Source organism: Stegodyphus dumicola, chromosome 4, assembly GCF_044657685.1.
Source record: "Stegodyphus dumicola isolate Sdum_Otavi_A_Nest chromosome 4, ASM4465768v1".
Taxonomy (NCBI): Eukaryota; Metazoa; Arthropoda; class Arachnida; order Araneae; family Eresidae; genus Stegodyphus; species Stegodyphus dumicola.
The window spans coordinates 183,567,123-184,720,555 of NC_140771.1; the positions used below are offsets into that span (position 1 = coordinate 183,567,123).

The following is a 1,153,433-nucleotide window of genomic DNA, read 5'->3' on the forward strand; positions in this document are numbered from 1 at the left end:
AAGCTGCCAGGCAGAAGTTTTTTGCCCCAGATGTGCAGGGGCACATGCAGGTAAAGATTGCACCAGCGAGGTTCCATGTTGTATCAATTGTAATTATTCGAACCAAAATCTTCAGACCGACTACAATTTTTGCCACAGTGCCACCGACAAAAAATGTCCATATTCACTCTGTCCATCAAAAAGTTCTGTCCATGTAATGAACAGAACTTTTTGAGAGATCATCTAGACATCGAATACGATTTTTAGTCAAATTTTTAGGAATTCAGTGGTGGGTTCCATACTTTTATGTAATTTTTCCTTTTGGTATTTTATTATCTCCTGCATATATGTTTTAACTGTATTTATTGTATATATGTTTTTATTATTATACATATTGTACATATGTTTTTAACTATCTATTTTCGATTTTAACTGTATCTCATTTACATCTGGTTTTATATCTCTGGAGAACTTATATTATGCTTATCTTAAGTATCAATCTAAATCAATGTGCTCTGGCCCAGGCCCAGCTCCAGGCCATTGATAAGATTATCGGCTCCTTACCCGAAGTTATATGCATGCAGGAGCCCTATGCCGTCCGTGACGCCTTGGCATACGTTAATCCAGGCTGGAGAGTTGCTTACATGAGCGGAGGAAGAACCGGTATCATTGTTACTCGACCCAATATCGACTTTACTAAAGATCTAGAGACTGATACTATGTATTACCGCAATTTCCATCTTTGATCGATCCTCTAAGAGACTGGGTATTGCAACTGTCTATTTCTACGCTACTGAAGAAATTGATAACCAGTTGTTGCTTTTGGAGTCCCTTTTAGCCAAATATGACAGCTTTATTTTAACTGAAGATTTAAATTCAAAGCACTCATGCTGGGGCGCGAGTATAATTGATTCTCGTGGCCGCCTAGTATATGATTTTATTATTTCTAATAATCTTATTTTATACAATGATTTTAACTCCATCGCCACTTTTAAATCAGTCATTGGAGAGGGCTGGACAGACCTAGTTCTATCTTCTCCTGATGTATATACACATATTGGAGACTTTGAAATATTAACTGAGGAAAGCCTTAGTGATCATCGGTACATACGATTTATATATGATGTTGACTTTCACACTGATCTCAGGACTATTATCTCTAGGGACGTTAATAGAATTTTGAGATTTTGCGGGAGCACACATAAAAAGGTGTCCCAATTTAAAATAAAACTTGATGGTTGTATCGGTCTTGAAGACCTGGATTACTATACCACAAAATGTTTCGAGGATTTGTCTGGTGGAGTCGAAAAAAAGTTAAGAGCGAAACAGCCTATCAATAAAAATATTTCCTGGTGGAATCCGCAGCTGACCCGTCTAAGACCTAGGATTCGGGCCTTGAGGAAAAGCTCTCAGGTTTTCGGGATTTCTAATGCTAAGCGGTTAGAAAGACAGATTGTGTACAAGAGAGAACTGACCATTTACAACGGACAATTAGGAAGACTAAATCCAATATCAAAAAGAGTTTCTTTATTAACAACATTAATTACCATGATGGTTTCTATCGAATCGCATCTGGTAAGTCCAGACCGGCCATTGCCCTGAACAATCTCACGGAAATTAGTGATCTCAAAGAATTGAATCAACAGACTGGTTCTCGAGTACTGAAGCTCGGTAGCTTCGAGAACTTTACGTTTGAATGTGGAGAAGATGATGGTCATGCGGACTTGGCAATCACACCTACCGAAATTAGAAGTGCCGTTAATCAGTTGAGAAAGCAAAGTGCTTCTAGTACTGACCTGTTCAGCCCTATCTTTGTACAAATTTTTATTTTTATATTTTTAGACCTCTTTATACAACTTTTTAACCTTTGTTTTACATTTGGTATTTTTCCTCGTTGTTGAAAACGAGGACGTGTTGTCTTGATCCCCAAATCAAATGGAAATTTAAAGCCAATCGTACTTTTAAGTGTGTTCGGCAAGGTTTTCGAGAAGATTATTGTGGAGTGACTAAGATACCACCTAAATGCTAATGTTTTACTTAGCTGCCGACAGTATGGTTTCGTCGTGGGTCGTTCGACCGAAGATGCTTTATATGATGTTACGAACTTCATCAAAAAACACAGAGAAACACATCACGTTGTACTAGTTTCATTAGATATCTCTTCTGCTTTTGATTCCGTGCGATGGAGTTCTCTTCTTCAGGCTCTTGTCGATTTAAAGACACCTAAGAAAATCATTCAGAGCTACTCCAGCTATTTCTCTAAACGTAGGATTTTGTATAACGCCTTTGAAAAAAGAGAGGCCCTGGTGGAGCTGGACATTTTTATTGGCTGTCCGCAGGGCTCCTGCAGTGCCCCCCTGCTCTGAAATATTATTATGATTAAGATTCTTACTTTGTATTTTCCGAATGAAATTGAACTCGTTGGATACGCCGATGATATAATTTTACTAATCAGAGCACCGTCTCTCGCAAAAATTGAAAAGTTATTTGATAATGTTATGGAAAAGCTCGAAGCGTGGCGAGTGGACGAAGATCTGGATTTCAATATGGCCCAAACTTCCGCTATTATGTTTTCGAGGGGCGGAACTTGTGTCAGACCACCACAACTCAGATACCACGGTCAAAGGATAAAGTTTAATAATACTATTAAGTATCTTGGTGTTACCATCAACCAAAAACTTACCTACGCGGAACATTTTAAGAATATCCACAGGCTTTCCGACAATTTACTCTTATATTACAAACGGACTTTTCCAGCAGACACACTTGCAGTCAAAGCTCATACTCTTAGAGAAATTTTTAACAACGTTATAGTACCGAAAATCTTTTACAGAATCGGAGCCTGGAGATCCAGAGCAGGGGATTTGGTTAGATTAAGAAATAAATTAGATTCCATTCAACGGAGCTGGTGCCTATCTATTACTCGATCATTTCGTACTGTCTCTACAGAGGTGCTCTGCGTTCTTGCCGGCACGTCACCTTTTTCCATTTCTTATAAATATTTCTATAAAAATTTCTTTTAAGAACAAATCGTCTAGATTTTATATTATACGATGAAATTTTAATCACTAAACATATGTTTGAAAAATTTTATGTGGGCTTTTTACACCCAACTGATTTTATTACCATCGACTATGATTGTAAAATTCCTGCTATTAATGAAACTGACGTCTATACTGACGGGTCGGGACAGGAGGATAAATTCGGAGCTGCATATGTCGTGTACCATTATGGAACTGAAATCGCCTACGAAATGTACAAGTTAAATAATTACAATTCAATATTTCAAGCAGAGTGTTGTGCCCTATTTAAAGCTTTGAAATGGATCAAGTGTCATTTAACCTCTGTGTCTTCTGTTCATATTTATTCCGATTGTATGTCTGTTCTACAATCCCTGTCCTCGACCCGTATTAATAATTATCTGATATTTGAAATTAAAGAGGTTTATAAGTTCTTGAATTTTAAAATGAATGTCCAGCTCCACTGGGTCAAGGGCCACATTGGATTTGCAGGTAATGAAAGGGCTGACGTGCTGGCCAAACAGGCTGCTACAGATATAGACATTCAATATATTGAAATTTCTGGTTCCAAAAGCTTTGCTGTCAGAAATATGAAGAATCACTATGTAAAAACATGGTCTTCATTGTGGCAAGAGTCCGAGAGGTGCGCGGGATTATTATATTGAGATCAAGAAAGACATGTCGTTATTCTCTGATATTGATGTAAACCAATTTTTAACTGGACATGGCAGGTTTCCCGCGTACCTCTCTAGGTTTAAATTACAAAATACCGACCATTGTAATTTTTGTCATACGACTGGGAACGCAGAGCATTACCTTTATAATTGCCCTCTGTTAGATGACTTAAGAAAAAAGTATTTTGGTACTGAACCCATAAATTTGAAAAATTTAAAGGGATTTCCAAGAAGTGCTATGACGTTGATTAATTGTAACAGAGACATCTTTGGTATTCGAGTTTGATTTTGTATGTTTTTAATCTTTAAAATTTTAAAATTTTCTGTAATGTTCTTGAAAATTTTATTGTAATTTTAATTGTGTAATTGTGTACTTGTTTTATATATTGGATATTCTGATTGTTTTCAGATTTTAAGCTTTTATTGAATTTATATTGATTTTGTGAATTGGAACATTTTAATTCAAGTCTTTTGAAAACCCGAGAGACATTTTGTTGTGTCTTTGTCTTGTTTTTATTCATATACACACATTTAATATAGTCAGGTGTTTCATGAGGATTACTAAGATTTTGTAAAATTTCAATCTGTTAGCCCATCGAGCATTATAACCAATGTATCTATAGAAAGCTTTGAATATGCGATTCATTTCCGAAGATTTAATGAACTTTTGTAAACTAAAGCTTATTACATGTAAAACTATGAGTGTGAATTATATTGTAGCACCACTGAGAACTAGGGTCTCAGTGGTGAAGTCGGAAATGATCCTTCTATCGGCTCACTTGGAATTTATATAAGCGTAGTTTTTACTCATTTGGGAATTCCTCACCGATTTTACTCCTGGCCCTTCCTGGTCTTCTAATTTGTTTATTTGTGTTTGTATGTTTGTGGTTTTGTGTGTTCGCGTTGTTTGTGTGTTGATTGTTAGGAGCTTTTCTTCCTTCTCTTTTTAGTTTTTAATTAACAATGTTTTTGATTTTGATTTAGTTATCCTTTGTTTCTCTCCCTTTCCTTTCTGAATGTGTGTTTTAGAGCTTTGCTTCCTTACAATCTTGTAATATTTGTGTTTTCCTTAGTTTCTTTATATTAACGTTTTTAGTTACCCGGACTCACTCTTTGGTTTCTCGGAACAAAGTTTAGATCTTTTGCTCGATGAGCTGGTTTCCAGTTGGTCTTTTTATTCCGGCCGTCCTTTTGCGAGGAGCCGCGGATCGCCGGTAGCCGTCGTTTTGGTTCTAAAAAGAGGGAGACATAGACATGATCATATGGTCTTTTTCAAGACTAGGCGGATCGGTCTCTCTCGTATTTCGACCCCTTAATTGCTCGGACACTGCGACTTGTGGGGGACCATGAACATGAATTTCTTATCTTTCACACTAGCATAAGTAACAACGTTTTAATCAAAATAAGCTTTACAAATTTATACGGAAAGTTTGCTATTCATTTATGCTATTTTTTTAGACTTAAATTCATTCTTTTTCTTAAATTATTACCATTATTTTATAACGATAACGTTGATTAAATTGTACTAATATTAATAAATGATCTTTAGTTAATATGTTTCACAAACAATAATCACTTAACACATGGACTGTATTCCTTCACTTTTATTTCATTAAACTAATTATAAATAAGATGTCAGCGATGCGAAATAATTGATACAAAATAAGCGAGCCATTCTACATGGCTGTCACAAACACAATTCTATCAATCAATTATCTTGTTGCCACACATGAAGTTCAAAACTAAAGGAAGAAAAACAAAAGAAATTTACTCTGTTTGCAACAATAAAATGAAGCAAACGATATTCACATAAACATCCTGGCCCTCGTTGAAATCCCAGGTTATTTCAACAGTTGGAGCATTTTAAAACTTCTTAGTCTATAATAAAAAATAAACATAAGAAAAATAATACAAAACATTATATGCGAAGCAGTTCATAGTTTTTAGTCTGACTAGGAAGAGGACACAATTTCACGACTGGTCGTTTTATGACACTATGACCAGTTTTAATACTAACAACTCTGACTCTATGATCTGAGCCCGGATAAACAGCAATTATTCTCCCTAACGTCCATTTAAGAGGCGGAAGATTGTCTTCTTTGATGACGACTAAGTCATTGACTTCTAAATTGTTTTGACTTTTTTGCCATTTAGGTCTTTGCTGAAGCTGAGACAGGTATTCTCGACTTCATCTTTTCCAGAAGAGCTGAAAAATAAACTGTCTCACATGCCAGCTGTCAAGGTGATTGAAGGAACTATAATTTAGGTCTGGTTCAGGTATGGCAGTTAAAGACGTTCCTATTAGGAAATGACCAGGTGTTAATGCAGTTACATCATTTGGATCAGCCGATTTTGGACACAATGGCCTAGAGTTGAGACAAGCCTCAACCTGCGCTATCAAGGTCTGAAATTCCGGATTGACTTTACTGCCGATTCCTATAGTCTACCAAAATGGGGAGATGATGGCGGGTTGAATATCCATTTTATTTCCTCTAAAGACAAAAATTTGTGAATTTCTTGATTTTGCTTACATTGCAAAAAAAATTTCTGATTTCTTTGTCTGCACCTTTAAAGTTAGTACCGCAGTCACTATAAATCTCAAATGGTCTCCCTCTTCTTGCAATAAATCGTTTCAATGCACTTAAAAATGCCTTTGTTGACAAATCTACCACTTCAAGATGTACTGCCTTGATTACAAAACGCACAAATAAGTATACGTAACATTTAAATGATTTTTGTCCACGTCCTGCACGATGTTTAATCATGAACGTTCCAAAAAAAATCTATTCCAGTTCGATGAAATGGTCGCGATTGTGTTACTCTAGATTCCGGTAGATCAGCCATTATTTGACTTGCAGTTTTAGCTCTAAGTTTGCAACACATGATACAAGATCTTACTACTTTTCGAATAGCAGATCTAGCAGCTATGATCCAAAATTTCTGTCTAATTAAAGATAGAAGAAGTTCTGGTGCTGCATGCAGATATTTGACATGAAAGTGTCTAATTATGATTTCTGTCAGATTGTGTTTTGAGGGTAATAAGATTGGATGTTTTTCATTTTCTGATAGTTGCGCATTTTTCAGTCTTCCTCCTACATGTAACACTTTGTTGTCATCTAAAATTGGACACAAGCTAAGCAGGTTGCTGTTTGTAGGTAAGTCCTTTCCCAACTGCAAACAGTGAATTTCTTTAAAGAAGTGAAATCGCTATATTATTCGGACAATACAGAAAGTTGCAGCTCGAATTTCATTACTAGATAAAAAAGACGTATTTCTTTCTAGATATACTACTTCAGAATTCGATATGAATCTTAATATTCAAGCAAATATGCGTTGTAACTTTGGAAATGAAGATATATTTGATATAATAGCAAGTTCCTGTACAGGTTTAGAAACTACAAATGAGACTGTTTTACGTGCATCTGGTAATTCCTCTTCATCTATAAGAATATTTTTAGACAAGGCAATCTCACTGCACTTTAACCAAGAAGGACCATTCCACCACAATTGATGAGATAATAGTTTGCAGGAAATAACCCACGTGAAGCACAATCAGCTGGACTTTCTTTTCCATCAACATGACTCCAGTTCTCAGGTGGTAAGATGGATTGTATTTCAGAAACTCTACTGGATACGCATACTTGCCATTTTTTAGGATCTGACCTTAGCCAAGACAACACGATTTGTGAATCACTCCAAGCTTGCACTAAATCAAAATTTATAACTAATGCAGCTTGTCAGAGTTATTGCAAGTTTTGATATAAATAACTGCTGCATAACCCTTTCAGACGCATAAAAAATCCGTGAAGTTCACATCGAAAATAATCAGGTAGCAGAATTTTCCTAGGTATATTTATGGAATTCAAAAGTTTAACTTCTCTACATAGATTTCTCCAATTTCGATCAATCTCTTCTGTTACAGGTTCATCCCATGATAATTGCAATTTCCACAATTGCTGAAGGATCATTTTAGCGAGAATTACAAACGGAGCTATCCACCCCAATGGATCGAATAGCTTTGCTACCGAATGACAAAATAATCCTTTTAGTCGGAACACTTTGATACTCTATTACACCGACATTACATTTGAATTCATCATTGTCCGGATGCCATTCCAATCCCAGAACTTTCAATGTTTTGTCTTCTATTACACGATGAATATTGTCACTATCTGTGTTTGTTAAGCCAGAGGTTTTTAACAATGACGGTTCACTTGTCGACCATTTGTGAAGCTCAAAGCCACCCCTTTTTAGCAGTTGTTGCAATTCGTCTATCAATGCAATACCTTCCGAACTATCTTTTACACCAGTTAACATATCATCAACATAAAAATATCTTAAAACTATATTCTTTGCCTTTGGAAAGTTCAATCCTTCATCAATCGCTAACTGACTCAAAACTTTGGTTGCAAGATATAGAGCAGCTGCTGTTCCATATGTAACTGTTTTCCCAAACGACAAACTTGTATTTGTTTATACGGGCTATCTATCCATAATATTCTCTGAAAATCTCTATCTTTTTCATAACCTTTATCTGTCTGCACATCATTTTAATATCAGCGGTTATTGGTATGTTATGAAGCCTAAATCTTAGTAAAATACAAATCATCTTGTATTTTTGGGCCTATCATTAACGTATCATTTAAAGAAACATCTGTGGTTGTTTTAGCACTCGCATCGAAAACAACTCTCAATTTTGTTGTTAAGCTAGAGTCCTTAAACACGAACTGATGTGGGATATAATAGTGTTTATTCTCTAATTCATAATCTGTGTCTGGCACTAATTCTACGTGTTCTAGTGAAAAGAACTCTTTCCTAAACTGAATATACTGGTTGTAAATTTCTTTCATAGATAACAGCCTCTTCTCCAAGTATTGAAATGTTCTGTGCGCCATTTCATGGGAGTCACCTAGAATATCTTTATTATGTTTGAATGGTAATGCAACTGAATAACGACCTGATGTGTCTCTAAAATGCGAGTTTTTAAAATGTTCTTCACAAAGTTTTTCTTCATTTGTAAAGGGTGTACATTTGGAAACTTTTCTAACTCCCAGAAAGAATTTAGTAACTCATCTGTGTTTGTATTCAAATGATTTACATATACTGGCTCAAAATTTGTAGTACCCGAAATTATAGATCCCAACCTCGAATTTAGAGCAAATGGTAAATCAGGACCACGTTTGATAATTTCTCCCGTCATTAAATGCAGAAATACATTTACTCCAAATAAAATGTCAACTGCTTGTGACTTCTAAAATAATGGATCAGCTAATTGTAAATCACTGAAGTTATCGAAGATGATTGATGGCAAAGATACATAGGGAATGTTATCTGTCACCTTGTCCAGTACAAACGCTGATGTTGATACACGAATATCACTTTTAAAATGAGAAATGAATACTAAATCGATTTCCCCATTACTTATAGTATTAAATTCCCCTAGACATGATACAGAAATGGAATTATTTTTCAGTCGTAATCCTAATTTCTTCACACAATCCCTTTAAATAAATTATCTCTGAGATCCAGTGTCACATAAACATCTACACTTCACAAATTGTTGTTCAGAATTTTATTAAAGCAGTACACAATAAAATGTGACTGGTTTAATTACTTTTTGCATTCGAATCATAATGAGAGGCACAAACTGTGGCTGAAACATCCTTAGGACTCGTTAATTCATCTCTTTTAGGGATAGATTGCGTAGGCGGAGATATACTGTTTAACTGAGTTTTTGAGTTTTATTCTTTGAATTATTTACAATGTGCAAAATACTCTTATGCTTCTTAAAGCAATGTTGACATGTATTTAAACTCTTGCATTTTTGAGCAAATGCATATTATTAGATAAACAATTAAAACAGTAACGATTAGATTTTACAAATTCTAATCTTTGCTGAACCGATAAATTTATAAATTTCGAACATTTGACTAAACTATGATCTTCTTTACAATAACCACAACCCAAAGTAGCAACCAGAATATTATTCTTATTTTGAAACTCAGATTTAGGTACCTTATTTATTACTTATTGATTTTCTATTTTGAAGTGTTCTTGCATAGTTTTCTAGGAATTCAATTAAAGTCGTAAGTTTTGGAATATCATTACATTTAAACTGACATTCCCACCATAATTTTGTAGAAGGGTCTAATTTTTGCAAAATTAAATAAGTCATTAAAGTGTCACCAAAATTATCAATGGTTTGATTCAATACTTCTAAAGAAAGAATTACTTCATTAATATTGTCAACTAAATTTAAAATAGCAAATGCTGATACATTTTGAATAGTTGGTAAGCTTAGAAAACGTTTAATATATGCAAAAATTTGTTCTCTCTTATTTGAATATCTTTCGTCTAAAAGATTCAATGCTATTTCAAAATTACAATCCGAAATTTGAATGTTTTGAATAATGCGATATGCTTCACCTTTCAACGAAGCCTTCAAATACTGCAATTTTTGAGCATTAGATAAATTTGTATTATTTCTTACACAAGCACTGAAAAGATCTTTAAAAGCTATCCATTCTGTAATATTACCACCAAAAGTCGGTAATGTTAACTTGGGTAATTTAATATTGTCAAGAACCTGTTCTGAAATTACACTATTATAATTATTTTTACTATTTTGATTTTTTAATATTTTTTCACCTTTAAATTGCCACAAATAAATTTTATCTGTGTACTCCTGAACATTATCTATTTCGTTTTCAAATTCTTTAGTATCTGTAATTAAACTTTCGATTTCAGAATCAAGCTTTCTTAACTCAGTTTCTTTTTGTTTCAATAATTTGACACATTCCTCTAGTTCTATTAAATTAATTTCATCTGCAGTTCAAAATAGTTTCAATTTTCTTTACATAATTAGTAACACTCCTGCGTAAAACAGCTCTTTTTGTTTTAAAAGTTATAAGTTCACTCATAATTAAACAATTCAAAAACAGATATTGTTCTTAAATCACTTAACACTATTATTAAAACGAAATCGAAACACTTCTATGCTGTATTACAACATTGTTCTTAAAATCAGTTATAAACGAATTTTTAATAGAATATAAATGTTCAAAATCCACTTACCACACAAAGTGGAGTAATTTTTCACCAACCATATGCATATTTGCGTTGTTATAATGCGCTTAGAACAGTCACTATCTTCACTAGCACTCCGGCTCGACGGACCAATAATAAATGATCTTTATTTAATATATTTCACAAACAATAATCACTTAACACATGGACTGTATTCCTTCACTTTTATTTCATTACACTAATTATAAATAAGATGTCAGCGATGCGAAATAATTGATACAAAATAAGCGAGCCATTCTACATGGCTGTCAAAAACACAATTCTATCAATCAATTATCTTGTTGCCACACATAAAGTTCAAAACTAAAGGAAGAAAGACAAAAGAAATTTACGCTGTTTGCAACAATAAAATGAAGCAAACGATACTCACATAAACAAATATTTATATTATTTGTAGCGTATATTACTACTATTAATGCTACATAGGTATAATAAATGTTGCCTATATATAATATATTAGTTTTGGAAGCATTTATATTTAAGCAGCTTTTGATTCAGATGAAAAAGTGAATGGTAATTTCATTATGATTAATGAGATTATTATTCAATATCTGCAAGCAGAAAAAAGTGTATTTGACTACTTGAATAAACTCTCAGTTTGCTTTGCTTAAGAAAAAAACTGCGAATTTAAATTTACTTTATTTAAGACCGTGGATTCTCTTTTTTCTTAGAAAGGTAAACACGCCTTTTCATTAGTTACATGAATTATCATATAACTTAATTTAAACTGTCTGCTGATTGAGATTCATTCTTCGTTTTTTAACGAAATTAATACTGTAACGCATACCTACCATGTATATATTTACTGCTCTTTTAGCTTAATAGACTTTATAACAAATTATTTGAGAAATACGAACCGTCATTTGCTGAAAGAGATTTATTTTGTAATTAGCTCAGAAAATTACTTATCTTCAGAACACCCACGTAATTTCTTCCTATGCAGCAGCGACAAAAATATCTAAAGGAATTGTGCTTGTTCCAAATATACTGTTAAAATCGAACTGCTTTAATTTAAAACCGAAAAATACTTCTTTTTAGAGCTTTTTTTTATCAGGTAAAGGAAATTGGTCAGAAAGACGAAATTTCATTCGTCGTTGTTTTCATACCAAAAATTTGAAGAGTCTAGACTTGCCTGAAGTAGCGTTGAAGTAAACACATTAAAATTATATACTTTACATAACTAGTAATTTAAACTGTTGCCTGTTTTGGCTGGCATTTTGTTCGATGTAAATATAATTAGAGCTAATAATCCAGAAATAAAAGCGTAATCTGCAGGAAAAAGCTGAAATGAGCTGTAAAAAATAAATACAACTTTCTTTATTTTGAAGATAAAAGAATGAACATTTCACAAAAAAGTTTAGTTTGATACGTCTAACGTATCAGCGGAATATAATTGTCTATTTTTGAGCTTACTGCGAATTTTCGAATATAAGCCAATTCATTTATAAGAATTTACTGTAAAAGGGACTGTAAGAGAACTTTACTGTAAGAGGAAGTTTTTAGTGTAAAAGTTCAACCAATTTCGAAAACGCGAATTTAAAATTGTACTATAAACACAAACTTTGTATCACCAACTTTACTAGATCGATCGCAAAGCTGAAGATGAATACAAAATACTTAAACATTCGAACATACATTCAAAAAGAATCTAGAAATAATCGTTCTATTAGTCAAAATATGTTTCGTTAAACAGCATAATGAACAGAAATGAAGATGATATTATTTACAAAGCAGATGATGTCAATGCTACTTATGAAACAAAGGATTAAGCATCTGTTCCGGAGTTGACTGTCGCAGTGAGAGTCTTACGAGATTAGCTAGAAAATTATGAGCGTATACTAAGAATGAACTGCACTATACTGCTATGAGCGTATACTTGAGAAATTTGAATTCTAGATATTACGTTTTAAGGGAAAAATATTTTCAATTAATTTAATTTGTTTAATCATTAATGTTTTTCTTTATTCTTAATCGCGATCGAATTATTTGAAAATTACACTGGCGGGAAAAATTAAATGTGCAACTATTAAAAAAAAGTAACTTCAATGATTTTGCGGCATCAAGAACATTGAACTTCCACAAAATCGTTATGTTGAAATGTCTGCCATATCTTCAAAATGCATAATTTTCTGTTTCTGCTAAAAATAAATTTAATGAGAAAATAGAAAATGTGAAATAAAGTGGAGTAGTAAAATGCTGATCTTACAACATTTTAACAGATACGTAGGAAAAAATTAATTAGGTGCATAATCACCCCTCCCCAAAAATGATCCCCAAAAATTACAGTGATCTTCCATGTTGTTTATTAAATTCCAAAAGTTACCGTGGTAACAAAATGTATTCATGACTAATCGCGCCTTTAAATTTCTAGAGATTGCTAGATGGAGCTCCAGTCATGCATGTCGATGTTTTACCCATAATCTACAAGACTGAAATCCAGAAAGTATGCAAACCACTTTTCACTAAGCTAAAACATATTCGCCATTTCGAAAAACCATTCCCCCACTGGCAAAACCGTCGCCCTCTTAATAGTCATTAGTACAGCGTAATGGGAACAAGCATTATTGTCCCATTAAGTGAAAATTTTTAACATTTGCATCTCTAAACAACTTGATATATAAGGATTAAAAGCCTTTTTTCTGCATATTTCTCAGTGTTCATGATTCCACAAAGTTTGTATTGATGCTTTCACGGATGTTTTCAGTCTTATTAAGCGTGTTATGCCTTCTCCAGATTATAGCATGTCTTGAATCATTCTCCAGAGGAAAACACGATCCATCAGTAAGGAGAACTCAGCTCCAGTTTGTGGTACTCCAGTCATGATGAAGTCTGCGCTATTAAAATCGGACTCAATTAGCGCCCCAATTTAGTCGGACACAAATCATAGGTTTCCTTACTTACAGCTCTTTTTTGTATAGTAAGTCCCTCACGGCGTATATGGATAGTCGTGTTCTTGTAACTACAGTGAATCCCTGTGGCATCTGAGCTGAATCAGTTGTCTATTATGTTTAACAATCGTTGTAAAATAATGTTCTGAAAGTCACTTATATCACTTTTTTGACAGTTGATTGTCTGCATACATTACCAATTATATAGATATTTTATATGACGCTTTTGGCTACTTTTAGGGCTTTATAGACCTCTGTCAAATTCTGTGCCTATATTGCTTCTCCTCTCCTAGTTGCATGCTATTTCTCGCAATTCGTCACACGCCTCATCAACGGTATGTTTCACCTTCCACAAGTAAAAATTTTATTTAGCTACTCGTACAGTCTTTGGAATTAGAATTTGAAACATGTTCTTACACTCTGTTCCAGAGATGCGAGGAGAAAGTGAATCCGATTGAAATACGTGATAAAGCTTACCATGAAATGCCAACTGATTGCATTTCACTGGGCGTCACTTAAAAGAGTTAATATAAAATATCTTTTTTTATTATTTGCGACTTCAATTTTTCCCTTCAGTGTATTTTGATGCTTTTTTAGAATATAAGATGGGGCTGCAATAATGTAAATCGATATCTTAATGAGTCTCACACATTTTCAGTCAGATTTAAATCCTTTGTAATGCGGGTCCCGCTATACTATTCGTTCTTTCATTTTCAAGATAATGTGACACAAAGAGATCTCAGTAAAGGCAAAAATTATCATCATCTATTAGCATGAAGTTATTCCCAACAGACCTTTACGAAACCTTACGCAAAGATTCAGTGCTTTACTTCAGCAGTCACAATTATTCAAGAAACAATGTGCTGATCATTACGGCAGTCAAAATAATGCCAATCTCAACCATATTATACCACGTTTCTTTTGGAGTTATGTGATGATTACTTGAAGATTGTTGCTTGTGTTTGCGTCTATACAGATTGTAACACATCTAGAATAATTTTTCAAAGAAAACATGACTGATAACTAAAGATCTGTTTAAGTACTTCGTCCTTTAGGCTCATTTTTCACATATTTAATTGGCGCATTTCGAATCCTAAGATAACGGGAGACAAACTGTTAGCCTTATAGTGTAGAAATCGTTTCGGTATAGCTTTTTAATTAGAGTATATTATTGTCTTTGAGACCTTAGACCTGTAAGAAATTCCCCTGCAGTTTGCTAAGTAGTTATTTACTTGTTCGTTTGAAGAATTATAATCAAAAAATGGCCTTGCACAAAAAATGTGAAATGTTTTTGGCCAAATCGTGCATGAAAACACAGTATTTGCAAAACATTTCTAGGTCCAACAAACCATTTCCAGCATTTGCATATTATTTCGTCTCCGAGTACAGATCTTGTTTTTGTTCAGCCTGTCTCTTCCGGATAGCAGGTCATTTTTCATAGTGTCATGAAATGTGTCATTGGATAAGTTGTATTTCACCAATCACACATGAACTTTACGTTCTTGTTTGTAGCAAGATGAAATCCTTTTGACTTAATCTATGAAAATAGCACTGTGCTGCTCTACCAACCAAATGCACTTGTATTTTATTTAATATTAAAAATATTATGTTAACTTTTTTATGCTTCTTCAAATTCTTTTACGCCAGTGTAGTTAGGTTTTTGATGATGCAAAGAGCTGTGCATATTTCACCTTTAATTCATAGAATTTATCACGGAGTTTACACACACACACACACAAAATACTGTGCTTCATTGATTTATTTTCATTTTGACTATTTCAACATTTCTTCAGAGAAAAGACATTTCTAAAATAACTCTCAGCCATGTTTAATACATAACACAATTGTAAACTCAGAGAAGTTACCCTAAAATGCGAACTGTTACAATTTGCAGCATTAATTGCATCATTGAAATTCATTTCACGCTTTTCGTGAACGGGCATAAATTAGAAAGTTAGTCTTAAGCGAACTTTATAGAATCATATAAGTTTATATTCCGGTATCATCTTTAAACAGTGATGGTATGTTCATGAGCAGCAGAATCCAAAACAGAAGTTGTTGGAGAACACAGTGGAACACTCCAACGACTGTGTGTCGAAACACAGTGACACACAGTCGTTGGAGACGTTAAACTAAATTTTAGATACAACTTATTATAGGGCATGACTTATGTTGCATTAGTATTTGATAGTGCAACGCACTGCAAAGTATAATATTTAAGTATCTTTACACATTGAACTCTTACACATAAGTTAGAGTATGCTACAAAGATATACTTAAAATGTAAATGAGTAGAGATACAATAGCAAAGTATGAAAATTTTTATTTATTCAGTCTACTGCATGTTGACGTAATAATAAGCATCGAATGTGAAGTATAATTTAATACAATAATTTCCTTCCGAAATTTAGACAAAAGCTGCACTATCAGATCCAAAGCCATAATGGTAACCATCGTAATATCCAGCACCTAAGCAATCCCTAAAATAGATTACTTATTTAGGAAAATATCGATAATGTCACACATAAAAGGTATATGCGTAAAGGAAAATTTAATGAGAGCACGAAAAACTCTAAATCTAGCTAAGAACAAAAAGGAAAAAAATATTCCTTTTATGCTTCATGTAGCAGTTCATGTTAAAAAAATCGCGTACAAAAATAATGCTTTTTTTTCAGGTTTCTTACTGTTTTGAATGATTTTGAAAATTCAGATCAATTTAACATCTCAAAAAGTATAGCTTATTATTATATTGAAAAATATTAAATAAATAATATAAAAGTTATAAGATTTGAATGAAATTGCAGTCCAAATCAAAGGAATATGCATTTTGATTTAATACCTGAAAGAGTTTTAAGCTAAACATTTACCCTATACGAGCCTTTTAATTTAAGAATAATTATACAGGACAAAATAATCTTAAACTTCAATTGCCTTGCTTAAAATGACAAAAGGAAACTGCGAAGGAAATATTTGATATAATTTTAAAATTAGGCAAAAACAATTTTATTTTGGCCTGTGTTTTGAATAAAAGTCAGATATCCCGAGAACGATCAACCACAGTTGTTCAGAAGCAAAATATGTTTTGTAAAAGAGAAGGCTCGATGACCATTTTTTTTGAACCGAAAACAGCCTGGACATGAAATCAAGAAAATAAAAATTATAAGCATTTCTAAGAACTTTCTGTCGATATGCTGAAAATTATAAAAATCACACTGCTTGGAAACGTTCTTCTTTTTAAGATGTTTTTCTAATAAAAATTGTTTGTATTTACTTTCATGGATAAAAACATGCTGTATTGTGTTTAAGAAACTTGATTATATATTATTTCTTCATGAACTGCTGATAGCATACGAATATTTAATAGAAAGTGGCAAACATGTAAATAAAATAATTGTATTTTATTATTAGATTTATTATTATTTTATTATTAGATTTATTATTGTTTTATTATTAGATTTATTATTATTTTATTATTAGATTATTAGATTTATTCACCTTCTTTTTATACTTACAAACGCAACTCATTTAACCCATTATTAAAAAGTACAAAGATGTGGCAAGTTAAATTTTACTAACAGCTAATATTATATTTTATTATGCTAATATTTTCCTCCATGACTTTCCTCGTCATGTCACTTGCTCAGGTCAGAGGGTTATGTAAATTATACCGAAAGCAACGTAGGATGAGACTAAGATTTAATCTTAACCGGCAGCTCATTGGTCACTTTGCAATAGTTCTTGTTTTATTTGAAGTAGCTTGCTTAACACAAGGTGAGACGCCCGAAGTTTAGTGAGTTCAAAAAGTGTTAGAAAGTTTATTGTTTTTTATTTCGACCTATACTGACCATTGTAGTTTGTGAATAATTCCAGTAAAGATATTTATTGCATGAAAGGAGATTAAGTGCTGAAGATTTAAATATGAAGTAATATATATAATATAAAAAATAATTAAATATGAAGTAAATATATATAAAGTTTATGTTAATCCCATTACCGTAATATCTCATTGTATTATAATGTTACCGGCAATTTCACTTCTAGAAACATAATTCTTGAACGTTAGACAGAGAGCTATGGCAACGACTCTGGTCTTTGTAATATTCCCTTGCTCAGCTCTAAAAACCGTCGTCTGCCCTTATGTTGGACAAGTTTGCTCGTGCATGTAAACTACTTAAAATTTTTCTTTACATTTTCTGTTAGTTTAAAATCCGGCAAGTAATAGGGACTGAATTGTAAGCATGAGCTGTAAAAAAGTTTTAAGTCTGACGGTTTAATTAAAAAGCTATTGAAACTTTTATCTAAATTAGAGTTGTTTAATAAAGTCGCTTGGAAATGTCGCAAAGAACGGAAGTTAATTTATCAAGTGTTGGTTTCCGTATAAGTATAAAGGAATATTATTTTCTTACTATTTATTCTGAATTGTTTTCGATAATGATTTCATTTTTAATTTAAGCGTTTTTCAACAAAACAGTTCTTTACTTCCCTAATGTTATTATTAATTCATATAAGGATTTAAAGCTTATCATTCTGTATCGAGGTATGTAATGTATAGCAGTAGAAATACCTCTTATTAATTATATTACTACATAACTTTACAATTATCAACTTGATACATTATAAATTTAATAAATTTTAAATTGCATCAATTAATTAGATATAGTTTAAAGGCTAATTTTTAATAGATTCCAGCTCACGATAACTAACAGCATTTATTACCATGACATCTCAAATTGCTTTTGTTAAAATATCATCTGTTTACGGACAGAATTTTCTGCATGCCTAGCATTATATAAGCTTATAAAATTTATGCGTTAAAATCGGATGAAATAAGAATGTTGTTTTTATTAGCATGTATATATGTGTGCATATACGCACTTCTGTATGTCTATATTTCTTGCATTGTGGAGGAGAGGCGAAAGTTAGAACTACCAAATGTTAAACACACATAATCCTTTTGTATTCAATTCTGTACACCTCCAAGCTATAATATTGAATTCCAAATTTATTTCACAATTTTGGCCTATTTAACGAACTTTTGATTATAAAAATGATTTCTAAGCAATATGTTGTTACTCGTGATTTATGCTTCAAATTTAAATAGAGGAGCTCAGTGATTTAAAAGATACAGTCACTTAAGCAAAACGTAGGTCTTTCAAACTGAATATACAAACTAAGTGATTCAAAACATATGTATTGCCACTACCAGAAATAAAATGTTTTTAACTTCAGTTTGTTGTCATTCTGCAAAGAGTAAGATATTTAACTTTCAACTTTAATCTGTTTGATACTTATTAAAAAACTAAGGGATTTAAAAAATAAACGCAGAACAAAAGATTATTTAAAAGAACAAATAATCATCATATCCATCTCTCTGTATATATATATATATATATATACATACAGAGAGATGGATATATATATATATATATATATACAGAGAGATGGATATATATATATATATATATATGTATATATATGTGTATATATAATGTTGTATGATCTTAAATCCATTTAGTGCGAATACAAGTTATTATTACTTGCGCAATTGCTGCAAAGTTAGTTAATAATAATTTATTTCCTAAACAGTATTCATTAATTGATTATATTATCTCCTAAGTTTAATTAAAGTAGAATTATTTTAAAAGTGTGTATCCATACTGGTAAGTTATATTTTGAAAGATGTTTTGAAGTAATTTGAAAGCAAAATGTTAATAATGTTTTAACGGGGACTGGAGTTAAATCATCACGAAGAATAATATTTCAATTGTAAAAGGAAAAATTAAAACATGTAATCATTGTCATTGATCGGAAATTAGTTGACTTTTCAAGGGGAACAAACCAACTCCCGTTCAATGAACAATAATTGATAAAAATACGTAAATACGAAAGTGTTTCGTCTTTACTCGAGTTATAAGTTAAAGCCAAACCGGCAATTCTAGTCAGGCCAAATATTTCCGCGAATAGTAGGAATTATGAACCAATGCTGATACTGAAAGAACTTATTCTCATGAAGCATTTTAGTCAATTCAATTTGGAGTAAAAATCAATTACTGTAGAGAAATCCTGTAAAACTCGAGTAACCGTCCCCGACACTTTCATTTTTATACATTTGAGTACTATATTATTTGCAGAAATTAAACATTGGAAATTGTCATTATGAAATCGAATTCAAAGTAAAGTTGAAATAAACATAGAAGATTATAAAAAAGATAAATAATGCAAACTTTGTAAAACAAATCAAAGAAAATATAAAAATAATATAAAAATAGTATAGAAAATAATATAACTAAGATCAGTGAATGTACATGAAGATATAAAGGCCAGAAAGTTATTAAGTAACTTACATTCTTTCTAGTGGGGGAGTTGGCAAAGTGTTCTCCTCGTGTCTGACTCAGAAGTGTAGGGTGTCCGAAAATTCTTAGCGGCAGTAGGGGCTTTGAATAATATCAGCTGGTAAGACTTGTGAATTAATTTAAATTTATGGTAGTGGGTGGGACTTGGAATGCTTGAGGGATGTATTTTGTGGAGTTCTTATCTGAGAGAGACCGTCTGTTAAGATTTTTTTGAAAATACTAGTGAATGGAAATTAATTAATTTCTGGCTAATTGTCGTGTCGCAATGATTAAGAATTTAAGAAAGGAAAAAGGCATTTTCGCTGTCCAAGAGCTAATAGACAGTCTCAAGGCAGGAAATAGGCCCATTTTTTTAGTAACAGTATAGTAACAGTATATGTCTGAAGACAATTAGCTTTTTACAATATATACAATTGAGTAATTACACTATATACAAATCTTTCAACTGACAGTCATCCAACTTATACCGCCTTCTCAGGTTTAGGAATAAATTATCATATCCCTATCAGTTAAATGATTTAGAGTGAGTATTTAACGCCTGCTCTTTTAAGGCAATGGTTGATAAATTGAAAGGGAATAAGATTATTTTTGAGAATTTTGACAAGGATCAAAATTTCGCGTTGTAAATCTATTGTATCTGTGCATATAGTTTTAATTCGTTGTATTTGATTAATTATAGTATTGTTAATTCCTTTTTTGGATATGTTGGAGTTCCAATTTATTAATTTGTTAGTATTGAAATTGAAGTTTCTTGTTTTGTGAAAAAGTAAAATTTTTTTGTAGTTAATGATTTGAAGATCTAGAAAGTCTATGCTATTTTGTGAATTATTAGTTTTATTAAGTTTAAGACAATTCGGATAAATGTTGGAGTTTTCAATTTTACCAAAATTATTAATTGTAATAAGGTCATCAATATATCTGTAGGTTTGTTTGTAGTAATTTAACTCTTGTGGTTGTAGATTTTTTTGGAAGTTAAATTCTTTGACAAATAAAAAGATATTACAGATCGAGGTGCTGGAATGTAAGCCCATTGGCAATCCTCTGACTTGTTTATAAAGTTGATTTTGGAACTTGATGTAGTTATGAAAAAGTGTCCATTTTAGGTAGTTTTCCATTTGACAAGAGTCATGATATTGAGTATATTAGGGAAAAGTTTTGGTAGATCAAGTAGACTGGTATAGATTTCTTCTAGAGGAAGTGAGGTATATAAGTTTTCAAAATCATAGCAGTTAATGTTTTGGATGTTAATGGTATGAATGGTATTAATGACAGGAGTGTTATTATGAATGATCCAGCAATAGTTATGATTAGTGTTACAATCATTGAAAATAAATTTACAGATTTTATTAAGTTGAATTGAAAAATAATAGTCTATATTTTTCTTGTAATTATTAGTTCCATTAGCTATAAATCTAAATTTTAATGGTGTTTTATGGAATTTGGAAATCGCATAAAGATTAGTAAATCTGTTGTAGTTTGCATTGAAAGTAATATTGAATTTCTTATGAAAAGTTTTAATCCTGTTTATTATAGATGTTTCTGTAAGGTTGGCTAATTGATAAGTAGTTGCGTTGAGAAGTTCTTTATGAATAATCTCAGTGTAGAATTGTTTTCATATAATGCTAAAGTTATTAGTTGCTTTATCTATTTTTGTAAGAGTAAAAAGCTGTTTTAATTTATTAATATCCGATGTAAGTTGCGACCAATTCAGTGTACTTTTAAATTTGAGGTGACTGATTTCTGTGGATATGCGTTGAAGAATTTTAGCTTTCCATTTTAAGAAGGTATCTATGGGTAAATTCAGTTGATAGCTTGCTTTAACTATAAATCCGTTGATGTTGTTTTCGAAAGTCTTGTAACAGTAATTTGTAGTCATGTTTCTGACTGGTCCAAATTTTGTACCATAACTCATTAGTGTTTTTAGTTGATGGTTTTGTATGATATTCAGGTTGCCAGTAATTATGTGCTGGTGATGAGAATCTACGTAATTGCTGTAAATTGGTGTCTTACAATGTCATTCTGCAGTTTCATCTATTTCATGGTGGTTAGTAAGCAAGTTGCTTAAGGTCCTTTGATATTTAAATGCAATCATTGGTATTGTATCAACTGCGGAGAAGTAATCTTTACAATCTCTGATGATTCTTGAGAAATGAATATTGTCAAACTGCGGATGCAGAAAATTGACTTTAAAATAAATTTTGCGTTGAGTGAGACTATTAGAGAGTCTGAAAATTCTAAAATCAAGAATCATGTCTTTAATGATTTGTATGTCGTCGTAGCTTTCTTGAATGAATTTTTTTAGTTTGATAAGGAATTTATTAGTACAGGAGTGTAACCAGTTGAGAAGTTTCTTGGGAAAGCAGTCTGAGTCAAAAAAACATTTCAGTTGTTTTTTCAATGCAAGTGTATCCAAAGTGGATAAAAATCTCGCATTATTTTTTATTTTGCTTCCTCTTTTTCCTCTCTGCGTTTTGATGCTGTAGAGTTTAAATTGGCTGAAAATAGACTTCTTAGAAGTATCTCTATGACTATGTATATAAGTGTTAAGTCCATATGGATAAAGTGAACGTTGTTTTAGTATATAGAGAGATTCCTGAAAAATTCGTGTTTTGTGATTGGGTATTATATCTAGTATCTGAAATTGAATAGAGTTGAAGTCATGGTGTTTAAAGTGTTCTAATTCTGCTGTATTAAGTTGTGATGGTGTACTTATTTTAATGCTATTTTTTTGTGCGTTGAATTTTTTGATTTGAGCTCTATGGTTATTGATTCGAAAGTTAAGATTGTTTTTAGTCTGTCCTATATATTTAATATGTCAAGTACCGCATGTAATCATGTAAATACAGTTAAATGTTTTTCATAGAAATTGTTTTTACGGTTTACCTGTAGCAGGCATGGCGTTAAATTTTCAAGTTTGTCATCTAGTGGAATGACATTTAGTGATTTCAATATGAGTTAAACTAGCAAGATATAAAAGTAAGGAGGCTGCTAACCTTCAATACAGTAAAGTTTTTGTATAAGAACTTTAAAACTTAAAAAGGATGGAGATAATACATAAAGTGGGTACATTAGGTAAGAGATAAATAGCGCTAATAGCTGCTATTTAGCATATCAAATATTGTATGATCTTAAATCCATTTAGTGCGAATACAAGTTATTATTACTTGCGCAATTGCTGCAAAGTTAGTTAATAATAATTTATTTCCTAAACAGTATTCATTAATTGATTATATTATCTCCTAAGTTTAATTAAAGTAGAATTATTTTAAAAGTGTGTATCCATACTGGTAAGTTATATTTTGAAAGATGTTTTGAAGTAATTTGAAAGCAAAATGTTAATAATGTTTTAACGGGGACTGGAGTTAAATCATCACGAAGAATAATATTTCAATTGTAAAAGGAAAAATTAAAACATGTAATCATTGTCATTGATCGGAAATTAGTTGACTTTTCAAGGGGAACAAACCAACTCCGTTGAATGAACAATAATTGATAAAAATACGTAAATACGAAAGTGTTTCGTCTTTACTCGAGTTATAAGTTAAAGCCAAACCGGCAATTCTAGTCAGGCCAAATATTTCCGCGAATAGTAGGAATTATGAACCAATACTGATACTCAAAGAACTTATTCTCATGAAGCATTTTAGTCAATTCAATTTGGAGTAAAAATCAATTACTGTAGAGAAATCCTGTAAAACTCGAGTAACCGTCCCCGACACTTTCATCTTTAAGCGTTTGAGTACTATATTATTTGTAGAAATTAAACATTGGAAATTGTCATTATGAAATCGAATTCAAAGTAAAGTTGAAATAAACATAGAAGATTATAAAAAAGATAAATAATGCAAACTTTGTAAAAACAAATCAAAGAAAATATAAAAATAATATAAAAATAATATAGAAAATAATATAAATAAGATCAGTGAATGTACATGAAGATATAAAGGCCAGAAAGGTATTAAGTAACTTACATTCTTTCTAGTGAGAGAGTTGGCAAAGTGTTCTCTTCGTGTCTGACTCAGAAGTGTAGGGTGTCCGAAAATTCTTAGCGGCAGTAGGGGCTTTGAATAATATCAGCCGGTAAGACTTGGGTGAAGTAATTTATGGTAGTGGGTGGGACTTGGAATGCTTGAGGGATGTATTTTGTGGAGTTCTTATCTGAGAGAGACCGTCTGTTAAGATTTTTTTGAAAATACTAGTGAATGGAAATTAATTAATTTCTGGCTAATTGTCGTGTCGCAATGATTAAGAATTTAAGAAAGGAAAAAGGCATTTTCGCTGTCCAAGAGCTAATAGACAGTCTCAAGGCAGGAAATAGGCCCATTTTTTTAGTAACAGTGTAGTAACAGTATATGTCTGAAGACAATTAGCTTTTTACAATATATACAATTGAGTAATTACACTATATACAAATCTTTCAACTGACAGTCATCCAACTTATACCGCCTTCTCAGGTTTAGGAATAAATTATCATATCCCTATCAGTTAAATGATTTAGAGTGAGTATTTAACGCCTGCTCTTTTAAGGCAATGGTTGATAAATTGAAAGGGAATAAGATTATTTTTGAGAATTTTGATAAGGATCAAAATTTCGCGTTGTAAATCTATTGTATCTGTGCATACAGTTTTAATTCGTTGTATTTGATTAATTATAGTGTTGTTAATTACTTTTTTGGATATGTTGGAGTTCCAATTTATTAATTTGTTAGTATTGAAATTGAAGTTTCTTGTTTTGTCAAAAAGTAAAATTTTTTTGTAGTTAATGATTTGAAGATCTAGAAAGTCTATGCTATTTTGTGAATTATTAGTTTTATTAAGTTTAAGACAATTCGGATAAATGTCGGAGTTTTCAATTTTACCAAAATTATTAATTGTAATAAGGTCATCAATATATCTGTAGGTTTGTTTGTAGTAATTTAACTCTTGTGGTTGTAGATTTTTTTGGAAGTTAAATTCTTTGACAAATAAAAAGATATTACAGATCGAGGTGCTGGAATGTAAGCCCATTGGCAATCCTCTGACTTGTTTAAAAAGTTGATTTTGAAACTTGATGTAGTTATGAAAAAGTGTGCATTTTAGGTAGGTTTTCCCTTTGTCAAGAGTCATGATATTGAGTATATTAGGGAAAAGTTTTGGTAGATCAAGTAGACTGGTATAGATTTCTTCTAGAGGAAGTGAGGTATATAAGTTTTCAAAATCATAGCAGTTAAAGTTTTGGATGTTAATGGTATGAATGGTATTAATGACAGGAGTGTTATTATGAATGATCCAGCAATAGTTATGATTAGTGTTACAATCATTGAAAATAAATTACAGATTTTATTAAGTTGAATTGAAAAATAATAGTCTATATTTTTCTTGTAATTATTAGTTCCATTAGCTATAAATCTAAATTTTAATGGTGTTTTATGGAATTTGGAAATCGCATAAAGATTAGTAAATCTGTTGTAGTTTGCATTGAAAGTAATATTGAGTTTCTTATGAAAAGTTTTAATCCTGTTTATTATAGTGTGTGTGTGTGTACAATAAAAAATATGTAAATCAAAATTATAATTTAAACTAACAGTAACCCTTTAATTCTCTTTTTCTGTTCTGAAAATAACATTTCTGGACACTACGTCATTTCTAGATATTAAGCTATACCATAATACTTGCGTAATGATGATGATGTAGTTAAATGGTAACACTTAGAATTTCGAGAACTGAAGATTTTCTAATCTAAACCAAAGCCTTCCTCTTCGTGAGCTTTTGTATTGGATAAATTTGCACTTTACCTTCTCTGCTGTGTGCCACTTAGACACAATTTCGCTGTACCTTCTTTCTATTGCAACAGTATAATAAATGTAAATGTTTTTGAGATAGACACAAATAATGTAACAACTTGTTTGTAGCCGTAACATGTTTATTGAACTAAAATCGAGATTTAATCTGGGTCGGCTGCAAAGTTTCCTACTTCAGTATTTATCGAAATTTGCTTTCATTACATATATATGCATATATCTATACAGTTACAATGGAATGACTAACATAAATGTGAAAAAAAACTATGTTAAAGCTGATAAAACGTATGAAATTAGTAAGATTAAAACTTCTAAAATTAACAGGATTATGATAGTTAACGATGTTATTGGATTAATTTAGTTCACGTCGATTAAAGTTTGTTTAATGATAAATTGAATTTAATGCTAAATTCATATAAATAAATCAGACAGGTAAGCTTTTTAAGGAATGAATCGAAGAGTTTAATCGTTAAAATATTTATTGTTTCTCAAATATCTCAGTTTTAATCTGAAATATAAATTATAGATCTTACATCCTGTTAAGTAATTGTAAGTTAAGATCTTTCTGGAAATTTATTGCTGAATTTAGTGCTGAAGATTTAAATATTAAGCAAGTATATAAGGTTTATGTTAATCCCATTACCATAATATTTCATTGCCTTATTATATTACTGAAATTTCACTTCTATTTTATAAGCTCCCGACAGGATGCAAATTATTTACTTGAACATAAGAATAGAATTCTTGTATTATATTACACTGTAATCAATTACAAATGGGATAATTGTGATTACATAATTGAATTACATAATTAGAGTGTAATCAGTTACAAATGTGATAATTGTGATTACATAATTACCGTTTAATCAATTACATTTTAATTGAATTACTTATCATACCTTTTCTCAGGACCTGATGATAGCATTGCTGCAGAATTCTGATCGAACTGCTACAGAGGTCCATAAACCTGCTCATTCGCGTATGAAGGCACGTTGTGAGAAGTGTACGACCATCGGAGTGGATCATAAACCTGCACAGCCTGCTTTTTTGGTTCGAGATTTCAAGTATTCGTTTTGGACCTTCCAGCAATGAAGAGCCTTACTAACGGTTATGGGTGGGTAGCACGGCTATTTTAGGATATATTAGTGTGTTATGTCAGCCTATGTTCGTTCCAGATTTTTTAAAATTTGTCTATCAGTTCTGGAGATGATCTATCAAACGTGAAAATTCTGTTAATTTTAAAAACCAGCGTGCATTAGCTCTATTTAAATGAGTTTTACAATGTTAGCACAGGAATTAAAAAAATAAAAAAAATATTTTCTACAGAAAATATTGCAATTTAAGATCAGCTTCGACCTAGTCAAGCAGACTATCTGCTTATCATCAAATATTTGCAATGTTCGACGTTTTCTAGATGTAGTAAGTAATCAGTATGGAATAATTAGCTAATTCATGCAAAAATCCATGAATATTTCACACATATAATAACTAATTCATCAGTTTTAAAATTGAGGGATATACCCGAATCTGAATATTTGCATGATCGATTCCATTCGTATTCAAACACGGAAAACTATTTATATCAACGTTCCTTGAATAAAAAGTACTAATGCTCGAATGCTATGACAACATGAATTGTATTTCGCTGTCTTTCATGCAAGACAGCATCTACAAAAAAAAAAAAAAAAAAAAAAAAAAAAAAAAAAAAAAAAAATAGAGGGTTTCCTTTCCACAATCCTTATAAAATGTGAAATAGTGCTTTGTTTGAGAACTAGATAAATTTAAATCTTACTTTAAGCTTACTGAAAATACAACAATCTAATATTTATTGCTCAAACAGAAGCTAGTAAAATTACATATTACATCATTTAAATAATAATTTATCTGGAAATGTTAGCAGTTAAAACTTAAATAAAGGAAGTAAAGAAAGAATACATAGTTTTCAAAAATTAAAAAAGTCTTAAAGATTTCACATTTTAACTGTCGCCAAAAAAGAGACTTTTTAACTCAGAAAACTTTTAAGCATAACTTCATATGTTTAGGATTTCCCGATACAGGGTAAGTATTGGCATGCATTTTAAAATTTTTTCAGTGTTTTCTCAATTCATTATATTAATATTCAGGCTTCTTAGTAAGACAGCCAAAATTTTCTTTTTGTAAAATTATTAACTTCTTTTGTGATAACTTTATTCATTAAACAAAACGTTCTTCGCACTCAAGACGCATAAAATTCAATTCAACAGGAAAATTACAACATATTTCAAAACAGTAAAGAATTTTCGATAGAGTATTAGAGATTACCATACATATTTTTATATAACAAAAAATATTTTTTAAAAACTAGCCGCTTGCACAGGCAACAGCCTAAAATAATTATCATAAAAAACAAAAAGTATATAATGATTTTTTAATGAGTCCGGCTAGAGCAATTTCATGAAAATATTGAATATTTATGATTAGACATCTCATAATTTTAATACATGTTTATTAAAACAATGACATTAAAAATCGGAAAAAATATTTTTCAGAATATTGCTTTTAAATCGCTTAGTCTATGCTTAGTACTCAAGGGCTTTACTGAATATCAAAGTACTGGCGGGTGGAAGATAAAACGATGTTATTTCCGGTAGCAGCAATTGGTTTCACAGAGCCGAGTTTGTCAATTTAAACCAAAAGATAAATATTTTATATTTTTCCTAATGACAATAGTCTCGCTCGTTGGAGATGAAAAGGTTTTATTTCGAAAAGTGTTGCCAATGCTCGCCTTCAGATTGTCGAGTTTCCTAATCTAAAATTCATTGCAGTTTCACAAAATAGGAAATAAATAATAAAACAGATTCAAAATTCGCAATATGGGCTTCCAGGTGCCGATGCGGGGGTGGAACTGCGTTACCGAAATTTGATGGCTTGAAAGTATCGCCGCTTTTGCACAATGCATGGAACATACATACGTATATGCAGATTCTTAATTATTTGAAATTTAAAAATATTAAAGAGCTATAATATTTAGTGGCAACAATTTGAAAAATAACACGTCCTTTATAGTGAACCAACGTAATATCCTATTTTTAGACTAATAACACTTTTGAGCCAAAACAAAAAAACTGATAGAATGAAAGATTTCATTGTTATACTAGGTAATGCATGAGTGTATCATTCTCATTTCCTTTGTATTAAAAAATATTCGAAGTTTCCAAAAGTTACCCTGAAAACTCTCTTAATATGGAATAGATTGTTCCTAAATTTGAATGAATGATTGACATCTCTCAAAATTACCCATTGTTTACCGACGCTTGAAATAGAAGCAAATAATATATTTAATTAATTTACCAAAATTTTGATGAATAAATAATATTTAAAAGTACCGAAAACAGATCAAATTAATTTTAAGCAAACATATTATATTTATAAGGAAGAAAGCTGTAAAAATCTAAGGTAAGGTGAAATGCTTTACTTAACAATTCCAGAAACAGACGCTTATTAAAATATTCATTTGATAATGTCTGCTTATTTCATTTCCTGTTAACAATTAATTTTTCTAAAACAATATGAGCTTTAGAATACAAAACAAAACAAAAAAATACCTTACTGCTATCAGGCACACATCGCATTTTCCGTCAACTTGCGCAGACCGCTATCAGATTTTTAAATAAATTTTAATCGCAATTTATTGCTTTATTTAAATTTATTTTCGAAATTTACTGCAATTTATTGCTTTTATTTTCTTTTTTTGCCTAAAATTTCACCTAAGGCTATTGAAATACTTTAATCCAAAGTTAATATCTACAGGATTCTAATATTTAAAGTTGTGAAGTTATTAGGTTATTTTGATGCTGGAGACATGAAAAATAAGCAATGCTCTCTTCGGGACCTCTCGAACATGCGCCGAGTGTGCTACCGTTAAACCACGAAGGCATACTTTAAGGTGGAAGAAAATATCTTACATTATCAGGTTCAATGTTCCGTCTTACTTTCTTTGGGAACATGCACAGACCTGACTCGGAACAGGGAGCTTACTAAAGCTATGTTCAATAAATGTGGGAAGTAGACAAGATACACAGGAAGGGTATACGAAACCCTTTATTTTTCACTCTTTGCAATAATTTCCGTACTTCGGAATACAGAGACCAACTACTTGTGGTCTGAACGTAAGAATATAAAAATATTTAACTAAACTCTAACTTAACTTTGGAATAATAAACGTGGAAGATTGGCCGTATATTAACAGGAAGCCGTATGTAGTACAGAGAACTGTTAACACTACAATACGTTTAAAATTATCAAGAGGATTAAACCTCTGGCCTGGAAGGCAACCAGCAACCGAGTAAAACTTCTAAGGCAAGCGGCCTGCTTCGACTAACTCCTTCCTCTCTCTCGCTTGGCAAAAAGCCACAACTTAAGTACTTGGCGTTCGCCAGACAAATTTTGCATAAATAAGTTAACGCTTTTAATTCTGGCCGGAAGTAGAAAATAAGAAGTGATAGTAAAGATTTAAAATAAAATAAACGTTAGTAAAACTTAAGATCCTTACATACTTCCCGCCAGAGTTAATTAGTTTGAAACTGAGGTCTAAAACGACCTTGTTGAAAACTTTTAGCTCTAGAATCTAACGCGAGGCCAACCTTTTACAAACATTTCTCACTAGAAACTAGAAATTTAAAAAAAAAATTGTTTTTACAATAGCAGCTCCATGGACAACCAATTTTTCATCTGTACTGCATCTAAACAGGAGCTTTTATTCAAATCTGGTTCCTTCCAGAGATCTGGAAGGAATACTAGTTTAATGAAATGTTACACAATGAAATGGCAAGTAACATAAATATTTACATTTCTCTTAACATTCTTATTTCATTCATGACTTTATTTTAATTATCTCTCCCCGTGCTCTCTGACATGTGTTGTAAAAGAACACCAAACACGAATGTGTTTATGTATACGTGTTCAACACTGCCTCCTACAATCAAAACACTAACGTGTTAAAATTCAACATAACAAGACCTCGTAACACACCCTATCTTCAACTCTAAACCCTGAGGTACTATTCTGAAAGTGGCTAACTCTGAAGTGTAGCGTCAGAGAGCCTAACTACATTCATTCAACCTTTAACACATATTCACCATGATTTAGTCTTTTTACAGTCACACGAATAAGTTTAAAATTTTTGGCATTACTTTCACTTTTACCACATCACAGTATTTCTTAACATTTAAAATAACAGTTCACATTGTATATAAGAACATATTAACATGCCGTTAATTTTACGCATTTTAAAACATACATTAGTAGTACATTGTTAACTTCTATTCTTTTCCAAGCAAGTGCCAATTCTTCTACATTGAAATACTACATTTCAAAAAGTCTTTCAGAATAAAACTTCTTTCTTGCCAGAATGTTTTAAATAAAATTTATACAATAACTTTTACAATATTTAAGTATTTACACATTCCTATTATACATCAACTTTAGTTTTACGCGCGAGTAATTGAAAAACGTAATACCAAAATCGGTAACAACTCATTTCTCGCCTTTTTGGCGATAAAGGTAGACCTCACATGAGGTAAAACTTCTTGAAATCTGCCACTTGCAGTAAGAATGAAAGATTAACTTAAGTTTGCAAAGTAACATAAAATTTTACTTATCTTTGTGATATTCGTACATTCTTTTCTGAGCCCAGTCCTGGAAGGTAGCGCAGATTCTAGTTTGATTTATCCTCCTTCTTGTGCGGGCTGGCCCTTCAGTGCCTTCCTCTAGAAGCTTTCTTTTTTCTCCAGTTCGGTCACCCTTGAATACGTTCTTTTTCGCCTCTGCCTGTGGTCTTGGCCGTTTGATGGCAGCTGGTCTTGGCGGAACCGGGACACTTCTTTCGCGTTCCTGCTTGGACCTCGTTGCTGGCTGTTCAAATTTTTCTTGTACCTTTTCCACCGCCGCTGGTGGCCCTTCCGCATTTCGGCGACATTTGCTGCGGAGAGTCCTGTCCGATGAGTAGATCTTCCGTTTGGGAGCCGGATTATAGTTGCCGTTATTTCTCCTGGCTTTCTTTGCATTCGTCGTACTTCTCCCTTCTTCATTCTGGGGGTGTTCGTGAGCTCTCTTTTCTGGACGGTGGAACGGCTTCTTTTTCTTGTTACCTTCAATTTTCCTGCGGGGAAACTTTCTTTTCAATTGCTCCTGCCTCCTAATGGCTTGCCCTTGTACTTGTCGTTGTTCCACCTCTGGAGCTTGTGCCTGCCGTGCCTGCCGTGCCGGAGCATGCAAAAGATCTTTGAAAATTTGCATTTTATTACGATCATAGTAGGGTTTTATTTGATCAATGTTTGCGGAGCATGTTTCACCATTCCTGGCTTTTAACACCACTACAGCGTGAGTTATTTTTTCTATGACATATGGTGCTTCAAATCGTGGAAAAAATTTGGCAGTTTTATCTTCTGGTGCTGAAGAAAGTGAATGCTTAATTTTTAACACTTCATCCCCTACTTTATAAGTTACTCCCCGTCATTTCAAATCATAATAAAGTTTTTGTTTTCTCTGCGCGAGTTCAGTATTCTTTTTTGCTTCTTTAATTAATTTTTCTATATCACCCATTTTAAATTCTGGGGCTCTTTGTTGCACATAAAATAATTTATCTAACGGCGTTATAATCTTTCTGCCAAAAAATAACTCAGCAGGAGTTTTGCCAGTTGTATCATGTTTTGCGGTCCTCAGCGCGAAAGCAAATTCATTGACATAGTTATCCTAGCTTTTATGAAAATTTTTAACATAACTACGGATAATTTTCACTATATTTCTATTGACCCGTTCCGCTATATTTGATTGCGGCCGATACGGGACCATTTTTAAATGACGTATGCCCAGTTTTTGGCACATGTCTTCAAATACATTACTTACAAATTGAGGACCATTATCCGATATAACTTTTAGGGGCGCCCCGTATTTTAAAATATATTTATTTAAAATAGAATCAGTAACTAATTTCGCGGAGGCTCGTTTTAAGGGAACAATTTCGGTCCACTTACTAAAATGATCAACCATAACAAGGAGATACCGACTTTTATTTAACTGACGTTTTTGGGAAAGGGCCCAATAAATCGATGCCAATTATTTCATTTGGAAAATCGGATTTAATACTATTTAGAAACCCGGCCGGGCGGAAATTAATATAATTAACTGCTTGACATGTTGGGCAGACTGGACATTCGCCCTTGTTAACTTGTGCAGTTCAGGAAAATAGACTGCCTCGCGTACGCGTTGTATAGTTTTTCGAATACCAGCATGAGAAGCTAAAGAGCTGTCATGCAACTCCTGCAGGATATTTAATCTAAGACTAGCTGGGATAACAGGTCGAAATTCGTTGTTGGAATTCGTAGTTTTTGTATAAAATAATAGACCATCTATTAGTTCATAATGGGCCGCCCTATTTCTTATCGCCACAATATCTTGGTGGCTAAAATTTTCAGGATCCTTTAAATACTCATAAATGCTTCCAAACTCAGGATCCTTACCCAGTTCGGTTATTACAGTTTCTCGGGAATTTATTGTACATGCTGTGAGCATTGCCACCTTTACAGTATTACCTTCTTCATCTATTTTATTTCTGGATAGGGCATGTGCTACGATATTTTCCTTTCCGGGGGTAGGCTTGATTACCAGATTATATTCTTGTAGCTTGAGTGCCCATCTTATTAACCTTGTTGATAAGTTTTTCCCTGAGTACAATCTAGTTACCGCCGCATGATCAGAGTACACTGTTATTGGCGCCTTTCCAAAATAGACTCGGAACTTTTGCACTGCTAACAGAACTGCAAGTGCCTCTCTCTCGGTCGCGGAATAGTTTCTTTGTGTTTGATTTAAAGTTCGGCTAAAAAATGCCACGGGCTGCTGATTTTGCGAAAGTACCGCTCCCACCGCATAATCCGAAGCATCTACTGAAATTTCTAAATTCTCATCCTTTTTCAAGAAATTTCAACACAGGGGCTTGCGTTAATGCTTGCTTTAATTTTTCGAAAGCACTATTGGCTTCGGCCGTCCACGAGAATCTTGCCTTTTTCCTTTTTAATTTTAACAATGGTTCAGCAATAGCTGCAAAATCTTTTATAAAGGACCTATAATATGAACAAAGTCCTAGAAAAGAAGAGAGCTTCTTCGCCGTGTTTGGTGTCGGATACTTTTGTGCAGCGATTATTTTTGATTCGTCCGTCTCGATTCCTTTCTGAGATATTTTGTAACCTAAATATTTTAATTCAGGGGCTGCAAATTTGCACTTTTCGACATTAACTTTTAGACCGGCCTCATTTAATAAAGAAAACACCTATCTTAAATCCTGTACATGTTGGTCGAGATTATCACTAGTAATAATGATATCGTCTAAATAGATAAATGTGGACTTTCCAAGAACAGGCCTTAACACAATGTCCATACATCGCTGAAATGTTGCCGGTGCCCCTGAAAGGCCAAACGGCATACGCAGGAATGCATAAGTGCCAGACTTGGTTATAAAAGCAGTCTTAGGCACGTCCTCAGGCCTAACCCCTATTTTAAAATAACCAGTCGTTAAGTCTAAAGTCGTCATATATTTGGTCGACGTTATGTTCCTTAGAATTTCTTCAATAATAGGTAACGGATATACCGGATATTTAGTTATGGAGTTTAATTTACGGTAGTCAATCGCGAATCGCCACCTTTTTGGATTTGTCAATGGATAGTCATTATTTTTCTTACATAAAACCACCGAGCTAGCATAACTACTTGAGATGGGCGTTATGACCTTTTTACGTAGCATATCGCTGATGTGCCATTCTATAATTTTTTCCTTATTCTTATCATACCAGTATGCTTTGCGGCGAACTGGCATTGAATCTCCGGTGTCAATACTATGGTTAGTAACTTGAGTAAATCCTGGAATATCACTAAATAACGAAGCAAATTCACTTACCACTTGTCGGATTCTTCGTTGCTCTTCATTAGGCAGGTGGTCAAGGTTTAACATCGGCGGTTCAGCCTTTCCTTCTCGAACTGGTTTCATCGTCAGCTTAAGGGACGCTTCATTAAAATCCAGCGTTGCTTGTGCCTCTGAAAGAAAATCTATTCCTAAGATAATATGTGCTTGCAGATTCTTTACTATGAAAAACATAACCTTTACTTGTTCGTCCTTGATACGGACGTATAGCGGTAATTTACTTATGCACTTACATCTTTCTCCTTGCGCAGCTAACACTGTCGTATTATCCGAATTATATATGCGATATTTACGAAAATACTTCTTAAAAAAATTCTTCTGCCACACAGGAACACTGCGCGCCTGTATCCAGGAGTGCGGTGGCTGGGATATTATTCACCAACACTTCAATCTTCGGAAGACTCAAATTTTTTACCATTACTGTATTTAACTTGAAGGAAGATGGGTTTTCTTGGCCTTCAGATTTCCGCACCCTCCCGTCAGCAGAAATCCGTTTTAGTTTAAATCATTTTTCATTTCCATGCTTTCCTTTTTTTTCCACTGGCCTTCAGACTTTTTTCCTGGATTGCTATTGAACTGTCGACGTTCGCCGGCTGTTTTTGAATGCTCGGGTTTCCTTGCCCACTGATTCGCTTTGCTTCCGTAGCCGTGTGCTTGAGTTTGCTGTTGTCTTGGCGCACCAAATTGGTTTCGCTGTTGATATTGGCGTCTTCTTTCAACGTCCGCCGTTCTTCTACTTTCAAACTGGATTGCTAGCTCAAATAACTTTTCCAGTGTAGTCGGATTTCTTAATTCAATAAAGTCTTGCACTTGGGGCAGTAACCTCGGCAAAATCACTTGAATTATCTCAGGATCCGGACGGTTTCCATACAAGAGTTTGAAGACGTGAATTTTTCTTAAAATAAGGCTTGAGAGGTTTTCGATTCTTTGTTGATATATACTAAAAAGTTCCGTTTCTAATTTCGCACGATCCCTTACGACAGGGAAGGCTTTTAGTAGGGCAGTCTTGAAATTCTCGTAAGTATAGGTGGGACTTCCTGCTTGGCCCAAGAGACTTCTGCCTATACATTTGAACCAGTTAAGCGCTTGGCCCCTCAAAGCGCTGGTAGCTAAGGTAACTTTTTGAAATTCGTGCACGGGGTAGAGCATGAAGTGGTCATCCAATTTTTCCAAAAAACTGGTTACCGGTGAGTTTTCATTAAATGTTACTTCTGGTTTCATCGAAGCGCGCATGGTCTGGACGATGTAACCAAATCCTTCCAGGGCGGCAGCTGGCATTTCTGGATTCTGAGCCGCTTCTGCAGGCAGCACAGGTTCTTCTTGAAACTCGGCCATGGTTATTCTTCTTCGTTGGGCGCCACTATCAGGTTCAATGTTCCGTCTTACTTTCTTTGGGAACATACACAGACCTGACTCGGAACAGGGAGCTTACTAAAGCTATGTTCAATAAATGTGGGAAGTAGACAAGATACACAGGAAGGGTATACGAAACCCTTTATTTTTCACTCTTTACAATAATTTCAGTACTTCGGAATACAGAGACCAACTACTTGTGGTCTGAACGTAAAAATATAAAAATATTTAACTAAACTTTAACTTAACGTTGTAATAATAAACAAGGGCCTACGTGGAAGATTGGCCGTATATTAACAGGAAGCCGTATGTAGTACAGAGAACTGTTAACACTACAATACGTTTAAAATTATCAAGAGGATTAAACCTCTGGCCTGGAAGACAACCAGCAACCGAGTAAAACTTCTAAGGCAAGCGGCCTGCTGCGACTAACTCCTTCCTCTCTCTCGCTTGGCAAAAAGCCACAACTTAAGTACTTGGCGTTCGCCAGACAAATTTTGCATAAATAAGTTAACGCTTTTAATTCTGGCCGGAAGTAGAAAATAAGAAGTGATAGTAAAGATTTAAAATAAAATAAACGTTAGTAAAACTTAAGATCCTTACAACATATCTTTACATTATTAATACATTTTAGAGAGAGAACTGGGGATTAGGAGACAATCTTCAAATCCTGGTGATTTCGAATTATTGTCCACCATCTTTTACACTCATATCCATAAATTAAGGATAATTCGGAGTCACGCGGAAATCGAAATCTAAAATAAATATATCACCTGTAGAATCACTATACACATCTTCAAAAATCATATGCAAATTTCAGGAAGTAACCAGATGACACCGATAGTACGTCACAATGACGAGAGTGTAAGAGAGTGATATATAAGGAATACAGACAAAGAAGTAAAATTGTTTGCAGGCGCTTTATAAGCATTTCAGTGCAATAACCGAATAGTTATGACACAAAGGACGCATTTGGATGATTTTTTACGTGGTGGAATTATCGGCCGTCTGGAATGTGGGCGTACCCAACTGGAACTATCAGACAAACTTGGAATTGCCCAGAGTGTCATCTCCAGGCTTTGGCAATGATTCCAAGATGATGATAATGTGAGTAGACGTTAAGCACAGGTCGCCCCAGAGTTAGAACGCCGAATGAGGACCCGTATTTGGCAGTTACTGCCAAACGAAACAGGCGGAGCACAGCCTCAGACCTCTCTCGTCAGCTCTCTTCAGCCACTGTACGACAATTTCAAGGCAGACCGTGTACAGATGCTTTGGGCAGATTGGTCTATATGCTCGTAGACCTGTCAGATGCGTTCCACTTACTGCAACTCACTGTCGCCTGCGGTTAGCCTGGAGAAGAGAGCATTTATGGTGGACACCAAAACAGTGGGCTTGTGTGATGTTTTCCGACGAGTCCAGGTTTAGCTTGCAGTCTGTTTTTTGCCGGACTTTCATGTGGAGAGCTCCAGGTACCCGTTACTACCAAGAAAACATCATTGAACGACACCGTTACGGTGATGCAGGGGTGCTCGTTTGGGGTGGAAGTATTCTGGGATCCAAAACTGACCTGCATGTTCAAATGGGAACCATGACAAGTCAAATCTATCGGGACGTCATTCTGGAATAACATGTACGTTTTCTTCGGTGCGCCATGGGCGCATAATTTATGTTTATGGATGACAATGCCCATTCTCACCGTGCAAACATCGTAAGCGAATGCCTTCAATCGGAGGATATCACCAGCGTGGACTGGCCAGCATTCTGACCGGACTTGAATCCAGTAGAGCTGGTGTGGGACATGCTTGGCCGACGAGTTGCAGCCCGTCAACTTCCTCCTACATGTCTACCGGAACTTCGGAGAGCATTGCATTTTGAGTGGTGTCCCCCAAGATCAGATCGATAATTTGATACTCAGCATGCCTAGGCGTTGTACGGACTGTATTGCATCGTCTGGGAGACATACAATGTATTTACAATCATACCAACCATGTACTATTGGTTTTTTGTAAATAGTTTTTTTTGTGATTTGCTATAGTGAGAAAAAATGGCTAATTTTTTTTGATAATATCAAACATATAGCATCTTTTTTTGCTCTTTACCTTTTGTTTAATAAATAAGTTTTACAAATAAGTCAAATTTGTTTTGCTTCTAACTCTTCCTTTGCCTGATTTTGCATTATCCTTAATTTATGGACATGATTGTAGTTAGGTTGCTATTGTAGAGTCATTAGGTTTTCTGAAGCGGGAGAGGTAAAAATATGCAATGTCCTCGCAGAGACTCAAACCTAGACCTCTCGAATACGCTTCGAGTGTGCTAGCGTTAGACCACAAAGCCACGCTGGAAGGAGGAAGAATATACCTTATAAAATAAAAAAAAAGAAATCTCCCCAAACATAGGATGATATCATCTTTGAAATAAAAGAAAAAAATTCTGATCACCTTAAAACAATTAAATAAAACGCATTGATGCTGATTGAACTATATCAGTTGTTGATTCACAAATTATTTACTACTATAAAAATAGCTATTTTAAGCAACAAGTAGAAATGTAATCTTCTAAGTTGTTTATTGCATAAAATGGTAACAAAAGAGACATTTCAGTGGTTGCTGTAACACATATTTTATGCTAGGTTGGATAACAGACTAGTCATTTCAGAGAAAGCTATTATAATTTCCTGTGCATATGCTTATTTATGCTCTAAAATATTGTGTCGACTGTCAAAGATGGTCATTAGAAGAAGGCAGTAGCCCTGAGCGTCTTATATTTCAACTCTGTTATTTACTCTTGTATAATTCTCTGTTCGAATACTATTATGTAATTTTTATTTGGTCTCAAAATAAAAATCCTTCTTCTTATGACTTCTTCTTCTTATTATAAAATTTGCAGTACCAGTTTAGAATAAGAGTTATCTTTTCTTCACCCAAAATGTGATAATTTTCAATCTCTATATAATAACACATTTTTTTGTGTTCGAGTAAATATGAAACTGATGAGAAGAGAAAATATTATTAATACCTTTCTAAAGCGAGATTCTATTCATGACCCATAAACTGAAATCAAAATATGGGATTTAAACGGTTTCTAATCTGTAACAGTATTCTAAGCTTCAGCGCGACTTCTAGGATTACGGGATTTAACGTCTTTCTAAGGAATCAATTTCCCTCATAGTGCAAGACGTAATCGTAGCTATGTGTATAAGTAATATTGATTTTCCAATTGTTCGACTGAATTAGGTGATGTTAGTTCCCTGTTTAGATCACAGGATTGCGAATGTTCGAATCAGAGAACTAAACTAACCCTAGTAAAGTTACAGGAACATAATAATACCGATAATGCATTAGATGGCATGAAAAGGTACGTCAAAAAAGTGAAGAAATAAGTTTTTCCAGCAATCGTTAATAGAAGAATAAAAAGGGTAATGCTTTTAGTCCATATGAAAAACTCCTTTCTTACTAATGCAGGAATAAATACATATTGATGAATTTAATAGCAAGAAGACTGATTTAGATGGCATATTTCCTTCATTATTTAGTTCTTTTAAATGAAAAAAAAACAGAATTAAAAGATTTAGTGCTTGAGTTGGTTTAAATGTAAATGCTGTGTGGCGGATTTTGACTAGTCAAAGTACATTAGATAACACCAAAATATATATCCAAAGAGTATGAACACAAGGTGTTCATTGACTTCTTTTTACAGAGGAAGAAGATAAAATGCTCAACTTTTATCCTCTTCTGTTGGTTTCTTTAGTCAAATATGCTGCATATTTTTTTAATTCCTTTTCATAGGGCAATTTATACGTATACATTTAAATGCAAAAAATAATTTCTGTGCATAGAAGTTGGAAGGTGGAGAAGGAATCGTTGATTTTTACATGTTTCCAACTCCGAAATAAATTGAAGGACTTTACAACTTTCTCTAAAAGACATTTTGAGCAACTAACATTGTGATGGCAAAACCAAAAGTACCAAAGTATGTAAATACCAGTACATTGTTTCGTGCTGCTGGATATTAAAGACCAATTTCTTAGTGTTGATACTTCAATTAATTATGAAAAATCCAGTGTGGAATTAGAACACCTCACATTTTCTGGATGACAACAGTGTCATCTGGACATAAAAATCAAGGAGGTTAGAAGAAGTGGAGTAAGCCTGTATTTCCTGTGCGATGAAAATGAAGCCATAAAACGTCACGGTATGATATCAGAACTTATCATGGCCGCTGCCACAGGCGAGCTTCTGGTTAGTTTTTTTTTACAATCTAATCGGTGTTGTCTAAATGTTAGCTTTCATCATGGAATGTTTAGAAGTCTTCCGTTCTAATTTTAGCACTTAACATAAATGATTTTCTACTTAATACATAGAGAATTACAAGGATTGCAAATAACTGCTTCAAATTGAATAAAATCTGGGTAAATGAAAATGTGTAAATGGTAACTATACGACATGGTAATACCTATAATACTAGTGGAAGTTTCAACAGTATTTTACCAAAATTATGCCTAAAGACACTTTTCTTAGACTCCGGACATTGATATTTTCTCTCAAAATCAGTGTAATTTTATTTAACAATATGTTTCGTAGTCTCATTGGTACGCTATATGGCAGCCACGGTAAGTTGTGACGTCACGTTTTTGACATTTCCTTGGCTTCATTTTTGTGACTCCATCTATTCTAACCTCTTTGGATAAAAACATTTTACTTCGAACTGGGTTGCCACTGCTCACTTTCATATCATTAAGTTTGTTAATAAAAATTCATTTAAGTTTTACAAAATATGAAATAAATAGTAAAATCAAACCGAAATTCAAAATTTGAGCTTCCAAGTACACATATTCATTCGGAGGATTACATTATTCAAAATTTGATGGCTCTAGGTACCGCCGTTTTTTCACAATGTGAGGAAGATGCATATATACGTGAAGATTCTTCATTATTTAATTTCTTTAAAAATAATGCAGGGTTATAACATTAGTGACAACGATTTGGAAAATGATAAGCTGTTTGTAGTAAACCAACGCAGATTCCCATACCGAGATTAATAGCCCTTTTTGGACTAATATTAATTAAGAATGCGACAATCTGCATTTTAATCCCTCTGCCTGCTTCAGCAATATTTGTGAAAACGAAAGATTCTGTAGCGAGAGGTGTAATATATGGTACTGAAAACATCTTTTATTAATCAATAACGCTGAAAATTGTATTAAATTATCGTTTGAGTATATTAAAATTTTACTGTATTTTAAATTATATTATTTAAAAATATTATTGAAATAAGGGTAAAGCAAAATGATTCGATACCGAAGAAAATAAATGACTTATTATTTATGATAATTCTGAAAAATTTAATCAAAATTCTGTGTAACGAGAGTGTTAAAAGTGTGTTAGTTGTATCTTAAATGCATTTTAAATTTTTATAACAATCAAACATATTGTTTTAAATAATAATACTGTAAGGTATATATTTTAATTTTATAAAAGTTATTTTAATTTAGTTAACCTTTCCTATCTTGCCTCGTTTCAACTTACAACTCCCTACCAGAATGAGGTTTAGAATCGCGTTGAATGCAACTGAGGAAGAGATAGTATTAAAGGTAAGATTGTAGAGAATTGTAGAGATTGTTTTTTTCGCAAGCAAGAGAGATTGAAAAATTAGCAACGCCTTCGCCGGGAATCGAACCGCGGACCTCTGGAATACGTTCCCAGCGTGCAGACCACTACACCACAAAGGCATGCCAAGAAGGCGGGTGAAATACCTTATATACTTTCTTTTTAACCCGGCGGAAGTCGCACCAAGAAAAGTTACTAGAGTGGGTGCGTGGGGTATCACATACCCCAATATTTAAAATACAATAAAAATAGTATTATTTAGTTTTAAAACTGTTCTTTTTTTGTTCTCGTGTATTATAAATAAATGAATAATAATTGGGTTTCAAAAAATTAATTTCCAAAATAATCTTAGAGTTAAAATTAAGATAAATGAAAATAATAAACATCATGACTCCAAGTTTCATTGCATCTCTAATACACCATGCTTATTTTATTTCTTCGCACTTTGAACGAAATACATTCATGTGTTCTTGGCACAGAATGTTTTCACATTTTAAACATTGCATTCACGTTCTTCTGTCCTTGGCGCGAGGGCAAAAAATTTAACACATCTTTCATACTTAGTTGTTTCGAATTTCATGTATTCGTTTTAATTCTTCGTCGAAACTTCTGCTTTTGTTTTGCATGCAGTAGGTCAATTTCTTTCAAAAGTATTAATCTCTGATCTCTGTTCAATACGTTTTTTCATTAATTGTAATGCTAAGTCCTTCAAAAACAGACTTCTGTTTCTTGTTGGTGGATTAGCAGTTGAATGTAATATAATTCAAGCATTTATTACAGCAACATTCAGTGCACGAAAGAAAATTACCATTGGCCACCTTCTTGTTATTCTGGCAATTGAATAATTGGCTGACATTTCATCCCCCATGTCCACTGCTCCTTTAGTCATATTATTAAAATATACTCGTAGAATTCCTGACGTTTTATTTTCTCCAATGGAATAATCTATAGTATGATCGTTATATAATGTTTAAAGCATAAGAAAATTTTTTCCTTTATTAGGAACATCAGGAATTAATGTTTTATCTTTTTCGAAACCAAAAAATTGTAGAAAATATTCTTAGTTTCATCTTCACTTTCCGAAATGCAATCCTCATCGCTTTCAAATATTTCTAATAAATCTCACATACGCTGCATCTCCAGTTCATAGGGACTCATTCTTTTTACCATAATGCAGTTAGAAATTTTTAAGAATTTAATGTCAAGTACTTTAAAATCGCTTGCGAGTAGAAATATTTACTGTTACACTCTAGAAATAAATTTCTGAACTAAATATTCAGTCAGAAAAACACTTACACGGACAGGCGCGTGGGGTGTGTCATACCCCAGTTCCAACAAAATACCGATAAATCTTTTTCTGAAACACACAGGCAAAGAAAAAGCGGTTCTGAAAGTCAACCACAACTAGAAAGTCAGCTACTGAAAGCAGCACAGAATTTCAGTTTCACAAGTTAGGAATATTCCACTTTTATGTAGGGTTGGGGTATGATACACCCCACGCGCCTTCCCGCGGGTTAAAGGGCGACTGGGATTTTTAGGGGACCCAGTCGCCAAATCCTGGGTGTGGAGAGTCATCATCCATCACCCTTTTAGTTCCGGCGCCAGTGTAGTGATATTAGGTTTTTTTTCGGGAAGCAAGAGAGATTGAAAAATTAGCAACGCCTTCGCCGGGAATCGAACCGCGGACTTCTGGAATACGTGCCCAGCGTGCAGACCACCACACCAAGAAGGCATGCCAAAAAGGCGGGAGAAATATCTTATGAGTTCAACTGATCGAGAGAGAGAGAGCTAGGAATCCTGAGTAGCACGCGCTTGTCTTTGGGCCACTTCTCTTTAAGCTGCTGTTACACTCGGCTGTATTATTGCGTGCCTTTTAATAGCTCGCCGGCTAGTTTAGATTACAGGCCAACTGCGTTAGAATTGTGTTAGCTTCTGCTAAATCACTTAGTTAGTTCTTATTTCCTACTTTTGAGTTTGAGCCCAAGTGGAGGTTTTGCTGTAAGCCCGAAGAAAGTAGCCAACTGTTAATCTTATTTTGAATGAATAAAGGGCAATTAACCCTTTATGAGTTTACGATCTCTGTCGTTTGAACTAAGCGGGAATTCGCTTAACAGCTCACTAGGTTCCTCGACACATCATTTAGCAGAATACGGATTAATTAAAATTTGAAGATAAGTTAAAGATCTTATGCTTTACTGAAAGAAAGTTTTCTGAACACTGGTCATTTTAAGCTGAAGGGAAACAAATTAAATACCTTATTTTTTGCAATTACAGTGTTTACGAGCAGCAGGATGATAAATATTTGGGAGTGACATAATATAATTTATTGGCACAAAAAGTTTAAAAATATTCCCCTAAAACATTTTTGTTATGAAAATTGTACCTTCCATCAAAACTATGCTTAAGCTATGAAACATCAGCTCGAAATGCGCATGTATATTTTGGGTTTAGGACTGTGGTGGGATTAGGACTTATATGTAAGTGATGTTAAGTAAGTGGAAAGGTATGAAGCATTTAAGTTTGCACAAGAATTATTTGAATACTGTTTCAGAGCACAATGAACGATTAGATGATTTATTTGAATTAGTTGCAACAAGGTTTCATTAAATATTTGTACTGTAACGAAGCAAATTGTTATGAAACGATTATTTCTTTGAAATTTTATCGTACATCAGATCACGATTGCATTTCAGAGATATTTCTTGCGCAAAAAACGAATTAGATTTTAAAACTTATTCACACTGAAAAATTAAAAAGAAGCTTTAACGACCCAATAATTAAAAGCTGAAAGGAACGCGGAAAGACTACTCTCTTAGTCATTTTATTCTTATCCATAGCAAAGCAAGGAAATATTCTTAAAAGAACAGCTGAAGTACACAAAAAGTAGTGTTTTCTAGCTTTAAGGAAGGAGTCGTAAAACTCTTTTCAGTTGTCTCAGATGCAATGCATTGTGGGAAATTTTTATTCAGTTCCTATTATATTTTAGAAGATCACTTTTACTTTTTATAAAACTATAATTAAGGCTCTTAATTTATCCTTTTTAAAACCACGCTTAGTTACTGTGTAAAATTAATTATTCATTTTGTCCGATTACTCAATTAAATATTTTTTTCTGAATTTCTCCAGTTTTATCTTTGCTCTTTTTTACGACAGGCATTGAAATTCTTGCAAATGTGTGGAGCAGAAAGAAAAGCCCGAAAACATTGGATATAAAAGCAAAAACTACATCAATGGTATTTCGTTTGTTATTCTGTTTCTAAGGAAAATTTATAATTAAAGGTTGAATTTAATTGTAAAAAAGGTAGAGTTTCTTAAATCTCCGCCATTAGATTAAGTTATTTGAATGTGAAAGCACATGAGTACTATTTGGATAAGAGTAGGAATAACTTTATTATTGAAAATGACTCACACTAGTATTAGGTATATGGAAAACATCGAAAACCATGCTACCAATCCGTTCGCCTGGGTTCGAAACTACTAGTATATGTTTCAACCACTCTTAAATTTCTCACAATTATTTATGTAATTTACTGTTATTGAAAGGTGTTCGATTTCTGGAGTGTAAAAGTGCTAATGGTGTTAATATTTTTCTATATAATTAAACTGCAAAGACTTGCATTTTAAAACATTAATTACAGTTATGAAGATACAATTTGAAAAGCTATTTTAAAAGTGATAATTTTTTCGATTATGCCACATTTCATTAAAACTTTTATAAATATACAAAAAATATCTAACATTGAAATTCCCATCAAGAAAATAAAAATGTTTATTCATGAAGCTTATGCTTGTAGTTAGAATTTAGTTTCTTTTCGCAGGTATTTCAAATTTTGCAACGTTTTGCTTTTACATTTTCAAGGCAAAATGTGGAAACAGATACAAGGTATATGAAGAAATTTCGAAAAGAGTTTTCCTTAAGACTGTTTAATTCAATATAGAAGATTATATATCAGTCAAATTACACACTGAGACCTGAATCATTAGAATATTCCTCAATACAAGCCAATGATATGCTCCAAAGACATTTCTGCATTTGGCTAAACTACGTATATGCGGCTTGAGGGTTAGCCTCAAAGGCAGTCTCCTACAAAATTCAGGTAGTACAGAACAAAACTCGCAAAAGAATTCTAAATGTTCATTACTTGATTAGAAACAAACCGACCCATGATGACTTGAAAATCGTTCCTATAGTGGATCAGATTACTAAATTTAAAAAGAATTTCTTCTAAACTGGATTTAGCAGTGATACTGCGAAGTTTTCAGAAGTTCTTAGTTACCAAACTATTTAAGAAGATAATTTGATCAGACCATTTGCTACTCACATGCTTAAGTATCACAGCTTCGTAACCTGGCTTTGACTGCCGACATTTACTTGTTTTCTTGTGCGGCCTGACTTTTGACTGTCGTCGGTGTCCATTTGACCGGCACACATGCAGTACAGGAGAACAATGCTATCTCCCCTCTTACCTCACTTTCTTGACCTCTCTTGGAACTGCTACTTAGAGCTCTTTCTTGATCTCTCTTGGAGCTGCTAGTTAGAGCCCTTTCTTGAGCTCTCTTAGAGCTGCTAGTTAGAGCTCTTTCTTGACCTGCTAGCTCTTCAAAGTCTTGTGCCCTCAGAGGCTTAATTTTCTTATTTAGTTTGTTAAATTCCCACTGGAATCAAATAAACAACTTCATTATTCGCATCCGCATCCTGCATTTGGCTGAAATTTCTGACCTAAACTATAATTAGAAAATAATCGCCGTCAGATTTTTATTGCTAGCATAAACAAAATTTTAATGGTCTTAATTATGAGGAAAATTTAGCGCTTCACTTTCACTCGAATACCTGGTTTCTGTCTTACGATAATGTACTATCACTCGAATCTATTCTCGCATAGCAGTTACAGCAAAACCCGAGTTAGAAACTTTAGCCACATTTCTGATTTTTCACATTTGAAGTCTGATGACTTATTTTCTCTTCTCTAAAGTGAAGTCTCAAAAGTCATTACTTAAATAACATTGGAAAGATTCAGAAGACCATAACCAGAAACACAAATAGTATTTTAAATAATGAGTTCTACGAAGGTTTGGTTTATTTGATTGTGGCAAAGCATATGAGGGTTCTCTGCCTAAGGGAAAGGATGTCTTTTGTGAAGTACTAGGGGAAACTGGCTCGTATACACGTAACATATGGGAAAAACCACTTAAACATCCAGCAGCCAGCCTTTTCGCCTGGAATCGAACGCAGGTTGAACGTACCAATGTTCAACGGCTTTATCGCTTAGCTGCTGTTAGCAGAGATTCTACGAAGAAAGCAGACAAAAGTATATAAACTTGCCAAACGTTGCATAGAATTGCAAGGATTGTATAAAGCGAAAAAGTAAGAGCGCTGTTTTCAACCTTAGGTTTTGTACTAATTTAATCCTCAAATTTTGTAGAAGCACTAATTACATTGATTAGAAATGTGCATCAAATTCGGAAAATAAATGAGTTATGTGAAAGTTATATAGTAATTCGTAGGAAAAATATATCCGATTTAATCGTGATACTCACCAGAATTTTTATATTTGGGTAAGAGACTTGCAGTATACGGTTTCCAGATGAATATCCTATGAATATTAACCGTTCGTTGAAATGTCCAACAAGGGTAATGTCAATATATAACACGAAAACTGTTTAATTTAATTTTTGCTGAAAATGAAGATATAACACAAACGAAATAGCAAAAGCATAATATTCTGCTAGAATGTAAATATTCCGTGTATAGTCTGTCACTTTAGAGTAGGTGCTTTAAGACCCTTTTCTTCCCAAACCCTGATTCAGAACTATGGTAACGACTGCTGCGGAGAAAGATCAAGTTCCTATTTTTGTAGTTCTTCGGTAGTAACAAATGAAATGAATGGGCTACCTGACGTGGAACCACCAACGCATTGTGTCCACCTAATCCAAGTTTTTACTAAATATGTCTTACTTTGTATCCACAGCCTACGTCTGTATCTAGATTGTCTGGAGCTTGTGTGGTTGTATGCTGTACGAAATACCGACTTAATTTAGTGGCCTACACTTTAATTTCAGTTAATATAAAACTGACAAAATTTGTATTTCAGATCCGCTCTTTCTGTTCTCTATTCGCTAAGTATTACTATAGACCGTAGAGTAGTAGATAACACAGTTAATAGCTAGCGAATAACAATCACAGTATTGTTTTTTTTTGCAAATCTGTAACATATTTTTACTTTACTGGTATTGTGTTTTTGCTGCTATGCTTTTTTCTTTTCTTAGAAATTTTATGTTTTTACGCCATCTGATGTTTTCATGTCAGATCATCTTTTTAGGGATAATAATGCAAATCTAACCGCCCAATCGGTATAGTGGTTAGTGACCCTGACAGCTGTAGCAATGGGCCCGGGTTCGAATCCCGGAAAAGTCATGGTTGTAACTGTCCATCCCTTCATAGGAGGCAACGGTGGCCACCTATTAGGTGCTTCCATAATGAAATGGCCGCCACTTCCTGCCCTTGTAGCGGTGCAAGGCTAATGCCTATTAAATAAAGCGCCCGGCTATTAAAAAATGAAAATAATGCATATGAGTAAAAGCTTAAATAAAGATATACTCGTATCAAATCAAGATCTCAGGAAAATTTTTAACTTATGAAACATAACCGTATAAGAATGTATTTAATTGAACGTATTGCATAAGATAAACAATATTATCAAAATTCTCATATTAGTATAGGTATCTCATATAGTATATTAGTATCTCATATCAGAATGGAAGAAATAATAGTTCGGCACATTTAATTTCAGAAAATCCTCATTTCATTTTGCAAACAAGTATTCTAGCATTAACAATCAAACTTATTCCATTTAATAAGTCTTTTAATTCACGAACATTTTAATCTAATCCTGTTGTTTTTTCACTTGTCATCAAAAACGATGAAATCTTGATTGACTGAGCAAACATTAAAGTAAGGAACTGGATTTATTTAATCTTTATTCAACGAGTTTTATCTTATAATTATGTGCCTCTTATTAGGTTTTACTTAGACTTCGTAATTGCTATTTTTGGAGTATTTAAATTGAATGCGGACAAATCGTTAATTATAAGTTATATGAAGAAAGTGTGGTACGAAGTACCTTTTTTCATTTTAAAGAAAGTCAAAAACTTTACGTAATTTAGATATCCGTGGATTTAATAATTTTGATTGTTACTATAATGGAGTAAAATGCACTTCTCTAAGTAAAACTAAATGAAATTCTTTTTCGAATGTAACTTTATTGCATTTTTCAAATAAATGTGCAATAGCAAAAGAATTTATTTCGTTAGCATTAATTTAAAAAGTTACTTTGTCTTACATTCTTCTCTTTGCTGCAAAAGTATATTTTAATTATGTATTAATCATTATGTATTATGTATTTATTTATTAATCATTACTAGATAAATAAACAGTTATTTTTATTAAAAAATCAGTTAATTATTTAGCATTTTTAAACAATTAATTAGTTTACTATTATTTTTTAATTTCGTTGATTACTCATTTCGAATTGCTATAAATTACGTAAAATATAAATAGTTTTAATTGTTTATGAATAATTGATATATTTTACTGTAGTGTAAAAGTCTGTGATTGTTGCAATTTTTTCTTTTTTTCCTTAAATTATTTTTAACATTTAATAGCTGTTTTACAGTAGGAGATAATACGTACATGAGGGTATTTGATCTGAGCTAATATGATACCTAATAATCTGATAAAATACGGCGAAAATTGCTAAGTTATTGACTTTCCGAAAATGTCTGTAACCCAAAATTCAAGTAATATTTTGATGTTGAGCTAGAATAGCTGAGCTTCTTAATTCTCCCATTTCCTTTTCCTCATGTTACTGTTGTGGAGCTTATTTATTTACGCTTACGTACAACCAACAAAATGACGTCATTAAAAATCAAGAGGTTTGAATCCATATGTCCTGTAGTTGGCCTCAGAACTTGGGCACCCGTAACAAACTCAACGCCATGCGAGAATATCTCGCAGTATTAATCCAAGGGTCTGTTGCTTCTCTCCTCAAATGTTCGAAAATGCTTAGGGTTTATGCGACTTAAGAGCCGTTGCCACTGGGGTTTATCTGAGCTAACGAATACAACTAACGTAGTCGACCCATCTCCCAAACTAGTTTCTTCCCATAGGGCAGCAAGTTGAAAAATCTGAACTGCAGGCACAGCGGAGCTAGTCAACACATAGAACCGACTCCGTTAGCTCTGATAAACCCTAGTGGGAACGGTGCTTTAGATTCGACACTAGTACAGGATCTACAGAAGTATACAAATGTAATTAGTCATAAGCATATTATCGATATGACAAAAAAAAAAAAGAAATTTTGAATCAAGATTTAATGACGAGTAAGATGTTTCATGCCCATTCGCGACCATCATATCGATTTATCAAAGGTATATGATAAACCCTAAGTAAAGTCGACACCATCCTAATATTCAAATAGAACAGAGCACACACAACATTAGATTGGCACTGTGTAAGGTTTGATACTGTCATAGGATCGTCAAGGCGTAGAATCCCGCATAAGATCGGCATGATATAGGAGCAGCACCAGCATAGGATAGACAAGACATACGATTGACACCAGCATAGGATAGACACGAGGTAAGATGGGCACCAGCATGGGATAGGCACGAAGTAGAATCAACAGAAGCATAGGGTAGACATTGCAATAAGATCAACATCAGTACAGGAAAGATAGGCATGGGATCGATATCAGCATAGGATTAACACGGCATAGAATGAACACCGGCATGCAGTTGGCATAATCGAGAAGGAAACAATTTTATTAATTATTACTTTTTAGTGAACATGCAGCAGATTGACACCAATATAAGGTCAAAAAACCTGTTTCTGAGTTACTGTATCGATTATGTGCCAGCAGTCAGGCTGTTGATTTTAGGAAATGGAGATCTCGTACCACATTCCCTATTGCTCTTCATTTACCATCAATCTCTGGAATGAATATTATGTGCGTCTAGACGAAAAGATACTAATACATTTACAAAACAAATTATGCTTTATGATGGATTCGAACTCAAAGATGTAGTATTTTGCTTTGCCAACCACGTACTGACCAGAGTTTCTTTACTAATGCGAAAAACTCATTCAAAGAGTGTCGGACTTGGATTGCTCTTAAATGCGTGTTTATTAACAACTAGCTACAAGCAACGAATAGTCCTCAAAGCGCGACAAAGTTATTATTACAGGAATTCCCGATCGCATCAATCTGCTCTTTCATGGATAATGAATTTTTGGCTTGAAGTAACTTACCAGGGACTGCTTAGAATAAAGCTATTTGAATATGATTAATTACTTTAATTAGTGGCATTCTATTGAGATTTCATAAAAATTATGTTTATATTATTATTTTCGATTTTGATTTAGCAGATAAGGAAAAAAATAATAATAAAGCATTTCTTTTCCCGCATTTACACATATGCTCACTGCACTCACTGCGTCTACGATGTTTTAGAACTAATATTTTTAACATATTACAGCAAATCTATTAAATTATAACTTATAGCATTATACACTATAACACCTCTACTTGCTTCTCCTCTAATAACGTTCGCCTAATGGACAGAAGTTTTTAAGCAGTTAATTGTTTGTTTTAATCCAGTGAAAATATGATGTCATGGATTCGAAAACTAAGCAAAGAATGGCTACAAAATTTGGGTATAAGAAAACTGCAATTTTGGTTTTTTCTCGTTATCTTGAGACAAAGCAAGATGCGTCTATTTAGGCTGGAAATTTTTACCACTGCCAAAAGTTTGCTTTCAGAGGTTTTTCAATAAAGAGTCTCTCAAAAATCTTATTTGCAATTAATTTTCCCCTGAGAAACACAGAGTGAACTTTGTGTAATAATAGAGAGATTTCTAAAGAGAATTCCTAGCCTTAGACCTGAGAAAGTGCAATGAAATATGTATTTTTTGCTGCTCGACAATTGTCACACGATTCCATTCCCATGGAACAATTTTTCTAGAGAAGAAACGTGTCACAATTCTCTGCTCTCTCCCTCTCTGTTTATTACCGGATTTAAAGCAATGTTTCAAATGATTATTCTTCTGTCCTTGAAAAAGAGTTTCGAAAGGTTAGTTCTGCGAAAAAATAAAGCGGCTCTATAAACATGCAAAGCTTTGTATAAATTTGCAATTATATATTGAAAACTAAGAAGTAAGACTGTTAATTTAGGTTTGTTGTTTGACTTCTAAATTAATATAAGTAAAACTATTGTTTACTTTCTATTTTATACGAGCTTTGGCTTAAGACTTTATAGATGCGCTATGTGCATGTTTATTTTCAGTATATTTTCCCTATATTTTATTTACTTGACTTTTATGGTAGATAGATTGATTATTCGTTGTCGATAAATTGATTGCAGATGATAAACGCTATTGTTAAAACACCTTTAAAGAGGAAAAGATTTTTACATCACATTTTGTTTGCTTTTTAATCGATATCTATTAGTTCTGAAGAATATCACGCCTGCCTGTCGATTTAGATGGTCAGTCTAAATGAAATGAATGATAGTCTAAACTTTGGAAAAATGAGGCATGCCAGAATCATGGTGCATTAGAATAGAGCTAAAAATAAGTATCAAACATTTGATACTTGTAGTCGATATAATAATTGTAAATAGTATGGGCTGCTTTAAAGATAAATTTGATGCGGAGTGCATTATTAGACTGATTCTTTGCATTTATTTAGAAAGCAAAAGCTATTGAATGTCCTATTTGACCATCTGGATATGGCGTGTAAGGAGAAAATGAATGCAAATGATATCGGCAAATTTTTAAAGGTAGAGTAGGCTCCTGTTTAACTGAGTTAATATTGGTGATGAAGTCCGTGATTAAACTCAAATCACAATTAATCCTACAAAACTGACTGACGATGTCCCAGTTGATGACGACTAACTTTTGCGATGGCTAAAATGTAAGACTTATAATTCTTTCATTTAAGTTTACCATCAGTATATACATGTACGAATTATTTTTGCACTCTAATAGCAGCGTGACAATTGAAATAATATTGCACCTACAAAAATGAGTGAGTGAACTTAATAAAGTGGATGAAAATAGGAATAAAAATTGTGTTCATTTCGTCAAAGTTGCAAAGCAAATTCGAATATTCAGAAGTTATAGTGAAATAATATAAAAGGGTAAATATTAGCTGAATTGTTGGTTAAATAAATTATTCCTAGTTGCTATTAGTCATCCAAATAAGTAACAATTTCTCATCTAATTAACCTGTAAGGTATTTATTTGAATTAATGAGCTATTTTATGTTAAGAATCTATAGTGTTATTTCTTCCTTTCCGTTTTCCTTCCAAAATGTAAATTTTAGCTCACGCGTATTTAAATTAAGTAGGAAGAGATAGTATTTAAAGAGATGTTTTAGACTGTTTAATTAGAACGTGTTCCGCCAACTGAAGGCCACGTTACTTGTTGAAATTGTAGGATAGCATTCTTTCTACGGCGTTGCTTTAAATCTTGTCAATAGTGCTGTCATTCTGGTTTAGGTTTGAAGCCAACCTGTGTATTAAATATTTCTATGTAGCCTTTAGCTAACTTTAAAATTTAAATTTGAATTTCTTACTTTTAAGTTACGCCATAAATGCTGGCTGGTTTTGTAATCCCTTTTGTTATGGAGTGTCTTCTGTTCAACTATTTCCCAGTTCTTAATAAAGGGGTCTTTTACACGCTGCTCACGTTTCTGTTTGTATTCTAGATGCAGCGATAATTCGCTTAGCTCAAAAGTGGAATGAGGTTACTTGGTGTATGTTACCAAAAAGAGTGAGACTCTACTAACCTATAATTTTTAATTAAAGATTTATATATATGTTTTCATGTTTTATTCACATTAGCTTATTTGAAGGAAGAGGTATGTTAGTAGTTTAGAACATATATAGTGCTTTTGAGTATGTATGCAAACAAATTGCTTATAAATATTACTAAAACTGATGCGTTCTTAAACTCTTTTATGTTAAACAAAAGAAAAATGTATAAAATTATTATGAAAAAAATTAAGGATAAAATAAGTGTTCTACTTATATGAATCACCCACTAACGGCCGAGCGGTAAGTCGCTGAACGCTGGTAGTTCGGTCGGGGGTTCGAATTCCAGCGAACAGGATGAATGCATGAGAGCTTTCGCCATGTGCAACGTGTATACGAGCCAGTTTCCATGCGAACTTCCTCCATGATGACATTGAGGGATTTGCCATAATCAAATAAACCTAACCAAATTTATGTCAACCGACTTAAGGCGGGATCGCCTGAATACCACTCGCAGTAAATCGGTGATTGGATTGGATTATTCAGTTATGGCAAAGCACACGAGGGCTATATGCCTAAAGGGAGGGATGCCTTTGTGGAGGCCTTTATAAGAAGAACTGGCTCGTATACACGTTGCACATGGAAAAAACTACGAAAACGCCCATGCAGACAGCCCGTTCGCGGGATTCGAACCTCGGACCGAACTAACAGTGCTCAGCGTCTTTACCGCTCGGCCGCTGGTAGGCCGTAAATCGATGAAGATTAACAAAACGTCGTATTAACATTCAGCCTTATATTCGCGGAAACTAAGTTCATTAGGTTATGTATTCATAACAAGAAGAAGAAAAGAGCAATGCTCTTATTTCGATTACTTTTTGATTTCGATAAAAGCTTTTGGGAAAGATCGGAGGGTGGAATAACCGGATTGCAGAGTAACCAAACTTTGTTCCTCTTGTTGTTAAATTTGCTAAGTTAAAAATGTTAAGTATGCTAAGAATGTTAAGTTAGTATTGCAAATCGTCACATTAAGGCAAAATTCGCGAAATGCAAAAAGGAGAAGAAAATGCATAAGACAACGACAGTAATAATAGTTGATTGGGCATTATTTAGGACCGATTTTTATTTGCAGCAATTTTATTTATAATTACAGATAATATGGAACACAAAAATTGTTACATCATTCGTTAAAATTTAATTGCTTAATCATGAAAACAGGTTGATTTTATTGCTATTAATTTCCTTTTTTTCCTTACTCCTATCGAAATTCCAGAGTAATGTAAATAAAAACATTGCATTTTGTTTCTTCTTGTTTAGAATACTGATTTAGTTTACATAATTAAATGAGCTTATTTCTCAAATAAAACTGCTTAAAAATATAAATAAATTAGGAACTACTCTTATATGCGCCCTCAGGTCGCCAAATTTCTCGCCAAACATTTTTGGCGAGAAACTCCACGCCGCAATATTACTACCTAAATTTTTTGTGTACATTTAGAATTTTAAGCCTAAAATGTCTCCAAAAATGCGGTTTTCGCACATGCAAAAACCAAGTTTTGAAGACACAATTTAAGCTAAAAATCTGAAACAAAAACAAAAATTTAGACACCTAAAACGTAAAGATTCTAACCAAAAATATTTGACAAAAATCCATGTACACAGCGAAATGTTTAAATTTCAAAAGACATCTACGATTTGCATATTCTAGGCAGCGAAGGAATCTACGAACTTCGCACACCTCGCTTCAATAAATTAACATAACAACAATAAATTTTAAAGAATACCATGTACACAGCATTCTGTTTGAACTTAAAAAAAAAATCTACGAATTGCACAATCTAGGCATTGCGCACAACCCAACCAAATAAACTAAACTAAATTACAAACAATTCAAAAAATAACAATAACAACAAAAATTCATAGTAAAAAACAATGAACATAACACATAACATTCTACAAAATAAAAACAGTAAAATAAAATGCACTTACCATAAAACATTCCTAAATAAAATTTCGCCAGTCACACAACGTCTCTGAACAAAAGTGCCACGATTTGGTTATATCACATGTCTTTCTGAGATTCAAAATTTCGGAAGTAACGATAAAAACTTCCTCCAAAGTTAACTTACTACAGCAAAACCACAATTCAAATTTTAAACTCCGCTGACAGCCACATACTTTATCAGCAACCATTTGACTGCAAATCCGTACAAGAACTATCAGAAACGCCCTTCTTCGTCCGAGATCTCATAGCAGCTCCACACTTCGGACTCCATTTTAAAAGTCCCGCAGAAATTCCAAAAGTACACTTCAATCCTCATAAATACTCCCGTGAACAAAAGACTCGTTAACAACTCCAATATCATACTTTCTAATACTAAATTTACTTTTCACACAATCTAAAATACGCGACTGAAATCTTGCCACCACCTTGCCTCCAGCAAAAGATTTTTCAATTTCGACAGGGTTCCCATACAACACGCAATCGCGCCAAAAACCAGCGCAGAACGCATATCGCCACATTTGGTGAAATTAGGGCGCATATAAGTGTGTGTATGATTATGGCAAAGCCTCGAGGGCGATACACGTTACACATGGGGAAAACCATGAAAACGCCCATGCAGCCAGCCCGTTCGCGGGATTCGAACCTCGGACCGAACTACCAGTGTTCAGCGACTTTACCGCTCGGCCGCTGGTGGGCGGCGCATATAAGAGTAGAGAAATTATTAATACGATTTGTGTTTTCTGTTAATTTTAATGCAGATTTTAATCCTGTCGCCTCCAATTTTTTAACTGATGTCCGATTAACCGTGATTTTCGGTTAACGGGAGACACCTTTTAGCTGATGTCAGATTAGCCGCGATTTTTTAGTTAACAGACGATTTTACCCCAATTATTCAAGTAGTAAATAATTTATTATTTACTACTGTATTTATTCCATATTTGATTTTAATTTTCTCGTTACTGCTGAAAATGAATTTATTACTAAATTAATATTATGATAAATTTAGGGTGTACTAGCTTTGATATCAACTGAAATTAGGAGATTTTAGAGGGAAATTTCGAAGTAACATTCTTAAAATCTCCACTTGTAGGTGTCTTTTACGTTTAACGGTTAGAGCGTCCATCTACGTAATGAAAATTCTACAGTTCAATTTCTGTCAAGGGTCGCTCTGCATGGTATATTAGATAAAGAAGACTGGGAGAAACAACTATTCGGCCGTTTGATCAATTCGCAAAAGAAAATCTCAACAACGGGAGTTTATTTTTTGCATTTAGAGCTTTAAAAATATTCTTACTCTTTTCTAAAAGCACTGGATGGGAGAAAATACAGTATATTTCCTAAAATTGGCCATAGAGAGACAGCGGTTTTTTTTTTTTTTTTTTTTTTTTTTACTCCTTTTGTTATATTTCTAACATATTTTAACGTAATTCAGTAAAATATTAACATCAGCAAGATACTTTATTTATACTATGTATTTATGAACATTAAAACTGATGTTGCAGTTTAGTTGCTAGCCTTTAAATTTCATTCCCATATTTAATTCTTATATTGTTGGAAAAGAAGGGAAAACAAAACAAAACAACAACGAAAAACATCTTAAAATAATACGTTCTAAATTGTTTCTTGTTTGGCTTCTTTAGTTAATATATATTAAATGTCTGAGATTGAAAAAGGTACGAATGAGATATAAACATTGGCACCCCTTCTGCTCAGAATCGAACTTGGCTTCTTTTAATTATTCGCTCAATGTGATGTCCATTATATCAAAAGACCAAATAGGCAGAATATTCAGATTTTATAAAAAATTAAACATTTGTGACTTTTTTCTTTTTCATTGGTTATTGTTGAAAAAACACTCGCATTCACTCAAAAATTTATTTATGAGATGAGTCAATACAAATATACGCATTTCACAACTAATTTTGACATATGACAATCTCAATATTTATGTAAACATTTACTGAAAATGCATTTGATATACTGGCAATGATTTCTTTTAATTCTTTTATTTTCAAAAAGGAAACTTTTCCCTTTTCTAGCAATTAAAAATACACCAAAAAAAGATTTTAAATTCAAACAAAAAAGGTAGCTTGATTTTGAAGCTTGAATAACGTCAAGTCTTTCTCTCTGAAAAAAAAAGAATAAGCATTAATTATTAGAATAACTAGGAAATAAATGCTCCTAAATAATTATTTCAACATAACAAAAATTTAAACTTTGTTCTTAATTGTATATACAGGGCTCATAACTTTTAACACATTTCAGCAAACCTACAAAACGCACAGTATTTATTACTTTGACACTTCAATTTGCTTATTCAGAAATACTGTCTGTTTACGGATAAAATTTTCGATACAGTTAACCGTTTACTTTTATCAATTAAACATGTTTCACAGAAACTTCGGTTTGAAAAATCTCGAAGCTGGTGAATCTTGTTTTGACTGGAAAAGTATATATCACAGAAACTTTATTTTTTAGGGGATGTGAGGTAAATGCTGTATTTTATAAAGTGAAGAGAATTCAGCACGTCACACCTGAAAGACCTCAGTAGAATAACTCATTTCTGGTGACACGACAACATATCATCTCAATGAATTAGCATGAAATTGAATGTGAAAAAAAGAAGAATTCATACTTATACGTTTTTATATACTTATACATTATGCTTCATTTTATTTTTAAAGGCCAGGGTCAAAATCTCCCTTTTAGTAACTTCAAAATACTTTCAGTGTATTTTGCATTATATATAAAGAAGTTGAATCAAGAAGAAGAATGAAAAAGAAAAAAGAAAAGTCAAGTTTGGAACATTTTTGGTTTATGGGAAACGTCAGAATGTAATGTAGAAACTGTTGCTGTGGATTAGCCAAGCTGTCAAACCCACTGGTTTTTGTTGTATGATTTTTCGTTAAATTCGCAAAAAAGTATGTTAAGACAATCTTCAGTTTTAAATAAATTTATTATGCTGATAGAAATAAAGTTTAAAGTAAGTTGTTCTAGCCATCTAATTTCAGAAATCTGAAAATTGTTGAAAATGTATTGAAGATACACATTTTCGTACATGAAATCAATGATTTATGAATTTATTTAAATTTAAAATTAAAGAAAACCCCTGTCGTTTATAATATTTATTTTCAGTTCTGTAATCTGTTAATACAAAATAATATTCATTTAAAGTAAAAAAGGAATTAAATTGTTTTTATTATTTACAAGTTGCTAAATATAAGAGAAAAAGCATGATTTATTATTAAAAGTGTGGCATTTTAGTTGAGTTTAACTAATCAGATTAAATTTTAATTTGTAGCTTTCTCTTATATCTCATTTGTCATGTACTCATTCTAGAAATTTATGCGCATCTGATTGGCAAGTAGTTTAGCATAATGTTAAAGAAAGAAAGAATTTGTACTCATACGAGTATAAGTGCACTAGATCAGCGTTGGGGCTAAACGCCCGTCGCGCTTGACTATTAGCGAAATGCCTCTGCTTGAGAAGAAATTAGAATATCAAGACGTTTGGTGGTAAGTTAAGGCTTGATTTTAGTTATGTGCAACCAGAGCATCGTATCCTTCATACATAAGTGCTTAATTATATTCAAGAGACTCCTGTACTCGGCAGAGAAATGAAGTTCCAACTTTGTATTTTTAAGTCCCCGAGATTAGTAATTTTCTTTCGTAATACTTTAATTCGTCTCTCTCAGGTGGTAAGGTAGAATAAAATTAAGTTAACATTTATCTATTTGTCGTTGTGCTTTAACCATTTTGTTAAGTTCATAGCGTTTAGGTTACGTTGAGGGGCAAGAATTCATGTAATTAAGATACAGTAACACGCCGAACAAGTATTAATTTAGAAGTCAAACAACAAAAATTAGCGTTATATTTTAAATTATAACACTGAATATAATATTTGAAATTATAAACGTTGAATCAGCGTTATATTTTAAAATATAACGCTGATTTTTTGTTGTTTGACTTCTAAATTAAGAATTCATGTAGTTTGCAATAGTACTTAGATGCTATAAACGAATTAAAAAATTGAAGGTTATTATAAATCATCTGTTGTAAAACAATTCCATATATATATTAATTTTTCAAAATTAAAACCAAGTGTCTTTTCGTTGCATCTTACTTGATTCTTCATCGCGCAAGGGGATGTCGTTATCTTCTAGAGATTTGTCTTCAGGCCAGTGTAATTCAATAGCTAGATAGTAAAACCAAGCTCCAATTATGCATCCAATGTGAGGTCCGATGAGACCAATCCACCAATATCCATAGCTTCGTATGCTGTAAAAATAATGCACACACATGAGTCAAAACAAACTGAAGGAGTTAACATATTCATTATTTAACGTAGAAAATCTCTGAGATAGTTATATATACATTATTACTAATATGGATTAAAAATTCTTAGAAGACAGAAAAAATAGAACTAGATTAATTTCATCTAAAATTATAGCATTAACATATGCATGCAGTAAATTACCGTAGACTCCCAGTTAACTGGATAGTACTGGAGATGACATCCACGGTTAATAAAAGATTACAATTAATCCAACAGAAGTTTGATTAATTTTCTGTGCTTTTCTTTAACACAAGAAAGAAGAATAATCAGTGTTGTAATTAAAATAAAAATATGTTAACGACTGATTTGTACGTTTAAGCAATCTGATTTAGAGAATAAAATTATTTAGTTAAATAAATTAATTAAGTAGTGAAAACAAGAACGCGCATCAAAATACGAAGAACAGTTTTTCTCTATATTACTATATTAGATAGGAATGAGTGGGGAACAGAAATTTATTAGTACTGAACATTGTTTGTTTTTAAGATTTAGCAATTTATTTTTAACGGGTGATTTAATAATGTTTATATATTCTATTTTTTCAAGTAGCACAGCAACGTCGTAACGGCGCTGCAAACTCGTCGCGAATGTCGTTGCGATATGTCGTCTTTAAGACGCCCAGATGTCCGCGAAACTACACTGTTTTTCAACCGTTGCAAAGACGTCTTTATTACGTCTTTGCAGATGAGGTTCTTGTCGCATAGACATCGTCATTGCGTCTTTAGCAGGTGATATTTTGGTTGTGAAAGCATCGTATCATGACGTCTTAAAGACGCCTAAATGTTCCCAAAATTACACCTTTTGGCAACAGTTGTGAAAATGTCGTTATTATGTCTTTGTGTTACATATTGATTAATGCAGAAAAATAAGCTTAATATATTTTTCTTCTTTTTAAATTTTTGTATTCCTTGTATTTTTGTAAAGTTTAAATATTTTATCATTTCCTGAAAACCAGAAGATAATACAATTTTTTCTCTTTAGAATAAATATGCATAATTAATAACAGCTTTAATTATTTCTAGTACTTTAAACTATATTTTTTAAATAACTTAAATTCTAAGTTACGATTATTTAAGATTTCATCATTTTTTTCCTTAAATGAGAGTAATTATGAAAGTGGTTATTATAAATATGTAACATTAATAGTAGCTTTTAAGCAAGTAAAATTCAATTAGACATAAATAAAAGTTAAGATATATATGTGGGTAAAATAAAGAGCGTTTCTGATAACAGCATTATCACATTTATTTCTGTTAAATCTCAGAGACATTAAAAATTGCCCTTGTCCTGAGATCTTAGGAAGCAGTTCTTAAGGTAACATAATTAGTATTTTACCTGAAATCAAGAAGAAATAAATTTATCCGCGTTTCACAGTAAAAAATATAACCATTAACTTCTATATCTTCAAGATATGCAAATGAAAGACAGTATAATGTAGTTAATAAATGTGATAAAAATATACCTAAATCTAATAACTTCCCATATTCATATCTAAAATGAAATAATAACCTAACAAACAACATACATGACAGCACTATTTAAGAAAAAACATGAACTGGTAGTGTTTGAAAGTAAATAACAGAAGGGAGGTAACAGAAATAAAATTACCAATTAATAAAAAAAAATGTGTTGTTTAAATAGTAAGCAATTAAAAGTGCAATAATTATGGATTGTAGTATTTACTAGTAATGCTGATGATTCTTAACACCATTTCTTTCGATCATATGTTAATGTATTTACTTATTTTTAGTTTCTACATTTTAGAATAATGGTAGATTACAATGATTATTTCATGCACTTTTTATAATCAATAACTTTCCTTTTTGTTACTGTACAGAAATAATTGAAATAACATAGTATACGATAGTAAGCTAAGTACGTTAAAGCAAGCTCTTCGTTAAATAGCACACGATGAAACTTTCTGCTTATATTTATTATGAATTTCTTTGTTATCACAAGCACGTAAAAAGAAAGTAAAGAAAATAGAATATACTTAAATTTAATAAAAAGTAAAATCTAATTTCCAACATTCATTTATTCAGATAATCTAATAAACAGACATAACGGCAATATTTAAAAAAACGCGAATTACACAGTGTTTGGAAGAATAGATACCAAACGAAAAGTAATAAAACTGCAATTTGCAATCAATAAAAAATATTTAGTGTTTTTTAATGTTACACAATTAAATATAACACAATTATAGATTACAATATTTTATAGAAATGCTAATGTTTCTTTAACACTATCTTTTCTATCATACAGTTCATACACTGTTTAAAATCATTAACCTTTTCTGCATACTGTATAAAAGACAATATACTATAGAATGTGCATTACTATTAATTTTAATAATTAATTAATTGCTTATATACATATATCTGATTCATCTTCAGCAGTCACATTAAGTACTGGTTCTAGTCCAATAATTTCTTTGTAAATTAAAAATAATGAACATACTATAACAGCTTGAATTGTTGTTGCTTTAGTATTGATTTCATTTTAAGCAAAACCAGAAAGTGGCTTACCGTTGTATGTTATTTTTGGTTTTATATGAATTAATTCTGAAAGCCAACTTTTTAATATGAACACAGTAATCGATTAATAAGAATGATATGCGATATACCACTTATAACGTTAAAACCGAAGCACAAATCTAGTAAGTTTATCCAAATATTGCACTGCTGGAACCACAGCGATTGGAGACAGATACTATTTCTACAGAGACACAATTTCACAAACCACAGAAACATTATTTCACGAACACTATATTCCACAGATCACTATAGACCACAGAGACACTATTTCACGAACACTATACGATAGCAGATATTCACACACAAAATAAGTACAAATTCAGCATTCTGACGATAATTTCACTCGCTAAAGGCAGTTGAAGTAAATAGATACAGAACAATGAGAAGATTCACAATGCGTTCTTTGATTGACAGTTCATTACATTTACTTTTAATATAAGCAATATTATTTATATCAGCCATTGCTTGATTCAATTTCAAACATGAAGTAAGTCTTTTCAAACGCCTTACAGATGGCATCTTTACCCAATGACTTGAAAGAACTGCTGGAATCTGAATTAATTGCGCAGTTGTTCGAATTTGGCAGCTAGCCAAACGCGCAAATCTCAAGATTTTCGTTATATAAGCATCCAGTAAATAATGTACAGATCTGCTTCTCCTTCCGCCATATAGGCCCACCAGCGGCCGAGCGGTAAAGTCGCTGAACACTGGTAGTTCGGTCCGAGGTTCGAATCCCGCGAACGGGCCGGCTGCATGGGTCTTTTCGTGGTTTTCCCCATGTGTAACCTGCATACGAGCCAGTTTCCCTTAGAAAGTCCTCCACGAAAGGCATCCCTCCCCTTAGGCAGATAGCCCTCGTGTGCTTTGCCATAATTAAATATACCATCACCAACCTTCCGCCATATACATGTATATTGGACAGCTGTGAATTCGTCCTTACTTCAAAAATAAGAAATAAAGTCATATTTCAGTAGTGAAATAGTTGCTAACCCATGATTTGCATTGATTTCGGAAATATGAATTTTTTAGTATATAAAATGCATAACGTAATAACTTACTTTATAGATTAGTTTTATTTTTAAATATTTTGATATAATATTTATAAAAACTATTTTAAGTATTAATTATTTTAACAAAATATTAAACAATTATTTAGTACGTATTTTTAGTACTAATTAAATTTAATAAATCAAAAGTATTTATATTAAATTCACATTTCATTAGATGAATCTACCTTAAGTTAATATATTTAGATGAAATAAAGTAATGAAACATTACAAAGTAAATCTTATGCGGACTTCAGATTCTTGAAAGGGTAGATTTAGTCTCTTTTCATTCTAAAAATAATGCTGATGAACTACAAAAAACTCTAAAACGACCACGTCTAAAAGCGGTCATACGAGTATCATGACGTTTCAGAACGTCGACAAATTGCCAAGATGCAACGGAAATAAAGAAATGTTCTTTTAGAGAAAACCCATTTAATCTGACACGTGCGAAATAAAATCGCTAATTCTGATTGAAGATAGTATTATGCAAAAAATACATGCAATTCATAAGATCCGTGACAAATTCCTTTGCATAAAAGCTTTTTTTTACGTAGTCAGATCAAACGCTAATATGCATGCTAGGTTTGGTTTAGTTTGATTTATTTCATAATGGCAAAGCACGCTAGGACTATTTGCCTAGGAAAAGGAGGACCTTCGTGAAGGACTATCTAACGGAAAATGGCTCGTATCCACTTTACACATGAAAAAAAAACTATGAAAATGCGCATGTAGCCAGCCCTTTTGTCTGAAATCGAACCAAGGTTCGAAATACCAGTCTAATGTATACCAGACTTCCATAAAACGTTTTCCAATGGCTGGTGCCTTCTGTACGTTATGCATTCATAATGTAATTCAGAATACGTTAATTAGTTAAAGCAAATGAGCAGTAAATAATGTGTGCAATAAATTGCAGAATTAGCTAAACATTGTTGTGCTCATAATTTAGAATAAAACGAGTATATTTACCTAAATTTTATACTTTTAAATTCTACTGAGTTACAATTAACTGCAGAGGAAAGATAAATCGTTCATTAACGTATTTAAGTTACGCAAATAATTACTCCATAAACAATAAGAAGATATGAAAGAATTATAAATGCAGTGGAGATGCCAAATTTTCTTGATGAGGATTAAGAAAAGTTTTTATTATGTTAAATTTATGCTTAAAATTTCGCATAAATCATGTTAAAATATTATTTTTCGTAATTCACACTCAGACTTTTAAATGTTATAATTGTAGGAATATTTTTAACAAAGTTGTAAAAATTGCTTAGCTATGACTTTTCATTTATACAGAATGAAGTGTAGTAAAAATTTGAATCTTTTATAGTTAGTTATTGAATATTTGTTCTAGTTTCCCTAGTTTATATATTTATTTTAGGATATTATTTCCAGTTTAGTTTATTAGAAAAAAGAAATGATTATTTTACCTTCATTTCAGAGTTTATTTCTTAAATACATACAATATTTTTCCACATGTCATGCCAAAAATACATAGCAAATAGACATGTAAAAAGCGTTTTAAATAAAAAAAGTTTTTAAAATGATAAAATTATAAAAAATTTAATTTTTTCATAAATAACGTGTTAGTGAATAATTTTGTTGATTCATAACTAATCTTGAACATTTGTTCTTCGGCGTATTATTTTTGCTATAACTAGTTCTTCAACTATCAGTTTTATATTATTATACTATTTTAAAAAATATCAACCGACGCTTACTTTATCTTTCAGAACCATGCACTAATATTTACAAATTAGTTAAGATCCAGCAAAAGCCTAATAGAGATAAGTACATGAGTCAGAACTTCTATTTTATCAACTTACTTCAGCTGTCAGGTAACTGCACAGGTTTTTTTTTTTTTTTTTTTTTTTTTTTTTGATTGCATTGGATTTCGCTGCGCGGGTTTTCCATGCTGTTCTTCTGTAAATTACAAAAATTATACAGTTTTCCAAAGAGAGCTGTAAGAGATGATAAATGCCCATTGTGGCTGTTCTGTAATAACTCACTTAAATCTCCAGTTGAGGGATCTTAGAATTAAGGCTACAGCCCATTAGCAATCAATAGATCATGTTCATTTTGTTGTAGGAAAAATGATTCGTGGAAGTTCTGCATCTCAACTCATACCGAGAATTCAAGAAACAAATTGAAATTGCAGAAATCAGGAAAATTTCTAGCTTTTCTTCAAATGCTTTAAGTATGTGAATAGAATTATTTGAAAAAATGTAAAACAGTACTTAGATGAAAGCTGTTATAATGTACTATTATATAGTAATTACATGCGTTTTTATAGGATACCAAAATACTTATCATCTCTCGTATAAAGTATTATATATCTTATACATACCTTATTTTGGAACAATTCAAAACATGAAGCAATCTCTAGAAAACATACAAAATTCTTTAAAACTAATAAAATTTTAAACACTAGTCACAATTTACCTAAATGTTTCTTTACCCCAGCCAGCTATTGCTGTAAATACACGTGTAGGAAAATCTCGGGCTGGATTTAAAGGTGCCATGCAATTCATACAGAAACTTTGGGCGGTTGCTTGAATTACGAAGCCTATGAAGAGTGGGTACAAAAACTTTGGTATTTTCAAATTTTTAGTGTCCACGATGCCCATCACGGTGAACATTACAAGGAAACCTACAACAAGCTGAAAATATAAACATAAATAGTTTATAGGAAATTTAATTAATTAATACTAGTTATAGAGCACTTTGCAGACACGAAAATAAAGAATTAATGATTAATTTTTATTATTATTAATCATGATCAAATATCAAACTTCAAAATAAAAAGAATTAAGTTCTTTATTTCCCCAAAAGTTGTGTTTTACAAGTGAACGAATAAATTAATAATAACGTTGGAAATTTCCATTCCTTTAAGCCCGTACAGTGCAGAGAAACAGACTTAGTAAACGTGTATTTAATTTTCAGTAGGAAGGGAAGCCTGGCTAGGGCTGGATGTAAAAGGCTGACGTAATTGCGACGAAAATATCAATACATTTACTTACCACGTTATTATCAGTGGAAAGTCATCGTTGTGAACGATTTATCATCTGTTTTCCTGTAGTACAAGAATTATCTACGTGGACCTGTGACGATCATATGTTTTCATATATGTCTTATGAACTTTCACTTGTCTAGAACAACTCTTCGTTTATGTCTTAAGTAAACGTAAATTAACCATCATATGTTCTTTATTTAACTGTCGGGATTTCATGCGCATTTCCTGTAATGCAGCAGATTATAATAATGAAATGGTATTTAACAAATTGCTGGCAAAGAACATTGCTAGAAATGATCATTATTAAACAAGGATGACACTAATCTCATTGGCATACCCATCACTTAACGCTGTCAATTCAAAAGAAGGCTCTATTCATAGTTAGAGAGAGCGCACATGATCGTATTATATGGTCAGAGCATTTAATTAAGTTCAATAACTTACCTATTGATCAAATGAAAATTATACGTAATTGGTTATTGTTTCAGCCAGTTTGCTGGTAAGAGTACCTGGCTGTGAAAGGACTTCTTGTTTTAAACGTTTTACCGGTGTAATTATAATCACGTTACGAATTGGTAAAACAGCAAATACCAACCATACAGCTAGCCCGTTCAACTAGGATCGAACCTTGGCCGAACTTCCAGAATTCACCGGTCTTAACTCTTCGACCACTCCTGGGACGGTTACAGATGACTTTATTCAATTATACTTTAAATTGAGTTTTGAAAATGCTAGAAAATAGTATCCGAGTCTTGTATTCGTCTTTCCATGCAACACAATTATTGAGAGGATGCTTTTAATTGACAGATTTCAGGTGCTCTTATTTCGTAAATATATTATAGTCACAAACGTCTTTGCATTTCACTGGTTCGTATTCAGATTCTTCGACGTGTAAGCTAGTTCCTTTGGCCATCCTATAGAGAAGTAGGATAGGTTGATTGATTAAGGCAAAACAACTCGACAGCTCTTTGCTTATGCTCTTTGCTTATATTTCAGTTGAGGAATTAGAGAACTAGAACTTTTTAACTGCAGAAGTATGAGAGTTGGAGATATAATTGAAACCAGAATGCATCTACTACATTTTCCAAAACCAAAATGTAGATACCTTTAGCTGCCAAATAAAGCAGATCTAAATTTTGGAAAAAAATAAATAATTCGAAAATTTCTTCTTCATTTTCATTTAGAAAATCGGAATACAAGCAAAACTAACATTTAGCAATATTTAGCTATTTTAAGTCAGATATTTTTGTCAGATAAGAAATTTAGATTGAAACGCCCTAATTTTTCTCAAATTCCTAATTTTCTCGAACACGTATTAGAAGATAAAAATATCAAAAAAAATTATGAAAAAGTTGTGTAAAAGATATATGAGATCAGTTTGGTTCAGAACTCTGTAGAGCAGCGTTTTCGCCAAAATAATTTGTTCTCTCATTCTTGAAATTTTAGTAAACACAATATTTATAAATCCATAAATCTGAATTAAAAAAAACTGCATAAAAAAAGTCATTATAAGAATCCATGATGGATTAACAGTTAATAAACTTCCACATCTTATTATTAAGTTCATCTTTAACGAGCGATATTTGTAAAGGGTTTATCATAATTGAGCTACTTAATGTTAAGCTGAAGAGGTTAGGTTATTTGAGTATGGGAAAACACTTCAGATTTTTAAGAGGAAAAATTCCTTTGTAGAGGATTATTTAAGGCTATCACGCTACAAATGGGATAAAATGAAAAACCAATCATCCTTCCAGCCTATTCGACTGGGTTTGAAATACCAGCATTCAGCGGTCCTAACCGCTCGGTCACTGTTAGAGGGCTAAGGTAAGCTGAATAGAATTGGCACTTGCTGACATAGGCAATGAACTGTTTTATTTTAAATTCTACAGTTATAGAATATTTTTAAAGTTTTAGGGGTTTTACATAAGTGACTATGGCAATTCATTCAAAATTATTTGTCGTATAATTAAAATTATTTGTCTATTTGTCTTTGTGACTTGACTGAGGTCCTAAAAAAGGAGTTCGTTCCTGGATGCAAACATAATCTCAGGGGTAGGATGCCGTCAGCCGTTTACTTACCTCTTAAGTAATTAGTTGTAATTTGTTAATGTAAAAAAAATATTTTTTTTCAAATTTTAATACTTATCAAAATTATCTATACTTTTTCTCGTTTAATTTTTAAAACATATTAAAATAATTTAATTTAAATAAATATGTATATTCAAGTTAATAGAGAAGGATGATCGTCTAGCAATGCAGCAATGATTAAAGGGATGCATGGGGCAAGAAAGGTTGAGAACCCTTGTTATAAAAGAAGTAAATCTCCCTTCCCCATTTTTTACATATGAGGAACCAGGTATTTTTTTTCGAGATTTGAACCTAATGGATCTACTTCAACGAATAAATGGTCGTATTTAAATTTCTCTGAAACTGAGCATACCGGCAATTTAAATCTTTTTAATGTAGTAAAATTAAATAATGAAATGACCATATAAATACCTTTCCAAAGTTACTTTTAAAGTCACTTTCCTTAAAGTATTGAAATCATATAGTCAAAAAGAGTGTTGTTAAGCTGATGAAAATATAAGACATCAAGGATGTAGAAAAGTGATATAAAGTCTATAACGGTAATACCAATCTAAGTTTGATTTTTGCATAAATTTGTACTTGACACGTCTTCAGTATTAAAATCGCATTGAAAACATTAAGTTATTAATTTCAAGCTTAAAATAATGGCATAATTTTAATCTAAATGACAAATAAGAATGAGATATTTATATTTTTTTTTTAATTCAGCGCTTAAAGTTTTTACCGTTATTCCTTTCCGTGTGAAAATAAGAAAAATGTTTATCTTCGCAGTCTAGACTCTACCATCAAAAATGCATTATCTGTAACGGATGGTACCTTAGTGCTTGCTCTTAAGAAAGATAAACTGATAAAGAGAGATTTGATGGTTTCTCCATTAAATGCTGCGTTACTGAAAATGTAATATTTCTTTAAAGTAAGCATAATGCGGATAATGATTACTTTAAAAATACTGGTTAGTTTTACTAAGGGATATAGTTTGTTTTAATATGTAGAATGAAATAAAAAAATAAAGCTGTTTTTATGCCTTTAAAGAAATGTATTTTGCCCATTACTGTGTAAAATAACGCTCTATTCAAAATAAAATCTGTAGACACGATCATACCTCGGAAACTGACGGTCAAGTACTATAATGGAATTGATCTAGAACAACTGGTGCCAAGTTTTGCCATAGTACTAAACATTACAGGATTTATCTTCAATGCATTTTTGCTCATAGTAGATTCTCAAAACACTGCCATTCGGGAAACTGTAAAATTTTAAAATTATCTTTAAAATTTAAGGAATCTATTACCGAATTACAAAGTTAGCGATTTAAAAACCATGTGTTGCCGTTTCCCCGAACAAAATACCTTCGATTTATCTTTCAAATTTATGCAGTCTGCTACTGACGAAGAAACTGAGCCCTTCAAGGTAATGAAAGCACTTAATATTAATTAAAGAATCTTTATTACATATTTTTAAAAATGTTTCTGATTAATGTAAATTAAAATATATTGTACTTATCATATATTTTATAACTATTTTCAACTTTATAGTAATTAACAAAAAATGTTTCTAAGGGCTGGTTATGAAATCGGTGCAGATTCATTTTACATTGCTGTAATTCTTTATGAAGTTTTCTATTTTTAATATTTTTATATTAGCGATTTTAAAAGCATTTAAAAACTTTTAAAGTTTTAAAAAATTCTTTTAAAGTAATTTCTCTTAATTCTTTTAAAGTTATTATTCTATTTAAATTAAAAGTTATTAAAATTAAATTAGAAACTTATTATTATTCTGTTCATTTTTTTATTCTTTTAAAGTCTAAAGTTCTTAAAAGCAAACTCGTCTTTTAAAAGGCAGATTATAATCTGAAGTTTACATACTGTAGTTTAGATTAATGCATTTTAAGAGTTCCACATGATTATTAAATGCTAGCTATAGTATCTAAACTCATACTATTTTCCCAAACATATTTTATGAGATGTAGTATAGTTTCTACATATGTAAAATGGCATAATTCCTTTAAATACATATGCAGGTGTGAGTAATAAAAAATAGCATGATCAATTTTCCCGAAAACATGCATTGCTTATCATACACAGTCTTCGTGAAAATGATTATGATATTATAAAGTAATTTAAAAACTTCAGAATAATATACAGGGTGTCCCGTAAATGTTGCGACGAACTTCTGGGGGAGGTAAGGCACATCATAAGGATTAAGAATTGTATAGGAAACCATGCTCGGAAATGTCAGGGGTAAGTAGTAGCAGAGGTAGAAGATCGGAAAGGAAACAAGAGAGTGATTAATTTGAAACATTTATTGGACACGCATACAAATGGTGTACGGCAGCTTGAATGTTACAACAGATGGTCGAAGTTTGCATCATCAGACGCCAAACATGCCTGACACCGACGGACCTTTGATTGTCGGACATGTTCAAACACACCGGGAGTTTCTCTGATTTCTGGAGCAGCTTCCCAGGCGAGTCTTGCCACGAGATCCATTTCAGACACAACAGGATCATGATACACCCCACTTTTGATGGCTCCCCACAAAAAGAAATCAAGGCTTGATAAATCCGGTGAGCTTGGCGGCCAGGGAATCGGTTCACCACGCCCAATCCATCCATACGGGAATGAGCTGTCCAAATGGCTACGAACATCCAGTCCAAAATGGGCAGGCGCCCACATATTAACCCACCCACACATTAACTTCGAAGCGTTGTTCTGTCGCATGATGCCGCACACCGTAGGGTCTTTTTTAAGTCCACAAATATTGATTGCGGTGATTGAATACGCCATTCTTATTGAAATGGCCTCATCCGTAAACATCACATAAGCTGGGAAGTTAACATCACGGGCACGTTCTTGCAGAAACCACTGCGCGAAACTCACACGTTTAGGATGGTCATTCGGGAGCAGTAACTGAACCCTTTGAAGACGAAAGGTGTGAAAGGATTCGGCTTTCAAGGTACGCTGGACACTGGTTGGAGACATTCTTAACTGAGAGGCAATGGCGCGTATGCTGATCCTTGTATTACTCTCCACCGTATTCAACAGACTTTCTTCCCTAACGATTGACCCAGTCTATCCTGCCCTGCCCTCACTTGTCCTGCCATTTCTTAATGAACCGTAGTCGCACAAATTTTGATGCAGACGTGCAAACTGAGGTGGGGTTGGTGTTTGAAATGCGTGCAGTGGCTCGTCCATTGCCCTCAGCTATACTGTACAGTAAGTGCATGTCTGCAAACTCTACGTTAGTATAGCGTTCCATGCTCTTCGTATGCTGCCTAGCGCTCGAATGAGGCAATCCTCACTTTCCACTAGCTTCTCTGTACAGTACCCCCTGGCGGCGTACAGTGACGTTTCTGGGCATTGGTTCCTATGCAATTCTTAATCTTTATGACGTGCCCTACCTCCCCCAGAAGTTTGTCGCAATATTTACGGGACACCCTGTATGTATCATATTTCAGTACATTTCGATGTTGCCCCTTTTTTAGTACCCGGAAAAGCACCTGAACGTTTAAGAGGATATTTAATCATATCTTACTGGTATACGATGTATTAATTTTAATAACTGTGTATCATGATTTAAAAAGATCTTCTAGATCAGGGGTTCCCAGTCTTTTTCCTAAACTGACCTTTCTTAAAAGAATGATTTTCATCATTGACCCCTTACATTTTTCTCTACAACATACAACATAATTATAATACTAAAATTGCACATAAAACACTTAAAGGTAAAAATATGAACAAAAATTATAACAAGTGGTTCATTAGGCTTATTTTTGTACTAATTTCGTTTTTAATTTCCCAAATATATAAAAAAAAAAAAAAAAAAACTTCAGAAAGGCAGATTGTAACTGCCTAAAAGTTCGATTTTAGTTCATGTGGTGTTTGTACTTCATGCATTAACAAAATTGTTTTTGATGTTTCGCCTGAAACTGCTTATCATCGTAATCGTAACAATAACTAGTATCACGAATATAAATATATATTTCGCTAAGCAATGTTTGTGGTTGATGCTGTTCCGTAATACTTTTTATATTAGGTGTGAAATTGATTAAAAATAATCATAAACTGCCGTATTCTATGATGTTTAATCAATTTCTAGTTTTTCTTAACAAATTGTTAACCTGACTAAATCCTGTCTTAAATAAATAATAACAAGGATAAGGTGAAAAAAATGATTCAGCAAAATGGGCTAATTTGACATATTTTTTTTTAGAATATCTTTAAAGTTCCAAAATTTGGTACAACCACGTATGTGAAAATTCTTTTTATCTTCCAAATTCTTCCTTAGTTCAATCATTTCTTCTTGTTACGAAAAATGAATATTGGTTGTGTCGCTTTCAAATGGACTTATAATCCAAGACTTCTAAACTTTCCAAAACTTTATAACGGGCATTGATATCTTTTTTTAGTTGTTTCAAGTGATAAATAAGTGTAGATAAGAATATCATTATAATTAATCATATCTTTTTCAACAACAGAAAGCTGCATCGAAAATCATTTAAAGTGGAAATAAACAAATCCATTTTGGAGCGAAAACCAAACTGTTCGAATTTGAATAAGATTCATGTTTTTTCCTTGTAACTAATTTTGCATATTATCAAATAAAGAAAATATATCTGCTAGCAAATATATGCTTTTTTGGCTTAATTAATTTTGTTGCTGTAGGTTAATCAGTTTCCAAAATAAACCTATTTACAGAATTTTAGGTTTTAAAGAAATGGTGCAAACAACAGCCTTTCGACAACCAACGAGTTTCTGTATGAACAACTAAAATATTATAATGCTCATCATTACTTTTGCACAATTTAGCAAAAAAATGATCATTCCTTTGCCGTTGCTTGAATTGCATGTATTGCTTTAATCCACAAATGGAAAACAGAATGAAGATTTTCTTGTAAATAGTTAGCAATTAAGTGTTCCCGATGCAAAATGCATCGCACTGTCAGAAAGAATGTCAAGAACTCTCTCTCTTTCTCATTTTTTTAGAATAGCCAAAAATCTTCGATATTTTCGCATCATTGATGGTGCCCTATCAGAAATGCAGTAGTAAAATTAATTATAGGAATTTAATTTTGTTGCAAAAACTTTGAACCCAATCATATATATATGTTCACGTCTAGTGTATGTTTTTAACAATCCTGTTGTAAGAAATTCGACTGTCGTTTTTCCTAATATCGAACATATAATATGAAAGTATTGCTTCTACCAAAAGCGTATTCATCCACCTTTTAATTAAACACAGAAAATTTACTTTTCTGTGATTCGCTAATTAATGATTTCTTAGTGTGGGAGTTATCAACCGTCCAATGCTGAATGAGAATTGCCCGTTATGACATCATCAGTATAGCATCACCCAGCGCAGTAAGAATCATCCCAGACACCGTTGAGACCTGGTCGAGAGCGGAGGGCAGACGTGAGCGGACGGCTCACACGTCTTCAAGAGTTTATGAATTTAGATTGTGCTTTTGATGTTATGCCTTTAGGTGTAAAAGGACTGTTGGTGCATCATTATGTTAATCCTGCATACCGTTAACTTCATCTTTATATATTTTTCTTATTTATTTTTATTTCTTTCTATTAAATAAACAATTTAAATATTACTTCGTGCTCTCATGCTGTGAATTAAGTCAAAGTCTACAAAAAAATATGGCGCCCAACGTGGGGCCTCGAATTCCAAAATGTGCGAGTAGTAGAACTGTCCTTTGAACTACTGAGTGAAAGTTATTCGATTTATTGGATTACTCGTATAAAGTGTGGATTACCCAATTGACGACGATCATCTGTCGGGTGAGTACAAAACTTTCTTTCCAATATGAAGTTAGTAGAAATTCCAGAATTGGAAGCAGCTTTAAAGAACAGTAAAAGTTCTGAAATCAAAAGTTTGCATAAGCTTATTTTTAATACTGATGGAGATCGAAATAACCGGAAAAGATTACGTGAATTTTCTGGCTTTATATTTGAACCAGATTCTGAAGAATTTAATAAGAAAATAGATGCAGTGCAGAATAGTTTTACTTTGAATGAGTTAATTAAAGTTTGCAATGTATTGTGCATAAATTCAGAAGGTTCAAAAACGGAAATCGTAACCTGAATTGTCTCTTACCTATGTGATTTATCTGTATTATTTGAAAATATTTTGCATGAAGAAAATAGTGATATTGAAGATGAAACTATTAATAAAATTTCTGAAGTAATGCTTGATGATAATCAAAGAGACAATCCTGGTTTTAACGAGTCTCAAGTAAATAACAGTATGCAGCTTCCAATTCAAGATCATTTTAAACCTCATCTTAGTTTTTCTGATATTGAAAGTATTGTTAATCCTTTTTCTGGTAATGCATATGAAAATGTTGATAAATAGATTCATGAATTTGAAGATGTTATAAATTCTTTGAAATTAAGTGATTTGCATAAATTAGTTTTTGCTAAAAGATCATTAAAAGGTAAAGCGAAACTATTTATTCAGAGTGAACCTAAAGTTAATGACTGGTGTAAGTTAAAAAAGCTTTTGAAATCTGAATATGGTAAAGCTTTTAATTCTGCTGAGTTACATGAAATGTTATGTAAACGTAAATTAATGCCTAATGAATCTTTAGATGAGTATTTTTTGAAAATGAAAGAAATATGTTCGCGAGGTAACATTGAAGATTCTTCATTAATTAAATATGTTATTGATGGTATTCCCGATTCGGTGGTTAGGAAAACTATACTATATGGTTGCGAAACAATATCTGAATTTAAACAAAGGCTTAAAATTTATGATAAAATGAGATCGGACAATGATAAGTTTAAAAATCCGAAACCGAAAGTAGACACTCAAGTTAAAGATAGAAGTAAGCTTTCGTCATCAAACCGAAATCAATCTAACGTTAATAAGGTCAAATGTTTTAATTGCCAGGAATTTGGGCATTATTCAAAGCATTGTGTAAACAAATCAAAAGGTGTAAAATGTATAAAATGTAAGAAGTTCGGGCATTATTCAACGAACTGTCCAGAGCAGACCCCCGGGACACAACAAGCAGCTTTATTACAACGAATTTCCGACAAGGATAGAATTAGGAAGACTGTAGAAATAAATAATCATTTAGTTGATAGTCTAGTTGACACTGGTTCAGATGTAACGATATGCAGCGTAGAGTTACACAAGCAGATTGGTTCTCCTAATTTAAATTGTAGCGATATCACATTAAACGGAATTGAATCAAAGCAAACGTACCCGATCGGCTTTTTTATTTCTGATATTTCAATTGATAGTTTTTCACTTCGTACGAAAATTTATGTTGTTAAGTCATTATGTAGTCAAATAGTATTAGGTTTGGATGTAATGAGTCAGTTTAACTTCTCTTTTACCGAGAATGGCCTTCAAATAATTTCTCATCGGAATAAAAGTAATGTAAACTTGATAACTGCTGAGTCATCTCGAAATTCTAACGTTCGTTGCGATATGGGAAATTTGAATATTGCTGTCTCATTGAAGAATGTTTATGATCCTTCGCAATCGTCTGGCGTCTCTGTTAATGTAAACAAAAGTCCCGAAAGCGGACGTAGCGCGACGTTTAATTACCTTTCACATCTGGTGAATGCTATTTCTGTCAACGAGATTGATTTATCGCATATTTCGAATGTAGAACATAAAGAAAGACTGTGTAATTTAATTAATTCGTACCAGCCTCGGAAAAATAGACAATCTGACTTCAAGATGAAAATAAATTTATGCGATGATATACCTGTCTGTCAAAATAGAAGATACATGTCTTTAGCGGAACAAAAAGTTGTTGACGATCAAATTAAGGAATGGTTAAAAGAGGGCATAATAAAACCTAGCAATTCTAATTATTCGGCGCCTATTGTTTTGTGTAACAAGCGTGATAATTCGAAACGTTTATGCGTTGACTATCGGAAATTAAATAAGAAGATTATTAAAGACAAATTTCCACTGCCTTTAATTCCGGAAGTACTTGATCGCTTAGAACAGTCAAAAGTTTTCACTACACTAGATTTGAAAAATGGCTTTTTCCATGTGGACATAGACGAAAATTGCACCAAATATACCGCATTTGTAACACATAATGGTATTTACGAATTTCTTAAAGCTCCTTTTGGTTTATGTATTAGTCCAAATGTTTTTCAAAGGTATATTTATTCAGTATTTCATGACTTGCTAAATGAGGGTGTACTAATTATTTATGTGGATGATATAGTCATACCGGCTAATGATGAAGTGGAATGTTTAGACAAATTAGAAAGAGTATTCAAAACTGCTTCGGAGTATGGATTACAAATAAATTTCAAAAAGTGCCAATTCTTAAAACGTAAAATTGAATTTTTGGGACATGTAATTGAAAACGAAACTATTCGACCATCGCTTTCCAAAACTGTTGCTGTTCGAAACTTTCCACAACCGCGTAACTGTAAACAACTACAAAGCTTTTTAGGACTAACGAGTTATTTCCGTAAATTCATTCCTCAGTATGCTAAAATAGCTAAACCTCTTAGTGACTTACTTAGAAAAGGTATTGGTTTTAAGTTCGATTCCGAACAACAGGAAACGTTTTACAGATTAAAAGAAATTCTCTCTCAAGCACCTGTTCTACGCATATTTAGGCAAGGATATCCATTAGAACTTCATACTGATGCTAGTAGTCAAGCCTTTGGTGCGGTATTACTCCAATTGTCTGATGATGGTAATTAGCACCCAATCCAGTATATGAGTAAGAAGACTTCACCGCAGCAAGAGAAACTCTGTAGTTACGAATTAGAAGCCCTTGCAGTAATAGAAGCTCTGAAGAAATTTCGAAACTATTTGTTAGGGACTAAATTCAAAATTGTAACTGATTGTAGTGCTTTTCAGAAAACTTTAGATAAGAAAGATTTAACTCCTAAGATTGCAAGATGGGCAATGTTTATTGAAGAATTCGATTATGAAATTGTACATCGTTCAGGAAGCCAAATGAAACATGCTGATGCTTTAAGTAGAAATGCTCTAATTTTGACATCATACTCATCCGATGTAACTGAGAAGATTCGGTTAGCACAACAACAGAATGAAGATGAACATGTGAAATTGATAAAGAATTTAGTTGAGAAGGGAGAAGAAAATGGATTCTTCGTGAGAAATGATATTTTGTACAAATTTGAAAATGGTAAAGATCTTCTAGTAGTGCCAGAATCCTTACAGAATAAAATCATACAGAAAGAACATAAAAAAGGTCACTTTGCTGTAGATAAAACTGTGAATGCTGTAGAGCAAGAATTCTATATTCCCAGACTGAAATGCAAAGTTGAAAAAGTAATTGCTAACTGTATAGAATGTATACTGTACAACAAGAAGCAAGGAAAAGGAGAAGGATTTCTTCATCCTGTACCGAAAGAAAACGTCCCCTTGAGTACGTATCATATCGACTTTATTGGACCTCTTCCATCAACGAACAAGAGATACCAACACATTCTAACTGTTGTCGACGCTTTTACGAAATTTACTTGGTTCTATCCAGTGAAATCACCAACTACGCAAGAAGTTATTTCAAAGTTGAAGCAACAACAGACTGTATTTGGAAATCCAGCCAGAATCATTTCAGATCGAGGTAGTGCCTTTACATCGAAAGAGTTTTCAGCGTATTGTACTGAAGAAGGTATAGAACATGTCAAAATTACTACCGGTATTCCAAGAGGTAACGGACAAATTGAGCGAATTCATAGAATTTTGATTCCTGTTTTGTCAAAATTATCACATGAAGATTCAACGAAATGGTTTAAGTATGTTCCAGATGTTCAGAGAATCATCAACAGTACGACTACGAGAAGTACGAAATATTCACCGTTTGAGCTTCTCATAGGCACGAAAATGAAGAATAAAGAAGATTTGAAAATTAGTGAGATATTGAATGAAGAATATCTAAAACAATTGATACAAGAACGTGATGAAATGAGAGAAGATGCTAAAAACAACATTTCGAATATTCAAGAAGAGAATCGAAAACAATTCAACAAGAAATGTAAGAAACCGAAACTGTACAAGATTGGCGACTTGGTAGCCATTCAAAGAACTCAATATGGGACTGGTTTGAAACTACGACCTAAGTTTCATGGACCGTATAAAATCATAGCTGTTCGATCAAATGACAGATATGAAGTCGAGAAAGTAGGATGCCATGAAGGACCAAATTTAACATCTACTGCGGCTGACCATATGAAGCCATGGTCAAATTGATTTGATGTTTGTATCAGCTCAAAGCCTAAGGACCTGATACTCTTTTTTTTTATTATCTTTGCAGGTACATGATGGTGATGTCCATTCAACAGACATCGAGGACGATGCCTCTTCAGGCTGGCCGAAGCTGTGGGAGTTATCAACCGTCCAATGCTGAATTAGAATTGCCCGTTATGACGTCATCAGTATAGCATCACCCAGCGCAGTAAGAATCATTCCAGACACCGTTGAGACCTGGTCGAGAGCGGAGGGCAGACGTGAGCAGACGGCTCACACGTCTTCAAGAGTTTATGAATTTAGATTGTGCTTTTGATGTTATGCCTTTAGGTGTAAAAGGACTGTTGGTGCATCATTATGTTAATCCTGCATACCGTTAACTTCATCTTTATATATTTTTCTTATTTACTTTTATTTCTTTCTATTAAATAAACAATTTAAATATTACTTCGTGCTCTCATGCTGTGAATTAAGTCAAAGTCTACATTAGTACCTTCTGACATTTTATCTGTATAACGTTGTATGAAGTTACAACTAAGCGAGATACTTTTTTAGACTGGTTCAGGGTCCATTTTCATAACAGTTATTATTACCCCTCGTATTGTTGTTAACACTTTTTCACCTGTGGTGTATGAATATTCAGCTTTCGGAATTAACGAAGATATATTGTGAGAGGCTTCTGATCCTCCTGCATTATTTACAGAATTTGAGACCTTAAGAAAAGATTTCCTGCTTTAGAAAGACAAGTAAATTTTCCTTTAATGTTCTTGAGTAATTCAAATTCATATATTTCTTAGCAAGATGCAATCATTCCATATGGGCTTTCATCTTCGATGGTTTCATATAATCATTCCTGAACGTTTTCCACAGATTAAAAATACTGGGAGACAATCGTTCAATCGTTTCCTGGAGATACAATGAAACCAAATATTAAATATTCTTGAGAATCCTGCTCACACTATTTTTAAAGGTTGATTAATTGAACCGTCTTACTGTACTGCACGCAAAGGGTGCGGGCAACTAATATCACAAGTGAGTCCTTATGCAAAGCCTTTAATTGTATGCTGAAGGGGGTTTCTCCAGTCCTGCCAAGTAACCGGAAATAATTTGGCTTAAAAATGAAAAAACAAAAACACATTGTAAAGAGAAGAACAGATCTGCGTCTGATTTTTTGCATCGAGAGGACACATTTGCTGTTTAAGATCCAAAATGGTTCCCCAGTTCTGCCTGGTATTAGTCCACAAATAAAAACCGACGGCGGCATTCGATATATATATAAAAGCGTCATGAAATTCGACTTTAGATGCGTGGATCACTTTGCCATATGCAAATCTGTATTCATACATATTAAAACGGATATTATTATCTAACAATTACATTTCTAAAAATTAAATTAAATTTTAAAACAGAAAAATTGATCATCGATCCCCAATAGACCCTTGGTATACTATGGATCATCTTTAAACTTCCATCGAATCGCTAGTGGTGTCTCTGGATCATACCGGGAATTCCTATCCTAGGATTTAGTTTCTCAATTGTATTTATTTCACTATTCCATTTTCGAGTTTTATTTTGCTTAGCGTCTCCTTAGCGATTGTTTAGCTAAGGGGACGCTAAACAATCGCTAAGGGGACAATCGCTTCTACTTACAAAATAATTTATTAGATGAGGATTGAATGTAATTTGTTGGCACTGAAAATGCCTACAAATTTTAGGTACCTATTGTCTTTACATTATACGAATTTTCGATTAAAACTCATTACATAATACCGAAACAGTATTGATGTATAGCGAAATTCGAGGGTTTATTGATTAAATAATTAGGTTTCTTTTCTGTAATTATTCAAACATTATATTTTATTTAAGTGTAATTTTTTTTACTTATTTTATTTAATGGGGGATTTTATTTAACAAAATTTTATTTTCTTACGTTAAGGATTGGGAACCAGTGTTTCGAAGTTATTTGGTTTATTCCTGCTTAAAAAAGGAAAAATAGAAGGAAATACATTTTTAGAATGAAGAAAGATCAGCCGTGTTAAACTATTCCCGGCGCCATTTTTTTCCTTCATTTCTTACTTCTTCCATCTCGTAATTTCTAGAATATTTATTCTTGCCGTTGACATTGTTTCTGGATGTGCGTACATGCTTACCTTGACGAAAGTTGGGTGATTGTGGGAAGGGATACTTTCAAAGGTCACGGGTTTTGGGTTTTGCCGAATTTTGCTTTGGCTTTCATTTTGACTTGCGCGCGAGTTGTTTGGACAGGTTTTGGCGCAAAATGTAAATTAATGTGTGGATGGGTGGAATGAAATTTTGAGATTTTCGTAATTTGTCAACTAGGCCGTTTTTTTTTTCGTTCCCCTGAAAATTTTGACGAGGACACACTTCTGTTTTGGACGTTGAGGTGGTAGGAGCGGAATATTTCCAGTCTACGGTACTACAGAAGCAAAATTATTTTTCCAGGCGGTTCCTTTGAATGAGCATTGCTTGAGGACGTGAGTTTTTCGGGACTACACGTCGAAATTAAGATAGCTGAGCATCCTGAAAAGGGAAAAGTAAGTAAAGTTGACGATCTGGCGGCTGATACGTAATTCTTGAGTTTCCTCTAAGAGAAAACTCTTCTAAAAGCAAATTATTCTAAGTGCCAATTCTTTTAAGTGCAAATTCTTCAACGTACAAATTTGTCTACGTCCAAATTCTAGCGTTGACGGTCGGGCAGCTGATACATCATTCTTGTGTTTCTTCTCCGTAAAAATTCTCCGAAGTCCAGATTCTTCAAAGGCTTCTGCGAGCAAACTCTTCTACGGAGAATTTACTTCGACAGAGAAAGCTTCTACATGAAAATGATTCTTGTCCCTGATTCAGCTGGTTTCAGTCTTCTTTACTTGGCTTAAAGATACCTTCATTTCTTTCTTTCTTTGGTGGGACTGACATTAACAAATTCTTTTTATTTAGTTTCTAACTGGATAAAAGATCATACAAGTATTGCCCTTGTGCTGAAACCTAAAACGTAGAAATAATGGGTACCTAAATCATCGTGAAAATCAAGTCTTTCAAGTTGTCAGTCTTATATTTTAAAAACATGACCAGAAATATGTACGCGCAGTGATCTTCTATACGCGAAGACTATTTTGTATACTGAAGCAGAAATTAAGGTTAAGCGCACCTGTTTCATTTCTTAAGCATAATTATATTCTTGTCATTCTATTAATGCGTGCCGATCGTGTATTAAATTAAATTCCTGACATTCTATTAATGTGTTAATATAAGGAGTAATGTTAATTGGGTACCCTCCTTCGCCTGTTTCGGCTCAGGATCTGACTGTATTTCCATTTTTGTTTCCTCTCCCGAGAGACCATGTGAATTTTAGTGTTTATCTGAAATAATTAAAAAGATGCTTCTGCCTTAGGTCAATAAATTATACACTCAAAATTTGTTATTCTATAATTTCAGTTATTTCTGGAAAAAGGAGGAAGGCCATGCGGGAAGTCGAAATTTTTATCGTAGGTTAAGATTGTATGAAATGTGTAAGAAAAGAGAATTGTATACCTGAATTATTAATCACGGCAGTCTAAAATACTCTAATACCTTTAACTATGAATTGTTTGATATTTCAGGAATCACTGTCTTGCTTAACACAGAGAAAATCTTTTAAATTAACCCAGAAAGTAAATGTCAAGTCTGAGTTTATCAATTCTTTTTAGCTTATTATTATTATTATTTTACTTTTGTGATGAATCTAATTATTATGCTTGCCACAGAGTTCAGCTAAGTCATTTGAATGTCCGTTCCAAATGTGTGTCCAGCCATTCAACAATCGCGAACCCTGTCTTAACTAAACGCAATATAGATGTGTAGAATTATTAGTTTATTTTGATGCTGAAGGCGTAAAATATGAGCCTGGACCTCTCGAATACGCGCCGAGAGTGCTAACTGTTACACCAAGAGGGCATGCAGAAAGGAGAAGGAAACCCTTTTAAAGAGCGACTGGGGATTACAGGACCCAACCGCCAAATTCTGGTGGTGAGGGATCATCAACCATCACCTTTTTTAGTTCGGGCCTCACTGTAGAGTTATTAGGTTATTTTGAAGCAGGAGAAGTGAAAAATGAACAATGCCCTAGCCGGGACTCGAACCTCGGACCTCTCGAATACGCGCCGAGCGTGCTGACAATTACACCACGAACGCATGCTAAGAAGGCGGGAGAAATACCCTATAGATGTACTAACCGCTTAACGGCTTGTCTTTGTAATTTTTGTTTTTTTAGTTTTAGTGTAAGGTAGTAAGGTTCTATCCAGTCACCAAAAAGGCACCACATGCTGCATCTTCCCCGTATAGAAGATCACTGCAGGTACATATTTGTGGCCATGATTTTAGAACATACGACTGATATTTTAAAAGAACCGATTCCTTGCCACAGAAAATTAAGTTATATGTCAGTTTATTAGAATGGTCGACTGATTGGATTTAGTATGAGTTTTGTGTGAGAATAAAATGTTTGTTTAATCAAGTTAATGTTTAATAAACAAATATTTGTTTCAAAATCGTTGAAGGTTTGGTGTTCGGCTGGTACCTGACGTCTAGGCGTTTACCGAGCCCCATCCCTGCTAGGCTATTAAACATGGCAACGACAGCTCCGGCAGGTGATCGAATCATTTTAATTTTGTTTTCCGTTTCACAGGTTTCGTTTCGTGAAAAGCACACAAAATAAAGGCCAACCTCAATAACAATCTCAAATGAGGCGGGTAAAAGTACTGCGCGTTGATGATGACACATGTTGCGATGGCAGATCGGGAGAGGCGGAAAGGTCTTGAAGTATTTATTTCAATGTAAGATATTATAGTGGATCGCCATTTTGCTACTAAGGATAACTTAGAGTTGAAACTACTAAAGTTAATCTTTTAGAAGAATTCGAAGATAAAATGCTGGTGCAAGAGTTTTATACATCTTAATCATGTATCATTGCTTTTTTTATACCAAATGCCACTTTCTACAATGGAGAAATAGAAGTTATCAGATTGGGAGCTGAACATGTAATCACAAGAGCAGAAATCTTTGAAAATGCTGTAATATATCCTGGTATGACCCAAATTTAGGCTGTTTCTTCAAACTCATACGTAAACTTAACACATCTAAAGCAGTTACATGCTATCTTAGAATCCTTAAAACTGGACATGATACTGTCTTTCAGCGCATGCTTTTCGCACTTTCATCTCTTTGGCAAAAAGGTTGCTCATTTTTAGCAAACACTGTCGTTGGTTGAAATTGCGCAATCACCTTTACGTGTAATATCCTTTTCAACTATACGGAGACTTCTAGAAAAAGATAAATGTACGTTATAAAACTAAAAAAATAGAAAAAAAATTCAAACAAACGAAGGGAGCACTTACTTGATAAAATTTCTAGTTTAATAAAAGAACATGCTATGCCCGTTTTCTTTTCAAAGACGGGGTATGACTGTAGAGTAAATTACTTACGCACATTTCTATTATTTTCTATTCTTAACTGTATAGCGAGCGATGCCGAAGTTAAGCAAATGCAAAACATATTGAAACTGATCATATTTAGTAAAAAATAGTTTTGAAAGGTACTGCCGTGTTAAGAATATTATTCAAACCTTACATGGTGGTTGGGCATCCTAAACTGTATTTTAATCTTTTTTCACTTAGTGTGCTTTAAAAGTTTCATTTTAACTTTTGGATGTTTTTGATTCTTTTTATGCTTGTGTGCATTTTGACACACTAGTGAATAATCTTGTATTATCAACTATTGCTAGAAGAAAAACTGAAAAAATTTCCAGAAGGAAAATTTAATTTTGATTATTAATTTCATTTTAATTTAAAATTTACTCCGAATCTGAACTAGCAGTACTTTTAGTTTTATTAACATTCTCCTGTTTTGCATATTGCAATAAGTTTCCATTTGAATGTGTCCAGATTTTAATACCCCGCAGGTAAATTTATGTATAATATGTAAGTCAAAGATAGATTTGAATTAATTTCAATTAATTGTTAAAATCTGAATTTCTTCTGAAATATTCTAAAATAATAAAACTGGATTTACATATACTTTTGTTCAATTTTCATTAGTCGAGGTTCCGGTGATTAAATATTTATGCCCGAATGAAAATGAAAGACTGGACAACCTACACACTTTGGAGGCAATGTCATAAAGAAAAATATTTCTAATGGCATATTATCAAGAATTTCTAGAAACTTCTGTCTCCCACTCTCAAGTCTGGAATGCTGCAATATCAGTGAGAAAAAAACGTTTTCTTGAAAACTTGTATTATTTTTGCGTCTTTACAACAATTTTAAGAAAATTCAAATTAAGACTGTTAGCTGAGAATTCTATAACGCATAAATGAAGGTTTTGTTTCTTGCATCAACTGTCGGAGGAATTAGAAGTATATTTAATCCGATTATACTTTCTATAAAGCGGATTAAAATGTTCCTCAGTACATTTGTTTTAAATTTCAAGGCACTGCGGTTTTGTTGATCTTCGATAACATGTTGCCCTTTTGAAAATGTCATCTATATAAACAAATTAGAGCATCTGCTTGCTCTAATCTGATATTTGTACATATTCATCGTTTCTTTTAGATTTGTCTGCATTTTTAAGCTTAAGTGTTCATTGAAAAATAAGAGTAAATTTAACTTCTTGTATAAGAAAAGTCTAGCAGGGTCGCACTGTCGAACTTATAGGGTAAATGAAACAGAAGATAAATTGGTAGAGATGCGCTCCATATTTCGCAAAAGAAACAGGTAAAGTGGCCATGAAAATCCTTTTGGAGTTTTTGTTTTGGTGCATAATGTCATATAGCCCAATGCAATTCTTGTTTTCATTTAAAGCTCCGAAAGATTTAATTAGCTAAAATAAAAAATAAATATGAATTTATCTAATATAATTAATTATAGCTGAAACTGTGCAGCTTGAAAATTGATCTAAACTACATAAAGAAAAGAAAAGGAATAATTTCTTACATCCAGAGAAAAGTTTACATCATAGGCCTCTTCTCTGCATAGGTGTATGCATATGCAGAGAGAGATCCTGAAAACCTCAAAACAGTATCTGCCTTTAATAAGTTTCTCTAAACTCCTTTCATTCCAAAATTTATAGTTGTCATATAATTCTTACATGAAGCACATAACTTACATAAGGCTTTGCCAATAGTAATTTTACAAGATAAAATATTAACCAAGCAGAATAAAGCAAACCGGAAATAATTCTTGAGAAGTGAAAATCAATTCGATTTGAACCCTATTTTCAATCTCGGACACCTTACTTTCTCTTTCTACTTCTTTTACTATCTAGTCTGCCGTTTTGTTTATCTTCAAATAAATTTCAAAACTGAGCACAGTACTTATGTAGTTCTTAAAGAACATGCACTTTATGCACTAGTGTTACTGTGTTGGCTAATGAAATGTTGGCGAATGAAAATAAAGAAATATTAGTTTCGTCAATACGCATTAAGATCTCCAAGATCATTGGTTTTGGCGACAGATCTTGGCTTTTAAATAGCCAGGCACACAATCCATCACGCCTTAAACCATGTCCTCCGTTGCGACATGAACTTCTAAATCATCAGATATTTCAAAGAATTTAGCAGAATTTATTTATCTTCACTAGAACACTTTGGAAATTCGAGTGTAAAGTTCGCGTTCAGAATTAAGGATTTTTGCTCTGATCTGCAAATTTTAAGTTCTTCAACATGATGTCTGCATAATTTTCCCACCATCTCATCAAATCCTGTATAAGACTTCCATGTCGATCGTTGGAATAAAGTTCAGTTATCAAGAAAAGAAAAACAAATCTTATCATACCTTCCCAATTAGTATTCCAAATCTTCGAAAGTTAAGCAGCATGTTTATTACTATCTACAAAATTATTTAATGAGTGTTTAAAACACGCAGCATTTCAGTGATCTGAAATTCTAGTCTGAAATTCTGGTCGTCAGTTCTATTTCTACAAGAATGTGCCTTGAGCTGCCTATGCGAAAAGGTTTTTACTTCTGAGTTTTATGTTTCATTCGTCATATCAAAACTCAGTATTAGATTTATATTCGAGTTAACTTAATGCTGCTGATTATCTGCGAAAGAAAATTATTGGGTTTTAAGCTGAAGACCTAAGTGCAGGAACCATTTATGTCACTTTTTTATGAAAATTGCATTAATAATGCTATCTAGCGGAGAACAGGAATAAATTTTACATATGAATCGCCTCAGGGAGAACATTATTAATGTCCGTAACTGTAACCGAGGAGAGATTTTGCATACTGGTGTTTTAGCAAGCACCAAGACGGAAGAAATATTTATGTCCAACTTCCTTGGATCTAGCTTATTCGTTTATTAATTCTTCAGTAGTGCTTGTGAACATGGAAAATAAAGATTCTAGTGGACGTCTTGACTCAGTGTCCGAGTTATCTGCCGAAAAGAGGGGAAAAACAGGAAGATTTCGCGATGTTATAAATGTTTTAAGAGCAATCACACGTCACAGGGACCTGTTTGTAAATGCAGACTTTTCCAATGTTTTTCTTCAGTTTGTAATGGTGGAAAGCAGAGAATTCTCAAAGCTTTTAATGAATTTGAGACTTATACTAATACCCAAAACCATTATCTTAGTTTTTTCTGTGATGCACTTCTTGTTCGGTAAACGAAGGAGTTCCGCACGCATATTTCACAAGTGCACATCAGCGCAGCCACTGAGGGAGGGGTTTCGAAAATGGACCAATGAACTGCTATTGCTCTTGTGACGCTAAATCTTCGTGCATGTGAGCGTATGTTGTTTACGTTTTAATTTGCATTTGTTTCGCAGTTATAAATATATGGCGTAATAGTAGAAAATCTCCTAGTGCTTTCGTTTTCTGAGTTTGATTAATCGCTGACATTTCACTTTCGCAATTTTTATCACTCATTAATATTAAGATTGATGTTCACGGTATATTATCTGGATTAAGAGAATTCAAGTGTATAATTTTTTTAATTGAGCTGAGAATGACTGAATGTGTTACAATGAATCTAGTGTTTTCTTATTTCAGTGCTTGCATTCTTTTAATTTTTAAAGTGTAAGATTCAGAACACATATGATATGATTATATCCATTGTTAACATTAAAAACTATACATGAATAAATTGAATATACTCATTGTGAGTACGATAAATTCACTCTGTTTGATGAGTGTTCTTGTCTAGACAGTACATTTCAGAACGAGCATTTATTAAATGTGAAATTTAACGCACTAAATGTATACGAATGCAAAGTAGTAAAGTTCACTTTGAATAAAATTCTGAATTGGTTATTATTATAGAACATATTTTTCATATAGACTGCAATAAAAAGTGCTGACTGCTATTTACATATATAACTGGTGTAAATATTTTTTTATATGCATAGTTTTATGTAAAGATTGCATTTGGGCTCAGATGTTTATCACATATTTCTTCTTCATCTTATTTAAGTAATATTTCACCTCGATATTTTCGCAAAGCATCCAACATGTGTTTGTATTTATTTCAACCAGGTAATGAAATCTTCCTATATTTGATCTAACTTCGCAATGAAACGTTTCAGAAGCAATCGACGATGCTTTAATTATTTTGTACAGAAAATTGCGTGGCAGAATATTTTCAACCATCTTGCTTAAATCTTAAAGCACGCGAAAGGTCATGTGACATGACAGAAATATTACTGGATGCTCATTGGTCCATCCTAGAAGCCACTCCCTCGGTGGCTACACAGATGTTCACTTGTGAAATATGCGTCCCGCACGGTGCATTCTTTCTTATTCAGCATGTTATTTTCAAGACGGGAAATGTGGGATGCTGAATGATGAACATGTTGGAGGGTGGTTTTGTAGCTCCGTTTCGTTACTTCGTGTTTTAATAGTGTTGGGTTTATGTGTGTTAAACAATGATTGGGCTCCCATATGTAAGTTTGTGATTTCACCATTTCTGTTGTGTGTGGACAGACAATGGATTTCGAGTTGCTGTATGTGAAGGGACTGTGGTTTTTGTTAGCTTCGCCTTGTTACCTCGTGTTTTAACATTGCTGGATTCTCATGTGTTGTACAGTGATTTTCCTCTGGTAGTGAGATTGTGATTTCATCATTTCTATTGCGTTTGAATTAAGGAAAATGGAGTGTAATGGATTACCCCTTTATCTCTTACGGATATTATGACTACTGCAGCTCATTCCCAGGCGACAGGACTCTCGGATGATGTTTGGGGTGGATATCGTACAGACGAAAACTGGCAAGAACTTATTAATAAGGAAGTGCACGCTGTAATGATTATGTGTGTGCCAAACATCAAATTGTAAGACTCCGTACGGACATAAAAGCAAAGCATCACTTATGTGTTGATACTTCAAAGTTTATAAAATCGGAAAAGAAAATACTGGCTTACCTGATATACTTCAAAAGAACGCAAATTTCCTCAAGGATTTATGGAGATTTATAAAGTTAAGTGATATTCTTTTGGTGCTTCAAATCTTGAATTTGCTAACTGTTCCATAATTGATCTTATAATACTAAAACTTGTTAATGATGTTAAAAGTGCTAATTCTAATGCTGTATATAATCTTGGTTTAAATATGGTGTCAAGAATGACTGTGTCTTAGATAATGAACGATAAAGGTACAGGTAAACCTAAAAAACCATTTAAGAAAATTAGTAAGCGGGCTATTTACTGACTCCAATGATGCGGGTGGCTCCATTTAACCTAAAAGCACGACTAGAGCATCAAAACTAATTAAAAAGTGTTGATTTACTTACTAGAAACAAATATGATGCTCTTGCAATTGATAATATTAATGGTCACAATATTTCTACTGATGTTTTTTAAATGGCGACTGAGAATTAGGGGACCCAATTTTCAGTTCGGGTGCCACTTTACTATTTTTTCATGTCCTTGCATAATACTTTAAAAATTCAGTCAGTTCACTTAATTTTGGAATGTTCTCTTTTTTTTTGGTTATTATTATAGAACATATTTTTCATATAGACTGCAATAAAAAGTGCTGACTGCTATTTACATATATAACTGGTGTAAATATTTTTTTATATGCATAGTTTTATGTAAAGATTGCATTTGGGCTCAGATGTTTATCACATATTTCTTCTTCATCTTATTTAAGTAATATTTCACCTCGATATTTTCGCAAAGCATCCAACATGTGTTTGTATTTATTTCAACCAGGTAATGAAATCTTCCTATATTTGATCTAACTTCGCAATGAAACGTTTCAGAAGCAATCGACGATGCTTTAATTATTTTGTACAGAAAATTGCGTGGCAGAATATTTTCAACCATCTTGCTTAAATCTTAAAGCACGCGAAAGGTCATGTGACATGACAGAAATATTACTGGATGCTCATTGGTCCATCCTAGAAGCCACTCCCTCGGTGGCTACACAGATGTTCACTTGTGAAATATGCGTCCCGCACGGTGCATTCTTTCTTATTCAGCATGTTATTTTCAAGACGGGAAATGTGGGATGCTGAATGATGAACATGTTGGAGGGTGGTTTTGTAGCTCCGTTTCGTTACTTCGTGTTTTAATAGTGTTGGGTTTATGTGTGTTAAACAATGATTGGGCTCCCATATGTAAGTTTGTGATTTCACCATTTCTGTTGTGTGTGGACAGACAATGGATTTCGAGTTGCTGTATGTGAAGGGACTGTGGTTTTTGTTAGCTTCGCCTTGTTACCTCGTGTTTTAACATTGCTGGATTCTCATGTGTTGTACAGTGATTTTCCTCTGGTAGTGAGATTGTGATTTCATCATTTCTATTGCGTTTGAATTAAGGAAAATGGAGTGTAATGGATTACCCCTTTATCTCTTACGGATATTATGACTACTGCAGCTCATTCCCAGGCGACAGGACTCTCGGATGATGTTTGGGGTGGATATCGTACAGACGAAAACTGGCAAGAACTTATTAATAAGGAAGTGCACGCTGTAATGATTATGTGTGTGCCAAACATCAAATTGTAAGACTCCGTACGGACATAAAAGCAAAGCATCACTTATGTGTTGATACTTCAAAGTTTATAAAATCGGAAAAGAAAATACTGGCTTACCTGATATACTTCAAAAGAACGCAAATTTCCTCAAGGATTTATGGAGATTTATAAAGTTAAGTGATATTCTTTTGGTGCTTCAAATCTTGAATTTGCTAACTGTTCCATAATTGATCTTATAATACTAAAACTTGTTAATGATGTTAAAAGTGCTAATTCTAATGCTGTATATAATCTTGGTTTAAATATGGTGTCAAGAATGACTGTGTCTTAGATAATGAACGATAAAGGTACAGGTAAACCTAAAAAACCATTTAAGAAAATTAGTAAGCGGGCTATTTACTGACTCCAATGATGCGGGTGGCTCCATTTAACCTAAAAGCACGACTAGAGCATCAAAACTAATTAAAAAGTGTTGATTTACTTACTAGAAACAAATATGATGCTCTTGCAATTGATAATATTAATGGTCACAATATTTCTACTGATGTTTTTTAAATGGCGACTGAGAATTAGGGGACCCAATTTTCAGTTCGGGTGCCACTTTACTATTTTTTCATGTCCTTGCATAATACTTTAAAAATTCAGTCAGTTCACTTAATTTTGGAATGTTCTCTTTTTTTAACAGTCTTTACCACCAGAATTTAATTGATGAATCTAATTTTTACTAATAATATATCACCAATGTTCTCTATTTTCTCTTGTATTCCCTCCAAACCACGAATTTTATTCACCGTAGCCACTAAGCTTAGAATTGTGGAAGCTGATTGATTTCGAATTGAAGGTAATGAAAATAACCTTCTAATCTGTTCAAATATTAATCACGTTTATTTGAGTAACGATCCTTCAGTAATTACCACGCTATGATATAATTGTTATCCATTACTGCCTGTACAATACGATATGCGTCACGTTTTAATAAAGATTTTAAATACTGTGTAGAGTTATTAGGTTTTCTTTGAAGTAGGAATCATAAATGAGCAATACCTTCGCCGGACGCGATCTCTCGAATACACGCTAAGTGTGCCCCCGAAGGCATGTTGAAAGGAGGGAGAAAACACCTTATAAGTGTAATTTTCAGAATTTGATAGCTTAGGATTACTATGCATTAAAAAGGTCATTAAAAGTTATCCACTCCTGCAAATTTTTACTAAATGTCGGCGAGTTTAATTTTGGAAGCTTAACACTTTCTGAAGATCTTTGGGAGCTTAACCTCTATCTCCGACTTAAAACACAATTAAGTACCTCACATTTTCTATTTAATTTTAATGTTATATCATCATACAGACTTTTTATATGCTAAACTGTTCCTCAACGTAAAATACCTGTGGAATTGCTTGGATACCTGAAGCACCTGAAAGTGTATCCTTTTCAATGTGTTTTTTCTTATTATTTAAAAGCTACTATAGGGATTAGAGGTGTATTGAGTACAATATGTTGCTTATTAATATATTCTGCTCAGTTTTACTACTGGTTTTACCATACGCATTTAACAGTACTGGTGTTAATCATATACACTAGTTCTATACCTAGTTTTAACCCTACACATTAAAAAAGAATGTTGTGAAAGGCATTTGTTATTGAATAAAAATAAATATTTATGTGATATGCTTCTAGCATAAGTTGAAAGAATTATTGTATTTGTGTTTTCCCCAGCTCCAAAATTTCTAAATCGCTGTACTAGTGAAACCCGAATTAAAATTTGGTGAATGATAATTCATCTGCAGTAGGATTTAGAGACTGGATCCTTTATTCGCCGGTTGCCTTTAAGTGGTAGAGAAAACAAGGTATTTTCTCCTTGCTTATCGCGTATCTTCGAGTTTTAATTGGAAAGCACGGTTGGCTACCATTCGAATCCCTATAAATTTATTTGTTGATTTTTCGTGTTTCTTTCTTCAGTAAATTTAATTACGTTACCATGCTGTCATTAAAATTTAGAAAAGAACATCGTTTATTGAACAGTATCTTAGAAAATGAATTCCTTCAAGAATTTTTTAATTTTATTTGAAAATTTTACACAAAATTTCTTAATAAACATGTCTTAATTAAGAAAGTTTTTAACAAGTTTCAGCAAAGAAATTTTAGGTTTTTAAAAATACGCACTTACTTCGGTGAAAAAACAATTCCATATGGATATGCCTTCTCTAGGATAAGTTGCGAAAACCCAAGCGGTTCTGTTTTCACCGACAACTGTTTTCATTGGATCGAAAACGTAGAAACCATCTGAAGAAAGTGAATAAATTTAGTTAATAACAAAATTCAGTTTTAAGTCAGAAAAAGTATACGAAGCAAAACAGAGAAATAAATTTTACTTTCAGTTTGTTGTCTAAATAATTAAACTGAGTTTATTTTCCACTGGCAATTTTAACCAGTGTAACCTTGTGTATTTGTAAACCTTGCTAATTTAAAAAATAATATATTATTTCGAAATTGTTTCCTTACTGGCATTACAATTCGTATTCAGAAATAAATAATAACAGAAAAAAATGTTTAAACTTAATCAATAAGCTTCTGAAAGCATAAGGGTTTGATTATTCATTTAGTGCTGCTGTCGTAGATTTAACTCTGGTGAATTCTGCTGCTCATTATTCAACGTTTGAGATATATTGCCTCAATTTACAGTCATGAATAAAATTTAGATACCTTCAAGTAAACGTTTCTCCCGCATATATACTTCCAGAACTCCTTAGAGAAATTTCTTTTGAGGCAAAGCTATAAGACATACAAACATTCTATCGACGTTTTTCTTGATAGGATATTTCCAACTCCTTTATCATTCAACACGATAGAAATTTCTATTGAAAGTTTTTTAAAGTAACTTTGAACGACTGGGGCATTTCATAGCATTTGATGCATTGCTTTAATCTCTTTTAAATGCATTCAGATTAAAAGTTATTAAGATATTTTAAAATTCATCCCAATTAAAGAACGTGCTTTATTTCATTGTTAAGAGAAATGTACAATTAACGCATCACAGTTTTAAAACTTAGATTCAAAGGTTTCTAAGGCTGTGACCGCTTGATTATACATAGTGTTTTTTAATGACTGTCTAAACACAGGGTTAGGCAAAAAGAAACAGATATATTCAAAGTTTTACAGAAGAAAGAGTTTAACAGTACGGGCGAAAGTTTTACTTATTAGAAGAATAGGTATTGAAGTTTACATAGCTGAGTTATAAATAATCTTTGTCTGCCCATTTTGTAGCACCATAGATATCAGTGTTTTGCCTAATACATCTCGGCATGTCCATATCAAATAGCACCAAATACTGTGATGTGTAGTTTCATCCAAATGTCATGTGTAGTCAAATTCAAGACAGCAAACTCTACCTTTAATGTATCCATACAAGTAGCACCCTGTGTTAAATCCTGACTTCTCTGAGGCCAACTGTTTCAAAATATTCTAAGATCTATAAATCGACATCAATCACTTTTAAAATGTAACTTTTAATATGTACACTATTTACAGTTCATAGATCAAACATGGTGGTTCAGTTGACAAATAAATCTATATGCTTTCATAATCGAAAATCGAAATCAAATAGGAACCGAAGTGTTCCTAATCAAATAGTGTGCGAACCATCAGACATCCATCTATCGAGCTGCCGGTGGAGAGTCTATGGAAATTCAGAAGGCACGTCGCGTCGCGTTAACACGCAACGCTAGCGCCATCTATCAATTAATCAAAATAATTTCCACACCAACGAACAATGTGCCGTTCTATTGATAGGCCAGTCTTTCACTAAGGCGGATTTTCATCCATATGGCTCTCCAAAACGACGTTGTATATCAGAAACACAATTTGGCTTTGCATGTTAAAGTCCACAAACAGCTTTTGGGGAAGAGGAATCGATTAATGCAATATCACTTGACTCATCTCAAGAGCGTTCATTTTACAAGTATATTGTAATCAAGGAAAACTAACGAAAGAAGGAGATTCTTAAACTTAAAAAAATCCTTTATGAAAACAAAATTTGCCTAAATTAGAGGAGCACTTTTCGATTTATACGCATTTATGCTGCCCATTTCTTTTTCGCTAGCGCTATGCCTCATAAAAACTAGTCTTGGAACCAACGTTAGAGTTTATGAAGGGGGTCAAATCAGACAAGCATCAAGGATTGCGATGGTTTTGGTCAATAACACATTTTAATAAAAATATGTGTACTGAAGTTAATGTTTTTAAATGGAGTTCCAAAAATAGTTTCCTATCTCAGAAAATGTCGTTAAAAAGTGTTGCATAACTAAAATTTCACCATGAAAATTGTACGATTGAAATCACCTCGTTATAATAAAATGAAATAGTAAAGACGTAGTTTCATAGCAGTTACATAAAGATTGATTTATATTAAATCAAAACAGCCTGAATTTGGAGTGTCTATAAAGGGAAAATTCAAACGCATGTTTTTACACCTATACTTTCTTACATAATACATATCTTTTAAAAGGTTTCATTTGAAAACTTACAAAAGAAATTGTTTTTGGTAGTCTTTCCATATGCTCCTACTAAAATTTATTCAATGACACTTCGGAAATTTCATTCATCTTTAGAACCGAGTTTGTTTATTTTTACTAGTTCGACTCTTAAAACTATTTTGTTACTAAAATTTGTTCTTCAATTAGGGTTAAAAAATGAGTGAATTTGCTGAAATTAAAATGATTGAATTTGCTGTAATCTGAAAAGTGTAAGTTATTTAACAGAAAAATGGTCGATAAAGTCAATCAAGATTTCCTTAGCATAAATTCTGAATTAGCTTTGAAACAAACTGTGAACCTAATTTTGAAATTCATAGTCACAACTGATAACACTATAGGTATTTAATTTAGAGCGAAGAACAAAATTAATAAATTAAAATAAATAAAAGTCAATATAAAAGAATAAGAAAATTCAGTTTTACTAAAGATTATGCTGAAATGAGAAATTTTAATTTAAATAGTGGCACACATTTTATTATATTATTTACATAAGTAAACTACGGAAAGGATATAAAAGACATTTAAACAGTTAAAAACAGAATTCTAAAAACGTAAACTAGAAAAGAAAGAGTAAAAAATACAAATATTTAAATAATTTAGGGCGGCATGACAGCGAGAAAATACAAACATTTCGTATGGAATAGTAAAATACGTAAAATTATCAATATTTTGGGAATGATTGATTAAATTAACAAATTTTATTTATTTACAAGTGCCTGGCTTTTGGAATTCAACTCCATTAGCCTTTCTCGGTAAGAGAAGCCACCTGGGTAAAAACTGCGAAAATAGGGGGCCCAGAGACACAGAGAGAACACAATGAAGAATTCTTGAACAGTACGTTAATCAGATGATAGTTAGGGTAATTACTACTTTAAAAGATAGACTGATGTCAAGCTGTAATCTGGGGAGAATCTAGACAGTATATTATTGATAGAAGATAAATTCGTACATTTCGTGTAAATTTTATCCAAAAAGCTTGTTAAATTCCTTGGTTATTAGTTTCGTAACAGAATGAAAGGTCATTAAATTTCTGGGCTTCTGGAGTACAGTAGTTCTTTTCTTTGTCTGGAAATCTTCAATCTCCTTTTCTCACACTCCACGATGAGCCGTACTCATTATAATCTCATAGAATTAGCAAAGGCATTCAGAAGATTTCAGCACTCACACATTTGTGAGTTTTCATATTTTTGTTTCGAATCGCAAGTTCTGTTGGTGACAAGTATCTAAAAGTCAAATCTAGTCCGAGAAGTTGACAGTTTTAGAGATGGAGTATTTCCTACAGTTAAACAGATGTAAGACCCCCTTGACTTTCACCATCAAAATTAGTGGCGTTATCACATACTACTTTGTAAGAAGAAAACTGTTGAATACATTACAGTACCAATGCCCTTGTTCTGCACTGAACTATCAGTGTAATTGTAAATCCATTGATCTTCGAGAAAATGGCTTTGAATATTTTCCTGGGCAATTGCCCGCTTTGACCTTCTTAACTATTAAAAAAACTATTATCAAGATTTATTTGAATGTAGTTGGAACTAGCAACTTCTTCTTGCGGCTGACGTACAACAAAAACATTTTTGTCAGTAAATCAAAATAAGCCCTAACCCGAGACAGTTCTGCATCCGCAACGCGGATAAGCATTTCTGTTGCTCATATAGTATAGTCTAATTTCTCATCAGGTGTCTTGGTTTTATTTTAAATCATTTTCCAATTTACTGCTTCATCTAATTGCGTTGTGGGTTCTTCTTCAGTTTCTGAATACACAGGCTTTTATTTTCGGCTGTTTTGATTTTACTTCCATCGTTTGGAAACTACGGAAAATCGTCTTTAGAAAACCTTGAAAATGTTTTTTTAGTTCCAGAATACAAAGCGTATATTTTCAGATTTGGGCAAAATTTTTTATAAACCGGGCAATTTTAATGAGAACTTACATGATCGCCTTGACAAAAAACGCAGACAGGCATTTTTTTTAAAGTTTACAAGTAGAATTTCTGCGAGTTTTCGCGCACTTTTCTTTGTTACTGCAAAAGTGCTGAATATGCCCAAAAGGCTGGCATGTACAGCAGTGTCGGGAGTTTCCTTGGAGAGAAGTTTTTTATTCTGACTTTAAAGGGGAAAAGTTGTTAATATGGAATGTTTTTAATCTTCGTTTGTCTTATTTAATTCAATGAAGAAAATCGGCTGTGGTTCTTGTATTTCATTTTTCGTGCAGGCAATCTGCGTCACTCTCAATACAGGAAAATTTCTTCGGATGAAATCATTTTTGATTTCTTCTTTAGAAACTGAGATTGGAAGTCTCTTAATTACAGTTTTAACTGCCTTCCCCTTTTTTAGTTTATAGGTGTAAAAACGTTAAACGTTCTGTTATCAGTATTGTTCCCAGAGTATACGAAGAGGGCTGCTTTCTTCGTATTAACTTCAAATTCTTCTGATTTATCTTTACTCAGCAATTTTCCTTGTTTATAACAATCTGTGAGATTTTTTTTCTTAGTCTTTCCTTAATCATAAGTATTTAATTTATTGAAACGGTTTCTTTGGCTTATTGGCTCATCGTTTTCAGGAGTTTCTGCGAGTTTCCGCGAGGAAAAGCATTCGATTCCTTGGAGTCGTCATTGTTACGTGTATTGTTCTGTCAAATGATTTGAATTTTGATGTTTTAGGGGATTATATTCTACAAGAAAACACTGAAACGGTCAAGTAAAGCTAAATTATCTAAACCTTTGATTAGCTGATTCGCTTGGATCCATTCTGTAGAATAAACACAATAAAAATAGTGGTATGTTTAGTAATGCATGTATTAGAAAAATAATTGCTAAACGTTTTGAATCACTTCATAAATTCACACAAAAACTACAGAAAATGCCAAAAGAATCATAAAAATCAATAATTTTCAAAATTCTCTGTACATACCATAGAAGGTAAAGTACACAACTACAGCAGCAAAGAAACCGCCAAGATGTTGGCCCAGAACGTAATGTGGTACTTTCCTCCACGGAAATTTACCCACAGTAGCAAATGCAACCGTTACTCCGGGATGAATATGGCCTCCTAAAAAGAAATTGTTCGAAACTTAATTTAATTTTGCTTTCAGTGAATTTGTCAAATGAAACAGAAGCATTAATTCTAGTTTTTAAATTAAATTAAACAGAGGTTTCCTGCTATGCATTTTCTTCAAAAGATGTTCCCGCGGTCATTTAAGATGGTTCGAGTATTGGCCTAGGCACAGTGCCTATTTGTGGACCCTAACGGTACTTTTTTTTTTCTTTTCTTTTTTTTTTTTTTTTTCTTTTTTCTTTTCTTTTCTTTTTTTTATATAAAGAACGCTTAATGAGGAATTAAGAGATGCTATGCGCTGCTAGTTCTGAGGCCAGATCTCGCAGGCTAAACAGTGATCTTGCCTGCAAGACCTGAATTTGGGCTTCAGTTCCAGGTCTGGTTATTTCCCGAGTCCCAGCATCAATGAAAATGTCGCATTTTACAGTTGGTAAATACATAACTGCGCTTATTTTTGTTTTTCCTTACAAGCGTTTCTTCATTGTTCAATTAAAGAACATCGAAAATCGAATATCGTTGAAATGAATAACAGTGCACTTAGCGAAAGGTAAACAAAATACACGAAATGATACATTTTTAGACGGTGATATAGACGTTGCATGGAAACGTGGATACAAGATATATTTTTCTGGAATGAAAGATTGTTGTTAGCCTCGCATAGATAATTTTTATTTTATAAAGTATATTTTGTTGAATAATAACACGATAAGGGAATATGCGCACAGATTTCGAATATTCAAAGTGTTGTATATGGCAATAATAAGCGGAGCGTCAATATGGCGTCAAAAACACAGATGCAAGCAAGAGAAGAGATGCGTAGAATACAATATGAATGCTCGTGAAGTTATGGCTCCACTTTATTTCTATTGGTTAATTAAGATTTTGGTTCTCACATAATATCACTTTTAGCTGAAAGACGTTTTGCGTTATGTAAGTACATACGACATAAACATTGTCTAAGAATAATATGACGAGGATTATTTTTTAAATGACGTAGTTCTGTGAGATTTATTAGATGCACGCTACTACCTTTACGCTAGGAAAGAAAAATAGTCTAATTAAAAAGGGAAACTAAGAAATCATTACGTATTAAAGTTAGAAGTTTTTCTTAAATTAAACTGTCTTTAAATATCTGCACAATCTCTTAGAATTTATAAAAGCTTATCTTGAATAGGCATATCAGTGACTAATGAGGTTATCACATCTAATGACACGTGAAGTTAGGAGAAACTTTTCAAAGAAATTAGCTTCTTCTTCTCCTACCAATAGAGGGTTTCCATCCGACACATGTTTTACTGGAACTGATGTCTCGGGTAACTATGCAAGACATTTTACAATTGGGATGAAAATATTTCAGTTAAAGTTGTGTCTCACGTAGCATTTTCCCAAAGAACTGATTTTCGCGTAAGTCAACCAAACAGATATTCCGAAAACTAATATTCTCAGAAATGTTTCTTTCGACAAGTTGTTGAAAGTAAGTAGTAGGTGTGATATCAGTTTAAGATGGACCACGAAGAATTAAGAGGGGCATCGGCTTAAGACAACGAAAGACTGGTAGTTCATTCCTAACTGCTTCATCATAATTAAGATACAATAACACGCCGAGCAAAATTAAAAGTCAAACAACAAAAGTCAGCGTCCAGTCTCTCTTATCTTATCTCGTTCATTTGCGCTTTTGCAGCTGAGGTTTGGTAAAACCGTCGAAAATAGTCCTGTGAAAATTAAAAAATAAGCTGATTTTTGTTGTTTGACTTCTAAGTTAATGCGCCGTCATGGTTAAGTAAGCTGAATTCGTAATGTTCCAATGTTTGCACTTGTAAATGAAAGTCAGTGTTCTTAAGAAAGCTCACAACGAACCTGTTTTATCTATTGCAAGTGAATGTTTAATCCGATACCGTAGTAATCTGTTCTAACTAATATTTAAGTAAGAAATGTGAAGAAAACGATCGAAATAGAGAATTTTGGAAATATGATTTCAAGTTTTAAATGACAAGGATCAAAGCACTGAATTCTCAAAGAGTAGGGAACCTCTTATTTGGAAATAAGTTGTTTGAAGAATGCAAAAGTATTTTTTCGTTTCGATGGTACAACTGTTTTCCCAATGTTATAAATACATTTCAGTTACTGATTTCTTACGCTTACTTTCATCAAAAATGCCAAGCATGCCTTTGCAGGAAATGTTGAAGCAGTTTATTTATTTTGTGCTCGAGATGAAGCATTTTTCACGCAATTTAAAGAAAAATATTCGGAAGCTGATATTTTAGAAGAAAACTAGAAAGCTCGGAAATCTCACATGATACTGCATATTTGGAGAAAGTAAACGTTTCAGGCAGAACGACAAAATATTATTTATGCAGAGCTTTATACGTGCTTTATCTAAAAGATGCTTGCTACCCCATTTTGTGTGACATCTTTAAAATTTCAAATTAGGTATGAAGAGGGGAAAATTTATTGTCAAACAACAATCCAGCGTCAATCAAGTATATTTGCGTTTTGCCAGAAATGAAAGCAAGTACTATGGTATAAGAAAATTATTTTTACCTGCGTTATAGATTCGATAGTGTTCCTTACAAATCACAGATGTGATTAATATTAGTTAATGCCACTGGGACAAACCACAAAAGATTTTTTTCACTTGTTATAAACATAATTTTATAAGGTATTTTCTCCTTTCTTACAGCGTGACTTTGTAATGTACTGGATGGAACGTCCGGCTAGCAATCGAAAATTCCAATGTTCAAATTCAGGCCACAGCACTTCATATTTTTCGCTTCTCTGGATTAAAAAAGAACAAAAAACAAATTCCCCCAAAAAGAAGTCTTATGACTGTACAAGTGGCACCTGATTTGGCAACTGGATTTATTTATCCCCACTGGCGACACTGGCGACTGGTAATTGGATCTCTTCCTTCCCAGTCATATAGGGAGAGTATATAAGGTATTTTGTTCCTTTTTACCACGTGCCTTCGGTTTCTAACCTGGATAACTAAATAGTACCGCTCGGCTAGCAACTGGGAGGTCCAGTATATGAATCTCGGCGAGGACACTGCTCATTTTTCATGTATTCTCCTTTTTATTAAACTAACGAGTCTACAGATTTACAAAAACATTGTGTAATGCAGTAACTTTTCGATTAACCGAAAGTATATTAATCGGCTTTCCAATTAACTGGCCCTTATTATAAATTAATTTCACATACTGCTTAATGCTAAAAAATTGCTCTCATAAGCCTTCAAGGTAAAACAAACCTTTTGACAGAAAGTATTTTGCAGAGATGTAATGGATACACGTATGAAGAGAATTTAGAACATTATGTCTGGAAAAGCTCATACGTATAATAGGTTTCTACTACAAGATAATGTGTTATCAAGCAATTCGATTCGAGCACTTTTTAACAAAGAAAAGTCTCCTAATTTTCAAGATATCGCGTATTCTCCAGATTGGGCATTTTTGGACTACTTCATCACACCTGTGTAAAATCTCATATCTGTTCGAGAGATTCCATAAAATAAATAATATTATAATAAAAATAAACAATATTCTCTAGACCTAAACAGCATTCTAAATGTTCTACAAAGGTATCAAGCTGCTATATAAACATGGCCACCATTGCATAGACTTACAAGATTTGTATGTTGAAGGCTAGGGAAAAGGAATGTTGCTTTCTTTATCTTTCGATTTCGAACGAACTTGGTCTCAAACCATAGTAGACGCATTTTATATGTATGACAAAGAAATGAGTAATTAAACAAAATACAGTGAAGAGTGAATATTTGGAACACATTTATATTAAAAATATGTCAATAATTGAAAAGTTATTCGTTCACAATCAATATCCTACACTTGCATACCCAGAGTGTACCCAAGTGATTGATAAGTAATGGAGAACGAGGGATTTACACTATATCCACAAAAGTCCTTACTCGGCTTTTATTTTCCAAACCATTGGTACTAGACATATACTTCCAGATATAAAAATATTTTAAACGATGCAAAAACACTTGTTTTAGGATTTTTTACATTTAAAGAAGTCAGTTCTGAAAAATTACAAAATCTAGCTTTTTATAATCCCTATACTTACGAAAATTTTGTACTTATTATAAAAAATAAAACACAAGTAGTTTGTCTTCTGTGCGACAAAAACTGACCGTGAAATTTGGGGTGCTACTTTGGTAGATGGTTGCACGGATTTTGGCGATTTGTTTTGGCGAGCAATACGACTTATGGTAAACCCATTGCTAGACATGTTATTTATGGTAGCCTATAATTTATTGTCATTTTATTTAAAAAATACTGCGTTTTATTATACATAATTTCCGCGTTTTAAATATTATTTATGGCTTCTAAATATTAAAAATAAATATAATTTTGCATTTTTATTTGAAATAAAAATTTCATTGTTTATGATATTTTATGAAATTTTATGTTGTGGATGATGTAATGAATGACATCACATTACTTTAAAAGTAATTGATTTTAATATCTATAAATTTATCTAATGTTTTAAACACTATTTATGACTGTTAAATATTAAAATACAATTAGTTTTGCATTTTTTTAAAAATGACTTTATTATGTATGATTATGTAAATAATTTTAATTCTATTCGTGATGTAATCAGCTCTCTGATTGCTTACTGAATTTTTGTGCATTACCGCGCCATTTTAAAATTTTATTATTCATCTCTTCGAATTCCTTAGATCACATTTAAAAATTTTTTTCATTGATATCTAAATTATGATTCCGATTTTTTTGCAGTACTTATCAATATACAATAGGTTAAATAGTAAAAAAAAAATGTAAGCACATATTTTGTTTTACTTTATAATTGTATACTTCAATTTATATTTAAAAAAAATAATACACTCTTTTCAAAAATTGCCGAGATATTTATTGCCACATATGTTCTAATGTTAAATAATTATATGTTAAAAAACGTTTTCTAAAAGATTTGAATTTAAGTAATATTTTAATTCTTTTAAACGTTGGTATGATGTTTTTACTTCGATATTCAATTTAAGTAATATTTTAATCCAATTAAACGTTGACGCAATGTTTTTATAGCGGTGTTTTTATTCTATTTTTACTTCCTTGTACGAAGTGAAAAGGAAGTATTGTAAACGCGGAAAGTTTCAGGCAACATATTTCAACGAAAATATCCATTTTGACCACTTTCGAATGCAATTTAACGATGTTTTTGCGTGATATCTGTACGTAAGGACAGAATAAAAGACTCGTTTCCTCCAAAAAAAAATTATAAAACTACTTTAAAATTAATTCTGAAACGAATTTTTCGTTGCGTCTGTACGAACGTATGTACGTACGCATCTCGCATAACTCAAAAACGAGTAGCCTCAGAACGTTGAAATTTTGTATATAGGACTGCTATAATATGTAGATGTACACCTCATATTTTGGTTGCAATCGGCCGCATCAAACGTATATAAACATATTTATATATATATCCACTCTGTTACCAGGCTCAGTGATCTCAGTTTCTTTACTCTTATATGTTTTTAAATTGTACATTTTTTGCTTTAAAAATGATTGAATTATGTTGTTTTTATCTTCCGGTTAAGGTTTTTATGCCTTTAGTAAACCTGTATGCAATATTTCTAGAATTATCAACAATTTTAAAGTTGTTTAAGTGCCGCTAAGCCTTTTTTTTTATGGCGGCCATTGATTGTTTACATTTGAAACAGCAGACTAGTGGATTTGTTGCCAATCTAGAGAAACTTAGCTTCACAACAATAAAGATAACGCCTTCATTTATTATTGCGAATTAAATCATGCTTAATCCTATCTGGAATTTTTTCGAGGAAATAAGTGTTTAAGATTTACTTCGTAATTTTTAATATAGATATTTTGAGTTTTTTTGTATTTTTGCCTTCTCGCGAAGTGAGAACTGAATTAATTGAATGAGAAATACTGAATCGTCTGAGAAAAACTGTTTCTTTTTTGTTTTGTTTGCTTAATTTCTTTTATACATCATTCTAGCTTTATTATAGTAGTTGAATAGAACATGTGGCAACGATTAGAGAATTCTATTCTCTAAATGATATAAATTTTGTGCATTATGAGTTATAATATGAACGAAATATAACTGTTAAGTGAATCTAGCGCCAGAGTGTCGCTATGGTAAACAAATACTAGTGAATTTTAAATTTTAAAGAAAAAAAAGAGTGAATTTTAAAGAATGCATTTATTCTATTGTGGTTTATGCGCTGTCGGTGAAGTAGATTTAATTGAATCCAATATGTTTAAATGAAATGCAAGAAAAAATGCGTATAATTTAATATTCCGTACAAGGAATGTGGTGTACACATCAGATTTTTTTGCTGTACGAAAGTAATAACTTAACCTTACTTTAGTATTTTATACTCATAGTAAATGTATTTATTTACATTAGCCTGCGATCTTAAAAAACGATATTTTCAACAAAAAATTAATTCATTATTTTTAACGATATTAATTTTTTTAAAGTTTCGAATACTTTACTATGCGTAAAGTACGTAAAAACAGCGTTGTTCAAGATGGCTGACGATTGTAAAAACCGCGCCAACAATTGCGCCAACGTAAATCGTCAAAAATCCGTGCTACCGTCTACCAAAGTAGCACCAAATTTGGCATTTAAATTCGGCATAATTTTCGGAGGCCTTGCACGAATTGCGGAGCAAATGATGAGCTCCATGAAACGTAACTAAAAATAAAATATCAATTTAGAAAACGATTTCTTGATTGATTGAAAAGAAAGATTGAGTGATGATTGAAGTTGAATACAGAGTTTTCTGAAAGATTAGGTGGTGTTGTTGAAAAGTGATTGTTGTATTAAGTTGATTCTTGAAAGTGATTATTTAAAGTGATTGTTGTTATTGAAAGATTAAGTGATGAGCATTATAATACAGTATTCTGAGAAGTATTAATGGATATAAAGTATTTACAAAATGGAGATTTACTTAGAGAATTCGCGTTCTAAAAAACACCAGCAGGCGAATTTATAATATCATTCTCAGTAATTAAAAATGAAAAATATTTATACTAATACTAAATTTTATGCGATTATTAGATTTTTAGGTTTTGGAAACTTAAAAATTACATACGTAAAACTCTTTCAGCGTACTCAATGTAACTAAGTCATAAATTAAAGACACTAGGAAATCAAATTTAATGATAGAAAATAATATCGTTGCATGGCATTTAAAGAAAATATAATCAACTTCGAAGTACTGTTATTTATTAACCGATTGTTCAATGCAAACTGATAGTGACGTCAGAAATAGCAAATTTTGGAAGTAAATGTCTTGGTGAATTATTTTTGTAAGGAGTATAACATATTTTTAAGTTTAAGTGTAGAGACCGGAGTGATGTATAAAATGTAGATTTTGAAATTTTCATAAACTGACTTCTTTAAATGTAAAAATGCCAAAACATGAATCTTTGCATCATTTAAAACATGTTTGTATGTTTGTATTTTGTAGCTGAAGGTAATGGAGACCAACGGTTGCGAAAATAAAGGCCGAGTAAAGAATTTTATGGAAATGGTGTATAATGTGCAACATCAGAAAAATAAATGCCTTTTTAAATCACATGTTTTTGCATTTTCAGGAAATGAAATCTAAGAACTGGACTAAATTAATATTCCCTCCATCCCAAAGAAAATGTTCTAAGCTTGTTCAAAATAAGTTTTTTTTTGGGCAAATTAATGCCTTAGAACACTACTTCACTAGCATTGTGTCATTAAATATATTCTAAACATTGATTGCGTAGTATTACTGCAGTAGTGAAAACATAATTTTCCCATTTGGATTGCTGCTTCTAGCATTTCGAGGCACTTCAAAAAGGCTTGTTCGAAACAACTGTACTTAAAAATAATCATGGCTTAGTGTACATATATATATATATATATATATACTATTATAAGAAAAGTTGTGAGAACAATACAAAAAAGACCAATTTTGGTCAAAATTGTTTTGCGCAATGTGCTGCGAAATTAAGGAAATGAGAAAATAAATTGTAGTAAGCTCGCCAAAAAGTTACCAATAGCTGTGGCTCCAAAAAAAATCCAACATAAGCATATTCAGTAGTTATGAACAGTGTGAAAAGGAAAAAATTATATATATATATATATATATATATTTTAATCAGGGAATCAGATATACTACAACAAATATATGTTTTATTTAAGAATATTACTACGTGCAATTCAAATTTCTGAAGAAAAAAATCAAGTTCTATAGCTTTAAATCTTTAAATCTTAAATACATACTGAAAAATAAATAAATTAATGAATTAGATAATTAAAATTTAAAAAAAATTACATAACATTACGCCCAATGGGGCGTTTAACATATTGTGTATTAGCTTTATTTATTAAATATCATATTCTTCGCACATAAAGCATAAAATTCAATTAAACAGCAGTATCACAGTAATTTTAAAATGAGCATATCTTTAGAATTTCCGATACACAGTCTGGCGCGCTGGAGATAAAAATGTTTTTTTTTTTTTTTTTCGTACAGTGTTGCCATTGCTCGCTTTGAAATCGTTGAGTTTCTTTATCAAAAATTCTTTAAAGTGTTACAAAATATGAAATCGATAATAAAACAAATTCCAAATTCCTAATTTGGGGTTCCAGATGCCCAAATTCGGTGGAGGCTTACGTTATTCAAACTTTTATGGCACTATATACCAATGTTTTATCGCAGTGCGAGAAACATATATATATTTATGCAGATTCCTCATTTTTTAAATTCTTTAAATATAAAACAGGGAGATAATGTTTGGTGGCAACAGTTTAAAAAGTGATTAGCCGTTTATAGTGAATCAACTCAAAATGACAAAACAAAAGTAATAGCCCTTTTGGGAAAACGCCCTTTGTGCTAAAAATGTTTAAAATAAAATTCCGAAAGAGATAAAGGTAAAAAATGTAAATCCTTAAACATAAAAAAGGTAACATCTAGGAGAAAGATTTAATATACAAGAGAAAAAAATTTTATTAATAAAGAAATAAGTTGAAAAAATTAAATGCAAGCGAATGCAAGTTGAAAAAAAATTGAATGAATATGTTTAAAAGTCAGTCAAGAACACTAAATGCATGCATAATAATATTAAATATCAATGCATATGTCCGAAAAATGTTATAAAGGAAAATCTTAGATGTTTAAATATTTGTATGAAAAATCAAACCAATTAAAATCATTAAGTGTTCCTAAAAAATTAACGAGAAACTCGATTCAGAATATGAAATATATACAAAACGAAATTGAATCATTCCTATAAATCATTTAAAATTATAATACAAAAACTCTAATGAATATATCATTCTGAAGCATTTAATGAATATGGGAAAAAATTAAGCACTGAAATTGAACACTATAGCACACACGTTAGGAAGCATAAACTCTCAGATATCAAAGTTTACATGCAAGGAAAAAGATCATATTAGAAAAGTAATTTTAATTAAGAAACATAAATACATCCAAGACAAAATCGTTAACATCAAATTTAAATCAGTCAATTAAAATACATATAATTAAAATAATTAAATAAATGAATAGGAAATTAAAAAATAAAAATAAAAATCATTAATGCAAAGTTTAAATCAATTAAGTAGACTTATAGAATAAATGTTTATGTTAAAATGCGATAACAATAACTCTTCACATTATCGATAAGTTATCTTTGCTCTTAATGCTGGTAACGTAATGATAAAGATTCGTCGTATTTTACGTATTTCTCTAGGGTATCAATCAATCAAGCAGCTATTTATCTTTCTTCCTCTGTTTAAATCACTACAGCCACAGCATGCCGAAACTAAACGCATACGGATTTCTTAGTTGTTTGCAAAACTCCTCTTTGAGACGCAAGCAATAGGAAAACGAAAAGTGTTTCTCGTATTATCTGAAATACAGGTGATTTCCTGTTCTTAAAAAATTAAAGGTATTCTGAACATCTTAGGAAAGTCCATTGATGCACGTTTTTTTAAGTCCAAAGGATTCACTCAATGGGATTTACGTTTTAACAGAAGCATTTAAATTCTTATTAAGACCTTCATTATATCTTCTTTGTATTTCTACTTTTGCTCACAAGCTTACACGATGTTAAAACTTCGTTTTATTATTAAGCAGACAGTAGGAAAATGCACGCAGGCTAAATATGACCAGAATGTAATTCTCGTAATGCTTTTGCTGTATATACCGCATAAATTTTGCCGTTGTTTGTTTTAGAAAATGGAATCACAAAGAATATTGTTAAACAAAATTAATTTCATGTTCTTTCATTTTATATATTACTCTTCATTGTGCGTCAAAGTCACTTGAAATCAGGTAAATCCTTTCTAATAAAATTTGGAATACAATTAAGCATTAACCCTCTAAGGAAGATTTTAATTATGGCAAAAATCATTAGTAAATATTAAAATTAATTTATATAGCTTAAATTACCTCCAAATTTTATTTTGTTTTAGCGAATTATCGATGCTGTGCACTTCAACTGTTTTTCATGGAGCTTGATTTATCCCTCCCTAAATCAGTTTCAGCTAAAGTACTTGTTAATATAATGTATATAATTTTTAGAAACTTAACATTTTCAATTTTTTGAAACTTAAAATTATTAATTAAGTTATGCTCCGTTAAAGGAAAGCCCAGTGCAAAGTTCTACATCCACTAATTCGTCACAAAAATTAACCTTCATTTGAAATCAGCGCAAATCGTTATCCAAGGAATTATGTTATACAATCACTAGTTCTGCCGTACAGCCAGGATAATCATCTATGGCTTACGATAAATGCAACTATACTCATCAATACATATCACATATCTATCATTCTACTAGCGAAAAAAACTCGACGTTTTAAATTTCGTGAGTGCGTGATTACTTACTTGTGGCAGCTTGAGACTGACTCATCCAATGACACCACAGATAATCTTCTATACATTTCTTAAATGAATACTAAACAGCTAATTTTTGGAATGTGAAACCGACAAAATAGTTATTTCAATTATTCGTTCTCTAGACGTTCTCTAGATATCTAACGGCCAAATCTCACTAGCTGATACAGACTCTAGACAGATTAATAAAATATTCCCCAATTTATGGAAGCACTTCAGCTACGCGAGGCTGCAAAGGCTCATTGATTGTTGGGTAACAAATATTACTATATTTGGTAATAATGTTACTACTGAATTTGGTAATAATGTTACTGATGTTGGGTAATAAATGTTACTACTGAAGTTAATGACACTCGGTTGTTTACATTCATCATAGTCTGCATTCTTCTGAAGGACGAATAAATAGAAAGGACTGAAAATACTTAATTTAAAAATATCTGCTTATTTAAATAAAATTTTACAAACTGTTATACATTATACATCTATACTTTTATACAAAACATTTAAATTATTATTTTTTAACTCTGCTGATTTTAATTTATAGTGCCTTTTTTAACGAACGCAATTTTTTCTTAATTCCTCATGCACAAATCTGTTCTACTTTAAGAAACTTCTTTTGAATGAGTTTTAGTTTAGATGAATTTTTTTTATAATTTTCACATTGAAAGACTTTCTTCAAAACTAACATTTCTTTAAGAAATTTTTAAACGGCGTGTATTTTATTAATCCAGCATATTCATAATTGATAATCCACTTCATAGAACTTCTCATTTCCAGTTCACATTTCGTTGCCATGGGATGCATTAAGAATACTAGATTCACGCATATATTGTTTACATGTGAGTTCCAAACTGAATCTGGCATCTTCATTCCCTTTGAAACAACTGTACATTAATGATTCTTGAAAGACTCGCAGTGCAGATCGATAGCGCGGAATCTAAGATTCTGGTTCAATTTCTTTCAACGTAGTGGTAGTGTCAGTTGTTATCAGGGAAACAGTCAAATGGAACAATAAAATTACAAGGAACTTGGCTCGGTTTCCTTCCTCTCTCTGAATGAGATTCATATTGGAATTAAGAGAAATAATTGCATGCTACCAAGGCGTGAAAAGGATTATAATGTGAATCGGTAAAGGATTATATGAGTAAAAGATTTGCTTTTACCATAGGACATTAATTATGGTACTTACACATGCTAGATATGTAAGGAATTAAAATGCTTCCAAAGGTATAGCATTGTGATATGAAATTTGATAGAGCTATCGTATATAACTTAAGAATTTAATTAATACTTTATTACTTATTTAATCCTCTCGAGTTGCTTCATAACCACGGAGTTACTCCACGGAACCAAGTTGCAGAAAGTAGTCAAATTCTTTAATTATTTACCACACTTTATTTCCGTTTATGTGAATAAATGTTGACTTGAATTTCCTCCTAACAGAGATCATGGATCTTATAAGAAATAGACCAACCCAAATGGCTTTTCTCCCTCTTCTGACGCATTCCCGGCTGTCACCTTGATCACATCCGGAGGAGTAGGGACGACTTGCAGAAACTTACAATGGTTGGCTATTGCAGTGGGTATAATTGTCAAGAAAAAGTTGGTTGTAAATTAGAATTTCTACATATTTTTATTTTTGAAACTGAAATCAGTTAAAAAAATTAGCATATTTATCAAGCATAATTAACGTTCCAAATAATTATAAAGCTATTGCATGCTTTTAGGGCTGGATATTTTTTTAACTTTTCCTATGCTATAAGGGAATTTGTAACTACTTCTTTTAGGAAATAATATTTTAAATCTGAACTAATAGAAAATTTCAAATAAGAAATTTTCTCTTGCAATTCTTATGCTTTTTATTGGTATAAATAAGTAAAAAATACTAAAATATTTTAAAACGAATTTTTGAAAGTTTTGTTTAAAATTCTAAATTGTGCTGCTTTTTAAAAATTATAGATGAGTATTGTAGCACAATTTCTATAAAGGAATTTTATTTCAATTATATTTCATAACACATCACAGTGATAAACACTTTTGACTCCTTAATAATTTTTATACATTTAATTCTAATATTAAAATTCATTTAACTGTAATAATTAATTTGATTGTATTTTATAGTGATTATTTTTTAAATTTATTTTTAGTTCAGCGTAAGATTTTTTTATTTACTGTTATGAATACATGCATGTTTCTAGCACTGTGACAAAAACGACGGTATCTAGAGCTTTCAAATTTTGAATAAAGTAATCCTCCACCCAAACATGGACATCTGAACGGCCGAATTTCGAATTTGTTTTAATCTATTTCATATTTTGAAAAACTTTAACGAATTTTTGATTAACAAACTCAACGAGTTTAAAGCGAGCAATGGTAACGCTGTACGGAAAATAAGATTTTTATCTCCAGCGCGGAAATTCTAAAGATATGCTGTTTTCAAATATTTTGTGATATTGCTGTTGAATTGAATTTTATGTGGTTTACGGGCAAAGAACATGATATTCAATAAATATAGTTAACACAAAAGTTAATAAAGTCCCTTTTGGGCGTAATATAAAATCTGAGTGCTTCTAGATTTTTTTAAATCTTTTTTGTTCCTTCATTACACTCAGAAAATTTTATGCTCCAAATTATTAAAATAAATAATCCACTTTAATGTTAATAATTTAATGATCATATAATCAAATAAATAATCGTTTTGTAATGTTATTATAGTTTGGAAAATTACTGCCTGAAAATGTTCACTTAATTAAAACAAATTATCAGATCTTGTTTAATTTTACCTTATTTATTTCAAAGCACCACGCACTATCAATCTTATTTAATTTTACTTTATTTGTACGGAAAATTAAGTTCACAAATTTTGTGCTTAGATTTTTTATCGTTTTACCAAAAGTAAAGATGTTTGTACAAGAATTTCGCGTGAAAAAAACGCGCGAAATGCAGTAAAAAGTGCTTTAATGAGATATATTAAATCCTATTTGAAAAAACTGTGACTTTCATAATCTCATCACTATACAACGTATCACATTTAATAATTAAAAACAGTTATGTGGTACAAACGCCCTAGGTTTCAGTGTTAAAGTAAACCTAATCATCCCTACTCTTTCTTGCGGACATGTCGATGACGCGTTCCCCGCCCACTGGGTTAGTCTATCTCTTATAATGTTCATGACAGAGACGGAGAAAATAAATACTATGGGTGATGATGACATCCGTTATGATAGTAGAGAATGGAGGGTCGCAAGATCTTAGAGTTCCTATTTTAAAGTAATTCCAGTAACCTAACGCAAAGATTTCTTTTACAGAAGTTTATCTATATCGCCTTTATAATATATGCAGTTATCACTTTAACTTACGAATTATTTCTTTCCAATTGAAAATGATCAAACCCATGATCTATTAAAGTAATTTTCGAACCCAAATTTCTATGGTTGTGATGAACCTCCTCTTATCCAAGCAGATAATTGCTAGTTTATTCCAGGATTATAAGTAAAGCCGAAATGAATGTTTCTATGGAGACAATTTGTCAGCAGCTATTATGTAACTTTTTCTGTGTTCTGTCCTGTTCGAGAGTACAAAGAATGAAGACTCCGGGTTCATCATCAACCCTCTTTCGTCCGTCCAAAACTGTCCATATCAACGAAAAACAAAGGATGACGTTAATGCGTGATTCCGGTATGGCTTTGATTAACATTTCAAATGTCTCAGTTATTGTCTTTCCTGCTTTAACACTAGAAACATTATTGCTGTTCTTTGCTCAGCTTTCACAGCAAATATTCAATATGTCCTGATAGCATAACACAGCAAATATCCAGTGAATCAGAGCAAACTATTAACTGTGTAGATAATTTTTTTCATATGTAAATTACATTTCAAAAACGGCAAGAGGATATCTCATAGTAATAAATGCTGACAATTATATCGAGTTGGCAAGAAAGTAATTTCAGAAATAAACTCAATAAATAAAGAAATACTAAAGACGCACTAAAGAAATAAAACTCAGTTTTCTCTACATAAAAAAATTGAACTTTAATTAGTCAAATATCTTCCATTCTATTCGATGACCCCTTTTGTCTGGTAACTTCTAATACACAATTCTTATTCTAAGTGTATCATTTCTGTCAACGTATAGGTGTGTATGTATCATTTTATTGATGTGTGCATAGCCCAGTAGAATAATGCTTGATTATGTGTTTTCATTTATCGCTATCGTACGTATTACTGTGCATGTGTCGTGTCAGAATATCATTGCTATTAATGTATAAGTGTTTATGTATATTATTTCTAGTAGTTTATATATTATGATACAGGATGATACACTATTACGTGTAATCATTATTTGTCATCTTCTGCATTAATGTGCCAGTTGCATTATCAGTGTATCTTTTCTTTTAATGTATAAGCGTTTATTGCTTGCCTATCTCATTAACCACTTAGGCCCAATATACATATGTATCCAATGTACCTTTACCAGCCAATGTACCTATGTATGAAATTTTTATCAATTGTACGCTGAAGCATATATGCATATGCCCTTGTTTAGTCACGTCAAAACCTCATTTCTCCATTAATAAATTTCCGATGCAGCCCTCACGGGAAACCGCGAGGGTTGTGCTGTTCTAGATAGGTGCGTGTACCGGACGACACCCGATTTGTCATATAACGCCTCCGGGTGTCCGGGCCCTGCATTTACCTGTCACCTGTCTGGTAACTTCATAATTCCGTGCTCATGAAACTTCTGGTCTATATCAGCAAAATACTCAACCACGTGCTATTTGAGGTCGTCGTTATTACCGAAATTTTTACTATTTAAGAAGTTTTGAAACTTCGAAATAAGTAATAATTCGATGGTGCAAGGTCAGGGTTCTATGCAGTACGCAACATTACTTCCCAGTGGAGTCCCAATGATTTCGTATGTATTGCTAAAGATATGTGAGTACTCACATTGTCGTGGAGGACCACGATTCCTTTGAGATTTGCCAATTCTAGTTTTTTTCTCTTAGATTGCTTCCGCCAATTTCATAAGAAGTTGGCACGAAATATCTGAGTTTGCTTGGGAGCAGCTCAAATGCACAACACCTTTGTAATCCCACCAAATTCACAGCATGATATTTTTCTAACGCAGTTCGATATGATTTGTGCTGATTCATCATGCTTGGACCAGGATAATTTTCGATACGTTTGAAAAGTGAATCGCAAATATTAATTCTTTGTGCTAAGTGAATTTCTTTCAATTCATGCAGAACCCAAATTTCGAGCTGCTTAACGAGTCCAAGTCATCTTACTTGATTTTCAAATTCTATGGTATTCTATCGGTGTATGCACGCATTCTGACGGGAAAACAGAAAAGGATAAGTGACAGTAAATATTTAAAATATAAAATAATTGGCTAATCAACTTAAAGAAACCTCGCAACCTAACCTAATAATTTATTTTTAAATAGATACATACTAATTAAAAATTTTCGCTCTTCAATTTGTGTATTACCTCTGAATTTTCAAAGAATCTCAAAGTTTAAAATTAAATATCTTGGTCAATTTTAGTTTTACCAGGTGATCAAACATTTTATGCTTTATTTTTCAGAATAAATATAAACTCTTACTAAGCGTAAGTATAGAAACATGGGAATATACAAAAATTAAATTTCTTAGTTTTTGCAAAATTGATTTAAAAATACCGTAATTTGAATTTTTCCGTCATTAAAATATTTTTGTAAGTAGAAGTATATATCTAAGACCAACGGTAACGAAGATAATTATTAAAGGCATATATGCACTTTTGTGGACATTCTGTGTAGACCTTCAGGGAGGGTAAATTTAAGGTTAACTTTAGCAACAGATCTACCCTGGAAAAGCCAGAGGTGCCCTCGACAAACATTGGATCCTCAGATATGTAGTTTTTGCGTGTTTTGCTTAAACTGAGTAATCCATGAGATTTTGTCCGTTGCTCTCTTCGGGATTAGCTAATATGTGTTCCATTTTTGTCCGGGCATTTTCAATATATAGCACAAATAAAGAATTATACAGACACACATCGCATACACCAAACAATCGAACATTGTGGAAATTCTAAAATGGATATTAATGGCAGATTTTGTTTCGATTGATGATGCCCGTACACTATTTCAAATAACACATTAATTGAAATTTAAGTTGACGCTTAAAATATTAGTTTTGAAAACCGTTTACTTGTTACTCAGCTACAGCTGAGTTTTCCCTGAGCAGACTGGTTTATATCTGAGCATTACTTCGCAACGCATAAATTTGACTGCAGTGCCCTCTTACATTCTTTACTGATGATTCCAGTATTTATTCTTGAGTCTGAATCTAAAACAGACGAACGGCTAATTAATTTCTTATGATGAACATCCCTAGCTTATCGAAATCAGGTTACCAAAAAAAAAAAAAAAAAAAAAAAAAACCATTGTCTTTTTAGGTTCAGCGATATTTGGAACGATCTCTTTAAACTATTCAACAATTTTCCGTAAGAATGAGGTGAAATGTAACGTTAAATCTGTAAGAATTTTACGTTAATTAAGCAATTATTATGATTTTAACCTTTACTGTAACTTCTTCTTTCCGCAGTTCTCAACAGAATGCTAAGTAGTTTGTTATGTATTTTAATACAGGGTTTTGGATGTTTTAGTGATAGAGCATTTTGCAGCTTGGTTTGCAGTTTACATCCTATCGTCAACTCTGCCAGTGATTATGTCGGCTTTAGCTATTTCGCTAGCCGATGTAAAAACTCGCAATTTAAAATATTTCAGCCAGCTTAAATTTTCTGTAGACTTGGACTATGTTACTTAAAACTGAGTTTCAACTTATGCTATTTTAAGTACGTACCCGTAAGTGGTGGAGGTTTGTTTGTGCGCATAAGTGGCGCTTTTTGCTTTGTAAAGTTTAATTGCAAAAGTCATTTTAACCTTCTCTGGACTTCAAACTGAAGCGATAGCTGGCTTGTCAGTTTAGTAGAGTTGATAAACATTGATGTAAACCTTTACGAATAATAAAAGACTTTTTTCTTGGGAAAAATTCATTTCCCACTTGCTCTTTAAAAGAAAAATAAAATTCAAGTTAACAGATTAAATTGCAACTGAAACTTGGAACTTTATGTGTAAATTAGTTCTAACTGTACAAGAGAGCAATTCATTGACACAATTTACCTTATATCCATAATATCTGTTTTGGAATTTTCTAAATTTTTGAAAGATTGAGTTGTATCATCCTGTGTTACACATATAGTGTCATCATGTGTTGCACTTTAGGCATTTTGAAAGACTTAATATATTCTCTATAATATTCTTTACAAAAGTTATGGTATATTTACCTTATAATCATACATATCTTAAGTAAAAGGTAAATTTTTCAGTATTTTTTATTGTTAATTTTCTTACAAATATAAAAGCACTGTTTTTACACTTTTTTAAGAAAATTTACTTTTATTATCTAATCGGATATAGCAATTCAAGGTTCCGGTGGCTTAAAGTTCGTTACAGCACGATTCGACTGCACTGAGGAATTCCAATTTTTTTAAACACGCAAACATTTATTCTGAGTGTTCTGATTCTAATTTACTATTTTTGAAACCTTGAACTGGAGTAAAATAGAATATAATACGTAATATAATATTTTGAATACGGAGAGAAGATTTGTTGGACCCCTTGAAACTTTAGGAAAGAGTCCCGTTTGCCCGTGCAAAAATCAAGTTTCGATGTTGTTAATGTGTGCAAAAGTTTAATCGGAAGTAGTTTATTAACGAAAATAGAAACTTTTAATCCGATTATTTTCAGACTGGGAAATCTTCAACTTTCAACCCACTCACAAGTTGAATTTTGTTTCTTATAAAGAGCGTCTTTTTTGCTACTAATCTTTAAAAGTTCTTAGTTGCTTTAAGACCCTTACTTTAAAAAAATTTGTGGACTATTGAATTAAACAACAAGAATGCTATTGCTGCAATCTTACTTCTCCTCTTCAACATGGTCTTGGAATAAGATTGCATGAAAAGTCATATAAAGTATGCATTTTATTATCCATTTAAGAAAATGAAGAATAATTATGTTACCTAATCTATTGTTCAATACGTTAGCTGAAGTACCTGTTGTTGCCCGGGCTTTACGCAGAACGAAGTGTCTTCGTTTAGTGAGTAGTTTTTTCGAAATTTCTAGATTCTGATTTTTCTCTTATTTTGGTTCAGATGAATTGTGCGAAATTTTAACAGTCTCGAATAAAACTGTAGAAGAGTATAGAACTAACAAGGTGCCATGCAACGATTTTAGTGAGAACTGTTTTTTTGCTTTATTATCGGTTTTGTCTTTCTTCGGAAGTGAGATTTCGGAAAATCACCATCCACGTTAGGAAAAGAGTTTTCAGTGTCAGCTAACACTAAGTGGATTTAAGATGATTGACGTGATATCAAATTTTAAACTGTGTAGAAATAACAATAATATTTATTTTTTGCAAGAAAGCCATTATAAAATCCTTAGCATGTTCGACTTCTATTGATAGGGGCAACTTAAAAATTACAAAAAGAACCTAAGATGGGTGATGTGAAAGAAACGTTTTAAAATAAAGAGCTCGCTGTGCAGAAAATTACATAAGATCTTTTGGTCTTTTTGGACTTTGGAGATCTTTTGGAGCGGGAAGTTTTTAGCCTAAATTCAGAGAAAACTGAGAAAATTGGCCTCCATTTTGAAATTTAATGTTGCGCACAATTCAGCGTTAGATTGTTACACTGTTGTAAGAAAATCTTTGCCTTCAGGCAGGTTGGCATGAGGTTATTCTCCATCAAGGAGCAGAAATATGCTGTCAAAGATATATATATATATAGTAGACGTTCGCTAAAACAACATTTTGTTACAACAACCAACAGAAAATACACCCAACTGATGAGAGTATATTAAAGAGTTTTTATTGCAGTGAGATCTTGTCATAACATTCTTTTCCCACCAGGAAATTAGTTGTTATAATGAGTGTCAAATGCATCCATTTTTTTCCTGAACGAAAACATTGAAATGTGAATCAACTGCTCTCGAAGAGAAATTGTGAACAAAACGGAAATGCCTTTAACAGTGATGAACAAAACGAAGTAATATTTCGTTCCTTAAATGATACAAAGAGATAGTAAACGACGTTGTTACCTGATACGCCTCCTGCACACGTGATTCCCAGGAGAGCTCCCATTCCCCAGACCCATGTGACTCCAAATACATCAGGAACCCCCTTGCCTTCCAGAATGGTTCCAGCGAAAGCCGAGTCTCCATATAACTGAAATTAAACATCAAAACAAAATATAATGATAATAATAACAAATCATAATAATAATGATAACTCAATTATTATTAGTAGTATTTCAAAATAATTATGAATACTGTATTTACTTCCGTGTCCTCCTCTTTTTTATTAATTTTGTCATACGGAGCTCAAGTGGGAAACATTATGCGAATAATTTAGCTTCCGAAGGACGCGGTTACAGTAAGAACGTAATAAATGAAAACGAATCTTGGATAAAATACCAATAACTATTGCAATACTTTTTATTTAAAAGAAATCTATATTGAAGTAAGATGCATAATATTATTAATATTATAATGTCTAATAAACTAATTTTATTCTGCTTCCCTGTACCTTGAATCTTGGCCGCTCTTATTTTTGTCCACAACTACTTCACAGGCCTCAAATCATCCTTAATCTGTTGCAAATTTTCGTCATCATCACCATTGTTATCATCTTCGTCATTGTTCAGTCCGTCTTGATGAGTGCAATGATCTTCAGAACCATCAGGAATATTAGATAGGATTGTTTCCTTAAAGCACTTCACTGCAAATACGTCATCATTTCGACCTCATATACGGAATATACAATAGGCAATCGGTTAGTAAGGAGAAAACACCTACTACGGGGACGAATTCAATTTTAAATGGAGTGATTTTCTTTTTCTGAGCATCTTGAAAGGGAATATTAAAGAAATTTCAGAACCTTGAGCCTAAAAAGTTAGGGCGAAAATTATGCGCGTAAATACAATAACTATACTTTCATGAGGTGTTTAAACGAAGAACTTGTAGTTATTTTATAGGGCTAATGGTAAATGCTTAAAAGAAATAGAAAGCGAAAGTTCTCACAAACTAGTCTAAGGAATGCTCTTTAAAAGTATATGCAGATCAAATTTCAGTACAACACTGCTTTTATTAGTGTATATGCAGTATAAAAATGCATACGTAAGATTACTATAAAAACAAAGGAAATCTCACAAAACTAATATACTTTTAACTTAACTCGGTTCGATTTTTGTATACCTTTAGTTGGGCCAGCTTTTTATCTATCCTTCAACTACTGTGCCTTTAAATTGTCGCATAACTACTGTGAGCGGTGTCTCAGACCGCTTCTGCTAAAAACAAAATAAGATATTGTTTTTTTTTTCTTATTTGAATAAATATTATTTAATATCATATATTTAACTTCTTCATGAAGCTAAAAAGCAATTTTTATACTTAAATCAGTTCATTAAAATAAAACATATACTATGATAATAATTCCTTCGCTTACGTATCTGGATGGATGAAGTAAATTTTAAAATTCAACTTTTTTATTTTGCATTAAAATTTGCGATAAGAATCCTTTAATAAGAATATAGAAAATTAATTTTTATTTTAAAAATTATAGTTCGAGCTGCACTTTATACATACTTTTCTACTGCTTTGTAGACACACTGATTCTTTGCATGCTATATATTTGTAAGCTGTTTTCCTTTTTTTTTTTTTTTTTTTTTTTTTTTTTTTTTGCTCAGTGGACAAATATAGCACGTTCTTTTTTTTTCATCTAATTTATCGTCTTCAATCGCAATGTTTCCTTTATCATCATTTATTCCGAAAACTCTTCTTATTGTAAGTTTGAGTTCTTTTAGGTAAAAATGATGAAGTTATCCTTCGTTTTACATGAGACTGCACCAATTGAATTGTTAATGAAATCTTTTAGTTTCATTTTCGGAGTCAATGGGATAAGATTGAAATAATACGAATGCATTTGTTGCACAGATATCCAAGTTTCTGAAGAATATTGCCATAGGTTAACGTCGGGTTCGACGAGCAGTTGAAAGAAGAACAATATTATGACTACGAGTTCGAACACCCTTGTTGGGCTCTTGAATAGACCATTTGAATTCATTTTTTCCAATATAAAGATCTCTTGTAGAAGGAGAACATGGATTTTCATTTTCATCGGCAGATTTTTCTGAAGTTGTGTCGTGGTCGTTCTCAATAATTTCATCATGGGGAACTTTCATCAGAGAACTCTAAATTAGACCAATTTCGAACTGTGTATTCAATTTGGTCTTAGGTAAGATATTTAGAACGTTTTCTGCATGCATTTGAAGACATTTCAAGAATATTTATAAAAAAGCGTAATATGTAACAACAACGAAAAATGAACTCTATCGGCCGAAATTTGTATCGTACGCTCACAGCAGTTAAAGGCTAGGCTGCTTGGAAAGTGTAAACGTCATTATATTTATGCAAATCCAAATTTATATTTTTTTAAAATTTTAAATTAAAAAATAATTTATTTATTAGTAATAAAAATACTTGTTAATCGTAAATATGTTGACTTTTTGTTTTTCGTAGACGTTTTGGATTTTTGATGTTTTGCGAATAATGAATTTAAGAATTCGTAAATTATTATTCGTAAAATCTTCAGGGATTAGATTTTAGCCTTAGTTCCCAAATGGCATAAGACCAATTTTTGAGTGTTTGGAATAACACCAAAACTGATTAGCATATGATGATTTTTAAAAAAATACGCACATGCTTTTCTAAAATACTGATCAGAAATTCATAGTTCAAATTGACGAAAAGCGCCAAATAAGGTAAACTTTCTGATAATAACAGTTCTGAACGTATAATATTGTCGCGTAGATGAAGTATCAAAAGAAGAATTGAGACAAATGAAAAGGCAGTACTGAAGTCTTAGCTCAAAGCTTTATTATTTGAAATGAATAAGTAACCACTTCTATACACTTGGTGAAGGAGCTGTAACATTCTAGACTTGGAAGGTTCTAGAAAATGCAAAACATTCTCCAATAAATGTTTTTTTTTTTTTTTTGTAGTAGACCAAGTTAACCTAACTCTATAGAAATCATTTTTTGTGTGTCGATTAAGTAAAGTATTAAATTGACTAAGGATTTAATTTTTTTTTATTATTGTAACTTAACTTAATTGTAAAAGAAAAATAAGTTCTTCATGTAATTATGTAATTCAACTTTGGAGTGCCTGCTTGGTGAGGATTGATTTGTAATATCTTTGTTTGAGCCTCTCTGCTACTCTCAGGGATTAACTTTGTTGGTAGGATCGTAATAGCGTAAATACTTAACATTTATCCGGTTAAACTATACTTTAAGAAAAAAAAAAGGAGTAAATAGAAAATTATTATGTGCAATAGCAGTATCACAACTGAAGTGATTGAATGCAATAGTATAGTATGCAATATATTTTTGTATTGATTATTCTGTGTGAAGTGTTTCATTTTTTTTGGAAAGTGTAACTTGTTAAATTATTTTTTAATTTTATTTTTTTTTTGCTCCCCGGGGAGGGTATTGTTCTTAAATTTATAGTATAATTTTTCTTTTGGTATGTTTTACCTGTTGTTGCAATATTAAATTTAATAATAACTACAAGGATGTTATACCTAAAAAGAAAAAGTAATTACTCAGAAATGTTGGATGTGTGAAAACAATGGTACTAATGGATATATCAGTCATTTGCTTTAATAGTTAAATAAATAAGTTTTTCTAGATCATTCAATGGTTAAATTTATTTTGTGTGTTCATGATTTTTACCAGTCTTTTTACTCAAATGGATTTTAAGGGTTAATCCGGAATAAACACAACGCAAAAATTTTCAACTTTATTGTTACTAGTATTTTTTCTGTGGTAAGAGTATTCGGGTGTTATGGTCAATTTGTAGGGTAGCTTTTGGTAACTTAGGAAAATTTAAAGGGTAAATTCAAAAAACCATAACAATTTTTAGGTGACTTGCCTCTGATAGGTTTCGAACTCGGGATGATTGACTTCCGAATCGTACGTCTTATTCACTGAGTCACGATCTGCTCGGCTGAAAGGAACAATTTTTACTACATTATTTTTGTAAAAATATTCAAAATTCTTAGGCTTTACGCATGTCATTTACAGAGAATGTTCCACTCAGTAAGTAACGTTTAATGCTACAAATGGCTGTTTTCTTCCCAGTTTTGTAGTATAGTAAATTGGCTCCAACTATGCTATATTGGCCGCGCAACTTTATCAAAACGCCAGAAACATAATAATTTAGAAGCAAGAACTGAGTAGACGTTGGCTTGTGAATAATTTTTCAAAACTGAATTCGTACAAAATAACAGGTTAAAAATTATGTTGGCACATTGTTTAATCATAGAATACAGAACATTCAAACTTTGAAGGTTAACCGAAGAGAAATTCATGATAATGATTCAGAATTCCTGCCAGACACCTTAATATTGAAGTCAGTCACTTTGAATAATTCAGGATAGTGAATGTAATTAGCTGATCTATCCTGACGTTTCATACGGAGTTTAATTCGAAACTATATCGCTAACTTGCAGGAGACGTGGAATATTATAACCCGCTTCAAAGGTTTAATTTAACGAGTCTCTTAATGATAACATATTCGAGAATAATTTCAATGTTAAAGTAGATAGCGAATAACTGTTACACATGTTTCTGGCTGTCCACATTTATCCCCTAAATTTTACTTGAAATCTTCTCTTAGAATGAAAAAATGGTTGGTTATTATTGATAAACATTTAAATGTTATAAATAACTTGTACTTCAGTAACAAACTACTAAAATATTTGTGCAATAATGTTTGCAACGTTTTAGGTTTTTAAAATAGAAAAAACGTAAGAAATTTGATTAATTAAATACGAAGCCCTTCACCATGTGAACAAATCTACATGAGAAAAATATAAATTAACATTCATATTTTATACTATCTAAGAATAAATTTATAACACGCAGAGCTCAAATATTTGATAATATTTATTACAGAATATAAGATTTTGGTTTCAACAACAAATTTGGTTAGTTTATTGTTCATTAAGTCTCCAGAAGAAAACATGGCATTTATTTGAATAACGAATTGAAGTCATTGCTTTGCCACTGATGTACCTCTAAACGTATTACATTTTAAACACTCCATTAAGCGTACCGGTTATGAAAAGTTTTAAGTAATAAACATGACCGAAAAGCGACAGCCAAAATGATTGTGGATTGAGAGATTGAAAGTTCAGAACTTTATCCACAGTACTTTATCAATATTTACCTAATTTGAGAAATATGACACTTGTCTGCCTGCTGGCGTAGTCTAGCAGCATTCGGTGAAATTAAAAAAAAATATATACTAATTAACGTAGAGGAAACGTTTTTAGGTTTTGTGTAAAATCTAATGTTGGATCATAATTTGGTAAAGATAATTTCTTAATATGAACAATCTTTCATAGAAATTGTGTAAATTTGTAACAATTTTGCTTCATTTTCAAAAGATAACTTTCTTTATTCACGAACTATTTATTGGTCAGTTCCAAAGCATTTATGAACAGTCATACATGCAAAAAAATATTAATTTTCTGCTTCTTGACAGATAAATATGTCTTACAGCATTAATATCAAGTTTTATACTAACCCCGGAAACCAAGACAACTTTCTTTGCCATAAAATCGTAATTTGTAATTCGAAATATAAATGACCTGCTTGCAAAGCGATAATAATTAGGTCTTTAAAAGGTTTTGCTTTACTCCGAAAATACTTCTGCTGCATTCGGTAATGAAACGGAGGTTTTCTTGCGCTTTGATAGAGTTGAATAACAAAATTACCATTATTTGCAGAAAATGAGTTTACAACGCATTCCAGAGTTTAAGCGCATTTACTTGCAGTTGCTAAATTTTCTGGGAAAGACCAAAAAATTTCTCCAACCGGTGGTCCACGGACCACTGGTGGCCCGTGATAACTTTCTGATGGTCCGCAGAAAAACTCGGACATTATTTATATTTTTATCAAGATTCAGCTTGAAAAAAACGACGAGTAACAAAACTTATTATGGAATATGGATTATACTTTTTTTAGATTTTAGCTACTACTTTTAGCGGAATTTCTTCTGAATATAGCGATTTTTCAGCTACTTTTCCAGGTGTATCTAGCGTCAATTGAAAGTGAGAGTTGGCATCCATGGATATGCTGATGTTATCAATATTAGCGCCAGATGGGATTCTCTTTTCTTTTGAATTACAAACAAATGCTATTGTAGTCGTTAACAACACAGTTTTTCTCCGTGTCAATAGGCAACATGATGGATTTTTATGAGAACCATCTGCATTCTTGTTTCTAATTGCATCACTGGAAGTTTCCCTTTTTGTTTTGTCTAACTGTTGATCGATGGGGCCATTGCTGAGTAAGCGATGGTTATTATGTTTTAATTAAAAATGGCGGCATAACACTCTCAGTTTATTGATATTGCTTTGCTTTTGCCGATTTATTCTTGCTTTTCGTGAAGTTCCTTTTCAGTGATATGGAAATGTGAAGCTTTCTGTACGAGAAGGTAAGATTTTTGTACTTTTCATGTAATTTTTCAATGTGAACTAAAAATGTGTAGTTTGCTGATTATAATTGCATAAAAGTATTTACTCTTTTTTTAGTGGTCCGTCAAATATAAAATTATGTATGTAGTGGTCTGTGAAGTTGTATGTGTTGACGACCGCTGGGCTAGACAGTTTGTTTTCGATTTTAATAATTGAAGAATATTTGAAAATTGCTTCTGTCTGTAAAAACGTTTTCTTCAAGAATGCAGTTGCATTTTGACGGTTCTGAGTAATAACCTGCTAATCATTTTATCTCTGTACAGATTTCAGTATTGTTTTCAATAAGCGGATTTAGTGTTCTGAGCAGAAAAAGAAAATAACTTTAAACCTTTATTGCAAACGACATGATTAAGCGATCCAGTCAAAAAAAAAATACACCGAGTACTCTTGAATAGTTAAGTATTTTCTTTATTACAGAAGAGGCTATTGTGCATACGTGATGTTAAATTAAGATGAAACAATATCTGCTCGGTATTGTTACTTTGGAAAGTTTATTTTAAAAGCAAATATTTTTAATTTCTGCGAGATTAATTCTTCAGCTGATAGGTTTATCGTATGAGCTTAGCATAAAATTACTCCATGAGTTAAACAGAATTCAATATAGCAAGTTAACATTGCAAATCATTTTTATTAGCTTTATATTCTTTAATTCTAAAATTAGTATTTTAGAGCTTTGGAACATTTAATCTGAACTTTTCGAGATGAACTATTATCTGAAGGTCTTAGATTGCATTTATTTTCATGCTTTTTGTACAAAATAGGGATATTAAGTATGATGATTCGTAATTGAATTTGCAATTATTACGTAAGGAACGATGTATATATTTCCTTACTAGATTTTAGGAAAATATGAATTCTCATTTGAAGAAAAGTATACATACATCTGACAACAGTAGTTTAGAAATTGCGAATTAAAGTAAACGTGTAATTTGTATTTATATTTTCCTTAAAACATGACTATTATTTTAAGGGTTTCGCAGGGTTAAAATGATTGAGAAACGTTATGCTAAGGAATGAAAGAATTAAAGGAAGTTGATTACACAGATTAAAGATTTGTTTTAATGTCATTCTTCTCTTTCGTATTGGCTGGGCCAATTTTATTCGGTGTAACTAAAATGTTGTACATACCGCACCTCTCAGTACAGCAGGTACAGCTGCTAGCTGCAGTATCCGTACGTCCGGATTCGAATCCCGCAGAAGACATGCAGGTTTGTTAATGTATAGTGCCTGTATGGCTTGGGAGCTCGTAAAATACCTAATCAGAGAGATTACCTAATTAATAATTTGCTCGGCTGCTCGGTGACCTTTTAATGCTCCAAGGCGCCTCACATGAATGAGTCTGAACAATAGTTCCCAAGAGGAATATTGGTGGTAGGAATATTTAAACATCTGGCGAGCCGAAAGTGTTCTTGAATGGTTTTGTAGTAGAGAAAAATTGGTGGGAGACTCTGGGATCCACTCTCCGTGGTGTTCGCCGTCAAAATTAGGGGGAGGGGGGTTGTAGAATTAGTGCAATGGGATTATACCTGAGCAACCAAATGGTAAAGTTCTGGTGTCCCGCTCATTTCCTTCCATCCTGTCTTGTAGACGTTTCACTGTTTTCATTGAATCGAAATTTTCCGTAGCATTATTGTATTTATTCAATGAGAATTTTTAAAAACCTTCAGTCTGAAATATATTGGTTTAACTCTTTAGCAAACTGAAATACATACGCTAAATTTCATTAGTATAAACAATTATACTTATTATTATTATTATTTACCAAATGAATTAGCCTCTTCGGGGACGCTGAGGCATATATGTGAGCTTAGGTTCCTTCATTCTAGTGAAAAAGAAAAGACTGTTGGAAAGCTATTCACCCCCGAAAGTTCTTAACAATAATAATGATAATAAATTTGTCTTGGGGGAGATAATAACATTTTATTCTACTTTATTACATCATCGTTGCTTTATTCTTGAAATCAGATTTGACTACTGTGAAGATCATTTTTCTCCCTCTCTCTTTCGTTCGGAAAAAGTTGCATAATAAACTTAGAAGTTACCAATATGTCATGAAGAAAATTGTGCAAACTTGCTGCATTTACTTAAGTAAGTCTTAAATGACCCGGTACGTCTTAAAGGTATGGAATATTTTCATTCATAGTTTACAATTAGTATTGAACGGCCAAGTAACGTACATTGATTTTACTTATTTACTTCTTTTTGGGTGGCGGTTATATGTTTATTTATTTTTAATCCAATTTTTGAGGGGTCACTAAAATAGTGCCGATATGAAATGAATAAAATGTAATGAAACAAAATTGAAATATTTTTTTGAAAATTCATCTATGAAGAGAATAAATTGTTACTGAGTAATATGTTAATAATGAAATTAATTTTATTATTTTAACAAACTCGTTATTTAAATTTGGTTTATACTTTAAAATTAATGTACGGCATTTCGTTGAAAAGAATTTAAATAGCAATTTTCTCAAAACTAATACTGAAATTTGAACTAATCCATGCAAGAAAGAAAAAAAAAATGTAATAAAAAAATTGCTTCTTTCGCATTTTCAGTGTTCTCACGGTTTAGTCTTCAGCATAGTTTTTTTTCTCAGAAACTCAGTTGTTTGCAATCGGTTGCCCCGTTGACAGAGGATTTTCTCCTATATTGATTGATAACACTTAAAATGTTTTTTTATTCCCTACATAAAAGACATTCCACTGTTATAAATAAACACAGCAATCATATCATCATACTATTTTATGCTTTTATGAGCTGCAAAATTGATCGGATTCTTTACAAATTCCCCTTTTAGTTAATTTTCTCATCTATTATTAAAATTAGTTCTTCGAATTTTAGACAACTCATCTCTGATTATAATACTTGAAGAAGTTAGGAAATATCTTGTCAATGTAGTTTGATGTACAGTGATTCAAAAATATCTACCAAAAATTTAAAGGTAGATTGAAGGGCAAAAGTAAGCCGATTTTATCATCTAACGTGTTAGGCAAATGGAGCGTTGAAATGGTAGAGAGCAGTGTTGCGCAGTGGGTAGAAGCATTCTTTTGACATCTGGCATAAATCGTCTTTCGGCGGGCAAGCTTCAAACAGTATGCATTGCTACAAGAATGTGTAGCTCACTGACGTACATATGAGGCTGCGGCTAAAAGGGAGCAGCTGATCAAAGGACCTAATCATATAGCTCCTCGGAACAGGTACTCTGTTTCTGTCACCCAGTCTCGTAGATTAAATGCATGGCAGCGAACTTCGTGTTCTTGTAGCTATTTCCACGTCTTGAAATTCGTATCGGAAATGACGATTTACACTCCTAGAATGCTTTCATCTACCATTCAACAGCGTTCTGTAACACCTCAATGCACCTTTTCCCTACATATACAAAATCTTCTCATTTTGGTCTCATCTGCCTGTCTTTACATTTTTGTCATTTATTTTTGAATCACCTTGTATATCGACGAAACAAAAGCAGTCTTAGAATTTCGCATCAAGTAATATGAATTTTATGTTCGGAAAGGAGAACCTCAAAGATATTTCAATTGGTGAACTGGAAATCCTTGAAACATTTCTTAATAAATTATATATATTATATATATATTTAAATTAATTCCAACCCAATTCTTTTAAACGTTTTAAAATTCCAAAAAGATGGCTCTTTTTTTTTCTCAACTAATTGACTTCCTTATAAATTGGTTATTGCTTCCTTACCATTTAAAAAAATATTGCTACGAAAGAGGGTCTGATGTCTACGAAAGAGGGCCAGTAGTGGAGAATTCGGGACACTATGTGCTACCATTCACGGTCGGTAAAAAACCGCGACAATTTCACATAATTTACTCTGTAAAGCTTGCATTTTCGGACACCTACTACAAAGCTATTTAGCTGCTCCGGCAAAGTAAACCATTCCCACAACACTTTTTAATGTATATAGGAACCGAGACATCTAATAAGTATTTTATTTCCTGTATTTTAGCATGGAGATTAAAATCCTTTGCTAATCGTAGGGTATACTCATAATTCCGTAGGAATGTTTGTTAGAAGTCGTCGATGCTTCGCAGAGTCCTGCTTCAGAGTCACTGCCATACGGCACAATGCCACCTTCCAGGAATGCAGCTCATCAAGCAATGCCTTGTAACTTGTAATCAAGCAATGCATAGCGTTTATACGTTCAGTTTTGAGGGATGCAGGATATTGCGAAACGTCGTATTTTGTATCTCTTGCTTTGCTCATATTCTTTATCACCTCTGACAGTTTCCAGAGGATTGTCGTTAGGACATCTTATAGCTTTCCTTGTGAACAATTAAATTATCTGAACAAAACAGCATAAACAAATTCAAAATTTATGTTTGGAATGTATAAAGTTTATTCATAAACTGCAGAAATATAAGTAAAGAGAAATTAGGCGAAAAGTTAGCACTAACCATAAAAAATATTAAAGAGTGGGGAGTAATTATCTTTAAAAGCTTAAATGATAAACATATTACGAATTTTCGAACTCTATACTTCATCCCTTATTTGGAATATTTTGTAATATGATTCTAGTGCAAGTTTCAAAATGTTGAGAATTATCAGAAATACAAACATATAATACGAGAAGTTGCATTTTGGTAAAATGGCAACACTGGAATATCGATGCAAGATTATTAAAAACTTTCGGTTTGTAAAACAGCGCAATATCTGCTAAACTTATTTTCTTGAAGTTAAACTTCATCACAGCTTTGAAGATTCAATTCTACTAATATGAGGAAAGAGTGCAGCTTTCTTTCTGAACGAATTTCATACTTAAGTTTTTCTCTCTCTGTGAAAGACAGATATTTTCAAATAAAATGTAACTTTACACGTTTTCAAATAAAATGTAAATTTACTCGTAAACATTGTGAAATATTCCAAAACTCATAGCAAATGAATTAAGCAACCAATACCTAATTTTAATATGCTGAAATATAGGTAAACCTTTGATTTTTATTCCTTTTTTTTTAATTTTAAAGAAGTTTTACAAACACTTAATATTCCCTTTCTTATATTGCTTATGCATTTCTAAGAGGAAAACTGTAAAGGTGACTGATATCACATTTAAATTAAAGTACTAATTAAAAAAAAAGAGGTAGAAAGAAAAAAGAAAAATCAGATTTTATATTACTTCAAAAGGGGCGTTTTTTTAACGTTTTGTGTGTTTCTTTCAGTTATTAAATAATGCCCACCAGCGGCCGAGCGCTAAAGTCGCTGAACACTGGTAGTTCGGTCCGAGGTTCAAATCCCGCGAACGGGCTGGCTGCATGGGCGTTTTCGTGGTTTTCCCCATGTGTAACGTGTATACGAGCCAGTTTCCCTTAGAAAGTCCTCCACGAAGGCATCCCTCCTCTTAGGCAGATAGCCCTCGAGGCTTTGCCATAATCACACACACACACACATTTATTAAATACCATGTTCTTCGCATTTAAACCATAAAATTCAATTCAACAGCAATATCGCAAAATAATTTTAGGATGAGCATAGCATATCTTTAATATTTCCGGTACACAGTTTAGCGTGGTGGAAATAAATAAAAAAAATGTTTCTTTTTCCGCACAGTGTTGCCATTGCTCGCTTTGAAATCGTTGAGTTTGTTAATCAAAAATTCTTATTTCATGTTATTCAAAATTTGATGGCTCTAGGTACCGTTGTTTTATCACAATGCGAGAAACGTACATACATTTATGCAGATTCTTCATTATTTAATTTCTTTAAATATAATGCAGGGCTCCCTTATTTGGTGGCAACAATTTGAAAAGCGATTCAGCCTTTTAAAATTTTCGACGCAAAATGCCAAAACGAAATTAATAGACTTTCTGGACCAACATCCTTTAGGCTAAAAACTATTTCAGTTAAACATTTGATCGACCGTTTCATTACCGCGAAAAAGTGCGAGGCTGTCTCAATCTAACAGGGGCTGAATGGAAAACAACACTCTATAACTGATAACTGATAGTTCATCCGAGTTGAAATGCGGAAGATCTCGAGTGCTTGATGATTGATCATTTTGTGATTTTGCATTTACAATGCAATATATATAAGTGAATATGAATTATTGTCCCTTAGGAAAATCCTCCACGAACCCATCTTTTTCTCTAGGCATCTAGTCATTTCTACATGCTTTGGTTTCATGAATTAAAATAAAGAAAAACAAAAATAAGTCACCAAAAACATCTCAAAATATGTGATTAAAGTAGAGATGAGGAAATGGAGATTTAAAATGAAATGGCCATTCTAGTTTTCGCTTTTTTACCTCGTGTGAGTTTTCCTTTTGTGTGCTTATCAAGAAAATAATATTCATGCATATCTTACTAACTCTATCACCGTTGCTGTGGCTCTGTTCAACCGTGGAACATTGATCCGAGTGTGCGATTAAAATAGTATCATATAAATGTTTGCAGCATTACCAAAGGTAGACAAAATGAGCATTTGTAAAGCATGTAAAAAATTGGTGCGTTTGTTTCCATTTTAGGGTAATAAATTTGCTACCGTTGAATAGTTTATTGGTTATGAATTTTAAAATTATTCCATGTATAACTCTGCATAGTTTCCAGTATTCAAACTATACAACACCACTCTAGATTAATAATTCTTTATCGCAGTTTCCACATTTGTAATAGAGGGACTTTTTTTATTGTTAAGGAAAATATTTTAATCTTTTTACAATACTTTTATGCTATTATTTGTTCATGGAAAGAAAAAGGAATTTGCTATCCTTCGCAGAAGAATAAACACTGCTTTAGATATGTTGCTATGCCTGATATTTTATATTTTTTTTATTATATACATCGGACTTGCGAGTTTTCTATTCTTAAAAGACGTGTCAAAACATGTCACTTTGAAGAAGACGGATCAAGAAAAAATAATATTTTCGTAACACTTGTGAGCCATTTTAAGAGACCTTCCTAATATATTGAATATTTGGATAAAAGCATTAAAACAAATATTGATACGATGGTGCAAAATTTAAACATAAAGTAGGTAAAATTAAAAATAAATTAGAGTAAAATAATGAGGAACTATTAAACGTAAGATACAGGCTATAACAATTACGTAACTTATTCTTTTTGTCATCACAATTTTAAAGAACTGTCTTCTTATGTTACGAATATCCACATGCAGGCGAATGGATAACCCTGCTAAAAATGCCCGTAGAAACCAGTAAAACGTTTTATGGGTTTGTATTGACTCTTATTGGTTTCTGTTGGTCTCTGTGGGTTTTTCTTACTGGTTTCGAAATGCTCTAGAGAAAACAGTCAAACGTTCTACTGGTACCTATAGAATTTTTGTTGGTCCCTATTGACTCTTACTGGTTTCTATTGATCTCTGTGGGTTTTTCGTACTGGTATCAATTGACATCAGTACCAACATCAGTGTCAGAACTTTTTAAGTTTTGACACTGATGTATACTACTGGTTTGATGTATATTACTGGTTTATACTGGTTCTACTGGTTTATACTGGTTCTACTGGTTTGTACTGGTTTATATTGACTTTGAATACTGAATAATATTGAATACTGGTTTTCTTACTGGTATCAATATAATAATAAATCTTCTGTTGGTTTGTATAAGTTTATGCTAATTTTCTATTTCACGTTAATAAACTTCTTGTAAACAATAAAATTAATAGAATGAACATATGATCTCTTTAAGACCATCAGAGTAAACTGGAAACGCAGGTGGTCGTTTTAGAGAGGGTTTTTACTAAATACGCTTATTTATTTGATTTAAATTTTTTTCGGAAACAATAACAGTAATCATATACACCACACACAACGAGGCCTCTCCAAGGAGCCCATCCGCAAATAAAAATGCATCTTTGTAAGTGGTCGCCCTAGAGAGGTGATGCTCAATACCAGTATATACTCACGTTCTCAGAAATACGTTTAGCTTTTAGACGTGGTCGTCTTAGGGAGGTTGCATATACGAAATGAATGTCATTAAAGCGACCAGCCAGACTTGCAGAATTTTCTTTGTGAATGGTCGCCTTACAGAGGGAATGTTCAATACCAAAATACACTTATGTTTTCAGAAATACTCGCTTCTTTCAGAGACGGTCATCTTAGGAAGGTGGTTTTTCCTACGAGTTGGTTCTCTGAATACACACACATACGCACTTACATTTCTGATATTACAAATAAACACCAGTATCAACCAACATCTCTTTGACGCGACCAATTTCATTCATAGTCGCAGAACTATTTTCTCTGTGTTAAAGCTGACGTGAGGAGCTTTAACACAGAGCGGTGGAGAGGAATTCCACTCCCCTCCACCGATCTCAGAAGTTTCTCAAACAAGCAATATGGTGCCGTGCTAGTTATTGTCGTGCGATGTTTGTGTTATGGTCTTCATGAATGCAGTAATGCAATATATAATTTACTATGATTTATTATATTTCAAATTTTACTATATTTTACTGTTTAGAAATTAGTACTAAATAATAACATACCAGCACTGACTGTCAATATGAAAGCAAATACCACTAACGCCATGCACGTGCAATCATGTCTAATGTTTGAGAGGACTTTGCTGAAAGTTAACTATTTCTGAAATGGAGTTTCTGTGCGTGAAATTGATTTTCTATCTTTAATTTTATTCTAAAAAGTAATGTGCTTAAAGACTGAAAAGTGATAATTTCAGACTTGATAATTTCAATTGGTTCAGTGTGTTTAGATCAGATGCACAAATATAGATTTTGCATTCTACTGAAATTGCATTTTTGAAAATTTGTTTTTTTTTTATTACAGTTTATAAATACTTTTTAAAGTTGTTCATGTAGATGATTTATCATTTGAATATTATGTACTAAACATTTTGAGTACAGAGACGTCTGTACGTATGTACATACGTACGTCTGAGACGCCATGAAAAAAACTCTTCAGATTTCATTTTAAGTGAGTTTCAAAATTTTTTTGGGGGGAAACGAGGCTTTTATCCTATCCTTACGTACAGATTCACGCAAAAACATCATTAAATTACATTTGATAGCTGTCAAAATGGATATTTTCTTTGAAATATAACACAGAAAATTTTTCGCGATTTTAATAGTTCCTTTTTATTTCAAACAAGGAAGTAAAAAGGAACACATCTGAATGAGATTAATATTTGTAATACTCCATATTAAAATTTATAAAAATATATAACACAAAATAAGATTTATATGTTAAATAAGATGTTATTTTTAAATAAAAATAAGTAAATAATTAAATAAATAATTTTTAATGTGACAATTGCAAACTTACGGTTGACATAAATTGGTCAATATTTGGAGACATCGCTGACGTTGAAATTAGCAAATTGTTTTCCACGCGCACCAAGTAATTCGCGTCTTTGTCATGGATTTCACGAACTTCATACTTGAATAAAAATCTTCACATTTACAAGTGCTTCCAAATAGCGTCATTTTATTATGGCAAAAGTTAGAAGCTTTGAAAATTTGTTCCGTGGGAAATAATTTTCATAGATGTCAATTAGATAATATCTTTGATTTTTATCTATAGAAGAATGTTTTCTTTTAATTAAGTCCACTTTCAAAGAAATCGTTGTTAGTTCGACATCAACATCAAATAGAAAAGACAAAATTCGCAACTTTGCATTTTCCGTTTTTAAAGTCACTTAATCTAGTATTTAATTGACTCATTGATTTCAGCTCAACCTCAGACGAATTCCAGTAATTTTTTTTTTTAATTTTTTTTATTCGCAAGTGTGGGTAAATGTTAAGAATTACTTTCCCTTAATTTACTTTTCTGCAGTCGAAGCTTGTTTTGATATGATTTGATATATTCATAAAACTCATGAACAATCTGTTCCGGACTTTGACGCAGCCAGGATTTGCTTTGTAGCTCCAGAATAGATTTTCTTTTCTTATCCGTGAAAAGAGATAACTCTTCCTTTAAACCATAAAAATGCTTCAACAGCTTTACTTTAGTTAGCTATCGTGCTTCGCAGTAAATGTGAGATCTTCATTCTCGGAATGAACGTCAATAAAAAATTTATGAAATTGACGGTGTTTTAGCGCCTTCGACATAATAAAATCTAAGCAGGAAATTATTGTGCCTATCACATGTGCAAATTTGCACACAAGTTTGTTGATGATACAGTGAAATCCGACAAATCTTCGGTGTCGATTTTATTTGGGCAACAACTCCTATGTTTGATGCAATTATTGATGGAGCCTTGTACGTAGATAATCCGCTTAGCTTTATCCACTTTAGATCAGTAATGCGTTTTCTAGTTCTTGGAAAATATTTTTTCCCAATATTGTATCCTTCATTGACTAGAGACCAAACAATTCTTCCATGTAATTAATATTGGAGTTAATTCAGAGGATAAGTAAAGCCAACTGTGCGATGGCAGTGTGCTATCATCAAAGCAATAAAAGTTCTTCAAATTATGATGCGATATGCTCAGTGTTTAATTTTATGTCAATGACCATTTCGTCGCTTCGTCAGATAACTGTCAAACAAAAATAACTTATCTTTTTAACTTGATTGATTTTCTCTGGACACAGTACTTTCGTGATGGCAGTGAGAGATTCTTGGCAAACTCACCTTTGGAATGTTGTCAGCTACATCATTATGATGGTGGAACAACATTTGTTTTACAGATATAGTCTTTCTCAAATTTTGTATCTTATTTATTCTTAGTTGATCTGTGTAACTGTTGTAATTAGTGAGTTTTGTATTGTAATGTCTTTTTAAATTTTAATATTTCAAAACCAAAGTCGCAGTTTCCGAATATATCAAGCAAAGAGCTTTGTTTTTCATCTGCATCACAAACAAATAATCATTCACCCATTTCTCCTGAAATGCACGATTCTCAGCATGTACTTTTCTCTTCCTTGTTGAAACCACCTTAATAAGCGTTTGACTGCATATTCACAAATAGGAACTTAGCTGCCACCTTTGAAGTCTTAAAAGGAGGGATGTTTTCACGCTACATGGCGATAGCGTTTCAAAGGAACTCCAAATTGTCTTTAATTCAAGTAACAATGTATGGCTCAGTTTATTAAACTATTTAAATTAATTAATTTAAATTAAATTAAATTAAATTAAATTAATAAATTTAATTTAAATTAATTTAAATTCACCAAGAAAGAAGTCATCGAGATAGATGGGCTAAAGTTCAGTTGATGGCTCTTTGAAGGTGAAACCTTTCGCTTTGTGACGTTCCACATAGTGATATATCCTATCTATCTGCCTAGTGACGTCATTTTACTCATCAATTGAGCAGGACATCGACCTCATCATTCTCGGTGACCTTGGTCGAGAAGAGGTCATCAAACGTGATGGATGAGCCTTTATTCATGTTACATACGAGGGCCATCCAGGAAGTAGATTACGTTTCCGTCTGTGTCCGCTAGGGGCGGGGCTAGCGCGGCCATCTTGGGGTCAGAGCGTTGCGCAGCTCAGTCTGCATCTAGCCGTGCTAGTGAGAGGTTCGTGCTGTGCTCTGTTCAGACACTGTGACGGTTTGAAATGTCTGCGTTAATTGAAAATCCCGCGAGCTGCGAGGTGCGCTCAGTAATAAGGTTTCTGACTGCAAAAAACTGTAAACCGATAGAAATCTATCGGCAGCTTCGTGAAGTGTATGGGGACAACATTATCACTGAAGGTGGAGTGCGTCAGTGGGTCATAAGATTTCAAAATGGCCGAACCAATGTTCACGACGAAGATCGAAGTGGGAGACCCAGCATAGTGACCGCCGAACTTCTCGAAAAAGTCGATGCTAAAGTCCGTGAAAATCGAAATTTCACAATAACGGAACTTTCTTTGAGTTTTCCACAAATTTCGCGAAGTTTGTTGCACGAAATCATCAGCGAAAAGCTTGGTTACCACAAGTTTTGTGCAAGATGGATTCCAAAAATCTTGACAGAGGACCACAAAAATCAGCGAATGGCTGCAGCGTTGAACTTTTTGGACGCTTACCATAAGGATGGTGACTCTTTACTCGATCGCATCGTTACTGGTGACGAAACATGGGTGAAACATGTGAACTGTGAAACGAAATTGCAATCAATGCAGTGGGGGCACACAAGTTCTCCCCAAAAACCCAAGAAATGCATGCAAACAATGTCGGCAAGGAAGATGATGGCGACTGTTTTTTGGGACAGAAAAGGTGTAATTTTGGTGGACTTCCTGGAAAGAGGCACTACAATAAACTCTCAAAGGTATTGCCAAACTCTCCAAAAACTCAGAAGAGCAATTCAAAACAAGCGCAGAGGAATGTTGAGCTCTAAGATCTTGTTGATTCACGACAACGCCCGGCCCCACACGGCAAATGTCACTCGTAAAGTTCTTGAATCTTTTAAGTGGGAGTTGTTTCCTCATCCGCCGTACAGTCCCGACCTGGCACCGAGCGACTTCCACCTATTCCCAACAATGAAGAAGTGGCTGGCTATGCAGCGTTTTGATGACGACGCACAGCTGCAAGAAGAGGTAACGAAGTGGTTGAAGGCGCAGGCGGCCGAATTTTTCGACGAAGGAATTTCCAAGCTCGTACATCGCTACGATAAATGCCTTAATTTGTATGGTGACTATGTAGAAAAGTAGTATTTGAGTGTGGCTTTCATCTGTATATAATAAAATTTGTTTCCTATACTTTGTTTATTTTTTTATTCCAAAACGTAATCTACTTTCTGGATAGCCCTCGTATTTGAAAAACCACGATATCCGATCTAACAAAGCGAACCCATTGAATGGCTAGTATTCAGAAACATAATTTTTCAGTCGCCTTATCCATTCAGCTACAACCATCTGTGGCAGAGCAGCTGAAAGTTGTGTTCATCCCAGATACAATGCTCACGATGAAACAGATCCCTCTCTTTAAGCAGATAGATTTTGTGAGCTTTGACACAATCAAGACTCCAACTCCTGTTTTTTGAAGGCAGAACGAGTTGTTTGAAGGATTGCTTCTGTATTTTCCTATATGCCTTGTGAATCTTGGCCAGTTTCATGTAGAACTTTTCTACACCTCTTCCCTTTATGTAGATAGTTCTGTTGTGTTTCAAAATGATATAATAATGTTTAATAATAAAATTCTGTTCGAAGAAAATTTTATTCATTCATATAATATGATTAGTACATTTATCGAAAAATTCGTTAACTTGAAAATCGACACTTTAATCCAAGACGTCTATTTTAAGTAAATAAAAGTATGAAATAAATAGAGTTATTGTAATTTTCTTCATGTTTAAAGTTCCATTTGGCCACTGACGGCTTATCCTTTAGTGGTCATAATGTGTCACACAGAAAAGGTACTCTTATTTTGGTAAGAAGCTACTAGCCATTTATCCTTCTTTTAGTTCTTAGGAGTGCTGGAAAATTTAGTGCAAGCGAATTATTATTGTTTTCGACCACTTTTGCAACATGGCAGTAGATTATAAATTTTTCAAAGCTAAAATGAGACACGATTTACAGTGTAAGGCAACCAACTACTTTTCTGTCTCAAAACTATAAATACATGAATAAGTAAACAAAAAGAAAATTTTTGAAATTTGAATAAACTGGCTATAAAATCTACGCTGCAGAGCAGATAGATGACTGCGCAAACATTTTTATTATCAGCACAACATCTTATTTACTACCTGCAGGTTTCGATGTAAAAAACATCGAAGCTGACATGCAGATATCGAAGTTATTCTGTCTTAGTCTGAAACGTATTTGGTAAAGTTCGAAGATTTATTTAGTTTATGGGAAACTCGAGACGAAAACTATATTCAAAAATTATTAAATACAATGTATTAATTTATAGTTAAACAGGGAATAGGAAAGCATAGGAAAAATTACTTTATACCACTATCTTTCATCTGAGTTGTGTGCCTGATCAGAGAGCTAAAACTATTGCACTTCTTAAGAAATTAATGTAACAACTACATGTCCTCGCAGGGCTTATCCATTAACGTTTTGTAAATTCTTGCTTAATATTCGTTGAAAAGGAAAGTTTCATTAGTTGAGCACACATGTTGCAAGTAATTAGGCAGGATAAGAGAAAATTAACGAAGTATAACCATGTTTTAATTGACTTTTCGCACTTTCCTTTCGCCCAGAAAATTAAAGTTTCATCATTTTATCTTATTTCTTAATTAAGCTGAGAATTATTTATTCCTGAATTTCCAAATTACTTAGAGTTTCCCGTTTAAATAAATTACATATTTACACAGTTTAAATTTTAGAAGAACTTAAATTGTTGGCTGGTACAGAACGAAGTTTGCTTAATATCCTTTTTATTATGCCGCATTACCTCGAATTTAAGTCACATTCTTTATTTAAATATTTAAGATGTAAAATTAGGATGCGGCTTAAAAATTAAAAGCGAATGTTTTAAGAACTTATTTTTATCTATCTCCATATAATAATTAAAAACCAGAAAGTGAATATTTTGCTATTTTTTTAACAGTTTTAAAATCCTACTAGGCTTATATTCAACTATGGCTACTTTTTTAGTATTTTTCCAATTTCTGAATTTTAACATTCTACTGCGGCTCAGATTCAACTTAATATGGTAATAAATTTTTGTCTTGATGTCCCATTCTGTACGTTTTTATTTTAGTTTCATTTAAGTAACCTTCAGACTAGATCACAGTTTTCTTTAGAAGACTTGAAATAAAGCTACTTTTACTCTGATTTTTGTTATCAAACTATTACAGAATCTATTTGAAGAGCTGTCATATCATTTTAGATTTTATATGGTTTAGTCCATCTGAATAGAAAACAAGACGTTTTTAGGCTTTTATTTTGAAAAGACTATCAATTCTTTGATCTCACAGGGGCCGCTGTAGCTGCAGGGTGTCTTAAATAAATGTATACTAACACTGAACTGAAAAAGCATGTTAATTTGATTTATCTTGACACTTTTAGGGACATTCCATTTATTGAAGCTGTGTTAAGTCCGAAGTAGTAGCACTGTAAAAAATCTTGTCAATAGTTCTTTCTTATCTTTTATCTTCCTGATAGCAAGTTAGTGAAGAAGATGTACAATATATGTTGTGACTTGTCTCACTAGTCTGACAGTTACATCAGAACAAGCCCAGGAAAATCATCGTGGCAAGGAATGCAAGACTGCGCCTGTCGTTGGCAAGAGGCTTGAGCACCATATATGTGACAGTGCGACTTGGCTCAACTCCACCCCCAGTGCCCCCAGGCCTTATATACCCTATACATTTACAAACATCCATGCCTTATCCGGGATTCGAATCTGGGCCCTTCGGTATAGCACTCAGCGTCCCTAACCACTATCCTGCTTGGGTAGCGTACAATATACGAAAATAATATTAACCCTGACTCAAAGATTTATGCTGTGTAAGGATACAATGTTCAATGTTTAATCTAGGCAGATGTGTGGCTATCCCACCTACCTAAGTCCGAACATAAAACGGAGCAAATGATGAAACCGCCAGTGTGGAAGATGATGTCAGTTGCAGGAAACAACAGTAGCACCTCAACAAAAGAAATGCGCCATTGGCCCCAGAAAGGCGATGTTAATCTGGATAAATTGTGGAAGGGACCTTTACATAATTACTCAGGGTAAATAGCAGGTGGGCGCTGTACTTATATCTAACGTAACTTACCGTTGTTTGAGGATTCGGTTCAATTAAACCCATTTATTCATTAAAATTAATCGAGGAAGATCTATGACGTGGAACTTATTCTATAGCCTAAAAAAACTTCCGAAAACAATTTTGTAAACCAATGAATGGCCAGTGGATCTCTCATTAACCTAATTAACTACGAAATTCTGAAAAGGTTTTAAACAATCTTTTTATTAAAAAAGAGCTTAACATAAGTGCACATCTTGTGTTTAACAAAATCAACTAGCACTTGTGACAATGAAACTAAGTAAACGATAAAATTCAAATTTAAAGCGTAGTAAACACAATTATATTAAAAATGAAGTTGGTTCTAAGCTCTATCTGGCGTAACAATTTAGATGTTAGCAGCAAATAATGCAAAGCCGAATTATTAAAAGTTATCAGAGATGGCCGAACAAACGTTACATCATCTCGAGAGGCAGAAGCACGTTCTGTCTTAACATCCGGAAACCTTAGCTTAAATACTCTCTAGGCTTATTTACAATTCTGGTTAGGAAACGGAAAGGAGAAATTAAAGTTTAACAACTGGTAACAATTATAAACAACTGGTTAATTTAAGTAATAAATGCGACAAATGTACTCTATTAATATATTTTGCAGATTGCGAAGAGTAAGAAACTAGTTTCAAAATATCATGCATATAAATAAAGTTGTAACATTAGCATCAATAAAATGAAACGTCCTTCGTATTATACGGAGTAATACAAAAGTCTAGTGTAAATATTAGCTGCTGTTAAAGCTATTTATATTTTGGTATGCTGACACGTTTGTTGGTGCAAGATGGAAATGAGTTTTTTTTCACAGAAGAAAATTTTATGATTGAACATTATTTAGCAATGCATTCTTAAGTGAATTATTGAAGCGTTTAAGAATACCTTGCCACATATTCGAGAACCTAACAAGAAAACAATTTTCTGCTTGATGCAAAGGGAAAATTAAAACAAAAGCTAAAGAAATATTTTATTTTAAATTTCTTTCAGATGCTTTAATTTATTAGAAAAATTTGAAACTTTCTCTATATTCCAAAATAGGTGTTCCAATTAAACAAAAATATTCTTAACAGTTATTACAAATAACCTAAACCTTATTGAATAGTCTGCAGAATTTTGAAATCTTTTGTAAAAAAAGCAGATATGCTTACTTAATTGTTAGAAAGAGAAAACTATGTAGAGAAGGCGGCAGCATATATCACTGACAGAAGTAAGTTCAAAGTAGATTTGATTAGCTATTTTAGTAAGCTAAGATCGTCAACTGCTATAAGAAGTGAAGAGAGATTTGAAAAGAAAGCATATATGATCGAATGGGACCCTCTGTGGCCTAATGGTTAGAACCGCTAAATATTCATAATTTGACTGGCTTCGAATCCTAGAGAACAAACTAGTTGTTTGAATGTTTTGATAGTTTTCTTCATGTGCAAAATATAAATGATTTTATTTTAGAAAAAATTCACGAAGGCATTCTTTTCCCAGTGCAGATAGCCTTCATATGCTTTTATTTGAATTAATTAACACTAAAAATAATATGTTTACAAATTTATGATGCGCCATACGTTACTGAAGGTACAGGAAATTTATATTGCTCTAAAAAGTTAACTTTCTGTATTGACGGCTTGAAGAAAATTAACTCTTATAATCTTGTGATTTACGATGATTTTAAAAGGTAATGCTTAAAAGACTCAATTGTTGATTATTATAAATTAATGGTTGATTATTATTCAAAAACGTTTTAGTTAAATGATGATGTGTACTTTAGGAAAATAACAACATGAGCGGTTTTCGTGCTTTATATCAAAGTGTAGATGGAATGAAAAGTATTAAAGCAATACCGTGATTTCTGATTTCAAACGTGATTCGATAATAATCATTAAAGTAAGCTTTGCCATCTTTATCCAATTTCTATCTGATCAATTTCTATCGCCATACATATGAATCCCCAAATGAAGAGAGAACTTCCCGTCATAGATAACTAACTCTTCATTCCTTTAAATGACGCATGCGAAGATTCAGTACATTTTTGTAGACAATAGACTCATATTATAGACATATATTTTTGTCGACAACAGACATTATCTGTTACATAATGATGGCAACGTGTGCATACATAATGTAGCCGTATATTACCAAGAAATCAGCTATTTCTGTAACTGATAACTAATACATATACACAATTACTACCATCGTTTCTAGGTGTGCTGGCCCACCAGGAGCCGAGCGGTAAAGACGCTGAACACTGGTAGTTCGGTCCGAGGTTCGAATCCCGCGAACGGGCTGGCTGCATGGACGTTTTCGTGGTTTTCCCCATGTGTATAACGTGTATACGAGCAAGTTTCCCTTAGAAAGTCCTCCACGAAGGCTTCTTCCCGTTAGGCAGATAGCCCTCGTGTGCTTTGCCATAACTGAATAATCCACTAATCCACTAATCTAGGTGTGCTGAGTAACTGCATTTTTCAGACAAGGTATAAGCAAAAATCTTAGTACATTCATAATGCGGAACTATTAGTTATTCTAGGGAACACATGATGATTCTACTACATGTCAGACGTATACGTGTGTGTATTTAATTATGGCAAAGCACACTAGGGCTATCTGCCTACAGACGTATACGATAATGTAAGCCACAGACTGGCATACGCATCGTGAATACGCATAGGCAGTTCATTCCACTGTAGTCACGGAACTCATAGCGAGGCTGTGCAGAAATCCATATATTAAACTTACTTCGTCACAAGATCTGTATGGCAAATAGTGTGCTAATCAACCAGCCTCAATTCAATAAAACAGCCTACTAGGGAGTGGACCCACTCCGGATTACCGCCGCGTATACGCATCAAACAAAAAACTGACTAAAGCAGATGGGTGCTGCGTATTCGTTTCCAATGCATAACGTATGCATGGTAATATTAGGAGAAAATACTCATTCTCCTGCTGATACTGCTTTCTCATAGATGTCTGAATGCCTCTTTTTTGTGGAAGTTAGGGGAAATTTGGGGTTTCGAAGTCAAATCCTTGGCGAGTTAGAGGGATTTAGGAAGGAGTAAAAGCACATTTTTAAAAATCTAAACAGAAGTTCTACTCGTCCTTAAAAATTCGTTGGATTCAACCTCACATTTATGTTAGTTTAGTTATTATTTTCTAAATAGTTTTAATAATTTTATCATTTTATGGTCCCTTTTTTATTTTTGAGGGAATATTTTTCGTCTATTGTAAACAATGTTAAATATCGAAATAGATGCGCCATAATAAAATCAGGTGTTAAAAAATTCCCCATAACCAGGTGCAAAAAAGAGAATTTTGCTTTTACTGTAACAATTAAACAATAATGTAAGTGCAACAGACATGGAGAATCATGGACTTTATCTCTGAATGAAGGGATGGAGTAAATGGAGGTAGCTATTACTCTCATTTCATTGAGAGCTAAAATCCATGATTTTTCATTTTTGTTGCACTTACATTATAGTACTTTAATTATCAGCTTCAGTAGATGAGATTTACGCTTGTGAAAGCTGTTCGCTCATTACGGAAGATTTTCTATCCTTTGCCCAAACCTTCAGGAATACGTTGTTCTCATGTATCACTTACATAGCAAAATACGTTACATAGCAAAATATATAACATAATTAATTAAATGTATTTCAGTTCTTATTAGCAATATTAATTTCTGAAATCTTTCAGCTTTAGAAATAAGAAACATCTATGCTTACTTTAATAAAGAAATTCAGCTCTAAACAAAGTGTATCATTATTTTTTACATATGAAATCATAATTTGCTCATAATTCTATAAAATGAGTTAAGTAAAAAATTTCGCCATCCTTTAGGGAAAAATCGTCTACGGCAGTCTCCTTCCCCACAGGGGGTTATATCAGCAAAATGATTTTTCCGTTATCAAAGAGTTAATGAGGAAAGCGTAATTTTGGCATGCATTATCAGGGGCAAGGGAATTCTATGACAAATTGTTTTTCATTTAACTCCAATGATAAGACATATTACAAAACTAGAAATATCAGTAGGATTTTATAATTACGATGCAATTAATAAATATTCAAGTCATCTAGGCCAGGGATTATCTAGGTTGCTACTACAAAACTATTTCCTAGTCATTACGAAGCAAATGAACTCGGTTCATAGGTTGCATCACATTACAAAGACATTACGAGAGCTGATTCACTCACTCTGTCATCAAGATTGGTTATGTCGACTTTATGTCAATGAAAGCAGGAATTTTTGAAGTAAGTTTTGAAATGAATATCTTGCTTTATTGCCTGACTTTTGCGTGGCGGCTATAATTCCTGTTTATTTTCATGTCCGGCTTCTAATAACTCATGTTTAATTTGAATCACATCGAATTTGATTTAAAAAAAAAAAATTTCCTGACCCCGTATCTATGGCGTAAATTAAAATGTTATCCAAAAATAAAAAAAAGGGGTACAAAATGGCCAATCTGCGAAAACTGGATGCAACATGCACAATTCAGGTCGTTGTTCTGACGTTTTCGTCAGAGATTCACGTGATGGCCTGGTGTGTTATTATTGAATGCTGATAAAGATTATAGTTTCTATGGCTTTGCCACTCCCACAAAAGGCCGTATCACAAGTTAAAACATTTTGGAAGAACAACTGCGTAGTGGAATATTTCTGATTTGTCACATAATATAAAACAATCTATCACCACTGAACACTTTTGGATTAGAATGTAAAAAGGAAACTGATACTTCTTCGTTATAAACACTGAGACTATCAACAATGAACACACATTCTAGTTCTTTGGCTCTATGCTGGTAATTAATTGGTTGAAAACTAAGGAACCTTGAAAGTTTTGCGAAAGGCAGGAGAAAATCGTGCATCTGTATTTCAATGGCCACCAGAAATATTTCTGAAACATGTCTATGCGAAATAGCGGCAAGTTCTTCTAAAAGCGCTATAGCTCTCTTAAATTTTTCTAAAAGCCCTACAGCGCTTAATATAATTCCCAATTAAGGTTAATTCCCATTGTGAAGAGAAAATAAAGCTTCTGAGACATTCCCTTCTTTATAAATACGGAAATCAAACCATTCCCAAAGGTAGTCATTTCTTTTTACAAGTGAACTAATAATTTATTTTTACATGCATATCAGAAAGATGTCAGTTATTTGTAATGTGTGCTTATGGGCAATTAAATATTTTTAGGTTATTACTTAATATTATACTATTATATTCATCAAGATACAACAAAAAATAATATTGAATACACTCAGTCATTGACGCACTGGGAAAAAGGTGTAACACCAGAGTGTCTGGGTCAAAGACCCTACCTCTTGTAGAATAGATATGTTATTTCGAATACTGTCATGAGTAACTAGTATATATTTAGAATTTTGTTTTTATATATATAAATATATATAATTAAATATATGTAATTAAAATTGTTGCGTGCGTACGGGTTCGTTATGAAATGAATGCACAAGTCCGATGAAAAATGAACAAAAATTTATTATTATCACAACAAAAATGCTTAAATTTTCTCAAATTATCATACAGTATTACAATATCTCACAGTAGTTATCTTTTAACTACTCAAATATCCAATAGAACGTAATTCAAAACAGCTAAAGAACGCTAATCCGCGAATTCGCTACAATCAACAAGAGCAGTTTTCTAAACAACAACAAACTAAGCAAGCAACTACTAACAAACTGAGATGTTTTCCTCCTTTTATAACATTTTAAAATCACGCGCTAGAATTTTCCAGTACTTTCTCGAAATGAAAAAAAAAGTTATTTATTTATTTAATGCACGCGCTCTTGTATTTTCAATTTTCCGGCTTAGCTTTCTTTTAATATTCGTCACGCGCTGCAATGCGCGAGAAATAAAACCATTTAATTTATAATTGAACTAACATTAGCTTTTTAAATACCAAATTCGTAACACTGCCCCCTTCCCAAGGACTGCACGTCCCAGGCAGTACAATCCCTGGACAGGAAGCTAAACTTACAACTGTGGCATAAATGCAACTGAGGCATAAACATTACATTACAATATCAAACAATATAAACAATAAATGCAATAACTAACTTAAACAAATCAAATGCTATCAAATACTAAATACAAAACAAATACTAAATACAAATCAAATCAAATACACATTTATAAACAAAAAGGACCATGGTCTGATACTATTTACAATTATTTACATTATGTACTATGGCCATAGTAATGAGCTAACCTGTCGTAATGAACGACTTTAGGTTTAGAGTTCGAAGACTTACGAATCCGAACCACGACGTCATTCAGCCTTTTTAGGACTGTATACGGGCCATCCCAAGGTGACTGTAATTTCGGACAAAGTCCTTTCCGTCGAGTCGGATTCCACAACCACACCTTGTCTCCTTCGTGGAACTGATGTTCAGTAGCTCTTGTGTCGTAGCGGGTCTTCATCTTCTCCGTCGCCAAGTTGACTCGCTCTCGTGCAAAGTTGTGCATCACTTCAAACCGGGCCTGGAGATCTTGAATATATTCCTCAGACGATGAAGGAGCATCCGGAGGGCGGCCAAACAATAGATCACAAGGCAGACGAAGGTCACGACCGAAGAGCATCTGTGATGGAGAATAGCCGGTAGTCTCGTGGACAGCACTGCGGTAAGCCAGTAAAAAGAGTGGTAATTTCTTGTCCCAGTCCTGCTGGTTTCTGGAAACCACTAATGAGAGGTTATTAAGGATGGTTCGATTGAACCTCTCTACCATGCCGTCCGACTGGGGATGTAATGGCGTCGTTTGGGTCTTGTCAATGCCGAGTAGTTTGCATAGTTCTTTGATTACTACCGAGGTAAAATTCCTTCCCTGATCGGAATGTAACTGAAGAGGCACTCCGAACCTGGAAATCCAGTGCTGTATCATTACCTCAGCTACTGTGACAGCCTCTTGATCAGGAATAGGATAAGCTTCAGGCCACTTGGTGAAGTAATCAACGACAACGAGTATGTATTTGTTGCCATCAGCAGTTCGTGGCAGAGGTCCCAGGATGTCAAAGGCGATTCGTTCAAAAGGCGCCCCTACGTTGTAACGTTGCAGCTTGCCTCGGCTGCGTCTCTTAGGTCCTTTCCGACCTGCACAGGCATCGCAAGATCGGCACCACTTTTGCACGTCATCCTTTGCATTATTCCAGTAAAAGCGCTCACGAACTCTCTGTAAGGTCTTCATTATTCCAAAGTGACCTCCCGTAGGGCTGTTATGTAGTTCTTTAAGGACATCAGGAATGCGGGATCTTGGAAGTATCAGCTGCCATCGGAACGTCTTCCCATCATCCGATTCGAATTTCCGGTATAAGACGCCGTTTCGAATGTGAAGTGAATCCCAGAGTGCCCAATATTATTTGGTTGTAGGACTACAGATAGAAATGTCCTGCCAGGTAGGTTTTCTGTTTGACGACTCCATTAGATCAATCATGGGTTTAATGTCGCGGTCTTCCAGCTGGTCTTTCCTGACTTCATCATCACTCCACGGTTCTCGATCAGCCGATGTTGATGTTGTAATTTGTCTTGCGACGGAGTCAGCAGCTCCTATTTCGCTTCCACCCTGGAACAATATCGACAGTTTTCTTGGCAAGGTCTTCTAGACAGGGCGTCGGCGTTTCCGTGTGATGATCCCTTACGATGACGGATAGTGATGTCATATTCTTGGAGTCTCTGTATCCACCTGGCTATTTGACCCTCAGGATTCTTGAAATTTAAAAGCCAGGTCAATGATGCATGATCGGTGCGGAGCAGGAATTTTCTGCCGTATAGATAGTGATGGAACTGTTCTACAGCTTTGACTATGCCGAGCAACTCTTTCCTGGTGACACAATAATTCCTCTCCGGTTTAGACAGGCACTTGCTCCAGTACGCCACTACACGTTCTTGGCCGTCTATTTCTTGGGACAAAACAGCACCGACACTTTCATTGCTCGCGTCGGTGTCGAGAATAAATGGTCGGTCGTGCTGAGGATACGTCAGGATTGGAGCAGATGTTAAAGCCTCCTTTAAGTTGTTAAATGCATCGTCGCATTCTTTTGTCCACAAGAACTTTTGGTTGCTCTCTGTCAGCTTGTGAAGGGGTCTTGCGATGGAAGAAAAGTCCGAATCTCCTATAGTAGGTGCAAAGCCCTAGGAAGCTTCTCAGCTGATGGACATTTTCGGGACGTTTCCAGGATTTAACCGCTGTTACCTTTTCAGGATCCGTGCGCACACCTTCTGCAGAGATGACATGTCCCAGGTAAGTCAGTTCCTTTCGGAACAATTTGCATTTAGCGGGACTCAGCTTTAGATTGGCTTCTTTCAGTTTCTGAAGCACCTTTCTAAGATTTTCTAGATGCTCTTCAAAACTCTTTCCGACGATGATGATATCGTCCAGGTATATCAGACAGGCTTCATAGGAAAGTCCTTTCAAAACAGTCTCCATGAGGCGTTCGAATGTTGCCGGCGCATTACACAGTCCAAACGGCATCACCTTGAATTGCCAAAGCCCTTGTCCCGTAGTAAATGCCGTCTTTTCTCGGTCATGAGGGTATATTTCTACCTGCCAATACCCACTCTTTAAATCAAGCGTTGAGAACCACTTGCTTCCAGAAAGAGTGTCTAGAATGTCGTCAATTCTAGGAAGAGGGTAACTGTCTTTCTTCGTAACCTCATTCAACCGGCGATAGTCAACGCAAAATCTTGTTGAGCCGTCTTTCTTTCTGACGAGAACGATGGGAGATGCCCATGGACTTGTTGAAGGCTCGATGACATCGCCTTCTTCCATATCTTTTAACAGTGTTCGCACCTCTTCCTGTTTAGCAAACGGCAGACGCCTTGGATGTTGCTTGATCGGGGGATGATCGCCGGTATCTATTCTATGTTGTGTCAAACTAGTTCGACCCACGTCAGAAGACGAGCGGGAAAAAACAACTTGAAGATCTTTAATAACGCGATCGGCAGCATTCTTCTCTTCATCGTTTAATTGCGCATTCTGCAATAACTCCGATGTAATTCTCTCTGAGGACACGGATTCTTGGATGTTACTCTTTCTTTCAACGGTGGTTACTGGAGTACATGCTGCAACCACTTCACCTTTCTTAATAATTCTCCCCTTCTCAGTTACATTGGCGACTCTCACCGGGATAACCGTTCTGGATAGGTCGACGAGTGTTGAGGCTACTAGTACTCCTTTTGGGCTATTACAGTTATTGGGATATTCTATGATGCCGTAGCGGAAATTTCTGTTTTCGGCTATGGATCCAGGAAGTAAAATTTCTGTTCTTGCCGTTATTGTGATATTGTCTTGTGCTATGATTTTATGGACAGATTTAACTTCATCATTGACTCCAAATAACGCTATGTCCTCAGATGTAGAATGCAATTCGTTATTTTTAAAGTCCAAGGAAAAATTGTATTTCCTTAGAAAGTCCAATCCGAGTATGCAAGAATCAGTGATCTCTGCTACATATGCCGTGTGATGGTAAGCGGCACTTACAAACGTGATGTTAGCATTTACTTTTCCATCGATGTTGATCTTCTCACCGGACACAGTCTGTAGGGTAACGCAGGGCGGCGTCCAGATAAGTTTGCTTCCCAGTTGTTGAGCCAAATCTTTTCGGATGATGGTAACGTTGGCTCCTGTATCTATCGTCATATTGCAGGGAACTCCATTAATATGTCCTATTATGAAAAGTCCATTACTGCCGCCTCTCACTGCAGAAATCTGAAGCGCTTTAAACTGGGGCTTTTCATGATCTGGCAACCTCCGCCCCGCGAGATGGCCACTAATTAGTTTCCCTGCTGTTTGTTAGGAGCGGTCTTAGCATCCGTGCCCTGGGGTGTTCTGCAGTTTCGTCGGATGTGTCCTTCAGCACCGCAGTTCCAGCACTTTACGGTCGGTTTCTTGTCACCAATATTCTGTCTCAAGGCGTTCAGTTGTCTAGTTAAATCGTCTAGACGAGCATGACTTGATCCCCTGGCTCCTGCACTTGAGCAGCTCTGACTGGATGGCGGTCTCGACGGGTGGCTTGCTGGGCTGCCTCAAATTTCATGGCATACACTAAAGCGCTTTTTAGATCTTTAACATCCGCCATTCGCAGTGCTTTCTGTATTTCAGGGTCCCGGATGCCATCGATGAAATATTGCAGGGACAGGATTTCCCTTGTTTCTGTCGGGCACTCTGAAAAGGCGTGATGTGACAGCCTTTCAACAATTTTTTTTAGTTGGAGCCTGCTGTAGTCTTTTAAACATTTCTCGCCGAAGCGCAGCTCCAAAGCGCCGGATAGAGCTTCGAAATCTAGCCTTTGATTTTCGGGAAGCGTCTGCAGGATATCCGCTGCGTCTGCTCTCAGAGAAGCGGCGAGATGACAGGCCTTAGCTTGGGAATCCCACCCATTCGCATCCGCAACGATAGAAAATTGTGTCCTATACACCTGCCAGGAGGTCTTCCCATCATATGTAGATAGTTTCAGAACGGAACGAGCAGGCATCGATAAAAATTTGAAACCTTCAGAATTGTTTCCTACCGTCGCTATGCACTTCTTTAGGCTGTCAACTTCTTTGGCGACGGCAGCAGAAACCCTATCATCAATTTGTTGTTCGACGGCAGAAACTCTCTCTTCTATATGTCCAACTTTAGTTTCAACCGCGTCTATTCTGCCTTCCATAGCCTCAAATTTATTTTCTATTACGCAGGGAATTTCTCTTTTCATTTCGTCCTGACCTGCTTTCATCTCATTTTTAAGAGATTTCATCTCTTCCTTAACGGATTCCTGGCCCAATTTCATTTCTCCTTTGAGGGATTCCTGGCCCAATTTCATTTCTTCTTTAAAAGATGTTTGGCCAGCTTTCATCTTTTCTTGGAAAGCAGCAAAAGCAGTAATGAGCTGTCTCAATTGTTCTTCCATCTCTCTTGTTATTGGCATTCAAATCTCACTTCTGACACCAAAAATTGTTGCGTGCGTACGGGTTCGTTATGAAATGAATGCACAAGTCCGATGAAAAATGAACAAAAATTTATTATTATCACAACAAAAATGCTTAAATTTTCTCAAATTATCATGCAGTATTACAATATCTCACAGTAGTTATCTTTTAACTACTCAAATATCCAATAGAACGTAATTCAAAACAGCTAAAGAACGCTAATCCGCGAATTCGCTACAATCAACAAGAGCAGTTTTCTAAACAACAACAAACTAAGCAAGCAACTACTAACAAACTGAGATGTTTTCCTCCTTTTATAACATTTTAAAATCACGCGCTAGAATTTTCCAGTACTTTCTCGAAATGAAAAAAAAAGTTATTTATTTATTTAATGCACGCGCTCTTGTATTTTCAATTTTCCGGCTTAGCTTTCTTTTAATATTCGTCACGCGCTGCAATGCGCGAGAAATAAAACCATTTAATTTATAATTGAACTAACATTAGCTTTTTAAATACCAAATTCGTAACACTGCCCCCTTCCCAAGGACTGCACGTCCCAGGCAGTACAATCCCTGGACAGGAAGCTAAACTTACAACTGTGGCATAAATGCAACTGAGGCATAAACATTACATTACAATATCAAACAATATAAACAATAAATGCAATAACTAACTTAAACAAATCAAATGCTATCAAATACTAAATACAAAACAAATACTAAATACAAATCAAATCAAATACACATTTATAAACAAAAAGGACCATGGTCTGATACTATTTACAATTATTTACATTATGTACTATGGCCATAGTAATGAGCTAACCTGTCGTAATGAACGACTTTAGGTTTAGAGTTCGAAGACTTACGAATCCGAACCACGACGTCATTCAGCCTTTTTAGGACTGTATACGGGCCATCCCAAGGTGACTGTAATTTCGGACAAAGTCCTTTCCGTCGAGTCGGATTCCACAACCACACCTTGTCTCCTTCGTGGAACTGATGTTCAGTAGCTCTTGTGTCGTAGCGGGTCTTCATCTTCTCCGTCGCCAAGTTGACTCGCTCTCGTGCAAAGTTGTGCATCACTTCAAACCGGGCCTGGAGATCTTGAATATATTCCTCAGACGATGAAGGAGCATCCGGAGGGCGGCCAAACAATAGATCACAAGGCAGACGAAGGTCACGACCGAAGAGCATCTGTGATGGAGAATAGCCGGTAGTCTCGTGGACAGCACTGCGGTAAGCCAGTAAAAAGAGTGGTAATTTCTTGTCCCAGTCCTGCTGGTTTCTGGAAACCACTAATGAGAGGTTATTAAGGATGGTTCGATTGAACCTCTCTACCATGCCGTCCGACTGGGGATGTAATGGCGTCGTTTGGGTCTTGTCAATGCCGAGTAGTTTGCATAGTTCTTTGATTACTACCGAGGTAAAATTCCTTCCCTGATCGGAATGTAACTGAAGAGGCACTCCGAACCTGGAAATCCAGTGCTGTATCATTACCTCAGCTACTGTGACAGCCTCTTGATCAGGAATAGGATAAGCTTCAGGCCACTTGGTGAAGTAATCAACGACAACGAGTATGTATTTGTTGCCATCAGCAGTTCGTGGCAGAGGTCCCAGGATGTCAAAGGCGATTCGTTCAAAAGGCGCCCCTACGTTGTAACGTTGCAGCTTGCCTCGGCTGCGTCTCTTAGGTCCTTTCCGACCTGCACAGGCATCGCAAGATCGGCACCACTTTTGCACGTTATCCTTTGCATTATTCCAGTAAAAGCGCTCACGAACTCTCTGTAAGGTCTTCATTATTCCAAAGTGACCTCCCGTAGGGCTGTTATGTAGTTCTTTAAGGACATCAGGAATGCGGGATCTTGGAAGTATCAGCTGCCATCGGAACGTCTTCCCATCATCCGATTCGAATTTCCGGTATAAGACGCCGTTTCGAATGTGAAGTGAATCCCAGAGTGCCCAATATTATTTGGTTGTAGGACTACAGATAGAAATGTCCTGCCAGGTAGGTTTTCTGTTTGACGACTCCATTAGATCAATCATGGGTTTAATGTCGCGGTCTTCCAGCTGGTCTTTCCTGACTTCATCATCACTCCACGGTTCTCGATCAGCCGATGTTGATGTTGTAATTTGTCTTGCGACGGAGTCAGCAGCTCCTATTTCGCTTCCACCCTGGAACAATATCGACAGTTTTCTTGGCAAGGTCTTCTAGACAGGGCGTCGGCGTTTCCGTGTGATGATCCCTTACGATGACGGATAGTGATGTCATATTCTTGGAGTCTCTGTATCCACCTGGCTATTTGACCCTCAGGATTCTTGAAATTTAAAAGCCAGGTCAATGATGCATGATCGGTGCGGAGCAGGAATTTTCTGCCGTATAGATAGTGATGGAACTGTTCTACAGCTTTGACTATGCCGAGCAACTCTTTCCTGGTGACACAATAATTCCTCTCCGGTTTAGACAGGCACTTGCTCCAGTACGCCACTACACGTTCTTGGCCGTCTATTTCTTGGGACAAAACAGCACCGACACTTTCATTGCTCGCGTCGGTGTCGAGAATAAATGGTCGGTCGTGCTGAGGATACGTCAGGATTGGAGCAGATGTTAAAGCCTCCTTTAAGTTGTTAAATGCATCGTCGCATTCTTTTGTCCACAAGAACTTTTGGTTGCTCTCTGTCAGCTTGTGAAGGGGTCTTGCGATGGAAGAAAAGTCCGAATCTCCTATAGTAGGTGCAAAGCCCTAGGAAGCTTCTCAGCTGATGGACATTTTCGGGACGTTTCCAGGATTTAACCGCTGTTACCTTTTCAGGATCCGTGCGCACACCTTCTGCAGAGATGACATGTCCCAGGTAAGTCAGTTCCTTTCGGAACAATTTGCATTTAGCGGGACTCAGCTTTAGATTGGCTTCTTTCAGTTTCTGAAGCACCTTTCTAAGATTTTCTAGATGCTCTTCAAAACTCTTTCCGACGATGATGATATCGTCCAGGTATATCAGACAGGCTTCATAGGAAAGTCCTTTCAAAACAGTCTCCATGAGGCGTTCGAATGTTGCCGGCGCATTACACAGTCCAAACGGCATCACCTTGAATTGCCAAAGCCCTTGTCCCGTAGTAAATGCCGTCTTTTCTCGGTCATGAGGGTATATTTCTACCTGCCAATACCCACTCTTTAAATCAAGCGTTGAGAACCACTTGCTTCCAGAAAGAGTGTCTAGAATGTCGTCAATTCTAGGAAGAGGGTAACTGTCTTTCTTCGTAACCTCATTCAACCGGCGATAGTCAACGCAAAATCTTGTTGAGCCGTCTTTCTTTCTGACGAGAACGATGGGAGATGCCCATGGACTTGTTGAAGGCTCGATGACATCGCCTTCTTCCATATCTTTTAACAGTGTTCGCACCTCTTCCTGTTTAGCAAACGGCAGACGCCTTGGATGTTGCTTGATCGGGGGATGATCGCCGGTATCTATTCTATGTTGTGTCAAACTAGTTCGACCCACGTCAGAAGACGAGCGGGAAAAAACAACTTGAAGATCTTTAATAACGCGATCGGCAGCATTCTTCTCTTCATCGTTTAATTGCGCATTCTGCAATAACTCCGATGTAATTCTCTCTGAGGACACGGATTCTTGGATGTTACTCTTTCTTTCAACGGTGGTTACTGGAGTACATGCTGCAACCACTTCACCTTTCTTAATAATTCTCCCCTTCTCAGTTACATTGGCGACTCTCACCGGGATAACCGTTCTGGATAGGTCGACGAGTGTTGAGGCTACTAGTACTCCTTTTGGGCTATTACAGTTATTGGGATATTCTATGATGCCGTAGCGGAAATTTCTGTTTTCGGCTATGGATCCAGGAAGTAAAATTTCTGTTCTTGCCGTTATTGTGATATTGTCTTGTGCTATGATTTTATGGACAGATTTAACTTCATCATTGACTCCAAATAACGCTATGTCCTCAGATGTAGAATGCAATTCGTTATTTTTAAAGTCCAAGGGAAAATTGTATTTCCTTAGAAAGTCCAATCCGAGTATGCAAGAATCAGTGATCTCTGCTACATATGCCGTGTGATGGTAAGCGGCACTTACAAACGTGATGTTAGCATTTACTTTTCCATCGATGTTGATCTTCTCACCGGACACAGTCTGTAGGGTAACGCAGGGCGGCGTCCAGATAAGTTTGCTTCCCAGTTGTTGAGCCAAATCTTTTCGGATGATGGTAACGTTGGCTCCTGTATCTATCGTCATATTGCAGGGAACTCCATTAATATGTCCTATTATGAAAAGTCCATTACTGCCGCCTCTCACTGCAGAAATCTGAAGCGCTTTAAACTGGGGCTTTTCATGATCTGGCAACCTCCGCCCCGCGAGATGGCCACTAATTAGTTTCCCTGCTGTTTGTTAGGAGCGGTCTTAGCATCCGTGCCCTGGGGTGTTCTGCAGTTTCGTCGGATGTGTCCTTCAGCACCGCAGTTCCAGCACTTTACGGTCGGTTTCTTGTCACCAATATTCTGTCTCAAGGCGTTCAGTTGTCTAGTTAAATCGTCTAGACGAGCAGTGACTTGATCCCCTGGCTCCTGCACTTGAGCAGCTCTGACTGGATGGCGGTCTCGACGGGTGGCTTGCTGGGCTGCCTCAAATTTCATGGCATACACTAAAGCGCTTTTTAGATCTTTAACATCCGCCATTCGCAGTGCTTTCTGTATTTCAGGGTCCCGGATGCCATCGATGAAATATTGCAGGGACAGGATTTCCCTTGTTTCTGTCGGGCACTCTGAAAAGGCGTGATGTGACAGCCTTTCAACAATTTTTTTTAGTTGGAGCCTGCTGTAGTCTTTTAAACATTTCTCGCCGAAGCGCAGCTCCAAAGCGCCGGATAGAGCTTCGAAATCTAGCCTTTGATTTTCGGGAAGCGTCTGCAGGATATCCGCTGCGTCTGCTCTCAGAGAAGCGGCGAGATGACAGGCCTTAGCTTGGGAATCCCACCCATTCGCATCCGCAACGATAGAAAATTGTGTCCTATACACCTGCCAGGAGGTCTTCCCATCATATGTAGATAGTTTCAGAACGGAACGAGCAGGCATCGATAAAAATTTGAAACCTTCAGAATTGTTTCCTACCGTCGCTATGCACTTCTTTAGGCTGTCAACTTCTTTGGCGACGGCAGCAGAAACCCTATCATCAATTTGTTGTTCGACGGCAGAAACTCTCTCTTCTATATGTCCAACTTTAGTTTCAACCGCGTCTATTCTGCCTTCCATAGCCTCAAATTTATTTTCTATTACGCAGGTAATTTCTCTTTTCATTTCGTCCTGACCTGCTTTCATCTCATTTTTAAGAGATTTCATCTCTTCCTTAACGGATTCCTGGCCCAATTTCATTTCTCCTTTGAGGGATTCCTGGCCCAATTTCATTTCTTCTTTAAAAGATGTTTGGCCAGCTTTCATCTTTTCTTGGAAAGCAGCAAAAGCAGTAATGAGCTGTCTCAATTGTTCTTCCATCCCTCTTGTTATTGGCATTCAAATCCCACTTCTGACACCAAAAATTGTTGCGTGCGTACGGGTTCGTTATGAAATGAATGCACAAGTCCGATGAAAAATGAACAAAAATTTATTATTATCACAACAAAAATGCTTAAATTTTCTCAAATTATCATGCAGTATTACAATATCTCACAGTAGTTATCTTTTAACTACTCAAATATCCAATAGAACGTAATTCAAAACAGCTAAAGAACGCTAATCCGCGAATTCGCTACAATCAACAAGAGCAGTTTTCTAAACAACAACAAACTAAGCAAGCAACTACTAACAAACTGAGATGTTTTCCTCCTTTTATAACATTTTAAAATCACGCGCTAGAATTTTCCAGTACTTTCTCGAAATGAAAAAAAATGTTATTTATTTATTTTATGCACGCGCTCTTGTATTTTCAATTTTCCGGCTTAGCTTTCTTTTAATATTCGTCACGCGCTGCAATGCGCGAGAAATAAAACCATTTAATTTATAATTGAACTAACATTAGCTTTTTAAATACCAAATTCGTAACAATATATATAATTAATTGTTTTTATCATTTTTTAAAATTATAAGAATACAAATAGGATAAGAGATAAATTAAAAGATAAATTTCTAAAAAAAAAAAGACTAAAGTGTGCGTCAAGTTTCAGTAGACCTGAAATGCTATCTGGGAAGACCGAGAAAGGAGGAATGAGCTGACTGTAGTCTGATGTATAAAAAATATTCGTATAAATAATAGGCAAAGTAGTGTGAGTTTCTTGGTGCACTAGTAATAATTAAACCTTAAATCTATAACATAATATCAAGAGGTACATATCAGATTAATTAAGTTATACAGTATGTGTACTAAATATGGCCATAGGTCGTTTACTATTATTTGGGTATTTAAAGTCGCAATCGTAAATCCTTATAGCTGGGTTGTTGATATTAAAAAAATTGTCATAAAAGTTCCGGGCGAGCCAGCAAAGTTGTTCTATACCCAATTCTTCATATAACTTTTGATTTCGAACGTACCAGGGTGAATTGGTAATCTGTCTTAGGAAACAATTTTGTGCCTGTTGCAATTTTTTTCTATCAGATTTCCATAAATATGCTCAGACCGGGCAGGCATAGCATAGTATGGGACGCAATACGGTTATATAAATAAGCAACTTGTTGTCTATTGAAAGTACACTGTTTCGAGAAATTAAGGGGTGAAGTGTGACTTTACTAACTCGAAACTTATTAAGGATAGATGTTGTGTGTGGGTACCATGATAGAGGTTTACTGAGGATCATCCCAAAATAAAGGACTTGCTTTTCCCATGGGATGACTATATATTGATTTTGTGGGAGTGGCTTTTCCCAAAATAAAGGACTTGCTTGACCCAAAGAGTTGCAGGTTTTGGCTGAATTTAATCTTAATAAACAGAACTGCTTGAGTCTTGTCCACATTAACTTTGATTTTCAATTTTGTCAGCCAAATCTCGAGTATGTTTATGTAGTCTTGGAATCGTTGTATTGATGGGCTAACAAATTCTTTTTGTATTAGTTATTGTTACTAGTAAGAGGCTAGATATGAAAGTCTTGCAATTTATCATGTAAATAGATGTTACAGAGTAGAGACGAAAATAGAAAGGACAGTATTAGATAATCAAAAACTAATGATACAAGCAAGTCAAAAATTATGCGAATGAAAATTTTGTATACATATTGAGATTTTATGAAAATTATTATTGGTAATTAGAAGTTTTGAATCAAAAATTGATTTATTGTATAAAATGTATTGATGTAGTGACATTCAGTGGTGTATTTGACAAAAGAAATTTAAATATGTCAACAGGTTTAAAGTGACTATCGTAATGACATACCGTATGTAAGTGCCAAATCATGAATCGGTCAAACTGTGAAAATATAATAATGAATGCTAGAAGTGCAGTGTCAATTCATAAAACTTTCTTCAAATGGAAAGAGTTTCACCATCAAGTTTTCAAATTTCGAAGACATAACGTGTTTCTTTCTTCTTTGCGCGGAGGCAGTATGAACGCAAGCATTCCCATTTGAAATTCGATTATTTAATCGTCATCGAAGTCGCTCAGCGTAATTCGCTTAATAAAATCAAATTTCTAGTTATCTTCACAACATTAACAACTTTTAAAAATAAACAAAAAGATATTACAATGATTATGCATCTGCACGCGAAGCCGAACTAAATTCTTCACTGAGATACAGTTACTTCATAATTTTTCACAGCTTTCACATTTAAAGTATATAAAATAATGCAATTAACTAAAGAGTTAAAATAAGATTTCAAAAGCCGTTTAGGACCGCCATAACATATTACAGAATATGAGCATTACACAATGTTATCGTATCAGTGTTATACATCATTTTCTGCCAGGTTAAAGAAAATATGGTGAAATATGTTCCAAGAGAAATTTCCTTTACCAACCATCTTCTGTTCTTGAAAACATTATACTATCTGATATGATTGATAGGTTCTTACAAATTATTATTCTAGAAAAAAGTCAAAACTTGCATTTCGATATTTTAGAGTTCTTTAATTTTTCCGCTTTTAAAATCATGCAAATGTTTTAAGAAAAATGCCCATAACGATATTAAAATATAATTAAAAAGTTATTTTGTAATGATTATTATTTGTATGATTATATGTTTGCCGAGGAAAACACAAACCTCGGCAAATACATTTCGATTACATATAAAAGAATAAGAAGCATCCTTAAGAAATTTCCATAGAAAAAAGGTAAAATGCATTAAAAATATTTAATTATTTTGAAAGCAGCAAATTTGTCGAAGTAAAATATGTAAGATGAAATTAAAGAGATATTTACCCCTTAAAAAGTGAAAGAACTCATACGAAACTCTTGAAATGAACAATAACGATGCTTTATCTATTTTTATATTTTTTCACTCTCTCTCTCTTTTAAAAACAAAAATTAATTGCTTATTTTCTGACGAAAACCAGAATTAAATTTCAAAGTGGAATTCAGTGATAAAAATATGGCTCGAGATGAGTGTTATTATTATCTGAAGCTTCCAGAAATGCCGGGCGATCCTCTATAAATATTCTGTTTTTGAACGGTGGGAATCAGATAGTTCAATGTGTTCAATATGCAACTGTAACTAGGCTTTAGACTTTGCCATATGAACTACTTTGCTGATCCGCGATATCCTTCGTGTTATAAGGAAAGTTTATCTCTGCTTTTCTTCTTGAATTATTTATAACAATTACCTGCTCTAAAAGTTGGCTTTTAATTCAATAAAATATAAAATTCTTCCTCCTGTAGTTACTAAAAAAGTCTTTACGAATCTGAGTTAAAATAGCCTGCCGGATAACGGTTACTGAAGCAGTTAAGGCAACAAGAATTAGCGTTATATTTGTAAATTTACAAAACTGGTTTCGAAGACTTAACTTTTCACGTGGGCTATAGAGACTAATTTCTTATACATTGAAGCCATTTAGAACACTATTCAATCAGCAAGGAACAGAAAAACAAATCGAAAGTGTCTGTCATTTCCTACTTTGCAGTAAATATCAAATTTTAAATTTTCGTAATGAAATATGTTTCTTTGAACCTTCTTTAATGTAGTGAAGTGAATGTGTGGAACATAGTATATGTCCCAATCCCCAGGAAAAGGTTACACATAGAAAATTCTTTTTTAGCTGCAGAAGTGCAAACTGCGGGATAACACTGTGTTCAAAGGATAACAGTGAGTGCAGGGAAATCAAGCTACTGACTTTACCTATTGATAAAGAAATAAAAACAACTATGAAATAATTTCCTTAAACGCTGATGGTAAAAACAGATTAGAATAAGGATCTTAACAAAAACTGAAATATTTTTATGAATGTAAAGCATTCCTAGGTCTAATTTTCTAACGGAAGATTTTTTTTTTGAATAATTTTAGCCAATGTAAAATGAAAAGTGTGATTTGCTAACCAACAGTATTGGGCAAATGAGGATTTATATGTTTCTTTCTCTCTAACATATGCCTCATATTCCAAAGCGCGAAATTTTAAGGCTGTCCTAGTTTGACCAATATAAATCAAACCACATTGGCAAAGAATTCTGTATGTACCCAAGGTGTTCCTGTCATCAGAAAATAGCAATCCATAACCTGTATTTTTTTTACTTAATCCAAAAACTTATATTAATTTGGAGGTAGAAAAAGTAGAATAGAATGAGGAAAATATCTGAAAGCTTACAGAATTTTATATTACGCCCAAAGGAGCTTTTTCATTTATACACACCTACACGTTTCGAGAGCATGTGAGCTTAAGGCCCTTTGGGCTAAAATGTTTAAAAACAGTATATGTTTAGAGTTTCGGATAGACAGTCTTAAAGCGTAATAACAGCTTTGAGAGAGAGAGTAGCTAGAGATAAAACGTATTTTTCCGTACGGTGTTGCCACTGCTCGCTTTGAAATGGTTGAATTTTTTTTAAATTCAATTAAAAATTCGTTAACGTTTTACAAACTATGAAATAGACAAAAAAAAAAAAAAAAAAAAAAAAAAAAAAAAAAAAACAAATTCAAAAGTGCTAATTCGGGTTTCCAGTTGCTGATATTTGGGTCGCGGATTACGTTATTTAAAATTGGATGGTTCTAAGTACCAGTTTCTTTATTCAGTGCAAGAAACATACATACATTCCATTAATGCAGATTTTCATTATTTAATTTCTTTAAATATAACGCAGGGCGGTAATATTTGGTGGCAAAAATCTGAGAAGTGAAACGGACCTTTATAGTGAACCGAGGGAAAATGCCGTTTCGATACGAATAGCCCTTTTGGGCTAATAAGGCTGTAAGATTCTCACTAGTTTATTTCTCAGTTACTGTAGAAAGTAACGAATCTTAAGAACTAATTAGTGATTAATCGCTTAAGTTCGTGTAACAAGAAACAACAAGATGGAAGGGTAACTAACCCTTTATTATTCCAATAAGATTTAACAAAACTCCGTCTTGGAGTGTACAATCAAAGCCGACACTTGGGCTTGAACTTAAGAGACTAGAAATTAAACTGAAACTAAGTTTAACTAAAGAAATATAGCCGAAGCTATCAAGATTCTAATGGAGTTGGCCCCTTAACTATATTTGACTACGAACCTTATCAAGGGCCTGAGTACGGCAGAGCGTAATAACAGCTTTGAGAGAGAGAGTAGCCAAAAGGCAGACGCGCGCAAATCAGAAACTCTGATTCTCTCTAACTCTGCAAGTAGACTTCGCGGTTTAAATACCGCTCCTCCTCATAATGATTCCAAAACTACCGGCTGGAAGTAGTAAGTTGAAGTTAAGAATTTGACAGGAAAGGAACTTTAACTTAAAATTCAACTGTTAAATAAAATTAACATAATCCTTACAAGGCATAACGGTTTTTTACTTGAAATGCAATAAAGAGCACAAACTGAATCAAAACCGCGCAAAAAGTCGTTCAAAAATATCATAATTATTATTTCATTATTATAATAATAAAAAAACAGTAAGTAATTCGAAAACAATAATATTATTAACACATTCAAATATATAAACAATAATATTGACTGCAAAAATATATTTTGTAATTCATTTCGAAATCAAACTCAGGAGAAAAGAATTTGGATCCAAACGTAAGAAAATCCACAGACCGCAGAAGAAAGAAGATTAAGCCCTCAGAAAGCTTACACATTTCAATTAGTAGAGTACATGAGTGTTGCGTAAAAATTTCCTGTTATATGCAGATTTGCGGTGAAATATTCCTTTCGTAGCTTTGCTAATTACCCAAGGGAAAAAATATGAAAAGCGGTCCTCGGTCATCGGCCTCTTCATTATGCACATTCTCGAAAGCTTAGGTTAACTAAATAAATTTTATCAAGCATTCTGATTTTTTAAAATTGATTTTAATGGAAGAACTTTTCTACGGATGCTGGGAAGGAGAACTTATTAAAAATCTCAGATAGAGCGATTTTCAATAAATTTTAAATTCTCAAGATCTGTGCCTTTTCAAAACTCTGCTTCTGATAAGAATTTTATGCTTATGGGGAAACAAACCATTATATTACCCATTCTTGAAAACTTTCCTTTAACGAGAATGGAGAATTGCTTTTTGTAAATGATTTTCAAAAGAAACCTTTTGATGGCAATTTAAATTACTGTAAATGTCAGCTGTTTATAAATATTCAAATCTAAGCTTTCTCTTGATCTTGTTCTAGATATTCAGCTACTCAAAGTAGTTCATATAATTTGCCGTTATAATTTTTCTTATGTTTTTCAGTACCATATGTTAAAGATAAAACGCCTTCGGATTTAAATAATAACTTATTTTGTATCTGCTACTTTTACCATATATTCACTAGAAGTTTTGAAAAAAAATGAAAAGCATAGTGATGCATATTTTTTCTAGCAGTTATATTCAAATATCAATACTAACAAATTGGCTGCCAGTTCTTTTTCTGCCTCTGTAACTGAGTAATACGCAAAATACATTTGTTACAAGCTTAATAAGTATAGAATTCCTTTCTCTTTATTGAAGTATATCAGTTGTGTGATCTTATTTTGTACTAATAAGTTATTTTTGATGTTAAGAAACTTTCTTTTCTGATTTCAATTTCTTCTCAGAATGCAAATATAAATGACGTATTTGCGAATCTCAGTAAGCTCGGAAAAAGTATTTAGTACTAGAATTTAAGAGTTCGCAGTAGAAGTGTTAGTTACGACTAAAGCGGGTTACTTCCGAGAAAGAATTACACCGCGTGTTTGCAAGTAGCTCTGTAGCTGAATGTGCTAGCCATCCACTTAAGATTATATTGATATTTTACACTCTGCTTTGTTGTGTGCAGCCGATTAAGTGGATTTAGATTGAAGTAGGAGCCAGTCGTATAGTTAAACTTTAATTCATTTTGATTGTAGACCCTATTTTGTGTTAAGTTACTTAGCCACAAGTGGTGGTTAGTTGTAAGCACCACGTGTTCTCATGTTCTGTCCAGTTTAGTTTAAACAAAAAGGGTTTTATTACCTTCGTCGGCAGTCATCCGTTTTTTAAGACATAGCGAGAATTTGCTATCTCGTCTTTAATAAGGTTATGTTTTATGCTCCCCAAAAGAGTAAGACTCAACATATTAAGACAAATTTTGTTAAATCTGAGAATTATTTGAATTAAATTAATAGAGCATAAAAGGGCACATTAAATGAAAAGCTGCAGATGTAAACGAAAATTTAAGCCATTGTTATTAATTTACAGCTGCAAAATAGTCAAATAACAAAAGTAAGAGGGCACTTGAATATTCACTTAGGGTACTAATCTCGGGATTAATTTCCGTCCTTCCATGAACAGATTTACAACAGTTCAATGTAATTGACATATATTTCTATCCAGACTATAAGGATTAAGTGCCTTTCATTTATTGGAAACTGCGACCAATCTTTTGATAGACGTCTGGCTAAGTGTTGACATACCACATTGACTTGAGATGGACATAAAAGAACCTTTATTTAAAACTTTATAAGATAAATAGAAGGCTCTTATGCTTACAAATCCGCCAGCCCTTATGGCGAGAACTCAAGTTAAAAATTCATAGGTAAAGCTAAATTTAAATAACTAATAGCTAAAGGCTACGCAGGGTAAATTAACGCGAAGTTGGCTCAGATTTCACGAGCTTGATTTTAACTATCGGTAAGTTTAATGTAAAGCCGAACACTGGAATTCTTGTCTTAGAATAGTAACCTAGTAACGTGGCCTTAAAGGGGCAGAACACGCTCTGTATTAACAGACTCAAATCCTCACTTGAATACAGTCGAACTACTTTGCAAATGGAAAGAGAGAAGGCAGAGTAAAGATTCTTAGAAATAAAACAACATGTTATATAAATTAGAGGAAACCTAACAAGGCTACTTATAAATGTAAAGTGTATACCACAAAAGCTTTACTGCCACCCACCATGCACAGTGTAACGAACACATAAACATATAATCTAAGAGAAATAACTGTTACATTTCCAACTGCGTTGCCCTATGGTATTCGAGTTTGGACACTCCCGAAACCTGAATTTGTATTATATCATAGCTGTGCTATTCTTTTTTGAAGATTTCCTACACTTCTTGAAGCCTTAATGCTTTTTTCTATCAAAAGTTTTCTCACCTTCATAATGTTTATTACGTATATGCTGATGCTGGGTATCTCCCATCCATTCTTTTAAAAATCGTACTTCATCGTATTCATTTAGGTGAACCAACGCCACAGCATATCCTAAAACAATCAGATACGAAATTTGAATAATATGTGTATGATTTCACTTTAATTCTTTTCTTTCATCCCATGTGTTCCATTGATCTGTATTCACATAGTGCTTTATTAACAGCTGGGTTTTCGTTTTATGTACATCAGCCTTTTATACTTTAACTGGATTATATTTGTTCTGGATTTTATTGAGTCCGTTCATTATTTCAATAAACTAAATAATTGTCACAAAAGTCACAACTTATGCTGGGAATGTTTTCGTAGAAAACTTTTAAAAATGTCTTAAAGAGAGTAAATAACACCTGAGTGTATACGATAGTGACGTTCAATTGCAAAAGAACGAACCTTTCGATTTAGATTTCCATGAAATTCCTTCTTTTATGCTTAATGTAGAGTTGATTCCGCCCATTAATTCATTTATTCTCATTAATTCTTTTATAAATTTAAATGACATTTATTGAGAATTTCAGATGAGTCTTAGAAGCTACTATGAAAGGATGTAAGTATTAGCAACTGCAGAATATGTACTGAGCGCAACCGAAAAAAATGGCATTAAAGCTAAAAAGGAACAATGGTACATTAATAAACTTTTTGACACACGAAACCGTGAAGATTAATAAATTTCCAAAAGCATTTGAAAAAATGGTGAAATGAACTTAAATTATTATGGAACGCATATTCAGAAAGCAAGTAATTTTTTTAATTCTAGATTAATGACGTGTTTAAACACTTCAGATATTAAACTTATAGTTAGTGCACTGAAGTCTTTATATTTAAAAAAATGATTTATTTTATTTAGTAATAGAACTCATTTTAGTAATAGAAATAAATATTTTGAAAAACAGAATAATGTAGACAGTTACATCTAGTCATTAATATACACTTGTACATATAATATATCTGAAAATATTTTATTTCCGCTTTACTAATATGAATAATATAAAGAATAAGTATTTTGAAAAATAGAATAATAGAGACATTTATATTTATTCATTAATATATATATATGTGTAATTTATACGAAAATAATATATATATATATATATATAAAATTACATTAATATATATATGTAATTTATACATGTAATTTATACGAAAATCATTTATTTGTGTTATTAATATGAGCAAATATTTTTTTAAACACAAAGATTCTAGCGCATAAATTTTAGTTTAATATTTAATTTATTTATATCTATGAAGTTTAAAGTTTCTTCTGAAATAATGAATATTATTGTTTTAAAGTCAGTTTTATATTTTCTCCAAAATAATTTAGTATTTCTGTTCCGCAGTTTTTTTTAAAGCTTTAACTCATTTGAAGCGCAGAAACTATTTCATTAAAAATGTATATGAATTATCTGTTCTTTGCATTTTTATAGCAATAAAATACAGATCAATGCAATTTATGCAATACAGATGAATATATAATCTCTCAATGCATTTTAAACTTCAGTTTTAAAAATTGGCACACATCTAAAATGTTTAAGCTTCAAGATTTTGGAAAAGACTTTTGTTTCATTGAGTTAAAAATTACGAGTTTTGTTTATCTTGTGAAAGAAGTGTAAATAGCTTTTGCTAAACATTAGCATTTAAAAGATAAGATTGAACTTTCTGGATCTTTTCAAGGAATATATAAATCTGAGACAAATTTTACAGCAAAAAATTTCAGAAAATAAATCTTTATAAATATGGAGATAAACACACGGGAAAAAGAAATGTCTGCAGGTTTTGCATTTTACTAAACCTGAGTTGACTTTCTTTCACTAAACGTCCTTCCTGTTATTGGAATGTTGAAATAGATTTCTTAAAGTAAAACTGTCAGTACTTTTATCTCGAGTTCTACCATAATGTACATATGTTTATGAAATGTTTCTAACAAAGATTGGTCAAATTCCCATTGGTCAAAAGAAATGCTTTGAAGTAGCATATTGCACAGGTTTACACTGTTGAAAAGAGTATAACAATATTGAAGAGAATTTAAAGTTTTAAATGTACACAGTATTGTGTATCATGTTGAATTCAAACACGAATTTAAACAGGAATTATATTGTGTACACAATAAGTTGTTTTGAAATGAGTGTTAAGAGAATGTACTGGAAAGAATGTAAAGTTTTAAAAGTGCTAAATCCGTTTCTGCAGCTAAGAGTTCATGAATGTTTAAGTTTTTGCCTAAAATGTTTTCCATTTATTTACCTTTCTTAAGACCATTTAGCATCAAAAATTCAGATGATAAATCAGTAAATAAATAAACTTTACATCACAGAAGAAACCTCCTTTTGACTTGAAAAAAATAACAATCTGAAATTCTCAATAATCTCAATTTACAAACACAATTCTCAACTACCACTCTTAAAGTTTGCCATATATGTTACTTTCAATTTGCTTTATGTTTCCTAAAGTGAAGTCAGGACATTATTTTAATAGCATCGAAGAGATTCAGAAGGCCCAGGGTTATAAGAGATGAGTTCTACGAAGGAATCATGCAACCGTATGGTCGTGTCAAGGATTGTATAGATTTTCAACGATATTTCGTTGAAGACTGTGAAGTAAGAATGCTGTTTTCTTCTCAAGTTCCAATTTTGTACGAACTTAGTCTTAAAAATTTCTAGACACACATTATATAAACATGGCTTCTGAATAAATGTTATATTATGCAAAGTACCGGTAAACGACATGTATTTTAGAGAGAGGGGGATACTGTTACATATTTTACAGGATTTTCGAAACAAGGAGCTACAATCTTTAATTCGTGATACTATTGCTGTATTTACAGTCATGGAAAATTTTGAACATAACCATATATTCTATATAAACATATATTAGCTATATTTTATATTTTATACAAACATAAGCATATATTCCATGAAGCATATATTCTATATAAACAGTTTCAATGGCGATGAAAAATTTCTGTAACATTTTACACGCTTGAGAGAACTTTATAACCTTTTACATGTGTGGGAAAGTTTTGCAACTTTTAAAGTTTTTTACATTACATGGTTCCTGTGGAACAAAAGTTCAATTGTTCATTATGCTTTAAATTTAATACAAAACATTCAGTATATTTTCAAGAAAAACTAGTCTAGATACTTTCAAGAAAAACTAGTCGAGATACTTGAACTCATTAAAATTAATGATTGTGATATTTAATTCCTTTTGGAACCAAATAGAATCGAAAACAACAACTTTTTTGCTTCTTAGTTGCAAGAACTTGTTGCTTAGTTGTAAGAAGTTCACTTCTTCATTTATTTGATAATAGTCCTTTTATAGAGCTAGGCTGATAGAACAAGAGCTTTCTTCCAAAACTATTGTACTTACTAAAATTAGGTACCTAATTCCTGGATGAACTTCAAACTGTTTTGCAGGAATAATGGTTTGTTATGATCTACTAGGGTCCGAAATATTATAAATCTTACTGCTGTGAAATTAAACTTAAATCAGACTTCAATATAGGGGTGTACTACACAGTTATCAGAGCTGCTATACGAGTTATTATCTTTTTAAATGTCAACATAAACATTAGTCCAAATTTAAAATCAAACAAATATTTACTGTTCCACTCCTGGAAGTTTATAGACTAAAGTCATAATACAAAATAAAACGTTTGTTAATCATTATATAAAGGCCCTACTAGTAACTCAGGAGTTAATAGAACTGAACATTTGTTCTAATTCAGAAGTCAAACAACAAAAATCAGCGTTATATTTACAAAGTTTTCACAGGACTAGTTTCGATGGTTTCACCGAACCACCATCCTCAGCTGCAAAACCGCAAATGAACAAGATACGAAATAATGATTAGATAAGATAAGAAAGCCTGGACAAGAATAAGCAAGTGGCGGCATCTGTTGATAAAACTAGAACTAAAACATAATTTCTTTAAAGGTCGAAGGCAAAGGACTCAAGGACCCCATTCCGAATATGAATTCCTGGGGTATTTATAGGATTCCTTGCCAGTGTGGTTTAATTTACATTGGCCAAACTAAGAGAGCCTTAAAATTTCGCGTCAAGGAACATGAGGCATATGTTAGAAAAAAGGAAACACAGAAGTCTTCTGTTGCTCAACATTGTTGGTCCGAAAATCACACTTTCAACTTTTCTGCTGCCAAAATTATTCAAAAAACATCTTCCATTGGAGAACTGGATTTTCTAGAGGCATTTCACATTCATAAAAATCTTTCTGTTCTAGTTAACGATATTAATTCCAATCCAAAGTTGCCTTCGGCTTTTAAAGAAATTATGTTTTAGTTCTGGTTTCATCAACAGATGGCGCCACTTGCTTATTCTTGTCCAGGCTTTTTTATCTTATCTAATCATTATTTCGTATCTTGTTCATTTGCGGTTTTGCAGCTGAGGATGGTGGTTCGGTAAAACCATCGAAACTAGTCCTGTGAAAATTTTGTAAATATAACGCTGATTTTTGTTGTTTGACTTCTGAATTAGTATTTATTCGGCGTGTTATTGTGTCTTGAACACTAGTTGTTTGACTTAATATCGAACCCAGACAAACGGACTGGCTACATGTGTGCTTTTCGCGGTTTTCTTCGTGTGTAATATGATTACGACCTTGTTTTCATTAAAAATTTCCTCCATGAAGACACCCCCTCTCCGGAGACAAATAGTTCTTTTACCCATTTTTGTGTCCAAATAAGTTAACCTATCCATCATAAAGACTCGCTCTGCTTGAAAGAGGCATCGCGATCTTGATCGATTTAAAGCTAGCATAAACTGCGATTGAAATTTCAGGGGATGTAACACTTGTAACAGTATAAGGGTTTCAACTATTGAAATAATTTGCTATTAATATTCATTTTGGAACTTCCATAATCGGAAGTGTGGTGTAAGTGAATTATCCTACATATTCCACTTTTTAGAGATCCGAAGTAATTTTTTAATAGATTTTTAATATAATTTTGAGTTTTATACTATAATGGTTTCCTGCAATATAAAAGTTTCAACAGTTAACACAATTTGAAAATTTCGTTGGATATTTTTTGCTTTCAATATCTTAGACTGTGGAATTAATAAATTCAAAGAAATTCAGATCGTGTTCAGTTTGTAGCTAAATTTTTCTATTAGTGATTCGATTAAAATAACTGTTCCTAACAGATTACGTGGAATTCTAATTAGAAGTTTGACAGAGATTTTGCCTGAAACTGATCAGTTAGGAAAAAAAAAAGCTGTTGAAATTCATCGTCCTTGCCTAGTTTGTTTGCTATTGAACAAACTGGAGACACAGGGTCTGGGGATTATTTTCCATATGTGGAGAATAGATAAGTCTACTTTCCTTAGGTTACCTTTTCCAATACATTGTTTTGCAATTCAGATTTATGTTTAAACGATCCAATTCTTTAAACTGCTTCTTGGTTTTAAACTTTTTCTACGTAAATAGGAAATTCAAACTGAAGCTTTAATAATTTTTTGTTGGTAGTTTTGAATGATAGACGGAGATTTTCTTTTATCGCGGAGAGTCAGTTTGTATTCCTTACAAATACGTCATCGATCTTTCAGTTAGAATAATTTATTTTGACGACAGAAGCCTTTTTGAAATGTTTTATTGTTATTTAAAACCCGTTTGTCGAAGTTATAGGCATAGATGTTTATCCTGAATAGTTGAAAACCGTTGAGACAAAGTTTTAATCTGCAGTTACTTTAATTAAAAATTGCGGAAGTAAGGAATTTTCCCAATATGTAGGTCATTGTATCATTTTTATTCTCCTTTTGATATATAAGTGAATTTAATACTATAAAAAATAAAAAGGAAAGTGCAACGCTCCTTTTCTGTAGAAAAATACTGCTTTTAATACTTTTGTATGTACTACACTTCAATTAAATGTAAACGTTTTAAGTAAAAAAAGCATATAATTTTGTTGGCAGGTTCTTAACAGGAGTTGAAGTAAAAAAAACATCTTATATTTATTCCCAAAATAAGATGACAGGCGATAACAAAATTACTCAATTTTGTTAAACATGCAGTTATTTTTAATGTGTTTAGAATATGTTTGATTTTATAATGTTTTTGCACTTTCTTTCTACAACATTCGGCAATTGCTTCTGCATAAATTTGGTACATATTACTCAAAGAATTAGCATTATAAGATATTTTCTTCCCCTCTCCACATGCTTTCGTGGTATAATTGGAAGCATATTCAATGCGTAATCGAGAGCTCCAGGGTTCCTGGCGACGGCACTGAACAATTTTCACTTGTACTGTTTCAAACAAACAAACAAACAAACAAACAAAAAAAAAAAAAAAAAAAAACTAATAACTCTGCAGCATGCAGAAGGCTGGTAAATATTACATTTTTATGCTGTTCAATAAATATGCGGAAGACAGATTCAAATACATTAAACTATAAGATAAATCATGCGCAGATTTTGATCGTATTCTTATTAAACTCTTCTTATCAATATTAATCTTTGAAGAACTTTTGGGATTGATAAGAAAATAAATTGATCTATAAACGATAGAAAAGCTCACTTTGTATCATGCTGAAGCTCTCTTCATGGCAGTACTAACAATCAATGTTGAATCATAGTCTTAATTTAACAAAAAATGTATAAAATTCGGAATAGCCTACTTGTGGAGATCTTTTAACAAAACAATCATTGATGACGGTTTTAGCCTTTTGAGAAGCCTTTATTAAACGCCCCCTTACAACATATTCAATAAAAGGCTTTATAAAGACTTTATGAAGAATTTTTTTCTTTCTTACGATGTGCTTTCATCGTGCAAACGTAACCCGTCCTCCTAGCAGTCGGAAGATCCGGAAGTCGGATCCAGGTGAGAGCATCTCTGTTTGATCATGCTTACTTCCAGGCTGCAAAAGAATTTCGCATGGTTTCACCGGGAACGCCCGAATTAAAATATGGTAGGCGATTAATTTTCGGAAATGGATTCTCTCCTTCCCAGCAGCCTTTAAGTGAGAGAGGATGTACGAAAATTTCTATTCCTTTTATCCGGCGCTTTCGTAGTGTAATTGGAAGCATGTTCAGTTAGCAGTCGGAAGCTCCGGTGTTTGCTGAATTTTCATGTTCATTGTTTCGATAAGTACTTAATGAATCGACAACTTCACACGATTTGTTTGTTTATACGATTTTCAATAGCATGTATATGGGTCCAAGGCAATGTTTGCTTTCTTTAATTAAAAGAAAAACGTGAAGAAATTGTGGTGCTTAGGAATCACCTGTATTTTAGAGTCCTCGCGCATGATTATATAGTCAGCTCCCGATTAACTAGAGCAATACGAAAAACGAAATGAAAGGGTAAACTCAGAATTAACCTGATGGTAATTAAAAATAAATGCGGGAAAGAGGAATAATCTGTGTTATAATTAATAGGCAATTATTATTAACAATTTGCCTGCCTTTTAAAGCAGTTTAAATTGGAAAATAAATTCACTGAATTACGTAAAGGTTAATATTCAACATAAACTACAAAAGAGCAGATTATAAATAATAGAAATATAAGCATCGTTAAAATGAGAAACCTAGTTATAAATGACATCAAAGAAAGAATATTTTTACAAGATAATTTAAATAACAAGTGAGTTCAAACTAAGATAAAAGAATCTTTTTAATCTTCTTTTTTTTTTCATGTAATGCTCGTGTATATATTCAGGACTAAGTATAATAAAATTATATGTTCTTTGGATAAAAATGACTCGTAATTACTATTCACATACTCTACTATTAGAGTTGTTATTCCACGCATTTTTCCTTTGTTTTCCATATTTACCGTGCACAGTATTTCTTTCGTCGATCATTTGAGATGAGATTATTAGCTCACAGTTTCCGTTATTCCGAAATAAACAATTTAAGATGTCTGAAGACGGACTCGATTAATCCGTTATTAGGTTAATACACATTCAGATATATTGGATTCCAGTGTAATACTGAAATGAGAGTAGTTCAGCGTTATTGATTAACTGTCTTAAACCGACTTCGGAAGCATTTTGTTTCAGAAAACAGAGTCCAAAATATGCAACAAACTAAAGCTTATGTAAATTTCGTCATCATCTTTATCTTTCATCGTTTAAGGTCTTTAAGGTCATTTCAGTTTGTTTCCCACAAATCAATCTCTTGATTTCGCCAGTAACAGGGTCATAATATTTAGGCTGTCGTCCATGGGTCGCGCTTGCAGTTATCGTATACATGAATTAAAAACATCTCACAGTTTTTTGCTTTGTATATTTCAGAGTTTGGAAAGATAAGGTACTGACTCGTTTCGAAATCTTAAGCTCAATTCGTGGAAAGTAGAGCTTAAAAGTAAAGTGTTCTTTAATTTTAGAACTGAAAATAAAGTGTACCTTAATGTTTCTATTCATTTAAGTACTTTTTATGCTTATTTTGTTTTTTATTTTAACATTTATTTTTGTGCTTCTTTAATTTGATTACCAGCAGCAACATAGTTGCAATTTATGAAAAGTTAATCAATTTGATTTTTGTTCTGAATAAAATGTGAACTGGGATACAAATTCGTATTTTTTTACTCGTGTCTTAAAAAAATTGTGCATATATTTATTCTGAAGATACAATCGAAATTTTTGAGAGCAATTAGTTGCCTGAGGCAGAGGGTATATTTATTTTCAAAGCTTTCTGAGGGAAATAAACTTCTTATCCTCATGGTCGGTGGAAAAAAAAATAAAAATACCGTACAGATAATCCAATCACTAGGAATCGAACCCAGGATAAAGTACCAAAGGGCTTTCTGGGTGATCTGTGTCACTGAAAATAAGTATTATTTCTACTATACCTCTCATATTCTTTTATAAACCCTTATAATTTTTTATTACCTGTATGATTTTTATAAAATGATAAACGGTATATTTAACGTAATATAATATTTCCAGACAAAGTTAATTAAAATCCAAGATAATATCAATAAACAAAGAAATCAGAATAAAATAGTAAGACATTATTATGACCTGTGCAATTAAAATTTAATTGAAAGTAATCTTAAGCGTAACACTTTTGAAGTATATGAAAATGTTAAGTATAAGATATACTGATGCTCATAAATATCCTAAGATGATGAAAAAATGTTTAATATTGAATTTATGAAATTACTGATTTTATCTCACGAAATCATCAGTACACAGTCTTTTTTTCAAAGCAATGTTAGAAAATAAATGAATATAGCACATACTACAACAATTAATTTTAAAAAATAAAATGCTTTCACAGAATAATAAGAAATATTTCAAGGTACGGTAGTATATTCTTTAGTAATTTCTTGTGCGCACTAGAACCATAAGGACAGACACTTACCACCCCTTCTTTATTTTACTTGCAGCGATCACAAATGCGAATAAAATTAAAATAAAACCTCTTTATTAACATATTAACCTAACGATTAAATAAAACATAAAATATCACAAAATGCCATCTCTGCAAACTTGCCGATAATTCAGGCTTATGTTCCAAGTCAAACTGACTGTAAAATACAATTTATCACTCTCTTGATTAAGTATTGGCTCTGCCCTAAGTAATCGCGGATCAGAAGCGTTTACCGAAGCTAAAGCAGCTAAATTCAGTTCAAGAAGCAGGGAAGTGTGATAGATTAACGGTCCACAAAAGCTCTCTCTCCAAACTCAGGAACTATGCTTTTATTTAATTTTTAACTAATTTGTATTTTGGCGAGAGATGAAAGTACGCATAAATGTTTAATAAAAATTAATGAATAATAAATATAACAATAAAATAATAACTGAAGATAAAAGAGAATAATTCCACTAATAAGAAGATTGTAATTTGCAACTTTAATTATTGAACAAAAAAAGCTGAAGAACCACAATAAAATGAATCATGAGACTGTAATTTAATATTAGTAATCATTAGTTTTCATATTATATCATAAATTAAAATATTGTTAATATTTGTAAATAGTAACATAAAAATATTATTTGAATATGCATCCTTCAAATCTGTGTTATCAGGAAAGATAATACAAATCATTATCACTACCATTTCTATTATTAGAACTACTGAAATATTTTTGGAAATTATTACTTTGGTTTTTGAAACTTACTTGTGTTGACATTATAATTACCGACATTTAATTTAGAGCAAAAATAACCGACAGGGATTGAACAAACTGAAAGACATTGACAAAGATATTGCAAGCTGGAAGATTTGGACCGTACATAAACTATTTCACAAATTTAAAAACCATTGCTCAAAATTATATATAATTATTAGTATAAAAAGAATTGATAATTGCAGTATAATAGAGAACAGTTAAATATTAAAAATTCAGAGATTTTAGGTCGTACATGGAGTATTTTATATTTTTGAAAGCATTTTGAAAAATAATAAAATTAAAACTTACTATGAGAATAAATGTGCCGAAAAATTCTGCTAAGAATTCTCTGATAGAGCTATTTTGTATTTTAAATTTTTGTAGAAATCTGTAGCCAGGAGGTGTAGACATGGCACTGATTGTACTTAGGAGGGGTTGTAATGGACGGTTAAAGTGTTAAAGTGACTCTATCAAGATCGTAGAGTGGTAGGAAAAGTCACGTGGGAAAGAGATTTGGGCTCTGATGTTAATCAGCAGTGGGAAGAGGCTAAGAAAGAGAGGCGACTGCGAGGAGAAGGGAAGAAGATAGCGTTTTTTTTTCCACAATCAATTTTCTAATAAATTTTTCACCACATTACGTTCAATTAACTACTGTTTGTTCTCACAAGCTACCGTTTTATGGCGATTTTTTTCGCTACATCTCAGAAAAGAATGAAGTTTAGTAAAACTTACTATTATATTTTTATTTTCTAGTTCGAGATCCTATGAAGCAGACAGCGATTTTACTTGTGATCTTCCTAGACAATTTATCTATTTCATTCAGGAAAATTATTGTATGGTTTACTGCATTAACGTGTAAGGAGTTATCACATTCTTTCGTGCGTGCTCTCATTGTGTAAAAACCACTTTTATACAGTAGTTGGAAGATAGATGATTCGAATCCTGTAGTTCAGGGAATAGATGAAATTTCATACATCTTGCTCAAAAAACTCTGATGTCTACATGAACTAACGAAAACATGATGGATGATAATTTGTCACCAGCTGAATTTGGTCCGCTTGGTTTTGAATTATCACTAGTTGCCCTCTAAGTCTGGCAGAATATAAGGAATTACTGCTTTCGTTCGTTTGTGCTGTCGGAGAGTAAGCAGTAGCCATTTTAGCTCGGATTTAGACGATACTTCGATCCAATCCCTGCTGTTATATGAACTGTCTTTTCAGACTTCCTGGATCCGAAGAAAATGTGTGTATTACATGCGGGATAAAATTTTAAAAAATTTACAGATGATGAGGTTCATTTTATATGAGAGTAAATTCATATCTCCTATTATTTTGAGACTGCTATTTATTTGCTTTTTATCATAAAATTTTATTTGCTTGTTACGAAAGGCGCAAAATGTTTCAACCATTAATAAACCTCAGCATGTGACAATTATCCTAAAAACATAGATTGCCATAATTATAAACTGAATGTACTGTTGATAAAAATTTAACAGTTAATGCGTCATGCAGTTTAATAGTAATAAGACCTTTTAGATAAGACATTTTTTTACTCTAAAATTTGATAGGTACTTATAATCGGATGGCTAAATAAATGAAATTGTTTCTACAATTCCATAAATTAGGGAGAAATTTAGTTATTGTACTATGCAGAATAATGACTTTCTTTAAATACAAAGAGAAACACACAAGTTATTACTATATACATAATCTGCGTAGCTACTACTAATTATAATAGTGATGTGTTTTTGAGCGGTTTTAATTTTGGCCTGCATTTGTTGGTTACTGGTATGACTGAAATCAAATATGTAACAATGTTTACTAATTATTCTTAATTTTTCTTTCTATACCAGAGTAAAATAGTGTATTTAATTAGGAACTTAACTTTCATTCTATTCAGAAGCAAATAATATCAGATTTAATCAGAAACATGCTCTCACCAAAGACCTACATTCCTATTTCTTAAAATTAGTCTTGGATTCTAAGGGGTTTTATATTTTAAGGGATCTTATTGTAAGTAAAAAAGGTAATTAAAATACCATTAAATCTTAATTAGAATTACATGTTATTGAACAGAAAAAAAAAACTAATGTTATTCAGGGTTTTCTTGCGCACAAAATATGGAAATAAGGGTAATTTAAGCAAATCATTAATGAAATATGTACGTTGCCTACTCACATAACTTGATAAATTGTAGGGGTTATGTCTGAACGCGGTCGAATGCTATTAAGCATGTTTAGAAGACGGACAAAAATGGACATGTGCATGTAAACTCAAGGTAGATCAAACGCACTTCGCCAGAGAGCTAAGTATTCTCCAAAGATTAAACTTGAGAATCAGTAACTGGGTTATTTGCTTGGGATCAGCCTTTAGACTTGATGGCAAAGGTTGTAGCGTTTGTTGTCCTTTTCGATGTATTGCATGCGCCTTATTGGTTATACCATAGTCGCTTTATTTGTAACTGTATTGCTGGGAACCTGCAGCTTTTGAAGATTGTTATTTGTGATTTATATGAAGGAACCGTTGTGCTATCCTAGAATGGTAGCTTGCGATCTCAGCAGCCAATAATTTTCGAACAAACATATTCAGAAAGCTTTACCATAATGATCTTTATGTGAAAACACCGTTATGTTACATACCGAATTCCGCGACTTGTAAAAGAGAACATTTCAGACTTTTTTTCTTTATCGGCCGTGAATTCAACGTTTTGTTTCAATGCTCATGTTTGAGTCGTCTTAGTGTTTACGAAGGCGTGCAACTTCATTTTAAATATTGATTCTGTAAGTGTGTTCATCTGGAGAAAACCTAGGACGCGCACTCTTCCGTCGCATACCCCTCGACAGATATTTATTCCTCGTTCGTGGTTTCCTTGCTTGAATAAGAGGAATAATAAGAAAAAGCTGCAACGCTCCGAGCTTTCTTATGAAACAGGTCCTTTAAGCTCTGAAAATTAAGTGCATTAGGTTGTGCACAACCAAGACAAGCTGCTCAGTGATCCCAAATCAGCTTTCAAGCGGTTACGTAGTAATTATATTCTTGCTAAAATCAGGAGGTAACGTTCTTCAGAATCCAAGGCTAGCTTCTGATGCTGCAATTACACTTCGATAACCTTCAAAAACAGGACGACTAAATTGTTTCCATGCGTAGAAAGCGTTGAAGATACTTAATATGCCTCGTGGTTAGTATTTAACTTTCTAGAAGTATTCAGATGTGCTCTGATTTTAAACATAAAACTTTCAGACAAATTAGATTGCTATAGTTACTCGATAAAATCCTTCAACGCCTCTACTGTGAACAAGATATCGTATCATCGATTTTGGTTCTCAAAAACGTTAGCCACTTTCATGCAACCAGTGCGGATTGTGGAATTTATAAGTGTCGCTATGCACAGGCATTAATCATGGTTTTTCTTATTCTAGACGCGGCTAAAGACTTGGAGTGCATCTGACAAGGGGGTTTAATTAAAAAGGTCACCAACCACGAACTTAGCGGAAAGATGGTTCTTATCATTCACCCATTTCTTACAGACGGAACCTTCAGCGTCAGGCAGGGTAAAAACTACTCCGTAGTTACTAAGATCCTAGACAGGGCTCCACAAGGGTAAATCCTCTGTATAATCTACGTCATGGATTTTCCGATGCTCTATGACCGCATTAATTGTATTATGGTATGTCAGGCTGACGGTACTGTGATGCGTTTGAGTTCGTTAAATCCAGGCTTTCTCAAAGCACGCATGCAAAATATAATGCATAAAATAAATGTGTAGAATTATTATTATTTTATTTCACCAGGTATTTATCATTTCATAATTTGCTGTTACTTCTCCTTTCCGTTTCCCAACCAGAATGCAAATTAAATTGAGAGTCAAGCTAAGACAGAGCGCGTGTATGCCTCTCGAGGTCACGTTACTAGCGCTGATAAGACTTTAACTCTTCAGCGTGTCTTTACAGTTTCCTATATTTAAATCATTACGCCGGGGAAAGTTTTGAATCAACTTCACGTTAAAAAAATTTTGTAGTCTCTGACTACTATGTTTTAATTCTGAAATTTACTGTTACTTGCATCGGCACAAATGATGGCCTGATTCTGTTCGCGCTCACAGATTCTGAGAACTGATGTTCAAGTTCTGATTTAATAAAAGGTTTGTTTTGAAACCTTGCAAGACTCCGTCGTTAACTTCAAAGACAGTGATAATTCGTTATACATCTGCACAGAGTTTGGATCTATGCTATGCTGCTAAGAAGAAAAATGATGAAGAAGCCACACTTTTTAACGAGACAGTGTCCAACGACACTAGGGTGACATATTTAAGAGTAATCGATACCATATTCACGTGGAAATACAGGTCTGGTTGTTAATTGTAAAGCCACTCGAATTTCCAGGGAAAAATATTGCCTTCTTTAAACATCATCTCCCTTTGATCTCGTGAGCACAAAGCAATTTATATTTTTATTATAAGTGTCATTATAACATACGCTTCTCCTTCTCAGAGCACTGCTTCAGCCACAGATTTTAAAGTTCTGCAAAGCTATCAAAATGAATTCATCCGTAAAATCACCATGGCACCCTGATTTTTTCTCAACAAACAGCAAAACAATGATCTCAAACAGTTGATTTAAAACTATTTTTCGCCCAACTTAACAGTAAACTCTTCACAAAGGGTGCGGTAAAATCAGCTGATAACTTCAAATACGAATTAATAAACACTGATATGAATTTAAGACCCTTCATTATTCACCTCCTCAATATTATGTCGCATAAGACCTAATTTAGATGCTGCTTCATATTTCATTTATTTTAACAGCACCTCTACATAATAGATATTAATTTACAATCTCATGTATTACCTCACTTTACCTCTCTACCAACTTCCACTTCAGACAGCACACAAGAACTGACGTAGGCTAGGGACTATATTTAGGCCTTTTTAGATTTGGTCTCATTTCCGTATTTCCCTACCTGTCCGCAAATACCCGGTCGCAATATGATTTTGTGTTCAGTAGTATTTAATTACCATAAATTATTATTTACATTTACCAGTCTTTATACAGTTAGTATTATGTCTAATTTTGAGAACTACTTTTATTTTCTGTATGATATGAGCCTATGGTCGGGACACATCATTGTATATGCCATGATAGATGTCTGTCAATCGTGCCGGAGCTTAAAGATCATTCTTTTCATTGAATCTCAGTGATATGGTTTGCTGCAATTTTTCGTTAATGAGACTGGTCAGTCAGTAATTCCATTACAGTTTCATGATTAATTTAAAGCACAGAAGTGCTGAAAATCACTTTCAAATTTGAATGTTTTACTCAAATGAAACAGAAGGTTGGCCACGCTGTTCCCGGCCATTCTTTAAATTAGGCCTAAAATAAACATGCACTGTTTTAATGTTATACTATGCACGTGTCTAAACGTAAAAAATCAAACTTAGTCGGCTAAGTATCTGATAAAAAAATATCTTAACTCGCTTAAAATATTAACAGCTTCCGTTTAGCAATTTGGAGTAGTAAACGTGAACTATTTTTTGCTTGAAACCCTCAGGAATTTAGTAGCTCTTGCAGATATCTTCTCTAGAAAAGAAAAAAAAAACTATGAAGAAGCGTTTACTATTTAGAAAACAAATGTTTTTTTTATTGAAAATATAAGTAAATTCCAACGACAGAATATTTGTTTCTACTGAGAGAGGCAATTAGAACTATCGTGGTGAGAAACAGAACATCATCCAGCGTACGATGAACATTAATCACTTCGAAGATAAGGCATAGAACTAATCTTTATTCTGTATTAGACTATGCAAAGTTTCCTACTTTTGCAATGATATACAAATCAAGTTATTAATGCATCGTGCTGGTCTTCGGAGAACACATTCAGAGCCTTTCCTTTTATTTGAATATTAGATGTAAGCGATAATGCTATTTCCATTAGAATCTTCCGATTCATTAACAATCTTTTGTGTAATGCAAAAAGCACTGACTTATGATTTTAAGTACATTGTCCTCACTTATCTAACACAAATACCATTAATTTATCGCCTGCATAAGAACATTTTAAACTGAGTTAATTAAATGCAACTACTCTAAAGGAATTTCTTAGTAGACACGAATATCTGTTGCAAAATTGAGGTCATTAAACATAGCAATAAACGCTTCTTGATAGTATCAGTGGTATTACTTGTTTTAATAAGTACCTTCCCACTTTTGGAATGTAAGGGTATCAGGTTCAATGTTCCTTCTAACCTTCTTCGGGAACATACAAGGACCTGACTCGGAACAGAGAGCTTACTAAAGCTATGTTCACTAATTGTGGTAAGTAGACAGGATACAGACGAAGGGTATACAAAACCCTTTATTTTTCTTTATATACAATAACTTCCGTACTTCGGAATACACTGACCCTCCACTCGGGGTCTAACGTAAGAAAAGTATAAAAATAAAACTAAACTCTAATTTAACTTTAGAATAATACACGTGGAAGATTGGCCTTATAATAACAGGAAGCGTATGTAGCACAGAGACTGTGAACACTACAATACGTTTAATTTATCAAGAGGATTAAAACCTCTGGCCTGGAAGGCAAACAGCAACTGCGTAACTTCTAAGGTAAGCGGCCTGCTTCGAACTCACTGCTTCCTCTCTTTCGCTTGGTAAAAAGGCCACACTTAAATACTTGGCGTTCGCCAGACAAACTTTGCATAAAAACCTTCACGCTTATAATTCTGGCCGGAAGTAGAAAATAAGAAGTGATAGTAAAGATTTAAAATAAAATAAACGTTAGTAAAACTTAAGATCCTTACATACTTCCCGCCAGAGTTAATTAGTTTGAAACTGAGGTCTAAAACGACCTTGTTGGAAACTTTTAGCTCTAGAATCTAACGCGAGGCCAATCTTTTACAAACATAACTTCGCTAGAAACTAGAAATTTAAAAGAAAGAAATTTGTTACAATAGCAGCTCCCAGGATACAAAAATTTTTTTTTTCATCTGTACTGCATCTAAACAGGAGCTTTTATTCAATTCTGGTTCCTTCCACAGATCTGGAAGGAAAACTAGTTTAATGAAATGTTACACAATGACATGGCAAGTAACATAGAATTATACTGCTCTTAACATTCTTATTTCATTCATGACTATTTTAATTATCTCTCCCCGTGCTCTCTGACATGTGTTGTAAAAGAACACCAAACACGAATGTGTTTCTGTCTACGTGTACCACACTTCCTCCTACAATCAAAACACTAACGTGTTAAAATTCAACATAACGAGACCTCTTAACACACCCTAATTTCAACTCTAAACCCTGAGGTACTATTCTAAAAGTGGCTAACTCTAAAGTGTATCGTCAGAGAGCCTAACTCCATCATTCAACCTTTACCACATATTTGCCATGATTTAATCTTTACAGTCACACGAATAACAAATTTTTAACATTACTTTCACTTTTACCATATCACGGTATTTCTTAACATTTAAAATAACAGTTCACATGTATATAAGAACATATCAACATGCCGTTAATTTTACACATTTGAAAACATACATTAGTATTACATTGTTAACTTCTATTCTTTTCAAAGCAAGTGCCAATTCTTTCTACATTGAAATAATACTACATTTCAAAAAGTCTTTCAGACTAAAACTTCTTTCTTGCTAGAATGTTTTAAATAAAATTTATACAATAACTTTTTACAATATTTAAGTCTTTACACAACGCTATTATACATCAACTTTAGTTTTACGCACGAGTAATTTAAAAACATAATACGAAAATCGGTCACAACTCATTTCTCGCCCTTTTGGCGATAAAGGTAGACCTCGCATGAAGTAAAACTTCTTGAAATCTGCCACTTGCAGTAAGAATGAAAGATTAACTTAAGTTTGCAAAGTAACATAACATTTTACTTATCTTTGTAATATTCGGACATCCTTTTCTGGGCCCAGTCTTTAAAGGTACTGCATATAGTAGCTTGATTTATCCTCCTTCTTGTACGGGCTCGCCCTTCAGTGCTTTCCTCTGGAAGCTTCCTTTTCTCACCAGTACGGCCACCCTTGAATACTTTCCATTTCTCCTCTGCTTGTGGTCTTTGCCGTTTGATGGCAGCTGGTCTTGGCGGAACCGGGAAACTTCTGTCGTGATCCTGCTTGGACCTCGTTGATGGCCGTTCAAATTTTCCTTGTACTTTTTCCTCCGCCGCTGATGGCCCTTCCGCAGTTCGGCGACTTTTGCTGCGGAGAGTTCTGTCGGATGAGTCGATCTTCCGTTTTAAAGCCGGGTTATAGTTGCCGTCATTTCTCCTGGTCCTCTTCACATACGTCGTCCTTCTCCCTTCTTCATTCTGGGGGTGTTCGTGAACTCTGTTTTCTGGACGGTGGAACGGCTTCTTTTTCTTGTTACATTCAATTTTTCCGCGGGGCAATTTTCTTTTCACTTGTTTCTGTCTCTCATTGGCTTGCCCTTGTACTTGTCGTTTTCCCACCTCTGGAACTTGTACCTGCGGTGTCTGCCGTGCCGGATCCTGCAAAAGATCTGAAAAGATTTGCATTTTATTACGATCGAAGTAGGGCTTAATTTGATCAATGTTTGCGGAACAGGTTTCACCATTTCTGGCTTTTAACACTACAACAGCGTGAGTTCCTCGGGAATTTATTGTACACGCTGTAAGCATTGCCATCTTTACGGTATTGCCTTGTTCGTCTATTTTAATCCTTGATAGGGCATCTGCTACGATATTTTCCTTTCTAGGGGTATGCTTGATTACCAGATTATATTCTTGCAGCTTGAGTGCCCATCTTATTAACCTTGGGGATAAATTTTTCCCTGAGTACAATCTAGTTACCGCCGCATGATCAGAGTATACTGTTATCGGCGCCTTTCCAAAATAGACTCGGAACTTTTGCACTGCTAACAGAACTGCAAGTGCCTCTCTCTCGGTCGCGGAATAGTTTCTTTGTGTTTGATTTAAAGTTCGGCTAAAAAATGCCACGGGCTGCTGATTTTGCGAAAGTACCGCTCCTACCGCATAATCCGAAGCATCCGCTGAAATTTCTAAATTTTCATCCTTTTCAGGAAATTTCAACACAGGGGCTTGCGTTAATGCTTGTTTTAATTTTTCGAAAGCACTATTGGCTTCGGCCGTCCACGAGAATCTTGCCTTTTTCCTTTTTAATTTTAACAATGGCTCAGCGATAGCCGCAAAATCTTTTATAAAGGATCTATAATATGAACAAAGTCCTAGAAAACAAGAGAGCTTCTTTACCGTGTTTGGAGTCGGATACTTTTGTACAGCGATTATTTTTGATTCATCTGTCTCGATCCCTTTTTGAGATATTTTGTAACCTAAATATATTAATTCATGGGCTGCAAATTTGCACTTTTCGACATTAACTTTTAGACCGGCCTCATTTAATAATATTTTTTCTATAACATATGGTCCTTCAAATCGTGGAAAAAATTTGGCAGTTTTATCTTCTGGTGTTGAAGAAAGTGAATGCTTAATTTTTAAAACTTCATCCCCTACTTTATAAGTTACTCCCCGTCGTTTCAAATCATAATATAATTTCTGTTTTCTTTGTGCTACTTCCGTATTCTTTTTTGCTTCTTTTATTAGTTTTTCTATATCACCCATTTTAAATTCTGGGGCTCTTTGTTGCACATAAAATAGTTTATCTAACGGTGTTATAATCTTTCTGCCTAGAAATAACTCAGCAGGAGTTTTGCCCGTTGTATCATGTTTTGCGGTCCTAAGAGGGAAAGCAAATTCATTGACATAGTTATCCCAGCTTTTATGAAAATTTTTAACATAACTACGGATAATTTTCACTATATTTCTGTTGACCCGTTCCGCTATATTTGATTGCGGCCGATACGGGACCATTTTTAAATGACGTATGCCCAGTTTTTGGCACATGTCTTCAAATATATTACTTACAAATTGAGGACCATTATCCGATATAACTTTTAGGGGCGCCCCGTATTTTAAAATATATTTATTTAAAATAGAATCGGTAACTAATTTCGCGGAGGCTCGTTTTAAGGGAACAATTTCGGTCCATTTACTAAAATGATCAACCATAACAAGGAGATAGCGACTTTTATTTAACTGACTTTTTGGGAAAGGGCCCAATAAATCGATGCCAATTATTTCATTTGGAAATTCGGATTTAATACTATTTAGAAACCCGGCCGGGCGGAAATTAATATAATTAACGGCTTGACATGTTGGGCAGGACTGGACATACGCCCTTGTTAACTTTTGCAGTTCAGGAAAGTAGACTGCCTCGCGTACGCGTTGGATAGTTTTTCGAATACCAGCATGAGAAGCTAAAGGGCTGTCATGGAGCTCTTGCAGGATATTTAATCTAAGACTAGCTGGGATAACAGGTCGAAATTCGTTGTTGGAATTCGTAGTTTTTGTATAAAATAATAGACCATCTATTAGTTCGTAATGGGCCGCCCTATTTCTTATCGCCACAATATCTTGGTGGCTAAAATTTTCAGGATCCTTCAAATACTCATAAATACTTCCAAACTCAGGATCCTTACCCAGTTCGGTTATTACAGTTCCTCGGGAATTTATTGTACACGCTGTAAGCATTGCCATCTTTACGGTATTGCCTTGTTCGTCTATTTTAATCCTTGATAGGGCATCTGCTACGATATTTTCCTTTCTAGGGGTATGCTTGATTACCAGATTATATTCTTGCAGCTTGAGTGCCCATCTTATTAACCTTGGGGATAAATTTTTCCCTGAGTACAATCTAGTTACCGCCGCATGATCAGAGTATACTGTTATCGGCGCCTTTCCAAAATAGACTCGGAACTTTTGCACTGCTAACAGAACTGCAAGTGCCTCTCTCTCGGTCGCGGAATAGTTTCTTTGTGTTTGATTTAAAGTTCGGCTAAAAAATGCCACGGGCTGCTGATTTTGCGAAAGTACCGCTCCTACCGCATAATCCGAAGCATCCGCTGAAATTTCTAAATTTTCATCCTTTTCAGGAAATTTCAACACAGGGGCTTGCGTTAATGCTTGTTTTAATTTTTCGAAAGCACTATTGGCTTCGGCCGTCCACGAGAATCTTGCCTTTTTCCTTTTTAATTTTAACAATGGCTCAGCGATAGCCGCAAAATCTTTTATAAAGGATCTATAATATGAACAAAGTCCTAGAAAACAAGAGAGCTTCTTTACCGTGTTTGGAGTCGGATACTTTTGTACAGCGATTATTTTTGATTCATCTGTCTCGATCCCTTTTTGAGATATTTTGTAACCTAAATATATTAATTCATGGGCTGCAAATTTGCACTTTTCGACATTAACTTTTAGACCGGCCTCATTTAATAAAGAAAACACCTGTCTTAAATCCTGTATATGTTGGTCGAGATTATCACTAGTAATAATGATATCGTCTAAATAGATAAATGTGGACTTTCCAAGAACAGGTCTTAACACAATGTCCATGCATCGCTGAAATGTTGCTGGGGCGCCTGAAAGGCCAAACGGCATACGCAAAAATGCATAAGTGCCAGACTTGGTTATAAAAGCAGTCTTAGGCACGTCCTCAGGCCTGACCCCTATTTGAAAATAACCATTCGTTAAGTCTAAAGTCGTCATAAATTTGGTTGATTTTATGTTCCTTAAAATTTCTTCTATGATCGGTAACGGATATACCGGATATTTCGTTATGGAATTTAATTTACGGTAATCAATAGCGAATCTCCACCTTTTTGGATGCTCCAAAGGATAATCATTATTTTTCTTACATAAAACCACCGGGCTAGCATAACTACTTGAGATGGGCGTTATGATCTTTTTACGTAGCATATCGGTAATATGCCATTCTATAATTTTTTCCTTATTCTTATCATACCGGTATGGTTTTTGACGAACTGGCAATGCATCTCCGGTGTCAATACTATGGTTAGTAACCTGAGTAAATCCTGGAATATCACTAAATAACGAAGCAAATTCACTTACCACTTGTCGGATTCTATCTTGCTCGTCATTAGGCAGGTGGTCAAGATTTAACCTTGGCGGTTCAACCTTTTCTACACGCACTGGTTTCATTGTCAGCTTAAGGGACGCTTCATTAAAATCCAGTGTAGCTTGTGCGCCTGAAAGAAAGTCTATTCCTAAGATCAAATGTGCTTGCAAATTCTTTACTATAAAAAACATCACCTTTACTTGTTCGTCCTTGATACGGATATACAAAGGTACTTTACCTACGCACTTACATTGTTCTCCTTGCGCCGCTAATACTGTCGTATTATCCGCATTATATATGCGGTATTTGCGAAAATACTTTCTAAAAAAGACTTCTGCCACACAGGAACACTGCGCGCCGGTATCCAGGAGTGCGGTGGCCGGGATATTATTCACCAAGACTTCAATCTTCGGAAGAGTCAAATTTTTCACCATTACTGTATTTAACTTGTAGGAAGAGGGGTTTTCGTGGCCTTCGGATTTCCGCACCCTCTCGTCCGCAGAAATCCGTTTTAGTTTAAATTATTTTTCCTTTCCGTGCTTTCCTTCTTTTCCCCCTGGCCTTGAGACTCTTTTCTTGGGTTGCTATTGAACTGTCGACGTTCGCCGGCTGTTTTTGAATGCTCGGGTTTCCTTGCCCACTGATTCGCTTTTTCTCCGTAGCCGTATGCTTGAGTTTGCTGTAGTCTTGGCGTACAAAATTGGTTTCGCTGTTGATATTGGCGTCTTCTTTCGACGTCCGCCGTTCTTCTACTTTCAAACTGGATTGCTAGCTCAAATAACTATTCCAGTGTAGTCGGATTTCTTAATTCAATAAAGTCTTGCACTTGGGGTAGTAACCTCGGCAAAATCACTTGAATTATTTCAGGATCCGGACGGTTTCCATACAAGAGCTTGAAAACGTGAATTTTTCTTAAAATAAAGCTCGAGAGTTTTTCGATTCTTTGTTGATATATACTAAAAAGTTCCGTTTCTAATTTCGCACGATCCCTTACAACAGGGAAGGCTTTTAGTAGGGCAGTCTTGAAATTTTCGTAAGTATAGGTGGGACTTCCTGCTTGACCCAAGAGACTTCTGCCGATACATTTGAACCAGTTAAGCGCTTGGCCCCTCAAAGCGCTGGTAGCTAAGGTAACTTTTTGAAACTCGTGCACGGGGTAGAGCATGAAGTGGTCATCCAATTTTTCCAAAAAACTGGTTACCGGTGAGTTTCCATTAAACGTTGCTTCTGGTTTCATCGAAGCGCGCATGGTCTGGACGATGTAACCGAATCCTTCCAGGGCGGCAGCTGGCATTTCTGGATTCTGAGCCGTTTCTGCAGGCAGCACAGGTTCTTCTTGAAACTCGGCCATGGTTATTCTTCTTCGTTGGACGCCACTATCAGGTTCAATGTTCCTTCTAACCTTCTTCGGGAACATACAAGGACCTGACTCGGAACAGAGAGCTTACTAAAGCTATGTTCACTAATTGTGGTAAGTAGACAGGATACAGACGAAGGGTATACAAAACCCTTTATTTTTTCTTTATATACAATAACTTCCGTACTTCGGAATACACTGACCCTCCACTCGGGGTCTAACGTAAGAAAAGTATAAAAATAAAACTAAACTCTAATTTAACTTTAGAATAATACACGTGGAAGATTGGCCTTATAATAACAGGAAGCGTATGTAGCACAGAGACTGTGAACACTACAATACGTTTAATTTATCAAGAGGATTAAAACCTCTGGCCTGGAAGGCGAACAGCAACTGCGTAACTTCTAAGGTAAGCGGCCTGCTTCGAACTCACTGCTTCCTCTCTTTCGCTTGGCAAAAAGGCCACACTTAAATACTTGGCGTTCGCCAGACAAACTTTGCATAAAAACCTTCACGCTTATAATTCTGGCCGGAAGTAGAAAATAAGAAGTCATAGTAAAGATTTAAAATAAAATAAACGTTAGTAAAACTTAAGATCCTTACAAGGGATCATTACAAACTTCAGTTGCTCTGAACATCCTGTCCCAATGTCGCGTCCTTAAGGAAATGATTTCATGGAAGAAATAAGTAACATGTACCAGTTTCTTTATATTTTATGGCATACTTATTTTGCTTTGAATGCCTTTGCAGCTGCAAACATTAATAGCGTTGAATGTGTCGAAAACGTATGCTATTTCATTTTTGTTCTGGTACCTATGTCCTCACATTAAACGTTTCTGGACATTATGAGATGCTCTTGGGCTTCAAAGATGTAGAGTGCTCCAGTAATAGAATTAAATTATCCACCTGAGATGCTTATTAATCTTTGATTTCTTAGTGACAAAGTTATAGAATGAAAAAAATTCCAAGTCTGCTATGAGAAAGTTAAACCGTGAGGATTTGCGAGAGACCGTCTTTGAATATCGTAAATGCTATAAAGACTGGAAAACGGTTACTTTTGTAAAGATAACAACCGAAAAAGAAAGAATGTTAAATGCAGTTTTGCTGAGAAATGACATATTAATCATGTAGATTTAGCTGTAGTCATCAATAATATAGTCAATTTGTAGCTCATGACAAAAGCCTAATATCACAGTTCTTAATACCAATCAATTTGAATGTAGCTCTTTCATGAAATCATATAAATTGAGTTGATTTGTAAATTTTTAAAGATAAAATAAAAACAAGTATAGAGTGGTCATTGTATAAGGAATTATCGCATTCCAGCATGTGTACTATCACGCATGAGTGGTTAGCATTTGCAGGTAGCTGTTGGTACATCCGTTGTTCAAATCCTGGTGGCAATGTAGTTGAATTTTCATGTCTCTTTCTCCAAAACTTCTTAGGCATCTCTAGAATGCAGCCGAATTGAAATAGCTTTAGATTTGATTTCAAGAATCCAAAGAATGTGTTAATGATTATTATGTATGGGTTTCCAAAATTGAAAGTTAAGAAAAGTTATATGTCAACTTTTTTTTTTTTTTTTTTTTTTTTTTTTTGTAGAACGATCATATTTTTAGGTAATATTAAAAAACATGGTTAGTAGTTAGTAGTTCACCTATACTCATTTCAGTCGATTAAATGTGGCAAAAAATTTATTATAATTGATCAGAAATCAATAACTCGAACAAACAAATACACAAACAGACATTCTTCTTTATATGCATAGATTTCGTAAAACTTACAAATATTTTTTTAACAGACTTAACTTTTTGAAAGCGAGCAGTAACAAAACTTTTCGAAATAAGCCATTTTTATTTCCAATGCGCGAGACTGTTCCCACTCGGAAGAATGAGTGCGAAAATTAGCACTATCAGAGTTTTTAATTAATAGTTCGGCTGATTAAAGTCGTACGAATTTTGGAATCGGGAATAATGTATTTAATGTTTGGCAATGCTATTTTTGTTTCATGTAAACATTAGAAATTTTTTATTAACAAACTCTAGGATTTCAAAGCGAGTAGTTGTAACAACTTTCGAAATAAAGCAGACTTTCATCTCCAGTTTGCGAGACTGTTGCCACTCGGAAAAATGAAGGCGAAAATTATGTTTTTTTTTCTAGTTTTTAATAATTATCTTTGCTTTTAGCTAATTTTTTCTGGAAAAAAGTAGGACGTCGACCTTTTCAGAACCCAGAAAAGAATTGAAGAAGGTTTGGTGACGGTAGCTAAAGTAGTGACTGAGTTATTAGCGAACAACCAAACACACAGACTTTCTTCTTCATATATATATAGATTAGATTATTTAAATTAGACATCATTGCAGCAAATCAACAACTAGGTTTCTATCAAGAGTATTCTGACCGTCAACTCTGCTATTAATAAAAAAACTGAAATTCTAATTTTTTTAGTAAATTAAGACATTAGATTTTCAGTTTCCCTATACTTAACATTTATATAATATGATATTTTAATTCTAAATGTTATTGCAAACATCCAATAAATAACCCTCTAAACACTTTTTTATACTTCTTGTAGTTTTCAAAATTAAGGTAAACAGAGCTCTTTTTTAATCTAAAATACTTTCCACTAGGATTTGCATGACGTTCTCTTCGAACTCTAACGTGTTCGAGGATGAGGTTCGTCGACTCGAGAATTCTAGAACCGCAGTTGACACTTGTTTACGCTTATTATTTCATCCCCATATACTGCATTAATATTTCCATTAATAGTTATTTAATTGAACTTAAAAATTAAAATATGCTGAATATGCTTTATCACTTCTGAGATAATTTGAAAAAATAACTGTTAAAGTCGAAATGCGTTCTTCAAAAAAATGCGCGGAGAGTAAGAACAACTGCTTACTGTCTACCTCCGACTTTTAGTTCATACGACTCATAAAACCATATTGATTATGGGATAACCTAATATTATCTGAAATGATATCTTCTGTTATCTTTATACTGCAATTTAGATTTTAAAAGAAAATTTCTACTTAACATCATTCGAATGTGACTGTTATAATCAAAATATATCATCTGTAATAACTACTTCTAATATTTTACTAATATTTGTCTATTACTTTTTATTGATTAATTGGCGAGTTCTTAAGCTTTCTAACAGATGCTGTTAGTAGATACTGTCTCTGTAAAATACTAAACAAAATGCATTTACGGCATGGATTTTAGAATGAATTTTCTTTGCTTTTAAAAAGGTACATATTTTTAAAATTTTATATGTTATGCCTCTTTCTTTGGATTTTCAATATGTTCCTGATTTCCAGCATAAGAAGGAATTTCTTTAAGTGCAGTTTTTACCATCTCTCTTATACTGCTTTTCACAGCATATTAAATTTGTTAGTTTGGAAGCTATTCATTTTTATCAACCATTATTGATAATAAGATTGCAAGAACATTGTGGTCCGTTGATAACTAAAAGACCACAGTTGTTCATTGAAAAACAAACAGAAGAAGTTTGAAAATATGAATAAAAGTGATAGATTTAGCACCTGTCTCTTACATCTCTTTCTCAAGAAGGAGAACTTTTCGCGAATTTTGCGTAACTTTGATAGTGAAGCAGTTGCTTTATTTGCTCAGGAAATTGGCGCGAGAATAGAGCCAAATATTGTTATCTTTGTTGATTCTTAGGCTACCATTAGAGCACTTTTTTGCCTCCCTTAGTGATAAAAAAATCTGCTTATCCTCCTTTGGAAATGGCCCAGCGGATACAGAAATCTAGTTTCTGACTTTCCTCAGCCACATTCTCTTGTTAAAATTTCTTCTATTAAGAGACGTATTAATTTAATCATCAATGTACATGAACAAACCGGTTTGATGTACCATTCCAAACTGAAGATTCAAGCTCCCTATAGTCACCTTAGAGCAGCAGGGATGAAGAAATCCCCCCTACCCCCAAACAGGCCAAGTCTTGTTTGCAAAAACTTCTAGATCACATGGGTCTAGAAGACTCGCCAGAGTGTCCGTTATGCGGCTTGGCTGAAATGGCTGGCGACTTTCTGTATATTTACCCTGATTTTAATTACGTTGCAGCTAGTAATTCAGAAGAGGATATTACTGGGCAAGACTATTGTGCTAACCCTAAAAGACTAATAATTGAAAAGCCGAGATCGGGTTAAGAGATTTTACTGTAATATTAGACATGTGATTAGCATTTTTATCTTAACTGAACAGTATTCCTCGATAGATCTGTCTACTAAAAGACTGAAACATGTTTTTTAATATTATTAGTTTTTTAATTTTTTAATATTAAATTATTTTAATAATTTTCTTAACTTTCAATTTTGGAAACCCATACATAATAATCATTAACACATTCTTTGGATTCTTGAAATCAAATCGGCTGCATTCTAGAGATGCCTAAGTTTTGGAGAAAGAGACATGAAAATTCAACTACATTGCCACCAGGATTTGAACAACGGATGTACCAACAGCTACCTGCAGATGCTAACCACTCATGCGTGATAGTACGCATGCTGGAATGCGATAATTCCTTATACAATGACCACTCTACACTTGTTTTTATTTTGTCTTTAAAAAATTTACAAATCAACTCGATTTATATTATTTCATGAAAGAGCTACATTCAAATTGATTCGTATTAAGTGTGTGTGTGATTATGGGAAAGCTTCGAGGGCTATCTGCCTAAGGGGAGGGATGCCTTCGTGGATGACTTTCTAAGGGAAACTGGCTCGTATACACGTTACACATGGGGAAAACCACGAAAACGCCCATGCAGCTGGCCCGTTCGCGGGATTCGAACCTCGGACCGAACTACCAGTGTTCAGCGACTTTACCGCTCGGCCGCTGGTGGGCCCTGATTCGTATTAAGAACTGTGATATTAGGCTTTTGTCATGAGCTACAAATTGACTACATTATTGATGACTACAGCTCAATCTACATGATTAATATGTCATTTCTCAGCAAAACTGTATTTAACATTCTTTCTTTTTCGGTTGTTATCTTTACAAAAGTAACCGTTTTCCAGTCTTTATAGCAGTCATCTGTTCAACTTTTCTTATCTTATCTCTATCCTTATCTTGTCTTTCTTCACCCTTTATTTGGTTCATTTGCACTTAGCAGCTGAAGAAGATAATTCAAAAACTATCCAAACTAGTACTGCAAAAAAATTTTTTAAATTTACGCTGATTCTTATTGTTGGACTTTGTTTTTGATCATAAATTAATTGTTTAAAAGTAATTCCTTTTTTCTGGTGGCCAACCCCGATGTGTACGCACACACACACCATATATATATGTATGTATATGCATATACACATACGCACACCGATAGAAAATGAAATCGCTACCCCACGATGGAGTTGTGCTTGGTAAACGAAATTTGAGAGGTGTTTAGGCGTGTTTACATAGCTGAAAGCTGATATCTATTGAAATTTCGCAAGAAAAAAATAAGTGTGGCGCTAGTAACGTCACTACGAAAATGCAGATGAAGTTTACTTTAAATGTACGGTATATTTCGCGTGCTTTATTTATCTTTTGGATTGGGTGCTATGAGCGAGAGTTGAGTCAAGAATACCTTTAAGAATGCTGCATTAAAAATTACTGAATCTGAACAAATCTGTGTAAAAGGACCACATAATGATGGATTTTCTTTTCGCGATATTGCAGAAGCACTTTTCAGGGATGTATTCACGTATATGCGTGTTCGCAGCAGTGGCCACGGGAAAGACACGTGTCATCATTCAACAGAAAAACCACTGTATTTCCTGTTAAACTATGGCACATCGCAGTGCATCTGCAGCAGACATTCGAGTCAGACACCTTTTAGCAGCCAAACTACTTACTCTAAACCACTGCCATCTGCGACTTCCGTGGTGCTACGCTAAAGCTTATTGGAGGGCTGAGTGGAGATCTGTTGTGTTCTCAATTAACAGCCGTTTCTGTCTTGATGTCAGTGATTTATGTATGTCGGTTGAAGGAGGCCAGTTGAGGGTTTGGTACCAAGCTGTCTGCAGCGTAGACACATCGGACTTAACCAGGAAATATGGTCTAGGGGGTAATTTCCTATAACACCAGAAGTGTTATCCCACACACGTCGACAGCGAATTTGTATGTGGTGACTGCACCGGTTGTACTGCCATTCTTGGGCAGTATACCAAGGGGGATTTTCCAACAGAATAACGCTCGTAATCAAACCGCTGCTGCCACCCAACGTGCTCCACAGAATTTATTTATTTATTTATTTACCATCAGATGAGCAGCTGCACCGCCCTTAAGACATTCAGCTTTTACGCTCAACTGATGGAATCATCTACCAACCGTGTTGTTATGTAAAATACAATAAAATTTTAGAATTTTGATAATTACATAATAAAAATTAAATATCAAGAAATAAATATATAAATAATACAATAAATAATAAACATAAATAGATACAATAAAAGAAAGTTAAAAATTTAGAATAAGATAAATACAATGTTGTTATATATGAAGTCAAAAGTATCAGAATTTTGAGAATTATATAATAAAAATTGAAGAAATTAAATATATAAAAACATAATACCTAAATAAATATGAAAGTAAATGAAACATAAATACATAAGTAAATACTTAAGAAGATCATTACAAATTTTGAAAATGAACAACATAATGTATGAGAATAGTAGAGGCTGAGAATGTAAGATATGTAAAGAGTAAAGTATTTCTTTACCATCCTTAATTCTCTCTGATAGTGCATCTGGTATTCAAGCTATAATTGGACACAGTCGATTGCCTATTGTACAAGAAATCCATTTTCTACTTTCTCAATTTCAAAACAATAATAGACCACATTTCAAATGGATTAAAGCAGACATCGGTAATAGTGGTAACGAGCTAACAGATGAACTAGCAAAAGAGGCTGCAGAATATAGACATTGGTTTATGAGATCACCCGATGTTTCTCCCATGGAGACGTACGAGACATGATTGGACGACAAATCCAGCGCCATCCACAACCAGCACAGATTATTCGCTGATTTGAGTGGCCAAATGCAACAGACATGAAACTCCATTTCACAAAATGACACACGACACTTGTATAATATAATGTATTCTCATTTGCATGCTTGCACTCAGCATTGTGGCGACTACAGCGGTTATTTATGTACCACCACTTCTTATTTGAAATGGCTTTTCTCGTGCATACTTTAATCTCAGACTTTGAAACACTAAGGAAACAAATATGTTAACTAGATAAATATTTTGTCTATATTTCATTCCTCTAACCCAATTTCTTTTTGGTACTGGTATTTCATTTTCCGTCAGTGTGTATAAAATAAGAGATTTTAAATAAAGAAAGAAACTGTGAACTCTACAATGATTATTTATGATGCTCAAAAGCAGCGACAATAAACACATAATAATAAAATAAGATATAGAATTATTAAATTTTTATAGACGTCGTATATATCTAATACTAAACCTGAAGGAAAGGTTCAGTGTAGTAATAATTATAAATGTAGAAAAAGTTCTAAAAAACAATTTTTCCAGAGAGAAACATAAAATGAGAACCTTATAAAAATAGAAAAACAGGCGATTTCATATGGATCAAGATGGATTATGTCTTCTTGAAAGGAGCAACATTCTTCATCTTGTTCCCTTTTTCTTTTAAGGCATTATTGGATGAATTTAAGGTAAACTAAAATAATATATTAAATTTAATACCCCACCATAAATGTTAAATAAATTTTTAATGATTAGGTTACAAAATTATTCATATTTTTTGCAACTATATATTACTTCACTTTTTACTTTATTTTAAATTTTATATTAAGTGCTTTTTCTTATTGGACTAGGGCCCACCAGCGGCCGAGCGGTAAAGTCGCTGAACGCTGGTAGTTCGGTTCGAATCTCGCGAACGGGCTGGCTGCATGGGTGTTTTCGTGGTTTTCCCCACGTGTAACGTGTATACGAGCCAGTTTCCCCCAGAAAGTCCTCTACGAAGGCATCCCTACTCTTAGGCAGATAGCCCTAGTGTGCTTTGCCATAATTAAACACACACACCATTTCTTATTGGACTAGGGATGTGAAATTTAATTACTTTTTCCTAAATAATTTTTTCTAAATATGAATTGTACAATGGTTAGCTCAGAAAAATGCTGTTTTTCTTTTACATTTCTCAAGACACCATTTCCTTATGTAGATGCTCCAGGAAATGTAAAATATGCTTGCTTTTATTTTAAAAAATATTACATACTGTAATTAAAAAGACCTGTTGCTTATTCTCATTCGTCGAATTTTTTAAATTATTATTTGATCGAATTACTTTTCTGTTCAGATTTATTTTATCTGTTGTTTTTTGAAAGTGCACTGATATTTAATTTAATTTTTAATTTAAATTTACCACAAATTATTTGATTTCTCAAAATTTTTACTTATGTCATTTTTGAGCAGAAATTGTTTGCACTATTTTCTACTAATTCCTTTTTGTTAAAATTTACCAAATATGAATATGTTGTTTGAGTTTGATTTAAAACTAATTATAATTTTTAATGATTACCACTAAATGAACGTTGCTGCTAGCTCGTGATTTAGTTTGCAGCTTATTTGAACTTACTTTTTTTATTTTTGTTTTGAATATTTATATGTACGATAATTAAAAACAGATTAATTATAAATTTGAGAAACAATTTTATACCCTTAATAATCGTTGCAAATACAAAAATAATTTTTAGAAGGGTAAAAATCATAAATCTAAAAGTATTTCTAAAAATAGATGCTTCAGGAAAAAAGGTTAAAAGTTAATTTCAGTAAAAAAAGGAGAAATAGATGGATAAAGATGCTTAATGCTTTTATCAAAAAGTGAAACTTTATCTATATTTCACTCTTTTTCTGAAGCTGCCACTAGATGAATTCAAATGAAACAGAATTCAACCGATTTACAATCAAGCTAAATTAATTAAAACAAAATTTATCCAAAACCTGTTCTATATACGAAAGACTAGTATATCCAACATTTAGTAAATCACAATTTCAAAAATATAAGAAATAACGTGATCATGAAACTTGCTAAGCTAAACAATACATACAAAAAATACCTGAAATGAATGAGTAATGGAAGTAAAACAAAATAATAAACAGAATAAATTTCGCGAATGCCTAAGCAAGACAATTTTATGCAAAAATAGTTAAACAAATGCAAAAAATTCACGTTAACTGTTCATTTACCTAAGTTCACTAATATAAAAATTTATTTTTTTCTTTTCTTTGCTCTCTTTTTATTTATTTTTATTTTTTAGGAGATTCATTTTGTATAGCATATGATCTTACTGGCTGAAGAATAATAGAAACTGACCCTTAAAGTACTGATTTGCAGATAATCGAGTTTCTACTACAATAGCTTTTATAAAGTGTTTTATTGGACAGTAAACTGTAATAAACAATATGTTTTCAATGGTAAAATGTATAGCTTTATAGATTCCTTGTTTTAAGAAATTTAACGTAGTGGGAAATGTTTATCAAAATTATAAATATCTTCTATCTGATTTTTTTTTCTAGTATTAATACACTATATACTGATAGGCAAAAAAATACAGAATAGGACTTCTAAAAACAGGATTTTCTGAAGATCACAGCATTGATTTACTTTCCGAGACATTCGGACAACAAGCCACCGACATGCTTCTGCATGGATGGTCATCCATAATTTCTTAGTTCACAAATGGAAATATATTTATAAATCGTCAAGTTTTGTTAATTTAATATCCCCTAAATTATTGGTCTTCAACCTTTCATACCCGAGAGCCACATCAATAAATTCACAAAGATCTGCGGGCCACATGTCTGTCAAAATATAATGTAGTCAGAAATTTCGATAAAATAGGGAGGTTAGTTTTGCAAGACTACAATTGATTCTAAGGGAAGATATAGTGTTACAGATTTATGTATATATACATTGATTCCAAAACGTCAAATAGAAATCGAATTAAAATGTTTTGCAGCTTTTTTTAACTATGACAAAAGTATAAAGATGATTGTACAGAACGATGTTACAAAACGCATTTACAGTAAAGAAACATCTGATGTGTACACCACATGACTTCCTTGTACGGAATATTAAATTATACGCATTTTTTCTTGCATTTCATTTAAACTATTGGATTGAATTAAATCTACTTCATCGATAGTACATAAAACACAATAGAATAAATGCACTCTTTAAAATTCACTATATTTGTTTACCATAGCGACACTCAGGCGTTAGGTTCACTTAACAGTGTTATATTTCATTAATATTATAACTCAGAATGCACAAAATTTATATCATTTGAAGAATTATCTAATCGTTGCCACATGTTCTATTCAAATACTATAATAAATCTAGAATGATGTATAAAAGAAATTAAGCAAACAAAACAAAAAAGAAACAGTTTTTACAGATGATTCAGTATTTCTTATTCAATTAATTCAGTTCTAACTTTGCGACAAGGCAAAAATACATAAAAACTTAAAATATATATATTAAAATTTTTGAAGAAAATCTTAAACACTTATTTCCTCGAAAAATTCCAGAAAGGATTAAGTATGGTTTAATTCGCAATAATAAATGAAGGGGTTATCTTTGTTATTGCGAAGCTTACTTTCTCTAGATTGGCAACAAATCTACTATTCTGCTGTTTCAAATGTAAACAAATATGTCCGCCATGTTATTTAAAAATTAGGCTTAACCGCACTTAAACAGCTTTTAAATTGTCGATAATTCTACAAATATTGCTTATAGATTTCCTAAAGGCATAAAACCCTTAACCGGAATATAAGAACAACACAATAAAGAAACTGAGATTACTGAGCCGGGTAACAGAGTGGATATATATATATATAAGTATACTTATATACGTTTGGTGCGGCCGATTGCAACCAAAATACGAATTGCACATCTACATGTTATAGCAGTCCTATATACAAAATTTCAATGTTCTGAGGCTACTCATTTTTGAGTTATGCGAGATATGTTCGAACGTACAGACACCAGGAAAAATTCTCCTCAGAATTCATTTTAAAGCAGTTTTATAACTTTTTTGGAGGGAAATAGTCTTTTATTCTGTCCTTACGTATAGATGTCACGCAGAAACATCGTTAAATTGCATTCGAAAGTGGTCAAAATGGATATTTTCGTTGAAATATGCTGCCTGAAACTTTTCGCGATAACAATACTTCCTTTTTACTTCGTACAAGGAAGTAAAAAGAAAAAAAAAAACTGACATTACTGGCGGGGGATGGTAATTACTTTAGTTTTAATGTGAAATTTGACATTGTTTTTGCTTGATTAAATCTTCAATATCCGGTTTAATTTGTGTTGTTGCAATTCAAAACGTTTCCTCGAAATATCTGTCTGTCAGCCGTGTTCTTGTTTTTGATTTTAGGATTTTTTATTCTACTAAAAAGCTGTTCACATATGTAGGTACTGTCAAAGATAGAAGAACTATGAGTTTATGAATTCCTGGATACTTGTCTTTGGTCACGTACTTGGAATAAAAATCGATTAATGTAGACTTTTCAAGAAACTTTCATTTTATTATAGAGTCACACTGTAAATCTAGAAATTCTAATTGAAGTTCAGGTGGAACACTTCCAACGCCTACTGAAAATGGCGAAGTGAACATTCTCATAAAAATTTCATTTTCACGAAAATCGGAAAATCTGCTTTTGAATTCGTCTTTCAAATTGGAAATGCATTATACATATTTGAATTCGTTGTTTTAGAGTTCTTCGCACACTCCATCAATTTTGGAAATTGAGTGAAATTCTTATTTAGCAACTGACTTTCCCACAGGATTAATTTTGTCTCTAAAGCTTTCACAAAGTAATAAAAATTATGAACAAGATCTTTTCCCAGTAAGCGGTAGTTCAAACCATTGAGATAATCTGTAATATCGGCAAGAAATGCAAAGTCTTTCAACCATTTCTAATCACTGAATTCGTGAATAGATTTCCCTTTAGGTTCCATGAATTGTTAAACTTCGCTCTTCAAAGAAACAGGCGCTGAAGCATCTTCCCTCGGCTCAACCAACATACTTCGTAATACACAACATCACCATATTTAGCTTCCAAATCACTCAAGAACTGTTGAAATTGTCTGTGATTAAGTCCTTTAGACCAAATAAAACTAACCAGTTTTACAGCAACATTCATCAGATGTTAAAAGTTTGAGAACGATTTCTTGCACAAATTTTTTTGGTCTATGACGCAGTGAAAAGTCATCATAGTATTATTTCCACTTGCCTTCACATCAGCTTTGAGTAATGTTGTTACTTCTATTTTCTCTCCAATCATATATTTAGTACGATCTGTGGTTATAGCAGATATATTACTGATGTCTAACTCACATTTAACCAAAATTTGTGTCAGATACGAATAAGAATCTGTTCCTCGTGTTTTACCTTTAAGTGTAACGACACTGGCTAGTTCCTCTATCTCTGGGTAGTCTCTATCAGGCGACACGAATAAAATGGCTACTTGTGCAGAATATCTGTTGCATCTGTGTATTCATCCATCACTACAGAATAAAATTCAAATTTTTTGCAATTGGATTTTAATTTAGTAAATATATCTGCTGTCAGATTCTCTATCCGTCTCGCTACTGTCACGCCAGAGAAGCTAATATTCGATATGACTTGAGCCTGTCATGGTCATAGCACATCAACTGCACTCTGAAGACATTCTTTAACAAATTCTCCATCAGCAATCCACGCTTAGCAATTTTCTATCATGTAACTAACACAAACACTATTTTCAGATTCTTTATTCCCTGGGGTGAAGAAAGACTGCTGAAATTTAATTTTGATTTTAATTCACGTACCTTATCACTTCCAAAATGACCTTCTAGTGTTCTATACCTCTCACGCCAGAGAAGCTAATATTCGATATGACTTGAGCCTGTCATGGTCATAGCACATCAACTGCACTCTGAAGACATTCTTTAACAAATTCTCCATCAGCAATCCACGCTTAGCAATTTTCTATCATGTAACTAACACAAACACTATTTTCAGATTCTTTATTCCCTGGGGTGAAGAAAGACTGCTGAAATTTAATTTTGATTTTAATTCACGTACCTTATCACTTCCAAAATGACCTTCTAGTGTTCTATATCTCTCACTGTGCTTAGTATCATAATATTTCTTAATGTTGTATTTTTTCATCACAGCTACACTGTCGTTGCAAATAAGGCAAACTGCCTTTAAGCAATAAAGATCTGATCACTCTTCTTGAAAAATATCGCACTTTTCCTTCAACTTTCCTTTTTGCTATGACGGCTTGCCAATGTGTACTCATTCAAAGCCCGTAAACGCTTCTGAATTTTAGAATGTGAAATGAGCGTGAGTAACACAGTTTAAAATCAACTGTAGAAAATCTGCTTATCACCAAATGAAACAAGATGTTTACGATCACCGTTCGACAAGTAATTGCAACATTAGATTTTTAAAATTACGTAAAAGTGACATTTTTGAAAAATTCGTCATTTCCAGAAAATTTTATCTCAAATAATACGAGGCATGTCCAAAAGTGTTTTAAATACCAAGAATAGGAGGAAAAAACAGTTTTTTTTTTTTTTTTTTTTTTTTTTTTTTTTTATACGAGAAAAACATTTTTCTACTTTTCTTCAAATTCAATTGTCGGGTCACCAAAATGCCTTCAGCGGGCCACGGCTTGAAGATTCTAAATTATGCAGTGGATTCCGTTCAAATAAACAACTGCATTGGGAGCCAAAATATTGACATTATAATCCAACTTATATTTACAAGTTCTAAATATCTTCTGCGTACCCTGATGAAAAGGAGATTTTGTTTATGCTACCAGTTTGATTAAAGACGGCAGGCTGATAAGAGACATGTTAGTCGTGTAATTCTTTGGATATAAGGCTTTTGAATGATGGTACAGTTTATAAACTTCATATTCGTTTGCCAGTTCAGCTCTTTCCTACAATCTTAGTTCAGCATGATAATAAATAATCTAAATGACAACTATTTCGATATGTTTCTTCAAATATACTAAAAAATTGAAAAATTACTGATTTAACAATTCAAGAACAGGCGCACTCTCTGCTCTAGTTTAACTGTGTCTGTATCAAAAATGTTTTATCGAGAATTAAAAAACGTGTATTCAACCGGACACCATTACAACTTTCTTAAGAATTGGCTTCATTTTCAATATCTATGTCGTCATCAGGTATGATTTCACGACATGTGTAATGAAAAATGGATACAGATATAGATTTAGGTAGAATTTCAGATGTGGACAGTGTAATAGAGTAATTTAATTTAAGAGACATCAGAGGTTCACAAATTATCTGGTATTTATTGAAGTTAAACAAGATAAATGATTTTTAAATAATTAACATTAAAATTATAATAATGAAAACATCTTTTTCCGAATGAAAATAATTATATGACAGTTACCGAAACTCATGGAGGTCATACAAAATAGAAAACACGAGACAAGCTTATTAAGAAGAATGAATTTGATATCAAGTCGGTGACAAAATTCAGTGGTATTTGTTAGGAAACTTAGACCAGAACCAGACATTCGCAAATGAGTTTCAAGGAAGAGCAGGTACTTCATGAATCAATAGTAAAAAACATGTTTACGAAGGAGCAATTTATTTGACAAATATAAAAAACAATCTTCACAAGGATAGAACGAATTTAGTATATATATATATATATATATATATATATATATATATATATATATATATATATATATATATATATTGTCGAAACCCTTCAAGAAATGTATATCTAGCATTTCACATTGAAAGATAAATATGTGTACTTCTCAAACTTTATATTTCTGATGGAAATCGTATCATATTATTGCTGCAAAAGGAAATAAAAAAGATGGAACACGTGCTTTAAGACAACGCGATGGAGGCATCCGTCCGTCACATATTTTATGCTCTTAAAGAAAAATATCTCCGACTCTTACTAGTTCAATTGGCTTGTGAAATTCAGGAATTTGAGGAACCTTAAAAACATATACAAAGGTCAGTACCGATGAAACCTAAAGAAATCTCAGGAAATTTCAGTTGTGAGATAAAGGTTTGAGTACTGAGACATTTCCTGCTCATTAAAAGGCTAGAGGTTAGACATAACCATTTTGATTCTTGAAATAAAACTAAAACGAACTTCCGAATTAATCGGTTTCAGTTTGAAAACCAGGCTGTGTTTAAAAAATGCGAAGCCTCTTTATTGCCAAAAGATGGAAGCATTACAAACATAAATCATTACAGAAAAATAAACTTGTCTTTGGAAAACAAAGAAAGAAAAAAGTTTTGTGAATATAGCAACGATTTTCAGATGAGCTTTTCAAGAAGTCCTAAACCTCGATACGAATTTAAATCTAGATACAAATTTGAATTAAAAAGTTTTGTTAAAGAGCTTCTAAAATATTATTCTTACATGTCATTTATAACTCAATTTTTTTTCATTTCTAAAACCATTTATTCTTTTGTATTTTTTTTTCTGAATGTTGTGTGACTTTAAGTAGTGAAATGAATTTATTCTACAGATTAAACTGCTTGAAAATTCAGGTAAATTATTAATACCATTTTAATGTTACTTGTAAAATGAGGTACTTATCTTCACTGTATTTCTTTTCACTGCATTCGAATTAACTGTGATTTTGAGTTCACGGAAAACATTGCTCCTGATCCGGTTAATCGGGAGCTGACCGCAATTATAAATTTAAGCTTTCATATTTAGCAAGTAATCCAGGAGGGTAAAAATATTATGTTGTTTCTTATTATGATTATCACACATATAATGCTAAATATTTGAAGAAAGTTCTGTAGACTTCGGTAGAATGAGAGAAACAAAAATGGCTACTATATTTTTAGGAAAAAAAAAATCTTTAAAGAAATGTGGATGAGAGAAAAGTACTTCTATCTAGCTACATACAAAATTATACACATATGAAAATCATAAATGATTTAATAAATTCTTCTAACTTATATAAAATTCTATACTTAAAATTTCTTTTTACATTTCCGAAATAGCCACTTTCCTACATTTTGCTGCATCATTTATCTACTACGTCACTCATACTGAATTTTTTGCATGTTTCTTTCATAGAATTTATTTTTTTCTTGCTTTATTTTCATTTCGCTTGCAAAATGTGTGCCTATCCTATACATTAATGTTTCACGAGTTTCTTTCAAAACTAATAATATCAAATTTATCTTAGTTCCCTTACTTTACGTTAAAAATATATGAACTGGCTCTGAGAATTCAAGCTTAGTTTATCGCTGCAAACTGATTTCTAAATCAGGTAACCAATTTTTAGGATATATTACAATTATTTATTTTGACTGTCTTATAGTTATTAATATTTCTATAAAAGAATGCTAAAAGATGTAACTAAGTTACCTGTACTAGCAAAATCTAACCCGAGGACAGTGAGTACTAATTTAGAATTACGCTGCTGAATGGCTAATGAAATCTTGTCCCTTGACGAAATGCCCTAATTTCAAAAAAGGAGCAAATATTGGGAACCCAATGAATAATTTTTAGCGGATTTCGTACATCAAAGATTTTTCAGTCAGAGGAATTACATCAAGCACACTTCGCCAAAACCCTTTAACAATATTTCAAGCAAAGGGTTTTGATGAAGTTTTATCTTTCACGAATGCACATTTTCATCTAAAATGCAAAGAATAATAAAGGTGTTGCTTTCCAAAGCTAGGATTTACATTTTGTGAGTTTGAGTGAAGCAAATAAAATTTATAAATTTGTAATTTAATAAGAAATTATCGCATTTTCCCGCGCGTGTTCTCGTGGTGAAATTGGTAGCACTTACGTACAGCTAGCATACGGGAAATCTGTGTCCCGGCGAAGACATAATTGATTTCTAATATTTTCTGGTCCGAGATGTGTAATGCCTTTAGATGCATCGACTAAAATGAAGAGGACGATAATTCATCGAGCACACATATTTGGTCGACAGGATCTCGTCCTCTCTATAGTCACATTATAAATGGGAGCAAACAAAAGGATTTGTCAGCCTCCCCTGTATATGTTCTCGTGATGCAACTGGTAGCTCATTTAACTGGCATTTTGAAGATCCCTGGTTCAAGTTGCAGTGAGGAGAGGTTGATTTCTTATGGTAAATAAAGTTGATAACTTTATGGTAGATAACTTTATGGTAAAAACAATTTTGACTATTTTTTACATCAGTAAAATTAACAAATCAGTAGTAAAATACATACTAAAAGCTAAGTACTGAAAGATAAAAATTCTCCGAGTCATGCAAAAGCCGTGAAACAACCGTGTGCGTTTGAACAAAGTGGAATGGAATAAAATTGACTTCACAAACTACCAGTTAGTAGACATCTAATACTGCCGTCTATATAACTAATTTTGTACTAAATATACAAAAAAAAAATATGTTCAAAATAGTGAAAGGAACAGGCAAATCAGTAAAGGCCTGAGAATAGTGCCCGTACGATGCATGGTTAAAACAAGCAAGTAGTTAAAAGCATATAAAAATCTTAAGCAAAATAAATGTAAGCAGCATTGTTTAAAAACGCTAAAAGTATTAATAAGATACAATTGTCAGTAATATCCATATCAATCCGTTGCGTGTTTATTTATACCTAAATTGTAGATTAAATTGTAGATTCTTGGTCCGAAGTGTATGTCTCTTAAACTGTGTTACGTAATGTAGAGATTTATTTTAATATCTGAGATTACATATTTCATAACTCTCTATTCATCGTTTAAAACGCTTATTTATTGCCTTATTCACTTAGAATGAATCCCTGGTTTTTTGCTGTAGCTTCAAGTTTCATAATAACTGTTCTGTTAATGCATGACAGATTAAGCCCCCCAAATCGCATAATCTTTGTATCGTAAGTAACGCAAATAACATCATAAATGGTTCCGTTTGCCAGGCAGACCGCTAATCTGGTTGCTTGGCTACCATGTAGATTGATTATTAAATATTCTTAGTAACGGTATCTTAGCTTTTTTCTACCTCTTGTAAATGTGAGATCCAGAAACATTGCTAAGTGAACTTTCATCTGCTAGAACAACAGATTTTATACCAAGAAAGTGTAAGTGAGGTATGAGCATGAAATATTAATCAATAAATGATGCGCAAATAAGATTAGATGCCAGTAGATGTTCTTCAGTATGAATTTTGATAATGCCATTTGGATACACTTCTTATATTAAACTAGATATTTGTTTATATTACTAATTATATAAATATGGAATTAGTTTTAGTGCAGTTGTTTTAAATATTTCAAGGAAAGCGAGAAATATTTTTTTCTACATGAACAAAAATTCTGAAATATTTATTAAAATAAACGCTAAATATGCATCAGAAGCTCTTCTCTGAAATAAGTTCAAACAATTATGAATTTTGTTAGTTATAATACATGAAATAATGTGCGGTAGGACAGCTGACGAATCTCTTTTCTAATTGTTTTGCTGCTGTATTTCCGTCAGTGAACACACACAACAGCAGCGGATCTTAGTTTTATTCTATAGGAAACATCACTTCTAAAAACGTATTTCGGCTAGTTTTAGTGTAGTTGATAAACATCCGGGACGACCTTTCTTTTACTTCTATTATTGCATGCCTTTCAATCAGTCAAATGGCAATATCCAATTGAATATTTAAATTCGTATATTTACTACCAAAAACAAATGTGTAGAACACTGTTCTCGGATTCATTAAGAGACGTTTCAGATTCTAATTCCGTACCACAGTCTGAAGCGCAAGAAATGAACTGCATACATTTTGAATCAGCCATAACTTTATGGTAAAAACAATTTTGACTATTTTTTACATCAGTAAAATTAACAAATCAGTAGTAAAATACATACTAAAAGCTAAGTACTGAAAGATAAAAATTCTCCGAGTCATGCAAAAGCCGTGAAACAACCGTGTGCTTTTGAACAAAGTGGAATGGAATAAAATTGACTTCACAAACTACCAGTTAGTAGACATCTAATACTGCCGTCTATATAACTAATTTTGTACTAAATATACAAAAAAAAATATGTTCAAAATAGTGAAAGGAACAGGCAAATCAGTAAAGGCCTGAGAATAGTGCCCGTACGATGCATGGTTAAAACAAGCAAGTAGTTAAAAGCATATAAAAATCTTAAGCAAAATAAATGTAAGCAGCATTGTTTAAAAACGCTAAAAGTATTAATAAGATACAATTGTCAGTAATATCCATATCAATCCGTTGCGTGTTTATTTATACCTAAATTGTAGATTTCTCTACAAAATGTAATGAATCCTTTCGAAGATATCTTCTTAAAATTATTACATCTTAAAATGACCGTATTTTCCCCCCCCCCCGAAAAAAAAAAGTTAAACATACGCACTTAACATGACGCTTTTAATGTGATCATTTCCACAGGAGATTAAAATTATCTGAAAAAGTTGGATGGTCGTCCTTGAGAACTTTCATTACATTACAGTTTTAATCAAGATAAATGATATCGTTTCTTTAGCATAACTCTTGCATATTTGCTTCATTATTCTGCGTATATGATGCTGAAAATGGAAACTGTTATTACTCTTCAATTAAAAATTTGCAAACAAAAACAGAAATCTAAAACTCTAAATTTCAGAAAATATTATAAGAGTGACTTATTCTTTTCAAAACATCAGAAACTTGAGGAAAACAAAAGAAACGTAAACTTTGAAATTGTAACAAATTTAATTAATTTATTCACTTTACTCAAATTTTGTACTTGAAATATAACCACTTAAGAATTAAAATAAAATTACTCATTGTATTATTATTAAGATAGTTTTTGATCATTTTTAAAAAATAGAAGTAAAATGAAAAAATGATTTTTTTCTGTAATTCTTGTAATTCACATTAAGAAATTAATTTTTATGGGAAAAATAGGAAAAAAGAATTAAAGGTGAAATAAACTTTAAAACATAGGTTATATTTTCATAGGTTAATATTTTTGGTTATTAATATACTTTGATATATACTTTTTGATATATGGCATATTCTGATACCTTTGATGATATATACTTTGATATATATTTTGATAAACATACTTTATTATTAACAAAAATACCTCAAATATAAGTGAGACTGGTAGTTCTGTCGTTTTCTATTTTTTAAGTTTTATTTATTGCGTAAATTATTAAACTGAAATTACAGGTGAAAACAATATAATATATATGTATCTATTCTGAAATATAATTTCAAAAAATTGTATATGTATTGCATCGTTGTATGTCTTCTTAATATCACCGAAAGAAAGAAGAAAGCATTTTTATTCAAATTATTTATTCAACAAAAACTTACAATGTACATACAGTTCAACAATGATACAGTAAAACATCAATAAACTTTAGTTTTCCACTTTGAAAAGCAATATAAATTTACACTTCCATTTCTGGAAAATCGAAAATCTATACTGTCTCCTTTCAATTTCACATAGTTATTTGGCACATTGGCTTATGAGCTCCAATTATCAACGACTAGAAAAGCTTGAAGGACTTGAGGCAAAAGTGCACGCTCTTACGCCCTTCAAATTATGGAATATATAAAGTAAAAAACACATTTTTACTCTTATGAAGTTAAAGTCATAAATGCTGTTATAGAGAAAAAACAAACTTTAACTTGCCTCCGTCTTTCTCTTCCACTCATCTGAATACGGATTAAGAATCATTTTCGAGAGGTTGTAAGCAAAAGTTCATAACTGTAGTATTTTTACTATGCTAAACAATACATTTGAAAATCGTAAAAAAAAATCTTTAGTTATTTGGGAAGAATGACTTTATTTTGATATTTCGCTCAGCACATTCTGATATTAGAAAGGTTTGTTTCTTCGTTATTATTGGATGAATCGAATATTTAATGGAAAAACTTTTTCTCTCATTACTCCACAAACATTATTATTTGTACAATTTAATATTTCGAGATTTCAGATGCATAATATACTAACCTCCTTCTAAAAAGCTTTTTGATAATTCCAGCTTTTAAAATCAGGTGAGGTTATTAATTCAATCAAATGTAAAAAACAACGTGCCACTAATGGTTAAAAAAGGGAAAGAAAAAACCTTAAATTTTAATGGCTAGAATTTATTACACTACAAAGAGCATGAAGTCATGTGATACAATTATGAATTCATTATTAACAGCTCAGTTTTGATTATTAAGTTTGTCTTAAATTTGAAATAAATGTATCTGTTACAAAAAATACACCAAGTTATTACTATGATAACTTGAAAGATATTATACTTTCTCAGAATTTCAAATTCTACACATATTTAAATATTTTACAAAATAAAATATTTTATAAAATTTATATTCATGAAACCTTTTTTGTCTTTTTCAGTCTAAAGGAAAATAATTATTTATCTGGTTAAAAGTAAAGAAAAAAGTATTTAGTAAAGAAAATATCTTGTCTAAAATTCAAATTTAATTTTTTCAAATTGCGTTTTTTAAATGATTATGCTGATTTGTAAAAGCCTGTCTGCGTAATATATATATACGCACAAAACAATTTAACTAAATAAATGTTTTACCGTAAAGATTTTACCATCTTGGAAAGTTCAAGTAACATTTTAACTGTAAATTAAGAAAACAGTTAGCAGCTGTATAAAGCTTTGTGAACTTATTAATGATTTCTTTAACGAATGAAATTTTAAAAAAATATATATAAATCTGCAACTGCAATTTCCTTATTAATTTTTCATGCTATAATGATTCAAACAGACACACCAGGATAATTATATAACAGATTAAACATGACTAATTAAGGAGTACTGAATACACATTTCGTCTTTCTTGATGATATAAGTGAAAAAAATTAGAATAAATTTACAAAATACTTCACAGATATACTTACTTCCCATCTCAGAGAGTCAAGAATATACCCCAATGTGGATTCAGAGCCTCGAAAAACTTAAATAATATTATATAGACATACAAAATGTACATTACTGTAAAAAATTAAAAACCATAGATTAAAAAGTCTCCTCTTTTATACAATAAAAATAAAAAATACAACACCCAAACATGTTAAAAGACTAATTGCGAGTTTTCTTTTTTTCAATTTTAGCCATTTTGGCTAAAAGTACGTAATATAAACTATCGTCGTTGGCAAAAAAATTAATAAAAATCTTTTTATCTAAATTATTACTTACATAAATTGTGTGGTAAAAACTCTAAAAACAGCATAAGTGTAGAAATATTAAAATATTATGGACGCTTAAAAGTTCACTAAAATTTCCTAATGGAACAAAGGTATGGCTAAACACGAAACGGGAAGCAAAGAGAAGTAAATGGTGCAAAAACTTTCAGCATTCTTACTACAATTTACTTAGACAACACTTTAGATTAAAAAAATACCGAGTTTTTTCCGCCGAGGATAATTTTACATAACATACTTTTAGCCAAATGGGAAGCATTGCTGCTTCTGAAAATTAGAAAAGTTTAAATTACACTTTTAGATATTTGGCTGTTGTACTTTTATTTTTATTGCACAAAAGATGTGATTTTTGAATCTACTGATTTTCACTTTTTACAATAATGTACATTTTGTAATATTCTTGAACTGTTATTTTTTAAAAATTTTCTCGATGGTTGGGTATACTCGTGACGAGAGATAAGGAATAAATACGTATTTAAAAAAAATAAAAATGTGATTTTAATCTAGTCTTGCTTTTTGCACTCAAATAACCAAAAAAAACCAAAAGTGTATTAAGAATTCCTATATTATTCTTGTTTAATATTTAAAATAATTCTTACCTGAGGAGTTTGTTTGAATTATGAAACTATTAAGATATAATATGCAGATTTAAGTAAATTAAAAAAATTACATACGTTAAAGAAATCTTTAATTAGTTCAAAATGCTTTATATAATTGCTTACAGTTTTCCTTATCTAAATTTCCAGTGAAAATGTTACTTGAGCTTTCCAGGACAGTATAATCTTTATGTCAAAAAATTTATTTGGTTAAATTAAATTTTCAATCTTAAGCAGCTAAGGTGCTTGATTTTCTTATACTTTGTTGGTCCAATTTGGTGCTTATTTTATTATTTAAAAAAATTGTTGATATTTAAATATATCTATATATAAATATATGTATATATAAGATTATTATAAGTAACAATGTTTTATTATTTGGTATTACTGATAGTAGGAAGTTCAAATAACTGTATAATATATTTTAAAAAATGCAAAAGAACTCAGCATAATTTTTTTTCTCATTTACATAAAAGAACTAAAATTTCTCTAGAAATCGTAACTGAAAGATTAAAAAGAGGTTTTATCAAACCATCGGCAATACTTTTCTTATTCGGAAAAGAATAATATTTTGAACATGATGAAATATGTTCCTCTGAAATTTCAATAAACTCAATTTTTTGAATATTTGTGAAGTTATTTTGTATATGTGTAGTGTTTTCCTTATTTTGCATGACAAATTTATTTAAAGTTTTCCTGTTCTAAACTTCTCAACTTCCCCTCACATTCTCTCTGCAGGATGTAAATTTAAAGTTAAGTGAAGAGTTATTTAAACGTGTGATTATCTCAGTTTATTCAGAGCATGTTTCGCTAGCCAAGAGCACGTTTCACTATATTTCGCGGTTACGCTAGTAAGCCGTTTGGCCTTATCAGTTTAGTATCACGCCGGTTAGATTTTTGTGAGTCCAACTCTTAGGCGTAAATTGAAGTGCGTTCTTGCACTCTTTATTTTTCAGATTTGATTTGTATTGTAGTCTACGTTTAGTTACCCCTACAAGTGAACGGTGTTTCTGTAACGGACGAAGTCCGTGCCTTTCTGTTAAATTACTTTGATTTAATAAAGAGTTATTTTGCACCTTTCTTCTGTGCTGATATTTAATTCACGCCTGTGCGAGAATTTGCCAGGTTCATTGTAGGATTTAATTTAGTTTATGTGGAAGAATAGAGACAGGTTTTACATATGGGCAACATAATATGTATATGGGCAACAACAAATCTATATGCAGTGTCTTCTAAGTAATGTAAAATAAAATAATTTATAAAATATTCAATTTCTTAACAGTGACTGAACTGAACGCGAAAGAAATCCATTTCTCGAAACCGCGAGAAATAGATATGGCCTTCCTTCAATTGGCCTTTACTTCAGAGATTGAAGTAAGTTCAGAAGGTCCGGAGAAGCAATGCAATGACGCCATTCAGAAAACGTGTGTGGGGCGGGGAACAGGAAGTCTTCATCAAAGACTGGGGTATGCAGAAGGGAAGGAAAAGATTGTATCGTTAAAGATCATTTCAACTATATCTAAGGTTATCAAGATTCTCCACTGTTAGGATCCAAGATCAATAGGCCATTGCGAAGATCTCAATTTGCTAGATTCAAACGACAGTCTGTTCCGCTTATCTTTTATAGGAGCTGAGAAGAGATTGCACGGTTGAAAAATAACATTCTGACAACGCTAAGCTTTGATTATTTGAGCATTACCGGCATCAGAAATGCTATAAATTATCTAAACAAATCAACATCGGTTTTACAATTTAGTATTTATTTGTATATAATATAAACATGCGATATCAAAAACGGAAACAGCACTTTCTCTACTTAATTTTAAAAAATAATCTTACGGTTTATTTATACTTTTTGCTGACTGTTTTCTTTTCTTTAATTTAATTTTGTTTGATATATGACAGTAGACTAAGGAATTTTTTTAATGTTAGAAAGTTATTACAGAAAATAATTAAACATTAATTCTATGACTACTCAAAAAATTTTAAAATCTTAGTTCCTGATTAACTACAAATGGATTAACCGAGTTACATCTTAAACAGACCCCGTCTTCCCGAAAAACTTTTAAGTTTGCTTACTACGGAAACACGGATACACACACTCTCACAACGGAAACACGGATACACACACTCTCACAACCCAAAAACATAAAACAAAAGTGTCTATGGAAAATAGAAAAGGGGAGTAAGAGCAGGAGTAAGAGGCTGTGTTCAAGGTTCTCCAACAAGAAATGTTCTTAAATGTTTTTTAAAACTTAGTTTCTTCATTTCTCGTGAGTTTTTCCTTCATTATTTACAAATTGTTCTTTTCGTTATTTATACTCATTTAATTTGAATAACTAAATTAATTTATTTCTCAAATTAAAATTCTTGATCACGCACTTGAATATTACTTGTGCTTTTAACACAAGTTATTCCTTTCCTCTGTGACTTTTAATTGCTTCTGGATAAATAAGGATTTTGAATTAACCACAGACGTCTTCGGTATTACCCCGGTTAATCAAGATTTATATTTAAATATTTATACAGTTATTTTACCTTTGGATCATCTATGCAAGAGAATTTATTTTAAATGCCTTTTTAAATCATACTTCTTTATTTACAACCTGAAAATATTTCATATGTTTTGCAATAACGTATATGTTTCCAAAAATAGGATTTGTTAAATCACATTATGGATCTATTACACCAAATTTACATTTTAAATTATTCAAATTTCTTTTATTAAGCTACTTTATAAGATAATGCACATGATCTAGAAAGAATTTTAGAATTAAGCGGTCATGTTTACAGTTGAAGAAGTTGATATTAAAATAAGCTATTTAGGTTATTAATGACGCTATGAAGAACCTTGTCTGATAAGATAATGATTGTATTTCTGAATGATTATATCCTACCCAAATGCTGATTTAAAACTTGTCTGGATTATTCTGATAAAGAGTGAAAGCAGTTTACTTTTCTACGGTATTCTTTGCCAGAAAATTTCATTTACTGCAGTTTCAAAGCAGTTAATAATTATTATACGAGGAGTTTAATTGAAAAGTGGTTCATTTACTTTTCTTCATTTCTTCCAAATTATTACCACATTTAAAAAGGAAATAAGTTACAAGCTTAAAAGTTATTTTCCAAATTTCTTAAAGGAACGCAATATTACAAAGAAAAGGTATGAAGTTATGCAGTGTATAACAGATTACCAATTAAGTTTTGAAACCTATTTACTTCACCTAATATAGTTTTATAAGACCGGAAAATCGGTTCTAATAAAATAATAGTTGGTGTATTTAATTATGGCAAAGCACACTAGGGCTATCTGCCTAAGGGGAGGGATGCCTTCGTGGAGGTCTTTCTAAGGGAAACTGGCTCGTATACACGTTACACATGGGGAAAACCACGAAAACACCCATGCAGCCAGCCCGTTCGCGGGATTCGAATCTCGGACCGAACTACCAGTGTTCAGCGACTTTACCGCTCGGCCGCTGGTGGGCTAATAAAATAATAGACGGGGATCACAAAATAGCATAAATTATTAAGTAAGATTTATATTTTAAGAAACTTAGATAATTACAAATATAATTTATCAGAATTTTGACTAGTAATCTAATTCTAAAGGCACATTAAAATGAAAATCATTTATTCAAATCTAAAAACGCTAGTAGTAACTTTCCACTTTTATTGCTTGAAAGTTAGCTGAAAACTCCTCGTTTAATAAAAAAATTAATTTAAAACTGCTAAATAAAGAGCTGCATGTTGTTCTTATGATATGGTCATTGTATTGTAAAGCACTGTGTCATCTATTAAAAAATATTTCTATATATAAAGCAACAGCAATAATAATAATAATAATAATAATAATAATAATAAATTAAAATGTTTTAAGTTTGGAAAATAGCTGTATAATAAAATCTGTATATAAGATCTCGCTTTATAATCAGATTAGAATATTTTTATAATTGAATGGTAACTGATCAGTTAATTAAGATCTCCTACTAGCTTTTAACTTCTTGAGCTTGTAAACTTTCTTGTATGAAACATTTAGTAGTACGTAGTATTAATTATAAAATGAAACATTGCTTTTTAATTAGTTACTGTGTTGTAAGAAATTACGAATAGCAGATTATGTTAAACAGAAAGTAAGATACTTGGTAATAATAGGTGTTAAAGAAAGAGATTTAAAAGCATCAATTTTTTTTTAAACTGTCATTCAAAATGAAAGTCATTCACAAAAGATTAAGATCCCTTAATGCATGATCTCATTAAAAATAAATTGAAAGTTAATAAGAAATAATATATGTAAGTACATTTTAAGAGTAATTTCGCCTTTTTGGGGGGAGGGGGATAAATTATTGTTCTTGATCTGAATGTCTTTCTGAAGGTATATAAATGTTACTTAATATTACTGAAACAAATAGAAGTTTTATGTTTAATTTATTAGACATTTTAATAATGATGCAAATTTTATATGGATACGATTTTAGATATTTGACTAACCTTATGATAGGGCGATTAATAGACTAAATAAATGTTTCCATGTAATAATTCTAGCAAACATATATATAATAATAATAATGAAAAAATAACATTATCTTTTTAACATATTTTTACTTCTTTCAGGTCTCTGTATTTATTTTACGTTGACTTAGATCTAATGATTATCAGAAAAAACAAAAACATTAATTCTGCAAGAAAAGAATTTTATTTATTTATCTTGGTAATCGGCATTAAATTTTTCAGATACTACTCCAAGCCACCAATAACTGAATACTTTATAGGTTTATGTAACTCAGGCATTAAATAAATGATATCAGGCAACATAACTCGTATAAATCGCAAGAAATGAGTTTTAACAAACATTTCTGTACAAGCATGTTGAAATAGCTTCATCTAGATATATAAATTAAACTCTTTGTGATCTTCTTTTTCGGATTATCATAAGTATAAAACACTGCAAATAAGTATGTTAACTAACCCATTTTCTTAACATTTTATCTATATTGTTATTTATACTTTTGCCAGCTCTTACCGGTCTGCAAATTAGGTTTGTATACAGGAACAAAGTTTTTGAAAGTTACTGAGAGCTTTATTTAACAGCGATGCTGACCACTGCAAAATTTCCTCTGCAAGCTCTGAAAATTACTTTAGACCGGCCTTTACCCTTTTTGTAACCGAGTTTGCTCGCGCAGTTAGAATGGTTTGAGGTAACATATGACAAGCGTTTGCTTTGTGAATTTAACCACGTTAAATTACTTTAAATTTTAATTTGCATTTCATTTTAGTTTAAATTCTGCAGACAGCGGTGATCCCATAAGCACAAGCTACGCACTTGCTAAAGCTTCAATAAAAAGATTGTTTAAATCATCTTCTGAGTTGGAGGTTCTTTAATAGACTAACTAATCAGTCTCACTAATGACTAAGCTTAATTAAATAAATCAGTGGATTTGCTACAGGTAATATCACAGATATAGAATATTGCATCTGTCATGATAGCAGGAACGATTAAAATAAAGATAGTAAAACAGATCATAACAATGCCTGGTTTCATCCGAATATGAAAAAATTTAAAAAAAATCTTTCTTATGTTAGAAATCAGTGACATGAGTCATGCTAGTAAGAGAGAGCGGTTAATTTATTATGCATCTGTCGAAAAAAAATAATATGGTATTTACATTTTTCTAAATTTAATAATAAGTAAATATTTGAAAATCTTCAATTGAATTCTTTAGTCACAAACTTTTAGACCTGTCGTATGTCAAGATTATATTTTAAAAGTACATCCTTTAAGTAACTGGTATAAATGTGAATGGACACTATCTTTGTATATATTTTAACAATAGACCACATTATATTAATTAAGTTACACTGCAGTATCAAAGTAGTCAAAGTTAAATAACATCATTCTTCAAAATCAGCTCATGTATCACACTTCTGTGAATTTCGGTCCAAGTAACCAAATCCATAATATACTTCTAAAAATATCCGTACCGCTTCACATCATTTAACTTCTAAACTCCTTAACACAGCAACAAAAATTCAAAACAATTTACTTTACCGATAACATTTTTATGCTGATGTACAAGCAGAAAGATTCAGTATTCCGTACGGAAATATATACACAATTATTATACGTTTCACATCATAAAATGAAGGCAAGTGAAATGCGATTCATTAATGGCATTCACCGATATATGTGCTTCAAGTAAACATTAATACGCCATAAATAGTTTCAGTCATTAACCTTGTATAACAATTAACATAACACAGCGGCATGTTTCAACTTCGTAAAATGGAATTGTAATTTTTCATACTTCTCACAAGTTCATTATCGATGATACTCGGTTTGGAGTCAGTCGGTCTCTTGGCAGAAATAATTTTCAGTGCTGCAAAAATAGTGGAAAATGCGCTGATTAATAAGTCTTGGTATTCATCTTTCTGAAACGTTAATGTAAAAATGAAACATAATGATAAACAAAGCAAAAAATTATTGTTTAATTTTTAAACCACAGTCCTAAAGCTAGTAATTTATACATCGGCATGAAGCATTAAACTCTCAGTTGTTCTTAAAGCTTTGGGAGCTACACTTTAATTTACAAATGAAAAACGCGCAAGCAATGTCATCATGCTTATAATTTTACTCTTGTGTTTAAAAAAATTACGAGAATTAATGCGTAGTTTTTCCGTATTTCTCAAAGAAATGAAAACAGAATCTGATAAAAGTTGGTATAGATACATACAGTAATTTATATCACAGAAACATGAGCACCCATGATCGTGAGCAATGCTCAGGAGAGCAAGAATGACCAAAATTGCTGTTAATGATCAACATATTTTGAGTTATTTTGCAGGGAATGCTCCATAAAAATAAGCGAACTGAAACAAATTCTGTACTGCCTGAAATATCAAGAAGCGTTACATCCGAGACCATCCGGTATTTTCTAATGTTTTACATCGGGAAAAAAAATTGCTTACCTCCAGGATCAGTTTATAAGTTGTATCTAACTTATCTTTTTTACGTTTCTAGCAGTAATTGTTGGTACATGATTATTCAACATTTTATACAAAAACAGCATATGTACAGATGGAAGTAAAATGTATACAAATGAAATGTTAAAACATGCAAAATTAAAAACCTTTAAAAAAAACGAAACGCATAAAGACCTTCAATTAAAATCCGAGGCAGTTCAGGAGGGCTCACTGTCTTAAAAGAATTGATTGAATGACATCATTAACACGCCAGTACTTATCAAGAGTAATTCGCGCTTAAGACGGACACTTTTCAATGCGTTCTGCATTCGTAACTTGGGTATCACATGCCGCGCAGTTAGGACTAGGAAGGAATCACAATTTGTACAATGCTGAAAAGTCACGTTTCGTCTTTACAGGGAAAGCTGCAAGCGTCCTTTTGGGAAACTAAGAAATTTATTGAGCCAGTGTCCTCAATACTCTTCCTTGATTTGTTCCACTTGTTTAGATTTATTTTACTCACTATGTAGTATTTTACAAATCTGTTTATAATCGGTAAGAATACTTTCTGTGACTGCACAGATTTCCGTTCCTCATTTTCTTGAAGTACCGCTGTCTTATTACCAAACAGACCATAATGCGAAGACAGCCATTGAATAATTGTGGCTATTTCTTAGTTTTAAGAATTCCATAATAGCATAAAATGTCTTTACATTGCATTGAGTCTTTATCCGAGTATGAAGAATTAGACTGAACTGCCGCGAGTCAAAAACACTCTATTATACGATTTTTAAAGGTTTCTGCTTTTGCAATTAAATGCTCAGCAGCCAATATAAACTTCTATTCTTCATTCTGGGAAGTGGTATTTCAGCGATCGGTTAACGGTTAAAGACGACGAATTAACGTAAACTTGATGGACACGTTATAAATTACCTAAAAATAGTTTTTAAATATTATCTTAGCCTTGTAACGAAAATAAAATTTTGCGTTTTAGATTAATAGAACTGGTAAATAAACATCGGATTCATTACATAACAATAAAAAAATATGCAATAACAGTGGCATGCAGCCTCATATACTGAAAAATATAGGAATAAAAGGTTTAAAAATTAAAGAGAAAATCCAGTTTAAATCTTTGATTCAATATAACTTTTCCTAAAGTTTTCAAAACCTTTACCGCATAAACATTTAATATTTCCGTTTTCATTTTGTTCAATACATGCAACTCCAGCTACTGGTTTCTTTTTTTATTACTTATGCTATTTCTTCATTTTAGGTAACGACTTCCCTGAAAAATGAAAAGGCATACTTCTGCGCCTTGAAGAAGAAGGATCTGTGTCGATATCTCTCGAAATGCATAGAAATTTTCGAGCAAAACTTACAGTCTAGCCGCATATTTTGCTTCATTCAAAATTTCGTTACGTATGTAACGATTTCTTCAACGATTCGTTTAAATACGAGTTTCTTAAAATTAATTAAAATTTGCGCCAACAGATATGAAATTTAATATACTTTTATTTGATTTACGGTTTTTAAACTTACCAGATCAGAAACGTATGGCAAATCTTCACCTTTGTGAATATCTGTATGACTTTCTTTGACCACCTGATCGACTACAATCTGAAATATAAGAGCATTTTCAATTAAATGTAATAAGAAACAAATGCTCTGAGAAACAGAAGAAAATGCTTGAAGTCATCTGCTAATGCATTTTAGTGTAATAATAAATTATGATAAAGCCAAAGAGTAGAAGGAAAAATATTTTTTGTGATATAGTTGTACCTCAAACAGCTTTTTTTCCTTCTTTAAATATTCAAAATGATTTTCATAAAAAGCAGTTTCTTATAATGTCATTATTATTTTAAGTTTCTAAAACAATTTTAATCATGTGATATACTTCCGTTTTATTAAGAAAATTAATGAGAAAATATTAGGAAATGTCTGTTTAGTTACCTTGAAGCATTTCATCGTGATGATATTCATCTTTCAGTTTTGAATCTGGATTTTCTTTCCACAGAACGCTACTGGATGAAGCACCCACATCATCCATACACGATCCTTTACCAACTGAAAAACAGGATAGTTACGGTAATGAAAATGGCAAAGTTAATACAATAAATTTCAATAACTATAACAATTAAATTTACATTTCAGAGAAATCTAATCCATTGATTTAACTTTAGAAATCCTATTAGAGACTAATGCACCAAATTTTGAAATTCTGTCCTGCGACAAGCTGACCACTTGTCCAGGTGAGATGCACAAGGACCCCGGAGCCCACGGTCTAGAAAGCAGATATCAGGGTACTGCCGGCCATGGCTTTCTAAGCGCTGTTTTTGTCGCCGACTTTAGTTTTAGGTTCAGTCAAAAATGACCAACCAGTCTTTACACGAAATTTCTGGTAATGAACTTATGATAGTCATGATATTGTTTTTCAACGCAGGCTATGATTATGGTTTTTAACTCGGGATAACAAGCAAATTCAATTTTATGTCGAAATACTAAATAGCATTCCCCGCCTTACAACTTAATATACTGCAATTCTTTAGTGAGCTTTCGGATATATGATAGCAAATACTCCCGATTAACACCATAGAAAATTCGATCCGTAAACAGGCAATTCAGAAAAAGGAAGTTGGTCAAAATAATAAAATTTGTCAATTATCACTTGACGGATTTCCTGGAATCACTAGGAAATTTTGTCTTTAAAAGTCGTAGAAGCGATGTGTATTAAACGGCATTTTTGAGCTCCATAGAGAATAAAAATACCAAAGCAATTTTTTAAACGCTTCCATTCACAAGGTCGAGATTGTTTCCAGAAAATTCATTATGTTCTTTTAAGAAAAGTGTGAAAATTTATGAATGGCAGTAATGTTTAAGAAAAATTTAGGCAAGTAAAGTCAATTTTTTTAATATCCGGTACAGTCAAATTACATTTTTCTACCTCTCAGAATTGTGAAAACAATTGCAAATAAAAAAATGTTACTGTTTTTTTTATTTCTTTCAGAGCGACAGTAAAATCCTTACAAGCCTGGAAATGTATCGATTTTCATAAAACGCTAATGAGAATCGATCCATTGTGGAATATGGCCTACCTAGTCACAGCGTAGAAATTTCATTTTTTGAACTAAGCAAAATGTTTTCGGCATACATTGATGACAAAAATTTATTTGTAACCTTTGTACTGCATTGGAGAATTTGAAAGGTAAAAGAAAATAATAAATAAAAATAATACTTAGATTTTATGAATAGTGTCATTTTTTGCGAGAGAAAACTGCTGGCGAATCTGTTATATTGATTCTTGGAAACAATTTTAAGAAAAACTGTAAGTACTGAATTTTTTTTTGCTCAATTTATTAAAATGGAAAATTACTTGAGAAAATACGTGTATAGCAATAACGTTGCTGTTTAATTTTAAGACAGACAAGAATCAATGTCCATTTTTCTAATTCATTTGATTTCCCAAAAGAGTGATCTCTTTGCTTTTACAGGTTTGATATGAATGTATAACGATAAGCATTGATAAGCCTATAAATTTCAGATTTAAAATGTTTTAAGAAGAAACTATATCAACAACTAACATTGTAAGCATTATAACAGTTGCGTAAATGTTCACACAAGAGACTACTTAAAAGTTTAGTATGGATTTAAAATGCATTTTCAGGCACGGTAGCATAAACTGATATCTTTGGATTTTCTTAAGTGTCAGGTTATTTATATTCCTTGTGCACCGCAAAGTATAACACAAGGCTTACAGAAGTAAATAAAAAAATAATATAAACAAGACAGCACGAATTAAAATAAAATTTACAGATTCACAAATGGAACATAAGAAATAAATGTACAAAAGGAAGAGAATGCCATTTTATCTTGGACAAACACATGGAGTAGGGAAGGAAACTCAATGTTTAAAGAATTTAACTGGGAAATAAATTCTTTTCTTCCCCACGTAAGCTTAAAAGGATAGAAGACACATTTTTGACATTTTGCATTCCCCCGAAGCTACAAGAACTCATGTCCGTATGAAATAGCCCAAATATCCTTGAACTGAAATTATGGGTTTCGTAACTTCACAATTGCAGAAAAAAAAGTTTATTATTGAGACTGCGGAGAACAGAAGAGAAAGAAATGTGCAGTTGAGAACACATTTTAGCAGATAACTGAGTGCAGAGTGTTTAGGTAAGAGGGAGAAGAATATAAATTTATATTTAATAACTAAAGTTAACAGAAGTAATACTAATGGTGCTTAAAAATTCTTATGCCGAAACAAACTCTGAAATCTTCCCTGTTTTGATTTCTTCTAATGGAAAATTTATTTAAAGATATACGCTGTTTGAAGTTAATTAAATTATTTAATGATGAACTTTATATGATTTTTATCTGAAGATAGATAAAATCATATAAAGTTTAAATATAGATTCATTTTTTTTATAATTTTCTTTGAGAAACAGTATAAGTAATCAATAAAAACGTTTAAAATTGTTATAAGCATATTAAAAAATGAACTAAAGAATTTATTTGCATTAAATTTTGCTCATAAAATTAGTTGCTTCTGTACACACTTATATAAGCAAAAGCGTCAACTACTTACGATAATTTGTACATTATACACATGATTGTTTAGAATTGGAAAGAGCATTTTACAGTGTATAGTTGATAGTATGTTTGATGCCTAAACGAAATCAATTCTACAGATTGTTGACTTAGTTATATTTTAATGATAAATCTTACTTGTAACACTCGTAAAATCCCATTAAGATCTTTTTTCATTAAATTTAAATTTAATTTTTATCTATATTTTGATATATTTAAAAAAATTATAAGGTTATTTCTCCCTTCTTTCTGCATGCCTTCTTGATGAAACTGGAAGCACGCTCATTATTCAGGAGGTTCCGGCGAGGACATTGCGGATTTGATTTTCCTCACCAGAAAAGTAAATGAGTTACGAGAGTATATAAGCTGAGGTTTTTGGATTGCAAGACAGAGCGAGTTGGTTTCTAGCAGATTATTTTAGTTTTGCCATCTCTAGTGAGCTTGTAATTATTCGGCATATCATTATTTGACATATAAACTGATACACTGGTTAGAATTTTCTGAGCCAGCTTAGATTTAAATATAACCGTGTAGTCTTTGACTACTAGCCTACGTTTTAATTTTTCAACTGAACTGATATTTTACTCACATCGCCACAAATTGTGGTTTATTTTGTGTTAGTACCAGAAAGTGCATATATGTTCAAAGTTTGTGTTTAAATAAAATGGCATACTCTGTAGTACATTACAAAATCTCGGAGAGATTTACAGTCTTTCCTTGATTTTGTGATTAATTTAAGACACAGTGACAATTCGCTCTAAGTCTATTAAGAGTTGGATCTCAAAAGCAAGTCAAACTCTATAAAACGTTATCATAGTTTTAATTCAGAGCTCTATATAAATAGATTTCATGTTTTGGTGTTATAGAAGCATTTTCGTTGTAGGATACTGTATACTGAAGTCAACAGATATAACATAAATCACGTCGATTTTTATCTATACTTCGATATGGGGTACCATATCGTATCGATATTTTATCATATTTAGAAACGAAGAACATTTTTACGAATATGGATTTCAATATATTTAGGATCAAGACAGTTATATGTTTTGATGTATTAAGCGTAAAATACAATATATTGAAGGCAATTGACGTCTTTTAAGCACATGAGTCATTTTCATGATTACTAAATGTCTAAAATATATAAGATTACCTTGAAGGAAGAATTCTGGCATTTCCCCTGGAATGAAAAAACATGAACATGAAAAACGATGTATATAAACATTTTGTTATGAAAAACAGTGTTACCACTTGAGATGGTACAGATGAAAGAAAATTTTAGACAGCATTTGTCAAACGCCATATTTGAAATAATACTATCCTTTATTAGGTACCCTTAAAATGAAATACTAAAAAATTCATATTTTTATCTCGAATTTTGAAACTCTTTGACAGATGCTTTTGGTAAATAAGATGTAAGATCTGAGATATAAATACAATCTTAGAGTGGCAAAAATTTTAAATAAAATTCCTTAATTATTTCAAAAGAAAATTTTTCATCAGTATCTTTTCATAAACAGGGTAGTTTGCGCGCATAAAGAATAAACTTCGCCGAATAATTAGGCAAAAGAAAATCAAAAGAGTTCTAAAAAATAATGATTTATAACTAAAACAGGACGTGTAGCAGAAGTTCACTAACTCTAAAATAGCGAAATTCCGGTCTTAAATTGGGATTAATTTTAATATAAGTCTTTATCGATTTCAAAAGTTGACAACTAATGCGGATTTCTTTCCGTCACGAGCAGCATTTTTCTTTGGCAAAGAACAAATTTATTTTCTTGGCAAGGAACCAGCAGCAGAATAATATCTCTGATTCCGAGACAAACAGATATCAGACTATTCCTTGAAATACATAAAACGCTTTTATATGACTAAATGCTTATTAAAGCTACTTTCTGCGTAATTTTAAAAATGGCATGCTGTATAGTACATCCAGAAATATGTAAATTGTATTAATGGCATTAATGTTATTTACCTTAATCTGGATATCTGATGCTACATACGGTGAATATTCAACGATGGGGATTAATATTCGACGATCGCATCTCCCGAAAAATAATTGTTTACCTCCTAAATGAAACACTGATATGGAATATTGGTTAGGATGAAAAATCAAACGCTTGGTGTCGTTAAAATATTTTCCAAACTTTTAACTGTTACAAACGTTGCAAGAGCTAAAGACGCTACGTAAGTCGATAACCCCCTTTAACAAGCAAATGTAGAAAATATTCCTGCTTAAAATTGTATCTTGGTAATAACTAGATCTTTACATGGTGAACTTCCAGAATTCCTATTTTCTTGTTAAACTGCATGCTAAATATTAAATTACAAACAGTAATGAAATGTATCCATAATGATGAAAAGTATTGTCGTATAAATTGGTAACATACGTAAGCTGTTATCATGAATCAGAGTACATGAATGAATACAGTATCTTTACGAGCGATTTTGGCCGAAATTAGAATTTTATATTCAACTCATCACAAAAAAGTAATAAATACCAAAAGTAAAATATATCGAGTGATGAGAAAATCTATTTCATAATATGACATGTAAGTAGCAAAGACAACAGCTCAAACACCTTTTATTATTGCAAAGGCATTTGATTATAATACATCAAAAGCTCAAACATATTTTGAAAAATGGCAAATAATGGAAAGGATAGTAATATATAATTCTGTTTTCCGCCCTCTCGCCATAGTCCTTTAAGGTTTTCATCATATCTCGTTTTCCATTACTGTAACGACCTTCATCATATGTCATTAAATAGGAACGAAAAGATGAAATGTCTTGCAGAGGTAATCAAGGTGTAATCATAAATGCCTCCCAGCGACTTAAAACACTCTCTTCGGGAATCAATAAATTAAGAGGATAGTGTAACAATAGTCACATCTTTGTACCAAAGGTGATTAATTGAGTCCTGCTGGATAACGTCGTAGTAGTAAACTGGATAACTTCGTAGTCATTTCATGACCTAAACTATTTGTTTCTGCGATTCCTGCGCCTAAACAACTTTAAGAATGGGAGCATTATTCTTCATGCCTTAAGCCAAATATAAGGTTAATTGTAAACAAGATAATAAAATATAAACAAGTTAAATACAAGTCTCTCGTTTCGATAGCGAAAATTCGTGATATCGCTGACTAAGAACATAAAGGCATTTCTATTTCTATTTTCTTATTATACAGTCCATGTCACGCAAAACTCTACTTTTGTATGTATTTCTCTTTCTGTATAGGATGCATAACAAATTCTGTTAAATGTAGACAAGAATGACTTTGCAACACGAAGCGTTTCTTATCATTAATCAGAACGATCAAATTTTGCTTCCGAGGGTGGAGAATATGATTACAAACTCACTGTAATAATTTTTTCTTCTTGCATTCAGGTCAAATATTAATGGAACGTGCAATGCAGATTGTCTTTTCTAAAGATCGTTTTCGTGAAGTTATTTCGATACATTCTAATGATATGCTATTTATTCTGTAGTTCTTGTGAGCTCCCCAACCAGTTAACGAGGCTTTATATATTTGTTTGGCTCAAGCGGCGATTGAGGTTCCTGTGGAAAGATAGGATGTTGAAAGGTTGCTATTACTTTCTATACTTTAAAATTGTCTCAGTACTCTTATTGCATTCATTTTGTAAACACAAAAGCACAGTGAAATCTTGGATCAGAAATTTACAATTTTCAAATTTTCCAGTACTTTGTCAATGAACCCTAACCTGAAAAGCTTATCATCTTAACTTTTCATAGCCACAAAAATGTTTATCTGCAGTTTGACCATGGCTATATTATTTTAAACCATTTTACTTCTCATATGCATATGCCATGGCATATCATATATGCCACTTTTCAAAGTTTCATTATAACATTCTAGTTCGTTGCTTCTTACTCTGTGCAGGGTATATAACACATTTACGAATCAAGGAGGAATCTCTTTTATTCGCTGCTAAAGCACCCTGACTCATGTTCCTTTTAATTTCACTCATAATTTATCTTATTTTAAACTTAATAGGATTGTGTTTTAGACACACTATGGCACTTCAGGCACAACTGAGAGTGCTGTCTCTATTGTTTTGGTTCTTTACCGCATACAACCACTAAAACATAGAAATCATCTATATTTGCTGGACAGTAACGATAGATTCATTACATTACATATGCAATGGTATTCACTTTATCCGAATTACTTGGAAGATGAGTCATTTTCTAGGACAACTTATAATCAACGACATTTTGTTAAAAAATGAAACAGTTTCATTTTTGTACAGAACATTTTCTAAAATATTCTTATGTTACACCGACGTCATACACTTTATTTTAAACTGTCTATTTTCATTTCATCGCATAAATAAAATAAAATATCTCTCGTTAGAAACATTTCAAAATGTTATTTTTATTACAATTACCACGTCTAGATTTTAAAACCAGTGCACCATGGATAAAGTTATAACAGTGTATGATGAAACGTAGTACTGTAGTTTAACTGCATGAATATTTATATAAGTGTGCAACTTATGAAAGCAGAAAGTTCCACAACAAATTAATAATACTTTTAAATAACATTTATGTTGTTAGAGAGTTCAAACAACATCAATTAGCGTTAATTTGTATAAATTTATAAAAATTAAGACTAATTAAATGTTGTTTGAGCTCTAACAATTGTTATTTGGCTTATAACTTTTACTTAAACATTTAAGTGTTTTTTTTCAGTTCCAAAAGTCCTTTTCGAGAAAGTTGTCAACATTAGTGATGGTCTATTAACCAGAATGGTAAAAGTTTAATACCGATGACAGCTTAAAATATTCATGGAATGGTTTATATACTTCTAAAAATGTTTTTAGTATAAAGCAGGTATTATCTAATATAATTCATAATTAAATAGAGATCTTAAATTCTCCTGTTAGGCAAAACTCTTAGACAGGCTGCTTTTGCGTAATGTTATGAGCCATTCTAAAATGTATTCATCTCTAAAAAATGATAAAATGTAAAAAAGGGATTTAACAACACATCTTCATTTTGAGAAAACAAAACATTAAGAGAATTTAATTTTAGTTGATTTTTGAATACCTCAGCTTGAAGAAGCGGGGCATTTTCTCAAGTATAAATGTACAAATGCTTTCGTTATGTATTTCTATGATACAAACATATATATCTCTTGATCATTTTTTAGCACACAAAAGGTGAGGACTGAAGTTGAGGGCAATAGGAAGAAGCAAATTAAAAGCAAGCGTTCAGATTTTATTTAGTTTGAATATTTCGTTAATAATAAAAATGAAACACTGACATATCGATTGATTTATTTAAATTTCTGCTTTTGGTCATCACTATCATTTTAAACAAATTACATGAAAATAAATAATTTAAGAATAATGGTGCTTCAGAAAGTTAAAACGTAAATATACTACTAATCGTAAATTAGTAAAATTGGAGGCCGAATTAGTGGTTTATTATAAATTTTTCACATAATCTTCGTTTAGATCTGATGGAATCATGTGGCAAAGCACTGAACAGCATGAAACAACAGAAGCTTAATCTTCAAAATTTTTCAATTCCTTTCGAAGTTACACACATGAAAAATAAAACAATAAATAAGCAAATAAAATAAATGGAATCTTAGAATCATTTCCTAGATTCCTAAAACCACACAATTACATTTATTGAACACAGATTTAGTAATATTGTTTTCAAAGAAATCGATTAGTATTTATTATGAAATAGCAAAAGGAGAAGATACAATACATTTAATAACTCTAGAGACTATAGTTTGGTGTAATCGCATTTTGAGAGCGTTTTTAGATGCAAACGCATTTATTCAAAGTGACGAGCTCTTGGCAACACGATTTGTATTAAATATGACCTTGGGAATAGAGTAAAAGTACGTCATTTATATATTTACTTGATGCCATTGTGTCACCTGGAAATTTAAGGGAATAAGTTTTAAGAATCTTAAACGGGAGATAATTTATATGCTTTTCAATAAAATATTTTCTGAGCACAAATGTGTACTTTGTAAAGTTTTAGCTTATTGGAGTAATTAAATTGAATAAGCAGAGAGATTATAATAAATAAAATGATGTACATCTGTAAAGAGATGTTAAATTTTTCAATTCAGGTTTCAGGACATTTCATTTAGAAGCTTAGCACCTTAGAAGAAGCAGGTAATGATTGGTGAATTATTTCCTTTAAACCTAAAATATACTTTTTGTGAAAAAATGAATAGCGAATTGATTTTCGCTTAAAAAGGTAGGAGTCTTTTTACTTAAAATTAGGAATACATTATACTAAAAAATTAATTTATGCCCAAATAACAATTCGCAAATGGTATTTGCGCTTTTGCAGCTGAGGATGATGGTTTGGTAAAACCATCGAAACTAGTCCTGTGAAAATTTGAAAATATAACGCTGATTTTTGTTTGACTTCTTAAATAATTAAAACTTATGCTAGAACCAGGGATTTAATCTAAGTCCAAGCTCGTTCAATCGTCTCTTCGCGATCAAAAACAACGTTTAGATATATTTTTATTTAGTTATAGTATAGGGTATCTTATGTTAATTAACCAGTATTATAAGTTCTGTCTTTACTATAAGTACCTCTTTCCATATTCCTCATCAGTTTACAAATTAGATGTGAGTAAAGGTTTTGGTTCTCAAAGAAAGTGCGTGTGTATTTCTGCCATTGCGTGTGCACTACGTGATTAGTTCCTGCCAGCTCTATTAATTGCAATTATTCGGCTTCGCCGTCTTCTCGCCGCCGATATTTTAATTCTGTCGCGCAGGGAAAATTATTGAGGCATCTTCCAGTTTAGCATTTAAATGTGTATTCTTTGACTACTGTTCAATGTGTAATTTAAATTTGACAGTTCTTTTTATTTGCATCACTCCAATTTGAGGTTGTTGTAGAACCAGAGTATACCCTTATATTTAAATAAAAAGGTTGTTATAACTTCTTAAGACTTTGTTCTTTATCTCAGATATGGCGATAACTCGCTTAATGTCTATTTGGGACTACAGTAGCATTACAAGATGAAGTATAACTCTTTAATAACTATACGTTTGAGTTCTGTTACATATCGTGTTCATTTAATTTCATAGTTGTAAAATAATTTCAGTTCTTTCTCTCAAACGGTATAGAATTTTCAAAAAATATGCGTTTAGAAGGTAACCATTAAAATATTCTATTCACCTTTTTAATACAGAAAGAATATTTGACACAACTTGAAAAAGCTCACCTTAATTACCTGAAAATCGGTGCTTGCGTCTTTTAAAATGTTATTGCCTAAGTAAATAAAAAATATTGTTTGACCAAAAATTTATATTTTAGCATAGTGTATTTCAAGTTTAAGTAAAAAGATTCCAAACATTTTAAGAAAAAACATGTGGGCTGCACATTTTTCAACACAAGTATTTTTGTTGTTGTTGTCGTTTGTTTGTTTAAAGTTTTAAATGAAATAATGCAACATGCTATTCTCTCCTTGCTTAATCTAAAGTTCCAAATTCATAAATAAAATTTCTTAAAATCTAATTTAAAAATTGCATTTTCTCTTTTCATATATATAGTATTGTTTTACCATTCAGTGAATCTTACACTTTTGAGCAAAAAAATGTTGAGCTATCTAAAATACTGAAAACATAAAATATTTTTTTTGTGTTCGCATAAGAGTTTAAATTTTGTATATTTAGACTAAACAAATTCATATGACCGGGTATCTTGCAAGAAATATATTTTATTTGATGCATTTTTTAGCAAAACCTATGTTTTTACGACAAATTGTTCCAGAAATAATTAGTCACTCATTTTTTGGAAACACTCTGAAAAAGTACAAAATGTCAGTCACTAAATATTTTCCCGAATTAAATTCGCATGCAAATTTTTAAAATTTATGTCTACAACTCGCAGTTCGTTCCCACTAAAAATATTTCTTTTTTTTTTTTAACTTTGTATGATTCAAAACTTTATAATGATTGTATATAAAAAAATCTCCTACTTTGCTTTTATGCTGTTTCAAGGAAGAAAATTTGCATTTGAAAATTTCTGTTTACTATCCCGTCACTTATCAATGAAATAATGGATAAATATAAAACTGTAAGATATAAATAAATATAAATTATTGACGAATTTTAAATCTTTGAACTTACCAGGATAATGATACACGTGAAAATCTGATCTTGGTGGTCGAGGTGTCCGTTTTACTGTAGCATAAAGTGGTTCTTCCATGGCAGCCTGTTGAAAAACATTTTAATTTCTAAACAGTTCATTTAAGTTCATTTTAAACATTTTAAGTTCATATTATTCGCAGTTTTTAATATTACATTATCTACTGGATAATTAAGGATGGCGATGGCAAAGAAGTCGAGGGTTATACATATGAAGCGTATTACTTTTGTGGATTTAACTCTGGCAAGGATATCACTTATATTTATGGTATACAGAAGAAAAGCCTGAAATTAATAATGCATTTGAAGGGTATTTAATTATATAACTAGGTAAAAATAATAATATAACAGCATATCATATAAAATTAGATTCCTTCTATTTTTATAATTAAACAGCAATCTTAAAAAAGGCTTTTATGTTCTTAAATACTGCGCACAGGCACTAGAAATACACATTTTATACGGTGACATAGAGATGCCATTTAATAAACGAGATATGATAAGGTGCCAATGTCCGGTTCAAAGAAGCCTTAATTATTGGTTAGTCACTTGAGCAACGGTTGCTGAATATGAGCCCGTTTTCGTGCAGTGGTGGTATAATCGATTTTAAGCCCAAGGTCTTTACCAGATAATAACATAAAAGTTATCCGAAATCAGAGGTTATCCGAAAGAGCAGAGGCCTACACTGAGTCATCTGTGTATATCAACATTTTGGACTGTTTTGTCAGATTCTAGAGCATAAACAGAATTTGAAGAAGATGATATCTTAAGCGGACAGTCGCGCCCGCAAGAGGCACAGCGGTGAAGATGCTGAAAACTCAAAGACCAGGGTTGAAATCCCAGCGAGTGGAACATTACCATTATCTTCTTTACCAGTCTGGCATCAACCTAAAGGCTTTTACACAGATACTGCCTTAAATGATAAACACAGAGTGCCACCTAATAGGCGAAAGATCTTGTAAAAAATCATTGAGAGGTTTTATAGTAGTAATTAAAAAACAACAAACACAAAATCTTGGGTTTGTTAACTATAAAATATACTTGGTTAACTATAAAGTATTTGCAAGGTGTTTACTAAAATCAACTGACCGGCTCTATGGGAGTTTTTGTGGTTTTTACAAGTGTAATGTCTTTATGAATCAGTCCTTTAAGTCAGCATGCCTTCCCTCAAATAGATGACGTGCTTTGCTTAGTGTAAATAATCCTTTATACATAGATAGCGCAGTCGCTAATCTATGCAATGATTACTTAACTTTAAAGCAAAGAGTTTTCAACTAGCAATAGTCCCGCCTCGGTAGAACCTCACTTTGAATTTATCTTAGACGCATGCAAATTGGTTTAAAGACAACTGGAAATCTATTATCTTGACAGATGGGCCTACATAGAGCCTTCGGAATAATTCCAAGCACTACTTGGTATAAAACTATCTCACTAGCATCAGTCACTGTGACCGTTACGGCAATGTTAATTGTTTAGTTTTGCATTTATTTGAATTGATGTAATTTGCTTTCCACAAATAGTAAGCTCAATGAAAAAATGCAGATATTATCAAATTTTGGACTTACATGCAAGAACTAGGATACGAATCCTTCTATTGCAAATCGGAAATTTTTAGACACAGATAGTTCAGCGATTATGTTAGAACATTCAAGATGAGAAGACTGTCTTCGTCAACTGACGATTCAAGGCTCCTGAATACGTTTTTATTGAACATGTCAGAGCTGCTATAATTAATACACTCTGTTGATCTTAAAAGGGTCAGCTTTCAGTTTCTAGAGAACAAATAGTCATAATAGCCTACTCAGCCAACTGAACAGCGTTACTAACAACGATGAACCATTAGTATCAGGAATGTTTTTCTACAAAATGTCACCGCACAATGCTTTGTTAACTGCGTTCTGAAATCATATTCTAGCACAAGTTTAATGTTTTTGGATTATTTGATAAAAAAACATTTCTGGAGCAAAATATTTTTAATCTATCTATGTTTAAGAATGCAATTCATATTTTAATTAGTTTTCATCAAAATCATTTACACAGCATGATTCAAGCATAGATTCTTCAAAGCAATGCATCGCTCAATCCCTAATTGTATGTAAATGGAATATCGCTATATAAATGGAAAGCCGAGATGACTTTTCTCTTTATATATACATGGCCATACATTCGCTTATGCACATATATGCTCAAACACTTTTTAAGAGACATAAAAGCATAGATTTCTTCAAAGTTACTGAAAAAAAATGAATGTATTTATTTGATATGATGCATAACATCATAACACATCATTTCAAACTGAAAAAGTGAAAGTGAGTGCTTAAGGCACATTGTTATGAAACAAAGAAAAATTTACACAATATGTGTCTGTAAAAATTTTCAAAAGTACAGAGTTTCGGAAACAAATGCAGTATTTTGATCATAAGAGGAATTGGCATCTCCTCTAACTGGTACACAGATTTTCACAGTTATGAGCATAGGTAAAACTATAATGGATACAGCAATGTACCATGGGCTAACTGGTAATTCCTTCTTAAACTAAATAACCCTAAAAAATTTCAAGCTTTATAAGAATTTACAAAGGAAGGTTGAGGAGGTGAGCAACTGAAGCTTTCCAAAGAATCTAGATTTTACATGTTATGCCACATCGTGCAATCCCACCTAGAACATAAAGAGATTACAGTATAATTCCAATAAAAATTTTCAAGTGACATTTCAGGCTCTTAACAGCTTTTCACAAATAACAGAGCAGCCATCTGTTGGGTTTAATAAGAATTTTAACCTGTAAAACTCCATTATGAGAATTATGCTTACAACTGTGTCCACATGAAATGTCCCCTGATTGAGCATATCAGTGATCTCTAGTATGGTCCGTAAGGTATTAACTTCTTTTGAGAAAGTACTCCGCTATGTATCAGCTCTTCTATGGAAGTTCCATAGTTTTTATAGATTTATATATCAGGATATTTGGCGGGCCAGTATATTTTCTCATATGTTTCGATTCTGATATATGCTCCTGATATATCCTTTATATCTGCTCAAAATACACGCGTGGTAGTATTCAGCACAAAAAGCAAAAATCTTAAGAAAATAGAGAATTATAAGACTTCATCCCAGCATCTCAGCACGTACATAAATCCTATCGAATACAAACAGCAATATTTCTATTCACTATAAGCAGCAATATTTCTATTCACTATAAACAGCAATATTGTACAAGCAATGCTTCTGTTGATCATGTTTTCATCCTGCAGTATCATAATTGCACTTTGTGCTCTCCTTTAGTATGAGGTCAGAAAAGTACTAACAATCGCTATTTTAATATAAATGGCTTTCCAATCAATTGATATGAATGCAGTTTTCCCAAACACGGAAGTTCCAATGACAGTTATAAGCCCTACATTGAAAAGCTTAGCAGCCAAGTTTTTACTGAGCAGGTTAGTTACGAGGCGATATTTATCTGGAAATTTGTATTATTATCTTGAAGCAGTTATACTTTTCTTTCAGGCCTTGTCCCGGATTTATACGTTCCTTTACAGCTTAAGAGTTTTTCAATTATTTCCAGACGGCACATTTATTCGTAGTCCTTTACAGCTTAAGAGTTTTTCAATTATTTTTAGACGGCACAGGCAAATTGTCTTAAAACATATAGTCTTTAAGCCATCTTGCCGTTTTCACTGTTATTTACCACGCTTATAAATCCCAAGCAGTTTCAGATGGCAAAAGATTCTTCCGAGTAATACTGCAATGCTATAAAAGAGTTGTTTTCTGTCAATAAACACTAAGGTCAAACTCTGAGTTGCAGATGTCAGTGGGGCCATGTGCACTGAACAAAGCGGCGTTAGCTACACCTTTGTATGATACCATTCTGTTATGTACATTTCAGAAAATAGTTAATCAAACTGGATTAAATACAAATATTGCAATTTGCCTCTTGCTTATACCACGAAGATCATCAAGGTAAATCAAGTTGATTGCTATTTTTTTTAAATATATGTTTTTTTCTGTAAAGTGTATATGTTTAATCATCCTACGCATCAAACGCTTTTTCGTCCATGCAAAGAATACTAATGTTTTAATTTAACATCATAAGACCTATGTGAATTACTTCAGTGAAAGAATTCAATAATTCACTGGTTTTAAAATCTATAAAACAAAATCAGAGACTCGATTAGTGGGCTGTGCATGAAATGTCGGATATGAAATTGAAAGAATAATCCAAAAATTGGTCTTATACCATTAGACGAAGAGGCATCTTTCAATAGAATAGTCACTGGTGACGACGAAAATGAAAACTTAAAATATGAGACGTAAACTCCATGTATTTATAAAGAACAGACAGCATACTCAGCACTAAAAGGAAAGTCTTTTTCAAAAGAAAGTAATGTTGTGCCTTTAGAGAAATACGAAAGAAATTTCATGCTGTAGGCTTTCAAGTAGTAATTATATACTATCTGAAAATTAAATTAACTAAAACGCTGAACAGTGAAAAAATGAAATGACTAAAGGAAACTTTTGATGTAAAAAACGATGATACAAAGACTGTGTTTTTTTCTCACTTAAAGGCTTGGCCTCAAATGGTAAAAACAAACCGTCAAAAGTAAAAATAACATTGTACGGGAAGTTATAATTCATCCACAATAATGCTCTGATTTGGCATTTGACTGTCTTCTTTTTCAAAGTTTCAAAACTACTTTTATTGTAAAATGTTTGAATTCGGAATATAACTGAATTTCATTATTTGGGATAAATCGCAAAGAAAGGAACTGTAAATTTAAGAGTAGAAATCATTGAAATTCGATGAGAAAATTTAAACTTAAAATTAAGGTGGAAACAATATATAAGTAACAGCGGGAAATTTACCTTTGATTAAAATCTATTTTGTGCCATACGTTTATTTTCTTACGGCTTCTCCTAAAACCCACAGTGCATTTGAGATGAGTTAATAGCTTGATAACCAAGGAAATTTTTATAGAATTAATATTAAATAAACTTAAAACTACAGAGCACGTAACGCAGTAATATTTCAAGGGCCTAGCAGAGACTAAGTGGATAAGCTGAACACTGGTAGCGTCACCCGAGCTCGAATCCTGGTGAATGGACGGGTTGCATGAGCATTTTCATGTTCTTCTCCATATGTAACATGAATATGAGCCATTTTCTCTTAAAAATAACCCTATAAAGTAATACCTCAGGCAGATTACTATAATCCAATAAATTGCAAACTACTGTTCCTATCATTTTAAGAGGGAAAATGTTTGGATAAAGTATCCATCACCAGAAATGTAAATTTTAAAATTGCTTTAAAATGAAAAGAGATAGAAAAACAATAAAAGCGTTTTAAAATTAAATTGGAATTTAAAAGCTTAAAATTAAATAATTCCAAATACTACCTATTCAAGCGCAGTATTTTTAAAGTTCATCCACGATACAGATGAGCTAAATTATTCTGAATATGCATGAAAGAACAAACGGTTATTGGATTTTTAAAAGAAGCAGATAGGAAATCAATGTAAATCAAAAAAAGAAACTACTCGAAATACAAATTTAAGTGGAATTAAATTTGAGCAAGGTAAGATCTTTGACTCCATATTTAGTTGAAGAGGGTGAATATAAGAGACTTGTGAATCGCCTTTTATGGGAATTTTCGTTTTCTTATTGACTTTAAAAAACACAAAATTTATTCAAAAGCTTTCTTTAACCCTTTTCAGTATCATTCTGTGATAGGCTTCATTTTCCAAATATCATGTTTTGTTTGAATACTTTAGAACCAATAGTTTACGCTAGAATATCAAATTCAATTTTAATAGAATGTTTTGACTATTACTCTTGATATCATGAGATTTACTCTCTGTTTCATTACGTAAATGTAACATATTGTTTGCTATAAAATGCGTTAACCAAAAGTAAACAAAATGGTGAAAACCTCAGCTGCAAAACCGCAAATGCATTTGCGGTTTTGCAATGGATGGTGGTTCGGTAAAACCATCGAAACTAGTCGTGCGAAAATTTTGAAAATATAACGCTGATTTTTGTTGTTTGACTTCTGAATTAGTATTTATTTGGCGTGTTACTGTGTCATAATTAGTTGCTTATTTGTTCACCAAAGGCTGAGAAAAGTCTTCGGATGGCTTGAATACTTCCAGCTTTAATTAAAATCTCTCCATAAATTAAATCTTAAAACTGAATCTTCTTCCATATTTTTATTTATAATTTTAAACTTCGGATCTGAAATCAGACTGGAAAATGCTTATTTCAGCTACTGAAATGTATTGAAAAGCTATCTTTTTAAAAAATTTCAACAGTAGTTACAAATTTTCTTCCCAGAAATTCTTCTTATCTTTCACTTTATGGTTGCATTTCATACCTGAAACTTCTAGTACCATAAACGAGCAATATTCTCAATCATGCAGTTTTCATTCGGCATTGCAAAATCTGCGATAAACTTCAGTTTCATTTTGGCCCTTAGCTCCAAGAAATTTCATAACACAACGAGTTTCTGGGAGCACCATTATATTTACACAAATACTGCATATAGAAAAACACGTGAAATAAAGCGAAGTTAAAAAACATAATTTAAAAAAACTTTTACGAGTTCTCATTTTTATTTCTGTAATTAAAAAAGAGACATACTTAGCGCGAATTCCTTTTTCATGTCTTTAAAATATATAGACCTATTAAAGATCAGACACTTATCGATGAAATGTTATTCCACAAAAGTAAAGGTTTGCTTTAATCTAAAACTTTGTCATCCGGCACCAACAACGTTCTACCTCGTCGGAATCCACACGACAGACCTTCCGATTAGTAGCCACACGTGCTATCAGTTACCCCGAGAAAGAAACCAGAAGGAAGACGATAATTCCTCATATTCTTTCCCGCTTTAAGTGTGACTGAGGAGAGAGAAACCAAATCCAGTGGACCATATGATCAAGAATTATTATTCAATAAATCATATTTGGGTGCTATTGTTAAGGTTATTAAGTTTTCTGGAACCTGGAAACATGAGACAATCAGTTATGCCCTTGTCGGGATTCGAACAATAGATCTTTGGAGTTTGCTGACTGGACACATTAAGAATATGCGAAGGAGAATGTAATAATTCCTTTTAATAGAAGACAGGAAAATAAATATAAAATTGTAGCTATTATGTTAAGCCAAAAATAGCTACTGTAGCTAGCTAGCTAGCTAGCTATCATGTTAAAAGTGAGTATTGAAAAATTAATGCCTAAGCCTCATTTTCTCCAAATGAATTCATGCTTCTCTCCAAATGAAAATAACTTCGTAAAATAAAAGTAATTTCAGTAATTCAACCCTCGATCTCAGCACTGAAGAAGATGAGGAAAAACAGTTGGATACTTAATTTGAAAGGAGGCATGAAAGGCATGCGAGTCAGGGTAACTATGGAAACGAAGATTTAAAGTCTCGTGTACCACACGTGTATAAAAACGTATGATGATGATGATGATGATCAGAAGAATTTATCGAACAATTCCCTGTTAGAAGTCGCATCGTAAAGTAAGTAGCAGCAGACCAACTTCCTCCAGAAAAAGAGAAGTGATAATTCAATACAATATATCCCCAATGCAGAGCAAAGTTAATGTCAGAGGAAAATACTTGTAATGATTTGTGCATTAATGCTTAAAACTACAGTTTAAGCCAGAAAACAAATTATTAAATTCATTAGAAACTGTTTTTTATTTTATTCAACAATTTTATTTTGTAAAAATTGCATTATTATTGTGCCATAATCAGGCAATATTTTTAAGATTCAAACAAATGAGAAATCTGCTATTTTTGATTAAAATAGGCATGACATCGACAAAGTTGCGCAGATTTACAGGCATACTTCATATTTTAAATGCATGATATAAATCCTTAATGTGGCCTACTGGAGCTTTCACCGCATCGCCAGTCTCACTCATTTGAAAGCTAAGAAGATAAGCTCATTTGAAAGCTGATAAGAACATGTCGATAAATGAGTTCCGAGTTGAGAGACAGTGTAGTTCGACCAAATGTTTAGCTTTGAATTAGAAACTACTGTTTAAAGATACTGAGACTGAGTTCAACTCAAAGCAGTCTCCTCTTTATAATAGTTTTATTACAAGTTATCGTTTTAATTTACACTGTAAATTTAGCTGGAGAAACTTTGTAAATTTTAGTTCGATTTTAATTTGAGAAATTTTTGTGTTTAAAATGAAATAGCTGTTGAATACAAAAACTCTCCAAAAACTTGAGAAAAGTTTGTAAGTTAATCATTATAATAAGTGTTCACCTTACAGTCTATCTATGATTATACTAGTTCACACACACACAGCCGGTATACACAAGCCGGTAATCTGAAATGAAAAGGTAAAATGGTTTCGGATAACATTTTCTTTGATAATTAATTAAAATTCTTTACCTATCTAAAAGCAAACATAATAGCATATAATGTTAATTAAGCAAAGGAGATATTATAATGCATATCACATCTATGTATTTTTCTATTTAAAATGAAGTTTGAATTTCCACACAATGCACTTATATAGCCATGTCCATTTTACGGACATTACGGGGGCTTTATTTTCGTGGCCTTTAGTAATAAACATATACCTCCAAATACAAAAATATCTTAAATAAGGCAAATATTAACTCATGTTTAACATTTTTTAAATTAAAAAAAATCAGTTACTATTATTCAATGCTATTTTAAACTGTGAGCACGCAGTGCGTCCTGAAAAGTTTTGATAAATATAAATTTCTTTCAAAAAGAGATTTTTTTTCACTGAACTTAAATAATAAGTATTTCAGAACGTAGCTGCAGAATACGATGTAGCCAGTTAACCAGTTAACCAGCTCGTAACCTCATTTGCATAAATTAGAAGTGAAAAATACTTTTATTCTAACCAGTTTTTGTATTAATGTAGATTTATATCTTAAAATAATGAAACTACATCTGAATGTTATTAACACATTCTTAGCCCGTGAAAACTCATAGTGTGAAAAAGTTTTTGGCATAACAAATGCAGAAAAATTATAAATTAAAGAATGTTACCCGTTAGTAAATGAGAAAGGAATATCACTGAAGTATACTAAGAAAAACAATTCTGCCTATAGTTTCCCTAGTATGGTTTTTAAACGATTCTTGAAACAGAGTAATAAATTTGATTTTCATATATTGAATAATCTAAACAAATCATTGATTTAAAATTAAATAAACCGTTCATTTTTTGTAGTTCGGTGCAAAAACTTTTGTGTTTTATTTTTTAGAAGTATAAACGTTTCTAAATAAAACTATAATGACCAAACATTAGAAACCAAAATGTAATTTCGTAATTTTTAAGACATTTAATATTTTTAAACTTAAAATTACCATAACATGAACTTCTTTATCATTCCTAACATTTCTGAGATTGGAAATAAATATCTACGACCAACGATTGAGAAAATGGACACGATGTGTAATATCACTTTTAGATACGCAGTCGGTACAGACTAATCACTTTCTTCAACGAAACATGATCAACTTAATATAATACGGATACATTTATTTTATTATTGCATATATAATACTGAAATAAACTTTCTCTGTAACCATACAATGGTTAAATAAAATCTGATAGGGCACCCATCTTCAAACGCATCATTTTACATCCATCTATGCTAATTGTCACCCCCCCCCCCAGATGCTTACGTTTCGTTAGTCGAAGGTTACTATTCTACGTGGTTTGCTCTTCCTGACTAGAAATCAAAGCCACTGGCTTTGTATGACGCCACTGTCTTATCATCTGTTGCAAAGCTGTCTACGTTTCTCCCTTTCTTGTTAAGTCCAGTGACGTCATTGAAATCGAAAGTTTAGGAAGAACCTAACCTTGTCGGTCTACTGAAGTTCATTGATCAGAACAACTCAAACAAATACTATTTTTTTAAGAGGGTGGATGCCTTTGTAGAAGACTTTCGAAGATAAATTAGCTTGTATTTACGTTACACATGGGAAAAGCCAGAAAATATGCTATTAAGTTAGCAGAGAACCGAACGCGAGAAGGAGCACCAGTGTTCAGCCATCTTATCCCCTCGGCCGTTAGCGGATCGTTTGACTTCTGCAAAGCGAAAAAAAATTAAATAATCTTTCACTGCACAAATAAAGGTAGTTGTTTTGAAAGGCTTTATAAGTAATAATTACGTGAGAGTATACTAAATAAATATTGGAGTTAAGTAAAAATTTACTATTTAAAACATCTTATAGCCTAAAAGAGAACTGAAAAACGTAAGTCATTTTACAATTGTAAGGGGCGGCAGGGGATGGAACTGAATATATCTTAACAAGAATGCGAAAATCAGGATGTAAGGAAATATCACTTTCTATCATTCTCGTTCTTGCCGTGTAAGTGATTAACGTGCCCACCTAGTAAACGCACAGAGTTTTCTGTTGTGGCGGCTGGAAGTAAAAAATATGTTTGACAATAATATATCATTTTTTTACATTTGGTTGAGGTAATCTTGTGCCTCTTTCTAATTGTCTTTTAAGAGGTAGAGTAGCTAAGATACTGTGACACGTTCTCGTGATGCAACTAGCAAACACACAACTAGCAACTAGCACCTGCAACGATCAAAATGGAATATCTGTGGTTAGAATCCAGCAAGCGCACATTTGAATTTTCGCGTTTCTTTTATGGAAATATCAAATGGTCAGTTCAACGTTAGGTAGAGAAATCTTAAGTAATAGTTAGTTGGAGAATGGTCATTTGCAGTTTAATTTTAGTAACTGGTAAATTTGATATAATGACTACGAATACATTCAGACTACAATATACAGGCCATCTATTAGCCCAGTTACATAATTCAGTAGTAATTGTATCCAGTAAAATGAATTTTAAAGCAAAAACTCAAACTGTTATCGTCAGAATCACTGAAAAAATATAGGCATGGCAATTTTTAGTGTTCTCTGGCGGTACAATGTTTCTCTTTTCATACTTTGAAGGTATTTTCTTGAGTATCTTCCTGTTCAGTTCATTTCATAAACAAGCTCCATCCTTAATTTTCATTTAAATTCGAATGCCTAATAAGTGCCTGATTTTTATTATCCCATATGAAATTTTTCGTGCAACATTTTGCACCTTAAAATTTTATTTTAGCAGCTTATATTTTGCTCTTGCACTTTGGGACTGTAATAAATAATTTTGATCCACAAATTAGAACTTAAAGCTTTGATTTGCAAACTTTTAGCATATTACCTGTTTATGTTTAGTTTAATGCAGCTCCTCTTACCACACAAATATATTTTATAAACGTTTCAGATTTTTTCCCATTTTTACTTAGATTAAAAAGAAGACGATTATATTTATTTAAATATGCTTTCTTTACTAAATGTAAATGCAATGAATCTCAGTGACGAATGAATAAACGATTAAACTTCATTATAAATGTTTAAAATAACGAAAGATTTAAAAAAATTCAATATTTCATGTAATTCACAGCAAGAATATATCTTGAACAAAATTGTTACTTCATTAATGGAATATAATAATAATTCAAAATTAAATACAAAATGGAAAAATGGTTAATTCTCATTTAGATAAAACATTTATAATCAGAAACAATTTTTTTAAAGAAACGTTCTCAGCAACATTTAATTTTTTGAAACATGAACGTATAGAAGCATGTAATGTTTATTTCATATTTTTTAATAATTGATTATTCAGAAACCCAGCACAACGATTAATTTATAAACATATGATAACAATTAATAAATAAATATTAAATAACGTAGTATCATATATCATCTAAGCAAAATCCTTTGTTAAAACCATTTTTCTGCTCTCATTTATATCTAAAAAAACTACACTTCTAGAATCCCATTACTCAGAAATTCAAGAAAACAATTAAAATAAATTAATAAAGTGGTATCAAACATAAAGCAAGAAATTGTTTTAAAAATTAATGCATATCACGTAATTTCTCCTACTTATTTTGGAAAAAAGCACTTCTTTCTTTCTTCATTAGTCAGATATTAAAGATGGTGATTAATTTATTAAGATATGCCAAAAATAAATAAAAAAATCTAAAAGCTTTCAGATTTTATATTATGTCTAAAGAGGCGTTTTTTTTTTTCCAAGGGGGATTCAAAACGGGATTTGAAAAGTGATACAGGCATTCAAAGCAATTCGACACAAAATACCATTAGACATAGTAACGTCTTTGCGCTGCTACACTACCAATGTAATACCAGTAAGAAATGGAAAGAAGCCTCGCGCATAAAATATCTGTGCTTGAAGAAGCACGCGATGTTAATGTTAACGGAACGCTTTGAAATTGTAGAGTTTATTAATAAAAAATTCGTTCAAGTTTATAAGGTAATTTTCCCGCCTTCTTAGCATGCCTTCGAAGAGTAGTGGTCTGCACGCTGGGCGCGTATTACAGAGTCCGTGGTCCGATTCACGGCGAGGCCGTTGCTCATTTTTCATCACTCCTGCTATAAAAATAATCTAATGACTCTACATGTTTTATAGAATATGAAGTAGGTAATAAAACAAATTTGGGTTTCTAGATGCCCAAATTCATTCACAAAACGAGAAACATACATATCTGCATGTAGATTCTTCATTATTTAATTTCCTTAAATATCATGCAAGGCTCTAATATTTGGTGGTAACAATTTGAAAAGTGATTCGGACTTTTATAGTGAACCAACGCAAAACGCCAAAGCGAAATTAATAGCCCTCCTGTGTACCCCTTTGGGTTAGTAAATAAAATGTTATCAAAAAAATGTTAAATTGTGTAATCTGTTGGTTAACCTAATCAGAATAAAATGGTATCTAACACATTCACGGTAAGTTTAAAATTCCGGTTTCAGAAGCCGAGTTTACTTAACCATATTATATTATTAAAAACTCTTATCATAATAGAGTTAAGATATTTGATGGAAGAGCTTCGCTATTTACATAATCTTCACTCACCAAAACAGCACAGTGTCCGACAAAGTCATATCGAATTTACATGCACAAGCTAAAAGCTTCAGAGACAAATGCTTTTTCTGACCAATTTGTGAAGAACTACCGTTTCGTGTCGAACATCACAAAAGGTAAAAATATTTTTGGCTTCTTAATTTTCTCTTTGAATATATAAAATTGAATGTAATAAAACACTTTATACTTATATTTCTTTTTCATTTATTTACACATTTTGAGTAAACATAATCCCGTTGATATTTACTTTTTCCCTCAAGAAGCTACTTTTTTTTGAGCACAGTTATATGCTAAATGTAAGTGTTGCCTTGCGAGAATGTTAAGTACTGAGAATTAACTAATACTGGATGCTCTGGACAAAAGGTCAGACTTAAAGTTATCACGTAATTGGCAGTTAACATGTTAATACATGAATAACAATGCACTAAAGTATGTTATAGAAATTTCTTTTCAGTTTCAATCAATATTATTACATTATGTGTATAAAAACTTTTATTACCTGTCTAGCAGCAGCTTCCTTTTGCTCTTCGGAAGAGATGCGAGTCGTAGCGTAAGGCGTCGGATAATAATCACCACGTGTAACAGGTCCTGAAAGTGCTTTTTTCAAGGAACTCTTTTCCACTTCTGTCATCTGAACGCTTTCGTGAACTTGGCACTTGCGATTACTGTAGGTATCGCTGTTGGCCCCTGGTAAAAATAATTGCGTTTATTAGTGTAATGTTTCTTCTCAAAAGAATACATCACTTTGGAACTTTAAATACCAGAAAGCACCTTCTGAAAAGTAATAAAACTCCTGACCTGAGCTAGAGTTTTGGAAAAGTAATTCCGCTTAATTATGCTGAAATAACCAAAACCCTTGAATTCAAAACAAATTGTGCCATTTTATAAAGACGAATAAAATCAAAATATTTCACCGGAAACAAAGAAGAAAATATTGTTTAAAAATGTCTGACTTATGATTTCAAAATTTCAAATTTCGAGACTTATGATACCTGTGTTAAGGCTAGATAGCGTATTTTCATTGGCTATCGTATTTCATCGCATACTTTTGGTCGGCAGATGAAGTTCCGGTGAGTAATGCTAAAATACAATTTGTCAAACTATGCTTTTTATATACTTAAGTCTACAGACATTATCTAATAAGTGTTTTGAACAGCTAGTTATGGACTTCTGTATTTACAGATGTTAAATATAATAAAATACAAACAACCGTGAAATTTCTTTCTCTTTTTTCAAACAAGAGTCGTTTTTTAAACAACTATCCCTTCCTGCCGAGAAATCGGAACTGCAACCTGAAATCTTCCAGTTATTAGCTGAACGTGCTAATCATTCCATTACATAGGTTCGAGGGAGGAATGCCATTATGTCCTTACAAAGTTTATCGGTTAGAAGCTGCTTTTTGGAGCGGCAAAGAAGTCTGGATAATCTGCATGTGTACGAAAGGATTCAGATTATACTTTCTAGGGAAAGGTCAAATAAGTTACACTTCCATAATAATAATGATTTTAAAGCTAAGCTAGTATTTTCATAACCTCTTCTTCTAAAAGTCCTGTCATACTATATAACAGAAAGAACGACAGTTAACAAACATATTGCACAGTCTTTTCAGTTCGAAGAAAGCTTTAAAATGTTATAGGTTTTTTTATTATTACGCTGATCCTTGAAAATAGACACACCTACTCTAGGTAAAGCGATATCTGTATGCCAGAACTTTGTTACCAATATTTGTTAAATGGCAATAATGAAACTCATGTCATAATACTGATACTGTATCGATTAGAATAAATGGAATGTTAGGTTAAAATAACCTTAATCATTGTAAAAATCAACAATGTAATTTAAAGCAGTGAAATTTAGAAAACAAACACTGTTTTCAATGATTAATACTCATTTAAATTCAGTAGCCCATTTTAGAGAATTATAAGTCAAAGCTAATAATAAAATAAAAAGTAGTATTTTTAAATAAGCTACTGAAACATTCTGAAAATAGTGGAAGCTCGCCATTTTTTTCTCTGGTATTCCCTATGCGTAGTAGACATGAAACGTGAAAGTTAGTTCATTATTTGCACTCATAAAGTGGAGCTATTTTTAGACACAGATAGTCTCACTCTCAAAAACTGTCATATATATTTTTTTTCAAAATTCCCATCATTATGCAAGATTTTAAGGTTTTCTTTATTATAATGGGGCATTATTAACCTGATATTTACAAAATTGTAAACAAAATTATTTGGAGTTAAATGCTTTAGCGAAAATCTTAAGATTAGCTGAGGAATCAAAAATATTAATACTTTCAGTTACAAGAATCGCTATAAAGAGTAGAAACATGCATATTATTAAATCCCAAACAGTGACATAAAATATTTTCACCTGCATGATTTGTGTCCTGCGTATTCCTTTTATATACAATGACGCAGACTAAAATTATTAAAGCTATGACAACAGCAAGGGAAACAGCGGCGGGCACCAATATGTTAATATCCAAGTATAAAGGTAGCTCTTGAGCGCTCTCTTCATTTACGGGGTAACTGGGGGGAGCATCTAAAAGTAAAAGATTAGAAATTGTCAATATATAAATTCAAACTGTTGTCACAGTTCATAAATTGAGAAATTTAAATTAGTGTCATTTTACAAAAGTATTTATCTACATGGGTTACTTTAGAAAGCACTTATTGTAAAGTGTTTAATTCTTATCAATTAATACAGAGAAAATCTGGATATTGATTTTAATATTTTAATATTTTCGTAGGTAACTGAACAATAAAAATTTTGCAATTATTCTTAAAGTTCCCTTCTGTGCCTTGATCTTAATCCTTACAGAAAAAATAACTAGCACGGAGTTATTTTTTCTTAGTACCATAAAAGAAACTACGGCGCGTAGAGAATCAATCAATCAAATTTGATACACCAATGGTGTATCAAATTTGATTGATTGATTCTCTACGCGAGGGATAATATTGACAAACTAAGCTATACCGCATCTACACAGCCCATTTACATGGACGCAGATTAAAATTCCATGTACCTTACAACCAGACCAAATCCCTGGGATCCTAAGATATACCTCTCAGACACATCACGAAGGATGTAAATTCGATGAAAAGATTGTCATCGCGGCCACCCACTCGGATGGTCGAAGCCACTACCTTCCGGGACAGCGCAGGATGTCATTTTAAACAGCACGAACCGGTGTCGTATATATTATGCACCTAGAAACAAGACTGTCAGAGCATAATACTAAGCCAGTATATACGACCCGGGGGGGGGGAGAATTAGTATGTAGAGTAGAAGAAGAGGCAGAAGTGGGAAAGCCCCCAGTCTGTCTCTAATTGGTCACTAGGTAACAACTGTATCTGCTAATCATAGTCCTAAATACTGTCCTAACTACAAATATTTTTAAACAAATAACACAATCTTAATGTAGTTAATAATAAATAAAATAAAATAAAGTTATAAATACGATCCTAAAATCACACTTCATTTAAGGACTATTGTAGCAGGTCAACGACGCTTTTAGTTACATCAGTTTAATGTTTTTTACGTTATTATAAAATAAAAAACAGTAACAAATACAATCTTAACACAGTATTTCATTTGAAATCTATTGTAGCAGGTCACCGATGCTATAAGTAATAGCAGTTTAACCTTTATTGTTATTTTATATTACTTAACTGAAGTCTGCGTCTTTACTAGCTTAAATTGATTATGATATTGTTAATGTAGTTGATTAAGGTAGAATTTTAGTGAGACTTTTAAATTAACCAGTTAGTATTTTGAGTATGTTTCAGGTGAAATTCCTTTGTCATTGGACAAGACGTAGTGGTCTGGGTTTTTCTGTTCCCCAAGTATGCAAATGTTAAGAAAACATTTTCTATAAAAAATACGTGGTGAAAGGAGCATGATCTGTTATGTACTGGGTCAGAAACAGGTTCACGGATTGGAATTTATTAATTTCTATGTAACCTTTTGGAATAAATCGTGTGTTCTTCTCCCTTCTGCCGCGGAGTCCCATTCTTGTAACCAGCTCTCCATTGCTGTTTTCTTCAATTTGTACTTTAGATGAGAACGTGGCCAAGAGATGTTGATACAGTACAGTTGATACATATCTAATTGCATTTCAGCTGATTAATTTGTAAGGTCAACCGCTTTCTCATTGCTTTGATGGCCAGAACACCCTCTTATGGATACTGTATAGTTGATTTCGTTTCGGTTAAAATATTATTAGTGTTCTATACCATTGGCGAGGAGTTCATTATATTTTCCACAGCCACAAGTACTGCTTGGCTACCGCTGAGAACATTTATGTTCTTCAAGTAATTCAATTGCGTAGGAGATTGCTGCTTGTATAACGGTTAATTCTTCTTGGAAAAAGTTGTAGTTGTTCAATAGGCGCCCCTGCCATGACTAGAGATACTTCGATCAAGCTGTTTCCCCCCGCTTGCTATCAATTTTTGAACGATAAGTGTATGATATTGGATATTTTTTGTGGATTCTGCTTTGATGGTTATTGAACTACTTTTTATTTCAGAGGATGCCGGACATTTTTGGTGAAGAAGATGTTTTTTGGCAGAATTGATCTGAGATGGACAATTCCCTTCTTAGTTCCGGCCCACCAGCGGCCGAGCGGTAAAGTCGCTGAACACTGGGAGTTCGGTTCGAGGTTCGAATCCCGCGAACGGGCTGGCTGCATGGGCGTTTTCGTGGTTTTTCCCATGTGTAACGTGTATACGAGAAAGTTTCCCTTAGAAAGTCTTCCACGAAGGCATCCCTCCCCTTAGGCAGATAGCCCTAGTGTGCTTTGCCGTAATTAAATACACCAAATACACCACCCCTCTTAGTTCCACGCTTTGTTTCAGTTGCAGAAGATCAGTACATTCTTCTTCAATTTCTGCTATAATGTTGAAGGGAAGTACTCTCGCAAGAACGTTTAAGTCTGCATTTGAAGTCGTTCTGTAGGCCCTAGTGATCAGCAATTAGAAAGGTCTTTGCATCGTTCTAAGTGTTCGTATTTTTCTGGCGGTGATCGGTTGAGCCCATATTGCCGCTCTATATGTATTCATTTTGAAGATAACCGTTTTAATTAGCATCTTCATTATATAGCGATTTAAGTCCCATTTAAAGTTTTGTATACAACGTAAAGTTGTAGCTATTGCATTTGTTCGGACTTTAAGGTTTTTGGAGGCGATTTCGGATCTATTATAGTACCAAGATAAATGATACTTTTTACATTTTAAATTCTATTTCCATCAATTTTCAAAGGTATAATTATAGGAGTTTTTCCCAGGTTATGAATCAGTAGTGCTTGAGATTTCAAAAGAGCAATTTTCAGTTTTATTTGTTGAGATTGGTTTTGAAAATATAAAGTGTTTCGTTACTCAGAGACTACAAAATACTGAGAAATAATGCATTATTTCTGGTGATTAAATCAAACGAACCATACTCGATTACTGAAAGTATTGGAAACAACTTCTTATTCAATGGATTTCATGATAACATTTTGTTTAACAAACATTTTATTATAAGCAATGCATCAAATCATTATAACCATCTAGACCACAATTAATTAAATACAATACCCATTTAAGAGAATTACTCTTATTATTAACAGATTATTTAATATAAATTTTTAACTATGCTATTCTTAAAACTCCATAAAATTGAAAGAATGCTCACCAGCTGTTAGTGGACTAGTTACGAAAGTATATTCAGCATCTGTTGAACCGGCTTCATTATGAGCAGTGACTTGTAGCCTGTACCAGGTACCCGGAACTAAATCATCAAGCACGACTTGATGACGAAGACGGTCTTGTGACCTACTTGAACCTTCTGGACCACCTTCTGTAACGAGATTCCATATTTGCTGTCTTTGTTGTCTGTACCTGACAGCAAATGAAGTAAGTGGGCATCCTCCATCATGCCATGCATCTAGATGTACAGCTGCTGATGTCTGATTTGTACTGAGCATTGACTGCTTGTCTGGAGCAACTGGAGCTGAAACAGAAATCCGTTATATAAAACACAATCTATAATTTTGGTTTTATGTTGTTATGATACAGAAAGTCCTTAGCATCAACAGATATTTTTCTATTGAACCACAATAAACTTTATCTGTAGTTTATCATTTAAAGACATTGAGCACTTTTCTGTAAGGTAGATATGAGATATCATTTACGTTGAACAAAAATTCATATACTTTAAAAAAAGAATAATTAATTGAAAGGCATGCAAATTACATTATGCTCCTATTAATAACGAACTACTCGTAGGAAATAGCTTAACTGGCACTTGTTTAGTGTCCTAATACAGTCGCCCATTCACCCTTATCATAGTGTCTACATGATCTATTCAAAACTATTCAACTTGATAAACTATTCAAGTTCTGAACTGGTAAAAAAAATTTAAAAATTGGTGCATCAACTACTACATAAAGCAAACTGCATACACCGCACCTACTTACTACTACGTAGCATTGCACACATTCTGCACGGCAATGCGCTGTCACACATTTCCATTCTCATCAAAGCTATTCTCAGCAACGAAAACTATCCAGGTCTGTACTTCCCCTTATTCACTAGGTTTAGCACCTTCAAATGGCTTTCTCTTTTCTAAAGAGAGTCTCACTTCGAAGGTCATTATTTTAACAGCAGCGGAAATGTTGAGGAAAATTAGAGGGTTAAATTCTGTTCCTAAAAATGAGTTTTACAAAGAACTCGAGAATCTGTATGAACGTGTAAAACACTTTATAGACTTACAAGAATATCATATTGAAAGCTAAAGATTGGTTATGTTTAATTCGGGAAATATCAACCGGTCATCCGCTGAACAATTTGAAATATACCCGCAATTGCTTTTTGCTTCTGAATTCCTTGTCTTGTTAAGTAAGCCAGATGAATGACTTTCTATAACGTTTCCAAGAGTTAAAATATGTGTGTTTTAGTATTTTTTAAACCGCTCTAAGAGGCTAGTAATCGTCTGAGTTTCTATAAAGTCAATAACCCAAGAAGGGGAACAGTATAAAGTGCGAGCTATACAGTTAACTAATCCAATTTGTATAACGTAACAACTGGAGACCATTTAGGAAACATGTAAATTTATTCTCAATATCAGTAACAATGGATAGAAACTGCTACGACATTCTACATAGCGGCAGTCAGTTCGAATGCACTTAAAAGCAAATCTAGGGAGAATGACTCATGAATAAATAAGCTTGGAATGACAGTGTATCATATGTCATCAAATTATTAGTGCATGATGCCATAATCGCTATTCCTTCAGAACCGATTCAGTAGCGGTCATAAGTCTTGTACTTTCAATCCTCAACAGATTCTTTTGTTTCTCTATTAGTTCCATGAAACTAGATAAAGAAACTGTTTAGCTCCCCTTTCGATGAAGCACGCGGAATATATTCTAAATAACGGTGCAAAATATTTAAGTGGAATAATGCTACTTATTTAATGAACAGCGTCTCTATTGTGTCTCTATTTATCTCAATTTAACAATCACATCGAAAAACAATAAATATTGTGGCAAAGATATTTACATGCATTCAAAATTAGGTATAAGTAGTAATGCTGGCATACTTTTGCCATTTACTCATGTTTAATACATTGCAAGAATCTTGTAAACTGAGCCATATGGTTTCCTGAAAGAATATGTATCGCTGAAACGTATTTAAACAAGTTATGCTAATGATTACTTTAATTATGCTTTACAACATGCACTCCGCGAATTCTGCTAAAACTAAATAAATTCTATTTTTAATCAGTTATTTCCATTATCAACTCACTGTAATCAAAACCTGCATACGCTATGCATTTGCAAATCTTACATCTCAAAAGGCACGAAATATTCAAAATAAAATATACGTGATAAATAATAATAAAAACAGTGTGACACGCAAGTGAAGAGATAAATTTCTACGCACTTTTTATCATAGTTATGCAATGACATTTTATTTTGATATAGTTAAAAATTCAGTTTTCTTAATTATGCGAACATAATGTTCTTAAAAATGGTTTATGATTACTATTTCGAAAGAGAAACATTTTATTATATTTATGGGTGAATACCTTGTTATTGAATTTACACTTATTATTCTGAAAACTAACAATACTGCATATGCTCAGACTTTGCGTTATGGCAAGTGAAATTAACATCACACTTTTAAAAAAGGGTCTGTTATAAGAAACCAACTAAATATATAATTCAGGTTAATTCCGCTTGAGATTTGCATTGTTTTATTAGAAAGATTCTACCATATTCGGAGGAATTAGTGATAGGGTCACTCGGTTTCAAAATGCAAAACTATTTTGCACACAGGACTGCAGACACTTTTCCATACATAAAAGAAAATAAATAAATACGTGTGCGCTATCCAAAACAGAACTAATTTGAGCAGAAGAGAAAGCAAAAAAATCGAAGACGTAAACATATTAATTATTTTTCAGGGCGGATGATATAAAATTATTACCATAACTGGAACTGCTAGACTTTTGAAATGAGGAAGCTTTCAAGGAAAGGCATAATTAGCATTTGTATAACTTAAATCTAAAGAATAATTATATAGGACTAGCAATGATAGTTACAGGCGCAAACGTGGTGGCAAAAATATCGCGACCGAAGATGTCGCAGAGAAAACAGCCCAAGGCGAAAACATTATAGTACAAAACACCATGGTAGAAAAGAAAGCAAAGAGAAAACATCGTAGTTCTGTTGTATAAAACATCGTCGGCGAAAATAAAGTTGAAAACATTGATTCGACGTTGAAACGTTGATTTGAAAACATCGTAGTTTTAAAACATGGTCGTAGAAAATATAGTGTTAAAAAATAAAGCGCTTACAAACCATCGTATGATGATAATATCGCAGACACGTGTTTTTCAGGCTTTAAAAGTTGTAAATGTATATCTGAATAATGATTTGTGAGTGCAAGAAGGAATGAGACATATTTTACTTCTATATTTCATAAGTTCGAATTAATTAATAAATTTTGTTAAAAATGCAGGAAGCATTCAGAGACTGAAAATGAGTAGAATATTAATGCTACGTATAGCAGTTAATAAAATTTTAAATTTATATACTCAAATATTAAAAGTCATTATTTAATTTGTCTTTTTTATGGAGTTGTATTGGCAATTTTTTATGAAAAATATGCTCTAAAAGAGGATGTTACCCACATTAAAAATTGTTTAATTATTAACTTGTAATTTTTTTAACTTTGGTTATCTGATATCCTTTTGATGAAAATAAAATCACGTTTTGCTTCAGTCTATTCGTCCTATACCTTCTACCTAAGCTTAAAAAGAACTGCCAAAAAATCTTCCTTTTACTTTTGGTGGAAATTGGTATTTGCTACGACAGCACTGAAAAATGATGTTATAAAGCTTTACCATTCAAACTAAAGCAATCGTCAGCAAAACATTTCAGGCTTTCGATATCTTGGATTTCTGATTCCAAAGCTTTTAAAACCTTAATTTCTTGAATTTTTAATATTTTGTTTTCTAGTTTCCGCCACAGATGATGCTATGTATGTTTATTTCCTTTCACGTATTTGAAAAATATACTTCCAGTCCTCAGTTCAAAATGCTCTTTTCATCTTGCAGAAAAAGGATACTGTACTAGTCTCTCTTAAAACCAGCGGAGTTTTTTAATCACTTCAACATAAAGCTCAGCAATGCCTCCTTTTATAAAGCTTATCTTCAGTAGGATGAATATTCTCTATAATGCGTAATGGTTTAGAATTTAGCAGTCAAGTTTCAGCCATGGTTTTGAAAAGCAAATGTATAAGCAAATATTCCTTTTTTGAAAATTACATAGGAAATTCAACATTTTAATTGCTTCTCTTTTTAAATACCTGTGAATGCCTTGGTAATGATTTTACGATACAGATATCTAAATTTGTATATGCCACTGGTTTCGTATAAGCATATATATTTACACTTGTTCTGCAATCAAACGTGGTTTCTAATTCATTATCAATCGATTAACACATAAAAAATGTATTATTTTTGTTGCAGACATTTCTCTAGAAGGCAGCACCTGCCATCTGTACATGGAACAGTCTGAACTTACATAAAAGAGTCTGATCCTGCATTGCAGATAATTTTCATGGACATTAACATTGCTATTACATTCCTCTGAGAAATAAATAAATGCTATGGTAAGGTACATATGCTGCAATGCAATGATTGTTTTTATAGTGCAAAATTCGTTTTTGATTACTAAATATTCTACTCAAAACGATACTTTATTCAAAAGTATCTATCAGAAATTCCAAAACCGGTAGAAGAGACCTAAATAAGCAGATTTTGTGATAGAACACACATGCGGAAAAACGGTAAGAGCAGCATTGTGCTGGCGTAAGTATTCCCCGTGCGAATATTGAATGGTAAACATTGCTTAAACGGACACGGCAATGTGGCAAAAACGAAGCAGCGGCTCGAAAGATGTATAAAGAACTGCTGAGTGCCTTCTTTGAACAGCAATTACGTTTTCCTTCCCCAGCCCCATATTCACCCCCGGGGGTCGACGTAGAGTACTCTGCGAAGTACTGGCTAGGATGTTTACCTAAGCAGTATCGGTCCGGGGGTATAATAATTACGAGCCTGGCGGTTCCCGGCGATCTGTGGGGTGCGGCCTATCTCCACTCTTCACAGATCGGGTGGCTTAAATCCCCGTAACTAGGGCATCGGTAGCCAAATAGCGCCTGGGCCATTGAGCGTCTAGTCACCGCTGTCCTTGGTATTCCGTGTAAGGCCTGGAGGGAGGGGTAGCCCGTGTAGTACTGTCGGATAGCATCATTGACGACCAGTCATAGCTCCAGGCATTCAGCCCACCCCATCGTGGTGTCTGATCGCTGGGACGGAGGTCTTGGTTGGCCAGTGTAGCGGTGGGCCTGCTTTGCAGGTGGAGATATTTTTGAAGCTGTCGTTTCTAGTGATTTGGGCACCGGGACCTCAGTTGGAGTGTACGAACCATCTCCAAGGTGGCTTTTTTGCTGGGTAGCCCGCCCGTGCCTAATATCGGGGGATTGAGTTGGGTAGTACCAGTCATGTAGTGTCATTAAGTTGACGAAGCACGTATAGAGTTTAGTTTAGTTCCCCAGCTCCATAAGATAAAATGCATGTTGCTGAACTCCGTGAATGTGTAACGAGGTATATGTTCGCTATTCTCACAGGGAATGACGATTTACGCCAGGAGAACGCTTTTCTAGTACCTACCACTTAATAACGTCCTCGCCATCCAGATCGCCCATTTCCGCCCTCATATTGTATTTTAAAATCTATTTATTTTGCGTCCTCTGTCTGCCTAATCTTCTTAAATGGACACCACCAATATATATCTATTTTAAAAGGTTATGATAAAATTCAAAATACATAACACTTTTTCCTAGATTTCCTGACATGTATTCATGATTTTTTTTTTTTTTTTTGATTGGCAGAATTTAGATAGTAAAATCGTCTGTTGAATTTTTTTTATAGATTCAAAAAGGAAATTGTAAAGAGATTGGACTTCTGTATGAGATGAATGTTATTGGATAAAATATCTTGAATAAGAGATTGCCAGTTTAAAGCTTACCTCTTCCGTCTGTTTTAGTTCTAACAATGTCACTTGGGATTCCACGACCAACGGCATTGAAAGCAGTGACGTAAAACTGGTATCTAGAGCCGCATTTGAGATCGGTGAAACCATACTCCATTTCTGAAGCTGACAATTCGGTCTCTTGCCAATCGCCCATATCCCACCTGTGATGAAGTATGTAGCCTGAAACATAATTATGCAGTTAAACAGTATCATTTAGCAGTAAGGAAGTTCCTTTTGAAACGTAAATTAAGGCAGCAATGAGCGTCACAATTCTAACTGAAACATAATTGCGCAGGAAGTTCTACAAACTAGCAAATAAAATTCTTAAATGGGAAATTAAATAAATGGGAAATTTAGCTCCCATTCAATTTCTGAGCACAATTTAGCCGCTGTTTTTTATTTTACTTATTATTTTCATTTGTATTCATCAGATTTGTTACTACACATTTTCTTCATCCAAAAAGGTTTCCTATCATGCAATTTAATTTTGAATATTTTTAGCAGAAAATTTTAATGTTAGATGAAATACATACTTTACGAAATAGCTGATTTATCTTAAAAAACTTTAATTAAAAAATTTAGAAAACGGTGAACAAAAAAAGGAAAACACACCCAGGAAAACGGGGGGATGGAAATAAAGGAATAAAATTTTTTAAAAGGAAAAAAAAAAAAATACGATTTTTAAAAGTCACATTTTCAGCATGGATTTTGGCAAAAGTTAATAGAAAAGTGTTTGAACGTTTTCGTTAATTACAGTAAGAGTCGAAAAATTTAGCATATTAAAATAACAAAAACTTTTATAAATTTAAGAATTATTAAATACTTTTATAAATTCAACAACATACAATAGTTTAGGTGAATAGCACTAAACAATATGAATATTTTGAATGTGATATGTGCCAGATTTAAATAATTTGAAATTTTTATATATATACTGGAAGCTTCAAAAATGAATGCACTGAGGCTTGACTTCAAACTACAAATTTTCCCTTTGCTAGCTCAATATGTTAACTACTTATACTACGCCAGCAACCACAAGGAGGGATGGGATAGATTCTTACAACCGTTATATGGTATTTTTCCTACTTTCTTAGCTTGCCTTCGTGATGTAGTGGTCTGCATGCTGGGCGCGTATTCCAGAGGTCCGTGGTTCAATTCCAGGCGAAGGCTTTTCCCATTTTTTATGACTTCTGCTTCCAAAAAATACCTAATGCATGTCTCTATACGTTCTCCTGGATTCTGAGCCTTGTTTTGTAAGCTAATATTCTGAAATGCTCATTATTTGCTGACATAACGTATAATGTAAATGCTCGAGAACAGAGAAATTTACAGTTCCGTTGCAATAACTCATTTAAACTCGTATATCGGAATTCAAGAAAATTTAAAGGGTGGTTCTACAATCTTTTCCTTTACTATAATTGGACATCTTGAGAGGCTGCCCTGTTGTTTGGTAATAGGAGAACTGGCTGCCATAACCCAGAACACTGGTCCGATTACTAGAGAAAGCATGAATGTCTGTAAATGTATAGTGCCCTTGTGGCAGGCCACTTAAAATACACTCCCCCTGAAAATACTTTCGAAAGGTTGGCGGTACGGAAAAAAAGGGTCTAAGAGATATAAGGGTTCGCCCTCCTGGGAACAGATTTTTCTTCAAAACTGAGACGCCCCTCCAGCTGGACAAAAGTTTCATATGTGCTCAAGGTTCTGGGCAACGCTAGACACTTACTATCTCTTAACCATCGGGAATGCTTGGATCTGAAACAATAACAAAAACATACATTTTGAGAAAACTTTAGGTATATCTGTTTTAGAATTCTTTCTTTCAGGATTTTTCTGTGAAAGTTCGACTTTCAATAATTTTGGAATTATGAAAATAAAGCGAAAAGATGTCTGCGCTTAAATCAAGAACAAAATATCTGTAATATTTATAACAATTTTATGCTTTTAAATTATAAATAAAAATGACTATTAGAAATGTACGATATATTTTTTTAAGGGAGAAAAGTACTTAATGAAGAAGCTTGTGCCAAATACGTTTAAAAACGCATTAACATTTAAAGTACCCGAAACATTTCGTATTTTTTAACTCTTTGAAATAAAATTTAACCTTGTCTAAACTTTAATTTCATAACTAACTTATTTCTAGATTAGCACGTACAATGCATTTTAAAATTTCTAATCTATAACAGTTTTTACCTTGTACTGGATTTTCTGTTTCCGTCTGGTCCCATGCCAGGCCTATGGCAGTCTGATTTACGAATACAACTTTTACCACAGGACTTCCAGGAGGATCTGAAAATAAATAATAATGGATATTTTACATAAAAGATATATTAGCGTTTTTTTTTAACAAGGGAAATGAAAAATCAAACTTTCTCCGATATTTGATCCAGGAATCTTCCAAGCTAGTTGGACCTGCTACCATTTACATCACGAGAACACGAACGAGGAAATATAATAAATTCTCACACTCTTCTTCACTTAAGGGAAGATACAAGATCCAATCGACAAAATTCAAATGGTGATGAATTATCGACCACCTCATTTTTAGATCGCGCTGAGACATTACTTGCCTTTTGCCTTAGCGAGAAACATGAAAAGGCACTTATACTCTCAGCGAGATTCGAACCACAAGTCTTACAAGCTAATCAGGCATTCCCCTTTCAAATCATTTAAATACGCCCAGTGGACGAAGGAATGAAATTTTTGTAACATTAAGCCGTAAAATTTACGTAACACAGGAAACTAAATAAGAAGTGGAATTAGAGATATTAAGACAGCAAGAATTAATGTAGGAGGCACAAATTTACGGGGTTATTTTGAAAGGTATGCGTAGCACCTTCTTCTTCAACAGCAGAAATGAAAATAAAGAAAGGCCCCGTGCTCACATGATGTCTACAGACCAGAAAATTCCAGAATGTTCTGTGTAAGGCAACACACAAAGCTGCTGGCGCAATCCTTTGATAAAAATTGAAAAGAATAATGAAATAATTTTCTTAAAAGCTAAAGATAAAGACTAGTTAGAATTTGGATAACTAAAAATGAACGGTTTTAATGAATGTGAAAATTAACCATCATTAAGCCTTATTGCTAAGGATTAGGAATGTTTAAATTACGACAAAGCATTCGAGTGCTATCCATCTAAAAGTGATCATTTACAGAGCGTTTTTGGAGGAAAACTTTCACGTAAAATCTAAATAAATTTAGATTGCAAGGAAATCAAAGAAATTCACTATTGCTGAAGATACTTCTAACAATAGCCATTTTATCAAGCTAAAAAATTTTAGAACTTCAGAAACTCCACTTTTGTAATCTAGGACGCAAAAAACTACGAAGGATTAAAGTAATTTAAACAATATACCGCTACATGAGAGCAATCGGAGAACAAAATGCCAAAAGCTCTTTTACATTACTTGTTTTGTAAATGATGTTTATTGTATTTATTGGATACGGGTGCAGGTGTTTCCCACAATGAAGCAGATCGTTTGTTTCAGAGATTCCATTGAAGATATTCTACTGAGTAATTTAAAAGACATGTTTTAGTTTAAAAGGGTTAGTTGCTCATGTTATGAAATCATAAATGAGAAGACATCTTGTGCATGAGGATATAATATGATAGCATAAATCAGAAAAATATATTTTTAAATACAATATTGTGTAGCCTTTATAAACACCATATTAAAATATAGGTATGAGACAAATGAACGAGAATTATAAGTCTAGCTTAATATTCTGCCAAAATATCTGATGTAGTCAGCACATGACCTCCAACCAGTTTCATGCAGCAAACAACTTTAAGTAAACTATCACTCCCGGTTCATCGATTATAAATAAAATCAAATATATTTATAAATATTTTGAATCAGTGTTAATTATAAAAGCTACTCATACTTAATTATATTTTTCCATACAACTGGCAATGATAACTATACGTACTTATGTACACATTCCCACCATGCTTGATGTGAGAATATCCCATCGATCACAGCATAATTCTTTAGTTAGAGAGTGCTTCGAATACACAAATCATTGGTTTAACAATCAAAATATTTAAAAGCAACTTATCTTTAGAATTTCCGATAGAATATTGCCATACATTTCTTTTTATATTCCCTATATTGTTTATAGTTGCTTTATTAGTATTTCCTTAAACATAATACATAGCGATAATGTTTGGCAGCAGAATCTTTTCATTTGAAAAGTGGTTTGACACGAAAGTTAAACGAACACAAAAACTAAGGATTGAGGTTAATTAAACTAACATTTAATTGCTTTATAAAGAGAGATCGTCTTCATAGTAAGCTTATTCATATTGCGTTTAGCAAAATTCTAAGAATACATTTAATGCTTAAAAATGCAGTATGTTGTTCGCAGCATCATACATATTTTAAATACGAAATTTAAATTATCTCATAATATATTTTTTTACGAAAGCCTGTTCAGAGCTTTAAATAAAGTTTCACTTCCGATTTATGAATTTTAGCTCAAATCTATTATGTTGTTCCCATTCATATAAAAATCCTAAATACCAAAATTGAAAAGTTTTGAATTATATTTTAATGTAGTTTTTCATTAAATACTATTATGGGCCACAAGTAGAGTACCACCTCTGGTTGTTATTAAAGACTTGCGGGCTTCCTGTAAAGTACCACTTCCAGTTGTCCAATTTTGCTCCAAATCTGATCAATTCTCTACATGAATGCAAAACGCCTAAATATGAAAAACAGAAATTTTTGGAAGTTTCATATAAGATCTATCGTGGAATAGACAATCGCCTTAACGTACAACACAGAGACAGACATCATTGTAAAAATAGCGAAAAGTGCTGTCAGGACTCTTATTTCGTGTTTATTCACTGAAATCTCACTATAGAATTTTTGGATCGAAAATATTTCCCCCTTACCTATACAGTATCTATCGGCTGGCAGACGGCGAAAATAGTGTGTGCCTGGTTTAGTGGAGACGTCAACTTCATGTGCGTTTCTTGAGCTCAAATTCCTGCAAGTGTAAACATTCCTTTACGGGCTTCAAGTAACGTATCACATCCCCCCACGCTTGATGTGAGAATATCCCATCGATCACAGCATAATTCTTTAGTTAGAGAGTGCTTCGAATACACAAATCATTGGCTTAACAAACAAAATATTTAAAAACAACTTATCTTTAGAATTTCTACCCAAAATATAATCAACTCTTTATAAGAAAACGAAAAGCTTAAATGCGGAAAGTGGAAATTGCTTTAAGATTTTTCATATGAGTCACTGTTGGATGATGAAATACGCACACACATGCAGACAGACAGACATCATTATAAAAATAGTGAAAATTTATTGTGCGTAATCCGTACTTTTCACTGAAAACTCACTATCGAATTTTTGGACCGAAAACATTACCTGTCTCACCTAGGTTCGTGAGAGGTAAAAAAAAATCTGCATTATAAACAGTTTGCAATAAGATTTCAGTTGCTAAAACTGCAGATTTGAGTCTACGTTCGATTCAGAGTTTCTAACTGACCTTTCGCTCCTAAATCTTTCAATCCTAAAAACATGGAAGTAGTTTACTGCATAGAAAATCAGTTCTATGACTGAGTAAAAATTTTTATTGCAAATATTAGCTTCGATTTAAAGCTATTTTAGCACGAGTTTAGGATTTTCTTTCTTTTATTTTCTAACTCCATTGTAATGACATTTTCAACTATTCATTTAAGTTAATATCATAATGCACTATGAATTTCCAGCACATACTGAAATATTGCTATGTTTCAAAAAAAATTATTACTTCAACTTGTAATGTGTCATTATAATGTGCATGGCCTATCGTATTCATAAACATAATTGTAATAACGTTGATTGCAACTGCATATTTTATTTAAAACAATACATAGGTGTTGAAAATGTATATGTTGTATTGTTCTTCTGCAGTTACAGTTGTGATATATTTTAACAAATATATTACTTGTGTAGGATACATAAACTGATGTTGCAAATTACATTAGATATGCACCATCAGGGGTGAATTCCACAAGTATCTGTAAGACAGTGGCAGCTAAGCTCCGCTTGATAGATTGTACAAGGTAAAACTGATTGGTGGATCAACTGCCTACTTGCTGACGTTAACTAAATCTGAAAGAATTTTATTTATTCACACTTACTTTTAAAATACCGTTTCTAGAGAATTCATTTCACTCACAGTGACCAAGTGGTTAAATTCGAGTGGCCGAGTGGTTGCTTGTAACACTGGTTTGGGTTCAATTTCAGATGAACGGGCTAGTTGTATGATTACTTTTCCATTTTCACCCAAAAATTTATATATTAAAGTAAAATCAAATAATGCTGAAGAAAATTAAAATTAAGCATAGCAATTTTTCGATATGCATAATAACTTTTCGACTTATTTATGTCAGGTACGTTTTCAGTCTGACATGCTTAAATTTTAATCCACTAATGACTCAAGTTATTTTATAAATCCAGTCGCATTTTTGATTTTCAACGCCTTTAAAAATTAATATAAATCACAAGAATTCTGTTCTTATGTATAAGTGCACACAATATATAATGATCAAGGTATAAAAATGAAATCATTACTGGTGACAAACTGACCAAGTATTAATTTAGTTATTATCTACTGATGATTTAATTAATGTCGTAGCATAATTCGAGAATTTATAATCTTAATTTCTTATTAATTTATAAACTTAATTTTGAAATTTTAAACTCTTGTTTGTATACACCTCTCTCTCTCTCTCTCTTTATATATATATATATATGTGTGTGTGTGTGTTGAAGATTTTCTTTTTTTCTTTGGTAGTTTAATTTCTAACTCATTTGTAACCTTACCATAAAAATATTCTGAAAGGCAGACATTGTGGTTTCCCGTTATTTTCGAATTAAAATGCAAGATTAGTGCTCATGCTTCAAACCCCTTTTCTTTCTCATCAAGTGGAGGAAATAAAAACTTAACTTTTAAATTTTTTCTTTCATTGTTGACTTTTGACCCTTTGATATAACGTATAGGAAAATATTTCCTTGTTAGGAAGTTCAAACGCACTTATTGCGAGTAACAAATCAAAGGCAGCGACAATAAAAACATTCCATAATTGGTCCTTATTCTCTCAAACATATTATCAGACATTTCCAGGAAAGGATTCAATTTAGCAGAACGAGGTATAACAAAGAAAGGGACAAGAAGGCTGAGAAAAGCAAGATTATATATCTTTTATCGTGTTTCAGGCCGAAGCTGAAAACTTGAGTCTATTATACTGCACTGCTCCAGAAAAAAAAAAATATATATATATATATATATATATATATATATCAACTATTTATACACATGCGCCCAAAAAGATTAAATTTCTTCGATCAATAGCAAAGGTAATGAATGATTAAGAACTACATTTAAATTTCCTCTTTAAAATTTCAATAATGTTCATTTACCGTTGTTAACTCTATAAATCAGTGCGAATTGTAATAAATCAGGAAGTTTCAAAAACCGACTCCGTCAGTTAGTGAAACCAGAAACGGGTAAAAATATAAGACAATTGAAATTGTCATTGAACCATCTTGGATCGAAAATACAATGCGCGAACAAAATTCTAAAATAAAATTCTTCAAAAGAAAAAATCCAGAAAAGCTTCCAAGAGATAATGAGATAATTTACTACTATACCACCTCAATTTCCTTTAGATAAAATACCACCTGCTTATGAACAAAATTTTCTATGAAGTTAACATTTGCCTTGCTCCAGTGAACATCTGCTACCATGATTCGAAAGCTGAGACAAAAACAGTACCAAGAGAGTTTTGCCATAAAGTGAAAATTAATTCTGATATTTTGAAATAAGTTATGATTGGAGATAAAACTTGTTGCGTTACTTGTAATCCTAATACAAAATGGCAATTATTTGCTTTGTTTCAGAACTCTCAGTAAGGACTATTTGGAGATCTTTTTTGAATGCAAAGGAATAATTCCTAGAGAATTTGTTCCTGAGAATTTAGAGCATTAGAGGTAAAAATGTCACAATGGAATAATTGGTTTCTGCTGCTTGACAATTTCACCAGAAAGTTCCGTTCTCATCAAGTTGTTTTTTACAGAGAAAGGGGTTACAATTCTCAATTACCTCTCCTTTTTACCAGTTTTGGTAACTTTCGGCTGCTGTCCCTTCTCTAAATAGGAATCTCACTTCAAAGACAATTCTTTTTAATAGCAATGAAGAGATTTGAAGTGCAACCTAAGAGTTAAATAGAGCTCCAAAAGATGAGTTTTAAAGAAGGAACGAAGAAGTTGTGTTCACGTGTCAAGCGTTGTATAGATTTATAAAGAATTAAATATTAAAGACTAACAGATTAATATTATTTAATACTATATACGTCAAGTCAAATACTATGCGTCCTGCCACCGGATTAAAAAGCAATACTTAGCAATTTCATCTTCTGCAACAGTTAGGCTTTCTTACGCTGCTTGTTTTCAGTGAATTTAAAGCTAATGGCAAAAAGCCGCAGGTAATTCCTGTAAGATAAAATAAAAAAATATATAAATAAACGACCAGGCCAATTTACATTTCTTCCGCGTGCCTTTAAATGGCGCTTCATTTTTCATAATGTCTGGATATTTCATATGCTTGTAATATTTCATCGTGTAAAGAAAATGCGAAGATTATAGATTAATAACAACATAAATAAGTTATTTAATGTCTTTACGAATATTCCAATTACCCCTATATCATGCAAATAACAAACATTGTCGTTTGGTAAGAACAGCAACAGTCTTTTGCCGAAACAGCTTCTGAAGAATGCAAATGTCTAGAAAATATTTATTAGTCATTCCGCAAATAATTCCACTTTTGCTTATCTCTCCTAACAGATAACGCAAACGTTTTATGGAAAAAGAACTCTTCTACGGTCTTTTATAGGGCAATATAGTTACTCCAAAGCATTCCAATATTGGCATAATATATTAAATACTACTATTATTAAAGGCCGGTAGAAACGCTACCAAAAGGAATTTATGATCCTAATTAGCTACGTTTAAAGGTTAATAAGTATAACAAACATAAGATCTGTGTAAGAAATGTAAAACTTTTCAATGACAATATCATAATTTATTTTGCTTACCTAGGTAACAAATTTTATATCCTAAATCCTTTCCTCAATAGCAACAAAATTTCGTTTGTTGCGTTTCACTCAGTACTCTAGAAAACTTTGCGTATAAGTGAATAATTATTTGCAAATATTTCTCAAGTGTAAATCCTTCTAAATTTTCCGCTTCTTTTCAAAAATAATTATCTTAAATTTACTTGTTATCTATACAAATCTATAACTATTATAATCTCATAAAAAGATTACACTGCAATCAAACTAGAATCTCGAATGACAACTTACGGTACTTGATTATTGTAGACTTCAGTAGCTTTGAGAACAAATGCTCAGTATGTATAATTATTTTTGTTGCACACTGATTAATTTCAGAAGTGATGGTCTATGGGTGATGGTTGTCTAATTGTCTAAATAGATTTTACATAATATATTTTCTTTTATCTTTTCTATTTATCTTTTCTTAAAGCCCTTTATTTCATTTTATGTTGAGATCCCTTACGAGAATTATTTATGAATGCACTTTTTGTGCACTGTTACTATAACACAGTTAGAATGTTTAAATGATGTAGAATCACATCATTTTAGTTAGTTTTCAATTTATAGTAGAACGTTCTAGAAATTTAAATATAATTCCTAACAAACGGAAAATTACTTTTATAAAATTTGTATTTCAAATAATAATTTCTTTGAATTTATGATTTCTCACTAACAGCAGTACTAACGATTTACATTCTTAATATAAACACCTTAGTCTATAGCAGAGAATTGATTGAAGACGAATTTGCTAGACTTTATTGTTTTTAATGTTATGGATTGCTCTATTTCTTAATTACATGGCTCTGCCAAATATGCTGTTGAGCCGAAAAGGTGAGGTCTCATAGTAAAATCAGCATGCAAAACTGGGCTTAGTTATTATGCTTTAGCATTGTGATACTAGACAGTAAATAGATGAATAACACACCAAGGTAACAACATTAATTCCAAGGAGAGGTTTCTTAAACTGCGGTCATTTTTTGGCAATTTCCGCTCCAGTGAGGAAAAAAAGGCATCAATAAAAAATATTTTACTTACCATTTTCCAGTGTCTTGACATTAACTTGATCAGAAGGAGGACCAGCTCCTTTGGCGTTGAAAGCTTGAACAATCACAGAATATTCTGTAAATTTTCGAAGATCTGACAGCTGGGTTTCTTCAATGAAGTTGTCTTCCCCTTTCGCATTCAGTGTCTTGTAAATGAAAGTATCCTTTGAACCTGCTTCTTTGTATCCCACATAATAACCTTTTATCAATCCAAATTGAAGATCCTTTCTTGGAGGCTATTAAATAAGTTATTCTTGGTAATACATAATAAAACATCATTGTTTCTGAACAGCTATTTATTGCACAGCAGTTTTCGTTGGAATCACGGCTAATTTATGGCGTCCTTATTAATTTTAATAAATGAAAAAAGACGCGAATGTGAAAGAAAAGAAACTTTAATTAGACACTGAAAAATTATATATTAATTTATTACTAAAAAATATTATTATACACGAGTTTTGTTTTGTCAGAAGCATGGTATAAATATCGTATTTTTTCCTTCGCTTTTCAGAAAATTTCTCTCCAAAATGCAATCAGATTTCTTGATTAAACGTGAAGGTAAAATATTTGAAATTAATAGTAGAAATTGAAAGTAGTCTGTCAAAAAGTATATGATAAATTCCATCTAAAATTAGACAAATAAGTAAATTTAATTTGCCGTAGTTTTGAATAAAACTAAAGGAAATTATTTTATATGAATATTAAAAGTTTTATATTAAATATGTTAATTTCAAACAAGCTGCTCCCAACTTTTTTTAGAATTATAGTACCATAGCTTTATTACATTTAATTACTGTTTTTCTCGACAAATGGAGTTTTAATTTTAGTCTGAACACTGTGTCTTTCATTAAAATGGGAAATCTTGCGTATTTTGACGTAGTTGCATAGCTCTCTGGTCCTTCCAGAGGTCCAAATTTCCAGAAGTAACCTAATGTATTGCTTTTTCTTTCTTAGTCAAAATGATCCTGAAGTGTTGCATGACAATATTGTTGAACAGATCTGTTACTCCGTCTACTTCAACTTGATTGGAATGCCACTGCTTGGTTGTCATCAGAGCTGGATCAACCAAAATAAGTATGCGCCTAGGGCATCAAGGAAGGGGGCACCAGAAAAAGGTACTTAGGAACTCAGAATAGGAGGGCTGCAACAATTTCCTTTTCTGCCATGGAATTTATGGTGCTGCTAAAGACCCACATAGAGAAGAAATTAGAAAAGAAAACCAAGTGACATTCTGTAAATATACGTGAAGACTCTATTACCATAAATAGATCTTTTGATGCCTTGCGGCAAACGCTTTAAGACATGACCTGCGAGAGGAAATCTCGAAGATCACGAATTAAGCATGAGTAAACGCCTCCTGTTTATTAGATCCCTTGTTGTGGTTTCTTCATTTTTGCGAAGAGCTTTGTTCTTGACGAGCTCTGTCAAGGATATCTTTTACATCTCTGTCAAAGAAATCCTATATCCTTTTAAAAAATTCCATGAAGCTTCATGACAATGCGTGGTATCAAAATGACGAACTCAGTCAAGGATACCCTGCGCCGGTTGCTACGGCATGTACTGGAACTCCTACCATACATACCCAATAAAAGTACATGTGACTGTGATCTTTCCCCGAAATGAAAGATCTGATGGCAAGGACTAACTAAATTTGTACAGAACAGGGTATCCATGCTTTAGAGCAGACACTATGTAGCATCAAAATAAATGGACATGCTGATGATGTATTACGCCCTCTAGTAATTTGACAGAAAGTGATAGACATACTATGTTGTATACTGACTGACTGCAAGTGTTTGTACCAATGGTAACAAAGATTTAGAGATCTTTGAAGACTTTTATCCAATCCTTGCAAAATTAAGAAGTGTGTTTCAATGCCTACTCTTTGTTTATGCATTGACACATTTCTGCATTTAAATGCCTACTAAACAAAAAGTATACCAAATCTAGACTTTAGATTCAAGAGTTAGTAATTGCTTATTATGACATTCGCTTACGTTTGGTTATGAGAGACATTTTACGACCCACAGAATACTATTGTTGGTGGTTCATTATGTGATGCGATTGTTATGCGAGACACCAATGCATGATAAAAGTATAAATATTAAAAAACATCAAGAAGTACGTATTTTATTTTTAAATCTCTGAATTTGTTACATTAATATGCAGTTCCAGGTTAAAATTGGAAAAATGAATTAAAAACGTTCCTTAAGGATCTTCTTTTGTAAGATTGGCAACTGTTCGCGTAGCTAAGCATTTGATAATCTGTTATAATAACGCTACTAAATTCTGACAGTAATAGATAGATACTGTATAGATATTTAGAATGTCAACAAAAAATAATACAACTTATACAAGGGTTGGAACTTTAATAGTGGCAACACAGCTGAAAAAACGCTACGCAACAAAACCAAAGAATATCGCGTATACCACACGTAATCTACCTACCTACCTTATCTCTCAGCAAAAAGACTCGTCCTGCCTACGTCACGCGCATGCGGAGTGACGCGAAGAACGAATCCTTGTATTAGCTCGCGGTCTAAAGTAAGTGTTGTTAGGATGTTTTGAAAACAAGAACAACGATGTTGGATAAAAATTGAATGTGCCAGAGGTCGTACAGCACGACAGTGTCATCAAGGGCTTCAAGAGGCTTGCGGGGAATCTGCATCGCCTTACAGAACCGTAGCAAGATGGGTGAAAGCATTCAATGAAGGACGCCAAAATGTGGCAGACATGCTGCGGCCAGGTCGTTCGAGTGTCAGCGACGCAGACGTGCAAGCTGTTGCCGCACTAATAGACAGTGATCACCGCCAAACGATTCATCAGCTGGCCGGACAAACAGGATTAGCGCATACGACTGTGCTGCACATTCTGAAGGAACGCCTGTCCATGAGAAAAATTGCTTCACAATGGGTTCCACATCAATTGATGGAAATGCAGAAATGGCTACGATACAATGCTGCCCGAACCCACCTAGAGCGCTATGAGCGCGAAGGAGATGCTTTTTTACGGCGTATCATTACGCTGGATGAGACTTGGGCCTGATCGTACCAGCCAGAATTATCAACGAATGGCGTCACCACGGGTCACCACGACGTTCGAAATTTCATCAGAACCCCAACAATGTGAAAGTTATGGTGATTCTCGTGTACGACTGTGATGGTGTCATCCTAACGCATACCGTTCCCCCACTAAAGACCGTCACTACGCAGTATTACTGCTCATTTTTGGAGCACAATCTCCGACCAGCTTTGAGAAAAAAATGGCGACACTTTCTGCAGAAAGCTCCTCTCATTTTGCATGACAATGCTCGGCCGCATGCAGCGCAATCTGTGACTGATTTGTTCAAGCGATGGGGCTGGGAAGTGCTTTACCATCCACCATACTCCCCAGATCTAAGCCCTTGTGACTATGACTTAATTCCTAAGATGAAGGAACCACTTCGTGGCACTCGCTTCCAAACTGTTCCTGAGATTCTTGCGGCAGTAGACCGGTCCATTCAATCTATCAACAAAACAGGCGCTGCTACAGGTATTCTGCGACTTCCACATCGTTGGAAACGGGTTGTACACAATGCTGGCGACTATATTGAAGGACTGTAAGGCATGGAGACATGAATCACTTTTGTATTCCTTGTAAATAAATAGTTGCCACTATTAAAGTTCCAACCCTCGTAGTTCCTATTTTTAAATAAAATATGTTTTCAGAATTAATGTAGCACATAGATGGCAGGATTACTAAAATTATCAGGTTGTACAGTTTACAGATTTATAAAATAATATGTGCTCACCTTCCAAGTAACTTTAACTATATGCGCTCCAGTTGCTCTTACCTTCACCTTTTGAGGAGGTCCACCAGGCGCTGTAATATAAATTAGTATTACAGTGAATATTGTTCAGATAAAACAAAGTCTGAAATATTAAAAGTAATACGAAAGAATATAATAAAAAAGTATATCGTATAAGGATAAAGTATAAGAATATCGAATAAGAATAATAAAGAAGTATATCGATAATTTTCCGCTGCCTTTAATTTACAATAATTTTTCTGTCTATGGATAACACTGCCTTTGATCACAAATATGCAAGTGCGGGGTTCAGACAAATTTAATCGGAATAATTGTGAAATAAATTGTATGGGTGTGATCCTTTCTGAAAGGAATATATTTGTATTTTAATTTTTTCCTTAATTAAATTAAGAGATTATTTATAAGACATCGGTTACGATGAGACAGCAAATTGTGGAGAGATGTTTTAATATCACGAGAATTTTTTACCTTTAAAGAATGCGTTTTTCACCTCACGCTCTTATTGGATAGACTTACGTATCAATCACGCTCTTATTGGATACGTTTACGTATCCAACTGCGGCAGAATGCCAGCAACATTGGTATTATCTGCTGTTAGAAAGAACTTTGAATGAAAACATATTAGAGAACAATGGTAGATGACAATAAGCAGCTAGAACAGTGAAAAAAGCAGTTCAAATGATTAAAAGTTATGTTCAAAAGTTTTTTAGCAACATTCTTTTCTTTTTATTTAAAGAATTTAAGAAAGATAAAATCTGTAAAATACTTACTCTATTCTGATCTCTAAGGTACCGTTTAAAGTCTTTAGAGAGTTGTTTAAACAAATAAATATTATCCAAAGCAATGTCTGTCCATAGCCAATAATGCATTAAACAGCTGATGATTATTTCTAGTGACCATAGCACTTAAGATAAACTGCATAAAGTAATCGTTCATAATTTTACTAATTAGATTTATATAATAAAAGGTTAAAAACAATAAACAAAAATTTAATAAATTTCTAAATGGCTATCCAAAAGGAAGTAAAAGTTAACATTACATTTTACAGCATTAATCTTCGAAGAAGAGTGTAGAAACTTTTCGACTTGTATCAAAGCTGCAATGCAGCTTCTGCGAACTAAGCTTAACTGAAACGGTGACGAAAGTGAATAAAGTGAACTGAACGAAAGTGAATGCTGAACGAAAGTAATGCTGCTAAAGTAAAGAAAGTGAACGAAAGTAATGCTGCGTACAAAGCTTAACTGAAACGGTGAATGAAAGTGAAACTAAATGGGCAGGCCCGAATAGTGCAGCCCTTCTTTTTTTTATAGTATTTTTAAATGCATTTTGTTCCCATTTTCTTAATATTCAAAAAGAAGATTTATAATAAAAACAAATGATTGTTGCTTTCGTATTGTACGAAAAAAACGAGATGTGAAATCCTTATCTCGAAAAGAATCTTCCAGATTCACCTACATTCCTTGATGGATTAAGTCATTTAAAAATTGACGCTCTTAAACACTCCGCCGCTGGTAGGGCTGATACTGAGTAAAAAGATTTCACTGAAAGAGAATAACTGTCAAAACGAAAGTTTCAAATACGCAAATAAATGAATGATGATGGTAATAGTAACTATAGTTAAAAAAAAATTGCAGTACACCGCTTTTTACTGAGAATACAGAAAGAAGAGGTGCGTCAGAGGAAATTGTAACCTCTTACGACCATTTTAAGCATAATTTGCTTCAGGAAATGAGCAGCTTGACATTTAGAAAAAACTGATAAAGTCATCATACCTGACGGGTTTATTTTTGAAATTTCTTAATTATACTTAACGGTTAATTAAAAGGGCTGCTAAATTTAATTTAAAAAATACTTCATTTGCTCCTGACTCTGCTATTTTTTGTTAGTCGGAAATCAGGTACTAAAAATAATGCAATTTCGCAGGTAAGGCTGTCCTGAAATTTATGCTTGCACGACTTAATTTATTGAAGAAATTGGTTTTACAAGATGGATTTTTTATTTTAAGACTTAATTTACATGTTTTTGAATAATTTGAAATATTTGTTAGTAAACAACATACAGGCACTTTATTTTTGCTATGCATAAATACTCTTAAATGGTGGGTCGAACCCAGATAATTTTCAGATTCGTTTTCTTTAAAGTACCTTTTGACAATGCGTTCAATGGATTTTTGAATATTTTAAATTCAAATTAACGATTTAGCGAAGAGAATATTCAAAGGAGACTGTTATAGGTTTAAAAAAAAAGAATTCAGAATATATATTTATTAATTGATGAAAAATATGAGAATGACAAGTTATAAAAGAGCAAATAATTTTTTACTGTAAACTTCGATCTATCGTTCCCACACCGATCGCGTTCTGGTTCTCAAATGCATTTCTCCGCCATTTCTGGTCTGAAATGAAATTCAGTATAAATAACGCTTTATATTCCCACATCAATTGCTTACAAATTATCGTTTTCCCATATTAACCCTTTGAAAATTACGTTGATTGGGTAGGAATTTTCGCAATAATAGTATGAAAAAAAGAGTTTTGAAATGGAATATATATTAATTATTTGTTTTACATTCTCTTCAAATTCTAAATCTTGTAACATAATAATGAAATGACACTTCGCACGGAATTCTTAGTTTTTCGTCATCATTATGTGCATCATCTCCAAATGTTATTTCGTTGCAAATTATAATACCTGTTGATTTTTACTAGGTTATTACTGCTACTTTTCAGGAGTTCCAAAATTAAGTTTCAGGACGAGTCTACCAATCTATCCAATCTGCCAATCCTTGATAATTTTTTCTTATAATAAAAATCGTATTGCAATGAAAGAGGCGGAATGCTGGTTAACACGCATGCTACCTCCGCTGGAGGAGTTCTAAAAGTCCTGTGGTAGCCAGCAGACAGCTCCTGTGCATGGAATCTAATTTTTTTCTTTTAAAATTTGCATCTCTGATGCTCAAGTTCTCTTTATCTCTATTTTAATCTTCATTTGGACATTATCAATCTGAGAACTTTCTTTAAAGGCCTTTCACCCACCTTTTCATTTTTTTCCAGTTCAGGGAATCCACCAAGAAATTTCTCTGCATTTTTAATCCTTAATTTTAAAACTGCATATTTATTATTTACATATCTGCATATTTATAGATTATTTCGCCACATTAAGTACTTCCCCTCTTTCTGTAAGTGATTTCAGTCTTTTTCCAACCTTACAATTGTTATGTATTAATCACTATTATTTTCAAGCTTAAGTTTTGCTTACTATTTCAGTTTTGATCTGTAATTGAAGTTCTAAATTTTTTTTTGCTTTAGTTGTTTAAAGTTGGTTGTAAGTTTAAACTGTAACTTTTGTAAACTTTAAAATTTAGGTTTGGTTGCTTTAAAAGTTTTCTTGAGTTGAAGTTGTTTAATTTTAATTTGAGTTTAGCGACTTACGATTTTTGGTTTTTGCATCTTGTTGTTTTGACCCTTAAGTTTGTTTAACTTTAATTATTTTAAAGCTTTGTTGCTGCACTTTTGGTGTGTTAAATTGTTTCTTAACTTTAGGTAACTTAATTTTTACCCCACCTTCTATTAAGTTAATCGAATTCATATTTTCTGACTGGTGGTAGGTAATTCAATTGTAATTGAATCTCAGTCTGGATAATAAGTATATATACTTTAAATACTGTTGAAGAAACAATTTATATAGTGCTGACATTTTTTATGAATTATATTATTGTGTAATTAGTAGTTTCATTTTTAATTTCCCAAAGTCATTTGTGTTAACTTGGTTCTGAAAATTTTCACCCCCAACCATCGGCTTGGAATTCATTCTCGGGAACCCTTATCAGAGGATTTACTGCACCCCGAAAATTCTTTCGCCCAAACGAAAAACCATATGTGCGGGTGACGTGTTGGATGGATACACCATCTGGAGTTTCCCGAAAAGAGGACCCTATTTTGCTAGACAGGCGAGCAGGGAAAGGTTCTACAGCGTATTTTGAGGAGGGGAAATAATCGTTGGGTAGGAAAAGCTCTACATGGTCGACTGGGACCTCGAGCGAGACTAGATTATCCTCCCCCTTGTTTTCGTCTGTGGAGATTGTTGACACATTTGGTGTGGCCTTGGAAACTGAATGATTGAATTGCGCTAACTGGCTTAATCTCGTGAAGATTTCTCTGTTTGGGTTGCTGGACTTAGCTTCCTGCTGATCACCTTCTACGCCAAATTTTCAAAAAACGCGCCAGCTATTAAAGTGGCTGCGCAGTGTTTTCGGAGATGAGACGTGGAAAACATTTTCAATTACACGCTTTCTTTCTGAAGAAGCCAAGGAGACTTTCTCGAAGAAAAGGAACGAGAGATGACTTCTAATATGCAGAGCGGAGACCAGCAGTCGGGAGTTCCGGGCGAGCTGAACGATTAGACTACCTACATTGAAGGAAGGCATTTTGAGTCAATTCCTGAGATCGACAGATTTCATCATGGCCGGTGTTTCGGGGAAGACCGGAGTCCTACAGGTTGGAAGCGGCTGTGGGGTGGAAAGCCTGGCCTCTGAAGGGGTTGCACATTATTAATTCTCATATTGTTTTTTTTTTTTTACAGAAACCTCTACCGACGTAATTGTTATTTCTTGTTTCGTGACCGTATACATCCGAGTTGTCGCCTGTATCAAGTACCCAAAATTTTGTTTGATGCCTCTCAAACGGGAAAGGTGAAATTGTTAAATTTGTAAGGAAGGTATGTAAACTTCAGTTGTTTCTTCAGATATAGGGCTGACTAGTCGCCACCTTTTGTTAAAATGTAATCTTATTCATACTATTTTATCCTTAATAAACGTTAGATTGATTTTACCTACTTAGCTTTGTAATTATTGTAATTAATACCTTTACACTGGACCTTAGTCATAGAATGGGTTTAGCATCACAACGCAAACTTCCTGGAATTTAGAATTGTTTAATTAATTTTATGTTACACTATGATAACTAATCATCTCCTATGTTATGTGATTGATACAATATTGGTTGAAATGTTTTGTTATGTTACCCATATACATACATTTACCTACCACATAATCTGGTATGAACATTGGTAATAGTAATTACACAGAAATGATGTTCAGTAGTAAATAATACGTATGAAATTATATTATGCATTATTGATGTAACACAACGATACAATCTATTTTTATCTTTAGAGTATCTATATCTCTTAACAACTACTTCGGTATCTTTATTTCCCCTCAAAAACAAACAAAACAAAACAAAACAAAACAAAAAAAAAAACATTTTTTGGATAGCTAAAAGTCTCGCAGTACAAAACACTACATCGGCAATATTTTACGTCAATATTCCCAGAAACAAGTGTCAAATACGTGAACCCAGATGAGGAAAACTTCGGAGGAGAATTTTAAAAAAAATAAATAAAACGATGTTGTTATATATAATAAAATAATTTAAAATGTAAAATTCATAATCATTAAATGCAGCCCTCCCAATTAAAGTGTTTGGAATTAAAACTCTCCGAAAATTATGTACCTCATGTATTTCTTAATACATTCTTCTCATTAAAAAAATATGACCATTAAAATCTTCGGGAGAACAAGAATTAAATAAACCGAAACTAGCTATTATATATCTTACTCCAACCAACTACAAAATTAGAATCATCTTTTAACACAATGATTGGAGCCCTGCCTCCTTCATTATGAGTGACTCGCCAGGTCCTTGAACACAGGCAAACTTTCTCTTGATTCAGTATGGTTCTTGAATGAAGACCTGCATATTGGTTAAGTGAATTATTCTTCCAATACTAGCAAGCTGGCATTTCGATACAAAATGATTCAAGTTTAAGCTAAATAAACCCATACAATATATAAAGTTATACACCAAAGCAAGTAAAAACTAGGTCAAATTTTCGTCCGGTATAAAACAAAATGAAATAAAAAGTCTTAAAAACGCTCCAATCGCAGAAAGTCAAGATCATACTCATACAAATCATAAATCCTAAAATCCAAATATAGCAACTGTATTAATTAATATATTATAATAATTTTGCATTGGAATTTATAAACTCCAATGCAAAACAATAAATTACATTTCTAAGTGATCAGTTATAAATTAAACTTCCTTTATATACGTTTCATAACATTGTGAGAGTGCATTATGGTTTATATCATAATTTTTTTAAAGTTTTTCTTTCGAAGGTTAACAATTAATACAAATTTCAGTGTTTACTTTACAAGTGTAACTTTTGTATCAGCATAACAATTTGTATACGCGATTTTATTTCTGCAAGTCTTCGGCGTGTGACCGTATTGAAAGCCTGTAAAATAACGCTTTGATTGTAAATACAACTTGGCTGTGTTTGTTTTCCAACCTACACGTACTTTGTTATCTGCTGAAGTTTCAGACTCGAATGTAGAATTTATGACGAATACTCTGACCGACCCCATCTTGATCTCTACTTTTTATTTTAAACAATGGTCTTATACAATCGCCGGGACACCTACAATTTTTCATTTCAGGTATGCTAAATCATCATAATCAGTATGGTCGAAAACATTATAAAAATAATTCTTGGTTGTATAAATCTCCTTTTTCTTGTTTGAACTTTATCTCTTAAGTCCTCTTTAGATTTAATCAACTCCTGCAATTTGTAAACATCTTCCTTTTGTTTCAGTCTAACAACCAAATCACCATTTTATCTCTGATGGGAACTCATTAATTTGACATCTGCTTCATTCGGTTTAATAATCATCAGCAGTTCATCGTAGGCATCGATATCAGATGCGGCGGACTTACTTATTAATTTATTCTCTCTCCATAACTCATTTTTCCCGAAAGCTTCATCCTTTCATACAAATTCATTTCTAGTTTGCTTCTCTATAAGTATTTCTTTTATCTCTCTAATTTCACTCATACTTTTTTTAACAGAGCTCACGCGTCCTTATGCACATTAAGTCACACTGTATAGCTTTAAAATTGTGAATCATCAGTAAATCAATGATTTTATTTATACTAGCTGCCATTTCATCCGTTATTTCTCTTGCTACTCTCTTTACCCTTAATTTATTCAGAAACTTGTACAAAGACTTCACTGCTACCATAACATCGTTACAATCTACTGCATTATGAAATGTAACTTCTTCCATTGCATTTTTAATAACTTTCTCTTCATCAGCTACCTATTCGTGTTATGTAATTTTTCATCCACTTCACTCAATTTAATCATTCAACTGATATAAATCATAAACTGCTATTAAGGCAACATTACTCTTCATAAAATTTCAAGAAAAGTCTAAATTCACGACAGAGCCGTATCTATACATACACATTAAAATATGTTTGAAATTCTCAGTAGAACTCAATAAAACTCTAAAATAATCTCTAAAAACTCTTAAAAATCTTCTAAAAACCCCCAGAGATATAATAAAAAATCCCTTAAAAGCAGTTCAGCGCAAAAATTTTAATAATTTGCCCAATGGGTCGGGAAATGAAAACTTCAGTGCACCAAAACAGGAGGCGGAGCTTCCGACCGCAACCAGAAAGACTTAAAGACTTAGTGCATCAACCGTTTTTTTTTTTTTTTTTTTTTTTTTTTTCTTTTCCTCAGAAGTAAACAGGCTTACCTCAATGCCCACATCGTTAGGCTTAGCAATGTGAAGTAATAAAGTGTTTATAAAAGTTTATGGGTACAAATGAAATCCATGAAGCAAGGCACAAAACTACTGTAACTTGTAAAAACATGTCAATGAGTACAGGATTGAAGTATTATGACCCAAAAATATATCGATACTTGAAACAGATACAATGCACAGTATAAAATTAAAATATAAATGTATCTATTTGCTGAAAATATGCTAAAAGTCACGAGCTGACCCAAAGTGCTGCAAGACCGTTGCTGACACGCGCAGTCAGAATCGCAAAGAGCAGTGTATAACCTCCTTATCAAAAGGAAACTATAAGCATCAAAGGTGCTACAAGTCTCGAAATTCACTTTTGCCCGAATGACAGTTCACATTTTTGCATCAAATGTTATCGGATGCATTAATTAAAAAGTGATTAATGAGGAATATGTATGCATGTATAGATATGTTCCGCGAATTATGGAAAAACGACAGCATCTAGAGCCTCGAATTTTTAATACACGCAGTTTCCAATCCGAACATGGGTATCTCAAAGCCCTAATTTTGAATTTCGAATTTGGTTTTGATTTATAACATATTCTTAATAATATTCTATACAAACTTTACGATTTTTTTTAAAGGAAATTAACAGTTTGAAAACGAGAAGTAGCAACACTGTTCGAAATAAAAAATTTATCTACAGTACTCCAGACTATTTCTATTGGGCAAAATTTAAGATACTTTTCGTTCAATTATAATCCACAAATTCGGCTGTTTGAAAACAATGCGTTGTTATTGCCTCAAAAAAATATTTATCTTCTCCATGCACCAATGTGCTGCCATTCAGTTAAATCCTAAGACATTTAAATTTCAAATTTAATCTTTCTCTTACCAAGTAGCAAACTAAGTGATTGAGAAGCGATAAACGCAGTTTTTCAAAATATTTTTTCTACGTTTTAATCTAATTGATTTAAATATAATTTAAATCATGAGATGTCATCATAAAAAATTTAAATCATGAGATGTCTAAGTAGAAATATAAAATACTTTTTTGAAATGACACAAGCTAGATACATTAAAAATTACCATACACGTTTTTTTTTATGATAACTAACTTAAGTGGCAACGGCCAGTTATCAGAGAAATAATGCAGCGAAAAAAAAAAAAAAAAAAAAAAAGAAATGTATGCCAACACTTAACAGTCCACCGGAATTCTAAACATATGCTATTTTGAAATACCTTGTAATTTTGCTCTTGAATTTTATGTGTCATAAGTGCGAGGAAAGCGATGCCTGTTAAAAAGTTAAAAAGACAAAAAAAAAAAAAAAAAAAAGTCATAAAGAGCGAGTACAGCAGTTTGTAAACTTGACATGCTCAGCGAGAGCAATAAATAATAATAAAAAAAAAAATGATCAAATCCTCTGTTGCGACACTAAAGTTTGAATCCTTTCAGATTTTCTTTCTTTCTCCTTCCCCCTCCCCCACTGTTTTATAATTTTATCTCATTCACAATTTTTCCTTACTTACTATCCGGTTGAAGAATGATAGTTCGATAGCTTTATTGCATACGTTTATAAATATGAGTTCACGCAGAAAAATTTTTGAAGTTAGTCTGTCTAAATTTAAACTTCTAAAATTAGCGATTATTTTATTTGGACCTTCTGTTACTTATATAAATTACACAAAAACTTTAGATAATGCTAATTCTTTCTAAAATCACACATCTAAAATAAAAGTTTTATATTATCCAAAACTACCAATAAAGGTGTTTATTAAAAGAGGAAGTGATCCATTATTAAGTGCAAATATCATACTACTAATAAGCAAATAAAAGAGATTTTTACATGGCGTCTACTCTTAATATATTCATAAAATATATTTTTGAAATTCGGTAGCTTCTTAACGAAACAAACTCCGAATCTTTATAAGTTGTATCATTATCCTTAAATATAATATCTAATGCTATAATTAAATACATATTTAAATGGTATAAGTAATATTACGAAATAATTAGCAAAAAATGTTTAGGATTAAGGTTTAAAGAAACCTGCTCTGAAAAAAAAACGATATTAATTTTAATATCCTTTAGGGTAACGTTTTTATTTAACTTACATTAAATCTCAAATTAAAGGAAACGAAAAAAAGGGGGGAAAGGAAGAAACTGAAGGTTAAATGAACTTGCTAAGTACAGAACTTAAAAGAATATTACGAAATCTTAAATCTGCATTTAAATTAGTAAAAAAAAAAGCAAAAGTGTATTTCATTAAGATTTATGACGCGTGAAAATAAATTTTAAAGAGATTAGATACAACATTTGCGTTTAGAAAATAATTAATGTCTCTGACCTTTTATCTCTTTATGGTAGCACTGTGATAAATTGTTTCTGTTCCCATTTTAAGTTCTTTTTCACTTTTTTATTACTATAATCCGGTTATGCCATCATTTTCTATTATTGCAGGATTTACCATTGATGAAATATTTTAATTCAAAGCAAAATTTGCTGATTCTAACTTCCTCATTTTAAGTTGCTTAAGGAGTCGGGTAAACTAATTTTACAGGCACTTCTTTCTACCCTTATACACCAGTAATGTACAAATAAAAGACTTTCAGATTAATTTTTGTACAGTTTTAATTTGATTTTTCTGTTTATTTCATTAAATTTTACATGCCATTTTTAATCCTCTTCTAGCTGATCATTTTCTAGAAATTTTTCACACATACGTAATTGCGGTAGAAATAAAATACTCCTAAGGATTTTTTAAATGTAATATTGAATTCGCACAGTTCATGCTCAAACTAATGCTCACACGTTTTTTGAGTTTTAACGATGTTCAGAGTTTTTAACATCATTTGTCAAATTTTGGATGTTTTTCAAATGTTGCTCAATATTTTTAGCTATCATGTAGTTGCTAATAATGATGGGTTTTTATAACAAAGTGACGGATTGTTAGCAGCTCTATGATTTTAAATGATGATAAGCACCCACTTGAAAAAGAAAAATTTAAATGGATTGAATGCACAATTTTCAACCAGAGTAGGAGAAATAACCCTCCTGTATTTAGAGATAATGATTACTTTTAATCATGCTATAGATTAAAATATAAAAAATAAAAATATGTTGTAATTTTTTTAACTACATCATTTTATTTAAATGCACTGAAAGAAAAAAAAAATATACCGTTGCGTGCGTACCTGTTCAAAATAGATTGAACGCACAAGTCCGATAAGTTGATAAAATTTATTCTTATCCCAAGAAATATAACAAAATGCTAGATTTTTCCTCAAAGATATTCGTGTGATATCGCAATATCACGCAATATAATCAGTCGCTATATTTTAAACTACTAAAACATTAAACAGAACACAATGCAAAGCGCAGTGAAAGCTAATCCGATCTCACAACGGATTCGTTACAATCAACAACAACAGTTATCTAAACAACTGAACTGAGATGTTCTCTCTCTCTGGTATTTTAGCTTTTTAATCGGCCGCGCGAGATAGCTCTAGTTATTTCTGGAAAGCGAAATGAGTAGAATTACGGTTACAACTAACATAGTTGTCAATTACGTTTATTCAAATTAAATATCAATTACAGAGATAAACTTTTATTTAACGTTAAATGCACGTGCTCCTGTATTTTTAATTTTCCAGCGTAGATTTCTTTTAAAATTTGTCACGCGCTGCATTGCACGGGGAAATGAAACAATTTTAATTATAATTCTACTGAAACATCTAACTAAATAACAATATTATACCAGTTTTGGTCGCGTGAAGAATATTAATAAAATCATAAATCTTCCTTATACAAATTATATTAGGCTGTTAATAAAATTTTATGGAACGTTTAAAACTGACTGTAAATCAGGGACATATGTAAGAGTGAATACGTTTAGTTAGCTTAAATGTTTGACAGTTTTGGCTCCATAATTATACTTTAAGTTGCAAATAATCATGAATGTAATGATAACGAAAAATGATATTTTATATTTCAGTGTTTTCTTACTAGAAACCTATAATTTCAAACTGGAAATGTATTAAACTACATTTTTTTCTGGAGAACAGTTCCCAAAAGTTACGACACAGCTTAGCCACCTGTTATTAGCAAAGACCGTAATGTGGTCACCCGCCTTTACACATGGACCTTATAAGAAATAGACCAACCCAAATGGCTTTTCTCCCTCTTCTGACGCATTCCCGGCTGTCACTTTGACCGCATCCGGAGGAGTAGGGACGACGCCTTGCAGAAACTTACAATGGTTAGCTATTGCAGTGCGTATAATTGTCAAGAAAAAGTTGGTTGTAGCGCTTCATTTCACAAATTAGAATTTTTAAATTTTTTTTTTTTTTTTTTTTTTGAAACTGAGATCGATTTTTAAAAATTTAGCATATTTATCAATTATTATTTAGCATAATTAACGTTCCAAATAATTATAAATCTGTGTCATGCTTTCAGGCCTGGCTATTTTTTAAGCTTTTTCTATGCTGTAAGGAAATTTGTAAGTACTTCTTTCAGAAAATAATATTTTAAATCAGAACTAATAGAAAATTTCAAACAAAGAATGTTCTCTTATAATTTTTATGAGTTTTATTGGTGTAAATAAGTAAAAAATACTAAAATACCTAAACATGAATTTTTAAAAGTTTTTGCTTAAAATTCTAAATTGTGCTGCTTTTTTAAGATTATAGGTGAATATTATAGCACATTTTTTATAAAGGAGTTTTATTTCAATTATATTTCACAACACACCATAGTGATAAACACTTTTAACACCTTAATATATTTTATACATTTAATTCTAATGTCAAAATTGTAAACTGTAATAACTGATTGTGCTAACATTTTATAGTGATTATTTTTTTTTAAATTTAATTCTAGTTCAGCATAAGGTTTTTTTATTTACTGTGAATTTAATTTATTAGCCCAAAGGGGCGGTAGCTCAGAAGGCTATTACTCGTAGTTTCGAAAAGGCATTTTGCGCTCTTTCATTATAAACGTCCGTTTCACTTTGCAGATTGTTGCCACCAAATATTATCGCCTTGCATTATATTTAAAGAATTTAAATAATGAAGAATCTTTATGAATACATGTATGTTTCTAGCACTGTACAAAAACGACGGTATTTAAAGCTATCAAATTTTTAATAACGTAATCCACCACCCAAACAGCCGAATTTCGAATTTGTTTTAATCCATCTCATATTTTGTAAAACTTTAACGAATTTTTGATTAAGAAATTCAACGAGTTCAAAGCGAGCAACGGCAGTACTATACAGAAAATAACATTTTTATGTCCAGCCCGGAAATTCTAAAGATATGCTGTTTTCAAATATTTTGTGATACTGCTGTTGAATTGATTTTTATGTGGTTTAAGTGCGAAGAACATAATATTCAATAAACAGAGGTAACACACATAGCGTTAAAAAACGTCCCTTTGAGCGTAACATAAAATATGAGTTCTTCCAGCTTTTATTTATTTATTTATATTTCATTACACTGAGAAAAGGTTATGCTTCGAATTTTACGAATTATTAAAATAAATAATCATCTTATGATGTTAATAATTAATGATCATATGATCAAATAAATGATCGTCTTGTAATGTTATAATAATTTTAAAAACCCCTGCCTATAAAATGCTCATAAAATTTTAAAAAAAAAAATCAGATCTTGTTTAATTTTACTTTATAAATTTAAAGTAATTTTAAAATTTAAAGTAAGTTCATAAATTTTGTGTCTAGAGTTTTTATACCAAAGTAAAGATGTTTATACACGAATTACGCGTGAAAAGAATGCGCAAAATGCAATAAAATGTGTTTTAAAGAGATATATTAAATCTTATTTGAGAAAACTGTGATTTTCACAATCTCATCACTTATACAACGTATCACATTTAATAATTAAAAACAATTATGCGATACAAACACCATAGGTTTCAGTGTTAAAGTAAACCAAATCGTCCCTACTCCTTCTTGCGGACATGCGGGTGATGCGCAAGCCGTCCATTGGGTTAGTCTGTCTCTTACAAGATCCATGCCTTTACACCTTTGACGTGCCAAGACCATCTTTCAACAAGATATCAATAACAAGCACGACCGCTTGCCGTCGTGCCGTCTTGACTATTCTCTATACATAGGGTGCTTGACTGTTGCTCTGGTCAGAACGTTCTCTGTCACTCGCCGCCACTACGATTGATAAAGTTTGGCATAGAGCAGAAGCCGCATGGAATAAAAAACCTGCATCTGTCACTCAAGATCAATGCGGCTCAGCCAGCCGGATTACAAACGCTGTCGCTGCTAGAGGTGGCAGCTCTGTGTACTGATTCTTGCACATTGTCTACCCCACACCACCTGCAAAGTCAGTCATATTAGGTTTCAAATGCATCATAAAAAATTTTATGTTTATTGTTATGTCTCCCGAATGTTATTATTGTTATATTATGTCGCCCTAATGTTATTATCGTTATTTTATGTCTCCCGAATGTTATTATTGTTATGTTATGTCTCCCGTTATGATTCACATGCACAATAAAGAAAATTTTGCCATTTTCTTTCTCTCCTGGTGTAGCAATTTTAATGGCCAGCACTGTAGAAAATAATCGTACTATTATTTTCATGTTATTCTACAGCCATTATTTTTTAAAGTTTGTTTTCCTTTACGCTAATAAACTAAATTTTAAATTAAATTAATAGTAGGCTATTAGTGCTTTTTTTTTTCCTAACTGTATTTTCTATATTTGTAAATAGAAGTAATAAAAATGAGTAAAAAGTATCTGAACTTTTGTATTAGTAAGACTTTATTACACAGAAAATATTTGTCCAGAATTTACTGGCTATATTCATTATATATCATACTCTGAGAGCTTCGAGTCTGTTTAAGGGGACTTTGTGTCTTTTGAATGTTTTTTTTTAAATTTAAAATCTTTCTTTTATTTCTTCTGAATATTGTCAAATGATTTTGTTAGACAAAGTGATCTTGAGCTAGAAAAAAGAAATGTTGGTAATTTTTTTAATTAAAATTTTTTAAAGAAGAATTATCAATAAAAATACTTTTTTCTTCTACAGTTTTTTGATATTTTGAACCCATGTTTTTATTGCGTTTATTAGAATGGTCTTCATAAATTTGAGCTCCGATTTTACCATTAATGAATTAGTTTTTGAGAAAAAAAAATAAATGAAAAGCATATTTCTATGTAAAAACTTTGAAAAAAAAATACGATTTCAATTACATTTTCATTTCCAGCAGTCTTTCTTTTCAGTATTTTGAAAAACCTATCCTTGTTTCTATCTAATATATATAATAATAAAAAAGCAGCAAAAATGTTAGTCTATGTGTAAGTTTTAGGACTTTTTTAAAAGGATTTATTGAAAAAATGCAAACGTAGAAAATGCAGTTTAAAGAACGCAAAGTCGTAAAATAGTCAATAAAACATTTTCAATTTCTTAAATGTTTTTCTTAATATTATTAATAATAATTTGTTGCTTCATTCGATTTTTCAGAAAGTATAATATGATATTTGAGCAAACGTAGACATTTTTATTGAAAACTACCCAGCAGCATATGTGCTTTCTTCCTCCTCTTTTAGCCATTTGTTTTCGCATATAAATTTTATTCTTATTAATCAATTTAGAAGGATTTTAAATTTTAAATTTAAAGATTTTTAAAGATTATTTTAAACATGTTAAAGATTTTAATACGCGCCATGGTTTTCAATAATGCTGGTCAGGAACTTGATCACATTCATTAATTCATTTCTTTCTGTTGACATCTACTACAAATAATTTTCGCTCTGAATGGTAATATTAAGATATATTATTTATTAATATTTAGTTTGCTTATTTCCCGATAATAGGACAAATTTTTAAGTGAGGAACAGAATCTTGACCTTTGTTTACTGATAGGGCTAAGTACTGTTATTAATAATGTTTATATTTCTTTCATAGTTATTAAATTTTGAGTGCTCTGAAATTCTCTATTGTATATCACACAATTTTAAAAGAAGAATATTAAATTTCCTATTTTTAATTTTGGAAACTGCAATTTCTTATCAGCTGTAGAGCTGAAAATTGACGAAATTGCATAAGTGGGAGTAGCATAGATAACGAGTAAAAAATCTTGGTAAGCACGTTGCCAAGAGCACTATCTTGCCCAACGTTAAGGCTTGCTTCTTTGTCTTTCATGATTTGATTAAGCCCGAGGATCCGACCTATGCAACCAAATCAATGTTTAGTGATAAGATAACATCGAACGCAGTAAGTTCAACGCCAAGCTCAACCTGAAATAAAGACGACTCAAATTTATTTACAAAATGCTCTATTTCACATAAGCTTCATTAGAACTTTGCTAGCAAGTTAACAGACAATTGGTATCAGAAACGTATCGGTCGTGGCGCCATCTATCAAAACTAGAATCGTTAAACATTTTTTGAGCTAATCCATACATACGACAGAGATTTGTTTAGGTTTGTAGCCGGAATATGGCATACTAAAGGCTATCTGCTTAAGGATAGAGAAGCCTTCGTGGACGATTTTCTCAAGAGAGCTAGTTTGTATTCAGGACCCGTGAGCAACGCCTTTTCACCTTTTACCCAGAATGTACATATGTATGCTCCTCGCATTGTGAAAAAAAGACGGTGCCTGCAGCCATCAAATTTTGAATAATATAGTTTCCCACCCGAACATGTGCACCTAAAAGCCCAAATTTTGAATTTCGAATTTTTTTTAATATGTGAATTTTTGATTAACAAACTCAACGATCTGAAAACGACCACAGGGACGACACTGTACGGAGTAGAACGTTATCTTCAGCGCCGTGAGACTATCTATTGAAAATTCTAAAGATTGCTACTTTTAAATATTTTACGATTTTGCAGCTGAATTCAATTTCATGTGGCATAAGCGGAAAGAACGCGATATTTAATAAATAAAATTTACACTTAAAACGTTTATAATAAAAACACAACATTTTGTGTGAATATTGATATAATGACCTGAGAAATGACTGAAAAAATACAAAAATATGCACCACCAGTTAACACTGCACCGGGAATTCTTGCAGCAGCTCTGCTAGGCAACTTTATTTTTTTTTTAATTTTATTTATTTATTTTTTTTTTAACTGTATGTTGTGTAAATGCGAAGAAAACTATGCTTAATAATAAAGCTGAAAAGATTTAAATGAAAAAAAAAAAAAAGGATTAGCAGGGTGAATGCGAGAGCTATACCGCGAACTCAGCGAAAACGTTAACATACCATTTTAAAATGACCGCTAAATTTTGGAATTTTTCGGTCTTCCCCCCTCCTCATCTTCATATTAAAAATGTATTTGAATTTTCTTTTCTTTTTTTTTTTTTTTTTTTTTTCTTTTTTTTTTAACTCTTTTATGAAGCTTGTACCCGCGGTTAGAGGGTTAACTCCTCAGACAGTGAGGCTGAAATGGGACGAAATACGTTAGTTTCAAATTTAAAATGTAGCGCTATTCAGTCTTCGATTAACATTGGTTTCAAGTTCGAAATGGTTACATGGATATTAGTTGAGATATTCCTGTCTCATTTACCTAAGATATATCTGTCGAAATGGACAAAATAATTAGAAAAGCATTTTGCTCCTTGAAAAAGAAGAATTCCACGTGAAATTTCTCTGAAGTAAGTGGAATTTTAACGTTAAACGAAACTAATATAAAATTATATTTTACGTAATTTTAAATATAAGATAATCCGTTTAAACCCCGTTAAACTCCCCCGGATCGAACCAAAAACGCGCTTTAGGTTCCAAAGAAAGAAATGTTCTATTTAATGCCTTAACAACAAACCTACGAAAAAGCAACCGAAGCTGTATTTTATGAAGCTGAAAGTCTGAATCGAAATAATTGTTTTGCTTGACATAAGTATCGAGCTTCTGAAGTAGCTAGAAGTTTATTACATTTGAAATAGTTTATTAGGAATTACGATAATGAAAAATTGTAAATGATAAGAAAAGGCGAGAATCAATTTCCAGACTATGACACATGTGGTGCCATCTGTTGATGTAGTCCAACGATATTTGGTTACAGTAAAAAATCAGTATTTACTAATTAATATGGTGGACGAGGATTTCAGCTCTTTTGTATTTGTATTTCAGTCTTAGATTACAATTCGCTAAGGAGAGAAAGCAAAGAGATATCAAACTCACTTTAAAGCAGTAACATTTATACCGCTATATGTAGGTATAAAAAATGAAAGGTATTCTCGTAGCAAGTGATTTGTCGGGCCGTATCAATAACAACATGTGGTCTACCTTGTATTTACTTTTGGTTATGATTATAAATTATGTGATATACCCCCTGACGATAAATCATCAGACGAATTTTGTTGATCCTGCCATTGCGCTATTACTCAGACGATAAAAATACTGTTTGTTCTGAAGCTGAGAGGATCATCGCTCGAGATTCTGCCTCGTCTCGTTGCTGAATGGGATGTCTTAACAATAGGGAAAAATATTTGGCCACAATGAGATACATCATGAAAATGTTTTAGTGAATGGAAAACAGAGCTAGTAATAAAATGATGATTATTGACAAGTGTGAAATACGACGGCTTCAACTGATAGAAGCCAACTTTTTGAAATGCGTTTAAAGTACAATGGCGACCATCGAGGGATAAGATAGGACCTCTTCAGGACCATCAATGTATTTTTCTGGTAAAAATGTATGATTTAGTACAATAATCTGCAATATAATAAAAATACGGACGTAAAATTCTTCGTATTTATTTTTTATTTATTTATGTAATATTATCTGTTTCTTTGGCTTTGATTACGGTTCACGAGTGATAGGTCAACTTTTGCGAGAATGGATTTCTTTCAGTTAATCTTGGCAGCTACCATCGGCAGGAAAGAAAAATACATCTATTGACATTTTAAAGCAACAGCATCCATTTTATTTTACTTACATTTCTACGTACCAACAGTATATTAAAAAAAAAAAAAAAAAAAATGAGTGATCTTCCTTTAAACTGTTTCAGCCTTTATCTATAAAGAACATCTATTAAATCTTTTACAAAATAAATTTCAATATCAGTTTCTAAACCAGATATCATCAGTTTCAGAGCTACCGAAATCCTTATTCATCCTGTCAGCTTGACTAGTTAGATTGTTATTGTATACTTATATATTTCGTCACAGAATGTCAAAAATTTACACGTGCGATATTTTGTAACAACCATTATAGTTTGTTCGAATATTTGCCGTTCTCCTTTTCGTGTAAATGAAATTTTTATTTGATATACTGATTAATGGACACAGACAATTAAACGTTAGCTGCTGAACAGGAATGGATTTAGTTTAATTGGATTACAGCAAAGTACTTAAGGGCTGCGTTTTTGAAGGGAGCGACGGCTTCGTGGGTGGTTTTCTAAGAGGAAATAGCTCATATTTATACTACACATGAGGGAAAACACAAAAGAGTTTATGCAGCCAGACCGTTCTTCAGGATATGAATCCGAATCAAACTACCAGGATTCAGCAATTTCCAATTCTCGGGAAGCTACTGGACATTTCTCTGATAAGATTCCGAAGATGAATGAATGATATTACATACAATAAACATGAATAATTGGTTTTTAACAAAAAATATGTATTTTCCATTAGAAATGAAAGAATGAAAAATCTAGTTTTAAAAACGGAGACGACTGGATTTGAATTCATTAATTCGCATCTTTTATTTGTACTCTTCATATTACGATTAATTGAAGTTATGTCAAGTAGGGCCTGGTGTATTTTAAAATCTTAAATCTTAATTATATTCTATGATAATGCTGCTAGAAATATAAGCTTTTAAACATTTACTAATGAAATTGCTATTCAAATAATTTCGGTGGTGATATTTATGATTACACTATATACCACGTTAAGATTTCTTATTAGCTTGTTTTGTATAAAATGCTCACTAGATCGAATTATTACTTACATCGAATCGATTTATATCATATTAGATTGAATGATTGATAATAATTCGATTACACCGAATCGAATTATTACTTACATCGAATCGATTTATATCATATTAGATTGAATGATTGATAATAATTCGATTACACCGAATCGAATTATTATATATCGCCGGATTGAATTATTACAGAACAAGGAATTATTCAGAAAGTAGAGCATTCTGACATATATGTAACCGTTGTTTTTGTGACAAATACTTTGACAGCTGTATATTCTGACGTGTACATATACGTCAATAAAATTCATTACTTATGTGAGCTTACATCACACAAATTTTTTATTCTAGGTAAAGTGTTATGATTATTCTTTACCTTCTTGATCCATTCTAAGATGAACTACATTGCTAGGTTCACTTCTCCCCAAGGCATTTTCAGCATAGAGCCGAAAATGGTAAAATGTGACTGGTTGTAATCCACGCACCACAGCGCTAGATTCTGTTCCTGGGACAGTTACATTCCATGATCGCTGCTGCCATCTATCTGCATAAAGAGAGAACAGTTTATCTACAAGATATGACTTATTTTTCGTATTTAACAAATGCTCAAATCATTAGAATTTAAAGTCAGTTTAACTTCTTTAGTCTTTATTACTTAGCATGTTTCGAGTGAAACAAAATTCTACACTTATTTTATGCAGAAGAAAGAAAAATTAGTCATTCATTTTTAAGTATCAAGGAGTTTAAAAGAGCTTTCGGAAGAACTCCAGTTGGAGGAGAGATAAAGTCTGGGCAGATAAAGATAGAATTTATTTTAATCTGCAATAAAATAAGCTCAAAATATTTCTTTTACATGCTAAGAATTAAAACATTATTCTGTCAAGTGCTTATCGTTCAGATAAATGGCTTTTATGTATTTGATTTAATAAAATTAGAGCAATATCTCATACAAAATTCTTTTATTAAAAAGGTACGTTTCATAACGTTGCAAATGAATAAATAAAATAAAACTGCTATATAATTACGTTTTATCATTTACTTTATTAATTTTTGCAGCCCTATTTTGTTACGCGATCTGATGTGTTTCAGTGTTCCTCCCCCCCCCCCCCGTGTCAATATTTTTGACTGCACGTACTTGCATTATTTTTTAATGTACCATAACTGTTTTCCTTTTGAAATGAAATACGAAATTACTACGTATTAAATTGTTTTCGCAGCTTATCACTTAGTGATACAACAATCGAATACAATATTTAAAATAAAAGCTGACCACAAAATAATACGTTTTCCAAGACAGTTTAGGCCCACCAGCGGCCGAGCGGTAAAGTCGCTGAACACTGGTAGTTCGGTCCGAGGTTCGAATCCCGCGAACGGGCTGGCTGCATGGGTGTTTTCGTGGTTTTCCCCATGTGTAACGTGTATACGAGCCAGTTTCCCTTAGAAAGTCCTCCACGAAAGGCATCCCTCCTCTTAGGCAGATAGCCCTAGTGTGCTTTGCCATAAATAAATACACCACACCAAGACAGTTTACTGATAAACAAAGAGACGTGTATATCAATAAATATTCTCTCGTAATTCTGTAGCTTACCATTCTCTTTCTGAAGATTTTAAGCTTTTGTATAAATTTATTATTATATATTAATGGTATTTTATTGTTTGAATGTGTATGTGTGATTATAACAAAGCCTCGAGGGCTATCTGCCTAAGGGAGGATGCCTTCGTAGAGGACTTTCTAAGGGAGGATGCCTTCGTAGAGGACTTTCTAAGGGAGGATGCCTTCGTAGAGGACTTTCTAAGGGAAACTGGCTCGTATACACGTTACATTTGGTGAAAACCACGAAAACGCCCATGCAGCAACCCATTCGCGGGATTCGAACCTCGGACCGAATTACCGGTGTTTAGCGGCTTTACCACTCGGCTGCTGGTGGGCTTTTTATTGTTTGAAATTCAAAATTTTGCTTTTTATAAACGCAAATAATGTAAAAATTTTCTTCTACCACATGTCGCGTTAAAATAATTGCAGTATTTTAGAAGAAATAGTCTGTATTCGAATTTACGGCATTATATGAATACAAAAATAAAATAAAGCCTGAACTTTCAGTGTCAAGCGATTCAGTAAGTGCTTTCTTTGACTAAAATGTTTTAAATGTATATAATTTTACGAACAAAAGTAATAATTTTTTTAACTAAGATAATTAATGTCAGTTTCAATAAAATTCCTACACATTTAAATGCATTCTGAGGGAAGTAATTGACATCTCTTCTCCAACAGTATAGAAAAATCATCAGAAATTGTAATTTGAAAATTGAAATATTGATTTACTTTATTACAGTAAAAGAAGAGTAATGTCTGTAACAAAATAATTTAATGTTTTAAAAATGATTGCAAATTCAGTATAAAACATTGATTGGCTATTTCTAATTTTTATGATGCAGAAAGTATTTAACTAAAAGTGCACTGATGAAGGATAATGAGGAAATAAAATTTAATGCTCTATTAATAAAGGGAAAAACATTCTATTTTTTTGTTCGAAATTAAATGATTTATGTGTGAGGTATAAATTTCGTTTCTTCACAATTTGATCAATTTATAGGATTTCCCGTCAGTTTAGCATCATATGAATCAAAAGGTAATTCTAGGATATCGTATAGGCCACCCAGGAATTTTTAGATGTCTCAAGCAGCTGAAACATCAAACCACTTGCATTTCATTGATACAAAAACTAGGTAAAAAAATGCCTGACTCGATAAAAAATATTTTACTGGTTTCTGATGAAGGGTTAGACAAAATAGCTTTAATGGCTGACAAAATAATGGAAATGAATTCAAAGCCTGAAATTTATTCCTCTGGCAAAAATTTAAACTAATGAGTTACTGCTAAAAATTTCGTCTCTGGAAAAACAAATAGGAAACTTTAAGTGTTTCTCGCCAATCTCGGTCTCGGAATCGTAGTAGCGATAGATACAGAGAGCGACGTAGAAGTAATAAACGTAAACGATTTAATCCAAATGGAAAGTATTGTTATTACCATTACATGTTTGGCTCAAAATGCATTCCTGAAAAGTGTCAACCTAATTGCTCTTGGGTCAAAAGAAGTCGGAAAACTCAAACCAACAGCGGAATTAGCGGCTGATTTTGCTGCAGGTTATGTTCAGGATGGCTGCAAACACCGAATATTTGTTACTGACAAACACACGGGTTTGCATTTTCTAATTGATTCCGGCGCAAATGCTTCTTTATTACCTGCTACAAAAAAAGATAAACTTCAAAGTGATTTCAAATTATATGCTGCCAAAGGCACAGAAATTCCCACTTATGGGGTAAAAGTTTTAACGTTGATCTTGGCCATCGTCGAGCTTTTCGATGGCCATTCATTATTGCCAAAATTAATAAAGGCATAATCGGAGCAGACTTTTTGGACCATTTTAAGTTATTAATTGATTTAGACAACAAAAGATTAATCGATGGTGTAACTAACCTTACTACTCAATGTGACATTACATCCATCTCCAAAATGACTGATGTAAGTTTAGTACATGATAAGTTAAAATATCATGATCTGTTATCCAAGTATCCGAATATTACAAAACCTAATCTTTTGATAACCAATGTTAAGCATCACATTTTAACTGAAGGTCACCCGGTGTATTCCAAGCCAAGACAGCTAGACAGTAAAAAGTTACAGATTGCCAAACAAGAATTTCAGTATATGTTGGAAAACAATATAATAAGACGGTCTACATCTCCATGGGCTAGTCCTCTCCACTTAGCGTCTAAAAGAGATGGAAATTTTCGTTCCTGTGGAGACTATCGAAGACTTAATGCTATAACTATTCCTGACAGATACCCTATCCCTAGGATTAATGATTTTAACCACATTTTAAAAGGCAAAACAAATTTTTCCAAAATTGATCTTTTCAAAGCCTATTTCCAAATTCCTATAGCCGAAGACGACAAGCAGAAAACCGATATAATTACGCCATTTGGCCTCTATGAATTTAATGTAATGAGCTTCGGTTTGCGAAATTCACCAGCTACTTTTCAAAGATTCATACATGAAGTATTTCAAGGTTTGGACGTTACTTTTCCATATCTCGATGACATATTAATTGAGTCTGCCTCAGAAGAAAAACACAGACATCACTTGAAACTTGTTTTCGATAGATTAGATAACTACGGTTTGAGAATCAACATTTCCAAGTCGATCATGGGTGTTGATAACTTAACTTAGAATTTTTAGGATATCTTATAACACCGAAAGTATCTCGTCCTCTACCTGAAAAAGTCGAAGCAATATTGAATTATAAATTACCAGAGACTATGATTTGCGAACTTTCTTAGGGATGCTAATTTTTATCGACCGTTTCTGAAAGATGCTGCTAAGACACAAGCAATACTTCATGAATACCTAAAGTGTGCTAAGAAAAAAGATAGAAGAAAAATTAAATGGTCAGATGAAGCTATATCTAACTTTGAAAAATGTAAACAGGATTTGGCAAACGTAGCTCTTTTAAGTTATCCCAATTCAGATTTGCCCTTGTCACTATGGACGGATGAATCTGATTGGGCTATTGATGCAGTTCTCTAACAGTTTGAAAATAGAGCATGGAAACCTTTAGCGTTTTATTCAAAAAAATTAAATAGCACTCAGAAAAATTACAGTACTTATGACCGCGAGTCATTAGGAATATATCTTGCAATTAAACATTTTAAACATATGTTAGAAGGTCGCAATTTCAAAATTTTTACGGATCATAAACCACTAGTTTATGCTTTCAGACAAAAGAGCGAAAAGGCATCACCAAGACAAATGCGCCAATTACAATACATATCTCAATTTTCTACTAACATATGCCATATTAGTGGAAGTGAAAACATTGTTGCAGATCAGTTATCAAGAATAGCCGATGTCTCTATTTCACTCATTGATTATAATCAAATTGCTGACAAACAAGTTAATGATAAAGAATTACAAGATTTACAAGCTCAAAATAAAACATTAAATTTCAAAAGTTATTTACTTCCATCTGGTAAACATCTGTGGTGTGATACGTCTTCTTCTAACATTAGACCATTTATACCCAAGCAGTTTAGAATGGATATATTTCAACAAATCCATGGCCTCGCTCATCCAGGAATCAAGTCGACCGTTAAAGAAATGACGTCCAAATTTATTTGGCCAAATATCAAAAAGGATGTACAAACATGGAGTCGTGCCTCTATTGGTTGTCAAAAAAATAAGGTTTCACGTCATACAAAGTCTGAATTAGGAACTTAACAGCAGTCTGATGAACGTTTTACTCTAGTTCACATAGACTTGATAGGTCCTTATTCACCATCTGATAATTTTGTGTATTGCTTGACTTGCATTGATCACTATACTGGTTGGATGGAAGCCATTCTTTTGCGTGACATAACAGCAGAAACCGTTGCCAGAGCGTTTTATGAAAACTGGATGAAACTGGATGAAACTCGTTTTGGAGTTCCTTACCAAGTTATTACGGATCGTGGAGCACAGTTTACTTCTGAACTATTTCGACCCTTGGCAATTATATGTGGAGTCAAAATTCAACGCACAACTTCCTATCATCCGCAGTGTAACGGCAAAATTGAGAGATTTCATCGAATTTCGAAAGCTGCTATCAAATGTCATAATTCCATTAAGTGGTTCGAATCCATTCCAACAATTCTTCTAGGGCTTAGGACAGCCTTAAAAGAAGACTCTGGATATTCCATTCCACAAATGGTTTACGGGAAAACAATCAAACTTTCTGGAGAATTTTTTGATAAACCGACAGTTTCTACAACACCTCAAACATTTTTGCATAAATCGCAAAAACAAATTATATTTTCAAGCCCTCAGCGGTACAGCGCAAATGATTCCTAAAGTTTTTGTCCATAAAGATCTAAATGTGTGTACTCATGTTTTCCAAAGAACTAATAGAGTCAAGAAACCCTTAGAACCTAGTTATGAAGGACCTTTCAAAGTATTTAAAAGAATGGAAAATACTTCTTGTTACAAATCAAAGGTAAGGAAGTAAACATTTCGATTGACAGGCTGAAACCAGCCTATTGTTTAACATCAAGTGAGCAAAGGCTGGAACCAGAAACTTCTGATACCCAGCCCAAGACTCAGACTTTGTTAAAATCTGAGAACAATGATGAACGAACTCGAGTCTCACGAACTGGACGACTAATGAAAAGTCCTTTACGTTTTAGTAACAATGTTGAATATTTTTCCTAACCTCTGTTATTGAATATGTTTAATTGTAATTGTCTTTATTTATTGTATGTAGTATTTTTCATTCTAATGTTAGCTTACGCTGCATTACTCCACTACTAGAATCTCTTAAATCGTAACATAGTTACTGGAGGGGGAGTAATGTAGTGGAACATAACTTAATGTTTCTATATAATTATTAAGATTTCCTAAGTGGCAACATGATGTAATGTTTTGAATAGTTATTAAGATTCGTCGTGTGGCAACAACGAGTCGAGCTAAAAACGTAGTTACTTCTAGCTTTCGTTGATAAGCGTTGTGTAAGCTTTATTTCTTAAAAGTTTGTTATATTTTTATGTAAAAATAAGTAACATGTTTTAAACAAGAATGGAAACTGTAAAAATAAATATGCTGTTTCTTTTAAGAGCAAAATAAGCATTTATTTCACTTATGAAATGCTCTGGCTGATCAGTTTCGATTTCGCTTATTCATCAAATCCACAAAACTATACTTAAATGCTATTAAACTTTTAGCGCTGAAAAACGTAATGGCAGCATTTAATGCTGCTGTTCATGATACTTGACTTCAGTTTGATTCTTGAGTGATTTAACGTGAGTTATTGGAATGGTAATATCGATTGGATTTATGGTTTATGAAAAAAAATCGTAAATTCTGTATGAAACTTATAACTGTACTAGACACCTTAAATATAATATTTAAGGTTTTTAATGGGGCAAGCTTTCTTTACACCTTAAACACCTTAAATATTATTTAGCTTTAGATACAGAAAAATTCAATGTAGAAACTATGCTTGGGGATTTTTAAAAAATTAGGAATAATTATTTACCCTGTAAAAGTAATAAGTTCTGCTTTCCTTTCTGCTTTCATTTAATAGTTGTGTAAATTGCAAATATTTACTAACGGGCGTAAAACGTCTCAGAATTTTTAAATTCTTGAATATCCTCTGTGTTCAGTGTTCAAGAAATGCTTCTTAATGTTCATAGATCTATGTAAAATTTATATGATATAAGGATAGATAAATAGGATATTTTTCAACGTGTATACATGTCCACAGTTCAAATCAATGTATTTCATTTAGCGAATATAGGTAGTTTTATGATTAAAAGTGTTAAATTACAAGGAATTTTGTAATTTTCAAGAAAATCATGTAGGACAAAGAACATTATAAGTTTCCAGTCCATATGAGTCATATATGAATTACAATTTATGATTTCTAAGTATATTATAATAATAATCATTTATGATTAATAAGTCCATTTTAAGTTATAGGTTAATTAAAATGCCTAAGGATGGTATGATTAGTTTATTACAGTCGCTTATAAATTAATAAATTAATACAAATATTGACTTCTTGATCTATGATATGATGCAAAAAAATTCTGCCAAGTTTCTAATGTAATAATGTATTTTATAACTCATTTGTTCTGATCAGAATCTATTTCAGGAACAATCTAGAGCATTACCTGCCTCTTCTTTATAATGAAGAATAAATTGTGATATAGGGCTATTTCCACTGTATGGTGCTGACCAGCCTATCTTGGCTGTACGACTGCCAAATTCTAAAACCTTCACATCCTGTGGTGCATCAGGTGGTTCTAGAAAAGAAATAGAAATAAATAAGTAAAAAAAAATAAAGCCTCTGTTTACAACTTGAACAACCAAAACATTAATTTTATATATCAAATATAACTGTCATACGTAAAATTCCTTTTGCTACTCCCTTATCATTTGAAAAATGCATGATTTTTACCTCGGTAGATAATATTTATAAAGGGTGATAATTTTTTAAATGCTTGTTGTTTTTACTCAATTATACCGATTTATCTGAAAAACAAAGAGAAAAGTAAGTGGTTAATGAAGTAACAACAAACAGACAGAAAAAGTTTCATTCCAATTAAAGGTAACAATTAAGGAGATTATTTTCTGCTTGCCCGATGTTTCTATCCCGTGAGCGGATTAGGATAAAAATACAATTAGATGTGATCAGTTCTGTCTTAAGCACGGACTGGGATAAGTATAATTATATATTTCATTAAGCATTTAATTATAAAAATTGTATCAATGTGAATATTGTAGTCTATGTAATTTTTTGAATGAAATATTTTCCGGGAAAAAAAAAGAAAACCATTGAAACAAAACGCTTTCGTCAAATTTGCTTTTCAAAAGCGTAAAAGTGATCTGATTTTTGTAACAATGAATGATAACTCTTGGAAGCATACATTCAAAGCCAAATGTAGATATTATAATAAAATATAATACTATAATGCCTACAGTTCTATATACAGTATAGATTCCACAATTAATGAGAGTATGTACATCCAATAGCTGTGGTAATCATTTATTTAAATCTTTTTTCACTGATATGGTAATGCTAATTTAGATTTAAATAGATTAAATTTGAGCATATGCACAGAGTAATGTAATCGATGAAAGAAAAGATAAAAATTAATTCATCATAGAGCTCTACTTTCTCTTTCATTCAAATCCATTTGCTTAGTCTTGATAAAGCATTTTTATCTTAATTCATGTGTAGTTAATTTTAAAATCGCTTTTTTAATAATGTACAACTTATTATACATCAGCTAAAATAGCTGATCCCAAAACGTGCAAGTAAAAGAGTGTAAAGTTAGTATCTAATGCTAGTTTTAGCACTGTTTCTCATACATTCTGTTTGGTTTAACTCCACAGTCGAAAGCTCACTGTTAACTCACTGTTTCTCATAAAATAAAAATTACGTTTTAATATTCAAAATGCAAATCGATTTGTACATTTCAATGGGCATTTATCATTTCCTCATAGGAATTTAGGGTGTCTGTTCAAAAGATCGCGTACGAAAGCGTCGTGGAGAAAACAACGCAAGGCGAAAACGTCGTGGTACAAAACTTCGTGGGAGAAAAGAAAGCAGAGAGGAAATATCGCGGTTCTAAAAAATATCGTGGCACAAAATATCGATGTCGAAAATAAGGCGGTTAAAAAATCTTTCATCAGCAATTTAAAACATCATCGTTTAAAATATCGTGGTAAAAATAAAGTACCTACAACTCAACACATGACGATAACATCGCACACATGTGTTTTTCAGGTTTTAAAAGCTGTAAATCCGTTTTCGCATAATGGTTTGGTAGCGCAAGAAGGAAAGAGGGATATTTTGACTTTTATATTTCATACTTTTGAATGAAATAAAATTTTGCTGAAAAAGTAAGCAGGAAACTTAAGCATTTAAAAACTGAAAATAAGCAGAAAATTAATGCAACTTATAGCACTTAATAGAATTTTAAATTAACATAATTAATTAATAAATAAATATTTTTCATAAAGTTTTACTCATAATTTTTCTTGAAAAATACAGCCTAACAATGTTTAGAAAAAGGAATATAAATAACCGCATAAGGTTACCTCTATAAAAACTGCTTAGTTAATTATGAAATTACTTTCTTTCACGTTTGTTAATTTGATATTGTTTTGGTGAAAATTATATATTGTTTTGTTTCCTTTATTCTTAAAATGCCGTTAACATTTCTTACGCTTCCAAATCTTTATGCGAATATGCATTTATAACTTTTAAAACCTGGAAAACGCATGCGTGCGATGTTATCGTCATGCGATGATTTGTAGGTGCTTTATTTTTTACCACTGTATTTTCGACGACGATGTTTTTAAACTGCGAAGATTTTGAACCGCTTTATTTTCGACGACGATGTTTTAGAACTGCGAAGTTTTCCATTTGCTTTCTTTTCTTCCACGATGTTTTGTACCATGAAGTTTCCGCCTTGCGTTGTTTTCTGCGCTACGTTTTGGTCTGAGATGTTTTTGCTGCGATGTTTTCTGCTGTAACCGGAATTTAGTTAAACATTTGCTAGTATTTTAAATTTAAACTTGGTTAAAAACATTATTATCTTGAAACTCAAAAGTTTAATTCGTTATTTTGCTTATATTTGTTACACAGCTAGACATTTATGCAGTATTCCTTCTTGTTTACTAAGTACCTTGCATAATGAGCTGGATATTAGTATCGTCTTGACCAAAAGCGTTGGAAGCTATGCAGGTATATAAAGCAGAATCTCTTCGATCAGCTCTGCGAATAGTCAGTTCAGAAGTAGTTCCGCTTCCCAATACAGTTTCTGTTAACTCATACCTGAAAAATTAAAATCATTTTAGAGTAAAATAACATTAATTATTAATTAATAACTAAACAAGATTTTATTATTCCATGCATAGTCCATTGTTAAAATGGTTAATTAAACTCACACATACGTATGATTCTTATATAATGATTGCGATATTTGCTTTCATTAATTCTAAAAATACGGGTTATGAATGGAATAAAAAAATAAACAAAAAAGCATTTTTTCCTTTTAACAAATGTCAAGTATTCAGATACATATATTGGAAATAATACACAATAATTTATGCAAATATTTTCTACATAAAACTGTTCAGCAGCACTTCGAGCTGAGATGTTTAAATGTCTTATGATAAATAATTCATCGTGATTTCATATATTGCATTTAAAAAAATATGACATGCACAATAATTACTAATACGCGAAAAGAGCTTGAAATTGATCAAATTTTCTTTACATATTCTGCACACGTTTTGTTATTTGTCTGTCATGACAACTACTCTGGCCAGTACAGCTAACAGAAGCTGGTGGCTATAGTAATAAGTTTTATATATTAGACTTGCTATTTTATAAGTAAGAGCTTTATCGCAATTTTGACAAAACTTTGTTATGACGAGTATTTAATTGAAGAAAAATTAAAAAACGTATGTCGCCAGATCTTCATTAAGTGCGTCAAAATGATAAACTAAACATGTTTTTCAAGATACCCTACGAAAAATGGGTGACTCATCTCTAGGAAAACAGACAATTGTCCGCATTCTGTTCGAAGGTTTTGTGGAAAGACAGTAGGTGCTCCTCATTAGCCATACGATAAACCACCTTCCAGAGGTAGCCGAGTTCTGTCCACATTTTTTCTGGTATATCTTGCCCAATCATTCTGATTTAACTACATGTGATTTCTTCCCTTCGTGGCAGGTTATTTTTATCTATACTCCCACACATACAATACCAGTTGACTTCAATGAACGCAACCTGCATTGTTGTGATGTCATGGATGTTTACCGTATGACCAACGATAGCAAGTACAGAAAATTTGAAGTGCGTGAGAAAACGTGATGAATATTTTTGTCAATGTAATATTTATTTTGTGTTTCTATCTTCATTCCCGCCCCCCACCGTAATCATTTCTTCATTCTAACGTGTTAATTGAAACGATACAGCTGAGCTTTAAACGTGCGACTGCCGCTTTTGCAAATTAAAAAGTAATTGAATAATGATTTTAAAGACAAGAAAAGCATTCCTTATCATACAATGATATGTTTAAAATAAAAGTGCTATAAATTTTCACATCCCATTCAAGAAGAAGAATCTTCCGTCATAAGTTTAAAAAGCGTGTAAACCTAGAATTCTTGCAGTTCGTCTTAAGCAGATCATTAACTACACTATTTAAATATTTTAAAGGTTCTGATAATAAATCAGATTTATCCCATGATCTTTTGGTCCGCCGTCAGGGCTGTTTTGAGAATAATACATTTTAATGACATTAAATTCGAATACATTACAAGGTGAAATAAATTAGTCTTAAGATTGAAAAATGAACCTCATGAACATAAGATAGAAAATACCCCTGGTTTTTGATTAAATATTAATAAAATATAGCATTATGGTATTACAGAAACCAAAATATTTATTTCTAGGAATGAAAGATATGTTGAGTGTAGGACTGTGAAACGAAAATAATTAAATGCACAGATGATATCTAATCCCGTCCATATCACCAAGTGAAGGGGGTAAAATCCTCTAACACGGACTTCAAAGGAGTTTTCAGCCCCGTCAGAGAACAGCATTTAACAAATGTACCCTCTAAAAAATTAAAGGTTTATGGTTAAATATTTCAAATTTTGATCGCTTAATAAAATTTCTACACCATGACAGTGGCATGCAACAAATGTCAAATTGGCATGCTAAGATTTGCAAATGATAGTCCTATGATAAGGACAAAACAAATATCGGTAATGCTATCTACATTATAAAAGGGAAGATTATATATTAGGTTTCTCATTTGGAAATCGCATATAAGCGTTGGTCGTTTGTGTAAAATTCGTGTTTTTTTCTCATATAAGGAGAAACTCCTACCAGGAAATGTCGGTATTCGACAGCGCCGATCCTTGCCTATCGGAAACGCGATTTATTGTTCGACGATATTGCGGCTCATGTTGGTCCGGATCTCTTGACTGTCAGGCGTATATGGAATCTGTGTCTAGAAGAGCCATACTGAACGTCATGCAAGTTCTTAGCAACCCCGGAACAATAACCCTCTAGAGGGCAGATATGTTGTCTCTTTGGCCCTGCGGGATCATAGAAATATGTCATGTACCCTGCGTCAGGAACTTGGCTCGTGTGCAGGATGAAACGTGCTCGCATGGACAAGTGCGACAGTGTCTGCAGCACCACGGACTGTTAGGACGACGTACATTGTTGCAGCTTCTTTGACGCTGCAGAAGAGTGAGACGCGCCTACAAGACTGTGACGAATGACCACTTTGGATACAAGAGGATCAGATCTTTTCAGATGAATCCCGGTTCAGAGACAGCATTTTGATGTCTTATCCGTGTGTAGAGTCAAACAGGAGAACATTCGTCATTGCCACATGGGCCCAGCACCTGGAGTGTGGTATGGGGTTATCTCTTATTCGCATAGCCAGTAATGTGGATAGCCACTGTTAAATAAATGGCATGTTAAGTTCGTGACCTTTCCTATCTTTGACAGCAGCGTAGCGCCACCTTTTAACAAGATGTTGAAAGGTGATCAATGTTGCTAGTGCTGTCATGACTTTCCTCAATGGATAAGATGTTCGATTGTTGCTCTCGCCAGCATTTTCTCCAGATGTCTCATCAACTGAGAATATCTAGTCATGGGTTACCGAGAGAATGACATGGCACTACTCGCCATTCTCTACGATTCACGAACTCTGGCATGGGGTTGAAGCCATATGGGATGAAACACTTGAATCTGTCATTAAAGTTCAATTAGATTCGATACTCTAGATTTCCGCCATTACTCCTACCAGAGGCCCTTGCACTGAATCTTTCACGCTGTGTACCCTAGACCACCCACAAATTTTACCATATCTTCTCCTAATATACTGTATGTATAAAATAAGTAACATTCTGCTGTTTGCTTTAGTTTCTGGTTTTCAATTTTAATAGCTAGCAGTGTATTATAGTAAAGGCATCAGCTAAAACTGTTAATGGCAACAACAACAACAACAACAATAATAAACAATAAAGTAAACAATATTCCAAATTGCAGTCAAAAATTCTAAATGGAAGTAGTCTTAATCACATTATCTCAAGGTCATCATATTTTGTTATTAGGATTTTATATTTAAATGAATGCGAGATTATGAGGCAAGCATTTTTAATGAGAAGCTTTAATTTTTAAGAACAATTTAAATAAAAAATAATTTTTAAAGATAATTAATATACAAGGATAATGAATTATTTTTCGACAGTGCCTGAACTTTTAAATAACATTAAGATGCATGTGACGAACAAATTACTTATTCTGTATATGGCATTAATAGTTAATTTGTTAGTTATTTAACCTTTATGTATTTAATGTAGAGCAATCCTACTTGTTTACTTTGCATCTGCTTGTTGAAGTAAAATTAGTTTTTGTATTTTAATACAAAAATATCTGTGCTGTTTTGCAATAATTAATCACCTGTATTCTTTTATTATTCAATGTTATCCACATTTTGCATTAATAAGGGTAATAGTAAGAAGTTGCTTTGTTGACAAAGCGTCAGTCTATCACTGCATATAACAGTAGCTCTATCTATTTTTTCCACTTGAAGTAGGTGGAAAAAACAATGAATGCTGACTGGGTGATTAATAAATTTAATATATAAATCTAAAATTATAATAAATCAATAACCTATTGTAGAAAACTAAAACTGATTTTCTTCGACATCACTGCATTAAAAAACTACTTTTTAATAAAAATAAGCGGTGCATTTTCCCTTGTTTCAGAACTGAATTTTGTTTCAGTTCAAAGAATGTTAGTGTTAGTGTATTGAGAATACGGCAAAGCACACTAGGGCTATCTGCCTAAGAGGAGGGATGCCTTTCGTGGAGGACTTTCTAAGGGAAACTGGCTCGTATACACGTTACACATGGGGAAAACCACGAAAATGCCCATGCAGCCAGCCCGTTCGCGGGATTCGAACCTCGGACCGAACTACCAGTGTTCAGCGATTTTACCGCTCGGCCGCTGGTTGGCCCAGTTCAAAGAATGTTTGAGGCTTGAAAATTTTTTGTTATCTGCGTCCCATGGACTTTGGCATGGGAGAAGCTTTACGGATGCATAAATCTGCGTAGGTTTTTAACATCTGCATGTTTTTCCTCCATATCCGTTATAGACCTAAGCTGTAAACTGACCCTGAAATCTTGAAACTTTTAAAATACTATCTGGAAAAACCAAAAAAAACTTTAAAAATAAAAGTAATAAATAAATAAATAACAAATTATTGCAACCTGCAAGGAAATAACACACTCGGAATTTACATTAACAACGCGAACGCGAAACGGAGGAGTGTTGCTGCTTTACTGTAATACCAGACTTATCTACAAGAGAGAAAGGAACGAAAATGTGTTCTCCTCTGGAAACGTAATTTACTATCTCATCTCTAAATAACGGATTTTTCAAAACGTCTTTTAGTTTTCAAAATCATGATAAAAAATTCTTTTTCAATCTATACGTTTCTTCATCCTTTGTTATTTCTCAATACCTACGGTGGAATTTTATTCTACCAGGGTTTATAGGACGTCTTCGTCGTTCTCCACTGATCTTTCAGGAAAAGGTAGGGCTTCTAGGCTGCAATTTCCGGATCGTAATTTCTGAAACCACACTGGGTTACACTTATTGTCTGATCCCCATATGTAGGATTAAATTTCCTATTCATAATTATTTAACTGAACTCATAAAGTAAAATATGCCTGACATGCTCATTTGTAACTTCCATTTAGTTTTGAAAAAATTACTCTTAAATTCGATAAGTTCTCTTCAAAACTTGCACTAAGGATAAGAACAAGAAATATTATTTGATGCACGTTTTTTTTTATCCCGCCCTGTCTGACTTTTAATTCATTTGAAGAAACGGCATTATTTATGAGATCACGCAATACATGTGATGAATGCATAAAGCGGTAGTTCAAGAAAAGATGAATGTTGGAATAAGTAACTTTATTTACAGAGACCTTCATTCGGAACGAAAAAGAGAGAAAGATTATGCTGTAAAGCATCATTCTGAGACAGATTTAAGTTTTACTGCATTCCATTTTATGATATCTGCTATTATGCAGGATTTTTTTTTTCTTTTTTTGATATACTAAGGGTATCTTGTGCATTTTCCCGTGTTAATGTAGAGTTTAAGCTGTTTAGTGTATAGTATTTTTAAAATAATTTATACATTTATCTCTTCACGTTTTTGCAAATTGTATTGCTTTAAAGATTTCTCTATCCGAAGTTTTGAATGTATTAATACTCGCTTAAAGCAGAAGTGGCTAATCGAAAAAAAGAAACATGATATTGGATCATTAAGACCATAAAATAATCTTTTTTTTATGTTTTAATCAACTTTTTCCATTGTTTCCCTCTTCATCGATAAAGGCGCATTTAATTATAAAAATAAATAATCTCAGCGTGTTTTTGCAACAATAAATAAATTGTGGGAACAATTTTTAATAATTAATGCATTTTTAACGCATAAGATATTTCTTAATTAGTAGCATTATGATACGTAATACTGTCAATTAGGAAATGACGCCTACAGTCTAGGTCATTAATCATGGTATAGAAATTACTTGGCTGTTGCTACGGCATCGAATTTCAGAACATAAAAATATTCCAATAAATTAAAAAATACTGTTTATCCGAAACGAATTTTCCCAGTTCTATTAGAAAATTATTCAGAGGTAAAAATCTGACACAAAAGTATCGCGTTAGAAGATTTTTCACTGCATTTATGTGACAGCAGTAGGTTTTATACAGAAGGCTATTCGCGAATTATAGAAATTATCTTCTATTTAAATATTCTCGTTAGTATTTTGAAGTAATGCTTTTTGCCATTTCCAATATAATCATCTGTACAGTTTTGGTTTGATTGGAACGCATAAAAGCAGATTTATTTTGGAAATGGCTTCTAAAATTGATAGGCGACTCGAAGATTAAGTGCACTTTCTGATGAAAAATATGCGTATCAATAAATTGGAAAGCAGTATAAAAATCGCGGCTATTGCATTTCAACGAAAGGTATTTTTAATATATTGAATTTAAAAGAAAAAAGCCGCCAAGCTGGAAGTGAAAAGTGGAAAAAGGCCGCAAAACCGCATGAAGACTGCTCGATTGCGAGTAAATATAAAGAAAATGAAGTCAGCGATCTTAAAAGAAACCTATTCAACGGGATTGAGATCATCTTCTGGCATTGTTAAGCAAAATAATTCAGAAAGATTTGAAGTTAAAAAGGATGTTTAAATTTTATTTGCTTTTGACAAAGCATATTGCGGAAGAAAAACAAAATGTAGACATTTTTAAAAATGTCTAACTGCTGATAAATGGAAATTTTGGTTACACTCGAAGCGTGGGTATATTTAAGTGACTATAACAAAAAAGATCGATTTTCTATCTGTCAGCTTATGAGGTATTTCTCCCGCCTTCGTAGTGTAGTGGTCTGCACGTTGGGCGCGTATTCCAGAGGTCCGTGGTTCGATTTCCGCCGAGGGCGCTGCTCATTTTTTCATCTCTACCGCTTTCCAAAAATAACCTAATGTCTCTACAAACTGACAAAAAAACCGTATGAAATGGTTTTATCAATGTGCAAAAAAGCTCCGCGAGATTCATTACAGTTGCAGGGTTTTATTACAACAGTAAATTAAAATTAATAAAAGTCCCAAGTAAAGCTAAAATTATTCACTGTGCACAAAACATTTTAGAAAAAGCTTCTGAAGAAAAAATTCCAGCTTGGAAAAGCTATTCATGTGGACTTTTTGTTTCGGACTCCATGTGGACTATCCATGTTTTGGCTTCATGTGAACTAAACCTTTAATTTAAGTCAACTGTGCTTATTTAGCTAAGAAAGAATATCCAAAATAATGAAATACTCTGTAATCATATAATAATAATGAATGCTTTTCCTACCGACGTTTGGGTTTTCGGTTTGTTAAAACTAGCCTTAGGAAAACGGTTTCCAAGAACACTGGGAGGACTTTGTAAAATGACCCAAGAGGGATGGGATAAAATTGACATGACGGTGCTAAGAAAAATTCACTTTTCCAGAACTATAGCCAAGAATCAAGGTCATCAAACAGATGCAAATCTCCCCAAAATAATCCCTTTATACTATAAAAATCGTCTCTAAAAAGTGCGAACTACCTTCTGTGATGTAATTTTTTATCAGTTGCTTCTCTAAATTCTTATTTATTTAAAAAATCGAGAGCACATTTAAATGTCATCCCATTTTTTCTGAATGCATTCATGGGAAATTTACTCAGTTACTTAAGATAGAATAATTTAAATCACAAATAGTAGTGCACACCTTTATTTTATAATTAACGGTTCATATTATTTGCTTTATGCAATTTAAATAAAAATAAAACTTTAAAAAGAAATTCTAAGTTGCTCGTGATTTCATTTTTGAATTAGTAGTATGGCATTGTTTTTATCTGTCGGATATTCTTTAACAGTTTTTCATAAATTTAAAATTTTACTTTTATACAAAATGCATTAAAAGATTATTGATGCAAATCATTGTTAGCGGTAGCGTGAAGAATAACAGAGGAAAAATTATTTTTAATCATGAAAGAGAAATTAAAAATAAGTCATTTCTAAAAAAGAGGTGCATCTTATTATGGACTTATCGGAAGCTTCATATCAAGTAAAACTATAATATTAATTATTAAACATTATAACTATTTATTTAAAGTCTAATGTGGTCACCACATGACGTCCTTGTATGGCTGATTAAATTATATACATTTTTTTTTTTTTGCTCCATTTCATTTAAACGTATTCCCTCGAATTTCATTACATATATTTCTCATTCAATTAACTCAGTTCTCGCTTCCCGGCAAAGGAAAAATACATAAAATCTTAAAATATCTTCATTAAAAATTGTAAAATACAGGAAAATATAAAACATCAAACACAGTTAAAAAAAGCATTTTTTACAATTAAAAGTAATGTTTCTACGCAAAAAGATGGTTCGTTAGGCTTAAATCGCCACTTTTAAATTGTTGATAATTCTACAACTATTGCATGCAGATTAGCTAAAGGAATAAAAACCTTAACCAGAACATAAAAATAACATAATTCAATCACTTTAAAAGCAAAAAATGCACAATTTACTAGCATATAAGAATAAAAGAACTAAGCACATCGAGCCAGATAACAGAATGTGAATATATATATGCGTGTGTGTGTAATGATTTTGAATGCGCAGTCAAAGCCTGGAACTCTTAATAGCTTTCAATATCCGTAATGGCTGTGGGTAAGGCATATAAATGAAGATAACGACTTGGATTTCTTTAAATTACCAATCTTTATTTTCGCACATAACAAATAAATTTGGCAGGTACTTATTCAATCATAATTAAATATGATAAATTTCTATTTAGTAATCAAAATTAAATATGATAAATTTCTATTTATGTTGGTAATCATAATTAAATATGATAAATTTCTAATGTATATTGGCTTTTTAATCCTAAGTCGTAGGCATTTGAGAAACGCAATTAATTCGCCAGCAGTATTTATACTAAATCTGAGGTATAAGTAGAGCTAGTCTGTGATTGGTTAATTTGCCGTTGTTGCATAACTTAAGTACATAGAAGATTCTCGAATTTGGGAAAACAGATGAATTTAGGATGGAGAGCACTAAATCGGAAATGTTAATTTTGAGGTGGCCAATTATTTTAAAAACAGCTATCGTATTTTTTTATATCTTATATATATATATAATTTATTTCCTGAAGAAATATTGATTATATGATCTCCTAATATAAATTTAGTAGAAGTATCAAAAAAGAGGGAACCCATATGTAGGAAATTTAATTCCGAAAATTGTGCTTTAAAGTAACTTGAATGCTTTGGAAGTAAGTGAATTTTAGATCATTCAACACACACACACACACACATATATATATAATATATGTATTATTTATATGCGATTGGTGCAGCCGACTGGAACTAAAAAGGGAGTCGCACAACTGCATGTTATAGCAGTCCCATATACAAAATTTCAGCTTTCTACGACTACTCGTTCTTGAGTTACGCGAGATACATACATACGAAGGTAGTATGTATCAGCATACGCATGTACAGACATCAAGAAAAAATCTCTTCTGAATCCATTTTAAATCCACGTTACAATCCGTTTGGACAAAAACAGTTCCTTATTCCGTCCGTACGTAGAGATGTAACGCAAAACCATCGTTCAAATAATTTCGAGAGCGGTCGAAATAGATATTTTCTATGAAATATGACACATGAAATGTTTTGTGATTACAATACATCTTTTACTTCCTACAAGGAAGTAAAAAGGAAATGCTGTATAAACTGTGCTCCACAAATCTAAATACTTCACCTCAAATCTAGGAAATGATATTAAATATATTTTTATATTTATATAAAATTTTATATGTAATATATATATATAAAATTTTTATATTTACATATCAAAATATATTTTTATGAGAACCAGAAAACTCCAATTCAGCAATTCTTACAATACAGTTGTGAATCGTTGATGGATATTCTACAGAGCTTTCTTATTTGTGATATTTTTTCATATGATATATTAAGTATAATGTAACTCTTGCATAATTCAATTAAATTTATCAGATTCCATATTTTCATTTAATATTTTTTCTGCGTAAAATGTATATATCTCGAAGTTGAAATTCTTGATTTCTAGCTTTAACGGAATATCCAATTTAGTGGAGCATTAATGCCTTTTTGTAGCAGCTTTATTGCAAAGTGAAAATTAAAAGAAAATTATGACTCATTCTCTGTAGCTTAAACCGTTTGGTTTGTTTGGCTTGATAAAGCTCATTAAGGCTATTTGCTTAAGGGAAGGGACACTTTCGTGGAGGACTTTCCGAGGGAAACTGGCTTGTGTACATATTACACATAAGTAAAATCACAAAACGCCCTGCAGCCAGCCCATTCTCCTGGAATTGAACCCAGGTCGGAACTACTAAAGTTCACCACTCTGCCACTGGGGAGCCGTAGCTTAAATTGAATAAGATTTTCCTAACATAAAAGCATTTGATATAAAACAACTGAGACCTGTATTAATGCTTCTGAAGTTAAAGGGTTAAAACCGTTGAATACTGAGACTGCGATTTCGATTCGATTCAAAGCAAACGTGGGGCTCACCAGCAGCCGAACGGTAAAGTTGCTGAAAACTGGTAGTTTACCATGGGATCGAATCCCAGCGCACGGGCTGGCTGCATAGTCGGTTTTTGCGGTTTTCACATGTATAAGTTTCCCTTGAAACTCCTCCACGATGGCAACTCTCCTTATAGGCAAATAGCTCTCGAGTTGTTCCGCCTTAATAAGTTAACCTAACCTAATCAAGTCAACCGGACTGGCTGTATGTTTGGTGTTCTTGGTTCATTCCATGTGTAACGAGAACAAGAGCCAGTTTCCTCAGTCCTCCACAAACGCTATCACTTCTCGTAGTCCTCGTGTGTTTTGCCGCGTTCAAATAACCTATCCTAAACCTTAAAAATGCGAGTTACATGTGTATTGTGATAATGCTGTTCTGTATGGAAAAGTCATTATTTAAGCCTGAATATTTTTTTTTTTTGGAAATGAGGCATTAGAATTGATAAAAGCATTTACCAAGCTAAGTGGAGAAAGTTTATTCTTAAAAATAACTTACGTTATAATTGCAAATCGCACTCGAAGCACAGTAATAAAAATAAGAAATAACACATTATTTACATTACATATTATTAAAATTAAGCGTGGAGAAACTATTTCGGGAGTGCTATTTACTAAAAGAGTTTAATATTCATTTTTGAAATGTTTTAAGTGCTTTTACATTAAAATCAACCCCATAGGTTATTTATTGTAATTTACATTACAAGTTATTCGTTATTGAAAAAAAATATAATACACTGGTATGAAATCACGAGATTTATGAAGATATGCATTTAGCCCATAATTAGATTTTCGAAAATGTAATATACTTAAAGTGTTATTGTTTATTCGAATAACGAAAATTCACATACTTAAACATTTCATATTTGCGTATCATGTGAGTTAACTCTTCATTGTAAAGTAAATATAAGTTGAAAATGTGAGTTCGAAGTTCCGACATGTTTAATGTTACTTAGCAGTAATCCAAAATATTAGAAGGTGGACCATAGCAGAAACAGTGTCTCTACTATGCGCCGAATATGGAAGTTATTTCGCAAGAAATGACTCAAAAATGCTAAAACGCTGTCACCAGAACACTTTCATATATAGACTAAAACTGAATCGTTTCCGATCTTTCGCAAACTTTTTATATGCGTTTTTAAACAAATATTCTCGAATCAGTCTAATAAACTAACATGATAAAAGTTACACTAAATAGCAGTTAGCATTTGTGTTTTATAAAATATCACAAACACTGTGTTCATGTAATTTGCAAACATAGTATTTCAAACAAATAGTTACAAATCTGGTAAAAAATAATTAAAAATATTCTCAGGAAATGATTCGTAAGAATGTTATCAAATAATCCATTGGCGTTTCTTTTAAATGTTACTAATCATTGTTTATTTACCTGAGGTCCATTTGGGGTTCAAAGGTCTGTTTATCTTTCAGCCACGTTATCTGGAGGGGGCGATCACCAATTGCTTCACAAACTAGCCTAGCGTCCTCCCCTTTACGAACACTTTCTGCCCGAAATTTACTCTTAAAATGAGCAGCAACTGAAATGAAATATAAAATCAGATAAAAATATAAATCGAAACACTTTCAAATAATTTACTATCTTTTATACACATTTCTGTAGTATAATCCAAAAATCAGTTAACATTTAAGAAAGTTATTCAAGATATAAACTGTCGATTTCACTGGTATACATGATGACCACAAAAGTCCTTACTCGACCATCATGTGGTCGAGTCCTTACTCGGCCGTTGGTCGTACACATACATTTCTAGTTACAAAAATATTTCAAATGCGATAAAGATTTCGGTTTCTGTGATTTTAAATTAAAAAATAAATAATTTTGTATAAAACATAACTATTTATATGTTCTATCAGTCCCCATACTTCGACGTCGGACAAGTTCAAAGTCAAAAGAAAAAAAAAAATCTGAAATGTTTCAGATTTTAAATTACGTCCAAAGGGGCGTTTTTTAACATTTTGTGTGTTACCTTTCTTTATTAAATATCATGTTCCTCGCACTTAAACCATAAGATCCAGTGCAACAGCAATATCGCAAAATAGTTTTAAAACGAGCCTATCTTTAGAATTTCCGATACAGAGACTCACGCGCTGGAGATAAAAATGTTTTTTCTGCACAACGTTGCCATTGCTCGCTTTGAAATCCTTGAGTTTGTTAATCAAAAATTCGTCAAAGTTTTAAAAATAGGAAATCGATCATAAAACAAATTTCAAATTTCAAATTTGGTCTTCCACATGCTCATATTCGTTGGAGGATTACGTTATTCAAAATTCGATGACTATGTACCGTTATTTTATGACAATGTGAGAAATATACATACATTTACGCAGATTTTCATTATTTAATTTTTTCAAATATAATGCAGGACTCTAACATTTTATGGCAACAGTTTGAAAAGTGAACCGACATTTATCCGTCCGACGCAAAATGCCAAAACGAAACTAATAGTCCTTCGGGATTCAAATCCCTTTGGACTAAAAAAAAAAAGCCTAACTAAAAATTTATGAAAACGCTAATTTTCGCCCTCATTTTTCGGAGTGGCAATAATCTCGCACGCTGGAGATAAAAATCTGCTTCATTTCGAGAAGTGTTGCCACCGCTCGCTTTCAAATCGTAAAGTTTGTTAATAAAAATTTCTATGTTTTACAAAGAAATAAAAAAAGCCTTCCCAAACATTAAGTATATTATTCCCGATTCCAAAAATTCGCGGGAAGCCATTTTGACTATTCCCATCTTCGTACGACTTTAATCAGCCGAAATAGTAATTAAAAACTCTGAAAGTACTACTTTTCGCACTCATTTTTCCGAGTGGCAATAGTCTCGCGTGTTGGAGATAAAAATGCTTTATTTTAAAAATATTTTGCTACTGCCGACTTTCAAATCGTTAGAGTTTGTTAATTAAAAATTAAGTTTTACAAAATCTATATATATATACGAAGAAGAATGCCTGTTTGTGTGTCTGTTTGTTCGCGTTAATGATTTCTGATCAATTCTGATGAATTGTTTGCCACATTTAATGGACTGAAATTGAATATAAGTGAAATATCGGATGGAACTTGAGCTTTTACGACCGTTGGAAAGACAAAAATCGTTAAAAACTGCGTGTCATTGTTACTGATAAAATGAGACAGAATAAGCTTATTTTTCTAACGAAATTTTTTATGGGGTTCCATATCGCATCAGATTGAAAAATGTATGAGTATGAAACGTATTTTTTGCATCGTTATTAGAAAAGGCGCTGTCCTTCTCTCTGTTATTAGACACATTACTCTCAGTCTAACTTCACTAGTAAAAAATACAGCACATAATGTTTGCTTACCGAACGACAAAAACTGAACGAGTTCTTTAATTTGAAATTTTGCGATTTGTGGACCCCGAAGAATTCTAATTTATTCATTAACCAAGCCCTCAAAGCTAGTTCAAAATTAGAATTGACAATTAAGAGCAGGATCCGGACACCAGGGCGGCTTTTACACAGACTTTTCGGGTATTGTCCGAATCCCGCAATTATCCAGAATAACGCCCTAAAACAGAAAGGTTGAATATTGCCATACAAGAGCTGGTTGCTTCGTACATTAAAACTTTTGTTCATACTTACTTATATACACGAGACGAAGGATAATTGATACACATATTAGATAAACATACTGATTCATAATAGATAAACTTACATGTATGTTTATCTCATGTAGCAGTACTTTACTAAACATGAGTACAGAGATCGAGAGAAGGCTTTTACAAACTGACGTTTTGAACTTAAAAGTGCCAAATCATGAAAATTTGTTTCATTTCAAACATTTTTATAATTGGAAGCATATGCTTTCTTTATTCAACAGATTTAGCAACTTAAGACTGCTTTTTCTTCTCATCTCAAATCTCATTACTTTAGTAATACTGAAGATTGTGAAAACCGTAACCAGGATTTAAATAAGATTTCAAACTGCAAAGAAATCAAGTAGCCTGTATGTAATCAAGAGCTGTATAAAATTACAAGGATTCTATATTAAAGATTGTGAAAAATGCTACTTGCTTTGAATTTTGTACAAACTTAGTCCTAACATTTTGTAAACGCCCTGTGCACCTATGCATTAATAAAATACGTTTTATGTTTAAAAGGTATTTTTTTACAAAAAATTATAAAAATAAATATATTATATATGTAAGATAAAAAAGAAAATCTGTTACTCAAAATTATAATTTAAATCAGCAATAGTCCCTAGTTCATCATTTTAATCTGTGCATCACCCCTTTATGTTCTAAATTGTTTAGAATAATTTTGCTAGACGCGTCTTTTCGTTACATGCTTGCTTATGTAACTTCCTGCATTGCGGATGGCTCTCATACAATCGCAGTTCAAAATTTAAACAAAAGCCCCAAGTCTTTTAAATACCGCTGTTACTGTTTGCTCAGCCCCTCTTTTCCTGTTTCTCCTGCTGCCTAGTTTGCTGCGCCGCCTTGTCCTTTGTGTAAAAAGGTGTAAGCTTTACAGAACTGTGGGGTGCACGACGCATCCATAAAGATTACGTGTGATTGAGAAGAATAAACAAATATAAATTGTGTCTTGCATATGTATTATATTTATATATATAAGTTGATAAATTTCAAGTAAAGTTGATATATAAAGTCGACCATTATGCTTCGAAATTAATTAATAAAACAAGCGATAATCGCTAAATCAAAATTAAATATTGAAATGTGAAAAGCATTTAGCAGGAGATACACATACCAAAACTTACTCAGAAACTTAACTATTTTAAAACTGAAAATCAATTCAATAAAATTATTATAACAGGTATAAAATATACAAAACTTTTGAAAATCCTTTGGTCTTTTTCAAGGAACAGAGGAAGAATTTTCAACAGATCTATATTTCTGAGTTATATCTAGATAATTTTTAATAACGGAAAATTTAGAAAAGAATACAAAAATAGCAATTAATAAAATTAGAAGAAAATGTTAATTAAGGTAATTTTGCTAAAATTAAAGTGCTTTAAAAGGGCGAGACTAATTCTTTTGTAAACATTTTAATTTAATTAATCGTCAAGACATAATTTGCTCCGACTGACCCCAAAATAAAAATTATAAACATTTGAAGAAAAGAATCCTTGAGTAAGAAACAAGGATAAATCAAAAGTAGTTAAAATAATCAGTTATATTTTCGAGCAAAAAATTGCAAAATCAATGTGCTCTCTCTCTCTATCTGCTCTCTATCTATAAGATAATAAAAAGATTACTGGGTAAATTAAGACCAAAATTCTAAGCAAAAATTAATTAAATTTTGAACAAAAAAAAAAGGCAGAACTGTTACAAAATTAATTAAAAAAGTAAAATAAGTAAGAATTTAGAATAAAGCAAAAATGTTTCCAAATTGGAGAATAAAACTACATAAAAATGGAAAGCGTATAACTAAGGAAAAGTAAAATAAAAAACAATATGCCTGAAATTAGAAAAAATAAAATAAAACTGAATTAATTAATTCAAATTAATTAACATGAATGGAATTTGAGAAACACAATAAAAGAAAATAAAATCCGAAGTCAAGTTGTCAAGTCAAGTCCAAGAGTCAAGTTGAGCTGCAGCTGGGAAACTATAGTAAATGGAAATAATCAAATGCAAGAAAATTTTGAAGACTGAATTATTAGTTTAAAATTGGAAATTAAATTTGCGTAGATTTCTTATAATTAAATAAATTTTAAAAATATAGTTTTTAAGAGCGCTAAAGTTGGGAAAGAAATCTAAATTTAAAAGTGTATGTAAAAAGTAACTTTGAGTAATATGGGTAATGGGGAGCAGAAAAAAAATTTTCAAAAGAAAAAAAAGGAAAGTTTACAGTGAAAATTCTCTACTTATTACTATTACTCTACGTATTAGGACTGGAATAGAATCTTAGAATCTGATTGACAATGGTGTTAGTTATAACTTTTTAAACTTACTGAGATTCCAATCTACGAGTTTAATGGTAGGAATAATAAAAAGCCTTTTTTTGACAAACATTTTATTTTTATTAAAAAGTTTTAATTGATAATTTTAAGGTAATTTTAATCATATTTGTAATACCAATTTCATTATTATTGGAAATGGTTTTATTAAGATTTAGGATAAATAATAGTTGTTCTAATTGACCTAGAATTATTGAAAGTGATGAGGTCATCCATGTATCTAAAAGTAAGATTAAATTTATCTATTTGATCTTTCATAAAATTGCATTCTTGTATAGAAGGTAAAACTTGCATATAGCATTTGAATAACTAGCGACCATGGAAATTCCGTTAATTTGTACGAAAATTTCACCTTTTAATTTAATAAAATTATGGAAAACTGAACATTTATGCAATGCATTTATCCATTTTATGTAATGCACTACCATTCACAGGGTGATCAGCAAATAAGCCCTGATTTTAAAATTAAATATCTCTACAACAAAGATTGATAGAATTATGCGGTAAACTGTACGTTTATTAGCAAAACTGTAAAAATGGTGTAGAAAAGTTTAAAAAATTTAGTTATAAATATCGTTAACAGATGGCGCTCTAATCGCAATGACCTATCAAAAGCCTTTAAAATGTGCTTCGAAGTCGAAAGTGATCAGTACAACTGTTGGCTAGCGAAAAGAGACTAGCGTAGAAAGTGAAATAATGTATTCTATTGAACAACGTGTATTTTGGTTCTGGAATTTCACCAATTAGAACATAGTCCTACGGCAACACGTCACAGTTTTCAAAACCGATTCAATGTTCCAGTTGGTCACGATGCGAAAACCATTCGCATGCTCTTCGCGAAATTCGAATGAACTGGCAGCGTGGCTGATGATCGAAAGGGAAATGTTGAGCCTAAGCAAACTATAGTCACTCCTGAAAATTCAGACAAAGTTTCTGGATTTGTTCAGCAAAACCCTATGAAAAGCCTCCGACGGATTGCATCAGAGACAAGTTTGAAGTAAACGAGCACACAAAAAATATTTAAAAATAGCCTACGGCTGTTTACATACGAAATCCAAAGTCATCAGGCCATATCCATGAAAGCTGTGCAACAAACGGTTGACTTTGCGAATCAGATTCTAACAATGATCGACAACGACAGATTTGATGTGAGCTGCATCTGGTTCACATATGAGGCACATTTTCATTTGAATGGAATCGTTAATAAACAAAACTGGAGATTTAAGGGTACCGAAAATCCTCATTTGTATGAAGAAAAAGCACTGCATTCGCCTACAGTTATGGCATGGGCTGCGATATGCGCCAGAGTCATTATCGGACCCTTTTTCGTACGAGAAACGATAACTACTGAACGTTACGTTACAATTTTGGAACAATTCGTCAGCACTCAACTAGCATTGGAGGATTGATCAGGTATCGACTGGTTCGACCACATCGAAAAAATAAAGTTTTTCACTTTCTTCATGAATACTTTGGGAATAGAGTAACTGCGTTAGATTATCCTCAACTTACTGACACAGGAATACCTTGTCCTCCATATTCTCCCGATCTGAGTCCTTGTGACTTCTTTCTGTGGGGCACAATGAAAGACGCTGTCTATCGAAACAATCCTGCTACTCTAGATGAGCTTGAATCGTTGATTGGTGTTGCAAGTGATTCCATTTCCGTCGAGACATTGAAAGACGTGATGTCAAATTTCATTGTTCGTTTACGCCACCTCATTGTTTCGAACGGTAAACATTTTGAAAAAATTGTATATTGATTGCAAAGGCTGCTTCACTTTATTTTTTTAATTAATTTTTTTTACTCCTTTCAGAGAAAGAGTTTTCAGTGCAGAGCGCCATCTGTTAACGATTTTTTGCGGCCCGGCCAATATATCGGCAAATAATAATATATAATAATAAAATAACATATCGACGAAGGAAAAACTGAAATGAGTAACTAACTAAGTAATTAACGATAATTTATTCAGTGTTGTTAGATTACTCACAGCGAGCTGACACACACACTACTTAAATTACAAATGCGTGTGAGTAGCTTGCGTTCAGCTACCTTCGGCTTTTGGGGGACACGTGCACTCAGAACTTGTACGCACCCCCCGATAGCCGAATGTGGCCGAACTCATGGTCTCAGTTTTCCAGTCATAGTTTTGTATGATATATTGGTGCATGCATGTGCGTGCATGCACTTTGCTTTATTATTAATTATTACTTAATTCATATTGTTACGAATTTCATAGTTATTTATTTATTTAGTTTTTTTTATTTAGAATTGTAATTAGATTTGCTTCATGTTGCCTTAGCAACGCAGACGACTTTTGAAAAGACAGCTGCGTTGGAAGGTTAAAAATAGAACAGCGCGTGCATTTAATACCTAATAAATAAATATCTCGTAATTGCTGTTGCCATCCACAAAAATCCAGATATTTATAGATGTTTCCAGTATATTCCAGAAATTAATTATAAAGCTTATAAAAGCCGAGAACAAACAACTCATCTCAGTAGTAGCTGTAGTTCTAGCGAACTGTTTGTTTACTTAATGCTGTGATTGATTTGTAGCGATTTCGCTGTGAGATAGAATTAGCTTCTCTGTTTTGAATTGATTTTTGCTAAACGTTTGACATTTTGTGATATTGTTAGAATATTTTTGAAGAAATATTTCAGCATTTTGATTTATCTCTTGTGGAAAGAATAAATTTTTGTTAACTTTTTAACGTTAACCGTGTCTATTCCAGCCCTTTGTATTCAGTATGTCTATATCAAAACCAAGTGGTAGTAAAATTAAACGAAAAATCGCTGACGAACATAGAATATTCCAAGTTAAATAGGAATTAGAATATTTTTGCTGAGAAATAAAAGATAAAATAATCTGCTTGATATGTAATAATCTGCTTGATATGTAATAATGCTATTAATGTATCAAAGTTATATAATATTAAACGTCATTACGAACAACACAAATCGAAGTATAACAATTACGAAGGATTAATGAGAGAAGAAAAGTTGAAAGAGCTCAGGTTAGGAGTGAAAAAGCAACAGTCCATGTTTAGTAAAGTATTGCAAGAAAGTGAAGCGGCGGTACATGCAAGCTACGTCTTGTCCGAGTTGATAGCTAAACATTCGAAGCCTTTTACTGACGGTGATTTCATCAAGGAATGCCTAATGAAAGCTGGAGAAATTGTTTGTCCTGGAAATGTGAAGGCTTTTCAATCAATTTCATTGTCTCGAAATACAGTTGCGGAAAGAGTTACTGATTTAGCCGCGAATTTAAGTGATCAGATCAAAGCAAAATCATTTAGTTTCGAAAGTTTCTCCATTGCCTGTGACGAGAGCACGGACATTAGTGGCAAAGCTCAATTAGCAATGTTTCTTCGTTCTTGTGACAAGAATTTTAACATTTTTGAGGAATTACTGGAACTAATACCGATGCCTGGTACTACCACAGGAGAAGATATATTTACTTGTGTTTTTGGACTTCTGCAGAAATACAATCTACCTTTGGCAAAATTAAATTCTGTAGCTACAGATGGCGCTCCATCAATGACCGGGAAAATCAAGGGCTTCGTAGCATTACTAAGATAAACACTTAGTGAAATTCACGGTTCAAACATTCATCATATGCATTGTATTATACATCAAGAAGTTCTATGCACGAAAGTAATAAATATGGAGAATGTTTTGTCATATATAAAAAAAGTTATAAATTTTATAAGATCTCGAGGTTTAAATCAGCGTCAATTCACTGCTTTCTTAAGTGAGTTAGATAGTGAATATTCGGGTTTGTCCTACTATACCGAGGTACGTCGGTTATCTTGCTCCAAGATTCTCAAACAATTCTGGGATTTGAAAGAAGAAATATGTCAGTTTTTAAAAATGAAAAATCAAAACGTAAGTTTGTTTTACGATCCAATATGGATACAAGATTTATCTTTCTTGGTTGATATAACCAAACACTTAACCGATTTAAATTTATCGTTACAAGGAAAAGATCATATCATTACGAACATTTTTGACATAATTAAAGCATTCAAATATCAACTAGTTCTTTGGGAAAAACAACTTAAAAATGAAGATTTGACGCACTTCCGGACGAGCAGCATGAATAAATCAAGTTTAGATGATACTTGTTCGTATCAAAAATACGCAGAAAAAATAGCAAATTTAACAACTGGATTTAAAACGAGGTTTAATGATTTTAGTTCCCTCGAAGACAAATTTTTTGTTTCTTCGATTTTCTCAATAAGTATTGACTCAGTACCCAGCCATATGCAAATGGAGGTGATCGAGATTCAATGCAACTCAAATTTGAAAGCAAAATTCATTGAAGTGGGCGTGCCTGAATTTTACAAATATTTACCAGCCAGGTTTGAAAATAATCGAAAATTCGCATATGAAATTATTTCCATGTTTGGTAGCACTTATCGGTGCGAGCAGTTATTTTCAGTCATGAAAGGTAATAAGTCTCCTATTAGAAACCGTATTAATGATGCTCACCTTGGGTCAGCGTTGAAAGTTATCACTGCAAACAAAATTTCTCCCGAAATAGGAAAGATAATAGCAGAGAAGAGATGTCAAGTATCAGGACGTAAACATTAAATTTTTCTTGTTCTTTTATATATAAATATATATATATGTTTATTATTGTATTATTCGAAATAAATCTACGTTTCTATGAATATTGATTTTTTTTTTTTCGGCCCGCCTAAAGTTGAGCCTTGTTTGTTTAGCCCAAGTGTACCTATGAGTTTGACATCCCTGATTTACATCATCAGCGTCATGTAACAGTCATATAACATGGATTAGTCTCGAAATGACACAGTGCAGAAAAAGATTACTGTTTTTAGAACATAGAGGAGATGCACCAAATTAACCATTAATAGGCTATTGCTAAGTTAGATTAAATTTTATTTTATACATATTTTTATCTTACATCTTAATTTATCATTTAAATATTTTTTATTTTTAACGTGCAAGGTAAAGCAATCAAAAGATATGAAAGATATAAAAATGTAAAAGATAAAGATATAAAAATGTAAAAATTTTGAAATAAGCACAAGTAGTGTGCCACGTTATCTTTGGCTGCATAATAAAAATGATTTAATCTTCTTCAGATGACAAGTTTCCTATTTATTATAGATCAACATTTCAGCATTCTACGCAATTAACGTATCCTACAAAATTACAGCTATGTAAGCTTCACTAATTTTATATATATATATGCTGAGGAGCCTTGCTTTGACTCTTGTTTACTTTTAACGTCAAATGCTTTAAGTTTATTTTACTTCAAGCCTGCAGCTATACCTCAGGACGGGTGTAAAAATTTCGTTTCAATTCTTAACCTCTAATTATGTTCTTTATGTATATATATATATATATATATATATATATATATATATGTAAGATAAAAATATATGAATCAAAATTATAGATTAAACTATAAAACATTAATTCTTCCTCTCTATTCTAAAATCGTAATAACTTATCTGCATTGCGTCATTCAAATTAATCATGCGATCTTATTAACCATAATGCAGATCCCTCTCGACCAATCACCGAATTGTAAACCAAAACTTTTCTCTTCGCGTGCTTCAATCTTTAAATACTACGCAATCAAAATTCTTCTTCAATATGGGTCTAATCACGCATCTACAGTGTTCCGTCATTTCCTTTGCTTTCATTATGACATATATATATTGTTACATGTGTCGTACGAGTTTTTAATGGATTGAATACACCCAAAACCGAAAAATGCTTGATGAAATTTATTTTCCCCAAACCGCTTTACTCTTCTGGAACTTTTCACACGAAAGTACTCATACACAAGGAAGTGCAAATAGCAAGCTCACGAGGTGTTTCCTCAATACTATGAGCTTAACTGAAACCTTACTCTCTCTCTCCGGTCTGATAAAGTGTGCTCCGCCTGTCGATAAATTTCCAAAAACTTCGATTTCTCGAAATTATTGGAAAGCACGCTCAATTACAAAGGACCAGATACAGTTACTATTACACATGGATCGGCCCTATGTATAGCCAAGCTTGGTGACTTTTGGTGATTTCTCGCCGTACTGGCAGACAAAAATTAGTAACCAATACCATCGTTAGCTTGGCGAGATATATGCGCATTTTACATGTGATATGTGATCTAAATGTGTCTTTAGTGTAAGTGTATACTATATATTAGCTTAAATATGTTTCATTATAAGTATGTGTTTTACTTGTATAAGTGTGTGCAAACTAGTATCTAATTTCTATTTTTATATAATGTGCTTACATGTTTTATATGTATTATATATGTGCTTTTATATGTGTTTTACAAGTGTTTTGTATGTATCTTTATATGTGCAAGTGTATGCACTTGTATGTGTATGTATATGCTGTAATTAGTGTTTCACAGTGTCTAACAAACCAAGATGTAACAAATCATCCGCCTATCGATCAAAATTAATGTATTCCTAAGACGCCTCTGTATGGCCATGTACAATTACGTAAAATTCTTCAATAAAATCCCAAGGTGGCCTCATGAGGCTTCTGGGAGTTGCTGCCACTAGATAGGGGAGGGCGCGGGACATATGCCTGTTTACCTCTGTTAAACATCAGGCGTCCCCGTCCTCCATCACCTGTCACCTGGCGAGATCTCGTCAATTTGGCAAGCTAAGTGTTTACCTCAATATCAAAACAGACTTACCCCTGTAGTTCTATATTTCCAGCGATGCTTCGCTTTCTGAGCCTTTCATATTACATTATACAAGAAATTCTACAATTTACATGTAATTTCACTAAAACTATTTACATATATAGAAAGTTCGTACCAATATCTATTCATAAAGATTTTATAGATACATTTCTTACGTTCATTTAGTAAGAGGCACTTTATATTTTATGTAATTGTAAAAAAGGAAATCTCGGAAACTACAATATAAGAACTTTGACTCGTTGTAACAACTTATTCTTCTGAAATTATTTAAGTTCCTCATGAAGACAAATAATTCAAGAAAGAAATGCAAAAGGTACGGAAATTTAAAAAGTGTTTATAAGTTTCGAAGTTTTTTTTTCAGAAAATTTCAAAGTACTTAGCATTGCAAATTTGCTTCCTATGCTACTTCGTACTATATTTCGTTTAATAAAATTATATTTCATAAAACGTAAAAATAATGTATTGTTACGAATTTTGTACATAGATAGATAATTTTAGTGAAGTTATATGTGAAATTGTTGTATTTCTCTATATAATGTAACATGAGAAAATGAGTGAACAGATGCACTGTTGGAAAAGTAAGAAATCCGGAGCAAGTCTATTAACATTGAGTAATGGCTATTTCGCTAATTTGGCGAGATACCGACAAGCTGGCAATGGTTTTAGTGACTAATTTTTGTCACCAATTTGGCGACATTTAGTAGCAGTCCCTGTATCACCGTAATTGGTGTTGCAATTAAATAACTGTAATTGTTTTTGTATGTAACTTCAACCGCATCCAGTTCTCATATGTCTTCCAATAATTTCGAGAAGAAAAAAATACTAAAGATCTCTCGGAGGCTGGGAGGAAACTATATAAGACTGACGAGAGCGTCAGTTCCTCAGTTCTTGTTAGTTGTTAGTTCAGCCAGAATTCAGAGTACTGAGATATCTCCGGGTTAGCTTTGCTCTTTAGATGAGCTTTGCATTCCGTTGTGTTTAACGTTTTTAATAGTCTGAAGTGTAACTACTAATTGTGCAAGTATTTCTGTGAACAGTTCTAGAACTCTGATGTGTTCCTTTTGATAAAATAAATTTTATTAATCTATCATCGGACTTGTGTGCAATCAATCAGTTACGAACCTGTGCGCACACAACAGTATGTTTCAAATATGAGAAGAAGATATTTTAAAATTTAATAACTGCTCACTTACAAAAACGAATGTCTTTGGTTTGGAGTTTGCAATTTATAGAAAACATTATCCTAATGAGTGGAATGGAACTTTGTTTCAGTGGAACAGTGTGGTAAAGCTTCTAAAAACTCATGAAATCCATTATTTTGGGAATTGTAGAAATATGTGTGACAGTTTCAGAGAAATATTTTATCTGCAATTTATTTTCAATTTTCCTCCGACAATACTGATGATATTTGTAAAAAGGGAGACGAAAGTTTCCAAAAAGATTGCACAAAAATTAAATTTTATTTGTAAAATTTATAATTTATTTCCATTTTTTTCACTTTTATGTAAAATTTAGATGTTATTTCGACAGTAAGTTACTGCTTGCGCTTTAGGAAAGAGAGGTTTAGCTATTACGAACGCAATAAGAATGTAATAAATATTCATTTGAATAAAAACGAGGAAGGAAGTATAAAAATGTCAGTAGTGAAGACTACACTGGTAGCTATTGAGCCTAAGTAAAACTCATAGCATTTAAAATACATAATTACTGTTATGTAAATATATTTTGCAATATTTATTTGAATAGTTAATTGAAATGAAGAAAATAAGGTAAAATACTTTACTTCTTTTACTCAAATGTTTAAAAAATTTGGTCATTTCTCTTTAGCATAATGAAACTCAATAACGCTGTCAAAAATGTATAAATCAGACGCACTGCAAGGAAATTTTCTTTCGTTACATTCTGTCATTCAATAACTAGTTCTTATTGTTCTTGTTGTCTTGTTCTAGTTGCGGATAATTATTTGTTAAAAATAAGCATATCGTTGCATGGAATCTGACAATTTTACATATCATCTCTATTTCCCTAAAGGGAGTCAGGAGACGTATCGTCTCGTCCGTTCCAGAGAAGTAACATGGAACACAGATGATCTAAAAAAAACCTTTTACTCATTTTTCAGCCTAGTAATTTACACATGTAATGACAGAAAAATATCCGATAATTGGGAAATAAACATGGACAAACATCAAATAAAATTTAAATGTTTAAAATATGAGATTTACAAGACTTCTGCATGTTTTATCTCAAGTACTCAGTTCACTCGTTCACTCAAAGAAACTCGGCTAACAAAGCTAAAGTAAATTTAACTAAATTCAGAAGCTGAGAGAAAAAAGTAATTTCCTGTTACATTTATTTCTGAATTTCATGATTGAAATGATTTTTTTCATAGCGAATTTTTCAAAGCAAAGTAACTTCATTTTGGGGCCATTATTAATGTTTCTGTTTTGTAAACTGTCACATTTTATTTCAGTGCCACAGAAGCAGCAAATGCACATTACGGAATTTCTTAATACTGTACCTTATCCAAACTGCACAAAATGATCATTTGTATGTCAGATTGAAAGATAGCAGTGAATTCGTGAAGTTTGTGGCAATGATTTTGTTAAATTAGTAAATAAAATATAAAAGATATCACAAATGACAAGCGAAAGCGAACTTTGTTTAATATATTGCAATTCGATAGAGCTCTGCGTTATGACCACACGCTAAGAAAACTTTATCTTCATTTTCTTATTTAAAAAAGCATATTTTTTACCATGCTTCTTAAAAGAATACATGCTATATTCATAAGCACCTGGAGTTTCTTTTTCTTTCTTTCCTTCTTTTTTTTAAGGATCTTTTCCATAGATCCCAACACTAAATCATCTGAAACATTTTATAGAATTCAATTTTGTATAGAAAGATGTACACGCTAACATAAGACTTCCGACGGTAAAATATTAATTTACTCTTCTTCCGTATGAATTCATGTGGAAACTGCGTAATGAGGAAGAAAGCGCATTTGAATAGAAAACCCACCTTAACCAATATTGCTCTCTATTGGTTATATTTACATTAGAAGTATTTTTTTGTTTTCCTTACCTTCTTTTCGAAATAACCTTACTTTCGTTTCCGTTTGTTGCACTTTTATTTATAGAAATAATTAATTTAAGATACATATTTCTTAAGTTTGGAAGCTTGTCACGACTGTATTGTCCTCCAACGTAAAAGGAAAAGTTTTTTGATTAATATTCTAAAGGTGTTTAACTCAATTTAGGAAATTCCTTCAGGAAATTATCACCCTCTATTTTCTGTTGCATAAATTTGGACAGGAAAATCGTGCCTTTCCTCACCTTTTCGGTAGTTACCATTAACCAGTTGTCCAAGCTACCTCTAAAATATTTAGATTTTTCATAAATCGGTTCCTGATTAACAACATGCTGAAATGATGATAATTAATTAATTACATTTTCAATCAGAAAGATGGCAAATGTGAACTGGTGAGTGGTTAAGTATGATAGAGCACGTTAAGCACATAAAACAACAATTACGCAGTCGCTGAAAGAGAAGGTTAAATCTCACAGGACAAGTTAAGCAACAGAAACAATAATGGCATCGCTGAAACTGAAAATATCTTGCAGTGCCTAAGTAAGAACTCTTACTAAGTAAGCTAGCAGTAAAATAATCCTCCCACGTCAATTCTTTCTTAGAAGATTTTAGCTGATTTAGATCACGCCAATAGGACTGGATTAGAGCCTAGAAATTTCGTTTTTCATCGTGTGTACTCACAACGTGGGCGTTACATTCAAGTACGCTGCAGAATACCAAGTATTACAAATACGAAAGCTGGGTAATATGCTTATAAGCTCTCTGAAAGATTTTAGCTTTGCTCTTTGCAGATAATTTGAGATATCAGATATGAGGAAAACGTTGTACTCAGGCCTTTGAACTAAAAACATTTTGTCTGCACAATAAAGGTAATTGTCTGAGAACAAAGGTATAACCTTTTCATTAAAGTCGAAGAAAACGTATCACTGCAGCTTTCCGTAGTAATAATACATTCTCCAGCATTCAAAATGGAAGAATACTATCGATTAGATAAGCAGTCTCCAAGCAACCAGCGGAGCGTAAATGAAGACATACCATTATATCAACCATGCAGAAAAGCATTTAAAAAATTAAAAATTGCAGAAAAGCATTATGTGCCCTTAAACATTTTTTAAAAATCATCTATGTTATTCTATTTATCCATATTATACGAAGTTTTAGAAGTTCATGAACACTCTATGAAAAGTGTTTGTTGCTCTAGGTAGAAAAAGTGACAGCGTGTTTCTATTTTAAACAGTATTGCTTTAAAAGAAAACTATTCCAAGTTCAATAAATATTTATGCGTTGATAGGACAGTATAAAGGAAATAATGGTATACTCGTATTGAATATTTACCATGAACGGATAACCTCACAACTTTGCTAAGACCTTGGCCTATACCATTTGTCGCTTGGCAAAGATAATGACCATCATCGCCTTCTTCAACGTTATGAATGACCAGAGAACCATTTTCGAATACATGCAGCCTTGAACTACTACTGATTGGTCGAAATTCTGAAGCTACGTCACCTACACAAAAATTAAAAAAATAACTGATTCAACAAATGCTGCGAAAGATTATTTAGAAAGTTTACATATCAACTTATAAAATCAACTGTATTTATATATATTTCTTGACTAATGAATTAATGTTTCAAATCTAAAGTTAGTTGAATTATATTAATTGAGTTTACTGCTTAAAGAGTTAATGTGGATTGATAAAATGAGACGCATAATAATGATTGCTCCATTTATATGAGTATATATCGAATTTAAACCATATTGACAAAATATATTTTCAGTCACTATTATAAATTTCTGTTGATATTGTAATTGTTGATATTCAGGGTATTGTAATCATATTTATCGTCAAGAAAACTGTGAGGAGAGGTCATTTCGCTTGAAATTCGTAATACAGTTTCTACCATTTAATAATGTTATTTTATTCTTTGGTATTTATTTATTTACTATGTAGGCTCTCTGTATATATGCTTTTAAGTACCACCAGAAAACTTACGAATAGCTGTTGCCACATCGATAAAACCAACCTTTTGAAGAAGTCAAATATGAAATAAATTCTTTGTTTCCAAATTGTTTGTATTATATTAGGTCCTTCAAAACGTAGCGAATAAAAATAGCAAAAAAGAAGTATATTTTAATATCATAGGTTTTTAGGAAAAAATTAAATAAAATAACACTTTTGTGTGTCTGAATATCATCACTTTAACCTTTTAAATTCTATTTTGAGGAAGAATTTACCTTTTAATTTTTTCTGTGGTTGGAAATTAACTTTGCTATCAAAAGTTAAACACAGTGATTAAATGAACGGATTGAGGAATCATTATTCCTGATAACTAGTTAACTGCTAATACAACACATAAATCCAAATTTTTATCACCTATGTTTGGCGGGTTTCCGAATTTAAAATAACAATGCAATATGTTATACAGTTACGTATACAACTGATACATACAATTTAATTTACACATACACTTTCTAGTCTGAGAGTGTATTGTGACAAAAGCCAAGAAGAATTGAATAGAGTTTAAATCTATTATTAGTGTAACTTACGAATACCTGTCATAATCTGTAAAAATGCATATAAATTTTTATACAGTAAGCAAACAATACAGTAAGTATTACGTAACTTATTTACCTTCTGCTTTGGTCCATCTAATTCGTGGAATAGGAAAACCATCAGCTTGGCAGTCGACAACAGCAGAGCGGCTCTTAGTAACACTTGTATCACCTGGTTCTATCCTCCAACGGGGTGGCACTATAGAAGAAAATTTTATCCAATATTATAAAAGGGTCTAAATTTAGGAAATTACTTCTCAGAACTGTACGTATAATATACTTGATATAATTACCGGATGAAGAAATTACAATAAAAGAATTTACAAAAGTAGCAATCAATCAAGACACAATAACACGCCGAATAAGTACTAATTCAGAAGTCAAACAACAAAAATCAGCGTTAATTTTCAAAACTTTCACAGGACTAGTTTCGATGGTTCTACCGAACTACCATCCTCAGCTGCAAAACCGCAGATGAACAAGATAGGAATCTCCCATCTTTTTCCTATCTTGTTCATTTGCGGTTTTGCAGCTGAGGATGGTGGTTCGGTAAAACCATCGAAACTAGTCCTGTGAAAGTTTGGAAAATTAACGCTGATTTTTGTTGTTTGACTTCTGAATTAGCAACCAATCATTTTCAAAAATAATTATCATATATGTATTAGACAAACCTGTATATAATCAATTACTGTAAACATGAATATATTTTAAAATATTGACATTTGTGAGACTACTGATAACCTCAGTAACAAAATTTGGGCTCAAAAGAATATTTAAAGAAATTGATAATAAATGTGCGCATTACATTACAGAAAGCTTCGCACTATCAATCAAGAAAAACCTGTCAGTATCGGTAAGTAATTTGAAATTTTATTACAGGTTACAAGTAAATGCATGCTTATTCTAGATTTGAATATTATAAACAATGAGAAAGAAATGTGTTTTTAGATTCTAAGAAAATTATCTTTCTCGAATTATGCTTTGTTACAAACGCCGAAACTAATATTTTTATAAGCATCTCGTACACTCTTAAAAGTTTTCAACGGACCTGAATTTGGAGAAATTAAATTTACCTGCATTCAGTAGTCGGGAGATACTTTTCGGCTGTAAATTTTTAAAGCAATAATACCTTTCGCATGTAAAAAAATATAACTGAATATCATCTGTTGACCTCTCTAGTTTGTTTAAAACTTGGAAAATATGTGAAATGATGATTCGTGTTTCAGATGCGTAAAAAGGCTCTTCAGAAATAAAGAAAAAGCGCAGTGATGCAATAGATCAGCTAGAGTTGTCTGAAAGAGTCTAATGTTAGAATTCTCATTGAAAGGAAAATAGTTTCATTAAACTTTGATGTACCAAGGAGAGATTATTAATGATTTCTATCAAAAATAGCCTATATTTTGGATTATCCTTTCATAAAATTAAATATTTGCAGAATTATGGAGCGAGGATAGTCTGCTTTGTTTGAAGAATTGCTGTACATTAGCAGTCTAATAATAGTGTAATATACTGCTAGAAAGTAATACGCATTTAATAATGTAACATATTGCTAGCGAGTATAGTGTAATATATTGGTGTACTAATGTAATCCTGACTATCTGTTGGCAATCCATTGTGACAATTCAATGCCCACAAAGGTCATAATAGCGGAGGATGAGTTGGCCTAACTGCTGTTTGCAATCCTGTATGGATGGAGGTAACGGACATAGAAATATCCAAAGAAATGTTGAAGGGGTCGTCAAAGAAATGTTGAAGGGTACTGCGCGTAAAATGAACACAATATTAGAGGAGAAGCACGTCGCAATTGCAAAAGTGTCTGACGTGCATTTATGTGGTGAGTTCATCTCATATCATTTAATTCCCAATGGATTTCCATTAAATATGTCTACTTTTTCGCTGTATTTTCAAGATTTCATGCAGTCAACGGTCTGTCTTATTTTGCAATGAGTACTTCGAGGAAAAGCCTGTCAAGTGCACTTTATGATAATGCAACACTTGTTGTAAGGTGGGAATATTTTCTAGGAAAGGATTTTGTTTATTTTCCTTGGAAAGTGCCCCGGATTAAAACTAGAGATAAAGTATTGCTCTTATTTATTGTTATATTTAATATTATATTATTATTAAGTGGCTCAGATTAAAGTTAGAGATAACGTCGTCAAATGGGTATAGTCCTTCGACATTATTGTACTAGAAAAATGGGTCTTGGGCAGTAGAAAGTAAAATCAAACAATGATGATGAGCCATATTATTAAATTTGATACAACCCACAGGAGGATGTGTGTCGGAGAAATGCTAAAATGCAAGCGGAAATAAAGGGTTAACTGAAGAAGACTTTTCAAGAAACGTGGGCCATCAGTTTCACAAGAATTTTGCACCAAAGTCAGATCAATGATCAGGGAAATTGCTTACATAGATATCGCGTAAGAAGAGCGAATAAATGCCGTTTATATATGTTTTACATGCGAAATATAAGTAAGCATAAATTTAAATTCTTTTAAGTTCTAGAGTCTAACCATTGTCGAGTGGTTAAGACGGCTGAATACTATTAATTCGACTCGGTTTCGTTTCTCGGTGAACAGACTGTCTGCATAGAGGCTTTCGTGGGTTTCCACACCTGTAATGAGGGAACGAAATTTTCCTCGGAAAGGGCCCAACGAAGGCATCCCTTCCACTAGACAGATAACCTTCGTGTGCTTTATCATATTTCATCTGGGAGGAGTAAAGCATTCAAGATGCATTAGCAGTAAGATGCCTGCTAAAATGTTTAAATGAATTTTGCTGTAAATTTCAGTTCAAACAGAAATGTGTTCCAGCTAAACAACATTCTTTACAAAAAAGTGGTCGTCTTCTTTCGCTGTATTAAGGATTTATACTTGGATTCCGCATGTATTTTTTCCCATCTAGAACCCACTAATGAGCATGCCTGAAATAATGATTTATAACGTATGATGGCTTGATTCAATACCTTTAACTTTTATTCTGTTTTTTATTTGTTTGTGAAGTGCGAATAATAATGAGAGCTTTCAGTCTGATTTTGCAAAGGTTCTGTATGCGAATGAATAAAACGTTTCAGACCGAATAAGAAATACGAAAGTTGTTGTGAGGTAAAACAGAAATCATCAGCTGTTGTCATGTTGAGAGGTAAAATTTACAAAAATACGTATTCTGCACTAGCGTCTGCTAGTGCAGCTTGTATATTGCTTATAATAAGTAACTTGGTTTTTAAACTTACATATTTAATATATTTGATATAAAGTACTTCAAACAAATGCAGCGAGTGCATTTTGAAAAGCAATAGGGCCTTTTATTTAATATTTAAAAATTTAAAAACTAAATATCTATTATTTCAATATTCGAGTTGATAACTAATGTTCCAGATTATGAACCCTAATCGTGCTTTGAATGATAGAAGACTTTTCGTAAAATTTCAGTGGCTATTTTTATCCATTCCTCTTTAAGAAAGTTACAGCATTAGATAGGATTAAAGCCAGCAAGAGACACATTATTTACATATGAAATGCGAAGGCACTTTTTAGAGTTATATTGAAAGTTTTATACATTCGATATCTGTAGTAGTAATAATTTTTTAAGGAATGAAGCGGTAGCTTTCTTAGTAAGGTCTAGTAATTTTGTTTTGGTGCATTTTACTTTTTGGAAACTGTTAGAATAAAACAGTGGAATTCTAATACGCAAAACGATTTCCTGAGGAAATAAACAATTCCTTTTTTGACATTGCCCTCTCTCAATAATCTTTTATTTACTACTATGGAAGCTGCCTCGAACAATAATTAACTCCTTATTAAAACTTTCTTTACATTGTTGGAACATACAGGTTTGTACACACGTTTTGATCATTTTCGATAATAAATAGAATTATGTTTCTTGCATTCATTTACGCACTGTAAGTTTTGATTATTACTCTCTTTGTCTTTTTAGTCAATATTATTTCAAGTATTTGCAACTGATTTGTGTGTCGGCATATTTCCTTTCTACTGTTACCAAAGTTCTCACTTAGAAAACATTAGAAAAGGTACGCATTATTTTGGGGGTATTCTTTTCCAAATGTTCATTTCATATAAAAGTAATAATAATTAAAGTTTACGTTTGTTCCTTTCTGATTAATTATGTTGTTAGATTGCAACTTGCAAAATTCGTACCATTTACAACGCTTTTGAATTCCGGGAATACGAAAATAAATAATGATTCTTTTGAAATGGCAAAAGGATATTCTTCAATCCATATTTTTTTGAGACATTTTGAAAGAAGGCTGTATTTCAGTGTAGCAGCTGGTAGTTCTTATCTCAAATTATTAGTATACATTTTTATTTCACATTTAATAACTTCACGTTTAATAAATTTAACGTTTAACTTTTTAATTCTTTATCGTTATCATTCTAAAAATGTGCTAACATCCTCTGTAAAATAACTATCAAGATGACCTAAATATAGAAATATCTTTTTAAATAAAAATAATCATTATTATATAAGACTCCCAGTAATGAGAATCATTCCGTGTCATTTAATTGAATGGCGCTAGCGCATCCTTGTTCTAACCCATAAATTCGACGTCAACCTTGAAGAGGTCACCGCATTCTTGACGCTCAAGCTTTAGGAAAGTTTTGATGGATATTCAGAAATCTTCAGTTCTGCGCACTGGTGCATGGGTAGAGTGGGATTATGATCGCGGAGGATTCCTTAGTTTAATGCTCTTCTGTTCCTAGGAATTCATCTGCTATGATTACACGGCCGTAATTCCTTGAGGGGGAGAAATGAGTATGTGAACCGAATGCTTAATGTTCTGTTGGAATCAAAGTAAATATCGAAAACATCACCCTGTTATAGAATTGGATATAACAGTCATTACTAGATTGCCTCATTACTATTGTTTAGGATGGGTGATGATAAAATGATTAGGAAGATCAATAAAATAATTCTTGGACAGAATATGTATGAAATAGTTTCCATTACTCGCGGCTCAGTAACCAGCTTGTGAATTAATTAACTTGGTTCAAAGAATAATAAATTTATTTATTGCTGAACAATGGAAACATTGCCATTGTTAATCATCAGGCCAAAACTAAACTGTCTCTGAAATTTATTACTGAGTTTTTTGCAAGCATGTTGGAAAGTTGTTAGTCAGTTGTTTTGAAATATGTTGTGGACATTACGTTATGTTGCGACACATAAAAAGCGTTCATTATAATTCATTTCATTTAATAGGTGCTTATTATTTTGAACAACTCACCGTAAAATAGGGACTGCAGCATAACACAAACGAATGTAAAGTATTATAAATAATTTATTAAAATGTCGAACGGGCGTGAAAGAGTGCATATGCGAACAATATCGGTAGGTAACATTCCTGTATTTATGAGTAGTATGTATTATTTGGTATCGCAAGACGTGCTAAAGTTGCAAAATGTAACCTATGGCTGTAAGGAATATTCTTCCTCTTGTTTGCGTGTCTTTGTGGTGTAAATGGAAGCACCTCCAGCTAGAAAGTGGGAACTCCAGAGTTGGAATCTCGGCGAGGATATGGCGGAATTTTCCTGTTTCTGCTTCGAAATAAACCTGCATGGTAGCGACTTTCACCATCCATATTTTCAAACTGTATTTGTTTAATGCAGGTCTAGACTTCTGACCCAGCTTTAATAGTGGCTGGAACTAGTAACTTTTCTTTCTTTTCTTAAGGGAGGGAAAAAAAAAAAAAAAAAAAAAAAAAACACCTCTAGAGCAGGTTTTTTTCAACCAGGGGTACGCAAGAGAAAAATGAGTGGTACGCAAAGAAGCAAAGTATTTTTCACTATTAAATTCAAAAATTACAGTCCCCACAGCCTGATACAGTTTTTTTTCTAACACACGTAAATTTACGCCATCTGAGCTTTGTTCAAGAGTGGTATTGGTAGTAGTACTTTGTAGTGGTGGTACTTAGGGTTTTCAACTTTTGTTTAGATGGTACTCGTTAGTCAAAAGGTTGAAAAACCGCTGCTCTAGAGCAGCTTTTATCTTGCTTGGAATATAAATCCTTAGTTCCGAAGATACTTATGGTGGCGATTGGCGATCAGTCAACGGATAATACAAAAAGGAAAGGGAAATATGTATGACAAAAGCAGTGATCACAGGTGAAGTTATAGTCATTTATAATTTAGTTTCTTCTGATGTTGATGCTTCTTCCTCCGTTAAATACGATGCGTTCTTTTTGTTTTCAACACTGATTTAATTTACGTAATCAAATGAACTTATTCACTAGAATAAACTACTTGAAAATACATGTAAATTGCCAGTTATAATATAGGTTATTTTTTTTTGTTTGTTTTTTAACTGCTCTCGTATTAACTGTCACTTTGAAATAACTCCGAGCATTTTTGCCAGTATTACCCCGTTTATATAGAACTGATTAAAGACAGAAAGATATCACTGAAAAACAAAATCTACAGATCGCAGGTTTACAGAATTCTACAATATCGGTAGGTACCTTAAAATATTTAATTTCTAGACATCTTGTTCAGTTTTGGTTCTGTTTAAAACTCACTGCTGAAAATTAATTTTATAGAAATATTCTCTGATTTAAAAGCGAGTTTCATTCAAACCAATAGAAAATCAATAAAATGTGTGTCTAATTAAAATATGAACGACATAGGTTCACCTTAGCATGTTAGTTTGAATAGAAATCAAAAATTTAATGAACATAGTACATTTTTTTATATTGCTATTTACTTAATTTCATGATCCTTATTTGTTGCAAAGAAAAATTAGGAATCTCAGAAATGCTCACGATTGAACAGTTAGTAATACGTTTTTAGTTACTAATGCGTAATACGTCCGCCTGGCTTCTCTTCAGAAGTCGTAATAAATATTGTATTTAGAAAATAATTTTCAGAAGCTATCACATTTTAAACAATTCTTCGGAATAAACTTGAACGCATTCCACAAACGTTTTTCATTAAAACTTTTCTTTATTGCGGAACTGGTATAAACACGAAAGATCGAAAGCAATCTTAAAAGGATTATCTTGTTAAATTTTATCTCAGTTGGAATATTAACAATCATTATGTTAAGTACATAATGATTGTTAATATTCCAACTGAGATAATTAAATAAGTAATTAAATAAGTAATAAGTACTGAGATAATTAATAAGTAATTATGTAAATACAGGATATTCCAATCATTATATAACTTACAAATTTTGAACAATTTTTTTTCTTTATACAAAAATATAGATTTTTAGAAACTAAAAAAAAAAAAAAAGTTAGAGCTTGAACAGAAAAACACAAGATAAAAATAATACAGCAATTAAAATCATGATTTCTCTTTAAAATGCTAATGATTCGAAATTAAATCAGCTATAAATATTGTATTTTCGTGATTTTAGAGTCATTAGTTTTGCGTGATAAGTGATCAGCCCATTTTTTTTGGACATAATAAATGTAACTTAGATAAATAGTAACAGCTTATATTAAATTACATAAAAGCTTATAAATGTATGTTAACGACATATACCATCATACCATCACGAAGAGAGTATCAGATTCAGTTACATGAAAGAACTATTTGGGTTAAAACTATGTTGTATGCAACAAAGCCTTTTTTTTAATTAAGAAAAATAAAAATTTTAAAATATGAACGTTAGGGTATTTCTATAGAAATCTCTAACAGGAATTATAAAATACTAGACAAGGACCTTCCAACATCCATCTGATGACCGATGACAATCAGTCTGACGACACGATTTATCAGAGATGCTACGTTCATATGAAAAAGGGAATTATATAATCCATTTTAAGATTACTAGAATATGTTTATCCAGTTTAAGATTACTGTTGGAAATTGTACATTGGGATTGCATTTTATTTTGTGTTGCATAAAACATTAGATTATAGAAATAAGACTATTCAATTAAAAAATAAAATATGAAAGTAACAGAAAGGTAAAATATAAAAGTAACACAAAGGTAAAATATGAAAGTAACACAATACAAAATAACCAAAGATCAAAGATTTTTCGATTATTGCCATACTGAGGTTTTAATGATACTTACCTGATGCATCTGTAAATTGAAAGAATAATGCATTCGAATTCGAGGAAATTGCATTAGAAGGCAACAATCGGGCATGTAAGGGAAATTAGCATTATTTGTAAAACATAAGAAATAAAATAAAATAAAATCATATAAAACAAAAAAAAAAAAAAAAAAAAAAAATAATAATAATAATAATAATAATAATAACAAGAATAAAATACGCACATAAATGTTAATACATGCACACATAAAATTAGTTTAAATATTAAAAATAAAAATTAATATGGCACCTTATTTGAATTTTTTAATATCTAATAACGGTGTGTTTAAGCCAATTTTCCCAGGAGACATTCAAAGAAAAAATATTTGAAACTGGCATTTTTGGAATCAAAGAATTCAGTATTAATCGAAGCCACACTTATTCAAATTAAGTGCCATGAAGCATTACTATACTAGTTGTTATGTTTGTTATCATGAATACATTAAGTTATGTTTCTCTCAGAACAGGATGTACAAATTATTCATTGTGACTGAATTTGATAACAGCAGAGGTAGTGCTGCCATCTAGTGTAAGTTTGTAAACACAGTAAAATATCTAAGGAGCAGAAACATTAGTTTTTTAGGGGGGGGGGGGAGGATTTGTCATTTAAATATGAAATGGGACAAGGCATATGAACTGATTATTTGTAACCTATTATAACAAAGAAATATAAATATAGAACAGCTAAAAAATTATGCATCATTTTAAGGAAGTAAAGTATTCTGATTAATGAACTTGCATGAAATTCACGCAGATTTCCAGTTGATAATTTGTTCATTCTTTTTATTAAATTATATTATTTTGATAGAACGCATTGAAAAACTGATATGTATTATAATAATCGTAATCAAAAGTAATTTAGTTAATAGATACTGGTAAAAAACAAGAACTTGAAAAAGCAAAAAATACTCAGATTCCAAATTAATTTTTTTCTTTCCCAATAGGACTGAGCTATCTTGGAAATATTTTCTTTTCGATGCAAATTAACTAGTTTAAAAATATACATATTCATAATATCTCATGTCATGAGTCTCAATAAGAATTTTTCGTTAAATGTCTTTCTTAGTCTTAAGCAAATATTTCTCGATAAGGTAATAAATCATTCTCCCAATAAAAACGCTTTAAAGAACATTTATGCATTATAATACATTTTATAATAGTAAAGATTCATTTTAATCTTAAACAATATTGAATGATATGTAAGTAAGAGAAATAAATAAATTTGCTATCATTAGAAGACATTCTGATCACTTAAAATATTTAAAAGTTTTTCAAAACATGCAGAAATTAGTACAGTAAAACCCCGTCTAATGGAAACAAAGGATAAACATAATATTGAACAAGCAAGTTCGAAAAATAGTCATTTAATTTTTTTTTTAAAATCTATATCTTTTCCTATTTTTCATTCGTTGGGAAAAAAGGCATATTTTGTAATTAAACAAAGTGATTTCTAGTGTTATAAATCAAGCTCTCTAGGAAAACAAATCAAGAGACTGGAGTTGCCAGTTGTTCGTTCAGTGATTTTAGTTTGAAGAAATTCTTTCCATATGAAGCGCATTGGCATCCATAAAAGGAAAAGCAGATGAACATGCAGTCCTGTAAAGCTCGTATAGATTTCTCGTATTTTTATTATAATCAGGGTTATCATATATCAGGTCAAAATTTCATATTCTCACTATATCTTTGGGCATATATAGATCTTTTGATAAACTCGCGCACATCATTTTTCTTTAATAACGTAACGATCATATTCAGTCAAACAGATTGGAGCAATCGTGCATAGTCCGTTCCGTCCAAATGTGAACACTTTCAGAAGCAGATGCTAAAACGAATCTCGTATCTTCACTGAAGAGCACACAGGCATAGAGTTATGGATTTCATCTGTATTGTTCTCTGCAAGAAACCAGTCGGACCTCTTTTTAGAAAGGTCGGTGAAAAGCAAACGATTCGTTTCCTGGGATAGAGGCCTTTCTTGTAAGGCAAACGTCATTTTCTGAGCATAGTTTCAAACGATAAAAGCAATTTAGCAGTAGTTTAGAAACCCAACTGCCTAGCAATCAAATTCTCCTACAGTCAATTATGGAAAAGATAACTCAACTTGAAGAGCAGTTTATTTTTCTTCTACCACCTTAAGTAGTTTTTTTAATACCACCTTATTCCAGTTTCTTAGCAACCACTCCGGAGACATTTCAGTTTTGGAGGGAGAGACAGTCCCTTGAAAATTTAAATCATCTGCTCATATCCATAAATGTCTCGTTGATTTCTATACCTCCTAATGCTCTTCACTTCAAGGATTTCTCTAATTAATACTTCAATGCTATATACAGCTAAACATTGAGAATTTCATAAACATTGGAACAGAAATAAGAATTTCTGAAGTTTGCAGAAAAATATACTTTGTGCAAAGGTCTAGTTGCCATTAGATGCCTACATCAAGCCATTATTTGCATTTCAGACATACATTGATCAACATGAAATGGGAAATGATAATTAGATTTATCCTTTGCTTATTCCATAAAATATTATGTGATGTTCTAAATATTCAAGAAGTCGCATTATATTTATATGTGTCAAGAGACTTTTGGACAATATACCATAAGAATGTATTTTATTAAGGATAAAAGTGTTTATTTTATTTTTACATTAAACCTTCGATAACAGCCCCCATTGACTATTGAAAAGCCTTGAAGTTCGGTTAGACGAGGTTATACTGTAAATGTTTCAATATACATGTCAACTGATTCTAAGTTCTCGAATGAATCCTGATGGACTGTTCGAGATCTAAGCCATACCGTGAATTACCATTGTAGCGGTGTGGCTCACGGTGCCAGCGGCGTTTGAAGCGACGCATGTATAATTGCCACGGTGTTCTGGAGACAAAGATTCGAAAACGAGTGTCGAGGAAAATTGCGTTACCACCAGAGCTCTCACTCCATCATTCGAATTTGATAAGAAAGAATGCTGTCCGTCTTTAATCCATTGTATTCTGATTGGCGGATCACCTTCCGTGACGGTACACAAGACGCTGAAACGCTGGCCCTGCTGCAGAGACTTTGGGAAGAAAAATGGCTCTACCAGAGGGCGAACTGGAAAAAAATAATATTTATGCAATCGATAAAGCTAAAAAACGTGGCAAGCAATTTTTTACTGAAGCACATAATATATGGCTTTAGAAACATGCTTTATTAATTATAATAATGATCGAATATTCCAAAAAATAGATCCGGGACGTGTCCTGAATTTTCTCAAATCTGAATTCTAAAAAGTTCTCGAATTTTTTAAATCGTTCGAATATTGAACCTCTTAAAAATTTCATTCCTACTACTAATAAGAAAATAATAGTAATAGTAATAACTAATAATGATAATACTAATTTTTATTTAAAAGTTATTAAAAAGCAAAATTTAAATCTGCATTTAATCGGAAACTAATTAATGAATTAATTTTTCCTTTAAAAGCTAGTATTCAGCAGCTTTATAAGATTATTTAATTTAATTAAATTTATAAGATTAACGTTACTTCGAATCAGTTATATAACTACTACAACTTTCTAGCCTGGGAGATGAATTTTCGACTCGGCTTTCACAACAGCCTCTAAATGCTAAACCATTGCAACAGAAACGTGATCAAATAAATTTTATTGTTAACTTCAGCTTGAATCACAAGACTAAATTAATTGATTTAGCACCCCACGGAAAAAACCGACAAAATAGAACTTCAAACTAGTTAATTTTTAACGTTTACAAGACTAATATTATATCCTAGTGTCTGGATTGGTATCGGTCAGTTTTACGAATTAGTACTTAACAGAAAAAGAGAAATTCACCAATTCCCAGACATACTGCTCATTTCGGACACACACATAGGATTCTCTTAGAAGCCCGCTGGCATTGCCAGCCTTAAGCTCAAATTACTATTTATATTTAAAATCTCATACCGGAATGAAGAGAAGATTTTAATATATACAAAAATACATTGATTAAAATACATGCTATAAATGAAACATGTAATTAAAACCCATAGAGCCTAAGGTGCAATTTCCCCCTACTTGATTTGATAAGAAATATAGTATGAGCATTAGTTTAAATATTTTACATTTTCCTAGAAGATCTTTGATTTAAAGACAAAAAAATGAAGATTGAATTTTTTTTAAAGGAAGTATGAAGGACAGAGGATTATTTTGAGATACAAAAAATATTAGCTCTAATCTTAAAACAATAAATGCTCTCGAGAAAATTAAAAATGGAGAATTCAAGGTTGCCAAAAGGCAGTTTTGGAAATCCAAATGAATATTTTTCATTTAACGTTTTTATAATTTATATTAACGTAACGCCTGTTAAACGAATTTTTTCAAAGTTTTGAGTTAAAATGTTTAACGATTTCTTTAGGTTTTCTCTTCATTCGAATTTTTCGAATGAAGAGGCTAAAGCGAAGATTCACGCTTTCGAAACTCGAACCTTTCTCAAGATTAAAAAATTTGACGATTCGAATGTCCCATTTAATAATAATTATCAGTTGGATATATCACAAAAATACGAATTAGCCCAACAGGCAACCCGTAGAGACCACCAGTCAGTTACAACTGCTCATATTCAGGTAATACAAGGATCAAGTGATTCCTTGTTTAGACAATTTTACAAGTAAATTCAATGCCTAGCGACAAAACAGAAGTGATAAAACTGATCCGAAAATGCTGGAACTGCAGTGGGGAAGGAAAACCAAACCAAGTAAGAAGGAATGAAATTATTCAGTGGTCATCTTGCCAAATATTATCATAAGACGTTGCCAAATATTTAAAACCCTCATTTTAAAGCACTTCAGATTTCTCCAATGAGTGATAGAAGTAATAAACACTTCAACATGGGGCATATAAATGGAAAACCTTGCAAAATTTTCATCGATATATGAGCCGACATTACCATCATCCAAAAAGATCTAAGTCAACGATGAAAATGTAAACTCATCTGGCTCATCTGGACACCGTTCTGCATTACCTTTCAGATTTTGTCCGGTTTTAAAATCCACTTCAACGAAAAGTTAAACCTTCGCTATATGCGGTAGGTATTACAGAACCTTGCTAAGCCGGATTAGACTTTCTACGAAAAAACAATTTGAACTACGTTCTACTCTGAGAACATAATCTTCGAAATCAAGGGAGTTAATTCTTCAATGAAATAATAGCTAAAGACGGTATCACGCCTACTAGCGGCCGAGCGGTAAAAGCTACGGAATACTGGTAGTTCGGTCCGGGGTTCGAGTCTCGGCGAACGGGCTGCATTTGCATTTTCGTGGTTTTCTCCATGTGTAATGTGGATACAAGCCAGTTTCCCTTAAAAAAACCTCTGCCTGGCATCCCTCTTTTTCCGTGTAGTGCCTATGGGAGGAGCACGTAATAAGTAAAACAAGGGGATATCAAACTATCCCTGGTTATAGAATTTGTAATTCTTGAATCCATAGCTGAAAACGGAAATTTGTGTTACAGTATAATGGAATACACTAAAATCTGTAATATTCCGAAAGCAGCAATAGTACCCTCGGCATTAATCGACCTATCGGGGACAACCACTCGGTGAGAGTTGCGAAGGTTATTAGGAAAGCCGAGCTGATTACAACGTGTACTCCAGTGAACTGTGCTAAACGAACCAACAGTCCTCCAATATCTGTCTTCGGAGATCTAACATCGAAGTTACTGCAGAAGGTACAAGGAAGAGCGAAATACTGCAGAATGTGTCTTTGAAGAATTTTAAGTTGTTTCCCATCCCGCACATCTTCTGACTTAGGTCGAAACAGTTAGTCACAGTATACATTGGAAACGGTGGATCACTATGTAATCAAACAACATCGAAGACATCTACCGATATCTAAATAGGGAGAGGTACGAAAACATTCGTGCTTGTGAGAAAGAAAGGTGGTTCAAATTAGATTTTCCGTTCACTATCGCTGGTAAAACAACGTAAAAAAAAAAAAAAAAAAAAAAAAAAAAGACAGTTACCCTTTTTCTAGAAACGAAGAAATTCTACACACTCTTCCTGGAAGCTACTGGTTTCCGACACTCGATTTAAGAGTGAATGTTAGCAGACAGATATGCACTCTGAAGACTAATAAAAGACGTCATTTACTATCGAAAAGGAATTTGCCAGTTCAAGATTAAGCCGTTTCGATTATGTAATCCGTCGTTAGCATTGAAACGACCCATGGAGGCAGTGCTGAGCTATGATTCCTACGAAGCCCATCTCATATACATGGATCATGTCCTCACCGCCGGGAAAAGTTTTGAAGAACATTTAGAAAGTATTGGGAAGGTGTTAAAGAAATCGAAGGAAGGCAGACTAATGTCCTGCCAAATGGAAATTGTTCAGAAATGAAAGTATCTGTGCTGTTTTGTCCCAAGAAAGAAATTGTCAAGAACTCGCGGTGGCATACTGCAGCAAGTGTCTATCTAAACCGGAGAGGAATTACTGTGTCACTAGAAACGAGTTTTTTGCCATAGCTGAAGCCGTAGAATATTTCGACCACTACCTTTACGGCAGAAAATCTCTGCTCCGCACAGATCATGTATCGTTGACCTAGTTGTTAAACTGGAAGAATCCAGAATACCAAATAGCCAAATTCATGCAGAAACTCCAAAAATATGACATCACTATGCATCATTGGAAAGACTGTCACTCAGAAACGCCAACGCCCTGTCCAGAAGTCCCTGACCAGAAACTGCCGATATTGTTCCAGGGTGGAAGCAAAATACATATTGGTTAATCCGGTCTCACTTCAAGTTGCAACTTAATAATCGTCTGATACAGACGCAAGGAGAGGTGAAGACGTCAGGAAAGATCAGTTGGAAGGCGGCGAAATTAAATCCATAAATTTATTACTTAATGGAGCCTTCATTAGGAAATCTACCTGACGGGACATTGCACTACATAATCTTATGACAAAAATTGTTGGGCTCTCTGGGACTCATTAGATATTCGAAACGGTATCTTGTACCGAAATTTTGAATTATATGATGGAAAGCTTTCAGATGACAGTTGAAACTTTCAAGACGTCCTTAAAGAACTGCATAACAGTCCTACAGGAGATTACATTAGAATAATGAAGACTCTGCACGGAGTTAGAGAGTGCATATTCTGGAGTATAATTTCTGGATGACGCGCAAAAGGGATGTCAATCTTGCGATGCCTGTGCCTGAAGCCTATCCTACCTCTGATCAAGAAGCTGTCACGATAGCAGAGGTGATGACATAAATTGGATTCATAGGTGTAGAGTGCCTTTTCAGTTACATTCTGAACAGGGAGGAAATTTCATTTAGCCTGTAATTAAAGAAATTTGTGAACTACTCGACATAAAGAAAACCCAAACGACACCTTTACATCCATAGTTTCAGACGGCATAGTAAAGAGGTTAAAGAGGTTTAATCAAACCATCCTTAATAACCTCTATGTGATGTTTTCCAAAACACAGTAGGAGTGGAATCAGAAATTACTGCTGTTCTTATTGGACTACAGCAGTGCTGTCCAAAAGACTAACGGCTACTCTCGATACCAGATGCTCTTCGATCGTGACTTTCGTCTGCCTTGTGACCTGCATACTCACAAAGCCTACAGACCATTTCTCCTATGGTCTGCTCTCATTGGATGAAACATCTGCTTAGCGGTTATATTTGAAATGGCGAGTTATCGCCCTGTAGGCGGGGTAATTAACACCAAACAAACCTTGTCGGCTTTCAGTAAAGTGAGGAAAAACAGCGTTTATTTCATTCGATATTTTTAATTTTTTGAATGAAAGTTAAGGAGAATTGTGTGGAATATATTTTAAATAACCTACTTATCTTATTAGTAGTTTATTTGTATTTGAATTTAAACTATTAAAAGTACGATAATTGTTTTGCAAGAAAAAGTGTTTACATGGAAATGGCATATGCACGTTTTCGTAATTTCTGCTAAAAAGAGCTTGTTGTGTATTTCCATAGCTCATTAATTTATACAAATACAGGAATATTAAAAAATAAACCAAATGAAAACATTCTGTAAATATTTAAGGGCGTCGTATTCTTTTTACCTAAATTATGAGTAAGAATAACTGAAATTATGCGCCATTTCTATTAAAACGCTTTTCGGGATCTTGGATCGTAATCTTGCTACTGGTACCTTCTACAAAGAGTAAAAACCAGTAAATAAAAATAAGAAATATTAGCATTAACAAAAATAGATTAAATAAAGGTGTTAAAGTTTTAACACCGCACCCGAAGGCGAAAAGACAAATTACGACAAAGTGATTCAATAAAGTTAGTACAAAAATAAATCCGTGCAGGGCAGAGTTTTTAAAAGTCACTAGAAAGGATAGAACCGGCGATCTAAAAGTCCAAGAACTTTTTCCGTGCTCGTTACCGCTGAGCTGCGGTTTCTTCGGTAGCTTTTGCACATTTTTCGGTACACCACGCTCATATGCAAATAGTAAAGGCGATGAAGCAAAAGTCGCCAAGCACAAGATTCTATAACCCTACGGTTTCTGTTTCAACCAATCAAAAACAGTAGAAGTAACGGTGTGTAGGCTTTGTGAATATGCTTGTGACCTCTTGTTTGGTTACGTTTCCCGCGCTGCGGAGGCGCCTTCATCGTTTGAGGAATACATGATATTTGTCCAAGAAGGGTTTGAAGTGATTCAGAATGTCGGCAATCGCGCCAATCTGACAATGGTTATGGCGGTTAATTTTTATCATCAAATTGGCGAGAAATCATCAAAAGTCGCCAAGTCTGTCTATCGATTGGCGATATTTGAGTCCTATGCCTGTGTAACTAAGTGGTTCGATCCCCATGAAATTTTAATCGTATCCGACTGCGTATGTAATTGTAACTGTTTTTGCCTTCCAGAAATTTCGAGAAATCGAAGGTACTGGAAACGTTTCGTTTGACAAAGGAAAACTATGTAAGAGTGGATAGAGAATCGGTTTTCAATTGAGTTCAGAATACTGAGGGATCATTAAGCGAGCTTCGCTTTGCGTTCAACGTTCGTAGGATTTCGAAGTGGTAACTACTGATTGTGCTCTGTGATACTGAAAGGAGCTGTACGAATACTTTTCCGAAAAAAGCTCCAGCATTGTGAAATGCTTGTGAAAAAATAAATTTCATCAGTTCGGTGTATAGTGAATCCATTACGATCCCGTAGACATATAACAGTGTTTGCAAAAAATAACATATTAAAATTAATAAGAAGTTGATTTACTGCTTTTTAATCGCTCCGCTTGCTAAACATTTATAGAGTAACGAAAAACTTGAAAGATAATCTGGAAAACCTTTCTCGTTGTCAAATGATAATATGAAAAAAGCATTCATTTATGGAAGAATATATTCAAATTACTGCCAGTAAAAGTCAGATCTATCACTAATTTTTACTATTTCAGCAAATCTCGAAACGAAGCGCTCTAAGGAGCCAAAAGCGAAACATTTGATTTAAGTCATTTCCGATATCAGAATATAATGCTCTAAAATACGTTTATATTATTATATTTATTTATTGAATTGTTATCACATAGTAATTGAGCTAATATATAAAATTATTAAATCAATTTTCTTCAGGATTGTAAGTAAAAATAATAACAAATTTTAACCTGTATTTCAGATAAGAAATATTTTTTCATATACATAAAAAATGAGATAAATAAATAATAGGAGATAAATCAATCTTTTTACCATAATTGCTCGGCAAATATTGCAATTCGCCTTTATATTTTGCTTAAACAGAAATTTATACTTTTCTCGCGATAATGATTGGCTAGAGTACTTAATGCAATAAAAACAGATTAGAAGTTCACAGAATGGGAAACTGCAGAAGCCGAAGTTATGTGAGATAGAACAGGAAGCTAAAATGACGTTGAGGGGATTATTTCCTCAACAATAGCTGCATGTTCAGCTAAAGATATTTTAATGAATGATGAAACAAACCCTGAATTAAAAATGAAAGGATTTTACTGTGATGAGTTTCACAAAAAATGAAAGAGATTGTAGACTTTCGTAGGAGGTACAGAATTGGGATCACTTATAATTAATTCAGGAAGCATATTTCAAACATATTTTATGCATTAACGATAACTAAATTAATATAATTTCTAAATTAGCTCTGAGAAGAAGCAAAATAATTTATTTATATTCAACAGAGTCTAAGCAGTTTTAGAAATCTGATTACATAAAATACTAAAAATATTGTTCACAGCGAAAGAAAACTCAACTATTCAAATTACTAAAAGTCCAAAAACAAAACTAAAAATGTTATTTGAAGCTTAAAGCAGAAATTAGTGAATATTCGTGTAGTTATTTTCTGTTATATAGATAAATTTAAACTACTACCATAACGGCGAAAATCAGAAATTGTATTATGTGTATTAATTAAAAATATTAAATTTTGAACAATTAATATACTCCCTTTTCATACACTCCAATTTATAAAAATTAAATTTCCCACAAAAATGTATTCAAATTGTAAGTAAAAGGACCAAACGCAGAAATAAAAAGATGAATTCTAAATACAGGAACGCAATTAGAAATTTCAAGCTCCAATTCAATATTATTACATGTAAAAAGTAGCATCCTTTTCTTATCCAAGTTCACGGAATACAAAATTCTCTTGCAAAATGCTTAAAGCCGTTTTTGCTAGCAGCAGCAAAAATGTCTAACCCTTGAATACTAAATCGATGTACTAATGCAGTCTATTAGATGGAAATTTTGATGTGAAATGTCTTCAAATATTTAAAAGTATAAAATAAACTCAGCTCGGCTAAAATTCTTTTAATTACTTAAGCGTTTAAGTATTAACTTTCACGTTAAGAACAATATCTGGCAGAATGAAATTTAAAAACTATATTTTACTACAAAAGTATTTATTAAAACAAATTTAAAGGAAAATAAAAAAGTATAAAGAATATTTTTTTTTTCATTTCTTTTCAAATATGCCAAAAATATATTTTACCAATTATTTTTACGGCCGCATACTAGCATTTCGTTTTAAAACAATTATATAAAGCGACATATCTTGATTACATTTATGTCTGTACGGTAAACTGTTTCAGCATATGCATAAAAAGAAAAGAAAAACTTTGCCTTACCAAGTACACCAATATATAAAGAGTTTTCGGCTGAAATTCCATTTGCATTGGACGCCGAGCATTTATATGGCCCAGAGTCTGTAGTCTTCTCAACGCTGCGAATGATTAAGGTTCCATTTGGGAATACTTTCTGGCGATGGTTGAAAGGTAACCGTACTCCATCTGGGGAAAAGATATATTACCAGCAATAAACTATAGGCATAAAAAAGAAATAATTGTCAAATTGCTTCTTTAAGACCACAGAGAACATAAAATGGTTCAAATGTTCGAAATCTAATATTCATAGACAAAAAAACCTTAGTTTCAGTTGATTCGAAAAATATAACACTTGTGTGGATTTATAAAATTAAATGTGAAAAATATAACATTTAAATATATCGTATTCTCGCCTGCAGAAGCAGCACTTTTTTTCACAAAAAATCAGATGAAAATCAAGGATGTGGATAATACTTGCGAATGACTCAAAAAAGATACATAAAAAAGGGCAAAAATAGCATAGTTCTATATCTCCCATTCTCGGCCGATTTATGAAATTTAACTTGAGGGTTTCATGTCTCAAAAGCGTGACTTAAATATATATTACTATGCATATATAACATATGCATTTTGGCGCATAAAATCGGACGTTTTCAGAAAAAAACATGCCAGGTTTTTCCATATATCGATTTTATATTATATATATATATATATATATATTCAGAGTATGTTTCTTCCATCTTTAAGTAAATTTTATTCAAAATTTAGTCAGTGTAAAACGTTTACATTTCCCTTTTTATATAACTAATTTGTTTTCTAATAATACCATAAGTCATAGACACACGGGCAGAGGAATTAAAAAAATACTAAAACATTTGTTTTAAAATTATTTTGACTTTTGAAATTTGACTTTATGTTTTTAGACCAAAAATTAAAGTTCTTCTAATAGGTGTTAAACGACATATTTTTCACAATTATAAATAATTCGTTAAGATAGGTGAAACAGGTTTTTGGAAAACGGCATCAAAAGAACACAGTATCAGATCCCTTTTATAAAATGGAAGAAAAAATCACATATGCATTATGAATGCATGCATAGGAACTAAAATGTTTATATCTCAAAGCATTAAATGCCATAAGCCTAACATTATTCTGAAACTAAGTATGCGGTTGTAAACTAAACATTAAAGCTATTGCATTTAGTTAGACTAGACGGGGCATGTGCTGTTAACAATGCAAAGAAAACTAGAGTTCATGGAAAATCTGAAACTAAGTATGCGGTTGTAAACTAAACATTAAAGCTATTGCATTTAGTTAGACTAGACGGGGCATGTGCTGTTAACAATGCAAAGAAAACTAGAGTTCATGGAAAATCCTTTAGACTATATTAACTTTCTGTCTGTCAAGAAATTTGGAGTCCATTAACTTCACTTAATCCCGTACAATGAAACTTCAGTTAAAAGCATGAAGTAATTACATAATGGGACTTAATCATAATGCACTATATATAAAAGATGCTTGCTCAGCTTAATGGACTAACTAAGTTTAGCGTTAAAGGTCTAAATAGTTAAACTACGTCTAAATACCTTTGAATTCGCAGAAAAGAAAACTAAAATTTCAGGTAAACAAAGGTTTCGATCCTTAATCAACAAAATTGTTTCTTGTTTCCAAATCACGTTGTTTTAGTAGCAAAATTTAGAACTAATACAATATTTAAAACTAATAGTTTGTAGGAAAGAAACGTATCATAATTATCATCACTTTTTATCAAGAGATTCGGTACTTGTAGATCACTTTCGCTTCTTTGGAATGAAACCTCACCTAAAGATCGTTATCTTCATATTTATTACATTACTGAAGGGATACAGAAAAGCGTAACCTCACGGTTACAAAAGACCAGTTCTACAAAGGAACCAAGCAGCAGCATAAAATTGCAAGCCGTTGGATAAACAGATGTATGAGAATTGTATTTTTAATATTAAGAAGTAAGAATATAATTATTTTTCAAACGTCGATTTTGCCGAAATTAGCGCTAGAGCTTTGAAGATGCACTGTAACTATTTTAACCAAGCTATAATTTACGGCCTCATATGCTTAGCTAAATATATATGCTTAGCTATATAGCATATATATATATGCTATATAGCTTAGCTATATATATATGCTTAGCTATATATATGCTTAGCTATATAGGTAATATGAAAAAAAATCAATTATAATAGTTATAAAAGAAAGATTAACATTCCTGAACGTTCGATTCCCTTCATATCTTGTATGCATAAGGATCAAATATATTTAACTTCTATTTATGATCCATAGTCCGTTTTTGGAGTAAGTAGGCGCTTGAAAGAGACTATCCCAGAACAGCCTTAAACTTCTTGGGCTTCAAGTTTTTCAGATTTGCAGGTACGGTTTATTAGGTTTCGGAGAGAGAAGTGTGAATAATTAACTGCGGGTTCATCGCGAGCGCGAGACTTTTACTTGCTAGCCCTATTCTAACCCCTCTAATGCAGAGACATGCATAAGAGAAATCTACAGTTCTATACATATTCAATATATCTAAAATTTGAAAAAAGGGTTTAACTGAAATTGTTTTAATTATTTGAGAAGGTGTATTACATTTTCATTAGTTCTGTTAATTTAAGCGATTACTTTCCATTTAGGTTTCCCAGGAATGTAACGCGCGTTAAATATAATTTAATAAGTCTTTATTATTTTCCTTTTTCTGAATGTTTAAAATACTTTTAAATGTTTCTACAAAATGTCGTTATCCTTAGTGCCAGAATTTGTATATATTTACGTTAAATGCTAAAATACTGTTTCTGTAACTGAAGCTCAGATTTACAAAGTAGACCCAAGAATATGATAACATACTATTTGAAAAAAATATTTCCTTACAAAACACAGCCCTCTCTCCCAACAAACTGATTATGCAATTAATTCAGAAGTTAATATTTTGGTATTTTGAAAACAGCCCCGTGTCTTGAATACGCCGTTAGGTTTATGGAAGCAGGAAATGAGTACAAATTAACTTAGTGTATCCTTCCTCGAATCGAAACTGAGATCTTATAAATACTAGTTGGGTCTGCTAACTACTTAATATTAACAAAGCACGAATGGAGGAACGCGATTATTCTTTATGTTCTCCCTAACGTAACCAGGCGATTAGACAAGAAACAAGATATAGTCAATCAATCCAGATGGCGATGAATTATTGTCCACTGTATTTTAACTGAATTATCACTGAATTATACATTGATTATCGTCCACTGCATTTAATAGTGATGAATTATCATCCACTGCGCCCTGGTAGATGTCATTTGCGTTTCGGAAACAAGAATGTAATAAATTAAAAATTCCCTAGCCCTAATTCCGCAGCCCCCCAGCCTCACGAATTTTTCAGACGCTATGTGGAAATGCTAATCATTGCACTGCGACAGAATGCACGGGGAAATTTAATTATTACTCAGAAGTTTAAAGCAAATAGGTGAATTTAAAATCCATGACAAGCAGATAAAATTATTTATATAATTCAATAAGGCTAATATGATAGCCAATTTGTACTGTACATACAGCCTACATTATCGGTTTCATATAAAAGCGTTTATTTTATTTATAATTAGTTGCAATACACACACAGTGTGAATACAAGGTCTTAGGAGTAGTTTTAATGCATTCCAATGAACTTGACAAACACATGTCTATCACACGTTCGTAGTAAATTTTCAAATGCGTTTCCTAAATTATTGTTTGTTTACGGACAGAATTTTCTATGCAATTGTCGTGATCTAATGAAAAACTGTTGTTCTGAATTCGTAAGCTGAGCAAAGAACAACAATAAAGTTTTGCAGGAAAACAAAAGTTCTGATTTTTTCAAACAAGTTCTAATTGGAGATTCTTTGCGAATTATCCTGAGACGAATTGGCAGTCATCTGTTAAGATTGGAGAAAAGCTACTACAATCACAAAAACTTTGGACAATCGAGTACAGATTAGATTGGTAATTTTAATTGACTGGAAAAAAAAATAATTCACACAAAAGAGTTTCCAAAGGAACACATTTTCTTGATGAAATGAAGTGAACTGTTCATTATATAATGATGTGATGGCGTGCCATTTGAAAAAAATTCCCCGCGTCATACATGAAAACATTCAGTCGAATAGCAGGTTTATACTAAAAGAAAATCCGTGCGCGCACATACCCGTCAAATTATATACAGTGAAGAAAGTATTACAATTCTCAGGCTTCCCATTATTCATCATATTTTGCAAACTATATTCTCTTCCCTAAAGTGAAATCTTATCTCAAAGGGTACTTTGATGGCATATGAGAGATTTTGAAATTCCTAACAGAAAATTAAAGCAATATTCAGAAAATGAGTTATTCGAAGGCGTCAAGCAACAGCAATATGAGAGTGCTAGGCGTTCAACAGATATTCAGGAATTATTCCTATTAAATCGAAAGCTGTTTTCTCTAACTTTCAATTTTGTACGTACTTAACATTAGAGCGTTGTAGGTTTATTAAGCACAGTTTAATATTGGAACTTATTTAATTCTGGGAGATTGTAGATGAACTAATTGTTGATTATTTGAGAATGTCAAATTTCCAGCAAGGGCAAAGTCATCAATCTTCTGTAGATGAATTTAAAAATAAGAAACTAGCCAACATATGAGGGAAACGTGCTCACAGTAGCGCAAACCTGAAACCTCTTCTTTCATGTGCTTTCTCTTTTGTTACATATAATAGGATATGCATGCTCTTTTTAAAAAAGTTCTCTCATGGTATTTCACTCCTACCTGGCAGAAACGTCCTCCCATCCATTTCAGCCACGAAGTGAGAGAGCACTTTTTCCAAACTTTTGAAAACAACAAACCCAAAATCTTTTAAAGAAAATGAAAGAACGTCCACCTCCTCCATGCCAAGGCCAAGTGGGTGAGATACGGCCCATCACTTCGGCATCTGGTTTTGAAAGCATTCCTCTTTTCATTTACTCCTTTGTGCTCACTGCATCCTCCTAGCTAGCTGGAATTCCTCTCTTCAGCATTCCTCCAGTTCATCTTTATCTTCGTCACCTTGGATGACGTCAGTCAAGAGCGTGCTATCAAATTCCCAATACCATCACTCCCGTGAGTCCTTGGAAAATATCGCGAAAGAAGTTTTTGTTCGATCGATGACATTCAGAGAAGTTTATATATGATCCACAGACGGGAAAAGAGGCAGCTTGTTTACGTGAGGAAAGAGAGCGACTTCTTTTTTCCTTTTCTTATTTTTTCCCGTTGAATTCACTTCCTAGATTTCGATAATGTCGAAAAAAATCAGCACAGATTGAGTTACCCGTTTCTTTACTTGGTACATCTCTGATTTAGGTTTCGATTCAAGAATCGATTTCCTTGCACAGTGAGCGTTTTCAGATATTCCGTAGATTAATAACGCTTGCAAAAAAACTCATAAATTGAAATCGCAAAACGTGTAGTGGATTTTTCAAAATTCATATCAACATATATATTTGTTTTTGCTTTGCTGGAGAACCGAATTACACAAACTAAAACAAAACTAAGGTGAATTTTATAGTTTTTATAGTTTTTGTGAAATAGGAATCAAATAAGATAAAAATGGACGTCAGTTTAGAGTATTATCAAGTGAAATTTGAATTAACTTTGGAGGAAAAAGTTTCTGTATTTTTAAATGCTAACTAAACTAAAACGTAAACGTAAAGTTAGAGGTATATACACCAAATCTTGCTTTTACATGTTAGAAAATTCATAATAAAAATAACCATGTAAATAAATACTTAAAAGAAAATAAGTAACGTATAAATAATGTTTAAAAATAAAGAAGAAAATAATAAAGGTTTAATAGTAAAGAATAAAACTAAACATTTAATGACAGTTGCAAAAACGTACTAGAAATAATAAATTCTTTCAAACAAGTCATATGATAAATGTATATATATGTACGTTTATTATTATATATCTTTTATAGCCTCTAAACACATTTTACTGTTTCATAAACATATAAAGATAATTACATTTAAGAAAATAATAGTTAAGAACACAATAATTGATTCAAACATGTAAATATGGCTTCAGTTCTCGCTTATTAATAAGATTTTATGCATTTTCATTTTCTGACAAATAACTCGTCTTTTCCCCGAGTCATAAACTGGATGAGAATGTCATACTTCAAGTTTAAATAATTATAACTAACTAGAACGCCCGGCGGTCATACGAAATGACCTCTGTTCTAGATATTATAAATTGTAATTAAAATGATTTGTGCAAAGGTGTCTGCTAATTTAAACTGAATTACCCAGAGCAGGCGGCGAAGACGCCCTTTGCTTACTTCCCCATGGGGCTTTTCACCTTCTACTTGCTTAATTGCTTAAAGTAGAGTGCAATGAAGGAAACCACTAGCGGTACATTACATTTTCTTAAGAGCCACCGCTAGCTCAATCAATAAAGGTGATTTAAATAATGAAATGTTAATTCACATGCCAAAGATCTCTTTGTACACAACATTTCTTCTGCAGATCATTCCATCATTTTTACGCTCGCCTTGCAGAGAACCATCCATTATTTTTAATTTTACGTCCGTTCTTTCACGAAATCTTGAACAAGCAAAAAAAAGTTGACCGTGTCCAAATGCAGGCTCAGGTAAAAAAATGCCAACACGCTTAAGCGTTTGGCCCTGAGACTTAAGAAATGTCATAGCAAAGACAAGTTTTACAGGAAATTGTCTACGTCTCAATTGAAACGGCAAACCTGTGCAGTGGCAACTTCACCCCATTGGTTAGTACAGTTACGCAAGCAACCAATAAGCTATCGGCGGCAAACAGACACTTAAGCCGAATATACGTATGGGGTGAAGTAACATCATCTCTTCCGAAACGACTGGCTCCCGGGCTTAGCGAAGCACACTGTTGGATTCCGCAGGTACGGGCACTCCATTTTGACCATTCGCGTCTTCTTGGGACTTTAATTAGTCGAGATAATAATTAAAAACTAATTTTCCCATACATTTTCCCTACATTTTCCACTTTCTTTTTTGGGTTTTCCCTATTATAGGGATTTGGCTACGTGTCAAATTCTTTTTTCTCGAATATCTACGGAACGGCGCCGAGTTGAAATTCGAGACGCGTATCCTCGGCTTCCAAAAATTCTCCGAACCCATCGATACCGTTCTCATCTTCGTACGACTATAATCGGCGGAGATATTAATTAAAAACTGCGGAAACGTTAATTTCCGCGCTCATTTTTCCGAGTGGCAACAATAAACTATCCGCGACACACACTTTAGCCACTTATATATATATCAAGATAACTAATTACAAACTTCAAATTCTAGATTACACTACATCACCACGAAAAGTTGTCATTAGAGTCTGAAAATTTAAAACAAATAAATAAATAAAGGCCTGAATAAAAATAAAAACCATAACATTGAAAAACTGCAGGCTGACTTTGTTATGAAGGTTCCAGAAACTCGACATAAATTTAAGCAATTATTATTGATATATGTCCAGAAATTCCAGATGCAGAAAAGAAAGACCTTTTAGTAAAATGAATTTCGCAAAATCGCATGTTAGGAAAATCTGATGCAATATAGTATTTTATATTAATTAACGCAAAGTGGAAACTTATGTAAGAGCATAATAAAGTTTGGTTTGGTTTATTATATTACAGCCAAGCGCTCGAGGGCTATCTGCCGTAAGGGAGGCATGCCTTAGTGGAGAACTTTTTAAGGGGAACTGGCTTGTATACACGCTACACATGGGGAAAACCACGAAAAAAACCCATGCAGCCAGCCCGTTCGCGGGATTCGAACCTCCAACCGAACTACCAGTGTCCAGCGACGTTACCGCTCGGCCGCTGGTGGGCCAATAGCATAATAAAGAAAAAGCTTAATTACGTAAGCTTTAGAAAACGCTTTTAATTTACTTGAGCGCTTGCTCCCGAAGTCTGCCTTACTAAGTTTATCAGTTTTGCCCATGGCGATGTTTTGGTGCCTCCTGTACTTCTTTCTGTCTGTCTGTCTTACTAAGTTTCTCCAATTTCCTTCAAATTAAAACATTTTATACTTTCCCAGGTCATTAATTTCCAAAACTGAAAACAATAAACACCATTTTCATTTGTTAAAAATTTATAATTTTTTTTTACAGATGAAGAATCCTAAATTTTTTTGATCTGCCCCCCCCCCAAAAAAAAACCCAACTCAAATTGCTATTTAAAAAAAGAGCAGTATCAGTGCTAAATTAAAATAAACCCTTTTACAAACTATACCTAATTACTGGATGCTATTAAAATCAATCTAGTAGAATGTCTGTGACAAAAGAGAATTGAGTATATAAATGAATAACACACTGGTAGCGACATATACACGGAAAACGATTAAACAAAAAGAGGCATGAACTTCTTTGAAAGTCACTGGGATGTTTCACACTTGCAAATTTCGCATTTTAAAGACTGAGTAATATAAAAAAAGAGAAAAACTACAGAAAACCTGTACTGTAGTTAAATCCTTAGTAACAGAATTAACAGAGAAATGTACGAAATTGCGCATATCTTTCGAAAATCAATATTATGTTAGCTGTGTTTTTTAGGGATTCCCGAGTTAAAAATTTACTGAGCCCTCTCTTAAAGTCCATCTTTTTTGTTACGAAACAATGAGAAATCATCACAAGCCATCAACCTAAAACAAAACTGTCTACGCAAAACTTTTGTCTGTGTACGGATTTTTCTTCTATGAATGAAATTCGGAGCTCCATACTTAGACCACATTCTGGAAATTAACTCCTGGTGTATACATAATTCTTTACTAATGCTGTGGTTTATTATATTGGTCAAATTAAGAGACCCTCAAAATTCACACTAAGGAACATGAAGTATATGCTAGGAAACATATAAATCCACTATTACCTAACATTGTTGGTCACACAATCAAATTTTCCATTTTTCTGCAGCTAAAAGTATTCAAAAACTTCTTCTGATACCGATACAGATTTTCTAAAGGCGTTTCACTTTCAGAAATATCTTTCAGTTCTAGTTAAGTTCTTTCAGTAATCTTTCAGTTTCAGTTCCAATCCGTTATTATCTTCAGCTTTTAAGACTATCATTTCATAGTTGTTTGCATTTTTCATCAATAGATGGACCCAGCAGCTTAACTTCCTTCCTCTCATTGTTAACACCTGAGCTTCTCTTTTATCATTTGCACTTCCACGGCTAAAGAAGAGGTTCTACATTAAACTTTCGAAACTAATACTGCAAATTTATGAATATTATGCTGTATCTTGCCGCCTTAACTCCTTCAGTAATTGCTATTCAGCGTAATAATTTAGTCAAGTTTTTAACAGAATGCAAAATAACGCGGAGTAATGTGCAGTTGGGGCTTTTACTATTTCACGAGTTTTGACAACCCTTCCTGAAGTATTCGTGTTCCTTCGCATTCGGTTATGAATATAACAACGCAGATGACGCAGTAGGTCAGAATAATCTATGTATATATATATATATATATATAAGGAAGAGTCTGTCTGTGTGTCTTTCGTTCGTGCTGCAAGTAATATAAAAGATCAAGGGCTACGAAATTTGGTATATAGGTCAAATTAAGAGACAAGAGCTAGCGCACCTCAAAGCGATTTTTTCAAAATTCGAATGAGTTTTTTTTTTTTTTTTTTTTTTTTTCTGATGAAATTGCATCAAATCGATAAGTCTCTCTCATTATATCAGCAATGGCACGTAGCCATTGTTAAATTTAATGTTTCTCTTGATAGTGGACGTTTGTTGAGAAAAGGCAACGGGATGCTGGTTAATCTATTTATTTGGATAATTAATATTTATGTATTAAGGGATATTGTTTATTTCATTGTAATTTTTTTATATGTAATACATTTTTATTTTTATTTATTTATTTATTTTTTGTTATTGTTGTTTGCTTTTTTTGGTAAAGTTGTTCTGTAGAGTAAAATTCTGTGCAGTTTTTAAATTTAATGTTTGGTGCTCCCTTTAGGCATATTTCCAGTACATTTAAATGCCAGACGAAGGCTGGCCGCGTAGCGGCTTGTTATAAATAAACATAGCTAAGTTGCGCGATGCACATTTATACATATAAAAAATATGCAAATTATTCTGAATACGGCAAATAAAAATCTATTTTTAACGTAACATACATTTACAAAGCTGAAAAGTAAGCCTAATATAAAATATGTCCTCTTTTGATTTTTTTAAATTCGTTCCCCATATTTTAGCATTTGTTTCAGTAGAGTTTCCTTTCACTTGAATTGAACTTTCACAATATTGGAAATTAAAGAACTTAATAATGGATATGTTTTTCTTTTCGGTTTACCCTTCTTGATTGGACATTCTCGGAAGGATTGAAAAAAGCTTTAATTTTTCTGGCCAATCAAGAATACGTTTTGGTGCTTTGGAGAAAGCATTTACATCTTCATAGGAATTCCAGCATGATGCAAGGTCTTGATGCAAAATCCGAATTCCATTGAGCTATTATTTTAGATTTAGAAGAACTCGCTTCTCTGCGGCTTCAACGTATTTTTCTGAACTATCAGCGAAGTGAGAGAAATCTGTGCCATTAACAAAGGAGGGGGACCTCAAGAAACTTTTGTACTCATATGTTATTCAGTCGACTATGAAATTGTCGCTAAGCAGCGCAGTTGGTTTGGTTTGGTTTATGTGATTATGGCAAATCCTCAAGGACTACCTAAGGGAAGGGGTACCTTTGTGGAGCATTTTCTAAGGAAAACTGGCTCGTATACACACGGGAAAAACCAGGAAAACGCCATTCAGCCAGCCCATTCGCGGGATTTGGACCGAACTACCAGCGTTCAGTGACTTTACCGCTCGGCCGCTGGTGACCGCCAAGTAGCGCAATTAAGCGCTAGTTATGGATGGGCATGAAGTCACAACATCTTGATGCTATCTTGGAAAGAAGCGTGGCTTAAGGTTTGTAGAATCACATTTGTGGTTCATTTTACAGATAATTAACATCTGTTGAATGGGGAAAAGAGAGCTAGATATAGCCGACAAATCAATAACCGATTGAAACAGTTACCAGTGGGATATCTGTTTATATCTGCAGGAAGTTCGTTCCTCAAAGCGTTCTAAGCATATCTTCTGTGAAAATCAGAGGCCCTAACAAAATAGTAGAAATCAACAGAAGCAATTTTTTTTAAGCACAAAAATGAGGCTGATCAAATACGTCGGTAGCAGTGGCCATTTAGGGAAGAATGTTCCATTGTAATATTTGCAAACTACATTAGCCTTGCGGTAATACAAGATCAAAATAGCAAAGGCGAGTTAGTGAATAGTATAAGGCGCTTGGTAACAAACTGTCTATTGCACCAAAGATGATTGCTCTGCTGGGTGCCAGCACACGTTAGTATTTACAGTAATGAACAAGCGGACGAATTAACAGGAGAGAACAGGTGACAGGTGACAGCAGGACAGGGCACCCGGACGGCTTTCTATGACTACTCGGGTATTACCCTGGCCCTGCAACCATCTTGAGTCTTCACAGTTGTAAGATGCTTTTATGTTTATTGCAGGTGCCCTATTCCGGCCTGCAGAGGTCTATGCCCATTTTTTCTAGTTTGGCCATTATGCATTTAAGCTTTTGCCGCGTGCCTCGATGTTTTATGAGAAGGCGTTTGAAAGGCAGAACATTGGTAGTTGGGAATTTTATGTGCCATTCTGCTGTTAAGGGGCACTCCGTGACATAATATGGTCTGGTGAGCCCACGTTGCCACAAACACACATATCAGTTGTTGCTAGACCCCTTTCTGCAAAGTACGTCGGAAAGGGGCCGTGGCCTGTTATATATCGCGTGAGGTAGGGCGATGAGATGAGCCGGTCCACCTCTACCTTGGGCAGGAACTCATATGCTCTGCGGCCTTGCGGGATTTGGTCCCATTCGTTCTGCCAGTTTCCAATGGCGGACTCCTCTATTTGCCTCTTTAGGCATGACCGGGGCAGGGGCACCTGAATCTGCTCCGTTTTCTCAGTTTGGGCAGCCTTCTTGGCAAGAGCGTCTGCTGCTTCATTTCCCTGGATTCCGGCGTGCGCCTTCACCCAGGAAATTTGGATTCTCATTGACTTTTCTTGTAGACGGAGGACTTCTTGCAGGTGCGAGATTAGTGCGGAGCGCTGGAGAGGGTTGTTGATAGCATAAATGCTTGACAGGCTGTCAGTAAATATCGTAGCTCGACTCTGCCGTGTGTCAATTGCCCATTTCACTGCCTTTGTGAGGGCAACTACTTCCGCTTGGAACACTGAGTTCTGTGCTCCCAGACGGCCCTTCCATTCCTTTGCTATGTTTCCATTTATATAGGCTATATAGGCACTGCCTACAGCGTTATCAATTTTTGACCCGTCTGTATAAAGCACGGCCCCTGGTCCGTCTAAGCGCGGGGTTAACGCTGGTGAGTGGAAAGTCCTTATGCCCAGTCCATATTCCGACGGATGTGTGCTTAGTTTGGACCTGCGTGTTTCGTAGACTTCTGGCAGATAGCATGTATCCCCATATGTGCATGGCTGTTGGAGTTGCGTCACCTTTGCAATTGAGGCTTCTTGCTGCGCTTTGATTGGGAGCGGCATAAGCCCTGCTAATACCGAAGCGGCCGCAGTCGACGTTGTCCTGTAGGTCTTCGTTATGGCCAGGACAAATGGTCGCTGTGCACTACTTAGCAATTTTGCCTTTCTAACTGTCATCGGGGCTGCCCAGATGGCTGCTCCGTAGGTTAGGACCCTCTCCGCGACAGTGGAGTAAAGTATCTTGTAGATATTGGGGCGAAGGCCCCAGTGCGGGCCTTGCATTTTTTGCAGATTGTTTGCGATTCGGCGAGCCTTTTCTCTTTGGGCTTTAAGGTGAGGCAGCCAGGTGAACTTTTCATCCAATATAATACCCAGGAGTTTTAGTTCTCTGACCCTTTTGATGGTCTTCCCATTAAGCTGGATGGTTGGGTTTCTTATTAAAGTTTGGCCTGGCTTATGATAAATTATGTATTTCGATTTTGCCTCAGAAATTATTAGCTTTTTCTCCTGACATACCCGAGAGAAGGTATCAATTACATCATTGCAGTTTTGCTGCAGTTCAACTCTACTCTTGCCGCCCACCACAAAGGTCGCGTCATCCGCAAAGGCTACTATCTGGGTATGGGACGGCCATTCGTATCGTAGGATGGAATCGAAAGTTGCATTCCACAAGTCTGGACCCGCGCACGATCCCTGTGGACAGCCTTTTGTCTGGCTTCTGGTTATGACACCGTCAGTGTGTGTTACTATGAACTTTCTATTGGACAGGTATTGCTTGAAAACCTGCAAGAGGTTATCAGGGATCCTTGCCTGGTGCAGTGCCTCTAAAATTGAGGGCCACCACAGAGAGTCAAACGCGCTTTGCAGGTCCAGACTTAGGACCGCTGCATGCTGCTTCCTTTCATGCAAGTGGCTGATATAGTCTCTTATCTTTGATAGGGCAGCAATCGTTGAGCGTAGCTCTCTGAATCCATATTGTGCGTCAGAGATTGCCCCACTCTGCGTCATATGAAATTTAAGCCGCTGGACTAGGAGCTTCTCATAGAGTTTCCCTATTACCGGGAGAAGACAAATAGGCCTAAACGAGGATGGGCTGTTTGGATCCTTCCCTTCTTTCTTAAAGAGCACAACCTGCCCCGTTTTGTAAGGTTCCGGAAAGCTTTGCAGTGCTAGCAGTTTGTTAAAATAACGCGTGAGAAAGCCGGATCTTGCTTTATGTATTGCTCTCAAGATTGGATAGTCTATTGAGTCCGGACCAGGGGCTTTACTTTTCGGGAGAATTTTGATCGTTGCGGAGATTTCCTTCTCCGTAAATGGCATATCATCCGGGACAGATGTGTGCAGCGTATAAGCCTGGTGGTCGGACGGATCTGTAATATCCTCTTCAGGAAGTACGGCGTCAAGAATTGTCCTGAGCGTGATTTCTGTTATGTGTCCAGCCTGCTGCCCTACAAAAGCTCTTAGCTCCGGTGGTCTGTAAACTTTGTTCGAAGCTATCTTGTGGAGAGCACCACAGACTTCTACATTCTTAGTACAGAACTCCCTCCAGCTGGCAAGTTTTGCGGCTGCAATTGCCCTTTTGTACTGAGCTTGCTCTTTATTATAAAGAACACTAAGGGCGTGCCTCCTGTTTGGGTCTCTTTCGCTCTTCATCTTACGCCTAAGTGCCCTGGTGCGACTGCGCTGTGCACGGAGCTCTTTCGTCCATCAGTTTGCCACTCTTAAAACTTTTGGTGATTTCAGGCCTAGGGTGGCATCACAGATAGATTGAATATCTCGTATCATTCTGGTGGTTAAGTCGTCAGCATTCTTTATGTTCTGACATTTCATAAGTGCCTCGTCCACCTGCTCTAGTACTGGTCCTAGCCTGCTTACAAGTTGTTTTAATTTTCTGCCATTGGTTCTATAACGCTTGTTCATAAACTGCGCATGTGGCTGACCTATCTGGAACGTTATATAGCGATGGTCCGAGTTTGAGGGAGTGTCACTTACGGTCCAGTGCTGTATTTTCTGAGCCAGACGCGCTGTTGACAGAGTGATGTCGGGCCATCCTTTTCCCATTTGGGTCTCGAAGGTCGGCAGACTGTCCGGCACGTTATGAAGAATGAGTCCGTTGCATGCAATGAAGTCCACAACTTCTCTACCTCTTGGGTCTGTGGTCGGATATCCGAAGTCCTCCGCATGAGAGTTAAAATCTCCTGCCAATACATGGTGTGCATGCGGGTAGGACGTAAGGATATTCTGCAAGGCATCTAATGTGGGAGAAACGTCTACTGTAGGTGGAATGTAAACATTCGTGACCAGGACACTCAGTCCCATAGCCTCGACTGCAATTGTGACCATGTCTCTTGACTTTGCTAGCACAACTGGCAACCATCTGCTGTGGCAACAAACTACTGCCGCTCTTGTTCCCTCACTTCCTGAATCCTGGATGACGGTCCATTGGAGGGGAAATTCTGCTGCTTGCCCTGCATAAAGAAAAGGTTCTTGAATTAAAAGGAAGTCCGCCTCTTCCTCCATAGCATATTGCACTAGCTGTGCAGTAGCCGCGCGCGCTGTTTGGAGGTTGATTTGGACAAACTTGAGCACTTTGCTTTCCTCTGTTCTTGAATTCACTTCCATTACTTTTGTAAATTAATTGACTTTTAAGGTAAAATTACTAACTATGAAAATACTTGACTTGCTTCCTAGAGAGTTGCGCTTGTTATTAAGTGAACTGGCTGTTGTAGTAGGTAGACGATGCCTTGCTTGCTGGGCTATTAAATTAGTTGTCCTCGCCGTAGTCAGTACGTGCTTTAATCTTCTGGATGTGCGCATGGAATGTTGGGCAGTTTGCTGCGTACGCTGCATGGTGTGTATCCACTTTAACTTTTGTATCTCTGTTTGCTATGATGCAGTTAATGCATTCAGGGCAGTCCGCCTTACATTCGTTAATGTCATGACAGCCTCCGCAGTAAGCGCAGTAAGGCCTGTGGCAGCAGTCTTTCGACGTATGTTCCAGGTCCTGACAGCGGAAACAGCGCTTGGCTCCTGTAAACTCGTAGATACTATGTTCCCTCCATCCTTGGAACAATCTTCGTTTGGACATGAGGACATGAAAGGCACCAGGGGTACATTCAATCACCCACTTTGTGGCTCTATTCCTTCTGTCCGGGCGCTTGAAGAGGACTCTACACTCTTCATTCCCAAGATTGCAAGACTTTTGTAGCATTTCTTGTACTTCCACCTCCGAGGTGCCGTACGGTACATTGTCGATTGTGCATTTCGGTGTTCTCTTCCGTGGTATACGCGTGCGTACTGTATCCTTTAGGTTATCGTGCTGAGCTAGGAACTGACTTATCTTCTGTACTTCATCCTTGTTGTTGCATCGCACCGCCACACCTCCACTACTTAAGTTCGTAATGCCCCGAAGGTTGACACACAAATCTTCAATTTGGACATGCTTTTCTAGTACCCCGCGTATATCCGCACTCTGTTCATCACGTTTAGAGAGGATCAGCAGTGTCGGCATGTTCGTGACTTTCCTTTTCCATCTCCGCTTTACCGCTTGCGCGTACGTAGGTTGGCCATCTTTGCCCTCTATAACCGGGTGCTCATCCTGCTGTATAGTATCTTTGCTTGCATGGAGCTGCTTCACCTGTCTTTTTGCATTTTGCTGAATCGAGTGAGCAAGTTCACAACAAAGAACCGTCGACGTGTTTACTCCTAAGTCTGCTAGGATTGGACTCTCTGCAAGGTGTGGGCCTCTCAAGGCTAGCGTTTCCAGAGCGTCCAAGCAGGAACAGCCGATAAATCTACCAGTGCCTTACCTAATAATCTGAAACACTAAAAAATATGGCAGAACAGATGGGCTAAGCTACAACACGATCCAGAACTTTTAGATTTTGTCCAAAAGCAAATATCAAGCTTCGTACTCGCAACTGCTTCACAAATACATTTCCAATGAGACAAGTCCCTTCCCAAGTTATTGACAAGTTAATGAGACAGGTCCTTCCCTAAAATTTAATCTCCGTACCTCGATAATTGCGGCTGCGATGAAGCGGCGGATACCGATCATTTCCTGTTTCACTGCAGGAATTCTCTTCAAACACAGCTGGAAAAGCCGGGCGAAAATAACTGGCATATGTGGACTGAAAATTTAGTAGAGAAAAATACGCTCTAAACAAACTATCACAGATTATGAAATATTGTGTAGAACAATATATATGTCAGGACTACGATTTTTCCAGTTCTCTTTACCTCGTTATTACAGGCAATAATTATATGTAATTAAAAATTATGTTTACGTAATATATTCTTAATTACATTTATAAAATCTGTAATTTATCCTAGTATGATTGTATATTTCTATCCTTAAAAAATATTGAACACTATTTGCATTCTTGAAAAGGTACTTTTAAAAAGCAACTCTTTTAATATATAGTTAAAAAAGTAGTATTTATCATGCAATAAAAATCATAATAATAATTCAGCTGATATATTTGTTAATAGTTATGGGTATTATATTTGTGCATCTATACTATGTTACTAAATTATAATTATGTGATGGAATCAGTTTCGTCTAATGTGTGTAAAAATAGTATTATAATAAGGCAAATGCATTTACTTTGGCCAGTTGAGTAGACCGAATTTAGTTCTTATTTTTGTAACTATTTGTTTGCAATTAACCGTAAATGTTGCATTTAATTTATAATGGGCTTTATTAACCTTTTGCAATCGTAAATTTTGTATTTAACTTGTAACGTGCTCTATCGACCTTTTTCAACTTTTAAAAAAATGTGAATTATTAGTAATATGAAAAAAAAAAAAAAAAAAAAAAAAAAAAAAAAAAAAAAAAAAGGAAATGCAACTGCTATGTTTGTAAGGACTTTATTTTATTGTAACCAATTATTTGTAGTTTCCCTTTCCCTCCAGATTTCAGTTTCCTGCCCGGAATGTAAATTTGTTATGACGTAGATGCTAATATAAACATGTTTCAGAAGCAGTATTTAAGCTGCGTTTCAAGAGTTTGAAATGTAGTAGCAGCGGACTTAGTTCCGATGTTATGCTGCGTGTTTGAATTTAGCTCTAGTTGATGTTAGACACCCTCAGTTTATACTGATATTTCTTCTCTCGGCTTTGCTGCGTGCAGCCGTTTTAGGGTTTAGTTAATCTAAAAGCTAGTCGTTAGCTATCTTACTTTAATGCGCATTTTACATTCCTATTTTCTGTTAATTTAGCAGCTACAAGTGGTGGTGATTTGTGAGCCCCAGTACGTGCATCTGTTCATTTTAATTAAAATAAAAAATATTTAAAACCTTCCTATTATTATTTTCAAAAATTCCTACTTTATTCTCAAAAGACACAGCGAGTATTCGGTACTTCGTCTTCTGCATAGAGTCTACAGTGTATGCTACCAAATAGAACTCAAAGAGACTCTATATATTAAATAGGATGTAACAAATAGCTGTAATTAACACCCAAGAATCGAAGATATGTATTATATGTAAAAATGTCCATGTAAAACTGTACGTATATATGGATCTGTAACCAGTTAATCTGTTGGAGAATTGATGAAAATGCCATCTTGCCTGCTGAGTGTAACTATGAATAGGACTACTAGGTATCAGATAGCCTTTGCTAAAACGAGACCGAGAGACTCGTCAAGTTCCAGCCGTCGGTGGTCATGCTGGTAGAGATTTTGAGGTATTCGCTAGGGCGGAACAGCACAGCTAGTGGTATGAGACTGTACTTGTACTTCCAAAGGTAATATTCTCATGTCCCGCTCACTACTACCTGTAATCTTTGGTTTCTTTGAAAATTCATTGCAAAAATTGAAATAAAAACACTGTTAATGAAACATAAATTTTTGATAAAAAGTAAACAAATGCTTGACAAAAGTCGAAATATGACAATTAGAACCTTAAAAGAGATTGCAGAATGTTGTAGCTTCAAAGTCACACAGACTGGAGACTGCATTCATATTGCATATGAGGAAAAGCGCTCGAAAGCTAACCATGCAAAGATCCCATTCGTTCGGGTTCGAACTTGCGTCAAGCTATTAACATTCAGATTGCTTAACCACTCGGCCACAGGTGAAACTCCGCAAAAAATGAAATATTGGGTTGAAACATAAGCAATGGCCGTTTGTTTATGTTATGTTTAAAATTACGCTGTAAAAATAAAAAGGTATTGGGATTATGTTTTGTGTTATTCGAAAGAGAATCCTCCCCTCTACACGTTGACGTATTTGATTTTTTGTCTGAGCTAATTTTTGTTATTTTTCAGATCATTAAAATGGAGTGTCAAGCCGACAAAAATCAGCATTTTCGACAACTTCTTCTTTCTTGCGTTTAATCGAGACGCCAATGCTGCAGAAACTGGCCCAGAGATATGTGAAGTGTATTTTATTTAAAACATATTCTTTCGTTCAGATTAATTTCCACGCTACTGTATCCCCCCCGGGGGTTGACTCAGGCGAACGCCTGGGAAGTACTGGTTAGGATCTGTACCTAGGCAGTCTCAACCAGGGGGCATAATAATAGACTTCACAGAATGCCTGACAGCTCTCAGGACAGAGTAAGGCTCGGCAGGGACTGTACTGGTACAGCCTTATCTGCCCTTCCTCTGTGGGGTCGCAACATGGTTGATTGATCCAGGGCAGGGCGGCACTTAATCCCGTTTGGTTCCTATTAGGCCGCATTAGGTCGGAAGCCCTCTCGTTCCATCATCGTTGAATAGATGTTACGGCCAAAGCCCGAAGTTTGGCCAGTTCCCGAACTGGCCGGCCATTTCGCACATTGGTCGGGGCATGTGGCCCTAATGTTCAATGTACTGGAAATGAATAGCGTATATATGCGACTTTGGCCGGCAACTTCCCGAAGAGCCCGGAACTCCCTGGCCAATGTTCGATGTGCTATATTTTCAGTGTATCTGGCATCCATGTATCGAATTACGAATCTGGCAGTGCGTTATTGTTTACAGGCCCGCCAACTGAATGGTTTCGATTGCGAGTTAGTGTGTTTTCCCCGGATAGGTCAGCCCTTTGAATATTCGTTTGTTTTTTGTTATACTATGCATCAAACTCAGTTTCAAGAATTTGCACATGCTTTCCATGCACAGCAACTACAATTTTTCAAATAATTTCTCCTAACTCAAACTTCTAATGGCACTGAGTGGTGCTCAGTGCGATTAGAAGGTGCCTCAGTGCCATTAGCGGCGCTCAGTGCCAAGGTACTGTTCAACTATCCATAAATCCAATTTTACTTCAATCATTTGAAAATTTCGATTCTAAAACAAGAGTCATTTAAATATAAAATATTTGAAATTTTCTTGATATAAAAGCAACTAAAAGCAAACAAAGAATCTTGTACTCAGATGCTTCTTAACGCTTTAAGGACTGTTGTGCCCAAATGGGAACATCATATTTAAAAAAGTATATTAAAAAATGTGGTAAAATCGGACATTGGCCGGTCATTGTGAGGCGATATTGGCTGTTTCGCGATTTGGCCAGCCAATTCGGGAACTGGCCGACTTCGGGCTTTGGCCGTAACATATACATGAATATTAAATTCATCGTGATACCTATCTTCGCAGGCACTTTCGCACTTTTAGACGCAGGTAATTAATCTAGTGAATCCATTTCTGTAGAAATGGATTTTTTGTTATTACATAACCTAAACCAAAGTAACAGATATATTTATGGGAATTGTGTCAGAAGCGATTTTTAAATGTCTGATGTCAACATGCTTAAAGTTAGAAGTTTTTCTTCCAGTTTAAATTATTAAATTATATCATTCATTGATGCTTTTAAATATTAATAATTGGTTATATTTTATAGACTTATAATGTAAATTTATATTATACAGGGATATCTATAATATGTCTATGTTATCTTCGAATTAAATGCCGATTACAATTCATTTGTATGCACCACTTTTATGCAATTTTATTTTACATAGACATGTATAGCATCTCTATATATCGGTTTCTGGTCCAATAGTTAATTAAAGAACTGTATAATCCAAAATTTGCATGAAAAATATTCTTTCTGCAGTGGACTTATTTATATGCTGAGATACACACTTGGAAAAGTTTCAAAATATATTTACTTTTAACTTCTAACCTGAAACTAATGTTTCTGACAGATTTATTAATGAATAAATTTTGATTTATCGTAACATATAGGCACAGGCAGTTTATTCATTAAGAAATGCTTTACTTAACCTTATAAAATCAAGAGCAACAGTTAAACTAATCTCTCAGAATATTGTAAAAAATACACAGTCTGACATTTGAACACGAGCTCATCACTGAGGAAGTGGAATAAAATTTTCCTGGCAGTTGTTCATTTCCTTTGCGCAATATCAGAGTTTATCAGATTTTGTTAGTCTTTTGTTCATCACTCAAAATTAATAACGCGCCGACAAGTTTGACAGGCGTCAGCTGCGAAGAGGACAGTAACTGTTAAAGCAAAGAGAAGCTTCGGTGCTAACAATATTTTACCTGGTTTGGCCGTTTCTCAAATGTTCCACTTTCAAATATCTAAATGAATTCTTTACTTGTTTGCAACCTTCAAGTTTCATAATCAAAGCCAACGTACGAAAATGTCAAAATGTTAAAGCAAGTATAAGGCATTGAATTTAGTCGTATCTGTATAAAATGTTGTACTTTATTATGTTGTACTTTTTTTGTATAAAATGTTTCGTACCTTTCTTACGCCTTTGAGATATTTCATAAATACAGAAATACCTGAAATTAAACATATCGTTTTTATTTTGTCTTTATCTGTATCAGCACTATTAGCAAAATACAACCAGAGGTTAATTCTTCGAACATAAGCAATAAAATGAAACGTTATCTGTACTGAGGGAAGAAAATAAGAAGTACGTTTCTATGTTAGGCTTTACATTCTTGGTAGAATTTCGGAGGAGTACTTTGTATTTGAGACAGAGAACCGACTAATTGAAACTTTAAAATGCAATTTTCTAATATTTGCGTAGAAGATCATTCGCACTTTATGGAAGCGAGTTTGGTAGTTAATTTTTATGCATTACAGATCTTACAAGTGAACGTTTTCTTAGCACAGTCATGTCACTTTCATACCACTGTTCTGTGCTTCTGTCCGTTCTGTATTCTTGGAAGCTGTTTTCTTTAGTCTCGTTTTGATAAACCGAAGGTTATTTTATTAAATGGAATATTGCTAAATTAGCGGCAGTTGACTTAGACGTGTGAATAGAAGTTTTGCCCATATGAAGCTCACATTTATTGATGTCTTTTCAATATAAAGCTAGAATTATTTATTGATAAATTTCTTCTAACATAGTTTGGTGAGAGCGCAGGTAATTAATTTTAGCTTTACATCAGATATTTCTGAGTTTTAATTTATCATTGTAACAAAATCTTGGCAACTGTCATGAATCGCTTTGGGAAATTTTCAGTACCCTTTCATCCGGCATTTTCGTCTATTGAGCAATAGAAAATTGATTTTCCTCTTTTTGCAGTGTATTAAATATACCCATGTCTCATCAAGTATTACCAAAAATTTAAATTTATTAGAAACTACATATACGTTTTTATATACGTTTTTACAATCTGTTTTCCTTTCCGCAATATGCTTTGGTAAAAGCAGTTGAACTTTAGGTTCAAACATCGGTTTTTTTATGAATAATTTTACGTACAATGACAGAAGACATTCTCAGTTCCGATGCAATGCATCTTAGAGATGGTGAATTTTCTTTCAGAATCAGAGATGTAACCTGATTGATATTTACTAGCATTCGTACAGCCTTAGAATGTACTTTTTGTGGTCATTTTTATTTGTTTGGTTTCAGCTAGATACCTTTTTCCTTTTAAACTTAAAATATTTTTTTAAATGCAATAACCTCAATTTTTACACAGCTCTACAATTTGTTTATGTGCCCTCGGAAAGTGCATTTATGTAAGGCATCAACAAATTTTAAGACTAATTTCCAAAATAAAGTTCTTACTCTGCAACTCCAGTCAAAGCAAAACCCTCGCAAACAGAAATGCCAAAAAATTTTTCAAAATGCTATCGGGAAACTTTAAATAAGAAATCGTTTCCATAAATTGAGAATGAACGTTTTATGTAGTAATTAAAATATCTGAGTGGAAGTATCCCTCTAAATTTTATTCTGTTGTCTTAGGGAAAGTGCACATGCACGAAAAAATGTGCATGTAATACAATGCTGCCCAGCTACCACTTTATAAACTAAGTGTTTAAACTTTTGTTTTACGGCATTGAGATTTTTTTTTAACTCCTGTAAATTCTCATGGCTTGCATAAGTCAGTTCTAAAATTATATGGTAGCATCAGTATTTTCAGAACATACATCTGGGCTATAATCATGGATAATGAGCAATCTTTTATTTTAGCTGCAAACTGCGAGGCTTGGAAAAAAACGGATTTACGGTTTGTGTACTGTTCAGGGCTCTAACAGTCAACAGCAGACAGAAAGCACTATCTCAACATTATTTCATCCATAAATCGCCATTTGCACCAGTCAGACAAGCACATTAAGTATCCATCGTGGCCAACCACACAGCTGAGAACAAGCATAAGCTAATTTGAGTCTGTGAAGCAGACACGGGTTCAGGAAAGAATTAGTAAATACTAATTCTTTCCTGAACCCGAAATGCCAGTTATGTCACACTAGCACTGCAGTCTGGAGCCTCGGCCTCTTAATGTGCTCGTACAGGAGCTTGTAAATATTTTTCAGTGCAATTGGCTTTATGCGCGCTGTAAAGGTGCAAGGCTCGTTCGCATTATAGGCGCAATATCAAACATTATAACTACATATCATTGTGAAATAGTTCTACCTGTTTTGTGGTTGAATGCAAACATCACACTTAACCACGGATATCAGCGGAGTCGCCATTGTATGGGCTTATGAATTCACTGATCTGAAGCAATAAGCTGATAATAAGATTTATGAAGTTACTGATCTAATGCTTAAGAATTAATCTGCCCTTGCAGCAAGCGACAATAGATGAACTACTTCACCAATTCTTCATTGCCCAGGGCAAAGCTCATCATAGTCTAGCAGAAGACTCTTTTATGGAGTTTAGAGTCAGCAGCTTTTTCCGCTTGCAATATGTTATGTTTCACGATAATGTAAATAAGAACACTCACAAATTGTGTTTCCCAAAAATCAATTGCAAAGGATCTTTCCTTTAAATAGTGCAATAAGCATCAAAACTGGAATAGCATGCAATGGAATCAAGTTTTCCTTATGAATGAAGATAAAATTTGCTTAGAGAGCAAAACTAGATGCACACTCATCTACAGAAATCCGGAAAAAAATTTATTTTCAAAGTAATTTCTCGAAAGACGCAGATATCAAGGTGGAGAAATCATAACTTGAGAATGAAAAATGTTAAATGATCATCAAGGTTTTTCAAGTCTTTACTCCTTATATATTCTAAAACACAGAAATGAGGCTTTGGATCATTTTTGAGACGTGGAACAACTGGCGATCAGTTTTGCTTGCTGGATGGTAATGAGTGAAATCATCATACGATATCCACTTTTGAATACTTTAAAACGAAAGAATCCATAGACTATCCAAATAATGGATTAAAATATCCGCTCCTAGACGTAGAGTAAATGGATATTTAGAGATGCTTCAGGTCGCAAGGTTAGAGAAATTTAGTCATTTACTAAGATACTAATAAGTGCGCTTAGACATGGAAACTAATATCAAAATCTGAAAGAAAATCTTATGAAAGAAAAACAGGTACTGCATACTATGTGGTGTTTCTACGAATAGAAATCACGTAGTACTGTTAACAGTTTGCTTTGAGTGCTCATATTATTTGTATGCATAGTTATTTAATATTTTCCCCTTTTTTATTCAGAAACTTAAATGATTGAAACGGTGATATTTTGTTTCTTTTTTTGACATACGAAAGCCTTTAAATGCTTCCAAGATATAATCATATGACAAAACTCTCGCTTTCATTAATTATTATACTACATTAACTTTTCTCTTTCGTGAAGTTAGCTTTATTCAATTAAAATTATACAAAAATTAAATTGATTTAATATTTATTCTTCAGAACGATGTTTTAGATGAAGACGTGAATTGAAGGAATAATGATGCTTTTGATATTTATATAGCAGAAATAATTCTTTTAATATTCTGCAAATGTGATGGATATAAAAATTTAGTGCTATAGATTCAATATCAAGTAGGAAATGGAAAACCGAATTCATAAATACAGACAAACAATCAACGATTTTAAGAAAACTTGGAAATTATAAACCAAGAGATATGAATTTGAATTATTTTCATTTTATAATCATTTTGAATCAAAACGTTCACAGGAAGGAGAATAAAATGCAAGCAGAATCGAATATGATTGTTTCGCAATATTATATTGGTCATCTAAGATGTAATGACAAATCTGGTATCGTAAACCTGAATTCCTTCTTTTTCTAAAGCAACCAGTGTTTTAATCACGTAGGCCAAATTCCAAAAATGAACACAAATGAAGTTCGGGTTATAATAAATTAATCCTGTTTGAAGCATATTGTTACGAAATTTCCAGGCGCGGTAAGATAGCTTCCCCGCAAAGCATTTTTAGGGTTGCAATAAAATCGCCCATTTGGCGACAGAATTGGCGATATACCACGGACGGATGGGGAACCTTCTGGAACAAATTCTTACCGGTTTAGCCCAGCATGTTCTCGAACACAAGCCGGAAACTATATAAACCCTCCTCGCCCGCAGTCAGTGTGTGTTTCATCGAAAGGGCGAGTCAGAGTGCCTCGTCTGGAGTGCCAGTTAGTTAGTATCGAGAGTGTGCCTCGTCTAGAGGGCGAGTCAGTGTGCCTCGTCTGGAGTGCGAGATAGTTAGTATCGAGTTGGCGTCTCGTCTAGCGAGTCAATCCCTGCGGAGTTAATCGAGTTGACAGCCGGGCAGCGAGTGCCGAGTGGATCGTCGAGTGCACCGAAAGAGTCTCGTAGTGTATTGCGGTTAGTACATCGTCGAGAGAGCGTGTTGCGCTCTGGGAACGACTGAAACGAAGAGTCGGGAGCTGTGCTCTGTGTGTCGTCGTGTGCATCGCGAGTTGTAGCCTGGAGAGTCATGAGAGTACGTGGAGTTCCGCGAACGACTGAGCAGAGTCGGGAGCTGTACTTTGGTGATTTGCAGTGAAGCTGTCTCCACCGTGATAGCCTGAAGGCTGTGTCGCTGATCGTGTCAGCATGTTTATAGTAGTTCATCGACGACTGTAAAACATGTTTTGGAGCTGTCCTGACAATACTGGCCAATAAAGTGTGTTTCGATACTTCAACAAGTAGTATTGTCATTATTCACTCCAAATCCTCATGAAACCCGTACGAACGTGAAGGAAGAAAATAACGTTGACAACTGGTATCAGAAAAGTAAACGCAACAATATATTGACAAAGCACATTCATAAGCATTCAGGTCACACATTCGAAACTGTGTCCCAGCTTAATAGCTTATTCCATAATTTCAAAATAGGCAGAAGGCCCACCAGCGGCCGAGCGGTAAAGTCGCTGAACACTGGTAGTTCGGTCCGAGGTTCGAATCCCGCGAACGGGCTGGCTGCATGGTTGTTTTCGTGGTTTTCCCATGTGTAACGTGTATACGAGCCAGTTTCCCTTAGAAAGTCCTCCACGAAAGGCATCCCTCCCCTTTGGCAGATAGCCCTAGTGTGCTTTGCCGTAATTACCACACCAAAATAGGCAGGAGAAAAATTTCCTGTAAAACTGATACAAGCTTCAGTCGTCATTTACGACAATCACAGAGGAAATGATTGCCAAAATGGAAAACAAGTCTACGATATCAGGTATAGGAATGATTAGTGAACATATAACACAGACTGTCAGCATTTCAACTGGCAGACTAGAATAAATGAAAAAAATATATCATGAAGAAGATGAGTATCATGAAGAACATTAACCTAAGCTCAGAAACTGTATTGCACTTTTAACATTTCGGAGTTACTTTGATAATTTTTCTTTAGGATCCAGTCATTTTTGTACAAACATGTTACCATCCATGAAATATGGGTATATCTTTTTTATCCTAAAAATACATCGCCAGAGCATGACACGGAAAAGTGACTTTTCTCTTGTGAGCAAGAAGTTACGTATGTCCAGCATTATGAATTAAAAATTACGGCCAGTGTTCCTAGCAGCGTTGCCAGATTGTGCGATTTTTTCTCAAACTTGATAATTTGAGAAACTTATGCTATTAAAACTTATTGTTTTTATGAATTTGCAATTTTTCTTCTACTTAATCATTTCATTGTGTTACTTTTCACCATTTAAATTATTTCTTTTTAAATGTATCATAAAATGAATATATATTAATATACTGTATCTATTAAAAGATTTATGACAAAAAGTAATCAACGGTTAAGTTTAAATAAAAACTGATAAGTGGCAACTGCCATGATGCATGATACCATGAAGTACCATGAGTGCATGTGTACTCAATTTTCAACACGAGTAAGTGTAATTTTTCATGTGTTTCACACACGGGAAAAGCCAGGAATCTTTCCATGCAGCCAGCCCGTTCACCTGGAATTGAATTCAGGTCTGAACTACCAGTATTCAGTGATTTTACCGCTTGGCTGCTGGTGGGTTAAATGAGAACTAAGGGCGCATAAATCTAATTTAATAAAGCACAGTACCTCTGTAAAACAGTAACAGATGTTTATGTCCAAAACGGATAGTTATCTTCGACTGCGTTTCCTATATTTGTTTTATAACATACTTTTATTTCAAAAGCTACTTGACTAATTTTAAAATGAAAACATTTTAGAATAATTGATGGATACAGTCTAAATGAAACAAATCCGAACCTTTAGAAGCTAAGATGAGAATGTCTGTTTAAAAGTGAAATAATTATGTGATCGTAAATAACGGTTCAAATAAATTTAACATTGGAAGAAGGGATCAGAATCTGATGAAATTAAATAAGTTATACAAACAGAGTAGAATATTCAAAAGAGCATTAATAACTAAAGCAAGAAACAATGAATAAAATAATTCAAAAGAGTTAATCTTAACAATCAAATGTGAGAAATAATCTAGCATCGGATATACATAAATGATCCGAAGAATAACAACGTAAATTAACTGAGAATTAAACCAAATCAAGAAGTGTAGATTTGAATAATGAGAAATAAGCAAAGTTTCAAAATTATATTGTTAATTTTACTAACTAATTCGTATAAGATCTAATATGCATAAATTAACATATATAAGACCAAGAATCGAATTGTAAACCGTAATCTATGGCGCTCTGGGAGACAGAATTTGTGATGACGTCAGTGGGCACAAGAGCTTACAAATCTATGATGTCACAAAATCAGGTGATCTCTGACGTCTTGTGATATGTTTTGCGACTATTCTTCTCTTGCTACTTCAGCTCAGATATTTCTGGAAACACTTGTTCCTGGAATGGCAAACGGCTACTTCTGATTGATTATATCCAGCGAGGAAAACATAGTTATAGGGAAGCATTACGCATAATTGGAAAACTAACTGTGGGAAAAATTAGGAGGTTGATGAAGTACACTTCAACTAGAACAACAGCTGTTATAAGTGCTTCAAAATTTCAAGTCTTACCTCATCTTCCGTACAAGCTTCAATGATTTCTGAAGTTGAGAATTCCGAAGAAAGACCTTGGCGACGTGCGTTTTTCATTTGATCTTATGAATACTCTCCATGATTGTTTTCCAAAGTTTGAGGAAGACTTTTCTGCCTTGGATTAAACTCAGATAATAAACAGTGTCAGAAATGTATTGTAGTAGGAAAAAAAATTATGAAAAATAAAAAAACGAAAATTTTTTTCACTTTACATCGTTTATTAAATTCAGTTCTACATGCTTTTTCATTCACTTACGTATTATTACTATGATTATTATTCCTGTCGCGAAAATTTTGCCTTGAAATAAAATCGAAAACGTAAAATTTAACTGAGATTTCATAAACGATAAAAATCTGTCTGACATCTATTAATATTATGATTAATTAAATACATTCTTGTGTAAGAAAAACTAAACTGAATAATCCTGGATAAAATTCAACTTGTATGTATAAGTAAAATATATACAATATACAGCGTAACTGAAATATAAAGAAACTATTTTGTTTTTTTTATAAATTAACTCGTAATAGTTGAAGGAGAGAGAAGTTATCAGTGAAGAACAGAAGTGTCACAAATTTTAAGACGATATTACCATTAAACTAAATTATCACCTTGAAGACTGACACTTCGTCCTTACTCTTAGATTATCCATATAATGGATTTATCCATAAAATGGATATTTTGCTATTTGTCCCCAAAATAACGTGAAATATCACCTTCATTTTCGATATGTGATGAACGCTGTGTATGTGCCATCTCTCTATCATAAACGTCTAAGGTCATAACCGTTACAGTGGATTCAAAGAGCTATTGAAACGAATGCTATGGACTTCTGGCAATATGCACAAAATGGATCCGTTAATGAAATCAAAGTATTGCCGTCTGAATGCAGGCTGCTTGACAAACAGTTCAAACAAAGGCAATTTATACCCCCTTGACACAAAAATCAATAAAACGATAATATATCTTTTGATCAGAAACGATGCTGGTCCTTCTATCATTAATATTTACTTTGTAGGAAAGTGTGCAAAATAATTTTATTCCTTATAAGCTATCTATTATATTTAATTGAACTCACCTTTCTCCCATTTAATACTCTCAATAGGGTGTCCGCCCACGGGACACTGCAACCTGAGTGTCTCCCCAGAAACGGCAGACAAGTTGGACATACTTCTGACAAATGGTGGGCCAAATACATTCACACGGGCGGAATGACTGGCTTTCCCCACATCGTTCGATGCCGTGCATTCGTACAAGCCTCCATCTTCTGGTCTTACGGAAGTTACATTGACATAGCTAACGACTTCAGTTGAATCGCTACCAGTTCTAACATAATCGCCAAGACGAAAACGGGAATTTTCTGGTATGGTGCTTGAATCAAGAGTCCAAATTATCTGTGGCAGAGGATTACCTTGTGCCACACATTTTAGTGTAACGGATGGACCAGGCTCCAATGTCTGCTCACTGAAGACTTCAAGTAGTGTAGGAGGATAATCTAAAAAAAAAAAAAAAAAAAAAAAAAAAAAAAAAAAGAACACAATTATGTGTCATCATCAACTATCGTAAACAACCGTATGAGATGCTTTTTATCACACAGTAGGAATATGTACAATACAATTTGAATATAGGAATATGTACAATGCAATTTGAATATAGGAATATGTACAATACAATTTGAATATAGGAATATGTACAATACAATTTGAATATAGGAATATGTACAATAAAATTTAAAAATATGTACCTTTTTTATATTAGTTTTGTAACACTTGCCTTCAGATCGATTTACAAAATTGGAGGCTTGATTACAAACAAACCCTCGCGGCGCGGGACAAAACCCGTTACAGAGGCTCCATATTTATGTTTTCCAGCGTAGTAGACTTTACCAATGCAAATTATATTTCACGTAAAGTGCATTTCATGAAACATATATTATAGAATAATTCAATGGTTTTCATTCAAAGTAATGTTAACGAAAAATGTGTTTAATTTTTTTGTGTATTTTGTTTTTATAATTTCAGTTTAGTATAAGTTAACGTAGACCTATGCATTTTAACGAAGATCTTATTTTTTTTGCCCTAGAGAAATAAAGTGACCGATGTTCTTATTAATTTTACTATTTACTTGAGTGAGGTAATATGAAATATAGATATGACGAAACTAACGTAGTAAACTGATTAATCAATTGAGTAATGAAGTTTACGAATGAAATGAGTAAATAAAAAAACAATAAATTTCTTTCAAACTTTAAAAATTATCTTTTGATGAATCATTAGTAATTTTTATACACAGAATATCTTAAAAATTTATTTTGGAATTTTTAAATATAACCTTGAGTATTAAAAACCCTAATTTAATAATCTATAAATTTAAATTAAAAAACTACAGTTTTTTTATACCACCGTACTTACTGATAATCTCAAAGGCTTCTAGACCATGACAGAGGCGCCACTAAGGTCTGTTCTTAAAAATAGCATAAAAACCTAAAACATGAATTTTAGCATTTTATTCTTGTTTCTGATTTTATGCTTTTAAATACTAAAAATGTAAAATTTATACCAGATGTTACTAATTATAACACTAGAGGAGGATCTGGAAGCGTACTTAAAAGACTAATCTATGGCAAATAGCTCATTTGCTTACAAGGAAATCAAGGCCCCGTTAGTCCGTAGCCACGGAATGATTTTGTACATTCAACAATATGCAAAGTTTCAGGCTTCATCAGTTTACCTGCACTTTTTCAGATCCTTATAAATTAATTTGTTTAGTTCACACTGATTACTATTAATTCCACTTGCAGCTAGATTTAATCATTGTAAAATAAACTTTGCGTCAAATGATATTAGCAGCAAATGATAAGTAATATAAAATGCGTAAATAATATAAACTAAAGGTTAAAAAATAAATAAAATCTGAAAGATTTTAGATTTTAAAGTATGTCCAAAAGGGCATTTTTTAAACATTTTGTGTGCTACCTTTATTTATTAAATATCATGTTCTTCGTACTTAAACCATAAAATTCAGTTCAAGAGCAATATCGCAAAATAATTTTAAAATGAGCATATCTTTAGAATTTCCGATATTCAGTCTGGCGCGCTGGAGATAAAAATAAAATGTCTATGAAACGTTACTGATTTTCGGAATTTACGGAATGTACATCAGAATACCAAAATTTACAATACTTTGCAGACGAATAAATCTATTATATATTCACAGTTTATGATATTAGCACAAACAGTGAAATTATGCAGGTTGCTAAGTTGTGCGTTTATTTGCAAACAATATAAATTTGGTGCGTCTGCGTATGATCACAGAACCTGAATTGTAGTTGCAATCACTTTAAAGGTCTGGTCCAAATCTTGGATCTGTCCTTAATAGAACATGTCTGGGAGTAGATAACACGTGACTTATCGCCATACCCACAATATCTAAGATTTAGCACGCACTGTATAGCAAGCTTGAGTACATCTGCCACAAGACATCAACAAAAGTCTTCAGGATCGAATGTGTAACGGCTTATAATACATTATGAGGCAGTGCAACACCTTATTAAAGAAGACTAGATTAAGTCCTGCAAGTTCGTTTGTACCTCGTTCTCGGTGAGCTAATTTGATTGAAAGTTAGTGTATTTCAATTGTCGAAAACTATTTTGGGGATTAAAAAAATTATTTTTGATTAAAAGGAAGTTAACTTTTATTCACAACATAAAACATATTTTTCGACTTTAGTGATCATTAACAAAATTGGTATTAGCTATTCATCGCTACTGTAAACTGCCAAATGTACTAAAACCATAGGTACAGTCACACATGTAGCCTTCTCTTTTACCTTCTAACTCCAAATCTCAAGAGAGAGTTAAAGTAAACCCTTTTCATGAACCTATTAGTCTTAAGGTTACATAAAACTTAGAAAGTGTAACAGAAACAAGAACATCACTACTTGTAGATAATTCAGAACGTAAATACATGTGAAGTTAATTTAGAATATACATCATAGTGAAAAGCAGTATATATTCAGTTTCGCGCTTTTGGCGTGGTTATGATTTTGTATTTATTTGTTTGGTGAGTCAACTACTGCAAAACTAGCGAAGATTTACACTTATATTTAAAGTTAATAGATATTTTTCGACTGAATTATGTTCATCACAACTTCTGTACATTTTTTCTGAATATCTAGATTGATCTTTTAGATGACTAGGTAGGTACACTTATTTAACTGAAATTCTTAATTTTTAGATTATCTGCTCAACATTTTGATTGTACAAAAAAATAAAATATCTCAAAAACCTACTAATCTGAAACTAAAATTAGAAGAATAAATGAATAAACATATCGGGGAAAAATCGTCTTTCAAATTTGTGGACACGAAACGTATTAAAATACATTTAACATTCAATAACTTTCCACTCTTCAGGTAAGTAACAGATTGAGACAAAAAGCTCTAAGAAATATTAAGAACGTTTCAGCCGATTTGTCGCATTTAATTACCCGAAAGCCAAGTTTTCAATCGGAAATTTTAAAAGCCATAGAGGGAAAAAACTTAAATGCGACATGAAAATATGTAATTATTTTGTATTGACGATGAAGAATAGAGCCTTCTGTAGTAAAAGGTGAATTAACGTTCAAGAAATCGGAGTTAAAAGGATGGAGGAAAAAAATGGTGTAAAATGCGTCAAACACTATGTTTTGGAAAAAATAATTTAAGCAAATTTAATTGGCGGTAGAAATTGAAAACTCCTCGCAGTTCTTGAAGATTCTCGCTCTAAACCTGCTAAAATTTTTTTCTTTGGTTTTTCTCAGAAATTTCATTACTCTGTATATATGCGAGAATTATTTTATTTTTAATACGTTAGACGATTGGATGCATCATTTTACAAACTTTTCGTGGTTCTTAAATTTTTTCCATAACATGTATGTTTGTATTTTCAATAAAGTTCCGACTTCCGTCTAGTTAAAAGAAAATTCTTGAAGCATTGAATTTCTGCAGTGCGTTTACTTAATGCATTTTTCAAGCAGCGTTTTTTCTGAAGACTTTCATAATTGAATTATACTTCACTCGTACATTTTTCTGTTTCATTCATATATCTCAAACATATTTCATTTTTTAGAGTAGTTGGTGAAGGTTTCCTGTTCATTTTTAGAGCAAATGGTGAATATTTTATTTTCGGAATAAAAGAAGAATTATAGAAGCCCAGAATTTCTACAACTTGTTTAGCGTAGCAATTTTACAAAGCTGTTTTAAAACAGAATTTAATTCTGTGTCTGTACAAAGAAATGTAACTGAATTATATTTAGTTGTTTACTTTTCTGTGTCGTCGAAATATTCAGAATTTGTTTCATTTTGTAAAAGGTTCTATCTTAAGCTAATAGGAGAAATTAAAAAAGAAAGCCATCTCGACAAATATTTGAAACCTGTGTAGATTGCGCCGGTTAACAAAACTACCAGATATTTCGGAAAGGAAAACATCAGGTGATTTACATCAGAAAGCACTAGAACTTGCTGCAGCAATTGCATACTTTCTTGCACTCTTCATACTTTGCAGATTATTGATATTTTCTACAAATTACATTCTTATTACAGTCGAATACATTAGTTAATTATAGTAGAAATTACATTAGTTAATCTTTCTCAACGTTTTTCGAAGCCGAGAGCTGACACGATTTTAAAGATGTCAATTTTTGAGATTTAAATGCTTCCTGCTCTTACGGCTTCAAGTAATCTTTAGCATTTTCTTTTTCAAATAACGTAGAGATAAAAACAAACTTGTTTTTTAAAACAAAACAAAAAAGATTCACTAATTAAACCAATAAATAAAAACGTGACTTTTCGTCAATATTGGCCACACCGATACTTTGATGAGAGTTTTTAACGTCTGCCTTGCTCATAGATGGGATTGAAATCGGGGCTTCTGCATTCACAGTTTTCTGATATAAATGATATCTTATGAGATTTGCATAAGAAAACTTACATGCATAACTGTCTTCAACATTAATTATACATGGTAACCATCTTAAATTATAATTAACAGTATTTCAGGTAGTTTTGATCGTAAAAGAATTTTTCGGATGATTTATTTGAATATAAAAAATAACTTTCACAATTACTCTAACCCGAAATTTCACAGAATCCTTATACAAATTGAAGTTTTGCAAACTTTTATTAAACAGAGTCATCATAATCGTCATAGGCCCCCCAACGGCCGAGCGGTAAAGACGCTAAACACTGGTAGCTCGGTCCGAGGTTCGAATCCCGCGAACGGGCTGGCTGCATGGGCGCTTTCGTGGTTTTCCCCATGTGTAACGTGTATACGAGCCAGTTTACCTTAGCAAGTCCTCCATGAAGGCATCCCTCCGTTTAGGCAGATAGCCCTCGTGTGCTTTGCCATAATTGAATAATCCAATCCAATTCAATCCAATCCATAATCATCATAGCCTGAAAGCCTACTTTAATTGATTCGTTCCTTGAATTATTTTCAAATGTATGAATAATCATTCAAAAGATATTTATTTCTGGAATTTCCACAATAGTTTTCAGAAAAGGTTTGTAAACAGTAAAACTATTTCCAAACCAAAAAAAAAAAGGCAGATTGAAATATGAAAAAGATAAACCGAAATATGGCTATACTTTTCTTTAATTATCAAGGGAATATGATGAATAACAAATTAATGTAAACCTTTAAAAGATAAATACTGCATTTCAAAGTAGTCGAAGTTGTAGGAAAAGACAGTTTCCAGCGCAGAAAATTTAAGTATGAAAAAATGTAGCGAAAGAAAGAGAATAAAAGAGTAAAAATTAAAAATCAAAGTAAGAATATTCAAGCAGAAAGAGCATTGAAAATTCTAACACAAAACATCAACTTATAACATGAAGCATGAAAACTGCATACAAATAAAAACAAATATTAATGTAAGCGTATTTAAAGAACAAAAGTAATTTTTAAAATTTTAAACTTGTCCATCGTTTTAGAAATGCATTTTATACCTTACAGAACTATGTTAAGAAGAAAGAGGCAAATTTGCTAATACTAAAAATCCAAAAGCGGGGAAAAAAGTAAAATTTTTTAACGGTTTTGCTATTGAAATTACTGTCTAATAAGTTCTAAATTTTATTGCAGCAAACATACAGATTCTTTTCTATGGACTGCTTTAGATAAGTTTTTCAACTTAACTCAAAAATATAGAAATAGAAAAATTGTATCAAAGAGTTGTTTTGAAATTTTGTATTTCTTCTGAAAGAAAAACATCAATAGAAGTCGTGATGCGAAACAAACACGCTATGCTGAAAACTCAGGTTTCCTAGTAAAAATCCTTCTGCACATTGTAAATTCGCATTTTGAGGAAAGGATTGCAGTCACGAGGGATTTAAGAGAGAAATTCAGAAGAGAGTAAACCAGTATTGGATGTTTCCTATGACGAATTGCTTTCCAGTCGAAATATTTCGGAGGAAATCTCGATAAGTTGATAATAGCGTGGAAGTTGAGAAGAAATAGATATTGCAATAAAGTAACTAGTTGATATGCGGTCCATTAGGAGTGTTTTTCATGCTTGAGGAAACATTATTTGTACGGAATTCAGCACCCAGTTTACTGAAGATTAGATTCCACTTTCGCAATTCGAACCATACACCATTTTCATGATGAAATTAGTTTTGCCAGATGGTTATAAGTAATATCTACAAAGGCAATTTTATACACTTTAAATTCATTCCAAATGGCTGAGCAATTTAATGTGAAACTACCTGTTAAATAATTCCTGTCTAGTTCTGAAACAATAATAACCTTGTCTGCTTTGCAGTTACGTTTAAGATTTATATATAACAATGCTTTTATGTTCACAGCTTTTATTTAACTAATGTCAAGCTTCAAGAAAATTTGATGATGCTCCATCTTATCTCATTTGCCTAAATTATGTATCTTCTGATTACGGTTTGTGTCATTCATTCAGCACTTTATTTCCTGTCACTGGACATACATAATTCCGCGAATGGAAGCGGTATGTGAGAATGATGAATGAAGTTACTAATTAGGAAATTAATATGAAACAACGGAATATAACTCAGCGCACTTTGATAAAGAGACAGAGGTTTTGTGGGGAAGTTTAGGTGAGAAGTAACATAGAATAAAGATAGGTTCATAAATAAGTATATGCAGGGAATAGAGTACATGGCTACGCTGATAATAACCATGGGCATTAAAAGTCACAGTGTAGCGTTTACTTCATCTCTATACAGAATTTGATGTAGAACAACTTAAGAGTGCAGGAACTGTAGCATTCATACGTCATATGGATGCTGATGTTCTTAAAATGTACTAGAAAAAATTATCGTTCTCTTTTGTATGAGTAACTATTTTAAATTCAGAAATGGTCAAACGATGACAGCGCAAATGCTGCAAATTTGATCTTACAGCAATAAATAATTGTTCTAAAATTTGAGCAAGATACAATACGTACACTCAGAAACTGTTTCCTTTTCTTCTTCAGCGCATATTAAAAAAGGTAAGTATCTTTGTATAAAAATATAGGTACATACACTTCGCAAAAAAACAAAAATGTGACAATTCTATATCTTCCGTTCTGGGCCGATTGACAAAATTCAAATTGCGTTCTCCATGTCTCGAAAGCGCGACTTAGGATATATATTAGATTTATATATAGCGCTATTCTAACATAGGTATTTTAACAGAAAATAAAACTTTTTCTGAAATAACGTACCAATTTTTTTTTTACATATTTCGATTCTACGACTCAAATTATGCTTAAATATTAGATTTGTAAAATCTGGTGAGAAATTTACAGAGAAATTCAAAAAATGTATATTTTCGGTTTTTTTTTTTCCAGTTTGCGGCAAGAATAGTTCACTTGGCTAACTTCTTAATATATGGCAACCTATTTTTCTTTTTACATTATGCGTGAGGAGGAAAAAAGTCACTTCGTTCTTTTCTTCAAATAATGTTCTTTATATTATATTTTATGGTATTTTTTAAATATTTTTTTTTCTTTTTCGAATTTCATTTTAATTGTTTAAGTTGCATGGTTTCTTTCAAATAACTTTTTTAAAACTTTCTATTTACTCATTCGAACTGCGTAGTTTAAATAAAAGGTGCATCGTTTATTATTTTTTCTTTTCAAATAGTTTTCTTTATACTATATTATTTAGTCATAGTTATTATTTTAGGTAATTCTTGAATTTTTAGACATTTATTTTATTTTTTGTGTTGCATTGTCTCTTCAGATTATTGTTTTAAAATTTTCTATTCATTATTCATTCGAACTGAGCATTTAAAATATATTTATTAATATAAATTTTTCAGAATTTGATTTTATTTATTTGAATTGCGTTTCTTTCGGAAGAATACTTTGTGACCCAGACTACGATGCGTTTAAAAACTGCGTATATTAAAAGAGAAAATAAAGCACAGTTAACACGCCTTTCAATGTTCTATTCAAAAAAGATATATAAATAAGAGATATATATGTTTGACATTTTAATTTAGGATGACTTGCATAAATTGCTTTAAACAGTTTTATCATTGTGCCCATTTCTTTACACAATTTTTATCATCCTATATTTAATTTCATAAAATGTTATTGATATTTTAGTCAAATATTTTATTTTTGAAATCGCAAGAATCAAATATCATAACATTAAAAAATACTAAAATTTACGCAATATTTTTTTTTCTTAATGGCTCGGTCTTTTTTTCAGGTATTCTGCAAGGATATTAAAAAGTATCCAACTTTTCGGAACATATTGTATTTCTGACATTAATTTTAAATAAATTTATCGCCTTCCATATCAAAAGGGCCCACCAACGGCCGAGCGATAAAGTCGCTGAATACTGGTAGTTCGCTCCGAGTTTCAAATCCCGGCGAACGGGCTAGTTTGCATGGGCGTTTTTCTCATGTGTAACGTGTATACGAGTCGACGAGTTGGTTTCGCTTAGAAAGTTCTTCACGAAGGAATCCCTCCTTTAAGGCAGATAGCCCTGCTTTGACATAACTTAATAATCCAAATCAATCCCTTTCATCAGTATTTATCAGAGCCTTTATCGGTCTTTACAGGCTAAGCATTTTGAAGGTGTGAGTTGAAAGGAAAGACTGGTTTCATCAAGAGGGAAAACGTCTTTAGCTGATATCTATATAGTACGTCACTGGATAAATTCCGAACTCTTTAAATAATTCGACTAAATCCATGGGATGCTCCGTTTGTGATACGATATGATATTCTATGAAGTAAATTAAATTTATAAACCATACAGTTGAAAACCAGTCGCTCTTCATTTTAAACTGCAATGATACCGTTTTTGTCTTTTTGAACACCCAACTTTCTTGAAGTAGATTCCTCTTTAAATTTTTGCTTCCCCCCTAATTTCCTTCTTTCCTTCTACATTTGTTTTCAGTGCTGACACAAGAAAAATTAAGATTGTTGCACTTCCATAAGTTTTGCATTCTTGTCAAATTTTTTAAAATATCAGTTGCAGTAAATGCGTTTTAGATGAAGACAGCTTCTAGACATTTTAACTATAAATAAAGTTTAAAGCAAAGTCCAAAGGATAAATATTTAAATTAAAATATTTTTGTGAAATGAGAAAGAAATAAACCACTCCAGCAGCGCTTATCCTGTACCACCGAGCGACTCAATTCTTATATCGAGTGCGTGTATACGAGCCAGTTTCCCTTAAAAAGTCCTCCACGAAGGCATCCTTCCTCTTAGGCAGATAGCCCTCGAGGCTTTGCAATAATCACATACACATACACACACACTTATATCGAGTGCAAAAAAAATCTTAATAACATTATTTAGAGTTTTTAAGCCTAAAAATTTATTTATTAAAGAAGATGTTTTTATATAATCTACAACACGAGAAAAATTGCTACTTAAAACATTCTTTCTAGGAGGATTAGTGTAAAAATTTATGTTTATATATATGTTTTTTAAAGCTGGGACATGACCCAAAATGTCAAACGTCTTATTTGCTAAAAAACATTGTGAAAATAAACATCAAACTACTTTTTCTCAGTTTTAGACAATTAAATTTAAATGAAGTTAAAGTAGCAGACAATTACACAGCGAAGGTAAAAATTTACTTTTACAAATATTAAAAAAAAAAAAATTAAAAAAAAAAGGAAAAAGGAAAGATTTTTTTTAAAAAAAAAAGTTACAAATTTAAATAAAATCATATATAATTAAAAAAAACACCTTTATATATAGTATTAATAAATATTTATTACGCATCATTGAGGGGAAAAATTTCATATAATTAATTCTACGTAAAACTTTATTTGAAATTTAAGGTTAGAAATAGCTGTGGCAATTAACTGTAACGAAATCCATAAACCACATTTGGTGTTATTATCGCTCAAAGAAAGATGCCAAATTTCAAACCGCGCAAATATGTAAAGTCGTGTATATTTTGGAAAATTTTGGATAAAAAAGTGTAATTTTTTGCAGGTAAGCTTAGAAATACATCTACTTTAAGATGAGGATAAAAATTTTATAGGTTATAGTCAAAACTGTGTTCGAAAAATATATAAAAATTATTTAAAAATACAAATTTAAAAAAAAAATCATAAAACATAGGTGAATTTTATTTAGAATGAACCTAAATTTCGAAATGTGAAAGGAAGAATCAAAAATGTTTAATAAAAAATGAGATATTAATAAATATATACCAAATTCAATTGACATTGAGAAGCTAAAATTTTGAGAGCTAATTTTTTATACACTACTCGTGTGATTTTTACAAAATTTGGTAGTGACTATAATTTAAGTCATAGAATCGAAATATGGGAAAAAAAATGGTATGTCAGTTTAGAAAAAGTCCGATTTGTTTCGAAATACCTATGTTAGAATAAATGCTATATATAAATCTAATATATATCCGAAGTCACACTTTGGAGACACGAAAAAGGCAATTTGAATTTCGTCAATCGGCGCAGTAGAACGGAAGATATAGAAATGTCCTCCCCCTCCTTTTTTTTTTTTTTTCGCAGTGTTCATAGGTATTTTTCTGCTAACTGAGCGTTATTTAACGAAAAAATAATCGTTGATGCAAATATTTAACTAGATGACGGCAATCCTAACGATACCTTAAGCTTGATGAAAAGAATTATTGTTCGGTAACCTCTTTTTTAAAGAGGTCACCTCAGTGAAACTCATCAAACAACAGTCGCCAGAATCAAAGGATTAGTCTCTAGAGTTACCCAACTTGTAACACCAGTAATAATAGCAAAAATAGACTTGTAATAACGGCAATGTTTCATATTATATAATCTGTACAATATTTAATGCGCGCAATGTCGAAACTCTGCGCGATGCCTAATTTGTGCAATTCTCATATTTTCTCTTTAAAAATTCGAAAATTGCCCAAATTCGACATCGCGCAGATTCTTGGAACAGTACACATTATATACTCATATCTGAAAATTACTCTCAAATGTGAACTAATAAAGCAGTGGCAAAACTACTGGGAGACAAGCAGCACAGGCAGAAGACTATGATTTCCAACCAAAAGTTAACCATAATTTAAATAGCAGCTCTTCGCACCTCACACAGTATCTGACAGGGTATGGCCCATACATGTCCTATCTTCACAGATGTCGCCTAAGAGACAGTGACCAATGTATTTGTGGCAGTACTGGTGACCCAGATTACTATCTGTTTGACTGCTTGCACACAGGAATTCCCATTTGAAAAGGCCAGTTGCAATCAATATGGCAAACCGGCATGGTTCAAGAACACAATTAAGAATAAATATGCGTTCACCGCATTAGAGACTGCACTACCATTGCTAAAAGCATTGCTGACAGCCTGGTGTGACTTCTTTCCTTGGACACCGTGCCGTCAGCAGCCCTCTCCGTACATATATTAATTTACTTAATGTCTTGTGATTTTTTTTTGTTGTTTTTTGTTTTTTCTTTGTTTTCGCTGTTTTTAATTATATTTAATATTATGATTAATACATAACTCATTTAATGTATTCCACAATTTGTAATGTATTTGATCATCTTTATATCTGTACCTGATTATCATAGCACATCCTTAATATAACTGTATGCTTAACATGTACTATAATAATAGTGAAAAGTCTTCCGCTTAGTCTCAGTAGTCCCCACCATGCACCTTTTTTCCATGTTCAGGTCCTTATTTCAGTATTCCTCGTTTCGTGGCCAATCCCCGGAGGGCACAGTACTAAGCTCTTTTATATTATTTCTTATTTATATCTTTCTTATTTATATTTATTCATGTATTTATTTTTAATTCCATCTACGGGATCCAACAGGTTGAAAACCACCTAACCCAGTGGGCCAGCTGTTCCGTCGATGGCGAAAAGAAAGAAAGTATACATTATACATTATACTGTCCAATAAAAGTTAAGCAGCCAATAAAATTATAAATTTTTGAAAGAGTAATTGAATTTGAGTGGTTGACAATGACTGTGGATGCAGATGGCAGTACGAAAATATCGTATGTTATAACCATGCACGACTGATTGCCTGAACATGTGCTAGTTAGGTAGTCATTGAAGATGCCAGTATTCTGAAAGGTTTGAGAACATGAGAACATGATTGAAATTTTGATGATAATCGTGTTTTTTCGGTTAAGAAAAAAGGGTGCCGATTCCTTCGCGCTGATCATTCTGTAATTTTTCGAATATGGGGATAATTCTAGACACGTCGAACAGTTGTCCAGAGACCTGTGCTCGGTCGGCCAAGGGTTACCACTTCATTTGAATATCGGTATAGTAGCCAAATGGAATCGACGAGTGACCTAAACAACTATTACAGACATGATCGTATATTTACTTGGTAAGACAATGTCTGCCAATACACTACGCCGAATGCTTCAGATCAAAGTGTTGTATACTCGTGTACCATCCGTTGTGTTTCTCTAAGGGCCCAGTTCAAAGGGTGAAGTTAACAAAAATTAAATTAGTATCTTCACCATCTCAACTGGACTATCATTCTCTGCACGTGAAATCAGTCCCAGGACGTCAACAAACATCACACATTCAGAAATGGCGGCAGTATGCTGTGAACTGGAATTGCAATGGGATATCGATGCACACAACTGAGCAGACGGTTCTATGACGAAAGACAGTTCTACACGACTAAACGTGTATAAGATGAAGTCTTGTACCCTTTTTCGAGACTAAACTGCAGCAGTTGGTCCTAATTTTCTCCTTACGGATGATAATTTTCGCTTCTATCAAACTACTATCATTGGCAAGTACCTGGAGAGTGAATTTCTTGTGGATTTGCCGCCGCATTCCCCCGACTTTAATTCCACTAAAAGTGTTTGAAATGCCCTCCCATGTGTTAAAGCTGCACGTTTGCTTTTTCCAGCCAGTCTCAGAGATGTGGATACTGCCCTAATGGAGGAATGACCATTGCTAGCATGTGCAATGGTTGATCACCTCACATAAAGCATGGGCAATCGCTGTAACGTTAGCGTGACGGTCAGGGGTGGTCATATATCTTATTAATGTAAGTTGTTTTTGTTTTTACCTTTAGACATCAATTTACTACTAACCTAAATGTGACGTTTTTAGTTAACTTATGAAATTGAAATATTGGTTTCATCTTGGTTCGTTTTAAATAATGCTTGTTTTCTTTCATGCGTAAAACAACTTCTATCTTTATGTGCAATTTGGTTTTAACTAAAGCTTTAGTTTTGTATTTTTGTTGATATTACCGACGCGTGCTTAACGTTGGAATCCAGTGAATATTGTATTATATGACTGTTCTCGCCTTTTCGCAAAACGTCACTGCGCGGCTACTCATGACGTGTTATATACTGACTACAAATTTGGAGCTTTAGAGCACTTTTTTGACTTGTGCCAGGTTAACAGAAATATATAATTTAGCGCTGAAATTCTGATACTGATTGCATTTCTGAAGCTATTCTGATTATTTTTATTCACCTCCCTTTTACGAAACTGCATTGCTGGATCAAGCATATTGTGTTCGAGATTTATCCTTCAGAGGGAAATTATTAAAGACATTAATGAAAGCTCGGTTTATAATTTCATGCCAAAGAATTGCCATCTTTAGTAGTGTACATAATTTACACTATACGCGCGGTTATATAGTAGAAAAGTATGTCTTTTGTGAAGATGTGTGTGAAGTATGACATAAATAAGGAGAGAAAAGGTGAAAGTTTTAGATAATTATACATCGTTTAAAAATTAAATTTTATAAAAAATATATCATTAATGATACCATTTAGTTCAGAGTTTTCTGCACAATAAATGAAAAAATAAAAAAATTCAATGAATTTTCGAAGGGATTTTTGAGAAAAATGGATCGGTTAAGGCATGTTATGGAAACCTACGCATTGATTATTGCAAAGCATTCAACATTTATCTTCCCAGGTAAAAAAGGATGCATTCTTGTCGGACTACAGTCAAAATCTGCCATAGCGAACCGACTTATAACGAAACACCTGAACCTGATATGAACGAACATTAAGGGCAGGAATGATTTCGTGTAGGAGTTTCTAAAAGAAACTGGCTCGTATTACAGAGAAAAACAAGAAAATGCCCATTCAGCCATCCTATTTGCCAGGATTTGAACACCGAGTAAAGAGAGCATGTCCAGTAAAAAATAATGGTCAAATAACAAAAGATTTTTCTTATCATTGTGATAATACATATAAATATAGATATATATACATACATATTATATAAATATAAATTTTGATATATATATATAAATATAAATTTTGCATTAATTTATTTTTAATTTCTCACAATTAGTTTGAACTTCCCATTAGAACTGAACATTTTTAACACTCTAAACATTACAGCGACGCATAGTAATATTTTTTAGAATGCACTCAGCCTCTAGCTGATAGACAATGTAAAATATTTTTATTGAATATATATTTTTTCGTAACCAAGTAAAATACCGGTAACATTTTCTTAATAACTCTATAATTCAATGGAATTTCTAATTGCTTTTTTTCTTATTTGTAAATGTAAAACATTAGATATATTTATGATTAAATAATGAGAATTTAACTTATCATAATACTAAGCGAAAGATTTAAAATCTTATTTGTCTACGCTACGAAACATCCTAATGGAATTGCCAATAATGTTTGTAAATATATTTTAAGCTCTTGCTAGTCGATAAAAAATTATGATGTGTTTCACATATTTTTTCAATCTTTAATTTTAAAATGGAACTCATTTATCATCAGCCATTGTTTTCGCATAATACCTAATTCTATCTGCACAAGAATACAGAATCGATAAGCATATTCTATAAGAGTATCTTGCAGGAAATTACAAAACTTTTTACTTTTTCTGGAGAGATTTAAAAATAATTATTATTGATAGAGTGTAGCCTAGTTTCAGCTTTGTGAAATTGCCTTTTTCTTTTGAACATAGATTGAATTGTAGTTCTAAATTTTTATAACTTTATATTTTATTCTGATTTCAATAAGACATGCCCTTTTTTAAGCATATTTTACCTTAAATTCAATTACTAATTTATTATTCGGCTAAACTTAAAAAATATTTTTATCGCTGAATTCTTATCTAACATTCCATGCAACCGTCTTTCAGATACAATACCTAATGATACCTAAACGAAGTTAAGTTTATAAATCATTTCTGTGCCCTTTGATATATAAACATTATCAATTATTATTATAATCTGTATATTAAAGAGGGTGATTTAAATCCTCAAACCCAAATATACTTACTCAATCGAAAATTCGAATTTTCGCATATTTTTATTTATTTAGATTTTTCGAATCTGTCTAAAATCTATGACAGGTTTTAAATCAAAATTTTGGAAATATTAATTTTTTACATTATCTACTAAAAACAAATTTTCGGAGTTTAAATTTTGCTCACTATTTATTTAAAAGAACAGTTATTTGAATATATTTTTAAAAGATCCACACGTCGAAAAGCTCTTGCCTTTTACTGCCTTGATGCGCGGCTCGTAAATTAAAGATTATATACTTTTTAGAATAGAAATATTTGTCAGGTCGGGTAGATGATAAATGCGTTAGCAGCGAAACAACATAAAATATAATGTTCATAAGAAATGGAAAGTCAAAGTTACAGAAGATTTTAAGGTCAGTAATTTGTTTCCAACTTCAAATAAGATGGAAGTAAGTGAGCTCAAAAGACCCAGCTATCTTTCTAAATTCTAGATACTTATGAAATTTTGTAGAAAACGAATGTGGTACGAAAATATTTATATTGAAACTGCAGGAGAAAGCAAAATATATGTGTCCCGGATTTATATTTTCTTTACTTAATAGAAATAAAATAAGATTGAAATCAGAAAAAACCTGAATTTTGATAAAATCACTATAGCGTATTTGCGTTGCTACGCTACCAGTATAATTCCACTAAGAAATATAAAGAAACCGCGCGCAAAGAATATCCGCAGACATTGCAAGCGATTAAAACTGTTTTTCAGTTATTCTGTAAGTTTTGACTAAAAATGTTGGTTGTTCGTTCGAAAAATGGCGAGATTTCTTTAATACTTCATTACAGATTGTATAAAAGAATAAACATCTGGTGGTAGTCGCTGAGATAGAAAGGTGGACCAGTGTTTATTTAAAAATAGAAGAAAATACAGTACTTGTGAGTATAAGTTTTAATGAATACTGTGCCATTTTGTATGAAAATAATACATCTTATTATTGAATGCAAGTAATAGAACGATAGTCTAACTTTAAGCTTTTGGATTAAAGCGTCAAAATATTTAACGTCCTTTTAAAATTTGAGCTCTTGTATTAGAGTGGCAAATTTGTTACGTTGATATTAGAATATTTCTATTATGAAATTTGATCTCTTGTATTAGAGTGGCAAATTTATTACGTTGATATTAGAATATTTCTATTATGAAATTTGATCTCTTGTATTAGAGTGGCAAATTTATTACGTTGATATTAGAATATTTCTATTATGAAATTTTATCTCTTGTATTAGAGTTGCAAATTTATTACGTTGATATTAGAATATTTCTATCATGCAATTTGAGTTCTTGTATTAGAGTTACAAATTTATTACGTTGATATTAGAACATTTCTATTATGAAATTTGAGCTTTTGTATTAAAGAGGACAATTTACTACGTTAACATTAGAATATTTCTATTATGAAATTTGAGTTCTTGTATTAGAGACCCAAATCAAGAATTTTGTTGTGTGAATCAACTTAGAGGTATGAATTCGTTTTTTGGCTCTAGTGTAGAATTGGGTGCCCCTTCGATTAGCGACATTTTTTTTTTCTTAATTTTGGCGATGAAACCGCATTTATGGTTACCGTGATAGTTTTAACTTTGTTTTATCTTCCCGATTTTTTTAAAATTAAAATAGATCGATGTGTACATGGACAAATTTAAGGCAGTGCGCAATGCCTAATTTGTGCAATTCTGGAATTTTTTTAAGTGAAAAAAAGATCGATGTGTACAGGGAAACAGAGATTGCGACACTTCTTATTTTGGTTTTGTGTAGTGTCCATCTTGAAATTGTGCCTTCCTGGCGCCGATCTTGGCGTAAAAAAAATCGCCAATAAACAAGAAGCACCGAATTGTAAACTTTTACCCTTTTTCTTATTTATTTTAGTATAATATTAAGAGCAAGCTTCGCAGATTTTTGTTTATCGGAAAGCATTTAAGTTTTATTGCATTAAGTGTTTTTAAAAAAATAAGTTTGTGTCATTCTTGAAATTCTAATTAAAAAAATGGCTGGATTGAGCAAGTTGGTTTTAATTTTTGAGTATTGACTGACTTTTAAAATTAATTTTGAAACACTGACAAAGAGTTTTTCTATTTCTAAACATGCCAATTCTTGACAAGGGTAGAAAACAAGATTTAATAGAAGTAGCCGAAGAATTAGATGAGGAAGTGCCGCTAACTAGTAAGGTCCCAGAAATTAAAAAGAAATAATCACTGAAAGTCAATTTTACCATGAGGAAGAAGTTGAATTAATTCTAAACCGAATAATTCTTAAACGCCTGACTCAAGAAGCGAGAGAAGAACGTTTGGCTCGAGAAGCAAGAGCATAATGAATTGGAAAAAAGCGGCTTGAAATTGAAAATAAGCTAGAGAATCAACAGCGAATATAGCAGAATTGAGAAACAAAATCCAGTTGTCACAAATTACTTCAACGTTTGACGAAAAAAGGGATGAAATGGGACTATATTTCATAAATTTTGAGAGAAAAGCTGAAATGGCTCAGGTTCCTAAGGGATTGGATTGGATTGGATTATTTAATTATGGCAAAGCACACGGGGGCTATCTGCCTACAGGGAGGGATGCCTTCGTGGAGGACTTTCTAAGGGAAACTGGCTCGTATACACGTTACACATGGAGTAAACCACGAAAACGCCCATGCAGCCAGCCCGTTCGCGGGATTCGAACCTCAGACCGAACTACCAGTGTTCAGCGTCTTTACCGCTCGGCCGCTGGTGGGCCACCAGGTTCCTAAGGGAGAATAAGCGGCTTATCTTTTGGGTGTTTTACGCACCGAAATCTCCAATATGTTAGCCAGAGAACCATCTGAAGATGCGACTAAGTACGAATATGTGAAAAATATAATCTTAAAAGAAGACATAAATTTAACAGTGAAAAGCTGAAACGGTGCTTTTATTAATATAAAAAACTTCTGAAAAATCTTGAAGAAGTTATGTTCATTAACTTTATATTTAATTTTTGGAGTGGATTGCGGATTTTGAAATTAAGAAATTTGAAAATCTGAAAGATTTAATAGTTACCGAACAAATGAAATATAGGGTTCCCATGGAAGTAAAGGATAATTTTCTCGACCAATGGATGAAATTAAAAACTCCATATGAGCTAGCAGAAACATTAGACGAGTATGAGAGTATTAAACAGAGCTTTAAGAGAGAAAATAATAGAAAACAAGGTTTGAAACTTCAAGAAAGCCATCAAAACGTGAACAAAATGCAAAGTGGTTATCATAATAGACATAATCCTAAAGAAATCTCTCTCCACTAATAAAATTCATGAAAGGGAATTTGAGAAACGGAGACACCTCATTGTTATGAATGCATATCCTTCTCTCATCTTCGACGTCAGTGTGATAAACTCAAGAAGAATTTAGAAACTGTAGCATCCAATGAAACTGTATCCTCAAATACATTTTTCAAAAATAGTTTAAGGATGTTATGGCTCCATATACCACCTAGGTAAAGTAAATGGCTATAAAATGCCCATACGTTTAGTGATACCGGTGCAACTTTGTGTTTAACTTGCATGTGGATACGAACACCTCTGGAAGAACATTCAGTGTGCTTACCTTTTTCTGATGTAGAGCTTAATGTGAGCTTGGTCATACAATAACAGAGTCTGCAGTCATAAGAAATTCATTAGAGCAAGAAAGGTATCTTCTAGGTAACAAAACCGCTGCATTATTTGAAGAAACAAAACTAGATGAAGAAGTTAAAATTCATGTGATAAACACCGTACAATGTCCTGCTCAACAAAGTCAACTAAAAGAAAAGGGAAATCTGGTCTCAACAGATGAGTTAAATCCTGAAATTGAACTTAACGACAAAGAAACACTAACTGAAAATGAAAGTTTGCCTCCTGTGAAATATGAACGTTCAGAATTAGATCTGATAAAGGCCTCACCAGAAATATTTATACAAGAACAGAAGGAGAGCTTCGAATTGAAGCCACTTTATGAAGAAGCTAAAATAAAATCTTCTAAAAGTACGAGGTATATATTGAAAGGCCAAATGCCCTTTTTCGAAAAAGAAGGTCGTGATGGAATACAAAGACTATTGATTGTTGTTCCTGAAAAATATCGGAAGCAGTTGATGACTATTTGTCATGAAGAAAGTGCAGCCCATCTTGGTAAAACAAAGACCAAAGATGCATTACTCAAAATTTTTATTGGCCAGATTGTTACAAAGATGTCGAGAATTTTGTTAAAACTTGTGACAAATGTCAAAGAATTGGAAAGCCGCAAGATAAAATGAATGCATCTTTGAAAATTGTCCCTGTTATCACAGAAATATTTTCCAAAATAAATGTTGAAGCTTGTGGGCCTCCGCCCGTGACACCTTCAGGAAATATGTATCTTATAACTGCAATCTGCATGTCTTCAAAATATCCGGATGGAATTCCTGTCGCAAATCTTTGTTCAACCACAATTGTTGATGTTTTCCTTCAAATTTTTATTCGAATGGGATTTCCAAAGGAGGTCCATACCGACCAAGCTACATCTTTAACGATAGCGTTGACCTCGAATTTCCAAGAAAAATTTGGAATTAAAGTTGTACGAAGTTTTGTTTCCCACCCACAAAGTAATCCTGTAGAGATCATACATATAATTAATATAAAAAGAATTCTTCGAGTCCTGTCCTATGTCTAGAATCTGCCGCTCAGTCGGTATAGTGGTTAGGATACTGACTGCGATACCGAAGGGCCAGTGTTCTAATCCCGGAGAAGGCATGGTTGTAACTGTCCGTCCCTTCATAGGAAAAGCGATGGTGGCTCACCTATTAGGTGCCTCCATAATAAAGAGACCACCACATCTGACCTTGTATAGATCAATGGACTGGGTTACATTTGTAATTGTTCACAATCTGCTATTGGGAAAAGAATGTCTAGAATCTGGTCCGGACTGAGATAAAATCTTACCTCAGGCTTTATTTGCTCTTCGAACCACTATTCACGAGAGTACCGATTTCTCGCCCACAGAATTAGTTCATAGCAGAAACTTAATATCTCCAATTATGCTATTGTATGAAAAATTATCTGGTAAACAAGAGGAAGAAAATACAGTAGTGGACTATATTTTTGAACTAATAAATCGAATGAAGAAATGTCAAGAACTAGCTCTCTAGCATATGGAAGAAGCCAAAGAAAGGTAAAACCTCTGGTATGATCGCAAAACCGTAGAACGTAAATTTCAAGAAGGAAACTTAGTTCATACCATGAACATTCTAACCATAAACGATTTTAAGAGTGAGTAATGTTACAGCTAAAACTTTCAGAAATTTTAGAAAATAAATATATGGAAGTTATTAAAAATAAATCCTTAATCGAAGAAATCCGTAAAATTAGTTATCCGATTAGACAGTTTTTTGAGATTCGCTATAGCCATATAAAATAACATTCTAAGCATATCGGGAATTAGACGGGACCCAGCATTTCATATGAAATATAACAGGAATCCTTACAGAATTTAAATTATATTCGCTATAAATTGATTTGATTTCTATAACGAATAAGAATTACAAAATAAATAATCAATACAGACACAGTTTTCGAAAAACTGTCTTCTTAACTTTATTATCATTTCTGCATTTTAAACGGTGAGGTTAATAATATTGAAATTAAAATTTAATAACACTGTACCCGCTTCAGACAGAATCATCTCAGGAATTTCCTTAATGTGTTTATTCTACTGGTACAGAACAAATATCTAATAACTTCTGTTTAACATAACAATACCATGAGAACAAAACTGTCATAATAATATGCTAGTTTTTGTTTTCTTTAGTCTGGAATTCACTTAATTATAACTTTCTTAACATGCCCCAGATTTTTTTAAAAATAAACTGTGTTACTTCTACTTAAAGAATAACAGAATAAATTAATTTCTCAAAGAAGGTTTTATTTCTTGAAAACATGATTTTTGGCAGCTTCGCATCAGAACAAAAGCAAAACCTAGGATCATATTTGGTTATTTCAATTCCCTTTTGTACTTTTCCTTTCTTTATTAAAAAATGTCTAATTTTCGAAAGATTTAGATTTTATTTTATAACTCTTCAGAATTAAGTCAATGTTTTCTTTTAATTGAAGGTACAAAATTGTAATTAAAATGAAGCTTCTGCTGGAATTAAAGAGCCACAGTGGTAATTAGTGTGCCCAAAGCACTTTAGCAAACGTATTTAAATCGCATTTGTATAATTTGTATTTTTAAAATATTCATGAAGGATTAATCAATTTATAGCAACTACTTTCATAAAAGCGTTTTTGAAAAGTAATCCAAGTTTAATCTAAAAGCTACCAATGGGTAAAATAAAATATGCATCTAACCCATAATTGAGTTAGTTTCCTACGAAATCTTGCGGTCAGTTCAGGATTAAATCTGAGTTAATTATATTTTATCTTCTTCACTACAGAAGGAAACGTCGTAATTAACTAGACTTTTTTGCTAACAAAAACATTTAGAATCACACCTCCATAAAATCCGCAGGAGTCAACGTTAAGGTTTTAAAAATTTAATACATGTTTCTCAGGCTAAAGGCTTTCAAAATGTTTTTGTATATTCTAAATTGTTTTAGATACAACACTGTAAATTTAAAATTACTGAGTGAAATTTATAAACATCAAATTCTCTTTTCTTCTATCACGAATTATAGCAAAAAAAAAAAAAAAAAAAAACTTTTTAAAAAATTGTCTACAGGAAGGAATGTTTACATAGAGGTCTTTTCGAGTAATTTTTTTTTGACACATATTCACGTTACACACATGGATAAACAACTCGTTAGTTAGGGTTTAAATTAAAATTGAACAATTAATTTTCAGAGATCTCATCCTCGTGGTCACTAATGCGGAAGGGGAAAAACTTGAAAGAAATAAAATTACAACATTACGTAATAATTAATTTTCATACATTTCACGAAACAGGCTTTTTATCCATAATATACAGCAGGGTTTCTTAAACTGTGGAAATCCAAAGTTGTCGCGGGACCTGCAGCAGGATCAACAATTTTAGAAGTTTGGATATCCCTTTAACTTATAATAATTTTACAATTACCAAATATTTTTACACAATGTATCTGAAAATAGATAAAGATAAGACAATACAGACAAACAAAAAAAAAAAAAAAAAAAAAAAAAAAAAAAAAAAAAGAAAACGTTTTGACACATTCTTTTTATAATATACGTTCATTTTCCTTGCTTTGCACGTGACACTATCATTTCGTCTGTTACTTATTTAAAATTTTCACATGTCTTAATATTAGAAATTAAAGTTAATGACCTAAAACTGCAATAGTATATTACAGTACAAGTAAAATAACTAGCAGTTTCACCCACGCGTGTATCGGATTTGCGCAACGAAAAAATTGGAAAAACCTTAGTTTAAAAAATTAGGAATAGTCCTAAAGATATAAATATAGAATAATTGGTTGTTTGAAAACTGAAATTTCAGATTTTAAAAGGTAAATGTGACTGCAGTGTTATTTGATGGAATTTCGGAGATTTATTTCATTCCAATTCATGAGAGTAATTTTAAAAATGAAAGAAATATTTAGAAATAAAGGAAATTACTAAAACGTAAAAGGGGTACCAGAAACCCCTATATCGACAATGTTAAATTGGCCATTTCGATGTACCTTTTCTCAGAATCTGCTGTAGATACAAGCTTGAAATTTTTTGTGTAATTAAAGTATACCTATCTGATTGCACTGAAATGAGCCTTTGAAAAAGTTTTGAATTTTAGAACAAATTACAGAATATTTTGTTAGGCATAGTAAAATTTAGCACTTTTCTCACACAAAAAAATTAAAATTTTTTTTTTCTAAGTTTATTACAAAAAGCTCATTTTAGTAAATATTAGGAAACCTAATAAATAAGCCATAAAAAGTTTAGATACCTGTGAGCAGTAGTTCCTGAGAAAAGGTACATCGAGTATAAAAAAATCACGTTTGGAGAAAAACGCGTTTTTATGTAAAATTCCTCATTGATCAAAGCATTAGATGACAAATTAAAACTAGATTTTTTACAGTTCTAATTTTCAAAGAGATTAAAGAATGGTATTTTAGAAGGATAAAAGTGTAGAGAATTTGAAAATGCAAAAATCCGAAATCACAATTTTTTGAAGATTTTAGGGTTCCAACACCCCTTAAGATTTGGACGTTGGTAAAAATAAAGGAAAGGTTCATAAGAAATATGGTAACTTTAACTGCCGTTAGCATATAAAAACTGCAAGGTAATTTCTTACTTCTTGATGCATGCCTTCGTCGTGTAATTGGAAAGCACGTCCGGCTAGCAATCGAATCCAAAGGGAGGGCGTTGGACATTTTTCATACGTTATGCTTCGAAACACCTAATGACTCTACAAGTTATATCTTCAGTATTGTCTTCTTAACTGAATTACTGTCTTAAAATCGTAATAAATTAAGATAAACAAAATTCTTTTATATTTGGAGCCTGTATGGCTGAATGATAAAACAGCACTTCAATTTAAACTAGTACCTCTGTTAACGTTGGTGCGGTACTGCTAGTAGATGATGGGTTAAAAATACAAAAAAATTATTCTCTCATAATACTATGACAGGTAACTTTAGAAAACTTCTCGATATCCTATTACAGAGTCATACTATTTCCCTAGTCTTAATCTGAGTACTCGTTTATGGCATAACACATTACTAAAAGCTATTTTCCACTATTGAATCTATAGAAAATGGCGGTTACGAAAAGAACCATTAATAAATTATTTTTTCTACATAATTTATTTAGTTTACCATGACAGTCAGAAGCTATCTATTTTAGGAGTGAAGCCACCATGGGAAATGTTTTAAAGGAAACTGATTTGTATCTACATTATATTTAAGGTGGTATTACACTCTCTACTTGCTGTTGAATTGCTGAACACTGAAAATTTGTCTTAAACTGGAATCATGGCGACCGGTTTGGATGTGTTATGTCGCGAATTTTAATTATTAATATATGTTTCAAGTTATTATTATTCTAATATTGGTACTTACGTCTTAACGCAACCAGGCCAAAATTCGCATAAATCGCCAAATTTGGCGACCCTACTTACGACAACCCTACGCGTTATACGTAGTTTTTCGTAAGGAAATTATTTTTGTTACTGGTTAGATTGAATGCCCTGAAATACCTTAACTATGGGTATTTGGGATCTGCCTGCGATTTGTTTTATCATTCCATGCTCTGGAATTTATTTATTGTAAGGACAGCTTCAGTGGTGTTGCAACCAAGTCATCTTTAAAATTCGCAAGAACTGTCTGCCTCCATTAACGATGATTTTGTGAATAAAGGACAGCAGGAATAATGTGGTGCTCGAGTAAACTTTGGACGCTGGACGATCTGTGGAGCTGTCAAATCACCTTATTAAATCAGTATACAAAGGTATTCCCGAGTAAAGTGAGTGTTGCAGTTTGGACTTCCCCCCGTGAGTGATTTTTTTTTTTAAATTTGTTTTACTTCAATAATTATCTTAATACTCAAGCAAGAGTCGTCATTTTAATGTTTGTTGAAATCTGAGCAATTACTTAATTTAATTAATCGATGTGGAAATTATCAGTGTTCTTAAAGTGAATTACCATGTTAAATACTTAAAGTTAGAAGATGAAATGGGAGAAAATACTAGTGTTACATTTATGATACAGTAGAGTTTGATAATGTTAATCTTAATTAATGCAAGCTGTAATTTGGTGTAGTATTACATGTTATCTTGCTTAGAAAAATATGTATTCCTGATCAGTTATCCATTATTTAATTATATAATATATTCAAGAATTTAATAAATGTGTCTTTAAAATTTAATTGTATTTGTGTATTTATGTTGAGTATATTTTACTGTGGTCTGTCATGTCCCTCCATTTGTTTGAGCCGGAAGGCTTTTAAGAAACATGGAGTTTAATTGAATTTGGGGTTATTGATTATTTCCTTTTGCATAGGTTACTCACAACGCAAACCTAAAGTTAAATTGTACTATACCACTATACGAATGTTTATAAGAATGTCGAAATGATATATGAATATTATGAATTAGATTTGGAATGTGAATTATTTGATATTTGATTTTTTTTTTTTTTGTTAATTTTGTCCGGTACCATGAATCAAAGTTAAGGTTAAAAAAACACAACAGATGCATAATAGTCCCCATGTGTAACGAGAATACAAAACAGGTTTCCTAAAACGAAGTCCACAAATGGCCGAGCGGTGCGGTAAAGTCGCTGAACATTGTTAGTTCAATCCGGTTTTCGAATCCCAGCAAACGGGCTCGTTGCACGAGCGTTTTTGTGGTTTTCCTCATGCGTAAACTGCATACGAGCCAGTTTTCCTTAGAAAGTCCTCTACGAAGGCATCCCTCCCCTTAGCTAGATAGTCCTCGAGTGTTTTGTCATAATTAAAAAAAGCAATCCCTAAAACGATCTCTAAGTAGGTTTCCTTTTCTACAGGCACATAGTATTTAGGTGCTTTGCCATAATATAAAAAATTCAAATTTTGAAAATTTGCTGGTACACAGTTTGAAGGACAAAGAATGAAGCTTATCATCCTGTTTGAAGCCTCAAACCTGCTCTTCTAGGCACGTTTTGTACATAATTCTATGAATGAGCCAGACGTCTTTTTTGGTTCAACTGGGGTGGATTTGATTATTTGTGTTACAGCAATGCACGCGGAGCTGTCAACCTAATGGAAAGGATGTCTTCGGATATAAGGGACGTTTTAATGGGAAACTGGCCTGTTCACATTACATATGGAGGAAAAACCAATAGTCAAAAATTTAATTCTAAAGTTGCTTAATTATTTAGGCCTAAGGAAGAATATTTTGTAAAATTTTAACTTCGGTTAATTAATAAGAATTAAGTACCTCCACTCCGGCTTTTTTAATGACATAGACGTTTTCAAAGCAATACCACTAAAAGCTTTAACATGACAGTAATTATTCCATTAAAACAATTAATAAACTTTTGCCTTACAATGATGCATAATTTCAAGAATGATATACTTGTTTACAATATTCTTGACAGCTTCGTAAGTATTGCAAAACAATAATATGGACTACAACACAAATAAACTGTTTTCTATCTCTGCCTAAACTGTTTGATAGATGTCTTTAATGACATTTTATCAAAAACAGATTTAAAGGAAACATAAAACAATATAATTTGTCTGGGTGTGTGATTATGGCAAAGCCTCGAGGGCAATCTGCTTAATGGGAGGAATGCCTTCGTGGAGGACTTTCTAAGGGGAACTGGCTCGTATACACGTTACACATGTGGAAAACCACGAAAACGCCTATGCAGCCAGCTCGTTCGCGGGATTCGAACCTCGAACCGAGCTACCAGTGTTCAGCGACTTTACCGCTCGGCCGCTGATGGGCCTCATGATTTGTTTGGATTCCTAGGCAACTGAGCATAGATACAAACCAGCTTTCTTAGCTCAAAATCTTTCTACTTTCGACCATTCTATGTATTTTTTATCATACAATTTACTCCCCATGCGTAACACTTAATAACAGCATTTTTTATAAATCGTCATTAAAGGACACTTATAAATACTATATAAAATTATAAAGCAACACATATAACGTTCATACGATATATATTATTGCAAGATATGTGATTGAAGATGTCTGTCGAGAAAACTAATTTAATTGCCGATTACTAAGCTGTTGTAACTGATACCAAATATTTTCTGTTTAACTGTATTTTAACAGCTGTTTAACTATCTTATATTATCTCTTCTGCGTAGAAGATTACACGAATAAACAACATGACATTTAAGGCATATGAATTCTACCTTTAATAAACCTGAAATGATTCTTCTCATTAAGAAGGATAATTTATTCATGCGGTTTCATGCAGCTTATTTATATCTAATGACACTTGTGTCATTTACGATTTATAATTCACTAGCACTGAGCTTTACGTTAATTTCTCCATGTTCCTTATTTTTATACATTACTCGCTCAGACCTGAGGTTCATACAAATTTTACGGAAAGCAGCATATTTTAAAACTTAATATGGAATCTTAACTATGAGTTGATTAGAATTTGTTTCAAGACACCGATGTCTTGCCGCAGAGTCGCTCGCCAGAATAATGACTTTTCAACCATGACATAGTCCATATCCACTTAAGGTTTGACGAAGCATAATACGTGTTAAGGGCTAGCTAATTTCTCGTACCATCTGAAAGAGACTTATAGATCTGCGTAGGTTATTTTCATTGTAAATATATCTTAATTTTAGCATACCAACAAGCAACTTTGTTGTCAGTTAACGAGAAATCATATATTAATTTAGAAGTCAAACAGTCTACAGTCAATTTAGAAGTCCAATTAGAATTCATATAGCTTAGATTGTTTCTAATTTTAATTGTAGATATAGCTATAAAGTTTAGATGAGGTTTTAGCTTTGAGGTTTAGCTTATGCGTTAGTAGTTAAACAATACAAGGCAATAATTCGTCAACTATTGCACAAAACAGAAAGCCGCTAGTATTGAAGGCAAATAAGGCCAAGTTAATCTAGTACCACAGAGTTACACCCCAAACCCTATATTAGATGACTCTACGAGCCACACAAAGATTTTAAAGAAATATAAAAATATATGGCATTGAGATATTTTTGCATTACAATTCCGAAATTACATCCAATCAATTACTTCTGCCTTTTAATGAGGTTATCTGTAGTCTCAATTTATTTAAGAGCTTCGGTTAAATTAATAATTCCCAGTAAAAATAACAGAAAAGTCCATTATAATGTATAATAAAGTACAGTATACATTGCCCTTTTTAATGAAAATTTAGAGGTTTTAATCACCACAAACTGGAAACCATGATTTCAAAAAATAATTACAGTGTTTTGAATTATTTCTTTTCTCCAAACCACGTGAGTAATATGTCTAGAACAAAACTGTGGTGCCATTATTTAATCCGATGAAATATAAAAGCATTATATGTTCCATTATATTTATGTGACATTTGCAGCTAATAATACTAGGATCAAAGAACAGAAGGAAACAAATACAGAGATGTGTTATTCTATTCAAGAAGTATTAAACTGAGGAACACAATGAAAAAGGTAAATGAAATGCTCTCTGGTATATTTCATGCCAGGCCATCTGGTAAACTATTATGTTCTGTGAAATAGATGACATCTTTTCAATGATCTCGGTCTGCACAAAGTTTTTAAATTTCCTCCGCTTTAGTTAATTTTAAATTTATGTTATTTTGAGGACTTTTGTCAGTGCGTGAATTAATTGTTCCAAAATTAGTGAGGAATATAAGAATTATTTATTTAAATTATTTAGTTAAACATGATTGTTATCCTTTAATACGTATTTTAAATATTTACCAAGGAAACTCCAAAGACATACTTAAATCTCAAAGCAATTACAATTTATTATAAGTCTGATCTTTAATACTACGTTAAGTTGATTTTCATAAAATAAAGAGCAGCACTTCCAAATATATAAAAGTTACTGCTTTTGAATTCTTTCAGGTTTCAAAAGACTATAATTCGTAATCCGTGGGGAATGCAGTTGAAACATAATCTGCGCACATTCAGAAATGAAAATAAATAAGGATAATACATCCTTTTGTTTCAAATAATTTAAAATAGGAAACGAAGCTCGAAAATTAATTTATCGTTAGAGAAAATGAGAAATTTTAAGTTTAATTTAAGAGAACGTTTTAAGCCTAATTATTAAATCTTCAAAAATTTTAAATTTTGAATAACATAATGGATATTTACTTGACACCACCCATGAAATAAGTTTTTTATCAAATTATTTGTAAGATACGAAATTAACAGATTATTATTATTATTATTATTTTACTTTTTTGCTCTTGCTTTATCATGCATGTGTTAATGCAGAATGCTGCGGTTCTAGAATAATACGTGTCTGATACAAAAATAAAATTCTTCGCTAGTAAAGTTTTGATTATTTATTATTGCTTTATTATTTTACTAATACGGCTTATAAAAACAACACTTATCTGTTTAAAAAACACAATAGCATTGACAGTATAGTGATGTAGTGTCTGTGCGGCATGGGGCACTCTAAATATGCGGCAAGCTGAAAGTCCTCTCGAGAGGTTAGTGGTAGGAGATTCTTTCCGTACCACTAACTTCTCGGACCCTCCCCCCGGGTGTTCTCTCCAACGAAATTGGAGGCGGAATTGAGCAAAAGTCGCACTGCCACCTGTAAGGTGCTCAACGCTGTCGCTAACGATAGGCGTATCTTGAGTGTTCTTCTATCTTTCATTATTTTACAGAAATAGGCTGCAGGTTAAACAAATAAATAATTAATTGGAATTTAAAAGAAATTTATGTGGAAGGTCTTAAAATGTAATGAATGAAGCTATGGAGCGCACAGACTATGATAAACTCTTGTTTATGATAATTACTTTAAGTTTTTTTAAAGATAATTGCAATTTAAGTAATGTTCAGTCCTAGTAAGTCTTAGTTCTGTCTTAATCGCTGTTATTTAAGTAATGTTCTGTGAATGCTTCCAATATTGTAATTTAAGTACAAACACACACACACACACATATATATATATATATTGTCTATCTGCCTGAACATCTCTCTGTTTTCGTGGAGGACGTTCTAATGGAAACTATTTCGTTTTCACTTTATAAATGGGGAAAACTACGAAAACCAATCACGCAACCAACCAGATCTTGTGGTTCCAAACCCAAGACTAGATCGAACTACCAGTATTCAACAGACGTCCACTCGGTCACTGTTACGCCATTATACTGATGATGATGATGATACTATGCCTAGATACGTATCATAAATATACATCTTAAACCGAATTTATTCTATACGTTAAAACAAGGATAGGTTTAAATTTTGTTCTCGCTTTAAAACTGTAAACTGGTATTTTTAATTTCTATTACTGACTTGCTTTCTTGGTTTTTGTTTCGGTATTAAATATATTTTGCTTGCTAAAGTGGCATTAATTTTTTCGGCTAAAGCTATTTTGTTTTGAAATCTAGATTTGGGGTAGATTTGTATCAGTTTAAGTGTTTTTGAAAATTATTAATTGTCGGCTTAAGAATAACGAGAAAAATATTTAAAAACAATTAAATTGAAAATTACAAAATTCATCGACAAATTTATTCAGGAAAATAACAAAATATAAAAAAAATTGTAATATGTTTCAGAGTGAAGACTCACTATTTTTCATTTTCGCGCCATATTTTTCCTTCGCTTCAAATCTATTTTAGATTTGAATGGGATTTGTTCTCATTCCGTAGTTTTCCTTATAGACTGGCCATCAGACCAATCTTATAATTTTATTTACTTCTTTGCATTTTCTGCAGAAGCTGACGGGACAAAATAAATTTAAGAGTTCGCATTTAATAGTCTTTATAAATATTCAAAAGATCGACAATGAAGAATTTTTAAAATGAGTACTAAATAAAATTATAAAAATGAAGCTAATACCACAAAAGTAATATCTGCGAACTATTTAAGAGGTTAAATTAAATTCTAATTACATTAACAAAGAAATCTACATAACTAAACACAATATTTTACTATGATAAGAGAGAAAAAATTAGAAAACATTCACCATGAATTATTACTTGTTTTCTTTTCAGATATACCAGCGAGCAATACAGTAGATGCAAGTCTAAACTGCAATCGTTCAGCGAGACGACGTGGCTATTATAAAAATAGATAGTTATGCAGTATATACGGTGATTACTAGTTTAAAATTTATCATTCTACATGGTAACTTCAACCTTTCATTCTGATACCAGAACCAAAGCAGATAACATCTCTGAATATTAGTAGTTTTGATTAAAGTTCATATCCTGGCAAAAGGGCTGGATGCATAGGAGGTTTCATGATTTACCGAACGTAGTATGCGTAACATAAACACAATCGAACCTCTATTAGAAAGTCCTCAATGAAGACATCCATCCCTACAAATTGGTAGTCTTGGCATACTTTGCGATAATCAAACAAATCAAACCAAACTAAAGCAATCCTGTCATTCTGTAATTTAGTTTGTTAAAATACCCGTTTATAAGACCCTGCGAAATATTAGAAAAAACGTATAGCAAAAAGGGGTGTAAGTTTCAAATATATATGACACACATAAAATTAAGTTAAAAGGCGTAAAAGAATACAAATGATGAATTTTAAATTCTAAGAGGCCTTTATTGATACAGCTTTATATATAAGCAGATATACGGTAATAAACTAATAAACAAGCGTCAGAATATGAAGCAAATTATGAAGTCTGATAATTTCCACACTGTGATTTACAACACGCATCAATTTATTAATTCACTCGAATTGTAACTTAAAATATTAGTTTTTGTAAAAATTACGAAATCTAACTTTTATACGTTCCCTGTCCTTATACTGACAGTAAAGGGATTTTTGTACTCATTATGAAAAATAAAATGCAAAACGAATGACTCCCGCATGGCAAAAAATGACCAAGATAGCTTATCTTAAATTTGCAGATCAGATTCAGGGGCGTACACTAATAAAAGACAGAAATGTTTGCATTTGTTCGTAATTAAAAATAAACATCAGTTAAGAGAAAAGATTTCTGTTTTTAATATATTAGACGACGAGCATTTCTGTGGAGATAATCGTCAAGAGTATCGAAGAATATTATTTGTTTTCAAAATGGAGTTAGGACTCGTGTTTGAGAGGATACTAAAGAGCACATGTACTGGCGCATAGCAAAGCAGTAATATTATTTTTAAAAATAAAACTATTTCTTGTTTAATGATAGTCCTTGCCTAATTATTAGATTATGATTCTAAATTAATGAAACTGCATAAGAAAACGAATAACGTATTTTTAGATTTGATATTTTACAAATTATTTTCATAAAAATTCATTCAGCATAACAAATGTAACAAAATTATAAATTGAAAGCTCGAAAGAATATCTTTACGTGGCACTTAAGGGGAAGAAATCAACTTGGAATTATTGTATTTCTTTTTTTCATTAACGATTTTTCGATGCAAATTGAAAATAAAGTTAAATATAATAAAAAAAATTGATATTAAATATCATGGTTGTCTTTTGTCGTATGGGAGTCAGAACGTTTTCTCTTTCTTACTTTTTATAATGAATGTAACATTTTTCAAAATATAAATGCAAAGATTGGAAGAGCATATAAAAATTTAATTCGTAATATTTAAAAAACTGATTTTTTTATTTAAAGGTATCACAACTGCTCTATATAAGTATATCGCCTCACTTAAGATAACTTTGTCATTGAAAGTACATGTCTGAAAGTATATGGCTACAACTCACGGTGGCTAAATTAAAGACTGGATAAGAATTTCAGTAGACACAATGTATAATAATGCTGCATTTTAACTTATTATTTTTAATATGTATATATATTTTAAAATATTAAAATTTGCACAAATAATACTGGCTTTCCCTAACAGAATTTTTTTCCTTCTTGTACTACAAACATTAAATAGTTTCTAGCAATTGTTTGAGATTCTAAACATCCCAGAGACAAACAACTCATGTGTAACACGAATTGATATTCACCACCTCATTTATTTATTCCATGGAAACCTTTCGAGGTTAATTAAGTTAACAAAAATTAGCCATTGCAGTTCGGCGCTGACATTCACACGTATATAACTTACGCATTTTCTCTCAACTCACGAATTAGAAACTTGTAACTTTTCATAAAGTTACTAGAGTCAAAAGGTAGCAGCAGGAGTAACAGATTGGAAAACGGAGTGCAGAAACGTAGCGCATAAATTTTCGCCCATGATTTACGTCAGGGGGTGTTAACGACGCCACTAGCAAGGTTTGTATTTTTTTCTTTTGCGGTTCTGCGGCGATAATGTGCTGAATTTGATTAAACTGAAAGCAGCTTTCCAAGCCACATATCACGATCATATCCGAGTGTTCATTAGCGCTCAACCAAAGTATGGTACTAAGTGAAAAGGGCGTCTCTTGGCTTGAAGGACAGTAGACCGTAAATTCATTTGAACTGCGTAATATGTACGCTTATATCTGAAGTAACATCAGACACGATAAAGTACTCATAAGTTAAAAGCACTAAAAGCTGTGAATTAATTTTAAATTTCTCGTGTTTTTACCATTACAAATGAAATTTTGTGGAAGTGAAAAAGTACAGAATCCAAAAGTATATTTAATATTCCGAATAAATGGACTTCTTAAACACAATAGGATGGTATGAGGTTTCAGTGAATTATAACTTGAAAACTAGAAAAGGCAATAAACTGCACCTCATAAAAACACTAAAATCTGGGAATTAATTTAAAATATTTTTGATTTTGTTAAGGTAAATGGAGTTTTGAGGTAATGTGTCTGGCAGTCTTGCAAAATACAGATCTAAATTTACAATTGCGAATGATTTCGTAAATAAAAGTGTGGCAGAGCCTTTTTAAACATTAATGACATACACCTTTCACTACAGAGGGAATGAGCCCAGAATGTTAAATTCTATAGCTTTTCGGGATCTCTCAGTCCCACATCCGTGGCTAAGTAGTTAAGACGCACAGTATTAGTTTGATCCGAGTTTGAACCTAAACATATTTTTCGTGATTTTAGTTCTGTGTAACGTCAATATGATCAAATTTCCTTTAGAAAGTCTTCCAAAAGGCATCTTTTTTCTTAGGTAAATAGTCTTTGTGCGCTTTGCTGTTAAATAACTTATATCATAAATAAGCGGGAGTTATTAAAATTTGGAACCTTTCAATGGATTCCGTACATTAGGACAAAGCACGCGAGGGTTACATGTTTAAAAGAAGAGAGGTCTTCGTGAAGGTCATTTAAAAACAATTCCCTCATATTCCTATTACAAGTGGGGAAGACCACAAAAGCTTCCATGTAGCTAGCCTATTTTCTAGAGTTTTAACTTTTGTCGAAGTGGAACTGTTCAGTTAGGTCACAGCCGAAAACATCGCGGCAAAAACATCGCGGACGAAAACGTCGTGGAGAAAACAACGCAAGGCAAAAAAAAGTCGTGATACAAAACATCGTGGGAGAAAACATCGCAAAGAGAAAACACCACAGTTCTAAAACATCGTGATACAAAATATCGTCGTCCAAAATAAAGCGGTTAAAAAATTTCGCAGTTTAAAAACATCGTCGTTGAAAATATCGTGGTAAAAAAAAAATATCTACAAATCATCGCATGACGATAACATCGCAGGCATGCTTTTTTCAGGCTTTAATAATTGTAAATGGATATTTCCATAATAATTTGTGAGCGCAAGATGGAAAGTAGGATAATCTTTACTTTCATATTTTTTATTAACTAATAAATTTTTGCTGAAAAAGTAAGAAGGAAATTTAAGCATAGAAAATTAAGGCAACTTATAGCACTTAATAGAATTTTAAACTGACATAGTTAACTAACAAAGGTCATTAATAAATCATTTATTATAAAGTTTTAAAGTTTTTACTGGTAATTTTTCATTAAAAGTATAATCTAAAAATGTTTAGAAAAAGGAAGCTACGTAACTGCATGACCTTATCTATAAAAAAATTACTAATTATGAGATTATTTTCTTCACTTTTGTCAATCTAATACTCTTATAATGAAAATTATTTCTTGTTCTGCTTCAGTTCATTCTTAAGTATTAAGTTTCCTTCTTACTTTTTCAGCAAAAATAGTTAATAAAAAATATGAAAGTAAAAATTATCTTTCTCTCCATCTCGCGCTCACAAATCGTTATGGGAATATCCATTTACAGTTATTAAAGCCTGAAAAAAGAAGTTCTGCGATGTTATCGTCCTGCGATGATTTGTCGATACTTTATTTTTTACTGCGATATTCTCGACGACGATGTTTTTAAACTGCGAAGATTTTGAATCGCTTTATTTTCGACGACGATATTTTGTACCACGATGTTTTAGAACTGCGATGTTTTCTCCCACGATGTTTTGTAGCACGACGTTTTCGCCTTGCGTTGTTTTCTCCGCGACGTTTTCGTCCGCGTTGTTATCGGCGGACACCGTTCAGTTATTTTACCGTTCGGCCACTGCTTGCACCGAATCTCTACAGCAATCTCTCTCTAAGAGGGAAAAAACTTTTAAAATATCAGAAATTTTTAAATAAAGAAAAATTTGAGATTTTAATTTACTAAAAACGAATTCAAGCATACAGTTTTCAAAAACCTAGGGATGCTTATAAAAAAGCAGCGAATAAAATTATTAAATAAAGTGCATAATTAAAATTTGAATGCTCTTTCATTTCTCAAAATTGTTTGATAAAAATAACTTAATAATGGTTCAAATGTTTTTCTGTTCTCTGATTAAAGCAATGGCGTTGCTTATTTTAAGAATTAACAGAGATAAACGCTTAACAGAGAAAGCTAAAGTTGTCTGCACAATACTAAAAGTGTGGCATTCAGTACTATCACGAGTCGATACTAATGATCTAGTAGGTACGACTGAAATTGCAAAAGTATTTTTAAATTTTTTTAAATTTTTTAACGAATATTGCTATTGAATTTTATTAAAATAAATTTTTCTTTTTCAGTTAAAATATTTATCGGTTTCTTAAATTAGGATTCGAAAATCTCGAATGATAAAAAATTCCGAAAATTGAGGAACTCAGTTTTCGTAGTACCAAACGTTTTTTGAAGATTCGGCGGAATTTGAGGAGAGAATCTCCTATCCGTAATTTCTTGTGACGCCTGGTTTAATAATGTGAAAATTATTAATAATTATATCTATTTGGTTAGTTTATATGCCCAACATCATTTCTGGGAGGTTTCATGCAGAAAGTTTTAAGAAGAATTAAATAATGTACATACAGTGTGTCTCAAAAATTGTATACATACTGTAACAGTCGATAATTTACTTAATCCAAAACCTTCTTTCAAGTTTAACTAATTTAAAATAATGGATGGAGCTAGACTAAGATTTGAACAAAGAAGATTTATCCCAAAGCGCTTTTAGAAGTTTTAAAATACAGTTTAAAATTATTGATTAATGACAATTTAGAATAGAAAACGAAGTATATCCGCACATGTTTTCTCCAAAATTTAAAAAAAAAATGTAAAAATAAAAAAAATAATTAAACTTTAAATTTCAGTTACAAATTATGCATCAAATCAAACTTTAATAATAATAATAACTACGCAAATGAAAAATTCAAATTTATATATATTTTTATCAGAATTCTAAGACAAGAAACGAAGAATTTTCAAGAAATTCCTGCAATATATTTTTGTTGCTTATACGTTGCAATTCAAACGTATTGGCAACTAAACATTAAATTTTAAGCTGGTATTTATGATCTATTATTCAAATATATTTAATTAACCACTAAATAATTTATTTTCAACCTAAAGCGGCAAAATGCGAACACCAGAATACTGAAATGTTACCAGCTGTCGGCTGCCAGATTAAATTGTTTGACTATACCAACGTGAGAAATACCACTGCCAAATCCTAGTCACGTTGCCTGGCGTACAGTGACAAATATAAAATCCAACATAGTCATTCCCTCTCTCTTTCTTCAGTCGATCAGATAAGCTCAGTCCAGATCCGTATGTCTCTAAAACTAAGCACCATATTTGAAACAAATACTCAAGGCTGCATAAAGTTGCTCCGGTGGCAGCTAGTTTGCGATCATTGCTCTAGAACACAGCGGAATTCAGTGAGCTCCATACAGTGAGAAAAACTGTCGGAAACATTTAGCCAGAATTGAAGAAAATTTGTGAGATAAGAGGATAGTCAGATAAAAATTACAGAACAACATATCGATCGCATTTAGACACACTGCCATTGAAAAATATACATTTGAAGAATAATATGCAGTACTAATCTATACTGAGAGTACATAATAATCTATAATGTCAAGGAAAATAATTCGAACCAAAGAATGTACTTGTCACGCAAAACGTGAGAAGGAGGCACAGTTTTGAAGAAACAATACTTAGAGTGATGAAGCTACGTAAAAAAATAGACAATAATAGTAATAATAATAATAAAACTTTAAAAAAAATCTGAAAGGTTTCAGATTTTCAATTACGCCCAAAGGGGCGTTTATTTTAACATTTTCTATGTTACCCTTATTTGTTAAATATCATGTTCTTCGCACTTTAACCATAAAATTCAGTTCAAGAGCAATATCGCAAAATAATTTTAAAATGAGCATAGCTTTAGAATTTCCGATACAGAGTCTAGCGCGCTGGAGATAAAAATGTTTTTTCTGTACAACTTTGTCATTGCTCGCTTTGAAATCCTCGAGTTTCTTAATCAAAAACTCATAAATGCTTTACAAAATATGAAATAGATAATAAAACAAATTCCAAATTCGGTCTTCCAGAGGGCCATATTCGGGTGGAGATTTACGTTATTCAAAATTTAATGGCTCTAGGTACTGTTGTTTTATCACAATACGAGAATTATACATAAATTCATGCAGATTCTTCATTATTTAATTTCTTTAAATACAATACAGGACGATAATATTTCGTGGCAATAATTTGAAAAGTGAAACAATGCTTGTAGAGAATCAACGCAAAATGCTGAAACGAAATTAATAGTCCTTCTGAGCAAATTCCCCCTTTGGACAAAAAATAATTCGTTTTTAAAGATTCTTTTGAATTTTGAATGTAGACTTGTGTTTATAAACACATAATTTCTAATTATTCAAAGCGTGCATACGTTTTTGTGTTGCCTTATTGATTCAGCTAGAAGAATTCAGCGTCAAAAAGAATGGGAAAGATGAAATAAGAAATGTCATTTTTATTAATTTCGAAAGTAGACTTTTCTTACTTCCTAGCCTTAAAACATTTGTTGGGAAGTGAAAGGAGGAGCAGATTGGAAAATTAATGAAATTAAGAAAGTAAGAGAAATTAGTAAGGGAAAATAAGAGGCAAACTTAATTATCTGCATTTTTTAGAAAAAAAGATAAGGAAAACATGTTCCTATTAATAAATAGGTTTATCCTTACATTACTTATAATGAAAAATATATATCTAATTTTGGTGCTGCTAACAAATTAACAGCAATGTATTTTTCTAAAATAATTGCTTTGAAGATGAAAGTAACGTTAAAATTCCAAATAAAATAATACGCGAGCAGGTGTTTTTTAATACCAGTTTTTCGAAATACTTTGTTAATAAACAGTAGCAATTTGAAATCCTCATTTACAACAATACAATTTTCAGTAAAAATTGCAGTTAAAAAGTCCTATGTTTAAGCTTATTGTTTCGTAATATCAATATACCATCGGCATAACATGAAACATTTACTGCAAATTTGTACTTTATCTGCTTGAGTTTAATATTATTGTTAATGTAGGAAATTATGTACAACAATATGTTAAAAATCATAGAAAAACTTTATAATCTACATATGGAAATACCTAAGCTTTTCTTATAAAAATGAATTTTTCAAAAACGCTATTACTAGCTGAGAAATCAGATATTATTAGCGCTTTTAACTTTATATATAACAATCACTGTTTTACAAAAAATTTCGTTAAAATAAATCGAAACAAGAATTTGCATAATTATTAAAACTCTGTAATCATGGTACGTGATTTGCTAATAATCAGCAATTCTTTAATAGCCATTCAATCAGAAATTGCTTCTAAAGTCGATCTTAAACACATACAGAAAACAAATTTAGAGCGACTTAGACAGTTTCCTTAGCGAAAGGAATTATTACATGAATTATTCGTTGCACTTCCGAAACGCTGAGACGGCTTTCTTTTAACATTCCTTGAAGCATTTTTTGGTACTTGTTTAATCTTAATGCTATTATATTTGGTTTTGTTAGATTTTATAAATTGAAAATTTTTGGACGTGATTAAATTTTTATTTTCATGATGAGTTGTAGGAGTTACAGAAAATGGAAACAAAATTTGTGAAAGGCTGCCAAATTGACCCCTGAAGAACGCAACAGTTTCCGTCTGTTTCTATGTCTCTACGGGTGCTATATACTAGATTACCGACTGGCGATTACCCCACTTTCTTTGCCGGATAGAAAGAAAATACATTTCCTTCAAATCTTTGGGAAATACCTATCAGTAAGTTAACATTTAAATTAAAACATAAACAGTCGAGTCACAGTAATGGTATCTCCTGTTAATATCAAGTATAACAAAAAAGGGCAGGGCAGACAGCGTGAACGTGAGTTGTAGGAATCTCAATAAGGTTCTGGAAACATTCATAAGTATAAAGAATCATACTAACAGCATTCTAGATAACAGTTGCTGAAGGATGCGTGGTATAGTATCCATATAGAGGATAACCGATTGACCTACAGATTCTAGAATGGATTATATGGCTGGAGAAATTGGGACCAAGGAAGTGTAGTAAAGTCATTCTCATGTTGTTACGGCCCCTCAAGTGTATTCCTAGTTCTGTGACACGTCGTATTATCGTGTTATAAGATGCCATCCTTCTCAGGAGAAATATCAATGGGTACGTGGTCTGAAAATATTGATGCATACTTTAAGGCGTGATTTATTCACAAGGATGAGTAGACCCAGCAAAATGTACGGAGCATTGATCATATTCTGGAACACATAACGCTGCCTGCTGCAGCTTGTACTTGTCCACAGACGCTACAGGGATGTTTGTTCTCTAATAACGAAGGGTCATCCGTATGATGAAGCAAAAATTTTAATTCATCGGAGAAGGCAATCTTTGTATAATAGTTGGAGGTCCATTGTTGGTATTGCTGTTCTAATTCTAGCTCCTTCCATGATGAGCATCTGTCACAATTCGTCTAATATAGACACCCATACGCAACAAGATTCGCTAGAATGAAGTTTTGGACAACGCTGCGATCATTTCTAATGCCGTTGTTTTGTCATTCATGTCTTATATTATTCAAAATTTTTGTTAAATTGTCAAGAGTAATGTTTAGCATAATATGTAGCATAGAATATATATTGCGTAGATGCAATGAATTTTGTAAATGTGCCTTAAATATGGTGCACAGATCAATGCAATGCATATTATGAAATGCATAGTGTAACGAGTGTGTATACCAATGTGTTAACATGCGATATAACCAAGGGAATGTTTAATTACGAAGTTATTTTTGGTATGCTTTCAGAGTGCAGCAAAATTTCCGCAACAATGAGCTTTTAGAATAATGTTATTCAATCAAAAGTAGTATGAAATGTATAGTGCACTTGGATCGGTTACCTGTATTTTGTGCATTCTATTTTATGGAACGCATGTAGAATAATCTGATACTTTGACATTATATGACCATATAATGCCCTGATTTCGGAGTGCAGCTTTAGATAGTTGTAGGATTCGGGAGATATACGATTAGTCTATGCAAGAGGGCCGGGTGCAGCAAAATTTCCGCAACAATGAGCTTTTAGAATAATGTTATTCAATCAAAAGTAGTATGAAATGTATTGTGCACTTGGATCGGTTACCTGTATTTTGTGCATTCTATTTTATGGAACGCATGTAGAATAATCTGATACTTTGACATTATATGACCATATAATGCCCTGATTTCGGAGTGCAGCTTTAGATAGTTGTAGGATTCGGAAGATATACGATTAGTCTATGCAAGAGGGCCGGGTGTCTGGGCCTGCTCTTATCTGTCGCCTGAAACACACTTTATATACCGTCAAAACTGCTGCTGACATGTTGTTGTTGTTGTTGTTGTTAATGCTCACTTGTTTGACCTATAGTCAGCCCAAGCCCACGGAATTCTTCGTGTCAAGGAGCGCAAGTTTACGCCTATCGTTGGCAACAGCCTTGAGCACCTTACATTTGACAGTGCCATTTAGCTCAGTTCCGCTCCCAATTTTAAAGGAGAGCAGCCCGGGATCCGAGAGTCTCCCAACCCTCTTCTCCTACCACTAACCTCTCGAGAGGACTTGCCACGTAGACTGTCATTATGCCGCACAGACACTTTACATCTAAAAACATCCATGCTTTCTCCGGGATTCGGATCCAGGCCCTTCTGTACGGCAGTCAGCGTCGCTAATCACTATCCCGGTTGGGCGGAGCTGCTTATATTTACGTTATGTCAATAGTTTGTTGACGCTAAACATCAAAGGATTTTATATTAATGTGATTGATTGTCGTAAATTAGAATATGATGGAATCTATCTGAATTGACTATTGTATACGTTGTAAGGCACAAAAATGCGCTTCAATTAAAAACATTTTGCACATCCTTCGAATCTTATGACTATGTATAGTAAATGTGCTGTTAAAATTTTCAAAAAGAAATACAGAAAGGTAGTTTAATAACCCATTAAAAAATTCAATTAACAAATTGTACATATTTATTCTTAGGCAAAATTATTTCAAGGCAAACTAGAGAAGTGATGCTTATGTAAGTACTTGTTTAATTTATTGCATGATAAAATAAGTCATTAAATTAAAACGGCAATTTTATTTGTGACAAAGAAAAAATATCTTCTTTTCAGAAATAATCAAAACTTGAGCGCTGCGAAAATTAAATATACGAAGTTTTAATTGATATTGTTACCAAAATGAGATCCTAAGAGACCTGAAATTTTGCTCCTCTGAGAGTTTGCACATTCATTAATTTCTGTTAATGAATTGTAATAATTAACATTTGCATTGACATTGTTCACTTTAATTAAGACACAATAATTGTTCACTTTTTTGGAGGTTCTTAAGTTAATTACTGTTTTCTTCGAATTGCGATTTTTTATGTGAAGATGCATTATGCTTAATGTTGGTAACTGTAACTAGTATTTACATTAAAAAGCAGTTCTTATAAGTAGTTAGATTAATTTATCTTCTAAGAAATTAGATTTACGAATGACTAAACATAACATTTAATGAACAAGTACAATAATTAGATTTTTATTCTAGGTTAAAACAATGATATTTTGTTCCCTTAAATGAATATTCTTGTTATTAAAAGGGATTTTCATTTTACTCTGTCTATATTCACTCCAGGAATGGATAATTATTTTGGGGGCATTGATTAACTTAAATTTACGAGAAATATTTAAGGGGACTCATACACCTTAAAACCCATAAGATTTTCGAATAGGTGACTGTTGCAAGAATTGGGATATTTTATATATTTTAAAAGCAATTACTACCAACTTTCCACAGCTGACTACATAATAAAGCTGCGTTTTGAAATAGTCATCACAAAGTTTGTGTTGCCACAAATATTTTTAAATTTAATCCGCTTTGTAATAACATTTTTCGTCATGTTTCCAACTTGCGAGCACAGTTTAAAACACTCTGTTTCATAATTTCATTCCATATTTAATATATAGATTCTATAACGTCTGGAAACTACTGTGAACCTAAAATTCTAAAAATTTCATGTTAAATATTTATTTTATTTTGAGTTGAGTTTATAAAATGTATTTTATGAAAAACATTTTTAATGTTTTCGTCCATAAAATTTTTCAATAGTAAAACATTCATCAGATTGTTGGTTCAGTTAGAAAATGGTGCCCATATAAAGAATTCCATCCAATTTCAAGTATGTACCATTAGCCATTTTTAAAATATCATGCGCGCAAGGTGGAAATATGGCGAAATATTTTGTCACAAAGAGGATTAAATTACAAAAATATTTGTGGCAACACAAACTTTCTGGTTACTAGTTTCCAAAGCAGCTATATCATGAAGTCAGCTGCAAAAAGTTGGAAGTAATTGTTTTTAAAATAAATAAAATATCCCAATTCTAACAACGGTCACATATTCCAAGATCAGGAGGGTTTTAAGGTGTATGAGTCCCCTTAAAACTGGCTACATTGTTTCTAATAAACGGTATATATTTGATATTAACGAAAAAAGAATATTACGACTTGGCAAAATAATAAGTGTTCCTCATTAAATAAACATGTAATTAAAATTATAAATATTTTAAGTTTATTTTGAAACTAATTTTGTTTTAAAAACAAGTATTTCAAAAATATTTTCATCAATGTTTATTAAATTATAGTACCTAAATTTAAATTCAAATTAACCTATACAATCTACAACGATGTTTATTATTCTAAATGGTAATTCCAATCATTGAATAGGCCCACCAGCGGCCGAGCGGTAAAGTCGCTGAATACTGGTAGTTCGGTCCGAGGTTTGAATCCCGCGAACGGGCTCGCTGCATAGGCGTTTTCGTGGTTTTCCCCATGTGTAACGTGTATACGAGCCAGTTTCCCTTAGAAAGTCCTCCACGAAGGTATCCCTCCCCTTAGGCAGATAGCCCTAGTGTGCTTTGCCATAATTAAATACACCACACCACCTCCAATCATTGAATAACATTGAAACTGAGAAGTAAAATGTGACATTGCATGAAGAAATTGAAATTATGAAGAAGTATTTACAGATTAAGCAAAAACGCATATTCAGATTCCATATGATTAATGCATTTATGATCAACAGTGTCACAATTCTGATTACAGAGAGGGATAATAATTTTTCATCTCTTCTGCTTCCTAAGATTCCTAATATATCTCTACAGTGGCGCCCGAACTAAAAAAAAGTGTCGTGGATGATGAATCTCCGCAACCAGAATTTGGCGATTGGATCCCCTAAAAACCCCAGTCGCCCTTTAAAAACAGGGAGTGTATAAAGTATTTTGCTAACCTTGCTAGCGTGCCTTCGTGGTGTAGTGGTTCTGCACGCTGGGCCGGTATTCCAGAGGTCCATGTTTCGATTCCCGGCGAAGGCGTTGCTAATTTTTCATCTCTTCTGCTTCCAAAAAAAATCTTAATATCTCTACATTTTTACAAAACTGATTCCTTTCAATTTAAAAATGTCAAAAAATAGATCTTTGCGCCGTTTGAAACATTTTTGAAATAGCGGGTATGTTTAAGAATTGTTATATGTTAACGGTTGAGAAAAAAAGGCCGAATAAGGATGCTCGTGGGCAAGATATATATTTCAAAATAGGTGTTTCTCCATTTTACCACATACAGATTTATTTTCCTCAGATTTTTTAAAGAAGATCTCTAATATGCCAATCGTATTTTCGTAAATATCATAGAGGATTTCATTTAGAAATAAGTAATACATTTTGATCCTGTCCTGAACTAAACTGATTTCTAATCTACGAAATACAAGTTGCACGCATGTACGGAAGCGGGTAATTTGTATTCATTGTAAATTTTAAATTGTGCATTTGTTTAAGAAACAGCTGGAAGTAAGCTTCTGCATTGATTAATAATTTCGAATATTCAATTTAAAAATTATATTTAGCTTACAGGAAAACTAACTGAATGCTCGAATTAGGTTGAAGACGCTTTACTTCTTTCTTTTCTTCCTTTTTTGCCTAAATGTGGCTTGTTAAAAAGGTATGGGCACCTTTATGCAAATGGCTACTGTTCGAGAAGTCAGAAACGATCACAAGGGTGCAGATCTGCTATAAAGTAAGTAAAGTAACTGCTATAAAGGTCTGGGCAGTTTTAGGCCTGTATGGGAGTATGACTTCTACTCTGTGTTCTCCTATGAGTAATGAAGCCAACGAAAATTCTGCTTGCATTGTTGTGTCTGACATTAAGATGTTACATTTTTGAAGGTGTCTTCTTTCCAAATTAGTTATTGCTTTGCATGAAGGAGCAATGATATATATGTCCCATTATCCTTACAAATATTTCTGTTCCTTTGAACTGTGGTTTCCTTGCAAAAGCGAGGTACAATTGCAATGAATGTCTTTATAGTGTTGTCCATATGATGGAGCAAAGTTTCAAATGCATTCCGTTGCAAAGATCCTGGAACTAAGAATACAGATAGTCGCACTAACAAAACCACTTTTAGCATTAGCTTTGCACTGAAAGTGGTCTAGTTAAGCAACACTCAGGTTTAAAAAGCTGGCTGTTATCCAACCTTTCATGACTAAGAGAAGCATCACCAGGTTTTAGTTATGGCATGACAGTATTTCCTCGCTGTGAGAACGGAGGTTTCTCTCACCACGCAAAAAAAAAAAAAAGTTTATCTTCATGGACACTATGGTAACATTAATTGGAATCGCAGAACTACATGTGCATATAAATACTCCCCAAATAGGTTTTTCTCCCTCTTTGCTGACTACGGCACGATCGAGTATGCGGGGCTGCGCATGTGCATCACTCGCACACTTGGAATGCAGATCGTCACATTTGATGGTAAAAAGGAGAGAAGCAGGCTAAAATTGCTGAAAATATCCAAAATTAATTATGCTGAAACTTAATCTGTCCTAAAGTATTTCGGTTATCATGTGTCGTCGTCAAAAAATTGCTTCTACTAGTTTGTTACCTCGTGGTGAGAACCGCTCAGGCCTTCTCTATTGAATGACATTGCAAGTAGCAGAGATATCATCAGTGCTAAAGTTAGAAGATGATTTTTTTTTGAAGAAATAGACTACGAGATGTGTGTAAAGCAACATCCGGAATGTCTGTACGAAATTATAGGATATTTCCAACAAGAAAAGCGAAGGATGACTTTAGATTAAAGTTGCTTGTATTTAGAGACAAACTGCGCAGTTTTCTATTTTTTGTTTGCTATGATATTCATATTGTTTGTTTAATCCAGATAACATCTAAAAATGAGCTTAAGTAAATAAAGTGAAATTAAGAAATGAGATTGTGATTGTGAAAGTGCTCATGCCATTTGTTGGGTAAGTGAAGTATTTTATTTATTTCTCTGATAGGATTAAGACGCAATGTACTAAATATAATTTTAGCCCAGCAAAGTATTGGGCATACGTAACACTGATTTTGATACTTGAACGTATCTAGCTAAATAGTGTTAACATTCAACACCACATTTCCCTTTGTCATATTTAAGCCGGAGTACAGTATACATTATTTACTTTTCCCTTAAGTTCTTCAGTCTTTACCACAAGGATGTATACATGTATGTAATAAAAATTCTGTGTGGTGATATGGAATTTTAAACAGGAACTGTGCATGAAAAGGTAGCTCCTGGTTTGATTATTTGGACACCTCTCTATTCTTAATAAAATATTGTTGAATTAAAAATACACAGTTCAATTGGCTGAAGACGAGTGCGCGTTTTTCAACAATTATTTAAAAGCATTTATTAAATTTACAGCAATACACCTGGAGTCAATCTGGAGTAAGGAAGAAAACCAGTGTACTGCGTATTAGCTGGAGGGAGCAGGCATGAAAAGAATAGGAAGATTATGACACGAATGTTGGAATACGAAAAGATGAATTCATGGTACTGCTTTATTTCTATAAATTTAATATTAAATGCTCTGATTCAAATTAAAAAAACATTACAAGCTATACCAACAAATTTTATTCAGTAGCTTTTTCTTAAGCTTGCTGAAAGGCCATCAAAAGCAAATCAGCAAATATTGTTCTTGAATATCTCTGCTAATTTTACATCAAAAAGTATAAAATATTTTCCTTCTACGTAATTTGAACTTATTAAATAATTTTTTTTCTAAAACTGTACTTTACGAAGTCTATAAAAAAGCATTTTTTTAATTTACAGAATTAATATGAAAATTACTTTCATAATAATCTCTGTTTTAATTAAAAAATTCCGATTAGAAGTGCATATCTAGTCTCTGACAGGCAAGGGTTTGCCCTTGAAATCACGAAGTTCCAGAAAATTCTATAACACAGATTTGTTTTCTTTACTGAAATTCTAAAATATGATTGCCATTTTTTATTTTGTTTCCTTTTTCACATATGCCGCTTTAACTGTAAAAGTTTGATAATCCAACATCCAATCAATCGGCAGCCTAATTCTTAATGATGCTACTAGCATTTATTTTGCCCACATTCAGAAAGGCTTGACCAGTTGTTTTTCTTTTTTTTTTTTTTTTTTTTTTTCATTTTCAGTTGGTCCTTTCTTTCAGATTTCACATTTACTTAGCATTTGCTTTTTTATGACTATTTATTTAAGATATTTCGAAAATATTACAAAAATGTTGACATGAGAATAAAATGAGGTTTCGACAATTCACCAGAAAGAGAGATGTTATAAATAGATAAGATGAGAGGTGAAGTATTAGAGTAAAGAAATTTGGTATTGGATCTTTTAGTGTTTTTAATACTTAAAAAAATTACAAATTTCTATCTAAATCTATGTATATCGATACTCGGTAAACTTAAAAAATCCTAAACCCGACTAACTGGATAGCTTGCTGCATACCTGATTCAACACAAATGCTGCCCAATCGGTACAGTGGTTAGCACCGCTGACTGCCGTGCCGAAAAGGCCGGGTTCGAATCCCGGAGAAGGCGTGGGTGCTTGTAAATGTATAGTGACGGTGCGGCACAGCGACCCTCTTTATAGGCGACGAGTCGAAAGTCCTCTGGTGTGGTTTAATAGAAGGGAAGAGGGTAGGGAGACCCTAGGACCCGCCCCCCGAGGGTGGTCAAAATTGGGGGCGGAACTGAGCTAAATCGCACTGTCACCTCTATGGTGCTCAAGGCTGTTGCCTACTACAGGCGTATCTTGCGCTCCTCGCCTCGAGGAACTTTGTAGGCTTGGCCTGATGTTACTATCAGACAAGTGAGCGTAAGTGATAACAACAACACAAATAGCAGATCCCAAACGCACATAGTAGAACTCAAAACATGATCTACGCTAATAGATAAAACAAAGTATTTTAACAAAGAAATGAATTTGTCTCTTATCTAATACATATTTACTAGTAAGTTTCATTTTTGAGCATATTCAATTAATGCAAAGTCATGTTTAATGCAGTTTTATTCGGATAGTCCGACATATTTAATAACCTAGCATGTTTAATATCTCGAATGCGGATTACTGAACACTTTATATATGGCTATATATGGCTCACTTTGCTTAAAGATATTAAAAAAATATTGTTGTGAGCTTATTTACAGCTTGACCGGCTAAAGTGTTAGACCGAATATTCGGTATTTAAGGAAATCACGCCTGCAGCAACTTTTCTTGAAACCAACTCTTTCTCTGTGTTTCTCTCTCTCTCTTTGTAAATATATATAATATATTCTACCATACTAAATAACATTTTTATATGGGTGCTTCGTATTTTCCTGTTATCCTTCCCTACTGCTTAATAGTAAGTTTATTACATCAGTTTTATTGCTTAAGAGTCTCGAATGTATTGATGTAGCATATGAAGCTTCTACGTGTTATAACTGCGTACCAGTTTATGACTGTCATAAATACTGACTTAAGCGAAGAAATGTTAGCTCCCGTGGTTGGTTTGTTCTTGCAATCATGAGTTTCCTTTTAGGTTATATTTAATGACAGACAGTGGAGCGTAAAAATTAATGCCCATTTAATGGATGTTAATGTCTATTTAAAACAAATTATTCATTTTGGATAATCAGTTTTTGTATCTTAGTTTGCATATATTGGAAAGCTACATTATACTGTAAAATATGTAAAATTACGTTTGTTGGTTGCAACATAAAAGCTATAATGAAAGAAGAATGATAAGTTGGTAATTTAATTCAAAATTTTGTTTGAATTATTCTTTTAAAATGGCATACATATTCTAGTATTCTTATGTTAAGTAAACAGTTATTATAGTTTTGGTCTTAACTATAATATCTCCTTTCCATATTCATCAACATCAGAATCCAAATTAACAGTTGTGTATTTAATTTGGGATCTTGAAAGAGAGGCTGTTTCTGGAATTCCGCGCTACGTGGTTATTATTCTGCCAGCTCTAGTTATATGTATCGGCTGGCGGTCTCTCATCGCCAATACTTTAATACACATCCGTAAATTATTCAGCCAGCTTCTAGCTTAGTATTCATTTGTGTAGTCTTTGACTACTAATCAACATTTAATTTGAATTGAGTGTTTTTATTTTTATTTACCTTTTCTTGAGGCAATTTGTAGAACAAAGTCCTTCATTTATGTTAAAAGTTCTACTTATACAGAAAACATTATTTTATAAACTTCCTAATTTTTGTCCTTTCATCTCAAACACAACAATAACACGCTGCACGTCCGTTAGGGTCATAGGACTAAAGAAGCAGTACTAGATCAAGTATAACCCTAATATTGGCGCTCGAATAAATTATGCTCCATGTCAACGCAGAATTTAGCTTGGCCCTCCTAAGGTTGCTAGCTTCACTGGCCGTCATTTTCGATGGCAGATGTTCGGTAATAACCTTTCTGGAACATTTAGATAGTCACCTTTAATTTCACTCAGTTGCAGAATTGCTAACGCATAGTAACCGCTGCGATTTGAGAACAGAATTGAGCCGAAGACATAATACATTTTTCTTGAGTGAACCCCAAACTGATAGTTATAATTTCAAAGGGCTTAAAACAACCCTTGTGAAAGCATTCACCGCGGTGAAAGACAGGAAAAACTAGAAGCGGAACCTTTTGGTAAATACCAAACTAAGATTGAAGAATTAATTGAATTATTTTTGAGGAAAATACAAGTCGTGAACTTATTTTATGGAAAGAAAACAGACGCGGAGGTTATCCAAATACTATTCGTGAGGTTGTTGCCTCAGATTTAGGATTTTGTTGAGTTACGAAACCCGGGTATTCGCTACACTTATTTTATTTGCAAAGCTTATTTTAGTTAACACATTATTTTTATGTTAACTCTTTCTTATACTTTATCAGCCTTCTCTAGAATGATAATTAGACTGAATTTATTCAGCGAGCGAATTTATAGTTTTGAAAGCCATGACACTTTATCAAAATTGCCTATTTCCTGAAGAGTCACCCACTAGTGTGTGGATCTGGGTTTGGCATAATAAGTTTTGCATTTGTTAGTTCGCAGTGTTAGAAGCTGTGATAACTGCAGCCGGTTTGATTAGGTACTCAGTTTGCTTGTTGTGTTATACATAATTAAACATTTAGACTCTGCAATAATGCACACTCAGACTCGGCAATTAAACAGTAAGTACTTTTCAAATAGCGCTGGGTAAGTTTATGAAATTTTATTTTTATCTACAAGATGTAGTTTCAATACACTCTCAAGTTTTATCTTGTAGGGTTTTAATTTAATTGACCAGTTATCTTGTTATATTGCAGCTACTTTCACTCCCACTGCAGGCTACAAATGAGTTAATAGAGGCAAGCCTGGTATTCTGAGACAACTTCCTGATACTAATTTGAATTGTTGAAATCAGCTTTAGCGTTTCTTGTCGTAATTGTTTCTGGAAAATATTGAGGTCAGAGCTATAGCTGATTTAGAAACATTTTTAGAAGCATATTTTAATTTCCCTAATTTAATTTATTATTTCATATATTTAATTATTTAAATTTTTTAATTGATAATTTAATTTTCAACATTTTTCCTGCAAGTATCAGCTATACACTTACGTTATTAAACAGCATGTGTAACCGTCAGGCTGGCGTATTAATGAAGTTTTAAACCTTCATTAAATTATTGTATAAAAGTAATAAAACGCAATAAGTCGTCTGCTGTATAACTGCAGGAACTCACAACTAAATAAATAGGGAAAAGTACAGTATCTTTTCTATGTTTTGCAGTCTTAGATTTTTAGTTAAGCGTGAAGATCCGGATTCGTTGAAAACACAGAAAGGTTAAACAGGAATGGTTTAACATTTAATAAAATTTCACATTAGACGTTTCAGCGGGGAACTTGTTCGTAGTTGGTTTCCTAAGTAGAGTTTTAATGGTTTAAGGACAAGTATTACACACACATTTTATATCAAATGAAAGAAATACAATAAAATTTCTATGTATATTCTAAAGACGGCAACGGATATTTCTTCTTTAATTTGACTAAGTGATGCCTAGTCTGTCTGTCCTACCTGCATGCTTATTAGGAAAATGCGCTCATAAATATATTAATTTAAAAATCAAGTTAAAAGAAAATTTTTTTCAAGAACATCTGGTCTTATTATGCAGTCGAACAATGAAATTCAACTGTGCCAAAAGATTAAAGTCAGAGGTACGCCAAAATTCTGAAACATTACGCCATTTTGAAATAAAAATGAGCATTATTCTTTTTAAAGCAGATGATATTTATAGATTTTTGCATTTTCAAAAGACAAAGGCCTTTTAAATAAAAGGTTTTTTCTCATCAAAAAATAAACAAATGATTGTAAAAAAAAAGGAGAAAAAAAATATATTCGCGCTTCAATGTCATAAAAATAAAGCATTGTTAAATCATGAAGAAATCTTTTTAACAGCAAAACTTCACATTTGTAGAGCAACGTTAGCAAATGATTTCTTTGATGTCTTCTTTCATCTTATGTTGCTTTTACTTTTTAAACAGCGACAAAAATATTAAGCTCAGCATTTCTTCTTTTCAGCTAAATGCATTTTCTCCCAGTGGAAACATTTCCAGGTCGACAGTAAGCAGGAGGTCCATATATGAAGGAAATGGAAAGAAAATTCCTTGGGCATGATTCTGCCTTTCTTATAAATACGAATGGAATTGTGATGTGAATTTGTTTTTACTTTCTTTGGTTGTATGTCTCCATCTGGTCGGCTGAGCATCCGGATCCCATGCCTCATCAAGTTTTGTTTCATGTTATCTCATTAACTCCAACCGCACTTCCCCCTTTGTTAACTTGATTACATCTCAACAGTAAGTGCGTGTCCAAAATTGTACTTGCATCAGCTGTGATATCTGACAAAGAAAAGCATACTAATAGGATTTATTAGAATATGGCGCACAAATTCTTATACGTTGTTTGGGATGATGTTTTTACTGCATCTGTCCTTGACGAAGATTTAATATTGCATTTAATTTATTAGTTATTAATTTAGCAAATTAAATTTTTGCATGAAGTCACTGAATTCGCACTGCGAATCAGAAATAATGCGTTTTAGTAAAAGCGTTGAGAGTAATTAATATTTATTCCAAAGAAGTTAAAATTTAAACATTATTTTATATAAATTGCAGATATGATTTCATTCACTACTTTAACTTCCGTTGATGTAACGCGTTTCTACACATTGGGGACTGTGGCAGATTTGAATCAAGAATTTCGATCGAAATAATTTTGCTATACAGTCCATTCCCGATTAGCCGGGTTGCGCATTAACCGGATTTTATTATAATATTAAAGTTGTTTAGAACGATATAAAAATTACAATTTCAAATGATCAGTACAATCCATCAGTGTAACTCAAAACTGTCTGCGTATTTGAGATATCAGTATGATAGCAGATTATATATATCAAAGCTTTTGGAAAATGTTTCTATTCACATGCGTAATGCGACGGAGAACGTGGGCACCACCCCTCTACCAATACGGTTAATCGGTATAGCGCCACGTCCACCTTTATCTGGATAACCATACGTAGTCATTGTGCTAATACACTAATACATAAACATACATACAAATTTGGTACTTAATACAGTAGCGTTAAAGCTAATTAATGTTAGACACTGGATAATACATTGTCATGTTACAAGGTGTATGCAAAAGCGTGGATACGGTAGCATATATACATAACGTGTATACTTATACCTTGGTTACACATGATCCTTTGAAGCATTATCATTAGATGCAGATATACAGGACATGTACATACTGAAACATTAGGTGCACAATGTTATGCAAGAAAACTAATTAGTACTGTGTGGTACAGTGTCTTGCTGCTGTATTATTTGTGCTGTTTCCTAGGTACATTAATCTATATACAAAGGCATTAATACAAGTGTATTAGATACACAATAATCGGTGGGTACCCAAGCGTTAGGTACGTGCTACTTTAACATACATTAAAAATATGTACTTAATGCAATGCTGAATAGATAATTGGTGCAATTAATTTTAGACTGGGACCTTAGATTGATTTTTGCGATACGGTGCCGTGTTACAGGATAAAATTTGCATATGTATAGTTACATTATCATGTATACAGAACATAATTTCATATACATATGTACAGACATTTTGGGTATACAATAGCTGTTGGGTAGACATACGTTAGGAACATGATTATTCAGTGCGTAAGAGATGTATATGATGTATATTAGGCTATACAGCGCCAAGTTATGTGATAATACTATTAGATGCATGGATACAATTGCATGTAAACAAAGACATACAGACACAATTACATATAGATAAAAGCGTATATACGCTTATATTTGAAACATATGTAATATTATTGGTGACAAAAACATCTGGTACTTACTTTATCAGGTTCAATGTTCCTTCTAACCTTCTTCGGAAACATACAAGGACCTGACTAGGAACAGAGAGCTTACTAAAGCTATGTTCACTAATTGTAGTAAGTAGACAGGATACAGACGAAGGGTATACAAAACCCTTTATTTTTCTTTATATACAATGACTTCCGTACTTCGGAATACAATGACCCTCCACTCGGGGTCTAACGTAAACGATATCAAAAATAAAACTAAACTCTAATTTAACTTTAGAATAATACACGTGGAAGATTGGCCTTATAATAACAGGAAGCGTATGTAGCACGGAGACTGTGAACACTACAATACGTTTAATTTATCAAGAGGATTAAAACCTCTGGCCTGGAAGGCAAATAGCAACTGCGTAACTTCTAAGGTAAGCGGCCTGCTTCGAACTCACTGCTTCCTCTCTTTCGCTTGGCAAAAAGGCCACACTTAAATACTTGGCGTTCGCCAGACAAACTTTGCATAAAATCCTTAACGCTTATAATTCTGGCCGGAAGTAGAAAATAAGAAGTGATAGTAAAGATTTAAAATAAAATAAACGTTAGTAAAACTTAAGATCCTTACATACTTCCCGCCAGAGTTAATTAGTTTGAAACTGAGGTCTAAAACGACCTTGTTGAAAACTTTTAGCTCTAGAATATAACGCGAGGCCAACCTTTTACAATCATAACTTCGTTAGAAACTAGAAAATTTAAAAGAAAGAAATTTGTTACAATAGCAGCTCCCAGGATCTACAACAATCTTTTTTTTTTTTTTTTTCATCTGTACTGCATCTAAACAGGAGCTTTATTCAATTCTGGTTCCTTCCAGAGATCTGGAAGGAAAACTAGTTTAATGAAATGTTACACAATGACATTGCAAATAACATATAGAATATACTTCTCTTAACATTCTTATTTCATTCATGACTATTTTAATTATCTCTCCCCTTGCTCTCTGACATGTGTTGTAAAAGAACACCAAACACGAATGTGTTTATGTCTATGTGTTCAACACTTCCTCCTACAATCAAAACACTAACGTGTTAAAATTCAACATAACGAGACCTCTTAACACACCCTACTTTCAACTCTAAACCCTGAGGTACTATTCTAAAAGTGGCTAACTCTAAAGTGTAGCGTCAGAGAGCCTAACTACATCATTCAACCTTTAACATATATTCGCCATGATTTAATCTTTACAGTCACACGAATAACAAATTTTTAACATTACTTTCACTTTTACCATATCACGGTATTTCTTAACATTTAAAATAACAGAACATATCAACATGGCGTTAATTTTACACATTTGAAAACATACATTAGTAGTACATTGTTAACTTCTATTCTTTTCAAAGCAAGTGCCAATTCTTTCTACATTGAAATAATACTACATTTCAAAAAGTCTTTCAGACTAAAACTTCTTTCTTGCTAGAATGTTTTAAATAAAATTTATACAATAACTTTTTACAATATTTAAGTCTTTACACAACGCTATTATACATCAACTTTAGTTTTACGCACGAGTAATTTAAAAACATAATAAGAAAATCGGTCACAACTCATTTCTCGCCCTTTTGGCGATAAAGGTAGACCTCGCATGAGGTAAAACTTCTTGAAATCTGCCACTTGCAGTAAGAATGAAAGATTAACTTAAGTTTGCAAAGTAACATAAAATTTTACTTATCTTTGTATAATTCGGACATCCTTTTCTGGGCCCAGTCTTTAAAGGTATAGCAGATAGTAGCTTGGTTGATCCTCCTTCTTGTACGGGCTCGCCCTTCAGTGCTTTCCTCTGGAAGCTTCCGTTTTTCACCAGTACGGCCACCCTTGAACACCTTCCTTTTGTCCTCTGCTTGTGGTCTTGGCCGTTTGAAGGCAGCTGGTCTTGGTGGAACCGGGACACTTCTGTCGTGATCCTGCTTGGACCTCGTTGTTGGCCGTTCAAATTTTTCTTGTACTTTTTCCTCCGCTGCTGATGGCCCTTCCGCAGTTCGGCGACTTTTGCTGCGGAGAGTTCTGTCGGATGACTCGATCTTCCGTTTTAAAGCCGGGTTATAGTTGCCGTCATTTCTCCTGGTCCTCTTCACATACGTCGTCCTTCTGCCTTCTTCATTCTGGGGGTGTTCGTGAACTCTGTTTTCTGGACGGTGGAACGGCTTCTTTTTCTTTTTACCTTCAATTTTTCCGCGGGGCAATTTTCTTTTCACTTGCTTCTGTCTCTCATTGGCTTGCCCTTGTACTTGTCGTTTTCCCACCTCTGGAACTTGTACCTTCGGTGTCTGCCGTGCCGGATCCTGCAAAAGATCTGAAAAGATTTGCATTTTATTACGATCGAAGTAGGGCTTAATTTGATCAATATTTGCGGAACAAGTTTCACCATTTCTGGCCTTTAACACTACAACAGCGTGAGTTATTTTTTCTATAACATATGGTCCTTCAAATCGTGGAAAAAATTTGGCAGTTTTATCTTCTGGTGCTGAAGAAAGTGAATGCTTAATTTTTAGTACTTCATCCCCTACTTTATAAGTTACTCCCCGTCGTTTCATATCGTAATATAACTTCTGTTTTCTTTGTGCTACTTCCGTATTCTTTTTTGCTTCTTTTATTAGTTTTTCTATATCACCCATTTTAAATTCTGGGGCTCTTTGTTGCACATAAAATAATTTATCTAACGGTGTTATAATCTTTCTGCCTAGAAATAACTCAGCAGGAGTTTTTCCCGTTGTATCATGTTTTGCGGTCCTAAGGGCGAAAGCAAATTCATTGACATAGTTATCCCAGCTTTTATGAAAATTTTTAACATAACTACGGATAATTTTCACTATATTTCTGTTGACCCGTTCCGCTATATTTGATTGCGGCCGATACGGGACCATTTTTAAATGACGTATGCCCAGTTTTTTGCACATGTCTTCAAATATATTACTTACAAATTGAGGACCATTATCCGATATAACTTTTAGGGGCGCCCCGTATTTTAAAATATATTTATTTAAAATAGAATCAGTAACTAATTTCGCGGAGGCTCGTTTTAAGGGAACAATTTCGGTCCATTTACTAAAATGATCAACCATAACAAGGAGATAGCGACTTTTATTTAACTGACTTTTTGGGAAAGGGCCCAATAAATCGATGCCGATTATTTCATTTGGAAATTCGGATTTAATACTATTTAGAAACCCGGCCGGGCGGAAATTAATATAATTAACGGCTTGACATGTTGGGCAGGACTGGATCTACGCCCTTGTTAACTTTTGCAGTTCAGGAAAGTAGACTGCCTCGCGTACGCGTTGGATAGTTTTTCGAATACCAGCATGAGAAGCTAAAGGGCTGTCATGGAGCTCTTGCAGGATATTTAATCTAAGACTAGCTGGGATAACAGGTCGAAATTCGTTGTTGGAATTCGTAGTTTTTGTATAAAATAATAGACCATCTATTAGTTCGTAATGGGCCGCCCTATTTCTTATCGCCACAATATCTTGGTGGCTAAAATTTTCAGGATCCTTCAAATACTCATAAATACTTCCAAACTCAGGATCCCTACCCAGTTCGGTTATTACAGTTTCTCGGGAATTTATTGTACAAGCTGTAAGCATTGCAACTTTTACGGTATTACCCTGTTCGTCTAATTTAATTCGTGATAGGGCATCTGCTACGATATTTTCCTTTCCGGGGGTATGCTTGATTACCAGATTATATTCTTGCAGCTTGAGTGCCCATCTTATTAACCTTGGGGATAAATTTTTCCCTGAGTACAATCTAGTTACCGCCGCATGATCAGAATATACTGTTATCGGCGCCTTTCCAAAATAGACTCGGAACTTTTGCACTGCTAACAGAACTGCAAGTGCCTCTCTCTCGGTCGCGGAATAGTTTCTTTGTGTTTGATTTAAAGTTCGGCTAAAACATGCCACGGGCTGCTGATTTTGCGAAAGTACCGCTCCTACCGCATAATCCGAAGCATCCGCTGAAATTTCTAAATTTTCATCCTTTTCAGGAAATTTCAACACAGGGGCTTGCGTTAATGCTTGTTTTAATTTTTCGAAAGCACTATTGGCTTCGGCCGTCCACGAGAATCTTGCCTTTTTCCTTTTTAATTTTAACAATGGCTCAGCGATAGCCGCAAAATCTTTTATAAAGGACCTATAATATGAACAAAGTCCTAGAAAAGAAGAGAGCTTCTTTGCCGTGTTTGGAGTCGGATACTTTTGTACAGCGATTATTTTTGATTCATCTGTCTCGATCCCTTTTTGCGATATTTTGTAACCTAAATATTTTAATTCAGGGGCTGCAAATTTGCACTTTTCGACATTAACTTTTAGACCGGCCTCATTTAATAAAGAAAACACCTGTCTTAAATCCTGTATATGTTGGTCGAGATTATCACTAGTAATAATGATATCGTCTAAATAGATAAATGTGGACTTTCCAAGAACAGGTCTTAACACAATGTCCATGCATCGCTGAAATGTTGCTGGAGCGCCTGAAAGGCCAAACGGCATACGCAAAAATGCATAAGTGCCAGACTTGGTTATAAAAGCAGTCTTAGGCACGTCCTCAGGCCTGACCCCTATTTGAAAATAACCATTCGTTAAGTCTAAAGTCGTCATAAATTTGGTTGATTTTATGTTCCTTAAAATTTCTTCTATGATCGGTAACGGATATACCGGATATTTCGTTATGGAATTTAATTTACGGTAATCAATAGCGAATCTCCACCTTTTTGGATGCTCCAAAGGATAATCATTATTTTTCTTACATAAAACCACCGGGCTAGCATAACTACTTGAGATGGGCGTTATGATCTTTTTACGTAGCATATCGGTAATATGCCATTCTATAATTTTTTCCTTATTCTTATCATACCGGTATGGTTTTTGACGAACCGGCAATGCATCTCCGATGTCAATACTATGGTTAGTAACCTGAGTAAATCCTGGAATATCACTAAATAAGGAAGCAAATTCACTTACCACTTGTCGGATTCTATCTTGCTCGTCATTAGGCAGGTGGTCAAGATTTAACCTTGGCGGTTCAACCTTTTCTACACGCACTGGTTTCATTGTCAGCCTAAGGGACGCTTCATTAAAATCCAGTGTAGCTTGTGCGTCTGAACGAAAGTCTATTCCTAGGATTAAATGTGCTTGCAAATTCTTTACTATAAAAAACATCACCTTTACTTGTTCGTCCTTGATACGGATATATAAAGGTACTTTACCTACGCACTTACATTCTTTTCCTTGCGCCGCTAATACTGTCGTATTATCCGCATTATATATACGGTATTTGCGAAAATACTTTCTAAAAAAGACTTCTGCCACACAGGAACACTGCGCGCCGGTATCCAGGAGTGCGGTGGCCGGGATATTATTTACCAACACTTCAATCTTCGGAAGAGTCAAATTTTTCACCATTACTGTATTTAACTTGAAGGAAGAGGGGTTTTCGTGGCCTTCGGATTTCCGCACCCTCTCGTCAGCAGAAACCCGTTTTAGTTTAAATTATTTTTCCTTTCCGTGCTTTCCTTCTTTCTCCACTGGCCTTGAGACTTTTTTCCTGGGTTGCTATTGAACTGTCGACGTTCGCCGGCTGTTTTTGAATGCTCGGGTTTCCTTGCCCAGTGATTCGCTTTTTCTCCGTAGCCGTATGCTTGAGTTTGCTGTAGTCTTGGCGTATCAAATTGGTTTCGCTGTTGATATTGGCGTCTTCTTTCGACGTCCGCCGTTCTTCTACTTTCAAACTGGATTGCTAGCTCAAATAACTTTTCCAGTGTAGTGGGATTTCTTAATTCAATAAAGTCTTGCACTTGGGGTAGTAACCTCGGCAAAATCACTTGAATTATTTCAGGATCCGGACGGTTTCCATACAAGAGCTTGAAAACGTGAATTTTTCTTAAAATAAAGCTCGACAGGTTTTCGATTCTTTGTTGATATATGCTAAAAAGTTCCGTTTCTAATTTCGCACGATCCCTTACAACAGGGAAGGCTTTTAGTAGGGCAGTCTTGAAATTTTCATAAGTATAGGTGGGACTTCCTGCTTGACCCAAGAGACTTCTGCCGATACATTTGAACCAGTTAAGCGCTTGGCCCCTCAAAGCGCTGGTAGCTAAGGTAACTTTTTGAAACTCGTGCACGGGGTAGAGCATGAAGTGGTCATCCAATTTTTCCAAAAAACTGGTTACCGGTGAGTTTCCATTAAACGTTGCTTCTGGTTTCATCGAAGCACGCATGGTCTGGACGATGTACCCAAATCCTTCCAGGGCGGCAGCTGGCATTTCTGGATTCTGAGCCGTTTCTGCAGGCAGCACAGGTTCTTCTTGAAACTCGGACATGGTTATTCTTCTTCGTCGGGCGCCACTATCAGGTTCAATGTTCCTTCTAACCTTCTTCGGAAACATACAAGGACCTGACTAGGAACAGAGAGCTTACTAAAGCTATGTTCACTAATTGTAGTAAGTAGACAGGATACAGACGAAGGGTATACAAAACCCTTTATTTTTCTTTATATACAATGACTTCCGTACTTCGGAATACAATGACCCTCCACTCGGGGTTTAACGTAAACGATATCAAAAATAAAACTAAACTCTAATTTAACTTTAGAATAATACACGTGTAAGATTGGCCTTATAATAACAGGAAGCATATGTAGCACAGAGACTGTGAACACTACAATACGTTTAATTTATCAAGAGGATTAAAACCTCTGGCCTGGAAGGCAAATAGCAACTGCGTAACTTCTAAGGTAAGCGACCTGCTTCGAACTCACTGCTTCCTCTCTTTCGCTTGGCAAAAAGGCCACACTTAAATACTTGGCGTTCGCCAGACAAACTTTGCATAAAATCCTTAACGCTTATAATTCTGGCCGGAAGTAGAAAATAAGAAGTGATAGTAAAGATTTAAAATAAAATAAACGTTAGTAAAACTTAAGATCCTTACAACTTCATATATTTACATGAACTCTAGATCCATAAAACAATTTTATAACTAGTAATGGGTGCTTATTAATTTCATAATATGACACTAGGTTGATATTTTGCCTAACTGTGTCACGTTACGTAGAAATATATGCGGGTGCATGGGTACCGCTTCTTATTTACGCTGCTATACCTGTACTACCTATTTACAATACTATACCTGTACTACCTATTTACAATACTTATTCGATTCATAAACAATAGGTGCATGGTACATTTATATACATGAGCAGATGATACATTGTAGAGTGTCGTTGAGGGTAATTGATGGAATTAATTTTATAGTATTTTAAAAATAAGACCTTAGATTGACACTATGCGACACACTGCCATGTTATATTCGGTTGCATGGCAGTAACATTTATACTGGAACATCGCTGCAGTAACATTTACACATCGGCTGCAGTAACATTTATACGCAATTATAAGGTGCACAATTGTTATTTGGTACATATACATTAGATGAATAATACATATACATATTTATACGTTAGCTTCTTAATACCGTGCTAGGGCAAGTAATTGGTGTTGTTATTTTTACATGTTACATGATGCTGTATGCGGTTGCATGGGTACACTAATATATATATATACTAATACACATATACGCAATTATTAGGCATATAAAAATCACTAGATTCTCAGACATTAGATACATATATATATGTATACTAGAAAGCCCGGCGGTCATACGAAATGACCGCTATTCTAGATATTATAAATTGTAATTTATAATTATTATTGAAGAAATTATAAATTGTTGCAGCAATTTCAAAAACAGATGATTTCTAATGCAAGCAAATGTTCACGTTCCATGATAATTTAAAACAATTTTAAATACCATGATAATTTAATTAAAACAATTATAACTGCTTTGTATGGTATCAGTGTATATGGACTATTTGAATACCGTGGCAACTTCACCCCATTGGCTATCACAGTTACGCAAGCAACCAATACACTATCGGCGACAAACAGACACATAAGCCGCATATAATAAAGGTAAACATATACTTCATAATACAGTGCTATTGAAAGTAATAAATGCAGTTAATTTTAAAGTAAGATTCTAGTTTAACACTATGCGAAACGGCTTCATGTTACACAATGTTAAATACTGACGCATGAATACAGTAATATTTATAGTAGATAATATATATATACAAAAGTATACAAATATTAGGTGCATAATTAACATTGTATACATAATTATTAGGTGCATTATACATATACATACATAAAACATAAGATACTTAGTACAATGCTAGAACAATTAATTGGTGCTGTTAGTTTTAGTGTAAGATTCGAGTTTAATGCTGTGCGGTACAGGGCCATGCTGTAAGATGATATATGTGGATACTATATATACTAAAAGACGTATACACAATTATTAGGCACGCAGTAATCGTTGGATTTTAAGCATTATATACATGGCACATATATTTACATATACAAATGATACTTAATACAATGCTATAGAAGTTAGTTAATGCAATGACTTTTTTAAATTAAGCTTCTAAATAAACAGACTATTAAATTAAAAGACTATTAAATTAACAGACTTCTAAATTAACTAACTTCTTTATTAATGTTATGCGATAAAGTGCCATGTTGCGTGATCTTATATTCGGATGCATGGTTACATTATATATACCCTCATGTCCGTAAATTAAGGATAATTCGGAGTCACGCGGAAATCGAACTCTAAAATAAATATATCACCTGTAAAATCACTACACACATCTTTAAGAATCATATGCAAATTTCAGGAAGTAACCAAATGACACCGATGGTACCTCACAATAACGAAAGTGTAAGAGAGTGATATATAAGTAATATAGGCAAAGAAGTAAAATTGTTCGCAGGCGCTTTATAAGCATTTCAGTGCAATAACCGAATAGTTATGACACAAAGGACACATTTGAATGATGTTTTACGTGGTAGAATTATCAGCCGTCTGGAAATGTGGGCGTACCCAACTGGAAGTATCAGACAAACTTGGAATTGCACAGAGTGTCATCTCCAGGCTTTGGCAACGATTCCAAGATGATGGTAATGTGAGTAGACGTTACAGCACAGGTTGCCCCAGAGTTACAACGCCGAACGAGGACCGGTATTTGGGTATTTGCCAGTTACTGCCAAAAGAGACAGGCGGAGACATAGACTGAAAGTCCGTAATAAGGTGCTAGAGCTAGAAATTAGTGCTATTAATTTATTGATGCTAAATAATATTAATACAATAATGCAGCAATGGTCTAGTATAAATGTTACTATATTAATGATCAATATAGTAACATTTATACTAGAACATGTATATACAAATAAAAGGTGCGTGATTAACATTGAGTATAGAATCATTGGATGAATTATACATATACATACCTAAAATATAACTACATGGTGATGGTACTTAAGGTACATTTATAAATAGGTACAGATGGTCTATATTTGCATATTGCGGTACAGGTAATAGACATAGTTCGGTTGGTTGGTATAATACAAATTGATTAAGTAGTAGATTCTTGCTATATTACTAGGAGGGTTGCATACACCTGACGATAATTCACAGCTATTCTGTGGTGTTGGTAGTTGGTGCCAGACACTGAATTACTATTCGTTTGTATGGCTGACTAAGTATGGCATAGGTCTGTGTCAAGGTCGGCCACTATATCCATTAAAAGCCCTATTTTTCTAACCAAGTACCTCTGTTTTATCAAAAACTTACACAAGGCTTGTCGATTGGTTGACGAAAGGTTGATGTGTAACCCTTCTGTAAGGGGACAGGAAGTCAGGTAATGCTCCGTAGAGCCAGTCTGCCCACAGTCGCACTGGCTAGTGTAACTTATTCACGTTTGTGAAAGTACTCAGGAAATGGTCAGTGACCCGTTATGTATCTATCCAATTGCATGTTTGCAAAATGTTTGGTAGTGCCCACGTAGCTGACATGGTAATAAGTCTGTCGGCCGGTATCGCTGTTATTCCATGTCTGCTGCCTTTTTCCGATTGCCTTTAAACGTAAAGTTCCTTCAAGTAAGATACTGGCTATGGGATGTTGATTTGTGGGTCCTGTGGCAGCTTCTTTGGCCAAATGGTCAGCCAACTTATTGCCATGGTGGCCGGCATGCGCTTTGATCCATTCAAGTCTCGTATGGAGTTGGGAATTTTCTTTCAGATCTTCCTGGATTCCCTGAATAATACCGGATGGATGGTCAGTGTTTCCTATTGCGTATAGTGAAGAAAAACTGTCTCTCTTTATTGTAGCGTTGCGGGAGTGGTGGGATTGTAGGTAGCGGTTTGCTTGTGCAATTGCCGCGGCTTCTGCCTGAAAAACGCTATTAAATTGCCTTAGTTGACCCTTTCGTTGATCTATGACTATATCTTGCAGCATGATAATATAGGCACTTCCCACGTTTTCATCTGTCTTCGACCCGTCCGTGAAGATGGTAAGCTGTGCTGGACGGTGGGCCGTAGTGCGATTGTGTTTCTCCAGCTAACACTAGGTTTTTAAGAGAAAGCACGGCAACTCCCCATGTTTCATCTTATTGACATAGTGGGACATCAGTCTTAGTCTGGCTGACACACCGAGATATCTGACTAAGAAATCGAGACACCAGGCTTATTAATGTAAGCAAATATACTTCAGATGAAAAAAAAAATTATGGTTTATCCCCAAAATTAATTTTTATAAAAATTAAGAAATATATAAAGCAGCGATGTTTTATATCATGAAATATTTTACCTAATATCAGCTGTTATAGTTTTACATCACGTAATACGGAATACCGTTTGTTACGTCACACGCAGAACTTCATTCCGTAGGATAAACAACCATACAACCATCCAGTATCCTGGGAGAATATTTTATGATATTAGAGACTCCATAAAATATTCCAAGCATATTCTAGTTTAGATTATAACCAATATTAGATATAATTTAGATTATTTAAATTCGTTTTCAGATTATATCCTTCATTTTTAGCTGTCTTCTTCTATATATACATATATTTATATATATAGAATCTTCTAGATTATAATCTGGAAGTGCAAAATATTCTGCTTTATATAGAAGATAAAAGTATAAATATATGGCGTACTTAGGATGCACTTATATTTATTCGGTACAAGTTTCTCAGAATAGTTCTAGGATATGAAAAATGATGGGTGTTTATATATTTCACATATTCTAACGATATGACTATCATAATCCTAATGAGCCGCCCAGCCGGGTTAGGCTTAGCTGCGCTGACTGTCATACAGAAGGGCCAGCGAATACCGGAGAAGGCATGGATGTTTGTAAATCTATAGTGTCTGTGCGGTATGGGGGTTACTCTAAATATATTGCTTGAGCTTTTTTTGTTTCGTCTTCATGAAGGAATAATCGAATACTTGAATCTTTTGCATTCCTGCAGCATGTGTTTCTGCCATATTCTTTTGTAGTTTAGATTTAAGTTTAGAAAAACAGCCAATAAGTTTTACAACCATTTACCCCAATCTTAATTTTGTAAAAATATTTCAGATTCAGATGACCTAAATTAAGGTCAAAACTGAGCAAATAATATTGCGCCTCTAATACTCATAAGATTTTGAGATTCGCACCTTTAGTATAAAATTCTACTTTATTTTTAGTAGCATTCTTGTCCTTTTAGGAAGTGCTGCAAGTTAAATTTTGATTTACATTTCAGTAACCGAATGTTAATTTTTGGAGTTTGTATTCATCATGCTGAAAAATTCTGAGAAGGCATGGACGTAAATTGTTTGTCGCCTCACAGGAGGCAACGGTGGCCGCCTGTTATGTTCTTCCATAATGAAATAACCACCGCTGAGCCTTTGTAGTGGTGAAAGCCTAAACATGGCTAATGCCTGCCATTAAAAAATAATGAGGAAATGGGTTAGGTTATATAGCAACCATATAAGGACTATATGTCTAATATGCAATGTAAAGAATGCCACAAAAATGGAACGTTATCTTAGTTTTAGCATATTACAAGGTATTTTCTTCCTCCTTTCTGCGTCGTGTAACTGGATACTACGTTCGATTAGCAATCGGAAGGCCCAGTGTTCGAATCCCGGTGAGGGCATTGCACATATTTCACGTCTATTATGCCTATAACACGTTTTGTAAACTGCAATTTCTAGTTATTGTGGGGTTATTTTCAACATTTTTAGGATTTGCATGTTTTAAACATTTAGTATCATATTAATCACAGAACATTTTTTTTGGTATTAATTTGTCTACTGTAGCATTAAGTTTTATCGCAGAAACTAGCAGCTCATCTACAAGGAAATTTCACTTGTTTCACATAAAAGACTCGCATATTTGATAACATCGTTATTTATTCACAAGCAAGAAAGTGACCCTTGAATCATAAGCACATGTCAAATTTCTTTTAAATACTTAATGAAGAGGCAAGTGAAACTCCAATATTTATACTGACATTATCTAAAATATCCTATGAAATATCTCAAGAATTCTCTTCATACATCATCTACATGTAAAAATGTAATGTTTTTTAGGTATTTGATTGTAGCTATATCCCCAAACTGCCATTCCATCTTAATTTCGGGGAAATGGCTCCTGTTCATATTATACAAGAGAAAAATGACGAAACTAACTATATAACAATCTTGTCCCCGCAGAACTCAGGACGAACTACTAATATTCAGCGGTCTTAACCGCTCTGCCACTGTTGTGGTGCATGGGAATAGAATCAATCCCAAATCACTAAAATAAACCCGACGACCATGCCCGCGGTTTACACAAAATAACTGTTAATTTTAGCGCAATTAAAAAAACAGAGAAAAGAGGAATAAATCTACTTCATCTAACAGAAAAATACTATTAACAATCAACCTGCATTTCCAGAATATGTTCATTTATTTGGCTATATAAGCTAAACAGTACTCAGATCAAAAAGAATACACAGTAAGTAACAGAAGAATAAACAGTAGTAAATGTATAGAAACTAAGTCATAACGTGGGATTAAGAAATAAAATCTACAACAGAACTTCAGCAATGTTGTTAAGATCAAACTCGCTTGTTTGTTTGCCTTCCCAAATGTTTTTGCATGAAGGGGGGCGAGTTCATCTTTAAGAACATTGGTCTGGTGTTATCATTATTATCCCACACAATTTTTTCCCTTTTCGTATACATCAGCAGCCGAGCGAATAAGATCGATGAACACTGGTAGTTTGACCTGAGTTCAAATCCCGGGCTGGATTCATGGATGATTTTATGATCTTCTCGTGAGGGAAGAATAAGTTTTCTGTTGACTGACCTTCACAAAGGTACTGTTTGTTTTTAGTTATGCAGCCCTAGTGTGCCATTTTCATAATCTAATGTATCCAGATCAAATCGTTTTGTATTTGTCCCAGATAGTTTTGTTTTACAATTCTGGTTTGTAATATTAATTTTTATCTTCTACCACAATAAACAAACTTAGCCACTTTTTTTTGGAGAATGAATCAGTTATTCCGCAGCTTGGTTGAATCTCAAACAGTTAACTGAAATTTGACTGTACTGCAAAATATTATGTTAACAAACCATAAAATCTCTTTGCCTTTTAGATGACTTTTGGATGAGAAAGGAGTTTACAATCTTTTAAAATAAGAATAACAGTATTTCTTCTCGTACTGAATGAAAGTGCTTCGTGGAAATTTACAGAAATATTGTTCGCATAGACGCTTAATATTTTAAATCCCATATATAATTATAAATGCATATGCATATTCCAAAACATAAATTTCTTTGTTATGGAAACTTAAAGTAGTTTACTCAGACTTTGGCTTAGAAAATTAGCGTCTTCTCAATTTGTAAAATCTAAGTTTTGACGTTGATACCAGAGGCAGACTAATTTTACCTGCAAAATAAATGAGGCTATGAAATGGGACACGGGGAGGGAAATAGGGCTTCCCTGCATTATCTTTAATTTACGTCAAGCACATGCAAATTTATGTTGCATTTCCCTTTGTCAATTTTCCTCATGTGCACTTTTTCCCGTGCGTCTGTTTTCATGTAAAATAAAATTTTAATTTTAGTTTTGCTGATTTAAAACCCTTAACAAAATGTTTCCGTAAGTCTATAAGGTATTTCTCCCCCCGTTCTTGCCATGCCTTCATGGTGTGGCGGTCTGAACGATGGGCGCGTATTCCAGAGGTCCGCGGTTCAATTCCCGGGTAGGCGTTGCTCATTTTTCACTTCTCTTGCCTGCTTCGAAAAAAAATTCTAATGTCTCTACAAGTCAACCCCACGCTTTTTCATCAATCAATACACTTGCACTGAAGATAATAAACCTGACGTTTAGAGTGTCATTAAATAATTATCAGATAATATAACTTTTAATTTAAAATTTGTGCGTGTGTTTGTAATTTCCATTTTAAGAAATATCAAAGAAATCAAAAGTGCCTTTTAATTATTACAATAAACAGAGTATAAGATATGCATGTACACACAAAATAAGAATGAAATAAGCGACACATTTTTAAAAATAAATAAATAAATAAACAAACAAATAATACTCTTCTTCTTTTGCAAACCTGCAGCTTATGCTATTACTATCGCTACTACTAATAATAATAATTAAAAACAGTACCATAAAACAAGACCATTTTGTACACATACATAACCATATGGAACAACATATTTTATGAATCATAAAATGCTACAGATATTTCTGATTATAAACAGGCTATATTTTTTGTTAAGTACATTGTTTAGAAACAAGTAACATAAAACAAATTAAAGTCGATCCCTACTTAGCCAACAAAGAAAAATTTTATTTTAGTTACTTTTTATTAACATTATTAAAATTTTTTCGTTTCTAATTTATGAAGCTGATTGTGGTCTGTAATTGATTTTAATATGTCAAAATCTGCAAACATCAAGTGTCATCCACTACAAATTTAAAAAAATGTATTCGAATTTGAGTGGATGAATAAAAAGTATTTTATTAAATATTGGAAATTTGAACAAGATATAGGGAAAGTGTAAGCTAGTAGTAGGAATTTAACAAGGATTTAATTCCAAAATATGTCCATTTATTCACATCGGTAGTGAATAAAATCTGATTGTAACGAAAGTTTTCCACCAAAAAACGTTCTTAATAAAAATAGGAAAAAAAAAAAAAGAACTATTTTATGGTATTATATAAGTGCTTCAGGGTTTTCTTTTTTAAAGAAGGATTTGGTCTAAGACACTGGAAACACACTATAAACAGGCTTTTTGCCAGTCTATCACGGAAAATAAATTCTATATGCCATACAATGGAAACGTTTATAAGTTCACGAGGACGTTAAACATGGTATGGTAGCGTAATGTAACTTATGCAAACGTCCTAAGTTATAAAAATCCACTAAAGAAGTTTTATACGTCAATACGTAAAATACAAAGTAAATTTAGGTATTGTTTTCATGTTCTCATTCGCGAACATTGGCAAGTAAGTGATTACAAATCATAAGAAATTGCTTCAATGTTGTGAATGTTATTACTTGCTCTGCTGATCCAAACATTATTTTGATCAGGTCCATTAATTTATTGTAGCCAAGATTAATAAAATGTGTGTCATTGGCTATGATCTTAGACACCTTACATACAATTTAAATTTTGCCTATCTGCATCTAAGTTTTGATTGAGAACATTCCGCGGAATGAATTTATCTTCGAATTTTTCTCAGCTTTCGTATTTTTGAATTGTAATGTTAAAGGTACAAAATTTATTAACTGAAAATCTAATTATATTGACATCTAGTAGAAGATTTAAAAAAAAACGCGATTCGCGATTTTAGTTAATTCTTGCAATAATCTTATTCCTCTGCATCTTTTTAGTTTAGGAAGAACATAGGAATATATTAAAAGTTAGAAAAATTACTCAAACATTTTTTGTTAAATTATATTATGAAATTTATACTTTATCTTCAAAAGTTTTTATGTACTTTCATTAAATGTTCTTTGTATTTTCTAAATAAATATAAATATATAAATTTTAAAGCTATATTCTTAAACGTCTTTCTCATTAAATGCAGATTTGAAATTTTTACTTTAATTCAGCATTTTAATAGCATTTTAATTATAATTTCCCCCTTTACCTTTTTATATGTATTATTATATGAAGGATCTTAGAGAATCGATACTTGAAAAATTCGGGAACATTTTAGGATTCGGATTTGAGTAACTTTAAAGTTAGGTTACTTGAATATGAGAAAGCACATAAGGGCTACTGAGAAGCGGGATGCCTATGTGTATGGCTTTCCAAGGAAAGCTAGCTAGTATTCAATCTACACAGATTGAAAATCACGGGAACCAACTATGCAGCCAGCCCATTCATATGAAATCGAACTCGAGCCGAACTTTCAGTTGTAAGCTATCTTATCCTCCCCTACTGAGAGTTCTTAGCCCAGAAGTCCGTGGCCACAGGTGGAGCTCATAAAAATCCCACTCTTATAAAATAATATTAATCAGGTAAATTATTTAAAAACTAAAATAACTCTCACTAATAGAATTCAGCTATATAATTGAACGTCTTAAAATCTTATTACAATTTTAATGATTTAATTTGTTGTTGGATTTCTGTTAACTTCTAAGCATTATAGAACGTTCCATGTCCGTAATGAAGTCCGTAATGTTATCTTTTGGTATTCTGATAACATTCTTTTTCTTAAAAATATTATTTAAAATTCTAATTGGAGCACAGACTTGTAAATATGAAAAATAAAATTTTATTTGTCATGTTTACGACAAGTCTACGCAAAAAATATAATTTTAAATAATTTTTTAAGCAAAGGAATGTTATAAAAATACCAATAATAGGATATTTATAAAATTATGGACATAAAAGCATACCCATAATTAAGAATATAAGAGAAGGAAGCCTTAAAAGATAATGCATATGACTACTTTTGCTAAGCAAAAGAAATATTTATTAAAATTTTTAACAAAGTAGTTTTGAATTTATTTTAAATTTGTTTACGAATTCGTAAATATTCACTGTTAGTATAGAGTAACTGATGAAATTAGTATTTTAGGAAGGAGATTAGAAAAGTTTTTAACAAGTATTTGGAGTTTTAATAAGTCTTTACTGTAAATTTATACAACTTTAAAAATATTTCATAAAATATTATGTTGTCTAGTAACTATATGGCATTCTTAATTTGACGTCATCAGGTTTATTACAAGACTAAGCCAATAAATAATTTTAAGGAACGCACATATAATTTTAGTGCAATCAATAATGGAGTTGTGCAATTACGTAATAGCATCTTATAAGTCGTAAAACGCATACAGGCTCATCATTCTATACAGATCCTCATTAAATTACTTTCAGAGTTACTGGAATAATGCCAGAGGGAACTGCGGGCGCATGCTGTGGCCATTACTAACTCTAAAGTGTTGGTACCGAGCCATTAAATTCCGTGATTGCTATACCTACTTGGATTTAGAAAAGGTCCTGGATGTTTTATTCCTGCTTAACATTGTGAGAAATTTAAACAATGTATGATAACTATAAAAGAAAGTTTTTCTTTACGTTCAATTTGTTTTAATAAATACTTTGCACATATTTTAATGAATTTTAAATCGAGAGAATCTAAAGTTTGCAAAATTGTTAACAGCCATTCAGTTATTAATTACTTTATTTCTTTTTCCGTTATGTTATTTTCCTTTTCGTTTACATAGTGAGGCTTCGTCCATCTTTAATTATTTTTCCCTTACATTATCCTAATCGGTGTAAAGTAATCACTCCAGTTTTTTTATTTTTAAAATTAAAATATTCATTAGATTTTAGTTTATTAAAAAGTAATATATATATAAATATCTATCAAATTTCAAGTACTTATTTTCTGAATGATATTATAAAAATATATATAGTTTCCAGTATCCGGTATAAGTTACATTTGCTGAAGTGTAACACAATGACTGAAAATGAGTCCAAACTAGTACACAATCAATGACGCAACTAAAACTTTTCTTTCAAATAAGAATTTATCTATAGGAAACTTTCAACTAAAATTTACTGTAATAAATTAAAGTAAATCATACATATAAATTATTTAATACAGCTATCGAAGTGCATCTTTAGTAATTTGAATGCTATGCATACAAATATGAAAACCATATTTTAAGGAAACTGAATTTAATGCAGTTAAAAGAAAAGTTCTAATAAAAGAAGTGCATGAAATACATAGCTTCTAAATGATGTATCAATAATATATAAATCATAATAATTGGCACTGTTAACATAAGCTTAATTCATCATAGTACGGTACTATGACAAAAAAGTGATAGGTGCACGTTTAAAGGCTTTTTTGGCAAATAATGTAATTATATATAACTATTTCAGTTGAATAATTCCCGTGTGTTGAAGTATCATACGTATTACATTATTTAACAATGTCGAAGTGAAAATATTTGAAAACGAGGGCAAAATAATTCAGAAACTTCACATAACCTTTACATATTTTAGAACACAAAGAACTTTCAACCGTTTGAAATAATAAATTCAAATCAATCTGTCCTTAAACATAAATTTAAGTTTTAAAATATTGTCATATGTTAGTGGTAAGATGTCGTCACTAACAATTTCCTGAAGGATGACTACTGTGTTATTTTGGTACTTACGTATTAACGCAAACATTTTGGTCCAATTTGGTAATTTTTTACAGATGAAAAGGCATGTTACTTATCAGGTGCAAGTTAGTGGTTTTCGCGCCTTTTCTTAAGAAAGATTCTCAAAGTATTGATATTTATCGCAAGTTGGTAAACAGTATCAACACATGAAAAGGAAATTTAAATTGCAAATTTGAATTATTAAATAAGGATTACGCAATACATTAAAAATAAAACACTCAAATTTTTCTGGATTTTTTTGCGCTATTCTTCTCCCGAAGTACACAGCGATCTGTTTTCTCTTAAAAAAACTCACAAGAGAATAGAAGAGACTGAGCTTCGTACAATTATTGACAATAGCGGTTATCGAGGAAACGCATTTCTTCGTTGTTCTCTTTAGAAAATTTTCAGCAACTTCTATATTCTTGCGGAACCCATTGCCGAAAAATTCCAGAAGCTCTTCATTTAAAACTAAGGCAAAAAATATCTGGATTTGTTTATAAAATCCGTTGTAATTTGGAATACAGCAAAAAAGAGCGCATGCGAAAATGGCGGAGTTGCTTGATTGAAGGTTTGCGGGAACAATGGTTATGCGCATGGTTGCTAGTGTTTGGTACATTCTGAAAAATATGACGACTTTTACTTTAAGATGGTTACGTTAATAGTGTTATTATTTATTATTATTTGGAAAAACACTAAATCGATTTCCATTGAACTTGCGTTTCTTTTGACAGTACTAAATAAACATTTTTACACCCTTTTCAGAGTCTTTCAATAGTTATCGAGATTACATCACACAAAAACTAAAGAATAATTTTAATATAACAATAAAAGCATCTGGAAAAAATATAACGAGTATATTTTACATGCTTCAGAACTACTAAATAAAAGCAGAAGTAAGATTCCAACTTAGAAAAAACATCCAACAGAAAAAAAAATATATGAAACGTGTTCAGATGTATGGAATATTTTACAAAAAATTCAGCATTAATAGCAGTTGCAAACTAAACAAGAAACATTTTGACACCTGATAACTCAGTCAGACCTTTAAATCTGCAAAATGGTGTCTGATTAACTGTTTAGATTTGATCACAGAATAAAGACTATTCAAACTGCATTGATGAAAATAGCTGCAAAAGCAATTGAAAAAAAAAAAAAAAAAAAAAAAAAAAAAGAGTAATTTTTAGATGAGCAAAAATTTAGATAATGATTCTTCCCATTTTGTTTTGAGAATCTAAGGTGTATGACATCCCAAAGCCTCTCTCTTCCATAGGGATCCACGAGCAATGATTCTGAAGCTTCTCTAATAACATCTTCAGCCATAACAAATCAGAAGACTTTAAAATATAGTTGAAACGTTAAAGAGGCGTAACTAATTCAGTTTGCATAATTTACTAAGCAGAGTAATAAGTGCACGGATGATATTCTCCGTTTATTATTAATGATTGCTGAGGTTTTCGTACAATTTGCTACAAATTCAGTAGTATATACGTATCCGTAGGTTTTCAGTTGATAAATTATGAATATAACGTACTACGAACATTAAATAAAGTAATGATCGAAGTATCCTGCACGTTTTAACACATTATTTATAATATAATGTAGGCTATATTATACGCTAGTGTATAAGCTCTCTCGCACCTATGAAAGGAAATGATTCTGATTTTTGAATTAAAATTAAGAGATGAATGAGAAAAGGTAAAACACAGTCCTTGAAAGTCTATATCCTATTTCAAAAAATAAACTAACAGCAAACTAGCAGTTTTCAAACACTTGTAGCACCACTAGTCGTACGTTCTGAAGTCATAATTATAGCATATAATAACTATAAAGCGTAATATCACTGTGATATCACATTGCTAATCAGAAGAGAATGAATGCTAGGAAAAAACAGTAGAAAAATTTTAAAAATAGTAGGGGGCTATTGAAATGTACCCTGTCATCTCTGATAGATGAAATTCCCTATCACCAGGTTTGCGTTTAAACTGAGTATTTGAGGGGCTTTCTGCAGTTTGAAAATATGAATAAGCTTCTTCAAAGAAAATGTCTATTCCGTACATTTAGTTACATAGCCCTGAAAAGAACATGCAGATGAACTAGAAGACAATGTTGGGTCTGGTTGAGTTTCTGTTATTTCTGTTTTATTAAGATTTCCTGCTCTGCAACTCTGAGTAAGTGAAACCTCTGATAATGAATCCGCAGACATGCAGGTATAACCCTATGTTTGACTTATGACCTAGAACATCCATATCAGAACGAAACTCAACTCAATCACCAGTCGTTACAACACATACAAAACTCAGGGGACACAAGAGAAAAGAACGCTTTTATAAAATAAAAGATCCGTTTTGAAAACTTAATCAAACCAACATTGAACAAACTAACGTTTATCTCTCGTAATTTGGTTTTAAAAAATATGATACAAATTTCAAGATGTTGAATTAAATTAAATTCAGTCAAATTTAATAAATTATCGTAAACAGTGTTTAAATAAATCAAAATCAATCTATCTGAAGTTGGAGATTTAGTAAATAAATTGCTTAGAAAGTAATATTACGTGCAGAAATACATGCAATAATTAAAATACTTTTAAAAAAGAAGAGAAAACTCATTATTTATTACTTAATTGAAAAAAGCTCACTTTTAATTAATATTTTAATCTCCTAATTTAAAATTCGGAATTCAGGCAAAACAGAATCCCGTGTGGATTATAAAATAGAATCTGAAATGAGAAATTTGTGGCTGGAAGTTTCATAAAGTAATAAAAATGTTCAAGCTAATTAGCGAGAAGTAATGAAATGCTACATAAAATCAGCTCTGTTAATCTTTTATAGAGAATGCACGGACTAACTGTTACCTAATTAATAAAATTGTAATTATTTAAATTTTAAATTTCAATTTCGCGTCTTGCTTTACATGCATTGCAGAATTGAAAATAAATGTACCTCTGCTCTTTTGGGAGTAGGAATAAAAGTTAAAATAATTTCTGAAGTTCTACATTTCTACAGAATTTTTTTATATGCATAAATATCGCCTATTTGCCACCCTGAAATTTAATGTGTGTTTCTCACAACATTGTTTTCATAACAATATTATTAACTGTCTCCCGAAAAAGACTTTGTAAAGCATATACGATTTCATTCTTTGTTCATTAAAATAACTAATCTATGAAATAGGCCTTTCGCACTTCGAAAAATTTAACCCAGTTAAATATTTTGCTTTTGCATTTATTGTTCTTAGAAAACGTCTGGATTTAAATGGTACAAGAAATAACAGTATTCTTATTTATATTAGCGTTCTGATAATTCTGATTACTATGTAGAGACATTAGGTTAATTGGAAGCAGGAGGCTTAAAAAATGAGCAACGCCTTCGCCGGGAATCGAACCGCGGACCATTGGAATACGCGCCTAACGTCCAGACCATCACACAAGAAGGTGGGATAATTACCTTACATACTCCCCTTTTTAAAGGGCGACTGGGATTTTTAGGGAATCCAATCGCCAAATCCTAGATGGGGAGAATCATCATCCAGGCTAACCGCAGGCGATAGTGAGTTGCAGTAAGCGGAACGCATCTGACAGGTCTACGAGCATATAGACCAATCTGCCCTAAGCGTGTGTACACGGTCTGCCTTGAAATTGTCGTACCAGTGGCTGACGACACAGGTCTGAGGCTGTGCTCTGCCTGTTTCTTTTGGCAGTAATTGCCAAATACCGGTCCACATTCGGCGTTGTAACTCTGGGGCAACCTGTGCTGTAACATCTACTCACATTACCATCATCTTGGAATCATTGCCAAAGCCTGGAGATGACACTCTGGTCAATTCCAAGTTGGTCTGATACTTCCAGTTGGGTACGCCCACATTCCAGACAGCCGATAATTCTACCACCTAAAAAATCATCCAAATGCGTCCTTTTTGTCATAACTATTCGGTTATTGCACTGAAATGCTTATAAAGCGCCTGCGAACAATTTTACGTCTTTGCCTGTATTCCTTATATATCACTCTCTTACACTCTCGTCATTGTGACGTACCATCGGTGTCATCTGTTTACTTCCGGAAATTTGCATATGATTCTTGAAGATGTGTGTAGTGATTTTACAGGTGATATATTTATTTTAGAGTTCGATTTCTGCGTGACTCCGAATTATCCTTAATTTATGGACATGAGTATATTTTATATGCGTACTTCAAATGTATTCAAACGGAGAATCAAGTATCAAAGAAGCAATATTTTATTCATCAAACTTTCTGGGCATAATCATAGCTTTAATTTTTGAGGGATTGAAAGTAAGTTTATGAGAAATCGCCTAACTGGAGACAAAATCTAAAACTTCTTGTGCTCTCAAAAGAATGTTATTCAAAGTCTTTCCTTGGAAAATTATAAGTAAGTCATCTGCAAATGCAAATTTTAAACAACAGTCGAGATGACTTAAAAGATCATTTCCAAAGGGTGTCCGCCGATAACATCGCGGCAAAAACATCGCGGATGAAAACGTCGTGGAGAAAACAACGCAAGGCAAAAAAGTCGTGATACAAAACATCGTGGGAGAAAACATCGCAAAGAGAAAACACCGCAGTTCTAAAACATCGTGATACAAAATATCGTCGTCCAAAATAAAGCGGTTAAAAAATTTCGCAGTTTAAAAACATCGTCGTCGAAAATATAGTGGTAAAAAATAAAGTATTTACAAATCATCGCATGACGATAACATCGCAGACGTGCTTTTTTCAGGCTTTAATAACTGTAAATGTAAATTCCCATAATGATTTGTGAGTGCAAGATGTAAAGAAGGATAATTTTTACTTTCACTTTTTTTATTAACTAATAAATTTTTGCTGAAAAAGTAAGAAGGAAACTTAAGCATAGCAAATTAATGCAACTTATAGTTTTCCTGAAAACTTACCAGTAAAAACTTTATAAAAAATGATTTATTAATGGCCTTTGTTAATTAACTATGTCGGTTTAAAATTCTATTAATTGCTATAAGTTGCTTGGTATGCTTAAGTTTCCTTCTTACGTTTTCAGCAAAAATTTATTAGTTAATAAAATAATGTGAAAGTAAAAATTATCCTTCTTTCCATCTTGCGCTCACAAATCATTAAGCATGTTTGCGAAAAGCATGTATGAAAAAAGCATGTCTGCGATGTTATCGTCATGCGATGACTTGTAGATACTTTATTTTTTACAACGATATTTTCGACGACGATATTTTTAAACTGCGAAGTTTTTGAACCGCTTTATTTTCGACGACGATGTTTTGTACCACGATGTTTTAGAATTGCGATATTTTCTTTTTGCGATGTTTTCTCCCACGATGTTTTGTAGCCCGACGTTTTCGCATTGCGTGGTTTTCTCCACGACGTTTTCGTCCGATATGTTTTTGCCGCGATGTTTTCGGCTGTAACCGTTCCAAAGAATAGGTCCACCCTCGCCAGACCGATTGGTAAAGCGCTTTCGTCGTAAAATCCTGAACCAGGTTCGGGTCTCTAGGCTATGGAGATTGTGTCAGTATTAATTTAAGGCTGGAATTACGGAAGTAAACATTAAGTACCAAATGTATATAAAATATAATGTTTGTTAAATCGTGATGCATAGTGTTTTTAATCAACCATCCAATGCTATATTAAAACCAGCTGAAGTATTCACAAAAAATATCTTTTAATGCAGATGTATGCAATTAGAATTATCAAAGAAAAAGAAAATGCTAAATACCGTTTTCATGCACTGAATGAATTTTGCACTCTTTAGTGAAATATACCTAATTTCTAATTTAAATTGAATTGCTCCTAATTTTATTTCAAATCACACTGAAATAGCACTGAGTCCTTGGACGGGTAAGAGGAATAAATTAACGAGAAAATGTTCCGCTTTAAAATCGAAGTTTTATCTTTAAAAGTTTTATATACTTTAATTTACTTTAGAGTGAGGTTATGAGATTTTCAGAAATATGAAATGGGCTTAGGGTTATTGCTGTTTGTTCCCTTGCCTACCTTTCAATATTGCATTAATTAATTGCAAGACGGAAAGTTTTCTATTTTCTTTGAATAAGTTTCAAAAGCTTTCCCCGCTCAGTTACTTCCTAGATGGCTTAATGACTTCACTTTCTTCGGTGCTGTAAATAGCTTCAGTACTTTAGAGATTTGTGTCTCTCGTGCATCGAAAATGATTAAAGGCGCATCAAAGTCACTTGTTTCTCTTACGTATTAGAAATACATCTGGGACTTGAGTTTTCTTGGAGATTTATAAGATCCGCTCTCTTGTATACTTTAGTATGCCTAAGATAAATGTAATGATTTTGATTAAATTTCCACAATAATTATGGAGTACACGAAGGTGTTTTATCTTAGAGATAAATATTAAGCTGCAGTTAATTAAGTGACGTTTTAACACTTGTGGCGTAATTCAACCTTACGATTATACACAAACGTTATCTTGAATTCGATAGTTTCGAGTTTAACAGTTATTTAACTGTCAAAACAAGCTCAAGGTAATTCAAAGTTCAAAATAAAATTTCTTTTTAGCCCGAAACGGACTTTAGTCCCTATTGGAACATTATTCTCTAAAGGGCATCTTGGATTAAATCACTATAAACGGCGTAACGCTTTTCCAATTGTTGCCACCAAATATTATTGTTCTGTACCATGTTTAAAGAAACTGCATGAGTGTATACATGTATCTCGCATTATGAAAAAAAAAGTACCTAAAGCCATCAAATTTTGATTAACGCAATCCTCCAGCCAAATTATGCACCTGGAAGCCAGAATGTAAATCTCGAATTTGTTTTATTACCTATTTCATATTCCGAAAAATTTTACCGAATTTTTAATTAACCAATTCAGCGCATTTAAAGTGAGCAGTGACAACACTGTACGGAAAAAAACATTTTTATCTGCAGCGCGCGAAAGTGTCTATCCGAAATTCTAGAGGTATGTTGTTTTTAAATATTTTGTGATTTTGTTGTTGAATCGAATTTTATGTGGAGTAAGAGCCAAGAACGTGATATTAAATAATTAAAGTAAACATACAAAATCTTAGTAATAAAAAGAAAAATAAAGTTTTGTAAAGCCATTAGTGTAAGAAAACTGAACATTAATATAATAAACTGAGAAAAGACTAAAAAAATATAAAAATGCCAAGACGTAACCCTGCATCGGGAATTCTATACGTATATTGATATACTGCTGTCATTTTTAAAATTTTTTCTATTGAGCTGTATGCGGCGTAAGTGCGAAGAAAATAACGCTTAGCAATAAAGCTAAAGAGATGAAAAAAATGGTTTAGTTGGTGTGGGTGTAACAGCAGACTGGGCGACTGCGAGCTCAGCGAGAGCGTAAAAAATCTTTAACAAACACTTTTGGGTGGCCATTAAAATGTGAAAACATTCACTTTCTAAAATGTATTTATGTTTCTTAATATTCTTGATCGGAATCTGTTTCACATTAGGTCCACGAATTTTATCCTTGTGAAGCAGCAAAAGGTAGCGCCTGTCTCTAGCACTAAGTATTGGGAACTTCATAGATGATACCGAGATTCTCATTAATTCATCCCGGTTTTCAAAGAAATCAACGAGAGATGTATACAAAGAACTAATGCAACCTAAAATCTCCACAGGACTTTGTTCGACAGTATTCTAAGTCCTCTCGCGTTGCAAAAACAAAGATGCGTGCCTTCTCCGGGATTTAAGATTGGTCACAAGGCAGCAGATAACTAGATTTATATACTTTGCCTTGTCTCTCAACACAGACCGGAGGACATGCCAGGAAAGCATAGTTGTGGACGTAATGGTGCTTTTCACCGAAAAGCTAATTAGAAATCAGTGGATGGATCTCATATTATTGATGCAAAAGGGAAAATGAGTTTTTCGGTGAAGATTAAATTCTTGAAGAAGAGTATAGAACTTACTCAAACATAACTGTTTCTAAAATTTATGAATTATTGTTACACCACTGCATGAATGTATGATATGAGCATTGTACTTTAAAACTTATATTAAATAATCTTAAATGTAGATTAATAAAATTTAATTTAATTCACAATTTCTTTAGCACAGCAGAATCCCATTTACTATAAATACTTAGGCAGCAGCCATTTCGGAAATAAATTTTTATTGATGACTCATTATGGTAATTAATTCTCGCAATTCCGAATAATAAGCACATTTGAGAGCTGATGATTACTTTTAGCAAAATTAAATATGTTCAATGCAATTGAGCAGACGTGCATGTTAAAGGAAATAAAGGGAATTGAAAGTTAGAGAAAAAAGCGTTAATATTTAATTTTATTACAATTTTTAATTCCGAAAAAAAAATATCCCATAACCAAAGCTGAAGAAATATTTTTGAAAACGTTGACAACATTTGTAAACGCATCAGTGTTTATCTAAAAATATGCAATTTGTAAAAGCCCGAAATTGAAAAATATCATTACACATTGCAAATGACAATAAGTTTCCAACTTTAAAACTACTTTACTACTGAGAACGACAGTAACTTTCATTAAGAAATTTTATCACAAAATAATAACATATACTAGGAATGGCCAAAAAAGTACTTTCATAATTTATTAAAAACGTCTGTGACATCATTTGCGGTAATAACGACATTCAGGCAATTCATTTACTGTAAAGTGAGATTTCATTGATGCAATCTGCCAATAAATTATTCATGATGTCAATTTCTAAGCATGTGCGCTTGCGTATTCTACAATTTTGCAGACAAAACTGAATTTCAAAACAAAAATTAGATCGTACGTTTATAAATATATATATATTTACGTTAATAAATACAGTACAAAAATAGGTATAGAAACTATCGTAAAACATTGAATAGAATATTTCATGAATATTTCTTAAAATAATACCTCTTTAAAATAATACCGCTATTAATCTTATCTGCAAATGAATAAACGACATTTTGTGTACATTTTTACGTAAGGATCTGGGAATTTAATTATTATCCATTATTAAAAACAAAAGAATCTATACATTGAACGGAACGCCCGTATTCAAACCTAAAGCAAAGAACGTAAGGATCAGACGTCTTCTGTGACATCACTCTGTAGCCAAACAGGCCATGTTCTTGAGTTGGCCGTGCTCGTGCCCACGTTACACACGGGTAAAAATATATTTAAAGTGGAATATTTTTTAAACTGACCAATTCGCAATCCATTCTAGCTACAAACGTAAAGTTTGCTTTATACAAGCTATTTAAAATTTTATTTCATAGCATCAGTTCAAAATGTGCATTTTTAACACCTAGCAAAAAGATTATGTTTGCGCTTCTAATTTACAAAAAGGGCAACAATCTTGTATTTACATTAGGAAGTGCCGATGAACTGCAAGTTGTTAGTTGGTACAGGGTTATTATTTAGCATCGTTGGACTTACGCGCTATAACCTCGCATTTTATTTATTTATTTATTTATTTTTATTTATTTTTTTTTTTTTTTGCTTTAAGTCACCGTATACCAGTAATGTACGAAAGCACATATCTTACAATTTAGAAACCAGTTTCAAATTGGATGTTTTGCATTTCAATTATAAAACAGCATAATCACTTTCAGGTACTAAATCTGGAATCTCATTCATAGTATTGGTTCCCAAACTTTTATACACATTTTGACTAAAGGTATGTGAAATAGGAAATAATTTGCCTAATTTTTAATACAGAAATTCATATCTAATGCAAAACCGGCACTCATTGATATTCGCTTCTAATATAACTAATTTTTTCTCTATTAAATGCTTTTGCAGATTTAAATGAAAGTAAAATTTTCTTTAGATTTAAAAATCATTTTGGGGGCTTGGTAAAGAAAAAAAAATTAATACGATTTTCATCAATTAATAGAAGAGGGTTGTTAAGAATCTCGTTAAACGTTTTCATTAATGCGTTTCAGAAATTCAGAATTTTCACACCCAAAAAGTGGTTCGAGATAAATCAGTTGTTATTTTAACAGTGAATGTAAATTGTTAGTGGTACAATATAAATAGCTGTAGTCCCTTATTATTAAATTACCTTCACTTTAAAGGATAAGTTTCAAAATTTTAACGTTAAGTGACATTTGAATTAAAACTCGCGAAGTACTTAAATATTTTATACTAGTACAGTAGAAGTCCATTAGTCCGGCATCCAACAGTCCGGAATGCCCGATATTCCGGCACCGCTGCGGAAAATTGTCAAATTTTGGTTTTCTCCAAAAGTGTGTCTTTAAAGCAAATAAAACCGCTCGAGAGCTATTCGGAAGTTTTCGGGGTAGTTCGAGATCATCCGGAAGCGCTCGGTATTGTTCGGAAACAATTAGCGGCCGGCTAGTCTCAGCTGTCACAACAAATTCAGGTGCAGTGCAGCTCCGTTAATCAATCACGAAGTGTCTTCGCCATTTTTTTGTGCGTTGTTGTTTTGTGTCCTTTCACATCGCAGTAAACATAACTTTTGAAACTGTTTATAAAAAAAGTGATTTTCGTTCTAACTGTACAGTGACCATGTTTTAAAAACCTAAGCCTTCGAGTTCAAAAGGAGAGAAACAAAAACACGTAACACTAACTCTCAATCAGAAACTAGAAATCATCAAACGGCTAGAAAAAGGCGAGAATAGAAATGTTTTAATGAATGAGTTTAATATTGGCTCATCAACTATTTATGACATTAAAAAACAAAAAGATGAACTAATGAAGTTTGCTTCTCAATCGGTAACAACTAAAAAATTGGCTTCTAAACAAACATTAAAAAAACCAAAACTGGAACAGCTAGATAGTGTATTGTTCAAATGGTTTAGTGCAGTACATTCTGAAGGAAAGCCGGTAACAAGGCCAATGATTGTTGAAAAGGAATAGAAATTCGGCCAAGATTTAGGAGTTGCTGAAAGTGAATGTAATTATTCTGATGGTTGGCTCAGAAACTTTAAGTTTCGGCATGGAATTCGAAGACTTGATGTAACTGGAGAAACCCTTTCAGCAAACCAAAACTCTGCAGAAAAATACAAAGACGAGTTTGAGAAAATCGTGGCTGATAATGATTTAACACATGAACAGATTTACAATGCTGATGAAACAGGGCTATTGTGGCGATGTTTACCAACATCTACACTAGCTGGGGGAGGAGAAAAAGCAGCCAAGGGTTTAAAAAAAAACAAAGACAGATTAACCGTTTTGCTATGTGATAATGCGTCTGGAAACCACCGAGTGACCCCTTTTGTGATAGGTAAATCTGCAAAACCCAGGGCTTTTAAGAATGTTACACACTTGCCTGTCCAATACGATGCTCAATCAAATGCGTGGATAACTGCCGCCCTCTTTAAAGACTGGTTTTTTTCACCACTTTGTGCCTGAGGTCAAGGAATCCTTCAAAAGCCTTGGTCTACCAGAAGATACTAAAGCCATCCTTCTTTTGGACAATTGCAAAGCCCATCCGCCAGTAGATTAGTTTCTGGAAATATTGTTGCTACTCTGCTCCCACCTAACGTAACATCTTTGATTCAACCCATGGACCAAGGGGTTATTCAAAATTTTAAATGCTTTTATAGAAGGTCTTTTATTCAAGGCCTGTTAAATGCCGACTGTGACGTGACTGATTTTCAAAAAAAGGTTTACTGTAAAAGATGCCGTCTATGCTATTGCACAGTCTTGGAACCAGGTAAAAAATACAACACTCCAAAAATGCTGAAGAAAACTTTGGCCAGCTGCAAACCCTGCATCTGACCTAACTCTACAGACTGATGAGGAAGAAAACTATCAAGACGCTCTGACCAAAGTTTTGGATGTGTTAGAAGTACTGACAATCCCTTGAAAAACCTGTCTGAAGATGAGGTAGAGGAGTGGCTTTTAATCGACGAGAATGAGCCTGTTGAACAAGAACTAACCGATGAGGACATTATCAACATTGTAGTAAACCCTCAGCCTACTCAAAATCTTGAAGAAAATGACTCAGATGCCGAAACGGAAGAAAAGGAAAAAATCAGCTGGGCAGAAGCTGCAGAATCACTAAATAAGTTTATCTCTTTTGCCGAGGCTAGTACTAGCTACAGTGCTTCATAAATTATTGATTTCCATATCATTAGAAATAAATTTTATACTAAACGCCAAAAGTCAAGAAAACAAAAAGACATTCGTGACTTTTTTAAATCTAAGTGAAATATGTTTTACAGTACGAGTACATACATTATATGAAATGTAAAATAAACTTTGTTGTATGTATTTGCATACTGTATTTTTAGTTTAATTATTAACCTAATTGTTCTTATAAATACCGCCCGATAGACCGGAATTTTCCGTAGTCCGGCACCGAGCCGGTCCCGAACGTGCCGGATTATCGGACTTCTACTGTACGTTAATTTGCACACAAATTTAACAGAATACTTTATATTTAGTTCAAAACTATTTAATATGGAACTTTTCCAGTAAATAAGAGAACGATTATTATTATTATTATTATTTGGAGCTCATCAGCAGGGTAGCGATAAAATTGCAGAACACTAGTAGTTCGATCAAGATTCAAATCCTCATGATCTTTTAACTGCAGGGAAGTTTCTATGTGTAATGTGAATATGAGCCAGGTTACCTTAAAATGCCCCCCACGAAGTAACCCCAGCCTTAGGCAGATAACGTTCAAGTACTCTGCCTTAGATCTAAATCAGTGGTCTCAGACTGGCGGCTTGCGGGCTGCAGCTAATTCAGAATATCGAAGAAATTAACATTACCACAATTGAATTTCAATTATGTCTTTGCTGTATATACTACGCTTGATTTACGCCACCTTTTACATATGAACAATAAAAACTGCAAGGAAAATAATAAATTTTCATTTTGTATTGGTTTGAATACTTGTATTAAAGATTTTAACACAATTATGGGAGAATCACTATTAGAATCGAAAGCTTTCGTACATTTACCACATCTTTAACCTTCATTTAATATTTTAAATGAAAAATATCAAGAATATGCAAGAAAAATACCATTACAATAGAAGCCGCTTAATGTGATCGCGGTTAATATTATTATTCGGATATTGCTACTAAATAACGGAAGTCCTGCCCTTTCGCATAAAAGAAGCTTGAAAAATACACCGCTTATTAGGATCAACAATTCGGTTCATATCAAAATGTTAGGCAATAAATATTTTTAGCTGAAGTTTAAGGTAAATACACTACCCTCCAAAACTTAAGGAACAGAATGTTTTCAAAGTTCACCATCAAATGTCAGTGACATTTAAATTCACAGTTCATTTGCATGAAAATAAAAATGTTTAAGAAAATGCATGTAAAAACAATAGCTACCACTTTTATTTTATAAAAATGAATACTTATATAATAGTTGAAAAATAATTGCTAAAATTGTAATTTTTGTTCACTAGTGTTGTTATCACAGTTTCGTAGACGATATCCAGGAGAGTCTATAAATGTCCATAAGAGGTCGTTTGCCCGGATTCGTTGAGGTGGCGGGCGATCGGATGGATGGAAATGGGGATGTCACAAGCTGATTCTGCTAGACATCTCAATGTCTCTCGTAGTGTGGTCCACCGACTATGGAATTAGTTTGAATCCAAGGATTCTGTGTCTAGAAGACATGGTCTAAGCAGACCTAGATCTACGACACCGTTATTTAGCTCTTTCGGCTCGAAGGAGGAGTAACATTACTGTGCCTCAGTTCACGGTAGATCATTTAGTGGCAACAGCAAGAATTTCAGCTAATACAGTGCACAGACGCCTTTACAATACAAGTCTGTATGCAAGACGACCAGTTGTTTGTGTCCCCTTGACCCGAAGACACAGAGGTGCCCGTTTATGTTGGGCAAGAGAACACGTCTCCTGGACCAATCAACAATGCGCGTCTGTTCCCTTCACAGATGAGTCCAGGTTCACACTGATAAGTGATTCATGTCATCAGATGAGCTGAAGAAAACAATGCACCAGATAGAAACAATCCCACATTGTGGAAAAACACAGTTACAGAGGTGGCGAAATAATGGTTTGGGCTTTGATCTCTCTCGGTGGTCACACTGACCTGCACGTGTTCAATGGAGGAACCTCGAACAGTGTGAGATATCGAGACGAGATCCTTGATCAATATGTCCGCCCATATGTCGCTGCTATTGGTCCTAGATGTTTTCTAATGGACTACTATGCGTTACCCTACCGAGTTCGGGTTGCTGAAGAATATATTGAGTGTCACGGTATGGAGCGGATGGAATGGCCAGCTCAGTCCCTATACCTGAATCCGATAGAGTACTTTTGGGTTTAACTTAGGAGACAGGTTGCTGCTTTAAGTCCTTCTCCAAAGTCAAGGTCGTTACATGAGCTTGAACAAGGATTACTTCGTGTTTGGTCGTTGCTTCCAATTTCACTGACCAACAACTTAATTGACAGCATGGAACGTCGCTGCCACCAATGTATTACAGCTAGGATGTGGACATATTCCTTATTTGAACCCCCTTTTGTAATGTTACCACTCCATTTTTCCTAAAAAATCTGTGATATACTGTTTCCCCAAGACTGGATTTCTCTGCCAAGAGTGCAATTTTTTTGCTGTAATTTATGTTTGTGCTGAACTTTAGAAACCTTGTATGTCGCATTCATTAAAGTACTGTTTAGTGAACATGTCCTGTAAATTTCTTGTTCTTATATTCACAAATTAGACAAAAAACATGTTTAACTTTTAGAAGGCAGTATATATTAAATTGTTAGCAAATAATGTATTAAGTCGACAAACAGCTTGCCTTCGATTTAGTCACCTATTTAAAACTAGTTATTTTCAATAACACTTTCCATTTTGACGGCGATCAGACACAGGTTCCTATTTTTCAAGATAAATATATATTTGTATCAATATATCTTTATTTATTTATCTATCTATACATAGTATTCAATTAGAACATAAAATAACAAATTCTGGAACTAAGCAGCTCAAACTAAAAAAAAATAATAATAATTATATAAAGCAAAAAATTTTTAACTGAAACAAGATTATACTATTCGGTAAAAATGAAAAACAACTATTGTAATGTGAAATGTTAGTAAGAAAGTGAAAAAATCTACTGCAAGGGAAAATTTATTCTTAGAAAAAGTTTTAGCAAAAAATTATAAATGAAAGATTAATGAAAAATTTATGCATTATATTTATAATTTTAAAGCACCAGAAGAATGGATTAATATTTTATAGTTTAATGTTTCAATTAAGAATCATCAGAAGTTAATTAATTAAAACATTAAACAACAACAATTAAAAAGCTCTGATTACACGTTTCTACCTTCGCGACTATTTGAGTGGAGTTTAAAATACTACACCAAAATCATTTATAAAAAATTGTATCCCCTTTCTTAAATTTTAGTGTGAATTAACATCTCGAAAGAAAAAAAAAATATAAAAATTTAGTAAAACTAGAAAGCAAAAAGAAAAACATTATTAAAAATAAAAAAGTAAAACTTTATTACGTAAAAAATGAAATAAAATCGGTTTTCGAAATTCATTTTTCATTTTTATGTACTATATATGAGAAACTCATGAAAATTTCGATGAAACCAGCCCGTTCACCAGAATGCGTATCCCAGTCGAACTCCCAGCGTTTTAAGACTTTACCGCTTAACCTCTGGTGTACCAATTTTCTCCAAGTGTAAATTGAACACCGGTCTGTTTCTCTTGGATAGTTCTCCACAAAATCATCAGTCCCTTTACGTAGATAACTCTAGAACGTTTTGACATAATTTAAACAATCTTAAATCTTTTTTTTTTTTTTGCTACTGAACAAGATCTTACTGCTACGTTTAGCGAATTATTGTCCAGTCTGTTAGCCCACGTGTAATTAGTGACTAAAGTCAGAATTCGTTGTAAGGCTTCGTGGAAACAATTATTATGACCGATGTGCGTAATATACTGCACTTCTTATGTTAATGACAACATTTGCGCAAAATATTTATAGAACTCATTTTTACATAATATTTATTATTTTACTTAACATATATTATATCTATACATATTTTACATATTTCTACATATTGCATAATGCATAAAAATATACATTATATATTTCATTATTCAAATGTTTTATTTAAATAGATATAAACTAATAAAAGGATCTGTACTGAATGAAATCACTCAGTTAACTAGGTAATACATAATAATAATATATTCGAGATCTTATATTAAGTTAAATAACAACGCAACGTAAGAAATTGCCTGTTAATCAAGGCGGCCAAATCTCGTGGATAGCTAATTAAAGATAACTTATTTCGTGGAATGTCAATTTTTCTAAACCGCTGCTATTAATTTACTTTGAAAATTTGCGTTGTAGAAATAAAACTAAATTTACTTTATTTTAAACTACCGTTTTACTCAGAGATTTATGCAATTTATAATTTCAGATAAAGTTAGCTGTCTGACATAATAGCTCTCCGAAAGACAAAATAATGACTAGATCAGACTGTTTGAATTACGACAAAGCACAGGAGGATTATTTACCTAAAGAGACGTGTATTTCGTAAAGTACTTCTTAAAGACTCTGACTCGTATTTACGTTATATGTGAGGAAAACTATTAAAACTCCAGCAGCCGGCTTATTCACCAGGAATCGATCTCGAACCACCAGTGTTCAGTGACTGTCCACGAGCAACATAATGAGATTAGAAAGCAGTTTGAGAAGCTCACATTTGCGTTAATTTACTTTGGAAACATAATGCGGTACATTGCAAAAGACTTTTAAGCGTTCTAAATACTACTGTTAGAAATGAACAAATAAGCCTCAAACATTATCTTAATTGCAGTGAATATAATATTATATGCATGTTTTTAAAGCAAACGGGAAAGATTTTGACTAGCCATACTTCAAATTAAAGTTTCATGGTATTTATTCGAGCATCTACCAGTCAAAAATACGATTAGAAGTAACTTTTTGAAACATTTCACATAATTTAGTTATAAGGTTTTTAATTACTATGCTAGAAATTTGCATGAGTATCACAAAATAATGATAAACATTATAAGACCACTTTTCAATATTTTACATAATGAAAATTTAGCAAAAATGAACGTGCAAAATTTGACTTCAAAGATGACATTTAGATAAAAATTTCAAATTAAATGCTTTTTACTATACCTAAATTTACGTGTTAAAGTTGTTAGAATCTTCATTCATACGTTCCAGTTTTGTAGTTTCATAGAAAAATGGTTCATAAACTATACAACGAAGGCGTATAAAATGTTCTTATCCCTTCAAGTAAATTTGAATATGATAATATTTTGGTAGATTTCCCAACAGGAGAAGTATATCATTCTCAAAATACTAGACTAAAATATCTAAAAAATGTACAAAATAATTTATAGTGTATACTCATAAAAAACGGCAAACGCTTATTACAGCCGAAAAGCAGCTCGATGGAAAAATAATAATCTGATAATTTAATATTCAATAAACTGCTGGTGGATGTTAACATTACGGAACTAAAGTTCTTCCTAAGAATTTTTTTTTTCTGATCTATGATCACTTGATACTTTTAAGCTATCAAAATACGATCATGCAACGTGAAGAACTACAGATCACGGGCCAATCATTTTCATCTTTCACATAAGGTGACGTAAATCCTAGAGATACTGCTTCTTTCTTTTTTTTTTTTTTTTTTTTTTTTTTTTAGAGAGAGAGAACGGGATGCTCAAGAACAGAGATTGATGAAGGGTTCCATTGCATCGAGTTGCTTCCCTCGGTCATCTATCAAGACTTTTTATTGGTTCTCCATTTTAGACTTTTAAGTAGATAACGGTGTTGAAGATTCAACAGAACACTCTTTTTCAAATATCAAATATTTAAAATTCTTATGCTTTTGATCCCTAAGTCATCAGTTATATTTATTTGTGTTTTAAAAAATGTTGTATTTGTAGAGTACTAAGTAAACTTTAAAATACGCTTTTTAGTTTCGTTAATCTATACTGAAACTGGAATCCCCCCTCAAACATGAACATAATAAACATTAAATAAGCTGAAGAAACTGAGAATAACTGATAATTAACTGAGAATTATAATTAACTGAGAATAATATTAAACTGAGAATAAACTGATTTAGATTACCGTACATTCACATGTATAAGTCAAGAAGTTTACCCAACTATTTTTTTTCTTACTTAATTTTGAGGATAGGTTTATATACGAATTCGAAATGATTTACAAGTAATTGAATCATGGAAAATATATTATATGCTACATAACTGAATTTTTTCATTTTTAATCCTAATACATATTAATCAGTATGTTCACTATTAGTATCAAATTCGGAATATTTTTGAAATTCTTGGAAGTCTTTCTCTGCCAGAAGCAAGTATCAAAATTCGCTACGCTTATTCCCAAACAGCCAAATAATGAGCATGCTTTAATGCTGGGGATGAGCATCAGCGAAAGAGCGGTAAAGTCTCTGAACACCTGTAGTTCCATCTTGGTTCGCTTCCAGGCGAAAGGGTTGGCTTTCGTAGTTTACACCATGTTTAACATGAATGCGATCCAGTTTCATTCAGAAAGGTCCTCCATGCCTCCCCTTACTCTCCCTCGGGGTCGACTAGTGTGCTGGATGGGATCTGTAATGAGGCAGCTTCGGCACCAGGGTTACCGGCGAAAACATTGTGGCAAGAACACTGTGGAGAAAAATGTCTCAGAGGAAACAAAGGACGGAGAAAACGTCGTCATACAAAACATCATGGGAGGAAAATAAACTAGGAGAAAAAAATTGCAATTCTTTAATATCGTGGTATAAAACATCATCTTCGAAAATAAACCGATTCAGAAACTTTGTAATTCGAAAACATCATTGTCGAAAATATCAAAATAAAAATAAAGCATCTACGCATGACGATAACTTCTCAGATATGTGTTCTTCAGGCTTTAAAAGCTGTAAATGCATATTCGTGTGAGCGCAAAATAAATGAGGAATATTTTTGAATTAACTAATAAAATTTTCCTGAAAAATTTAGAAGGAAATTAAGTATCCAGAAACTTAAAATGAGTAGGAAATTAATGCTACTTATAGCAGTATAATTTTATAACATGATAATTAATCAAACAATTTTAATAGAGGTAATCACTCATCATCCTTTTCCTAATCTTTTTAACTATGTTTTTCATGAAAAATACACATATTTTTTCTGCATTTCATTTAATCTTATTTCCTTGAATTTCATTAGAGATATATTTCTTATTCAATTAATTCAGTTCTCATTTCGCGGCAAGGCAAAAATATATAAAAACTCAAAACATCTTCGCTAAAAATTGAAAAGTACAGAAAACCAAATAAATACAATTAAAACAGTTGAAAAACAATTTTTAAAATTAAAATTAGTTTCTACGCAAAAACAAAGCAATTAGACCAGCGGACCTTTCGGTGCACAAAACTGAAAATTTACTTTTGGTTTCAAAAAGGCAATGAGTGTGCAGAAACTTATTTAATACACTATTCTACTAAGTTTCAAATGTAAATAAATGCTGCTCAATTAGGTTTAACCCTACTGAAGCAACTATTGAACTGTTGATAATTTTACAATTATTGCATGCAGATTAACTCACGGCATAAATACCTTAACCGGAACATAAGAACAACATAATTCAATTAAAAAAATATGAAAGCAAACTTCTACTTTAATTGACTATAACCTCTGTAATTTTTCATTTAGTTTGGGGACTTCATCTCTCTGTCTTAAAAATAGCGCTATACGTCTAAACTGCGTCATCCAAATTAATCATGGATCCTACATAACGCTTAGGGCAGTTACCTCTTGAACAATCGCCAAATTGTAAACCCAACCTTTTTTAACTCGCAACTGAAACTTTTGACTCCCTCTCTTCTTCCTCTGAATAGATAAGTCACTTTTCGCTTCAACTTCTGTGCTGCGTGGATGCATTGCTATGCATGCTCGTCTCTATCGCCATACTATCAAAATGTAAATGTTCTGGAAGTAGGCACAATTGGACTGCGAAGTGAATTGTGGCCACAAACGTGAATTTAAATAAACAAAAAGGGAAATAATCCGGGTCAACTTGTTCCTCTTTAACATGGATGAAGTATCTAGGCTAAACAACACTGTTACGCTTCTATTTAAGTGTTCTTACATTAGTGCTTCCAAAACTGTGCTATGATTACATTTTTATATGTATATTTACGTACTTTTGGTGAGGCCGATTGCAACCAAAAAGAGAGGCGTACAATTACAGGTTGTAGCAGTCATATATACAGAATTTCAACTTTATGAGGCCACTTATTTTTTTAGTTATGCGAGATACATACATACGTACGCACAGACTGTCCTTCTGTCCGCACGTACAGATGTCATGCAAAAACGTCATTAAATTGCACGCGATGACGATCAAAATGATATTTTCGTTGAAATATGATACCCGAAATGTTTCGCGATTACAATACTTCCTGTACTTCTTACAATGAAGTAAAAAGTTAAATGAATGAATGGCCTGTGTTAATTAACTATAAAAGTTTAAAACTCTATTAACTGGCTATACCTAGAATTATTTTTCTACTCAGTTTCAGTCTTTGAATTCTTAAATTTTCTTCTTATTTTTCAGCAGAAATGCATAATCGAAAAATATAAAATATAAAAGTAAAAACATTCCTTATGCCTTCTTGCGCTCACAAATCATTATGCGAACATGCGAATGTTGTTTAAAGCTTGAAAACGTATATATGCGACGTTATCGTCATGCGATAATTTGTAGGTGCTTTATTTTTACCACAATATTATCGACGACGATTTTTTTTTTTTTTTTTTAAAGCGCGAAGTTTTTGGACCGCTTTATTTTTACGACATTGTTTTCTCCTTGCTTTCTTTTCTCCTACGGTGTTTTGTATTACGACGTTTTCGCCTTGCAATGTTTCTTCCGTGACGATTTCGTCCACGATATATTTGAAGCAATGTTTTCGGTGGACACCGGTACACAGGGGATATAAAATATATGGACCTGATTTCTGATGCCCGAAGAGGCTGTCATTACCCTCCTGAAGGGCTTCGCTCCTTCGAGTATGGAGGCGACGGCTGGTCTTTCTTCCGCGACGTATGTGGTGGGTCGAGCCTTGCCAGCCCACGACTACTGCTTGAAATGGGGAGCAACATAGGGCGAACTTTGTTATGCGTCCTTGAATGAGATGCAGTATTCATTTCTTCGTTTAGGCACAAAACGCTCGCCTGGTTTGCCGTAACCAAATAAATCAAACTAAAGCAAGCTTAATGCTAGAAGAATTGATAGAGGTGAAGCTACTGGTGCCTAAAGTACCTTTTTATTCTATAACTTTATCAAATCTCTTTTTTGAATAGGAACTAAAGGTGAATTTGTGTTGTTTTTTCCAGCTCGTTTCATAAATTAAGCTGAGCTAGATGCCTATATTTTCTCACTTTTGAAGATACATATAACTGGACTTATAATGCGATTTTAAATTCAGCCTGAATGTGAGATTTGCCAAATGTGATGCAAAATAAATGGCAATCCGCAAAAGGTATTAGTTTTATTCGTTAATCTAATTGTTAAATGTTCACTGGTATATAACTTTAATACGCATCACATATTCTGATCACTCTCCGAACTGAAACTACTTAGCTCAGACTTGAAGTTCTCTTTCTGTATTTCTTTGCAATGAGAAACAAAACAGAATTTTCTCATTTGGCCTAAATAATAAATCTGAATTAATGGTGATTTTCTCCTTATTACTATTTGGTATTAGTCAAGGAACCACAATATTTGTTTTACGAAACAAATGCTAATAAAATATTTTTGTAGGAAGAACGCAATTTAATTTGCAGTTAATTAAATACTTATTTATTTTAAAGCATCTCAAAATTTTAAATATAAAATTGTCGTCTTAAGACGTGTTAAACTGAAGAGCTTTCTTTCTACTTATTTTTTAATGAAAGATATACATGCGGTAATATCTTAAGACTAGGTGATTCCCAAATGTTATAAAATGAAGTTTTTATTTGATATTCATACTTTAATTACTTATTGCTTAAACTTGCACTAGAGAGAAGTTTAATGTTTTATAATCATTTTGAGAAAATGACTTTTAAAATTGTTCCATAAAAAATTTATATTACTGACAAGGGAGTCCCATTGCGACTGATGTACCTAAAAATCATACTATAATTTAGTAATAGAGGAATGATAATTATCTTCTGTGAAACTAATTTCTTTATCTAAGTTAAATATTTATCTTTGATAAGCATATTGATTACTCTCTCCTCAGAAGAACCAAAGGGATCAAATTATCTATATTCCCATAATTAAAAGATGCTTCATGACTCCTCTGTCACCTTTTAAACACTAGTATGTGTAATTTTAATTTTTTTGCTATTTTAAATTTGAAAGGCAGCTATTAGGACTCTAAAATTATTTTTTATAGCCCTTTTTATAATCATAAGAAATGTGATAATCAGTGTAGCTATCTGGATATAAAATTGAAGTAGAATTCAAAATTCGAATTAGATTAATACTAAAGTGAATTCTGCACACATCTTCGTTTAACGAACAAACTAATTAATGTTTATTTTCAGTAAAAGAAATAAAAATGTAATTAAGCTATATTATGAAAAATAAATAGCTTTAGTTTTTTTAGACAATTTTTTTTTTCTTGTAAAAGGAAGAAGAGTCCTGCTTAAATTAATAAAAATTCTATATAAACAAAGATGACTGTACATTTTGAAAATATTTAGCAACAATAATGTAAAAAAAATATAACTTTCCATAATAGTATCGCCCAGCCCGGTATAGTGGTAGTGACCCTGACTGCCGTACCGCTGGGCCAAGGTTCATATCCCGGTAAAGGCATAGTTGTAACTGTCCATCCCTTCATAGTGGGCAAGGGTGGCCACCTATTACTTGCTTCTATAATGAAATAGCTAACACTTCCGGCCCTTGTTGTGGCGCAAGGCTAATGGCTGTTAGATAAAGGGCCCGCACATTAAAAAAAGCAACTGTTTGATCACTACTAGAGTGTAGTAAGATTTTATTCAGAATTCCATTAACCAGTTAATGTTTGTAGTTGATCTGCACTTTTATTTTTAGTTTTTCGAAATGTTTTTGTACAGCTTTAAAATTGAGCAAAGTGACAATATTAGAGAAAACTCAACGTGGTTAATATTTATTCTCTGAGTTAAGTAATAATTACTTTCATTTTCTATGTTTTGTTTGTTAAAATTTATCTTTAGCATACAGTTAGAGGAAAAGTATAGCTGTTACTTTTGAAATAAAAAAAATCTAATCATATAATTTCTATGCCATGTTAATCTTAATATGCTCATGTAGTTCATATATTTTCTTTTACTAATGAATTTATTTGTACTGTACATTATTATTACTACACATGACAAATCGAATCATTAGTACAGTATTAGCTGTTACAAATATTTTTCATTTTTAATCTAAACATCATTAATTCCTGAATATTTACATCAATAAATTTTAAAAGACCGGAAAATGTCTTAAATGACTAGTTTCAATGAGTTAAAAAGTAATAATGCCCAATTTGTAACCGCCAAACATTATTTTATCTCATTAAACTCAAATTATTATACTTATTTCTTAAAAATTTCTGGTTTCTCCCCATGTGTAACGTTTTCCATTAGAATACCTTCGAGAAAAGCTTTCATTCATTTAAGATAATTGCCCACCAGCGGCCGAGCGGTAAAATCGCTGAACACTGGTAGTTCGGTCCGAGGTTCGAATCCCGCGAACGGGCTGGCTGCATGGGCATTTTCGTGGTTTTCCCCATGTGTAACGTGTATACGAGCTAGTTTCCCTTAGAAAGTCCTCCACGAAGGCATCCCTCCCCTTAAACAGATAGCCCTAGTGTGCTTTGCCGTATTCTCAATACACACACATACACATTTAAGATAATCCGCGCTTACTTTTCTGTAACCAATAGACTAAAGCAAAATAGTTGATTTAAGTTATTTTTATTAGTATTGGCTATTAGACATAGTGGCAAATGAAAGATAACGCATAGAAGGCATCTACAAAAATTTAAGACTGACTGAGTTCATAAAAAGCGGTAGTAGAAGAAAAGAGTATTATAGATGTTCTTAAATGTGATGTACATCTTATTATTTTTTTACTGCTCAGATGAGTTCACTATATATTTGTTCTAACATTATATACCATTTTATTTGTGCATATAACTTCTAGATTCATCCTTGAAAGCCATTATTAAAACGCTTTTTCACTTTCTTCTTACATTTTCTGAATTTTTGAAAAGCTTTAAAAAGTGTTTTTTATTCTAAAGTTTCACTTTGAGAACCAAAAGTAGTCCATAAGTTTCCAACTGCGGATTCATAAAAGCTTAAATTGTTCTTTGCAGTCAAAAACTATTTGTACTTTACGAAGGGGCAACAAGAGTTCTTTAATTGAATAGAACATTTTCTCACCTAACACAATAAACTATTTCGAAAAATCCAGTTTAAAGTTTTTATTTAAAAGAGCGAGTCTTTTTTGACTGTTGACGCAAATTTATCTTGTGGATTACAGTCTGCCAATAATAATTTCACCAATACGACTCGTTTGAAACCTTCTAATTTGCTGACAGTTTCTAAGATATTTCTTTGCTTGGCAAGACATCTTCTCTTATCCATGCAGATGGTTGTCGTTTTGCTTATGACGAGGCAAACAAGACGCAAACATTGTTTAAAAATTTTATGATTAGCAACTACTATTTCAATAAAATCTTTATTCGTTGTTTTTCTAGACTTCATACTCCTTATTGCAGATCTGCATTTAATTCAAGCAGGAATTCAATTTAAACTCCTTTTTGTATGGAAACAATACTCAGAGTAAAAAGTTCATATGTGTTACTATAACTCACGGTAGTCATTATTTGACAACTTCTCTAGGGCTGGTTAAAAACTCAATCATAAAACTTAATAGACACATTATTATATGTAGCAGAATAGTCAAGGATTTATTACTTTTTTTACTATTTGCGTGACGTCTTAGTTACAATGTTCAGTGCTATTTGGAAGAGTAAAGCATAATCGTGAGGCGCAGCCGTTTAGAAACTTGCACGGTCTTGGGTAAATAAGATTTATTCTAACCTGTTGCCGAGGCAGCATGTGTAATGAGAATTTAGCTGCTTAGGTATCCCTTAAAAAAAGCAAGTTTCGAAGATTATCAAAGTGTGCAAGCCAGTGGTTTCTTTACAAATGTATACATGTGTGCTTTTTTCTCATAAGAACTGTAAGTTTTAATCATTTGATTTAGTAGAATTGATAGGATTTTAGTTAACAATAAATGATTTAATTGGTTTTTCTAAACTTAATGTTTCTTCCGTGAAATTAAATACGGTATTTTGGAAATAGTATCTCGATAGGAAAAGATGAAATCCAGGGCATACAGAAATCTTTAATTTAGAGACTTACTTATTTTATTGCTGGATTCAGCTATCTTTGGAATTTTACTAATTGTTTTTTATTCGTTATTCGATTACTACCTGGATAAAGAAAGTACAACTTCTAAGAGAAAAAAAATAATGTGTAGCACATTTTTGCTTTCTTAAATTTCCTTTGCTACGGATTGCATTTACGCATATTTTTATACCATATTTGATTAGCGGTTGAGTGGTACGATTGCTGACCATTCAAACTTCGTTTATTTGATTCATTTGAACTTAGGTATATTTGATTTAGGTTTACCTGCTTAAGCAAAAGAATGCTTTCGTGGATATTTCTCAGAGGAACAGGCATGTATCCACATTACACATGGGGCAAACCACGAGAACGCCCATGCAGCCAGCCCGTTCGCCTGGAATCAAAACTATGTTTGACTAGCAGGCATTCATAGTTCGAGTTGAGTTTAAATATGACTAAATAGGAGGTTTACCTCTGTGTAACCAGAATACGAGCCAAAGCGCTTAGGAAACCATCTTCGAAGGCATTCCTTTTCTTAGAAAACAGGCGAATGCTCTGCTATAACAAAAATAATTTAAACCAACTAAAATGAGACTAAAAGTAACTTTAGTCCGGCTTAATTTTTTAATAAAACTTTACGAATTTCCAGAACGATCAGAGGGAGGTCCTTCTTTTGCTTTTTCTAAACGTATTTTTTTCTCTTGAAGCAAAACAATCTATGTCTGACATCCTTCGAAATTGCTTTATTAAAAATCTACGTAAACCGAATCTTATTTTATTGTCCCATTTAAAAATTTACATTGACGCGGTTCTTTTCTAATTTAATCTAATTAATATTCATTTATTAAAGAGTATACTAAATACAAGATATAAATCTCAATAAAATTATTAGGTAATTCCATTTCGAATTTTAAATTAATTTAACTTTTTTCCCTGTCCATATGTAGAAACTTTGATAAAATCAAATTTACTCCTAAAGCATCTTTGTACTGCAGAAACATTAGGCATTTTTGGAAGCAAGCAAGATGAAAAGTTAGCAACGATTTCCCCGGGAATCGAACCACGAACCTCTGGAATACCAGCCCACCGTGCAGACCACCACACCACGAAGGCACGCTAGAAAAACGGGAGAAATACCTTATATATTCCCACTTTTATAGGGCGACTAAAGAGCGACTGGGCTTTTTAGGGGAACCAATCGCCAAATCCTGGGTGCGGAGAATCATCATCTAATACTCTTTTAGTTCGGGCGCCAGTTTAGAGATATTAGATATTTTTGGAAGCAGGCAAGATGAAGAATTAGAGACGGTTTCGCCGGGAATCGAACCACGGAACTCTGGAATATCGGCCCAGAGTGCAAACCACTACACCAAGAAGGCACGCTAGGAAGACGGGAGAAATACCTTATAGTACAAATACGTACCTTATAGTATTATACAAAAGTAACAAATTATACTGCTCTACTTGTTTTCACGGTAACAAAGAACAGCTTTGAAAATCCCATGCAGTTAAGCAAACTAAATCATTTACTACGCTAAATCTGAAAAATCGTTACATATTTCCATGTATATGCCAAGAAAATTTAACAAATTCTTTTACTCAAGTTTGCAGGCCGGTTGATATACGTAGAACGATGATTCAAAACGACTTACAAAGCAAAACCAAATAACTGAAATGATTTAAATTAAAAAAAATCTGTTTTTGTTCTTCTCAATCGCACTGTACATTAAGCAAACGTTTCAATATCAGTACCTGAATCGGAATTTTCAAGCAATTCTCCGAAGTTTCTCGCTACTAGAACAGATTTCGCTGATTATGTTCCTAACTTTGCTTTTGTAACATATTTTTTAACGACCGGGCAATAGTTTCTCGTTTCGCTTTTCGAATGGATGAGGGCTTGACGCTCAGTGTCATCTCTCTTGGCAGGTCTAACTATCAGGATAATATAAGCTGACAATTTTAGATTTAGTTAATACATCGGTTTTTAATTCCGGCGGAATTTTTCCAGTAAATTCCTACCTCTCATTGGTTACGCGTATCTACTTATATTTGGAAATATAATGTAATTAAATTATTTTTTACAATTATGTCTGCCTAGGAAGACTAGTAAGTTATACATTTAAAGGTACACTTCACATCATAGTTTTATAAGTCCACCTTACTTTCTGATACGTGGAAGAAAAGGTAAATATTTTTAAAACAACATGAATACTAGAACGTTTTTTATCAGAAATCAGGCAGGATTACGTAAGCTTAAAATAAAAAGGAAACTAGAACTTTTTAATGTTCTATGTAATTTTTACAGAAATCATTATACAAGTTCGACAACTAATGAAAAGTTTTTCATTGGTCTGAAAGGCATTTATTTACGTTGGTATGTTCGAAATCATTGTTTCATTTTGTGTAAGAAAAATAGCACAACAAAATAATCTTCCAAAATTGTCAAGATATATTAAGAATGGATAATCGAATTTTACCGGGATATCATGTGATTATTTTCTGAGGTTTCACTTATACTGTTCTTATGTGAATACTTCTGCGTAGAATTAATTTGTAGGTGTATGGTATTTTAGAGTGATGTATTTAGTACTTTCTTACATACAATGTATGCAAAAAGAAATAAAAGTACCAAAAAAATATATTTAAAAGTCAAGAAGTATCTGCAGTTTTGTTTTTTCACTTCATTTATACAAAACTACGAGTTGAGCAAGCATGTTATTTTTCTACAGTTTCTGATTGGTCTAGCGTCCCACAAACTTACATTTTTGTAGATATTCCAACAACTACTCGTATTTTTGCACCGCTTTCAACATTTTTTTCCTTCAAAGAAATTCGACAACCTTATAAAACACGTTTGAACGGTCCAAAGTGACAAGAGCTGATATGCAGGAAGCGTGTTCAAACATCTTAATAGCTAAATGGTTAATAATTTCAACAGTGTAGATACATCGTCCTATAGCGTGTTGGCGTGCATCGTCCTATAGCAAGAATACGTTCTGTGACAACAGGTCTCACCGTTCGTAGCTGCAACCCTGTTGACCAATAATCATTCTATTTCACTGGTTATCATTCTTCTCATTTCCAGATAGTTAGGAATGCTTTTCAAAAGAGGCAAGAACAGTGATGCAGAAAGTGTATTCAAGCATCTCGATATATAATCGGTTAATAGTTTCAAAAATTTATCAGGGGTGCATCGTTATGTAGCAACAATACGTTTTGTGAAAATTTTCTCTGCGTTCGGTGCAACCTGTTGACCAACAATTATTCTGTCTCCTTGTTGATCGTTATCCTCTTTTCCGGATAGCTTCCTTGCATAAATTAAAAAAAAGTGTTATCATCTTTCTCGTAAAGTACTGAGTCTTGAGTTTTTTACTTAGTTGGCGATTTCGCGTGTTTCTATTCCATTTTTTTACCTCCGGATTGCAGCTGATAATGATGCCTCGATGCTTCAGATTATGCGACTGTTCTGCTTAAAACGTTTGTACATTTGATGCAATAATGGTCAAAGATAGGTTAGCAGATCTCAAGACGTTTGCACTTATGCTCTGTGGTAAGTTCTTTTAGAACTAGGTATGCACATATTTTATTGAAGTTGAGCTCCTTAAGGTGATTTTACGAGGAGAACCACAGCAAATCTGTACAGAATACCTCTTCTATTATTACTATATCAAGAAATTTATCCAAACTATATTCGTGTATTTTTCTGGTGTTAATGCGGATTGGATTACAGTGAAGTACACGCGAACTATCTGAGAGAAGGAATGCTTTTGTGGAAGGACTTTCTAAGAAAAACAAGTTCGTGCATATGTTACACATGAGATAAACCACGAAAACGAGCCATGCACCAGCCCTTTTTCCTGTGTTAGAACTGCCAGTACGGGTGGGTCTTAACCACTCGGTCACTTGTGGGCCAGTTTAAGTTGATGGAACATTTATAGAAACAGCGAGGTCAATCGCGCCTATAAGGTGTAAACTGATTTAAGGTGTACTAGCGTTAATGAAACTCAAATTGGTAACAATGTTTGAATAAATTACCCATCCATGTCACAGCCGTCGAACGCTTTACGTTAAAAATACCCGGAGCGGATGATATTTATATTGTAGATTTTAATTCCGTTACCGCAATTTGCACGGTATTCTTGAATTAAAATTTTATTCTTCTAATTCTATTACTAATTTTTTATATTTATCCTTTTGATATGTATCATTTCGATATGCATTAATATGCATCTTGATATGTGGATTTGATTTTGATATGCATTAAGTTTAGCTTGGATGATAAAGCGAAAGCCTCAGAAAACTCTAGCTGATGAGATTACACAATAGCTAGAGTTTTGTGATGCCACATAGTATTTGACTTTCTGACATTTTTTCACGGAAACATTTATGGCTTAAGAAGTTATACTGCCTCTGCTGAAAGCAAAAAATGATTAAAATTATCTGATTTGTATACGATGAATAAAAACCGTCTGTGAACATAAGAATTATTTATTATGCGAAGAGCAAATCACTATATTACAACAAAAAACGCTTTACGTTAAAAAGAATGTTTAGGCCTTCAGAATAGAAAGCCTAAACATTCCCAATGCATAAAATCTAAATTAGAGTTCAAATTTGAGTGTTCTTTAAGCCTCGGAAACGAACATATCTGAATGAGAGATTTATATTTTACTAAGCTAATTTCTCGAGATGAAATGTACCAAACATTTTATCATTATTGGCAGGTGTATGTAACAGTTAAAACTTCAAACGAAGCATTTCCAGTCCCAGATATTTTCTGTCATGCATTAGAAGAAAGAAACCCCATGAAAAAGAATGACCAGAATACGCCCTCCGTTAGATCCGAGACAAATTGTTATATCCCTAAAGAATTCTTGCGTAGGGAGAAAGGAAAAGGTTTTTGCTGATACGCAAAAGCATTGTAAGTGACATTCATGTTTTCTCCACCACTGATTTATAGTATAAGAGAAATGTGTTATTTCCTCTACTTTGTGTTTAAGATTTTTATCTTTTTGTTGATACTCAGGAATTATAGCATTCTGTATTTGTGTTTTAATTATTCTCTATTTTACGTTACTTATTCTCTTGCCAGGCAAAGTTTTATAAATTTATTTCGAAATAATCACATCGCTTTATTATCAAGTTAAAATATATTATCCCTTAATGTGGCTCTTATTCTCGGATTTTAACCTGGAAAAATTTACGTTTGTTTGAATACAAATACGCGTAATCACGAGATAACTCGTAGGAGTATTCTAGGGCCTGGGCGTTCATCAAATGGAGAATCTTCGTCTTATTTGTTTTTTCAATTTATATTGCCAACTATGAATTTTCTTGTGACAAATACGTGTTAATTGTACATACTGGTCTTATGTAGTGATAAATGCATATGTGATTAACAGAGGAAAATAAAAAAGAACTTAATTTATTAATGAAATATTATCAAATTCGCATTATTTACAAAAACTGATTTAAGCTTAATATTCTATAGGTATAACATAATTTCCAATTATATATAGATACAACATAAAAAAACCATACATAAAAGCTACACAAATGAAAAACATTCATGTATGGTACTTTCTAAAGCCTTTCCAATTGCACAAAGCAGGGACGTCGTGTCACATTACGTAAAATGCCTCGATTTTCCACGCTGTTTTGCTGTAGTGCACTTGCAGCAAGATTTTGCTCCTCTCGCTTTTTTACTCTGGTTTATAGGTTCAAAACAGAGAAACTTTTCCTTACTTCTTGATGGATGATTTTTTTTCGGTGGGTATTTTATCTCCGATCAGTTGAGCCATGAATCTTTCTTGGAATTGAATTTTTGGAATTTCTTGGAATTGGAAGTTTTCATTTCCACTTTTCGGTTTAATAAGAACGTATTATAGGTATAATATAAATTATATTAAAAAAGTGGGGAAACTGGGGTTTGAATCTCGGCGAACGGGCTACCTGCATGTGGGCTTTCGTGATTCACCTCATGTGTAACGTGTATAGGAGGAGCCAGTTTAGCTTATACCTTAATTTGAGTTTGTATTTACTGAACGTAGAAAGCAAGATGGGACGAAGTCATCTGCTTAGCTTTACGAATTGGGCTTTACGAATTACACATTAGTCCTTGGCTCGAAAAATTTAGACTTTAGATAGTCTTCAATGCTGAAATCATTGCTGCAGTTTTCAGCTTTTGCAAGGAAATCAACTGCACCAGACGGGACTGGGCCCTTTCAGCAGTCTTGACCAATTTGGCACTGGCAATCTCGCACTTCCACGAAACAATAGGATACAGATGCTCTAGGTATCTCATGAAACTTTAGTGGCTTGCTCGAAGAGCTTCGAACGATTTCTCAATAGAAAGTAGGCAAACCCACAAAACACACGCATTTTAATCCATTCATCGTTACACTTTTGCTGGTCTTTAAAAGTAGATCCTGGGATCATCCTAAATTTTCAGCTCTGCGGCAGGAAGGAATAAATGTAAATTCACAGGCGTTTCGGTTTATGCAGATATTTGAAGAAACTGAGTAAATAGAGTTCTCATGTAAACCTTTGTTTTTATAGAGTATTTACAGGTTTCCTATTTATTAAAAACCTTTCTCATTATTTTGACCTTCATACTACTCCTACTTTAGTCGGATTCGACGAAGATGCAAATGTGTTAATATATATTATAAGTACAAAGTTCTTCAGTTTAACATGCTGATTGCCATGCGAGTCTGTAACGAAGTCTTCTTTAGGCAACAAACCCTGCTATACCGTACGTTAATATGTTTCTGATCGTAGGAGTTAAGAAAGTCTACAACGAAACATTTTGAGAAGTGCCTTAAGCTTAAAATCTTTCCCCAAGAACGAAGTTGCTAAGAAAGGATGTGAAATTTGAAACATATTTCTTCTTTTCCAAATATGCTTTTCTGCATGACAAATGGGGACATTTTTTGTGTTAAAATTGTTGCTGCAAACTTTTGCAATGTCTGAAAGTAAAACGAAGGAATAATTTTTATGTGAATATGTAACGAAGAAGAAACTTGTTGCGAAGCTTCAAAAATTCGAATAGTAACGACGAGGATCAGTCGGGATTTTCAGAAAAATAATCATAAACAAAATTACATCTTCAGATTCTAATTTGAATACTGATAAATGCAATGATAATAAATGTTGTGTAGATACTACTGATAATATTTTACAAGAATTGGTTGTTGAGACCGAAGAAAGCATAATTCAGCTTAGTGAACGGAATGAATTTAGCTGTTGGCAACAATCATTTTTGTTTCTTTCTTACAGCAATCAACAATCTTTTTTTAAAATACTTATTTTCTTTTCTTTCAGTAAGCACTGTATCCGTGTGACAGTTCTTTCAGTAAGTACTGAAAGAACTGTCACTCGGATACAGCTAACGCGTCCTGATAGGGATTTTTGCCGTCATCCGAATACGGGTGAAGTTAAAGTGTTAAAGTGTTAACAGAAATTTCGGCAGCTGCAGCTGACTGTCTCGCTGTTGTGTTCTCTCTACTTCTGAATTACTTGAATTGATTTAAGTATTGCCAGCCGAAACTGCTCCTAGAAGTTGAGGATCTGGAGCAAAACATTACAGGAGCTTTCGTCTTGTAAATCTTCTGTTTTAATGTCTTAAATTTAATTTAATTTTCTGTTATTGCCACAGGTTTCTTATTTTATGTCTGTTTTTACACAGATCGTGTTTTGAGAATTGTTGTGCAACAGTGTTTAAGACACCCAGGTAATTGGGCGAACCCCACCCTGAATCGAAAAATACAAAGCTTCGAAATAGTTGTTGAAAAATATTCTGAAATCACCTGAAATTTATATTTTGTGGAATGGGAAAAAATATTTTGTTTTCCTTTAGAATTCTTCACAGTTGAATAAAGATGTGAGTGTGTTATATCTCCGTTTTTATGTTTAATTTAACCCAACACTGAATGTAAAACTGGCAAAGGAGAATTTAATTATTTTTAGGGCCACTTTACCAAAATAGTACCTCAACTAACATAAGAATAATTATAATAAAATTATATACATAGATTTATACAATATTTATTTTTTTCTTTCTAATAATATAAAAAAATTAAATTTATACAAGAAAATGAATAAATGGGAAAAAGCATCAGAAAGTCTTCCAGTTGGTACAATGAGCAATGGTGAGCAAGTGCGAAAAGTCATACCAACAGTGGAAAGGTAGAATAAAAATTGCATATAAAAGTATACAGCTACGCAATATTAGCAGGAAAAGAAAACAAAGTAAGAACATAATCTTCCATAATAATTCTAGAACTGAGAATAACTATGGGCGGTTTTATGTTTTGCACATCGTTAGAATTGTAACTGTAAATGCGCAGTTCAGTGTTATTAATATTTCTCATACGACAATGAAAACTTTTAGCAAGATGGTAAAGGTTCTGAGTTTTACAATACTAAACTCCGCACAAATGGTTTTATTAGGAATGCACCATGACGCATCCTTAATCTGCTTAAACACTGTTCTGGGCAGTTTGTAGCTTTTTTCTTGTTAGATTTATATGAGTATGTCCAGACCATAGAAGCATAACAGAGCATGGACCACAAGATGGACTTATAAATGAGTAATTTGTTAGTCAATAGATAGAACTCTGTTTCGGGCAATTAGGGCTTAGAGTATAGCTTTACGCATCCGAAACTTCTGAATAATAGAATGTATGTGTGGATACCATGCAAGAGAATTTGTGAGAATCACCCCCAAGATAAGGGACTTGTTCAACCAAGGGGAGAATTTCTCCATCGAACTACAGATGGTCATTAATGATATTCTTTCTGGTAGATATTATTACAATAGTTTTGAAAATATTTACCTTCATTTTCAATTTTCGTAGGCAAGCCTTTAATCCATGGATGTAATAATGGTATAGTTAGACAATGTAATGCATTCTGTACAAGGATCGCTGTACCGTAGTGTTTTGTTAGACTGACAAAGAATAAAAAGGATTTATATTAAACCTTTTACTTAGTGTTACTATATTGAAAGATTAAGATGTAAAGACAAGTAGAGTTAGTTTCCGTATAGATTTAAGTATAATAATTTTAAAGACAGTAAAGACAAGTAGAGATATATTTAAGCAAAGACAAGTAGAGTTATATTTAAGTAAAGACAAGTAGAGTTAGTTTCCTTATAGATTTAAGTATAATAAGCGCCATTTTTTTTTGTAGCCATGGAATATGAAAATATTTCTTCATTTACCATTTTAAATTCCATGTTCCTCTATCATTAAATGTCTCTAATCTAGCACTTTATCGCCATTAATTTCTAACTTCAGTTCCAAACAACTATTCCAAAACATTCATAAATGGTGAAAGGTACTGTTCATGTCAGCAATGCTGTGTTTTAATTAAAAGCATAATCACGCCAACGTTTTGCAGCGTTTCTTCGTTGGATGTGATCTCGAAGATATTCCGACTTTTTTTACTACTGAATTGCAGTGAAAGTTCTTAATCCATACCAGTAAGTACAAGAATAGAGAAAATAAAATGGTTTTGTTTTATTTATTTAGTTAATAGTTTTGTTTTATTTATTATAATGCACTCGAGAGAGATCTGCCTAAGCGGAGGATGCCTTCGCAAAGGACTTTCTAAGGGTAACTGCCTCGTATACACTTTACACATGGGGGAAAAACCACGAAAACGCCCTGCGGCCATCCGTTCGCCGTAATTCGAATCCCGGACCAAACTACGAGTGTTCAGCGAATTTACCACTCGGCCGCTGGTAGAACTCAGAAGAAAATAAAATGAACCTCAGATTAGTTTCAGGGTACTTTTATTTATGAGATTTTAGAAACTTTCATTTGTTCTGTAAGGAAAATGATATTCTGAGGCGTGTAGGTAAGCGTATAGGACAATACAAATTATCTAGTGCTACATGTCTTAATCAATTGAGTGGAAAGCTTTAATAACATAGGTAGAGTAGATATAAGTTGTTAAATTCCATTTCATTTGGTATCACTTGGCTTTTAGGAACGTCCTACACTATTTTCCATAACTTAATGGCGTATCTGATATTAATATGCGTTTATTAACATATTTACTTAAAAAATCTGAAGAAAAGTTTTGCGCAATAAAAAAATATTGCAAAGAGTTTAGTTTTAGTACTAAATGTTGAAATTAGCACGATTTTAAACTATGGAAGATATCATAAGCTTAGGCAATTTTTTTCGGGTGATTTTGCTTGCCTTCGGATAAGCTATACTATAGAGAAAAAAACAATATACTTTCTTATTATAGGTGATATTGAATAGTTTATTTTTGTCTACATTAAAAGGCTGCCCTGTATTCTGCTGCTCCAAATATTTTACAAGAGTACGTAGATAAGTGAAATTTTCAACATAAGTACGAATCTGAACTTACGCAACAGGGGATTGGTAAGTTTAGTTTACCATTGAGAAACTCCTGTCTTGCTTATTAACATGATCTACATATCTACCATTGGTAAGTTTCCCTTTGTTTGAATATTATTTTACCTATTATTTGACTTTGAGCTAATATTAACCACAGATATCATATGGAAGTATATCATACCACAGTAATTAAAAATAACTTTTCCAAACTAATTAATATACTAAAGCATTTAAAAAACATACACACCTTTGTTAAAACCCTATCAAAATCTCAGCTTACAAATAACCTTTCTACAGGTTTATTAAACCCTGAAACATTTCTTAAAATTTGGTCGTTTGAACTGAACGTTTTAAGTTCTTATACAGTTGTTACGAGTCTTATACTCTGTTACGAGTTTACACGATTAAAAGTCGCCGTTTTTTAAATTGCAAATGGGAAATATTCATTGTTTGCAATTTAATCTTTAACATTTTAAACAATGAAATTAACAAAAAGTACTGCGCTTTTGAATAAAATTTCATTTCGAAATGAACTGAACCTTAAAATATATTCTGAAGATCTCTTTAACATTTATTTTATCACAGTATAAGAATAGCATAAGCATTGTATAGTATCTGGATTTTTTCTCTTTTTATTTATAGTTTTGTAACTATTTGTAAACTTTTTAATAGTATTTTCAGAGCATCGGCTTGGGGCTTAATTTATAAATCAGTGTTTCTCTTCTTTATTTAACACATAAAACATAAAAGCTTCTAAAATTTCTAGCGCAGACGAAAAAAAAAGTAGCAAAGGTAGAAGAAGATCTTTAAGGGGTTTTGAATAGCACATATTAGCAGAGATTTTAGCCATTTCTAGTATGTCTAGACGGCTATTATGAAATATTTCTTTGTTATAACCTTAGTATGTTAAGCGCAATCACAATAGAAGTATCGTCTGCTCCACCGATATATACATGCTTAATTATATAAAATTTTTACAGTGAGTAAAAAGCGTTTAAATATTGGTAAGGCTCTTCTTTTTAAGAAAAGTTGGGTTATGCCTTTCACATGACCACTTCCGTATATCAAATGGAGGAAAATCACTTCCTTTTGAAATTTAAAATTAGCTAAAAGAACAAACTATTTTGGCATAAATAATGATTAAAACTTTATAGATTTCGAGGGCTGCTAGATACAATTCCCTTTTCTTCATGATAAAAAAATATTTGCAATAGATGTGGAACGACGACCGTATTCACACCGAAAGCAATGGTCGAAGCAAAGCAAGCACGAACAAAAGTCGATTTATTGAGAAAGAAGCTGAATAATAACAGCTAGTACATCTGTTAATTACAACAAAGCTGTAAATATCATTCAGAAAATTATCATTTATTGTAAAATTATCATTTAAATAGATGTATTATAGATTAAATGTACTTTAATTTATAACAATTAGATACATTAAAAAAGAAAACAAAGACTTAAATTATCAAGAGCTTTTATTGCTTTTGAATTGCTTAGTTTATTAATCAGCAAGAGATTGATTAAATCTCAAAAATAAAGATTTTTGAATAAAACGTTTTCCAAAATCGGGTGCGCAGGCGACAGATCAAAGATCCTACATTTTGCTTTTCGGCAATACTTGCCAAAGAGTGGATTTTAGGCTCTTTCTTTTTCTCCTCAATCTGTTTTCTAGGCAAAGCCATGCCTATGGATTTAAATTTGGTAAGAAGGTTTTATAGGTTAAGTTCGGTAAGTTAGCGATAAGTTAGCTTAGCAAATCTCCCCAGTTTTCGCTGCTTTTCTTTTTCTCTCTTTAAAACTACATAATATACGTATAGTGCAAATGCTTTATGGCAGTCTATTCTTACATGCTTCCCAGATGGAAAGTGATTGGTGACTCTGACTGTCGTACCGAAGAGCCTAAGTTCGAGTCCCGGAGAAAACATAGATGTAAATTGTCTGTCCCTTAATATGAGGCAAAGGTGGCTACACATTTAGGTGCTTCCGTTCCCACCCACCGTTTCCGGCCTTAGAAGTGGCCAACGCCTATAATGGCTAGTGCCCGCCATTGCAGGGGGGGGATGGATTCTTATCTTGTCAGATTTCTTCAGTATCCATCACAATTTGTAAGCTTTTTCTCAAACTCTTTTTTTCGGTCCAATTAAATAAATTTATTTTGGTTCATTATAAACGGCGTATCAGTTTTCAAATTGTTGCCACCAAATACCTCCGTGTATTATTTTTAAAGGTAATTAAGTATGAGTTATTAAATAATGAAGAATATATGCATGCATGTACGTATGTATGTTCCTCGTATTGTGAAAACACTACGGTATCTACAGCCATCATATTTTAAATAACATAATCCTCCGCCCAAATATATGCACTTGGAAGCCACAATTGGAAGCCTCAACGATTTCAAAGCCAGCAGTATCAACACTATTCGAAATGAAACATTTTTATTTCCAGTTCGTGAGACTGTTGCCTTTCAAAAAAAGGTAAGATATGTATCTTTCAGTTTTTCGCAACCGATATCCTCTGTCCTGCATTGCACTTGTAACTGTTCCTTTCTAAACGCATCAGTCAACCTGTAAACACAAACATGTGATCTTCAAAAAGTGTTTCAAAACGCCTGTGCCATGTTTCGACTTGATTTTTTATTCTTGCATTATCAAGATTTATGGTTTGTCGAATTCGGATCAGAAATCTGGAGGAAATAAATGAGGACTTCCATAAATCCATTCATTACTCTTATTCAGCTTGATTTTATCATCTGTATAAGTATCCTTGAATCACAGTACTAAAGTATTTGCTTGATCGGGTATAAGAGGCTAGAGGAACTACTTACTATTTTTCAGAATCGCCGTTGATGAAATGAAGATTTCATTCAAAGTCATGTTCAGAGCTAAGGTATTCAAATACTGAAATAAATGAGCATATCACATTTCTGATTTGATGGTCATTAAAATGTAGACAAACTGAAACACTTTTGCGTTTAGACTACTTACAATAGAAGCATGGATGGTAGATAGTTGAAAGAAAAACCTTGAAACCAGTTTAAATGTTCCATTCGTGATTTAATGAAAGGCTTATTTCAATAATGTAACTTTTCTTTTGGGGAGCTCAGGGGTTGTGAAAAGTAATGCACTTTTATTGTTAAAGGTATAATCCTTTATTCGAAAATTTTCCTCACCAGTAGACGAAGTGTTAATGGACTAAAATGTAATTTTAAAACTACTACATCATAAATTTTGCGTGTCGCGCAGCAGCACCACTGGTCCGAGGTTCGGTCCCCGAGCTAGGCAAGGTTGACTCAGCCTTTCATCTTTGGAGTGGTTCGATAGAATGAGTACCAAGTTCGCTTAGGGACTAAACACCGGAGGTCCTGAGACAAGTTGACCACTTCTCCAGGCTAAGATGCACAAGCTCCCCGGAGCCCACGGTCTTGAAAGCAGATATCAGGGCACTGGCGCCGGCCATGACTCTCTATGGGCTGTTTGTACCGCTGAGATTAGTTTATATTACATCATAATTTATTATATATATTATTGTAATATCTGTATTTTACAAAGGAGTTGACATCGGGGGCAAACTTCTTTACGAACTCATTTTATAACTTGACACAGAGCATGGCGACTAGATACTGCAGGACGACTTTGTTCCTTGACTCTTCTTGAATCGTTTGCGCTGACATGCTGCGAGTTTTGTGAGCCTTTAGTTTAATATTTATGTACTACTACGGCAATATCTTTTCTTGATTTTTTATGCAGCAGGTCTATAATTATGTTCCTCTTTGTTCATGTTGTACAAATATTAGTACAGTGTCCAAGTAAAATGTTGCAGACCTTTCATAATTCCGAGTTTTGTGCGTCTCGCAACTGTTGTAAAACATTTTATAGCTTCGAAATTTCACAACAAATTAATAAAAATAGAGCGAAGAATGATTCTTCTTACCTTGTATCCAGCGCAGCATCAAGCGAAATCATACCTAATTAAGTTGTAATCCAAAATAGGTGTAGACGGAAATTGTAAGATCGCAAAACACAACCTTTTTTAATACATGAAAATAGATTAAAAATTTGTTAGTATTCCAAATACATATTGAAAAAGGAGATATATCATAGAGAGTGTCATATCACTGTCCTTTCCTGAAGGAGTGAGAAAAGTAAGTGTGAAGAATAAGTGTGTTACACAATTAACTCTTTTTCAGGGTTTCCAGTTCATACAGTTCATCGCGCTATTGGCGACAGTCCATCACTACATGCATACCAACAGAAACATCAATAAAAAATCGTCACCTCGCGCTTTCTCAACCACGAGACGGGTTCGTCTATTTCTCATATACTCACTAAAGTAAAAAAAAAAAAAAAAAAATCTCCGTCAGCTTTGAAATTTTGTCCACAGAGTTATTACACATAACGGTACACAATACACAATAAGACCAATACCACTGCTATACATTAAGCTATATACATAATATAAAGCGCGCAAAACATGTTTTAAGTTATCTCTTTCCACGCGGCATGCCGGACCGCCAAAAGTTCCAAGTCCCGTATTCACCCCATTAGCCTGTCTTGACCGGTTTTTCCAGGGCTACTGCGTCATTTCCCTTAACCGTCTTTCACCCCTCGCATCTAAAATGTTCTGGAAAAGTCTTTCGCTAAGGGAAGAAATTTCACAGAAATCATTCATATTTTGGTCGTTGTACATCATATAACCATCAGTATTTACCTTGGGATGTCCTCTTTTTGAAGGAACATCTTCGCAGCTTTTTGCAAAAATAAAACATATGCTTATATTTTAATGCATCTACCTGATATATGGCAAAGTTCAAGAAAGAAAAGGTACTAGACAAATAACATGCGGTGTAATATCCCATTTCTTTATTATTTTTAGCCAGTTCGGTGAAATGCTATTTAAACTACATTATTTCTTCGGGTTCTTTATATAGCTCCATTATAAAGAAAGTGGGAGACAAAGTTAGCCTCCCAGGTCCAATTTTTATCCGGAAGTGTAACAGCACATCTTTGGAAGATTCCGGAAAAACGTAGCAGTCGGGCAACTAATTTGTCTGATAAACGTACGCGTCGGGCGTCAGATTTGCAGGGAAATCCTACTCGTCGGCCAAATGAGCTGTCGGGCACAAGACTTGATGTTGAAGATATTTAATCATACAGTGAATTTTATGAAGGAATTTAAGTAGAACATTAAGGGACAAACGAAACTAAACCGCGACCGAAATAATGATTTCTAATGGTAATTTTACAGGTTATACATATGTAGGTTGTGATTCTACTTTTCTATAAGGTTGACACCAATATTAAGATTTAATATTTTAAGGATAATAAAAGAAACATAGAAAAATGAAAAGAAGTAAAATAACAGTTTAAATCCATATCATGGGGTGATATCATATCAGCTGTAATGCTCACGTCAAAAGGCAAAGTTTAGCGTGTCTGACTACGACGTAATCACTTCAAGCTCCATTCTCCACGCTACCATCGTGTCTCTACTCTCACGCGCAGGAGGATGGACTAATTTCATCTCACGGCTTTCAGAATCATCTAGCTGCTGCGGAGGTTAACAGATGTGAAATGATGGGAGAATTTGTAGGCAGAGGTCGGATGACCACACATATATCAAAAACAATTCGTTCTGTTTTATTTTAAAAAGTCAGTTTGCTTCTAGATATAAGTTCAAAGCTTTTAAGCTATAAGCTTCTCAAGCGTTAATTTGCTTTAAAAGTTAACTTGCTTTTAAATATGCAAGATAATTTTGAAATTCAGAGAAAAAAGCTTACTATAATAATAATAAGCTTTCATATCTGAATTTCATTAAATAATTAATATTATGGGATGTCTTCGATTATAATGTCTTATAAATGCTCATCACTCAATATAAGAAATGGTTGTTAATAACATTAACAATATATATCCTCCTCCTAGCTTAAACAAGAAAGAAAAATTGAAACATTTACAAGAAATATTGCGAAACCTACTAGTACCGAGATTAGAATAACATTTTCATCACTTAGTTGTATGCATATTGAAGTAATGCATGTGAAAAACAATTAAGCATGCATATAAGTCGTGCTATTTAGAGCAATTATCTCTTAATTGTTCTAAACAGCGCGATATTTAAACTGGGATTGACATATATTTTATAGAGAGAACAAAGTAAGTAATACTGTTTATAACTTGCGAAAAGAAATTCATAACTTAAATTTAAAACTAGTAGTATTGTTTTATTTCAGCAATGAGGTCTTAATTCTTTATGATTTTTTTAAACACACTTGAAAGTCTTTGTCCATATCCTTATGGTGGCGTGGTGGTTATGTGCTTGGTGTATATCCTTGAATTGACATGACTCCGTTTCTTTAAACATAACTTTTATTCACACACACCATAACTTTAAACACAACTGAAATAACAGAACGAATAACAAAAAAAAAAAAAAAAAACAAAAAAAAAAAAAAAAACTAAACTAAAATTCAAACATCCTATGCTGCAAGCTAAGGGAGAAGTGAGCGAGTTCACTGCCGCACTATCAGTTTTTACATAAACCACATGACGTGGATTGGCTGCGCACGCAGTCCAGCGTCAGATTGCCACAGAATATCCCCCCCCCAGTGACACAGTCACGACACAAAAGGGGTTGGCTGTAAATTTCCAATTTAAGATATTCACATTCAAATAACAGTTATACTTTAAAATTGTACGTACAAAAAGAAATACAAATATATGAATAGTAATAATATATTTACAATTATGTTTGTAACATTTGCAGCAAACCACAAGAGAAAACTTTAAGCATATTACAGTAATTAGTTTTTTAGGAAAATGAACACGACGTCCACTGCGAGTAACCACTCGTTTTGGAACAATTTTTGAGTCTTCGCAGACTTCCTGTGGAAACTGAGGAATTACAAGTGAATTTATGCATTCTGAAACATATATGCTGGTTTCAAACGATCAGTTAGAGGTGGTTTAACAGAATTGATACGCAGAAATACATGAGAACAGGTTTGAAGTGCTGGATGTACATAAATTGTTGATTGAATATGAATAGAGGTTGGAATAGGTCTAACTAAATGCATGACTGATCGAAATTGTGACACATAAGATTCAGTAGGCGATACAATATTTGTAGCATTCAGCATATATGACGGTAATCTAAGTGTAGCACCGTAGACAAGTTCAGCGCAAGTAGCATTTATATCTTTTTAAATGACAGATCTAATACCCAACAGAACAATAGGCAGAATGAGCCATTATTGAACTTTTAAGTTGCCTATGAAATCTCTCAATCAGTCCAATGGACTGAGGATAATAAGCAGTAGTTCTAATGCGATGTGTACCCAAAATTTTCATTAAATCCTTAAATAAGTGAGATTCAAAATTTCGGCCTTAATCAGTGGTTATTGATACCGGGCAGCCAAATCTTGCTATCCAATTATGCACTAACACTTTACAAATCGTCTGAGCTGACATGTCGACAGTAGGTATGACTTCTGGCCATCTGGTAAACCTGTCAATAATTGTCATGCAATAACGGTTACCTTCAGACGGTGGAAGAGGACCTATGAAATCAATATGGATATGTGCAAATCTTGCATCAGGCAAGGAAAAGGTACCCAAAGGTGATTTCGTATGCCTATGAATTTTAGAACGTTGGCACTGTAGACATGATTGAACTGCAGTTTTAATAAATTTCTTCATATTAGGCCAAAAATAGCGCTTAGTAATTAGCTTTGTTTAAATTGAAATACCAGCATGAGAAAGACAGTGAATCTTCTGAAATATTTTAGAGCGAAAAGATTCAGGTATGAATGGTCGAGGTATACCTGTGTCCATATTACAGTAAAGAGTAACATCTTCTAAAGGAAAGTAATGTTTCTCAAGTTTAAAAACTGGTGAAGATTGAGATAACGAATTTTGAATTTCAGAGTCCTTAATTTGTGCTTCGGATAACTTTTTATAATCAATGTATTGATTATCAGATACTGCATCTTTTTCTACCCTAGATAAGTCATCAGCAATGATATTGTCACCACCTTTGATGTATCGTATGTCAGTGGAAAATTGGCCAATAAAATCAAGATAACGAAGTTGTCGTAAAGAACACATTTCGGGCTTCTGCTTAAAAGCATATATTAAGGGCTTTTGGTCAGTGTAGATTGTAAAGACCCTGCCTTCAAGCATGTGCCGAAACTTCCTAATAGACAAATAAATTGTCAATAGTTCTCGATCATAAATTAACCATTTCCTTTGACTTTTGCTGAGTTTAACGGATAGAAACGCTATGGGTTCCCAAATTGAATTATGCAGTTGCATTAATGAGCTATCAACCGCAACGTCCGATGCATCAGTACAAAGTTTCAAAGTCGCACCAGGAATTGGGTATTTGAGAAGGGTTGCGTCAGCAATTGCCTTTTTTGCATTTTCGAATGCTTTCTCGGCTTCGTCGTCCCATTCGAGAGGATATTCTTTTGTTTTTCTTGTTTGTGAAGGTTTCCTTTTATTAATGCGGCCTTCCAGTAACCTATTCAAGGGAGTTAAAGCATGTAAAGCTCTTGGGACAAAACGTCTGTAAAAATTAAATATACCAAGAAATTTCCTTAACTGAGTTAATGTGTTTGGTTTAGGAAATGTTTGAATAGCTTCTACCTTCTCGGGTAAAGGTTTTAAACCCTGTTCAGATACATGAAAACCCTAAAATTCCAAAGAAGTTAAACCAAAACTGCATTTAGATACATTAAGTCTTAACCCATAATTACTTAATCTTTCAAAAAGGGCTTTTAAGTGTATCAAATGCTCATTTTCAGCTTTTGACGCTATCAATATATCGTCCACAAAAGCAAATACTCCTGGCAACTCGTGAGTTACTTCATAAATAAAGCATTGAAAGGTTGCAGCTGCATTGCATAACCCAAATTGCATTCTTGTGTTCTCAAAAAGTCCAAAAGGAGTGGCAATAGCCGTTTTATAGATATCAGAGGGATTAATTGGAATTTGGTGATATGCTTTAACCAAATCTAATCGAAAAAACACCTTTGTTCCGTGTAACTCCGCTGCAAAATCGCAAATATTGGGAATAGGATACTTATTCTTCACTGTCTGAGCGTTTAACCTCCGAAAATTTCCCACAGGTCTCAATTCGTTTGAGCCTTTTTTTGACACCATGTGAAGAGGAGAGGAGTAATTACTTTTGGAGGGTCGCATGTGACCTAAATTGATCATTTTCTGAATTTCATGCTTAGCAATTTTTAATCTATCTGGAGCTAATCCCCTTGGCTTACATGAAACAGGAGGACCAATGGTTTCAATGAAATGCATAGTATTATGCTTAACAGTCTTATTGAGATCAGGAAGCTTTGACAGTGAAGGATAGTTAGACTGTAATTTATCCTAAATACAGTTTATTATAATTGTTTTAACAGAGTATAAATGTGTGTTAATTACACTGCAATTAATTTTTAAATGTGTTTTTAAATCAACAAGTTTTTTGTTCCTTAAATCAGGTAATAAATCAAAATAATGCAAGAAATCAGATCCAATAATATTTGTTGACACTTTACACACATAAAAAGTAAAATTAAAATTACGACGAAGTCCAAGGTCAATACGTAACGCTTTTTGTCCATAAACTGGAATAGGGGTACCATTTGCTGCAGAAAATGTCGTAATAGGTGTTTGACGCGCTTCCTGTCTGATTGCTGAAAGAAAACTGACGTCTGAGCCAGTGTCGCACAAAAATATTCGATTCGATTTCCTGTCTCTAATGAAAAGGCGACGATACTCAGAAGGTAAAGCGCATGTCGCCACTACACTTTCCCTAGTACGTTTTCCTGGAATGTACATGGTGGAACACACTTTTTAGCTTTGTCACTGTATTTATGATGATACCAACAATAGGAACAGTTCGAAGCAGCTTTAGCTGAAGGGCTTCGCTTCCTGTTATAGTGATTTTGGGAAATACTGCGTGATCGTCGTACAGACAAAACTTCACTACGTAATTTGCACACTTCCTCCAGCAGGGAATCCAATTTAGAATTCTCAGAGACATTGAGAGGAACACGAGAAGAAACTTTGCTTACCTGAGAGGATGTAACTTCCAATATTCTATCCGCGATACTGGCACCTTTCGATGAATCGAGCGGCTCAACCGACGCTAGAATAAACTGAACATTTGGCGGCATCTGGTGCATGAATAATTCCAGTAACAAAGAATCAAACACATTGTAATTTTCAGCCCTCCTAGTCATTACTCGTAGAAGTTCTAATGGCTTTCTATCTCCAAGTTGCTCGCCGGTGAGTAATTTCCGTATTTCACTCGTACTGCTTTCACCACAGAGTTCCGTAATAGCAGCTTTGAGGTCTTCGTAAGAAGAATCTGTACGTTCCCGGAGAATGATATCTCTAATCAACGCAGCAATTTCCGGCGGCAAATGAGCGACGCAGTAGTTAAATTTTGTCTTGGAATCCGTAATAGGCTTGGGTACGGCTAAAGCAACAGTTGCTTCGCACATAGCAAACCACAATGCCGGGTCAATCGGATTGTAAATTGGAATCTTGACAGCTGCTGTTTCCTCCATGTCAGCGGCTGAAGGGAAAATCACAAAAGTTCTAGAACCAAGCTCTTAAACGAACAACCAGTATAAGCTTCATGCGAGTAGCCAGATCGCCATTTTATGGTCCTTGACGCCGAGTCACCATTTTATAGTCGTAGACGCCGGGTCACCATTTTATGGTGGCGTGGTGGTTATGTGCTTGGTGAATATCCTTGAATTGACATGACTCCGTTTCTTTAAACATAACTTTTATTCACACTCACCATAACTTTAAACACAACTGAAATAACAGAACGAATAACAAAACAACTAAACTAAAATTCATCTGCTGCGCTATCAGTTTTTACATAAACCATGGACCTTATAAGAAATAAGACTAACCCAGTGGGCGGGGCGCGCGTCACCGACATGTAGGCAAGAAAGAGTAGGGAGGATCTGGTTTACATTAACACTGAAACATATGGCGTTTCTATCACATAATTCTTTTTAATTATTAAATGTGATACGTTGTATAAGGATGAGATTATGAAAGCAACACTTGTCTTGAAATGGGATTTAATATATCTCATTAAAGCACTTTTTACTGCATTTTTCACAGTAATTCACAGCGCATTTTTTCACGTGTAGTTCTTGTACAAACATATTTACTTTGGTAAAACGGTAAAAACCCTAGGCACAAAATTTATGAACTTAATTTTGCGTACACATAACGTAAACTTAAATAAGCTTGATAGTACGTGAAGTTTGAAATAAATAACGTAAAATTAAACAAGATCTGGTAACGGTTTTTTTTAATTTAATGACCATTTTCAGGCAGTGATTTTCAAAACTACAATAACATTACAAAACAATCATTTATTTGATTATATTATATCATTAAATTATTAACATTAAAGTGAAATAATTATTTTAGTAAGTTATAAAATTCGGAGCATAAAGTTTTCTGAGTGTAATGAAGGGGGGGAAGGTAAAATAAAATCTAGAAGCACTAAGATTTTATATTACGCCCAAAAGGAACCTTTTTTTAACCTTTTGTGTGTTACCTATATTTATCGAATATCATGTTCTTCGCTCGTAAACCACATACATTTGAAAACCGCATATCTTTAGAATTTCCGTACTGGAGATAAAACTGTTATATTCCGTACAGAGCTCTATCTGAACTCGTAGAGTTTGTTAATCAAAAAGTCGTTAAAGTTTTACAAAATATGAAATATATTAAAAAAAATTCGAAATTCCGCCGCCCAGATGCCCATGTTCGGGTGGAGGATTACATTATTCAAAATTTGATGGCTCTAGATACCGTCGTTTTTGTCAGAGTGCGAGAAAAATACATGTACTCATGCAGATTATTCATTATTTAATTTCTTTAAATATAATACAGGGTGATAATATTTGGTAAAAACAATTTGCGAGGAGACAAGGACATTTATAGTAAAACAGCACAAAATGCCGCTTTGAAACTAATAGCCTTTCTAGGCTACCGCCCCTTTGGGCTAATAAATTAAATTAACAGTAAATAAAAAAAATCTTATGCAGAACTAAAAATAAATTAAAAAATAATTACTATAAAATACAAGCAAAATTAATTATTACGGTTAAATACAATTTTAATATTAGAATTAAATGTATAAAAATTATTAAGGAGTCAAAAGTGTTTATCACAATTATGTATTATGAAATATAATTTAAATAACATTCCTTTATAGAAATTGTGCTATAATACTCATCTAATTTAAAAAAAGCAGCACAATTTAGAATTTTAAACAAAACTTTCAAAAATTCGTTTTTAAATATTTTAGTATTTTTTACTTATTTACATCAATAAAAAGCATAAAAATTGCAAGAGAAAATTGTTTGTTTGAAAATTTCTATTAGTTCAGATTTAAAATATTATTTTCTAAAAGAAGTAGTTAGAAATTTACTTACAGCATAGGAAAAGCTAAAAAAATATCCAGCCCTGAAAGCATGCAATAGCTTTATAATTATTTGGAACGTTAATTATGATTGATAACTATGCTAAATTTTTAAAAAATCAATCTCAGTTTCAAAAATAAAAATATGGAGAAATTCTAATTTGGGAAATGAGGCGCTACAACTAGCTTTTTCTTGAGAATTATACACGCTGTTACAGACAACCACTTTTAAATTTCTGCAAGTCGTCCCTACTCCTCCAGATGTGATCAAGATGATAGCCGGAAACGCCTCAGACGAGGGAGAAAACCCATTTGGGTTAGACTATTTCTTATAAGGTCCATGACATAAACCACATGACGTCGATTGGCTGAGCACGCAGTCGAACGTCAGATTGCCACATCCTAAATATTTTAAACTGGTTAACATTATGATGGCTAAAATGTATTAATATAACATGATATTAGTTATTAATATATTATTACTGAAAACGTATTTATTTTCAAGCGTTTCTAGCTAACAGTTCTAATCTTCTAGCTCTAAATTGCAATAAAAATGTGGTATAATAGACGGAGCACTTAAGTAGAGCTACGCGTGATGCTGACTGTCTGTTAGGCAAGTTACAGATGGAGTATATGCAAAGGATAAAAAATTACATAAGCTATCGTTGGGGCTTTAAATTACAGTGAATTACGTTCGGATATGTAGTTGACAGCTAACTCCATCAAGTTAATCGCGTAATCGTTTTTCACCCTGAGCTGATCAGTCATTCCTTGATTGCTTCAGTTTAAAAGAGGAACTTTTGTTTTTAGATAAAATATTCCTTCACTTTGTTTTAACTCAGAAGAATAAATTTCAAAGAGCTTTTATGAAGTGATCTTTCAAATCTCTTGCACATTATAATGACATCTGTCCTCTTTTTAATGTTAAAATATTAAACTTAACTCATTTTGTTTTTTAAGGTAATTAATTCAAGACATTAAAAGTAAATCTTAGCTTTCTGGAATGCAATTAAGATTTCTCAATTTCTAGTCGCAATGTTAAGAAAACATTCAAGAATATGATTTGTAAAGTCAATGAGTGATTTATTTTCATATGTTATTTATTTATTTACGAATGCATGGCATTTAAGGGGAGTCATTACGTACGAGCTTGTAGGAATGTTTTTCATAAATGAGAAACTTTTTTTTTTTTTTTTTACTGGAAATTTAGAATTTATACCAAAGCACTGCGCTTAAGTTTACAGCATCACAGATTTAATTACTGTAATAATTTTTACAATTTTGGATGAACCATCATTACATATAATTCTTCACCTATTTAAATTTTAAAACATCAAAGAATATAAATACCATTACGATAGCATCTTAAAAACAGAATTAGCATATTCCAATTCGAAGTAAAATTGTCTCTCGAAAAATAATTTTTTAAAGAAAAGCGCAGGTGCATGTTTTTAGTTATATCATCATGTACGTACTCTGAAATTTTTAAATCAGGATATATAACGGATTGTTTTAAAGAATGTGCGCAAGTATAAAAAACACCATTTTGAGAAAAAAACTGTTTTGAAGTTTTAAAATTTTCAGTATATTATGTCTCAAATAAATAAAACAATTTAAAATTTCCCAGTTGCATACAATTATTCCTTCCTATTCTTCAATTGTTGTTATTCTAGCCAATTTGGCTCTTTGCCTTGCTCTGTTAGCATCTATTTGAGGCATGTCTGCCTAAGTTTTGGGACACGGGTTCCAAATTAAAGATACATTTGGATACTGTATATATATCCTCCTAAGCACATATTTAGCAATAATGGCGTGCTGGTCTTTAAATATATCTTTTGATAGCGTATATTACAGGTGGTAGAACTGAATTTTTATATTTATATGATTTCAGATTTCCGCCCGTATTCGTTCTTTGATACTACGAATCCTCTCCTACTGAGCAAAAACTGTAAGTAGGTTTCACGTTGGTTAAAGGTTTAGAATATTAATTGCACTGCCCTTTGCATATCTTTCACAGAATTCTAATGTTTTTTAATGAGATTTCCATAATAAATTGTCAATTTGTTTATTTTCCGTAAGGTCTTCTTTTCCTCTGAGAGTTTTACCGGCACTGCGTTTCAACCCTTCATTTCTTGCTTTGATTATCTAGACTCCATTGTTTTCTAAATATGCTTTATACTTTCAATTTTACTAATAGCTAAATCTCTGTTTAAAGTCCTCCTTGTTGAATAGCACTCCATGTTTTCGCATCACCTTCACCAATATAGTCTGTATACCAAGCATTATACATAACACCGAAAAGATGAAACATTCGGTGCATCCCAAAACTTCCATCATTGCTGCAGAACCGCCCACCTGCGGCCGGGCGGTAAAGTCGCTGAACTCTGGTAGTTCGGTCCGAGGTTCGAGTCTCGCGAACGGGCTGGCTGCATGGGTGTTTTCGTGGTTTTCCCCATGTGTAACGTGTATACGAGCCAGTTTCCCTTAGAAAGTCCTCCACGAAGGCATCCCTCCCCTTAGACAGATAGCCCTAGTGTGCTTTGCCATAATCTCAATAAACCAAACCAAACCAAACCATTGCTGCAGAACCACTGTGTTTTTTAGACATTTACTCCCTGACACTTATGCTTTTCTCCAAGTATTACATATTTTGAACAATTGTAACCTTTGAAAAATGAAGAAAGCTCTTGTACAACCACTTTTCCACCTAATGCTCCTATTACTGTATGCATTCCACCCAAAGAGGTATAGCGATGGGTCTTCCAGGTACCATCTCCAGTGAGAGTCAAATACGAATTGTCATTATTACACTTAATTTCTTTTTTGATAGAAGAAGATATGCCGTTTTTAGCGAACAAACAAGAGGCATCCTTTAACTGTTTATTCACTGAATTCAAAGCTTTCAGTGTAATACATAGATACAAATTCATTATTTCACAAAACGCTAATAAGCGCCATTAGCAGGCAAAAGTTAATTCTAATCAAAATACTGGAACACACTGTTTAAAAATTGTATCTTAAGAAACGCAGTAATAGAGGAATCTGTTATAAAGTATAATTCACGGCACCATTGTTAAATAAGAAACTACTTGCCGTGAGAGGTTTCTACTTCCTCTTAGGGAGGAAACTAAACTCTTAAGAATTTGCCAACTACCAAACTTTTAGTGATCGTATAGTGAAACGGTAAAGCATTTTGCGTTGTGAAAAAATGCATCCCGGGACCGCGCCGTGAGATGATCGAAAACATAAGAAAAACATATACAAGAGATATAGGAAAAACATATTAAATATATAAAGAAAACATACTGTAATAGGTTTCCAGATTAAATATCAGTTTATTCAATTTCATCACAATAAAAAAAATCTTATCCTCATCAGAGAGTCTAAGGAGAATTCTTCAATTTGTCATTTACTTTTTTTTCATTTAAATTCATATAAAAATTTTAAGGGTTGTCTTGGTAATTTAAAAAGGGAAAGGGAAACAATTGAAGGCCTGAGAATTAATTTAAGATTCGATGTTGTTTTTAACTTACTTAAAGTTCAAACACACACACACAAAAAAAAAAAAAAAAAAAAAAATAAAAAAAAAAAAAATAAAAAAATAAAAAAATAAAACTTATCTTGGTTGGACATCTTGAAGTGGAGGACTCGTATCCTAATAAGCATTGACGTCGGCGGGGCTCATCTTTACGGTCACAAAATGGAAGTTTCAGAAGACATCGTCCTGTCCGGGCACTATTTGCGAAAACACACACGCAGGTAACTGGTTTTCATAATGACGACGTTATTTTACCTCTGTAAAACAGAAACAGGAGCACTGCTGCCCAGGACGTCTAACCGCTTGGTCTTGAAAGTCTTAAGTCAACACGCAGGTAACTGGTTTTCATAATGACGACGTTATTTTACCTCTGTAAAACAGAAACAGGAGCACTGCTGCCCAGCACGGCTATCCGCTTGGTCTTGAAAAGTCTTAAGTCAACACGCAGGTAACTGGTTTTCATAGAACGCGGCAAGGGAGCAAGTTTGCAGCTCCCGGCCAGAAACGTTTATCTAGGCAATTACGGCTCGCCTGTTTTTGCTCATCCCAAGAGCAAGCTTCACGAGTAACGTCCAAAAGAAAGGTTCCACACCAGTCAGTAAGTATCTCCAAGTCTCGCACGAAAAAGGTGTCACACCAAAAAGTCTTTCCAAGAGTAAGTGAGTAAAGTCCTTAAGTCTTTCAGCAAATATTCAAACCTCTTCAATCTCGCCTCTTAACCCAAAACGCGGCCGGGGAGCATATTTGCCGCTCCCCGCCGGGAAACATCTCTCGTCGTGAATTACATCTTGTCTCTCGCTTTCAAACCTGTTTTCAAGAGTAACGTCCTAAAGTAAGTCCAGCCAACCAGTAAGTCATTCCAACTCGAATTTCCTTCGTCTCCTTCACAAACGCGGGCTCCCACTATGGCTTCACTTATTGCTCCCCTTAAGTTTGGCAAAATTTGCGTTTTCAACCCCTGAATGCAGAAATAAGGGGGATCGCGCATGCGCGCCCTTCTTCACTTAGCCAACAACCGGACCCTCAATCGCCAAAAACCTGAATGACTTACATTGAAAGACAAGTAGCAACCTTTGACCTTTTTGTCACGTACTTCCTCTCTTAAGGTCAACTATACAATGAAAATCCTTCTAGAACATTCTAAAGGACAAAGCGCGCGAAATCATGACTTGGCAAAAAATTGCTTCCCTTTCCCTGCTTCTTTCACAATGAATCAAAGCTTGTACAAAAATTTGCAAATAAAAGAAAATAAATAATATTCTTTTAAACTAAATAATATTCCCAGAAGCATCTGTTTTTCCCAAAATTAAAGCCTTAAAATAAATAATTCAGAATCAAATAAAATTAAGATTTCCATAAATCAGAAAATCATTCACATAGTTTTTATAACGCTATCAGACAAATTCTCTACACAACAAATCTGTAAAAATAATAATCATGCAGTTATCAGAACAAATGAAAGCAATCTACAAGCGAACATTCATAAGCAGCTGTGGTTACAAATGTAAGCAAACATCACGTGAATATCAAATGCCGGATCTAACCATGTTTAGCTCATAACCATTTTTATTATTGCAAAATTTTAAAGGCTCTAATTTGAATCCTATAACGCGGTTTGTTTTCACACGCACAGAAAAGTCTACAGTTCCTAAATGTACAATACATAAATAAATAAATAAATAAATAAAACTCCACTTTTTTTTTTAAGATGTAAAGGTGATGACGCCCCTTAAACCGTTAGCTTCTGGCTTTTCATTATTTCCGAGTCACAGAATAAAAATCATTAAGTGTAGAGATGCTTTTATGTGTTCTTTGTCCATGGGTTGTCGAAAGAAATGCCCATAGTCCGGGAATTTTAACATGGCCCATCGAACCAAGTCCAGGAATTTTAACATGGCAGGGCAGGATTGCATTTATCAGTGGGGTGGGCCTTCGGCACAGACTGTGGGTCCCGAACCCCCGTAGGAGTAGCGGGACCTGCAGCAGGGAGTCGTCAAAAATTTTAACAGTTTTGATATATCTTTAACTTATATTATAATAATTTTACAATTACCAAATATTTTTACACAATATATCTGAAAACAGATACAGATAAAACAATACAGACAAAAAAAAAAAAAAAACGAATACGTTTCGACGGATTCTTTTTATAATATAAACGTTCAGTTTACTTGCTCTGCATGTGACGCTGTCATTTAGTCTGTACTTATTTAAAATTTTCACACGTTGTTCTATGTCTTAAAATTAGAAATTAAAGTTTATGATCTAAAACTGCAAGAGTATATCACAGTACAAGTAAAAAATCGGCACAGTTTCACCCACGCGTGTGTCGGATTTGCACAATGCTTATTGGGTCCGACAAAATTTTTGTAAATATAATGGGGTCCTTAGTGATAAAATGGCGTCGCGACTGAAAAAGGTTTAAGAAGCCCTGAAATAGATGATAGTACGATTTTTCCGACCTCCGTTCAAGTTTTCAAAGACAACTCATTGGGAATGCTTCCAAGAGTTTCCTACCTCTTTCGACAAAACATCTCGAGAGAGCATTGGACATTATAAGTGCCCTCATGCCACAAAAGCACTATACACTTACGAACATTCAAGCCTTGGGTTTTGAATCCGAACCTAACAATACACAAGAAAGCATTTCTAGTAACTATACCGATCAGTGTCTAATGTAAAAGAGACGAGTATTACGTCAATTTTGTCTATTTGGAAGAAGCAAAGATGCCACAGCAGTAGAGAATCTGTTAATCTGAGAATTTTCTTTGTCATTATTGCCAAACCTTTCCATAAGTTTTCAAATTTTAATTTCAAGTCAATATATATGGAATTATTGCAATGCCTCTTGCGAGTTCTCATGGTGTAAATAAGTCTTGCCGCCGAAGAAATGTTTAATGGTTCGAATAACGGCGAGGTTACAGTGGATATTTCATGCTTCTTAGCACCAAAAAAAAAAAAAAAAAAAAAAAAAAAAAAAAAAAAAAAAAACCTATATTCTCTACATACGTGTAAGAATTCATAATAGTTTTCCTTAAGTTCGAATTATTCCAAATTCACAATGCATCATATTAAATGAAAAGCATGTGCAACTTGTAGAAAGGTGGTGTTACCGCTAAAGTGCGGAAATCAGTTATACTGCAGATTATCTAGCTAATCTGCAGATTAACTAGGGTGATTCATAAAAGCTCGGAAAATTGTTTCATTTCTCTAAATCTACAAATTACTTAGCTAATCTGCACATTACCTACTAGGCACTCATTAAAGTGAAGAATAAGATTGTTGCTGGATTAACAGCAACATTTCTGTACCCTTAAATTAATGTTATTTATTTATTTTTCGATAACTAAAAAATCTCAAGTTAATACAATCGAATTTGTTGATACAATTAACCATCAATCAATTAAAAAACTATAATACAATGAATAAAACGGGTTAAAATATTTTTACAATTAAGGAAATTAACATAATGTTATTTATGTATGTTTCGATATCTAAAGAAACAGGTTAATACAATCAAGGAGGGAGAAGGAAAGGAAATGAGAGACACAAACTTTTGAACTTTAACGATACGGTAGCCGTGAATGTGCACATTACCTTGGTAAAATACAAAAATCTCTTGATTCCGTCCTTTAAGGGAGCAAATAAGTTAATCTGCAGATTTAGCTGAGAAATGCAGACAATGACGATTTCGAGCTTTAGCGGTAACAGTGAATTTCTCAACGAGCACATTGTTATAGTGAAAGCCATCATCACGAGACATCCAAAGTATTACAGCAAATTTAGAAAAACAAAATTGCTTTTAATAATCAAAGTAATATGTATTAATATGATTTTTGTTATTCCGCATATGTTATTTCAAACTATGTTGCCTGAATACGTAACATTTAAAAATATATTCCACATATGTTACCTAACCTGTTTTAAAGATTTTAGTTTCAAAATTTTAAATCTTTTCGTTATAGGAGAGAATATATGATATATAGTTTTTTTTCCTAAAGTTGTAGTCCTATATATGCAATTTCCTTTATAGTTGAATAATATTATTAATTTATGATTGATATTCTAAGAAATCTCGGATGAAAAAAAGTCATCAGTAAAGAAATTGTAAAAGAGCGAGATTTTTCACATTCAGTGGTCTTCTTTACTACTATGATAAATATACAGCACTCGCTGCGCGCAGCAGTAAACGTTATATAAACGAGTTTTTAACATTTATGAAAAAGCTCACAGGACGTCCTCAATCTTTATTTGCAAGTATGGAGAGTGGCACATTAAATCTTACAACACAATACAATCTGCCGTTTATTGAAATAAAAGACAATGGACCTTCTAAAAAACAATTCGTTTTTGGGTCTTTTTTACAGTAACAAAAATATAAAGCACAGAAAAGAACCTTGCGAAACAAGTTCATGTTCCTTTAGATAACAAATCGCATAATCATTATGAATTCGTATTTCCTGATGTGAAACTATTGAGCCATATGGTTTAGATAGATTCCAGTTAGATTGGTATTACTTATGTTCAATGCAAACGCGTTTAATTAGGCAAAAATAGGCGGTGATTTATTGTAGATTTTGGAAGATTTTCGGAACTGTTATTAGTATTGCTACCGTAAGAATGAGTACACTTTTTTCCTGCAAAATGTTTTTTAAGAACGTATTTAGTAAAATCCATGGTTCGATTCCCAGTTTCCCCATTTTTAATCACTCCTGCTTGCAAAAAATATCTAATGACTCTGCAACCATGCAAGGTCTCAGTTTTAAACATCTACAATACTACATGGCATAATGATGTGCGAAGCAAAATGCATGTTTCAGCATAATAATGCATCATTTCATTAACAAAATACTAACCAATGGCTTTAGCAATAAAAATATATGAATTATTCTTTTCATATATTTAAGCTATTAAAATTCAAATATATGAATTATTCCTTTCATATAATCGGCTACTTTATATTGCATCGTACTGAATCCTATGTTTTCGGTACTGCACTGTAGAAATCTTCGATATATCTTCGAGCATAAAAAGCAGGTTAGATTATTTTGAATATGACAAAGTACACAAGGGTTTCATACTCAAGAACAGGAATGCCTTCGTGGAGGACATTCTAAGCGAAACCCGGTTCATATTCATGTTACACTTACAGGCATAGAAAGTTTTTTACGAAATGTTGAGAGGTTTCGGTTAACCATATAAGGTAGTTCTCCCGCCTTCCTAGCATGCCTTCGTGGTGTGATGTCTGTACTCTGGGCGTGATTCCAGAGGTCAGTGGTTCAAATCTTGGCGAAGGCGTTGTTAATTTTTCATCACTCCTGCTTCCAAAAATACTTAATAATTCTACTTCAGCACTCGAACTAAAAAGGGTGGTGGACGATGATTCTCCACACCCAGGATTTGGCGACTGGGTCTCCTAAAACTCCAGTCGCGCTTTAAAAGAGGGAGTATATAAGGTATTTCTCCCGCCTTCCTAGCCTGCCTTTGTGGTGTGGTGGTCTTCACGCTGGTGCGTATTCCAGAAGTCCATGGTTCGATTCCCGGTGAAGGTGTGGCTCATTTTTCATCACTCCTGCTTGCAAAAAGTAACTAATGACTCTGCAACCATGCAAGGTCTCAGTTTTAAACATCTACAATACTACATGGCATAATGATGGCTTAGCTTTTCAACTGTTATGCAACTTTTGTCAGACAAACCATACTAAGTCGGAGGTCTTCACGCAACATTTGAGCCAGCGAACTTGCATTTATGACTTGAAACGAAATGATATTCTTACAAACAATAAGTTGCAGGCCCACCTTATAACTGCTCTGGTGTACGTTAACTTAACTTGTTCTAAACACCTAAGGTCCATCAAGTTGACTAAAACTTTGGCATGTAATCGCCTGTAGTTTTATTTGTCTGTGAACAAAAAAATTACAACTCAAATGTAAAACATAACACCATAATACAACCTTTATTACCCACCACTTGTGGATGTTAAAGAACTAAAACTATAACAAACTAAAAACGAGTGCTGCTAATGCAACAATTTTCTGACTTTTCCTTTAGATGTTATTTAAATATCCTGACTTGAAATTACAATACATTTGAAATGGAATGGAAAGCGAATTTTCTTAAATGCTTATCTAGTTCTGTCCAGCCTAGTCCTTTTGGTAGCTCTTAGCTGGACAAGGTCCTTCAAAATCCAAGGCGGCAAAATCGCAGAACAAGCTCTAATAGGTTAACGATTAAGATTAATATCTTAAGCTTAAACTACAATGGGTACACTATGAACCTTTATTACTAATTAAATATTTATCTATTTTGTTGGGAATTTAGTCATAAGGCATTACATATTGGAGAATCGCGTTAACTAGCGTCGCCGATATGGGGAGAGTGAAAACTATTGGGCAAGTTTGTAGTATTTCCAGCATTATTTAAAGAGAGCTTGTTTAGTATGTTGTGAAACTTTTCTTGAAAAATAATGAAGAACCAGTTGAAAATGAATTAAACAGAGTACCAGTCTCTAGCAATCATATCGCAAATTAAGATGCAGAAAGTACAACCTGTTCTTGAGATAAACATATTTGTTAATTCAGTTAATGAAACAATACTTCAGTATTTACGATTTAAGTCTTTGATCTTGCAAGCACTATTCAAAACCACAGATATAGCTGATATCTCGAAATATATCAGATTTACAAGTCCGAAAACGTTCGGTGAAGCTCAGTAAAACTACTCTTGTTCTAGTCCTATGAGAAGAGTTTTCTTCCTATCAGAGGCTATTCAACTACGTTGAGTCACAAAATTGTGTGTTCACCAAATTGAGTTGTCGTCCAAGGTCTTTTTCACCACATTCTGGGTCTGTTCTGGGACAATGTTTGGATCTAGTCTGTGATTCCTAGTGTTTAAACTCCGAGTTCAGGATTTTATTAGAGAAATTTGAAAATATGCTATTAGATAATCATGAAAGTCACAATTTTTAGTTCTTTTTTTATTTATATATTACTCATGAACCAGAGTGCTTTAAAAATCATTCGAAGAGTTGAATTTTGAAAAATTTCCATGTTTCTCAGTTTGGTTTCAAGTGCATCATGTAATGTAAAGCTTTTATTTTGTGATGTCACTAGAACAGCTGTTAAAATACTGACCACTGCAGAAAGCACGTTCATATATGGATGACCTGAACTAATTAATTTTGTAGGGTATGTGACGGAAATTTTGCGGTGGTATAATTACATTACAAAATTTATTAATGTAATAAAGTTTCCTGTCACGCACGCAAATCACGCGAGCGAAACAGAGCTAGTAAAGGCTTACGCCGATTCGGGACACTTGGCATAAATGGTACGAAGAAGGTCAGCGATTGCTGCCAAAAATTTTCATTAACTTCGAAAAAAAATTTTTAAAAAATAAATTTAACTAATTTTTATCCTTGTGGGAGCCTCCGTAAATTGAAGTGAAGATAAACTTTATAAGGTAATAGGTTAATAAACATAAAAACTTACACATGTATCAGCTGTAAAGCTAATTAATCAAACATAATAAGAGTTTTGTCCCATTATCAAAAATTCTAATAATTTTAAGTAAGCTTTCAGATCTGATTTTAAATAATAAAAGCTTGAGTATGAAGGATGTATAATCCGCTTTATTGTGTCCTTTGTACTTTTGATGCCTCTGTCTAAAATACTAGTTTTGTATAATACTGCGCTTATATTAATTTACTATGATTGCTATATTTATTCTTATTTGTAATATTGATCAACTGCGTTTACAACAATTTAGAATTGGGATAGATCAGTGCAGATAGGATGTTGTAAGCTACTAAGATGTTTGTTGAACATTTCATATAAAAATTAATTTTCGAGGAATTAGGTAACGACTAATGCTCAATAACATTTCCTAATGAAGTCTGAAGTTTATCAAGGGTATATTATTCATTGAATATCATTCCTAGAATATTTTCCAACATATTAAGAATTTGAAATAATATTTTTTTAATTCCGAAGGTTATATATTTCATTCGATATTTAAGTTTTATATAATGCTAAAATTACTGTTTTTTTATCAAATAATCGTTGATTTGATTTTAACAAATTTTGAGTGGTTTTTTTCTTACATTAGTTATTTTATAAAAAGACTAATAAAAAGCGGAAACTCGATATAAGTGAATTAGATTGAATCAATTATTTACGAACCGCATCTGTCTTTCTAAAATAAAAGACATCTTCATAGAACACTTTTTAAAGGAAAAAGGACTCGCATATGCATATGGAAAGAACGACGCAAAGAAACCTCATTAAACCATCTTGATAAACCAACAAGAAAACAAAACAGAAAACAGAAAAAGTAAAAATACCAGCATTTTTTAAAACAAACAACAAAGGAAAAAATACATTATTTTTTTAACTTTAAATACTCAAAAACTTGTGTGTTTTAGTCAAATAGAAACTCTAGTCAATTGATATTAAGGTCACTAAGTAAAGAGATTCAGTAAGAATTTAGTCACATATTTCTTTTATCATATACTTTTCCCTCTGGTTATTTTAGCATATGAATTTGGAATTAATGATTCAAGGTAGCATGGTATAGATCTGTAACAAAGTCACTGTAAAAGTAAAATTAATAGTCACTCAACTTCTTTAAGATACGAAATACAGTAAATCTTCTTTTTCAATCTTCTCCTGATAAAGAATGCGTACCGAGCAATTTTATTCTGACGATTTTCAAGAGATAAAAATAGTAAATGAACGGGAGAAAATCTCTGAGTAGATCTGATATTTATTAGGTTACACTTAATAAATATCAGATATATTATACAAATGTCTTTTTATATTTGCAAAATAATAAAATTATTAAATATAATTTAATAAATTTATTAAATCTAATTTTATAAGTGCTAGAAAATGTGTGTATTGATATAAATGAAGCTTATTCATGTTTTTAATAAATGAATTCTGAAATTTAATAGTTTAAAAAGAGTAAGTGTTTCTAACAATTATTATTACTCACATACAGAAAAATCCTATATTTTCTTAATGTTACTTTCACAAAATATTTCGCAAACTTTGAGACATATATAGCAGTTAAGTTCTTCTAAATGAGTATCAATTTATTTCGCGGTATCCTTTTTGTTAGAAAAAGTAGGAAATAATTTTATACCGAAAGAAATTTCTATGTAACACTAGCTTGAGTTTCTGAAAAAAGTCAAAAATATTACTTGGAAATTTAGTGAGTTTACCATTTCCAACATAATATATTCAGTTATAATAACTTGCAAAATATAACATTTTAAAGTGACGTAAAAGTGCTTTTATAAACATATATATGTATATAATTTTAGCAAGCAGAATTTAGCGAGGATGTTTGACAAATACTAGTCACGAAACTGAGAACAAACAACGAAAAATAGCTCATCTTGTTAGGTTTTTGGAATGAAATAATTTTTTTCTAGACTAAAATGCAGAAAAGTTTAATGATCGAGATACCAAAATGCTCAGGAAGGATCTTGTTAAATTTTTCCAGTTCAAGCACTGCTACTAACTGCGGTTATGTATAATACTCTTGTTATTCTAAATGTTTATTTTGTTCTTTCAACCACAAATTTATATTCTTATTCCTGATTTAAAATTTGCTAAAGGTTTTCGTAGGGAAAACGATTTTTCTCTTTCTTAATCAGATTTTCAAACTTTAGAGTCAAATTATTTAGCTTGTAAATAGTAATTTATCAAGTATTTTAATTATTTTATTTTTTCTAGCAATTAAATTAAATTTAATTGCAGTAAATTTAGTTTGCCTGTCTAATATCAGTTAGACATACATGACGGCATATGAGCTTACCCGATTGTTTATAGAAGAAATATCACAGTTGTGCTCATATTCAGAAACGTCGCCCTGAACAATATAAGCATTAACAGATGCAGTGTGCTGTCAACGAATGTACACTCAGATATTTTATAATTACATATAGTACAATATTAGTAGTTGCATTATCTGCAATATCCGGATAAATATCGTATATCCTCCGTATATAAATATCGTAAAATGGTTATCAGCTATTATCTAACCGCAAATAGCACCACTTTAGATAACCTTCTGTTAAACGATTAGCATACATATAGCAGAACTATCAGACAAAAAATGTCTGGTATGAGAATTAACATATGTAGGCAAGATACGTTAGGTAGAGATTTTCATAACATATGCTTCTGTCTTTGGGGTAAATTTTATTCCCTGGGGGAATTCTATCATCCAATATATTGATTCACTTAGCAGAAAACAAATGCGTAAGCATTGAAATACCTCTTACGCAAGTCAAACCTATTCACCATTTCTGGTGAATACATCGGTCCTAATCCTGAAGACAATAGTAAGTCAATTATTCTGAGATATAAGTAATACTGAAATTTTATTAAATATCATCTATTGCTACGTGCCTCAGTTGGACTTCATACAATATTTTCAGATGAGTATAAAAAAGTGTAATTATGTCAGATCATAAATCAGATAGTAGCGGGAAAAGCGTTCAGCGTTTTTATAATTCGAGATGATTGCTATAAACGATAACTCAGATATTCCCTTTTTACATCTGTAGGAGCGTCGCGTCATGTGACTTTATCTGCTTCAATCTAAGAAGAACTTAAAAGGATATTTATTTGACGGTTTAACGATCATAACTAGCATAATCAGAACTTTGTTCCTAGGCAACTAGAACTTGCTATAAGGATTTTGCTTAAATCTTTAAGTTTTCAAAGCGATGCCAAGTTGTCATAAGAACCTATCAATCATATCGAAGAAAGCAAGCTCAAGATTTGTAGATACATTCACGCATGCGCAGATTTACGTAAACTGATTGATTACAGCTTAAAACGTTTTCAAAAACTGTGAAAGAGGTTAATTAATTTTACACCTTATGACTAACATTTGTGATGCTTATGTCATCATATAAATGTTCCTTAATGAAATTTAAAAAAAAAAATAAGAAAACGATGGCATTTACTTTTTTTAAACTCATGGATATTGTTAGTAGTACTTATCTTCCAAAATCGAAGCTGAAAATCGAGATGCTCGATTATCTGTATTCAATTCACATATATCGTCCACCTTCATGAAAAAACGTCCGAGTCCACTAGTCGCATAATTTCCATGTGACTGAGTAACAAATATCAAGGCAAAATTATACTTCTGTATAATATTAAAACGTAAAGGACGCTCGATATGAAAGATGTTTAATGTACGAGATGTTTTAAAATGTTTGAAAGATTAAATATTTCTTGTTGCAGTTGACTAGTGTTCAGTCTCGGCTCTGAGTTAAAAAAAAATTAATCGAATAGTAAAGGTTTTCAGACTGAGCAAATGTTAGTCTTGTCATACGTGAAAACATGAAAAAATTAATATTTTTAAACTGCCCTTTAATGAAACATATTTCAAAATCCATTACGCAGCATGCAATAGCATCTAAGCCCCGTTCGCAAGAGCAGATTCGACCGGTAGCGAAAACCAGTTCTATATCTTATCAGGAAAAATCCATAACCATCTTTTAACCGTAGCGACAAGCACCAAAGAGTAAACTAAATAACAGCTTATAAAATAATAATAATGATAATTAAAAAGCATGTATTTTTCAAGAACTATTAGGAAAGTTCAGGTACCAGTTGCGAAAGTACAGATTACAAAATTAACAACAGTAAACAACGTTAAAAATATGTAAACAGTATTAGAAATCGGCCAGTTCGGAGACGTGATTGTTCACAGAGGCTTAGGTGTAAAGGGAAGGAAGACGCTGGTCTTCTGAACGGGTCCTGAAGACGAAACTCTTTCATGTCTCCTTTTTCTCCTCTTGCTAACGGCAGCTGTGCGAAGGAGCGTTGCATGTGAACGGCGTCTAAAAGATGTCAAAATTCTGTGACTTAAACCACTTTCAAGGAAAGGAAAGAAAGATTCAGGAGCTCTATAAAATTAAATTTCTTTTAAGTACAAAATTTTACCATTTCGGAAAATGCGAAATCGAGAAAAATGCTTCTAATTTAAAGTTTTATTTTACTTCGTTTTTTTACGTAAGATAATTTTCAAAATTTCAAAAACTTAAAATTTATTTCTGTCTATAATGGTAACATATCCAGAAATTTTAGTTGTATGGTGCAATTTTTTTAAAGTTTCTGCGGCTGATCTGATAATAGGAAATAAATTTTTTTAAAAATTGCAGCTGTCCCTGAACAAACGTTTAGCTTTAAGGTAGCCTGGGCTGAAATGCCCTATGTCTATCGAACAACGGCGTCACTTTTCGAATATTGGCAAGCATTAATAGGGTGTTCATTCATTGAGAGATAAGCAGTTTAGAAGTGTTGTAGATAAGCATTTCAGAAGTTGCAGGGATCAGTCGAAGATGATGAAGTTGTGGGTAAAAGGTCTGTCAACAAGGGGCTTCAGTTCCGTGTTCAGAGAAACATCAGTTAAGAACATCAGTTCCATGTTCAGAGAAAATCCGATCATCCGGAATAAACTGGGCAGCAGAAGTCCAGGTGAGGAGGACAGGAGCTGTAAAGGGACTAAAGAAGCTTGGTAGGTGAATTGAGTATTGAAGAAAAGTACTACAGCTGGACTGGCTGAGGGGGATAATAATGTGCAAGGGCTGAACCAAGTATATTTGCTGGAGTTACTTAATTATATGCAATGCAGGAGGTAAATTAATAGAAAAATTTGGTAAATATAAATATCCTTTTTCTTGAAAATTTACAAAACGTAAGCGCGTTCTTCTTGTTTCAATATATTTAATACTTGTTCTTCGGGGTGTTACTTTTGTTAGAGTAAGATCATGACGTTACGGACGGTCTTGCAAAAGATATTTACCCGGATACATTCATGAAAACACTGCGCACATCCTTTACATTCCATATCCTTAATTTTCTTTACTACTGTAATCCTTAATTCCCTTTTTTATTCATCATGTACGGAAGATAGCGAAGCTAAAACAAGATGTAATAAACATAAATGGACATAAATCTGTAGACCTTACCTCCTAACGTCAGTTGCGCTGTGCCTTGGGCGGAATCGAAATCATTGGACACGAAGCACTGGAACATTCCTTTATCATCTCTCTGGACAGAGGTCAGATAAAGAATATCCCGCGAAGGAAACTCCACTCGAGATCCGGCCCGCAAGGGCATTCCATCCTTCATCCATTCGATCGTGACCACTGGATGGCCAGAAAAAGAGCAGTTGAAGGTTGTGGATTTTCCTACATCAATACTCTGGAATTTGGGAATCACTTGTACAGAAAGTGGTGCTGAGAAGGAAAAGATAACAATACTTTTATTTTTTCCAGAATAACAATGATGAAAAATATTCTTTTCTTCTTTGATAAAAAAAAAACATTTTGTTAAAGTAATGCGAAGAGAAAAGACTTTTTGCCCATTTCTCAACAACAATTGGTTTTATAGAGAAAAAAAAGTGAATTTATTTAAAAATGTGAAAAGTGTAAAAGAATGAAATGATTTTGCTCCGAAATTAATGAATATTCATTTTCAGTCATTTTTTGTATGTTTTTTCTATTGTAATTCGTCTCTTCACATGAATGATTTTAATAAAATGCACGTTCTGGTTGAAAGGTAACAGAAGATTAATTTAAAGTTGAGAATAATAATAATCCTATTTTTTCTTAAAGCGTGTAGCTTTAAGAAAATTTTCAGAGTCGAACTAAAAGCATATTTAATAAAAAATAACATTTTTTTGGTTCAAGAAATTTTTAATGTACTTAATTATATATGATTAATATCATTATATGAAACTTTAATGCATAATGCATAAATTATTCTAGTTCTTCATCTCAGAGCAGTTACGCTGTCCCATTCCTCTAAAACTCAGTTTTGGTTTAGTCAAAATAACTAAAAACTTTCCAGTAAAATTAGAATGGGTTATATCTGTAGGAGATGTGAAATTCAACAGGCAATTTTTTTTGTTCCTTTAGAAGAGGGACTTGTGTTTGATCGCTTTCGAGATCGATACAGTATTATTCAAAATCTACACCAAACTAACATTCCCTTTTTCCCTAATTTTAAACGCAAAATTACTGCATTTGTATATGATATGATTTTGATTAACTTTTTAATGATCATTCACACGCACAGATACTTGAAAGACAGAAATGTAAAAGGTATTCTTGAAACACGAAATAACAAGCAACCAAATATATTTTTGAGATCATCTATGAATACCCCATTAATGAATAAAAAATGAGAATATGAATATTTGTAATTATTTTTAGTTTGATCTCTCTGTTTTAATAAAAACATCGAATAAAGATTTTCTAATAATCAAATTATTTGATTCTATTTCAATCCTTTTCAGCATTCAAGGTAAAAAGCAACCAAGTATTTTTATAAAAGAAATTCTTATATTCCTAATAACGGAATTTGGACGATAATCCCTAATGAGCGACATTTTTTCATGCCAGCGGTTTTTTAGTACATTCAGTCAATTATTTTGTTTCGCATGTTACTGTGTAGTTTAACACTAGAATTACGGTGGTCTTCGTATACCTAGAATTACGGTTGTTGGGACTGTCTTTCGTGGGCATTTGGTCTGTTGGACTGCCCCCGGGTTGAATTTGGCTGTGGGTTTGGGCGCCCGGTGCGTGGCGTCTTGTGATTCCTCTTTGGGCTCTAGATATAGGTGGACGTGGTGCTACACCGATTAACCTTTTGGTAAAGGGACAGTGCCCACGTCCTCCGTTGCTTATCGCTTATACCTAGAAATACGGTGGGTGTCATTTTGACCCCTTGATAAGATGTTGGCATATTTCTCTATATGATATAATATATTTGTGAAAAAGAAATTAAAATAATGCAAATTATGATAACTACAGTTTATTTTAAAGAATATAGAGACTTTACAGGCATGTAGTCAAATAATGAACAAGCATTTAAATATTCCAGCGAAAAATGTAACTCCCCCCCATTTTCGATAGCTTACATTTGAGAAACACAGAAAATAAAATGTATAAATATTTACGCAAATTTTTCCAAAAAAAGTGGTTTTTAATCTAAATATTAAAGTATTTTAAAATAAACTTTTTGGTATAAAGAGTACATAGAAATATATAGTAATATTTTATTTACAGATAATATATTAGTCAGCGCAGCAATTAGCATACAGGCTTATCTTTCTGATTTTTTGTGTACAATATCAGCATACATATTTATTACAGTTGTCGCAAATATTAGAAGTTTTGTTACCTTTGCATTTCCTTACTTGACATTTCTTCTCCCCTTTTTTTTCCATCCACAAAGCCACTTGAAGAGAGAACAAAATTGTTTTTACTAGATATATATTCTTCTCTTAGTTTGCCAAATGCAATAGAAAATCCCTTCTGCCGATATTTTCTTTTGTAACTTCCTTATACAGAATCCACGCATTTATTCCTGCTAATAATAAGTCCAAAATATTGTAGAATACATGTACTGGCCAATGGCGTGATGGTGCTTTCACGGAGTACTTTCTTGCCATTTGATCCAAAACATCTACCCTGAATTTTGTAGAATTGTGAAACTGTATTATATCAGGAACCTTCTTTTCATTAGATTCAAATTCAACTGATGAATGGAGTGTACTTAGCAAAATTATATTTTTCTTGTTTTTACCTTGATATGATATAAGTGTTATATAGTCGTATTTTATCACAACTGAAGAAAAAAGTTCGTTTCTTACATTTTTTAAAATAGAGGGAATTTCTCTTTTTGCGCGATTTACTGTTCCAACATGACTCACTCTTTTTGATTTTAGGGATTTCGTAAGCTTTACTGATGTTAAGAAACTGTCTGTAGTTATATTTCAGCCAATATTTTTGTAAGGATAAACTAAACGATTTACTACGTTCTCTCCTAAACTTTGATCACTTGGTCTCATTTCATCTTTTCCTAAATATGGAAATCGTTTAATAAATATTTTGCCCTAACGTCTACTGCTAGCCAAAATTTTATTCCGAATTTATCCGGCTTGTTAGGCATATACTGCAAAAAACGGCATCTTGTTTTTGTAGGGAATAACTGTTCACTGTTCATCAATCATAATGTTTTCATTTGGTTTGTAGCAAAGCTAACAATTTTCTATAAAAGTATTCCATACCTCGGATATTAGTGCAAATGTATCACACTGCAAACGTGAAGACCTTGTTAGTTTATTATCAAAACAAAGAAATTTCATAATTTCCAGAAACCTATCCCTACTCATAGTTTCATGAAAAAACTTTGGTCCCCAAGTCTTGGACCACAAACTAAGAATTGGTAAGCTCTTGGCGGCTAATGCCCCCCCCCTTACGTACAACAACGCTATGAATGCTTCCAGTTCTGTTAATAAAATAGTGAAAGAGTCATTATGAAGTTTACGCTTGGCTTCAGTATCAGTACACTCCTTTATGACGCATAAAATGTTTCATCGCACTAAGCAGAACAAATGTGACGTCTAGCATAGGATGTCAGTCCTGCATTTTCTCTCAAGATATTTTGCAAGGGTCGCCTACCAGAATTATTTGAAGTATTTTCTACTTTCCATACAGTTCCATCACTAGCAATTTCTTTACAAGTGTTAGTCTGAATTATGTTAATTTCACATTCCCTTTTGAGCGTCTACTAGTTCCCGCTTTGGCATTCTTAGGTACAGAAGAATTTGAACTCGTAGAAACAAATCCATTTGTACTTTCACTTGAGCTAGAGGATGATATTGCTTCTCTATAATAAAATTAAGAATCACAAGATGTTTCATCTCCATCTTTATTCTGTAGAATTATTTTCGATTTCAAAACCGGAATCGGTATCAGATAGTTCTTGCATCAGTTTCACGATTTCTTCATACGTTAATCCTTTTCTACGCACCATTAGTACGCCACTATAACAAATTCATGTAAATAGAATAAAGTTTTCCACTAAAACTTGTTATTAATAATAAACAAAATATCTACAAAAAATCTACAAACGTTCAGATCAAAGTTCAGCTCATAATAATCTCTTTTCCCTGTTTTCTTTCCACAAAGAAAAGTATTGCACATATTCATGTGACTGGCAGATGTGAAACTACGCAGACCCACCATATTCTTTTCTATTGTTTGTATTTTGTTTAGCAGGTGCAAATAAAAATAGTTTACAGAAGTAACAGTTTTCAGATAATACAATGGAATGTATTTCTCTCAAAGGGATCAAAATGACACCTGCCGTATTTCTAGGTATAATCATTTGTTAGGCCTAAAATAAAAATACAATTTTCTTGAAATTTTTACTATTTCGTAAATCACAATGATTTAGGAAAAGTCGAGAAAAGATTTAGATATTTGCGAAAAAAAAGAAGAGCTGTCAGAGATAAAAGTTCGATAGGTGTCAAAATGACCCCTTCTGTAATTCTAGTGTTTTAATAAGGGTTTTTTTTGGGGGGGGCTTAAGTGAGCGTTCAGATTTCTGGACATATTTCTGAACTAAAGGCTTTCTATAATATGCTTCTTTTAAAGTAGGAGCTCCAAGTCCTTTGGATCTTCATTTTCCGTGTGGTCAGCAACAAACATCAGAATTAGGACCCAGACATTTATCGCAGCTATCGTTGCTATGGTTACAACCCAAGTCGGAATTATCAAGGAGGGAACTAACCCTGAAATGCCTGTTCTAAAGTAAGAGACTATAGTGATTCAGGTATTTTTATTAAAATTCAAAATTAATTATCTTATAAAATTAAAATTAATTTAATTAAAGTCTTTTCTTTCGTAGTGAGTGCTTTGCTCTAGAAAGTGAATAGCGCTTCATAAGAATGGATTTCAAGATAAAAACTGAAATTTTTATTTTTTCCTGTGTATGATCCTTTCAAATTTGCAACACAAATTATCATAATAATTCGCCATAAATTTATTATAAAATCATTATTATCTCATTATTCGTACAAAATATGAAATAACTTTCTTAAATATTTACTCCAATAATCATGTATAGTAGCACTGAAAATTTAATATATATTTCATTGAACTGAAAATACAATATATATAAATTTTATCTCGCACAGATTACGATTGTATACATTTTAATACATTTCTTTGAGCTACGATGTAATATTCCAATATTGCAAGTTTAGAGTTATTTTGGAGATAATGAAGATGATATACGGAAATCTCGCGAAACATTGCTTATTAATTATTTAGAGATTCAGATTTTAAAATATCTTTTTTTATGTCTTTTTCTTACTTCTAGAAAAGAAAAGACAGTGCACTGCTAGCCACTTGAGTTTGCACAAAACGTGTTGTAGAAAACAACGTTTTCAGTCAATCAAATGAGTACAAGGTTTTCTCAAGTCAATCAAATGAGTACAAGGCTGAACAAGTAGCGTTATACACAACATATTATAATCAGGCGTGTCGCAATATATGGCGAAACACGAACTTAAGCATACTCAGTGCATTCGTGTTCGTCTAAACTCTCGAACAGTGCTCCCATGAGCTCCAGGAAATTGTTGTTGCCAGCCAGGACGTGGGACGTATACTTGCTTACCTATACTAAAGGTTAGGTGTCCTCGCCTTACTTCACCTGTCTACTAAATGTACTTTGATACTGTACTACTTGTTCATTGAACTACTTATTTATTTTATTAAGTATTAACTTCTTATGTGCTTTTATATTGCACTATTTATTCATTGTGTCACTTTTACCCTTTATGATCTCCGTTTTCTATTCTGATATTGCAGTATCTTTCTTGCACTCTCTGTTCCCAATTCTGTAGCCATTGACAGCCACCTAGCCCCTTTAATCTTTAAATTGTTCAATAAGTGTTGGATAGTGGAGGACGAGAGGCATACACCCGCTTACCTGTCATCTACAACTTCCTGATGGCATCATTAACGTTAGTCGACTTTAGAACCACGTCGTCTGCATCATCGGCGTAAAAGATAAGCAATGAAGTGGAACTACATATATACTTGGGAAAGTCTGCAATGTGACATAAATACACAGTTGGGTCGATACGTGACCAATGGAGTACTCCTGCGTTGCCTAGAGTCTTTTTTGAAATACAGTTCCGGACCAGAACTTAGAATGTTCGGTTTGTCATGAAAGGATGCAGAAGTAAAATAATCTTTTTGTCAAAATGCAGGTCAATCCATTTGTAAATGAGACTCTCATGCTAGGCATGGTCTACAGTTTTGCCACGCCAAGCATGAGGATAGCAATATTGAACTTGCAGTGTAAGGCAGCCCTGAGAAATTCAAAAACACTAGTGAGTTGCTTCGCAGATGACCGTCTTTGTGATAGCCTGAATGTATAATACCAACTCTTTCCGCTTTTCCAGCCAACAGTGCCAGAAAACGGTCTGCGAATGAAATAATTGATCTCCATTGACCAAGCTGAATATTAACTGATTCACTGCTTAAAAAGTGGCCTTACGTTTTCAATCTGACTTAAATCGTGGCCGACCTCCATTTCTTATTTGATTGCGTATCAAGTATACCAATTAACATCCATTTTCTACTTCACTGAAACGATTTTTTTGAGTCAAAACTATGGACGCTAATCACTCTCAGAAACATCATTCACTTTGCAATACAACTTAGTGCGTACTCAAATTTCAAAAGGTATCATTTCTCAAAGCATTGTCAGTCGCCTAATTTTCATATTTCAAGCGTTACCTTATGCGCAGGTGTTCAGGTTTTGCTTTCCATTGCATAAATAATTATATGATTGGATAATAATTGCAATTTTTAATAACAGAACATATTGTTTGAAAGTATGCTTTTATTTTAATCCGTAGGTTATATTTCAGTTTGATACAGGCTGACACGTTAATGAATGAATGCAACTGTAAAATTGGCAGCAGACAATTTATGTTGCTAACATGCAAATGTACATACCAACAAAAATTTAATGAAACGCGTAATGCCCAATATTTACATTAAAGTAAGGACGATTAAAACTGTGTAGTAAGTTTCCTAATTTTCTATTAGTCAAGTATATGAAAAGAGAGAATATTAAAGTTCTCCTCGGCTCAGAAATAAGGCTACAGAGACTTAATTACATACGAAAATACAGAAAATAAGAAGTTTAATTTAATTTGAATATCTTAACGATTATTTCAACATGAACTTTAAATATTACATTTTTGTTAAAATTTATGATATTAATACTCGAACGTTATTGCAGTACAAAATATAACTTAAGCTCTTTTTCTAATAATAGTTTTAGATGTCAATTATATCAAAATAATAGTTAATTTGAATTCCTACTTTCGGATTTTGTATTGCCAATGCTTACGTATTTTTTTTTTTTTTTTTTGAATAATTTTTGTGATAAGTGTGATTTTCGGACTAACAATGCTGGGCAACAGAAGACTTCAAAAAAAACTTCTATTGAAGAACTGGATTTTCTAGAGGCATTTCACATTCAAAAAAAATCTTTCTGTTCTAGTTAACGACCCTAATTCCAATCCATCTGTGCCTTCAACCTTTAAAGAAATTATGTTTTAGTTCTGGTTTCATCAACAGATGACGCTAATAGCTTGACCCCTGTCCAGGCTTTCTTATTTTATCTTATTTACCATAATCATTATATCGTATCTCGTTCATATTTACCATAATCATTATATCGTATCTCGTTCATTTGCGCTTTTGTAGCAGACTATGATGGTTCGGTAAAGCCATAGAAACTAGTCCTGTGAAAATTTAAAAATTTAACGCTGATTTTTGTTGTTTGACTTCTAAATTAATATTTGTTCGACGGGTTATTGCATCTTAAATGCTTTAATGTTAGTTAACCCCCCCAAAAAATATTTCAGCTTTCTGTATACTTTGTTTTTCTGGTTTCAATTTTTATGGGTGTGTAAAATTTAAAGTTACAAATTTTAAAGTAAGGTCTCTTTCTCTTGAAAAAGTATGGTTACACTATTTTTTCAATTATTATAGTAGCTTCAATTATAGTTTGTTTCGTAGTTTGACTTCCTATGACATAAATGAATTAATATTTTGCTACTAGTACTTCCATTGATATTATAAAATTGCTCTTACCTCGAGCCAAAGAGAAAAATGGCAGAAGACATATGAGGCCAGGTTAGACATGGCAAGTTCTACAGACAATTTTTACCTAAAGGAATTGCGACCTCTTGTAAATACTGTATTGACTCTAGATAGTGATGTTTTAGACAATCTGAGGAACTTGAATAATGATTATTTGAAATTAATCAGATTTTAAAGTTTTGTTTTCAAGTTCATATGTAATACAAGAAAACCTGCTGAGCAACACAGAGGACCACTAAAGTCAGACGAACTAAACCATGCTGGATATTGTTTAATCATAAGAACTTAGGTGAACGTTTTCTCTTCGGAAACTGCCTCCCTTAAAACGGGAAAAGGTGTTACGTCAAAAAGTGAATATTTCTTAATTTTTCTTTAAATAAAGATGATATCATGCGTGTTGGAGTACTTTTGAATCAATCAAATCTGAGCTACAGTCAGAAATATCTTATAGTTCTGCAAGCTAATTAAACTATAATCTAATGAAATTTATCATAAAATAATTATTATAGGAAGTATTTACATGTATAACCTCAAATACTCTTAGCGGTGTTTTTGGCTCATGTGTGGCAAATATTTGGCGAGGCAGACTGCTCATGTGTGTATACACAGCTACCGATAAAAGTCCACCGCTGCCTGGCAACTAATGGGTGACGTTCCTTACAAATGTGTAATTCAAAGCTCTCCCTTTATGAGGACCGGAATTGATTTTATGTAATCTTGAATGATTTCTTCGTAACTTAAAACTTTAAAATATTTTGCTGTATTTTATATTTGGTCATTTCGAAACTTTCTCCTTTAAAACTCCTTCTACGCGTTCAAGATCAGATAATATGGCTTTTACTATTTTAGCATATTGATACCATATTATTTACCGTAATGTACACTTGGAAGGGCATTCAATGACTCATCACTGATAAGAAAAGAGTGATCCTCTCCTTGATTACTGATAAAATGCGCGAATGTCGCCCAGACAATATAGTGGTTAGGGGGAGCCTAGTAGGGTAACGAAGGGCCCGGGTTCGAATCCCGGAGAAGCCATGGATATTTGTAAATGTAATAGAGTAGGTGTGGCATGGCGGCACTCTAAATATGCGGCGAGTCGGAAGTCCTCTCGTGTGGATTGGTGGAAGGGAGAGGGGTGGGAGACCCCGAATCCCTCCGGGGTGCTCTTCCTTAAAATTGGGGGCGGAAAATAGAAGTCCAACCTTTCTTTGTAGTAAGTTCTGGAAATCATTGTTCCATGCAACAACAACAAAGTACGCGAGTATTACTGATTTTCCCTGTGCCCTTTCTAATGTTACAGTGATTTCGGTAAATTGTTTCTAACTTGGTTAGATCTAGATTCGGTAAATCGATTCTCGATCGGTTAGCTCTGATTTTAGCTTGAGTCTAGGTTAGTTAACAGATACTTCAGATAATAGTCTCAGTTAATAGAAGTTCAGCCGTACATCAAAGGCAAATTAACGAAACTACTACGCGCAATTTATAAAAAAGCTGTTGTATATCATGAACGCAAGTTGTGGATATTTTTATAACTGACAGCATTACATCATACACAACCCGAGACATCTTCAAAAATTGAACTAATATGCAGACGAAGGATATAAGTATTATGTAATTAATTTTTTGTATGACGTTATATAAATTGTTATCAATTGTAAATAACTGCCAGGAAATAAGATCAGCATATTGATACAAGATGCAATTGATACATTTTATTGATACATAGAAACTAAATACATGAAAAACAAAGCTTTCCTGACATAGGTTAATACCGCGAAATAATCGTCTAGAGAAACTTACAGAAAGGTATATGTGTCCAATTTACCTTTGGCAACCGTTAAATTAAATATGTTGTTTGATGATAATGATATTGTTTTAAAAGTAGGTATAATGAATAAAAATATTTTAAAGTATGCCATTCTGTTTCATTCTTTGTTTATTGAAAAATGAACCTCAGGTTGTCGAAGTAAGTACATTACGCATAGTCGTTACAATAACTGAGCGCATAGTATGTGAATTTAAATTAAGCTGGTCTTTCAAACCTCAGTAGTATAAGCAAATAGATTGCAAATGGTTATTTCTTTTTTACGTTAGTCGAGGAATCATGAACACTTGGTTCATTTGCATTACATCAGTGTCTGCGATTTATAGAAAGCCTCTTTCATCTCATCATACTTGCTTCAATGAATTTCGACGCATTATTAAAGGAAGCTTTACAAATTCCTTCAAAGCATTCGCAAATAAATGAGATTCCCGGAAAACATTCCGTTCGTGGAAATTCTATTTTCATCACGCTTCTATGAAAGGCGAGAAACACAAAGTGAATGGAAAATTTCAACTGAATGAATGCACACTCCAGCACAAATCACAACAAAATTGACGCTTCTAGACGTCAAACTTTTATTGAGTGACATGTCCTTTCATGTTAGCAAGAGAAAAGTGGGCTTCATTTCAAGCTGACGCTCTTGATTTCGTATTCATTCTTGATAGAAACTATTGAAACCGAAACAGAGCTTATTGGTGTTGAGAGGGAATTTAACATGTAGCCGAACGTATGCATAGTATATTGCGCTGGAAGCCTGGTTTAGTTGTGCGGCATCTGCATTCGCTGTAGCTTTAAGTCAGGTGAGAAACAGAGATGTGCTGCTGTTTGGAGATGATATATTATTGCAAATTTTTATTAATGCAAATGGTCTGTCTATGTTACGTGTAGAACTAAGAGAAAGACACAAATAATATCTGATATGAAAAGATGGTACAGTATTTTCAATTAAACTTATTTTGTGTGTGTTCGCCTTCTTTGTATTGATTTAGTAAAGTTAATGTTATGCAAATTTATTCGTTCATTGATTTAAAGATTTATTAGGATAGGATATCATTATGCAAGCACCTGTTGTTTGTTATGCATGAATCTCTGAAAATGACGAATATTTGTGCAAGAAATAACTCATAAAGCTGAAACAGTCATTATGCTGAAGATCTTTTTTTAATTCTGAATAACAAATATGTAACTAGGAACAAAGACTTGTCTTTAATAAACTTGGGTGAAGAAACAAAACTTTTGGTGAAATAAAAACAGACAACAAACAAAGTAATCGTAAGAATACGCGAAGTTACATAAAAAGAACAAAATAAATGACTTGAGATAATTTCCTTGTCTAATAATCTTAAAACGTGTAATAGTTTCGTTCTTTAAAAATTCCATGTTATGTAATTAATGGTTAGTTGCTGAAGATAAACCACAAAAGGATTACTAGACTAAGAAAAGGATGCCTTCGTGGAGGACATTCCTATAGCATTCAGAAATCTTCATAGATTCAGCTAATTTGTCGGTATTTGAAAGCGGGACGAATGCCAGTGCTTAAGAATCTTATGCATTATATTATTTGTAAGGCTCGTCTTATATAACTCGACAGTACTAGACTGTTTGATTTTAGCAAAGCAAACGAAGTATCGTTCTGTAGAAATGACATTATGAAGGATATTCATGCTCGAATGAACTGAAAACTGGCTTATATTCATACTTGTTTCCCAAGATTCAAAATTTGCATGTTTATAAATACTTTTCATGCGAAATAAAGGACTAGCACAAACACAGATTTAATCTCTAGAAAGAAATAAAGCTACATTAATTTAATTTTGTAACTGGAAGAAGTATGTTAATTATTGGTATGAATAAATAATCGAATGTGAAATGCACCGCATCCGCAAAAGTCCTTACCGGGCCTAAATTTTCGCAGAAATATACTTCCAAACACACAAAAAAAATTAAGTAAGACAAATATTGACATTTTGGTGTTGAGAAATTTTCAAAAAGCAATTTTATAAAACAATTACGAAATCTAACTTTTTAATGCCCCTCTATACTTAAAATTTTATGCGCATTATGAAACATAAACACAATAACTGTGACTCTCGTGCGACAAAAATTTACCGACATAATAAATTTTCAATTTGGACATCATATTAAGAGGCCTACACAGTCTGAAGAGCGAATAAATCTCTGAAATAAATTGTCAATTTAGAAAAAGGTTTTTAATCTTAATAGATTACGTGATTAACATTTCTATGCATATCCTAGTGAAAAATATTGATAAATATACGTTTTTACTAGAAGGGAATGCTATTTGCAGAACAGTATAGATTTCGCAGCAATGTGAAGCTCCAGTATTGACACACAACCAATTTGTAATTTTACTGTAATATTGTGCCCATTTCAGACACAAAATTTACTTTTTAATTTACTTACCAAAACAAACTCATGTGCTTGCAAATTACTTAAATTTAAAGGAATGTATTTCCTTATTTCTAATTTAAAATTATAATCCATATTCAGATCCATTTCACACACACACACTCAAAAAGTACAAATTTAAGACCGTAGTAAAGGAGACTATGGTTGTGTTTATTATTACCGGGACCGTGCATGCTAAGTGATTATGTTAAGAAATACAAATAATAAGTAAAGCAGTTTAACCAATTAATCTATTTTATTCAATTTAGGGCCTTAGGTTATTGGTTAATTGATAAGTAATAAAAATGAGAAGTACGTGTATTGAGAAAATCATGTCTATTATTTTATCCTGACACAGAACAGGCTTTGACAATTTTAATATAGCAGTTATCATTGTATCACACTAAAATAAGTTTCTTAATTAACCACTATTACATTACTGCAATAAAAGGCCATCAACTGAGTTATTTTCATTATTATCGACATCAGAAAAATACAGCGAAGAAAAATTCAAACTGCTCATTCATTTCAATCCCTTACATTTACTCTGATTATGTGTAAATTAAGAAAAATTTAAGGAACTCTAGACAAAACATAATATGAAAAAAAAAATAACTTATCTAGCCGGAACCAGCTTGGCAATGTCACTCAACGCTGGAACGGGAGTAGGAAGTCGAACCTGGACCTCTCGAATACGAGCCGAGTGTGCTACCGTTACACCATGAACACATGCTGAAGGAGGGAAGATATACCCACCTTTTAAAGGGCGATTGGTGATTCAGGGACCCAATCGCAAAATCTTAGCGGTGATGAATTATTGTTTACCATCTTTTAGTTCGGGAGCCACTATAGAGAAAGTAATTTTAGAATTTTACAGTCAGGAAACTGAAGAAATCCGCAGTGCCTTCACCGGAAGTCGAATCTCGAATACGTGCCAAGTGTGCTACCATGAAGGCATGCTGGAAGGAAGGAGAAAATACCTTCTGAATCTCCATGCGCTACTTGTGTTCCACTAATTGCTTTTCTCTTCGTAAAATTAGTTAGTCTGTTTCTTTTAAAGCATTTTGAGGAGGGAAATCTTAAGTGAATTCGCTGAAATATATTTATTTTCAAACACTGTGCCTATCATTTGCTGCTTCTTCGTCTTTTGACTGATTTTTCATTTTTAAAACATCTAATTTGTCTTCATTTTTCTTATTGGACGCTTGTAAGGTTTATCCTAATTTTCTAACAATTAATTTTAGTTAAAACTACTTTCCTGTCCTTCCTAATTTCAGCTTACAATTTCCTACCAGAATGTGTTTTTAGAATCGCGTTTAATACAAATGAGAGTGGTATTTAAGTCGAAGTTACACTGACTGAGATAGACAGCCTCAGAGTTTCTGACTAGCATGCATTCGCCTTTTGGCTACGTCTCTCTTTAAGTTTTTATTACGCTCGGCCGTATTTCAGGCAATTGATGGCTTCACTAGCTTATTCGATATTAAGTTCAAGCCCAAGTGAGGACTTTGCTGTACGCCATGAGAAAAAGAGTCGACTGTTTAACTCTTATTTTGGAAATAAAGGGTAATTAATCCTTCTCGAGTTTAAGTCTCTGTTCCTGAACTAAAGCGATTATTCACTTAGCTGTTCACGAGGTTCCTTCATATTTAGCTGTTCGATAAAAGGGTGTAATCTCACAGGCTTTTTCCATGTTTTTTCATCGCTCTGCCCCATGACTGCTTCCGCAAACTACAAGGGAAATAAAGAGTACTGTGTGCTACAGAAAAAGATAAAGAACTTTCTACATATTTCAGGCAAGAAACATGAAACTCGTTTGGATAACGAAAGCATCACTTGTCGAATAGCATCAGATATGAAAATAAGGGAAAAACCCAATCAAATGGCGCTAAAAAGCTGCAACACCACACAGTGTTAGCCTTCTCTTAAACAGGGAAGAACAGTGAAAATAACCTCTAGCCATAGTTCTAGGTGTATAAAGAAAAATAATCATTTAAAACAGACCAAATGAATTGTTTTGTTATCTAACTAAGTATTAGGAAAAGTAAAAAAAAATATCAAAATATTTTAAAAGAAAATAAAAAATACGAAAAATTCAATTTCGTTTGAGGTCAGAAGTTCTACATCCGCCATTCTAGTGTTAAAAGTTTGACTTTAAGTACTATTTATGTATTTCATTTCCCAAGAATTTTATCTAATTTACATTCTGTGCGTACAGGCTGTACAAGGCTGCCGATATGTATATCTGTCTACCCTGAAAAAAAAGTTCAAGCAGTCAGGGTAATAAAATATCTCTGATTGTACATGTTAGGTATGCGTTAGGTACGCGTTGTCTCTGATAAAAAAAGATATATCAGTTTATAAAAATGGTGACTAATGGTACTTACTTGAATTTGATTCGGGCTGACTGCATAAGGGTTTTCATAATACTCTACCATGTCACATTTTGGCACTTGTGGATGCAAGACAGTTTCTCTTAGAAAGAAGTACTTCACGAAGTCTTTGGCTACTTAAGCCAGTAGCCATAGTGTATTTTTTTCAAAATTTATTAATAAAAATGATAAAAAACTATGGTAAAACTCTTAGAGAATATTTTAAGAAGTTTTCAAATTTAATTCCGTAATGAAGATAAGTAGAAAAAACTGTCTGCAACATAGACATAATTACCTAATATTTATGAGTTCAATATCCTGAAATGAACTAAAGGAAATAATTATGAAATATACACTTGGGATGCTGTTGGGGTAAATTTTAATTATTCCAGTCTGAAAATTTATTTAGGTAACTTGTACATTTAGAAGTTGGTATAAAGAACTCCATTTCAAGCCCTTCCTTATTCAAATTTAATTAACTTTGAGTAAAACTCATTTAGCTAATTATTAATTTAGCTAATTAGTAAAAAGAAGTTTAAGGTACTTGGTTTATTCAGAATGACTACAAGTAACGAAAGTTATTTATGAACATTCTACACAATATTTTATATATACATATTATAATGCAAAATGCTATTAGAATAAGGCGATGCTTTTTTTACAGTAGTGTTATTCAAATTTTAAATGATGAAAATTTATGGTTAGGTTGCAAGATGGGTAAAAAATCCTAAAAAGTTTCAATTTATGTTATACAACTAACGTTTCGCAGTAGAAACTGTGAAAAATTACTTATAATCTCAAAAACATAAATCTCTGTTATTTGTTGACGCCTGCCTTTCCGTAGGATCTTTTGTTCTCCTTAAACGTAGGTTAGGTTAGGTGTAGGGGGTATGGCATTTAACTGCGTACGAAATGATTGCATTTTCTTACCACCTGACCATTCGTTGCTTAAAGATATATAAGCTTAGCCCTTTGCATTATTTATGAGTGCTCTGTGTCCTACTTCATGTTATCTAGCGAGGCTTATAGCATTCGTGTGAAGTTGCACGCGGAGATATTGTACCTATATTTAATGGCTTTGTTTTGCTGTTATTAAGCACTTTTTTTGAGGCTGATTTGCGCCGCATAGCTCTTGATTTCTGGTTACGATAACTTTCACAATTTTATTCCCTAAGTGCTTAGCTTTTAGTGCATGTCTTAGTTTAGGGATAAATCCTTTTCTGAATTTGGCTTCTTTAGATGAAGTGACTCTGTTAATGGGCAGGAAAAAAGATAATGTTCCGGATGACCCCTTTCTGCACATACACCAATCTGGTGAAGAAAGATTCCTTGCACAGAAGTACGTTGGAAAAGGGCCATGCCTTGTGATAAACCACGTGATTTGTCTGGTAACATAAATAGGAGAGGAGTTAACGTTGGGAAAGAGTTTGTCAATTATTCTCTCTGTATTGCAGCTTCCCACTTTGCTGCATTGAGGAACCTTTGCTGCCTTGGTCTCTGGAGGAATTTCTGAGAATTTCTTCAGCTACTGATGATTTGCTGTTTGTGTTCGCGATTGCAGGCATTGCTGAGACACAATTTATGTAGATGTATGTCCTTGGGGAAATGCCTATATTGAACTTAAATTTGAAGTCCTTTGTGTTATGGGCATTCTTACCACTTTGCAAGAAGCGGTTAATGTAATTCTGAGCAAACTGTTTCTATTGGACAGGGCTTTGGCGCTTCGTTATAATGGACAAAATCATGGTTTGCATTAATTCTTGTTCTACGTGGTTTAAAAAGTTTTTGCTTTTGTGACATTGTGATCTTTCTTTTTCGTTTGTCTTAAAGTTTAACCAGTACTTTTGTTTTCCTAGGCGATTTATCCACCTCCTATGCTACCTTTTTTAGAACGACTGACTACATATGCTCCCTTTCATGAGCTGTCCAAAGAATTAGTGGCATTTGCTGTTTTCTACTTGACTATCGCTGAAGATCGTATCCAGTACCCTGCGAAATTGCCATTGCTCAATCTGCTTTCTTTCTCGAAGAACACTCTTAATGAGTTTTTGTTGTATTACGTAGGTGAGAGGTTTCTATGGAGGATGTGCAGTATTTGTTGTATTATAGCATGGAAATTTAATTCACACCGAAACCGTTCACTTCAGTAAACCATTACAGTGTTCCAGCTGGAAAAGTTAGCTCTGTGCAAGACTATATTATGGATCAGTCATCATTCTTTAAAAGAAATTATAAATCAAGTCTAACAAAGAGACAAACTTTAACTTTGTCGGCTTAGAGGAAGCTTTAGCTTATTGAATAGAGTGCTAGTTGACTAGATAGCAAACATTGCAGATTAAAAGAGGATATTGATATAAATTTATCATAAAACTCTGTGAAACGTCGTCTGTAAAAGGAAATGATAAATATATGACAAGAAATAGTGGATTAAAGCGAAACATGCAGCTTCATCTATTAAACATGTCTCAAAGAATAGCATCAAAAGCATTAGGAGAGATTATTTCACTTCTCATTTATCAACTACATACTATCATTTACAACAAATATTCGGAAGTAATTTAAAGAATTTTTAATTAGAACTTCGAATTTCGCTGTGGAAAGGTTTCCATTGAAGTAAATACCCTTCACTATATATGTCTCTCCTGTTTTTGAAAAATAAATATAGAACTGACAAACATTACTCTATCTGTGATCTTTCAAGTGAGTCTTGTGTTAAAGGATTCAAAGAACAAATAAGATTTATTATTGAAAACAAACATTAGATAATTAGTATTTCTAAATATAGAATTTATGTAGATGTAACATGTTTTTTACTATAATTACTACGATTTATATCATGTAGCTTTGTTGTGTTACGTACACTGTGTCTCTTGTTTTATTATATATATATGTGTATGTGCGTGTGTGTTTGTGATGAAAACAAATTTACAATTACTGATGTAGGAACACTGGGACGTAGAAACGCAGAAATACTAACGGTACAGCATGTAGATAGCAAAGAACGTAAGTCCATATTGAAGAGGAAGAATTCTGATTGCGTAGAATGTTAAAAAGTTGAATCCGTAATGAAAAGGAAACTAGGCAGTCGAAGGGGACTAAATTAAATTTTTATTTCAATTGAAATTTGTGGCTACAATTTACTTGGCATTCTAATGGTGCCTTTTCAGATCATTTAAATTTTTGGCCACTGGTGAAGAAGAAGACAGTCGCCAAAACTACGTTGTGAAAAATTATCATTCGACACACTTTAGATGGACGCCAATTTCACAGTGTATTAGAGTTATCGAAGCAGAAAACATGAATATATCAACTAAGCTCTCACCAGGATTCGATTTTGGATCTCCCGATAACCAGTTGGACGTGCTACCAATTACACTACAAAAGCATGCCATGAGGAAGAAGAAACATTTCTTAAACATATACACAAATAAAAGGAATTGTTGAATTGAAATTTGTTTCTGATATACAGATGGAGGACAAAATAATGCGAACACCTCTGAAAAAGTATGACTTATTTCACACCTGCAGTATAGCCGCGCCACGTGCAACAGAAGTCTGCCACCTAGTGAGCGTGAAGGGGAAGGTATCAGTCTCTCAACAGCAGTCACCTGCGTTGAATGCTTCGATCGAACTGTCTGTGAGAAATTTAAATGTCAGGCCTGTCAGAGTTCCAAAGAGGAATGATAGTTGGAGCGTGTTTAAGTGGAGCATCGGTTACAGAAATAGTAAACCTTGTGGGTTGGGCAAGGAGTATGGTATCAGCCGCGTACGAAAGAGGGTAAGACGACGTCTTCAAAGCATAACAGTGGCCGAAAGTCAAGGCTGACTGATAGGGATAGATGGGTCTTGAAGCGCATAGTAGCCCGAAAGCACAAGCAATCGCTATCCGAAATAATATCCGAAATGAACAGTATCTCCAGGACTCCATTTCAACAAAAACTGTCAAAAGGGAACTTCATGCTGCGAACATTTATGGCAGAGTGGCAATTCGTAGACCCTTGGTGACAGCAACTAATGCTTTCAAGCGACACCAATGGTGCAGAGATCACAAAGGTTTGCCCCCACAGCAGTGGCAATAGGTAATATGGTCAGATGAATCGTCATTCACCCTATTTCAGACGATCGGACACGTTTATGTGTGGAGAACGCCCAAAGAAGCGTTTCATGCTGACTGCCTCTTGCCGACTGTGAAGCATGGGGGTGACGCCATTATGGTATGGAGTGCGATATCTTGGCGCAGTTTTGAGCCACTTATTATTCTGCATGGGAAGATCACATCCAATCACTATCAAAGCATTCTAGGGTATCATGTCCATCCTTTTGTCCAGACAGTATTCCCTGGGAAACGACCCCTTTTTTCAAAATGAAAACTAATCCGCACTGCTAGGTTTTTTTCTTATTTTGTATTTTTATACGCTATGACTTCTGTTTGGAGTAGTTTGCAGTACAGGCTTGAGTAACTGGGCATGTGAATTTACAATAGTCAGAATGTCTTCTCTAGGCAATTTTCCTTGTATGGTTACCAATCAAAATCATGTTCTACAACACTTCTACGCCACAGGCTAGGAACTAAACACATACAATTGTATTTTTTAAGGAGTATTATAGAAATACATTACGATTATATACTATTATTAAAATTGCTAGTATTTTACATTTTCTTCTTTTTCTCTTGCTTGGACTAATAGATGCCTCTAACTTTGTATAGTATTTAGGAGTCTTTAATATTGGATTGGTTCAGAAAATTTCCAAAATAGGAGACCGTGCCAAGTATCTCTTAAAATTCACTTAATCCTTTTGTCCGAAATAAAATTCCACAAAAAAGTTAAAATAATTTTGGGTCTAATTAGCAACTGATTCATTCAAAGTTTCTTAGTCTATGTTCCTCAAAACCCGCCGTTGTGGTATTCGTAAAAAAATGAGCAAATATAAAATTCAGATTAACTGTGTATATCGCACTATAGCTGAACAGCTCAGAGTTTGGAAATTCCACACGACAGTCGTCTATCATTAGACATGGTCTAGACTAAAATTTTGTTAGACTTATTACCGGTTACCCTAGCAATGGGTTTCCCGTTCTAGTCTAGTTATAAAAAAGAGATTTAAAGTACTGTAACTCTCGTGCTTCTTACCAGCAGTCATCCAAGCATAGAACAGCTATGCGAAAACTGACAGACTCATTCATTAATTATAGCGAGTACCAACATTTACATAAATTTTAATTAATAATATGATGATTATCGAAATTATAATAGCCTATTTTAAGATTAAGAAATTATTATAACCTAAAAGGAAAATGGTTGCTGAAAGAAATTTTGGGGCTATGTTCCAGTTGTATTTCATACGCGCACAAATATATACTCAACAGAAAAACGATTAAAAATACAGTAGCATCGTAAATGAAAGCATGGTTTATATGAAAAACTATCTTGACAAAATGGTATTCTGTGCTGAAAAAGTATTAGACGAAATGTTATGACTATTTTCAAGTTATATTCACAATTATCAAGATTTTGTATTAAAACTAATGTAACCTTTCTTGGTTGATGTCGCAATTTTCGTTCAGGGCGTAAAGTTATGTAAAAATAAAAGCAAGTGATATATTAATTTAGAAATCAAACAACAAAAATCAGCTTTATATTTTAAAATTTTCACAGAACTAGTTTCGATGGTTTTACTGAACCATCATCCTCAGCTGCAAAAGCGCAAATGAACGAGATAGGATATAATGATTAGATAAGATAAGAAAGCCTGAACAGGAGAAAAGCTACTGGCGCCATCTGTTGATGAAATCAGAACTAAAACATAATTTCTTAAACGCTGAAGGCAGAGATGAATTAGAATTAGGGTCGTTAACAAGAACAGAAAGATTTTTTTGAATGTGAAATGCATCTAGAAAATCCAGTTCAACAATGGAAGATTTGAATAATTTTGGCAGCAGAAAAATTGAAAGGGCAAGGAATCCTGTAAATACCCCAGGAATTCATATCCGGAATGGGGTCCTTGAGTATGGAACTCGAAATTTTATTAATTTTATTGATGGAAATTTTATTGATCCGAAAGTTAAATTTCGGCAAAATACGTGCTTTATAGCTAACTGATGGAAAGAAGAGAATGACAATAAAATGTTTATAATCTCCTAAAATAAGAGTGTGGCTTTTGGTTTGTTGAGATGAGAATCTATTCGACTATAACATTTACACCTTACAAAATTCAATAGAGTTTGTAAAAAAAGTTAAAAACATTTCTCCTAGAAATTTACTCATGGTTTCTTTTGATGTAAAATCATTATTCACCAATGTACCAGTGGAAGAAGCATTAAGATGTCTATAAACCAGACTTCTCGAATTTCATTTCTCTTGCAACGAAATTGATGAGTTAATTTCTCTCACTCAACTCTGTTTGAAACAAACGCATTTTGTTTTCCAAAATAAATATTATAAACAAACTGAGGGATTAGTTATGGGAAGCCCCCACAGTCCCGCCCTGGTTGATATCTACATGCATTATTATGAATCAAAATTGTCTGAAACTTTAAACTTCCCTGTATGGTTCCGCTACGTAGACGATTACCCTGTTTGTTACCCAAGGTAATAAAGAGGATTTAAATAAAGTTCTTTCAATAATGAATTTTATTGATCCTGCTGTTCTGTTCGCTTTTGAACTTGAGACTTGCAATTCTCTTCCGTTTCTCGACATTCTGGTCACACATAACACATCCAACTTCAGCACTAGGGTTTACCTTCATCGGTTTGCCTTTCACCACACTTTAAATCATATAATCCGACTAAACAAAAGTTAACTGCATTTTATTTCTATGTTTTCCGTGCTGTTCAAGTTCGCTTCTCCAAACTATCCCTTGATGAAGAACTAAATTATTTAAAAGCAATAGCTATTGACATGGACTTTTCACCTAACATTATTAATCAAGCAGTTAAAAAATTCTCATTTCAACACACCAAAAGGCACACTTTTGTTTTAGGAGATTATAAAAATTCTGTTGTCATTTCCTTCTTTCCATCAGTTAGCTATAAAGTTACACGTATTTTGCAGAAATTTAACTTTCGGGTCGTTTATTCTCCCATCAATAAAATTCCGAGTTCTATACTCAAGAACCCCATTCCGGATATGAATTCCTGAGTATTTACAGGATTACTTGCCAGTGTGGTTTAATTTACATTGGCCAAACTAAGAGAGCCTTAAAATTTCGCGTCAAGAAACATGAGGCTTATGCTAGAAAAAAGGAAACACAGAAGTCTTCTGTTGCCCAAAATTGTTGGTCCGAAAATCACACTTTCAGTTTTTCTGCTGTCAAAATTATTCAAAAACATCTTCCATTGTTGAACGGGATTTTCTAGAGTCATTTCACATTCAAAAATATCTTTCCGTTCTAGTTAACGACCCTAACTCCAATCCATCTTTGCCTTCAGCCTTTAAAGAAATTATGTTTTAGTTGTGGTTTCATCAACAGATTGCGCCAGTAGCTTATCTCCTGTCCAGGCTTTCTTATCTTATCTTATCTAATCATTATATCCTATCTCGTTAACTTGCGCTTTTGCAGCTGAGGATGATGGTTTGGTAAAACCATCGAAACTAGTCCTGTGAAAATTTGAAAATAAAACGCTCATTTTTGTTGTTTGATTTCTAAATTAATATTTGTTCGCGTGTTATTGTTTTGTTAGTGTAGGGATATAGTTTAGGTGTAGGAGTTTAACTTTCTTGGACCTTTCACTACATCTCCGCTGCTCCTAAAGCAGTTAAAATGTTTTACTCTTTGTTAGTACACTGGTGTGAAAAAATTAGGAACGAAGAGGTGAAATTAACATAAAAGCGTAACAAGGTAACAGAAATGACCGAATGTCCAACCAGAAAAGAGACTTGGGACCGGTACAGGAGTGCATGAATATAAATGCTATATGACTAAACAGAATGTGTGTTATAAAGTACACAGGTCGTAAGCGAGCAGCTGTTCGGTGAAAGCTACTGCGCAGAGTGTAAAATAATTTCAAAGAGGTCAAGTTGATACTAATGTAGTGTAATGTTAATGCTTCAATGGTATGGTGTTGAACTCCAGTGAAAACGCTAATGATGGAACACCACATGAAAATTTTATTGAACGCCCAAAATATGGATACATACAATCAACAAGAGAAAAACCTCAAATTCTTTTCTTAAAATCAAATTCTATACATTTTACGTGCGAAAGCAATATGTGGCTCTCGGACCTGCGTTTTTAACATTGCCAACAATTTAATTATTTTAATAACAACTATTGAAAACGTATTCGGAAGTTAAATAATAATAATTTTCAGCTTATGCTCACAAGACATCCTTGTCCATATTAATCTTCAGTTTCTTCTTCCTTTATGCGACCTTATCACACTACCGTGTGATATGGCTAACCGACAATCCAAGAGACATCGTCTGAATGCCTTTTCCAATGTTCACATCATTGGAAAGTTAGAAGAAAGTTGAAGTGTGACAAGTGGGGCATAGGATTTCGGGATCGCTTATAGCATCTTTTCACGAGCCTGGAGAGCATTCCAAACGAGAGAAAAATTTAGCGCCTAGCAATGGTAATCCATGAACAACAACGGTGGTGAAGACCGTATATTGCCCTACTGGTGTGAAGAGACAATCGGCAGGCAACTCGAGTTATAGCTAAGTACATGCAATAAACTACCAAACATCAGATACCACGTTTTACTTTGGCCAGGAGGCTGTAAAAATGTGGTCTGTAATGCATAATGAGTAGTGCATAGTGTTCCGTTAACATTTGCGCTTTAGAGATGCCGATTTCAGTGGTGCCGAGAGCGCAAGAACTGGATACAACAGGAATAGGGGCGAGTAGTATTTCAATTTAGCCTCACGAACTATTCTAGATGTATACACATCTGGAGGGAGAAGGGAACATCACCCCTGAATCATTATGGAAAGAGAGCCTTTGGGAGTTGCCGGAGTTCTTGTTTGAGGTGGTATCATGCTTGGTACTCTTACTGACTTCTACGTTTTCCAGAGAGGTTTAGTCACTGGTGTCCGCTACTGCACCTGGGGTTCCTAAAGTTCTCTTGCCTCTCGTGCTTCTGTTTAAGGGCGTTGTGGGTCAACTTCCTCTTCACGACTGATAACGTTACACCGCATCATACAGTAGCTGTCTCAGACCTTTTGGAAAAAGAAGATACTCAATGCATGAATAGACTTGCAGGGTCCCCAGACATAAATCTTTCTCGGGAGACACTTGTCAGTTACGTGATCAATTGCCAGCAATGATTCTGCAGCTGAAATTTGTGTTGCAAGATAAATGGAGAGCGATACCTCAGCAACTCATTGGCAACCTTGTCCTCATCATGGACAGATTTTGTGATTCCTGTATTGCAGTCAGGACTGATCATATCCCCTTCTAAAGAATTGGTTCCTGTCATATAGATATTTCCGTCTTCTTTTCAGTTGTGCTCGGACCTATGTTTTCAGTAAAAAGCCTTTTTAAGTTTTTGTTTTCTTGTTCGGATGGTTTTGCTCAACTGTACCATATTTACGCATCTTAGAGATTTTATTATTTTTCAGTTATTTTATTTATGGACATGATTTCGGTGGAGGGAGAACACTTTTGAACCATGTTACGTTGGAAAAGCATCTCCTCTTTAACCTTTGTCGCTCCAGTGTAATTTAAAGGTTTATTTGTGGTTTAAACTCTTTTTGTGAAGTTTTACACTTTAGAATAAACAGACTCATATATAACATTATACCATATTCCAGCGTTTGTTTTGTATTTTTAGTTGTAAACCACAAGAGATGGCTTAATAAACTGTTATATTGGTTTTTAATTTGACAATTTTATGTTTGCTGTTGACAAGGCATTAAGAGCGATAACTCGATAACAGCTTAAGATGCTCAGTATGTTAGCTGTTAGGCTGAAGTTTATTTTAAGCTTAATATGGTATAGTACATTAATTTAAAGTACGGTATTTAAAAGTATTTTTAACAATTCAATTCAACAATTCTTGTAAAACTGAAATTGTATTTAATAAACAATAAAATGAAATTTGATACAATTCCTATTTTCAGAATAATTATGTTCACTTTCAAAGCGTAAAATTATTAAATTAATTGCATAGGAAATATTTTATTGCATAGGAAATTTAATGCAAAATCTTTCCAACACTAGCGGATTTCAGTATTACAAAGTCTTTCACTTAACCCAATCAATTTTTAGTCAGAAATTTCAAAGTTAAAGTATAATACCTATATATGTGTTAAGAGAACGTATGATCGAAATTTATTACGTTTCTGTCGAAACCGAATGATAAAAAAATTTCATTACATCCGACTCCAACAAATTGAATTTTCTATTTGTTCTTTATTTTATTAATCAGACTTTTTAGGACTTTTTCATCGAAGAAATTAGAGCATAAAATGTTTTAAAAAGAATGAAAATTCGGATGAAATTCTTCGAAATATTATCTGGAAAGAAAAAAAAAAAAAAAAAAATGGAAAGCGTGCATAACTAAATTAAAATTTTAGTTTCAAATTACCTGTTTTTAATTTTGCGATAAAAATTGTTTCCTCGCTAGCTTTGAAGATCTTGAGGATAATCTTATGAGGATATATTTTGAATAAAATTACAGTGTTAAATTATATGAGCTAATTTCAAATGAAGTTTATTGGATATTCAACTACATATATATTATTAGAATAAACATAATCTACATAAATTAGAATTTAATTATTACCGCCTAGGAACAGTATTTCAATACATTGTTATTTAAATAAAGTAAATTAATATATAACTCAACTAATAAAATAAACGTCAGATTGGGCTGCTGAGTGGTAACCATTAAAAATGCCGTGGAAGTTTATCTGAATGTTATTTAGTATATGCCAAAAGATGTGTGCATGAATATGCGTTTGATACTTTATAAAATTGTACAAATGTTAAAAAAATTACAATAGAAAACAAAAATGTAAAAAAGCAAAAGTAAGTTACTGTTTGTATGCCAAAGAAGAATTCATTTTTCAAAGCGAAATAATTTTCATTTAGCAAATTCACAGTTTAGGGATTATCGCTGTTCGTCACAAACGAAATTTGCTTCTTCTTTGGCATACAAACAATACTTTAATTTTGATATTTACATTTTGTTTCCATTGTTAAAATTTTTTAACATTTGTTCAATTTATATAATTTTATAATGAATCTTATATGTTCAAGTAAATAGTAGGATTTTTAATGGTTACTATTCATTTACCTAATTTGATATTTATTTTTCACATTTCTAAATTAGTTGAACTGTGTATTAATTTAATTTTATTACCTCATAGTTTATTTAAGTTATATATTGAAATACTATTCCTATGAGGTAATAATTAAATTATAATAATATATGCATAACATGTAACATGAATAATTGATAATATTATTGTGACTGAGGAAAGTAAAAGGAAATATTTTTTCACATTCACACTACGTACACAGACCTTCAAAGCATTGGAATAATGCAGACACCGCCATAACGTTGAAAATAAAATTTGTAACGCACTTATTTTAGAGCGTTTCGCACATAGAATAACACAGTCGAGCAAATAATTTGTAAGTTAGAAAAAGTGACAAAATAAATTTTTCTATTGAACGTTCCATCCGAACACAGAAAAACCATCCTACTGACTCAAATGTAATAAAAAGAAGTTAAGAATTATTCAGTACTGATGTAGGAATAATGGTAAGTAGAAACTTAAAAATACAAATGCGCAAAAGTACAAATGTTGATGGCCCAACACGTAGATCTATATTGCAGAGTAGGGTTTCTTGACCACTTTTTATCACTGAGATTTTTCCGCGACCCCAGGACCCCATAATATTTACAAAAATTTTGTGGGACCCCATAAGTATTGCGCAAATCCGTCACACGCGTGAGGGAAACTGTCAATTATTTTCACTTGTACTGTAATATACTTTTTGCAGTTTTAGGTCATTAAGTTTAATTTCTAATTTTAAGACATAGAAAATGAGAAAATTTTAAATAAGTAACACACGAAAAGAGTGTCACGTGCAAAGCAAGAAAAATGAACGTTGATATTATAAAAAGAATGCCTCGAAACGTTTTCGTTTTTTTCTTTGTCTCTATTGTCATATCTTTTTCTATGTTTACATTAAACATATTTGGTAATTTTAAAATTATTATAATAATTTTAGGAAATGTTAAAATTGCTAAAATTTTTGGCGACCCCCTTAGGGCTCGCGACTCAAAGTTTAAGAAACCTTATAGGAAGAATTCGGACTGCATAGAATGGTGAAATGTTAGCAGCCGAGACAGATAAGTATTCACTTTTATTCCTCGGATGGAATAATCTTTTCAATTTTTTTAAAATTTCTTAATATAGTATATATGAAATCTAGACTTTCCAGAAAAGAAAACATCATGCCACTGATGAGTCTGCATGCTTTAGTGAAATTTTTATTGCAGGCACTGATAAGCGTCAAACTAAGCAGTGGCTCATGCCACTGCACGCGTCACTGCACTGCACGCGTAGCACTATGCGTGCGGATTCCTAGTAATCTGCTACATGCGCATTTCGTAACCCAGTGTCACGACGTTTATTAAACAGCCACATCTTATACTCTGGGTCACCAACTGGGCAGGGATGCAGATAAGATGTCTATTTTCTTGGTAGTTGAGAAGTGAGTGCCATTGAGATTGCACCCGTATGTGTAGTATTCCTGAACTCATCTGTTGCAAATTGCGAACAATAATTGTGAGGTATAATAATCTGCAGTTCTGATAAGCTACATTCCTCTCGCTATCGAATTATGAGACACATTGATATGAGTTCACTCTTCTTACACGAAGTCTAACACTGCATTCAACACAACAAATTAGGAGTAAATGCAATTTTCGAATGAAAAATCTTCATTTCAGTCTGCCTTTTAGTAACATTTCCAGCTATCATTATTCTAAACAGTAAAGTACACATGTCGCGTAATGCTTACTATCCATATAATAAACCTTTTGTATTTATTATCAATATTTTAGAGATGTTCTGCTTTTCTTTTATGGTCTAAGAGTTTTCATGAGAAACTCTGTAATGTGTACTTTATTTTTGAAAATAAAACCTCTGATTGTGACTATCACAGACAATTCTGTGATCATCTCTAAATTTATAAAAACTTTCATTTTTAAATATTATTAATAATTACATTACTAAATAAATTTTTTATGTTATAATGCCTATAAATTTCAATGATATCCGCTAAATAAATGAAAATATTTAATGTCAGAATTTCATTCCATTTCTTCGTTAGACTTTCATCCAGATCTTGAGTCATTTTTACACTGTTTTATTTAATTTGATTTTCGCTATTTGCTTAGATAAAATCTTGAAATCGATAAAAACGCCTTTTACCTACGAGGATTTCTCGACAAGTTTTACACGTAGGTATTTGCAATAACAATGCCGTATTATGTTGACTATATTGCACAGAAATGTCTTCAAAATTAATGTTTTCTAAACTAGTTAGTTTGAAGTTTTCTCACAAATCCTTGTTTAACGGTCAAATTAACTATTCAAAAATCCTGATTTTTTTTTACACATAGACTATACAAAAACTTTATCTTCGAAATGAAGAGTATTTAGACGTTCTAACACAGTTTTCTGAATTTTGAAAATTTTCAGAAATTCGCTCGCTTTGATCAGATATGATGCAAAAGTAGACGCAAGAATAGATTTTTACGTGGAAAAACATTTAACCGTTCATTAGCAGCACATGGTTTTCAAAGGTGATGAGATTCGATTTATAGGAGATCAAATCAGATTTAAAGTAGAAATTTAAATGAATGCAATCTTATGGCAAATTTGGAAAAATAATTTTTCTGCGTTTAAAGGCAGTGATTTTCCTTTATTTTTTACTTCTTTTGCTCTTTCAGAATTAAATATAAGAAGAAAGAAACATAAAATTAAATATATAAAAAATTAGTTTCAAATTACACAGTTTTAGTTAAACATATTTAAAGTTAAGAAAAGTAAAATATTCTTTATGATATGCGGCAAAGTGTAAAATCCTTAAGACTTACATATACGAATTATATTAGGACACTAAGAAAATTTAAAGGTATAACAGAAGCAATATTGTCGAAATGACATAAGAAAGAGTATATGTAATCCGCTTAAATTTCGATTGTACAGTTATAATTTGCAATCTACCATTCTTAGGAGTCCCATGATTTTAGTTTTCATCATATATGAATATACTATGATCAGGAATGTGATTATAAGTGATTTAGGAAATTGTTTAAATTTTACTAGATTCTTAATTTGCTCGAATTTTTCCCATTACTCTTACTTTTTTGCGCAATTTTAGAAAGATTATATATACTCATAGAGAGAGAGATTTATCCTTTTTAAAATATGGTTATAGCAGCATTTCTATATTTGACGCGAATTTAAACTTCAACTTCATTTAAGCATTGATTGCTTATTTTACTTAAAATTAAATATAGCAGATTGATTCTAAAATATTAAATCATAAATCCATCTTACCTGTGACAAGGATTTCTGTTTCTGCCGTGTCCGAACCCACGCTGTTTTGCACTTTGCAAACATAGTGTCCTGAATCTTCTACTCTTGCATCTCGTAATACTAAGGTTCCATCCAGTTGTAGAAATCGGTTTCCTATTTGTAAAGGTTGAAGCCTATCTCTGGATTCTTTCTTGTACCACTCGTACGTTGGTATAGGAAACCCCTGAGAGGCGCAAGGAGCTTCCAAGGTTTCTCCCTCGGGAACCTTCAAGAGACGCTTGTGATCCGTAATTCGGGGAGGAACATCTCGAAAGGATTCTGGAACAAAATATGATTGCAATGCGGAGATCAATAGAGATGAGAGATATTTGAGGAGAATTCTGCGATAATGAATTCGCTTTCTTGTATTTCCCCCTCCCAGTGGGCTCAGTTCCTGCAATTAAGTAGATCATATACGATTTCTTTAGGAATCCTCGTATGTGCTGCGTAGAACTTCCATAAGATAAAGTTTCAGAAAATGAGAAGAAAGGATTAGTAATCAGATTCTTAATAACTACCAAATCCTTTCGTTGGAAAGGTATCGTAAAGTAGTATTTATTATATTTTGTTGCAGAATAATAGATTCTTCAGTTTTATATTAAATACAATTTAAATTAGATTATATAGGATTTAATGTACATAATTTAAGGAAAATTTTGGTTTAAAATACTTTTAAATAATATTTTATATAAAATTTTCATACTTACGCTATCAACAATGCTGTTAGAATCTGTCCTGTATATTGCACTATAAATGATAAAGTATCTAGATAACTTTCCGCAATTAACATTAGAAGTTTGCTTTTATCATAATACTGAATCATTTATTAAAACATCCATGGAATATAAGTTTATGACAACGACTGAAGATTCCAAATATTATGTTATTTTTATTGCAATGTTTCAGATGTTTTGCTATCAATAACGCCTCATAATATGCAAGATGCCAGCAACACATTTTACAGCCCTTTATATAAATGTTACAGGAATTGAAGTATTCACAATAATTAAAAACTAAATCTATCCGAATGTCTGCATTAAATTTTCCCTTCTGTAGGCAACATTGATACTATTGTAATGCAAGCTAGAACATTTATTCTGTTTCATTTTATCAAAGAAAAGAATATATATTAAAAATAAGGTTAATTTTTTATTTGATAATATAAGTACAGAACGCTTTTCTTCCAGACATTCAGGCAAGTAAATTAAAACTTTATTTGCGTCAACATGAAACGTATTTTTAATTCAACTAAATTAAAGCAACAGAAACAATGAAACATATAAAAATAAAAGAAATATTTTTTTTTTTTTTTTTTTTTAGTTTTTTGTAATAAAATTCAATATCATGAAGGTATTTGTTTAACCTAACATTTTGGAAAAGGGCTTTATTATGCCTAAGCAATAATTCGTGAAGTAAAGGAAATGTAGCTAACTTAGATGCATAATTATATAATTCAAGATTCAAAGTTCACAGATTTGATGGCATATTGCAAACTATGCTGAAGGATCTACACATTCATTCTACATTCGTTCCAAAAGGTTCTCCATCCGTCTATGGCATGTCGCCAAATGGGCAATTTTGAGCCAAATATGGCAACTTTGCTTTCCCTTGCGATTTTATGGCAACACTAAACCCGCTTTGAGGGGAAGCTATCTTACCGCGGCTGGACAATTCGTAACAGTAGGTTAAACAGTCCGTAACGTAGATAGCATAAGTAACCTTAGTCCGTAACGTAGATACCTTCACAGCACTGGAATAATTTGGAACATTGCCACATTTTAAAACACTCTTATATCATTGGATTATAAACAGACGCTGGATTACTTTTGAACGTACTACGTTGTATTTTCATTTCTTTTTCTCTGTTGAATTCTGTAACACAATCGACAATTTGAAGAGATGGTTTATTAATTATGCAGACACTGCCATGAGGTTGAAAATAAAATTTGTAACACACTTGTTTAAGTACACATTCGCATAGCCATATAAATAAATATCTCGAGGCTTAAAAGAAGTGACCGAATAAATATTCCCATTCAGATTTGAAGCATAGAAACAGAATTTATTTCTTTAACATACTTTATGATTCCATAGATGAATTTTCCACTCGCAGTTGGGACATCATGTTAACTCATTGGGATGCAGAAGAAAAAGACTTGGCAATGTTGATGGAGTAGCACGCAGATAGCTTTTTGTGGCTACAATTTACATGGCATTCCAATCGTGCATATTCAAGAACATTTACATTTTTCATAATTATTTTGGAATTGAAGACAGCAGAGCGAAATAGGGTTCAAGCGGCAACAGAGGTAGAAACTAAAGAGCGAAATTATACAATATAGAAGCTCATTAAGAAGAACGTTTTGATTTAGGTTAGAAAGGTGTCGGTTTTCAAACTTTTGAGTTCAAGTTCCAAATTGACTACGTTACGCAAGGCATGTGACAGATTACTACGTTACGCAAGGCATGTGACAGATTACTACGTTACGCAAGGCATGTGACAGACTACAGATGGCGCAGTCCAGAAAAGTTAATATTACTTTTAGAATACAAAGAGGAAATACCCGTATTAGAATTGAGGAATTATGAGGGTATTACTAAATTAAATTTTAAAGCTGATTTATATATTTTTATCTTACATATAAGCTGCATTATACTTATATATAAAAGTCTATAAATTTCTAAATTAAATATTTCTTCCTGAGTGAATTGTTTGAAATGGTTTATTTTCTACTGAGTAGTAATCCTTAGTAAAATTAAATATGTTTGCATGGATTTGTACGAAATCAAACCGATATGGCTTGGTATTTGAGTAGATGAGCAAATCAAATTATGCCCATGACTAGAAATTTAATATAATGTTCTGGATTCCAATGAATGTGTTTCGCTTATATGAGAACGGAACTGACTTTTGTAATAGGATATAAGCCGCTTTCATGTTAATAGATATGATTTCCTTCTTAAGTAACAATGATATCATGTCACAGAGGATGTTCGAGACGAGATGGCTGCAGGATTTATTTCCTTAAATGTTGGTATTAGACACGTATTCCCAGGTATAGAGATTCTTAAATTAAGATATACAGCTTTTTAGAAACCGTTTCAGTTGAAAATATACGAGGCATTTAGAAATATAGTCTTTAAATTTTATATAATTTCCCAAAATCACTCCGTTGATAAAATTCGGGTTTCATGTAATAAATTTGAAAGTTATGTTCATATATGCGTAAAATTATAACTACTAATAATAAATACAAAGTAGTTCTATATACAGTAAGCAAAGATTTATCTCAAAATTTAATAGCTTTTATTTATAAATTCTTGCCATACCTGATAGAAATCTGGAGCAAAGATGGTTTGATAATAATGACTGAAAAGTGATCTAAGTCAATAAATTCATTCTCGAATATCTTTACGAGCTCTATTGGTATTTTGAAACTTTATGAATTTCATTCACTAAAGCTTAATGAAGCGAATCATACAAAATATAAGATTTTTTATTTAAACAAAACTTCAACGCACAGAAATGAAACCTTTTTACCGTATAATCTGTGTTTCTTACAATATTATCTGTATGTATCTGCGAATGGAAGTTACATGTCTAAGATAAAAATATAAAACTTATAGCTCTTTGTCTTGATGTAATTTATGATATATAATATTATTAATAAATAATAATACAGGGTATGTAATTTTTACTAACTTTTGATTAATAGTACTAAATTTTCCATTGTGTGATTAATTAAATAAATTAAAATTCAATTAAATAATCTAGGCTTTTTTTTAAATATAACTTAAACTTTAAGTAATTATAATATTTTTGCTTATAAAATAGTTCCCTTCTTCCCATAAAATATTTAAGTTATTAAAAGCATAATTTATAGAATATAGCTTTTGGGAAGAATCTAGTAGAAACAAGTTGCTTTCAAGTACACCAAAACTAAGGCCAACTTACGCGTACAGAAAATTAATCGAATTATGTTTAAATATATTATTGTCTTGCTTAGCAATTAACATGTTCCTTCAAATATAGTGTTACGTTCTATCAATTTATTAATTATGTATTTTTATTTAATTACTAAGGATTGTCAAAAAAAAAAACTGTTATGCAAATGCGAAGCACTGGTTTAACTTTTCTGGGATAAAGTCAATATTATTCTAAATTATGCGTGATGTAAACTAATCTATTATAAATAGTTGTTCATAAATAGAGTAATACTGTCATAGAGAACCTGTAGAACTGTTAATAAAGATGACCTAAAATATAAATTAATAAAGATGACCAGGGAAACAGAGAGAACTATCAGAAAAATGTAAACTAACAAATGAGGTGCTATAAAAAGTAGGCGTTGTATTTTTTTATTCAAAAATGGTAACCAGTCTCTTGCGCTGCCCAAACAATCGTTGAATATGAGAATTAATCAATAAGCTCATGAAAGGAGGATAAACCGAGCTGATAAACCCTTAACACTGGTTTCTCTCGTTTTTAAATCCCAGAGGGCGGGCTGGCTAAGTAATTTTACGCGATTTATTGTTCTCCCGTGTAACGTGAATATGGGTCAGTCTCCTTTAGGTTGTCCTTGATTAAAACCTAACAAATCCAAATCCATTAAAGGAAGAACGGTGATCCCTAGTGTGGCTTTTTGACGCGGAAATAAGAGAAGAAACTACAGAAGACAAGTGTATTTCCAACAGCAGGTGCAATTCACAGCTTCTCCTTTAATACATAGAGTGGAAAAATAACCACCACGACGGTATACCTTGACATCATTTCCAGACAAAAAATCCTCGTTATACAGGAGCACTACATAATAGAATATCTATAAAAAGAGTTCAGTATAACACTGTTTTGTTAGCTATATGTTACATGGATGCACATGTAACACATAGCACTGCGGCCCTTGCAGCTACTACAAAAATATCGTGTTTCTAAGAGTTCCAACAAAAGTCAAAATAACATGCTTTTTGCTTCACTCTCGGCATATTTTATTTTAAAAAAACCTGACCTCGTAAACAGCTATCTTACTTGTGGCACAACACTGCATTTACAATGCCACTTAAAAATCATTGAAAATATAATCACCTGTTCTAAGCATCGTAATACCAGTGACAATTGGAGAAAGAAAAGTTTCAGGAATGAATAATCTGAGTCATATCCATTCATGCCTAATCCTTACTATTTTTCTTCTAAATTTATTAAAAATTTAAATTTTGATTTTTATGTTTCATTTTTTAACTGTAGTTAAGTACCGTTGTCGCCATAAAGAAAACATCAGACAATTTAAAATTTTAACTCTTTGACTCGATTCAAAAAAGTAAGTAAGTTTATTTCTTGCCAAACGCTTAACATACTGATAATTACTAATATGAACAGAAAATTTTAATGTCTTTCTCAAATTGATTACAGAAAATACGATGGTTCAATTACAACATCACTAGGACTATATGTCTTGATTTATTATTGACAGTACTATAGGAAATATTTTTGTATCGTTCAGGCAAAGTCCAACATTTTAAATTGTGCTGTTTTGTGCAATGCTTATATTGGATAAACAAAACTGCAACTTTTATATTGTTTGTGCATCTTTTATATTGGATAAACAAAATTGCAAAAATGCCCCGTATTTTGGCATATGCGGTGCTGCCTAATCATAAATGGAACAATCAGAATCTCAGATATTCTGACGCATATGCTGATGTCTTCATTTTTTCGTCTCAGTTTTCCCTGTTTTTACAGAGCTATCAATCCTCTTGCTATAGAAATTCAAAAAACTTTCAATCCTAAGGCATGACTTTCACTCCTCATGCAGAAAAAGATGTACGAATTTGTAATTATCACGTTAAAAACTGCAAAACATACGAAGCCAGCAGAGATGAAAGAAACTTACCAGCCACTGCACAAGTAATACTGAAATTTTATTGCATACTCTACACAAAACGTAAAGTTATGGCAGTCTATAATTGGTATCACACCAAGAAGATGCCGATATTGGTGAAACGCTGCATATCTTAAAATTTCTTTAAGCACCAAAAGATGGCGTCCTAACCTATTTATGCATGTGATTTCGCAAATATTGTTGACTTATTTCTAGAGAATTTTGAATAGGTGGTTTTGGTTTTGTTGCCAGGAGCAGTCGCAACGAAAGAGTTAGCAAAATTAAAAAATCTTCTATAGTTCTCAAAGTTCTTTGTTAAAAGGTCTGTCTGTATACTGAAGTCTATACAGCAAATTTCGCGGATTCTCAGAAGCTTTACCCCTTTATTTTACCACATTTAAGAATAAAGATGAAAGCTCGAAATCTGTGAAACATTATACTACGTTTAATGTTACTGTGCAGCAGCGAAAAACTGTTTTTATCTTCTATGATAGTTATCATATAATACTCGCTTAGAAGTCGAAAGTTGTCAACATTGTGCAAAATCTGGTGTTATGAACAAAGAAACTGAAGGTACCTCCCAAAATACATGTTTCCATTTTTTTGTTTGTAACACTTACCAAAAACGGACTCGAAGAAAGCCCCGCATTTAATACTGGATCTCAAAATTTAATTTTATATAGTTTTTATTAGGCTAAAAATTGTGTTTTTTTATTTTCTTTAGATACGTCTATTCTCGTAATTGCGTAAAGCATAAAACGCTTACATAAACTCGAAAAATATCTAAACAAATGCATTTGGAATTCGTAATTAGTTAATTATAAATATTATTACGGTATTACTCCTGAGTATAGGTTTGTGATATACTAGTCACTAGAAAATCCTATTAGCAAATTTGATGACATAGTTCGATTCCTCGCGTAGGCATGGTTATGTTTTTATGTTTCAAGTGCGACAATCCTTACAGGGGCGATCGAACTAAGATATGATGTGCAACAACTTGTCGCCAGCTGAACTTGCCCGAGATGGTACCGTCCGCTCCGCGAAAACATCTTTTACGCAAGGCAGGAGTCCCATACTGGCTGCCTGCGGCAGGTTAGCAACCCTCGAAACAATTTTATACAGCCCACTAACATATTTCAGTTAATGTTTGTTATAAACACGGTTTTTATTGTACTAGAGACATAGAGATACGGACTGAGCTTTTGCGAGCGACTGAATGGAAAAGGGATAGAAGTTTGCGTTTTGTCATTGTAGGCTTGTAATCCGTGGTACATAACTCGGTAAACTGGGATAAATTTCTACATTGGCAGAATCAGTAAATTTAGTTGATCAGACGACAGTTGATAATGCTTCAGTGTTCTAATGCTGTCGATTTTTCAATAGAATTGTTACTTCTGACGTATACCTCAATTAGTCACTAGTTCGTTGGCTGCTTGCGCGGCTGTGAAGCTCATATTGTTATGTCGGTAGAGACAAACTGATTTAAGGCTAATAAATCCTGCTTATTTGTGCTTTTTATTAGATCTACCATATTTCAAAACCTAGGTTTGGGATTGTGTCTAATTTCTGAACGAATTAGAAATGAAGCCAACAAAAATTTCCTGCAAGTACGAACCTATGCATTTCTGATGGAAAATTAATATAAATTTGAACTTTCTCTTTGCATTATTATAATGAGCATTGTTAATGCATTTCAACTTTGTTAAAAAAATCAAGCCCGTTAGATACTTTCAGATAATAAATTCGGCTCGCATGCTCCTCCCTTGTGCACCGTTTTACTATAGTGGATAGCACATCCAGTCAGCAAGCAAAAAGACCTTTGATTCCATTCACTGTGCAGCAGCGAAAAGCAGGGCATGATCTTTCATACTGTCGCTCCGAAAACCTAATAGTCAGTATTTACAATTTACCAATACTTGGGTGAATGTAAAGCGCAGAGTCGATCTTTTCACTATTGGCGATGGTTTTATATTACTGTGTTTAGAAAAGTGAATCCTAATATTGAACAATCCTAATATTGAGCCCACATTAGCGAACGCAGCCTTTTTTTATTTTTTATTAAGAAATGTGAAGCCTGCTTACTGTAGCGATACTTATATTGTAGAAGTTCATATTTCTCTTATGGTTCTGACTCTTTCTCGACAAGCGGCGTTAAGCTTATTTCATTGTTCCTCTACAACAAGATATGGCTTGTGTCTTCATTGATTCATCTTTATATAGTTTATTTTCTTTCTCCCTGATTCGAAAATATTATTCAATCTGTATTGTTTAATTCCTATGGCTTCAACTTGTTAGGCAAATAGCCAACAGTCAGCCGACTGACCGGATAAGGATAGATCTTTTTAAACCTCCAATTAAAGATAATACTATGCAGAAAACATTTGGTAGCAATTCTTCTAAGGGTCAGGCTTTGGCTCTTCCTTTTTCATATATATTTATTTCTTCGAAGATCACTCTGAGCAAAGCTGTAATGAAGCAAATGTGTAATCATATGCAATTTCTTAAATATTAGTAATCTAGAGACGCTAAACTTCATTTGTCCTAGCCCAGCAATATGATTTTGAAATCTTTTACCATATATCAGCAATACATTAAGTGTAATATAGGATGTATTCAACTGATAGTTTCTAAATTTTAATCGGTTTCGACATTCAGAACATTCATCCACACATTCAAGAACAGCTCATGCAATCAGACTCTTGGGTCTTAAACAGTTTCATCAGTGAGACCTTTGTTTGATACGCTGATTCCCTAGCATACCAGTTGCCCTGTTTGCAAAGGAATCGAAAGAGTCATTTGCAGACAAGCAATGCCTCTTTCTCTTGGAATGATTCTTTTGTTGTTTTCCTTTCAAATTAGTTTAAAAGAAGAGTAGGTTCATTTCATCAGTACTCTTGGTGACCTGGAGATAAACAGTGAATATATCACTTGAAAATTTCAAATTCATTTATTGGGTTTGGGGAATGGAGTAACGAAAAATGTCCTGTCTCACAGAAAAATTCAGATGTTTTAGTAATTTGGCAGTAGAGCTAGCTAATTAAAGATTTAAATAGATTTTTCGATAATCTTGGCGCAGTACTTTGAATATTCGTAAGAATATTTTGCTTGTAAAAAGTGGAGGAAGGTAGAAGAATACGTTTACGGAGATGATAAAAAATATGGGTGATTCGGTGATTTCGGTGTGTTAGTAAAGGATAAATAAAACTAAAACGCATCTAATTGTATAACTAATTTTTATATATAAATAACTAAAAATAAAAAATAGCTAAAAATAGTTACACAAATAGATGGTAAGTTTAGATGGTAACATACAAATTAATTTTTACGATGCATATAAATTAGTACTGTTAGTAATACAAATAGATTTTTACCTGCTACGAGTAACCTTCCGGTGGTAGTACTAAGTACTGTTTCACCAGTTAGACGATGTCTTGTCTCACAGCGGTATTTCTGAAGGCCATCAGCGTGGTCAACTCTACGAATATGGAGTTCACCTGTTTGGAATATGCTAAATCTTTCTCCTATGGGACAAGAAGATATCATTAGAAACGTAAAGTTTATTAAGTTACTAGGTAAGTAAAAATATATTATTTGTTGCATGTATAACGTAAGGTAATGAATATTGGAAAATTTAAAACTGTAAAATTGTAACTCACTTGTCAAAATAACACAGTAATATTAATACTACCAAATCTAATAATATATCTTCATTTCTACATCCTGATTTTTTTTAATATCGCCTGTTGTTATTGCTGTCTACCGCTGCTCCTGGGCTTCAAATTATAATTCATGTTGTTGAAATTACTGTGTATGTTATCTGCTCCACCCAAACAAGTAGTCGGCATCGTCACTGATATCATCATCTTCATCGTTATCCAGTATGTCTTCTCACGTGCAAAGGTTTTCAGTATCAGATATCCCCGTTTCCCAGTTCAATTTTTCACTATTAATACTTTATCAGTTAGAACCCGTTCGTCCAAAATCCACAAGAAAATCAACTAGTAAGAGAAAAGAAATCACTACATGGACGAACCCATTTTTGAATTTAGGATAAGTTGCTTTCTGAACGTCTTATAGTGGGAAACTGAGTGAAGACTTGAAACAAATTTTAACTTGGGTTAAGCTAAGGGGGAAAAAGGAGTGATCCCTCGTCTGCTGGTTAGCAAGACCTGACCTCTGACTCCTGTAACCTTTTCTCCTCTGGTGAATCCTCCTGCCTTAACTGCTTTCGGCATAGCTGTTGAATAGAATGTACTTCGCTGGCTTCCTTGCGCGACGAGAGATCTTGTTGCCTTATCCCTCAGCTGGCACTGATTCTCAGTTGGTTGCTCACTTTATCTAATTCTAATAGACTGTTCAACTATCATTTTTCTGTCTGGAAGTTTTATTACACCACAGTCCTAGCCTCTATTCTCTTTTAGCAGGATTTCCTACTCATCAAGTCAAAACTGGCTTTTTCTTCTTTGTTCCACCATTTATGGAATCCCGACTTTTTCTTTCTCGGATTCGCATTTTCGATGTAGTGGAAAATCTGTGTTTGGCACTGCATTTCTATGAGGATGTGATTCCTGCAAATTGACTTTTAAAATTCGCGTATCAGCTCGCTCAGAATATTTTCTTAATTGATCCACATCTGCCGTAACATTTTCCGCCATTGCTGATTTAAAATAAATAACGGATCTTCTTATTCGATCGATGAAGAATGGGCCGTCCAATTCAAGACACGATTTTTCACCTTATCTCCAGATGCACATGAAAGAAAATGTTTAATTTTCAGAACTTTAACTCCTATTTTGACCCGTTCAGGACCAGCGTTCCGTATACGCGACACAACGATTTTACTCCTACTAGCCCAGCGTCGCTCCGACCAATCTCTGCAAACCAGCGTCGCGTATATGTAACTTTTAAACGGAATCATTTATTTGAATTTTTAAAAGCCAGTAGATGGAGCTAAATAGTAACTGTTTTCACATGATTCATAGGGCATTTGGCCTTCATGTATTGGCAATAGCATGTGTTCTGTGCTTCTGTTTTTGATAGATTTATTGGTATAAACAAACTGGGAATCACAGCTCTTTATAAGTGCGCCTGTGAATTAAAGGGGCACGGGAGGTTTTGTTTATTTCATTAGGAATTTTTTTTTGTTAGTTTTCGCTTTTGTTCTTTGCTTTTCTCGTTATTAGAAGGTGGGTAAGTGCATCTAGTTCCTAGTTTTTCGTTCATTTTTTTTCTTTTTTTTTGTCAGGCATTTGCATTCAGCTGACTATAGCAGGTGTAACATCGCCGAACTTCCGTGATGGAAAACCTCAAGACCAGTTGTCCTTTTTTCTATTTATTTTGAAACTTAACATAAGCTTTCTTGGTTAATTAGGTAACATTATAGCATTATTACAGAAGGGAAAAGACTATCAGCTTTCTCGAAGCGTAACGCGTTTTACTTGCTCGCATTTCTCAGGAAAGAGCCAGTGTTTTTGTTTTTCTTACTCAATTTAATAGGTCATTATATATAATGCTTTGAATGGTGCTTATATATAATTACCTAGGCAGTATATAATGTATTTACTTTATATATAATGTAATTATATATAATGCATCTATTGACTTGATTAGAAACGGATCCCGCCGGTGGGGTCTTTCCTTGATCACTTTCCGGTCATCGTGGCGGACACAGGAGGTTTTCTAATATAAATCTGATGTCACACAGGGTCTGAAGAAGAAATATTTCTGGGTGTCTTTCGAAGAAGTTTTGGGGCATGCGTTGCGGTTATATTCAGTTTCATTCCATTATCCATGGCTAAGAGGTACCTAACTGAGATACCGTCTAATTCGAATATTTTTTCCGAAAATTTGTGTTGATGGAAAAGGTAATAAAGGCAGGAAACGCTAATGTGAACTAAAAACAAGGAAAGGAGAAAAGAAACAACGTATTTTTAGTGCAAATTATGCAATGTAGGACAGTGTATCGATTCTTGTTTTGAATTATTCTACATACAGCAGAAATTTTAAATTAGAGTTTAATTACCTACAGATAATTCTTGCTTAGTTTTCTTTCTTTAATTTATTTATAATTAATTATGTGTTTACGTTTAATTTATTTATATTAATGCGATATTCTTTATATTAATACATATTAAAAGCAAGTACATTAAATACGCAATTTCAAAAATTGCAGTCATTATATCGAAATGGTGATCTGGCAAAACTGGCACATGAATTTATGTATTTTAAAGTTTTTCAAAAGCTATGTTTGCTTCGGCTGACCCAATAAATCTGTCTTTCTTTTTAATTTGAACTGCTGTTAGGGTATCTTTGCAAAGTCCCTGATAAAAGAGGTATAAATAAAACCCAAACCCAAAAATAAGGTTGCCTTATTTTGCAGTTTTTGGGAAGGATAATTTTTTGTTGCAACTACTTCGGAATTCTTTGTCTCAATTCTTTTCTACGATATCTTATAGATTAAGTAAAGAAGTTTATTGATCGCGAATGTAAATTTTAATGCATTATTTTTAATCCTGCGTCGTTTAGAAGCGAACCTACTTCGTGTAAATTCCTAATATTTTCGTCTATAGTCTCGCAAGATACAATTACATCATCTTGATAAATAAAAGCAGTTCTTAGTATGGTATCCATGACCCTATGAAATGACCTAAGTGGCGGGAGCTAAGTCAAACGGCATTCTCAAAAGGGCAAAAACGCCTGATTTTGTAATAAATGCGATTGCGAATTTTAGCACATCCACTGGTTTTACACATATTTCAAAAAAATCTTATGTAGGAACTAGCGTCCTCCTGTAATTCGTCGATCTAATCTTACTAGTTATTTGTTCGTTTGCAGGCAGTGGATTAACAGGATATTTAGTAATGCTATTTAAATTTCGGGAATCCAATGCAAAACGACATTATTAATGGCCTGTTTGTGGGAAATTACTTTTTTTTCAGCATAGTACAACTGGGTTAGCGTAAGGGTTAATTATGGGAATTTTTACCTTGTTCTTTAACATTTCTAGTATACGCTTTTAAATAATTTCTTCTTCGATTCTGTCATACGGGTAAGGATTTGCTCTAGGGGGTCATTTCCTTGTGTCAATGCTGTGGTTTGCAATTTGAGAGAGTCCTGGTTTATCATCGCATAATTTAGAAAACCGTCTTACCAACTGTTTTAGGTAGCGTTTCTCTTCAGTCAGGAGGTGATTCAGCTTAATGCCTGGACGGTGTATTTTTCTCTTCTGAACTGTAGTCATGGCTAGCCGTACCGTGGTTTCCTGAAAATTAATTATAACCCCCACAGTCTTTAGAAAATCGATTCCTCAATTTACTGAAGTTTGCAGATTTTTCACAAAGTAGAAAACTAATTTTTGTTGCTCCTGCGCATGTAATGTAACTTTTCCTACACATGTAAACTCTTTGCCTTGGCCAGCAATAACTTTTGCTTTTTCAACTTCCATATATTCTTTATTGTTTAAAATGTTTTCGAAAACTATTCTTCTCCAGAAAATTATTTTGAGCCCCTATACGCAATATTGCATTCAATGGAACATTATTTAATAATATTTGTTCAAAGCCAAATGTTTTATAACTATCGTATTAAACTGAATTCTCGAGATATTTTCTTGGGTAACTGTATCGGCTTAACTTTAGTACCCCTTGTTGGTTTATATTTGGATTGCCTTTTTCCCTCAATTGCGTTTTACACTTGGTGATCACCACTCGCGTTCGAAAATTTCATTCTGCATTCAAAACGTTTATTTTCGTCAAACCTTGGCTTTTTTTGCACTACAACCTGATAAAACTGTCCGTCCGACATCTGGTCATATCCTGTTGTAGGTGTACTTTTGGATTTTCTCTTGTTTTCAAACTTTACTGAGAGATCAAACAAATTCTCCAGCGTACTCCGGTTTCTTAATCTATGAAAATAGAATATTTAATTTTTTTAAAAAAGAAATCTTTAATCTGTGGTAGCATATCTGATAATCTGAATCACCTCTGAAACTGACCTTTTTCCATTTAACAAATTAAAAATTTGAATTTTTCTTTATATAGACTATTTTAGTTCTTCGGCCTTCAACTGGTATTTACTAATACGTTCCGCTACAATTTGGCTCTACCTTTTACCACTGTGAATGCTCTTTTGATGGCGGTTTTAGATACGTCTAACCCGTAGGTCTCGGTTCACACAAAAGTTTCCATTGCACTTGTACCAGCTCAGCGCCTGTCCTCGTAATGCAGCGTAGCGTCTGTTATAGTAGCTTTCTGAACTTCTGGTACAAGCAAAAACAAAAAATGCAAATTTAACTGTTTAAGAAAATTCTTTACCGATCTTTTTCACCAAAAGTCACTGCGGGCTTCACTGCTGCACGCATCGTATCCATGATATATCCAAATTCTTATTGGAGCCTGTGGACCTTGCGATGTTGAGCCTGACAAACTAAACTTTGTTTTTAGCCATGGTCCTTACTTTTGTTCTGGCGTAACTATACTACTTAGAGTATTTAGCAATCATTCTTAGTGTCTAAAATCTTTGTAGACGTTAAGCGATTTATCGCTAAGTCTAAAATAGCAATTGAAAACTAAAATAACAATTGTCTAAAATTACAATTCAATATAAAAGACCCTATATAAAGACTAAATAGAGACACGCCTTGTGCTTATAGCTCTGTCAACACTTGTGGCGAGATAATATAAGCTAGCAATAATTCAAATGTTAAAATTAAATTCAAATAAACTAATAGCTGAAGGTTACCCATTAAATCTAACGTGAAGTTAGTCTAAAACTTATCTGGCGTGGAAATCAACTATTGAAAATTATAATGTGAGGCCTAAGACAATAACTTTTATCTAAAAGAGAAACCAAGTAACACGTCCGCGAGAGACAGATCATGCTTTGTCTTCAACTCCGGAGACTTTCCTTTAAAATGCATGCGGACTAAATTTGCATTCTGGCGAGAAAACGGAAAAGTGAAGTAAAAACACAGATCCAAAACATAAAATAGTTCGTTAATTAGCATAAAGGAACCTCACAATGTTATAAATTGATCTCCGCAAGATTTATACTATAATGTCGTCGTTATTGCTCTTCCTACTCTACAGCTGAACTTTAGTTTTGTTCTTTACTAAACTTTTGAATTCCTGAGAGCAGATGTTCACTAGATCAAAGCAAACGATTAATGGCATATCGTATTTAAAGGAAAACAAATTGAAATAAGACTGTAATAAATGCTTTGTATTATCATTCGTCAGATTTGTTGGAATTAATGAAAGCATATTTCTAAATCTTGACATATCACTATATCCGCAATGCTATATACTCTGAAGACTGACTAATAAACAACAGCTTAATTTTTTGCATTTAATCAGATAATAGTGAAATTTATTCTGAAGAATTCTGTTGAAAAGACTAATCTAAAACATACACTGCTTCATATCGATTATTTCGTCTCCTACATTTCTCTGCGATACTTAAGTTAGTTTGATCTCATCACGTGTGTTATCATTCTTATTATGCAAATATCCCTTTTCATAATCTTATTCAACACAACATAATATTTCTCGTTATAAACTGCGGAACTCATTAACATTTTGAATCATTTTTACCGCTTTTCATTTCTCATTTTCAACGTGCTGACAAAATGACATGGATTATCTTCCAGAATAAATTTGTTACAGATAAAAGTGTTCTACTGATCAAATTATACTAGCTTTTGGAAATTATAATACAAATTAAGTTTGATCTGTGAAAGAATTCTTTTGGAATACCAAGATGTATGGGAAGTGAGCAAAGGTATTTTAATGAAATGCTGATGCAATTTCATTTTCTTTACTAATCTTAGGGAATGCTACTGAAATAAACAGAAGCTTATTTTACAATGTTCTAAATGACATCCGTTGATGAAGAATAAATTATTTTTCGTTATTTGTATAATTAATAATGCGGCATCTTACTGCATACTTTTCTTGACATCTCGACTGAAGACGGAAAGTTATTAGTTCTTAATTACAAATTTCTCTTTCTCCGAACCTAATTTACGATTTATATGTAACAGTATTTTTCTGAAATATTTGTAATCAATAAATACTTCAATAATCATACATTTTATTAAACAAACAAACCAAAATAAATCATGTACTATAATATATTTCACATCTTGCTGTTCAAGCTAATTTGTTAGTATTTGTACTGAGTAAATCAGCAATCCCGTCTGAACATGTTGGCTTTTTTTTTCTGACATGCTAACTATGCACACATTGAAAGCAAGAGGAGTGATAATTTATTCTCAAGGGAAAAGAAATTATACACAGGAAGAGCTCGACATACAGTGGGAAAAAATGGTTTCTTACATAGCTATGACTGTAAATAAAAGTTTAATTTGCTACACAAAACCTTTTGCGAAGAAAATGAAAATTAATATAATTGGTTCAATCCAATTGTATACATTATTTATGAATACTAAAAACAAAATATATCGAAGTATTTGAATAGTAAATTTAAAGAAACAAAAGATCACCTTCACAAGTAATCGAAAAAGGTTTCCATACGGTATTTACATAGTTCATGAAAGGCTCTTCTTTGTCATGTATTACTTATCTCAAACATTGTGGCATGGCTCCCACAAATTGTCTGTTGTTTCACACGAATGTTGCTTCAAATATCTTAAATTGCACTTTTTATGTCAACCTTGAGCTTGGAGTCATATTTTTGTTATTTCAAGAGCGAATTATTCCCATAAATGTTTGGTAAGCTTTAAATGAAAAAACGGGAGGTCTACGAAGCTGTTTTTTAACATGATAGAGGCACCATTATTGACAAATCTCGGAAGTGAGTTTAGCATTGTTCCTGAAAGAAAATGTAGTTTTTCCCGAATTAGTTAACACGTTTTGCTTTAGAATGTCAAGTTGCATGTACTTATTCCCATTTCCTTCTATAAAAGGTAAACTGTCGACGGCAGCAACACTCATACACCCACAAACCATGATACTTCCGCCACAGTATTTGTCATTTTAACTTAAATTCATAATTAGTATTTCTTGATTTCGTTTCAGAACATAACTTGATCATATCACCCATCGATTTGGATTCATCGTTAAAACGAACGGATTCCCAGACAGATAAAGGCTTACTTGCATGCTTGTTTGCAAACTGGAGGATCTTTTGTCTGTTACAGTAAAATAAAAAATCTGATGTGCGCACATGACTTCCTTCTACGGAATATTAAATTATGCGCAGATTTCTCTGCATTTAATTTAAACTTATTCTTTCGAATTTCATTAGGGGTATATTTCTCATTCAATTATTTCAGTTCTCACTTTGCAACAAGGCAATGATGCATAAAACCTGAAGATAGTTTTATGAAAAATTGCAAAATAAAGAAAAATATAAAATTCCAAATACAGTTAAAACAATAAACAATTTTTGCTAAATTCAAATTGGACTTTCTACGCAAAAACAATCATTACGTCCAGCGGGCAAGAAGACATATTTTTCGGTGCACATAACTGAGAGCTTTCTTTTGGGCCTCCTTTGGTAAGACACTGAAGGTGCAAGAACTTACTTAATTCACTATTCTGCTAAGTTTCAAATGTAAACAAAAATGATTTCTATGGTTAAAATATTAGTCTTAACAGCACTTGAAGAATTCTTAAATTGTTGATAATTCTACAACTATTGCATGCGTATTAACTAAAGGCATAAAAACCTTAACCGGTGGATAAGAACAACATAATTCAATTATTTTAAAGCAAAAAATGCGCAATTTACTTAAATATAATAATAAAAAACTGAGCTCATGGAGCCAAGTAACAGAGTGGGTATATATACATACATTCTAAATAAATGTAAAATATACATATATACTTTTGGTGCGGCCGATTGCAACCAAAAATGGAGGTACACAACTACATGTAGCAGTCTTATATACAAAATTTCAAAGTTCTGAGGCTATTCGTTTTTGAGTTATGAAGATACTTAGATACGTACGTATGTACCTGTGTACGTACAGACACCACGAAAGAAATCTCTTCTGAATCCATTTTAAATCAGTTTTATAATTCGTTTGGGGAAAAAGAGTCCTTTATTCTGTCCTTGCGTCCACATGTCAAGCTAAAACATCATTAAATTGGATTCGATAACGGTCAAAATGGATATTTTCGTTGAAATATGTCACCCGAAAATTTTTCGCGATTACAATACTTCCTTTACTTCGTACCAAGGAAGTAAAAAGGCTTTTTACGGGCCGAGCGTACTTTGTTCATCTGTTTTTTTTAATGATAGTTTTCATCTTTTGAGATATCACTTGCATATTATAATCAGTTTTTAAGTCAGCTGCGACTTGAAGTAAACTTGTTCGTAAATTATCCTTCACCTTAGGCATAATATTTCTTTTATGCAAAAGGTTCGAAAAGGTTCGAAAGTTTTCAGTACGCTATTCTCAAAAGAATTAAACTAATCTTTCAATAATATACTGCAATGTAGACTTTTATTTATTAACGATTTTACCAGTTTTTTTCCCCCCATAAATAATCCGTCATTTTGTAACCGAATCAGCAACTCAATAGCTTTAGGAACTTCAATTTTCATACAATCTGCTACAGCTAGAATTAAACAACTGTAGCTATCATTTCTGCCTGAAGCTCAGGTACAATCCAGTTTCGAAAATTTACTGCGGGACAGTTATAGAAGGTGTCAAGACTAATTTGCATACGGAAAATTTTTTTTCAGAACACTTTGCAACATCTCCTAAATGTTTCGATTGAAACGTTTACCTCGTTTTAAAGAAAACCGACATTCATTATAAGCGATATTTAACTTAATAATGCATTCATATGATATAACAAAAGTCCTAATTTCACAGCCAGTGTCATCAGAGGATTTTAGTGAAATGCATTGTAGCTGTCATCAAAGCCTTTCTGTTTGCGGGATGATCGACCAATGGTTTTACAGTTCCTCTGAGATGGTCTTCAACTATAACGAGCCAAAGGATGTAAAATGCAATAAATGAGTAAAACTTAAGAGGTCTTGATTAACTCGGTCTGAAAAATGTGGCAGTTAGAAAAAAGTGTAAGAACAGATTTTAAAACATTCAATTAGAAAGACTCTTGTTGCTAAAAACGTTTTCGCACATTGATATCGCACACAATTAACTTATATGAACTTTTAAAAGTCATCTAAATCCTGCTTATATGCATTTAAATATTGATTATTAATTAGTTTTCGATACTCTTAACATTGTTGTTGTAATAGCAAGCTTCCCAAAGATTTATGATAAATATGTTTCAGTTAAATGTTGCAGTTGTACACACAACCAAACTAACACTCGCCCAAATTTATTTATTCCAAATGCTACCTTATTTTGCGTCACCTTTGATACAGCTAACTTCGGCATAGTATAGTTTCTAACTGCGTGTTTCAGAGGAGACGTTCCTAAGGCATTTTGACATTTTAGTGTGATATTTGTCGAAATATATCCTTTGGCTTTTCCCACGTTCAGGCGAAATAAAATTCTCAATGAAAAAGCTTCGAACTAGGTATACGAGTAGTTACTACGATGAAACCCATATGTACATGTCGTTCATTGCCTCCAAGTGCAAAGCCTTGAAACACCAAAAATAGTTCTAACGTTTGAGATGATTAGTCAGTAATGTTTTATTAATTATCAATCAAAAGAAGGCAGATATTGTACTTGAGCTTAATGGAATTAATGACCTAACTTAAAAGGCACCCAGTACATTCATTTGCATTTTATTATGCTGTTTCAATTCACTGCTCATAATAACAATAATAAACACATGCAAATTAATTGCAGGTATCATTAAATCAAAAAATATGATTTTTACTTGTTAAAAATCATTTACATTTTAGAAATTTATTTTGAAATAAATACCTGCCAAGGCAGTAGGCCTTATTACAAAAGATCCGTCACGAATCCATGATGTCACAGTTACGTAATCTTGAACGAGTTCAGGAATGTGGCATCGCAGAACAGCTGTATTACCTCGAATCACAAATTCATCATACACATCCACTGCATAAGATTGTTGGACAACTGAAAAGATAAAATAGCAGAGTAACAGTGGAGCAAAAATAATTGTACATTGTAATAATGAGAAATGTTCTATTTGTAATAAGAATACCCGTTAGCCGTATAAGCTTACTTCATTTATCATTCTTATTTTATATTTCCTTTTATAAAAGTAAATACTATCTTTATTAGCACGGAAGAACACTTTTATCTTCCTCTCTTTTTCGATGCTAATTACTTTGAAATATTATGACGCAAAATAAATGCAATATTTTATGGGTTAAAATTGACTCCAATGTGCATAAGTTAAAGTTATTTTGGTGTGCTCAGAAGAAAGGAATTACTGCATCTGTGACTTTTAACTCGTACTAGAATTTTAACGAACTGCGAGTTAACATTTACGCAAGTGCATTTTCTTGGAATTCATGAATAATGAAAGAGATATAAATTCAGCGATTTCAAATTAACTGGAAAATTTCCAGTTTCTTATAATGAATGTAGGAGTCATATAATGCGATATAATATCGTTCTTAATTAAGGCACAAAGTTAGGAAAATTGTGTCTTCGAATATTGTTCTAACGCGGTCTTCTTCACGATAATGTAAACCCTAATTCTGAAGTTTAAAATGTTAGAAATACTTTAAACGAATTTACCGATGCCAGTCTCTGAGGGAGGGTTTTGAAAATATGAAAAACTAAATAACTCTTATTTATCTTTGAATATATAATAAGATATTTCTTATAAGGTAGTAAGGCAACCCATGCTTCAACAACACAATAACTAATAATAAACAAAACGCATTTAATGGCAACAAGCATATTAAAAGAATATACTTTCAACTGCTTTCAGTTCTTAAAAACATTTTGCGATTAAATACTAATTAATAAAAGCTATTTCTATTATTATATGCTACTAACTTCAGCGACACAACTTCTCCTTAACTAATACATTTTATTTCGTATATTTATAACGGTGTATTTCGAAAATTTATTCAGAAAGAATGATAATATCTGAAGGAAATTACTTAGTATGAATTAAAAATGACTGATTACTTCTAGTCCGTGTCACTAATCCCATTTGTCTGATTTAATAACATCAAGCCCATGATTTTATCGTAGCAAGAACTGCAAGATTGTGTCTGTAGTTACCATGACCCTTGAGCACCATATAGGTGACAAGAATAGCTAAGCTCTGTTTCCAGTTTTCCCTACCATCAAACCCATGGAGATTAGAGTATAAAAGAAGAGGTCAACCCCGCACTACGAGCGAAGTACTGCTGGCAGGCCAAAGAATATGTATTGTGTCAAGATGTCCAAAGTTCAGGAATCAAAAGGGGAACCATGGAACGGTGGAGTGTTTTATGAATAGTATCTTCATCTAATATCAACTCGTTGCTCTTCTAAATGGAATGATATAGAAGCTTTCGAAATTCACAAAATTTGATTTGAATAGTCAATAGCTCCTACTTCTCTAGATCTGTTTAAAAAATACTAACTCCTGTTTATACAGAATGACAAAATCTACGACCTAATAAATTGATTATACGTAAAAAAAAACATAATAATTTCTAACAAATTTAAAATATAACAAAATGCTCACAAACTTGCAATATCACAGGATGATAAACAAATATATTAGCATAAAAATAGCACAAATTGAATCCGAAGACCAAATACTTATTTTACTTCAAAATGTCGTTTTCATGCTTTAATGTTTTAAAATGCAAATACATTAATTAAATTACAAATCGAGATAATTTTTTAAATACAAGCTTTCGGAGAAAGAACCCTAAGCTAAAAGTAATTCTGTTTATTGTTAAGCAAGGTTTTAAAAAGCGAAATAAATGGAACGCAGTAACAATAAAATAATTTATCTTTAATATAAGTGCTTATATTTCAGCCGCATAATTCTTATGTAGAATTATTCTTAGCTCCAAGGCATAGTTATCATGCTTATTCAATTTAGTAAATCTTAACAACATTTTGGAAACTTTTGCTGCTGAATGTTTGTCACACTGTACCATTTTTAAACTTGGCGTCTTGGGAATTTCTGGTCGATACATATTCGAATGCTTTTACTGGGATAGGTTCTTAGAATTAAAGGAAACTAGCATGCATAATTAACAGTTATAATTGAGTTTAGAGTGGGTTTTAGAAGGCTCTTTCGTAAGATGCATTAAGCCTTCGAAAATCTGTAATATTATTCCTGATTTCTTCTTTTTCCTTTGTTGAGATTCTCCAGAGAGTTTAAAGTAATACGCCGTGGGGTGAAACATTTTCCCGTTCTTGAGAAGGTAATGATGACCTTAAAATTTGGAGTTGCATTTACTTATTTCCTATTGTTATTGCCCAGTTTCGCATTTCAAATCTAAGAGTATATTCTAGTTTTTTTATCTTATACATTGTACTCTTACATATAGGAAAATTCTGTTAAAGAAAAAGATCAAAGTGAATTTGAAACTAGAGAACTCAAACATGCATCAAACGTTTGCCTTTAAAAACGAGTACACTGGTATTTGGTCAAAGAAATGTAAAACGATTTGTATTTTACATTCTACGATACGATATAATATAGGGTCTCAGTTGTTGTTCTTGCATTTTTAATTAAACCAATGCTTCAGGTTCTGCCTTAAAGAAAAACTTCATACCTTAAATTCAATAATATTTATAAAATTAAACTCGGCCTAGTCTAAATACTAGTCTAATCTTCTAGAATATTGGCCTAGTGTTTAACTACCGATTACAGAACACCAAGTTAATGTAACCGAAGAAGCAACTATAAATTAATTTTGATTTTAGACCTAAACAATCTGACAAAAATTTATTTCGCTTCTAGATAGAAATATGGACAACAGTGAATTAAATTATTTTATAAATTCGAAGGTTTACATTTCGATCTTACCACTTGAGTCAATTGTTTGAAGAACACTACTTAGTTCGTTCAAAAAGAAGAAACTTGTTTTTTACTATAGAGTCTATATCGGACAGGTATGGAAGAGGTTTACTACCACTGGCTGCTATTACCAGTTTTTTCTGTCTCTCAAACTCTCACTCCTATTTAAAACGCCTCTCATTTACTTACTGTAGAGGCGCAGATGAAAACGCTGCAATACAGAATACATTTCTAACATAAGAAATACCGGCTTGATTAAAATAACCATAATAATATTAAAGAAAAAATCAGAAATAATTAGGTCATCGACATTTGTTCATTTCTGGTTTATCACGGGAGCAGAAGCAATCCAAACTTACAGAAATTCATAACAGTTACTGTTCGTTTTATGTTCAAAATGATTAACAGTAACTAAACTATACATTATAAATTAATAGAAATTACGGAACATAAAGCAAAATATTGAATTTCGTTTTATGAAATATATTGAGAAAGAAGTATCTATCAGATATTTTAAGAAAAGAAATAAAATTTCAAAATTCATGAAAAATTCTAAATGTTTTATCCAAAAAACTATAGAGACGTGTCGAGTTGTGCCTATTGTGCCAATACTAGCCTGAATACACGATGTAATATGATAGAGCATTGACCCTGCATATCCCATATAAAGGCGTGCGTCATCTCATTTAGCAGCTACTGCAATATCGGTTCTAGTTCGACCAAATCTCTGTTCTCTCCAACTTGTCGTTCATAGTTTTCTGAGATATGCTAAATCTGTGATAAATTTTGAGATTGTAAGACCAAGCAAGCGGGGTAATTTTGTAAGAATTTTCTCCTCTCCCTGCTAACCGGATGCTGTCGTGGGTGTAACTGGAAAGTAAGTCCGGCTAGTAATTCGAAAGTCTGGAGTTCGAGTTTTGGGGAAAGCTTTGCATCTTTTCAATTATCTAGCTTCGAAAGTTCCTAATCCCTGTAACTATCTTGTTGTGTACGGCCGAGCATTATCGTATCAACAAATGCCTCCTCCGAGCATTCGCCACTGACCGAATTGAATCTCGAATCGAAGCTGAAGTCGACCTGGTCCCATTCCGTTGAGGTTCAATCTCGTAAATCGCGACACTGCTGTAAATAGAGGCAACGGTGTGTAATGTCATTAGCAGCACATGATTGTCATTGGCAGCTGCGATATCAAAACTCCTTTTACCAGACACCTAGGGATGATACGGACAGACAGAAGGACATTAATGATAATGTTGGCTATGTCAGTATGGCTGACAAAGATGCAGATGGCGCTGTGTAGGTAATGTGACGTCTTCTTGACTAATAAAGTGTGAACTGCTTAGGTAGCAGGATAATCGTCAAGCTGATATACGGTTTCCATTATCTTGTAGAATTTTCTTCTCTCGAACTCTGAGACCTGATTGTTTTATCAGCGTCTTTGGAAACGAGTTCCTCTGCAACAGATTAAATATAGGCAAAATGCCTCTGAGTACTTTTTTATCCCCTAGAGAAAACGAAGTTCAGCACGTTCATAGCAAGCACGAAGTATTTGTAATCATTTACTTATATGCCTGACACATACATTAATGGCAAGCTTGGAGGCGATTTCTTGGTGAGCATATTTTTATGGAAATGGGTGAAATCAGACAGCCATTAATTTAGTTATATTTTTTTTCCTTTAGCATATAGTCAAGAATGAAAACTATAAGATTAAAATTATTCTATCATAACATTTTACATTTCACCTCAAATACGTTCGAAAAGTGGCTAAGAACTAAACGAAATATGGGTTCCCTTGTTAAAATTTTATTTCACAATTTCGTATCCTGAACTCAAAGATGAATTTGATTCTATATAAAACGTGGAAAATATTAATGATGCAGCAAATAATGTTGACTGTCAATTCGAGTCGTGTAAAGATTTGTTAATTGCTTACATATGCTATTTAAAATTATTTAAAATAGAATGGAATGTATGGTAAGCAACACTGGTGTTTCTCGTCTTTTGGTGTTAACTTTATGACAAAAGGGCAGAGGTTTCCCTACAGATGAATGGTTCAGTTATCAGTAACATTTTACTCTCTCGAGGCAGAAGATCTGTAAATATATACTACTTCGTATTCTGCATAAGAAAATTCGGGCATTGTCAGACCACACATTACCACATAATTTCCTTTTGTGAAGTTGTACCAAATCAGTTCAGCCGTAAGAACAATCTAAACTGAATGTCATTTATAGCAATTTTGCTCAAATATATTGAAAAAATTGGATAAATAAATTGGATAAATTGGATAAAAAAAAATTGGATAAATCCAGTGTTTCCTGTAATAGTGAGCCAGAAAAGTGTAATATTTCTTTTCTTAAGTATTTTTATAATTTTTAAAAATTCAGCCACTTCAATAAGAATGGTCAGAAAAATTGATCAGAAAATTTTCTCCTTTGTTGCAAAGTCAACTCACAGTGGTCACCAATGTAATTTGTGTCTACCATCCATTCAAGTTTGCATGATTAGTAACAACATAACATGACAAATTTTACAGCTTACAAATGCTTTTAAGAAATAGCTTGTTTTAATATATATCATCAAAATTTCGTGGTTCCTGCATCATTAATATAGGTTTTTCCACATTTTATACTGAATTAGATAAAAATACAATCTTAGAAAAAGAAATCAGTTGTACAAAAAAAAAAAAAAAAATTACGGAGTCACACTTCATTCAAAGCTCAACTCGGAGAAGCAATTGTTGTATCATGTATGACAACAAAATTGCGTAATACGAATATTTCATCCAAGTAGAGAATTTGATTGTATTTAGCTAATCCTTGTGTAAGTGTAAAGAAAAAACAGTTGATCGGACATCAAGCTGGATTTTAATTTTTATAAATAATATTAATGAATATAAATTTGACAGCAATATTTATTAAGTAGTAGATAAAACTCATTTGGTCTGATAAAAATGTTTTCAATTCAAATATTTTAATTTATACTGATGTTATCTATACCATTTTCTGAAATATTAAATTATTGTATTTATTTTACTGCATTGAAATTTATAATTAAAACGCAATCCAAAATTATATTTCGTTTTAAATAAAAATATAAAAACTGCTACAGAAGGTTAAGTGCCAAGCAATTCAAATTTCAAAATGAAGCAAAAATTTGCATACAATATGTAATAGTGATGTAAAAAAGACAAAAGCAGAAAGGAGGAAATAGTATATTTACACGGATAATCAGTTATTTGATTAGAAGGACGGTTATGAAGGCTATCGTTTTGAAGAGGATATGAGCTTGGAGAGGGATTTTTAAGCAACTGGCTCGTATTTAGATAACACATTGCGAAAAGTCGCGAAAGGAAGAAAATAGTTCCTAGAAATGTTAATCCTGGTCGAAATAATAGTTTGTCATAGCCTGTCTATTACAAAAGGGTCCTAGCACCTTTCACGTAAAATCGTATGAAACGCCAACTATTCAGCAACACGTCATTCGTGAAAATTACTAAATTACGTCAAATACCGTTTAATAAATAAATTAAAATAATTCGATGGTGATTTTTCCCTTAATAATACTCAGTGATATTCTTTCATAACTTATTAATGCTAAACATTCTGTAATATTAGAGTTTGGTTAAAAATGGTACGCGGAAATAATTTTTACACAATTTATAAATTTTCAAATTCTAAAAATACATTATTCACATACTCATGCTGTTTTATTGGTTCAAAATCGTAATCTAGAAAACATCTAAAAATTGTGCTTGAAGTACTTTTCATTTTTAATTTACGAAAATAACATTCTGAGTTGCTTGTGTGCCAATACTGAAGATTGCTATTTTTCAGAAAACAAATTCCATAAGCTTATATAAATAAGATTTTCTTTTTAAACAAATTACGTTGATTGATACTTTTTGCGATTAGTTTTACTAACCTACTAAGAAATGTCATCAGTGCATCTGTTAAAATAAAAAACATTTTTCTAAACTGATATTTTATTTCTGGTTACGCATAAGCGTAATCATTTCATCCTTCAATTTGGTGAGGTCTCCTTAACATGATCCCAAATTTTGAATCTTAATATATCTATCAATATTTCTTGTATGGGATTATAATATTCTGTACTTTAATTTTTATGATGAGTCTCAAACATGCATTAGGGACCAAATGACTAGATAAGGAGTTTGATTTTGCAGAGTTTACAAAATAGATTCTTTCCTTAACTGAAAATCTTCAAGAAATGAAAACTTGCGTCATCTATAGCATTTTTAGAATTCGAAGTATATGTCTATTAACAACTGCTAAAATGAAGGCAGTATTTGGGCTTTTGTTGAATGATATCTATATATAACTATATGGCTTTCCTATTATTTAAAATTAAGAGCATAGATTTTGAGTAATTCAAAGTTTAATTTTATTAATTCGAAACACTAAAAAAATTACAATTGGATTTTATAATGATATGAAATACAAGGTGAATATTAAAAACATATTTTGTTTATTTGTTTGAAAATAAATTAATGCATTTTTGTCTTTAAAACAAGTACTTTTATTTTCCTTTTATTTTAATCTGTGCAGACTCATGTGTATTTTTCGTTTCATGAAATTAGGTAACAAACTTTTATTTCGGGCATGCTTCCAAAACAGAATTTATATTGTTAAAAATATTTTTATCTTCCTTAAGTTTTTAAAACAAAACTCTTTCAAATAAACAGTATTTATCTGAAGAAATAATATTTATTTTGATGAATCAAAGTTATAAATTATAAGGTATAATTTAGCTGTTTTACTAATCTCCTTTCATTCATATACAGATACAAGAAAATGAAAGGAACATTATTTCTCTGAAATTTAAGAAATTTAATTTTCTTTTAAGAAGAGTTTATTTTTTTACTTGATTATAAAAGCAATGCAATAAAAATATAGTTAAAAATAATGCGTCTGTCTTCTAATTAGTGCTGTTCCCGAAATTTTACATGATAAAACTGCACTCTTTTAGAATAAGCCCTTTAAAATTACACATGTTTATGTTTATAATTGATAAATTGTATCTGTATCACATCAAATCAATGTCCAAGACCAAGCACTCATTGTTAACTAAGTTCTTTACATCTGTTCCATACTAGTTACTTAATATTTAAGTATGTGTTTCTGAGGAAAACCAGCAGCCCACATTCGATGTATTATAATTATTTAAGAGCATATACCTATAGTATTAACATATTAATAAAATTTTAATTTATAATAGTTCCCAAATTTCTTAAAAAAAGTATTGCTTTTTTTATCATTCTTCAAAGCAGAATTTAACGAATTCAAAAACCGCTCAAGAAAAGAACCTGTTGTTTAAAACTAAAATGATAAAACACGTAAATTTCAACAACAATATAACCATGCTAAGATGAGAATATTCTGCTTAAATTTAAAATTGCAATCTAAATGATAAGACATCTTGAAGAACGAAAAATGTACTGTCGTTTTAAATAACATTCTTGAAATACTTCTATCTACGAAATCTTTCAAAATTGGAATATTCTCGCAAAAATCCAATTTCCGTTTGGTTCTATATCAGATTGCTCCAGCGTAAATTTAATTGAATTCAAGAGTAACCTTAAGAACGTTTCACTGTCAGTTATAGAAGAGTTTGAACATATCATTCAGAAGACTGCAAAAGAATTTTATCCACTCCGTATCTTTAAACGAGCTTATGACTCTACTTTTAATATATTCACAATTTTGAAAGTCTAATATTTTTGTGTATTTGTAAGAGGTTAAATAGAATTCACATTTGGATATTATGGCTTAAACATCAGTTTGTAACTATCTGCACGAAAATATGATATATTTGTCAATTCTAAAACAAAGTTAAGATCTGAAATTTGGCGTGATTTTTAATTCTGTTTCTCGACGACAGAGTGTAATAATCAACGGTTGTTTTAAAATAAAATACATCAGAATTAAAAGTAGATCCGCAACTGAGAAGAAATGGAAGCTATTTTATAACTTATTAGAAATTAAACTTTACAATCATCCTACTTATTATGAAATAAATGCAAAATTGTAGAGAAAATGTAAAATTAATGCAAAAAAAAGCAGCCTCAGGTTGGTGTTGATTTTGTAAGAAAAATTTAACCATTTCAAGGGGGAAACATACATAGATTCCTCTTCTTCGGAAGAAATAATGCTTGCAAATTTGAAAGCAATGGCAACTCATTTATATAGAAAATACTGGGCATAGCAAAGCGAAAACGAACGTAGTGCCATCTATCAAAGAAGAAAAATCAGTGAGACAGTGATTAAGGCCTCTGCATGTTGAGAGTTCGGACAGGTTCGATCCCAGAAAACGAGCTAGCTATGTAGTTTGTTTTCGTGGTTTTCTCCATGTGTACAAGCATGTTTTACTTAGGAAATCCTCCGTGAAGGCATTACTACCCCTAGCTCTGCCGTACTCAAATAACCTAACCTGTAAAAGAAAATATTAACGAAACGTGGAAAAGGAAAGGTAATTGAAATTTGAAAGCATTTTGAAGAACTGTTTTCCATATAAACTAGTTTCCGCTCTTGCTATCCTTGAAAAATATTTTTGCTCATAATGAAGAGCAACGCGTGTACGTCACTGTTGAAACCGATTGCGTTTTAATCAAAATCTATGCCAACCAAAGTTTGATTTTATGCTCAATATAAAATTTTACTTTGACATGTTACTTCTTCATGTATCAAAAGAATAATACGAAAAGACGTAAGGTCCACAATAATAAAAGAAAAGATTAAAACTTTTGCAATATAATGCTATAGATTAAGTAAAATGTGTAATATAATGCGGAAGAGGAGAGCAATTTCTCATAGAAATATTTTCTCAACGAGACTACTTCAGGAACGGGGGAAAACTGTACGTATATCAAACAGAATAATATTTGTTTGTGAAATAATATAAAAGTCTTGCACTTAGGTTTTGTATGCATGAAAGATTTATTATTTCTTAATTCTTTTCATTTTTAAACAAAATTTTATTTTTTTTTATTATTTTTATTATTTAAAAGTTTTTCAAACTGTCGCGAATTTTTAAGAATATTCTAATATTTTATTCGAAAACAATCTTTGCATGTGTAGCAGTCTGCTTTTCACAGTGGCGTGATTCATTTGTTTTCTGAAACTTTACCTAATAATTTCCCCTTCGTTTATTTGTTAAAATAACTTTTAGTACATTATTTACCTTTTCACTGAATATTAAGAGCTTTGGGAACATTCTAATCATTCGTCGCGGTGGAATTCGTGCAGCTTTTTGTACGAGCTCCAGATGAGTTCTGTATTTTATTTCGTATTTCAAACAGAATACGCCCGAACTCCTGAACTAGTCGGACTTGCACATTCCTTTGAAAATTTGCTTTGAATCACTGAAATTTTCTCCCTTGGGAGGGCTTCTCCTGCGCTCAGGAAAGACATGGTTTCTCAACGCTTGAGATTCACATGCGCTTTTGCCTTATGATTTACCCTGAAATCAACTTCGCATTGTCTCATGCTCATTCTGTCGTCATGCCACGGCCCAATGGGGCCTCAATCCGAAACACGAAACTAAATCACCGCAGTAAAGGGCATCGAGCTTCACTGGTGTCATCTATCTGCTGATATCGCCATTAACAAGTCTAAAATAACTTTCTACAGCAAGTACAGGTACATGTAAATGTATGGGGGACATCAGGGATGTACCGCTTATTAAATGGTAAGGCGTTCCCATACAAAACTCTTAAAATTACAGGCGTTTGTTGAATAGATGAGCAACTGACGCTTTCCACATGATGTAGAGTTTGCCCATTATGATACATCGTGCAATTCCCTTGTACACCTAGTATCCAGTGTTTGTTAAAGGTAATGATTTAGGATATAGAAAGATTACAATATTTACAAATTAAATTGAAAAAATATGTTTTGATGTAGCAAAAGTAACAGTTAATAAGTGACAGATAACCATAATAAGATAAATATAGTAAGTACTGAGAACACAATATTAATCCCCGGGTCAAATAGTTTGAGAATAACATCAAAAACACTTATGGATTTGATAATGCAAAAACTGGGACAAATTCAAGAAAAAGGATAATTAAAATGGTATGCTGGAGCTGTTTATTTCAGTATATAAAGTTCACAAGAGGAATCCTTTCAAACATATTCACAGGATGTAAAAGTTCATTGAATTTATGCAGAATGGGAAACTTATATACTTGACAAAGATCTAGGCAGTAACTATGAGAGTCGTTGAATATTTTGTTAAGTACAAATACTGATGTTTAACTAGAAACCTTTGGAATGCCAGGAGATAAGTTTGTGGAGATTTTATGTGATTATCCTCTGTTAAGGCGAGTGAGTTTTCACCATCAACAATTCATTTCAGTTACCAAATATGGTTGATGCTACCAGATCTAAAAAAACAAAGTCTAATAATGGTCCTAAAGCAGATAATGACAAAGCAAAACATTACCTTTCACTAATCTTTGCTCAATGAATTAATATTATTTTGTATGAATGGTGGTAAGAATAAAGAAATTAAGATAATTTTTAAGAAAAGACAATTTTATGAAATACCATAAGGAAGAATTAAACATGCACGGACAATATAACAAATGTGTTCTTAACATATTTTTATTTAAAAGCGTAATATATTTTATTTCAATTAGCTAAAATAAGTGCACCATAAAGCTTTCGCACGTAAGCATGAGAAATGACTCAACGATTTTTACTTATTTTTTATTTCCACGCTTTCACATATATTAAGAAATATAAGGCTAGGTATCAAAACCTGCTTAGTGATGAATGAATATAAATATTGTGGTAGGTAATCACGGAAAGGTAAGAAAAATAACAGAGCATTAATCCTTTCACTAAAGCAGAGTAATTGATATTTATGAGAACTCAAGAGTAAATACATGTGAAAGAGACGTAAATAAAAAATTGTCTGTTAGTAAAGGAACTTCTTTCACGTGTAAGTTCGGCATACAATCACAGAAGAACCCCTGAGAGTAAAATAAAGTGTTGAAAAAACAATCCAAACGGTGTTTATGAGAAGGCATATTATTTTTTAAATTTTCTCATTGAAAAAAATATTTAACAGTTTAGCACATGCCCTTTGCATTGTTCTTTATGTGTATGTTTTTGTGTTTGTTATTTATCTTACTTTCTGACAGCAACATCAAAACATGTCCACGAATTCACTGTAGCCAAAACTTTCCTTCTTAGGCAAATTATAAGTGACCGTATAAATTTGTGTAGTTCCATATTAGTATTGAAGGAGAATCCTCGGGTTACGGATTCAATGTTTTCCACCCCTCTTTCCTCTTCCAAGACTTTCAACTCTTTTCTTTCAACAGGCATCTTCAATGCCTCCATGCCACAAAGACAATATGTCTTTACAAACATACGTGCCTTCACCGGAATTAAATCCCGGGTTGTAACAGCCGGCTTCTAAAATATCCAGAAGGACGGGATTGAAAGAAGATATGCACATGTTCTTTATTATTTATTTAAGAAATATATTTAACTAAACAGAACTTTTTGTGTGCCTTTATAAAATAATATTTTAGTTGAATTAAATGTGTAATAAAATTAATTTGTTATAGCCCTTGAAACCTCTCTTATAACTTGGTATAATATATTTTTAGTATTTGGTATAATATATTTTTTCTGCCCTAAAATAGTAATTTGTTTATAAACGATATTTATGAAGTGCATTGTTTCCGAATTAATGATTTACATATGCTACATATACAGCTGCATCAAGAAAGTACTAAGTTCGTAGGAAATCAAAAGTTAGGGAACATAACATATTTACTATTTATCCTTTAATACATAATGTTTGTGGTCTATACAACGCTTCGCATATTCACTCGGCTCGTGGCTTGCAAGAGCCTAGAACTACCTTACAGAATACCGTTTCTAACAATAAAATACTATCTTACACTTGTCATTCATCACGTTCTCCTCTAGATTTAATATCTGAAGACTATTTTGTCTTACGGAAAGTATCACTCAAAGGTAATAATTTTAACTGCATTGAAAAGAATCAAAATACCATACGCTGTCTTTATATCAAGATAGGGACCGGGCGTCCGTAGACTTCGCAATTTTTACCGGATTGAATTTTTTTACGTTTAAAATATAAAAACAAGGACTTACATAATTCTTCAAAGGATATTATTCCAAATTTTCAAATAGAAATTTAATGCTAACCAATCAAATTTAAAATAAAATAAAACTAATTCTGAACGATTATTTCACCTTGTACAGGTCGTATGTTACCTCTCGTTTCGCTATTGCCAACTTGCTGCTCGCTGATGCTGCTCCTTTCTTCAAATATATATTTTTAAAGTTGAAGATATAGATATAGTTCGTCAAAAACAGACGCTTATTGCGCCAATTTCCCTGTGTTGGCTAAAAGAACATTTTGTCAGCGAGAATAAAGAAATATTAAAATCGGCAAGAAAGCATCAATTTTATCAGGAAAGTTCCATGTCAACGGCTTCTAAATTATTTCATGTTTCCTAGAATTCAATGAAGTCCGATTGAATGTTTATTTCCGACTATGATTCTGTTTTCTTAAACTTAAGAAAAAAGGCAACCAAGATTTATCCCTAAAACGTATATGTATATATATAAACACTTAGATAATTCGATAAATTCAGGTAAAGTTTCTCCAGAAGAGCTCCAAGATATCTACATCGAAAAGTTTTATCTTCATCACAGTCATCTGAGTCTTTTTTTGTATCTTTGTATAAATAACATTGTCAGTGATTTATCGTACTGAGAAAGACTGTTATTTCTGCTTTTTCAGCAAGAGCGAGCTCACGTTTTGCTGCCGTCATCATTCGTAAGGTATTAAGTGGAACATACCAAGCTTTTACTAGCTTGCTTTATTATGACGAATAAACTAAAGTATTTTAACAATGTCAGAAATTAATCCATTAACACTGTAGTTAAGAAATTAATTTAAGCATTTCATGAAGATACATAGCACATTTTTCAGCACACGTTAAAACTATGAATTTAGATGACAGAGAATACCTTTGCAATCTGCATTTTATTTAGGAAACGTAGAGTGAAATGTGATACATATTGAAACATATTTATAGTTGCCACAAAATATATCTTATTAAACAGCGCTTTATTTAGGTAACGTAAAATGAAATATTGCATAATTTGTATGTTTTTATTACTCTACTTCAATATGCTTTTTTTTGCGACGAAATTTTAAAAGTGTGAACATTTCACTGCAGAATGTACGATGAGATTACAGTAACAATCTGTAGCTGAAATGTAACACTTAACGCTATATTCATGCTTTGAAATTTACTGTGTATATTTCCCCAGTTCTGGTTTCTTCTCGACACATTAGAAAATAATGCTAATAACTTCTTCAATACAGCTAACTTTCCTTATTTTCAATAGGAAATGTATTCAAAATATAATTAGTTAATTCAACATGTAGTAGTGAATTGCTCAATAAAACATAACGTAAAACACTGGCACCTATCACACACAAAATTCCGTTAGTTACTGTGTGCTATAAAGTGTTTATAGCACACAGTAACCACATTTCCTACTAGATATAAAACAAATATGTCTGTGGAGGCTGAGTTTTTTAGGGTTGTATTTATTCAGTAAACAACATCAATTAAATACTTTTCACAATCAAAATCTTATGTCATGTTACTATTTTATTATTTCATTTTGTTATGCTTCAGTTTGCGATTCCTGCATAATACCGTTCAATCTGTTTATTGACATGTAGGTAAGTCAATTTCATTAAAAGACATAATTTTATTAAGAAAGTAGTTTATACGGAACATACGGTTATTTTATAAAATACAACGAATATAATTTCTGTTTTCAGAAATAAATAATTAAATGTTTAGAAAGTGTTTCAGCAATAGTCTTTTACCTCCATATTCAACTATCTAAATTTTCAATCTAGTGTATAGTAAGGAAGAAAACATTCCATAGAACAATCCTGTTTTCAAGTTAGTTATGAGAAACGGCTCTTATTGATTGTCGATTCTGATAAAATGCAATAAAGGTATTTTCTCCCTCCGTAATGGGTGCTTTCGTGATATTGGAAGCATGTCCGGCTGGCAATAGTGAGGTTCGGAGTTTGAATTTCGGTGAGAACACTGCGCATTTCTCATGTTTGTGATTCGACAAACCTAACGGTTAATGATGCTTGGATTTCAGAACGGAAGTGACGAAAAAAAAAACAAAAATTTTTTCGACTTAATGTGCATGCTTATGTTTGTGCATAATGAATATTGTAACGGTATGTAAATATTTGTGCTTATTTGGCATTGTCTTGTGTATATTTTCATAATGTTTATGCATTGTTTTTACTGATTATTTCTCTGTTTGGGTGATTTTATATAATACATTCAGTTAACGTATTTTATGTGATATAAATTTATATAATATATTTTTGGTGAGTTTTGTTTTTTTGTTCGTTTGTTTAACTTAACATATTTTTGTAGGATAGTTACGTTGTGGACGTGTTTGGGGCAGACTGCTCTTAGCTTGACATGACTGAGGAAGCAGTGGCCCATTATGTAACAACTGAGCCAATTTCATTTTGTGCAGATCTGTTAGGTGTGGTAGGTGCTTACCTAGTTAGTTCGCGGACGCTGGTTTTAAAGTGGTGTCTTGAAGTAATGAGCAACCAAATACGTAGTGGTCCGCTGTTCCTTCCCTATCGCATATACAGAGATATAGCTTGCTGTACCGATAGGGGTCCAGATATGCTGGTAATAGACCAAGCCCTGCGACCAGTGGCTGTGAACCATCTTTCCTGCCACCTTTTGAGCATGTGCTCCTGTGCGGTCCGCTTAAGACATGACGGCGGAAGGAGTTGAAATTACTTCATCTTGGACGTTGTTTGCTGCATGTTTCTCATCATCGTCAGCCAGTTCATTACCGGTGATACTCTTGTGGGCTGGAATCCACCACAGAACAGGACTATATGGCCTTAAGATTAGATGCCGAATCACCACAAATCACAGCATTCGCCGTATGTTGAATTGAGCAGCAGATTTCAGTTTGCAGGCTATTAGTTCCGCTTGGAAATGGAATTGTTGACACCGAGACTTAAATCCACTTGTACAAAACGAGGGTATTCTGAAAGATGGAAAAGACACAGCCAGTATCATATTCCATCTTGGATCCGTCCGTTGTAAATGACTTCCACTATCTCAGTGCATGGCGAAGATGCTCATACTCACATTTTGCTTCAGGTTTTCGTGGGAAGGTTGGCAAAGTGTAAGAACCTTGTGTGTTTCATAACTGGAATGTAGATATTTCTTTTAAGGCTGATGACATTTGCAATTTTCGTCACTATTTCTACTACCAAGTCTAATGGAGGTATTCTTGCGAGAATGTTGATGTTGCGCGACATGCTCTACATATGGTACACTAAACCGCTTAAGTCATTTCCTAAAATATTTCGAATATATTTCTAATGCTACTCATTTTTTTGCAACAACAGATATAGACGAATGTATTCAAATAGATTGGTAAATTGCATAACATTAAATTTCACTTAACTATTTAATTCACTTCCGAAAATAATCAAACTAACACTCAAAGGATCTCTTCATCTCTATTTAGGTAAAAGTAGTTTTACCTAATCATTGGTTATTTCTTAAATGTCATAAATCATCTTATATCTTACGCAGTTGAAAAGCATTAAGAATTCTGAAAAATAAAAGAACCCAGGTTATGTTCTGTATCATTTGGCACCTAGAAGTTGACATTAGAATGATTATAATTTTTTTAAACATAGCACGAGTTATTGGTTTAAAATTTTTACGTCATGTAAATTGCAGACTAAAATTATTTTCAGCATATTCGTCTGAAATGGGTTTGGAACAGCTGGGGTTTGTCATTACGCCTTATGCGATTAGAGAGCAATTTCAGCATTGGCAAACATATTGTTTTACATTGCGTAAGAAGAAAGGCTAATACAAATAAGATTACATATTACCGCCTGTCGTAAACAAAGAAAGCTCATTTGCAATGACGTTTAGCTGTTAGCAATGAAAGTGCTGATTTCAGGTAACTTGTAATCAATACATGTTTATGTGCATAGGACTGCTTTATACAATAAAAAAATTAAAATATTTATACCGCACTAAGCGTATATTAATGCATTTGTAAAGTATTAAAACGCATCATTATCATTGAAAAATAACTGCGAATATAATCTACATATTACTACAGAAACAAATAATGAATAATGAATAAAATGTTTTTTCGATTCTTTTTAATCCCAAACTAAAACCTACAACATAATATATTCAAATTCTGATCATAAGGTATTTTTCTGTTTACATTTGAATGCAATATTTAATAGACCTGAATAAAACACAACACCAGTGTTTGAAGGATTTTAGTAAGTAATATAAAACAGCATGTATACCAGATGGTTTCACATGTTACGACGATGATGTACAATCAGTTTCGAACCGAGGTAATACTGGTACAACTTCTACGTTTAACTCAAAATGTAATATCGTTATACCACTAAGCAAGTTATTATAAGGAACAAAAACAGTAAACAACTGTATGAAGACACCACTAATCTTTGTTGTGTCAAGTTACCCTCGTCTAATGTTATGTAAGACTCTTTTATAGTTTCCTCTTCCCTTACACTTTCGAAAACTCGGATGGAGTTTCGTATATCCCAGTATTTTTATAAACGTTCATTTAGTTCACTCTTGACATTTCACTGAGTGGAATTTTCTCATCGATTTTAATACATTTCCTGGTAAGCTATGGAACTAAAATTGTGTACACGCACAGATGGTCGATGACAATACAATGTGATGAGGCGATTTTTTTAAATTCTATATTCGCATTTTTTAATATTAAAACGATTTTTTACATACATCTTCTTGAACGAATAAACGAAATACAACAGCATTTTACTGATTGCACTATTCAATAGAAACAAAACAATAAAAAAAAGCTTTTTACTCAAACTTCTATGAAAATTTTAACTTTATTTCCGTATTTATGGTGAACTTTCGAAAAGCGCTCGATTTTTTAGAATATTTATATTAATAATTTTAAAATTTCAACATCTAAATTGTATCGTATGCAAAGTTTTGAAATTTTCTTAGATTATAAAATAAATATCTGTCCTACTCTAAGACAAGAATAATAAAAAATATTACCTGAGTTATTTTGCTACATTAATAAAAATCTTTTGCAGTCTGAAGCAGACAGTAGAAAACAATGTTTCTTGCAAACAACGTGCTTTTAAGTTTACCATATTGGCGAACTTAGCAACGAAGTTGTTTTCTCATTTTAGGTTGGAGTAAAATGCTCTTTGCAACGTTGCTATTTATATTATTTCCAAAGTGGGATATTCAATGCTTGTTTTATCTTTAGTTCATGGTTTCCTTGTAATTTATTGCTTTGGTTTTAATAATGACAACTAAATTTCATTATTGCTAAAGTGTGATTGAGACTAAAAAGCAGAAAATAAAATACAATTAAAAAACGTTTTTATTCAAGTGGACTTTATTTAAATTAGATATGATAATTAATGCACTAAAAGCAAGAAAATAATTTATCCTGCAGTTTACAATAGGAATAATAGATAAAATAATTTTACTCAGAGAATTCATCTACAATTTGACATCGTGAATAGTACAAGTGCGGGGTGATTAAACAATAATCTGTTAAATTAATTGCATTGTCAAATGTATAAGCCATTATTATTTAATATATCATACACAACTCAAACTTTTATTATTCGCGATATAAATTTGTAGATGAATTCTGTAAAGAAAACTGTTTAATCTACTATTCCTATTGTAAATTGTGTGATAAATTATATCTCTCCTTTTAGTGCAATAATTATCGTACCCATTTTAAATAGAAGCTTATTGTATAAAATATTTTTTGCGTCCTTGTACAAAGTAAAGGATGCACTGTAATCGTGGAAAATTTCGGTTATCACATTTTAACGGAAATATCCATTTTGATTGTTACCGAAAACATTGTGACAATTTTATTTTATTAATGGAATTAGAATAATTCAAAGAAATAAGTTTAAATTTCGTGCAAGATAAAATGTATATAATTTTATAAGCCGTACAAGGAAGTCATGTGGTGTCCCCATCAGATTTTTTAAAATTGTGTTTTATTTAAATGACAATACATTTTAATGACAATATTAAAGTCAGGGTCATATAATCCGATTATGGTTTTCAAAAAGGACAATACTGAAGGAGAAGAAACTTAGCGTTATGTTTATGACAGTATGTTATGTCATTTGAAATATACAGAGTGACGTCTAAAATTATACTACAATTCAAAATCGGAAGTGGATACAAGGAAAAATACCTGCATTGTATATTGTTATTTAAAATTTACTGCCCTCAACTGATTAAATAAGCTTTTTTTATTGCTCGGCGACAGACGCATCTAAAATTTAACATGATAATAGTTACTTTTATAGGTAGGTATTGAGGGTCTTCCAAGATTCTCAGATGAGCCATAAAACCCATTGTATTCAACGAAAAGTCCGTCTCCGTGTCGGGCACTAAAACGTCTTTATTTCCTGCAGCTCTGGAAGTCTACTTTTCTTACGATCTTTTGCAAGAGACGTAAATATACACCGAGGGAGGCTTCTTAAGGATAGCGAAAGTTCCCTCAGGCATGCCGATGGATTCTGACTTGATACAACTCTGAAACACGTTGGATTTAACGATTCCAGACATTTGTGAGCTACTTGAGGGATAAATAGCTGCTTTGGAAATTATCAGATAATGGTTGTTTTCTTCAATTTATCCACTTACACTCTTCATTTAGAGAAAATGGTATAATTTTAATAAAAATATTATTATTTAATCTTCAGTAAACAAATTAGTTATAAAATTATAGGTAAAGAATATTTTACTTTAGTAATTTTGTTACATAATTACATGCAACGGAAAAAAAATTCAGTAAAGGGTAGATCTAGTTTTGATATGAAAAAAAATAAAAACTTTTTATAAAAATATAATTAACTCGTTACAGAAAGATAAACGATGAGCGAGAAACCACTAAATTTAATAATTGTAAGTAAATTGTACGTTGTAAACAGATAACCTTTAGCATTTTTAATATAAATGCGCTATATCAACAAAAACGATTTTTCATCGAAAAAGTCATGTATTGTCTTTCGCTTTTATTTCAAGTTTTTGCATAAAATTCTTTTATTCATTAATTACCTAAAACGAGATCGAGATATTGAATTTTAAAATTTAGAATCCTGTTTTTTTATAAATTCGGAAAATCTGCAGTAATTAAACAGTAAAATTTTTTAATGTGCGTGTGACTATAAATTGGTGCAACTCGGGCTTAAGATTTGCTCTTAAATATTGTTACGAATATCTATATATGTAAATAATTTTAACGACATTTCATGCAAGTTGCTTTAACTCTTGTATAATGAAACATGAAAGGCCTCAGAAATGTGAAACATTGCCGAAAAAATAGGATTACAGAGGTAAATTCATTTAAAATTGTCTATATCGCCAATAGCACCTAGCTGGCGATGTTTCTGGTGACAAGTTTCTCGTCATCAAATTTAGCGAAAAAGCACCAAAAGTCACCAAACCTGGCGACCATTTGGAGACATTATGACCCTGTACTTATGTAATTGTAACTGGTCCTATACTTATATAACTGTAACTGTAACTGAGTACATCTTCCAGAAATTTCTAGAAGTCGAAGGTTCTTCAAATTTATCGGCGGATGGGAAAAACTATATAAGACTGGAGAGAGCATCAGTTCTCAGTTTAATTCAAAGATGACTTCAGCGTTTACATCAGGGTACTGATTGTACTGAGAAATCACTATGCTATCTCACGCATTTGAGGCCTTTCGTATTGTTTTGTGTTTAACGGTCTTAGAAGTTTGAAGTGGTAACTACTGGTTGTGCTCTGTCTGATAACCTCTGGTTTTCGGGGAGAATTTGAAGGATATCCGCTGCATCTGTTCTCGCAGAAGCTACGAGATGGCAGTCTTCAATTTCTCAATTCCATCCATTTGTGTTTGCCACTATACAGAAATGTGTCACGTACACTTGCGAGGAGATATTTCCATCATGTGTGGATCGTTTTAAAGAGAAATGAAAAGATATGGTTAAGAATTTAAAGACGTCATAATTGCGTCCAGCTGTCCCTATGGACGACTTCTTTAAGCTGTCTAATCCATTGGCGACAGCAGCAGAAATTTTGTCATCACTTTGTTGTTCGACAGTAGAAACTCTTTATTCGAAATGCTGTTCAAACGCAGAAATGTTTTCTTGAATATCTCCAACCTAATATCCATCAGTATCTATTCTGCATTCCATAGTCTCGACTTTGTTTTCTACGGATTTATAATGTGTTGAGTTCACATAGAACCGATGATAGCTTGATAAATTTATTCAATTTACTATTCGCTAGGGTAATTCAACTACAATACCAATTAATGTTATACAGAAACCGGACCAAAATGTCACCAAATGATCGCCAAGTTTAGAGACTTTTGATGGTTTTTCACTAAGTTTGGTGACAAAACCTAGTCACCCAAAACATCTCCAAATTCGCGATATCTTACTAATTTAGGGTTATAGCCATTTGTCTTAATGTTAAATATACCTGCCCTGCATTCTTAGTTTTCAGACAAAGCTTCACTTTCTTTGAGGTCATTCATGTTACATTATACAAAGTTCGTAACATATATACATGCATACAGTAACTTAATATAGATTTGTATTAATTATAATATATAATGCAATTTTGTAAGTACTTTATTAAAAATAAACACTGCTTGAAACATATTCGAAAATTCAATTTTAACAACGTATTATCATGATGGACTTTATGGCTGAACATTGATTACAGTTGGTACCACTCTAGGTAACGGAGAGACGTAACCTCTCTTCTTTGTTTTGCCATTTACTAATTTACATAAGTATTCTGCTCTCTGTTTATACCATTTTTTAGTTAAAAGCAGGGTGAAAATGGGAAACATACTTAAGTATAAAAAACTGTTACATCTCAAAAGGAAAAAAAAATCACTAGTTGAACACGCGTAAGTAAAGTTCATACGCGTATATCGGGCACCTTCGTTTCTTTTAAGGCAGAAATGAGCAGCTAATGTTATTTTAAAAGATAAAACGCTTGTTAATGCTAATTTAATGTTAAATAATTGCCGTATTTTAACAGAGAACTTTTCAGTAGTTGCATCTGTCTACATACGCTAATCCGTAACCTTTGGTTTCTCGGAAGAAGAATTCCTCTTTCTCGCAAATGCCTCTATAAAATTAAGTACCCAAAAATGAAATATGAGTTTATGAAATGTTTTGTTTATAGAATTTGTGTTTTAGGAAATAGCTTCAGGCTTGAAATACTGGCATATAAAAAACTCATGACATTATTTGCATATATTAAAATGAAAACTACTTCCAGTTCTGTGAATTTATCATATGACTATTGTATGAATTTCTTGACATAATAAAATGGCAAGTAAATATTGTCACATACGCTACGCATCTGCAAACTTACTATTTGTGTAAAAATTGTAAAGAACATAGAGCATTCGGCGTACGAAATTTAACGCAACTATAAACTAATCAATGTTGCTTGCTAACATATTACAAGAGCATATATCTGAATGACATAAAAATTGGAAAACCCTGCCTCGAATTATTCTAATTTGTTTCATAACCTGTAATGTTTAACATTTATTAATTGGTTACCATATCATTTTGTCTACAAGTTCGTCATTACTAAAATGCAAATTAATTCATGCATTTTACTGCAGAGTTTTTGAATTTAAAAGACAGCGTGTATCAGTTATTCCTGATCTTCTATTGATAACAGGGTGAAAGTTGTTTTTTTATTTAAGAGCTTTCACCTAATTATTATGAATATTATTAAAAGGTTTTTGTAATATAAAATGATTTTAAGCTGAAAAAAAGTTTCACCAGTAATTATTTTTTAAATTTAAATGTTTTGAAAAAAAAAAAAAAAAAAAAAAACAATTAAAAATATCTTTCCTCTCTTACAATTTTGAATGTTTTTCCTCCAGATTTTTTATTGTGTTTATTAGAGTGTTCTTAACAACTCTAAGGATCGATTTTGCAATTAATGAATCAGTTTCTGAGAAAAAATAAAAACCACATTTTTATCTAAAAATTTTGAAAGAAACATGATCTCAACTACATTTTCACTTCTAATAATTTTTCTTTCCAGTATTTTACAAAACCCATCCTTATTTCTAATAAATATAAAATTTTAAACAAGCAGTAAAAATATTAAATAAATTAGTCCATATCTGTATCAGTTTTAGGACTGTAAGTAAAAGGATTTATTGAAAAAATTCAAATAGAGAAAACGCAGTTTATAGAATGCAAACTGTCTTAATGATCATTAAACCTTTTCAAATTTCTTAAAACGTTTACTACTGAATTTTAATACATATATGTATATATAAAATAAAACCTAGTACTATTCAATTGGTTAATATAAACGTAAATTACAAGCTTTTGTTTAAAACCTTATCTGGCCACAAATATTGAAACAAATCATAAAATGCAAGTAGAATTTTTCTTTATCTGTTTTCTCAAACACATTCAAAACAATTTTAATACATGAATTAATTATAATATATTTTCTAAAACACTTATCATCAATATTACTAATAATAATTTTTCGTTTTATTAATTTTTTTCAAAAGCAAAATTTGAACAGACACAAAACATTTTATTTAAAAGAACTCAGCAGCAATGTGATTATTTCTCTTCTTTCAGCAATTGGTAATATATAAACTGCGTTAGCATATATAAACTGCGTTTTAAATTAGTTTAGGTGTATTTTAATTAGTTAAAGAGTTTAATGTTTGTTCGAGCAACTATTTCAATAATGCTATAGTGAGAAACTTGACCACTTTCATTACGTTATCTCATTCTGTTCGTGTCTTATCACAAATAATTTAAGTTTTTGAAGAACAGCAAAGTTGACTTATAATACACATAGAAATATTTTCTGAGCTGAATATATATATATATATATATATATATATAAACGTGCCAATCTAAAGGTGAAAAATTTTTTCAAACTTCTCTTTGTTAAATAAATCAGTTTATACATACATACAGAGTTTGCTGGTAGTTGCAGTCATATTTAATTACATTCCTCTTCTTTTACACTGAATTTTAATAAGTTACTGAAACAATTAAGAAGTGAAAAGAAAATAAACACTAATAGGGTGTGGCATTGAAGGGGCAGTTATAAGGAATAATAATTTAAGTGGCAGAAATAAAATGTTTTTCGTTTTATTTTTTAAAATATGTGCAAAACAGTTCTAAATGAAAGTATGTGGACCATGTGACAGCATAGAAATATTGAAATAAAACATTTTAAAAATTCCTTTTTAAAATTTAAAAATACCATAACATGAGTACTTGTGGCATTTTAAACGTTTTATAACTGAACGCAAATGTGTAACGACTAACAGTTGAGGAAATAAAAGCCAAGGAAGAACTTAGTAGGCCGAGTGGACAAGCTCTTAATTCACAGAGATCTCAAAAATAAGCTCATTAAAAACAACAAAAAGAATTTTTCAGAGAGAACAATATTTTAATTCCGTTATTGTAGAAAACAAAAGAGTTCCACAGCTATTAAAAATTTCGAAATTTTAAAATCTCAGATAGAAAGTTGTTAACTGATTTTTTTTTTTAAATTTTATTTTGTAAAATGGTCTTTCTTAATATAACTGCTTGTTATAAGTCGTTTTTCTATTGAGAGGAGAATTATATTACAAGTAATCTTATGCTTTAATTTGCTTAACGAAATTCAGAATTAAACATTACCTTCGGAATATATTCTATAAGAAGATCGTCTATAATTTCAGCTATGAAAATATTTTTGCTAATGAATATTAATTAAATAGAATTCACTGTTTAGAATCTAGAGGTACTTGAGAAACTATTTTTTCACGCTTCTTATTTAATTATTTAAATGCTTCAGTACATTATGAAGAAAGAAAAATTATTTAGTGCCTGAAAATTATTATTAACATTCTAAAGGATATATTATTTTGTTATTTTATTTGATTAAGGTTTCGCTCATAACTCATGGATTATTTTATATTAGCACTAAATGCATCAGAATAAATACATATTTTAGGAATTAATTTATGCATGGAAAGGATTATAAATAAAAGCTGTAAAATATTATAATTATACAAATAGCTGTACTTCTTTAAACTGGTTTCAGGCATACATATCCAATATTAGACTTCTTTCTGAACAGTGCGTTTTTGTCTTCCTTAAATCAGGCCGTAAGAATTTAGGGAATTATGTGAAATATTATACTGAAGGAGCATCATTAAATTTAAAAAAATCCAACATTTCAACATAGGCATTTCTAATTTTTTTCTTGTTATATGACTTTTGTTGTATTATTTTCAAATATATGCTTATTTGAAAAATTAAAGCATGAAAGATTTGACTTCCTTACGATAAAACGTAATCGACATATTTAATTTTAAAATTTCAAGTCATATTTTCTGAACATTCGAGGCTCATAAATAAATTGAAGAGCATGATATTTAAACTTGTACTTAACTAAACACAGAAACATCAGTTTTGAAAAACTCAGATGTGGCCAACTCATAACCTCCCAACAATTCCATGTATTAAATAGCAGAAAGCTTTAAGGAAAATATCACTGCCGTTTGTACTCAAAATCTAATTTATTGTTCCAATAAACCGGATGATCCGTAATATGAAATTTTATATTATATTTTATTAAGTACTATTATTCGGGATATGTAAAAACTGGATTTTTCTAAATTTAAATCATCCTAATAAAGGTTTTGCCAGATTATTTTTATTTTATTATTAAAAACGATATTTTATTAGACATTTGAATAATATATTATTTAATTGTTTATAAATGTTTATTATACATTTAAAATAATTACTTTCAATCGAACGACTTAACGTTTTTCTATATTACTAAAAAAACTAAATTCATTTCGATCAGTACATTCATTCCCGCGATATTTAGGTATCAGTAAATAATGTTTATTAATTTTTAGAAGTGCAGCTGAATAAAGACTACCGTACGTTTGGAGATCACTAATAAGTAAAGCAACAGGTGTTTTTGAATATGCTATTTTCTGTTGTGCCTCGTTATCATCACTAGTGCAAGGAATAACAAGTTTTTTTTTTCTATTCCAAAGGGACTTGAGTCCCGAAGGACTATTACTTTCGTTTTGGCATTTTGCGTCGGACGGATAAATGTCGGTTCACTTTTCAAATTGTTGCCATAAAATGTTAGAGTCCTGCATTATATATGAAGAAATTAAATAATGAAAATCTGCGTAAATGTATGTATATTTCTCACATTGTCATAAAATAACGGTACATAGAGTCATCGAATTTTGAATAAGGTAATCGTCCAACGAATATGAGCATGTGGAAGACCAAATTTGAAATATGAAATTTGTTTTATGATCGATTTCCTATTTTTTAAAACTTTGACGAATTTTTGATTAACAAACTCAAGGATTTCAAAGCGAGCAATGGCAACGTTGTGCAGAAAAAACATTTTTATCTCCAGCGCGTGAGTCTCTGTATCGGAAATTCTAAAGATATGCTCGTTTTAAAACTATTTTGCGATATTGCTGTTGCACTGGATCTTATGGTTTAAGTGCGAGGAACATGATATTTAATAAAGAAAGGTAACACACAAAATGTTAAAAAACGCCCCTTTGGACGTAATTTAAAATCTGAAACATTTCAGATTTTGTTATCTTTTTAGTCCAAAGGGATTTTAGTCCCGAAGGACTATTGCTTTCGTTTTGGCATTTTGCGTCGGACTCATAAACGTCGGTTCACTTTTCAAACTGTTGCCACAAAATGTTAGAGTCCTGCATTATATTTGAAGAAATTAAATAATGAAAAATCTGCATAAATGATTGTCTATTTCTCGCATTGTGATAAAACAATGGTACATAGAGCCATCGAATTTTGAATGACGAAATCCTACTGCGAATATGGGCATCTGAAATCCCAAATTTGGAATTTGTTTTATTATAGATTTTATATTTTGTAAAACTTTTACGAATTTTTGATTTACAAACTCAATGCTTTAAAAGCGAGAAATGGCAACGTTATATATAAAAAAAAATACTTTTATCTCCAGCTCGCGAGACTGTGTATACCGGAAATTCTAAAGATATGCTTAATTTAACATTATTTTGCGATATTGCTCTTGAACTGAATTTTATGGTTTAAGTGCAAAGAACATGATATTTAATAAATAAAGGTAACACTCAAAACGTTAAAAAAACGCCCCTTTGGACGTAATTTAAAATCTGAAAAATTTCAGATTTTTTTTTTTTTTTTTTTTTAATAATTTTGCTTAACAAAAGCTTTGACGTTTTGCAAATGAAATGCTATCATAAAAATAATTTTCTTCTGCGGAGGCATGCGAATAAATAAATTATGTCCAGATATAATAGCAATAGCTTTAATATGTGTTGCATTATTTTAGATTAAACTCTTATTATAGTGATTTTATATTTTTCCACAAAAATCTGCTAAGAGATTTAAGTAAAGTTCCCCTTCCGTTTGATCATATATGGAAGGAATCTAATATATTGTTCTCAATTATGATCGTATATTTATCGTATACGCATATAATTAATACCAAATATGAGAAATTTCGGCTTACATAATATTGCATGTTCTTCTCGAAAATCTGTTCAGAGCTTCTAGCAGAGTATCACTTCCAGGTAATCAGTTTTAGCCAAAATATAATATATTATTCCCATTGATATAAAAGTTTTTAATATTAAAACTGAAAAATTCTGTTTTGTATTTTAATGTATACATTGTATTTAAATAGAGTTTCATTAAAAACTGCAAAGGGCTTCAGGTAAACTACCACTTCTGGTTGTGAAACTTTATCCTACATGGAATAAGCTCTCCATATAAATTCAGGTAGCTTAAATATACGGAAAACATAAATATTTGGAAGTTTGGCTAAAGAGATTTCATGATTGCAAAAACTGTCACATACATGCACACAGGTAGACCTTATCGCAGAAACAGTAAACGCATGTTGACGGGTCTCTAATTCGTGCTTATTCACTAAAAACTCACTCACTATTCTTCCACCGAAGACATTACTTCTGTTATGTATGTATATATAGATTGGCGGGAAGTGAAAACTTACTGATATTATTAAATTAAGGGATTATCATTCACATGCAGAATGACGTCAGAAGCTCTGATCAGTGCAATTTGTGTTAAAAATGAAGCTTATTCACAAATTATTGCAGAAAGTTTGATGTGGGAAATAGTAATTTTCAGTATTAGATCATAGATGGCTCATAATATTATTTGCATAACTTAAAAATTAAAAATATTTCTGATGTAATGAAGTTTTGAGTATATGATTCTAAAGTAGGTTATGATTCATTCCCAGTTGCCTAGAAATATATTTAAAACATTTTATACTAATTATTGAAAATAGGAAATTTTTGACTTCTGTACGACACAAATTGACCGAAATAATTCATTTTAAAAACCTGAGCTAATATTCAGGGGTCGTGCACATATTGAAGACCGAAATGTTTCTATTTATGCTCAACTAAAAAGGAAACATCCGGTTTTAAAGTTAGTAGAATAAGTGACGAACACTGATATGCAGACAGCCGGGCAAAGTATCCATCAATAAAAAATTATCTAGGAAAGGAGATCTTATTTCTATAATCTTAGAGAATTCTCATTTTAGAAAAAGTGGCAAGCTTAAAGTATCGTCATATAGACGACTCGTAAAATTAAATTGCATAAATTGGAAACGAAAATATTTCAAGTACAATGAACGTTTTTGTATTATTTTTCAGATATCATTATAAAGTTATGAAACTAGATGTGAATATTATCAAGACATTTTAAACATTTAAAAAACTTTTAAACTTATACTGTGAAAATGCTTTTGGCATACGAAGTATAACAAATTTCTGAATTAAAGAATTAGTAAATCACAAAGTAAGGTAAAAAATGGTGAATAACATCATTCTAATTTAAATAACATTATTCTAATTTAAATTTCAACTGACTCTTCAAAGAAAGAGATGCCTCTAGTTTCACGGAACAGAAAGCTTATGAAAATCGCAAAATGTAAAATTTAATATCTTGATGAAATTTGTGGTACTTTGCTCACATATTTAGTACTTTATTTTTCAGAATGAGTGTAAACGTTTTGCTTCATAAGAAGAGCTATATGAGCCTGGAGATAGTATACAAGATTAAATTTCGTAATTTTTATGAAATCAGCTTTTCGATTTAAACAGTATCATAACTTGAATATTCATATCATTCGAAAAAATTCCGTAACTGAAAATACATGTTTACTACCACCGGTTGCGAAAATAAAAGCCTCATAAAGGTATTCTTGAATACCGTGCATAACTTCTGTTTAGAAAAACAGCAAAATGTCATTATGTCTTATAAATCATTCAACTACTCTTATTTGTATATATTAAACAGATAGTTTTGGAGAAAGGGAAATATCTTATCTATCTTAGATGATCAAAAAATAGTGTAGATGTAAAGATACGTGATTCTCTTTATATTGAAAGTCTAGTAGATTAATTAACAGCAGAGATATTGTTTTCTATTCATTTAAAGAGTAAGTACTTCTCGGAATTGAAGTTAAGCGATATACAAGTTTAGTAATAAACGATGAATACGCATTGTCACAATTTATTTTAAATATGTGTGCTGGATTACATTACATTATTCACAGAAATGTTGAATAATGTATTTAACGGTATCTTTTACCCATAACCGGATCACCAAGATGTTAGCTGAATATGCAGCTATATATTTCATTGTACGGCAGAATGGTAAAACGCAGTACCGACAAGACATGACCCTGTGGCGGTCGAACTTCGATACGTAATGGTACGAGTTTTTTCTTCTTTCACGAAACATAACATAACCTTTACATTAACAACTAACATTCAAATGCGATTTCCAAATGAAGAACTCACTGTGCAATCTTCCCAATGAAGATGGAATTACTTATACCTAATTTGTGCAAATGCACTGAAATGCTAATTATTTGTATATTCGATTATGTAGTATCTGTCATGCAAATCTAACACTTATTGCCTCTTGCCTTAACGGAGCAGCAATTGTAATGGCCAGTAGTGTAGTAACAATGGGCAGAATTGTGAAAGAATTCCAAACGATGAACTGTTTAGGTAATGAAATGGATCTAGTTGGTATTTATCGTGTTATTCTTGAATTTATGAACGGACGTTTCCATGGTACTATCTCATCAGACGATGCAGTCAGAGGTGTAGACATTTCAGATTTAAAATATAGACCGCTTGTTCAATGTCGTTTCTCTTTGATAAGCATTTTGAATTGTGAGCGAAGGAAATATTTCATACTAATTTCTTTAAATGTTTATATTTAAGGTACAAAATAAAAAAAATAGTTTCTGTGTATAGAGCCGAAATGTAATGTCTTCCTCTTAGCCTCAAATAGAGTTGTTAGAACAATTTGATGCTTTTGTAATCTGGATAAAACCGACGAAGATTTTCAAATAGATATATAAAGAAAATGTTTAATGTTGTAGAGTAATAAATTATCACTTTGCTTTACAAACACTCATTTTAATGCGATTTACATACATGGTTTTCTGGGAAACAGTGATGAAATAGAGCGAAACTTACATTTGAAATAAGTGAATCTATAGTTAGCATCTTGCATCGAAATTGATGAGCTAATTTCTCTCATTCAACTCTGTTTGAAACAAACGCATTTTGTTTTTCCAAAATAAATGTTACAAGCAAACTGACGGATTAGGCATGGGAAGCCCCCCTCAGTCCCATCCTGACTGATACCTACATGCATTATTTTGAATCAAAATTGTCTGAAACTTTAAATTTCTCGGAATGGTTCCGCTACGTAGACGATACTTTTACCCTGTTTGAATGTAATAGAGATGATTTAAATAAAGTTCTTTCAAAAATGAGTGCCATTGATCCTGCTATTCAGTTCACTTTTGAACTTGAGACTTGCAATTCTGTTCCGTTTCTCGACATTCTGGTCACACATAATACATCCAACTTCAGTACTACGGTTTACAGTAAACCTTCTTCGGTTTGCCTTCTACCACACTTCAAATCATGTCATCCGACTAAACAAAAGTTAGCTTCATTTTATTCCTATGTTTTCCGTGCTCTTCAAGTTTGCTCCTCCAAACTATCCCTTGATGAAGAACTAAATTATTTAAAAGCAATAGCTATTGTCAGGGGCTTTTCACCCAGCATTATTAATCTAGCAGTTAAAAATTCTCATTTCAACACACCAAAAGGCACACTATTGTTTTAGGAGATTATAGAAATTCTGTTTTCATTCCCTTCTTTCCATCAATTAGCGATAAAGTTGCACATATTTTGCAGAAATTTAACTGTCGGGTCGTTTATTCTCCCATCAATAAAATTCTGAGTTCCATACTCAAGAACCCCATTTCGGATATGAATTCCTGGGGTATTTATAGGATTCCTTGCCAGTGTGGTTTAATTTACATTGGCCAAACTAAGAGGGCCTTAAAATTTCGCGTTAAGGAACATGAGGCATATGTTAGAAAAAAGGAAACACAGAAGTCTTCTGTTGCCCAACATTGTTGGTCCGAAAATCACACTTTAAATTTTTCTGCTGCCAAAATTATCCAGAAAACAATCTATATTGGTTAACTGGATTTTCTAGAAGCATTTTACATTAAAAAAAATCTTTGCGTTCTAGTGAACGACCCTAATTCCAATCCATCTTTGCCTTCAATCTTTAAAAAAATTATGTTTAATTCTGGTTTCATCAACAGATGGCGCCAGTAGCTTTTCTCCTGTGCAGGCTTTCTTATCTTATCTAATCATTATATCCTATCTCGTTCATTTGCGCTTTTGCAGCTGAGGATGATGGTTCAGTAAAACCATCGAAACTAGTCCTGTGAAATTTGAAAATATAACGCTTATTTTTGTTGTTTGACTTCTATATTAATATTTGTTCGACGTGTTATTGTATCTTAATTACTGTATTAGTATGTTTGTATTTTTTTCATTCCTTTTCCGTTGTTAGTAAAATATTCTGCTTATGATAGAATTTAAGTGCTCGTATTTAAACTTTAAACACAAGAAGAATTAAAAACTTAATTATCCGTAGTTAATATTTTATTTGTTTATTCTGAAGCTGGCATTTAAAAATGGATTTTATTTACATCTTTGAAATTAAATTACGTTGTAATATGAATATTTATATTCTTTGAAATTACGTTCCACCTTTTATTTTCCCATAATAAATTCACGACACAGTATAGTTCCTTAAATTTAAATATTTGATTTCAATAGTACAGTTTAATTGTTAACACAGATTATAATTATCATATAGAAATAAAACGGGAAATAATAATCTACAAAGCCAGCAATTCTAAGCGTTATCTCAATTTTCTTTAAGACAAGCATATTTCTCAGGCTAAAAAAAATATGCGTATATTGTACGGGGAAAAATTCTTATTTTCTAAGCCGTGCTGTGAGTAAAGCATAATTATTTTAAGAAGTTATAAAAAAAAGGTCAGAACCTGCCAAAGGAAAAACTGTTTTGAGTTTAAGATGTGTCAGGATAATATAACATAGACATTAACAGTGAAAAAAGTACATTACGTGAAAACCAAACAATTAAGTTGCTTGCGGAAATATTAAAGCGTATTATCGTCATAATACATACATTCCCTGGAAGGAAATGGAGTATATAAATTGAAAAAGGAAAATAAAATGGATAGTTTTTCAGAGTCTTGAGATTTCAGAAACCAGTAAAAATAAAAATCATGTTTAAATGCAAACCAACAGAATGATAGGCATAAATATATATCGTAATTTAGAAAATATTCTCTAATTTATGTTCTTAACTCTATTCTAATGTGCTTATAAGGATTTAAATATATTTCTGCAGAATACGTTTGTTAATTAAAATAGCATTTATAATAAGATAGATTTAATAAGTAGAGTATAAATATATAAACCGATGTTTCCAGAACATAACTGTTTGTTTAAATAAGCGGATTTACATGCATAAAGTTTTACAAAGTTTTTAATATTTTGTTATTTTTTTCACAAATCTGCTAATGAATAAAATAGATTCAAACTATTTCCGATAATATAGCTTTTCCTACACAGTTTTGCTTTAACGAAGGAGTTCTCCTCAAATGATGCTGAAATTAAAATTAATTTTATATCGTATCGTTTACCAATGGTTATGATCTTCTGTTCGACTCTGTTTGTATTAAGGCGACAATGGGCCAGAATGATTTGAGATCACGTTTCACTTGCTCAGCTAGTTGAATAATATGATCAAGACCTAGAAAAATGATCATTTCCAACTTTCTTGCCTAGCTGAAGTATTCCTTCTTAATCAACCTCACAATAAATGGAACCTCTTTGTCATGATTACTATACTTCTTTGGATCAAGCGTCGTAAGAACAATCTTTATTGCTTCATTTTCACTAAGAGCTTTGTCAACCATCAATTCATCGATACTTTTAGAAGATGAATCATCGGCTTACTCTCTGTTATTTCATCAGCCGAAGTAAATAATTAAAGAGGAAAAACAACAATTCTTTTTTCTCTTGAAATTGACTTAAATCAAAATCTTGTAAAGGAAGACTTGAGTGCATGCTGTAACAAAAGAAAATCGTTTTGTATATTTTATATGCCTACGATACTAAGCTTCAAATGCAGAGTTCCACTACATAATAGGTGATAAAAAAATTAGGTTTTTGAAATATAATGGGTGGAAGGAGAAGATTATTCTACAAATTTCTATGATATAATAAAATCTCAGAACAAAAGACACAAAAGTTCCTATGTCTGGCAACAAATCTGAAAAAGCGCCATCTAGTGGCTTAGTGCTTAAAGTAAATTTGCCGGGCACAAAGCGCATTGAACGTTATATAAGTCTGTATTAAATTTGACATCACGTCTATTCGTAAGAAGCGAAGTCTTCTGATTCCGTAAGACGGTTATGGCAGAAGTTCGAAAAAACAAACAAAAAGGTAAACCAATTCTGTATATCCCGAATGCAGAGAAAAGTAGCAATTTCGGTAAAGATTGAAACTTGATTTGCCGTAGATTTCCAGGGAACATTTTTTCTTTTTCTAAGATGTAGGCGGAAATACAGATGATTACGGATTGTAGAAATCAAAAGAATTCAAGGTAATATATTTATTGGCAGACGGTTATGGGTGGACTTTGTCATGAAGTGTTCTGTTTTATGATAGCTACTATTTTAGAATGAATTCTACAATTAATTACATAATGCAAAAGTATTGGGTAAATCGTTCTATTAAATACCCTATAACTGATTGCAACTATAATGCATAAAAACACAATAATAAATATGTAAATCAACACTGTCCGTACGTTCTCTACATTTAACGAATAATGTTTTTTAACTTGTACTTTACGATTACATTTTATTCCATTAGCAGTAAAAGAGATTTTTTTTAGAACCTCCAGTCGTTCGGATGGGTCAAGAATTGTTTACTGTATTTCTTAATTTAAAACTATTTATATCACAGAACTGCACTATGTGTATTCAGAAGAATTATCGAACTGAATTTTAAGGAATTCTGTAATAGTATTCTATCTTTGCATTTTTATCTTCTCTTTAATTTCTCCGAACTTGCAAGATTAAGTGATTGTGGATGTAACTAGGAGAGGTTTTGGTAATTTTTGCTGTAAATATTCATTAATAGCTGCTGACAGTGAAACAGCGCCATGTTGTACCTCGATCTTGTATCGAACACTTGACTTTATGTCTTTGGGTAACTGAATGGTACTCGTTTCGGTGGCCACACAGATACAAGATTATAAATGTACCAAAATCATGTTATCACATGGACTTGGTTTTCATTGTAACTAACATTCAAACTGACAACATTTAAATCGTGACTAAATTGTATTATAAAATGTCACTGTTTCACCTCTTTGTAACTCGAGGAAAATTTTTCCAGTCATACTATGCATAAAACTATACTTAATAGCAAATTTTATTTTCGGGAGAAATATTACCTCTTAAAAATTTCGTTTTGTGAATAACATGTAAATTCTAATACACTAAACTGCATGTAATTTCTAGGACATTTTTATCAAAGAATGTCCGTCTGACTTGCAGAACCCACCTTTGGCTTTGGTTCCGCAAATCGTGAATCATTCTGAAAGTTGGGCATCATTAGTTGAGAATCCAATTTGCATACTAACAGTCTAGTTGGCGGTGTAACGTAATGTGTATTCTGAGAGACTTTCAGGCATGCATATGAGTATCACTCCAAAATCAAGACATGCATAAATAATATTTTTGTTATTACTAATGATTAATAAGTACATGATATCTTCAAAGTTTCATTTTTGTTTTCTGGTCATTTCCTAGATTATATACCTTCAATATACGTAATACACATCGAATACACGTCTATTCATTTGCTTATTTGGTTTAATTAAATTTACCTTCCTAATCTTTCTCTTCCACTTTTTTTTTTGCTTACTATACGACACTACGTGTAATCTATACACAACATATGAAACTTTAATTTTGCATGTGGGGGATCTTTACTTTTGATATTATATTGTTTATATATATAGCAGTAGATATTTTTTGTGCATGATATTTTCTTTTTTTCCAAAGTTTTTAGTTATTCTAAGTTAAAATTAACTCAAATTGTACATGGGATATTATTTATAAATTATCAATATTTTCTTTCATAATTTAACAATTTTTCAGAACCATAGGTGTAGTCAGGATCCAAGATATAGAGTAGCAAACGTTCCTAGACGGAGAAAATTAAACTATGATAGGATTCGAACTCGCGCATCAGTTATCGAGTAGATAAGACAAAAAAGCAGTGGTAATTCGGGTTAAGAGCCAACTTATTAAGTGTTTCTTCCGCCTTCTTAGCGTGCCTTCGTAGTGTACTGGTCAGCACGCTGGGCGCGTATTCCAGAGGTCCCTGGTCCGTTTCCTGGCGAGGGCGTTAAGTGGACTCGTACACCTTAAAACCCATAAGATCTTCGAATATGTGACTGTTGCAAGAATTGGGATAACTTATTTATTTTAAAAGAAATTACTTCCAACTTTTTACAGCTGACTACATAATATAGCTGCTTTCTGAAATAGTGATCAGAAAGTTTGTGTTGCCACAAATACGTTTATAATTTAATCCGCTTTTTGACAAAATGTTTCGTCATGTTTCCACCTTGCGCGCACAGTTTAAAACATTCTGTTGCATAATTTAATTCCATATTTAATATATAGCTTTTGTAACATTTGGAAACTACTGCGAACCAAAAATTCAAAGAATTTCATGTTAATTTTTTATTTTATTTGGAGTCGAGTTTATAAAATGTATTTTATTAAAAAAATCTGTAATGTTTTCGTTCATAAAATTTTTTAATATTAAAATATTCATCAGATTTTTGGTTCGGTTAAAAAATAGGGCTCATATAAAGAATTCCATCAAATTTCAAGGCAATAGCCATTTTTAAAATATTGTGCGCTCAAGGTGGAAACGTGATGAAAAATTCTGTCACAAAGCGGATAAATTACAAAAATATTTGTGGCAACACAAACTTTCTGGTTACTAGTTTCCAAAGCAGCTATATTATGTAGTCAGCTGTAAAAAGTTGGAAGTAATTGATTTTAAAATAAATAAAATATCGCAATTCTTGCAACAGTCACATATTCGAAGGGGTTTAAGGGGTTTATGTATGAGCCCCTTAAGTATATAAGGTATTGCTCCCGCCTTCTTAGCGTTGCCCCGTAGTGTAGTGGTCAGCATGCTGGGCGCGTATTCCAGATGTCCGTGGTTTGATTTCCAGCGAAGACATTGCCTATTTTTGAAGTCTTTTGTTTATAAAAAAATACCTAATGTCTCTACAAACTTGTTGGTTGCTTCTGTAGATTTTTCATGTATAACGTGAATATGAGCTGAATTTACTAACTATTTTCAGATAGTAAATTTTCCTCCTGTAGGTTTACTTCATAAGTTTTGCTGGAGTCGAATAAACGGACATAAAATATAAGGGACTGGAATGTATGAGTTTAAGTAAATTGTTGAAAGCTAGGGAATAAATACACTCCTGTTACATTTTAGCAATCTTTCTTTCTTCTTCTATTCTTCGTTCTTGAACAAGATTTTGATGCACATTTAACGCAATTATTTTTTTCTATTATACACTGTGGCCAAACTGAGTTCGAGAAATAGAATTTAAGAGGAAAAATTTATTTGAAAAGAGAGAACTGAGGTATTTTCTTTGGAAAGTGTCAAACTCCTATAGTATTTGAGTAGAAAAGAAACATGTCTGTTGTAGCCAGTTTTAAGAGGTAAGAATATCAGTCGTGTGATTGGTCTGCCTTGCTAGAGCAAGTGGACAATACCCAAACCAAAGTTTTGTAGGAACAGATCAGTGTGTGTCTACCTTCGTAAATTAAAAGTTTTTGTTTCTCGAACGGCTGGAACATAACGCTTTGTACCACTTTATTGCGATAGTGCTCACACATTTCAATAAAAATTTTGTTTACTTCAAACCCCTCCACTTATTTAGGATAGATCAGGGGTCGGCAACCTTTTAGTTGTGTTGTATCAAACCAATCTACCGATATAATTCAAGTCGCTGCACAGAAGGAAGTATTGTAAACAATTCGATTTCTGCGGTAATGCATGCAGAGTTAGGGAATAAAAGTCAAGAATACATGTTTAGAGGTTTATTATTTATTTATTATGCATCATTTAAAAATATTTATTAACATCAAAATAAACAACATAAAATGTAACTATTTCCTCAACATAAACAAAAAATTTAAATTGTACATATGTATCGTTTAAACATAGTTATTAAAATAAAAAGCATAAAGTATAAGTATTACTTCAATACAGCTAAATAAAAAATTTAAAATTTAATGCGAATCTTGTCCGTGCACCGATCTATTTAACATCGCAATATCAGGGGTATAATATGTGACAATTTGATACATGTTTCTAAATGGTAAATTGTTAAACAGCTTAGAGAAAAGATTTGTTTAAATAGATATGTAGAATCAGAGCAGAGCACATGAAATTTTCTTCAAATAATTAAATCTCTTCAGCAGTGATATCCAGCAGTTTAAAATAACTGTCCATTTATTGTTAGAGTTATCTTCCAGACGTTTTTGTAATTCCTTAAATTTTGCTTTCCATGATTCTGAAGATTTAGTTCGATAAGTTCTATTTCAGAATTATCAACCTCCATCCACTCAAAAATTGAGATACCGAATGGAATTAGTAATGGGTCTATTAAATCTGGTTTGACTTGGAAGCAAAATATGCGCATATAAGCTTCAATGCCTTTGCATCTTTTGGAAAACGCCTCCTAAAAATACCATAGGTTTGAAGTTTATCTTTGTCTATGGTCGATGTATTTGCAAGCGCTTTAACATTTGGGAAATATTTTAGTACTAATATCACAGGAAAATGTATTTAATTTTGTCGCAAAGTCTTCCCAATATTTAAGCGGTTCAAGCACTATATGGTCCTCTCCTTGCAATCCTTAGTTCGTCAAGAAGTTAGTTTTATCAGTCAGAAGCAACAATTTCCATAATCATTCTTTATTGTTCAATTCGGGTAAATATTTTTCCTTCTCATAAGGAAAAATTTTAATGTGTTCCATGCATGGGACAAACTTATTGAAGACTATATCTCGACTAAGCCAACGGACATGGTTCTGTTAAAGGACATCCACATGTTCCCTTTCCATTCTTTCTAAAAGAGATTTAAATATCCTGTGTACCAATGAAGAAAGCAACACTATTAAATTAACTATTTTAACAAAGTGTTCATTAAAGAAATTAAGCGCTGTAATGAAATTTTTGAAACTAGAGACATTAGGATTTTTGGAAGTCAGAGAGATGAAAAATATGCAGCCGCCTTCGCCGGGAATCGAACCACGAACCTCTAGAATACCGACCCAGCGTGCTTCCGTTACACCACGAAGGCACGCTAGGGAAGTGGTAGCTATACCTTATAAACTTTCCTAATGTATTATGCAATGGACGTTCGGTACTTTATGTCCAATATGATTTTCAAAAAGTTTAAGAAATCCGCATTCCTTGCCAACTTTTGCAGGAGCGCTGTCAATAATTGCGAAAAATATTTTATTTAAATTAATGTTTTTACTTTCAAAATCATTTATAAATAAAGAATGGATATCCTGTCCCTTTGTTGTCCCAGACAGAGGAATCGAGCTGCATAGTTCTTCATAAACTCGATTTTTATGGTAATATCGTACAATTATTGCAAGGCGTTCAACATCATTCACATCAATACTTTCATCAAGAGCAACACTAAATGCAGCAGTTTCTTGTAATCCAGAATTCTATTCTGTTGTTACATATTCTGTTATTTGAGTTGTCCATCTTTGAATGGTTTGCGAAAAAGCCTTTGTTTCTTCAATTTGGGATAATGTTGTCGCGTGCTTACGGATTCGTAAAAGACTGAATGCACAAGTCCAATAATATGTTAATAAAATGTATTATTGTCAAAGGAAATATAACAGAACGTTGGAATTTCCTCAGAGATATTCGTACAAGTGTTCTCAATACTACGCTGTATAATCAGTAGTTGTATTTCAAACTACTAAAAACGTTAAGAAACAACGCAATCCAAAGCGTATCTAAAGAGATAGCTAATCCGATCTCAAACTGAACTCGCAACTATAACAACAGCAGCTAACTAAACAACTGAGAGCAGCCAATGCCAATGATTAAAAGTTGATTAAAAGCCTATGGTTCAAAACCATGTAGTACCTCCTCATCAGAATTAAATAAAAGAGAGCAGAAATAGGAAAATTGCATAAGTATTTAACTTGATGCTCACTAGAGGGAGTCGCATGGCTCGAGAAAGGTTAGGGATAGCACGAATTTATAAAACGTAAGAATACATAATTTTTTTAAAGTTTTTAGACTTTTAATAATTTTTTTGATTTTTTAATTTTTTTTTGGTATTTTGCATTTTTTATACACAATAAAACACTAAAGCAAATAGCGGAGAGGAAAGATTTTGCAATTAACAGGCTCATTGGCATGTGGCATAAAACGGGAGTGCAAATAATAAAGTTATCGCGAGAAAATATTCAAGGCACAATTAGTTTCTGCGGGAGATGTGATTCTATAGTGAACAGAATGATAACGTTGCAAAACGACCACTTCTCAGGTTGCAGGAAAAGATGTTGGCATATCTTTATTAAATGAAAGCAATTATATGGCAGCTCTTTGAGGAGACGTCCTTCCTTCACGGCGCAGCGTTAGGAACTAGTGTTGGAGGGGCGTGTCTACGCTTTTTAGGTGGTGGGTAACTGAGAGTAGATGGTCTCTCTTCGCCTTAAATAGCTTTCAACCGGCCGCGCGAGATATTTATAGCAATTTTAGCTCCTCGAAATTATTGGAAAGCAATGAGAAGATGAAATTACGGTTACAGCTAACACAACAGTCAATTGTATTTATTCAATTTCAATCCAAACTACCGAGATAACCATTCACTCAATGTTAAATTCACTTGCCCCTGTATTCCTACTTTTCCGGCATAGCTTTCTCTTAAAACTTGTCTCGCTCTGCATTGCACGAGAAAATAAAGCAATTTTAATTATAATTCTACTAAAATTAGAGATCTAAATAGAAAATTCATAAAAATATTATTTGCAGATTTGCAAAATCGTAACATTTTTCAGTATTTCAGCATTTTTAAAAAATGTTTCATTTATATATTTGCCATCTGTGAAAGATTTGCTTTTGGCAGCTACACAGTGAACAATTATGAAACTACGTTCGGTCGCTTTAGGTTTGGTTCCAATTGTTTAAAAAATATAACCTTTTTCTTACATCCAGTTATAGCTCTTTAACTTCCCATTTCTCTTCTGAATTCTGAAATGGGAACTGATTTTAGTTTGAAATTATCTTTGTACACTTGGCGTGCAACATGCGACGCTTTCGCGACACTGCAAACATACAGCACGATCCTTTTGTTGTACCAATCCATATTCGTTCATCCAAAAGTATTGAAAACTACGAATATCAAGGTTTCCATTGTATTAAATATATAGGTATGAATTGTCACAGTAGTTAAACAAATAAACTACAAGTTTTCACAATAAAACTAAGAACGTGATGTAAAGTTAAAAGTCACATCTAACGGACTATGTGATTCAATCAAAATTAAACTTTCTGCAGAAATCATACTCGATACTCGTCTATCGGTGCGATGAACCGGTCGAAGGAGAGAAAATGAGTGAGGCGTGAGGTGGGCCGGATATAAAAATAGATTTCGTTAACATTTGTTGGCTTGAATTACAAAAGGAACAAAAAAAAAAAAAAAAAGGATTGCCTGCGTTTAGGCAGTTGCACATTCACCTCTCTGCAGCCCGCCGGTCACGCCCATGACCACCACAAATATTTACATTAAATTTATCATAGTTTTGTTTCAAATATGTTAGAGTTATCTTTTAGAGCGATGTAATTCACCGTATCCAGTTTAACATCATATACCGTATTACTTTACAATATAAGCACAAACCTTTATTCTAATTTGCAGAATAAGAGAGCGGCTTAAATTCAGAACGGATATTTTAAGATCTTATTTCAGCCAGTCTCTCACTTCCCAGTGATTGGGTCTCTGCTTTATTATCACTGATGATGAGGTGATTTGGTGGAATAATACAGATGAGAATGAAAGTTCTGAAAGTTAAGATGTTACCAGGCTAGTGTCATCGATGTACTGCCGCATTTCCAAATCAGTCAGTAAAATGTAAATGGTGGCAGTTTTATCGTCCACACATTTTAATGTGGACGTATCTTTGTGCTTACTACGTTTTATTATAGCGCGAAACGTGAAAAATCAACTACACTCTTGGTGAACCATGGCGCTAACCATAAAAGACATATGAGAAGACACAACCCATAAAGACATATGGGAAGTAATTAAAAATTTTTATAAAGTTTTCCAGTTTGTAAAATTGAAACATTCTAATCCGAGTCATTAAAATTCGGAGCTCTTTTTTTAACAGTTAAACTGCCGTCCAAAATAAATTATAGAATATCGTCCGAAACAAATCAAAGCTTAAAAAATTAAACGCTGAATTCTAGGCTTAACAAAAAATAGTAATTCGCCTTCCTGGAAATCAAATTTTCTTGTTGAATTAATCTCTTTTCTTGCGTGTAGCTCTTTTATGATTGACATTTTACCTGGAAATGCTTTTACTGCAGCAGCATTATACGTGGTGTAAATACAACAACCAGTGCAATATTGCTTCTGCTAGGTCTTGTCCGTGGCAGTATCAGAAAAGTCATTGCATATTTTATATAAAGCTGTTGCATATTTTTATATAAATGAGAGATCTTGAGAAAATATACATGCAGAAAATAGCATCTACATAAATGGGATTATCCCACCATCTTCCTGACAGCTTATGAAGACGCATTCATAAATTATGGTTCTCATAATTAGTCTGAGTAACATACTGCAAGCTGGTAATCAATCATTCATTTTCGGAAACAACGCTGCTGACAAGCAGATAAATGTGCTGATTTAGTGCTTTGACAAACAACGTGCGAAGTAAAGTTTGACAGATATCTGAAAATAAAATATATTGCATTCATTTGTAATTTTAAATCGAATCTTTATCTCCAAGTCTCAAACGGAAATAATACAATCGATAACTCATTTCTTCTATTCACCTCAAATGGCATGTTCTTGCAATCTATGGTCTGTCGTTCATCGATTTTTAGAACAGTTGTTTCCTAACTATAAGTAAATTCTTGTTATCCCAAATCCATTTGTTTCAGTTTATCTAACTGTTCCATTTTACTTTACTTAATGGAATAGAAATCTTAAAATAAAATTATGTGTACTTTAATAAAGAAACACTTATTTTCTAAAGGCTCTGAATCATAAATCTAAGCTTTTGCTGTGACTACTCACTGCACAGACTTAAAAAAGGCACATCATGATTAAATGAAAGAATTGGGAATCACATCTTTAAAACTGAGTTAAAAAGCTGTGATCATCGCAATCGAGCAATACAGTTCTGGTAACATAAATTGTGCTATTTAGATAAAAGAAAAAAAGTTGTAGAGTTTGAGAATTGGCGTTTTTTATAGTATTTGAAAGACTCAAGTTTGCTTAAGTTAATGAAAACATGTTTTATCGCTGAATTATGTTACCAAGTATTTCTCCATCGCATACTTATTACCACTAAAAAGGGCACTAGACGCTAGTTTTAAGATGTTACTCATTGTAGTCATCTTCCGCTGCCATCTGCCAATTGTTTAATGTGAAGTAAAATTAAATAGAAAAAGCTGCTTTGACTGTACCAATTGCTGTTTTAGTTGGCTGTGTAAAGACCTGAATCAAGTGAAAATGGAAGTCAGCACTTTTTATTTAAATACAGGTGCTCTTACTAGTGGAGATGCACAGGGACATTATCTAACTCCGAAGTTTGTACGTTGAGTAAGCCCATCATTCTGGCAAAAATGGTTATACAAATTCCTTTGTTATCGGTTAGATTTAATACTCTGTGTTTAAAAGATATTTATCATTATATCGATTATTTGTTATAGTATCTCACATACATACACGAAATTTTAAAGCTTTAATTTTCCCCAGTTTCAACTGAATTTTTAAAAGAGTCTACGGAAATGTAAGCTGGATTATGGATGGGTCGTGTACGACTTAATAAAAATACGTGAGCATGAGAAAATTAAGCCAAACGAACGATAAAAAATTAAGAGATGTCCAGGAACTTCAATGATGACTTCAACAATAGTTCTCAAGTGTTTCTTGTGCAGTTGTCTGAAAGTCGCGAAACCCTGCCATCGAATCCAAGCAAACTTTCAATGTTTTGCTTTCTTCTGTGCAGTAATTAAATTAGTAAGAAACCATACCCTATTGAATTATAATTTAATTTTTAAAGATTAAGTATTTTATTTTTGTATCTCAAAATCGATTAATATCTCCTATTATGGAACAGTAAGATTCATTCTAAATATGAAAAGGAGTATTTGCTAAAATTCTTATTCAGATACCTGGAAGGAATTTAACACCTCATCATTTGACTAGCTATAATGATATGTAAGCAGCGCATTGTTGTCTGTCGGTAATTAATGGTCAGAATTAATTATTATAATTGCGCCTTTCTAATATTAGATAACAATTAGGGAGATACTTTATTGTTTAATTATCATCTTCAGCACCGAAATTAAGAATCAAGACAGAATGACGTACGCTGGGACTGGCAAAACTATAATGAATCAACTGAAATGCATTGTCTATTTTCTAATCAGTAGCTTCCAAAATGTGCGTCGCAGTTTCTGGAGTGGCCGTGAATGGCTTATAAGGGTGTCGTGAAATATTCCTGTGTTTCTAGAAAAAGATGCTTAATTTCCTTACGCTATGAATGGAACCATCGATAAGTAATGCTTACAATTTCTGATGGATTCAAGATTCTTTTAGAGCCTAAGTTCTATCTCAATTTACTTAAATAGAGGGAAATTTCATTATGCGATTTTGTGACATTAAGATAACATTTGATGAGAGAGAACCAAATTAAAAGCAGATATCATTATGGAATGTCATCTTTGTGCAAAGCTGAGTTTCGGCGCACGCTGTGATAAAAAGCTAATATCGCGAATAAAATGAATGTACTATAGGAAACAAGGCCTCTACGTAAAGTTTAATTTGAAGTTCAAAAGAAATGCAATGGGAAAATGTTCAGATTTTAACTAATAGCGATTTATTTATTTATGCAATGATATGTTTGTTCAAAAAATTAATTTTCAATGTATAAATTGTTTCTGACTTTGGAATAAGTATTGACTTTCAATGAAACAACCCAACAACGCCAACTGCGCCTTGTAAGCCTTGTAATAAAAAAGGTTTTTAATTACAGCGGTTTAGGGAAATTCTGATATACCAGTGGAGTAGCAAACCGATATTTTTTCAAAACGAGTTTTCTAGTTACTTACTGAAAAAGTTTCAGCAAATAAAAATCCACAAATAAACTTTTAAAACTTATATTACAGAATAGCTAGAGTTCTTCTCAGTCTATATCAAAATAACGAACAAAGCAATTCAATCCGTTACAGTTTTGAAAAAAAAAATGTGTTTTGAAAGTTTAGAAAAAAATTCCACTTTTTCACTATTTTTTTCTTTGATTTCCAGTTTAAAGATAAAATTTCCAAATAAGCCACTATGAATTATTTTAACAAACTACTAAAAAATACTAAATAGCTAGCACATATTTTGTTAAGACACAATAACACGCTGAATAAATACTAATTCAGAAGTCAAACAACAAAAATCAGCGTTATACCTACAAAATTTTCACAGGACTAGTTTCGATGGTTTTACCGAACCATCATCTTCAGCTGCAAAACCACAAATGAACATATTTTGTTTTTAATGAGAGGAACATGTTTTAAACCCTTTTTTAAATATAACTGCGAAATAACGCCATTAAAATTTATTTTAAAACAGTTATTCATTTTCCAAATGCAAACAAGTGGATGTGAATTATTGTTTCAAGTGTAGTACGCAATTCTCTTTGAAACATAAGGGAAAAATTAGAGAAAATGCGGATTATTTGCCCGAAATTAAGCACCCTCTTCAACTGTAATTACACCGTGTACTGGAATTTGGGGAGAGGGACTGCTGTAGATTAAACGTGCAAAGTTTGGCAAGCGACAGCCAGATATTTGAGTAAACTAGAACTATCAGAATTTCGCGGATTATATGTGAAAATGGACTGTATGTGCATAAGGGGCAAGAGCAAGAGTTTATGCGTACTATTGGATCAGAGAAATATGAACTGATGTTCCATATTTCACTATCATTGGAGGACCATCAGTGCCAAAATGGCTAAACCTTTGAAATGCTTGTCCTCAATCTCAGCTAAAAAAGCTCGCTACTTTTTAATTTTTTAAAAAATTTTAATGCGTAACGTAATTACATCCCTTAGACAGCATTTGAAGCTCTCTTCCCATAAGTTATATATTCTACTAGTTAGAAAAGCAACTCTTCTCATAAGTTATATATTCTATTAGTTCATAATCTATAAATCAAATGTGATCTCTGTCATTAACATGATAATTTAATTTTGATGATGGGATACTTATCTTTTTCTGGTAATATACTATAACCATTATTAAATTCTTTTAATTCTTGGTTTGAAACCTCATTTCTTGAGCTAATGTATAATAAAAATTTTATTTTGTGTAGATTACACAACAACAATAGTTTACACAACTTAGGCGTGATTGAAACAAGTAAAACACTGATCACACAAATTAGGGGGTGATTAAAACAAGTAAACATTGATCACATAAATTGAGGGGCAATTGAAACAAGTATCTTTGGAGCTTTTAACATAAAAAATTATCCTCCTGCATACACATTTAACAAATAAATAAATTTGAAAATGATGATAAAAATTACGTAATACCACATTTTATGTATTTGTTTCATTTTAAATTCTGATAGGTAGTATATCCAATGCATAATTAATACATTATTATCAGGTCAGACTGTGAAGTGAATATTGCGTGAAAAAAATTTATAAGTTTTAATTCGCCTGTTACATATGTTTATTAGTTGCAATTGCGTCGAAACGGCGCTTAATCAGAAATTCCGTCCAATCGAGACATCGAAATAAACTAAGGGAAAATCAGTATGCCAAGAAAACTAAAAAATTGCAATTTTTAATCATATTTTATAATTAAGCAAAAAAGCAAACATGTAATACATAATGATACAGAGTCATTGTAGTACTTTTGCATACGAAAGTAATGGACTATCAAAGTGCGCCTTTGAGATGACCTTTAAATACTTTCTCTTGTTAATGAATTATGTAATTAAAGTTTGCAAATTTCTGTAAATTTTCTCTAAAAGTAAATAACTGAACTATCGAAAACAGAAGTTAAATAACTTTCAAAAACAATTTGACAAAATAATCTTGAATGACATTTCAGACAAATATTATTGCCAATCCAAGGTGGGTGGGAGGAAAAGTCGGCGATTCTGCTTCTTTTATTTTTCTTTCATTATAGGTTTAGTATTACAACTGTATGCTTAAAGATAAGCAATTTGTTTATAAAATAGAGGGAAAAAATTTTTAAATTTTGTCATTTCTGAAAATAATGCTTAAAAAAATTAAAAAAATAAGCTTCTGTTATTAAGAAAATACGACATCAAGGCTTATCAGGAAAAAATAAAAAATAGTATTTCTAGAAATTATTTTGTTTTAATTAGTTTGTATAAAAGCGGCTGAACAAATTTAAACAGCTAACTGACGAGCAACAGTATAATTTTTGTATTATTTATTTATTATTACGTTTTATGCTCTAAGGCGGCACTACACGGAAGAGAGGAATGCCTTCATGGAGGACTTTGTAAGGGGAACTGTCTCGTATTAACACGTTACGCATACCAAAAACAACAAAAACGCCCATGCAGCCAGCCCGCTTGCGGGATTAGACTTCGTAATAATTCCTATATATCGAACTTACCAGTGTTCAAGGACTTTGCTCGGCCGCTGGTGGGCCTTAGTTTGATATGTAATACAAACTAACTCAAGAAACGTACCGACAGTGATATTAATAATTTGGATAATAATCAATGGAAAATATAATGTCTGAAATAATAATCTGTGAAAAGGAAATAATGATAATAATCTCTGAAAAATGAAAATTATATTATGAGCAAATTAACAACGAGCGGTCACTAGTATTAGCTTTCCCAATGTCCGTTTCTTTAATTTGCTGAAAATTCAGTTTGCTTTCTGTTCTGAAAATAGCGGTTCTCCCATCTGCACATGGCTGTAGCGCCATTTGAGAAGAAATTTTATTAGGAAATACTTGCTGATGTTGAAGGCATGGTAATTAAATGAAGTGTTCCTTTTTTATATTTTCAGTCTCTTGCTACATTACTTTGTTGCATACGAATGAATAACATGGAACACCCAAATGAGCTAAATCCCCAAAGAAATTTAGAATTCTTTTTTGTACTTCGATTTGCATTCCAAATTCTAAGACTGCATGCAGCTGATTTGAATAATGAGGAAGGCTCCTACTGACCTTTTTTTCAACTTTGGCGAGAAGAATCTTATTCCCAAACAAATGTGTAACAAGGCAGTGCAGAATCAAGCCAATGGTTACTCCATATGCAGGAGACACATCTTAAAGAACATGTTGCAATTCCAATTATTTTTTGCTCTTTCGGTTTTAAATTTTCTCCTGAAGAAATTTCACAGCATTGGAGAAACACGACGAAAAGTAAGTTATTGAGTTTTCAGGATAAATGCAATTTTATAATTCAGATTCGATTTAACAACTTGTGATTGAACCTGGAGCGAATGCACAATTGATGCTGTTTACCAATAAGATTCATATGGTAATTCTAAAGTAGTATGTAATTCGGCGCAAACACTACGCCTACATTTGATGATGTTTACCAAAGAAAGCGGAAAGAAAAAGTACACGTGAAGCTAAGCGCTTTTTGAAACTCAGTTTCGTTAGATTTCAAATTTTTTTAACTGTAATTTGATTTAATACTAGACATACTACTTCTGAGATCGTGAGGTTTAGATGCAAATTTAAGTGAAATTTATATCATACTGCAAATCGCTTACATCGAGCAGCGTTATAAAAGAGGCATATAATATCTATATCTGTTAATCTGAACACTTTTATACATATTCTATAGTTTTACTTTGTTAGATACTCATGAAAATATTGAACATTGTGTACGAATTCTTGGCCAATAAAGAATAAAAAACTATTCAATATTAATAATCTATTTGGAATTAAACATTATATATAAATTTGACATTATATATCGGCCTACCAGCGGCCGAACGGTAAAGTCGCTGAACAGTGGTAGTTCGGTCAGAGGTTCGAATCCCACGAACATTATGGGCGTTTTTGTGGTCTTCCCTATGTGTAAAGTATATACGAGTCAGTTTTCCTTAGAAAGTCCTCCAAAAAGGCATCCCTTTCCTTAGACAGATAGCCCGCGAGGCTTTGCCGTAATCAAGTAAACCAAAAGCATTATTTATTGAGATAATGATGATGTGATGTATTTAATTATGGCAAAGCACACTAGGGCTATCCTAAGGGGAGGGATGCCTTCGTGGAGGACTTTCTAAGGGAAACTGGTTCGTATACACGTTACACATGAGGAAAACCACGAAAACACCCATGCAGCCAGCCCGTTCACGGGATTCGAACCTCGAACCGAACTACCAGTATTTAGCGCTCGGCCGTTGGTGGGCATTGAGATAATGTAACTTTAACATTTGTTCAAATAAAATGTTGTAATCATATTTCAAAGACCCAAAACATCTTTTTTAATTCAAATTAAATATTGGATACCAAGTGATTTATGTTACCTAGAAGTGAAACCCAAATAATTAAGAATCTTAATCTATTTCAGTAATACATTTGATTTCAAATATTTATTAAATATGTTCCAATTCAAAGAATGATGTAAGCAGTCCGACTTCTTCGTCCTAATTAGTAGGAATATGAAAATTATTTGCTGAATTAATGAACATGATTAAGAGCTGAAACTACAGAGCTTGATTAAAATTGCGGTATAGTATAGAGCTGCTTTCATTTACGAAGCGTTTCACGTAAATTAATGTATGACAGGCTATTACGATGGAAGGTTTATCGCAGAATGTATGACATTGGCTACACATTTATCTTTGATTAGAAACGCTTAATTTAATTTGCATCGATTTAGATTCGCAATTTATTTCACACTTACTTTATGCCGTATTGTGCAGTTAAAGTAATATAAAATTGATATATTATATATGCTAATAATTAATATAATGTACCTAAAATAAGAATAATTTTGCATAAAAATATTCCGAATATTTAGAGTATATTTCAACGGAAAAAAGAACTTGGAATAGCGACATCTTTTACCTAACTTTATGTTTCATGCAATGTATCCATAAAAGTTTTATGCGGTTTTTACTTTTACTAATTGAAAGAAAGCGAGCTTTTCTTAATTTTACTAATTTTAATTTAATTGTAGACGTACACTTCAGTTATAAAAGTGCTTTTAATAAGGCAAAATTTCGTGTTTAAGCATTTTTAAATTTAAAGTATATTTTTTCTAAAAATTACGAAATCTATTTTATTCTACCATATTCGACATTTCCATATAATTTATATTTAGAAAACATTTGTACTCATTTTAAAAAATTAAAACACAAAATGTTTGATATGACAAAAATTAATCAATGTATTGAATTTCAGAATCTGAGACAATGTATTTTGAAAATTCAGGGATCAGGTTCAAATTGAAGAAAGGAATATTTAAATTTGTACTTAATTATAAAAGTATTAGCTTAGAGAAAATTTTCTGTTTTTAATACGTTAGCACTGGTTAGCATGCACTGATACTCAGATTATTTGAAGAAATTTTGACTAATGCAATTTCTTTTCTGCCCCCGAAAAAAAAAGGAATTGGAAAAAATCTTTTTTCAACATTTGTTTTCTAGAAAACACTAGCCGGTTTGAGGTTGGGCTCTATCGAATTCATAACATTACTTACAAATTAAAAATTACGAATATTTCCAATTAGATAAATTAATTGTATACCGAATAGTTTATTTTCTGAAGTATTAAAACTGCATGTTAATATTATCAATGTGCAGTTAGAATATAAAATGATATTACTTGGGCAAAAATGTAAAATTTTTTTGACGCACATTCGACGTAAAAAATGTAAAATACTCGTACATATCTGTATCTCTATCTATCAACAGAAAATATCCGGGAATTGCTGCAATGGATTGGCGATGCTTTTACTGCTTTGTAAGAACTGGGAAATTCTTTACTGCGCAGATAAACTGATAATACTTAAAGACAGACACTTTTATTATATAATTTTATTACTGTGAGCATATATTCTTCTTTACAGATCAAAATTACTGTTGCACTATATACTCAACAATTCTGTTACGCTTATATTTCAGAACAAACAAAAATACCTAGCAGAGGCTAAACGACTCATCTGAGCAACAACGAGCGGATAGTTTAAAGATAAAATTTTGTTATTTACAAAAGTATTTAGTACAAATTTTGTACTAAATATTTTTGTAAATAACAAAACTTTGTATATAACATTTTAACAGTAATTTCAAATTGTACGTTTCTATGTGAAATTTTCCGTCGAAGTCTAAAAGTTTTTAAGTTTATTTCTCTCTGAAAACTGGAGTTCCTATTTTTTCAAAAAAAAAATTATTCTAATGTTGACAGTTCTTGAAATCCTTGCTTGAATATTATTAATGTAATTTCTGCAGTCCTTCTCTTGAAACTCATTTGAAAAACTGTTGAATTTAGTATAAAGTCATTTTTTTTTCTTTTTCATATTTATGAAATTGTATTAAAATAATTATTTACTCATTAGGCAACAAACCACAATTTCTTATTGTAAAGTAATGTAAAATGAATTTTAGGAAAAATAAACAGAAAACTAACAAAATACAACACAACACAATAACAAAATAACTTCGCTAAAGTTGGCAAGATCTCACAAGCGAATCAGCATAAATACTTACTGTTGGCTGTGGGATGTTTAAATAGAATAGTACATAAAACCTCCATTCCTTATAGAAGATAACTGGCTTTTAACATTACATACCTATAATGAAATTCTTAATTTGGTTTATGCCCGTAAGAATCTTAAGTATTACATAATTAAAGTAAAAACTCAAATATACAAAATTTCACATTCAAATTAAGACTTGAATGTGTACTCAATTTAGGTTTTACAAACTTGTGCACTCAATTTAGGTTTTACAAATTTAGTGAATGAAAATTTTGCATTACCCTACAACAGGTCTGGGACAAGGTTGAAGCAGTTGCTTTAGGTGAAACTTAAGAGGGCTTTCAAATAAGATGCGAAACTGAAACTAGAAATACATTAAAAAAAATAAGTTATGATAGGTAAATTACAGTTCCTAAAGATATGGAGACGTACCGTTTTAAAATAACAAATTTAATTCAACAAGAAGATACTAGTATATTTTTTAGCATTTGCATAACTCGCATGTTATCTTATCTCAGTTAACCGACATAAATACTTAATTATATATTAACGATTTGATATTAAAAATTCAACAAGAAATTATTATAAAATATTATATATAATTTTCAACTCATCTTATTACTTTTTATTTATGCGAAGTTCAAATTTATATAATGCAATGAATGCCAATCATTGCAATGTCCTGAACCTGATACGTCTTTAAGCAAATCAACTAAACTGTTTTATGCATATCTCCGGGAAATTTGATGCTGGAAGAAATATTAAAAAAGTCTTGCACTCTGAAATTCTAGATATGCGCAAAGTTTATGCTTTTAATAGAAGGATTAAACTAATATCGAATTAGGGCGAATATGGAGCCTCCTCGTGAGACGTGAACAGGAGACTATTTCCCTTAGAAAGCTCTCCATGGCATGTCTCCTCTTAGGGAAATAGTCCTTATATGTCTGCCGTACCGAATTAAGCATACAAACACAACAGAAGGATTATCGTTTCTCCTCAGAAAATGAGAGACAATATTCTTTAGAAATGTGAAGTTTGGTTATGTTTATTTGATTCTGGCAAATTAACAGATGATTATCTGGCTGAAGGAACGTATGTCTTCAGAGCACTTTCTAAGGGAAGCTGGCTAGCATACACTTTACGTATGGAGAAAACAAAAAAATGCCCATGCAGTCAGCTCGTTAGCCGGGCTTAGAAGTTAAAAAGAGTTTACAAATCATTAAAAAAAAACAAATTTTTCAGAAAATTATATCTTCATAGTAGAAATGAAAGAAAGCAAAGGTATTTTAATCTCACAACTAAAATTAAGATAACAGTTTTGAAAGATAGCTTTTGACTTTCAGTTTCTAATTTATTAAAAATGAAATACATTTAATTTAAGTTAAGTTGGGTTATTTGAATAAGCTAGGAAGGCTTTCTGCCTAAGATGAAAGATTCCTTCGTAGATGACGTTCGGAGGGGAACTGATTCGTTTTTACATTATACATGGGAAAAATCACGAAAATCAGCCATGCAGGCAGCCCATTCGCATGGGATCGAAACCAAGATTACAAATTAATTAAATTTTATAGGTCTAACTAAAAGTATCCCAGTTGTTTTAATCACTCGACCACTAGTGAAGCCATTGAATTTAGATATTTTAAACGTAATGTCAGGCTCAGTTTGGCAGATCACATGAAGGCTATATACTAGGAGGATAGAGGCTTAGGTATTTTAAAAAACACCAGCTCCTAATTTTGCAATTTAATATTCAGACGATATAAATGATCCAGATATTCCATCAGAAATATTTTAATTTTAAAGATCACTTTATTTCAATAATTCTGATCATTATAGCAAAATCAGATCTTTTAAAGGTAGTTCAGGAATACAGTCCAGTGCGATTATATTTGAATTCGGAAATTATGTTCAAAGTATTTTGTAGAAGTTGTCAGCTCTATTCTTAAAGGTAACCTTTAAAAAAATCTTCTGTTTGCCCTAAAATCTTTCAAATAGCACCATCTATAGAACATAAAGCAGATTTGAAAAACAAATATTGTCGAGCTTATTCCATTAAAAGCAAGAAAAATTATGTTGCCAAAAAATGCTTGAATAATGGTGCAATAAGTTTATATTATTTCAGAGTTAATTGCCAGTTTCAAACAGATACTTTTTAATGTTTTAATTTAAAAATTTACCAAAAATGCTTGAATAATAATCTAAAATTGTTTATATTATTTTAGTATAATTGACTATTTTCAAAAAAATACTTTTGAATGTTTTAATTTAAAAGTTTTATCAAAAGCGCTTGAATTTTAATGCAGTACTTTTAATATTATTTCAGTATTAAAGTACTTTTTAATGTTTTCGTTTAAACATTTTACCAAAACTGCTTGGATATTAATGTAATACTTTTTTATATTACTTCAGTGTTATTTGCTACTTTTCAAAAACTTGTTTTTTCATGTTTTCATGTAAAAATTGTCAATTATTGAATGTATTAATTTTCTGAATACAAAATTTACGATTACAAAGAATGTAAGAATTATTGTATGATTTAGATCAGTTGTAGGGATTTATATTAATTTTTACTAATAATTTAAAGTTTTATTTTAAATTTCCCTATAAGCGTTCATTCCGCTAATTGTCAGTGCCAGAATAGGTAAATATTGTAGTGCGGCTGAACGAATGCAAATTTTCTGCTTGGAAAGAAGTAGCTAAAAACCGAGTTTCTGTAGGACAAATAGAAGAGTTAAGGTTCTAGCTGCCGTCCCTGCGTAGGTACGTTTGCTTCTTGCTGGTTCAAGTGGCTTAATTGCATTTATCTGCTACCATTAGCTTCGAAGGGGTTTTAAGTTACGGCATCTCGCTGACCCCTGTAGTCTAGGTCTATCGTTTGTTAATATCTTCAAATTTTAGTTTAATTACGTGACTTTCAGTTACCGTCCAAGCAGAGGCGAAGTTTGTTAGCGTCGAGTTGACGCATTGTACATTTTCACAAGACTTAATAAAGGGTATTTTAACCCTTCTCTTGCGTAGTTTCCTGCTACTCCAATTTCAGATAGAAGTTCACCCACCGGGACACTACACAGTTAACTTTGTTAAGCTTACGGTTATAAAGATACAGAATCCTCTCATGTGATTTGGTGGTAGACCTATCTGTCTAATGGGAGGGCTGCTTTCATGGAGAAGGCTCTAAGGAAAACCGGCTCGTATACACATTACAAATGAGAAAAACTACGCAAACGCCCATGCAGCCAGCCGCGCGCCAGGATTCGAAACCCAGAACGAAATACCAGTGTTAAGCGACTATACTGCTTTAAAACCAGTAGTTTGGTCTTACAGCAGTGTGAGAACGCAGAATTCTCACAGTGAACACGGTGGCATTATCGATTCTTGAATCGTTATCGTGCCCTACCACGTGCGTCGCAGTGGATAAAATCTGGAAGGACTGGTTTTGTCTTTCTCTTTCTGCCTGTCGTCGTGTTAACTAGTGTGTGGACCTTCGGGCGACACACACAGCTCTCGCCATCGTCCACTGTAAAACATCATGTAATCGAGCTGATATTCCTTTGCATAAGATGGAGAAGAAAACATGTTCTTGTACGAAGAAAGCTGCATAAATGAGTAATAAGAATTCAGGTAAACTTTACTGGTTATGCTGCGAGGTAAAATGGTTCCTGTGCTGTGATTCCACGTGTATATCCTGATAACTGGATTTTTCGAAGTGACGACCATGTGCGCCAAATTCAAGCCTATCTACAAGAAATCTTCTCTCTTCTCTCGCGAATAATTGCACCGCCTATTAATTAAGCTTCTTGCAAGATGCTGATAAGTAATGTGCCATCGATGCTTTAGGATTAGGAATTACAGTATACCGTAAGAAATGAACGCTGTGAGAGTCCCGTAGGACTAACGAGTAGGACATGCCGAAAGGCATTCGTGAATGTAGTTTTTTTTTGTAACGTATATAATCTAGGCTAATCAAGAAAAGTGTGCTTTGTGATTTAATAAATGTATATTTAAAAGAGAGCTACTGACTCATGCATGCCTTATTGGGAAAGTCATTTTATTCTTATTATAAAAGATCATGCAATGTACTAACCACTAAACTATTTACGCGGAATTAATTCGCATTAAGTATCGTTACTTTGATACGATCACGGCCAACAACACCACAAGCGTCAAGTGTGAAATGAGATGACGCAAGATAACACATATGTCCTCTCCGCATCAGTGCCCGCCCGTACCCCATTTTGTATTCACACAAGAGGTGGCCCAACATATTTCTAAAACTTCCATTCATTTGCAGTTTGTTCTGTAATAAATTATCCTTTTATTTGATTTTATCATCATTTACTTATGTTGATCCTCATAAAATTTCGTTCGATTTTGATAGTTCTTTCGTGGCTGACAAATTTTTATAGCAAAGAGTGTATTCATAAAAATAAATAATTTATGTTTGGAAAGGATTCTAGCAAGGGTCAAATGAAAAGCTATGAAGCTGTAAAATACTTTCAGGAACGAGCACCCCATATTGTACTGTTTCGCAACTGTACTTTCTTTTTAAGTCTCATTCTCAAATTAGAAATCAAGCTAATGATTAAACACCTAGCTTTACAAAAGGCACTAGGCCTAGATGGCATTCGTAATCAAATTATAAAAGTAATCAATCAAGTCCATTCTGACATAATGTGTAGTTTTTGCAATTATTGTATATAGCTCTCGACCCTTCCTGATTGCCTGAAAATTGGCAATATAATACTCTTCAATAAAAAGAATAAAAGCTCCTATGAACATTAATCTTATTGTCAGAGAAATCTTCCTCCAACTTTGGGAGAAGTTTTCGAGAGATGTCTCATGAGATGCCTAAAATTTTATGTTTACAGAAAAAAATATAATAAATAATAACCAGTTTCGATTTCAAAGCTTACTTTTAAAAAGTCATGCAATTAATTCAGTTCTTTAGCAAGTCAGAAACAATAAAATTAACCAAACTCATTCTGAGATAATATGTTTTGATTTAAAATCAGTTTGGTGGCCAATAGTTTATGGTGGCCAATAGTTTTACAATTTCTGCATTCCTTTAAATGCTTTCAAAATTTATTTCTGATCATTCAGGAATATTCCAGAAACGGGAAAAGTATGATTCTTTACAAAAACACCGAAATTGTGCATAATCAAGTCAGAGGATGTCGCCAGGGATCTTTCATGAGTGCAGATCTCTGAAATATCGGGTTCAACAATCATTGCCTATCCATGGCCAGAACACTCAAAATTGTCGCTTTTGAAGATGATATTGCTTTTATTACAAGCGATCGTACAGAGATATTTTACAGGATAATTGTTATGAAACACTTAAACACTTCAGATATTCAAACAACTTTTCAAAATTCAAACCTGCAGATCTCTCATAGTAAGTCTTCGTAATCCATAAACCAAGGCAAAAAATAACTAAAGCCCAAATGTTGATTATCAAAAGATCAAGTCTGTGACGTCAGTCAAGTACCTTGGGTTAACAATCAACAAGAAATTTTCTTGTATTAAGTATCTTGTATTCCTTATCTACAAAATTGTTAACTTCGTACAACATGAATAGCTAACTGCATACAAACGTATGCATGGCTATAACTGAGACATAAATCCCCATATAACGAGCATTCTTCTAAAGAGAGTCACATTAAATATAGTAAATTGCGGAGCCGGAATTAGGGCGCAGCCAGTAACAGTGAGAAAGATTAAAATGTTTAAATTCAGTGCAAAGGCCTGTTTCTCTTTGCATTACTAGGGCGTATCGTACAACTGCATATATAACTCTTGATACAATATGAATAGCTAACTGCATCGTACAACATGAATAGCTAACTGCATACAACGTATGCATGGCTATAACTGAGACATAAATCCCCATATAACGCGCATTCTTCTAAAAAGAGTCACATTAAAAATAGTAAATTGCGGAGCCGGAATTAGGGCGCAGCCAGTAACAGCGAGAAAGATTAAATGTTTAAATTCAATGCAAAGGCCTGTTTCTCTTTGCATTACTCGGGCGTATCGTACAACTGCATATATAACTCTTGATATTTTAACTGGTAATATTCCACTATTAATTAAGGCAGAAATGGAAAGCACCTATTTGAAATTCCTTCTATTTAATCAAGCTGCAGAATTTAACAACGAAACCTTCCTGCAATCCAATCATGAAAAGAAAATTAACCCCAATCTTATTCATTCAGCGCTTCGACTCAACAAAATAAAATTTCCCATTCTGACGAAAATTCAAGTAGTTCATCGCCAATTGTATATACTGAATAATCAAAAATTGAAGGACAAGATAGTTCAGCAGCAGTCTATTTTCAAATTGCCCTTCATATATCATCAAATGGAAATGTCATCTCCATGTTCTTCGAAATTCGATTCATATTTGTTTAATTTAATGTTAAGATGACATTTTTCAGACTTTTTCCATATAGCTTCCCATAAAAAAATTTTGTAATTCTTTTCTTCGTACTATTCAAGATAGCGAAAAATGATTTTAAATGACTTTGACATAAAAGTTTTAAAATAATTTATTGATTGTGGCAATTTTTATAAAACCGCTTGATTTTTTCAACCATTTCCCATCTATTATTAGAAAATTCCAAAATTCAAATATGTATCAGTTATAATTTTTCTTTTATTTCAAAGGCTGTAAAACAAAAAATTTCACTCTCTTTAAAAGCAAGAATGTCAAAAAAAAAAAAAAAAAAAAAAAAAAAAAAAAAAAAAAAAAAAAAAAAACATGTAGGTGATTTTCAAAGGGAAAAAATGGTGGAAAATGGAAATTTAATACGAAATAAAAAGAAGTTCTTATAGTTATCACTTATCACTACATTATTGATGCAGATAGACAAAAAGGTAATATTATCTCATTAATTCAAGAGTTGGTCAATTTATTAGCATATGTATATACTTTATATCGCCACCATTTTCGGGCTCGTATTGCTCTATTTTCAATTAGAATCATTTTTACATCGATTTGCAGGTGTTTTGTCTCCTCTTTGCTTTGCATTCCTTACGTTTTTACTCGATTTGAGAATATCGTTGTTTGTTTTTGAAGAAAAAAAAAATAATTTTATTAAAAGTTTAGGTCTAAATTCAATATTATTTACGATTTTATGCCAAGAAATGGACAATGAACATAAAATGCTTTTGTTAAATTCCGTGTAGTAGTTATTTAAGGCAAAGGTTATTTAAGGCAAAGGTTTAAATGGTCTTTTTGAATTTCGATCAGAAATACAAATTTTCCTCTGTGATTGAATTTGAATTGCAAAAATGCTTATTTAGTAAATTATCGTTAGGTCGTTTAGCATATTTAAGCTGATATTTTTGAAATGTTAAATGTTTCTCAATTTTTGTTTAGGATGCTACGCGTTAGTCAAAAGGTTGAGAACCGCTGGTTTTAGAGTATATGACGCTATTATTCGCTGTTCTCTTTTTCCCTTTTCATATAGATTTCTCTAATATTGATATTATTTTTTGATTTATTTCTTAATATTTCTTCCTTATAAGTATAAAGAAATATTTGTAACGAAATTAGGTTTATTATCGAAGCCTTCTGCTGTTTTATAAATGTTATTTCCTTTCTTCCCTTCTTTTATTTTAATTAAAGATATATTCTGTATTTAATACTCATTTTATTAATCTAATTTTCTCTTTCTAATTTACTGTATAAAACAACAAAATTTAAGTATTGACCGGCATTTATTATTATTTTTTTAACTAAATTTGCCCTGTCGTTTATAACTTTTCTCATTTTATAAGCTCATGTGCACTTTTTTGAGCATTTCATTTTGAAACTTGATTTTTTTATTTTATTGTGATACATAATATTATAGTTTTGAAGGACTGTTAAATTTTAACATTAAAAAGTGAGTCTGGTGCAAAGCTCCGGAAATTTATAAACAAACTCTTCATCCTCTTTTGAAAGAATAATAATAAAAAATAATTTGGATAGCATTTGGTCTGTTATACATAACTCGCCACACTGCAAACGACTAGTGCTTTTAGGACTGCTGTATGTAGCTTTCTAGAGACAAACTAAAAATACAGTGAATTTCACAAATTAATTATAATCGGATAATCAGAACCTTTTGCGGTTTTTAATATGATGCAGAGAAAGACGTCTGCTATAGATCATGTTGTTCTGCATCTTGTTGATTTTTACAAAGCAATAATTGGTTAACTATTCGTGTCTGTTTAATGTTCTGTAATTAGTTTATGCGCTGTTTCATTCCTAAATAGTTTAATTTTCGTTAGCAGAACTTTCATGATGTAGGAGCAAATACCTTTGTTAATAGCGACAAAGAAAGAAAAAATTGTTTGATTTTCTTGAATAAGGGAGTTAGAAGTGCGTTTGTTAACGTTACGCACATTTAAAATTACCTTGATTTTTTTCTTAATCATCGGAAAAAAATTGTTCGAAATTTTGAGTAATATAATGTTATTATACTGCCCACACAAATTGATGAAGCATTTATCTGAGTCAAAATAACTGATTCTATAATAATTGTAGCAAATTTATATTTTCCTTCTCGTTAATTTGAAACCGTAGAATTAGAATATTTGAAAAATGCTCGTCTGCAATTTGTGGTATTAAAAATATTTATTTCCCACCAGCGCCCGAACGGTACACTAACTAACTAACTAGTTCTATCTGGTTACGATTACAGAAAAACGGGGTGTCTTCATGGGAGGTTCGTAGTTTTTCCCATGTGTAACGCGGATACGAGTTAGTTTCCCTTAGAAAGTCCTACATGAAGGCATCCTCCTCTCAGGCAGATAGCCCTCCAATGGTTTCCAGTAATGCAAACCAAACCTAAAATATTTATTTTCGAAGTAAATGATGTATTCTTGGAAGTATATGATATAGCATGTGATATATTCTTCGAAGATATATTTTGCAAATTATGCTGCATTTCAAAATAACATAAGTTGTGGTGATACATTGTCAAAATATTACTTAAATATTATATTTAAAAATATTATCTATTTTCAAATAAGTTTAAAATATTAGAACGAAGTGTTACTTGCTGAAGTTACTTACCGTACCCAGAAATATCATTAATACGGTTTTATAAAGTATTATTATTTGGAAGTATATACTTAAATATATTTATATAAATCACATTAGAATATCTTACCAAATAAGACGTTTGGAACTACGCAGATCAGAAAAACAATGAATACATATGAGAAAATTATATGAATTCATATGAAACAATAATTCAAAATTTTCTAGAATTTGTGTAGGTTCTTAGGGCATTTATCTTTTCATTCTCCCATTAAAGATGCCAGGGATAAAACTGATTAATATTCTTCAAATATTCTAAAATTCGGTTTTGAGGATTTTATTATTACTTATTTTTTATTCGTCTTCTACTTTCATTATAACGCCTACTGTACAAGAACCTATAAGTGAAAGGAATTTTAAGAAGGAGTAAGAATTAAATTAGATATTCCTTTAAAATTAGGAGGGCGAAGATTGACAGTACTAGTCAGCCATTTGAAATACACCCATTTGTGTTCGATATAAGCGCTATTTCTATCTGTGAGTTTTCTCTTTCCTATTAAGTAGTAGTTCGTGAAATTAGAAGAATTAGTTTTGTATTAGTTCTGTATCCCAAGACAAATTGTAAACAATAAACTTTTGTATTTTATTTCTTCTAGTTTCATTTAGTATTCTGATATTACTAATTAAACCTGGCACGTAAATTCATCTGAGGAGTGTAGAAGATTAAATTAGTCTTAGAATTTCCAAATTGAGTTTATCTTATATACTGTAGGTTCTTTGTGGATATGCGTGTTTTCGTATTTCTGCCAGTTAAACAGCCAACCGGAATCCTTGGCCTATGCAGACTGCCAAAAATTAGGTCATTCAGAAAACATCATATATTTTGTAAAATACAGACATGAATTTTAGGTAGCTCCTGCATATATCACTAGAGGAACCAATATTTTATCTTCAGGAGATAAATGTTATGTATATCATCAGATGGACGGACTAAACATAGGAGATCTGTATCTCTGAAATAACATGCTTGAAGTTCATTCGGGAAAATATTAAATACAAGTTTCAGTGTAACAGCATCTCTATGTATTGTATACCAGAACAGAAATAAAATCGGTGATATCATTAACTTCATTCAAACGATAATTATAAATACGCAATTTTACATTTTTACTGCGAATGCAAAAAGAAATAGATTTAGTGCTGCTATGAAATATATAATTATTTTAATGTGTGAGTATGTATTACAGAGAGTGAATACAGATTTTATTCATCATTTACATACTAATGAACGACAGTATAAGAGCATTTTTTTATTATAGCACACATTTCGACTCTATGCATATAACCGACTCATTGTAGGCTTGTACAGACTATTACACTACTACTGAAATTACTCGCAAGGGATTTATGTAGCATCTCTCTTGAAAAGCATTATACATAGTAATCTATCGCCAGAGAGCGTTGTAAAAAGATCACTTTCACAATTATTACTAAAATCTATTCATCATATTTAAAACATACTGTATTATAAAGTTATATCCATGAGATGCATTTCATCATATTATCACTAAAAATGTATGTGAAAATAGCAAACGTTTTATTAATAAGACCAAGGAATTACTTCACATTAGCAATAATAATAAGTAAAAATTTGTAGAATGTAAAGCTCTTTTGTCTGATAAGTAATTAATCACGTATATGGGATTAACGATGACAAAATAAAAAATTCGTTCACTTAGTCTTTACTTAACTGATTAAAATTTGCTCGTTAGGTTATTATGAAGATTTTATAGTTTTAAACACTATGCGTCTGCCTAAAACTGTATACGTTTTTGTTGCTAACTTTTTTCCATGCTTTTTGATAAAGTCTAATTACGCTAATTACTAATTAATATTTTAATAATTGAAATTCTAGTCTGAAGACTAATTATGCTTTTACCGTTTGTGTAGTAACAAAAACAATTACCTGAAGTGCATAAAATCATAGCTCTTTTTAGCGTTCAAAAAAACTAAAAAAAAAAAAAAAAAAAAAGAACTAAATTAAAAAAACAAAAATGATAAATGCTTTGTTTTATGCTTTAATGTATTTTGTTTTGTGGAAAAGGAAAGAAAACAAACTATATGCATAGACAATGACAAAACTATTCTAAAATACGTTTTCCTAAAACTAAAACACATAAATACATTTTAAATTTAGCAATTAAATAACTATCAAGAGGAAATTATTTGGTACAATTATTTATTGCTAAATTCTTTTTTATGTTTGTAAAACGAAGATACAGACCCATGTAAAGATTTATTTAAGAACCAAAATTAGGCTAAACAGTAGTTTTAAACTTTTACCATTTAAAAGGTTAGGTTAGTTGATTTGTTTACATCTGCATTTCAGCAAATTTCTCGTATCTAAACTCTGAGAGCAATGATCTCAAACTCACACTGCATGCGGGCGAATTCATAATATCAAAAACGAAAATGGGCTGTAATTTTTATTTATTTATTTTGTATTTTACAAAATATTTTTTAAAGTAAATTTAAAATTTAACTTACAAATATTTATAAATAGTGATAATAATAACGCAAAGGAAAAAAATCCAGTTTTTTTTACGTCTGAAATCTAAAAGTTAGTATTTCCAAGAAGCTTTTGTTAATTACACTTGTAATTTAAACGTAATGACAGCTGAATATTAAATTTCTAGACTGACATTTACTTCAAATAAATCTAACGTATCGAATTAATCACTAAACCACTTATTTCCATTTACTATTAAAATAAAAACAAACTATTAAACTAAAAACAAACAAATAGAAGACTTACCAAATAGAACAAAACTTGAGAATAAATAATAATAATCTGATCGCTATCTTTTGTTCTTCGACGCTTACAGGAAAAATATATTTTTGCATGTAAATAATTATTGACTTCTTTATTTCTTACTACAACTTTCAACTACAGCAGCTCATGGAGCTTCAATTTTGATAAAGTCTGTGAGAAATTACTAGAAACAATCTTCATTGGGAATAATTATAAACTTATATATTTCGTACTGCAGCTTTCAAGTGCAACACCTCATGGCGACTCAATTTTAATAAAGTTTGTAACTCTGAAGAAAAATTACTAGAAACTATCTTCATTACTAACTATAGATGCTCAATGGTCAATCGATTTCCATTATTACACTTATTAATTTTCAGCTGCTGAAAACGCTGTTCACATATAAATATTCTTCCAATCAAAGCCACTTTTCTTGACTTCAAATTTCGTAACTGAGGTATTTGGCTTTTAACAAATACGAAAAAACGATAATGAAATCTGTATCTTCATATCTTTAAAGAGATTTAAAGTCAGTATAAATTAATTAGTTCAATTTGTAGATTTTCTGTAGCATTTTGGGTGTTCAGTTTTAATGTTTTGGAAGCAATGTAAAATTCGACCCCCAAAGCATTTAAATCTTAATTTGGTTTCTTCCAGTTCTTGCCATAATAAAGTTATTTAATATGGGGAAATATATTCGCTTACCAAGTACAATTGCTTAGGAGGCCGGATTCGACCCTTGAACAGCAAATTTTAGACCGCTGCCCCAGAACACACAGACAAAAAAAACTTCTATGAGCCAATTTATTCAATTATTCATATTAGAAATATTAACGTATTAGCATATGTGTCTGTGTAACGTGCTTTCAAGATTCTAATGTAAATTGTTTCATTTGAAATTTCATAAAAATTTGATTTTTCTGCGTGATACTGTACAAAATTACATTAATATGAATAAAAGTATTGTGTTTCTGACATAGGATATTTAAAATCATTAATTAAAATTGAAATCATAGTAAAATCTCGATTTCTCACTTTTGATTATTAATTTTGTATGAAACAATTATAAGCTACTCATTATTACTACATTATAACTACGCATAATTATAAAATTCAAAATTCTAATTATATTTTTATACTTCAATTTCGACTAACCGTAAAAACCCTATGTGAGTATAAAATAACCAATAATTAGGATTCTCGCATAAAAAGTCTAAACTTATTTTAAGTTTTATGTTTAAAGACCGTCGAATTCTATGCCTCAAATATACAACATATTATTTTTTTTGGAAAATATGATTCGATTATTTTGAATGTACGTAATTTTAATTATAAGTTATTTTTCTATCTTAAAAAATCAGCTATTAAACAGTAATTTGTTTATCTATAATGCTGCGAGTATGTTACGACTTCTTGTGAATAACGAAAAAGGAGTTTAAATTTTATTTTGTTTAAAATCTTCTTAACAACAGCCAGAACGCAAAGTAAAATTGTGAACTGAATATTAAGGATATCGAAAACAACATATAAATTTTCATGATTGTAAACCAGTTAGTTATAAGATATTAAACTCTAAAGACTGTTTATTTTTAACTATTCAAAGATTCCTCACTTCTTAAACATATATCTGTGCTTACTGCGCTGCCGCAGAGTACACAGTGTCTCAAAAGGTCGCTGCCAAACTTAGCATGCTGGTCTGCCATACCACGGCAAACAAAAATGACTCTAATAACTGAATACAATATCTAGAACTTTTGGAGCGAAAAATATGAGAAAACATTTTTCCTCTCCGGGAACAAGGCTTTTCCATATTTCTTGCTCCTATTTCTTTCATATTTCTCACAATCAGATTTTCTCAATTCTGACTTTGCTAGGGTTCAAACCACGGATCTTCCTTTTCTTAACTGGACTTACTAACAATTTACACTACTACAGCACGCAAGGTGGAAAGTGATTATACCTTCCATAGCGTTACACCAGTACTTCTCCACATAAGTTCAGATATGCAAACAGAGGCTCAATTAGGAATACTGTATCTTTCCCCTAAAACTGAGTTCTTCTTTTCCTAACTTTATAACAGTGTAATGTATTTTTCGTAGCAAAATATATATTTTGATCCACATATCTCTTTTCAACTCTCAATCATCGCAGAGCAAGATTTCGTAGAGCATGACGTTTTCACACATGCAAGAACTTTGCAAAGTGCATTTTAATTTACTCGTTATTTTTTATCTGTCCTATACGCCTAACGTTCGTGTACCTCCATGAATGTGAATGTTCTTAACATATTTCTGCTGTGGGCAGCATAAAGATTTAAAGAATACTTTGATGTATGTCATGAAAAAGAAGTTCTCTAAGAATGCGGGTACAAAAGATAGACAGCCTATCAGCATTAGGGAGGATTCAATACTGAAAACGGTAAGAGTTGATGAAAAGATAAGAGGCGGTGTAAGAATTCAAGGGGAAATGGAATAATAATAAAATGCTATTTGGAAGCATACGACAACGTTCTTTAGATATCTTTCTGTTGCTCAAAACACCTAAAAGAGCCGTAACGATGAGAGAACTGTATTAATGTTGTTGGAACTGTATTAATGAAAGGCATTTATGAAGGCAATGTCTTTTGCGTAAAGGGCAAAGTAAACCTTTTAGGAAGAAGCAGAAGTTACTGAAAGAAGAAAATTAGAATGTCGGTATTTGACTCGATATATTTCTCTTACTTGAAAATTTCACTAAGAAGTAGTCTCACAAAATAGCAAGTCAAATGCTAGAATCTTTGATCTAGAATGCTTTCAATTTAGAATCAGAGATGAATGTATCGTTTTCATAGCTGAACTTTTGTGCATAAACGTCGCCGTCAAATGGGTCTCTAAACAAAATAGTGCTGTTTCAGACTATCTCATTTGTACTGATTCCCTTTCATCCTTGGAGATCTTAAAATGTATTTCTTCTTCTAATAATATCATTATCGAGATTCAAAAAGAACTGAAGAATCTAAAGGATAAAAATATTTCGGTTTCATTTTCATTTGTTCGTGGTCATACAGGTGTTGTTGGGAACGAACGAGCCGATTTCCTTGCTAAGACTGCGACTAAGCGGGAAATTGACACTTTTGTCAGTATCCCTAATTCCTTCTATAAGAAGGTCATGTATGAAAGCATTGTGGAGTCGTGGAATCACGAATTCATTAATTCAAATAAAGGGAGTTTAACTAAAAGATATTTCCCTTCTATTAAAATGAGATTGTCGTGTCATCATTTCTTTACAAATTACAAATTAACCCAGTTTCTTACTGGACATGGGAATTTTAAAAGTTATTTGAACAGATTTAAGTTGAGTCCTGAGTCTGTCTGTGACTGTGGCCTCGGCGGCGAGGAGAATGTAGAACATGTGCTTCTTCTATGTCCTAAATATGAGAGCGAAAGAAAAGTCTTGAAACTGGGACTGAAAAATTTTAATATTAACTGGCCTCCAGAGTTTTACCAATTTATTTCCGAGAGAAGTGCTTTTAACATTTTTTGTGAATTCATTGTAAAACTTTGTAATCATCCTTGATTTTATTTCAATTTTCTCTTGTTTATTTTGTATTGTGTTTCATACTTACTTCTGTAAGCCCCATGTGATACTATGTGGTACATGGGGAACTTGTTGAGTTTCTTTTAATAAAAAAAAAATGCTAGAATCTAAATTTAAACTTTTGAATCATACCTAATTAAATTCATTGCTGTCTGTAATTCAACAAGAAGTGAAGCGAAATTTTGTTAATTAGTTTAATTTTGTATTTCGAGCTAAATTAATGAATTTTGTGGTGGCAAAGAGCGCATGATTGCTTTCATGGTTGACACAGGCCTTGAGCACCATATAGGCGAGAGTACAATTCGTTCAAGTTCATATTTACGCAGAAGGCGGCTATTCACTCTCCTGAAATTAAAAATTAAGTTCACTGATCATTTCCAAATTTTCAGGAATTTCGATAGTGTAGCCCATCTTCGTCGTTGTGGGGCTCTTCTTGGTTATAACTTCGAGAACAACAAATATTGGCGTGCCAAGGACTATCTTAAGCAATGACTTTCGGTGACTTCCTGTTATATTCTGTCTTTGAACTTCTTGTTTTATTTTTCCTTGCCATTAGAAAGGAAAAACAAATCCAGTAAAATAAATGGACAGAATCCAGGGGAGCCTGCCTGAGGATTTCACATCCCTCTTTCCCTGTCACGAAACTACTCGATAGGAGTTTCGGCTCGCCATGTATGCTGGATACCTCCAGGCTGCACTGACACTATATACTTGTAAACATTCATGTCTTCTCCGGGATTCGAATCTGAGTCTAGTGACCGATACACGAGCTAGGAGGACTAATAGCGGCAGTTCTCTCATACAATTAATTCTGTGGTATCTGAGATTGCAATATGATAAAGATGCAACATCAATATTTGGACTGCATTGGTTAAGAGTTCTCATATCTGACAAGAGGTAAAATTACTAAACGCTGGTAATTACACCTGGCTAAGGCTGCATGCAAGCTTTCATTTATTACCCGCGTGTGACGGTAATACAAGCAATTATTTTTAAAATTTCTCCACAAAGGCATACCTCTTATTCAGACATCTCCGAATACTTTGCTATAATCTACATCTATGTAGATAATCTAATTTAATTATCTGAAATAAGAGACCTAATATTTACGACATGATAAAAATATTATTAACAGGTTCTTTTCTTTAATTAAGGAAAGTAAGAACAAATTAAGCTTCCGAAAACCGAATTTTCAGTTTTGATTTTAAAACTTAATATGAACGCTGCTGATTCCAGACACTTCTGTTTTCCAAAACTTTAAAGCAAAAACGCTTGTAAATTAAGAAGTAAATTAATGCAGCAATATTCTCTTTTTGTAAAGAAAAATTTTAAGTCCCTTCTTTTAAATAATTTTCAACTGAAATTCATCAATGTTCTTTTTCTAATTATTATGCTCTGATTATGTCAACAATATTACGCGTACGTATTTTTCTTTAGAATTACATTTGTTTAGGAACAAAACTAATTTTTCGAGTAATGAATTCGGGACGAAATTTGAGCACATTCATGGACGCATCGAAAATTCTATAAATACGTTTATTGGTGAAAAATCGTTGAATATTGCAGAGGAAACACAATTATATGTTTTTAGAAAAGGTACATCTCTTCGAAATTCAATGCTAAAAATTTCGAAGCTTAATACAGGTATTAAATATTAAGTGTAAACTGCTTCAGAAAATTCACAAAATATATTCTTTAAGGTTTAAACAATAATAATAATAAAATAATTAGGAAAGCTAGAATCTTAAAAAGAACAAGATAAAAGGAAATAAAACAATGCAGAACAATAAATGAAAATGTTGAAAATTTTATACAGTTATTATTATTTATTTTTTTATTTATGTAGATAGCAGAGCAATTTTTTGGTTTTGCAGGTTTTTCTCAAAACGAGTTTTTCAATATTTCAGCATGTATTTTTAAATTTTACTTTGCTTAAAAATGTTGTACAATTTTTTAAGATTGAAATATTTTTGCATTAAAATTTTTTTTTCAAAACATTTTAGTTCTACATGCTAAAAAAAAATAAGCTCACTTAAATTTCTGAAAATTTGTAAGTATCAAACAAAGAGGTCGTGTGACGAAGAAAAAAACTATGCATAAAACATGTGTGATTGTGTACCTAAAATTTATCATTTTAAAAATCTTTTAAATTTTTAAAAAAACACATTCTTGAGGATAAAAATTACATCTTTATATAAGCATAATAACTATTTGCAGTTTACATAAGTAAAATAATTTAACTATGCAATGAGGTTTACTAGGAAAATAATCAGATTATTTTTAATAAAAAAACTTCACGTTTTTCTCTGTCTGAAAGGTAATTTGGTTAATATGTTTTCCATGTAATTTTTAATTTTTACTCTTAGTTAGCATAAATATGAAAAGGAATAAGAGTTCATGATCTTCAACTGCAAGAAAGAATAAATGTTTACTTGAAATTTCTTGCTATCTGTATTTACACCTTCTTTGAAAAAAAAATATTTTTTCACATCAGGAAGTTTTTCCGGTAGCCAACAGCTGTATGAAATCCGAGAATTCTTTCTAGAAAAATTCCCTACGCAAAAGAGAATTGCCGTTAGCTTTCCATGTTTTTGTATTTATGATCTAATAGATTGTGGCAGCGGAGATCCTAGATGGATAATGACGTCATAAGAGGCGATCTTCACGATCTAAGCGAACAGCGGGTGGAAGAGGATATCCTTATCTGTATGCCACAGAGATCAGAACGTGAGATGGGGTCTGCCTTTCCAAGGACCTTTGGGGCACGCTACAATAGAGATGTGTGAAGGATAACACTGCATGTGAGAATTCAAAGCAATGATGATCTAGTCTTCATATGTTACAGTTGCCGGAACTCAGATGAATGTATCCAATAATAGGATTCTGAGGAATTCATCTCACTTTCGGGAAAGCTGTGGATTATTGCTGTCCTCGAGGGGAATAATCAGAGCATTTGTGGACGGAATGAGATAGAAAAATACACAAAGAAACATAAGTACGATGTGTGATAATTGGAATATAGATCAAAATATAATCCTATATTTGTTTGTAAGTACTGGTCTATAGATACACCGGTCTATAGTTAAATTTATGGACTTCTCTTTTAATTCTCTTAAACGGCTGAATACTAAGCTTATAGTAATAAATGAATATTATTTTAAAATATATCCGGTAATTATATATTTAAAATGTTGCTTACAAAGTAAACCTGAAACGGGATCTAGAAGATTAACTTAGATTAATTGTTTTGTAAAAAGATCAAAACATTTTCTTCTGTAATTTTTCGAATATATGCTTCATGAATTATTTTTTAACTTATCAATTTTTAACTACGATAAATTAAATTACGCAAAATTGCCAACTTTTGTAAACTCTATTGTTTTACAAAAAAAGGAAATGGAGGGAGGAAAATAGTTTGCTTTATATTCCTTATCATTAAAATATTTCTGCAATGCCCAAAACAGTAACTTTAAAACTAATACACTTTGTGAAGGAAATGTTACACGTATACTTAATATATGCCATATAAAAAATAAATAATGAGAATTTTCTTACAAAACAACTTTAGGATAGAGTTTCTGAGAATCATTTCTACGTCGTAACGTCATTTCTACGTCATTTCATAACGCACTACGTCGACGTTTCATTCCAATCCAAAAGACAGTTGCAAATATCATCTAAAGTTATGACGGTTCTGTACCATCATAACGGTAATTTTAAAATCTTCAAGAACATTCATTTGATGTCTTTTACAGAATATTTCAACTTCGAGAGAACATTCTGTGACAAATTTGTGTGTGTGTGCATTATATTGCAATTTTTATACGTTACATAAATAAACGTTTAACATAAATAATTACGCAAATAATCGGTTTTTGGCCTTTAACGCTTTTCGTGTAAGAGTTGTAGATAAATAAAAGATGATAGATAAGCGGAATAAGTACAGAATGCTATCAAATTGATTAAAACCCAAATAACAAGTTCCCTGCATAACTAGTGAATCAAATTTATCCGCTAAGCATTTCCTGTTAAGATCATTAACGTGAATTCTTATCCTTCAACTTATAATTAAGGACAGCGAAAATTTTGAGTTTAGCAGTAAATTAGGCCTCACAGAGTTTCTCGCTGTTTATTTATGAAATGAAATAGCTGCTTTTGATCAGTTGGTGTTCATCCACAATCTTTACAAGCAATGCAGTCCTTCCTAAAGTGAGCTTGAAACAATTAAACGAAATGAGTTTTTTCTTTAGTCATAACAAAGCATTTTGCATCGTTAATTTTACTCAATGAGAGCTGTCGGAATTTATGCCTAAAGTAAGAAGGCAAATTGTTTGGAATATTATCATACAAATTAGCAATATACATTTAAGCGGGAAAAGTTAGAAGATACGAAATTATCTTCAGGGGATTTGGAAATAGCTTTTGCTAACAACAAAAACTTTTGTAAGTAATATTTCCTCGTAAAAATTTCGAGAAGTTTCAGGCAAAGGTAATAATTAGTTGATAAATGAAAAAATAAATAAATAAGTTTTCTTTCAGTTACTGTTAAATATGATTCACTGATTTCACGAAATTAGTGTTGATGTGTTTTGATCATTTATTTATTTTAGAAAAAAGAAGGCAAATATTACATGAATGGGGAAAACTGGAAATCAATTTTTGTAGCTGTGATGCGGAGAAAAACAAGAAAATTCATTTAATTTGCTTTCGCGTACTTCTTATTAGCGCAGTTTTAATTGTACTTTCATTATAACACATTTTAACTTGAGAACATGTACCTCTAACAGTTTTGAGGTAAATGCAACCTTCCTTAATATAAAATATTTATTTATTATTTAAAATTATTTACGATTTTTATATTCATTTCTTTTTCTTTCTTCGCAGTTCATACTGCTTTTTGTATTTTTCAATTCTTAAACGACTGCTTAGGAACAATTTCTATAAATTTTGTTAATTACAGATTTAAGCAGAACCTAAACTGTAGCGGATCCCGATTCCGGTACAACTTAATTTTTTGAGATACATCATAATTCTAGCCATAATGCACTCGACATCATAATTCTAGCCGTAGTGCAATGGGAGCCCTAAACGTGCTCTGCTCCGTCATTTCTATTGTGTAACTTGTAAGGTTTATCTTAATTTGTCTAACAGTTAATTTTCAGTTAAAGGTTACTCTCCTATCTTCCTGAATTTCAGCTTGCAACTTCCGGACAGAACATATTTTCAGAATCGGGTTTGAATGCAAATGAGAAGTATTTAACTGTGAAGTTCTACTGACATCGTTAGAGAGCCAGAGATTCTGACTAGCGCGCGTTCGCCTTTTTAAACTACTCTCTCTCTCCTAAGCTATTATTACGCTCGACCGTACTTTAGGCCCTTGATAGCTTCGCCGTTAGTTAGCATTAAGGGGCCAACTCTGTTAGAATCTTAATAGCTTCGGCTATATCTTTTCATTTAAGTTAGTTAAATTTTATTGATTATTAATCCTGAGTTCAAGCCCGAATGGAGGCTTCATTATAACTCCAAGAAGGAATCTACTGTTAACTGTTTTGAATAATAAAGGTTAATTAACCCTTCGTACGTTTACGTTTCTATCTCTCTGAACTAAGCAATTATTCGCTTAAGGTTCCTCAACTTTAGCTGTAGATTAAAACACAGAATTCCTACAAAATGAACAATTTCAGCAGAAAATTATTCTGATCACTAAAAAATGTATTTTAATATAAAATTAAATTACAAACGAATTTAACTTTTGCATGCTTATCTCTCTTTCGCTGAGAAAGAAACCCTTAGACATATGTTGCGAGTTTTAAGAAAAGAAACACCACATCCACATGCCATTCAAGTCTGATTCTCTAGGGAGTGCAATGAATTTATGATAGCAGATAAATATTTTGTTCAGCGCTAGTGTGTTTCCAAGGAAAAGAGGCATTTACCGTCCTTTTTCAAACGATGTAACTGAATACGAGGCGGGGGAAGGGAATTGTCACTTGTTACTTTGTTCATCATTTGTTGTTTGTTGTACTTGTTTCTTTGTTACTCTTAGAAAATATCCTCTCTCCCGTCACATTTTGTTTTACATCTAAACTTTTACGGTCAGGAGATCGATATCATGATCAGAAAGTGCTGAACCCTTAATTTTTGTCTTCATATATACACGTCTTCCGTTAAAATTATTTTCATATTTTGTTATTCTTTAGAGCACTCACTCTGCGCTCATTACTGAGGCTTTAACCATTTTAACTCATTGGCGTTTCCAAAAAAGAAAGACTTTTGTTTCGGTGATTCTTTGGAATAGTCAGTAATACTATGTATACAGTTCTTTAAATTCATCTTAAGCCCAGCTGAGCTACTTCTTAGTTTTTGAAGGAAATTGTAATTCCAGACGGAGCGTAATAATAAGAAAAAAGGTCCAATATTTTATTTCACTTCTTAACTATTTATCATTAATTTAATAATTTTTCAATTTTTTATTATTTTAGCCTTATTATTAAGGGCTGTTAATTTCGTTTTGGCATTTCGTGTTGGTTCATTATAAATGTCGGTTCACTATTCAAATTGTTGCCACCAAATATTATAGCCCTGTGTTATATTTAAAGAAATTAAATAATGGAGAATTTGCATACATAAATGTATGTACGTTTCTCGCATTGTGAGCGAACAACGGTACCTAGAGCCATCAAATTCTGAATAACGTAATCTTCCACAGAATATGGGCATCTGGAAGGCCTAATGTTAAATTTTAAATTTGTTTTATTATAGATTTCATATTTTGTAACACTTTAACGAATTTTTGATTAACAAACTCAACGATTTCAAAGCGAACAATGGCAACACTGTACGGAAAAAAGTTATCTCCAACGCGCGAGACTGTGTATCAGAAATTCTGAAGATATGCTCATTTTAAAATTATTTTGCGATATTGATGTTAAATTTAATTTTATGGTTTAAATGCGAAGAACATGACATTTAATAAATAAAGCAGTACGCAAATTGTTGAAAAAAAAGTCCCTTTGGGGCATAATACAAAATCTGAAACTTTCAGAATTTATTTTTTTAACTATTAATTATTTTACTATTTTATTAATTTTTATTTATTTACTTATTTATTTCCTGGAAAAGGAATAGGATTTCTATAGGGTTCCGACACTTCTAATTTTAGAAATTAAGCTCTGCGTTAAGTATGTTTAAGTTGACATGCATGCGCAGACAGAACTAAAGTTCAATTTTTATAACAAACCTCATCATACTGAATTTCGGATAACATTTACGCACTATTCGTTTAGATCCTACCACTTATTTAAATCTTCAGACTAGTTAGATCTTCATATATAAAGGTTTGGGATTTCCTGATGTAGAAAACTATGAATTAAAAAACCAATCAAAGTGCAAAAGATTTAATATTTTATATCTGAATTATGAATATGTTGTGAATTTTTATAATTCATGTGCACAGCTAGAAACCATTTAAAGGAATTAAGAAGTATTGTATAAAGTTAAAAAGAGGCAAATGCATAATGTAACAACAGAAATATTTTGAATAAAATATTTTGAACGGAAATATTTTGAACAGAAATATTTTGAATAAAATTTCTAATAAGTATGTTATTAATATAACGCGGTCTTTTGACGTTAGTAACAATTTAATCGAAATATTTTCACATTTTTTAGCGTGTTTTGTATCATTACATTGCATGGCTTTATTTATCAGCCACGGAACTTGGAAATGTTGGCAATCCACTAATCATGTGATCTTTAACTTAGCTACTGTGTAGCTAGGTAAACACCCACTTTCAAGAGTGCTGTCATTTTATGTGACATGGCATCTTTCTTTCTTAACGTAACTACCTAACAAAATGAGCGATTTAAAAGCAGTAAGCAAATCCTTTTTATTTAAATCTCTGTTGATTTATAATATGCAACGTAGTAATAAAAATCTTTACATAGACATTATTTCCGCAACAATTGGTGGTAGAAATAGACTTCCAAACACAAGAATAATTAAAAGAATAAAATATCACATGATTACATTTTTCACTCTAACACACAATTTAAAAAAAAGCTATCTACGTTTGCAAACATCAATGTACCGCTATAGGTATGTTCAGGAAACATATATGTAAGTTCTAGAAATAAAACGTAAAACATTTGACATCTGTGCGACAGAAGTTGATAGAGATATTTAAATTTTGATATAATATTTTCTGAAAATTCAGATATGATACACAAATCAATGATAATTATTTAAAAATTTGTACGCAAGTAAAACAAAATATAAATTTGAAGAAGTGGCTTTAATAATCATAAATTAAATGCCTAGCATTCCCATGCAAAACGTTGCGAAATGCTTCGATCAAAACAAATTTTTCCAAAAGTAGATTTTATTCACAGAGTTTTATAAACTCATAATCGTAAAATTGTAGCAGGCTTCAGTACATCAATATCGTCAATTCATAGCATTATTTACATAAATTAAAAAAGATAAACACTTAAAATTTTTTGTATGAACTATAGCTTATAATCCTAAAGCTGTAGAACAGCATGCGTGTATCATTAATGCGCGTTTAGCATTAAAGCTTACAGACATTACTTGCGAAGAATATTTTCTGCGTACCAAATGTAACAAAATTATAAAATAAAACATGGGACCCATTAGCACCTCAAAAATGATTATCAGTGAATGCATTAAAACAGAAAAGAACAATCTCGAAGTGATTTAATGTATTTTATTTCTTTACTGACCCTTTAAGAAAACCATTTCGAGCAGAATCATACCCTCTGTCAATCAACTAATATTATCATTTGGGCTATCCTTTGAGAAAACAGCCCCCCCCCCGAAAAAAAAGGAAAAAGAAAACACAATTTGAAATTGAATATCTCATTCCTTTTTTGCCGTTCAGGGGTCAAATATTTTGCTTTCTATTTTTTTTAAGTGTTAAAACTGTTATTAAGTTTTACTATATGTACCGAGGAATCATAAAACTTTAGCTTTCATAATTTTTACAAAACTGATTTTTAAAATTAAAAAATACCATAGTAGGAATACTTTTGGGATTTATTGCATTTTTGTAACTGTAAATACACGCGTAGAAAAAACCAATAGAAAATTTGAAGTACGCGTAATGAACGCTTATGGACAGGCTGTACGCAACTGAAATATAATTAACATATCTGCATTTAAATATAATACATTTAATTTATCATATATTAAATCAATACTTGTGAACATTTGCAGCATTACTGTGATTTATTATACGCATTTCTAATGCCACCTATTAATCTAGGTAGAAAATAGTTTAATATTTTTTCTTTAACGTACACTCGTAGTTAAGTATACATTCATTGTCATAATAATGCGTTATTGACGTTACGTGAATAATTCATTAGCATAAATATACGTTTTCTAATCATCTACTTTTTATAAAGTCACTCGGTTTTAATACTGAATATAGATTTCTGTTGTGCCTGAATGATAAACTATTCCGATTAATTTTTCACAATAATTTTTATTATAACCACCAAAGCATATTTAATTCTTTTCAACACATTTCGATAATTTCCATAATTGTGTTCTAATGGAGTACTTCGATGTGTAACTAAATCACAATTAGAAAATATAACATTATTTTACAGGATTTTTTTAAGTTACAGGATTTTTTTAAGATTTTTAAGTTTTTAAAGTTTTTTTTAAGTTTTGTTTACAATTACAAGTTAAAATAATTTCCATTCAGACAAAAGTTTTAATCAGAAACAGTTATGAATATTAATAAGCTGATAACTCCAGAGAAAACAGTAAAGTCAAAACCAATTACTTAGAAAAAGGCGTCAAAAAAATCGAAAATTTGAAAAAAGGAAGTGTTTACACGAAATTTGTTAAAATCGTTTACATAATTTAACTTTTTTTCAGCCCTTTTTTATGTTGAAACTCAGCATTTTAATTTAAATGCATGATTTTGATAATTAACTTCATAAATTTTAATGCAATTTTCCCACTGTGTTTATATATTAAAAATTAACTGAATTTCGCTTTTAAAGTAAACTAAGACTAAACTGCTGAGCCTCAAACGTTCCTTTTGTGACTCTTTTAAATTTTCCTTTTCTTATTTCAGTACACAAAGTTAAATACATATTGTATAATGTAAAAATTATTATTATAAAAGCCCAGGAAAGAAGAGTAACTCATAGTCATACATAATAACTCATATTTAGCTCACATTAACTCAGAATAAATCATATTTAACAGACATTATACGTTCGGAATTTACCTGGATTATAAGTTTATTTAGTTACGCAAATTAAATTATTATTTTCAGGTGAGAGCGCGATTACCCTTTCCCTTCTTTTCGGTTTCTTCCTGTAGCCATCTGTATTCTTTCCTCACGTCACGATACATTGATTATTTGATTTTGTTTACATTATTCTTTTATTTTGGTAGAACTGAATGTGAAACAGAAAGTTAACGGCTGCACACTTGATTTAATAAGAACGAGTAACTTACTTTTAAATAAACAATTTAAAAATACTTAAATATTTAGGATTCTTTTTACTTAAATTCCGTTCTTTGACCAAAAAATACAGGGATATCATCTACTATACATATTGTTTGTACAAGCATTTTTCACTTAGACATCTTTGATTTAAGCTCATTATTTGTGACAGTAATTTTTCCAACGTTCTGCTCTAAAAAACATAACTTTAACTATAGACAGGGTTCGTTTAACAGACAATCGGGTTAATCCAACACCAGGGGATCGCAGCAGACAGTACACGAAATTTTCTTGGGTGGTTTGATGGTTGAGAAAAAGGGGTGGATCCTTTTTCTCAACCATCAAACCACCAAAGCATATTTAATTCTTTTCAACACATTTCGATAATTTCCATAATTTTGTACTAATGGAGTACTTCGGATGTGTAACTAAATCACAAATAGAAAACATAACACTATTTTAAAAAACTTAAAAACTCTTAAAACTTAAAAAAATCCTGTTTAAAATAGTGTTACATTTTCTAATTGTGATTTAGTTACACATCCGAAGTACTCCATTAGAACACAATTATGGAAATTATCGAAATGTGTTGAAAAGAATTAAATATGCATTGGCTATGGTATACTGCATCAAAACTAGGACGGAACAATACATCTAGTGCAATGGGATTATATGTGTGAAACTGATGGTGAAGTTCTTGTGTCTTGCCCTGTGCTTGTGTCTTCCTGCCTTGTCCTGTCTGGAGAAACAGTGGGCTGTGAATTTTCTATCCGGGAGATAATCTTTTACCTGCTATTTTTCTTAGATTTTATCAGTTAAAATCTGCTTGTAGTAAAAGATACACCTGCAAATCAATACACTGACTGAAACTTCAAATACTTCAATCAATTATAAAATAAAATCTTCAGTGTATTCCAAATGAATTTTGCCATTCATTTGTAAGTTACACGTTTTACTCTCCAAAATGTAAGCAAAAAAGTCAGTTAATGACGGGGATTTGAAATTTACGTGCAGTTTTTATAAAACGTGCAGTTTTTTTTTATTTTCACAAACACATTAATTCCATTATTTATGTAGTTATATAAAAAAATAATGCAGACTGTAAATTTCTAATTTTATTTGGTTCTAAATGTATTAAATACACATGTATTATTTAATGCGTGTGTAATATATTATTCAAAAAATAAAGCAAACAATAATTGACCATTCCAATTTATTATGCAAACAAATGTGGCCAGAGGGTATCTTAGAAATTATTGTGAAAAAATGTGATCTTAGATATTATTGTTATCATAATAAAGTGTTACACCTATTGCATTCTTATGAACGGGATTCTCTTGTAGTACATTTCAAGGTATCATAACTAAAACTGATTAAAAATCTCATCAAAAGGTATCGAAATTTTAAAGATATTTGCTGATGTCTGAATTTAAATTTTGAGTGTAGAAGCAAATACATAGAAAGAAAAGAAAAACGAAGATAACATCCCTTTGGTTTCTCTACGAAATGAAATTTTAAATTGCATAAGTTTATGCTATCGTATGAAGTTTTTTTAAAAATGTAAACGTACGGAATTCTGCTCCAAACAGAGATTCTAAATTATTCCATCGCATAAATATAGATCCTACTTGCATAGAAGACATTTAAGTGATCCTAACTTTCAATAAAAATCTCCAGGAAAAATTCGATTTTTCTGTTTGTAGTTTTCTAGCTGTCTTCATTCTTATACTTCGCCTTCCATTATACACACAGTGCTTCTGAATAAACTGAAAAATTCTAATTTAATTTAGATGCAATACGCAGCGAAATCGATAAAGAAAACAAGGGAATCAGATAGATTTATAATTTAGCTTTGCAGTATTGTTTACAATTTACCAAGTACAAAATATCTGCAGAAAATATAATGTTTATAAATAAGGCATTATAACAACAACCATTTTTATTCGAATGTGCTTCTTAGAATCAAAACCAAAGAGTTCCGTTTCTTGCACAAACAATAAACAATTTAGCAAACTTCCATAAATTTAAATCCTTTGCTTCTATTCTTCTGTTTTGATCATGTTACAGTTCATATCCAACACTTTTTCTGCAAACCGTTTTTACACTTTTGAATATTCTTTTTTAATCACGTTGCACATAAATGTCGCAGTTTATTAGTTTGAAACTGTTAGTCTGTTAGCTTTTCTGCATCGATCTGAAATGCGTTTCAAAAGCTCCAAAGGAATTTAATTTTTGAAATTACACATGAAATGACTTTGTATAAGATTATATTTTTTTAAAGAATTCTTTCTTATGTTTAGAAAATTATAATTGGCCCCAATAATCATGTAAATTAATATTAATGATGGAGCTTCAAGATAATAATTTGCTATTTTCCTCAAGAATGGAAGCCCTTTCAATGCTGTTTTGAATTGTATATGCACCCGTACGAGAATTTAATTTGAATTATTTATAAAATATTTAAAATGCTTCTTTTGAGTAAATAAATAAACTAGGTATTCTTTAGAATTTTGACAATGATGATAAAAATATCTGCCTGCATTTCAAAGATAAATTAAACAACTGAATTGATTCCGTATAAATTATGTATCTAACTTAAATAATTAAATAAACAGCATACAAATGTTTTACATCAACTTTTATGATAACATAATTTTTTAGAGAAAAGAAAACCGTTTCAAGAAATCTAGATATTAGTATTTATTATTATTAACTAGAAATTTACATATGCCCTAGTTATTTTCAATTTGCTAATTTATCTCGGTAATTTTTAATTTTTGTTTTCCTTGGCAATTATTTTCTCTAACTTGCTAGATAAAACGCTACTAGCAATACGTAATGTACATTTCGTTTCTAACGATAAGGGGAGCTTAATAAAACTGTTCTTCAATTTATGGATTATAGTGTAAATGCGTCCCTATAAATAACCAAAGCAGAAATATCTGCGAAATTTTAATCTTTCGAAAACTGTTACAAATTATCTGAAAGTGAGTGCATTGATTGTATTTTAAAAAGCTCAGGGGATAAAAATACACTTCAAAAACATCTGCCGTAAGAAATAAAGGTAAATATCTATTGCTAACTCTTTAATTTTTCTGAGATAGAAATGTAGAAATATTTTGCGGCGACAGATGATTATAAACGAGTGAATGTGAGGTATTTATAAATGCTGCAATAATTGCTACTTATAATTTTAGGACACTGAAAACTGTACATTAAACGTATGTGAAATTTCTTTATGCTTTCAAAAATTTTATTAACTGTACGATAAACAAACCTACATCATTCTTAATGTTTTTGTAACTAAAATCACGAAAGAAAACTTTTCTTCACATATTTAAATAAATTAATAAATTTAACAATTACATAAAATAAGTAAAAATTTAAATATCTTAATAATTAAAGAATATTAAACATGTTCTGTGATAAACGATGCAAAATATTTTACAATTTTGAAGTTTAAACTACACGGAATTATTCAAGATAATTTTGCTTCAGGCTACGTATTCCTCTCATATTTGCCCTCTTAACGCTTCTTAAAACCCTCGAACTAACTAATGAATTAAATATGATCACAAGTAAACATTTCCGTCGAAAAATGTCTACATTTAAAAATGCAGGAAATTGCCTTTTGCTCTTCATATTACTTGCTTTATGAAAGAAGTTCTGAATAGCTTCCGAACAAAGAAAGAGGGGGAAAAAACTTCAACTTCGATTTCGTAGTTTGCTGCTGGCTTTTAATGAGCATTCGTCCTTAAACCTCGGAACAGGGTTTGGAAGTTGAAGAGCCCCGTCAAGATCACTCGACTTACCTCTATAACATTTCAGAACTACTTCCCCTTCCTTCTTTTCTTCATCCCAACCATTCAATGAGAACGGAATGCGCGTTTGCTCAATAAATCCCTCGCCATCCGAGACAATGGGTCCTTCCCGAAGGCCTGCCAAACACCGCAAGACCAGTTTGATGAGCAGGTTTTGTCGGACCAATAAAGGCCTGCACTCATTTAATTGCAGCAAGTGCTATGCGCTTCGAATTCCTCCATATCTCATTTATTAATATCCCTGTCTGACAAACTTCTCGAAGATTAATGAGCAAAGAATGGTTTCGCTAGGCCTTTAAATGGAGATTCTCATTGTGAGATATCTTAGCGCACTTTTATTTTAATTATTCATCCGTATAAAAGGGCATTTGTACGAATCTTTCGCCCTGATGTTCATAAGAACTTGAAAGGAATTCAACAACAAGCCAATTTGGTGAACTTAATAAAATTTGATTGAAATATCCGAGAGCAGAACTCTGCATTTCAATTAGGAAATTCTTCATATTTAACTTTTCTAAGAACTATGCTCAGTGTTTGATCAGAATGTAAGAGCATTAAACAATGAGGCGAGTTAAAGTGTTCATTCATAATATTACAAAAATTCTGAGTTACATGATAGTCAGTTTACTTGCCAAGTTTATTTAAAAAATTTAGATTTATTTTAACATGTGACGTAATTTTTTTCAATTTAATGTGATGATCACGAACCTAGTCCATATGAGTCTTGGATGATTTTCATATATGTTTATATTTAGAACGGTTCGTACTTTTAATATATATAAGTTCTAAATAAGTAATTTATCACTAGAGCTTCCATAATTTAATATTGCTAATAATATTCAACGTTAAATTTATAGGCTAAAAATGTGCTGCATTGCAGCACTTGAGATAGATGACTAATTTAAGGTCACTAAGTGGTTGACTACTAAATTGACTAATTTAAGTCAAAGAACAGGCGGGATATCTGCCAAGATAAGAATGCCTCAGTGGAGGATTTCCTAAGACAGATTTCCTCGCATCATTTTACACATACGAAACCCATTACAGCTCTACATGGCTAATTAAGTCGCTGAGAGTTGAAGCAAGGACAAGCTACCAGTATTTACTGTCTTACGTACTCTGCTGGTCTTGGACTCTTTAGGGGAAAGTACCTAATTATGCCAGAGCACACAACGGTAATTTATCCGGAAAAGACATTTTTCATCTGTTTGTGCAAATTACTTGAAAATTTCAAAATACAAAGTTGAAAGAGATTCTGTTCAAAGAAATAAGTAAACATATTGTGACTTCCTGATCGGTATAGTCGTTAGTGTTCCTGGCTGCTCTGTCGCTGGGCTGGCGTTCCAATTCCGGAAAAGGCATGTATGTATATTGCTTCTGTGGCATCGGGAGATTCAAAATACATGGCTCGAATGGTTTTAAGGAAAGAGGGATGGCAGACCTCGGACAATATCCTAGAATGTAGTCCATCAAAGACGTTCTGTATAGTGCTCAATGTCCTTTCTAACTTCAGACCCAATCTTGCGCTCTTTACCATAATAAAATTCGTGGACTTGTTCCGATTCATATAAGATAATTAACCCACTATAACAACAGTAAATATTTTATAGAAACTTGTTAACTTAACATAATAAACCGTTAAAAACAATGCCTTACTAAATTCGAGCCCATTCATCTTCTTGTCCCCCTATTCTCATTACTACAAATGCAATTTATATCGCAGGAATCATTAGCACGTAAAAGAAATAAATAAATTTTAATCACTGATGCCATATTTAGAAATAAAAAGGTTATTTATTTATGAATTTGAAGTAACAAACAATATACCTCTCCTGGAAGCAAGCAAATGCTCTGTTAGGACCTTAATTACTCGTATGAGTATTGTTAAATCTGCGGTGGCATTTTTTATGCTAGAAGAGCAGAAATCTTCAAGGCCTAAGAATAATATCTTATTCTCCCAAATTTGGTTCTTTATAATTTAGAGATGTATCTTTCTAATTATATCCGACAGTGGCTGATGGTCACTTTTGAAGTTACAGATTAAGCTATATTTTATTTAGTTAATTTGCATGAAATTGGTTTCTCTGTTATTTAAATAATTTGCTCTGTTTTGGTCAGAATAAATACTATTCTCTTATTCACGATCAAGAAAAAAAAATTTAAATTTTTTATTGTACTTTCTTAACCATAGACAGTATCGTGCCTCCGTCGATTTAATAGTAACCGTTTTACTGCTTTACTCAATGGCCATCAATGACAGAGTACTTTGTTGAATGTGTCGTCTGGTATAATGCTTTCCATTTTAAAGACATTGCTCTGCATATCTATTCTCAATTCTTTTTAGGTTTATGTTGAAATTAAATACTCGTATTATAGCCCAAACGGTTTTATTATGAGCTTTTAAATTCCAACAGAGAGAATAAAAAATTGAAATAATTTGCCTTAATTATAAAACGTTGTTAGAAGCGATTTAAGGTTTGAGAATCTAATCTTTAATTTAACAAATGGTATGGAAATGACACGTACTTCTCCATTTTTAACTAAGACAGAAAATGCCATTTTCTTCACTTTTAATTCAAAATAAAACGTATTACTTTTCTCTGCTTCTAAAATTTAAGCATTGAAGATTTTCGAATTTAAGCATTGAAGATTCTGCTTCTAAAATTTAAACATTGACGTTTCCACAATCAACGCAATTTTGCAGTTGAAGGCTGTCTTACCAAATGAAATAGCAGTCCAATGGTTATAATTTGAAGGCATAATTTAAAATTGTGATCTCCTCTTGAAACTTTACGATCAGTTTTCACTTATAACAGTTACTACTGTTTTTCGATTCCTAACGTTATTGTTATCATTCATCCAACTCCACCACGTAAAGTATACCAATTTTACCCAGGCCAACAGGTAAGCAGCAATGACTTGTCCTATGCGTAAGTATTGAGTACCGTATTAGTAATATTGCGACTTTGTCCAACTCTATCCCATTTTAATGTAGAACCTACAACGCAGATAGATATGAGGGTATTTACTTCCCCTCTTTTCTACAATCAAACTCTTGAGAATCTTTCGGCTTTGCATTTTACTCTCCTACCAAAAGTTTTAATGTTATTTTATGCAACCTCATGTCGCAAAGGCATTAATATACATACATCCATGTTTTCGCCGGGTCCCAGAATTATGGTAGAAGGCTTTTTCTACCACTATGCGGACTTTAAAATCTATACTTTCCAAATGAGATTTTAATCATCTAGTCTGCGAATAATTGTTGCTGTTAATAAAATAATTATCTATAATGATGATTCCACTTGCTGATGTCAAACTTTCCTGGCATTAAGAATGTTTTGCAATTCTTCCCTTCGTCTAAAGTCTGGGAAGAAAATATACATTCTAAAAACTAATGAATTGAAGAAGAAAACATTTGGGAATACTCGTATAACGAGAATTACCATCTCTTAATATCCAATCAATGACAGGAAATTATCATTATTATTTCTACCTACAATTTCCAATGATGATGAGTTCATTTTCATTTCTTTAAAATGTCTTCGGGGACTAAGCATTAGTTGATGGCATTTGTTAAAATTTATTTTCGATTGCACTTAAGATTACATTAAATTTATGTATTTGGGAGAAGAGGAAATATTAAAAAAATGAGCGCAATATACTTTCTTTGTATTTAACATTTCCTTAACGGGTTTTGAAAAATTTTAAATAAATTCACACAAAAGTCTGACTTACGAGATAATACAATAAATCAACTAAAGTTACCGAAGCAAAATTCTGTTAAGCGAATGCTGCAGATAATTTTTGTGTAATTTTTGTTTCGCCATTAGCTAGTGTGCATTCGGTAAACAAATCATATAAGCTGCATTAGAGAAAATGCCATTACAGTTAAAAACAGCAACTGCTTAAATTTTTATTTAAGGTCTATGCCCATTTGATTCATTTACATTTTTTAAAGGCGTAACATATTACATAAGTGTTATGCAACTGAGTAGCATGCTTACTCTTTATTAACACTTAAGTAAATTGTCAAGTTTTGCACCATATCAAATTCATCAGCAAATGAAATTTTTAATGCGCTTAGCGTCACTGAAAAATTAACTCATATTCTTTTAGGACTAATAATGTTATAGTTCTGGAAAAAAATATCCATGCATACGCCAAGATGTATGATTCTGTTGTAAATATTCATCCAAAATTTAAAACACTTATATAAAGCAAACTTAAATTCCCCTAAACCTCTAGCTATATAACATTGCAAAAAATTCCATTAGCTAGATGAGTCAGACGATCATACGATGAATGCCAGTTCTGTTTCCATTGAAGAAACAGTGTTTGGCGCATTTTAAAACTGAAAGCAACTTGTGCCAAAAGTTTCTTTTTCTCAGTTATCCTAACATTTGTCCACGTGCATTATTTGCTGTTTTGGTAGTAATATGGCGAATTTTATTTGACTTTCAGTTGTGAAACCCAAGGTTGTTAATATCGTATGGTTCGAAAGTGGAATTTTCAAAAATTGTGGAAGCTCTAAAATAAAAATTAATAGTAAATTATTTCAATATATGATACCTTTATATTGTTACAAGCAACATATCACTCGAAATAACAGTGATTTATACTCTTAATTTAAAAACCATGTGCTTGGTGCAACATAGAGACGATTTACCCTCAAGCAGGACAAATAGTTTTGATCGAGAACTACTTCACAATGAAATCTAAGAAAATGTTGTTGAAGGACCTTTCTAAATGTTCTTTAGAAACATTTCTAAATATTCTTTAGCATAACAAGATGACGGTTTTCCGTTTGATTTCCTGATATCGAGAAATAAGAAGCATTCACAAGAGAAAAATGATATATGCACGCGCATGTATAAATTTAATTGCAGTGTCAGTTTCTCACTGGTTGGGGACTCAAACATTTTCTTCCTGACTTTGTCCATTTTATCTAAACTTTTAATAGATGAGCGGCTAGTTCTTTTCTTTAGGAATATGATTTCACTTTATTGAAATCAGATTAACAAGTGAAACCTATTCCTCTGGCTAGGCTTATGAGCATCTGGAAAGGTCTCTTTAAGCACTTCAATACTTTTCCTGTAAGCATAAGTTGAGAACTAATGTCCGGTCATGAAAACGTGTTCTGTCAGAAACTGGTCTCCGACTTTCATCAAAGTAATATTTTTTTTAAACTAACCAACATAAACTTCAAATTAAATTTTCAGAGATATGTTATTTTGAAGAGTATAAATGGTGTCATCCATTTAAACAGTTTATCATTAATACCCATTTTGGAAATTCCACATTATTTAAAATTTTTATGTGCGTCACTTCGGATCACTCTGTGTAATTCTTCGTTTCTGCTATAGCATAATGAAAGATAATAGGACAACAAAGAAGCGGATATTCAGCTATTTTCGAAAGCATAGTTATCATTTTTTTCCTGAACAGACTGTGGATGGAAATGAAGCTGATATTATTTATAATACTTGTAATAATGATGTCAGTGTTCAAATGGAGAATGATAACATTTACACGGATTTGCATATAGCAGGGAGTGACCGCTGAGAATTGTTAGAAAATTCGGTGTTGGATCTCAATATTAAGAAATTTTATTTATGTATATTAGGACTAAATGCAGTGTAATTCATAAATATCTAGCAAACATCAGGTAGAGAGGTCCGAAATAAGCAGATTTTATATTGGAATGAGTGTGCAGAAATGGCGCGGTCAGATGGCACAGATCGCTGTTGCGCGGTATATGAGCGTTAATTTTATTTAAACTGCTTTCATTACCTGTGTGGATTTCGAGTGTTACATATTACTGTATAAGGCATTTCTCCCGCCTTCTTTGCGTGCCTTTGTGGTGTAGTGGTCTGCATGCTGGGTACGTATTTCAGAGGTCCAAGGATGGATTCCCGGCGAAGGCGTTGCTCATTTTTCATCATTCCTGCTTCTCAAATACATAATGTCTCTACAGCTGTACAAATGAAGCTTTCCGATACGCATTTTATTTATGGAGCTGCGAATGGAAAAGGAACAAAGGATATTCTTTTATGTAGTGATGTATAACTCAAAGTATTCACTTTTATATAATGATGCATTACCGCTCGAAATTCGCACGGGGAATAGCGACGTAACCAGCAGAATGATTTCATATATTGCTGCAATGTGCCCAGCACTACTTCAGCCTCCTTTTCCCATAAGCATTCCATAAAAAAATTGTTTATTTCGGTTTTCTCTACCTACCCTTACATTTTTCTTATATAATTTTTGGATCACTCTTCATGTAAAAATACTGTTTTTTTTTTAAGTTGAAGTATCATTTACGGAATGGAATTATTTATACATAAAAATTCATATATAAGCTTATTCACAAACTTCATTAGTACAAATTTTTTGCTTATTCGAAGAACTTTATGGTATATTTTTAATATCTTAGTTTTAATATCTAGTTGCAGGGTTTAGCCAGATAACAGAATCTGAAGGCGAAACTTTGTAGAGATATCAGATAATGTTTGGAAGCAGAAGAGATGAAAAATTAGCAACGCCTTCGCCGGGAATCGAACCACGGACCTCTGAAATACCGGCTCAGGGTGCGGACCAGTATACCACGAAGGTGGGAGAATTACCTCACATGCCTTTTAAAGGGCGACTGGGGTATTTAGGGGACCCAATCGCCAAATCCTGGGTGTGGAGAGTCATCATCCACAACCCTTTCAGTTCGGGCGCTACTGTAGAGACATTAGGATTTTTGGGACGAAGAGAGATTGAAAAATGAGCAATCGCCTTCACCGGGTATCGAACCAAGCACCTCTGGAATACCGTCTCCCCGTGCAGAACCACTACACCACGAAGGCACGCTAGGAATCTGGGACAAATACTTTACATACTCCCCCTTTTTTAAAGGGCGACTAAGGTTTTAGGGGACCTAGTCGCCAATTCCTGGGTGTGGAGAATCCTCATCCAACACCCTTTTGGTTAGGGCGCCGCTGTAAAATTATTAGGGTTTTTTGGAAGCAGAAGAAATGAAAAATGAACCGGCCCAGTGTGCAGAACCGCTACACCACGAAGTGAAAGAAATACCTCACAACTTTACTGAAAGAGAAATATTTCCATCCGCAAATTCTGCTTATGAACTTCAATAATAAGATATCAGAAATTTATAAATTTGATGTTTTAGACTCTAATAAATGCAATTTCTTTTCTTGGATGGAATATATTTGTGTGCTACTCAGAAGCATTTACACCTATGTGCTCACGACTTCAGGTTCCTTCAATCCTTTGAGTTTCACGAGCTTTTAGTTCAGCTTATCAACAACTGCATTTAAACAGCATTAAATGGAATTTTTACAATCAACTACTTATTTTACTAGTCTCTGATTTTATAAACTTTCAATTTTTTAACATAATATTTGGACCAATTAAAAAAATAAGAAAATAAAATATATTAAATTATAATACATACCAAATGACAAAATATCTCTTGACCAGATAAAGGCGGCCATGCCACTCGGGGGTTCAATTTGATGTCGCGTATAAATTTACAGTCACTACGCGATCAACCGGGATTACACCCGGGTTGCATACATGCTACCTACGCGGATACCTGTGTTACACATGTTTAACTCAAAATCGCGTTTAGTACAAAGGCAATTAGACAAATTTAGGAAAGAGGAATAACCTATATTACAAATAACAGAAAAATATCGTTAATAACTTGCCCGTAATTTCAAGCAGTTTAATCTGCTTACGTTCTTTCTCTCCGTATATCTTTCTCATTTTATAATGCACGTTGCTTATTTTTATTTGCATTTCCTTTGTATCTTGGTAAGAGCTAATGTGAAATGGAAGATTTAAGTCTTTACGTTTGTTTATTAAGAAAATCATTTTCAACGGATGATTTAACAATGTTTATATATTCCGTAGTTAGTATATAAGTACTGTTCCAAATTCTACTGTGGCGTCATTTGGTATTCCCTAACTCGCTTTTCTATTCCCTTTGTGCATTTTACGTAGACAGTCTTGGTAACTTAGAAACTAAAAGGAGGGGCACTGCTCGGTTAATCCATAACTCAGTTAATCAATCATGGATACTTTAGAGTTTATTGCAATATACAGAAATGTAAAAAATTGTATAAAATTTCTAGTATGCTTACGGTCTTGTAAAAATAAAAAAGTTAAGCAGCTTTTCTTTTTTTTTTTTTTTTTTTTTTTTTCAAGTTGATAGCCGGCAGCAACACCAGACCTTTTGCAATAGGGAAAATAGATAAATAAATATTATACCATTTACAGTGTTCAGTAGTTTTAACATTCCACTATTTATGGGTTCATTTATCTAAATGAAGATTTGAATATTTTTGTGTACGTATACTTTGCGTAATTAGTGAATATCAATTATTCTTAGACGAACCATAGATGAAAAATGGTTGTATGGAAGATTCTCTTAACTAACGTGGGCCAATTTTAGTGCGCACCAGGGAGAGACAGGAAGCCATTTCAGGCAGTCAACACTACAGAATCAGTCAGCGGCGAACTACCGATGTAATGGTTTCATGATTTAGTAGATCATAAAACCTTTTGAATGAAGTTTATCTTCTGTGTAATGGCGGTTTTAAGGAGAAAAATCTTTATTTGAAATAAAATATGAAACTATTCTACAATTTTCCTTTAAAGAAAAGGAAGTAAATAATGTAACGTTTCGGAATTGATTTGACATATTTGAATTACGTGTCAAATCTATTATTTTCAGTGTGACATATTGGCTTGATATGACTAGATATTTTCAAAATGATTGTCTAATGAAGAATATACCTTTCAATGGACAGGCTCACCAGCGGCCGAGTGGTAAAGTCGCTAAACGCTGGTAATTTAGTGAGGGTTTAGAAATCTGACGAACGAGCTGGCTGCATGGACGTTTTCGTGGTTCTCCAAAGGTGGAACGTGTATACGCGCCAGTTCTCTTAGAAAGTAATCCCCAAAGGTATCCTTCCTCTGACGCACATAGTTCTTATGTGCTTTTCTGTAATAAAATAAATAAAACCAAACCAAATTACAATGAACAGTGATGATGTAAGTTAGCTTGTTGATCATAGCTTGCGGCAACAAATCCATTCTCCTAAAATCAAGGATATTAACGCTTGTGAGAAGAATGCTATGATGATCTGAAGTGCTGCAATAACTCTTTCCAGATGATTCCAAACATTCTTTATTCCATTAAATCATACTGCTTTAGAATACGGAGTTTCTGGGAAGATTGTGGTGCCTTTCAAATGGCTCGTTTCAGAGGATTCAAGCATTCTTCATTAGAATTAAATCCAGCGACTTTGATTTTCACACCATACAACGAATACTCTTTTCGTCAGCAAACTTATCCACTTGTCTAGATTTGTGTGACCTCCAGTTACCGACCAATAAAGTTATTTCCAACAGTTTCCGGGAAAAATATTGTATAAGGTTTAAGAACCTCATCCCTGTAATCCTGTGCCATTACAACGCCTGCATCGGAGGTACGAAGTGGTCTGCGAGTATCCAAAGGACGCTTTCCCACACAAGGATTTCATTTTCCCCAAAAATTAGTAGAAATTTGTTCGATATAAGAGCAATACGGGCCTCAAATTCTCCTAAGATGAAGACTCGCAGTGAAAAGCTCTGTGTATTGAAGCCTGACCCATCACTGAAAATCACATGACGTCAGTTGTGTTGTTTCCAAGAATGGTTCGCCTGGCTCCACCAAATAATGGGATTTCTTCTGTATTCTACGGAGAGGCACATAGGGTATAAGGTATTTCTCCCGCCTTCTTAGCAAGCCTTCGTAGTGTATTGGTCAGCACGCTGTGCGCGTATTTCCAGAGGTCCGCGGTTCGATTCCCGGCGAAGCCGTTGCTTATTTTTCACTTTTTCCTGTTTCAAAATTAACATAATTACTCTAAAAGGGTACCGAGCACAAAACGTGCTTTCCTAGGCTTCTGTAATAAATTTTACATGGATATTATGGTTCCAGACGAAGGAATAAGGTCTTAAAAGATATATGTCTATAGATTTGGGCCTCGAATGTCTATAGATTTGGGCATTGAGTGTCACGTATTTGTAGGTATCATGACACCCTTGAGTTGAACTCCTGGTGATAGTACATGAATTTTAGAATTGATGTTGTAACCTTGTAATGCTCCAACCTAGAATGTACAGCTAAATGTGTGGAACCTTGAGAACTGCTAAACGAATAATCGCTTTAGTTCAGGAGACAGACACGTAAACTTGAGAAGGGTTAATTATCCTTTATTGCTCAAAATAAAGTTCACAGATGGCCCTTTCTCAGGACGTACATAAAAGTCTCTACTTGGGCTTGAACTCAAGAATACTAAGAAATAAACCTTAACTAAAAGGATATAGCCGAAGCTATCAAAATTCTATAGGAGTTGGCCCCTTAAACGCTAACTAAACGGCGAAGTTATCAAGGGCCTGAAATGCGGCTGAGCGTAGTAATAGCTTCTAGAGCGTGTAGCCAAAAGGCATACGCGCGCTAGTCAGAATCTTTGGCTCTCTAATGAAGTCAGTGGAACTTTGACTTTCAGTACTGCTCTTTCTTCATTTGCAGTTAACCGTAAATCTAAAAACACATTCTGGTAGAAAATTGTAAGCTGAAATTAGGAACGACAGGTAAGTGACTTTAACTGAAAATAACTTTTAACAACTTAAAATAAACTTTACAACCTGATACGATTATTCTAGGCACTATAGATGAATACAGACTCACAAAATGTTCAGTTTCACATTTTTTTTCACATTTTTTAATTTTTTTTAAATTTTTTTAAAGGTTTGTTAAAAGTTTAAAATAATTTTAAACTTTTAACAAACCTGGATATATGACATCAATATTTAAAATATTAAAGGTAGCTCTTTTGGAATAAAAAAAGTGCTTTTGTAACTTTAATTTGGAGCGCAATATTATAATATAATATGCCACTGCAAGTTTTATACTTAATCTTCGTACATCTTTAGCTTTCTGTAAACTACCCCGAAATTAAATTTTAAATACTCTGACACTGTCTTTCACCGCCAAATTATATTTATAGTATATCATGAAATGGATTGTAATTTTGTAACATAAGGTAAAAAGGAAAAGTTTCTTTTTAAACCATTTGATATCATGATAAAAGATGTTAATCTGAAGAAACTTTAAATTTAAAAGACATACCTCATATTTGCGATATAAAAAAGAGAAAAACGGTAGCAATCTTGTTAGGTGTAGAATGTAGAACCATGTTGAAGAGGAAGAATACTGATTAAGTAAAATACTATAATGCCGATCCACAATAAATACGAAATCTCGCGGTAGGGAAGTTTTAATTTCACTTTTATTTAAATCACAATTATAGCCAAAGTTTACTTGGCACTCTAATCATGTATATTTTCAAAACATTTACATTTTGGAATACAATTGCGACAGGAACGGAGCACAGCGAAATGACGTCAAAGCAGCAACAGAGTTACAAGCAAAGTGTGTTTATCCAATATGGCAGCTCACCAAAGGAAGGTTAGTTTTGGTTTAAGTTAGAAATGTTTCAGTTCTCAGCGTTTAGGTTCCGAAATAACAATGTAACGAGCGTTATGCAAGCTCTGGCATATATTTATTTAGGACGCAGTCCAGATATGTTAATATTATTTCTGGAATAAGAAGGATATATCCAAATTAAAAATGAGAAATTTAGCTGATTTATATGTTTTTTTTTTTTTTTTTTTTTTTTTTTTTTTTTTAATCTTACATATTTCTCATCAAATTCAAGGAATGGAACATTCTGAAAACTGATGCTGAAATGATGTTGAAATTCTGAAACAGATGTTGAAGTTTCGACTACAAAGCCAATGCTTTTCATCGAGTAAATTAAGTTTTAAAATAACTTTGCATTTATAAGTGATTGTTTTTATGATTTATTGATAGTAATATTTAAATCATTTTAAGATGAAAGTTAATAATTTAAAAATTTAAAAATTTATTTGAATATAGTCTTGTATATTTAAGTTTGAAAAATACTTAACTTGATAAAAATTAAGTAACGGGATTTTAAGATTTTACTTAGAGAAGTTTCTTAATATGATTAATATATTTTTGTAATATTGTTTAAGCGTATCTGAATTTATATTTTTTGAATTTTTGAAATATTTTAAGAATGAAATTATTGTTCAAAATTTTTAAATTCTACGAATTTATTTAATTTTTTCAAGCTAAACTTTGAAGGCTCTCACCTTATGAAAAAATGCATTTTTTAATTGAAGTACTTTTAATTTTTTATATAATAGAGTGTGTTTTCAATTTTTTCTATAATGGAGTGATGGAGCAGATCAAAAAGACCAGTTACCTCTATCCAGTGAACAGAGACCTCTTTTATATAAGTAACGGGGAATTTAGCAACCTTTTGCTACTGGTGCAGAATAAACTCACCATTTCGCTCAATTGAATATGTTAGCATTTAGAGAAAGCTCTGAGGTCTTCAGGTCTTGTAAAGAATAAAGAATAAATAAATTACAAATGCCTTAATAATAGTAAAAATCATAACTTGAAATTTGTTGTGTCTATGAATGATGTATTCAAAATTTTTATTTTTTTCAAAATGCTTTCCCTAAAATATCATTAGGGAGATTATAAAAATCAAATTATGATAATTTTAATTCCAAAATTCTTTTTAAATCTCGCTTATTTTAGATTTAAAATTGTTCTCTAAAATTGTTATTGTGAAGGAATGTTAACTTATGTTTTTCAAATGTATTACACATAACTTAAACAGGTTAATCTTTGGAATATGGTAACAGGTAGTTTGGCGACATTTTGATTAGGCGATAAAGGTTACTAGGTAGTACTTTAGCAATAATCTGAGAAGTACAGAGTTCCAAATTTGCCCTGTAAAAACACATTTCTGTGCACGTTTGTTCCACTACTTTCGGAAAATTCCGATCGTGATTTAGCTAATGTGCAGAATCGCCCACTTATTTGTTTGACGCTTTTTAGAAGAGTAAGAAGAATTGGATTTTTGCCAATTTTCTTTGACTTTTCAAGTGACAACAGTCGATGTGTACATGGATTAAAGTCAAGAGTGTGCGCAATGCCATTTTTGGCAATTCTGGAATGTTATTTTAAGTGAAAATAGGTCGACGTGTACATGGATACCGAGTATGTGCAATTCTTAAAAACGCGCCAAGCAGTGGACGATTCTGCATTTTTCCCCGTGATTTAAGCTAATAAGCACATAGAAACAATTTCGCTCCTAATCTTCGTCATGATTAAGCACTTTTGTTCCATAAAAGTTCTAGCATAAGCGCAGTTCGGCTAGCAGACTGTTGTAAAAAATGTTGAATTTAAAAAAAAAAAAAAAAAAAAAAAAATATCTTTACTTCATAAAAACAAAATGGCATAAAAAAAAAAAAAAACTAGCAGGTTGCTGTAGCAGGGTTGGTCGCCAAATTTTCGCCAAAAAATCGCCAAGTTACCATAATCCGAAGATTTAGCCTTGAACACACAAGTTATTCGTCTAACTTGAATTTTAAATTTTGTGCCTTTACCATTTTTTATTTCAAATACAATTTAAGAAGAAGGATTTTATGACCATAAGAATAAATTAAAACTTTGGTCTCTCATACAATACTAAAAGCCATTTACTTTCATAAAGAACTGAGGCTTTTAGATTTTATTGCATTTAAGCATCCCACAGCATCAACTAGTTGTCACACTGATTCGCTTGTTGAGGACCTGCCTATTTTCAATAAAAGTTTATTTTATTATTCTGTTCTACTGTATTTGTATTGTTCTTATTACATTGCTCTTCAAGAAGAGTGTCTGTTGCTTTATTAAAAAAAGTAAATAAATATTAACTAACATTGGAAGTTCTATGGATATCTAAAAGGAATATCTTGATTTTATGTCAATTTCATACTCTTTATGAAAGACTTTCACAGGACTAAAATTTTGTATGTGATCGTCAAGCCACCGCAAGAATATTTTACTGTATTTTTTTAATTCCTTTTACAATTATTTTGCATCTTGAGATTGCTAAATTAATCTTGAAGCGAATTACTTGTTTAATCAACAGAATTGTGAATATTATATAAAGTATTTCTTCTTTGCTATCAGAAATGCCTTTTCCTCAAAAGGCTTCTCTACCGTTAATCCATTTTATTCTTGAAGGGGTGAATATATAAAATAACGCAACTTTCGTCTATACTTTAAATTAGCTCTTAAATATCTTATTCTTTTTTTCTTAAATTTGAAAACGCGTGACATCTGGAAATATATTCTGCATCCTCCGCATTGCGTATAATTCCTCGGCCAATCAAATTAAAGCAAAATTTCTGATATAAATAGCGACTAACTACGTAAGTCTCTCTGCGTTTCTCTGCCTACGTTTCCTAAATAAAGCACGTTATTTTCTTGGCTGCTTTTGTTAAAAATGTAATGCGTCATCATCAAACTTGTGTGGTGCAGATTGGCCTCCATTGTGATGTGCCATGCCATAGGACAATAAATAAGTAATCAAGATATGTTTGGATTATCAAGTGATTCAGCCTCATTGCACTCGCGATTCTAGCCTCATTCCACTCGCTATTGCAAAATAATATCCTTCCCAGTAAAGCATTCATCTCATATCAAATTACTGCAAGGATCTAAATTTATATCACCACACACACATCTTGACGTAACTATCGAGATTCTCCATTTCCAAAACCATTTATGTGTGTTTATATAAGACATACTGAAATTTTAAAATATTTCTATTTAATTTTGATTCTGTATTTATTTTATCATAATGTGTAATATTTATGTAGATATTTGCGAAATATATTACTAGGAAATCATACAGAAAACAGTTTTATAGCCTAGAAGACAGTTACTTGAAGATGGATTCTCTTTTTAGTTATTTCAAGGTTTGTCTATTGTTAAATTCCACTCTCCCTTTGCAATTTTATTTCCTTTGTTTGTTATTGCTTAAGCTATCGAATTGCATCTTTTTCTCAAACAATAATATTGGGGGATATGTTTATTCCATAATGCATCAAACACCCACAGATTTCATCTTTAAGAATGTGACTAATGTTGCAACATTTAATTCAGCATACAATACTAAATATTTCTAATTAAAAATTTTATGCATGAAACTCAAAAAGGAGTATTATATAAGAATGAAAATTTAAACTTTATTTCTTTACCAGAAAGAAATTTTTTATCTTGCAATCGAGATGAATATGAAATAATAAGCTCATAAGTTTCGATAAGACACTACGTTTAAAATCTTCAATCCTTACATCAAATTGCAAAAATGAAGCTTGAAATTGATAAACTTCTATAACACTTTTTATTTGTTCATATTATAACATTTGCTTGAAAATGGTTTTAAAGAAAATTATTCTTTTGAAAACGAGCTCATATACTATGTTGCCGTTGTAGTTTTCTTTTGTTATTTCATATAATTTACTTCAGAAATTGCAATTCCAACGTAACATACGAGCGGAAATCGAGTATTTTTGTTATTTTTAAATATTCTTTCTAAAGGGAAGATGAGTTTATTTTATATATTAAAAATAATAAATTGTTTGTTGAAGTTGAATACATCGCTCAAAATATTTCTGCTTTGTTAGCAGAAAATAAGATGGGACTTGCCAGGAGAATGGGAATATTTCTTATTCGTTTCATCATTCTATTTTTGTGTCTTTTCAGGCAATGCAAAATATAAAATTGTCTTTAGATGTGTTTTACCCTTTTTTCCTTTTTTCTGTGTTCCATTGCTATCATTTTTTATTTCTGTTTATCATCTTCTATTGCTCTAGTTGACTATAGTAAAATATGCTTGTATTATTTTCTTAGCAATATTTAAAATGATTACCAAACTAACTATGTCACGACTGTTAAAGTCACTTTTTTAAATAAACGTCTGTCATGTAATGCTACTAGTATAAAATTAAATTTTTAATTGGTTTTGGCTTATTGCTTTATGGCGAAGAACACTACGGCTGTCAATTCCAGGGAGGACTTTCTACGTAAAACTGTTTAGTATCCACATTACACATAGGGAAAAAATGGAAAAGGGCTCTTCACACAATCCCGTTGCTTGAAATCGAACCTATGTTGAACCACCAGTGTTAAGCGACTTTACTGTTCGGCCACTGGTGGGCTATCGAAATAAATAAAGTATATAATTACAGTTAAGAGACTTGATATATTTGATAAAAGTTAAGATTTTTAATTTGGCCCTAATCAACAAAATGCATATAAACATGGATAAAATGGATATAAACAAAATGCACTTAGCACAATATTTAGTTTAAAAAAGGTAGCAATTTTAATGTCGACAACTATATTTATATCTTTCTTAACATCTTGTACTTTTCATCTGCTTTAATTTCAATTCTCTGTTTTTACGTTCTCTAAACCAAACTCTTACCAAATTTCTGCCAATGATTCTCAGCTGATACTTAAAGATTTTATAAATGAAAGAATAGTAAACATTTTGCATTTTAAAGTAAATAGTTAAAATAAAGAAATTTTAAAGATTTTAAACTCATCTAATAATATTTTCAGAGATTGACGTTCTGCTGGTAAATACGCTGCCTTGGAAGTCAAACATATATAACGGGCGAGATGCAAACATATTTTAAGGAAGGTTAGGACGTTTTAAATATTTATATACATTTGATTACATTTAATATACATTTGATTTTGGCGAAAGAGATCACAGAATGATATGAAAATGGTATTTATGAAGAATATATTTTATTTATTACTTGATTGATTTTTTTTTATTGCAACAGCTGACCACTTTCAAGAAATACTATCTGTGAAAGAATATAATGCAACTAAGTTAGGATAGCACTTATCCAATTTTTCACGTTACAAATTTTTTATACCTATAGCTGTTTCAAAAGCTGTTACAAGAATTCAAACTCTAAGCTTAATTAATAGAAGGAAATTATATAGTTGACATTTAAATATTTATATAAAATCGAAAATTAATGACTAATTTTTAATATTAGTGTAATTTGGATCAATTTTATTGCTGCAATGGAAGAGGGAATCAATCAACAAAATTTTAAATCCCTTCCTGCAGTTTTATGCAACTAGGCTGACCAGGTTCCAAGTGTGAAGCCTCCATATAAGGCAGGAGGAAAGCGAAAATTATTTCGGAGGAGAATACAGCAAATTTGTCAAAATTTTAAATTAGAAATATTTAGTATTGTATGATGCAAAATGGGAAACTCAATCGCGGTGTGTAGACACTTAAACTAAACAGAAATCTCTTAATCCCCCCCCCCATTGGTAAACCAGCCCACCGAGAGCTTGTTAAACTTCGAGTACATGAAAACCACGACGTAGGAATGCTATAGTGAATATGACTCTATGTTATTGGCCGTCACGCTACCTATTCAGATGGCCGAAGCCGCTGCCGTCCGGGACAACATAGGCTTCCCTTTCTGGAACTAGGAACAGGGTAAAATGTTTTTATACCCTATACCCGGTGCCGATGTTGCCTAAATAGTGATCCTAGCCAGCACACTCATCGACCCACTAGGGAATTGGAGATTGGATATGCTTTCTTTCTTTATTTCTTCATTATATTTTAAAGATTTTTTTTAAAGTTTAATTCGATGACTGTTAGTTTAGATCAAAGCCTTACAAATCAACCAGAATGTAATTATGAGCAAAAATGATCATAATTACTATTTAATGAGATTTTCTTTGAACTAAGCGAAAAATATATTGTGAAATAAACCGTTTCAGGAACTTAAAAAATACATCCTTAACAGAAGGATAGTCAAATTATTTTTTTTAACATAAAAATAACTTAGTATGCATGACAAATGTTAAAAATTATTTTAGATGCAAAACTTCAAAACACTTGGCCTAAAAGTTGTTTCGGAAATTATATTATTCGGGTTACACACCTAAATATGAGTGAAATATTGATCTATTTCGAAAAGTTACTTCGCCTGACAATATTGTCTCTGTTCCGAGAAACCTAAAACATTAAAGATGATAATGAATTTTTCATATGCAAGAAGACCAATATTAATATTTCTTCCAAATTGTGAATTGTGCTTATTGATATCATTCGTCTGCATATATGTGTAACAGTGCGTCGTGTTCAGGTGTATAGGTGTTTGAGACTATAGAGTTATTATTAGTTTTAAATGCGTTATTATTAGTTTTAAATGTGTTATTATTAGTTTTAAATGCGTTATTATTAGTTTTAAATGCGTTATTATTAGTTTTAAATGCTCCAAGATTAGAATCGCCCCTCTCAAATCTATTACTGTTCCGCATTTCAAACCATTAGGATGTTTATTATTCTCTAGGCTTACTAAACAAGTAAGTAAATGTTTGAACTTTGATGTAATGCTACTTCTGGACTGATTCCGAAATATGTCTGTTTTGGATAAAGAGTAAGTCCTGTAAATACAAACCTTCTGTGAAGAACAGAGCAGAAGAAATTCAAAATTTTATCCATCCAAATAAGAGGAAGAGTACTTTTCTGGGGTATTTCGGCCTCTGACATAGCTGAAGGTTCTTTGTGGTGGTATGGACCACCTTAATTGAATCAACCCTATGAGTTTTGTCGTGATAAGATTAAAGTTGAAAATCTCATTTAGGATTTTAAATTACGAAAGGAATTTGAAACTATAACAGAAACTTATCGTGCAGTGGAGAATTATCACTTTATATTAGTGTTGTATAACTATAATAACCTAACTAAGGTATTGAAAATTACGGTATTAATTCAAATATTCGCTGTTAAGTTTAGAAAATAAGTGTGAATGAGACTTTACACTGCTGTTGAACATTTAAAGGCAGAACAGGACTGGATAAACGTATGAACAGAGACTTGTGTACCCTTCCGAACTAGAACGCCTTAAAGGTGATAAACAAATTCATAAGGATTTGTCTCTTCATAAGCTAGCCGCATTTTTAGATGAAAACGCTATTTTGCGCATAAAATGTAAGCTTGAGCAAAGCAGATGTGCCATTGATGAAATCCATCCAATTATTTTAGACACTAACTTATTAATTTTAAATTATTAATTAGTATCACTAAATTATTAATTTTAAAACAGGATAACAAAATTCATCTTAGTGGAGTATCTGCGAATATTGCTAAAATTAGAAATAAGTTTTGGAATCCAGAGAATAGAAAAATTGTAAGGAAGGCTTTAAAAAACTGTCACATTTGTAGCAGATAACCTGTAAAACTTGGTAAACAAATACCAGCTCAATTGCTAAAAAAACTGAATATTGGAATATCCTCTACTTACTGTATATGCAGTTGATTTCATTGTTCCAGTCTTTTTTCTTTCGAAAAAAAAAAGCTCAAGAAAAGTCATGTATAGCTTTGTTCACACGTGGAATTACTAGAGCATTTCATATCGAATTAATTACTGATATGTCGATGAAAAATTTTATTTTGATTTTAATATCTTTTTAACAAGAAAAGGGAATTGTAAAGTCACCATTTCTGATAGTGGTAAGAGTTTTAAGATCACAGACAACATGTTCAAAGGTTTTTCCCGTATTTCGGCTGCTTCAGACTCAAAATATTTTGCTGTCACAGAGACGGTTCGCACATTTTTTATACGATTTGGTAAGCAGTAATAAAAAATCGTTTGCTGCAAAAGAATTGCAATTGTACTATATTTTTAAAATTCAAAATTATCGTCTGTGGCTTGAAAGTTTTGTTTTTATTCAACATGGCGAATTTAACAAAGCAGTGGTTCGAAGGCTACATTTACGCTCTATCCGAAGAGAAATGTGCCTACTCTGTTATCCAAAAACGATGTGAGAGTCATGATTTTGTGATATCTAAAGCGTCGATAGGTAATATCATCAACAAGAAAGGAAAAAATCTGATGTGTACACCATATGACTTCCTTGTACGGAATATTAAATTATACGCATTTTTTCTTGCATTTCATTTAAGCATGATTTAATTGGCAATAATAAATGAAGGCGTTATCTTTGTTGTTGCGAAGCTAAGTTTCTCTAGATTGGCAACAAATTCACTACTCAGCTGTTTCAAATGTAAACAAGCAATGGCCGCCATCAAAATAGTCTTAGCGGCACTTAAACAACTTTTAAATTGTTGATAATTCTAAAAATATTGCATACAGATTTACTAAAGGCATAAAAAACTTAACCGAAAGATAGAAACAACATAATTCAATCATTTTTAAAGCAAAAAATGTACAATTTACAAACATATAAGAGTAAAGAAACTGAGATTACTGACCCGGGTGACAGAGTGAATACATATATAAAAATATTTATATACGTTTGGTGCGGCCGATTGCAACCAAAATACGAGGTGAACTACATGTTATAACAGTCCTATATACAAAATTTCAACGTTCTGAGGATACTCGTTTTTGAGTACGCACGTACGTACATACGTTCGTACAGAAGCCACGAAAAATTCGCTTCAGAATTAATTTTAAAGCAGTTTTATAATGTTTTTGGAGGAAACGTGTCTTTTATTCTGTCCTTATGTACAAATATCACGCAAAAACCTCGTTAAATTGCATTCGATAGCGGTCAAAATAGATATTTTCGTTGAAATATGCTGCCTGTGAACTTTTCGCGATTACAATGCTTCCGTTTTACTTCGTACAAGGAAGTAAGAAACGTCAAATTAGAGCCTCAAGTGGGACAAAATTTCCAAACAAGTATCCAAGGAAAAAACGGACATCTTCGACTATTGCAAAGGTACGTTCTTCAATGTTAAAAGAAAATCTCCCTAGTCAAAGGGCAGTTGCAAAATCATTAAAATGTTCGGTGTCCACTGTAAGCAAAATGATAAACGTTGATTTAAATCTTAAGAAAGCGAAAAAACACAATGTGCATCTTCTTCTTCCAAAGCATATCTCTCAACGCAGGAGACGCTGCAGAATTCTATATGAAAAACACTTATCCAAAGAAAAATGGAAAACAATTGTCACAATAGATGAAGCATGGGTGTATTTAAATGATTGTAACAATAAAAGAGCCATTTACTATCATAAAAGGGGAGAAAAAAATTTAAGTAAATGGTTCAAAGAATCGAATGAAAGTTTTTCTAAGGAATTCATGATTGTTGCTGGGTTTTTTTCTTATAATGGCATGTTAAAAATAAATAGAGTGCAAACAAATGTCAAGATTAACTCCAAATACTATCAGGAACATATTTTATCGCCAAATTTTCTGAATGAAATACCATCGCTTTACCCACAGTGCCATCAATCTGTGAGACTCCATCAGGTCTAGCAGTCACACATCAAACTGTAAATTTCCTAAAAGAAATGGAACAAAAGACAGGTATCAAGGCCTTACCCTTCACGGATATCCCTACAAAATTTCCCGATGTGTCACCTACGGATTTTTGTGCTTTCGGACTTTTAAAAACTGCATTATCCAAACGCTGTCCCAAAACCCTAACAGGACTCTGGAAAGCTGTTCGGGAGGAATGGGAGAGAATATCTCTTCTGCCACTTCAAAAGGCATTATTACCCTGGAAATTGCGGTGTCGAAAGATAGTTCAGAATAAGGGATGTCAAATAGAACATTTAAAACATAAGAATGTTATTGTGAATACAATATACATCGTCTAAAAATGTGTGAACAGCCTCTGTATACATGAAAAACATGGAAATTTATTGTCCCTTATGCGTCCTATGGTGGGGTGGATTCTATAAAAGATGACGAGGAATATAAAAGACCCTTTAAATAAAATCCTTGGAAAGGCTTGTCTTAGCTTCGAAGAAATGACGACCATTCTTGCCAAAATCGAACTAGTATTAAATAATAGACCCTTATTTATGAATGAAATAGATGAATGTAAAACTCTTACCCATTTCTTGTTTCCAGTTCAAGAGAATATTAGATATCTTACACATTTTGTTGAAGTTGTCAGCAATCAATCTTTTATAAAGCAAAATTTGACTCGTCGAAAATTATATCAGACTAAATCTTTATGTCATATCTGGATGAAACGGAAATATAATTATTTGATGCAATTCGGAAATGCACGTAAATTTTTAAATCCATCATAGGAAAGGACTTTAAATTTGGAGATGTAGTATTGCTCGAACAAAGGGCTAAATCAAAATTTCTGTGCCGACTTATAAGTTGGGACTTTAAAATGCACAAAAATTGCACACTAGTATTAATATTGTCATCTGTAAATGAACTCAGAAATAAATTTGCGTTTCTTAAAATAAAAATACTACTTTTAAGCGTTTTTTATTTATCTGATTGTATAGTTATACTTTCAAGAGATAAAAGACACACTAAGTTACTGTTTACAACAAAGTTGCTGAAAAGCCATTTTCATACAAATGCATAAAATATAGCAGTAGAAAAGGACTAGAAACTATACGCATGATGGTAAAACATGATTGTCTGTTTTCTCGGCAAAATAACTATTATATTCATTTCTGATAATATTTTGGATTTTTGATTGCGATTGATACTATAGGAAAATTTTATGTGACTATATTAAATACTTCCAAAAATTTTTGTACAGATTAAAGTTAGCGGAGTTTTAGAATACTGATGCGGAATTTTTCATGCAATTTTTTACATTTTTCATGCAATTAAGGAAACATAGCCATTGCTATTTATTGTATTTTACCCAACTAAATGAAGTAAGACTAGTTCAGTATTTTACCAGATATATTAAAATTTAAACTTCACCTCTTTGTGACTATTTTTGTAATACATATTTAAAGTGGTTACATAACTCTGAAATACTACTTAAATATAATTAGTTAAATATAAAAGTGAATGTGTTTATTAAAGTGGTATCTGGAATTCTCCTAAATTTTATAACATGATCCAGAACTGGTAGTATTAACTTAATTAAAACTAGGGAAGCATGAACCTGCCATGTGTAATAGAAGTATTTTAATGAAACAGTGTTAGAAGGAAAGGAAATGCTATTAAAACAAACGTGAGGATTTCTAGCTGAAGAATAGGAAGACTTCAAGGAAATTAAATACACAAAGCAGGGATTGTTCTTTGCAAATGAAGGCACTTCTTTAATTAACATTAGGACGAAAATCCATTAAAAATGCAGTTCCTTTCGTGGTTGAGAATAAATTAGAAAAAATAAGGAAATAAATTTTATTGCATCCGGCTTTCAAAAGGAAGTGAATTTGTCGGATGCAAAGAGATTATATGTCGAAATATTTCTCAAAGAACAGAAATTTAAGAAAAATAGAAAAACTATCGTCGCACTTGGTTTAAAATTCTTTTGTTTTAAGGTAGAAATTAAATTAATTGCTATTAATTGTCAGCAAAGGATGGATTCAAAGCATAGTTTGTTTTAAGAGTTTCTTTTATTCTGACAGCAATTTAAATGGATTGGTGTGTAACGATGCTTACTTTAAGCTATGCTATACTTATTGGAAACTTCGGAGGAAGATATGCCTTGCCATTATGTTTGTTTATACACTGGTGCTTACAGTTTTGTCAAAAACTGATATAAGTTTATGTCTGGTTTTTGAGATATTACGCTATAGGTTATCTTTGCTATTATGTATTTCAATGAATTTCTTGGAAAATTTGGTAGCTGGTTGCGTTTGGCGATATGCATGTGTTAGTTGACTCTGACATTTATTGCGTGCTGCAAAATTAAATGGAAAATTGTAAAAGCTCATTTGCCATTTTGACCAATGTATTTTATTAGATGGATTAAACTGCTTGAATTCAAGACCTTTGTAAAATTAGTTATCGATCTGTAAACAATTCATTGAATCACAATCAAATATTTTGAAATTTAAAAAAAAAAAAAAAATTTAAAAATTTTTCATTTTTTTTCAGCCCCACCAGCGGCCGAGCGGTAAAGTCGCTGAACACTCCTAGTTCGGTCCGAGGTTCGAATCCCGCGAACGGGCTGGCTGCATGGGTGTTTTCGTGGTTTTCGCCATGTGTATGTATACGAGCCAATTTCCCTTAGAAAGTCCTTCACGAAGGCATCCCTCCCCTTAGGTAGATAGCCCTTGAGGCTTAGCTGTAATTGAATAACATAACCATTTTATTTTTCAAATATATAAAATAAATTAATATGTAATACTTTTACTCTAATTACATTAAATTTGTTTATTTATTATTTGAAGCTATAAAATTAATGAAGACTTAAGAATGATATCATAAAATAAATATTTTCTCAGGTAAATTAAATTTAAGAATTTAGCTATTTCTCAGCTTCTTGTTTTTCTAGGTCGCTATTTCTCACTGAAAACTATAGCGCGAACTATATTGAATAATTGGGCCATGTCTTGGATTTTGCATAACATTGGATCTTTGAACACAAATTGCTGAAATTTCCCACATGAAACTATAGTGCTAATATTTAATAACTATTGATATATTAAGAATCATTTAAGAAACTTCCGAAAATGCACTATATACAGCATAATTCTGAAATATTATTTATGCTGTTTCTTATTCTTTTGATCTTGAAGGATCCCGATCTCAACTGTCAATTCATCATTATGAGTAAAACGTAGTGAATGCCTGTTGTTTGCTTCGGCAATGCTTTTCAGGCTTAATTTTTCCGGCTAATTTTGAAGGAGGATATCCAAAAATGAATTCAAATGTTTTCTACCACTATCTCTCGGCATGAATTTCGGCACAACAGTATTTAAAATCCCCTTATGCTGCAAAGACACTGCATACTTATAAATATCTATGCCTTTCCTGTTATTTGAACTAGAGTTAGGGAATTTTTTAGTCTTATGGAATTTGAATATGTCAAAGCACACGAGAGTTATCTGCCTAATGGAAGGAAGGTTTTCGCGGAGTACTTTCTAAGGGAGACTGGTTCCTATTCCGGTTGTATATATATGGAAAACAACGGAAAACAACGGAAAACAAACATGTAACCAGCTCGTTCACCTGAGTACGAAATACCAGTATTCTGAGCCGAATATATATTTGTATAGAATATACATTTGTTGATAGCCACTTGGCCAATGGTGAGGCACTCAATGCTATAGCAACCGGTTTCTCTCCCACCATGGCACCAGGACAACAGTTCAGAATAGTTTATGTGTAGAAATTTGGTTCTGTAGTTGTAGTCGCTAGATCGGTAAGGGGCAGAATGAAGTTTCAGAATTGTTTACACGTAGAAATTTGTTTTCTATTCATCCCACTCAAAAAAACACCAATGTCCACTGATGGACTAAAATGTTTTCATAATGTTCACGGTAGTATTATAAGATATTTCTCCTGTCTTCCTTGGCATGACTTCGTGGTGTGGTGTTCTGCACCCTGGGCACGTATTCCAGAGGTCCGCGGTTCGATTCCCGGCGTAGGCGCTAGCTCACTTTTCTTCTTTCTGGCTTTTCAAATTAACCTAATGTCTCTGCAGTGGCGTCCGAACTAAAAGGATGATGGATGATGATTCTCTCCAACCAGGATTTTGCGATTGGGTTCCCTAAAAACCCCAGTCGCATTTTCCCGGCTTTTCCAATTAAGCTAATGTCTCTACAGTATGTCGCCAGGTCGGGAAGGGGTAGAAAAGTACAAAAAAGAGTACTAAATGCAATGCTTGTTATTTCAGGAAAGTAAACAGATTCATTGTTAATAGTGTACTGTCAATCTATTCGTCTAAATATGAGTTAGTATCACACATAAATATAGTTCTGCATAATGAAATTAGACGAAATATGTTGCGCGTCGAAAATTTAATGCGATGAAAGACTTAAAATTATAATTCAGAAAATACTTTAGTGATTTAATTAACAATAAATAACACTGCATATGATACACAATAACTGAAAAAATTAATTTATTTCAATTTGAGATATATCTTCATTAATGATTTTCAATACCCAGCAATTTATTAGCAAATAAGAGTTCGAGTTTTATAAGTAATGTACAAAATCTACAGATTACTTTATTTCAGCTTTAAAATATACATAAAGCTTTGCATCTTGTGAATCCTATAAATTTTATCATTCCCTTTAACTTTTCGCCTATTAAATAAAAAAGAACGAAACGCTTAATGCAAAAATTTAAATAACTAAAGTTATGATTTTACGCAGAAATTGTAAAAGATTTCATGGGATTTCAAGTCATATGCTAAATTTTCTTTCAATACATCTCAGAAAATTTACATTGTGTAGCTCATGGACTCCAAACGTAATTAAAAACTTTTGATCGAAAAGTATAACTTCCATTTCTTTAAATTTTGTTTGAAATTGCATTGGTATAAGGATTTTTGTTTTTAAATTTCAGTATCTTATTGTTTGTTAAAGTAGAGAAGCTTTTGTTATATTTCTGTCTTTTAAATCTGGGTCATCCATTATGTTTTAGACTCGATCCAATACGTTGAAAGTAAATAAGCTAAAAAAAATAAGTGTGTTAATAGAAAAAGCATTGAGAAGTTATTTGGAAGCAAATTTATTCGTAGTTTTCTTTTGGAAACCATCCAAAAAGTGTAAAGAGAAAGGAGGATAAAAAATAATGAACCACACGCTGCAAAGAAATTGCTTCAGATGACACTAGACAATGAATAACCCAACCCTCCTTTAGCTCTTTTAAACCGCATTTTTCGTCTCTTTCAATTTATCTTAGGTGACAAGAGCGTTTTTAAGAAGCATAGCTGCCGATAACGTTGAAACGATGAAAGATCCAACCTCTTTTTCTCGATATTTCTTTTTTTTTTCCTGTTAAAAAATCAAGCAAGGAGAAAGTGCAAAAAAGAAATTTAAATGAAATTACTACAAAAGGCATTTTAGTATTTTTTAAGGAACTGCCACTTCATACTTGATTAGTAAAGAAACTATAATCTTTGAAAGCGGGTGGACAACTAACTGAAGAAGAAATGAAATTCATTTAAAGAAATGCGCTTGAAAGTAGGAATCTAGATGATTAGTATTTTAATAATCAAGAAAGGAAGGATTTTCAATAACGATGTCGAAGTTATTTAAGATTAGAACCCTTAATTCATGAAGAAGTCTTTAATGATTATAGGTTTTTGAATGTTGGATAAAAATGCAAATTTCTTTCCACATTATGATTTTTGTCATTAGTAATCAACAATGAACATAAAAGTGTCTTAATTGTGACACAAAGAACTTTTTCCTTTTTCCTTCTTCTTCCTACACGTAAAAATGAACTTTTGAAATAGCGCATTGCACAGCAAATGTCGCTTACAGTTATTAAAAATATAAGAAATTATTAAACATTTTTAAATATTGCGTATCTTTATGTCCTAAATCATTATTTAAATAAATCCTGGATGCGCGGTATAAGGTGATATTTGACGATTTACCATAACAGGTTAAACATAAGACCGATTATTATCGGCCAGGAGGGTTGAAGCACACTCGTATATTACATTACATTACATTACATACTATATAACAAATAAAATCTAGATCCTTAGGAAAGCTTCAGATGCTCATCTCCTTAAACTTTCTTTGTGAGCTCTTAAAAAACTTGCAATTTTTAGTGTTAATTTGCATGAGAAGGCATTAGCAGTTGACTCATGGAACATCGCTGATGTCCCCCATACGTTTACCTATAGATAATCATTTCATAGTCTTATCCAAACGAAGACGTGTTCTGATTCTATATGAAAAAAAGCGTTTCTTAGCTTTTAGGAAATGTCTTTTAGGAATGAGAAATCTGAACATTCACAAATCGTCAGATTTACCATCCGTTTGAAACTTATCTGCTTATTTGATTTTTACCTGAATGATGCAAAATGTATCTACCATAGGCATACTTTCGTCAAGAATTTCGATTGGAAACTGGATCGTATTTACGCATAGGAAATATTTATAGTCAGATCCTGATTTACAAAACTTCAGGCCTAAAGTGCAACGTCTTATAAATATCCCCTTCTCCAAGTGTTTTTTAAATGAAACAAGTTATCATTGATAGAAGTTATGTAAAATATTTTGTAAATATCCTAATACATACTTTTCGTTCATTAAATTTACTTAAATAAACATGCAATTCACTTTTTATATGTCTTGTTTTTATAGTTTTAGTTTATTATGTGTTGCATAAAATATAAACCTATACATTTTAAATCAAGATTTCTTTTTCACAGAAGAAAACTGCCATAACGAGAAGATAATAAAGGAATTTTATAGTTTCCATTACGAATCTAAACTAATTAAATAATAAAGATGCGAAGAAAATAATAAAATTAAATTGTTTATAAATTCAATTTATCGGGTATACAGGGTGATTCAGAATTCATCATCAATATTTGGTGGGGATGTAAGGAATAGGAAAAGAAGGAGATTTCACATAGAAAATGCATGGGCGCATATGCCATGTAGTAGGGCAAAATGACCCCAGTTCAATGATGGAATGAACTCATAAAAAGGAAGTAGTAAGGGAAAATCATTTATTATCTTACATGTAACATTTCTTTGCATCGATTTTACAGACGTACAAGAGGTGCTCGAACTGCTGACCATGTGCTAGAATGCATAACTCACAACGGCGTTGCATGAACAACAGGACCTTCCGGAACATGCCTGGCATTTACATGCATATCTGCAGGTTCATTCCACGTATACCAGTTCATGTTACTTCTGCAAAGTCACCTAGTCGAATGACGACTGGTTGCACACGTCAAACAGCTGTGCTTATGTACGGAAGTTGTGTACACACAGCGCCCTCTACACCACCACGCGTTCGTCTGCGCCCATACATTTCTATGTGAAATCTCCTTCTTTTCCTATTCCCTACCTCCCTACCAAATATTGAGGATGAATTCTGAATCACCCTGTTTAACCATGCCTATGATAATCAAGACATCCTCACAGTTCATGGTCTTCAAATATGGTGGCCTTAGGGTAGCAAAGATGGAATGCATAAATTAGGATTAGTTTGCAAATGGAGGTTTCATCAAACGTTGTCAGTCGCCCTGATTTCTGAAAACGAGCACACAAATTGAAACATGAAATTTTGCTACTAATTTTATATTTTGGAAATTTAGACTTGAAAAAGAATACTTAATATATTATTTATTTTAAATATTATAAAATAATTCGAAGGATATTCTGAAAGCAAAGGCAAGCATGGAAGGGAAAATACCATGTTTTCATTTTGTAAACCAGGCTTTGGATATATTTATACCTGAAAAATATGGGAACCAAGGCATCTCTCTCTACCGATGAGAAAGGTGTCGTTTCATACAGAAGCTCATAATCAGATTATCTTAATTTCTATTTGATAGAAGACCATGCGGGTTCTACAACATTTTCATACAAGCAGAACCCGACTGGTCACTTCTTTCTCATTTTTCTTTTCTGCCCTGATGCATTCTATGTCCTCTCCACAGATGAAAAATTAGCAATCGCCTTCGCTGTGAATCGAACCACGGACCTCTGAAATACCAGCCTAGCGTGCAGAACCACTACACTACGAAGGCACCCTAAGAAGGCGGGAGAAATACCTTGTAAGAATATAAAAGTTCTGTATTTATAACTTTTCAAATGGTCCTTGAAAAACTGAAAGATACAGACAATAAACACGCACTAAGTTGCACAAATTAAAAGCATAGATAACAAAATCGGGACTTATACGCGAAAGAATATTCTGATTTAGATCTCTTTTCAACGCCTATTACTAAACAATTATTTTGACTAAATTTATGGAAAAACAACGAAATGAGATTCCTTCATTATGGTACCGCGCTCAGTTGCACACTTTACACTAACTTCGTTAGTTGGTTGTGTTAATTATCAGTTGTTAAAAATTCAGCGAACTTTGAATAGAAGGATATGAAACTTTCCGCATTAAAGTCATTATAGTATAGTGAAATTTTATTATTCGCAAATCGTTTCAGTACCGAGACAATATAAAATGTTAGGTTTCGTATTGACGGAATCCTCCCCTTCTCTATCCCAGTTATGAAACTATAATAACAAAATTCTACCTTTTACCTTAAGAATCTTTTACTTGGAAATAATATTAATTTTTCTTCTCGCTCTTCTTACTTGCTCAACAGATAGGATGGACAATCACCTTTACTACAGCCTTTTTATGTTGTACTCTCTATTTGCCCAGAGTTTCAAACGGTTAATTTTAAAAATGTTAAATTCATTATTGATGCAGTCTTATCATCGACGCCCAGACTATCATCTGGAGCGGTTTCCTACTGGATTATAATTTAAAATTTTAAATATTATGAAAGAAAATTTCATTTGGCAAGTATGACCATCAAATTCGATGTAGCTAACTTAAATAATTTATAACGTTATATTCTTTATATAATAATTCATGTAATTTATTGTTATATCTAAGGACTGCCATAAGCCATCAATGTTTGCAACATCAAAGAACTTGCTTTGAGTTTTCCTTTGAAAAACAGCTATCTTAATTTCCCGTACATTATTTACTGTCGTGGTTTCAAAGCCAGGTAAAAAAGTAAACAATGTGCTATTAACGCCTGCAAGTATGTATGGAGATTCGTTCCTCTTTTAAGTAGTCTGATTCCACAGTTTTCTTAACTCCTTAAGGCAGCGATTGTTAGTCACGTTTCTTAACTTTTTTATCAATATTGTTTTCAGAGTTAATATAAAAACAAACATTCACAAATTCAAGTTCATGATTTCCTATTTCAAAGCGAGCGAAGTTTATTGGATCTTTTGAACCGACATATACTTGGTTTCGTTTTCAATATTATTAAATTACATTTTAGTTACCGCTTGCTTTTAAGCAGGAGATGCCCTATTAATGCTTTCTTTGTGCAGTTATGACAAATTATCAGCAAATTGCAAGAATTTGACTTATGAAGTTAATTCCTCTTGTATTAAAGACAATATTAACACCTTAGTATTAATATGCTAGTATCTCTCTCTAAAGCCAAAAGTATTAATGTTTTAGGGTGGTCACCCAGTCTTCCACGGTGTTGAATAGATTAAAGATTTTTTGGCATTCAGTTTCCTTAGATCAACATTAAAGAAATAAATTCTATACACATTTTTAGCACAAAAAGGTCCTTTAGTCTTTTCAATTACATTTTGCGTCAGTTCATTATAAACGGCAGATCACCTTTCAATTTGTTGCCACTAAATATTGTATTGTTTTTAAGGGATTAAATAATGAAGCTTCTGAATGTATGCGTGTATGTATATTCCTCGCATTGTTAGAAAACGGCTGTAACGGTAACTTGATCCATCAAATTCTGAATAACATAGTCCTCCACCCGAACATATGCACCCGGAAACCAGAATTTTGAATTTTCAGTTTTATAGTTCATATTTTGTAAAACTTTAATGAATTTTTGATTAATAAACTCAACGATTTAAAAGCGAGTACTGGCAACTCTTTAAAGAAAAAGCAATTTTTTATCTTCAGCCCGTGAGATTATATATCGGAGTTTCCAAAAATATGTTTTTTAAAAATATTTTGTGACCTTACTGTTGAATTGACTATTATGTGCATTTGGTGCGAAGCACATGGTGTTCAAATAAAAGTAACTCACAAATGTATATTAATATAAAGACCAAAAAACGTGTTGTAAGCCATGCTACTAAGAACACTGGACATTCATACATGATGAAGTGAAGAAAGACTGAAAAATATAAAAACTGTATGAAAACATTTAACATTGCATCGAGAAATCTAAACATAGTGTTGAAATATCGAGGTGCAGTAAGATAGCTTCCCCGCAAAGCAGGTGTAGGGTTGCCAGATAATGGCAAGGGAGGGGAGCGTTACCACATTTGGCGAGAAATCGTCCATTTGGCGGCATTTGGCGTCATAGACGGATGGAGAACTTTATGGAACGAATTATTACAGGTTTAGCCCAGAATGTTCGCGAACACAAGCGAAAAGCTGCTGGCTAACAAAAACCATAAACCCTGCTGGTACGCGGAGAGTGAGCTAGTGTCTCGTCTAGCGAATTAGTCCGTGCGGAGTCGGTGTCTCGTCTAGCGAAACGATTGCGAGCCAATGACAATCCATCGAGTTGATAGTCAATTAGTGAGTGCAGAGTTGGTCGTCGAGGGCACCGAAAGAGTGCCTTAGTGTATCGCGAGTTTCATCTTAGAATGTGTTGAGCTCCAGGAACAACTGAAGCGAAGAGTTTGGAGCTGTTCTCTAGTGTATCGTAGAGTACATCACGAGTTGTAGCGTGGAGAGTCTCGAGAGTACGTGGAGTTCTGAGAACGACTGAGCAGAGTCGGGAGCTGTACTCTGGTGCTTTGCCGTGAATCTGTATTTACCGTTATAACTGCAAAGTGTGAAGGCTGTATCGCTGACTGTTTCAGCGTATTTTTAGTAGTTCTTCGACGACTGTGATTTTGGAGCTGTCTTGAATAATACTGGCCAATAAAGTGCGTTTCGATTCTTCATCAAGTTCTGTGCTCGTTATTGACTCCAAATCCACGAACCCTTAACGTAACGTGACCGTAACGTACGTGAAAGAAAAATACGCAAAAATATGCTGCTATGACGGTTTTAAAAATTTGTAATTTTGCTGTTGAGTTGTATATGGGGTAAGTGCAAAGAAAACGATGCTTAATTATAAAACTAAAAAGACGAAAAGAAATGGGTTATCGGGAGTGAGTGCAACAGCAGTTTGGTAGACCATAAGCTTTGTGAAAGCGCATAAAAACTTAATAAATCATTTTGGCGACCGTTAAAATCTGAAACCTTTATTTTATATTATTATTATTTTTTTTTTCGAAAACGGCCTTTTCGAATATTCTGTATCGAGTTTTTCATAGATGAAACAGCGATATAAAATACTTGTAGTAGTTAGGAGAGAGGGGGAATGTTCGATAAATTGCACGAGTATCGTTGGTTTAGTTTAAATACATTAGTGAGTGCAAAATAATGAAATACTAAAATGCTTGCTTAGTGTTCAAAACCAACATTCTTAGAATTCATAATAAATTTAATTTATTTTTTGAAATATTTTTTCTTTTATTTTGTAATCTGAAGTATGCCAAAATTGCTTGAATCACAATACGTTGTACGTAAGAAGTTTTCCGATTCTCTGTGAAAGAAGGGATATATAATTTGCTAGGCGTAAAAATAAATAAATACATATTACATAAATTCAATGAGAAAATTATCAAGTTTAGCAGTTCCGGTAAACTATTCAACTGCAAAGAAGAGATGTATTTGCCCTCCTAATCCTAAGAACTAACAAACTTCCTGATTTCAGTACTCATACGTGATTAATTCAGTGGCATAACAGTGGATGTCACCGGGTGTTCCCACTGATTCAGATAGGCAGAGGAGAGTTGCAAACATGCCATTCTGCTCTCGACGTCTTAAGCACATAGATTAAGGCTATGCTAATAAGAGTGCTTAATTAGATCGACAGCCTTGGCAGCTTATCTCCACACTAATTATTATTCATAGGACGAAGAGGGGCGTTTGCTTGGCTGTTTATTGTTAGAGATCGGGGAAGCGGGTGTCTGTCACTGGATGCTAGGATTTACATTGCAGATGAGTGAAAAAACTAAAATAAAAGGTAAATTCGTCAATGCGCTCGATACTTTTTTTTTTTTTTGGGGTAGCTATCTTAATCTTTATTTGAAGTCACACCTGTTTCGACTTTAAATTAGGGGAAAAAAGTTCAAATCCTTTCGTATTTAAATTTGGTAACTTTGCTTTAGGAAATGCTAGACTTTCCTGATTTTAGGACTTATTAAACTTATTTCAATTGTTTACTTTGGAGTGTATGGTGTCAAGTGCCGACTCGTATTTCATGCCACTTGCTGCAAAGAAATTATTAAATTAAATTTTATTGACTTAATATTTTTTTCTTTTGTACATCTTACTAAGGTTCAGATTTCCACTTGTGAAATACATCTTGAAGTTGAGCATATTTATATATAATATATTTATTTTTTTCCTATTTTTGTCGCAGAACGTTCGAGATATACTTCATTCAATCATATTTTTTTTTTCGTAAAATAAGCCAGTTAGATTAACTGACACAGTTTTCGTATCGGATAAAATTGAATATTATTCTAAAAATGAGTTTCTGAATTTCTATTAATTCGTTTTGAAATTTTAACGTATATTTACTTTTAACATATATTTTCGAAATTGAAAATTCCACTTTTGCTTTTGACATCTTTTGAGAAAGGGTCCACATTGGATCAGGTTTCCCCAATGTAGGTAATGTAGGTACTGAAGAAGTATAAGAGGTCTTACTGGTTTCAGTGGCAGTTATGGACATTACTAAGGAAATGGGCTTTGTAAGTAGATGCTTAAAAATGTATTGCCTAAACAATTTCTAGCAGAAAAAGCAATGAGTAGGTAGTCAAAATGTCTAACTACTTAATCTCGGAAAACTGGTTCGTTTGGTTACGTAAATTAAATCAATGCTCAAAAACAAAAGAGTGTATCGTAAATAACAATAGAAACAAAATAATTCTATATAAATTAAGATTATAAGCGACGTTGAGCAACAAAACTTAAAAAACAACTCGAGCAATATCATTCATTTCAAATTCTTTTAAAAATGTCGGTCTGTCGGTCAAAACGAAGTAAACCGGCCAGAATTAAGTGATGGCAGAGATCATGTGTCATCATTGCTGTTATCGGTCATAGTTTTCTTTTCCATTTCCATCGACAGCTTTCTTTTACTCTTATCGTTTTTTATATTTAGTTTTCCTTAATTGCACAATAAGTAAACTTATTGTTTAAATCAGCAACTCGATTAACTCGCTCTCTCCTTTGGTTAATCGAGATGTTACTGTATTACTTAACGTATAAATGATATATACATATAAATGCTATGCATTCAGCTTTAATATATTTTAACTACTTAACATCTTGAGTTTTATTATTTTATAAACGTAAATATACGTAAATAATCAATAATACGATATTCATGTTATTAAGCAATTTATTGAATTGTTGCCAAAGCACAAAGATGATTCACCTTTACCGACATGAATGGCTTATTTAGCAGAAGCAAATCTAGTAAAGAATTTAAAGTTTGAGAAATCAGGCTTAATCAGATTTAAATCTGAATTATTTTAATTTTAATCATCTGTTTTGTTCAGTTTTCTTTAAACGAAATAAAGAAGCGTAGATACTGCAATTACTCCTAGATACTTCTTGATTTATCGAGGTTTACGAAAACATTTCATGTCTGTTAAAATGTCTTAACTGAAGAACTTAATTACATAGCTTATGAATTATTCTTATTGTATCAATTAGTGTTTAAGAAAATTAAAATACAATTCACCACAATTGGGTTTACGGAAATAATGTGAACTTGAATTATAATAAATAACTTGAAGAAACAGTCAAGACTACTTGTTCAAGCTAAACTAACTACACAAAACTATTCTGAAGGGACTTGAGCTGAAGTAATAAAATACTGGATTAGTTACAAAACAAACCCACGGAATAGTTATTATCCATCTTTCTTCATTTTATACTATTTATTTGCTAATTTGCGTGCAACTGGGAGAGCAAATGTGACAGAAAAGATGCAAATAAAGGGCTACAATTTTGAGATGATTCAACAAATTATAAAAAGACACACACATTCTTCATAAATATTTCAAAATTCCCATATGAAAATCTCATATGAATATAGAAACTATACTTTGATTCTACATAAGAATATGAATGTAACCAGTCTTCTAAATTCTGTTCAAGATAAAGATCTACAATTATTGCTCACGTTAGAAGCTAACAATTCATTGAGAACAATTAATTAATCTTCTGATTAGTTTATCGCAAAGATCTATAATTATAGTATTTTAAGAACTAAAAGTCTAATAAATTCTGCAGGATGATACCAATAATTAAACTGAAATATTGTTTTAGGAGAATGAGAAAACAAATAAAAGATTAACTAATTACTCATATAAATATATTCATTTCATCTTGAAACAAAAAGTAAGTTCTTTGTTAGATATACTGAATTAACGAATTATAAACATATATTTAACGTCAATAAGAGATTTAGAGGGCCCCGCGTTGATAATGACTTGTTTACCACACTAAAAAAACGCAGTTAACGTTTTTTTAGAAGGAAAATTTTGAGACTTTAGGGATTTGGGGAACAGGAATGACGAAAGATCAGCTATGCTGTCATCAGCATTTGGATGTTCAGATATTAGCTAGTTGTGCTATCACTTACACCAGTGTGACTGTTCACACAGGGGAATGAGTTAATTCCTTATGCTCTTCCTTATTTAGAAATAAGTAGAAAGAGGCAAGAGACTCAGTCGAACAAATCGCAATGATGACAAATCATAGTCAATCATATTACAGTTCTGGTGCTAAAGCTAAATTCATTTTAAAAGCCAACACACGCAGTCATGCAACTATCCTCTGTCAGGATTTGAACCACGGCTCTTTCTATGCTATTTGGATTTACTACCATTTATCAAGAGAGTAAGTCGTGGTGAGATTCGATTTTAACTCATAAAATGACTCAAAAGAATAGCAGCATATTTTGAAAAGGTTTAAAGCGAGGCCTGTGACAAAGTATACGAATTAAGAAGACGAGATAAAATGCTTACATAAACACCTCATGTTTCAATACACAGTGAAAGGCTCGGTTTAAGAACTTCATTCATTCCTAAAGGAGGTTTGTCAGCCGAAGTGTAAATGAAATGAAACAATTTTCCCCCTAGGAATTAATGTAAAATTGATTAATTCTCTCTGAGTGACAGGTGATTGCTTATTTGAGCATTACAATTGTATTTTGTGGACAGGTTCATAACTCAAAACTGACGGAGTTCATTATATGTATATATGTGTAAGATATAACAAAATACGATGGCTGCTAATTGGCGACCTCGAAATTAACTATTCTAAATTTGGTGCTCTCCCCCTAAATAAATTCATCTATTCTTCCAAATTCGAGATCCTTCCATGTTACATAACAACCTAAAATTAACCAATTATAGCTTGTCTCTACAGTTGCATCTACTTCGGTATAAATACCGCTCACAAGAAATTACGTCATTCTTTTCCTAGCTTCGCCACTGCTATCAAAAATGATGTCGCCCCCGTTAACTTGTGCATATAAGAAATTACTGTAATTATTTATGATCAAAACGTATATTGTGTATGAAGAACTATTCTAATGTGCCTAGAAATAAAGATGGCAATTAGTTGAACTTGGTTTGGTATAATCTTCTTCCCGTCTTGCCACTCTTCCATCACGATTACGCATTAAAATATCATATCATATATATATATATATATATATATATATATATAACAATTTATATATACATATATAATGATTTATATCGGCATCATGATTCCATTGGTATATATAATGGTTCCCAATCTATATATAAATAATATGGAACAGATAGAATAGTGGGTGACATTATTTGAAAGTTAAAAGGATGATGTTTTACTGTTCGGGCTGCGAATTTGGTTTCCATAAAAACATCAAGCAATTGTACTTAATGTATGCTGGATCTTCTTTAATCTTTTCTTTGTCTCTAAATGCCACTCGCCTGTACTTGAAACTCGCTGGGCATTTGTTTCACTCAAAATTTGTCCAATGTGACTTACAGTTTTGCAAGCGAGGCACGGCATTGCCCTTGTCCAAAAGTCTTAAAGTCCTCAAAAATCATTTTACTGTACCTTGCGACTAGTTTATCAGAGTGATACTGTTACCTGAATATGTGTATCTTAACCTATTTGGCACAGAGCCCACTAGCGGCCGAACGGTAAAAGCCCCTGAACACTGCTAGTTCGGTCTTGGGTTCGAGTCCCTGCGAACGGGCTGACTGCATGGGCGTTTTCGTGTTTTTTCCCCATGTGTGAATTGGATATGAGCCAGTTTCCTTTAAAACAGCCTCCACGGGGCATCGCTCCCTTTTCGCGTAGTGCCTAAGGGCGGAGCACGTAATCAGTAAAAAAATAAACCTATTTTGCTCAAATTTCCCGAATCAGAGAACTCGGATCATTCTTCTAACTTTTATTCTAATCATAATGGCGTTTTGCGATTGCTCTTGAAGACCCTTTCTTTCTCTTCACGATCGACAGAACAGCTGGCCCACTGGGTTAGGTGCTTTTCAGCCTGTTGGATCCCGTCGATGGAATTAAAAAAAAAAAAAAAAAATACGAGAATAAATATAAATAAAGAGCTTAGTACTGTGTCCTCCGGAGACTGGCCACGAAACGAGGAACATTGAAGTAATGCCCAGAACATGGAAAGATGGTGGGGACTGCTGAGACTAAGCGGAACACTTTTCACTATTATCGTACATGTTAGGCATACAGTTATATTAAGGATGTGCTAAAAAATCAGGTACAGATGTAAAGATGACCAAATACATTACAAATTGTGGAATACATTAAATGAGTTCTGGATTAGTCATAATATTACTTATTTCTCGTTTAGCTAATTTTCAGAGTTCTCTGGTAACATTTTCATGGTTTTTAATTGTTAACATTGTTTACCCAAGGCGCCTAGAAACACAATACCATAGATAATAGGAGAAAGTCTTAGGTGTCTGAGTGTTCTGTCTTAGTCTCTGTCTGCAAATCAGCCTGGCCGTAAATGCTTCCAGGCGAAGCCATTGTCCGGCAAGTAGCTGATAGGTTTTGCTTGGGAGGGATAGAAAATATTTAAATAAGGATTCCAGAAAGCGAGAGTGTTAAATAGGTGGCACAGATTACTTTAAACCATCTTTAAAAATCATATGTTGCCTATTTGAGTGTTCGTAATTCGAGATCTGTTCATCATCCGAGGCATTCGTTGCTCATAAAATTTGTTCGTGAAATGAATTCTTCATGAAACAAGGCGTTCGTAATCTGAGATTCAACTGCATTAGTTTTAAATTTCATTTTTATGTAAAACGTATTTAACCATGTTCTCATTTAAGATAATTCATTGGATAACGTCACTGTAAGCAAACATTACATTAGAAAAGATGGCTAGCCCTGATTTTATCCATTTGACAATAACTGAGCTGTACGTGGGAATGTATATGCATTTAAAAACAATATACCTGTTTTTACTCTCAGCATCAACTCTGTTTCAGGCGTATATTAAGCATAAAGATAGAGATAAATAAATTTAGATATATACATAAAATAATTTCGCATTATTATTTGCAGGTCTTAACTACAAATGTTTACAGAAATTACAAAGATAACAATTAAGGTCAATTAAACGCAGCAGTTTTCATAAGAACATGTTTTGTTTTAGGTTTTTTTAGGTATCAAATGAACAAACTGACCGTTGCCGTCGCACGCTTCATAACCGTCGAAACATTGGGCTGTTAAACGCTCCAGTTTGCTCCTCCCATGAACTAAATCATATTATTTCTTAGTGATTTCTAATGGTCATAAAACTGTGGTGGGCGTATTGTGTGTCCGTTAGCCAAACGAATGTTGCTAGCTCACACATTTCCTTGTCGAAATTAACTTATAATAACCACAAGCCACTACAACAATCTCAGAAGTTTTGTCCTCGTACGAGAGAACAGCTAAACCTTTCGGAAGTTGAGAAGAGATAGTAACTTTCTGAATCTAATAAATAATTTTTTATAAATACAAGCACTCCTGCCCGTTCTCTCGGACACTCAGTCAGTATATGTAATTAATGACGCTGACTGCTGCTGTGCCGATAGGCCTGGATTTGAATCTGGGATGTATCTTTGTAAGTGTATAGTGTATGTGCAGGAGAGAGGCACTCTAGAATGGATGAATTTAGGTCAAATGGAGTGAGAAGATGTTTGGAATGACTTCCTGGTGTTTTGCATCAAAATTGGTTTGGAACACAACAATCAGAAATCCGACGATATCTAATGTACCTTCGATAAAGCATAGGTATCAGCCATGATTCCTCCTGTACCTGTCTGTCCTCTCCAGTGATTGGGGGTAACAAAAATGGAGTGAGAAACCATCGGACCGTCTGCTGGGATGCTTTCCTTCAAAACTGAGATGCAGTTGCATAATTAGTACAGAGGGGTTATACGTGCACAACCAGCCGTGGAGTTTTGTTCTCGCCCACTTCTACCTATACCTGTTTCCACCAAGTTTCTCTAACAGATTAAGACAATACAATTAATTCTTTTAAGCATCTTTATTGAAGAGGCAAGAGTTTCTATTTTTAAAGAAATTAATAATATTAACCTTTATTGTACGAAGAAAATGCTCTCGTTTAAGTAAGCTCTCGTTCTTCAATTACAATATACATATATTTTAATGGCAGCGATTTCAAAATTGCTTCAGTAAAAGCATTTTCCTAATTCTTCATGACTAAGTACAGCTTTCATAAGAGTTTTTTCAAGCATAATTTCATGGATCTTATAAGCTTTTCATAAAAGTACTGTCTCAAATATCGATACATTATGAAATCATGCAAAACTTTTCTATATATGAAACATAAAATTTTGCATTCATCAATTGAATATGTAAAATTTTTCTTATTGAATTCCTTTAAGCTGATTTCCCTTTCATTTAAATTCAGAAATCAAACAAAAGTATAGATACAAACAATATTATTATAGATGAGATAGTTCTTAAAAGCAAATAACTTCTTAATCTGAAGTAATCCTCACTTAATATGCAGTCATAGTGAATGCATTTGCCACAGATATAAGCAAATAAATAATGAGCTCGCTAATTAACGAAGAATATTATTTGTTTAAATACCCTGATATTGCAAATTTCGCCTCAAACAAAAAGAATCTTCAAAGATGCTCCTCTCAGAAATATGGTGCAGATATATCAACATCGGATTAATTATCGTGTTTCTGAGAGGTTGCGTACTAAGAATGATTAATACTAAAATAATGAGCATCTATTTTCATCTAGAGATTTATCTGAATACATAATTCCCACATAAAGTCGCTGATACATAAAACTTAGTCAATACTATCTTACGAGGAAGCCTTCTTCACAAGGTGTTTCAGCTGTGGAACTTAATGCAAATGTATTAATTTTATTTATTTAACAGCACAAAGAAAAAGCGAATAATATCTTTCATGCGATAAAGTAGTAAAAGAATTATGTCATCATTTTAGAGTAAAAGGGAAAATATAAAAGCAAATAAAGGCAAAGCCATATAACTTTTATCAAAAAATAGTTAAGAAATAAAAAAAAACATTAGAAGCAACTTATTAACCCGTAACAGTAATTAAAAATAATAAAAATAAAAAGTAAAATTAATAAATTAATAACCTGAAAAAACTTCTATTGAGTTACATTAAACCACATATCATTTAACATATAAAAACCTGGGGTATAAGTTAATTAAACTTGTTTTGTTGTTTTTGAAGGACAATAACTAAGAGTTACTAAAGAAAAAAAATATGATGTGGACACAATAAGGCTTCCATCTACGGTCCGTTAAACTTGTGAGAACCACTAGCTTATCTTCTAAGTGACGTTTGTACGTGTAGTAAGTGCGTGTAGGAACAACGCAGGAGAAAGGCTAAAGGTACCCTTTATTAAACTCTAAAATTTACACTGCATCGATTTGACGCTAACCCAGTACGCCTCATTTGGACGATAACTCAAATCACAAGAACTGAAATAGAAAAAGTCGAAGATCTTAAAAAGTAGTAGAAATCACGTTATAGGGCTTAAACAATTCCTGTTGCTTTAAACCGAGACGAATTTAGTTAATACTTTGTCTTACTCATATATGTATGCAGTGTTGTACCATAAAAACGTTGCAGAGCAGAAATTGTTGATGTTCAGTGGCTAAATTAAATAAAGGATAAGAAAGAAATAAGAAAGATATCTGTTCTTCACAGAATAATATTATTTTTGTCTTGCCACGCAACAGCTTTGGAAGTTCTTTCATCAACTAGCGATTTTTAGATCGCATTGAGAGTTATGAAACTTACTCTTTTTCTACAAAGCAACCATATCGGACGGTACTTAATAATACTTCTTAATAACACATATAAAATTACCGTACAGAAAATTATTAAATCCATCGTAAATTGAATAAAAATAAACCCTAGCTGAGAAATACTCACAAATCTGAGCACCTTAGTTAGATCTTTCATTATTATCAATCCTTAAATGAGAGGGGGGGGGAAATGATGAAATACTTGCCTAACGACTGTGTTTTGAGGTCGCTGGTTAGACTGTATACTAAAGACAACTTTACAACAGCAACAAACAATTTTATTTTGTGAACTGTAATATAACTAAAATCTAAATCGAAAATGATAAATTCCCGACCATACGGGATCAAAACATGTATGTTGCGCTAGGAGTTCGAATCTTAACTAACTGAAATAGCGCAGAAACAATGCGCTGTACATAACTTTGAAGTTGCGCAGAAACAATGAGCTGTACATAACTTTTATTGCCGCGTAAGAGGCAACAGACTGATACACCTAACATTCGGATCTTTTTCATTAGATATCATCGTGATTCATTTCTAATGGCAGTACTTCGTATATCTAATGTTATAACTAAGAAGAAGTAGAACATCCACGGAGCCCAGTGATGTTAGAAATAATAGTATTCCAAGCAGGGAATTTCATTCGAGGTTTAATCAGATTTCGATAAAACGACCAAAACAATTTACTCATGTAAATAAATTTATGGGTATTTTTAGCAAAACGTTTTTCGTTTAAATCACTATCACTGTACTATAACCCCTTAACTGAGGAATATATTTGAGAAAAATGTGCCCAAAAATATTTATATCGGAAATGTTAATGGATTACTACAATTTTGTGTTTAAATGATAGCTAAATAAATCAAACAAAATAATTTTCAAGATAAATATAATAAACTTATACAACAATATTATTATTTAATATCAACTGTCATGAATTTCATATCCCTCAGATTTTTACACGAATGGGCCAAATTTTATGCAGATTTGCATTAGGGTGTATTTCAAGGTCGACTTCTTCATTGTTTACAAAATGTAAATATTTTCTTACCGTTTGAAATCTGTCGTAGGATATAACTTTGCAAAAGAATGAAGTTTCAAGACATGTCTTTTTTGACCATTTTTGATCGGCTTTTTGGCTTTCAATACATTGCTTTGCATATCTATTAGTCTCTTCCGTAATCTTGTGAATAAAATTGTCATCGAAAAATAGTTCAAAATATTGTTTTTCTTGGGTAAAAGTAGAAATGACAATTGTTGCACCCACTTGTGGTTGTTGGAATGCGAATCTTGGAGCGGCTGTAGGAAAATTTTTAAACATAGTGGTATCCAGGTTCGTCATGAAAAAGTTTCACTTTCGTAGCCACTTTCGGAATAGTCATTTTTTTCTGGTGAAATACTAATATGAAGAGTCTAACAAGTATTTTTCATCACCATCTGATTCCAACATTGCGAACATAATGCGGCTTTAATGAAATTTGGGAAGAAATGCAAAATAAGAAAAATTCAACAAATGGCGCGAAACTGGCGAACGTCGTTCGCGGGAATGTATAGCGATTTATTGGGAATTAGGTACATTGAACGAACTAAGTGTGGGCTTCACAGAATTGAAACACCGATTTTTCTCTTGCCCGAACTCAGATCGGTTATTCCAAAATTGTCGCATTTGCGTTGCCCGAACTGAGTTTCGGCGTCACAGGCAGGGGGATAATATTTAAATCGCTACACCTTTATATAAATCTTAATACTTTATATCAGTACATTCCATTTAAATCACTATGTTCCGCATTAAAAATATTTTAGGTAAGTAAGTAAGAAATAACAGGCAACTCATACAGTTTCTTCATTGTGTTTGCCCTGACTAACAATAAATGTTTTTCTTCTCTGACAGAAGAATGAGTAAAGGCTACTATGTCTAAGTGTGTTTAGACTATCAAATTTCCTGCAGTCACTCTTCATGAAACTTTCAAAAATAATCAAGTATGCAAACAAAACAAACGCAAAGTATGGCATTTCGAATTCTTTCTCAATTCTAGTAAAAAATATGGCCATATTCCAGTAAAAGATATGCCACCGCCATACGGCAAGAAAGCGCCTTAGAAAACAACGACGTAGTAACTCACAGATACAATAATATTTGCAAATTTATGTGTGAAAACACTGTGGACGTGCGCCCATTTCTATATGCCTTATTGTGAGGTTGTTAGCCGTTCCGAAATATCACACTTTTTCACTTGCTGTTTTGCTCACATTCTTCATCTTCCTTGACGAATTCGTGATAAAAAGATACATAACATTCGCAATATTATCAGCGATAATAATGGCAAACGTAATGTATTTTTGAGATATTAGACACTGAGTGTTCTCAACGAGTCCTGTATTACCCACCTTCTGGCATTTGATGTACGTGTGCTCTGGTGAATTTTTACCACTTTTTTCTATTATACCTTTATCTGTATCTTTTCTATTATACCTTTATTTTTCTATTATACTTTTATTTTAGCCATAAAAATCTGCTATGATTTATTCGGTATTGTCTTGTATTGCCAGGCAGTAACTCCTAAAGTCTTTTGCTCCTTTCCCAAATTAAAGAGCTGTCATCCAAAGCGTTTGTCAATGTATAATATTTCCAAATTATGTTATCTGTTAACTATGCCACCTTCGTCTCTAATATTTTATCACACCATGAATAGTTGAATCTATTTGGTTAACCCTTTCCGGCGCAGTGTATTCGGTTTGAACACATCAAAAATTTTCCCTTTTTAGACACTGAAATTAATCGATAAATATCACGAAAACTACATTAATGGTTACTTTAAATCTCTTTTATGGATAATAGATGGCAGTGCCACACAAGCAAATTATTAAGGTTGAGATATATTCTGTTTTTAAAGACACTGATTTTTCAAAGAAATGTTTCAAATTTTTTTTAAATATAAGGAATATCAATGAAAAAAAAACTTTATATAATTTTGTTTTTCGTATGCTAATCTGACTATTCTGCATTACTTTTAATTTTTATCTTTGAAATATTGCGTATAGTGAAGAATTCAGTGTATTGTGTGTTCGGACTGAACACACTGTAGTGCTAGAGCCTGTCACGTGGGAGTGAGTCACAGAATCTGGTCTCGTGCTTCAAAGCGTATATTTATTTATATTTATTTTTATTCTTTTCTGTTTTGGGTTTTGAAGACCCCGGTGCTTTGTTTTCACTTAGCTATTTGATTTCTTTCACTTGCTTTCATCGTGCGTAGTTTGCTTAGTTTTGATTTCTGTAGATTTTTATTTGTATAAATATAAATAATTATTTCTTCTAGTCAATAATTAATTGTAAATATTATAGTATTTTAATTATTTTTCTTATAAATTTTAAAATTGTATAAATGGCTCGGAGAGGCCTCAGCATTGCCGAAGCAATAAGAGTTTCCTTTTTTTCCCCGATTTTTTTGAGGTGTGTAGAGTAGCAGGCCTTTCCGTGGTGCAGCCTGGGTTATGCTAAATCTGCTACAGAGATCAGATTCTACTGTTTTTAAATCATAGACCAAGTATTTTACTGTAATACGTGCTTCACAGCAATGCTCACGTATCGCAGCTCGTGCGGGTCAGTGTGTTCGCTTCGGACACACCCACAAAATGGAAACGCAATCTTTATAAAATTATACCTGCATACTCTCCTAGGCCTAAATAGATTCCCTACAAATTTTTTTGGTAAAATTCCAACTTTAAAGATTAGAGTGCCAAAAAGGGTTAATGATACCACGTACGCATTTTTCCGAAATATTACTTGTTAGCGGTTGTACATGTAGCGCTTCGTATCAGTTCTCAATCTTTTTTTGGTCTACGGAACGGTAAAATTTACGAAAGCATTTCGCGGGCCGGTGGAGTTTCCCCCCACAAAAAAATCTTTACAAGCTAATCAAGAATTACCACATAAGTTAACTGTAACATTCTTATTATCATTTGCCTACATTAATATTTAAATGTAAAGAAAAGTAAATATTGTAATTATAATTGACATATATAAATAAATAAACTTTTGTTGTTTTGCTCACATTCTTTATCTCCCTTGACGAATTCGTGACGGTGATCGTTACAAAGTCAGATATCCTTCCTTTTGAGTATAATAAAAACTTAAGAGGAAAATTAATCTAACTTTCGTTAGATAATGTTAATTCAGTTGTAGTTAAAAATTGTGATTTATTTAGGTCTCAGAACTATCTCAGAACTTTCAGAACTGTTGTTGTTGTTGCTAAAGCTCACTTGTCCGCCTTTAGTCAGCTCAAGCCCATGAAATTCTTCTTCGCAAGGAACACAAGTTTACGCCTGTAATTGGCACAAGCTTTGGGCTCCATACAGGTTACAGTACGACTTCGCTCAGTTCCGCCCCCCAATTTTGATGGATAGCACGCGGATAGGTGGCGATCCGAGGGTCTTCCACCCATCTTCCCGTACCACAACCTCTCGAGAGGATTTTCGGCTCGCCGCATATTTAGAGTGCATGCAACACGGACATTAAGCCTCCTCCGGGATTCAAACCCGGGCCCTTCAGCACGGCTGTCAGTGACGCTAACCATTATGCCAGTTGGGCGGCTAAACTAATACTTTATTGTGACTTTTTAATTTTCCTTCTAAATTTTCATCTTACTTGCAGTTTTTAATTAGTCCAGTTATTCTAACTCTTTTCTGCATTAAAATTTGAGTTTGCTTAATTTATGTTTGAACCACGCGAAAACTAATAAACGTATTTCGTAACGTTTGTGTTTCATCTTGAGTTAAATTTCAGAGAGACGGATAACTTTTAGGATATCCTATATGATAGGCTGCCCAAACATATTTTAACTTAATAAACATATTTTAACTCTACAAAAATATTTTGAATGATAAAATTATAGTGAGAATTTTGAAAAGATAATAATGACTAGATACATGTGAATAAGTGCTCAACGGAAACTTAAGTTCGAGAACTTGTACGAAAAACACAAAATGTTCAAATACCGAGGGTTAATACGACAGAGTTTAAATTTATAACTGTTCTTACTTCAATTATTTATTCATCTTCTTTTGCTTGCAGACTTGCTTAAAATTGTCAGGGAGGATATGAAATATATTTTTTACGCATTAAAATTTGTAGAAATAATAGCATTTAACAACTGGAAAATATTCTGTGAATTCCATGGAATTCTTCCCAAAGCTATAAAATCTTACTACTTTTCATATTCACCTTAATTTAAATTTTAGTATTAGTTTATTATTTCTCTAATTTTTTATTTGGTCAAAAAAGGGCTCTGTTTTTTTATGTCCTTTGGCCTAGTGAAACGATGTGCTTCCAGTCAAAGCCATAGTTATTATTATTCATTAAAGAAGAAGGACACTCTGTGGCACGCTACCTTGAAATCGATGAAATTCTAACTGAAGTTAGTTAGGGTTAAACTTTGACTTGGTTAATTTTTATGAATGAAACTGATTGTATTTGACTCTTAAATAGAAACAATGCACATAATAAAAAGGCTTGAAAAAGGTGGAGCTGTAGACGTCATGTTTGATCACCTATAATATTTCTCTCGGAACCACGCAAATAAATTTATCACTAAGTAAAAGGTGGTATCTGCATCTACGTTTAGACTTCAGGCAGTAAACTTTGAATTCAAATTCAGAGTAAATCCAGGCTGAATCGCACTCACTGAAGAACCCTGATTATGAGATTTATCACTTCGAATACAACATAAGCTGGCTTATTCTTTGCTTTGGCAGTGCAGCAGAAATGAATATTTAGATTCAAATTTAAATTAGAATACATATCTTTGTAAGCTGAAATTCAAAAGTTATTCAGTGTATTTAAAATTAAGAAATAAATAAACAATAAATAAATAATGGTATGACACCAGAGTTCATCTTTATATCACTTCCGCTTTTATAAAACAGTTTAGGAAAGGCGATGCGATGTACATTGAATATAATCAAGACTTTTTAAAACATTGCTTTGCAACTTAATTGCAACCAACTGCCTAGTCATAAATTTAGTGTATTTTGATACCCATTATGTAAACTACCTCACATATTCTGCTATTTATATTTTGTTGTATCATAAACATTTCGTGCACCATCTTAATATGCACGAAAAAGAACCTCTGAAATAATTCTTTAACAATAAACTATACAGAAACGGAATACTTTACAGATAAACGTTTTAATAATTTTCGTTGTTAAAGATACACATAAGTAAATTAATTATGTAAAAGATATTGGAAATTAAAGTTATAAAAATGCTTAAATCGTCTGACCTCTCAATTCTAATATAAAAAAATTAAAAAAAGACATGAAGAAAATTATGGGAAGTAAATTATGGGTTCCAATTAGTGATTTATCTTCATATCCCAGAGTAATGCCTTTGAATATATTCTTACCATCAAATGAGCACTATTTTATAGTCTAAGATAGCACATAATAGTTTAAGATATATATGCTCCAGATATTTAAAGAATGAAATAAATATATACCTCAGTTTAACTACCCGACGATATATTGCGAGGCATTTTACTTGATATTCCAAACTAAGAAATTGGACATGAACGGATGATAAACTGTAAAAAAGCCACACTCTCCCCGTGGTTCAATACATTTCAAAGCGAATAAAAGTGCGGTCTTCTCTTACAGGAATGAACAACAGCAAAAAGCTGGATCACCTCTAGAACGACTACGAACTTTTCGAGGCTTCGAAATGATAGCCGCAGATTTATTGCATCAACCTCAATGAAATTTATGGATCCCGCCCTTATCGACTTGAAAAAGATAGCCCGAGCCACATTCTCTTATCTGTTGGCTCACAGTCGACCAGATGCAGGCTTCCAGAATAATCAGTAGACGCACTTTTGCCGATCTTTCACGTTTCTCCGGTTGACAGCCCCTCACTTCTTCTTTTCCTGATAAATATTTTACAGGTTTCCTTCCTTCTGGAGGAGAGTGGGTCTCTTCTGTCCTGTTGCGCTGAGGGGAGATTTTTCTTATTCTTTGGTATAGGGTTGGTTCTGCCTTTTCTGATTGACTTTCCTCCTCTTCGGTGTCCTCGATCACATTGGACGTTTCTGGGTGTGTTATTCAGGGAAGGGACTGTTACGTCTTTGTGTGTTTAACTTGATAGGACCTCTTTTCTTATAAAAGTGATGTCCTAATTTCCGGATAATTTATCAGCTGATAATTGAATGTCATTGCTTCGCAAAGGATGCGCTTTTATTTGTTTTCACATCTAAAGGAGTTTAGAAGCCAAATTTCTTGAAATGAAATCTGTTTCATCCACTTCAACGTATAAAGAAATTTAATCCTTGTTTTGTTTATGTGTGTAGTTTCCGGTGTTAATTGATTAAATTCTGACTGGAGACAAAAGGTCATGCCACAGCAATTTATTTAGTTGATTACTTTTATATATCAATTTATTTTACTTAAAGTTAACAAATAATAGCAAATATACCTATCCAATGAAGAGAATCAACACTAAAGGTCATCTTTTTAAAAGTATGGCGTGTTTTAAAAAATGTGACTGGCATATATCCATCTTACACTGCTGCGATATTAAATAAACTTTCTTCATCAGAATGCGCTTGAATAAAAGGTTTCAACTTGCAATCTGATTAATGGGTGGAAATCAATATTTAACAGTAATTTTTATGCATTCACTAAGTAAAAGCATAGCATTAAAAGTATAAATTATTAGTAGTCGCCTTTCAAATCTGGCTCCCTCTAGTGAACTGTATTTTACGTGGGATTTTGAGTGTTTTCTCCATTTAAAATAAATGAAGCAGTTTCTTTCAGAAAAATATTCACGAAAGCTCCCCTTCTAAGCCCCCTATGGAAATTTCTTGCTTTGATGCAACTTCAATCTATCTTATTATATATCATGTAGCCGCCCAGATATTATAGTGGTTAGGGAAGCCTACTGCAGTACCGAAGGGTGTGGGTTCAAATCCCAGAAAAGGGATAGCTGGAGATCATCAGTTAGGCAGCTGTACCGCCGTTACGACTTTTCAGCTTTATTGCTTAACTGATGGAACCATCTACCATCCGCTACATTTTTAATGAATTTTGAAAAATATACATGAATGATAAGTACATAAAGTTATAACACAATAATTGTCTTAAACATAAAATTTGGAAATTTGTAAAAGTAAAAATTAAATAGGAAATTAAAACTAATGATAATAGAGAAGTATTAGGTGAATTTTGAAAAATCAAAAGTCAAGCAGTCTTTAGTCTATAAGCAAGAGTTAATAATAAAAGGTATATGGAAAGTCTGAATTTGAAGTGTTTGATGAGACTATTCTTTTAGTCTCTAATAAATGAAATCTTTGATATTCATAATTCTTGACAATATTGGAACTATGCACTGCTTGATGAAGACGATGAAGAAGAAGGACTAAGAAGATTAAAGGAGATGATGTTGTAGTCTAACAAATAAAGTACATGGTGGTTGACGATGATATATTATATATAGGATCTATGATGGTGTAGATGATAGATGAAAAAAGAGATGATAATGAGGATGGGTGACGAAAAAATGTTTACAAGGACGATGGTAAGATAAGATATGAAGTGCTATGCAGGAAATGTCAGATGATGAATGTGTTGATAAGTAATGATGATAGAAGTCTGCCGAAGATGAATGATGATAATAGATGATGATAAAAGACAAAGATGAATGATAATAGTTTCTTGACATCATTGAAGCTATGCACTGTACATTATTAGCAAGCTATATAGTAAGCTATGCACTGAATATTGATCAAGACAATGAAGAAGAAGGACTGAGAAGATGAACAAGGGTAGATGGATGATGATAGATGATAATCGTTGACAGATTACGTTGCTGGAGGATACTCGCTGAAATAAGACAAACCTTGACAGATAATGTTGAAGGAGTATGATGATAATTAATGATTGTCAAAGAATTAAGTAGCTTTTAGTTTATCGCAATTAGTCGAAATATAGTTAATAAGATTTTGAAGTTTATTTCGAAGAAACTTATTTTTAAGGAGTTGTTGAAACTAAAGCGGGGCTGAAATTGAAGTATATTTTTTTTAAATGGATATCTTTAATTATTTTGAAATCAAACATATAATGGTCTATTGATCCCGTATTTCCGCAGATGCACTGATCTGTATGATGAAGGCCAAATCTATGGATATAGTCAATAAAAGGCTCATGTGCTTTGAGGAAGACAGTTACTGATCTATTTATAGGTATTAGGTTTCTGGAAACTTTAGGAAGAAATTTGAAAGTGCTGCGACCGGCAATTTCTTCATTCCAGCAATGTTGCCAGATGGAAAAAATGATATTCTTCAAGTTTTCTCTTGAGTTTCTCTCTCAAGAAGTGAAAGTGGTTTGGGAATCATGATAGATGGTAATGAAGAATCTGACGCCGCTGTTTTTGCCAAATTATCAGCTATTTCATTTCCAATGGTAAAAATATGTGCTTTAGTCCATTGGAGGTGAGGACATAGATGAATAGGGAAGGAGGAAAGAAGAGTAAGAATTTGTGTAATTATTGGAGAGCGGCTATGACCAACTATTGCTTTAATACTGGATTCGCTATCTGAGAATATTATGCTGCGTACTGGATGGCCTATTGCAAATGGTAATGCTTCTTTTATTGCAAGGATTTCAGCCTGAAAGATTGAATTTGTGGAAGTGAGTTGAATGCACTGTTGTTTAATTATGACATTATTTTGCCAGAAGATCATGGTTTGATTAAAGAACAGAACATCTCATGCTCTGATCATAAATTCACTGTTCTAGTTTATCTAAGTTAGCTGAGTAACACATCTATACCTCAATTAATGATTCAATTATCATTTAACACTTGGACGATATTTTAAATATGTGTCCTATTTAAAATTTTTATTGATTATTATGCTTCTTCGACACAGGTCTTCACTTCAGGTCACAGGCACTTAGAACAATTATTAATGTGTACATTAATATTCATAAGTTATCAGGACTTGTGTTCCTCGTTACTTGCTTTCGAAACATGAACTGTCCTGACTCGGAACAGGGAGCTTTCTCAAGCTATGTTCAATAAACTGTGAAGTAGACAATACACACAGGAAGGGTATACGAAACCCTTTATTTTTCTATCTTTACAGAGATTTCCGGAACTTCGGAATACAGAGACCAACCACTTGTGGTCTGAACCTTAAGAATATAAAACTACTAACTAAAACTTTAACCAAAATTAACATTGGATTAATATACAAGTGCCTAACTTTAAAATTGGCCGTTATTTAACAAAATCCGTATGTAGTACAGAGAGCTGTTAAAACTACGATACGTTTAAAATTATCAAGAGGACTAAACCTCTGGCCTTGAAGGCAACCAGCAACCGAGTAAAACTACTATGGCAAGCGGCCTGCTTCTAATAACTCCTTCCTCTCTCTTGCTTGGCAAAAAGCCACAACTTAAGTACTTGGAGTTAGCAAGACAAATTTGCATAAATAAGTTAAAGCTTTTAATTCTGGCCGGAAGTAGAAAATAAGAAGTGATAGTAAAGATTTAAAATAAAATAAACGTTAGTAAAACTTAGGATCCTTACAAAGTTACCTAGGAAATATATCAATGTTTAAAACTTTTATCAAAATTCATTAATATTTATAGTAGGTTTTTCTGTATTTAAGTATTTTAAATATATATTCTTATTGCACATTCATATATTCTGTTCAGCTTTTAAAATGGTTTTAGCTGTGCATGTATGACATTTTAAATGCGTTAACACTTTATATATATATATAATATATTATAAATCTTTGTATTTAATGCGAGATATGGAATCGTTAATAATTAAAACAGATCAGTGTAGAAAATATGTTATCGGAATGTGGCAAAGCTTACAAGGGTATCTATCTGCCTATGGGAAGGGATTCCTTTCTAAGGGAAACTGGTTTGTATCCATGTTACGCATGGGAAAGACTTCGAATTGAAAACAAGATGCCAGCCCTTTCCCTGGGGCTGAACCCGGGTAGAATTGCTGGTATTCAATAGCCCTAAATCATTCGGCAACTGCTGAAGCTCATGTAAAAACAACCGCTTAATTTTTATTTGGCAACTATAGTCGAAATAATACATTACTCTATAACTGCAGTAAAGTGCTTTCATTTGTTAAAAAGCAAAGAGGGGAGTTAGGTATCTGAATAATACAAATTCTTCACAGTCAATTAAAGTATTATACAAACAATTAAATTCGAATTATATTAATTAATAAAGAAAAGAGCATAAAAAATCACTGAAACAGAGCAGAGTTTGTTTTAGTACGAATGCGAAGAAATTTTATTTGAAAATAATTCATTATAAAAAATTACATGTTCCTGTTTCGATTTTCAATTTCAGATAATTATACAGAAGACTTGCAGAATTTTAAAGGCGATTAAAAGACTACTGAGGGCACAATATTTACGTAGAAGTATAACTATGTAATTCTTTTGCCTCTTTTTTCATATTTTACCAATACAGGTGTGTATAGATATGCACAAACATTCTACAATAATTATAAATCGGTAATAAAATATTCTTTAAAATTTTGTAAAAGTATGTGCAATCACTGGGAAGTTATCATATATAAAATATAAAATGAATAAATATCTGCTACAAAACATCTGAATGAAACGAATGTGCTTTCTCAAAGTTTTTAAACATGCAATGAATTTTATTAAATTTCACAATATACATTTGTTATTCCAGTCTACTCTGACTACAACAATTACTGCAAATAAAACGGAGTTCTCTCATTTTTCTTCTGCTCTATGAAAGTTTCTTATTAGTTAGTTAAGATCGGGGTAAAGTTTGTTGAAATTCGTTTGATCATTTGGTCAATTAATGTTGTTGTGAATTTGGAATATTTTTACAAAGGAAATTATTATTTCTGACTAGTTGATGAATTTAAAGTTGCCTTATTTTGCATGACAATATTAATAATGTATTTCTAACTTTTCAAGACTTATAACAATTTCTCTAAAAATATTTCGGTACACTATAAAAATAAATATCGATTTGAAAAACATTACAAAGTACTAAACCACAAAAATACATCACTGAATGTCATTTAAGAAGTAAAAATCAACTCCGAATCATTCTAATTTATTAGCAGACCCCTCCAGGCAAGTTTAAAATGACTTCAAAAAATAGCGAATTGTGAAATAAAGTATCTTATTTTGTTTTTGTCTTATGGCAGATAAATACTTTGTGTCTTGTTTTTTATAATTTAAATAACATATTCCTAAATTTAAGTATAGATGACCACGGGAAAGTATACAAAAAAGATAGTTTCCATAATTTGTATAGTTTTATTTTAATTTCAAAATGCAAAATCATGAATCTTTGCGTCATTTAAAGTGTTTTCATAACTGAAGAAACTAAAAACCGCGTAAAGAATTTCGTGGGCACGTATATATTGTTGTTACACATTTCATTTATTTTAGTCATACCTATTATTTGGAAGGCGGATTAACCACGTCGTATCTAAAAATAAAACTGTTTGTTCATTGCGGGGCAATGAAAATACATGGGACACATGTCTTGGAATGAGACACGGGACATGGGGCACATGTCTTAGCTTAGGATGAGACACATGTAGTTAATACCTCGTCTGTGAACTGCATGAAACTCTAATACCAATACGTAATTAGTCGTTTAAAGATTTTCTCTCCGTTGTTTGAAAATTAACGCTTATGGCTTATTATGAAATAAATCTCATGCTATTGTAACTTAAAATTAAACAATGCAGGATAAAAACCAAAATTTTGATTTAATTTCTTTGAAAAAAATCTGTTGCTGAATGACGTCAATTAGAATGAACAATGTCCGCATATTTTATGTGAAAAGTGTTTAGCTATTTAGCTGTTTCCACAACAAAGCACTCAACAGCTGCGCATAAATAAACATTTTCTAAAAGAATTAATATTTTATTAATGCCATGCACAGAAAACTCTCGAAAAGCAATGTAAATAGCATTTTCAGATGCGATACTAATTCTCAGATAAACTGCCAATGTTTATTTGCTTTATTCTCTCGACCGCTATTGAGCACGATATGTTTTATTTTAGTAGAGAGGAACTTTGTATAAACCATTACGTCAAACGTAAATTTCCAGACTGATACCTATTTTTCATTAAAACGCTTTTTATGGAAATGTAGGAATAGAACTAACACGTTTATCGAGAAATAAAAAGAGGCGATAGGGAGAAACACGCCTCAAATACATCATAAATTTGAAGGAACAAAGTATATTTTAGCCTAGAAATAGGATAGGCGTATATTTTTAGCCTAGAAACTCTACCGATTTCGAGGGCGGATAAAGTCCCTCTTCATCAGGAACAAATAAATCTCCAACTGAAAAACCAAGTTACGAACAACTTATACCCTAAGGAAGTATTCCTCGAAATTGACAAAATTTCTATGCTAAAAATCTAGCACAGGTTGTTAACACAGGTAACACAGGTCTAAAACACAGGTTGTTGCTTCAGTTTTATGAGAGGATACGAAGTTAAAATAAAAAACTTTTTTTTCCATTTTAATTTAAATTCATTATTTAGCCTCTGCTTTAAGGGACAAGGGAACAAACCCTAAACTACAATTCCTTTTCTTCACTTACAGATTTTAACTATTATATATGGTTTCGAAATTTAAATTCTTAAAATGGCCTGTGAACAAAATTTAAAAGAATTGCCAATATTAAAAGTAAGTATGCTATTCTCTCAAATAAATTTTGCGGTACTAATGTTGTGTAGAGAATTCGTCTGATAGCGTTATAAAAACTAGGGGATTGATTTTCGGATTTATGGAAATTTTAATTTTATTTGATTCTGAATTATTTACTTTAATGCTTTAATTTTGGGGAAACAGATGCTTCTGGGAATATTATTTAGTTTAAAAGAATATTATTTATTTTCCTTTATTTGAAAATTTTGTACAAGCTTTGATTCATTGTGAAAAGAAGCAGGGAAAGGGAAGCAATTTTTGCTAAGTCATGATTTCGCGCGCTTTGTCCTTTAGAATGTTCTAGAAGGAATTTCATTGTGTAGTTGACCTTAAGACAGGAAGTACGTGACAGAAAGGTCAAAGGTTGCTACGTGACTTTCAATGTAAGTCATTCAGGTTTTTGGCGATTGAGGGTCCGGTTGTTGGCTAAGTGAAGAAGGGCCCGCATGCGCGATCACCCTTATTTCCGCATTCAGGGGTTGAAAACGCAAATTTTGCCAAAATTAACGGGGCGATAAGTGAAGCCATAGTGGGAGCCCGCGTTTGTGAAGGAGACGAAGAAAATTCGAGTTGGAATCACTTACTGGCTGGCTGAACTTACTTTGGACATTACTCTTGAAGGTTGCTCTTGGGATGAGCAAGAACAGGCGAGCCGTAATTGCCTAGAAAGACGTTTCAGGCCGGGAGCTGCAAACATGCTCCCCTGCCGCGTTCTGGTAAAAGGGCGAAATTGAACCGGGCGAGTGACTTAAGACTTTCAAGACCAGGCGGATAGCCGTGCTGGGCAGCAGTGCTCCTGTTTCTGTTTTCCAGAGTTAAAATAGCTTCGTCGTTATGAAAACCAGTTACCTGCGTGTTGACTTAAGACTTTCAAGACCAGGCGGATAGCCGTGCTGGGCAGCAGTGCTCCTGTTTCTGTTTTCCAGAGTTAAAATAGCTTCGTCGTTATGAAAACCAGTTACTTGCGTGTGTGTTTCGCCAATAGTGCCAGGACAGGACGATGTCTTCTGAAACTTCCATTTGTGACCGTAAAGATGAGCACCGCCGACGTCAACGCTTATTAGGATACGAGTCCTCCACTTCAAGACGTCCTGACCAGATAAGTCTATTTTTTGTGTTTGAACTTTAAGTAAGGTTTCAACGATTTCCTTGGAATGTAAAATAACAACGTCGAATCTTAATTTAATTCTCAGGCTTTCAATTGTTTCCCTTTCCCCTTTTAAATTACCAAGACAAACCTTAAAGTTTTTTATATGAATTTAAATGTAAAAAAAAGTAAATGACAAATTGAAGAATTCCCCTTAGACTCTATGATGAGGATAAGATTTTATTTTATTGTGATGAATTTGAATAAACTGATATTTAATCTGGAAACATATTACAGTATGTTTCTTTATATATTTAATATGTTTTTCCTATATATCTTGTATATGTTTTCTTATGTTTACGATCCTCTCACGGCGCGGTCCCGGGATGCAATTTTTACAACGCAATGCATTAAAAATTCACTTATACGATCACTAAAAGTTTGGTAATTAGCAAATTCTTAAGAGTTTAGTTTCCTCCCTAGGAGGAAGTAGAAACCTCTCACGGCAAACATTTATTTAACATTGGTGCCGTGACCAGGATTTACATTGGTTTAACAGCTATTTAACATTGGTGCCGTGACCAGGATTTACATTGGTTTAACAGCTATTTAACACTAATTTCTAGCTACTTTTATACGTAGGAAAGAGAAAAATATTATTTTAAATTGTTATCAAAGATAAATGTCAATAACCTCTAAAATTTGTTACCACCCCAATATTGGTGCCTGAATCTGCGATGCTTATTAGCTGTTCGTCAACGCTAATCCAAGACAAAAGGTGAACGACAGTTACATAGTGCAGAAAGTAATTTCTTCACGACCAAAGGCATCATAAGTTTTTGATTAAAAATGACTAATTATGAAACTCTTTGTTTTCCAGAATAGAACATGGCACGGAAGGTGTTTTGAATGCTAAATCCTTATTGAGAGAAGACAAATTTATTTCTTTACTTTTACCTACCTTTTATGTACCCTCCCTCTTTTTTTGAGTAACGTGTTTGTTATATAATAATGAAAAGAAAGAATATATTTTGCTGTTGAATGACATCAAAGACATCAGATAATCAGAATACAACAGATTCTACGTTCTATTATCTTATACATTTAAGAGATTTTTGCTAAATTTTCAGTCGACATTTATGGGTTATGGGTAAACGAAAATATTTAAAAAAAATAGTTTGCAAAAGCGAATAATTAAGCACAGTGTTGAAAGGAAAAAAAATCTATTTACTTAATTTTCATTGATTCTTTAAAGGTAACATAAAATAGATAAAATTCCTTGTATAAATTTTATTAATTACATAACTGCCGCCTTTGAATGACCTGCCCAGATAAGATGACCTAAGAATATCCGAAACCAAAGCAAGTGAAGAACATATAAACTGTTATATAATATTATATCGAATGGCCCAAAGGTAAACCGAATAGCACATGGAAAAACTTCACTTGCTTTGCGTACGGTTTAGCATGAGCCACACGATAGATATTACTTTGCAAATGTATTCGGTATTGGAGAAAGTACCGTAAGTCTCTAAACAATCAGCTTCTACACTGGTTATCATAAATTTAAAAAAACACACACAAAAAAAAATAGCGATAAATTCCTCAAAAATAAGCCAAAACGTGTAAAATTTGAATATGTTGCCAAATAAGAGTAGCTGAGTAAAACTCCAATATGCAAATTAATAGCGCTGCACTCGGAATACGTCATCTGCGAGGAGCATAAAAGTCCATGTTTGAGAGCAAGTCCACATATTTCACTGTGATGGTGACATCAGAAATCTGAGATAGCCAATTCGTAACAATGATCTCCAGCCATGATTTGCCTACAGAACTGCGATAGAAAGCCATTGGCAGACTAGAGGCAGGACAAAGTCAAACAGAAGTGGCCAGATGGCTAAATGTGAAGCCTTCTGTGTTTCATAGACTTTGGAGGCAATTTCACATCACAGATTCGGCACCTAGCAGGTTCAGCCAAGCCAAGGACGGCCAACTGCTACGACGAGCGCCTATGACCGATATTGACATTATGTGCACTCAGGAATAGAACCGCTACTCCGACTCTTCTTAGATCCTCCCTTGCTGCACCCACCGGGAGGTTGGTGTCAGCGTCAACTGTGTGTAGAAGGCTTCACGAAGGTGGTCTGTATGCGAGGAGAGCAAACATTTGCGTGCCGATCAAGTCACGCCATAGGAAGGAACGTTTGCAGTGGGTATGACAACATGTCTACTGGACGCCTGAGCAATGGAAGGCTATTCTTTTTACGAATGAGTCCAGGTTTATTCTAGAAAGATATAATAGGCGTTATTTGATATGGAGAGAACCTGGAATCCATTATCATCCGTCAAACATCCGTGAAAGAGATGCATACGGAAGAGGCAGTGTCTGTGTTTGGGGTGGCATCTCTTTGGGTGGACGCACAGACCTCCATGTTTTTCCAAGGAGAACCGTGAATGCTCATGTTTTTAGAGATGGCATCCTTGATGCTTATGTGCGCCCATATGCCAGGGCAATAGGTGATGCTTTACTGTTGCAGGACGACAATGCAAGACCACACAGGGCTCGCATCGTATAAGATTATCTTCAGCAGGAAACAATTATGAGCATGGAGTGGCCAGCTCGATCCCCGGACTTGAATCGTATCGAACACGTTTGGGATGCTTTAGGGAGACATCTAGCTGCTCTCAATCCGCCCCCTTAGATCCTTGCCGCGCTTGCAACTGCTTTGCAAGAGCAATGGCTCTCGCTTCCTATGGAACTGATAGACCGTATAATTGAAATCATCACACATCGCTGAATGTGCTGTATTGTTTCTAGAGGCGATCATATTCCATATTGGAGGTACTTTTCCTATAGCAAACTGACATCTTCGATTTGTTCATTTTATTGCATGTGCTAATTTCTATACTACCATAATTGTCTGGTAATTTCGTTTTATGTTACTTGATACCTTACTATGTGTTGTGTTTTGTGGGTAGGTTTCATAAAATTCTACATGTAACTTTTTGAGTAATCGTGATTTTTGTGATTTTTCCTTAATTTATGATAACCAGTGTATTTGATGGGGGCAAAGCAACATTCAAGTGGTTAAAGGGACGAGTATTGGTTGTTCGATCCAGTTTCAAATCTTGACAAACGAGCTGGCTGCATAGGAATTTCGTTATTTCCCCCATATGTAAACATCCCGTTGAAATGCCCTTTACTAAAGCATCCTACCCTTTAGGCAAGTATATGATAATTTACTTAACCGTAGTATAACTGATCTAGTTCTTATTAACATTATTCGAACACTGAAGAAAATATCAATATCCAGAGGCTGTAACTGCCTGAATATTAATAAAGACAGGAAGTTAATTTAGAGAACAAAATTATTGTTAGAATTGTTCTAATCTGTTTTTCTGATTTTTTCTTTTCCGACATATCTGCAAGGAAGCATAGCAATATATTATCTAGAATCTTCAAATTCTATTTTGTCATTAAAAGTTTTCATTTTTTAATCCGACTTATTTTCCATCGTAATTTACAAAAAAGCTTTTGTGTTTCTTTATAAAAAATTATTTTTCTACTCTTAAAATGCAGGTTCTTATTTTTTAAAGCTGTACCAGCGTCATTGAAGAGGTATCGAGGAAAGTTAAATTAAACTAAATGAGATTAAAAATTGCCGATTTCCTCAAGAGCCAATTGGTAATATTTATGGCCTAACGTTCTGAAATATGAGATGAAAGGATAATGAAAGATATATTTATAAAATTTTCCGTCGCTGGGACATTTCTTGTCTGCTTAACTGTTGATTTTGAGCTTGATTTTGCATTAAAGTACTTTTATTCCGTATTATGCAACTGTTTAAAAACATAATTTGAATAAGAAAGGCATGATAAAAAGCCTTCAACATTTGCATTTTCTTTACCATTAAAAAGCAACGAAGTTTCAGATTACATGGCATAAGAAAATAGATCGATAAGATAGGATAATATTTTTTTTTTTTAATTTGGGAAAGCGAACGATAACGAAAGAGCTAGAAATAGGTAAATAAAGCTAAAGTAAGAAAGAACTTATATAGCATTTTGTTCATATACTCATTCATTTGCAGCATATTGTTGCGCTGTAGGACTTAATTCAATTCCCAGTGACAGCTCAATGAACTTTCCTCATATTCGTCTCACCAGAAAGGATTTCGTCTCTACATGTTATCTAGATGTTATCCGTAATAGAACTTTATAATGACTTTCTTTCAGTCATAAAAACATAAATTACAGTCATTTCAGTGAAATAAAATTGAAATAATGTTATGGATTTTATAATTTATTACAATCATTTGGAGAATATAAGCTATGGAAGTGAACTGTTATTTCAAAGTACGAACTGAAAATTCTTAGCTGTATACATTTAGAAAATAAGCAGGCACAGTTCTTAGACTGCTAGTGAAATTTCGAAATGCAGTCCAATTAAATTGCAAATGTCGCTATTTTCAAGCTTGACATTTATGAAGATTTCTTGAGGGAAGGCTTTCAAATTTTACTTTTATTGCAGGATTTAACGGATCTAAAATGTTTTACATAGTTTTAGATCACATCCAATAACACACACACGCATATATATATATATATATATATATACGGAAAAAGACAATTTCAAAGCTTTATTTTTTATCTGTTTGCCTTTTTAAAATGTTTTATTTGTAAGAAAAGTAGTCTGTTTTAGAGAATGTTATTAGAATAATATAATGTAGGGGTAATAAATGATAAAATTTGAAATGATTATGTATTTTGTAAAGAAAAGTGAAAATATTCAGATAACTGTAAATAAAAGCTGTTGTATTAATTAGCCACGATTCTAACTTATTGGACAGCACCATTTTCTGATTCCTCCCCCCCCCGAACCAAGCGCAATTCTGTTTACATGTTCAGCTCTTTTTTGGTGTTATAGTTAAAATATAACAGATTCTTGAGGACTGAATTCAGTAAAAATTTAAAGAACATTTTAAAAGTTTTGTAGTGTAAAATCATAATGCTTATCTTATTTATAGAGTTCATTTTATATGTTAGTATCACAGATAAATTTTACTTGCTGACAGAAAAGGTAGCTTCCTTCTTGTCACGATATCCAACAATATTTTCAGTAATCGGTAAGGTTTGTAAAGTTATTAGTTTATTTTGAAGCAGAAGACATGAAAACTCAGCAATGCCCTCGCCATAATTCGAATCCAGACCTCTCGAATACGTGCCGACTGTGCTACCATTACACCACAAAGGTAGGCCGGAAAGAAGGTGTGCTGTGCTGTATTTAATTATGGCAAAGCACACCAGGACTATCTGCCTAAGGGAAGGGATGCTCTCGTGGAGGACTTTCTAAGGGAAACTGGCTCGTATACACGTTACACATGGGGAAAAACACGAAAACACTCATGCAGCCAGCCCCATGCAGCCAGCCCGTTAGCGGAATTCGAACATCGGACCGAACTACCAGTGTTCAGCGACTTTACCGCTCGGCCGCTGGTGGGCCCCGGAAATAGGGAGAAAATACGTTATAGATTTAACAGAATTGAAAGTTTTTGATAACCCTGAATTTTCATTTCATAAGTGATTACTTAAAATAGGTTTCCCACGTGTTCAAACACCGATCCATATCAGCATTCCCTGCCTATATCTCATCGAACAGAATGAAAGCTAATTTTCTTTTTGTAGGCTACGTTTAAAATATTGCCGACAGGCCTGAAATGAATTTTTCTGTACTGTCTAAACGAACTATATCTAGAAATCCGTCCATATCAATTACTTTTTAGCCTATTTCAAACATTGAGCTTTCTGTTTAGATATCAATTACAGATGCATTCTTTTCTTTCTGTTGTCGATTTCAACTGCCTTTAGTACATGAAATTTCATATGATAAGCAATTACGCGGAGAATCTCTCTCTGTAAGACTCTTTCCTTGGCACATTCCTGCGTAAATCTTGAAATTAAGGCAGTGCATAAAAAAAAGAAACCAGATGTAAATTACCAAGGCATTTTACTATTATAAACAAGAAAATCCCACTTTTAATGCCATTCTCGGGAGATATGTTGCAAGCGAAGAACTCGACGGCTTAAATAAATTAAAACATGGAATATAACTTAAATTGTATTAAAGAAAACTTTCCTTGTCAAACAAAAAATTGCTTTAGATCTTGGTACAGTTAGGAAGCAAATTAAGATTATGAGTACTCAGTATGTACTTATGTATATCTAATTAACTGATATTCCCTTCATATTATTCTTGTTTAAGATGCATCAATTATTATTCTTTCAGGAATAATGATGTCTTTTCTTGCAAAAATAATGCCCTAAATCACATTTTAGGAAACCTTTGTTGGAAGGAAACGTTGTTTGTTATGTAAGTGTATTAAAACATTTCTGCTTAATTAAAGTTTAAGCATATTAGCTTAAGAAAACTTAATTAATGCATCGTTTACCAATTAATAAGTTAGTGCATTTGCCTTAAACTAACAGCCTTGATGTCAAGAACATTTTCTTATGTAAGAGATTGTGATATATTGCTGTTATGTTTTATTCAAATGAATTGATTTTTATTTAATAGCTAATTATGATTAATCAATATTATGAGAATGAACTGAGTTTGTCTTATTTGAAGAAACTATGTCGAAACGATATATTTTATAAGCCACTCTCTTAGCTATTTAATCTCCAATTTGCAGAAGCAAAATGCAGTTTCATATTGCAAGTAAATTACAGGTTTCTCATTTAAAATTTCTAAAGATAAAATTTTAGACAAAATTTATATTATAATTAATTATAATTTTTTTCAATGAATGAAGTTCTAGGAAAAAAATTCTGTATGAGTGAAAAATTTAGTCATTGAGTTTGGTTTGCATTTATAAAAAGAAACGAAGGAACTAGAAGTTAGAAACTTTCCTACAAAATTTACATGAAAAATAAATTTAAGTCTATTGTCTTGATGTACTTACATACTTCAGCAGTAATTTTCTTCATTATTTTACTCTTATCAAAGCAAACTATATTATATTATTTATAAAACCGATTCAGTCAAATTGACCAATCACTATATTTATTTTCTCTTTGTTCTTTTTAGCATGACTTGTTGAACCAGTTCAATATTAATTCCTCTAAACAAAAATTAACGACGAAAGTTGGCTTCAAGAATATAGTAGCTCTAATAGATTTACTAAACTTACATTTTTATGAGTGATACAACTGGTAACTGGAAGTCGCTTTCGAAAGATTTTATGAATTAGCAGATATTTGCTCTACTTTTAAGGGTACTTCGAGAAACCTAAAAACGGTTACTTAAATTTTAGACGTTTCTTTAATGACAGGTTACTTCATATATATTTGTGCCAGAATATTTCATGCAACTCATGAATCATTACCAAAAATTAATAAAAATGCCGTTTCAGCACTCTTCGAATGTAAAGCCTGGAAAGATCTAAAATCAGATGAACGAGAATAATATGGAAAACCTGTCCTATACAGAACATTGGTCTACAGAACGTACATGAAACAAACTAAATCGAGTGGTGATCCATGTCCTACAATGATTTGCGATTATTTATCGCCAATAAAATAGATGTAAATTCCTGTGATAAATCCATGAAGACGCTTATTGATTTTTCAAAATTATGAATACATGACAGAAATGCTAGGTTATAGTGTGTCATTTGTAACAAGGATATGCAGTTCAACTGTCGAACCTAGTCTTAACTCTATCACCTCTGCCGCAACTGCTACGATGCTAAATAGGGGGTTGCAAAACTGAATTATTTAGAAAATAAATTTAATATAAAGCCGACATGAAAAATGAAATAAACATTTTCTAGTTGGAACACTACACGTAAAAGTATGCTTGCCGAAAGTTCATTGACTGCACATACATTCTACAGTAAAATGCAAGACGAAAATAAATATGTTTTTTTAAGTAATCCTACCTTATACAAATATAAAACGAATTTTGTCATTTATTTCTTTCGCAATGTTTAAAGCTATATTTGGAATATATTTTAGGTATTTCTTTTACTTCCATTTTAGAATGCTTACGGTTCGCTTATTCTTTCTCGAATACTTTGGCATGTTTCCTGATACTGGGTCTCATCAGAACAAAGTTTTCCGGACATAATAGTTGCGTATTTTAAGCTACATATGGCAAAAGTCCAGGATTTCTGTTCGAATTTTTGCTATATATTCAAGTGTAGCAAGACATTTATTTATTTATTAAATTAAGAGTACCTTCTAAAAAAATGCGGATTTTCTTGTCATTAAAATATTCGAAATAAGGAACATATACATTTTATTTTAATGAAGTAATTTCCTAGAAACATTTTGCCATAGCTTTATTTTGCTCTTATTTCACCAATTTTACGAAAAAAGTAATGAAGTCTTGTATTGTTACATGGTATTTAATTACTCGCACGTAAAAATAATGACGTCTAGCGGTGCTATTTCAATATACGTTTAAAATGCATACTAGGCTCCGAAAATTTGGGAACTGTATCCAAGTGCCATAACTTCTTAGAATAATTAGCTAGAGCACTAATATGTTAAGGATGAGAATAGCACTAGTCGATACCCTTCGCCAATAATATAAACTCTTTTGGGAAAAAAAAATCGATGCACCAAGAAGGACTTTTGCAACCGTTACGAAATTTGGTATGCAAAAACATCTTGATCGAACATGCAAATGATCAAAGTTTCAAGGCAGATGAACAGGAATTGCGATCATAGCTCGAATTTCTAGTACGCAATACGCAACGTATGAAACCAGTGACAGAGGCGGAAAATGTATCTTTTTTGTTTCTGCCATTGTAATTCCGTAAAGAAGATGCTCCTACGACGATACCGACGACATTACAGACAACTAAACGACTTCGAACGTGGTCGCATTGTAGGGTTACGTGAAGCTGGTTGATCATACCGAGCAATAGGCCGCCGCCTGCAGCGTACAGACACTGCTGTGCAAAGATATTGACAGCAACGGTTGCTACAAGGAAATTGCCCATGAAATGAAGGCTCTGGATGGCCAAGGAGCACAAATGCACAACATAGGATGTTTGTTCACCGGGACCGAACCGTCCCAACGGTATCATTGTCGACTATTCAACGCACTACATCCCCGTCTATATCTGCCGTGGTACTGTTCACCATCTCACGGCGCTTGTCTGAACCGGCATTACGCTCACAGATGCCTTTAAGACATTTGTCTTTGACCCCACAACATCGGCAGAGTCGTCTGGAGTGGTGTCGCAGCCGATCATCATGGTTGCCATCAGACTGGCATCGTATAATGTTCAGCGATTAATACCGCTTCGCTCTTGAAGCAGATGACCACCATGTTCGTGTCTGGAGAGAGCGGGGCCGGCGATCCCGTTCTCTTTGATCAGCCTTTGTTTAATAAGTAATCAGCCTTTGTTTTACAATGGCATATAGCCATAACTCCTGGTGTAATGGTGTGGGGCGCTATTTCTTATGACAGTCGGTCATCTTTAACAGCTCAGCATCCTCCGTACACCTTTAACAGCTCAACGATATGTTGATACCATCCTGCGGCCGGTTGCATTACACTTCATGACACGTCATCCTGAGGCTATTTTCCAACAAGATAATAGGAGGCCACATACCGCTCGCATATCTCTGGACTGTCTCCGTGTGGTCCATACTTGGCCAGCAAGGTCATCAGACCTTTCCCACAATCGAACATGTCTGGGACATGGTAGGCCGCCAGATTAGGGCACCACAAAATTTCGCAGATCTGGAGCGACAACTGATGAATGCCTGGCAGAATGTGTCGCAGGATAACATTGGGAACCTCTACTACTCCTTGCCTCGACGAATTCAAGCATGCATTGCCGCCAGGGGGGATCGACCAACTATTAATATTTGAACACTCAATGGGTGATTGTGAGCGTGTACAGCTACTCTACTACTAGACCTTGATTTTTAATCATTTTATTAGTGTGTGAGCTATACTCATATTCAATTTCATCAAAAACAACCGCTTCCTTCATGTAGCTTTTTTTGCAAAAAAGTTTTTTTTTTTTTTTTTTTTTTTTTTTTTTTTTTTTTTTTTTTTTTACAAATTACCAGATGGGATTTTAATTGTGGTCTTTTTCATGTTTCAAACGACGTAAAGCTAAATTAAGGAAATGAATATACAGCGATAGCAAAGTGTAGTTAAATTATTATATTACACAAGCAATTATTCACTGTTAAATGCGTTATTTCAAAGATTTAATAAGTTTAATCTATCACAATAAATTTTAAAAGGTATGTAGAATAAAACTGAAAATTCTAAATTTCAAATACAGGAAACAAAACAGAGCTTAAGAGTGTATTTACTATACCCCATTAGCACATTAAATGTCATGCAAAGGACCTTGCGTCTAAATTCTGAAACCTCCTTTCAGAATAAATTACTTTCAAAGTATTTCAAAAAATCTTTCCAGGGTAAATACCAGTGCAATAGTTAATATTTCTAATATTAATTTATCAGGAGAACGAAAGCTAACTCTGAAATAAAATTTTAATTTCTCACAAACCTAGAAACCTTCGATTCCAAAGATTTTAGCTCTTATTAAAAAAGCTTTCAAATTCAGTTAAGTTTCAGATACACTATTGGCCATAATGTGTGAAATTTAACAACAAACTTTTTAACACTAATCAAAATGCCAGAAAAACGCTACGTTGACGGTAATTTATTCTAACTCGGGTATTATTATATCAAAGGCCAACAAATGCGGCAAGATATATGTAAGAGTCATTAAGTTATATCGATGTAGATATGCGAAAAACGTGCAATGCCCTCGGCGGGATTCAAACTCCGAACCTCCCAAATATGATTTTTCAAAAATTGATTAATTTTTTAGGAAATAAAAGCAGTGTTTCCATCACTTCAAATTTTCTTTTAAGATATGAATCTAAAAAATTAATTTTAAACAATTCATTTAAGTAACATTAGTTACACGTTTAGAAGCAAATAACGTATGTAACGAGTAGTACAATCTATAATAAGGTGAATATACATTTTAATAATAATTTATATTCTAACACTATCAGTAGATAACAGTTCGAATGTCTTACTTCCAGGTCGTAGTTCTTGCATTAAACAAAATTCATTTTCTTCACTGTTCTTATTTAACTACATATTTCACAATGTGTACAATATACGAGCTTTTTCAAGTAATTTAGTGCAAAAAAAAATAATGGTATTACAAATTTATGCATAACTTTTTTTATAGTTAACACATTATAAGCCTAGCACTACAAACATTATACAAATTTTGGTAATCTTTAATTTCTTTTAATGATAATAAATTAGTTTGTATACACACATGTTGACAAAGAGGATTCCTGGTTGTCATATCCTGGTTAACTTGAATATTAGTAGTACATATTTTATATTTTATACCGAAATCATACATAGATAATTTTAAAGACTATCGAAATACTCTCCCTGTAGGATGTTTTATAATCTAAAGGGAAACTAAATCAGCATGATAACTGTATAAGACACTTCTCCTGCTTTCTTAGCGCGCCTTCGTGGTGTAGTGGTCTGCACGCTCAGCGCGTAATTGAGAGGTCAGCGGTTCGATTCCAGGCAAAGGCGTTGCTAATTTTTCATCTTGCCTGCTTCCAAAAATACCTAATGTCTGTATACTGAAATGACTTCCATGCAAATATTAATACCTTTTATCTATAGCATCTACAACTGCTAAACATTCCACATAATTTTTCATGAGATTTTAATTTTCGAGAATTTTACATTACAATAACCAAATGTGAAATCTAATGTAGGAAACACTTTTGCATTCGTTAATTGGTCTAACACTGGATTTAATCTAGTTATGGATTTGAAAAAAGTTTTAGTAATTTGGTAAAGTTTTCTATTACAAATAAGATATTTATGTATACATGTATGTATTGCAATACTTTACATTTTCATCTCTCTGATAGGCTGGGGTTAAAAGGGCAGCATAGGGAGTAGATGATGGTTTTATGATTCCTTTGTTTTTTAATTTCATTATCTTTAAGGTATTACCTATATAGTCTATAAAATATGGAAAGTTTTGAAGTCAGTATTACTTTTAAAGGTTCAATATCAATACAGACCACATCAAATTTTTTTTGCAAATATATGACAAAAATTATCTAGCAATTCTTTCAAATGAGTATTTATACAGGAATTTTAACGTTCATTATTTTAAACATTATTAAAACAGTCCTACTTGTTTACAATTCATATAAATATGAGAAATTACTCTTAAAAATGATTATTTAGCTGTACGCCTTTACTTATAATACTTTTCAATAGAGACACTTTATAAGTAATAAAACTCGGTTGGAATTTAAACAATAAAACTCAAGATAAAACCAGTAAAAAGATAAAATGAAAATTTACAACGCACAATACCCCGTCTTTAATCACTTTTCCGAATTTTATGATAATTTGATTAATTTAATAACAGGAATATAAACAGAATAATTTTCTTTAAGTTTCCTTTTCAAAAGTTCCAAAATTACCATTAAAAATTAAGTATTCTCAGAAATTACATTAATCTGACTATACGCATCTATAATAACAGGAAATTTATTATTCCCTACCTTAATAATTAACTTAAACTATTGTCACTTTTAGGTGAAGTTTGATTTTGAAAGGATGGAAGGGAATTATAATTTTATACCAGATATTGTGAATTCGAATATCTCAATAGAGGTGGCTGAACAGGGGTAAGAGAAGTATTCATTATATTATAACATTAAAGAATCATTATCGTTTCAAAATTAATTACGTCTTGAAATTTAAATGATAAGTTAAGTGATAGATTAAAGTTAAACGATAACTATGTCTTGAAAGCTGAACGATTCTTAAAGGTTTTAGTCGTTTTCAATTAATTTTTAAGAAACTATACGTGTTCGAAGAATTTTTTCCCTCCAAAATTTTAGCAATGGAATTAGTTTTTGGTAATTTAGTTATTTTGTGGATAGTTGAAGTTTATTGCAAAACTCAATTAACAAAATGCAGTTAAAACACTATCAGCATAAATCATTAAACTTTGAATTGAAGGACAGTTTTTTTTTTGGGGGGGGGTTAGTGCATCATCGTGCACTAATTAGCGCTTTTTATTTATAAATATCTCACACTCTCTGAAATATTTTAACACTGCACGTAGCTTATTGTTGTTTGTGTAACACAAAATATTCCAGTTTTATCTCTTCTAAATTATCTTCGTTTTGCTCCACTTTTATCTCTTCCAAAGAAATATTTATCCACGAGTTAATTGCTTTTCATGAATACTTGTAATCAAAAGTCTACTTGCCGTAGTTATTTATTTCTTGTTATTAAAATATAGCATTCTTCAACAGTAATATCATCTTTAATTTCCTTTTGTCTCGACAGCAGAGAATTTTTTTAAAATCTATCTGGAATAGGGATATTGATTTTTGTTTCTAAATCTGAACTAGTGAAATTAAAAGAATAAATGAGTAATTAAAAATGAAAAGTAATGAAATAAAATTATTTTCATATAACTTTTCGTAAAATTAAAATTCACAGCTGTTCTTATTGAGGACGTCAATTCAGATTCTAATGCACTCACTAATGCATATTAAGACTTTCAAGATAAAAATCCAAACGAAAGTACGCAACTTTCCTATATGTTTAAAGCAATTGCCAACAAAAAACGTCTCAGTGTAATGGTGATGAATTGCAGAAGGGATGCATTTACAAGCATCCCTTCTGCAATTCATAGCAATTGCCTCATAGTCATATCGACTATAAGGAAATTGCTAAAATGCAAAAATTTATCCAGAATTACAAACTTTACTTAAAGATTCAAAAGTTCTACAACTCAAAAAAGTTACCTTACCTAATTGTTGTTTACCAATATTTTGTGATTTGTCAACAGCTACCGCCCGTCCTTACATTCCCCCGGCATTCCGTGAGAAAGTTTTTGCCACATTGCACAATTTGTCTCACCCCGGCATTCGTGCATCAACAAAGTTAATATGTTCTCGGTTTATTTGGTCTTCCATCCGTAAAAATTGCGCACAATGGGCACGACAGTGCATTCCATGTCAGAAAGCAAAAGTAAGCAGACATACTAGAACCCCGTTAATGAAGTTTCCAGACCAATCACAGAGATTTGATCACGTCCACCTTGACCTGGTTGGTCCGCTACCTCCTTCTCAAAATAGTTATTACTGTTTGACTATGATAGATAGGTTTACTAAATGGCCCGAAGCAGTACCCATACCAGACATAACTGCATGCACAGTAGCACAAGCTATCTATGACCACTGGATTACACGATTTGGTTGTCCAGCTGTTATTACTACTGACCAAGGGCGACAGTTTGAAAGCGGCTTATTTCGAGCTCTTTCCCAATTGTTGGGGATCAAGAGGATCAGGACGTCTCCGTACCATCCACAGGCGAATGGACTTATCGAGGAATTCCACTGTCCTTTGAAAGCTGCCTTAAAAGCTTATGATACCAGTAACTGGGTGGCGGCTCTTCCAACGCTTCTGATGGGTTCCGCTCTCAAGGAGGACATAGGAGCAACCACTTCTGAACTTGTGTATGGAAAGACGATTCGTCTCCCAGGAGAATTTTTCAATTCGACACCTATGGATGCGTCCCCCAAACAGTTTGTGGAGGATTTAAAATCACATTTTGCCAGTGTCCGCCCGACTACGACTTCTAGCCACGGTCAGCTAACCTGTTTCGTTCATCCATGGCTTCACGAATCCATGCATGCGTTTGTTCGACACGACGGAGTTCGAAAACCACTGCAAGCTCCCTATGATGGACCATTTAAAGTGCTAGAAAGACGAGATAAAACGTTTGATCTCGAAATAAAAGGGACTAAGCAAACAATCTCCATAGATAGATTGAAACCCGCTTTTGTAACCATGGACTCTTCACAAGTTGTTCCAAAGAGTGTTTAAAAACTTTTGGACATTTGTATCACCCGTTCTGGACGATTAATCCGATCCCCACGTCGGTATGGCTCATTTCGTTGACACTGCGGAGGGAGTATGTAGCGGCAGCGCCAAACAGGCGATACAGACTCAAAAACTCTGGAGAAAAGCGCCAATTGGCGAAACAGTAAACCTGCTTGACAACCCTACGGGCTCAAGAGAAGAGAAGAATTTTCCCCGGCAGCTCTGGGTAACGACTTCAGTCTGTGTGTGTGCGTATCTGTGAAACAACTCGTCTTGTGCCTTCCACGTGATAGGTAGCTGCGGTCTGTGTTGGGAATGTACGCTTCCTTAAGCCATTATTATGTATCTATCTTACTTCTCCTTATTAAATATAATTCTTAATGTTAAATGCCTGATTGCTATTTTTCTAGGTAAGGTTATCTGTACTTTTGTATGCACGCGTTACTCGCCCGTACCTCAAGCATATTAGACAGAAGTTTGTACAAGAGATTCACCCGCCTCAGACTGCCATTATTTTAGCATCAAAGTGTATAATATTTTAGTATCAATATATTAGTATCAACGTTTATAACTGTATTTTGCTTAATTAATTTTTTTCAATTTATTCTTTGCAATAAAATTTATTCTTTGCCTTCGCGATGTTATGAAAAACTCCTTTTTATTCTCTCATACGTTCCTTCAGGAAAAATGTAGTTGAAATATAATACTGACATGTTCTTTTCAGTTAAATCATGTGAAAAAAGATATTGTAATAGAATGAAATTTGCGAAAAGAAACTCTTAAAAATTATAGAATAAAAACATAAAAGGCAACTTAGTTATACTTATTTCAAGCTTTACAAGTGAATTTCAAGCTTGACGCCAGCCTTACATGTTCGAACTTTTTAAGTGCATGCTATACTAACAAAACTTGTATTATTTTTTATGTATTGAGTGTGGCAAAGTATGCAGTAAATATTCATCACTAAAGCATAATTAGTATAATTATATGCATTAAAAAGCGCATAAATTGCTGTGTCACTCATATTCCAAATATTGTAAAATTTTCCAACAGACATTTTTATCCGGAAAAGACTTTTACAGAAATTCAATTGAAATTATTATATTACTGCGAATGTTTATCATTTATTATGTTCCTTCTTTAGTGGCATAAAACAAGTCAATGCATCATTCGCATAAAACCGGTTGATGGAAATTACAATTTCTATAGCTGTGAAGAGTGATTTCCATAAAAATTTAATTAATTCTATTGGAAAATATTTTCCTCCAGCTATCAGATTTATCAGCAACAAATGAATTTACAAAGTGTTAATCCTTTATTTGTCAAAGTTCTCGAATAAAAGGAAAATTTAAAACTTTATTTAAACTATGTATTTTCCTTACTTTTCTATGCTAGATGATCTACTAAGGAAAACTAATTCGTATTTTCGTTATACTAGAGAAAAATCGCAAAAATATCCAAGTAGCCAGTCCGTTCACCAAGACACAAACTTGGGTCACATTATCAGGCGTCTTAACCAATCGGCGACTAGTTGAAAATTGCTATCATACAGAAATACTTGATATATATTTACGTTAATAAAGCTAAATATGAAGGAGCACTCAATAAATGAAATATTGGAAGCAAATGTAAAATACTGCAACATGTGTAAAAAAAATCGAATATTCACACTTTTGAATATATTAAAAAAGATATACAATCTCGCATTCTCCCAAACTCAGTAAACATTCCAGTTCAACTAAAAATAGAATAGCGAAATTGGTATTAATTTTCAACACTTTAAAACTTAGCACATAATACTGCTCTTGTATTTACTAAATTAAACAGAATATTTCTGGGGCTGGTGCTTACTAAGGCTATATATTATTCTTGAAATTAAAAGACATTAATTTTATTTATCCAAAAAGAACAACATACTTCTATTAAAATAAAATCAAAGTAAGCCATTTCTTAATTTAATTATAAATTATAAACAATATGATTAAGATTACAATACATTTTATTAAATTTTTATTCTGCTCTTAGAGTTTGCAATAAATTTATTTTCAGAAGAAAAAAATACATTTTATATGGAACAGAAAAATAGCATTTCATATTCAAAAATACAAATTGACACAAACACGTGCACACAAATACCCCCTCCCCCCCAAAAAAAACGCATATACCATAAAGCTCAAAAAACATATTAAGCATGGTGGAAAGTAAGTATACTTTTAATTCTAAGATTATTTGCTTTATGAATGCTACAGAAGGCACTAATTACAATCACTACGATTGTTTAGTTCTTTTGTCTACAAAACTAAATATTAAGAAATAAATAAGAGAGTACTTATTGTGACTCAGCAGTCACACATGTTTGCAAACAACGAAATATGTAGCAATCGAAAACGGCTTTGGCCTTGTTGGTAATGGCTTTGGCATTGTTGGTAATATGCTATGTAGGTAATAAGATAATGCGTGCGTCTTAATCTGGAAGGACTGGTCATTCATACAATTTAATTTAACAGTTATGTTCTAAAGTACGGTATCATCCATTTTCGATGTTTCCCATCAATGAAGGCATTAAGATGCTTAATAAAAATAAGCTTGCTTTTATTTTGCCTGATAAGAAAACGAGATGTTCTTATTAATAAATGCACTTGAAATTAGACTTCAAATAATTAGAATTCCGCTATATTTGCATTTAGCATTGCATTTGTCAAGCCTTGTATTTGTTTACAAAACGCCTATCGTGTTCCAAGGACAAATAAATGATTTTCCTTCAAACCAGTTTGAATGACAGCTACATTTAGCTCAAATAACTCGAGCGAAAATAAAATTTTTCATCACCCCTCTTCAGTATTTTATTTTTATTTTACCTCACATGGTTTTCTTTGGTCCCTTGTTCTTCGCTGTCAATCATTTCGGAGAGTGTTGTTTTGTTTTGACTTGAAACCGTTTATTTTCCAAAAGATTTATCGAAAATCTATATATAATTTTTTCTACATTTTATTTACTTGTTTAGAAAACTGAAAGCTGCAGATTTGAGTTCAGAAGCACGATAAGATTGAGACTGTCTGGTGTTATTTTCTTTCTTATTTTGATTAAAATAAAAACCTTTACCGCTTCCCAGAAAGTCAATATTGCCTTCAGCCCACATAAGTTTGATAATCATGTTCCTAAAGGATTTCTTTTTCCGCAACAATTAACAAAGAGATGGGAAAAATGACGCGTTGTAATCACTGAATGCTATTTAGTTTTAAAGTAAATGGTATCATGAGAAGAAGTAAATTCTGATCTCTTTTTAAAACATTTTATTTCATGCACGTGTAATTTCTCGGGTACAGTGTCAGGCATCTATATGCTTCTTATATTTTTATAATCCTATGTCTCGAATTGCATCATTTGTAATAAGAATTCATATGCAATCTAATCCGAATTGAATGAATCGCTGGAGACTGGTGATATAATTATTAAACTGGGATTATTTGTTAAATCGTGAGGTATTAAAATAGACTTAAAACTATGCAATGAAAAACAAATATTACGCTAAGTATAAAGATACCAGAAATGTTTACAAATGATATCAAAGAGGAATAATTATGTGTTTTTCATAATAGATGTCAGAATCTAATCGAATTACCTTTCGCATGTAGGTGCTTTCTTTCAAAGCCTTCTCTTAGATTTGTATTCATTAGTTTTAAGTAGACCATAACGAGCTATTAACACTTGAGTTCTTCTGTTAAATTATTAATATGACTTTTCTTTTGAAAAGGTTGAAAACGCTTTCACAAAAAGTACCTTCCCTGCACTTTGACCAGTATATGGTCAGAATAATCTAACAACTGAAAGAAAATTTTATGACATCGGTCAGTGTTTTGCACCTGACCAACATTTTTCACATTAACCCGACAAGGAGCTACCGTCTCAGCTCAAAGTGAAGCAAACATTGCTACTGTTTAGATAAGTGTTGCTAGTTTTACAAATGTATCGATTCCACAACGTTCTCAGAAATCAACTTGGCGAATTTTGTGTAGATTTGTGTTTTCATTCATACAACGCTCATTGGAATCTAGAAAGGAAGCCATGAAACCACTGATTTCGTCCTGAGTTGCTAATTGCTCATTAGATCAAATGGAAAATGGTTCTCGAATTTACCGAATTTTTTTTCAGCCACGACAGTTACATTTGGTAAAGGGCTTTGTAAACAACCACACGTGAAAGATTTGGGGTTACGCAATGCAAAAATGATTCAAGCAAGTCCTCTCCATGCAGAAGAAAAACCTATTTGATTCAGATTGCATATCCATTAGTATTAACGTTTTCAGAAAGAGGCACATGGACACAAAACATTAAATGGAATGTGTTACAGAGCCATGATCAGTGATTATTTGATTCCATATTTTCAAAATATAGATTTGAATGAGATCTGTTTTTGAAAAAAAGCGGTGCATCATCTAATAATTAACAAGAAAACTGTTGGTTTATTTATAATGAAATTTAATGCTTCATTACTTGTAGAAAAAGACCTGTGAAATAATGACTAGGAATATAATGGTATAACCCATTAGCCAACGTTCAAAGGAAATATGGAAAATCTGTCTTTTATAGGAATACACTATCAACTGTCAAAATACTGAAAATAAGCATTGATCTTGATGTTCTCGACATGTACGCAAATTTGTGTAAACCAAATGTCTTAAATTCTGTTTTAAAGAATGCACTACGTCAAATAAAGTAGAAGGGGCCATTTGAATGATGTTCTGTTTCATAACTAATGACGTCAATCTTACTCCAATACATACAAATAAGTACTTCGGCATCAATAACGTTTACCTTCTTATTTATAATTAAAGTACCAATGTGATATTCGAATATCCAGCTGATTCTAGCATTTAAATCTAATATCAAGACCAGGGGTTCCCAATGAGGAGGGAATTGCATAGTTTCAGGAAGGGAATGCGGTCAACCTTTTATTTACTTATTAAGCATCTTGTTTTATTTTATGAATATAAAAATTTACTTTTATTTTACATTTGGTAGTCTTGGTAAAGTAATTTGATAAAGTCTTAGTTTTATTAACATTTTATATACTGTTATTGCTTAATTTATGAAACACATTAAAAATAATCAAAAATGTAAAAAAATGCGTATGTATTTTTGTAATTTTGGAATAGGGGGAATGATCGTCTAGAAATGGTGAAAGGGGTATATGGAGTAAGAAAGGTTGAGAACGCTTGAGCTATACATTTTGACACGTAATATTAGCGTGACTTTTATAGTTGCACATTTTTCCCATTTCTAGGAATTTTAGTGAAGAGTATTTAGAAGTGACAATATAGCATATTGATCGCGTAAACAGATGATATTGAACTTATTGTATTCTCATTACGTATCAGACCAAATTTTAAACCATCTTTCAACAAGCAGTAATAAATAAACAAAATTCATGATTGTCAAAGTCTGTTTGTTTATAATGCTCATGCACGATATAATTTTCAAGTACGTCTTACACAGATGGAATCATAAGAATGAAAAACTTATGTACTAAGGTATTATTTGAACTCATTTTCATATTAAGCGAATTCGAATTCGAAAACCGTCACAATCGCAAGTTTGTAAAACCCTATTCTGTAAACTCTTAAGTAAAGTAAAATGTGTGTTCTATGCGCAAAACTGTTGCTAACTGTGAAGTATTGTAAAAATGTGAAAAAATTGAAAAACATTTCTAACTGTTACGGTTATTTGAAAATAGAGTTGAAAACTATTAAGGATTGTAAAAAATCAAAAATGTTTTCGAAACAAAGTACGTTTTGTTGAAGTAATACGTACGTTGGGGCAAAAGTCATGGCAACTATTTTTTTTCTTGAAGATACCACTCTGGTTGGAAAATGTGACATATACAGATGAAAGGAAAAGGTCTTAACTACATGTTTGGACAATGAATAGCACTGAAATATCGTAACACACGAATTTATTACGGTAGTATACAGGGCAATATGGCCTTCACCGTGCAAAAGAATGATAACATAATACACATAAAGTTGACATGAGTCCCTGTAGTACCGTGTGGTCACTGTTCTGCCATGAGGAACAAAGTGGAAAACATGATACCCCTGACGTCATACGCGACGATCACCATCAATATGACTGGGAAAGGATTCTGGCGGACGTTCTGCTGCCTTGGTGATCCAGGATGTCGCCACTCCGCGGGCTGACATTTGAGTTCTGGTTTGTATGATTATGCCCTGGCCCAAAATTCATCGATGGCGATTATTCGTGAAAAGAATTGATCGCCGTCCTGTTGCCAGCGTGCAAAGTGGTCGGAGCATATTGCATAGGACACCCATCTTTGAACTTCCGTCAGTGCATGCGGTACTCACCGCGAAGCGATTTTGCGTAGCTGTAGCTCATTACGCAATATCCTGAGGACGGTGCGTTTCTCGATGCCACTTGCCCTCTCTAACTCCAGTAACGTCCATCGTCTGTGTTCATCCATGATGTGCTTGATGACGGCACACTCACCGGTCGTCCCGAACGTTGCTCATCGTTGACACTCGTCCTTGCTGAAACTTTCTTACCCACCGTGCTACTGTACGATATGGTAGGACATTATTCCCAAGGGCTTCTACTAATTCTTTTGTGACATTGCATCGCATTTCTCCCTCGGAAAACAGCTATTTTGATGTAAGCTCGCTGCTCAACATTGGTTATTTCCATCTCGCACGACACTCACCAACTGACTGATTTCAGAGCCCTCGCTACCACACAGCCAGCTATCACAGAGCCATCTGTTGTTCTGCATACACACTATGCCTACAGAACTTCCATATGACACATATATGTTTTGTGATCCGTTCACATATCTACAAGAAAAAAATAGTTGCCATGACTTTTGCCCCAACCCTCGTATTATTTTAATTTAATTTTAAGTTTGAAAAATGTTTTAAATTAAAGTAAGACATTTTTTGTTATAGTCTGAATTTATTAAAACTGAATTTCAACAAGTTTAATCAAAACTTTATTAAATACTGGCCAAAAGTAAGAAAAATTAGAAAAAGATAAAACTTTTCACTCAATCCGGGCTATAATTGAGACTTTTAAAAAGAGTTGGCCTATCATTAGTAAAAAAAGAAAAGATTCCAGTATTGATTAAATATACATATAAAGTGGTATATATATATATATTAATTATCAGAGCCCCCACATACTGGTGATGCAAGTTTATTGAAATTTCAACACTCGCATTCTTTTAAAATAAAAGCTTGTCTTGGCCAGTAATAAAGCTAATCTTTTCAGACTTTTAGATCAAGATTAGGATTCGAAAGATTCAAATGACGAAAGAAGCGCGATAATACCAATTTTGATCTACATAATGCTCAAACAATATTTGTGTAGAAGACTGTGATTCGATTTATTACTTACTGTTAAGCAGAAGAATATCATCTAAGGGATGCCTTTGTATTTTTCGTGAGATTAGTTGAATTCAAGTTTGGAATACCTCATCCTAATATTTTGCTTTTAGACTGCAATGATACATCTTCCAAAGTTGATCTCGATTTTTCAAAAGCTTTTTTACGTAATTTCAAATTCAATTTCTAAAGTGTACCAAATTCTGAATTTTTTATATAGGAATAACCAAAAAAAAAATATAGTTAAAGCAAAATTTTTTAACTTTGTATAATAACAAATAAATTTAATATAACAAATTTTTAAAATAAAGTAATATTTGTTAAAAAATGCAAACAAACCTTAATAAATAGTTGTGCAATTAAAATAATTAAAAACATTCAATCTTAAATATCATTCCCAAAACATAATTAGGAAAATATTCGAGTAACATTTCATATTTTTTGTAGTTACCCTGATACCTTTTAAGCTAAAACAATAGCAGAGCGTGGTGATAAACACAGAACATAGAAAGCTAAATTTTTCTCCAGAAAATTAGAGATTTATTTTATGAACTAATAAATTTTATTCTTGTTGTGCGGCACACCATTAGAGGATGGCGATCCAGCTACACTAAAAACTGCAATATCGCATTCTTCATTAATGAACGGGCGCACCAGCGGCCGAGCGATAAAGTCGCTGAACACTGGTAGTTCGGTCCGAGGTTCGAATCCCGTGAACGGGCTGGCTGCATGGGTGTTTTCGTGGTTTTCCCCATGTGTAACGTGTATACGAGCCAGTTTCCCTTAGAAAGACCTCCACGAAGGCATCCCTCCCCTTAGGCAGATAGCCCTCGAGGCTTTGCCGTAATTAAATAACCTAACCTAACCATTAATGAACGCCCTCAGTTGCTACCAGTCAAATTATTCTCTACAAATTCTGAACTAAAACATTTTACAGATTTCAGGTTATTACTCGAAATACTAGAATGACAAAAATGCAAGAACATATAATTTTGCGAATCTTGAGTCGTTTATAAGATCGTTGGATTTTGACTATTCGAATATCTCATGTCTAGTAACTGCACATTTTTTTAAAATTTAATACTATTCAATCAGATATATTAAATTTTATCGCACATCTGTATGTTAACAAATTCGAATTTACAATTAATGAGAATTCAGATCTCAAATTTTAATATGATTTTAATAACATGTTAAATTCTAAAACTTCTCATTAGATCTCAGAACAGGAACAACTTTCACCTTCAAACCTGAGAAGCATTTCGATGTACAGAAATGTTAATAATTGCAATGTATATGCACTAAAGTTATTAAGGGTGAAAAGTTCATTAGATAACGCAACTGCGTTTAATTTCCATGCATAGAAGTATTTCATTACAGTGATTTTAAGATCATTCGCTCGCATGCCATTACATTCCATCTTGCATAGAACGTAACTTCTCTGCCGTAAATCTTGTCAGAATTTTCATTCACGGTTTTATAGACTCTCAGGAAATTATCCAAATCGTGTTAGTTAAGTGTTGGACAGTGATTTCATTATAATCGATTGTTTTACATCCGGGAATCGCTATTAATCGCAGCCAAAAATTTTCTAAGCAATCATTTCACTTAGATTTAAAAAATAGCTCAGACCCATGCAGCTTTTCTCATACTGGTACACAGAATGTCTAATAAATAATATTTTTATTAGCAAAATAAAAATTTAACCTTTCAGTTTAGATGCGCATTAAATTATTTTTACATACAATAATTAATCCAAAACTAAGGGAAAGACTGCAATATGAAAACCTATTTTCAGTTCTCCACTTCTAGGATACTAAAATTTTAAATGCTTAAAAAAAAAAAAGTAAGAATTTTAAAATTTCAGACTTATGAGATTTACCGAAATTTCCGCTTGGTCTTGGTTTGCTGATTTTAATTTAGCACCTCAAAAAATTAAGCTAAGCAGAATCTATTAGCTTACTAGTTTAAGAAGTAGTCCCTCAAAAAGTAAACATGCGTAATATAAACTATTATATTTAAAATTAACTCTCATAAATAGCAAGAACAATTGGTTGAAAAATAACTCATGTTTTATTATTTCATCATAACAAACAAAACAAACAAACATCATAACAAACAAACAGAACAAAGTATTCGTTGATCTACGTGATTTTAACATAATTTTGTGTCTCCAAATATTCGTGAGAAATATGGTAAGTTCTTACATATGAATGACTTTCGCTGTTGAATGTAAGGTTTCTGCAACATAGACAATAGTTAATCGAACAATTATCATCGCTAAACTAATGCCCGATTACAACGATATGTTTTACACATACAATATGGGCATTTATGCTGGAGCGCAGCCACATTGTCTCCTTACGTAAGCAATAAACCACAAGATGTTGTAAAAAGGTTGACAGAACCCATTGATAACACTGGAAGAAATGTAACCACAGACAACTGGTTTTCAAGTTTTGAGTTAGTACGAGAAATAGATGAAAAAAATTGTCATTTGTAGGTACTTTGAAAAACAATAAACCTCAAATTCCGGATCAGTTCAAGCTGACGAAATCCCTGGAACCCAATACGAGTCTTTTTGGATTTAGAAAAAATATGACACTTCTCTCCTATGTACCCAAACGTTATAGAAACGTCATATTGATTTCAAATCTTCATGATGACGTAGCAATAGATGAAAATACCCAAGACCAAAAAAAGCCTGAGATTATCACATTTTACAATCGTACCAAAGGAGGTGTGGATACAGTGGATAAACTCTGTGCTTCCTACAATGTTGCCAGGAACACCAGGCGTTGGCCTCTTGTAGTTTTCTTCTCTATGCTGAATATAGCAGCAATCAATAGCTACATAATTCATTCAACAAATAATAGTGAAAAATTACTTAGAAGATAATATCTGCGAAAGCTAGCAAATGCTCTTGTGAAGGAAAACGTTGAAAGAAGAATCCCTAACTCTCTTCAAAGTGAGCTGAAATTTTAATTGTTGAAACGAAAAGCAGAATTAGCTGTCGTTGAAGAAATGACTACAGGGAAAAAAAAGATGCAAACCCTGCCAAAATGACAAGCATACCAGAATTACGAGGTTCAGCTGTGAGATTTGCTTAAAATTCATTTGTCTAGAGCACTGTAAACATATTTGTTCAGACTGCACCGATGCAATGAAGTGACTAAGAAATTGATTTGTTATGTAATATTTAATGTGAGATTTTTCACTTACTGATTAAAAATATAAAAGTTCAGTTGAAGTATTGGCAGTTTAATTTTGTTTTACTTTCAAGGTAGTTTGATAAGTCTTTAGTCCATTTTATATTGTTTTTTGCTTTATACTTATTTTATTTTCCTTAATTTAAGTTAATATTGTTTAACTCAATTGTACTTATTAACATTTAACTATTTACAAACTAATTTTAATTTTTTTGCTCTGGAAAATTTATTTTTTATAATAGCGTATCTAAGAAATACGCGCGACCTTTCTTGTTGGTGCAGAAGGCGCGCCCGCTGGAAGGTTAAATTACTTGTTCTTCGCACTTAAAACATAAAATTCAGTTATAGAGCAATATCGCAAAATTATTTTAAAATGACCATATCTTTAGAATTTTCGATACAGAGTCTCTCGCGCCGGAGATAAAATCTTTTTTTTTCGTACAGTGTTGTTCTTCCTCGCTTTGAAATGGTTCAGATTCTTAATCAAAAATTCTTTAATGTCTGAGATAATATGAAATAGTTAATAAAGCAAATTCCAAATTCGGGCTTCCAGATGCCCATATTCGGCGTAGAATTACGTGATTCAAAATTTGATGGCTCTAGGTACTATTGCTTTATTAAATTACGAGAAACATACATACATTTATGCAGATTTTTCATTATTTAACTTCTTTAAATATAATGCAGGGCTGTAATATTTGGTGGCAACAGTTTGAAAAGTGAATCAACGGAGAGAGTGAAAAAACGCGAAATGCCAAAATGAAGTGAATAGCCCATCTGGGCTAACGCCATTTGAGCTAATAATTAAATTATAATTTTTAACGAATAATTTGGCAGTTACTTAGCGACATTTTGGAGACATTGTTAAAAGCGAAATTTAAATTAATTATTAATAAGAAAGCATATGTGAGCCAAATAGGACTCTTCCTAAATTATAATCTGTGCCGTTATCAAATTAAGTAATACCACCGAAAATAATTTCCTCATGGTATTTATACTTTTCTTGTGTATCGTGTTCTTATCAAAACTCATGGCATTTAAAAATTAAAAGACTCGAATCTTTATTCAGTTAAACAGTAGCATTTACATTTACATCTTACTGTTTAAAATACTCACCTCACAGACTTATTAAAGATTCTCAGCCGGACATATCGCCTGACAACCTTTCGAAATTTATTGTTCTACCACAGTCAAACCAACTCCAAAAATTCCTTTGCTTTTTCCACTTGATTATTATAGCTCGTCAGTATCTTATCTGAACTTTTCCAAAAAAGCTACTTATTGAAGCAGAGGCGTGCATTTTATAACGCAATTTTTAGAAATCTTAAAAGAGAAAAAAGTGTAACCTTAACTGCAACTGAATACTTAACTAAAAATTTGAATTATAATAAGTAATGTGTATAAAAGCCTCTAACCTGAATGTTTGAAATGCATTTAGATCATTCACTTAACATAAATACAGTATATTCAAGTCTATAATGTTTTCCAAGACGATAATAGCATAATAAAGATAAAAGCGTATCATGCGGAATATTTTGAAACGGAGAGGATTAAAAATAACGGCAAGTTCTAAAGTCTTTTAAAAGTGATATTCTTTTCGATATGCAAATTGTTGCAGATAAGAACTGCTTCCTACATATTCAAAACAAAAAAAAAAAAAACATACACATAATAAATATTTATGACAAAGTGTTAAAAGCGATTTCATGTACATTTATTGCATTTATAAAGTTTTAAATTAATACAGTTTTCTTAGTTTAGAAATTTAAATTTTCTTTAGATGATTATCCCGCTATTTCCATATACATAGATGCTTTGATAACAGAATAATGAATGGAGGTTGAAAGATTGAAAAGAAATATTAGAAGACAAAGTGAAAATTGAAATTCTTTAAGAGGATGAAGTTTTATCACTTAGGAATCTTTATTTAAATTTTTTATGCCCTTTATTTCAGTCTGACGCATGCAGTATGCTTGAATTATCTTTCCATTTCCTTTAAAAATCCCATTTTCGAGGATAAAAAGGAAAACTATTTTCTTTTATCGATATAAATACATTCAAGTAGCATTAACGTGAATGTCAAGCACTGGCAAATGATTTTAGTATTTGAGTAAAATCTTGTATTGCAGCTGCAAGTAGATAGTTTATTTCATATCTTTATGTATAGTATTATCGCTTTCGAATGAAATGAAGTTGTTTTATGCATTACTGCCTCAAGTAATTCGAATTATTAGTTTAAAGAATGGTTGTTGCTTTAGAATGGAATGCTTTAGAATTAAAACTGACTTTCAGATACACAACTAATTAGGCTTATTTTTTAAATGCTTCTTTTAATGAAATTTTATATTATTATATATATATATATATATATATATATATATAATGCCAGTCTTCTTTCAATTCTCGTAAAATATTTATAATGAAAATAAGGAATAGTTTTGTTACTGGTTTAAAATTTTTTGCCTCTTTCATTCAATTTATTATTTAAATTATTCAATTCATTTCTAATTAAATTTTTCCTTATTTTAAATCTGTTGTCTTTTCAAATATCTCCCAATTTATGCACATAGCTCTTTTATATGGTTTCTTCTCGTTGCTCTCAATTTGGAAACTTTCGTTTTTTCAAAAAAAATCTATCTTAGAAGATCCTTTTTTATTTTGCTTTAAGGTAAATTACCTTCTAAAATAATATGCATCTCTTTCCTTAAAAATTTTGACTCTACAAAAGTAATTATCTTTGATTTGCAACATTTTTTTATTAAGCAGTTTTGCTATTTCACAGGTTCAAAATTTATTGAAAAATAATAACTTAGACAAATGCTTCTCATCTATCCAATATATTTCATGTTTTTCCCATTGCGAGAATTCTTATTTTATACTGTTAATTTTATATAGTATTATTTGATTAGGGTCACGTCTTAGAAGATTATATCTTCATGAATAAATTTAAAGAAATATTTAAAAAATTCAAATTAATTGTAATACCATTCTTTTTTAATATTATAAACATTTTTAATGGTCCAAATCTTTTATTTTATCTGTATATTAAATCTGTTTATTTTTGCACTTAACTTTTAAATTATTTATTAATTTAGTTTTATAATTATCCAGCTATACTTCACATTTAATGTTGTAATGTTTTCGTTGCTTCTGTAAAAAGACCACAGAAGTTTCAGTAATTTGTTATACTTCTATACTTTTTATGCTGTTTTATTGAGATATTTTATTTTTATTTCAATTTTGATTAATGTTCTTTCTGTTAGTTATCATTTCTGATTTATTATAACGCTTGATTTTATATATATATATATGTGTGTGTGTGTGTGCGTGCGTGTAAGATAAAATTAAGTAAATATAAATTACAATTTAAATTAGCAATAGCTCCTTAATGTTTAGTTTTAATCTGGCATTTTCCCTCTCTATTCCAAAAATAGTAATCTTTTTCTGCATTGCGTAATTTCGAGACTAATCTATGTCATACGACGTTAACATAAAACTAATGGCGCAAATAGAACTAAAATTCAAACAATGAATAACAATTTTACAGCATTGTTAATTATCCAGTCAAATGCATTCAGACCCGATTTTAATTCATTCTGAATTACATCATCCTGAAGATAACTTAATTGCTTCATGCACTTCGGTGTAGACAGACTGCTGCTAGCTGCTTCTCTTTTTACCGCAAAGCTATCGAAATGTAAATATTCCTGAAGGGGCACAAGTAGTGTGAAAATTTGTTTGCGGCCTCAAAATGCTTACCGAAATAAAAATGAATATTGAATCTGCATTGTCTGCCAAGGTGCTCTTCATTGCGTATCAGTGTTTACGAAATATTATTATTTACGCTATCAGTGTTTCTGCAATATCCTTATCTTTAAGTTTGCTTTCATCACAACGAGTATCTGCTTTCATTTCACTTACATATATGCAATGGAAGAGACAAAAAAAAAGTCGTAGCACACATATCCAGTCCTATCGGCTAATTGTAACAGAAAAGCAAAATTTAGAAATACTAATGCAGGAATACTGAGACATAGAAACGCAGAAATACAGATTACGCAGATACTTGATAGCTTATAATTCCGATCCATAGTGAAAAGTAAGTGTTCTAATTGCATACTATGGTAGAATGTTGAATCCCTAATGATTAGGAAACTTGACAGTCGAGTAATATTAAATATTTATTTTTATTTCAACTGATGTTTGTATTTTTAATAGTATTGCGATAGGAAGAGAGCATAGTGAAATAGCATCCTAGTAGCACAGAAGAAGCTAAAGCGCGCATTTATCCAATATGGCACTCTGTTAATAAAAGGATTTTGGTTTAGTTTAGAAAGGTTTCAGTTCTCAGAATTTAGGTTCCGAAGTAACTACGTCACAGCACTACGCAAGCTCTGTGGCATTGATTAATCTAGAAATGGTGCAGTCCAGAAATGTTCTTACTATTTTTTAGAATAGTGAGACAAAATATTCAAATTAAAAATAAGGAACTAAGAAACTTGCTGAATTAAATTATAAAGCTGGTTTACATATTTTTTATCTTACATATGTACACACATAAATTATTATCGTGAACATTTTTTATTTTCTCTTTGATTTGAGGTGTTCCTAGCGCATTATTAACATGAGAATTCGCATTCTGATAAAAACACGTGCCTCTTCACCGCCAAAATAAAACTTAAGATTCTGCTAAAGATATATCTTTTATGTAGCTGTAATTTAGCATTTTATGTATATTTAAACAATAAGAACTCATTCTTAAACTCGATTGCTAATGTTCAGTTTTTCAACATAATAATAAAAAGTTTTTACGGTTTATAACATTGTGTTTGCTATTTTACTTTTAAAACATCTGAATTTTTCGATGCGTATGCTGCATTAATACACTAAAATTGAAGTAAAGGTATTATATACAGAAACATTCAGTCAAAAGAATAATTATTATCGAAAAATTATCTATTATATAAAAATAAATTTCTTGGTTAGTGCATCACGCCTAGTAACAAAAGAAACATTTAAAGAATAACAGAAAATGGAAAGCAGTAAATATCGTGTCAGAAATTAATAGGTAACTCTGAGGAATTTGGAATTTAAATAAATAAAAAAAAAAAAAACATTCAATAGGAGAAAAAAATCGCGTGAGTTAAAAACCAAATCTGCCTTTTAAAATATTACAGATTACAGTGTAAAGATATACAGTTAAATTTTAGTAACTTTGATCTTTACATGCCCAAAGCGTCAACATACATGTGCTTCGATGAGAGTATACATGGTTGTTTTGATTTTTGGATAAAGCCAAATTCACAGCAGGGAGAGATAGAATTAATGTATCTGTACAAGACACCCGACATTAGAACTACAAATGAATGAAGCCGACGGTTTGATCACATCGAAGACCAGAATGCTGTGACTTTTGGAGTAGTTGACAAGATTGCATTACTGTTGCCATCTTTAGCGATTATACATTTTGATGTATTTTATCCATAATGTTACATTGCTAACATTTTGGATAATTGCATCAAACTTTTACCACAACAAAGGGAAAAAGGCATGGAGTTTTCGACCTCCCCATATAATTGCCCAATTTATAGACCTACAAAAATATCTCTTTTGCTGATGCAATCCTTTATTTAAGAAATTTGTTTTCAAGCATACGAGTCGCACTATTTATTGCTTATGAAAAGTCTTTAGAACTGCTAGTTGAACTGAAATTGTAGACAGATACAAATGTTTAAAGTCCGCAGTAGTTTTGATGCTGTGTTTTAATATTTTTGTAGATGTGTCTTGCCTTCACTTTCTGATTTGCAGACGAAGAGTAGTATTTCATATAGTTCACATGAAGTCCAATATATCTTTAGTTTTAAAAAAATAAGTCTATATTTTTAAATCATCACATATTTTCCTCATAGAACTCAACGCGACTCAAAGCTAAAAATTAATATAACAATTCTAGATTACCAGATGAATTTTCATACCGCGGCTTGCCTGTTGAATATTACTGTAGTAATTACAACAATATAAGATAATGTAAGGTTTTATTAATACATTATTTGACTTCGAAATACAGAAATAATACAAATAAAGAAAATAATTTTCACTTTATGCGGGATTGATGCATTCATAAACTAAATGATTTACAAATTAAACGGTTAATTTAGATCCTAGCCCCCTTATTGCACTAATTGGACATTATTAAAGAAATTTTTAAGTAGAGGGAAACTCAGCAAACGTAAAATGTTAGCGCTAACTGTGGACGGTTAGACTTTAGTACGACAATTTGAAGTTGACAAAACCCCGACTCGTAATGTTTGATGCCTCCTCGTAATTTAGACTCCTGTCTAGCAGGACCTAAACCTATTCTAGCAGAGCCTAAACCTAAACATATTCTAGCAGAGCAGATACATCACTAGAAGTATATACCGGATTTTAGCATAAACAATAATATTTTAATTAAAACATACACTATTATATTATTCATATTATAATAGAATTTTTGTGTTTTATAGGCTTCGTTCATCTTTATAGGCTTCTTTCATCTCGACGGATTTCGCCAGTGACGCATTAGATAATTCGTTTTATGTTGTTAAAAAACACAGCTTGATTTTTAAATTCAAAAAGAGACACGGGGTATAAGACCTGAAACTAAACTCTAAAAAGCGATAAACTGAAACTATAAAAAGAGATCAGAAATTTAAATAAAACAGTTCTCAAACCGTCAGCTTTGATACAGCAACATAATATAATGTGCATGAATTCGTGAGACGCGAAAACGTTTCAAATCAAACCTTGATTTGAGTAAATTTGGTCAAAAGAATATGTGAAGGTGTAACCTGTGAAGAGTTGCACTTGCAGCATGACGGATAGGGCTTGTGTCCGAAAGCATATTTTTCTCTTGACAGACTAGATGACTTTTGCGGAATCTAGGGAATGCAGTTTAGACCAGTGCTCCGCAACCTTTTCTCACCTGCGACGCACAAAAAATCTTTCTGGAATTTCGTGGCACACCAAAGAGTTCGAGTTATCAAGGAAGTGCCGAAAAAACTCAAATGCTGATACACTTACAATCACACACACAACCACACAACAGTGAAATATACAAAAACATTTAAAATAGACATTATTAAGAAAAAAATTGTCATTGTGTATTAAATACATGATAAAAAATTGCAAAATGTCAAATAAATGTATTTGATTGCGGCACACCTATATCCTACTCATGGCACACCGGTTGCGGAGCACTGGTTTAGACTACTTTACTACTTGCCCCAAGTAGGGCGGCACCAGGCATTTTTTTTTTTTTTTTTTTTTTTTTTTTGGTAAGTGTACTAATCATGGTCAGGGCAGTTATGCAGAACGAAATGATCACGAGAATCAGCCTAGAATGAAGTTCTGAAAAAAAAAGTCCAATGTATCCTTAAGACTTAGACAACCTATCAGCGTTTAATTTCCATAGAGATATACATGCGATGGAACTCACCGGAAAAACATGTCCACTGATGGATTTAAATTTGTTCACAATGTTCACGGTAGCATGATCACCACGCGTTTCCACCATTTCATTAGATGATGAATAGAGCTACGGTTATCACACAGAATCCAAACACCGTTTTCGAAATTTGTAGACACGCAATAATTTAAAGCTTTATTGATAGCTACCAACTCTAATGTAATGATAAAAAATTTTAACCATTATTAATATTCCTTCATTTTTGGAAACGTTCAGTAATTTAATGATAAAATATTATCCTACTGAATGCTTTCTTGATTGTGTTAAATTTTATACGATAAAGCTTGAGCAGTAAGAGGAAAACGCGTGAGGTAGATGGGGGAGTGTGATGATGGCAAAGACGAACTTTTCGTCAATTTAATACTTATCATTGTGTACATATTTTTGCATTCCTGTTTTCATCCTGTTTTATATGTGCATCATATTCATTCTTTTTATATGTATCATATTTTATACGTGTATCAGCATAAAATGCAAGTTTATTTGGATCATCATGATTATAATGAATCCTAGACACCAAGGTAAGCATTAATAATGAAGTTAATAGGATGAATTCATATAATTATTGCGAAAATGTTCATAAAATCTACAAATTGAAAAACAGATATAGAGTTACGTTTTTTAAAAAAAGATACGACTAAGTATATTTAATGTTCAGAAATCCTTCAGTTCATTAAGTAACTAGTTATAATTTGAAAGTTAAATTTCAAATCCTATACCACGTCGAAATACAATGCATTGAAAAATATCGGATTATTTGTCATGCTGCAGAGAAATTAATTTAAGAGTCTTTTGTTTCTTGGAATGGTAACAACCCATAAAACTATGCGAAAGATAAATGCCTTGATAGCATAAAATAATTTAACATAACTCACTTCTTCTCCCCCTAAAAATGTTTCATCATCAAACTGCTGCAATTTTTTCTTAATTTTCAGATATACCAATAAATAAAATTTTATATAAATGAAGGAAAATTTTCTGTAATTTATCTCACCCCCACCTGAAAAAACACCCAATTTATCCCTTAGAAAATATTTTGTTGAAAAACATAAATTAATAGTAACGTCAATGATAACAACAACAGTTGCTATCTTCTTTAGTGTGCTAAAACTTAAACGTATTTGGTAACCTAACGGCTAACCACTAAACTTATATCATTGGTTTGTTTATCGTCTCTTGAAAGTTTTTTGCTATTAATGCAAATATCGAATTTCCAATTTTAAACAGATTTTTACCAGCCCTTCTAATGGTTTTACAATAGGAAAAAATAATATTTATAATGTAAACTGACACGATCCCTTCTCCTAATATGAAATAATAAAAAATGAGTTCATACGCGGAAATTTTTATTCTACAAGTAATTAATTACATTATTGCAAATTTGAAGATACCAGACCTGGATCAGAACTACTGCAGCTAATTTCTTTTAACCTTTTACCATGCACAACCACTTACTCTCGTATGCATTTTACAGTTGCCGCATTAATGTTTACCCCAGCAACATGATAGCGTCACAGGTTAAGTTCCAGTAGGCTAAGATAAACTTTTAACTTAAATCGCTTGTCATTCAGTTTCAGTAAATGTGGTCTGAGCGAATATTAGTGGCAAGAACCAAGAAAAACAGGAGAGCGTTCAACTCAAATCTAACTGATAATAAAGCATATGAATCTATATACAATAATAAATATTAATTAATTCAACTTTGAACAAAATGATTTAAGGATAGAAGTGTATTCTTTAAATCATTGATAACAGCCGAACTTTTCCAAAAAAATAAATATAAATAAAAAACAAACTTATACTCATTCTGTATTTTTACTCCCATAAAATTCGTTAAAGATAATAAATTATTTCTGTCTTATTTCTACACATAAACGTAGCTTATATAATTAAAGTGATTACAGTTTTCTTAATATGCTAGCTTTTCAAATATTGATAAGTATTCATATACATTAAAAATATTTATGTTTGCTTTCTGTAACGTTTTTTAGTAGAGAGAAAGCAAATAAGAACATAACATTTAGTATCTTCTAATTTGCGTCCAATCCGTTCTCCATCTTATCAAGAAAGCAATCTTCATATTAACCAAATTCGTTCGATGTTATCAAGAAAACACCACAACAGCGTTCGAAATAAACTTTCCCACTAACTCTGATCGTTAATATCAATTCACTCAACCACTTCACGAACTCTGCGCATAATTATTGCAATTTCCCGTCACGTGTTGTGGTTTCTAAGTATACTGTGACCGTGGCCGAAAATATCTTTCACACTCATTGTACTGGTATAATGAGAGAACTGTTAATAATTGTGAATCTCAGATGTAACACTTGCAGTTCGGTTGGTCTGCAAGCAACAGTTACTAAATACGATTATGTTTAATAAATCAGTTAATATTTTCTTTGTTCTGTTAGGAGATTTAGTTTCATAATTGTATGTTTTACTCAAAAAATATTTGCTCTTAGAGAATTAACTAGTCTGAATTAATACTAAAGAACGAGAAAAAAGGCGTAATTATATATTTGCATAGTGGCAAATACTAGTTTTCAGTACACAAATATCAGAATGGCTATAAACGAAATTATTTGTATCATATAATAAAAATAGCAGGAAATACATTATGCATAATATACATATATTATTAGATACATCATTTTTTCCGTTTCTAAACCTGCAAGAAATTTCTTCCTTCCTCACCGCGAGCCTTCGTAGTGTAGTTGGAAACACGTTCCACTAGCAATCGGAGGTTCCGAAGTTGGAATGCCAATAAAACACTACTTATTACTCGTATTTCCTTCTCTTCTGCAAAATTCTAACAGGTTCTACAGGTGGCATCCAAACTAAAATATGGTGGGCGATAATTCGCTGCTACCAGTGAATGTGTCCTCTCTTTTCAATCGCTCTGTAAATAAAAAAGAATGTAAGGAATTTTCTCTTCCTTAGCGTATGCCTTCGTGGTGTTACTGGAAGCACATTTCACTAGCATTCAGGAGGAGTATATTTCGAATTCCTTTTTATTTATTTATGCTTTTTATAAGCTACGGAGGAAACCTAATGACTGTACTACCTCTCAAGCTAACATTTTGGGAATCAAAACATTTTTTAAACCAGCATGATTTCCTCTTCTTTCTACAACGCTGTCCAGCATCACAATCTGTAAATATCATTTTTTACTATATGCAGTATGTATTCATTTAGTTTGTAACCTAAATTTCCAGCGTTCTTCCCATTCAGGGCGATTATGCTGGAATATTGGGCAAATAATATACAGTAATAAATGTAGTAGCAACTTCTTATTTTAAGATGATATAGTAAACAATTAAGCCACGTTTCAAAGGAGCCAAACGAATTTAGTATAAGATAGCCTAATGAACAGACGAATTGCTAAACTATATATACAGTGAAAATTCCCGAAATCATTTTAGTTTTCTTTATAAAATTTTTTGTGTTATTTAAAAATAAATATACAGTAGAAAACCTCAGATATACAGAGTGGCAAACATCCGAGACTTCAGTTTCCTGGTCGGAGTGTTCTTTTTTGAAGAACGTTTTTTGAACTTTTGAAGAAAGAAAAAAATTGTGACTGTTTTTAAGAAATTAAAAAAAAAATAGATGAATATTTGTTGATTAGGTTAAAAAAATAATTTATTTTAAATTACTAAACATATAACATGCACTTTTCTTCATCATCACGTCATCACATACAAGAGATTCCTCACTTTATAATGTTCAGCGTAAGCATAACCGAAATGCGCAACATAATAAGCCTTAATGAGAGAGAAATTACGTACGATATACAATTAACAGATCCGAGTCCGTACCGTACGCGAGAGTAGATCTTTGTTTACTTGGATCACTTCCTGGATATAACAAATGCTTCTTTTTAAAACAAACGTGAACAACATCCAGCTTAGATTAATTTCAGTTAAATAGAATTTTTTAAGAATTTTTGTTTCATGCTTAATTTTTTACAATAGTCTTTTATTTATTTAATCTTTTATGTGATTAAAAACGAAACAGTATTATTGGTTTAGTATTTCGTCTTTATTTGACTTGTGCGTTTAGGAAAAGAATATTTTGTCAGAGGTGTCCGCATTTTCGAAATAAATGCGCTTTTCCAGTCTGTTTAACTGCGTTAAAAGTATGCATAAAGTTAAAATGCATAATCGTTCTTGATATAAAACTTCAGGATAAAACACAATAAATAAAAATATAAAAGCTTCCAGATTTTACATTACGCCCAAACGGGCGTTTTTTTAACGTTTTGTGTGTTAGCTTTATTTATTAAATATCATGTTCTTCGCCCTTAAACCATAAAGTTCAGTTCAAGAGCAATGTCGCAAAATAATTTTAAAATGAGCATATCTTTAGAATTTCCGATACACTGTCACGCGCGCTGGAGATAAAAATGTGTTTTTCTCCGTAAAGTGTTGCCATTGCTCACTTTGATATCGTTGAGTTTGTTAATTAGAATCTCGTCAAAATTTTATAAAATATGAAATAGATATATAAAACAAATTCAAAATTCTTGCTTCCAGATGTCCATATTCGGGTGGAAACGTACGTTATTCAAAATTTGATGGCTCTAGGTAACGTTGTTTTATCACAATGCGAGAAATATATATACATTTATACAGATTCTTTAGTATTTAATTCCTTTAAATATAATACAGGGCTCTAATATTTGGTGGCAACAATCAGAAAAGAGAACCGAGATTTATGGAGAACCAATGCAAAATGCCAAAACGAAATTTATAGCCATTCTGGGCTAACTCCCTTTGGGCTAAAAGCAAAATTTATTTATTCTACGTTGCCTAGAGAGAACTCCATTATCTCGATCTTTAATTTATCCGAATAGCCTGGAATGTGAGTCAATCCGAATAACAGAAGCTCTATATACGTCATCGGATATAAGTAAAACGTAAATATTCTATCCAAATTCTAGGCAATACATATAATGCTCAAAAATTAGACATGGAAATATAAAATGGCGAATATTTCGCGTATTTCCTGGAATCCTATATAATGCCAAATGAAAAACCGGCAAAATATAAAAAATTGCTCTTCTAATGTTGTTAACGGTAATGTATGAGAAGCAGGCATTTTATAGGAGGTTAGAATGATTAGGCAATGTGTCTCTTGCATTTCTCAATAATAAATGTCTTACACTTTAGGTTGTATTTCATATATAATATACATATATCTATATCTACTTATCCATATAGATATATTAAACATACATACATTAATCTATATAGATATGGATATGTTATATTATCAGGTTAAGGAAACATACAAATAATTAAATAATTCCAACGCTTGAGCTGCATATATATATATATATATATATATATATACATATATGGAGCTCAATATGTAAATATCCACTATTTAAAGTCATTTATTTTTATGTTTCTTTAGTTACTTTTGCATTTTTTATTCCATTTTCTTCTTAATTTTTATTTCATTGTTATTATTATTTTTGAGTATTGTCCTGAATGGATTTTTTTTTATTTTTGAAATTAGTTGTCTTTCATCGCGTCGTGGAATTTTTTTTCACATTTTTGAAATAATTTAAGATATAAGTTCAGATGTTTTATAACACCGTTTAGAAAATTTATAATTTGGGAAAAGGATTTTATTCAGAAATGCGAAAAAGAAGAAACGCGATTCTAAATAATTCGTGATGATTTTATAGAAGGATTATAATTACGTTAGAAACGTGAGGATTTTCATGTGATATCAAAAATGATTTTAATTGTTTAAATATATTTTTCTTTAATTTTCTTATTAATTTTGATAAATTATAAATTTTAATTTTTGATCTCCACAATAGTACACCTTTACTACCTGAATTTTATTCTCATTTCCTAGGCGATAATCTTATCAGTTTTAGCAGGGTCAGCGAAAGATATAATTTTTCAGGATTTTTTTCCTCCTTGCGTTTTATTTACAAATTATATATACGTATGGCTTTCTTTTAATACTTTTCTTTAAATATATTTTTTTTCAATTGTCCTTGTAAAATGTCCAAGTGTGAGATACAACACCTTGGTCTAGTATATATATTAGTAGAAAAAAATCATACATTTCGTACATTGGCTCAAACACCATTCATTATATACATTACACAGGCATTCAGTAGAATGTTCGATTTTAATGCACTGTGAGTAACATAGCCTCTATATATAAGCAAATTCATATAGATACTAAGCACAGCTGCATTCTAACATGCTCAGCCATGGAAATGAAGATTAAAAAATAAGTTATAATATTCGAAAAACTCCGTTGAATGTTAATAAAATTTCCGCTCAATTTCCGTTATTATACAATAGGGTGGAGCAAAAAAATGAAAGTTTTATCATTTAAAACCACTACTCCTCAAAATCTGTGTATTAACGTTTCTATAACTCATTGAAAATTTTCCATCCATGAAAAGTTTCAAAATTTTTCTGCTTCATCTTCATTCTGTGCAACAGCCATGAAATCTTGAGATTTTGTAATGATACAAGAACACCACGAAATTTTCGAAAATTCCCGGATAAAATTAACTACCCCTCTAAAGTTGTGTACTGACTAATATATCACCTCACGAATGTTTTCATATGTTCTGTACTTTATCTTCATCCCTCGGAAAATACTTGAAATTTGCAATTTTTATATTAAATTTCCATATTATAGAAACATATTTCAGGATCTAGCACTGCAAACGTGCAACAGTAAGATAGCAATTGATTAGGCGAAATAATGTGAACATTCCTTGAAAAGTAACAAAACTGTAAATATTTCTGTTTATGCTCAAAGAAATTACTATTTACTTCAAAAATTAATCATAATATTTTTATTTTTAAGCTTAAATATACACGAATTAAATTGTATAATAAAAGTGAAGCTGGTTGGTAGGGATAAACCTGGTAATTTATCGATATATCGAATCAGTAAGCGCAGAGAGTACAGTCATTATAGGTGTCCTTGCGATAAGATAAGTTACAGTGTTACAGTTGAATTCGGATACAGAAGGAAAATTATGGAAAGTGCAAAGCATTATCGGTGAAGCTTACGAAGACGTTCTATCAAATTTGTATTTTGAAGAACATAAGTGTAAGATTTCAGTCCCAGTACAACTTTGTGTAAGAATAACTGCTTTGATAAGAAAAGAGCAGAATAAGAAACATAATCGTTTGAAATCGTACTGCAGTAGAAAGGCAACAGAGAAGTTTATTAAAGCTCAAGTTTTCGCAAAAGAAAGCAGTTATTCTATTTGACACTGTTGCGTGTAAATGCACTGACTATGAACATTGTAGCTAAGAGAAAGCACGGGAAGCTCTTGCGGCAGAGAGGACTTTCCTATATGACTAGAAAACTGTGCAAAGAATGAATGGTCATTGCTTCTGTTTATCTGCAAACTATTCAGTAGCTAAATAAAAAAGGGAAAGAAACAAAAAAGAAATTAGCTTTTAGGGAAGTACGAATTGCAAAATTTCAATAAAGCAAGCAAGGTAGACGCGTTCTATTTGATGACGAAGTCATAGAAGAGGATTTTGAAAATATCCAATCTCATGTTAGAAAAGAAAATGAACCATATGTCTCGGAGTTTGCGCAATCAACTTCAGCCGCATTCCAAAAAAGAATCAATCTTACAAAGTCTGCTACAGCATGTGAAAGATACGGCATTCCCGATAGGTGTACTGCCCCTTTTGTATCAGCATTAAATTTGAACTGCAGAGTACCGGTACTGAGAAAGCAACGGAAAATGAAGAAAACGTTATAAAATGCGTAGATTCACCGATCATCATAGACAGATATAATCTCGAAGGGAGAAAAGGAAACTGTGACAAAAACTGCAGAATTATGTAGTCGGAGAAGAAATCAGGTCTGTACAAGTATGGAAGAAAGGGCAAGACTCTGTTCATAGAAGATACGAAAGATAATAGTTACCATTGCAGATGTAAAGCGGAAAACATACAGGGTGATCTTTTTTAAAGTGACAGTGTTTGGAGCGCCCTGAGCCGAAATGGCACCAAACTTGGTATTTAGACTAATCTAGACATGGGACATCAAGGCATACAATCGTACAGTTAAATTATTAATGTTTATTTACTACATTAACTTCCCCGGTAGGGAATTAGATCACATTCAATGTGAGAAACGTTCTTAGAAATAACACCGTGCATTCTGTGCACAACGTTCTCCCAGCCGTATGTAACATATCACGAGGAATATTCCGCACTGTCTTTGTTATGTTGTCCTTTAGAATAGACAAATTTGTACTCCACCAACATAAACATCAGATTTCAAATAACCCCAGAGCCAAAATTCGTGAAGCGTGAGGTCAGGGGAACTAGGCGGCCATGCAGCTGGAAAACTGCGACTTATGATTCTATCATCAGTGAAGTTTTAGCTGTTATACCTTATTACTAATGTGTGGCGGAACACCATCCTGCATAAAGATTATCTGTTGGAGACCGTTTCTTTGCTGAAGTTGTGGAATAACAAACATTTGAAGCATTTCGTGGTACCTTTCTGCATTTATGGTGCACGTTTGGGGTCCTGTCGGAGTGATGGTCTCTAAAATGAATGGCCCAATTACGAATTCGGCAGTGAAACCACACCAAACAGTGACTTTTTGGGAATTTAATGGGATTTCATGCACGGTGTGGGGCTGCTCAGAAGCTCAAATTCGGCTATTTTGTGTGTTTACGGACCCATTGAGATAAACATGGCACTCATCTGCCCATACAATGGGCCATGGGAAAGCATCATCAATTTCTACCCTGGCAAGAAACGATAGAGCGAATGTCTCTCGCTTATCATAATCACTTGGTTTCAGTTCGTTCAAGCGGCTGATTTTGTAGGGGTAAAATCCAATAACGCGCCGCAAAACTCTCCATACCGTGAATAATTCATGTCCATTTGTCGAGTTACACCCCGGGCGCTTCTAGTACCAGTAATGGTCCCCTGCGATCCTTCGACAATTGCAGTTGCCACATTAGTTATTACATCTTCTGATACTGGTTTACGTCCTCTCCCAGTGCTAATGATCAGTGACCCCGTTTCCTCGAACTTCTTAATCATTTTCTTAAGACCATTCAGCGATAAAGGCCCCTTTCTTAATTTTTTTCTGGTTCCAAATTCCCGAAGAGCTGCGGGTGCATTACATTGACTCATGTAATACAGCTTCACCAGTAACGCACGTTCCAGTAACGTGAGAGAGGCATTTCCACTGGAGCTCATTTACTTCAGCTGAGATTATTTGTCGGAGCTGCTTTTATAGCACTGTCATCTTACAACATTTGCATTTATCTTTGATACCCGTGTTTTATGCTAATTCTCGTTACTGTAAGCTACAGGAGCGCCACAAAATAAACTTGCGGCGATTTTTGGAACTAAATTTTTTTTCACGGAATCCTTTTTCCCATGTCTTGATTGGTCTAAAACCAAGTTTGGTGTTACTTCGGCTATTAGATCGCGCTACAGGGTGCTCCAAACACTGTCACTTTAGAAAAGATCACCCTGTATATCCATGATGTTACAGCCAGACAGTGTGTACGTTTTCTCCATTAATTCAATCAGGATCCAGTATCAAGGAAGCTACATTGAATATTTTGATGTTGAAAACATTAATCTATTTCAACTTATACCGGTTGGATGCCGCAGTGAACCCAGGAAATTCAGGAGGTGCGATTTGTTTACTAGATAAAGAGTTTGGAAAATATCTGCAATGGGTGATATGTCTTCTACCATTAAGGCCTATGCTGAATCCTCTGGATGGACTGACAAGGGGTCCTCATGCATTTAATAAACCTATAGGAAAGAACTTATTCAACTCTGTGCACATTCCAATAGTTGATTTTTTAAATAATCACCCCCGAGCGTTAAGGATCTGGCCCTGAAATTTAAAAATTCCTAAAATTTTTCATGAATAAATGGTATTTTCGTGATAACAATTCCAAAACGACTCTCTCACGTTGTATTTCGATTCCTTTTCTTGCAATATACACGAAATCTGATACATTAGAAGCTAGAAGAAAGTTTTATGTTAATGAATAAGAAAGCCACCCTTCTATGCGGAATTTTATTTCCCTAACACTTTGAGGGTTAAGGAGAAGGGTTTGAGTTTTCATGGTCTGCCAGCCATAAAAAATAATCATGCCATAAATTTCAGTACAGATAAAAAATTCTCTACGAGATATATACCGATTTTTTCAGGTAAATACCCAATAAATCTGAGACGCAAAGTACTGGGAAACTTTGTAATGCAAGATGGCTCTCAATATGCCCAAATGAGATCATAGTTTCCATAAGCAGAACTGATCATCTGCCACACTAAAGGAGGAGCCTTCTTTTATTATGAGAGAATATACTCATGTGTGATTTTACATTAAATGTAAGCCAATCATCAAGGATGCTTCCATTGCACAATAGCGTATTTTATTGTCCTCTTGGTACGTCAATGTTAATCTGAAGGTCGTAGTATATAGTTCATTCAGGGAAATGGTTAAGCTGCATATTCGAGGAATCTGCTGGTAGCTATGCTCGCGGATTAAATAGTTAGGTGTGAGAAGAATTATTTCTGCGTTGTCGCTGTCAAAGGAGCCACTACTGCCGGTAACCTGATTTAAATTCAGGAATCAGCTTTATTTCACAACACTACATTCACCTCATCAACTGGTAGGTTGTAAAGTTACAGAGCCCCCTCTTACATACCATCTATCGAGATCAAATTTGAAGCAGTAAATCAAGAAAAGCCCCCCACGCCTTCCATATACTTTCCACTTCCCGTACTGTATACAGGCTGTTGTAAGATACGTTAAAATTATTACGGAGGTTTCTGGACAAATATGCGGGGCTAGAATCCGAAATGGAGTTATCAGAGCAAACAGTGTGGATACGTCAGGTATTCCCACTTTTGAAACTAAGTCCAAATTCAGGACTGTGTTGTAAAGCCTAAGGATATAGTGATCAAAGTTAGGGTAGATGGGATGGGCAAGCGTGTGAAACTCTGTATGCAACCATCACCTCATAGTTAAATTTTGGGTAGTTCACTAAACCCACTATGAGTTGCAAATTTATAACCTAAATCCTACAAAAATGGAGCTCATTTATTAAAAAAATGTTATATTTACTGAAAATTATCTCTTATACCGTATCATTAAAACCTTCCAAGGGTCTTCCGGCGAGTTGAGATGAAGCAGAAAAATTGGGAAAAAATTCCCGTGTGATACCTACCTACCTTTTGAGGATTAGCGCATTTTCTTCCGACAACTTTTCAAATATTTTGTGGAATTTTGCTAACGTACAACTGCTTGAGTGTATAAAAGTTTGTACGACGCGTGTAAACAAAGTAATGAAACTTGAAGAGCAGCGTTCGCCCTGGCAAGACTGTCAACTTACCATTTAATGAGAAGGGTTAAGAAACATTCTATGCGTAACTAGTGCGATTTTGACAGAAATTTGTTTTGCAAACTGTTTTTTCCGATACATTCTGAAAATGATTGGCATAAATTTCGTACAACGATGTATTATCATATTTTGCTTAAATATGTAATTTTTTTCCTGATGTCGAAAATTTTTTCCGAACTCAGAAGAGACTGGAGAGCAACTAGTTCCTCATGATGAATGCTTCCAGTTTCTCAAAATATGATTACAAAGTGAAAAGCCTTACTAGGTTCACGAACATTTGGGAAAGTCTCTACAAATATTCCATGCGAATGCGCTGTGAAAGAATGCTCGATCATAAAAAATCCTTCTGCTTAGATAACCCTCATCTGCAGCTTGCAGAAATCAAGCGATTTTTAACGCTAACGGAATAAACAACAACTCAAATTTTAAATAGTGAATTAATTTAACAGTATAGGTGTATAGGAGCAGCATTTATTGGAACAATTTGCCAATAATACTAATTTTGAAATTATCCAATTTGTGAAAGTTTTATATAAGTTTCATTGTATTCCCCTTATATAGTAGAATGCTACAAATTACATAATTTATTAATTTATATAATATGATATAATTCTGCTTTCAAATCATTGATATCACTACTTTATCGACATTAATAACTGAGCCTAGTTAATGATAATAACTTAAGAAAACCTCATAAGTGATATTACTGATAGTGGCGAATATAAAAGTGACGGACACATATTTCCTGAGCTTTTTGTGGATCCTTGTATTAAGGGAAAAGATATATTACTCTTCTTAAGCAATTGATTAAAAATATTGGTTATTATCTTGTAGAGAAATAGGTTATTTCGAAGCAGAAAAGATGAAAAATGAGCAAAGCCTTCGCCGGGAACCAGGGACCTCTGGAATCCGCGCCCAACGTGCAGACCACCACACCACGAAGGTATGCTAGGAAGACGGGAGAAATATGGTCTTCGAAAATTCAACTTACATCCTTCTTTTATTTATCCATATTAAAAAAAAACTGGAAATTTTAATAGTACAGTTCAGTTTCCAAAGAATATTAATTTTATTTATAATTGATATATTAATTGAGTTATTTCATTGAAGTTTAAAATGCTAAATTAAATAAAATTACTAGTTACAATACAATAATTGAAATGCCCACAGTTTAATTAGTCAATTTTAAATAGCTCAACATTTTATAGCTATCCCAACGAATTCATACACTGAATGTGATCTGTTTTGGGGTGAAGGTAAGTGCTACTTAAATAAGAGTTTCTTATATGACTAGAAACCCATAGAGAGAGCTGCATTCAATTTATTAGCCTCATAACGTAGACAGCCTGATCGAGCCGCTTACATTTTATTTTTACAGCCTTTTTCCTTCTCCGGATGATAGAAAAGAAGAAAAAAAAAGGATCTCCGAAAACTTTTTAGGAACTTTTCTCGATCATTACGGCGGATCATCTTCAAGAAGAAGAGGAGGTAGAAAAAAGAACCAGAATACTCTTCCTTTCCACGGTGGATGACATAATTTATTTATCACCTTCACCTGCGGAAGCAACATCCACGGGTAATCTCGGTAATGCACGTTCTCTCTTCACTCCGACTCCTCATTTGGGATAGAACGATAGATACGGCAGTCAAGAGAGAGAGAAAAAGGCAGAGCGTAAGAAATGTTGCTCTTCATCATTTAACGTGCCACCACAGGGTCAATTTTCTCGGCATCGTCGATTTATTTTTAGTCCGTACTGAGGTCAAAATTAAGCCTCTGCAAAGTCTTTTCAAGCACGTAGATGTTATATGCTTCGGGATATAACTCTTCATTTCAGCAATTCGAAAGATAATGGCAGAAAAAATGAAATATTTCTTCTTTTTAAATAAAAAGCGGTCGTAAAAAGATGAAATATAATTCAAGTTTCTAAGTTTTATTGGGCGCTTACGCTTTGTATGAGAGTGAATTCATGTTTCCACTTTTAGAAATATATTATTTCCTATGAATTATTTCAAAAAGACTTAAAATTCACGAGAATCGGTAGAAACATATATTGATTTTAAAAATTCTACATTTTTATGCTAAGAGTTTTGCCAAAAATAAGAAATATATATTTCTTTTTGTTTCCCAAAAATCTTGCTCCAGAAAGGTGGATTAGATCTTATTTATAAGAGATATCTCATCTGATCATGAACAATTAATATTTATCTGTTTAATATTGCCGTGACATATGCCTGATTGAACGATAACTGTGCCAAACTGCTCAGAAGCATTAATAAACACGAATTTACCGTTGGTTTGGAACCAAAGCTTAAATTTAAAATAATAAAAATCTCCTTAGTATATAGCATGTCTCTATGGAATAAATTCTAAGCCATTGATTGAAAAAAAAAACCCACAAATAATTGAAAAAGAAAACGTAAATTTATTTTCCATAGATGATGCAAAATTTATATTTGCAGTAAAGTAGAAAACTATTTAGGTGGATTGGCGTATTTAATTATGTCAAAGCCCACTAGGGCTATCTGCCTAAGGGCAGGGATGCCTTCGTAGAGGACTTTCTAAAGGAAACTGGCTCGTATACACATTACACATGGGGGAAAGCCACGAAAACACCCTGCAGCCAGCCCGTTCGCGAGATTCGAACCTCGGACCGAACTGCAAGTGTTCAGCGACTTTACCGCTCGGCCGCTGGTGGGCAGAAAACTTTTTAGAATAACATCATTATTAATATTCCCGTTAATAAACCAAGTGGTTTGAAACCTAAAATCCTTCAACTTATTAAAATTCTGTTTTAGTTGAAATGTTGTAACTGCAGTGAATAAAGAATGATATTGAAACGAATTAGGGTTATCAAATCTATATCTAATGGAATAAAGCGATGAACTTTTTTCAAATCTTAATAATTTAATTCTAAATAAAATAACTGCCTTCTTATTACATAAGCTATTGTATTCAATTTCCTTTTGCCAGATGGTATAGTTCAGACCTTAAACGGAAAGACATTTTTACCTAAACATAGGACACTAATTCCATATTAACACTATCAAGACATCAGGGTTGTTCAACTAGAAATGTTCATTTACACTGGAACACCTTCCTATATGTTACGCCGATGGTATCACCACTCCCTTTGTAGTCTGTCGGAAAAGGAAACAGAGATAATGGAGGAGTAGCTTAGGCCTTCCTCAAACCAGGAAAGCGTCAACTTACAAAGCTAACGAGAATGGTTACCTTATCGAAACTCTCCGCCAGGCCGACATTTATCTGATAAATCCGTTGATGTGGCTTGCTCTGATCTCATAATCTCCAGTGACGCAGGTGCGATATTTGTATCAGAAGGATGTTCTCGTGAAGTGACTGACGCTAATCTTTTAGGCCACATTAATGTATTAGATTCCAGGACTTTAGTCCTCGTACCGAGGTAATTCATTGAGGAAATGCCGGAACTGAAATTAAATTCATAATCTCACTCTACTGCGGGTAATATGTACATATTTATTTATTAAAGTATTTAAACTTTTGATCGGTATTACTCTTAAAAATTATAACCGAAATTTAGTTTGAATATACATATGCAGATTTATGCAGAGTGTCTCTTCCTTATTAAAAAGGAAGAATTACTAACAGTATCCGCCAAAACTGAAGATGCTTGGATAAATATGACTTCAATATGTTGATATCAAAAACTGGTGGTGATTTCGTATTGGTTTAAAAGAACATGAAACATATTTATGATGAAAAGATGACAAAATTTTGTAATTAAATGCGGAAGTTTATTAATGGTTTGCATGCAGGTAATTCCTTCGAATATTTAATACTAAATAAAATTAACATTTTCAGCGTATCAAATATAAACGAACATTTATTCTATAACTGAAAGACATAACAGTAATAGTCTAGACACCGGTAGAAATGTTTTTCCTTAGATTACACGAATAATGAAAATAAAATACTATATATTACATCCAGCTGAGTAATATAATAATATAACACACGATATTTTTAAATAATCAGTATTAACATTTCTATACGTTGCTCAAAAGTTTTTATCTGTAAATACATTTCGATTTTACACTGGTAAGTTGTGCGCTGCTGTAGTTTGAAAAATAAGATAGACTTAAATTACACTGGAGTAAAAAATGAACAAAAATTAATAAAAGCTACCATAAATATCATTGTTTTTCAAATAGAAATATTTATGTTTTTCTATCTTGCGAAATGCAAACATAAATGTTATGCAATTTCCAAACAGAAACTTTGTTTTTGAGCTAAAGAACAAAACATATTAAATGACTGTGCATGAAAATTTGTACGGAATCAAAACGAATATTTAACGAAATTGCGCTTTTTCACCTGGTAAGAACACTAAACTTAAGAATATTCGTAGTATTTACGCCTGTTTTAAAAGAAATTTATAAATAAATCAAGGGCATTTTCTTAGCTCCTGAAGAATTTAAGAGAACTGTGGCCCTGCAATAATTCATGCTTAAGCGTTGAAGCCATAATCAGTCGGACTTTAGCTTCTGAGGCATTCTAACAGAAGACAGAGATCAGGCAATTCTTCAAATTTAAGCATTTAGATTATATCCAGTTGGACTTATATATGGGGAAGTCCCAATTGTTTCCTGCATTTTATACGTTCTAAATATTATCAGAGGGGTATCTCTCTATAATGTGGTCTTTTCAAATCTGTTAAAAGGCAGTCATAGCCGAAAACTCATCTATAAAGGTACATTTATGGATACATAAATTCGTATTTATATGTCTGTGCGTTTCATAATCTTTTGTTTCGGAAATGAAAGCGAGTCTGTGGACATTTAAAAATACTTAGTACTCAAATCTTTCGAATTCACGTTTAAAACTATGCCTTTCTGGAGTATTACAAATATTCTTTTTATTTAGATGTCTCGATATTAAGATGTATTTAAAAGTGTTCTTCAAACTAAATTTATATTCATCCCAGAGAAAAAAATCGAGAAAGTTCCATAAGCCTACACTTACAGCATCTTCAAACATTCAATCCTTTTAGTTGAAAATAGTATACCGATCCTTACAGAACAAATGAATACTGACCAATACTTTTACTGATCAAAGAAGACTCACCTACGTTGCCTGATTTCTTCGAATTCAATAAAATTTTCTAATTAACCAAACCTAACATAAGGCTGAAAATGTGTCTAACTTTATTTTTGATTTTGGCATGCGTATTTCTGCCGGAAGCATGATAAATTTTTTTAGCTTCATTCCTTTCGTTTTTTCGAATTTAATTTTTCCATAATCACCAAAATTTTAAGTAGCTTTCTTCCAAAATTTTTAATAAAGAATGAATCATGTGAACTTGAACTGCTACAAAACAAAGAGCTAAAATTGCTCAATACATTTCTCTTGAAAAGCAACCTTTCAGGCAAAACGCTAAATAAGTATCATTTGGATTATTTCAACTGAAATTTATTTTATTCTTTAAGAAGATTTTGCGTAATTATATTTCTTTTGTTTTGCACCACCTGAGATAAAAGTTAAACACTCTAATTAAATGAAAGCTCAAGTGACCATTAAATAAAAATGCGAGATAAACACTTCGGAAAAGTAATTTGTTGAGAGAATTTGAAAAACTAAATAGGGGCTCAGATTTCTCAAAAATCTCTGTTCGTATCTTGAATCTTAAATAGGCAAGAACACAATAATTTGAAGAAAATATTTAAGTTGCTTAAATATTTGTTAAATTTATAAGCCGCGTAAACTCTATACATTATTCTGGTTACCTCTTAAAATAACGTATATAAAGTAAAATCATTTTGCGATTTTTCAATCCAAGTGTATCGCAAAAGCTTACAGCTTTAGGTAAAGCTCACGCGTGCTCGTAAATAAGATATGTTTCTAATTATTGTCTGTTATTATGCATACAAGATTTTGTTTTGAAATTAAATAGTTTAATACGTGGCAATAAGTAAACATTTTAATACTCTTCGATAATATTAAAATTAGAAATTTAAATGGTGTGTTATAAATAAACACAATATTTAAGTAGAAATAGAGTCATAAATTAATAATTGTTTGAAATTAATTTTATCAGTTATGGAGTTAAAACTTATACAAATATTAGAAACGTTTGGATAAGTAATGAAACGTTAAATGTTCAAACAATACATTGACGGAAAAGATTTCCAAAATAGTTTAGTAATTCGTGTATAGAATCTAGAGAGTTTAATGCATTGATTACAAATCACGGGACCACTCCGAGCGGGATCAGTTTTAAGTATTAGATATTTACTTCTTTCAAAAAATGTCGATATGCGTCAAATAAAATGCGATAAACAGTTACAAATTAGGACAATTATATTGTCCAATACTAATAGTTTAGTAAGTAAAATTCGACTTCATTTCATCTGGCACATTATTTCAAATCATCAATTCTTAGAGTTAAGAGAAACTGTAGCATTTGTGGATTACATTGTAAGAATTGTTAGGAAGAATTTTGTTTTTTAAGGAGCAGGGGTAGAAGTGCATGGAACATCAGTATTTCACCATTGGTTGTAAAGATATGGCCCCACCGCACTAACTTAGCCATTTCGTCCCAATTTTGATACAGAGTATTCCAGGGGACAGACTCGATGCTCTCACACGCGTCTTCCCCCCACCAGATTACTTGACAGAACTTCCTGATTGCCAGAATGTGAAATTACGCCACAAAGTACAGGCACGAGCACAAGATACATAAAAACAACCACGCTTTCTTAAGATTCGAAGCCGGGCCCAAAGACATAGCAGTAAGCATAGTTGAATATTTTACATGCCTGAGCAGTAATTTTACCTGTCTAGCAGTAACCCTTTGCACTGGAGAGGTGACTCTCACTCACCATGTGATTTGATGGCGCAACTCGAGAGATGACATGAAATATTATACACAGAAAAACTGCAGAGACTAATGTTTAAGAAATTATGTTTATAAAGGTGTAAAGATATATAAAATGTTAAAAATCTAAAACTTTTATTCATAATTTGTGTATGTAATGATTTTAAGTTACTGGTAAAGAATGCGTTAAAATGGCTGCGAAACGTCTCGAATTGCCGGAGCGCAGCGCAAAAAGGGCCCCGAGTGTAAAGGGTTAAGAGGGATAGGAAAAACTGGGCGAGCGCCAGAGTTTTGCTTAGGTAATTGCTCCATCGCACCACTGTATTAGGTCAGCATCCATCAAGGGGCACACAGCATCCTGCTCGGAAACGGTCCGGCAAAGAATCCACCACAACAGTGTGCAATGTTCTCAGCTTTCTCCTACTAGACGCTCCCTCCATGTTTCCTGTCTCGGTCATGCATTCTACCTTACTTTATATATATTTCTATCAATTTCATTTTCAAATACCAATGTGTATTTTGATATTATTTTCTGTGTATTAATCTTTCGCGATTCATGGGTACATTTTTCTATCCGTTTCATACAGGATCTTATTGGATTGCATGTATAAATATTTCATTTTATTAGTTTTGGCACATTTTTGTTCTGTCATATTCCATGAGTTGAAACATAATTTTTTAGATTTATTATTTATCGATTATTTCTGTTTCGTTTGATTTTATTATTTCTATCATACGCAGTGATTCATTATGTGCCTCTTCTTCATCAAGAGTATCTGCTTTTGTATTACATAATTTACCAGCAAGGGCTTTTAACCATTTAATAATTATTTTAATGTCGGTGTTTTCCATTGCTAAATCGTGAATCTCTTGTGCAACTGGAGATTTATTTCTGTAATCTATAATTGCCTGAATCGTTACTTGACTGTCCAAAAAAGTGGAAATTAAATTGACTTTCCGATATGTAACCCAAATAATTGATCGTTTTACAGCTGTCAGCTTGTCTTGGAATACGCTGTCATATTCACACAGATGGCCTTTACAGACCTCTCCTTGAAGCTCTGAAATTAAAATACTTTGAGCACGCCTGACCTTCTTGTTAATTTTCAACCATGTATAAGCCAATGTGTGTTCTATTACAGTGTTATTTTCTGTTTTGGTTTTTGAATCTGATGCTGGGTGCCGCATATACAGGTTCTTTGGAAATTTATAATGTCTTGGTCATTAATGTATAACGTTGTTTTTAAGTGTAGAATATTTCCTCAGTCAGCTTTCTCTTGTGCTCGAATGTGCAATGGGTGTAAATTTTTATTAGTACACATAAAGCGGCAAGTAATGTTGTATGAAACCCTTTTGCTACTGGTGGAGGGGAATGGTCGATGGATTGAAGCTAGCGTTCTTCTCCTGCGTGCGTTTATTGGGTGTCCACAAATAACTGCTCCTTATAGCACCGCTTTTTCGATTTCTGAACGAAAGTAAATATTTTATTTTTGATTAAGACCCACGTGGATTTGCGCTTGGATCCCCTTATAGCAATTGGGAGCGGATAAGGTAGTTAATAGCTGCACGTCGTAAATTGCTTCTCAAATTTAGGTATCACGGATCCGATCTAAATGTTATAGTTTTAAAATTAGGATTATGTCTTAAATCGTTTCGAAATTTATCAATTAGAGAAAATCTCTTTATATTATAATTATATAATGAAAAGCAATTGGTTTAGTTTGTGTTTTTATTTTGATATTGTAAAAACCACGAAGAAAAGACAGCAGATCTTTGTTTGATTTTTGAATTCGGATTTACCTTTTTTGTATTATCATTTAAAAAGTTGTAAAGGATAACAAATCTCCAGCCAATCAGTTTATGCTTAGTGTTGGCGCCTGATCGTCTGCTATGCGAAACCTCTCGCCTCTAACTTAGTTGTATAGCAACGAATCTTGTAATGTGCATGCGTCAATATCGTTTGTTTTTGTAATTCTTTTTATTAGCTTGTTCGATGAGAAATTTGTTGCTTGGATTTTTGAATGGCTGCTAATTGTAGCATCTTAGCTATAAGGTTAAAAGATACATTTAAGAGAGTTTACACCAGAGAAATAAAAAACAATTATCCTTCATCGAGTTTTAATTGTCCTTATGAACATATGAATATACTAATGGAAAAATTTTTTATGCGTGTAGCGTACATCTCTCAAGCGCTTTTAGAAAATTCAAGATTTAAGTGCAGAATGCCAATTTGAAGCAACCCGTTACTCTCCAAAATTTTACGGTTTCAAGTAGCGCATTAGTATCTCTGTAATCTTCTGGTTTTTGGTTTATCTGACTAGTTTTTCACAATTTTTTCAAAGAGCTTCTGTGCCCCCCATTAGATTCAACCTCATTAAATGTAACTTGAAGTTTAGGATCATTCATTAGTTTTCAAATCTGAGTACGAACAAAAGATATCCGTTTTAATCTTTGTTTTCACTAATTTAGACGACGCACATGCAGAAGGCGGACAAAGGAGTCTTAAGCAACAGTTTTATTCTGAGATTTCATTTTTAACTTTTTACTCAATATTTCAATACGTTAATCTTTATCCCTACTATCGGATTCATCCAAATATGTCTGAGTTAAGTTCGGTTAAATAATTCTTTTACTTTATTACATATGCAAAAATCGATAAAATCTCACATTTAGAAGTGAACACTCACCTCCACGAACTTTAGCTTCTCGGCTAAGTGTTGTACCAACACTATTAGTTGCTGCACATCGGTACACGGCATCATGAACATCCTGTCGATATTCTTCTGGTTTGAAAGGCAGGAACACTAGTGATCCATCAATGCGGACGTGTCTCAAACCTGAGACATCCGAAACAGCCACACCTCCACCTGTGAGCCATGTGACAGTAGGTGGAGGATTCCCATGAGCACTGCATGTTAGGATTGTTCCAGTTCCATTGGAAAAATCCACTCTGCTTCGAGGCGGCTCTTGGACGAAGCGTGGTCCCTGTTGTCTATCAGAAAGGGAAACTGTAGCTGAAACGTAAAAGAATAAACTGTGAATTTTTTCATTCAGACAAATATTAATAAATTCAACTTACAGAGTTCATAATATCGTTCATAACATTATTGAAAATCTTCCTCTGTATTTTGTAAGGTTTATCTTAATTAAAAAAAATATTTCTTGCCTTAAAACTCTTTCCTGCACTTCTACAGTCTCGTCTGTTCCACCAGAAATGCAAATGAAGTGAGTTTTAAATAGGTAAGTGTTCTCAAGTTTTAGAGAGAGAACTGGCAACGGCATGCAGACATGGTGAAATTCCTCTGTTACGTTCTGCTAATGCTACCAACTGGTGTGTTAGTTCCTAAATGAAAATTAAATTAACAGCTGTGGATAATGAAGCCGACTGCTTTAATCTTTAGCGTGTAAATATTTTGAAATATTTTTTGCCTGTCTAACTTGCAAGAAGTTAATATTGTTAATTAATTCCGTGACTTAAGTACTATAAAACACATATACCTAAGCACTGCTTTTGTTCTTTAAGGAGATTTTTTGTAAAAGTAGCTTTTTTAAATGTATGAATCCTTCTTGCTAAACTGCTGAGCATGCCAGAAGAGAAAACATGTTTAATAAATCTAGCGTGAGTAACTTTAGATTTTTTTTCGTATTTAATTTGCTTCCATTAACGCTGAGATGTGCATGCGTAATTTTTCATGAAGTTATCCTGCTTGTTTATTTCACAGCTTTAATTAACAGAGAAAGCGTTGACTTTAAATTTTAGTTTGAAGACAAAACATTACACTACGAAATTGCTAGTTATAGTTAAGATGCATTCTGCTGTCACTGTTTCCTTGTACATTACACTAATGCTCCGTATCCGTAGATCATATGTTGCAAGATCTACTCTGGATATGGAAGACAGAAGATAGCAGCGAACATTAGATAAAACCGGATGTTTTTTGGCATAGTTAAGGTTATGTTTGAAATGATGAATCATCTAAGTAAGATATTAGCATTATATTTAAGATAATGGAAAAGTATCATGCACACATAAATACATTATGTATTATACAGGGCAGAGGAAAATTTATTCTAAGATAGACTATTTCACGTAACTATGAAAAAAACTGGAGTTTGACATTATATATCTAAAATAATTAATCTGTAAAAGGCGAGTGAAAAATGAAAAAAATGCTGCTCTTCTACTGTTCTCTACCATCTTCTTTGAAACCAGTATTTTACGTAAAATGCTGTTTCCAAAGAAGGTGGCATAAATAAAGTTCATTCTTTATACACGTACTGATGGACTAAGAGCTAAGTTTTTTTACCACTGCTTCATTACTCTTACATTTTGGGCCTTTATTTTGATAGATAAGAACAACAAGAAAAGGAAAGCTGCAACAACGTATTACTAATAGTAACAGAATGAATGCTAGTAGGAAGAAGAAATGCAAATTAAAGATTATACGTGTGGCTATGGAAAATATGTGAACTAATTTCTCGCAACTGAAATTTTGGATTTCCTACTAAACAAAATATATGTAAGTCTCTAATAATCAGACTGGATCGTATGTAAAATAACAAACATAGATCGTTATTCCAACGTATGTAAAGTAATAAACAGAGAGCGTTATAACAACGTTTAATTGACGAATATCAAATACGAACTGATACATACACATAATTATGACATCACAGTTTCTTTTTACAAACAAACACTACTGCCATCTACTGGCGATATAGGGATACATAGTCATAAACGTAACACCTACCAAATCTGTTTATCAAATACAATTGTATCTGACACACTACTGTTTTTTAGCACATAAAAATGGACGAAAATTACAAGTTTATGCATGCACACTAAATTAAATTAAACGCAACTCATTCTAAGTGTGTTACTTCAAATTTAAACAATCGTACAACACAAATTTTAATTACTTTAAGTTCATTTAACGATTGTGTATTAAAATATTATTATCCTTTAAAATTAAAATTAATATTTATCTTGAATATTGATCACTTGAAAAATACTCCTCTCTGCATGTGCTATGACACACATTATCTAGAAGTTTCTAAAACAACAATGCATGCAAAAAGAAATTAATTTTCATCATGAACTAAAAGAAAAATTTTGAAGCATTCATTAAATGAAGAAAATTGATATTCTCTGCATATATTTTAAAAGTCAGAGTCATATAAATTCCAGTCGTGGTCCTTTAATATGAAACTTTCGTTTTATTCATTTTAAGATCAATATCAACCAAGTCATTCCAAGAACTTCCAATTGCAAGAGAGATTATCATTCAAGTTAGTGTTTATCTTTTAAAGAGAATAAGAATTAATTTATTTCTAAGTTTCATTTTTGCACTTCTTTAGTACAAAAGTTAGGGCTCATTTTAAGAGAATGTTTTGTAACTTATATAATATGTACTTTATGTAATATAATATCACTTCTTTCATGAAAGAGTGCTTTAGAAATTCAGAACTTGTACAGAAATGCAATAATTATGTTATGATATTTTTTCTTTAATTGATGGTATTAACCTCTATGCACCATTTCGCTCTTTAAAGAGTCATTAGGTTATATTTAAGCAGGAGATTTAATAGTGCCCTCGCCGGTAATTTAACCTGTACTTCTTGAATACGCTCCGCGTATGCTACCGTTACATAACAAAGACACGAAGGAAGGAGAAAGAAAACAGTTCATAAGACAATGCAAATTTGGTCTTTCTTTCTTGGATTTATGCATTCAATACGTAGATGCAATTAAGCAGATAAATGCTGGGTTACATAGCCTTACTGGTTACTGGATTTTATTTAATTAATTAATGCATTCCATTTAATGCAGTTTTTTTCAATTAATATTTCTGTCAAATATTTGAGAGCGTTTGCATTTAAATTTTACAATAAAACTATAGACACTATATGCAAATCAACAATGCAAAAATGTTTAACTCCATTTTCTCTACAGTATGAATTATCCTATCTCACACTCACTTCACTTCGTTCCTGTGAAAATCGAATTCGGGTATCACAAATTTCGCGCACAGGATACAGCGTTTCTTCAAATACTTTGGATAGACGAATATCTGCATATTCGACTATTAGTAACAGTTGAAATGCCCCAAACCAACTATCTAACAAGTTATGACAAAATAACAGCATTTTTGTGCCAAAGATGACTAAACAACGATTTCTAGTTACTGGAGTTACTATCAGATGATCTTGTCCAAAACGATAACTATTTGTCTCTATGCTTAAAGATCGGTATTAGATTACGTTCTTATGAGGATATTCAAATTTCCGGAGACTATAGCTTTTAATCATCCATCTCGGTTCTAGTCAATAATTTATTATAGCATTTTGGGTCTTAAGCATAGAATTCTTTCAAGAGTGTCTAGGCTAATTTCCATGAGAATTTGTAGGCTTTGACGTTTCCGAAATCTTGGAACTCTAGACGCAGAGCCAGTGCAACTGTGGGGAATATATAAGTGAAACGTTTGACAAGTACCTCGCTGCGCATTGGATCCAAAGAAAACTAACTATACCTGACACACCTCAACAAAATGGTCTGGCAGAAAGACTGAACCAAACATTGGTAAACATGACAAGATGCTTAGTTATAGAGTCCGGAGCAGATCACATGTTTTGGGTTGAAGCAATGGCCACTGCGGCCTATCTCCACAACAAGCGCCCATCTATGGCAATTGATGGCGATATTCCAGAGGAAAAATGGTCAGGGTCTGGAAGCAAAACAGACCACCTCCGAGTTTTCGGATGCAGAGCCTGGAGTTATGTTCGCTCACACTCAAGAGGAAGCAAGTTTGATCCTAAAGCTAAAGAATGTGTTTTTGTGGGCTAGAGATGTTATTTTTGAAGAAAATGCTTTGCCCTTAAAACTAAGCAAGTGTGACAATCCTGCAGAAGAAGCTACTCTTAAAATTGAAGACTTTGAATCAGATTATCTCTTGGACCTACATGAAACAGAAGCTCGTGTCTAATCTCTAGATCACGTAACTCCTGATGCAAATGACTTGGATGAAACCCAACGTCTAAATACAGATCTGAATGACCAAAATTCTGAAAGATGTCCAGACCTACAGCCTGAAAATACTCCAGATTACGTAGATGAAGGCCAATCAGTTACACAGATACAAGACGTTGCTAACAACCTAGACCCTGAAGTTGAAGCAGCAGTCAGAAATCCTACCCATGGGAGTGAGAGAGGTGAAAAAAGAAACACCATAATTCCTAAAAGTTTCGAAGATTTTTATCTGTACGATGAAAATATTAATATAATTTATATTCATTTGTACACAGACACATGGGGAAATTTATACTGCAATTTCTTTAAACTTTGAAATTAAAAATTGTACTAAAACACCAGATTCCAACGCTTATTATTTTCTCTGAGCGTAAAATTAAACAAAACTACGTAATAATGAATTTATAAGATCTTATAATATATATGAAACATTTTCTAAAATGCGACGTCAAAGTACAGCATTTAACTTCGAAATAATTTCGTACCCAGAATAAAAAACTATATTTTACTATCTAGAATATCATGCTCAGTATTCAAAATAAAATCAATATAATAAAATACGAGTATTATTATACGATATGAATATGAAATTCTAGATAAAATATGCAAAACTGACAACAAAGATAGTAAGAGGTTGTCGCTTCCAACCAACTTCAATATCGAGAACAAATTTATGAAGACAGAATTTGAAATAAATGCTCCACATATTTGAGGATAAAGCAGATTAATACGATGAATTCCAGCTAATTTTTATAATTAATTCAGAGTTCGGTTTACTCACTTTGGAGACAGTCGACAGTCGATGAAGTTGTAGAAGGCGTAATTAATATGGAAATTTGACAACTTTGAAATTTATATGATATGCACAGTATGGCAGTAACTGCAGCTCTTCGATAAGCATCCTAGAATCGTAATTGAATATTTATTACTCCTATCTCTTGTATTAGGTTAATATTCGAGAATTTAAGTTATTTCTCTACCGGCGCATTAAGAACTAACTTCATTAACAGTTCATTCTAAATAGGAGATTACCAAATACGTGCGAAACAAAGCAATAAGCGGAACTAAATTTAGCATAGTATTATCTTAATAGCGCAATTTTTTCTAATGCTTATATTTCCGATCATTGCATTTTTATTTCAGGTCATGACATTTAGCCACGAGACTGCAAAAGGTTTTCTAGCCTTTTTAGTTGCCTTTTTAGTTTCCCTTTTTAGTTTCCCCTTTTAGTTCTAGCCTTTTTAGTTTCCCTTTTTAGTTGGTGATAAATTCATCACGGGTAAGCATCTAATAAGTGCTACATTATACAAAAGTAAAACTTAGATATTGAATACCATAACAATAGCTATGGTGTTAAATGTGAAATGAAGCAAAACAAAAATACATGACCATACTAAGCGAAAACGGAAGAAGGAAATAAAGAAATGAAACATAGAAAGTGGTACATTTACTTTTTGACTTTTATAGTCATTGGATAACAACATGGCAGTTGCAAAAATTTATTTTCACCCATAAAATATAGAAAACAAAATGTCCAATGCAGAAGAAGCAATTAAAAGCTAATACACACCAATACCAAAATACCCTACCATGTAGCAGAATTAAAGGTATATTTTTCCATTAGTCGCTTTGAAACGAAGAAGTTTGTCCTTTCATGTTCCTTGTCGTCCAAAATGTATTACAGAAGTTGAATCAAGGTCTCTCGCAGAGTATTATTTTGCCAAAAAGAAAAAAAAAAAGATACAAAAAGGACTAAGCGAAAATTAAATAAAGCTGTTAGCAATAAAATTCTAGTCACGCTTTAAAATGTCTTTTGTCTGTATGGGGAAAATTAATATTTGCACTAAAAATAGTAAATAAATGAATGTTGTGCCTAGAAATATCCAAATACACAGAAAAATATAGGGATAATGTATCAGAATTAATAAAGTAAAGAAAGAGTTGACTACCTTTTCCTTTCTCTTCAAGAAACTGTACGGTAAAATTCCACCATACCCTCCAAAAATTTTACTGATATATAGCCGTAAAAACATGCGAGTTTTTACTGCAACAAAACATTTGCTGCTGTAAAACTAATAATGTGAGGCTCAAGTTTGATATAAAGCAGCTAAATATATTTCAGGCTTTTAGATAATTTTCTTTCGAAATCAATATATTAATTTATATATACAGAAGAAATGAAAGAAACTGTTAAGAACTCGTATCAGCCTTTTTAAGAACTCACAGTATTTTAGTTTAATAACGAAATATTTTGATATCTAAAGTGCGAGAACTATATTGATAATAATATCTGCGGTTATTTATTTTATTTCATAGGAATACAAGCAGAACAAAATAATCCCAAAATGACATCTAAAACTGTTTGAACATGCCAGATCGCATCCTTTTATGAAATGTGGCTCTCGATAAGGTATTTCATACTCTGAAAATAGCAGTTCGAACCACTTACCTGAGCTGCGGCCAGTCGGCTTTTGTAGACTTTGGCGGAACATTTTCTGAGCAGTTGGCAGATACTCTTCCTTTCAGAACGTTTTAAGGACTACCGCTTGGGCAAGTATTTCTCATAAATACCGTAGTATGTGCGTTTTTGATGGACTTGGCATAAGTAAATAATGCGTCACGAAATTTGCGCATCCACAACAGACTGACTAATTTGTAACGAGATAGAGTCAGGCTTATATAAAGGCAACCGTTGCATCATTCTGCGATGCTCTTATAACCCTGAAATAAACTAATTAAAATAAAAATTTGCAATACAATTCTAATACGCTTCAGTTAACGATTCGCCATTTGTAACTGCGCATTTATGCCATTGAGAATAAGAAGTTAAAAAGATATTTTTAACAAATATCCTGTTTATTTCCTTCTGATCTCAAGAGTTCATGTTGGTAGAATTTTGTCAACTGCAACCAGGAATGAATTCTTACACAAGTGTCGACTGAATAAGGTATCTCCCACCTTCTTAGCATGCCTTCGTGGTGTAGTGGTCAGCATACTCGTCGTGTATTCGAGAGGTCTGTGGTTCGAGTACCGGAAAAATATTCATTTTTCATGACTCCTGCTTCAAAATAATCCTAATGACTCTACACTTGCGCTCGATCTAAAAAAAGGTGGTGGATGATGATTTTCTACTACCATTATTTGGCGATGGGCTCTCCTAGTGTCCATAAAAGTCCTTTAAAAGGGGCAGAAGGTATTTCTCCCTATTGTTAGAATGAATGCCTTCGTTGTGTAGTGGTCAGCACACTCGTCGCGTATTCGAGAGGTCTGTGGTTCGAGTTCTGGTGAGGACATTGCTCATTTTTGATCTCTCCTGCTTAGAAATGACCTAATTTCTATACAACCGGAATAACTGTTTCCTTTCTTATTTGTGAATTTCCGCGCTAATTATTTCTTTCTTACATTCTTTATTTTAAATTCAATAAAATGATTATGCTTTTCATAACCATACATGTATCGCAGGTTTACCTTTCCTGTCTTAAGTTAGACTTCGTACAGATATTTATGACTGGTGCGAAGTAGTCTTTTGTTAACGAAATGTAGCTAAATTCTCCATGAGTTTAGAGGTTACAATAAATTATATAAATACATTTTCAGCCATTTCCATAGCAAAACGCTTATTATTATTCACACAGAAGGTTAATAATACTTTTTAAACAGAGTTGGTTTTCACCAAATATGTACTTACGTAAATGTTAATCACTAGTGGGATGTTAAGTGATAGCGATAGTCCTTTTATTTACTTATATTTTATTAAGTGATAGTAAAGTTGCTGGATTTTCAAATTTTTGCAAATCTTCATGTGATAAGGAAAGAATGAAGTTTCCTCATCAATCCTATTCCCCAGCGGCAGTTAAGTTCTCAACAAATGTATTTAAACATATTTTCCCTGCGCTTCTTGCAAAATTAATTTCGGTTCTTTCGTTACTAGCCATGCCGCACAGATTTTATTCCAAGTATTTCTACTTGTTTGTATCGAAACTCAAAATAGAATGCACATCCATTTATTAAATTAGATGCTGCTCAATTAGATTTTTAACAAAATTCCAGAAAATAGGAAATTTGCCTCTAGAACGAGAAACTTAACTTTGCTCCTTAATGTAATTTGATCTGGCTTCAGATACCTCAAAGTCGGGGAAAGTAATTGAACACAGCCGCATTTTTTTCTTCATTATTACCACAAAACAGCAATATTTTCCAGCAAAAAGAAGTTTGTCATTTAAGAGTGGAGCTAATTTACTTTCAACGGCTTATTTCATCATCAATTCTGCTCCAGAAAACAAACAAGTATATCAATCTTTATTTGAGATTCATTAACAGAATTCTAAATTTAATCTAGGTAAAAGACTAATATCAAAAGTTGTTCATTTTTTAGGTTGATTTTTATCTTGTGGGCATGTCAAGTCTTTGATCGTAGACTTTCTTTTCTTTTAGGAATTTGCCTCCAGGCAACGTTTGCTGATGAAAGGTAATTAACTTTAGCTTTCAAAGAGGATGAAAATTAAAATATATTTTTAAAGTACAGATAAGTCAGATAGTTTGCTATTCACTATTTCAGAGAAAGCGAACATAGTAATTCCAAGCATAAAATTAAGCAAAGTTCAGACTTATATTGTCATTACTTTTATAATTAACCAACTTGGGTGTTTTTGCAACAACAAAATATTCATTTTGATGGAACTAGTACGGTACTCCTCTGATGTGCGAAGAGATTTTCTGTAATAATAAAGATAAGGTAAAACATAATTTTATATAATTTTATTTAAGATTGATTATTTTCAATAGTTCAAAAATTTTTGTGCATTTCTCTGAAATGAAACAAATTATTTGCAATATAGGATTTTCATATCCTGTTGTCCCCAAACCGAAAACTTCTTATACGTAGGGTAAAACTTCAGAAAAAAAGTGCGATTTAGTTTATACTTATTAATCCAAAAATGTCTCTTCAACTAAACAGAAAAAAAAAATTTCAATTCTTGGATATTTTTAATTTTACTTAAATTATTATTTCACAGCTTCTACTGCAGCATACTTTGTGACAGCATTCATAAAATATGGTAATCTGGTGGAAATAAATATGCAAAGTTAAATAAAAATAAAAATATTGTTATCTGAAAAATTCAGATTACAGTCTTCCATTCTAATGGGCTTAGCTATTAAAGTTAGAAGAAAATTTAAAGAATTAGAACCAAAATAAAAAAAAAAAAAAAAAAAAAAAACTGAAAAAAATTGGAATCTAAATTTAGTATACAGAATTCAGGTTTAAGCCTCAAAATATTATTATATCCTAAACAATTAGGACGGGCCTTATATGTTAAGAAGTAGTCTCCCAAGAAATTAATAATAAAGAGTATAAAACCTTATATTTAAAATGACAAAGCCAAAGAACGGCAATAAATTTGCAACACTGCTATCTCAATCTAAATTTACGCTAAGAGTAAACATGAGTACTTAATAAAAAAACAAAACCTTTGTAATTTATGGCTTAATTGTGCATTTATATAACGGGATCGCTGCCACATGATTTTTGCATCAAATTCTGCACTCAGGTGGTGAACTGGAATGTGATAGCTGCATGTCTGGTTTTCGTAATTTTCCACATATGCAATGCATATAGGCAGTTGCCATTAGAAAGTGATTAGAAGGCCTCCCTCTCCACAGGCAGGCATGCGTACTACATCATATTACAATAAACTAAACTAATCTTATACGGTATTTCTTCCGCCTTCTTGCCATGCCTTCGTGGTATGGTGGGCTGCACAGTGGGAGCGTATTAAAGAGGTCTGCGGTTGCCCTTTAAAAGGGGGATTATATAAGGTATTTCTCCCACTTTCTTGGCATGCCTTCGCTGTGTGGTGGTCTGCACACTAGGCACGTATTCCAGAGATCCACGTTCCGGTGAAGGTGTTGCATATTTTTCCTCTCTCCGGCTTTTCCAATTAACCTAATGTCTTTACAATCTTCCCTCAAGTGACAATGACTAAAAACAATAAACTCCTTTGAAGATTTTCATTCGAAGAGGTTTATTCTTTTATTTGTTATCATTTTGTTTATTTTAAAAGGAAGCAGAAACTTAGGTCCTAATTTAAAAGTCAGGTGGAGAAAATAAAAAAAGGGGGTAAGATTTCAGTAAAGTAATCGCTTCAAAAATGTAAGCTATCATTTATTAAACCAATTATTAGATATGATGAAATGTAAGACACCAGTAAGTATCTGCAGTTTGTATCTTTCTTGAAAATACACTATTTCAAAATAACTTCTCACCTAGACTATCAGGTTGCGTGCTTTATAAGAAAAGAATAAAGACAAAAAGAATGCAATATATTTAATCACTTTTCAAGGTATCTTTCACATTCTTTTTTTAAAAAAATGAAATAAGTTCCGCTATCTATGATATCGGGGGGGGAGGGTTTGGTCACTACTATAGGAGTGACTCTCAAGTTACCCTGTGTTGAGTGTTTGCAGGTAGCGTATCTGACTCCTTGTAATGACTGGGTATGTTTGCGAAGTTTGTACTCCTACTGCACTTTAAACTCAAACATATTTCGTAATATTACTAGAACTCTTTACACACATATATATAATTCATAGATAGCATAGATAGATATTAAAAATGAATTACAGTTCTCGTAGTGTGAGGAGTCTACTAACGAAGTTTTCTCTAGTCGAGAGCACAAGAGTATCATAGGTCTCTCTAGTCGAGAGTTCAGGAGCGTTCTCTTGAAATTACTTCCATGGAGAAAGGCTTCAGACTGAATTAGACACGCCTCCTTAATTTTACAGTTGCATTTTACATCCTCTGATTCTAGAACGATATCAGAGGAAACATCAGATCATTGGTTCGTCTCTCCTTTTGAAATTGAGAGGCTTTGACGACAGGCACGGTGCAGAACATTAAACTCTCCTGAAAATAGGAGTGAAGTTATGCCTCTGCGATGTCAAAAACATGTCGTGTGACATGTCGCAAAGCCTGGGAGCCGTGAATTGCAGGAACCGCACACACGATTTACTTACCTCTGTGTGGTCCGCCGCATTATAGTATATCATTTTGCTCGACTGTTGAAAGCATTACTTCACAGAACATACGTGTGATACTTTTGGGTTTATTAAATAGTATAAAAAATAATAAATTTGTAAATAAATTTCTTTTACAATGCGTATAGTAAACTAGCCTTGAGTTTTTAATATTTGCATTAATTTTTTTCGAGTTATGAATTCAATAAGAAAAAGTAGATATTTGCTACAAATAAACAGGAACTAAATTTATTCTATGACCCACCATTTAAGCCGTCATTACTAGGATTGTGTATATATCCTATTTTAACAAGCCCTCACTTCCCTAATCGCTAGTTTACCAACTTAAAGTGATACGAAGTACCCCATCTGTTTATTCTTAGATCATTCAATGTGATTGGCAGCGTCCTGGAAAACACGATATAATCGGAACAAATAAGGCGATATCCGATTAAAAGGTTGAAATCATAGCGAGATAACGAATCGAATGATTCTTTCTTATCAGTAAATGAGTATAAAATCAAATGACCCTTTCTTATCAGTAAATGACTATAAAATCAAATGACCCTTTCTTATCAGTGAATGACTATATAAATAAGTTGTTTAGAAATATCTGATCTCCGCGGATTTCTCATTTCATTGCATATCTTTGAGGATTGTACTTCGAAGCAGTCACTCTTATCTCTTACAATACTCACGATGACCGAAATATTTGATGATCAGTTAATACTGTCCTATTTCAAAGATTTTCATGCCAAAGAGAAGGCTGATTCTGTCTTTGCAGAACTCTGCAGTATCCTTTCAAACCCGTGAAACTGAATATTTACGGCCACCAACATATTCCAGATCGACTTCGTTGCTCCTTTGGGGGATGAAGATGGACGAACGTACATTTTTTTCGGGGACATCGATCGACGCCCAGTCCTGGACTCCTATGCTGCAGCAAATTAAAAGTGAAGTGGAAGCACTCAACAACGAAAAATATAATTACGTTCTGCTCAACCCTAACGGAGATGCCAAGATATCCGCGCACAGAGACGATGAAAGCTCTCTGGACCATTCATACTGCATTCCCACACTGAGTTACGGTGCGACGCGAGTAATGCATTTTACAAGAGAGAATTATACGACTCACATTCTGAGTCTGGAACATGGATCGCCTCTAGTGATGAAAACCCAACGAATGTAGTCTGGAAACACTGTATCCCATCCCAGCCCAAAGACTATTCGAATAAGTTTGACGCTCCGTAATTGAACCTTTCTTCTGATGAAATGTACTTTAGTTATTACGACGAGATAACTAAATCCATAACTCCAAAACCATACATGAATAAAAAGACTTTTCCGAGCAAGAAAGAACGTGTAAAAGGTAAGATACTCGAGGTACCCCAGGGCAACTGGTTGAGTCGACATTATCAGTCATCATGAAATCATGATGAAATGATCAATTATTGGCCATTAGAATGGATGCGACGTCTTTCCATCGTTGTAAGTAGAAATAATAACGTTCGAACTTATGTACAGGAATTTGCAGAAAAGAATAATTTCAACTGTGGACCTTCTCTTGAGGGTGTGAGTATGACTCCTGCGACGTGGTATGATTTCATGAAGAAATTACCAAACTTTAATTTCAAATATTCGGAAGCATCTTTCATAGCCAATAATTAGTTGGCGGTAATTTGTGCAAACGCGCAATGTGTACTTCAACAAATTTTTAAAAGCTCCTGCGGTGGTTTCCCTCTCGTAGCAAATTGTTTTGAATTAGAGTCATATCAAACCGATAAACCTTTAGATTATACAGTGAAATAACACAGGCTATCCAAACTGCTCTATTTCAAAATGTGTTGCCGCATGAGATAAGAAACCGGGGATCTGAATGCCAGCAGCTGGAACATTTGACTAGCAAGCAACGCATACAGAAACTTAACAATATTATTTACGAGGAGTACTTAACCAGTCTCAACGAGGTATTTATCTGTGACGGATGTGTATTCGATCATCCAAGTCAACGTCGCCACCCCTTTATAATGGAGACGACTCGGGAAAAAGCTATGAATAATACTGACAAAGCTGTATTGTCAATGAACTTTAAAATACTTGCTTAAAAACTTTATTTAAACACTTGCTGTCGTGTTTATAACAGTGATGACGTTTTCAAGAATATTTCATTGTCAGCTTTACGTGATAGAATAGAAAACTTGTGAAAAAAAATTGTTTTAGTAAGTATGTATTTTAATAAAAAATGTTTTATTTATATTGAAATGTATCTTTATTTAGCTTCCAACTGTTTCATGTTATGCTTTAAATGAATATCTCTTTACACTGGTCTTACAGCTTTAGTCTGAATAAGTTATCATAAGAATACTCTTTTTTACCGTTTACTGCTAATAGGAAATGATATGTTACTCAGGTTTTATACTAATGCATTACAAGATTTTACATTTCATTTAAGTATTGGTAAATTTTTACTTTTCCTAATGAATGGGATTTTCGTAGTGTTTACGTGGATATTTAATCGCATTTTCCTTAAACGCTTGGGAATAATTTAATAATATGTCGCATAAATATACTTTTCTTTTTGAAATCCTAATTGAAAGTTAATTAAAATTACTTAATTAGTATTAAATGTATCTAAAATGCTAATTGTACTGCAAAATGATTCATGACTTTTGTGTATATAGTGACAAGGCTAGATGAAGTTAACTTCAGGTTTCCCTTACAGATAGTAAATCTGGAGACGATAAGAATCTGTTAAGACTCATGTTTAGGTACATAAATTGCTTTGCTTTCTACGGCACATTTTCTAAATCTTATTGGGGAATTCTGGCTAAATAACTTACATTAGATAAAGGTTATATCCTCATTTGGATTACACTGATACTCATTTGGTTATATCTTATAAGCAGTAGCGATAAATATTCTACAGTAGACAATGCTTCATTCGTATTTAGTTCTTAAGAAAATAGTTCAAACATAAGTATTCGGTGTTGATGAAATACTGCAGCAGAAGATGAATGATTTGAATAGCCTTTGGAGTTAGAAAGTTGATTGATCTCTGGAGTTTTCACCTTAGAAATAGGTAATATTTAACAATATTAATTAAATTACAGTTCCCGAACATGCATAGAAAGTTCCTATAATACAAACTTATATGTACAATTATAGGAAACTCGAACACTTATTTGGATGTAATTTTATATTCCAAAGGATTTATTCCTCATTAAATGGGTATTATTAATGAATATTTAACTGATATAATGAGTATTTTATGAAGAAATTTCTGTATTCGAGATGGATGAACGTTAAAATATTCGAAAATGTAGCTGAGATTTGGGTAAAGTGTCTCTTACTTTTCTTTCTTTGGTTCCTTCTGTAACTATAGGTATATTGGTAATGATATATGTTGTGTAAAGGTATGGTAGTGTTTCACAAAATTTCGTTCATAAGAGAATAAATTGGTAAATAAATTAATGAAAACTGACACTCACAAAAGAAAATCCTAGTATAAGAAATTAAAAAATAGGCTGTATATGCAATTGTCTACGGAAACTTAGTTGGAACTGAACTAGGTTCAAAGAAATGTGTTAACATTATGCATTAGAAATAAAATTATATCGATTAAACATAATTTCAAGAGCTGAAATGATAACCAATGGGTAAAATCGATAGTAATTCATCTCTCATTCGATACTGAAAATGTTTATCATAGGCATTTCTTTTGTATGTTTAATTTAAGTTATCGTTCATGAAAGTTGTCGATGAAGGCAGAAATATCCGTACTTAGTACAGGAAAAAGGCAATAATGAGAAAATGTGCATAGTCGGGACATTTAAAGTGATGTAGAAGGCAGTGAATTAGCAAAATATACCGAATTAAAATGCATAAAACGTTCAAAACTATAAGAAAGATTTCTGTATGAGTACATGAAACTGTGAATATGGTTCTAAAATTATGCATGAAAGTAGTGAATTCATTCTAAAAATGCGGAATCTAATCAAACTAAGTTAATGAGAATCGAGATTCAAAACCGAACATTGTAACACTGAAGAGTTTAAAAGCATGCATTCAGATAAAAAATTATGTAAAATCGTTAAGGAAATATCAAAATATGCAGGAAATGTTACAGTTTGAAAGTTTGAATGAAGTTAATAATGACGTAAAATAGTCGAATTATTCATGGTAAGAATACTGCAGGATGATAAATTGTAGAATTGCAAATTAAAATGGTAGTATAAAATGTAGACTATGTAAGAGCTATTCAACGAAGTGGATATGAATGACAGTTAAAAGTTGTAAAACAAAATGCTTAATTAAAACTATCTCTACGTTTAAAAAATTTAAACATGTAAAGTTAGCTGAAATAGTAAAATATAAATTGATTACAGCGTGATTACAGTCGAAAATTATAAAAAGAGTTAAAATTTAGAGTATGTTGGAAAGTACACTGACTACCAATAAGTATTTGGAATATACGAATGACGATATCTGCGGTCCTAAGGTACGTCACGGACTCGGCCGGTATATATCGTGTAGGAAACAGCATCGGCTTTAGTCGCATGCAAGATGCCTCGCAGTTCGGAGCTCTCTGATTTCGAGAAAGGTATAATTATCGGGTATCACAAATGTGGCCGATCCTTAAGGGACATATCTAGCGGTCTGAAGTACCCAAAATCGACAGTGGCCTATGTGATTAAGAAGTGGAAGGTGGGCGGTGATTGTCGAAATGTGCCCCAAGTCGGCAGACCAACGAAACTGGGAGATAGAGACCGACGAGTGCTGTCCAGAGAAATTCGGAAGAACCACATCCAACCGATGGTCCTCATCCGCGAATAGTTTCAACAGGCATCCGGGAGTATTGTTTCAATGAATACCATCCGTAAGGAAGCACATCTGCTTGATTTTCATGGTCGTGCTGCTGCCCACAAAGTCCAACCGCACTGCTCGGTTAATGTGGTGCAAAGCACATCGAAATTGGACCGTAGATCAGTGGAAACGGGTTCTTTGGAGTGACGAATCAAGGTTCAGCATTTACCGTTCGGATGGCAGGGTCTGGGTCTGGTGTCTATCTGGAGAACGTCTCTTGCCAGAATGCATTGTACCAATAGTCAAGTTCGGCGGAGGTGGAATTATGGTCTGGGGGTGTTTCTCCTGGTATGGTTTGAGACCCTTGATCCTCATTCATGGTAAGCTCACCTCCGATGCCTACTGCACTATTTTGGATGACAATGTGCTTCCTACGTTGTGGCAGTTTTACGGGTTGGACCCCTGTTACTTTCAGGACGACAATGCTAGTTGTCATGTTTCGCGGTTAACCAAGGCTTGGTATGGTGCCAATGTAGTTCATCGAATAGAATGGCCTGCCCAGAGTCCAGACCTGAACCCTATCGAGAACCTCTGGGACGAGTTGCATCGCCTAATTCAGGGGTGCACTACCGGTGCAAAATCGGTGAAGGAACTTCTATGTCTTCTCCAAGCCGAGTGGAAGAAAATACCACTAGCTGTCATACAAAGACTTGTGGAAAGTATGCCCCGGAGTGTCCACGCTGTAATTACCTCTCGTGGAGGCTCTACCAACTATTGATTTTGAATAAAGTTAGTTTATCTTTTCTATCACAAGTGTCCAAATACTTATTGGTAGTCAGTGTAGAAAGGAAAAAAAAAAAAAAAAAAAAAGGTGTCGGAAAAGTATAAAATTTACATCTAAAATTATTAAAGTCCATGTATATGGTAGGAAAATGTAGAAAGCCTGTTCAAAATTAGAGTACTTTTAAAATTACGAAGGTTTGAAATGTACGAAACATGTTGAAAATAGCACCTAAAATTCAATACAGCTCATATAAGGTCAGAAGATAGAGGAATTAAGCTAAAATTAAGAGTCTGTTTGAACGTATGAAAGTAGTTAGAAACGTATGAAAATTAGTTAAAAATTAACTGAAAGTTATGTATATAGTGTGAAAATATAGTAAATTGTAGGAGCTAAGAGTATGTTGGAAAATAAAAAAAAAAGTTAAAAAGTAGAAAAGAGGTTGAAATTTGCATCTTAAATTAAATAAAAGTCAGGTAATGATCTGAAAATATAGGAATTATGTTAAAATTAAGACTATATTAGAAATTATGAAGGTTAAAACATGTGACAAAAATTAAATGAAAGTCATGTACACTGCTGGCCACCCAAATTGCAACACCAAGAAAGATAAGAGATATCACACCAAAATTTATTTAATAGATAACCTGTTGACCAAGTATCAGTCACAGATAACCTGTTGACCAAGTATGAAATGATTAAATTTATAGACTTCTGTAAAATGTGGTTCCTTCCAGAATCAGTTGCCAGAGTAGCCGCCATTGTTGGAGATCACCGCTGCCACACGCCTCGGCATTGATTCAAAGATACTTTGGATGTTCTCTTGAGGTACAGCTGACCAAGCAGCTTCCAAACGTTGCCAAAGTTGATCTGGTGTGGCAGCTTGGGATGTAATCTGGGTCAATCGTTCAGCAAACATGAAACACATGTTTTCTATCGGCGATCCGGAGAGCGAGCTGGCCAGGGAAACAATTCAATCTAACGATTGACGAAGAACCCTTGGACAATGCGTGCCGCGTGTGGTAACGCATTATCATGTTCAAATATGACTGTGGGCAAGCCCTGATTCTAAGGAAGGACAACTGGCTCCAACACCTCGGAGATGTATCGCTGGCTGTTTAAAGTACCGGCGTTGCGTACTAGTGATATCCAATACCACCCCATACCATAATATCCGATGCAGGACTAGTGTGGCGGTGCATAACGCAGCTGTTCAGCATCTTCTCTCCACGGTGTCTCCGGACTCGAATCCAACCATCGTGGTGTTGCAGACAGAAGCGTGACTCGACAGTAAAGACAATCTTATTCCATTCTGCCGTCAACATCCTTCTTTCATCGCACCATTGGCAGCGGAGACGTCTTCGGTTCTGCGTCAAGGGTAGACGAAGCAATGGACGTCTTGCGAACAGACCACTCTGCTGTAAACCTCGTCGAATGGTACGCGCAGACATTGGATGATGCGTTACAGACTCAATGTGCTGTGCTATGATTCGTGATGTGACTGAGCGATCCGTCACTGCCATGCGCACAATGTTCCTGTCATCACGTGAAGTGGTGCACTGAGGTGGATGCGATCATACCCGTCGGTACGTCGTACCCTCCTGCATTCAACGGTTACATATCCGCATTACATTTGTTTGGTTTCGTCCAACACGACTACCGATTTCCCTGAAAGATAATCCACACTCTCGGTAGGCCATTATCCTTCCTCTGTCGAACTCGGATACTTGATCAAACGATGATCGCTGTTTACTACGAGGCATAATTGGTCGTTTTTTTGAAAAAAAAAAAAAAAAAACATAAGAAAAACATAATTGCCGAACTTGAAATCGTCGACAACTCCAAGCCTTAAATAGCGCCTTGAAGAGGCGCCACAGGCGTTCGTCATGTGCGTCTGTGCTGAAATTCTAATCATTTGCGTATCTCACCTCCGTTAATGCATGTTGTAAATTTCATGATATTTGCATGCTTCCTTCAGGGTGTTGCATTTACGGTGGCCAGCAGTGTATATAGTGTGAAAATATAAATTAATTAAAATTAGGGTATATTGAATATTATGAAGGTTAAAAATATACAAAACAAGTTAAAAATGTTACAACTAAAGTAAAGGTGACGTATGTGATCAGAAAATATAAGAAATAAGTTAAAATACAGAATATGTTGAAGATCGCTAAGGTTAAAAAAAGCGAAAATTTTAAAAAATTATTTCCAACATTGAATAATATAATAAATAGAAACGGAAATCTGAATAATTATGCTCGTAAAATGTAATAGTAAGTTAAGAGTATTGGTTAAAAAGCATGAAAATAATTCTGGGTAGAATAAATTTAATACTAAAAATGAGTAATGTATTTAAGATTACGGAAAGTAAGTCTGGTATTATAGGCAGAAGATTTAGGAAATACGGTAAAATTCTAAGTATATAGGAAATTATAATTAAAATGTACGGAAAATTTTTAATTTACATCTAAAATTCAGGGCTTCTGAATCAGTCATTAAATTCGAAAGTAAGCGCCGTTCAAGCACCTAGGAAATAACCATCTTATACGTAGTAAAATATAGTTGGAATAGGAAGAAGAAATACAAAGGCTAAAAACCCATTAACAAAAACCTTCGGAAAATCTATAAAAGATAATCTCTTATTAAAGTGTGACGTCATCTTATCGGCTAACTGAAGAATAAATGAACACTCCTTGCTGCACCTCCACTCTACCCCTTCTGGTGATACCATGCATGACGTAGCTTCCCTTCTGCGAACGTAACTGGCCACGCCCACACCTCGCACAGCAAATGCTGCAGAACCCCCACTTTCTATCTACTTTGTCCGCCTTTCGCTTGTAGTGAGCTCAATTTTAAAACACTGACTTTCATAACAAAATGAAATTTGGTTACAACTAAATAAGATCTAAAATACTTAGTTATTTTTAATATGAATTGCAAGTGACTGACTGTGAGCTGTAAATACACTAGTACACCCTATAATGAAAATCTACCAGACCAGCCATTTTGTCCCTTAAATAGAAGTGTCCCTTCTTCAGACGTACCAAAAATGTAATTTAATCTAAAATTCAGGTTGTATCAAGCTTTAAATATATTTTATATGAATATGTAGTTAAAGTTATTTATTTGTATTTGAAGTTAATAGAAATGCAAAAATGCATGAAATGAGCAACAATGTTTGTATTTACAGAAATGTATTGAAAATGATTTACTAGGCCTTGTTTGAAAGACTGTGCACTGAAAGCATTTTCCACGTGGATATTAAAGTTGTAGATGATCTTAAGTCCTTCACTATAAACAATAATTATCATGACTTTCTTTTAACGAGGAGGTAAATTTTAAGGCGTCTGTGTAGTTTTTGGGTGACAACTTTCGTCTGGCTCTATTTCGTCTTCCTCATTGCTTTTCAAGCTATTTTTATTATATCTCACATTATAAGTATCTTCACTCTCCTTTCTTCATGCCTTCGTAGTGTAATTGGAAGCATACTCGGCGCGTATCGTGAAGTTACTGACCATCTATTGACCATTAAAGTGGCGCCCGATCTGAAAGATGGTGGATGCCAGTCGCCCTTTAAATTGGGATTATAGGGTTATTTTCTTGCTCCTTTCTGCATGCCTTCTTGGTGTAATTGGAATCATACTCGACACGTAGTCGAAATACTAATTCAGAAGTCAAACAACAAAAATTACAAAATTTTCACAGACAAAAATCAGCGTTATATTTACAAAATTTTCATAGACAAAACTGTGAAAATTTTGTAAATATAACGCTGATTTCTCACTGTGAAAATTTTGTAAATATAACGCTGACTTTTGTTGTTTGACTTCTGAATTAGTATTTATTCGGCGTGTTATTGTGTCTTAACGTAGTCGAAATGTTCAGGCTTCGAGTCCCGAAGAGGGCACTGCACATTTTTCACGTCTTCTGCTTCAGAATAATCTAATGACTCTATAAGATCATCAACTACAGCGGAGCGGTAATGAAAGATTTTACTTTATCATTGGTATCTTCAGTATACACGTTTTCATCGATTTCTAAATATTTTTGCATCTGAGCACTGTCAACGATTTTGACAAGTTCGAACAATTCATTTTCCTCAGTAGTAGTTTCACTGAGGGTAATCGAAATTGGAATTTCAAATCTTGTTTTCTTAAAACATTTACATACTTTCTTAAAACATTCGGTTTAGTAAAACTATTGAATACAGTTTTACGAAACAGATATTAAGTTACTAATCGGATTTAACAAACTTTGCTATCCACTGAATGGCATTCAATACATTGGCACACTCTGCAAGCTCATAGCTGTTTCCGTAAGCAGCTTAAAAAAGACCTTTCCTGAACCTTGAAGCTTCTCAATTTTACCTTCTTCAAAAGTTTGTAATTCTAATGTTGCATTAGATTAGATAAGAAAAATAATAATTCCACCGATTTCAGTTTTAACATTTGGTGGGTGGGATGGCGAATTGTCAAAAAAATAGAAGAAGCTTGATATTTTTTCTAAACGTTGTCTAGAAAAAAATGTAAAGTTGTTTAATCAACCATTCTGACATTATACTTTGCATCCTTATTTTAAGGATGCATCTTTTATTTGCACCCTTAATTTCTGCTACATGAATTACATCAACGTTTTGTTTAAATGTTTATCTTTTTCTCCCCAGTCCTGGCAAGTACTAAAACTGATAGAAGTTCTCACTTCGTCCACATGGTGATGTACCTGTGCCTTGGTAGGTGATCCTGTCCCCTCATCTTTTCTTCATCATTGCTTCGTGTCTTGAATTGCCTTTCCTCTTTTGAGAACTGAACTGTAGAAAGAATAATTGCATTTGGATTTCTGTGAATCTGAAATATCCTTTGGATTGCACAATTTGCTTTTTAACAATACATTGTTCCCCTTTTTTGAACTGAAAAGCAGTTTTTAAAAGAGAGGGTTTAACTTTTCAGTTTATTGTTTCCTAGTCATAAAATTATCTTTCACTGAGCACAAACTTGTTACGAAACCTGAAGAGACTACTAAAGAAGAATATTTCAATTTTTATTTATTTTTCTACTTCTGTCTTATTTTTGAAACTCTTTTCAGTTTCCCTTAAGTAGAGTTTAATAAGAGACAAATACATTAAAATCTTTATTTAAAGTGACCAGTACCAACAGAATTATCCCTTATAGGAAGCATTAATTTGTCTTCTGTTCTAAGCAACGTCCAGAATTCAAACATTACTTAGCTTCTTCTTTGTGAAATTTCTTAAGAGAAATTAATGTTAGTAAAAATTTAAGTTTTAAACAATTTAAAATATAAGAACGTACTTCAAGAAACGTATCTGAAAGTTTTTGTTAGTTTCCAAATTTCATTCTTTTGTTGATTTGTGTTGCAGATAAAATAAATTCGAAGCATAATTAATACTTTGATACTGAACAGCTGAAAATTCCTCATGCGCTCTTTACGTGCTTGTTGAATTTAATGTATTATAAAACTTATCTATTTTATAGTTATCTTTATAAAACTGTTTACCCAAAATTATATTTAAAAAAGTTACTAAAATATGGCCGAAAACATGAGTTTTAATGCTAAGAATTATTGATGATTAAGACGACTGTTATTGTGTTTTACGTTATTTACACAAAAAACATTGTCCTAAATGAACTTTAACTACATATTGTCTATAGGTTATATATCTAACTACTATAGGTTATATATGTGTAATTTACAGATTAAAATGAAAGGTAAATACTGATTCATACCAGCAATTCTCACAATTTATCACATTCAACTACTTTCTGTTCGCAAAAAGGTTTCCTATCAAACAAAATTCTCTGCCTCTCCCTTCCAGAAGTGGATACGTATCGAAATAACTGTTACGTCTGCGTCAAATCTGCACCCAAACTTGCATTTTAATACCTTCCTTTTCGTTATATCTAATCATCTTTTATTTTGCATTAACTCACGAATATTGTGTTTCGAGTAATACGCATAAATATAAATTCTACGTATTATCCATTTATTTGAAATATAGTATCCTTATTTAATTTTTACCCCCTCATAATACACTGGCTTTCAAAAGTTACGCAAGGAATGCAAATTAGCAAGTTTCAAAAGCATAGTTAAATTTTAGAGGCTAAAAATTGCTCCAATGCAGATTATAAGGTATTTTTACCTCCTTCTAGTATGCCTTCGTGGTGTACGCTAGCATACTCGGCGAGTATTCGAGAAGTCCAGGTTCCAATCCCGGTGAGAGCACTGCACATTTGGCACATCGCCCGCTTCAAAATAACCTAATGACGTTACAAGATGGCAGTCTGAAAATATCGTTTCGTACAGCCAATAACAGTTGACCGTCCGACCCTATGATAACTAAGCAGTTACTGAAGACACTGGCATGCTGAAGGGTTGCAGGAGGTCTATTTAAATGATGATGCGAAGTGTTTGTAACTTTCATATGATAAGATTGATGATATTCATGTTTCTACGGCAGATAATCAGCGCTGATGTGCTGTTTGACGCACTAAAGCACGACAGTCAATCGATGATGTCACTATTTTCTTTGGTGTTAATTAATCTGTGATTTTTCCAATGTGGGCATACATCCAGAGATGTTATAAAGTTTTCCTGGGAAATGTGTCCGTTCGGAAAAAAGTTATCAATTTTTCTGATGATTGGTGTATCGCTATAGGAGCCAAGCGGAATCGACATCCGCACTGTTACATCCATCGCTGCAACGTCATTTGATAACACAGTATCTTCCAGTTTCGTGCGCCGAAGGCTTCACATCAAAGAACTATATGCCCGAGTACCCAAGTGTTTATTTTCCACGAAACCGCCTAGTCCAGAGGAACAAGATTAAATCCCATTGAATCGCACTGAAAATTTAGGGCTGGCTTACGTTGGACTTTCAGCTCTCCCAGCCACTCTCAGACAATTGAAAGTTCCCTTAATGGAATAACAGCCATTGGTGGCATCGCGATGATTGATCACCTCATCGAAATCATGATCATTTACGATAACGTTTATGTGAAGGTCTGGGGGCGTCACCCACATTATTAATGCAAGATTAGTGTGTATGTTTTAGCTTTGAATATCAATTTATAAATGACCCAAATGGGTCATCATAATACGAATTATGGAAATTAGATATTATTTCCATCTTTTCATGTAATGCTTGCTTTCTTTCATGCATAAACACATTTTTACCTTATTGTTACATTTAATATTAATCAAAGGTTTTCTGTTTCCTTTTTTCGTTAATTTTAGCATCGTTTGTCCTTTGGAAGCCAGCGTATTTATAATACTACTTACGATTGTCTCCGGTATTGTCAGAATTGCTCAGAACAACGTTGAAGAATACTTGTGACCAAACTGAAAATCAGAAAATTTGTGAAAGAAAGCAGCAAAAAAATATTGTAAAGGAAATACCACTAATACCATGTGAAACTAATAGTTCAGTTCTTAAACAACAAGATCAAAAATTGCAAAATAAAATGAACTGAGACCCAGATTATAGACGTACGTTGACCCATGCCTGCCTATGTCCAAATAAATGCATGTTGTAGGTAAGGTAATAGTATTTGGTGGCTCGTACTGGAAACAACAGGATGTCAGCACAGGAGAAAAACAGTTAAGAATAACACAAAATATGATTTTATAGATAGATTGCCGCTTTGCATACATATCGTTAGTATCGATAGAAGTTCCATTTACTCTACGTTACATAAAATTTTGATTCTGGTACACCAAGTGGCATTTATTTGTTAATATTCAAAAAAATATTTTCAAACATTTTATGCTATTAAATTTTTAATGCTGAATCTCATTTCGCAAATAACTCCAAAGCAGCATTTAAACCAGAAATGTGCAAATACATTTAACCACAGGTCAAAAAACGTATCTTTATTGCTGCTTGTTAGGGCAGCGACTTGCAGTACCCTTAGCTTCCAGGACGCGATGTGAAGATGGCGGGTAAGTCCCTCTCAACAGTATAATTTAAAAAAAATATATAATAAAATTTAGTAAGATTGCAATATCTAAAAAAATACAAATACCCCTGTTCCTGTTGATCATGAAATGATTGACATTTATACTGTTTCCTTTTCAAATAAAAATTTAGTCATAAAAAAATTCACTTCAATTCCTTTCCTGATTAGTCTTTTTATCCCAGCACAATATTCATAGTTCATTGTTTAATTTCGAAATTAAAAGTGCTAGAAATTATAGGACTATATTCTTCTGCGAATGCTCATGCTTTCTAGCATATCTAGTGTCCTCAGCTTAGACTGCTCGCTAGCACATTTATGCATATATATCCACATGTACACTGCACATATTTTAGGACAATACATGCATACTCATGTTGCTGATTTCAATAGTTTTAGTATAAAATTGGGTAAGAATGAGAGAAACCTGTCATTACACAAGATTTCATAAGGGGACAGTTAGGTTAGAAGCACGCCATTCGGCCAGCAGGCTGGGTTTTTCCAACTTGATCTAACCTAAGAAAGAACTATTTAGCGCAACAGGCTATAGTAGTTTAAAACCATGTCTAAGTTTGTGCTCAAAAACGTTTTCAAATAGGATCAAGTAAATACAAGGATCCATTTTTTTACAATTACCATTACATATCTTGGGTATAAATAAATGGAAGAACTTTCAAAACAGTTGACCGTTAAGGAATTGTTTCATAGAATCGGAGAATTAATATTTGGTGAATACTGAAGCGATCTTATATTCGTGAGTGTAAATGTATAAAATTGTCTTATACAAAAATCAAAGCTCGAATTATTATACTTACTTAAACTGAGTATAACAAGTCAACATCTATAAAATATACAATATAATACAAGTCAACATCTATAAGATTTTGTCCAATATTATATAACAATCATATAAAATCCAAGTGTCCACTATTCCCATTTCAGCAATTTTTTTACACAAGAAGAACGAATCTTATGTGTAATAGAACTCATAACAGAATTATTCATACTGTTTGCGAAACCTATGCAGTGTGTATCAGTCTCAGAATAGCGATCCAATGGTATAAAACCATGGTACCTATTTCCAAGTAATCATTATTTCTGCACATCATGAGTTATTAGACTTTAAACGCGATACAACTGTAGCTGTCAGAAAGATAAACCAAACAGTGAAGAATTTTTGAATGTAAGAATTATATTTCCTCAAGTCTGTTGAATCTTCTTTCAAGTACTGGATTAATGACAATTTCCAGACGTAAACCAGAGAGCAAATTAAATGTGTGAAATCTCATTTAAAGATATCATGCAGAGAGCGTCTATTTCTTGTTTCTATTCTCGTACAAGCATTTCTCATCAACTGTCGCAAGACTAACAGTTGGACTGCCTTGCTTGAATCGCTGCAAATCTTAAACATGTAAAACCCTCACAAATAGTAAGCGCTTCTTAAGAGATTATTCGTAAATATCTCTCCACCGTACATTTTGCTAGTGAAAGACTGCCTTGTGTTCCATTTCGCACACTTTATTTGGAGAGGTATCGAAATTAAACAGCCGATCAATGAAATACGAATTATATAATCTGATGGATAATTATGTTTTATGTGTATAGACGCTTTATAATGTTCATTAAGCAATATATTCCTTCCGCAAGGTATATTTCGTATTAAATATTGCTCCTATACAGGATGAATTTATGTAGTCTTCGTAACGGTTTTTCTTTCGTTTAAAGTAGTTATTGACAGATGTACACTTCGAAAACATTTATGTAGGTTAGCTATCTCGGCCTTCAAAATTATAGAATAATCTGATCATAAAGATGTACTCTAGTAAACAAGATAAGTATGTAGTTTTAATCTTTGTATACCAGAAGGGCTGATGAAACTACCGGTACGAGGTGCCATTTACATGATATGGGGTTCCTCCAAAATAATACATGAATAATTAACTTATTCGCAGAAACTTTTTTTCATGTGTAGTGGTACCTCTTTGTATATCCAATGAAAGCATAATAGTAATTCTTTTATATTACCAGCATTTTAGCATTTTTTAAACCAATTATGAATTTTGAAATTTTGAACTCCCTTCTTGTAACCAAATTTATCATTATTTGTGAATTAACTCTGCGCAGCTTTTACTATGTCTAGAATTTTTCATCAGCCCAGTAGACAGCTGTTTCTTTCTAAAACTCAGGCACTTGTTTAGTGTAAACAGATATCCCACAAAACAAAACACAAAAATGATGCTTATTATCATATTAAAATTTAACTTATTTTGAAATAAATTAACGTTAATGATTGTAAGGAATTAATCAAACATCTATTTACAGTTCAATTGTGAAAACGTGTTTATCTCATACATTTCAACACGTATGCGAATTACATTAATGGCTTTCTGGAAATATGAACTTTAAGGATGCTTATTAATCAGTCCTAAATATTTCATTCACAATATTCTAATACGTTGATCTGAGAGATTTTACATCACACATAGAAAAGGAAAAATAATAAATGTTTTCTAAATGATTAAGACTGAAGATGAAATATCGCCTTTTGTGCATGATCCTGATATAAAACGACAAACATTAGTTACTTTGGAGCACTATCTCAACAGCCGCAATAACTTCGGTTTCAGAAATTTCGAATAAAGGCTATGTTAATGAACATTTAAATTGGAAACGAATAATTTACAATGAGTTTTGTAGCCAGGGGCAGGAGATGTACTCCATACACTGTAAAGCCGTAATGCAAGATTTTCGGTAAGAAATCAGCGAGTTAATCCGAAACCGTGGAATTGAATACATGTTTCCTACTGCACCCTCATGCTTCGCAATATTAAATTCTCAGCAGGCAGTTTCTAATACAGAAAAGTATTACAACACTTAATCAACTTCCTTATTCACTTATAAGGTATTTCTCCTGCCTTCTTAGCATCCCTTCGTAGTGTAGTGGTTTGAACGCTGGGCGCGTATTCCAGATGTCCATGGTTCGATTCCCGGCGAGGGCGTTGCTCATTTTTCATCACACCTGCTTTAAAAAATTAACCTAATGACACTACACTGTCGTCAGAACTAAAAGAATGGTGGATGATGATTCTCCACGTACAGGATTTGGCTATTAGATCCCCTAGAAGCCCACTCGGCCTTTAAAAGGGGGAGTATATAAGGTATTTCTCCCGCCTTCTTAGCATGCCTTCGTAGTGTAGTGATCTGCAAGCTGGACGCGTATCCTAGAGGTCCGTGGTTCGATTCCTAGTGAGAGCGTTGCTCATTTTTCATCACTCTTGCTTTACAAATTAACCGAATAACTCTACACACTATATTTAGTACTTGCAGGTAGTTTTCCATTTTCTAACTGGAGTCCCTTAATATCGTTACTTTAATAGCATTGAATAAATTAAGAGAACCGTAAACAGAGTCTCAAACATCATTCCAGAAGATGAGTTCTTGTAAGAAATCTAGCTGCTGTATGAACGTGCTAAGATATGTATGGAATTGCGAAATTGGGTATTGAATTCTAAAACGTAAAACTTATTTTCTTCAGCTTTAGATTTTGTTCTAAAACGTTGCAGACGCACAGTGTGTAATTCAGGTTAAAATATCATATTCATTTTATGCTTAAATAATTCGTGCTTTCTAGATTTTACATTTGCGTCGATCATCATAAAACTGCAAAGTATTAAATTTGCCTTCTTTATTTGAGGAAGAAATTCCATTTTAAGTTTCTAACACAGAACTTCGCTATTATGCTCAAGAAAAGCTCTTAGGAACAAAACTCATTAGCAGCCTGCTGAGCCTCACGATTACTCCTCTCAGCGTGAAGCATTGCTTCCGGAAACTTATAAGAAACTCTTTCGGGCGAGTGAACAGGCAGAATAATTGTTTAAAAAATGGCAATGTTTTCATATCCTTAAAGATATACATATATGTGTATATATTATACACAAACCCACTTATTAAGAAATAAACGCATTTAAAGCAATAAGTTAACTCAAGGCAAAAGAAAGATTTACATCAATTTATTTTGGATGAAGTGGAAAAGAAAACAACTACATTAAATTACATTCAGTGATGAAATTATGTTCACCATTATAAATAACAGTATACATTGCGTACCGTCTATTTATTATTATCAATTCGCAGTACGATACCTCATTTTTAATTATATTATTTTCTTTCCTCTCTTAAGGATTAAATTTTTTTTCGTATCTTTCCTTAGCCAGCAATATTTTTTATTGTTTGCATTTACAGTTTACCAACTATGAAAGCCATGTTATCAGTTATATTGGTTACATTTAATATTTTCACCGTCCTGGAATTTTAATATGTAATTTAATTTCGATTTCTCTAGTTTATCCTGTATTTTATTTTCATAAAACTTCTCGATTATAAGTATGCATTTTCATATACAATGAATCTATGTTTCACTTTAATTAACATGCCTTTCAGATTTATTTTTACCCATGATTATTAAAGACGATAACTGCATGTATCAGTGCATAAGAATGCACATGTGTAATTAAGTATTCAAAATTATTATTACATGATTATTATGTTTTGTTACTCGCGTAAGTTATTACAATAAAATAAATTACAATCGCTAAGAGTGTTTCTTAATTAATTACATTGATAACTCAGATGGTACTGGAATCAAAGATTCTTATACTTCAGAACCTATTTACCTTATTAACAAATTCTTTGTACACATGATTTATCTAGTAAATGCAATAGTAGCTATTAAAATTAAATTTTTGTTCTGCAGATTGTATTATAGCATTTTTAAATTTCAAGAAAAAATTATTTTACGTGCGTCTGTTGCTTGTTTGGTATTTAAAATGACGAATCTATAATTATTTCAATTCATTAAAGAAGTTTTAAGCATTTTTACATATATTCGCCGCTTAAATATATTCATAGAAATATGTAATAGCGTGTAAAATTTTCATCTAAATAAACTCATATGAACGGAGGAATGACAGAAGGAATGACTCATTACATATGAAGGAATATGACATAAGGAATGACTCATTACATATGAACTGTAATATTTCTCCGCATGTGGATGTTATATTATTTTTTATTTATTTTTTTTAAGTTCCGTTCAATAAATAGTTTGCTTTGTGAATAAAACTTTAAATAATAGTGTCTCATACGTAAATGTAATGTGTCTTTTGTGAGAGCTAATATAGGAAACTTTTTATGAATCCGAAGATAGTTTGCTTCCTATTCAAGGAGAGTATTAGTATCTAAGTCTAAATTTATTTAAAGTTTATAAGAGAACAATATCATAATAAATTAACCATACTATATCGAAATGAATTCAAGCAGAGCCAAAATTTAAATTTGCCGTAATTAAAAAATTAGAGATAATCAAACAGGAGTCAAGAATTGTTGATTTTTATAACGATTTTGCATAATGCATGTTTGAACTTTTTCAACTAGCTCTTTTTGCGAAATGTGTTGCTGTTGTTTCAAACGCCAGTCAATCGTCCTTTGCACCGACAGCAATGCCTACCATGCACCACAGGATTGAGCAAATCACACGCGTGAGAAAGAACAACTCCGTTCCAATCTCTCTCTAACTCTTCAGGTGACTTTTAGTTTTCCAGTTTTTTCGGTGGCTCTATTCGTCATTGACAATATACACTTAAATGCATTCAAATCTTCTCCGGGTTTCGAACTCGATCCAAGAATATGGCAGCCAGAATCTATAATTCCTGCACCGCTTAAGGTAATGCTTTGCGAAAGTTTATTATTTAAAATGAATATTCTAAGATGGAAAACAACTCAAATACGGTTTTGAAATATTGTGTATCATACAATTACATTCAGCAATTCTTTTTTGAAGACGCAAAATTTCCTATAATTTATAATAATAAATTATTAAAATGTCAGTTATCTATGTCTATCTCCAATACAGGTTCTTTTCACAAATAAATGCAAATTTAAAGCGTTGAAAAAATTATTTAGAAAAAAATTCAAAAGGAAAAAAAGGTAACATATAAGTCATTTATTTAGTTTCTTTAAAGCCAATTTCTTGTGTGATAAATACTGTACCTGTCTTTACTTGAAATAGCGAATCGATGCTAGTGTAGACTTGAAGGATCTAAAACTAGATAACTGTTGAGTTAATTCATTCGTTTATCAATAGAATGCAAGTCTGGATAACTGCTGGTGTGGAGGTTGTAGCTCGATATTGCTAAGACAGCTAGTTGCCCCACGACGTTAATTATATGCATACAATGAACGTAAATTTTATAAAAAATTATAAAAGTTTATTATTTAATATTTATAAATAAATCTGTACTCCAGTCGAGAAAAGTTACGGTTTGCATCTAAAATCAGTGCAAACAAAGTAAAAAATGATCACCATAATATATAGAAATATCACAATTGATCAAACTTGTGAGGTAGATAATTTACATTTACCAACACTTGATAATCATTGCTGGGAAGATACTTTCCGTTGCTTTAGTCTTCTGCAGTGAACAGCATGAATACGAAAATCAAAAAATCAGTATAAATAGTGTAGTACCAACTTTGTTAAAGCTCGCAAAAATTCTAAGGCAAATCTTAGAATTGTTTATACTGTGTAAAAATATTCTTCTAGTAATCCTTGACTGTGATACAGAAGCTCTGTTTGAAAGCATGTTCTCTCATTATTAAGACTCACAGGGGAAATCTGTTGTATTGTAGATACAGCCCAGATAGATCCTAATCCCCTCTAAAAGAAATTATACGACTTTTTGGTTCTCTTACACTAAAATATCGCCCCCCATACGTTTATTGAAATTCAGAAATGCGTTCAACGATCGACTTGAACAACCTATATTTCAATTAATTGTAATCAACTGGGGGCTGTTAAAAATGAAAACACAAGCGAAATCCTCTGCTGACTACAGTTCTGAGAGGGCAGGTTTGGACCACATCCCTTGCAGAGTGATTTATTTCCTCACATTTCTATTTCTAAATCTACACTCAAATATAGACTGAATAAAAAGCTGAGTCAAAACCTTGCTTCAAATCATAGGAAGCTAGAAATCAAGTTCAATATAGTTGTTAAAGACCATATTGACTGCTTATTTCGAAACATAGAGTGATTTCTAACAGACATCCAGCCAAAGTGAGAAGCACGATACTCTCTGCTTAGCCTACTAGATACATGTGCTCTTTAATGCTCAGCAGTTTAATAAATATTAATAAAATATATTTTTGTTCTTCAAAGTTTACAGGATTCTGTTTTAGTTAATGTACCCAAAGTAAAGCATCATAAATTTAAGATTTTATTTGAAATTTGAGCCTCTCCTTAACTTCAATTATTCTGAAACTGAAAATGCAATTTAATGTCGAAGCAAAGAATCAGCATAAGATGAGAGAAAATCGTGTTAAGATCTATTACATAGTAACAACCATTAAAACATTTGACACCTTATAAAGAGCAGAGATTAGAAAGTGTGTTCTTTAAATCTGACACGCGTTCTAAGAGAAGAAATTGTTATCTGATATATTTCAAGAAAAGTTATAACGTAACGAATATGCTGACGGACATTTTTTCAAGATGCTAATTAGGAACAAAAATCAGTAAAATGTGCATGTACTTGCTGCACTATAAATTAGAAGGTTCAATTGCGCCTTTTCTCAGTTTAGGTTCAGTTGAGCTGTTGCGATAAAAATTAACAAAATGTTCTACAAAATTCCAGTTCCAGGAAGAAAGTCACTGACTGCACCCTCTGAAACTTTAATGCTTTAATGCAAACTGACTATGTTTATGTAGCCATAGAGTAGCTGCAATAAGCTATTTTCAATTAGTTCTCTAAGGTTGCATCACAATAAAAAGCAACCTAATCTCAAGGAGGGTGACTGTTGGAAGGTAAAGTAAAGGGAAATTTTTGTCTCGTTGCTGACTCGAAATCCAATCTTCAAAGCACAGACAACAGACTCGCCACTCCGAAGTGAGAGGCAAGCAACAAACTTCATTTCAACAACTTCAGTCTGGTAAACTAAGCTTTGATAATGAGTAAGAAATTTCCCTTGAAACACTCATTTTTGTGGCAAAACATTTTATGGGGCAATATTCATTCATTCTGATCCCAAATAGCATAAAAAAGAGTACATACGCGTCTGCTCGATTTGGACAAACATATTTTCGAAATGGTAATAATTTATTTGATCTGGAAGTGTGTTTATAAATTTCTATGCGTATTCAAGAAATCGAACATTAGGAATCAGTTAAGACATGCACACAGTTTAACGGATACATGTAACTGCAACAAATTCTGTTCTTTTGTGTCCATTCTGTTTAATTAACCTTCAGGCATATATTTCTCGATCTGGCAACTAATCTGGACATCTTGTCTGTTTAAGTGTTCAGGGACAGTGGCAACCGTTGTTCTCTTATCAGCGGTCAAAAAAGGCTAGTACCTTCTATGTGAAACGGAATTGAAACAAATTGAGAACAGTTTAGTTGTAGAAACCTGCCGATAACTATTAATCCTATGTTTATTTCTAAAGGCATATTTTAAGCTGCAAATAATTTGCGGTTTTGCAGCTGAGGATGGTGGTTCGGTAAAATCATCGAAACTAGTCCTGTGAAAGTTTTGAAAATTACGCTGATTTTTGTTGTTTGACTTCTGAATTAGTACTTATTCGGCGTGTTATTGTGTCTTGATCTGCATTGTGTTTAGCACCAAATGCTCTCAATTTCAGAAAGAATAACGGACTAATGATCGTGTTGCTCCTCCACTATTTTTTCAACTACAACAAATCACAGAAAGTAAAGTGCAATGAAATATTAATAGTGAATGACTACTTCAGTCTGCAAGCTTTTTAAACAAAAGAACTCAGAATGCTCTTAAACTCTTAATTAGAGAGACTCCTGCCGCTAACTAGATCCTCACATAATGAGGGCAATAACCTAAAATTATCGTTCATATGCCTTCTAAAGTTACTATAAATTGAATTAAAATTTCTCATATATTTATATTAAATATATTTTTGTTCTATATGAAGTAAATAATACACAATCTTAACACATGCAAACAGCATCAGTTAACACATTGATTCGCGTCATCACAGCAGCGTACCGCCTTCACTCCAAAATTATTCTCCTGATTAAATTGCTTAATTATACGGTAAATTATTGATATAGTTTTTCAGTTTGTTATAATATTCGTTACTTTTTCCCCCTGTGAGCTTTATACTTGCCTTTAGAGTAACTGTGATTTTGAGTTAACACGGATTGTCATCTTCACCATTAAACTGGTAAATCAAGCGTGAATTATTAGTACCGGAATTTCGGAACGTGATATTTGAATGTAATATACTAAAATAATATAGTATAACTGTGTATTGTAAACGTTAATAGGGATAATGTAATAGGGATTGTAATAGGGATTTTACAGTTTTGCTAAAGAAGTTAGATCTTCTTTAATATTTACGAAAGATTTATATGAAATAAAGGTTAGTAAGAAAGTTAAAGATGCTCAAAATCCCATATTTTTTAACTACACACAAGTCTGCACATTAAATGATCGCTAGAGAGCCAGCAAAATGATACTTATATGAAATTAGAGTTGTGGTTACATTGAAAATCTATTTTATGATATTTTTCCCGCTTATACCAGTCACGAAGAATAGAATGAAGGAGAAAAAACTATCAATAAAGCAATGATTTTAAAAATTACTTACATGAAATATAAATTTAAAATTTTATTGCCTTCAAAATTTCCATGCAACTTAATATTTTCAAAAGCCACTATCTCAGAGTTTTAAAAATAGTATGCGCATACTTTTATTTTACTTTATTGTACAAGAAGCTATTTCCTTTCCTTTGGCTTTTAAAGATTTTTCAATGCTTAATGTTATATGCAGTTACTCTAAATCTATATCCCGTGTAATTAAAGAAATTAACCATTCTTTGTGGATTGCTATTACTTAAGCTTAATTTTTCTTTTAATTTTATGCATCCCAACTTCTAAGGTAACGAAAGCATTACTTTAAGAGGATTACAAGAATATTGTCTCTTGATAGAAATTTCCATTAGCTGCTCAGCTTTTATCATCGAATACTTCTCGAAGAATTTATTTCAGAGATTAGCATTTAAACAATTATTTAAAAGTTTCTAAACAGAAAATTCGACGCTGGCTGATACTTGTTTCTTTATAAAAGAAACACCTGAAACGCATGCTTTTTCACTTTTTCCTTCATAACAATTGCTATACCAAAAGCAATAAGTTAATGTAGAATCATACTAATAATACAAATAAAATAATAAGAGAATGACTTCATAAGGCATAGTTGTTTTAATTGAAATTTTATGTTTCCACTTTTGAAGACAGTACTTCATCCAAAATTTATTTTCAAAATTAACTAACTTATTAGAGAAGCAGTTTTCAAAGCGGCTTTATTGACGAATCATAAGGAATACTAAAAGAGAATCCAATCCTCGAGCAATAAATTATTTATTGGATATCTTCAAATACAAGCCTGAATTTAGGTCTAATGGAAGACATCATTGTAGCGCTGCTATTAATTCTGAACTTTTAATATTTCCTAGTTGTATTTTTAAATGTAAATGGAGAATTTCTGAATAATCTAGGCGGGATTAGATTATATTTGTATTAAAAATTTGAAGTATGCAAAGCAAGGGTAACTGAAAAACGTATACATAATTTAAGAAGTGATAAATCATTTTCCCTTTTTTCTGACTTATTGGATTTAAGTTGGAAGGAGTACGATGAAAGACTTAGAGTAAATTTTGAAAAAAGAATATTTATCGTAAAAGGATACTGGGCATAATAAAGTACGTTCTCTCTTCTTTTTGCATGTCTTCGTGGTGTAACGGTAGCACACTCGGCGCGTATTCGAGAAGTCCAGGTTCGAGTCCCGACAACGACGTTGCTCCTTTTTCATGTCTTCTGCTTCAAAATAACCTTATGACTCTACAAAGTTTAAAAAGACCTTGGAATGTAAAGACAGTTTAGGAGAGAACGTGAACCGGATCCACCGCTATGATTTCACACATTTAAACTAGTGATATGTTTCAAATGAATGGAAGTCTTCAGAAATGTTCTGAGAGAACACGGATATCAACATGCCCCACATGATAAGGAATGCTGATGGAAACGCGTGCCAGAACTGAAGAATATTCGTAAGACGAGCTTTTCGTGAGACAAGACTTTCAAAATCACATATCCATCATATTTTTAAACACTCTGACGAGACGAAAAAAGTCATCGTACATACGTTCAAATAATTTTAACAAACATTATCGCTTATAACAAACATGCCACGCGCGAATATATAAATTTGTGTTTATTTTAGAAAATTTTGCACAAAAAACTTTAATTTTTTGCAGATGTGCTTAGAAACACATCTACTTCAAGATAATGTTAAAATTTTTATAGGTTATAAATAAAAATGTTTTTCGAAAACGTTATTAGAATTATTTTAAAATACCAATTTTACAAATAAATCATAAAAACAGGCAAATTTTATTTAGAATGAAAATAAATTTCGAAATCTGAAAGGAAGAATCAAATAAATTTAATAAAAAAGAGATATAACAAATATATAGAAAATTCAATTAATACTGAGGAGCTAAACTTTTTAGAGCTAATTTTTTAGAAACGACTCTGCGATTTTTATAAAACTTGGCAGCTTGGCTTAATTTGAGTCGTAGGATCGAAATATGGAAACAAAATTGGCATCTCATTTCAGTAGAAGTCCGATTTTGTGTCAAAACACCTATATTAGAACAATGCTATATATAAGTCTAATGCATATCCTAAGTCACGCTTTCCAGAAAAAAAAAAACGCAAGCTTAATTTAATACGGAAACGGAAGACATAGAACTGTCCCATTCTTTTAGCAGTGTACCTATTCAGGACGTATGTTGTAAATGGGTTATCGACGTGGTCAGTAGCCGTGATTCCCTCCAGCGTGACCCGTCGATGCGATGCACGGAATCATGACATGGAATAAGTCTGTCGAAGACTAAAATGAGAATAAGGATCTAGCAGAATGTCCCGGATAGCATTTATATGACGTATAGTATGAAATTTTTGCATTCAAGTACCTGCTGACATATCAGTCTACTTAATAACCCATTTTCATCATAATCATACGTTTTCCTCATATGTTGCAGGTTGACATATCCTGTTCACCTGTTTTGTAGACCTCAAGGAAAGAACCGATTAATGGTTATGTTTCACTTACAGCAAGAATACTTATAACAAGTATACACGGAATCAAGTGTCGTGTTGACCGGGGTGAGTGGCGCCTTCTCGGGTGGTCTCTGGAGGTTGCGGTGCTTAACTTTGTATGGCTTGCAATTTTATGCTTATCGGGTCTGGGATTCTCTTCCTTCTGTGCACTATTTTAAAAGACTAATGGAAGCTTCTTTGTTAGGAAGTAGAAAGGATGTAATTTTAAATCTTCCTACCTCTTTCATCGTTAATGAACGAGGAGGGGAGGAAATTCTATAGATCTCGAAAGGAATTTCGGGTGTTTCAGTATTTTACGCATACAGATTATTGAAAGTTTCGGTTTCCTAAGAGTTGATAGCGACTACCAATCATGTGAAGTACAGATTTTTACGAGAAAAATGTGCCGCAACACACCAATTAATTAATGCTACCCATGAGAAAGAGACTGATACATTTAATGAAGCCTTCGATGAATATGTTTTTGAGGCACAATATTCTAACAAACGAACCCTTAGGCGCACCTTGAAGTTATTAGCGATGCCGCAAGATCACGAGCACTGCAGCAGCGTAGCTCTCAGCCTCATTCCGAGATAGAACCAATAAATTAAGACACGTGATTAGGAACTAAAGCCGAGCCCCATACAAGTCTCCCATTTGCTTTTAGTAGTTCCCCATAATTCTTGTTACAGTTTAATATCTGTTAATTTTTGTACAAAATTCTTGCTTGAAATATATTGAACCATTTATAGATTAGCCAAAGGTACTTTAAAATTAACAAGTAAGCTCTATAACGTGAGCGCTTTTATACAGCAATATGGTTTCTGGCAATATCATACTATAGTAGGGATTTCTGATAAAGAATTGTTATATTTAAGTTAGTTTCACTAATATTTCTGCAGAATTACCTTTCAATATCTTAAATAGGTTTTAAAATGTCAGTGCGTATAAAAGTATTTTGAAATGTAAAATAAACCCATATTTATCATACCTGTTTTCCATTCATTTATATGATTTAGGTTTTTTCTAACAGATGTTATTTCCTTATTTTAAAACATGTACAGAGAAGAACTTATATCCACAGCAATATAAAATACAGCTAAAACTCTAAAACTCAGTTTCTAAAATCAAACCATGACATAAAGGAAATTAATTTTTTTTTAAAGTCAAAATCATGTATGAAAAAATGTTTTCTACAGATAAGTATAATGTGTTTGAAAAACCGATATTTTATCAAAAACTTAAAATTAGAGCATTTATTACTTATTTTAAGAATTCAGTTATTAACAGCTATTATATTTTTCTGCCACATAAAATTTGAGTATACTTATTTACTCTTAAAAATACTGTGAAAGGAAATGAAATCAAAATGTGCTGCCATTATCGAATTCTTTGCAAAATGTTTATTTCAGTTTAACTTCATTTATTGTATTAAAGCGAAACCATTTCTAGAAATTCAAAACATTAAAAACCTACATACATGAAAGTGTATGTGCATGTACTTCTACTCATATATGTATCTAAAGGCGACGCTATTATTTGCAAAGAGTAATTATTACTTCGATTATCTATTAGCTTACTGTAAATTGTCAATTTAGATACTTTCGTTAAATACCTTTCGACATATTATGTCTCTCTTTAGATGCTAACTTTATTCGGTTTTTGAGATTTCAATGGAAACACAGAAGCACATGCAGTGATGAACAATGAGCTTATGTAGTACTTATTTCATCATTTATCACAAGAAGATTTAACAGCCTTTAAGATAGGAACTGGATAAAGATATCCTGCTGTTAGAGTGATGTTAATTTTCTCTGCGTCCATTTTCGATCCGATAGATATGTTGGTATTTTTACACAACTTAAAACTCTAATTAATATTCTTTCATTTGCAAGATCATTTGATTGTGGAACGACAGCTGCAAGTGCTGTCTTTCATTTGCATTTTAATTTACTTAATGAATTGAGCATGGATGTCATTAGCAGGAATTTTTGCCGCATTTCAATTAGCTTTCCGCTAAGGCATTTCTTTCCTAATAATACGCTTTATATCTCATTAAATTCTCGTGACAAAAAAAATAAAAATACAAGTGAAATGAAATAAAAAAAGAAGTAAAATTTGCAGTAGTAAGAAACATTGTTTTAAAGATTATCAATACGAAATATTTTTAATAAGCAAAATAAATATTTCAGTACGATCACACCTGATTTTTTCTCAACATTTTCCCCGACTAATTAATTTTAACTCTTGTGTTTACAAAAGTAAGAGTCTGGGTTTCATTTTTCATCAGGTTTCATTGTAAATTCAGTTTATTTTACAAAGATCCTGCCTTGCTTAACCGAAATTAGTGTTTATGATGATATATTTCCGAAATGAGTGTTTATGATGATGTATTTACTTTCAATACCATTCTCGGAAAGTCCAAAAATATACTTCCCCTCTTACAAGTTTAACTGAATTTATGCTTGAAAATATGCAGTTGTGGCTCGATTATACGACATTCTATTGGTTCGGCACAGCTTTCACTAGTTATTTCTGACGTAAGATGGGGCTACTAATATTTATTGCGGCCATATTCAAAAATCCTTGCAAACTGAAAAATGAACCGCTCGTGGAAGAGTTAAGCGACGACCTCGAAATTTAAAATGTTTTGAAGTCGTAATTAACAAAAGAAATGGATTGGTATAAAGAGAAAAGAGATTCAACCAAGATCGCTTGGCGTCACTCTGGTGAAACATTTAATACGTTTGTGAAATTCGCCAAGGAAATATTTTTTAAAAATAGCATTGGAGAAATGAATATTCATATTCTATGTAGTGAATGTTGGCGTCTTCAATGGTTGGATAAGTATGCTTTACAAGTAATTTGTTCCTGGGAAACAACCGGAATTTTATGAAGATGAATTTTAGATGAGGTTTTGAATAGAATTCAGCGCGTTATAGAGAAAAGATCTATGGAATATTTTGATTATTACTGCAGGATAATGCACAAAATTAAGCAGAGAAAAGTACTCACAATCCTAAAATACCTTTATTCTCGGGATTTGACACTTGTAGATTATATAATTTATTTTAAACTGAGGTCTCACCTCAAAGGTGATTATTTTAATAAGTACTGTAGAGTTTTAAACAAATTTGAACAGATATTAAACCGTAATCAGAGACTTAAACTCTATTCCAAAACATGAGTTCTTCACAGAAATTAAGAAGACGTATGAATGTTTTCTTGAAATCTTGATTTTTACGAACCCAAAAATTTAGTGTCTATATAAGTGTAACCAATTAACATATTTAAAAAGTGTAGGTGTTCCTGAATAATTTTCATCTTTTTTTAATTTTTGATAAGATATCTTTTTGTCAAACTTTAGTATATGCCTATTATAAGAAATTAAGCCATTACTTAAATTAATAAAGAATGTGACTAATAACATTGTAAGTTAATTTTATTAATAGTTAAATTTTGAGTTAAATTTCCTTTCCTATCGGTTCTGAAATTCAACTTACCACTTCCGGCCAGAACGTAGTTTCAGAATCACGTCTGAATGCTAATGAGGAAGAGCGGTATTTAACCGCGAAATTCTACAATCTTATAGAGAGAGATACCAGATATTCTGGCTGCCCGCATCCGCCTTTTTAGGCTACTCTCTCTTAAGCTATTATTACGCTCGGCCGTATTTTAGGCCCTTAATAGCTTCGCAGTCAATTAGCGTTAAGGGGCCAACTCCATAAGAATCTTGATAGCTTCGGCTGTATCTCTTTAGTTAAGATTAGTTTAGTTTAGTTATCAGTTTTCTAAGTTCAAGCCCGAGTGTCGGCTTTATTGTAAAACTCCAAGACGGAGTTCTGTTACACTTTAGTTGGAATAATAAAGGGTTATTTTTACCCTTCTCACTTGTTGTTTTCTACCCCACGAACACAAGCGATTATTCGCTTACTAGTTCTTAAGATTCTTCACATTCGACTGTAACTTAGAAGTACACAGTACAGAATCTTTAAAACATACAGTATGTACTTGTCCACAGATTAAAAGTTTGAACGCGTTCTAGAAACTAGTTTTATTCCTTTTTTAACATGTTCTATAAATGTATCACAATCTAAAGAAAGCCAAATTAATGAGTATCTGGTAAAAAATAAAACGTTATACAAACTCAGCAAGCTTTGTGTCGGTCAGAATTTTTCTGTGATATAATTAAGATTAGTGATGACACAAAGGCTCTTAAATATTCCTGTATAAAATGGAACCGCATTTATTTTGTTACCAAGCATAAACCATTTTGTATTACAGTATTTTTCACATATCATTAAACGAGAAATAAATAAGCCCTTGCTTATGCGTTTGTTTAATAAAATCAGGATGGAAAGATAAATTTCATTTATTAACCTCGTAATTTAAAGATCTGCCCTGAGTACAATCCTCAGAAAGATTTAATTTCAATAACAGTAAGAAGCTAGGATTCCGTGAAATGAAATATAACGTTTAGGTGCACCTTATCATGCAACTGTCATCACGATGTAATATAAAAGGGAAAATATCCTTTCGACTTTTATATCTAGAACCTCCAGTTGTTTACATCTGCACGTAAAGGCGTAGGCGTTGAATTCAAAAACCTTCAATCATGCATTTCAGGATGAATATTTGAGCATACAAGTCTTTGCAATCTTGAAAACTACGAAATGTAGTCATATCTGTCTGCAGGTAAATTTTTTATTAACCTTCATTTCACTGCTTATTTCTTCTTTCGGCAATAACTGAAGCTAGGAGGCAATTCAGGAATCTAAACGTTCGATGCAGCTATAGCACTTAAATTTAAGTATGTCTAACATTTGAAATGCGACGCAAAATAATATAAATTACCTGAAGGTATTTTATACCTTACATTTCTTTCAAATTAATGATTTTATGTTCCACAGAGGAATGCATATAGTATCATAAATATTCAAAGCAAATCTTTTACCTGCGTTTATTCACTTGCCTAAGAACAAAATCATCAATAGATTAAACGATTTAGGTAGTTGGGGGGGGATAACGAGGTTAGGGTTAAAACATTTCATTCTTTTTTTCTATTTTTGAATATTTTCAATGGGGTTTTCCGCCTTTAAATATATTAATGGGTTAATAAAAATGATTTTAAATGAAAAAATGTTTTAATAATTTGAAATTTTACTTTAAAAACTGTAAAACTTGAAATTTTAAGCGTTTTAAATTGTTGATAAAACTGTTAAACCTATCGATAAAGTTGCATAAATTTTTCATTTTAAATTTAAATTAAAAAACTTTCTTTTATTTTTATTCAAGATTCTTAAAAATATTCGTTACACAATTTTTATAGCAATAAAAGGAAAAACATTAGATTGATTTAAGTTGCGAGTCAAATATTTTCAAATTAATGTTTTCGCTCAAAATGAAAATTCATTAATACATTTTACTTAACAAATAAAATATATACAAAAAAAATCATGCCTGAAATTTGTGAGAAATTTTAGACGTCTTAAAATTACCAAGCAAAACAATTCATTCCAAGATAAATGAATTAAAAGACTGAAACTTTCTTCAACATATTCACTATATGTACTGCTTTTTACCATTTTTACGAAAAATTATAACACATTTTATACAATTAAAGCAGAGTAACTGGATAATGTATTAAATACGCACCCAAAATTAATTTTAAAATATAATGCTTATAAAGAAAAATTTGAGAAAAATAATATCATATTCATTTAAAATGCATCAGACTTGCAAAATAGGTCTTTCTGACTTATTCGGAACAGCTAGGTTTACTCTCTTTCTCCGTAATTTACGTCCAGAAGTTTGTTTTAAATTAGATTTTTTACTTCCTTTTATTATTTTCGAAAAACTTACCCGAAACACACGGTGAACGACAATAAACTAGCATTTTTGTTGACATTTTTTATATTTCCAGATGAACTTGCATTAAAGCCCAAAATTGCTTGTGATACAGCTGTCTCCAACTGTTGTTTTGAGGTATTTGTTTGCTTGGGGGGCATCTTATTCCAAATTACATTCTGACAGGATTCATTTTAGATTATGAAGTTTGGTTTTCGTGAATTTTGTTTTTCATGCGTAAATCTTCTACAAGCCTTGGTCAGAAAGTTTAAACGAGCATTAATATTCTTTTTTACTAAAGCTGATGGTATCTTACAATATCTTAATCACAACAGTAAAAACTAAATTTCAAAAACTGTCTTTCAAGGCAACATTATCACTAGCACTAAAGCAAATTACATAAATGAAATCCACAGACACTGCCTGATACATTAACTTAAAACATGCAAATATTTCAAGCAATATATATATATGTAATAATGAAAGCACAGGAAAAGGAAAAGACGGAACACTCTAGATGCGTGATTAGACCCATATTGAAGCAGAATTTTGATTGCGTAGTATTTAAAGAACTTGGCAGTCGAGGCAGTTTTAATTCCATTTTTATTTCCAGCTGATATTTGTGGCCACAATCACTTGGCAGAGCATTACGCCACCTATATGGAGGTCACCTTTAACCCTGAGAGTTCTTTCAACCTGCAAGTCTGTGACCAATATATGAAGCTCCCAAGAGCCATCGCCAACCAGATAGCCACCATCAGCTATCATTTTAGTGTTCTGAAATTTTTCTTGTCACCCAAAAACGAAATGTATTAAACTTTCTACCCGTTGTAAACAATTCTGCAAGGCACAGCGTTGTGGTAATGTCGTCAGATAAGCAAAGAGCTTGGTATCAGGCATCCAGATGAGTTATCTCTATGTCGTCCTCTTACATCCGAGCACCTGAAGCGAAATTATGCTCGAGGGGTCGGATGCACTCCACGTCAACGCAGTAAAGAGCCAACAGCAGGAATGAATCTCAGTCAGAACAATAATAATAAATCAGATGGCTTTTGAGTCCTGACACATCTGCATCCTCTGCTGGCACCCCTTTGAATATGTCATGGACTGATGGAAGAAGTTATTACGATTTTAGAATAGAGAGGAAGAATTAATGTTTTATAGTTTAATCTATAATTTTGATTCATACATTGTTATCTTACATATAAACCAAAACTTTTCTCTTCACGTACTTCCATCTTTCATAACTACGCACTTCAGCTTTTGCTCTCTACTGTGCTAAGATGTAATTTCGCTGGCTTGCTTTCTATCCCAACAATATCAAAAAGGTAAATCATCTGTGGAAAGGCACGACTGGAGTGCCAAGTGATTGTGGCCACAAATATCAGCTGGAAATAAAAATTGAATTAAAACTGCCTCGATTGCCAAGTTCTTTAAATACTACGCAATCAAAATTCTGCTTCAATATGGGTCTAATCACGCATCTACAGTGTTCCGTCTTTTCCTTTTCCTGTGCTTTCATTATTACAATTAATATGTAAGATAACAATGTATGAATCAAAATTATAGATTAAACTATAAAACATTAATTCTTCCTCTCTATTCTAAAATCGTAATAACTTCTTTCACATTATCTTGGATTTATCACAAAACGATGATTTGAAGAGCTGAACTAAATTTTCCATTGAGGTTTCAGGCTGCAGGAAACTACCCTTACCGGCTTAATTGTAATAATGAAAGCACAGGAAAAGGAAAAGACGGAACACTGTAGATGCGTGATTAGACCCATATTGAAGCAGAATTTTGATTGCGTAGTATTTAAAGAACTTGGCAGTCGAGGCAGTTTTAATTCCATTTTTATTTCCAGCTGATATTTGTGGCCACAATCACTTGGCACTCCAGTCGTGCCTTTCCACAGATGATTTACCTTTTTGATATTGTTGGGATCGAAAGCAAGCCAGCGAAATTACATCTTAGCACAGTAGAAAGCAAAAGCTGAAGTGCGTAGTTATGAAAGATGGAAGTACGTGAAGAGAAAAGTTTTGGTTTACAAGGACAGTTTCAGTTCCCAATGATTACGTCATCAGAGCTGCGCCGATGATAGAGTGATCTAGAAATGACGCAATGCAAAGAAGTTATTACGATTTTAGAATAGAGAGGAAGAATTAATGTTTTATAGTTTAATCTATAATTTTGATTCATACATTGTTATCTTACATATATATATATATATACATTTATATATATACATATATATATGTAAGATAAAAATATATGAATCAGAATTATAATATAACTATAAACATTAATTCGTCCTCTCTATTCTAAAATCGTAATAACTTCTCTGCATTGCGTCATTTCTAGATTACTCTATGGTCCGCGCAACTCTGATGACGTAATAATTAAGAACTGAAACTGTCGTTGTAAACCAAAACTTTTCTCTTCGCGTGCCTCCATCTTGCATAACGACGCACTTCAGCTTTGCTCTTTACTCTGCTAAGATGTAATTTCGCTGGCTTCCTTTCTATCTCAACAATATCAAAAATGTAAATCTTCTGTGGAAAGGCACGACTAGAGTGCCAAGTGATTGTGGCCACAAATATCAATTGGAAATAAAAATGGAATTAAAACTGCCTCGACTGCCAAGTTCTTTAGATGTTACCAAGTTTGATTACTAGCATACTACGCAATCAAAATCTTCTTCAATATGGGTCTAATCACGCATCTACAGTGTTCCGTCATTTCCTTTGCTGTTATTATTACATATATATATTGCTTCTACACTTTTTATAAAAGTTAAGAGACATATAAAATAAATTATTCATCTATTTCACACACAGATACAAGGATTTTTTACGTTCGCAGATCGTCGGATTCTTAAGTTCCAAAGACAATATCAAACAACAAGATCTGGATTTAAAGAAAAGTGCTCCACACCTTTAGACCATCAAAAGCTCGAAAGTCCTGCTTCTTAGCAAGAGGAAAAGGTGTCTCCTTCTATTCTTTCCTTCCTAATCAAAGAGCAAAACAATTAAAAGCTTGTTTATAGGCTGTGAAACAGATTGGCACATTTGAAACTTATAAGAGGATACTTCACTCATGGATAGCACTAGAAACAATGTTTTGTATCTGCTGATGTAGTTGTGCTGTCTGATGCTGGATAACACACTGTGGGAGCAGATGTTCTTCTCTGTAATGTCTGACGCATACTCTTCCATCATTGTATCCAGATTGTAGCGCGATTCAGGGGAGAAAATAACTTGTTACCACAAGGCACGCCACGCATTGTGTTGCCGTATCCACTGAAGTCGGAGGTGTCTGTGATTTAGCGACAGAGGAATTCTGCGTAGAGGAAAGCGTTGCACGCAGTTCATGCTGCAGCAGACGGCGACGAGCCGTGGAGCTAGACAACACAACTTTTATAAACGTGCTCTAGCGTTCTGCTAACACGAGAGGACGCTGTACGATCCGTCACAGCCATGCGGATGTGGTATTTGTCTTCCTTTGCCATTGTGCCATTGCGTGCGACCCTCTGCCAGGATTTCGCTTTATTGGTTCTCCTCTGTCCATTTCTTCCAAACACGCATCATTGCTGTGGCATTCCGCTGTTTGAGGGCTGCGATTGTTGGATACGAAAGTCTACCCTCTCGCATAGCGGCGATGTGACATCGTTCGAACTCCGTTAGTTGTTGGTATGGCACCGATCGCTGTTGACGAGGCATAGTGGCCATTAATTAAACATTCAGCTCAGTCAGAGGACAATAAACAGGTTTCAATGCAACTTAATATTCCTTTATAAACATAGAACAAGCGGCCGGTTCTCATTCCACGCATGCGCAAACGCTTTCTAATTCTAATGTCTGTCTTTGTACGTCTTACCTAGCTTTACGTTTCCGGTAAGCTTGGAACAATTTGCATAATTCCTTCATGGTGTTGCAATTTCACAAACATTAGTATATTAAGGTTTTTAAATATTGTACTAAAACACAAAATGATTGTTCGGATTCTCATTGTTAATTCCCTAAAATAAAAACAAACTAGATCTACAGATTATTTAAAAGAATTAAGTAAACTTTACATGCAGCTGTGACGCAATAATCAATTAATTTACAAATAAATACATTTTTTTAAATTTTATTTTCAAAACAATCAAGATAGGCATTCAGACTATTTGAAAAATACAGTTAATTTTTTTTTTATAACTTTTACTGTATTTATTTGTTTTTACAAATGTAAGCTAGTGTTTAATTTCACAAATAAAAGAATACACAGCAGTATTAATTATAAAACATTCTTCTTGGTATTTTTCTAGGGAAATCGTGGTTAATTCAAATGAGTAAGAGTGGTATTTAAGTCGAAGTTCCAATGAATTCGAGAGAGAGTCTCAGAGTTCTTGACCAGCACGCGTTCGCCTTTTGGCTACGTCTCTCTCTAAGCTATTACTACGTTTGGCCGTATTTCAGGCCCTTGATAGCTTCATTAGCGTATTCGACATTTAGGGGCCGACTATTTAGAATTTTGATAGCTTCGGCTATATCTTTTTAGTTAAGTTTTATTTCTTATTACTTTGAGTTCAAGCCCAAGTGGAAGTTTTGTTGTACATCCTGAGAAAGGGACCGACTGTACACTCTTATTTTAAATAATAAATGGTAATTAACTCTTCTTGAGTTTATGTCTCTGTTCCTAAACTAAAGCAATTATTATTCGCTGATCTATTCACGAGGTTCCTACACATTTATCTGTTAGATAAAAGGGTGGAACTCCACGACTTTCTTCTTGAGATGTAAAGCAGGGACAAAAACGAATACTTTTCCCTCTCCTAATTCAGTTGAAAAGCGTATTCTTCAGTTGAAGACTTTTAAATAATATTGATAATAAGAGTCAAATACGTCGTAAATGTGAAGACACATTTCATCCTACACTTAAGTCAGATATAGTAACATGATTCATAAAGCATTTGGAAAGAAATGATTTTGTACCCGATGAAGACGTCTATTAGAAAATATGCTTTTATTCCAAATTTTCTAGTTTTGTCTAAGGCACTGTAGACAGTTGTGTAGCTACAGCTTCTGTCGCTCGCGACGGTCCCTAAATTTGCCGCCCCTTTTGATATCTAAAACATTAACTAAAAATGTCAAAATGACATACATTCAAACTCTCTGTTTACTTTTCAAAAAAAAAAAAAATAATTTCAACACTGTAAAACTATTATCCCAAACAGGCGTCAGCTTGAATGGGCTATTAGACTCGAAGCGGGATTGAATCACTTTATACATCTGTATCACTTTTTCAAACTGCTGCCGCCAAATTTATAGCTCTGTATTGTTTTTAAAGAAATTAAATAATGAAGAATATGCATGTATGCATATAGGTATGTTCCTCGCATTGAAGAAAAACAATGGTACGTAGGAGCACCAGATTTTGAATAACGTAATTGTATAATTAAAAGATGTGCATCGGAGAGACGAATTTTGAATTTCGAATTTTATATTCTGCTTTTAAATAATTTGTGATTTTGCCGCTGAATTGAATTTTATATGGCATAAATGCCAAGAAAGTGATACTTAATAAATAAAGTAATCACACAGAACGTTAATTATAAAAAGACAGAAGAAAAAGTTTTGTAAATCCGTCTTAGTAAAACTGAACATTAATATGATAAACTGGGAAAAGATTGGAAAAAAATAGAATAAAATATAAAACAATGAAATATAAGTGATAGCTCCAAAATATGCAGCTCCCCAGAATAAAATGACTTAATGAACACATACTAAGAATAAAAGTAAATACGAATTTATATATATATATAAATCTGAAAGCTGCAGATTTAACATTAGGCCCAAAGGGGAGTTTTCTTAGTATTGTGTGACCTTTCTTCATTAAATATTATGTTCTTCGCACTTAATCCATATTCAATTCAGCAGCAATATCACAAAATATTTAAAAGATGATATGCTATTTTAAAGATGCTAAGATTAGAATTTCCTATCCACGCGCTGGAGGTATATTCCACCCGCCGTACAGTGTTGCCACTGCTCGCTTTCAAATCGTCGAGTTCTTTAATCAAAAACTCATTAATGTTTTACAAAAAAAAAAAAAAAAAATGAAATAAATTTCAAATTTGGGCTTCCAGATGCCCATATTCGGGTGGAAATGTATGTGATTCAAAATTTGATGGTTCTAGGTACCGTTGTTTTATCCCAGTGCGAAAAACATACATACATTTATGTAGATTCTTCATTATTTCATTTCTTTAAATATAGCAGAAGGTTCTAATATTTGGTGGCAACAATTTAAAAAGTAATTAAGTAATTCGCCGTTTATAAAGAATCAACGCAAAATGCTAAAACGAAATTAATAGCCCTTCTAAGGAAATTGTCTCTCTGGGCTAATAATGTATGTCAGCACTTAAAGCTGCAACGGGAATTTTAAACGTGTTTCTGCTATTCTGATTTTACTTTTTTTGAAATTTTGCTTTTGAATTGTATATGGCGTAACTGCGAAAAAAATTATACAGGCAAAAAGAAAAAAAAGGGGGGTAGCAGAAGAGAGTGCAAGAGCAGACTGGTAGACTCCGAGCAACGCGAAAAACTTTAACAAGCCCTTTTGGGCGACCATTAAAATCTGAACCTTTTAAGATTTTTTTCTTTTAATATTTTTATACATGTTTGTGTTCGTTAGCGAAATCATCGATAGCAATGTAGAGGTCTACATGATTGCTCCAGCTGCTGCTATGTAAACTGCACAGAAATATTTATTTTAAGTTCAGAATAAGCAATTCTACTTCTTAAGTATTTGTAATTCTTAAGAACTACTAGAAATATCAGTAGTTCTTAAATATTTGCATTTTGAAAACGCTTCTCACAACTAGCAATTACAGCAGTTGTGAAAAACGTTCGTAGTAGTATTACAATATTTAGAACTTAGTTCTATTTTAATTTAGAATAAAACTTATAACAATTGTATTTCAGAATAAACTGCAAAAAAATCAATAAGACCCTCTCTGCACGTTCCTGTTTCGTTCTCTTTAGTAGTAATGAAAATAAAACTCTGAAATGTCACTTTCTTAACTAGGAATTCTTCCTTATTAATGTCACCGTCATCATGATTCAGCTGATATCTGCAATTTTCTTTCAAGGGCTTCGACAGAATAAAGTACGTATAACACGATTACGAAGCTGTTGAAATCTTGTGTTGATTCCTTGACATATTTTATGTAGAGTAAAAGCTACTTTTCTTCTTATTTATTTCATTCGATATTGTACTTCATACTCTGAATATTCTTCATCTGCTTAGGCGATCCACTTACGTAAACTCTATAAAAGAATGTTTCAAGCGAAATAATGCCGCCAACAAAAACATACCACTCGAGGCGGACCTCCCCCTCTAGATACACCACTAACTGTATAGTAAAAGTAAATAATGTACAAATACTATATAATTGTTATCTAACTGCCGCCTTACTTTTCCTTACTTCTCTTAGCAGTACTGCTTATGAAAAATGCAAGTTTTGTTTAATTGAGAGATTTGCAAATATAAACAAGCATTACTCCTGCTCATTCTTTTTTGCACATATTTCAATCTAATTATGACTCATTGGACTGTAGAGACATTAGGTATTTTTTTAAAGCAGGAGCGATGAGAAATGAGCAATGCCTTAGCTGAGACTCGAGCCACGAACCTCTCGAATACGCGCCGAGCGTGCTCGCCACTACACCACGAAGGCATGATAAGAAGGCGGAAGAAATACCTTATAGGACAAGCAGAAAACTGTTCAATCTAACAATAGTTTCTCTTTCCATTAACCTCTCTTAGTTGTTATCATCTCTTTCATTACTTCTGTTAGTTGTTATCAATGTGTCAGAGCGGAAGATTCACAATATTGCTGTTCCGCGAATCATCAGTAGATTGTTGAATAAAGGTGTCATTACGTATCAAATTTAATCCTTGAAAACTATTATAAATCCAAATTTAGTAACGGATTTTTTTCTTGTTGGTACATATTAAGAAATTTAAGTTCAAGGTCTACTGAGCAGGTCATTAACGCTGCACAAATGGGTCATCACAGCCAAAAGACGTTTATTCTCCTAGTAGTAAAACTTCCTGCGAGCTAGAACAAGTGTATTGGAATAGGATACATAGAGAAAAACTGAGTATTATCCGTTTATTGCATTTAATAAGTAAACGTTAGCTAATGAATTCTCCTTTTTATTTAAACATTACGCATATTGCTTGTCCATCGCGAAGTCGAAAAGCCATTGATTAAACCATTGCCATTCCGGAACTGTCTTCAGTTTCTTTATTAAAAAAAATTCAGCTCCTTCAGTATGATAGAAATTTTAATTCTGATTGGTTTGACTGCTTTTATTTAATTGGATTTCGTTGGGTGTGAAGAAAAGAAACTTTTGACATTCTTACAATTGGTTCATCAAATGTACTATAATTTATATTTAAAAATAAAAATTCACTAAAATTCTCCTTTCGAAATTCAATCTTATCTTCAAAATTCTCATTAAAATAGAATCCCGGTATTCTCCTCTTGTCTAACAAGAGCTAAAACCTAGTCGAGAAAGAGAAAAGAGAAAAAGAAATACTAATGAAGAAAAAATTATAAAGAAGACATTTTCGATTAATCGTTTTTCGATAATTAACTCGGCATTTGTTAAACGAAAATGGTTTTTATAGTTCAAAACGAACAAAAAAATATTATATATGCATATCGCACCCTTTCTTTGAAGTGTCTCCTCTTTTTTAATGTATTTTATCTCAGATAATAGAATGTAAACCGGCACAAAGAATTGTTTATCTATTAAATGAGTTGGGAATAAATTGTTCTCGTGATTATCATTTCCGCGCATTTTTTCATTATGATTAATGACATTGAGTTGATGCGTTCTTACGTTTCTCCATTTTCTCATTATCGGAAATGGGAGAAATGAGCAACTGACTATCCAAATAATTCAGTTTTCATTAAATACGTATGCGGAGTTAACGTTTAAAAGTAATAATTTGTTCAAGTTCGAATCGGTATATTTAATAAAATAATTAATCTATGAAACCAATGATAAAAAGTGCTTTATTGGAAAGCACTATTAACTTTCTCGGTTAAAACCAAATTGAATTAATTTCGAGTATAGCATGCTAAAATAATTTAAATCTCAAAAGGAATAATATTCTTATCGCTGTAAACCATTCAGATTTCGTTCTTTTGCTAAGTATTTAAATATTCTTCTTTTTTTTTTTAAAAAAATTAAATTAACAAATTAACACTTCACTAACACTTACTTAATCTACAAGATAAATTTAATATTAATTTCTTAAAAAATTATTTCCTTAAATAAACAACGTAGTTAACGTAAAATGATATGCATATTCGTTTTACTATATATTAATTTAATTATTAAGATAGTTCCTGTCTTGAAAACTGCATAAAAGTTAGAAGAAAAATAATCTTTTGATTATAAACACTCTGGTTGCTTTTTCAAATAAAATGAAAATTCTACAGAGAAAGTGAAAAATGTACGGCATAAGATTCGTTTTCATTAATTAAAGTAATAATGCAGTTTATTTAGTATTCTGCTTTATTTTACCAATATCTAGGAATTAGTAACAAATGTTAAGAAATGTGATGGTTGAAACGTGTTAAGTACAACTGATAAAACTTAGTGTTTTCAAATCTGTTTAAAATAATTCATTGGCTCTTTACTTCTTCCTTATAATATTTAAAATTTATCAAAATTGAAATATGAACTGATTGTGTATTTCAGGAAGCTCTATTCAAAAAATTTCTAATCTATTCAAGATTACTAGGTATAAGTTTTCATGCAATAATTCTATGATTTCTTACAACTGTAATTGCATCTTTAGTAAAGTTTATAAGCGGCAAAAATTTCACAGGTTCTAAAGATTTTTAACTCTTGTTTTCATTTTCATATAACATAAACAAAAAGTAATGTTTTCGTTTATAAATTGCAATTACTGTAAGCTAAGCTTCTACAAAAATAAAAATAAAAATTTGTTAATTTGTCGCTTCTAAAGGGAGTGACACAAAACGACGATTTAAGTTTGAGAATAAAATATCGATGTCATAAAAAATAATCGGATTTTTCTAGTTTGGAAACGAACAGCGCATTAAAATTCATTTCTGAGAAAAGCCACATGTTATTCTCACTAAGATTTGGGCTTCATGTCATATATACACACTGAAGGGTCAAAATATTATGATCGCCTACTCAATAACGCTTTGTTCGAAATTTGGCTTGCAAAACAGCTGCATCTCGCCTTAGAATGGATACCACAATTTCTTGGTAGATAACTGGAGACAGGCGAAAGCAAATGTCTAAGCAGCGGTCAAGCAAAGTAGAGATATTCTGACATGGTAGTGTATGAGCTCTGAGCTGCCTTTCCGAGACATCCAAATGTGCTTTATTGAGTTACGATCCGGGCAGTTAGATGACCAGGGCATTAGTTGGAATTCATCTTGTGCTCCTCGAACCACTCCAATACAATTCAAGCCTTGTGACTCGGGGCGTTGTCCTGCTGCAAGGTTCTATTGCTAGTTGGGAAGAGAGACGCCATGTAAGGGAGCAACTTATCCGCATTTATGTTCAGATTGTCCACAGCTTCCATAGTCTGTTCCACCCATGGAAGTAGGAAGTAAGATGGAGTCGCCCTAAACAAGTTTCTCCCGTACCCTGCTCTGAAGCACCGGCGATCCCTACATGGTGACCAAAACATTGGCTCATTTAACATTGAGTTTAATGGGATTTGACGCGTTCGGATGTAAATATTTTGTAATTACGTCGTAAATATACATATAAATGTATATATTTTCTTTTTCTACAACACTTCAGTGTCCTAGGTATGTGAAAACAACATATTTTTAAACAACATTTCATTCTGAACGGAATTAAATGCTATACTTTTCACAGGACAGTTTTCTCAGAATGGTTTAATTTGAATGAAATATTTTCACAAGTTTTCGTTAATTACATTAGAAAAAAAATGAGGTAATTGGATTTTATTCGGTTAAGGTACAAAAATTAAGATCAAAGTTTATTGTATTATTAATATTAAAATGATGCATTATTTCTTTTCTAATTATAGAGCTTCTTCCTAAAATACTTTCTTAAATATGACATGATTTATTTGGCTTCTGAGGCATCTTTTAATTCGAAAAATATAAGTCAATTTATAATTAATGCTCTATTCGGTTCATTTTAAATTAGAGAATGATTAGGAATTAGCGAAATACTTTAAATAGTACTTGACTTTCTCTGAACATTTCTGAAAGGGAATAAAATAAGTTTTTTTTTTTTTTTTTTTTTTTTTTTTTTTTTAAGTATTATTTAAAACTTGTAACTGAGTTATTATAAAATGTAAGGGGAATAATTCTTTTAATTATACCTATGAGATTTTTTTTTACCCTTCATTTCAACAATACATAATCCAAAACTCTTTATTACGTTCTTAAGTGCGCATCTCATAACATTTGCTTTATAATACCTTTTAACAGATTGCTTTCCAATACCAACAATTCTTGCTTAAATAGTTTTATAAAGTATTAGTCAACAGGATTTCAATTTATGTTTACAATTCAATATTAAGGTTACTATATATTTAGATAACATTTATAATTATTATAAATTAGATACATTTAATAATTAGATTTCTTCACAGTACTTTCACAGTTGTTTATAAGTGAATAAATTCTTCATTTCAAATACATTTATAAATAATTTAATGAATATTTCTGTATTTTGTCAAAGGCAGATACATAGTTTTTGCAATAATATGCAACAATAATATATGGATGTGAAAAAAATTTGTTTTATTTAAAACATTTTGGCGTTTGGAAAATAAAAGTAGCGAATACTCTATAAAGGGTATCCAATGACGTATACAATTTTAAATGTACCGTAAGGTATTTTTCATTCTTTAAGCATAACATTTTTCTTAAAATCTATATTTTTGTAGTTCAACAGCTTAGAATTTTATAAAACAAATTCATAATCAAAATCGCTGTTGTTAGTTATCGAAAAATAACCAAGATGTGATTTCTGCGTAAATGTCACTAAACTATACAAATTGCTATTATCCATCACACTATGAATGTTTCTTTCATGCGAAAGTGTCCCTTTTTCGATTTGTATGGAACTGTCGTGTGTCGAAATACTATCAGAATCCTGTCAAGCGAGCTTTTGAATGTAAACAAAGAACACCCCATCTGGTGACCCAAGCTTCAAAGCAGTGCTTCACTTCTAGTGTCGATTGGCCCCTCTTCCTTTCCTACCTCCATGGTTCTACCACCATTCTCCAAGGTCGCCCATGAGATCATTGCGCCGAAGCATAATACCACCACCAGCAGCTTTTGTATAACTTGCTGAACAAGAGGGAGCAAACGTTTGCATGGAAGTCTAAGTACTCTAACATGACCATTGACATGTTGAATGACAAATCGGGATTTATCTGATCGAGCAACTGCTTTCCACTTGAGTGATTATTTAAAGACATATCAACAAACTCGCAACTTACAGCAATTATATATATAATCAAGCGATCGTAAACAAATCTGAATAAAGTAGTGAAAGGAGGTAATATTCTGACAGAAAATATACATATCAAATTTAAAACAAATTTCGAAATTGAAACATATCAAAGTTTAAATAGAAACAATTCAAAATTGAAATACACCAAAATTAAAACAAAAAAAAAATTAAAAATAAAACATTATCAAAATTAAAATAAAAATCAAAAATAAAATTTTGAAAGCTTTTTAAGACTTTATTTTACTACCAAAGGGTCTTTATTTTAACGTTTTTAACGTTTTGTGTTACTTTTTTGTATTAAATATATATTTGTATTAAAATCTTCGCACTTAAACAATAAAATTTAATTCAAAAGCAATATAACAAAATATTTAAAAAGAGCACATCTTTAGAATTTCCGATATACAATCTCGCGCGCTGGAGATATTTTTTCCCCTTCAGTGTTGCCTTGCTCGCTTTGAAATCGTTGATTTTGTTAATGAAAAGTTCGTTAATGATTTACAAAATATAAAATAGATAAAAAAAAATATTTAACTTTCAGATTTTATGTTACGTCAAAGAGGGCGTTTTTTAACGTTTTGTGTGTTACCTTTATTTATTAAATATCATGTTCCTCGCACTAAAACTATAAAATTCAATTCAACAGCAATATCACAAAATAATTTGAAAAGATATGTCTTCATTAAAATTTCCAATACACAGTCTGGCGCACTGGAGATATTTTATTTTTCCGTACAGCGTGGCCATTGCTTCTTTGAAATCTTTGAGTTTCTTAATCAAAAACTCATAAATTCTTTACAAAATTTGAAATACAAAACAAATACAAAGTTCCGGCTTCCAGACGCTCATATTTGAATGGAGGGCTAAGTTATTCAAAATTTGATGTCTCTAGGCACCGTTGTTTTTTTCACGTTGGTAGAAATATACATACATTCATGAAGATTCTTCAGCATTTAATTTCTTAAAATATAATGCACGGCGACGATATTTGTTGGTAACCATTTGAAAAGTGAAACGTTGTTTTATGGTGGACGACGCAAAATGCCAAATCGAATTAATAGCCCTTTTGGGAAAATCACCCAAGCCAAAATTGAAACATCCATCAAAATAATAACAATTCAAAACTGAGTCGTTTAGCGAAAGCAAACATTCCTTAAAAAAAAAAAAAAAAAAAAAAAAAAAAAAATTGAAACATTATTAAAGTTAAAAGAATTCAAAGCTGAAGCCCTGATGTAATTCAAATTAAATTATGTCTTGATTATTTACCTGATTTCGCAGTATATTGAGAACTTTAATAACATAGTATTTTAATTTAAAATTTATCAACTCTTGTTTAATATATATATAATCACAAGTAAACTTCCGTTGCTCATGTGTGCTGACCGCCCACAGCGGCAATTCTGTGGATATTAAATGAGCAAGCGGCGGGACATCATCGCTGATCGGCTATTGCGGGTGAATAAGAAAAATATATAAGAATTATTAGGAATTATTTCATTTATAAATAGCATTTTACTGATTTTAATGATTAAAGTCTCTTATTGAAGAATATTAACTTATTTTGTATTGAAAATAACCTTCTTTTGCTTCAGATTTCATTATACAAAGAGCGCATAAGCGCTGAACATATATTGCATGCATCTGAAAACTGGCGGAAAAGATTTTCCAAATCAGTTGTAGCTGCTGAGAAAAACGGTTTCTGAATCGACTCACTCGGACTTCAATAGGGAAACTTTATAACTCCTGTATATCACATTCTATGTTGTTTATCCAACTCAGATGAAGAAGGATTTAACAGCTGAGCTGATGAATCCTGAGATTAGAAAAGCGTTTCTTTTTAAATGAAAAAAAAAAAAGTATATATAGTCGTATTTCTGTACTAGAAGAAACGTGTTTCTCAGAAAAATAAACCTCGAATGAAATATATCGTTTTAAGATTCAGTATTTTGTTCAAAGAAAAGAAGTATTTTGTTCAGAAAATGAAAGAAATCATTTATTGGATAGCAAAGTGGAAAACATTCTGATCTGAAGTCATTTTTTGTTTTAGCTTATAATGTAGTTTTTCGGAGCTCCAGCTCCTTGATCCATATATACATCTTGTACATCCTATATAGAATACATTTCCTGATTTTGTGGATGTTCTGTTTTTACCCATCTCGATAAAGATTCAAATTTAACTCATTATTTTACCAGGTGTTTGAATTAAAATTAGCCCGGTTGTTTAAGCTACCTCTAGTTCTTAAACTGTAAATGTACCTCTACTTAAATGTACCTCTAGTTACATGCTTCCTATTTACTTGTCCATTAAAGAGCATGGGGTAATGATGGTACGCTGCGCTGATGGCATGATCCCATTGTAAATGGTGTTGGTTGCGTTTATTTACGGTTACGTATTCTTTACTGCAAATGTAGAAAGAATTATTGCTTCCGCAGTCTCACACTTTGGAACAGCTCGAACACTGCGACCCGTGTGATACTGCACATATGGATTTCTTATATTTGTGAGGTCCCGACGCAACTGCATTATATCTCTCATACTGTTATCTCATACTCTTAATATATATATCCATCATTGCCGTTTTGGACTCTTTTCTCCTATAATCTTTCGTCACATCTTATTACCTATCTTTAAATCATTTAAGCCTGTAGATTTCGAGCACTTAATTTCACGCTGACCTAATTTCACGCTAATATACCTACAAGCAGGAATATGTCACTTACCCAATAACTACCTAGCGTCAGTCTCTGTCAGCTTGATGTTTACGTACACATGAGTTCATGTATACTCAAGTAAAATTATTCTTATGATTAATTTCAATTGAGAAATAAACCACCAAGCATTTTAGGAATACGTGTGTATTCCGAAAATTAAATTATTCCAACTTCTAGGCATAATAATGCAGAACACAAATTTAACCATTGGGTGTTACTTTTTTGTGGTTAATGCTTCTCATTTTTAAATTATAATTTTTTTTTTGGATCACAGACATTTCCTTCATTAAACGTATAACAAGAATCGAATAAGCATTGTTATCATAAAGGAGCCATACCATTAAATTAGATTAGATTCAGATTTGAGTTTTCACGACGATAAAATTTCTCTTCGAGATGAAAATTTATTTCTTATATCAATCCCCATATTAAGAAATTTAAATGTTGAAAATAAATATTAATTTACTGAATGTTTACATGAAGTAGAATCTTATTTATCTGTGTCAGAAATCTATTTCTGTTTCCTGTTACCCAAAGAAATGACTTCATGTAACTTTACTGGCTACGAGGTAGAGACTGCGGGCCAAATGCCTGCCTCCTTTTATTTTTTTTTCTTCCTGGTTTTAACAGCATTCAATGTTCCTGTTTGGCGTTCTGTGTCTTGTGTTCGTGCGAGGTGTGTGCGATTCGCATGCCGGTTAGGCGAAGTAACTAAATCGATCCGGCGTAGTGTTATATGATTGTATTTAAACAAAAGCAAATGGAATAAAAACTGTCAGCATTGCTTCCGAGTACGTAAGATTCAAGTTTTAACGAAGTTCTAGCACAGATGATTGACTCAACAGCTGAAGCAACAATTAACTTACGCTTATCAAGACTGTGTTGAGCTACCATGACTCTTTGTTATGTAACGGGAAAAACGCATAGACACTCTTTTATTACTTTTATATTTCTCCTCATGAAACTGTCTGAAGAAAAAGTAGTCACTTCTCGTAATGCATTTTTTGAATATAAGTGTGAAATAAATTTAGCATCGCATTATTAAGAATGTGTTTTACAACACATGTATTCCATTGTTTAAAATTTGCATCCCATTATTAAAAATTTATATCATAACACATGTACACATGCGTTCGAATCCCGGCTGATGGGCGTTTTCGTGGTTTTTCCCATAAGTAACGTGTGTACGAGCCAGATTTCCTTAGAAAGTCATCAACGAAGACATTCGTCCTCTTAAGTAGATAGCCTTCCAACGCTTTTTCATAATCAAATAAACCAACTAAACCCAACCAATTATATCTAATTATATCATATTATATAACATGGAAGAGAAAACATCGCTACGTATATCGAATTAATCAAAATTAAATTCGCGTTGATGTTCAACTGAACAAGTGACACTTCGCGTTTGAATATGCTTATTTGCAAATACATGACAGTCATCCTTTGCGCACAGATTTCACACTTCGTTATTTTTGAGTATACAAAGTATAGATATAATACATTCATCAGTCTAAAATATCTATTTTTTCTAAAAATTAAAAAATAAAGATGATCAATAAAAATCAAACGAATTATTTTTAGACTCGTTAAAATCATTTTTCTTTATCGTTTTGGTTCAGTTGAGTTCTAGGAATTCAAAAGTCAGATTAAATGATGTGTTATTTCTTTTATGTATTTAGATGCTCTCTTAAAAATGATTGCTTTGCCCTTCTTAATGTTTAGTTGACATTTATTGCTTCTTGAATAAGTTCAAACAGGATTCTGCGATATATCCTCAATATAATATTTACGAGATCTTATATCAAATTTATTTAATTTTTAATAAATATAATCGAACATGAATTGAAAGCACGATGTTAAAGATAAACTTCTATATTAAGCATTTAAAAATCTATAATTAATTGTTTTCGAAACGCAAAAATTTAGTGTTTTGAATTATATCCTTTATAGAAAACACACTATGTCCAGGTTTTATACGAAATATTTCGTACAATATCCCAATCAAGTATTCTGAAAGTTTGGAAAACTAAGGCTTAGTTGTATACTTTGTGATTAATTTATTAATAACAGAATAAATGAATCTTGGTTTTGGGAGTTTGTAGAGAAATCGTATTTTAGCAATCATCGAAAGTGCTGAAATAATATCAGAAATTAAAATATTGCAAAGAATATTAGTAAGTTATACCTTTGTTCTAGAAACTTCAGTACGTTCTTTAAGTAATTTAAAAGTAAACCAACTATATAAATTTGAAGCTAATACTGTTACTAAATCATAAAACCAAACCAAATACCTTATTTCATCAAAACCTTAAATAAAGACTATTTTTACTTCCTTGTACGAAGTAAAAAGGAAGTATTGTAATCGCGAAAAGTTTCAGGCAGCATATTTCAACGGAAATATCCATTTTGACCACTATCGAATGCAATTTAACGATATTTTGCGTGATATCTGTACGTAAGGACAGAATAAAATACTCGTTTCCTCCAAAAAAATTATAAAACTGCTTTAAAATGAATTCTGAAGAGAATTTTTCGTGGTGTCTGTACGAACGTATGTACTTACATATCTCGCATAACTCATAAACGAGTAGCCTCAGAACGTTGAAATTTTGTATATAGGACTGCTATAACATGTAGATTTGCACCTCGTATTTTGGTTACAATCGGCCGCACCAAACGTGTATAAATATATTTATATATATATATCTACTCTGTTACCCGACCCAGTGATCTCAGTTTCTTTACTCTTATATGTTTGTAAATTGTAAATTTTTTGCTTTGAAAATGATTGAATTATGTTGTTCTTATCCTCTGGTTAAGGTTTTTATGCCTTTAGTAAATCTGTATGCAATATTTTTAAAATTATCAACAATTTAAAAGTTGTTTAAGTGCCGCTAAGCCTAATAATTTTTTTGATGGCGGCCATTGCTTGTTTACATTTGAAACACCAGGATAGTGGATTTGTTGCCAATCTAGAGAAACTTAGCTTCGCAACAACAAAGATAACGCCTTCATTTATTATTGCGAATTAAATCATGCTTCATCCTTTCTGGAATTTTTTTGAAGAAATAAGTGTTTAAGATTTACTTCGTAATTTTTAATACAGATATTTTGAGTTGTTATGTATTTTTGCTTTGTCGCTAAGTGAGAACTGAATTAATTGAATGAGAAATACTCAATCGTCTGTGAAAAACTGTTTCTTTTTAGTTTTGTTTGCTTAATTTCTTTTATATAGATTTATTATAGTATTTGAATAGAACATGTGGCAACGATTAGATAATTCTTTAAATGACATAACTTTTGTGCATTCTGAGTTACAGTATGGACGAAATATAATACTGTTAAGTGCCAGAGTGTCAGAGTGTCCCTATAGTAAACAAATAGATTGAATTTTAAAGAATGCATTTATTTTATTGTGATTTATGCGTTGTCGGCGAAGTAGATTTAATTCAATCCAATAAGTTTAAATGAAATGCAAGAAAAAATGCGTATAATTTAATATTCCGTACAAGGAAGTCATGTGGTGTAAAGATCACATTTTTTAATTTTGTGATTAAATTGCTTTATTAAATTAAAATATTTTAAACAATGGATGTAATAGATAGCATTTGCCTAAAGTAATATTGTATTTATTAAAATAAGTAAACGTATCTCCAGTCATCATGAAAAAAGTTTTAATTACAGATTGACGTTTAATGAGTACCTTGTTCTGAACTGCGCAAATAACATTCCACTTCTTACAAATATATACATGCATCATATTATTTTCTCAGCATGTCATTTCTCATATTATTTCTTATTGTATTGTTTTCATTTCTTTCCATTTGTTAGAGTCATTTCATATTTCGCCAGTAATCAAAAGGAAAGATGAATAGAAAGGAGTAATAAAATTTCAAGAGAAGCTCAATTACCCTTTCATTTGTTTTTAAAGAAAATAATGAAAAACATAGAATTTCAGTGAAAGTTTCCGTTTCAAATAACCGAACAGAAGCAGAGAAAAAAAGGTAAAAATACTATAACGCAGACTTTAGACACAAATTTTAAAAAAGAATCATTATAATATATTTGAAGAAAGAAAATGCGGTGCGTCTCAAAAATATCGGCACCATTTTTTTCTTCAACAAATACAGTCCTTTGATTTACAAAACTTATTATTCTAGTATAAATTAGAAGCAGTGAATCCATTTTCCCCTTAATAATTTTGCGTAGCAATCAAAATATTCGAAATAAATTCAAATACATAACTGGCTGAAAGGAAATTATTTCAAAGCACACGGGTATGTTGTTTAAAAGAATTTCCATGACTTTCATTTCACTGCATAATGTGTAATTTCTTTTTTATTAATATTTATTATTACTATTCGTTATTTATTGTTGCTATTCGTTATTATTACTATCCGTTATTGAAGAGAAAATGAAGACATAGCTAGAATGATCCATAATTCCCTCCTAGATATCGAACTTTTGTGCAAGAAAAATAGTGTTCAGTAGTATGTACAAAATCTCTTTAAGTTTGGTATGTGCCTTGCAAGTGCGCGATGTATGCACTCTTTATAATGTAACAGGTCTCAAGTCTGAATTCAAGTTTCTGCCAGACCAGTCTTACCATGCCATGATCGATACCAACGTGTGTGATCACATCTCGCATTTGCTTTAAATCACGGAGCGAAGGAGTCACTGTCTTTGAAGGACTGCACAGTCTTTGATGCAACCTCCTGAGAAAAAATTAAATGGCGCTCTGTGATGTAAATTAACGACAGAAGCGCACCCGCACACAATCCAATGAGGAGGAACTTGACAGCACTCAGGTGAGATACCCTCATGAAAAGGTGGTGCAGTTCTTCTCGTTCAAAACTGAAGTCTTCGCAGTTTTATTGTAATTGTGGATTAACCACTGTGACAGCACGTCTATGTCAAGAAACCTGTCCCACAGCTATCTCCATAATGACGTGATTTTTAAGAGTCGAAATTGGAAGAGATTCTTTATGTACTATTATGCGGTTTCTTGCTGTTTTTATTATAGTTATTCAACAAAAATGATGAATCACCAAGTACAGAAGTAATATTTTATTATTTGAAATCATCCATATTAAAAAGTTTATAATGTACCTGAGAATTTCAGGTTCAACAACGTTTACGTAAATGTCCTCCCACGTTATTTTTTTCTGAAGATATAGTAGAAATATTCATAGGTGATGCAGGAATTTTAACTATTCATGAACACTACCTTGTAATCTGAGGCGAAATGTATTGCAGTAGAAAAGGGTAATCAAAGAGATGTTGGAACATTTGAAAGTTTCAATCTGAAAATTCGACACTGGGTTATACAGCATTGAATTCTTCTAAGACTTCTCAATATAAAAATAATCAGGGATCTGGAACATATAAATGGTCATCCTAAAACATATTTTAAGTACGCACATATGCAATTAATATATATCAACATATTTAGCTGTGCTACTGTATTCTAGTCATTTCAGATTGTTTGCTTTAGTATGATGTTTTTTCTTGCACACTCACTACGTTTGATCCAAATTCATTTGCTGTAAAATTATGATTTTTATGACGAAGGAAAGGCATTGTTATTGTAAAAGGTGATATAAGTTTTGCTAGCATAAATATTTGAAATAATTTTACTTTTTGCTTGAATTTAGATATGCATATAAGACGTCAAATATACTTACTATTAGAAATTTTACCTTTAATAACGGAACATGTTCAAAGCTTTAATAAATATGCATTTGGATATTAAAAGTTATAAACGAAGCAGCAATATGGATCATGACGCTTCAAAGAATGCTTTTCTTTTTTAACAGCCTTCAAAGTGTGATAGTTCAATAATCATTAATTTTTCTAATAAATTCACACTATCATCTAAACAGATAAAATTCTAGTTAATATTCTAGATAATATTCTGGTTAAAGTTTTTTGTTGGATTTCAGTATAGGAGCCATTAGCTGCATTTATAGTTTTGAATTTTCCCTTATTTCTTGCAGAACACCCTCTATAATGTTCTCATTATTGAAGTAGATAAAGATTTTATCCTCCATGCAAGTGCTTACCTATTTTATATTGCTCTGGTTTAAATAATTAGCGCAATTAAGCTTTCTTCATTAGGAATCTGAAAGCTTTATTTTTGCTTAAAGATCACTGCTTATATCTAAAAGTACACATTGTGCTATTCCCAGAATGATTCTTAAAACATATCGACAAATACGGTTTAACTTGAAGCTATATCGATTGAGTCCTTTACCCGTTAATTTTAGGCAATGTGTCAAACTCAAATTACAGCGGCAAAGTAATTGAAACTTAGTTTATTCTCAAGAGAATGTAATCATGGGGGGCAGCAACTGTTGTCACGAAACCACTTTCTCTCTAGTAATACATCGTACTTGCTGCTAGCAGCGCATTTATTGAAGTGTATCGCGCTATTAGGCAGAGAAATGAACGTTTAAATAATGACTGTTTTCCCATAGCATACATATTTTAGTACTATTAAAATTAATTTTACTTAATTAAATAGGATCTTTGAACCTCGTATGTTTAATTAAATTTCCATGTAAATAATAATTAAATAGCACCAATGCAAATATAATTCATATTATTAATATTAAATGTCTTCTGCAGATAATAGATTTGAAAAGAACATATGATTTTTTTTTTTTTTTTTTTTTTTTTTTTTTGTTATTCAAATTGTGCTTGCATTGACAAATTTGCGTTTTACCAGCGATCTAGTTTGGAATATTCCTGAATGCAGATGAAAGTCTTGAAAATCGAACTATTGAACACACATTCTACGTTTTTTTAGTATTGTTACGAATTTGGCATTTAAAAAGCTAATGTTAGTTCAGTTATAAATTAAATGGTTTTATTTCCCACGCAGTGCAGCGCGTGACGAATATTAAAAGAAGAAAGCTAAGCCGGAAAATTAAAAATACAAGAGCACGTGCATTTAACATTAAATAAATAAATATGTCTTTTTGATTTCGAAAAAGTACCAGAAAATTCTAGCGCGTGATTTTAAAATCTTATAAAAGGAGGAAAACATCTCAGTTCGTAGTAGTTGCTTAGTTTGTTGTTGTTTAGAAAACTGCTCTTGTTGATTGTAGCGAATTCGCGGATTAACGTTCTTTAGCTGTTTTGAATGACGTTCTATTGGACATTTGAGTAGTTAAAAGATAACTCCTGTGAGATATTGTAATACTGCATGATAATTTGAGAAACTTTAAGCATTTTTGTTGTGATAATAATAAATGTTTGTTCATTTTTCATCGGACTTGTGCATTCATTTCGTAAGGAACCCGTACGCACGCAATAATTTTTGGTGACAGGAGTGGAGTTTGAATGCCATTTACAAGAGCGATGGAAGAGCAGTTAAGACAGCTGATATCAGCCTTTGCTGCATTTAAATAAGAAATTAAAGATGAGATGAAATCTTGTCAGGAAAAGATGGAAGCTGGTCAGAAAAAGTTGGAAGCTGGTGAATTAACGTTTAAAGACGAAATAAAAGTTGTTAAGGAATCTGTTAAAGCAGAAATAAAATCGGTACAAGTAAAGATTGAAGAAAGTCAATACGAAATGAAAAGAGAAATCGCCTGCATAAAAGAAACCAAATTCGATGCTATGGAAGGCAGAATAGATGTGGTTGAAAATAAAGTTGGGCATATTGAAGAAAAAGTTTCTTCCGTAAAAGTTCAAATTGAAGAAAGAGTTTCTTCGGTGAAAGAAGAAATAGAAGAAAAAGTTTCTTCTGTAAAAGAACATATAGAAAAGCGAGTTTCTGCCGTCGAGCAACAAATTGATGATAGGGTTTCAGCCGTTGCGAAAGAAGTCGATACTTTAAAGAAATTCGTAGCGACGGCCGGGAGCAGGAGTGATGATTTTAAATTCTTACCGATGCCTGCTCGTCCACCTCTGAAGCTATCCACATATGATGGGAAGGCATCCTGGCAAGTGTATAAGACCCAATTTTCTATAGTTGCGGATGCGAATGGATGGGATTCCCAAGCTAAGGCCTGTCATCTCGCCGCTTCTCTGCGAGCAGACGCAGCGGATATACTGCAGACGCTTCCCGAAAACCAAAGACTTGACTTCGAAGCTCTATCCGGCGCATTGGAGCTGCGCTTTGGGGAGAAATGTTTAAAAGACTACAGCAAGCTTCAATTAAAATTCCGTCAACAGAAGCCCACCGAATCACTCCAGGAACTTGCCACAGATGTTGAAAGGCTGTCCCACCTCGCCTTTACGGAGCGCCCGAGAGAAACGAGGGAAATTCTGTTGCTGCAATATTTCATCGATGGCGTCCGGGACCCTGAAATACAGAAAGCACTGCGAATGGCGGATGTTAAAGATTTGAAAAGCGCTTTAGTGTACGCCATGAAATTCGAGGCAGCCCAGCAAGCCACTCGTCGAGACCGCCACCCAGTCAGAGCTGCTCAAGTCCAAGAGCCAGGGGATCAAGTCACCGCTCGTCTGGACGATTTAACTAGACAACTGAACGCCTTGAGACGGAATATTGGTGAGAAAAAACCGACCGTTAAGTGCTGGAACTGCGGTGCTGAAGGACACATACGACGAAACTGCAGAATACCCCAGGGTACGGATGTTAAGACCGCTCCTAACAAACAGCAGGGAAACTAATTAGTGGCCATCTCGCGGGGCGGAGGTTGCCAGATAATGAAAAGCCCCACTTTAAAGCGCTTCAGATTTCTGCAGTGACAGGCGGCAGTAATGGACTTTTCATTATAGGACATATTAATAGAGTTCCCTGCAATATGACGATAGATACAGGAGCCAACGTTACCATCATCCGAAAAGATTTGGCTGAACAACTGGGAAGCGAACTTATCTGGACGCCGCCCTGCGTTACCCTACAGACTGTGTCCGGTGAGAAGATCGACATCGATGGAAAAGTAAATGTTAACATCACGTTTGGAAGTGCCGCTTACCATCACATGGCATATGTAGCAGAGATCACTGATTTTTGCATACTCGGATTGGACTTTCTAAGGAAATACAATTTTTCCTTGGACTTTAAAAATAACGAATTGCATTCTACATCTGAGGACATAGCGTTATTTGGAGTTAATGATGAAGAAGTTAAATCTGTTCATAAAATCATAGCACAAGACAATATCACAATACCGGCAAGAACAGAAATTTTACTTCCTGAATCCATAGCCGAAAACAGAAATTTCCGCTACGGCATCATAGAATATCCCAATAACTGTAATAGCCCAAAAAGAGTACTAGTAGCCTCAACACTCGTCGACCTATCCAGAACGGTTATCCCGGTGAGAGTCGCCAATGCAACTGAGAAGGGGAGAATTATTAAGAAAGGTGAAGTGGTTGCAGCATGTACTCCAGTAACCAGCGTTCAAAGAAAGAGTAATATCCAAGAATCCGTGTCCTCAGAGAGCATTACATCGGAGTTATTGCAGAATGCGCAATTAAACGATAAAGAGAGGAATGCTGCCGATCGCGTCATCAAAGATCTTCAAGTTGTTTTCTCCCACTCGTCTTCTGACGTGGGTCGAACTAGTTTGACACAACATAGAATAAATACCGGCGATCATCCCCCGATCAAGCAACATCCAAGACGTCTACCGTTTGCTAAACAGGAAGAGGTGCGAACACTGTTAAAAGATATGGAAGAAGGCGATGTCATCGAGCCTTCAGTAAGTCCATGGGCATCTCCCATCGTCCTAGTCAGAAAGAAAGACGGCTCAACAAGATTTTGCGTCGACTATCGCCGGTTGAATGAGGTTACGAAGAAAGACAGTTACCCTCTTTCTAGAATTGACGACATTCTAGACACTCTTTCTGGAAGCAAGTGGTTCTCAACACTTGATTTAAAGAGTGGGTACTGGCAGGTAGAAATACAGCCTGAAGACCGATAAAAGACGGCATTTACTACGGGACAAGGGCTTTGGCAATTCAAGGTGATGCCGTTTGGACTGTGTAATGCGCCGGCAACATTCGAACGTCTTATGGAGACTGTTTTGAAAGGCCTTTCCTACGAAGCCTGCCTGATATACCTGGACGACATCATCATCGTCGGAAAGAGTTTTAAAGAACATTTAGAAAATCTTAGGAAGGTGCTTCAGAAACTGAAAGAGGCCAATCTGAAACTGAGTCCCGCTAAATGCAAATTGTTCCGAAAGGAAGTGACTTACCTGGGACATGTCATCTCTGCAGAAGGTGTGCGCACGGATCCTGAAAAGGTATCAGCGGTTAAATCCTGGAAAAGTCCCGAAAATGTCCATCAGCTGAGAAGCTTCCTAGGGCTTTGCACCTACTATAGGAGATTCGTGAAGGACTTTTCTTCCATCGCAAGACCCCTTCACAAGCTGACAGAGAGCAACCAAAAGTTCTTGTGGACAAAAGAATGCGAGGATGCATTTAACAACTTAAAGGAGGCTTTAACATCTCCTCCAATCCTGACGTATCCTCAGCTCGACCAAGCATTTATTCTCGACACCGACGCGAGCATATGAAAGTGTCGGTGCTGTTTTGTCCCAAGAAATAGACGGCCAAGAACGTGTAGTGGCGTACTGGAGCAAGTGCCTGTCTAAACAGGAGAGGAATTATTGTGTCACCAGGAAAGAGGTACTCGCCATTGTTAAAGTTGTAGAACAGTTCCATCACTATCTATACGGAAGAAAATTCCTGCTCCGCCCGGATCATGCATCATTGACCTGGCTTTTAAATTTCAAGAATCCTGAGGGACAAATAGCCAGGTGCATACAAAGACTCCAAGAATATGACATCACTATCCGTCATCGTAAGGGATCATCACACGGAAACGCCGATGCCCTGTCTAGAAGACCTTTCCAAGAAAGCTGCCGATATTGTGCCAGGGTGGAAACGAAATACGAGCTGCCGACTCCGGTCGCAAGACAAATTACAACATCAACATCAGCTGATCGAGAACCGTGGAGTGACGATGAAGTCAGGAAAGACCAGCTGGAAGACCGCGACAGGAGTCATCAACCAGAAAACCTACCTAGCAGGACATTTCTATCTGTAGTCCTACAACCAAACAGTATTGGGCACTCTGGGATTCACTTCACATTCGAAACGGCGTCTTATACCGGAATTTCGAATCGGATGATGGGAAGACGTTCCGATGGCAGCTGATATTTCCAAGATCCCGCATTCCTGATGTCCTTAAAGAACTACATAACAGCCCTACGGGAGGTCATTTTGGAATAATGAAGACCTTACAGAGAGTTCGTGAGCGCTTTTACTGGAATAATGCAAAGTATGACGTGCAAAAGTGGTGCCGATCCTGCGATGCCTGTGCAGGTCGGAAAGGACCAAAGAGACGCAGCGGAGGCAAGATGCAACGTTACAACGTAGGGGCGCCTTTTGAACGTATCGCCTTTGATATCTTGGGAACTGTGCCACGAAATGCTGATGGCAACAAATACATACTCGTTGTCATTGATTACTTCACCAAGTGGCCTGAAGCGTATTCTATTCCTGATCAAGAGGCTGTCACAGTAGCTGAGGTGATGATACAGCACTGGATTTCCAGGTTCGGAGTGCCTCTTCAGTTACATTCAGATCAGGGAAGGAATTTTACCTCGGCAGTAATTAAAGAACTATGTAAACTACTCTGCATTGACAAAACCCAAACGACGCCATTACATTCCCAGTCGGACGGCATGGTAGAGAGGTTCAATTGAACCATCCTTAATAACCTCTCATTAGTGGTTTCCAGAAACCAACAGGATTAGGAAAAGAAATTACCACTGTTTTTACTGGCTTACCGCAGTGCTGTCCACGAGACTACCGGCTATTCCCCATCACAGATGCTCTTCGTTCGTGACCTTCGTCTGCCTTGTGATCTCTTGTTTGGTCGCCCTCCGGATGCTCCTTCATCGCCTGAGGAATATATTCAAGATCTCCAGGCCCGGTTTGAAGTGATGCACAACTTTGCACGAGAGCGAGTCAACTTGGCGACGGAGAAAATGAAGACCCGATACGACACAAGAGCTACTAAACATCAATTCCACAAAGGAGACAAAGTGTGGGTGTGGAATCCGACTCGACGGAAAGGAATTTGTCCGAAATTACAGCCACCTTGGGATGTCCTGTACACAGTCCTAAAAAGGCTGAATGACGTCGTGGTTCGGATTCGTAAGTCATCGAACTCTAAACCTAAAGTCGTTCATTACGACAGGTTAGCTCATTACTATGGCCATAGTACGTAATGTAAATAATTGTAAATAGTATAAGACCATGGTCCTTTTTGTTTTTAAATGTGTATTTGATTTGATTTGTATTTAGTGTTTGATTTGCATTTTGTATTTGATTTGTATTTGATAGCATTTCATTTGTTTTATTTATTGTATTTATTGTTAATGTTGTTTATTATTGTAATGTAATGCTTATTAATGCATTTATGCCACAGTTGTAAGTTTAGCTTCCTGTCCAGGGATCGTACTGCCCGGGACGTGCAGTCCTTGGGAAGGGGACAGTATTACGAATTTGGTATTTAATAAGCTAATGTAAGCTAATGTTAGTTCAATTATAAATTAATTGGTTTTATTTCCCGCGCAGTGCAGTGCGTGACGAATATTAAAAGAAGAAAGCTAAGCCGGAAAATTAAAAATACAAGAGCACGTGCATTTAACATTAAATAAATAAATATGTCTTTTGATTTCGAGAAAGTACCAGGAAATTCTAGCGCGTGATTTTAAAATCTTATAAAAGGAGGAAAACATCTCAGTTCGTAGTAGTTGCTTAGTTTGTTGTTGTTTAGAAAACTGCTCTTGTTGATTGTAGCGAATTCGCGGATTAACGTTCTTTAGCTGTTTTGAATGACGTTCTATTGGACATTTGAGTAGTTAAAAGATAACTACTGTGAGATATTGTAATACTGCATGATAATTTGAGAAACTTTAAGCATTTTTTTGTGATAAAAATAAATTTGTGTTCATTTTTTATCGGACTTGTGCATTCATTTCATAACGAACCTGTACGCACGCAACAGTATCATTTCATGCAAGCCGAATCACTAACCTTTGCACTCTTTCTTCTCAGATTTTAGGTATCGTGTGTTTCGTCTTATAAAACATTTTCCCCGAAATACACTTTAAAACTACATGAATTATCATTACGTACATACCTCTGTATAATATTACCTATGAAGGATAATCAAAACTTCGGCTATTCTTTATTTCGGAATTTGAGCTGACGCCGAAGATAGCATGATTAATCCTTTGATTCATTCCCGTTTATAGCAGAGAGGATACTGTTGTTACAGATATCAAAGTCAAAAAGTAAATACAAAAATGCTGCATTCTGTGGATTTATGTAATGACGTTTAAGAACAGTTCCAACTCATCAAGATCCTAGCTTTCGTTAATATTTTAAACCAATATGTGCATTACGTAACTACTATTCTAGAAAATCTTTCCCCAGACGCATGATAAATTTCATAATATTTGTTTCGGAGCACATATTCTACAGTCAAAAGTGATAAAAAAGCCAAAATGTGTAAAAAATGCATGAAATAATCCCTGAATTCATAAATTAATTCAACTAAGACTGCCCAGAAGTATATGCCATTTTCTACAGAAAGATAATGGTGGAGTGATGAAATTTAGAAGCTTGGGAATTCTCTTTACTGCTAGCTTTATTAAATATGTTGATGATTTGGTATTTCCTAAACGTAATTAAATGTTGCTACATTCGTCAAATTATGCCAAAATTCCAAATTACTCATCTTTCGATTTCTTAGAACTCTTTGCACTTTGAATGGAGTTAAATTAATAATATTAAGGTATAGTATAGTATTTATAAATAATAGTAAAAAATGAACTTAAATTTAGATATTTAGCCCTTTCATAAAACCTGCGTTTTCAGTACATTTACCTCACATAAGTGAAGAGTATTTCATCTTCCAGGCTACGATAAAAAATTTATCTTAATACATCACTTGTGGTTAGAGAAAAAGAATGAAATGCGAAATGGACAAATGAATGGAAAGAAACACCTGATATATGAGTTTTAAAAAACTCCCTGATCTTTTTTGAAATTTGTGGTAAAGACCATCTGATTCTTCAAATACATTATGGCCTCATGTTTCAATTCTGGATTTATCATTATACTTTTTTCTGTTTATACTTTAAAATACTCTTTTGAAGGATCTGAAGTTCGTGCTAAGGCAAAGAAAAAAATATTCGGCTGTCATGCAAACAAGAATGGCACATACATGAATCATTTCTATTAAAAAGTCCTTTGCGATAGAGTAAGATTTAGTACCCTTAAAAGGTATCACTACATATTAACAGAAAGATAAAATACTCTTTGATCCCAATTTTATCAATCTAGAGAAGTAAATAAGGAAAAATGATCTCCTGTGTAATGTAGAAATCTATACCATTTGACAAACTCTGACAAAATGCCATGCCAGATGGAATATTTCTAGTACGAATAAGTTACATTTTATAACTAATTCTTCGTATTAGAGCAGCGAAGAATAACCGTAATTCTCACGTGTGAAGGAAAGAGAGTTGAATGAGCCAACCATTGGTTATTGAGATCAAAAGATATGTTTCTGACAAAACTTACGTTAAGATTTATTGAAAAACAAGTTGTATTGGCCTTATTCGAAATGCAAGCGATTTATTTGCACACTCAGGTGAAGAAGTTTTCTTTAGCTCAAGATCATATACATATTCTGTATGAGTTCCAGAACTCACTTTACTTTAGTGACGAAAGCAATTTCCATGCTTTTGAAAGCAGTGGGCTTTATAAATTTCAAAGGTATCTTCTGGTACTCATCTGAATTCCGAGAACTAAGAACCGAAAATTAAATATGGTGATAATTAGGTTCGTATCTGTGTTGGCTTGGCAAAGGAAGGGATTTGAAAAATGGTTTAATCGAACTGCATTATTCATAAATGATGATGCATAGTAACACTTTTCAAAGCGAATGTCATGCCACTAAATTAAATTTACGATCCAGCTTCACTTCTCAGTAGTACAAATATCGCACGCCTGCAGAAATAATTTTAGATCTGCTATTATTATTAAATTACTGCCGAAAATAACTATATACGCAATGAATACAAATTTAAATTGAATAATGTACATTTATTGTCTCAATTAGAATTACTTCTTGAAGAACATAATATCATATAATGTTTGTCGGCAGATATATCGTAACAATGGTCGGTACTGTTTAAAAAAGCAGTTAAACGTGTGTTAGAAGAATAAAACCCAAAGATTTCTGTAGGATTTGTTCTGTAGGACTTCTTTAAGAATTATTGTTTAAACCATATCCAAGACACTGCAAACGACTACTGAAAATTATAATTATGACTCGTGATAATACAGTAACGCCATATAATTTGCATTTAAAGTGAATACTGGATTTTGCGTCTGGTGTTTTATCTTTCATTAGAATGATTATTTATTTTTTTAATTTAATTCAAGCTTTCAACACTTAATTTATCTGACAATGTGTACCTTCCTTGAAATTTGAAATTTTTAAATATTACTTTTAAGACGATTTCGTGTTTTTAAAATGTTGAATTTCATATGCATACGAAATAAAATCTAAATTTCGGAAACAGCTATATTTAACATATAATGGATTTTTCCTCAGTTATAATGCATTTATGTTCGATTATGCCACGGATTTCTCACGTCCGGATCAAATTTAATAAACTTAGTCTCGTTAGTGTCTTTATTTCTTTTGATTTCTTTTATACTCACAACATCTATACTTCAGTATCTAAATTTTGAACAGGTGACAGGTGAGAGCAGAACCGGACACCCGAGCTGCTTGCATAGACTAATCAGTATCGTCCGGATCCCGCAGCTATCTAAAGCTACACTCCCGAAATCAAGACAGTACATGGCCATACAAGGGCAAAGTATTAGATTTTTCTGCATGGGGAATTAAACAATCTCCTGCTTACACAGTAAGAAAATTATTTTCAATTTATAAATACCTTATTTCTTAATACACTATGATCCCATTATTCATTGATACGGTAAATCTCTTAAGAGTACTCAATACTCAGTAAGCCATTTTGTAACTAAAAGTAAAATTAGTTTTGTTGGGATCAATTTCTTTATGGAAGTTTTAAAATATTAAGATAGTTAAAGAAATGAGCTTGTTGTATTTTTTAATAAATGTTTGGCATTTTCTACGTATTAGTCTTACGAAGTCTTAATTTTGACACGAAAGTTTTAATATCTGAAATATTTCTACTTAATTCTTATACATAAAAAATATTTCAGAAATCATCGCTTCTGAAATAATCATATTTGCGAATTTATAAACGTCGTTATTTTGTCTCTAAATATTTTACTTTCGAATAGAGTTTAAATTATTTATTGTATTGAATATCGGGAATTATTGATTTTGACAGAGGAATAAAAACAGGCTGCAATATTTAAAAGCCAGAAATAATAAGCTGCAATATTTTATAAAAAATAAAGCCACATAAACAAAAAATAATTCGCTTCGTAAATGAACTGATTCATACTTTAAACTAATTTTAAAATTAAAAAATATATATATTATACTTATGTAATATTTAGTTAAGACTCTTTATACACTTTAGGCAGTAAATATTAAAACTTAAACAAACATTTAGAAACGTTTCCTCTTTTTATTATTCAATACTGAAGAATTATATATCATACTTTTCATTCCCATACTACAATAATTAAGCTTTATCTAAGTTAAGACATTCGTATTAAATTTCAAGCTTTTTACATTAGGATTTTCATGCAAATTACGCGTTTCGTTAGTCTAGGTGTTTAGAACATACGTACTGTGTATGTCGTGTTATTTAACAGTGTCAAGTTCGAAAATATAACATAAGGACATTAGAGAAATTATTAATAAAACGTGCAAACAGTAGTGATTGCACTTTCATTAAATACAGTTTCACACTCAGATTTACAATTCTATCTGCAAATTACTGGAAGAGAAAAGCAATAAAAAAAAAAAAAAAAAAAAAAAAAAAAAAAAAGAAATTACGAAAAGTTTTCTAACCGCTTGGGATTACTAAAATGATAGATTTCAATATCATTTTAAAACTGGAAAAAAAACTCTTTTAACCTTTACTCCAACAAGGTAATCTAACGTTCTAGAGTCTAATTTTGATCTAACAAAATCTGATTTAATGGTTTTATTGATTTAAGTTTAGGTTTCGTTTTTCTATTCACGTTCAAATACATGAGGCAGAGATGCCTTAGTCGAGGACTTTCTAGGGAAAACTGGGTCGCATATATGTTACACAAGGAAAATCCACAAAACCGCCCATGCAGCCAGCCTGAACACCTGAAATCGAACCCAGGTCAAACTATCAGTGTTCAGCGAACTTTATAGCTAAGCAGCTGGTGGGCCTTCATAGGCGTAAGAACATTTTTCTTTCTCTGAATAAACTGTAAGCAAAAACCCCTGTTATTAAATACTACCAACTTAAAAATTGACAAAAATGTCCATTTTGTAAAGGGATGTTTTTGAATAACTGTGCGGAATTGTCACGAAGTGAAATTCAAGGAATAAAATAAAATCAATCACTGTCAAAAGTTGCTTTAAAAAGCAAGGTTTACATTATAAAGTGGAAGCCACCCTGTACATAATGCTGGCTATCATATGATTAGCCCGGTTTCGAAAATACACGGATTTGAGTTTGAATTCTTTTGATTTCAGCAAAGCAGAAAAAAGGCTACTGCCTAGAGAAGATGGATGTGTTCGGAGAGAACATTCTTAGGAAAACTAGCTTAAGACAAATTTATAACGAAGACATTTTAAGAAAGCACATTACCTTTAACTACGTAATTTTGATTACCCATAAAAAACACTAAAGCTCCAGTGTAGCTAATCCATTCATCAGGATTCAAATCTGGGACAAAATAAGAGTGTTCTGCTATTTTACCATTCTACCGCTGTTTTCTGGATATTTATATTTGTCTGTATCTGATTCTCATAACAGTAGTATTGCTGTAATCCATGTTAATATCTGCCTTTAATCCCTCTCTAACATTGTTAGTGATGAGATAGCTAAATGACCAGTGACTTCAGCCATTTCTGACCAATGCTTAATGAGAATGTGTCCAACTATTGAAAGGGATGCGTAACAAAGTATAATGGAAAACCGTCTACTTGCTGCTGAGAGAAGCTCTGAACAGAATACTATCGAAAGATGGAATAACGTTTCGTTAAGAAATATTAGCGGAGAATGGATGAGACAATAATTAGGAATGCATCAAACAAGAGAAACCTGTACCACTCGGGTTTAGTGTGATAGTTATGAAGTAAGCATTGTGCCTGATACTCACCATAAGGTAAATAAAAAAAACAAATCATGTATAAGGTTGTTAATTCCAATCTAAACTGTATAATCATTTTTTAATGGAATGGCAAATAGAAAATGCAGTGTATAACGAATGTAATAAAGCCTTCCCATGGAATCTGGAAAATAATATTTAGAAACAAATGCAAAATTAATATCAGTGCTTTTTCCCTTAAATAATAATTTATTAAATAAACTAATTTGTATAAAATTTCATCGCTTTGCTTTGTTTATAAAATGTCTCTTGTTTATTCATTTTTTGGAAACTTTAATGCTGGAGTATGGGTAAACATCTTATGTCTCATATGAAATTTTTAAAATGCCAAATGAAAATTTAAAAATCTATAAGTAAACGTGTGAGCATAATATTAAGGATTTACAAGCACTTTAGCAAAGGCTAATTTTTAATATATTTGCATTATCATTCTAAATGCATATTTGCCAAATAAATATCGTTCTTCTCTGAAATCATTTAAAAATACATTCATTGCTATACAATAATTTATTCATTTAATGAAGGTAAACTTCTAAAAAAGTGTTTGAAGAAAGTAAATGATCGAAACGTTCATTTTAATTCAATCTTAGAAATGTAATCTTCATTTAAAAGATTTATGGGATTTGAAAATGATCTAGGAATTCTTTTATGAAATATATATATATATATATATTTGTTCTTCAAATATCTTAGTATTTATTCAACATTCAGAATAAATTTATATGTTTTCAGACAACAGAACTCTGCTACATTACTTACCAAAAGACAGTATTTAAAATAAAAGGAAAAGCAATTACAAACCTTAACTGAATTATTTTTTAATCAGAAAGCCAAGTACCTTAAGTTCTCAGTCTTTACCGCTGTTAGAGTAATGAGTTTAAAGAACTTCTTTTGAGATTTTATTTCTGGGAGAATGCAAATGAAAACTTTATTTAAATCACAGGATAACGTAGCTATTTTATTGTTACCTTTCGCTCGATATATCGACAGAAACTAATGGCATTTTGAGATTTACGACGTGGTTGCTAAAATAAAATACATAGCTGATAACACATTCAGAATTAGCATAATGTTGAAAATATTTTGTGGTATTTTTGAGTGAAGTAAACAGAGAAAACTAATTAAATAAAAGAACGGAAATGAATTTGGAACTCATTAAGATGGTAAAAATGTTGAATGAAACTAAATGATGCCTATTCATAAAGGAAAATAAACATTTTAACCCGTTTGTTTAATAATTTTAATGAAGCTAGATTTCTAAAATGCAATTTCATTAATTAAATTCAGTTAATTATTATGGATTAGCTGGCTTGCTTTATTTTCAGCGGGAAATGGTATGTTTTCTATACTTTCGTATTAATGGAAAAAATTATATTGAATCATTTTAACGTTAATTAAATATAACTTGCATTTATGTCTTGATTAATGTGGCTCGCATTAAATGTGGTTTTCTGTAATACACTTTATTGCAAACATTTTGGAATTGCTGCTTTAAAACACGCTTTGAGCATTTTGGGAAGAATATTAACTAGTTTTATTGGGCAAAAACCAATGAAGAAAAATTTGCTGGCAGAAAAATTTAAATGAACAACTATAGAAACTCATGTAGTGAATTTTCTGAATGAATGAATTTGCAGTTACGAATATCGAATTCGCATAAGACATTTATATTGCCATATCTTATATACTTTCAAAATGCAGACTTGCCTTACAGAAAATGTGATATTAAATAGAAGAGAGATAGCCTAGTGTTACAACGTTTTAGAAATACGTAAGAAACGTTAATAAAATATTCGGTCCATCCTGATCAAACATTGATTTTCCATTCTGTGTATTAAATTGTTAAGATTGCTAATAAAGTGCATTTATGACAATTTGCGCCTTTAGAGTATTTGGAGGAGACTGCAGTGAGTCGGTGTGTTAGTGGGTCTCACACATATTCTATTAGATTTAATTCCGAGGTACATGCAGTCAACTCTGCTGGATTCCTCCATTCTCAAGATAATCGGTCACTAATACAGGGAGATGGGGACGAGTATTATCATTCTTTAGGAGGAAGCTATTACCCATTCGCCTCCTAAATTGCTTGACATAAAAATCAAGATTACCATCTCTGCGTTTATTAGCATTCATACTGTACTAGTAAAATTGTGTAGGTCATTAAAGTGACCTCCATCCATAATCCACCACAATTATGCCGATGTTTTTCATGGATATTTTCAGGCTCACTGCATATATTTTGATTCCTCTACGTTGTAACGTCTGGAATCAGTTTTCAAACAAAAAAGAGACGTTCATTTTAATTTATTTTTAGACTATGAACCCACACTTAATAGTAACACATGGCGTGTCATGAAACCTGTATCATAGACACTTACAAGTTGCCTTCATTTGATAGGTAAGAATATTTACTTCAGTTTCCGATTTAATACCCAGAAAAAATCACCTTTTTTAAATCATGGTAAAATTTAATATACGTCTCTCCGATAAAGCAAGATCGTGATTTGTTTCTCAAGTCACTGAACGGTTTTAGTTTCAACTAGTCCTAAAACATAGAATTTTATAACTTATGAGGAATTTATTTTCAAAAAAAAATTCTAATACATATATACATACATACGTACACACAATGTGTGTGTGTAAAATAAAAATATATAAACCAAAATTATAAATTAGCAATATCACTTAATCCTCCCTCTCTATTCTAAAAATCGCAATAACGTTTCTGGACTGTGTCATTTCTAACTCAGTTCATCCTGCATGGATTGCGGATGGAATGGAATAACAATAATCAGATGACATAGGTAATTCGGAACCTAAACTCATTTGGAGAACTGAAACCTTTCCAATTTAAACCAAAGCCTTCTCTTTGTGAGACTCCATACTGGATAATTGCACACTTTAGCGTCAGCTCTCTTGCTGTCAAGACGTTACTTCGCTCCCCTTTGGTTTGTCTTGCTGCTACCTAAACAGTTATCGAAAATGTGTTATTCGTGTGGGTGCATATTGCGCCCATGATCATGTGTGACGAAAATTTAGCTTTCGATAATTAGTTCGTATCCGCGAATAACAATTATATTCATTTCGGCCATGTCTGTCTACAAGTCTCTCCTTAGACTGTCATCTTTCTAACAACGCAGTAAAAGTCTTCCCAAGATATAACGGAGAGAAACATCGTCAATCTTTTGCATCTTACTCCAAGTCATCTTACACACACATATACTATATGGTGATTTTGCGGATAGGCACAGGAATAACAAAGCTTTGTATCAGCGTTCGGTCGTTGTTTGGCTGAATGTCATACAGCAGAATGATGACACAGAAGGATTTTGCTTTAAATTGCACATATTTATTCAATTCAAATGAAATATCATTTTATTTTATTGCCCAGAGTTTTGTAGCAACGATAGTAGAAAGCAGTCTGACTAAAAATAGCGCGTACTCGGTATTATACTAGCGGTTTCATAACATGCCAGAATGTTTTCGAAAGTAATGATCTAGGGAAAAGAGCCTGAAATTGCAAAAAGTTAGCCATAGGCCTTTTTAGATTTTACATTTATATATATATATAGTTCTAAATTTCTATCATTATGTGTATATATGTATATATATATATAGATACAGATATAGATATATACATAAAGATAGAAATTTAGAATTAATTTTCCAAAAAGACCAAAAATTGGAATTTATAATTAATAAATTTCAATATATCCTTTAAATGTAGAATAAGAATTATTAAAATGTTAAAATCAAAATAAAAAAATATGACAAGAAAAATAAATAAAAAAAAAAAAATCTGAAATGTTTCAGATTTTAAATTACGTACAAAGGGGCGTTTTTTAACATTTTGTGTGTTATCTTTCTTTATTAAATATCATGTTCCTCGCACTTAAACCATAAGATCCAGTGCAACAGCAATATCACAAAATAGTTTTAAAACGAGCATATCTTTAGAATTTCCGATACAGAGACTCACGCGCTGGAGATAAAAATGTTTTTTCTGCACAACGTTGCTATTGCTCGCTTTGAAATCCTTGAGTTTGTTAATCAAAAATTCGTCAAAGTTTTAAAAAATAGGAAATCGATCATAAAACAAATTTCAAATTTCAAGTTTGGTCTTCCACATGCTCATATTCGTTGGAGGATTACGTTATTCAAAATTCGATGACTCTATGTACCGTTGTTTTATCACAATACGAGAAATATACATACATTTATGCAGATTTTTCATTATTTAATTTCTTCAAATATAATGCAGGACTCTAACATTTTGTGGCAACAGTTTGAAAAGTGAACCGACATTTATGAGTCCGACGCAAAATGCCAAAAAGAAACTAATAGTCCTTCGGGATTCAAATCCCTTTGGACTAATAAAACAAAGTAAAAAAAGAAAAAAAGAACAAGAAAGAAGAGGAATCTAATTAACTCCGATATAACACCGTCAGGAGGAGAATTGAATTACATTTCCTATTCCATAAGAAAATCGTTGCTTTTCCGCATAAAGAATTAGCTGATGAACCATTTCAATATATTTTTTTAATGTTAACAGTTCTCCGGAAAACTCTAAAATATATTGAAATGTTTCATGGTTCATCAGTTGATTCTGAATAGTCATTAATATTATTTTGCATCTCATTCACAATTACAACAGGCGATTTAAACAGGATAAAAGCGATATAAGCTCCACTAAATTCCCGGTTACTATTAACATCATATTTAAACTTCACTGATTCATTTTGCATAACTTTCTGGAGTGAGAGAGTATAGTGACGAACTTGGAAGAATATGATAGAATTTAATTTTAAAAAAACTATCAATAAATTTTAAGGGTTAATTCTTATTAATTGAGTATCACACAAATTTGGTGTCTAAAGGAACATGAAGATTACCAAAATATAGAAGCTTTTAAAACTTTATTTTGCATTTTTAGATCGTATTACTCTGCACCGGGGCTGTTTATTCATAATATTCCTATACTTTATTTTAATTTACTTTCTTATACATTTAACATCAGTAGAAAAGGTAAAAGTTGAAATACAGACTTCAGCAAATTATCAGAGATGGCAGCTTCAGATTTACTAGATGAAGGGTAAAAATAACGTCACATTTCCCGTTTAAATGGAGATGGATGGGCATAAATTAAGTTTAAGCGAACGATGCTTATAAAAAAGAATATGTTTTGTCTAGAATAGTGTAATTTTCTAGATGAGGAAATAATAATAGGGTGGTTGGCAGTAAAAGCAGAAACTTGACTTCAAATTTTTGCAGGGAAAAAATAATTTAAGGTTATTAAAAAACGGAAAGATCCACGCTTGTATACATATTAATGTGGGCGAGTAAGCAAATTGTTCTGCACCACTTTGTGATTATTTTATATTTTAGCTGCTTTATTTTTATGTCAAGCATCGAAATTCTATCTGACGTGCTCATCATAAATTATTTTACATTATTTTTTCATACAGGAATAATGAATCAGTTATAAAAATTTCTTTTATTTCATATATTTATTTTATATATCATTTCGTACTTAAAACATACGAATGCGCGTTACTAATCTTGTAATTTGTCTGTTTGCCTAGCTATCTAAAGGTATCTGTATCTTTTTGCCTATCTATCCATTTATTCAACTACAGATAAACGACTGATAAGCTCCTTTGTTTTGGAAGGCAAGTTTGTATATGCAAAAGTAATGCAACCTGGCAGTTCATTACATTAATAAATTGTTTATTTTGTTGTTAGTTATTAAATTGTTTATCTGTTTTAGTTATGTATTAAGGCAGTCATATAATGATGTTCTGATGTTCTAACCACACTTTTGGAAAGTATAACCTTTGTCTTAAGCGATATATCACATTTTATGTGTAGTCATGATGAAAATAGACAGTTCATGAGTTAGCTTATTATTAGAAATCAGGAAAAAAAGACAGGCTTTGCTTTATATTCAGTTTCGAAATTTCGGCTTTTTTCAGTCGAAATTTCGTGGAGATAACACAGACAAAGACTACAACGAAGAAATATATCCTAATGTTAGCAAAGAAATCAAGAATAAAATCTCACAGTGTTAAAACACCTCAGTACAGGAATTCATTGTTAAAGGTTATAAAAAAATATTCTTACTCTTTAAATATCGTTAGACAAAACACAGTAGTAAAATAAAAGACATTTATTAAACATCGCTGAAAATGTGATTAAACAAATAATTAAAAATTTATGCTTTTATTAAGTTATTGTACCGATATTAATACGTTTTCACAGTTATCTGATAGTGTAAGTTGAAATTACAGTCCAAACTGAAAAACGATTGAGAGTGATTTTTACGTTTCATTTGCAAATTAAATCCTCGCGATACTACTGCAAACGAAAAAACAGATTTGTATCCTATTTTTAACTCTCTTTAAGGAAAATAATAATTTTTCATATGATTTTCCTATTTATACTATGCCAGTGATATTTTATATATCTTTTCTTATTATCATGGCGTTATATTGAAGCTTTTAAGTTTAACTTTTCTTTTGTTTTCTTTCTTATGGCGAGGTTTTTCTATCTCTTGTTCTCTGCAATTATTTTGCTGACATCATTTTCGAACTTAAAGGTAGCCTGTCCTCAGAGAATCGCCAAATATTATTAATTATAGAAATTTTTGTGTTATAATTCATTAGATACGTTTAAATAGTTAGCTGTTATTTAATACAGTCTTGAAATTTACATTACAGCCATTTGAAAATCAGGTATTTCATATCAACATTCCTTCAAAGGGATTCAGAAAAACCTAGGAAAATTATAATAACTCCAATCTATTTTTGGAATATTTTAAAGAAACAACTTAAGCAATAAGAACGTTTTAAAGATCATTTGACGTTTTATATATGTGTGTGTGTGTGTGTGTGCGTGCGAGCGTGTATGTGAGCGTAACTACTTGAGATATATAAAAGGCTTTTATGAAATGAAATAAGCCTAATGCGATTCCATTTAACGAACATTTGAATTTAACTACCTACAGAAAATTATGGGATATTTTTTAATAAAAATTTATTCCTTCTGAAAGCCATACCCAAACCCTAGCTCACATTTTTCCATAACAAATATTAACTTTTGTCATCCCTGTCTAAATTTAGCATTTTTAAGGCAAATGATACAATTAATTTCTGACTGAGATAGGTATTTCTAGGTAAAATGCTGTATGGGAGCGTTAATCAGATTGATATTTAATAGTTTTTATGACATTACCTTACCTCGAATTCGACAAAAAATTTGGGGAATATGAAACAGACGAATTTACAACAAAAAGTTAAAATTCGTACCGTAATGGGCTAACTTTTTCTTAATTTGAGAAAATCAATGTGTTCTTTAAAAGTGAGAATCATCTACGTCAAGTTGGTAAATGCGCACCTTCTATTAGTTTTAATAAGGTAGGTTTTCCTTTTCAGTATCAGTGACGTGATATTAAAACATTTATTACTATCTTTCCTAAAATAATTCTTTGAATTTATTAAAATTATTTAACAAATTAGAGAAACTATTTGACATTGCAACATAGCAATCAAAAGTAAATTTCTATGGTTGGTAAACTAATAAACTAGGTAAATTTTCAAGGTATTTTTCCCCTTGTTTGAGAGGGGATGAGGTAAGCAAATAAAAACGTATACATAGTCAGACATTGGGCTTTCCGGGATGAAGCAGTGTAATAAAGAATCCCCCCCCAAAAAAGAAAAAAGACTTTTCCATTACGCAGTAAGTAGTTTAATTTTTGATGTGTCATTCTCATTTTCTTCTAATTCCTCACTTTAATGCTTTATTATTTTTCTAACTTCTGCTGCCTCAATCTTACTCAACTCTTTTAATTCGGTTCGATCAATAATTAAAAAAAGGATGAATAGGAAATTGTTTAATTCTTTTTTAAGTAAAGGTGATTTTTATGACACGGAAAACTATTTAGAGAGTTACAATAAAAGCGAATGTTTCTATATCTTATTTGTACTCCTACATACTTTTTGAGTTATATTTAAGGGTTAACCACAGTGCTTAGTATGGTGGTTAGAATTGCCGACTGCCATATCGCTGGGTCTCTATTTAAATCCCAGAGAAAGCATGTATGTTTTAAATGTATAGAATATTTGAGGTAGGAATACATATAAAATAGTGCCGAGCACATCCTATAGAGAAGTTGGTGTTGCGGTACAAAAGGTATGAGAAACTTCGACCTGAGTCGTTGAAATGTCATGAGAGAATGACAATGTAGTGCAATGATTTTGTTACTACTCATTATTATTATTTTCTTGCATATTTATATTACCTGGCTCAGGTCAAATTTTTTATTATGAGTATGTAATATTTTATTTTATTACATTTTTATTTATAATTTATTTATCTATCTGGTTATGCAATTAACATTATTTAACAATTTTTTGCATATGCATTTATGTTACTTTTCAAATTGTTTAGTGCCTTAACAACGTACTATGTTCCAACCTGTTTCCTTGTACATACTTTGTTTCATATTAGTCTTTGGTCAGACCCTTGGGGCTTTTGATGCTTCCCTGAGCTGTCATCATCATCTTTGGCTAAGGTTCGGAGGCTGGCAGATTCACTGCTTATAAGGTATGTTTTCTCTCAGACGGTTTAAAAAAAACCTCTTTTTCATTTTTACTGACCATCTATGCATGTCGACCAATATGAATAAAGAGCGATCAAGAACTTGAAATATCTAATATTACATCAAAATATCTACTTTAGGATCTTAAAACACGCCCGGAGACGATTTCAGAAGGAAAATATGGGGGACCGACATTCTTAGGGCCAGAGATGCTATGATTGAAATGAAAATGATTTTATATAAAATATTGGTTTTTATATATAATATTTTGGTTTTATAGTTTTACATAGAATGTATCATTGTTTAAACTAAATAATTGCTTATTTATGATAATGTGTTACCCTAGTCATTCTTTATGTAATATTAAGAGACGTAAAAATGATTTTTCTTCTCCCACCACTAGGATGGGTCTGAAGATTGACAAGAAACTTGAAGAGATGAGTTGGAAATTATGAATTCCTGAAAGAGCGAAATATGAGCCTATAAGTATTCCTGTGTCGGCAGAAGCCTTAGAAGGTTAGCGTTTTAAATCAAAGCAAGTGTGTTAAGGGGTTTAATATCGGGGATAATCGCAGTGCGTGAAGAAGCATTGGGCTGATTAAGGCATAAGATTATATTGAACTCTGAAAATGACAAGGAGTTATTTATATTTGAAATTGAATACATATTGTTATGCCCATACAGGATGATCTAAATCAGCTAAATCCTGATGGGCGGATTATTCAGTCGTTGGTCAGAAATGATCCTCTGTGTATTTTGTATATGCACGGTCCTATGTATATGCACGGTCTATGTATGTTATTTGTAATATACGGTCCTTCAGCACTTCCAAATTTGCAAATCTTTCAATATAAAAGCATTCATTAAGTAGCACCACCCCTAGAAATCACAAGTATTGAGATTCGCCGAGCGTAATCGTTAGGCAATAGAAAGTGAACGACTAATAAGACGCTCGTCTATGAAAGTATTTTCAGTGGTTTGCTTTAATTAGTGAACAAGTTCTTTTTAATGCAGTTTAAGGTCTCTCTAGCTGACAATTTTTAATTATTTTATCCCCTTAGATACTTTTTCCGCCTTCTTCAAATAATGCAAGTATAAATTTTAATGTCATTTTGTAGAGAAATTAGGATTTTTGGAAGCAGGCAAGAAGAAAAATTAGCAACGCCTTCGCCGGGAATCGAACCGCAGACCTCTCAATTACGCGCTGAGCGTACAGACCACTACACCACGAAGGCTCGCTAGGAAGGCGGGAGAAATACCTTATAACTTCACTGATTGTTTCTAGTTATTTAACAGGCCAGTTTTAATAATGATCACTATGTACGTATTATTACAGAAAATTTCTTTGTGGACCGCAAAAAGGACATAATAAGTAGGAATTAAAGTCCAAACTTACTGGAAAATCCGATTTTTCATTTCATTAGGAAACTAAGAATAGTTATCCGTTTCTAATTAACTTTATAGATATAGTAACTAAAGTAACCATGTTCGAAGAGAATAATGCATTTTATAAATTGTTTAAAACTTTAATCATCGAACAGGAGAATATATCTCAAATCAGCAGATGTAGATAAATGCAACATCAAAATTTGGGACAAGATTTAGAATACGAAGAAAATATATAAAAATAATTAACGTTAAATTTTGAATGTGACAGTAGAGTGGCTATTGTTGAGAAAAACATGGCATATATAATATAAATATTTTTGTTAAAAATCTCAAAATTATTTAATACCGGATTGTTGTAGGCCATGAGGTTCATGTGAATTCTGTGTGCATAGTAACGATTTTCCTTCGTTACATATATGCCTTGTAATTACGATCAACTTAATCATTACATTATAAAGCAAGGAAGCAATTTAGTTTAAAAACTGGTACAAATAAACAAAGAATTATCACTGACAGTTATTGTTGAAGTTCGACCAATTTTATCAGTCCCCGCTGAGCCCGATGAACCTGCATTCAGCGATTATTTCTCGGGAAAATCATACATACAAATCTTCTCATACTCAATTGTACATATCACCGTGATTCTTCGTTTATTTAGTATTAAACTGAGCAAAAAAAAAAAAAACTGCCATTACCTACATCTGCAACTTACGTTACTGGGACTACGTAAAGATGCTAGTAATAGCGCTTAAAATTAGGTTCTGAAAATAGGATAACAAAGTATCAAAGCATGTTCTATACGTTACATTAGGTTGCTTTTTATTACTGCTCCTAACTATGCTAAGCCTTTGAACGATTTGTGAAAATGTTCAGATTTTACTTTTATCAAAACCCTCTTAGTTTTGTTTTAGATTTTGGGCCAAGATTTTATTTGCAGCATTCAAAGAAAATTTTCGCGAGTAGCTGAAGCGATAAAGGGAGAAAATGTCTTTACACATCTGAAGATATTTTGAAAAGATCAATATTAAATATGGAATAGAAAACATGCAGGATTCGTGGAAAGTTATATCCATTCCAATGAAAAATGCTCGAAAGAACCTTTTGCTCGAATGCGCTAATGCGTTATCTTTGAATATCTTGTAAACAGTGACATCAATAGATAGATAGAGCGAAACAGCTTCTACTGGTTCGAATCATGATTTTACAAATCTGATCTGGCAATATTTGAGAGCTGTTAGTTTCCGAGGCAATATATTTGGATAACAACTTGTCTCGGGAAATAGAAATACAAGACAAGTTAACAAATGAAAGGAAACAAACGAAGTCAAAACTTTTTAACTATCATTGGAAGTTATTACTCTCACTGGATTTAACACAATGTCTGCAGTAGTTTTCAGAAAATTTTAGACATTAATTGAATTTCAGAATCTGCTGCAAAACAGTTAACGCATATTATTCCTTTAAAACTTTAAAAATTATCTAATACATTTAATGAGTCAGAATATGGTTACGCATTTGATGATATAGTCTTATGACTAGGGAAAGTCAGAGAGTGCTGCTAAAATATCAAATCCTCAATCTAAAAGAACAAATTAGACTCACTTTATTGCCTAAAGATACTCGTTGTTACGAACGACTTCATAATTCTTGCTGCATATTATTGTGTTTTTTTAATTGTTTTTCAGATATTTCTCAAGAAAAGAGCTCATCTTTCTTCGCTTTACTACAATGGAGAGCATTAAAATCACTTCTGTTCAGTTTCACGACTTGACAACTATTCTGGAATGCAGTTTGCCCAAGCTACATTGTTAACTTATTTCTGCATGTTCAACACTAAATTTGCGAATGATATAAGCCTAGATATGCGACTTTTATTTGAAATGGAGGAAATAAATATGAATATAGTATTAACCACTTCTTCTTACAGTATAAAAATAATACGCAGCACTTACTGAAGATCCGTAGCTATTTTATATTCTTATATACCATGTACTTTCTGTCCGCAGATTTCGTTTAGTCTTAGAAGGCAAAGGCCTTCACTAACCCGTTTTCTAAGATACCGAACTGTCTGAAGATCAATTTAATATTTACAAAATTTCTATCCCCTTCGATTACCGGTGCAAAAAGGTATGAGATTTTTATATGATAGGTTTTATAGTTCCTAACAGAGGAGTTTCCATTAGCCTAACAGAGGAGTTTCCATTCACGCATTAGAGGATTATGCGTGAAGCTCTTAGAAAAGAGTTTAAATCTTCATGTTTCGCACAGTGGGAATTTTAGTCAAGATAAAGCGGTGATACCTGTTGTCTAATTAACCTAACATTGTTGTTTGTGATTTACTGTTGTCTAACTTATAGTAACTATTAAGTGTGTTTTGGAAAAATTAAACAGAGGTTATCCTAACATCAAAATATTGTGTGAATGAAATAGAGGAAATAATTTAATGATGTTTTTAATAAGAGGAGAGTTAGAAATATTTGTAACTGCTCTTCTAATTGCACCTGAAAAGTGAAATTCCGTAAATCATACGACTGCTGCAGTTTACTGTAAAGCGGAAAGTACACTTTTCTTGAGTGGTCATATGTGCACACAGATCATGATGAGTTCTTACTTAAGTGGCTGCGAAACTGAGAATGCGACTCCTCAGTTTTTTATCGAAAAAGTGGCATTAATTTTACAGTCAGGAGATAAGTGTTAAAGCTTAAATCTTCACTGTAAAATTCAGTAGCTTTCAGTCGAATATAAATATCGTTAAACATTTATGATTATTGATAATTGATTTTGTTACAACTTTTCCTTGACATAAAGTTATCATTTATATTTCTAATATTCTCAGTTTTGTTTCATTAATAGTTTAAAGCCTATCTAATGTGTTTCCACATCTTTTTAAGCATTCGCTTTTGGAATATTATATTAAAATCGGGACTTTAATTTTAAGCTGGAAATGCTAGGATTAGCAAATCTAAGAAATTAACTCATCTGTACTGTGCTTTACTTCATTAATAATAAATAATGAAGAATGTGTACGAATGCATACATGTATGTTCCTCGCACTGTAAAAAAACAGCGGCATCTAGAGACATCAAATTTTAAACACACGTAGTTCTTCATCTGAGCCCAGGCGGGAAAGTTGTTGGTGAATCTGACTGCCATACCGAAGGGTCCGGGTTCGAATATCGAAGAAAGCACGAATGTCATTTGTCCATCCCTTCATAGGAGGCAACGGTGGCCCGCCTATTAGGTGCCTCCATAATAGAGTGATCATCGCTTCCGGCCTTAGCAGTATTAGCAGTGACCAACGCTTATAATATTTAATGCCCACCAATGAAAAAAAAAGTCCTTCGTTCGAATACGTGCACCTTGAAGCCTTATTTTGAATTTCGAATTTAGCGTTTATTTATTTCATATTTTGTACAAATTAAGGAAATTTTGATTAAAATCTCAGCAATTAAATGCTCGTAATGCTATTTAGTGCAGCGTAAAGTATTAATGCTTCATATTTTATCAGAAGCTGTGTAAAAGGAGTGTGTTGCCGCACGGCAAAACGCAATATACTTTTTTTCGAAATGAATCAACAAACTAAGAGATCTAAAAGAAATGTGCTGTCCCCGTTGCCCAAATTAAAGTTTTATTGTCTTCCACCATAGTAGTAGTTTTTCCTTCAGCTAAGCTTAACATACGCGTATTTATATTGGATCATATTTGTTTACAGGTATTTGTGTTTCTAAATTTTAATTGCAATCGTCAATTATTAAACATAAAATAAATACGTGAAATGACTTTATCACATGTATTGCAAGGAATTATTTTTAAAAATTCAAAATGTTTTTGCAAATGGAAATAAAATATTCGGAAAATGGTGAAATTGAACTCATATAAGTACTAGAACACTTTAAATAAACAGTATTTATTAAATAAGAAACTGAAAATAATGGGATATTCAGTATTTCGTTGAATATAATTTAGCTAAATCTAGCTAAACTTTTTTTTTAATGGTTTATCAAGGATTCAACTAGATTTTCGTCTATGAATGCTTCATTCTGCTAAGAAATTACTTTTAATAGAGCTTTCAAAGAAATATCATGTTTCCCTATTCTTTTCTCGAGCTGACTCCATACACGTTTTCGACGCTTACGCTATTGAAATTTATTTGCATAGATCTTGTACTAAACATTCCTAAATATCCAAACCCAGGTTTTAAATTATTTTTATAATACATTCGTACCCGCGTAGGGGATCGTAATGTATGGAATTCACACAGAATCGATGATACATTGATGGGATTTATTCCTCCCCTCCCCCGAAAAAAAAATATTTACGCTTCCGGAACTCTTCGTCCAAACACACCGAGTTCAAATCTTCTCAGACAGAACACAATCAGTAGTTTAAACTTCAAACTACTAAGAACGTTGGACACAAGGCAGTGCAAAAAAGCCTCAAATGCGTAAGGTCGTACAGTGGTTTCTGAGTACTCTCAGTATTCTGAGATAAATACCGAATTCAACTCTGAACTCAACTGAAAATTGATGCTCTCTCTGGTCTTGTATAAGGTATTTATTCCGCCTTTTTAGCATGCCTTCGTAGTGTAGTGGTCAGCACGCTCGACGCGAATTCAAGAGATCCGTGGTTCGAGTTCCGGTGAGGGCATTGCTCATTTTTCACATCACCTACTTCGAAATAACCTAATGTCAGTATATTATATAGTTTTCCACCGTCCACAGAGAAATTTCCAATACCTCTGTTTTCTAGAAATTGCTGGAAGGCATACACAGTTTCAGTAACATAGATCCGGATACAGTTTCAGTTATATAGGGATCGGATTAGTTAAAATTGCATATGGAATGGAGCAAAATGTCGCCAACTTTTGCGACTTTTGTTTATTTCCCCCTAAACTTGGCTAAAATCCTTAGTCGTCAAAACCGTTGTCAGCTGGGCGCTGTCTTGCCAGGTTGGCGAAATAGTCATTTACTTCAGTGTTGAGCCTGTATCCCCGCTTTTCCGGCGATGTTTTCCCACTCTTGAGTCCTTTCATGTTACGTTATACAAGAGATACTATGATTTATATATAATTTCACTAAAATTATTTATATATATATATATACAAAGTTCGTAACAATATATTTTTTCTCTGGTCTTATATATAAATAATTTTAAGTCTTGCTTGTTGCAAAATAAATATCGTCATATTCTTTATAATAAAATGATTTATTCAAAGAGTGTTAATTAATAACTCACATAATAATTCAGGCACTCGAAAGATTTTACAAATGTTGGGGGAGACGGTGTTTCTTGAAATAATTTTTCGTTTTAAATGAAAGTGATTTAAGTCTGGAAACTATGAAGAAGGTTTGATAACTTAGGACAGTTGTACAATAACCAAATAAAAATAAGTGTGGCAGTGTCATTAGGATCGTCATCCTAACAGAGCTCGGATGTATATATTTGACACTGTAAGTTTGATTACACAGAAGTTTATTTGTTTTCATTTAAAGATATTAATATATTTCTACTGGTGTATTTTATTTTCCACAAAAGCTATATTTCGAATCCCAGAGGCAGCGAAATCTTCCCAAGCCATTGTATGCCTGTTCCCCGGGTGCTTAAATGTAGACAATATAATTTTTTGTATTTAATACTTTATTCGGCTTTCACCACACAAATATTCGTCCATCACACACAATCATATTAAATTCAGACATTTTTGCATGAATCGTATTGTTTCAATATGATAAATATTTACTTCCCTTTTTTGACGAAGACTTCTCTTCTTGATGATCTCCCATTGTAGAAAAGCTATTCTTCTTAATCCATTGCAAGTTTTACGGTATTAAATGTTCGGTCTTATTTGATTTTCTCAAGATGAATTTTCGATTCTTTGGTGTTAGCTTGGAATGGGTGTTAGACTCCAGTGAATTATGAATAGTTCCGTGGTTTTATAATACCACCGATATTCCAAAGTTTGATATTAAGTATATTTTAGATATTTTGAATACTCTTACTATGATTAAAATAGTGAATAATTAAATTTGTAACAGAATTTGTAGCTACAAGTAATTTGTGCCATCTTGTCATGGCTGTTTTAGATAATGATTTTCAAATGCAAGTAATAATTCTTGTGATGTATTTTCACTTATAACAAAAGACTTACGACAAGAAAAATCGTCTGCAGAATATTTGAATAAATCTTCCGAATCCTGGAATTATTATGCGAGTTACAAATTAAAACTTTTTGAATAAATTTATTACAATATTTTATTATAAAGAATTCGTTTCATTTATTTTGCAACAAGCAGATCTTAAAAGAGAGCGTAAATAATATATTAGCAAAAAATTTGAAGTCTATGTTTGACTATTTAGTACAAGATTTATGCAAATAAAATTCTACAACACAAGTGTTCCGAAAGCAAATTTGAGCCACTTCAATTTTTCTCTCATTTTTTCTCTTATAAATTACCAAACTAACGGACTTAAAAAAATAAAAGCAGATTAATTTCAGTCATTGTTAATTAATAGACGGGCCTGTGAAATTACATTAACTGGGTTCATTAAAATAATTATTTATTTTTATAGCATAATAACTATTTTAAGGGGCTGCTAGCGCAAGCAATAAAATAAAGAGTAAAGAAATGAAAGGAAAGAGGAATTCATTTAAGAACTTATGAGCTTTATTTCAATAAACTGAAAGTTCAATTTCATGTATAAATTTAATAAATAAACTTTAGAAATATAAATTAACTGCGTCCCAAATGATGCTGTTTAACTCTCAAATATTCACTTCTGAATGCTTTGTGAGGAAAGTAATTTATATTCAATATAAAGACTTAATTTAGGAACGTCATTATTGAGAAATGAAGTGTTGTAACATAAGGACAGGATCATAAACCTGACTAGTATAAAAAAAATAGTATAAAAATAAAAAAAGAATTCTTTTAGAATATATATGACGGTAAGTTACTTCAAAATTGAAGAAGAATTCAAATTTATTGGATTAGGCATTCCATTGTGTTTGAGATAACAGAAAGCTGATATGAGGCTATTCTCCATAAGCAGATATTACTCATTCTGTTCAAAATTATACACTTTTATCACAAAGTATAAAGGAAAGTAGGACTACCCATTCTTTAATAATTTAAAGATATATTTTCTATTGTTAATAAGAAAAGATTTCTAAACTTCAGCATATGTTAGAATATATAGTGTATAGAAATATTTTTTATAAATAATTATTGGTTGGAATGACTACTGTGAAGATAAATTTCTGAGCAAATAATTTCAAATGACAGATATTTTCCCTACCACTGAAATATTACTGCATTATAAAATATAAAACTTATCAGCATGATTATTTAACATATAATTTTTTAGGGAAATAACACTTCGAATGCTCAGAGTAACGACTAAAACGAATAAAATTTTGAAGATAATCCACATGTAATTTCAGTCATCGAGTATACTGAAAAATAAATTTACAAGCATAATAAATCCAGCGTAAGTTCAATTTAAAATTTCTCTACCTATTCTTATTTTATGCAAGCGTGTATTCTCTTTATTCATTTTTCAACATCTTTATTTTTTTCTTAAGCATTTCGTGTCATTTCTCTAAAAATTAACCAGCCTGAAATTAAACATTTTCGAATGCAAATCTTAATTTGCCGTCAAAAGAAAAAATAAATACACTTTTTTCAAAAGTAAGCAGTTAGCTAGAAATTAAATGCATTTTGGCTTTAAAACTCCTGTCATAACAACATCTTTGTCAAGCCGCTCAACCGGTACAGTGGTTAGCGTTGCTGACAGCCGTGCCGAAGGGCCCGGGTTCGAATTCTAGAGAAGGCATGGACGTTTATAAATGTATTGTGTCGGTGCGGCATGACGGCGCTCTAAATATGCGGCGAGCCGAAAGTCATCTCGAGTGGTTTTGTCGAAGGGGAGAGTGGATTCTCGGACTCGTCCCTCCCCGGGGTGCTCTCCTTCAAAATTGGGGGCGGAAATGAGCTAAATCGCACTACCACCTGAAAGCTGCTCAAGGCTGTTGCCAATGGCAGGCGTAATCTGGCGCTCCTTGCCATGAGGAATTTCGTGGGCTGACGCTGAGTACGTCAGACAAGCGAGCATAAGCAACAACAACACATCCTTGTCATATATTCGGAAAAATTTATAGGCTTTTAATATATAGTCGGTATGATTACAAAACTTAGAAAAACATGTCTGACGTAACTTGTATGCGAATTAATTTAAATTCATTTCTATACTGTTATACCTGAATGTGGGCGAGCGGTTGAGGCAGCTGAGTACTCTGTGAGTTTCACACATGTTCAATCCCAGACCGAAAGGCTCACTGTATGATTATTTTTCTTGTTTTTCTCATATGTAGCACGACTACACGTTAATTGCCCGTAGAATGACTTCCATAAAAGCATCCGTCCTCTAGGCAAATAACTCTGCCAAGCGTTTCCTTGTTCACTTAAAATAACCTAACCTAAACTTGTATGTTTAGAATGCAATTTACATTGAAAGGAAGGATTCTCCAGCTATAGTAAGATATACATGACATGTAAATTCAATATTTTTTATTTAAGGCTGTTATGTCCCATATGCAGGGTTATACTAGCTAATTTACCATAGAAAGACTTTCATGAAGGCAACCGTCCTCTAAGCAGATAGTTCTCGGTAGCTCAGCTTTATTCAATTAATCTAACCAAACCTAAACCTAAACTTGTATTTTAAAAAGCAATTTAAATTGAAATTTTGAAATTCACTTTAAGTGGAAGGATTCTCGTCTTAAATGTAGGAGATATACACATGGTACTTAAATTTAATACTTGTTATAATATGTTAAAGTTTGTAAAAATGCTGAATATTGAATATATAAACGCTGGACATGGATTTAAACACTCGTCGAACGGGGTGGCTGCATGGTTTTTCCTATTTTATCACCATGTGTATACACACTTAAAAAGGTCCTTTCCGATGGCATATTCTTTTGTAGACAAATACCCTCGTATACCCAAAATTTAAATAAACCAGTCACGCTCTTCTTAGAATTATTAAATTGCACTTCAAGACGAGCAAATAGTTTTATGCTTTGATCTCAAAATGTATTGAATTAGATTTCGGTACCCACATAAGTAAAAGTATATTGATTAATTATTTCCTTATTTTTAGATTTTAAATGATCGTAGTTATAAATTATAAGTTGTATATTAGGGTACGAAGACAATTAGAATTTGCTTGAAATCTCATAAATGACGATCGTATTTCATAATAAGTTTCATAATAAAATAAAGTAACTTGCTTCATATATAGGTTTGCTGGCATGGTGTTAGGCTTTAGATTACCGTGGTTTTAGGCCCATATTCATATCTCGAAAAGAGCAGAAGTGGTATAATTTTAGTGGAATGCTTAACTCTGCTGAGTCCAACGTTTAGTGGAAGGGCCAGATGTGTGAGAGATCCTTATGTACTCTCCCGGGGGGATTTTTTTTCCAAATTTGGGACACAATAGGCACATTTGTACCGTCACATAAAAGATAGCCAAGGCCTAAGCTAATGATTAAAGCAACCTTCGCCTCTTAGTCAAGAAAAAAATCCTCAAACCTAAATCACTGAAAGACATGTGAGATAAGTCACCACAACAGCACTTAAGATAATCTTAATTAATCACTTAGTTCATCTTAATATAGATATTAGTCGAATATTTTATCCTATCATACTTAATATTAGCCAGGCTTTAACTAGGAATACCAGAACGCTAAATAAATAAGATAGGTATAAAAACAACTAAAACTTACTGATGATTTCAGCATGAAGTATAAAACTAAATTAACTGACACAAACTGAATTGCGCTTTAGGAGCGACTAACAAACAACAACGAATTACATTTACAATTCACGAGTTAAATTATATCCTAGTACCTGTCTCCTGTTAATTACAAGAACTGCTTCTTAATATTCAAAGTAAAAAGGAAACTCACGAATTAGTAGAAATATCACTAATATTTGACAAAAAACAGAGGCGTTTTTGTCCGATATGAGAGTTATTGGACAGAAGTATTTTGATGCAATAATAAATACTCTAGCCAATAACATTTTTTATACGCCAGACATAGAACTTTTTTCCATGTTGCTCATTTATCCAAAGTATTCCAACCGCAGGAATATATTGCGCAATATTTTAGAGATATTTTGTAGCCATTTTAAATGCACATTTTGATTGCAATTAAAATGGCTACAAAATATTGCCATTTTAATTGCACATTTTTTACCTTTTATCTTATTGTTATTTTAGTAGCTTAATTGCAGATAAGAGTTCCCTGAATTTCAATGTTTGAAATTATGATCATATTCTTATATGTAGCTATTTTTCTCTTTTAATGTAAATTATTATTAAATGATATTTTCCTGTTTATTCCCTTAATAATTTTTCTGATGTTATATGCCACTTTAACAATGCATTCTACGTTAACGACAGTTTTCAAATTATTTGTTATTTTACTGCAATTTAAATTGTTATTGTCTAACTTTTCCGTATTATTAGACAGGTAAGTTCATAATAATAGTCAAAGTAAGCATACCAAGAATAACATTTCCATCCACGTATGCGAAAAATAACCGTTATTATAATGATTACATATAATTATTTGTTTTTAGAATTCTAATTATTGAATTAAATCTCTTTGATCATTTCACAGAATAGTTCTACTGAGGCTTAATTGTAGAATATAAAACAATAAAATTTTTGAGTTTTTTAAATTAAAATTTCGTTTATTAGCAAAACATAATGATTATTTTTAAGAGTAGAATTGTCTCATTTTGACTTTTCTCTGGCCAATATAAATATTAATAAACTAAAAATTTTCGAAATTTTTATTTTTTAACAACTTTAATTATTCTTACGATTTCAAAAGCATTGCATGAATTATTCCTTTTGCATTTTATGAAAGGTAAATCACATTAGGGCTAAGTAAATTTAAATACCCAGCGGATTTACTTTAGTCTAAATTAAACGTGTTTGATTTGGCTAATTATGTAAGGCAAAGCACAGTAGGGCTATCTGACTAAGAAACAAAGAATGGTGTCATGGAAGATTTTCTGTTATAGTTAAGCTCGAATTCCGGGGAAAGTCCCATATTGATGTCTGGCTCGCATAAACTGCTATTTTGATCAGAAAAGACTGTATATTGTCATAGACAGATATCCTAACATGTCATAGTATCATATATCACACTGGCAAATATCAGCTTTCCAGTATTTACAGAAATGTGAATGTTTGTCTGAACGTTTGATCGAATTTAATAGTAACGCGTATTACCCGTATTATTTGGGAATAAACAAATGAAATAAAGAAGAAGCACAGTTATATCTGAATAACGCAAATATCTGAAGTTACACAAACTTTCCTATACCCGATAAACTTCATTCCACCCGCATGTATACACTACGCATTCAGTTGTAAATTGTGATAGAGGGGAGGATTTGTCGATCTTCGAAATGTGAATTTGTCTAATGGAAACAAAAACTTAGACGAATTCCTTTTTCGTAAAAGAATTTTATTATGAAAAATTCATAAATCGATTGTTTATTCCAAAATTACTTATTTTAATACTCCATATTGCCATTTGTAAATTTTAATACTGAATTCGAAAAATTATGAGTTTACTATAGCTAACTTTAAGAAAATATTTTCTTCAATGCTTAGTTTTCCGCATATAACCAATCTAACGTTTTTACATATCTTAGCATTGTTACGAAACTTGCATATAGGCAGCTAATTTTAATAGCATTATAATTAAAATTGTTGTATTTTTCTGTGTAACGTAGTGCGAGAAACATTTTTAAGGCAAAGCTATGCAAGAAAAGTAAGAATACGGGGACACGTGCATTTAACATTGAGTAAATGAGTTTCTTTGTAATTTGCATTGAAAGTGAATAAATTTAATGTTAACTTTAACAGTAATTCCACACTCTCGTTGCTTTCCAGTAATCTCGAGAAGCAGAAAGTGCAGAACTATCTCGCAGCCGGTTGAAAACTATTAAAGGTCGGAGAGACAGCATCTGAGTTCAATTGCTTAGTTACTGTTGTTGAAAGTTGTCCGCGTAAACTGAGATATCTGAGTTAGCTTTTTCTTCAGAGGCGTTTTGTATTGCGTTGTATTTAACGTTTTTAGTAGTTTGAAGTATAGCTACTGATTATACTGCGTGATATTGTGATTATCTGTACGAATACTTCCGTGAAAAATTCCAAAAGTCTGAAATTTTTCTTAGATAAAAATGAATTTTATCTATCGGACTTGTGCTATTCAATCTGTTACGAACCCGTACTCATGAAAAAGTCTGTTTTATTCACAGAACTTAGCTAATGAATGCGTAGAAGCGAATTTTTATGCAAATTTTTCACTATCTTGTTACATTTTCTGAATTCTTGAAATGCTATCAAAATGCATTGTTAAATTTAAGATTTTATTTTAAGGAACCTAATTTAATCTGCAGGAAGACAATTAGTAGAATAAGTAGATAATTAATGAAATTTATAATTAGTTTTCAATGAAAATCTTTCCCATAATTACATCAATCAGAAGTGAAAAAAAATGTCTGCTACTTTTTCTGTTGCAACTTTTTATGTTTTAAAGTGATAAATCTTTTTTCATGAAACGGGTGCTCTGTCTGTCATGGAGTCTCAAGTCTCGAATTGAGTAACATTTTTGCAAATATGTTATTATAAAATTTAATTATATATAAATATTATTTTATATATACTTTATAAATTATTAATTTATATACTTCATAAATTATTAATTTATAAAGGAAAAAATGCTATTTTTGCATTTATAAATTTCGAGCAAAATTTCATAGGGGATTACTGCCTTAAATTGAAAGAAAAATAAATACATAAACAATACAAAGGCGACCCAAGGTGTCTTTGCGAATATTTTCAAAAGTGATATATATATATATATATATATATATTTAATCCCAAGCTTATAGTTGTTGGCTTCTGAGTAAAATAAAATTAAAATTTAGTTTACCGTTGTGAATAACTGTCTTTTTTTACATAGAAAAATATTTTTGAAAGAATTCCAATATGTTTTCAGTTACAGTATAAGTTACAGTATTTCTTCCGCTTTCCTAGTATGTCTTCGTGGTGTGGTGTTCTGCACTCTGGGCGCGTATTACGGCGATTGTGTCCCCTAAAATCCCCAATCCTGGTTTAAAAGGGGGAGTATATAATGTATTTCTCCCGCCTTCCAAGCATGCCTTCGTGGCGTGGTGGTCTGCACCCTGGGCACGTATTCCAGAGGTCAGTGGTTTTATTCTCGGCGAAGGCGCTGCTAATTTTTTACATCTCCTGCTGCCAAAATACCTAATGGAACAACAGGAAAACAACAACAGGAAAACATGCACTAAATGATTTTCTACACACGCTTCAACACTACTTACTGACCACGTTAAAATAAATATCGTGTTCATATTTCATATAACCGTGCTCTTGTTTTCAAATTTAGTATTGTCAATAGTATTTTGTAAGGTTTACATTTTTTATTAAAATAACTATCCTAAAATATATATATTTTTTACGATTAAAACATATTACAGTCGAAATTAATTGATGAATAAAGTATGTTTTCTCTCTGGAAATATCAGATTATCGTTTGTATTTTTCTCGATAGAAGCAAAGATTGCCATTTATCTTGGCAAATGGATTGCCAGCAAAAATCCATTTGCCAAGATCTGAATAAGAAACTACCAGTCTTCAGCGATTTTATTGTTCGTCCATTGATCGGCTGGTTTATGACTGTAAAGTTCAGGGTTATTGGCGTCCATTTCGATTAATTTTCAACAACTTTTAGTTTTCCATTCTGTTAATCCGTAAAATAAGCTATTGACAGCATTAATTCAAATAAACATTCTGTTTAATATGCTTTTCTAAGGAAATGATATTTTAAAGAAAGAAATTTGTCAGAAATGCTAACAGTGATTGTTTGGCAGATCTATTGAGAATAACTGAAAATGGTTATTTCTCAAAGTTTTGCAGATACGCTGAGTTATCTCCAATAAAGATATATCCACCGTTTCTAAAGCAAAATAGTTGGAAAAATTAAGAATGAAGATCTGTTACGTTAGATTTCAACCAGGAGATTTTTAGTAGTCACGATGTTTACCATATGATCCCTGTTCAAAGATTTCTGTCACTGAAAGTGTTCAAATACCCTGAAAATTTATGAAAAAACATAGTGTAATAACACACTTGCGTGTTTCGTTAATTTAATGACTTCCTTCTGAAGGTAGAAAATGCCTGGCTAGCGATCCTATAGCTATGATCCAAATATGTAAATTTGAACTGCAAGATGTTTTACTGCAGAATATGTAATGCTTGTCTATCTTATCTGAAAACTATTCGGCGTACTTTGAAAGAGGCCTTCCATTTAAACCCTGAAATATGTTACTAATATTATGTCAACGCAGTTACGCATGAGATATAATCTATCTAAAATGTTTATCTAACAAATGCAACTATATCATTACCATACATTACAAGCTAGGCAAGGGTATAGAGAAAAATGCATTGCTGGTTTTAGATTTAAAATATGTGTTTAAATTTAAGAAATTTAAGAAATATGTGTTTAAATTTAAATTTAAGAAATATGTGTTTAATTTTAAGAAATTTCTTAGAGCTAAAGATTTCTATAACTAGCGCACTTTAAACTTTTTTTTTTGTAACTATTCAATTTGTTTTTTTCTTTCCAAAAAGGTTTTAAAGCTATTTTCTCGAAGTCAGTCAGAAGTTTCAAAACTTTTTATCAAACATTGAGGTTCGTAAAGGAAATGTTATTTAGCTTATATAAATAGTAAATAATAGAAGTTGTAAGATAAATGGTAAATCTATTTAAGATTTCTGCCCCCAACGCAGACATGCATACATTAAAAAATATTTCCATTCATTTAATCATTTTAAGCTCAAATCACTTGTACTTGAAAGCGTTTTAAAAGCATGGGCGCTCTCAAATACACATCAGTTTCTGAGCTGATAAAATTCACTTTAATTTAATTAAATGAAAAATACTGGGTGATCTTCGAAAGACCGTACTTTATCGCTCTTCAAAGGCAATTCAAACTGGCTTTGATAAAAACACAACTGAGGGAGAACATTTATTTGCTTTAACAACAGTGATTGCAAAAGAGATAAAATAAAAGGTAGTATAGTTAGCAGTTTTCTTTTGTGCGAAGTGTTTGTTTAAGAAAGTTAATTACTTTCGAATTTTCTTGAGTTTAATTAAATCCTATGATTACTTGAATATGAGCAGCAATTCAAGAATAAGGCACTAAATTTTTTTCTCGTTTTTTTGAATGATTAGCATGCTTTTCAATGACTGGATGACAAAATAACAAAAATGTTTCAAGCAGTCAGTTGAGATATATGAGACATTTTTAACTCTCATCGACAAAAACATTCATTGTAACTCACGAATAGTGTAAGAACAGGTTGCCATTAAAATCTGTAATTGAATACCAATGTTTTCCTGACTTCCGTTTTGTTGACACTGCTTTCGTTTCGGTCATTTTCATTATCTACAAGTAAACGATTGTTAAACTTCAAGTGATGTCCAAATAATACCGTACGTTTTTTGTTAGGAATAAAAATATTTTTTACGAATATGTATGTTTTTATATACGTTTTTCAAACTTTTTCGGCTGTTTTTTGTATACTTCAATTTTGATTATTCAGTAGAGATTTTATAATGATATTATCTAGTTTATTTATTATATAATTTATAATGACATGCTGAGAATGTATTTCTGGCCGCTTTGGCGAAGAATTTTCGTGGAACGAATTTTAATTTTTAATCAGTTGAAAGTAAATTGATACTAAATAATTAGACCTCAGTTTAAAATAATTAGAGATCTAATAATAGAAATTTTAATTAAAATAATTTTAAATATTAAAGAATGATAAATTAACTTCAATCTGGTGGTCCAAAATCAATTGTTGTCCTTACGAAATAAGAAAGAAAATTTAAAAGGAAAGAAAGAAAAAAACTGGTTGACGCAAGTCAGATACGGAATTAGCATGTATTATTAGGTCATCCATCAGGAGCGGCTATGTCATATCCTGGCGTCACGTGATCCAGGATGGCAGTAGTTGCATATCAGCTCAATGCTTTCATTGTTCTGATATTACATCACTCTTGTTCAATACGTAACGGTTTCCGGCGACATTCTTGTTCACGTGGTTATTCCCTACTACTTGCGCTCAAAGATTTTGACTAAAGTGTGTTTGAAACAAGCTTGACCAATCACCTTGCTAGATTCCAGTTTTAATATACAGCTAACTTCTGGACATTACAACTAACAGAAAATTGTAAAAAAGAATAAACTTACAAACTCATTAATTCTCAAGATAAAAGATTTCATACAAAATACAAAATTTGCAGCAAGACAGAATTCAAAAAATGTCCTAATATTTAAGAGTTACCTAAATTTTACAAAAATCCTACAGTGTACAGATGCGTGAAATTACATATTTACAAAAATCCTATAATCAAATTCATAGCGAATGGGACTAATAATCACAAACGCTCCAGATACAGATTTTACCACTATTATAAAAAGAGTTTGTTTATTGATAAAAATTACACATATAAAGCTCTTCATACTAATTGGATTATCAAAAAACAACCAATAAGTAATTAAATCATTTCCAAAATTCGCATAAAAATTAACAGTTATGACTTTAAAAACTTACACACTACGTTACATCTAAATGAAATTTAAAAAAAAAAAAAAAAAAGTGGAAAGGAAAAAAATCTTGAAATATTTCAGATTCCAGGTATCTTTTCAGCGTTACAGTTAGCGTAAAGTTTAATACAGTTTACTATTTTATTATCTGTAGAGAAGATGTGATGTGATGTATTTAATTATGGCAAAGCACACTAGGGCTATCTGCCTAAGGGGAGGGATGCCTTCGTGGAGGACTTTCTAAGGGAAACTGGCTCGTATACACGTTACACATGGGGAAAACCACGAAAACGCCCATGCAGCTGGCCCGTTCGCGGGATTCGAACCTCGGACCGAACTACCAGTGTTTAGCGTCTTTACCGCTTGGCCGCTGGTGGGCCCTATCTGTAGAGAAGACCCAGGAGAATAGCAAAGCATTTTATAGGATATTAGATGAATGTGCATTTAAACTAAGATGGGAACGTTTATATCTTCGTTATATTTGAAAAACTGAAAAAATACATAAACTAATTCTGTAAAAAGATTTATATCATGAATAGATATATATCATGGATTAAATTCATTCTTATTTAAAATAATCAGATTATATTTTTTTTCAGTGGCGGGCTTCAGTCGTTTATATAGGCGTTGGTCACTGTTAAGGTGGGAAGCGGTGGTTACTTTATTATTGAGGCATCTAACAGTTTAGCCATCGTTGCCTCCTGTGAAGATACAGACAATTTACAGCCATGCCTTCTCCGGTATTTGAACCCGGGCCCTTCGGTACGGTAGATAGCGTCACTAGCCGCTTTTCCTTATTATTCACTGAGAAAGAGGATATATATATATATAGAGAGAGAGAGATTGGAGTGATTTACTGCGCAGTTAAATGATGACAAACGCAAACAGATATAGCTGCCGACTCAAAATAATTTTATTACTGAACGACACTTTAAATTAAATTAGATTAAAAAGTAAAATAATCACAGTAGTATTCTTGAAAACTACGTCTAATGCTTTTAAATATTTTAGTTTGTTGATTAACAACAGAGAAATTACATTTGGAAAAATACTTTTTTACGAATGACAACAACTTCGAAGTGAAAGAACGCAAAATCCTGTTTCGAGACAAACAGCTCTTTTGAGCTAATGATAGTCTCAATGAAATTGAATGCGTTTCTTCGCAGTTCTTATCTGTACAGTACTTCCGATCTAAAACATTTATTGTTAAAAATTTGTTAAAGTTCGTGAAATGTTTGTTAAAAATATTATATATTTTTATATATGTACGTTATGTATTTTTTGTCTATTAAAGTATATTTTTTCACTTTAGTGCATTGTTTCACTTTTCATTCGAGTCTGTTGCCATTAAAGAAACGTCTGATGTTATTCTTTCATGTTCGTTCTGCTTGTTAGTAATTAAAAAAATTAAACTATTTAAAAGCAACGCATGCAGTTCTTAAAAATATTATTTTTGTTTTACTTTTTAATCTGATTGATTTTTATGGAACTGCATTTAATTCCTAATATTAAAAAGTATTTCATACGTTACACTGAAAACAAGTCACTAAAAATTTAGCTTCATTTGTATAGCCACGAAATTCTCTAAATAGTAATAAATTTATACAGATTTTTTTTTCTCCCTCTTTCAGCTTTGCTCTTTATTTATTCAGTAAAAATTTCAAAGTTTTTTTTGACTAAATAAACAATTTGAACATTTTGTGCTGAATAAGAACTATGCAAATTTTATTAATTATTGTAGTTTTAATTATTAATATCATCAATACGAAATTTTGGTTTCTTGATTTATTGTGTACTGTGTTCTTCTGCCAGATATTGCCTGCATTATTCCATATTACAGGTTCATGTTTAAAGACACATTTCAAAATTTTAATCTTTTAAATTATTCTTCGTAATATATAATTTTTGTTATTTTTGCCGTTGCGGCTGTACTATTAGAAATGAACAATTTAATTTAGTTTTCCTGATTAAAAATTTAAGCTTAACCCGTTTAGTACTAGCGTCGCGTATACGAGACACAACGATTCCACTCCTACCAGCCCAGCGTCCCGTATACGCAACGCAACGATTCTGCTCCTACGAGCCCAGCGTCGCGTATACGCGACATTAAAACGGAACGATTTATTTGAATTTTTAAAAGCCAGTAAATGGAGCTAAGTGGTCATTTTTTCACATAGCTTGATTCATACGGCATTTGACCTTCATGTAATGGCATTAGTTTCTGTTTTGTGCTTCTGGTTTTCAGAGATTTATTGAAATAAACTGGAAATCACGGCTCTTTATAAGTGCGCCTATGAATTAAAGGGTCACCGGCGTTCTTGTTTATTTCGTTAGGATTTTCTTTCTTTCTTTCTTTCTTTCTTTTTTCTTTTTCTTTTTTTTTCTTTTTCTTTTTCTTTTTTTTCTTTTCTTTTTTTTTTTTTTTTTTTGTTTGTTTTCCTATTTTTTTGAAACTCAAACTTTCTTGGTTAATTAAAAAGTAACATTACAACATTATTACAGAAGGGGAAAGACTATGAGCTTTCTCGACGCGTAATGCGTCTTGATCACATTTCTCAGCAAAGAGCCAGCGTTTTTGTTTTTCTTACTCGATTTAACAGGTCATTATATATAATGCCCTGAATGGTCATTATATATAATGGCACAGGCATTATATTTTGGTATATAATGTATATACTTTACATATAATGTATAGATTGACGTGATTAGTAATGGATATCCCGCCAGCGGGGTTTTTTCCTTGATCACTTTCCGGTCATCGTAGACGCTGTTTTCGATTTAGAAAGACAAGAAGTTTTCTAATATAAACCTGATGTCACACAGGGTTTGAGGACGAAATATTTCTTAGTATCTTTTGAAGAAGTTTTGGGACATGTGTTGGGGTATTTATTCAGTTTCATTCCGTTAGCCATGGCTCAGAGACCTTACTTAAAAACTTGCCCAAAATCACGGGACACTCCACCTTTCCGTCTAACTGGAAGACAGTTTTTGAAAATTTACGTTGCCGGAAAAGGTTATAAAAGTAGGAGAAGATGCGTTGTGTGCGCTAAAAGCCAAGGAAAAGCGAAAGCAAACAACATACTTTGAATGCGAAACATGCAATGTAGGACTGTGTGTCGATGCTTGATTTGAATTATTTCACAAACAGCAGAATTTCTAAATTGGAATTTAATTACCTACAAGTAATTCTTGTTTTTTTTTTTTTTTCCCTTATTTGTATTTTTTTTTATGATTATACTACTTATTTCTATTAATGTCATATTCTTTATATTAATACACATTAAAAACAAGTACATTAATTCGCAATATCAAAATGCTGATTTTATACGATTTTTTTTTTTTTTTTTTTTTTTTTTTTTTGTAAAATTAGGCTTAATTAAGTTTAGCCGTATTTTTCGTTTAATATTCGCTATAACATTTACATTTGGCATGTAAATGGCTGAAAGCATCCATATTTGCTCCGGCTTTATTCACCTGCAAAAATTGTTACTGCTTGGATATCGCAAATATGGTTGGCGATTTTTGATTACATTTTTGCTCTCCTGGCACGTTTATTAACGACGTTTTTACGAACTTTGACAGAAAAGTACGATTTGAAAACACTGGAAAATATCACAATATTTGATTTAATTATTCTCTGTTTAGAAGCTGTAAATTAAAAGGATTTACCTTTTTTTTTTTTTTTTTTTTTTCAAAACAGTTATGATGTTATTTTACGGATTAAAAATTGAGAATTTTAAGATTTCAACAATATAATTAACCCGGGAAGACGCGCGGTGTTTCGGCACCCCACGCTCAAAAAAATTCGCTGGCAATCTCCCCCTATAATCCGAAATGCTTAGGTCCATCAGTAGCTGCCTTCAAGGTCATTTTCTATACGTCTCGAGAGGAAACGACAAATTCCGAGCGTTTATTGTTGTTTAAATAATAGTTTAAGGTGTGTCGACACCCCACGCGCGCTTTCGTGTTACTATTTTTCAGCGTGAGCCATGGCGTGTGCAAGTCGCTCTGTTCGGTCTTTTCCTCATTTGACGGATGATCAAGAAATGAAAAGACTTCAAAATTTATTAAAGGTGGTTTCGTCGGATGAAGATTCTATAGAAGAAGAATCAGAAGCTTCAGTTAATGAAGATATCTTTAGTGATCATGTGTCTGAATGAGAAGAAGAGTGCGACTCTTTAGTAGACATTCCTTGTGATCAAACTGACTATTTTATAGGAAAGGATAAAAATTAGCTCCCATAAGAGATTTATTTGAAAATTTTGTCAAGAATTGACAGTAATTATATCACGTATAGGAATACGTGACTTAGAATAGAGGAATACGTGAACGAAAGCTAGAACATTTCCGAAGACGATGTTCCTTTCGGCAGTATATACCCAAGAAACCTGCAAGATATGGTATAAAGATATTTGCTATGGTTGATTCTAGAACCATCTGTGCTTTCAACATGGAGACTGACACATGTCAGCAGCCAGATGGGCCGTGCAATAAAGTCAGCAGTTCTAGTGAAATAGCAAAGCGCATCCTAGCTCCATTATACATATCTGAAGAAACTTTACCTCAGGCAATTGGTATACCAGTTATGAATTGGCCAATTTCTTACAAAAAATGATTTGATGAACCCCCCCCCCCAAAAATTATAATACAGGAGATGTTACATGTGCTCAAAGTAAAAAAGACAGAAAATCAAAAACTATATGTGTGAATCGTAACAAACATATGCTAAGAGCATTGTGAAAGAGATGTTTCATGTATATATTGCAAAATATCTAATGCTTCTTGGGCCTAATTGATTTCAATATTAATTATATAACTCGTTGTTCATGTAATAATTTGGATTATAATTGCATTCACAAATAAAAAACATTTCTTACTGAAATCAATGATTCCTAGACATCTGAAAAAAAATTATCTATTTGCTATTAATTTTAAAATTACCATTATTTTAAGCTGTTTTATATATGAAATGTTGCAATTAATATAGAATACATTCTTTTACTGAATTGTAATAATATGTTTAATTTTTACGTCATTTAATTGCTTGGGGTGTGTTGACACCCCATGCGCGTTCTCGTGTTACATATAATACAGCGCGCTTCCTCCCGGGTTAAGAGGTTGTTGTAAGCCTTATTTATATGATCTAATTTTATTTTTTTGCATTATGCGAACTATTTTGATGTTATTTTTAATATATTATGTAAAGAACAAGCTATAAAGCATGAATTGGCAACTTCAGTTATTTTTTATTGTTACTTCAATTTTCAAGCAGCGTTATGTAACTTGGATAGATCTTGAATTTGGGAGAACAGATGAACATAGGGGAAGAACATCAAATTTGGCACAGTCAGGTTTGAGGTTGCCAATCATTTCTTAGCGTAGCCATCGTATTGTATTATATGCTATATATATATATATATATAGATGGAGCTAGAATAATATTTATTCCAATTTACACTATATTAAAATTGGAATATCGTGCAAAGGCTTCAGGTAATGTTTTAGTGACATCTGAAAGCAATTTCTTTCAATATTCACTAGCAGCTAGTTAAGTGATTTATAATATAAACGTCTTAGGCTCCACACTAAGTTTCCCTCTACGTTACTTCGAAAACTCCAAAGAAAGAAAACGGAAACCACTGGTCTGATGTTCCTTTATCTCATTCAAGGATATGATTGAAGCTGTATCATGAGAAATGTAATTCTTTCAATGAAGTACCTTCAAATTATAAATCATTAAACAAACTGCCACGCATGAGTTCAAATCTGTTAAAAATGTAATTCGCATTTTATGTTTGTGAAACAGAAATTCAGCTAAATCGAAAGATTTTTAACACTGTAATAAGAACAAGAAGAGAATGCATTCTGCATCGCTGTTTGTGCTGTATGAGAAGTAACATTTTCAATACATATGTAATAAAGCAAAAAATAAAGTATCTTCAATATTATTACTTATCTGTATGAATCATGTTAAAAATAAATAATCTGCATATTTCGTTTCCCTTACAATGTAGATTATATAAAGCATGTTGTTTGATAAGTCTTTTATGGTTCAGTAGTATCCACAAGACATCGGTGAAAACATTCTTTTTTTCGTGATTTTTTCCTCCAATATGATTTAGAATACTGGCGTCATTAGATGTGTAAGGATCTTAACTTTTACTAACGTTTATTTTATTTTAAATCTTTACTATCACTTCTTATTTTCTACTTCCGGCCAGAATTAAAAGCTTTAACTTATTTATGCAAATTTGTCTTGCGAACGCCAAGTACTTAAGTTGTGGCTTTTTGCCAAGCAAGAGAGAGGAAGGAGTGATTAGGAGCGGGCCGCTTGCCATAGCAGTTTTACTCGGTTGCTGGTTGCCTTCAAGGCCAGAGGTTTAATCCTCTTGATAATTTTAAACGTATCGTAGTGTTAACAGTTCTCTGCACTACATACGGCCTTTCTGTTAATATACGGCCAATCTTAAAGTAGACACTTGTTTATTAATCCAAAGTTAGTTTAGTTAGAATTTAGTTAATATTTTTATATTTTTACGTTCAGACCACAAGTGGTTGGTCTCTGTATTCCGAAGTCCGGAAATCATTGCAAAGAGAGAAAAATAAAGGGTTTCGTATACCCTTCCTGTGTATCTTGTCTACTTCCCACATTTATTGAACATAGCTTTAGTAAGCTCCCTGTTCCGAGTCAAGTCATTTAATGTTCCCCAAGCAAGTAAGGAGTAACAAGAAACCTGATAGTGGCGCCCGACGAAGAAGAATAACCATGGCCGAGTTTCAAGAAGAACCTGTGCTGCCTGCAGAAGCTTCTCAGAATCCAGAAATGCCAGCTGCCGCCCTAGAAGAATTTGTTGACATCGTCCAGACCATGCTCGCATCGATGAAACCAGAAGCAACATTTAATGGAAACTCATCGGTAACCAGTTTTTAGGAAAAATTGGAGGACCACTTCATGCTGTATTCCGTGCATGAGTTCCAGAAAGTCACTTTAGCTACCAGCGCTTTGAGGGGCCAAGCGCTTTATTGGTTCAAATGTATCGGCAGAAGCCTCTTGGGTCAAGCGGGAAGTCCCACCTATACTTACGAAAATTTCAAGACTGCCTTAGTAAAAGCCTTCCCTGTCGTAAGAGATCGTGCAAAATTAGAAACGGAACTTTTCAGCATATATCAGCAACGAATCGAAAATCTTTCCACCTTTATTTTAAGAAAAATTCACGTCTTCAAACTCTTGTATGGAAACCGTCCGGATCCTGAGATAATTCAAGTGATTTTGCCGAGGTTACTTCTCCAAGTACAAGACTTTATTGAATTAAGGAATCCGACTACACTGGAAAAGTTATTTGAGCTAGCAATCCAGTTTGAAAGTAGAAGAACGGCGGACATTGAAAGAAGACGCCAGTATGAACAACGAAACCAATTTGGTGCGCCAAGACCACAGCAAAGTCAAGAACACGGATACGGAAGCAAAGCGAATCAGTGGGCAAGGAAACCCGAGTATCCAAAAACAACCGGCGAACGCCGACAGTTCAATAGTAATCCAGGAAATAAGTCTGAAGGCCAGTGGAAAAAGAAGGAAAGCACGGAAAGGGAAAAACAAGATTTCAACTAAAACGGATTTCTGCTGACGGGAGGGTGCGGAAATCCGAAGGCCAAGAAAACCCCTCTTCCTTCAAGTTAAATACAGTGATGGTGAAAAATTTGACTCTTCCAAAGATTGAAGTGTTGGTGAATAACATCCCAGCCACCGCACTCCTAGATACAGGCACGCAGTGTTTCTGTGTGGCAGAAGATTTTTAGGAAGCATTTTCGTAAATACCGCATATATAATTCGGATAATACGACACTGTTAGCTGCGCAGGGAGAAAAATGTAAGTGTATATTTAAAGTACCGCTGTATGTCCGTATCAAGGACGAACAAGTAAAGGTGATGTTTTTTATAGTAAAGAATCTGCAAGCACATATAATCTTAGGAATAGATTTTCTTTCAGAGGCACAAGCAACGCTGGATTTTAATGAAGCGTCCCTTAAGCTGACAATGAAACCAGTTCGTGCAGAAAAGGCTGAACCGCCGATGTTAAATCTTGACCACCTGCCTAATGACGAGCAACGAAGAATCCGACAAGTGGTAAGTGAATTTGCTTCGTTATTTAGTCATATTCCAGGATTTACTCAAGTTACTAACCATAGTATCGACACCGGAGATTCACTGCTAGTTCGCCACAAACCATACCGATATGATAAGAATAAAGAAAAAAATTATAGAGTGGCACATTAGAGATATGTTACGTAAAAATATGATAACGACCATCTCAAGTAGTTATGCTAGCCCGGTTGTTTTATGTAAGAAAAACAATGACTATCCAGTAACACATCCAAAAAGGTGGCGTTTTGCGATTGACTATTGTAAATTAAACTCCATGACTAAATATCCGGTATATCCGTTACCTATTATTGAAGAAATTCTAAGGAACATAATTTCTACCAAATACATGACGACTTTAGACTTAACGACTGGTTATTTTCAAATAGGAGTTAGACCGGAAGATGTGCCTAATTCTGCTTTTATAACCAAGTCTGGCACTTATGCATTCCTGCGTATGCCGTTTGGCCTTTCAGGGGCACCGGCAACATTTCAGCGATATATGGACGTTGTGCTAATGCCTGTTTTTGGAAAGTCACATTTATCTATTTAGACGATATCATTATTACTAGTGATAATCTGGACCAACATGTACAGGATTTAAGACAGGTGTTTTCATTATCAAATGAGGCCGGTCTAAAAGTTAATGTCGAAAAGTGCAAATTTGCAGCCCCTGAATTAAAATACTTAGGTTACAAAATATCTCTGAAAGGAATCGAGACAGACGAATCAAAAATAATCGCTGTGCAAAGGTATCCGCCGCCAAATACGGCGAAGAAGCTCTCTTCTTTTCTAGGACTTTGTTCAAATTATAGGTCCTTTATAAAAGATTTTGCAGCTATTGCTGAACTATTGTTAAAATTAAAAAGGAAAAAGGCAAGATTCTCGTGGACGGCCGAAGCCAATAGTGCTTTCGAAAAATTAAAGCAAGCATTAACGCAAGCCCCTGTGTTGAAATTTCCTGAAAAGGATGAGAATTTAGAAATTTCAGCAGATGCTTCGGATTATGCGGTAGGAGCGGTACTTTCGCAAAATCAGCATTTTTAGTGGCATTTTTTAGTCGAACTTTAAATCAAACACAAAGAAATTATTCCGCGACCGAGAAAGAGGCACTTACAGTTCTGTTAGCAGTGCAAAAGTTCCGAGTCTATTTTGGAAGGGCGCCAATAACAGTGTATTCTGATCATGCGGCGGTAACTAGATTGTACTCAGGGAAAAACTTATCCCCAAGGTTAATAAGATGGGCACTCAAGTTACAAGAGTATAATCTGGTAATCAAGCACACCCCCGGAAAAAAAAATATCGTAGCAGACGCCCTATCCAGAATAAAAATAGATGAAGAAGGTAATACTGTAGTAAAGATCCTTTCCTTATTTCAATATAATGAATATTGAATCTTGTAGGAAGAATAAAGCTAATTTTTCAGAATAAACAAAATACTTTTATTTAAATTTTAAAACAGAACCAAAAAAAAAATACTATCAAAATTTTAAACTCTTACAACTATTAAAATATTCAAAATCTTCAACTCTCTAAAATATATATATATATATATAAATCTTTCGAATCCTCTTCTTGTTGCCACACCGTAAAATGCAAGTTCTTGTCCTATTATTTATATTTCACGTTCTCTTTAAGTCTCGATCTTTATAAGTCATGATCTTTACAAGTCCCCCCACAAGAAGCACATTCGTCACCGTAGAGACAATGTTGCTCAGAGTTCATTGAGAGAGAAAGAGTTAACAGCTAACCTTGACAAAGCATCAGCATTCCCATGTGAACTTCCTTTGCGGTATGTCACAGTCATGTTATACCGTTGTAACGCTAAGGCCCAACGAGACAGTTTAGCACCATGAGGGGCGCTTTGGGTCAAGTAGGTGAGGGGATTGTGATCAGACACAATCTGCACTTTGGCACCGAAAATCCATGTGTCAAATTTTTTCAAGGCTTCGATGACACAAAATGCTTCTCGTTCGATGGTTGACCATCGTTGTTGACAGGGCGTTAATTTCTTGCTGAAAAATGCTATGGGCATTTCTTTGCCATGTTCGTCGTTTTGAGCTAAACACGCTCCAATTGCGAAAGCAGATGCATCCGTATAGAGTTGAAAGGGCTTGCTGATGTCCGGAGTATGCAGAGATGGCATTTTAATCAACTCTTCTTTAAGTTTGTTAAAAGCTGCTTCTTTTTCAGAGTCCCATGGAATATTATTTGGAACACTCTTCTTTGTAAGGTTTGTTAGAGGTAAAACAATCTCAGAAAAATTTGGGATATAATCCCTATAGTAGCTTGCTAGCCCTAAAAGACTCCTGACTTCTTTTTTAGTGGTAGGCTTAGACAGATTTCTGATGACTTCTACTTTCTCAGGATCTGGAGAGTGAGTGCCAGAACCTATTACATGTCCTAGAAACTTCACGTGGCTCTTTCCGAAATCACACTTTTCTAGATTTGCGGTTAGACCTGCGTTTCTCAGTGTCTGAAACACTTGGTCGATGTGATAGAGGTGGCCATCCCAAGTTTCAGAAAATATTGCCACATCATCAATATATGAACGGCAGTAGTTCTTATGGTTTGCAAGCACCTTATCCATCGATTTTTGGAAGGTACTTCCAGCATTTTTCAAACCGAAAGGGAGAACTTTCCATTGGTAATGGCCGGAATGAGTGATAAATGCTGTGTAGGGTTTAGCTTCTTCTTTCATAGGAATTTGCCAATATCCCTTGGTTAAATCGAGAACTGTTATGAATTTGGCTTTCCCTATTTCGAATAGTAAATCTTTAGCAATCTTCATCGGATAGGCGTCCGGAATTGTGAAGCTATTTAAAAGCCTGAAGTCTATGCACAGTCTAACGCCGCCATTCTTTTTTGCAACACATACTATAGGATGTGCCCAGTTACTGTCACTGGGTTCTATAAGATCCCATTCTAACAGTTCTTTAACTTGACGATCGACTTCCTCTTGAAGTGAAACAGGAACATGGTAGGGCCTCAATCTTTTCGGATTACATCCTTCTGTAACCTTGATGTCATGACCATCAACATTGGCTTGACCAGGTTTGCTACTGAAAACATCTACATAAGATTTTAGTACTTTAAATAGTCCTTCCCGTTGGTAATATTTTAAGTCACCTTTCAAATTTTGTAAATGGGTCCAGATATCATCAGCAGATTTATTCATAAGATCTGCTGGTGCATAGTGGATATCTCCGAACTCTTCATCTTAGTCAAAAATGATACCAACGTGATCTACACGAGCAATATATGGCCTTAACTTATTTATATGGAGTTCCCTAATACTTCCGTTTTCCATTTCGATTTTGGCAGAGTGTGGCCTGGTAAGTTTGATCACGGTAGCTGGTCCTTGCCACGTGTTGAGCAATTTATGTGATGATGATGGCATTAACACGAGGACTTTGTCCCCAACATTGAAAGTCTTTTCTTGAGAACGTAAATTGTATCTTGAAGTGTACTCTTCTTGAGATATTTTGGAATTTGCTGATGCAATGTCATGAGCTTTTCTTAATTTTTCTAAAAGGTCTTGTAGATAATTTTCAATTGAACGGGAAGCTGTAACTGGAATGCTACGTTCACCTGTCCATATTTCTTTCAGCAAAGATAATGGTCCTGGTGGTATTCTTCCATATACCATCTGGAAGGGAGACAAACCAGTGGTGCTATGTGGCACTTCTCTGTAGGCAAACAGGAGATAGGGAAGATTCAAATCCCAGTTTCTGCCATGTTCTTGGATATTTTTGTTCATCATCTCTTTTAAGGTTCTATTCCAACGCTCGACAGCACCCATACTCTCGGGGTGCCCTGGAGTGGAGAATCGTGGAGACACACCAAGTAAGTTCTCAAAGGCTCGGGTGAGTTTGGCTGTGAAATTAGTTCCCTGGTCGGAACAAATCACTTTTGGAAATCCAGTTTGAGTAAAAAACCTCATCAAAACGTTGCATGTTGTTTTCGCACTTATGTCTTTGACGGGGGTGGCTTCTGCCCATCTGGTGCATAGGTCAACTGCACATATCACAAACCGATTACCTCTCCTGGATGGAGGTTCTAATGGCCCGATACAATCCACGCTCCATACTTCAAAGGGTGTTTCCGGCCTAACAATAGGTTGAATTGGGATTCGATCTTTGTACGTAACTGTTGTCCTCAATTGGCATTCTTTACAACTTTCACAGAATTTTTTAACATCTTGCTTAATAGTAGGCCAAAAGAATGAGTACTTGATTCGTTGAATTGTCTTTTTCTCACCGAGGTGGCCGGCAAGAGGGATTTCATGTGCCATTCTTAGGACTTCCCTTCTTTTTTCTAAAGGTAATACAACTTGCTTAATGTTTTCACCACAGATATATTCGGAATGAAGTAATATGCCATTATCGAAAGTATATGAATTTTGATTTTTATTTGCCCATTCAAAGCATTTTTTCAGAGTTTCGTCTTGTTCTTGATGTGTCTTGAATTCTAGTCTTACCTTGTTCGTTGTTTTCAGAGACTCTATGTTTTCTTGGGAAATCTGATTAACAACAGCCAAATTTGTAGTAATGTCTTCAACTGGTGAGGGTTTATCATCTGTCTCTTTGTACTCTAAGGGGGATGCATCCCAATGACGATCACAGTTCCACAGTTCGATATTTCCACAGAGTGTTTCATAAGCTGAAGAACTCAATAGCAAGTCGGTAACTAGCTTTTTTGAAACAGCACACGTAATGGACACTCTACCGTGAAAATCATCGTCAATTTTCATCTGGAAAATCTTTAGTGGAGTAATTTCGTTTTCACCAAAAGAAGAAGATATCTCTATTTTACTTTCCCCTTCGCAAGGTATGTTGTCAACCAATTTCTCACGGACTACTGAAATTTGTGCTCCCGTGTCTACGATTCCATTTAGAATAATATCTCCACATTTAACTTTGACCAGTTTTAATTCATCTATGTTTCTAGATACGTCCACTGATTTTGAGACAGGAATAGAGATCTTGGCAGTTAGCACTTCTGGTTTTTCTTTTTCTGCTAGGGGTGCTTGTGTTTGTATTAAGTTGTTTTGTGCTGTTGCAGAAGCACTTCTTGGTATCCGATTTTTGGTACATAACTTAGATGTACGACCTTCTTTTCCACAATTATAGCAAGTTAATTTGAAATTAGTCTTTTGTGGTTTGTCACTCTTACGGGATGGGTACACTCTTGGCGTGTTTTCAGCGTACAGCGATTTATTTCTGAAAGCTCTTTCTGGAAGTGGAGAACGAGGTTGCCATTTTTTATTAGTTCTGTCTGCTGATGGATTACCACCATTCTGTTTTGAGATATTACGAACACTGTCATATTCGTCAAGTTTATCAGCTAATTTGGTTGGAGAAACGAATTTCGCCCAGTCGTCAAGAAGATGGTCTCTTACTTCACAGGGTACTCTTTTCTTAATTTGGTCAGTAATAATCAAGTCTTTTAACGCGGCAAAATTTGTGATTTCAAGACCATTGATCCATTCTTCAAAATAACTTGTAATTTCGTAGCAAAAATCTCTCCATGATTTTTCAGCGCTCTTTTGGTGCATCACAAATTTTTTTCTAAAGCTTTCAGGATTTAATTTAAATCTCTTCAATAAAATGGCCTTAATGTACTCATAATCTTCAAAATTTTCTTCAGATTCCCTACCAATTAATTGAATGATTTCAGATGGCATTAAAGTCAATAAACATGAAACCCAATCTTTAGGATCAATCTTTGTCCTTTTAGCTTGTCTTTCAAATAAGGATAAATAAATCACAATATCATCGTGTCTTAAATTGAATTTGGGAATAAGCTTAATTAAATCAAAATTATGATGTCCATTTTCATTTGTTGGTGGAGTTTGTGTTAGTCGAACACGAGATTCAATTTCGAGTTTCCTCAATTCAAATTCCATTTGCTCTCTTTTCTGCTGTGCTTCTAATTCTTCTTTCCTTCGTCTTTCCTCAAGCTCTTCTTTCTCCTTTCTTCGCTGTTCCTCAATCTCTTCTTTCCTTCGCCTTTCCTCAAGCTCTTCTTTCTCCTTTCTTCGCTGCTCCTCAATCTCTTCTTTTTCCTTTCTTCGCTGTTCCTCAATCTCTTCTTTCTCCTTTCTTCGCTGTTCCTCTTCTTTTCTTTTCCTCTCTTCAATAATCGTTAAAAACACTTCTTTAGCAAATGCTTCATCATATGTATCACTTTGAATTATTTCATTTTTTATCGCCACGATTTTCATACTTGGATCTACTTGAATTTCTAATTCAGCAGCTAAAGCCAGCAAATCCTCTTTTTTCCCACGTCCCATAAAAGCCATGTCTCGATTTTATTCAGCCAATAGACTTTTAGTTTTATAAAAAAAAAAAAAAAAAAAAAAAAAAAAAAAAAATTCTCTTTTCTTTTTCTATTTAAATATAATTCACAATGAATTTAATTTTATTCGGCACGAAAATCAATCAGTGGAATCAATACTTAATGTGTTGTTCACTTACTCTGGCGAGTCAAACGAAATTACATTTGAACACTGGCGTATTCATTACTTTGACAAGTAAATAAACTAAGATTCCATGACGGAAAAAATAATTAACTTTTCATAATCTTAATTAATTATTTTACGTTTACAAGGTAAATTGAGCTCTCACCTGAGTTATTTTGGTTCGTAATTATATGCGGGTAAATCCCGATCTTGTCGACTGCGCCAGTAAAGATCCTTTCCTTATTTCAATATAATGAATATTGAATCTTGTAGGAAGAATAAAGCTAATTTTTCAGAATAAACAAAATACTTTTATTTAAATTTTAAAACAGAACCAAAAAAAAAAAATACTGCAGCTCTAAACTATCAAAATTTTAAACTCTTACAACTATTAAAATATTCAAAATCTTCAACTCTCTAAAAAAAATATATATATATATATAAATCTTTCGAATCCTCTTCTTGTTGCCACACCGTAAAATGCAAGTTCTTGTCCTATTATTTATATTTCACGTTCTCTTTAAGTCTCGATCTTTATAAGTCATGATCTTTACAACTGTAAAGGTGGCAATGCTCACAGCATGTACAATAAATTCCCGAGAAACTGTAATAACCGAACTTGGTAAGGAACCTGAATTTAGAAACATTTATGAGTATTTAAAGGATCCTGAAAATTTTAGCCACCAAGATATTGTGGCGATAAGAAATAGGGCGGCCCATTACGAACTAATAGATGGTCTATTATTTTATACAAAAACTACAAATTCCAACAACGAATTTCGACCTGTTATCCCAGCTAGTCTTAGATTAAATATCCTGCAAGAGCTCCATGACAGCCCTTTAGCTTCTCATGCTGGTATTCGAAAAACTACTCAACGCGTACGCGAGGCAGTCTACTTTCCTGAACTGCAAAAGTTAACAAGGGCGTATGTCCAGTCCTGCCCAACATGTCAAGCCGTTAATTATATTAATTTCCGCCCGGCCGGGTTTCTAAATAGTATTAAATCCGAATTTCCAAATGAAATAATCGGCATCGATTTATTGGGCCCTTTCCCAAAAAGTCAGTTAAACAAAAGTCGCTATCTCCTTGTTATAGTTGATCGTTTTAGTAAATGGACCGAAATTGTTCCCTTAAAACGAGCCTCCGCGAAATTAGTTACTGATTCTATTTTAAATAAATATATTTTAAAATACGGGGCGCCCCTAAAAGTTATATCGGATAATGGTCCTCAATTTGTAAGTAATATATTTGAAGACATGTGCCAAAAACTGGGCATACGTCATTTAAAAATGGTCCCGTATCGGCCGCAATGAAATATAGCGGAACGGGTCAATAGAAATATAGTGAAAATTATCCGTAGTTATGTTAAAAATTTTCATAAAAGCTGGGATAACTATGTCAATGAATTTGCTTTCGCCCTTAGGACCGCAAAACATGATACAACGGGCAAAACTCCTGCTGAGTTGTTTTTAGGCAGAAAGATTATAACGCCGTTAGATAAATTATTTTATGTTCAACAAAGAGCCCCAGAATTTAAAATGGGTGATATAGAAAAATTAATTAAAGAAGCAAAAAAGAACACTGAAGTAGCACAGAGAAAACAGAAACTTTATTACGATATGAAACGACGGGGAGTATCTTATAAAGTAGGAGATGAAGTATTAAAAATTAAGCATTCACTTTCTTCAGCACCAGAAGATAAAACCGCCAAATTTTCTCCACGATTTGAAGGACCATATGTCATAGAAAAAATAACTCAGGCTGTAGTGGTGTTAAAAGCCAGGAATGGTGAAACATGCTCCGCAAACACTGACCAGATGAAACCATTCTATGACCGTAATAAAATGCAAATATTTAAATAAATAAATGCAAATCTTCAAATAGACTCTTGTTTATTAATCCAAAGTTAGTTTAGTTAGAATTTAGTTAATATTTTTATATTCTTACGTTCAGACCACAAGTGGTTGGTCTCTGTATTCCGAAGTCCGGAAATCATTGTAAAGAGAGAAAAATAAAGGGTTTCGTATACCCTTCCTGTGTATCTTGTCTACTTCCCACATTTATTGAACATAGCTTTAGTAAGCTCCCTGTTCCGAGTCAGGTCATTTAATGTTCTCCAAGCAAGTAAGGAGGAACACTGAACCTGATAGATGTAATTCAGTTTTTAATTTTATAATAATAAGTATCCGAAACTCCTTAAACCCTACTATTTCCTTACCTAAAATCCAATTTTACAGTCTGGGGCAGTTGCAATAAATCAGTGTGTATGCCAACAAGGCGCGCTGTGTCTAGAAGCGTATTTAATAATCATGTGTGAAATCCCTAAAACTAATGTTGATAGTTTGTTGCAATATGCTATTTGATTTTTTGTACGTGGCTGCAAAAATGCTTGAATTTTAATTTTACACTTCTGATAAGGTCTTTGTTCCCTCCTTCCATCACGCCTTTGTGGTGAAACGGTAACACACTCGGCGCGTATTCAAGAGGTCCATGTTTGAGTCCCGTCGTAGGCATTTCAAATTTTCACGTCTTTTTCTTCAAAAAAATCCTAGTGACTCTACAACGTAATTAATAAGACATTATTATGTCTCAATAAATTACAAGAAACTCATTTTACTATTTTTGGTAGTAGTACTCTTTAGAGCATTTACTTAGGATATTGCCATAAAGCCATAAGATTTTGGTGAACCACTTTCCTAGCATTTACCTATTCTAAGTCCAGTGGATATTAATACACCTTTTGGAAAGGATATGAACTGAAATGAAAAACATTTGGACTCAGGATTAGGCCCGAAACCAGGATCTCCATTGCTTGGTCATGGATCTTATCACTGAACTTTCTGGAACGATTAGCAATGGGAATTTCCTAACTTATCCTTGAATAATATATATCACGGTAAGTGACAAGTGTGTCCTTCACTTGAACATTGGTTGAGAATAGTCGAACCTATCGGCTAGCTATGTTATCACCGAAAGCTAGTCCATCGCAGTGGGAAGACGGATATATACCAAAAGAAACAGAAATAAAATAATAATGTCTCTATGCTCCTCTCTTGAATTCGAGTTCGGGATCAAAGATATGGCAGCTGGCACTAATAACTAATAAGCAGAAAAGGTAAGCTTCGCAAAGAAATAATTTCTTAGAACAAGTCGGGAGTTTAAAGGTCATTATTTCATTATTAATTCGCAACACCATCAATTGAGTTAGTATGGAAATTACATTCGAATCAAGTCATGCCTTGATAATAATGTAAAAATAAATATATCAATAATAATGTGAAAGCGTTCTACTGAAAATTATAGCTTTACACAAAAATGAAAGGTTCAGGAAAAACGGTGATTAGTTTCTGTTTTAATTAAATAAAGATGGTCCGATTGTGCCTTAAAATAAACAAACTGGGAAAGAACGGCTACACATGTTGTCGTTTCAATATAAAATGGCATGTTATTAATGAATATAGCAGAACAGAATTTAAATTATGCTATAATAAAAGTGTTGGATTTCTAAAACAGAATTCATATCTAGAAATTTATTGAACAATTATTTTATAGAAGCCTTTTTATTACAATGCCTCAAACAATACACTATTATAATATTAGTACTGCAACTTTAATATTATGCCAGGTTTCATATTCTAATTACACATTTTTTGCTATTTAAGTATAAAACTTTTAGACAAATATCATTACTTTGTATAATTACCATAAATGTCTTACAGAACCTGTTGCATAATACAAAGGAATGGAATAACTCATCTGCTACAGCTTTTAAAATTATAATGATATGAAAGGAACATTTTCAATAATCTATTGTCGATATACGTAAATAAATTTAATAAATACATTAAATTTTTATTTATAAATTCTGTGTGCCTGATCTGTTAGAACGTGGCGTAACAAGAGCCGTTTTAACTAATCCGAAGTAAGTGCTGTATAGACGTAAAAATGCTCCATGTGATTTCAGATGCAGAAGATTCTTTCAAGAACAGATTTGGCTATGTCTGGCAGAAAAGATTATACACCTACCGAAGAAAAAAAAATTCAAATAATGTGAAAGTGATTAGTGCTATTTTTAAGCGTAATTTAAATATTGTCTTTCAACGAAAGGATCAGAAAATTAAGCAAATGTGCCGTACATACCGAAACTAAATTATCTTTTAGATGCTAGTTTAAATTTGAAGTATTAGTTAATGAAGGAATATGACATAACCAGTCTGCTTAAGTTTGTATGTAGACTTATAAATAAATTTAAGCAGCTTTTGTGTGACATTTCATTCGTTCTTCACAAAATAAACGCTTAGAAATTTATTAGTACTCAGTCTCCGTACAGCAAATGTCGCTATCGTTTTGGGGATATAACACAACCCAAATATCACTCAATGATTTTCCCTTAAATGCGTTTCTGGAAACAGCACAATTTATATATATGTACAGCCTAATATTTAAAAAATATTTTTAAATACTTGTCACTCGTGTCTCATTTTTTCTGTAAAATTTTAGTTAAAAGTCAAGGCTTCGCTAATTTTTCATCTTACCTGCTTCCAAAAACACCTAATGACTCTACAAGACTACACGGGGGGTTTCATGGTTTTCCCATGTGTAACGTGTATACGTGTCAATTTCAGTTAGAATGTCTTCCACGAAGGCATCTCTCCTCTTAGGCAGATTGCTCTACAGTGCTTCGCCATGATCAGAAAAAAAAACTGAAACTGAACCTTACGCTTCATGAGTCATCCTTAGAACAATTAATATTTTGACAGTATTTAGTTCATTTCTGCATTATTATTTTATTTCTATTCAAATAATTTTTGCATTAATACCTTAGTATTATTTGTTACCTTTCCGGACCAGATTACATTGGAAGCTTAAAACCAAAACAGGTTCAACTGTACTGCAAAAAAAACTTCTATCTGATTTTACGCAATTCTAAAAAGGTTATTCGCAATATGATATAGACACAGAGACTTCAATAACATGCAGTTTTCTTTTGATGCGAGTTTCGAAACACACTTCCAACGAAAATTCTCGAATCAACTTTTCTGCAGCATTTTGAAAACAAATCTCGAAGCTTTCACAGCATTCACATAGGAATGTGATTTTTAAAGCTTTGTTACCCCTTTCATTTAAATAGGAGACACATAACTCTGAAAACTTGTTCCGTTAAAGAGGTTTATTTATACTTTTGAATCTCATACAAAGCTATATAGGGACTAAAACAATTTTATTAGTTTATTCTTCGAAAATTTAAAAGCATTTCCGGGAATGTAATTTAAAGTTTTCAGGCGCAGTGGTAGAACGAAATAATCAGATTAGTTGCACCTTTAAGAAGGGTTTGTTAGAATTTTGGTAAAGTGCTAATCCTTTGAGGAGAAAATGTCTGGTTGCATTATAAATTAATGAAAATTCTTGTTGCACACTTTTCTCCAGCGTTACTTTCTGGTAATAGTAATTCAGCCCTCATTTCTAAAGAGAGCAAATAGAATCTATTTTTTGAAGTAATTATTTACTTAATGATTCAACAATGAAAACGTGATTTCTTGTTAAAAAGGAGAATCATATTATGGTAAGTTAGAGACATTTAACTGTAAAAATTTACGGATGGATTTAGATCGGAAATCAAAAAAGTGATTTCGCTTTTATTAAATCTTTAGTAATGTGAATTTTTTCATCGAACAGAAAGTTTACGGTCACCACTAATGCTATTGAGATTTTAGAGTTTTGAATTTTAATCAAATTTTTAAACACTACAGTTTTAATATATGCTTCAAGTGTGCACCAAATGTTTCACCAAGCTAAGAGCCAAGACTTTTTATTAACAAATAGTTATCCTATTTAATAGTTTGAAGGAGTTAGTTGTAAACGTTTGAAAAGAATGTTCATTCACAGCAAATAAGCAATTTTTGAAAACAATACAATTATTCCTCATTTGAAATTATTGCATATTTGCATTTTAAATCAAAGAGAAAAATGCAGAGGTTGTAGAGTCACTAGCTTATTTTGAAGCGGGAGACGTGAAAAATGAGCAATGCCGTCCCTGGGACTCGAACCAAGACCTCTCGAATTCGCATCAAGCGTGCTGACCACCACACCACGAAAGCATGCTGAGAAGGCGGGAGAAATGCCTTATAAAGTTATTAAGTTTTATGAAAGCTGCAAAGTTAGCTGAGCACTCACATGCATCTGAACCACGGAATTTCCAATTAAACCATCTGGACATACTAACCATTGACATCACAAGAGATCCGCCCAAATAAAATACGGCTCAAAGAAATATGATAATTTCTTACATTTTCCTTCTTTTTGATTTCCTGTTAGTAAATCCAGAAACTTTCTCAGCATAAAATAGATTGATTAACGAATTAATTTTCGTGGATTTAACTGATATCATCCACATATGCTATCTCGATTTTTGCTATTAACTCAAAATTTTATTTAAAATTTATACACAGAGAGATAAATAGATAGGTCGACAAATAATTACATAAACAAATATGCAGAAATGTTCATGTATATACATACATACATGTAAGATATAATAAAATACGATGGCTACGTTAAGAAATGATTGGTAAACCTCAAAATTGACTCTTCTAAATTTGATGTTCTCCCCCTAAGTTCATCTGTTCTTTCAAATTCGCGATCCTTCTAAATTACATAAAACTGCTTGAAAAAGTAACTAAAGTTAAAATTAACCAAACACAACTTAGCTTTACTGATGCACCTACGTAGTATAAATACTGCTTCGCGAGCAATTACATCCCCCGTTTTTCTGACTTCTGCCATGCAAAAATCTCTTTCGCCTCTTTTCCGCCTGCTGACAGCGCGCTCAGCGTCTGCTAGCTTTTCGCCATTATTTAAAATGTAATTGCGTAAAATTGGGAGAACAGAATAACTTAGGAAGAGAACATCAAATTTAAAATAGTCAATTTTGACTTTGGCAATCATTCCTTAGTGTAGCCATCGTATTTTATTATATCTTACACACACACACACACACCCATATATATATATATATATATATATATATATATAATGCTTGGTAATGTAATTAAGCTATTTGAACTGCAAACAACAATATAGTGAAATAGAAATTTTAGATCATCTAATGCATACCAGGACTATCTGTTTACGCTACCAGCCACATAATGTTATTATCAATTGCTAAACTGTTAAGGAATGTGATGATTTGTTGTGGAATTTTAAGGGAAACTTAATCTTGCATTTACATTACATCCTGGAAAATAATGCAACCAGTCTACTCAGCTGAAAATAAATGAAATTTCAATATTTTACGGTTTAGGTCTTCCAGCAACTGACAGGACATTAATAGGCTTATTGCCTTAAGAAAGAATTATTTCGTATTGACTGCCTTTCACTGAAAAATGGACTGGTATTAATATCATAAATGATTAGATTAAAGTCGATTGTTAGGATACAGTAAATCATATGAGAGTTATTCCTTTAGGGAATGGGATTTCTTTCTGGAGTATCTTTTAAGAAAGCCTGGTTCCTATTCATATTGCATACAGGAAAACGGTAAAAAGAGAACGTTCGCCGGATTCGAAGCCCAATCATCTAGTGCTGTTCGGCGATTTTACCTCTAGGCCTTGCCACAAATGAAGGAATCTGTTAAATCATTCATGAAACTTATCATTTTCAACAAGTAAAGGACTAGAAAAGAACAAGGAATGGACTAGTATTCATATCATAAATGATTAGATTAAAATCGATTGTTTGGATACGGTAAATCGCACGAGACTTATTCCTTGAGGGAACGGGATCTCTTCCTGGAGCAAATTTTAAGAAAATCTGGCTCCTATTCATATTGCATACAGGAAAACGCCAAAAAGAGACCGTTCGCCGGATTTGAAGCCCGATCATTTAGTGCTGTTCGGCGATTTTACCGCTAGATGCCACAAATGAAGGAAACCATTCATGGAACTTATCATTTTCAACAAGGAATAACAGAGCCACGGATAGAATTTCCAATGCTACGCGCAAATGAATATAGAGCGTTTGCAAATGTTGGCCAGCTGACAAATTAATATTCGTATTTATAAGTTGTTGCCACACGAAGCAATGTTTCGTTTTATAGTTTTCATGTAAAAATAGGGATATTTTGTGTTTATGTTACGCAAATATTATTTATGTTCTACTAGCTCGACTTCATCTCTAGAAAAAACAGTAAGGAAGCAATTATTTTCTCTATAAAACCGTTCTACTGAAATGATGAAATTCTTTTTTATAAAATTCTTGCTGTATTTTGAGAAACCTTTCTATTAGTAGTATGTATAAAGGCCAATTTGTAAATGCTGTTTATATATATTATAAATATTTATGTATTGTTCTACATAAAAATGGTATTAATTTTCTAAATAAAAAATCAGTTGCAGAATAGTTTGAAAGTCAACGAAACTTGATTTCATTATATTATAATTAATGAGTCTTGAGTCTTAATTCTTGCAACAAAATGTTACATTTTTTTCTGTTGCGTCCGTCGCAATTACACCTAAGCATTGATTTGGGCGAAGTCATCCATTTAAAAACTAGAAAACTTTAATAATATCGTGAGTTACATGTAATAAAGAATGTCTGGTTATGTTGGTAAAAGAACTTGAAGCTGTAAATTGGATGGGTATTGACAAACACAGGAGCATACAATTATGTATTCCCATTTGTTAAATTATAAACACGAAATAAGTTGAAAACATTAATTTAGGAAACTAACATGTAGAATGATTGGACTGCCAACGAACATCACGGTAGGAAGGAAAAGGATTTAATTTTCACTCTATTTTTAACTGAAGAACTTTCTTTTATTGGATATGAATCTTCAAAGATTGCTGTATTATATATGTTTAATTATTTCCCTTTTATTTAGTTGTCTTTAATGTTAGAATGTATCCGATTCCAAATGTACGTTTATCGCGAAATATTATGGTCTCTCGATGCATAGTTTTAAGATACATTAATGAATACCTACAGTTTAGCGTCACTTTAATGCTTTACCGCGAGAGAGTTGCATGCTTGAGTAATTTCTTGATTGTGTGATTCAAATCGCAATGTAAATATAAGCCGTTCTCTTTCAAAAAGAATTCAACGACAACATTCTTAGAAATGCGAATACTTCTCATCTTGCAAATGAGAAGGGTTGAAAACATTTTCGTTTTTAAAATTTACTTCATTTTTCGAGAAAGTATTATGCAATAATTTTCCCAGAATTTCCCAGGCGATAAGTGATTAATAGAATAGTAGTATGATTTTAGCATACACTTATGTTATTGGAAGACGGTAAATTTAGTTTGAGATGTTGATTCTTATTAATGATTCCAAATTTATTTATCGAAGGAAAATATTTATTGCTTTTAATGGACATGAGCATCCTATTAGTGTAACGAAATGGTTTTGATTTAGTTTACGTGATTACGGCAAAGCTGCGAGGTCTGTCTGCCTGAGGAAAGTAATGCTTTCGTGGAGGACTTTGTAAAGGACACTGCCTCGTATACAAGTTGCATTTGGGGAAAACTACGAAAAAGCCCATGCAGCCAGTCGATTCGAAGGATTCGAACCTCGGACCGAACTACCAGTCTTCAGCGACTTTACCGATCGTGGGCCGGTGTGAAATGGTTATCAGCTGGTAGTTATTTAAAAAATTGATTATAGTATATTCGTAATAAATTATTTTATCGCGTTCTTATATCTTTTGCTACGTTATTAGGTTCTGATTTAGTTCAAAGTGTACTCAAATGTACATATTCCAAATATTATGGAAATAGAATAATAATAAATGTTAAATGAAAGTATAAATATTTCAAAATATTGAACGTAATTATTCTTTTGTTTTGTTGTTAAAGGAGGGGAAATGGAATAAAATAGCTCTTACGTAGTATTTTGCGGCTTCCGATAGGCTAAGTTGGAATAACAAAATTTTTGATTAATTGGTACTAAATGATTTTAAAGTAAGCATTTTTAAAAAGTATTAAAATCTTTTATGAGAAAGCCAAGATTCCAGGTATACATTTAGTTGCAATTTAACGTATAAATGCCATATAACCCCTTAATTTTAAATCCTGTGTTTCTGCTTTATGATCAGAAGAACATAAGCTTCATCAAATGCAGCTTTTTTATAACTTTACAGCGCATAAATTCCTATACTAAGATAATATAAATTCTGAACAACCAATTTTGCATTTCTAATACCTGAATCAAGATTATTCTGCTATATTCTGGCATATTTTTTTAAAAAAAGTAGGGAATCTTTACATTTGTGTCCTTAAAAGTATCCATTGCTAGAAATTTCTTATCCTTAAATGCAATGCCATATTTTAATAATTTATTCACTTTTCGTTATTTATTTGCAGTTAAAATTTTTAATGCAAAATACACACTTTTTAAAATAGAATATCTATTTATTTTAAATTTAATTAAAGTAAATATTTACGGCTGAAGTAAATAAATTTAAAATAGTTTAATCAGGAAATAAAATTAAGTATTTTTAATTAAATTTTCAAAAGATTTAATAACTATTTTTTCATAACGCGTCTTAAATATTATTTGCAATTGCTAATAACATGTTTTTATTTAATTCTTAAATGTTTAATTCAATTCTTAGCACGCAATTTACACTATTTTGTTTTCATTTTCTTTCAAGTCCAAATACACTCATGTCCAAAATTATCTTTACATACCCCAAAATGATGATATTCAATGAAATATCGAATTAATGTGATCCGTATTTGGAGGGAATGTGTGAAAACCAAGCCTAATTAGCATTATCCAATCAAAAGTAATCAAACGGTTTGTGATATGCAAATCTAGGCGTTATGTTATCCAAGGGTGAATCAAGCGCTTTGGGCAAACTGAATATTTGAGTGAATTTCTGCAACCTAGCGTTTGATTTCAGTGTGTAGGGACTCAAAGCGGTTTGTTATGGCTTCGAAGTATCATTTGGAAGAATCTGTAAAGTGGTGAATTGTCGGCCGTTTAGAAGCAGGGCAGTCAATCATGGAAACAGCCACATGTCTGAATATTTCAAGACAGACAGTCTCTAAGCTATGGAAACAGTTTCAAAATGATGGAAGTGTATAAGGAGGCCTGGACAAGGTCGGAAACGAATGACAACTGCTTCTGAAGATCGGTATCTGGCATTAACTGCCCGTCGTAACAGAAAGGCTACTGCTCGCCAGTTAAGTTCAGAGCTTGCAGCCGCCACTAGAACTGTTGCATCACGGCAAACAATATACAGAAGGCTTAATGAAAAAGGCCTTTATGCCAGAAAGCCAAGGGTATGTGTTTTACTGTCTTCACAGAAAAAGAGGGATCGCTTTAATTGGTGTAAAGAACATCAAAACTGGACTGAACATCAATGGTCCCATGTTCTCTTTACTGATGAGTTGCGGTTTAGTTTAACTGGTGATTCTAAACGTGTTTACATCTGGAGGGAGTCAGGAACACGAAATGATACCTCGAACATTGTGGAACGTGACCGTTTCGGTAGTGGAGGTGTGATGGTATGGGGTGGAATAATGATCGATGGACGTACGCCCCTACACGTGTTAAGCAGCGGATCTGTGACAGGTCAGATATACCGAGATGAGGTCTTAGATCCTTGTGTAAGACTTTTCAGGGGTGCATATGGACCTGACTTTTTATTTATGGAGGATAATGCCCGTCCACATCGAGCAAACCTCGTTGATGAATTCCTTGAAAGTGAAGACATTAAGCGAATATCTTGGCCACCAAACTCTCCTGACCTTAACCCGATAGAGAACTTATGGGACTACCTTGGAAGAGCAATTGCACGTATACATCCTCCTCCTAGAGATGTAAATGCTCTGAAGACGGCATTGCTGGAAGAGTGGAGATTAATTCCCCAAACTGTGGTTAACAACGTTATTTCCAGCCTTAAAACATGTTGTGATATGTGTGTACAAGTCAGGGGAGATCATATTCCATATTAAATTCGTAAGACTTAATTATTTTTCTGAATCATTCCTTTTTTTCTTAACTCTCTTTGTCACACTTTATTACCATTTTTATTGTTTCATGCTACAATTTTATATCATATGAGGTGATCTTCAATTTTTTCTTTTGCATTTATGTGTCATCATGTTATGTATGATTCCACGAAATTTCATTAAATTATAAGTCATAGTCTCTGAGAAATCCGTGAATTTATGCATGTAAACATAATTTTGGACATGAGTGTATTTGAAACATGGTGCAGTTGGTTTAACTGCAATTATTTAAATATCAGTCTCATAAATTAGTGTCTCTGTGGATGAGAAATATTGAATTTATAAATGCATGAATATGTATATCTCTTTCGGAAAAAATATCTGCAAGCTTTCGAAATATTTGAAATTAATAGTTGGGTAGCGTCTGAGGTTACTTTAACTTTAGTACGGCAATGTACAAAATGTTATTTTGTCCTTTAAAGTGCGCATAGAAAACTACGAAATTTCGTAACTCAAAGTACATATCAACAAGACAGAAAAGCATGTTTCCTTGCAACTAAGCTGAAGTATTATAAATATTTCCTATCATAATGTATTCTCTAGAATATCTGTTACACTAAGCATAACGGACTACAGAATCAGATCATGACGTTTTAAATTTTATGCATTTAACAAAAAAAAAAGAGAATAGTATAAGAAACGAACGAAAAATAAAAGCCTCATTACCAAAGCAGTAAAACGGATTTACTTCAAAATGTTTAAGATATCTTGGCATTTTGGAAATGAAGTAAACTGATTATGTTTTTTTTTTTTTTTTGCAGATTATGGTTTTAATAGTTTAGTTTCTTATAGTAATCCTGCTAAAGTGAAACAAAACTTTTAAGGGATAATTAAAGATTTAAGTTTAGAAGCTGCACGATAATTATGAAAATGGAGACAATTTAAAGCCTTAAGTTTCATTGATATAAAGATAAAAACGTAAAATTAAATTAATATTCAATACATCTTACACAAAAATCCATTTAGAAAAAAATACATTCTTTTTCTCAAAAGCTTGGACATTCGGAGCTTAATTCAATGCATAAAAGCTGAAATACTTTATGGATTTATGAATTTAGTTTTTTTCTTAATATTTAATATCCAAAATTAGTCATTATAACTTAGCTTTGGTTTCGATTTTATGCGTGGTAACAAAGACAGTACAAAGTAACTTTCTAGGTAAATTGAACCAGCCCCGTCGCTACAAAATTCATCTAAACAAAGCTCTAAATGGGAATTTGAGGTTAAATATTGTACCTTTACGTATATTATATGTTACAATTCTAGGTTTGTTTCAGAAGTTACTGGCAGATAAGAAGTTAATTATTCTTCAGTTGAGGGTATGTAATGGGAACATACTTTAATGTTTTTATAAAACTATTAAGAGTTTCGTAGTGCCAATATGATTTAATATTTTCGCATAGTTATCAAGATTCACTATGTCGCAACAACCAGTTCAGTTCAATAAGTTGTTACTTTGAGTGTTCCATGATAATCGTTGCGTAAGCCTTTTTCCTTAAAAGGCTATGTTATACTACTCTTATGTTAAAAATAAGTAATATGCAACAAATAACTATGAAAGTTATATAAAAATAAATGCGCTGTTTTTAAAGACTAAAAAGAAGCATTTATTTTAATTATGAAACGCTATGGATGTTTTATTTCGATTTTGATTTTGCTTCAATATCTACATTAAAAGGCTGGTGACCGTAACATTGGATTATGGAAGAAACTTTCTCAACGCTAGAAACTTGCAAGTTGATTGTTAAAATTTTACCTTTTTTGGCCAGAAAAGCCAAAACATTTGGTTTTTTTTTTAAACAGAAGTTCATTTCGAAATCAACGGAATAACTGTTGATAGTAGCAAATTTAATTACGTAGTATCTCAACTAGAGCCAAAATATGTCGAAATGATTTGGAATATCCTTACAGATAAAATATCTGAGCATAATTATACTTTAGGTAAAGAGACACAGTTAAGCACATTCAAAGAGAGCGAAAATGGGCGAATTAAGCGCTGAATCACTGGCCTTAGAAGCAAAATTTTACACCTTGTTTATGCGTCTGCAAGAAAAACAAATCGAAATATTACATATGTGTGAGCATAACATCAGCTACCGTACAGGGAAAACCTTCTATCACTTCTAAATGCAGAGTATTCGTCTTTACTTTATAAGATATTTCTCCCACTTCCCTAGCGTGCCTTCGTGGTGTAACAGTAGCACGCTGGGCCGGTATTTCAGAGATCCGTGGTTAGATTCCCGGGGAAGGCGGTTGCATATTTTTCATCTTTTCTGCTTCCAATTAACCTGATGACTCTACAACTTTAATCTTGAGACACCATATTTTAAAATATTATAAAAGGAGAATAAAAACATCAGATTCATGGCTCTAATAAATAAATATTAAGAAAGTGTGTTATTTAATATTTCTATATTATTTATTATTTTACGAATTAGCAGTATAAAGCAGTTCGAACACAATATTATCTAGGAATAAATATTATAAATTCGCTCCTGGAAATTTACAGTTTAACATTTCGTTAATTGTTTGGTGCGACGATTTATTGTATTACATTTTTAACCATTACCATTTCTAGTCGTATTTATAATCCAGAAACCAAACTGCTAAAAATGCGTAGTAAGAGCAGTTTTATTCTCGTTCCAAATTGCCGTTAGTAAAAACTCCTGATTGTTTTTAAACAGACGTGTTTCATAATTTTACGTCTTCATATAGTAGACGTGACTCACTTCTTGAAGAACGTTACTCTCTAAACAAATCCTAAATGTTTCTCGGTAGTTAAACGTCTAACGCACAAGCTACAAATGTCTTCGAAACAGTTCCAGAAATTTCGGATTATTAATACTCTCTTCCTGGTATAATGCAAAATGATTATACCATTTTAAGTTGTAAGCATTTAAAAATATACATAATTATTGGATGATTTCAGCTTATTCGATGATGCACTAATATTAAAACATAAAAATTAAGATATTAAAAATACCATCATACATGTTTTGAAATTTTCGGAAATTTCGACTGTTTATGAAGCGTGTCCTCAGCTCACTCATTAGAGATAAAAGTGATAATAATGGAAACCCATTTTTCTATTTTCATCAGGTAATGAACATTCATTACTGCTTAAAATAGTAGCTTAAAAATTTTAAAAGGTAATGCTTGAAAAATAAGCGTTAGATATTTGAAATTCAACTTGATGTTAACAAAATCTAGACAGAGTAGCAAGGTTATCTTTACTTATAATATGAATAATTCTTCGATTTACTTGAAATAACGAATGGGAGTCAAAAAGGGAAATCACAGGATTTTATCCCCCCCACAGCCTGCGATAAGTAAAGATGAATTTCAGCTCAATAAACATTAAATTTAATGTTAAAGAGCTACAATATAATAAACAAGTAGGCAAATGCGCTATTCGAAACCTAGAGTCTTACGTAATATACATACATACGTAACATACTTATGTTATGTTTTATGTAACTTTTCTTTCCAAATTAGAATGGTTTTAAAACACAATAACACGCCGAATAAATACTAATTCAGAAGTCAAACAACAAAAATCAGCGTTATATTTTCAAAATTTTCACATTACTAGTTTCGAAGGTTTTACCGAACCACCATCCTCAGCTGCAAAGGTTTTCTTTAATATTAAAAGTATGTGCCCCATTTACAATTCTTATAGTTCTAATCTTAAAAGGCTTCACCTACAGCAGCGGTTCTCAATCTTTTGACTAACGCGTACTATCTAACCAAAAAAAAAGAAAAAACTGAAAGCTTTCAGATTTTATATTACACCCAAAGGGACATTTTTGTAACGTTTTGTGTGTCACCTTTATTTATTAAATATCATGTTTTTCGTACTTAAACCATAAAATTCAATTCAACAGCAATATCACAAAATATTTAAAAGAACATACCTTTAGAATTTCCGATACACAGTCTCGCGCGATGGAGATTAATTTTTTTTTTTTTTTTTTTTTTTTTTTTTTTTTTGTTCGTACACTGTTGCCATTGCTCGCTGTGAAATCGCTGAGTTTGTCAATAAAAAATTCGTTAAAGTTGCAAAAAATTTGAAACAGATGATAAAACAAATTCGAAATTCAAAATCCGGGCTTCCAAGTGGCCATGTTGCGTTGGAAGACTACGTTATTTAAAATCTGATGGCTTTAGGTACCGTTGTTTTTTCACAATGCGAGAAATATTCATACATTTAAGCAGATTCTTCATTATGTAGTTTCTTTAAATATAATACATGGCGATAATATTTGGTGGCAACAATTTGAAAACTGAGTCAACGTTTATAGTGAATCAACGCAAAAAGCCAAAACGAGATTAATAGTTAATTAAATTAATTAATTAATTGTCTATTTGAATTATATATGCACACATGAAAATATTATATAAAAAATTGGTTACCATTTTAACTATCAAAATTTAAGTTATAATACTTTAATTTTAAAACTGATTGCCAAATTTGGGCCTGTTTAAAAGAAATCAAGTTCTTTATGCCTGGTCTTATTTCACTTAGACCAGGCATAAAGAACTTGAAAACAAGGGTAAATTAGAATCCATATTTAATTTAGTGGAAGAAAATCCTTGTTCACACATATAGGGTGTTAAAAGGCAATAAAAATTTAATATCTTTATTTGAAATGCTTCTAAATTCTTTTTTTTTTTTTTTCGGTTAAGCGAAAAGTTAACAAGTGTGTTATTTTTAAAATAATCAGTCAGAGTTCAATCACAGGAAATTGCTATCAATTATTCTTTTTCATCGCTAGATAAAATTTTAGGTATATTTGAACAAAATGGATTTCTAATCCAATTTCCTTTTTCATAATCCTAGGGAAAACGCATGTTGAAATTTTTATCAATGAAAAACAATAACTTTTAATGTCGGATGCTAATTCTTCTTCTATTTTCAAATTATTTTTGGTTAGAAAACTTTCTAAAAAAAAAAAAAAAAGCTTAAAATGTTATCCTCCAATTCTTTGACTATGAGCTCGAGTTTTTTCATCATTGCCTTTATTTTATATCTGGCGGTAAACAAATTAATAATTTGGTTTTGTAATCCTAAATTTAATTCATTTAGCTTTCCAAAAATATCAGCTAGATATGCTAAACACGCCAACCATAATTAAATAAATAAACATTTTTGCAATTCAAATTTTGAATTACAGAGGAAAATTTTAATTTCTTATTCAAGTTCAAAAAGACGATTTAAAACTTAGCCTCTGAATAATCACCTTACTTTGGAATGTAACAGAAGCGCACTGCTCATGTCTTGGCATAAAGTTGTAAATATTTTGAATTTATAGCTCGGCTTTTAATAAAATTAACAATTTCCATAGCTTGATTTAAAACGGTTTTCAGGCTTTCAGGGATTGTTCTGGCTACTAAAACTCCACTATGTATGGAACAATGAGTAAATTTAGTTACAGGTGCGACTTTCTTTGTTTGAGAAATCACTTCGTAATATTTTTCCTGTTAAAGCCCGAGCTCCGCCACTGAATACGGCAATGCACTTATTCCAAGGAATATCATTATCAGACATAAAATTGTCAACTACTTTGAAAATTTTTATTTTCAGTTGCTCTATCATGAAGAGGTTCACAAAATAAATACTCTTCAGCAATTCATTTATCTTCTTCTAAACGTATGTAAACTAATAATTGAACAAAGTTCGTTATATCAGTACTTTCATCCAGTTCCAATGCGAAATACAGGATGTTAGAGTTTTAATTTTTAAATTTAATAGTTAAAATTACTTTGCTTCTTTTTGGCGTACCACTTATTTTTCTCTTGCGTACCACCGGTTGAGAACCCCTGACGTACAGTATTGGTTACTTTAGCCAGTTTCTTTCAACCACCTTATGAAACTAAACACTATAATCAGCGCCACTTATACTGCACATAAACCTTCATTTAGACGAGTTTTCGAATGGTTTTCAGTTAAGAGTGCTTATTTAATATTTTTAAAAGAGGCTATAGCAACTCGGAAAAAGATAAATTAATACCCACTGAAAATTAGTTAGACAAGAAAGACTATTTTGTAAATTATGTTTAAACATGCAGAGTAAAATTACTTGAAATTAAAAAAAAAAAAAAAAAAAAAAAAAAAAAAAAAAAAAAAAAACAATAAATAAATAAAACATCAGCAGGAAAATACAACAAGCATAGGATAACCCCTTTTGGATACTATGTAATCTAATTTTTTCTTTAAATGTATCTTTTGATTTCATATTAAAATGTAGTCTAAATATATTAGTTTACAGATAACAAGAGATTAATTTATCAACATATATCGATCTAAAACAGTCATATTTAAAAATATCTAATGTTATCTAAAACAAACAATACAGACTGAATGAAAAATAATTTTATTTTGTTAATTTTATCAATAATTTTTAATTTTAACCATTTACTTTAATAGTACAATTATAATTAACTCTATTAGCTTATTATTTAATTAAAGTACAATTATAATTAACTCTATTAGCTTTTTTAAGCAATGATCATAAACGTCTTTCAAAAGACTTCTGAACACTTTAGCAAACCTTTTTTGTAAAAAGGTTGCGTTCATATTTATTATTACGACTTTTTTTAATTTTATGTTGTAGAGTCATTAGGATTTTCGGAAGCAGAAAAGATGAAAAATTAGCAATCGCCTTCGCCGGGAATCGAACCACGGACCTCTGGATACCGGCCCAGCGTGCTACCGTTACACCACGAAGGCACGCTAGGGAAGTGGGAGAAATACCTTATACTGTTATCAGTTTAATGAAATTACTTTAATGTATAAATTTCCTTTTAATTCTTAATTCAGTGCTAACATCCTGAACATTATTTATCCATATAGAATGAGAAAATAATAGATAATGAGAGACTAAATTTCTTTTCAGAACTCATTAAAAAATATTGATAAGAAAAAGTTCCTAAATATGACTGAAATTTCTGCTCCAGCTGTTAAATATTGGACTAATGAGTAAGGATATTTCATCATAGGAGCATTTCCTGTACATCTATAAACCTTTGTTGGTTTTTAAAAGGTTTATTGCTTATTTTTCTGAATTCTTCAGGGGTTTTGTAAAGAAATTTCACATCGCATAAAGATATATTGCATTTAAAAGCCTTTTTAAAATATGCTAATACATACACTATATATCCGCATGTATTGCACATGTTTGAGTAGAACACGGCCGTAGGTAAAAGTGTTCTGCTGGCGCAAATCATCATTTCCCGTGCGAAATTTGAAATATATGCACCACTATACGAACATGGAGCTTGCGGATATGCATTTTATCTAAGGAACTTATGTCGAAATCGGAGCAGCTATTTAAAGGTGGTACCCGGGAAGCAATTTCCGTACCTGTTTTGGTAGCTGCACAGTATTAGCTGCAGCCTGAAAGATAAACTGTATCTCTAAAGCTCCATATTATTGTAGCCATTATATACTGTAGTACTGCTCTAAATTTACATCCTTGATGACGACAGTTTATGCCAAAAAAATGCTTTTACCTACCGCTCAATATAACCCTGTACCACCAGAACGCGCCATTTCTGCACACTTTAATGTATAAATTTATACTGAATAAAGGACTGAAATAAATAGATTCATTGAATTCTGGAATACGTTATATGCCCAACGTGTGTCTTGCGTGGCATTTATTCTCCCAACTGTAGGTAATAAACATGTATATTTTAAAATAAAAGTATTTTAAATGATGTAAATATTCGCGTTTTAGAATTTGTAAGCAAAAAACAATTGTTTTGGGAAAATAGCCAAATATAACTTTTCATGCGGTATCCTGGTTATCTTTAGCAGTATTAAAAATGTATGCATATTACATAGAATAAAAAAAATTATTTGACTCCAGTACGATCAAAATTGGCTGAGATATTCCATTTCGGAATTGGGAATTTTTTAAAAGCTTTTCCGCTCTATTTGGGGTTCTGTTAAAAATGAATTAAAATAGTTAGAGGTTCATTTTTAGTCGTTGAATGTCAGTCAGTAATTTAAATTTATATACCAGTCTGTATCACTTATCAATTTATATCTTTGTTTCACATATAGCGCAACAAAAGTAATTTTTTTCACGCAAGTGATTTTTGAGTTTCCAAATGCCTAAAATAAGTTATTAATACTGCCATGCACTTTTATTACTTACTATTCATAATCTAATAATCATACAAAATTTTTGTAAACTAGAAATATTTTTCACTTTTATTTTATGCGAATAATGTTGCGAGAAGTTACTATCGATATTGAAGTCTGCCACCATTTCTAGTTAACGGATTCTTTAAGATTCAGTGAATAACTACTTTTTTCAAAGCGATTTATGTTGATCAATGCTTTTTAGGGCAATCTGCAAAGAAATGCTAGTAATTTAATGTATTAATATCAAAATTATTTTTCTTAAATGTTTATTCTTTTCTAGTTACCTACAGATACAAACATTTAGCTTTGGAATTTATGTACAACTCTTGATAATGATCTCAAAGTATAAAATTAAATGTTTTGTTGTTATTCAGGTGTTATGAGTAAAACAAGGTTTTTATTTTGCTTTTATAATGAATATAAACGTTTCCTAAATTTATTGATAGGGACAAGGACACCAGATAAAATGCTACTTTTTTATTTTTTACAAAATTGATTCTTCAAATTTGAAATGAGAATGTATGAGTATTTTCGTCAGTTAAACATATTTGTACAATTGGAAGCCGGTGCCTAAGACGCATTCTTGCGAATGTACAGACCGCATAAAGACTTTTGTGGATACGGTGTATGTATATGAATACTTATTCTTACAAATAATACACAATTTTTGATGAACTGAAATATAAAACTTTTTAGATGGTCTATAATTATTTTATTATACATGCTTAGTTATGATATTAGGACGATCGAAACTGGACAGATTTTGAAAGCTTAATAGCATTTATATCTTAAAACTCTCCCCTCTTCTTTCCTTTTCTTAAATAGGGAATTTTTCTTAAGCTGAAACTTTTGTACATAACTTAATTTCAGAAAAAGAGATCAAAAGTATTTTTAAAACATAATAATAAACAACATTTGTTGAAGATTCTACTTACCTAAATACTGAATTAAAAATATCACCAATACTATAAAGTTGAGAGTTTCCATAGTAAATTTGTGTATGGTATCTTTTACAGTTTCTCAAACTTAAATAATTCCAGTTTTAATATGTGCTTTCAGAAAGAAATGTTTTCCATATTTTCTCGCTTTTGAAAACTTCAGTGTGGTAAAAAGATACACGCACAAACATCAGCAAACGTATTTCGCCTAATCAGCATTTGCAGGAATCAATATTTATAACCATTTCTTTGTTTAATCCAAATAATTACAACTGTAGTAGTTTAATTTCAGAGTATGCCACTGCATAAGGGTAATGGAACGGTCTTAAATCAGTGTCAATCACATCTATGTTCTTTGAGTTAAAACTTTCCATTTGCCACTATATAGCACAGAAGATCAAGGCAAACAATTTTTCGATTACCATAAATAATATATACAGCACTCAACACTAGCTGCGGTAACGGTATATGGAATGTACCAGTAAACTGCGATGACAACGTTTAGTTTTTCAGGATTTTTCGTTCATTAAATGTATTTTCGGAAAAGTATTTAAGAATATGTCTTAGTAATTTGTAGCAAGTCTAAGTAATTTGAAGGAAAGAAGTTTGCGACATATGGTCTTCCGAAGTTCCATTCCTTATTACTGATTTTCAGTTCAACGACAAGCAGTGATCACACAAACACGTGGTTAGGAGAGAGAAGCGCAAAAGTGAGAGAGTATCCGTTGGATAACTTCCAAACTATTCCGCTCGCTCTTCGAGTTCTTAGTGATCAGCGCTTCACAGCTGCCACCGTAATGGACAAGAATATTTCGCCAAAAGAGATTCTTTCTCATATTTGGCGATCACGTTCCAGCCGCCAAAGTCAAATAAGAGATTACAATTCTTTGGTTTTATGTTTTATCTCATTTAATTTATATATTTGTCTGTGTAAAAATTTTGTTAGTCTACGTGAACAAAATCACAATAAATAAAAGTTTTACAGTTATTGAAATAGGAATTCAATTTAAAACTCTCATTCAACTTATACCTGTAAAATATTTCAAACTTATTTTTCTTAAAATATTTTAAGTACTTTGGCAATCAGGTTTGAGGTGAATCCATTGATTGCCGTTGTGAAAAGGATAAAAAAAAAAAAAAAAAAAAAAAAAAAAAAAGATCAGCTTTTGCGATCCAGGAAGCTATATCCACATTTTATTCTCGTTCTGATATTTTTGTAAAATACTTTTGCCCTTTGAGTTTAATTAATTAATTTTTATTTTCCACAAAATTAAATAGTAATAAAATCTGAAAAGTGTCAGATTTTAACTGTCGCTCAAAATGGTTTGTTAAAGCTTTTTAGCTTTTGCTGACCTCGCAGTTTACCAGGTTGCTGTTACACTTATTCCATTTTTTGTGTCTTTATAGCTTTGCTGTAAAACATCGTTTGTTCGCACTTACGCATATACAATTCAACAGCAAAGTTACAAAAATTTCAAAAGCAGTGCAGCATTACACGTTAAGAATTCCTGATGCACCGTTTAATTGTTGGCATACGTTTCTCGGTTTCTTTTTTTTTTTTTTTTAGTCCAAAGGGACTTGAGTCCCGAAGGACTATTACTTTCGTTTTGGCATTTTGCGTCGGACGGATAAATGTCGGTTCACTTTTCAAACTGTTGCCATAAAATGTTAGAGTCCTGCATTATATTTGAAGAAATTAAATAATGAAAATCTGCGTAAATGTATGTATATTTCTCACATTGTCATAAAATAACGGTACATAGAGTCATCGAATTTTGAATAACGTAATCCTCCAACGAATATGAGCATGTGGAAGACCAAATTTGAAATTTGAAATTTGTTTTATGATCGATTTCCTATTTTTTAAAACTTTGACGAATTTTTGATTAACAAACTCAAGGATTTCAAAGCGAGCAATGGCAACGTTGTGCAGAAAAAGCATTTTTATCCCCAGCGCGTGAGTCTCCGTATCGGAAATTCTAAAGATATGCTCGTTTTAAAACTATTTTGCAATATTGCTGTTGCACTGGAGCTTATGGTTTAAGTGCGAGGAACATGATATTTAATAAAGAAAGGTAACACACAAAATGTTAAAAAACGGCCCTTTGGACGTAATTTAAAATCTGACACATTTCAGATTTTTTTTTTTTTTTTTTTTTTTTTTTTTTTTTTTAGTCTTTTCTTACTAAGATGGCTTTAGAAAACGTTTTTTGGCTTTATTAATGTTTTGTGTTGTTGCTTTATTTACTGAATATCACGTTCTTTATTTATTAAATAACACGTTCAAAGCTACATAAAATTCAGTTCAACATTAAAATCACAAAATATTTGACGTATCTTTAAATTTGCCTTTAAGCAGTCTTGCAGGCTGGGGATACAAATGTTTCATTCCGTACAGTGTTGCCACTGCTCGCTAAGAAATCGTTGAGATTTTTATTCAAAAATTCGTTAGAGTTTTACAAAATATAAAATAGATATTAATTCAGAAGTCAAACAACAAAAATCAGCGTTATATTTTTAAAATTTTCACAGGACTAGTTTCGATGGTTTTACCGAACCATCATCCTCAGCTGCAAAACCGCAAATGAACAAGATAGAAAATAATGATTAGATAAGATAAGAAAGCCTGGACAAGAGTAAGCAAGTGGCGCCATATATAGCGGCGAATGGCGAATAGCAAGTCGCGAGTAAGCAAGTGGTAAAACCAGATCTAAAACATAATTTCTTTAAAATCTGAAGGCAAAGATGGATTGGAGTTAGGATCGTTAACTAGAACAGAAAGATTTTTTTTGAATGTGAAATGGCTCTAGAAAATCCAGTTCTCCAATGGAAGATGTTTTTTGAATAATTTTGGCAGCAGAAAAATTGAAAGTGTGATTTTCGGACCAACAATGTTGGGCAACAGAAGTCTTCTGTGTTTCCTTTTTTCTAACATATGCCTCATGTTCTTTGACGCGAAATGTTAAGGCTCTTTTAGTTCGGCCAATGTAAATTAAACCACACTGGCAAGGAATCCTATAAATACCCCAGGAATTCATATCCGGAATGGGGTCCTTGAGTATGGAACTCGGAATTTTATTGATGGGAGAATAAACGACCCGAAAGTTAAATTTCTGCTAAATATGTGCAACTTTATAGCTAATTGATGGAAAAAAGGGAATGACAACAGAATTTTTATAATCTCCTAAAACAAGAGTGTGCTTTTTAGTGTGTTGAGATGAGAATTTTTTAACTGTTTGATTAATAATGTTGGGTGAAATCGCCACTCGCCACTATGGCGCCACTTGCTTACTCTTGTCCAGGCCTTTCTTATTTTATCCAATCATTATTTCCTATCTTGTTCATTTGCGGTTTTGCAGCTGAGGATTGTGGTTCGGTAAAACCATCGAAACTAGTCATATGAAAATTTGGAAATATAACGCTGATTTTTGTTGTTTAACTTCTGAATTAGTATTTGTTCGGCGTGTTATTGTGTCTTGATTATGAAATAGATAATCAAACAAATTCAAAATTCAAATTTGGAGGTTCCAGGTGCTCATGTTCATATGGAGTATAACGTTATTCAAAATTTTATGCTATAGGTAGCATTGTTTTCTCACAAAGTACAGACGTTCATGCAGATTCCTCATTATTTAATTTACCTAAGTATAATACAGGGTGATAATATTTGGTGGCAACAATTTGAAAAGTGATATGCTTTTTGAAGTGACTCAAAGCAAAATGTAGTTTCGAGACTAACTCATTCGAGACCCATTCGCAAGACACATTCGGGACTTGCGTCCTTTTTGGGCTAAAAATTCAAATTTAAAAATATCATACATTGAAAGTTTAAACTTTAGAGAAATCAAGTTAACGTTAAAGTTTTAGCAAATTTTTAAAAAATAAAAAATTAAGAAAAAAATGCGAACTTTGAAAAACTGTTATCTAATCTTCGTATGCGAATTTTAGTTCTAACATCTAAAACAATTTTTAAAAACAAAACAGTTTCGATTACACTTCTAGTTTAAGAAATACCTTTCCAAGAATCGAGATGTTAAACAGAAAACTTATTTGTATAAAGTTAATTCCTCCAAATAGCATCACAAATGGTAAGGGGGTAAATTTGTTATGATATAAATAAATTATCGTCATATTCGTTTATTTAATAAAGAATAAACTGTAATGTAATAATAATAATAATTTACTTAGGTGTTTAACATATAGTGGTGCATTTATTTAATGAATCGTTTACACATAAGACTTGAGAAATGTTTCTTTCAGATAAAATTCTAACGTTCTCAGAAGGAGTTCCGTATAGGGTATTAAAACGATGAATCAATTTTGTTATAAATGTTGGCAAAAAATGTACCAGAGTATTTTACAATATCCGCTCATTCACGTATACATTAAAATATTCTGAAAAGCAATAAAGCCTAATACTATGCGAAAATATTAGACGCTAATAGCTCTGACATCGCATATGCAGAGAAAATATTTCCTCATTTGAGCTTTAAGTATTAAAAACTATACCCGACATATAAATTAACATTTATTTAAAGTAACAGCATATATGCAACTCTCCTTCTGTCCATTTCCTTATAATTTAGATGTTGATCCATACTTAGAGATACTTGAGGTAATTTGAGTTAATCTTGGTATTTAAAGCTCTTCATCAACAAATTATAGTTAATAAATAGCGAAATGTTTTGAATCATTCTCCCGGCGGCAACAAATTTATCCACCAAAAGGACAATAACCATTTGGTATATCATCAAACTATCATAACTTAATAAATGACAATTGATGATACATTTCCTAATTAATCTCTCCACCAATTTTGTGGAAATCTTCTACGAATTCAACTATATGGTTGTAATACACACACACGAAAAAAAAAAAAAAAAAATATTCTTTCATTTTCAGGTTTCTTAATGGGACCCATACATGTACTTTATCGTAGTATTCGTTTATGTCCATCACCAATATAAGAATATTGGTGAGTGTGTGTATGTGTGTGTGTGATTATGGCAAAGCCTCGAGGGCTATCTGCCTAAAGGGAGGGATGCCTTTCGTGGAGGACTTTCTAAGGGAAACTGGCTCGTATACACGTTACACATGGGAAAAATCACGAAAACGTCCATGCAGCCAGCCCGTTCGCGGGATTCGAACCTCGGACCGAACTACCAGTGTTCAGCGACTTTTACCGCTCGGCCGCAGGTGGGCGAATATTGGTGAATATCTATGTCTGTTGCAGTTGTTTGTATTTTCAAGACAATATCTCTCAGATCTTTTATTCTACTTTTATATTCAGTTGAAAATTCCTGTAACATATGGAATTAGAATTACTTTGCCGCTCTGTTGGCAAGGTGAGAGAGTAAGAGAGTTCGGGTCTATAGCTTTCGGTCCCGGTTTGAACCCGTAAGAAAGCAAGCATGTTTATAACTGTACAGTGCTTTTGTGACATGAGGGCACTGACAACACTCTGACACTGACACGAAATTCTAGTTTCATGATACGAAAAGAAGGGGAAGACAGATTCTCGAATCTATTGTCTGGGCAATTCTACTTTAAAAATTGACATATATCTTACGGTCACAAATAAGGTGCCAAGTCTCATTGCCCTGTGAATTTTTGTATAATTCTTCTGATCGAAAAATGCTACCAGATCAGGAGGATTAAAGACAACAAATAGTAAATTATTTCAAAAACTGTTTCATTAGAAAGTTACAAGGAATACTTTTAACTATGAAAATGTTAACGTCTAACTTAAATTCTTTAGCGAAAGTACAAATGTTCTGCCTTGCATCAGAAGCGCAACCAAATATTAAGTATAAGATATATTAAATATTTAATAAATGTGAAAGCAAACTGCCAGAATACATTTTAACATTTAACAACATAAACATTACCACTTCAGAAAATAGCAACTTCGCAAATGAATAAACCTACAGAAGAATGTAAAAAAGCAATAATTTTTACTTCCTTTATGCATTTGCTAGTATCTGTGCAATAATGCAGACGAAAAACTGTGCATACCAAGAAAATTTCAATAAATGCAACTTAGAAATTAAAAGAATGACTCTGTTCTAATATTTTAAAATAGTATTATGGAAAGAAGCAAGTATTTTTTATAATCTCAATAAGGATATAAGTGGGAAGAAGGACGTCTGATTCCATGAAATACAAATAAATGCAATACTTGTATCATATAAACTGCAAGAAGAAATTAATTCGAGCATACGGAGAAACATTGAAATATAAAACGTTTAGCCGCATTTCCTTATCAAGAAACTGTAGGATTATTACTATTATTTTTTTCTAACCAGTTATTTTATATTTTGGATCTTTACCATCACTTCTCGTTTCCGTTACCCTACCAAAATATAACTGAGGTAGATTGAGACAGTATTTAAAGGAAGGTTTCGGAAGTTTAATTCAGAGCGTTTTGCCACGTTAATGCTGTTAGCTAGGTCACATAAAGTTATGTTATTCGGCTTTGCATTATAGTTACCAATACTTAAATTGTTAACATTGGGAATACTTAAATTATTAACATTGGTAAGAAGTTTGGAGCCAACTTCGCGGTAATTTCAACTGTGTAGTCTTGGACTATTAACTTATTTAATTTAAATTTGAATTTGAGTGTTACTTTATCTTGCCACAAGTTGCTGGCAGAGTTTGTAAGCACGAGTCGTGCATTTATTTTCAAAGTCCTGATTTAATAAAAAAAGTTTCTTTTAAATCATTCGTAAGACCATGGAGCTCTGTCCAGACTAGCGATAATTTGCTTAACGTCTCTTAGGAATTTGATCCAGTTTATGCTACCAAAGCAAGTTAAATTTTATAAAGTATAACTATATTTAACATGTATTTGATGGGACTACATTTTATACCAATGCACTAAATTTTTATTAAAGTACAGACAAATATTTATCTTAACAAAGTACAATTAACTTGTGAAATATAAAACATTATCAACTAATATGTTCATAGAAAAGAAGCTGCCAGAGCTTCGAAGAGGTTGGACCTCAAGTGAAAATTTATTTAAATCTCTTACAGACTTGTACCAAGAAAGATCTCATCGCAATAATCAAAGAAAAGGGTGATCATACCATTGAGGAACTCACGACCTTAACTCAAGATCTGACGATCGCCTACACAGACGGCTCTTCCGACTCCAATCTGAACAGAGGAGGAGCGGGAGTCGTTTTCATCGGACCAGACGAAGTGCAGAAATGCCACAGTATTCCTGTTGGGAAAATCGCCTCCAACTATACGTGTGAGCTCATTGCCATCAAAAGTGCTCTGGAGATTTATCTCTCTAAAGAAGACCAGAGTTCCAAGGGCATCATCATCTTCTCTGACTGCAGATCAGCATTGCAAGCGATCCAGAAGGGCAAATGTCAACTCAGTCATCAGATCATTGAGCTCACAAACAAAATCATTGCTGCCCAAAGATCCTGCATCTTACAATGGATACCGGCCCATGTAAATATTTTTGGTAATGAGAAGGCCGATGAGCTTGCAAAGGCATCCCGTGATTCTCCTCAGCCATCTAACTGCCTAACCCTCGTTGATGCCAATGCAGTTGCCAGCCAAAGACTAATCGGTCAAGTTAAAGGAAACTCCATCCCGGAATTGAACTGTGACAGAGCCATATCCACTATCATAACTAGACTTAGGATAAATCACTTAAAAGGGATGAGGATTTCTGCAGACGGACAGCGTAGTTACACCAACATTTGTCCTCATTGCCCAGATGACATCCCACTGTCTCGCCATCACATCTTCAGCTGCCCGGCAATCCAGGCCAAATTGTTTAACACCGGCATTGAAGACCCAGTGGACCTACTTTATACTGATAGAGCTGCCGAGGTTGCAAAAGCTGTCTTTGACAGCTTCGGATCGATATAATTACACTTTGTCATAGACATGACATCATCATCATCATCATCAACTGATATGTTTCATTTATAGCATCATTCAAATTACCATTTATTTAAGATTTTCAAATTTCCATGCTTTCTTCAAATTTAGTCATATTTTCATCACGTTTGCGATTTTAAAGTAGTAATTACGACGCACTGTTATTGTAAGTGTTCAAACTATGCTACTATTTCTAAAATAAAAGAGGAAATGCTTAAACAGCGCAGGTTTCTAGTGAAGAACTGGTACAACTATTCTTCATCTCCAAAATAACCATTTCATAATTTTCCAAATTATAAAAATGCGTGTCAGTGTAGCATCATCTAAGGCTTTGAATTAAATTACGAAACAAGCAAAGTTTGTTCTATCAATGGGCAGCAATTTCTCAAATGGTTATACAGGGTGGTTCAGAATTCATCATCAATATTTGGTGAGTAGGTATGGAATAGGAAAAGAAGGAGATTTCACATAGGAAAGTATGAGCGCATGGTGGTGTAGAGGGAGCTGTGTGTACACAACTTCCATACATAAGCCCAGCTGTTTGATGTGTGCAGCCAGCCGTCATTCGACTAGGCAACTTTGCAGAAGTAACATGAACCGGTATATGTGGAATGAACTTGGTAATATTCATGTAAATGCCAGGCATATTCCAGAAGGTCCGGTTGTCTATGCAACGCCGTTGTGAGTCATGCATTCTAGCACATGGTCAGCAGTTCTAGCACCTCTTGTAAGTCTGTAAAACCGATGCAAAAAATTTTACATGTAAGATAATAAATGTTTTTTTCCCTTACTACTTCCTTCTTATGTGTTCTTCCCATCATTGATTTGGGGACATTTTGCCCTACTACATTGGCATATGCGCCCATGCATTCTTATGTGAAATTCCCTTCTTTTCCTATTCCCTATCTCTCCACCAAATATTGATGATGAATTCTGAATCCCCCTGTATAATCTTTGTATCCTAGAAAGAGTGCTCAAGTAGGTATTCCACAATTGATTGTGCTTTTTAGATACTACATGTTCGAGAAATCTTATACTACATATAAATCTAAACACTATTATTAGCTTAAAAATATACTTCACTATAGATTAAACATAAGCGTAGATTAAGATTCTTATAAAATTGCCTGCAAACACATAAATAAATTATGAAAACAATTTTTGGGTACATATCTACATATACATAGAAAAATAGACTTATTGCGCTTTCAAATCTGAGATGCATTTCTATCGATGTGTTTGTTATTTTAGAAAGTTGAAGGATAGTAATTATCAAAGGTTTTCACTAATTTGTTGGGCAACTCTATTGAAAGCTAGGAAAGCTATTTCTGATTTCTTGTTTCGAAGCTTAGCAACTGTATAACCATTTCAAGATTTCATTCTATATGCTAAGTAAACACGAAATATTACTTTCAAAACTCTCAGGAAAGGAACCCTTTTTAAGTAGATACTAATGTCCAAATTCTTGGTCATATTACGCTATTTTCACAATCGAACAGTCATACATTCAGATTTGTGAGTGGCAATCGCTTGAGTTTTGCACTAATTATTTACACTTTTGCTGTTGCAAATTATTTTCTGTTGAACCCTGTCTATGTTATTTAGTACGTATATTGCAGATAATGTATAGCATTGTTGTTGTTGTTGCAGCTGTCCCTCGAATGCCTTTACTTAATAGATTATATTATGACAAGACACTCGAAGTATATTTGCTGAAGAGATCACGTCATAAAATATCGTTTAAAGGAAGCTGGTTAGTCTTTACATTGCAAATTGACCACGACAACGGGAGTGCAGGCGCCAGTTTGCCAGGATGTGAACTTCTGATGAACAACTAGTGTTCAGAGGGTCTTATCTACTCGCCACTGGTGCAGCTTAGAGTATATCTGATCAATCTGAACCGATATGATAAATTTAGCACTACGTACATATGCTTCTTATATTAATATTTAAATCAATATATTTTCTTTTGCTTGAACTATCATAGCTTTTCTGGCACCTGATTTGATTTACTGCTTGGAACATAAAGTATATGTTTCAAGAAGCTTTCACATTTAATTTATCAGTGAAAATCTGTAATCAGGGAATATGAGAGACAAAAATTAAGAAAATATGAAATTTTGCCCTTTTATTACTCACAGGTTCCTTCCTCCGGAAAAAGGAAAGCGGATATATAGAGAAGAAAAAAAATATTTGATAATTTCCTGCAGCCTTATTTGCGGACGTGCTGAAGTAGAAAATAAGTTCAGATGAGTAAATAGTTTATTTCAGTGAATGTCTCTAACTGCAAACAGACCTTTCTAACACTTTTCTATAAGAATCGTTTGTCTTACAATTTAAAGCAACATTATACAGTTTTACAGATTTATTATTATTATTATTCATGGATTAGGAATTATGTATAAAAAGCACTAATATTAACCATTTGAATAGCTGTCGCTATAAATGATTAAATATTTACATTTGCAGTTGGATACAAATCTCTTAAATGTTCAGATATCCAAATCACTCATAATCATAATCATTTTATTGTACTGGACATTTTAATTATATGTAATATAGCCTGTAGATGAAACCATGATGATTTTTAACTCTAATATCTGTTGTTTGTTTATAATCGAAATTAAACTAAAATTGGCTGAATGGAAATTAAATTATAAATTTTGCATCATTATAATAAATATTTTTAATCAATAATAAATAAATAAAATAATCAATAATCAATCAATAATAAATAAAATCATTATAATAAATATTGCAGAAGCAAAAAGGATTTTAGGATTAGAAAACAGTGCAGATCATTTTATTTAACTTAGAATAATGATGGATTGATAACATTTAACTCTTTGCATTAATCAAGAGAAATTTTCTTCTATCTCAGATTAGCTACATTAGTCTTTATTTCCTGCAAAATGTTCAGTAACAGGTAAGAGAATATCCACTGATTCTCATGCAACTAGTTAAAATTAACCCAGTCAAGCATTTCTCAAAAGAACGGATGTGACATAAATGTGGTTTAGATAACAATCAGGGGCAGGTAGCTTATATTAATTTAATAGCTTAAAGAGTGAGTTTTTATGAATAGAAGATTAAGTGAAAACGAGTATCAAGATAAGATTTAAAATGATAACATATTCGATTATCAAGGTAAAATACATTGCCAAGCAAGTCACACATTTGCTATGAAACAATACCAAATACCCTTGACATACCAGACCATACAGGATATGAATCTTGGTTTTATTTATTGTAACTATTGCTTATTTTCCCTAAGTACAGAGAACAGATAAATCCCCGAATCCTGTAATACTTGTAAAAACATCCTTGGAAAACAAATTGCAAGGCATTATTATCTTCATACTTTGGTAATCTATACAGTAACGCCAAAATCTCTTTTTAAACAACATTGGTGAATAAAATAAATAATTAACAATATTAGAGCATATTATTATCTTTAGAAACGTGGTGTAAATGTTATAAACGAAGTTGTAGAAGAAGTATATTCTGGTTTCATCAAACAAAATTTTTAGGTTTCTTTAAAAAGCATTTAAGATCAAATCGTAACGCCTCACTTCATGAAACAACAAAATTTTTAGCTTTGTCGTCACATTCCAAACTTTAAATACGGCGCCCTTCCCTTTCGCAGATTTTCATTAGCCATTAATCACATTTTTTTAAACAAAATCTATGTCTTTACAAACCTGTAGCAAATTCCAGCAATATAACTTAAGTACCCTCTGGTGAAGCATTTTATTTAAAAATATTTGGCAATTTGTTCTCGGGACTATCCTTTTTTAACACAAATTAACTAGCTACTGTTCCTTTAAATACTATACAAGATTACTGTATTATGTATTTTCTATTTATGAATGGTTTCAAATTATAACATTTAGTGAAAGTAATTTTTACATATCATATGTTTTCCGCTTCGTATTAGTGACTAAAAATAAAACTGCCAAAGATAAATTTAATTCAAAGATTTTCTAACAGAAAAAGGAGTTCTTTTCTCTAATATCATCAAGCGTAGAGAAAAGGTAGTTTAAAATTAGAAATTTTTAAACCATTCGTTCTCCAAATTTTTGTAAAAAATAAACAAATTAATTTTAAAATCAAGTCATTAACTAAATACTAAATTAAATAATTAAAATGCCGATTTCTAATTAGTTAAAACAGAAATTACAAACAAGATATTCCGTTTTTACTTATTCATAAAGTTTATTTTTTATGAATCGAAATACAGTAAACTCCTTCTTTACTTATTAACCGAACCGGATCTCAGCCTTAACTGGCCGTAATTAGTTTAAGTATGAACATAAAAAAATAAGCAAAAAATTACAAAAAAACTGAAAATTCCATAATTCTGTATTTTAAATGCGAAATCAAAAATAAATAAATATTTTGCATATTAACGGTATTGCACACTCCTCTTTAACAGAGTCCCGGAATTTGGGTTGGGAAGGTGTTGATTAGAATATAGTCAGTAATAAAGACGACACGTGGAATAATAGATAGAGACAACACGACAGCAAATGGGGGAGATAATGGTTTTAAGGAGAGCGAAGGGTGGCTTAGCAGATGGAAGAAAAGGAACCAAATTCATATGCTAAAGATTTCGGGGGGAATATCTGCCGATTTAGAAGCCGCAACAAAATTCAAATTAAAATGGGATTCTCTCATTAAAGAAAAGACTTTTGTCCGCAGAGAAAATTTTTAATGTGAATTAAAGTTATCTGTATTATACAAAGCTTCCATAGAAATCATTAGCGTCTAGAAAAGAAGCCGCTGCACCAGGCTACAAAAAACATAAAGACAGAGTGATTTTGTCTGTACGCGGCAACGCTGCTAAATCCCATAAACATCCTTTGATGGTTGTTGGCAAATCAGCAAAGCCAACAGCGTTTAAAATATTAAAGCCAGTACCTTAAGTCCATGCCAGTGTACTATCGAGCTATAAAGACGACTTGGATTACTCAACAGCTATTCAAAGAATAGCTTCATTCTGAGTTTGTTCCAAATGTGATGCAACATCTCAAGTAAAAAAACTTCAGTGAATGTACTGCTTTTATTGGACAATGCTCATCCTAATAAAGAAGAATTAAATGTGGGTAATATTGAGGCAGTCTTCTTGCAAGCTAATATAACGCCTCTGTTGCAGCCAATGGACCAAGATATGATAAAAAATTTAAAGAAATGGTATCGAAGAAAGCTTTCGACAGCTGTGAGGAAACTAACTTTGATTTAAGAGCTATCAACTTATTGAGCTAGATTAATATAAAGGAGGCTATTGACGTGATGTCTCAGTCATGGACAGAGGTGGCCAAATCTACAATGATAAAATCTTGTTGAAAACTTTGGTTACCGTATCAAAGAATAGAAGAAGGAAAGGCAGTCATCACAGTTGAAGAGACAGCCTTTTGTAACTTTGGGTCGCCATTCGAATGTTTTAGAAGATACTAAGATCTTCATATTGAAGATATGTAGCGGTGATTGACCGCTGACAGGGATCTTCAGTAAGAAAATTTGTGAAATGACTACATTCTCGGAACATTCGCTAATGTGGTTTACGATGACAATGACTCCGACATCGATGACAATGTGACCTCCGTAATATCCACACAGATGAAGCAAAAGCATTAGTATTGGCTTTGTGCTATCTGGAACAACGTACATCGGCTTCTTCCATTAACGTGATGCTTTCAAAAAATGGCGAAATTATGCAGTCAGTCGTTGAATTTCCAGCCTTCAGCAGAAAGTGACTGATTTTTTTAAACATTTCTTCTAATGGTATGTAAACCTTTTGTAATAAACTGAGATGTTTAATAAAAGTTTACTTTAATTATTAAGTGTATTTCCATCAATTAAATAATGTTTTCATTCTCCATTTTAACTGCAATTTCGCTTAACCATTTTAACTGGAATTTCGCTTAACCCTCGTCCCATTTAAGACGGTTAAGAGGGGGTCTAATGTATCAGGATAAATTTTCACATGTAGATGAATCTTAGAGAAGGGATTAAATTGTCAAGTTTAGGTTTACTGAAGTTCAGTAAAAGCGATTATTAAATAAACAACATAAATGTTGCAGACTGAGTGCTTCCCAGATCATTAACATCAGCTCATGGAGCTCTAAAACCTAAAATATTTGCTGTGAACACAACATGACTTCCTTGCACGGTCTTTTAAAATACACATAAATTTTGTTTCATTTCATTTAAACTTATTTTACTGATTTTCATTATAGACATATTTTACATTAAATTATTTCAGTTTTCAATTCTTGGTCAGGCCGAAGTCCATAAAATCTCAAAACATCTTCATAAAAAACGAAAATACAGAAGAACATATAGTACAAAATACTTTTAAAAATAACTGAAAAAAAATACTATTAAATTTAAGGTTTTACGCGAAAACAAGCAATTCGGACAGCAAACAAGCAGGCAGGAAGGCAGGTTTTTCGATGCACAAAACTGAAAGTTTGCTTTTGGTACCACCCGGCAAAAAGACACTGGTGCAGAAACTGACTTGATTTGCTATTCTTCTAAGAGTTGTAAGTGTAAACAAATAGGGCTTCTTTAACACCACCTAAAATTTTATACATTTAATAATTCCACAGCTATTGTACACAAATTAACTAATGGTATAAAAACCGTAACATAATTTTGAGTTTCCTATTTCATATTTCGTAAAGCATAATGCATTTTTATTTAATAAAATCAAATATTCGAAAGGGAGCACTAACAACACTGAATGAAAAAAAAATATTTTAATCTCCAGCGCACGAGACTGTCCGGAAAAATTTTAATGAAAAATAGTGTTTTTAAATATTTTGTGATTTTGCTGTTGAATTTAATTTTATGTAGCGTAAGTAGGAATAACATGATATTTAACACAGTTAAGACTCAAAATATGAATAATAAAATTAACAAAAAATATCTTACTGAGAAATCTAAACATCGGTAAAATAAACTGAAAATAGAAAAATGTATGCCATCTCTTAACACTGCGCCGAGAAGTCTAAACATGTGTGCTTCTATGTCGCTTTTAAAATGTTTTAATTTCGCTGTTGAATAGTATATGGCGTAAGTGTGAAAAAAATTATGTTGAAAAAAAAAAGCTAAAAAGACAAACAGGTATGGGATAGCAGAAGTGAGTGGGTCAACGAGAGCATATAAGTAAACCTTAAAAAATTCTTTTGGACGATCATTAAAATCTGAGCAAATTCAGCTTTCGTTTTTTATTTATATTGTGTCCGGCCAAAGCAACAAATGTTGCCAGCATATATGCCATTATATCCATAAAACGTTTTAATTGACCCGCTGCAAATTAATATGAAATAGCAGACAACAGATTGGCCATAATTATCGATTTCGATTTTATTAAAACTTAAAAATCTGTATGTATTATTGCGTAACTTTTCTCTGTTGTTAAAAGATCAGTTTTTTCTTATTTTTCACACGGCACACATACAAGTCATGTCTGCTTTTAGGTTACGAATCTAAATTTAGCCTACAGTGTCAGAAAATAATTCTTAGATGCTTATTTTATGTAACTGTTTTTGAAGGAAGACCACACTCTGCGGGATCTACAGAATTACCTATAAAATGGTTTTAATGGAATTTTACACATGTTTCTAGGAAAGTAGCTTTCAATAAGCTAAATATCGAAGAGTTGCGTGGTAATGTAAGAAAATTGAACGATTAGAAATTGTAAAGATTAATAGCAATTTTCCATTGAAAAATTTAAAATATATTTCATCTGTTTGTCTCAATAACTTCTAATTCGTTACTTTTATAAGGTTTCTCCTTTTAATAGTAAGAGTAATAAGGAAAATAAATCTAATTGAGAGAAATTTAACACGTGAATTTACAAAACTTTAGTCTGAAAAGTAGACTTTCCGGTTTTACTGATTTAATTGAGTTAAAAAAAACAATTATTTGCATATGTAATATTCCCTAACGGAATTCGATTATCGTTAATTAGTTTCTGAATTTAATTAATACTTAGAAAAAGTAGTCAGGTCCAATAAAGCTCTTATTGTAAACTTAAGTGATTGCTAAATATTGATCTCAGGTCAGTGAGCGTCATTTTCCATTAAGTTTTTTCTGTTGGTAACCGTGTTTTATTTAAGTTTTACTTTGTGGAATATTATTTGACTTTAGTATCGGAAAAAAAATCGGATGACCTCGCAAGTGGTAGAGAAATTTGCATGTAGGTGGAATCATAGCCACTTCAAGGAAAGAAAGACGGCCTTGGCTGTAAAAAACATGGATGATGGTATTTTAATTAATCAGACTATTTCCCAAGCAAAACTCATTGTAGAATTAAAATAACAATTGATTTATTAGTTACACAAATTTATATTAATTATATAAATATAATTATTGGATTTTTACGTTATTTATAAAGTGATAATTCATTTATCACTCTATAAATAACGTAAAAATTCCACGTTACGTTTTATTAAAAATCTAACATTTAGAAATATATACTTTGTGCTATATATGAAGTCATTTATATATATATATATATATATATTTATAATGCATTACCTTTCACTATTATTAGCCCAAAGGACGTTAGCCTAAAAGAGCAATCAATTTCGTTTTGGCATTTTGCGTCGAAAACTTGAAATGTCGGTTTCACTTTTCAAATCGTTGCCACCAAATGTTATCGACCTGTGTTATATTTATAGAAATTAAATAATGAAGAATCTGAGTAAATATATGTATATGTTTTTCGCACTGTGATAAAACAACGGTACCTAGAGCCACCGAATTTTGAATAAAGTAATCCTCCACCGAATATGAGTATCTGCAAGCCCTAGTTTGGAATTTGGAATTTGTTTTATTTTTATCTTAGAATTTGATTTCAAATTTCATAACACTTTAACGAATTTTTTATTAACAATCTCAACGATTTCCCAAGCAAGTGAACAATGGCAACACTGTACGAAAAAAATAAACATTTTTATCACCAGAGCGCGAGACAATCTATCGGGATTTCTAAAAATATGCTCGTTTTAAAATTATTTTGCAATATTTCTGTTGAATTGAATGGCTTGCGAAGAACATGATATTTAATAAATAGCGATAACGCACAAAACGTTAAAAAAACGCCACTTTGGGCGTAGTATAAAATCTAGAAGCTTTCAGATTTTTTTTATTATATTTTTTGTTTTTCTTTCCTTCTTCATTAATTTTATTTATTTTTTTCGATTTACAGATCTTATTTATTTTCTCCGATTTACAGATCTTATTTATTTTTCATATTCTTAACTTTTTTGGCATTTTTAATCACTGATAATTTCTGTCTGCTATTAACCACCTGTTTATCTTTACTATTAGTATTATTACAATTTATTAGAAAATTAAGCTCTGAAAAATGAAAACATTGAAAACTTCTTTAATTATTTCATATGTTTTGAGTCCGATGGAGGTCTCCTATCGAATATAAATGACATCATCTGCTTTGTTTTCACTGACTGGCTTAGTAGCTCAAAGCAGCTTAGTACAAAATCGTCCTGCATAGACGAAATAGTGTCAAGCGACATATCTGCGAGAGAATCTTTACTATATCGCTGAGCAAATTTGTCTTCTCGTATAGACGAAGTTTACGCTTCGACAAATGGCAACAAATTGACTCGTTTAAGCTCAAAAGTTTTTATTTTTGGATATGCGAAGCAATCGCGATAATGTGTTAAATGTAGCAATTTTGTAAATTTGTAAACAACCACCAACAGGTAAGCATCAATCAAATTTATTGAAAAAGAAGGTGGAATGTTGTAAAATTCTTTGTTAGAAATATCTTGATGAGACTACATGTAATGACATGTGTATCACACGTAATAACCGGTTTCTACTGCACGTTATTCGAATGAATTTTTACAGGCCTAACACGCTGAATACTCTTTAGAAGTCTATTAAGATTTTTGGCCCACCATCGGCCGAGCGGTAAAGTCGTTGAACACAGGTAATTCGGTCCAATGTTCGAATCCCACGGGCGGGCTGGCTGCATAGCCGTTTTCGTGGTTTTCCCCGTGTGTAACGTGTATACGAGCCAGTTTCCCTTATAAAGTCCTCCAGGAAGGCATCCCTTCCCTAAGGCAGATAGCCGTCGAGGCTTTGCCATAATCAAACACACACACTATTAAGATTTTTGTAAACAGGGAAGCTTAAGGTCAGATCCTCGGGGATAAATGCTTTTTCCCTTTCCTATCAAAAATGAAAACTTCAATATCCCCCTTAGATTTCTAAAACCGAAGTTTCTGTGGCCCTAGTAATACTTTTATAACCCAAGTAGATAGATGTTTCTTAGGCTGGAAGCCAAGTTACATTTTCTATAACCATCTGTTCGAAAATATCAGAATTAATATCTGCTATTTTGGTGAAATCATTATGTAAAATGTTTCAACTTTCGAACAGGTGACAGAAGATGTTCAAGGGTCCAAAGTAAATAATTAACTGCACAGAATCTTTTATAGGCTAGCAGCTATACTAGGAAAAGCAAATCACAATGTCACAGAACAGAAATTAATGCTGTCGATTATCATTTGGCACGATTCCTAGAATTTGTTTAAATGTTTAGACGCGTAATGTGGGTGATTACTTTATTTTTCAATAATAATTTTGTCTAAGTTTTTAACAAAATGCTGTTTGCTAATTATTTGAAAACTAAAAATTTCTCTAAAAAAGTTTAATATATATTTCAAATATATAACTTATATTTACATATTAGATATTGTTATTATATATTAGATATTGTTATGTATTAGACACTTACATATCAGACGAATTACCAATTCAGCCATCTTTCAACAATAGTTTACTAATTTTCTCGAATAGAGCAATTGTTCGTATTGAATTCTCTTGTCTGGATGTTATATTTGCATATAACAATTTTTGAATCTAAATACGTGGTACAAAAATCACAGATAATATAAACTCTAAATGGTAAATTTCTAATTTAACGTCATTTAAGATTATACCAGTTATTATGATAATCATATGCAAGTAGATAAAATTATGTTAATACTCTGTTGGTTAATATTGCTAAATGTTAAATGTGTTCCATAAGCATTCGTTCAAGAAGATAAAAGAATAATCAAAAATAATACTGAGCATATGCACTTCTTGTCTACATTAATCTTAAGTAGAAAGGTTACCATGAAATCGAAAAAAATGACAGAATATCCAAGGAAAGCACTAGTCTAATGCTTATCTTATTTTTCATCCTATTGCTTATCTTTGCGCCAGACTCTGTTCTACAGCACACATATTGACAAATGAAAGGAATAAGATGCAGTCAGCCAATAGCTTTCCCTTTGACTCAAAGAAACAGCTTCGTTATTCTGTTGGAAGAAATAAATGCATTAGTTGTGCTACAGACATGCGATAAGACTTTTACTTTCAGTCATATTATTTCTCCTAATAAACTATTTCAGTCGAATAGTAATATTGTAGAGACATTAGGTTAGTTGGAAAAGCCAGAGAGATTAAAATACATGCAACGCCTTCGCCGGGAATCGAACCGCGGACCTCTGAAATACCGGCTCATTGTGGTGACCACTAGACCACGAAGGCACGATAGGAAAGTGGGAGAAATACCTTATAATATGAATCTAAACCATAAGTGTTATGAAGAATTTCATATTTCTACACATTGTTTTAATCTCATCCTTCATTAAAATGCACTGGAATATATCTTGAGATATTCATACATAGGTACACAAACTGACAAATGTGAATATCAAAGACTGCTAATATGAGTATCAAAACATACATTTAGGGTTATCACAGACTTAAGATTTTAATTGTTTGCATGCTTTAAATATTGATGCTAAACATATATTTCCAGTTGCAGAATTTGCAAAACTAAAGTGGAGAATGTTATAAAAAACAGTCTTAGCTTTGCCGGTAGCAGGGTCCTATAAATAAATCTAGAATTTGACCTTTCGCATAAGCAACTTCCCAATTAATAAAACATTGATAATGCTTTATAGAGTTAAAAGTTTTAAAAACATCCACACATTTACGAGCACAAATTTCTAAAATATTCGTGAAGAAAACTATAAATGTGCGGGGATTTGAAAAACAAAAAAACAAAAAAAAAAAAAAAAAAGAAAGAAAGAAATTACATTACTTTAAAAAACAAACAAATTCCGAAACTACTTTATTAATTTTAAATGATTCAAAAATAGCCTATTTAGTCGTGGGGTGATGTTTATTACATTGTAGATATTTTTAACTGAACAGCATTTTTTCGAGTACAAACTGTATAAGCTAAATTTATAAGGCAGGCCATTAGATTTAATTTTAATTGATTAGCTACTACGCTAAATTTTATATCTTTTGGAATAGCTATATTTGCATGATGAAGTTAAACTATTAAGAACAGCATATAGTGAGAAAGTGCACACATACATATTCTGACACTCAGTAGCTTAATATTAAGATCTAATAGCGCGTCTTATTGTTTGGCTTAGTCGAAACTCTCTTTAATTAATCGCATTGTGATAACGGAATCTTGTTGCTGACAAGACCATTTCTCAACTATTTATAGTTAATAATTTTTTTTTTCTACTTATAGTTAAATAAAATTCGGGTAAGGCAAATTCTTAAAAAAGTTCTTACTTAGTTATTGCTGGTTTTGTTAGACTCCGTTTACTTGGGGTGGTTATCTTTTCCCACTTCCTGTAACCAATGTGAATGGAAGGCTATTTATCAGTAGATGGAGGAAGATTATGCCATTTGATCCAGAACCTGATAACTTGCACACGAGTATCCTGTTGTTTTTTCATGAAACTGTTGTCTAGATTCGTTTAATAGCTTGTCTAGTCATTTTTAATATATTAAGTGCTCGTTGACCAGATATATTCTCATATCTTTTCCAAGAATAATATTACATCTGTTGAAATCATTCATCATAAAATTGTTTTTTTGTAAATTTTTAACTACTTGCAGATTAAACAAAACTTGATACTTGGAATAGTATTATTTGCTCCCAACTCATAAAATAATTTTCTCCTTGGTATTGACGATTTACAATTAAAAATGCCCAGTCACCATTATCGCCCTTTCAATACATTGTTTTCAGATTTATTCCGAAATTATCCAAAAATCTGCAGATTTCATTTAGAATTCGCACACACACACACATATATGTGTGTGTGTGTGCTATTGCTATAGTGTATATATATATACAATTCTTCTATTTGTACCAGTCGTATTTTTCATGACTTAGGATTCAGAATTTTTTCCAAGAACATTTAACGTGTCAGGCATTCTTACATAGCAAAGAATATTATTAGAATTATTATTCATTGTTTTGTGATTAGCTTCAAAAATATTAAATTAAAATTGTTTCATATAAGTGAATAATTTCAAAGTGTTCAAAGATTAATTCTCTGCTCCACGAATGGGTTAGTATATTAATTGCTTCCCATTAATAGTCTAAATAGTTTGCAATGATCGTTCTTAATGGTTTTTACTCTATGTAATACACGTATTTTCTATTATAAAATAGAAATGGATACATTTTCATTTGGTGTAGTGTAATTGTACATAATATTTGTAAACAAGAACACCGTAACTTCACACTAAAGTGAAAAAGCTTTTGTGTGAAAATTTGAATTATGCAAAATGTTTCTCAAGTACTTCTAACAAATTAAAGTTCAGAAATTAGAATTTAGTACAAATACGAAGCATTACAATACTCAGTAAATGCTTTCCAATTAAAAAATATGAAGCATTGCAATACTCAGTAAATTCCTTCATTTTGAATTCGTGCTGTCCTAAAATAAAAGGCACGTTTTGATTTGAAAGCTTTGCACGACCTAAATACGTGAGCATATTTTAACTAATCAGTAATCAAATATTTAAGGACAGATATGTAATTAAGTCTTGCTGGAGTTTGGACACGCAACCCGTAACTCAATATACGATTCTGAAATGATTCGGCTTCTGATAACCACTGTTACGTTAAGGGTTTTGTTTTTAAAATTATAATTGCAAAAGCCTTTAGTATTATCTGCCTAAGGGAAATGAAGCCTTCGTAGATATTGTTTTAAGACTCTGTCTCGCATTTATGTTGTACACAGGAAAAACAAGGGAAACGAACACCCATGCAGGCAGGCCTAACGCAAGATTTCGAAACTTTCTTCGAATTATCGCTCGACCTTTGGAGGAAACATAAAGTCATATTTGGAGGACCTAAGCTAGTAACTTAATTCTGGTGATTTTTACAATGTAATTTTATACACATGCAAAATAAAAAAATAAAAACGTCCAGCCTGCATGGAATGTTTTTACAGTTTACTAGGAAACGCTTTTAGCATTATTCCAGTATAAACTCTGGATATATCAACATATTGGAAGCTAACACATATAATAATTATTGCTAAAATGCATCTGTATTTGGCACTGGTTGTAACAAAACAATCTTAATTAATTTGAAAAAATAAAATAACCCTCTTCTGTACCCAAATCATCCTGCTTAAGCACTTTGATTCCTCTCTGACATACTGTGAAATTATAAATTTTTTATGGAGAATCATCTGGTGCTATTATTTATGTAAACACTCATATTTAGTAAATAAAAAGATAAATTAAAGTCATTAAATAAAACTGATATGTTTTGTTTAATATGGTATACCTCAAGATAACCTATCTGAATTTTGGCAAATAAATTATTTATAAATAGTTTTAAAGAACGTTATAGGTGTAAAGTGTTGTTAACGAAAGCGTATTAAAAATAAACACTAAAGCGTTTTACGTAAGAGCATATTTATCAAATTCGGTTTATCCAGCACATGTTTAAAACAAATTAATTGACGTGGAGTTTTGTAAATAAAATCAAGAAGAAATAAGAGTTAATAAACTAAAGTCTTTCAAAAAATATTACTTACAATTTCAGAAAACTCCTGAAGTTTCAGGTACAAAGGAAAACTCAAACAAACAAGAAACAAATTTATACTTTTTTTGGCTTTATCTTTCAGTTTCTATAATGCCTGACATTCCTTCCCGCCTCTTGAACAGGCTTCTTCGGCCAACACCAAGGCAAGAAGTTCTTTTTATTATTATTATATGTTTTTGAAAATATGAGTTTTCAAATGCTCGACTGCTTTGGATGTATTTTTTTCTACAGTTCTTGTAATAAAAAAGCACAAATCAAAAATTTCGTTTCAGCGGTAAAAAAGAACTTTTTATCGTATTTAAAAAAAACAGAAAAAAATCAGAACTTTCTTCTGCGATATATTTTGAAACTTATTTCTTTCAAACTTTGGCAGAGAGAATCTTCCAACGCACATCTTCTGTCCAATTCTTTTTTTTTTTCCTTCGTAACTTTTCCAAATCCATTAACTGATAAAATTTCTCACTCGTGTCATGAAGTCATTTTTCCGGGGAGGGAGGTTGAATAAACTTTCATAATCATCTCCAGTTTCGAAAAAAATAATCCTTCTTAAGAACAGAATACATGTCAATGTTTTTATTTGGTACGTTCCTATAGTTTTCAAACTGATCAATGAGAAACAGACAGACTGAGATTTGAATTAGGTGAACCTAAGGTTATTGTATAAAATGCTTAAGACCTGATATGAATAAAATAAAGCATTTGCATTGATAAATTAAGCGAAATTTAAACTATCAAAGTCATTGCTATTAATTTTTTTTTAAATTAGTGATATACATTGGCTTTTTGTAATCATTGTCAAAGATCATAAAATAAAACCTCTATAGCATCATTCCAGCCATTAATTGGCGTGGCACCCTGAGATTGGTCCCCATGACCTTGCCATTCTAGCATTATGCAACATAGCAAGTACTTAATTTATTTAGCATTGTACTCAATGTTATGGATGATAATGAGACTCACGAGAGATATGAACTATATGATATCGTCATAATCAAGAGTAACAATGGGAAACACACATAATTAGGCATGTATAAAAAATTCAAAACTAGATTTAAAGAACAAGCAAGCGGCATAAATCTCAAAAGCATTATCATGGCACTTTCTATATTACGTTAAAAAGAAATGCTAAAATCAAGCTCAAGGATTCGAAAATTATCGAAGTAATTAATTCTTCGACCAGGTCACTGATTAAAGATTCTATTGAAATTAAATGCCAGCAAGGGAATTATGTATTACATTACTATCAATAAATATTTCTAAAATCTAGAAAAACATTATTAAAAAGCAAAAAGCCAACACTTTCCTTCCCACCAAAACAGCGTGAATCAGTTAATATTTTGAATTAGATGCTATCACCAGGCTAATGTCAAAAAAGTCACAGGCTCCTAGGCGAATCAGTGGCAAATTACAACTGTTCAAGATTACAAAGATTGCAAATGTTCTTGTTCCTCAATACGGTATGCCGATGGATGTAAAGATAGACAAAACATGTCACGAGTTAGTAAAACACAGAAGAGCTTTAACAAAGACTGATTATTTGACAAAATGATATCTAAGTAAAATCCTTTATTTAACAATAATAATAAAAAAACAGGTTACTGGTTGAAGGAGAATTTAAAAAAGAGATATTCTAAACACTTGAACATTTTATACTTGAGACAGATCCTAAAGTTTTTAGAAATCCGAATTGGAAATTTAGGTAGGTCCCGAATATTCCAAACCATACAACTAAAAATAATAAGAATAAAGACACAGAAATATTTAATATTACTAGTTTACAGGTAAGGAACAATTTGAAATCTACGTTTGATGGTAAGAAAATTCAAGACTATTGATCCTGAAATGCCCCAACTTTTGCTAAAAGAAACGCAAATGAAATTTAGTCAATGAAGTGGAAAATTAAAAGTTTCGAGTCTCCTTTTTTCACATAATCTGACAAAAAATAGTTGAGAACAGGATAAATTTCAGTTAGTTCAAAATTCAACAACCGTGACTGTGTAATTAAACTGGTGGGTAAAGCGTAGTTTTACACGTAGGGTAAAATACCCTACGCGGTGATATGGGTTGCTAGAAATAGTCAAGACATAATAAATAATACAGTTGTTGAGCCACTTATGGTAATTAAATTACCTCAATTAATAATTTATTTGAAAAAGAGTAACAACGCCTCAGTTTATTGCGAGTTTGATTAGAATGTTTATCGCAAGACTATGATTTTATAAAATAGAAATGAGTTTGCAATGAACCGGTTTTGTTGCAAATAATTGAAATAAAATGTTTATGCCTAAAAAGAAACTTCTTGTCTGTCAATTTCAAGAGAGCCGTCTCATTTATCTAATTTAATGAGTATCTTTAGTCTAAATTAAGCGACATTTTTGGCGCCCCCGGGCGGGCGGCTTAATGGGAACGACGACAAGAAGCTAGAAAAGTTAAGAGAAGATTTAATACTTGAATTTTGTAGATTGAACTTGATACCTAAACAGTAATTTATATGTATTGAAAATACAAAGTTTCAGAAATTTTGAGTGACTTAACTAAGATAGTAGAAATATAAATAATAAAGAGAAACAAAACCGCTGAAAGGGCTTTATTTTAGAATTGTTTATTAGTATTTGTATGTAAAACTGTAATTTTATCATAATCTGAGATGCGTTTGATTTTATAGATTTAAAAATATTAGCTCCTTCATTTCTCTTACAAGGTTAGGAATTATGGCCGCACCAAATATTGAAGCTCATTACAAGAAACTTTTGAATCCTGTTAAAGATCCTGAGAAGAATTTCAGTGTCAACACTGCTGAGCTGCTACAAGAATACTTAACAAATTTGGTTCGAGGAAGAGTCCCCCCAAATTTTAACTCAGCTGCTTTGTTACTTCCGGGAAGTTCTTGTATATATGGTAAAAAGGTAGAATACATAAATAATTTGGCAATTCAGTTGCATCAAAAATTAGCAAAGCAACAAAATGTGAAAGAAACTGCCAAAGAAAAAGAAAGACAAAAAGAAAAATTAAGTGATTCGTTTTTGTGTACTGAAATAAAACTTGGCAAGGATTTAAGTTGGATAAAGAGAAAGAATTCCCACAAAAATGCTGCAAATAAGCGAAACTGTAGAATACACAACTTATGAAAAGTGTATTTGTACCTGTGTTGCTGTTAGCTTTGGAAGATGCGAAATGGGGTGTCATCTTTGATACAATAGGAGGAATTGTGGGGCATAAGAGAGATTTTCTGTTAAATAAATGCACATTACCTTGTTCTGGTTGGTTGTTGCTCCTTAATATGAACAGAGATCTGGTACCTTCTGATCCTGCTGCAGCTGATTATATCGAACGAGAATCAGAAAAGGAAGATTATTATGATACTGATGATGTGATGCCTACAGACAGTGGAGATCCTTCACCTTCCCTTGACGAAGGTCTTGGAACAGACCCTCAGAGCGTTTCTTCATATTCTCAAAATTTATCACTTGATGGTTGTTCTGTTTTAGCCTCCAATGATGAAGGTTTTGGAACAGTTGACAGCCCTCAGTCTTCAACAGTTCCTAGGTCTCAGAACAGGAATTTAGACCTCACACCATCTGATCAGCCTCTGGCTTCATCTTAAGGACTAATTGATACAAATCCAGGCCTTAAACCTACTGATCTAAAGAAACTGATCTAAAGAAACTTATCTAAAGAGACTGATCTAAAGAATCTTAAGATACGAATATTCTGATAGTACTGTAAAAGTGCAGCTACTCCAAGCTAAATAAAGAATAACTCCTCCTTAAAACAGCTTCATTGAATAAAATTCAAAGAGAATTTGAAGTTAGTCAAATCAAATGGAAGTTCAACCTACCATCTGCCACTTGGTGGGGAAGATTCTGGGAAAGACTACTTGGCATAAAGATCTCCTCAGGAAAAACTTAGGACGTTCATCTCTGACTTATGGAGAGCTCTTGACTTTCGTCTCTGAGTGTGAATCAATTATGAATAATAGTATGAATAATAGTCCTTTGACATGCGTATCAGAAGAACCAGATTTAAGAATTTTGACACCATCTTCATTCCTTTAAGATCTTCTGACCAATGATATGTCCGACCTAGAAAAAATCGACACTGGTAAAAAATTATGGCACGCGAGTGCACTTTTTAAAGTATAATCGTTTTAAGGCAGGATGTTTATGTGAGTATCGTTTGCTTCATTTATTGTTGCAAACAGCGTAAATTTCTTTTGTTTTTCTTCCTTTAGTTTTGAATTTTATGTGTGGCAACAATATAATTGATTGATAGAATTGTGTTTGTGACAGCCATGTAGAATGACTCGCTTATTTTGTATCAATTATTTCGCATCGCTGACATTTTATTTATAATTAGTGTAATGAAATAAAAGTAAAGGAATTCAGTCCAATTGTTGATTGATTATTGTTTGTGAAACATATTAAGTAAAGAATATTTATTGTTGGTCAAAAGTCTAGCCGGAGAGCTAGTGAAGATAGTGACTGTTCTAAGTGTATTCTAACAACGCAAATATGCATATAGTTGGTAAAACATTACTTCACTTTGTGAGGTAAGTGGATTTTGAACAAAAATTCATTTAATTTGTTGTTAAATTTTAAGAACAATGTTGTAAGACAGCATAGAATTCGATTTCATTTTAATAATAGTGTTAAGTGATTTAAGAACAATTTCTGTTTTTGAATTGATCAATTATGAGTGAACTTATTACTTTTAAAACAAAAAGAACGGTTTTACGCAGGAGCGTTACTAATTATGTAAAGAAAATTGAAACTATTTTAACTGCAGATGAAATTAATTTAATAGAACTAGAGGAATGTGTTGAATTATTGACACAAAAAGAAACTGAGTTAAGGAAGCTTGATTCTGAAATCGAAAGTTTAATTACAGATACTAAAGAATTAGAAAACGAAATAGATAACGTTCAGGAGTACACAGATAAAATTTATTTGTGGAAATTTAAAGGTGAAAAATATTAAAAAATCAAAATAGTAAAAATAATTCTAATAGTGTAATTTCAGAACAGGTTCTTGACAATATTAAATTACCTAAGTTAACATTACCGACTTTTGGTGGTAATATTACAGAATGGATAGCTTTTAAAGATCTTTTCAGTGCTTGTGTAAGAAATAATACAAATTTATCTAATGCTCAAAAATTGCAGTATTTGAAGGCTTCGTTGAAAGGTGAAGCATATCGCATTATTCAAACCATTCAAATTTCGAAATGTAATTTTGAAATAGCATGGAATCTGTTAGACGAAAGATATTCAAATAAGAGAGAACAAATTTTTGCATATATTAAACGTTTTTTAAGTTTACCAACTATTCAAAATGAATCAGCATTTGCTATTTTAAATTTAGTTGACAATATTAATGAAGTAATTCGTTCTTTAGAAGTATTGAATCAAACCATTGATAATTTTGGTGACACTTTAATGACTTATTTAATTTTGCAAAAATTAGACCCTTCTACAAAATTATGGTGGGGACGTCAGTTAAAATCTAATGAAATTCCAAAACTTACGACTTTATTAGAATTCCTAAAACACTATGCAAGAACACTTCAAAATAGCAAATCAACAAGTAATAAGGTATCTAAATCTGTTTTTCAAAATAAGAATAATGTTCTGGTTGCTACTTTGGGTTGTGGTTATTGTAAAGAAGATCATAGTTTAGCCAAATGTTCGAAATTTCTAAATTTATCGGTTCAGCAAAGGATAGAATTTGTAAAATCTAATCGTTACTGTTTTAATTGTTTATCTAATATGCCTTTGCTCAAAAAATGCAAGAGTTTAAATACATGTCAACATTGCTTTAAGAAGCATCACAGTATTTTGCACATTGTAAATAATTCAAAGAATAAAACTCAGTTAAACAGTATATCTCCGCCTACGCAATCTATCATTAAAAGAGATAAATTAACGAGTCCTAAGGACGTTTCATCCACAGATTGTGCCTCTCATTATGATTCGAATGCAAAAGGTAATCAAACCAGTCACATTTTATTGTGTACTGCTTTAATAAAAGTTCAAAATTATGAACAACAGTTTGTGAAGTGTAGATGTTTATGTGACACTGGATCTCAGAGATCATTTATTTCAAGGGATTGTGTGAAGAAATTAGGATTACGAGTAAAAGATAATTCCACTTCTGTATCATGTCTAGGAGAATTTAATACTATAAGTAATGGGGAAGTCGATTTAGTATTCACTTCTCATTTTAAAAGTGATATTCATGTATCAACATCAGCGTTTGTACTGGACAAGGTGACAGATAACATTCCCTATGTATCTTTGCCATCAATCATCTTCGATAACTTCAGTGATTTACAATTTGCTGATCCATTATTTTACAAGTCACAACCAGTTGACATTTTATTTGGAATAAATGTATTTCTGCATTTAATGATGGGATAAATTGCTAGACGTGGTCCTGATCTACCATTTGCTCTAAATTCGAGGTTGGGATGGATAATTTCGGGTACTACAAATTTTGAATCTACAATATTTGAGCCAGTATATGTAAATCATTTGAATACAAACACAGATGAGTTAGTAAATTCTTTCTGGGAGTTAGAAAAGTTTCCAAATGTACAACCTTTAACAAATGAAGAAAAACTTTGTGAAGAACATTTTTAAAACTCGCATTTTAGAGACACATCAGGTCGTTATTCAGTTGCATTACCATTCAAACATAATAGAGATATTCTAGGTGACTCCCGTGAAATGGCGTACAGAAGATTTCAATACTTGGAGAAGAGGCTGTTATCTATGAAAGAAATTTACAACCAGTATATTCAGTTTATGAAAGAGTACGTTTCACTAGAACACGTAGAATTAGTGCCAGACACAGATTATGAATTAGAGAATAAACACTATTATATGGGATTGGAATGGCATTCGGACAATGACGAATTCAAATGTAATGTCGGTGTAACAGAGTATCAAAGTGTTCCGACTAAAAGGATTATTTTGTCATTCGTAGCAAAACTATTCGATCCATTGGGATGGATAGCTCCGTTTGTAATTCTCGCTAAAATGATCCTTCAGCAATTGTGGAAATTACAATTATCATGGGATGATCCTGTAACAGAAGAGATTGATCGAAATTAGAGAAATCTATGTAGAGAAGTTAAACTTTTGAATTCTATAAATATACCTAGGAAAATTCTGCTACCTGATTATTTTCGATGTGAACTTCACGGATTTTGTGATGCGTCTGAAAGAGGTTATGCAGCAGTTATTTATATCAAAACTTGCAATAACTCTGACATTAATGTTAAACTCGTAACAGCTAAAACTCGTGTAGCACCATTAAAATCTATTACGATTCCAAGACTGGAATTATGTGCAGCAGTGTTATTGGCATGCTTTATTCAGTCTGTAAAAGCTGCATTAGTTATAAATTTTTATTTAGTGCAAGCTTGGAGTGATTCACAAATCGTGTTGTCATGGCTAAGGTCAGATCCTAAAAAATGGCAAGTATTCGTATCCAATAGAGTTTCTGAAATAAAATCCATCTTACCACCTGAGAACTGGAGTATGTTGATGGAAAGGAAAATCCAGCTGATTGTGCTTCACGTGGGTTATTTCCTACAGAACTATTATCTCATCAATTGTGGTGGAATGGTCTTTCTTGGTTAAAGTGCAGTGAGATTGACTTGTCTAAAATATTCTTATAGATGAAGAGGCATTACCAGATGCACGTAAAACAGTCTCATTTGTAGTTTCTGAACCTGTACAGGAACTTGCTATTATATCAATATATCTTCATTTCCATATTTGCTTGGATATTAAGATTCATATCGAATTCTAAAGTAGCATATCTAGAAAGAAATACGTCTTTTTTATCTAGTAATGAAATTCGAGCTGCAACTTTCTGTATTGTCCAAACAATACAGCGATTTCACTTTTTTAAAGAAATTCAATGTTTGGAGTTGGGAAAGGACTTACCTACAAACAGCAACCTCCTTAGCTTGTGTCCAATTTTAGATGACAACAAAGTGTTACGTGTAGGAGGAAGACTGAAAAATGCTCAACTATCAGAAAATGAAAAACATCCAATCTTATTACCTTCAAAACACAATCTGACAGAAATCATAATTAGACACTTTCATGTCAAATATCTGCATGCAGCACCGGAACTTCTTCTATCTTTAATTAGACAGCAATTTCGGATCATAGCTGCTAGACCTGCTATCCGAAAAGTAGTAAGATCTTGTATCATGTGTTGCAAACTTAGAGCTAAAACTGCAAGTCAAATAATGGCTTATCTACCGGAATCTAGAGTAATACAATCGCGACCATTTCATCGAACTGGAATAGATTTTTCTGGGCCGTTCATGATTAAACATCGTGCAGGACGTGGAAAAAAAATCATTTAAATATTACGTATGCTTATTTGTGTGTTTTCTAATCAAGGCAGTACATCTTGAAGTGGTAGAAGATTTGTCAACAAAGGCATTTTTAAGTGCATTGAAACGATTTATTGCAAGAAGAGAAAACCATTTGAGATTTATAGTGACTGCGGTTCTAACTTTAAAGGTGCAGACAAAGAAATCAGAAAATGTTTTTTTTTGCAATGTAAGCAAAATCAAGAAATTCACAAATTTTTGTCTTTAGAGGAAATAAAATGGATATTCAACCCGCCATCATCTCCCCATTTTGGTGGACTATGGGAATCGGCAGTAAAGTCAATGAAATTACATGTAAAAAGGACTGTTGGTGATACTGTGCTGACCTATCCGGAATTTCAGACCTTGAAAGCGCAGGTTGAGGCTTGTCTCAACTCTAGGCCATTTTGTCCAACATCGGCTGATCCAGCTGATTTAACTGCATTAACACCTGGTCATTTCCTAATAGGAACGTCTTAATCTAGATCTTAGCAGATCTAGCAGCTATGATCCGAAATTGCTGTCTAATTAAAGATAGAAGAAGTTCCGGTGCTGCATGCAGATATTTGACATGAAAGTGTCTAATTATGATTTCTGTCAGATTGTGTTTTGAAGGTAATAAGATTGGATGTTTTTCATTTTCTGATAGTTGAGCATTTTTCAGTCTTCCTCCTACACGTAACACTTTGTTGTCATCTAAAATTGGACACAAGCTAAGGAGGTTGCTGTTTGTAGGTAAGTCCTTTCCCAACTCCAAACATTAAATTTCTTTAAAAAAGTGAAATCGCTGTATTGTTTGGACAATACAGAAAGTTGCAGCTCGAATTTCATTACTAGATAAAAAAGACGTATTTCTTTCTAGATATGCTACTTTAGGATTCGATATGAATCTTAATATCCAAGCAAATATGGAAATGAAGATATATTGATATAATAGCAAGTTCCTGTACAGGTTCAGAAACTACAAATGAGACTGTTTTACGTGCATCTGGTAATGCCTCTTACATACCTGAACCAGACCTAAATTATAGTTCCTTCAATCACTTTGGCAGATGGCATGTGAGACAGTTTATTTTTCAGCACTTCTGGAAAAGATGGAGTCGAGAATACCTGTCTCAGCTTCAACAAAGACGTAAATGGCAAAAAAGTCAAAACAATTTAGAAGTCAATGACTTAGTCCTCATCAAAGAAGACAACCTTCCGCCTCTTAAATGGAGGTTAGGGAGAATAATTGCTGTTCATCCGGGCTCAGATCAAAGAGTCAGAGTTGCTAGTATTAAAACTGGTCATGGTGTCATAAAACGACCTGTCGTGAAATTGTGTCCTCTTCCTATTCAGACTAAAAAACTATGAACTGCTTCGCATATAATATTTTGTATTATTTTTCTTATGTTTATCTTTTATTAGAGACTAAGAAGTTTCAAAATGCTCCAACTGTTGAAATCCCCTGGGATTTCAACGAGGGCCAGGATGTTTATGCGAGTATCGTTTGCTTCATTTATTGTTGCAAACAGCGTAAATTTCTTTTGTTTTTCTTCCTTTAGTTTTGAACTTTATGTGTGGCAACAATATAATTGATTGATAGAATTGTGTTTGTGACAGCCATGTAGAATGGCTCGCTTATTTTGTATCAATTATTTCGCATCGCTGACATTTTATTTATAATTAGTGTAATGAAATAAAAGTAAAGGAATACAGTCCATTTGTTGATTGATAATTGTTTGTGAAACATATTAAGTAAAGAACACAGTATGTATTCATTTTCTTCCAATCATTTCAATAGAAGTGAATCTAATGTAGCTGCAACTTATGCCAAAGAAATTCACTTTTTTCCCTGTAATGTCAGAAAGGAAAATACCTTTGTCGCCGAAACTACAAAAGTATTGGGACTTTTACGAAGGAGTAGAATTCAAACTTACAAATGATGACTATTACCAAATTTTAGATTTCCGTTTTTGAAAAATTTTATTCCATCATTTCGATGAAAAATTAATTGACTGTTGTATGTTTTGGAAACACTTGAAAGAAATCGAGAAATTGGAACATTTGAATCTTGTCATAATTTCCTTTCGCTTCAGGGGTGAGAAACATTTATCTTATTCAAGATGTGGAAAATTCTTTTATCTAGCCTCTCCAAAGAATTGCACAGAAGCTGTGCAACACATAAAACAAGGTTCCAGACAAATAAAAGTTTTTATGCAAACATAATAATGTGAATTTTAACTTGAAATAGACATTTTATATTTTGAATATTTCAAGTTTGCATTTAATGTTTATATTTTGTTTTCTTCCAAAGGTTCTAAAACTCAAGTAGAGAAAATGTTGCGCCAATTATGGTAACTAAATTACCTCAGTTAATACTTTGTTTGGAAAAGAGTAGCTACGCCTCAGTTTATCGCGAGGCTATGATTAGAATAGTAGTTTAAGGATTTAAAAATAGAAATGAGTTTGTAATAAAGCGGTTTTCTTGCAAATAATTGAAATAAAATGTTTATGCCTAAAAAGAAAATTCTTATTGTCTGTCAATTTCAAGTGGTGCCGTCTCATTTATCTGATTTAATAAGTAATTTTAGTCTAACGTAACCGACAACAGTCGTTACTTTAAAACAAGCACGCACTTGAAGGCTTTTGCGACACTTCTACACTTATCACTGCACTTTAACACCTATAGTTATCGCTGCATAACAATTATTTTGTCCTCCTCATTTGAGACTGTTGTTAAGTCAGTCTTCATTACTGTGCTCTTCATGAAGCGAAGTATGCTGAAAAAAGAAAAGGTGTAAAATATATTAGGGGACTCGATTACCTTCCTCAGGTACTTTTACCATGGTTATAACCGGACCAGAAGGAAAAAATAACATTGAAATGTATGTTCTAAAATAACAGAATGTAGTAGGTTACACATATCCAGAGCTATTCAAAGTATTTTTGAGATTTTATTTGAAGTTACAGCTCATGCAGATTTTCCTAAATGGCACACTAACGCATAATGTGGAAACAGCGTCGCTGCTCAGTCATATCTGTGATCACTGAAACTGCAGCAGCCATGCTCTTTTTTAAATGAAATTTTCTATTGGGCATAATCACACTAATCTCTTTAAGGGTTCAAAAGATTTGAACGAAAAAAAAATTGTTTGAAATTTTGAATTTTGTGCTCTTTTATCTATGTGGCCCACTCAGTTTGCGAGATATTTTCTCCCTTCTTATCACATGCCTTCGTGTTATAGTTGGAAGTATGTCCAGCTATCAATCGGAAGGTCTCCGAAATTCGAATCTCAATGAAGGCAAATGCTGAATCTTCCTGTTTTCCGGCTTCAGAAGTTTTAAATAACTCTGGCGCCCGAACTAGAATGCGATGGAAAATGAGATGGATTATTAGAAGAATTTGGTGCCTGTTTCCCAACCTCTCCAGGCTTCCTTTCAGTGGCAAAGAATGTATTGTATTTTTAACTTAACATATTGAGTTTAAAAACTACCAAACAAAAATAATATTAGAAAGGATTAAAGCACATACTTGTAATATTGGAAATGATATTGCTGATTTAAATGCCGAAGCAGCAGCAAGCAATATGAATGCATAAGAAATAAACATTCTACTCTCGAAATCATCCTGAAAATTATCCTTAAAGCAAGAATTGTTGCTAAAATTGAAACAATAACGGCAGAACTTGCCACAAGAGAAAAACATTCAAATTTGCATAAAAGCTCCGAAAAGACTACAGTAGCACAAATATTGATATAAACTACAATATAACGGATTTTACAATATAACCCTTTCCATATATATATTTTTATGAGATAAAATCTCTCAATCAGATACCTGTGTAGGTGGGGGAACAAAATTAAAAATACCGTTGAAATGTAGCTGCCAAAGAAAATGAACTATGTGCTACACATTAATATTAATAATAATAAAACGCAACTTATAAGATACCAAACACTGATAAATGATGATAAATGTAACGCGTAAGATACCAAACACTACATGCAGTTACTTAGTTACCAAACACTACATGCAGTTAAAATATGTAAGACTCTGAGCTATTCTATGGTATGCGAACTTTGAGAGAACTCTTAATTTATCAATGAAATACATCTGCATTTAACTTGAAATGATCGACGATATGAACTGTTTTATGGATCTTTAATTAAAACAAAATATCAACTGCAAATGAAATATTAACTAGAAACTTTGCTACTAAAGCAAAATATAATAATTAATGAATCGTTAGATAATGCAAAATTTGCATTAAAATATAATTGTAAATTATTGTAAATACAAAATTATCGGTAAAAGTATAGTAAATAAGTAAAATGTATGTTATATGCGTTATACAAGTTGTTATGCAAAGGCACAGTAAAATTATTGCAATGTAAAATACCAGGCAAACTTTGAACCGGATAATAATGTCACATTATTATGCACTCGATGATAAATGTAAATCTATGTCATACTCCTATTACGGCAAGCTACCACTAAAGCGCAGAGACTAAAGGATGTGATTCGGAACGAGCCGCAGGAAGTGGTAAAGCCGTCGGTGTGGAATGCGTCAAGCGTTTATCTTTTGAGAATTCTAGAGATCGTCTGAAACTCTTTAGAGCGCCGATACATCTAGATAGTTAGTATTATGGGGCAATACTGCTTTACCATTTGGCAAATAAAGGGAGTCCCTTATACTTCTACCTATACTTTTACTTCCTTACCGCATATCTTCAGCATTTAGTTGGAAGCATATGCGGCTAGTAGTCGGAAGGTCCAAAGTTCGAATTCTCCTAGGGCATGGCACACTTTTCATGTTTTCAGCTTCAACAAACTTAATGAGTCTACAGATTATTAATTTGGAAGAGTGAAATGTAGCCAACATAACAGAGCAATTTAACATAAACTTGCATTTACTCGTCTATATGACTATAAAATAAAATATGTGCTTTTACCGTAAACGCACGAACCATTAATCCGTAATGAATTATTGCTGCACGTATTTTTGCTAAAATCATTTACAAAAGTACTTCTCCATTTTATGGTATATCGTCTAGTTTCTTTGGTTAAAACGTTGCCAGAAATTTTACTACTGGTTCATACGATATTAGTAGGCCTTGCTTTATGATTTGGCGAAGCAGAAAGAGAAGGAAATTATGTAAGAAGTTTGAATTTAAATAAGAAAGTTCCGCATGGAAAGTGTATTTATACGTATGCCAGCTCATATGAAAATATATTTGCCTTCTCTCATACACAAAGCATGTCTCGGATTTCACGTTCCGTGTACTAGTTGGCGATTATATCAAACAAATTACCGAGATAATCATGTATTTCTTTACATTCTTGGTAAGATTTAGTTTCAAGATGTAATTTTTACATAAAAGTTTTCGGTTTAAATTGAAGAATTACAAGGCTTAATTAAAAATTCTAATTATTTTGCATACATGCATAAAATTGTGAAATGATAAGTTCAAAAACATCCTGACATAATTAAACAACCAGAAAATGACTGAAGTAGGCTTAGCTTTTGAATAAAACTTTATCGACTTCGGGAGTGTGATATGTGTACAAATAACGAATCCAGTGCTCTCTGCATAACGAATCCAGTTTTTATTCAAATAGCAAATATATAGCTTTTTTTATTCAATAATTATACAGTTTATCCAAAATCTGCGCCAAGCTAAGTTTCCTTTTAAATTTAATTTAAAATTTTACATTAATGTTTTCCTCTTCCAAATTTATACTGCATGGGCGTTTTCGTGGTTTTCCCCATGTGTAACCTGTATACGAGCCAGTTTCCCTTACAAAGTCCTTCACGAAGCCATCCCTCCTCTTAGGCAGATAGCCCTCGAAGCTTTGCCATAATCACACACCCACATCCAAATTTATAATTAAATAATTTAGGAAATAATTACAGTTTTTCACCGGAAATTTAGGAAAAGGCAAAATACCATTTTCAGGTATAACGAGGTTAGATTAGATTATTTAAATACAACAAACCACATGATGACTATCTATTTTAAAGAAAGGATGCACTTTTGGAGGTTTTGTTAAGAGAAAAACTAGGTAGTATTCCTGTTGTGTAGCGAATTTGTCTGATAGCGTTATAAAAACTAGGTGAATGATTTTCTGATTTATGGAAATCTTAATTTTATTTGATTCTGAATTATTTATTTTGAGGCTTTAATTTTGGGGAAAAACAGATGCTTCTGGGAATATTATTTAGTTTAAAAGAATATTATTTATTTTCCTTTATTTGCAAATCTTGTACAAGCTTTGATTCATTGTGAAAAGAAGCAGGGAAAGGGAAGCAATTTTTTGCAAAGTCATGATTTCGCGCGCTTTGTCCTTTAGAATATTCTAGAAGGAATTTCATTGTGTAGTTGACCTTAAGAGAGGAAGTACGTGACAGAAGGTCAAAGGTTGCTACTTGACTTTCAATGTAAGTCATTCAGGTTTTTGGCGATTGAGGGTCCGGTTGTTGGCTAAGTGAAGAAGCGGGCGCATGCGCGATCACCCTTATTTCCGCATTTAGGTGTTGAAAACGCAAATTTTGCCAAAATTAAGGGGGCGATAAGTGAAGCCATAGTGGGAGCCCGCGTTTGTGAAGGAGACGAAGAAAATTTGAGTTGGATCACTTACTGGCTGGCTGAACTGAACTTAGGACGTTACTCTTGAAAACTGGCTTGAAAGCGATAGGCAAGATGTAATTTACGAAGAGAGATGTTTCCCGGCGGGGAGCTGCAAATATGCTTCCCGGCTGCGTTTTGGTTAAGAGGCGAGGTTGAAGAGGTATGAATATTTGCTGAAGGATTTAAAGACTTTACTCACTTACTCTTAGAAAGACTTTTTGGTGTCTTTTTCCGTGCGAGACTTGGAGAGACTTACTAACTTGCTTGCTGAACTTACTTTGGACATTACCCTTGAAGCTTGCTCTTTGGATGAGCAAGAACAGGCGAGCCGTAATTGCCTAGAAAAACGTTTCTGGCCGGGAGCTGCAAACATGCTCCCTTGCCGCGTTCTGGTAAAAAGGCGAAATTGAACCGGGCGAGTGACTTAAGACTTTCAAGACCAGGCGGATAGCCGTGCTGGGCAGTAGTGCTCCTGTTTCTGTTTTCCAGAGTTAAAATAGTTTCGTTATTATGAAAACCAGTGTGACGTCGTGGATGCTTCTGTGAAAACGGAATCAACACTGGTATTGGTGATTTATCACTTTAATTACAGCACATACCACAGATACAACATTTAATTAATACATTTAGAAAAACTTGAGTACATATCCGAGTTGGTGACACGATCAGAGACGTTAACGAAGATAGCACTCGTCATCACTGGACAAATTTAGTCTCCACACCTCAGCTCGCTGGCGGAGCTTCTCAGCACTCTCTCACAGGCGTCTCAACAGAATTCTCATCTCTTTACGCATGCGTAATTCTCAGTTAAGTCGTTGCCATTCACAGTTCTTTAAAATATGAATAAGAAATGAATTATGGTCCTAGAAGTGTGATCTCTAGTCGAGAGCATCATAGATCTTTCTAGTAGAGAGTTCAGGAGCGTTCTTTACACCAGTTACCTGCGTGTTGACTTAAGACTTTCAAGACCAAGCGGATAGCCGTGCTGGGCAGCAGTGCTCCTGTTTCTGTTTTCCACAGTTAAAATAGCTTCGTCGATATGAAAACCAGTTACCTGCGTGTGTGTTTCGCCAATAGTGCCATGACAGGACGCTGTCTTCTGAAACTTCCATTTGTGACCGTAAAGATGAGCCCCGCCGACGCAACGCTTATTAGGATACGAGTCCTCCACTTCAAGACGTCCTGATCAGATAAGTTTATTTTTTGTGTTTGAACTTTAAGTAAGGTTTCAACGATTTCCTTGGAATGTAAAATAACAACGTCGAATCTTAATTTAATTCTCAGGCATTCAATTGTTTCCCTTTCCCTTTTAAATTACCAAGACAAACCTTAACGTTTTTTTTATATGAATTTAAATGTAAAAAAAAAAAAAGTAAATGACAAATTGAAGAATTCCCCTTAGACTCTCTGATGAGGATAAGATTTTATTTTATTGGTGATGAATTCGAATAAACTGATATTTAATCTGGAAACCAATTTCAGTATGTTTCTTTATATATTTAATATGTTTTTCCTATATATCTTGTATATGTTTTCTTACGTTACGATCCTCTCACGGCGCGGTCCTGGGATGCAATTTTTACAACCTAATGCATTAAAAGTTCACTATACGATCACTAAAAGTTTGGTAATTAGCAAAAATTCTTAAGAGTTTAGTTTCCTCCCTAAGAGGAAGAAGAAACCTCTCACGGCAAGTAGTTTCTTATTTAACAATGGTGCCGTGAAATAAGCTACATAACATTGGTGCCGTGACCTCTGCTTAGTGAAGGATCGAATCAGTAACTGATTTTTTTGAATTTATTTTTTTGTATAACTTACTGTTTTAAGAAGGTGTTACATTTTATGTGTGAGGACTAATTAAGGTTTTGATTTGAATTATGTTTGCTTACTGGTTACTGCAGGATATTAATTCTCTAATTTAATTTAAGAATTGAATTTAAGGTTAGGTAAATTGTTTTGGTATAAAATTAACTAAAAAGATAGTGTTTTGGTAGGTATGATTCGATGATTTCATACTGTGCATGTTAGGTTGTTGACCAGTACAAAAGTATTATGTTCTGAGAAGGTGTGTGAAATTGATTTTGAATTTACCTATTTTTAGTAATTTACTGTTTTAATGAAGGAGTTGAGTCTATGTGCTAGGATTAATTAGTTTTGATTTGTGTTTGCTTATTTGTTAATACTAGAGGATAAATTTTGAGAATTTGTGTGAATTTCAGGAATTTCGGACTTTAACGTTATTCAAACAGAATTGAACTTTAAAATTAGAAAAAATTTATATATTAATGTAGCAGAATAGGTACTGTACATTTTTACTGTTGAAAATTCTTGAGTGTTTTCTGGATGTATATTTTGATTTCTGACTTATGACACGAGATGGAAAATGAATTATTTCACGATAATCCTATGCTATTTGTATATCCTTGTAACAAGTTTCGAGTGCTTGTCGGTAAAAACTGGACTCATTTTTTGAGCACTATTAAGAGAGCGAGACTTAAAGACTCTAATTATTTTACTGAATGAGACAAGCCATAGCTATGCATAGCTAGAAAATATTTTTGTGTGTGTTTTTTCTACTTATTTAACCTAGAATCTTGTGAAATGTGTAATTGTGAGGGGTAACGTTAGAGAAATTTTGATTTTTTTGAATTGATTGAATAATATTTTGTGAAATGTATGTAATGTTTTCATGATTATCTAGTTTACCAAGTATCTTATTATTTTTTTTATTACACTGTTTTGATATGATTCCAGTATATTGTGTAATGTGTTAGAAAATTTAATTTAGTATTGAGGAATGAATTTTATAAGTTCTTAAGGCATAATGATACAAATGAATGAGTTAGAAAAATTGAAGATTATTTTTCAATTGCAAAATTCTGTTTTAAAGTGAACATGGGTTAGATTTGAATTTTTGCCTGAGATCAGCAATAGTGATGTTTGCATATTTAATTTTTTTTTTCTTGGATTGAATTCTTCAGCTTGAGTGAAGTTCTAATTAGTTTAATGAGTAATTGAGATCTTTTCTTCTGAGTTTTAAGTTTGTGAAGAGTTGTCATGTGAGAATTGTTTAAACAGTAGAAATTGAGTTAGTCTTGTGAATTGTAGAACGTGAATTTTAATGAGAATTTTGGTGACAACGGGAATTGGTTTTATGAAATTTTTGAAATAAATTTGAGAAGATTAGTTACTTTTGCTCTGTACTCATGTGTGGGAATTTTCTGTTGATTACAAGTAGTTTGTCTTGAATTTACTAGTGGATCGTAGTAGATTTGTTTTGAATTATTGAATTTTCTTTCTTGGTTGGACTTGTTGCAGAAATTGGGGTTAGTTCTTGTTTTGGAATAAGTTTTTTATTTGACTTGTTAGTGTCAAGTAGGTTGTATCAGGTTTTTGTTTTGTTTTCTGGTGGTTTCTGCCAAGGTCCGTAAAATGTAAGTTCTCTGATGTTTAGTTTTGTGGAAGAATTGAGATTTCTGTGGTTATAGGATATGGTAGAATTTGAGTTATGTATTTGATTTGTGGGATTTTTAGGGATTTTTGAGTTTGAGTTACGAGTATTTTTTTTTTTTTTTTTTTTTTTAGTTTAGCACTCTTGAGAACTTTGCATTTGTTGCTTGCAGTTAGGTCTTGCGTGAAGTTGTAATGTCCTGAAAGCTCGTTTTCTTGTAAATACTTGCACTTCATGGTGGCACTTGACCTCTTACACCGGGGCAAACAGGAACTTGTTATCTGAAAAAACTATTGTTGTATCTTTTTCATTGTGTTGGTTCAGAATTGTAACGTTTCAGTCAGCGCACTTTTCTTTCCGAGATAAGAGATCTTATGTTCTTTTTCAACGTGTCTGGGGGTTTGCTTGATACACAAAGTTTGAGTCTGTCATTTATAATACAGCGCTTTTCTCAGCTTACATGGACGCGGTAAAGAGTTGCTTTGTTTCTTTTGTTTGGGTGGAGGTGTTGCTGAAAGCTGTTACTTAGGTTACTATACAACGTTTGGAAAAGTCTGATGCAGAATAGATCTCAGTTTTTGCCTAAATTGGGGGATTTGTTTTGAACACTTTGTTTATTTGTGATATTTTGTTTAGTGTTCTAATAACGTGCTTCAGTCCAGCTTTGATTGATTTCTTTGACTAGTTGAAATTTTTTTTGTGGACCTAATGGATATTCAGAATTACTGAATTTTTTTTGGTGTTGTCTTACTAAGGGGACTTAAGTTTGGTGTTGTTACTCACTAGTGTTTACTTTAAGGTTTGGAAATTTTTAACGACACTTCACTCTTGCTGGTTGATTTTTTTGGTTTGATTTGAATTACAGTGAAATATTTTTGACTTGATATGGTTTAACGTAATGACTATTCGTGTATTTGGTTAGGTATTGCAGTTTAAATTTTTTTTAAGTATCACTGATCTCATTGCTCATTTGAATTATGTACGAAATTTTTACAGTTTAATTGTATTTTCATTTTATGTGTATATGTGTATCTTGGTAGTATCTGTTTGTAATTATTGGCCAAACGTTATTTTGTACATGCATTAGGTTGTATTATTATTATTATTTTGTGTGTGTCTTGGATAAAATTCTAATTGGTATTTGCACAGCGTATTCGTTATGCTATTTTCGGAATTGATTTTGGTCGTATTGAATTTGTGGACAATCACGTTTTCTTTCTTTCTGATTTTTTTGTGGGGGGTATTTTCGGCTGGTTCCGAGGTTTTTTGTGTTGTAACGCTCTTTTCTTTTCTAATGCTTGGCCCTGATCAGGCCGCTTCTGTTCTTAGACGTGATTGTTTGGGATTCATTCTTGGAAGTTATTCAATTTCGTAGTACTTAGGGGGTCTCTGTTTGAATACGTTCATGTGACATATTTTATTTGGAATTGTTTGAATTATTAGTGTGTTTATTTTCTCAGGAATGTATTTTATGTATCTGCGGCGCGTTAATTATCTTATTTTTATTTATTTTATTTTATTTTTTGGTGTGAACAATTGGATTAGATTATTTCTTTCTTCGGGTGTGTGTATCCGAACACATTCAGTGGCTTATCTATCGTAAGGGAAAAATTGACAGATAAAGTCTTCTTCAACTTTGAAAGAGTGATTGTTCTTCCTTGGTCGAAGGTGAGACGTAGAAGGGTGAAATCTGGTTTCTTTTTAGGTCAAGTTTCTTGGCTTGTATTCCACTAAACGGTCAGTCAGCGGTTTGTTTTTCGAGCAGTGTGATCCTCTACTAAAGATATTGTGGTGCTGAGTTCTTACATTAAGGGGTGGTTGCTTTCACTTTCTCGCGTTGAAGGCTGCAGGGGGGAGTTGCTAACACAATGATTTCTAACTACAGGGTTTTCCCTCGCTTGCATTGACAACTCCGTACTCATTTAATGTACTCCATGATTGTGCTCAGCAGAAATTGTCACAATAGTAGAATGTGTTCGACCTCAGGTGAAATTGTTTACATTAATGGACTGAAAAGAGAGAATGAATCGATAAATAAACGTTCAGAAATGTGGCCACACAGAGACTGAAACACTAGTGTGATGTAATGAACTGAAAAAAAAAATTCTTTTTGTCATAAAATTCTTGAATTCTTGATCTTAGACATATTTTGTTTGTGATTAACGCCTTATTTTTTATTTTTATTTTTGTAAGTGTTCTGAATATTTCTAGGTTTAATTAATTAAGTGATTTAATTGATGTTTTTGATTAATTATTTTTGATGATCTTCCTTGAGTATTTTAATTAGTAATTGCTTTGATTAATCTTGTTGTTTTGCTTGCACATGTTGGATTGAGATTTAATGTGTCAGTAACGTCACTGTTACCAAGGAGTCGTGTGAAATATTGTTACATTATGTTATCCTTTAGCCTTATTGCACAGTATGAGTCATGGTATTTCAAGAAGTGTCTGTCTTCTAAATTTTGGTACACCAAAATTTAATTCCTTAGGGGAAAGGAATGTTGTGTAGAGAATTTGTCTGATAGCGTTATAAAAACTAGGTGAATGATTTTCTGATTTATGGAAATATTAATTTTATTTGATTCTGAATTATTTATTTTAAGGCTTTAATTTTGGGGGAAAAACAGATGCTTCTGGGAATATTATTTAGTTTAAAAGAATATTATTTATTTTCCTTTATTTGCACATCTTGTACAAGCTTTGATTCATTGTGAAAAGAAGCAGGGAAAGGGAAGCAATTTTTTGCAAAGTCATGATTTCGCGCGCTTTGTCCTTTAGAATATTCTAGAAGGAATTTCATTGTGTAGTTGACCTTAAGAGAGGAAGTACGTGACAGAAAGGTCAAAGGTTGCTACGTGACTTTCAATGTAAGTCATTCAGGTTTTTGGCGATTGAGGGTCCGGTTGTTGGCTAAGTGAAGAAGCGGGCGCATGCGCGATCACCCTTATTTCCGCATTTAGGTGTTGAAAACGCAAATTTTGCCAAAATTAAGGGGGCGATAAGTGAAGCCATAGTGGGAGCCCGCGTTTGTGAAGGAGACGAAGAAAATTTGAGTTGGATCACTTACTGGCTGGCTGAACTGAACTTAGGACGTTACTCTTGAAAACTGGCTTGAAAGCGATAGGCAAGATGTAATTTACGAAGAGAGATGTTTCCCGGCGGGGAGCTGCAAATATGCTCCCCGGCTGCGTTTTGGTTAAGAGGCGAGGTTGAAGAGGTATGAATATTTGCTGAAGGATTTAAAGACTTTACTCACTTACTCTTAGAAAGACTTTTTGGTGTCTTTTTCCGTGCGAGACTTGGAGAGACTTACTAACTTGCTTGCTGAACTTACTTTGGACATTACCCTTGAAGCTTGCTCTTTGGATGAGCAAGAACAGGCGAGCCGTAATTGCCTAGAAAAACGTTTCTGGCCGGGAGCTGCAAACATGCTCCCTTGCCGCGTTCTGGTAAAAAGGCGAAATTGAACCGGGCGAGTGACTTAAGACTTTCAAGACCAGGCGGATAGCCGTGCTGGGCAGTAGTGCTCCTGTTTCTGTTTTCCAGAGTTAAAATAGTTTCGTCATTATGAAAACCAGTTACCTGCGTGTTGACTTAAGACTTTCAAGACCAAGCGGATAGCGGTGCTGGGCAACAGTGCTCCTGTTTCTGTTTTCCACAGTTAAAATAGCTTCGTCGATATGAAAACCAGTTACCTGCGTGTGTGTTTCGCCAATAGTGCCAGGACAGAACGCTGTCTTCTGAAACTTCCATTTGTGACCGTAAAGATGAGCCCCGCCGACGTCAATGCTTATTAGGATACGAGTACTCCACTTCAAGACGTCCTGATCAGATAAGTCTATTTTTTGTGTTTGAACTTTAAGTAAGGTTTGAACGATTTCCTTGGAATGCAAAATAATAACGTCGAATCTTAATTTAATTCTCAGGCTTTCAATTGTTTCCCTTTCCCCTTTTAAATTACCATGAATTTAAATGTAAAAAAAAAGTAAATGACAAATTGAAGAATTCCCCTTAGACTCTCTGATGAGGATAAGATTTTATTTTATTGGTGATGAATTCGAATAAACTGATATTTAATCTGAAAACCAATTTCAGTATGTTTCTTTATATATTTAATATGTTTTTCCTATATATCTTATATATGTTTTCTTATATTACGATCCTCTCACGGCGCGGTCCCGGGATGCAATTTTTACAACGTAATGCATTAAAAGTTCACTATACGATCACTAAAAGTTTGGTAATTAGCAAAAATTCTTAAGAGTTTAGTTTCCTCCCTAAGAGGATGAAGAAACCTCTCACGGCAAGTAGTTTCTTATTTAACAATGGTGCCGTGAAGTAAGCCTCATAACATTCCTATAACACATGGAAAAACGATAATAACAATGACGCAGCCAGCAGTTTTGTCCGGGTTTGAACTCGAGTCAAACTACCAGTATTCAGTGAGCTTAACTACTATGTCACTGTCAGAAAAGTTAGAATATTACAACATATAAAAACCTGAAAATACAGAGTTTCTGATATCAATGCTATCTTAGAAGCTCATTTTCCCTTTCATCGCTTTGGGATGTGATGATGATCTCTTGAAGCTCATCTTTTCTAGATGATCTTAAGATATAAGATTTTCTTTCAACTAAAAATTTCAGAAAGCAGTGCAAAGAGATAGATATTCACTTTAGCAGAGAACTTAACTAGGGTAGCAGAGTTAATAATTAATTATTATTGTAAGAGAAGTTTCATGTGTAACGGAACTTCCCTGCTTCAGTTAGTTCAACTAGCATTCGCTTCATCTTCAGCAGGATGTAATTAACAGAAAGCGCTGTAATATGCGTGACACTGATAGGAGCCCTACATCTCTCGAAATATTTGGCCAAACATGCAGTCTTTTATGAGAGCTTTTGTCCTTTGTTTTCAGAGGGAGAAAGATGGTGGAAGAACAAGTGATTCTGTTGGGAAAAGAGAAGAGTTGTTTAATACCAGAATGATGACTAGTAATGTATTGTCCAGTGGCGCTTAATCTAATTCTAGCTATGAAACTGAGTGGTACTTCCGTGCCCTTAAATTATAAGCAGATACATTTAAAAAATTAACGCCTCCATCATAGATAAATAGTTCAAAATGTGTTTTTTTATTTATTTTTTTTACTTGCGCATTTTTGTTTTCCCCCAAAAAATTAAAATATTTCCGGTTATGTTTCGTAATTTTTATTTTTGCCTATATATTTTAAGCATTACGCATTGCAGACTGCTTATATTATTAGAGATTTAAGTATTAATTACATTGTATTCTCTCTTTTATATTTTTAAACTTCGAAAGATATTTTCTTTAACTGTTTATTACTTCTTATTCAACGGATTTGGTTAGCTAGCACAACGTAAAGTATTGCCATTCGATGTAAATTTCTGTTGCACATCTCGTGCGCAAAAGATACAAAGAAATAAATGCACAGTTGCCTTTGAATAATTTAGTTTCCCCTTAGTAAATGAACGTTGCAGGCCTCCGTGGAACATTCATTTACGAAAATCTGCATTCCAATGTCACTCTGAAGTTTCATTTTAATATTGAGAATTTTATATTTTTTAATTTTTAAATATTGAACTTTTAGATCCTGTTATTTCTTTTTTTTTCTTTTGGAAAATTTCTAGACTTTGACTATAAAATTTCATGCCAAGTTGAAGTAATGTCCTGAAATGCTGCTTAAAGCTGACAATTTGTTTTGTATGTTTAGGAGCACTGTCTTGTTGATGTGCGATATTTCTGAAGCATTTATCTAAACAATCCGTCTTTCATGCCTTTTTGCTTCTCTTTCCATGGAGAAAGAAAACAATCAACTAAAGCCAGAAGTCAGGTCAAATATGATTTCAGGTTCAAGTACTCAGTAAATCTGTTTTCTTAATATTTTATATTTAGATAACTGATGGTTTCTCTCCCTATGTGGAAAGTTTGTCATCGATTCGGAAACTACTTCCTGATAAACTATTCCAATTTTTTACACAGAATGTTTGTGGATGGTACAGTGTAGAAATGAATACAATCCAATATTCAAAACACCAATTTAGATTTTTTTTTAATTTAATGTTTAATTTTTACACATATTTTCTTTTAACGAACAAACTAAAACTTTTAGAATTTTTCTTTTTCCACCAGCAAATAAAACGGGAAAAAATCTTCACTTAAAAATATTTAAGATCTTTTCCTCTCTATTTTGTAAAAGCTTTTATATGTTGATATGAAATGTCAATATAATTCCCGTATTTTGCTAAAATTGCTGATTTTTTTTCAACCACTTCATGTAACAAGTATTAGAAGTATAGAAGAGTGGTTATTTATTATTGTAAGGAAAATGACTTTAAAGTGAATAATTTGATTGATAACGTATTATTGAGACCAAAAATCTGAGAATTAAAAAAGCCTTTCTTTAAAATAAGTTATTTAAAACTCATAAAATTATTCTAATGAACTATGAGAAGAAAAAAACATATAGTTTAACGGGAACAAGAGAATTAAACGATTCTTTCTATCAAATTCTTCTACAATTTTATATGGCTTATAATAAAGGCGAGGATAGTAAATAGAGAAATCTATTAATCGAATTTCGTTACAAAGTATAAGCCATAATGTTTAGAAAATTAACAAGAGCATCCCATGTTTTTATTATTCTTGATACCAAATTCTAAGTATTATCTTGTAAAGAGAATTATTTAATCCTTTGTGAATTAACCTATAACATAAATTATTTTTCTTCTTTTAGTTCGTTAATTATTTTATAGAATTGTTTTAAAAATTTCTTTTGAGCTTTTATTCTAAAAACAAACAAATTTTCAAAGAATAATTAACAGTGGGATTATTCTGTAATAAGCAATCTTGCATTTTATAACATATGTGTGAAAAATAATGTAACCTAACGGCTATCCGTGAAAGGTGTTTGAACACTTACTGAACTACCATTTCTTATATTGTTAACGCAATGTAAAGCACAAGGATAAAACCAAGTGCGTTTCTTTATCGCCCACTATTTGTGCATTTTACAAAGTTTAAAATGTTTACGTAAACTAAAACGAATTCTTCTCTTGCAATGTTTCAAAACGCAGGCTAGTTGTCTTGATGCTAATATACGTATTATTTACAATAACAGTTGAAATCTAAAACGTACAACATGTAGATCGGATCGGATGTAATTAAATTCTTAAGCAATTTACTGAGCACAGTCAATAGCTCTCTGTCAGAGTTAGTATAGCAGAGTTATGAAGGTCAGGCGTCAGCAACATGATACGAGTTTCCATAGGCAATAATACGAGTTCCCATGATAAAATCAACATCACACATTTAAACTACGCCACTTTCCATTCAATATGCATCGACGTCAATCCTGATCGAGTATCGAGACGATTCAAGAAAGAGGATAGACTTCATCTTAAACCTATATTTTAGTAAATTTTATCATATATGTCGCAAATTTAGGACTTGAATCTGAGGTATGAATTTCTGCTGTAAGGAACACTTCCGGTTGTGTCATTCAATGCTGGGCCTAAATTACGCTAAAACCCAACTCAGATAATTTACAATTCAAGCTAAACACCTAAATAAGATTAGGCTTCGTAACTTTTGAAAATTATTTGACTGTTTTTCATTAAGTTCAAGTTATTAATTAATGCGATATCTATATTTAATTATAATTATTTATTATTCATTGTTTTATTCATTTATTTTTATTTAAATTTCCTGAGAATTTACCATAGACCTTAAGTTCTAGAAACGAAGCCCTGGTCACATTTTATTCTGTTTTTGCTTTTAAATCAAATGCTATCTCTATAGAGCTGCAATAAAGAATTAAATTTTTCTTTTATTCAGGAATGCCTTTTTAAAAGAACCGACACCAACAATTCTGACATTAAACACATGTAACTAGCTGCTAAAAATGTAGCTAGATTCATAATTTCACTTCCAGGCTTAACGTATATCTGATATGTTAGCAATGCTAAAACAAATTATAGCCAGAAGATTGAAGCATCTCAGAAGATATTTGGATTACAGAAATATTTGCATATATATTACTATATGTGTTCGCGCTAGAAGATATCAATATCGGATTTGTAATAATGCATTTTTATCACGTACAGCAAGAAATGTTCTTCTTTCAGCATAGTTCGAAATACATATTTTCATTCGCCTTCTCAGAGATGTAGAAATTCTGTATTCTGTTTATATTTACCTAAGAAACACCATGTAGCAAGTTGAAGTTTCTTGCAAAGTGATAGTTGATATTCCAAAACGATACTTAGATAAATTGATTGAAACAAAAGTGTCCTGTTTATCTTCTATGCTTCTACTATAAAAAATTGCTTTCGACAAAAAATCGATTATGTCTCCTCTATGTTTCCCTTTAGAATGAATTTTCATTTATTATTTCATACTTTGAAAGGCAGTCAAATAATCTTATGTTTTTTTTAATATTTCTGCAATAAGTGCCGTAGTTTTCAACCGAAGCTCATATTCTGAAAATTACCCGCTTAAGTATTTTTCTTCTGGGAGAGCAAATATTTGTTTCGCAAATATTAGAAAAACTGGAGGAGCATAAGTTTTAAGATAATGGCTGTTAAATATCGAAAAGGTATAAAAAATAATGTTTTCTCGAGTTAAATACAATTAGAGTTTAAGTATAAGATGTGTAAAAGTATGTAACATATTTTAATGTTTATCCAGCTTATGCTAAAGCGAAACAAAGAAAATCTCCTATTATAGTCCTATTCAATTCCTTTTAGTATTTATTAGAGGGTACTTAACTTGTAAAGACGAAAGCTGAATATTACTAATTATGGGTGCAATATCAGGCAAAGAAAAAAGTATAAAGTGATGTAAGAAAAATATTTATGAATTTTATTTCAACAAAACTGATTTCAGAATTACTCTAAGGCTGGAAAATGAAACAAATTTAGTGCTGAACACACAAACTTTATTTCACTTTTAAGCTCAGATTACGGTTTACGAGTATAAAATTCGAGGAAAAAATAAGTAAAGATAGATTTAAAAAAAATATTTATGCGTCATATTACGACAAAATTGATTAAGAATTACTTTAAGAGAGTAAGACAGAAAAACAATTAAAACTGAATATATAATCTTGATTTTATCTATAAGCTCAAACTAATTAATTGTCCTTAAAAATGAATGAGAAATACAAAGATTTTTTAACTGATTTATTTTTGAATAAGGTGGAGTCTGTTCAATGTTAAGATACGTTTAAAACAATTCAGTTTTTTCAAATTAATTATAAAGTAATTAAACCGAATGAAACTAATTACTTGAAACTGAAATAGGTTTCAATTTATTTTGTAATAACTTAAAGCACTATTAGAGCGTACATTTCTTAATTTTTATTAACAGTCTATGTTCTAAAATGTCCTAGTTTCTGATGTATATAATTCAATTTTATTACAAAGGAAAGCTTGGCGAAAAGCAAGCTTTGCGGGAAAAAAAATCGCAGGTTACTTGAAACCATGACTGTATTCTTATTCCATGCCAGGACTTAGAAGAGAAGGGCTAGCTCATAGAGCTTTTCCCCCTGAAGCAGAAAGTGAGAAGTGATGACGTAGCCATGATGACGCTGAGCGCGCCAATATAATTCACAGCTTGGAAATTAGCGTTTTTGAACCAGCGTTTAAAATGAGCTGTGTGTGAAAGATGGCTATAATTTGGAAGAGGCAATGTTGCTGCTTTATGAATTTTAGACTGAACCATTAAAAAGTTTAATAATGCTTACTCAATTTTAAAATAATAGATAAAATGTGCCACTCTTTTAACATAAAGTTCCGTAATTTTTTTTTTTTTTTTTATTTTTATTTGCAGGTTTTTTTATTTAATGCACGTTTATTTCTAATCATTTCTTTATTTGCATGGTAACTGAGAGAATTTTTATGCTGCTTCTAAGATAACTATAATAGCAGCTATTTAAATTTACTCAAAAAACAACTTTACATTGACATAGGTTTAAACATATATGACATATATGGCAACATTTCTGCTAACCTACGTTTGATATTTTGCCTAATTGTAAATTTTACATTGTTATAATTCTCTTCCGATTCAATATAATAGATATTTTTAAAATAATTTTGTAATTTATACTTATATCTATATTACAATTAAATAAATGTATATAAGATTGTTACCTTAATTTTGACAAAATAGCTTTATTCAGAGTACCTAAAACAGTTATTTAATTTTTCAAAAGTGTGAGTAAAGGAAGCAGGTCTTTTTATGCCAATTACTTTGATGTTTTATACTATTATATTTTGTCTAGAATGCTAATCTAGCACAAAAATCTAATCAAGAATTAGTTACAAAGGATACAATAAGAATAACTTTAACAAGTACTTTACAAAATTAGTTTGTTAAATACTTATTATTCTTGTTGGTACTATTTTGGTACTATTCATAATACCGAAGAGGCCCACCAGCGGCCGAGCGGTAAAGTCGCTAAACATTGGTAGTTGGGTCCGAGGTTCTAATCCCGCGAACGGGCTGGCTGCAGGGGTGTTTTCGTGGTTTTCCTCATGTGTAACGTGTATACGAGCCAGTTTGCCTTAGAAAGTCCTCCACGAAGGCATCCCTCCCCTTAGTCAGATAGCTCTAGTGTGCTTTGCCATAATTAAATACACACATACACATAATATCGAAGATATTATCGATTAACTCATAGAAGTCAGATGCTTTCTGATTTCCTGTAGGGTAGAGTATACCTTTTGCGGTACTTTTTGAAAATAATGTTTTCTCTGGAGCGACTTTTTGTCTCTCGTTTCCCTTGACCATTAAATAATTTTGTTTTAGTTTGTGACACAATTTGATTTCTTCTCAATCTCTATTTAAAACCTCTTTAATAATATCAAAATTTAAAACAGTTACATCTTCTAAAACAAATCCTCTATCTAAAACGCGGTTTCTCAGTAATTTGAGGCAGAGCGCGAAATGAGACCTCTGATTAAAACAAACTGCACATTGTGAAAAGAACCAACTTAGTCCAGTTTAGAGTCATACCGCAGTTTTCAATCTATATGCATTTCGTCGAAACTGAGAACGCATATTCTTTTTTACAGAATACAAATATTCGCCTCTTTTCTTCTTTAGAGTAAGAACATTACTTTAAATTCTTGGACTACACTAAAATTTAGAAAACACTAAAAAATAAAATAAACACCATTTCTTTAATTTGATAATACTAGGTAAAGATATTCCAATTTTTTTCTTTCCAAAAATCATAGCTTTAAGATGACAGAGCTCTTATGACGATTCTACGTGAAATATTTTCACTAGTCCACCTGATGTTTTTCTTCTTTTTCAGCAATACATTAATCTGCGTCTTTATAAAAATAGGCTTTAGACATTTTTCCAAATTCTCCGATTTGTGCTCCCCCCCCCGAAATTTCGCTATTTGAGATTTTAATTTCTGATACCAATTTCTGTCTAGATGTCGTCCACCTTCTTGGTCGCTGAACAAACATTCTAAAATTGTTCTTTTCTCTATTTTTCAATACTTTAATACAATTTAATACAATTTTCTAAGGATGTTATTTTGTTCTTCAAATTATCAATGCATTCTTGTTTATCCTTAAACATTCAGGATGATCTACATTTTCATTTGTGAGTTTTATTTCAAAATCATTAAAATTTGATTCATTATTGTCATGATCAATTTCGATTTATTATTGTCATCATAATTTACTTTCGGCACAGCATTCCATTTCAACAGTTTCTTTTTGTGGCTATCCAAACAAGCGATTTTTCATATCATCTTCATAAACACTGCATAGAAAATGTTCGCTGCAAATTTTTCTGCTCTTCACATTAATAGAATCTTCTCTTTGACATTTGTGTATCCATATTTTCTTCAAAAGCAAACTCTCATTTGGATCCTTTGGTCTCATGAAATAAAATATCTCATCCTTTCATACTTCTGTAAGTGCTATGGCACGTTACTGCAGTGCAAAAAGCCATAGTACGTAAACGATACTTTACAATATAGAATTTAAAATAAAAACTGACTAAAATTACATATATATAAATTATTTTAAATATATACATTATTAGAAAACAGATATATATATTATAAAATTAATTTGGGATATTTAACCTCTAGAAAATCGTCTCGCAGCTCAATGAAAATACTGTTGTAAACGCGGGAAATCAGGACAGGTGGCATCAAAGTGACGTCAGATTATTGCCTGTTACGTCCCCCCATTAGGCTCGCGTCGGCGAGGAGTCGAACAAAGAAATGAGCTAGCCATTCTATTTATCCCTGTTCCATGCAACATATTTTTAAATTACTATATGCATATTAAATTTATCGAATCAAATTATTATTACCTTACATACTCATCAAATCTTTCTACGAGCGTACATGTTTACAACAATAATCTGCATATTTTAACTAAATAAATACACTTACCTAATTTTAAATTTGTGCTTTTCTCTTTTATCGAAAACCATTTTTATGTAAGTAATAATCTGACTTTTTAAATTTTAAATGCAAACAAAAATAAACTATCACAATAGTTTCTACTAAAGATAAAAAAATCCTTAAGTTAAATATCCATGTTGAAATGATTAAACGGTCAAACAATTTGATTAAAGAAGCAAGTATACACTTTAAAGCTAAATTGAAAAGCAATTATATTCATACAAGCCTATTATAATTTAACAGCAATTTTAGTAAGAAAATTAAGTATTATGCCACACATTTAATTATCGGAAATATTTCGGAATGCGTTTACGATACCTAAAATAGTTATGGCACATTTAAGTAATTATTCATTCAAACAAATATGCATTCGGCAACAATAATTTACTCAAAATATTTATTTCGACTAAATAATCAAAGTACGAGCTTCCTCTAAATGCGCGCCTAATTCTAGCCCAAAAGTACTCGAATGTTCTACAAATCAACTAAATAACGCGGTTCCCGTAAATTAATAAAAGGAATACATATTTATCATCATTTGAGTATTCAATTGTTACAGAATGTAATAGCATTATTTCATAAATATTATTCACGATTGTGCCTTCATTGCTATTTTGATTCTCTTGAAATTTAAATTTCTTGTACAGTAAAGTCTCCACTGTGAAGGTTGAAGACTATATGCATTACTATAATCTGCAATAATTTTGAATTTCAAGGAAGTACTTAACAATATTAAATAATATAAAATTATTTTTCATAGCACAGAATTTATATTTTCTCACATTTTAGCTGCTGTTAAGAAAATATTAAATAAGGTTTAAAATTTGATAACTTTTATAGCGATGCTTTATTATAATACCGAATAAATAACATTAGATACATTAAAATATTCTACCGAAATATAATTGCTAAGCGATGTATTGTAAAAAGGTATATGGTGTAAAAAGTATATATGAAGTATTCCAGTTAGCTTATGATTCCGGCCTAATTAGAACTTCTGTGAAACCCCACCAAAATGCAAATTAGTTAAAGCGCAATTGCTTAAAATATTGTGTTAGAAAACTTCTGGCAATCTTACTGACAGTTATTCTATTACGCATCCCTATTGTTTGAAATGATATATCAGTTTTACCTTCGTCAAGTAGTATTTACTTCGTGAATATTTAAGCAGAGTAAAGTCTTATTTAGACGAGCACGTGTTAATTCGGGTTTTACATTTAAATTTGTATGGAATGTATGGTCTGAATTGACCTAAGTAGAAGGTATCATGTTTTTATTTTATTCTGAATTTTGTGTAAACGTACTAATAAACATATGACGTACTAATAAACAGGTTTTTTCAGACCTTCACATAGAGGGTCTGAGTTCACCGTAGTCAGAAGGTAAGACCCGACGATAAACCTTCTGACTGTCTTTACAGTTCTAGGAGGTTTGCATTTTGTAATAGTATAGAAATTTGCAACGGCAGTTAACATGCATATTAAATTATGCTGGAAGATGGTGCGCATTTCCTTTAGCTCCTTCCAGAATGCGTGTGACAGAAAATCCGGTTCGAAGCTTTCCGTTATCTGAATGCGAGAACACCATAGTGAGTTTTTTTAAAAGGCTGGAGACCCACTTCCTTCTGCACCCAGTTAGAGTGTAACAGAACTTGAAACAGGACAGCAACGTTGACTTTGAAGAGCCCGGTATTCAGACGTACAACTTTAACCCTTTTAAGATCCAATGTATTTCTTATAAAAAGTGAGAATACTCGTCAGATGTTTTTGGAAATTGTCATTTGGAAGGGGAAGAACTGACGTCTTTTGCTTTATAAATAATTCAGATCGTAATATCGTAACACCACTGAAAGCAGGATATGTGAGCAATGTTGCGGATCTAGATCCAGATCTAAATTAATTCCAGAAGACTTAGTTATTTAGATGGCTTATATGAGTAGAACAAATTTTTATTGTCAGAATTTGACAGAAAATAAGCGAGCTGGTATACTTCGTGTTGATTTAGGTTGTAAATGATGATGATATATTTTTTTTCGGGGAAGAGATGATTAAAGAATAGGAGAGAGGAGTAGGAATGTTCTACGACTGTTAAATAAGTTAACTAAAAGGATATGAAAAAGATGTAAATAATAAAGGCATGTCGGAAGAAAAATAAGTCGCTTAAACTATGAAGGAGTACTGAAGATCGTAGAGATCAGCCACTCTAGTATAAGGAGAAAAATTTCTAACTGCTGTTGAATACGGTATTTTTTAAAGATTGCGAAGCTGCCCATACGCAGGTAGTGCTAAGGAAGTTCTCTCAGTTGTTTGATTGGATACCAGGGCACAAAGTAACTTCTTGATGGAAAAGGTTTCAGGAAATGTTTCAGAAAGTGCAGGTTAAGTTACCTGGAAACACGCCGTAACTATGTAAGATCATTATTGTGTGTGTGCATATGCCTCCAGGAGTAGAATGAAAAGCATTGCGTACTATTTTATGTGCTGAGAAATTTTCAGAATTGTGGCATAGATAAAAGAGTAGATTTGATAAAAGCAGTAGGCATATGTATCATATTCAAGGCAGGGCGCAGTGGAGGTAGGCATGAGTCGAGACCAACAGAAATCTATACCGACACCAACCGTTAGCTCTTGGAAACATGCTGACGGCCGTGGGGGGAAAAACACGTTTTCTCTGCTTTACTTGTTGCGATTCCTGAGAGAACGTAGCTATACATGAAATAGACACGAGAAAAATCCCCGTGTATGACAAAACCCAAACCGTACAATAAGGATTAAGAAGGACGTAATTAGAGCGCACATTAAGAAGATGACTAACATTTAGTAAGATATATTAAAATAAAAAGTCCGTATGCAAGTTCAGTGGTTTATTCTTCTTGGAATTTACCACCCCCCGCAAATTATAAATCACGGCGTTTTGCCGTTGGATATTAAGAAACACTTAACGAGCTTGTGAAATACCCAGGTGAATCAATGATCTTTATCAGTGATCACGAAAAAGATTAAAAGTTAGTTCAACTAAATTTATAAACATATTGCATATTTCTTCTAAAAAGTTTTATTATGTTTTCAAACTGTTAAATTCCTAAGATTGATATTCAGGTTAAGAAGGGCACACGCAAAATTCGAATATAATTATGCCGTTATAGTGGTAGGGGAATCAGCATCGATTTAAAGTATATAAATGTAACTAGCAACACGGGTAACCTCCTCACTGCCGGATATTTTTACCACTTGCAAGAAGCAGGCTTAAAAGTGAAAGCATCAAAATGTAGATTTGCGATTAAAGAACTTCGTTACTTGGATTTAAAAATCTCATGGAAAAGAATGGAAACAGAGGGGGGGGGCAAATAGTTGAAATTGATTAATCCCGTCATTGACTTGGAATAAGTGTGATTTTGGAGTTCGTGTTATACGTTTTGGGAATAAGGGAAAAGATTATCCTTTCCCTAAATGGAAATTGTGTTCCTTCATTGTTAAGGCTGACTAGAATTTTAAGTCTAAAGATAAAAGAAGTTGGAATGCAGAAACATGTGTCAGGATTTGATCTCAGGAGAATAACCATGACTGTGAGTTATTATACCACCAAATTTCTTCCCGCCTTTGTCAGATGTAATCACTGTCATACGTATACAGACCAGATGGAAACGGCATTCAGCCTCATAACGATCTCGACTTAATAACTTAAGAGAGAAGATACATTTTGTGGCCCACGCCCATATGAATCGTATAGCCATACGATGTATCCTAGGACAGGAAGGATACATACAATGTATCCTAGGACAGGAAGCACTCTCTTTGATGAAGCAAGAATTTCCGGCACCCACGATGCGACTACGTTTTGAGGGTACGAATTGTCTGCATGATAATAATTGCTCTTCCTAGTTTAATAGTATAGTCTAGAAATATTTTTTCCAAAAGGTTCTTAAACTATACATATGAACTAATGACTAGCCTGACATCATTTTCTCTGATGAATTCCACTTCTGCACACAAAATCACGACGGACGTATATGTGAGTATAGCACAAAAGTAGGATGCTCTTGTTGGAATCTTGTTTTATGCATTGATATATTATGCAACCACCAGGAACTACCTTTTAGTAAGTGAGTGAATATTAGTTCCATGCGCATCTATAATGCACACCTGCCATTCTGAAAAATTAATATTACGTTACAGATGTATAGATAATGTGCTCTATCTCCTGGTAACCTTTGCTAAATAATTACCGAAGTGTAAAAACAGCTTTATTGATAGCACTTCTTTCTCGACTAGATAATATTGCAAAACACGCATTATTTGATATAGAATGACTCATAGAGGCTAGATGCTACGGCTTTTTTCACATGCCACTTAATGGGCCTCTCATGGTGCACATAGAAAGGCAGCCATAAAAGCTTTTCTAACTTTAGTTAAACAACCTGTGTCAAATCTTTCGAATTCATGTAAGGAAACCAATATATATTGGTTAAATAATATCTGGAATATAAATATCTGCAAAAGCTTAACTCGACATCACCGTTTCATAGTATTGCTCATTTGATAACTTCAAGGAAAATGATGATAAGTTTTTGAATTGTTAAGAATATCAGTAAATCGGTATTCGAATCATTATTATGGAAATAATCATAGTGAAAATAACTGGAATAAGACATAAGAATAAATATGAAAATAGTAGCATGGATTTCAATTTTACTTTTTTTTTTCTCATGAACTTTCAAGTTCTTTAAATAACATGATGAAAATTACACATTAATTGTAAGACAATAAAACTAATTACTTAGAATTCAGATTTCGTCATATCTCACGCGATACTACGAAGTTACATTTTTTGAAAAATTAATAACTTCATTCAAATATTTAATTCCTAATTAACTATTTTGTTTTACGACACAGGCAATTTAGGTACTTGCAAAACATAGCTTTACATGATGCACAGGGATATCCGACTTTATCAACATATATCCTTTTCAATGCCTACGTCTGAATGGCTCCTATAAGATTTTGAGTAGTTGAAAAAAAAAAAAAAAAAAAAAAAAAAAACTATAAAAGGCCAAATGAGGATTTTGGTAATATATAGGCCATACTGGGTAAACCTTCACGTGCAATTTAATTTCAGCTAGCGGTGAACTATTAATTATATGCATCCTCGGATTTTTTTATACATTTCGAGCAAACGACTGCCTGTATTTATTAATATACGATGAGCATTTTATCATGGAGCAAAATAAATATGGTACATACAAAATTTTTCTACTGCTGGATAAAATAATTTTCATAATATTCCAAGCCTGATTCTGAGGTACATTGCTATCGGATGTTTAAAATAAATAAAATTTTTTTATTAACCAGATATTCAATATGATTTGTATCTATACATTAACTTACTGTATTACAAATGAATAAAAACGATTTTAGTTTTTTTAAAAAAGTATTTATATACTCTTTTCATTTATTTTTTATTTAATTTTCTGAAAATTTTCTATTTACATATATTGACCACATGAATGCTTTTTTCTCAGTAGCCAATAAATTTTAAATAAATAACTTTTCCACTGAGTCTTTAATACTTCTTTAATTTTCATTATGAATTATACATAAATCAGAAAGCCTGTAAGATTAAGTTTGTTCTCCTTTTCGAAGAATTTTTTTTTCACTAAAGACGCTTTAAACTGCATATTTAAGTCACCCTATTTTGTTCTGAAGCTTCTGGCTTAACGCGGATCAAACGTAGCTGCAGAAAATTTGCTATGCTTCAGAATAAATTTAATTAGCCATTTCTATCCGAAGAAAAAGTTAGATGCAAGAAAAAAAATAATGAAAAGTTAATTAGAATTTCTCGAACACAAGTTTTTACGAGATTCAGAAATTAATATTTCTATTGATATTTTTGGAAACGAAATTTTCATGACAGCAAATGCTTACGACATTGTGAGGCTTTGGGCATTTGATAAAAAAAAGGACAATCTCGGATGGAAGGTTCAAAATTTTTGTTTTGTAGTGATTCATAAAAATTCTTCATTCCTTTTTCAGGATGTAAAAGTTAATTAAAATACCAGTACCTCTTCTAACACGATCTGCATACAAATTTAGAAAATTCTTAATATGGATAAGTTTAGAAAGCTGTTTTGAAAGAATTCGCAGTTTTTACGGGAGTATCTTCTACTTTTCGAAATGTTATGTCGCAGTTATGCAAATTAATATTTTTTTAAATTTTTACTTCGCGAATTAAATCTGTAAAACAATTTTAAAAGCTTTTTATAAAAAACAATATTGCCTTCATTTTTATTTTTTTATTCATAGCAAAATATCAAATTTATTTAATTTTTTGCTGGGTGCATCTCGTTTCTGGTGTAAATGTCTATCTTATCCTCATTATGTAATTTTTTTATCAAAGATAGTTCGATGCACTCGAAAGCATACGTTATCTGATACTCTGATTTGTCTTAAGTATATTTTGTATACGCCCCGTTTCCTGTTTTTTGACTTAACTGCTACATGTTGTTTAAATAATTATTGTTATTTTAAAAGCATACTAATGAGAATTTAAAAGCATGGAGCTGATTATGCTTTCAAAACTATGTAAAATCTTGTAAAAACTTGTATCTATGTAAAAATTTGACTATTTAAAATATTTAATTTCTGGCATATTTTACTCTGTCAGAAATTTAATATTAATTGAAGGTATATTTTAATTCGTTAGGCTGCTCAGTAACAAGCATGATTTAACAAAATAAAACGATGTACCTTTGCCGCATCTTCAGCTTAGAGAAAAATGGAATATATATTTGATTTATTACTACGAGTACTATACAATATAAACGTAATTTGACCTTCATACGTTTAGTTAATGTATCATATGCTAAGTTACACAAGATTATCAAACTGTGAAACTCTTTCATACTCAGTGTCGCTGGATCCCCATAAACTGGCCTCAGACTATTTCCATACTTGTTATTTGAATACTGTCCTTAATTATTGAAAGAATCTCAAATAGAAATAATAACACAGCATCTATCATTTTAGCATTATCGTAAACTCTAGGTATTTTAACATTATATTAACCTTAATCATCTTAGCATTCTCGTAGATAATTATCACGGTGCTATAAGTAAATTTCTGAAATACCTATGAAAGAGCCTAGTAATTCTTTTGGAATGAAGATGTAGTTTTACAGCCCGAACGAGATCTGTGAGAGTAAATCGCCCTGTAGTAATTTTGATTCAAAATAACAAATGTAATCTATAGTTACAATTACAGGACATAAAAAATGCGAAATCCACACATTCAAAACAAATATACAAACAAATACTGCTGTTGTGTCTGGAGAGTAAATGATTTATCTCTTGGCGTTTCGGTATTTTTACTGACTTAAGAACAGTACTTAGAATAAACCAATGAAAGCAAATAGATTCTGAAAGATGATTTTATTTAACTTTTGACGTACCAAAAACTAAAGCGCATAAGCGTGTAAGAAAGCGTAGCAATAGATACTTGCCTAAGAATGAAAGAGCACACATGAAGTGAAAAATGATAAATGTTTCTAGAAAAAGAAAGACAACTGTTTTAACTGTCATTGCATTTGTTGCTTTGTACTCTAAAAGATGTACAATTTCATTGCCTTCTGACATTCCATGGAGAAGATACGGATATCTGGAGGACGAAAACAACACGCACAAAATTCAACACCTTCAGAAACGTTTACATATACATTTACTCGAAAATAAGATCTTCTCGAATAGGCCCTCTAGACATTTCAAAATAAATTTTAAGAAATAAAAGATAAGATAATATTTATTTCATTTCATTCGAGGAAGCAGAATCTTAGTTCCCCCCCCTTGCCTTCAAAAGTTTCTTGAAAGAAGAGTTCCAAAGCAAATTCTGCCTTCAGTAAAAAGTTACCTTTATGAAAAGTTAAGGATATATTACTACACTTTTTTTTTTTTTTTTTTTTTTTTTTTTGCATATCAGGGGCCAGCATGCCAAACGGATATAGTCTGATTGAATCAATTCTGCTAGACATGGCTGTTAAAATTAGTAATACTTAAGCAGTATATTTATATAGTAATAACCAATGTGGTTTATTTAGTATTTAAATGGAGCAATTTTTCTGCATATTACTCTAATTAAATTCCTTCTCATTCTTAAGTTTCATTCTTTAAAAGGGGTTCTTAAAAAAACTTACCAAATTTTACGACAAAAATATAAGTAAAAAAAGGGATCTTACTTTCGAGTAAATACGGTATATATAATAAAAACCACAGACCTTCGTGATGTAGTGGTTCTGAACGCTGGGCAGGTATTTCGGCGAAGGCGGCTGCTAATTGTTCATTTTGCCTGCTTCCAAAAAAAATCCTAATGTCTCTACAGTGGCGCCCGAACTAAAAGAGTGTTGGATGATGATTCTCCTCACCCAGGATTTGGCGATTGTGTCTCCTAAAAACCTCACTCGTCCTTTAAAAGGGGGAGTATATAAGGTATTTCTCCCGCCTTCCCATCGTTGAACAAAACTAATAATCATTTAAACAAAATTAAAAATTTTGCGTTTACCAATTATCCTAAACTAAACTAATGATACCAAGAAAACGAAAAACTGTACATAGATATTTCTATAAATAAAAATCTGAGCTTGAAGCAGATAAAAATGAAAACCTATCTGAAAGAATAATTGAAAAACGCAAACTTACTGAAATCTTAACGCGATCTTCTATGGGTAATCTAACTGAATTCAATATATGACCAAACTGTATTCTTGCTAAAGAAGGTAGAATTCAAGCTGCTGTGGAGAAGCCGAAATTTTGTAGTTCTTTGGCAAAAGTATGCGATAAGGATCAAAGGTATTCATTTAGCAGAACTACGTAAGTATTTTAACATGCGTTCAAATATCCTATAATTTGATTTGTTTTGATATTGTGTTAAACCTTTTATACAGGGTTACAATTATTATATTATAGAGGAATTGCCTTGCTTTTATTCCAATTTAATAATAAATTCAGCTGCTTTAAGTTTATTATATATATATATATATATATATGAGTTGATGTACCTTCCAAAAATGTGAAGCCGTGTAGAGAGCACAGAAATAAACAGATTGAAGAATAGAATTTTCATGCGGAAGTAATCCATTAATTGGTAATCCATTAATTGGTCTGCTGTTGAGTGGCAAATAAAAGTGCTCTAATTTCGTAAGTTGTAATTTCTCGTGTGGATATCGAATTGCTACACGGAGCTTGCCGACATGTATATTATACATCGGGCTGTAGACAGACACAGAGCAGCTGCTCAAGCAAGATACTCGGGAATCAATGCATATCATTGAGCTCTGCATTCGAATAGCGGTGCTAAAAGCATAAAATCGGCATGGGAAAGGATGATTTACGCCAGGTCTCTCATTCTATCCCCTATTCAACAACGGCGTGCACCACCGAAACGCCCCGTTTCTGCAAACACATTCATTACAATATCTTATTTCTGTCTTCGGATTCTCTGCAAATATTTTTAACACCCTATATAGATACCATGCTATACAAAGTTTTAGGATTAAATTTTAACAGATTCTAGCAAATTTACTAAAGATAATTGACAGAAATTACATGTCATCTTAACTTGCTTTACATAAAAGATCATCTGCTTCAGTACAGAATTCTCAATTCGTACATGCTTTGATCCAGAAAATTCCTGGTGTCATGAATTCGAAAACTGAGAAATAATAGTTATAAAACTTTGCAAGAAAGCTGAAATCAGTACTGATTTATCGTGCAAACTGTGATTTGAATTTAATCCTGCTGCTTTATATACGGTAGTATGTAAAGCAGCAATTTCTCATTATGCTGGAAAAGTTTCACTACTGCCACAGACACATCGATTTCAAAAATATCATGTAAAGTTTTTATGATGTCATCATTTTTTTCTTAGTAGAAAGGGATAAATTTACAAGGGCTTTTGCACTTTTCAGACGAATGGTGAAGGCCATATTTTATATCATTGGAGAGATCGTTGATTCACTGCGTTATACCTAACACAGCTCAATCGAATATCTAAATTTTTGCTGAATGACAATGTGCCGTTAAAGAGTTGTAAGGATCTTAAGTTTTACTAACGTTTATTTTATTTTAAATCTTTACTATCACTTCTTATTTTCTACTTCCGGCCAGAATTATAAGCGTTAAACAATTTATGCAAAGTTTGTCTGGCGAACGCCAAGTATTTAAGTTGTGGCTTTTTGCCAAGCGACAGATACATAAATTGTACAGAGAGAGGAAGCAGTTAGTCGAAGCAGGCCGCTTACCTTAGAAGTTTACTCAGTTGCTGGTTGCCTTCCAGGCCCTGAGGTTTAATCCTCTTGATAATTTTTAAACGTATTGCAGCGTTCACAGTTCTCTGTACTACATACGGCTTCCTGGTAATATAAGGCCAATCTTCCACGTTTATTATTTCAAAGTTAAATTAGAGTTTAGTTCTATTTTTATATTCTTACGTTTAGACCACAAGTAGTGAGTCTTTGTATTCCGAAGTACGGAAATTATTGTAAATAGAGAAAAATAAAGGGTTTTGTATACCCTTCTTGTGTATCCTGTCTACTTCCCACAGTTTTGAACATAGCTTTATTAAGCTCTCTGTTCCGAGTCAGGTCCTTGCATGTTCCCGAAGAAGGTAAGACGGAACATTGAACCTGATAGTGGCGCCCAACGAAGAAGAATAACCATGGCCGAGTTTCAAGAAGAACCTGTGCTGCCTGCAGAAGCGGCTCATAATCCAGAAATTCCAGCTCCCGCCCTGGAAGGATTTGGTTACATCGTCCAGACCATGCGCGCTTCGATGAAACCAGAAGCAACATTTAATGGAAACTCACCGGTAACCAGTTTTTTGGAAAAATTGGATGACCACTTCATGCTCTACCCCGTGCACGAATTTCAAAAAGTTACCTTAGCTACCAGCGCTTTGAGCGGCCAAGCGCTTAACTGGTTCAAATGTATAGGCAGAAGTCTCTTGGGTCAAGCAGGAAGTCCCACCTATACTTACGAGAATTTCAAGACTGCTCTAGTAAAAGCCTTCCCTGTTGTAAGGGATCGTGCGAAATTAGAAACGGAACTTTTTACTATATATCAACAAAGAATCGAAAACCTCTCAAGCTTTATTTTAAGAAAAATTCACGTCTTAAAACTCTTGTATGGAAACCGTCCGGATCCTGAGATAATTCAAGTGATTTTGCCGAGGTTACTGCAACAAGTGCAAGACTTTATTGAATTAAGAAATCCGACTACACTGGAAAAGTTATTTGAGCTAGCAATCCAGTTTGAAAGTAGAAGAACGGCGGACGTCGAAAGAAGACGCCAATATCAACAGCGAAACCAATTTGGTGCGTCAAGACTACAGCAAACTCAAGCACACGGCTACGGAAGCAAAGCGAATCAGTGGGCAAGGAAACCCGAGCATTCAAAAACAGCCGGCGAACGTCGACAGTTCAATAGCAATCCAGGAAAAAAGTCTCAAGGCCAGTGGAAAAAGAAGGAAAGCACGGAAATGAAAAATAATTTAAACTAAAACGGATTTCTGCTGACGGGAGGGTGCGGAAATCCAAAGGCCAAGAAAACCCTTCTTCCTTCAAGTTAAATACAGTAATGGTGAAAAATTTGACTCTTCCGAAGATTGAAGTGTTGGTGAATAATATCCCAGCCACCGCACTCCTGGATACATGCGCGCAGTGTTCCTGTGTGGCAGAAGATTTTTTTAGGAAGTATTTTCGGAAATACCGCATATATAATTCGGATAATACGACAGTGTTAGCGGCGCAAGGAGAAAAATGTAAGTGTATATTTAAAGTACCGCTGTATGTCCGTATCAAGGACGAACAAGTAAAGGTGATGTTTTTTATAGTAAAGAATCTGCAAGCACATATAATCTTAGGAATAGATTTTCTTTCAGAGGCACAAGCAACGCTGCATTTTAATGAAGCGCCCCTTAAGCTGACAATGAAACCAGTTCGTGCAGAAAAGGCTGAACCGCCGATGTTAAATCTTGACCACCTGCCTAATGACGAGCAAGGAAGAATCCGACAAGTGGTAAGCGAATTTGCTTCGTTATTTAGTGATATTCCAGGATTTACTCAGGTTACTAACCATAGTATTGACACCGGAGATTCAATGCCAGTTCGCCACAAAGCATACCGGTATGATAAGAATAAGGAAAAAATTATAGAATGGCATATCACCGATATGCTACGTAAAAAGATCATAACGCCCATCTCAAGTAGTTATGCTAGCCCGGTGGTTTAATGTAAGAAAAGTAATGACTATCCTTTGACACATCCAAAAATGTGGAGATTCGCAATTGATTACCGTAAATTAAACTCCATAACTAAATATCCGGTATATCCGTTACCTATAATTGAAGAAATTCTAAGGAACATAACATCCACCATATATATGACGACTTAACGACTGGTTATTTTCAAATAGGGATTAGGCCTGAGGACGTGCCTAAGACTGTTTTTATAACTAAGTCTGGCACTTATGCATTTTTGCGTATGCCGTTCGGCCTTTCAGGGAAGCCGGCAACATTTCAGCGATGTATGGACATTGTGTTAAGACCTGTTCTTGGAAAGTCCACATTTATCTATTTAGACGATATCATTATTACTAGTGATAATCTCGACCAACATGAGGCCGGTCTAAAAGTTAATGTCGAAAAGTGCAAATTTGCAGCCCCTGAATTAAAATATTTAGGTTACAAGATATCTCAGAAAGGAATAGAGACAGACGAATCAAAAATAATCGCTGTACAAAAGTATCCGACTCCAAACACGGCAAAGAAGCTCTCTTCTTTTCTAGGACTTTGTTCATATTATAGGTCCTTTATAAAAAATTTTGCAGCCATTGCTGAACCATTGTTAAAATTAAAAAGGAAAAAGGCAAGATTCTCGTGCACAGCCGAAGCCAATAGTGCTTTCGAAAAATTAAAACAAGCATTAACGCAAGCCCCTGTGTTGAAATTTCCTGAAAAGGATGAGAATTTAGAAATTTCAGCGGATGCTTCGGATTATGCGGTAGGAGCGGTACTTTCCCAAAATCAGCAGCCCGTGGCATTTTTAGCCGAACTTTAAATCAAACACAAAGAAACTATTCCGCGACCGAGAGAGAGGCACTTGCAGTTCTGTTAGCAGTGCAAAAGTTCCGAGTCTATTTTGGAAAGGCGCCAATAACAGTGTACTCTGATCATGCGGCGATAACTAGATTGTACTCAGGAAAAAACTTATCTCAAGGTTAATAAGATAGGCACTCAAGCTACAACAATATAATCTGGTAATCAAGCCTACCCCCGGAAAGGAAAATATCGCAGCAGATGCCCTATGCAGAATTAAAATAGATGAAGAAGGTAATACCGTAAAGGTGGCAATGCTCGCAGCATGTACAAAAAATTCCCGAGAAACTGTAATAACCGAACTGGGTAAAGATCCTGAGTTTGGAAGCATTTATGAGTATTTAAATGATCCTGAAAATTTTAGCCACCAAGATATTGTGGCGATAAGAAATAGGGCGGCCCATTACGAACTAATAGATGGTCTATTATTCTATACAAAAACTACGAATTCCAACAACGAATTTCGGCCTGTTATCCCAGCTAGTCTTAGATTAAATATCCTGCAGGAGCTCCATGACAGCCCTTTAGCTTCTCATGCTGGTATTCGAAAAACTATCCAACGCGTACGCGAGGCAGTCTATTTTCCTGAACTGCAAAAGTTAACAAGGGCGTATGTCCAGTCCTGCCCAACATGTCAAGCAGTTAATTATATTAATTTCCGCCCGGCCGGGTTTCTAAATAGTATTAAATCCGAATTTCCAAATGAAATAATTGGCATCGATTTATTGGGCCCTTTCCCAAAATGTCAGTTAAATAAAAGTCGCTATCTCCTTGTTATGGTTGATCATTTTAGAAAATGGACCGAAATTCTTCCCTTAAAACGAGCCTCCGCGAAATTAGTTACTGATTCTATTTTAAATAAATATATTTTAAAATACGGGGCGCCCCTAAAGGTTATATCGGATAATGGTCCTCAATTTGTAAGTAATGTATTTGAAGACATAAGCCAAAAACTGGGCATACGTCATTTAAAAATGGTCCCGTATCGGCCGCAATGAAATATAGCGAAACGGGTCAATAGAAATATAGTGAAAATTATCCGTAGTTATGTTAAAAATTTTCATAAAAGCTGGGATAACTATGTCAATGAATTTGCTTTCGCCCTTAGGACCGCAAAACATGATAGAACGGGCAAAACTCCTGCTGAGTTATTTTTAGGCAGAAAGATTATAACGCCGTTAGATAAATTATTTTATATGCAACAAAGAGCCCCAGCATTTAAAATGGGTGATATAGAAAAACTAATTAAGGAAGCAAAGAAGAATACTGAAGTAGCACAGAGAAAACAAAAACTATATTATGACCTGAAACGACGGGGAGTAACTTATAAAGTAGGGGATGAAGTTTTAAAAATTAAGCATTCACTTTCTTCAGCACCAGAAGATGAAACTGCCAAATATTTTCCACGATTTGAAGGACCATATGTCATAGAAAAAATAACCCACGCTGTAGTAGTGTTAAAAGCTAGAAATGGTGAAACCTGCTCCGCAAACATTGATCAAATCAAACCCTACTATGATCGTAATAAAATGAAAATTTTCAAAGATCTTTTGCAGGATCCGGCACGGCAGACACCGCAGGCACAAGCTCCAGAGGTGGAAAAACGACAAATACAAGGGCAAGCCATTAAGAGGCAGGAGCACGTGAAAAGAAAGTTTCCCCGCGGAAAAATTGAAGGTAGCAAGAAAAAGAAGCCGTTCCACCGTCCAGAAAAGAGAGCTCACGATCACCCCCAGAATGAAGAAGGGAGAAGGACGACGTATGCAAAGAGAACCAGGAGAAATGACGGCAACTATAACCCGGCTCTAAAACGGAAGATCTACTCATCCGACAGGACTCTCCGCAGCAAATGTCGCCGAACTGCGGAAGGGCCACCAGCGACGGAGGAAAAGTTACAAGGAAAATTTGAACGGCCAGCAACGAGGTCCAAGCAGGAACACGAAAGAAGTTTCTCGGTTCCGCCAAGACCAGCTGCCATCAAACGACCAAGACCACGTTAGTTTAACACGTTAGTGCTTTGATTGTAGGAGGAAGTGTTGAACACATAGACATAAACACATTCGTGTTTGGGGTTCTTTTACAACACATGTCAGAGATGACGGGGAGAGATAATTAAAATAGTCATGAATGAAATAAGAATGTTAAGAGAAATATAATTATACATGTTACTTGCCATTTCATTGTGTAACATTTCATTAAACTAGTTTTCCTTCCAGATCTCTGGAAGGAACCAGATTTGAATAAAAGCTTCTGTTTAGATGCAGTACAGATGCAGTCCTGGGAGCTGCTATTGTAAAAACAGATTTCTTTCTTTTAAATTTCTAGTTTCTAGCGAAACATTTTTGTAAAAGATTGGCTTCGCGTTAGATTCTAGAGCTAAAAGTTTTCAACTGAGGTCGTTTTAGACCTCAGTTTCAAACTAATTAATTCTGGCGGGAAGTATGTAAGGATCTTAAGTTTTACTAACGTTTATTTTATTTTAAATCTTTACTATCACTTCTTATTTTCTACTTCCGGCCAGAATTAAAAGCGTTAACTTATTTATGCAAAGTTTGTCTGGCGAACGCCAAGTACTTAAGTTGTGGCTTTTTGCCAAGCGAGAGAGAGGAAGCAGTTAGTCGAAGCAGGCCGCTTACCTTAGAAGTTTTACTCAGTTGCTGGTTGCCTTCCAGGCCAGAGGTTTAATCCTCTTGATAACTTTAAACGTATTGTAGTGTTCACAGTTCTCTGTACTACATACGGCTTCATGTTAATATAAGGCCAATCTTCCACGTTTATTATTTTAAAGTTAAATTAGAGTTTAGCTTTATTTTTATATTTTTACGTTTAGACCACAAGTAGTGGGTCTTTGTATTCCGAAGTACGGAAGTTATTGTAAATAGAGAAAAATAAAGGGTTTTGTATACCTTTCTTGTGTATCCTGTCTTCTTCCCACAGTTATTGAACATAGGTTTAGTAAGCTCTCTGTTCCGAGTCAGGTCCTTGCATGTTCCCGAAGAAGGTAAGACGGAACATTGAACCTGATAGAGTCCGTTCCAATCTTCTTCCGTGTCACTAAAGTGTTTGTCTCAATCTATTGTAGACTATTGTCTCAGTCTATTGCAGACTGTTGCTTCAATCTATTGCAGTCTGTTGTCTCAATACATTTCAGACAAACAGTGTTTAATAAGTTAATATATGTATTTAATTTTATTTTACATCAATATATGGTACGTTTCTAAGTTCATCCACATAATAATATATATCATACATGCCCAAAATGCAGCTCTTGAGACGCATTCGCTTCTGTGACACCTTAACTACTACTAATGAGCAACATGTAGCTTTTTGTCCTTCTAAAAGTGATATGCTTGCAACTGTTTTATTTTTCAAACATAATTGCATTTTTTAACAAAAATAAAACAATGACATGTCTCTTTACCAATCAATAATTAAATTTCTGAAATTGTATTATGTATATAATAATCGATTTCAAACTGCCCACGATGCTTCAATCGTCTGGGTACAAACAAAATTGCAAACAAGTCTGTTTCTGCAAATACTACTATCGCTATGTGTTTTAGAGCAGATAACGCCTCATCGAGGGAGCATAAAATGCAAATATTAAGGTGATTTAAGATGTGATGTTGCTTAATTATTTTCTGTCATGCAATTTCTGCTCGCATATATTCTGCGTAATCTCCTTACTTAATAGAATCCGCATCCAAGATCTCATAAAATTTTATTATTCCATTACTTCAATTCAACTAGCAGAGACGTCAGTAGCTGCTAAAGAAATCTCTTTCAAAGAGGAAAACTACTCAATATTCAGGAACCTCATATGGAGAAGAATTTGAAGTCTGGTGACTCGTGTACAGACTTTATTGCTCATGAAGTATAACGTCCTGCTTACTCATGATCGATGTGTAATAGTTTTCTCGCGTGCAGACGTGCATTAGTCTTCAAAGTGTTACCCATCTCTAGGTAAGTCAAGTCATTTTTATCTACTTTTCTCAATTTTCGAAACAACTCACCATAATATCTTGCGGTTACCATTTTTCCTCATGGAACTCTAATTTTGGTGATTGTTTGGTGTCTAAGGCAGAGATCATCATTTACTTCAATTATGGTCTCAATGGGATTATCAGCGATTCCAGTTTTAGTTCAGAATCTTTAAACCACGTTTCTCTAGTAGCCATTATTTGAGACAAATATTTTCCATTCATTATCAAGTCTTTCTTCAATATCTCGGCATAAAACCGTTAGGAAGCAATAGAACGCAAAACGTTTTCATCCACACTTTTCTTTTAAATCTTTTAAAGACCGGTATCTGATGTTGTGAAATCGCTATAGCTTATGACATTTTCTCGCCTGCTGCTTGGCGAATTTCTTCCTTTCTAATCTTCACAGGTGTGACACTACCATAGGGATCCCTTTGTGCCAGTTCTAGTGATTAATGCATACATTTTTATCTCCTGAGCTCTCATATTCGATATTAATAATTCATATTCCTCTTCGGATGTCACCTCGTATGATAAGATCTTTTAATCAAAAGCTCTAGCAGCAGAAAGGAAAACTGTCTTACAATCAACTGCATGATCACTGCAAACTTTAGCGCAATGCAATGTGAAATTTTGTTGAAGTGTATGCCCTGAAACGTTCAGTTTTGAAGTATGAATTTTGATTTTCTATAATAACACCTGCAGACTACATTTCTAATAATTTTCACCTCAAAATGCCGAACTGTAGAGAATTCTAGTGGTCACTTGCTTTTGTCTTAGTTCTTCGTATGCAACCTTTACCGCCGTTAAAGAACTAATATAGGATTTCTTATGGGGAATATGAAGCACATTTATCAAAGTTAATTGGAAGATTTGATGGCAGAGAAGTTTAATGGCTCTGCCATCTGGCTTAAACTTATATTTAGCTGGTCCACCACAGTACAGTCTTACACCCACGGTTATGCCATAATTTATGACTACTACTTAATAGAATACAAGGTGAAAACAGATATATAAAATGTGTGCATTATGTACAAACATGTGATGTCTTCATTGTACGACAACGTAATATTCGTGAACTGCCATATGTTTTCTTCATGTGCAGACAGACATTAACGAAAATATGATTTGATTCTTCGTTGATATTTGAGCAGTATAATATTTTCTCCGTAGAATTTTATAGGGAATGAAATCTAAAATAATATTCTCGGCATTATATTCGACCGGCATTCACGGGCATTCGATCTGCAATACAGATATGTACAGTATTTTATATCAAATCTTCCACAACACATCCGAAAATGTTCATGATTAGTAATAGCCTGATTCAAATATAAAAGCCATTTTACACCTGTCCGAGCAGCTCGTCGCGTCTACTTTGACAATGTAAACGCTCACTTCGACCGAGTACAAACGTAGGGGAGATGAGTTAGCGCTTCCGTTTCTGCTTTGAACCTGTTGAAAAATCTATCTGGGCAGTTACTCCGAGCAGCGTTCGCAGAGACGTCGTGACAGAGAGTTCTATAATGTCGAAAATGCCGAGATGGACCGATAGCGAAACCATGGCATTTTTTAATGCATACGCATCTTATGAAGTGTTATGGATCATTTCACTACTTCATTAACACTTTGCATACTTCTATAACTTTGTGAGCTTATATTCATTTTTTTACAAGCATCTCTACAGGAGGATGCAAGAAATATATGATATTATAAACTATAAAAATAAAAATGGAATTATGAAAAAAATATATAGATCTGTTTTATTAGGGATAATTAAATTTGTTGCTTTGTATAAAATAATTCTGGGGTATAATTTGTTACAATTCAGCTTGGATGTGAAACACTTAGTACAAGTACTAAAGGTGTATTAAGGTTTATACAAATTATGCTAGATGAATTCTAATCTTCTTAAACTATTCGTTTCAGCATTTCAAAATGACGTATAATCACTATATTTAATCATTATTAATATTTGTTAATATCACTTTATATATTATTTGTGTGTTGTCCAGAAACACAATTTCAGTAGGATCCAAAAGTAACAATAACAAAGATTCTGGATGAATAAATATATTCTTTCTATTAATAAATAATAAAACACGTTATTACTTTTACATTAGGTGCAAATAAACAGTTATACAGGGAGCGGCAGGGGAACTTACTTATTTGAAACGTGCACCATTTGTGACATTTATTCCGGGAAGAGTGGGATGGCGCTCAAAGAGTAGTGTCTAACGTTTTATGTCATGTAGGTTTAATACCGATCATGCAGTGGACGAGAAAGAAGCGTTCGTTCGACGTGGAGTCGTACTTTTCAACGTACAGCATTTTCATCCATATAAATTGGCAGTGGTGCAAAAACTTAATCCACGAGATTTTCTTTTACGAAAAAAATGCATGCAATATTATTCTTGACAATATGCCTCATGAAGCCCTTTAGCGATGAGGCTCATTTTCATTTTTCCGGTTGCGTGAATAAGCGCAAAACATGTGCTACTGGAGTGGCACGAATCCCTGAGAACTTCATGAGAAGCCTCTCAATACAGAACGTATGACTGTTTGGTGCGCATTGTCCAGAATAAGCATCATTGGACCATGGGTTTTTGGAGAACATTTCCTTGGGCTCTTTATCTCCGAGTGATCTTCAGTGGCCAGAGCATAATTTAGCCCCGCGTAATTTCTTTTTGTCGGGATATCTGAAATCTCAAACGTCCAAAGACCCTGGCTTAACTGAAGAACAATATTCAAGCTTCTATCGACCAAATACTCGTTGATATTCTGGTAAAAGTGGAAAGAAACTTCAAAACTCAACTGTCTCAATGCATTGACCAGAACGGAGGCCGCCTTAATGATATTATTTTTAAACCATAATAAAACAAAATTTAAATGACTCCCTATAACTTTAAAAAAAAAAAAAAAAAAAAACTGATATCGCTTTTACTATTTGTGTTATTCATTTTTAAACTAGTTTTCCTGCCGCACCCTGTATATAGTGGGAAAACTTTGTTAACTTGAATTTTAATAACCACAGCTGACTAAATAACTCACCTCAATAAACTAAGATTCTTTTAAATCGACTGACTTTTAACTTCCTCAATAAACGGAATTTTTTTAAATCGATCAATGAATATATTTTTAGAGTGAATAAATTTCAATTATGTTTACAGAATGTATTTTAAGTCCTTGTATCTGAAGCACAATAAAGGTTTTGTAACTTTCGACATCCTCGTCTCGAAACTTATTTAATAGTTGATTTGATACTCTTTATTTCATTGTGGCGAGCTATCCAATTACGTACCCATTCCTTTTCTTAATTTTTTTCCAATAGCATAAATTAATTCGTTTGAAACTGCTTCAAAGACTTCAGGCACTGCAGCTGCCACGTCAGTATCCATTTTGTAAACAAACGAAGGCGAGTTGTCATTCCACTCTGATTGGTGTATACAATCTATCAGAGTACAAAACATCTTCCTAAGACATCATAAAAACCGGTAAAAGGCTTTATAAAATGTTATATTAAGGAGAAAGAAATGGTAGAATGTTTCCACGTGTAATTTCCAAACTATCAGACTTTCAGCTAGAGAAGGGTTTCTTAAACTTTTTTCATTCGCGACCCCTTTTTATCACTGAGAGTTTTTTGCGACCCCTAGGACCCCATAATATTTTTAAAAGAATTGTGGGATCCCATAATTGCGCAAATCCTACATACGCGTGAGTGAAAATATCAATTGTTTTCACTTGTACTGTAATATATTATTGCAGTTTTAGGTCATTAAATTTAATTTCTAATTTTAAGACATAGAACGATGCGAAAATTTCAAATAAATAATAAACGAAATGACAGCGTCACATGCAAAGCAAGGAAAATGAACGTTTACATTATAACGTTGCGCGCCTCCAACTTGCACGCAACCAAGAGGTGACTGTGAAAACTTGTATAAAAGATAGAGCCTTGTGAAGGGTTTAAGTCCCTTTTTATTCAACGTAATAAATTACAATTGCGTGCTCTTGACGCTCACAGACTGTGCCAACTTGGCAGTCAAATAAAAATAATAACCTGAAAAGAAAGTAAAGACAAGATTCTAACTACGAGGCTCTCTAAAATAACTAACTCACCGCGTTTTACAATACCGCTGCTAATTCAGCAGACTTGAAGCTCACTGGAACGATTACCACTACTTCCCGCCAAGCACATAGGCCGCAACGCGGGGTTCTTCAATTCTCGCTAACTACCTCCGCGCTCGTGCAGTCAGAATATCACACACCGAACTTGTTTCCTTCTATTTAAATCATAATACTTCCGCTGATAATTTGAATGCTTGCGCGTTCTACTCAAATTTACATATTCTGGCATTGGCAGTTCCAGGGGAAAGTAAGGCTTGACAGGAAAGATAGTTTAAACTTAAAATAAATGTTAGTTAAAATAAATATAAACCCTACAACATTATAAAAAGAATGCGTCGAAACGTTTTCGTTTTTTTTCTTTGTCTGTATTGTCTTATCTTTATCTATTTCAGATACATTGTGTAAAAACAGTTGGTAATTGTAAAGTTATTATAATAAGAAATATCAAAACAGCTAAAATTTTTGGTGACCCTCTGCTGCTGGTCCCGCAGTTTAAGACACCCTCAGCTAGAGTATGAATCGAGCAATTAATTTGAATCCTATTTTTTGCCTTCTTTGGACATTTAGAAGGACCACAAGTTACTGTTTTAAACTATTGCAATTTTGCTTTTCTTGTCAGAAATATAAAACAACTAAACTAACTGGGTGAAGAGAAGGTTTACTGTAGCATAAGGTTGTAAGAACCACTTGTCTCTCTTCTAAGTGGCAACTGTACGTGTAGTAAGTACATATAGGAACTACACAGGAGAAGGGGTAAAAGTACCCTTTATTAAACTCTTTAAAATTCACACTGCGTCGACTTGAAGCTAACACACTACGCCTCACTCGGGCGGTAACTCAAAACACAAGTACTAAAATAAAAATTGGAAGATATTAACAAGCAGTAGAAATCACGTTACGGGGCTCAGAAAACTCCTGTAACTTAAAAACCGCGTCGAAATCTAGTGGCAGCAAAGTAATAGCTGTTATGCCACGTAAACCAGCAATAACTGCAGAAATAGAAGCTCACGCTACAGAGGTGATCGCAATTGCCCAAAACTCCTTCATTTCCCTCTGAAACTCAATATTTAAACCTTTTTCTCCTCAAGGTAGAATTTGCATTCCTTCAAGCGCGCTACCAAATTTAAATATTCTGACATTGGCAATTAGAGAAATGAAGGCTTATAGGGAAGAATATAAATTAAATTAGTAATTTAAAATAAATATAAATCCCTACAAGGTAATGAAGGTACATTACTAATAATGTCAGAAAGAATTACAAGTCATCTAACATTTAGAATTGTCAGTGTTTTAGAAGTAACTGTTTCATCATTTTATATGATTGTGTCAAAACATTACTTTCAGTGAGGTGCAATTTGGAAAGAATTAATGTATAAAAGTATATATATATCTCCCTCACATACACATATACAGAGAGAGAGAGAAATATCAAGCATCGTTAGAATTATTTGCAAGTCAATGATATAGATTCTAATAAAGAAAATAATCAATATTTTGGAACCAAAGATTTCAATTAAATCCTGATATTCACCTTTAAGTAAATATCAAAATTTTCGATTGTATTATTGTTTCTGCATTGTTAAATTTGAAAGAGTATGTAACTAAACATGCTTTGGAAAACAGACTAATACTTCGAAACTGAGCGAGATGAAACTTTTCCCAAATTTAAAATATATGTGAAAATCAGCGTAAATATTAGTTTACGCTTTAAGAAAAATTATTGCAGTGAAATCTGATCGTCGGTAGAGAAACTGGAAACAAGACGTGAATATTAATATATAGCTTAATTATATAGTTTAATGTGCAGTTAATGTATAATCAAAATTATCTTCCAACTTTCTCTAAGAAAAGAGCTACTAAAGTAAATAATTTCAGTGAGTTATGTCAAGGGAACATCTATTTGAGATCAAATCAAGAATTCCTGAGAGCGAATATATTCAACTTGAGCAAATATTTGCTTAATGTTCTGTATGTACTGTCTTTTGGATTAGTTTGAATACAGTTGTACATGTCACACTTTAGCAAGCATACACGGAGATGAATGGTGCTTGTAAATAAATTTCTGATTCTCTGAGTGCCTTTGGATGCCATTAACATATTTTCGAGACAGTTCAAAAATGAATTAACATTTTTTAATAATGCTGAAATTATAAATTCTAGAGCTCAAAGTTATCAAATAAAATGAGACTGCTAGTCGTGGTTTCACAAACATAACTGCCTGTTCAGGGTAATTAGCAGTATAGCGGGACTGCAGAAAATGAAACACTTAATGAATTTCTTTGTCCTTAAATTCTAACACACATATTTATATTGTGTTAACACTTAAGATTGTCACATATTTACCTGTGTGTATCTAATGTTTTCGAGTTATTTTATAACAACTGTTTTACCCATTTGCCCAAAACATAATTAAATTTAAAATTCAAACCAATTTTTTAAACACTCTCTACACAATATATCTAATCTAACTCATTTACTAATACATTAGGTCCATATCTACGTTAGCAACATGAAATAATGCTCAGTAACATAAAGACGTTAAGACGAACGTTGCAATATGCACTTAAGGTTCAGCTCCTACTTTTACACTATGCCGCATATAATAATGTTTCTAAACTTTCTGATCTGAGTTAAATATGCGACATGCGCCAAGATAGATAGCATAAGTTTTACAGTTAGCAAGACTTAAGAGTAAATGTTATAATACCTTATATTTCTCTAGTTTTGACGAAACATGCTCTTTCTAGTACATTCTTTTCTCCAAGAAAGTAACGTATAACCTTTTAAATTCATTAATGTTCGCTACGAAATTTTGCATGAAAATAAGGTTAGGAACAAATAAATGAAATTCCAATTTTCAGTTGCTTAAATTGAATCATGTTATAAGTTCTACAGCTTGTTAAATTTGTGAAAAGAACAACTAAAGACTAATCAAATGCCAGAAAAGTGTAAAATTGACAGTCGCATTTTTTCGCTGGAATTACGAGCTATGCCTTGTTTAAGATGTCGAGTTACAGAACGTTTCTCGACTTCAAAAATAGCCTAATTTTTTACTATATAAGATAAATAGTAATTCTATATAAATAATTATTTAGAAGTAAATAAATAGTATCTAATTACTATATAAGTAAATAAATAGTAATAGTCATCTATGAAGATTTGTAATATTTGTTTTAGTGGTAGAAAGCATGTTAGTAATTTCAGTTAACCAAACATACTAAACCAATGCCTAAATAGACTTCCTAAACAGAAATTTTCCTTCCTCTCCCAAACAAAGAATAAATAAAACCTTATTTATTGATTTGTGTAAAAGAACAGATAAAATGCTAAAGGATGCATTACATTTTAAGTAAAACAAACAGATGAAGGGTAAACCAATAAAAGTAAACCCATGAAACGAAAGTTACGATTCGTACGAAGGCGCCACTACTCTCAGGCAGGTTGCCATCTTATGTTTAGCTATAATCGACTATCTAAATAAAAATAGATCTTTATTATAATAAGTATTTTAATTTCAGGACAAATATTAATGTATTATGTCCGAAGTAAATATTGAATCCAGCTAAGATTAAGGTAATACTCTAAAGACTAGAAGAAATATTAGAATACATTATATTTTAAAAGTTATTTATTGTCAAGCGTTATGAACTATTATTTATTGAGGAAAAAAATGCTATCCTTGTTTCCTTTCATTCTAATAGAAAATCGGACGAGGTAACGTTTGGTCACCAAGCAGGGAGAGAATTTCACTTCTGTTTCGCATTATTTCAAGCTATGAGAAATCCCCCGTGAGAAAGCTGAAATCCGCTCTTTATCCTGACTGCGGGAACAAAAGAATCCAGCGGCTTCCAAAGAACAGATTTCAGGAATAATATATTTATATTTTTCTTTTATAGCCTTCTCAAATTTAGATCTTTTCATCCTCTTTTAAAATTTACGTCTCGGATATCCTCTTTTTTTGAGATGTAACTGCATATATTAATGTGTGTATTCTAAACCTAATGCTATTTATGGTAGTAAATGAATAAATTAAAATATCCAGTCATTTTGCTTAAAGAATAACATGACGTATTATACGAAAAGTAGAACCAGTGAACGGCTTTATAAAAATAGCGTTTTCTGGTTACAGTAATGAAAATGTTTACCGATATCATTGCTCGTATTTAACGGTCTTATCATTTGGTCGCTGATGAGCCGATCGCTGTACATTAAATACAAAACGGTAAGAAATTAATTTAATTACACAGGTACGAAATTTTTTTATGAGAAAAATAATGCGAATATAAGTATGGCCTATTCTAGTATTACTGCACAGTAATTTTGTTGATGTAAGGTAACATTTTTCAAATACTGCCGTCTGTACCCAAAGTAGCTACAGAATTGAACACAAAACCAATTCTTAATTTAATCGGTTGTTTTATTCATTGTTCGTTTACTTTTACTGCTTTTATGATTCTGAAGTTTGAATAGTAAATTAATCAAGTAAACTTGCGTCGCCGCACAAGGTCGAAAAACTTTAAGGAAGCTAGTATCAGCATTCATTAGCAGCAAGAACCTCTTATGAGTAGACAAAGAAGCCAAAAGTTTTGTTCCCAGTTTAAAACACATTTCAGTCTAGGATTCGAAAAAAGTAAAATAATCAGATTCGTCTCATATGTGATTGGAAAATGGGTGTGTCTTTTGTCTCTATTGCAATAATTGCTTATTTGACAGCGTTCTTAATTGTATCGTATTTTCATTTAGAAGATACTGTTGTTAAATGATGTAACCTTGCCAAAAAGTAACCTAAAGTGAGGTTACTTTTTAGCCTAATTTTAAAATTTGGATTGGCTTTTTTTCTCTCCTATACTTTACATTTAATTTTTCATGAACATTCATTTATCTATCCACGAAACTGCCCAAGAAGAATAAGCTTGATATTTACATATGTAGTTCAACAGTTGGAAAACCTTTAGGCTTACCACATAGTAACTGTGGACATCTATCTTTTAACGTAACTGAATTCGGAGGTTTGAGGAAAACAGCATTTCTCAGATGGCTTTGAAAAAGGTTGGCAAAATATTTCAGCCAGAGGCGTTAATAAAATATTATATTTATTTAAACGCGAAAACATTTCCGAAATATTTTCATGCAGGTAGAATGCAGCCCAGCTCAAATAGAATATAAAAATTGCAATTTAGTTTCATGTAGAATCTGCGTCTAGTAAATTGGTATTTACTTATTACCGCAGTACCCTTGGCTTAATTTGGCAATTTTTTCCAGAAAAACAAATAATAGTTTATTACAGCAAAAAGTTGTTTAGTATATATTTATATTTCATTACATACATTTAAGTTTCAGTTAGTACTTAGCCCCAAAATTTATCAATAAATATACTTATAAGCGGGCATTCGTTTGTTCTGGTAACAAATGTCGCGACGATAGCTTTAAAAATAGATTAAAAGCATCCGTTTTTGTTAATGCGATTTGTGGGAAAATAATGTATTCCTGTATAACCTTTGCAGCAGTTTCTACCATAAAGACAAATCTCACAAAGCGTATATTTAAAAACAGAATTCAAAACTCAAAATATTTTAATTTTCCTCTAAAAGCTATTCAAATACGACAAAATGAACGCATACAAACGGGGCAATGTTGCTTGCTTATTCAGAATTCGGCTCATTCTGACAATTTGATGACTTTTACTTTAGTGGTTTCGTTAATATGTATGTACCAGGTAATCACCTGGGAAGCTAAGTCTAGAACAATTCTTACGGAACAAAAAGAAGTCATACCATTTTTATTAGATTTCGAATTAATTTGAAAATTCACGTAAAAAGGTTAACGATTAGTGGCTTTCACTTCATGTATGGAACAGACCGAATACCGGCTCGTGCAAATTCCGATTTCATGTTACTATCATACCACACTCGAGACTGCTATTACACGTAAACGACTGTTACTACCACATTATAGTACTATTGCTACTAGACTGCTAACTAGGATCAGAAAATTAATTACCTTAGGGGACAAAATAACGGCCAACCCATTTCTGATATAAAAGATCGCATATGTAATTCTGCTGCAAATAGACTTATTCTACAGAAAAATATCTGAATTACTGCGGACGATCAATTACATACTCTATTTGAAATATAATTTAACAGTTTGGAAACACCTTCAAACTACTCCAAGACAGAAATATTCTATGGATCATAAAATGTTTTCCCAGTTAAGATTGCTATAATTTGTATACAATGAATAACGTTTTCTTTTTCATTAATGATAAATTTTGTATAACGACAATTGAGATAAATTAAGATTTTACTTAAAATAAAAGTAAATTATGCTTAAAATCCTAAATACTACATTTATTTTCAATTTTAATGTTTAGCCCAAAAGGCGTTAGCCCAGAAGAGCTAGTAATCTCGTTTTGGAATTTTGCGTTGGTTCACTATATAAGTCTGAATCCCTTTTTAAATTGCTGCCACCAAATAATAGAACCCTGCATTATATTTAAAGAAACTAAATAATAAAGAATCTGTATGAATAATATGTATGTTTCAGGCATTGTGAAAAAACAACAGTACCTAGAGACATCGAATTGTAAATAATGCAGTCATGTACTCGAATATGGACATCTGGAAGTTCGAATTGGGAATTTGTTTTATTATCTATCTCATAATTTGTAAAACTTTAAAACATTTTCATTAACAAACTCAAAGATTTAAAATCGTTCCATTAACATTAACATCGCGTGCATCTTTAAGACGGATATTTTTATGCACGAGGTTTCTTTACTTTTCTTACTAGTATTGTGTTGGTAGCGTAGCAACGCAAACACGTGACATGGCCTAACAGTATTTTGCTTCGAATTACATTGAATGTCTGTACACTTTACGACTTTTCAAATCGCATTTTGAATCCTTCGTGAAAGAAAGTCCTTTGTGCATAATATAAAATTTGAAAGCTTTCAGATTTAATTTTTATTTATTTATTTATTTTATTATTATGAAATATTTTAAACTTAATTATCATCTGTTTAAATCAAGTGCATTGTATTTTAATAGCGGAATATATTTATTGACAGAATTATTATGTAACAAAGAACTCGGTAAGTTAAATCTTCTTCCATACTAGCAATCTTTTTTAAAGACGCAGTGGAGAAGAATTTTAATTTGTCTAATAGCAGATAGGATAAAGTATCTTTTAATACATCATCAGCCAATAAATTAAACTCCTCTTTCTAACATTTGGCAGGCCTGTTATTATTTTCACATTTTTCTTCTAAAAATGAAGATCCGAAATTATCAATCAACTAATTCTAATATTCTTCGTTTATCTTTAATATCACGGAATTGCATTGCTCATCAGCGTTACAAAGTAAATTATTTAAAAATTAATTTTACTTTAGCATTTTGCCATAAGTTTTATAGTACCAGTTTAATAAATAAAACACATTTCAAACGCCATATAAATAAGTCGAGCGTAAAAGTTCTAACTCTGCATCATGTGCTCACTGTTGTCTGTATTAGAAGTGAAACAACAATGATATTTCGTTACCTGATATATAATGAAATTCGTTTCTTTAACGATCTAGTCTAGATGCTAAAGTTAGCGAGCTAAACGGACTCATAAGAAAATAGTTGCAATCTGTTGACGGTTTAACATTTTCTTATTCTTGATAAAAGCTTCTTGCGAAACACACAGTTTACAGCTTTATTGGCGCAGTCTGCGCATACTTTTTTAATACTTGTACTAGTACTTGTTACATTTCAGTAATATATTTGAAGAAGCAATACTAAAGTTTTCAAGGATTTTACCGTTCACCCACTGGTGGACTCATATGACACAAAGCATAAAACAGAACACATTTTTTCTTTGTTCATTGTGACTCTACAGTGCAGTTTCTTACGGTGAAATTTTAAGTCTTCATTTTAAGTTCATTTATAATACGGAATAGTCTTTTGAAGATGTGGAAACTTATTGTTGAATTGATAAATCTACGTCATGTGCTCGCTTACATATATTGCTACCGATTAACATTTTCCCACTCAAATTAAAAAGAATAATAAAGAAAATCTTAAGGCTTTCGGATTTACATTACTCCGAAAGGGGCGTTTTGTGTGTTAACTTATTAAATATCATGTTCTTCGCACTTAAACCATAAAATTCAATTCAACAGCAATATCGCAAAATACGTAATTTTAAAATGAGCATATATTTAGAATTTTCGATACACATTCTCGCGCGCTGGAGATACTTTTTTTTTTGGAGGGGGGCGGTACAATGTTGCCATTGCTGGCTTTGAAATCGTTGAGCTGCTGATAAAATATGAAATGGATAATAAAAAAAATTCCAAATTAGGGCTTGCAGATGCCCATATTCGGTGGAGGATTACGTTATTCAAAATTGAATGGTTCTAGGGTACAGTTGTTTTATCACAATGCGAGAAACATACATACATTTATGCAAATTCTTCATTATTTAATTTCTATAAGTATAATACAGAGCTGTAGTATTTGGTGGCAACAATTTGAAATGTGAATTAACGGAAAAAGTGAATCGACTCAAAATGCCCAAACGAAATTAATAGCCCATGTGGGCTAACGCCCTTTGGGCTGAAATTATGTAAAAATATAATAAATTAAAAAATTAAATTCTGAAAGCTTTCAGATTTTGCGTTTTTATAAACGCTTACGATTACGGATTTTTTTTTTTTTTTCTTTAAATTTACCGACACATACACGTTGGCTAGCGTCACTTTGGGCTAAAAGTATTTAAAAACTGCATGTCTTTCGAGTTTCCAATAGACAGTCTCGCCCGTTGCAGACAAAATTTTTTTTTCCTTATAGTGTTGCCATTTCTCGCTTTGAATTTGTTGAGTTTTTTTAATCAAAAATTCGTTAGAGTTTCACAAAATATGAAATAGAGATTAAAATAAATTCCAGATTCCAAATTTAGGCTTCTGTTAGCCAATGTTCCGGTGAAAGACTAAGTTATTCAAAATTTGATGACTCTTATGTACCGTTGATTTTTTCACAATGCTAGAAACATATACATTCATGCAAATTCTTCATTATTTAGTTTCTATAAATATAATACAGGATGATTATGTTTGATGGCAACGATTTGAAAAGTGATGTAACGCAATTAGTGATTCGACGCGAAATGCCGTTTCCAGACTAATAATGCTTCTGGGCTAACGCCCCTTTCCGCTAGTAATAATATTAATAATAAAAACTGAAATTTAATAAAAAATATACGGCCCACATGAACTTTAGTTTTGCAGAATGCCGATTTCCAGTATAGAAATACAACGTTTGAGATATTACATTTGAATTCTCCGTTCACAATAAAGATTCGAGAATCCAAAGCTGGATTCTGTTTGCTTTACTTACTATGCGAATCTTTTGAGTCTAAATTTAAAATCCTCTCAAAAGCCATAGTGCAAAATTTTGGAGAGATTAGCTTACTGGCATCTAATAAGAACATTCTTGGGGAAAAAAGGGAAGTGATTTTACAAGACCTGACTCATCAGTCACCTACTGACAGCTTTAAATGCCAGTTGTTTAATTTTCTGAACAGAGTTTGGCTTTTTATGTAAAATGTTTGCCTCTTGATATATTTGTTTTGTCCTTACACTAATTTTGATTTTATAATATTTTGGAAATTCTTAATTTTTTTAACCTTATTTATTTCACGAAGTTACATTCAGGAAAATAATATTCTATTTTGCATGTTTTTGGACTCGGTCCACTTAATATGTAAATTTTTATATTTTAAGTTTTACTACTTGTTTATGATTAAGTTGTTTCAATCTGGTATGTTTGTTGTGCACATAATTTTGTTTTTTCAAATAGTGTTAAAAAACTTTGCATATGGTTTCATTTTCAATTATACGATTAAGTTCCGTTTTTGGAGTAGTCCATTCAAAATAATTTAAATAAATTTATTTTTTCGCAATGATTTTGAATTTGTGTACTTTTTTGTTGCTACAATTTTGTAATTTTTTTGCACTGTTTGCATTTTTCTTGTAAAGACTGGACTGAGGAAGACACATTACTTTATTGTTTTTCTAAGAATATTTTTAAATTTTAAACTTTAATTAGTGACTTTTTCGGTTCAGAAACAGTTTGTTTTATTTATTTGCATCTTTCGTTGCACCGAATCCCTGAAGACGGTGCAGAAAAAGATGTAAATTGATATTTCATTTTTGGTTTTGGCATATATTGATACTCTATTTCTCGCAGTCTGACTTTTTTTTTTTTTTTTTTTTTTTTTTTGCGTAGTGCTTTATTGAATATGTGATTAAACACATTTTTTTTTAAAGATTTTATTTCCCATATTATTACCACGACTTGTTGCTATCAGTGCGCAACTGTTTTACTTTTGAACTGCTTTTTATATCACATCGTATTTATTCATATATTTATGCATATATATATGCATAATATATACATATATGTATATATAGTACATATATATAAATATATATATATATATATATATTAGCTTTTCTATAAGAATTTAAACATGGCATTTCTACAGGATTTATGGTATAAAATATAACTTATTTAGATAATGCATGAATAGGAAAGCATATTCTCAGATTCAAGAACTGAAAATTCGATAGCAGTACAAGGTCACAGAATGAAAGACATTTTATTTTCCACAATTCATAGAAATCCGAAGTTATCGATGGAATTTGTTTTGGGAAATATACTTTTATTTTTTGCCTGGAGACAGAAATTCAATCTGAGCTATAAAATTTGTGTTAGACTTTCATTTGTACAACATCTCAAAAACAATTTTTTTGGAGTCTTTTCAATTATCTTATCAACCTATTGACAAAAATTGTTGATGTTTCAGATTTTTATGTTCTGGAAGGTTTTGGAAGTAAAATATATTAATCTCATCTCCTAAAAGGAATTGAAGTATTGATAGAACTCGAATAATAATGCACAGTTTCACTATGCGTTTAACATCTGCGTGCATAACTAAAAACTCCTTTCTAGCTCGAAAATAAAATATTTTATGAGTGCTTTGAATTTCCATTATATTTATTTGCATAAATTAATGATTTTTAGTTTGATTAAGCGTTTGTAAGCCATAGCTTAACATGTAGTGTAATATTCAAATAATACCAAAAATAAAATATAGTATCAATCAAATATAAAGTTATTGTATGTCGTTTGCATTCTGGCCAAAGAGAATGTATTACCATTTGAGGGAAATATTTGCTGCAAATGTCGCGCACAGGCGATTTCGTGAAATAATCTCATTGCTATATTTGGAATAATAAATTATTTTATGTAATAAGTGCACATGGCGTTAAATTTAGCTGAAAAAAATTGTAGATTTTTTTTCACATGTCGCATTTAACAGCTTGTTTTGTGAATTTATGTTTAGTTTAAAAGCCTCATAAATTAATTTATAAATTAGTAGACTTATCGTGATTGCTCACAAGATTCCATGCTAATAAAGAGTTATCCTAATATTTTGTTTGTACTTTTACTTCTGCTTTTGGCTCCCAACAGAATGCAAATTAGTTAAAATAATTATGTGTTCTTGAGTTAAAAACAGAGTTTTTGATCGTGACACTGTTTCAGCCTATCCGCTTCTCGAATAGATTATCAGCTTTAGTTTCGGCAAGCTGCAATTGCTTAGAGAAGATTTTAATTTGAGAATGAGGCACGGGCCAAGGCTTCTTTTAGTTGCTTATTAATTTGTATTTAAGTATTTAATTTGGAAGAAACATTTGCTCTAAATTACTGCAATCAGTGGATATTGTGCTCTGAATTATAGCAAGTAACGCATAGTGAATCAGAGTTCTGTAACCTGGCTGACGCATTAATAAATAGATTTATTTTAACCTTCAACGTTTGAAATAATTCTAATTTAAATGTAAGACAGGACGATAATAAATCAGATGGTCTCTAAGGTTCTACTAGTTTGCATTTTAAAGTACTATAGAACCGTACGTGATTAGATTAAAATTATTACAAGTGTTAAAATGAAGTCTGCATACCAAGAACGTAATACAGTTTCTTTTAATTTTATAATTTTAATTTTTTTAGATGCATGTGTTGAATTTCAGTCTAAGAATATTAAATTAAAATCTAAGAATATATAATTGCAATCTAGAATTCTTAGACTGCAATGCTATCTTCTTTCTTTCCCATCACTTAAAAATCTCAACATTTAGTTAATTACTCGTATCACTCAGAAATTCAATTTAAATTTATCCCTAGTTTAAATCTTAATAACTTTAAATTATGTGATATTTTTAATTTTCTCATTGTGTTCTTAAATTGATTTATATCATAATAATTATTCATCTGTACTTAATCTACTAATTCATTCATCCATTTACTTTCGTCAGTTACGTAATTAATTAAACTAGCTACTTATTTATTCTTCCATTACTTTACATGAGCCAATTACATGAATTTTATTCGATCATTATTATGTGCTAAATTTTAGAAACTGATGTGTTTTTATTACTTTTATAAAGTATTTTTACCCTCTTGTCTGCATGCCTCCGTCGTGTAACTGTTAGCACACTCGCTGCGTATTTAAGAGATCCAGGTTCGAGTCCCGGCGAAAGCGTTGCCCATTTTTCATGTTTTCTTCATTCAAAAATATCCTAATATCTCTACAATGGCGTCTGAACTAAAAGATGGTGGAGGATGATTCTTCACCCCCAGGATTTGTCTATTGGCTAATCCCCAAACGCCCTTTAAAAGGGGGAGTATATTAGGTTATAAACGAGAAAAATACGAGCCGATCCACCTGATCTAAAAATAGATCTTATGATCTGGAGTATATAAGTTATGTTCTGTCTTCTTTCTGCATGCCTTCGTGGTGTAACAGTAGCATACTTGGCGCGTATGCGAGAGGTCTAGGTTCGATTCCCGACGAGGGCGCTGCAATCTAATATTCTTAGACTTGAAAGAATATTAGATTGCAGAATATTGGAAGAATATTACTTTATACTTATGTTTACTTTTTCACACTTCCTGCTTCAAAAATACCTACGTCTCTATACGTTTAAGACCACTATGTTCTCGTTAAAATCAGTTGCTGCTGGTTTGCACATTTTAGGGTTTCTACGGGCGATGTTCACCGAGAGATGACATCAAAAAGGTCGATTTCCATTGTGCCAAAAGTAATTGCACAAAGTAAAAATATGTAAAAATAAGTTTTTAAAATTATATCTTATCTGGTCGAGCGAATGAAGCGTCCACAGAAGAAAATGTTGTTTATAAGTTTTTGATACTTGCGCTAGATCACATATTCTAATTAAAATGTTAAACAGCACGAAATTCGTTTCAAAGTATATTCTTTTCCTGGAAAAGTAAACAAAAAATTTGAAAAAAAAATATCGGATATTACAATACTTTAATATTAGAACTTGAAAGGAAATAAATAAATGTCACTTGAATAGTCTTATAAAATTATTATCGTGTTTAAAATCTATACTGTGAATACGAAATTAATCAAAAATTCGAAGTTATGAAAATTAAGATGGAAGAAATTTCCATTTTGTCTGTAGTTTCCGTCAAGTTTAAGACGCAGTTAATAATTCAGTCAATATAATTTTATTCCATTCATTAGCCAGCAATTCGCAACATATTCTGCAATTTGAAATAAAACTCTCACTTTTCATTAGCAACTTTTCCAGTAACCTTGAGAAAAGTATGCATAGAAAAATATTTAGTCTTAGCAACTATATATTTTTATTAGAACTACCATTCAGTCATCACTTAAACAGATTTCTTAAGAAAAATATAAAGATCTAGAAAAATGAAGGCATAAGTATATAAAATGTTAATCTTTTTAAGAAATTTGAAAAAAAATATCGTAGTTATAAAATTTTAATTATACTACAACATTAATTTAGAAGTCAAACAATAAAAAAATCTTAATTATACTATAACAATTTGAAGAATTTACTATTAGCGTACGTACAGGTTATATCAAAATATCAAAATTATGAAATATATAAAAATTATGAAATTGAAAAGCTGAACTTGAATTGATTGAAAACTTAAAAATCTGAATTCGTTATGCTGATCTTTAACACCAGAAATAATTTCATGTTAAACAGTTTCTCTTTGCCTATGAATTTAGAAATTCTTCCCGCGGAAATTAAAGATATATAAGATTAAATTATATTTAAAATAAGAAAAAACTTAAAACTAAAATCCTGGAAAAAACTCAAAGGTTTCAGAATTTTAACGTTGCCTCAGAGGATTTATTAGACTTTTCTGTGCTCTCATTGAGCATCGCATGTTGACAGTCTGCTCTTGGACTCACTCCTGCTAACTTTTTTGTCTTTTTAACTTTATTACTAAAAATCGCTTTTTTACACTTAACCCGTTTACAGTTCAACAACAAAATAGGAACTTTTTAAATGCGGTTGTGACCGCAGACATTTAGGATTCCCTATGAAGTATTAAGCATTGGCATACTTTCGTTTTCTATTTTTTCAATCTTTTTTCAGTTCATCAGATAAAGTTTCATTTTTTTTACCAAAATGACTTATAAAACATTTGTTTTTTCCTTTTTTATTATTTACTTTTTGTGTGTTTAACTTTATTTAATAAGGAATACGTTTTTCGCACTTACGCTACATGAAAGCAAAGTCACGAAATATTTAGAAACAGCATAGCTTTAGAATTCATGATAGAGTGTTACAGGTCACCATGTAGTTTTTTGCATTTGCCGGGTTATTTCTTTGAGAACAAACTTGTCGAGTGGCCAACTGCCTAAAAGAATTATTATAAAAAAGAAAGAGATCGTACAATCATTTTAATGAGTCCAGCTAGTGTTATATCATAAACACATTAAATAGATCTGATTAATTATCTCATGATTTTAATGCACTTTTATTTAAATCAATCACATCTAAAACTAAAACAAAATATCCTTAAGAGCTCCTTTTGCTGTTTTCAAATCGCTTATCTTGTAATTTAATAACCTACAAAATTAAATCACAACGTTAAATATCTTAGTTTTAACTGAAAGTTAACACACTTGTCGGTAAAAATCAAAATATTTTATTTCCCATAGTAGCAACACATTGCATTCAAGTAACGGAGTTTGTTCATATTTTGCTTTGTCAACAGTGGAGATAAAAATGCTTTATTTCAAACACTTATCGCTTTCAAATCGCTGTGTTTGTTAAAAAATTCATTAAATTTGTTGAAAGTATAAAATAAATCAAAATTCAAAATTCGGGTTTCGTGGTGACTATATTCCGGTGGATGACTATGCGTATTTAAAAATTCGAAAGCTCTTGGTGACGTCGTTTTCCCACAAAGCCAGGAACTTACAATATATACATAAAGATTCTTTAATATATATTTATTTTACGGAAAAATCGATAAGGAGAAAAATGAGTTTCTAGATTAATAGAGCATTTGGTTTTTATGAGTTAAAGACATATTGCGCTAAGCGTATTTCAAAACAGCATACCTATAGAATTACCTGGTAGACAGTCTTGCGCGCTGGAGATAAAAATGTTTTATTCCTGCAGTGTTGCCACTGCTCGTTTTCCGATTGTTCAGTCTTTTTAATGAAAAATTCATTAAAGTTTTACGAAGTATGAAATAGACATTAAAAACATTACAACTTCGGGATTCCAGGTAACCATGTTCGTGTAGAGGCCACATGAAATTATGTTATTCAAAATTTTTTTCCCAATGCGAGAAACATACATACATTCATGCAGATTCATTATTATTTAGTTTCTTTAAATATAGTATAGGGCGATAATATTTAGTGGCAACAATTTGAAGTGATTAAACGCAAAAAATGCCGTTTCCAGACCAGTAGCCCGTTTGGGCTAACGCTCCTTTGGGCTAAAAAAAAACTTCCTTTGAGGTGCATGATAAAACTATAATATCTAATGATCCAACTCTGTATTTTTGAAATTCCCTTCAAACATACTTAAATTTATACAGACTCCTTTGGTTTTATGAATAACTTTACCTTTACAAGATTTGATTTCATTATTGAAGTTCTTTCACAAGGCAGTCATTGCAAAAATATTGCTTCGTATTTCCATGAAGGAATGTTATGAACGGAAAATGCATAGACCTTTCTTATGGAAAACAAAAATAAAATAGATTCGGGTTACAAATTATCTCCATTCGTCCCATGTCCTCATTTTAATCTTCCTACCACTATTTCTAGCAAGCAAGTGCAGTTACTCAAGCATATACTCTACGCTTGCCCGTGACAGCCACAAAATGCTTTATCGTGAACCCACGAGCAATCACTTCGCGTGAATAATTCGCTTGCCACGAGGCTCAAGATTCAATTTCTCAACAGCTGCGGAATTTTCTCTACTCATATAAATAACGGAATTTCAAGTGCTGCCTTCTGGGTATTACATTAAATGTGCTTTTAGGGCAAGCGGCACAATGCATCGTCGCAATTTATTTTTCTTGCAAGGTGTATCAAGGAGGGCCGCAATATACCAGGATCATTGACCCAGCCCTCAGTGTTGTCGTTAATCTCCGGGATAAGCAAGACTGGGAGACCTCGCTCCGGACGAAAGAGACTTAAAGCGTGAGAAGGCAATAGAAATCAGCGGGGAGTTCTCATTAATCCTGCCAACGGGGAGAAGGCAATATGCCGACACTTTCCGCAGGGAAGCCAGTAATGCTCTCTTTTCTCTGCTGGTGGTAAAAAGAAAACACAGGTGGGCAGATGTTGCTCGGTATATTCTATCAAATATTGTTTTCCTTTCGCCACGAATTGCTGATGAAAGGAGGAATTTATGCGGGCTCTTCCAAACGATGGACATTACTGAGAGCATAAATAGGCGCATAAAGGAAATGCTGGTAATAAAAGCAGAAAATGTTTCTGGATTTCATAACAAGAAAAAGAATGAAAAGTTCTGAAGGTGAAAATCATAACTTTGTAATCGTTGAGACTAATTTAGTGTCAAAAGGAGATAAAATTATATCGATTATCGAAATACATTTTTCGCAAATTTTCTTTCCTGCTACAAACGCAAAACTTATATCCTATTGACTCTAAAAATTTAAGAATATTTTCCCTCCTATGCTATAAAATAAAATGGTGTTATAAATTATAATAGTAAGAATACTCATTGCACATTTCCCTTTGTAAATAATTTTAAAATGTAGCAGTTAATTTAAAAATGAGACAGTGCACTAGACGTTTGCAGAAAGAAACTGTGAAATAGGTTTTAGCTAAACATTCTGAAGGAAAAATAAATAAATAAATGAGATGTTAACTTATTTATAGAGACAAAAATTACTTTCTTAAAGAAATGCGAAAAAGCAGATAATTACTTAACAAGAAAATCAGATGTTATCATAAATTATTTGCATATTTCTCGATGTAAATAATTTATGCATCATCTTATTCTCACGCGTTATATATCACTTTTAATTATATACTATTATGTATGCGAGCGACAAAATATTGTTTATGTTATTGATAATTAACGTTAATGATTTCAAAATCATGTTTCAAATACATGTGATTGAAATTTCAGTAAAATAGACCCTAATATAAATTTAGTTATCCCGCTGGGAAAATAAGCTTTCCTAAATCAATCTTTCCCTTCCTTTATTTTAGGATTTATGCTTTTACTGATTAATTACTAGCAACTTTGATGTTTACAGTGTTGTTTAAATGTTTATACAGTAAATATGATTAAATTTAACTTTTTTTGAAAGCGTCTTGCAAGAATTTTTATTTGGTTAGCTATAAAGGAATTGAACAGAATTTTAAAATGTTTGCAATATTGTTTATATATATATATATATATCAATTAAAAGATATACTTTAATTAGGGATTATTGAAATTTTTTGAGTAATTTGGGAATGAGGAAAAGCATACAACAGTTTAAAAACGTTTCATCAAGCTTGTTTCTGTAGATATTCTACTGAATATAAAATATTCATCAGAGATTTTTAGTCTATAGTTAGCAGACCAAAAGAAGTTTTGATCGTCTTTAAAATACATTTTGCAATAGATTTTATTCAGCAACAAAAAGTGAAAAAGTCTCATTATCAAGTATTTAAAATAAAAAAAAATTAAAGGGGCAAAGAGAAAAGCTTTTTAAAAGCAGAAGCTTATCTTCTTTAATTTATGTTTCTTTCAACTAATAATTAATTATTAACAAACTTAGCATCTCTTAAATTTGCAAACATCGAGACGTTTAACCATTGCAAATAAACAATAAATCCATTTATATTTCAAATTTGGTTTAATCCTCATAACAAGATTCCTTTCCCCCGATTGCCAGTCTCTAAACTTTTAAGCAGAGTATCTCGTTAGTTTCTATTTAGACTGGGAATTTAAAATAAATAAATAAATAAACGACAGAGTATAGCCAGTAGAGGGGGAGGAAACTACAAATTCCTACAAGTATGAAATTTGATATTTCTGCAGTTACTGCTATTACTTCCTTAACTGGGGTAGCATTAAAATTTTTACAAATTAAGCAAGTTTTTAAAGCAGATTTCACGCATTTTCTTCCTTTGGTGGTAAAATACTTCTCTCGAAGATGTGGTAATATGGTATCTATTCCAAAAGGATGTAATGTCTCATATGTATCCATAATCAACAACTTAACAAATTTTGATTTGCCTGTAAGTACCCATGGGTGTTTTTCTCGTTCTTGGTATTCAGAGAACTGTAGTCTACTTTGCAGCACAAGCAATCCATTTTCGCCTAATTCGGGTTATACAAATTTGATTCCTTACCGATAGATTTTCCAAATTTTAATTGGTCTATTTCAACGTTAAATACCGATTCTTCAGTACATTTAATCCAATACAGTTCTGCCTTATCCAGTTCTGAAGCTGTCAATGAACCGGAAACCTTAGAGTTCCTTTTATTCGAATTATGCATAAAGCGCATTATCCATGCCGTGATACAGTAAACTCTTTTGAGACTGCTAAATTTCTGAACATCTAAAACTGTTTCCGGTATTACGGTGCAACAGAATTGAGTAATTTAAGGTTCCATCTTTTTTCCAGTTAACCCATCTTTGCTTAATTCAGTTACTAATTTTGACGGCCATGAATGTTTCTGAACTGATAACCAAACTGGACCTTGCCACGAAATGTTATTTTCTATAAGTGTTATCAGCTTTTCACCTCGCGTCACTAAATCACCTGGATTTTGTTTCCCGCTACAATAGTTCCAATTTTCAGGATCTGAAAGGGTTTGAATTTCTCTGACTATGTTGGAAACAAAGAGCTTCCAATTCATATTAGATCCTTTCATCCAATGAAGTGTTATTGTTGAGTCTTTCCAAAACTTTATCTTCGAATTTTGAAAGTCTAGTGCCATCTTTAAAGCTTCAGACATCTTTGCGGCAATTACGGGATTCATTAATTCTAAACGGGGAAGCGTAATTATTTTCTCAGGAGATACTCTACTTTTTGCCCAGATGAAGCTTGTTTTAATTTCATTATTTTTGGTAAAGTACATAAAATAGGCTATTGTACCAAAGAACATCACAGATAATGTGGATTTGTACCTGATCATTTATTGAATTCATTTCTTGTTGGAAATATTTTCTAGGTATCTCTGATCTCTTAAGATGCTCCGTTTCAAAGCCCCAGCCCTTCCATTCAGTTTTCAAATCTAGGGGTAACACATCATCACAGGCCATATCTTTTTTCCAAATTTCTTGCAACAAGCTTTTAATTTGTATGATGAATGTGGATATAAACCCTACGGAATCATAAACCCTTTAGCAATAGTCTTTAAAACACAGCGCTTTGTAGGTTTGACATACTCTAGGTTATTTATAAGAGGATGAGCATCCAGTTGAAATGTATCAGAATCAGTATTCCATAATATTCCTAAAACCTTTAAATGGAGACCAGAATTTTCTTCTTCACTGCATAACATAATTTCTTTCCACGTTTCTCTTAGTTTCATAGAATTAGAATTAAATTTTCGTAAATGCATCCCAGCATCTTTAAGAATATTAGCGGCAGTAGAAGATAAATAGTACGCCTCTTCATCAGAATCTGAACCGGAAATTAAATCATCAACATATAGGGATGTGTGTAACATTTCATAAACTTCTTAAATTTCTGAATATGATCTTTGATAGTAGAATAAAGATCTTTGATAGTAGATAAAAATGAAGGCGCTACAAGTAACACCGAGCCATATCATCAAACAACAAAAATTTCAGATAATTTCGGTCTTCTGGTGTTAAGCCAATTTGAAGAAAAGCCTTCTCTAGATCCGCACAGAATGCGACTTCATGATTTCGAAAATTGATAATAATATCTAAAATGCTTGGGTTTAAATAAAGCCATGGCCATAAACAAAATTTTATAACAGTTTTATAAATAGTTTAAATTTAAAAATTTAAACTGATTTTCTTTTGAAGAAGCATCAAAGACCATCCTCACTTTAGTGGTGGATTTGCCATCTCTCATAACGGGTCTATGCGTTAATAACGTTAGACCTATGCGTTAATATGCGTTATAACCGTTCTTAATGTCATTTTTTGAACATTCTTCTACCTTATTTCCCTTTTGTTCAGTAAAAAATTCTTTACATTGTTGGAGAAGATCAACATTTTTCCCGAGATTACGATTTAATTCAAATAAACGATTCATCCGTATTTTGAAATTAGTCCCTAATACTTCCTTATTGTTCTTCTACAATAATTTCGCTTCATGTGTGTTATTAACGGATTTTAAATCGTTTCCGAATTTATTAATGATTTCTTTATCTATTTTCGAAAAATCCTCGTCGCTAATACCAAGTGCTTCAAGATCCGATAATTTAAGTCTTCCTGTTCTGCATTCGCAACAGCCAATTTGAAAACGGAATCATTTTTATTTTTTTTCTCTTTTCGTCATTATGCATTGTCAAATAAGCTTTCACACACGAAAAGCGATTTCGTTATTTTTTCTACTCTCCCTGGTATTGTTTATCTGTCAGAGATAACCTGCGCCTATCAATAGCTGTACTCGAAAGCTTATAACGTATTCGAATTAGACAGGTCGTATTTTTTAATTTGCTTTTGACATCTGTACTTAGTCTAGACTAGCGGTTCTCAACCTTTTGACTAACGCGTACCATCTAAACAAAAATTGAAAACCTTTAGTACCACTACTACAAAGTACTACTACTACCACTACCACTCTTGAACAAAGCTCAGATCACATAAATTTACGACTTTTAGAGAAAACACTCAATCAGGATGTTGGGGTTTTAATTTTTGAATTTAATAATTAAAAATACTTTGCTTCTTTGCGTACCTCCTATTTTTCTCTTGCGCAACACCAGTGGTACGCGTACCACTGGTTGAGAATCTCTGGGCTAGACGGATAAATCATCGCTATGATGATAAATCATCTGGGCTAGACGGATAAATCATCATAAAAATTGTATCTGTAACCAACATCTCAATGAATATAATTAATTCGCTCGGGAATCTTCACGTTCTGTAATGTAACCTTGACAACGTCAAAAACATTTTTTGTTTTGTTTTTAAGCTCGCCAAAAGTGTATACTACTATTTTTTTCTTTCTTACAACTGGGGGTTTAAGTACGATGTTAAATGTTTAGTAATAAATGTCCGTTAACTACCACTGTCAAAAGATATAAAGCAAATTTTGAATTTAAATCGGATGATATTTTTACGCAAAATGTTTGCAATATAACTTAAATAAATCTGAGTTTTTAATCTCACATTTAGAAACGGAAGTTACTATGGTTACTTCAGGGGGTGTTTCTTCTGGTTTCATGCATTTCGAAACATTATGAAACTTACTACCACATATTTTACAATGCTCATTTAGAAATTTACACTTCGCAGCAATATGGAATTTTTCTAAAACATACAAAACAACTCCCTTCTTTTAGTTTTTCCCCCTTCTCAGGAATCGAAATCGATTCATGGAAATTAATATTACGTTCTGAACTGCTGCAAAAGAAACAGTTATTCGTAACACTAGTTGACAAAGCAGATGCTGTAGGAATATTACGTTTAAAATTTTGGTTTCTATATTTTTCTGGTTTATCATGAGCTATCTTTACGGAACTATTCAAATGCATTGTAACTTCACGAGATTCTGTTTCTTCATTAATAAAGGATATTAGTTCATTGATGTCCCAGTCCAAAATTTTCGCGCGTTTTCTATTAAATTCTAAAGCAATACCTGATGGAATCAACTTAAATAAATTGGGCATAATAAATGACCATAACTTTCAGATGCAACCCCTAAAGAGTTTAAATTATTAATCTGAATTTCACAGTTGTCATAGAGCACCCATAAAGCTTTTAATTTGGAAGAATTTTTTTACCGGATTCAAATTCAAAAGCTTATGGGCGTTAATAACGACATCGGTTCTACCATAAGCTTTCAAAAGGGCGATAGCAGAACTATAATTTTCATTAGTAAATGAAAACCCAAATGCAGCATTAGCTGCACTTCAACTTAGCAGTGATTCCAAATAGCAAAATTTATCAACTGGTGTCAAATGCTCATTGCTATCTATAGCATTTGCAAACTGGCTCCAAACCTCAAGCCATAAGCAAGAATCACCATAATATTTTTTGATTGTAAGCTTTGGAAGCTTCATAAAATTAGGTCCAGTGTTATTACTAGGAACACTATTTTCACTACTTAAAACACTAGGATCATAAGAATTAATTTGAGGACTAGAGTTCAAACGCTTATCTAAATACCGAATAATTATATTTTTCCATTCAATAATTTTTTCATTACAGTCTTCAACAACTTCAATTTCAGATTCACTATCTTCAAGGGTTAAACCACGTTCGGTTTCAGAATTTAGTTGTTTAAGACCATTATACTTTTCAATCAACTGGTCAACTTCGTCAGAACACTTAACTGATCAATTTTGTTTGTTCATGAATCATTTTCGACGTTTTCGTTAACCTTTTCCCGTGGGCTATAGAGGCCAATTTCGAACGTATTATGGCCGTTTAGTCACTTAGATTAAATGAAAGGAACAGAAAAACAAATCGATAGGATCTTGCTCTTCCTAATCCATATTAAGGAGTAAATTTTAAATCTCCATAATTTACTGAAATTTCTTGAGAGACATTTAAAGTAGTGAAAGTGCGGGACATATATGTTCCAGCCCCCGGGAAAAGGAATGGCTTCAATTTTTGTTAGCATTTTTATAGTAGCGGTACGCAAAACTGCGCGTATCCGCTTAAATTTATCAAGACTATCCATTTCGTTTAAAATATATATATCAAAACATATCAAATTATAAATAAGCATGCGCTTACCTGATAAACTTTGTATTCCAAACTTTCAATCCTGTCGCTGTGGAGCCAGAGCAGCACCATATGCACTTCCAAGCAGGTTAGTCTAAGTAATTCTTACCGCGCAAAATACGGTTCAATAAAGTCACTTCAATATGTGAATGCATGTACACACAAACTAAAACTATGTACAAAATTTATTTATAACATGTTAGCTATCCTAAATTACTCTAAAAACGAGAGTTTAAAAATCATCATTACCGACTCGGTCGGTTTTTCAAACAATTCTCTAAGCACACAGTGCCACAGGGTTGCCACAAAAGTATACAAAATCAAGTTATATGCTTCATTGCTGCTGTCAAGCAGTAATGAAGCATATAACTTGTTTGACCGTTAAGTCAAACTAGAAATCACAACACCCTACACATCAACTCACAATAATGGCCGTTACACCGTTAGTGGTGCCACCATACTGAAACTTTGAAAACTATATACGTTAACAGTATGTATTCAGTTGGTTACACTATGAAATAAGTTAAAATTTGTGTTTTGATTTGATTTACATGACTACATATGAGAATGTTCCCAAATGGCAACTACATGTATTTAAGGTTTAAATTTCAACTTTAACTAATTAATAACCGTTTTTAAATAAACATGAAAAAACATGCTTCTATATCTAGCAAGAGATATTTTAGGAGAATAACTCACTCTCAGATGAATTGCAGTTATGAAACACGTGCTTACATGTGTTTTCTTTTTCACATGCCATTTTAAGTGAAACCCTTAATTCGTTACTTGGTTAAAATATAAGCAGGCTTAATTAAATGAGTTTTAAAAGGAATTAAAAATAGATTCTTGTTTTATAGCTTATTTTTGTTTCCTCAAAAAGGAAGTCAGAATGGTGTAACACGCACATAGAGTGTTAAAATATTTCTTTCCCCAGAATAAATAATTTTAGTATAAATATTATAGTTATATTTGCTAATTATAACAACTTAGTTTCCTCACAATAATGATTATTATAAATGCAGAACTAAATTACACCTATCACAAAGAAAAAACTTTTCCAAAAAAACTTTAAACGATATCTTTGCGTTCAAACGGTCACTAAAAGCATCGGGTAGAATCGTTTTGTTTGGGTATTGTACAATGTTTATATGTTCCGGCTTGTGTTGAGTCAAACTGTGCATTCAAAACTTAAGGCAAGTTCTATAAAGAATGTCACTATTAGAAATAAAGTAGTTAAGCTAGTAACGGCATGAAAGAAGAAAGAATTATTATTTAGAAGAGAAACTGAACGTCTTTTGCTTCAGACTCATGTAAAAAGTCATTTAACCTTTGGTTTTTATTGCGCAATATTTACATTGCGGGTGATGCAATAGAATTGAGCACTGTTGTGGTATTAAATAACAGTCCCAAATGAGAATACCATCTTCTATCACTGTTAGTGTCAAATGAATTTCCTTTTATTTTTCATTTTTTATAGATAATTTTATTGCATATTGGTGGTTTGTGATAGTAATGTTTTTCATCATTCCACAATAAACAAATGGCTTTCATAGAGAACATAATTCGTAAACTGGTTGACATGCCTAAAAATAAGCTGACCGTATCTTTCTTAATTTCTAAATTTGGAAGCACCTAGGCTAGGAATCGAATTGCCCGTACATAGGAATGAATTCTCCAGTAATATGCATCTTTTTACTAATGAATTCTCCAGGAATGTTAACTGTTTTCTGTATAACATTCCAGCTAACAAGACTCGAATGATGAAACATTAACTAACTGAGCCAATCATAACATGATCGTAATGTATCTGTCATATCTTCATATATGATAACGCTCTGTGCTAAATCATTACAGCATGAGTGAGAGGAACGAACGTTGAGGAAATATAAGTCACACCAACCTGGAAGAAACATGAATTATAACGTTTTCACATTTTTTTAAAGCACCCGAATAATAAAATTCATTATTTCTATGATAGCCTAAAATCTAAATTTTAGATGCTAAGAACTTTACTAAGGAAAGATAATTTCAAATTTTAAGTAGACCCAGCTGGTATCATTTTTCGCGAAAGGGAAGCTTGAAATTAAGAACAACTTCGTACACTTATGGATAGACAAATTTGGAGCGATTAACGATTATCCGCCTAACGACAGGGATGCTTTCGAAGAGAACTTACATAGAATAACTGACTCCAGTTCACTTTGCAGTGTTATTATACCTAACGACACGCGATACTAGGATAAATGTTTAAGAGCTTCCCTTCTCCTACCATTAGATTATAACCGAAACATTTTCTCTACACACAAATGTCACGGCTAGCTATGTTGAAAATTTTGCAATTGAGATGACTAACTGAGACTGCTGACTTGGAGCTTTGTCCCTTGTGGATATTTCTAAAAGAACCATGCTAATCAAATATACCAAAAGCGAAAATTCTCAGAAATGTTTCTCTGGATGCGCTGTTGAGGGTAGGTAGTAAAAGTGATATATGTTTTGCATACGAGGAGAGACATGACATTCCTATGCAGTCAGCCAATTTGCCGAAATCGCCGCCGGTGAACTAACAACTTTCAGTGATGTGACTGTTCACCACTTGCGTGCAAAGTTGTAATGATTTTCCCGCTTTCTGTGCTCCAGTCATAACCACTAGTTGGTCAAATTATTTTACGATCATCCTGTAAAGCTTTTAAAATACATAACGAATCAAAATACGTAACAGTTATCACCCGGATACCGCTTTATTTGTTAAATACCCGTAATAATATGCACATAACACTAAAATTCGCTCAATAGAACCTACGTGACAAACAGACATGTTGATATATACCTAATGTTGAAATATCTTACTTGTTCCATTTCTAGGAAAGAATACATAAACTTTTAATTTAGTTAAGAGGAAATTATCTGGATTACAGACTTCTATAATATGGAATTTACAGAGCCGATTAGCACTTCATAATCTTGCGTTTAAATTCCAGCAGCCAAGAGTTTATGTACTATAGCTCAATAAAAGGAGTTTGGTATTTAAAAGCGCTGAATAACGATATCAATTGAAAAATGCCGAACTTCTGCCAGGTCTTGGAACACAATAGGGAAAGAAATAATCGCTTTCATATTTTAAAATTTTTTGCAAACTTTAATGTATTTGTCTGTCTTTTCCGCATCCAGGAGCATCAAATATCAATTTAAGTACAAAATATTTTTAGGAAAGAAAGCACAGTGCATATTCTTATATTACTTTCTCCAGCATAAAATTTCGAAATCTGACTCCTTCATGGTCGGGTAATTTTCTTTTTCAGCCATGCTCTCTGCCCTCAAAAAATTGAGTAACAATATCAGCTCTACATTGCGCACTAGAAAATTGAATAAAAATTCCATATTTTTCCAGGAAAGAAAGGAAATATTTCAATCTTTTCACTGGCAGCGTTCATAAAATCAACGCATAAACCTCGAAACGAAATAGTGAGTTTGAAAATGTCCGACTTGCCTGATTCTGCTAGAGAAATGGGATTTGTTTGAGTTGCTCCGCTCCTTGCGCCAATAGGAAAGAATCTAAAAAGAATTTTCGAGAATGAAATATTTATTACGTTTTGATCAAAAAACATCAGGGAGGGAACAAAACTAATAGAATGTCTTTTTGGATTTAGGAAGCGTGCTTTCTATGCAACAGATCATTTTGTTCAGAATTGTGAAGCTTGGTTACCTTGGCGACTCGGAAGAAGTTTCGAGTTAAATAATTTTCTTCAAATGATAATGCAGAGTCGCAGAGTGTTTCTACTTCATTTTTAATGTTTATAACAGCATGGATTTCCAGTCAGCATAATGGCCCACACATAAATGAAATTTCATTTATAGTCGTCACATTGTAAGTAAGACGTGTTTAATAGAATTTCAATTAACGATTCTATTCATGTATCATTACTGAAATCCGGACGTCCTTCCTATATACAACCCTCCAGCGGCCAAGGGCCAAACCGCTAAAAACTAATACTAGGTTGATTGTTAGCTGTAATGTTTAGTTAGGTTAATTGAATATGGAAGAAACCGCTAAAAACTGGTACTAGGGTAATTGTTAGCCGTGTAGTTAACTTAGGTTAATTGAGTATGGCAAAAACAACAAGGATTTGCACTTAAGAAAAGGGATGCCTAAGTGTAGGACGTTTTAAGCGAAAATATTTCACATCCACTTATGCATGGGAAAAATCTATGGAAAAGCTCATGCAGCAAGCTAGTTAAGCGGGCTAGGACCCGGGTCGAACCGCATGAAATCCGAGATTAAACTTCAGAATGATAGCCTAGGGACGAACGAAAAGATAAGACAACTGAAATATAGTAGTTTGACCTTTTTCCTTGTCACCGATGGCTACACTACTCACATGCTACTATTTTGCTTCAAGGTATTATTTCCAGCCAGCTGGGAGAGTTACAGCCAGTGGGGAGTTACAGCCCAAAGGCATGATAATCGGACATTTATTTCTGTGTATTCGTAAAATTACTATAACAGTTTGCAGATGGGTTTCGGCGTACATTAGATGGAACTGGAACGTATAGTCAGTGGAATTTTGCAAATGTTGAAAATAATAGTTTAACCTGAGTTTTAGTACTGGTGAGTGGAATAGGTGCTTGGGCATTTTCATAGGTTTTCCAGTGTGCTAGGTGAATAGGAGCCAGGTGTCCCCAACGAATGCATACCGCTTTTTCACAAACGACCCTATTTAGCTTTGTCACAGTCAAGTGAATCCATATGGAATACTGTGGTTATGAAATGAGTGAAATCCATCATAAAATAGAAAATATGACAAATGGTTTTGGAAAAAAAAAGGAAATTATTCAAGCATTTTCTGAATATGCATTTTGTAATTATAAATGAAGAATTCTTTTATATAATGATCTTTAAGTAAAAGAGAAATACAGGAAGTTTCAAAATAAAGTGCATTATAATAAACTAACATGAATGAGAAATATTTCAAGCTTGAAGAGAGATACTGATGGAAATGTCCAAGTAGTAACAGTGGTAACAGAGCCAGCTGTTTCTTGAAACAGATTTCACAAGAAGAAATCTGTCAGAAATGTTTCTGAGGAAGGAGAACAGGAAACTGACTGAAACTGATGAAGAATTTAAGGAAGCAGCTCCCCTCATTTCCTTAAACAGTTAACTAGATTTTACGTATATCATTCTTATGTATTTGAGTTATTTAAATTAAAAGGTATTTTAGAGATATATTTTTCTCAGCTTTTAATCACGAAAGAATTCCTAAGCCCGCGTACTAGCTCTACGTTAGAGCAAGATTTCAACACACAGCTTAGAAAAACACTAGCGAAACGAGTTAAGATAAGCGATATGCAAAAAATTATTAAAATTAATAAATAAGTAAATAAAAGTCTGAAAGCTTTCAGATTTTACATTACGCCCAAAGGGAGGTTTATTTAACGTTTTGTGTGTTACCTTTATTTGTCAAATATCATGCTCTTTGCAAGTAAACTATAAAATTCAATTCAGCAGCAATTTCGCAAAATAATTTTGAAAGGAGCATTCTCTAGAATTTCCGATACACAGTCTCGCGCGCTGGAGATAAAAACGTTTTCCTTACAATGTTGCCATTGCTCGCTTTAAAATGATTGAGTTTCTAATTCAAAAGTTCGTTAAAGCGCTACAAAACAGAAATAGATAATAAAACAAAATCCAAATTCAAAATTAGGGCTTCCAAATTCCCGTATTCTGTGGAGGATTACGTTATTCATACTGTGATGGCTTTTATCACAATGCGAGAAACATGCATACGTTTATACAGATTCTTAATTATTTAATTTCCTTTAATATAACACAGGACGATAATATTTGGCATGAACAATTTGAAAAGTGATCCGCCGCTTTGAGTGAAACGACGCTAAATGCCAAAACGAAATTAATGGCCCTTCTGGGCTAACGTCCGTTGGGCTAAAAGGGGCGTTGATAGTAATTGAGGCTCAAACGATAAACAGTTTGACAGCTCAATACTAACTTCAGTTCTTTAAATTTGTGAAATGACGGCTGACTGTTTATATTTGATCAGAGGTGGAAAAAAAAAAAAAACTACTGCAGCTGTATTGATGAGAATGGTTGCAAAAGAAGCGCAAATAATTATCTTTGAAAATAAATAAAAATTTAAGAATTCGATTTTGTGAGAATCTAAGGTGTATGAGAATATTTAATGTTGTCACTAGTTAATATTATCAAAACAGCCGCAGAAAAACGTTCATACTAAACGACTATTTTACCATACATCTAATACATGTTTAACTTTGGTACCTATCCCTGGTCGAACATCTTTTTTATACCTGGTATATAGATTTTCCTTTTAGGAAACTTCTTAGGTAAATATTAACGAATTTATTCAGACATAGTAAACACACTACAAATATTTGCAAAGAAGGGATCTTTTCGTGGTTTGCTTTCTAAGGAATAGTGTCTCGCCATCGCCTTAAACATTGCCCAAAACAAGAAAACGTCCATACAGCCGACCCCAGGATTTGTACGTAGATCCTGCTACCAGTATTTAGAGTTCTTATTCTCTAATGGCCTTATAAACGTGCAAAGCAATGATAAGTTCAAAATGACCTGACTTATATATGATATGCATCATATATTTAAAACATAAATCTAATAATCATTACTTTATGGACCTGAAAATATTAATTTAGCTGAGGAATATTTTAATACAACATTCATTTATGACACTATAAAAAATTCCATAATTATAGAAACTTTTATTCTTTTCCGAAAGAAAATATTGTAATTTTCCCACAGTTTGTAGTTTTTCCTATTCCACTTACTGTATAATGAAATAGAATGAGATTTTTTGCGTAGCGTTTATACATTAAAGGGATAGGAAATAATACGACATAGAACTCATGATTTGATCTCGCCCTACCAGAAGTACATCACCGCAATGTTTTGGGCGTTATCTCTGCCATTAAGTAATCGCCACTGCCCCTTTATGGAATGAACAACGAGGCGGGACTACTATCTTGAGGCTTTGACGTCACTGATGTCTGTCAATTAAAGGATATTGCACGTCTAAATTATGCATCTTGTTTACAGTAATGAATCAAAAGGCGGGGGTTTTCGGTCAGTTGAAGGTTTAGGAACAAAAGCCATTATAGTCTACATTAAACTCGCTCTTCTTGCATAACTCCGATTAGTTATTTAGAGAGTTATGTACCTGAAATATTTGGGTATTTGCAATATTTATTTTCGAAATTCTACTCACGCTACATAAATTTATTATATTTTGAAAAAGAAGCTGCATATCGAAAAGGAAATTGTGTCGACGAGCAGAAATGAAGCGCTTTATTTGGGCAACACATAAATATTTTTATTTAATTTTTAGTTTCTTAATTTATTATTATTATTAGTAGTAGTATTAGTCCAAAGGGGCTTTGTCTCGGAGGGACTATTGTTCCCGTTTTGAGATTTTGCGTCGAATCATTCTGAATGCCCGTTTCACTTTACAGGCTGTTGTCACCAAATACTATCGCCCTGTATTATATTTGATGAAACTGAATAATGAAGAATCTGCATAACTATATGTATGTTTCTCGCACTAAGATAAAACAACGGTACCTAGAACCATCCAATTTTGAATGAAGTCATTCTACTGCGAATATGGGGATGTGGAAGCCTAAATTTAGAATCTGGGATTTCTTTTATCTATTTCATATTTTCTAAAACTTTAACGATTTTTTTATTGAAGAAACTCAACGATTCCAAAGAGAGCAAAAGTACAGAAAAGCATTTTGATCTCCAGCGCGTGAGACTGTGTATCGGAAATTCTAAAGATACGCTCAGTTGAAAACTATTTTGCGATATTGCTCTTGAACTGAATTTTACGGTTTAAGTGCGAAGAACGTGATATTTAATAAATAAAGGTAACGCACAAAATGTTAAAAAAACGCCTTTTTGAACGTAATTTAAAATATGCAACTTTTCAGATCATTTTATTATTAGTCAAAGGAGCATTAGCTCAGAAGGGCTATCTTCGGAACGGTATTTTGCGTTGAATCACTTTTAAAAGCTGAATCACTTTTAAAATTTTTGCCACCAAATATTATAATCCTGTATTATTTTAAAAGGAATTAAATAAAGGAGAATGTACATGAATGTAGGTTTGTTCCTCGCACTGTGATAAAACGATGGTAAGTAAATGAATTTTGAATAACGAAATTGTTTTATTATTCATTTCAAATTTTGTAAAACTTCAACGAATTTTTTATTAACAAACTCAATGATTTCAAAGCGAACAACAGCAACGCTGTACCAAAAAAAAAAAAAAAATCTCTAGCGCGCGTGACTGTTTATCGGAAATTATAAAGATATGCTGTTCTTAAATATTTTGTGATATTGCTGTTGAAAAGAGTTTTGTGTGGTTTAAATGCTAAGAACATGATATTTAATAAATAAAGGTAACACGCAAAATGTTAAAAAAGGTTCCTTTGTGTGTAATATAAAATCTAAAAGCTTTCAGATTTTTTATTTTTAGTAGTAGTAGTAGCTCGAACGGGCTCTGTTGTTTCACTTTTCTTTCGATTCTGTTGCCATTCGGAAAGGCTAAATCATCATTCTTTTATATTTAATCTGTCTGTTGTGAAATAACAAACCAAATTATTGAAAAGCAATAGATGCAGATCTTAAGAATATAATTTTTTTAAACGTTTTAATCTTATTTATTTAAAAAAGTGCATTTAGTTTGTAGAGACATTATGATTTTTTGGAAGGAGGCAAGATGAAAAATTATTAACGCCTTCGCCGAGAATCGAACCACGGACCTCTGAAATACCGGCTCAGCGTTCTGACCACTACACCACGAATGCGCGCTAGGAAGGCGGGAGAAATACCTTATATACTTCTCCTTTTAAAGGGCGACTGGGGCTTTTTAGGGGACCCATTCGCCAAATCCTGCGTGTGGAGAGTCATCATCCACAACCCTTTTAGTTCGGGCGCCACTGTAGAGACATTAGGATTTTTTTGGAAGCAGGCAAGGTGAAAAATTAACAAACGCCTTCGCCGAAATACCTGCCCAGCGTGCAGAGCCACCTCTGGAATACCGAATCACTGTTCTGACCACTACATCACGAAGGCACGCTAGGAAGGCTGGAGAAATACCTTATAAGTTCATGATATATCTATATGAAAACACTAACTATTTTGTAAGAATACATTACATATTTTTTCAATTTTTAAATATACAAAAGATATATGAAGACAGAAGTTCCCAAGCTAACCTAAATATTTATTCATCTAATCTCTACATATAAATAAAAGAAAGAGTCTGTGTGTAAGCTAGTAGACCCAGGGCTACGAAATTTGATATACAGGTGCATCTAGGCAAGAGCCAGAGCACTTCGAAGCGATATTTTCAAAATTCGACTCGGATTTTTTTATTTAATTTTTTCGATTTTATCCTATCATTTTGAATAGTTTCATTTTTTAGAAATGAGGTTTTGGCAATAGTTTTTCATTCAATTGTATAACGGACTGCTGATTTTTGAAAATCAGCACTATTGCCACTTGGAAAAATGAGGGCGATAATTTTGTGCAGTTTTTAAATTTAATGTTTCTCTTGGATACTGCACGCTTGTTGAGAGAAGGGCAACGGTAAGTTGGTTAATTTATTTATTAAAATAATTAATATTTGTATTAAGGGTTATTGCTTCTTTCATTGTAATTTTTTTATATGTAATACATTTTTTTTCTAAATTTCTGTTTTTTTGTTTAGTCCAAAGGGACTAAAAAAGCAAGCGAGAAGGGAAAACAATAGTCCCTGAACGACTATTGCGATTTTGCGTTGAATCGCTATAAACGGCGCATCACCTTCCAAACTGTTGCCACCAAATGTCAGAGTCCTGCATTATATTTGAAGGAATTAAATAATGAAGAATCTGCATAAATGTATGTACGTTTCTCGCATTGTGATAAAACAATGGTACCTAGAGCCATCCAATTTTCAATGGCGTAATCCTACTGCGAATATGGGAATCTGAAAGCTCAAGTTTGAAATTTGGATTTTGTTTTATTATCGATTTCATATTCATAACTTTAACGCATTTTTCATTAACAAACTCAACTAAGCGAGCTATGGCAATACAGTTACAGAAAGTGTGGTTTGCACTTCTCGACATTAAACCCATTGAAAACCTTTGTGATGAACTTGGGAGTGTTGTCTCTGCACATTCACCTGTTCGAGCTAGCCTCAAATAGTTATTCTGCTTTGTTTGATTATAGCAACGCATGCAGAGTTATCGGGCTAATGCAAAGATACCTCTATGGAGTTCGTTCTAAGGGAAACTGGCTCTATGCATGTCATGGGATATCATGAAAAAGAAAAAGTTAGGGGGATATCACGAAAACGCCCAAGCAGTCAGTCCGTTCCCCTGGAATCGAAGCCGGTCGATTTACTTATGCTCATTAAATTTACCGCTTTACCGATGTTGGGCATCAGAAAGATGAAAACTGCTGTATTGGAGGAATGATCATCGTTAGCACCTGCGATCTTGATCACCTCACTGAAAGTATGGGCAATTACTGTAAAGTTCCAGAGTGGTCACATACCTTATTAATATACTTTATTAATCTAAAAACAGTCTTGGGAGGACGGTCGTGGAAGTTGTATGGAATAGTATTCTATCTTGAAGATTCTAATACTCAGTGAGAGATTCAATGATATCCTAAAGAAATATTACAGCTTCAGCAGATAATATTGCATAGCAACTGCTTCGCGATTCGTCAGATATTCCCAGTAACTCAGTGTTCTGTCACATGTTCATAGAGATGTGACTCATCAGGGACAAGTTTCATAACACAAAATTCCTCTACCACAGTGCTACCTTGGCAGAACGAAAAGTTCATTGATACAGCTCATGCAGGTAATTAGAAAAACAATATCCGTATTTATTCGATTATGTTGACCATGCGTTCATCACTACAGTAAAGCTATGCAGCGGGCATATATCATTTATGAAACCAATGAAGTGTTTTTTGCCTCTCCTGTAAATGTATACTTTTGTGTGAGCAAATGTTGCACAAAATTTAAGAAAGTGCAATGCGTTCGAATTGAATTAGATTATTTAATTCAGTTCTTGAGAGTGTTTAGCTATCTAGTTTCATCCACGTTTTCAGATAAAATCTGAAGTGATCGAATTTGATAGATGCCCTTCCCCAGCCATTTGAGCTTACAAGCGGCGGAGATATAAGATCGCTGAGCACTAATACCTCGACCTGGGTTCAGATCCTGCCGAAAAGGCTGGCTTGTATGAGATGTTTCGGGATTTTATTCATGTGGAACGTGAATACGAGTCACCCTTACAATTTTTCCCTTACAGCGAATTTCCCTTACATTTTTCTTAGGATGGCATTTCTCTCTTGAAACAAATGGATCTTGTAATCTTTGCCATTTATCCAGATTTAATCCAGTCTCCTGCTACTACTCCTAATTCTCGAGCATATACCATTTGGTTTGATGACTTTTGGATGCTGCTCCGTGAACGCACTGCAATCACAAGCTTTCACGCATTGTTAAGGATTTGAACCTGAACCCTTCAAAATGAGCTGACTTCTACTTATCGGGTGCCTAACTAGAGAGGAACAATGCATTTATAAAATGAGTTTATTGCACACTTCAATGAGCTCATTCTTTTCTATTCATGATTAAAATAAAAGAAGACTATGTGATAATAGCATATACAATTCTGTTTCAGAATACACAATTGAAATATTTTTATTTTAACTTAAAGAGAGTTGTTTTCTTTGGTCACAGAAAATAAAGCAGCGTTAGGAAAAATGTTACTTCAAAAGCTTCTAAATTAAGAAGAAATTCAAGGAGCAATAAAGAAAAATAAACCCCACCCAGAAAATGACCGTACTGCACTGCGCACACGCAATATATCGTTTTCTCGGTAACGAAATAGATAAGGGGTACAGAAGAACAAGAATTGGTGTTGACATACGAACGTATGGGATATCCATTATTTGGGAATACTTCAACATTATTGCACTTGCATGTCAAAACCTATTTCGTCTGATTTCTCTTGTGGGACACTGTTTTCAACGTAGAGTTATATCTCCATACGTCTAAGAGAAAGATTTATTTTTAGAGGGAGATAAGGCTTTGCAAGTGGATATTTGCAATTTCAAGTTTTTGTTAGTAATTAATATGCGCACATATTATGATGAATATGGAAACTTACTTTAACATGATTGATTTATAAAACTTTGATAAATCCCTAATTTACCGAATCGATCTAAGTAGTTAAAAAATAAAATTTGTTTTAAGATCAGAAAAGTTCTACTTTAGAATTATACAAAATTCATCACTGCTTTTTTAAATTTTAGCTATAAAAGTGTTGCTTTAATTGGTGCAATTACTGCGAGGTTGTGTTTTGAATGTAAATTAACAAGCCTGTTTTTATATGCATTTAGCGTGTAATATTTTAAAAAGTTCAGAATCTTACAAAATACTATTCCACATTTTTAAAATTATTTTATGATACTTCACACACTTGATCGTTTAAAACTGGAAAGTGGCTGAAGGTATTATAATTTATTTCAAATACGTGTAGCATTACCGTAGCAGTCAATTGAGGTATGATGCATCCGAAATGCGATTCCTAGTTATAAGCTGTTGTAACTGAGTAATTAATGTGACACAATATCAAATTAATTCATGAAGCACCTATCAACTGAGTAAAAATCGCTGAATACATGCAGAAACAGAATTCTCAATAATCTTCCTTAGAAGTTCTGCTGTTAAAAGATGTACAGAACTTATGTTTCTCTACAAATTGCCTCGTCTTTTGTAGGTCAAGATTACGCTAAATATGCAATTCTTCTTATAATTCCTTATCGAATAATGAACAGCTAAGGAATTATTTTCGGAAACTTCATTCAGTAATTTTATTTTTTCCATTACAATAGGTTTATTGTTAAAATTAATTAATAGTTTAAGGCGCACGTCGAAATTGCCTATTTTGGTGAAAAATTACATTGCTGTTTTGTTGCTTTATTTGATAGAGCATATTTTTAGATTTTAAGAACAAGTTTATTTTTATCTCTCTGATAATTCGGACATAAATACTTATGCCTTTACGAAGTGGGAAAAACGTAAGTAAGAATTTAAATCCCAGAAAGTGGCCTTTTAGGGAGCTGAAAATCTGTTAGAATATTACTTAAAGAGGAAAAGTTTTAATTTTATTTTCCATGAGATTTTGAGATAATAATAGCAAATTAGAAAATAGATATAATCAAACATGTATATGCTGAGTCTGCAAATTCGAACAAGCGCCGGTAACCACAACAAAATGCAGGAAAAATTCGATAGTAAGTCCAAAACCATAATGATCATAATTAAACATCTGCATATGAAAATGCATTACTGAAATTTATTACTTGGGAGAACGCGAAACAATAGTAAGAACTTTGGAGGTTATTCCACTGAAAGTGAACACCAGAAACACTTTTATTGAATAAAGCTCCATATTTGTGAGTTGCCATAGAATTATACATAGGCACTAAAGTGATACCAGATTTCTTGAAGTTGTTGATATTCTTCGGGGTGCTTATTCGATGAGAGGAATTTTTAGAGATGGAAGGAAAATAAATTTGTGACCCCGGGCGTTCTCTAATGCACGAGTTAAAAATCGCGAAGGAAAAATACAACAGATTGACTGAAAGAAAATGGCTAAATGTGATTATAAGAGCAGTATAAACCATAAACGTGGGAGTTTTAGGCATGTTAGAAAAATATTTTAATACACTTACCGTAATTTGAGCTTAAAATGCGTTTCTTCAAAATTTATTTTTAAACATATTTTCCTGTCTTAAAAACTAAAAATGAAATTACCAAAATATGCTTTCTTTTTCTTTACACTGTGCTCAAGAGTGCTAAAGAATTATACATTGTGTTTAGATCTATGTACTAAATTAAAATTGAGGGAATGCATAAAAAATAATTCTTACTTTTTGACTTATAACTTCGTAAATATGCTCGAAAATGTTTATAATTATACTTTGATCATCGCTATTTTTTTTAACTACAATACGTTTTAAATATTAGTAGAAGCCTTAGAATGAATCTTACATTTCATTTTAAAGTAATGTTTTCCCAAATAAGTCCGAATAATTTTCACACGTCTTTTTTGACATTTTTTAGAAAATGTATTTGTTCTGTATGTTTAATTTATATTTTTGTAAAATAATAATAACTTGTTTTAAATACTGATAGTCTATCCATAAAGTTTATAAAATAAAGTTAAACATACGGTTAAAGTGCTTTTATTTTACCTTCTTTTAAAAGTACTTTAGAGATCTTAGGTTACATTAAACAAATATTTTTACGTTACTTTAAAACATAGAACCAAGCTAATTTATGAAATTATTTACTATGTTTTGAAGAACTATTTTATTCATGAATTTAAATATACTTTTCTATAAGATAATATTAAACAGTTACGTCCAATAGTTTTCCCACGCGTTTCTGACGGTTAAATAGACTATAAAGACAATATTATTTACTGTAGAATTAAAAACTAATTTCTTTCCTTTTCTTCCATTTTGTTCACATGTTTTCTGATAGGAATTTTAGTATTTCTAAGGCATTTAATTTAAATTAAAAGTATTTAATATGAACTAAAGAAAAGCTATTTTATGTCAGACTCTTAAATGTAAATGAAGTTACATGCTAATACGTGTTTCAGATTTAAAATTCTGGAGAAAATGAAATGTATTTTCAGTCAAGCCAATGTAATCACGTTCTCTTCAGCAAGAGTTTAGTTAAAGCATGAATGCTTGTTAGCAAAATTAAGGCTTGTTGAAAATTTATAATTTACAGTTTTAAGGTCAGAATCGCTACATTCAATGCAAACAAACTGTAAACGTAAGGCAAATCAGATTGTATTAGGTTTAATTTATTCATTTTCTGGTGTAAATTATCATTGAAAATATATCAAAAACTCTTAAGTGGGAAAATTTTAACTGTAGGTATCAGTAAAACGTTATGTCACCTACATTTTAAAATACTTATTTTTATATTTTCGCCGCACCAGATGCCGAGCTGTTAAAGAATTTTCAGTACTGTAGTTCGTCTTGTGTTAGTGCTCAAGCAAAGGGACGGGCTACAAAAATTGGTTTCCCTGGTTTCCCCCATGTGTAATGTGAGTATGAGCTAAATTCGCTTCGACAGGTCTTTCACGAAGGCAACCTTCCGCCTTGTAAGATTGCGCTTGTATGTTTTGCTATCCCTAAATAAACATATTATATTTTACAAAACGGAATGTATATTCTTTCTTAAATAATATATTATTATTTTTTAGGAAATATTTATGATTACTACTATGAAAAATTGGATTTTGTGGCTCCCCCGTGTGTAATGTGAATTTGAGCTAAATTCTCTCCGAAAGGTCTTGAAGGCAGCCCTGCTATTAGGAAGCTAGCCCTTGTGTACTTTGCCGTCCCTAAATAACCATATTATATTTTCCAAAACGGAATTTATATTCTTTCTGAAATAATATATTATTATTTTTTTGTAAATATTTATTATTACCTGTTTGCAAATCTCTTTTCATGTAATTTTATAATTTCACAATTATTGCATGCTTTATTTTTTGTTTAGGTCAGCCACTTACTGTGTTTGCTTATTTTAATTCAGCTTTTATTGCATAGAAGTTTTAATTCTGGGTGACTTGATGTTGCAGTAGTAATGATATCTTAAGTGGAAACAGAAATATAGGCAGAAAACTTCCTACACAATCTCGGTGACGACTTCTGTCGTTGTACTGTCACATGTCATTTTATCACCATGTTGCATGATGAGGATTTCTTGTCAATTAAATGGAAGTTTTCAGGAATCATACTTCTGAAGACAGAGGATTAATTTTTATTCCCCTTCCAGACAATTCTAGAAGTACTTCTTTCCCCCCACCAAGTAACGTATACATATGAGGTAGTTAATCACATGAGTATAGATTCTTTTACCTTGCTTAGATATTTAACGAGATTTCTAAGAATTCGTAGCATACAGAGCTTTTATAATCACTGACTTGATGTAATATCCTTTAGGTTATAAAATTTCCTGCAAGATTCTTTTATGTGTTTTCCTTGATATGAATATAGCAACCAGTCATTCCATGGTTCAGTATGTAAAATTAATTAAATGGAGCTGTTTATTCTAGAAATCCTCCAAAATATTTGCATCATGTAATAAAAATATCTTCCAACTTATGTGTGCTTTCAAAGGCAATGCACTTTAAAAATCAATTCCAGACTTTCCAAATAAAGTCAGTTTCTGGGCAAAATTACGAAACTCTCAGAGGAGCACAATTTAAAAGCCCACGTACGTCAAAACTTCCCCTAGAAACTAAATATCACACGAAGAATTCGTATGCGTCTTTTCATTGAAAGAGCTTTAAATATGTTAAAAGAAATGCGAGTTTGGACAACTGTGGAAAAGTGAGAACTATTAGCTAGACGGAAAATATTTGCTAAATATATATCAAGACCTTTTCTTATTTTCTCGGAATTTGAGAAGTGCGCTGAGGATAGAAAGAATTAAATTTGCGAAGATTATTTAGACGGTAAGAAGGAAGCTAAAATAACACCAATTTCAAGCAACTGTATATTGGAATCTATTGGAAAATCTTACGTAACATTACTTTAGAAGAATTAAGATTATTATTTCAGTCCCGTACGATGTTGCTATTATTATTAAGTTTCAAGTTAAAATTAATAAACTTAATTAATATACACCGTGTAAACAAATACCCTTACCCGACTTCATTTTCGCTACTGTTTCTCGTAGGAACATTCTTGCAATTACAAAACGTTTTAAATGATGCAAATATTCCTGTTCTGGCGCTTTTAAATTAAAAAAAAAATCTGAAAGCTTTCAGGGTAGTTACGGAAAATCCCGTCGACAATTTTTGCCCATTAAAGAAAAGACTCCAAACTACGCGATTGTTTGCCAAAAATGGAAGTCTCCTTCAAACACGCTGGGTTTGGTGTAACCTTCATTACACGTGTTAGTTATTATTCTTGAGTAAAGACACCATTTTTCCCCAGTATCACGCATTTAAAAAAAAAAAAAAAAAAAAAGAGAGCTTAAAATTTGGGACCTGCGTACTACAGAAGAGAATGCTGTTGAATATTTCCAAAGTTATGGAATCTTACCGGCGATTAAATAAAAACCTAGCGAAAATAATTGCTTTTTCATTATATCTCCTTAATAAAAAATAATGTAAATTTTTATTAAGTATAGAATGTTTTTTTCTTGCTTTTAGTTTTTTTTTTTTTTTTTTTTTTGGTTTTGTATGATTGGCGCCGTTTCTTGTGGTCGATGGGATTTTCCGTAAGTACCGCTTCCAGATTTTATATTACGCCCAAACAAGATTTTCTTATCATTTTGCAGGTCACCTTTGTTTGTTAAACATCATGTTCTTCGCACTTAAACCATAAAATTTAACATCAGTATCACAAAATATTTAAATAGAGCATGTCCTTAGAATTCCCGATATACAATCTGGCACGCTAGAGATAAAAATGGTCCCCCCGCGTATGATGTTGCTATTATTATTCCGCTTGTTTCACCTCTCAGTGGGCACTACAGGTCAGTCATGTTATTTTGATTCGTTGCACCAACAACCTCTGTTGCAACTTTGGTTGTTTATCTTTTCGACTATGTTTCGATCAACAGTTAAGAAAATGAAAAGCTAGATAAACTCTTTCGTGGATGCAGATTACGATGCTTCTTATCAAAATTTCTGCTAAGTATGTGGAACATTGTGAAAGTCTAAAATACGGATTGCATTTGATGTGTAAAAATAAATAATGAAATAGATTTAAATATAGGCGCAAACAGAAAATTACGCTTAAATTCCTACTAACTGGTTGAGGATTAATCGGGTTGCAGTCTTCCCAGGGCACTGTTTAAAAAATGAAATTTGTTTGTATTGAACGATGGAGAAATTTCTGCTAGAAGCCATCATGGTAGCAGGTGACGTCATAATATTTGCGTTGGTTATTTGAATTTGGCAAAACACAAGAGGGCTAAATGTCTAGCCAACAGATGCATTGAGAGAGGACTTTCTAAGAGAAATGTGTCCATATTTACATTATGTATGGGAAAAACCACAAAAACCGACTATGCAGCGAACCCAAATCGTCTGAGTTCAAACCCCGAACGGAATACCACAATCACTGCGGGCGCCCTCTATTTGAGAGTTGCTTTTATCTAGAACAATATGTAATTTCACTATTCATATTTCGGAATATATAAACTTTTTAATCACTGCCAATATATAATTATTCTTGGCAATCTCTTGTACATTACATTGTTTCGTCTATCCTTTTTTCGAGGCCATTTTTAAATTGGTTTCTTTATTTTTAATGATAATTATACCTCTGTTATGAACAGTCTATTCCTTTTGCTTTGAAACTGCTTTAAGTTACGTAATCAAATGGATTTCTTTCCCCAAACAAAACTGCTTTAAAATGAAAATAAATTTCTAGTTCTAGATATTGGTGTGCCTCGTTCTGTGTGGCTTGTGCTGTGGCTGATCTGAAAAGCATGAAATGAGAGATATTACATAACATCCATTTCTTTCTGTTCTTTCTTTTACAATCAATGAAAACATCCTGAAAGTCTAACCGTAAGTGTTTTTTTTTCACACTTAATGCCGTACCTTTCTTCAGTTATATCACGAAACAGTGGCTGATCGCAACTGTCTTTGTCTTTGACTAGAAAAACGAGTAGAGAAAAATACACGAATTTTAGTTTTTCATGAAAACACAGTAGGGTAAAATTTTTCGTGTAGCAAAGGATACTTGCAATGAATTGTATATGCTTTCAATATCATAAACTGCTGATGTAATTGATTAAGGCAAACGTTTTATTTCTTTCAAATGAATGGAGATTTTACTAACAACTACAAATGCAAAATAACAACAAACTGCAAATTAATGGAGGATTTAGTACCTTGTTAACACCATCTAATGTGAATACGTAATGCAGTACATGTGTGCTTTGGGGCATAGATGTCCCACACGTTGACGCGCGTCATCTCATTCCGTAGTTGCTGTAAGCGCGCGTCTATTTCGACCAAACTCTGAAGCTGACCATCTTGTCGACCATAGTATCAGAGACATGCTCGATCAATGACACATCCGAGGATTGGACAGGCCAGATTAGGGAGGTAATGTGGCGGATACCCTAGCTGAATGTGGCCGAGCATTGTCCTGATGAAAAATGCTTCGTCAGAGCACTGCCATGAGCAATAACATATGTAGCTGGGGGATGTCAAGAGCGTACTGCTGGATTGTCATGTTGCCTTGTATCAATATTACAGGTGACCGGGTGTCATATGCAACGACATCACATAACATCTCGCCATTTGTAGGAGGGATGTGCTAAGCGAAGGCAGGATTAAGGCGTTCAACCACGGGGTCTCAACATACGTTCACGGTTGTCATCACTGCCCACATTAAATCGTATTCGATGGTAAATCGCCGAATACGATTTGCTTTATTTGTCTGCGGTCTTGTGTCGTTGACCGCGATACCATTCCATATGGGTCCCAAGTAGCACAAAAGCTACTGAAAGAAAGAACTTAAAATCTACAGACGTAGACTTAGAGCTAAAAAAATAATTTGAAAGTACAGTGCAAAATAAGTGTTTGGTAGAAAATTCGAAATTTATTTTAGATTTAAGGAAATATAGTTGTTTGTTAAAAGTACTAAGAGTAACTGCACTAGTTAAACGGTTTGTTAATAAACGACAAACTATTCAAAAACAACAAACTATTGCAGGTCCCCTCACAGCAGAAGAACTTAAAACTGCTGAATTAGACTGGATAAAACATGAGCAAAACATAGTGTTCAACGTAGAATTACAGAACATTAAAAATGGTAAATCCATTCCTAAAAACTCTCTACTTTCTAATTTAGCCCCGTTTCTCGACAGTTGTGGTGTATTGAGCATAAAAGGAAGATTAGAAGAAGGAGCATTTACAAAGGATGAAGCTCACCCTGTGCTTCTTCCTAAGCTCCTAAGCGGTCTAAATATACAGAGTTAATTATTATTAGAGAGCACAATAAAATTTTACATGATGGAGTGACATTTACGCTCACCAAAATTAGGTATAGATTTTGGATTCCTCGAGGTAGACAAATTATAAAAAGAGTATTCGGTAACTGCCTAATTTGTCGAAAGTATAAGTTGAAACCAGCTAAACAAATAACTAGTCAACTACCTAAAAATATAATTACTGAAAACCCTCCTTTTACTGTAACCGGCATAGATTTCACTGGGCCAGTCTTAATAAAATCAGGATAGGATACGCCTCAAAAGGCTTACATAACATTATTTACATGCAGTGTGACTAGAGCTGTACCCATAAAATTAATCACAAATATGTCAACAAAAAATTTTATTTTGTCAGTTCATTTCCGAGTTCAAGTCCAAGTCAGTTCAAGTTATTTCCGACAATGCTAAGAGCTTTAAAGCCACTAATGAAATTCTTAAAGAATTTGCAAAAATTATAATAGATTCAAAATTAAAAGATTTCATATCAATAAACGGCGTAACTTGGCAATATATTGCGCCTCACGCGCCTTGGTTTTATGAAAGGCTTATGAAAAGTATCAAAGATCCTTTGAAAAAGATTCTCGGAAGGGCTCTTCTTAACTTTGAGCAAATGATGGCTATTCAATGAGAAAATGAGTTAGTTCTAAATCATAGACCTCTTACGTATGTCCACAATGAAATAAAAGAGCCAGAAGCTCTCACACCTACCCATTTCTTGTTTTCAGGGCAAGAAAATATTTCTTATCCTGTACCTTTCGCCGACCTCTTCAGGAATGAACCATTGAACAGACAAACTTTGACTAGGAGAAAACTGTATCAAACTAATCTTTTGAAACAAATTTGGAAAAAGTGGAAGGACAATTATCTGCTCGAATTACGGTCTGCGCATACTTTTCTAAATCCATCTCCTGAAAAGAATCTTAAAAAAGGTTGAGGTTGTATTGCTGATTTGTGATTCGTGCATATTGATTTGTTATGTAACTGTTGGTTCGCCGTTGCGATGTCTCTGTATTACTGTATATATTTTGGTGTTTTCATTTTCCGGATTAGAATTAGATTTACACTTGCTAGAATTTACAACAAATAGCTTTGGCATGTCTACCAGAACAGAATGAACACTGTTTAGCATTACATTTTTTCACAAAACAGTTTATTTTACAACACAACAGACATCTCCTTTCCTTAATTAACTTATGCCTTTTTTGTTGTACGGTCATGTTTTCACATTCAGTCTTACAGTGACCTTGACCACAGAATAAACAAACTTGGGAAGATTTCGCCATAAATTCTGTTACTGACGCGTTCGCTTTGAACATGAGCGCAAATGGACTTAAATCCATTAACAAAATTAAGAGTGTTTTAGGATCAGCAAGAACTGTTTGAATAAAGTCCATTGCTTCTTCACATGTTTTAATCAGATATCATCGCCTTGAGTCACCTGAGTATAGGAAAATTTGTGTAAATATCTCACTCATTACAAGCTGCATTTTTAAAAATTTAACTTTGAAAATTAATTTAGAACTAGTTTAAAGTTTTGTAGGTTAGAACTGGGACACAAAGTTCAGTATTTATTGACTTTCTTTAATATAATAAACGTATTTAGACACATCATAGATAATTTTTTACCATCAGTTCCTAATATTTACTAGGGCTAACAATAAGTATCTATTTTTTGCAGGAAAATAAAACATTATATTAAAATTTTAAACAAAAGAAGACATGGATTAAATTCCCAATAGTTACTTTAGTAAAAATCTATTTTTATCGAATAAAGTATTTAATCTTTATTTCTGACTAACGAAATTGCTTTACAATCACAGGAAATTTGTCACATAGCACAAAAAATTGCTTAATATAGACTCATCATATTCGTATGTTATTAATATTGTAACAGTAACATAACATTTTTATATTTGATCAGGTTCTTAAGGGCAACGAATTTGATTATTAATTTCCAAGCTAATCAATACTGAAAGAAGCCTAAAATAGTCATTTATTTTTTTATAATATTCCAACGGTAGCATTTATTTCTCAATTGAAAGTATAAATGACTTTTTTTCTAATTTGAATTTTTAAAAAAAATTTTCCGCTAAGATAACAAAGCAAAAGTTAAAAGCACTGAATTTAGACACGTTTAAATGTTTTCCAAGCTGCTGTGGTTCGTCTGTCGCACACGAAGCTGAAGGAACCCTTTAGGTGTAAAAAAAAAACGCACAACCAGAATAATAAGAATAATAATAAGCAAATAAATGAAATAATTAGCGGAAATAAAAAAACAAACAACAGAAAGAAATCTGACGATTATTTTTGTTGCCTCTTCAAAAGAATGAGGAACTGCAGTAGACGCAGAATGTAAGAACGTAGGTATAGCCACTCAAAACAGAAGAGGACAGAGATTAATGACGCCATAAATGGATGTGGGTGCAACTATAAACTTGTGACGTCATAAAGTAATCTGGCATTTTATACTATGGGTAATTTACTATCAAGGAGATTATACTATTTCTAACTGAATATAACAATAATCAGTTCTTTATGATTCTAAATTAACACTAAACCCTTTATTTGAAATTTACATTCCTAACAATTAATCTTTCGTTATATTGAAAATAAGGACCAGAAAAAAATTCTGCACGATTTCAGATTTTATGTTACTCCCAAATGGGGTTTTTTCTTCATTTATAGGCACATACACGTTTCAAAAGCATTTGATCTAAAAATTTTTAAAAATAGCATATATTTCGAATTTCCGATTAACACCATCACGCTATGGAGATAAAAGTGTTTTATGTTTTATTCTTAACAGTATTGCCACTGCTAGCTTTGAAATTCTTTAGTTTTTAAATGAAACATTCTTTGAAGTTTAAGAAAATATGTAATAGACAATAAAACAAATTCCAAATTTGGGCTTCCAGGTGCCCATTTTGAATAACATGGTGTGACGGACTATGTTATTCAAATTTTGATTATTCTAAGTACCGTTGTTTTTTCACAATGCGAGAAACATTCATACATTCATGTAGATTCTTTATTATTTAATTCCTTTAAATATGATACAGCGACAATAATTGGTAGCAACAATTTGAAAGGTGATTAGGACATTTAAAGTGATTCGACGAGAAATGTCGTTCGAGAGTCTTCTGGGCTAACGCCCATTTGCAAGGACAATAAAAGAGAAATGTTCAGGAATAGTAATAGCAGTTTTAAAAACTCAGTTGCTTAAAAAATAAAGGATTTAATTTTGGCTTAAATTTGAGAGGCTCTTTCATGGAACTTGCTATTCATGTTATCTGCACCACTGGTTAAAAGTTACAAATGATGTACATTTTCAAATAACATTGCATTTATCATATTCACAGAGAACTACATTTTCCATCCTTTTCTCTTCATGACTACATAACTGATTTCTCATTCTCTGAAAATTGACAGTACTCAGATCATTAAGCTGAAATTTAAATTTATGTGGTAATTTAACGTGTTTAAAAAACAAGAATTCATGTTTACCGGAAATTATTTAAATCCTAATTTGATCAGAATCTAGTGTATTGTATTGCCAGTTAATTAATTTCAGACTTCAGCAGTTTCCATCAAATTGAAACTAAACACCTGTATAAAGCGGAAACCATACATGACATAGATTCGTAGCATCTTAAACGCGCCAGTGGTTATTCAATTTAATGCAAAGGGTTCACGGTTTAGGAGGTTATATCAGCACTACTAGCATAGGTGATGAAATACCACCAAGTACAAGCTGTCTATGATGATATATGCAATGACTGGTATTTATTTCTACACCGTAGGTCACAGCGAGCAGTCGCTCAGTACACGGAATGCGTAATGAATACGAGCTTCTCTTGTACCGATAAGTGATGCATTATTACATATGTGGAGTGCATTTCATTACTAGATAAGGCGTGTTGATTAGCGCATGCTTGAGATCTAGGAAATCTGAAAACACCTTTACTAATTCCTTAGATAAACGTATCCAGTGAAATCTGAATCTAGTACGGTTATTAGACGCTTTAAAAATTAAAGAAAATTAATAAAATAAATAAAAATTTTAAACTAACTTAATTGTGTTCTAATTAAAAAAAGAGCAAAAATCACATAATTACGTTTTTGCGACTTAGTATACTAGATTTTATAGACAACCTCTGCAGGAGTTGCAGAAAAGTTAGGTAAAGCTAAGGAAGGGAAAGCGACTAGAAGGTTTATCTGGCCTACGGCAAGGGATGCCTTCGTGGATTGACTTTCTAAACGAAACTCTCTTGTTACACAACAGGAAAATTACCGATACATCAGGAATTATGTAGTTCGACTTGGATTTAAAACGAGGTCGAAATATATGATTAATTTATTAGAATATTGGCAAAACAGAGGGTTATCTGCTTAAGAGGAGAGATGCCTTCGTGGATGGCTTTCTAAGGAAACTGGCTTGTATTCACGTTACACATGGGAAACACCACAAATGAAGCAATCATGTAGAAGACTTCTCCGGGCACGAACTCGGGATAAACTACCAGTATTTCAACAAGCTTTGCCACTTGGCCCACAAGCAAGTACCAGCTTGACAAGCTGCGCTTCTGCACTGATGTAGCCGAACTACCAATGTTCAATTATTCGCCCGCTCGACTTTTCGCTTTATTTTCGTGATCTAGAATTAATGAAAGGCAAAGAATTAACAATATTTTCTACTGATTGATGTATATCAGATATTACTGGAAGGTGTGACAAATATGTGTAATATTAACTTAATTGTAAAAACTCGAAATACATCTGAACTGCACATTCAGTTTTAAGGAATGAGTAATTGCTTTCTATGCATGCATGTTATTTTGAACTGCAATTTTCACATAGTATACAGTATTCCGTTTTACGTGAGTCGCCCTTTTCAAAGCTGTGCGTAAGGGTTATAAAACAAGTTTTTTTTTTTATTATTATTATTTTTTATTGCGGTCTTCTTCCTTATTCGAGCGAAGTATTTTATACATTACTATGAAATTACTACTTCTTTTACTGTTTTGTTTCTTAAACCGCAGCCTTGTTCTTCATTCGAATGAAAAACGTTTTACATTACTATCAATTACATTACTATCATTAAATCACTTTTTTATCTTTTCTTTCTGCTTTCTCCTACCGAAATGAATTTAGAGAGGCATTTAGAAAAGTAAACTGCACACCAGGAGAAGATATTGCATTTTCTATTTGAGAAAAGAGTAATTCATTTAAAAGATGTTAAAGTTTGTACATCATATAGGCATGGTTTTCTGAATACAAAGCAACAGCAATAAGAATTTCTTATTTTTGTTTGTAAGTAACCACACTGATTTGAGAAAACAGGAAATCATTGTTAACTTGTGGAAAGTTTTCTTATTATTCAAAAACTACCTTACTTCTTTTGAAATGATTTAAATAAGGACTTTCCGGGTTTGAATGTTATTGAAATCCAGCATATAGCTCCTGCATGACGTTCGGGTAATCCGAATAGTCCCATTTCACCAACATTCTACCTTTTCCATTATTTCATTCTATTATTCTATTTTTCACTGAATTAGCGTATAGATACATTAGGTTTATCAATTTAGGAGATGTTCCCGATTACGTTACACTTCCAACCTCCCGATTACGTGTCGATCGTGCTTCCAGCTACATTATGATGTCATGCGGAAATCAGCGTTTAAAGGGGGAATGGAGATGAGGAACCCAGTCAAGGAAGAAAGCAAGCTAAAAATATAAAGATAGGTTAAAAAACAATATTATATTCGCAAGTTATCTAAAACTTTTATTGATTTCCAGATGACTGTAATTACGAATGTGCTCTTCAGAAGAGTTTTCCATTTGACGAAGAAGAATCTCGTCTTTTACTCTAGAAACTGAATAATTTTCATGAAACATTTTTAAGTTAATATGACGTTTTAATTTTTTCATTTAATTTAAATTATTTATCATTTTATTTTACATTATAATGCATAAAACATTTCAACAATGCTATGCTGTGAAATTATAATTTATGGTATTAAATAAAAATAACAAAACTGTAAATTACCGATTTCAGTGCAAAATATAATAAACAAAAGTATTTAAAATGATTTACAATAAAATCTGGTTTAATAATCATTCACAGTCCAAAGTTTAAAAAAATATGGAAAACTTAAAAAAGGTAATATTAAATAAATGTGATAGAATTTGTGAAGTAGCCACTATTTGACGCTGAAAGTAATATGCAAATTTATTGAAAAATTAAACCTAAAAAATGTTGCAAAATAACTTAGAATATAGTTTCGTAAATATGAAAGATAAGTGCGCTGATAATAGGGAATAGTACAGAAGTGAATATTCAGATTTTAATCAACTGAATGTAAGAACTTGGTCTTTTTTAAGACATCTATACTTGTCACAAAAAAAAAAAAAAAAAAAAAAAAATTACAAAAGTTTGTAAAAAATAAAAAAAAAAAAAAAAAAAAAAAAAAACCTACATATTACATTAAAACAGGATAAATCACGGGCTCCTCATAAAGCGTGTAAGCAATGTATCTAGAGTTTACGGATGTGAATGAACGGAACACTTTCTAAATTTTCATTTGGCATACCTATGATTTGGCAAGAGCCCAAAGATCACTCAAGTGACTTACATTTTTATAGTAAAAACGACAGGATATGACATGACGAAACAAATGTAAAACAGTGTCCTAGTTTACTATAAGCTATACGCCCAGTGCCTCCTCACTCAGCTGAACTTTCAGTGCCAGTTTAAAAAAAAAAAAAAAAAAACTTACCCTCTTTGGAAATAAAGGAATACGTTTCTGGACTATCCATATGACTCAACGACGAAGATTTTGGGACTGAAGATGATTCCGTTCGTAAGGGATTTGATCAGCATGAGTTGAATGATTTGGCAAGAGATTCGGGACTATCTATTAAAGCTTCAGAGCTGTTAGCATCAAGACTGCAAGAGAAAAACTTGCTTGAAAAAAGGAGCTAAGTTATCCTACTTTCGATCAAGAGACAGAGAGTTTCTGCAATATTTTCGAAGTCATGATGGATTTGCATATTGCCATAATATATATGGCTTAATGAAAGAGTTGGGAATTTCGGTCTGTAACGCAACTCAATGGAGATTATTCATCGATAGCTCAAAGCGGAACTTGAAGTGTGTCTTCCTTCGCAATGAAAATTTATTTGGTGCAATCCCAATAGGTCAATAGGCCATTCAGTATGCTTTTGTGAAGAATATGAAAACATACAGACATTAACTGATTTTCAAAATCGCAATAACAACCTTGTATTTAGCGTACATATATTAAAACACTCAATCGATTTCAAGGGCAGCTAAAGGTCCCTCCTCATTAGGAGAACGAAATTCCTGGAAAAGGGAAAAAAAGAAAATAAAGGATTGGCAAAGGAGTGTCAAAAACACGTAGTCGTTATCAGCACTGCACGTGATCGTAACCGGATTTTGAATCATAGTTACACTGGCTGCCTACTTTTACTGAGCCAGGCTATCTTATCAAACATATAACACATAGACTAAAACGCAAAAATCCAGCGAAGTCAAAAAATAGGAAGCGAGGGGCAACTGCACCTTTACGCACCAAGTCTGAACTTTTAATAAAAGGAAAATTTTTTCTCCTTTTTTCCCCCTCTTTCTAGTAATTTCTTTCTTCTGATGAGGAGGGACCTTTAGCTGCCCTCGAAATCGATTGAGTGTTTTAATATATGTATGCTAAATACAAGGTTGTTATTGCGATTTTAATTCTCACATTGGCGTGTTTCTCTTCTATTCTATTAACCGATTTATTACAATACCACTTCCAAAAATTGATCATCTGTAGTTGTATGTTATAGGATACCAAAGATGTAGACCTTAAAATGATCTGCTTGCTTCTTGGAAAGCATTGTGGATGTACTAACTATCCTTTTTCTGTGTATGAGGGACAGCAAATCTTGTAAGAAGCACTGGGTGCAGTTGAAATGGCCGCCAAATTCTGACCTGAAACCTGCTAATCCAAAGATTCTAGATCAGCCACTTGTCGACAAAAAGAACATTATATTTCCACCTCCGCATATAAAAAACTGGGTCTCATGAAGCAATTCGTTACAGCTTTTTCAACTGAAGTATACTGTTTCAAGTATCTCATTTCGGCATTTCCTAGCCTGTCATTTGAAAAGAGAAAAGAACAGTGTATTTAATGTCTACAGATTCGGCACCTCCATAAAGATGAACATTGGATCGGAAAAACGAGAGAACTTCAAAAGAATGCTTGGTTGCCATTCAAAAACTTTGTCAAATACCTTCTTGGAAATGAATTGTCCATCAGTTTTTGAAGAGTTTAAAAATGCTTAATTGCAAAATTCGGATCAAATTGCCCTTTTTCGATAGCACATCTTGATAAGTTCCCAAAAAATCTTCCTGCAACCAGTAATGACCAGAGTGAATGATTCCAAGATCTGAAGACTCATGTAAGCATGTTACCAAGGTAGATGGGATGTAGATTTGAAAGCTAACTATTATTAAAGTATCTGGAGTAGATTTGAAAGCTGACTATTATTGGAGTTTCAATATGCATGTTAACCGCTTGGTAAACAAAAACCTTTACTATTTGTATGAACAAAATTTAACTTGCACTAACTTCATTTAGCCATTGTAAGACTGAAACTATTTTTCGTGGATATTATATCTAGTAAGCTTTCCCTTCACTAGCTCAAATTCATTAGCTCAGAGGGGCTATTAATTTCGTGTTGGGATTTTGCATTGATTCACTTTCTGCGTTGTTTTACTTTTGAAACTGTTGCCACCAAATATTATTGACATGCATTATATGTAGAATTTTCCTGAATGCATAAATGTTTCTCACATTTTGAAAACTCAACTGTATATAGAGCGATCCAAATTTCAATAGCATATTATTCAATATTTCATATTTCATAAAACTTTAACGAATTTTTTATTAAAAAACTCAAAGATTTCAAAGCGAGCAGTGGCAACACTGTACGAAAAAAAAAATTTTATATCCAGCGCGCAAGACTGTGTATCATAAATTCTAAAGACTGTTTGGCTGTTTTTAAATATTTTGTCATATTGCTGTTGAATTGAATTTATGTGGTTTCAGTGCGAATAACATGATATTTAATAAATAAAGGTAACACACAGAACGTTAAAAAAACGCCCCCTTGTGTGTAATATAAAATCTGAGGTCTGATGAATTACTGGCTCTGAGTGACTGACAACTTTTCGACACGTAACCAAGAATCTGTATTTAATTTTATGATATTGATTTGAGCTAGCATTCTTGATCTACTCTGACTTCATGTGAATGTAAGATGCTTCTTCGATGGTGTTACAACACTCTGAATAAGCACGCAAAATTTCTAATTCATCATTAATTTATAGGGTTATTGCATATGCAAAACAACTGTTTTTAATGATCAATAATATTAATGTAGTAAACTCTTTTCAAATTTTCTAGTTTATCACACTTCGCAAACTAATTATTTACGGCACTAGTTCAAAAAAAATATTATTTTCATAAGGAATTATTTCAGGTATAATTGTTAAATAATATTTACTCAGTGCGTAAAGCAAAAGTTAAAGTTTCTAAAGGAGTATTTATTATTCTTTATTTTCCTTCAGATTATTCAACTCAAATTAAGTTAAGAAAAATACTCTTTAACTTGTAGATTGATTGAAAGTTCGGGAAAAGTTCTAACACCTTTTTCTAACACCAGGAAAACTTTGCACACTTTCTTTTAAACCTATTCTAAAATTTATTATGATAAAAATTATTTATAATAATAAAGATCTTAAGGGATCAAGTTACTAAACCTTCATGAATAATTAACCATAAGATTTAAAAGAAGTTAAAGAATTTAACGTTTTTATGTACGGCGTTTATATTAAATAAGCTCTTCTTATTAAATGATTTCCTAAAACGTCTATAACGATACAAATTTACTTATTTAATATCTTGCTTAGGAAATGCCAAATCTGTTCTGAGACAATTCTTAAGTTTTTTTTTCGTAAATGCATATACATAGTTGAAAAATATTTAATTATGCATAATACATATGAAATGCAGAATGCTCGCTTAATGCAGTTATATGATTTATTTCCGCTGGAATTTCGGTAAATAAAATATTTGCAGTGATTTAAGTAAATGCAGAAAGTACTGCATCTTGAAATGTGGAAAAGAATTTTATGATTTACGGCACTTTGCCATTTAGACATTTGGAAGATTAGTAAGATTTTTTTCGATCAAATATAAGCAATAACTACAAAGTTCCTGATTTAGTAGTTAATGGCTCCGTACTGGGTGACACAGCCCTCATTTTGCATTGAATGAAACAGCAATAATTAATTTTTTAAGTATGCTATGCAGCAATCCGTTTTCAGGAAAGGTCCGACTTGCTTGCGAAATAATTGGCTGTCGTCGGCTCATTGAAAAGAAAGTTGGATTTTTTTTCTGTGTGTTCCACTAGCATTTGGGGTTCTGAGAAATATTTTATAGAAAATGTTTCTGAACAAAAATATTTCTCAACAAACAAGCTTTGATCAAAAAATAAATATATAAAATAAAAAAAAAAATAAGGAAAACATGCGGAAGCTTCTTCCTTTTACTCTTTTCTATCATAAATGTAAGCAGTTGCTCCCTTTCTTGATCCTAACTACTGAAATTTTATTTTAGTTCATAAAATATAGTTCTAACGAAAAAATAATGAATGTTGTCGAAACATTCCTTCATGCGTATTCAGCTCGATTTGTTGAAATAAATAGATGATCTAGAATTAGGAAACATTTTAAAATGAGCGTGAAATTTTTTTTGTGGGCTGATAAAGATGTTAATTAATTGACAAAAATATTCACTTGTACAATTTCGAATAGATCTATGTGGCAACTGTCAAGCTTATTAGAGGCTTATTAGCGGGTCAATAAGAAGTTTGACTATATGCACATATTTTAATGAGTGTTCTTTGTAATTTTTCTCTCTTTTTTCCACTCTGTGTTCCAGGAACTTCATTTGGGAAATTATAATCCCCCTGTCAGGTTTATTAAGTGCGTATTCGTAACTGTATTCCTTTTGCTTTCGCCGTGGCACACTTCGATTTTCTCGATTGTTTTCGGAAGGCATTTTAAATTTTGCCTCTAGTAAAGAAATAAAATGGAAAACATGGTGGCATCAAGTGTCAGTTTTGATTAATAATTATACAAGCATAAATAGACTGAAAATGTCTGAAAGTAGAGAGGAGTTGAAAATCATGAATTTAAGATGGACCATGAAGAGACGATGGAAGAAAATTGAGAGGGAAGAATTATGGAAGATCTGTCGGACTCTCTCGTTTTTATTCGATATGAAAAAACTGGGAAAGCATCCCGGGAAAACACGCACTGAGTAAGCGCTGTTAACGACTTCCTCAAGTAGACGATGTCCTTGATCTTGAGAAACTATGGGTAGAGACAAAAGTGAAAGTATCCTACATCCAGCCCCGATGCTTATGTGCAATGCTTTTCGGGAATATAAAAATCCGTAGTCTTACAATAGGGTTATGGTGTTATCTGCAGGTTAAGATTACATAGCGTTTCATCGAGAATTTTCCTTTAGATTCCGGCTGGAATGGTTTTTGTCTTGCGGACTCCCCACGGACAGTGTAGACTCCTGTCGAAAGGGAGTGCGTGTAATTTAGAAACCATTGAGCCGAAAAGTGTATTACTCACTATCAATGCTAATTTTTTAAGAATCAAAAACCTTCGAAAATTTGTTGCTCCAGATTTATTAAAGCATTCGAAAACGGCTTCTGTAATTGAATGTTATGCTTTCTGAAAACGCCTGATCCTTTTCTGAAATGGATGCCTATTCTATGTAATGTGTAGTGATTTACCATTATAATCTAATATATAGATAGTATATGTTGGTAACTTTTAATCCAGATGAAATTATATCTGAAAAAAGCATCTTATATGTTTTCTAATCTATAGTGGTTCACCTATATATATTTTTTGTATATTGAAATAACAATATATCTGAGGTATTAAAGTGTATACCTATACACGAATTTGCGGTTTAGCTAATTAATACTTAAGAATTAAAATTATTTACAAATTTGGACCAGAGTTCGTAATGATTGCGAAAGAGCTGGGTGTGTAAAGCTTTGTGTTATATTTATTATAAATGATATATTCCATACATTTATTAGGCTTAAAAATCACTGTTTGAAACAAATTACAAATCTAAACCGAAGTGCAATCCCATTCTTCATTACAACAATTAACTTCCTGAAACTATGAAATGAACATATCGTCTTGAACTTAAAAAGTATGGAGCAGTATGGTTCTGAACCTTTTTCGCCTGATGCATCATTTTCACCATTTCTAGACAATCAGTTTCTCATCCATCGCTCATTTCCGATACCTACATAAAACATACGGAAAATGCATACACATTTATTTTAGAGTATTTAAAATTTTTAATACGTTTTGTAAGGATCTTAAGTTTTACTAACGTTTATTTTATTTTAAATCTTTACTATCACTTCTTATTTTCTACTTCCGGCCAGAATTATAAGCGTTAACGTATTTATGCAAAGTTTATCTGGCGAACGCCAAGTACTTAAGTTGTGGCTTTTTGCCAAGCGAGAGAGAGGAAGCAGTTAGTCGAAGCAGGCCGCTTACCTTAGAAGTTTTACTCAGTTGCTGGTTGCCTTCCAGGCCAGAGGTTTAATCCTCTTTATAACTTTAAACGCATTGTAGTGTTCACAGTTCTCTGTACTACATACGGCTTCCTGTTAATATAAGGCCAATCTTCCACGTTTATTATTTTAAAGTTAAATTAGAGTTTAGTTTTATTTTTATATTTTTACGTTTAGACCACAAGTAGTGGGTCTTTGTATTCCGAAGTACGGAAGTTATTGTAAATAGAGAAAAATAAAGGGTTTTGTATACCCTTCTTGTGTATCCTGTCTACTTCCCACAGTTATTGAACATATCTTTAGTAAGCTCTCTGTTCCGAGTCAGGTCCTTGCATGTTCCCGAAGAAAGTAAGACGGAACATTGAACCTGATAGTTTTATAAATTAAACATGAAAAGTATACCTTGAATAGCCTGTATTTTTTCAAGCAGATCTGTGTGTTTTGATTATCATTTCGATTGACTGTTCGTTTTCCACAAAATTATCTCATGATCTGGTTTTTTTTGTTTTTTTTAGGTAATTTTAAGTCGAAATTAAGTTTCAATTATTGTAACTTAATTTCGACTAACATAATTAAGTAACTTAATTAAATACAATTGAATGCATTAAATAACAGTTTACAATTTTCTTAATTGTGTACTCTAGCAATACTGATAATAATTCGGAATATTTGAACTGCTCGTACAAATGCAAAAGGATTTCAAAGCTTTCGCAGTGTTCTACCCTATAATTTTCGTTCATATTACTAACATGTTATAGACCTGACTGAGCAGGAGAAAGGTAATCTTCACTGCAAAGTCTTCGCGATCCTTTGTGGGATTTATGGAACTGTCTGGAGTGAATGTTGCAGATATGCGTGCGCTACATAAAATAATACATTAGTTTTAAAATGTAGTGATCATTTCTATTTCATATTAATGGATCAGTGCTCCACTTTCCTAGTTTATAGAACATTTTAAAGTTACAGTTACTTCTAAATAACCACGTCTACAATGTCTGAAACTTTTTCCCTCACAGAGCAAGATGAATAAAATTCGGAAAACTCAAAATTTTAGACATGAATAATTAGATGATCGAGAATTAAATCATAGGCTGAAAGAAGATAGTTATGAAAAAGGTGCAACTTAAAATATTTACCTTACTATATTTATAACTAAGTTAAACAATACCAACAAAACAATGTTACTAGAGTACAAAAATACATTTAAACACCAAAAAGTGCAAACATTGCTAAGAAAAATTCAATGTTAGACTTATTCTTTGCAAAGAATTCGCAAAATACGGAGGAAGAAGAAAGAAGAAAATACATAGTTAACATTTGCTGCACTTATTTCTAAGCATAATATTCCATTTGAGAAACGTAATCTCTTACAGAAGGTTCTGAGAAAGCACTTATAAGTAGTCAAGATAGCAGAATTGCACAACAAGTTCAGATAAAAGCGGCTAAAGCGTCTTATCTTAAACCAAGGAGCATAGCCTATCATGGGTAAAAAACTAGCATTTCTAACATACGCAGAAGCAAGCAACAAGTTTCAAATGATAATAGAGGAAAATAGACAGATAACATACATAACTATGTCAAAAGGTCTAGACGTTGATGTCGATATTTTGCTATTCAAAAACTTAATGATGTGGATCTATTATTTGTTTCAAAAATGGTACTTCAGAAGGGCTTTGTCAAGCTGTAAAAGGTCTTTTCATAACAAAAACTTTAAAATAAGTGATCTTCTTGGCTATGGAAGTGATAATTTTGCCACTATGACGGGTAGTCACTGCTAAAAAGAGGATAACATGAGATGCGTTTGCCATTTTTTGCATTAGGTGCTGGTCATTTAGTCAAGGTACTACCATCATAACTAGAAATATTTATAAAAAGCATCTTCTCTCATTTTCTCCATAGTAGTAAAACATTAAAATGTTCAAGTGGTTAAAGACATTACTAAGCATAAAATTCGCAATTTAGCGCAAACCGTTAAGTATTGTGTGGCTTGTGTGCTTTGCCATATTTAAATATGGAAAAGCACCCTTAGGGCTACCCCCCCCCGAACAGAAAGAATGTCTTCCTGAAGTACTTTTCTAGTTCTAAGTAATTTTCTAAGAGAAACTTGCCTCGTATGCAGTCCATACGTGGCAAAAACCGCGAAAACGCCCATGCAGGCAACCCATTCTCCTGGATATGAACCCAAGTCAAACTACCAGTGTTCAACAAATTTACCACTCGACCGCTATTAGGCATCCCATGTAATGCAATAAAAATTATTATTATTAAATATAATGTAATAAAAATCATTATTAAACAGTGGAATGAGTTAGTTCATTTATTTTCAATTGCAAGTGCAAATGAGCAAAATGGATGGCGGAGGGAATATTTGCAAGACTGCGATACTACAGGATCTAAGCATATGTATTTTAGACTGCTCTTCATTCCTTCACTTGTTTCAACTGAAAATAAAAATATTCTTAAATGTTTCATAAAATATGACAAGCTAGTTCAGATTCTTCCAAGCAATGAAATAAATCTAAAACATCTTAATTAAGTATACTTGGGAGGACGTCGTATGGCTTCATTAAATTCAAAACTACTTGGTGATGGTGAAAGCTGATTTAAACACGATTATTTAAAATTTCCTGTTGAAATTATTAAGCAAATCAAAAGTAGATTTTCTTTAAATCACGATGAATTTGTCGGCAGTCTCAGTGTCCTTGATCTAGTAGTATTACATGATGATGTTAATGGCCATGCTCAATTTCGCATTTAGCAACACAGTTTCCTCACCTCGTTTCTAAAAATACAAATTACCAATTTTTATTTTCAGATTTGTTTCAAAAAATACAAATTACATCTCCTAGATGCTGAACTGAGATCTTTTCATTTAAATCAAGATTCAGGTCTCTCTTGAAAAACCATCCTAAGTGTTGGTATCTGTTAAGTAATGTAAAATATGATAGCCTTAAATAATCCTAAATATGAGATTTTGTCTAAATTTATAACAAGTCTGTTTTACCTCCTTCTTCATCTAGCGTAGAATAAATTTACTCCCAAGTAAAGCATATAAAAAGTAAATCCACAAACTGTAGAAACCAGGAACTAAGGAATCAGGAACTTAAGCCAAGAACTGTGAGAAACCAACTAATGGCAAAACAGGCAATAAAGAACTAATTAAAATATCTATATATGGAAACTTAATTAAATTTGCTAAAGGTAGTCATACAAGAAACTTGTTACAAAAGATACGAAGAATGATACAAAATGGAAGAACTTCAAAACATATATCTAGAGCAAAGGGGATAGGATGAAAATTCTAATTACATTTAAATAAAAGATATTTATGTGAATTACGTTTTATCTTAATTGTTATTGTAATAATATACGAGGGCCATCCAGGAAGTAGATTACGTTTCCGTCTGTGTCCGCTAGGGGCGGGGCTAGCGCGGCCATCTTGGGGTCAGAGCGTTGCGCAGCTCAGTCTGCATCTAGCCGTGCTAGTGAGAGGTTCGTGCTGTGCTCCGTTCAGATACTGTGACGGTTTGAAATGTCTGCGTTAATTGAAAATCCCGCGAGCTGCGAGGTGCGCTCAGTAATAAGGTTTCTGACTGCAAAAAACTGTAAACCGATAGAAATCTATCGGCAGCTTCGTGAAGTGTATGGGGACAACATTATCACTGAAGGTGGAGTGCGTCAGTGGGTCATAAGATTTCAAAATGGCCGAACCAATGTTCACGACGAAGATCGAAGTGGGAGACCCAGCATAGTGACCGCCGAACTTCTCGAAAAAGTCGATGCTAAAGTCCGTGAAAATCGAAATTTCACAATAACGGAACTTTCTTTGAGTTTTCCACAAATTTCGCGAAGTTTGTTGCACGAAATCATCAGCGAAAAGCTTGGTTACCACAAGTTTTGTGCAAGATGGATTCCAAAAATCTTGACAGAGGACCACAAAAATCAGCGAATGGCTGCAGCGTTGAACTTTTTGGACGCTTACCATAAGGATGGTGACTCTTTACTCGATCGCATCGTTACTGGTGACGAAACATGGGTGAAACATGTGAACTGTGAAACGAAATTGCAATCAATGCAGTGGGGGCACACAAGTTCTCCCCAAAAACCCAAGAAATGCATGCAAACAATGTCGGCAAGGAAGATGATGGCGACTGTTTTTTGGGACAGAAAAGGTGTAATTTTGGTGGACTTCCTGGAAAGAGGCACTACAATAAACTCTCAAAGGTATTGCCAAACTCTCCAAAAACTCAGAAGAGCAATTCAAAACAAGCGCAGAGGAATGTTGAGCTCTAAGATCTTGTTGATTCACGACAACGCCCGGCCCCACACGGCAAATGTCACTCGTAAAGTTCTTGAATCTTTTAAGTGGGAGTTGTTTCCTCATCCGCCGTACAGTCCCGACCTGGCACCGAGCGACTTCCACCTATTCCCAGCAATGAAGAAGTGGCTGGCTATGCAGCGTTTTGATGACGACGCACAGCTGCAAGAAGAGGTAACGAAGTGGTTGAAGGCGCAGGCGGCCGAATTTTTCGACGAAGGAATTTCCAAGCTCGTACATCGCTACGATAAATGCCTTAATTTGTATGGTGACTATGTAGAAAAGTAGTATTTGAGTGTGGCTTTCATCTGTATATAATAAAATTTGTTTCCTATACTTTGTTTATTTTTTTATTCCAAAACGTAATCTACTTTCTGGATAGCCCTCGTATGATGAAAACTAGATTTGTCTTTATTTAAATTGCAATCTAAGTTTCATTTTGTATTATTTTTATTTTATTTGAGAGTGGGAGTCGTTTTAGGAATCGATGGGGGGAGGAACTGCTTGACTTCATTCTCGTATACTTCATGCTTCATTTGAAAATCGAATGAAATGGATATGGCAAAGACTTTTAAAAACAAGGTTGAAGTCCCATCGCCTGGAATGTATGAAAATATTAACCGGAGGCATTATGTGAGAACATCTATTCATTAAAAACATCTTCTTACTTCTGCTTATTAACTATAACAATAATTCATTTACTCAAGATCTGAAAAGTGTTGGGAAATAATTCTTAAAAAATCGCAAAGTTAAATGAAACAGCTTAATATTTAGCTTTCAGTATACAATCCGTTTAGTCGATACAACACTTGTTAATAGAGCTCCTAGGGAGTATTAGAGAAGTACTAATAAACCACAAACTAAGTCATGCTTGCTGCAACTTAATGTTTTTAAAATCGCCTTTACATCTAATGGCCGGTGGATATTATTTGTATGATATACAATTTATAATTTCGTAATTATAGATTACTTGCTTCTTTGCTTTTTCATTGCACTAACTTAACCAATACTTCCAGTTGAACGATTGTAAAATTTAGATGCATCATGAATTATACAATGAGCAAGACTGAATCATTGTATAATTTTTTAATAAGAAAATTGCTTTTTATTTTGCTCCAAAACGTTCTGAAAGAATGAAAAGTGTCTTAAAGGCTTTTAGTTTTGGGTACAAAAAAGCATTTCATTGTTTTACAATGAAATGCAGCAAAAACGTAAGGAAAGGTGTATTTCTTTCCTTAATATGTTCTGAAGTATATTTATTATATTATTTATGGAATGTGTAAGGAACTTAAGCTTTACTAACGTTTATTTTATTTTAAAACTGTACTATCACTTCTTATTTTCCACTTCCGGCCAGAATTAAATGTGTTAAGTTGCTTATGCAAATTGTACTTGCCTAACGCCCAAGTATTTAAGTTGTGCTTTTTGCCAAGAGATAGAGAGGGAGAAAGTGAGCCGCCTTGCCACTACATTATACGCGAGTTTTCAATCAGCTGCTATTTGCCTTTAAGGCCAGAGGTTTAGTCCTCTTGATATTTAAAACGTATTGTAGTTTCGGCAGTTTGCGTACTACATACGTAATCTTTTAAAAGACCAGTCTTAGTGTTAGGTATTTGTTTATACTATTCAACGTTAGCTCTTAGTTTTATTTAGTTAGTAGTTTTTATATTTTACGTTCAGACCACAAGTGGTTGGTCTTTGTATCCCGAAGTGTGGGAGCACCTGTATTGTTGAAGGAAAATAAATGGTAACCAAACCCTTCTTATCTTGTGATCTCTTCAACTCTCCTTAAGACACAGTTTGTAGTCAAACTCCCTGTCTAGTCAGGACTCATCGTGTTTCCAAAGAAAATCAAGAGAAATAAAAGTCCTGATAAATGCTAGTCGGTTTTTTCCCTTTGCAGACTCAGGTCAGCTCAAATATTGGTAATTTCTTTAATTTTTATTCTTATGGAAGAATTCGGGAACAGGTAGTAAAATAGTCGTTCTAAAGTGATCATCATGTATATTATTTCTGTAGCAAAACTTCCTCTTTCTCAATTCAACGAATTTTTATTATAGAACGTCTAAAAGGTAAGAAAGAAATATAATGTTCATATTATAAGCTAGAGGATATACTGAACGGGCTAAACATTATAAAGTGAAAAATTCCTTTATGAAATACTATTCTCGCAAGTCTAAATAGGCAATTTCATTTAAAACCCTCATTAAAATATAACACTTAACTGAAGGATTTTCTTTTTAAATTTAAATTGTGAAAGACATAAACATGTTAAAAAGGTAAAGAAAGGTTCCTAAGAACTAAAATTTTTTCAATTAAATTGTTTAATTTTTTTATCAAATATTCACAGATAAAATTTGTAAATTAAAGTAACTATCTTTTGCTTTTACGAATGACAGATCACTGACCTGTAGAAAATCAAAACATTTTATTTGGGATTATTTGACAACACATTGCTTAAATTCATTCTGATCATCAAAATTCATAAATTTTCGCAAAACAAAGTAAATTAAAAAAATTCGAAATTCATAGATCAGGCATTCAACTGTACTTACTCGGATGCACTAATACGTATATTCAAAATCTGCTGGCTCTAGCAGCTGCCATCTTCCTACAGTGCGCACAAACATGCAAATTCTTCATTATTTAATAACAGAGATATCTAGCATTAAATAAAAATAAAAATACGGAATTAATCCTCCTCCTTCATGTACCCTGGAAACAGTCTTTGCTAGGATAAGAATATAGAATTTTAAATAAAATTTTTTCGTCTAAATATGCATATTTGTTGAATGTGCTGTTAGTTAAACGTACTGTTGGCTAAATGCACGTCTCAGCTAAATGTGCTGTAAAATAAAAGCTTGTTAAATCCCAAATGTGATATGGTTAGTGACTCTGAGTACCATACCGTTCAGCGTTCGAATTCTGGAGAAGTCATGGAGGCTTGTAAATGTATAGCAACGTTGCACCATGTGGAAACTCTAAATATATGGCGAGCCGAAAGTCCTCTAGTGCAGCGGTCGTCAACTCTTAGAACTTCACGGACCACTAATATGAATTTAAAAAAGGTAAATATATTTATACAATAATAATCAGCAAACTATGCATATTTCGTTCACATTTAAAAATTACATGAAAAGTACAAAAATCTTACCTTCTTGTACAGAAAGCTTCACATTTCCATTTTACTGAAAAAGAAGTTCACGAAAAGCAAGAACAAACCGTCAAACGCAAAGCGATATCAATAAACTGACAGTATCATGCCGCAAATTTTTAATTATTGTAAACGTAATAATCGTCGCTTACTCAGCAATGGCGCGCCATCGATCAACAGTTAGACAAAACAAAAACGGAAACTTCCACTGATGCAATTATAAACAAGAATGCAGATAGTTTTCATATAAATCCATCAAGATGCCTATTGACACGGAGAAAAACTGTGTTATTAACGACCACAGTAGTATATGTATGTAATTCAAAAGGAAGGAGAATTCTTTTTGAAATACATGCATATACTACTATTACATACATATACCCTGTATTATTGATAACAGCAGCATATTGTTGCGTGCGTACGGGTTCATAATGAAATGAATGCATAAATCCGATGAAAAATGAACAAAAATTTATTATTATGACAACAAAAATGCTTAAATTTTCTTAAATTATCATGCAGTATTACAATATCTCACAGTAGTTATCTTTTAACTACTCAGATGTCCAATAGAACGTAATTCAAAACAGCTAAAGAAAGCTAATCCGCGAATTCGCTACAATAAACAAGAGCAGTTTTCTAAACAACAACAAACTAAGCAAATACTACAAACTGAGATGTTTTCCTCCTTTTTATAACATTTTAAAATCACGCGCTAGAATTTTCCGGTACTTTCTCGAAATGAAAAAAAAGAGATATTTATTTATTTAACGCACGCGCTCTTGTATTTTTAATTTTCCGGCTTAGCTTTCTTTTAATATTCGTCACGCGCTGCACTGCGTGAGAAATAAAACCATTTAATTTATAATTGAACTAACATTAGCTTTTTAAATACCAAATTCGTAACACTGCCCCCTTCCCAAGGACTGCACGTCCCGGGCAGTACAATCCCTGGACAGGAAGCTAAACTTACAACTGTGGCATAAATGCAACTGAGGCATAAACATTACATTACAATATCAAACAACATAAACAATAAATGCAATAAAACAAATCAAATGCTATCAAATACTAAATACAAAACAAATACTAAATACAAATCAAATACTAAATACAAATCAAATACTAAATACAAATCAAATACTAAATACAAATCAAATCAAATACACATTTAAAAACAAAAAGGACCATGGTCTGACACTATTTACAATTATTTACATTACGTACTACCGCCATAGTAATAAGCAAACCTGTCGTAAGAGTTCGAAGACTCACGGATCCGAACCACGACGTCATTCGTGTTCAGCACTGTATATGGACCATCCGAAGGTGACTGTAATTTAGGACTCAGTCCTTTTCGTTGAATAGGGTTCCACAACCACACCTTGTCTCCTTTGTTGGATCTATGTCTAGTAGCTCTTGTGTTGCATCTGGTCTTCATTTTCTCCGTCGCCAAGTTGACTCGCTTTCGTGCAGAACGGTGCATCCCCTCAAACCGGGCCTGGACATCTTGGATGTGTTCCTCAGGCGATGAAGGCGCATCCGTAGGGCGACCAAACAGGCGGTCACAAGGCAGACGAAGGTCTCGACCAAAGAGCATCTGGGATGGAGAATAGCTGGTAGTCTTGTGTTTCTTTTCGACCCTCGCATGATTTCGGAGGCTTCCCGAGCTGGATCTTTCGGACAAGGCGTCGGCATTTCCAGGTGAGGATCTCTTCTGAGGATGAATAGTCATGTCACCAGATGCTGAAAGCAGTTTATTGCTTTTGAAATCTAAGGAAAAATTGTATTTCCTTGAAAAGTCCAATCCGAGTATGCATGGATCTGTAATATCCGCCACATATGCTGTGTGATGGTAGGCGGCACTTCCAAACGTGATGTTTACGTTTAACTTCCCAGTTATGTCGATCTTGTCACCAGACGCAGTCTGAAGGGTAAAACAGGATGGCGTCCAAATAAGTTTATCTTTAAACTGTTCAGCTAAATGTTTCCTAATGATGGTAACATTAGCTCCTGTGTCAATGATCATATTGCAAGGAACTCCATCGATATTCCCATTGATGGACAGTCCGCTATTGTTGCCACTCACTATAGAGATCTTAAGCGTTTTAAAACAGGGTTTTTCATTATTTGGCAACCTCCGTTCCTTGATATGGTCATAAATTTGTTTCCTGCGTCGTTGCTCAGAAATTGTCTCAGTTTTCGTACCCTGGGGTGTTCTGCAATTCTTTTGTACGTGGCCTTCAGCTCCACAGTTCCAGCACTTTGGTTTCTTGTCAGTCCTTTTCCTTCCCGTGGCATTTAATTGTCTGTTTAAATCGTATGCCTTATTTTCCGTGCTCTGGGGAGTTCTGCAGTTCCTTCGTAGGTGGCCTTCAACACCGCAATTCCAGCACTTTAGGGTCGGTTTCGTTTCACCACTATTCCGTCTTAAAGCATTCCCTGGTCTTGTCAACTCATCCGTTTTATTATCCGTGCCCTGGGGTGTTCTGCAATGCCGTCGTAGGTGATCTTCAGAACCACATCTCCAACATCTTACAGCCACTTTGTTCTCACTACTACTCCGTATCAAAGCATCGACTTGTCTGGATAAATCATCTAAACGAGCCATCAATTGGTCCCCTGGGTCGTGGACTCGCACAGCTCTGACTGGGTAGCGATCTCTAAGAGTTGCTTGCTGGGCTGCCTCCAATTTCACGGCGTACAACAGAGCGCATTTTACATCCTTTACATCTGCCATTCGTAGAGCCTTCTGTATTTCAGGGTCCCGGATGCCATCGATAAAATATTGCAGGGACAGGATTTCCCTTGTTTCTGTCGGGCACTCCAAAAAGGCGTGATGTGACAGCCTTTCAACATCCGTGGCGAGCTCCTGAAGTGTTTCGGTGAGCTTCTGTTGACGGGATTTTAATTGGAGCCTGCTGTAGTCTTTTAAACATTTCTCGCCGAAGCGCAGCTCCAAAGCGCCGGATAGAGCTTCGAAATCTAACCTTTGATGTTCGGGAAGCGTCTGCAGGATATCCGCTGCGTCTGCTCTCAGAGAAGCGGCGAGATGACAGGCCTTAGCTTCGGAATCCCATCCATTCGCATTCGCCACGATAGAAAATTGGGTCTTATACACTTGCCAGGATGTCTTCCCATCATATGTGGATAGCTTCAGAGATGGACGAGCAGGCATCGGTAAGAATTTAAAATCATCACTCTTGCTGCCTGCCGTCGCTACGAATTTTTTTAAAGTTTCCATTTCTTTGACAACTGCAGAAACTCTCTTATCAATTTGTTGTTCGATTTGGTGTTGGACGGCACAAACTCTTCCTTCAATTCGTTCCTCCACAGCAGAAACTCTCCCTTCTATTTGTTCTTTGACGGAGGAGACTCTTTCTTCAATTTCTCCAACCTTACTTTCGACCGAGTCTATTCTACCTTCTATAGCCTCGAATTAGTTTTCTATTACGCAGGTAATTTCTCTTTTCATTTCCTCTTGACCTGCTTTCATCTCGTCTCTAACAGATTTCATCTCGTCTTTAACGGATTTCATCTCCTCTTTGACGAATTCCTGTCCCGCTTTCATTTCTTCCTGTCCCACTTCAATCTTTTCCTGATCCGATTTCATCTCTTCTTTCATTTCTTCTTTAAACGATGCAGACGCTGATATCAACTGCTTTAATTGCTCTTCCATCGCTCTTGTGATTGGCATTCAAACCCGACTCCTGACACCAAAAATTGTTGCGTGCGTACGGGTTCATTATGAAATGAATGCATAAATCCGATGAAAAATGAACAAAAATTTATTATTATGACAACAAAAATGCTTAAATTTTCTTAAATTATCATGCAGTATTACAATATCTCACAGTAGTTATCTTTTAACTACTCAAATGTCCAATAGAACGTAATTCAAAACAGCTAAAGAACGCTAATCCGCGAATTCGCTACAATCAACAAGAGCAGTTTTCTAAACAACAACAAACTAAGCAACTACTACAAACTGAGATGTTTTCCTCCTTTTTATAACATTTTAAAATCACGCGCTAGAATTTTCCAGTACTTTCTCGAAATGAAGAAAAAAGAGATATTTATTTATTTAACGCACGCGCTCTTGTATTTTTAATTTTCCGGCTTAGCTTTCTTTTAATATTCGTCACGCGCTGCACTGCGCGAGAAATAAAACCATTTAATTTATAATTGAACCAACATTAGCTTTTTAAATACCAAATTCGTAACAATATCTATGGATGACAACTCTTACTTTCAAATGTCTCTAGATACACCTGCAAAAACTTCTTCTTCCTTCTGAATTTAGCTAAAACTTCGCTTAATTCAGAAGGAATTTCACTAAAAGAAGTAGCTAAAATTAAAAAAAAAAAAAGGATAATCCATATTCCATAATAGATTTTGTTACTCTTCATTTTTTAAACTGAATCTTCATAAAAATATAAATATTGTTCCAATTTTTCTGCGGACCATCAAAACGTTTTCACGGACCACCGGTTGGCGGCCGCTGCTCTAGCGGTAGGGGAAGAGAGGTTGGAGACGCTCAGAACCACATCCCAAAGTGCTCTCCCTCGACATTGGAATGGAACTGGGCAAAATCATAGTGTGTCCTATATGGTACCCACTACTCTTGTCAATGACAGGAGTTATCTTGTCCTCCTTGCTTCGATGAATTTTGTGGGCTTGTTCTAATTTAGACAAGAAATATTGGTCACGGAAAGAACAAACGTCTTGTACGCTAAACGTACTGTGAAAAGCTTCTCGGCTAACCGCTCTAGGCTAAGTGGTTGTTACTTAAGGGTCCGCTTCTGTTTGTTTGCATCACATTTATATTTTAAAATATAAATAACGTGAAAATTCGTAACGCATAATTTTCTATTTTTCTATTACCATTCGTATTTTACGAAATATGCCAACTCTTCTTATTCTCAAGTAAAGTTTAAAAATTTTAAAGCTGATTTACAGAATTTTCCCTACATTTGCTGAAGGAAAAAAATGCAGTGTGTTACTACTTTTTCTTCGTGTAATAAGATCTAGCGGGAAGTGAATCACTGTAACTGAACACAAAGATATGTTAGAATTTACAGTTCATAAATCGACTTGATAAATTATAACTTGATTTTGATTATTCAGCTGAGACTATAAAGGTGATCGTTCTCTCGGGGATTTTCTTTCAGAATTTTGAATTGCAGGAATGGCAGCAGTGAATCGAATCTTCGGTAAAAATTGATAAATGGCTTTGTTGTTCCTCGTTTGACAGAAACGATTAAAGGAACGTAGTCACAGCATATCTTTATCGAGTAAGCATAAGCTATCATTCTTTACCAACTTACGCAGCAAGATTGATGAGGACACCAGGACACCATCTTTTTGTGAAAGAACTCCAACTTCGGTTATTGTCATGGGGATCATTTTTTCCCAAAAAATGCCCTAGACTACATTTTCAGTACATCATCAGTCTAATCGTATTTTCTTTTCTTGGGTGAAAAGAGAAAAAAAATCTCATGGACATTTTTACTGGCAAGATTAATATAGCTGTTTTTGTCTCAAGATGTATGGATTCTTAAAATTTTAAACAGCACTGAAGTAAGAAAGGTTTTAACGCATGGTGTGTGATTAAACACATTTTTAAGGTATTTTAAGTTAGACACACTGAGCAACTACACTGATGGTTCTTCAAAATTTGATTCATTTAGAAAAACTAGTACGTATACAACTATTTATGCTATTTATTTTTGCAAATGCATGTAAATATTAAAATAGTAAATACTATAAATACTTATCCATTTTGTAACTTTTGACGGTATGAAAGTCTTCAGATTTACACTGTAATTTGAATATTTCTTATAAATTACGTGGATTATTCTACATTTCATGTTTTAGTGAATCTTAACGCATTAGGTATGGATATATATATGTAATGAAAATATGGTTGGTGACGTAAAAACTAATAATGGCGTTGGTGCACAAAGGTATAAATTCGGATTCAAATCTAGGTGAACGGGTGAACGTCGGCGTTTTCATAATTTTTACCATATAACGTACAATGGAAAAGTTTCCGTAGAATGTCCTCCACGGTGGCTCCTAACTCTTGGACAGAAAGCTCTGCACATGCTTTTCTCCAAACATTTACTCTAACGTTCTTCCACATGAGAAAAACAGAAAGGAATCGATGCCACACTAGGAGTAATATTTAGACTTACCTTATAGTACGTTAAAATATATTTATGGAATTTTTAACTGTTCTGTAACAAATGCGAATCAAAAGTGGCTCTACAGATTCTTCAAAGCAATTTTTTCTGACGTAAATATTATTCCAGCTACGCATTTGGAGTTAAAGGCATATTTTCTAACAGTTACAAAGCTTAGAAGAAAGAAATGTAGTACGTGAATATAGTATAATGATCGCAATCAAAAATTGAATTCAATGCAAAAAGGAAGCAATTATCGCAGTTGCCACAGAAAATGATGCGCCATAAATATGATAATGAAACTATTGCTTTGGTATTTTCCAGATTTTGTTGAGAATCAATTCTCCGAATTTCGTTGTTAAATATTATGATTACTGTACTCCAGAGCTTGGTGTCTAAAATTTCTTCTGTAATCTTAGATCCGTATTCCTAAATTCATTATTGAGTGCACCTTTTTTATTTCAATTTTCGCCCAAATTTTAATATTTAAAACATCATAAATTAAAGTACTTAAAATCCTATTTTTAACCGCTAATAATTCTAAAAAAATACAAAAAAATCCTCTGAAGTTCCTATTTTTCTTACTTTAATAGTAAAAAACAAGAAGAAGAGAGAAGGATTTTTTGGAAAAAGAAACAGTTTCGGCATAATGTTCAAGAATCAAAATTTCAGAAGAATTTATTTTAAAACAATTGTTTTCCTGTTGCACAAATGTAACTGATTGAAGTTAAGATAATGATCAAAAATAAAGATTTTAAACTCATACCTATGCACATGTGTTTGCTTTTAAATCTGTATGTAAATCATTAGAAAAAACCAGAATAAATTACCAACACTTGACCGTATAAAACGCAAATTCCAATCAGTTCTTATCGTTTCTATTTTATGCTTAATTGTAGTGCATGCTTTCTTATCCGGATAGGCTAGGACGTAATAAATAATACTGCGAGGTATGAGATGATAAATTACAAACGACTAATTGCTTCTACTCTGTAAATCACAACTAAACAAAAGTGATATGCTTATTAAGGACAGATATCAATGATTAAAATTATAGGTATAATGTCAATTTTCTTTCCTTACAGTTTTTCAAACAGATAATAAACTAATATTGGGATTATTTCCATTTTTAAAGACTTCGACATACTTTAAAACACATATAAAATACCGATCCGCTGTTTTCTTATATGATAACAAGATTTTTCATGACTATAATTACTAGCTACAGGTACTGCAATTCACTTACACATTTAGTTAGATACGTGAGAATTATATTCAATGAGAAAATAACCCTTTAAACACCCTAGTTAGGCACTCATTTTTCTCGTATTTTACGTCAACGGATACTTTCAATGTATTTCAGTTTTGGAGTTACAGTCAGCAGCAAATTAACATGGTTGAAAATAATTTGCAACATTTTTTTCCCAATCCTTAAAAGGAATGTTGATATTTACTAAAACTTTGTAATAATTTTTTTTGGGGGGGCCGGGCAAAAATTTGTATTTCTATGACATTTAAGGTAAGAGAAATAAAATACATTCCTGTCATATTAATAAATATGTTTCCTTATGTCCGTTATGTTTAACAAGATACCATTGTAAATGTGTTAATGTTAAATATATGAAGTTGTTCATGAGTTTTACGATCTGATGGACACCACGCATACGAACTTCAGCAGAACTGCGAGCATTTTCGCCTTCGTTCACATGACAGATTCGAGACTATAGAACAAGAAGATAATGTCACGATATTAGACGTTAAACGCTGTATGCCAGCGTAATATTATGTTACTAACTTTATGAACATTATATCTCTTAACTTTGTTCGGCTTATAATAAAGTGTTTGTCTTGTTCGTACGTACGCTATACGAAAATGCCCACATGACATCACGTTCATGTTAAATATATTCAGAACCCACCTCACGACGGATACGTATCACAGGGAACAATATAAAACATTGTTTTCTTTTATTGCAGATGTTTTTTTATTTGAATCACCATTCTATTCAGGACATAATTTGTTACCATACTTGCAATAATTGCATGTTGTCAGTTTTGATAAATCTCATAGACGCAGAATGTTGCCGTATAAATTAGAGTTACTAGGTATTAACTGCTCATATTAAGAGAAAATAGAGAACTTCAGGTTGATAAAGATTTTTTACAAAAGGTTACTCATTTTGAGTTAGATTAGAAATGAGTTCCTCTCCTTCAGCAGCAAAAGAAAATGTTTTGCACAGTTTAAGGGATCGATAAAAATTTTAGATGAAAAATAATGAACGTGGCAGAAGGTACATTAACATAATTTGTTTTGTTCAAGAAAATAATTTACCGTAAAATATCTAAGTTAATGGAAAACTAAAATTACTTTTCGGATAGCCATTTTATATTGATAATGGATCCTTTTGTTTTAGAAAGTTGGCGAATTTAGTTACATTTAATAATCTGCATCAGTTTAAGGTTGATTTTTTGCCTAATTTAATATTTTGTGCTGGCGTGTTTCCCTTCCAGTTTAAATCAACTCTTTCTTGGACATCCATATTTGTGTAGACCTTTCGAAAGCGCAAAATAATAGTTTTCTGAGTGAATTTTCAGTTATAATATCATTAATGGAAAATTTTTCTTCGATGCATTTTAATTATTAATTCTAATCAGAATTCATTTAGATAACGTAATTATTAAAATTTGAAACGTTTTGAAAATAGCGAGGATTTACATAAGAAAATTTATCGGAACTTCTAAACAAATTAAATGAGAGTTCGGAAAAAAAAACTGAAATATGAAAATGAATAAAAATTATTCATTCTAAAGCTGAAATAAGCAGTCTAGAAGGTGATAAAAAGTGTAGTAAACAGTGATCAGTATGTTATTAATACGCGTAATGATGGTAACAAAAATACTAAAGTAAAATTCAGATGATAGTTTTTGTCAAAGATTTTAGTTACGAAAACTGTTATTAGGGTAAGTGAATAAGATTCATATGCAAAGAAATTTAAAAAAATCACTGTGAAATGTGCATTAAATACTGGCTTAGAACAATTTTTTTATTTGTTTCTTTGAACATGAAACTTTTCTAATTCAACTGATTCTTAATATACCACTATTCATAGTTGCTTAAATTAATACTTATTTAATCAGTCTTATTAAACAGTAACCATATTTTAGTAATTTCAGTTGTAAACATATTAAAGTTTACTTCTAAAATGAATTCACGTTATTTTTTTATTTTGAGTAAAGGTCAGAAGTTATTTCTTTACCTTTAAAAAAGAAGTTTTCCTTTTTGCAAATAAGAGGTGTGCGGAAATTATGACTACGTTTAACTATAGTATTTGAAAAAATAAGTAGAAAAGCAGTTAATATAACTCATATCATATTATGCAGCCTATACATAGATGTAACCATTTAACTATCGAACACTTGCTTCTATTGCATTATAAGTAATATAATATGCAACTCTCTGCATTTTCACCAAATGGCTTTGCAATGTAATTGGAAGAATGCCTAGCTAACAGTCGGAAGAACCGGAAATCCCGACAATATTTCTTATATTTTTTCGGAAACAAATGTTCTGAATTACTGTATACCTTAAAGAAATTGTTGGAACAAAGTATAAGCAGTTATCCGAAAACACTGCAGAAAAATAATTGCACTAAAAATTAGCCAAGAGATCCCGCCCATGTCTTATACAAAAATACTGGACATTGTTTTTTTATACTATATATTTGGTTTCTAGTTGCATTGTTTTACGGTGATCTTGTCCCATACTATGAAAACATGTAATAAGTACAGGTAAAACATGTAATAAGTACAGGTAAATAATCCTGTTCAAAGCGACAGCCTTCCCAAAATAGTCTTCAAATGCTTTTCTCGAATAATAAAACTTTTGAAGGTATGTTGTTGTATTAAAAGGTCAAGTATTTGCAAGTTAATGCATTTGTCTGGAATGAGTAAAATCCATGATCTATAAACTAATACTCATCGTCTTACCATTTAGTCCTCTCATCATTGAAAACATTGCCAAAGATGCATCATGGGAGAGATGACTAATTTTACACCCCTGATAATAGGAAAGTTTTGCCCCAGTTTTGATGGAAAACAACCCGTGGCTTTACTCGAGGTTTTTCCACCCTTTCTGTGCATATATGTTATCATTTACCATTATAAAGGTTTCGCAACTATTTTATAGCAAATATTAAATAAAGTTTTTGTAAAATTACATTCAACACTTTTCGCAAAGTAATATTTTGATAGAAAATTATGCTAATCTCTGAAAGCATAGTTAGTTCTCACAAGAAAATATCAAAATGCTACATTTTTAGTATTGGTTACCACAGTCTCCTAATTTAGAAAATTTACTTTTTTCAGTCTTTATAGAATTGTAAAGGGGGGGGAAGTAATTTTTATCTTCAGAGTGGTATTACGAAACGTAATGTCTTTTATTGCTTTATCTTGATCAGTAAAGCTTTCAGAGGATTATTTTAATCATGAAAGTTTCGGTAATACTTCTAAGTACGTATTTTCCCTCAATAAATGGCACTAAAATGATTGTTCTAGATCTTAGAAATAAACTTCGATACAAATTTAAAGAACATTGCTTCAATCTAACGAAACTAATAAAATTACCTAATGCATCCGCAGCAATTTAAACCAGAGACGTAAAGCAAGGTTTTAATTTTTAAATAAAAATTGAAGTATTAGATAGCACCAGAAAATCAGGAGGATTTTTCCCATCTCTCTCTCCCTTCAGAAAGGCAATTCGCTTAACTTTTCCCTACAGTCATTACTTCTAAGAGGAAATTCTCAATTACAGGAGGATTCTCACTCCCTCACCTGGCTGAACGCACGTTCCAGGAACATTCAGCCAACTAACTCCAGCAATTACGCAGTTTTTTCCCTCATCATGGCGTTCCTAGCGTTCTCTCCAAATGTTAACTCCATCTATTCTTTGACACGTCATTCATGTCATGCCTTCAACCAAACTTTCCTTAAAAAGAAGAAAATGGCGAACGGTTGAAGGAAAGGAAGAGGGAACGCAACGGAAACACGTAACGAACCTTCACCACAAGGATCGGAAATGCATCTTTGATCGATGAAAAAAAAGTGGTACCGAAAACGTAGAGGAGGATGGGTTGGATGCGGTACTGTTCATCACCAGTAGGCCTTCGAATTGATTTCTTTCATGAACATCACCACTCTATCTTTTCACTAAAAAAAAAAAGAAGCAAGTGAGGATGAAATAAAAAAGAACACAGTCACATTCTCTTTAATGGTGCCGTTGACAGAAGAATACCGACAAAAGAAGATCTCTATTTTGTTTTGTGAAAAAAAGTAGCTCTCTTTGTTCAGTTTCTTTATGTTATTTTTCTTTAGTTTCATTACATGCCGCATAGCCCCAGTCCATAAGGGAAACAATTTATTGTGGTCAACCCATATCGTTGGTTAAAAATGCTGCCGTTGGGAAAAAAATGGGAAGTTTTGAAACAGTCCTTTAAACGCGGAAATATATCTGCTGTATTTCATATCAAATGCAACTTGATGATACTTCTGAAGTCCCCTGATTCCTCTTGCCCGAGGATGTTTACTTTCGACTTATTTGGGAGAGAATTTTTATTTATTTGGAATTAGTTTGTTTGTTAGATAACTCCTTCTGGTTAAATATCATTGCAATATAAAGGATAACAGCAGTCAGTAGTTGACGTTTCTATTATAGTTCAGACAAAAATATGTGTTTTAATGTGTGTTGTGTGTTTTAACACACAAATTATTTTAATACTTAGACTTTACACTTAGAATATGTGTTTTAACACTTAGATAATAAGGATAGTTTTATTCATGAACTTGTGTACATGTATATGAATTTATCTATGTCTAAAAATTTCATTGTATGTTCTACCGATTATTGAAAAACGAGAAAATTTTGTATTAGTGTACAACTGGAAAGTGTTATCTGTAGTGCATATTTTACGTATAAATTCGATATTTTCACTCCTTTATCCATTTAAAGTTATTGCTATAGTTATAAGCCTAAGAAAAATGCTGAATACACATTATAATAGGTATGTCTGAAATTCTAAATCCAATCTTATAGTCTAATAATAATACTTTCAGTTTTTTTGAATTTATATTTGTAATAAAAATCAGAAATATGTAACAAAGATTTCAATTAAAGTGCCTGAGAATATATATAAAAGAAATGCATTTGAAGGTTGCGCGCAAAATAAGAACTTGTGCAGCATAAATAAGAATATAAAGCATGTGCACCATTAAAATAAGCAATCTACGTTTACATACTTGAATTTGGCTTAATTTATATCATTATGGATATTTTGATGGAAAAATAAAAAGAATTTAATTGCGTTTATGTAATTACCAGTAGTTTTTTCCTAAAGCAAATTTAATATTTAATAATAATTTTAATATAAAATATGAATATGAACTCGAAACGATAGAACCATAAAATGTTGAATGCAATAAACATGCGAATAATAAATCAAAATTCCTCATATAAAATATTTCATCTATAGTGAATTTCGGTACTTGAGAGAAGAATAGAATAAAGTAAATATCAGTTTCTTAAAAAATGCAAATAAAATTTGAAAACAATCCACCTACTCCATTTCGGATTGGAAAGCTAATGTTTGAGACAGGTATGTCAACCCAGTGACTAGCTATAAATTATTCATCAAAATTAAAGGAACAATATAATGCATTATTTTATTTCTTTGGTAATTTTTTTGAAAAACATGTCTTAAGTTCTAAATGACAAGAACTCAAAATATTTAAGCGCGTAAATAAGTAAATATTACAGCGAGTGCAAATATTATTAAACATTTTTTTAACTACATAACTTTCAAGAACTAGTAAGCAACGAAAACACATGAAAGATCTTAAAAAAGGTAAATTAACTGAAACAAAAGCTTAACATAAATCATAGCTTTCGTTTATCTCAAATTCTTTTCACTCTAACCACTTTTCATGTAACTATAATTAAACATGCTTCTAATTTTTATCCTTTGATCTTCTTTTTATAGTTTTTAATATATTTTACATAACTAATTCCATACAGAAAAATTCGAAAACGGTTTTTATACCTTTCGTAAAACAAACTAGTAAGGGAAGTATAGCTTTAACCTACAAATATTTAATAATTAAATACATGACTAAATAGATAAAACAAAATATTATTTATTATCAATTATTGAAAATTATTTACAGTATTCCAATATTTAAAAACATTATCTATGATTCTAATTATTTAGTTCTTCCAGTAATTTCCATTAATAATTCAGACAAGAATATGTGTTTTAGCAGAAGCTTGAAATGAGTGTAATTATAATTATCTTGAATATATTACTTATATTCGAAATGATTATGGTAATCATATATTTAATTACTGAAAACATTTTTATCCTTTTGAAAGCAGATTCTTCTTTTATATATTTCAATGTATTTGTGCTTTTATTCTTTTTTTATTAAAGACATTGATATTATATAAAGACTACGATTTCTCTCTTTAATATTGGTCTCGCCAATAGCCGGGTAAGAAGCCCCGAGAATGAGCGGCTGCATGGTTAACTTTCCCCATGTGTAACGCGAATACTATCCAGATTCCTTTACAATGCCGTCCAGGAAACTATTCCTAGATTTCTAGATTTCAGATAATCTTAGTCGGCTTTGACATATTCAAATAATCAGACCAAACCTCTCTTTAATCTAAATCAAACAACCTGTTTTAAGAGCATTTTCAATAAACCCAGAGATGTATTATTTGGTGGCACACTGCAAGCCTGCATGCAATCAAATATAATAATCATGTAAATAGCAATACTGTTAAGGTAAACTTTAGATTCTGTACAGAGAGCCATCCTAATTATGAGAAAGAATCTAAAGGTTACTAAGAAAAAACGAAAGATAACTATTTCGTCTTTGCTCTGAATTCGACACAGAAGGTGTAGCTGGTTTTGCGATATAAAGAATGAATATTTGTGAGAAAATATACAAATTAATAATTGCCATATAAAGAATAAATATTATGAGACGATTTTCTGGATGAAATATTACAACATGAAAAGATTTTAAGGCTACTAGGTTTATCTGTTACATCTCAGCACCTTTTCATCTCAGTATCATAATTCTCTATGCAATCTGCCCACATTTCTCATATTTAACGTATTATGTTACAATGATAGCAGTTTTTGTATGCTTCAATGATCAACTTAATTACTAAGTTTGATCTTAGAACAATATTTATATTTGTCCCTAACAAAAAGTCCATAAGCCTGTCCTTTGCACCCGAACCAGAATGGAAGATTGTTTAAAAGAACCGGTTAGAAAGGAAGCTTATTTTAAAGAACCGCTTTACCAAGAACTTAACATGGGCATAAGAAATAAGGCGTAAGCCTATTTCTAAGTAAGATGTTTTCCTTTCCCTGTTTCATTTCCTAACTTAAAAGTGTGAATATTTAGATCACATAAACTCACACATTTCGATCACATGTGTGAACTTCCGTTTTTGGAATCACTGAGTTATTTCTCGGACTTTTAAAACGTATGTTAGCTAAAGCTGAATTTCCCAGTCGATGTTAAAATTGAGTTTCGGCACCCGTTACATAAAAGCAGGGCATTTCGATGCCCAACTTTTAGAACAAATATCAGACATGCAAGTAAGATCCCCTCCTACTGCGCTTTAGAATCTTTTCGAGGGATATCTAGATGTTATCACTTAAGATGCATAGTATTTTTTCTAAAATGGAGACGGAAAATTCCTTTGCCTAAATGCAAGCAGTGTGTCGAGAACTCTTGTTGCTCCGGAAAAATTATTAATTTAACCAGCTGTGTTGCTCATACGCTCTTTTAGTCCGATTTTTAAAGCGCTTTTTCGTGCTGAAGATATTCTGCATCAAGAATCCAGCTTTGAACCAGTGAACTACAAAGAACTAGAAAGGTACAGAAAAACTTTTATTTCCTACAACTGCTAATAAAAATTAGCGTTTTGAAAGGAGAAAATTAATTTTCATTTTCAGTTAATTGTAGCATAATAAATACGTAAAATATATACCATGCTACCATCTTCGTTTCAGTCATTTGCTGCAACATAAAATGCAAGACTAAGTGCATTAGTTGGGCTGTCAAAATTGAGATGCCCATAATACTGTCCAAGAAGAACGGAAGGCCGAGCTTTTGTTGGTTGAACGCTTAACGTCAGTTTTACAGAATTTTTGAGTCTCAATTAATAAGATTTCCAAATGGTGAATTCAAGGATTGTACGTAGAATAAAGTGAATATCTTATAATAACAAAATTTAACGCCGAGTGTTAATAAACTCTGGCTCATCTGGAAAAGATGTGGGAGCACATCAAAGGATAGTTTAAAAAAAAATCAGAAAATAAATTGAGAAGAATTCTGGTTACGGATTAATTTTGTAAGGTTCCGAAATTGAAGACGTTAAAGATTCAACGTTGTCGGTGAGATCAGAAATGAGCGTCGAAATATGTGAACATTTTTCTCAATTTTTTGTTCATAAACATTTGCAAAAATACAAGATTATGCGCACCAAATTAAGCTTTGAAAGACGCTATCCGCATCTTTATTTATTAGCCTGTCTAATTATTTATGTATTCCCGCTTTCTTAATGTGAATATTTGTTTTCGTCCTCAAGCAACCCATCTCGTACTTTTGTGTTAACGGGGAGCCAAGCTAAAAAAATGGCCTAAAGTGCAAATACTGCAGTGTATATTTCATACTTTTTCTTACTTTTAGCCCTCCGAGAGTTACATAGTTACACATAAATTCCAAGGCATATGAAGGCTTCGATTATTTATCAAACATTTACGGAAATTTATATCTTCCCATACATTTGTAAGTTCACTATAAGCATTGTTTTCTAAAATCAGTTATTAATTAATATTATACTTCCTTTGCGAACTTTTTAAATTCAAAGTAGTTTAAATTCAAAATAGAACCTGTTTTGGGAAAAAATATTTCAGTACTCTGCAAAGTTGCTCCTCATAAAAGTTTCATTTAAGGAAAAATGCCTACCATTATTTTTAACCAATAATTCCTTACTAATATTTCTCCCGCTATTTCTCATATCTATTATTTGTAAACTTATGACTGAATTATCATCCTCACAAAATAAATGTATACTTTATAAACGATTTCAGAGAAACAATTTTATTTTGCATAAGAAATTATATTTCAAGAATATAATTAAGACTTGCTAACTGTTAATCTAAAAATTTCCAGAAATTTAGGATTAAGGATAGTTTTCCATTATCAATGAATGTATCTTTTGTAACTATAACAGAGACAATAAATGTATTATAAGAAAAATCATTCACAGTGTTTATAAAAAAATAACAAATTTTAGCAAAACTGTCAAGCGATTATTGAAAGTATTTATCATTGTAGGACTTCATATTGCTTTTTAAATATAATTGTCTCTGCAGGTAATCTTCTTCTTTCATCCATTGAGTATCTACTGTCATTCATTTGAAAGCTGACCAAGGAATATTTCTTCCTCGTCTTCGTTTAAAGGAAGCGTAGAAGAATAGTAATAATGTCTACCTGAAAAACTGAAGAGTAGATTAAATTTTAAAACAGATTATACCTGAAAATAAAACTTTGAGTTTATGATACTGAAACAAAACGGCCATCAGAAATATCTGTTTCAGAAACCTCAAGGTCCTGATTGCGATCTTTTTTGATTTGAAATAGATATTTCACTAGAATGTTTTCTTGGGGAACAGACGATGATATATATTGTAATGGATTCTGAAGAGAAATCAGCGCGTAAGGCTTCAGAAAGCTCAATCATTCTGGTTTCTGCCAATCGACAATGACGCATAAAAAAATTCAATTCTCGTCAAGCAGTTTTCAGGAGGTGGAAAAATGTCACAATTAACAACCATTCAGCTTATTCACCAGATTTGGGACCTATAGACCATATTTACTTCCTCAAACTTTCATCGCATCTGAAATAATGTTGATTCCATAGCAATGAAGTAATTATTCATGGAATGGCAATAAATTTAGACAGTCTTCTAAAAGATGAGTTCTACAAAACATTCAAGCAATTGTATCGAGTTCGAGCTTTGCAGAGATATAAAAAGATTGTATCTTAAATGTGTAAGAAGGATATTTTCTTCAGCTTTTGATTTTGTTCGAACATAATCTTAAGAGTCTACAGACACATCGTAATATTAATGTGAATACTGATACATGCGAAATACTTAATATTCCAAGAAAATTACGCTTGTTATGCTCCATTTATCAGAACTGCAGCAGCTTCTGTTTCAAATTATATCTTTTAATGCGTTATCTCCTTTGAAAAATATTCACCGTGCCTGCCGAAAATGAGTCATAAAAAGCTAGCTTCTGTACGTTACACCTAAAAGAAAAGTTTCTTTAGTATGAAGCATTTCGCTTACGCAGAAGGTTGTTTTACATCATAGTGCATAACATAATTAACACTTTGATTCAGAAAAATAATTTACGAAACTCATAATCTCCCTATTAAACAACATTTTATTCATGGCAGAGAAAAATGAGTGTATAGACTTCAACATGCATATATTTTTCTTCTTTTCTACTTTTAGGGCTCTAATTGCATTTTTAATTAACATCGTGAACAATGGAAGACTTACGACAAAAAAGAACTTCCCGCCGAATAATATGCTGATTTAATCAGGAAGGTGTTCCTGACAATGCAGCAAAACGCACTTTCGAGCGAAAATATGCTTGAAAGTCTATGTCTATGCTCTGTTTTAATATTTGCAATCAGTTAATTCTCGAAAAGAATACATTTACGTAAGTGTTTTGTTATTTTGTTACATGCTTTCCTCTTGTCCTTTATATAAATAGTTTATATTAACTTTTCTATTAGCGGACTATGAGTAACATTTTTGAAAAATAACATGTTTATTACTGAAAGGAAAATGATTCATTTAAATTATTATAGAATTTTAAAACGTGGAATGAACTGCAGTTGAAAGCACGTGAGATAAAATGCAGAGAACGGAATTTTAAAACAATTCACACTGTTTGAAAATCCAATTAATATGCACCTAACCCCAAAACCAGATTAAAATTTTGGTAAAAAGAAAAAGAAAAAAAAATGCTTATCTCAGCAATATATTTGAAGATGTAAGATATATAAAAACACATATTTAGTTTTAGATCTTTAAAACGTACAGCAGATAGTATCGTAATATTAAATTCTACCTTACCGTTTCTTCAAATTTTGTTCATGAAACTTTTATGAGGTACAATCTACTTTTTTTTTTTTTTATATACAGGATATTTCGAAACTAATAGAATAAACTTGAGAAAGAGAATGGAACAGATCGGAATAAAAACATCTCATCGAAGAATGCGTGATTGTATAAGAAACGGGTAACAGTCATTAAATGTACTGGGCGATTATTAAAGCTTTATTTAACTTAGAAGTTAATTAGCGAGAGAGTAATTAGTAAATTATAAAGAAATGGATTGTAATACAGTAAAAAGAGGAAAATACGTTCAAAGTGATCCAAAAGTATTGGAAACTGTTATTTTTCTATATGTAAAATCTTCTCAGATAATTATACATAAGAAGTGTAAAATTTCATGCTACAGTAAATTTCTATAGGTATTTGAATCCTATTATTATTTTTGTCTGTTATTGTAATAATATGCATAGTGTTTTAGGGTTATCTGTTTATTGTTGTTTTTAAGTAATAATTTAAGTTTATTTTGCGTAATTAAATCTGTGCCCATGTTTTTTGTTCATAAACGTATTTATTTCTGTTTATAAGTATTTAGAATTTTCGATATTTGATTCTAAATCCAAAAATCATGAAATCAGCTCAATTAAAATGCGACACATAAACAGAAACGTTCCTGGTGGGCCTTCCGGAGACATTTGATAATTTGTAGCCAAATTTATCTGTTTTCTAAAAATCTGGAGAAAACGCTTTTTTAAGCTCTAGTACCGAATTTTCCTGAAGATTTCAGAAATCCATGCAACATCATACATATAAGGCTTCTCCAGCTTGCTAGCAGTTATTTGTTAGTAGATCTGAGAGATTTCATTTCAAAGATATATGTGGGTTAAATAGGATTTCTCTAATATCTGAGTTTAAATCTCATAACGTTTGCTGAGCTGAATTCTTTAACAATAAACTTTCAGTTTTCCCTTCTCGTCCAAAGTTATTGTTTAAAGAACCACTCAGGAAGCCGCAACTCGCAACAAAATGAAGTTCGAATGAAGCTACTTGAAATTTATATAACTAAAGATGTCTTGAATCAACTGATTTTGAAAAGGTACTAAGAGGCGATGCAAAGATATTTAACTAATTCCTTCAAAACTGTAGATAAATTTGTCAAAATAGGTTTGGAAACAACCTGATGAGCTCCTAGATTTAATGCTAATCTGTGTGTAATATTACTGAGAAATTTGGGGACTTTAAAATCACGAAATAAACTTATAATAATTTACCAGATATAAATATGTAAACATTTAAGTTATTGAACCGAAAAGACGTCAATTCAAAATACAAGGAAACCGCCAGTTTAATATTACTAAATCTAACAGCAATGTGAAGATAAGTTCTTCTAAGAAAACTAAAGCTACAGGTTTAGAAATTATAATTGCGAGGAAAAAGTCCATAACGCTTCGCAATGTAGGAGATATGAGTGCAAACATCGTAATTAGGAGACTAAAACATATAAAAGTTGTTCGACTGGCATTTCGAAACAAAGCGGACGTTAAGAACATTGAAGAACCAGGAACAAGCATGTTCAAGGACAAAAGTAATTTCACATCAGTTCTAAAGCTGAAACGGATATTCGCTTAGGGAATAACGAATTTATGGGTGTTGAAAGTAAAAGGAATTTTGGATTTTATGCAAGTGTTAATTCAAGCATAAAATAAATAATGTGAAATGAAATATATCGTGTGGTCCATGATAAACCGAACCGAGTTTTATGCCTATTTGACTTAAGCCACTCGATATGCTTTCAAGCAAAACATAATATCCGTTCAGTCGGAGTATCGGAACATAAATAATTTTTAGAAAGAACTATACATGAATTAAAGATCAGAACGAACACATTGTCTTACAAGTTATCAATATATGGGCTATATGTTGTAAATTAACAGCATGTACTTGAAGTTTCAAATGTTTCACAGTATAAGGCAAATGCTAGAAACTATGAACTACAGTTATGGCATTAAAATTAGTTTTCTGTTAAATCAAGCCAATTTAAAAGTATTACATTCGAGAAAACTATCGTGCATGGTGTAGAAACAGCAAAGTGTAATAAAAAATCGTTTATTTTGTAAATTTGAGTTAAAATGCAAATAAACCATATTACTTTTCTCAAAAAGATGCTCCGAAATAAATTGCGGTAATTTTGAATATAAGCATGAACATTACGTAAGCCAATGAAAGTTAAATTTTTGGGTAGTGTTAAGTTCTTTATAATATTTATTGATGAACAAAATCATTACTGTTAATGTCCTAAAAGAACAGTCAAAACTTTTCAAGCAGTTGAAAATGTAAAAATTGAGGTTTAAAAAAAAAAAAAAAAAAAAAAAAACGGAAAAACATTTCAAAATTCACCGAAGCGATAACGTTCTTGGTAAGACAAGTGATAAATTTAACCAATTTTTGTAAAATAGACGCATTATATCTCAATTCGCAGTAGAGCAAAAACCTCATTGAAACGGAATTGCAGAACGTTCTATGCTCTGGTTGAAATCGCGAACTGTCTGTTATTGAAATCACAACCACCCCGATCATTATAGGCAGAAATTATATGTTTATATAGGTAACTGTGTCCTACTAACAAGGAAGGTCTTCCAACCTTTACCTCACATTTTTCTCAAAAAATATGCATGACTCTACTTATCTACAGGTGCATCATAATAAAAACATTAGCTACTTATATTCTATTACTTATCTACAGGTGCATCATAATAAAAACATTAGCTACTTATATTCTATTACTTATCTACAGGTGCATCATAATAAAAACATTAGCTACTTATATTCTATAGAGAGCAAAAAATGGCGAACTAAGCCCATTTTAATAATATGTTTACTTATTTTCAATCCATAAAATTGAAGCTACAACAGCTACTTATATGTCAACCAGAGGCGACCGCTGAAAATGGATAGCTTGGTCCCTGTGAAAGTACCGGCAAAAAATCATTTCGTTGGTGTTTTCATGATTTTACTCATGTGTAACGTAAATATGAGCAAAGCTCCTTTCATAACTTCTCCGTGAAAGAATTCCTTCCCACAGGTAGATGATCCTCATATGGTTGGCCCTAATAAAAGATACAAGCAAAACAGAAAATAGCTAAACTTCATCAGTTCCTTTACGTCCAAATTTCATTCATTCTCGGTAATGTATTGAAACTCCTATTAAACATTCTTCTCCATTCGTTCCGTTGTGTTTAAAGAAACAGGAATCTTTTGCGTACGAGTGTTGCTCCATAAAACCATTCTAAAAAGCAAAATAGGCATACTATATGGTTCCATTATAAAATCATTATAAATTAAAGAGAGAAGTTAATAATTGGTTAATTTTTAATCGTACTATTAACTTTTAAACAATTGCAAATAATAAATGAATCCACTCATTGCATCTGTGTACATTCTTTCTCAAAAATAAACAACAAAGGCCAAACATGAAAAAAAAAAACCTTTTAATAAATATGCATGGAATTGATCCAAGAGTTGGTGATCCAAGAATAAACCACATAGCAAACAATAAAGCAAAGACATACAACTCTATTACAACCATCAAATCGCAAAAAGACCAAATGGGTCGGAAAACTTTCTCAGGCAAGCTGGCAATAGTGTCGTTAATCGCTTGATGTGCCAGTAGCGCCCATTCTTGTAGTAATGCATGTCGGAGCTCATGGACGGGGGCCGGCGACACAGTGCGACCTGCTATCCGTTTCCCCAACATGTTCCACACATGCTTTATGGGATTCAGGTACAGTGACTTAGCAGGCCACTGCAGATGTGGAATGCTTTCTGTTTTCTCTCCAAATAACTCCGTCGCACCCGAGCTCGGCGGACGTTATCGTCCATAAATATCGCGTCACTACCCATTGGAGCCTCGTCATCTGTTATGTCGCTTTCGACAATGTTTGTCGCCCAATAGCAAGTCTCTGGTTTGCTAATTCGCCTTCAGAATTCGTTCTGGATGTGAAATCGAGAATCATCCGTAAAGAGTAGATCTACCGCTCTGGTGTCCAACTGCGATGTTCACTGGCCCAATTCAACCGCACTCTGACATGTGATGGGTATAAAGGAAAAGAAACCACGGGTCGTCTGGCATACAGTCCACTTTCATGTAGTCGACGCATACATACAGTTTGGCTGGATACAAACTGTCCTCCAAGAGCAGAGAGATGCGACGCTGGCCTGTCGTGCCAAAAGTGATCCACGCCATCTTTCACCCAGCAACAGGAAGCGATCGTCTGCCGTTATGGTAATCCTTCAGCGTCCAAACCCATTTCTTATGCTGGAGTTTTGATACCTTTGGTGATGATTCCACAGCCTACTGATGACACTACGAAGCATTTTCAGCTCTCTCGCAACAACAGATTGTCTTGCACTAGCTTGCAACAATCTGACAGCCATTTAAAGAATTTCATCTGGAAAATGGTGCTTTCACCTGAAGTTTTCCGCTTTGGCTATCTCGGATTACACCGAGTTATCGCTGCTTGCGAACCGACGCATAAGGCCAGCATTCCCACTTTTATAGGCGCTGTGGAGTGACTGTGGGATTGCCTTTTATTTTAGTTTTGGTCTCCTATTTGCATTCGGTGATGCAGCTTCTATCTCGTATGTAACTGCGTGTTTTAATTCCCCTTTTTACATTCGCACCTTTTCTTTCAGCGTCTGTGGCTACTTTTTTATCACGGGTTAGAATCACTTAAATTTAAATTTTTATTTATTCGATGGCATTTTTTAATAAATTAACTATTCACACTCACAGTTATTAACACAGAGTTAAATTGTGAATTAATTAAATTTTAATTTCATTTGTAAGTTCCATTTTAGTTTGTTTCTGTCTATTAAGAGATACAATGCTATACGCTATAAAGCTATTACGAAAAAAAAAGTAAAGAAAGTAATGTCGCAGTATTTTCTTTATCTTCATAGTGCCCGAAAACAGTCTGAAAATGAGATTCTTCGAGTGGTTAATGGTTATTATCTTCGTGATTTTTTTAATTTGTTTTTCTAAATGAGTATAAAACAATGCGCTTAACAGAGTTTAAGAAATAACTTTTACTACAAACTTAAACGCACAAAATAAGCACTTAAAATAACACTGGAATATTTGCGGAGCATACTTAGCTATTCTAAGTGAATGGCATTTTAATACTACTTTCTAACGTCTTCTGACTCTAAGACGTGAGGCAAACCACCGAATGGAATGGGCTAGGAAGAATATTCAAACAGATCACGTATTTTAAGAGAGCACAACTTAATGTCACGTTTATTAGATTAGAAACTAAATTAGCTCGGTTGATTTTCCAATTAGGATGCTACGCATTAAGCATAAGTAGTCAACATCTGGCTTGCATCAGTAGTTGCTTTACCCTGAACTGTCCTCGACTTCCAGCTAACATTTGAGCTCAGATAAGAGGAATCGAATGCATTCACGTTTCCCCATGTAGGGACTGTTCATTTTTAAAATTCATTATGCTGGTAGGAATGAGGTATATTTAATTAGAAAGTACTCTGAGGCGAATTATTTAATGCAGGAGAAGTAAATTATTATGGGGTATATGTTATCATCAAAGTTGATTCTGTACAAATAGTCATATAAATGATTTAATTAATGGCGGATAACAACTGATACGAGAACAGAAACTTTTAATTCACATGTGTTATTCATATTACACCAGGTTAATTCCATTGCATGCAATATGCAAAGAAATTTTAAACAGTAAACAACTATTAAGGTACAATTAATAAATAAGTAATAAATACAAGGAAAGTTTCGTAACAGATAGCACTAAATATTCCTTTGGCATATATTTTAAACGAAAATACGCAGTACAATTTGAAAAGGAGAAATGAAATGTTTTTACGCCGCTGGAAGTGTCTGCTAAATTAGTTATAAATGTCACTTTTGCCTAGAAATTTGCTAAGGAATCTCATTTAAATTAACAACAAATAAAAGTCGAATTTTATTGTGTATTATAATTTTCATAGAAGAATTTTCCAGTGTAAATTACATTAATATGTAATAATACAGTCAAACCGCGTTATAACGAAACTGAAGGGAATGAAAATTTGTTTTAGTCCTTTCGATAAGAAAAACTGATTATGTCATAAAAAAGTGTAAAACTTGAAAGTTGAAACACGGGAAAATTTATGAACAATATCATATCTACTGAAAGAAGTGAATAATGGCTCTAATTTTTAATAAAGGCTATATTAAGGATTAAGTACAATTATTATTGCATGCAGTTGTACATTTGGTTCCTATCTTTTTCAGTCTGACTACACATTATTAGTTTTATATGGTAAATTAACAAAATTGTCATATTTCCGATTTTCCCTTCGAAATAAACAACCTAAATCTCTAAAATACACGTGTTAAGATCTGCTTATTTTGTGACCTGGTTTTCTAAGAAATGAGTTTTGTGCCAGCTTCGAACAGTCTTTCTATATAACACAGATAACAAGGAATGTAAAGGTAAAGGAACAATAACATAAACGTATTTTCCGTAGCCCACAGACTGAAAATTTAAGGGTTATTAATTACAGAAATTGTTGAAATAATTATAAAGAATCCAAATACAAAGATATTCAGTCGATGATATCCATAAACTTTGTCGCATCCGATAATTTTCATACTTTGGATATTTGGTATAGCTGAGAAATCCTTTGTAAAGTATAAATTGCTGTGTTTTCCTAATATCTAAAACACTGTTATACGTTCATAAGGTTCATATTGTTGCGTTCTACAAGTTTTTGGATTTGGAATGACTGACAACACTTGATAAACAGTCAAAACATAATTTATTCGCCAGTATTTACACAGGAAAGTTCCAAAGACACGTTTACAGTCGTTGAAAAAAACTACGACAAACAATCAACAACACAGCCTTCGAGCTATCAAGCTATTAACAGTGAAGACAACTTCACGGCAAACGGCTCTCAATTCGGTCGATCGCTATCGAATTGATCTCTGAACTAAAGACAATACCGTTGAATTCAACATACTCTCCATTACTACTCATACACTCTACTCTGCGTACAGGCAGGATATATATATAGATATATATGTGTGTGTGTGTATGTGTGTGTAATGTTAGCACAATTTTGAAAGCACTGAATGTAAGAACGGTTGAGACAAAGAACGTAGAAATGCTGATTGCCTAGATACTTGATGCTTAGAGCGCCCATCCTTTTTGAAGAAAAAGCATTCGATAAAATTTCATTGTTATTTAAATTCACACTGGTGTTCACAGTTCACTTGGCACTCCAATCAAGCCTATTTCCAGAACATTTTTGGATATTATTACTATAGAAGCGATCATACGAGCGTAGATGATTGAAGCAAAGCGTCTGGCCAGGAGGAAAGCGCAACTAAGCGTTACGCATCAGCTCAGAGGAAAAGTGGGGAGTCAAAAGTTTCAGTTTTAAGTTTTGGTTTACAATTTGGTGATTGGTCAAAAGTCATTTGCATTAAGCGTTATATAAGATCGCAGGATTATTTTTTTTAACGGATGACGTGGGCACCATCCCTCCACCGTTAAGGTTAACCGGTAATAGCACTACGTCCGCCCTTATCTAGAGTTGACCATTTACAGCCACGTGGGGTCTCGCACAGAGCGCCCAGATCGTCCCGTTTGCAGTGCTGCTGACCAATCCGCCAGCAAGGGTGCACTCCTAGCCAGCTGCCCAGGCCCAGTACTTATTGATTCTAATTAAACAATACATGCCCATACATCACTGTGCTAGCGTAGTAATACATATCAAAACTTACATTAAAATACTTGAGTTTGATATACACATAAGGACATATATGATACCTAAGTTGCTGTCGTGATTACCTGCTAAATTCATACATAACAGACATGGTATGTATCCCAGTAACACAAACTTAAATTAAGTGTGGTACGGCTGAACAAATTTACACATATATGCATACAGTGCTTGTCATTAAATAAGAATACTATGGACATATCAGTGCTGTGGATGGCAACTGTAAATATCATTACTGTACATATTATATTTACATAGAAGTAACCTGCTAAATTCATGCATAACAGTCATGCGAATTTAAATATGATACAGTTGAACAAATTTACATGTAATAATGCATACAGTACTTGACATAATGAATGCTGTCGGATGTAATCATGAATACCATTAAGGTACTTAGAATATTTACATAGTAGTTATTACCTGTTAAATTCATACATAGCAGTCATGCGAATTTAAGTATGATACAGTTGAGCAAATTTACACATAAAATGCATACAGTACTTGTCATTAAATAAGAATAATTTTGACATTATCAATGCTGTGGGATGCAATCATGTGTACCTTTAAAGTACATATAATATTTACATAGAAGTAGCCTGCTAATATCATGCATAACAGTCATGCGAATTGACGTTTGATACGGTTTAACAAATTCACACATGATGTTGCATACAGTACTTGCTACTGATTAAGAACTATTTTGACACAGTACTGTGGGTTATAAACATGAATATCATTAATGTACATATAATATTCGAATGATATGACGCAATTTATACTTATGTCGCTGTTTTTAGACAGAGAGAGAGGAAGTCCCCAAGTTAAATAAAAACATAAAAGAGGTTATAGCCAATTAAATTTAAAAATCTTTTTTCATATTTTTTATATTACATATATATAGCTTTCGACCCGATTTCGAGAACATGCTCGGGAAAACAGCTAAGAATTCGTTCTAGAAGGCTCATGCTCCGTCTATGGCATATCACCAATTTTGACGCCAAATAGGCGATTTTGCGCCAAATCTCGAAAACCTGCATTTCCTTGCCACATTCTGGCATCCCTAAATGCCGCTTTGCGGGGAAGCTAACTTACCGCACCTGGGCGTTTCGTAACAATATCAAAAGGAGACAATTTCGAGAAAAGGAAATTTAGCTTAACGTTTGTTTAAGATTTGCTAAGTTATATTTATCGTTACAGTGTACTTGCAATAAAATCTTGAAATTTCCCAAGCTGCTCAAACGTATTTACCATAGTTATGTTGGTGAAAAGGGGAATGGCTACATAGTACATATCTACTTCTAAAATATACATTTATAATTATGCAAAACTATTTTTGTCACACAAAATGATGTTCCGTAATATACTTTATTGTGTATTCCGATACTGAATTTTATACCTGCTTCGAGCAGCTTTTGTATACAATATAGGAAAAAGTGCAGATGGAGATAAAGGAGCAGTAACGTAAACGTACTTTTCAATACTTTTCATAATAAAATATCTTTATTAGATATTTATAACGTTGATTTGAATAATGACCAAATTAGAATAAAATTTATATTGCGTTTTAGAGTTGGGTCACAAGGTTAGTATCTCCAAATGAATTCTATATGTGTTATTAAAAATAAGTGCTTCAAACCATAGCTGCCCCAAGTTAGAAACCACTAATTTATTAAATATAATTACCAACTCGGGAAAACTAGAATATAATGAGCAACATGATATATATATTACGGCCAAAGCCCGAAGTTCGGCCAGTTCCCGAATTGGCCGGGGCGTGTGGCCAATGTCCGATGCACTGGAAATGAATAGCGTACATGCGACTTTGGCCGGCTAATAGTTTCGATTGCGATTTAGTGTGCTTTCCCCGGATAGGTAAGCCCTTTCAATATTCGTTTGTTTTTGTTATATTTGGATCAAACTCAATTTCAAGAATTTGTACATGCTTTCCAAGCACAGCAACTACAATTTTCCGAATAACTTCTCTTAAACTTCTAATGGCACTGAGTGGTGCTTAGTGCCATTAGAAGGTGCCTGAGTGCCATTAGTGGTGTTCACTACCAAAGTACTGTTCAACCGTCCATAAATCCAATTTTACTTCAATCATTTGAAAATTTCGATTCTAAAAACAAAAGAAAAAAGAAAAAAAAGTGTCATTTAAATATAAAAGATTTGAAAATTTTCTTCATATAAAAGCAACTTAAAGGAAACAAAGAATCTTATTCTCAGATGCTTCTTAACGCTTTATGGACCATTGTTCCCAAATGGGAACATCATATTTAAAAAATTACCAAAATGTCTCTATCTTTAAAACACATGCCTCAAATATTCATGGGAAGGACCATTGTTCCCATTTGGGAACATCCTAGAAATCTATTAATTTTTTTTCTTAAATGTAAGCACTATAACACTGTTTAATGAACTAATTACAAGCAATATATAGTGAAAACCTTTGTTTACACCTGAAAAAAGTTTTGGCACTTAAAGTGTTCATTGAATAGGTGTTTCTTATTTATGATAGAATCTTTAGTTTCACCTAAAACTTATACATGTACATTAACTACTAAACCACGAAAGGGATCGCCGCGTGATTTGAGAGTGTCGTATTGTTTTCTATAGGTTGTTTTCCCATGGCTTCTCCTGACGAAACTAGAAGGCTGGGCGAAGATGACGCATATGCAAATACGGAACCAACTTTTGATATGAGAACCGTGTTCTTAAGTAAATTGAATATATTGCAGCAAGAAAAAGCAGGTAATAGCTCTATCTTCAGCAAAGACAAGCATTGTACTTTCATAGAGGACGTTAAAAAGGCTAAAGCAAAGCAGAAAAAAGAAAGTGTTGACTATCGTCGACTAAGAAAATATGATGTTATTGAGGTTGACGGAAAAGAAAAACTTATTGTGGCAGTAACAGAAGGCAATAGCGTTATTTTGCACTATGTGTACACAGAAGAGTTATTCGACTTGCTACATGATACTCAATTGAAAATTGGACGTGGAGGTCGTACACAAATGGAGAAGGAGCTGCAAACTAAATTATCTAATTCTAAGAAAGGTCTAGTTTCTAAACCTTTGATATTTAAAGAATATAACTCAAGATGCCTGGTAGATCTTATCGACATGCAATGTAACCCAGACGGCGAATTCAAGTTTATACTCAATTACCAGGATCATTTAACAAAGTTCATATCATTGCGAGCTCTGAAAAGCTAAAGAGCAGAAGAAGTTGCTTACAAGCTACTGGATTTCTTCACCACCATAGGTACTCCAAGCACGCTTCAATCAGATAATGGAAGAGAATTTGCAAATCAAGTTATTAATGAACTCATTATTGAGTTAGTTTATTTATTATTGCGAATCCTGAATTGAAACTAGTTCATGGAAAACCGAGGCATAGCCAAAGCCAAAGTTCAGTAGAACGTACCAACCAAGATGTTCAGAATATGAGGATGACATGGATGCAGACAAATAAATCTTCTCATTGGGCTGAGAGTCTCAGATTCATTCAATTCATGAAAAACCGTTCTTTTCATCAAGGAATTCAGCAGTCACCTTATGAGGTTATTTTTGGCTGCAAAGCAAAAGTGGGACTGATCACCTCAAATGTGCCCGTAGAGGTTATCGATAACTTAGTTGCAGACGAAGATCTCGAGAACGTCGAACAAGAAATGGATGGTGCTGTAAATACAGCGACTTTCTCCGCAAACGAACCAGCTGCAGTGGCGACGGATACATCGGAAGGTCCTGATCACTTGTCTGACAATAAAATGCGAACAAATTCTGTGTAGTATGTCAGAAAGAGTGTAGTTCATCCCATTCTTGTGGATCCTGTGGAAAGGTTGTGCATGCAATTTTTGGAATAAGTAATGAAGCAGACGAAGGAGGAAAATTAGCTGTAGACTGTGTCATAATAAACAAGAAATCACGAATAAGAGGTTAGCTGCCTATGCTAGCTTACAAACTCAAGGTGTCAAGATGCTAAAAAAATTCAGATACAAAATGTCCACTAGCGAAAGTTGGAGATAATATACGCATCCGCATACCAGATATTGACAGAGGTCGCGGTGATCCACGAAGCGTCCTTGCAGCTGTCATGTACATCGAGGGCGCTTTCTGCAAGCTAGGAACAGAACACGGTGTTCTCAAACAACTGTATTCTAGAAGTGAGTTTTCCATTTTGCAAGAGAAACTACTTACATTGGCATCCGTGGGCACAGAGGAAAAATCATTACGAACCGTTGCCTCTTCCCAATCGCTTCACAATCGGCGGCCAAGGCTACACTCGATGTAGTTGCACTACCAAGTGCTCAACAAATCGCTGCAGATGTAAAAATAACAAACTGCTGTGCAATTCGAAATGTCATAAAAGTTCATCTTGTTGTAACAAGTGATGGTACTGATAATTTTCTGTAATAAACTAATTCAGTAGGTAATGTAATTTCTTTTTGTTTGCTTGTTTGTTTTCTCCAAAGGAGAGGAAATTTTCATAAGAGACCGAGAGGTTTATGGTACTGTGAGATCCTTACTCACTAAAACTCCTCCCTTCAGACCACATCCTATCTAGAGCCACCGTACCTCCTTCGTCTTTGTTCCGAAGGACAATCCTAGGGGCCTAATAGGGGCGGATTCGTCGGAAAACTCCTCTGTGGCAGCTATAATGTGATTATCATTAGCATTGCGGTATACAAACACCGAAAATTTGCTGATGACCTTTTTCTTCTGACTTTGGACGATCGTCGCATGCCATTTCGCGAACTGGCTGACCAAACCCAGAAATCAAGAAAAGATCGAACTTTGGTCGGTCATTCTGAGGCAATATTGGCTGTTTCGCGATTTGGCTGGCCAATTCTGGAACTGGCCGACTTCGGGCTTTGGCCGTAACATATACAATAGCAACTCGGATATATTGGTCTTGAGCTCAACTTTTATACTTTCACTAAGCAACAAGAGTGAAAAAGAAAAAAAAAATCATAATAAGAACTACTCTTTCAGTAAGTCACAATTTCTGTCTCTTTATTATTCTTTTAAATTTTATAAATCCTGTAGGACTGCTGAATTAAGTGTTACTATTCATAATATGCACATTTTTCTTCGTGTTTTCGAAAACGGTGAGTGAGTGACGAAGGATGTGAGTACCCCCCTCTACCATATTGGTTAATTGGTGTACCGCCATGTCCACCCTTATCTAAAGCAATCTTGGTATTGCTGAATGCTTATAAGAATAGTTCATTCCTTGCTACATATATCTTAACATTAATGAAAATTGGAAACTGGTATACATTACTGATGATTTGTTATTAAACTTGTTGTATTTTATTTATTGCTATATATTCGTTGTTTCACCTGTTCATGGATGCTTATTTATTGGATGTTATTGATAGACGTTATGCAACTTGACAAAGATATGTGCCTAGTCTTGCCAGAACATCCATCATTTTGCATAGTTTGTGAGTTAAATGTTTATGTTGTGTCATAAATTTGTGGAATGCTTGCATATTTGTAGTGGGCATTTTTATAAGGTAATCACTCGTAAATGGGCATTGAGTTAGATAATGCTCCGGGAAGCTAGTTGCCCCACATGTGCAAGTGTCCGTATCCATGATAACAAATTTGTTAAAGTAGACCGGTAATGGCCCATGACCAATTAGAAATTCACATGTGTGGTACCCCATAGTTCGCAGTGTGTCAGCGATTGTTAGGTATGAGAAATAATAGCGATTGTTAGGTATACAAATAAAAGCGGCTTTGACATTGCAGAAGCCTTTGCTTGATTGCAGAAGAAATAAGTCGTTCAGTTACGGTTCCATTCTCATTCTTAATAGAGCTTTGCAATCACCGGAGTGTTTGGTTCGAAGGAACATACCTTCAACGAAAAATAATTTGCTTGCTAATACAGAAACGAAATACTATAAATATTATGGATTGCGAAATCACAGTGCTAATAATTTTCGAAAGCAAAGTGCATAAAAACTATTGGCAAAGCCGCCGAGCTGGTGAGTTACATCAAAAGTCATAGACACAGTATTCAGCAGCATATAGAATAGAATATAACAATGCAGGCCCAAAATTAAGTTCAAGTTAAATAATGTATCTTACTAATTGTGACAAAATAGCATGAAAATAAACCAATAATTTACCAAATATTAATAAAATAAATATGAATATAAAATATAAAATGTGAATTCACAATACGAATTTAAAATAAACTAAACAAGATAAATAATATAGCTCAAAGATTACCGGAATTACACGAACGACAAAATTTATCGAATTATTAGAATTACGGCTTCAGTTTACATTACAAGGGTCATAACTTCACTGCCAATGTCAAAGGATTTTAGTGATCTGCAGTGTGTCTGTCACCAAAGCATCTCGATTTCCAGGCTGATAGACCAATGATACTGTTCCTCTTCTGATGTCTTTTCAACTATAACGAATCAGAAGACAAAACATTAACAGGGCGTGTGTAATGCAGTCTGTAAACTGATTTAGACAAATCAAGAACTCAGAATGCTCTTAAACTGTCGACTTGTGACACTCTTGCTGCGATTCTCACGTAATGAGGGCAATTAAAATAATATCGTTTCTGTTCATGTAGTGTTGTTATGTATTGTTAATAGAACATTCTTATAGGTTTATATTAAATGGATTAGAGTTCTGTATGCAGTAAATAAAACGCAACCAACGCCAGTTACCACAGGGAGTGGCGCAATCAGAGCAGCGTACCCTCATCACCCCAACGCAATGCTTAGCATTTATCCTCGGCGCATTTATAAAATTCCTTCTAAAATGTTTTATTCGTCTATAGAATAAACTAATGTACATCTAAAATTCAAGCTAATGAACACATGCAATATTTCAGACAGAAAGATTTGAAACCATCAGCTATGGATTCCACTGTTGGGATAAAAACTGCAACTTCCAGTGTTATGCGACAAAAACTATTCATTATTCTTATCAATTTTCTATTCAAGGTGGACATAGAGAAGCTTTCGAAATTTTGCTTTAAAGCAGTGTTGTTACAGCTCCCGTCCCATTTTGACTGATTTTCGGAAGCCCTCCTATCACCGTACTGAACAGATCCGGAACATTTTGACGAGCTCTGTATTTTGGAAGTGCATCTGCAGCATTATTATTAAAAGACTTAAAGCTGCAGGCACTTTTATACAACACTTTGTCTGTCGACCCATACATCTGTCTATCAAGCAAACATATATTATATGTCTACAAGCAAACATATATTATATGTAAGATATAACAACATATGATGGCTACGTGAAATAATTGGCAACCTCAAAGCTGTTCTAAATTTTATGTTCATTTAAAAGAGAAAAAGAAATATACACGAGTCCTACTGATTAATTATAATTAATATTTCAAATCAGATAATAATTAATCACAACCTTTCTCTAGAACTTCCTTCTAGAGTTTTATTAATACTTCAATCACTTGAGTTGCAGTTTTTTTTCCCTTTTCATGGTTATTTATATAACGCGATTCTCTTTAACTCATTTAGGAAGGAAACTTACGCGAGACATTTATTTCTCAGTACTTTTGAATATTCGCAATGCCCTTTCATTTAATTTTTGTTTTAACCTCATCCAAGCCATCTGTCTACCCAGTTACAATTATCGGTGTAACTTTGCCTAATATGACTCAATTAGTTGAAAATAAAGAAATTTTCGTTACCATAGTCAATTCCATTTCACTGCTTGATTTCCTTGCGGAAAAGGTCAGTATATCGTGTAATAGAAAAAAAAAAGACTTCTTTGCTAAAATCGTGCACAAATGGTGAATTTGAGAAAGATGTTTATGTGAAAATAAATAATATCTTAGATTCGAAAACATGCCCTTGAATATCGGCTTATCTTCTAATAATTATGCAGCAAGTGTACACGTAAGTAATGTCCAAATGCCTTACAAAACACCTATCCTGAGAAACTCCTATCCTAATTTTAGATTTTACATACAACCAATGATCTCTGGTACGAAATGGTACCATCCTAAATGTACCCTATGTAACTTCTACCTCTAAATATTAGATGGAATCGAAATGTTTAACTACCGATGTTAGTTAAAGACATATAGAAAATACCAAACCAACTAGTGAATTTCAAGTAATATAATAATATAGTAATTAAAGTGTAGAATAACAGAACATTATTTTTTATTTTGAATAAAAATTTGTGCTTTTTGAATTAATATGTAAATATGTAATCCTGGAAACTTTTTTTCTTGAACCTACATTATAAATAGCAAAGCATAATGTTTCTTACAATCTTACATTATTTCAAGGCTATGAACAAATTTACATGCTGATATTTTCGCATTTTTTTTCAACATGTTTCTCGTCCAATGCTCACACATCACACATTTTTGGAACATATCCCATGCAGCATACAGAGCGTCGATTTGTATGTCGAGTGATATAAAACCTATCAACAGCTTTAATTATTTTATGCATATCGTCAACTCTGCATGGTTTCATCGCGTAAACACGTTGTTTGACCATTCCTCATGACTGACAGTAATATGAATCACCGGGAGGGACCTTTTCTTTCAATAAATAGTATTCATTAATACGTTTTTGGTAAACGTATCTAAGAACTGATTTTCATATATATATATATATAAACAGAACGGCCGCGTGTTTGTCTTCCATACAAATCTAGAGTTTAATCCGGATCTTAATGAAATATGGCACACTTGATCTTGAAAACAAGAGGAAGGTCACTCTCTACGTAGAATTTCTTAAAAAACCCTCCAGGGGATCCGCATTCTTTATATCCATAGTATATATTATGTTAATTTGACGAAATTTTGATCAAAAACTTAGCGAGTGGCTTCGTGCTGCCACTTTGCAAAACGTAAGATATTTACGTTTCAAATTTAATAAGAAAACTCTGTAATAAAAAATAAGTTTGTGTCACTCAGCAAAATGTAGCGCATTTGTCTTTCGAGTTCAATAAACAAATTCAGCAATTTAAAAAGAAATGTGCTGCCTCTACTCAAATTAAAATATTTTTCAATGTTTTAAACGTTTAGCAGAGCGTACTATATTTAATTTTTCATTGAAATTTATTCACTGATTAATTAACAAACTAAGCGATCTACGAACAATAAACTCATTTCATTTATCATTAATTACTAGGTGGAACGGTGAAATTAAATTAGGAGGATTAATTAAAAGTATATATAATGACGAGTGTCCATTTTTTATTTGTGCATGTGTAATCCATGCAAATCTACAGTTTTATTCCCATCTTGATGAAATTTTGCACAGCTAACCTTTAAAAAGAGAGAAAGGTGACTGTTAGCATATGATTTCGAAAAACACTCCGCGGGGTTCATACTGAGGGCGTTTATATTAGAACGGTTTACTCATGACACTCATATTAGATTCAAGAAAGTCGTTGTTGCGTTCCCGCTATCAGTAGAAGTCATACATGCACAGAATTCATAATTAAAAACGTAAATTTGATTATTTCTGTACAGTTTCCATTTTTAAATCATGTCACCCACCTTAGGGTACCGCTATCAGTTCTCACTAAAAGAATTGGACGGCGTCAAGTTCGTTTCCTTTTGAAAAGAGAGTAAAAATATAGGAGCATTTAAATGCGCTTTCATTCAGGTTTTGGCGACTATTTCGAAAAACGGCGAAGAAATCGGCCAAAGTGGGTAGTGATTTTCTGAAATTCATTTCCGGTAAAACACATAACCGATAACAAAGCAGGCGTCAATTCTTACTGAAAAAGTTAGATGGCACCGTGTTACTTATCTCTTTAGAATAATGTAGAATTTTTAGAATAGAACTGAAATGTGTTCTGTAACAGCTTTCCGCAAATACTTCGAGATTTCGAAAAAAGGTGCCTCCATGCCCTGAATAGAAGCCTCTTCACTCTACGTAAGGGTTGCCAAGTACTTCAGCTAGCTTGTAATAAAATAATAGTAATAATAAAAAAGATGTGTAGTTTTTCACATTTCATTTATCATTCCTTCTTTGTTAAAAATAAAATTCTATAAATAAATATTGTTTGCTTTATTCCCTTTTCCCATTTTTTCTCAGTACATAATACTGGATACGTGATATATTTAGTATTAGAAAATTAATGCGCATACATGGAACAATGTTCTTTATAACTATAGGTAAAATGCTTATTAATCACAAAATACATAAATTATTTTCATCTGAAATCAGCATTAAATAAATCTGAATTTTGTTAACGATTAAGATTTAAGATTCAAATATAAATGTAAATCTTATTTAATCTAATTAAATTATTCTCACATTTCTCACGTAATGTTATAATGGCACAATATCACTTAATTTTATAATAACATTTTTAGTTCATAATTGAGTAAAACCCTGTCTAATGCAACAAAATACTTGTTCAAACAGTAATACAATGTGTACGTAGGCCCTATGACGTGATTCAGAATACAAGGAGTTTTATGTTATATGATTGGTATGCAGTCTAAATTACCCTTTTTCTGTGTCACGTTACGTTATAAGCAAAACAACGAAACATTAGACAGCTATGCGATCTGTTAAACTGAAACGTTTATGTGTTACCATCAAAAAGAAATAACAGCTTTAATTAGCAATTCCGATTTTAACAGTACACTGATTTTAAAAACTAATAGATTAAAAATATTGCTTGTACTTAAATTTTATTCTTTTTTAGCTTAGCTAACTGGCACTTTTAAACTCAATTTTAGGGTAGTATTATTAAGGATAATAAAAGGCTTCTGTTGGCATATATCATGTAAAGTCATTACAGAATAGCCGTCTGGACACCCCATACCGTTTTTATGTAATATGATGTCACAATAGACTTAAACCATTTCTTTCAGAACTACTGCAGTGTAACTTAATTTTAATCAGTAAAGAGGAAGTAAATGAGAACGGGAATGGTAGTTTCTTTGGTTTTTCATTCACTGCCTAAAGCTATTGATATTAGATGAAAAGAAGAATGGAGCTAAAGCGGCAATTGTGCAAGTGCTGTGTCATCAGTTGCAATCTCATTATCGTGAACACAATCGTCATCATTACAACCTCCTTCCTCTATCGCTGGCGAGGAATATTGTGTGGTATTAATAGTTTCTATTCAGTAGTATCTGTTTCAATTGCGAAAGCAATCCTGTGAGATGAAAGAGGACAATAGCGTCTGATCACATTCCATTCCTCTAAGCTCTTATATATTATCACATTATATACGCAAAGTTGAGCAGGTTTTATCTTGCATATTAGGAGTTTAGCCATACCTTTAAAGAAAACAAATATGCCAATAAAAATGTTGCCGGGGATTTGGGGCGAATATTTCACCTCTTATATCTTTCTATGTGAAGCGTAGCTTGAAACTTCAAGAAAAGTCTCTTAAGTCATTGGGTTCCCAAACGTTTTTTAGTCTTAGTGCCTTTTTTCAATTAAAATGTTTCCATGGCGCCATATCCTAAGTAAACATAAACTTAACCTTATGTAAGCGATTTAAAAAATAAAACTCACTTATCTGCATTATTCAACTTTGTAATAATACAAGAATCAGTGTTATATATGAACCTGCAAATCAGTGCACATTTTCTCAAATCTTGGAGATAAACTGGACGCCTCCACACTCATTTCCTTTTGCACGTTAATTGTTGCTCTATACTAGCTTTCAATTACAGAGACTGCCGAAACCCAAACTTTGCGCAAATACGATGTGGAAAATGGAATTAAAACTCACTGATTCTTCACACTTAGAAAGAGATATTCATTTTTTATTGAAATCAAAAATTCTGTCAATTCCATGCTGCCAAATTTTGCTTTTAAACTGCTGTAGCAAGACAACTCGATAAGATTTTCTTCCGCAAAAGTAAATTCAGATGGACCACTAAAATGGATCTTGAATCCATGCAACCCTATCGAAATTTTCATTTTGAAAGAAGTACTCAAACCAGATAATTACCTATTACAAGTGTCCTTCAAACATAGTTTTTATCAAGTTGATTTGATGTCAAGATTTCCTGCTAAATTGAATAATAATCTTTTGAATGCATTTTCATTAACATTTTCTCATAGTTTGCGTTTTTTTAATGAAAACTGACATTTTTTTTAAATGACTTCAAAAGATGCATTTTTCTTTTTTCATGCAGAGAGAGATTACAGAATTCCGCTTTTCAGAAATGTCCCTTAAATATGCCAGTTGTTTTAAAACATAGGCATCAGTAAAATTTTCTACATCTTTGTATCCTTCTTCTTTCAGGAAAATAAAAAAAAAATCTTGTCTCAGTTCAAAGGTACGTGATAAAACATTACCACGGGAAAGCCATCGGGTACTGCTATAATATAACAAAGAAATTCGGCTTTCGTATTCTTGCACAATTTTTTTAAAAACTTTGCTTTCGGGGGACGATATTTTATAAAATTTTCCACATTCAGTGCAGAACTCAGATGCTTTGTTCGCATGAGCGTCTCTGAGAATAATGCAGTGGGTTCCCAGTGCACTTAATGATTTGCTTCAAATAACTGCTTATGATCCTTTACAGCAGCCAGACATGGAGTGAGCTCTATGAGTACTGATGCACTTAGGCCAGTTCAAATTATTCTGAGATATGAATGTATCAGAAATCTGAAAAAGTCCTGAGCCTTTACTCCCTTAGTAATATGTTTAAAGAACAAAAGTTTTTTTTAATATTATAAGGTATTTCTCCCGCCTTCCTAGTGTGCCTTCGTGGTGTAGTGGTCAGCACACAGAGCCCGTATTTCAGAAGTCCGTGGTTCAATTCCAGGCGAAGGCGTTCTATATTTTTCATCTCTTCGGCTTCCAAAAAATCATAATGTCTCTACAATATTATTACCATCTGCGTAAACCATACATGGCTTATAAAATGAGAATACATATCCGTAGCCTCATGTAGCTGTAATCCAAATTCCACTCCTTTAATTTTTTTCAGTTAATTGATCGTTGATATCCTCCGTCATAGGTTGTATTCTCAGACTAATTGTGTTGGCAACTTCCCAACAGACTCACCAACCATGATGGTTTACCATATCTACAGCAGCCAGTATAATAAGTTCCTCTGTGACGCTATGAGGCTTCTTTGATTTCGCGACTTCTTTGATTCTATAAGCCACCGTGTAAGATGCTAGCAAAGCGTTGTTTGGTATTGATGCCATTTATTCAGTTAATGTTTTGTTTGTTTGTTTGTTTCAGTTCTTTTGACTTCCTGGCAAAAGGAAATTCTCGAGGCTTGCCAACCATGCTGTGGTGATTAGCTTTTAAATGGCACTTCAGTTATCTTGTATGTTATGTAAGAATAAGTTGAAACGGACTTCAAAAGACTCGTACGTAAGAAAATGATACCTATCAAGAATCTCAAATAACTTGATCTGAGATATAAACATGCTGAAAAGCCCTTTCCAAGTCAAAAGACGAAAACGGGAAACACAAAAGCATCGCTTCCCGCACTAGTGGAATTCGATAGCCCAGTTACCAAAAAAATTGTAACCGACACTCCAGTTGAAAAAGATTAGTTCCCTCCTCATAAACCTGCCAAGCCATTTAATCTCTAGCAATGGATGCTGCTCCTGTGATAGTGACTGCTAACCAGTTCAATGCCTGATAAGGAGACATCACCATAGAAATCACTGATGTTTCTCAGAAAGAGAAAATGGAGGAGGAATCTATAGTCGTCTGATGAGGACTCTATAGACCCTTGATGGACAGATAAAAAGAGAGACCGCCTTTGATAGCTTTTCCTAGATCGGAGATTGCTTGAAAAGACCTAAGAGGATTATACTCCACTCATGAGATTAATACCTACGTAGGTGTAGGATGTAACACGTACGTAGGACATAGCATTACGGTTACTTTCACCTATAATCATGTGCCCGTTCGTGCATTAAGATATCTTATGAAACAAGAGATTCAATTCATCACGTATAGGACTAAGACTCAAACGCCAATCAAGATAGTCATACGAGGCTTTTCCGAAGACACGGAAGAAGATAGAAAATTGAAAGAGCTTTAAGCATGCAATTCTCTATGCTTAAGATAAAGCAATTTACGTGGAAAATTTACAGTGCCGAAGAGAATCTTCCAGTATTTTTTGTCTCGGCAAGCTAAACAGATAGAGGAAGGAAGCTCTGTCGAAACGCTTTTGGAATTTAATTTGCTCATTAGGTGTTATCTGCCTGGTAAAAGGCTTAATTATATGCTTCAGATGCCAGAAATTTAGCCACCGTCAAATCTTCTACAATAATTAACGTAGGTGTTTGAAGCGTAGCAAAAGACGTTTAACTTACACGTGCTCTCTACCTAAGGAGGAAATTCCATCTATATTAGGTGCCACGAAAATCTTCTTGCTTCCTTTAACGGCTGCGTGATATTTCCAGAACCGCAAAGTAAAGACTATAAGATCTCAGTTTACAAAAACAAGATCACAAACCGGTAAAGAATACTACTAGAATTTAGAAAGAAACTCTCACAAGATCAGCAAACCCTTAGAACGTTAAACCCTTAAAACTGCAGAAACGCAAATTTGGATGTTGTCACAGAAAATAGTAGAAACTGATGCAAAGTTCAAAAACGTGAATTCTTCAAACCGAAACAGAAGTTTACAACTTTCTTGCTGGGGCTATTTGAAGAGTTGGACTTGTAAAAATTCTCTCTTCCCAGAAGATGACTCGACGCGAAAATTCACGCCTCGCACCTTATTTCTTCAACTAAATTTTCCATTGATCAAGACTTTCCGCACTTTGGAACCCCACTTCCGCTTACGTCAACCTGCTCATCAGGAGATAAAGAACGAACCAATAGGAAAACTTCCAGCAGGAAACGTTTGCAGTGGTTTGTAAATTTACACGATATGCTTCAAGCTCTTCCCCTGCAATAGTCAAGTAGCTACAAGCTTTACCGAAACGCACGTTTTCTTTTCTACAAGGAACTAACTACTGTGATAATGGGTCGACTTTCTTTTTGTGCCTTATCAGGCTTCCGCTTCAACAGATTCTACCACTATGAGAAGAAGATTTTATAATCATATGCCGTACGGGGCATTAATTTAAAAGAGCTGATAACAACACGCTTTGCTCGATACTTCTGTAACAATTTCATTACTGCTATTGGCATTGCAAATACACTTCCATGCATCGTGAATATAGTATATAGACATTCACATGTTTTATATATATATATATATATATATATATATAATTGTATCCCGTATATATAATTCATTTACAAACATATAACTATCTGCTTGTTTGATTATGACAAAGTACTCGACCTCTCCCAGAGCATACTTAGGGAAATTCATCATTGTGATAATTCCGAAAATGACTTTGCAGGCGCATATCCGCAGGAACTCGAACACGGATCGAACTGTCAGCGTTTAACGATTTTACTCGCCCGGCGCTGTTGCGATTACAAGTCCTTTCCAATTTTTACAATAAGTGAGAGAAAATTAAAAGAGTTTTTTGAGTTATTAATGCATTGAATTTGAAACGTCATTGTCATATTAAAAAAATGTATTAAAGAATTAATAGCCATATTTATTCCTGCATCTTCTAAGCTCATATCTATTTAAATACACCCTCAGTCTTGGGGAGTGTTGGTAACATAATACTTTAACGACATATTAGTTTTTAGGAAGAAATAATTAATGAATTAGAATTTGTAAATTAGTAAAAATGTACAAGAATCTTTTTTACAAAATATTTTTTCTCATGAAACATATGCATGATGCGATTAAAGTCAACATATATATATATATATATATATTTTAATTTTTAACCACACCAAAAGATATATATTTCGAGATATATCTTCTCAATCCGCAAATTAGAGTACTTCGCAAAACAAAAAGTTTTGCTATCCAGTTGGGAGTATTATTTTCCTGCCATTTGGCTTCCCAATTTTGATTTTAAATGCAAAAGTTTATTGAAAACGTCTTTAACTTTTCTAGAGGATTAATTTTTAAAATGCTAAATCTAAGGTAGGTGTTTAGTCTTAAAAATTGTTTTAGATGTTAAATTGAAATCGGTATACCAAGATAAGATTGGAATACGTTTTTAATCTTATGGTTTTAATAGTTGAAAGATTTTAGCAATTTTTTAAACATTTTGAAATTCCGATTCACTAAAATAATATAAATTTTTAAGCTCTGTTTACCCCCTTTTCTGTTCACTTCCCCTTTTTTGTTTGTTTTAAAAAATATATTAATTTTCTCCAGTAACATTTAATATATAAATGCTAGTCCAAAGTAAACTGTTAAATATCCATGCTAATTTATCATAGGATATCAAAATACCTCATTTAAGTAATTTTACATATCTTTTTCTGATTAGATTTAAAAATTTGTAAGTAATTTATCGCTTTCTGACCTGCGTGTTTTCGTGGTTGCCGTAAAGTCACTGAATATGCAATACTGGACATTTAAAGTAATTAATAAGGATTTTACTTTACTAATGAGTTAAAAAAATTTTACTACACAATTTGAAATGTATGTGATGCACAATTTCAAATGTATGCGATGCATCGCATGCTCTTAGATGACGCTTCTGATAGGACATGTCTGAGCAAACATAGATTTAAAGTGAGTTACTAACCTATTCAAAATATAAAGCATAATATTTTAAAACCAAATTTTACTTTGAAATTTTATACTGAAATGTAACCTTTCGTTCAATAAAATCATCTAGTTAAAATTCCCTTATGCGTAGTCCAATTCTGTGAAAAAAGGAAGTGCAAAGAACTCTTTCCTGGAAAATAAGTCACCGGTCTTGTTCTTGTTTTTTTATTTCCATTTTTTTCTTCTTATTTTTTCACTCCTAAACTTCTTTCTTTCCTTTCACCGAAAGAAGAGATTCATGGATGCTTAATTAATGCGTCCGTTCTTGAAAAGCTAGATTCATTTCAATTCTTGCTTGAAGGCCGGGATTTTAATTAAAATCCGATGTTTACTCTCGTCGGTAGGGTCTCGTTATTTCACCTGACGTCCGGAAAAATTTGTTTATCAGCTCCGAGGCTTCTTTACTTTTGCATTTGCTTTTATTTTTGTAGATTATTTATTCTGGCTTCTCTAGTTTGCCTTCGATTTCAAAAGTGGAATATATATACACACACACACACACACACACCGCTCTCTCTTTCGTTTCGCTACTTCTCCTTTTCGGTTTACTCTAGCTGAATTTTCTGATTGCGTGTTTCGAGGTGCATAATTCCGATTTTAGAATATCGGTGAGGGAAAATCAATATTCTTGAAACTTTGAACGTGATTTCTCCTCCTTTCTGCTCAATTATTGCAAATAATGTTTTTTCTCTTGTTTCACCTTCAGAATTGTTTTCAAATAATAATGCACTAATGTGAGACTCATTATTATTTTTAAATAATGATGATAAAGTACGATATAGTGAGTACCTGCATAGCGACATTTTTATTTCTAAAGAAAATACGAGATATTTATTGAAAGCAGAGGAAAGACTTTCACGTAACGTTAATTTCAGTTGCAGAACCATTAAGTTTACCCAAGAAGGAAAAATGAAAATGTATAATGCCCTCTGAGAGATTGGAATTGCGGACCCCCGAATGTCAGTTATATATGCGGTTCCAATTACACAACGAACGCACCCAGAATGGAGAGAGATAAATTTGTTTACATTCTTTCCCACATAAAGGGAGATTGGAGACTGGAAACCAACTGCTAGTTGATTTCGGATCCCTCTACAGAGTCAAGAAACAGGAAAAGTGTGCAATGCCCTCTCCGATATTCGGTGAGCATATCCATAGTGCCCGACTTAACATTCAGACAATCACGACCTTCCAGAAGGCTAGTAAGCGGGGACCGCACCTTGGTGATAAGATTGTAAACGATCTACTATCTTTTTTACTTTGCCCTAAACCTATACCTGTAACTGTACCTGCTGTAAAACGTTTTCCTAAAGAGAAGGAATTTATATTTTAAGTTAATTATTTCAATGAACAAAGAACAAAATAAGAAGAACACACCTGAAAATCTTACAATACTTACTTTGTAAACAAAGAACAATGTCATAAATGGGAAGAATAACACGTTACAATAAATGCCTTAATTTAACGCTTATATTAGCATTTTCAGATACACCTTTGGGTATAAAAATTATTGATCCATGTTGTCCATGTACGAAAGCGAAATGAAGCCCTCCAGCGGTTAAAATCACTGAATACTTGTAGTTCGCTGCGGTGTTCGAATGCCGGCAAACGGGCTGTCTGCATTTACATAATTTTTCCCCATATGTAACTTATATACAAGCCAGTTTCCTTTAGAAAATTCCTTCACAAAGGCATCGCTGTCCTTAGGCAGATAGCACTGTAGTGCTTTGCCATAATTAAATAAACCAAATCAAACAAAACGAACTTTGAAAAAAAAAAAGAACACTGCTCTAAATGTTAAGAAACATGCGATTAAATAAATGCTTTAAGCAATGTTTATGTTAACATTGGTACATATATGTTTGGGTAAAAAATTATTTGATCTATGTTGTCCTATAGAGGAAAAGAGGACATTTTCCCCTCAATTTCGAATTCCTGAAACACAGAAAACCTCTTGCGAAAAATAAAGATTCGGAATCCTAGCTTGAGTATTGAATGTTGCATTCAGCTGAGAAGCTGCGTCTTAAAACGATTACAAACTAATTATCAGTTACCAAATTATTACTTCATAAATCTACATAAATAACTTTTTTTTAAAATTTAGCAGTTAGCAGACATGTAACTTTCTATCACCCAAGGTCTTATAAATCTCATTTTGATGAATTACAGGCTTTCTTTTTCAATGCAGAATTCGAGAATGCCTCTGTCTAGAAAACATACTACGTCTACATAAATACTTCTCTGAAAAGCCAGTGTATTATGCGTCAGATAAAATGACAGTTTTACTTTTCTTCTAATAACGTAATTAGATGATTAATATGTCCAAGTTATATTAGTTAACTGATGACAAAATTTACTGGATTTGGGATGTGCTGTGGAATAGATATCATTTACGCTGTAATATGACAGCAATTTATCAGTGCTGCAGCCGCAGTGTCAATATATCATTCATTCTGGTTGTAAATGCCACTCATCATATTTCATTCCAATAACAGTACGCCACTCAGACTACCACAAAATGGTAGTGCGTCATCATTCAAACTGCTTCTGTGTCTGTATGCTTTAGATGAGTATTGATATTTCAACATTTAATCCGTAGTAGTGCAACGAATGTTGTATGCTACATCGATTGGTCAGTCTGCACAAATTAAACCTTGCCTTTATGTTGCTACTGGAAGAAGGAATCAGCAGAATATTGAACGTATTGCATTATAATTTAATAGATAAAGTTACATATAAATAAACTATTTGAATATAAACAAAAGTATATAAGGCATTTTATCTCCAAGCTGCATTTCCTTGGTAGAACGTTTACAGTAATGGCTGTTGGAAACCGCACTGTAGATAATTAAATGATTCAAATAAATAGATCCGGATTTTTAATTTAGAAGTCAAACAACAAAAATCAGCGTTATGTTTTCAAGTTTTCACAGGACTAGTTTCGAAGGTTTTGCCGATCCACCATCTTCAGCTACAAAAGCGCTTATCATATCTTTTCTCTTTCATTTGTGCGTTTGCAGCTGAGGAAGATGGTTCGGTAAAACCCTCGAAACTAGTCCTGTGAAAATTTGAAAACATAACGCTGATTTTTGTTGTTTGACTTTTAAAGTAAGAAATTTGTTGAAATGCAGATTAAAATTAATTAGAATTCATTGGCCGCCGAAAGGTTATGATTTTTTATCTTCAGCTTCGGCCTGCCTTGGCTTTCAACGATTTTGTTGACTTTTATTTTAAACATTGTAAATGAATTTTTTATACATTTTTATACTTTTTTATTTACTTTTGAGTTTTTTTTTTCTTTGTGTATGATTTATTTGTATTATTGAAAATTGATGTTATTGCTTACAATTTTTCCTTTTTTTACTTACAATTTGTAAGTTTCGTGTGATACTGTGGGTTTGATGAATAAGCGAAATCGAAACTAATCAGCCAGAGCATTTCATAAGTGAAATAAATGCTTATTTTGCTCTTAAAAGAAACAGCATATTTATTTTTTCAATTTCCGTTCTTGTTTGCAACATGTTACTTATTTTTACATAAAAGTGTAACAAACGTTTTAAGAAATAAAGCTTACGCAACGCTTATCAACAAACGCTAGGAGTAACAACGTTTTTAGCTCGACTCGTTGTTGCCACACGGCGAATCTTAATAACTATTCAAAACATTCCATCATGTTGCCATTAAGGAAATCTTAACAATTTAATAGGAACATTAAATTATGTTCTACTACATTACTCCCCCTCCAGTAACTGTGTTACGATTTAAGAGATTCTGGTAGTGGTGTAATGTAGCGTAAGCTAACATTATAATTAAAAATACTAAAAACAATAAATAAATACAATTACAATTAAACATATTCAATAATAGAGGTTAGGAAAAATATTCAACAGTGTTACTAAAAACGTAGAGGACGTTTTATTAGTCGTCCAGTTCGTGAGACTCGAGGTCGTTCATCATTGTTCTCAGATTTTAACAAAGTCTGAGTCTTGGGCTGGGTATCAGAAGTTTCTGGTTACAGCCTTTGCTCACCTGATGTTAAACAATAGGCTGGCTTCAGCCTATCAATCGAAATGTTTACTTCCTTACCTTTGATTTGTAACAAGAAGTATTTGTCCATTCTTTTAAGTGCTTTGAAAGGTCCTTCATAACTAGGTTCTAATGGTTTCTTGACTCTATCGGTTCTTAGGAAAACATGAGTACACACATTCAAATCTTTATGGACAAAAACTTTAGGAATCATTTTGCGCTGTACCACAGAGGGCTTGAACAATTCCATTTGTTTTTGCAATTTATGCAAAAATGTTTGAGGTGTAGAAACTGTCGGTTTATCAAAAAATTCTCCAGGAAGTTTGATTGTTTTCCCGTAAATCATTTGTGCAATGGAATATCAAGTCTTCTTTTATGGTTACCCTAAGCCCTAGAAGAATTGTTGGAATGGGTTCGAAGCACTTAATGGAATTATGACATTTGATAGCAGCTTTCAAAGTTCGATGAAATCTCTCAATTTTGCTGTTACTCTGTGGATGATAGGAAGTTGTGTGTTGAATTTTGACTCCACATATACGAGATTGAGAGATATAATTGCCAAGGTTCGAAATAGTTCAGAAGTAAACTGTGCTCCACGATCCGTAATAACTTGTTAAGGAACTCCCAAACGAGTGATCCAATGTTCATAAAAAGCTCTGGCAACGGTTTCTGCTGTTATGTCACGCAAAGCAATGGCTTCCATCCAACCATTATAGCGATCAAAGCAAGTCAATCAATACACAAAATTATCAGATGGTGAATAAGGACCTATTAAGTCTATGTGAACTATAGTAAAACGTTCATCAGGCTGCTGATAAGTTCCTAATGCAGATTTTGTATGACGTGAAACCTTATTTCTTTGACAACCAATACAGGCACGACTCCCTGTTTGTATATCCTTTTTGATATTTGGCCAAATAAATTTGTCGTTATCATCTCCATGGAATTTGTCACGCTGACGGGATAAAGCGAGTTCTTCATCTTCATTAGATTCTTCTTCATATTCCATAATTCTGTCGGTGGCAGGCATGCTTATTCTTGTTTGCCACATGTTACTTATTTTTACATAAAAATATAACAAACTTTAAGAAATAAAGCTTACGCAACGCTTATCAACGAACGCTAGAATTAACTACGGTTTTAGCTCGACTCGTTTTTGCCACATGGCGAATCTTAATAACTATTCAAAACATTACATCATGTTGCAACTTAGGAAATCTTAATAATTATATAGGAACATTAAATTATGTTCCACTACAATACTTTGTGCTGTACGAGGATTTCTTTTTCTTTAAATAAATAACAAACAAACAACAACAACAACAAAAAAGACTTCTAAATTAATACTTGTTCGGCGTGTTATTGTATCTTAATTACATCCGGGTTACTTTTCTATGAAAAAGAGATTCTGGAATTCTGAAAAATTTGTGAAGAACTGAAAATACATGTTTATGTGACATGAAAAAATAGAGAATTGGTTTCAGATTAAATATATATATATATATATATATTATTCACCCTGGCCATAAACATCCTTAGGCGAAATTAAGTTAACTAAATATATATCGTAGATAAAACTTCAGTTGAAAAAAGCTTCAAATAACGTTGAGTATTTATGTTTCGTCAGTTTAAAATTAAAACAAATTCCAAAAATTCAGAAGTTTTATTTTATATGCCCCCATCGATGTGGTATTTCATTTGATAAGAAATTTGACTCCATTTTAAAACGAAACGTGAAATGATCAACTTCCATAAGGCAAAAACGGTACAACCCCCCCCCCCGTTATAAGGGCCGTAAAAATTCGTCAAACTGCTGTTGATGCCAATGCTGCCAAAAATAATTACGGTAACCTTAACGCAAGAAAGGACACATAATAATAAATAACTGTCTAAGATTATTGTTTCAGTTTAGATGAAAGCTTAATTTCATGTAAATACATTTTTGTTATTATAATTTATAAACAAAAGGCTAAACATAACTGAAATTAAACGAGAGATATAAATTTTTTTTATGTCTTCCAACATAGCAGAGAATATTTCAGTTTTTTGTGCGAGCGTCTGTACATAAACTCGGACAAATAATAATTGAAATGCTGTCGAGCAGTGTGACTTTTATTACGCCATTTAGCACTGCCCCCACAGCCGCTCTACTATTTGTCTATTACACTCACTTTCGGGGCCCACAAAATTGTAGTTGTGATTAACAGTAAAATGTTCAAAACTTACTGTTGACAGTAAAATGTTGCAGTTCATCAGACTTGTATGATTTCCAGCAGTCAGTATAAATTTATTGCTTCCTTCTGCGATATTTTCTTTTATGACGTTCAATTTCTTTTATGACGTTAATGACGTTCAAGTTTTCGCCGATCGTTCTGGAACAGCGATTAAGAAGAAAAATTCTTTCGATTCTCTGCATAAACCGCCGAAAACAAAATTTTAGTGGAAGAACACGTCCAACGTTATTCTTTCTTCTACCGAAAAGGCTTTCGTCTACTTCAATAACTTTGCCCATTCCGCCGATTTTCAAGTTAGGCCGAGAAATAAAATTGCGGCACATACCTTACGCATGTAACTGTTCCTGTCTACAAATGCATTGTGGTTCATCTTCAGCTGTAGTTCACAAAATTCAATAGATATCATGTCCTGACAATAAAAATAGATGAACCTAACGGTTGTAAGGAAGGGGATTTTCGATCCTTCGAACCAATTTTGACTTCTCAATCCTTTCTTCTCATTTAAGGTTTCTTTTCTGCACCACCATTTCGCTGCTGAGTTACCGCTAAAGAATAATTTCATCTCGTGGTTGTTCGAACATAATTTTCTGTCATGAATGATGCCTGTTCTTTGAACAAATTCTATTGTAGAATTTACGTCATTATGCAATTCCCAAATTGTTAAATCCATAGCGTTATTAGATAAGAATTTAAAAATTAAACTGGTATTTCAATGACGACTTATAAATATAGAACTATCTAAATTTACGCTTTTCGGCACTTTCGTTAGATTTGGCACGCGGCTAAATGAGCGCGTTTGTTGATTTGGCGCTTTTGCCCACATATTTTCGCTGCAATTTTTTACGGTCCCTAAAACGGAATAGTACCCCCCAAAACTACCAGAGATATTTAATTTTAAAACTTGAGATAATGCTCCTTGAGAATTTGGAGACAATACAAGAACTGAAGAATGAAATGCTGAAATTTTTATGGAACTAAAAATTCAGCATCAGGTTGAGAAAATGTTTCTGATATTAATAGATTAAGCGACGCGCATGAATATCAAGAGTGTGATGAAATGTTTTGCTTATTATAATGAGTTCTTCAAAAAGGAAGTCTTATGACAAGGAACCTACGGAATTTAAGTTCTAGAAGGTAATGACAAACTTTAGTATTACTCACAGCCAACTCGTAGCATTGTTTGCGTAAACTAAATTGCACGACAATTACATTACGAACCTAAAGAAATAAAATTTCATAGGAATATTATTAAGGTACTTTTAGCTTTTTGGAAACTTATAAATTGTTTTGAAAATGCATTCATCTTATCAGACGTACAAAAATTATAAAGAATGTTACAAACTACGAAATTTCAGAGGAATATTATTGAATTCCTTTCACATTTATGATGAAAATGGAAAGAAATCAATCTCGAATCAGCCTAATTTATTTTTAACCGACCCCTGAAGGAAATTGATAAATATTTCTTTTTGATGCTGAAAAATCTAAAAATACAAGGTAACCAAACAAGTTCTTGCCGTTTTAGACAGTCAGAAAGAAAAAGTCATAAAACAAATAACAATCACCGCTAATCCTCAAAGTAATTACCATCGGCATCCTGTGCCTTTTGCCAACGAGTCGCTAGTTGTGCGATGCCATCGCGATAAAACTCAAGAGCCTTGGACGCAAAGAAGTTCGTGAGGGCCTTTTCGAGGTCTGGCCGGTTGTTGAATCTGTTGGCGCGAGGTTTGGGGAGTATGGTGGATGGGATATGGTGATGGTAATGTCTCCCAGTCCAGTCGCTGGATGGTGTCCCTGACCTTTGGAGCCACATGCGGTCTCGCATTGTCAAGGACGTGGCGTACACCCTTACGATTGACCAATGACCTTGATGCATCAGTGCCTGATGCACACGTTCCAACTGCTGCGAGAACAGGCCTCCCATGATGGCTTGGCCCACTGACAGGTGCTCATAGGGCACCACCTGGCGACTAGTCCACTAGGTACAGAGCATAAGTATCTTTGAACACGATTTACACTAAAAATTAACTTTATAAATTTCATATGTATCCTTAAATGCCTTTTTCTTTAAAAACATCCGAACATTCAGTTCAAATTTTAAGACGAGGCAACTCATGAATCTTAAAATTATCACCTTCACTCTATTTCTTAGTACTAACTAAATCAGAAGTTTCTTTCATAAGGTTTCAGGTGTCCATTCATCATTATTTTCTTGGAAAAATTTGTAAACATATAATGTAAGTAAAATTTCGACGATGTACCCTTTCCTAAACTCTCAAGCTACGAATATGGCTTCCACACATAATGTACTGAGAATTCACTATCATGTACACATTTATATACCAAAACAGGCTATTGCCAATGTATTTTTTGTTCTAATTGTAGCATTAATGATACTAAGTAAAGATCTTGAACATTAATAACCTAACATACTCTAGTAAAATCGTTCTTCTTGTTCAGTTCTTCACAGTTTAAATAGGTAGAAATCTAAATTAAAAAAAAAAAAAAAAAGTACTTGTGTTCTGAAAATATATTTTGCAGTCTAACACCTAAAAGAGATTTTTATGAAAAAGTAAAAAAAAAATATATATATATATATATATATATGCAGAAAAAATTTCAAAATTTAATGGATAAACATTTCAGCTCAGGTCTTACATAAAAATTTACAGGAAACCCTCATTAACACTCATAAATCATGGTATCGAAAAATCAAGAGATCGTGTTAAAAATTCCTGGTAACTGGAGACTCAAATTTTATTTTTCAAATAATATTTTTCTACGCATTAACAGTACGTAGGTCCAAACGTACTATCATCATATAAACACTACAAAACTACACTAATTACTGTACTGTGACTTGAAAAACTGTCCTGCAGACTTGTTATTGATATATTATTTTATTATACATATTATTTTATTTCCTATTGAGCTGTCACAGATGGTAACGATAATGTCTAGTAATTTTACGGCCAGCTGTAGTCATGGCTTCGGTAAATGAAAATGCCATCTTTCCTAACATTAGAGATCAGTTCGGATATTACAGAAAATGTTCTAAAGGTGCCCAACGTGCGTAACACTCAAGGACGCGTGGGCAGAATGTTGTTGTCATTTTTACTTTCTTTTGATGGCATTTCTTGCACTTCACACACATCTGCTTGTACATCGGATTCCACTGGAGCACACACGGCAACATCGTCATCTTCGGTAACAAAATCCTCAAACCTAACTACAGGTTTATCACCTTCTTGTAGAATATTTCTTTCGTCAGATGCAGTGAAATCGTTGCTACCATGTAACTCGTTAACAAGATTAGGGTCATTAAGTTATCTCTCCAAATTCCTCTGAAAAGTTCCGTATTTGTTGCGATACTACGGATTTCCAAATTGCGGCGTTAACTTTTATCCCATCAAACACACTCCGAGTTGACGTTTCCATCTTCCTTATCAGCAACGCGAACTGCAGCTTTCAAGTCTCTTGTGATAAAATCTCCTCAAAACAGTAATAATGCTTTGATCCAAAGAATGAAGAATACGTGGTTCATTTGGGGGAAGGTGAACCGTTACAGTGGTTAAGTTGAAGAGCTTTGAATTACTTTGAAACATTTCGTTCTAAAATAAAAGCTCTGATGACAAAATTAACTAAAAAAATAATAATTCGTGCTAACCGAAACTCGTTTAAACAATAAAACTTCCTTTAAGATCATGTACATCGCTCCCAGACACAAAATTATGTTTATGTTAACCGAATGCTTACTTTAATACCGAATTTGTGTTTGTGTTAAGGGGACGGACTCCAGTAATATTGTTACGTTTTTCTTTTCTGGCACCAGTTGTTACGTTATTTTCTTCCATCACGTTCGTACGGGGTTCGTATCGCAAACGGGCTGGCTGCATGGGCGTTTTCGTGTCTTTCCCCATGTATAACGTGTGTGCGAGCCAGTTTCCCTTAGAAAGTCCTCCACGAAAGCATCCCTCCCCTTAGGCAAATAGCCCTCGAGGCTTTGCCATAATCATACTTACACACTATGAGTACATATGGGGTTCGTAATTTGGAGTGAATAACGACGACTCTTGATGAAGTATCGAAACACGCTTTATTTACCAATATCAATCAGATAGCTCTAAAATCACTTTTACAGTCGTCGAACTGTTATAAACACGCCGACTCGTTCAGCGACACAGCCTTCACACAGTCAGGCAATAACGGTGGAGACAGCTTCACTGCAAAGCACCAGAGTACAGCTCCCAACTCTGCTTAGTTGTTCTCGGAACTCCACGTACTCTTGAGACTCTCCACGCGATGCACATGATGATACACAAGAGTATAGCTCTCGATTCAGCACAGTCCAAGACAAAACTCGAGGATGCCCTAAAAGACTCTCGTTGCACTCGACTACTAACTCGGCGCTAGACCTCGAGACACTCGCTCAATGACAGACTATCAGCTCGTTAGACGAGGCACATACACACTCACTGACTGCGGACCAGTAGGATTTATATAGCTTTCGGCTTGTGTTCGAGAAAATTCTGGGCTAAACCGGTAAGAATTCGTTCCAGAAGGTTCTCCATCCGTCCATGGTATATCGCCAATTTTGTCGCCAAACGGGCGATTTCTCACCAAATGTGGCAACCCTGCCTTCTCTTGTCATTTTATGTCAACCCTAAAACTGCTTTGCGGGGAAGCCATCTCACCGCGCCTGTACATTTCGTAACAATATCTACTGAATCTAACTGATGTAATTAAATGCTTATTGTTAGATAAAATTAATGACAGTCAACTCAAAACAAGTTTTAATTGGAACTACTCTGATATGCGCCCTTAAGTCGCCATTGGCGAGAAATTCCACGCTGCCATATTACTATCTAAATTTTTTGTTTACATTTCGAACTTTAAGCTTAAAATGTCTCCAAAAATGAGGTTTTCACACATGCAAAAACTAAGTTTTGAACACACAATTTAAGCTAAAAATCCGAAACAAAAACAAAAAATTTACAGAGCAAAAACGTAAAGTTTCTAACCAAAAATATTTCAGAAGAATCCATGTACACAGCGATATGTTTTAACCTAAAAAAAACACCCACGAATGGCACAATCTAGGCAACGAACGAATCTACGAACTACGCACACCTTGCTTTAATAAATTAACATAGCAAACAATAAATTTCAAAGAATAGCATGTACACAGCATCCTGTTTAAACTTAAAAAAACATGCACGAATTGCACAATTTAGGCAACGAACGAATCTACGAACTACGCACACCTCGCTTTAATAAATTAACATAAGAAATTTCAAAGAATACCTTGTACATAGCGTTCTGTTTCAACTTTAAAAAACATCTACGAATTGCACAATCTAAAAATAAACACTAGTCAACAAAATAAACTAAAATAAATTTCAAATAATTAAAGAAACTACAATAATGACAGAAATTCATACTAAAAAGCAATGAACATAACATTCTACAAAATAAGAACAGGAATAATATAAAATGCGCTTACCATGAATTAATACTTTTTCGAACAGCAGAAATACCAATTTCATACCGCCTTAAACATGCTTCCAAGTAATCACTATCGTATTTATATGACAGCTAGACACACTATCCAGAAAATTCATACTATGGTTCACAAATAAATAAAATCACAAATAATCACAAATCCCTATGTCTATCATGCACAGTCACTAAAAATAATCTCCCAGACCTTCCTTCCACACCTTCAAATATCCACTGGCCCTTTAACAGGATGCCCACAGTGATATTTCCTTCTGCCGAACTTAAATTTAACAACTTCCACCATTTTAGCTTTCCCCCCTCTCTTCTGAGACACAGACGCGAACCAACGATCTCCAGCGAAAGATTTTTCAACGTCAACAGGGTTGCCATACAACACGTAATCGCGCCAAAACCCAGCGCAGAACCCATATCGTCACATTTGGTGAAATTAGGGCGTATATCAGAGTTATACCTTTTAATTTTTTAAGCTATGTTTTTGTTTGTACTTTTCTAGGAAAGTAAAATATTATAAAAATTAAAGTTTAAAAAAAAGTATTACTGTTTCAACTAAATTAAAACTAGAATATATAGAGAAGCTTCTAATTTAATTTTTGCTATAAAGTTTCGTCTCTATCATTAAATTTTATTTTTCAGAAGAAAACGTACCAGGGAATTAAGTTACGTACATTGCAGTGTTCTAGTTAAATGGCGCTAGATCGACACTTACAACAGCAATTGTAAAATGTTGCACGATATTGTTATGAATTCAGTTTAATTTTAAAGAAGCTTTTAAAGAAATAATGCTGAACTAAGCAATGCGATTACACTCTATGGAATATAAATAAATGATCATATACTTCGTTGTTTGAATAAAGTATCAATTTATTTTGTCCGTGATTTTTCGGAAACTGGAAACCATAAACACTTGGATATCGTTTCCTTTTAAAATATTAATTAATTTGAAATTTAACCAAAAATTTCTACAGTTCGTGATTTAGAGAATACTCTAATTAAATATTAATGTAATACAGTTTATTGTGAAACGTAACTGAAGAGATCACATAGTATTTTACTAAATATGCCAAATTTAAAGCACATTTCTGTTCTGGACTTGAATGATGTAAAATGGCGGATATTCGGTTTACCCTGAAAAGTTGCAATCTAAGTATTTCTTTCCAGGTATATTTATTTCCTCTAAAGGAAACCTCGAGTCTCCCATTATTACTTTCTTCTGACCTTTCGATTCAACAGATAGCCAGAAATTGCAGCACAAGTAGGTTAAATGTATCTTTTATCGCAATAGTTTCGCTTCAGAAGTACTTAGAAGAAGCTAACGGAGAACATCAAATTCTAATAGCTCTAGAATGCCATTCTGAGAGAGTATTTCGTAGCTTGTATGCCGCCAAACGATTTTTACAATATTCTGCTCCCAGCAAGTGTGTTAAAATAAATAAATGGATAAAAAAAAAAACTTCAGAATATTTCCTCCACTGCTGAACAGTTTCATATCGAGCAGAATGCAAATATAAGTATTTAATATATCCAATTTTTTATATATATTATATCTTTAATAAATTATTATCCTTCCTTGATATAATACTTCTTTATACTTATTATAGATTTTGATCAAAATTTGTACTTTTCGCATAGCACAATATCCTTCTTAGGATCACACAATTCTCCAAATAAATCTTTCGGTGTCCATAATTTTATACGTCGGTATATCCTTAGGACATCCTCGCTAAGTCTACTCGAGAGTGTACGGGTGTGGTGAAAGGTGTTGTGAGGGCATGAAGGCTCATTTATCATATCCTTAGAAAGTCCCACAATATCACCTTATAACATGCTTCATAGTGCTCAATGTCAACTGTACAATAACCGCCATCAAATTCGAAAATTCAGACTCGCTAGAACTGAAAATATATAACATCAGACTGTGTGACAGCGGAAGACTTCAGGAAAATGCAGTATGACTGTCCGTAAGACGTTAAATAACGAAGTCCTCAAAACATATGAGAATCACCATGTTCGGGATATTATTACAAATATTTGTAAATATTTAAATCCTTTTTTTATTACATTGTGGTATTATTTAATTATTAGCCACAAAAGGCTATTAATTCCGAAGTGCGATTTTATATCGAATTGCTATAAATGTATAGTTTCGCATTTCATTTGAGTCTATTACCATAGGTGTCCGCCGATAATCATTTAACATTTACTACAACCTGAAGTAGTTATTCTTCCACAGCTAAGAGATAATTATTAGTCTTATATTTGAAAGTGATTGGTAAACAAATGTTGAACACAGATTCTCCCATTCATGCTTTTTTTCAATATACTTATCGATATAAATTTTGGTTATTTCCTTAAGCATAGCTGTAATTCCTATACTGATTAGTTTTACTTCTATATATTTGAGTAATTATACTTAAAAAAACATTCAAGGATGGCAATCAATGAGTAAAATAATCTTTTATTACTCGGATCCAGGCTTGAGATTATTTAAACTCTATCTGTTTTATTTTTAATTCTGTTCTCACGAAAGCTTCTTAAACAGCAATTAAATAAGAAAATAAATGGGAGTACTTCTTTTGCATTTCTGCTTAAGTAACTCTTGTGGCTGCAAACCTTAGTCCCTGAAGAACCACTAACTTTTTCGGACTTCATCTGGATGTCTGCCATGTCATTAAAGGTGTCTTTCATGTTTACTTAAGATGGTAATTTTTTTCCTAATTAATTAAGTTATATCTTTGAGACAGTATACTTAAACAAATTTGCTTAAGTAAAAATACATTTCGTTGTAATTAAAATTTTCGAAACATTTGTTAATAGTGGATGTTTTATCTTCTTAGATGGTGAAGATGAACGAAAATTTTACAGGAAGTAAAGATAAGCAAATATCCAAAAACAATCTTTCTGAAGATATCTGTTTACTCTAGTCTCAATTAAGGCGTTTAATTTGATCTTAGCTACAGTTTGTTTAACATAGTATTTTGCTTCCAAATAGCCAAAGATAGTTATTCCAAATTGTAACAGAAAGTAACACATAAATTATTATAATTATAAGGGTAATAATTCCCGGATTTTTTACTAAGTATTTGTAATTTTAATTTTGGATTGTGATATAAAAGCCGTTCCCAACATTTTTTTTTTTTTTTTTTTTTTTTTTACAATTCAAAAATTTCAAACACAGTGCTGCAAAATTGAAAGCTAGTTATTTCAGAACTGCGGCAAGCGTATTTAAGAGTATCCTTGAACATTGTGAAACACACAAAAAAGTATAAATATGTTGTTGCGCAACTGCTGTTTAAGTAAAATTTCTTTTCAAATATTCCAATGGAAGTGAAGATAGGAATTTTGTTAAGTTCTCATAACAACTTATTCTGTATTATAAATAAATGAGAATAATAAAATCACTCAGTATCAAGGAGAATACCCCTTCAAAATCCTCCTAACAACCATGTTCCTCTGCTTTAGCATCGGCCATAAGCAAAATATTTGCGCATGGGGCGCAAGCAAATATTAAAATAGAAGAAAAATATAGCGCCATCTTTTGAGTAAAAATGTGTTCGAAAGGGAGAAATAAGCATTAGAATTTTGAAAGTGTTGGGAAAACGGGACTGCAGTAACTGCCATTTCCTAAATTAGGTAAGTTTTTGTGTTGTGAAAGTGTTTAATGGTATCCAGTTCACCACCTCCAGACATTTTACGGATAAATTTAAAAGAATGTTTTTACGAATAAATTTAAGAGAATGTAAGTCCAAACTATTCGTAAACGATATCCGTAATTAAATATCGGATATTTATTTGTTTACCTTCGTCGAACATACCAAAATCGTTCTTTGACTTTGCCTGGTACATAACAAACACCTTTAAGAAGGAATTTATAAATTTTCCGAAAATTAAAATCATATGTATGATCTATAAAGACTAAATCATGAATTTTAGTGATAAGTGAGAAAATAATCTGAAGTCCATTATCATTATTATATTATTATTTCAGAATGGGAATTTAAATTTTCCTCGTACTGTATTTAAAATAATTTGAGTTACTGTTTGAATGAAAGTAGGTTTCTTAATGCATATGCAGAAACACTAGTTCAAATCATGAGGTCTTTTTCTGATACTTAGTCGGGCTAATCTTTGGAATATGGTAACAGGTAGTTTGGCGACATTTTGGTAAGGCGATAAAGGTTACTAGCTAGGACTTTAGCAGTGTACAAGGATAAAGTCAAGAGTGTGCGCAATGCCATTTTTGTGCAATTCTGGTATGTTTTTTTAAGTGAAAATAGGTAGACGTGTACATGGATACCGTGTATGTGCAATTCTTAAAAACGCGGCAAGCAGTTTGCAATTCTGCACTTTCTCCCAATTTCGTACCTAATCTTCGTCATGATTAAGCACTTTTGTTCCATAAAAGTTCTACCATAAGCGTAATTCGGCTAGAAGATTGTTGGAAAAAAATGTTGAGGGATAAAAAAAAAAATGCCTTTACTTCGTGAAAACAAAATGGCGTCCAAAAAAAAAAAAAAAAAAAAAAACTAGCAGGTTGCTGTAGCAGGGTCGGTCGCCAAATTTTCGCCAAAAAATCGCCAAGTGACCATATTTTAAAGATTAACCCTTAGTCGATATTAGTGGAAGGGTTGCCAGTTTAAGCCATGAATCAATCACACACTGAACTCCTGACTTCAGATTTGAATCAGAAAGTTAGTTTCAAGTTTCATTTATTATTACGAATTTTTGGTACCTTTATTTCAAAAACTTTTAAAGGTGTCATGTTGGCTAGTACGTATTTTACCGAATGATGTCCCAATTGAAAGATTCAAGCTATTTGGGGCAATTGTTCTCCCGTACATATTCTGTTTGACAGTTTCTGCAAGTGTCGTATATTTATTAAGAGAAATTCCTTTAATATTTGCTTATGAAGAGAAAAAGAAATGTATTTTTCATTTTATAATTAAAACAGGATATCTGAAGTTTTCAATTTAGTAAATTATTCCTTTTAGTTTTTATGAGTATTATACTCATCATCTCATTTAATATGTTCGGCGAAATTTTCAATTGAACATGCAACATCAAACAGCAAAGACAAAGCTAAGTGTTTCTTATAGGTACTGTCGGAAGTTTCGATCAGAGGCGTAACATGAGTCTCATAGATTCAAACTGGTAAAAAGTGAATAAAGCTTATTATGTTAAGGTATTGTTGGTGAGTGTGGTTTACGTTGAGTCAAAGATGTTCACCTGAACCTAAACACTTTTACCATCTTGATCTTTTCCAAGAGTCAGACCCCTATGATATGTGGTAATGTTCAAATGAAAATGCAGCTTGATGCAATGCAAATATGGTAAAAAGAAGAATTCGTAAATAAGGTGTATTTAAATCGTGAAGATAAATGTTTTTTAAAAGCAAGTAACAATTAGAAATTATTAAAAACCGCTTACTATGAATGAAAGATATTAGCCTAATGCTGAACTATCTTAATATCATATGGTTCATTTTTCCTGCATGTAGTCAAAACCATTTTCAGATTATTCACAACACTAGAATTCAATAAAAATTGTTTGATCTTTGCCGTTATTTATGTTTCCTTCTAACTGGTATTCGTGGAAGTATCTGCCTGCTCATAACTGGCCGTCCACAGTTAAGAGTTCTAATCAACTATTTTAAATTTGTGTATTCTACAACATTATCAAGTTCAAAGGCGGTTGACATCTATAATATGAATTATCTTCAAGAGTTATTGATCGTTCTTTTGTATACTATATAGTTTGTGATATATTATAATTTTTACATCAATATATTTCCTATTTTTAATCTTATAGCTGTGCCGAAATAACCTCTTTTGGAAAAGTCGTCAAACCTCAAATTTTTTTGATGAATTCTCTCTGAAGTTTATTTCTAAGCACTTTTATTCGTACGTGCCAATTAAGCAGTCAATCAACAAAGTTTACTTTAAATTCCGTACACTAATTTAACACTCTAATGGATGTTCGCTATAAAAATATTTCAAAGTAAAAATATTAAGAGCTGTTCATTTAATTAACACTTCTGTAAAGTAAATAGCACTGAAAGTTGTACCTCACAGAAAAAAGAAAAACTAACATTAAAAGCCACTATCCTGATTACAGAAAATAAATGCACCCACTACCGCAGTTTTCGGTTCCATTAAAATTCATTAACCGATTTCAGCGAATATTTAATGTTCCAGAGTTAATCATGGATGAGACATGGTGCCATCATTTCCAAGGAAAAGAAATACAGATTTGACGAACTGCTGTGTTTATAAAGGTGATAATTATATGCAAGAGCTTCGTAGTGGATGTTACGATCGCCATTCATCATTTATATTAGAATGGATAGCTCCATGGAAAATTCATGAGCGAGCGATAAAAGTGAAACAAAGAAAAAGAGAGGGCAAACCGTTAGAATAAAAAGTAAAATAAAAGAATGATGGGAGGCGGTTAAGGCACAGGATCTAAATGAAAGTTCTATTTTACGTTTAACGGACTCGGTGCTTTTCAGCATGTATTTCTTCACCTATGGTTGGATGTCTATCTTTGAGGGGCCATATAAAAACGTATGGCTTGGGTTGTTACGAACGCTTACTGAGATATAAAATTTTAGCAGCTAAAAATATTGACGAGCGTCTAACCGAAGGTTTATTGCAAACTATTAAAGAATGAAAGGAGATATATGTTAAAAATTGTTTTTAGAACATGGAAGGATACTAGTACAAACTACATGCTAGGTTTATGTGATTAAACATCTAAAATCTAAAAAGTGTTAATTTACGTTTGAACTAATGTATAAACATGTGCAATATTAATTTACGTACACATATAAATTTTAGATTGGCCTCACAAAACAAATTTGCACCATGGATAAACTCCATAAATTATTTAAATCCAGTGGCAGAAAAACTCTCAGCTTCACATATTTTGATCACATATCTAAAAAAAAAAAATGTTTCTTCACATGTTCACCATTTTTTCACATTGTTGCAGGCAACATTGAAGTGGTAGACTTACTTGTGAGTCATGTGCATTTTATATATAAAATCCAGAAAATTTTTATATCATTTAAACGATTTTAGATATATGTCTAACTTATATTAAATTAAAAATTTATTGGCTTTAACTACATTAAATACTTTAGCCACAGCTTTTTTTATATAATCACGCTCTCTTACAGAATCGAAATAAAGTAAGTAATATTTTTAATTAAAGGAAACTACACTTGAAGTATATATCACTATGTACGCTCGGAGTTTTGAAAAATCTCCTATAGTGGAAGCAAACAAAGAACTTCAATTTATGAACTCATATCTATTGGCATTTTTGACATTAAATAAATATCAGCAAACTAGCCTTAAGGGTTTCCTAAGTTTGGAAAACTTAAGAATGCTTTATTTCTTGAATTAATTCTAACTTCTTAAAATATTTTATATTAGCCGAATTTTGTAATTTGCTCCTTGCTAAAACTTTACTTAGCAAAGAGCAAATTAAAAATTTCGACTAATATAAAATATTTTAAGAAGTGAAATTAGTTCAAGAAACAAAGTATTCTTAAATTTTCAAAACTTACTGTTTAAAAATTTTAAAATTTCATACTACTGCCAAATAAATTATTAATAAATTTTAAAATTGTTCTATTTGGTCAATGTTGAATGTAACATAGTATATGTATAGAACACCGAAAAAACATTAATCAGTAATTTTAAGAAAACATAAATTTGAAGTCAATTAAGATTGTAACGTACTAAAAATTTGAAAAACATCGATAAAACATCGATAAAAATTCTCACATCTTATAATACTTTTAAGTCACTCTTAGTATATTAATGTGGAAGCTTTCTTCGCAGAACTCAAATTTGGGAATACAGTTTAGATCACTGTAACGGTCTTCTTAAACTCTTCAATGCAATTAAAGTAATGTCCTTTCAGCAGAGCCTTCAGGGAAGCGTATGTAGTCTTCAGATGCTATATCTGGGAAACAAATGGAGGGGGTGGAGAACTGTGACACTTTTCTTTGTTACAGGCTGCTAGAGGAGAATGGAATTAGACGTATTAGAAAACGATTTCCAAGTCCTTTTAGGTATGTTTGTCACATAAAAAAAATATGAAATGAACTCGAATTTTTTATTATATTGTACATGTTTCATATGAATTTTGGTGCATTCTTATGAAAAATTGAATCAATCGTGTCTCTTTATACCTTGGCTCAATGTCCGTGACTCAGAAAGATATAGAAGAAGGAAAATTGTTTCGTATTAGTGCAGCCGTCTTTAAATTTTCTGAATGTGTCAAAATCAGAACTCTAACAACAAACCTAGAAAATCTTTATTTTAACAAGCGCGCCCTTTATGTTGTATTCCAAGTTACCGGTAATCGTAAAATTTTTTGTCTTAAACTCAATATAAAAAAAGTGATTTTGCAGGATTTTCCTACAATGAAAGAAACTCTGCTAATAGAATACAGTATTTTGCCGCATAATAGCTAAATGGATCATCAGTCTGTTATTAGTAAATACATCCCTGGGAAATTTCTATAAGAACAAATGAAATAAAAAAACTTGTATTAATATTTAATCATATATTGTTTTTAGATAAAAAAAAATAATTACTTAAAATATGCATGCAATATAGTGTAATGTGTGCAATTATATGTCATAGTTTTTATACTAGCGTAAAAAGTCCTCAAACTACGCCATGGCGACAGCGTTAGCATCTCCGAAAAAATTTGCATTCATTTTAGTGAGTTCCGAAATGCAAAGGAGTAGCAAGCAGCTATAAAATAGCCGAAGTACACATATGCACTACTATTTTCTCACCATTTGGAAACTCGTTTCTGGCCGACATAACTGTCAACGGAGTGTGAAAATAATTTTTATATGTATTCTCAGTTTACAGCACCTTCCTTGAGTTCTGAGTTCACGCTCCTAACTTGATGCTACCAAATACATTAGTTGAGAATCTTGGCAATCATTAATTAGAGTATCTAACTGATATTTCTTTTCGTACCTATACGCCTTTTCGAAATTTCTCTCCCTTTTTATTTCCTTGTACGAAGTAAAAAGGAAGTACTGTAATCGCGAAAAGTTTCAGGCAGCATATTTCAAAGAAAATGTTCATTTTGACCGCTATCGAATGCAATTTAACGATGTTTTTGCGTGATATCTGTACGTAAGGACAGAATAAAATACTCTTTTTCCTTCAAAAAAATTATAAAACTGCTTTAAAATGAAATCTGAAGAGAGTTTTTCGTGGCGTCTGTACGAACGTATGTACGCACGTGCGTACGTTCGTACATACGTACGTAAGTACGTATCTCGAATAACTCAAAAACGAGTAGCCTCAGAACGTTGAAATTTTGTATATAGGACTGCTATAACATGTATATGCGCACCTCGTATTTTGGTTGCAATCGGCCGCACCAAACGTATATAAATATATTTATATATATATCCACTCTGTTACCCGGCTCAGTGATCTCAGTTTCTTTACTCTTATATGTGGGTAAATTGTACATTTTTTGCTTTAAAAATGATTGAATTATGTGGTTTTTATCTTCCGGTTATGGATTTTATGCCTTTAGTAAATCTGTGTGCAATATTTTTAGAATTATCAGCAATTTTAAAGTCGTTTCATTGCCGCTAAGCCTTTTTTTAATGGCGGCCATTGATGTTTACATTTGAAACAGGAGACTGGTGGATTTGTTGCCAATCTAGAGAAACTTAGCTTCGCAACAACAAAGATAACGCATTCATTTATTATTGCCAATTAAATCATGTTTAATTCTTTCTCGAAATGTTTCGAGGAAATAAGTGTTTGAGATTTACTTCGTAATTTTTAATATAGATATTTTGAGTTTTTATGTATTTTTGCCTTCTCGCGAAGTGAGAACTGAATTAATTAAATGAGAAATACTCAATTGTCTGTGAAAAACTGTTTTTTTTTTTTTTTTTTTTTTTGCTGTTTTGTTTGCTTAATTTCTTTTATACATCCTTCTAGCTTTATTATAGTATTTGAATAGAACATCTGGCAACGATTAGATAATTCTCTTCTTTAAATGATATAAATTTTGTGCATTATGAGTTATAATATGAACGAAATATATACGTTAACTGTTATATAATTATTGGATTATATAACAGTTAACTTAGCTTCCATTATATAATTATTGTATAAGTTAACTGTTATATAATTTTTAATACTGTTAAGTGAATCTAGCGCCAGAGTGTCGTTATGGTAAACAAATACTAGAGTGAATTTTAAAGAATGCATTTATTCTATTGTGGTTTATGCGCTGTCGGCGAAGTAAATTCAATTCAGTCCAATAAGTTTAAATGAAATGCAAGAAAAAATGCGTATAATTTAATATTCCAATTTAATATTCCAATACAAGGAAGTCATGTGGTGTACACATCAGATTTGTTTCTTTTAGCATCCTCCGTTTTCATTAATGACCTTTTACTGCAGTTTCCTTACTCTTAAAGTTCTTATTTACCACAATAAAAGCAATAAAACGTACCATTAATTATGCTTCCAGGACTTGGAAATTAGAATAGTTTGTTATTAATCTTAAGAAAATTTATTTCTACCTTCCTTTGAAAATCAGACTGCTTTTGATTCTTACAGTGTTCCATATAGCAGTGGTCTCAAACTGGCAGCCCGCATGCTAAACCTAAAGCAAATTTATGCCCTCCTCGAATACATTTTAATTATATGTCTGTTGCAAATACGGTTTCATTACTGCAAATGCTCTTAGTTTCAGACACAAAAAGAAATGTAACCTGCTTATGTGCGCTACTGCTATTGAAGGAAAGAAAAGATCGAAGGAACGCAATGGGACTTTTCGTTTCTTGGTATTGTTAGGGATTTTGGACATATATATAAATAAATTCAGTGAAATTGTACTATTCTTTGTATAATTTAACATTAAATGCTTGAAAGAGACGATGCTATGCCGGAAAAATAAGATTACAGCTATAAGTCTATTTAACATTGTAATGGTTATCTTGCGAATTTCGCGAGATATCACCAAGCTAGCGACCGTTTTGGAGAAATCGCCAAAGCGTTGCCAGCCTTGACTACCATTTGGCGACATTTATGTCCATTCCCTGTATAACTATATTATTAGTATTGTAATTGTCTATACGCAATTGATTCATATATATAACTGTTGCCATTACTAATAACTGTATCATTAGTATTGTGATTATTTATGCGCAATTGATTCCTATACGTAACTGTTTCCATATCCAGCAATTATATGCCTTCCAGTTATTTCGAGAAGTGAAAGGTACAAATATTTCTAGGAGGTGGGAGGAAAATAATGTAAAACCGTTGAGTGCATCAATTTTTCTCAGTTGTTTAGTTCAGGGTGAGTTCGAAGTACTGATAGATTTCCCACGGAGCTTTGCCTTTTTAGAAGAGCCTTGTGTTGCGCTGTGTTTAACATTCTGAGTTTTAAGTAGTTTTAAGTGGTAATTACTGATTGTACTGTGTAATACTGAGAAGTGATTCTCTTCGTAAAATAAATTTTATCAAGCTAGCATCGGTGCTGTTTGCACTCAATCTATTAAGAATTCCTACGTATGCAACAGAATGATTGTGCGTCAGGTTACGTGCTTGGGGAGTCTGGGAGAACATTCCACGTTGGTACATTCAGTAAGTTTAGCTTGCTGGCTGGCAAATTCTGGAGCCCCAGTATCCTGAATTTTCCACTTTTCCATTTAAGATTAAAAGTGAAGTTATTTTGTGATTAATTCAACATAATGAAATGATATGAAATAAATGCCAGGTACAACTCTGATATACGCCCTAATTTAACCAAATCTGTCGATATGTGTTCTGCGCTGGTTTTTGGCGCGATTGCGTGTTGTATGGCAACCCTGTTGACGTTGAAAAATATTCGCTGGAGCTCGTTGGTTCGCGAAGATGGGGGAGGGGGGTTAAAGATAAAATGGTGGAAGTTGTTGAATTGAAGTTCGGCAAAAGGAAATATCATCGTGGCCATCCTGTTGAGGGGCAGTGAGTATTTGGAGGTGTGGAAAGAGGGTCTGGGAGAATATTTTTAGTGGCTGTGCATGATAAAAGTAGGGGTTTGTGATTATTTGTGATTTTATTTATTTGTAAACCATAGTATGAATTTTCTGGATAGTGTGTCTGGCTGTCATATAAATACGATAGTGATTACGTGGCGGCATGTTAAAGACGGTGTGAAATTGATATTTCTGCTGTTCGAAAAAGCATTAATTCATGGTAAGTGCATTTTATTTTATTCTTGTTCTTATTTTGTAGAATGTTATGTTCATTGTTCTTTTAGTATGAATTTCTGTCTTTATTGTTGTTTTTTTTTTGAATTGTTTGAAATTTATTTTAGTTATTTTAGATTATTTTGTTGATTAGTGCGTAGCGTCTAGATTGCGCAATTCGTAGACGTTTTTTAAAGTTGAAATAGAACGCTGTGTACATGGTATTCTTTGAAATTTATTGTTGTCATGTTAATTTATTAAAGCGAGGTGTGCATAGTTCGTAGATTCGTTTGTTTCCTAGATTGTGCAATACAAAGGTGTTTTTTTTTAGTTTAAACAGGATGCTGCGTACATGGTATTCTTTGAAATTTATTTTTGTTATGTTAATTTATTAAAGCGAGGTGTGAATAGTTCGTAGATTCGTTCGTTGCCTAGATTGTGCCATTCGGGGATGTTTTTTTAAGTTAAAACATGTCGCTGTGTACATTGATTCTTGTCAAATATTTTTGGTTAGAAACTTTGTGTTTTTGCTATCTATTTTTTTTTTTTTTTTTGTTGTTGTTTCGAATTTTTAGCTTAAATTGTATGTTTAAAACGTGGTTTTTGCATGTGCGAAAACCGCTTTTTTGGAGACATTTTAGGCTTAAATTTCGAAATGTAGACAAAAAATTTAGACAGTAATATGGCAGCGGGGTGTTTCTCACCAAAAATATTTGGCGAGAAATTTGGTGACTTGAGGGCGCATATCAGAGTAGTTCCAAATGCCAGTGTAAAATTTAATATTGTTGCACAAGTCCGATAAAAAGTTAATAAAATTTATTCTTATCACAAGAAATGTAACAAAACGCTAGTTTTTTTCTCAAAGATATTCGTACAATATCACACAATATCACAGAATAGTTATATTTTAAACTACTGAAACATTAAATAGAAAGCAATCCAAAGTGCAGAGAAATAGCTTTCTCTAAGCAACAATAATTGGATTAGCAAACAATCTCAAAATTACAGCAACTAAGTAAACAACAACTTAGTAAACAACTACTGAGCTGAGATGTTCCCTCTCTGGCTTTTACAGCTTTTTGAATCGGCCGCACGAGAGAGTTCTAGCAATTTCTAGAATGCAAAACGAATAGAATTACGGTTACAGCTAACACACTAGTCAATTACATTTATTCGAATTAAATATAAATTAAAAGGGATACTTATTTATTAAATGTTAAATGCACGTGCTCTTGTATTTTTAATTTTTCGGCGTAGCTTTCTTTTAAAACTCGTCACGTGCTGCATTGCACTGGGAAATAAAACAATTTAAATTCTAATTCTACTAAAATAGCCAACTAAATACAAAATCCGTAAATATATTTATCTGTTAATATGTTTGAATTACAAACAACAGAAATTTCATGAACATATCAACCTTCGGACTTCAGATAGAAAATATATAGTTTTGTTCCCTAGCTTATTATCATCACTGTTTGATAAATATTCAGTAAGTGAAATTTAAAATTTATTATTATCCCAAAGAAGCATTAGCTTAGAAGGGCTATTAATTTCTTTTTGGCATTTTACGTCGATTCACTTTCTGCGTTGATTCACTTTTCAAACTGTTGCCACCAAATATTACAGCCCTGTATTATATTTAAAGAAATTAAATAATGAAGAATCCGAATAAATGCATGTATGTTTCTTGCATTATGATAAAACAACATTACCTACAGCCATGAAATTTTGATTAACGTAAGCCTCTTCCGAATATGGGCATCTGGAATCCCAAATTTAAAATTTGGAATGTGTTTTATTATCTGTTTCATATTTGGTAAAACTTTGATGAATTTTTGATTAACAAACTCAATGATTTCAAAGCGATCAATGGTAACATTAAAGAAAAAAAAAAAAAAAAGAAAAAGAAAAAAAAAATATCTCTAGAGCGCGAGACTGTGTATCGGAAATTCTAAAAATATGCTCATTTTAAAATTATTTTGCGATACTGCTGTTGAATTGAATTTTATGGTTTAACTTCAAAGACCATGATATTTAATAAATAAAGGTAACACAGAAAACTTTCAAAAACTGCCCTTTGGGCATAATGTAAAATTTGAAATCTTTCAGATATATTTTAATTTTTATATTATTATTCATTTTTATCTTAAAAGCCGCTTTTTAAATGTTCTTTTGAATCTGTAAAACATAAGTATATGCAGTAATAAAAATTTTCTGATGACATTTTTAATTTAAAACCTCACATCTCTGAATGTCATGCATGACGAAATGGAGAAAATATATTGTATTCTTAGTAGATCGTGTAGTGAATATTAGCTGATACTTTGCTTCTTATTTACAAAGTAAGTAATATGAAGTTTCGTATTTTAAGAAAATCTTTTGAATGTTAGATAAGCAAAATTATTCATGATTAAGTAAAAGGTATTTTTAATGCATAAAAAAAATTATTCTTAGAATAAATTTATTTATTCTCTTTAATGCAAAATGATATCTATATCATATTTAAGTTTATCATTAAATTAAGATATTGGAATTTTTAAATAGTTTTAATTGTTTAGTAACAGCTAGATTTTAAATTGTTTCTTGCAGTATATTTTAACGCTCTGATGCGAGATGCGTTTTATTGACAGAGATAATTACGCACAAAGTAAATGCGAATACCTGTAATGCATAAAACTCACAATTGCTTTGGGTCATTTTCTATCTGTAAGAAATATATATGTATATATATACATTTGAAAGCTCTTAGATATATGTATATACATATATATATAAATCTGAAAGCTTTCAGATTTTACATTTGTTTTTTTAACGTTTTGTGTGTTACCTTTATTTACTAAATATCATGTTCTTCGCATTTAAACCATAAAATTGAGTTCAACAGCAATATCGCAAAATAATTTTAAAATGAGCATAGCTTTAGAATTTCCGATACGCAGCATCGCTTGCTGGAGATAATTTTTTTTCCATACAGTGTTGCCATGGGTCGCTTTGAAGATGTTGAGTTTGTTAATCAAAACTTCGTTAAAGTTTCACAAAATGTGAAATAGATAATAAAACAAATTACATATCTGGGCTTCCAGATGCCTATATTCGGGTGGAAATGTACGTTATTCAAAATTGGATGGATCTAGATACCGTTGTTTTATCATAACGCGAAAAACATGTATACATTTATGCAGATTCTTCATTATTTAATTTCTTTAAATATAATGCAGGGCTCTAATATTTGTTGGAAACAATTTTAAAAGTGAACTAACATTTGCAGTGAACCAAAAATGCCAAAAAGAAATTCATAATCCTTCAGGGCTAATTTGCCCTTTGGACTAAAAAAAAAAATCTCAAAGCTTTGAGATTTTACATTACTCCCTTTTTGAACGTTTTGGGTGTTGCCTTTATCTTTAAATATCATGTTCTTTGCACTTAAACCTCACAATTCAATTCAACAGCAATATCGCAAAATAACTTTAAAATGAGCATAGCTTTAGAATTTCCAATACACAGTTCCGCGCGCTGGAGATATTTTTTTTTTAAACAGTGTTGCCATTGCTCGCTTTGAAATTTTTGAGTTTGTTAATCAAACATTTGTTAAAGTTTTACAAAATATGAAACAGGTAATAAAACAAATTTCAAATTCCAGATTCGGGCTTCCGGATTCCCGCATTCAGTGGAAGATTATGTTATTCATGATTTAATGGCTCTGGATACCGTTGTTTCATCACAGTACAAGAAACAGATGCACATTTATGCAGATTCTTCATTATTTAATTTCTTTAATTATAACACAGGGCTATAATATTTGGTTAATATTTGGTAGCAACAATTTGAAAAGTGAACTGTCATTTATAGTAAACCAACACAAAATGCCAAAACGAAATTAATAGCCCTCCTGGGCTAAAAATTACTTAAGTTTTCTGATCTTTGAAATACATTTAAAAATAAATAGTAAATTTAACTGACTTGCCTTAAAACTTACATTTTTCATAATAAAACACGTTATTGACATGTGCTAATATTCCACAAGATGAATCAAGAGATATAGGAATATAAATATAAAGTGCAAAATACATTTTATTTTCCAGTTTATTATAAATGTATGACTGCAACAAGGTTCTTGATTAGTTTAGCCTAAAGCTGCTGCTGAGGTTAGACTTTTATTAGTATTGTTAATTTGTTTTAAATTAATGGTGAATTTCATATTAGAAAATATACATATTTCTAAACATTTATATTAGCTAAATTGCGTTATTTTGATCTTGTTTCGGGACATATGAAACTTAGAAATACATCCTTGTCATTTTCCTTGTTTATTTTTTAGGTTTAATCTAGTGCAACGTATTTCTGTAATTTTCTAACTACGTACTTCATCGTATTTCTTTCTACTACTACAGCCGTTTTTCTACTGCATCCTTCGTTACTGCACTTTATTAACACTGCTTACTAATTGCATGAAATATCGAAAAACTACATATCATTTATAAACGACTCCACGAGATTCACTGGATTGAAAAAAGAATTTGCGTGAAATTCAAAAGTAAAAAATCCTAAATGTTTTCTTCGTGTGAAATTCTTTGCACTAAGTACGTTCAGGACAATCATTTTTCGATCGTTCCTTTCAGTTGAATGTTAAACATCATTTGTCATAAGGGATTCACATCGATCCTTACGAGATTACACTTGTTCTACTTTTCAAATCAGTATAACAATTCACTCTCGGTTCATAAATCTCGAGAACTGCAATTTTGATGAAAAGGAATTCTTATGACTTGTTGCCACTAAAAGAAAAGTAATTACCTATGCTAAAGATTATTGGAATTCCAAAATGAAAAGAAAAGGAAGATAATATTAATTCCAGGTTTTGCAATAGGAATTCCTTTTTTGGAGGCGGGTTGAAGGGATGGTAATTTTGATTTTCGAAAAGTAATTTATAAACTATAATCAGTGGGCAGAAATTCTACATTTCGTAGTGACTGAGTTATTTCTGAGCACCATAAACTAATTTTTTATGGTTGCTAAAAACGTTTAGCTTATTTGAATATGCAAAAGCAGACAAGGGCTACCTACCTAAGGGGATGCCTTAGAAGAAGATTTTTTATGAGAAACTGTCTCGGTGACATTACTTGTATTCCAGATGGGAAAAACCATGAAAACGAAGCATGCAGCTGGCCGTTCGCCTTGGATCGAGTTCCTGGTATTAAGTTGTTTAAACCACATAGCTTCTATTGAGGCCTAATAAAAATGTGATGTTGTATAAAAGATATATTAAACAATTAGTCGTTGATTGATAAACATTCCGCCTCATCTGTAAAGATAAAATTAAAATTATACATATCACAGCAGAGTTAAAATTAAATGTTTTCTGACGTACTATTCTTTTGCTATTTTCAAGGCAATACGTAATGAGTATAAGTATAAAGATTTATAGGTATTAATACCTAATGAGTGTAAGTAAAATAATTTCTTGTTCAGTATATTATCGGGGTCTCACAAAGGAATGCTTCTAATTTCCTGACAACGCAGCAGGAAAGAGTCGTTGACAGAAATATGGTCCAGCCATTTCCGAAGCAAGTCCAGACGCTCAAAAGGAATGCATGCAGAAAACCGACACAGCGTATAGTAAATCTAAGGCTATTTTCAGAAAAATTGAAGGCATAGTGATAAAACTCTGTACGTATTTTGCATTAAAATGCGAATGGAACATAGATGCAGAAATATAAGGGTGTAAAAGCGTTCGCTTTATAAATCTTTCACTGAAACTTATGTTTTTACTTGCCCTTTTTATTCTCTTCGTCTTAAAAAAAAACTGTCACTGCGAAAGCAATTGCAATAATCTTTAAAACTATCGAACGCTGCTGAATTTATGAATTACACTGTATTACTATTGCTTCAAATAAAATTGCTATAAAAATGCTATGAGAAAAAATAAATATCCATTGCTATAAGAAAAAATAAAATTGTAATAAAACAAAATTCGAATAAAAGATAAATAATAATAATGAAATAATTATAATAAAATAAATAATAAATATTAATAATAAAAATAGTAATACTAAAACAATAATGACATTAAAGTGATTCTAATAAAAGTAGCATTCTATTTACCACTGCTATAAATAAAACAAAAATTAAAAAAAAGATCCGATATTAAGTTAATTTAAAGTGCAATTTTATGCAAATAAAGTTTGTTTAGCCCAGTTTTAAAAAAAAAACCATATATGCTACTTTATTTATTTAAATTATATTTTGTAACTCTTTGTTATAGTGTTTAAGTGTAAAAATATCAGTTCAAATAATAATTCCTTTTTTTTTATGAAATTGTTACTTCGCGCAAATAGTTAAAACTTATAAAATCATTCACATTATGATGTAACTACCAGAAGAGATTCGAAGAAATGCAGCAAAAATATGCGATATTATTTCCGCCCTTCGTGCAACATTATCGTTCAACTTTTATATTTTAAGTTTAGAAGAAGTATCGTCTTTGAAAGTTGAACTTTAGCTGCTTTATTTTGATTGTGTAAAAATGTGACGTCTGTTTGTGACAGAACACATTTACATTTGCAAATGGCAAATGCGGGGAAAATAAGAAAAAGCAAAATAGAAACCAAACTTCATAATTCGCCACTCAATACAAGAAATTAGAGATCTGAAAAAAAATGAAGGAGGTATCACAAACGCTTAAAGTTATTCGTAACTGATTATTTGTGACTTAGGTCGTATCTAATTATTTAACAATCTAAACACTGCTGCCATGTTTAGAATTTAAGATTATCACATTAATGAAATTTAATCCATTGTGATTTTTGTTTATGCTCAGTTTCAAGCTAGGGTCCTTTCGGGAAAATTTGTGGACAGTCCAGGCATTCGTGTTTGTCTTATTTTGCAGAAATGATTAGGAAATATTCCACAATGATAAAATAATTTATAGTTGTTTAATATAAATTATTTCATTTCTAAAAGCACGAGCAGCTATAAGTGAATATTTACACCAAATATTGTTTATCATCATATTATCTTAGATGATTCTGTTAATTCAGTTCTTTTGTAGGAGAGTAAAATGCCTAAGCAGCCAGGCCATACAACCAGTACGTAGCAGTAAAGAACCAGACTTTGAAATAAAACGTATTAAAAATGTAGAAAATCAAACTCCATAAAATTTGCGAGTAATCCATGTAAAAGATATTTTCTTAAGCATGAATTTATACGACCTTTTCATAAGTCGATGTATATGTATTTTTTAATGTTTAAAAAAGCATTGCTTATCGACAATGTTTACTGTTTTCTAAAACTTCCTATATATATATATATATATATTTTTTTTTTTCTGATTTCTAAATGGCCTTCAGGTGAAAGGATTTAAAGAAATGTAAATCATTCTTTGCTTTAAAATATCAGTTCGTAAATATATATTTCAGGGTATAGAGATACATATAAGAACTACATTCATTCACGCTTCAATGATTTTTGCTAAAGCCCACTTTTGAGGTATACTTGCGTTCTATTCGTTACCTAAAGCAATGATTCTACAAGTATGAAATCAGCTTTCAAATACAAACGCAAATAGGATGTTCTTTATTATGAAGATTTTTCTTGTTATAATATTGTTCTGTTTCCATATAAAATCGAAGTATTGGTCTTTAGAGACTTAAATAATGCAGCTAGGTATTTTAAAAATAAAACATTTCAAGAAAGATCATTTTGTTTCTATAGCAACAAATGCAAACTGAAGTACTATTCGGAAAATATTTAAATCCCGATGTTTTCGCCAAAAGCATGCCATATGCTACGCACTGTAGAAAGGAAATATTTTCCCTGGCAAATGACTTGAACATTTATTTTTCTAGCATTTCCTCTTATTTATTTACCAGAATAATTACTTTTCTGCTCCATGATTTTGTCTATGCTATGTCAGTAAGTTTAGAATAATTATTCTACTCTGATACATTTCATTTCCAGTAAAATTATTTGCAGCTTTTGCTATTCAACTCTCATGAGTATATGTTTCTTCCGTTCCTCTCATGAGTGTTCTGTCTGTTTCAAATTGCTAAATATGAATAAAAGCATGCTGTTAGGAAATGAGATATATTTTAAAAAAGCTCTGGTTTTCAAAAAACGATAAATAAGGAAACATGGACAGAATAATTCCAAAGCAAAATACAAAACGAAATTAAAACACACATTTCAAACGAAATTTCTAAAACTCTCTACCACATTTTTACTATCTAGGGATACAGAGGTGTTTCTGATAGTGTGAAAACATTTCTGTTATTTAAAGTTAATTGATTATTTTCAAAATATAAACATTCAAAAATTCCGTTCTTGCCTTTCTAGCATTGACCACTCCTAAGGCCGAAAGTGGTGACCATTTTATTCTGGAGGCACCTAACGGGCGGCCAAGGATACCTCCTGCGAGGGGACATACAATTTACATCCTTGGCTTCTCCGGGATTCGAACCCGGACCTTCGGTATTGTTGTCGGCTCCCATAACCACTATACTGTCTGGGCGGCATTTTAGGAAAACTATTCCTAATGTCTGTGATTCTCGTTCCAACTTTTATTATTTAAAAATTATGCTTGAGACTATTAAACATTATAAATTGTTAATAATGAAAAGCTATTTCCCTATTATTCACCTAAAAGTGAAGATTGCCTTCGTGGAAGATTTTATGAAACAAGTGGTGTAGTGTTTGATACTCCCCTCCCCTCTCATGTGTTAAAGGAAACTATACGCAGCTTCTTCTGGCGATTGATTACCGCAGGTAATAAATCAGGATTTGGACACCAGCTAGGTAACTGCGCAATAACCACAGGCATGCATTTAGCGAAGATATTACGTAACTGCGCAGCAGTCATGGAAGAGCACTTACCAAACATGTGCCATACCTATGCTCTGCAGTAACAGTGCAATGTTGTCTCTTAAACACACACATTTTAAAGTTAATTGCATATATAACTTTGCAAAAAATGATCCTGCATTTCTTATGTGAAAATAAATTTATACTTGTGAATTAGTGTGCTGTATCTAGGAGCAGTGGTTTTTGTATGTACAATGTTTTCTGTATTCAATTATTACACTATATAAACTGTATTTCGGGTGATAACAATAAAAAATAATTATTTACGTAGCAATTGAATTAATTTATCCATCATGAATGAAAATTGATGAATGATAATAAGCAACTTCAGATAATATTTGAAACGTATTACATAAGTTTTACAATTTTTGTTTGCGAAATAAAGTGATTAAAGGCAATTAAATTGTGTACCCTTGTATTTTTAATTTTCCGGCTTAGCTTTCTTTTAATATTCGCCACGGGCTGCACTGCAAGGGGAATAAAACTATTTTATTTATAATTCTGCTAACATTAACTATTTAAATACCAAATCCGTAACACTATTAAAACCCATTTGCCGCTGGTGTTGCGTTGACGGAAAGATCAAAATAAATGAGTATATAAATATAACTACCTGCGACATTTTATACCAGCAGATGGTTTTGTGTAGGGAATATTATGAAGATTATTTCTGTAAAAAAATATTTGCCTTCAACAATCATTTTGTTTATAATAATTAATCTCATTCTTTAAGGAAAATTTAAGCAAAATTTTTGCTGAAAATATTTAACGAAAGAATCGCCGTCTTTATGAGGGATCTATTTTTAGTCAAGGTCACCGTTTATCAGAACATTACATCAGTCAGATGTTTATACTTGTGTTGGGAAGGAAGGGAAAACAGGTGTTGCGCTGACGCAACGTCAGCGGGAAACGGGTAGTCAATCTGCTTTTTCACTCATTTCTTTCGATGTTCTGGTTCATCTTCTGGCTGTTTAAAAATGCCTAGAACGAGGTATATTACATTAGAAGAAGCCCTTCAAAGATTTTTTGATGAAGAAACAGATCATGGTAGTGTTAATAATGACCAGAATGAAACTGATATTGTTGTTGTTCCCCCAGAAATTGCTGAATCTAGTGACGAAGAAGAAAGGAATGGCAATGTTTTAAATAATGATAATGATATTTTACGAAATAATACTGCTGGGGAAGTTGAAATTCACGTAAGAAGTATGTTTCAGCCTTCTAAAAGCAGTTATAGTCATACTAAAAAGTTTAAAAAGCAGAAGACTGAAATCTTGAAGTGGATAAAAAAGGAACTGTTAGTTATGTCTCAGGAAGAAAATGAAGAAAGAGATAGAAGAGAAATTATAAAAGACAAAATACAAGGTAAAACTAGTGCACAGATTTTCGATTTTCGTTTTGGTTTAGACATTTACTCTCTTCTCGCTGAGCAGACAAATATATACGCTCAGCAAAAGAAAAAAAAAAGCCCAGGATTTATTGTATCTGAAGCCTATATGATAAGATTTATTGGAATATTATTGCTTACAGGATATCATTCTTTACCTCAAGGAAAAAATGTATTGATCTTTTGATAAAGACATTTCTGTTCCTGTAGTAAGAGAATCGATATCACGGTTGCAGTACAGGAATATGAAGCAGAATTTGCATTTGACAATAGTCAAATTGACAATACTGATAAATTATATGAGGTGAGACCGTATCTAAACTTACTAAATATCACCACGTTTTACTACTGGAAATATAAAGTCTCTTTTAGATTTCAGACGCGAGAATGCATTATTCCTTTTGCAAACTCATATTGAGAGTGTAGAATGAGCCAGAAATAGATTAGCAACAGGAAGACCTAGTAAATTTAGCATTCAAAAACCATTGCATGGAGATGGTAGAAATTTTATTGAAAGTTTGCTGATAACAAAAGACTTTGTTGTAAAGAATACCATATCCAGACTGTTTATAGATGCAAAGTATGTAATGTAGTTTTACATCATGATTGTAATCAAGCTTTTCATGCTTGAATCTTTCAATTGAAATAATCTGTATTTGTAAAAGAAATACAATGTATATTTTAATATTATATTAATTACAAGTAAAGTGATTTGTAGATTTATAAAACAGCTAAAAAGTTATACAGCTAAAAAGTAATCCTGCGCTCCAATTAAAAAAAACATCACACGAATACAATCCTACTCACTAAACATCTGTAGTCGTATTCCGCTGACGTTGCGCGAACGCAACACTCGCGTTTTCCACAGGTAAAAGCATTTTTTTTTTTATTTTCAATGTAAATTTATGTTATAAATGCTTAATTTAATATTTGTTATTATTTTCATGAGAAAAGAAACATTCCTTGTAGTTTTGGCGGTTAATGGGTTAAGTGATCGTCTTCTGCATTTTGTTCCTCGAAAGGAATCTTCATCTGAACTAGTTTTTGAGTCACCAGAGTTCTAAATGATCATTTTTAGAAGTCTTTTTTATTTCTTAAAGCATTTTTTCCAAGTTGCGTGCTATTTCTGTTTGTCTTCTTATTGCGGAAAAGTCAAACGCAGTCCAATGCAAATGTTTTATATTTTTATGAGTAGATATTTCAATTATCTTTTCCTTGCATTTGCCTAATTAAAGCGTGTATTATTAAATCTCAACATAAATGTCTGGTCATATCATACAGAGGCTTTAGAAGTTGGTAATAAATCGCTAATGGGGAATTTTCAACTTCTGGGTTTGACACTAATGCAAATGCTGTAATTTTTTTTTAACTTATGGCCGACATTTTGTTTTTAAATGATGTAATATCGGTCTAATATCGGTATATCCCAGATACTTCTGTGATACTGTGGCGATATAATTTTTGTAGATAATTTTCCGCATTGCATTACATAGTCAGAGAATGACTTGTTTTATTTCAACAATTCACTGTCGTCTGCCTTATGCAAAGTTTAGATGGAGAGAAATTTGCAAAACGCCAACTACAAAGTAAGTTATGTGAGACAGCAAGAGATGCCAAAGGCAGAGCCCGAATGTGCGACGGAAGGAATGCTGAACTGTAGTGGGCTACTTCACCCACTGTCTCAAGGAAACGAGTGCCTGAAGGAAATAATGTCAAATGACCCAGTGAAGAACACCTGGGCTTTTTTATAGCAATTTTTATAGCACTGCTAGTGTGACCTTTTTCAAAACTATATTTCTCTTCATTAATGGCATGGTCTCAATTTGAATTATACTTTGATTATGCTAATTTATTAATATTAGTTACTGAAATAAGACATAACAAATAAGGTTTTAGTTGATATCAAGTTTTTCTTTAGGTAATATATCTTCTGATTAAATGGAGTCATATGGTCGTCAGGATGTTTCTTGCCATCACAATTTCATTTTAAGAGTATCTTTATTCAAACTGCTATAACAAGGGGCAGTATTTCAGAATACTAAATTTCAAACTGAAAACAGGTAGGTATTTTATTACGAGTATTCCGGCTGAAAATACTTGCCTTTTTCAATGGAAGATTTCTAAGAAAATATTTGCCTATGTTTATATTATATAGGCATAGAATAACGAAAAAGTCTTAGAAACAGCAGCATGAGAAAAGGATTATATAGACTAAGATTAATCACCCAACGAGATAACCAACATCGCTTTGAGTCTATTCTATGTAACAGGAAAGGATTTCAAAGCTTTGAGGAGAAGGGATTGAAATTGGCCAGAAATCTCCTAAGAAAAGTATTATATTTAAGATTCTAATCTTACATGAACCATTTAAGCGAATATATTATAGTATATCCATCAAAAGCTTCAAAGAGAAAGGGTTAATATTCTTAATGCAGGACAGTCGAGAGTGTGCCTGGAGACTGATCCTCAAAGAGAGAACATTGAATTAAAGGTATCTTATCTCAGTCGTTGGAGGGAAAATTGTGTTTTGGGAGTGCATTGTTTGATAATCTGATTAGATTTTAACGCATATCATGTTAGACCAGGTAGTGTTACAATATACCTTATCGCAGTGATGAATTGTAATACTACAAAGAGCATAAAACTGAAGCTTATATAGTACAATGAAGATTTTATGCTGTATTCGTTTTTTCCTGTTCATGCACTCGTAAGTGAACTAAGTGCAAACATCCAGTTAATTGTATGACGGAGAAAACGTATGTATAGAGAAGTGTTTAAAAAAAATGCTGGTGACTGAGAAGATATACCTTCGTTTTTGTTAGTGCGTTTAATTTCTCAGTTTCACTGCTGTTATAATCGCATACGTTCCTCTCTGATTATTATGTCCCGTACAGAAATGTATGTATTTAATCAATTTCTAGTTTACTCAGTTTTATTCATATTTTATTTGTCCACTTTTATAATTACATGAAACTACTCACTCAAAGGAGCAAAAAAGAGTAAAATATGTACTTATATCAAGAAGTTTGGAAAGGAAAATTGTATAAAATGTGGCTCTGCTCATTTTGTCAAAAGGATATAATTAGATGAAAGCATTTCTCGCCTTCGAAATTCTAATTTGTAATATAAAAGGAGAAATTACAGATTCGTGAGTGCACCTTCAAATCTGACAGATATTTTATCACTCGAAGAAATTGTAACCGATATAGGATAGAGAAGCAAAAGAGAATAGAAAAGAACTTCTTTGGGATATATTTACTATTCTGTTTAAAATTAAATGCCAAAGATACATTATCACTGCCAGAATTCGAATACAATGCTGCATATGTCACTGCAGGGTCTCTTATGTTTTCTATTTTTGAATCACTGCTATTTGTAATATACGAAGTGATCGTAAATGCCAACGCAAGATTTTTACGTAGATTCCCTGACCAACGTTTTGATAAAAATTTTGCCTAATAAATTATGTTATATCTCTCTTTTTATCATGTATTCTTATTATTATATTTAAATGCATTTTGTTGGCAGTGCCTGGGTTTATTACGTTTTTCTATTTTGTTCAGGAAGCTATTTGTAAACGCAAGCAGTCTGCACTCTTCGTCGAGTGAAGATGCATCTAAAAATGCGTGTATAGTAGTGCTTCAGTGCCATCAGTACTAGTGACATCAGTGCTTATCACGTCGCGTCCTACAGAAAATTTTTTCTTGGAAGGCTCGCTAATTAAAGGATTATAAAACGACGAGACAGTACTCATGAACCACATGAGATCCGTAATAGTAGCCTTAGATACAAGTTAAGATTACTGAGTATTTAACAAAACAATTAGATCTGATTTTACTTCAACATTTTGGAAGAGAAAACATCTTTACCACGACCTGTTCCTAAAACCTTTTACAATCTTCCAGAAATATCATTAACTTTTCATTCAAAAAATTCGTTGCGGTTTAATTAACATTGGATCACTCTTAGTATCATTAATAACTTTAAGATATGATCATATAAAATATCCGTTTCTTCTAATTGCAAGTTTTGGGGCTCCTTTCTACGTGCTTGGATTTATAGACTTCACACCATGATTCTATTTGTTATGCTATGTAGCTAGGTGGGTAATTACAATTACAGATGAAATTATGGGTAATTACAATTACAATTACATAATTACATACAATTGTAATTACAATTACAATTACAGATGTAAGATGGGTAATTACAATTACAATTACAGATGAAAAGCTTAGTTATAATTAGCAATAAAAAAGGAACATTTATTGTCATTAATAGTTTCCTTTGTTAAACAATAAATGCAAACTTTTTATTGATTACTAGTAAATTATGCGTTAGATTATTAGTTATTATTACTAGTAAATATTTTACTTGATCTGCAATTTGAAATGATGAGTCATGTATTTGAGTTTCATTATTTCCATCTTTTGTTCTTTTAACTTTCAAAAAAGAAAGATGAAAATGGATAATGAATCACTGAGGGCTTAATAGAGCTGGAAATGGAAATTTAATAGCTCAAATGCTCTTACTGAACTTTAAGGCACAGAAAGTGAATGAAAATTGACAAAATTGTTGTGTTGTAACACGTATATCACGAGAGCATATAAGAAAAGAACAGTATGTTCTTCTTTACATCGGTAAGGGTAAATAGAAAATGTTTTATCTTTTTCTTTCCATCGTTATTAATCTGCAAATCCATGTAATTAAAGATTATTTGTTTGCTTATAATCGTGAATTAGGTGTTCAAAAAATTAAGTACCAATGTTCTAAGTATTTTACTATACTTACATTTGATGATTTTATTGAAAATAGAATAATAAAAAGTATTTTTATCAACATATTAGCCTCCAAACGTTATTAAATGTGTTTTTATTTTAATTTAGCTTACATTGTATCTTTGTACCTATAAAAGCAGAGATTCCGAAAACTAATTGATAAAATTTCGTATCTAATCCTAGGGATAACAATGGATTGCTCTGAAAATTAGATAAGAAATTAATTTATTTCATAGCAATTGAATTTAAAATCATTCGATTTAACTGAATTTAATTTTAAGTGAAAATTAACTATTATATATCAGTTTAAATCGAAATTTTGCTAACATTGAATTTTCGCTTAATTTCAACTTATTCTGATAGTTACTCAAAAGCGACACCAAACTAACTTTTAAATTGACCTAATATTTATACCTGTATTTAATCCTATAACCTTAATTTCATTTCATTAGTCGCAGAAAATCAGACAACTGATGATCAATATTTTACAAAGCTATTTATTTAAAAATTCACGCATTTCCTATTCTGATATATTTGAAGTATTCATGAAACATTTAGTTAGTTTATTTGCTGGATTTCTTTAAACAGAAACTTGGAGAAATTTTCAGCATTTGAGATTTTAGAGTCTTATGAATTTCTTTTGAATTAGGGCTAAAAAATTCTAGAATTTAAGTCAATCAGTTGATGGCAGAGAGTTTCTCTTCGCATGTATTTATGGATATATAAATACAAAAAAATATATATATATATAATATGTTGGAAACTAATTTGTTACCGCTCTACGTTACCAAATTTATAAAATTTTGTTTTGAAATTTTGTAAGAATGCAATTCAGAAACGAAAAATAAACAAGTATGAAACAAGTAGAATTACAGAAACAGCTTTGATTTGAATTTTTGTTTTACCATATAAGAAAGCTATATAAAATAAGTTTATTAAGGTATACTTGAAGCTTTCTTTATCTTTTTGCATTCAATTAAAGGGTAGAAATGTCACAAAATACAGTGCCATGTACAGGGTGTTTCGAAACTCATTGTCAGAAATTTGAGGGGTGGTAGAAAACATCTAAACAAGCAATTTTCACCATACAATACATGTTTGAGTGCAAGTGGTGAACCTCTAATGTAATTGCAATGGAAAGCATAAGCACGAGTAATGGAAAGCATAAGCACGAGTAATGGAAAGCATAAGCACGAGTAATGGAAAGCATAAGCACGAGTAATGGAAAGCATAAGCACGAGTTTTCTTACTCATCGTGTTTCTAGTACGGATTTCAGAATGCATGTCGACGTACAGTAATCAGGGAAAGGCAGACATGCATTTTATGTGTGGTCTTGCAAATGGGAACGCTCTGGAAACCGAAAAACTGTACAGGCAGCATTTTCGAGAGACTCGTGCCAGACAGAAAAAGGTTCGAGCGATTGCATCGCTGCCTATGTGAAACAGGATCCTTTATCACTGGTATACGTGATACAGGTCTCTGCGGAAGTGCTCGGAAGCCACAAGTTGTAGAAGACATTCTGCAAAGAGTGGGAGATCGTTCGGATATTTAGCATGCGAGAGGTTTCCGGTGCCGTAAATGTGCTCCATGGAGTTGTTTGGCGAGTACTACAGGACGAATGATTACACCCTTACCATGTACAGAAAGTGCAAACCTTGATACCTGCAGATTATGCGCCACGTGTCGAGTTTACACGTTAGTGTTTGCAACAGCTAGCAGCGCAGCCTGATTTCAATGCACATGTGTTACTCAAGGATGAATGCGACTTTACCCGTAAAGACATTTCTAATTCGCAACTTTATCACCCCTTAAATTTTTGCCAATGAGTTTCGAAACATCTTGTATATAACTTTAATAGTTCAGTAAAAGTTTGTAACGAGGACATGCTTCTCATTCTACCAAAAACAAATCGTAGAAAAATATTGCTTCTAGAGATTTGTTAATTCAAACGTTTAATGTGATAAAGCTATAAGTCTGCGACTTTACTTTAATGTTGTAGTTGTAAGGTCGATCTGATAAACTTAAAAAAATAAAAAAAAGAAAGTTAAAAACACAGATTCATTCTATTTTTGAATTCTATTCAGCGTAATCCATTACGATGATTAACGTAATTAACTGGTAAAATAAATGTGTTACATTTTAAAATATGAGATACACTTAAAAATTATTTAGAACTTCGGCGTCTTAACGCAAAAAAAATCGAAATCATGTTGTATATTTTCAATGGACGCGAAGTATATTTTTTGTCGGAAACGTGTTAAAAATTTGACTTCAGAAGTCATGTTTTAATAGTAAACATTAATGCGGCATACGCAATGCTTTTTCTCGGCCATTAGTTGTCAAACAAAGAATATTTATTTGATTTTTATTCTATCGACTATGTTATTAATTTTCAGAAAGCAACCGATATCTCTCCATCATTAGTTAAAAAGTATAGAAAGTAGAGTGACATTTAATGCCCATGACAACAAGATATACATTGAAAGTTAAAAATCAGACTTATGAAAAACTTCTGCAGTTCTAAGCTTTATTTCAACATTACAGTCAGTGCTTTAGTTTTGGAATAATAATTCTGAGCACCAAATGCGAACAAAAAGTTATTTATTTATTGCCGTTCCTTTTTCAAAACCGTTTATTTGTTAAAACGTATGAAAAGAAATTGACATTAAAAATATTGGTGCTCAGCGATTTGAAAATATGTGTTATCAAAACATGTAAAGAAAAATCTTGTATTAATAATGCAAGTATTATAATCCTAACTTCAAGTATTTTGTTTTTGAGAGAGAACTTATCATTTTGGCAATTTTACACAAGCAAATTTATTTTAGTTTAAAATGTAGTGTTTCAGTTTTTATTTATTTTAGAAAAAAGTATATTATTTATGTAATCGAAAAATGGAAAACAAGCAATGTCTATCAGTCAATTTAGAAGGATGCAATGTCATAGTTTAGGTCTAAAAAAAACTGACTCGTATTCATTACACACGGGAAAAATCATGGAAACATATCTGAAGGCAGCCAACTACCTGGAATTGGAAATTAAATCCAGCTACATGTGTCCAACAATGCTCTCTACTCGGGCACAGGATGCTCGTAAAGTATTTATTTAAGAATTTGTTCATTTGGTTATCATGGGATTTCAAGACTACTCTTATTATCCTAAATCAGTATCGCTTAAGATCGCTGACCTGCTCAAACATTACCCCCTAGCGGTAAAATCGCTGAACAGTGCCAGTTTCGACCAGGGTTCGATTCCAGACGAATGGACTAATTGCATGGGCGTTTTCGTAGTTTTCCCCATACGTGACGTGAACCACCAGTTTAGCTTAGAACGTCCTCACGAAAGCATGCCTTGTATTAGTGTACTTTACCATAATCAACTAAATTGAACCAAACCAAATCTGCATATATATCCATGTAACGATGTTTGTTGATTCCTGAAAGAAATTTGAAAACATCTATATATCTCGACTAGTTAGAGATTTAGATATCTCTTTAACACTACAAAGCATTCACCGATTGAGTTATGAAGATAAGTACGATATATATGATTTATTTAGAACATAAATGATAGAGCAGTTGCGTTTTAATGTAAACTTTATGTCTATCATTTTGATGAATGAATTTAAAATTGTTATGCTAGCTAAAATAGAGAAGAAAAGAAATTAAACAAATCCTCTCGAACTTAAGGTAAAAAATGCATTGCCTATAAAATGAATGTTTAAAAATTATAGCTAAACTATGTTTTTGCTTTTATCGCCCACGATCTTTATGCGCGCTAAAACTTTAGTCCAATGCAGAATAAATTACAGCCGGTATTAAAGAAAACTAACTTCAGTTCCCTTCTCACCTATTAATTTAAGCATGTCTTGTGATAGGGTCTAAAAAGCCAGAACATATTTCCTCTTGAAAAGAAGAATGAGTGTGGATCGATAGCTTGCAAGAGTTTTTTTCCCTTTTCTACTTTATCTTCCCTGCCCTACTCTCCTTTACCGGATTTTTCCTCATCCTTGTTTTCATCGGTGCTCAGCAAGAGAACCCCCATCTGTTACGTAAGATTAAGGGTACGCCCGACCACGCTAAAATATGGTCCATAAAGCCAGGACCATAAAAGCAGAACTGGAGGAAGTTGGTAAAGCACTGTTGCTCCTGTAGGGAGTGAGAGGAAGCGAAGAAGAGAACGAGAACTCTTGCGAGTTTATGGGAAAAGTCCGCGTTTTCGGTACTTACTTCCGTTGAGTTTGGGAAAAATCTTTTCCCCGTGTTGCTTTACAAGGCTTAAAATGGTTGTTATTCGCATTAACGTCGATTTTCCGGGCAGATTTTCTATCCGCAGGAAGGTTAATAGCGACAAGTAAATCATCCGCTGTAGATGTTAGAAAAAGTAGTAAATGAACGGTGTCCTAGGAAAAGAACACATTCAGGGTAGTATGAGGTACGTATCACTGTAAAGAGATGAGTAATAACTAAGATACTGGATAATAAAAGATGCAAGAACTGAGTGTAAAGATTTTACACTTGAATGAGAATGGTAGATCTAACTTCGAATGATACCAAAAACGTTTTTTTAAACATTTATATAGCTTGCTTTAAATTTATCCTTATTATTTTATTACCATTAAAATGCATACTTACACGATTATACTTATAATGCTAAATATGTTTAGACAAAATTAATGCCTTCTCAGATATTAACCACCGTTTAAATCCCTATTAAGACAAAATGGAATTTTGCTAACAGGAAACCTATTCTTTTACAAATACTATTACAAATTAGTTTGCAATAAAAATATTTAAACTTAATTTTCTCCTACATACGCATGATAACATAGATACAATCTGTTATGTTAAATTAATTTATATGTATTTTGGAGTTATATTATGTCATTTACATAATTTTTTTCCTTTCATAAAAACGCGTAAGTGCGTTACAAGTAAAATTGTTTCAGATTACCTTTAAGATAAAAACCTGATATTAGCAAATAAACGAAAAAAAAATCTGCTGAGTATTAATTGTTTTTCCCGAATCCAATTACGGAAGAATCAAATTAGCTGCAAAATTCGCACTATTTTCTGTCTGCATGCAATGCAGATCCTAGAAAATTACCTATAGAAAATTTGCCAATCCGAATAACAAAGCCTAGTTTCCATCGCTTTTCATTCTATGGTTCATGAAACCTGTCCTTGTGGTGCACGTAAGCTTCCAATAAAATACAAATAATAAAATTCAATTAACTGCAGCCGAAAAACTCAAAATTCTGAGATTATCTATGGTAAACTTCCATTACACGTTCTCTGAAAAAGGACATTTTACTAAATTTATCACTGGTTACCCTATCTACGGGCTTAGCAACAGAAGAGGATTTAAAGACCTAGTATTATTGGAATTATTGATAAGATAATAAGATAATTATAGATAAGAATGGAAAAGATAATTATAGATAAGAAGAAATAGTATTCTTATCGTCATACATCCAGCCGTAGAACTGTTATACAAGAATGGATGAGTCATTCATTTTATTCATGAGAGTAAATCATTTACTAAAATATAGTTAATAAAGTAAAGATTAATCAAACTCTAATAGTTTTGAATCATTAAAAGGAAATATGAATTTTTTCTGTTTACATGTATTTATTACGAGCTAAAGCACATAACATATGTCAAAAATATGCTAAAATGTGCCAGTTAGTAACACGTTCTAAAAAACCTACTTTCAAAGGTGACCAATCTAAATTATGAAAATGGTTCCCACTTGAAGAAAGTATGAGAAACGCAGTTTTAATCCATTTCATTTTCTTTATTTTTAATACATTTAAAAATACAAACCTACCATCTTTAAATATGGAAATTCTGGGAATTTATTTAAGTTACTTAACAGTTAATTTTATTTTGAAGCAACCTTTCCTATTGATCACTTTCTTGCCAGAATGTAAAGCGTGCATGTATTCAGATGAGGTAGAAGTGAAGTTAGTAATTAAGTTAAGGGGATTTTAGAGAGTGTCCTGCTTGCCTGAAGGCCACATTTATATCTTTGACTTAGTGATTAGATTTCAGTGCTGTTGAGCAGTTCTTGACGTTAAGCTTGTTTGTGCCGACCTTTACGAGCCAGAGCTTGCCTGCACGTTAAGCAATCTGTGAACTAAGTAAATTAAGAGCCGTTAAACTAACTAAATTCTATTCTATTTGAAGTTACTCGTACCTTTCGAGTTAACCTGAAGGTGCTGACTTTTTGTAAGGACGAATCGATGCTACCTGTGAAGATTCTCTAGACTGTTTTTATTGTTTTAGAGAACAGGTTTGTAGTAGCGGCTCTCGCAATTTTACTTTGTATCATCCAGCTGTAGAGTTCCTAACACTAGAGATTTGCTAGGCGAAATTGAGTTGCGCCATTAAAGTTTGATCCATCTTAGGATAAACTGTGTTATATCAAACTGCAAACCCATTTTAAATTGCACAACCAGTTTCTGTTAATTTATTATCCGAGAGTGGCTGAGTTTTGATTGAAAGCCCAAGATCTGCTACCTGTTAAATTCAAGTTTTAATAAAAATATTCATTTACAATCTTCATAGGATCCTGTGTTTACATAGACGGCGCAATAGCTCGTTTGGCAGTTTAATATTGTCTGAATAACATTTAATTCAGATTCATACAGTTGATACTCTCTAAAGTGTGTGCCCCCAATGCCTTTCTTCGATTTGTATTTGCATGACAACAACTTGAAAAAATTAAGACTTCAGAACAAATTTAGATGTGTGGCATTTATAAACAAATACAGTTTCCCCTAATCCTCATGCAGTTCCATGTTCTTAACAAGCTAGTTTATTGGAATTTAAAACGTATCTGTTCCAATGTTGATGCTTGCTATAAGGGGATTGATCTCTCCGGGAGAAGAACTTCTGAGTTCAGTAATCCTTTTGAAAGTGCCTCATATGTAACTTATAGCTTCAAATGAAGGTATTTCTCTGTTCAGTTTATTTGTCCATTTCAATATGATTAATGTCTGTACTATATACAAAGGCCAGACCATGACATTAATCGTATCTCTAAACAACTGTTTTGCCAAAATATGCGAATTTCATAAAACATCTCTTTCAAGGAGAAATTATAATAAAAATAAATTGTTTGTTAAAAAACTAAAATTGTGGTGAAATTCAAATTACTATAAATTTTTCAAATGTATCCTCCATCTGAAAAGCGCTTTATGTTGTAGCGGCTTGGTGACTAAAGCAAATTTAGTAAGCAAAGCTGCAGTAAACCTAGCTAACGTCGGGTCTACACCAACGACTTCGTTGGTCTACATACACATGGAGGTTTCAACACCTGGAAACAATTATAAACTACGTCGCACGCGCCATGTCGCCCCGAGCCACAGCGCAACAAAAGGCCGAACTAAGCATATAAGTACTTTCTATTTATATTTTAAATTAAAGTTGTTTATGTTATACTTCTTTTGACATTTATAATTGTTTTAATCTAAATATATGCAATCATAAAATGGTTTTGAAAGACCCAGATTCACTTTACATTTGCAACAAAGTAAAATATCTCAAACAAGCAATCATGGAATTTGTTTACCAGGAAGTGGCACTGTCCTTACTAAAATTGAAACAAAGCGTTCAAGATTTTTCTGCTACAATGACCATTGACTTTTATTATAAAAATTTACGACTTTAACTCGCAAAACCTAGCTCGTAAAAGAAGTTTACGTACGACTCGTAAAAATGCAACAAACAGAAAATAATATGTTACAAGTGCATCGCATCTTGAATTATAGATTTAATTTCTTTGTTTGTTATGTTTATTTAGTTTGTTTCTTTGTTGTGAGCAGAGTGGAAGGGAAAGTAGAAATTCATTCATAAAATATGCAAAAGAAATACTAGTTCAAACAATCTTGTTTCTGTTAAAAGGCTCTCTGAAAAAATTGTTTGTTAGCAAATTTAAATTAATTGATATGTAAAGTGTTTAAAAAGATTGCACGAGTAAAAATATATTAGGTACTTAAATATTTTCAAGTGGAAATGTTTAAAATATTACATGCAACAGAGATACGATTATTGTTTTGAAAATACAAGAGAGTGACCTTTGAACTACGAACAGGTGTCGTTAACAAGCCTACTTAAGTTACTTCAGATGGTTTTGCAAACCTAAGATCTAAGAATTAAAATTGCAATCTAAGAGCGTTTTTAGCTGATGGATTATTTTCAAATGATTTAAGTATTTATACAAAAATTATCCTACTTACGAAATTGCAAAGTCTATATATGATGCATCAAGATTTTTAAAAATTCAAGATTCTTTACTTACTAAATCTCGGAAACTAACTAACGGTACCCAGGCGGAATGAGAGTTAGAGCACTTACTCAGTCAATACGGCAGCGAGGTGGCTTAAGCACCATTAGACATACCATAAGATTAGCATCCTGTTTTTATATTATTTGCTTAAATGTTGTCTGACCAAGTATTTTGACAAGTTCCAAGAATATCAAGACGGGTTTTTAATTAAATTTAACTGTTAATAAAATTACAGATGATTGTTATAATGTGAAATTTTTATTATTTAAGCAAAAGAGTGAAACATCTACAGGCTCATCATCGATTGCTAATTCAATACAATGAAGGATATATGAGACTTTTATAATTGTATGTATGAATTGAGATGTAGAAGATGGAAGGTACTGTTGTGAGGAACTTTCTTTGCATCACGCAGTCACAGAAGACAACATTTCGACAGTGGAGAAATCTTGTCTTCTGTGACTGCGAGAAACTTAGCCCATCACCATGAAACTGTTATAATTGATTAATGTTAATTATGTCAATCACATAAGCATTTTCAATCCGTCAATATGTTATCTCAGTCTATCATATTATTCATAAATGATATAAATTTAGACTAAGTGTATGCAAGATTGGTGTGCAAGAGCTTGACGCTTCAAAATACATGTTAATGTTTGTTAAGAGCCTCCTCATCAACAGAAGGTTATCAGTGAAGTATTTTTGCAACACATCGTGCCACTGGACTCTCGAGCTTTGTATACTATTTTGAGGTTGAAACGAACTGTGTCCCTTTTATCTTAATTCCGTGGTTTATGGATAATGACGCATCCTTTGACAAGAATTTATTTCTCATTACATGTATGAGCTTTTCGTGGATTAGATTTATTAGATTATGGCAAAGCAACTGAGGCATCCACGAAGGCAACTGAGGTTCTCTACGAAGTGAACTTTCTAAGGGTAATTTGGGCGCATCCATCTTCACATGGAGAAAAACCACGAAACCGCTCATATGGCCAGCCGTTCACCTAGAATCGAACTTGGATCGAATCGCTAGTGGGACCCTACGAGCTTGTCAATTGTTGGCGTAAGTGTATTGAATTATAGGGGAACTATGCTGAATGATATACTGTTTCAGTGTTTGCACAAAATATTTCACAAGAAAGAAGTATGGTTTCCTATTCAATACAGTAATATCTTGAAGGTCTTTTCGGGACAAAAAACTCCAAGTTAGGAATATGATTAAATTAAGTTTCGTAAAAAAGATTTTATGCAATATGACATTCAAAGTTTTTTGCCAATATAATAGCAAAATTATGTTACGTAAAAATTTCTTAGAGTTTTATTTCTTCTGCAAATAATAAATTGAAAATTCGAAGTGATATTTTTTACAGCATTCAAAGTGCTCCTACGAGTTTTGTTATACGACTCTAAAAAAGATAAATTAAAATTACCTTGGATAATTTTGTTCGTATGGGAATTTATTCATTTATTTTTCATTTACTAATTTAACTGTAAGTTGTTTTCTACTAAGCAATACTTTTTGCAGTTGACCCTTCTAAAAATTCAAGCTCATTTATATCTTCGTATATAAATGCTTCACATGATCAAAACTATCGCACTCTAAATGCGTAACTTGTTTGATGTATTCATTAACGAAATAAGGAACCGTGATTAAACTGCCAACTTTAAACTGTATTTAGTTTTGCAATCATTCTCAGAATCTCCGTATACAAAATATGATGCTAATCCTACTTGTAAGATTTTCCTCTGTAAGATATTTTCTGTTTTATTTCTTGGCAAAAGTTAGTGATTTTAAATTCAATAAGGCATTTTCTATACATCTATATCACATGCAGAATCTTATGTAATATTTATCATCATGTCGGAGATTGTACTTATGTTCACATTACATATCGGTTTCTTTGTCATTTTTTGCAAGGATTAGCGTTTCTTTTGATTGGATTTTACTTTTCCTGTACTGTTATAATATAATAAAATGTGTTTGCTTGTCTATCACATTTTTTGCAATAGTTTTAGCGTGTATGTTTGGATAATCAAACTACTGGCCACATCTTGCATTCGTAAATATTTATTTCTTTTATGAAGTTGTAGATCCCACATATGTTAGAAACTTCTACAGGCTGTGGTCGCTCATTAATGGTATGGGGTTTGTTAACTGCATTCAGAAGGACCCCTGATATGTACGCAAATATCTGTGATAGACAACAAATGCTATGTGCCCATCTTCTTTGGTGAATAAACCTGTCATGTCCTGCTTTCATCGTTATAAATTATGAGTCTTCTAACAGCACAAAAGTGCTACCACACAAGTATCGAGACGACAATTTATGATGAAAGAAAACCTCAACTATATTCACCGCTTTGTAATGATCACGTATGTCATTAGGCCTAAATATTATCGAACGTATTTGGGAGTTCCTACAACGCTCTGTGGAATAGAGAAATCGTGCATTATTGAAAACAACAAAATTGTGTTTTGTTCTACAGGAAATACTGTTTTCATTGCCTTAAAAAAAGAAACAAACTGGCCAAATTCTTCAGCTCATGTTTCTGCTGTCGACCCTCCCAAAGGGTCATCCTAAATATTATGCGGATATGCTAGAATATTTATGGTACTAAGAGTCAGAAAGGATGTGCTTTGATTCTTCTTTTTTTCCATTTTCTTTCCCAGAGTTCTCTTCATTCATTTTTCTTTCGATGTTAACAAAACAAACATTTACCTTTATCTCAAAATCTCCATATATAGTGAAATTAACACGTTTTCTCTAAATTTACGCAAAATCATTATAAGATATTAATTTACTTTTAGTTTAATCTTTTTATATTCTAATATTAGAAACATCAGTGGGCAGATAAGTCCTTTTTTCCTTGTCTGCTTACTTTATCTTAATACATTATTCACAACTTACAGAGTGTCCCGTCGACCGTGACACTGTCGCCAAGCAGCTCGATTTAGAACTAATTGTGGATAAACTCGGAGGCGCAGGTCAAAGAAAATGGTTCGCGTGTTCACCTCATACCGGCTTTGCTTTTGTCATGCACTTTAAGGAATTCCTGACCTTTGATAAAGCATTTTGCTGGGGAGCCACAACGACAGATCCTCCCATATGTCGCAGACCACCTGTGCATCCGCTGTACGCGGCCGTCTTGCGGCTTCTGTTTCTTATTCGCTCTCACGTTTTCTGGTCCGATTAAACATAATTTTGGTCCAAATGAGCGAATAATTTTAAGCTTATGTACATAGGATTTTCGGTTCTTTAGGATTTGCTCCGAAAAAGTGGCTGGTCCGATTATCCGGTGGTTTAATTAACCGGATTCGACTGTATGTTGTAAAGTTTGTACAAATATTCTCGAGTCTTTTTTTCACTTTCGATTTTTAAGGAAAAGTTTATTGTTGTGCCATTTGTGTTTCAAACTCACAGTACTTCCTGACATATATTTCAAAATGCTAAACAGTTGCTAAGAGAATACAACACACGGGAGTTGCATATTAGCGAATTTGGAGCACTTTTCGATTATAGCACACCAAATCTCAAGCAAGTGTATGCATTTTGCACTTCCGAAGAATAAATCTGAATACGGATTTCAAATTTTATCAGTAGTCGGAAAACATGAAGTTTGGATTTTCAGTATTATTAGAAATACACTGACTCAAATGACTGAATATCATTAGCTATAAACAAAGAATATCTAGGTTTTTAAAAGAAAACTAACAGTTAGTTTTTGGCTGAATAATGCACTTGTTCTGTAACAGGTATTTTACTGCATCGAGGGCCACGATATTCAGACTCGTATTTGTATAATACGAAAATGAACAACTTTTGTGAGTCTGTGTAAGTGCCGAGATAAGCGCTAAATATCTGAAAAGATGCTTATAGAGTCAAAAATAATTGTGGTCTGAAAAGCACTATAAAAGGAATTCTCTAATTACAGCGAGACTGAACATTCTTCAGAACTCTCTCATTTCTATAATAGTTGTCCGTCAGAAGCTTCATATGTGCAATATTAATAAGCAAAGAAATGTAGCAAAGACAGTAATAATTAGTGTCCATGCTAAATGCTGGTTTCAGTTGCGTCAGAAGCAGAAACATAGACAATGCGTGCTGTTTAGCAGTGAAACTATAGCCCTCTTCTTTTTGGGGAGAGTTTACATGCGGAAATTGCATTCAGAAGCACCGATCCTTATTTACCTTGCTGTTATTGTTGTTTTCGGGCCTATAATTTAAGGAAGAATGGTTACCAGAGCCTCAAAGACGTTAAACTGCTACTTTCGAATTCAGTTTGGAGGAAGACCCTCAGTTTTCACCCAGACGTTCCATCCCAGTTTTGAGATACCACCTGGGAGTCGTCCTAGGGTTTTTCACCCCTTTTCCTACCGCTAAACTACATAAGAGCTATATAAGAGCTATATATATATATATATTGTATGATCTTAAATTCATTTAGTGCGAAAACAAGTTACTACTACTTGCGCAATTGCTGCAAATTTAATAATAATTTATTTACTAAATAATATTGTTGAATTGATTATATTATTTCCTAAGTTTAAGGAGATAATATAATCAATTCATCAATATTATTTAGTAAATAAATTATATATATATATATATATATATATATATATATATAAATTAGTTGCGACTAGGCCCTGAGTGTCATGGAAGTCGCAGGAGATGCTGATAGCTCTTAATTTTCCTATCACTGTTAAGATCTACCCATATATTTTTATAAAATATAAAGAAATTCACAGGTGTATCACTTACTCAATAATTAGACAAGCAAATAAAATGAAACCTAATACACTTAAACTACATTTTAAAATGCTTTATAATGAGTATGTTAATAAACCTTGAGAATTCTTCGAATTAAAGTTAAAATGAAATAAAAAGTAAAATTCATTTAATTAAAATAACTTTATCTGTGAATGAAAAAACTCTATTTATAGCTTACAAAACTGCATTTAACTAGCCAGATTTAAAATGCCTCCAACCATTGTTGAAGAGCTTATTTTGCTAGTTGCACTGAAATTGTAGAAGCTATGTTAGGAGATAATTTTGTCAAAGAATTGCAGTCCATACCTCTATCAAAAGATAATATTGCCCATAGACTTGGTATTTTAAAGTACACAAGGGCTTCTGAAAAAAAATGTTCAGTTAATCTTTGGATTAAAGTAACTTGGCGTTTTTTGGCGAACATTTGGCGACCAACCCTGCTACAGCAGCCTGCTAGTTTTGTTTTGGACGCCATTTTGTTTTCACGAAGTAAAGGCATGTTTTCTTTTTTAACTCAAAATTTTTTTCCAACAATCTTCTAGCCGAATTACGCTTATACTAGAACTTTTATGGAACAAAAATGGTTAATCATGACGAAGATTAGGTGCGAAATTGGGAGAAAGTGCAGAACCGCAAACTGCTTGCCGCGTTTTTAAGAATTGCACATACACGGTATCCATGTACACGTCCACCTATTTTCACTTAAAAAAAAATCCCAGAATTGCACAAAAATTGCATTGCGCACAGTCTTGACTTTATCCATGTACACTGCAAAAGTCCTAGCTAGTAACCTTTATCGCCTTACCAAAATGTCGCCAAACTACCTGTTACCATATTCCAAAGATTAGCTAAATCTTCACGATTTATCTGGGCACACTGCATGATCCAGGAGCCGTGGTCTCAATATTCTGCTAATGACGGTTGTAAACGTAGTAAATTATATACAAATGAGATCCCTAAAATCAAGTATCTTTTTTGCACTAAAGACATGAGTGCAGTACTTTCAACATTACTATTTTATTGCAGAGTTTTTAAGAGATTAAATCGCCATCTTTCTAGAAGTGGAAAACCGACCGGAAGGCGAGAAGACTGGAGGTGGTTTATTTCTGGTGAAATTCAGCTCCTTGGTCGACAACTTCGAGAAGTTAAGTACTTTGAATATTTAACTATATGTTGCTTTTGAGTAATAAAGTTAATGCTTTTTGTAAAAAACGAGAATTGTAGAGCAGACATGTAAAACAAAATATGCTTGAAATATTTCCAGCTGTGGATGAATGGGTTGAAACTTGCAAGGCTGAAGAACAGCATGTGAAAGTTGTTATTATATATCCATCTAAAATCATTTAACCATGGTTGCAAAGAATTTTAAAAAGTATTTTTATACTGACGACAATTGGTAGCACGTTACGACTCGTATAAGAATTCATTTCAAAATACTGCTGAAGGTTTCTCTGTCAAAAGTTAAAGATTAAAAGAGATATTACATACGTTTGTAATTTCATTTTCTCTAAAACTATAATTTTTTAAATTTTTTGAAATGTTTCCTCTAAATGTTATAAAAATTACTTTATTTATTTTCTTATTATAAAACAAATATTACATTCTCTTATTGTATAGCAATGTAAAATGATCTCTAGAAATTAATAAACAGAACACTAACAAATTACAATACAGTAGCAAAATAAACGTTTATGATAAATGGACAGCTTCTCCACAAGCGAATCAGCTTAACTACTTCCTGAATGCTGTGAGATGTTTAAATACAATACCACATAAAAATCTCTATTCCTTATATAGCCTTTTAGCATTGTATAAATATATCAAATTTCTGCTTATGATTTATGATAGTAAATCTTCTACTTACGTTAAATGAAATAAAAAATAAATATACAAAAATTTAAATACAAATTAAGACGAATAACTTGTATATTAAGTACAAAGTTAGTGATTAAAATTTTACATTTTCTCATAATAATGTATAAAAACAATTTTAAATCTCTGAAGTCTCTGTGTGTATATGTGGTAGAACGTTGTGCTAAAACTATGACTAGAGAAATGCGACTGGTGAAACACTTAGCCAGTTCCCTCTCCTGAGAAAAGTAATTTCCGTACTAGGAGTATACCTAGGGGGGACAACGGACGTCTGGTTTGCTGCTTATATTCTCTATAAGGAGAGGATGCAAAGAGAAGTAAACATAATGTGATTCTCGGTTCAGAGTACCAGTAAAGAACTAGTCTAGAGTTCTTTTCTTATATTCCTCCTCGGGAACTGGGCTGACGTACATAACAAATTTTAAATGGGAAAAAAACTCTGCGAAGAAGGAAAGGGGTAAGATAGGAAAGGAGCCAGATTGAGAAAAAGACAAATTCGGGAGTAATTTGTCCCAAACAATCTTCATCAGATTAGAAAGCCATACGCGGGTTACGAATAGTTTTAAAAGTTTAAAGAGATTTTATGAATAATTTGGAAAATGGAAAGTAATTGATTTTGAATAGCAACATGGGCTTTTACTATTTCTTAAGAGCTAATTAGAACGCATAATTTCTCAATTCTTTTTAGTAAGAGAATTTGGATTATCTCTTTCGAAAGTAACTCCAGACGCAGTTTCAAAATTGTATAAGGGTATTTTCAAATGGAGAACAAAGTTTTGTGGTGATAGGATATTGAAATTCCTCATACCTTACTAAATCACCAGGTTTAAAATTACTTGCTATATAATTGGTGTTATCTTTGCTAGTTTACATTATGGTAATTATCAGTCCTGAACAATTTTCCCTGCAACTTCAGTTGGTGGGTACAGATCTTGATTTTCGATTAATAGATTATGTGGTAATTTTCCATACATTAAATAAGATTGTGGGAATTTTGTTACAGAATATGGTGCGTTAATGTACTCTTCAGTAACCTGTGGTAACAATTTTGCACATGCAAATAACACCTTGATAAGAATTTAATTTATATTTTTACCTAATTATAATAATTTGGTTATTTTTTCTATTTTAGCATTAATTTGTGGTCTGTTAGCAGTAGCTAATAATTGTGGTCCTTTATGGTTTCTCAAACAAAAAGAAATGCTTAAATTTTCAGAAGTAAAAGCAGCATTTCTATCAAACTTTTCTTTGGTACCTGAATCTGAAAAATTTGCTTTAAGCAGATTATATGAGTATCAGTAGTTACACTTTTAGAAGCAAATGTCCAATATAAAGCGTAGCATGGTCTATAATAATGTGAATGCAGTGCTTTTCAGTAGAATTATAAAAATTTAAACCACAAACAGCATCAACAGCTAACACTTCAAAAGAATCACTTACAGAGGGTAATGCTTGCATTAAACGTAATTTCCTTTTTTTACTTTTCTTATTAAACAGATATACTTCACAATTTTTACAACAGTTTGTAATTTCTTGTACTATTCTTGCTCAATAATATTACGAAGATAACAAATTTAACATTAAGGATACACCAGTATGACCAAATTCAGTGTGAGCGTTTTCAAGTAATTTAGTGCAAAGAGATGTTGATATTACAGTTTTATGCAATCCTCTTTTCTGTTAAGCTCTCAATTACAAATTATTAATTTTCTTATACTTAAGGTTACAAACATTATCCAAATTCTGATGCTCTTTAATTTCTTCTAAAGATAATAAATAAGTTTGAACACACAAATATTAATAAATAGTATCATATCATAATAGTGTTTATCATTATCACAACACTTATATATTAGTAGAACATTTCTTATATTATATATCAAAATAATACATCAATAATTTTAAAGACTATCGGAATAATCTACTTGCAGGATGTTTGGAAGCAAGAAATATGAAAAATGTGCATTTGCCTAGAGCAGACTAGAACCTGGACCTCTCGAGACTAGAACATGGACCATCGAGCCTGGACTTCCAATTACAACACGAAGGCATGCGGATAACAGAGATAAAATGTGACTGGGTATTAGGGAACCCAGTCGCCAAATCCTGATGGCGACGAATTATCGTCCGCACCGTTTAGTTTGGGCGCCACTAGTACAGTCATTAGATTTTCTTGAAGCAGGAGACATGAAAAATAAGCAATATGCTCGCCTGGATTCTAGACTCGAACCTGGACATTTGGAAATCGCGGAATAAGAACATACCATTCATGCGCGGTAGGGCATGTCCACAGACCTTCACCAAAATTTCGCTCTTTTTGACGTGTTACTATGCGTTTACCTTTTTTTTTTAATCTCTGTGTCTGTTTGCTAATGTGATGATATATTTAGATTGATTGTAACATTTGTAGTTTCTAAGATGTAAGTATTCACGTACACCTCGAATAACGTCTTAATTTTTGCTGTCCCATCAGAACATTATGGAAGAACTTTATCCTACTTTAAAATGTTATGATACATCGGACTAAGCACAGTTCGCAAAACGTGCTAACCGAAATCTGCGTTAATCTATATAAGTTCCTATCGATAGAGGGAGCGAGTTTTGTCTTTGTCGAGTGTTCGTCTTAAGCGAGTTCGTGAAGGTGATTTACTGTAATTTCTATGCACAGTAGATATTAGTAAGACACATCTGTTTGTTTCTGTTCCATTGCGTTTACGTGACATCTACGTTTAGCAGTTTCAGCCCTTTTTTCTTAGGATTTAACAACTGTGTCTTGGGTGAAAATATTCTGCTTGTGGTTCGAAACGGAAAATATATTAGTATATCAGTACAGAGACCGATTACTCGGATGAAAGGTGAGTTAGTTAAGAACAGCTGGTAGAGGCATTAACGTAGTTAATTAGATATTAGATTTATCTTAAGTTACATATGATGCATGTTAAATCTAAAGGAATCATTTGAGAACCGTCTAACTATCTGCTGAATATTTTATTTATGTAGTTTTAAACATATTTGATGATATACCTAAAATTGTTAAAGGTTCTAGAGATATGATGCGGAATGTTTACATAACCGTTATTTAATTTAACGTCATTTAATCATTTACAACGAATTTAATTAGCATTAATAATTCTAAATCTATAATTCCAATGACTTTAATGAAGATGATATGCACAACTTAATTATTTCAACTCTTATCTCTCGGATTAAGATTTTTTATGTTAATCACTGTTCTTTGTTCCAACGGCGTCAATAATCTTTCTCTGTGTGTATGCGTGCTATATTTTTTTGATGAAAGAAGGTTAATTACATCTTTTATTTTTTTCTCTTTAAGGCCACGGTTGAATGTTAAAAGTTGATAGCTGGTACACACGCCTTGATGACAATGACAATGGCTTTGTACGCTTGGGAGCAAGCCGATTTTTGTTATCAGCACCCAAGCACGCCTTCGAAAAATATCGACCGCCAGAAAAATAACGCAAAAGTTCTTTATATGGAAAGCTTCGTTGACTGAGGTTGTCAGAACACAGCCTTCGGGCTTGCAAAACATAGAGCCAGAAGTTACAATCGTTAAGCGATCTTTGATAACGGGGAAATGTTTTATCTCATACGCTTATACCGATTTTCTGCTTCCCTCCCACAGGTTCCACGCCACATTTATTAAATAAAAGTTTTAAATTGCCGTTTATTAGAACAGTTGGGAAACGAGGTTTTGAACTTTTTTACGACTATTTTCTTTCAAAACATGGGTATACGAGAGCAGTTATTTCTTCCGGTTCTGACCACAAATTGTAGAGTAGAAATAAAGCTATCTCGTATAATTTCATTACGTTTCTTACCAGTGCTACTGTTTTCGTTAGGGAGGGAAACGTTATTCGGAAAAGCTTGGATAAATTTATCACTGCATTTGTTGAAACATTTTAAAACTAATTACGAAATTGTAAATAATAAAGCTTCATTTACCAAACTGAATGTTTTTAAATAAAGAATTTCTCGTGTGCGATTGATACTAGCAGTATTGCAAACAACTTGCTACAAAGTATGAATTTTCTAATTGATAAGAAATTATTATCTAGCATAGTAGTGTTTTTATTGGATAAAGCATAAATTTCATTTCACTAACATTGGTAATTATAAATATGTCATATTTAATTAATGTCTTTATACTGTATCTTAAGATATTCTACATAACTCACCTTATCTATACTCTACATATATATACTGTGTCTCGCCAACATTAAAAATATCGTATTTTTGTAGAGGAGTCCTTTTACATTACAGTGTGAAGAGAAACAATAAAAAACATAGTATCGAAAATTTCATGTTCTGAAGCCGTACTAGAATCGTTTCTTCTAATTTTAGAATATCGTGCCTTTATTTTAATTACAATGGATATCGCAATCATCACTTTAAATCAAAATGTTTTATGTCGTTCATGTAATGTGTGTGACACCCAAAACACTTTACATTTTTATTTTTATTTTATAATAATTATTAAGACAGAAATTAGTAAAATGTTCCATGTAAATTTTGTTCAAAAACTTTCTTTTGCTTATATGATAAAAAATGCAAAACTGCGCATCGTATATCCTAACTTAACAGATATTCGATATTCTCTGTGAATTCTCAAATATATGCGCATAGTAACTTAATGAAAATAATCGCTATTTTTGTCACAGATATATTCGCGTTGTCTTTTACTGCCTGTCAAGGGTTAAGAAATTTTAAGGACTAACAATTCTACAAATTTTAAGCAATTTTTTATACTACTACCCTTTTAGAAATATTTTTTGTCATCGATATATTCAAACGATTTTATCCCATCTTATCATACTTAAAGTTAGATAAATCACGGCTTTAGATTACTGTTACATTTAACCAAAATTGTATGTATTTCGAAAGAAATTGGCTTTGCTCTCTCGTATTTAAAAAATAATATTTTTCTCCATACTTCTTATAACTTTAAATATTAAATACTCGTATTTTTAAAAGGATATATATCCGTAATTCTCTATAAATATATTTTTTTTTGTAGACTAGAAGAGCAACACGCTAATGTGACAATCAAAATCGTAAAAACAACCTTGTATTTAGCGTCAATATACTTACCCTAAATACAAGGTTGTTTTTACGATTTTGAATGTTGTTTTATGTTTAACAAAAGGTGCAGATATCATCGTTACTGCACCCGAAAATATTTTATTCTTTTTTGTAAAGAATTCTATGGTTCTCCTTCGAAAAATGAAATAGAACTTTGAAAAGTATAAAATCTTTTAAATATTCCTCAGCCAGCGAATGCCCCAGAAGTCTGAACATGGAAGAACCTGCAATTTTAAATATATGCACATTGAGCAAACTTTTTATACTTAAAAATTGTATTAATACTTAAAAATTATACAAAAAAAGTCTTTCTTGATTACTTTTTCTACGCCAGTAGGACTCATTTAAACATTTCAAATTTTCTGAATTTCATAAAGATTCAAAGAAATGTTTTGACAGGTACAACTGCATACGTAGTTCAACATGCACAAATAATAGTACCTGCTTTTAAAAACATTAAAAAAAATGTAAAATGCATTTAAATTTGAAAATCGGCGAAGTATTCTTAATATACTTTGTTTATGTATTTAACATTGTTCATCAAATTTTGTGCTCCAAGAGTGATTGACACTTTACAATGGATTCAGCATAGACGTCATCTTGATAGATAAGTTTTGATAGAATATTCCCAAGTACATTAGAATCAGTACTACACAAAATCAGAAATAAAGAAGACACATAAGACTGTAAATTACAGAAATACACTAATCTGTGAAAATTTACTGCAATTAATCTTAAATTTTATAATGTAAAAAGACACAGATTCAGAACTTTCAAAATAACATTTGACAATACAGTCGAGAAGAGAAATTAACTCTAAATAATAAATAACTGGAGTAAAACGCTATAAATCGAATACCTATATGTAAAATTACTTGAAATTAGATTAAGTATTGAATCGGAGGGAACTAATACAGGGACAGAAGTATGTAATAAAGCATTGTAATGTTCTGGAGAAAATACTTAAATTTTAATAAACTAAATGAACAAAAAAATATTAGTAATAGAAACGAAGAGGTGTAATTTTTAAAAATTTTGTTTCATTTAACGAAATGCATTAAACGTGAAATAATACAGTACTGAGCATATATTGAAGTCTGTGTTTACTTCAAAGGTTGAATTGTCCGAGCTCTTTACTGGTTTTGGCGCTTATGAAATATTAGAGGCACATTAAATACTCAATTGTTATTTATCAATTTCTAAGCCAGAAAGTAAATCTGAGAACTTAATTTGTTGACTCTTATTTCAATACAGGTAGCGAATTTTGTTTCAATATCATCACGCAATATTCAATAAAAAATCAATTATTTAATCAATCAGAAAAACAAAAGTTAAGGACATTAACTAGTAAGTCTGACTCTTTGACTGTCTAACTGACTCTTTGACTAGTGCGTCTTTCTTTGCATGTATTCTTAGTTTCCTCTGCATGTATATACATCGTACGAAACTCCATTCTTTAATAAACGCTTGAATTTTACTAATGAATTGCTGGTAATATTTGATAACATTTCTCTTTAGGAACGGCTGACAAAATTCATTACATCAAGACTTAAGAGTTAAAAGTGACAGTTTTAAACACCATTTGAAGACCTTTTAATATTGCGAAATTTCTGTTCGAAATCTACCACTAGTGAGATTAATAATTTTTTATTTGCTATTTTGAAGCATAGCATTATTTTTTGTCTAGAAGCTGTCGTTTACATGAATATGCTCGTGGAAAAGGAACAAGGTTTTCTTTTCCTACGTTGAAGTGAATATAATTCCTTCTTTCACGTGAGAGAGTTAATCTGTGTCTTAAAGACAACTACTATATTGGCTTACTCCTCTGAGAAGGGGAGAGAAAGCAAAAAACAAAACATTAAACCCCCATTTAAAAGAAAGTTCTCATTCAAAGCCCTTAAAAGAAACAAGTATCGTCTTGTATTTATTTAATACGTCATTAAGTCAGGATAAAATATTTATCATGATTAAAAAACTTTAAAAGAGTTAATTATTTTATATAATTTTTTTATTTCTTTTTTTTGGGGGGGGTGGAGGGGATTGAGATATAAATTCTTGCTTGACTTTAGTGAAGAGCGCAGAAAAAGGTTATTAAATCTGCGTTTGAAATCGAAATTTGACTATTCAGTTTTACTGCAGGTGCAGTATTGATTGTGCCAATGATGAACGTATTTAAGACTTCGGGAATTAAGTAAAAAATCCACTTATTCACTGCAGAAAAGTCCCACTTTTCTTGACAGTTTCTTCAAGTGATAAATCCCCTTATTCACTGCAGAAGGGTCCCACTTTTCTTGACAATTTCTTCAAGAGAACTTTAGAGGTGCTACAGTTTGCGCATTGTTGTATTGCGGGTAGGGCTTAAATTCAGCTGCATACTCAGTAAAATAAGGTTGATAGTGTTCATTAATGATTTAAATATGTGATACAAATTTAGGTTAATTTATTAAACCTTTATTTAATTCTATAAATTTTGTTTAATTTTAATTATTTACTTTATTTTGCTTTCCTTCGTAAGGGCACGATAACACTTCCAATTTTAGAAATGAAGCCATTGCAAGGCATCATCTTTCTTTAATCACATACTGGCTTTTCCTTTCTACCTCTGAACCTCTGAAACAGTTAGCAGTAAACTTAGGTTACTGAAGCTTTTGAATTTGCAGAAATGAAAATAAATTCATCCTCCGCTTTCTCATTTTTGCATCTGTTGGCTCAGTGTGTCTAATGGTTCGCGAAGAGGCTTTCGAAAACAGCAACAAAATTCATGTACAACAGAAATATAACAAAAATCAAATAGCTGAGGATATATTATTAAGTGTTTCTGCTTTCCGCGTGTTACCCCTTTAGCATCCTACCTGCCACTGGTTATTGGAACATACACAGCGCTCTCTAGACGAGCAGTTAGGGCATTATGTAATACTCCCCACCTGAACTCACATGAGTTCCTTTACCATTGATTTCCAACAAAATTTACAGTCAGGAACTATTTAAAATTACGCAAAGAAAAAAACATATTAATTTTTAGCATTCTAATAAATAAAATGATTCAAATATAAAAAATATAAGCACAATTACAACTATCATTAATATATAGAACGAAAATTAATAGTTTTACACTTAAGATTAAACTAACATAATTAAGGATTAATTCTCAAATTATATACAAGCAGTACTGAGCGTTTTATATTTCTTTTATTTTTGAATAAGAAGAGAACGCATTTTTGCGTTTCGTTCTGGACACAGCTCTGTAATCTTTCCCATCATTCGCATATTCTTGGGTTAACGCTCATCATTAAACAAAACAATATCAATCACTTTAAATTAAACTGTTTTACCTGGTTATAGAGATATATAGGCTGGTCTCAGATTAAGTAAATACTCCTTTACCCACCTTTTCCAAAAGTGATTCAAAAGATTTTGCTGTTATTTATATATTTCTTTACCAAAGTATTTCTATTAACGTTCAAATCTTCAATTTTATGCTTTGTTACAGGAAAAGACTCCAAACTTTTAACAATGAGAAAATAAGATGGAGTGCGTGGAGAGGATTCTGTGAGTTGCTTCTAAAAACATGTGATAGGCGTGGAGTTAATCATGGGTTTAATTTCTAAGAAAACAGTTTCCAATTTCTGCAGAGAAAGAGATTATCGTCTAGCAGTTTTCTTTAAGTAAGTTTTAATTATTCGTAGCTGTATACCCCAGAAACCTCCCTACGTCAACTTCTTTCAGCTACAAAATTCCAAACTATACCTTGAGAGCCAAACATATTTTTAATTTGATCATCATCTATCTGATTCCACTATTTTCTCAACTGACATTATCAGAATATATAGTGGAAGATAACCCTCGACGAGAAAAACGTAAAGCAACTTTTTTTAAAAAAGAAATTGTTGCCATGTAATTCTGTAAAATAAAAATTTAATTAAAGGTATTTTTTTTGAAAAAGTTCCCGCATCCCTAGTCCTCCTTTAAAAGTCGGTATAGAATACATTTTCTCCCTTCTTTCCGCATGCCTTCGTAATTGGAAGCATGCTCGATGCGTTGTTGGAAGGTGCGCAGATCAAATCATGGTGAGGGCATTGCATTTTGCACATTTCAGCATCGATAACAAAACTACTATATATTTTTCACAAAATTTTTCTCGACATTTGTTCCAACATTTTTCAATAAGTTCGAGCATTCGGGTTGCAATGTATGCATAACAAAATGTAAGGATATATTTTACATTTATTTAAAAAACTCAAATGTATTATTTCATGCTATTAGGAACAACATTTCAGTAAATGATTGAAATTTTTCAGATTAACTATATATTCGGCATTTTAAACGCTTTCGTGTTCTTTGAAATTTCCTTCATTACCCAAAGAAAGCTTTATCTGAAACTGCTGTCCGAATATCCCTTTGGCCTTAGCAATGCTATGTTTACTGCAAAGCACCATCCAGAAACCCATATGTTAAGACACCGGAGTAATTATATCAAGCTCTAAAAGCCCATTTGGGGAACATGCCGGCTAATGCAATTACGAGGCTTCAGATGTCGCAGAAGTGCTCTTCAAAGTGGACCTAGCATCATGATGTACTATGGGAATAACAATAGCTTTCCTCCAGCAGCGCTTTGAAGTAAGGAGGTGCTAATAATGATTAGTTGTTTCTAATTGGGTTAATGTTACACTTTTCAAAAGACCTTTAATTCAGTTAGTTACCACTAGATAGATGAAATGCGATTTGACAATTTGATCGATAAGGCAACGGTGTCTTTTAAAAGCATCAGTTTGTTAGATGAACGCAAACTGTAGCTCATGATTTCATTTAGTATGATGCGTATATTAATATTGATACAATTTTTTCCTTGTGATTTAGAAATGACTTTAATAAAGAATTAAAATCCGAACAAAGAGGAATATTCATGATAATTTTAGTTTGACTGATTACTGATATACGAAAACAGTTATTAAACCTCTTTTTTGCATTCATCTAAAATAGCTTTGCTGATTTATCTTTTAATATTATCCAATTTTCTTTATGTTTTTATATTATGCATTTGGTAGGTATATTGTGAATTAATTTGCTTGTTTATTCATACAAAAAGTCAATTAACAAAATAAAACTGCAGTGTTAATACCAATCCAAGTAAACACACACCCGAAAATAAGATCTCCTTTCCTGCTATATTTTCCTTGCGAAATTTGGTAGGATCTTACGTCGGGTTGTTTGATAAATGAAATAGATGACTTAGGAAAGGAAGAAATTTAATTATTATACTATGCAAAGCATACACTGTGTAAATTCTAAATGAACCGTATAGACTATCATATAGATAATATGCATAACTACCTCTAATTATATTAACAATGATAAGCTGAATGATTTCAGTTTAGTCCTGCACCCATTGTGTTGGTCACTGTTATGCATGAAACCAAATATGTAACAATATATCATTAAAAATATCATTTTGTCACAGTTAACGTCATTGTTGTTTAAAAGAAATCTTGAAAAATCAGAAAACAACAAAGATTCTGTTTCTCAGATAAGATAAAATAAATATTCACCAATAAATTTATGTCTTAAAATGTAATATAAAATGTAATGAAGGATTATAATATTGGAGAGGGTCTAATTTTCGAATAACTACTCTAAGGGCATTAGGAATATAAATTAAGAAACGTGTTGGAAATTCACAATATATTACAGGAATGAATATGTTTCATTATAGCATAATGTTACCCTACTTGTATGCTTTTGGATGCGATTTATGCGGATGGATTCACAGTTGTAACTTATTTCGCATGTAGGTTTAATGCAATCCACAACTGATTGCTCCTTTATTCTGTAGACGCATCCAAATGAATAAAAATGATTTGCTATATTATTAGTTTGAGTATTAATTTTACCGAAAAACCCGAAAACAAATATACTTTTACTTTGCAACCGGTGCAAAGTGTTCTGCGATGTGCAAAGAAGATTATGTAAATAATCATTAATATTGTAATGTATAACAGAAATTGGCTTCCCTAAGAAAGTTTTCCATAGAGGCGTCCCATCCCTCCCAAAAACAGATTACCCAATCTCTTAAATTCTGAAAATAAATTACATTTATAATGTTTTGATCTAAAATATTTTCGATCTAAAAACTGTCTTTGGTAGTAGATGTCTTCTACATTACACTGAATCCATTTGCTCAGGCATGAGTGAATCAAAAAGTAGACTGTACTCAATTTTGATTAATTTGAATTTTTCGTAAGCACACATGTCTTTGTGCAAAACCGCAACACTGTGCAGATATGCATCTTAAAAACCGCTTTTGATGAATTGAAATCAATGATTTATAGCTGAATATCATGAGGTTACAAAAACGGCTAAATCTGAAACTACATAGAAAAATCACAGGAATAAAAATACTAAAAAGATTTATTGCTTACCAAATCTATAAAATATCCGCGAATTAAATTTTCCAGTCTGTGCTTATACCACCCATGCCGTTTAAAATATTTTTTACCTTAGTTACATAGCCTTTCTGCTATGCATACTATTAAAAAACGAAGAAAAAAGAAGCATAATACTAGAAAGCTTTAGGACATTAAATTTATGATATTTAAGTCAATAGCTTGGTTTATTAAAACTCTGTTTTCAGTAAGTTAAAGTAAATTAACACTTTCTGAACTGAAAAATTATGCAACAATTGGAGGTATTTTGAATTCATAACTTGGGTAGCTCAGCCTCATTCTGAAGTTGCTTTTAAAAATTAGAAAATAGTAACTCTTCACTGAAATTTTTTCATTACTTAACTATATCTCAAACAAGAACTATTTGTTACCTAGCTGTTCATTTCGCTGTTAAATTCCTAAATGACTGAACCATTTATTTGCAGCATTATTTTACACATGCATTTGCAGCCAAATTCTATTAGTTAACTTAAATGTGAATTCTCTTCAGTTTTCTTTTGGTGCAGACTTTGAAATGTAAAATCTTTGCGGAAAATTTCATCTTCAGTATTTTTCACCCCCAAAAGCATGATTTTCTTCTATTGATAAAATAAAAGTGTTCCGTAAACTCATTTATACTTATACTGTTTAAAATCGCTAAAATCTTAATTATGTGCTGTTGGAATCCTAGTATATTTCAGTTAGTATTGACACCAGTACCATCAGCACCATAATAGTAAGTTCATTGAACTCTAGTAGTTATGTCCAGGTTCCAATCCAGGCATAAGCTATAGCTATATATGAATTTAAGTATTGTTCACGATTTGTAAATTGAGTAAAAGCGAGTTTCGGTTAAATATACTCCACAAAGACATGCGTCCACTAAGAATGAGAGTCCTTATGTCTTTGCCATATCGAAGTAATGCAATACTTACTGACATCAGAAAATTGCGAATATTATTTTGGTAATTTCTTTCATCATCAGCGTATCTCAATACACTAAGTAGACAAATGGATGTTTTTAGATATCAAGAAATTTTTAGATATCAAGAATTAGATATTAAGAAATTTGCAACAAAAGATTTCTTCGTTGCTTCTAATGTGACTTTCGATAGTAACTATACTCGTATTAATAAAATCGCATTCTGTTCCATATCACATATCTCTAAGAGCAGAATACGTACTTGAATGATTATCTGAAAATGAATCATAAAATACTAAATATTACATCAGTTATATACACATGACTTTAACCAGTTTTCAAACTCTCTGTGACCTCTAACTTCTTTCTTCTTTCCCAAGCAGTTAATACATAATAAATGTTTTTCTTAAAATTATCTTTACGTAATTATTTGCTATTTTTTATTTTATTTACTTAACCATCCATTTTCTGTTATTTAAATATCTTAAAACATAGTTTACTTCCATAACATGAAAAGATTTTTTATGATAATCACAACCAACAATGATATAATTTAAGCTAAGCCAATGTTACTGGTAAAAACAGTGGAATTGTACATATTTACCAATGATTCCCTTTTCTCCCCATCTTTGCGTTTCTATGGAAACTGTGTGTGAAACAACAAGTATAATTTCCCAGCACTTTGAATTGATTCCTTTATTTTAGAGGAAAAAAATATTTCTGTTACTAACGTTTAGGTAACCTTTATTAAGCTCAAACTGTCAGAAAAATGATTAAATTATAACTAAATTTAAAAGCATAAAATTTAGATCTATAGAAACATGAACTCAGGAACAACAGATCAACTATAGGAAATGTTTCTTTTGATTTGACCCAGAATATGTACCTTCCTTTGACATTTCTAATTTTTTTATCTCTCTGCCAACAATGCAAAATAGAACCATTACTTTTTCAAATAAAAAACGTGCTTCAATCATTAATATTTTATACAAATATTTTCAAAAACTAATACTTCATTTATCTTGACTTTTTTAAATAGGATAAGTGTGCAGTATTTTTTTCGTGCTTCGCGGAGATCACATTCTCGATAAGAAGTCAACTAGGCATGCATAAATTATATTTTTAAGAGCTTATGTTTTGAACTGTAATTTTAGCACAAACAAGCAAGAATTTGCTGCAACAAGCGAACTAACAAGTATTTTTATGGAAGCCATGAGAACAATTAACCCTGAAGTTACCAGACATTTTCATTCCAGTATGCTACAGCGGAATATGCAGGAATTTTACGCTAAAAATAATCTGTGACTGCATTTCTTCAAGTTAAGGTACATCAATTAATGTAGTACTGTAGTCCTCTATGCGAGACCACATAGCAATACTATTAAGTTTTGCGAGGATGCAGTTAATTATCTCTTCAATTTACAGCCCCCCTCCAGATGACATTCAAGAGACTGTTTCAAGCATTGAGGACATTAGCTTTAAGTACCCATCGATCCCGCAATTACTCGGTGGTGATTTCAATGCCCATAGTACCATTTGGAGGTATCCCACCACCACCCCTAAAGGGCAACTGCTAGAATATTTCCTGAATTCTAACGGACTTCAAATTATCAATGCACCTCATGCACAGCCAATCTTTGATAATACCTACCATCAGGGCTGGCCGGATATCACTATCACTACCCAGGACATCGCCGACAATGTCCATGACTGGCAGGTGGCCGAAGACGAAAGTTGTTCGGACCACCGATATATTTCCTTCAATATAGAAGGTGATACGAGCATTAGCATACTCAGGAGATTTAAGTTACCAAAGAATAGAATACAGGCACTCACAAGGGCCTTTTCGCAGGCGCTTCAACAAAAGGAGCAAGCGTTGTATTTATGCAATAATCAGAATGACCTTAATGACCATACAGAACAACTTCTAGACACTATCCGATGCATATGTGATCAATACCTGCCCACCAGGACTGCAAAACGACTACAGGGTATTGCGTGGTGGACGAAAGAACTGCGCCAACAACGGCAGAAGTGCAGGGCGTTAAGACGCCATCTACGCTACACGACAGACGAGGAAGCAAAGATTACAATCCTCGCAGCATTCAGAAAGGAAAGAGCAGCGTACAAGATTAACCTCCTAAAAGCGAAGATCGCCAGCTGGCGGAAGTTCTGTACGCAGAACTCAAATCCATGTGGAATACTGCACAAACTAGCAACCTCCAAAGTCTTCAAGCCGGATCATCGGTACGCCGAGACCAGAAATCCACCCTCTACCGGCAACATTATCAGGTTCAATGTTCCGTCTTACTTTCTCTGGGAACATGCACAGACCTGACTCGGAACAGGGAGCTTAATAAAGCTATGTTCAATAAATGTGGGAAGTAGACAAGATACACAGAAAGGGTATACGAAACCCTTTATTTTTCACTCTTTACAATAATTTCCGTACTTCGGAATACAGAGACCAACTACTTGTGGTCTGAACGTAAGAATATAAAAATATTTAACTAAACTCTAACTTGACTTTGGAATAATAAACGTGGAAGATTGGCCGTATATTAACAGGAAGCCGTATGTAGTACAGAGAACTGTTAACACTACAATACGTTTAAAATTATCAAGAGGATTAAACCTCTGGCCTGGAAGGCAACCAGCAACCGAGTAAAACTGCTTAGGCAAGCGGCCTGCTTCGACTAACTCCTTCCTCTCTCTCGCTTGGCAAAAAGCCACAACTTAAGTACTTGGCGTTCGCCAGACAAATTTTGCATAAATAAGTTAACGCTTTTAATTCTGGCCGGAAGTAGAAAATAAGAAGTGATAGTAAAGATTTAAAATAAAATAAACGTTAGTAAAACTTAAGATCCTTACATACTTCCCGCCAGAGTTAATTAGTTTGAAACTGAGGTCTAAAACGACCTTGTTGAAAACTTTTAGCTCTAGAATCTAACGCGAGGCCAATCTTTTACAATTATAACTTCGCTAGAAACTAGAAATTTAAAAGAAAGAAATTTGTTACAATAGCAGCTCCCAGGATATACAACAATCTTTTTTTCATCTGTACTGCATCTAACCAGGAGCTTTTATTCAATTCTGGTTCCTTCCAGAGATCTGGAAGGAAAACTAGTTTAATGAAATGTTACACAATGACATGGCAAGTAACATATACAATTATAGTGCTCTTAACATTCTTATTTCATTCATGACTATTTTAATTATCTCTCCCCGTGCTCTCTGACATGTGTTGTAAAAGAACACCAAACACGAATGTGTTTCTGTCTACGTGTGCCACACTTCCTCCTACAATCAAAACACTAACGTGTTAAAATTCAACATAACGAGACCTCTTAACACACCCTAATTTCAACTCTAAACCCTGTAGTACTATTCTAAAAGTGGCTAACTCTAAAGTGTAGCGTCAGAGAGCCTAACTACATTATTCAACCGTTAACACATATTCGCCATGATTTAGTCTTTACAGTCACACGAATAACAAATTTTTAACATTACTTTCACTTTTACAATATCACGGTATTTCTTAACATTTAAAATAACAGAACATATCAACATGCCGTTAATTTTACAGATTTGAAAACATACATTAGTAGTACATTGTTAACTTCTATTCTTTTCAAAGCAAGTGCCAATTCTTTCTACATTGAAATAATACTACATTTCAAAAAGTTTTTCAGACTAAAACTTCTCTCTTGCTAGAATGTTTTAAATAAAATTTATACAATAACTTTTTACAACATTTAATTTTTTACACAACGCTATTATACATCAACTTTAGTTTTACGCGCGAGTAATTGAAAAACATAATAAGAAAATCGGTCACAACTCATTTCTCGCCCTTTTGGCGATAAAGGTAGACCTCGCATGAGGTAAAACTTCTTGAAATCTGCCACTTGCAGTAAGAATGAAAGATTAACTTAAGTTTGCAAAGTAACATAAAATTTTACTTATCTTTGTAATATTCGGACATCCTTTTCTGGGCCCAGTCTTTAAAGGTACTGCAGATAGTAGCTTGGTTTATCCTCCTTCTTGTACGGGCTCGCCCTTCAGTGCTTTCCTCTGGAAGCTTCCTTTTTTCACCAGTACGGCCACCCTTGAATACTTTCCTTTTCTCCTCTGCTTGTGGTCTTTGCCGTTTGATGGCAGCTGGTCTTGGCGGAACCGGGAAATTTCTTCCGTGTTCTTGCTTGGACCTCGTTGCTGGCCGTTCAAACTTTCCTTGAACTTTTTCCTCCGCCGCTGACGGCCCTTCCGCAGTTCGGCGACTTTTGCTGCGGAGAGTTCTGTCGGATGAGTAGATCTTCCGTTTTAAAGCCGGGTTATAGTTGCCGTCATTTCTCCTGGTCCTCTTCACATACGTCGTCCTTCTCCCTTCTTCATTCTGGGGGTGTTCGTGAACTCTGTTTTCTGGACGGTGGAACGGCTTCTTTTTCTTGTTACCTTCATATTTCCAACGGGGAAACTTTCTTTTCAATTGCTCCTGCCTCCTATTGGCTTGACCTTGTGCTTGTCGTTGTTCCACCTCTGGAGCTTGTGCCTGCCGTGCCGGATCCTGCAAAAGATCTTTGAATATTTGCATTTTATTACGATCATAATAGGGTTTTATTTGATCAATGTTTGCGGAGCATGTTTCACCATTCCTGGCTTTTAACACCACTACAGCGTGAGTTATTTTTTCTATGACGTATGGTCCTTCAAATCGTGGAAAAAATTTCGCGGATTTATCTTCTGGTACTGAAGAAAGTGAATGCTTAATTTTTAACACTTCATCCCCTACTTTATAAGTTACTCCCCGTCGTTTCAAATTATAATAAAGTTTTTGTTTTCTCTGTGCTACTTCAGTATTCTTTTTTGCTTTTTTAATTATTTTTTCTATATCACCCATTTTAAATTCTGGGGCTCTTTGTTGCACTTAAATAATTTATCTAACGGCGTTATAATCTTTCTGCCTAAAAATAACTCAGCAGGTGTTTTGCCCGTTGTATCATGTTTTGCGGTCCTAAGGGCGAAAGCTAATTCATTGACATAGTTATCCCAGCTTTTATGAAAATTTTTAACATAGCTAAGGATAATTTTCACTATATTTCTATTGACCCGTTCCGCTATATTTGATTGCGGCCGATACGGGACCATTTTTAAATGACGTATGCCCAGTTTTTGGCACAGGTCTTCAAATATATTACTTAGAAATTGAGGACCATTATCCGATATAACTTTTAGGGGCGCCCCGTATTTTAAAATACATTTATTTAAAATAGAATCAGTAACTAATTTCGCGGAGGCTCGTTTTAAGGGAAGAATTTCGGTCCACTTACTAAAATGATCAACCATAACAAGGAGATAGCGACTTTTATTTAACTGACTTTTTGGTAAAGGGCCCAATAAATCGATGCCAATTATTTCATTTGGAAATTGGGATTTAATGCTATTTAGAAACCCGGCCGGGCGGAAATTAATATAATTAACTGCTTGACATGTTGGGCAGACTGGACATTCGCCCTTGTTAACTTGTGCAGTTCAGGAAAATAGACTGCCTCGCGTACGCGTTGGATAGTTTTTCGAATACCAGCATGAGAAGCTAATGGGCTGTCGTGTAACTCCTGCAGGATATTTAATCTAAGACTAGCTGGGATAACAAGTCGAAATTCGTTGTTGGAATTTGTAGTTTTTGTATAAAATAATAGACCATCTATTAGTTCGTAATAGGCCGCCGTATTTCTTATCGCCACAATATCTTGGTGGCTAAAATTTTCAGGATCCTTTAAATAGTCATAAATGTTTCTAAACTCAGGATCCTTACCCAGTTCGGTTATTACAGTTTCTCGGGAATTTATTGCACATGCTGTGAGCATTGCCACCTTTACAGTATTACCTTGTTCATCTATTTTAATTCTTGATAGGGCATCTGCTACGAAATTTTCCTTTCCGGGGGTGTGCTTGATTACCAGATTATACTCTAGTAACTTGAGTGCCCATCTTATTAACCTTGGGGATATGTTTTTCCCTTAATACAATCAAGTTACCGTCGCATGATCAGAATACACTGTTATTGGCGCCCTTCCAAAATAGACTCGGAACTTTTGCACTGCTAACAGAACTGCAAGTGCCTCTCTCTCGGTCGCGGAATAATTTCTTTGTGTTTGATTTAAAGTTCGACTAAAAAATGCCACGGGCTACTGATTTTGGGAAAGTACCACTCCTACCGCATAATCCGAAGCATCCGCTGAAATTTCTAAATTTTCATCCTTTTCAGGAAATTTCAAAACCGGGGCTTGCGTTAATGCTTGCTTTAATTTTTCGAAAGCACCATTGGCTTCGGCCGTCCACGAGAATCTTGCCTTTTTCCTTTTTAATTTTAACAATGTTTCGGCAATAGCTGCAAAATCTTTTATAAAGGACCTATAATGTGAACAAAGTCCTAGAAAAGAAGAGAGCTTCTTCGCCGTATTTGGCGGCGGATACTTTTGCACCGCGATTATTTTTGATTCGTCTGTCTCGATTCCTTTCTGAGATATTTTGTAACCTAAGTATTTTAATTCAGGGGCTGCAAATTTGCACTTTTCGACATTAACTTTTAGACCGGCCTCATTTAATAATGAAAACACCTGTCTTAAATCCTGTACATGTTGGTCCAGATTATCACTAGTAATAATGATATCGTCTAAATAGATAAATGTGGACCTTCCAAGCACAGGCCTTAGCACAATGTCCATACATCGCTGAAATGTTGCCGGTGCCCCTGAAAGGCCAAACGGCATACGCAGGAATGCATAAGTGCCAGACTTGGTTATAAAAGCAGTCTTAGACACGTCTTCCGGTCTAACCCCTATTTGAAAATAACCAGTCGTTAAGTCTAAAGTCGTCATGTATTTGGTAGACGTTGTGTTCCTTAGAATTTCTTCAATAATAGGTAACGGATATACCGGATATTTAGTCATGGAGTTTAATTTATGATAGTCAATCGCAAAACGCCACCTTTTTGGATGTGTTTCTGGATAGTCATTGTTTTCCTTACATAAAACCACCGGGCTAGCATAACTACTTGAGATGGGCGTTATGATCTTTTTACGTAGCATATCGCTGATGTGCCATTCTATAATTTTTTCCTTATTCTTATCATACCGGTATGCTTTGTGGCGAACTGGCATTGAATCTCCGGTGTCAATACTATGGTTAGTAACTTGAGTAAATCCTGGAATATCACTAAATAACGAAGCAAATTCACTTACCACTTGTCGGATTCTTCGTTGCTCTTCATTAGGCAGGTGGTCAAGGTTTAACATCGGTTCAGTCTTTTCTTCTCGAACTGGTTTCATCGTCAGCTTAAGGGACGCTTCATTAAAATCCAGCGTTGCTTGTGCCTCTGAAAGAAAATCTATTCCTAAGATAATATGTGCTTGCAGATTCTTTACTATGAAGAACATAACCTTTACTTGTTCGTCCTCGATACGGACGTATAGCGGTAATTTACCTATGCACTTACATCTTTCTCCTTGCGCAGTTAACACTGTCGTATTATCCGAATTATATATGCGATATTTACGAAAATACTTCCTAAAAAAATCTTCTGCCACACAGGAACACTGCGCGCCTGTATCCAGGAGTGCGGTGGCTGGGATATTATTCACCAACACTTCAGTCTTCGGAAGAGTCAAATTTTTCACCATTACTGTATTTAACTTGAAGGAAGAGGGGTTTGCTTGGCCTTCGGATTTCCGCAACCTCCCGTCAGCAGAAATCCGTTTTAGTTTAAATCATTTTTCATTTCCATGCTTTCCTTTTTTTTCCACTGGCCTTGAGACTTTTTTCCTGGATTGCTATTGAACTGTCGACGTTCGCCGGCTGTTTTTGAATGCTCGGGTTTCCGTGCCCACTGATTCGCTTTGCTTCCGTAGCCGTGTGCTTGACTTTGCTGTGGTCTTGGCGCACCAAATTGTTTTCGTTGTTGATATTGGCGTCTTCTTTCAATGTCCGCCGTTCTTCTAATTTCAAACTGGATTGCTAGCTCAAATAACTTTTCCAGTGTAGTCGGATTCCTTAATTCAATAAAGTCTTGCACTTGGGGAAGTAACCTCGGCAAAATCACTTGAATTATCTCAGGATCCGGACGGTTTCCATACAAAAGTTTGAAGACGTGAATTTTTCTTAAAATAAAGCTTGAGAGATTTTCGATTCTTTGCTGATATATGCTGAAAAGTTCCGTTTCTAATTTCGCACGATCCCTTACGACAGGGAAGGCTTTTACTAGGGCAGTCTTGAAATTTTCGTAAGTATAGGTAGGACTTCCTGCTTGACCCAAGAGACTTCTGCCTATACATTTGAACCAGTTAAGCGCTTGGCCCCTCAAAGCGCTGGTAGCTAATGTAACTTTTTGAAACTCGTGCACGGGGTAGAGCATGAAGTGGTCATCCAATTTTTCCAAAAAACTGGTTACCGGTGAGTTTCCATTAAATGTTGCTTCTGGTTTCATCGAAGCGCGCATGGCCTGGGCAATGTAACCAAATCCTTCCATGGCGGCAGCTGGCATTTCTGGATTCTGAGCCGCTTCTGCAGGCAGCACAGGTTCTTCTTGAAACTCGGCCATGGTTATTCTTCTACGTTGGGCGCCACTATCAGGTTCAATGTTCCGTCTTACTTTCTTTGGGAACATGCACAGACCTGACTCGGAACAGGGAGCTTAATAAAGCTATGTTCAATAAATGTGGGAAGTAGACAAGATACACAGAAAGGGTATACGAAACCCTTTATTTTTCACTCTTTACAATAATTTCCGTACTTCGGAATACAGAGACCAACTACTTGTGGTCTGAACGTAAGAATATAAAAATATTTAACTAAACTCTAACTTGACTTTGGAATAATAAACGTGGAAGATTGGCCGTATATTAACAGGAAGCCGTATGTAGTACAGAGAACTGTTAACACTACAATACGTTTAAAATTATCAAGAGGATTAAACCTCTGGCCTAGAAGGCAACCAGCAACCGAGTAAAACTGCTTAGGCAAGAGGCCTGCTTCGACTAACTCCTTCCTCTCTCTCGCTTGGCAAAAAGCCACAACTTAAGTACTTGGCGTTCGCCAGACAAATTTTGCATAAATAAGTTAACGCTTTTAATTCTGGCCGGAAGTAGAAAATAAGAAGTGATAGTAGAGATTTAGAATAAAATAAACGTTAGTAAAACTTAAGATCCTTACAACATAGCAGAAGATACTGCTACCACATATCTGAATGCAGCCTTCAGAGAAGATAACCCAGATAATGACACGCCACAACAAAGACTAACAAGAGACTGTCAATACGTCGCAGATACCCCGGATAATATCGCTTTCGAAACGGAGGAGATTAAGCAAGTCTTCAAATATCTTTCGCTCAAGGAAGCGCCAGGCACTGACGGACTGGACTATGCAATCATCAGGGTCGCATACACTGCCTGCCCAACATACTTCAAGGCCTTCTTTAATAAATTGCTAAGACAGCAGATATTTCCGTCGGCCTTCAAAAAGGGCCAAGTCGTATTCTTTCTTAAAAAGAATAAATCACCAGAAAACCCCAGCTCCTACAGACCGATATGTTTTTCCTTAGCAATAACCAATATGGGTTCAGAACTGGCCTCTCTACAGTACACGCCCTAGATAAGATCAGAAGCCACATTAACGATAGTAGAGCCAATAACCGGCACACGGCATTTATATCACTAGATCTTCAGAGTGCCTTTGACTCTCTCTGGTGGCCTGCAATCAAGCAGGCCCTCAGGGAGGCAAATTGCCCTAGGAATTTATATAACATCTTCAACGATTATCTGGACTCAAGAAGTCTCATAATCGCAAACAATAGTGGTGTCTATACAAAGAAGCAGGAGAGGGGCTGCCCACAAGGCTCTTGCGCGGGGCCCCTGCTTTGGATAATTACGTTCAATGCGCTACTGCAACTCAATTGGCCTGATCACACCAAAGTAGTGGCACATGCCGATGATTCGGCACTGCCAGTTACTGGGCGTACTCGAGACGAACTGGAGAGGAACGGCTCCGCCACTTGCTCCAAATTCTATGACACGTGCCAAAAGCTGAAACTCGTTATCTCAGCCCAGAAATGTACGGCCATGGTCATACCGCGTCCAGGTACAAACCCCACGAGACGACCTTGTATTAAGCTAAAGGGCAGAAACTTGAAAATCACCAAAACGTTGAAATACCTTGGAGTCACGTGGAACCAAGGCTTGACCTGGCTACTACATCTACAAGAAGTCAAAGTCAGAACAGCCAACATTGCAAAGAAAGCCAGGCAGTTTCGGGGACAAAACTGAGGGCAGAACCCTTACATTCAAAAACTGCTCTACTTGACGGTTGCAGAAAGGATTGTACTCTATGCCTCAACTATTTGGGCACTACCAATGGGCAGCCGTAAAATAAAAGCCCTGTCAACAATACAAAGACCTTTTGCTCTCAACATTAGCAAGGCATATAGAACAACCCCGACAAATGCAGCACTTGTGCTTACCGGGCTCACACCCATTCACATCAGGGCCAAGTTAGAAGCAATATATGAGCGGGTAATAAGATTAAAGGAGAATGCTGCACTCGATACCACAGTCTTCAGCACGCTGCAGTACGAAACACCAGGCAGCACACAGCACGTGCACCCAGCACATAAAAACTCGGGCATACACGTCAAAATAGCAAGGAGATCTACGCCGCGAATAGAGGATGTACCAGTCGCCTTGCAATTCTACACAGATGGCTCCAAACATGATAACGGAGTGGGTTGTGCTTATGCTTGTTATGAGCATGGTACACTTCACAGTCAATGGAAAGGTCATCTTGCAGCTCACAATAGTATCTTCCAGGCGGAGGCCATAGCAATTGAAGCGGCAATACAGTACGCACATGACATACAACTTGCACGAACAGAAATATGCACAGACAGTATATCAGTGCTGCAGGCATTAAAGAATCATCATCACACATCTCCCATAATCCTGCAAATCCAACAGACATTGCATAGCAACCAGCAATCTAACATCAAGCTAAAATGGGTAAGAGGTCACTCTGGGATCGCAGGCAATGAGATGGCAGATCAACTGGCCAATGAGGCAGCAACCAACAATAATGCACAGGCTGTCTCAGCACTAATCCCGCCGTCATTTTTAAAAAGACAACTAAGAGACATAGGGAATAAACAATGGCAACACGAATGGGAGAATGGAGATACCGGCAGAAGGACTTTCGAATTCTACCCTGTAGTAGATAAAGAACGCTTGCAGGCCATATACCCTTTGGTAAACTATATCACGGAGCATGGTCCTTTTCCCACCTTCTTTTATAAGCGTGCTATCTCCATGACATATCTCCGCACACACATGAGCGTGTGTGTGCGGGGAAATCGGCTCCCCCGACCACTACGTGTTCAACTGTAGCCTCACGACGAGCCATCACCTACCATATCCCACTACGAATATAGTACCTTACAAGAGGTTCATCATCAAACACGCACCTGCGATAAGAAATATATGTAAAATTATACAGCAGCTGAGCGCCCTAGGGCAGGATGTCTGCCAACCAACATAGGAATAATAGCATACACAGCGCAAGAATTCTATGTCTCTATTGTAACTTAGCAGGTGTTATGTCTAAAATTGTACATATGTAATTATATAAGTAAAAGTGTAATGTAAGTAATGTAAGTAATAGTGTAAGGTAAGTAATTTAATTAATGAGTGTAATATGTCGTACTATGTGTAATTTAACATAACGTAATCGGTAATGTAGTCAGTAGCGCGTGTAACGCGTGCCACATGTGTATTATTTTAAGTAACGCATATATGATTATAAGGCAAAGTATGTGTGCCTATCTTGTTATATAGCATAATGTCATTTAAGAAGTAATAGCAATAATGTAAACTATAAGTAATCCAGTTATAAAATAACTTAGCAAGTTCGCAATACAATTAGCTTAACGTAGTATACCGTCAGGTTATAACTCTAATAAGTGTAGATTAATGTCATGCATTATGTATGTGTAGTCTAATGTCATGGGAAGTGTAAAGTATGTATGTACTAATTCATGCAAGTATTATGTATAAGTTTAATGTCATGTCATATATAATGTATGTAATGTCATGTTTCATGTATGCATTATGTCCTATGAACACCCAGGTCAACCATTAACATACGAATCTGTACAGAACCAATGTCAAACTGGAATAGCCCCTGTATGGCCATGTAAACGTTTTCATGAAGGCTCAGTAACTCCCGGTGCGCCCTTGTGGGACCCCAGGGAGTTCTTGTATCTATATAGGGGAGGGCGTGGGACATATGCCTGTTTACCTCCGTTAAACACCAGGCGTCCCCGTCCTCCGTCACCTGTCACCTGTAGTCCTCTATGACGACATAACATATTGTAGTATTTACGTAACTATATAC

At 32.8% G+C, this 1,153,433-nt stretch overlaps 2 protein-coding genes across 2 annotated transcripts; both read right to left on the reverse strand.

Moving 5' to 3' along the window:
* Positions 1-57,368: 57,368 nt before the first annotated feature.
* LOC118186515 (aquaporin-9-like) lies at positions 57,369-175,565 on the reverse strand. The gene is made up of 7 exons (XM_035356624.2): positions 175,358-175,565; positions 118,307-118,433; positions 98,136-98,273; positions 92,861-92,976; positions 65,871-66,088; positions 59,630-59,784; positions 57,369-57,634 (listed from the first exon to the last, which is right to left on the reverse strand). Exons 1-7 carry the CDS (start codon positions 175,457-175,459, stop codon positions 57,621-57,623), a joined length of 870 nt encoding a protein of 289 aa, XP_035212515.1. The 5' UTR covers positions 175,460-175,565; the 3' UTR covers positions 57,369-57,620.
* Positions 175,566-208,690: 33,125 nt separating this feature from the next.
* LOC118186524 (cell adhesion molecule Dscam1-like) lies at positions 208,691-894,022 on the reverse strand. The gene is made up of 27 exons (XM_085815869.1): positions 893,284-894,022; positions 754,325-754,651; positions 562,216-562,377; positions 551,714-551,863; positions 542,446-542,742; positions 513,295-513,564; positions 376,329-376,745; positions 347,104-347,265; positions 338,801-339,094; positions 328,026-328,145; positions 326,726-326,899; positions 311,043-311,190; positions 299,130-299,278; positions 296,607-296,738; positions 289,279-289,446; positions 269,368-269,438; positions 265,570-265,813; positions 257,604-257,699; positions 255,402-255,587; positions 249,498-249,815; positions 246,195-246,365; positions 244,324-244,511; positions 230,863-230,947; positions 223,877-223,903; positions 220,084-220,197; positions 219,673-219,750; positions 208,691-217,547 (listed from the first exon to the last, which is right to left on the reverse strand). Exons 1-26 carry the CDS (start codon positions 893,333-893,335, stop codon positions 219,698-219,700), a joined length of 4,575 nt encoding a protein of 1,524 aa, XP_085671995.1. The 5' UTR covers positions 893,336-894,022; the 3' UTR covers positions 208,691-217,547; positions 219,673-219,697.
* Between the last annotated feature and the right edge of the window lie 259,411 nt (positions 894,023-1,153,433).

What these genes read in the sequence shown, in the direction of transcription:
- LOC118186515 (XM_035356624.2), bottom strand. Translation starts at nt 175,459, where the DNA reads ATGTCTACACCTCCTGGCTACAGATTTCTACAAAAATTTAAAATACAA. An exon ending in TCGGCACATTTATTCTCATA is followed by an intron (nt 118,434 to 175,357) that starts GTAAGTTTTAAT and finishes GTTTAATTTCAG; the next exon opens with TTATATGGAGACTCGGCTTT. An exon ending in TGTGTACTTTACCTTCTATG is followed by an intron (nt 92,977 to 98,135) that starts GTATGTACAGAG and finishes CACTTTCTTCAG; the next exon opens with ATGGTTTCTACGTTTTCGAT.
- LOC118186524 (XM_085815869.1), bottom strand. Translation starts at nt 893,335, where the DNA reads ATGGAAACTCTCAACTTTATAGTATTGGTGATATTTTTAATTCAGTAT. An exon ending in AACAGAAATCCTTGTCACAG is followed by an intron (nt 513,565 to 542,445) that starts GTAAGATGGATT and finishes TTTCCTTCTCAG; the next exon opens with CACCACTTTCTGTACAAGTG. An exon ending in TCTTAGAATGGATCAAGAAG is followed by an intron (nt 269,439 to 289,278) that starts GTAAAGAATAAT and finishes TTTATATTACAG; the next exon opens with CGCCTGGTGGACCTCCTCAA.